This window comes from Hemitrygon akajei, chromosome 12 (assembly GCF_048418815.1).
Source record: "Hemitrygon akajei chromosome 12, sHemAka1.3, whole genome shotgun sequence".
NCBI lineage: Eukaryota > Metazoa > Chordata > Chondrichthyes > Myliobatiformes > Dasyatidae > Hemitrygon > Hemitrygon akajei.
The window spans coordinates 73,109,863-74,263,295 of NC_133135.1; the positions used below are offsets into that span (position 1 = coordinate 73,109,863).

At 40.7% G+C, this 1,153,433-nt stretch overlaps 1 protein-coding gene across 1 annotated transcript; it reads left to right on the plus strand.

Moving 5' to 3' along the window:
* The first annotated feature begins 17,799 nt into the window (after positions 1 to 17,799).
* LOC140737212 (potassium channel subfamily T member 2) lies at positions 17,800 to 897,379 on the plus strand. Its single transcript, XM_073063510.1, has 30 exons — positions 17,800 to 18,197; positions 289,258 to 289,337; positions 294,126 to 294,225; positions 296,992 to 297,036; positions 299,562 to 299,610; positions 317,891 to 317,950; positions 340,208 to 340,282; positions 345,290 to 345,373; positions 345,817 to 345,911; positions 387,839 to 388,019; positions 392,808 to 392,972; positions 394,359 to 394,495; positions 412,751 to 412,814; positions 419,954 to 420,062; positions 436,111 to 436,219; positions 442,686 to 442,742; positions 442,845 to 442,994; positions 447,010 to 447,239; positions 454,271 to 454,487; positions 464,653 to 464,758; positions 466,784 to 466,956; positions 515,480 to 515,551; positions 529,041 to 529,175; positions 549,075 to 549,186; positions 593,380 to 593,481; positions 597,211 to 597,294; positions 624,974 to 625,102; positions 760,656 to 760,962; positions 882,323 to 882,407; positions 893,872 to 897,379. The coding sequence occupies exons 1-30, from the start codon at positions 18,103 to 18,105 to the stop codon at positions 893,987 to 893,989; spliced, it is 3,525 nt and encodes a 1,174-aa protein (XP_072919611.1). The 5' UTR covers positions 17,800 to 18,102; the 3' UTR covers positions 893,990 to 897,379.
* The last annotated feature ends 256,054 nt before the right edge of the window (positions 897,380 to 1,153,433 follow it).

The following is a 1,153,433-nucleotide window of genomic DNA, read 5'->3' on the forward strand; positions in this document are numbered from 1 at the left end:
CTTGAATAATAGATACAGAAAGAAATGAAGTTTCTTTAAGTTATCAAGATGTCCCCGAAGGCAGTTAATATAATATATATTCATATTGAAACCACAGTTCTTTTCACTGAAGTAACAACTTACTGAAGCATACATACTTTTAAATACAAATCAATTTCCTATGATTCTTCACTTGGAAAAGCAAGACTAAGTTTTGTTATCATGTGAAATGGAATTGTAAAATTAGGGTAAGTGAATCAGGAATACAAATAAAAAGTTTAATCCCATAATAAATGAATTTATTTTTAATAGAAATTTATAATAGAAATCAAGATTAAGCACACGGTTTTAAAGGGAAATACAAAGTCTAAATCCATCCTTCCACCAACCTAGCTGCCAGATGTCTTCTATTGGCAAGAAACTGTAATTACACACACATATATATATTTATCCACACAATATAGTGTGTGTTTATGTATACAAGGAAAACAAGTATGCAAAAGTAGTTTTTAAGATGAACTGGAGTTAAGAAGTAAATGAAAATAAAAAAAATCAACTGCTAGGAATCTGAAATAAAAATACTGGAAACAGTTAGTAGACCAGGCAGCGTCTATAGAAAGAGAAACAAAAATAACATTTTAGACCTAACTTCAGGACAACTTCAGGCCTCAAAGTTAGTTTTCAGTTGCAAGAGCACAGTTTTCAGAGAAATATAGATTAAGGTATGGCGATGATATTCAGTCCAGATTTAAAGACTTATATTTGGTTTTAATTTTGTAATCCAGATTAAATTTATTGTGAGAACTATTGATGTAAATTTCCCACACTCCATCTCCAACTCCACAACACAAAGCAGAATCTTGACAAAAGCATCCATGGACATTTATAGAATTTTATGTTTTGGCAAAATATACAGCTTTACAGATACAAAATTATGATATGATCTATTTGTTTGATTAATAACCTACTAGAATATAGTATTAATAACCTGATAGATTAATACTAGAATATGGTATTAATGGTAAGACTCTTGGCAGTGTGGAAGATCAGAGGGATCTTGGGATCTGAGTCCATAGGACACTCAAAGTTGCTGCGCAGGTTGATTCCGTGATTAAGAAAGCATATGGTGCATTGGCCTTCATCAATTGTGGGATTGAGTTTAGGAGCTGAGAGGTAATGTTGCAGCTATATAGGACCCTGGTCAGACACTACTTGGAGTACTGTGCTCAGTTCTGGTCACCTCACTGTAGGAAGGATGTGGAAACCATAGAAAGGGTGCAGAGGAGATTTACAAGGATGTTGCCTGGATTGGGGAGCATGGCTTATGAGAATAGGTTGAGTGAACTCGGCCTTTTTTCCTTGGAGCGACAGAGGATGAGAGGTGACCTGACAGAGGTGTATAAGATGATGAGGGGCATGATTATGTGGATAGTCAGAGGCTTTTTCCCAGGGCTGAAATGGCTAGCATGAGAAGGCACAGTTTTAAGGTGCTTGGAAGTAGGTAAAGAGATGTCAAGGGTAAGTTTTTTTATGCAGAGAGTAATGAGTGTGTGGAATGGGCTGCCGGCGACGGTGGTGTAGATGGATAGGATAGGGTCTTTTAAGAAACTCCTGGACAGGTACATTGGAGCTCAGAAAAATAGAGGGCTATGGGTAACCCTAGGTAATTTCTAAGGTAAGGACATGTTCGGCACAGCTTTGTGGGCCAAAGGGCCTGTAATGTGTTGTAGGTTTTCTATGTTTCTATCTTACAAGTTGAATTTTCATTCAATTAAAATTTAAAAATGATCTCATTCAAGTTCTTTTAAGAGCAAATTCAGAGATAACTGAGAGAAATACTTTTCAAAATAATTTTTTATTCTTCTCTATATGTTACCTGCAAGATATAAAGGTTTTGTTCAATCTTCTAACTCTCTTGATCCTTTCTCACACAATCAATCCAAAGATTGCTGAGAATAGAATGAATATACCATTGAATGCAAGCTTAAGTCTTATTAAATGTGGTTAATTTTATAATTATTTCTAGCTGTGGCCACATATTTCTTGAAGGAAATGTTCAAAGAGATATCAAGGCAGAGCATACTGAAATAATTTCTATGTAGTAGATTAGTTTAAAAAAGCCATGAAATAGATAACTAAACATGGAGACATATTTCTGGAATAAATTAAAAATAAATAACATGAAACTTGTAATTCTGTAAACTGTAAGGAAATGGAGTATGATGGAAGGATGATTGGCTTTTTATCTTGAGTTACAAAAGTGCAGATCAACTATCATTACTCCAGCACTTTTACTGAAAAATTTCCAGTTATATCTACACTGAAGAGGATAGAAACAGACTTCAGAAAATATAGACAGGCTAGCAGGACAGCAAAAAGATGGCAGATGAAATTTAATGCTGACAATTGTGAGAGATTTGAGATTAGTTACGTTTTGGTAGGAAGAAAGTCAAGATGCAAAATAAATAAGAGAGCATGGTTCTGCATGAGGTATAAGAATAGATATTTGAGTAGATTTTTAGATTTTTTTAAGATTATGAGGACACTCAGTCCTCATTTATTGTCATTTAGAAATGCATGCATGCATTAAGAAATGATACAATGTTCCTCCGGAGTGATATCACAAAAAAAAGGGACAAACCAAGACTCACACTGACAAAACCACATAATTATAGCATATAGTTACAGCAGTGCAAAGCAATACCGTAATTCGATAAATGCAGACCTTAGACGCGGTTGAAAAGTCTCAAGACCCGATCGACTCCAATCGTCCCGATATCAGGCAGCAAACGAGAGAACTCTCCCTGCCATAAACTTCCAGGCACTGACAATGCCTCGGAAAAACCCGACGACAGCAGACTCTGAGTCAGTCTGAAAACTTCTAGCCTCCGACCAGCCCCTCCAATACAGCCTCCCGAGCGCCATCCTCTGCCGAGCGCCTTTGACCTCGTCCCGGCCGCAGAAACAAGCAAAGCCGAGGTCTCGGAGGCCTTCTCCTCCGGAGATTCCGGACCACACAGTAGCAGCAGCAGTGAAGCGGGCATTTCAGAAGTTTCTCCAGATGTTCCTCCACGCTCTCACGTCTGCCTCCATCAAATCAGGATTGTGCACGGATCCCTATTAACATGTAACGGATATCATTCTCCAGAGAGGCTGCGCGCGCTGCATTGCGTCGCCATCTTCTCCTACTTTCATAGATCAAAGTGGCAGAGCTAGTTGAGAAAGTGGTTATAAAATTTGGATGCCAGATAGTGTCATGGATTATAAGACCTGATTAAACTTTAGTAGTTTCATCAGCATTGGTTGGCCCCAAATTGATTGTTGTATCCCCTTCTGGGAAATGATTTGGGAAAGGTTTAAAGTCTTCAGCACTGATGAAGAAGAAACTGATTCCAGATTGAAAAATATTCTGTTATGTGGACAGTTTGGAGAAGCTTTGCCTCTCTGCAGAAAGAAATCTTGCATGGGCTCAAGCCAACACCTGCAACTGCTTCTCTGCTGCACTGGTGCAATGGGGCAATGGAAACTTTGTCAAGGTCCCCATGTTCTCCAGCTGTCATGTTACGAAGACTGCTCACTGAACATGTGCCTGCTGAAACCTGGAGAAAGAGAACTGCAGTTCTTACTCAAACAACTGGAGAAATCAGCTTTTGAGAAAAAGTATTTTTGTAACTATATACTTGTTTATTTTAATTGTTCTAAATTTATTGATGGTATCCAAATGCATCTTGATGTATTTGTTTTTTTTTAACAAGTTCTGTGAATATCAAAGGAAGAGACAAATATTTAATGCCCTTCATCATACTAAGCCTGGCATGGTCTCTTCAGATATAAAATTCATTATTTCAGTGCTGCTGGTTCTCTATTCTGAGGAAACCCCAGTACTGTATCGGTTTGCCGAAGAGCTGGGATCCCTAGAAGAATATTCTGGAGGCCATCCTGAAACATGGCCCGTTTAACTTTTCAAAAGTCTTCACTTATGACATGTTACCTAAAGATTCATTTTGTATTCATTAACTTCATCAAGATCTTTTTGGACATGCTTAATTCCTCTAAACCTCTGATATTAAGCACGTCTATTCCAAAGTCACTGAATATTGTTTCTGACAGTATCCCTATTCTTTAACTGAAAAAATTATTTCATTATAATACAGCTAAATAAATCATATTAAATCAATATGAGAACAAACGCTTGCCCTCCAGGAATTGACAAGTGAATCAATATGGGAGATTACTTGACACATAACTGAATCACTTTTTAAACTTGCTCCAATTGCAAGGTAATGTTTGTTAATTTATTGGCCCAGATTTTGCTGAGACTTGCTGGCAGTTCCACATAGAATTGCTAACATTTTCATTTTAAGTGCCAGCAAGTATTGGAACTCCTGTGTACTCCAGTGATGTGGGATGTCCCCATTGACATTTTACACTGGGAATACACACTCTTGTTCAGGTCTTGCACCAGATTACTGTTGCTGGAGGATCCAGAGCCCATTTAATTATACAAGGATTTTAAAGCTATACAAACATCAGGGAAATATAAATAAGTTACAAATATAAGTTATCCTTGTTTTGTTTATTTATTCAGAATTTTTTGTTTTACTTTTTGATATTATACTCATGATTTTCACATTTTAAAAATTAGTTACAATTTTGAAAAACATTGATAGCTTTGATAGCTGGCAAAGTTGAAACTGGGGCTTTGTTGTATATCAAATATTTTCAGAGAGTTTGTGAGCAGGTCTTGTGAAGGAAGTACATCCCCCTCATAAAAGTATGGGCATGAGATTAGTATAAAAATCAGGACTACAGTTCTAAAAAAATTATAGCTTATTGTTAAAGGATAATAGGACGTCTTACTTTTACAAATGATTTTTACAAAACATGCAGCTATAAAATGTAATTTAATCTTGGTGTTACTAAATATTACTAATAACTTGTAAATGGTTATGTAACTTCATCTTTGTATAAAGCATAATATTTTTATTTTTCTGAAAGTTACAAAATTGTCTTATTTTCACTTTTTTTAAGAGCATAAACAAGATTGGCTATTTTCATGATTAATATAAATACAATGAAATGTACATGAAAAGAACTCTAGGAATTGATTGAATTGTGATGTGTAAAGTAGTGAAACAGTCAATATGACTGGAATTGCTTTGTATTATGCACATGGTAAAGTCTGGAAAGTGTGACAGCATGTATGTTGGCAAAATCATAAGGAGAGAGAGCTGTTGTAAGGAAGCAGATAAAGGACTACATGAGATGCAGAATCAGGCACACACTCAGAAATGAGTAGAATATTATACGTAAAGAATCAAACATTCAACAATCTTAAGAACTCTCTGTATTTTTGTGTAAGTACTTCGTTCTTCATGAATAGTTATTACATCACAATCCTAGTCATTATACTATCTGTAATGCACAAGAGAAGCAAACATCAAACAGTACAGTGACTTATTAAGGCCATTTATAAAAACACATGTCCTACCTTGCATTATCATTTATATTATTGATAGCAAGGGCTTCGTGTGCAGGCAGGGTGTGAGATACAGTATATCAAGGCAGGGCTGTGGGTGACTAGTCTCTCATAGATCTTGGGCCTGCTGGTAAAATATCAGCAGCTTCAGAAGAGATTAAGACTTATTAATGTTTCATCATAGGTTATTGTTCAGGTCTAGACTAAAACAAAGGCTTTGTTGACTGTTCATTCCTTCCCGTTGATGCTGACTGACCTGCTGAGTTACTCATGAGAATAGATTTCACAGAAGTCAGAATGACCTTTCTCGAGAGCAAACTAATTCTCAAACAAATATACTTTATTCCCTTTGAAATACTGTCCATATATTTGTGATCCATTTTATATTAATCTCTCCACTTATCCAAGATCCATTCTCTTTACAAAATGAATTGTCTTCTGAAATGGAAAAAGAAATTACCACATTTTTCCCCATTCTACAATTAATTGGCCACTATTACCTCCTTTCCCTTAACATCAATTTTAATCACTTCCATCATCCAATTTTTCACATGCAGGACTGTGCTGCTCTGCAAGACATTTGCCTCATTTCTTGAGAGTGGCTACACACAAGATAATCATGCACTTAATATTCTGCCGGTATTCTCTTCTACATACCAGGACTCCTGAGATGAGTATCAATTTGCTCTGTAGCCAGAGGTTGACATGCCTTGCACTTCTGCACAATCAGAATAGCTTTCATTCTATGCCTACATCCAATGACTTCCTCATCTCACTATGTACTACTTATAATTTTCTGGGGTTGCTAGGAAATTGTGATAAATGGTAGAGTAGAAAATTAGTTGTCATCTCTGGTGAATGGAACCATCAGGTATTTCATTTCAACATCCTTCTCTTCTTTCTCATGACTGATTATTCAGAGCCATTGACAAAAAGTACTTTGGTCCTGAAGAAGGGCCTCAGCCTGAAATGTCGACTGTCTATTCATTTCCATGATGCTGTCTGACCTGCTGAGTTCCTTCAGTATTTTGTGTGTGTTGCTTTGATATGTATGTATATGCAGAATATTACAGACAGCTCAGCTCCTTTAAGAATATCTGGTGTCACATATCGAAGCTGGTAAAAAGTTTGGAAAACAAATATAAAAGTGATTAATGCATATTCTCACAAAGTTAAGGAAGCACATACTCCTGACTAATTGCCAAGCATTAGCCGATCACAAATTATTTCCACAATTTCTTTTTTATGACTGCTTAAATGCTTGATTTTGGAACACTAATTGTCCAGAGGCTTGATATTTGAAGTTATTGCTCCCAGCAATGGAAGTTAGAGTAATTGGACACTGGCCTCCAGATACTGTAATCAAGATCAATCAACATTTGTGGAATAGGTATTAGTAATAACAGCTAAATGGCTGGAAGGATCTGGGAATGGAGATTTTAATGTGCTAGAATACATTACATATTTGAGGTCATTTGACAAAGTACATGTGATTATGTTTCTTATATTACTTATTTAATGCCATGTAATAGCAAAGACATCACCCAGGCATGATGAATTAGTTTACCGTAGGAAAGTTCAGACAGACCCTATGCTTCAGAAATTGTTTACAGTATATTACCATTTGCTTATTTTCCATTTAAATCCATTTTGGTCTCTGAGTAAATAAGTTACTCAGCCTTTTCCCTGTTTTTAATCATACAACTTCTGTCCTTACTCAACCTTCTTCTAATATGTTCACATTCTACAAAGGAGTTTTGGGGATCTAACAGCAGGGTTCCCACTCTCAAATATTACCAGCTAACTATAAATTCTGATCTTCATCTTACTTACTTTATTAATGCAGTAAATCAAGGGTTTCCAGATTCTAGAGTGCTTCTTGTAGAGTGGCAACAGCAACAGAGATCCAAGAAGTTTCAAATTAGAGTATCGCATTAAAATTTAAGCAAAGATTACCTGAACAATTGTTAATTAAACATTCATTATTAACTTAATACAAATTAATTTCCATCAACCAAGTAGAACATATAAGTAGAAAATTTATTGTGCAGAACTACTAATTAAATATGATTCAATCGATTTCAAGTTTTAAAATTTTTAGTTAATTTTATAAACTTACTTTGAAAATGTCAAAATCTTTATCTAATTTAGGATTAACAAAACTAGTCATTTTGTTTTGAATAAGGATTTAAGATCATCTAAGATCATTTAATTCTTTTCATGAACATCCACCTCAGGCTATTAAATAGGTATTATTTAAATGGCTCCTTGGTGAATTGCTGGAATAGGGATGCTGGGAATCGATTGTAGTGGTGGTGGTGGGGGGAGGTGGAAACATTGCACATCTATGCAATAGTTGGAGTAAATTTGGTGCAGACAGCAGAATCTAGTTCTGTTGTTTATTTTTCTAAATGTTCTATAGATACCTTGCAAAGTGCTACTAAATGTTTAAGACTGACAATACTTCATAGCAAGCACAATCATTCAAGCATTTTCTCCCAAACTACATGTACAATGCACCCACCCTCAGGATCTGAACAATACACTCAAGCACATTCATAGTGATAAATGCAACAGAAGTTATCAGAAGCAGGACAATGCCAAATAACTTGTTATTCAGAGGTCAAGCTATAATCCTGTAATATTATTGGCCTTGGAAAAGCATTTGAACATTTGCTATTTTGTATTCTGGCCATGTCTTGGAGGATTGTAAAATGCTTGCTGAATATCCACCAAGCAATATCTGTTCCTTTGAAGTTTAGTTACGTCTAACTCCTTTATTTAAATTTGGAAGAATTGTTTTTGATCTCACTTTGATAGAGTATGTTTTGAAAATGGAGGAAAGTCATAGCTTTGGCCAGGAGCAAAATTCTTGAATGTGTTTCTGCTTTGCCTTGGCAGTTATAAATGGAATTATTAAAGGTGTCCTTAAGTATTTGGTCTCATGGGCAAATTGTAAAAGTAAATCCCTGGCAGCAACAACAACTCACATTTAGTTTATACCTTTAATATAGAAACTGATCCCATGGTGCTTTACTGAAACTAAGATATGTCTGTTCTAACCGGGTCTACTCCTTTAAGTTTTACAGTGATCAAATAGTGTAGTTATGTTAATAACACACACAAAATGCTGGAGGGTTCAGCAGGCTGAGCAGCATCTATGGAGAAGTGCCAACAGTTGACTTTTTGGGTTAAGACCCTTCATCAGAACTCATCCTCCAAGCAGGCTTCAATCGCACTGATGCCCAAGAGGAACTTGGTAACTTCAATGACTATCGACCAGTGGCACTTACATCCACAATGTTAAAGTGTTTTGAGAGGCTTGTGTGAAACATATCAGCTCCTTCTTAGTGGTGACTTGGATCTGCTCCAATTTACCTACCAAAGCAACGGGTGTTGCCATTTCATTGGCTCTTCACACAACCTGGATGCATACATTAGGATGCTCTATAATGATTACAGCCCAGAATTTAATACCATCATCCCCTCAAAATTAATCAGTAAACTCCAAGATGTGGGCCTCAATACCTCCTTGTGTAATTGGATCATGGATTTCCTCACTTGTAGATCCCAGTTAGTTTGGATTGGCAAAAACATCTCCTCCGCAATTTCATTCAGCACAGGTGCACCACAAGGATGTATGCTTAGTCCTCTGCTTTACTCGCTTTGCACCCATGACTGTATGGCTAAGCATAGCTCCAACACTGTTGCTATCTCAGGCGACCTTTACTGGAACCATCATATAAATATAATTGCAAAGAAAGCATGACAGCCCCTCTACTTCCTTAGGAATCTGTGGAGATTTGCCATATCAACAAAAACCTTGACAAACCTCCATAGATGTGTGATGGCAAGTGGATTGACTGCCAGCATTAACAGCCTGGCAAGCGAGCACCAATGCCTTTGAGCAGAAATTCATACAAGAGGTATGGAATTCGACCCAGCACATCACAGGTAAAGCTCTCCCAACCATTGAGTACATCTCCATAAAAGTGACAAGTAAGGTTTATTGTCATTAACTACATACAGTACATGTATATAACACATATAACGTATATAGAAACAAGACAATGTTTCCTTGAACTATAAAACACATAACACACAATAAATTATGAAGGTAAGGATAAAATCTACAGATGAATCACACATAAGTAACAAGTTAAAATGCATTAATATTAAATATTGTAAGGTACGATTAACCAGTGACACTTTGAGTACGATACAAGAGGAAGTTCAGAAGCCCAATGGCCTGGAGGAAAAAAGTGTTTCTCATAGAGACTGTTTTTGTTTTTATGCATCATAGTCTCCTGCCTGATTCTAGACAGTCAAAGAGGATGCTGGATGGATGGGTGGAATCCTTAATAATACTAAGGGCCCTGCGTATGCTGCACTCCTGATAAATGTCCCGGATGGATGGTAAGAAGACCCCAATGATCCTCTCAGCTGTTCTCACAGTCCTTTGTCTGGATTTCTGGTCTGATGTTTGACTGCTCCCATACCAGATGGAGATGCAACTTGTCAGGATGCTGTCAATGGCGCTCCTGTAAAATGCAGTTAAGATGGGGGGATGGGAGCCTTGCTTGCCTTAATTTTCTTAGGAAGTGGAGATGCTGCTGTGCCTTCTTGTTCAGGGAAATGATATTAAGGGACCAGGTGAGGTCACCCGTAATGTGAACTCCCAGGAACTTGGTGCACTAACTCTCTCTATGGAAGAACCATATATTCAAAGAGGGGGTGGCTCATCCACACATTCCTGAAGTCCACAATAATTTCCATTGTCTTCTACACACTCAGGCTTAGGTTGTTCTTCTCACACCAATCCACCACCTGCTCCACTTCCTCTCTATATTCCACCTTGTCATCATTCTTGATAAGACCAACCACTGTTGTGTCATCCACAAACTTGATAACATGGTTTGAGCTGGATCCTGTGATACAGTCACGTGCCAGCTGTGATAACAGCAACACATTGAGCACGCAGCATTAGGAAGTCCCAGTGTTCAACAGATTGACTGTGGCCTTACTGTTAAGAAGTCCAGCACCAGACTGCAGAGGGAGGTGTTGAGACCCGGTGAGGACAGCTTCTCCGCCAGTTTCTGGGGTATGATGGTGTTGAATTGCCGAACTGAAATCTAGAAGTAGCTGTCTGGAATATGACACCCCATTTTCCAGGTGGGACAGGACATAGTGAACACTGTTGTAGAAAAGCAGCATACAACATGGAAGATCCTCACCAGACAGGCCACGCTCTTTTCTTGCTGCCAGCATCAGGCCGAAGATACAAGTACCTCAGCACTCATACCACCAGGTTCAAGATCAGCTACTCCCCTCAACCATCAGGCTCTTGAACAAATGAAGAGACCTTTCACTCATTCTGTTTCTGGTGTTCCCACAATCTCACTTTAAGGACTCTTTATCATGCTTTTGTTATTTCTTGCTATTTATTTATACTTGCATTTGAACAGTTTGCTGTCTATTGATCCTGTTTACAGTTACTATCTATAGAAATGCTGAGTATGCCCACAGGAAAAACAATCTCAGGGTTGTATGTGATGACATGTGTGTACTCTGATAATAAATCTTACTTTGAACTTAATTCAAATATGTTCAGGTAATTATGCACATACGTAGCCTTAATCATTTTCTGTGTAAGTTAGCATATGTGAGGTAGTTTATGTAGAAAAAGCTAATCAAAATTCATACTTTTATCTGTGCAACTTTCTCATTTAAACAAACACAGCAGCATTATATAAGATAAAAAGAAGCAAACATAACATCAGATTTTTGAGAGTACAACTTTATATAATATCTTTTTTGGGAAAGGATTAAATGTTTTGCTTGCATTTTAATTGTTGCCAAGTAATGTGATGGCTGGACATAATTAACCTGAAGTTGATTTTGTGAAAGAAACCAATCATAATGCATGTGCAATAAAACTCCTTTCATGCTTTTTAATCAGCTAATTTACCACTCAGAGATATAAATAATGAAGGCTCTGTTCATCTGGCTGCCGAGTTTGCATAAACCTTATCATTACGGTTCAGCAACAAATTTGGAAGAAAAACACAAATCACTATGAAAGACATGGAGTTGCAACAGAGAGATTGAATTTTTTTTACTGGCTGTGGAACAAGCAATTACCTTACAAGGTAGACAAAAGAACTGAAATTTTCCTTCACACTTTGGAACCAGTAGGTGTAACAAGATTAATACTTTCCCAAGTTGGATTGCTGAATCCACTTAATATATTGTGGGCAAGCAGTAGGAACAACTTATTATTCTGATAGGCAACCAACTATTAACTTCTAGTAAAGATAATGGTGCCAAACTTTTAAGATTTGCTGCAGCCTCTTGAAAAATAAAGGGGCAAACAGGATTCCATTGTGCCCTTATATTTGTATGTTATATTGAACTGGGAGTTGCTCATTTTTAAATAGTCATTATGTAGTAGCATAATCAAATGAGAAAGCTTTTTATTTCTCATCCTGTAATTCAAGAGCATTCACCAGAACTAAAGTGATGAAGCCCTGACTCAGCTTCTGATACTTCCATTATACAAGTTGCCAAACTCATCCGAACAGTATCCTATCCCAGCTTTTCGCTCAAAGGATTTACAAGTATCTATTTGAAATTTTGCCATTTCATGGTAGCAGCAACAAATGGAGACATTCATTTGCAGCTAGGACTTTTGGAATATTATTGGCGCCATTGTGAGTGACAGATCCCCTTTCTGATCAACGGATATCATGTACAGAACAGAGTGGTTCGGGTTGCCTGGCAGGAGATAATGGTGTTCATTACAGCATATAACAATGATTCTTGGATTTGCCTACAACAATGGAAAGTATTAAAAGAATTGGTTGAATGGTCAAAGACAGAATACTTTATCAAAACCTCATTCTAATACAACTTACTGACTTAGATGCGAGGACCACTATTCTCACACTTATAAAATAGAATGTCATTTTGAAATGTACTCATTCTATGAGTACCTCATACCTTGTATGGTTATTTTGAGTACCGTGGGATGCCACAGTAGCATAGCGGTGAGTGCAATGCTATTACAGCTCGGGGCATCAGAGCTCAGAGTTAAATTGTGGTGATCTCTGTAAGAACATTTGTACATTCTTCCCATGAGTGCTTGGGATTCCTCCTTGGTGCTTCAGTTTCTTACCACCATCGAAGACTGTTGGAAGGTTATTGGTCATTGTAAATTGTCCTGTCATTGGGCTAAGGTTAAATAGGTGGGTTACTGGGTGTTGCAACTCACTGGGCCGGAAGACCCTGTTCTGCACTGTATCTCTAAATAAAACAAAACTAATTACACACGGACATAGCATCTGCAGATTTTCTCTTGTTTATATCGGACATACTTTGTTATTTCTTCTTATATAACCATATAACCATATAACAATCACAGCACGGAAACAGGCCATTCCGGCCCTCCTAGTCCGTGCCGAACTCTTAATCTCACCTAGTCCCACCTACCCGCACTCAGCCCATAACCCTCCACTCCTTTCCTATCCATATACCTATCCAATTTTACCTTAAATGACACAACTGATCTGGCCTCTACTACTTCTACAGGAAGCTCATTCCACACAGCTATCACTCTCTGAGTAAAGAAATACCCCCTCGTGTTTCCCTTAAACTTTTGCCCCCTAACTCTCAAATCATGTCCTCTCGTTTGAATCTCCCCTACTCTCAATGGAAACAGCCTATTCACGTCAACTCTATCTATCCCTCTCAACATTTTAAATACCTCGATCAAATCCCCCCTCAACCTTCTACGCTCCAATGAATAGAGACCTAACTTGTTCAACCTTTCTCTGTAACTTAAGTGCTGAAACCCTGGTAACATCCTAGTAAATCGTCTCTGCACTCTCTCTAATTTATTGATATCTTTCCTATAATTCGGTGACCAGAACTGTACACAATATTCCAAATTTGGCCTTACCAATGCCTTGTACAATTTTAACATTACATCCCAACTTCTGTACTCAATGCTCTGATTTATAAAGGCCAGCGTTCCAAAAGCCTTCTTCACCACCCTATCTACATGAGACTCCACCTTCAGGGAACTATGCACTGTTATTCCTAGATCTCTCTGTTCCACTGCATTCCTCAATGCCCTACCATTTACCCTGTATGTTCTATTTGGATTATTCCTGCCAAAATGTAGAACCTCACACTTCTCAGCATTAAACTCCATCTGCCAACGTTCAGCCCATTCTTCTAACCGGCATAAATCTCCCTGCAAGCTTTGAAAACCCACCTCATTATCCACAACACCTCCTACCTTAGTATCATCAGCATACTTACTAATCCAATTTACCACCCCATCATCCAGATCATTTATGTATATTACAAACAACATTGGGCCCAAAACAGATCCCTGAGGCACCCCGCTAGTCACCGGCCTCCATCCCGATAAACAATTATCCACCACTACTCTCTGGCATCTCCCATCTAGCCACTGTTGAATCCATTTTATTACTCCAGCACTAATACCTAACGACTGAACCTTCTTAACTAACCTTCCATGTGGAACTTTGTCAAAGGCCTTGCTGAAGTCCATATAGACTACATCCACTGCCTTACCCTCGTCAACATTCCTCGTAACTACTTCAAAAAATTCAATAAGGTTTGTCAAACATGACCTTCCACGCACAAATCCATGCTGGCTACTCCTAATCAGATCCTGTCTATCCAGATAATTATAAATACTATCTCTAAGAATACTTTCCATTAATTTACCCACCACTGATGTCAAACTGACAGGTCTATAATTGCCAGGCTTACTTCTAGAACCCTTTTTAAACAATGGAACCACATGAGCAATACGCCAATCCTCCGGCACAATCCCTGTTTCTAATGACATCTGAAAGATCTCCGTCAGAGCTCCTGCTATCTCTACACAAACTTCCCTCAAGGTCCTGGGGAATATCCGGTCAGGACCCGGAGATTTATCCACTTTTAAATTTCTTAAAAAATTTCTTGCCACATAACTTGGCCCAATGTCCCCCTGGCAAATATTTGATCTATTATTTAGGCTCCCGGTGATAATGCATGGTTCTTAGACAAGCACCATTTTATTCCCACCACTTGATGTTTGAAGGCAAAGTAGTATATATTACACAACATTTCACACAGTGAGGAGGTTAGACATGAAGTAACAGCCCCTTCCCCCATTACTCCACCAGCCTCCATTCTTTCACATAATTTTACAACATCATACAATAGAAATGGGGCAGAGACTATGAAGGAAATAGGAGATAGGGAACTAAAAGGCTGTACCAGATTGTAGTTTGTGTCTATATTTCTGCAGTATTTCTTTCTTACCCAGTTCATAAAGTTGTTCACTGGAACTAAAGTAGACAATGAAGGGCAATTCCTTGTCAATCATTGTGCATAAAGCAAAATGTCACTACGTTATCATCAAAGAACTACCATAACCTTTGCTCCCTTTTCATGTGCCAGTAAAAGAACATATTTTTGAAGAAGCAACATCACCTTCAAGAGATTAATGGAAATCTCTCCCCAAAAAACTGCTCGTCCACTGACATTTTCAAGTGTGGCAAGTAACATCTTCAAAATAAAATATCCATGCAAATTAAAAAAAAAGATCATTAATGTTCCAGGTATGCGACACAAGCTGGAATGTAAACAGCAGGTATTATCCACAGAAGGATGCAGTTGTCTTATATACATATTTAATTCAATTTGCAATCATGCGCTGAAAATGATTGCATCTTTAAGATTGTTTATAGGTTGCTGATAGTCAACAGTTGCACTGAGTGAGTTCTAACTCAGGGGTTCCCAACCTTTTTTATGCCACGGACCAGTACCATTAAGCAAGGTGTTCGTGGACATGAAATTGGAAACCTCTGCTCTATATCAATGCTCTGCACTTTTGCCTCATGCTAACCAACCTGCACTCTTGGAGATTGGAAACTGAATCCACATTTGTATTTTATGTTTCAATAACCACGGTTAAATTTTTGCAGCATGCAGGCAAGCAGTCTGTGTGGCCACAACACTACCTTATGAACACTCTGTTCCAGTCTCTAAGCTATATCTAACCCAAATGCATTTTTGTGCATTTTTAAATCTTGATTGATATCACGAAGGAAATTATGTTCACTGAATTGGCTGTCACTATTAACTTCTGAATCATATTGATGCCTGATTCCAAAGCTGTCCTTCTCAGTGACACAACTACTACATGTATAACAAATATTGGAAGGTCATTGCGTGACAGAAAGATACAGTATGGAAAGAATCCCTTCTGCCTACCAAGTCTATGCCAATCATTAATCACATATTTATACTAAACCCACTGTGTTTCCTTTTCTCAATATTTTAATAAATTCATTCTCCACCCCTTTTTTCTTCCAAAAAACATATTCCTTACAATTTCTGTTTATTTTGTATATAATACTTCTGCAAAGTCATATAATCCTGCAGCAAGAGTAAAGGCCCAATGACTCACTGAATCTGTAAAACACCATCAAGCATTCATTTACACCTCCAAGAAGACCACAACCTTGTTGTAGGGTTTAGATGCTTAAGTGTCTCAATGAGCCAGAGAGCTATGTAGGCTGCAGTCAGGGCCTTGTGCTTTGACATTTCGTATGGCCACCAATGCCAAACAGGTCAAAAAGTAGAGGTCAAACTAAGAATGGTCCACTGGTGCACCTGGTTCCAGGGTTCAGCTCAGGGCTAAAAACCCTAACTGGTCAAAAAAAATTGTTATGGAAACAGCAATGAAGAATCTATTTATACTACTCCAAAACAAATATTTTATTTACTTCACTCACAAAAACATTCACCCACACACCATGGACAACTTATAGTGGCTAAAAGTTTGCCTTTGTAACGTGAGAAGAAATTGAAGCACCTGGAAGAAACATGCAGTCACTATGGGAACATTCATGGTGACATACCAAATACCTTCAAAATCCTTTTGAAGTATAGCTTCTGATATGCCCTTTTCATGATTGAATCATTATAATGGTCCCGGGATAGATCCTCTGAGATGATGACACCTAGGAACTTGAAAATGGCTTCAGATAATATCTCTTCCCCATCAGAGTACCGTGATCTTTTACTCATTTGCTTCCATTTTAAATAAATAGTCCTAGTCAATCAATAACTGCTTTCTGTCCCTCAATGTTTACCTCATTCTACCACTTATAATCAACATAATCAAAATCTCTGCCATTGCATTTCACATCAGTTCTGCTTCATCTGCTTCCTGTGTGCTTGCTATCCTGCATGGATTCCTGGCTTGAAATTAACTCAATCTTAAACTTACTGCTCTTTCCATTTCCACCTTTCTTACCTCTGCAACTTTCTCCATTCCAACAATCCTTTGAGATCACTGCAGTCGTCCAATTCTTGCCTCTTGCATATCACAGCTGGTCAATATACATTCACCTGCCACAGAGCTAACCTTCGGACTTTCCCCATGAATCTGCCCATTTCCCCATTTCTTTATTTTAAGGTACTTTTCAAAGTGACTAAGATTTTTGATTTACTCCCCAAATTCTCCATAGGTGACTTAGGTCCAAATATTGTTTGCTGAACTACCAATGAAGCTAGTACAGTTATTGAAATATGTAATTACATAAATACCTTGTTGTTAAATATTCATCAGCAGCTTACCTTAACTAAGATACGCTTAACTACAAGATGAATGCTTCTGCAGCAACCCACCATCAGCGACGCTAACCAAACCCAAGGCTGCCACCGTCTAAAGTTGCAAGTATTTGTAAATACCTTCAATTTCTCCTGAGCACTTGGACTCATTTATCACAGGCAGCTTCATTGACGCTGCATCAACCCCCCCCCCACCCCACCCCACCTCCTCCTTAAGGGTAATAATGGATGGGCAACAAAATTGGGTTCCATATTCTAAGATTTGTTTTCAAAAATATGATTTTTACTGCTAAGCCTTCCGATTTTTAATGCATAAATGCTACTGAAACTTGCCATACTACAGCGTCGTCTTTAGGAAGGTATTTCCCACGCCAGACAGCGGAGAGGGAAACCCTCCTGTCGTGAGTGTGTGTGACAGAGAGACATTGCTTTCGTGCGCCCTGTTGGACGCTGGGTGGCTGCGAGGTGAAGAATAATAGATCACACGACTCCTTGTGAAAGGATGTTCCCTAGGCGATTTGTCTGGGAACGCGCGCGCACGAGGCCAATCAGTAAACAGCCCGAGGGAGGGATTTTCCTTCTCCAGGGAGACGAGCCCCGTGATTCCGGCAGCGGCGGGCGCGCGCGCGCGCGCGCGCTCTGGGCACAGGTGCGAGGTGGATCTTCAGCAGTTGGCGGCGGGCGGGTGCGCGCGCGCTCCGGGCAGCGTTCCATTCCTGGACCGCTCCGGGGTTGCTGGCGCGCGCGTTCGGCGCATCCCCATCAGCTTTGGAGGGCAGGAGAGAGTAGCAGCGCACCCCGTCTGCATGCGAGGCTTCCACCACCGAGCAGAACGAACCCTTTGCGTGGAGGGGCTGTATTTTTTTCTTGTGTGGTGATAGTCCCATCCTTTGACTTCATTGAGACTGCACACTGGAGGGAGGAAAAGTACATGCGTTTAAAATATATTCATCAAGCACAGGTATACCACACAGCTGGAAAGAATGGTGGACTTGGAAAATGAAGTGCCTCCTCTTCCTCCAAGGTACAGATTTCGCGACTTGCTCCTCGGAGATCAAGGTTGGCAGGCAGATGACAGGTAGGTTTAATTACCGATTTCCCTCTTAATAGGCGTTAAGCGCTGGCTGTCTTAGATGTTGGAGAAGATGTGCAATTTTAATAAAAATGCAACTTGTTACACGCATTGGAAAGTTTGCTCTTTTGCTTGGCTGAAATGCTGTTTTAAGACATCATGCATGTACAGTTCAGGATGTAAATATCAAGAGCATCGATGTACAAAAAAAGCGTTCATAGGCATATTATGGTTTGCCAATATAATTATTATCTGAGACGTTTAGAATGATCCCACCTTACCGCCTGTTTACTTGGTTAGTGGAAGGAGTTACTTGTGTATTAGAAGTGTTCTCTATTAAAGCAGTCGAATATTATGGGAACCATCAATACTAGTTCTGTGGTATAGTAACATTGGAAATTTTGCGTTCCGAAATTCACAACGCGGTAAATACGAGGATCTGATCCAAATAACACTTGTATCTGCATCAGCGTTTTAATTACAAATCCATCAAGCAGCACACAAGGTTTATTTGCTAATAAGGAAAATATTTAAATCCGTCAAGTTTTATTCGAAATTTAAACTGAAAACTGCTAGGATGTTGCATATGATCTAATTTTTTTTTTGCCTTATAGCTATGAAAACAAATTATTTGGAAACGTTTTTATAATTGCGTTGACGGTTTCTCTTGACTAGAAAATCTCTAACCATGCTTCTTCAGTTTCTTAATACTATGCACTAACTCTTTTTTAAACTAAACGTTTATTTATTGACATATAAAAGCCTGGTTATCAGTTGCAAAGTTAATGTTATTCTCCTTTGGAGAATTGTATTAACAGGAGGGGAGAAACCAAATGAAACTCTCGACGTAATCGGACTTGTTGAGAATTGACACACCTGATGGTTTGAATTATATCGACATGTAGTGATTTAAAGATCTATAAGAACGGGCAAGTCCAGTTAATAACCTGTTGATTTGAATGAAATAATTCGAGATCAAGCATATTTTTCTGGGTTGTGTTTTTGAAGATTGGGCACAACTGAGCTAGACCAGGCAACCAGAAGTCAGCCCCGACTTTTAACATCACATTAACAATTACAGTTTGTTTTGTTATGAAGTTTAATGCCTAGAAATTTATAACGGGACAAACGAAGATGCTGTGTTTAACTGCATCCTCCTGTCATCAGTGCTAATGCAAATCATCCATGTGGGAAAGTATCATTATCATATGATAAGTTAACAGATATGTTGACAGAGGAACAGATGGAAAATGTTGATGTTAAGTGTTTATTAATTGCTTGTAATAATATTAATGTTATAGGTTTTAAGGTCCTAAAATCTTTTGATTAGTGTTGAATCTGACTTTGAAACTACTTTTTTTTTGGATGAATGGTGTTTTTTTATATAAATAGTTGCTTTTTTCAAAAGATGTTTGTTAGCCGCAGAAGAATTTGCAAAACTAACTGTAACAGTTTAGGGATAGAACACCATTTTATACATAAAGAATGTTCGTGACATTTATATTCCTAAAGCTTCAATAATTTGTGAGCATAATAATATGGTGCTTACTTTTCAAAGTTAGTTGATTCTTCAAAATGTATGCACATTTGCAAGTTGAATACAGTTGTTCCATTAATACAATTAATAATATGTGATCTAGTAACACACAAGCTTCTTCCATTGCTGATAATGGAAATGACATAATTGTATGAAATAAAATGATTTTTTACAGCATATCATGCAGAATGCTATGATAGAGATTATCAAAGGGCATAATGATCCAAAATTCAGTAACTTAGTGCACTTGAGCTTTGCAGTAAATTTGCTGTTTTGATTTCTGATTATGACCTGTACTTTGAAGGATCTGATCAAGCTCTTTTGTGTACATTATGCATACACATCTGAAAGAGGCAGAGCACGTTGGAATGTTGACAACCATCATGGAAGAATGACATGACAGCTAATCTGGCAAATTATTTCACATGGTTGTGACATGCAGTATGGACCATTAACAATAGGAAGAAATTCTGCACTTGTGTAAAAGGATTGACAATAGTTTATTGGAAGCTCCTTACTAGAGGTGAGGTCAGTAGGATTTGGTACATAGCACTTTAGAGCTGCAACAAGTTTGTGGACTTTAGGTCATTATCGACTGCAGTCAGGACACTGGAGGACTTGCTGCAGAGCCAGAAACAAGAGAGAGCCAAAGTCAAGGCTAACTTCCCAGAGGTCACTAAAGTTGACAAAGAAAAAGGGATCCAGCAGAAGAACACACCATCCATATATGCTGCCTATAAAAAAGTATTCATTCCCCTTGGAAGTTTTCATATTTTATTGTTTCATAACATTGAATCACAGTGGATTTAATTTGACCTTTTTGAGACTGATCAACAGAAAAGCATCATTCGTGTCAAAGTGAAAACAAATCTCTACAAAGTGATCTAAACTAATTACAAATATGCAATCAATTATTTTGTGTTTTGTAAGTATTCACACCCTTTTAAGTCACAATTTAGTAGATGCACCTTTAGCAGCAATTACAATCTTGAGTTTGTGTGGATAGTTCTCTATGTCAGCTTTGCACATCTGGATAATGCAATTTTTCCCCATTCTTCTTTACAAAACTGCTCAAGCTCTATCAGATTGCATGGGGATCATGAGTGAACAGCCCTTTTCAAGTCCAGCCACAAATTCTCAATTCCACTGAGGTTGAACAAGTCTTCAGTGTCCTGCCTAAATGGCTACTGTCTCGTTGCACTCACATCCAACATCATGAAGTGTTTCGAGAGGCTCGTCATGAGGCATATCAAGACCCTGCTGCCCCCCTCACTGGACCCCCTGCAGTTTGCGCACCGTCCCAACCGCTCAACAGACGATATCATTGCCATCACCCTCCACCCTGCCCTAACCCACCTGGACAGAAAAAACACGTACGTTCGAATGCTGTTCATAGACTTCAGTTCAGCATTCAACACAATCATTCCTCAGAAACTGATTGGAAAGCTGAGCCAACTGGGCCTCAACACCTCCCTCTGCAACTGGATCCTAGACTTCCTGACTGGGTGACCTCAGTCAGTCCGGACCGGGAACAGCATCTCCAACGCTATCACACTGAGCACAGGGGCCCCCCAAGGCTGTGTGCTCAGTCCACTGCTGTTCACTCTGCTGACCCATGACTGTGCTGCAACACACAGCTCGAACCACATCATCAAGTTCGTCAATGACACGACCGTGGTGGGTCTCATCAGCAAGAACGACGAGTCAGCTTACAGAGAGGAGGTGCAGCGGCTAACGGACTGGTGCAGAGCCAACAACCTATCTCTGAATGTGAACAAAACAAAAGAGATAGTTGTTGACTTCAGGAGGGCACGGAGCGACCACTCCCCACTGAACATCGACGGCTCCTCAGTAGAGATCGTTAAGAGGACCAAATTTCTTGGTATTCACCTGGTGGAGAATCTCACCTGGTCCCTCAACACCAGCTCCATAGCAAAGAAAGCCCAGCAGTGTCTCTACTTTTTGCAAAGGCTGAGGAAAGTCCATCTCCCACCCCCCAATCCTCATCACATTCTACAGGGGTTGTATTGAGAGTACCGTATATTGAGCAGCTGCATCACTGCCTGGTTCGGAAATTGCACCATCTCGGATCGCAAGACCCTGCAGCGGATAGTGCGGTCAGCTGAGAAGATCATCGGGGTCTCTCTTCCTGCCATCACGGACATTTACACTACACGCTGCATCCGCAAAGGAAACAGCATTATGAAGGATCCCATGCACCCTTCATACAATCTCTTCTCCCTCCTGCCGTCTGGGAAAAGGCACCAGAGCATTCGGGCTCTCACGACCAGACTATGTAACAGTTTCTTCCCCCAAGCTATCAGACTCCTCAATACCCAGAACCTGAACTGACACCATACTGCCCTATTGTCCTGTTTATTATTTATTGTAATGCCTGCACTGTTTTGTGCACTTTATGCAGTCTTGGGTAGGTCTGTAGTCTAGTGTAGTTTTTTTTCCTGTGTTTTTTACGTAGTTCAGTCTAGTTTTTGTACTATGTCATGTAACACCATGGTTCTGAAAAAACGTCTCATTTTTACTATGTACTGTACCAGCAGTTATGGTCGAAATGACAATAAAAAGTGTCTTGACTTGACTTGACTTGTCTGGACTCTGACTTGGCCATTTCTGGACATTAACTTTGTTGTTTTTAAGCCACTTCTGTGTAGCTTTAGCTTTATGCTTGGGGTCATTGTCTTGTTGGAAAACAAGTCATCTCCAAAGTCACAGTTCTCTTGCAGGCTGCATCTGGTCATCCTCCAGGATTTCCCTGTATTTTGCTGCATTCATTTTACTCTCTACCTTCACAAGCCTTCCAGGGCCTGCTGCAGTGAAGCATTCCCACAATATGATGTGGCCCCACCATGCTTCATGGTACGGATGATGATGTTATATTTTTGATGATGTGTGCTGCTTGGTTTAGTCTGATGGCCAAAAAGCTCAATTTTGGTTTCATCAGATCATTGAACCTTTTTCCAGCTGACTTTGGAGTCTCCCACATGCATTCTGGCAAACTCTAGCCAAGATTTCATGTGAGCTTTTTTTTCCCAACAGTAGCTTTCTCCTTGCCATTCTCCCATAAAGCTGTGACTGGTGAAGCACCCATGCAACAGTTGTTGTAAGAGCAGTCTCTCCAATTTCAGCCACCGAAGCTTAAAAGATCTCTTGGTGGCCTCCCTCACTAGTCCCCTTCTTGCACAGTCACTCAGTTTTTGAGGACAGGCTGCTGTAGGCAGACTTACAGTTGTTCCATATTCTTTCCATTTCTTGATAATTGACTTACCTGTACATCAAGGTATATTCAGTGACTTGGAAATTTTCTTGTATCCATCTCCTGATGTGCTTGTTAAAAACCTTTTTGCAGAGTAGCATGGAGTGTTCTTTTGTCTTCATGGTGTAGTTTTTGCCAGGATACTGACTCACCAGCAGTTGGACCTTCCAGATACAGGTGTTTTTTTTACTACAGTCAGTTGAAACACCTTGACTGCACACAGGTCTCCCCAAAACAGATCTTCATTTAACTAATGATATGACTTCTGAAAACCAATTGGCTGCACCACTGATAATTTGGTGTGTCATATTAAAGGGGGTGAATACTTATGCAATCAATTATTTTGTGTTTTATATTTGTAATTAATTTAGAGATCTGTTTTCACGTTGACATAACAGAGTCTTTTTCTGTTATCTGTGTCAAAAAAGCCGAATTAAATCCACTGTGATTCAATGTTGTAAAACAATAAAACATGAAAACTTCTGGGGGGGGGGGGTGATTACTTTTTATGTGCACTGTATAACCACTATTTGCCCAAAAAGCAGTGAACAATATTCAAAGGCAGAAAATGTCTGGTACTTTCTGCAATTGGAAATTGCCATAAACTAACCCTAAGGCAATAAAATCCATTGCTTCAATCAATCTTGGCCTGCAGTACAGTTAAGGTGATAGCTGACATCCACTGCAGTGTTGTTTGCAGCATGCTGTTACATTCAAAGAAGTTCATCTCCTCCTTCGATACGGGGCATAGGACAGCACAAACACATCAATCTGTTGAATCAGAGGTTCACTCTGGGTTCTTGTATCCAAGCCGCCAATCCAATACCCTGAACATATTCTTTCCAAGTTTGCCCCACTCAGGCTTGCTCAGCATACTATAGTGAGGGTCTCTCATTTTATCTTCACTGTGATGTGCTATGCTGTACGACTGTAATGAAGGTATACTCCTTTCTCATTGTACATTAGCAGGATGATCTAGGATAAGGTGGTTCTCAGAATTAGGTTTATTATCTCTGGCAGGTGTCATGAAACTTGTTAACTTAGCAGCAACAGTTCAATGCAATGCATAATCTAGAAGAAGAAGAAAAGATAATAATTACATTATAAGTGTATTGAATCGATTAAAAATTGTGCAAAAACAAAAATAAAATATATTAAAAAAGTGAAGTAGTGTTCTCAGGTTGGATGTCCATTTAGGAATCGGATGGCAGAGGGGAAGAAGCTGTTCCTGAATCACTGAGTGTGTGCCTTCAGGCTTCTATACCTCCTACCTGATGGTAACAGTGAGATAAGGGCATGCCCTGGATACTGGAAGTCCTTAATAATGGACGCTACCTTTCTGAGACACTCCTCCTTGAAGATGTCCTGGGTACATTGTAGGCTAGTAACCAAGATCTAGCCAACTAAATTTACAACCCTCTGCAGCTTCTTTTGGTCCTGTGCGGTAGTCCCCTCATACCAGACAGTGATGCAGCCTGTCAGAATGCTCTCCATGGTACATCTATAGAAGTTTTTAAGTGTATTTGTTGTCATACCAAATCTTTTCAAACTCCTAATGAACTATAGATGCGGCCTTGCCTTCTTTATAACTGCATCAATATGTTGGGATCAGGTTAGGTCCTCAGAGATCTTGATACCCATGAACTTGAAACTGCTCACTCTCTCCACCAGATTCCTCTATGAGGATTGGTGTGAGTTCCTTCGTCTTGCCCTTTTGGAAGTCCACAATCAACTCTTTCATCTTTGATGTTGAGTGCAAGGTTGTTGCTGCGACACCTCTCCACTAGTTGGCATATCTAAAAAAGCAGTTAAACATGTTTAAAAGCAGTCAGTCAACTGATGTTCAGATGAAGACCCAGTTTCATTTAATGAAGGCTCTTTGGAGAGGATGGGTTCATGGCCAAAAGCAATAAATCTTTGCTATCATTCCAATGGAATGATAAATAGCAAATTAAAAGTTTACATATTGAAAATCTGCAATCTAAGTGCTGCAAGTGTTCAGCAGATCAATGTGTCTATGAAAGGAGAAAGAATTGATGTTGTGGGCTGAAGACCCTTCATCAGGACTGGAAAATTGAGAAAACAAGTTTTATTTTCTCAGAACAGCTGGGGGAAGAATGAATCAGATATTCGGATCTTATTTAACAAGGCCCAGGTTGCCTTGGTGATGTACTGTTTGTTGATTACTGACTGGTTGATAGATTAATTTGGTTCTCCTGTACCTAATAAAGTGGCTACTGGGTGTATTCTACAATTATTTGCCTAATCTACTCGAGTAACACCTTCCAAATCCAAATCCTCCTCCTGCATGGAGGACGACGATATAATGTATAGCAACTCCACCACCTGCATATTCCCTTCAAGTCAAAGACAATGGAAAAATATCTTCCTGATACTTCAGTGCAACCTGGACGTATATCCTAGGACTCTTTGTGCAACAGTGCCTTCACCAGGAAAACAGCTGTGACTTAAAAATATGACTCATGGCTATCTTTTAAGGGCAATTAAGGTGGGTAAGACATGCTGTCCTTACCAGGAACATGCATGTTGTAAAACATAGAATAAATATTAAGAAGAAAATAGCAATTGAGTTAGGTTCTGGACACAGCACTTGAAGAATTCTTACAGCAATGCTCCAAGATGTGAATTATTAACCTCCAGGGGACCGAACTGCCATTTCAAAAAAAAAATCTGCTATTCACTCCAGTTGGTGGAGAGTTTTCCTTTGATATTTCAGTTTCATAAAGGCTCCTTGACATCACACACTGTGAAAGGCTGCTGTGATGGTAGATGACATTCATTGTCACCTTACCTTTAGAATTCAACTTCTTGATCCAAGCATTGGCAAAAGCTGTAATGAGGTGTGAAGTTGAAGTTCTTTTTTTTTTGGCAGAAGTCAGAGTAAACCCAGTGAGTAAAAACTGTTTTGTGGTTTTGGCTACAACCTGATCAATGTTCCCTCTTTTACTTATATAAAAGAAAATTCCAGCTGTGCAGCAACAAAAGCTATGTGTGCGGCAGCATTTCAGTTGCCGTGCGGCTGCGCACCTGGGCATCTTGGAGGAAACCGTGAACCCAAACTATCATGGTTCAGGGCAGCCACAGGTGACAGTTGGCTTGACTGGGTTTATTCTGCTTTTTCCAAAAATTGGCCAACTTTCTGATTTCCTCAGTAGGTCATTTATAGCAGGTAGCTGTTCTTGAAAAGCTCGGCTAAAGGTGTTGCCAGATCCAGTAAGCACATTTTTAATCTTGATCTGGAATGATGTTGGAACTCACTGTCAATGCCGTGACTGGCTCAGGCAACTGCTCATTGAAAGTGTATCGAGTTAATCAAATTGAAGGCAGGAATCATTTCAAGGAGGGAGATGGAACCTGTTAAATCTTGGGGATGATTATTGGTTGGTTAATTCTCTGCCATCACTCATGAGCAGATGTGGCAGAAATAGAGAGTTCTGATCCAGCATTGATCTGTCTTTACAGTCGTGCTTCTGATACTTAAAATGCATGTAGTCATCTTTTACTGTTCTGTCTGGTTTGGTAGCTCGCATCTAAGTATGTCTGTCTTTGCTTCAGGCATGGATTTGACTAATGGGGTTGCTTCCCTTGCTTGATTGAAACCAAGTCTATTGACAGTGGGTTGGAGGATATGCTACACCATAAGTCTGCAAATTCTGTGAGAAGACAGTTTTTGCCACTGTTGCAGGCCTCAGCATATTAGCACAGTTGTAGAGCTGCCACATTGTAATACTTTCAAAATGTATATTGCATATATAATTATAAAAGGCATATTCCACTTGTACTTCCATCATCTGGTAAGATGGCAGTGCATTGGGGAGCAGTGGCCTCTCGGGGGCCAAACAAAGGAGCTTTTGTCCTTTTTATAATTGCAGGACAATGCTGGACATTAAGAAGTTTGGGTACTGCAGGTCCACCCCATCATGAGCTGCTTGTTGGCAGAATAACTAGAGTGGCTGTACTTGATGTGGACCGTATTACTGCCTGCTACAGGAAGGCGTCAGAGCGGGTGTGTGAAGGTGGTCTGCAGTCTAACAGTGAGTGATTGTCCTGGATATTTCTCTTACGATCACAAGAGCCTCTTGGATATTGATAATGTAAAATGCTGCAAGTCCCTTTCGCTCATTTATTGGCAAAACAGACGGCAGGGAGCTGCAAGTCCTCAGTTTTAGCGAGGACTAGGACTGTTGTAGCGGGCTTGCCTGGTGGTGTTCATTTGGCTGTATTCATGAGTATTTATGTATGGTTGAATGATAATTAAACTTTAACTTGAATTCTGGGCGCCACAGTTAAGTAGTGGTTAGCGCGACGCTATTACAGCTCGGGGTTTGGAGTTTAATCCCAGCGTCATCTGTAAGGGATCTGTATGTCCTCCCTGTGGAATATATGGGTTTTCTCTGGGTCCTCTCACAGTCCAAAGATGTACCAGGTGGGTTAATTGGTCATTGTAAATTATCCCACGATTAGATTGGGTGGTGTGGCTCGAAGTACCATTCCATGCTGTATCTCCAAATAAAAGTAAATAGGAGCCTTGTTGATTCATGCCAGTAATTTTGAACCACTGCAGTTGATAGACAGTATTTAAACTCTATCATTGATCATGTCTGGTGTTCATGAATTCTCTTAATTGTAGTCTGTAGTTTATAAGTTATAGGAAATGGACCATTGTCTGTAAATTATGGCATAGCTTGTAAGACAATGTAGTGGTTAGTGCGATGCTATTACAGCTCGGGGCTTTGGAGTTTAATCCCGGTGTCATCTGTAAGGGATCTGTATGTTCTCCCTGTGGAATGCGTGGGTTTTCTTTGGGTCCTCTCACAGTCCAAAGACGTATCAGTGGGTTAATTGGTCATTGTAAATTATCCCGTGATTAGATTGGGCTGTGCAGCCCATTCCATGCTGTACCTATAAATAAAAATAAATAGGAGCCTTGTTGATTCATGCCAGTAATTTTGAACCACTGCAGTTGATAGACAGTATTTAAACTCTATCATTGATCATGTCTGGTGTTCATAAATTCTCTTAATTGTAGTCTGTAGTTTATAAATTATAGGAAATGGTCCATTGTCTGTAAATTATGGCATCATTTGTAAGTAAGACAATGTAGAAGTCTTCATTCTGCTCTTGTCACTTTTTCTTAATGCTTTCCCATTTGAAATTTGTGTTCTCAGCTTTTCTGCCTGTGGATTCTCAAAAGCTGAAGGTGAATCAATGTTGCCAATTTTTTTTTAGACCTCTTACATAGCTTGTTATCTTTCAGCTGTACTAATCTGTATGCTTTCTTTTGCCACAGCATTCTCTTTTTCATTGCAGCCTCTTTTGAGTAACTTAATACACAGTGAGGAATTTCCAGTTTGCTCACCAGTGCGTTTGCAAAAAGAAGTAAACTTGGAATAGAATAATCGAAGGCAGAGGCACTTTATTTTAGACGATGGCATTGACTTTGATTTGATCCGGGAACTAAATTTCCAGTTTCTGAGAAGTTTACCTAATGAAGGCATAACTTGATTATCTCTCGTGGCTTGTAGAAACTACTATTATGTTGACTCAGGCCTAGGGGGCCGGCATCGGGAAATATAAATGCTCTGTTTCTACAAGCCTTGCAGAAAACAGAAAATTTATATTGTCAAAATTATGCAGACAGTCATGTGTGATCCTGCCTAATGGTGTGAATATTATTGCATCTTTTAAAATTAAATTGACCAGATGAAATAATATTGACCAAGAAATTTGTATCTCACACATAGTGAGCAATTACACTATACTTTTGCAAAGTGTAACAGTTTTCCAGAAGATACTCTACGGGTATCTTCTGATGTTTCTTATCAAAATCTGAGTAGAAGCTTTGTATCTATTGTTATGTAATAGCGTCAAAGGGTTAACCCAAGTACAAACGTCTGGATTGTTTGCAAGAAAAGAAGGACTTGATTATTATCTGCTGCATAATGGAGCCTTGGAGCATGGCTTGGAAGCTATCAGTGACAGAGGACCTAACCCAGCTGAAATTGAACTCTTGTGATTTTATTGAGATCCTGGCAGAACTTGTTGCAGTCTCGATGTGAATGCATCCAGATGTATTGGATGTATTCTTACATGTACAGTAGGTGCTATGCAACTATGAATTGTTGTCTGGAGCCACTGTAAAGTACTTGTTTCAGATGTTGGCCTTGGGTCTTAATAAAACTCTGCAGTTGATGAGCTCTGCACATGGTAACCACCATTGCAGAAGTGCTGTGCCTTGTATAGTTTCTAGTTTTCAGTCAGGTCCCAGGCTGTAATATTCTCCCACACAAGGTATAAGACATGCTGCATGGTTCAGGAGGAAGTGTCTTACCTTAAACCTATGGTTTTAGCTGCTTCATTGCTCAGTCTGGCTTCCAAATGAAGCAGCATTATATTCTTTGCTGTCAGTGGTTATTCCCAATGGTTTTGCAGAAGAATTTGGATCAAAAGTATGGAAATGCTTGCCAAGTGAAGATCAGGTTTTTGATATAATTCTTGTATGTTGCACACATAAAAATGGTTTTGCATCCTGTGATGTGGATAACTATGGTGGAAGAAGAAGATCAGATACATTTAAATCAGGACATAGGCATTACTATTATGGTTGTCAATTGTTTCTCATCTGTGATTGATCTGGTTTAAGATGGTACTGCTGAAGGTGAGTGACGACTACTGGCGGTTAACAAACAGGGAATACAACTGAATACTTCATTAATAACATTACTGTTTTAAAAAAAAGTAAACGATCACTGCAAACAATGAAGAGGCGAGCCAAGGCGAAGCTGAGTTGAGGCTTGAAGCATGCGAGGCATATTTGAGGTGAGGTTTATACATATTTCAGGCAAAGTTGAGGTAAGCGGAGCAAAGTCAGAGCAGAGGAGAAGCAGATTTGAGGCCCGTCCACCTGAACTGAGAGCGAGGTTTGATCGATTTAGGTGCTGGGTCGATTTGGAAAGGCTAGGATGTGGCAGCGGAGATCCAGGCTGAGAGTGCATTGATGCGACACAGCCTGCATCTTAGAGTGAGGAATGACCCAATGTTTGGATGATTTAAACACTAGACCAAATGGATTAAAAAGGAAGGGTGTCTGGATCTTAAGTGAGTGGCGGGACGGTTCTGCTTACTACTCTGCGACATTTACTCCATTTTGAAGCAGCGCTGAGGCTGTGGCCTGCTCCAGCTGTTCCGCACTTTGTATCTGAGGATTCACTTTTGTTCTAAATGCTGTTTGCTTACTTTTATTGTTTGCACAAATTGTTTTTCACTCTGCACTTTGGGCGTTTACTGTATACATACTTTGATAATAAATGTACTTTGAATGTTTGGTGCATTATTTCATAGGTGGATGAGAATTAACCACATCATTAGATTGGAGTCACTTATCGAATAGACCAAGTAAAAGCAAATATATTTTTCTCTGAATGATACATGTGAACCAGATTTATTTTAATGTCAGTCTAGTAGATCTATTTTTACCAATATTGACAGCAGATTTGCATCTCAGATTTATTTAATTAACTGAATGTAAATTCCATTAGTTCAGAGCTGAACAGTAGTCTCTGGATTATGAATCCAAACCTGGAATACTTGTCCAGTAATATAACATTTTTAAAATGTGATGGTAGTATTCTCTGCTGCTACAGAAGTAATTTTGAAGCAGCAAAGAAATGTTCAAGTCAACCAAACTGGTTTCTCTTTTCGTGCAGTGCTGCTTTTTTAAATAATATGAAATATGAAAATATCCCTGTCAATTCTTTCACCTGTATCTGGATTGCAAATTCAAATTGACAATTCAATATTTATTTAGATTTGTTCAAACTACAGTATATTACTGTTTAAGCTCATGTGATTTGGTTTTATCGACAAATGTCTCCCAGGAGGTTATAGTGTATTATTCACTTCATAATATTTCTTTCTGAATGCAGTAATAGGAATCTGGTGGAAAACACTTCGGCTTTCTCCATCTTTTGTTGAGGAAAATAATTGTTATGATTAATGCAAATTGGAGGCTGGGGTTAAAGATATGCAAGCCTCCTCACTCTCTCCTGATTTGATTGGGCTACTGGAAAAATACCAAAAGCCCGCAAATGCTTCTTTTTAAATCACCCTCAAGGACCTGTGAGTTGACTCCTCTCTCGCTCCCAATTTGATTGAGCTGCTGGAAAAACAAGAAGTTCTTTTTAGAGTAGCTTGTGGTTGAGACCACTGGGGGAATCAGCTAGTCTGGGTTGGGTGTTGTGTAAGGAACTGGATTTGATTAGGAAGCTTAAGGTAAAGGAACCCTTAGGAGTCAGTGATCATAATATGATAGGATTAACCTCGCTAATTAAGAGGGAGAAGCTAAAGTCAAATGTGTCAGTACTACAATGAAGAAAAGGGAATTACGGATGCATGAGAGAAAAGCTGGCCAAAGTTAATTCGAAGGGGGAATGAGCAGAGATAATGGCAGAGCAGCAATGGTTAGTTTCTGGAAGAAATTGGAAGGCACAGTATAGATACGCCCTAAAAAAGAATTATTCTAAAGGCAAGATGACACAATCCTGGCTGATCAGGGAAGTCAAAGCCAAAATAAAAGAGAGGACATATAATAGAGCAAAACATTAGTGAGAAGTGAAGACGATTGGGGAGCTTTTAAAAACCAATAAAAGACAATGAAAAGAGCCATAAGGAGGGAAAAGATGAAATCTGAAGCTAAGCAATCCAATACTATCAAAGAGGACACCAAAAGTTTTTTTTCAGATATGTAGAGTAACAGAGGCGGGAGTAGATATTGGACCATTTGAAAATCACACAGGTGAGGTAGTAATGGAGGAAAACAATGGCAGATGAACTGAATATGTGTTTTGTATTAGGCTTCACTGTGGAAGACACCAATGTATGCTGGAAGCTTGAGAGTGTCAGGGGGGCGGACGTGAGTGTAGTTGCTATTACTAGGGAGACGGTGTTTGGGAAGCTAAAAGGTCTGAAGGTCGATAAGTCACTTGGACCAGGTGGTCTACAGCACAGGGCTCAGAATGAAGTAGCTGAAGAGATTATGGAGATGGCAGTAATGATCTTTAAAGAATCACTAGATTCTGGCATGGTTCTGGAGGACTGGAAATGTCACTCCACTTTTTAAGAAGGGAGAGAGACAGAAGATAGGAAATTTTACGCTAGTTAGGATGCTAGTGGTTGGGAAGATGTTGGAATCAATTGTTAAAGATGAGGTTTTGAAATACTCAGAGGCACATAATAAAATTGGCCAAAGCCAGCATGGTTTCCTTAAGGGGAAAATCTTGTTTGACCAATCTGTTGGAATTATTTAATGATGTAACAAGCAGGTTAGATGAAGGAGAATCAGTGGATGATGTGTACTTGGATTTTCAGAAAGCCTTTGACAAGATGCCACACATGAGACTGCTTAATATGGTAAGAAACCATGGCATTACAGGAAAGATACTAGCATAGATAGAGGATTAGCTGATTGACAGGAGACAGAGTGGGAATAAAGGGAACCTTTTCTGATTGGCTGCTGATGACTAGTGATGTTCCACAGGGGTGTGTATTGGGACTGCTTTTTATGTTATATGTCAATGATTTGGATGATGAATTGGTGGCTTTGTGGCCATGTTTGTGGATAATACGAAGATGGGTGGAAGGACAGGTACTGATGAGAAAGCAGGGAGGCTGCAGAAGAACTTAGATTAAGAGAATGGGCAAAGGAGTGTCAATGGAACACAGTATTGGTAAGTTTATGGCCGTGCACTTTAGTCGAAGGAACAAAAGTATAGACTATTTTCAAATGGGTAGAAAATTCATAAATCTGAGGTGCAGAGACCTAGGAGTCTTTGTGTAGAATTCCCTAAAGGTTAACTTGCAAATTGAGGTGGTGGTGAGGAAGGATGTAGTATAGTGGTCAACTACTGCTTGTTGTTTCTTCCAGTCAATAAAAGCCGATATCTCGCCTTCACGTCTCAGAGAGAGTTATTGATGGTGCATCACTCTCCAGATTGAATATGTTGTTCCTTTAACCCAGGGCATCCCAACCTTTTTTTATGCCATGGACCAAGACCATTAAGCAAAGGATCTGTGGATCCCAGGTTGGGAACCATTGCTTTAACCTGACTGTGGCGTCATCACGACAATATAAGAGACCGCCCATCTTCCCTACTTTCTTCTTCTGGCTTCCGCACCTTCCTTTCTAGTCCTGATGAAGCGTCTTGGCCTGGAACATCAACTATTTATTCCTCTCCATAAATACCTGCCTGACTTGCCAGGTTCCTCTAGCATTCTGTATGTGTTACTAACCTCAAATACTACTTAGCAAACTGTTTTTCTAATTGGTAATAGTGGCTGGTCAGCTACCTGAAAACTCCAGTTACGAAGCGTGAGATTTTCAGATTATTTTGCAATAGGACCAATTGTAAATATCTTAACTCTTCATGCATTCAAGTATTTTTTTCCTCCTTTTGTTACATTTTGGTATGCAAACACTTAACCCAGTGGAAATGTGCTGAATTGCTGACTGCAACTCCAGAATTTTCATAGGAATTCAAGTGTGAAGAGCGGAAGTGTCAAGTTCATGCAGCAACAGTGAATGCCAATAATTTCACTATCATGATTGCAAATCAGCATGGCCTGAAGTCTGAGAGGTACACGCAGGCAGAAGTGCATACAGCCATCATGCTCCCATCTTTTAGTGAGCAATTGGCCAACTTGGGGTCTTGTGCTGACCAACTGGCTAGAAAATTTGTAGACATATCCTTACTCCAATCTAAGGTTTCCACATGTTCAGAGGACCACTGTCATCCCAGTACTTTTTGAAAAATAAAATAACATGTTGGTGGCTTTTACATTGATCATCATGGTGCTTCTAGAGGCTGGTTTATATCACCTATTGTCCAGCCTTCCAGGCAATCTTGACCCACTACAGTTCACCTACTGCCAAAGCAGGCCCACAGCAGATGGCATATCCCTGGTCCTACACTCATCTCTTGGAGATCAGGATTACAAAGATATCTAAGTCAGTTTCTTAATTATAGACAATACTCCTTTAACACCATAATTCTAAATTCCTAGACCTTTACCTTCTACCAACTAAATAATTCCACTAGCTTCTGCAACTAAATCCTTGACTTTCTGATTAACAGACTACAATCAATAAGGATAGGAGACAAAAGTCTTCTCCATGATTATCATCAACTCCTGTCCCCATAATACTGTGTTCATGGCCCCTTACTATCGTCCCTATATACCCATGATGCTGTGGCCAAATTTTGCTTTAAACCCATCTGCACATTTGCAGATAACTTAGTGCAGTGGGTCAGATTTCAAACAATGATTAGGCGGAGTACAGAACGAAGATCGAGCTTACTGGCATGGTGATATCATGGCAGATAACGTAGTGCTGTGGGCCAGATTTCAAACAATAATTAGGCAGAGTATAGGAAGAAAGAGAGTCTACTGGCATGGTGTCAACTCAGTCTTTCCCTCAAATGTCTAAAAAGGAAGGAGCTCATCATCGACTAATGGAAAACAGGGTGGAGAACATGCTTGTCTGTATCAAGAGTGCTGAGGTGCAGATGATTAAGAGCTTCAAGTTCTGAAGTGTATATGCCAGCAACAATTTGTCCTGGTTCACCACAGTAATGCTACAGCCAAGAAAAGTATATTCAGCAGGGAAAGGAAATTTGCCTTGTTCTCTATGACTGACCCTTGCCAGTTTTCATAGATGCACCATAGAAAGCATCCCCTCTAGGTGCATGACAGCTTGGTATGGCAACTGCTCTATCGAAGTCTGCAAGAAATCACAGAGTTGTGAACACAGCCTAGTCTATCAACCCTTCCCACTGTGGAAAGCAACCATTGTAATCAACAATCCGCCCCACCCTAGTCATTCTCTTCTTCCCTCGGCCGTCGGGCAAAAGAGATGAAAGCATGTCCCATCAGACCTGGACGGCTTCTATTCCACTGCTTTCAGACTCTTGAATGGACCTCTTGTGCACTAAAATTGAACTCTGCATCTGCCAGCCTATCTCTTTGCAGCCTTGCGTTTCTTTCCCTGTACAGGATGTCCTCTGTGGCTACAGCATTATAGACTGCAATTTGTTTTTTTATTAACACCTCAGTGTACATGTGTAGAGCAAAATCTGTCTGAGTGGCATGCAAAAAACTGTTGACTAGCTCAGTACTCATGACAGTGATAAACCACTCCCATTACCAACAATATTTACAGTGGAATCTCGGTGAAGTTAAAAGAAGTCAGAGTAAGACCAAATGGCCCCCCGATCCTGTTTCTCTCGTAGATCTTATGGTCTTATTAGTCAGGTGTCAAAAGTTGCAGGGAGAAGGCAGGAGATTAAGAGGGATAAGAAATCAGCCATGATGGAATAGCAGAGAAGCCTTGATGGGCCAAATGGCTTAATACTGCTCCAATGTCTTATGGTCACTAAGAAAGGTCAGAATTAATATCTGCTTTCAGTTCATTTGCCTGTCCATCCCCCATATTCTCAAGTTGTCTTATCAAACAATGTTTATTCAGGCCTTCTGGAATCTCTGTTGCTAGGTTGGTATTCCACAATTTAGGCTTGGCGACAATGAAGGGAAGAGATATTTCCAAGAAAGGGTGGAATGTGAGTTGATGAGGAAACTAGCTGATACTGTTCTTGGGTACCTGTCAGATCTGTTATCTTCGTGATAGACAACTAATTCACTCACCCCGGCTTTAAGTACAAGCATTGACATGAGTACCCATTGATACTGAAGGCAAGGAATTTTGAAGATTTACAACCCTTTGCAAGAAGATATTCTCTACTTGTTTTCTGTTATCTTGCCATTCTGCCTCTGAATTCTAGCTTCTGTAGCCAAAAGGAACTAATATTTGCCACCATCTCCAATAAAGCTCATCACAGAGTACTGTAACTCCTATCTCATATGTCATAATAAGATCATCTTGCATTCTTCTAAATTTCAGTGAATAGGGGACAGTCACATTCAATCTCTCACGACAAGAAAATTACATCATTCCAGAAATCAGTTTAGTGAATCAGCTAATTGCTAGCAAGATCACTTATACAGACCTGGTCAGGAAAAAACTTATTTTTATGACATATTTTTACAAACCAGTGTCTTGAAATTTTTTCTTGGTCATTTGTTTAAAATTCCCATTTAGCTGAATCAGTGCTTTTTATTTTGAATTCAGTGGACTGAATATCATAGCCAATGGACAAAATTTCAGTGGCAGAGTACAATGTGCTGACTTAACCATATAGGACACTTTTTTTTATTTTGAAGCTATCAAAAAAGAAACTTCGGCATCAACCCTCAATCAGCTACCAGGACTTTTGCAGTTTGGTGGAAAATAAACCATTTATGTGACATTACCCTATTTGCTACTATAATGGCAGCAAAGTACAAGTATTTCTATATTGCCATACAGCAACCAAAGTCACCCTTCAATAACCTTATTGAGTTTGTGAAGCTCAAAAGATGGTGTTTATGGTAAAACACAAGAAGCATTACTGAATGAAATTGATTTTGGTGGGAAGGAAGGATTTCATTAAATGCACAGGTTTAAATACTGTGCATAGTGCACGCTGTCCATAGATCTTCTCCTAAGACAATGATCAGTGTATGTTGCACGGATATGAAAGGAGAGATGGGAAATATGAGTTTTACTTCCTATTCTAAGAATTAGTGGTGGCATAATCTTATTTAACTGCATCACAATGCTACAATTGATGCCGGAAAAACACTTCCTATTTTCCTTTTGCACCTTCCCCTTTCAACTCCATTTATCCCATTCTTGATATCTTTAACGATGTCTGAAACACTTACAGTTTTATTTGGTCCGACAATGTTCACTGCTCTGCCTACATGTTTCTCTTGTTATCTGGTTGCTATCAACTCTATACTCTAAAGCAGGGATTCCCAACCTTGGGTCCACGGAACCCTCAGAAAGGGTCTATGGCATAAAAAAAGGTTGGAAACCCCTGCTTGACAGAGACCTCCTATGCAGTAGAAGGCAGTGATTCATGGAAGACATTTAACTCTCTTAAATGTACATTTTATCAACGAGAATCTATTTGTAATATTTTCTGATATTCTGTGTTAGGGGAACTTTCATTTACCCGAAAAAAAATTAAAATACAGTGCAATGTTGTCTTCAATTTATGAAAATTGTATTTTTAATGAAATGCAAATGTTTTGGAGTTCATTCATTTTTTTTACATATTCACTTTTCCACTGGCATCAGGAAAACTAACATGGAATTGCAATGTATGAAATTTTTTTCCATTAGACCATGTGCAACTTTGATATTTTATTTTTGTAAATTCTCTATATATTTACACTGCCCATATTCAGATTTGTAGGCTTAGATTTGGTTGACATAGTGAACATTCAATGGCAATATAAAAACCTGTTTTATTTATCTTTATCAGGAACAAAACAGAGAAATTCGGTAAATTTTGAATAGCTATTGGTCTTGGTTAGGGGAAAGATTAGTTATTTTATTAGTTTTGTTAGTTTTGCATGTTTGGGTTTAGCTTTGCCGACATAATATGTATAAGAAATGCAAAAGAACATGAGAAGCATCTCAAGAGTCTAAAAGAAGACATGTGGTTGTTCTAGTAGATAAGGTGAAGGAGAATTCTAAGGGCTTCTGCAGGTATATCAAGAAACAAAATTGTTCCTCTGCAAGATCAGAGTAGTAATCTGTAGGTGGAGTCAAAAGATATAGGGGATAGATTTTAAATGGATTTCTTTCATCTGTATTTGTTTGAGAGTTGGTCACAGAGTCTGTAGATTTGGGGAAACGCAGCAGTGAAGTCATGGACCCTATACAGATTACGGAGGAGGTGCTGTTTGCTGTCCTGAGGCAAATTAGGATGGATAAATCCCCAGGGCTGACAAGGTGTTCCTTTGGATCCTGTGGGAGGTTAGTGCAGAAATTGCAGGGACCCTAACAGAGATATTTAAAACATCCTTAGCCACAGGTGAAGTGCCAGAGGATGAGGGATAGCTAATGTTGTTCAGTTTTTTAAGAAAGGCTCTAAGAATAAGATGCGAAGGCCCGTTAGGCTTATCGATGCAATTATCGATGCAATGCTCCTCAGACAGGATGAAGAGGTCAATACTCCCCAATGCCATTAGGCTTTACAATTCTACCGCCAGGACTTAAGAACTTTTTAAAAGCTATTATTAATGCTTTTTGAGATAGTGATTTAGATGCATATCATATTTTTTACTGAGTTAAGTATTGTATGTAATTAGTTTTGCTACAACAAGTGTATGGGACATTGGAAAAAAAGTTGAATTTCCCCATGGGGATGAATAAAGTATCTATCTATCTATCTATCTATCTAGGCTGACGTGAGTAGTGAATATGTTATTGGAAGGTATTCTGAAGTCCAGATATGCAAGTATTTAGATAGACAGACTGATTAGGGATAGATAACGTGGCTTTGTGTGTGATAGGTCATGTCTAACCAACATTATAGAGTTTTTCAAGTCAAGTCAAGTCACTTTTTATTGTCATTTTGACCATAACTGCTGGTACAGTACATAGTGAAAATGAGACAACATTTTTTCGGGACCATGTTGCTACATGAACAATACAAAAACTACACTGAACTACATAAACCAACACAAAAACTACACTAGACTACAGACCCACCCAGGACTGCATAAAGTACACAGAACAGTGCAGGCATTACAGTAAATAATAAACAAGACAATAGGCACAGCAGAGGGCAGTAGGTTGGTAGTCCGATGGCTCGGGGGAAAATCTGTTACATAAATAAACAGCTGAATGGCGGCGTCTGGGATTCCGTCCGTTTCTGTACTCCCGCCGAGTATTTCATTGCCACAGATGTAGTCCAATTTAATGTCCATTGGAGAGCAGAATGGGCAGGACAGCTGGCCGGCTAGGGCTTGCTTTTCTCCTGGCACGGACTCCTGCCCGCTCACCTCGCTTCAGCTTCCTCGTGCACTGCTTACGATGTCCCCACCTCCGGCCACCAGCATCAGGCGACTCCGAGGACTGCAAGCCTGATTCGAGGAAGTTACCAGGAAAGACAATGAAGGCAAGGCAGCGGATGTTGTCTATATGGATTTTAGCAAGGCATTTGACAACGTCCCACATGGGAGGTTGGTCAAGAAGGTTCAGTCACTCAGCATTCAGGATGAGGTAGTAAATTGGATTAGACATTGATTTTGTGGGAGAAACCAGAGAGCAGTAGTATATGGTTGCCTTTCTGATACGAGGCCTGTGACCAGTCGAATGTTACAGGGATCAGTCCCTTATTGTTTGCCATCTGTATCAATAATCTGGATGATAATGTGGTAAATTGGATCAACAAGTTTGTGGATGACACCAAGATTAGGGGTGTAGTGGATTACGAGGAAGACTATCAAAGTTTGCAGTGGGATCTGGAAAAATGGGCTGAGAAATGGCAGATGGAGGTGCTACCATTTGAGAGGACCCACTAGGTCTTACATAGTGAGTGGTAAGGCACTGGGGAGTGCAGTAGCAGAGAGGGATCTGGGAATACAGATTCATAATTCCTTGAAAGTCGTGCCATGGGTAGACAGGATCATAAAGAAAGCCTTTGGCACATAAATCAGTGTATTGTGTACAGGAGTTGGGATGTTATGTTGAAATTGTATAAGATGTTGATGATGCCTAATTTGGAGAGTTGTGCACAGTTTAGTTCACTTACCTACAGGAAAGGTGTAAATAAGTTTAAAGTAGTGCAGAGAAAATTTACAAGGATATTGCCAGGATTTGAGGACCTGATGTATAGGGAAAACTGAGGGGAGATTTGATAGCGGTATGCAAAATTGAGGGGTATAGATAGGGTAAATAAGTGCAGGCTTCTCCCACTGAGACTGAGCAAGACAACAACTTGAGGTCATGGGCTAAGGGTTCAAGGTGAAATGTTTAAGGGGAATATGAGGGGAAGCTTCTTCACTCAGATGGTAATGAGAGCGTGGAATGAGCTGCCTGTGCAAGTGGTAGATGTGGAGTCAATTTCAAAATTTAAGAGAAATTTGATTCAGTACATGGATGAGAAAGGTATGGAAGGCTATGGTCCAAGTGCAAGTTGATAGGCTTGGCAGACGAAAGGTTCAGCACAGAATAGATGGGCCAAAAGACCTGTTTTTGTGATGTAGTGTACTGTGATTCTATGACTGTAACATGTGTTTGCTTGATAATTGACAACATTTTTCTATATGTATGTTACAGATCAAGTCACTAATTTCTCCAAATTTCATCCAGTTGGAGGAAGGCTGGTAGGCACTTTGATCTGTGGTATGCATTTTCCCACACACTTTGGTGCTGACATAGATTCCAAACTTTAATTAAATGAACTAATTTAAAAATACTGTATATTCCAGTGAAAGCGTGGGTTGATCAGTGACTGTGTGGTATCACATTAATAGAAGAATACTGTACGTGATCTGAAAATAAACAAAAAATGCTGCAAATGCTGGCAATCTGAAAAGAGAAAATGCTGGAAATACTCAGCAGGTCAGGCTGCATCTGTGTAGGAAGAGAGAGATGGCTAATATTTCAGGTCGAAGAGCCTGAATTATTATGCTGCATGCACTTCTGTGCATCAACTAATTTAGCCTGTAGACTACAATGAGGGAGGTAACAAATGCAGAGTTCAGACATGATTACTGGAAGAAAATGGATGGATGGTGTAAAAAAAATCAATAATAAGTGGAAGTGAAAAACAATGTAAATGACACAATCATAGTTAATTTCCTGTGTAATTCGTACTAATAGATTATGAAAACTAATGAAATCGATGCCCTTTATGCTGGGAGTCTGTTATGTTTGCTTGCCTATAGCTACCGATGAGACCCGAAGCCAGGAGATAGATCAAAGCCAAAACATAAAATATATCTTTATTTAGTATAACCCCACAACCACAAAAATCTCAGAACTCAACAGTACGTCCCAACGTGTGAGTAGTAAAATGGCTTGTGCAAGAATCTTCGAGATGTTGATAGGAACGATGACAAATCAGTGAAAGCTGGCCTGGGATTGGTTGTCAGCTGACCAATAAGTGTTGTCTGTTCTGGCTAACCAAAATGCCTCCCTCTTGAAGATGATTACCTGTAGGATTTGTGTTGATTTGGACTGGAACAACTGGCTTACGCTGGCAATCAGTCCTTAATGGTTGAGGGCTGACACATTCTTGTCACTCTGTTGCTTGTGGCTGTGCTGGCACTGATGGTTAGTTCGATTGGGGTAAATAGAACCCTTCCAGGATGAGATGAAGGTCTAACTCTTTTTGATGATGTGCCCAATGAACCTGGTGTGCCTTCAGCAGGAGCGTGTGGCCACAACTGGTTGATATGGCAATGCCAGCGATACTTGTCTTTTATAACTTAATAGAGCACTTATCCCATTCATTTGACAATCAATCTAACCTGATAACCAGGGGGTTCTTGAACATTCCGATACTGTCTGGCCCACAGTGCAGCTCTGGGCTTGAATGACTTCACCCATTTATCAAGCTCCGTGTGGGTGTCTTTGTGCACCTGACCATCTGCTGTCTCGGATGTTGGATGCTGTGGCAGCATTGCATTAAACACTGTGTGCAGTTTTCTTCCCAAAAGCACTTCATCGGGGGGCTTCCCCTGGAGGGCTGGATGTGGTTAATTTGATTTGTCAGTAGAAATGTGTTGAGAGCCTTTGCTGATGCTCCTTCCCCTCTTGATTTCAGAAGTGACCCTTTGAATGTATCCACAAAACTCTCTGCATAATTGTTGGACTGTGGATGATTCTGCTGATCTGGCAGAATGCAGCAAACCACTGTGAACTCTATTGACTGCCATTGTCAAAACCAAGTGTTGAATGGTAGCCTCTGTTGTTGATTACATAGATAATACCACTTGGAATAGGCATCAACCAGGACAAGGTAGGTACACCTTGATGGGCCAGCAAAGTCAATATATACCCGACTCCAAGCCTGGTAACCTGAGGCCATGATTGTGGATTGGCTTTACTTGAATTCTTTGCTGCCATAGAACACTGAGTACACTGCCTGCATACAGATATGATATCATCTTCTATGCCCAGCCAGTACACAAAGCTTTTTGCCAGGGCCTTCATTTGATGGATGTCCAGGTGACCACAGTGTAATTGTTTCTCCTGGTTCATCCACAGCTTTTGTTTTGGGTATGCCTGGTATGTTTTCGAAGGCACACACTCACTCTCACAGGTCTTGATGAAGTTGGTGACAACCATTCATGCTGACTTGAAGATGAATCGCTGAATCAAGTCCACTGACTCAAACAGCCCTGTAAGTGCTCCTCTGCCTCCCTTGTTCATACTTTCTTGGTCCTCACCACTGATACTGCGGTCTTTAGTCTCCGACTGTACACTGGGAGTAGAAGTACAGCCAGGTGATCGGGCTAGTTAAATTTAGGTTTGTTGTTCCAGTATAATCTTTTTTTAAAATTAAATATTGAAAATGAACATGGATGAAAGTCATGAACAGATATTGTTAAAGGAACTTGAATGAGAAATGGACAAAGAGAAAATGCAATAAACTAATAAATGGAAGCAGAACATGGAATAAATGAGATAAATGAAGGTTGCATGCAACAAACAAAAGAATCCCTGGAAGAGATTCTGAACTACTTTTCAGCTGGCAAGGAATTGGTTTATGGAACAGTCAGCAGTATGTGTAATTATTTTGCACTTATAATTACTTGCTCAGTTAATAAGATAAAATGTCAGAGATAGTCGAATGTTCAGCCATGATATTGGGCCTAAAACAATACTTGCTCCATTTTTGAATGTGACAAATGCATATATAACTTAATACTGATCACTCAATCCAGATGAAACCAAAATGGAATCATTGGTGATACAAGTTGCGCCAGACACCAACTTGTAGAGTAAATAACATATCCTCAGTTGATGCCTGTCAGAAGTATGCAACATAGTGAAATGTTATATAACCATATAACAATTATAGCACGGAAACAGGCCATCTCGGCCCTTCTAGTCCGTGCTGAACGCTTACTCTCACCTAGTCACACCTACCTGCACTCAGCCCATAACCCTTCATTCCTTTCCTGTGCATATACCTATCCAATTTTTTTTTGAATGACAATACCAAACCTGCCTCTACCACTTCTACTGGAAGCACGTTCACACAGACAATAGACAATAGACAGTAGGTGCAGGAGTAGGCCATTCGGCCCTTCTAGTCAGCACCGCCATTCACTGTGATCATGGCTGATCATACACAATCAGTACCCCGTTCCTGCCCTCTCCCTATATCCCTTGACCCCACTATCTATAAGAGCTCTATCTAACTCTCTCTTGAATGCATCCAGAGACTTGGCCTCCACTGCCTTCTGGGGCAGAGCATTCCACATATCCACCACTCTCTGGGTGAAAAAGTTTTTCCGCATCTCTGTTCTAAATGGCCTACCCCTTATTCTTAAACTGTGGCCTCTAGTTCTGGACTCACCCATCAGTGGGAACATGCTTCCTGCCTCCAGCATGTCCAATCCCTTAATAATCTTATATGTTTCAATCAGATCCCCTCTCATCCTTCTAAATTCCAGTGTATACAAGCCCAGTCACTCCAATCTTTCAACATATGGCAGTCCGGCCATTCCGGGAATTATCCTTGTGAACCTACGCTGCACCCCCTCAATAGCAAGAATGGCCTTCCTCAAATTTGGAGACCAAAACTGCACACAATACTCCAGGTGGGGTCTCACCAGGGCCCTGTACAGCTGCAGAAGGACCTCTTTACTCCTATACTCAATTCCTCTTGTTATAAAGGCCAGCATGCCATTAGCTTTCTTCACTGCCTGCTGTACCTGCATGCTTGCTTTCATTGACTGATGTACAAGAACACCTAGATCTTGTTGTACTTCCCCTTTTCCTAACTTGACTCCATTTAGATAGATAGATAGATAGATAGATAGATACTTTATTCATCCCCAAGGGGAAATTCAACATTTTTTCCAATGTCCCATACACTTATTGTAGCAAAACTAATTACATACAATACTTAACTCAGTATAAATATGATATGCATCTAAAATCACCCTCTCAAAAAGCATTAATAGCTTTTAAAAAGTTCTTAAATAGTAATCTGCCTTCCTGTTCTTGCCACCAAAGTGGATAACCTCATATTTATCCACATTAAACTGCATCTGCCATACATTTGCCAACTCACCCACCCTGTCTAAGTCATTCTGCATTCTCATAACATCCTCCTGACATTTCACACTGCCACCCAGCTTTGTGTCATCGGCAAATTTGCTAATGTTACTTTTAATCCCATCATCTAAATCATTAATGTGTATTGTAAACAGCTGCGGTCCCAGCACCGAACCTTGCGGTACCCCACTGGTCACAGCCTGCCATCCCGAAAGGGACCTGTTAATCACTACTCTTTGTTTCCTGTCAGCCAGCCAATTTTCAATCCATGTCAGTACTCTGCCCCCAATACCATGTGCCCTAATTTTGCCCACTAATCTCCTATGTGGGACTTTATCAAAAGCTTTCTGGAAGTCCAGGTACACTACATCCACTGGCTCACCCTTGTCCATTTTCATAGTTACATCCTCAAAAAACTCCAGAAGATTAGTCAAGCATGATTTTCCCTTCATAAATCCATGCTGACTTGGACTGATCCTTCTACTGCTATCCAAATGTGTCGTAATTTCCTCTTTTATAATTGACTCCAGCATCTTTCCCACCACTGACGTCAGGCTAACCGGTCTATAATACCCTGTTTTCTCTCTCCCTCCTTTCTTGAAAAGTGGGATAATATTAGCCACCCTCCAATCAGCAGGAACTGTTCCTGAATCTATAGAACATTGGAAAATGATTACCAATGCGTCCACGATTTCTAGAGCCAGCTACCACTACCACTCTACCACTCTTACACACAGCTACCACTCTCTGAGTAAAGAAGTTCCCCCTCATGTTACCCCTAAACTTTTGCCCCTTAACTCTTAACTCATGTCCTCTTGTTTGATTCTCCTCTACTCTCAATGGAAAAAGCCTATCTGCGTCAACTCTATCTATCCCCCTCATAATTTTAAGTTCCCCCTCAATCTTCTACGCTCCAAAGAATAAAGACCTAACTTGTTCAACCTTTCTCTGTAACTTAGGTGCTGAAACCCAGGTAACATTCTAGTAAATCTCCTCTTTATTTTGTTGACATCTTTCCTATAATGCGGTGACCAGAACTGTACACAATACTCCAAATTTGGCCTCACCAATGCCTTGTACAATTTTAACATTACATCCCAACTCCTATACTCAATGCTGTGATTTATCAAGGCCAGCATACCAAAAGCTTTCTTCACCACCCTATCCACATGAGATTCCACCTTCAGGGAACTGTGCACCATTATTCCTAGGTCACTCTGTTCTACTGCATTCCTCAATGACATACCATTTACCATGTATGTCCTATTTTGATTAGTCCTATCAAAATGTAGCACCTTACACTTAACAGCATTAAACTCCATCTGCCATCTTTCAGCCCACTCTTCTAACTGGCCTAAATCTCTCTGCAAGCTTTGAAAACCTATTTCATTATCCACAACGCCACCTATCTTAGTATCATCTACATACTTACTAATCCAATTTACCACCCTATCATCCAGATGATGTATGTAGTGTATATTTCACAGTGTTGTATATTTCTGACAGGTATGCAAGGTGAAGTTGCATCTGTGCTACCATTTTAGAGTCAAAAACCATTATATAATGCCCTCTTTTAATCTCCCATAGTAGTATACATCTTCAGCAGCAGGAAGGAGTGGCAGAGTTCCACTGCAGCTTGTAGAGCTGCTCGTGGGCTGCAGTGATCCTGTTTTGATTCTGACCTTTGTACCTGTGTCGAGTTTGCACATTGTCCTTGAGGCCATTTGAGTTTCCTCATGGTGCTCCAGTTTCTTCCAGCATCCCATAGACAAGCTGGTATAAAGATAGAGAAATGCAGGAAACGTTAAACTGGTTGGGCAGCATCTCTGGCAGGAGAGTCTAAGTCACCTTTTCAGGATAAAGGACTTTTTGGGAATTTTTAAAAAAATTCCTGGCAGGGTTAGGGTTTGATGGGTCAAAGAAAAGGGAATATGGTATTTTCTGACATGAGAAAAATTGCATTTGCTGGAAATCCAAAGCAACACGTACAAAATACCAGAGGAACTCTGGCCTAGCAGCATCAATGGAAAAGAGTAAACATTTAATGTTTTGTGAATCTTGGCCTGAAACATCAACTGTTTATTTTTTCCCATAGAATATCCTGGTCTATCCTGCCCTGCTGAGTTCCTCCAGCATTTTCTGTGTGTTCCATAGCACTTTCTGTGTGTTGCTCTGGATTTCTAGCATATACAAGATCTATTGTGTTTAGAATAGCGGGAAAGGCCAGAAATGCCGTGGGATATTGCAGAAATTATTATTCTTTTTGATTGCTTCATGGGAGAGAGAAAAGCTGCGCAAAACATTTTGAAATGTAGATAGTTGGAGAGTGTGAATACAAACAAAGGAATATAGTTTAAAAAGTCAAATAGTGGGCTATTGCACAGGTCCAGAAAGATGGCCTGAATGTGCTCTTTGGGAATGTGGGAATGTAAAGATCTCTCCTCTCTGAAGGGATCATCAGTCGCTGTCAGGTTAATTGCTTTTCATATCAGCTGCTGCTGTGATTCTATAGCAGTTTGATGGTTTCTAGAGTTGTTTTATATGTTGCTAATGTCTTCATACTGATGTGGGTGTTGCTGAATGGCTCTGTTCTAACTTCAAACCTATGCTGAAATCTGTTGCCTAGGATGAATTGAAAGGCATTCCCTCTGAGATAGCATGAGGGCAAGATTGGGTGAGGGACCACACAGAGCAGGACAAGTTGCTAGATAGTAAACTGGGTAGAGAAGCCAAGATCCAAGTGAGAGTCCACATGTGTTATAGAGCACTCTCTGACCTCAGTTTCATCAGAAACTCTGTGAGATGGGTATACTTCCTCAAGAAAGTTTTAACCTGAATTCTGCCTTTTTCTTCAATAAGAACTGCATTCCCAAGAATGTCAAAGTGATCCTGGCCAAGGATATTTCAGTTGTGACCTGCTTCTTGACTTTTAGGAGGAATTATTTACAGTACTTGCCTTCATTGCTATACAAGGAGCAAGTTCATTGCTATTTATTTTCTAGCAGAGATAAGCAATTGAAGCAAATTATGAGAAGTGCAGGTTTTCCTATGGTGCAAGGTGTCATTACTGCAGACAGGTTTGCTTCAGGCAACTTTCTTTGTGCTTCTACACGTCAGTTTCCAAATCAAAAACAAAGAAATCGCTGTCCAGTTGGTGTTTAAACATCTGTTTGGTACAATTTGTACCAAAAGATATGGGATTAATAAAATAAGCAAACAAGATATTTTAAAAGAGCAATTTGTATAAGAAATAGAAAGGAAAGGTGAATAATGAAAACAGCAAGTGAAAAGGCAAATGGAAAGAGTGAAAAACTTATTATATCGGTCAATGCCAGTCATTAATCCCATCTGTATTTGAACTACCGAGGTAAACTAAAAGGTGAAATTTCACAATAGGCTTGTATCTGTATGTATGTGTAATTCCTGGAGGCATGAAACAATAACTATGTTTGCAATGTACTACAGTAGACTATTAACATGCTGAAGCAACCCTCCAGTGTAGAGCTGAGAGGTGTTAATAGTATTTGTGATGATCAGTTGGTGCAACTTTCATGTGTGCTTACCTTAGCATCAGTTAGGCAGAAAATCTGAGGAGGTGACCTCTTTCTGGTCAGGTTGACTATGCCATCCCATATCCCTGTTCATCAGCAACCCCACATTCTGCTTCCCTTTGATGCTGGTCATCACCTTATTTGCTTTGACACTGTGCATCAATTGGAGTCATTACAAAATAAGTGTGGGGGGGGGGAATAGAACACGTCTTGCAGGAACAATGGCTAATGTTCCTTTTTGTGTTCTCTTGTGCCTTTACTTGTTCCTGAGGTTTTAGGCTGGAGGACATTTGCTGACTTTCAGTGGTGGGTTTTGCAAGTTGCTTTTGGCAGCTTGCAGATCTGTGGTGGCAATAGTTTATTGAATAACTGATGGGCAACCGTAAGGTGTTGGTAGAGTTGCAGTGATGTGAGGATGTATGCCAATATGGTGAAGTTGTGAATGACACCGTGGCCTCAATGTTGCTCCCTCACAGTTCCTGTTCAGTCCTGCCCTTTACTACTTCCTGTGTGAATGTCTCACGTTCTAACTCTGCCTGTGTGGGTTTTATCCAAATGTCCTGGTTTCCTTCCACATCCCAAAGACATGAGGGATAAATTACTCTCATTGCAGCATAAGTGGATGGTATGAGAATCGGGTGAGATTAATTTTCAGGGAAGTAAGTGGGGAATAGATTGATGCTGAAACTCAACAATATCTCAGCTGGCCAAATGGCTTCCTTCTGTCACGAAAAATTCTGAAACCTTCAAGAAATCTCCTGTTCCCTTGGGAATGTGCCTCAGTCCCATCAGTCTGGTTAGGACAGTTTGCCGGACTACTTTAAATCTTACAAGTACATGTACCTCTACGGTTATTATGGCAACAGTGTGAGTTTTCAGTTGACTGTGGCTTAGAAGAAGTAGTAGTTATTTAAGTGAAGAGGGCCAAAGCAGGTACTGTAAGTAATAGTGACCACCATCTTCAACTTTTTTGTGTGAAGAGATTGTGAGAAGTGGAGGTGAGGTGAGGAGGTTTTGGTATGCAGTTGCTGTCATCTCCTTTCATTTCAGTGCCATCCGTGGCACCAGTGTTTGTACACTGAGTATTCTCCCCTCCACAGGGTAATGTATTGCAGCCACACCCACCCTCTATTATTGCCTCCAGTTGTATTTGTCATGGTTATGTTCTTGGGAATATATGCAAAATGCAAGTTGTGGTTGTTAAGCAAATGTTCGTATGTGAGGTGTAGCATGTGATTGCTGTCCACAAATCCCGAAAAAGATGGCTTGTAGGTCACTGACAAAAATTGGCAAATACAGTAATCTTTGAGGCAGCTGATGATTTTGGTGCATTCACTGACTTTGACCATAAAATCTCGTGTGGCAGGATTCTTGAGACTAGATTAAGTGCATTAACTGAAGGATCAGTCCTTACTGGCTTCGTGACTAAAATGTTTCCTACCCTTGTGATAGATTTCTCACCTTCTCTGCTTTCTTTTACTGGATTATCTTGTGCCTTGGAGTCACTTTGTCCAGTCAGTACCATTCCTTATTAAGCTTCGTTTCATGATGCAGGCCAGAGTTGCTGCAGCTACCATGCATTTAATGTGCAGCTGAAACAAAACTCTGCTGCCTCAACAGGAAAAGCAGGGACTGATTCAAGATGCAATTCAATTATTGCACCCATATTGTGAAAATCTTTAGTACCTACACACAAAAACATTGATAGATACTGTGAAGATGGTGTACCCACAGACAGTGAACACATGGAGGAAAATTTTGACAGCAAATATTGAGTCTTCTATTTCTTTTATGTGAAATTGAACTTTTGAAGGAGCTGAACATCAGGGAACTATAATGAAACCACACCTTTAGTCTTTCTGTATTTTTTTTGGTGTGACTGACTGGTAGAGCATGCAACTGAACAGTCTTTAATGAAGGCAGTCATTCCAAGCTAATCAGTGATTTTTGTGAACAATGAATGTGGGCGAGTATTTGGTCCATAATGACAGACGTGGAAGCTCTTTACTTAACAACAGTTTTATTGTGATAGACACAAACAGACCAGGTACCGTGACCCGGAGAGTGAACCCAACCAGTCTCACACCGACGGGAAGGTGACCATCACACACCTTGGTTGCAGTTAGGGTGACTCACAAATACACAAGCAAATAACTATAACCCAAGCTAAAATGTAACAATAAACGAACTGGAACTTCCCACCATAATCCCATAAAAGCATTTTAACACAAGAACAATAAATAGTACTGGTCATTAGAAATGCAGGGGCGGGCTGTCGACCACGCCCCCACCCAGAACATCACAGCTTCAAGGTCATATGATACACTTGGCTTATGAAGATGCCCTCATGCGCACCATGACATTCTTTTCCTTTCCAAAATGTGTATCAAACCAATCTAAGCCTTTCACTATCTGCATAATATATTAAATTATGTTAACAGTTCATGATTTTGAATTGGATTTGAGGCATATGTAATATAGAAAGCAATATTTAAGTTTAATCAAACACAAATTAGCTTAGTTTCATATCTTGTCAGCCTGCAAAACACTACAAATATTCGCAAATCTACCGTATGTTGGGTTCCTGTACCTCAGCTCATTTGTATAGATTTCATTTTTACAGGATCTATCTATCACTGCAAGGCCAACAAAATTGTGTAATTCTAATTTACTTTGCGCTGGTCCCAGGTGGATGAGGATATGCCAAGGGACCTAGGAGATGCTTGTAGCCAGGTTGCCTTCAGAAAGAAGAGTTTCATTGTAGTTACTACAGAGAATTTCCCTTTCTTTCTACTACAGGAAAACTTTTCACAAGAGTCCTCCATGCTCACATCTTCCTAATAGCCAAAGAGCTACTCTGTGAATCGCAGTACAGGTGTCCCCCACTTTACGAATGTTCGCTTTGCGAATGTTGCTTTTACAAAAGACCTACATTTGTAACCTGTTTTTGCATTACAAAGAGGATTTTCGCTTTTACGAATATTTTCCCCATATAAATTAATAGTTCTTTGCTTTACGCCATTTCGGCTTAAGAAAAGTTTCATAGGAATGCTCTACCTTTGTAAAGGGGGGGGCACTAGTATAGATTTTGTCCATCTTATGTTCTCTGTGGCACAAACACTTACAGAGAAAAGCAGGGGCAGCATCTACCAGTGTACTTGGCTTTGTTTGACCTTATTAGAAAATCTTAAAGAATATCATCTGAGAGAGAATGTTTCTCGGGTTCCAGTGCCCTCAAAGATCTGTTTCTGCAGGATTCACAGATTTATCTCTAGTGAAGACTGAGGGTCCTACAAGTCTGTCTCTCTTTTCTCCATTTCTTTTCTTAAAATCTTTTTTTACTGCACAGTTCCGCCTTGCATAGAGCCATACTCTGAATGGAATTGATCTACAGGATAAATGGAGAGTTGTTCGGCCTCCATCACTTGTACATCAGTATTAAAGGGAAAAGTATAAGATTAGCTTTATCTGTCACATGTATATCAAATCATGCAGTGAAATATGTCATTTGCATTGAATAAAATCAGCAGAGATTTGTGATAGGGGCAGTCAACAAGTGTTGTCACACTTCTGCAACCAAATAGCATGTCCACAACTTTAACCCTTACCATATATCTTTTAGAATGTGGTAGGAAACTGGAGCACCTGGAGGAAATTGACGCGATCATAGGGAGAACGTACACACTCCTTGCAAATAGGCAGGAATCAAACCCCAATCAATGATTGCTGGTGCTGTAAAGTGTTTTTGCAGGCTGCTATGTTACCCTGCAGCCCACATTCTCATATGCTGTTTCCCTTTTGGTGCAATCCTCCATGCCCTTTCAGATAATGTGTTCAGTATGTTAACAATTCACTCAAATTCTTTCAACAATTTCTGACAACTTTGCACTGGAATGTCCCTTATAGACATTTACACTGTTCTTATTAGGGTTGTTGCCTGTATTTCATAAGGCCATTAGACATAGCGGAATTAGGCCATTTAGCCCACTGAGTCTGCTCTGCCGTTTCATCATGGCTGATCCAGGATCCCTCTCAACCCCATACATCTGCCTTCTTGCCAGATCCATTGATGCCCTGACTGATCAGGAAACTATCAACTTCTGACTTAAGTATACCCATGAACTTGACCTCCACTAAAGTCTGTGGTTGAGCTTTCCACATATTCACCACTCTCTAGCTAAAAGAAGTCCTTCTTGCCTCCATTCTAAAAGGTCACGCCTGAATTTTGAGGCTGTACCTTCTAGTTCTGGATACTCCCTTAATAGGAAGCATTCTCTCCATATCTAATCCTTACAACTTTTGGTAGGTTTCAATGAGATCCCCTCACACTCTTCGAAATTCCAGTGAACACAGGACCAAAGCTGCCAAAGATTCCTCATATTCGAACCCCTTCATTTCTGGAATCATCCTCGTGAACCTCCTCTGGACTGTCTCCAATGACAACTCATCCTTTCTGAGATATGGTTCCCAAAACTGTGACAAAAGTGCGGTCTGAATGCTGTCTTATAAAGGTTCAGCTTTATCTCCTTTTTATATTGTATTCCCCTTGAAATAAGTGCCAACGTTTTGTTTGCCTTCTTTAACAACCTGTAAATTAACCTTCTGGTAGTCTCGCATGAGAACTCCCAAGTCCCTTTTCACCTCTGAAGATTGAATTTTCTCCCTATTCTCCCCTTTTTGTTCCTTTTACTAAAATGCATTATCATACATTCCCCAACGCTCTATTCCATCTGCCACTTTTTTTCTCATTCTTCCAATTTGTATAAATTCTATTGCAATTGCATTACTTCCTCATCACTACCTACCCCTCCACCTATCTTCGTATCATTTGTAAACTTTCCCACAAAGTCATCAATTCCATTATCCAAATCAATGACAAACAATGTGAAAAGTAGTGGTCCGGGTACTGAACCCTGAGGAACACCACTAAGTCACTGGTAGCCAACCAGAAAAGGCCCCTTTTATTCCCACTCACTGCCTCCTGCCTGTCAGGCATTCCTCTATCCATGCCAGTATCTTTCCTGTAATGCCATGGGATTTTATCTTGCTAAGCAGCATATCAAATGCCTTCTGAAAATCCAAGTAAATGGCACCCACTGCTTCTCCTTTGTCCACCCTGCTTATTACTTCCTTGAAGAACAGATTTGTCAGGCAAGACTTGCATTTACAGAAACCATGTGGACTTTGACTTATTTTATCATTAGTCTTCAAGTACTCAAAAACCACTTCCTTAATAATGCATTTGACTTCTTTACCATAGACTCAACCTGTAAAATAACCTTCTGGGAGTCTTGCATGAGGACTCCTAAGTCCCTTTGCAAGACAATGTTTGAATTTTCTCCCCACTTAGTTAATAGTCTGCACTATTGTTCCTTTTACCAAACTGCATTATCATACATTTCCCAACACTGTACTCCATCTGCCACTTTTTTGCCCATCCATTCAAGTCCTGCTGCAATCTCATTGGTTCCTCAGTATTACCTACCCCTCCACCTATCTTTGCCACAAAGCCAGCAATTCCATTATCTAAATCATTGACAAACAATGTGAAAAGCAGTGGCCCCAATATTGACTCCTGAGGATCACCACTAGTCACCAGCAGTCACCCAGAAAAAGCTCCCTTTATTCCAACTCACTGCCTCCTGCCTGTCAGCCATTCCTCCATCCATGCAAGTATCTTTCCTGTAACACCATAGGATGTTACCTTTTTTAGCAGCCTCATGTTAGCACCTTATCAAATGCTTTCTGAAAATCCAAGTAAATGACATCCACTACCTCCTCTTTGTCCACCCTGCACGGTACTTTCTCGAGGAACTCTAACAGATTTGTTAAGCAAGATTTCCCTTCACAGAAACCATAATGACTATGACTTATTTTATCATAAGTCTCCAAGTACCCCGAAACCTCATCCTTAATAATAGACTCCAACACTTTCCCAACCACTGAGGTTAGGCTAACTGGCCTTTGATTTCCTTTCTTTTGCCTCCCTCCGTTAAAGGGTGGAGTGACATTTGCAATCTTCCAGTCCTCCAGAACCATGCCAGAATCAAGTGATTCTTGAAAGGTCATGACCAATGCATCCGTTATCTCTTCAGCAACCTCTCCCAGGACTCTGGGATGTAGTCCGTCTAGTCCAGGTGACTTATCCACCTTAAGACCTTTGAGTTTTCCAAGCACTTTCTCCTTTGTAATAGCAATGGCACTCATTCCTGCTCCCTGACACTCACAGACCTGTGGCACACTGCTTGTGTCTTCCACTGTGAAGAATGATGCAAAGTACCCATTAAGTTCACCTGCCATTTTTTTGTTCCCCATTACTATCTCACCAGCATCATTTTCCAGTGGTCCAAATCAACTCTCACCTCCCTTTTACTCTTTATATAACTGGGGAAAAACTTACAAACACAGAAAACCTACAGCACAATTCAGGCCCTTCAGTCCACAAAGCTGTGCTGAACATGTCCTTACCTGAGAAATTACTTAGGGTTACCCACAGCCCTCTATTTTTCTGAGCTCTGTATACTTGTCCAGGAGTCTTTTAAAAGACCCTATTGTATCCACCTCCACCACTGTCGCTGGCAGCCCATTCCACGCACTCACCACTCTCTGCATAAAAAAAAACTTACCCCTGACATCTCCTCTGTACCTACTTCCAAGCAACTTAAAACTGTGTCCTCTCGTGCTAGCCATTTCAGCCCTGGGACAAAAGCCTCTGACTATCCACTCAGTCAGTGCTTCTCAAAATCTTATACACCTCTAAACTTCTAGTATCCTGCTTTATATTATTGGCCAGTTTTCCCTCATATTTCATCTTTTCCCTTCTTATAGCTTTTTAGTTGCCTTTTGTTGGAGTTTAAAAGCTTCCCAATCATCCAACTTCCCTCTCACTTTTGTTACTTTATTTGCCCAATCCTTGGCTTTTATGCAGTCCTTAACTTTTCCTTGTCAGTCACTGTTGCCTACCCCTGACATTTGAGAAGTACTTCTTCTGTGGAACATACCTATCCTGAGCCCTGTGAACTATTCCCAGAAACTTCTGCCATCATCCCAGATGGTATCTCCTCCAATCCACCTGGGCAAGCTCTTCTCTCATGCCTCTGTAAATCCCTTCATTCCATTGTGATACTGATACATCTGACTTGTGCTTCTCCCTCTCAAATTGCAGTATGAATTCAATCATATTATGATCACTGTCTCCTAAAGGTTCCTTTATGTTCAGCTCCCTAATAAGATTTGGCTATTACAAAGTACCTAATCTAAGATGGCCTTTCCCTGAGTAGGCTCAAGCTGCTCTAAAAAACGATCTCGTAGATATTCATCAAATTCCCAATTCATGGATGTCTCATGTTCAATTCCACCATTGGCTGTTGTATCAGCTTTCTGGCATTGTGCATCTTTATACCATGTTGTTCTTCTGGACCTCACCAATGACATTTTTCAGAAAGGACATTACAACCAAGTCCATGTAAAGGAGAGTGTAGAGTCTGCTCATATTTTTCAAGTTACCTGATGTTATCACAAGATCATTTCCTAACATCCTCACCATATGTGTCTCTGCATAGAATACAGCTCCCCCGATCTTCGTCACCTATAAGATCTTACGTGCACCAACATCTCAAGCTCATTGCTGTTGTAGTGCCTGTGGGATGCTTTGATGCTTCTGAAAACATTGTCATTTCGACTTAAAAACAAACAAGAGAAAATCTGCAGATGCTGGAAATCCGAGCAACACACACACAATGCTGGAGGAACTCAGCAGGCCAGGCAACATCTATGGAAAAAAGTACAATCGATGCTTCAGGCTGAGGCCTGTCAAAGGGTCCTGCCGAAGCGTCTCTGCCCGAAGTGTTGACTGTACTTTTTTCCATGGATGCTGCCTGGTCTGCTGAGTTCCTCCAGCATTTTGTGTGTGTCACTTAGACTTAATGAAGCTAACAATAGAATGCCTTTTATGGAAGGTAGCTAACCTCACACTGAACAGAAATATCTTATCAAACAGTATTATACTATGACAATGCACCCAATTCCTAAGGGATATGACCACAGCAACTGATTGTGCTGAAGTCTCAATCCCACCCCACCTCCCCCCACCTCTTCCCCCACCACTCCATCAACCCCAGGAAATTCCACTATTTAATCTCTGAACTAGTCAGTTGATGAGTTGACTGGGTGTAGTTGGTGGAAAAATTGTCCAGGCCTGACTTAGTGCATGAATTGCCTGGACCTAGTTATATTACACCCAGGTATATTACCCATTCTATGTGTTTGGAGCAATTGTTCCAATTGGAGATACCCTGAATCTATTTCTAAATTGATTAAAATTAATTGTTCCATGTCTTGCATATATACCCTATGTTTTTGTCCATTTTTAACCAATCTTAATAATCGACTGAAATGTGATGACAGTATTTATGGTAGCATTGTTGCTAATTTATGATTTTTAAACTGCAACTTCCTCCTGCAGAGAATTGTTAGCTAAAGGGAATTCATTGATGCCACTGTTGAATCTGTAACTTTACACAGAAGACCAATGGAAAGTATGTCATGTGTGCTTAGTATCTCTTCTTTTGGCATGCACACATCTCAGCTGGAAGTCATGATATTTGGAGAGATTAACTTTAATTGTTGAGGTATGGTAAATCATAAGAAAATAACAAAATTTAATGGATAATTTTTACCCAGAAGAATAACTGATCAAGTAAGGCCAGAGGATGACAATTAATAAAAAATATTAACAGTGTCAATTTCTTGGATTTTGATTTAGGACTTGGGGGATTGGAGGAAGGGGAACAGGCCTATGTGGATTGTTCTTGAGAGTTAGCAGAGATTTAATACTTTTTCACATCTTGCTGTAAAGATACCTGTTCACCATTTTGAGCAGAAAGATAGCAGCAGACCTGGTACAGTGGAATCTGGCCGGGTAAGATATGAGGTTTGCTTATTAGGTTGGGTAATTCCCCCCATCCCAGGGGAATTTTTCCAGGAAGTCAAACTCCAGTCGAAGAGCAGCTATTGTTCTGTGCATGAATTAGTTGGAGTCTGTCAATGAACTGGAGTTTTTTACTGATTGTCATTGGAGCTCTTCAGTAAATTGGTAAACTTAATAAATTATCAAAGATCTCCCTTGGTCAAAGCAAGAGAATATTAATTTGGCCTAACAATAAATATTTTTTAAAAATGCAGATTGCTGATGTTTCTAAATTCCATCACAGTTCTAAAATTTAAATAGAAGCTCTAAATACAGTTTTCAATTTTCTTTGTTACACTTAACATAATGAATGTTTCTGATACTCACTGATGGTGTCAAATCCTCATGAACTGATACCAAATAGCCAAAAGCAGATGAAAGCTTGTTTTGTTTTGCCCAATGCTTATGACTCCATATTGCTAAGGCAACAGATGATTCAATACTCACTTTGTGGTAGGAATCTAGCTTGCCATTACCAGCCTGCCAACGCTTTTACTCTGTCAGTTAGTGTAATTTTGCAATTTAGCAGCACCAAAGGAAGCCTTTCACTGAAAGTAATGGCTTACAGGATAATCCTACTCCACTTAGCTCTGCTTGAACACGGTCTTCTAAATGAGTGGTTGCTCCCATCTCTTAGCAGGGAGTCAATGGGATATATTTTGCAGAATACACATGACTCTGACTGATGTTAATTGCAAATAATACATCTTCTGGTGAGGCTTTTTATTGGCTATCTCACTGTGGAATGTCAACCTGGTTGCCGAACACGGTAGTACTGAGGAAGTGCAAAACTGTTGAAGGATCTATCTTTTAAATAAAGTGTTTATACTCTTTCTGTTTCAATTAAAAGTTGCATTACTTGGAGGCACTGGGGAGGTTGTCAGGTCAACTTGTTAATAGTCATCTCTCAGCAAACATTACCAAGAGAGGTATATTATTACTGTCATAGGGATTAAGCTATGAACAACCTTCATGCCATGCTTCCAACTTTACAATAATAACTGCACCTTTAAGAATTAGTTCATTAGCTTCAAATTGCTCTGAGATATCTTTACATCGTGAAAGGTGCAATAGAAATGCATTCTTCATTTTTTCCTACTGTCCCTTGTAACAGCAAAATCATTGCTTCAGCCTGCTATGATATGCCCAATACTAATTTTGATCTTCTTGTATGCCTCATGATATCGACTCTCTTGTGATGAATGTGTTTTGCTGCCTACTTCAGGCTGCCAATGGTTATGATCCCTTGAAAAGTTTTTCGATCTGCAGGGCTGTGACACTGGCTGCTGCGGAATAAATGAGTCACGACTGCTCCCTAGGAAGCAAGCTTTTACATGCAGTATTTTCTTTAGTCAGCAGTCATCCAGTGATTTGTAGAAAGGAAAGCCTTTTTGATATAAAACCACTAAGAATTTTGTGAATGTAAGTACAGCTATGATGTTTGCAATTCTGCAACAATTAAAAACATTCTTACAACATTTTGTCTCTGGTGATCTTTGTATCTCACTGTCATCTCCCTGTCTTTGACCTCCAAGGCTTCACAGCATTTTCAGTTATATTGCTGGGAGGCATGGGATAGTAGGAATATATTTTGATGGTGCTATATAATCTTTTGCCTTTAATTTTAATTTAACAAGAACTTATGATAAATTATATATTTAGAAATGCAAGGTACAGTTTAGTTTCTGGTTAATAGCTCAATTCCAGTTCAGGTCTCTTCTCTTTGCTTCTTGATAATGCAATGGAGAGAGTAACTTAATTCTTGACCATGCAAGTAGAATGCATTTTTCCTGCCCGTTTAGTTGCAAAATTTATTAAGTGATCTGGAACATCTTGCGTGTCACTGCATGTAGTATTATTTTGCATAAGGTAGGGCATTGTGCCGCTTTTGCATTCAAGTAGATGCACTGTTCTCTTTGGAGTTGTGGCTGTTGTTATTTTTTTCATTGCCTCCAGCAAATCTGATGAATTGCATGATAGGGACTAAATAAAAGGAAAAAAAAAACAAACTGTTACTAGGTTCCTCAGAGCAAATTGCTGTAAGATCACCACTTCTGATGCAACTGCAATGCTCAGTTTCTACACCCTACAGCAGTTAGCAGTGTATTGATCTCTATGGACATAATCCATATATGAGATTTTTAATTGAAGAATAAGGCAGTAAGACTGATACCAAGGAGTTGAATTGCATAACAATTTTTTTCAGTGAAAGTGACTACATGTTTAGTTCTGAGTAAAATGCATTTTCTATGATTTCTGGATCTCATCATACGATTCGGGAAATCCAATCAGGTACTTCTGTTGTGAATTGTGCTTGGAAACCTGAGGCACTTTCTGAGTTGGAGATTTGTTTGATATCGTGAGTTTAGAAATATCGATTAGAATGGCACAGAAATGTGCCATTCAGCCCATCAGGTGTGGCAATCATTTCTGTCCAATCACTCTTCATTACAGCTTATTCTTTCTTAAACTTGCCTGCACTGAAGTTGGTTGTAGTGGCCAATTTAAAAAAAATGACATAGGAAAAATCTGGAGCACCTGGTAGTCCAGGTGATGCAGATGCAGTAATAAGGAGAGCGTACAGGCTGTGTGCATGCATACTCTGATGGCAGGATCAAACCTGAGGATGTAAACACACTAGTCTCAATTCCTAAAGGATATAAGTTTTTTTTTTGCTTGGGTCACAGGGATTGCTTGATTGAGCATATTCCAGGCATTTGCTAATTCACTACTTGAACGTCATTAGGGGCTAAGTGTGCCTTGTATGATGTGCATAATTTGAAATTAGGTGATCCCACCTCTTCAACTTTGTAATGTTCTCAAATCTCATTTCTTTTTACAGGAAATATATCAAATTACATAAGAAGATACTTTGTTCTTATAAAATGAACAGAAAAATGAATTTTAAATAAGTAAAATGACTAATTCAACCTTGCATCTGATGTTCCTTGTATATGGCACAAATGCCATTATTACCCTCTTACATTGAGGTATACCATTTTAAAAAATATAAATCATTCATCATGTTCAGACAAAATACAGGTTTCCCTCCGCAATTCAAAGGTAGAGCATTGCGATGAAACCGTTTGTAAACCGAAATGTCGTAAAGCGAAGAAGCAATTACCATTAATTTAAATGGGAAAATTTTTTGAGCGTTCCCAGACCCAAAAAATAACCTATCAAATTATACCAAATAACACACAAAACCTAAAATAACACTAACATATAGTAAAAGCAGGAATGATATGATAAATATACACCCTATATAATGTAGAAATATTGTATGTACGGTGTAGTTTCACTTATCAAAATCAGGAAGACAGCGAGCCAAAGTCGATTTGGAGAAAAAAAATTGGCATGTACACACATACGCATGTACACACATGCGCAAACAACTGCAGGCACAAGGTTTCACGGTCATTGTAGTCTTTCTCGGGGTAAACACATGTATAAAGCGGGCGTCTTTTTTCGTAAAAGCGAAAATCCTCTTTGGTTAGCGAAAACAGGTACTAATGTAGGTCTTTTGTAACAGCGAGTTGTTGTAAAGCGAACGTTTGAAAAATGGGGGACACCTGTATTCTATTTCCAGCAGTACTTTAGCATAGAAGGAGTGGTGGTTACAGATGTTGTTCACTACTAACATTGGTTTAAATTGTTATGTAGCTCAACTTCTGTTTCTACAACTTGAAAACAAGATTTTCCTCGACCAATTTCTGTTCTTGCTTTTTTTTCTTTGAGGGAGAATTCTTAATATTTAATTTTTATCACTTTGGTTTTGACCATCACTTGGTTCAAGCAAGTGATGTTATGAACAATTCCTATAATTAAATGATATTTAGGCATTACCTTGCAGTGCCTATGGTGCAAACCCTGCAATTGTGGGTTTTTTTAAATTAAGGAGGATGCTTTTAATTGGTAAAAATTAATGCTATTTCTTATATTTGTCACAAATAGCTTAAGATGCAGCCCAGATCCTTTGTTTCTGACTGCTTGAGAAATCAGTCTCTGCTCAGATTTTACTCTCAGCAGTGAATGGACAACACCAAAAATTTCACTTGCCTGTTGACTTTTGCATGCAAATTTCCTGTCTGTAAAATAACCAGATAAAAATTGCACTACCCTCTACACAGAAATTGGAGCTTGTGTGCAAGTATGATGAGCAGCAATCTGTTTCCTTAACCAATTAGATGAAAAGATTTTTAATGAGTCAGGCAGAGTCTGCACCATAAAATCTTCACCAGAATTGAATTCCATATTAAATTGGAGTACAAGGAAAATATTGTAAGAGAAAAACAATGCAAGTTGACAATTAATTGTATTCATCTTTTAAAGAGAAAATTATCTTAAACCAATTAAGAAACTGAAGTGAAGTGAAACTCTACATTAAAAATAATATTTTCAAAGTCAAAGGTTGTTTGGATTTTATTGTTAGGATCATTAAAGATTAGAATGGGTAAACATTGGTTTTTTATTATGTATTTTTGATATACTGTGGAATGGTCTAATCATGCAGGGATAATGATCCTTGGAGTGATCATACCATTTTTAAAAAGCTTTCGAAGGATTAAACAACCTATTCAGCAATTTCTAGATTTATTCATTTGCAGATTTGTACTTACACTCACTTTGTACTTATTACCGTGAGGCTAGGCACAACTCCAATGTTATATTTAAGCTTGCTGATAACATTATTGTCATTGGCTGAAACAAAGGTGGTGATGAATCAGCATATAGGAGGGGGGTTGAAAATCTAGCTGACTGGTACCTCAGCAACAACCTCTCACTCAACGTCAACAAGACCAAGGAACTGATTAATGACTTCAGAAAGAGAAAACCGAAGGTCCAAGAGCCAGTCCTCATCAGGAGATCAGAGGTGGAGAGGGTCAGTAACTTTAAATTCCTCAGTGCTACTATTTCAGAGGCTCTGTCCTGGGTCCAGCACTTAAGAGTCCTTACAAAGAAAGCATGTCTGCACCACTACTTCCTTAGAAATTTGCAAAGTTTTGGCATGACACCTAAAACTTTGATAAACTTCTATAGATATGTGATGGACGGTATATTGACTAGTTGCATCACAGCATGGTGTGGAAACACCAATGCCCTTAAATGGAAAATCCTACAAAAGGTATTGGATATGGCCCAGTCCATCACAAATAAAGTCCTGCTCAGCATTGAGCACATGTACACGGAGCACTGTTGCAGGAAAACAGCATCCATCATCAAGAACCCCCATCATTCAGCCATGCTCTCTTCTCACTGCTGCCATTAACAACAAAGTACAGGAGTCTCAGGACCCACACCACCAGGTTTGGGAACAGTTATCATCCCTCAACCATCAGGCTCTTGAACCAGAAGGGACAATTTCACTAAATTTCACTCACCCCATTACTGAACTGTTTCCAACTAGGACTCCCATCTGCTTCTATTGCCTGTCTTGTCTCTTTCATTCCATGAGAATCTCCTTAAAAAGGAAATATCCTTCGAGATGAGGTAAATCTTTCAGTTCATTTCAACTTGTATTACTAGTTGACTGATTGAATGCTGAGAAATAGTTATGCAGGAATTGTCATCAACCCTTAGGATTGCTACCAAGTTTGAGATCTTGTTGAATACTTATACAATAGAGGAGTAGCCAGTGTTGTGGTAAATACTGCAAATGCCAAAAAAAAGATGAACGAGTTAGATTTCAGAGCTGAACACGATAAGCGGCAAGAAGATTTTAATATTCTAGTGAATTGACAGATGGCAAATGAAATGTAAAGAAATGCAAAATGCTTCATGTGGTGACAAAGACAAAATGCAGAGAAAGACTTTACATAAAATACAATGAAGTTTACATGGAAGGTGAAGGAGATTTAGGTGCTCTGGTAGACAATAATTTGCAACAATTGTAAAGTTCCTAGGGAGCAAGTAATGCAAATCAAATGTTGTGATATATTAATAGGTCTATAATAAGCCAATACAATATTTTTAATATCCTTTTTACACTTTTGTTGTAAAATAACCATGCTAGGTGGAGTTCTGGGGACCAAAGTATAAAATTAATCTTGTAACTAATGAAGTATACAGGCAAGAGTCACCAGAATGTTTGAGGGTTTAGAGATATTGGATGATGTGGGACAATGATACAAAAAATGAACTCATTCCCATTAAAAATAAGAAGGTTGAGAAAGTGATTTTTAGGATTTCAAATTATTTTAATCTTCACAACAGAATTAGAGGACCTGGCCATTGCTTGTAGGAAGCAAAGTCACAATTGATCTACAATGTTATAGATGTTTGCACATTGGAAAAGCTTGTTAGAACATTTGGTAGTGCTTTGCTAAGTCATCCAATTCTGTGTATAGACTGTATTTGTTTTAAAACATAACACTGCAGATGCTGGAAAACTAACATAAAAACAGAAAATGCTTCAAAAACCAGCTAGCATCTGTGGACAGATACTTGAATTATTGTTTCAAATCAATGGCCTTTCTGCAGAACTTTCTGTAGTGGTTAGTTTTGTATATGCTTCCTTTAACAATATAAGGAGCAATACAGTTCTTAATGCAAATGTGCATCTGCACATTAGACACAATATTACATCAAAATCAATACAAATGAGTGTGCACAACAGTTTCTATTCAACCAGATTTTGAACCTTCATTGGCTTCTTGGTTAAATGTTCTTTTGGCTTTGCAGTGTTGTGCCCTGTATTTCATGTAAGCCGAATACAAATCACAGAACACTTGATGAGCTTGGATTCATGACATCAGAGAGGCTGGAAAACTTGCTCACTTGAGGATATCAGGAATTTGTGATAGAACATTGTTTGAGATCTTTTAGAGAAAGGGAATTGATTTTAAAATGGCTCTGAAGGGGTGGAATTTCATGAAGGGCTTCATGAAAATTCACCCAAATACTTTTAATAACACTTTTCTATATGGAAAATTGTGGTAGACATTCACCATAAAAATGAAGAGGTGAGCAAAGGTGAGGCTGATCTGAAGGTCGAGGCGTACAGGTGCAAGACAGAGACAGAGCTAGGTTAAGGCATGTTCCAGGAGAAGTTTGGAGAGAAGTGTAGAGATTGAAACTTCAGAGAAAACCTGGAGTGAGTGGAGTGGAGAAAAGTTGAAGCAGAGTTGTTTCAGAGCCTGTCTACCTGAATCGGGAGTGAGATTTGAGCCATCTAAGTACCGTGCCAATTTGCAAAGGTTGAATATGGGTTTCTTGCTTTGTGACTGCCTGTGAGCCAATGAATCTAAGGTTGCATAATTTACACACTTTGATAATAAATGTACTTTGAACTTTGATTTCTATGACAACTCTATTACCTGCTCAACCTTCCCCATGGTCCATGGATGAACCAGGAGGTCTAATCCTTACTGAAGTCCAGGATTATAGCATTCAAATTGGGTAACCTGGATCAATATAAGAAATCAAGATACAACCTCCACAAAGAATCAGGGATGTCAAGAGGCAGTACCTGTCTAAAACTAAATCCCTGACTCAGCCGTCAGTTGTAGCAGGGCTTGCATGTTAGAACAGGCCACAGAATGAAGTAAGGCAGCATGGACAACAGCACATCCCTTTCTGATGAACAAGATGTATTCAAAGCATTCTATACCTGTTCCGGTCCAATGATGCAGATGCTATGGCCAAGAAAACACATCAGTCCTATAAACATGGGAGGCTAAAGGAAATTGGCATTTTCACTTTGAGCCTCACCATTTTTTTATCAATGCATTGTAGGAAACATCCTATGCATATTCTTCATGACTTGGTATGGCAGCTGAATGCCCTAGACTGCGAGAAATTCTAGAGTCTTCTGGACAAAGTTTAGCATGTTAATCCCCCCTCCATGCCCTGTCTGCACCGCCTCTTTGCCATGGTAAATCTGCCAAAATAATCAAAGACCCCATCCATCCCAGGCATTCTGTCTCTACCACCAGACTCAAGGGCAGCTTCTATCACTTTTAAGACTATTGAACGGCCCTCAAGTATGAAGACACCTGATGTCACAATATGCTTCTTTATGTACTTACCTTGTTGTCTGGCTGCACTATGCTTTCTGTGTAATTGAAACACTTAATTCTGCATTCTATTTTTTCCCTTGCACTCAATGTACCGTTGTGATAAAATCACCTGTATGAATGGCATGCAAATCAGTGTTTTCACTATATTTCAATATATGTGACAATAATAAATCAATTTACCAGTTTAAATAAATCTGATTTCTCCAGGGCCTGAACATTTAATACCACTGGACAATTTCCATTCCTACAAATAGATCTTGATAAAGCCTCTTTATTTTTTTTTTGTTGCTGTCTGCAAATGCTAGTTTGATGGCTTAGAAATTCATTGGTGCCAGAAAGCCATGTTAATTGGTCACAGTGATATGGCAACAGGGCCCACCAATGGCAGCTATGAGAGCACCCAGTATCCCTATTGAGGTTAGAGGCTGGGGGCTGTGGAGGGAGAGAAGATCATGGATTGTAGTTGGAGGTCAGGATGAGGGTTGTATATCAATAACTGCTGGTAAGAAAAACAGACATCAGTTGGTTAAGTGTGAAGGTTGAGTTGGAGGTTAATCATTATCAGTTGGCTGGGATGAAGTACTTATAGTCAGGCGAGGTGGGAGAAGTCAATGAGAGGTGGGGATTTAGTTGGGATTTTGTTGTGGTCCAAAGTGCTTAAAGCAAAGGGGTATTAAGAGGTTAGCTGTGATTATTGAGGGACTGCTATAAGGTTGTGGTGGCTGCTGGTATTACATAGCACAGATAGTGCATGCATATCACCCAAAGGAAACCAAATAAGCAATTAAGCCCTATCTGAGTTAGCCTAACAGTGGAGGGTGTGCCCTGATCAGGAGGTAACGCTACAAACTGAACCACAAGATCAAGCAACGTTACTACAACCTGGTTGGGCTGAGCATCCATGGTAGTTGTGTTTTAGAATAATGTGAAGTAACTTTCTCCCATTTGTACGTGGAATGCCATCAGCATTGCAGGACAAATGCAGAAACTGGCAAATCTTCTCTGGAGCCATCTGTGACTGGGAGTGCCCAGATGTACTTTCTGGGTATGGCATAAACTGACCGAGAAAGCATCAGAGTCACATGCCAATGTGGGAAATGCTGACCTTCATTCACATCTAGAAGTTCCGAAGTGAAACTAGCAATACATGATCAAATTTGTTGACCAATTGGAATTTGAGGAATTTAATCAGGTTTAATTTCTGTTTCCTAGTTTTCATTTGGGTAAATATTGTGTAGAAAATCACATTTATTTTAATTTATTTTGTTACTTTAGGCAGGATTGTAGTGATGACTTTCAAGTTGCCATTATGCTTTCATAATGGTGATTCTTTAAAGTATGCACTAACTGTTGAGAGTGTGAGTTTCTGATTAGACAGTAATGGTTTGAAAACCGTATCCAGCTGTGGATCCTTGTAAGTTTGTTAATGTTCCCTAGTTTCTTTGGCTGTTTAATGAAAATGTTAACTTTTCACATTTCCATTGTTTTAGACCTTAACAAAAAGTAAACTAAAACCAAATTTCATTGCTTTTAGATTTGAATATTGGATATGCTTCCCATTAAATAAACTATTCTTCTAGGATTGAGGTGCAATTGTACTGTTTTGTAACAATTTCTTAACTTTCACAAAAGCAAAATTCTGCAGTTAGAAATCTGCATAAATGCAAGTACAGAACATGAGTAACTTGGCAAATTACTCAAGGGTGAGGAATTTCATTTGATGAACTTGCATATAGCTTTGTTTTTCCAATATTTCTATTTATTATTTTCCATTCATAGAATTCATGGGAATTAATGGGACAAATAATTTGTATTCAAATTAGGACATCAAAAATAGATGGATATTCACTGGTAAAAGAGTAGAAGCTCCCCACAGACACCTGCAATGTTATCTCTAATATATTTCCTCAGCCATATTAAGAATTTTGTTCTGATAGTGCACAGAAAAAATTATACAAAAGAATAATGCCAATACTGTGAAAGTAGTCTAGAACAAATAATCTCTATGGATTAAGTTATGACCAGTCACCCTGATCTTTCCAGCAATTTTTATACTGTTAAGATTTGCATCTATGGAATCACTTATTAGTGTAGCATTTATTTTTCAGCCAAAAATTATAGGGAAATATGGTTCTGAAATTCTGAAAAGCCTTTTTTTTTGGAACCTTTTGTCATAATGAGGTATCATCATTAACAAAGCTCATTTAGGGAAATTGTGCGCAATAAATTACTTGTCATCAACAAAGGTGTAATTTTACCTAAGGCTAATTTTTAAAAAATCTATACATTTTCATTTGCTTTTTAAATTGTACAGTCAATTCTGCCTGGAAAAGGAGAGGTTCGAAAGACTTGGCAACTCCTCCGCACATCAGTTGCACAGTGCCTCAGCACGCTGTCAGTGTCTTTCTGTGCAGCTCCATGGTGTATGTTCAAAAATTCACTTTAGCAGTCATTTGATCTGTTGCTGTATGAGATGGAGAAATAAGTTCATAATGGCAATTTCAAAAGGAATAAATCTTGTAAATATTTAACAAGAAGCCATTTTATGGACAGTTGGTGTGTACGTACAATTTTTTTAGAATATCTTTTAAAGTAATACCTAAGAAGTAAGGACTTTTCTTAACATTTTAGTCATACAAATCAAATTAAACTCATTCATAATGATTATTTAATGACCAAATATTAGTTGGATTGCTGCCTATCTGTAGCTGTGAAGACCTTGAAGTATTTTCTAATTTCAATTAATTGTTTATTGAAACATCCTTCCTCTCCATCTCCATTTTTATTGAAAGAACACTTGATAGAGTTGAAATTTGCATTTTGAATAACCCTTTGCAGTGAATTAATGTATCATTTCTCAATTGTCTCCTTCATGCATAAAGAAAGATTTATTGATTCTAGAGTTCCTAGTTGTATTTTTGCCATTTAAAAGAGGGGAATTGGTGCAGTTTTAACAGTTGTTTTGAACTCGGGTCAAGAAATTTAAGGTTCTGTTTTAAACATATCTCTATGCTTGAATGTCAATGATTTTTCTTAGTATTATAATTTGGTAGTGTCTCTTCTGTGCAGAGACTGTAACATTTATGTATCAAAATTCATCCATGATGTGCATTCAAAAATTTACTCCAGCAGTTATTTGATCAATTTCAAAAGAAATAAGTCATGTGAATATTTAACAAGAAGCCATTTTGTGGACAGTTGGTGTACAAATGAATGTATACAAACTTGAATGTATACATAGGGTAAACGCAAAAGGGTTTTTCCACTGAGGTTGGTGGGAAACTATAACTCAACAGATGACGCCATTGCCACCACCCTCCACCTGGCCCTAACCCACCTGGACAAAAAAGACACATACGTTCGGATGCTGTTGATAGACTTCAGTTCAGCATTCAACACAATCATCCCTCAGAAACTGATTGGAAAGCTGAACCTACTGGGCCTGAACACCTCGCTCTGCAACTGGATCCTAGACTTCCTGACTGGGAGACCTCAGTCAGTCTGGATCGGGAGCAGCATCTCCAACACCATCACACTGAGCACGGGGACTCCCCAGGGTTGTGTGCTCAGTCCACTGCTGTTCACTCTGCTGACGCACGACTGTGCTGCAACACACAGCTCGAACCATATCATCAAGTTCGCCGATGACACGACTGTGGTGGGTCTCATCAGCAAGAACGATGAGTCAGCTTACAGAGAGGAGGTGCAGCGGCTAACGGACTGGTGCAGAGCCAACAACCTATCTCTGAATGTGAACAAAACAAAAGAGATAGTTGTTGACTTCAGGAGGGCACGGAGCGACCACTCCCCACTGAACATCGATGGCTCATTGGTAGAGATCATAAACAGCACCAAATTTCTTGGTGTTCACCTGACGGAGAATCTCACCTGGTCCCTCAACACCAGCTCCATAGCAAAGAAAGCCCAGCAGCGTCTCTACTTTCTGCGAAGGCTGAGGGAAGTCCATCTCCCACCCCCCAATCCTCATCACATTCTACAGGGGTTGTATTGAGAGCATCCTGAGCAGCTGCATCACTGCCTGGTTCGGAAATTGCACCATCTCGGATCGCAAGACCCTGCAGCGGATAGTGCGGTCAGCTGAGAAGATCATCGGGGTCTCTCTTCCTGCCATCACGGACATTTACACTACACGCTGCATCCGCAAAGGAAACAGCATTATGAAGGATCCCATGCACCCTTCATACAATCTCTTCTCCCTCCTGCCATCTGGGAAAAGGCACCAAAGCATTCGGGCTCTCATGACCAGACTATGTAACAGTTTCTTCCCCCAAGCTATCAGACTCCTCAATACCCGAAGCCTGGACTGACACCTTGGCCTACTGTCCTGTTTATTATTTATTGTAATGCCTGCACTGTTTTTGTGCACTTTATGCATTCCAGTGTAGGTCTGTAGTCTAGTGTAGCTTTCTCTGTGTTTTTTTTTTATTACGTGGTTCAGTCTAATTTTTTGTACTGTGTCATGTAACACCATGGTCTTGAAAAACATTGTCTCATTTTTACTATGCACTGTACCAGCAGTTATAGTCGAAATGACAATAAAAGTTGATTTAACTTGACTTGACTTGATAACTAGAGATCATAGGTTAATGGTGAGAAGTGAAGTACTAAGAGGGAACCTGAGGGAGAACTTCACTCAGAGGGTGGTGTGAGTGTGGAACAAGCTGCCAGCGTAAGTGGTGGATGCAGGTTTGATTGCAACCATCAAGAGAAGTTTGGATTGGTACATGGATGGGAGGGGTATGGAAGGCTATGGTCCAAGTGTAGGTGAATGAAATTGGGTAGAATAACATTTCAGCATGTACTTGATGGGCCAAAAGTCCTTTTTCTGCACTGTAGTGCTCTGTGACTTTATCTCTCTATTCACACCACCTGAACGTTCAACTTGGCCCTAAAGTTTAGTAAATTTTAATTACGTACAATATATTATTACTAATTTAAGCTGAACTCCAAAGGATCACTAACACCCCAGGAAATAATCTTATTTCATTTGACTATCCATTTGCTTGCATGGTTGTCAACTTCTTAACTTTGGTTGCAAGAGGATTAGATTGTATAAGGGCCTGTTGAAACCACATATTATGCACAATCTTGGTCTTCTCAGTTAACAAAAGATGTGTGTCTGTCCTAAACACTGTCCAGGGCTCTTCCATTTACTGTGTAACTTTTGCCCTGCATTTTTCTGAATTGGACTGGCCCTGTTGATTAAGATCCCATTGTAATCTTGGAGAACTCTCGATGCTATCCACTGGAACATCAATTTTAGTGTCACCTGAAAGCTTGCCATACCACCTACTTTCTCATATGTGTAGAGATGAGTAAATTGAACCTGGTACAAGTTAAGACATGAGCAGCAAAATTAGTGATAAATTCATGTTTATGCCGGGTGAAAAATTGAATGATGGTCAGCTAAGACATGAAATGCAAGTACGTATGTAGGTATCTGAGCTGGATATCTTTAATGGCAAATGAACGGAGGCAGAAAATTAGGAAACAATGTTGTGAAGATAGGCAAAGTTACATGGGCTGACTCATTTTGGGGCCAAGTGCAATGTTGTCTGACTTGCCGAAGGGTTGCAGTACTGTGCCAAGATATTTGGCAAGGGGGTATGAGGTTTGAGGGAGGTGGTAATATGATAGAGTAGGATTAACTTAATACAGAAGCTGATGTTTTCAGGTTTGCACCAGTAGCAAGCAATAATCGGTGGAAGAATCAAGCCTTTGGGATTTTCCAAATTTGAAAATACAACGTTGCGGAGAAAATGGTGATGAGGCAGACTTTTACACCACAAACAGCAAGTTGTTTGCATTTGTTGGTCTCTCTCGTTGTGAAAGGAGGTCACACTATGGTATGCCACATTGTCGGGTGAGCAATTAGTTTTTATTGTACCGCTGATAATGGTCTTGGGTGCTTTGCTATTGCTTGTTTGTGTGTGGAAGGGGGTGTAGGATGGGGCTTTGGGGTGCTAATGCTTTTACTGTCGCTCATTCTTTGGGGCACTCTTCTGTTTTCATGGATGTCCTTGAAGAGCAAGAATTTCAGGTTGTATATTGCCAGCATTCTCTGATATTAAATGGAACTATTGAACTATTGAAAAGAGAAGCCTCTAACAAGTGATTCTTTATAGCATTAACAAGAGGTTCAAGGTATGATCTTTGAACTCTGTTTTACTTGACTGTGAAAGGGGCATTCAGTAATTGAAAATCAGAGGAAGAAATCCAGAAATCCATTCATCTCCGATAATTGCAAGCATTTGGTGAGTGGTCCACTGAGGCATCTTTAGTCGTTGCTCATAACAAGTACTGGTAACTTGTTTCTAATTTGCCAGGGACTAGTGAAAGCCAAATTATTTCTGTTCCTTGCATAATCCTTGAGCATTGTTTGGGTAACTGTGCAGTGTTTGCACATTATCAGTCAAATGGCATGTCAATTCTTGAAATGACAGAGAAATAAGGTTTCCTGTCTACTTTTGGTGCAAAATGAAGGATCTGCCCATTACTATGTAATAATATTAATGACATATTATGTAAGACATTGGATTCCAGTTAATTGTATCAGGATCAGTACATTTTTGGCCCAGTTAGGCACCTGCCCCAATTAGCTGAACTTTCAAGGAAATAGTTAAAAGGTGTATTAAAGCCTTTAATACAAGTTTAATTTCAAGTTTAACTGAGTAACAATTTATGTATTTAAACAAAGTACAGAACAAATTAGAACACTACCAATACCTCTAAGGAACTAGAAAACTGTATTAATCCCTATTAGATGAATTCTTCCATTGATAACTGTCATTTTTTGATTGATTTGACTGTAAATTAACAGAATTAGCGCAGACATCTAGTGTAGACAGTGAACTGCCTTCATATAACATTTCAGATGATTGCATACTCCAAATCTTACTTTTCATTTTAATTTTCAAGATGATTATTGATAACTTTGTAACTCCTAACTTATTGAAGCAGTGAAATTGTTTCACTTTCACACTGTTGATCATTACTGGTAGCTCCAAGCCTGATGCTTGAAACCACGGTGAACAAAACAGCTACAAATTATCTCACTGCTTATTTCTCACCAACTATCAATGACAAAAGTCTATTCTTTTTGGACACAAACATGCAGAACTGACACTAAAAACTGATTACTCTAAGTAGGCTGTAGTGTTTAATGGCCAGTGTACACAACCGGTACTATTTAGAAACTGATTGCTCTTGTTTAACAGCCACACATATGCACATGACTGATGCTAGTTAGAAACTAGTCCCAACTAAGTGACATAGTATCCCAAATTAAGAAGGAAAACCCTGGCTATTTTCTTGATTTAGTTTTTATTCTTTAAGAGTTGTCCCAAATAAATGGCTGCCCAAATTAACTGGAATCCACCGTACATAAATGTATAATATAATACATATTATGTAATAACAACCCTTTAGAGTTCAGAGCTTCAGTGTTCAGAGGTCACCTCTAGTGTTGGCTGTAAGGAATTTGTACATTCTCCCTGTGACTACATGGGTTTCCTCTGGGTGCTCCAGTTTCCTCCTATAGCCCAAAGACATACGAGGGGTGATTGATAAGTTTCTGGCCTAGGGTAGAAGGAGTCAATTTTAGAAAACTTCAAAACTTTCTGCATAGTCACTCAAAGAGTTGAATTGCATGTACATGTAACAAGAGCTGTATAACTCATCTCCTTCTACCTTTGGCCACAAACTTATCAATCATCCCTTGTACTGGTTAGTAGGTTGGTCACGGTAAATTGTACTGTGATGAGGCTAGAGTTAAATGGGTGTATTGCTGGATAATGCAGCTAGTTGGGCTGGAGGGTCTATTCTGTGCTGCAAATGCAATGTTAGTATTCATTTCAAGACGGCTAGAATATAAAAGTAAGGGTGTAATGTTGATACATTATGCAGTGTTGAAACTTTATAAAGAACTGGTGAGGCCTCACTTTGAATATTGTGAACAGTTTTGGACCCCTTTGAAAGGATGTGCTGAAATTGGAGAGCAATCAAAGGAAGCTCATAAAAATGATTTCAGAATTGAATAGCTTGTCATTTGAAGAGCATTTGATGACTCTGAGCCTGTATTCATTAGAATTCAGAAGACTTGAGGGAGTGACTTCATTAAAACCTACTGGATGGTGAAAGGCCTTGATAGAGAGTATGTGGAGAGGGTGTTTCCTATGATGGGTCAATCTAAGACCAGAGGACACAGCCTCAGAAAAGAGGAGGGTCCTTTTAGAATGGAGATGAGGAATAATTTCATTAGCCAGAGAGCAGTGAATCTGTGTAATTGATTGTCACATGTAACTGTGGAGGTCAAGTTTTTATGTATAGTTAAGGCAGAGGATGATAGATTATTGATTGACCAGGGCATGAAGGGATATGGGGAGAAGGCAGGAAATTGGAGCTAAGAGGAAAATTTGATCAGCTGTGATGAAATGCTGGATCAGATTCAATGGGCCAAATGGCCAAATTCGGCTCCTATATCTTATGGACTTATGTATTGCTAAACAAAATAAATAAAAACTATGATTCCCAAGTACTGCTAAGATATGCTGTTTGCTGTGATAGTGAAGCATCGATTTCATGATTCTTTTTTTTGCCTACTCTCAAAATACTTGCAGATATGAAAAGAAAGAAAAAAATCATAAATAAATAAGCAATAAATATCAAAAGCATGAGATGAAGAGTCCTTGAAAGTGAATCCATAAGTTCTGGGGACAGTTCAGTGATGGAACGAGGGAAGTCGAATGAAGCAAGGTTATTTGATTACAAATAATGAGCTTCGGCTCACACTTTTTAATAGTGAGTGGTAATTCAGTTGCTCCTCCTGTTTGGTACTCTGTAACAGATATCATCAGACATCATCAACTGAAATGTAGCTATGGAAAAATTATTTTCATCTGGCTGTTTCAAATTTAATAAGAATTGTCTTTCCTGCAGATGATCCTTTTAACAATGGTATTGTGAAGAAACATACTGATGTTTCTTTTTAGATGTTTCAGATATATATATATATATATATATATACAATTTTAATTATAATTAAACAATGCCAATGTTTTCCAACATTGGAATTGTTTTAAGAGATAGTAACACATGTATCGGATATAGGATTTTACGACTTAAGGAATTTCGGAATTTTTGAACTAGTGAGATAGTTGCTATGGACCTGCAAAATAAAAATGGTTTATAATCCATCTTTAATGAAACAGCATGTCTGTAGTTTTGATACTTTTTCATTATTTCACTTTTAATATTTATAAATTCTATGGATAAAGGCAGATGTGGTAAGGGAAGCCAATCACAGTTGCAGAGGTCTGCACCTTGGGCAGTTCATCTGCTTGTGAATTTTTCTCAATCCTAACATCAGAAATGGAAATGTTCAGTGGTTGCATTGTGTTCATTTTACTTACCAGTTCTTAGTGACAAAGGAGAAAAAAAAGAATGCCAAGCCACATGCTGAGACCAAAAGCTTTGCCAGATAGACAAATTTTAAGGGGCATCCTAAAGCATGGAAGAAATCAGAAAGATATGGGGAAGGTGGAAATTGGCAAAAGAATTGAAGATCATGGAGCCTAGAAAGTTGAGGCAAAAATATTCATAGTGAAGTCATTATTTTCTCAAACAGTAAGGCTGATCAGCAACTCCACCCACCAACCTAACCTTCTACATCTCCAACCACCACTACTTTCTTATTTCCTGTCAGTCACTTTATGTACAGACCCTCTTGTGCCTAGCATCACTTTATAGACATACAATCAATCTGTATATAAGCTGTCTAATGCATTAATATTTATTGTGTTCTTTATCAATTGTGGTTTTTTTTGTGCTGCATCAGATCCGGAGTAACAATTATTTAATTCTCCATTTCTCTAATGTACAGGAAATTACATAAATCAATCTTGATTTGATTTTGAAATTTAAATTTAGAGCTGATTAGAAAACCAAAGTTGGAAGACTACTGTTACTCTGAAGAGTTGTGTTCTTGAAGAAGATTTAGAAATATGATCATAGAAGAATTTGAAATCTTTATCTTGCTGCTGTTCCAGAAGTTCCATTTCCAGATATTTGTTCAAAAACAAAACAATGGCTATTTATATGCTTAGCAAAAAAGCAACCCAAGACTCAATTGATTTGTGGAGTACCAAAGGTAAAACTTAAGAATTTTGGAAAAAATATGTGCTAAAATTGGTTCAGGGCTGAAAATACTTTGATTAGTCACAACTTCAATATTAATAATAACACTCCTATTGGCATAACATATTTAATATGTATTCATTTTTGAATCAGTTCAAATTAATGAATTCTTCATAATTTTTTTTTTGATTGTCCACATTGAGTAATTCTATTTAAGTGCTAAAATGATGCCAGTTCGAGACTGAACTGACATGATTTGCTGGGATTTTCCAGCAATCTTGCTAAGATATACCTTCTGAGTTTAAGACTCCCACATGATTGTGGTAACCTGGGACTGCTATTTGAGCTCTGTCAAGGCTGTGCACCATCACTAGATTTTGCATCAATTTCAGCAGCAGAGCAAGAGTTTGATGAAATTTCCCCCTAATTTATTATCGGATCCCGCACCATTTATTTATTTATCTATTTATTTATTTATCCATCCATCCATCCATTCATCCATCCATCTATTTCACTTTTAGTATCTGTGAAAGCTCCGAATAAAGGCAGATGTAATATGGGAAACCAATTACAGTCCCAGTAGTCTCTGCAGAGCTCCTCAGCAATTTCATGGCTCCAATCATCTCTATCTGCTTATCAGTGAATTTTTCTCGGTCATAGCATCAGAAATGGAAACAATTGTGTTCACTTTACCTAATGATAATGAAGAAGAGCATGATCTAACAACATTAAGGCATTAGGTAATGAATGGGACACAACTCCCAGCCAATGTTAATCTCTAATAAGATGGATTTTAAAACAATTGTCAAACTGCTAGCAGTGATGTTTGTGTATGTGAAAAAATGCATAACCAGTTCATATCTCAAGGGGATAGATAATACTTTTGCACTAATATGTGCCCGTAGTTGATATGGAAGGGGTGAACTATGTGAGGCACCTCTAGGGCTAAACATATGAAATGTGCTAATGAGAATGGTAATGCCGTTGGACTTGAGAAGCATCAAGGGCTGACGCAGAAGCTCAAATGTATCTCCATTTTTTGCACTCCTCCTACACATGAGAAGCAGAAGACATGAGACGTGTCCTCTCCTGCCCACTTCTTTCTGCCTTCTACAGGAACTACTCCCTGGATGACTCCCTGCTCATCCCTCTCCACTAATGCTTTTCTGATCCCTGGTACATTCTCCTGCAACCACAGGAGATGCAACATCTCCTCCCTCATTAGGGACCTAAGCACCCTCCTGATGTTTCAACAATTCAATTGCACTTCCTTCAAATTTGCCTGCTGCATTTGGTGATCTGATGGGCCTCCTCTACATTGATGAGATTGAGTGCAGATAAGGAGACTGAATCACAGATGACCTGTGCTGTTCTCTAACCTTTCTGTCCACACCCTTCTCTTCCCGCACCCCTGTTCTCATTGCTTTATAGTTTTCCCTTTCTGCCTCACAAGAGAGTCAGTGGGTGAATAAGTGTGTAGGAATAGATGGAACTAACCCCACCCCCATCTCTTGTGCCTAGATTTTAAAACTCTCCCTTTGGCTTTCAATGGCATCGTGACTGTTGAAGTCACCACTATCAATATTTCTGAATAAATATTAAGCAGAATCTTAAGTATTCCAGCCACTAATCTTGTGGTTATTAAGCAGAACAAGACCTGAGTATTTTATGCAACACACACAAAATGCTAGAGGAACTCAGCAGGCCAGGCAGCATCCATGGAAAATGTACAGTCAACGTTTCGGGCCGAAACCCTTTGGCAGGATCTGAAACACCAACTGTACTTTTTTCCATAGATGCTGCCTGGCCTGCTGAGTTCCTTCAGCATTTTGTGTGTGTTGCTCCAATTTCCAGCACCTGCAGATTTTTTTCTTCTTTGTGAGCTATTTTGTGCAAACTTTCCGGCACTGATGCCTCAAAGTATTTTTTTCAGCATCTATGAGGCTCGGGTAAGGAAATTGATGGAATCTTTCCCACCTGCTGGAGAAGTGCTACCGTAGAAATCTTAATCCTATATTAATGGTATTGCATTTATGCTGATTGGTCCATCAACTACTCTGGTGTTCCATCTACAAAATGGACTACAGCAGTTTGCCAATTTTTTTTTTGAAAGTTGTACAGCATGCATTGGTTGGTACAATCTTATTCATGCAGTTTAAAAAAATTGATTCCGTTACATAGTACTTTAAACTATAACGGGCTACTTGAAGTCGTCTTATAAAAACTCAGTGTTGGATATCAGTGTATAAATGTTTGCTCAGTTGAATTTTCCTCACTCCACGTTTCAGTAAAAGAATTAGCCTTATCATGAAGAAAAAGATCAACAATGAATTCAGTGTTTGCAGTTTGATAATTTCCTAATTATCATATAATTTTTAGTTGTTAACATATTGTATGCCATTTCACAATTTGTGCTATAGTGTGTAATTCATAAATTTTATATACTGGAGAAACAAAGCCAAAATTCTTTGAGTTTTGACTTAACTACCGGGAGCAAAAGCAACTTTATAGATAGTCCATCTGGACACATTTTCACCTGTGTTTTTAAGATGTCAAAGCTATCTGACAAAAATAAAATACCTCAAGAAGGTTGCTGAACTGCAGAAGGGAACTATAAAATTGGTGAAGCGTAGCCTCTTCTAATCAGCATATAAATTTGCTTACTTCAAGGTAATCATTTTTATATCTGGATTTCATGTATAATGCAGAGCTAAGCTTCAGTCATTGTTATTGGAAGATGGTTCTTGATTGCAATCAAAATTATTTGGCATCATTCTGCATCAGTTATAATTAAGGAAAAAATAGACTATTTTATTGTCCTTTTTAAATTAAAATACTGTATATGAGTTTGTGCCGCTATTATAAACTTGAAGCAATCTTTTAAGAGGGTACCTTTCTTTTCTTGATCATCATTTTCAAAGCAACAATATCCTCTAATTTACCTTTGAATGTCTCCAAGTGGTTAACTAGCAAACTGAAAGGAATGCCTTTTTTTTTACTGTAATTAGACAATTAGATTTTGTGATCTGATTTCAGCATCATCCTTTTCCTATACTAAGTTATATTTGAGTACTGCATGCTAGTGTTTGAATGTAAATGAATAAGTATTAACATACTATCATGTACAGTAATAGTTTGAATTCATCAAATATAGGCTCAGTAGTCACTCTCATGCTCTGCATTCAAACAGCCAGCAGAATCAGAAAGTCTAAGCTTACTCTCCAGTGGAATACTGAGGATGAATTGCCCTGTCACCACTGCCTTCTTTCAGATAACACGGCCTTTCCAATTACTATGTGTGGTGAACTACATATACCTGTCTGGACACGCCCCCCATGCTGACTGCTCCTGTGGCTCCTCCCACTGACCGTGGCTCCTCCCACGGACCCTGGTATAAAGACAATTGGAGACACAACCCCCAGCCTCAGTCTCCAGGATGTAGTGTGGTGGTCAATTGCTGCTTGTTCTTTCTTCCAGCCAATAAAAACCTATATCTCGCCTCACGTCTCCGAGAGTTATTGATGGTGCATCACTATGATATTACTTTGAAGAATTTTTGGAAATCTCTGTAACCCCTGAGCTTCTTTGTGGACTGGGTATCACTTGGGGGGGGGAGGGGTGTGGAAATAGTCATCTTGGAACAATGTTTCTGGTGTTATTGAGATCCATCTGGGAAGCTGAGGAACAAATTCCCTTCTAAGACACAAAAGGATTGCAGCATTGCTCTGTGTTAAGCTGGTCTTCAACTGCACAACTTTTATTTTGAGCATTGTGGAAGGAATTTATAGGTCAGTGTAATTGCTTACCCTTAAACTGTTATAGCTCAAGTGTTCATGATAACTTGAATTCCCTCTGGTGCCCCTCTTTCTTCCCTTTCCCCCATGGTCTACTCTCCTCTCCTGTCAGATTCCTTCATCTCCAGCCCTTTACCTTTTCCATTTATCACCCACCAGCTTGTTACTTCAGCTCCCCACCTGGCATCATCTGTCACCCTTCTTGTTCTCTTTCCCCTTCCCCACCACCTTATTCTGGCTTCTTCCCCCTTCTTTCCAGTCCTGATGAAGGGTCTCAGCCTGAAATGTAAACTGTGTATTTATTTCCACAGATGCTGCCTTGCTTGCTGAGTTCCTCCAGCATTTTGAATTTAGAGCAGCCGTAGAATCCTTTGTGATTATATAAAATGCTTTCACAAAATGCTGGAGGAACTCGGCAGGCCGAGCAGCATCTAGGGAACATTTTGGGTTGAATCCCTTCAGTAAGACTGGAGGAAAAAAAACTGAGGAGTAGATTTAAAGGGTGGGGGCAGGGGAGAGAGAAATGCAGGGTGATAGATGAAATCTGAAGGGGGAGGGGATGAAGTAAAAGGCTGGGAAGTAAATTGGTAAAAGAAATAGAAGGCCATGGAAGAGAGAAAAGGGAGGAGGAGCATCAGAGGGAGGCGATGGGCAGGCAAGGAGATAAGGTGAGGGAGGGCAAAAGGGATGGGGAATGGTGGAGGATGGTTGGGGTATGGGGCATTACTGGAAGTTTGAGAAGTCAATGTTCATGCCTTTAGGTTGGAGGCTACCCACACGGGGAATATAAGGTGTTGTTCCTCCAGCCTAAGTGTGGCTCCATCATGACAGTGGAGGTGGCCATGGATGGACATATCGGATTGGGAATGGGAAGTGGAATTAAAATGAATGGCCACTGGGAGATCCTGCTTTTCAGGTGGATGGAACATAGATGCTCAGTGAAGCAGTCTCCCAATCTATGTTGGCCCTCACTGGTATACAGGAGGCCACACCTGGAGCACTGGACACAGTATATGACCCTAACAAACTCACAGGTGAAGACTTTGCTCGGATTTCTAGCATCAGCAGATTTTCTCTTGTATATAAAATGCTTTGCCTGTTTTTACCTACCACTTGAATTTTCTTGCTTTCAAAGTGGTGCTGAGGAAAATCAGTGAGTGAGAAGTTGTGGTCAATTAGTGCAGTGTATCATGAGTAATTTCCTCTTGTGAATAGATATAATATCCTCATGATACTTCACATTGCAGCCACTGTACACTGCTGTAACGTGAGTAGATGTTTCAGTTAGTGAGTGAAGTGCCATCAAGTTGCATTGTTTGGTTTGATTTGTGTAAGACTTTTTGAGTCTTATTAGCTCTGTTCCAGAGTAAGTGCAAAATATTCCATGTCACTTTTAATGCCCCTTGCAGAGAATGATGAAACTTTGAGCAGCAAAACTAAGTTATTTACAACCAGGCGCATGTCGTCAACCTTTCTTAGTAGTAACAGCCATTGTAATAAATGTTTCAATTGAATTGCTTTTCAACCATAACCTTCAAGATTTTAATGTTGAGTGACTTGGTGATGGTAATTTATTGAAAGTCAAGTTCATTGGCTTGCTCTTATAAGAAACCAGACATGTGTGTGGCGTACATGTTACTTGTGACTCAGCATGATATTATTTGTCTTCTGTTTCATTTTAAAATAACTTCCGACTTTAGTTCTGTTGATCCTCCAAGTACATATTCAGTTCTATCAGAGTCCCTAAAATAATATACTTTCTCAGCAATATTTTTCTGATTAAATCACTTGTTCATAATAACAGTGGACAACAAAGATTTTTCTTTCAGAATACTTTTGGGTGTATCTTATGGATTTTGGGCTGCTGATCATGAAAATCAGCATGACATTTTATTTCCCTATCATGCACCTTTTTTGTTAATCGCCTATATTTGTTATTTCAGTTCATAATTCAAGTCAATTAAAATGTTGCCCATAATGTAAGCTGGAAAGTTTTCAATCTTGTCCAGGCACGCCTGGGCAGATTTAGGCAAGGTGGAAAGCCTAAGAGCAATACTGGTTGTAAAGCCTGGGCTCCTCACATTTGATGCACAACATGCGCAGTTGATCTTAGAGATAGGCTGAAAGGTACTCGGAAGTCAATTCCATTCACTGTCTCAGTGATATAGTGAGAGCAGAAGGATCATGTGACAGACTGCTAATTCTGTCTGACCAGTGTGTCTGGTTCCTCTGCTAAAAACAAGAAATCCATTGAATACCCCAAGACTGCAAGGATGGAAACTGCTGTCACCAGGCACAAAAATTTCCATGAAGGATTTCAATATTTGAGACAGGTGTTTTCCAGGCTAACTGATGCCAAGATTAAGGAAAACATTTTTGTTGGTCCACAAATCTAATAGGTCATCAATGACAGGCAATTTCAAAGAACTTGTAGTGAGACTGGAGAAAATCGCATGGAAGGCAATCAAGGATGTTGTTGACAATTTTCTTGGCACTACAGAGCACCAATCTACGTGAAACTGGTTAAGAACATACTTCAAACATTCTAAACTGAATGCAACATGTCAATAAAGATACATTTTCCACATTCCTACTCAGACTTCTTCCCTGCAAATCTTGCTGGTGTCAGTGATGAGTATGGTGAAAGGATTCTTTCACCAGGACATTGTGGTCATGTAGAAACTTTATCAGGGCAACTGGAATCTATGAATGCTGGCTGATTATTGTTGGACACTTAACCAAGAAGCCTAAATATAAACAAAAATCATCAACAAAACATTTTCAGCTTTGTTGAGCTATTGCAAAGTGTCAACATTGTTATGCAATTAAATGTATTGTATTCAATAAAAATTAATTTCTCATTTCTCCAAATTTCTACATGATACAAGTGGTCTAAAATAATACTTATGTTCAGTTTCAAGCTGTCTATCATAACAAAAATTAATTTCTGTGGAAGTAACACTTCCGAAACAAAATGCAGTCCAATGTAATGACAACAAGATGAACATTGTATCAATAGCTAACAATAGTTGTGCATTAGCCAACAAGTTGCATGGATTAGTCGAGTAACCATTTGGCGTGGGTGGTTTGAACTCTGGGAACCGAACTACCTGCAAGTGACCTACAGGTAGACAGTAATGAAGAAGGATTTTGGCAAGCTGACTTTCATCGGTTAGAGTACTAAGCATAGATACTAGAATGTTCCGTTGGAGTTGTTTAACAGATCAGTTTAAGAGAGGTTGTTTAAGAGAGGTTGCACCTGGAGTGCAGCTTTGTGTTCAGCTTTGGCTATTTTGCTATAGGAAGGATACAGAGGAGATTGATGAAGGTGTTGCCAGGATTCAAGATACTGCGTTATAGAGACAGTTTGGGCAGGCTGTGACTTTATTCCTTGGAGGCCAAGGGGGATGATCTACAAACGTTTGTAGTTGAGGTATACAAAACCATGAGGGACATAAATAGCCTGAATGCACACAGCTTTTATCTCATGAATAGGGAATCATGAACCAGAGGGCATAGGTTTAAGATGAGAGGTGAAAGATTTAATAGGAATCTGAGGAGCAATTTTTCCCCAAAGAGGGTGGAACATATATAGAGCGAGTTGCCAGAGGAAGTAATTGAGGCCAGTACAATGGCAACATTTGGTAGACATTTGGACAGACACATGGATGAGGGAGATCAGTATTTTGGTTGAGATGCATAAGCTGGATGAAGGGCACACTTCCATGCTGTTTGACTTTATAACATAGTCCTTGGCAACACTTGGTGAGACATTTGCCAGGTCAATATCGCAGCAATAAACACAATAATGGAGCAAAAGTACATGGTTAAAAATTGTCTTCTATCCTTAATTGTGCAGTAGTTGGGTCCAATTTGCTAGCTAGGTCTTTACATGAAATGTACAGTTTTTGTTTGAGATCTTACATAAATCAGACAATGGAGCATATAGGCCTAGGCATATATGAGACCTAGGCCTCATATGGAGCCAGTGATCATTAATGGAGAATGTGTGGAGCAGGTTAAGACCTACAAGTATCTGGGAGTACAGTTAGACGAGAAGCTAGACTGGACTGCCAACACAGATGCCTTGTGCAGGAAGGCACAGAGTCGACTGTACTTCCTTAGAAGGTTGGCGTCATTCAATGTCTGTAGTGAGATGCTGAAGATGTTCTATAGGTCAGTTGTGGAGAGTGCCCTCTTCTTTGTGGTGGCGTGTTGGGGAGGCAGCATTAAGAAGAGGGACGCCTCACGTCTTAATAAGCTGGTAAGGAAGGCGGGTTCTGTCGTGGGCAAAGTACTGGAGAGTATAACATCGGTAGCTGAGCGAAGGGCACTGAGTAGGCTACGGTCAATTATGGAAAACCCTGAACATCCTCTACATAGCACCATCCAGAGACAGAGAAGCAGTTTCAGCGACAGGTTGCTATCGATGCATTGCTCCTCAGACAGGATGAAGAGGTCAATACTCCCCAATGCCATTAGGCTTTACAATTCAACCGCCAGGAGTAAGACATGTTAAAGTGCCGGGGTTGATTGTATTTAATGTATTTAAGTAAACTACTTAAGAACTTTTAAAAAAAGCTATTATTAATGCTTTTTGAGAGAGTGATTTAGATGCATATCATATTTTTACTGAGTTAAGTATTGTATGTAATTAGTTTTGCTACAACAAGTGTATGGGACATTGGAAAAAATGTTGAATTTCCCCATGGGGATGAATAAAGTATCTATCTAGAAAATGCTGAGTGTGGAGTGGTGTATAATGTTTCCCTAATTTGCAGTCATACTTCTGTGCCTTTGAAGGAAACTTGAAAGAACCCAGCTTGGGGCAATTGCACTTTATGGTAGGTAGTTACCCTTTGTTAAATTGACTCCTTTCCCTCTTTCTAACCACTTACCTGCTGATTCAGCCATTGTTCGTTAATCACAAGTTGAACCATTAACTTTAGTAGCACCCTGACCAACCCATGCTGCCGATGACGGATAGTAAACTCTACCAATTTCAGCTGTGTACCAATGATCAGCACTGACTAATCTGCCACTGACTTAATGCCTTCCCCACTCCTGTTGTAGGATATTGTTTCATTACATAACTTATCCTTGCAGTGCAATTATGTTTTTTAGATAGTGCCTTATGCAGAAATTTGTATGTGAACTATCTGATGAATAAACTAAGTCAAAGCTGTTGAGCTTGCAGAAGCTGATATTGGAACTTGCATGTGTCATTGTAAATGGCAGGGAATTAATATAGTGCCATACACAAAATAATGGAAGAATTCAGCATGTCAGGCAGCATCCATGGAAATGAACAAACAGTCGATGTTTCAGGCCAAGACTAGTCTTGAAGAAAAGTCTCAGTCTGAAATGTTGATTGTTCACTTCTATCGATGCTGCCTGACCTGCTGAACTCCTCCAGCATTCTATGTATGTTGCTTTGGATATCCACCATCTGCAGAATGTCTTATGTACAATGTCTTATGTGCAGAATGTCTTATGTATAATTAATCTAGTGTACCAGTCAAACCAGTTCAGTCCATTGCTATCATTACAATGGTGATCTCTTTTTCAGCTGAGGAAATCCATGTGTTTCTCTTTCCAAATATAATGTTGTATTGTGATGCCTTGCAGATCCAAGGCTAGGAGAAACAACAAAAGCAATTTCAACAGAGAGGTTTATAGTTTGGATAGTGAGGATTGGGTAAGTTTAGTAGCTATGCCATAGGCAGTAATGGCAGCAAAACAACTGGCATTCGTAGAATAATATGGCATGAAATGTATGTTGTTCAGGTCCTTTGGCCTACCCAGTCTGTGCTGCTCATCAAACATCCATTTACACATATCCAACACTAATCCCACTTTACTCTCCCCACCTTTCCCTAAATTCTCTCAAGATTCTACATTCAATTACTCAGATACACACTAGTGGCAATTTCCCCAATGCATTCCATCCCAGACACTGCAGCGACGTGGGAGAAAAGTGCAGCACTCAGAGGAAACCAGTGCAGTCACTGGAGAAGATGTGAACTCCACACTGACGGCATTGGAAATTAGGACTAGAACTGCAGCTGTGAGGCACCAGGTTTTGTATCTACACCACTGTACCATGAAGCTTCTTTCTTGGGTAAGTTCACTGTGTGGCCATTTCTGACCTCGGGATGTCTTTGGTATTAATTAAGAGAGTCTATGGATCATCTTTCTGAAACTTGACTATCAGCTAGTGATTGCCTGCAGATTTTGATCTAAGCCAATAAATTCACAAAGGAGTTGCTCCATGAACACCAGTACCATACAAAGCAGTATCCTTGACCCAAAGCTTTTCTCTAATTTTTTTGCCAAGGTGCTGCAACTAGTTTTAAATAAGTTTTTAGCTGGATGGGAATAATCTATAAGACAAATGAGAAACTTGTTGCCTTTGTATGTTGCCCCAGCACAGTACCCGAACTTCAGTCTTTGAGCTATGTCAGTGTTACAGAGACAAAGCTTGCATATGCACAAAGTACATTAGAAAATCGGCCTTGTCCTTAATGTCTGCAAAACTAAAGTTTTCTACCAGTCTCCCCCCACTACAATATCATTCTCCATGCATAAAGGACAGCAGTTAGAAATCCAGGACTTTATCCCATTTCTCAGTAGGCATTTCTTAATGAAGACAGTCAGCAGTGATGAAGTATGCTATTATTTCTGATGCACCAATGCAGTCTTTGGACATGTGAGGACAAGAATATCTGAAAGTTAAGGGAGCAAAACCTGACATAGAACACGGCCTACCAAGTAATAAAAATCCCTGTTGTCCTGAAGCAAAGACAGAGGTGAAGTTGAGGCCAGTATAGTTTAACCAGAGTCATATTGAATGTCAGGGAGGCTTGATGGGTTTGTTGACTTACTCCTGTTCCTAGTTTCTTATGGGTCTATGTGTCTCTGCAACTTGGACTACTTACAACAGGCACTACAAGGAAGCCACCTGCATTATTACTTGAAAATCCTTTAAATTCACTGGCAGGATACGTGCATCGACATCAGCATCCTCTCTGAGGCCAATGTCTTCAGCACTGTGACTTTAAATATACTGGATAACTCTGGTTAGGCCACACCTTTCATCTGGCTGACATGACACTCTCAAAAACAACCAAATGCTTTGAATGGTTGTTAAGGTAAAAGATTACAAGATGGGCAGAATACATAAGCTGAGGATGTTCTTTATGTTGGGATGGCGAACCATTCAATATTGAAATTGTGTTTGAATTGAATCTGGAACAGAAATCAGGAAGTGAGGTTCAAGCAAGTCTAACAGAGAAACAGAACAAAGCAAGTCTAACAGCAAAATCGAGGCTTCTTTGTGTTGAAATCCAGAACTGAATATTCCAAAAGCTGTCAGATCAGAAAGTCTCTGAAAACTCATTGCTAAACTACATTTATAATTACTATTTATTTGAAGGAGAAACCAATCATTAATATGTGTATACTGATGTTACTTGACTTTTCTCAATGTTAGATAGGTAAAATGTACAACAATATTCTTGGAGTAGTTTCAGAACATATTTTAATCCCGTTCAACAGGAGAGTCATGTAACATGTGGAGACTGTGAGTGAGGTCCTTAATGAGTATTTTACTTTAGTATTTACCAAGGAAAATGGCATAGAGGGCAAAGAGATTGGTGCTGAGTGCATAAATGCATTAGGGCGCTTAGAGGTACAGGAGGAGGAAGTGTTAGGTCCCCTGAGGAGTAATAAGTTGAATGTCCCTAGGGCCTGATGAGATTTACCCCAGGTTATAAGTGAGGTAAGAGATGAGATTGCTGGGGATTTGACTAAAATCTTCATGTCCTCTCTTGGCACAGGCAAGGTCTTGGAGGACAAGTGAGTGACTAATGTTGTACCCCTTTTAAGAAGGGAACAAGGGAAAATCCTGGAAACTATAGACGGGTGAGTCTTGCATCAGTTGCAGGGAAATTGCTGGAGAAAATTGTCAGGGATAGGATGCACGAGCATTTGGAAATCCATGGCCTAATTAGGAAGAGCCAGCATGACTTTGTGCGGGGCAAGTCGTGTCTTATCAAGTTGATTGAGTTATTTAACTAGGTGAAGAGAGAGACTGATGAAAGTAGAGCAGTGGATTATGCCTACGTGGATTATAGTAAGGCGTTTGACAAAGCCCCTCATGGGAGGCTAATCTAGAAGATTAAGATGTATGGGGTCTATGGTGAATAGGCAGTTTGGATTCAGAACTGGCTTTAGCATAGAAAACAGAGGGTAGTGGTTGAAGGGACTTATTCGAGCTGGAGGTCTGTAATTAGTGGTGTTCCACAGGGATCTGTGCTGGGACCTTTGCTGTTTGTGATACATGTAAGTGAACTGGATGAAAATGTAGATGAGTGGGTTAGTAAGTTTGCAGATGATACCAATATTGGTGAAGTTGTGGATAGTGTCAAAGACTGGCAAAGAATGCAGTGTGATATAGATTAGTTGCAGATATGGGCAGGGAAATGACAGATGGAGTTTAACCCAGATAAATATGAAGTGTTGCATATTTATCTGGTAAAAGTAGGTCAAATGCAAGGAGACAGTACACTGTTAAGGCATGAGAGAGTGTTGCTGAGCAGAGAGTTCTTGGGGTTGAAGTTTATAGCTCCTTGAAAGTGGCTAAGTAAGCCAATAGGGTTATTAAGAAGTCTTATGGAAAGCTTGTTTTTATTAGTCGAGGCATTGAGGTCATAAGTCAAGAGGTTATCTGCAACTTTATAGACCTCTGGTTAGGCCACAACTAGGGGTGTGTTGAATATAGTTCTGGTCACCCCACTATAGGAAGGATGTTCAAAGTAAAATTTATTATCAGAGTACATACATGACACCACATACGACCCTGAGATTCCTTTCTCTGCAGGTATACTCAGCAAATCTGTAGAATAGTAACTGTAAATGGGTCAATGAAAGAGCAAGAGTGAAGAAGACAAACTGTTGAAATGCAACTATAAATAAATACCAATAAATAATGCAAGCATGAAATAGCAAGATAAAGAGTCCTTAAAGTGAGGTCATGGGTTGTGAGAACATCTCAATAGAATAGTGTAGCTACCCTCTTTTGCTCAAGAGCCTGATGGGTGAGGGTTAGTAACTGTTCTTGAACTTGGTGGTCTGAGTCCTGAGGCACTTGTACCTTCTACCGGATGGCAGCAGCGAGAAAAGAGCAAGGCCTGGGTGGTGAGGATCTTTGATAGATGTTGCTTTCCTATGACAGCATTTCAAGTAGATGTGCTCAATGATTGGGAGGGCTTCACTCGTTAGGTACTGGCTGAATCCATTAACTTTTGAAGGATTTTTCATTCAAAGGCATTAGTATTCCCATACCAGGCTGTAATGCAGCATGTCAATACACTTTCCACTGCTATCTAGAGAAGTGTGTCAAAGTTATGCATGATATGCAAGATCTCCGTAGCTTTCCAAGGAAGCAGAGGTGCTGTTGTGCTTTCTTGGCAATTAAATTTATATGATGGGTTCAAGACAGGTCCTATGAGATATTGACACCCAGGAATTTAAATTTTATCTACCCTCTCCACCTCTGATCCTTTGAGTACTGGCTCATGATCCTCTGGTTTCCCTTTCCTGAAATCTGCAATTAGCTCCTTGGTCTTGCTGGCATTGAGTGAGAGGTTGTTATAATGACACCACTCAGGCAAAGTTTCAATCTCCCTCTTCTATATTGATTCATACCAACCTTTGATACAGTCCACATCAGTGGTCATCACTTGGCTAAATCACTTGGTGTCATCAGCAAACTTGAATACGGTGTTGGACCTGTACACTTGGCCATACAGTCATAGGTGTAAAGTGAGTAGAGCTGGGGGCTAAGCACACATACCTGTGGTGATGGAGATTGTGGAGGTGTTTCTGACTGGTGTCTGTAAGTGAGGAAATCTAGGATCCAATTGCACAAGGGGGTATTGAGGCCTTGTTAGTGATTAGTTTCGAGGGATGATGGTATTAAATGCTGAACTGTAGTCGATAAAGAGCATCCTGATGTATACATCTTTGTTGTCCAGATGTTCCATGATTGTGTGAAGAGCCAATGAGATGGTATCTACTATGCTCCTGATGCTATGTTAGACAAATAGGAGTGGATCCAAGTTACCACTGAGACAGGAGCTGGTATGCTTCAACACCAGCCTTTCAAAACACTTCATCACTGTGGATGCATTACTCTGTGCTGTACCTTTCTATGTTATATTTCTCTTTGGTAACTATTTAACAGTTGAAGTAATTCAAGCAGTCTTGGCAAGAACTTGCAGATTTGACATGTTTGTAGTTAGGTGTTCTGCATTGCACATGGTCCACTACCTTGCATGCATTAATGTATTAATAATGATAAACCTGCTAAATGATGTTCCCTTACCAGTGCTAGCCAATTTATAGGCAGTAGTATTTAATAGAGCATCTACCTTCAGCACTTCCTTTGGATTGGGTCTATATTAGTATCAGTATGCCAACACTTCAGCTTTGAAATTAGGATGTGGCATACATCCATGCACAGTGGTGTTTTAGAAATGTGTATCTAATGAAACCAAGCACCATGCCAGCAGGATAGCTCAGTCACTTGAAATTTTATGTATTAAGCTTCACCCGATAGCTGACCTAATAATAATAGTCCAAATCAGGCTCGGTATCTCAAATAGTAGATTAGTCCATCAGGATATATTCTGTCTGCACATTTCAGTGTACGATGTGTTAATATTTCAAGTTTAGTGTTTTAGTTTAGCCAAGTTTTGCAAGTTGTGTGTGACGGCCTGATGGTTTGGTGTTTTGATCTGGAGTCTCATCCTTTGACTTTGCAGCGTTGAAGTCAGTCAAATTGCAGTCTTACTGCTTTTGTGTATTGTTCTGGAATTCTCTTCTGACATACGTAGGAGTTCATTTTGACTTCCCCTTGTGCTAACTGGAGAGCAGATGGTATGCAGCAGCACTAAAACCAATCAGTTTCATGGATTTAATTTTAGTTTCTGCTTCCATTTTCTCTTGTTATTACCAATCCTCTTCACCGTTTGTCAATCAAGTCAAAGTGAACTCTTTAATCACAGAAATAGAGAGCGTTTTAAAAAAATTGGAGAAGTTATTTGTCTGCATTGCCTTCATTGAGTCGAGCCAACCAGAGTTAGTCTGTGTTTCATGTTCACATCCGTGATAAACCCAAGATACCCTGTGGAATGCATTGTATATGAACTCTGTACTTTCAACCTTCTGCAACTGGTGACTGTTTTGGATGGTAAAAAACACAGAAACATAAACATTAGAACAGCACAAGAATAGGCCCTTTGGCTGATCATGTCAATGCCAACCATAATGCCAAATTAAAGTAATCCCATCTATCTGCATGTGGTCAGTATCTGTCCATCCACTGCTTCTATCAGATGACACCCTTTCTGTTTCTGTAGCATTTGTCTTCTTTCTTCAGGCCAAGTTGCTAGCTTGATGCTCAACCTAGCACAGATAGAAAGCGGTCAAGGATCAGCTGGATTTGAACCTGGGATTACTCACAGTGAAGTCTGGTGCAGATATCACTACACCATTGGCTGGCAACTGCCTGTTCATATGCCAATCTAAATGTCTCTTAAATGTTGTTGTAAGGGTTTCTACCACTACCCCTGGCAGTACACTCGAAGCATGTGTTAAATAAAACTTGCCTCCTTTAATCTCCTTAAGACTCCACACTCCACTGACTTCACCGTAAAGCTATGCCCTCAAGTTTCTGTCATTTCTACCCTGTGAGGAAAGAATTCTCACCCTATTTATGTCCCTCATAATTTTATACTTCCTCTCCATGTCCAATGTACCAGAGAACGCAAACCAAGTTTGAACAACCACTCCTTTTAGCTAATACACTCCAATCCACGCAACATCCGGGTGAAGCAACACTTGGGGTCAGTGCTGAATTCAGCAGCGGAGAAGTTCAGTCTGTTGACATCAGTCCTTTGAATCATTTGTGACTTCTATACTGCAACTTGCCTGAATGAAAGCTGAAGGCGAACTGTACATCAGAGGATGGAGGTTGGGCAGTTCTCAATGGAACTGTGAGCCACATTGAAACTTAGTATAGCCCAATAGTTATAGACAGATTTTGATAAACACAGCAATTATTATTTACCTGGTACTGAGTCTTCAGCAGCCAATGATTATGAATTGTAATTGAATTGATAATGTTGTGCATTTAATATTTCAGTAATATTGTAAATATATTGTTTGGTTAAGCATACCTTGTTTACATAATGCATTGTGGGATAGATGGAAAAGTCCTTGAATGGCATACATCGTGATGGTACCACGTCATATAGTAAAAGGTAACAACGGAGAACACACATTTGTCCCGGTCTCCTTGAGTTTTTCTTTTGGTTGGTTTTATTTTTTGGAGTTACAAAACGTAAGTGGTGATAAGTAAGCTTTAAGCTGAACCCAACATGACTACGTACCTGTTGAAGTGCAGTGAGACGTTTGAGTTTTTTAAAAAAAAGCGATTATACAAGAGATAACTGGGCATTGTTTACTGAGTGAGCTGAGCTGTATTTTGAAGCAAATGAAGTAGCCAATGAACAGCTTGTGCTAGTTTTGCTGATTGCATTGAATTTAAAAGCAAACAGTTTTCTTAGAATTTTTACTGCTCCAACTAAACAGGACAAAACCATTGTTGTTTGCAAAATGCTTTAGGTTTCATAAGTGGAATCAAAAGGAGTATAAGGAATAAAGTAGATGAGCTTGAGGCTCAGTTGGAAATTGGCAAGTACGATGTTGTGGGAATAACAGAGACATGGCTTTAAGCGGACAGGGCCTGGGAAATGAATATTCAAGGATATACATCTTATCGAAAGGACAGACTGACTGGTAGAGGGGGTGGGGTGGCTCTGTTGGTGAGGAATGATATTCAGTCCCTTGCGAGGGGGGACATGGAACTAGGGGATATAGAGTCAGTATGGATAGAACTGAGAAATTCTAAGGGTAGAAAGACCCTAATGGGAGTTATCTACAGGCCCCCAAACAGCAGTCTGGATGTAGGGTGTAAGTTGAATGAAGAGTTAAAATTGGCATGTCACAAAGCTAATGATACTGTTGTCATGGGGGATTTCAACATGCAGGTAGACTGGGAGAATCAGAATGGTACTGGACCCCAAGAAAGGGAGTTTGTGGAGTGTCTCCGAGATGGATTCTTAGAACAGCTTGTACTGGAGCCTACCAGGGAGAAGGCAATTTCTAGATTTAGTGTTGTGCAATGAACCGGATTTGATCAGGGGCCTCGAGGTAAAGGAACTGTTAGGAGTTAGTGACCATAATATGATATGTTTTAACCTACAATTTGAGAAAGAGAAGGGAAAATCGGATGTGTCAGTATTACAGTTGAACAAAGGGAACTATGGAGCTATGAGGGAGGAGCTGGCCAAAGTTCAAAGGAACAATACCCTAGCAGGGAAGACAGTGGAAAAACAATGGCAGGTATTTCTGGGAATAATGCAGAAGGTGCAGGATCAGTTCATTCCAAGGAGGAAGAAAGATCCTAAGGGGAGTAAGGGGCGGCTGTGGCTGACGAGGGAAGTAAAGGGCAGTATAAAAATAAAAGAGAAGAAGTATAACATAGCAAAGATGAGTGGGAAACCGGAGAACTGGGAAGCTTTTAAAGAGCAACAGAAGATAACAAAAAAGGCAATATGCCAAGAAAAAATGAGGTACGAAGGTAAACTAGCCAAGAATATAAAGGATAGTAAAAGCTTCTTTAGGTATATGAATAGCAAAAAAATAGTTAAGACCAAAATTGGGCCATTGAAGACAGAAACGGGTGAATTTATTATGGGGAACAAGGAAATGGCAGTCGAGTTGAACAGGTACTTTGGATCTGTCTTCACTAGGGAAGACACAAACAATCTCCCAAATGTAATAGTGGCCAAAGGAACTAGGGTAAAGGATGAACTGATGGAAATTTATATTAGGCAAGAAACGGTGTTGGATAGACTGTTGAGTCTGAAGGCTGATAAGTCCCCGGGACCTGATGGTCTGCATCCCAGGGTACTTAAAGAGGTGGCTCTAGAAATTGTGGGCGCATTGGTAATCATTTTCCAATGTTCTATAGATTCAGGAATAGTTCCTGCTGATTGGAGGATGGCTAATGTTGTCCCACTTTTCAAGAAAGGAGAGAAAGAGAGAAAACAGGGAATTATAGACCGGTTAGCCTGACGTCAGTGGTGGGAAAGATGATGGGCAATTATAAAAGCGGAAATTACGACACATTTGGATAGCAGTAGAAGGATCAGTCTGAGTCAGCATGGTTTTATGAAAGGAAAATCATGCTTGACTAATCTTCTGGAGTTTTTTGAGGATGTAACTATGAAAATGGACAAGGGAGAGCACAATGAATGTAGTGTACCTGGACTTCCAGAAAGCTTTTGATAAAGTCCCACATAGGAAATTAGTGGGCAAAATTAGGGCACATGGTATTGGGGGCAGAGTACTGACATGGATTGAAAATTGGCTGGCTGACAGGAAACAGAGTAGTGATTAACAGGTCCCTTTCGGAATGGCAGGCTGTGACCAGTGGGGTACCGCAAGGTTCAGTGCTGGGACCGCAACTGTTTACAATATACATTATTGATTTAGATGAAGGGATTAAAAGTAACATTAGCAAACTTGCTGATGACACAAAGCTGGGTGGCAGTGTGAAATGTCAGGAGGATGTTATGAGAATGCAGGGTGACTTGGACAGGGTGGGTGAGTGGGCAAATGTATGGCAGATGTAGTTTAATGTGGATAAATGTGAGGTTATCCACTTTGGTGGCAAGAACAGGAAGGCAGATTACTATCTAAATGGAGTCAAGTTAGGAAAAGGGGAAGTACAACAAGATCTAGGTGTTCTTGTACATCAGTCAATGAAAGCAAGCATGCAGGTACAGCAGGCAGTGAAGAAAGCTAATGGCATGCTGGCCTTTATAACAAGAGGAATTGAGTATAGGAGTAAAGAGGTCCTTCTGCAGCTGTACAGGGTCCTGGTGAGACCCCACCTGGAGTATTGTGTGCAGTTTTGGTCTCCAAATTTGAGGAAGGACATTCTTGCTATTGAGGGAGTGCAGCGTAGGTTCACAAGGTTAATTCCCGGAATGACCAGACCGTCATATGTTGAAAGATTGGAGCGACTGGACTTGTATACACTGGAATTTAGAAGGATGAGAGGTGATCTGATTGAAACATATAAGATTATTAAGGGATTGGACACGCTGGAGGCAGGAAGCATGTTCCTGCTGATGGGTCAGTCCAGAACTAGAGGCCACAGTTTAAGAATAAGGGGTAGGCCATTTAGAACAGAGATGCAGAAAAACTTTTTCACCCAGAGAGTGGTGGATATGTGGAATGCTCTGCCCCAGAAGGCAATGGAGGCCAAGTCTCTGGATGCATTCAAGAAAGAGTTAGATAGAGCTCTTATAGATAGCGGGGTCAAGGGATATAGGGAGAGGGCAGGAACGAGGTACTGATTGTGTATGATCAGCCATGATCACAGTGAATGGTGGTGCTGGCTAGAAGGGCTGAATGGCCTACTCCTGCACTTACTGCCTACTGTCTATTGTCTATTGAGTTGTGACTGAATTGATGAGCTTGTCTGAGCATTGCCAGTTCGATGATGGGCTTAATGATGCACTGACAGATTGGTTAGTTTGTGAAATATTACAAGAAGGCATTCAAAATCGGCTCCTAATTGAAGCACGACTTGCATTGCAAACAGCAGTTGAAATTACTGTATCAATGGAAGCAACTGCCAGAGCTGCAAGTGAAATGCAGTCAGGAATAAAAGTGAGCGTGAACAAAATTTCAATGTCTAACTAGAAACTGGCTGGCCTAACAAATTGTTACTGTTGTGGCAGGGTCTCATGTGCACCACACCAATGCAGGTTTAAAGGTGAAACTTTCAGGAAGTGCAACAAAGTAGGACACATACAAAGAGCATGTTGAGCAGATAAAAAATAAATGGACTGCACTAGGAAGAGATAAAGATAAAAGATCAAGTTGCAGTTTCAAAAAGAACACTAATCTGCATGTTGTTATTGAAAAATCTGATAATGAGGTTTACAATGTGGAAAATAACAGGAGACAAACAATATAGCTTACATCAAAAGTGAACAGTAAATTAGTTGAGAAGGAATTTGACACTGGCTCGATTGTTTCAGTCATTCCATAAAATGAGTTTGAGTCACATTTCCATGGTACTAAACTGAAGGCATCAGATGTCCAACTAAGAATTTGCCCTGGAGAAAAGATAACTCCTGTGGTATTGACATTCATAACAGTGAAATACAGCAAACAACAAGCCACATTGGGTGTGTATGTGGTAAAAACCGGAGGAACTGTTTTGTGGGGTAATGAGTGCCTGAGACAGCTACAACTTAACTGGAGATCCATCCACCACATTCCTTGCAATAGAGTCAACTGAAAGCAAATTAAGAAAGGTGTTGGATGATGCCACAGCAGTATTCAAGGATGGCATTGGAAAACTCAAACGTATCAAGGGTAAAATAGTGTTGCATGACAATGCCACACCCAAGTTTTGCAAAGCCCATCTGGTTCATTATGTTATCCACGATAAGCCAGCCAGTGAGCTTGATCACATGGAGGCTGAAGGAATTCCTTTCAGACTTGAGTGGAGCCATAGGCAACACCAGTTGTCCCAGTTGCCAAGAAGAATGCTTCTGTCAGTACCTGCCGTCGTTTTAATGTCGCCATCAACCCAGTACGGAAAGTAGATCAATGCCCTCTGCCAAGGATAGAGGATATTCTTGCAGATTTTCTGGAGGAAAACACTTCTGCAAAGTGGTCTTAGTTGAGGCCTTAGTTAAGGTGGAGATGGAAGAAGATTCCAGTGTTTCTCATGAAGCCTCACACAAAGCTTTAGCATTATAATAGGCTTATTTTTGGAGTAGCAAATCTGGTGGAAAGCTATGGATTAGGTGCTGCAAGTCTGCCGAGAAACTCAGTGTTACCTGGATGACATTATTGTTACCGGTAAGGATGATGAGAAACATCATCAAACCCTCAAGACAGTGTTAAAAATAATAGAAGATTGTGGTCTTGGAGCATTATGCAGCAGGTGTGAATTCTTTAAGCCAAGCATTACATACTGTGGCTGTGCCACTGATGCACCAGCACTACACAAGTGTGCTTTGAAAATTCAAGCAGTGGTGGATACCCCAAGGTCAAAGGACATGGCAAAAGTTGCAGTCCTTTTTAGCATTTTTCATTTTCTATAATTGGTTCCTGCCAAACCTGGCTACTGTGCTCCACCCCTTGAACTTATGACTATGCATCGGGAAGAACAGAGTGTGAGGCGGCTTACAAAAAGGTAAAAGAAATGGTCATGTTGGTTATTGTACTCGCACATTATGATCCACATCGTCCAGTGAAGTTTACCTGTCGTCATCTCACTCATGGTATAGGTGCAGTCATGTTACATGTTATGAACAATGGAATTTACCACTCCGTAGTCTTTGTATCACGTTCCCTTACCAATGCAGAGAAAAATTATGCACAGACTGACAAAGAGGACGAGTCAGGTTTGAGATGTAAAACGTCTCAAATTGTAGTTTAGTCAATTTTGCAATCATTTTTTTTCTTTTTTCTGTTTTTTTATATCATATATTATGAAATACCTAGATTTACCTTGTTCATACATATACTGTATGGTCCATGTTTTGGGAAAACTCATTTATACTGTAATCATTGCTTATGTATTCTTTCATGTGTAATGGGAATTTGTATGTTTGTAATCCCTTTATTAATATATCAATTGTATTTTGTTCATAATATTATTATTAATAATAAAGAGATTGAAAAAGAAAGAGATGTAAAATGTTTCAACCAATACCTGTATGGGAGAGAGTTTACCCTCATTACTGATCATCGATGACTAATGCCCATTTTCAGTCCACTGAAGGTTGTTTCACTAAAAGCAGTGGTACGAATGCAGAGATGGGCTCTCTCTCTAGGAGGAAACAAGGTCGAATTCAAGAAGATGACTAGTCATGGAAATGCTAGTGGATTCTCCTGTTTACGCTTGGAAAAGGAAATACCTGAAAAACTTACAAAAAAGGACACTCCTCTTGACATATTCCCTCTAATGCAAATTGAAAGTCTTCCTTTTACAGTAGAGGTGATCCAAAGGGAAACTAGAAAAGACCAAAACACTGTCTCAGGTCTACATGGCCGTCCAAAATGGCTGGAATGTGCAGAAGAAACTTCAGTCCCCACAGTTTACCAATGCCTGGATGAACTTGCCCTTGACGGGATTTGTCTCATGTGGAGATTGAGAGTTGTTGTACCATCCAAGCTGAGAGCTAAAATGTCGGTGGAGCTATGTGCCAGTCATCTAGGCATGGTCAAAATGTAGCATGAAGCTCCGTAGCATGATGCTTGTTCCACTGTACTTTAAGTTTGGGATGGTGTTACTTGGCTGTATTAGATTTGTGCCACATGTACAGCTTTATATTTATAAAAAAAAGTATATCCTTGCTCATAAAGACTTTGCAAATCGTCACATAGAAGATGCTGTAAAGATATGGAAGGTGGTCCTGTGGTCAGATGAGGTTAAAACAGAAATTTTTGGCATTAACACTATATATTGTGCAAATCTAATAGAGACTTGTCCAAAAAGACTACTGGTTGTAATAGCTGTGAGAGGTAGTTCACAGCTAAGTACTGAGCAATGAGCGACGAATGCTTTCTGGCTGCTGACATTTCAGTTTTTGAATTTTTTATTTATCATGCTTTACAATTTTCCCTGTTTTTAGGCTCTACTGTGGAAAAAAAAGGAGCATGTGATTCACAAATAAAAAAAACATTTATGTGAACAAAAGTATGGGGGCTGAATACTTTTTCAAGGCATTGAATATTGTTGAGATGCATTCCACATTGAGTTGGAGTTTATAGCTAAGCAGAGAGAAGTCCTGTGTATTTAATATTCCAGTAATATTTGATAAATATTGTAAATGTTTTGTTTGATTAAACATTTTTCACATAATGCTTTTCAGTTTGTATGTAAAAAGCATGTGAATGACATGCATCATGGCACTACTACATCAAATTGTGTGTGCCTTGCTAAAGGTAAAAACGGCATGATAAAAAAGTACATGTTTATCCCATTTTCCTCGTGTTTTTCTTTAGATTAGTTTTGTGCTTTGAAGTTACAAAGCATAACAGTTTTGTATCTGTAAAGCAGAATTAGTTGTATGCTTGACATTGAATCATTTGTTAAGTTTTAATGTATTTTGGTTAAAAGAACAAGCATGCATCTTATCAAGAAAAGTGGCAGGGGAAAAAATTGTACATTCATGGAGACACTGAGAAAGAAAGATGCCATTTGGACATGCTCAAAACTTTTGCCTTGTGGCTAACTGTTGGAGAGTCCGTGGTTTGTGGAAAGTATAGGCTTAGGTGTCATATCGACTTCGTCAATAGAAATTGGCATGCCTAGATGCAGCCGGAGCTAATTGAGCAAAGTGAGCACTTGTAGATATAATATGCTGATGGAAACATGAGACTCATTAGGCATTAGTGAAGAGAGTTGAGTCCTCTTTTTAGCCCAATCTCTTTTGAGAGAAAAAACTTCCGCACTATTTGTTTTCTGTCGAAGGTTGCCATGTATTGAGATGACATTTAAGTAATCACTTAAGGATTTAGTAATGACCAGTGTATAATAAAGGCTGTATGTTATTTGAAGGAGGTTTCCTTATCTCATAACATGTGGATCTTGATTGCCCCTTTCAGTGAAATGGCAATTGCATAAATGATTACACTAGCAACAGGAGTCTGTTTGTATGAATAATACTCAAGACAAAAGCTGTAATTTCAGCTATGATGCTTCCTTCAGATGCTTTGTGTACTTCAAATTATATGAAACACGTACATTCTTTCTATTCCCATTTCATTTCCATCTTGCCAGCTTCTCTGTGTTGGTGACAAGGACTGGAATATGGACCAGAATGTCAGCATCACTCTTGGCATGAGAATTAAAATGTTAAAAAAAATTGTTCCTTAATGTGACAGATGTTAATGTTAATCCAGCAGCTGAGACTGGTTATCTTGAAGCAGGCAGAGAACTGTTTGCTGCAGTTAGAATTTGTCTTTCCCCTGTTGTAGAAGATTGTGATTGCTAAATCGCCTAAAGAAATTGTGCATTTATCCAAGGGTGATTTTTTTCAGTTAAGTAATTGCAAGTTGCTGCAGTTTTGGAAAGGGCTTTGATTGAAATGTTGAATGCAAGCCCCATTTAACTATTAATTATAAGGTCTTCCTTTCTGGGCGGTACTGCATAGTTTTATATCACATGAGTATTACTCATATATTGTTTAGCCACTAAACATGTTAATTATATTTAACATTGGTTTATTTTTAAATGTTTTCTTGGGTGAACAGATGCCTATCTGAATAGATTGCTAAATAACTTATTGAATTTGTACTGTATATCATGTTTAACAATTATATTTAATGATTTATTAATTTGGTTTGAGACCAGCATTACAAAAGTGATGGGACATAACATAGAAAACAAATGAAGTAGTCCTTGAGGATTATTACATATCCTATGCTGTATTCCATTCATGAAAGCTTTCCACTAAAGATCCTTATTCTCCGCAACACGTCCAAACAAGCTGGAGGAACTCAGCAGGTCGGGCAGCATCCTTTGAAACGAGTAGTCAACGTTTCGGGCCGAGACCCTTCATCAGGACTGAAGAAAGAGGGGACGGGGGCCCTATAAAGAAGGTGGGGGGAGGGGGGGAAGGTGAAAAATCAATCAGAGGAAAGATCAAGGGGTGGGGGAGGAGATAGGCCGGAGAGGTGAAGAAGGAATGTAAAGGGAAAGCACTATGGGTTGTAGAAGAAGGCAGAATCATGAGAGAGGTGATAGGCAGCTGGAAGAGGAGGCAGAGTGAAAGTGGGATGGGGAAGGGAGAGGGAGGGAATTACTGGAAGTTTGAGAATTCGATGTTCATACCAAGGGGTTGGAGGCTACCCAGATGGTATATGAGGTGTTGTTCCTGCAACCAGAGTTTGGCCTCATCATGGTAGTATAGGAGGCCATGTATGGACATATCCGAATGGGAATGTGAAACAGAGTTGAAGTGGGTGGCAATCGGGAGATCCTGTCTGTTGTGGCAGATGGAGTGGAGGTGCTTGAAAAAGCGGTCCCCCAATCTGCGTTGGGTCTCGCAGATGTAGAGGAGGCCGCATCGGGAGCACCGGATGCAATAGATGACCCCAACCGACTCACAAGTGAAATGTTGCCTCACCTATAACCATATAACCAAATAACGATTACAGCAGGGAAACAGGCCATCTCGGCCTTTCTAGTCCGTGCCGAATGCTTAATCTCATGTAGTCCCACCGAACGGCACTCAGCCCATAATCCTCCATTCCTTTCCTGTCCATATACCTATCCAATTTTACCTTAAATGACAATATTGAACCTGCCTGTACCACTGCTACTGGAAGCTCATTCCACAAAGCTACCACTCTCTGAGTAAAGAAATTCCCCCTCATGTTACTCCTAAACTTTTGCCTCCTAACTCTCAACTCATGTCCTCTTGTTTGAATCTCCCCTACTCTCAGTGGAAAAAGCCTATCCATGTCAACTCTATCTATCCCCCTCATAATTTTAAATACCTCTATCAAGTCCCCCCTCAACCTTCTACGCTCCAAAGAATAAAGACCTAACTTGTTCAACCTTTCTCTGTAACTTAGGTGCTGAAGCCCAGATAACATTCTAGTAAATCTTCTCTGTACTCTCTCTATTTTGTTGACATCTTCCCTATAATTTGGTGACCAGAATTGTACACAATACTCCAAATTTGGCCTCACCAATGCCTTGTACAATTTTAACATTACATCCCAACTCCTATACTCAATGCTCTGATTTATAAAGGTCAGCATACCAAAAGCTTTCTTCACCACCCTATCCACATGAGATTCCACCTTCAGGGAACTTTGCACCATTATTCCCAGATCACTCTGTTCTACTACATTCTTCAGTGCCCTACCATTTACCACGTATGTCCTATTTTGATTATTTCTACCAAAATGTAGCATCTCACACTTATCAACATTAAACTTCATCTGCCATATTTCAGCCCACTCTTCTAACTGGCCTAAATCTCTCTGCAAGCGTTGAAAACCTACTTCATTATCCACAACGTCACCTACCTTAGTATTATCGGCATACTTACTAATACAATTTAGCACCCCATCATCCAGATCATTAATGTATATGACAAACAACATTGGACCCAGTACAGATCCCTGAGGCACACCACTAGTCACCAGCCTCCAACCTGACAGTAATCCACCACTACTCTCTGGCATCTTCCATCCATTTTACTACTTCAGTATTAATACCTAATGATTTAACCTTCCATGTGGAACCTTGTCAAAGGCCTTACTGAAGTCCATACAGACAACATCCACTGCTTTACCTCGTCAACTTTCCTAGAAACCTCTTCAAAAAATTCAATAAGATTTGTCAAACATGACCTTCCACACACAAATCCATGTTGGCTGTTCCTAATTAGACCCTGTCTATCCAGATAATTATATATACCATCTCTAAGAATACTTTCCATTAATTTACCCACCACTGATGTCAAACTTACAGACCTATAATTGCTAGGTTTATTCTTAGAACCCTTTTTAAACAATGGAACAACATGAGCAATACGCCAATCCTCTGGCACCATCCCCATTTCTAATGACATTTGAAATATTTCTGTCAGAGCCCCTGCTATTTCTACACTAACCTCCCTCAAGGTCCTAGGGAATATCCTGTCATGACCCGGAGACTTATTCACTTTTATATTCCTTAAAAGTGCCAGTACTTCCTCCTCTTTAATCATCATAGTTTCCATAACTTCCCTACTTGTTTCCCTTACCTTACACAATTCAATATCCTTCTCCTTAGTGAATACTGAAGAAAAGAAATTGTTCAAAATCTCCCCCATCTCTTTTGGCTCAACACATAGCTGTCCACTCTGATTCTCTAATGGACCAATTTTATCCCTTGCTATCCTTCTGTTATTAATATAACTGTAGAAACCCTTTGGATTTATTTTCACCTTACTTGCCAAAGCAACCTTGTATTTTCTTTTAGCTTTTCTAATTTCTATCTTAAGATTCTTCTTACAATCTTTATATTCCTCAAGCATCTCATTTACTCCATACTGCCTATATTTATTGTAGATCTCTCTCTTTTTCTGAGCCAAGTTTCTAATATCCCTTGAAAACCATGGCTCTCTCATAATTTTAACCTTTCCTTTCAACCTAACAGGAGCATAAAGATTCTGTACCCTCAAAATTTCACCTTTAAATTTCCTCTATTTCTCTATTACATCCTTCCCATAAAACAAATTGTCCCAATCCAGTCCTTCTAAATCCTTTCGCTTCTCCTCAAAGTTAGCCTTTCTCCAATCAAAAATCTCAACCCTGGGTCTAGTCCTATCCTTCTCCATAATTATATTGAAACTAATGGTATTGTGATCACTGGACCCGAAGTGCTCCCCAACACATACCTCCGTCACCTGACCGATTTCATTCCCTAACAGAAGATCCAACACTGCCCCTTCTCTAGTTGGTACCTCTATGTATTGCTGCAAAAAACTATCCTGCACACATTTTGCAAACTCCAAACCATCCAGCCCTTTTACAGTATGGGCCTCCCAGTCTATGTATGGAAAATTAAAATCTCCCTCAATCACAACCCTGTGCTTACTGCAAATATCTGCTATCTCCTTACAAATTTGCTCCTCCAATTCTCGCTCCCCATTAGGTGGTCTGTAATACACCCCTATAAGTGTTACTACACCTTTCCCATTCCTCAATTCCACCCATATAGCCTCCCTAGATGAGCCCTCTAATCTATCCTGCCAGGGCACTGCTGTAATATTTTCTCTGACAAGCAATGCAACACCTTCCCCTTTTGTCCCTCTGATTCTATCACACCTGAAGCAATGAAATCCAGGAATGTTTAGTTCCAATCACACCCCTCCTGCAACCATATTTTCACTAATAGCTACGATATCATATTTCCAGGTATCAATCCATGCTCTAAGCTCATCCACCTTTCTTACAATGCTCCTAGCATTAAAATAAATGCATTTAAGAAATTCTCGAAATCTTCCTCTCTGTTTTCCTCTAACGGTGCAAACAACTTTACTATCTTCTTTTTCTTCCTTCTCCCATACATCTGTTCCTACACTCTGGTTCCCCTCCCTCCTTGTATCTAGTTTAAATCCACTGGAGCCTCTCTAGCAAACCTACCTGCAAGAATATTTGTCCCCCTCCAGTTCAGATATAAACCGTTTGACCGGAACAGGTCCCACCTTCCCTGGAAAACTGCCCAATTATCCATAAATCTGAAGCCCTCCCTCCTGCACCATGTCTTCAGCCATGTGTTGATCTGTGCTATCTTACTATTTCTAAACCCGTCTGCAAGTGGCACTGGTAGTAATCCTGAGATTGCTATCCTGGAGGTCCTGTCCTTTAACTTGGCGCCTGACTCCCTAAGCTCACCTTTCAGAACCTCCTCACTCTTCCTACCCACATCATTGGTCCTTACATGGACCACGACATCCGGCTGCTCACCCTCCCTCTTGAGAATACTGAGAACTCGATCCAAGATATCGCAGACCCTGGCACCAGGGAGGCAACAGACCATCCGGGATTCTCGATCTCTTCCACAGAACCTTCTATCTGTCCCCCTAACTATTGAATACCCTATCACTACTGCTCTCCTCTTTTCCCTCCTTCCCTTCTGAGCTGAGAACCCAGTCTTGGTGCCAGAGATGCAACCACTGCAACTCGTCCCTGGTAGGTTGTCCCCACCAACAGTATCCAAAACGGTATACTTATTATTGATGGGAACGGTCACAGGGGTGCTCTGCTCATTCTGTCTAATCCCTTTCCTTCTCCTGACAGTCACTCGGCTACCTATCTCCTGACTCTTAGGGGTGACTATCTCCCTGTAACTGCTGTCTATATCTGCCTCTCCCTCCCGAATGAGCCGAAGTTCATCCAGTTCCAGCTCCGGTTCCCTAACACGGTTTGTCAGGAACTGCAGCTGGATGCACCTTTTGCAGGTGTAGTCATCAGGTACAATTGTGTTCGCCCTGACTTCCCACATACTGCAAACGGAGCACTCGACTGCCTTAACTGCTATATCCATTACCTACACCTAAGCTAATTAAATTAATTAAAGGAGCTTACCTGGCCTTACCTCACTTGGAGTGAAGCTTGTCCTCAGCCTCTGCTCTCTTTTTAAATTCTCCCCCTGCCTCAAAGGCCGACTTTCACGTGCGTGCGCAGTCATGCCCAGTTCAAACCTTGCCTCTGCCTGTTCTTGCTGAAGCCTGATTGAGCCAAAGCCGTCCCACTCTGTCTCAGTCCACTCCAATGATGGCCGCTGTATATGGCGGTCTTTTTTTAAAACCTTTGGCGCGCTACGTCATGTGCCTGCGCAGTCCAGCTTCTTTTCTCCAATCAGTTAAAAAAAAACAGCTTCTCTCCGAGATGCCTTTACTTCTTCCCTCTCTGCCTCTTGCTTCGATTTAAGGAAGGACTGTTTGGGGCCCTGAATGGTGGTAAGAGAGGAGGTGTGGAGACAGGTGTAGCTCTTACGCTTGCAGGGATAAGTGCCAGCTGGGAGATCTGTGGGGAGGGACGTGTGGACCAAGAAGTCGCGGAGAGAACGATCCCTGTGAAAAGCGGAGAGGGGTAGAGAGGGAAAGATGTGCTTAGTGGTGGGGTCCTGTTGAAGGTGGCGGAAGTTGCGGAGGATAATATGCTGGATCCGGAGGCTGGTGGGGTGGTAGGTGAGGACAAGGGGAACACAGTCTCTGTTGTGGTAATGGGAGGATGGGGTGAGGGCCGAAGTGCGGGATGTGGAGGAGATGCGGGTGAGGGCATCTTTGATGACGGCGGAAGGGAAACCACGATTCTTAAAGAAAGAGGACATTTGAAATGTCCCGGAACGGAAAGCCTCATCCTGGGAGCAGATGCGGCGGAGTCGGAGGAACTGGGAATAGGGAATAGCATTTTTACATTTGGCAGGGTGGGAAGAGGTAGTTATGTAGTTACCACTTCTCTAACTTATTTTCTGCATTGTTCTTTGAATTAATAAATTAATATCATGTATTCACAAACTCAAATTACCAGATTTTTGGTGAGTTTTATGAATGTAGAATGTAACTAGAAAATGGTAACATTAATCTTCTTTGAGGATCAGTGGTAATTGTTACTGGTTTCAGGAAAAACTCAAGATCTTTAATGTCTTTTTTTTAATATCTGGTGCCTCTGAAAGGGGATCACTGCTGTCCAATGATGATGGTCTCTTCAAGTGGCGGAAATGTGATTCAGACTGAAAGATTCTAACTTAAGTAGATTATAATTCACCCCTTTATCATTTCAGGGTTAACCAAGGTTTCAGCATGTACACAGGATCAAGGTGAACGATAAAATTGCATGAATTACAATTAATTTTTTTAAAAATGATTGCAAATTAGAACTATATTACTCTGAGTAAAATGGTGAAGCTTTGGAAATTGGTTCCTCTGGCTCTGTGTTAGTAGTTTGTCAGAGCTAGCCTGGTTGATGCCCCCTACAATAATCGAGAAGCCATCAGGGTGAGCTGTCATGATGCTGATCACAGTGCACAGTGACCATCATCGCAGTGGCTGTTCTCTTGAGTGGTGATCTTGAGTCTTTAGCTCTTCAAGGCTTCAGCAAAGAGAGACATCATCCAAAGAAAGCAAAGAAAAACTCTAGGATATTTTCCCTACTGCCCCCCCTTCACTTCTTTATATCTACTCAGCTATGCCAGTCAAGTTAGTTGAATGCTCCTGTTGTGGAATGTTGGAAGGCAAGGGGACTTGCAGTGTCCCAGATGACTTCATCTGCAAGAAATGCATCCATCTGCAGCTTCTAACAATCTGTGTTAAGGAGTTGGAGCTGGAACTGGATTAACTCCGGATCATTCAGGTGGCTGAGGGGGTGATAGATAGGGCATATAGAAAAGTAGTTACACCCAGGACACAGGAAACTGGGTGACAGTCAGAAAGGGGAAGGGGGTTAAGGAGCTAGTGCAGAGTATCCCTGTGCACATCTCCCTCAACAACAAGTATATACTTTGGATACTGCTTTGGGGGGGGATGTCCTACCAGAGGAAAATCATAGTAGTTGGGTCTCTGGCCCTGAGCCTGCCTCTGTGACTCAGAAGGGAGAAGAGGCACACTATAGTGATAGAGGATTTGTTAGGGGAACAGACAGGAGGTTCTATGAGCAAGAACAAGACTCCCAAATGGCATGTTGCCTCCCTGGGTGCTAAGGTCTGGGTTATCTCTGATGCAGTCCTCAGCATTCTTAAGTTGGAGGGTGTACAACCAGAAGTTGTGGTCCAACTAGGTACCAGTGATGTGGGTAGGATGAGTGACAAGGTTCTGCACAGGGAGTTAGATGCCAAGTTAAAGGGCAGGACCTCCAGGGTTGTGATCTCACGATTGCTAGCCATGCCTTGTGCTAGGGAGGCCAGAACTAGGAAGATTATATAGTTTAATATGTGGCTAGGGAGTTCATGTAGGAAGGAATGCTTAAGATTTTTGGATCATTGGGCTCCCTTTCAGGGAAGGTGGGTACAGAAGGGACAATTTGCACCTGAACTGGAGGGGGACTAATATCGCAGCAAGGAGTAATGTTAATGTTGTACAGTAGGGTTTAATCTAGAGATGCAGAGGGATGGGAACCAGAGTGCCAGAACAGATAGTGAAAGAGTTGTGGAGGCAGATGTTGGTAAGACCTCAGACAAAGTTAGGAATCAAACAATTGAGCATGGTGTGACGAGTATTTTGGGGTGTGTGTACAGTCGGCCCTCTTTATCCATGAGGGATTGGTTCTGGGACCCCTCGCAGATACCAAAATTCACGGATGCTCAAGTCCCTTATTCAACATGTCTCAATGCGGTGGATCTTAGGACCCAGCGGAACCCCAGACCTTATTTAACTGATCTCAGTATGGGACATTAGGACCCAGCGGCAGAGATCTGAATCCGCAGAGTTTCTGTTCACGAAAATAAGCACGATTGAAAATAAAGTGGAAATAATAAAGCAATCGGAAAGAGGTGAAACACCATCGGTCATTGGAAAAGCGTTAGGCTACATCGGTCAACGATCAGAACAATTTTAAAGGATAAAGTGAGAAAGGCTGTGCCCCGATGAAAGCTACAATTATTACTAAGTAATGTAGTGGTTTAATTATTAAGGTTTGGGTGTTTGATCCTCCACACTAACCCGGCACGGTGCAGAGTGCACTTGAGAGCGGTCTGTCACTAGATCGAATTCAGGAACTTCTGTTCCAGAGCCCGGCGCTGAAACATATGTTCTGAAGTGTTTTATATGCATAGAAAGGTAAAATGTATACCCTATACGAAGACAACTGTTTGACTGATGCTAAATAATACCGGATGTACCTGTTCTGACTTACTTAGTAAGAACTTCCGATTTTTTTCGATCCCGATCCACGATAACCCACACACATCCTTCTGTATACTTTAAATCATCTCTAGATTACTTATAATACCTAACACAATGTAAATGCTATGTAAAATAGTTGTTATACTGCATTGGTTAAGGAATAATGACAAGAAGAAAAAAATTCTTTTCATGCTCGAACAAGTGCTGGAAGAGCACTTCCAGATTTTCGTGATTCGCGGTTGGTTGAATTCGCGCATGCGGAATTTGCGAATAAGGAGGGCCGACTACTTCAATGCAAGAAATGTCACAGGAAAGGCAGATGATAGTGCTGAAGATGAGGTAGCTGGTTTACAAGCAGAGGCAATGTGTCGTGAGGAGAGGCTTTTGATATGGTAAAATTGCAGTCAACAGGATGAGTTGCAACCTTAAAAGACAGACAAAATCAATAAGAGTGAATATATATATATATATATATGGGATACAGCAGATGAGGTTGTAGCACAGTTACAGATCAGCTTGTATGATGTTGTATGTATCACTGAATCATGTCCAAAAGTAGATTAATGCATTTTATCAAAAGGATAGGCAGGAAGGCAGAGGAGGCGGCATTGCTCTTTTGGTCAAAAATGAAATCAAATCATTGGAAAGATGTGACATAGGGTTGAAAAGTGTTGAATCATTGTGGATAGAGCTACAGAACTGCAAGGGTAAGAAGACCCTGATGGAAGTTGTATGCAGACCCCAAACAATAGTAACGATGTGGCCTACAAAGTACAATGGAAAATGCATGCAAAAGGTTACAATAGTTATGGGGGGCTTCAATTATACAGGTAGTTTGAGAAAATGAGGTTGTTGCTAGATTCTAGGAGGAGAAGGATCTAGAGTGCCTATGAGATAGCTTTTTAGAGCAACTGCTAGTTGAGCACACTAGGGGATCACCTATTCTGAACTGGGTGTTGTGCAATGGACTAGAATAGGTTGGAGAGCTTAAGGTAAACCATATATGTCAAACTCAAGACCCGCGGGCCAAATCCGGCCCGCGGTGGAATTATCTTTGGCCCGCGAGATAATATCTAATTACTATTAAAGCTGGCCCCAGTAATCGAAGCGCCTGTGGCGTATGATATGGCTAATGATGAGTTTATTCAGGTACCAGGTTTTCAGGGTTTTTAGTGTTTATTCGGCAGTCTTGCTCGGCAGTCTTCTTCATAAGAAACGGAATTTGTAAAGTGAAACACTTTGTAGTTATAGCAGAGACTGAGACACATGAGAGCAGGCTGAAAAAACGGAGGCAACGAAAGCTGCATTCGCACGCGTCCAACTGATCCAGCCCGCATGAAGCTGCATTTTGCTCAATCCGGCCCATGACCTAAAATGAGTTTGACACCCCTGAGGTAAACAAACCTTTAGGGAAAGTGATCATATGATTGAATTCACCCTGAAATTTGAGAAAGAGAAGCTAAAGTCAGATGTATCAGTATTACATTGGAATAAAAGGAATCACAGAGGCGTGAGAGAGGAGTTGGCCAGAATTGAGTGGAAAAGAACACTGGCAGGGATGACGGCAGAGCAGCAATGGTTGGAATTTCTGGAAGCAACTTGGAAGGCACAGGATATATACAACCCAAAGAGAAAGAAGTTTTATAAAGGCAAGATGACCAATCATGGCTAACAAGAAAGGTCAAAACCAACATAATAGTCAAAGAGATGGCGTATTAAAGAAGTAAAATGAGTGGGAATTTAGAGGATTGTAAAGCTTTTAAAAACCAACAGAAGGCAACGAAAAAGTCATTAAGAAGGTAATGATGGAATATGAAAGTAAGCTAGCCAATAACATTAAAAAGGATGCCAAAAGTTTCTTTAGATACATAATGTGTAAAAGAGATGCGAGAGTGGGTAATGGACTGCTGGAAAATGATGCTGGAGAGATAGTAATGGGGGAAAAAGAAATGACAGCAAATTGAATAAGTATTTTGCTTCAGTCTTCACTGTAGAAGACACTGGCAGAATGCTGGAAGTTCTATGTGTCAGGGGTTATGAAGTGACCATTACTAGAGAAGGTTCTTGTGAAACTGAAAGGTCTGAAGGTAGATAAGTCATTTGGACCAAATGATGTACATCCCAGGGTTCTGATAGTGGTGACTGAAAAGATCATAGGCACATTAGTAATGGTCTTTCAAGAATCATTTGATTCTGCAATGGTTCTGGAAAGCTGGAAAATTGAAAATATCACTCCACTCTTCAAGAAGGGAGAAAGGCAGAAGAAAGGAATCTATGGACCAGTTAGCCTGACCTCAATGTTTGGGAAGATATTGCAGTCTATTATTAAGGATGAGTCCCTGGGGTACTTGGAGGCACATGATAAAATTGGCTGTAGTCAGCATGGGCAAATCAATCCTTAAGGGAATATCTTGCCTGACAAATCTTTTGGAATCCTTTGAAGAAATAACAAGCAGAATAGACAAGTGAGAATTGATTGATGTTGTGTACTTGTATTTTCAGAAGGGCTTTGACAAAGTGCCACACATGAGGCTGCTTAACAAGATATGAGCCTGTGATATTACATCAAGGATTCTATCCTGGATAAAACAGTGGCTGATTGGCGGGAGGCAAAGAATGGGAATAAATGGAGCTTTTTCTGGTTGGTTGCCGGTGATTAGTGGTGATCCTCAGAGGAGTATGTTGGGATTCATTTTACATTATATGTCAATGATTTGGATGATGGAATTGATGGCTTTGTTGCAAAGTTTACAGGCAATATGAAGGTAGGTGGAGGTGGCAGGTAGTTTTCAGTAGGTAGAGAGGCTACAGAAGGACTTAGATTAGGAGGATGGGCAAAGAAACAGCAGATGGAATACAGTGTCAGGAAGTGTATGGTCATGTACTTTGGTAGAGGAAATGAAAGGGTTGACTATTTTCTTAATGGAGAGAAAATACAAAAAAAAACCTGAAGTGCAAAGGGATTATTCAGCACAGTTACACATATATATTTTTTGGAGCCGCTGGAGTTTTGGGTTGGGAATGTTAGAATTAGTCTTCAGCCTCCCTTGGCTGATTTCTCTCTTTGGGGGGATGGAGGGGGGAAATGGGTTCTTCCAGAAAGCTGATTGGAGGTTTTTACTGTTTTATTTATTCGTTATCTACATGTCTGTGATTACCTTTTATACATTACTAAAGGATACTTGATGGATTCTTTTATTAATATACTCAGCTTTAATGTGCAAGGTCTAAATAACCCTGTTAAAGGAAATAAGATTTTTTCTTATATCAGGAAACTTAAAACTCGTATAATCTTTCTCCAAGAAACCTATATTCGTAAAGGTGATATTTCACGCTTTTTCAAAAGATGGAAGGGTATACATTTTCACTCACCCTCTCAATCTAGATCGAGAGGTGTCTCTATCCTGTTTAATCAGAATGTATCCTTTATTCAACATAATGTAATTTCTGATACAAATGGGCGCTTTGTTATTGTTTCGGGTAGTCTTGAGAATAAACTAATTGTATTTGTGAATGTATGTGCTCCAAATACAGATGACTCCTTGTTCTTTGAACGTCTTTTTTCTTTTCTGCCTGATTTGAATCGGTATTCCTTAGTGATGGGTAGAGATTTTAATTTTTGGCTTGACCCTATATTAGATCACTCTTCAAGTAAAACCCCTGTCACTAATAAAGCAGTCCTACTTTTTAAATCTTTTCTATTTCAATGTGGTATTCTCGATGTGTGGCATTTTTTACACCCCCAAGAAAAGGAATATTCATATTTCTCTCAGGTTCATCATATGCACTCTCGGATTGACTACTTTTTTATAGATAGAAACTTGCTCCCACTGGTTCGATCCTGTGATTATAAGGAGATTGCTTTGTCTGATCATGCACCTGTGCTTCTGGCTTTAAGATTACCTGTTTACTCTGTACCAAATATTGACTAGAATTCAGAAAAATGAGGTGTGCCCTCATTGAAACCTATTAAATAGTGAAAGGCCTTGATAGATGACCAGAGGACACAGCCTCAGAACGGGGGTGAAGTTTAGAACGGAGATGAAGAGGTATTTCTTTAGCCAGAGAGTAGTGAAGCTGTGGAATTCTTTACCATGGGCAGCTGTAAGGCGGAGGTTCATAGATTCTTGATTATTCAGGGCATGAAGGGATTTCAGGCAGAGGGCAGGAAATTGGGGCTGGGAGGAAAATTGAATTAGCCACGATGAAATAGTGGAGCAGCCTTGATGGGCCAAATGGCCTAATTCTGCTCCTATATCTTGAAGTCTTATTGTCATCCAGTGCCAGCTTGATCCTTACAATGGGTAGAATGTACAGTACAACCACGACTGACAGCAGAGAGAATGGACGACACTTGACTGCCTGATGTTCCAAGTCAGGGGAGCAGGACTGAGACAAAATCGTTACATCTGGTCACCACGATGAGTTAGTCATGAAGCAAATGCCCCCACCTCTGCCTTTATCTGATGCCACCATCCATTTCAGGCAGTGTATGGTGAGGACCTCGGGCCAGAGCGCTGAGCTGCGCTACAGTATGTCTCTGGGAGGCAGAGTCCACAACACTACCTGCAGTCCTTCTGTACTCACAACAGAAAGCAGAATTTTTGAAGTGACTTGAAAATGATCATTGGCCTGTTGTTTCAGTGAAAATTAAAATAATAGCATAACACTGAAGCAAAAAACCATTTTGCAGTTGAATTTCTAGGCACACATTTTGTGTTGTGAAAATCTTAAATTGCAGATTTGGAAGTCTGAAATTAAAAAATGGCAAATGGCAAAAATAGGCATTAAGCAGCATTTGCAGAAAGATGAGTAAAATTAACATTTCAGTTTGAATTAACTGTAATTTGGAACCTGTTAGGGAACAGAATAGAACTGGCAAGAATTTATACAGATTGGATTGGTACTCTGGTAATTATGTGTTTGTGCCTGTTGTCACTCAATGTTTTTTGCTCATGTGAAAAGAAAATGGCAGAATGTAATTTCTGTTTTCATTTATGCTTCCAGATTCCTTGGAATATGTTGAGGGGTGGAGGGGGTGGAGGTGGTGGGGGTAAGTTTTCCACCACCGTAGTATTTTTCTTAATTGGGCATCACACTAAATCTTCCCAGAGCGTTGCATACAGGACTTGGGATGTTTTGTTGAAATTGCACGGGACATTGGTGATGCTGTGTGCATTTCTGGTCACCTACCTACAAGAAAGACATTAATAAGCTTGAAGGAATACAGAGAGAATTGACACAGATGTTGCTAGGACTTGAGGACCTGAATTATAGCGAAAAGTTGAATAGGCTAGAACTTTATTCCTTGCGGTGTAGGAGAATGAGTGGAGATTTTATAGAGGTATGTGGAATCATGAGCAGTATAGTTAGGGTGAATACAAACAGGCTTTTCCCCTCTGGTGGCGTGAGACTAGAACTAGAGGTCATGGGTTTCAGGTGAAGGGTGAAATATTCAAGGGGAATCTGAGGGGAAGCAGTATCACTCAGAGGACAATGTGACTATGGAAGGAACTGCCAACCGAAGTGATGAAAGAGGGTTCCGTTGTAACATTTAAAAGAAGTGTGGATAGGTACATGGATGAGAGGAGTTTGGAAGGATATGGTCTGGTTGCAGGTAGATGACAGTAGGCCGAATATCAGAGTGGAATGGATGACCTGGCCCAAGAGGCCTGTTTTTGTGCTGTAGACACTATGACTGTTGACACCAGTGCAGTACTAAAGATTTGGTGCATTCCTGGAAGAACTATCTTTCAGTTCAACCATTAAACCCAGGCTTCATCTGTTTTGCCAAATGGATGATAAAGATCCCATGGTACTATTTCACCAAGAGCATAGGGAATGTTGTCAGTTATGGGACTAATATCTATCCCTTACTTAAAATCATTAAAGTAGATTATCTGATTATTAATTTATCGCTGCTGTTAGTAGGAGTTTGCTGTTACTAGTTGGCCTCTGTGATTCTTACATTACAAATGTGATAAAGCATCTAAACCATTTATTTGGCCCTAATATTTTTGGGACACCCTAAGATCATGGTCTGTAACTTTTATATGGCAGCACACACAAAATGCTGGAGGAACTCGGCAGGCCAGGTGATGATTTTGGAATAAAAGCAGGATCATCCAGTAGCCACCCATTTTAATTCCACTTCACATTCCCATTCCGACATGTCTATCCATGGCCTCCTCTACTGTCGCAATGAGACCACACTCAGGTTGGAGGAGCAGCACCTTGTATTCTGTCTGGGTAGCCTCCAACCTGATGGCATGAACATCAATTTCTTGAACTTCAAGTAATGGCAACATTTGTACACATGAACAACTGCACATCTGTCATTGTTTTTATTCTTAGCATTTAATTAGAATGTCAAATAGGACCATTCAGCGATTACTTTGATTTAGGAGTTCATCAGTTCCAGATTACTAATCATTTGTATTGAATTTGTGAGTGTTAAATTTAACGTAGTGTCATTGCAGAATTCTGATTCAAATGTTGTATGCAGTAGTCAATATTATCTCTGGGGATTATTTATATGCATATTTATCCTTCTCTCCCCATTCCTGTTTCTTTTCTGAAAACAGGAAGACTGACAATGATATGATGCCTTCACCAATCTGTCTGTGTTTGCCTAAAAGCTTTTACTGAATCCCTTTCCTCGCACTGACCATTCCTTTTCTGCCATGTTTTTTCTTCCTGGGGAATATCAACATGTTTGAAAATTTTAGCCTATGCCTCAGAAATTAAAATAATTTATTTGAGATGAAAAGTCGAGCACAGTATTTTCTTGTAATAAACACCAAATTAGATGACTTGTCTCCAAACAAAGTTCTCTACTCTGTATGTTTAAAAGTATTTTTTATATGCTTGGGCTAACTCCAGCATTCCCAGGTGCATTATTAACACATTTCCTTGGCATTTCTAAGAAGCATTAAATCAAAATAGCAGTAGCTGTTATTTTATGATCTATTACTCTGCAGAGGCTAAAAATACGTACTAATCTTCATTCACACTCATTGTGTACACTAAGTTTTCCATTATCTGATTAGACTTTCAGAGAACTAACCCAGTGGGGTTTGTGTTATTTGCAGAGGAGATTATTAATCATTAGTCAGCTTTGATGCTCATTTTTGCTTCTTAGTAGTTGCAGATGTCATGAAGGGAAATTGGGAACAGTAAGCATCTCATCAATAGGGAATAATAATAGTTGCTTTTTGGAACCACTAAATACTAGCTGGGAATTTTATGGATGAGATAATATTAAGATAATTGTCCTGGTAATGTCACAATCTTTTGTCAGTGTCACATTGAAGTACAACTGGGGAGATTATCACATTTCCAGCATATGTCTACTAGTATTTGATATACAGTATTGGTAAAAATAAACATTTAGAAAAAATGATGATCTATAGGCAAAAATTGCACTATTTTTAATTGCATCAACTATGACATAGTGGATAACATTTCCACTTCTGAATTAAAAGATGTTCGCACTCCAGAAAAATCATCATGAAAACATGGTACAGAATGAATTGAGAGCTATATTGTGGAAGTGACAACATTCTTTTTTTCAATCTTTGAATCTTTGTATTGATTTTTTTAAAAAAGTGTGTATACAAACAGGAGAATATCTCTGGTATATATATGTTAATAGCAGTACATACAGAAGGTAAAATAAACAATATCAGAATCACACATACTGTTGATCTACGAAGTATAAATTTGATATAGAATGTATAATTCTCCTCTTATCAATTTATGAAGAAAGGAAGAAACATTCTGAAGAGAAGCCATGCCTACATCCCATCTTCCTTCTCTGTTGGATACATAAAATTTCAAGAGACTCCCAATTTTTCTCAATAGAGTTTTTATTTGTGCTTAATCCAATATTTATCCTTAAAACAACTTCACTGAAAGCAGACTAAAATCTTGGTTATGTTGTGATAGTTAGAGATCTTGCAGTGTGAAAGTTGGCTGCCTTGTCAGTTCCTATATAACAGTGACTACACTGTGAAAGTAGTATTTCCTTGCAAGGGCAACCTGGTGACAGATGAACCTTGGTGTAGGTGGAACTCCCAATAATCATCAAGCTGTGAAATTTGTAAGTTGTCTGCTCTCTGACAACTCGTACTACCAGAATGGTTTCAGTCTCCAGCTGCCGGCAGCACATCAGCTCTCAGTTGATCAATGAATCACTATGCCTTTTTGCTGGTAAATGACTGGCTCTGAATGACTTTGAAGGTTGTTCGGGTCCATCTCCCTAGCAAACCAGCTGATTTGTGTTGAGCTGCAAGTTCTAAGTCTACTGCTAAAATGAACTCAGAGGAACATTGTGTAAAAGGCTGAGAAATGCAGAAAATATAATTCACAGAATGGAGTGAAGGGGTTTGTTAATGTATTTTATTATCAATGGTCAATGTAAGTCAAGTCAAGTAATTTTTTATTGTCATTTCAACCATAACTGCTGGTACAGTACACAGTAAAAATGAGACAACATTTTTCATCACCATGGTGCTACATGAAACAATACAAAAACTACATGGAACTATGTAAAACAACACAAAAACTACATTAGACTACAGACCTACCCAGGACTGCATAATGTGCACAAAAGCAGTGCAGGCATTACAATAAATAATAAACAAGACAATAGGCACAGTAGAGGGCACTAAGTTGGTGTCAGTCCAGACTCTGGGTATTGAGGAGTCTGATCGCTTGGGGGAAGAAACTGTTACATAGTCTGGTCATGAGAGCCTGAATGCTTCGGTGCCTTTTTGCAGAATGCGGGAGGGAGAAGAGTTTGTATGAGGGTTGCATGGGGTCCTTCATAATGCTGTTTGCTTTGTGGCTGCAGTGTGAGGTGTAAATGTCTGTAATGGCGGGATGAGAGACCCCGATGATCATTTCAGTTGACCTCACTATCTGCTGCAGGGTCTTGCGATCTAAGACGGTGCATGGGAACAATTAATGTCAGGTATACTTCAGAGAAATCCCTTACATAAAAACATCTAATTTAATTCTATACTTTTACCCTTCTTATTTATCTTCAGCTCTCAGGATTGATGGATAAATCCTGAGCAAAGCATATAATTTAGCATTATGTTTAGTTGTATAGTAGTATCCTCTTTCAGAAATCGCCACATTCCTGAAGCTTATGTGATTATTGATTCATACTTGCAGAAGTTTGTAAAGGAGTCATGCAAAGCAGATAAGAATCTTGAAGAATAATTGTTGTGTTTGAATTGATAACTGAGAAGTTATGTATAAGCTTTGTGTTAGGATATTCTAGCAGCCAGACTTGTGATCTGTTGGGTCACAGTAAATAAGAGAAAAGTCATGGGCAAATTATTTTATTTGAGACCACTTTGATTTGATGAGCTCTGAGAACTATAACTTCATGCAGCATTAGAGAGAAGTAACTTTAGCCACAGACTGGGAGACATAAGAAATTGGAAAGTAGGATTAGATGAAGGCTAATTGGCTCTTCAAATATTCCTTATCATTCAGTGTACCCTTCCCTAAGCTTCATCTGCTTAGTCAGTTGTTCGATTTAAAAAAAAAATAAATTACTACTTTTTTTTAAAATACCTCCAAAAATTTAGCTTCCACCATCCTCTGGTTGGAGAATTTCAGATATTCACTGACCTTTATGTAAAGAGACTGCTTCTGCACATCAGTTTAAAATGACCACCCCCTTATCTTGAAAAAGTTCCCTTATTTAAGGCAGTTACTTGACTTCTCAGTCTCTGTTCTCTCCAGAAGCATAGATTCAGTCTGGCACAGCCATAAACCTTTTTTATATTCAGCCCCCTCCTTTACTCTTCTGTATACCTATGACTGTGTTGCCACCCACAGCTCCAATCTGCTAATTAAATTTGCTGACGAAACTACATTTATTGGCCTAATCTCAAATAATAATGAGACAGCCTATAGTGAAGAAGTCATCACCCTGACAAAACAACCTCTCCCTCAATGTCGCAAAAACAAAGGAGCTGGTTGTGGACTACAGGAGGAATGGAGACAGGCTAACTCCTATTGATATCAATGGATTTTGGGGTTGAGAGGATTTACAGCTTTAAGTTCCTTGGCATACACATCACTGAGGATCTCACATGGTCTGTACATACTGGCTGTGTGGTGAAAAAGCACAACAGTGGTTCTTTCACCTCAGATGGTTGAAGAAGTTTGGTATGGACCCCAAATCCTAAGAACTTAAAACAGGGGCACAATTGAAGCATCCTGACTGGCTGCATCACTGCCTGGTATAGGAACTGTACCTCCCTTAATTGCAGGATTCTGCAGAGAGTGGTGCGGACAGCCCAGCACATCTGTAGTTCTGAACTTCCCATGATTCAGGACACTTACAAAGACAGGTGTGAAAAAGGGCCCGAAGGATCACTGGGGCTCCATGTCACCCCAACCACAATCTATTTCAGTTGCTACCATCCAGAAAATGGTACCGCAGCATAAAAGCCAGGACTAACAGGCTCTGGGTCAACTTCTTCCACCAAGCCATCAGACTGATTAACTCACATTGATTTGAGTGTATTCCTATGTTACATTGACTGTTCTATTTATTATAAATTATCGTAAATGACTATGATTGCACATTTAGACGGAGACATAATGTAAATATTTTTACTTCTTGTCTATGTGAAGGATGTAAGAAATAAAGTCAATTCAAATTCAAACATTACTTCCCTCAGTCGCAGGACTCTGCAGAAAGTGGTGCAGAAGTTCATATCCCTAGATGTGAACTTCCCACTATTCAGGACATTTACAAAAACAGGTGTGTAAAAAGGGCCCAAAGGATCATTGGGGACCTGAGTCACACCAACCACAAACTGTTCCTGTTGCTACCATCCAGGAAACAGTACCGCAGCATAAAAGCCAGGACAAAATAGCTCCAGGACAGCTTCATCTACTAAGCCATCAGAATGATTAATTCACGCTGATACAAGTGTATTTTTAAGTTATATTAATGATATATTGAAATAGTGGAGGGCTATTTCAAGGGTGAAGAGACAATTTTGAATGAGGTTAGAGGAGATATTGGATGTACAACAACTCTGTCAGGGTTTGCAAGACATTACTTCCTATAAATCGAAATGCAATAGCATGAATGGCAGCGATGCTTCGCTACCAGATGAAGTCAATGCCTTCTATGCCCGCTTTGAAAGGGAGAATATAACTACAGCTGTGAAGTTCCCTGGTGATCCTGTGATCTATGTCTCAGAGGCAGATGTTAGGCTGTCTTTAAAGAGGGTGAACCCTCGCAAGGCGGAAGGTCCCGATGGAGTACCTGGTAAAGCTCTGAAAACTTGTGTCAACCAACTGGCAGGAGTTTGCAACCTCTCTTGGCTACGGGCGGAAGTTCCCACTTGCTTCAAAAAGGCAACAATTATACCAGTACCTAAGAAGAATAATGTGAGCTGTCTTAATGACTATCACCCAGTAGCACTCACATCTACAGTGATGAAATACTTTGAGGTTGGTTGTGACTAGACAGAACTCCTGCCTCAGTAAAGACCTGGACATATTGTAGTTTGCCTATCATCCCAATGGGTCAACAGCAGATGCAATTTCAATGGCACTTCACATGGCCTTAGACCACCTGGACAATGCAATCACCAAGTCAGGATGCTGTTCATCGACTTTAGCTCAGCATTTAACACTATCATTCCCACAATCCTGCTTGAGATGTTACAGAACCTGGACTTCTACCTCCCTCTGCAATTGGATCCTCTACTTCCTAACTGGAAGATCACAGTCTGTGCGGATTTGCGATAACATATCCTCCGTGCTGATGGTCAACAGCGTTGCACCTCGGGTGTGTGTTTAGCACACTGCTCTACTCTCTGTATACACATGACTGTGTGGCTAGGCATAGCTCAAATACCATCTATAAATTTGCTGATGATACAGCTATTGTTAGTAGAACCTCAGATGGTGACAGAGGGCGTACAGGAGTGAGATATGCCAACTAGTGCAGTGGTGCTGTAGCAACAACCTGGCACTCAACGTCAGTAAGACGAAAGAGCTGATTGTGGATTTCAGGAAGGGTAAGACGAAGGAACACATACTAATCCTCAAAGGGATCAGAAGTGGAGAGAGCGAGCAGTTTCAAGTTCTTGGGTGTCAAGATCTCTGAGGACCTAACCTGATCCCAATAAATGCAGTTATAAAGAAGGCAAGACAATGGCTATACTTCATTAGGAGTTTGAAGTAATTTGGTATGTCAACAAATACACTCAAAAACTTCTATTGATGTACAGTGGAGAGCATTCTGACAGGCTGCATCACTGTCTGGTGTGGAGGGGCTACTGCACAGGACCGAAAGAAGCTTCAGAGGGTTGTAAATTTAGTTTGCTCCATCTTGGGAACTAGCCTACAAAGTACCCAGGACATCTTCAAGGAGCGGTGTCTCAGAAAGGCAGCGTCCATTATTAAGGGCCTCTAGCACCCAGGGCATGTCCTTTTCTCACTGTTACCATCAGGTAGGAGGTACAGAAGCCTGAAGGCACACACTCAGTAATTCAGGAACAGCCTCTTCCCCTCTGCCATCTGATTCCTAAATGGACATTGAACCTGCAAACACCACCTCACTTTTTAAATATATATTCTGTTTTTTGCACAACTTTTAATCTATTCAATATATGTATACTGTAATTGATTACTTAGTCATTATAATTATTTTATTATTTTTTCTTCTATATTATGCATTGCATTGAACTGCTTCTGCTAGGTTAACAAATTTCATGAGGCATGCTGATGATGATTCTGATTCTGATGTACATAACTATTTATTACAACTTGCTGTAAATTGCACATTGCCCATTTAGATGGAGACGTAATGTAAATGTTTTTACTCATGTATGTGAAGGATGTAAGTAATAAAGTCAATTTAATTCAGTTTAATTCAGGGGATGTGGGCTTTGCAGATGGAGTTATCCTTGAGAAGGCAGTGGTGAGCTGTCATCTTGAACTGCTGAACTCCTTACAAGGTGTGTGTACAATGCTGTTTGGGGTGGGGCAGGTACGGTGAACTCACGTGATCTTGACTGAGCAGCATTGAATTAATGACTATGTATTCCCCAATCAGGATGGTGTGCTACTTGGAGGGTGACTTCCTGATGGTGGTATTCCCATGGCTTTGCTGCCCTTGCCCTTCGCAATCAGGGGCTCCCAAACTTTTTTATGCCATGGACCCCATGTTGGAGACCTCTGTTCTAGATGGTATAACCTGTGGGTTTTGAAGGTGTTGCTGAAGTAATCTTGGTGAGTTGGTATAGTGCATCCTGTAGGTAGTGCAAACTGCTTCTACTGTGTGTTGGTGATGTAGTGAGTGGATGGCATTGGTAGTGTTCTGACTGAGGGGGAAAGCAGGAAGAATGAACCACTGTGGTGAGATCTAAATGATTGTACCATAAAAAGGATTCACTGAAAATTTTGTGTGAACAACAATGAGCAAGAGTTTCAAATACATTTTTCCCTGAAAATTTTACTGAACATTTTAGTGCCATTTCTTTTTAAAAATAAGAAAAATGTTTGTATTGTTTTATAAAGGGAGATTCTTTCATAAGAGAGCTAAGATTCAGAGAAACTTCATTTGACCACTTTGATCACAATATGCTGTATTATATGGATGGTTGATGCAGGTATACTTGCATCTTTGAGGGAAAATTAAGCAAATATCAGAGGCAGTGAAAAATACTTGGATGAATTAGCATCCGGTGGCCAATGAATATTAAGGTTCAGTTAATTAGCTTGGAGGCTTAGTTAAAGATGCATATTAAAAATAAATTAGGCACTGATGTATACATTAGGAAAGTAATTGCAAGAATTTTACATAAGATGTTTAAATATTTTGCAACTGATGGTGAAATTAAAAGAGAGAAACATTGTGCTCATCAGAGGTGAAGAGAACATTTGCATTCTATCCGCATCACCTGTAGTAATAAAAGGAGTTGGTGCTGTGTAAATATTTTTCATTAGCTCGAATTAAATAGCTCAATTGAGATATAGTGTGAGTTTAATGGAAGGTATAAGCTGTTTAGAGGAAACGATAAGGTAAAATAAGGTCTGGGATACAAAATCTTATTCTAAATGGGAAATGCTTGAAGGCAGCGAAGAGGAAACATTGAAGGAGTCTGACCTAAAAGCATATATTTTTAACCTACACATTAAACTATATGAAAGTGATTCCGATATGTAACTTCTCTGCCTGATTCTCATAGTGACTCAATTGCCACCCCAATGGAGTCAGTGAAAACCAAAATGCAATGAACATATGAAATATATTGAAAGTATGCAGCAGCACGTATACTGTCTTACTCCGCAGATCGAGTAAGAGCTGCAGTATGTTTCATGTAGGGAAGCATTTTTATTAATTATTTATTTGGCATTGCTTTTGAAACTAATGGGCTGGCTGCTGGATCGGCTGCTCTGTGCCTGTCAATTCACTTTCATGTACTTTAGTTCAGAAGCTATTTGCTTACTTTTATTGCTTGCATGATTTACTTTATCTTTCTGTACATTGGATCTTTGATGGTCTTCTATTTTTTAATGGGTTCTAATTGGCTTCTTTGTTTTGTGGCTGCCTATAAGTAGTCAAATCTCAAGGTTATTGTATATAGTGTACACACTTTGATAATAGATGTACTATGAACATTGAACAGAATTTTAAAGAAGATATGCACTCAGTGGCCACATTTTTAGTTATGCCTGTACACCTGCTTATTAATAAAGAAAATGCTTATATCGTCATATTCTAGTACCAGCAGTCTGTTGTCTGCATGACTGGAACTATCCTCTTGGTTCCACTCTAGTCTGTCTCATCATTTTCAGAACATTTATATTTATGGATTTTGTAGTATATTTGAATATGCTGAATCCAATTAGATTCTGTGTGGCTAGGCAGAACTCAGACGCCATCTATGAATTTGCCGATGGCACAATTATTGTTGGCAAAATTTCAGATGGTTACGAGGAGGAGTACAGGAGTGAGATAGATTAAAAACAAGAGAAAATCTGCAGATGCTGGAAATCTGAGTAACACACACAAGATGCTGGAGGAACTCAGCAGGCCAGGCAGCGTCTATGGAAAAAAGTACAGTTGACATTTCGGGCCGAAACCTATCAGCAGTAGGTCAGCTGGTTGAGTGGTGTCGCAATAACAGCCTTGCACTCAACATCAGTAACACCAAGGAACTGGTTGTGAATTTCAAAAACAGGACATCGAGGAACACATACCAGTTCTCATCGAGGGATCAGCAGTGGAAAGGATGAGCAATTGCAAGTTCCAGGGTGTCCATAGGTGCATAACACATAGGAGCAGAATGAGGGCATTTGGCCCATCGAGTCTGCTCTACCATTTGATCATGACTGATCCATTTTTCCTCTTAACCCCATTCTCCTGCCTTCTTCCTGTAACCTATCATGCCCTGACTTATCAGAATCAAGAATCTATCAACCTCTGCCTTAAATATACCCAAAGATCTGGCATCCACAGTCACCCATGGCAAAAAATTCCACAGATTCATCGCCTGCTGGCTAAAGAAATTCCTTCTCATCTCCATTCTAATAGACGTCTCTCTATTCTGAGGATGTGCTCTCTGGTCCTAGATTCCTCCACCATAGGGAACATCCTTTCCATATTTGACTTTAAATTTTACTTCTCAAATTGCAGAGTGACTGCTAGCACATTATGAACATTATCTTCTAAGTCCCTTCCCAGCAGTTTTAACAAACCTGCCCACAAGTACATTGGTCCCCCTTGGGTTCAGGTGTAACCCGTCCCTTTTGTACAGGTCATAGCCTCTCCAGAAGCGATCCCAATCATCCAGAAATCTGAAACCCTGTCTCCTGCACCAGTTCCCCAGCCATGTATTCATCTACAAATCATCCTATTCTTACCCTTAGTGGCACAGGTTACTGTCCTGGAGATCCTGCTTTTAGTTTTCCACCTAGCTCCTTATATTCTCTCTTCAGAACCTACTCCCTTTTCATATGCCATTGGTACCAATATGTACCTAGATTACTCACAATTCATCATCACCCTTTAGAATGCTGTAAATCCGATCTGATCCATCCCTGATGTTGGCAACTGGAAGGCAACATACCATCTGGGTGTGTCTAATGCTTGCACAAAATCTCATGTCTACTCCTTTAACTATTAAATCTGCTATCCCTAATGCAGGCCTCTTTTTCCCCTTCCATTCTGAACTACAGTGTCTGACAGTGCCAGAGTCACTACTGCTTTCCTTAGTAGGACCCCCCCCCCCCCCACCAAACAGTATCCAAAAATGGTGTAGTTATTATTGTATTATTGATGGGAATGTCCACATGGTACTCTGTACTGGCTGGCTCTCCTGACAGTCACGTTGGTACCTTCCTGCTGCAACTTAGGGGTGACTACCTCCCTGTAGCTCCTATCTATCACCTCCTCATTCTCCCATTTGAGGCGAAGGTCATCGGGCTGCAGCTCCCTTTCCGAAACTCTTTCTCTGAGGTGTTGTAGCTTGGTGCACCTGCTGCAGATATGGTTATCCAGAGGGCTGGAGGCCTCTCAGCGTTCTCACATCTTACACAAAGATGACAACACAGCCCCTGGAACCATCCTCACTGTTCTAACTATGCAGTAACAGATGAAGAATGAAGAAGAAACTTGCCAGGTATGTATCTCACCCAAGCCTGTTGTCACTGAAGCCAATGAGCCAATGAGCCAAAGCCTCTCCACTCTAACACTAGAATTAAGATGTTGGGTCATCGGGAAGCCAAAAGCATGTGTCAATGTCTCTGAAGCTCTTCCCTGTGCCCAACATATTGTTGCAATTACAAAGAAGGCACCACAGACAGCGGCTATATTTCATTGAAGTTTGAGGAGACTTGTTATGTCACCAGTGATACTCAAAAATTTCTACAGATGTACCATAGAGGGCATTCTAACTGGCTGCATCACTGTTTGGTATGGAGGGGCCACTGCAGAAAGTTGGAAACTCATCCAGCTCCATCATGGCCTCCCCAGCATAGAGGACATCTTCAAAAAGGCAATGCCTCAAAAAGGTGGCACCCGTCCTTAAAGAACCCATCACCCAGGACATGCCCTCTTCTCATTGCTACCATCAAGGAGGATTTGCAGCAGGTTGAAGACACACACTGAACATTTCAGTAACAGCTTATTACCCTTCACCATCAGAGTTCTGAATGGACAGTGAACCTATGTACACACCCTCATTATTTTTTCCCTCTCTTTTTGCACTACATATTTAATTTATTTTGTCATATGCATTTATTATTTATAGATTCCTTTATTATTATGTATTGCAATGTACTGTTATTGCAAAACAAGTTTTATGAAATATGCCAGTGATATTAAACCTGATTCTGATTCCGATAACAACAAAAGACTGTAGTTTATTTTGTTATATGGATGTACTTTCTATTCTTGTAACTACACTGTACCTGAATGCAGAAGTTGGGAATAACTTCTGAAACTGCAGAACAAGCAAGAAAAGATCAGTTGTGTCTAGTACTCAGAATCCTACTTTCAGTGAAACATAAACTGAAAATGCTGGAAGAGTTCATTCTATTAAGTAGCATCAGTAGAAAGAGAATCCAGTTAACATTTCATATGAGGGACCACTAGTATAGATGAAATGCTAGGTTTCTTTTTTGCTTTCGATGAAATGAATTATTGTTGAATTACATTTTAAAAATAAGAAATTGTGTGGTAAATCCTGTAGTTCTATGTATACATATGTATTACATATGAACAGACATGGATGGTGGAAATGAAGGCATTTGCTCATAGTTTTACATATTGGCTTGGATCCTGATCAAGAGATGCTGATCAGTCAATGTTACACCTGCCTACAGAGCTGGTCAACACCTGTGGGAGAGAATTTTTTTTTCCAATTAGTCCAAGCAGATTTCTGTGAAGAGAGAATTGGCAAATTTTGCTGCTCATTGAAAGGCACTCTAACTGTAAGGAGCTTTTACTGTGAAATCTATATTAGACGAATCAAAAATCATTTTTGCACATTGTGGCATTCTAGAGGAAATGCTTTGTGACCAGAGGCTAGCTTTGCTCATGCCAATTTCAAGATTTTATCAAGGGAAAAATTGCTACCAAATACATAATGTTGCCCAAATCAAGCTGTTATGTCAAATAGTCAAAAGCCTCAAGGAAGTAATAGAAGTATTCTCATCTTCTAACATAGAGCATTGGCAAATTTTCCTGTTGAAATGTTGCTGTGATTCCTCTCCACGCCTCAGGCATCAACCTTGCTGTTTCTTTAGCATTTTGTCTTTTTTTTTTACGAAGCTGAGTTTCTAGCTTTGTGTTCAACCCAGTGCAGATGGAAAGTATGCAAGCTGAGACCACTCACCTTGAAGTCTGGTGTTGATGCCACTACACCACCAGCCAGCATATGTTGACATGCAGAACACCATTAATGCTAAAAAGTACAGAATGCCCAAGTTTCTTTTGAAAGGGGTCAGATGAGTCTGAGTCCTGTACAACTGTAATTAAATGATAGATAGATAGATAGATAGATAGATACTTTATTCATCCCCATGGGGAAATTCAACATTTTTTCCAATGTCCCATACACTTGTTGTAGCAAAAACTCATTACATACAATACTTAACTCAGTAATAATATGATATGCATCTAAATCACTAACTCAAAAAGCATTAATAATAGCTTTAAAAAAGTTCTTAAGTCCTGGCAGTTGAATTGTAAAGCCTAATGGCATTGGGGAGTATTGACCTCTTCATCCTGTCTGAGGAGCATTGCATCGACAGTAACCTGTCGCTGAAACTGCTTCTCTGTCTCTGGATGGTGCTATGTAGAGGATGTTCAGGGTTTTCCATAATTGACCGTAGCCTACTCAGCGCCCTTCGCTCAGCTACCGATGTTAAACTCTCCAGTACTTTGCCCACGACAGAGCCCGCCTTCCTTATCAGCTTATTAAGACGTGAGGCGTCCTTCTTCTTAATGCTTCCTCCCCAACATGCCACCACAAAGAAGAGGGCGCTCTCAACAACTGACCTATAGAACATCTTCAGCATCTCACTGCAGACATTGAATGACGCCAACCTTCTAAGGAAGTACAGTCGACTCTGTGCCTTCCTGCACAAGGCATCTGTGTTGGCAGTCCAGTCTAGCTTCTCGTCCAACTGTACTCCCAGATACTTGTAGGTCTTAACCTGCTCCACACATTCTCCATTAATGATCACTGGCTCCATATGAGGCCTAGATCTCCTAAAGTCCACCACCATCTCCTTGGTCTTGGTGACATTGAGACGCAGGTAGTTTGAGTTGCACCATATCACAAAGTCCTGTATCAGTTTCCTATACTCCTCCTCCTGTCCATTCCTGACACACCCCACTATGGCCGTGTCATCAGCGAACTTCTGCACATGGCAGGACTCCGAGTTATATTGGAAGTCAGATGTGTACAGGGTGAACAGGACCGGAGAGAGTACGGTTCCCTGTGGCGCTCCTGTGTTGCTGACCACTGTGTCAGACCTACAGTCTCCCAACCGCACATACTGAGGTCTATCTGTCAAGTAGTCCACTATCCAATCCACCATGTGAGAGTCTACTCCCATCTCCGTTAGTTTGTGCTTTAAGATCTTGGGCTGGATGGTGTTAAAGGCACTAGAGAAGTCAAGGAATGTAATCCTCACAGCACAACTGACCCCATCTAGGTGAGAGAGTGATTTGTGCAGCAAATACGTGATAGCATCCTCCACTCCCACCTTCTCCTTATACGCAAACTGAAGCGGATCCCGGGCGTGCCTGGTTTGTGGCCTCAGATTCTGTATTATCAGCCGCTCCATGGTCTTCATCACGTGCGACGTCAAGGCAACAGGTCTGAAGTCATTCAACTCCTTTGGTTGTGGTTTCTTCGGTACCGGGACAATACAAGATGTTTTCCACTGTCTGGGTACTCTTCTCTGATCTAGACTCATGTTGAAGATGCGCTGTAGTGGTTCTCCCAGTTCAGTCGCACAGGCCCTCAGTAATCGTGGGGAAACTCCATCCGGTCCAGCCGCCTTGCTGGTACAGATCTTCCTCAGTTGACCTTCCACCTGTGCAGCCGTAAACCTGGGCGTGGGCCAGGTCTCCTGTGAGTGGCTATTTTCCTGTGAGGGAAGTAAGCCTGGTGTGGAGTTCTGCAGTGAGGGTGAGATTGTGCTGTCGAACCTATTGAAGAAGTTGTTCAGCTGGTTCGCTTTCTCCACATCTCCACTTATGTTTGCCCTCCGCTTTGCACCACATCCGGTGATGATCTTCATCCCATCCCACACCTCCTTCATGCTTTTTTCCTGCAGCTTTTGTTCTAACTTTCTCCTATACTGCTCCTTTGCCCCCCTTATCTGTACTCTGAGTTCCTTCTGAATTCTTTTAAGCTCCAACCGATCACCATCTTTAAAGGCCCTCTTCTTCTGGTTTAGGAGGCCTTTGATGTGACTAGTGATCCAGGGCTTATTATTGGGATAGCAGCGAACAGTTCTAACAGGAACAACCGCATCCACACAAAAATTAATATAGTCCGTTGTGCATTCAGTGACCTCCTCAACGCCCCCACAGAGCCCCCCTTGCAGTACATCCCAGTTAGTAGTACCGAAGCAATCTCTCAGGGCCTGTTCAGCTTCAGGAGTCCACTTTCTAAAAGAGCGTGTGGTAGTGGGATGCCTCATCACAATTGATTTATATCTTGACTGTAACAAAACCAGGTTGTGATCAGCTTTCCCCAGTGCAGGCAGCGGGGATGCACTATATGCATCCTGTACGTTTGCATACAGCAGGTCAATAGTCCTGTTACCCCTGGTGTAACAATCCACGTACTGGGAGAAAGCAGGTAGTGTCTTGTCCAAAGTCACATGGTTGAAGTCCCCTGTAATTAACACCAGTGCCTCAGGGTGTTGTGTCTAAATGAAGATTTAGAACAGGATTAAGAGTTAAAAATGATTATAAATTGAATTTCATGGGGAGAGGGTTTCATGTCAACAATCATTTGGAGTTCTGATCACCAACAAGAGAAAATATGCAGATGCTGGAAATCCAAATAACACACACAAAATACTGGAGGAACTCAGCAAGCCAGGCAGAATCTATGGAAAAGAGTACAGTCGATGTTTCAGGCTGAAACACTTCAGCAGGACCTTTTTAGAGTTCTGAACTCACCATACCAAAATAAATGAAGGCCAATGGGAAATCAGGAGAGCTGTTGCTGTTTGTTGTTCCAATATTATCTCCAGATTACTGACAAAATCATGAGTGAATATGGAGATGTACACAATTAGGTTAAAGTGCAGTCAAATGATGCCCAAGATTGTTTTTGCACGTTGTCCAAAATAGATTCCGTGACCACACTCCCGTCACTAGAACTTTCAAAGATCAACATCAGCATACTACCTGCTCAACATACTGGAAAGAGAGACATTCCAGAGAATGAAAATATTGGATATAGTTGTTTAAATAGATTAGGTAAATGGACTTGGAATCTTGGGCCCTGGAATGGGATGTGGAGCTGTGTCACCCTTCTCTGAGATCAGGACTCACAAGCTTGTGATGACACTAAGGTGGAAATAGAAAGGAAGTAAGGAGTAATTTGTCAGTTACATTTTGATTCAATTAGTTTGTGGTGGTGCCGGATGAGCAATCACTTTAGTGTCATTCACTCTTTTATTTCCATGTGACCCATTTACTATCTTCCAAGCTTGGCCACTCTCCCACTTTGTGACTTACATTACAGGTAATTTATAGAACCCAAAGAACTTGCCAATGTACCTTTAAGGTGCAGGAGGAAACTTGAGGACAAAAAGGAATTTCACACAATTGCACAGAGAATGCGTGAAGCTTACGATGGCACGAAATTAAGGCTTCTGGTTAATTTGAGCACTATTCACTATGGGGGGGGGGGGAGAGAGAGATTAACATGCTTCTGTACTTGTACCGATGTTTTTATGACCCCAAAGTGTTCTACTGATATGAACATTGACTTCTCTAACTTCCGTTAATGCCCCTCCTCCCCTTCTTACCCCATCCCTGACATATTTAGTTGTTTGCCTGTTCTCCATCTCCCTCTGGTGCTCCCCCTCCCTTTTCTTTCTCCTGAGGCCTCCCATCCCATGATCCTTTCCCTTCTCCAGCTCTGTATCACTTTCGCCAATCACCTTTCCAGCTCTTAGCTTCATCCGACTCCCTCCGGTCTTCTCCTATCATTTCGCATTTCCCCCTCCCCTCACTACTTTCAAATCTCTTACTATCTTTCCTTTCGGTTAGTCCTGATGAAGGGTCTCGTCCTGAAACATCGACAGTGCTTCTCCCTATAGATGCTACCTGGCCTGCTGTGTTCTTCCACCATTTTGTGTGTGTTGTTGTTTGAATTTCCAGCATCTGCAGATTTCTTTGTGTCTACAGATAAAGAGTTACTTTCCAAGAATGGTTATGGTTGGCCAAATAGTTTACACAGCAGTGGACTTTTCAATGGATTTGCAGCTACAGAGAGATAACCACTATGTTTTAGATGATATTGATTGTGGCATAGATATCAGCCAAGATACAGGATATATTTCCGCTTGAAAATAGTATCATGGGCTTTCTTATTGATACATGAGTGAACATACAATGCCTTTGGTCACAATTTAAAAAGAGGGTATATCTGATAGTGTAGACCTCGGTTCTACCTAAGAGTTTTACTCAAGTTTTTTTTGTTCTTAAATCTAAAGAGAACACACACCTCCTAACATTGAGGCAAATCTGTTGTCAAAGAGCCACAACTAACAGAGCAATGATGATCGGACCTGTCTTGCTTATAGTTTTTTGTGCATTTGGACTCAGATGTGCTGTGTTCTAAGTAAGTAGAGGCAGTATTCAGGTTATGTAAGGATTCTGATCCTGTAAAATGTCTGTTAATCAATTTTTCTGTGCATCAGAATAATTTCAGTGACAGTTGATTAACATGAACATTTATTTCTTGCCTTCCCCATGTACTAGTAATGGGACAGAATATGAATTCAGTTACCTTAAAGTATCAATGGATGTAATACATTGATTAAGTACTTTATAAATATCAATGGAAAAGATTGCCTTGTCAATTTTTGAAACAAATTAATTTGAATGGCCTCCAGCTTTGAACTGGCAGTCTGCACTTTTCATGACATTAGTGTGTGTTTGATTTCAATGGGGAGGTTACATGTAAACAGATTTTTAAAATTTTTTTTGAAGACTGGTTGTCTTTTGAGCATATTAGTTCCTGAAGATGTTTGCATTTCTGTAATTAACTTTCCTACTTTGAAAAGTCTTTAAAAATTCATGTAAGTTTGCATAAAATTGGTTTTCAGATCATAACAAATCATTCTCTGGAACTTCCATTATCTCCAAAGGGATCCTACCACGAAACATATACCTTTCCCTTCTTCCCACCACTCCCCACCTCTCTGCTTTCCACAGGGATTTCTTCCTGTGTGATTCCCTTGTCTGTTCATCCCTCCCCTCTAATTTCCCTCCTGGCACTTGCCTAAGTGCTACAGGTGCCCATTCATTTCTTTCCTCGCATCCATTCAAGGCCCCAAACAGTTCTTCCTGGTGAGACAACACTTCACCTGTGAAGCTGCTGAAGCCGTTTATTGTGTTCGGTGCTTCCGATTGGTGAGATCCATTGTAAATTGGGGGACCATTTTGATGAGCACCTCCACTCCATTCACTAAAAGTGGAAATTCCTGGTGGCCAAGCATTTTAATTCTAATTCCCATTTCTGTTCTAATATGTTGGTTCATGGCTGCCTCTTGTGCCACAATGTGGCCACCCTCAGGAATGAGGAGCCACACTTTATATTCCATTTGGGTAGCCTCCAACCTGATGGCATGAATATTGATTTCTCCTTATGGTAAAAACATATTTTCTTCCCCCCCCCCCCCCCCCATTCTTCAATTTCCCATTCTGGCCTCTTGCCTTTTCTCACCTGCTTATTACATCCTCCTAGGTCCCCTCCTTCCCTTTCTCCTATGACCCACTTTCCTCTCCTGTCAGATTCCTTCCTCTCCAGTCCTTCACCTTTCCTACCAACCTGGCTTCACTTATCACCTTCTAGCTATCCGGCTTCCCTCCCCCGACCCACCTGTTTACTCTGACATCTTCTCCCTTCTTTTTCAGTCCTGAAGAAGGGTCTCAGCCTGAAACGTCGACTATTTATTCATTTTCATAGATGCTGCTTGATCTATTTTCACAGATAGTTCCTTCATCATTGTATGTCTGTTGTTTCAGATCTTCTTTAAACTTGAGGACCCCTTTATTGAGAAATGGATCATAACCAGAAAAGTGGATGCTATTGGGGTCGGCTTCATCCTCTTGCAGGGTCTCTGTCTCTGGTTAAATCATTGTGAATATCCATCCAAAGGCTGGGGTTTCAATCTTGTGGCAATGAGCATTTTGATTTTGTACCTGCGGCTACAAACATCAGTAATACTCAGGACCTAAAGATAGTTAAGCTATCTTTCCCATGGTAGCTCCTCGTTTCATCAGATCGTAACTCCTAGGACCTACAGATAATCATGCTGCCTTTCCTGTGGAAGCTTCATGTTCAGTCAGGTGGTTCAGAAATGAATAGTACTGCATGATCTAATTTCCAGACATATCAACTTCTGCTTTGTTATATCAACCACCTTTGCATCATAATAAGCCTTTGATAGTAAAATACCCATTAATCTGTCACTTTCAAGTCTGGTTATTCTACTGCTCTCTGCTCATCCAGAGCTATGCAGTTTGTTTTCTATCTTGCAACCCATTGTGCTAGCATAATGTCTTTGTCAGCATAGACCTAAATTGTCTCTTTATTCTGCAATTTAGTGAATGTATTTATTTTTATTATTTGAATCCACCCTGGCCTCCCTAGCTGTGTACCCCCCTCTATTGCTAAAATTACTGTCCTTCAGCATTTTGACTGTTTTTTGACTTATTCATTTCTCAAGATGTGGCTGACGTCCAGGATTTCTTGCCCATCCCCAGTATCTCTTGAGAGGGAGGTGGTGAGCTGATTTTGTTGACTTACCACTGTCCTCCATGCAAAGGAACTCCTATTTAGTTAGAGAGTTCTAAGATGTGGACGCAGGAGACAATGAAGGAACAGTGATGCTTCTTAAGTTGGGATGCTGTGCAGCTTTGAGCTGGTGGTGTGACTACACCTTGTCTTTGGTAGTAGAGATTGTGAGTTGGGTTGATGATGTCAAAGTGGCTTAGGTGAGTAACTGTAATGCATTATGTGGATAGAACATACTGCAGCCATGGTCTAGTGGTGCATGGAATGAATGCTTCTTGGGATACTAATCAATAAATTGTTTCATTCTGGACAGCATTGAGCTTGAAAATTATTGATTTTTCACTCCAATGAAGTGAACTGTATTCTTTGATGCTCTTGACTTGTGCCTTGTACTTGGTGAAAGGGCTGTCTGAATTTCTTTCAAGTATTGTAACTCTTTATAACCCAGTGACTGACCCATCAATTAACTTGCTTTGGTCCAAGTCACCTACCACCATCACCCCAAATTCTTTTGCCTCATTCTCTTTTTAGAAGTATCTCCAATGTTATTCATTTTGAATAATCTTTTTGCCACAGTTCTTCCTGCCCACTTCCCCCGGTCCTGATTCAACATTTCTTTTCTTTGCTTTTTGTGCAGTAATTCTATTTTTGTTAACAGGGCCATTTAAGACGTATCATGCTGTGTACAACAGCTAAAGATTGTTGGCTTGTTTTTAAATTTGAATTTGATTCATTGCATTATTCATACCATTTTACCATTGTTAACTTTTGAAAGTGGTTATTTGTTTCTAATCTAAAGATCTAGTTAACCTTTGCCGAACTCCCTCTAAAGCAAGTATATTGTTCCTCTAGGAAGGAGACTGCAACAGTAAATAATATTCTAGATGTAATCTCAACAAGGTTCTCGTTAATTGCTGTCCTCTAAGGCAACTGTTCTTGCACTTTGGTACTTTGATCTTTTTGGTCAATCCCTATGCATTGAGAATGATTTGCTTTTACTCTGCTTTTATTGGGTCTGAAATAATGATGAACTCAATGTGAGAAATCCAGATTCTTCCACAGATGAGGCAAGGAGTATCTGATGTTAGTTGCTGCACTCCTTTCACCTCTTATGCAGGACTTCTATGTGCTTCAGTTACCAGTGCTATCCTGGATACACCCACTCCCACTTTGGGGGGTGGTGGGCCATGGTTTCTGAGCAACCAATGGACAAGCAGTATCTTTCTTTCATCGAAGCTTGAATATTTTCCTGTCTCTATGGCAATCTTTTTCTGTGATTGTACTTGCTTAAAAGTATCTATCTTGGGGGTCTGAAGTTCGGCATGCAAAAACCAAGGGAGAGTCAACTAATTGTAAAAGATGTTGGCCCAAATAGGGACATTAACATTGGACTGCTCATCTTCAAAGATAGAATATTATTTATTTGTTATTTATTTTATTTATTTAGACATGCAGTATAGAACAGGCCCATCCTGCCCAATGAACCACACCAACCAGCAACTTACCTATTTAACCATAGTGTAATCACAGAACAATTTATAATGACCAACTGGTATCTCTTTGGACTGTAGGAGGAAACTGGAGCGCCCAGAGGAAACCCATACACTCAAAGGAGGAACGTACAGACTCCTTATAGACGGCACCAGATTTGAACTCTAAACTCCAGAACTGTAATAGCGTTGCTCTAACCGCTCCCCTACATGGTGCCTGAATATTGATGGTATCTTTGAGCGCCTTGTGTCTAGAGCTCAGGTGCATATGGGAGATAAAGAATCCATGTATATTGCAGTCACTGTTGGGATGGCAGAGATTGCTGTTTGGACTCCAGCTAGTCACAGTTTGTCTTCACCAGTGAGTGTGTCAGGATTATTCATTGTATCCTGCTCTCTCAATGCAGCCTCCTCTCCATTGGTGAGACCCAACACTGGCTGGGTGACTACATTGTTGAGCAGCTTTTCTATCACCACCACAAAAGGCAGTATCTTCAGGTGGCTACCAATTTCAATACAATTTCCCATTCCCTCACAGACATTTCTGACCACTCTTCTACTGCCACAGGGAGGCCAAGCACAGAGTGGGGGAAGTCTGGATTGTCTCCAACCTGAAAAATATTAATTTCTGCAACCTTTGGTAACCACAGCCTGCTTTTATCTCCCTCCCCACTCTTCTTTTTTTCTCCCTCATTTTGGTGGCCCTCTTTCTCCTTCTCTTCTCCCCACCACATCCTCATGACCCTCCATCATCTCTCTTCAGTTCACCACCTCCTTCCCTTTACTCCGCTGTCCTCTCCTATCAGATTCCTTCTTCACAGCCCTCTATTTCTTCCACCTATCACCTCCTGGCTTCTTGCGTTATCCCTCCCACCTTCCACCTCACCTAACACCTGCCGGCTTGTACTCCTTCCCCTCTCGCACCACCTTATTCTGGTTTCTGCCCTCTTCCTTTCCAGTCATGATGAATGGTCTTGATTTGAAATGTTGACTCTTAATTCCCTTGTAGATGCAGTCTGACTTGCTGAGTGCCTCCAACATGTACCAGATCTTAAAACTATATTACTTTATTGTTTATTGAGATTCTGTGTGGAATAGGCCCTTCTGGCCCTTCAGGCCATGTTGCCCAGCAACCTCCAATTTGATCCCAGCCAATGTGTTTGGCTCGGACTAGAAGGGCCGAGATGGCCTGTTTCCATGCTGTAATTGTTATATGGCTAATCACATGACAATTTACAATGACCAATTAAACTACCACCTGTATGTCCTTTGATTGTGGGAGGAAGCAGACCACCCAGAGGAAACACAGGCAGTCACGGGGAGAACGTATAAGCTCCTTACAGGTAGCGGCAGGAATTGAGCCTAGGTCTTTAATTGTTTTCTCTCAATCAATCAAAGGCTGAGAGGTCATACCTATGATGTGAGAAATGGCCCATGTTTTCAGAAGTCTCATCACCATACTTTATTACTCGAGGATAGTGTTGTCTAGCAGGGGCAGAATTGGAAGAGAACCTTTGCCTTGTGGACATTGAGTGTACAGTATGCTGCGACCTTTTGCAAGCTGCTTTGAAAAAGTGTACATTTGCTTGCAGTGTATGTAAATACAAACATTTTTGACATTCTGCTGATGGTCAACTACATTTGAGTTAATATTGTTTCTGGACTGAAGTTACCTGAGCTTTGGTTTTTGATAGCTTTGAAGTTTTGGTCCAAATGTTATGGAAAGTTTGTGATGTGTAATGAGAAAGGCTGAAAGTATCAGGCCAATGATGCAGCCTTGTTTGAAACTGCTTTAAACAGAGATTTGCTCTGAAATAGGATTATGTTTTATATATAATCACCAAGCAAGCATAAGATGGAGATGAATTTCACCATTGTAGCTGAATGCCTCTTGTCTGATGCAGTGAAGACTTCAGAATTAATAGAAGTGTTAATGTTGCTCACTTCATTTCTCTTGAAGATACTGCGAGTTAAAGTCATGTCTGTTCTGGCTCTCTGGTTGGAATTCACATTGTAATTTTGGGAACAGCTGTTTGGCCACTGAAAGGAAAAGTAACTAGGGGGATGCCTCCATAGTTACCATAGTTTATTTACCGTATACAAATTGTGAGTAAGGACACCAAGATTTCATAAAATTCCAACATTCCCCAGTTTTTCCCAATGACCAAGAATGTATAGAATATGCTTTTCTGTTTTTTTTTTCTACCAAGGTATACCTGTAGGCTTGGATCAGTAAATTTCTATTTTCAGACTTAACAATGTTCGTTACCATGTTTTTGTTGCATTGCTTGATTGTAAATGATGAAATTGCAATGCATTGTTTTGTTAAATGTGATTCAGTCACAGCGGGTAATATCTCAATGTTGACTATTCTGTGGGGGAGTATGGTGCTGTCTCCATTTCATATCATTGTCCATTCAAGTGTATTCTTTGAGAGCAAGTCATCCATTCTTGATTTGCCCTGGTTTTGTGAATATTCCCAGTCATTAGCCACTTGTCCATGCAAGTGTTGTTCAAATTTACTTAACTGAGATACAATTGAAATTTCTTAGAAAAATTCACTGTATTTATTGGCTGAAGAATCAGATACCTGTTTCTATCAGGTTCTGAATTCTTGTGTTTTTGACAATGAGTTATTCTTGCACATTTTTAGATTTCAAGAGGCATGCAAAAGAAGGATTTTTGTGTGAAACCAAGTAAGGTATTAATTGTGTTTACTTGTTTCTGTGTGGGGATGTGGGATCCACTATATCTTACTACGTGCTGCACTAAAAGCATATTAACAGCGTCATTATGATTCTCAGTAAAAGTTTATTTGCACTCACAGTATATTATTTGACACAACAAAATGAGTACAGTAGAATAAAAACAAGTCAATGATTCATTCCATCTCTTTAAGTGGCTCTTGAGATAACTTAGAATGCTAAAATTTATTGAACAGTGCAGATCATTTTGTTTTACTCTAACATCATACAAGAGCACCTATGAATAAAATAACCAATATACAGTTGTAGGTTGCCTGGAGATAATAAAATATTTCTGCAAAACATGCTATAAAACTATGACAACATTGTGGAATTGTTATTGTTTTCAATAATTAAAATAGCAACTATAAAGTCATTAGGGCAGACATTTTATTGCTATTTGTAAAAATAAATCATTTAACGTTTTCATATAAAAATGACCTTGTCAATGAGTTGGAAGTCAAAGTGTTGCAAAGTGAGGGGAATGTTGCCATAAATGGAAAGCATTACCAAGCACACTGGGGAAAACAAGTTTAAGAATGTGCTTGAAGCTTCCTTACAAAAAAAGTTCAACATTCCTGCTATTAGGAGTATTGGCCACTCAAATTTGAGAAAGAGCTTTTGGGATAATACTGAGAATACTGCAATACACAGAAGCTCAGTGTAAGCAAAAAAAGAATGCACTGTTTTTCAAACTAACCATTCACCTGTCTAGTAGAAGCCTTCTGTTTTCTCTGTGGCACAATCTACAGTCCCCACATTGGTCTCACCTGTCACTTCAGAACTTGTAGAAGCACAGTGAACAAGTTATCCTTGATCCTGAAGGATTGCTGAAGTGAATTGTAATTATCAGACATGGGGTCCCCGCTATTTTCTATTTTAATCTCTTTTTGTGAGGTTAGGGTGTAATATATCCAAATTTCTTTACAATACAGTTGAGGAAGGAGAGGTAGTGTGGCCGCAAAGATGTTCACAAATTTCATGACACATGCTGGTGATAATAAACCTGATTCTGATTCTTCTATGCAAAGATATGGTCAAGTAAATGTCAGAGTACTAAGAAAGTACGGATGGAAGAAACAATGGATGCATGCCAAGTTAACCAGAATGGCAGGGAAAATTATAAAAATACACACGATGAAGGGTATCAGCCCAAAACATCAACTGTTGACTCGTTTCCATCAATGCTGCCTGACCTGCTGATTTCCTCCAGTGTTTTGTGTGTATTATTTTGTTTCCCTGATCTGCAGATTTTCTCTTGTCTGTGGAAAAATACACATGAAATAGAAATCATGCTTAACAAGTATTGGTTAGGGTTAGTAAGTTGTGGGCATGCTATGTTGGCACTAGAAGAATGGTGACGTTTGTGGGAAGGCCCCAGCATATTCCAGGACTGTGTTGATCATCGATGCAAATGTTGCATTTCACTGTACTTTTTGATGTACAGTACATGTGACAAATAAAACTAATCTTTAATCTGTAAATCTTTAAGTGTTTTGTAGTTTTTGAGAATGTAGATGGTAGAATAGATGAAGGTAAACTGCTGCATGTGGACTTTCATAATACGGTAGATGTCCTATAGATGCTGCCTGGCCTGCTGCGTTCCACCAGCATTTTGTGTGTGTTGATAAGAGAAGTGTACTGGCATAGATTGGCATTGCAGATGCTACCAAGGTAGCTGGAAGATAGGTAGTGTCACAGTAGCCTGGAGCCTGCAGAAGGACTTGGACAGATTGGAAAAATGGAGAAATAAGTGGCAGATGGAACACAGCACAGGGGGAAGTGTTGTGTCATGCAAGTTGGTAGGAAGAATAAAGGTGTAGGCTATTTTCTAAATAGGCAGTAGATTCATAAATTAGAGGTGAAAAGGATCCTGGGAGGATACCCTCAGGTTAAGTTGCAAGTTGAGGCTGTAGCACTGTTCCCTCGAAGCTGTGTGGTGTGTGGCTGTACAGAAACTGAAATACTGCTTTGTTGCCATGCAGCCTGAGTTTTCTGTTGTGTACTGTTTTATTAAAGCGCTGTACAGTTTTCTGTTCAGAGCAATGGTAGGTTCACGCAGCTGAAAAAGAATTCGAGGGAACGTTGGTCAGTTGTAAAAGAAAACAAATGAAATAATAACACTGAATTTGAGAAATACTGATCAGGTTTTATAATGTATGAGCCATTCTGCAATTGGAATACAATGGATTCCAGTTAATTGGGCTATCATTTAATTGGGACAGCCACTTACTTGGGACAACACTTAAAGAACAAAAGCTAATTGAGGAAGCAGTTGGGATCCTTTGCTTTTCTTTGGCCACTGTACTGCTTAGTTGGGAAAGGTGACTGTTGTCAAATAGTTTCTAACTAGAATCAGACAGTTGCATGTGGTGTGGCTGTTAGACAATACATGTGTTTAGCAGCAGTTTTTAAATGGCGTCTGTTGCATGTACTTATATTCAAAAAGCAGTTTGCATCAAGCACCAGAGTGCTCTCTTTAGTTACCTGATGAGGTAACTGTAGTCTTTGACCAGGGGCAGATGTCATCAGGTGGTGCCGAACCTTCATAGAGTGTTTCAACTCTTAACCCCTGCGCTCTCCAGCTGGCGGGTCAGCAGTGGTGGCCAAATCACTGCCCATCTGCTCCTGACTTCCAGCTCAGTTCCTATCACCTGCTCTATTTCCAGCAAGAAGCTCTTTCTGCTTCCTCCCCCATCCTGAGGGCTGGTTCTTGCTCTTTTCATCAAGGCCCAGCACAGACAGCAACCTCCATGCTGACCTTGCTATGAACCCTCTATAGCCGATCTCCAGGGGAAATAGCCACATCTGCTGTCCTTTGTCTCTGCACTCCTGGACTTCAGGGCTTTCCTCTTGTGAGCCTCCTCACATCCTTCCTTCCATGGTACTGAGAGCTCCACCAGGATGATGTTCTTGTATTCAGGGGACCACCGTACAATGTCAGTTGAAGTGTGGTTTGCACCACCTCCGGGAACTGCAGCTTCCTCCCCACATCAACCTCATCCCTCATGAATTGGCAGTTTGCAGCAGATCGAGTTTAGGCTTCTTTGATATGACTGGCGTGGCCCTCTCTTTGATGAAAATGACTGCCCTGTTTATCTTCCTGCCAGCTGGTCTCTTTATACATCTCTCCCACTTCAGTGTGTCAGTAAGGGACAGCAGGATCTTGTCATTGCGCCTCCTATACTGTCCTTGTGTTAAAGCTGTTTTGCATCCTGACAGTGCATGTGCCAGTGAACCTTGCTGACCACAAAGCTTGCAGTTAGGGTCCTCTCTCAGCCCCCATGTGTGCTGCTGTGATGGTGTAGGAATAGTGTCATAATCTGATTAGGGATAGTCAGCATGGCTTTGTCAAGGGCAGGTCATGCCTCATGCCTAATTGAATTCTTTGAGGATGTAACCAAACACATTTATGAAGGTAGAGCAGTGGATGTAGTGTATATGGATTTCAGTAAGGCATTTGATAACGTTCCCCATGCAAGGCTCCTTCAGAAAGTAAGGAGGTGTGGGGTCCAAGGAGACCTTGCTTTGTGGATCCAGAATTGGCTTGCTCACAGAAGGCAAAAGGTGGTTGTAGATGGCTTGTATTCTGCATGGAGGTCCGTGACTAGTTGTGTTCTGCAGGGATCTGTTCTGCGACCCCTCCTCTTTGCGATTTTTATAAATGACCTGGATGAGGAAGTAGAAGGGTGGGTTAGTAAGTTTGCTGATGACACAAAGGTTGGGGGTGTTGAGAATAGTTTGGAGGGTTGTCAGAGATTACAGTGGGACATCAATCAGAAGCAGAACTGGGCTGAGAAGTGGCAGATGGACTTCATCCGAGATAAGTGTGAAGTGATTCATTTTGGTAGTTTAATTTGAAGACAGAATGGTAAGACTCTTGGCAATGTAGAGTTATCAACAAGATCTAGGGGTTTGTGTCCTTAGGGCACTCAAAACTGCTGCTCAGGTTGACAATTAAGAACTCATACAGTGCATTGGCCTTCATCAACCGTGGGATGGAGTTCAAGAGCTGTGAGGTAATGTTACAGCTAAATAAGACCTTGGTCAGACCCCACTTGGTGTACTGTGTTCAGTTCTGGTCACCTCACTACAGGAAGGATGTGGAAACTATAGAGAGAGTGCTGAGAAGACTTAACAAGGGTGTTGTTTGGATTGGAGGGCATGCCTATGATGAGAGGTGACCTGATGAATGTGTTTAAGATGCTGAGAGGCTTTGATCTTGTGGATTTTCAGAGGCTTTTTCCCAGGGCTGAAAGGGCTAACATGAGTGGGCATAGTTTTAAGGCGCTTGGAAATAGGTACCAAGGAGATGTCAGGGGTAAGTTTTCCACACAGGGATTGGAATGTGTGGAATGGGCTGCCAGCTGCAGTGGTGGAAGCAGATGCAATGGGGTTTTTTAAGAGCCTCTTAGGTAGGTACATGGAGCTTAGAAAAAACAGAGGGCTATGCACTAGGGAAATTCCAGGCAGTCTCTAGAGTAGATTACATGGTCAGCACAACATTGTGGGCTGAAGGGCCTGTAATATGCTATAAACTTTTATGTTCTAAATGTGTGTTGAATCTGTGAAATTCATTGCCGTAGAGGGCAGTGGAGACAAAGTAGTTGTGTGTATCTAAGGCTGAGATTGATAGATTGGTAGAGATTGAGATTGGTAAGGGGATCCAGGAAAAGCCTGGAGAGTGGTCTTGGGGAAAAAAACTCAGCCATAATTGAATGGTAGAGCAGACTCAACAGGGCTGAAAGGCCAAGTACTGAAAGAAACTCTTATCTTATGGATTGAAAGTTGATTGAAAAGAACAGTAAAAATAAACAGGCTCCTTTCCAAGTGTCTGGAGGTTACTGTTAGGATAATATAGGGATTGGTGTTTGGACTCCACCTGTTCACAGTTTGGCTGGAGGAGATGAACTGCTTTATATTCAAGTTTACAGATAACACAGAGGATGGGCATGGGAAAATTTGTGTGGAGTTTGCAAGGAGATTCCAATGTGAATCAAAGGATTCAGTTGATTTTCCTAGTTGTGGGCATTCCATTAGTGAACTCACTTTTATCGAGAAAGACCTATGTGTACTTTAACAGAAGAAAGGCAATGACATTGAGGCAGAATGATAGCTACAGAATCTAGCTTTCTGAACAGTCTTTAGGCCACAAGAAAAAGATGAACCTGGCCTTAGAGGCACAGTTCATTTTGTATGAACATCACTTCCTATACATAAGCTGTTTTATAGACCATTTCCTGTGGGGGTTAATTTTTATTTTGATTTGAAGCTCACAGTGGAAAGACATGCATCTCAATTCACTCTGTATTTGCCTTTGAAACAGCAATATCTCTGAGTCTCAAGTTTTTGGTAATATTGGTAAATATTTAGTAGACATACTTAGAAGAAAGTATAATGTTTATCTTTGTGCTGTGTGTTTATTCTTGTTTACACTGTATAGATATGGAGCGTTATGTATGTGTATTACCGTGTTTAACACCTATTGTGAGAATTATCAACAGTATTAGTATATTCAGGTGTGTGAATATTCTGTACAAAATTTATTAAGCACTTTATTTAACCCTCTACAGTTTCACAAGAAAGAAATCTCATTTAAAAACCCTGAAAGAGAGCTTCGGACTCTGGTGTTTTTCAAGAAGTTGTTCAGCTCACTGCTGAGCTGTGTTCACACACACAGTGAGTGTAGTGGAGTGAAAAGACAACTCATTTTCATAGCTATCATTCTGCCTCAGCGTCACGGCCTTTCTTCTGGACTGGTAGATCTTGATCACTGTAGACGATAATGTCAGCTTCTGACTTGAGCAATGTTGATCATCAAGACCTGGAGGCCAAATCAGAACGTTGCTCACCTACCACGTCTTCACAGAGCCATAACTAGCATAGTGGCAGCATGAGTTCACGCCAAAGCTGCAATTGCAAGACTGAGAACAGCTTATGCTAAGTGTGAAAATGTGATGCAAGTGGAGAAAGCAAGTATAGAATTGGAGAGGGCACACATAGAGGTTACTTTAAGTGTGCTCCAGGCGAGTGTGAAGCTGAGGCTGCCTCAGTAGAGGCAGATGTGCAAGAAGCACCAGCTGACTAAGACAGTTGCGAGTCTATAATCAGAACCAGTCATGACTTGCCATCACAACAGCTAATGTATCTTACTAGAGAATATGTCCAAAAGTATTTTGGCTATATAAAAAAAAAGACAGTGCTTCAGCTCTGCAAGGAGAAGTTGTCCATACCGCTCAGCCAACAGGTCTTTCACATAGTCCAGGTATTTAAAGTCAAAGTCCACAGCAGCAAATATCTACAACAGACTCTTCTGTAGTTCCATCAAAGCAAAGTCCTGAGTTAAGAGTTACTGCCGATGCCAATCCCACTTACACAGATATGGACGGAATGAACTTCATCCATCCCAGAACACACATTTGGCAAACCAGTCTCTACAACTCTCTTATTCAGAAGCTGCAGGTGCATTAGATTTGGTTTGGTATTTGGCTTAACAAGACCAAATCCAGTGGGAATAAAAATGTTCAAGAGCCTGTCATGGAGTCAAAGAGCACTACAGCACAGAAAAAAGGCCCTTTGGCTCATCTGGTCTGTACCAAACTATTAATCTACCTAGTCATATTGATCTGTATCCAGACCATAGCCCTTCATACTCCTGTCATCCATGTACCTAAATTTATCTTTGAATGTTGAAATTGAACCCACATGCACCACTTCTGCTAGTAGCTCATTCCACATTCTCACCACCCTCTGAGTGAAGAAGTTCCACCTCATCTTCCTCTTAGTCATTTCACCTTTCACCCTTAACCCAGGATCTCTAGTTCTAGTGAGTGGAAAATCCTGCTTGCATTTACCATATCTATACCTTCATAATTTTGTATACCTGTATTAAATCTCCTCTCATTCCTCTACACTCTAGGGAATAAAGTATGAACCTGTTCAGCCTTTTCCTTTAACTCAGGTGCTCAGGCTTAGGCAGCATCCACAATGCCTTATTGCTTACTGTAAGCCCTACCCCGGTTTGTTCTCCCAAAGTTCAACACCTCACACTTACCTGCATTAAATACATCAACCATTTTACAGTCCATTTTCCCAGCTGGTCCAGATCATGCTGCAAGCTTTGATAGTCTTCCTCACTGTCCACTACAGAACCTAATCTTGGTGTCATCCGCAGATTTGCTAATCCAGTTTATCGCATTATCATCCAGGTTGTTGATATACTTAACAAACTACAATAGATCCTGCACTGATCCCTGCAGTGCACCACCAGTCATGGACCTCCAGTCAAGGAAGAAATCATCTACTACCAGTCTCTAGCTTCTTCCATAAAACCAATGTCTAATTGAATTTACTATCTCATCTTGGATGCTAAGCAACTGAACCTTCTTGACCAACCTTCTATATGGGATGTTCAGAATCAGAATCGGGTTTATTATCACCGGCATGTGACGTGAAATTTGTTAACTTAGCAGCAGCAGTTCAATGCAATACATAATCTAGCAGAGAGAAAAAAAACTAATAAATAAAATAAAAATAATAATAATAAATAAACAAGTAATTCTATTACATATATTGAATTGATTTTAAAAAGTGCAAAAACAGAAATACTGTATATTTAAAAAAATGTGAGGTTGTAGCCAAAGATTCAATGTCCATTTAGGAATCAGATGGCAGAGGGGAAGAAGCTGTTCCTGAATCGCTGAGTGTGTGCTTTCAGGCTTCTGTACCTCCTACCTGATAGTAACAGTGAGAAGAGGGCATGCCCTGGGTGCTGGAGGTCCTTAATAACGGACGCTGATTTTCTGAGACACCACTCCCTAAAGATGTCCTGGATCTTGTCAAAGGCTTTGGCCATGCTGACACATCCACTGCATTGCTTTCAGCTAATTTCCTGGTAACATCCTTGAAAAACTCTTAAGATTATTTAGACATGATCTACCATGCACAAAGCTATGTTGACTATCCCTAATCAGCCCCTGTCTATCCAAATACTTGTACATCTGGTCCTTTAGAATGCCTTGCAATAGCTTACCCTCCTCAGCCTCACCGGCCTATAATTTCCCAGCTTATTCCTAGAACCTTTTTTAAACAACAGAGAAACATTAGGTATACTCCAATTCTCCAGCACCTCACCCGTGGCTAAGAATGTTTTAAACATCTTTGGTAGGGTCCATGCAACTTCTACCTCTCGCAGGGTCCGAGGGAACATGTTCTCAGGCCCTGTGGATTTATCCACCCTAATCTGCCTCAAGACAGCAAACACCTCCTCCTCTGTAATCTGTAAAGGATCTGTGACCTCACTGTTGCTTTCTCTTGCTTTGGTAGACTCTGTGATAGATGCAAAAAATCTATTTAAGATCTTACCCATCTCTTTCAGCTCCATGCATAGATGACTACTCTGATCTTTCAGAGTGCAATTTATTGTGAATAAAATGAAGTGAGGCGTTTAATGAAACCCGTAACACATTTTCAAAGTTCAAAGAGAAATTTATTGTCAGAGTACATATTACCACATGCAACCCTACGATTCTTCTTCAGTGGGCATACTTAGAGAATCTATAGAACAGTAAGTAAATAGAATGAGTGGACAACAAACTGTGCAAATGCAGATATAAATAAATAACAATAAATAATGAAAACATGAAATAACAAAATCGAGTTCTTAAATTGAGACCACTGGTTGTGGGAACACCAGAAATAGAATGAGTGTAGTTATCTCCTTTTGTTCAAGAGCCTGATGTTTGAGGGGTTGTAACTGTTCTTGAACCTGGTGATGCAAGAATTTTATTGAACTTCAAAACCCAAAAACAAAAGCCGCTAAAGTCTTTACATAATGACGTCATCACTTCAGACCAACAATTAAAGGGAAACCCCAGCTCAGTGTTGGTGGTTCTAAATTATGTAAGTTTCTTCCAATTATGTTACCCCAGATGTCACACAGGTCCTCCCAGAATTCACTAAAACTAGCATCATGAGCCTGTGTGGAGCAAGGATGAACCAACTGGCTCAGGTCCTGTGTTCCATGAGTAGAGGAACCACAGGTGCCTCTGGCTCATCCAGAGGTGCATTGACATGCTCATGATTATGTTGTGATGCCAGGGGCATGGTAGTGGAATCCTCCAAATCTTGTTGGGCTGGTTTAAGGCGTCCTACTGAAATACGTTCCAGCTTCCCCGAGCTTAATGTCAGCCAACTTACAGGCCCATCATTGCAGTTCAGTAAGCCTGGACCTCTGGGTCAGTAACTTGGTTGGCTGCCTTGCCAGCATAGTCAACCCCTATGTGTATGATCACAATAGCTGGTTGTGAGAGGCAATCGGTCACAACATTATCTTTCCTCTTGATATGTTCTATATCCGTTGTGAACACTGATATGCTGCCATGCAGACCAATGGTCTGATACTTTGGCCATCATGTGCATGAAGATTTAGTGGTCAATGAACACTGTGAAATGTCGATCCTCTAGAAGGAAGCAAAAATGGTGGACAGCCAGATATGGACTGAGAAGCTCATGGTCAAATGTGCTGTACTTCCTTTTGGGGGGGGGGGGAGTGGATAGAACTGCCAGCTGAAGAAGGTGAGTGACTGCCACACACCTCCGACCAAGCTGTTCATGCACAGAACCCACAGCATAGTCTGAGGCATCAGTAGCAATGGCTATGGGTATGTTGAGGAGTGGATGCACCATGAGGGTCATGTTGGAAAGAGCTCATTTGCAATCATAAAATGCCCTGATCATGTCTGCTGACTAGTCAAGCACTTGTTTAGGGATATTGCTTTTAAACACACTATACAGGGGGAGCATAAGTTCAGCAGCTTGCAGAATGAAGTGGTGATGCAAGTTTTTTTGTAGTGCATGGTGGTGATAATCTATAATAGTAGAACATTTTGATGGGAGGGGTTTTGCACCTTCCCCTGCATTTAGCAGGGTTAATAATCAACCCATGTTGGCTTAAATGCTCAAAGTGTGCAGAGATGAGATACGAGTTCTGCTTTGGATGCACTGTTGACAAGTATGTCATCCAGGGAAACGAGAAGAAAATCTATTTTAATAGAGTCCATTAGCTGTTGGAAAGTCTGTGCTGCATTTTTCAGCCCAAACGACATGAGCAGAAACTCTAAAAGATCAAAAAGGATTATCACACTTATTTTGGGAATGTCCTTCAAGTACACAGGCACCTGATGGTAGCCCCTAAATAAATTGACTTTGGAAAAAATTAACCTTCTGGCTAAATGTCCGAAAAGTCTTGTGTGTGTAATACTGGATAACGATTGAGGGTTGTGGCCTTGTTAAGGTGTTAGTAATCACCATATGGGCAGCAACCACCATCGGACTTGGGGACCATATGGCAAGACAGCGGCTATATTTTTTTAGGAGTTTGAAGAGATTTGGCATGTCAACAAATACACTCAAAAACTTCTATAGTTGTACCGTGGAGAGCATTCTGATAGGTTGCATCACTGTCTGGCATGGAGAGGCTACTGCCTCTCCATACCGTAAGAAGGTGCAGAAGATTGTAAATCTAGTCAGCTCCATCTTGGATACTAGCCTACAAAGTACCCAGGGCATCTTTAGGGAGTGGTGTCTCAGAATGGCAGCACCTATTATTAAGGACCTCCAGCACCCAGGGGTATCCCCTTTTCTCACTGTTACCATCAGGTAGAAGGTACAGAATCCTGAAGACAAGCACTCAGTGATTCAGGGACAGCTTCTTCCCCTCTGTTATTAGATTCCTAAATGGACATTGAATCTTTGGAGACTACCTCACTTTTTTTAAATTTACAGTACTTCTGTTATTGCACATTTAAAAAAATCTATTCAATGTATGTAATTGATTTACTTGTTTATTTATTATTATTTTTTTCTTATTATTAGTTTTTGTCTCTGCTGGATTATGTATTGCATTGAACTGCTGCTGCTAAGTTAACAAATTTCACATCATAATCAACCTGATTCTGATCCCTATGGAGGGGCGAACCCGGGGGCTATTCAATCGATGTACAATTCTGAGCCTTTCCAGGTTGGCAAACTCAGCCTCCGCGGTTTCCAGCTTTTCTGGGTCTAGTGAGCATGGACTGGTAGGCCAGTTGTGGGATTATGGTGCTCTAGCCTATGTTTGGTAACTGCAATTGAAAATGTGGGCTTGGTGAGGTTTACAAATTCATCCAGCAGTTGAGTAAATTTCATGCGGTGGTCCATGTGCTTGTGCTTGACAGAGTCATTGTGGGGAACTTGCTGGGGGAGCAGGTTAATGACCCAAAGTCTAACATCCGCAAGCTGGCATTTCTTGACACCGACCAACAGTCCTTGGGTACACAAGAAATCCACACTGAGCAAAGATCTAGCCAGTTTAGCTAGGATGAAGTCCCATGTGTAATGTCACCCATAAGTCTGGATCTTTCTGCCATTGGTGGCCTCCAGCGAGGGTTCGTCGGTCTTTGCCTTCTCGTCAATAGGCGATGCTGGCAGCATACTCACTTGAGCACTTGTGTCACACAGGAAGCATCGTCCTGAAAGGGTGTCTGTAATGAACAGTAGATTACCCTAGGAGCTGAACCCACGGTGTTCACAAGCCTTTGAAATCCCAGTGCACTGGAACTGTTGAAGCTGCAAGGTGCTGGGCACTTCCTAACGTTCGTACCAAAGCAAACATGGTAATAACACAGACCTGGCACTGTCTGCTTCACATGTTGGGGACCTTGCGGACCGGGCTTATTGAGGTAGAGAAAGGAGGAAGAATATTGCACCACTGCCCACCTGAGTGTAGACTACCAGCCATTATTAGATAGATAGATAGATAGATAGATACTTTATTCATCCCCATGGGGAAATTCAACATTTTTTCCAATGTCCCATACACTTGTTGTAGCAAAAACTCATTACATACAATACTTAACTCAGTAATAATATGATATGCATCTAAATCACTAACTCAAAAAGCATTAATAATAGCTTTAAAAAAAGTTCTTAAGTCCTGGCAGTTGAATTGTAAAGCCTAATGGCATTGGGGAGTATTGACCTCTTCATCCTGTCTGAGGAGCATTGCATCGACAGTAACCTGTCGCTGAAACTGCTTCTCTGTCTCTGGATGGTGCTATGTAGAGGATGTTCAGGGTTTTCCATAATTGACCGTAGCCTACTCAGCGCCCTTCGCTCAGCTACCGATGTTAAACTCTCCAGTACTTTGCCCACGACAGAGCCCGCCTTCCTTATCAGCTTATTAAGATGTGAGGCGTCCTTCTTCTTAATGCTTCCTCCCCAACACGCCACCACAAAGAAGAGGGCGCTCTCAACAACTGACCTATAGAACATCTTCAGCATCTCACTGCAGACATTGAATGACGCCAACCTTCTAAGGAAGTACAGTCGACTCTGTGCCTTCCTGCACAAGGCATCTGTGTTGGCAGTCCAGTCTAGCTTCTCGTCCAACTGTACTCCCAGATACTTGTAGGTCTTAACCTGCTCCACACATTCTCCATTAATGATCACTGGCTCCATATGAGGCCTAGATCTCCTAAAGTCCACCACCATCTCCTTGGTCTTGGTGACATTGAGACGCAGGTAGTTTGAGTTGCACCATATCACAAAGTCCTGTATCAGTTTCCTATACTCCTCCTCCTGTCCATTCCTGACACACCCCACTATGGCCGTGTCATCAGCGAACTTCTGCACATGGCAGGACTCCGAGTTATATTGGAAGTCAGATGTGTACAGGGTGAACAGGACCGGAGAGAGTACGGTTCCCTGTGGCGCTCCTGTGCTGCTGACCACTGTGTCAGACCTACAGTCTCCCAACCGCACATACTGAGGTCTATCTGTCAAGTAGTCCACTATCCAATCCACCATGTGAGAGTCTACTCCCATCTCCGTTAGTTTGTGCTTTAAGATCTTGGGCTGGATGGTGTTAAAGGCACTAGAGAAGTCAAGGAATGTAATCCTCACAGCACAACTGACCCCATCTAGGTGAGAGAGTGATTTGTGCAGCAAATACGTGATAGCATCCTCCACTCCCACCTTCTCCTTATACGCAAACTGAAGCGGATCCCGGGCGTGCCTGGTTTGTGGCCTCAGATTCTGTATTATCAGATTCTGTATTCCTCCCAACACGAGGAAATCTGTAGATGCTGGAAATTCAAACAACACACACAAACACTCGTCCTGACGAAGGGTCTCGGCCTGAAATGTCGACAGCGCTTCTCCCTATGTATGCTGCCTGGCCTGCTGTGTTCCACCAGCATTTTGTGTGTGTTGTTTGCAAACTCCCTATAGCTCATCATGGCCGTATTCGCTAGGGCTACACAAACTTGGTCAGGCATTTGCTGGTTTCCCAGGAAAGATATCATGTGGTCCATTAGCTCCGAAGGCCTAGCTTTGCTAAGACTGTGTTAGGAGAGTAACTGTTAGGCACACTTGGACTTCGATAGTCCTAAAGTCTGTAAAAGGTGAGTTTTCAGTGAATGGTATTTATCGTGTTCATGTGGGTGTTCAAGCAAACTCACCACCAAAGTTCCCTCTAAGGTGTGTGATTGTGTACATGCTCATATCTTTTGTTACTAGTGCACAAATTAATTTAAACTGCACACAAAAGCTTGTTACCCTCTACCTCGTTGGAATGTTAAGTATATTTCACAATTGTACATTTCCTTTTTCAATTTCTGATGCGGACGGTGTTGACAACACGGAGGCTGTCGTGATCTGTATGCAGATTTTAGAACTGGCTTATTTATACAGTTGTTATTGAAGAAATTATTGATTCACTATGTTGAACTCCAAAGAAGCAAAGGTCGTGAAGTGCAAAAGAACTGCTAGTTTATTTAAGGTGGAATGGCTTAATAAAACAGTAGAAACTGTTACATCAAAAGCTCACGGAGTCAGGAACATGCAGCTATGAGAAATAATTATGTACAATACAGAAACTGGTATTACCTGTGTATATTGTCGTGATGCAAAAGTTGCTGGAGGATTTGCAAGTGGGAAGAAGTGGAGTGGTATTTGGAAACATGACTTTTTAAAGCATCATTTAGCAAGCAAATCACATATGGATGGTGCGCAAAAGCTCCGGGAAAATCCTTCATTACCCACTATAGGCCTGCTATGTATGTGTTGTGAGAGTGCAGGTGAACGAGAATGAAAATGATCAAACATAGAGGAGAACAAAGTTCTTATTGACAGTGTTTTGCGAGGTATTAAAATGAATACTTCTACATATAAAGTTCAGGGTGCATATATTGTTGTTTCTGGACAAAAAAAAAAATTGCACAGCACAAGATTTTTGCGCACAGTGGCCATTACAAATGAGAGAGAATATTGCTGACCACTCTTGCAGCCATGGAATTACTGAGCACTGCTACCACATAGTAGAATTTGGTGTTGTTGGCAGAGGTTTCTTGCAGAGCGATCTGGGCCTCAGCTTGTAAAAACTAAGCAATGGCATTCTGCTCCCAACACTCCAGCAGTTTCAAAGCAACTGCATTGGCCGACGTGTTCAATAACTCTCGACTCATCCTAGAGCATCAGGGTCATCAATGTAGGTATTTGAAGGTAAAATGAAGTGAGGTATTTTATGTTTAATGAAACTCATAGCACATTTTATTGATATCCTGAACTTAAAAACAAAAGTGCACTAAAAATCTTTCTGCAACAATGTCATCACAATCAGACCGACCCCTTAAAGCAAAACCCCAACTCAATGTTGGTGGTTCAAAGGTTTCAAAGGTACATTTAATGTCAGAGAAATGCATACAACATACATCATGAAATGCTTTTTCTTCGCAACCATCCTCAAAAACAGAGGAGTGCGCCCAAAGAATGAACAACAGTTAAATGGTAGCACCCCACAGCACACCCCCAGCTCCCACCGCCACGTGTAAGCAGCAGCAGAGAAACAATCCCTCCTCCCCCAGCAGCAAAACAAAAGCATTGGCACACCCCACCGAGCACTCAAGCATACAGTAAAGACACAGACTTGCAGTACCCCTAAGACTACTTGTTTACCCGGTATTCAACACACCACGGTCTCTCTCTCTCCCTAATAAGGGAGAAAGGGATATCTCCATTTCACAGTGAGAGGGGAAACATAATAAATAACTAACTGGTTTACGATGTTAAAAGTTTGTTGTGTTGCTTTTTCCGAACTCCGTGCCCAAAGATCTCACGTCTTTGAGCACACAGCCAGGGATCTTCTGACTTCCATGACACACCGATCTCCTGTCGGGTCACCGACCTTTCATCTGCCCGTCACCAGAGCCACGGGATCTTGGACCTCCGAAAGCGAGCTGAGCTCTTAGGCTGCGTCCCTGGCATGTCGAATAACGGCCAGTCATGAAATTCCGAAAGCGGGTCCCATTCCTGCAAAGAACCAAAGTCAGCGTGTAACTCCCGGTTAGGGTCTTCAAAAGAACCCTGAAAGGGAAAAATAGAGATATTATAACTAAGCCATCATAACTAAGCTCCACCCTCTTCAATCCCTTTCAGGTGGTTGTGAATTATGTACATTTCTCCCAATTACCTTACCCTACAACAGAACCAATTTTGTCCCTTGCTGCCCTTTCATTCTTAATATAATTGTACAAGCCTTTGGGATTCACCTTCACCTTGTCTTCTATGACAGATTCATGCCTTCTCTTAGCCCTCCTGATTTTCCTATTAAATGTTCTCTTGCATTTCTAATACTCCTTAAGTACCTAATTTTCTCCTCACTGCCTGTATTTGCTGTGCACTTCCTTCTTTTCTCTTAACTAAGTCCTCACTATCTCTCAAAAACCAAGGTTCACTAAAACTGTTAACCGTGCCTTTTATTATGACATGAACATACAAACTCGGTATTCTCAAAATTTCACTTTTGAAAGCCTCCCAATTACCAAGTACACCTTTGCCAGAAAGCAACTTGTCCCAATCCACTTTTGCAAGAACTTTCCTGTTACTATCAAAATTGGCCTTTCTCCAATTTAGAATCTCAACCCAAAGACCAGACAGATCCTTCTGCATAAAGTACTTCAAAGCTAATGGCATTATGATCACTAGATGCAAAGTGTTCCCCTACACAGACTTCTCTCACCAATGGGAGATCTAGAATCTCAGTCTCTCTATTTGGGACTTCAGTGCACTGATTAAGGTAACTTTCCTGAATACATTTAACAAACTCTTTCTCATCTAGCCCTTTTACAGTATGGGAGTCCAAGTCAATATGTGGTAGGTTTACCTACTATCATAACCTTATGTTTCTTGCAACTGCATGTGATCTTGCTACAAATTTGCTCCCCTAAATCCTGTAGACTGTTGGGTGGTCTGTAATATAATCTAATTAATGTGGTAATCCCTTTCTTATCCTTCAGTTCCACCCACAAAGCCTCAGTAGACAAACTCTCCAGTCTGTCCTGTCTGAACATACTGGACAACAAAATTTTGCTTCCTGAATACCTTTAGGTGTATCTTATGAATTTTGGGCTACTGATCATGAAAATCACCATGAAATTTCCCTATCACGCACCATTTTTAATAAACATATTTATTATTTGAATTCATAATTCAAGTCAATTAAAATGTTGCCTACAGTGTAAGCTGGGAAGTTTCCTATCTAGACCGGGGATGCTTGAGCGTGCTTAGGTGGTGCGGCTGCTGCATGGCAGGACAGGTTTTAGTAATAATTATTGGGTTCAGGACTGTAAGGATGGAATTTGCTATCACCAGGCTCAAAAATTTCTATGAAGAGTTTTGATATTTGAGATAGATGCTTCCCAGAATAAGGAAAGCATTTTTGATGGTGCACAAATCAAACAGGTCAACAATGACAGGCAATTTGAAGAATTTCTAGTGGGACTGGAGAAAATCACATGGAAGGCATTCAAGGAAGTTGTTGAAAATTTTCTCGCCATCTACAGAACACCAAACTACTTGCAGCTGGTTGAAAGCATGCTTCAAGCATGTAAAACCATGAAATGCAACATGTCACTAAATATTCGTTTTCTGCATTCCCATTTAGATTTCTTCCCTGCAAATTTTGGTGTTATTAGTGATGAGTATGGTGAAAGGTTTCACCAGGACATTGTGGTCATGGAGAAAAGATACCAGGGCAATTGGAATCCATTAATGCTGGTGAATTATTGTTGGACACTTATGGACACTTGAGTGGCCTCAGACACTGAGAACAAATGAAAATCATTAACAAAATATTTTTAACTTAGTTGAACTATTGCAAAGCATCAGCACCATTATGCAATTAAACACATTATATTCAATAAAAGTTAATTTGTTTCTCTAAATTCCTACGTGATACAAGTTGTCTGAAATTATATTTATGTTCATCTTCAAGCAGCCTATCATAAACAAAAAAAATTCTGAGGAAGCAACACTTTTGAAAAAATTTGTTGTCCAGTGACACAGCTGTGACATTTGCCCTGACTAGTAATGCCACTCTTCCCCCTTTTAATCTCTCCTATTCTATTACGTCCAAGGCAACATTAATCTGGAACATTGAGATGCCAGCCCTGCCCCTCCTGCAATCAAGGTTTACTAATGGCTACAATGTCATAATTCCACATGCCCTAAGCTCATTAACCTATCCTCCAATAGTCCTTGTGTTAAACTGTATAATCTTCCTATTTCTGGCCTCACTAGCACATGACACAGGTAGCAATGCTGAAATGACAACTTAGAGCGACTGTCCTTTAACTTTGTACCTAACTCCCTGAACTCACTTTGCAGGACCTCGTCGCCCTCCTACCCATGTTATTGCTACTGACATGAATTACAACTTCTGGCTGCTCACCCTCCCACTTAAGAATGCTGTGGACTTGATATGAGATATTCCTGTCCCTGTAACCTGAGAGGCAACATATCCAGAAAACTTGTTCTTGTCTACCAAGTCTCCTGTCTATTCTTCCAAACAAAGAATTCACTATCAATGCAGCTCACCTCCTCTTCCCCACTTCCCTTCTGTACTAGACAGCCAGACACATTGTTAAGAGACCTAACCTCAGTGGGGTTTTTATCTGCTAGATGAACCCTCCCCCAACAGATTCCAAAGCAATATAACTCTTGTTCAGGAGTACTCTCCTTTTCCTCTTCTGACTGTCACACAGTTACCTGTATCCTGCCCCTTGGGTGTAACTATATCACTATATGCCTTGACAGTCAACCCCTTTGCTTCCCAAATGATCTGGAGTCCATCCGTTGTAGTTCCAGCTCCAATACCTTAACACAGTCTATAAGAAGCTGCAGCTAGATGTGCGTCTTGCAGGTGTAGACATCGAAGACACTGGAGGTCTCCTTGCCTTACCTCATCCCTCAAGAGGAGCAGTCCACAATCCTGCCTGGCAGCCCAGCTGCTCTAGCAGTTTGCCAGCTGCTGTGTTTGTCTTGGAAGTCGAGATTTTGCAAGGCAGAGGAAGGATTAAGTCTCAACAGCGGAAAGCCTGACCTTCTCTGTTAATGGATTGGTGAAGAGTTACTGCAACATACAAGAAGCAGTGCACATTAGTAATCCAGCTACAGGTTTACAAATACTGTGGCAGATGCTGGACAAGTGTGATGGCTCTCCAGAGACAATCAAAGAATTTATCTTCAGGAGGCTTGAAAAATTTCCAAAGCTCTCACACAAAGAACTGCAAAAATTACAGGATCTTGCTGATCTCCTGTTGGAACTGCATGCTGCTAAAAGTGAGGTTTGCCTACTTGGCTGAGTTTCTTGGACACAGCAAGAGGAATAAACCCTAGAGTGGAGGAACTACTGAACAAAATGCAAGACAGTGGATATCTGAACATTTCAGTTATAAAACAAAGCATCTTGCATCCTATCCACCTTTAACAATCTTTATGGATTTTATCTGCTACCATGCAGTAATATGAAATGATCCCAGTTTCATGCTCTTAAATTCCAGTAACACCTGAGTCAAGAGGAGGTCTCCAGCAAAAGCATGGAAAACCAAAATCTCATCCTTAAGAAAATGCAGAGGGTTCATAGAAAAACATCTTCCAGGCCAGAAATGCTTTTTAAAAAAAGTGCTCAATATGTTTCAAGTGTTGTACACAGCCATCAAACAAAAGGCTATGAAGCTATCATACACTGCACTGAGTGCACATATCAGCACTTGATTCAAGGTCAACACTTTAGGCTACTACAGTATCCAGGACACCGAGAGCACAACATGGCAGGGAGCCAGCTGAGCATCCATCAGAAGCAGCTACTTCCTCATGCACAGTGGTATGCAGGGAAGGCTTCCAGTGCAAATCCTGCTGTAAAATATATCTAGCCAACGTCTGCCCAAAGGAGCACCTCAACAAAAGGGATTAAGTCCCAACTCCTGAAGCTGCACGCAGTCATTCACATCTGAATGCCATTGTTGACAAGATCCTTTTGCTGACTCCTGTGCTGGTATTTCCTGTTGCTAGGCAGAGACACCCTCCATGCACATAAGGGATGTGAACAGTGCAATGCCCAAAGACTGGATCTGGATTGGGTCGTAGTGATTGAGGCCTGCCTCAGTGGTGCTCCTCAGCCTACTGTCAGCACATTTAAGATTTAAATCCCAATATCATCAAGAATGGGCACCCACCCTGTGAGAGTAGAATCTATGTGAAGGAGAACATTGTGGGTGAGCAAACCAAGCACCCTGAACTCTGCTCAACCAGATTTTGGCAAGCTAGTCTTCTGTCAATTGGAAAATGATTATAAGCTGGCACTTTCCATCAAAGGTGAGGCCTTTCGTGAACAAAGAGTTCAGCAAAGACATGCCACAGTTGAGTAGCTTCTCTATTTTTCTGCTTTCTTTGATATTTCTTATCAAACAACAGAAAGTAGGCCCCTAATCCCCCATGGGGATGAATAAAGTATCTATCTAATTGGCTTGTGTCCCTCAGTTGCACACTGAGAAGGAAACCAGATACGAAAGATCATTATGCAGAGTTTATGGAGAGACTCCTCAGGAGCAATTATGCTGAGTTGGCACCTCCACTAGATCCCAGCAAAGCAAATAGGAATTTTCTCATCTTCAGTGTTTATCATCCATAGAAACCTGCACAAATACAAACATCTTTGATTCAAGTTTGCAGTTCAAAGGTGTATCACTGAAAAATGAGCTCTTGCGGGGTCTAGACCTCAATAACAGTCTGCTTGGGGTCCTTGTGCACTTCAGAACTGAGTTTGTTGCAGTGATGGCAGACATTGAACAAGTGTTGCACAGCTTCCTAGCAGGAGAAGGTCATCAAGACTACCTCAGATTCCTGACCTACTTGAGATTCTGGAGTACCGCATGAAAGTTCATGAATTTGATAACTTTCCTTCGGTGGCTGTGGCACAATCTATGGCGTTTAGAGGACAGCTATTGAGGGAAAGAAGGAATTTAGGACTGAGGCACAAAAGTACATAGAAAAGCGTTTCCATGGTGATGATGGTCTTAAGTCATTTTCTAGTGAAGAAGAAGCAGTCAGTGTACTGAAAGCAGGGCAAGACATTTGGATACAGTCTAAACTCAGGTTGCATAATTTCACATACAACAGAGATGTGGTCATCCAATGTTTCCCATCTGAAGATTAGCCAAAGGTGTACAACAACTTGATCATTGATAGGACCTCCCTCTTGTGCAGCGCAGTCTCGGCCTTGGATGAAACCTTGTTCCTGACACCTTACTTTCTAGGTCACTGATACCAAAAGGCACTTTACGGGACTATTAACTGCTTATTTGACCTTCTTGAATTGTCAGTACCCAGGGAGGTTTTACCATAAGAGAGTTGACCTTGGACATTTATGGATGGAATGACTCCCTCCCAAATGAGCAGTGGCAGCAGTGAGGTTTTTCTCTTCACGATCTTAAAGGCTTGAAAATTTGAAGAACCTACATGATAATTCCACTATCAATAGTCCAAAAGGAAGAACTCTGCATCTTCAGGGATATATCAACTTATGCTGTTGCTGCTGTGGCATTTCTGAAGGTTACAAATGCTGCTGGATATAGTGAAGTTGAATTCATTCAGGGAAAGGCAAAACTTGCTCCAAACCTGGTCTCGTCCTACCAAGGCTTGTAATCGGTGCTGCTGTAGTAGCAATTGAGTCAGTAGAGATAATAACCGAAGAACTGGACACTGCAAGATATCAAGTTACAGTATTTACTAATAGTAAAACTGTACTCAGTTATGTATGTAATGAAACAAGGCAATTCTCTGTTTATGTACATAATAGAATCCAATGTATCAGGCAATCAACCCAAATTACAGGAGGTAGGGATTCAGGGTAAGGTGTGAGAATGGGTGCAGAAATAGCTCAAAAACAGAAAACGGGGTTATGGTGAGAAGATCATTTTCACACCTAGAGGATGTTAAAGTGGGTTCTACAGGGATTATTTTGGAGGCCTCTGCTGTTTCTAATTTAATGATTTGGATAAGCACATAACAAACAAACTAGTACATTTTGCCAATGACACAAAATTAGGGGTATGGGCTGAAAACATTCAGGCAGCAGAATCAGTACAGTTGGATCTAAACAAAATCCGGATGTGGGCAGATAAGTGACAGATGAAATTTAATGTAAGTAAATGTGTAGCAACTAGAAATATCAGATATAAATGAACAATGGGGGGGGGGGTCCTGAGTTAGGAAGTGCACTGTATGAGAAGGATTTTGGTGCCCTAGTAGACTCATCAGCATCTAGACAACGCACCAAAGCCTTTAGGAAGTCTAACAGAATTCTGGGCTACATAATGCACTCAGTGGCACTCATGTCAAGAGATGTTTCCTTAAGCTGTATATTGCGCTTGTGAGGCCACACCTTGAATACTGTGTACAATATTGGTCTTCATATTGTGTGAGGGATGAGAAGGCACTGGAGAGAGGCCAACTAGGCTCATTCCAGGTCTGCAGGGTATGAGCTATGAAGAAAGATTGAAAGAATTAAATCTTTCTAGCCTAAGTAGACATAGAATGAGAAGAGACATGGTAAAAATGTTCAAATCATTAAGAGATTAATGATGAACTGATGACAGCTGCCACTTCCAAATTAATCCATCACCAAAGACATGGGCGATAGGTGGAGATTGGTTAAGAGGAGAATTCAGACTAACATCTGGAGGCAGTTCTTTACACAGCAGGTTGTAGACACCTAGAACAAACTACCTAGTTGTGTAGTTGAGTGTAGTACCTTAGAGACTTTCAAATTCAAACTTGATAGCTATTTCAACACACTATGTAAATAGAAATTTGGCAAGTCTTTGCTTTTGTCAAAGACTTTCTAATGTAGGTATTAGCCTACAAAGTACCCAGGACATCTTCAGGGAGGGGTGTCTCAATAGACAATAGACAGTAGGTGCAGGAGTAGGCCATTCGGCCCTTCTAGCCAGCACCGCCATTCACTGTGATCATGGCTGATCATACACAATCAGTATCCCGTTCCTGCCCTCTCCCCATATCCCTTCACCCTGCTATCTATAAGAGCTCTATCTAACTCTCTCTTGAATGCATCCAGAGACTTGGCCTCCACTGCCTTCTGGGGCAGAGCATTCCACATATCCACCACTCTCTGGGTGAAAAAGTTTTTCCACATCTCTGTTCTAAATGGCTTACCCCTTATTCTTAAACTGTGGCCTCTAGTTCTGGACTCACCCATCAGCGGGAACATGCTTCCTGCCTCCAGCATGTCCAATCCCTTAATAATCTTATATGTTTCAATCAGATCCCTTCTCATCCTTCTAAATTCCAGTGTATACAAGCCCAGTTGCTCCAATCTTTCAACATATGACAGTCCGGCCATTCCGGGAATTAACCTTGTGAACCTACACTGCACTCCCTCAATAGCAAGAATGTCCTTCCTCAAATTTGGAGACCAAAACTGCACACAATACTCCAGGTGGGGTCTCACCAGGGCCCTGTACAGCTGCAGAAGGACCTCTTTACTCCTATACTCAATGCCTCTTGTTATAAAGGCCAGCATGCCATTAGCTTTCTTCATTGCCTGCTGTACCTGCATGCTTGCTTTCATTGACTGATGTACAAGAACACCTAGATCTCATTGTACTTTCCCTTTTCCTAACTTGACTCCATTTAGATAGTAATCTGCCTTCCTGTTCTTGCCACCAAAGTGGATAACCTCACATTTATCCACATTAAATTGCATCTGCCATACATTTGCCCACTCACCCACCCTGTCCAAGTCACCCTGCATTCTCATAACATCCTCCTGACATTTCACACTGCCACCCAGCTTTGTGTCATCAGCAAATTTGCTAATGTTACTTTTAATCCCTTCATCTAAATCATTAATGTATATTGTAAACAGCTGTGGTCCCAGCACCGAACCTTGCGGTACCCCACTGGTCACAGCCTGCCAATCCGAAAGGGACCTGTTAATCACTACTCTTTGTTTCCTGTCAGACAGCCAATTTTCAATCCATGTCAGTACTCTGCCCCCAATGCCATGTGCCCTAATTTTGCCTACTAATCTCCTACGTGGGACTTTATCAAAAACTTTCTGGAAGTCCAGGTACACTACATCCACTGGCTCTCCCTTGTCCATTTTCATAGTTACATCCTCAAAAAACTCCAGAAGATTAGTCAAGCATGATTTTCCCTTCATAAATCCATGCTGACTCGGATTGATCCTTCTACTGCTATCCAAATGTGTCATAATTTCCTCTTTTATAATTGACTCCAGCATCTTTCCCACCACTTACGTCAGGCTAACCGGTCTATAATTCCATGTTTTCTCTCTCCCTCCTTTCTTGAAAAGTGGGACAACATTAGCCACCCTCCAATCAGCAGGAACTGTTCCTGAATCTATAGAACATTGGAAAATGATTACCATTGCGCCCACAATTTCTAGAGCCACCTCTTTAAGTACCCTGGGATGCAGACCATCAGGTCCCGGTGACTTATCAGCCTTCAGACTCAACAGTCTATCCAACACCATTTCTTGCCTAATATAAATTTCCTTCAGTTCATCCTTTACCCTAGTTCCTTTGGCCACTATTACATCTGGGAGATTGTTTGTGTCTTCCCTAGTGAAGACAGATCCAAAGTACCTGTTCACCTCATCTGCCATTTCCTTGTTGTCCATAATAAATTCACCCGTTTCTGTCTTCAATGGCCCAATTTTGGTCTTAACTATTTTTTTGCTATTCACATACCTAAAGAAGCTTTTACTATCCTCCTTTATATTCTTGGCTAGTTTACCTTCGTACCTCATTTTTTCTTGGCGCATTGCCTTTTTTGATATCTTCTGTTGCTCTTTAAAAGCTTCCCAGTTCTCCGGTTTCCTGCTCATCTTTGTTATGTCATACTTCTTCTCTTTTATTTTTTATACTGCCCTTTACTTCCCTTGTCAGCCACGGCCGCCCCTTACTCCCCTTAAGATCTTTCTTCCTCTTTGGAATGAACCGATCCTGCACCTTCTGCATTGTTCCCAGAAATACCTGCCATTGTTGTTCCACTGTCTTCCCTGCTAGGGTATCATTCCATTGAACTTTGGCCAGCTCCTCCCTCATAGCTCCATAGTTCCCTTTGTTGAACTGTAATACTGACACATCTGATTTTCCCTTCTCGTTCTCAAATTGTAGGTTAAAACATATCATACTATGGTCACTACCTCCTAACGGTTCCTTTACCTCGAGGTCCCTGATCAAATCCGGTTCATTGCACAATACTAAATCTAGAATTGCATTCTCCCTGGTCGGCTCCAGTACAAGCTGTTCTAAGAATCCATCTCGGAGGCACTCCACAAACTCCCTTTCTTGGGGTCCAGTACCATTCTGATTCTCCCAGTCTACCTGAATGTTGAAATTCCCCATGACAACTGTACCATTACCTTTGCGACATGCCAATTTTAACTCTTTATTCAACTTACACCCTACATCCAGACTGCTGCTCAGAAAGACAGCGTCCATTATTAAGGACCTCCAGCACCCAGGGCATACCCTTTCCTCACTGTTACAATCAAGTAGGAGGTACAGAAGCCTGAAGACACACTCTCAGTGAATCAGGAATAGCTTCTGCTCCTCTGCCATCCGATTCCTGAATGGACATTGAACCCTTGGACGCTACCTCACTTATTTAATATACAGTATTTCTGTTTTTTGCATGATTTTTAATCTATTCAACATGTGTATACTGTAGTTGATTTAGAACATAGAACATAGAAAAGTACAGCACATTACAGGCCCTTCGGCCCACAATGTTGTGCCGACTCTCAAACCCTGCCTCCCATATAACCGCCACCTTAAATATACCTGTCTAGTAGTCTCTTAAACTTCATTAGTGTAAACTTTATCTATCTATCTATCTATTTATTATTTTTATTTTATTTATTTTTTTCTTTTATATTATGTATTGCATTGAACTGCCGGTCACATTGCATGCTGATGATAATAAACCTGATTCTGATAATACTTGGCAACTAAGGCTCTATTGTTTTTACTAACTTCAAAGTATCATCAGCTGTCTGCTTTAAGTTTCGATTGATTTTTAACACCTCTATTGTGAATGGTGATTGATATTGCACGTACAAAATTGAAACATATACAATTTACAGTGATCAATGTCCATAACTGATAAGCCAATTCTGTATAACAAACATAAGTTTTCTGTTCAAACTACAGTACAGTGTGGGTGACAGGAGCCCATGCTGTTCTTCTTGTGCACAAGTAAAATAAAAGGAATGTTTGAGTTGTAAGTGTGCGTGTGTTCTGGGCTCAGTTATTTTAGTTATTTTTGGTGACAATACCAGCAAGATTGGATTTCATTGATGGACCTCATGGCTTCAGTGGAATCCATTGACATCATCTGTGGTCATGCAAGACTCTTTGATACACATGCATTTATGCCAGAGAGAGTTTTGCTATTTCTTGTAAATTTCCATTAGTTTATAAGAATAATCTTGAAGTGGTAATGGAAAGAAAAATCCAAATATTAAATAGCTAAGATAATAGAGGTGCATGTAAGATGTACTTTTGTGATTAGGTGGGAAATGTACATGGTAGATTTAGCTAATTTCTTAATGGATAAATTTATAGAAGATCAATAAAGGTAAGCAAAAGAGAACTTATGATAGACAAATGTTTAATAATTTAATAGGTAAGAAATTTATCAAAATAAAATGGATGTGAATGATCAAGGGGCAATGTAAAGCTCAAAGTAAGAATACAAAATGTTTATGTGAAACATGTACAAGTTCTATTGGCGAGAAGAAAGAACAATATAAGACAAAAGGTGCAGGTATTGTAAAAGAATGTTAGAAAGGTTAACAAAATTAACTAGAAATCTGTATCTGGGTAATTTATTTAAGCATATATGAAGATATATTGCTTACCAGTGCAGAACATCATCACAATGATTACCAGGTAGAATTTTATTACTCTAGAAATCTGAGCAAATACATTTGGTGGTTAATCATACTTGCAACCAAGATAATGCATTATATTGGACTCTGATTGAAATGCTGTAATGCCCTGTGCAATGGTCCAATGGAACATCAGTTGGAATATTAATTAATGGATCAAAAGTACACTTGTTGAGCATCTTCAGAACAAATATGAAGTTGTTGTTTTGTTATTGTTACATGTACATAGACAGAGTGAAAAGTTTATCTTGCATACTGTTAATGCTGATCAAATCATTACACAGTGCATTGAGGTAGAACAAGGTAAAACAGTAACAATGAAGAATGAAATGTAAAAGCTGCAGAGAAAGTGCAGTGCATAAACAATAAAGTGCACGATGTATTGAACAGTTCAGCGACCACCTCTCTCATCTATTTCAGCAGTCATAAAACTTACTGAATTACTGAACTGCATTGGTGCTTTTTTACTGCATCTGTATGGAATTCATCAATTTTTATCAATTTCTTTACTGACTTCTATCCTGACCTCAAATTCACATTGGCCTATTTTGACATCTTTTTTGATTTCTCTTTCTCTCCCACTGACATTACTACAAACCCACTGACTTGCACACCTATTCAGGTACATCCTCTGTGTCTCCTCCACTTTATCTCTTGTAAGGATGCTTTCCTTTTCTCTGTTTTCCACTATATCTGAGACTTCCTTAATTTTCAGAAAACATAGCTTTATCTCCACAGTGGTTGATGGAGCTCTCACCTGTATCCTCTCCATATCCTGTACTTCTGCCTTCTTCCCCACATTCCACAACCCAGCGAGAACAGGGGCAGAATTCCCTAGCTATTTACTGTTAAACCCACAAGCCTCCATATCCAGCACATCATTCATTTAGCTACAACGTGATCCCACCACTGGCCAAATTTTCCCCTTTCTGTATTTTGTAGGAAAAAAATCTCGTCATGACTTCGTGGTTCACTCATTCCTCCCCACCCATCCCTTCCTCTTCCCAGGCACTTTCCCTTGAAACACTTGTTCCTTGCTCACCTCCGCTCGGTCCTAAAGAGTCCTTGAAGGTGAGGCGAATATTCATGTGCATCTCCTCCATACTCGGCCACAGCACTTGGTGCTCACAAGTTGGCCTCCACTTCATTAATGAGACTGGGTGCTTTCTAGCCTACTGCTCTGCCTCACATTTCTGCTCTGTCTGTAAGAGTTCCTGGAGCTCCTGCTTGCCAGCCATTTCAATTCCCCTTCCCATTTCCACACCAACTTGTCCACCCTCTGCTTTCTCTCCTGACAGTGTGAGTCCAGATGAAAACTAGAGGAACAGTACCTCATAGTCTTCAAACCAAAGGCATATGCTGCCCCTCTGTCCCTTTCTCTCTCATTTCGAACCACCCAGGTCCTCTTACCAGCCTCCTCCTTTTTTAAACTTCACCTACTCCACCTACCCACACACTCACACCTGTGGGCTCCCTATCTGCACCTCCCCCACTGTCCCAATTTGCCCATTATCTCTCCCTTGGCTCCATTCTTCAGATTCGTTTATCACGTTCCATCATTTGCAGCCTTTTGTCTCCACCACTCACCTCCCAAATTCTGTCAGTACCTCCGCTTTTCTCTTCCCCCTGCTGACTCCTATCGACACCTCCTCACCTGGATTCTTATTAGCTCTTGTCCTACTTCTCCCCTTGTTTTTGCTTACATTTTAATGATGAACAAATTGAATGAAGAGATTGAAAAACAGGAAGAAAAGTTTTCCATTTATAAGCAGGCAAAGTGCTGAAAGCAGTATGAATGGAAATATTAAATTACTGACTATTAATCAGATCTGTGATTGGGCAGAATGGTTTTCAACATAGGCAAATGGAATTATCCACTTTGGGCATTAAAAGCACAGCAGGGATTATTTTCTAAATAGCAAAGAACTCAAAGCATGGAAATCCAAAATGATTTGGGTACTTGTGTTTACAGATGATTAGTCTGTGATTAATGATTGTGGAAGGTAATAAAGCACTGAGATGCTGAGATTTCTGGTTACGCATCTGTAGCTGTGTGCCTAAATATATTTGGTATTTCAAAGTTACAGGGGAATATGAATGGAATTTTCAAAATATAATACCTGAAGACATAGGAGCAGAATTAGGTTATGTGACCTGTCGGGTCTGCTTGACCATTTCATCCTGGCCGATCCACTTTCCCTCTCAGCCCCATTCTCCAGCTTTCTCCTCATAACCTTTCACACCTTGACTAACCAAGAACCTATCAACCTCCGCCTTAATTATACCCAGTGACTTGGCCTCCACAACAGCCTGTGGCAATAAATTTAACACAGTCACCACCCTCTGGTTAATGAAATTCCTCATCATCTCCATTTTAAATGGTCAAACCTCTATTCTGAGGCTGTGATCCAGTTCTAGAATCCCCCACTATAGGATGCATCCTCTCTACATCTACTGTATCTGCGTCTTTCAACATTCGGTAAGTTTCAATGAGATCTCCCCTCATTCTTCTAAATTCCAGTGATACAGGCCATGAAATCCTCCTCATACAATAACCCTTTCATTCCCAGTTTCATTCTTGTGAACCTTCTCTGAAACCTCTCCAATGTCAGCATATCCTTTTCTAGATGAGGGCCCAACACTGCTAGTAATACTCCGTGGAGCTTCACCAGTGCCTTATAAAGCCTCAGCATCATATCCTTGCTTTTTTATTCTAGTCCTCTCAACATAAATGCCAACATTGCATTTGCCTTCCTCACTACTGACTCAACCTGCAAATTAAACTTTAGGGAATCCTGCACAAGAATTCCCAAGTCCCATTGCATCTTGTATTTTTGTATTTTCTCCCCTTTTAGAAAATAGCTATGCTTTTAGTCCTTCTACTAAAGTGCACATCCATACATTTCCCGACACTATTTCATCAGCCATTTCTTTGCCCATTCTCCTATTCTGTCTAAGTCCTTCTACAGCCTCCCTGCTTCCTCCACACTTCTTGCTCCCCCACGTGTCTTCATGTCATTCACAAACTTGGCTACAAAGTCATTAATTCTGTCATCCAAACCATTGACATATAACATGAAAAGGACCGGTCTCAACACCAATCCCCAAGAAACACCAATTGTCACTAGCAGTCACCCAGAAAAGGATCCTTTTATTTCCACTCTTCGGCTGATTTGCAGGAGGCAATGCTCTATCCATGTTAGTACCTTTCCTGTAATACGTGAGCAGCATTTTAAAAATAGCACTCACGCTTGGATCTGTTCAGGTCAACGGCCACAGGATCACAAATGATCAAAGAACACGGTGGAGAGCTGAACTGGTAAATATACAAGTTTGGTGTGTGTGCATGTTTGTTTGTGTAAGAAACCAGCTGTCAGATAGTCTTGGGTAGTTTCAGATAAGACCACCGGTTGTGAAAGCTTGTTATTGACAGTTCAGAATGCCAGAAGGTTGTGTGCATACTCATTCAGGAGACTGTCTTGCTGTATTTTTGTTTGTGAGTGGGTTTGGGTGTTTTAAGAGTAAGTTTGAAATTTTTACGGTAACATATTGTATATGGGAATGAATACAACTGGCATTATGAGTTCTAAAGCACAGAAGTGGAAGATTACAGAGTACATACTCTGGTTTAAGTATGTACTGTTTAATTCTTATCAATCCCTTATATTTTGCTTAATATGGGAATTAGTTTGTAAGTTTTTGAGGGAGAGATTATTCTCTGGTGTATTTATTGGGATACCACCTATTGAGGTCAGACAATGGCAAGTTGAGAATCCTGAGAACCTCAGCCAGCACTTCTTGATACTGAATACTACCATCCTAAGTCCTTCAGCTATAGGGAAAAGCAAAGCATTTTGAATGAGCTGCTCTCACTTAAAGTTGCTTGTACGAATTCAGAACTTTGGTGCAAGCTCAAAGAAATGATTGAAATTCACCAGCTGCACCTAAAGGATATACATATGTTAGTGAAAGCTAAATGCCCTGGGAGTGTGTGATGGTACATGGGCAACAATAGGAATGCCAGTAATGAGGAGAGATATCACTGCTTTAAGGTGGAAGTAAGGTAGTGACAGGGGGAGTTGAGACTAATTGCGAAATGATAATGTCAGTGGCTCAGAGAGTTGATGAGCCTGCCATAGATTATGCAGGACATAAATATCAAGCGCATTAGGAATACTCATCTCCCACCCCCCATCCTAATCACATTCTACAGGGGTTGTATTGAGAGCATCCTGAGCAGCTGCATCACTGCCTGTTCGGAAATTGCACCATCTCGGATCGCAAGACCCTGCAGTGGATAGTGAGGTCAGCTGAGAAGATCATCGGGGTCTCTCTTCCCGCCATCATGGACATTTACACCACACGCTGCATCTGCAAAGGAAACAGCATTATGAAGGATCCCATGCACCCCTCATACAATCTCTTCTCCCTCCTGCTGTCTGGGAAAAGGCTCAGAAGCATTCAGGCTCTCTCGACCAAACTATGCAACAGTTTCTTCCCCCAAGCTATCAGACTCCTCAATATCCGAAGCCTGGACTGACACCTTGCCCTATTTCCTGTTTATTATTTATTGTAATGTCTGCACTGTTTTTGTGCACTTTATGCAGTCCTGTGTAGGTCTGTAGTTTAATGTAGCTTTCTCTGTTTTTTTTATACGTAGTTCACTCTAGTTTTTGTATTGTCATGTAACACCATGGTCCTGAAAAATTTCTCATTTTTACTATATACTGTACCAGCAGTTATGGTCGAAATGACAATAAAAGTGACTTGACTTGACTTGACTCAGGGCTGGACAATTCAGGAAGGGTGATCCAGTCTTCCTGAAGACCTGAGCTCAGCTCACCAGGAAGTTTTAGACTAGAGGTGGCAATATAATTGACCTACCCTGCGATAGTATTATGGGCCAGGGATATAGACCAGAGGAGGGGGAAGAGAAGTCGTGAAGTGGTTGTAGTTAATGTAGCTGCTGTGAAGTTGCAGAGAACATGCTTTGTGTGCCAGCAACTAGGGCGGTTAGCAAGGATCTGCCAGAATAGACGTAGAAAGGAGATCGTATGTAGCGGTACATCTATGGTCTGTTGGGCCATCGTTGGAAGCAGAGACCTAAAATGGCAGGAAGGTTTGAGAGTCATGCAACAATCCAGATAGAAATGACAGCAGTGTCTTCTCTGTCCTCCCAGGTTATAGAACTGGTGTAGGCCAGAGATCAGCTACATTGCTACTGGTGCTCACCCAAGAATGTACACAACAGTTTTATTAGGGAGCCGGCAATGTGATATGTTAGTGGATACATGGTCATCAGTATCAATAACTGATCAATCCTTGCCCACAACTCGAGGGGTGATTTACATGGCCATGCAGGGGGTGAAACAATGAGGACAAGGAGAAGTGATCCTCATGTATTTGAGAAAGGAGGAGTGTAGCTGTCAGTGGATTCTTGTGTGTGATCATACAATGAGGGTACTGTCCTGCAGATGGTCACAATAAGTAAGGCAAGTGCTATCATAGACTCAGGGAAGAGAGAAATAGTATAGCGAAGGCAGGGTCAGCAAACATGTATGATTCCCAGAGCAGACAACATGGCTCACAATAGCAGCCCCAAACAGGGACACAAGATGGGACAATACGTGTGAGTTATGTCAAGAGATCCCAGATTTAGACACAGCAAAGTCTCAAAAGTAGTGTGGCTGCCTGCAGAGCTAGTAATAATTAAAGTGAAGATACAGCAGAAAGGGGAGATGAGCAGGAAGAGAATAAGTGGGCAAATCATGAGGCAAAGAGAGCAATAGAGCTTGTCTTTAGTTCTCAGTGTAAATTATGAATTGAAGTTGTAATTTATGAATTGTAAATTGAAGTTAAAAGCACACCTTTGCAAACAAACAATGCTGTTTGTGAAGTACAGGCTGGCCACTCGAGATGCAACATAAAACAATGGGGTTATGTTAATTAGGCCTGCATCAAACCAGACAACGTAGCTAAGTTATTTGCACCATTGTAAGCAAGATCAAGGAAACTTGCAGACCAGACTGATATTATCACTTACCACATCAAATAGCTGATCTACCTATAGTTGGGAGATTTGTGTAGTGAGAGTCGGTCCTAATAACATTAATTTGGATGTCCCTGGAAGCTTTTAGGTTATTTGTGTGAATTACTTTGTCATAGCAAAGGCGTCGGAACATTCAGAGGTGTCTCCCGCTATGGATATGCAATTCAAAATGAGGGTTGTCAGCTCAAAATATTGAAGTAAACAATGTCATTGTAACTATTGAAATTGTATTGAATCACCTGCTGTTACCTTGATCTAACGGTATAAAAATGTGATGTATCTGTGAACCACTGAGAGGATCTCTAAAAGAATATCAAGTTGTCATGATGGATAAAGATTTCTATATCACCAACTTCACTGTCTTGCTGGTGACTTCAATCACAGTTGCAACAATTACTCCTTTGCCTCTTGCTAATTTAAAACTAAGAAATGATTTCCTATTCCAAATGCAGGACACATTTTTGTAGCTTTTCCTCGCAGGAAGAAAATAGGATATTTTTTGCTCATTATCTCCTTGATTATTTTTATTAATTAGACAATAGTTAATTGGCAAGCAATTAAAGTTCCCCGACTTCATCGTATCATCATTCCTTGAGCCCTGACATGGTCATCCTGTAAAACGCTCGAAGCAGCTTCTCATGGTAGATCTGACTGTTCCTTGGGAAGGTGGGATTGTGTAAGTGTTTGAACATAAGAAAGCCAAATACCAGGAGCTTGTAGAGCAGTGCTAGAGATGGGTGGAGGGCATGATGTGAGGTGTAGAGGTTTTTGCAGAACCTAAGCCCTCCTTGGCATAGGCAGCAACGAAAAGAGCCATCAGGACCACCAAAGAGGCTGCAGAGTGAACCTTCAGATGGCCATGGAGCAAGAGGTGCGACCCGTGGACCAGTGCAGCTTGGATACAAACCAGGCTCTGATCAGCTCTGGCTGTGTTACCTGGGCAAGAGTGTCTGATATTAGATCCAAAACACACAATGACCCCAGGTTACATTACTGATGAAATGTCACAACATGTGTCTCAGTATCATTTAGTTTTTCTACTCCTGTCTATATTAAAGAGTCACAGAGAAGTACGGCGGAGAACAGGCAGACCCTTTGGCCCATCTAGTCTCTGCCACGACCATTTAAGCTGCCTATTCCCAATGACCTGAACCAGGACCAAAGCCCTCCATATCCCTACTATCCAGGTACCTGTCCAAACTTCTCTTAAGTGTTGAAACCAAATTCGCATGGACTACTTGTGCTGCCAGCTCATTCCATACTCTCATGACCCTCTGAGTGGAGAAGTTTCCCCTCGTGTTCCCCTTAAACTTCTCATCTTTCACCCTTAAGCCATGACCTTTGGTTGTAGTCCCACCCAACCTCAGTGGAAAAACCCTGCTTGCATTTACCCTTTCTATACCCCTCATTATTTTGTATACTTCTATCAAATCTCTCAATTTTCTACATTCTAAAGAATGTATCCTAACCTATTCAATCTTTGCTTGTAGCTCAGGTCTCCTCCTGACCTGAAAACATCCTTGCAAGTTTTCTCTGCACTCTTTCCAGATTGTTAACATCTTTCCTGTAGGTGGGTAACCAAAACTGCACACAATACTCCAAATTAGACCTCACCAATATCTTGCATAATATCAACATAACATCCCATCTTCTGTACTCAATACATTAATATATGAAGGCCAATGTGCCAAAAGCTTTCTTTATGACTCTAAGTGACACCACTTTAAGCAAATTATGTACCTGTATCCCGGATCCCTGTGTTCTACCACACTCCTTGGTGCTCTACCATTTACTGTGTAAGACCTACCCTGGTTGGTCCTACGAAGTGCAAAACAACCTTGCATTTAATGTCTGCATTAAATTCCATCTGCCATTTTTCAGCCCATTTTTCCAGCTGATGCAGATCCCTCTGCAAACCATGATAGCCTTCCTCACTGTCCACTGCACCCCCCAAACTTGGTGTCATCCATAAATTTGCTGATCCACATCATTGAAGATCATTGATTTAGATGCCAAACAACAAAGGACCCAGCACTGATCCCTGTTGCACACCACTAGTCACAGGCCTCCAGCCAGAGAGGCAACTCTCTACTACCACTCTCTGGCTTCTTCCACAAAGCCAATGTCTAATCCAGTTTACTACCTCATCCTGAATAGCGAATGACTGAACCTTCTTGACTAGCCTCCCATGAGGGATCTTGTCTAATGCCTTACTAAAGTCCATGTAGAGAACATCTACTGCCTTGTCTTCATCTACTTTCCTGATAACTACCTCGAAAATCTCTAAGATTGGTTAGACATGACCTACCACACATGAAGCCATGCTGATTATCCTTAATCTGTCCATGTCCTCTGGCCTCTTAGAATACCTTCCAATAACTTCCCCACAACTGATGTCAGATTACCAGCCAATAAATTCCCTGGTTTCTGTTTAGAGCCTCTTTTAAATAGTGGTACAACGTCGGCTATCCTCCAGTCCTCTGGTACCTCTCCTGCCACTAAAGATGCTTTAAGTATCTCTGCTAGGGTCTCAGCAATTTCTGCATTTTCCTCCCATAAAGTCTACCCTGATTTGCCTCAGGGTAGCAAACATCTCTGTAATCTGTACAGGGTCCATGCCATTTTGCCTCACTTCTAAAGACTCTGTGTCCATCTCCCAAGTAGATACAGATGCAAAGAATTCATTTAAGATTTCCCCCTTCTCTTTAGGCTCTACAAATGGATTACCATTCTGGTCTTTCAGAGGATCACCGTTGTCCCTTGCTATCCTTTGTTCTTAACATGCCTGTAGAATCCCATAGGATTCTCCTTCACCTTGTCTGCTAGATTCAAGTCTTCTTTTAGCCCTCCTGATTTCTTTCTTAGTGTTCTCTTACATTTCTTGTACTCCATAAGCACCTCATTTGTTTCTCCTTGCCTATACTTGCTATGTGTCTGCTTTTTTTCCCCTGTTGGCCAGAGCCTCAATCTCTCTTGAAAACCAAAGTTCGCTACATTGGTTATCTTTACCTTTTATTCCTACAGGCACGTACAAGCTTTGTACTTCCAAAATTTTATTTTTGCAGGCCTCCCACTTTCCAAGTAGACCTTTGCCAGAAAACAGCCTGTCCCAATCCATACCTGCCTGACCCTTTCTGATACCATTTTCCTGTATTATTTTATAAGTAAGTCTGCAAAATGATCACAAGAACTTCAGATAAGATAAAGGAATCTAACAGTAAATCACAGTTGCCTAAAGTAATTATTGTATTGAGCAATAATTAAGTTAGATCATCAGTTTTTGTGCTTTCAGCTAAAAAGGCCAGAGAAATACTGCAGCTGCAATTGTTGAAGCAGCCACGGAGGATCCAGCAAACAACCAAAATCTGTAATGAATTAGATCATGTTTGGAATGCACAGTTTTTGATTGTCAAAATAGATTAAATGATAAAAATGGCTGAACAAATGAGAATGTGCTTGTGTTGGGAAGATAAGTTATAAGCCACTAAATCTTTTTCACTTTGGCTCTACCTTTGTGCCGTTTCAAGGCCGTGATTTGATAGCATTTGGTGGAACACAAAGGTAAAGTACACAAACAGTATTGTGTACAAATGCATTTCAGACTGTAGCATCTAAGTCATCGTTTTTTTTCATCTGAAATTTGTGCATTACATTGTGTTGCTTAATGTTTCTCACAAAAGCAATTAAATATGTTTTGCATCTGAACAAATTAAAACTTGATTTTTGTCAATGTGTGGGTGGCACATGGTGTAATTTCTTTCTTTCTAATGTTTAAATACATTCTCTTTGCTCAGTGATGGCAAGAGTAAGGTTATTCTTTATTTCAAAATATTGTAATCAATTAAAATTCATCCACAAGTGCTTATAAATCCATGAGATTATTTATATGTACATATTTGACCAGATCTAATATATTGTGGTGAACATTTGGTCCTGGGTTACAGCAGAGAGAACCTTGTTTAGCTCGACTGCCAATCTTATTGTGGCAAGCACCGGGTGCTATGACCCGCGGAGAGAACCCACTCAGTCACATACAGATGGGGGAGGTGATTATTCCACACCCTGGTTACAGTCAGGGTGACCCACAAACACACAAATGAATAACTGTATAACCCAAGCTAAAATGTAACAATAAATGAACTGGAACATCCCACCATTATCCCACAAATGCGTTTTAACAAAAGTACAAAAAATTGAGCTGACTGTCGGGAATGCTGGTGTGAGCTGTCGATCACACTCCCACCCGGATCGTCACAATGTATTTATTCACTCAAAGTTATTTTTATTATACCATGTGATTAAAATTCTTGTCAATACTCAAGTTAGAATTTTACTTGAGAGAGTCAGACCCTAGCATTTTTTTTACTGATATTCTTTTCTGATTTTCTTTACTGCTCTTGAGTTCAAGAACCACAAGATAATGTTGCAGCTCTATAAAACTTGTTGGATCTCTTATGATACTTCTCCGGCAACAATGAATATAGAATTGAGACAGGTTTTTTATAAACAAATAAACATTTATTTAAATTCTGCTCAATAAAAATGAAAAGTAAACAAACAACTAATTTAACCGGAAGTTAACTGCTATACGGCAACTCGAACAGTGCTTAAAGTGATAAATGTGAACACAGTTCTTAAAGCGATAAATGCGAGTCCAAATGATTTATACAGTCAATTAGGAGAGACTTCGTAACGAATGCCTCGACGATGTGACGTTACTGCTGATCCCAGCCAAAATATGCCTTGCCCAAAAGACTTACGACGAAGGAAATAAAAACGGCTTGAAGGAACTGACCTTTTCCTTGACGAATAACGCTGCCCCAACCCTTTCTGCCCTTACAAGACAGGGGTTATCTCGGATGCAGGTTACTAATTCCGAAACCAAGATCCAATAAGGTCGATCCTGTTTTACCGCCAACAGCACCAACTTTACTCGATCCTTCGGGCTTCCGCACTTTGGTAAATCTTCACTCTCCAACTGAATTGCAAAGGTAGAAACCAAACCACAACTGGCAGTATTTGGTGAAACTATCGGCAATAACCTTTGAGACTTAAGGCAGAAAGTAAAATTCCACTTTAAAACAAAACTGTGTCATGAGATGAATACGCAGCATAACAGAGTAACTGACAGATTAAACAACTATCTAAACTGCGTCACAGCAAGGCTTTCCCGTTGTATACCTGTTGGAACAGGCCATCACATGACCTCCCACTGGCGGGAAAATTACATCATGTGACCTCACACTGGTGGGAAATTACATCACTCCACCATCACAAGACCATTACATCATGCTCATTAGATACTCAATTACATCATGGTCATAAAACAGTCACAAGATACCCACGGGGTATGTAGCAGATCACGCTTAGAGTTTCTGTTCATTTCTGGTTGCCTCATTTTAGGAAGTATGTGGAAGCTTTGGAGGGGGTGCTGGAGAGATTTATCAGCATGTTGCTCGGACTAAAGGGCATCTCCTAGGAAGATAGGTTGAGTGAGCTCGGGCTTTCTTCTGTGGAGTAGAGCAGCGTGAGAGGTGACTTGATAGAGAGGTTACAGTATGTTAGGAAACACAGATCAAGTAGATATCCAGAGACTTCTCCCATCCCCCCCCCCCCCCCCCCAGGGTGGAGATGGCTAATGCAAGGGGATGTAATTTTATGATGATTGGAGGAGAGGATAGGGGAGATGTTAGAGCTATGTTCTTTACATAGAGAATGGTGGATGCATGAATGCTCTGTCAGGGGTGGTGGTAGAGGCAGAAACATTAAGGGCATTTAAGAAGCTCTTAGATAGGCACATGGATGGTAGAAAAATGGTTAGATTGACCTTAGAATAGCTTAAACTGTTGGCAAACCATGGTAGGCCAAAAGGCCTATACTGCGATGTGATGTTCCATGAAAATGGAATTAAAAAAAATACTGCAATTTGAGAAAGTCTCTCTCCTTTTTTTGTTGATCAACTGACCATTGTTTCCAGGATTAGCAGTTATGATTAGACATATGTCTGTACTGCTTTTTAAAGGTGTATATAAAATCTACTGTGGCATGCATGTGACTGCAGACTTGACTCAATGTGGTTGTTGCTTAACTGCTTACTTATTTTAGGTCATTTTGGGGATGGGTAATAAATGGCAATATTGCAAATTCACGTCCTGTGAATGACCAAATAAAAGTCTATCTTGGTAGGTCATATTTCTAGTGAAGCATTCCATAGCTATTCAGCTAAGTATCAACCTTACGTATTGCAGATATTGCACATGAAAAAAAGATTTACTCTCTATTTCAGTGAATAAAATTCAAAGGTCAACATAAAATATTATCAAAGTACACATGTGTCACCATATACAACCCCGCGATTCATTTTCTCGTGGATATACTCAACAAATCTATAGAATAGTAACAATAACAGAATCAATGAAAGACCACCCAACTAGGGACATTCAACCAGAATGCAGAAGACAACAAACTGTGCAAATGCAAATATAAATAAATAGCAATAAATATCGAGAGTATGAAAGGAAGAGTCCTGGAAAGTGAGTCCATTGGTTGTGGGAGCATTTCAATGATGGGCAAGTGAAGTGGAGTGAAGTTATATCCTTTTGTTCAAGAGCCTGATGGTTGAGAGGTAGTAACTATTCCTGACCCCGGTGGAGTTAATCCTGAGGCTCTTGTACTTACTTCCTCATGACAGTAGCAAGAAGAGAATATGTCGTAGATGCTGGCGATGCCATAACTTCCTATGCATGAAAGCCTGCCACCAAATCACTAATCCCTCTTTAAACAGCCATTTGTCAGATAGTTCTTAGATGTTATACTATGCATTTACTTGACCTTATGTTACATTTTGTTTTGAAATTTCTTTCTTTCTACAATAAGGCTGAGTGCTTATAGTAAGTCAATATGCAAGGCACATTTTCTTCTTAAGGTATTGCCTAGATTTCCAGTTTTCTGCTGAAATCTTATGCTTGGCATCTGGATATCTATATGAGTTTATTGACACTGCACTGAATGAGTGTACACGTGAATGCTCATGGTAGACTGTTGTTTGCTATTGGCCATATTGTGGAGAAACTAAGGCTGTAGTTGAGCCCTTAAGATTTAAAAGGCCAGTTTGATGAAGGACATCACATCAGTAGTTCTTTTGTTTCTTGCTTTGTAAATTCCTTAGCCTGCATTCTGACTGATTCGATTTATTTAATTTTGTCTGTGGCTGCTTGTCAAGTTGTTGTGTCTTGGCTTCTCTTTCCATCTTCTTACTCCAACTGTAAAAGTGCTCATTTTGTGATGCCTTATGGTGCTTTATTTCAAATTTACTGATAAGTTGATGTTATCAGTAATAAGTGTTGCTGGAAGCCTTTATATGATTGTGTGCCATCTGTTATTAACTGGGTTTCTGTGTATATTATTATTTTAAATTTCAACTCTAAAATGAAGAAATCCTAGGGAGGAGGAACTGATTGGACAGGTGATCAAGAAATTGAGAAGAATGAACTAATGAATATTAGAGAATTACATAGAAATATTTGAGTAACTAATATCTGTAGGAGCAGTGCAAGTGCAAGTTTGACTCTTGGAAGAGTGCAAAATGATAGATGCTTTTTGATAGATTGTTTCTTTGACACATACATCCATGACATATCTGTCACCAAAGAAACAGAACCAATGGTGTGATTCTACATGCACATATATGCAAATTTTGAAATATAGGAACTATGTCAGGTAGATTAAAATTTATCAACCTTATGCTTTTTCAGTCTTTTACTGAAGTTGCATTAAAATAAGTTTTATCATTTTCCAAGTTCAAATATATGCCTTCTTCATGATGCAAGGAAACACTCATTATTTGACTTCTTGAATTGACTTTATTTCTTACAAACGTTTGTACTTTCTTTGCATACGTGAGAAGTAAAAATCTTTATATTACGTTTCCATTAGGATACATGATTACTTATTCGATTTGTCCAGTAAACTAAACAATGTGTTCGGCATGAACTTCAGGTTTACATTTTGTTCCTGCTCTAAATATTTGTTAAAATGTTACCTTTTTGAATTTCAAACTTTTAGCAGTACTCATAAACACTTATGAATGAACAACCATCTGAATATGTAACTTTCTATGTCCTAACTCTATCAGAGTTATTTTTTAAAAAATTTTTGTACTTCAACATTTCATAGGTTAATGCTATCTTAGTTCTTTTATTATTTATATCAATCTTTATTTTGCACTCTGTTTAAAAAAAAATCACAAAAACTGGAACTGTTTTCCAGTTTGGCATCTGTTAGAATACTCCAATGTGTAAGCCACTGTGATCTGATTTAGCTCCAATGGTTCCAAAGCTTCAAAGTGGCTGAAAATTGTCTAAAATAAAGTGTTGTGATCAAGACCATTCCAAAAGTATAACAATACTCAGCTCCAAGCATTTAAACTTCTCTGTATTTTGCTTAAGCATGTCAACTAAATAGCAGGAGATGAAGTTCACAGCAACATATGTTAGGCAGGATGTACTCAGGCCAGGCAGCATATGGGGAGAAAGAAATGGAATAAATGATTCAAATTGAAGCCGCTTTGTCAGAAATGGGGAAGAGACAAATATTAAGTTCATTTTAACTTGCAGAGTGTTGTTGAGGGGTTGAAAGGAAAAGGTTGGTGAACAGAGTGGCAGATTGTCCTATTACCTCATAACCCTAACAAGCCAGCTTCAATTCTGACCTCCAGTAACATCTGAGCAGATTTTGCTTGTTGTCCTTGTGATTACCTGAGTTTCCACTGGGAGCTACAGTTTCCTCAGTTGTAATTTCCTTTGTTATAACTTTATTTATTATTATTATTTATTTAATCCTTTTTGCTCCTTAACAAAAGTTCTCCACTTTCTGCGATCTCTAGCAGATGTTTTTCAGTCTCCCAAGTTTGGCCGGTGGCTTTCAGTTCATCCAAAAGCCTACGCCTCCAGGTTTGCTTTGGGCGACCTCTTCTTCTCTTCCCTTGTGGATTCCATTCGAGTGATTGTCGAGTGACATTCGACTGGCTCTTCCTCAAGGTGTGGCCGACCCATCTCCACTTCCTCCTCCTTATCTGGAATACAATGGGCTCTTGGTTTGCTCTCTTCCATAGGTCTAGGTTTGACACTCTGTCGTACCACTTGAGGCGGAGGATCTGCCGGAGGCATTTGTTGAGAAAGGTCTGGATCTTGTTGCAGCTGGTGTTAGTGATTCTCCATGTTTCGGATCAATATAGCAGGATGGCTTTCACATTGGAGCTGAATATATGGAGCTTAGTTTTGACAGAGATGGCCGTAGATCTCCAAACAGGTCGCAGGGTTGTGAAGGCATTTAGGCTTTTCCGATCCTTGCTCTGATGTCCTCATCTGTACCTCCTGATTTACTGATTTAGCTTCCGAGGTAGGTGAATTTGTCTACATCTTCAACTATTTGTCCTTCAATCCGTAATGGCTCCTCTTGTTTGTTATTAATGCGTAGAACTTTGGTCTTCTCCTGACTGATCTTAAGGCCTACTCGCTGTGAGGTCTCTCCCAAGGAATCTACTTTCTTCTGCATATCTTGAAGCCGGTGTGAGAGAAGAGCGAGATCATCTGCAAATGCCAGGTCCTCCGATTTCCCTGTTAACATCCACTGGATGCCTCTCTCTGAGCCAGCATAGGCTGTTCTTGTAGCCCAGTCGAGTACCACAAGACAAAGTAGAGGCGACAGCAGGCATCCCTGTCTGACTCCAGAAACTCTTCAGACAGTCTCCCATCGTGGATGACCCTGCATGAGAAGCCATCATAAAGCTGCTTGATGATATTCACCATCTCTTCTGGTACACCATAGTGTCGTAAGATGCTCCACATTGACATTCTGTCCAGGCTGTCAAATGCCTTCTCAAAATCAATAAAACACACATATAGTGGAGTTTGCCATTCTGTTGTCTGCTCCACAATGATTCTAAGTGTAGCTATCTGGTCAATGCATGATCTCTCTTTCCTGAACCCTGCCTGCTCATCTCTAAGTCTCTGGTCAATGGCGTCTTTCATCCGCTCCAAGATGACCCTGGTGAGAACTTTGCTAGGAATTGACAACAAGGTGATCCCCCTCCACTTGCCACATAGTGAAAGATCTCCAGATTTTGGCAGCTTCACAAGGAGGCCCTTCTTCCAATCTGATGGGATCTCTCCTGTTCTCCATATCAAATTCAGCAGTATATGCAAATGGTCCACCATAACCTCTCCACCCTCTTTCAATGCTTCTGCAGGAATGTTGTCTTCTCCAGCAGCCTTGCTGTTCTTCAGGCTTTTCAGGGCTTTTCGAATTTCTTGCTTGGTGATTTCACCTATATTGATGTTGAGTGGGTCTCCAGGCTCCAGGTCAGGTGGGTTCTGTGGTGGTGGTCTATTCAATACTTCCTGGAAGTGTTCCTTCCATCTCGCCAGCTGATCTTCAACCGAAGTGAGCAGATGGCCTGTCTTGTCTGTAACAGGTCTGTTGAAATTGCTTTTCTTCCCTCTCAAAAGTTTAGTTGTCGTGTAGAGTGCCTTGAGGTCCCCTTTACTGGCCGCTGTTTCTGCTTGCTGTGCTATTTCATTGAAGTATGACCTCTTGTCCTTTCTGAGTTGTTTCTTCACCTCCTTGGCCATCACGCTGTACCTGTTGGTGGCGATTTGTTTCTGTTGCCGGGTTCCGGCCTGATTCAACTCCTGTTTGAGCTTTTTCCTCTCCTCCACCTTCTGCCATGTCTCGTCCCTGATCCAAGGTTTACTGTTGACTGGTGGTCTTCCCAGTACTTCTTTGCAGGCTCCTATAGTGGCCTGCTTGAAGGTAATCCAGGCGTGTTCCGCTGTTCTCTCATCTTGTTCCTCTATTTGAAGAGCCCCAAAGTGGTTTTGCAAGGCGATGTGGAAATCTTTCTTGTTCTCTTCCGTTTGTAGTTTTCTAACATCAAACTTTATTCGCGTGTTCTGTTGCTTCTTCTTGGTTGACAGCTTCATCTTCAGCTTTGCAACAACCAAATGGTGGTCAGATCCAATATCTGCTCCTCTTTTGGCTCTCACATCTTGCAATGAACTCCTCCAGCGCTGGCAGACTATGACGTGATCAATCTGGTTCTCTGTTTGATGGTCAGGTGAGACCCAGGTTACCTTGTGGCAGCATCGGTGGGGAAAGAGGGTACCTCCAATGGTCAGTTTGTTGAAGGCACAGAAGTCGGTAAGGAGTTCTCCATTTTCATTCATATTCCCCAAACCATTCTGGCCCATCTCTCTCTCCCTGCCAGTGTTATTGCTGCTTACTTTGGCATTCAGATCTCCCATGACGATCAACATATCTTGCTTTGGTACCTTTCCAACTACTGCTTGAAGCTGGGTGTAGAAGAGATCTTTTTCTTCTTCCTCTGTGTTGTTAGTTGGGGCGTAGCACAGGATAATGGATACCTTCTGGAATCTGGACTCAAACCTGGCTGTGATGATATGGTCGGACACTGGTTCCCATTCTATCAAACTTCTGGCTGCTTCTTTGGACAACATCAGGGCCACACCAGCCTCATGCAGGTCTTCCTCTTTTTCTTTGCTGGAATAGAGCAGAGTTTCTCCCGTCTGCAGTTTGGTCTCACCAAAAGTATTCCACCTTGCTTCGCACATGCCCAGGAGTGTGAGGTGGTATCGGTTCATTTCCTTTGCTGCCTGTGCGCACCTACCTGTCTCCCAAAAGCGATCTCACATTCCATGTTCCGATTAGGATAGATTTCTTCTGTTATAACTTTAAAGGGAATCAATCAACCAAGCCTGGTTTCTAAATTACTTTCTTTCTCTTGTCCTTAGTAAAATTCCATTTCTTGTTCAGACCCATGGTGGTAGGCTGAGTGGTCCTTGATTCTCAGCATTTTATTTGTCTATTATGGCTTTATTGCCTTGTTACTTATAATGATTTGTACATCATTCTGAGTTGCTGGAACTCCACCTAGTTTACACTCTTAAATTCCAAGCAATATTTCTTTGTCTAGTTGCCAGATAAAGGCTTCATTTATCTATATTGAAGTTCATTCATCAATGCCTTTTCTGCAAATTCATTCAAATCACCTTGTGTTGAGTACCTGCATGCTCTGAACTTATTCATTAATCAATTATGTGGTATCAAATTAACATTTTGGAAATTGATTATATTACATGTACTACATTTCCCTTATTCATCATCTTCGTTGTTTCTTCAAAGAATTAATTGAAATTAGTCAAGCAAGACAATTCCTTTTGAAATCCACATTGACTATTCTGTACTACAAGTTAACTCTTTCGGATAGGGTTCCACTCCAGATAATATACCTATTGCGTCCAAAGCATTTTGTTTGAATTGAAAATATACTAATTACACATTTGGTTGCATAGTTGTTTGGTTGTTTATGTCAGTGATATTAAATCTAATTCTGATTCCGTAATATTTACTTAAAAACACTGAGTGAATGTAACTTTCCAAATAACTATAGAATTGTTATTGATAAAACAGGATGTCATTTAGCCTGTTGAGATTGTCCTAGAGCAATCATGTCAGTTCCCTGCTGTTTCTCTATAGTTCAGTAAATTACAAACGTTTGCAATTTGTTCTCAAGTGCATGTTATATTCCATTTGAAACTACTGAATGAATTAATAATTTCCAAATCATAGCGACTCTGTGTGGTTGTGGAGTAGGGGGCCAGGATGTTGTGGGACATTTTCCCTCGCACCCCATTTGCAGGTGTTTCAGGTTCTGTGTCACTGGGTTATTAGCTACGCTTTCAGGATTGCTAGTCCAATGATTGACTCACTATACAACAAAATAATTTTAATCAGTTGGAAACATGTACAGAGTTTGGAAAAATGGGTTCAGTAGAAACTTATGAGGGCAGCATATAAGATTGATAAGAACTTTTCTCTCTGGCAGGCAGGTCTAAACCAGTGGGTATGAATTAATGGTAAGGGACAGGAAGTTTTAAGGGAATCTGAGAAAGTACCTTTTGACTCACTTGTTGGAATCTGGAATGCACTATCTGAGGGGCTCACATATTTAAAAAGTATCTACACAAATGCTTGAACTGCCGAAAAAGCTGTTGAGAAAGAGCAGGTAATAGTTTTCGTAGAAATTATTACATGATGGTCAATATTGGCTCAATGGGGTGAAGGGCTGATTCTGAGATATACTTCTCTATGATTGTAAATACTGTCATTGGACATTGAAAAATACAACATCAAATGGATAGAGAAGTTATGGTACATTGCAACAAAGGAGACCACAGAAACTTAAATCTAACCACGTGGAAACTTATTTTGAAATCAGAAGGCTGCTTGAGTTGAGTTGAAAATTGAAGGAAATCAACCCACAAATAATGTTGAAACACCTTACCACTTTCCTCGAGCAGTTTCATTAAATCTGTAGTTTGTTGACATTGTTGTCGGTGCTGCCAAACGGATATCAGAAGATACTGAAGAATCCTTTGAAAGACTATTTAGCAATCCAGTTGTAATTGACACAAGACGCAATTGCAGAAATGTATTCCACAAAACATCCCATTAACATAAATTAATAAAGTGAGTGTTAGAGTATATTCCACAGTTCCAAATATGTTCTAAGGATATATGCATTTTCAAGTTTAATATTGTCTCATTTACTGCACTAAGAATCTTCATTACTGGAAATGTATAGCCAATCAGATTTCTTTTAGTTTTTTAAAAAATTCTCTGTGGTTCTTTAGGAAGTGCAACCTGTTTCACTTATTCTTCCATAGAATCTAAAAAAGTTGTATTGAAATGTTCATAGTTTGAGTAAATCATTTGAACACACGAATCAAGCATGACTGTTATTTTGCTAAGCTCAATTATGCATATAAAGCAAATATAAAGGGAGTATGATTGAATTATTAGTCAAAATGATTAGAAAAAAATCATACTGCATTAATATTTTATATTGTGGAGCTGACTCAACATTGTAGTGACAGCCCAAAATGGATGAAGCAAAACTTGTGTTTAAACTGAGTGGAATTTCAAGGTATATTCTTGAACTAATAAGTGGTTATATTTCTGTGTAATTGGAATCATAAATATTGGAAAGATCATTTCTGCATTGCAATCCAATTAACTGATTTCAGATAGGAACAATAACCAGCAATGTTTTTATAATGATCTTAGCTTAGAAAATTTACAGTCAGAACGAATAATTTCACTGTGACATAATACTTTTTCATGTATCTTTAGTTCCACTGAAGAACAAAATTGCAAACATATCTCTAAAACTCCATTTTCAATTTACAATGTTATCCATTATCAGGATGATCAACATTTAAAAATTAGGCAAATCAATTAAAAAGAAATCTGGGTGTTATCACCAGCATTGATTTGCAACATAAAACTGAAAAACAAAAATTGGAACGGGAAATAAAATTGTTTCTAAAAGATGCCAAGAAAATAGATCAGTTTGAAAATTAAAGAAAAGAAAAACTGCAGATGCTGGAAGTTTGAGATTGTAACCTAAAATGCTGGAAAATTCCAGCAGATTAGGCAGTATATGAGGAAAGAGAAGAAGTTAATGGTTCTAGGCTAGCATCATTCTTCAGAATTAATCAGAATTTTTCTGATGAACGGCCCAGATCTGATATGTTAGTTGTTCTTCTATTCACTGATAATGTCTGATCTACTAATCATTTTGTTTGCTTTTCCACAGAGCAGATTATTGAACAATGCAGATACAAGATTCATGGATAGAGCATGAATTATTAAACATTATTATCAAACTGTGACTTCTTGTCCATATTATTAAAAGAGAAATATAGGCAGAAGTAGGTTACTTGTACCAATAATCCTTACTCTGCTATTCAATAAAATCTTTTTAATTTATTGACATTTTCTTGCAGGAATCCCAATTTTCCTACTCGAATCTAAGAATACTTTTTGGAGTATATTTTGCTATTTGGTGGCCAGAAATAGAATTGAAAATAATGGGCACCTGGAAAAAGGAAGGAAAGTTGTCATTCAATGAGGAGCAAAATACAAAACTGCATAAATGGCCTGCATTGTCCAAGTGATCAAAAGAAACAGTGTCTGTAGGAGGGGGAGTAACTCTGGGTATGCAGGAATTGAATGGCAGGGGTTTAGATTATAATAGTCAAAAATGTAAAATAGATGCAAGGTTGATGAGCACAAATATGGTGTAGAATTTATATAATTGATTATTTATTTCACTAATTTGTGTTCTCCATTGTGTCATCCATGTATTCCATGAGTTATTACCCCTCAACCATCAGGCTCCTGAACCAGAGTGGATAACTTCACTCATCCCAACATTGAGCTGATGCCAATGGACTCACTTTCTAGGACTCTACAATTCATATTATTTATTTATTATTTTGTTTTTATTTTTGTGTTTGCACAATTTGTTGTCTTTGTTTGTAGTTTTTAATTGTTTCTATTGTGTTTATTTGTATCTACAGTGAATGCCCATCAAAGAATGAATCTCAGGGTAGTAGTATCATGACATATGTGTACTTTGATGATAAATTTACTTTGAACTTTGAAATCCTCTAGCTAGAAGATGTCTCAGAGTGTTGTACACTATATGTGACTTAATATGCTTCTGGAATGGCATATTTATTATGCAAGTAGTTATGAGGAAAATTTAAGGTGATTGTGAGTTGTTTTAAGAATGTTTTGCAATACAGTACTAGTTCAGGACCATGGACATTTCCAGTCTAATCAGTAAATGCTGGAGGGTTTGCTTGTATCTTCTTTACCAGGAGCCATTACATTAATAGTGAGTGATTAGTGAAAATAATCAGATCTTGCTACACTTAACCTAGTAACATGTCAAATTATTTCTAAAAGTCACATTGAGTTTCTGGTTAGATCTGAGGAACAAAAACACGACAGCAAAACAGGGATTAAACTGAAGAGCTCCCTGTATGCTGCAGTTAATTAGATTTCTGTCAATGTATCTGGTATTATACAATTTAAAGTAAAAAATTATTCTGAAATGCCATGTACAAATTGTTATTTATGACAGCTTCAAGCCTGATGATAAAATGTGACATTTTTAGGTCAATATATATTGTTTTGCAGTTAGAATTTTTACATTGGTATTGAATGTTTCTTATTAATGGTCAATTTAGTATTATTAGAATCATTTTTGTCTTTAAATTGTATAATACCAGAACCATTGATGGTTGTCATGGTTGTTTTCAGACCATGGAAGTGAAAGCTATGTTGAATCTGCCTAATCCAACTTCTGTGGTCTGAAAACAACCATGGGCTGGTAGGCTTTAAATTTTTATTGTTTTAACTAATTCTAACATCCAGGCAGTCCCCGGGTTACGAACGCGTGCCGTTCCTGAGTCCATCTTTAAGTCGGATTTGTACGTAAGTCGGAACAAGTATATCTGGTATTATTTAGCGTCAGTTAGTCAAACGTTTATCTTAGTATATAGTATATATTTTACCTTTCTATGCATATAAAACACTTAAGAAATGTATGTATTCTAATAATTAAACCACTGCATTGCTTAGTAATAATCGTAGCTTTCATCAGGGCAGGGCCTTTCACATGCTCCATTATTCTCACTTTATCCTTTAAAATTGTTCCGATCGTTGACCGACTATAGCCTAACGCTTTTCCAATGACCAATGGCGTTTCACCTCTTTCCAAATGCTTTATTATTTCCACTTTATTTTCAATCGCGATCGCTTCCCATCAATGCAACAGAAACACTATGGGTGGCTGGTCCTGACCTCTGCTGGGTCCTGAGGTCTGCTGGGTCCCAAGGGCCCCCGCATTGAATTCCCCAGGTCCTAAAGTCCACTGCACTGAGACAGGTTAAATGGGACAAGTGGGGGCTGTGCTGGGTTTGGGTATTTGATCCTCCACAGTATTCCGTGTGGGAATTTAAACTGGAGGTGGCAGTGTTTTTTTTTTACGAGGTCAAGTTGCGAACTCGACATCAACCCAGATGGATGGTACAGGAGTCACTGGATTGACATCAACCCAGCACGGGAGCGGTCTGTCACTGGATCGAACTCGGGAACCTCTGTTCTTGAGCCCGGCGCTGATCTCACTGCGCCACCAGCTGACTGGAATGGGGTGGGGGTGGGCGGGCGGGGTCTGGGTGAATCTTGCTAAGAAAAATTTAAACCAAATACAAAGTTACACACTCAACATGGTGTCAATGGCAATGACTTAAAATGCCAGCTGGTGTCGCGATCTGACTTAAAGTGGCGGACAGCATCGTGATCCGACTTAAAATGGCAGACGGCATTCTCCTTCCTCGGTTCGTAAGTATGAGTGGTCCGTATGTCGGACGTTCGTAACTTGGGGACTACCTGTATACTTTTTGAGGAGCTTAGCAGGAAAGTTAATGAAGGAAAGGTAGTGGATGGTGACTTTAGCAACCCCTTTGACGAAGTTCTGTATGGGAGGCCGGTCATGAAGATTCAGTTGATTGGCATTCAGGATAAGCTAGTAAACTGGATTCAACATAGGTTTCACGGGGGAAGCCATGAAGTCATAGTGCACTACGGCCCATATAACCTCTGGCAAACTATTATTCTGCTAGTCCTGTTGACCTGCAGCTGGACCATAGTCCTCCATACCCCTCCAACCCACATCCAGACATTCCCACTGTCAGTTCATTCCACAATCTCACCACTCTCTGAGTAAGGATTCCCCCTTATGTTCCCCTTAAACATTCCTCCTTTCACCCTTAACCTATGACCTGTAGTTCTGGTCTCAACCAACCTCAGTGGAATAGGCCTGCTTGCATTTACCCTATCAATTCCCCTCATAATACCCCTCATAAATCTCCCCTCATTCTTCTACACTCCAGGGAATGAAGTCCTGATCTATCCAAAGTTTTCCTATAATTCAGATCATTAGTCCTGGCAAAATCCTTGTAAATTTTCTCTGTAGTCTTTTAATGTTATTGATATGTTTCCTGTAGGTGGTGACCAGAACTGCACACAATGCTCCAAATTAGGCCTCAATAACATCTTATACAACTTCAACATTTTAGCAGGAATTAGAGCTGGAACTCTCATTGTTTATCCTTTTATACCTTGAGCATTGATCCTCAACTGGAATCAGGAGAAAATCATTTTTTTTAATAGGGGTTTTCCTAGAATTAGATCATATTACATGGCAGATAATGAAAATGAATTCATAGGAAGATCTTTAGACATGGATTTCAAAAGGTCATGTTGGCATGTTTATAAGGATCATGGTGGGTGATGATATAGGCTCTTCAATGAGCTGTTATGGGCTCGATGGACTGATTGGCCTCCTTTGTTCCTGTAAAAAGATTGAAAAGTTTAAAAAGAACAAAATGTTTTTTATATATGAAGAATACATTAGAACACATATCATTATTTATCAGTAGTTGAGAAAAGTTGGGAATAGATCTGGTGATGAAGTTTGTGGATTGAATGCTACAGTTATTGAAGAGATATAGGGGTTTCAATGTCAGATAAACTATTAGTTCAATATTTGCCAATATTAAGGAAAACAAATAAAATATCAGGATGCCAAATCAAAACCTGGACATTTAATGTGATGTTAATGTTGCCATTGGCCTTGGTGAATGTGGCCCTTCCTTATAATATTTCAGATTTCCTTAACAATATATTTCACAATCAAGGATTATTTTGAATATATTTGTTGTATTTTTAGTGCTTTTAATGTATTAAACTATCTAGGTATGTTTTCAAGAAATCTTAAGGCTTTTTTAAAAGCCATTTTCATGGTCTTAAGATTTCCTAATTGCTTTATTTATCTTTTTTTATTGATTTGAATGGCAGGGATATTCTGAAGCATTTAAAGTCTTTGTCAGATTTAACCATTATCAAGTTAGTTCTGCGCTGGCTTTTATGGGATTATAGTGAACTACATAGAGCCTGGCTATTTTCATGTTTCACAGAAGTAGATCATGGAAAGGTTAAATCCTTACTTGCGATGTACACTACTGCTAATCCAGTGCAGCCTGAAAGAGATCGCCTGATATAATGTTTGCTTATTCTGTCTCTTGCAAACCTGAGAAACAAAGATGTCACTAAGTAAATGCACTTGGGGACCAGAAACTGAGTGCTCCATTTTAACAGGATGAAAATGTTGAGTTGTGGAAAGCACTGCTTTCAGTTCATTTAAGTTACTCTGCATATTTGTATGCCATGAATATACCTTATAGAGTTTAATATAGCAAATGCATCTGTTCTTCTCACCTTGTAGTTTAACAACAGCCTTGATCACATAGAGTTTAATTAAAAAGAAAGACTTGCCCTTTGAGGGAAGAACGAGCAATTGCTAAGTTATTATCAAGACTTAGGTAGCATTGTTCTTTTTCTAAACCTCTCTGTGAACACGCATTAACAAGAACTACATGAGATAATATAAAACTCAATTGTATGCCTTACATTCTTTATACTGTATTTCATTAAATATGTTATTCTAACATTGAAATCTCACAGAAATAAATACGAATTTCCATATAATATATTGCACTTATATCTATAGGCTTGCAATGAAGCAGGTCTGAAAATGTACCATAACATAATATTTTGTTTTGGCAATGGGTCGTCTCTAAAGATAAAGAGGTGATGTGTAATTACACCAGATGAAGATCAGAATTTGCTGCAGTATCAATAGTTGGTAATTTTTAAGTAGGCAGCAGATGGTGTAGGGTCAAATGACAGACCCAAGCCTCCAACATTCTCATTCAATGAGTTAGGTCATATTGGTGATTTTCCACTGGTTCCAGCAGCTGTATATGTTTAGCTAGTCTCAGACACCCATGCTTGTGCATTATAACATAGAGGTCAGTGGTTCATTCTGACTCCCTGAATTCATTACCTAGTCTAGGAGCAGAATTCTGAATGCAGCATATTGAATTGAGGCACCAGGTGGGTTAGGGAGTGATACTGATTGGGAATGCAAGTTGTGTTCTTATCTATTTTTGTTCCTAAATTTAAGAAATTAAAAACTAAAATGTTTTCTACATCAATCCCCTGTCTTTTAAATTATTTTAATATTTTAATCCTTATTTCAACTATCGCTATGGAAAGGTCAGAGGATGTTCTGAGTAAAAGCTGAGTTATTCCCACTCTCATCCCTCCCTCCACTGCAGGCCATCACACCCTGGAGAGATTGTTGCAATGGGACTTTGAGATTACTGTGATTCCTAAAAGATGAGGTTTGGCCAAGACCAAATGTGATCTGGCCCAGTATTTCATTTTGTCATATATTCAGACCAGGAAGACAATTCAAAAGATTCAATGACCGATAACTAAACTCCTGTTTTTTGACTTTATTTTAAAAAACTGTAGATTACTGTTCTCTCTGCCATTTGTACTTTAAAAAAATGAATGGATTAAATGATGAAATATGTTTACATTTGGGCTAATGTTTACACACGTGGGGTAAGTACAGTTAGGGCTGGCTTACAGAATGTCAAATCAAAAAGGGATGACAATTTACATTTGCAAACAAGTCTCACTTTCTTTCAAGTAAGAGCTAATATTACTTAACATATACTTCTTAATAAAAATCATTGATACTTTTTTACTGGAGGACACTTCATTTAATTTTAAAAATATCTTCATAATATGAATGACAGTAGTTGGGGTTCATGTCCTTTGATAGAGACCTTTGTGCCTCAAAGCCTTTGCCAGAATTATTAGAAATTTCTTATGATGTTCACAGATACTTTCACTAATTTCCTGATGCTAGGTTTAGCTTCTGATGAATGGTCTGCTACAGCTTCATTAATTATATTGGGCTTAAATTCAGTTTTTATTAGAAGAAGGAATGAATTATCAAACTGCCTCCATCTGTCCATTATAAATGTGTCATTCAATAAAAGTGACATTATTGTGAGATGACCTTAACATACAATAATTGTGTAGAGCAAAATTTAATATTGTATTCATGAGTGGGATGACTGTTTTATGGTTGACTGCTTGAAGGAACAAAGTTGTATTTAAATAAATGACTGAAGGGTAATTTTTTTAAATAGCTGAGGGTGTTTCTGCATGAATCTGTTTATAATACATTCTAATAATCCTTTGAAAATAAATCTACAGTATAAGTAAATTAATATGCATCCCCCTGGAACCAGCTCAAGTTTTGTTCCCTGCATTTGAAGGACACTAGCAACAACCATAGGTGGCTGATACTTGTAACGTTTTCTGCTAGGGCCTGCCTTCAGCTTTGACTGAAGACCCATTGATGCCAGTAATTATATTTTACCATTGCTGTGGGCATGAGCACTGCCAAAGCTCAGTGTCCAGAAGCATGAAGTTAATTGTCTACAGTCAGGCAACGAATACAACTTGAGGACTGATAACATACAGTAAGTTTAAACCTTTAAAAATATAGAAATACAAGAGAAAAAGAATAGCTTTTCATTTTCTACTCATTGCAAATGAATGGCTGTCCTTGATGTACGTGGCATGTTCATTTCCCCCTCCATCACCTCTCCCACTTCCCACTCTCTCCTTCCTCCTCCTCTCTCCCTCCCCTCCCCTTCTCGCTCTCCTCCCCTCTTGCCCGCCACCCCCTGCCCCTCCCATTCACATTCGATTTCCTCTCTCCCCTCCCTTCTGCCCCCACTCTTAACCCTTTTCCTCCTCCCCTTCCCCTTCATCCTCTTACTTCCCCTCTTCCCCTTCTTCCCCACTTACCCCTCTCCCCCTCTGCCTCTCTCCCTGCTCTCCCCTCCCCCTCACACCCATCCCCTCCTGCTCTACCCGTCATCCCTCTCTATCCCTTCTCTCCCCTCTACCCCATCTCTACCCCCTTCTCCACCTCTCATCCACCCTTCACTTCTCCACTATTCCCTCTTCACCCTCTCCTGCCTCTACCACTTCTCACCACTCTCCCCATTTCCCTCTCCTCCCTCCCCCTTTCCCACTCTCCCCACTTTTCCCTCTCCTGCCTCTACCCACCTTTTTCCTCTGCCACCCCCTCTCCCACCCTTCACCCTTCTCCCCTTCTCCCCACCTCAAACTTTCTCCCCCTCTCCCCCTCCTCCCCACCCCCCTTTTCCCCATACCCCCTTCCCCCTCTTCCCAACCTCTTCACATTCACTCCCTTCCCTCCCCCTTCCCCCTCTTCCTTCTCCCTCCTCCTCTTTTCCCTCTTCCCTTCCCCCTTACCCCCTCTTCCTCCTCTGTTCTCCATTCCCCACACTCTCTCCCCACTCTCCCCTTTGACCCTCTACCGCCTCTACCTACTCCCCATTCTCCCCTCCACCCCCTCTCCCACCCTTCTCCCCCATTCTCCCCTTCCACTCTTCCCCCTTCCCATTCCAACTCCCCCTCTTCCCCTTCCCTTTCTTCCCCTCTTCACCATTCCCACCTCCCTTCCCCTCTCCCATTCCCACTCTCTCTCCTCCCCTCTCTCCCCTCCCCACTCTCTCTCCCCCTCTCCCCTTCCCACTGCCCTCATTTCCCTTCTCTCCCACCTCTCCCCTCTCTCCCCCTCCCTTCCCTCCTCCCTCTCCCCTTCCTTTTCCCCCTCTCTCCGCTTCTCTCTCCCCTCTCTCCACCCCTTTCTCTCCTCTCTCTCCCCTCACTCTCCCCATCTCTCCCCCTCCCCATCCCCGTACCCCCATTTCCCCATCTGCCCCCATCTTCCCATCTCTTTCTCCCTGTCTCCCCCTCTCCCCCTCTCTTCCCCGTCTCCTCTCTCCCACCCTCTCTCCCCCTCCCCGTCCCCTCCTCCCTCACGTCTCTCTCCCCCTCCCTTCCCTCCTCCCTCTCCCCTTCCTTTTCTCCCTCTCTCTCCCTCTCTGCTTCTCTCTACCCTCTCTCCACCCCTTTCTCTCCTCTCTCCCCTCACTCTCCCCATCTCTCCCCCTCCCCATCCCCGTACCCTCATTTCCCCATCTGCCCCATCTTCCCATCTCTTTCTCCCTGTCTCCCCCTCTCCCCCTCTCTTTCCCGTCTCCTCTCTCCCCCTCCCCGTCCCCTCCTCCCTCATCCCTCTCCCCCTCTCTCCCCATCTCTCCCCCTCCCCATCCCCGTACCCTCATTTCCCCATCTGCCCCATCTTCCCATCTCTTTCTCCCTGTCTCCCCCTCTCCCCCTCTCTTTCCCGTCTCCTCTCTCCCCCTCCCCGTCCCCTCCTCCCTCATCCCTCTCCCCCTCTCTCCCCATCTCCCCATACCCCTCCCCATCTTCCCCACTCTTCCCTACTCCCCGTCTTCCCCAATCCCCCATCCGCCCATCTCCCCCTCTCTCCCCTCTCTGCCCCTCTCCCTCACTCTCCCCCTTTCTCCTTCACTCCCCCTCTCTCCCCTTCCCCCTCCCTCCACACTGCCCCCTCCCTTCCCCGCCCTTTCCCCCATCTCCCTTTTGCCCCCCTTCCCCCTTCACTTCCCGCTCTTCCTGTAATGCCTGTTTACGGGCGTCTCTGGAGACGCGGCTCATTAACATCTCGCTAACAGCCATTGGCCTCAGTAGAGAGAAAATCACCTTTTTCAAATTCCGTACATCTGGAGTCAGTATGAATTGGGTCCCACCAAAACAGGAAAATTGGGATGTCTCACTCATCTGAACCCCAATCCCCCGAAGGGAGTTTCGGTTCTCCTCCTTGAAGCCATTCATCTGCACAAAGCACTTTGTGCAACAGGGTCGCCATCCTCAGCATCTTCCCTCCTGTCTTTGCCCCGCTCCCACCAAAAAGACCTTGACCTACACCAGTGTCCATCACATAAACCCTTTCTGCCCAGCGTTCTTCAGAACCGTCTCCCATTTCCACCATCCTGATTGACTGACACAACATTCTTAAATTGAACAGCATAGCCCCTAATCTTTAGCTCAAACCCGAAAATGCTATAAGCAGAACAGACTGCTCTTACAGAACTGCTAAAACAAAATACCTGCAGCGTAGCAGTAAGAATCTTAAACCATGTGTTACATCTGCAAGCAAATGAGTGTCAAGGTAGTTTATGGTAACTTTGATAATAACTTTAGTTAGATCCTCTGAGATGTTCAAAGATCAATCTTACATCCAGCACAGTGATACACACCAGTGCCGTTACCTTATTCATAGTTTGAGGATATTCAATAGTTACCGAAGACAGTTAATTTTTTTTGATATATGGTGCAGAACATTCTGACAGGTTACATCACAGCTCCAATGTATAACGTTATAAAAGGCTGAGAGGCTTGTAGATTCAGGCAGATTCAACATGGGCACAACCCTCAGTATCTTCGAGGACAGCTTCAAGAAGTGGTGCCTCAAGAAAGTGGCATCCATTACTGAGGACCATTGCCATTAGAAGCTTAACAGGGTAGATGTTGAAATTTTTTCACTAGTGGGAGAGGAATAAACTAATGGAAATAGCTACATAATGAGGCGTATTAAAAATGAAGTGTCTAGAAACCAGTCAAGATGGCACTGAGCTGAAGTCTCTGTCAAGGTCATGGCTCAGACATAGTTGTTTTATTGGTTTGTTGGGATGGTTATGGAGACAGAAGGTAGTTGGGACCAGGTTGGAGGTTAGGCACAGGGATGTAGAGCAGATAGAAGTCAGGTCAGGGTTTAGGGACCAGAATAAGGGGAAGTTAGAGGTCTCTGCACTCAGAGTCTAGTGATTTGGATGATTTCCAATCCTAAGATAAAAGTACATTTATTATCGAAGTTTGTATGCAGTATATAGCCTTGAGGTTCACCTTCCTGCAGACAGCCATGAAGCAAAGAAACACCATGGAATCCTTTCCCAGAAAACATCAAACACCTAACGTTGAAAAAAAGATCAAATCTTGCAAATGGCAAGAAACGAGTGAATAATAAACACTATATTAAACATCAAACCACAGAATCCTTGAAACAGTCTAGTAATGTTCAGTTCGGTCCAATTTAGGGTTGTGTCATTCATTGACTGCAGGATGCAGAACCAGTCTGCCCTAATCAAAGTTGCATAAAGTAGCAATAAAAAAAATGGAGTAATCAGGAACACATATAACATGAACTGCAGAGTCTTCTTTTTGAAAAAAGAGAGTCCAATCCACAAACTTTGCCCAAGACCCAAGATTCCTGCACCTTCCCCAGCAGCAGCAAGTGAGCGGCAGAGGGAGACCAGTTAAACACAAGCAGGCGGCGCTGAGCACCTGTTCACCTTCCGCTCTCATCCTCGTTGATTTCGATCTTGCTTGACGCTTTAACGGTGAGTTGGTTTAGAATTGGAACCAATTATGGGCTTGTATTCTGTCATTATGCTGCACACACCATTCTCAACTTTGCTCTCAACCATGCCAAGTTCCCTTAGAGACAGCAAAGGCACCAGATTGCTCAGTTGGCCCAAAAACACATTATCAAATTTTAATTACATGCTCCAGTTGCACACAGATTAGTAGTAGAAGTACAGTCGGCCCTCCTTATCCGCGAGGGATTGGTTCTGGGACCCCTCGCAGATAACAAAATTCATGGATGCTCAAGTCCCTTATTCAACCTGTCTCAATGCGGTGGACCTTGGGACCCAACGGAACCCAAGACCTTATTTAACCTGTCTCAATGCGGTGGACATTAGGACCCGGCGGCAGAGATCTGAATCCGCAGTATTTCTGTTCACGAAAATAATCACGATAACGATTGAAAATAAAGTGGAAATAATAAAGCGATCGGAAAGAGGTGAAACACCATCGGTCATTGTAAAACCGTTAGGCTTCGTCGGTCAATGATCAAAACAATTTTAAAGGATAAAGTGAGAAAGGCTGTGCCCTGATGAAAGCTACAATTATTACTAAGCAACGCAGTGGTTTAATTATTGGGTTTGGTGGGTTTGAGTTTTTGATCCTCCACATCAACCCGGCACGATGGAGAGCGCACTCGACAGTGGTCTGTCACTAGATCGAATTCGGGAACTTCCCGAGCCCATTGCTGAAACGTGTTCTTAAGTGTTTTATATGCATAGAAAGGTAAAATATAAACTATATACGAATGCAAACGTTTGACTAACTGACGCTTAATAATACCAGATGTATCTGTTCTGACTTACTTAGTAAGAGAACTTATGATTTTTTTTGATCCTGATCCACGATAACCCACGCACATCCTCCTGTATACTTTAAATCATCTCTAGATTACTTATAATATGTACCTAATACAATGTAAATGGTATGTAAAATAGTTACTATACTGCATTGTTTAGGGAATAATGACAAGAAAAAAAGTCTGTACATGCTCGAATAACAAGTGCTGGAAGAGCACTTCTGGGTTTCCGCGATTCGCAGTTGGTTGAATTCGCGGGTGCGGAATTTGTGGATAAGGAGGGCCGACCGTATACTTAAGAAGAGAAGTAGTTTTGTGAACTGTCTGCAGGACATCGCCGTTAGTTGTGTTGGTCACTGGTGCCATATCAAGGTCAGTGACATGGAAAGGGGACAAAGGACATCCATGAATTTTGAGTTATCCCATTTTGGTGGGTTCTGGGATCAGGTATCTATGCGAGAAGGAGGCACAAGGGGGCCAATGTGTTGGGGAGCCTAGTGTTCAGGATCTCATTATTGGCTAGCCCAGGGGTCAATACTGAAGATGAAAGTCCAAGGTTGATTGGAAGTCTGTTGGTCAAAGCCCAATGTCTAAAGCCTGGAGAATGGGGCCTGTCCTGTGGTTATGTGATGGTATTGGGTTTGTTGTACGCAAAGTTTCGGAACTCAAGTGAAAATCTTAAGAAATAGATAGCTACAGGTACCCTCACTAAAGGGAGGTTATACTGCAGCCACCTACTCTTCAAAGACTATATCACTACGCTGTTTATCCTCCACAGCAAGTTCAGCCCCTATTTCAGCAGTAGATCCCCTCTCCCTACCAATGAGAAGATACTTCCTGTGAACAAAGTAGTTTAAATACAGTTCATTTATGTTTAGTGCTGCATGTATAAGTTTAGGTAAAAATTCTTAAAAGACATTTAAAACTCACAGAAGATTTCTATCTTATTAAGCATTTCCAAATTACAATTGATTTCTAAAACACAAAGTATTTCCAAAATACAGGTAAAGTTCCTAAATTCAAAGGCATAGAAATGGGTTCTAGACACCATGTCTTTCTGATACTCTTCTTGTCATCCTTTGACCATTCCTAACAAACCTGATTGTTCTCTTACGTTTATACTGCTTGGTGACTTCAAATGCATGTGATATTTTTGGATACCTTTTCACAGAGATGTTCTTGCAGCTTCTGACGACAGAGATCTAAACACCCACAATTAATGACGTGAAGCCTGACCCTCTGAGTACACAAATCTCCTGACTATTGATAAGACCAGCTATTCGATGTGTTAATTGATAGTATCAGTCTGGTTCCTTGAACTAAATAACTTTGACAGTGTTGGGTGGTTTCATACAGGCCAGTGAACATAACCCCATTGTCTTACGCTGCATTATTTGAGCAGTCAATCCTGTGCTCTGGGCCAGCAGCCTGTGCTCTATGGACAGTACTACTAGTTTGCAAAGCTGTCCATTTAACTTCAGACTTGTTATTGCTTGCCATTTACATTAAGAACTGAAGACTGGCTCATCTTTATGACAAGAAATTGATTCAAGAGTATTGGTTGGGAGCTTAACTTACTCAAAAATAACCTTTTGATCTCTAGAAGTGTTAGCTGCTGTGTTAGAAAGCTGAGCTTGGCAAAAAGGCCTCCATGGTCCTGAGCAGTGAATAGCCATCACAGTTGGAGGACTGTCTCTGTGTGTGGGTGGGTGCATGGGAGGGAGGAAAGTGGATGTGTTTATCAAGGTGTTCTTTATTGACTACAGCTCAACATTCAATACAATCATCCCTTCCAAACTTATCAGTAAGTTTCAAGACCTTCAGACAGTTCAGATTGGCAGAAAGATCTCCTCCACAATGTTACCAGGTTTGGATATGGCCCAAGTGCGGAGTGAGAGACACCGAAACAGGTCGCTAGTTCATAGACTTTAATACAAACAGTGTTAAAGGGAAAATAGACAATAAATGTTAGGCCAAACAGGGCCTTTAACTAAAACTCTCAAAAGGGAAGCGAAGCCTATACTGCGGCTGAAAAGAACGTCTAAATATTAAACAAATACTGCCAGTCTTCATAGTCAGTTGACTTGAAAGTACAATATGTCAGGGAAGGCCAAATGCAAAACAGCAGCGAAGCATTGCTATACACTGTCCAAGTCTTGACAAGCACTACGACGACAAGTATGGAGTTAAATGCTATCACAATTAAATAATAATTAGCTGTCACATGCAAATCCACAAGTGCAATTGCTGTATCTGCTGCGCTGCTGAATCCGTGGTTGTGACACCCAATCTCCATCAGCACAGGTTCACCACAAGGCTGTGTGCTTTGCCCCCTGCTCTACTTGCTTTACATTTATGACTATGTGGCAAAGCATATCTCCAATGGCATATTCAAGTCTGCTGATGACATCACTATTGAAGGCCAAATCAAAGGTGGTGGCTAATCAGTATGTAGGTGAGAGATTGAAAATCTGGCTGAGTGGTGCTGCAACAACCATCTCTTACTCAATGTAGCAAGACCAAGGAGCTGATTATTGACTTCAGGAGGAGGAAACCAGAGATCCCTGAGCCAGTACTCATTGGAGGATCAGAGGTGGAGAGGGTCAACAACTTTAATTTCCTCGGTGCCTATCATTGCAGAGGACCTATCCTGGACCCAGCCCATAAGTGCAATTACGAAGAAAGCACCACAGAACTTCCTTCAGAATTTTCACAGACTCAGCATGATATTTGAAACCTTGACAAATTTCTATAGATACATGGTGGAGAGTGTCGCAGCCTGGAATGGAAACACCAATGCCCTTGAACTGAAATTTCTATAAAAAATAGTGTATATGGCCCAATCCATTATGGGTAAAGCCCTTCCTACCATTGAGCACATTTACATGAAGAGCTGTTGCAGGAAAACAACATCCATCATCAGGGACCCCCATCACCTAGGTTACACTCTTTTCTCATTGCTGCCATCAGGAAGAATGTACAGGAGCATAAAGTCACACAGGTTCATGAACAGTTATTATCCCTCAACCCAAAGCAGATAACTCAACTCAAACCAAAGCAGATAACTCAACTCAAATTCACTTGCCCCATCATTGAAATGTTTTCACAATCTATGGAATCACTTTTAAGGATTCCGAATCTCATGTTCTCGGTATTTATTGAGTATTATTATTTCTTTCTTTTTGTGTTTGCACAGTTTATTGTCTTTTGCACACTAGTTGAATGCCCAAGTTGGTGTGATTTCATTGATTCTGTTATGGTTATTCTGTTAGGGTTGTATATGGTGAATTATATATTAAATATTTGAAAGATCAGGGATCTGAGGGTTATGGGGAATGGACACGGAAGAAGAGTTGAGGCCAGCATTAATCAGCTATTATCATACTGCTTTGTAGTTCAGTCTTGAGGGATGTGGTAGCCTATTCCTGCTCTTATTTTCTTGTGTGACATAAATAATTTGAAAAGAAAAAAAGATATCTACAGTTTCTATTACAGCAATTATTCACTACTGTGACTCTGAATTGCTAGTTATGTTATGCTCAGTGACCATTTCTTGGCAAACTATAGGAACTCTAGCAAAGTCAGCTTGGTGGCATTGATAAAGAAGGAGTTTTAAATGTGACTCATATTGCAGCTGACCACCCCCATGAGACTGTAGAGGATCTTTAATAATTTCAGTTTTATGTGGCTGCTAATGTAATCAATAGACCACTAGGTCATTCAGTGCCTGTTTATAAATTATGGGAAATAGTTATATTAATGCCAGTAGTTGAACAGTAATAGCCTATCTTTAAATTCAGGCACTGAGTATTAAGATTCCAATTTTATTTCCAATTCCACTGTAAGCTTCAATTTTATGATATACATTATATTATACAAGTCTACAGTTGAAGGGTTTATTGATCCAAGACACCAATGAAAACCCAAGAGGCCTCCTTTAATGCTCTCTTTGACTAACCCTTTGTAAGCCTGCCCCCCCTACAGCCACATGATTTCAGATTCTGAGGTCGATGTCAATGCATCCTTTAGGAGGGCGAATACATGGAAAGCATCTAGCTCAGGTGATGTACCTGACTGAGTACTGAAGACCTGTGCTAATCGACTGGCTGGAAGGTTTACTAACATCGTCAACCTCTCACTTCAGCATTCTGATGTACCTACTCAAGCAGGCTTCAATGAACCCAATGCCAAAGAATAATCTGCTAACCCGCCTCAATAACTATCACCCTGTAGCACTCACATCCACTGTGATGAAGTGCTTTGGAAGGTTGGCTTTGAAGCATGTCAACTCCTGCCTAGGAATGACTTGGATTCACTCCAATTTGTCTACCATCTCAAAAAGTCAACAGTAGATGCTAGACAATGAAGATGCATACATCAGAGTGCTCATCATTGACTACAGCTCAGCATTGAACACTATCATCCCTTTAAAACTACTCAACAGGCCCCAAAACCAAAACCTCTATTTCCCTGTGCACCTGGATCCTCAATTTACTCACTTGCAAACCCTAGCAGCATCTCCTCCATTATCATCATCCACAACCACCACGTGCATCACAAGGCTGTGTGCTTACCTCTCTGCTCTACTTGCTTTATTCCTATGATTTTGTGGCTACAAACCACTCGAATTCCCTGTTTAAGTTTGCTGATGACACTAATTTTGTTGGTCAATTCGTACGTGCTGATGAATCAGCAGATAGGGGAGGATTGAAAATCTGGTTGAACAATGCCACAGCAACAACCTCTCACTCAACCTCAGAAAAACCAAAGAGCTGATTACAGGAAGATGAAACGAGAGGTCCATGAGCCAGTCCACATTAGGGGATCAGAGGTGGAGAGTCAGTAACTTTAAATTCCTTGATGTTACTGTATTAGGGGATCTGTCCTGAGATCAGAAGATAAGTGGCATCAAAAAGAGGGTGTGGCAGTGCCTCTATTTAGAAGTTTGCATAGATTTGGCACGTTATCTAAAACACTGATGGACTTATATAGATGCACAGTGGAGACTGGTTGCATCTTGGCCTGGTATGGAAATACCAATACCCGAGAGCAAGAAAGTCTGCAGAAAGTGGTAGTAACAACTCAGTGCATCATAGCCAATCATATCAGTGAGCATGTTTACAAGGAGTCTGCCACAAGAAATCATCATTCTTCCATAATCAAGGACCACCCCCCTCCCCATCTAAGCTGTGCTCTCTTCTCGCTGCTACCATCGGGAAGGAGGTACAGGAGCATCAAGATCCAGGCTACCAGGTTTATGAGCAGTAATTACCTATAGCCAAAAAGCTCTTGATCTAGCAGGAATAACTTCATCACCTCAACAGTGAACTGACTCCATAACAAAACAGACCCACTTTCAAAGGCGCTACAACTCATGTTCCCAGTATTATTTATTTACTTTTTTATTATTTGCATGATTTGTCATCTTTAGTCAGTCTTTGCTAATAAATAGTGTTCCATAAATTCTATTGTATTTCTATATTTTCCTGTAAATGCCTGCAAGAAAATAAATCTCAAGGAGCCGTATATGTATTTTGATAATAAATTTACGTTTGAGTTTGAAAGTACGCTGATTTTCAGAATCTCTGACAGAAGTAATGCCATTCCCTCAAGAACTCTCTGCTGTTCACAATCAGAATCAGATTTATTGTCACTGGATGAGATGACATGAAATTTGTTGTTCTGTGGTAGCAGTGCAGCAGAAATACAAAATTACAAAAATAAATAGTCAAATAAAAATAAATAACGAGGTAGTGTTTGTGAGATGTTCAGAAATCTGATGACAGGGGAAGAGCTGTTTCTGAATCATTGAGTACGGGTCTTCAGGCTCTTCATCACCCTGTGGATCTTGTATGTTTGAATAAATTTCCCCCCTTATTCTTCTAAACACCAAGAAATACAGACCTAAACTGTCCAGCCTCTTGTTCATCTATCACAAAATGACCTAGGTTAGGCAATTCATTAAACCACTCATAATTAAATCAAATCTTGCACTTTGTTGTCTCTACACAGATATCAATGTAAATTACATTGACCCTGGGCCAACAATTTAAAGCATGAATGTTTTTGTTCCTTTTGTACCACACTCACTCAGACCTCCTCTCCAATTTATAACACTGAAATAAGGGATCTACCATTGCTAAAACAATTGAGCCATTGACCCTTCTCTTTGCCCCTGGGTCTGAGTGAGTGAGAGAGAGAGAGTATTTGTGCACACCCATAGAGTCCTTATTATTATGTTTCCAAAGCTCCCTTATTCTTATTCTCTTTACTCATTAGTTCAAGCTGTGTTGTTTTTCGATCTTGTTAGCTCTGGCTTATCTGGCTATTGTGTGTCATCTTTTCATCGGCAGAAGTTAGTGTCATTTTATTGTCCTTCTCATGAGCATGAGCCTCCAGAGGAGAGGTTGACACACTGACACAGTGGTGCCAGGATAACAACCCCTCCCTCAATGTCCAAAAAACAAAAAGAGCTGATTGTAGATTACAGGAGGAATGGAGACAGGCTGCAGTTGAGAGGGTGAGTAGTTTCAAGTTCCTCGGTATACACATCATCGATGATCTCACCTGGACTGTACACACCGGCTCTGTGGCAAAAAAAAGTGTCTCTTCCACCTAAGGCGGCTGAAGAAATTCAGCACGGGTCCCCAAATCCTCAAGGCCTTCTACAGGGACACCATTGAGAGCATATTGATTGACTGTATCACTGCCTGGTACGGGAACTGCACCAATCTTGACCGCTGGGCACTACAGAGAGTGGTACGGACAGCCCATCGCATCTGAGGATGTGAACTTCCCTCCACTGAGGACACTTATAGCAACAGGTGCAGAAAGAAGGCCTGGAAGATCATCGGGGACACCCGTCACCCCAACCTTGAACTGTTTCAGCTGCTTCCGTCTGGCAAATGTTACGCAGCATTAAAGCCAGGACCAACAGGCTATGAGACAGATTCTTTCTACAAGCCATTGGACTTTTAAATTCACATTGCAATTACAATGGAGTCATAACACAAAGCTTTTTACTCCCTCACGTTGTGTGATGGATGTAAGATTTAAATAAATTCTAAATTCAATGACTTGTATTTAATGTCTCTTTCTTTGTTCTCTCTAAATCTGTGCCAGGCTCAGGCCACCTTCGGCCATAAACACATATTGCCCTTTTCTTAAACCTGCATCTTCTGTCTTACCATTGTCTATCTTACCAAGTAACATATTACAAACAACATCTTATTTGGAAATTATCTCTGTTTCAGGGGCCTCATTGTGTCTACTTTTTAAAAAAATTTTTTTATTAGTTTTTCAAAACATTTTACAAAATTAAAAACCCCAAATCCCAATGAGGAGCATTAATACAGTGCAAGATTAAGCATACAATAACAATATGCTACAAAGGAAGAGAATTTAACAAAAAAACACCTAAATTAAAGACAAGTGAGCTTAGTGTCCTCCCCAAGCCCCACACCACAAGAAAAAAACAACAACTCCAGACCAACCACCACACAGTATAAAGAGTATAAGTCCGGACAATCAAACTCCCAGACTGTGAATACACTTAGCAACAGAGGATAATAATGCCTACTACCAGGAAAAAAAAGGGAGCTGAAAGCAAGGGACCGAAAAGAAGAAAAAAAAAGAAAAAAAAACCCTAGTCAAGAGGAAGGTTATGAAAGTACTCGATAAAAGGTCCCCAGACTTTATGGAACTTTAGATCCGAATTAAGAACTGAATAATGAATTTTTTTGAGGTCCAAGCAGGCCATAATGTCGTTAAGCCATTGCGCATGAGTGGGCGGGGCAACATCTCTCCATCTAAGGAGGATCAAGCGTCTCGCCAGGAGAGAGGCAAAGGATAGTATTCGGCATTTGGTTGGACCCAGACATAAATCTGTCTCGCCCCAAAAACCGAACAGAGCAATTAAGGGTTCTAGGTGCTGATTCAGAATACCCGATAATGTAGTGAAGACATCTTTCCAGAATTTCTCCAAGCTAGGACAGAACCAGTACATATGGATGAGAGAGGCCACGCCCCTCTTGCATTTATCACAGAGCGGACTAATGCCAGGGTAGAATCGAGATAGTTTAGATTTAGACATATGGGCTCTATGAACAATCTTAAACTGTAAGAGGCAATGGCGAGCACAAAGGGAGGTTGAGTTAACCGATTTGAGAACTGAGTCCCAGCTCTCCTCGGATAAGGAGATATTTAAATCCTGCTCCCAGGCCATTTTAATTTTATCCACAGGGGCCCGTCGTAAGGCGGCTAGTTTATCTCGGATAATTGAAATTAAACCTTTACCTAGTGGATTAATGGAAAGAAATAGGTCCATAGCATTTTTCGCAGGCATTTCAGGAAAGTTAGGAATTAAAGGAGCAGTAAAGTGTCGGATTTGGAGATATCTGAAAAAGTGAGCGTTAGGCAGATTGAACTTAACAGAGAGCTGCTGAAAAGAAGCGAAGCGATTATCAATGAAGAGATCTTCAAAATGTCTAATGCCCTTCCTGTACCAAACATGGAATGCTGAATCGTACGTAGTAGGTAAAAAAAGGTGATTATGTGCGACAGGGCTAGAAATGGAAAACCCCTGGAAACCATAGCATTTCCTGAACTGAGCCCATATACGCAAAGTGTGTCTAACCAGAGGATTAGCTATTGATCTGGGCAGACTGCTAGGGAGTGCAGAGCCAAGAAGTGCAGATATAGATAATTCTTTAGTGGAGCTCAACTCCATTGCCACCCAGTTAGGGCTCTCGGGTTGACCGTGGAAGAAAGACCAGAAGGCAGCACAACGTATTTAAGCTGCCCAGTAATATAAGCGGAAGTTAGGTAAAGCCATACCACCCTCTTTTTTAGATTTTTGGAGGTGGATTTTATTAATTCTAGAGCGCTTATTCTGCCACAGATATGACAAAATAATAGAGTCTAAGGAATCAAAAAAAGATTTAGGAATAAAAATTGGGATAGATTGAAATAAGTATAAAAATTTGGGGAGAACATACATTTTAACAACATTAATACGACCTACCAAGGACATAGATAGAGGTGACCATTGTACCAGACTCTGTTTTATAGCATATGAAAGATTGACAAAGTTTTCACGAAAGAGATCTTTAAACTTCCTTGTGACTGTAATTCCAAGATAAGTAAATTGATTATGGACTACTTTAAAAGGGAGATCACGAAATATTAGTTCTTGTGCTTCTTTATTAATTGGGAAAAGTTCACTCTTATGTAAGTTCAGTTTATAGCCAGAGATCTGGCTAAACTGGTCAAGAAGTGAAAACATTAGAGGTAAGGATGTAGACGGATTTGAGAGAAAGAGTAATAAGTCATCAGCATAGAGAGAGACTTTATGCTCAACACCCCCTCTCCAAATCCCGGTCAATTCAGGACAATTTCGAAATGCTATCGCCAGAGGTTCTATAGCCAAATCAAAGAGAAAGGGACTTAAGGGGCATCTCTGACGGGTGCCACATTTGAGATTAAATACTTGGGATTTCTGAAAATTAGTTAAAACAGAAGCAGTAGGACACAGGTACAGCAATTGGATCCAAGAGATGAAACTTTGGCCGAGGTCAAATTTTTCTAAGACTGCAAAAAGGTAGTTCCACTCTATACGGTCAAATGCTTTCTCCACATCAAGGGAGATAACACATTCAGGAGTCCCAGTTGGGACTGAGTATAAAATATTAAATAGACGCCGAATGTTAAAAAAAGGGAGACGGTTTTTAATAAAGCCTGTTTGGTCATCAGAGATAATGGAGGGAATAACGGTTTCTAATCTATGAGCCAACACTTTAGCTAAGATCTTTACATCAACATTGAGCAGAGAGATCGGCCTGTACGAGGAACACTCTGTTGGGTCTTTGCCCTTTTTTAAAAGAAGAATAATAGATGCCTCATTGAAAGAGGGTGGCAATTTGCCGTAATTAAACGAGTCAGATAATACTGAAAGTAACTGAGGAGAAAGAAGTGAGGAGAATGATTTATAAAATTCCACAGGGAACCCATCAGGTCCAGGAGGTTTCCCTGAGGACAGTGCAGAAATTGCAAAAGATATTTCTTCTGGTGATATAGGTGCATTGAGTTTGGCTTTGAAATCAGATGAAAGTGAGGGGATATTCAGATTCTGTAAAAATTGATCCACAGAGATATTGTCATTCAGGGATTCAGAGGAATAAAGCCGAGAATAAAATTTTTTAAATGCGTCATTAATTTCTAAATGATCCGATGTAAAGTCTCCGTTCTCCATCCGGATCTTTGTAATATGTTGTTTGGCTTTGGAACGCCTCAGCTGATTGGCTAGGAATTTACCAGACATATCCCCATGAATGTAAAAGCGGCTCTTGCTTTCGAGAAGTTGGCGTTCGACAGGTTGAATGGACAGAAGGTTAAATTTAGTTCGGAGTTCAACGCGCTTCTTGTATAATTCAGGGTTCTTAGTTTGGGCATATATTTGATCCAAATCTTTAATCTGGTTAATGAGGTCTGCTCGATCTGCACGGGATCTTCTATTGAGATTTGCTGTGTAAGAGATTATTTGACCCCTCAGATATGCTTTCATGGCATCCCAGACAATCTGGGATGGCACTTCAGGTGATGTATTAGTGTTAAAATAAAAGGTTATCTGGTCCTTAATAAATTTTACGAAATCATCATCCGATAGTAAAGTTGAATCGAACCGCCAGTGTTTGTTCCTCTGAGGGAGACCAGGAAAGTTCAGAGAGAGGGGGTAATTGGGGCATGGTCAGAGATCAGTATACTCTGATAGTTACAAGAGTGGGCAAATGGGATAAGTTGGTTATCGAGTAAGAAATAGTCAATTCTAGTGAAGGTATGGTGAACATGTGAGAAAAAAGAATAATCTCTCTCCATAGGATGGAGGAAACGCCATATATCAGAGATACCAAAATTAGAGAGAAACGATTGAATAGCTAAGGCAGATTTAGTAGGTGATCTGGTAACAGAGGACGATCGGTCCAGTTTAGGATCCAACCAACAGTTGAAGTCACCACCCAATGTAAGAGAGTATGAGTTTAAGTCTGGTAGTGAGGAAAAAAACCGTTCAAAAAAGTTAACATCATCAAAGTTGGGGGCATACAGGTTTGCTAGTGCAACTTTAGTGTTATATAGTTTACCAGAAACAATAATAAAACGGCCATTTGTATCAGATATTTTATTATGGAGTTCAAAAGGAATATTTGAGTTAATAAGAATGGAAACTCCCCTAGCTTTAGCGGCAAAGGATGAATGAAAATGCTGACCCGCCCACTTTGACAGAAGCCGGGAGTTATCAAAACAACGAATATGAGTTTCTTGGAGGAAAGCAATGTCAGCTTTGAGTTGTTTAATGTGTGAGAATACCTTCCTCCTTTTAACAGGGTGGTTCAATCCCTTTACATTCCAGCTCACGAATTTAAGTGCACTAGCCATTATCAATTACTAATGCATAAAAGGCAGCAGGCATATAAAAATATAAAAAATCAAGCAGTACAATAGCAGTCTGGAAGCAGAGATGTAAACATAGATTCGTCAGGTCAAAATATAAACATGTCCTAAGCAATAAAGAGATGTTGGAACTGGAAAACCTACCCCACCCGCACAACCCAAAACTAGACGGCTACCAAAACAAGTAGCTAGCTCTACCAAAAAAATTAACCCAAATACAACTTCCAGATCTGTGTCATTAACAACAGTTCCGTATAAATACTATAGCAAATAATAACTAGTTTATGCACTAGAAAACATGACTACAGATTAGAACACCTTCTGCAGAAATATACAACTTAATACAGAGAAAATCGGAAGAAAACCAAATCTAACCTACCCGCGAAAAATTATAGAAGAATAAAGTAAGAGAAAGGGAAAAAAAAGGTAAGAAGGAAAAAGAAAAAAGAAGAGGAAGGGGAAAATTATACATTCAAGACGAGTATTTATCAACCATTTACAGAGAAGGGAGAAAAAAATTCAGAGATTAGAAAAAAGGGGTGAAGAAAAGTAAAAGATAAAATAAATAAATATTTAAAACAAAGGAAAAATAAATCAGCAGTTGAACTGTGAACCGACAAACAGGGAGGCCTTCACTAAAGACTTCAAACCTCCAAAACAAGTTAGAATTAGTTGTAGAACTCTGTAGGTAAAGTTATACAAGAATAAAAATAGGTTATATACACACCAAATCCCGGGAGAGATTGTCAACAGCCCTTAAAGTTTCAATGAATAATGTCTGAGTGATTAAAGTGAATTCCGAGTCCAGAGAAAGTAATTTTACTACGAGGAGTACTTATCCACCATTTTAGGAGGTCCGATCAGATTCCGAAGATGACTGGATAGCCGGAAGACTTGCCACAAACGCTTCAGCTTCCTTTGCTGATTTGAACCACTTGAATTTCCCGGTATTAAGCTTGATTCGTAGATCAGCAGGGTTACGAAGGGAAGGTTTGAAACCACGATCAAAAAGCACTTTCATTACGCCTTTAAACTCAGCACGCATCTTTAAGGTCTGGGGTGCAAAATCTTCCACAAAGCGAATGGTTGTATCCTGGAAAGAAAAAGAACCTCTGCGATGTGCCTCCACAATCAGACTGTGTTTTACCTGGTATTGATGGAAACACAAGATTACTGGTCGCGGGCGGGAGCCCAGAATTCCGCGGGGAACGTAAACTCTGTGTGCCTGTTCGAGCTCGGGTGGCTTCGGAAGCAAATCTTTCCCGAATAACTCACAGAGAAACTCGGCGATAAACTTCACGGTTGGTCCCTTTTCAGTCACCTCTGGTAATCCCAGAATTCTGATGTTACAGCGTCTGCTGCGATTTTCAAGATCCACCATTTTGGAAAGAAGTTTGTTAGATTTTTCCTCTAAGCTGGAACAGAGAGTCTCCAAATATCGAACACGACTTTCTAAATCTTCAGAAGTCGAACCGATGCGAGATAAGTGTTCAGCATGTTTGTCCACTTTATCGTTGATCCGATCCAGTTTGTCTTCTAACTGTTTGAAAGCGGTTTTAAATTCCTTTAAGATTTTGTCTCGGAGCTTTCCCAGCGCAACCAGAGTCTCGTCCGACGGGGTCATAGCTTCTTTTCTCCCGGATTTAGAACTCTTGCTAGACATTGTAAGTTAGATATATTCACAGGCAAGTAAGAAATAATTCCTAACTAAGGTTTAAAAAATGGAGACATTTAGTGCAAAGGTAGCGACAGTAACGGAACAAAAGTTCGGAGCAGCTAAACAATTGCCATCTTACCGGAAGTCCCGTGTCTACTTTTAACTGCTTTGATCCAGCTATACTTGAGTCAAACCAATTCACAAAATGGAAGTTGCAGAAGAGTCTCACAAAATGGCAACCTCCATTCCTTCTGAGAGCAAAGAAGTTTGGTCTGTCTACTTCCACTGTCTTTAACTCATTCCTGTTAGATGTTTTCTTTCATATTTTAATTCCTTCTTGACCAACACTCTCTTGAAAAGACAATCTTCCCATTGCTAGGAATTAGCCTGGTTAATCTCTGTGACTGCCTCCAATGCTGCTTTATACTTTTTGGTAAGGGGATTAAACTCCACAGTAAGGCTTCACCAACACCCTGTACAATTGTAAGAACACCTCCGTATTCTTAAAATTTAACCTCTTTGCGATAAAGGCCAACGTTCTGTTTACCCGTTCTCAACTATTTGTAGGATCTGCCTGCTAACTTTTTGGTGCTTTGTGCACCAAGTTACCTAAATCCCTCCCAAGCTCACTCATTTGAATCTCTCCCCTTTGACCTTACACTTTCCTGCATTAAATTCCATTTACCAGGTTTTCTCCTAATTATGCATCTATCTACATTCTGTTTCAGAATCACAGTGTTCTTGTTACAATTCACCTTTCCATTGATTTTTACATCATCAGCAAACTTGGAAACCATAAATTTTGTTCCATCACACAGAAATACAAAAGATTCTGCAGATGCTGGAAATCTTGAACAACATACACAAAATGCTGGAGGAACGCAGCAAGTCAGGCAGGGAAATGAACAGTCAACAGTTCAGGCTCCTCCAAGTCACTGATGTAAATAGTAAGTAATTGAAAGCCAAAAAACTAATCTCCTGTGTATTTCACTAGTTACCTCATTATAGTTATGTCATTGTAGTGTCCAACAGGAGAATTAGAATCTACTGTTATTTGGACTAATTATGTAACATCTGGTTGAATAATGCACTTTAGATTCACTGGCTTGTCAAACTATATAGAAATGGAGTCACATTATGGCAATGGAGGATAAAAAATCTGTTCGTGGACAGAGGTATAGGGTTTGGAGTCTCCAAGTAACCCGATTTTCAATGAAGAGAGACTTCCATTGAGAATGAAATCACTGGCATTAAATGGTTTTCTACATTCCCCTGTCTCTTAGCCAGGTTGTCAGTATTGCATGATTCCATTATCACTAAAATGACAAACCAAACATAAAAAATGAAAAAAATGAACTAAAAAAAGGATCTAGTGCTTTCTGGGTGTATATGATGCAAAAACTTCTCTTGGGCTTCCAGTAGGGAACAGATATTGATTATAACTGACATTTCAATGACAAGCAACACACACAAAATGCTGGTGGAACGCAGCAGGCCAGGCAGCATCTATAGGAAGAAGCACTGTCGACGTTTCGGGCCGAGACCCTTCGTCAGGACTAATTGAAAGAGAATATATTAAGAGATTTTAAAGTAGGAGGGGGAGGGGGAAATCCGAAATGATAGGAGAAGACAGGAGGGGGTGGGGTGAAGCTAAGAGCTGGAAAGGTACTCGTCAAAAGGGTTGCAGAGCTGGAGAAGGGAAAGGATCATGGGACGGGAGGCCTAGGGAGAAAGAAAGGGGGAGGGAAGTACTAGAGGGAGATGGAGAACAGGCAAAGAGTGATGGGCAGAGAGAGGAAAAAAAAGGGGAGGGAAAATAAATAAATCAGGGATGGGGTAAGAAGGGGAAGAGGGGCATTAACGGAAGTTAGAGAAATCAATGTTCTTGCCATCAGGTTGGAGGCTACCCAAACGGAATATAAGGTGTTGTTCCTCCAACTTGAATGTGGCTTCATCTTGACAGTAGAGGAGGCCATGGATAGACTTATCAGAATGGGAATGGGACGTGGAATTAAAATGTGTGGCCACTAAGAGATCCTGCTTTCTCTGGTGGATAGAGCGTAGGTGTTCAGCAAAACGGTCTCCCAGTCTGTGTCGGGTCTCACCAATATATAAAAGGCCACACCGGGAGCACCGGACGCAGTATACCACACCAGCTGACTCACTGGTGAAGAGTCACCTCACCTGGAAGGACTGTCTGGGGCCCTGAATGGTGGTGAGGGAGGATGTGTAAGGGCAGATGTAGCACTTGTTCTGCGTACAAGGATATGTGCCAAGAGGGCGATCAGTGGGAAGGATGGGGGGACAAATGGACAAGGGAGTCACGTAGGGAGCGATCCTTGCAGAAAGCAGAAAGTGGGGGGGAGGGGAAGATGTGCTTCGTAGTGGGATCCCATTGGAGGTGGCGGAAGTTACAGAGAATTATATGTTGGACCTGGAGTCTGGTGGGGTGATAGGTGAGGACAAGGGGAACCCTATCCCGAGTGGGGTGGCGGGAGATTGGTGTGAGAGCAAGTGTGCGTGAAATGGGAGAGATGTGTTTGAGAGCAGAGTTGATGGTGGAGGAAGGGAAGCCCCTTTGTTTAAAAAAGGAAGACATCTCCTTCATCCTGGAATGAAAAGCCTCATCCTGAGAGCAGATGCGGTGGAGACGGAGGAATCGCGAGAAGGAGATGGAATTTTTGCAAAAGACAGGGTAGGAAGAGGAATAGTCCAGGTAGCTGTGAGAGTCTGTAGGCTTATAGTAGATATCAGTAAATAAGCCATCTCCAGAGATGGAGATGGAAAGATCAAGAAAGGGGAGGGAGGTGTCAGAAATGGACCAGGTAAATTTGAGGGCAGGGTGAAAGTTGGAGGCAAAGTTAATGAAGTCAACGAGCTCAGCATGCGTGCAAGAGGTAGCACCAATGCAGTCGTCGATGTAGCGAAGGAAAAGAGGGGGACGGATACCCGTATAGGCTTGGAACATGGACTGTTCCACAAAGCCAACAAAAAGGCAGGCATAGCTGGGACTCATTTAGGTACCCATGGCTACATCTTTGGTTTGGAGGAAGTGGGAGGAGCCAAAGGAGAAATTATTGAGAGTAAGGACTAATTCCGCTAGATGGAGGAGAGTAGTAGTAGAGGGGAACTGGTTAGGTCTGGAATCCAAAAAGAAGCGGAGAGCTTTGAGACCTTCCTGGTGGGGGATGGAGGTATATAGGGACTGGACATTCATGGTGAAAATAAGGTGGTGGGGGCCAAGGAACTTAAAATCATTGAAAAAATTCAAAGCGTGAGAAGTGTCACGAAGGGAAGTGGGAAGGGATTGAACAAGGTGGGATAAAACAGTGTCAAGATATGCAGAAATGAGTTCGGTGGGGCAGGAGCAAGCTGAGACAATGGATCTACCTGAACAGGCAGGTTTGTGGATCTTGGGTAGGAGGTAGAAACGGGAAGTGCGGGGTGTGGGAACTATGAGGTTGGTGGCAGTGGATGGGAAATCCCCAGAGCTGATAAGGTTGGTGATGGTGTGGGAGACAGTGGCCTGGTGCTCCTTAGTGGGGTCATGATTGAGGGGTAAATAAGAGAAGGTATCAGAGAGTTGTCACTGTATTTTCCAGCATTTGCAGATTTCCTTGTGTTTTTGATGACAAATTCTGTTCCGCACCAATGGCTTTTGGGACCAGCTGGTAAAGGAAGGCACTGATATAACAATAGAGGAAAAGAATTTTAACAAAGATGAAGGTCTCGCTGTAAGTAAGATCTGGGATAAGATTGTAAGCAAGGTGGGAGAGTAGACATCTGTTTGGATGAGGACTAACCAATCAGGAGGGATGGACTACGGGGATATAAATACCACTGGGCTAGACATACCCAGGCATCATTCCTGATGAAAATGGCAGAGTTTGCCATTGAAATGTCAGTTAAAATCAATACCTGTACTCAGCTGGAAGCCAGGTAAGTTTATTCATCATAGGAAGCACATTATTTGTAAAAGAACTCAAGATAACAGTGTGATTTTATGTGTGTATGGCGGCAAGGAAATGTAAAGTATTGTCAGTGCAGCTCAGAACATCACAGGAACCAGCCTCCCCTCAGCAGACCCTGTGTATACTTCTCACTGTTTCAGCTATCATAATAAAAGGCACCACCTACCCCAACATTCTCTTTTCTCCCCTCTTCTATCAAGCAAAGCTGCTAAGCCAGAAAGCACATACTGACATGCTCAAGGGCAGCTTCTATTCTAACGTTATAAGACTATTGAATGTTCCCTGGTTTGATAAGTTGGAGTGTTGACCTTGCACTCTACCTCATGATCGTGCATTTTACTGTTTACCTGCACTGCACTTTCTCTGTAGCTGTTATGTTAATCTGCATTGTTATTGTTTTACATTATTGCTCTGTGTAATGATTTGATCTTTATGAACCGTATGCTTTTCGCTGTATCTCAGTATGGGACTGCAATAAAGCAGTTCCAGCTGCTTTGATATTGAATGCAAACCTTGAACTACAGAAAAAATTAATGAGCAACAACAGTTGTGAAGAGAAAGGTTGGCATTCTCCAACAAACAACACAGTCTGAGGATGTGCTGGAGGCATGCTTCCAATGCCAACCTAGTAAGTCCACAACTTACAAACTTTGACCTGTGTGTCTGTGCAATGTAGGAGGAAATTGGAGCACTTGTGGGAACACGGACAGTCATGGGGAGAATGTACAAATTCCTTACAGACAGCAGTGGAATTGAACCCAGGTTGCTGCCGCTGTAGAGTGTATGCTAACCACTACGCCACCATGCTGCCTCAGTCACTGCCATCAAATATCCTGTAGTCATTCAGGCTTGTGCAAACAACTCGAATCTGATATTGCAAGAAAGTGATACAAAAGCTTGTTTTACAGAGATGTTTAAAACCTCACCAAACAAAGGGTAAAAATTATCATAAAGGCTAAGAAAGCAAAATAGGACTTACTTTCTAATTGTACTGTTGAGGGTTGCTATTTTATGCTATTGCAACCATTTTATAACACTCTGTAGTTCCCTTTTAAGAATGTGCAGAAACTAGTCTAAAGCATGACAAAGGCAGTCCCCATTTCACTGAGTTCAAACGTTTTAATTACCAATATTGGAGCATTACTGTAGAGTGTTTATGGTTCCCGTCAGGATTGTCAGCTGTCAGTCTGTTGGATTCAGCTCAGAAGGTACCTTTTTGCTCATTGAGTTGAGAAATCTGCCAAAGAAATACCCTTGGGGAAAATATTTATTCAGTCTGGCAGAAAGCTTCTAACAAAACATCTTTAATTGATCCAAAACAGAATAAGGTAATGAGTGAACATTTTAATAATCCTACTTTATGCTGTTAAATAATGTAGATTTTATGACATTCTTGTAGAAATTGGCCTTGTAGCTAATACTTTATAAATCTAATTACTGTTGAAGTATATTCAGGACATCGTGTACTGGAGCAATAAAAGAATGCAGTCAGACTCACCATTCCTTATTGTGTAGCTGTATAAATTAATATTATGTTATAAGTCCTCCATAAAATGAACAATAAATTTCAAAGTAAAGTTTTCATAGACACTAATTATGTCTACAACAAATGCCTTTAACACCAACTTGACCAGGAAGTTTGACTGTATAGAGTCATACTTTTTACCAACCACGGGAGTTCTCTGGGGTCATTCTGCAGCGGTGCACATTCCACCTCAGGTCAATGTCAAGCAGGCTGTAGATGATCTGAGCAATGGGATCAACATGCACGAAACAGCACACCCTAACACCTTCACCATCGTTTGGGAGATTTTAACCAGGCCAGGTGAAAAACAACACACTCGACCATTGCTACACCACCATCAAGAATGCCTACCGTGCTATTCCATGCCCTCAGTACGGGAAGTCTGATCACCTAACTGTACTTCTACTCCGTGAGTATAGGCAGAGACTGAAGACTGCAGCACCAGCAATGAAGACCAAGAAAGCATGGACAAAGGAAGCACAGGAGCGCCTACAGGACTGCTTTGAATCGATGGACTGGACTGTATTCAGGGATTCATCTTGGAACCTGGATGAGTATGCTGCAGTTGTTACCGACTTCATTAAAACCTGTGTGGATAAGTGTCTGTCTACAAAGACTTATTGTACATTCCCAAACCAAAAACTGTGGATGAACCAGGATGTATGTCATCTGCTAAAGGCTAGATCTGTGGCATTCAAGTTTGGCAACCCAGTCCTGTACTAGAAAACCAGGTATGATTTACGGAGGGCTATTTCAAGGACAACCGGACGATTTTGAATGAGGTTAGAGGCGATATCAGATGCACCGCAACTCTGGCAGGGTCTGCAAGACATTACTTCTTACAAAGCAAAACCTAGTAGCATGAATGGCAGTGATGCTTCACTACCAGATGAACTCAACGCCTTCTATGCACACTTTGAAAGGGAGAACACAACTACAGCTGTGAAGATCCCTGCTGCACCTGATGACACTGTGATCTCCGTCTCAGAGGCCGAAGTTAGACTGTCTTTAAAGAGAGTGAACCCTCGCAAGGCAGAAGGTCCTGATGGAGTACCTGGTAAGGCTCTGAAAACCTGTGCCAACCAACTAGCGGGAGTATTCAAGGACATTTTCAACCTCTCACTGCTACGGGCAGAAGTTCCCACTTGTTTCAAAAAGGCAACAGTTATACCAGTGCCTAAGAAGAATAATGCAGGCTGCCTTAATGACTATCGCCCGGTAGCACTCATATCAACAGTGATGAAATGCTTTGAGAGGTTGGTTATAACTAGACTGAACTCCTTCCTACCTCAGCAAGGACCTGGACCCATTGCAATTTGCCTAATGCCACGATAGGTCAACAGCAGAAACGATCTCCACACAGCTTTAGACCACCTGGACAGCACAAACATCTACGTCAGGATGCTGTTCATCGATTATAACTCAGCTTTTAATACCATCATTCCCACAATCCTGATTGAGAAGTTGCAGAACCTGGGCCTCTGTACCTTCTTCCGTAATTGGATCCTTTACTTCCTAACCAGAAGACCACAATCTGTGCAGATTGGTGATAACATATCATCCTCGCTGACAATCAACACTGGCGCAGCTCAGGGGTGTGTGCTTAGCCCACTGCTCTACTCTCTATATACACATGACTGTGTGGCTAGGCATAGCTCAAATACCATCTATAAATTTGCTGACAATACAGTAATTGTCAATAGAATCTCAGGTGGTGACGAGAGGGGATACAGGTGTGAGATATGCCAACTAGTGGAGTGGTGCCGCAGCAACAACTTGGCAGTAAGATGAAAGAGCTGGTTGTGGACTTAAGGAAGGGTAAGATAAAGGAACACATACCAATCCTCTTTGAGAGATCAGAAGTGGAGAGAGTGAGTAGCTTCAAGTTCCTGGGTGTCAAGATCTCTGAGGATCTAACCTGGTCCCAACATATCACTGTAGTTATAAAGAAGGTAAGACAGTGGCTATACATTAGGAGTTTGAAGAGATTTGGCATGTCTAATATAAAAACTAATATAGATGTACTGTAGAGAGCATTCTGATAGGCTGCATCACTGCCTGGTATGGAGGGGCTACTGCACAGGACCGAAAGAAGCTGCAGAGTATTGTAAATCTAGTCAGTTCCATCTTGGGTAATAGCCTACAAAGTACCCAGGGCATCATTAGGGAGCGGTGTCTCAGAAAGGCAGCGTCCATTATTAAGGACCTCCAGCACCCAGGGCATGCCCTTTCTTCACTGTTACTATCAGGTAGTAGGTACAGAAGCCTGAAGGCACACACTCAGTGATTCAGGAACAGCTTCTTCCCCTCTGTCATCTGATTCCTAAATGGACATTGAAGCTTTGGACACTACCTCACTTTTTTTTAATATACAGAATTTCTATTTTTGCACATTTTTTAAATATATGTAATTGATTTACTTGTTTATTTATTATTGTTATGTTTTATTTATTATTTTTTCTCTCTGCTAGATTACGTATTCCATTGAACTGCTGCTGCTAAGTTACCAAATTTCACGTCACATGCCGGTGATAATAAACCTGATTCTGATATTTCATCTTTTTCCTTCTTATAGCTTTTTTAGTTGCCTTTTGTTCGATTTTAAAAGCTTTCTAAATGTTCAACTTCCCACTCACTTTTGCTACCGTATATGCTCTTTGCTCAGCTTTTATGAAGTCCTTAACTTCCCTTGTTAGCCACGGTTGCCATTTGAGAACAACTTTATCTGTGGGACACATCTATCCTGCGCCTTGTGAACTATTCCCAGAAACCTCAGCCATCTCTGCTCTGCTGTCATCCCCGCCGGTATCCTCCTCCAATCCACCTGAGCAAGCTCCCCTCTCATACCTCTGTAATTCCCTTTATTCCAGTACGATGCTGATACATGTGATTTGTGCTTCTTTTCAAATTGCAGTGTGAATTCAATTATATTATGATCACTGCCTCCTAAGGGTTCCTTTACTCTCACAACATTTAGAAAGTACGGTATCTGAATAAGCACTTCAATCACTAAATCATAGAAGGCTGCAGACCAGGTGCTGGGAAATGGGATTAGTAAGAATGAATATGTGATGGTCCTCATGGACATGGTGAGTCAAAGAACCTGCTTCTGCACTGTATGAATCAGAATCAGGTTTATTATCACCGGCATGTGACATGAAATTTGTTAACTCAGCAGCAGCATAATGTAGCAGAGAGAGAAAAATAATAATAAATAAAATAAAACATAATAATAATAAATACACAAGTAAATCAATTGCGCATATTGAATAGATTTTTAAAAAACATTCAAAAACAGTAATACTGTATATTAAAGAAAAAAGTTGATGTAGTGCCTTGGTCATGATCGTTCAAGAATCACTTGATTCTGGCACGGTCCTAGAGGACTGGAAGATTGCAGATGTCTCTCTACTTTTTAAGAAGGGAGGAAGGCAAAAGAAATGAAATTAGCCCATTTAGCATAACCTCAGTGGCTGGGAAAGTGTTGGAGTATATTATTAAGGGTGAGATTATCATTTATATTATATATTATTAAGGGTGAGGTTATCATTTATCACTAATGATAAAATAAGTCAAAGTCAGCATGGTTTCTGTAAAAGGACATCTTGCCTGATAGATCTGTTAGAGTTAGAACTATAGAACCATAGAACATTACAGCACAGAAACAGGGCTTTTGGCCCTTCTTGGCTGTGCTGAACCATTTTTCTGCCTAGTCCCACTGACCTGCACCTAGACCATATCCCTCCATACCTCTCTCATCCATGTGCCTGTCCAAGTTTTTCTTAAATGTTGAAAGTGAGCTTGCATTCACCACTTCAACTGGCAGCTCATTCCACACTCCCACTACTCTGTGTGAAGAAGCTCCCCCTAATGTTCCCTTTAAACTTTTCCCTTTTCACCCTTATCCCATGTCCTCTGGTTTTTTTCTCCCCTAGCCTCAGTGGAAAAAGCCTGCTTGCATTCACTCTATCTATACCCATCATAATTTTATACACCTCTATCAAATCTCCCCTCATTCTTCTACGCTCCAGGGAATAAAGTCCAAACCTATTCAACCTTTCTCGGTAACTCAGTTTCTCAAGTCCCAGCAACGTCCTTGTAAACCTTCTCTGCACTCTTTCAACCTTATTAATATCCTTCCTGTAATTTGGTGACCAAAACTGCACACAATACTACAAATTTGGCCTCACCAATGTCTTATACAACCTCACCATAACATTCCAACCCTTATACTCAGTACTTTAATTTATAAAGGCCAATATGCCAAAAGCTCTCTTTACAACCCTATCTACAAACATTTGTACAAATTTTTGTACCTGTGACGCCACTTTTAAGGAATTATGTATCTGTATTCCCAGATCCCTCTATTCTACTGCATTCCTCTACCATTTACCTTGTATGTTCTACCTTCGTTTGTCCTTCCAAAGTGCAGTACCTCACACTTGTCTGCATTAAACTCCATTTGCCAGCCCATTTTCTCCAGCTGGCAAATCCCTCTGCAAGCTTTGAAAACCTTCCCTACTGTCCACAACACCTCCAATCTTTGTATCATCAGCAAATTTGCTGATCCAATTTACCACATTATCATCCAGATCATTGATATAGATGACAAATAACAATGGACCCAGCACTGATCCCTGTGGCACACCACTAGTCACTACTTCTTCTTTGAAGAAATCACAAGCAGGGCAGACAAAGGAGAGGCAGTGGCTGTCATTTACTTAGAGTTTCAGGTGTGTGAAAAGGTGGCACACATGAGGCTGCTTAACAAGATAAATTCCTATGGCATTACAGGAAAGATACTGGCATGGATAGCAGAATGGCTGACAGGCAGGAGGCAGTGAGTGGAAATAAAGGGAGCCTTTTCTGGTTGGCTGTCAGTGACTAGCGATGTTCCTCAGGGGTCAGTATTAGGATCACTACTTTTCACATTGTCAGTGATTTGGATGATGGAATTGACAGCTTTGTGGCAATGTTTGTGGAAGAAATGAAGATAGGAGGAGGGGTAGGTAGTGCTGAGGAAGCAATGCGATTGCAGCAGGACAAATTAGAAGAATGGGCAAAAAAGTGGCAGATGGAATATAGTGTTGGGAAATGTATGTTAATGCATTGTGGTAAAATGAACAATAGTGCAGACTATTATATAAGTGGGGAGAAGATTCAAACGTCAGAGGTGCAGAGGGACTTTCGAGTCCTCGTACAAGACTCCCAGAAGGTTAATTTGCAGGTTGAGTCTGTGCTAAAGAAGGCAAATGAATTGTTGGCATTTATTTCAAGGGGAATAGAATATAAAAACAAGGAAAAAATGCTGAGCCTTTATGAGACACTAATCAGGCTGTACTTAGAGTATTATCAACATTTTTGGGCTCCATATCTCAGAAAGGATGTGTTGTCATTGGAGAGAGCCCAGAGGAGGTTCATGAGGATGATTCTGGGAATGAAGAGGTTAACATATGAGGAATTTTGAAGAATGCATGGAGCTCTCATTGAAACCTACCAACTGTTGAAAGGACTAGATAGGGTGGATGTGGAGAGGATGTTTCCAGAACTAGAGAGGACAGCCTCAAAATTGAGGGGTGACCTTTAAGGTTAGGAGGAAATTTTTTAGCCAGTGAGTGGAAAATCTGTGGAATGCTCTGCCACAGATTGTGGTGGAAGCCAAGTCTGTGCGTATATTTAAGGCGAAAGTTGGTCAGGACATCAAAGGATATGGCGAAAAGGTGTATAGGATTGATCTGGTATCATCTATGATGGATCCTCGGAGCAGACTTGATGGACTGAATGTCCTAATTTTTCTCCAATGTCTTATGATCTTACTGTCTATCTGTCACCTTTGTCAGGAAGGGTGTTCAGGATTCCAATAACAACATGGATGAAAACATATTTCCTCATCTCCCATCTAACACTCCTATTCCTCAATTTAAACTTAGGCTCCTTGGTTTTAGAACTCTTCTCACTACTTTACTTGCTCAATATACACTGCATTCATGGTGCTTATAACTTTGTATACCTTTATCACATCCCCTTTCAATCTCTGTCAGGGAAAACAAAGACAACCAAATGAGCCCACCATTGTGAGTAAAGGCACATTGGGGTAAAGGTCCTGTTCCTGTGTTGAATTGTTACATACCTTTTGTATTTCATATTTTTATAATGATGCCCCTGCTCTTATACTCTGTGTCCTGACAAAAAACAGAAACATCCAGCATGCCTTTTACCTTTTGTGGTCACCTTTAGAGATCCGTTGATGTACATATGAAGATCCCTCTGTTTCTTAATACTTTATCATTCATTGTGTGTTACATCTCCCAGGATGAATTACCTGACACATATCATCACTTTACAAAATCTATCAGCTGACCAATATCATTCTGTAACCTGATACTATCAGCAATACCAAAAGGGTATAATTGGAAATTGTTAAATTAAAATTCCGCTGAGGTAAAACCCGATCATTGGGGTTAGTGATTTTCGTTGGATTTTTGTGATCACAATTCTATCTCCATTACCATAGCATTGGAGAGGGATAGGAACAGACAAGTTAGGAAAGCATTTAATTGGAGTAAGGGAAATATGAGGCTATCAGGCTGGAACTTGGAAGCATAAATTGGAAACAGATATTCTCAGGGAAACGTATGGAAGAAATGTGGCAAATATTCAGGAAATATTTGTTTGGAGTTCTGCATAGATATGTTCTAATGAGACAGGGAAAGGATGGTAAGGTACAGGAACTGTGGCGTACAAAGACTGTTGTAAATCTAGTCAAGAAGAAAAGAAGAGCTTACAAAAGGTTCAAAACCTCAGGTAATGATAGAGATCTAGAAGATTATAAGGCTAGCAGGAAGGAGCTTAAGAATGAAATTAGGAGAGCCAGAAGGGGCCATGAGAGGCCTTGGCAGACAGGATTAAAGAAAACCCCAAGGCATTCTACATGTATGTAGAAGAGCAAGAGGGTAAGACATTACAGAATAGGACGAATAAGTGTGACAGTGGAAAAGTGTGTATGGAACCGGAGAAGATAGCAGAGGTACTTAATGAATACTTTGCTTCAGTATTTACTACGGAAAAGGATCTCAGCAATTGTAGGTATGACTTACAGCGGGCTGAAAAGCTTGAGCATGTAGATATTAAGGAAGAGGATGTGCTGGAGCTTTTGGAAAGCATCAACTTGGATAAGTCACCAGGACCAGACGAGATGTACCCCAGGCTACTGTGAGAGGCAAGGGAGGAGATTGCTGAGCCTCTGGCAATGCTCTTTGCATCATCAATGGGGACGAGAGAGGTTCCAGAGGAGTGGAGGGTTGTGGATATTATTCCCTTATTCAAGAAAGGGAGTAGAGATAGCCCAGGAAATTATAGATAAGTCAGTCTTACTTCAGTGGTTGGTAAGTTAATGGAGAAGATCCTGAGAGGCATGTTTTATGAACATTTGGAGAGGCAAAATAAGATTAGGAAAAGTCAGCATGGCTTTGTCAAAGGCAGGTTGTGCTTTATGAGCCTGACTGAATTTTTTGAGAATGTGACTAAACACATTGATGAAGGTAGAGCAGTAGATGTAGTGTATATGGATTTCAGCAAGGCATTCGATGAGGTACCCCATGCAAGACTTATTGAGAAAGTAAGGAGGCATGGGATCTAAATGGACATTGCTTTGTGGATCTAGAGCTGGCTTGCCCACAGAAGGCAAAGAGTGGTTGTAGACGGGTCATGTTCTGCATGGAGGTCGGTGACCAGTGGTGTGCCTCAGGGATCTGTTCTGATTTTTGCGATTTTTATATATGACCTGGATGAGGAAGTGGAAGGATAGGTTAGTAAATTTGCTGATGACACAAAGGTTGGGGGTGTTGTGGATAGTGTGGAGGGCTGTCAGTGGTTACAGTGAGACATTGATAGGATGCAAAACTGGGCTGAGAAGTGGCAGATGGAGTTCAACCCAGATAAGTGTGAGGTGATTCATTTTGGTAGGTCAATTATGATGGCAGAATATAGTATTAATGGTAAGACTCTTGGCAGTGTGGAAGATCAGAGGGATCTTGGAATCCGAGTCCATAGGACACCCAAAGCTGCTGCGCAGGTTGACTGTGTCGTTAAGAAGGTATACAGTGTATTTGCCTTCATCAACAGTGGGATTGAGTTCAAAGGGTAATGTTACAGCTATATTGGACCCTGGTCAGACCCCATTTAGAATACTGTTCTCAATTCTGGTCGCCTCGCTCCAGGAAGGACATGGAAACCATAGAAAGGGTGCTGAGGAGATTTACAAGGATGTTGCCTGGATTGGAGAGCATGCCTTATGAGCATAGTGAGTGAACTTGGCCATTTCTCCTTGGAGCGACGGAGGATGAGAGGTGACCTGATAGAGGTGTACAAGATGATGAGAGGCATTGATCATGTAGGTAGTCAGAGGCTTATTTCCCAGGACTGAAACGGCTAGCAAGAGAGGACACAGTTTTAAGGTGCTTGGAAGTAGGTACAGAGGAGATGTCAGGGGTAAGTTTTTTACGCAGAGAGTGGTGAGTGTGTGGAATGGGCTGCTGGCAATGGTGGTGGAGGCGGATACAATAGGGTCTTTTAAGAATCTCCTGAATAGGTACACGACACTCAGAAAAACAGTGGGCTATGGGTAACCTTAGGTAATCTCTAAGGTAGGGACATGTTCGGTACAGCTTTGTGGGCCGAAGGGCCTGTATTGTGCTGTAGGTTTTCTATGATTCTATGTTTTTATATTTCTATAGGCTTTTGGGAGGTAATACATTTCTAATAGCAGGGATGGCTTAAGAAATGTAGCGGGAAAAATTATGACCCTGCTTTTCTGCGAGGTGAGGATGCGCCACTATTAGCTAGTCTCCAGTCACCTGTAATGGTATTCTGTGGACAAGGTCTTCATGGTGTTCACCCTGAGACATATTTGCCTCAGAAGCCTGCTGTACCACCCAGCTCAACCCCTAGCAAGATTTAGCCCTTGCATTCACTCCAGGTAAGTGTATAATAAAACATGCCTCTTTTTATTGGTTTGTGTGAGCAATTAAAATATCATGAGTAACACTACTGATGAGTAATTGAAGTCACAATCAACTGTTCATTTGATTAAATGGGAACAAATCAAACAAAAATTACTAATAAAAATCTGTTCCAGGCTGTTGTGGTTAGATCTGTGTTGCAAGCTATGGTTTGTAGCTCGCTGCTGCATTATGACAATCTCTCAAACTCTTTGCAAAGGGGGAGATGATTTGGTTCACTTTTTTCTTCAGCACATAGCAAAAGGCAAAGTAGGCAACAGTTCTCATTTGCATTTCGAGTTGCTCTGTGACCCTTGCAAAGACAATCTGCAGCGAGCAACACCTGGATGTGGATCTTGTGTGTTTCTCTCAACCCTTCACACAGGAACATACTTTTTATAATCACTGTTGTTTGGAAGTTGATTTGTTTGTCATTTGCACAATTACACTTTTGTACAGGTGCGATTGAAAACTTATTTGCAGCAATACTGGCACAATGACATCAGATGTACAACATTCATAAGAAAAGTGTAAATTAACAATGCAACTTACAAGACCATAAGATATAGGAGCAGAATTATGCCACGGAATATCGAGTCTGCTCCAATCTTCTGCCTTCTCCCCGTATCTTTTCATGCCCAGACCAATCAAGAAATGATCAACCTCTGCATTAAATATACATAAGGACTTGGCCTACACAGCTGCCTGTGGCAAAGAATTACACAGATTCACCATTGTCTAGCTGAAGAAATTACTCCTCATCTCTGTTCTAAAAGAACACCTGTCTATTCTGAGGCTGAGTCCTCTGGTCTTAGACTTCCCCATCGTTGGAAACATACTCTTCACATCCACTCTATCAATGCCTTTCGCCGTTTGATAAGTTTCAATGAAGTCAGCCCTCATTCTTCTGAATTCCAGTGAATACAGGTCCAGAGCCATCAAACACTCTTCATTTGACAAGCCATTCAAACCTGGAATAATTTTCGTGAGTCTCCTTTGAACTGTCTCCAGTTTCAGCACAACCTTTCTAAGATAAGGGGCCCAAAACTGCACACAGTACTCCAAGTGAGGCTTCACCAGTGCTTTATAAAGTCTCAACATTACATTCTTGCTTTTATATTCTAGTCCTCTTGAAATGAATGCTAAAATTGCATTTGCCTTCTTCACCACAGATTCAACCTGGAAATTAATCTTTTAGGAATCCTGCACGAGGACTCCTAAGACCCTTTGCACTTCAGTTTTCTGTATTTTCTCTCTGTTTGGAAAATAGTTAACTCTTTCAGTTCCTCTACTAAAGTCCATGACCATACACTTCCTGGCACTGTATATCATCTGCCATTTCTTTGCCCATTCTCCTAATCTGTCTAAGTCCTTCTGTAGCCTCTCTACTTCCTCAAAACTACCTGCCCCTCCACCTAACTTCATATCATCTGTAAACTTTGCAACAAAGCCATCAATTCCATCATCCAAATGATTGACATATAATGTAAAAAGAATCGATGCCAGCACAGACCCCTGTGAAACACTGTTAGTCACTGGCAACCAACCAGAAAAGGCTCCCTGTATTCCCACTCTTTATCTCCTGCCAATTGGGCACTGCTTTATCCATGCTAGAATCTTCCCTGTAATACCATGGGTTTATTAAGCAGCCACAGGTGTGTCACCTTGTCAATGGCCTTCTGAAAAGCCAAGTATTTGCATCAACCATTTCTCCTTTGTCCATCCTGCTTGTTATTTCTTCAAAGGTTTCCAATACTGTAGATTTGTCAGGCAAGATTTTCCCTTGAGGAAACCATTCTGACTCAGCCTATTTTATCCTGTACCTCCAAGTACCTGAGACCTCATCCTTAATAATTGACTCTAATATCTTCCCACCCACTGATTCAAACTAAATGGTTTATAATTTCCTTTCTTCTGCCTCTCTCAATTGATTCTTGAAAGATCATCACTAATGCCTCCACAATCTCTCAGCCACCTCTTTCAGAACACTGCGGTATACATCGTTTGGTCCAGGTGACTTACTTACCTTTAGACCTTTTGGTTTGCCAAGAACCTTCTCTTTAGTAATGGTAGCTTCACACACTTCATGACCCCTGACACCTGTAACTTCCACACTACTGCTACTGTATTCCACAGCGAACACTGATGCAATATACTTAATCAGATTGTCTGCCATGTCCTTGTTCCCCATTATTGCCTCTCCAATATCATTTTCCAGTGGTCCAATATCCACTCTCACCTCTCTCTTACACTGTATTTATCCAAATAAACTTTTGGTATTCGCTTTCATATTGCTAGCCAGGTTACTTTTGTATTCCATCTTTACCTTCTTAATGACTTTTTTTAGTTACCTTCTGTTGGTTTTTAAAAGCTTCCCAATCCTCTAACCTTACTAATTTTTGCTCTGTTATATGCCCTCTGTTTGGCTTTTACTTCTCTTTTAAGCCATGGTTGTGTCATCTTGTTATTTTGAATATTTCTTCCTTTTTGGTATGTATACATCCTGTGCCTTCTGAATTGCTTCCAGAAATTCCAGCCATTGCTGCTCTGCCATTATCCCTGCCAGTGTTCTTTTCCAATCAATTCTGGCCAACTCCTCTCTCATGCCTCTGTAATTCCCTTTACTTCACTGTAATACTGATACATCTGACTTTAGCTTCTCTTTCTCCTTCTCAAATTTCAGGGTGCATTAGATCATATTATGATTCCTCTGAGGGCTGTCTGATTCATTGCACAACATCCAATCCAGAATAACTGTTCCATTAGTGCCTCAACTATGAACTGCTCTAAAAAGCCATCTCAGAGGCATTTTAGAAATTACCCCCTTGGAATCCAGCAGTAACCTGATTTTACCAATCTACCTACATATTGAAATAACCAATACTATTGTAACATTGCCCTTTTGGCATGTATTTTCTATCTTTTAATTTGTAGGCCACATCTTTACTACTGTTTGAGGTTCTGTATACAGCTCCCATCAGGATCTTTGCCATTCCTTAGTTCTATCGACAACGATTCAACACCTTCTGGCCCTATGCTACCTCTTCCAAATGATTTGATTTCATTTTTTACCAGCAAAGCAAGGCCACCCCCTTTGCCTTTCTGCCTGTCTTTTCAATAGAAAGTGTATCCTTGAACATTAATTTCCTAGCTCTGCTCTTTCAGCCATGATTCAGTGATGTCCACAACATCAAACCTGCCAACCTGCAAATGTGCTGCAAGTTCATCTACCTTATTTCATATACAGCACACATTCAAATATAACACCTTCAGTGCTGTATTCACCCTTTTCGATTTTATCCGCCTTTTACATTGCAACTCATCCTTTTGACTGCAATCATGCCTTATCAACAGCATCTCCTCACTGCACATTGGCTCTGTTTGTAATCCAGTAACCTCATTTTTCCTATGATTCCTCTTGCATTAAAATATATGCAGCTGAGGATGTTAGTTGTACTATGCTCTACTTTTTGATTCTTAACTTTTTCTGTGGTTTTACCAACAACTGCCTCCACAACCTCTCCATTAACTGTTCCAGCATTCTGTTTCCATTCCCCCTGCAACTCTAGTTCAAACCCCACTGTACAGTATCAACAAACCTTCCCTGTAGGGTATTAGTCTCCATCCTGTTCAGGTGCAAACTCTCCCTTCTCCACATGTCCCACCTTCCCTGGAAGAGAGCCCAATGATCCAAAAATCTTATGCCCTCCCTCCTACACCAGCTCCTTAGCCACATATTATATAATATAATCTTCCTAGTTCTGGCCTCACTAGCATGTGGCATGGGTAGCAATCCTGAGATCACAAACCTGGAGGCCCTGCTGTTTAACTTTGCACCAAATTCGCTATGCAGAACTTCGCCACTCAAACTACCCATGTCATTGGGACCTACATGGACCACGACCTCCGCCTGTTAACCCCCCACAAAACTGCATTTTTGTTCAAAAAATTATAGAAAATTATACAAGAAAAATCACAATTAGGGCAAAAAAAATCAAAGTCTATTGCTGGACTGAGGTTGTGAGTTGAGTTGTGCAGATAGATTCAAGAAGTAAAATGTTTGAGAGTAAGTAACTGTTTTTGAACCAATCTCTAGTGACTTCTGGCTTCTGTATCTCTTGCTTGATGCCAGCTGTGAGATCAACCTGTCTCTATCTCTGTAATCCTTGGGAGCATGCTTTCGATCCATCCTATCATTGAATCACCCATTTATTCAGCAATAATACTTGCCAATAGCTGGTAGAGTGTTGTTAGCTTTGTTATTATACGTCTCTTAGAGTGCTAGTTGTTGAGCTTGTTGCTAGGCTAAATGTCATAAAGTGTGAGAAGGTGTAATAGATCAAAAGAGAACATTGCACTAAAGTTGACATAGTGCAATTTTACACTGAGGAAGTCAATAATGCTGTACTCTGTACATTGAAACTGGATATCTTGATTTTTATGAACACAACATGTGTTATAGTGACCCAGAACATTTTTAATGCCATTAAAATGTAGCCAAGCAATTTCTAGGCCGTTATCTTTGGTCAGATTCCAATCATTGGCCTTAGAGTCTGTTGGAAACTGATATTTTTGAATTGAGTTTTTCAGAAGTCAAGAATGATGCATAAAACATGCTGCTTGTGATTATTTATTAAGTGCCACAAGAATAAACAGGACGAAGGCAGGAAGATGAAGCAAAGTGTGGTTAGAGAAAGTGAGAGGGACCCTAGTGGCAGGGGAAAGAACAAAGGGAGTAGAGAACAAACTAACCTGGTTTGCTCCTCTTACACCTGTTTGCTAATTCCATGGAATTTCAGTAGATAAGAGTTATCTATTCAATTTCTGTTGCTTGAATCAACCACTAACATAGGCCCTATTCAAGCAATGTGATACCCTACAACTGCAATCATGTTGTTAGAAAAACAACTGCAACCACTAGAAAACACACTGAACTATTACATCTATATGGGTAATTATATAAAAACACAAACAAGCATAAGGAATTTACTCTACAGAAAAATAACTACTATACAGTCTAATCAATAAGTCCAACCTTTTCTGAAAGCCCAGGATGAGGCTTACCCTTCCAGAACATTAGAGATGTCCTCCTCCTTCAAAGAAAGGGGTTTCCCTTCCTCCACCATTGATATTGCCCTCACCTGCATCTCCTTCGTCTCCTGGACATTTGCTGTCATCCCATCTTCCCAACGTCTTACATGAACAGAGTTCCTCTTGTCCTAACCTACCACCTCATTAGCGTCCACATCCAACACATTATTCTTCACAGCTTCTGCCATCTTCAATGGGATCCTACCACCAAACAGAGCTTTACCTCCCCATGCCCCACTTTACATTTTCCGCAAGGTTTGCTCCTTCTGTGTTTCCCTTGTGCATTCATCCCTGCTCACTAATACTTCTCCTGGTAAATATCCTGCAAGTGACATAGATGCTACACTTACTCATTTTCCTCTTCCCTTACCGCTATTCAAGGCCACAAACAGTCGTTCCAGATAAGGTGACACTGTTGGAGTCTTCTATTGTATCTGGTGCTCCTGGTGCAGCCTTCTCTACATTGGTGAGACCCAATGAAAAATTGGGGGACCACTTTGTTGATGGACCTCCAGTCCATTTGCCAAAAGCAGAATTTCCCAGTTGTTAACCATATTAATTTGTATTCTCATTCCCGTTCTGACATGTTGGTCCATGCCCTCCTCTTTGCCATAATGAAGTCACTTTCAGGATGGAGGATCAATACCTCATATTCCTTCTGGGTAGCCTTCAACCAGATGGCATGAATATCAATGTCTCATTCCAGAATTTTTTTTTCTCCCTCCCACTTCGCTCTTCTTTTATTCCCCATTTTGGCCTCTCACCTCTTCTCACCAGCCTATCACTTGCCCTGGGTCCCCATCTCCTTCTCTTTTTCCCATGGTCCATTCTTGTCTCCAACCCTTTATCCAGCTGCCTTCACCTATCACCTATCACCTTCTTTCCCTCTATCTTTTTATTCTTGTGCCTTCTGCCTTCCTTTACAGTCTGGAAGAAGTGTCTCAGCCTGAAACATCACTTGTTCATTCACTTCCATAGATGCTTTCTGACCTGCTGAGTTCATCCAGCATTTTGTGTGTGTTGCCTTGAATTAACTCTCCCTGGTTAACACAAGTTGCCAACAATTCCTTCACCTTTCTCTGTTCCTTCACTCAGTTCCAAATGTTGACACGTAGCTTTTAATCTGTAATGTTGACTACATTAAAGCTGTCCAAGTATATACTGTAATGAAAAATATGAATACTCTGCTACATGTTTCCTAATTTGATACAAGTTCTCTGTTTCATGACCTTCATTGGTTTCAGGATAAGCATTACCTCATTTTTAAACTTAACATCTTGTTTTCAAATTTCTCCATGGCGTCGATGCTGCTTATATATAATATTTCTGCAGAAATGTTGCAGATGCTTTATTATTACAAACGTTTTAGTATTGTTCTGTTTGGCCAGCAGTAAACAAACATAGAATATTGTGCCATGATTTTAGGAATTATTCAAAAGTGCTCTTTCAGAGTTGAAGAGGAATATTGATTTTCACCAAAAAGAAGCAATGTTAATTGAGTATGTTTAACTTAATTAAATTAGTATGTTTCAAAGAAGGTTTAAAATGTTGATGGGTAACCCAAAAGACAGATAGGTTCAGAGTGAAAATTCTTGAACCTGAGATATTGACATCTGGTGATGCAGTCATTAATGATGACATAAAGGCTGTCACATAGAAGTCCAGAATTGGAAGACTGTAGAATTGAAAGAGGTTTGAAATGGTGAGCAGCAAAGTCTGAAAGCAGCAGATGAATTCAAAGAATGGAACAAGAAATTGTAATTGAAGTGTCTGTGGACAAAGAACTGATGCCCATTGAGAACAGAGATGAAAGTGATATTTTAATTGCCAATACAAGAGCGCAGTTATGATGGGTGAACTAGTTAGAATTTAATCTAAAGTTCATGAAAGCTGGATTATGATGGAGTAGCCATTAGAGTCTGAAGTCATTAAGGCAGAAATGAGGGTTTCTGAGGTTGAATAAAAAAGGTGTTTTAGATTGACATAACAACATCGGAAGATGTATCTTTATGAGGCTGTATGGCCAGAAGCTCAGTTCAGTGAAATAGAATGCCGAGGTTGTAAATAATTTAGTTTAGTCTGACGAGTGTGTAAGGGAGTGGGGACCAACCAGTATGAGAGATGAGCGACTGTGATGCAACCTAGACATAATGGCTTCATTCCTCCTAATGTTTAATTGGAGAAATAATGTTTTACTGAGAATTGTAATGTGATGAGCACAATGAGTATGATAGAATGAGTAGGCCAAGTATCCCAACAAGTCTGCTTTATCATTAATGGAATCATACCAATTCTCTTTTCTGCCTCATCCCCATAATCTTTTATTCCCCTGTTGTTCCCAGATTCTATTTCAGCCTCAAATTATTTGGATGACTCAGCCTCCACAGCTTCCTGCTGGAGAAAATTTCGAAAATTTGTGACTCACTAAGTGAAGAACTTCCTCTATATTTAGAACTCAAACATCGAACTCTTGATTCTGAATGGATGCCCATGCTTACCCTGAAGAAGTTTAAATCTTCTCTTTGAAGGTTGTTCAGTGAGACTGTCTCTAACTTCTGTGATCTCTGTTGCCCTCCACCTCTTTGACCACGTACTCACTCAGACTCGCAAACAAAGCCCCCTGTCCCTCCTGGGAACTTGTCACCTTTCGGCTAGTCTTTCTAACTCCAACCCCACCTTTTTATTCTGGCATCTTCCCCCTTCCTTTCCAGTCCTGAAGAAGAGTCTCAGCTTGAAACGTTGACTATTTATTCATTTCCGTAGATGCTGCCTGACCTGCTGAAGTCTTCCAGCGTCTTGTTGTGTGTTGCCTGCTATTCTCTATTTACTGAAAAAGAAGAGTATCTTCACAACTCTTACTAGAGAAGCACTGCCATAAGTCTTAAATTCCAATAATATCACTTCCCATTCATCCAAATTAAGTCAGTGTAGGTACAATTGCTTAATTGACATAAGACAATCCCTTCATTCCAGAAATCAAACTAATGAACCTTGTCTGAACTGTGCCCAATGCAAGTATATTCTGCTTTAAACACGAAGAGATTTAGTAAGTTTGTGTGAAGCAGTTTGCACCTTTAATCTCCTGTGGAAGTGATTGTAGAAGATTATTTGGCTACAATTGGCTAGTTAAGAGAAAACCCTGAACAGATCAGCTCCTCACAAATGCATAAAGGGCATCTAAAAGATAAATGCTGGCAGTTATTTTTTCCCAGGGTGAGCAGGGAAATGCAAAACTAAAGGATATAGGTTTAAGTTCAGAGGGGAAGGATTTTCATACAGAGGGTGGTAGGTATATGGAATAAGAAGCCAGAGGAAGTAGTAGAGGTGAGTATTGTTACAATATTTAAAAGATATTTGTACAAGTACACGGATAGGAAAGGTTTGGAGGACAAATGGATGGGTTCAGATGGGTGAGTTGAGCCAAAGTGCTTTTTCAGTGCAGTATAATTCTGACTCTAACACAGGGAGGCACAGTTAAATAGGAATTGCATCTAGGGAATGGGATGTTGGTCTTGTGAATAAAATGCATTTGAAGAGTTCTTGCAGAGCCAAACTTGAGAAGGATGAAGGTTTAGATTCGGGTAAGAACCTTGTGGGGTATGAGGGTAGTGAAGATTTTAAACAGGCATGCAAGATGTGGACATTAGGAATGTTGTCACGTGGATAAATAAGCCTGTATGTTTCCTATCTATTCATCTACCTACCGAAGTACTTACATCTCCAGTGCTGTAAAAGTGTTATGCTAACTGCTACGCTACCATACTGCCTTTAAATTTGATTTCAGAGGTAAAGAGGAAAATGGATTTGAGAAGGTGATTGCAAAAGGAGAACAGAAGCCTTTGCAGCTCTGCTGGAGAAGTAATTGGAAATCCAGTCAGATCTGCTGATGACTTTCTGGTGTTTATAGAAAGACTGAGCTACATTTTTTGGGACTAATTACACTTTCATTGCCAAACAGCTGATGTAGCACACCATTCAAGAAAAAATAATGAAGTATAATATTTACAGAAATTATTTGCATTTTACAACTCAATTATCTGAAGATCTCCAATTCAGAGCAGTTTAAGTAATTTCTATTGTCCCTGCAAGCACAAGCAGAAATTGCTTGAATTTACAATTGTTATCATTTGGCAGCAGATGAATATTCAGTTGAAACTGTGCTGTAATTGATGATGATTTATGTTAACATCTGTTCAAAGAAGATAGAGAGTAGCTTAAAACTTAGCAGAATTTTGTTTAGAACATTACTTTCTAGTATTGACATATGGGGAATACATTTCAAGCTTCTCATACGTTAGAGTTTCCAAAGACCATTATTTTACTTCAAATAAATTTGGTTTTAAAAGATGATAAAGTAATGACAGTGGAGAATGTAAATGATGATTACAATTTCAATTATGGAAGTTCCCTGGATATTCTTACCTAATGTGTAGCCAAGTTAATTCTTTGCTTGACGTAATTCTCGGCTACATTTGGTCAATCCACATTTTGTATTCATTTTGCTAAAAGCCAAAAAGTATGCAAAGGTCAAACTTATAAATAAAATTAATCAACATTCCTGTAATTACTTGACTATAAATCCTATCACTTCAGTTTGTAAATTTATATCATTATCAAACAGCAAAGAGATCTCCTAAAATTTCTCTTTTTTAACTATTCACACATGTCAATCGATTGATTGACATACATTACATTAACTATGGTTTCAGCTGAAAATGTATGGATAAGGTGGATCTATGAAGAGTTGCAGATTGCTGTAGTGTAGGGGTCACAAACCTTTTTTGCACCATGGACCGGTTTAATATTGACAATATTCTTGCGGACCGGCCGGGGGTGGGGGGGGGGGGGGGGTTGGCGGTGTGGGTGTTAATATCGACCGAAATATAGGTGATAAGTCTATAAGTCACTTATAAATGGCTAGTACACTCAATTTTGTTTCTAAAAGGGTTTATCTAACAAATTTAATATTAAACACACAGCACATATTTTCCTTACATGAACATAGTGATAAGTCAATTATAACTCACTTATAAGTCAATAGCATCATAACATTTTAAATAACGTTTGGATATTAAACACACAGCACAAATTTTCCTTGTATGACCATATAAAGTCATTGCAACACACCAGTGAGAGGATAAGGTAAAGGCTGGAGGTCCCTGTACCGGGACTGCAGCGGTCGCAGTCCAGACAAAGCAACCGACCGAGCGAGGAGTGTGACGGTGCGTGCCCCCCCCCCCACCCCCATAGGTAGGTAGGATCTATCGGCTAACAAAAGTTTGGCTTGAGGGATGACTTTCAGTAGATCACAGCGAGGTAGCTGCTCTGCTACTTATGAAACCCTAAGCCCAAATTAGTTCGTCTGCAAATACTTTAGCACCGGGCTCCCCACGAACATTCAGTGTGCTGAACAGGTTCAGAGGTGGTGCCCATCTTCCGGCGCTCCAGGCTAGTAGCATCGGCACTTCTTGCTGGCTGCGTGAGGCAGCCGATTACCGGAGGCCAACCAGTGATCCCTGGTGCTAGGGTATCACTGCGTTTAGGTGACTGATGACCTTGTATGGGTAATGACTTTGCGTGTGTAACAACCACATGTGTGTTCAAGTTGAAAAGTGGGTGTGACAGGGAATGAGGAAAAGTGCAACTGACTCATATCGTTTCCTCATGGCCTGGTAGCACTTGTTTTGCGGCCCAGTGGTTGGGGACCACTGCTGCAGTGGTAACTGCAACCCAACACATCTATGTGGACCTTTTAGCCCGTCTACATTACAATTCCATTTTCCTATACTAGGTCCATAATCTTTAATGCCTTGCCTATCTAAATGCCTGTCTAAATGTCTCAATGTTGTAATAGTTTATGACTTCCCCGCCTCCCCCCACGTATCAACCACCCTGTGTGTAAAATACTTCACCTATAAACCCCCTTTAAATCACCCTCCTTTCACCTTAAACCTATGACCTCTTGAGTTTATTAAACCTACCATGGAAAACAATTCTGACTATGTGCCCAATCTGTGTCTCTTATTGTGCCTCCATTGCCTGAGGGAAAACAAACAGCGTATCCAATCTTTTCTCATGACTAAGATTCTCCAATCCTTTCAACATCCTAATGAATATCCTCTGTACTCTCTCCAGGTCAACCATATCTTTCTTATAATATGGTGATCAGAACTGTACATGATATTCCAAGTGTGGTCTAACCTGTGTTTTGTAAAGTTGCAAATATTAAACCAACTTTTATATTCTATACCACAGCCTACTAAGGCCACATACCTTCTTCATTACACTTTTTACATATGTTGCCACATTCAAAAATTTATGGACGTGAACTCCAAGGTATATCAACAATCCTTGGTAACCTACCATTTACTGTTGATCATGGTGCACAGTTCTGATATTGGCCGGAGGAGGAATGTACACAACATCAGAATATGCTGGTGAAACTGAGCAAGACAGTCAAAAAAGTTTGTCCTCTTTGTGCTGACAACTTTCTTAATTCCTGGAAATGCATTTCAAGTTGGTGTACCATTCCACTTGATTAAAACCTCAGTGTTCAAATATCATTCTGATAAGTTTACATTGCACATCCTTCAACAGCAATATTATTGTTTCTGTGTAATGGCCAGAATGGCTCACAATACTTCAATTGTGGTCTGATCAGAGCTATATACTGTATGTTTGTTTAAGAGCCTTTGTATGTTTGTAAGCCTCATTAACATTTGCTCCGCCATTTTGTGACTAGTCAATATTTAAGTAGTATATGTTAATGATGAAAAATCATAATAATGCCCACTTTCATTTTTTGAAGCTTTGTTGGGTTTGGTTGTGGGTTCAATTTTCTTTTTCGTTTTAAAGTCAAGCACATGGAATTTAACATAATTTATTGTCATGGATAGTTGATGGCAGGAGTTCAAATAAATTAGCTTTTTTTTTTCCAAGTGGCAGGCGCTAGCCAGCAGGATATAAAATGCATCATTGCTGAGATCACAGCTATTTGTAATATATATTTTAGATGTACATGCATAATTTAGATGAGGGAATTAAATTTAATATCACTACATTTGCTGATGGCATGTGCACTTTAAGAAGGATGCACAGAACACACAGGTGGAGGGAGTGGGCAAGTACATGGCAGATGTGCAATAAAATAGTTAAATATGAGATTATCTAATTTGGAGGCAAAACCGGGAAAGCACATCAAGTCAAATCACTTTTATTGTCATTTCGACCTTAACTGCTGGTGCAGTACATAGTAAAAATGAGACAACGTTTTTCAGGACCATGGTGTTACAAGACACAGTACAAAATCTAGACTGAACTACGTAAAAAAAAACACAGAGAAAGGTACACTAGACTACAGACCTACACAGGACTGCATAAAGTGCACAAAAACAGTGCAGGCATTACAATAAATAATAAACAGGACACTAGGGCAAGTTGTCAGTCCAGGCTTCGGGTATTGAGGAGTCTGATAGCTTGGGGGAAGAAACTGTTACATAATCTGGTTGTGAGAGCCCGAATGCTTCGGAGCCTTTTCCCAGAGGGCAGGAATTACCCGAACATTGATAGACTGGAAAATGGGCAGCTGTAATGAGCAAACATACAAATGCTGGAGGAACTCAGCAGGTCAGGCAGCTTCTATGGAAAATAAACAGTAGAAGTTTCAGGCTGAGACCTTTCATCAGGACTGGATAGGAAAGGGAACACAGCAGAGAAAAAAGTTGTGGGCCGGGAAAGGAGGACTAACTAGAAGGTGATAGGTGAAGCCAAGGGTTGGGAAAGGTAAAGGACTTGAGAAGAAGGAATCTGATAGGAGAGAAGAGTGGGCCATGTGAGAAAGGGAAGAAGGAGGGGCACTGGGGGAGGTGATAGGAGACGAGAAGAGGTAAGAGGCTAAATTGGGGAATAGAAAAAGAGAGAAGGGGGGAGGGAAAAATTACCAGAATGAGAAACTGATGTTCATACCATCGGGTTGGAAGCTACATATATGGAATGTGAGGTATTGCTCCTCCATCCTGAGAGTGGCCTCATTGTGGCAAAAGAGGTGGCAATGGACTGACGTGTCGGAATGGGAATGGGGATAGGAATTAAAATGGCTGTCCTTTGAGAAATTTCACTTTTGGTGGCTGGAGTGGAGGTGCTCAGCAAAGGGGTCATCTTATTTATGCCAGGTCTTACCAATGTAGTGTAGGCTGCACTGGGTGCACCAGACAAAATAGAAGACCCCAACAGATTCACAGTTAAAGTGTTGCTTCACATGGAAGGACTGTTTGGGTCCCTGAATGGAGCTAAAGGAGGAGGTTAATGGGAAAGTCTAACATTTCTGTCATTTGCAGGGATATGTACCAGGAGGGAGTTTCGTGGGAAGGGAAGAATGGACAAGGGAATCACGATGGGAGTGATTCCTACGGAGAGTGGTGGTGGGGTGGGGGGGGGGGGGTGTGGGTTAGTAAAGATACGTTTGGTGGTAGGATTCCATTGAAGATGACAGAGGTTGGGGAAAATGATGTGTTAGATGCGAAGGCCCAAGAGGTAGTAGGTTAGAACAAAAGGAACTCTATTCATGTTAAGGCAGTGGGAAGATAGAGTGAGCACAGATATCTGGGAAATAGAGGAGATATGAGTGAGGGCAGCATCAATGGTGGAGGAAGGGAAACACTGTTCTTTGAAGGAGGAGGACATCTCTGATATACTGGAAAGAAATGGCTCATCCTGGGAGCAGATGAGTTGGTGACAAAGGAACTGAGAAAAAGGAATGGCAATTTTACAGGAGACAGGCTGGGAAGAGGTACAGTCAATATAACTGTGGGAATTGGTTGAGTACTAAAATATGTTGGTAGACAGCTTGTCTCCAGAGATGGAGACAGAGAGACTGAGAAAGGGGAAGGAGGTGAGAAATGGACCAAGTGAATTTAGGGGCAGTGTGGAAGTTGGAGTCCAAGTTGATGAATTGCTGAGCTCAGCATGGGTGCATGAAGCAGCACCAATGCAGTCATCAATGTAGCACAGGAAGACTCGGGGAGCATTACCATGGGTGGTTTGGAACATGCACTGTTCTACATAGACCATGAAAAAGCAGGTGTACTTTACTCAACTACAACTGTAGCTGAGGTCCATGCAGGTGTAATGAGATCCAGATAGGTTTGCAAGTCACTTGCTGAAAATAGGCACAGGTTCAATTGCTGATAAAATAGCAAATGGTTCATTGGCTTCATTGTGAGAGGATTTACCTTCAGGAGTGGGGGATATGTTTCTGTAACTGTATAGGACTTTGTTGAGACAACACCTTAAGTGATGTGTTCAATTTTGGTGTCCTTATTTGAGGAAAGCTTTTCTTGCTAGGGAGGGTATGCGGTGAAGACTCTCCAGACCGATTCCTGGGAGGGCTGATAAGACTTGTATTTCACTAGAGTTGAAAAGAATGGAGATGATTTCAGAGAAGATTACAAAAGCTAGCAAGATTAGGTACACCAAACACAAAAAGATTGTGCGCAATGGCAGAGGGGTCCAGATCAGGTGTCCCAGTTTAAAGATAAGAGTGAGCCTGTGGCATTTTGATGAAGAGAAACATCTTTATGCAGGGAGGGGTAAACCTTCAGAGTTCTCTGGCACAGGAGGCACTACTACTACGTCAACTCAGGCCTGGGGGGGCCATCGTCGGGCAAACTGTGGTGAACTACATATACCTGTCTGGACACGCCCCTCTGCTGACTGCTCCTGTGGCTCCTCCCACAAACGCCTGGATAAAGGCGGTTGGAGGCACTGCTCCTCCCTCAGTCTCCAGGATGTTGTGTGGTGGTCTCTTGCTGCTAATCGTGGTCTCTTGCAGCTAATAAAAGCCTATCGTTCGCCTCCTGTCTCCGAGAGTTATTGATGGTGCATCACATACAGAAGGCAGTTGAAACCAAATCATTGAAAATATTCAAAGAGCTATATAATTCTTAGATCTAAGGAGAGCAAGTGAAATGAGGAGAAAGACCCTTAACCGTGTTGATGAGCAGAGGGAGCCTGGGATCCAAGATCACAGCTTCCTGAAAGTAGCTACACAGGTTGATAGGGTGATTAAGAAGACATATGGCATTCTTGCCTTTATTAGTTGAGTTCAGGAAGTTATGAGGCAGGTTTATAAAAAATAGGCCACATCTGGAGGTTTGCATGCAGTTCTGGTTGCCCATTATAGTAAGGACGTTGAGGGTTTAGAGAGGTTGCAGAAGAGGATGCTGCCTGGATTAGAGGGCATGTGCTATAACGGGAGTTAGGGCAAACTTCTCAAGCCGTAAAGACCGAGGAGAGATCTAATAGAGGTTTATAAGATTATAGACATAATATCTTTTTCCCAGTGTTGAAATGTCTAATTACAGAGTTCATAGTAAGAGGTGGTAATTTTAAAGGAGATGTTAGAGGGAAGTGTTTTTTATACACAAAGATTGATGGGTGCCTGGAATGTACTGCCTGGGGTGGTGGTAGAAGCAAATACATTACAGACTTTTAAGAGACATTTAAATGTCTCATGAAGAGACATGAATGTGAGGAAAACGGAGGGATGTGGTCAATGTGTAGACATAAGGGACTACTTTAATTGGCAATTTGATTACTGATTTATTTGGTTCAACTCAACATTGTGGGCTGAAGGACCTGTTCCTGTGCTGTACTGTTCTGTGTTACATATTGTAAAGCTGTGATGGAGTTGTAAATTTATATGATTAATTATGATCATGCTGATTTGAGGAGAAGTAGCCTACTCTTGTTCCTACTTTGATATTTCTATATCAAAAGTTTAATACTTTTAGATTTTCATTGTTTGAAGCCTCATTTCCTGATTGATGGGTCTCAGCACTTGTTGATAAGGTGATCATTGTGTGTACTTAAAGAACTTCAGTTCCCAGTGTGCAGTGTGTGCGGTTCACCCAGAACTAGAAGTGACATTGGGGAGCAGGTCGCATGCGCTTTGGTTGAGCTGAAGCCATGACTGTCAGGCTGAAATGATTACTGTAAATAATTATGCGTTAGTGTTGTTACCATGCTGTTTTTCTTTATTACCAAAGTTGTATTATATATGCATACTTTGACAATGAAATAAACCTATGAATCTATTAAGAACAAACAGAACAAGGTGTCAGAAATCAGTATGAGGAATAAACATGGAGGGTAAACGTACCGCGAATGATTAAGAAAGAGACACTAGGTCCCAATGGAGAGAAGCTGCTGGCTAGAGAGCACTTCGTATCCCAAAGCTGCCATTGTTCCCTGAATTCACCAAAAGAGCTTCAGGTGAGAGCCTGAAATGGATAACCTAAGACTTTCTGCTCATAAGCAGTTTACCAGCAATCTTACTGATAACTGGAAATGCTTCAAATAATGATTCAATATGTATGTAGTGGCCAGTAAAGTCAGAGGGATGGATGAAAAATTTAAAGTGTCTATCTTCGTGTATGTAATTGGTGAAGATGTTTTGGACATCTGCAATAGCTGTCAAATTGATGAGATATTGGACACTCCGATGATAAAGTTTGAGGAGCATTTTGTCCCAAGCAAAAACATCATGTTTGAAAGATATAAATTCTTTTCCTGTGACCAGAAAGAAGCTGTTAGCTTTGACCAATACTTAACTGAACTTCACACACTGAGTAAGTTCTGTGAGTTTGGAGATTTAAGACTCACTAGTTAGAGAGAAAGTAGTTTGTGGAATCCCAGATAATGGACTTAGAGAAAGCTTGCTCTGTGAAAAAGTTTTAATGCTGGAAAAGGCTGTGGATATGTGTAGGGCAGTGGAGACAACACAAGCACATGCCAAGGAGATGCACAGGGCAGAAGAAAACCGTGCATGCTGTGAAAACAGAGGGGCAGAGCACAAGGTGATTCCCAAAGCAGCAGCAAAGCAAAGAGGTAGGCTCAGACAGCAAATGCAGCAACTGTGGGGGTAGGCACATCCCTAAGACATGTCCTGCTTATGGAAAGCCCTGCAATAATTGTGGGGAGAAGAGTAATTTTGCAAAGTGCTGCAAAGCTGGGGCTACCAAGAGAAAGGTGCACACTGTTGCTGAGGAAATGGAGGAAGTCTTTGTAGATTCACTACAGTCTGCTAGTAGTGCTGGTAAAACAGAATGGATTGTTCCAGTGACCTTGAATGAGACAGTATTTCAATGCAAGCTTGACACTGGGGCCCAGGTGAATCTATTATCTATGGATAATTACAAGACTCTCAAATTAAAGACAAAGATTTAACCAGTTAAGTTAAAAGTGGCAGGCTATACTTGAGAGAATGTTCCAGTAAAGGGGGGGGGGGGGGGAGGAGGGAGGTTGTACAGTGACCTTAAAGCACAAAGGGCAACACCTAAAGGCAAGGCTACTGATTTTAGAAAAGAGAGTACAGCCAGTATTATATGAAAAGCTCAACCTAGTGAAAGGAGCTTTCATAATGGCTTCACAGACCAAAGATGACCACACAACACTAATGGAAGAGTATGCAGATGTATTTGAGAGGTTCCGATGTTTACCTGATGTAACTTGAGAAACTCATAACGGCATCCATGAGAGCACCAGAGAGGTTATGCAAGAGAAGCACAAGAACTACACTTTCCATAGATATCCATACCAGCTACACCAAAATGCCAGTGTTGAACAGAGTGATCACGATGAAGAAGTCACCAGTTTTGCCTCTACATTATTCAGTTTTGGTTCAGAATCTGTCTCTCATCGACTTCCAGTAAAAGACTGGCTATCAAAAATACCTCCATGATCGTCTCCAAGGTTGAAGAGGCAGAACAAAAAGGAAGATAGGGAGACCACGTAATCCCCAAGGTCAGAACAGCAACACCAGTTCCACCCAAACCAACAAGAGGAGTTACCACTGGTGATATGCAGCCAGCAGAAGGAGCTCTGTGAATTGAAACAGAATCAGTTGTAACTTGTGCAAAGACTCACTGTTCATGTGGATGTACTCTAGGGTTCCATAATGAGGCAAATGGAGCTAATCGTGGTTACATAGCAAGAACAAGAACAGAGGCGGACAGATGGGATCTTGGCAGAAGGATGTGAAAGAAAGGAATATGTTGATCAGAGTCCTCAAAAGACACTAATACTAATGCAGAAAATGAAAGCACGACATCTGTGGAAACAAACAGCAAACCAAAAGGGATCGTTAAAGCACCACAGAAACAGATTGAAAAGAGCTGAAGGAATATGGGACTATATTTGCTCATTACAATTGAAGTTAGTGTAAATACCTTTGTTGGAAAGCATTAATGTTTCTTGCAGACTTATGAGGACATACTAGTATGTTTTGGTTTCATTAAAGGGGGAAGATGTATTATTATGATTGTAGATAAAGATCTTCTGTTCCCAGTATGTAATATGGGCGCTCCACCCAGAACCGAAAGTGACATTGGGGAGCGGGTTGCATACGCTTGGGTTGAGCTGAAGTGAGTAAGTATGTATTTGTCTTTATTAAGGACAAACATAATACATTGTGTTTCTCTTTTTGGAAGAAGGTAATCAGGAATGATTTCTAGATCATCCTTCATAGAGATTTCTGTCAAGTGTGCTTAGTTATCAAGGTAGAAACATAGCTAAGGAAAATTCCTGCTCATTGCTTCAATATGATCATGACTGATCATGCATCCCCATTCCATTTTCTTTGACTATGACCATGCCCAATATCAGGGACATTCTTCCTGGATCAAGTGTGTACACTTGGTTGAGAATTTTGTAGATGTTTATGAAATCTCTCTCATTCTTCTAAACTCTAGTTAATATAAGTTTAGTAGCTGGACCTTCATGGTGAAGTCTCAGGAAAACTTGTGAGGTAACTCACCATTCAGCTTGTGCTGAGATCTCCTGTTGTTGTCTTTTGAAGTTGGAAGTTGAAAGGACACCCTTATGTTAATGTAACAAGGTATGACAAAGTTTCAAGATTCAAGATTATTTAATGTAATTTACATATGCCAGTGTAAAGGAGAACAAAATAAATATTACTCCACATCTGTTGTAACACAAAAAACAAGCTAAGATAAAGAACACAATCATAAAAAACACAATAAATATAAATACATAAATGGCTTATAAATATAGATGATTGTATGTACATAAAGTGATACTAGATACAGGAGTGTCTGATAAGGTGACTGACTGGAAATGCTAAAGTAGTGATGGGTGTTGGGGGTGTGCTGAGTGGGTTAGTGGGTGGCTGTGTTGATCAGTCTTATGGCTTGGGGAGATTTTGAGTTTGGTGGTTTTGGTGTGGATGCTACGTAGCCTCCTCCCTGATGGGAGTGGGACAAACAGTCCATGAGCAGGGGTAGGTGGGATCCTTCATGATATTGTTGCCCCTTTTCTGAACCTTTCTGTGTATATGTCGTTGATAGTGGGTGGACTGGTGCTGGTCATTTATTGGGCAATTTTGACTGCCCGTTTTAGAACCTTCCAATCCATCGCAGTGCAGTTTCTGTATCATTCTCCAGTGCAAGGTGTTAGGATTCTCTCTACTGTGTATCTGTAGAAGATTGTGGGTATTGACCTGTTTTATCCAGCTCTCTACATCCTCCTCAGAAAGTAGAAGTGGTGGTGAGCTTTCTTAATTGTGTTGGATGTGTTCTGGGACCATGAGAGGTTGTGCAAGGTGTGCACTCTCATGAATTTTATACTGCTTGCACTTTCCACTGCTGTGCTGCTGATGTAAAGGTGGGTGCGAGTTCTCATGAAGATGACAACCATCTCCTTTCTCTTGTTGGCATTGAGGAAAAGATTATCTGTGTGGCACCAGGCCTTAAGTCTTTCCACCTCTTTTCTATGGACTTTCTCATCATTTGCCCCTACACCTCCTCCTCCTAGCTTGGATTTCACTAATGTTTCTGCATTTTGCTCCTGGTTTCATCCAAAGTTACTATAGATAATCAGGAGCAGGAATCATCAGAATCTTAAATACAAGAAAGTCTGCAGATGCTGGAAATCTTGAGCAACACACATAACATGCTGGAGAAACTCAGCAAGCCAGGCAGAATCTACTGAGGGGAATGAATAGTTGATGTTTTAAGCCAAGACTCTTGAAGGGAAAAGTGGGTGGGTGGAGGAGGGGGAGGACTAAAAAGATGGGAGGTGATAATTGGAAGAAGTAAAGTACTGAAAAAGAAGGAATCTGATAGGAGAGGACAGCAAGTGACAGAAGAAAGGGAAGTAGGAGGGGAGCTACACAGATATGAATGACTGGTGAGGAGAAGAGAGGGGTGAGAGGATAAACAGAATGGAGAATGGAAAAAATAGAGAAGGGAAGGGTGGAGAAATCAGAGGAAGTTAGAGAAATTGAGGTTCATGCCATCAGGTTGGAGGCTACACAGATAGAATATGAAGTACTGCTCCTCCAATCTGTGTGTGTGGCCTCATCATTACAGTAAAGGAGACCATGGACCATTAGAATAGGAAAGTGAAGTCAATTTGACATGGACGGCCACTGGGAAATCTGCCTTTTTAAAAATTTATTCATTTATGGGATGTGGGCGTCGCCAGCTAAGCCAACATTTATTGCCCCTCCCTAGTTGCCCTTGAGAAGGTGGTGATGAACTGTCTTCCTGAACTACTGCAGTCCCTGAGGTGTGGGTACACCCACAATGTTGTTATGTAGGGAATTCCATTATTTTTATCCTGCAACAGTGAAGGAACAGTGATATGTTTCCAAGTCAGGGTGGTGAGTGATTTGGAGGGGGTTTTCCAAGTGGTGGTGTTCCCAGATATTGGCTGTTCTTGTCCTTCTAGATGGTAGTGGTCATGGGTCTGGAGGTGCTGCCTTAGGTGTGTTGTTGCAGTACATCTTGCAGGTAACTGCAGCAACTGTTTGTCAGCTGTGGAGGGATTGGGTGCTTGTGGAAGGGGTACCAATCAAGTTGGCTGCTTTGTACCTGATGATGTCAAGCTTCTTGAGTGTTGATGGAGCTACACTCATCCAGGCGAGTGGCGAGTACTTCATTACACTCTTGACCTGTTTGGTGGCAGAACGAGCAAAGGAGCTTGACAAAGTGGTCTCTCAATTTATGCTGAGCCTCACTGATGTAGAGGAGATTGCACTGGAAATACCACATACGGTAGATGACCCTGACAGACTCATTGGTAAAGTATCGCTTCACCTGAGTGTAGTACGCTTGGCCAGAAAGAACTGCAGTCTGCAGATTAGTGAATTTGGATGGCTTGGTGACAGTGAGGCAACCAGACCTGTTGTCTTCGTTCTTGCTGTGGGCTTGGGGATGGGGGCTGCTATTTTGTGGAGATGTTTTGTGGCCTCCATTTTGTGAGCTTGTTGCTTGGCTTGATCAGTGTTTTAGGGTAGACACAATAATGCCTCATTTTCAAATGGGAAATTGTTTGTGAGGTGTTCTTTGGTTGGGTGTAGCATTTGGGTTTCTGACAGATGGTGTCTGTGCCTGCCCTGGGTAATTCAGGCTGTTTGCTGGTTGAGAGCAAAGAGCCATGGATTGCTGATTGTCACTTGTTGGGAGGATGACAGTTGTTGGCCGCTGGCATGGAGCAGAGTCAATGAAAAGGTGTTAAGTGTCGGACATATGATCTATAGCCAATGACACTAGAATATAACTTTTCAACTGGTAAGGAATAGATATAAAAGCAGAGGTATTCAGATACAAGATAGCGATGACTCTGTAGGAGATTCTCTGTTGTGGATGTGAGGTGCCCTATGGACATAGAGAAACGGGACTACAAGGAACATGTGGCCAGCAGCAAAGACTCCTTTTTAGCTGGTATTGTCTTTTCTATTCTATGACTGGTCATGGAAAGTCCGGGAAAATCAGTAGGTGTGCACACAGGATGTGTAACTTCACCTGTTCTTCCAGTGAGACAATAATGGTACTTGCCAGTAATTCCAGATTCTCTCTATGCCACCCTGATCATTATTACAAGGGGTGATTCTTGTAACGGTATTGTCTGGGACCCTGAATGGTGGTGAGCAAACAGCTGTAGTGGCAAATGTAGCATTTGACCCACCTGCAGGTATAACCGCCAGGAGGGAGATCAGTGGGGAGCATTGAGTAGACAAGGGAATCACTTAAAGAGCAATCCCTACAGGAAGCAGAGAATGGGATGAAGAAGGGGAAGATATGCTTAGTGGTATGATCCCATTGTAGATGTTTTAACTTAGAGAGAATGACGTGCCAGATACTGAGGCTTGTGGAATGGTAGGTAAGGACAGGGGAAACTCTATCCCTATTATGACAGTGGGAGGATCTACTGAGGGCAGATCCATGTGAAATGGAGGAGATATGGGTGAGTGAAACATCAATGGTGATGAATGGAAAATCCCATTCTTTGGAAAAGGAGGACTTCTCTGATATTCTGGAATGTGAAGTCTCATCCTGAGAGCAGATGCAGCGGAGATGGAGGACCTGAGAGAAAGGAATTGCTTATTTACAAGTGAACAAGTGACAGAATAGGAAGAGGTATAGTCAAGATAGCTGTGAGAGTCAGTTGGGTTATAATATATGTTAGTAGATATTATGTCTCCAGAGATGGAGACAGTGAGATTGAGAATGGGGAGGAAGGTGTCAGAGATGGAGAATTTTCTTCATTAGTTTGATGCTATGGTATGATTGATAACTTGAAAGTATAATCTTTGATTATGTTCCTTGTGTTAAATATATGTTAGGATTTTTAAGTTGCAAGCCGTAAGGTTGCATTGAAGCTCAGTCTAGGTGAAGAGTAAATGTAAAACAGATGGTATTTTTTGTTCCTACCATATATGCTTTTTTTAAAGTATGGCTGAAGTAGTTGTACATCTTCCTTTGCCGTATGTTCTCAGGCCCCACAGAATGTGCACATGGTGTTCTCTGTCTGGGAAAATGTAGATCTTCCTGATGCTGGTGAAGTTCTGAAAGATCAAATTTGGGAATTTCATGCACCGGACTCATGTTGTAATAGGGGAGAAACGGTGGTAAAGGGGATTGCTCATTATTGCTGAGCATTAATGAGGATTGCTGTGCCTATGTTGTACTGCATGAAACAGTACTGAGGACCACTGTTTGTCAACTACTGGTATGTTAATGAAAAGTAAGAGGCATGATAATAAGTTTGCAAATGACATGAGCATTGGTGGAAATACTAAAGACAGGAGATACTGGAATCTGGGGGGGAAGAAGAATCTGCTGGAAGAATGTTGCAAGTCAGACAGCATCTTCAGGGTGAAATGAATTGTAGATGTTTAGGGAAACCTGCTGAGTAGCCCTGTTTTGCTCATATTATTTCAGGCCCTCTTAGCCTTTCCCAAAGCAAACAAATAGTTGCTGTGGCTTTTAATGATGGGCATAATTATTCACTACCATTGTACCATACATTCCTCTCCATTGCAAAGCTTTTCCACAGCTTTCAGGCACTTGAACATTCCTATGAAATGATGAAATTCCCAAATGCAGGGAGTTTTAAAGTATTCATATCCTAATAATCTGATATAAATTGCCAGACTTTACTGAAACTGTGCTAAAAGCTGCATTTTATTTTGCATAAGCTAAATAGAAGATGTAGGGCAGACTGCATACTATTTCAATAGACCAAATCAATACAAAATCTGTACGAGAAAATCTTTATTTAGTTATTTCAATGGATAAAATTATTTCTTGTTATTTTGTGAACGAAATTATTCTGAACAGTGTGGAAGCAGTATGCCTACTTAATGTTAGCGTTTCATTAAATAGTAACAAACTGACATTGTCCATTTTTTCCGCACTAGATTTACTGCTCATTGCTTTATCTGTGGGACAGTCATCTAATTCATTTCCCAGAATGTTTTGTCCATGTTATTTCAGGAATTCTTTATAAATATATTGATGCCATAAGTTAATGAATTACTATAATCGTGATTGAGATTGAACAGCAAATAGATAACATAACAGTTCACATTAATGATGTTTGCATTTATGTAGCACATTGTCATATATTAATCTCAAAGCATTACAATACAAACCTTAATGAAAATTGAGCCTCATCTTGTGTATATCTCAAACAAATATTGCACACTAGCCATTTCCCACAGGCTATAAAGAACAGAACAACCGGCTAATCTGCTAGTTGATTGAATTGTTTGTTTTTTGTCTTGAGTCCTGAATAAAATAAATTCCCCATTGAATCCTCACAGTTTTCTTTTGTTTGGCCTTCCAGAAACAGAAGCAAAATAAAGGTTATATTTATAAAGATCTTAAGTTTGTTTTTCAATGCATTCATTTCTTTCTTTGGCTCTTATCTGAATTTCTTTCTGTCTGTAATATCTAATTAATGAAGTTTTGCAAAACATGGTAAATTCAGACCTTTATGAATGATAAATGCAAAATATTAGTTTATGTAGTGCTTCTAATTATGCCCAATATATTCCTCATCTAATAGACACAAAACTTAAAATTGGTTATATTCCTCAGTGACTTTCTGGTTATGAATTTTGGAGAAATTTTACATAGTGATTTTATCATTCATTGAGTCATATAGAACTTTTTACCTATCGAAATACCTATGTAATGTCTTTCCTGGGTCATTAGTTCTTGATCAATCTACTGGAGGTCAGGCAGCATTGTTGGGGTGGAAGAAGTTGTCAAGGGCTCAGGAAACCTGCTGAGTTCTTCTCGCTTGGCTCTTTTTTGCTTCTTTTATCAGTCATAGCTTCTGTGGCAAACAATGACCCAAAATTAGCAAGAAATACCAAAAATGGAGATGTATTACTTTCAAAAAAGCTACATTCAATTTATTGTGGCTTTAAATAAATAAGTGCTTTGAAGTGGATGTAGTAGAAGATACAGATTGGAGCAGATTGGATGCCTAACAAAGATGATGATTGGATCATTTGTGACGTGGTGTCCTTGTATTTCCAATTATCCAGGGCTTCTGTGTGCTGGTGATGCATCGACTCAGGATTCCCAACAATTCCACAACAGTGGCTAGATGGGAGATGCCAGAGAGTAGTGGTGGATAATTGTTTATCGGGATGGAGGCCGGTGACTAGCGGGGTGCCTCAGGGATCTGTTTTGGGCCCAATGTTGTTTGTAATATACATAAATGATCTGGATGATGGGGTGGTAAATTGGATTAGTAAGTATGCTGATGATACTAAGGTAGGAGGTGTTGTGGATAATGAGGTGGGTTTTCAAAGCTTGCAGGGAGATTTATGCCGGTTAGAAGAATGGGCTGAACGTTGGCAGATGGAGTTTAATGCTGAGAAGTGTGAGGTTCTACATTTTGGCAGGAATAATCCAAATAGAACATACAGGGTAAATGGTAGGGCATTGAGGAATGCAGTGGAACAGAGAGATCTAGGAATAACAGTGCATAGTTCCCTGAAGGTGGAGTCTCATGTAGATAGGGTGGTGAAGAAGGCTTTTGGAACGCTGGCCTTTATAAATCAGAGCATTGAGTACAGAAGTTGGGATGTAATGTTAAAATTGTACAAGGCATTGGTAAGGCCAAATTTGGAATATTGTGTACAGTTCTGGTCACCGAATTATAGGAAAGATATCAATAAATTAGAGAGAGTGCAGAGACGATTTACTAGGATGTTACCTGGGTTTCAGCACTTAAGTTACAGAGAAAGGTTGAACAAGTTAGGTCTCTATTCATTGGAGCGTAGAAGGTTGAGGGGGGATTTGATCGAGGTATTTAAAATGTTGAGAGGGATAGATAGAGTTGACGTGAATAGGCTGTTTCCATTGAGAGTAGGGGAGATTCAAACGAGAGGACATGATTTGAGAGTTAGGGGGCAAAAGTTTAAGGGAAACACGAGGGGGTATTTCTTTACTCAGAGAGTGATAGCTGTGTGGAATGAGCTTCCTGTAGAAGTAGTAGAGGCCAGTTCAGTTGTGTCATTTAAGGTAAAATTGGATAGGTATATGGATAGGAAAGGAGTGGAGGGTTATGGGCTGAGTGCGGGTAGGTGGGACTAGGTGAGATTAAGAGTTTGGCACGGACTAGGAGGGCCGGAATGGCCTGTTTCCGTGCTGTGATTGTTATATGGTTATATATGGTTATATGGTTAATAATCTGAACTCTCCTGTGGGCAGTCATGGGCCAATTATTCCCACAATTTGATGAGAATGGTGTAATTATTCAGTGAAGCTTTAAACCACATCCTTCTAAAATTTTCTCTGTCTGTTTGTCCGGTAACCTCCTTGCACAACAGGGCTTGGGTTAGAATGTCTGTTTCAGGAATCCAGGGTCAGGTACACGATCAACATCAGTGTAGCTGAGTTGTGTGTAACTAGGGTATCAATGCTCAGACATTCTTGGGGAGGACATTGGCATTAGTTTGCTTATTCTTGAAATTTGGGAGAACTTTGTGGAGACAATATTAGTTATACTTTTACATTGGTTTGGGATCCTACTGTCAGTGGTCTAGGTCTCAGCAGCATTTCAAAGGACATTTATCTTTTCCAGCAGACATTTGTGTCAGATATGATAGCTAGTTCCTGAATTATTTAAAGGTTTTGCAGGCTCATCGAAGGTGGTGATGATAGAATGAAAAATTGAAAATGTTGTTGATATTTCACTGATAAGAAAATATTTTAACTGATTAAAAATGGCATAACTACTTACTGTAAAAAAAAATCAAGAACAAATCATGACCTCTTCAGGTAAATTAATACCCAATGAAGTAGATCAGTTTTACCTTTATCAGAAATTGCCAAGAAAAACAGTGACAACATCATGGACTACATCTTTTTAACGCGTATGTGTAAAAATACAATTTGTACCTACGTAGAGATACATAATTAGTAACCATTCACAACAGGTTGCTGAACGATTTGTGTTGCTCCCTGTTAGCCTCTTGGAAGCTGACAAAGAATCACCCATCTTCTCATTAACCTCTTCATTGTATGTCACGAAATTGCTATATTTGCACTATCCAAAAATTTCATGACATAACCTTGTGATGAACAGCTATGGCTAAAAATTGTCTTTGTAATGCCACTTTTAATGATGCAATTTATGGCATTGATAGGTCATTTAACCTTCATGGTGAAAAATGAAAGCAATGAAAATGCTCCATTCTTACAAGCAGTAAATTGTTTCTTGGGATCCCTTAAATATTATGTTTTTTCCTTTATTTTGCTATTTTTGAACCAATATTTTTTCTTCCATCTCTTTCTGTCTTTAATCTAATTTACATTCCATTTCATCGTTTACTTGCTTCAGTCTTTCTCTGAAGTTCCATTGGCTGCACATGTTTCAGCAATTTCTGGACTAATGAAATAAATTTACTGAAAAAAACTAAAAGAAAAAGGCATTTAAGGAAAAATATGTGTCAAAGATGCTATCAACATATTGAAGAAGTTAATGGAAATGTTCTAAGTACATTGGAAATAGATTAACACCGATTACATATTCAGAAAGATGCTTAGCCTCCCTTCAATTTTTGTAAGAGACTGCAATTCTAAGAACAGTTTGAGAATAATTTTGCAAAAAAAAAATCAAGCAGTTCATTATTTCAGAAGGGTTAAGGTCCTGCCTGACCGATCTTATTGCCATTTTTATGGAAGTTACAACTCAAGTACACTTGAAAGCCCCAAGTAATGGCTGGCCTTGAAATCCAAAAGGCTTTTGGAGCTGAAACACTATTACGATTTATGGTTAAATCCTGACATTACCACCTGCTTTAAGCAGATCATTATTATCCAGGTGCCAAAGTGAATTTAGGTAACACGTCTTTTAATCAGGGTGGCAATCAAGATGTTAGAGTTTCGTGGCAGTTTCTCTGAGTTGAGGAGTGGCCAATCAAAGGGATTCATTGGAAGTGGTTGATAAGAATAACTCAAGTGCAAGCACAACCACCATTCTTTTCAGAGTGCCAGGGTTTAGAGTGGCTTCAGCTCATCAGGCTTGGGTGAGGTAAAGTATCTTATAAGTTACTTTCACTCTGTTCTTATTTGTTCATTCTGCATCTGTTAGGCCATAGTAGTTTCAGGAGACTGTCTGCAGGGGAGTGTTTTGTACTGTGTGACGGATATGAGAAGTCTGGGAGATTTCCAGTCCCCCAGATAAACACATCTGCACCAGGTGCACTGAGTTGCAGCTCCTGAGAGAACATATTAAGGGACTGGAGCTACAGCTCAATGACCTTCAACTCATATGGGAGAATGAGAGGTGATAGACAGGAGCTACAGGGAGGTAGTCACCCCTAGATTGGAGGAGACAGGGTGACTGTCAGGAGAAGGAGAGGAAATTCACTGCCTGTGCAGAGTACGCCTGCTGCGGCCTTTCCCCTCACTAATTCTACAATTTTAGATACTATTGAGGGGGATGACCTACCAGTGGGGAATCACAGTGATTAGGTCTCTGGCACAGAGTCTGGTGTTGTGGCTCAGCAGAGCATAGTGGTGAAGAGGAGTGATAGGAAATTCCTTAGTCAGAGGTTCTGTGGGCGCGATAGAGAAATCCAGGTGGTATATTGCCTCCTTGGTGCCGGGATCAGGATACATGGCATTCTCAAAGGCAAGGGTGAGCAGCCAGAAGTTTTGGTACATATTGGCACCAATGAGATTGGTAGAAAAGGTGAGGAGGATCTGAAGAGAAATTTTAGGGAGTGAGGTAGAAAGTTGAGAAACAACACCTCAAGGATAGACAGATTGCTGCCTGTGCCACATGCCATTGAGGGCAAGAATAGGATAATTTGGCAGGTGAACGTGTGGCTGAGGAATTGGTGCAGGGGGTAGGTTTCAGATTTATGGATCATTGGGATTTCTTCTGGGGAAGGTACAACCTGTACAAAAGGGACAGGTTACATCTAAACCCAAGGTGGTCCAATATCCATGCAGGCAGGATGGCTAATGTTGTTTGCATTGGTTTAAACTAATTTGACAGGGGGAACCAGAGTGATAGTGTTGAAGATGAGGCAATTGGTTTACAAACAAAGGCAATGTGAAGTGAGACTCCTAGCAAGGAGAGGCTGATGAAAGGGCAAAATTGCAGTTAACAGGGTGAGTTGCCACGTAACAGGCAGAGAAAATCGAAGAGTGAATACAGGATTGAAGGTGTTATATTTGAATGCATGCAGTATACAGAATAAGGTAGATGTACTGAAGCACTGTTATAGATTGGCATGTATAATGTAGGTATCACTGAATCATGGCTGAAATTAGATTAAAGCTGGGAGCTGAATGTCCAAGGATACACATTGTATCAAAAGGACAGGCAGGAAGGCAGAGGAGGTGACGTTGCTCTGTTGGTAAAATGAAATCAAATCATTAGGAAGAAGTGACACAGGGTTGGAAGATGTTGAATCATAGTGGATAGAGCTAAGGAACAGCAAAGGTAAAAATACCCTGATGGGAGTTGTATACAGTGGTAAGGATGTGGTTTACAATTTACAATGGGTGATAGAAAATGCATGCCAAAAGGGCAATGTTACAATGGCCATGGAGGTAGATTGAAAAAAATCATGTTGGTGCTGGATTCCAAGAGGGGAAATTTCTAGAATGCCTCTGAGTTGGCTTCTTAGAGCAGCTTGCAGTTCAGCCCTTTAGAGGATTAGCTATTCTGGATTGGATGTTGTACAATGACCTTTATAAAAGAGAGACGAGAATGGTTAACACAGCTCTTGAAAATGATGTTGGAAAGGTAGTAATGGGGGACAAGGAAATGGTGAATGAACTAAATAAGTGTTTTGCATTAGTCTTCATTGTGAAAGACGCTAGCAGTATAGTGGGAGTTACAGGTATCAGGTGTCATGAAGTGTGTGAAATTACCATTACTAGGGAGAAGGTTCTTGGGAAACTGAAAGGTCTGAAGGTAGGTAAGTCACCTGGACCAGATAGGGTACACCTCAGGGTTCTGAAAGAGGTGGCTGAAGAGATTGTGGAGGCAATAGTAATGATCTTTCAACAATCACTAGATACTGGATAATTGAAAATGCCATTCCACTCTTCAAGAGAGAAGAGAGGCAGAAGAAAGAAAATTATAGGTCAGTTAGTCTATCCTCAGTGGTTGGAAGATGTTGGAGTTGATTTTGAAAGATGTGGTTTCAGGGTACTTGGAGGCACCTGATTAAATGGTTTCCTCATGGGAAATTCTTACCTGGCAAATCTGTTTGAATTCTTTGAAGAAATAAAAAGCAGGATAGACAAAGCAGAATTGGTTGATGTTGTGCACTTGGATTTTCAAAAAGGCCTTTGACAAGGTTCTACAATTGCAGCTGCTTAACAAGCTACAGACCCATGGTATTATAGGAAAGGTTCTAGCGTAGATAAAGCAGTGGCCAATTGGCAGGAGGCAAAGAGTGGGAATAAAGGAAGCCTTTTCTAGTTGGCTGCCAGTGACCGGTGGTATTGCACAAGCATCTGTGTTGGGACCTTTTCTTTTTATGTTATATGTCAATAACTTGGACGACAGAAGTGGTGCTTTGTTATCAAAGCTTGAAGACAGTATGAAGATAGGTGGAGGGGCAGGTAGTTTTGAAGGAGAGAGTGGCTACAGAAGAATTTGAACAGATAAGAAGTGGCAGATGGAATATAGTGTCAGGAAGTCTATGGTCATGCACTTTGGTAGAATAAATGAAAAGTTTAACTACTTTCTAAATGGAGAGAAAATACAAAAAATTGACATGCAAAGGGATTAAGAGTTTTTGTGCAGGATTCCCTCTGTTAATTTGCAGGTTGAGTCTGTGGTGAAGAAGGCAAGTGCAATGTTAGCATTCATTTCAAGAGGGCTAGATTATAATGGCAAGGATATAATGCTGAGACTTTATAAAGCACTGGTGAGGCCATATTGTGAGCAGTTGTTGGCTCCTCATCTTTGAAAGGATGTGCTGAAACTGAAGAGGGTTCAAAGGAGTTTTATGAAAATTATTGCAGGATTGAATGGCTTGTCATATGAAGTGCACTTGATGGCTGTGGCTCTCTATTCACTGGAATTCAGAAGAATGAGAGGTGACTTCATTGAAACCTATCTAATGGTTAAAGGCTTTGATAGGGTGGATCTGGAGAGGATGTTTCCTATGATGGAAGAGTCTTAGGCCCAGAGGACACAGCCTCAGAATGGAGGGGTATGCTGTTAGAACAGAAATGAGGAGGAATTTCTCTAGCCAGAGAGTTGTGTATCTGTGGAATTCTTTGTCACAGGCAGCTGAGGAGGCCAAGACTTTACGTATACTTCAAGCAGAGGTTGATAGATTCTTGATTGGTCAGGGCATGAAGGGATATGGGGAGAAAGCAGGGGATTGGGGCTGAGAGGAAAAGTGGATCAGCCATGATGAAATTATGGAGCAGACTCTATGGGCCAAATGGCTTAATTCTGCTCCTTTATCTTATGGTCTTAATGATTACCACAAAGTGACTCTGACTTCTGTCATTGTGAAATGCTTTGAGGTTCTGGTCATGGCACACATCAACTTCTGCATTCGGACAACCTTGGTCATTTGTAATTTGTTAACTGCCAAAACAGGTCCCAGTGGCTGCATCTCCCTGGCCCTACAATCATTTCTGGAACACCTTTATAACAAAGTTACCTACCTGAGACTTCAGTTTATTGAATATCTCTGACTTCAGTACCATAATTCTAAACAAACTCATTTTCAAGCTCCTAGTCTCAGATCCCTGCAGCCCTTCTAGCAAGTATGTCCTAGACTTCCTGACCAACACATCTTAATCAGGAAGGTTAGGCAATGAAACCTCTCCATGATTATCCTCAACAGATATGCTTCTCAAGACCATGTTCTCAGCACCACCTTACTATACTCCCTATACACTCATAACTGTGTGACATGTAAACAAAAGCTTTTTTACTATATGTTAGTATATGCAACAATACAAAACCTAAAGCAGAGTTTTTGCGCATTACTGAAGCAAACAATACAAAACCAAAAGCAAAGTTTTTACTCATTACTGAAGCAAACATATCCATGCTTTACAAGTGTTACCCATGTAATGACTGCAGATTTGATGATAATTGGTAGTTAAAACAAGCACCTGAGGAATTGATTTGTCTTGTTGCTGGGGCTTCAGCTCTTATGGGGCTCCATCTTGTTAAAGCATATTAGCATGCACAACTGTTCTAGTGTTCTGTGGTTGAATAGATTGGAAAGAGGTTCAGCTGGCCAGGTTCCGAGAATTATCAAACCAGCCTTAATAACTTGGTTGATGAGGCAGAGAGCTGCAAGGAAATAATTTGCACCAGGGATGCCAGGAAGACACATAAAGCAGAAATAAAATTGTCATTGTTTATGAGGGAGGAATGTGACAAGAGCAGTGGGATAGTGCTGAATGAAATCCTAAATGAAAGTTTGCATTGCTACCTCTGCTAGACTTGGAAAAGCCTATGGTATAGCTTACTTTGTATTCACTAAGAATTTTGGAAGTGAAAGCTATCAGTCGTTAAAATGAAATTCAGAAACCTGGAAGCAGTGTCAGTTGAAATTCCACAACTCTTATAGCATTACCACTGTCTTCCTGAGTCCAAGGGGGCAGCCTAAGATTGTTACTGGGAACTGGAAAATTTAAGTAAATGGAGTACAAATACAAAATTTGTAGCTATCAGCTGTGGATGATATTCCTACTCTAGTTAACTTTATTGGAGATGTATTTTATCACCTTATAGTCAGATCATATGTTTGACTATAATTAGCAAAGACAATAAGTTTTGCCTCCAAGCATCAACATTAAACATATCTACTTCATCTGTAGCTGGTCAATATATAAAAATTCTCCTTGATTTTTCCTGAAAAGAATTCAATTCTGGTTATAAAGAAGAGACCTACCACAGTAGCAACATGACATTTTGGTTTTCTCTTTAATGTTCACATATATAACCTTTCTGGACAACATTTCTAATTTTGTTTTGTGGATCTACAACTATTAAATTCATAATTTTTCATACCTCACAGTTAGCAAAAGACATACCTTGCAGCTTGCAAAATACATTTTCATCCCATCACCCTGAACTCAACCAGAATCTGGTAAAAGAACAATGTCCTAATCCAATCCATTGAGCTGCAGTGCCTTCAAGTTAATTGTTAAGTAGAGAGTAAATTTGTGCCACAAACCCAGTGAAGCTTTGCCTTGTAATAGAATACTATGAATTGCTTAGAAAGACAATCTCAGATTAAAAAGTGTATGAGAACTGTTCAGATGATTAAAGGCTCCTTCAGTCAAAATATAATCAATTGGATGGTTTTTATGTTTTAAAGCTTTGGTTTTCTTTATGAAATATTCACACATTTAGAGTCACATAGAGCTAGAACACAAACAGATAATTTGACTCATTTAGCTGAACTGATCTTGGGTGTAGTTCCATCCACCTACACTTGGACTATATCCTCCAAACCCATCCATTCATGTACCTATCCAACCTTCTTATAAATGTTATAATCGAACCCCTATCACTTACAATGGCTGTCCAAACCACACTGGCACCACCGTCTGAGTGAAGAAGTTTCCCTTGTATTCCCCTTAAATATTTCACTTTTCACCCCAAACCTATGACCTCTCATTCTAGTCTCAGCCACCTTAAGGGGAAAAGCCTACATGCATTCACCCTATCTTTCACCCTCATAATTTTGTATACCTCTACAAGATCTCCTGTCATACTCCCATGCTCTAGAGAACAAAGTTTTAACCTATTCCTTTAACTTAGGTCCTCAAGTCCTGGCAAAATCCATAGGAATTTTCTCTGCACTCTTTCAAACTTAGTGATAACTTTTCTGACCAGAACTGTACACAATACTCCAAATTTGATCTTACCAGTATCTTATACAAGTAAGCTAATGTTGAATCCAATTTGCTACTTAATGCTGAGTGCCAAGCAACTCAACATTCTGAACCAACGTCCCATGTAGGAATTTGTCAAGGGCCTTGATAAAGTCCCTATAGGCAATGTCCTATGCCTTTCCTTCATCACTCTTCTTGCTAACCTTCTCGTCAAAACAAATTTACAGAGGTTTTTTTATCACCTACCAAGCACAAACCTATGTTGACTATCCCTAATCAAGTACTTTATAACCAAATAATTATATATCCTGTCCCTTAGAATGCCTTCCAATAATTTACCCATGTCTGATGTCAGGCTAACTGACTTAATTTACTGGCTTACACTTAAAGCACTTCTTGAACAAAATAAATAAAATAAAATGAACAATAATTTAATTAATAGCATTGTTATTCAAGATATCTGTACTCTTTAAAACAATAGAGATCTAAAAGCTTGTAACAGAAACATCGTACAAAATAACAATTGTAGACTTCCATTTAGAGTTAAGATGCTTCACCTCAATTCCTGAGCTGTACTGTTTCATGGTAGAAGTTATTGAAGTAAATTGTAATGTTCAGCACTTCATTTGAAAGAATGATATGAGAATACATGACACTGTACTTCTCCATTAATTTGTGCATTAACCTTTGTCTTTTATTTTCTATTGTGTATTTAATCAAAATAAGATCAAACAGAAGAATGAAGAAAGTTAACGAGAAGTATGCTAATAGGGTTAGCTGGACAAATGCAGTCAGAGCTCATTAGAATATTTATTCCTACCACAGGCAACTTGGAACCTTTGGCCTAATTTTGTGCTGTAGATGTGGTATTACTCATTGGTGTTTGCAAAAAATGTACAGATTCCCTGGAAGATCCATAGTTTTGTAAAGTAATGATATTTTACTTGTTAAATGCAGTATTTTGGTTGGACTGTTAATTTATGGGAGGCTTCTAATGCTCTCAAACTTTCATTGTTGGTGCAAATACTGCAATATTTGAAGCTTTGTAATGTTGCAATGCTGTGCAATGGAGTATTTAATGAAGGAAACATTGGAGAAAAGATATTTTAGACTTTGCAGCACTATGTAACCCAGTAGCTGGGCCGAACAGAACTACAACAGAGGAGAGGAGCACTATGTTAATTTAAAAAGGAGGGGGGGGGGGGGTGGTGTCTGTGTGTGTGTGTGTGTGTGTTAGCATGGTGGAATAGATTGCTGGAGTCTGAGAGGTTATCTCTGATTTTGAAAATACTGGTAATATTGTGTTATCTGAAACCACTGGAAAGGTTTAATAGATGGGAGAGTCTTTAATACTGGTATTCTCGATTGTGCAGAGAAACAATGCTACCAGTCTAAAACAGCAAAAAAAATGTTTATGGAACATTAGAGTTGTATTCCAGGTCCTCTTGCTGAGTTAGTGAATGCACCAATACTCAGAAGAAAGGTTTGGCGGCAGTTATTTTTCTATATTTCAGTGTTTTTTTTTTAAAACTGAGGGGAGACTAGGTATGCAACCACAGAAAGTAATCACTAAGTTAATGGGAATGTAAGTGCAAATGTGTGCTAATATGTTTAGTGTGTCCTAGAAACAGGTTAAGTTTCTGAACATATTCTCATTGGAAGGAAAATACTTCTGAGGTTGGTGTCATTTATGGAGAAAATTTCACTTAGATCATCTGTGTTCTGTTTGTGGCAACTGACATTTTGAGATTGCAGCTTTTCATTTCTAGCAATTTCTGGCTTGAATTTCCTCAGTACTGAACCTTTGCAGCGATCTTGGGAAGAGAATTTAAAAGAACTGCTACCATTTAAGTGAAGAGATTTCTTCTCATCTCAGTTCTGAAAAGCTTATCTCTTTGTATTTGTGATCCTAATTCTAGGTAATGCAGCTTGAGGAAACCATCTTATACCCCTCATTCTTCTGCACTTGAGAGTATTGGTCCGGTCTGTTTAACCTCTCATGTGCCAAATTTACCATTCCTGCATTAAATCCAGTGGACTTCCATAAACTCCCACTTTCTTAACTGTATCTTTCACTTGGTAGAGAATGACAACAGCACATCCTTTAATTAAAATGTAACGTAAATGCACTCAAAGTACTCTTGCAATTAAGACCAGTATTTCGTAGCTTCCTCTTGCCTATTTAATTGCTATACATCTGGTGTAAAAATACTTGGATCCGTCTGAAATTCAACACCCTTCAATTTCTGTTGTCTGAAAAACAGTCATTTGAATTCGTTTCTACCTGAGTAGATGACCTCATGTTTTCCTGCATTATATTAAGTGTAATGGGCTGGGCTGTTCAGACCCAAAGAGACATTTCAAATGTCCAAGAGATGTGGTAATAAGTGCACAAGCATGACAAAGTAACTTAAGCCTAATTTATTATCATAAAATAGATAACATAAATTACCATATTTTGTGTGGTTTAGTAAGTAACAGAGGTGTGGGGGCTCACAACTCTCAGTCACAACTTGATTGTCAGTGTTGTTGGGGGACTTGATTTTTGCTGTTGTTGAGAACTTCAAATTCCCACTTGTGAAACCAGCCTGGGTCAGGATTGATTGCAATTCTGCAGTCTAAGTGAAACCCTAAGAACTGATGATAGGTCTCCACAATAAATAAGAGTTCCACATAGAGACAGACAAACTCTTTGATCTTTTGTTCTCATTCCACTTGCTCAGTATGATTTCTTTCATTCAAACAACTCATTTGTTACTGCAGACATCCTCAAGCCACTGGTGCCTGAGGCCAGGAAAGAATCCAGCTGCTATAATCAAACATTAGACATTTTAAAAACCTACAGTGTTTAACTTGTACAGACATCTTGACACCTTAAATGCTGCAAGCTTACAAAGAGATAAAGTGTTACTTGGAGCTGTTCAGAATTTCATCCAATATTTCACAACATTTAATACACCACAACACAGTGTAGTGTCTTTCCCATTCATTTGGCCATTCTGTGTCCTCCCTAAATCTTCAAAATCCTTTTCACAATCCATACTGCCACCCAACAAAATACCATCAGCAAATTTATATAAATTGCACCAGATCTCCTCATCTAAACTGGGATACCAGCACCCCGTGGAACCCAACAGCTAACCAAACCCAAAATAAAACTTGTTTATTCTTTTGCTCTCTTTCCAGTCTGTTCAACTATTCATCAGTGTAAACTAATGTATAATTCCCATCAATTATGCTGTAAATTTATTTAATCATGTCTTGTGTTTCACCTCAGTGAAGGCCTTCAGAACATCTGCTAGTTAAATTGAATATGTAGAACAAATTAATAAAATAAGTTAAAAATATTATTAATTATAGTAGAACTATTCTCCAGAAGGATTTAGCCAGAAGTAAGCAAAGAGGAAACATGGACTAGAATAAATACCCAAACAGCAAGTTTGGAATCTGAGGATTTCCCAGAGCCAGTAGGAGAAGTAGGGAATCATTTTAACAATAGTGATCAAACGGTAATACACATTAGGATAATAAATGTAAGTATGACAAAGACCTAGAAAAATAGATTACTACAGAATAATTTTTAAGATTAAAAATTGAACTTGAAAGTTAAAATCAGACAACAGGATTGGTAACAACAATGCAGAGAAGCAAATGGAAACACTTTAAATTGTACACAACAAATAGTTGTTTCACCAATCAGTATATATAATTCCTATTGTGAGACCATGAATTAACAAAATCATGAATGAAAAAGGAGGGTAAGAAAGGTAGCTTATCCTAACTACATAGGCTACAGTGGAGAGCATGGCAAATAAGAGAAGATGGAGGAACAATGGAAGTAAATCAAGAAACTTGCATGGCATGGATGTTCAAAGTAAATTTATTATCTAAGTATGTATATGTCACCATATTTCTCCTTGAGATTCATTTTCTTTCAGGCATTCATAGTAAAATAACAAAATACAATAGGATCAATGAACACTACACACAAAGACTGACAACTAGTGTGCCAAAGAAGGCAACTCTGCAAAATAAATAGATAAATAATGTTGAGAGCATGAGTTGTAGAGCCCTGGAAACTGAGTCCATAAATTATGGAATCAGTTCAGTGTTGAGGTAAGTGAAGTAGTCCAAGCTTTTTCAGGAGCCTGATGATTGAAGGGTAAAAACTATTCCTGAACCTGGTGGTATGAGACCAAAGGCTCCTGCACTACTTTCCTAATGGAAGCAGTGAGAAGAGAGAATGTCCTGGATGATGGCCTTCTTGATGGATGATGCTGTTTTTCGTGGCAGCACTCCTTGTAGATGTGCTCAATGGTGGGGAGGGCTTTTCCTGTGAAGGTCCGGGCTATATCACCACATTTTGTAAGTTTTTCTGTGTTTACCAGGTCAAAACCCCAAATTATCTTGCCATTTATGTAAGGCAATGCTGGTAGCTGTGTTTAGAACAGCTGGCATGTTCCTCTCAATTTGGCTCCATTTTCCAGATTACATGGTATTCAGGAGTGATCTGCCTTGAAGAAAGGGCATAATTAAACAGAGAATCAACTATGGTGTTAGAGAGGGATAATGTATCTGAAGCTTCAAAATGAAAATTGAAGAATAATTTCTTATGCACATGGGTAATTATAATGGTGACAAAAATGTAGAGGATAGAAGAAACAACCTGCGAATGACTCACAGAAAGATACAATAACTGTAGAGCTTTGGAAAAAAACTGGAACACTGATGGAAAGCTGAAAAAATGCTACAGCAAACTTCCCAATATTCCCAAAATCCAAATAGTCCCAATATCCAAGCACTGCTGGCTATACTTCCAGGTTTAAGGCACACTCTGCAAATGATATGGTAAGTAATTGATCACTTTTCCAGGAAATTAAGCTATTTCACAGTGCATACATATTAAAGTATTCTAGAGCAGTGATGGATCTCTTTATTGTTGGAGGAATAGAGTAAATTGAAGTTATGCTAAACATTTAATTAAACATTGGTTTAAACCTTAGCTACTGTACTCTCCCCCAAGTTTGGGAAACTTGGCACTTGCCACTTTTGGAAAGATGTCAAGATATTTTGATAGGAGATTTTAGTTCTAATGGTGTCGGGAATGAAGAGCTTGATTTATATAGAGAAACTGGAAAAGCTGAGATCATTCTTTTTGGATCAGTGGAGGTTAAGCGAGGATTTGATAAAGGGATTTAAAATAATAACAATTTTTGTTAGAGTATTGTTTCTAAGCTATCTAGAATGTATTGCTTCAAAGGATGGTGAAAATAGATCAAAAAGAAACATTCAGGAGAGATTGAGCTAAATCTGACCTTATAATCATCGCTGCAGCCCGGAGACAGTAAAAACACCTGTGTTAGCTATTGTTTATTGACTATAGCTCTGCCTTCAATACTATAACTCATGATTGTGTGTCTCAAATGCCATCTGTAAATTTGCCAATGACACAACTATTGTTGGTAGAATTTTAGATGGTGATGAGGAGGTGTACAGAAGTGAGATAGATCAGCTAGTTGATTGGAGTCACAGTAAAAACCTTCCAGTCAATATCCATAAAAACAAAGAATTGATTGTGGACCAGGCCAGGGAGTTCAAGGGAACACACACCAGTCCTCATCAAGAGATCAGAACTGGAAAAAGTGAGCAGTTTCAAGTTCCTGTGTATACACATTTGTTCCTACCACCAAAGTGCATGACTGTATTCACTACACTGTATTCCATCTGCCACTTCTATGACCATTCTCCCAAATTGTCCAAGCCCTTTTTGCAGATTCTGTGCTTCCTCAATGCTACCACCCCTCCACCCTATCTTTATAGCTTCAGCAAACTCTCCACAAAGCCATAAAATAAGTGGTACCAATACTGCCCCTATGGATGCCACTGGTCACTGGGAGACAACAAGAGTAGGCCTTCTTTATTCTGACACTTTGCCGCCTGTTAGTCAGCCAATCTCTTATCCATGCTGGTGTCTTTTCTATAATACCATGGGCTCTTATCTTGTTAAACACCCTCATGTGTGGCACTTTGTCAAAATCTAAGTCAACAAAATCCACTGACTCTCCTCTGCCTATTCTACCTGTTATTTCCTCAAAGGATTCCAACAGATTTTACAGGCAAGTTTTTCCCTTAAGGAAACCACACTGACTTTGGCCTGCTTTATCATGTACTTCCAAGTACTCAAAACTTCATCCTTTATAATGGACTCCAACGTGTTCCCAAACACTGAAGTCATGCTAAATAGCCTATAACATCATTTTTTCTGCTTCCCTCCCTTTACAAAGAATGGACTAACATTTGCAATTTTCCAGTCCTCCAGATCCATTCCAGAATCTAGTGATTCTTGAAAGATCATTATTAATGCCTTCTCAATTTCCTCTGCTTACTCTTTCAGAATCCTGAGGTGTAGTCCATCTGGTCCAGGTGACTTATCCATCTCTGAGTTTTCAGTTTCCCAAACACTTTCTCTTTAGGAATAGCAACTACACTCATTTCTTCCCCATGACACTCTCGAACTTCTGGGATACTACGTGAAGACTGATAAAAAATACTTATTAAGTTTGAATACCTTTTATTTGTCATCCATTACTATCTCTCCAGAATCATTTTCCAGCAGTCTGATATCCATTCTTGCCTCTCTTTTACTCTTTCTATATCTGAAAAAAACATTTTGTATCTCCTTTGATATTATTGGCTAGCTTACCTTCATATTCATCTTTTCCCTTATGGTTTTTTCAGTTACCTTCTGTTGGTCTTTAAAAGCTCCCCAATTTCATTGATTTTTGTTATATTATATGCCCTCTCTTTTGCTTTTATGCTGTCTCTGACTTTGCTTGTTAGCCACAGTTGCTTCATCCTCCCTTTTGAAAACTCTTTCATCTTTGAGAATCATGCATCTTCTGAATTACTCCCAGAAAGTCCAGCCATTGCTGTTCTGCCATCATCCCTGCTAGTGTCCCCTTCCAAGCTACTTTGGCCAGCATCTCTCTCATGTTTCTGTAATTCCTGTACTGTAATAACAATACACTTGATTTTAGCTTCTCCTTCTCTAACTGCAGGGTGAATTCCATGATAGGATGATTACTGCTTCTTAAGGGTTCCTTTGCCTTAAGCTCCGTAATCTGGTTCATTACACGATGTCTGATCTAGAATTGCCTTTCCCCTAATGGGCTCAACAACAAGCCATCTCATAGGCATTCTACAAATTCTCTCTGTTGGGATTCAGCTTCAACCAGATTTTCCTAATCTACCTGCATATTGAACTGCCCCATGACTATTGTGACATTGCCCTTATTACATGTCATTTATATTTCTCACTGAAATTTATATCTCACATTCTGCTGGCTGTTTGGAGGGCTGTATAACCCTTGCTATTTCCTAACTCTACCTTTCATGATTCTACGTCTTATGATCTTATGTCATCTCGTTTTAAGGATTTGATTTCATTTTTTATCAACAGAGCCACACCACCACTCTGCATACCTGCCTGTATGTTCAATAGAAGTATGTCCTTGGACGTTAAGCTAACCTTCATTAAGCTAATGTCCTTGGACATTAAGTATGATCTTCTTTCTGTCGCGACTCTGTGAATCTCACAGCATCACTCATGCAAACTCTAACGGTACTACAACATCATTTACCTTATTCCTTATACTGAATACATTCAAATATAAAATCTTCAATGCTGTATTCATAACCCTTTTTGATTTTCTCTGATGTTACACTTCAACTCAACCCACTGACTGCAATTGTGCTCTTTCTTTTACCTGTTTTTCCTCACAGTCTCACTACACATTGTATTGACTTGTATATCAACTGCCCCATCCTCAGCCCTGGCACTCCAGTCCCAATCCCCCTTCAAACATGGTTTGAATCCTCCCCAACAACTCTAGCAAAACCTGTAAGAATATCAATCCCCCTCAGGTTCAGGTGTAACCCATCCATTTTGTACAGGTCTTACCTTCCTTAGAGGAGATCCCAATGATCCAGAATTCTGAAACCTTACCCCCTGTACCAGTTCCTCAGGCACTCATTCACCTCTACCATCATTCTCTTCCTGCTCTTCAGCCTCTTTCCTAACTTTCTACACTCATTGCATAGAACTTCTTCCTCCTTTTTATCTATCTTCCCTCCTGAGAATCTTCTGCAATTGCTCTGAGGCATCCTGGACTCTAGCACTTGGGAGGCAATACACCCATCCTGTCTTCTCTTCTGCTGTACACAGATTTTGCTGTCCATCCCCCCTAACCTATCAAGTCTCCTGTTACTATCTGCCTAACTTTACCCTTCCCTGTTGAGCCTCAGAGCTGACCACAGTGCCACGAGTTGCACGGTGCTGTTGCTGTGCCCCGATAGGTCGACGCCCCCCACCCAGCACAATCCAAAGGGGTGTACTTGTTGCTGAGGGGAGAACCTTGCACTGACAGCTTACTCCCTGTACTTCTCCTTGCAGTCACCCATTTACTATCTGAAGCCTGCACTTTGGGTATGACCACCTCAGTAAAGTCTCAGCCATAAAGTTTTCAGCCATTCGGATTGTCCTGGGTGCATCTAGCTCCAGCTCCAGTTCCGTGTCTCAGTCAATATTATCACAACCAATCTTCCACTCGGCAGAATGTCCCAAAAGGCCTCACTTGCTTTTTAAAACTGGAGCATAAAGAACACAAGAAACTGTATCCAACACATTCATATCTCCAGGTCCACAGACACTGAGCAATCTAATATTGAAAACTTTGAAAGGAGCAACTGTTATTGGTCCTGTACTGATCCAGTTGCATAGATGCCATAGCCAAGAGAGCTTACAAATGCTTCTACAATACATAATCAGGAGGCTGAAGACAATTGGCATGTCCCAGTGGACCTTTACCATTTTTCACCAAGGCACTAGTTAAAGCAGCCTATCTGGAGGTATCATAGTTTGATATGGCAACTGCTCTACCTGTGACCACAAGATACTGTAGAGAGATGATAACACAGTTCAGCACATTGCAAAACCAGCCTTGTCTCCATGATCTATATTTTACGCTGCCGCAATTCAGCAGTAATCATAATGAAAGGCTCCACCAACCCCCAAATATTCTCTATTCTCCCCTCTCCCAATGGGCAGAAGATAGAAAAATCTGAAAGCACCTACCATCAGACATAAAGGTAGCTTCTACCCAATGCAATAAAACAGTTGAATAATTCCCTCGTACAATAAGATGGACTGTTGAGACCTCATAATATACCTCATTCTGGTTCTGCAGTTTATTGTTGCACTTTCTTTGTACCTGTTGCTCTTTATTCTGTATTATGTTATTGTTCAAAGATTCATTTGTAATCAAAATATTTACGTCATATGCAACTCCCTGAGATTCATCTTCTCCAGATAGCCATGAAACAGGAAAACCATGGAAGTTTGAAAAACTCATCAACCCCCTCCCCATAAAAAGCACTTAAAAATCACCCCAAATTACATTGCTCAACAGAGCGACAACCCTCCTTCCCACCTGCCCCACAGTAAAACAAATTGGGTGAACTGTGAGAACATTAAATCCCAATCCAAATCACACCAAATTTAAATTGCACAATGGCTGGAAGAGCAACAATCCCCCCCCCCCCCCCCCCCCCCCCCCAGGCCACCAAGAAAAACAACTTGGCGAACTACAAGAACATCAAACCAACCCCAACCCCCCCGCCACTCACACACACAAAATTTGTTTTACTTTATACTACCTCAATGCACTGATGTGATGAAATTATTTTTATGGATGGCATGTAAAAGTAGGTTTCTCACTGTACCTTGGTACATGTGACAATCATAGCCCAATTCCAACCCCAAAGACTTGTAACGAAAAATAATTATAAGTCTATTCATGAGATTAATTGGATAACACAACTGTAGGCCTTCTGTGCTATTTCTCTACAATTCTATGGTTCCATAATTTTGCAACCAGTATAAAATGTGGAAAATTGGAAAGTATAACTAATAATACTAGAAACAGCATTTCTACCAATTTCCGCCAACTCCATGGAGAGAGTACAGGAAGAATAATTAATCTTCCTCTGTCCTCTGAGTCCTCTGTCACGCAGCTGCTGGGGAGTTTTATTGTCATTAAAAAAAAATCATTAAACAAAATATACTTATTAAGAAATAAAATTATATACAATAACCATTCAATGACTTTTCATTCTTTACAGTTGTTTCCATTACTGTCTTTACATTTCCAAAATTCAAAATTTTTGCCACCCACGTGGCACTCTGTTCTTTCATATTTACATTCGGGGGTATAACCCCAACCCCACTACCCCTCAACTCCCGCGGGAGAAGAACCCTAGACTGTGGTCCTTCCACACCGGGCCCTTGCGGTGGCTGCACCGAATTTGAGTGCGTCCCTCAGCACGTACTCCTGCAGCCGAGAATGTGCCAATCGGCAGCATTCCCCCACAGACATCTCCGTGTGCTGGTAGACCATCAAGTTTTGGGCCGACCAAAGAGCGTCTTTGACCGAGTAGATGATCTTCCAGCAGCACCGGATGTTGGTCTCCATGTGTGTCCCTGGAACAGCCCGTAGATCAGAGAGTCCTCTGTTATGCAGCTGCTGGGGATGAACTTTGACACTGCCCCTTCCATCCTCCTCCAAACCTTCTCTGCGAACCCACAGTGTACAAAGAGATGGGTCACCGACACAAATGGACCAGTTACCATGACCTGGAGAGTGAACCCAACCAGTCTCATACAGACGGGGAGGTGACCATCATACACCCCCATTACAGTTAGTGTGACCCACAAATACACAAGCAAATAACTGTATAATCCAAGCTAAAATGTAACAATAAGTGAACTGGAATTTCCACCATAATCTTGCAAAAGCATTTTAACACAAGAACAGTAAACAGTGCTGGTCATTAGAAATGCAGGGGTGGGCTGTTGACCACGCCCCCACCCAGAATGTTACACTGCCCCCCACCCAAGGGGTTAGCCGTCCCCGGCAAACCCAGAGTCCATAGCAAGGTCCCAAAGTTCCAGTGGGTGTGGACACTGCCACCTGTTAGTGTGAGGGCAAGAGGCAGGGCACCCAGAGTGTCCTACAGCCTTGCTGGGTCAGTAGTGGCCAGGGGCTGACACAGTGCCAGCTAGTCCTGGTGCAGCACGAATGCTTTCCGCCGCTCCAGGAGGGGCAGTAGACACTTATTGGGGCCCCCATCATGTACTGCTGCATTGGCTCCCTAGACTGGCAGCCTAGTCCCTTCTGGGACTTGCAGGCATTGCAGCTGTGCACGAACACCTCCACATCCTGCGTTCATGCAGCCATCCCATGTCTTTGCCACTCGGAGATGGCCAGCCCCCACCAGCACGTGCACCGACCACAGAACCGTGGTGCGGAGCTCCTGGGAGACCACCAGCTGTAAGAGTCTGTCACCATCGGACAACTGCCACACCTGAACAGCAACCTGTCGCGCACCTTCAGTGTTCCCCACTGCGAGTATAGGGCCTTGGTCTCTGGGACCACTGCAGAGACCTCTGCCCACTCTGGCCTTCGTTCCACAGTCAGCCATTCCCTCACCCGGGCCAACACAGAATCGTTCAGCTGTTCACTGCATAGCTGCTGCTCCATGGTGGGAAGGTCGTCGTTGGCTGTCACACAAAGTGCCGTCACTGTCACTTGCCTGTGATTCAGCTGTATGGCTTTGGGCGGCTGCTGAGTGTGCTGCACCTCTGCGGGCCGCTGTGAAACCTTGCTGCTCCTGCTGGGGTCATTTCCTGGAGCTGCCCTGGCAGAGAGCCACGGCTTCAGCGCGAGGTAAAGTGTTGCCCCCGACACATCCACGCGGGAGCCCCAGTGGAACAGCAGGTCCAGGCCAAAGATGCAGGACTCCAGGATGTCCGCGAGCCACACCTCGTGCTCTGCTGCATTTCTCCCCACTGTGATGCTCAGCCAACTCTCCCCTCGCATCGCCGCACAGTCACAGGTGACCGTCGCCAGTTGGACTGCCGTTGTTGCCCACCCAGGTGGGGATGGCTGGTCTGTGTTGGGGAGAACACCGGGATGGATGATAGTGGTGGTTGACCCCATACCCACCACCATGCAGTCCATGTATAGCCTTTGCTCTTCCCCCAGACAGCCCACCCAGAGGGGCGACAACAGAGGGGTTCTGCTGGAGGATTCGGGCGGCGCTGCCCGTTTGGCATTTCCCAATGGCTGCAACTGAGCAGTGGTGTGGTGCCAGTGTGGGGCAGTCTGGGCCAAATGACCTGCCTCACCACACCGGTAGCAGAGATCGGTTCGGGGTCGGCGTGGCACTGGTCAGACCTGTCTCACGGGCTCCTCCTCATCAGTTTCCACCTCCACCTCAGTGACACAAGCCCAGGCTCGTTGCATGCTGGAACACTTTGGTGGTGGGGGGGGCGGGGCTAAGATCGCTTCTGCTCTCCCCGCCTCAGCACCTCATCCAGCGATGATGGCAACGTCAGGCGAACATGCTGCTGGAGGCACTCCCATGTTAGTGCCTTTACAAAGGCATGGAGGGCAAGCTGTTCCTGGGCCACAGGAGGGAACTCGAGGTAGCCACACAGAACACAGTAGCGGAGATCTGTTGCAAGCGCCCCCAAATTTTCTCCAATACAGGCCTGTCTGCGGCACAGTTCTCCCCTCATTGCTTCCGCCCACGGCCTCTGCTTGATACGCCGCTCGAGTGCCACTAGGAGCACCCTGTATTCACACTGCTCTGCCAGCGTTACATCGAAACCTGACGAAGGGTCATGGCCCGAAACGTCGACTGTACTTCTTCCTATAGATGCTGCCTGGCCTGCTGCGTTCCACCAGCATTTTGTGTGTGTTGAGTATATTTACAATATTACTTGAATATTACTGAAATATTAAAATCACAACAATGTGTGAACTAGGCATGCAGTTTTATTTAATTTTTATTTAAAGCTTGTGGATTAAATGGGAACTTGGAACGGATGAATGTTGTCTTTCACATAGAGCGAAATGTGCCAAAACCATTTCCTAGTTACTTAGCATTAAATTTCAATGCAAAATATTCACTGTGAAGATACAGACTGTTGTTATGGTTTGAATCTTTTTCTAAGTTAATTTTCTACTGGATCACCTTTCATCTATATTATAATGACATTTTGTTTCTTAGACTGTCTAATTTTTGTTAACTCAAGTGAGATTGGCAAGTTAGGGCCAATTGCTTTTGAATGGCTTTGCCTTTAAACTAAATCCACCAAAAAGTACTTAAAGGTAGCCGAAGATATTTTTAAAAGCCATCTGATCAGAAATTATTGGCTGAAATATTCCTGCACTGACGAAGGATCTTGAGGCAAAATGTTAACTCTTTACTTCCCTCCACAAATGATCTGTTGACTTCCTATAACGCCTCATGTGTGTGGCTGAAATATTTTTTCAATGAACTGAATCTCCACATCAGCATTAATTGGCCTGAAATCCTGACCCATTGCGACCTCTTTTATAGCTGCAGCAACTAACTAATAGTCTGTGGCTACAGGGAAATCAGCTTGCATCTAGCTGGTATTGATGTAGTGATACATTTATAAATGATTCTTGAGTGCACTTCTTTGGTGATACAGGCCAGGACAAGTGACTGATGGGTTGATCAATGAGAATTTTTAAGGAGGTAAAATTACAGGAGGAGGACAATGCAGGGAAGTGATCTTGATTTTGCACACAGCTTGGAGCCCTTTATTTCCAGCATGGTACTTGTATCAATTCAGTCTAGACATCTGTGTGAATGACTGGTCCAATGTCTCAAGTCTAAAGTTCTTCAGGGGAAATTCAGAATGACAGGAAAATGAATGACTTGTACAATATTTACATGCCTTCTCTTACAGTACTGTGGAAAAGTCTTAGGTGTGTACATACACACACACACACACACAGAGTTAGGGTGCCTAAGACCTTTGCACAGTACTGTAAATTCTATATATATATATATATATATATATATATATATATATATATAATAGTATTGAAGAACTATACAGTACTGTGCAAATGTCTTAGACATATGCCTAAGATATTTCCACAGTACTGTATATTTCTTCAATTTTTCTTCAATCAAATATCCTTGTTAGAGAGTATTCTGGAGTTATGTGAATATAGCAGATACTAATTTAAGCAACGGTGAGTCTACTTCCTATTGTAAATTCCAAGCAGTAAATTGAAGTTAAACTGGCCTACAGCTTAAGAGATGGCATATGCACTAATCAAAAGTTAAGACAATAGGTTGTATTAAATGTTCTGCATCAACTATGGGTTTCAGGAATTTGAACTGTTGTAAATGTAAATAGGTTTAGGGAAGTGTCCCAGTCAAGGTATCTGAACATTCAGAGGTGTCTCCAACTGTAGATATGTAATAGAAAAGAAACATTGTCAACCCTAAACATTGAAGTAAATGATGTTATTGTAACTATTGAAATTGTTTTGAATCATCTTCTGTTACCTTTGATCTTAAGGGTATAAAAATGAGATGTACTTTTGGATTTTTGAGACTACCGAGAGTGTCACCATGAGCACACATACTTATTGTGATGAATGAAGACTTGTACATCAGCAGCTTCAGTGCCTGTCTGGTGACTTTGATCACAGTCACAACATTACTAATGCATTTTATAGACAACTGAAGTTACTACTTTAACCTAGGAAAAGAGGCACACAATTTGTAACTAAGTACTCGCAAACATCTACAGTCACTCATGGCCATTTGCTGACTTCTAAGCTTGGGAGAGCAACTGTAGGAATTTGCAGAGAGTATGTCCTTAGTAAACAAACATTTCAACAAATTGGTCTTCACAGCAGTTTACTGGAGAGAATTGTCCCTCCCCATCATGTTGTATAGTGTTTTCAGCTGGGAGCACTTTACTCTCTGAATATTCTACCAGTCTCCTTGTGTTTGAATTGGATGGCTAAAGAATTCACTCATATCGGGAAGTAACTGGCATTGTTCAGTATGTCTTGGGCTCACCAACTATCTTTAAATGTATTTCTTTAAAATGTGCTGAGGACAGATTCTTCCTGTTGTATGAGCTGCCTAGGAGTGATGCAAATCAAATTTGAGTAATCATTGTTTATTGACAGTCACATCTATAAAAAAATTACTGAATGATACACTCTTGAGGGATACTGAAATAGTGTTACGCAGCTCAAGAACTGATCAGGCTTCTGACATGATGCCTCAAGTTGGCAATCAAGCCAAAAATCACTGTAGAGACCATTGGAGATTTTACTCAATATTTATATTATAAAGTGTGAATTTTGGGGGACAGTCAATTGATCACTATCACATTGTGTGCTGGCAGTGTCAGAACCCAAGTGCGGAGGAAAGACAGACACCGATGTAGAGATGGTGACCAAAGTTTATTAGTAAGAATTTCACAGAACATCAGTGGTTTGTTTGAACGACACTGCAATACATAATATTGTCACAACTATAACTCTGTGCTTAGCGCTAATCAGGTGTCTGCTTAAGTAATACAAATAACACAGAATCCTTGAGCCCATCCAAATAAACTTAAGAAGTTTAAATGGAAAGCACCAGGGTATAATGTTATAAGAGTGCAAGCCACTTGAGATAATCAAGAACTCTAAAATTAATGAACATAAATCAGGTAAAACAACAATTAACCAATTCAGATGTTCTATAAAACTCAGAGTCCCACCCTCACCAGTTCCCTGCACAAGCCCAAAGAGCTCAGTGCAGTACTCCCCTCCCTATGGCCAGAACCTGATGCCCTAGAGAGACCTGAAACCTGAAGGACCTCAAGAGAGGCTTGAGACAGTAAGAATACTGGGAAAAAAAATTGGAAACATTGAGTAAACCTTGGAAATGTTGAATAAACCTCGGAAACCTCGAATAGACCTCAAAACCTGGAGAACCATGGGAAACCTTGATGATTTGGAGAACCTTGATGGCCTGGAGAACTATGAGGACCTTGAGAATCTGGAACACTTGGACACAGAAAAAGCTCTGAGATACAGAAAAAGCCTTGAATGTAGACTAGAGAACATCAGAACATGAGACACTCAGAATGTAGACTAGAGTCACTCAGAATGTTAATTTACTAGCTGGGATTGAGAAATTTTTAAGTTAGTCTAGAAGCACTCAGAACGTAGACTTGGAACGTGGACTTGAGGAACTCAGAATGTAAACTTGAGAATAGATGACATTTTCACCTAAAGCCAACCGACGACAAAACTCCACTGTCCAACCTCCACTGGGTCCATTACTTGGCAAGGTTCTTCTATCATGTTGTGTACTGGCAATGTCAGAACCCAAGTGCGGAGGAAAGACAGACTTTGATGTAGAGACAGCGACCAAAGTTTATTCATAAGAAGGTCAATAGAACGTTGGTGGCCCAGCCAAGCAATACCATGAGACGTAACATTCTCACACCTATGACCCTACAATTAGTGCTAATTGGACATCTGCTTAAATAGTACAAGTAACATGGCATACCCGAGCCTATCAAAATAAACTTTAAACAGAAAGACAGGAGACCGCATTATAAAGAGCAAGTTGCTCAAGAAAAAAACATAAGGAACTCTGAACAATTAACATACAACTCCAATTAACCAATTCAGGTGCTCTAAAAACTTCAGAGCACCTCTCTCTCCCTCTCCCCACACAAGACCGAAGGGCTCGTTACAAATTGCATTGTAGGTTTTTCTTGTTTTTCTTGCTAAGAGTGCTTGTATATGATAGACAAAAATGATCACCATTGTCTAACCCAACTTAAATACAGTAATCATTTTCCATTTGTGACAGCTGAACGTTATAATCCTGTTACATGATACTAAGTCTGAGCAGTACTTAGACCATAAGATATAGGAGTAGAAGTAGGTCATTCAGCCCATCAAGTATACTCCACCATTCAATCATGGGCTGATCCAAATCTTCCAGTCATGCCCACTCCCTTGCCTTTTCCCCATTCTCTTTGATGCTCTGGTTATTCAAGGACTGATTTATCTCTCCCTTAAATACACCCAATGCCTTGTCCTCCATAGTCTTTCATGGCAAAAAATTCTACAGATTTACCACTCTCTGTCTAAAGTAATTCCTCCGCATCTCTGTTCTCAATGGTTGTCCTTCAGTCTTGAATTCATGCCCTCTTGCCCTAGACTTTCCTACCATGGGAAATAACATTGCCATATCTAATCTGTTCAGGCCTTTTAACATTCAGAATGTTTCAATGAGATCCCCCCTCATTCTCATGGATACAGCCCAAGAGCTGCCAGACTTTCCTCATATGGAAACCCTTTCATTCCTGCAATCATTCTTATAAATTTTCTCTGAACCCTTTCCAATGTCAGTATATCCGTTCCAAAATAAGGAGCCCAAAATTGCACACAATACTCCAAGTGTGGTCTCTGGAATGCCTTATAGAACCTCAACATTACATCCCTGCTCTTATATTCTATACCTCTAGAAATGAATGCCAACATTGCATTCGCCTTCTGTACCATTGACTCAACCTGGAGGTTAACCTTTAGGGTATTCTGCACAAGGACTCTTAAGTCACTTTGCATCTCTGCATTTTGAATTCTCTCCCCATCTAAATAATAGTCTACCTGCTTATTTCTTCCACCAACGTGCATGACCATACACTTTGCAACATAGTATTTCATTTGGCACTTCTTTGCCCATTCCCCTAAATTATCTCTCTGCAGGTTCTCTGTTTCCTCAACACTAACCGCTGCTGTACCTATCTTTGTATTGTCACCAAATTTAGCCACAAATCCATTAATACCGTAGTCCAAATCATTGACATCGTAAAAAGCAGCGGTCCCAACACCGACCACTATGGAACTCCACTGGCAAGCAGCAGCCAGCCAGAATAGGAAACCTTTATTCCCACCTCTGTTTGCTGCCGATCAGCCAATGCTCCACCCATGCTAGGAACTTCCCTGTAATTCCATGGGCTCTTGTCCTGCTAAGCAGCCTCAGTGTGTGGCATCTTGTCAAAGGCCTTCTGAAAATCCAAGTACACCACATCCACTGCATCTCCTTTGTCTACCCTGCTTGTAATTACCTCAAAAAATTGCAGTAGGTTTGTCAGGCAGGATTTTCCTTTCAGGAAACCATGCTGGCTTTGGCCTATCTTATCATGTGCCTCCAGGTACTCCATAATCTGGACCCTAAAAATCAATACCAACAACTTCCCAACCACTGATGTCAGGCTAACAGATCTGTAGTTTCCTTTATGATGCCTCACACCCATCTTAAATAGCAGAGTAACATTTGCAATTTTCCTGTCATCCGGTACAATGCCAGATTCTATTGATTCTTGAAAATCATTGTTAATGCCTCTGCAATCTCTCCAGCTACTTCCTTCAGAACCCCAGAGTGCATTCCATCAGGTCCAGGAGATTTATCCACCCTCAGACTATTAAGCTTCCTGAGCACCTTCTTTGTCGTAATTTTCACTGCACAAACTTCACTTCCCTGACACTCTTGACTGTCCGTTATACTGCAGATGTCTTCCACTGTGAAGACTGATGCAAAATATGCATTCAGTTCCTCTGCCAGCTCTGTGTCTCTCATTACAATATCTCCAGCGTCATTTTCTATTGGTCCTATATCTCTTTTACCCTTTATATACTTAAAAAAAGCTTTTAGTATCTTCTTTGATATTAGTCACCAGCTTCCTTTCATAATTCATCTTTTCCTTCCTAATGACCTTCTTGCTTTTCTTCTGCAGGTTTTTGAAAGCTTCCCAATCGTCTATCTTCCCACTAGCTTTGACTTTCTTGTATTCCCTCTCATTTGCTTTTACTTCAGCTCTGACTTCACTTGTCAGCCACAGTTATGTCCTTCTTTCATTCGAAAATTTCTTCTTATCTGGAATATATCTATCTTGCACTTTCCTCATTTTTCACAGAAACTCCAGCCATTGCTGCTCTGCTGTCCTTCCTGCTAGTGTCCCTTTCCAGTCAACTTTGGCCAGTTCCCCTCTCATGCCATTGTAATTTCCTTTATTTCACTGAAATACCGACACATTGGATTTTATTTTCTCCTTCTCGAATTTCAAAGTGAACTTGATCATATTATATCACTGTTCTAAAAAGCCATCCCTTAGACATTCAACAAATTCTCTATTCTGATGTCCAGTACTGCTCTGGTTTTCCCAGTCCACTTTCATGTTAAAATCCCCAATGACTATCATGACATTGCCCTTCTGAGACATCTCCTGCTGTTATTTGTAATCCATATCCTGGCTGCTGTTTGGAGGCCTGTATACAACTGCCATTAAGGTCCTTTTACCTTTGCCATTTCTTAACTTAACCCATAGAGACTCTATACATTCAGTTCCCATGTCATCCTTTTCTAATGATTTAATATTATTTGTTATACACAGGGCCACACCATGCCCTCTACCTACTAACCTATATTTTTGATACACAGTATATCCTTGGATGTTCAGCTTCCAATAGCGGCCATTCATTAGCCAAGTTTCAGAGATGGCCACAATGTCATACTTGCCAATCTGCAGCTGAATTTCAATATCATCCATTTTATTTCTTATGCTACATGCATTCAAATATAACAATTTTAGTCCAGTATCTGTTGCTTTCTGTTTTAACTGCACCACATCTCTGTTACCTGTTAACTCATCCCACTGGCTGTGATTATGCCTCATCTCCTGCCTGTCCTTTCTATCATCTCTGATGCACACTATCTTTGATTTATTTCTGTCTTCCCCTTCCTCAGCCCTATCACTTTGGTTCCCATCCACCTGCCAAATCAATTTTAACTTTCCCTAACAGCTTTATTAAATCTGCCTTCTAGGATATTGGAACCCTTTGGGCTCAGGTGTAACCCGTCCTTTTTGTACAGGTTGTACCTCCCCCAGAAGAGGCCTCGATGATCCAGGAATCTGAAGCCCTGCCCCCTACACCAGTCTCTCAGTCGTGCATTAATATGCCTGATCATCCTATATTTGAACTCATCTGCATGTGACACAGGCAGCAATCCTGAGATTACTACCCTGGAGGTCCTGCTTTTCAGCTTCCTACCAAACTCACTGAATTCTCTCTTCAGGACCTCCTCCCTTTTTATACCTTACTTTAACATTACATTATAATGTTAGAAGATTGTTTTATAATATTGATAGCACATCAGATGACAAATCTGATAAAATGTTGCATGAGTTTATGATTAATGGATTGTTTACCATGAAAAGTGACAGTAGTGGTAATAAGCAAACACGAGGAGATCTGCAGACGCTGGAAATTCAAGCAACACACACAAAATGCTGGTGGAACGCGGCAGGCCAGGCAGCATCCAGGCCAGCCAGGAAGCACTGTCAATGTTTTGGGCCGAGACCCTGATGAGTCCTGACGAAGGGTCTCGGCCCAAAACATCGACAGTGCTTCTTCCTATAGATGCTGCCTGGCCTGCTGCATTCCACCAGCATTTTGTGTGAGTAGTAATAATAGTTTTATTTCCTAATCTCTAACATGTTCAGTCCCTTTTCACCCCACCAGTAGAGATCATGTCTTTAACTATCTCCACAGTTTGCCCTAAAGCTCCTTGTATTCCTTTAGATTTCCATCTCTAGATTGCAGGTATGGATTTTTTTTCTTTAGCCTTAGTTTTGCTGGGTCTCCTTTGGGTTATTCTTGGTTGAGTGTTGCTATCTTGATGCAATTGAATATTTTCCATTGCTTCCCAAAATATCAGAAGTTGTAATTACATGGCTGTTTAAGGCAAAATATATACCTCTTAGAACTGGTGGCACAATATATGACATGAGTATGTGCTGATTTCATTATGTAAATTCCTCTCATCACTTCAAATGAGTCATATGTTTCTGCATGTAGTTGATATACTGTGAAATAGATGGTAAATGGACAGCCCCATCATTGCTCTACAAGAGTCATGCTATTTTCAAATTCCAGTGAATGTATACCAAATAAAGACTCTGGTGGAGCTCATGGGTTTGTGAGGTTTAGAAACTAACCATCTGAATTTAGTCTGACTTGGAGGCAGGGAAACAATGGGAATATTGTTGGCAAGGCCTTCAAATCTTAGATATGACCACTTGAGATTAGAACCAGAAAAATACTATCAATATTGTCACCCCAAATCCATTGGTAGAACAGATGAACCAATGACAGCATTCTCTCCCAGGCCAATATCCAAGCATTGAGGCCCTGACTTGCACTTACTGCTCTGTTGGACAGGGAATTTATTTTTGATGGCTGATACCAGGTTGCCAAAACAGACATTTTGTTATGAATTCTGTCATGGAAATAGTTGGAACAGATACAAAGGAAAAGAGTGAAGGATGTTCTCAAAGCCTATTGGAAGAATTGGAACATGTGCACTTTGAATGCCAGACCCATGGCCACTCAGTTAAAAAGGAAAAATTATTTTGCAACCAGAAACCTTAAGTCACATCATCAAGACCAACATAAATGATGGATGAAGTGGGCTACATCACAAACTCTGCATTCATTCCATTTGTGTTTGCAGTTTTGTCCTCCTTAGTGACCTCAGAAACCACCAAACTAGAGATAGATAGATAGATACTTTATTCATCCCCATGGGGAAATTCAACTTTTTTTCCAATGTCCCATACACTCGTTGTAGCAAAACTAATAACATACAATACTTAACTCAGTAAAAAATATGATATGCATCTAAATCACTATCTCGAAAAGCATTAATAATAGCTTTTAAAAAGTTCTTAAGTCCTGGCGGTAGAATTGTAAAGCCTAATGGCATTGGGGAGTATTGACCTCTTCCTCCTGTCTGAGGAGCATTGCATCGATAGTAACCTGTCGCTGAAACTGCTTCTCTGTCTCTGGATGGTGCTATGTAGAGGATGTTCAGAGTTTTCCATAATTGACCATAGCCTACTCAGCGCCCTTCGCTCAGCTACCGATGTTAAACTCTCCAGTACTTTGCCCACGACAGAGCCCGCCTTCCTTACCAGCTTATTAAGACGTGAGGCGTCCCTCTTCTTAATGCTTCCTCCCCAACACGCCACCACAAAGAAGAGGGCGCTCTCCACAACTGACCTATAGAACATCTTCAGCATCTCACTACAGACATTGAATGACGCCAACCTTCTAAGGAAGTACAGTCGACTCTGTGCCTTCCTGCACAAGGCATCTGTGTTGGCAGTCCAGTCTAGCTTCTCGTCTAACTGTACTCCCAGATACTTGTAGGTCTTAACCTGCTCCACACATTCTCCATTAATGATCACTGGCTCCATATGAGGCCTAGATCTCCTAAAGTCCACCACCATCTCCTTGGTCTTGGTGATATTGAGACGCAGGTAGTTTGAGTTGCACCATATCACAAAGTCCTGTATCAGTTTCCTATACTCCTCCTCCTGTCCATTCCTGACACACCCCACTAAGGCCGTGTCATCAGCGAACTTCTGCACATGGTTCACAGAGTGAATTTACTTTTGATCATGAAGGATTGCCAAAGAAGAATGAGGCAGTAGAAGATTATTGTTTAGATGAAAAATTGGTTTGGATCATTTTCTTGAGGAGTCTTCAGTGGTCCTATCAAAAACCATCCTGAAGGTCCCGAAAATTGACAGAAATAGGCAGTACATAGCTCTAATGGACTGAATTGATCAGACACAACAATCCGAGTGTCTAGGAGATGTGGTAATAAAGTGAGCATGCTCAACAAAGTAAGTTAAGCCTAGTTTATTTTCATTAAATAGAAATCACAAATAAACTACATCAAATATGATGTAGCAATTCACCAAATATAAGGACTTATAATTCTTAGTCACCACTTGATTGTTCTCACTGTCAGGGGAACTCCAAATTCTGACTCACTCTTGTAACAATCCAGGATCCTAGGCATTGATTGCAGTTTCCTGCCCCAGTTAAAATCCAGAGAATGAATGAAAAATGATATAGTTTATACAAGTTGTACAAGTGCTGGGCAACGACAAGCCAGACAAACCGCTTGATCTCACTCCAGTCTATTCAAAGCAAACAACACATTGTGTGTCTATTAACACAGCATTCATCATACCCTTATTAATCAGCTGGACACTTTAATGGTCACTCTTTCCAATCCTTGGGCTTTCAAAAGTACATTAAGGCTTACACATATAAATAATAAGCCAGAATCTGGGCAGACAAACCACTTGACAGATATTTTCAGTATTTTCTCACTAACAGACATTTGCATTTTAGTGGTTACTCGTTGTTGACTCTACAGACCCCACATGCCAAAAGTTCAGAAAGAGTTAAATTGTCATTTGACCTGATAGACATTCATTCATTTTTACGAAACCTAATATGGTTCAATGTCTGACAGAGTAGCTTCCAATTTACGGTTGGTTATTGATAATGAGAACCTATTTTGCAAATGGAAAGTGACCTCACTGTCCACGAGAGTCTCCTGCTAAGATTGCAACAGTTAGAGTAAAGTGGTAACAAGTGCTCTGCTGGTGTTTTCAAACTACATCTACCCATTTTATGTCACATGTTACAGATAAACCTGATCCCTTCATAGGCAATATCCTAGGGAATTGGGTTCTATCGGTAAATGCATTTGAGTATTGTGATTCATTAAGAATTAATACAATAATGCAAAGCAAACATTAGTATCATAATGGTGTCAGCTACTAGAAAGGCAAATCAAAATATAGGCCTTCAGTCTATTGAAATATATCAGTGATTGAAGTGCTTTTAAAGAGATATTGAAAAAAATTCATTTATAGAACCTAATTATCTCATGAGCATGTTTTACTGTAGTGCCCCTAAACAATGTGCCATTCTGCTATTCAGAGTTTATTATAAAACATAGAAATAAACCAAAGGCTGTTATTATTTAGCACTAGTCTATGTAGTTGAAATAATCAATGAAAGTGCAGTGGTTGAAAAGTAAAGATGATACTAAAGACTAGATTAAAAGTTAGCTTCATTTGTCACAAGTACATGGAGACATCAACACACTGAATACACATGTAGTGAAATGTGTCATTTCCATCAATGACCAACAGTCTGATGAAGAGCTTGGGGCAGACTGAAAATGCCGGCATGCTTCCACCACCAACGTTGCATGCCCACAACTTATTAACTCTAACTCATATGACTCTAGAATGCATGAGGAAACCATAGCACCTGAAGTTAACACAAGTGGTAATGGAGGGAATGTATAAGCTCCTTTCAAACAACACTGCAGCTTAGATCTAAGCAGCAGCTTAGATTTAAGTAATTTCTCTGTTTTAATGTATTTTGTTATAGATTTAGACTCTTCAACTCTTAGAATCTTTTGGGATATTCTTAGATGAAATTTACTTGTGAAAATCCATAATTATCACATATCATCTTCACAAAGAGTCAGCTCAGAGGGAGGTCATTCAGCCTTTACCAATGCCTAGCAGTACAGTCATGTAAGTTTTATATACCAGTCTTTTTCCATAGTCCAGGAGATTACTTTTTCCCCAAGCTTATCTAATTCCTTCTCAGAGGCTCTGATAGATTTTGTTTTCACCACCCTCACAAGCAGTTAGTTTCATTCAACAGTACATGATATAGCCAAACCAAACAATGGTCCTCTGGGGCCAAGGTGTAAGATATATTATCAGCAGCATATAGCACAGATAGCACATATGGCTACAATAGCAGAAAACACAGAAGCAGAAAGAACAAAAATAATAGAGGCCAAGTGGCTGAGTGGCATAGACCGCAGACTGAAGGTAAGTTGTCCTGGTCCAAACAAGTTCCTTTGTTATCTCCTCCCATGGGTGACTGCAAACAGGCAACCCGAAGGCATGAAGGCCTAGTTTGTGCAACAACCAAGGCAACTCGGCTCCCCTGCTGTCGGTGTTCTCAATGAACCAGTGAACTGGTCTTGCAGTACTCTACATCACCAATGCCCAACAAGGTCTTGTGATGACAATAAAAACATCCGACACAATCATTCACACAGTGTACTGCCTCAGCACGACAATGTGTACAGAGTCCAGCAAGAATGGCAACAAGTCCAGGCAACAACATGACAATGGTACACAATGAGACCAGCTCCGTTGTTATCGAACAACTCGCTGATGTGGTTCTCTTGCAGCACTTGATGTTCTTGGTATCCAGCAGTGTCTTGTAATTGTAAAGAAGATGCAAAGAACAAACAATTACGTGTTTTATTGGATCCAGAGTGACCACTGCGTCCTAGTGCACTGCCATCTTACCAGAAGCCTGTTGGTACTCTGATAGCTAGCTAATCTCTGCATAAAATGATATCCTTCACATTCCAATTTACTACTTGACTTAAATTTAAATTCTGCTCTCAATCATCTTTGTTCAATGGAGAACAACCTCAATGGAACCTGTCTTACATGTGTAAATAATGGAATCATCTTGACATGAATCTTGTAGAAGAATATTGAGCAGCCTAATAGCAACGCAGGCATGGAAGGTGATAAAACCAAGTAGCCGTGTGTGATAAAACATCATCTTAACTTCCACAGCAAAAGATTAGGATAAGTTTGGATTGGCACGCAACATTTCTCAATGTAAGGCATGGCTTGTGATGAACCTGTACTGCCTCCAAATCTTCAGTACATAAAATAATCATGCTTCAGTGGTATTGCAATATATACATTATTTGTGGTTTTGGAGTAATAGGATAGGCAAAGGAAAGCAGAAGTAAAGCATTTAGAGACTTCAGTTGAGAAAATAATACACTTTGATAGGAATTATGTTTTTGTTCTGTCTGCAAAAACGTGCTTGGTAGAAATTATTCTCTGCTGGTCATTCTTTTTCATAATGTCAATTCAGGTGCTGTGATGGTCAGTGAATGAAGAAAGGTAAGCTTTGGGACCGATGGTGTATGTAGAATTGGTTGTGGCTGCTGGTATTTTGATTAATTCTTCATAAATTTCTCCAAGCAGAAGGAGGTTAATTATGTTTCCTCCTCCTCCTGATAACCAACCAAAGACCAGCGGTCGACATCATTCCAATCATCAGTTGTTCTTACACAGTAGATCGCAGCAGCTTACAAAATTATCATGATGTGACACTGGAAGGTCTGGGCTAGATCAGAGTTTGATATCAAATCTGTATGCCATAGCCATATAAATAAAAAAAGATGAAGATCATGGTAGGAGAAATGGTAGTGGGTGGCACAATAGTGTTGTGGTTAACACAGGGCTTTACAGTACCAGTGACCTGGGTTCAATTCCCTCTGCTGCCTTTAAGGAGTTTATACATTCTCCCAGTGATTGGGTGGGTTTCCTCTTGGTGCTCCAGTTTCCTCCCATAGTCCAAAGATGTACCGCTTTGTAGGTTAATTGGTCATCGTAAATTGTCCCTTGATTAGGCCATGGTTATATCAGGGGTTGCTGGGCAACACAGCTCGAAGGGCTGGAAGGGTCTACTCTGCCTTTATCTCAGTAAGTAAATAAATGTAAACTTTAAATATACCTTGTGTTTAATTCTCAATTCTCCTATTACAAAATAAATACATTTTGCTCAGAAAACAAAAGATATTCTGTTTTGTTGATCTGGGGGATTGACAAATTGAATACATGATATAAATAAAGAATCTCAGGAAAGACAGGAAATCTTCTGAACTGTGTAATACACTGAATTCTGCATTGTATCACAATAAAGGTAGGTTTCAAGCTGTGAATTAATTATATGATGGCGGGATTTTGAATCCACTGGTGGAAGGAGGCCTGGAGACTGCCTGTCCTGGGATTAGAGGACTGTCTCCGTGTGTGCATGGGTGGGTGGGAGGAAGGTAAGGGGATTGTTTTGGTATTATTGTTGTTGCTTGTATGTTCTCTGAACATGGTAGGCATGCTACGGTGGCACTGCAATGTGGGTGGCACTTGCAGCCTGCCCCCAACACATCCTTAGGTTGTGTTGGCTGTTGGCGCAAATAACACATTTCACTGTATGTTCCGATGTACATGTGATAAGTGACTCTGAATCACAATTTGAATTAACTCAGCAGCGTATTAGAAATCAAAACAATATACTATAATTTGATTAAGTGATTGGGGAATTATTCTTGTTCTATTCTATGCTAGCCTGTGATTTTATCCGTAACCTTTTCTTCTTCATCTTACAACTGAAATACATTTGCTAACCCAGGTGTAAGTCAATAGTCTAGTGAAAGTTTGGCTTTTGTTTAGATATTCCATTGCCCCATGTTTGAAAAGAACAGTTGTGTGTGTTGGATTTAACACCAGTGTTACTGATTCCAAAGTACAGTGAGTGGAAGTATTATAAGCATTCCACAGAGTGCAGAGATCCTTCCTGATGGTGAATCATGCATCCAGTTTGTAGAATGCTGTATTTTACAAATCTCAGCACAGAAATGTGCCACTTCATCCATTGCTGTGGTTGAATGGACAAGATATTGTCCACCATTTATCCATCCTACATTATAGAATTTTATTGGAAAGTTGTTTTCTCTAAATAAGATATCATTCAGTGACTTGCTGTGTTTTTCCACAGATATTGGTAAATACCTTCCAGGTCTCACAGTTCGTATCTATGACACCCGTGACCACAAAACATAAACCTCTTCCCAGCCCACTCCCCATTCCAACCTCTGAAGCATGTTTGAACTTTGCAGAAGCAGGCTTTCAAAACTATAAGTTGACATGCATTTGCTTAGCCTGTGTGGTGAAACTTTTCCTGTGTCGAAGATTTTCTGGACCAATGCACTCTTTCTAAATGAAACATCTGGTCTAATCCTATGCTCCTCTCTCAACAAACCCATTAGTTTTCTAATGATTACACAACACAATTGTAGAATGATTAATGTAAAATAACCATATTAGATGATTGGAGATTTTACTTACGTATTTATAAGAGTATGAATTTGGTTTTGAAGAACTTTTCTTATTTACCCAATAACCTTCTTAGCTGCAGTTATCAGAGACTCTTCATAACTATAGTCACAGACCCTGTCAACATCCTAACACCCAATTCTCTTTTCGCCTCTTTAATGGAATGCCAAAAAATGAATATTAACAGCATTTTAAAGTGTATTCTGTTTTCATGTTTTTAAACAAATAATTGTCTGGCTTTCCATTGATATCAAAAGTAGTTTATAAAGCGATATAATGGATTTATGGAGGAATTGAGCAGAAAATGATTCATGGTTAGAGTCAATCATTCCCTGTCACTGTATTCCCTGTATGTAATACGGACCTAATTTGCATTGCAGATCAGCAACCATGAAAGAACAGGTACACATTAAAAAAATATATGCACTCAGTAACCATTTTTGAAAATACCTCCTGTATTTTCACTGGACGTATTTTCAAAAATAAAGTGGTCACTGAATGCATGGTTGTGATCTTCTACTGCTGTAGTCCATCTACTTCAAAGTTCAATGTGTTGTCCGTTCAGAGGTGCTCTTCCCTACGCGACTCCTTTAGTGGATGGATATTTGAGCTACTGTCACCTTCCTGTCAACTTGAACCAGTCTGGACATTTTCCTCTGAGCTCTCTCAATTACATGACTTTTTCCACTCACAGAACTGCCGCTCACTTGATACTTCTTTTGTCTTTCGCACAATTCACTATAAGCTATGAAGACTGTTGTGTGTGAAAATCCCAGGAGTTCATCAGTTTCTGAGATACTTAAACCACCAACAATAATTCCATGGTCAAAGTCACTTCAATCACATTTCTACTTCATTCTGATGTTTGATCTGGACAACAACTGAATCTCTTGACCACGTCTGCATGCTGTTATGCTCTGCATTGTGGCCACATGATTGACTGATTAGGTATTTGCATTAACGAGAAGGTGTACAGGTCTAATAAAACGGCCACTGAGTGTGCATTACAGTCTAACTAACTACTCTTTTACAGACATTTTTAATCTTTCCCTCTCCCAATGTAGAGTGACCTCCTGCTTCGAGTTATCCAACATTATCCCTGGACCAAAAAAGAACAAGGTAACATGCCTGAATGACTGGCGTCCTGTTGCACTCATGTCAATAATAAGCAAATACTTTGAGAGGCTGGTCAAGGACTACAGTTCGCCTACTGACACAACCGATTGACAGTCGATGCAATAGTCACTACTCTACATACCGTCCTTACACATCTGGAGAAGAAGGATGCTTATGTGAGAATGCTGCTCTTGGACTACAGTTCAGCGTTCAACACCATCATTCCACCTAGGCTCGACAGGAAGCTCAGAGACCTCGGTCTTGACCCTGCCTTGTGCAGCTGGATCCTGGACTTCCTGTCAGATTGCCAGCAGGTTGTAAGAGTGGGCTCCCTCACTTCCAACCCTCTGATTCTGAATACAGGAACCCCTCAGGGCTGTGTACGTCTCCTCCTTTACTTCCTGTATACCCATGAATGTATTGCTACCCACAGCTCCAGTCTGCTAATTAAATTTGCCGATGACACTACATTGATTGGCCTTTTCTCAAACAATAACAAGGAGGCATACAGGGAAGAAGTCATCTCTCTGACACAGTGGTGTCAAGAAAACAACCTCTCCCTCAATGTCGCAAAAACAAAGGGGCTGGTTGTGGATGATAGGAGGAATGGAGATGGGCTAACCTCTATTGACATCAATGGATCTGGCGTTGAGCAGGTAAACAGCTTTAAGTTCTTCTGCATCTGCATCACGTGGTCTGTACACATCAGCTGTGTGATGAAAAAGGCACAATAGCACCTCTTTCTCCTCAGACGCTTGAGGAAGTTTGGTATGGGCCCCCAAATCCTAAGAACTTTCTACAGGGGCACAATAGAGAGCATCCTGACTGGCTGCATCTCTGCCTGGTTATGGGAACTGTACCTCCCTTAATCGTAGGATTCTGCAGAGAGTGGTGCAGACAGCCCAGCACATCTGTAGTTGTGAATTTCCCATGATTAAGGACATTTACAAAAACAGGTGTGAAAAAAGGGCCCGAAAGATCATTGGGGGCCCGAGTCACCCCAACCACATGTATTCCAGCTGCTACCATCCAGGAAATGATACCGTAGCATAAAAGCCAGGAGCAACAGGATTCGGGACAGCTTCTTCTACCAGGCCATGAGGCTGATTAACTCACGCTGATTTGAGTGTATTCCTAAGCTACATTGACTGTTTTAGTTATTATAAATTGTTATGATTACACATTGCACATTTAGACAGAGACGTAACATAAAGAGTTTTACTCCTTATGTATGTGAAGGATGTAAGAAATAAAGATAATTCAATTCAATTCAAATTTTTGACAAAACATGAGAACAAAACAGTGAAATCATTAAGAACTCAATTTCGTTTCCATGCAGAAACACAAAATTGTTACAACCTGAAAAGATTCAGACTATTAAGTCCATACCAGCTTTTTCCCTTGTTCTAAGTTCTTTACTCTCGGACACTTATCTCAAGCACTTAGTCTGGTAAAATTTAATTTCTTCCCATTACATTGCATTCCAGACCCTTATCACTTGCTGTGTGAAAATAATTCCCTGAAACACTCTTGCAATTGCTTTCTTGCTGTGGTCCCCCGCTTCTTAACATATCTAGCATTAGGGAAAGTTTCTTCCCACCTACTCTGTCAATACCCTTCATGGTTTTAAATACCTCCATCATACCTCCTTACACCTGGCTCTGTGCCAAGGTGAATAACACTAAATTGGATTTGTACAGTACAAAAATAAATGACCATTCACATTTTTGCCCATCCACATTAATTCCATTTACCTCCATTAGGACTATATCCTTCTGTGCCTTACCTATTTAAGTGTCTTTACAGTATTCTAGTCTTTGATCTCTGGAATCATTCTGGCAAATCTTGCACTATCCTTAAATCTTACATAAGAACACAAGAAATAGGAGCAGGAGTAGGCCATGTGGCCCATCAAGCCTGCTCCACCATTCAATAAGATCATGGCTGATCCGGCCATGGACTCATCTCCACCTACCTGCCTTTTCCCCATAGTCCTTGATTCCCCTGCTATGCAAAAATCTATCCAATCTTGTCTGAAATATATTTAATAAGGTAGCTCCCATTGCTTGCCTCTTTCTTGCCTCTTACGCTTTCTTAAAAACTTTCACATTTTTCTAAAATTTTTAACCCAGAACTAGATGCAATACTTCATTTGCATCCAAACCAGCGTTAATAAACTCCATGTTTATTTTTGACAGCCTTTTCCAATGTTTTAAAATTATTTTGATGGAAGTTTAATTCTTAAGTTTTGCAATGACAGTTAAATGTAGAAAGGTGAGGTTATTTATTAATCATTTCAGAAGATCCTTCAAAAGAAAGAGCAACTGAAAACTGCAGCATTTCATTCTTACGGTACTGGAGCAGTGGTTTGGGAGAGCCTGCCTTTAGGTACCTTCTTCAGATCGTATCAAATGGAAGTGCAGCATTTAATCTTGGAAATACAGATTTTAAATGAAAAACACATTAGAGCAATAGTCCAGCTTCTGCAGGGCCTGACAAGGTAATTGATCAAGAATGGTGAAGATGGATAGAATCAGAATTTATGCCAGGGTTCCAAGATAATAGCTTCTGTTTTCACAGTGTTTAGTGAGGTGAGGTTGTGGTTCATCCAAGAATAGATAACTGATTAGTTTTTCCTGCTTTGTAGGTGACAAAAATAATTAAGTAAGAAAATCTAAGTTCAGCAAATGAAGTTTAGGAGTCACATATAATTGTACTGAATATGATATTCATAATTCAGTCAAACCCCCTGTATCATAAATGAAATAATATATAATTTGATAAGGCCTCGAGTTGTAGGTCAGCAACTTAATGGTTATCATACAGGCACAGAAGGACATGTTTTCAGACAAACTGCGGATTTTGTTTTCTTGCGCGTACTGGGAGAGAGGAGACAAAGCAAGTGCATGATCCTCAGTCTTGCCCTGAGCACGCTGTGAAAAAGATTGGTTTGTAGGATTGCAAATTAAATCTGCCATCTTGACTCAGAAATTTACTCTCTTGGTGGAGAAGCCATAGCAACTGCATTGCCTGTTCAGCAAAGCCTCCTGCAGGCACTCAGTAATAAAGCAATCTAGCATTTGAGATGTAACTGTCTGTAAAAGTTATTAGTGTCTGAGACACATTTAGTATATTGGGAGCTCAACTTTGAAGTGGCAGATAATCCAATTAATTTGTAATAAATAATATCCAAGGTAACTTGGGTCTCTATATTGATATTAATCTTTTATGATTCACGTATAAATTCAACACATTGCTGTAAAATAAAATAAACCAAATTCATTTCCAATGCTGATATAAAGAAAATCCATTATTATTCTTTAGAGTGATTTTTGTTATACCCTTTTTCACAAGTAAATGAGTTTCATTTGAATCTAATTTTGCTGCCTATCATGTCCACATACAGTATAAGTATTTGAAAAGTTAAGGAAAATGTGCAATAACGCACAATGTTAGAGAGAATATGATATTATCAAAATTGAATAAAATTGGAAAATCCTGGAAAAGCTCATCATGTGAGGCAGCATTTGTGGAGAATGAAAGAGACTTGCTGCCCGACCTGCTGAATATTCCCAGCTTTTTCTGTTTTTGCTAGGGTTCTAGAATCTGCAGATTTCCTTTGCTTGTCAGTTATCAAAACAGAGTTAAGATATAGATCTGATATGATCTAATTAAATGCCAGATCATGGTTGAATCATCGTCTTATGTGACATGATTACATTGTGCAACTTCTCAAGATACCACATGCATCTTTATCTTTGAAGCTGGTGCCAGGTTGAAATGTATTTCTATCACCAAGTGCTGCTGGAAGTTGAATCTGTGTTTTCTTTTTGTACTGTCTCTCAGGACTCATTTGTTGTTGACTCAGCAAAACAATCCTCTCTTGTCCAGTTTCTCAAAGTAGAAGGATTACAGTTGCTGATGATGTCCAAGTCTGATAAAGTTGCTGCACTGTACTAAAACAGAGAATGTTGATGACTAATTGTCCAGAATTTTTGCAACAAAATCTATGCATTAAGCTAAAGTGTAATCCTTTAATTATTTGCTCTACAGCAGACCCTATCATGTTTGAAACTGAGTAATAGTTTTACTGTCCTTTATTATGAAAGTCAATAGCTCTGAAAATAGGTTGCATATTCTTTTTCATTCACAGAGTACAAGTTGAATTCTATGTGAATGAAAACACTTTCAAAGAGCGCCTGAAACTGTTTTTCATCAAAAACCAAAGGTCAAGTAAGTATTTTGATAATATCCATTCTTAGAGCTATAAGTTTGTTAAAATTATCTGTAGAAATAGAATTTTGTATACAACAGAAGAAAAAAAACTTCTTAAGACATTGTTCATTTGTGAGAACTTGTTTAATTCTTTGCATTGCATCCCAGTTAATCTACCACTGGGGCAGCATGGTAGTATTGTGGTTAGCACTAAGCTTTACAGTACCAGCGACCTGGGTTCAATTCCTGCCTCTGCCTCCCCATGACCACGTAGGTTTTCTTTAGGTGCTCTGGTTTACCCCCAGAGTCCAAAGACGTACCAGTTGGTAGGTTAATTGGTCACTGTAAATGGTCTGGACATTAGGCTAGGATTATACCAGGGGTTTTCTGGATGGCATGGCTCAAGGGCTCATAAGGGCCTGTACCACGCTATATCTCAATAAATAAAATACCTACGGAACACTAAAACTCAATAGTATAAAATTTGTGGTCAGCAACAATCTATATACATATTTGTCAAAGAAAATTTAGACAATCCGATGTAGTTCCTCCAGCAAAGTGGCTCTTTCCCTCAATGCAAAGCCTTTGGAACACTAGGGTATTTCACAATGCAATGGTTAATGCAAGGAGCTGCAAAAAATTATATGTTCAATTGAGTGCTGAAAAAAATCTTTGACAACTAGCTAAGTCACACTGACAAAAAAATTCTGATATTCATTCAAATTCAACAACTATGCAGAGTTATTAAAAATCTAATCAATTTAAATTTTAAGCAATGAAACCTTAATCACAAACAGATAAAAAACATTTAATTTAAATAAAACCGTTTAACCAGTACGTTGTCCTTCACAGCTGTTTTATTGCGCTGATATCAATGAAGTAGCTGCTGATGATTTTGCTTCAAAAGCAGAGGGCAGAATGTCCCAGTTGATGTTCCCATGCAAAACTCAATGAGAAGTTGAGCTTTGGAATATAATTACAAAAAAAAGTGGCTAAAACTGAGAACAGTATCGTGGTTTTGAATAGAAATCCTTAAACTGCTGACAGTCACATGGAAAGAGCTTCTATTTCCTAGCAAATTCTGGGCCAATAACTGATTTACAAATTGTCTTGTCCACTTCGTCTAGATGCCCAGTATGTGATGTACTGCCTTTTTGTTTGTACTTAAAAGCTTACTGTGAATTGATGAAAGCTGGAATATTAATTTTTATTTTCATTCACTTTTTCTGTGTTTTACATTGTTTTTAATTTCAGATTTCCTGTATTTGCAGTTTTTTCTTTATTAACCTATTAAGACTTATTGAAATGTTCCATCATTCAGAAAATTGTCTTCTAGGTTAAATATAACTGACACTATTCTATAGGGTCCATTGTTAAGCCAAGAGCAATGCTATTAAGCGTGATTCAGTCTGCACTTCATTCTTCACCCGGAACTTTATTTGTAAAGACAAGGAGACCTGCACAATGGACTATTTACCAGCTGGGTGAAATTTCATGTTAGAGGTTCTCTAAAGGAAAATTCTCCTTTAAGTACAAATCAAACTTTAGGCCAAGAATGTACACCAGCATCTCCACTTCCTCAAGAGGCTAAAGAAACTTAGCACGTCCTTTGAACCTCACCAATTTTAATTGATGCACCATTTATCCAGACGCACAATGACTGTTGCTTTGTCTAAGGCAAGAAACTGCAGATCGTTAGGAACACAACTGAGCACATCATGAAAAACAGCCTCTTCTCCATGGACTCTTGTCCACGTTTGTCATTGCCCCAGTAAAGTCGCTAACATAATCAAAAACCCTACCTACCCTTATTGACGTTTATTTTTCTTTTCTAGATCACTCTATCTCCATCTCAGGAGAGAATTGCCACTGACATTTTTATGAACCCACTGACACAGCTACTTTGACTACACCTTCCCTATGTTGCCTCTTGAATGTATTCCATCAGAAATGGCTTGATTAGTCAAACCCAACATTTCGAGAGCCCAGATGATATGTTAATAAATGTACAATCACAACAAAGTAACTTGGGCTTAATTTGTTGTCATAAAGTACATAGCATAGATAATCCACACAAAAATACCATGTAACAAGTCACAAAAATTTCCAGCAACACACACAAAATGCTGGTGGAACGCAGCAGGCCAGGCAGCATCCATAGGGAGAAGCACTGTCGACATTTCAGGGCGAGACCCTTCGTCAGGACTAACTGAAAGGAAAGATAGTAAGAGATTTGAAAGTAGGAGGGGGAAGGGGAAATGCAAAATGATAGGGGAAGACTGGAGGGGGTGGGGTGAAGCTGAGAGCCGGAAAGGTGATTGGCAAAAGGGATACAGAGCTGGAGAAGGGAAAGGATCATGGGATGGGAGGTCTAGGGAGGAAAAAAAGGGGGAGGGGAGCACCTGAGGGAGATGGAGAACAGACAGAGTGATGGGCAGAGAGAGAGAAAAAAAGAGGAGGGGGGAAGAAAACTAAATATATCAGGGATGGGGTAAGAAGGGGAGGAGGGGCATTAATGGAAGCTAGAGAAGTCAATGTTCATGCCATCAGGTTGGAGGCTACCCAGCCGGTATATAAGGTGTTGTTCCTCAAACCTGAGTGTGGCTTCATCTTGACAGTAGAGGAGGCCATGGATAGACATATCAGAATGGGAATGGGACATGGGAATTTCCAAATAGATTTCAGGGCTCATGATTCTTAATCACCACTTGATTGTTGTTGCTGATGGAACACTGAATTCTGAATTGCTAGTGAAGCCATCCCTGGGCCCCAGGCACTGTTTGCAATCCCAGTCTGGGCAAAATCCAAAGAATGGGTGAAAAATTTCATTCATTTGTACAAGATCCACAACTTCAGAGGGACCCAGGAACAGACAAACTCTTTGATCTTTTACCTCAAAAGAACCTGTCTTTTTTCAGTCACAAACTCTGCCCCATATTCAGTAGTGTTGAGTTTACCCTTAAAACAATTAGATATTTTAATGGTCACTCCTCATCTATTAGTCTACCAGTGTTTTGAACACAATATTCCTTTGGACAAAGAGGAGCATTAACTTTTACTATAAAAAATATTCACCCTCCTCCCATAAGTTTTCATTTTTTATTGTTTTACAACGTTGAACCACAATAGATTTATTTTGGCTTTTTTGACACTGATCAACAGAAAAAGACTCCTTTATGTCAAAATGGAAACATAACTCTACGCATTGATCTGAATTGAAATTCAGCTCCCTTTAATATGACACTCCAAGGTCCAACTGCTGGTGAGACAGTATGCTTGCAAAAGCTATACCATGAAGACAAAAGAACACTTCAAACAATTCCATGACAAGGCTACTGAAAAGCACAAGTTAGGAGATGGATACAAGGAAATTTCCAAGTCACTAAATATCCCTTGGAGTATAATTAAGTAAATCATCAAGACATGGAAAGAATATGGCATAGCAGTAAATTTGCCTAGAGCAGGCCGTCCTCAAAAATTGAGTGACTGTGCAAGAAGGGAACAAGTTAGGGAGGCCACCAAGAGACCTATGAAAAACTTTGGAGGAATTACAAGCTTCAGTGGCTGAGATGGGAGAGACTATGCATACAACTGTTGCCCGGGTGCTTCATCAGTAATAGCTTTATGGGAGAGTGGCAAAGAGAAGGCCACTGTAAACATTATGTTAGGTGTGAGCCAAACACCGCACATCATCAAAAACACACCATTCCCACTGTGAAGCATGGTAGTGGCTGCATCATGCTCTGGGGATACTTCACTGCAGCAGGCCCTGGCAGGCTTGTGAATGTGGAGAGTAAAATGAATGCAACAAAATACAGGGAAATCATGGAGGAAAACTGGATGCAGTCTGCAAGAGAACTGCAACTTGGGAGAAGATTTGTTTTCCAGAAAGACAATAACCCCAAGCATAAAGAGAAATTTACTCAGGAATATTTTAAAACAACAAAGTTAATGCTCTGAAGTGGCCAAGTCAGAGTCCAGACCTCAATCCAATTGATAATTTGAGGCTGGACTTGAAAAGGGCTGTTCGCTCATGATCCCCATACAGTCTGACTGAGTATGAGCAGTTTGGTAAAGAAGAATGGGGAAAATTTGCAGTGTCCAGATGTGCAAAGATGATAGACACCTATCCACACAGACTCAAGGCTGTAATTGCTACCAAAGGTGCATCTACTAAATACTGACTTTAAGGGGGTGAGTAATTATGCAGTCAGTTTTGTGTTGAATAACTAATAAATTTAAACCAATTTGTGGAAATTTGTTTTCACTTTGACACAAAAGAGTCTTTTCTGTAGATCAGTGTCAAAAGAGCCACATTAAATCCATTGTGATTCAATGTTGTAAAACAATAAAACATGAAAACTTCTAAGGGGAGTGAATAGTTTTTATAGGCACTGTATGTGAGTGATAATATACCTGATTCTGCTGTGGGCTTCTTTTGTGGACGGAGAGTGGGAAGGAGTCTGGGAGAGGAAAATGATGGTTGGGAAAAGGGGGAGGCAGAGGGGAGAGAGCAGGAACCACCAGAGAGACATTATGTAATGATCAATAAATCAATTGTTCAGAATCAAAAGACCTTGTCTGGTTTCCCAGGTTTGGGTGTGTCTGCACCCACACCAATCCACACTGAAGATGAGTGCTACTGACCCTATCATTATCTTCAGCTGATATATTTATTACAAATGTTACTGTATAGTGACATGCATTTCTTTGTGTCTGCATTCTGCTATTTGGAACAATATAATACAACAGATATATACAAATATTCTGACTATCTAAATGAAACTTCAATTTGAATTATTTCAGGCCTGAGAATACGCCTGTTCTACTTTTCTCTAAAGCTGCTAAGCTGCTTTTTGTATATCGTTCGTGTGCTCCTCGATGATCCTAGAGAAAGAAATGGATGGTATGTACAAAGTCAAAGTTTTATTCTCTTACTGATATCTCATTACAGTACAGTTTAAAAAACTTATCAAAATAAAGCACCATAATTATAAAGCATTCCCTGAGAAAAGCAAAGTTCTTCTTTGTGTCCCTATTCATTTAATGCTGCTCCATCAAAATCATGTGACCACTAAATTTTTGAATTATTTGCTGAAACGTGTGAATTGCATACCAGGTTTTGGACAAATGAAGCCTAATTGTGCAATGTTCTCATGTGGAACCATGTGGGATGCTGATTATGTAAGTTGCACTACCTTTGGCCACTTCAGTTTTGTGTACCTTGAGGGAGCCTTTTAACATGTTACTCTAAAATGCTATCAGGGCTTCTGTGTGTCTCTGCTGATTTCTTTTAAAATATGTATTTCCCCTAAACATCCAAAATTTACATCCAAAATTCACTTTGTACATTGCACTAGAGGGCTTTAGATGGTGTTGGATAAATCTTTTGATAAAAAAGAAAATAATAATTAGGATCTTTTCATCACTATGTTATATTCAATATAATTTACAATAACAGTTAATATTATATGTTACAAAGTAAGGAATAATAGGCATAATTCTGCAATTTGAGAACATATTGTTCAATACTTCTTTCACTAGATCACCATAAATATCATGTATCTAGTTTTAATGATTTCAACCAAATGTCACGCAAATTAATCAAATTTATTACCTTAAATCTAATCACTTGGCTTTTCTCAAACTTGACAATAACTATTGATCAACCATAAAATTATGATTTAAAAATGACAGATGGAATTTCTTATGTTTTTTTATTGTTTTTAATTGTGATACCTAAAGTCATGGAGCCTTAGAAATGGACAGCACATAAGTTGGTCCTTCAGACCACCACATCTATACTGGCTATCTATACCAGGGGTCCATGGACCCCTCAGTTAATGGTCGGGGTACATGGCATAAAATAGGTCGGAAACCCCTGATCTATGCACATTCTGTGGCATTCAGTGCCTCAGTGATTCAGATGCTCATCCAGATATTTAAATGTTGTAAGAGTAGCTGTCTCCACCACTGTATAAGACAATGCAGTCCAGTTTGTAGCCACCCTCTGGATGAGAACTAATTTCCTCCAATTACCTCTAATCCTTTTATTCATCACTTAAAATTATGCTGTCTGGTTTAGACATCTAGAAATTAGAAAGATACATTACTATCCACCCTATCTATGACCTACATTATTTTGTTGGAACCCCCTCAGCTTCTTCCACTCCGTGGACCACAAAGTCAGTTTATCTAGTCACTCCTCTTTCCCTGAAACTGCCCATTCCAGGCAACATCTTATAAATCTCTCATGAACCTACCATGGTGCATCCATGTTCTTCCTGTAGTGCGGTGGCCATAAGTGCATACAAAATTCTAGCTGGCCTAACTAAGGTTTCATAAAGTTGTACTATGTCTTCCATGCTCTCATTTTATGTGCCGGGATCCTGCATGCTGTCTTCAAACTTGCCTGTTTAGGCATCCACCTACAAGTAAACCAGGGTCCGTTATGTAAATAGAACCATCAGCTCAACTTTTGTGCTCTGTGTTCCATCTAATATTAGGCATATGCAGTCCTTCTTACCGCCCTCCCTCACAGCTCTGTCCACTCTCACCCTTCCCTCCTCTCAATTGTCTTGGTTTTGTTTTCCTCCATCTATCACCACCAACACCACCCCCTCCCTCCACCTCTGTCTTTCAACTCCCTTACCTGGATCAATCTGCTTACCATCCCTCAGTCACTTCAGTCCATCTCATCACTCCCCCATCCTCTTTATACCAGCTATCTTTCTTCACCTCCCTTAGGGCTGATGCAGGGTTTTGACCCAAAATGTCAACAGTTCCTTACCCCCTCCAAAATAAAATGATACTGCTTGATCTGTTCAATTCCTCCAGCAGGTTGTTGCTTCCTATTCCTATTTTGTCGCATTTGCAGGATCTGAGTCCCCTTGAGTGTATGTTAAAGTATATTCTCAAATGAACTGATGATTGTGGAATGTGTTCGAATCATCCAGAATTAGGTTTTGAGATTGTACTGTAAGTCACGTCATTGGATGGAAAAGCAAAAACTATCACCATTCATCTTCCCTTTCTGTTGGCTGAGAAAGATGAAAGTTTTCCCCAGGCTTTACTATTAACATTTACGCAGGAGTGATACAAATGAAGGAATTAAAAATTATGTGATGGATGGTTGATCTAGCGGTCCTTATGGGTCTGGAAACTTGATAATATAAGGCAAGGGAGAGCTTTGTACTTAGGTTAAGAAACCATGAAAATATGCAGGCATTTCCTCGTCAGTAGCTATAGCTGGACTTGATGCCAGGAGAAGCAGCTGCAATAGAAAATTAGATGACACGCTTGGTTAGTAAAAGATCAGATATTGCATTCATAATTAGGAACATGCACAACCATTTCTCCTAAAAGGAGATCCCATCAACACTGGCTTTATATTGGAGCAATTGTAATCCCACTTTAGATGAAATCAATCTCAATGTACTGCTGATAAGGAATGTATATTTTGGACTACTTGAAAATTTTCAGGAGAATATATATTGTGATTTTTATCAGTTGGCCATGTGTACATTAATAAATGTTGCAATTTATAATTATAATTTATAATTAAAACTAAATGTGCAAAACATATTATTTAGTGTGTAATGGCGATATACAGACAAACATTAAATCCACCAGATTGATCTCAAGTGTTAACTTTGTGTTTTGTTTTATAAAGCTGGGGCTGCTCCAGTCAAAACCACTCTCTCAGCAAGACTGACCGGTAAGTTCTCAGTTGTTTTGTAAGTATTATTTACATTTTATATGCATCAATTAATATAAAATATGCTTAATAGAATAGGAGCAGGAATCAAAGTTTCCTCAGCAGAAATGTCACAGTTAAGGTGGTTGGCATGGAGTGAATAAGTACAGTAAGTTTGCAGACCTCTTATTAATTTAGAACAGGGGCTCCCAGCCTTTTAAATGCCATGAACCCCTACCATTATTGAAGGGATTTATGGACTCCAGGTTGGGAACCCCTTTTTTGGAATTTCTGAGGATTTCCCAAAAGGCTAAATCTTTGGAATTGAATTCTTGAAATTGTACATAATTACAGTCATAGATCAGCCACCTATGCCCATACACTTGGCCAAGCGCCCTCTGTGACTTGGTGTTTCATACGCTCATCTAGATAGTTCTTAAATGCAGCAAGAATGTCCACTTTCACCAGCCAGTTAGGTAGTGCAATGCCCTCTAGATGAATAATGTTCTTTGTCATAACCCCCTCAATGTCTTATCCCCTTATCTAAACCTAGTCTGTTTATTTTTTGACACCTCCATCTGGGGTTCTGTGTCCCTCATAATTTCATATATCTCTAACGGTCCTTCAGTTTTTTCTACTCCAAGGAAAGCAAGCCGTGTCTATCCCATCTCTCTTCATAAACGAGACACTTCATCCCAGGTAATATCCTAATGACTATGCTTTGCACACTCTCTAGTCCATCCATATATTCCTTACAGTATGGTGGCCAGAACCGCATATACCACTCCAACTGTGACCTAACTAATGTCTTATAACCTTGTTCCATAGTCTCTTTGCTCGTAAATCCTGTTTTCCAGCTAATGAAGAGTAACCTATATGGTTTCTTCACCATCTTAGCTATTTGCACTGTCATCTTCCCAAATCTTTGTTCATGTACGCTGAGGTTCCTCTGTTCTAGGACTTCACCAGTTATGGTATATGTTCTACTCATAGTAGTACTTCCAATGTGCATCATCTTGCACATTAAATTCTATCTGCATTGCTCCACCTGTTTTACCAACTAACTAGTATCACCCAATAGCTTAAGACTATCCTCCTCTCCATGAAATCTTAATGCAGGGGCTCTACCTGAAATGTTGACCATCACTCTGCCTCCATACATACAGAGAGCACCAGGCTCAAGGGCTGCTTTTATGACTATTGAACAGTCCCATAGTATGATAAAATAGATTCTTGACCTTGTAATCTGCTTCATCAGTTTTGGCATCCAATTTGGCAACTTGCCTTGGATCTAGTGGGCACATGATTGCATGTGTCCATTGAAGTACACGTTGACTGGTACTTTTGATGTCTATTTGTGGCTGCACTGCATACAAGATGAAGTGCTTTTTTTGCTGACAGCACTTATCAAACCTGTACCCTTGATACCCTGGGTTCAACTAAGTGCACGATTAGCCAGTTCTTTTCCAAGTGCCATCCCACATTGATCTGAGAAATGTATATCACCATTTCTTTACATTAATCAGTCAAAGTCAGAGCTAAAATACAATGCTCCACACCCAAGATGCTGCAATCTTGCAGTCAGTACTTCATCATGCTAACAGCCTTGGGAAATTAGTGCTGTAAGAAGTGATGCTGACGTTCTGGACAGATCATTAAGAGAGATAGAGAGATGTTTTTGCTTTGGTCACTTTAGAGTGGTCATTGATTTTTTTTTCTACCATCGTATTGTAAGCTTACATCACAAATGTCATTTTAAAGATGAGGTGGTGTGTGTGTGTGTGTGGGGGGGGGGGGATGAGGATGGATAGTGAGGATTACACCCCTCTATCTGGACTAGATCCTCCACAGCTTGGAAGTACTGATGCCCAAATTGAAGGTGTTGCAGACACTTCTCTCCTTATGGAGTGTCTTTCCATCTTGTATGTAGAATACACCATTCTGAGGTGCTGACTGACTTACCACCTGTATTAAATAAAATGCAGATGCTGAAAGAAATAAAAGCAGGAATGTATGAAACACTCGGCATGTTAGGAAGTATCTGGGGAAGGAGAAGCAGAGCAGTCCCCCACCTGAAACATTAACTCTGTTTCTTTTTCTTCAAGAACAGACTGACCTGATGAGTGTTTTCACTGTTTTCTGCTTTTATCATCAAATGCTTGAGTTCCAGGACTCAGTCCCTCTTTCGGTCACCTAAACAACTCTCACCCTTTCTCCCTTACCTGAACAAGGAACAGTCAGTGGTAACTCCAGACAAACACCTAAATCATTATAACATGAAATTTATGGACTTTAAACATAATATGGTAGGTTGAAATTCATAATGTTTATCAATTTGAAGTCAGGTCCATGAGTTTATTTTGACTAAGCGCATCGTTATACATTTATTTCTGAGATGACAATTTCAGTAATTTTACTGGTATATTGTACATCATTTTCCATAAGTACCTTGCATGTTATGAGCTGAAAGTAAGCAACTATGTGCATTGCCACAAACATACTTGAAAAACAAACTAACCAAAGTTACCAATTTGATTTACCATCAGGTCTCCTATAATCTGGGTAGAAAGAAGTCTTCCCTTATGGGGTTTACAGGTAAGAAATGACCATTGGTACAAATAGCTTCATAAGAAAACAATCAGCAGAAATCAAGCTAATTTTTTTCGGGGGTTCTGAGGCTAGACTTGGATTACAAAATTGAGCAACAGACAAAATAGCTTTTCTCTCATTAAACTTGTTGATAACCCTGCTTTGCTAGTAAAGAGACTATTAAAGACAATGAGATTTACAGGAATTCCTTGTTTCCTGCTTGACATTGCTGCCTGTTGCACCTCCAACAGTGGTCAGCTGCAGGGTCATGAGCCGGAGACCACCATTCATTGATGTTTCACTCCCTTAGCCCTGATACATCCCCTGGTGCTGGAGCAATAGCAGGGACATCACCCTGACACCCCCTGCAGCTTGCAGTTGGTTTAGTCGTCCCCTGATTTCTGTCCTTCCTCCTCAGACACTGCCAAAAACTGTCCTTTTCTACCTCTTCAGCTAGGATAGATGATGGTCCTCCAGCCAGCTTCCTAACACTCAGCTGCCAGGTCTGACTACTTCAGCCTCTTCCACTGCTTGGCAGCCTCCACACCTTCCTCCCATGGGATGGTTAACTCAATGAAGATGGCTGTCTTGGCAGCCGTGGGCCACAGTACTATGTCTGGGCAGAGAGAGTGGTGGTGATTTATGTGGGAACTGTAGCTGTCTGCTGAGATCTGTCCTCATGTTCCACTCCTTGCCTGTGGAGAGAAGTCCTGAAGGAGCTCTTGGGCAGATGCATTCAGAGCTCTTAACAACCTTAACAAATGGGGTGAGTTGTCATCCCATTAGGGAAATACTGCTTCTCACATCCCTCCTGCAGGTCTCTAGGAAAATTCCACCTGGCCGTGCCACTATCTTTAGTGTCCTTGGGACAGTGCAGTCTTGTGTTTTACCTGGATGTGTTGTATTGGCGTTGGTGGTATCACACAGAGGGCAGCCATCCTCACCGCCGAAACACCGGTGAAGATTTCGGGGACAGGGTAAGGTGTCATAGGTTGCCCTGATGAAGAAGCTAAGTCTGGCTTGTGGATATTTCACAGGTCAGACCAGCTGAATGACTTGTTGCTAGTGCCATCTCATGTTGACAACCTTTCCAGTCAGCCCTGTGCCACTGCCTTCATCCTGTAGCGCTCCTGTTCTGTCCTTATCACCTCCTTCACTTTCATGGCTTTCCTATCTTTCTTCAAGGCCTTTGACCAGAAATGTGCTACCTTCCCCCAGCCAAGACCTGCATATCCAGCCTAGACTCTGCTGACAAACTCTTGGTGTTGCGGCCTGCTGATGGCCTGGTCTACTTCAGCTTGGGCTCTCCATTTACTGCTAGTATGGATTGGGGCATTGAGACTCCTCACCAGAGGGTCAGTGGACTCCTTCAGCTCAATGACCAGTCGGGTTTTCTCCTGCTTGTACCCCTGGCGGATGGATCACAATGGCAGCTGCAACATGTTCTTCCCAAAGAGGGCAGTGTCCAAGAAACACTGTGACAGCCCCTGCCGTTTCTGGGCGTGAGTTGGCTATCCCATCCATCCTACTGGCGGTTGATGAGGGTAATTTTATACATTTTCGGAGGCTACATCACCCTCTGTGAGCTGTTTCTGTGCTACTTTTCCCATCTGCCTGTCAGAGAGCTCTGCAGTGTATTGCTTCCCAAGGCTTTGGATGGGGTGCCTGGCCAACCCCTACATCAAAGCTGATGTTGTTGCTTCTGACCCCTTTTCAGAGGGATAGGCTTTGTGACTTGGAGGGCTTGATCTTCATCTTTGCTCATGTCACTAGCTTGTCCAACCTCTTCTGCAGATGTCTAAGGGATGCCTGTGACATCATCCATGTAGCCTGTCAGTGGAGCGAGCCTCTGTCCTGACTGTAGCTTTATCACTCTAACCATCTGCCTTGCTCCAATAAGGATGATCTCAAAGACTTCCATAAACAGGATGGAAGAGATTAAACGAGATGCTGCCACCCCATTGTAAAGTCTCGGAAAGAGAAGCCCATCTGGAGGTCACTGAAGTAATCGGAAACCAGGCCTCTAATACAGTCGGGAGTATAAATGAACTCAATCGCAAGGTTGGTGAAGCACAGATCCACAGGCATTCGCAAGATCTAGCCACATGATGTGTAGGTCATCTTTCTCATGCTTGGCTCGTAGGAGCTGGCCCCATATCAATGATGCATGCTTCACACATCCTGGGACACCTGGAACTGCTGCCTTCTGACAGCTGGTGTCACTGTATCTATTGCCCATGAGGAAGCTGGCCATCTTCTTAGCCATGACAGAGAAGATAATTTTCCTGTCGACGTTCAGCAGTGACGCTCTTGAACCAGTTGATGGAACTGAAGTTCTGCTCTTTTGGGATGAACACTGCCACAGCTCTTTTACCACTCTGATGGGATGCACTGGTTTTTCCAGGCAACTTTTGTAGAGCTTGTAAGGAATTCAGTTCAGACCTGGTGCTGACACTGACCTTGCCTTTTTGATGACATCTCTGAACTCACTTAGCTTGGTGGGGGTTGGGGGGGGGGGGAAGAGGGGTCAAAGTGGACCATTGGAGAAGATACCCTGGTAATCCAAGGGAAGTTTTCCTTGCTGTATCACTGTACTGGCCCCTGAAGTACTACTCCAGCTCTTTTTTGGTGGCTTCCAGATTCCCGCTCTTTTTATCTTCCAACAGCTGTCAGGCATATAATAGGTTAATAATCATTAGAGTGTACGAATTATATACGAAGGATATCAACATATTTTGCCATTTCGAATAACTTATTAAACTGGTTGGCAATTTCGCTCTAATTTATTTTTACAGCTGTGAGGACCGACCATTGCTCTGAGCAGGAAATTTTTACATGGCCTGAAAACTGCACAGCACTTTAAATGTTTTGTTTGTAGTATGCATACTCTGAATATTTAGAAGGAAAGTTTTAAAATCACATATTTTAAATATATTAGTTGAAGGATATAATGAAATATAGTAGAAGAAAATCTTTCGCCTTTTGTAAACTTTTGCTCGTCTGTCTTTATTACAAATCTATTGTCTATAAAGAATTTCCAGATTAATTAAGCATCCAATGAAAGATATTTCTTAATCCTCATTAGATCATCTAAGTATTCCACTTCTGGTCTATTTCTTGATTTACATTTTCTTGAATTCATAAGACTGAATCCAGGTTTGCAGTCAGCACTAGAAGCTTGCAATGTTTCAACGATGTCAACAAGAATTGGCAGTCCTTCAAATTTTCATTTCAGCATGTAGTTTAATATATCAGTGAACATCTTAACTGAACCAGTCTTAAATTTCTCAGAAGCGATAAATTTGAAATCACAACGTTGCTGTGATATATTTGAGGGAAAGGTTTCATCATAGTTTGTAAAAGTAGCTGAGTATTTTTTGTCAGTCATACAACATTCTCTTTACCAAATTCAAAATTGGGTACATTTGCATTGGCAACCGTGTCAAAAGCTTGCCTTTCTCTTCGATGATTATCAGGAAATCTATTATACAAGTGATTGCACACACCTTGAATAAATCAAATAATAGGCACAGTATTGACATCAGAACTTATACATGCAAGCAGATCTTTCACCTTGTCACTCCAATAAATAGTATAACCAAGATAATGTGACCATAATTTGCTTTTAACAAATTCAAAAATTTATAATGTTAATAAAATAACCACAGTCATGCAAACAATTTTATAGAAACAAATTTTTACCTTGTTCTAACAAATTTTTATTTAAAAAATCTTTGTATATTATGATTGTTTTGAAAGATTATGACCAAAAAGTCAGAACTTAAAAGTTTTCACATCAAAGGAAGGCAAGCCACAATTTTGAACCCAAGTAAATGATGTCAAGCAGCCAAAACAGCTGACAGGCACAATGGTAAAAGTAAAATATTTTGATTAGATGGCATTGGCATTCAGTTGGCTGGCGGTTTATTAACAATGAACTACCGACTTCCACAGTATGATTACTTTTATAAGTTGTAACTTGAAACCTTGACTATGTAAACACATTGAAGCTCTAAAATATTTCAAAATAAACTTTGTGGTACATTTATTATTTAGAAAATATACGGATTATATTCATTATCATAATTAATTACAGGGTACTTCAGAATTATATTAACCTAGATTTCAAAAATATATTAACATTAAATAAAAGAAAGTTGCCCCTGCATGACAACAAAGACCATGTGCATTTCTGTTGCTGCATGGTCACACACCTGTGCAGCTTAGAAGGGACAGTGCTGATTGGAAACATAAGTTCTCACAGACTTTCTGTACAATTGGGCTGACATTCATACATGCAGCCAATTAGTTTCCATCCATTAGCTTGCTCATAGTTTTGATTACTTTTCAGATAAGGTCAGATTTCACCGATTTTTTGAAAGCTTACAGACAAATCTAATGTGGCTCTCTATTCTTTCTTTCTCTGGCTTGCATTTAACTACACAAGCTGATTAATACTGTCTGGAATTTGAAAATAATTTATGCTGTCTGCACAAAATAGTCAGGAAATGTTATTGTTTTTCAGTGAGCCATTTATTTTTGGCATAGGGTATTGACTGCTTTGACCCTTTCATGAGCCTTGGGAAGTCTTAAAAGGTTATCAGTCTATACGATATTCCTAGTACTACGAAATATACAAAACATAAGAAATATGCCATCATTGTTAGTGCTGGAGTTCCTACGAGACAAAAAGCAGATACCACACATCGGGAACAGACTGAACCACTAAGTACTGTATAGCAACAAAAAACAACTCAGTCTGAAGGGAACCACCCACTCTTTTTCTGCCTCAAGGATGAAAAATCTTAATAATATTTTAGCTCAAATTTTGTTTTTACAGTCTGATTTCATGGTGACATTAATAATTGCTACTGTGATGTGAGACTCATGTGTTTTGGTGCAACTTTAAAATGGCTAATGTTATTAGTCTAGCAGTTCAAAACAAAACAAATCATTTAATTTATACAGTGCCATTCATAATATATGCCTCGTGTGCTATATTTTTCTGTGTTTCCTTTACTGCTGTCACCTAATGGATTAAAAGAAACACAGAACAATATAGCACTATTTGGGGACAGAGGTTTCCACACAAAAGGGCGATGTGTGGGGGAAAAAGCAACTGTAAGCTCTGTTGTATCTGTATTGATGGTTGTACCTATGAACCACTTTCACAGGTTATAAAGTGATGCTGAATGGACATCTGGTAGTTGATGAAATTCTGAAATGTAGATGCCTTTCCTGATTTGGAATACCTGAAGTTGGGCTTAATCATTCCCATTTGAGATAATGAATTAAGTGATTCACTTGAAAGGACAAACATTGAAACAAGTAAAGTTGCCCACGATGCTGGATTTCCAGGGATGTAACTTATCTAAAAAATGGAGATGGTAATGGGAACTAGTCACACTGTATTTTGAGCTGGCTGTAGCAGACTGCTAGTAATAAAGATTTGATTGCAACTCATTAGTTAAATGGAAGACAGTTGTTATGTAATATAAAATTCGTAAGTGAGATAATGGAGCATGCTTGTAACCTGGTACCAAACAAAATCACAACTGTGGAAGGAATAGCCATTAGATATAGTTACACCAAAACTTCAGTGCAGGTGTAACCAGTACTACAGTATCTTAGCACGACTCTGGAACAATGCATAATGTCTTGCTGAAGCAAATTGTTGCTTTCGGGTGGATGCAATTAAAACCAGTAAGTCATATGCTGTTGAAGTACAGAAAGACTACACTGAAGGCAGCTGAGAGATTTTCTCTGAAGATGCTGAACTTTAAGAATCTTGAGAGTCATAGTCAAGCCTACATTTCAATAGTTTATGATAAGCAGCAGACAGCTGTAAGCAAGCACCTCCAAGAGTGTCTAGGAGCAACAGTATTGGAGAAAAATCAGCCACATGCAGAGTTCTGATGGTTATGGAGAGGAGTTATGCACTAAGAGGTAAGGAGCTACTTGCTGCGATCTTTGGATAGGAGAAATTTCACTGGTGCACAAATCAAAGAGCTACATATGTGCACAGTGATTGCAAAACACTTGAAGACATTGCTATTAAGAATTAGAGAGTTGTGGGAAAAGCCTGAGGCAAAGACGTGCTTAGCTGACATGTTGAACTGAATGGGTACTGAGAACATAAGAGAAGCTTTGGATTCAGAGCATGAATAAAATATGGTGAGATGCTCGAATCATTTCAGGACATCAAAGAGTCTATCAGACAAGCTGGCACAATGCATTGCCTGAAGCAAATGATTCAGTCAGGATAGAAAGCACCAAAAGGTATCTCTGCTCATGCCTCCACAGAAGTTAAGTGTTGGGTAACAATGCAAATAGATCTTCAAATGTAAATAGATAATTGTTATGAAGAAATGATGTTATTCAATTCATCCATCTCATATATTCATGAAGGAATAGATGCATATCTATAAGAAGAGAAAGGTTGTACTGACTTAGACCAAAAAGGAAGGTGAGAGACCGAGTGAAGTAGTTTGAGACCTACACATTTCAATTATTAGGTAGATCAAATGAAACACTTCTCCCGTACTGGTTTTCAGATAAAACCTGAGCAAAGATCACTTCTGTTCCACCTAGAGGGGAAGTTGTGTTGGTTACAGGTGACAATTCAAAAATTTCTGATGGAGTAGCTATCTATCAACAGTAATTTCCAAGCTTCAAATACAGTCTGCCAGCTACAACATCCTGAAGGTGCAGGTCACCTTTAGAGGCATCCTGTTCATTGCAGGTAACTTGGGGAGGTTCTTAAATGACTAGCTGTTTGATCACCAGATATTATCAGCTTGATTTCCACAGAGTAATGGAAAGGAATTCCTGTAGAAGGCTGCAATATCATCATCAGATCCTTGTTGAGTTTCTTGACTTTCTGCAATATTGTGCCCGAAGGATGATGATCGGCAAAGTGCAAAGACTTCCTTCCGACTGTGAACCAGAACTCTGCTCCTTAAACTGAGCTGTTGAAAATGGAGGACAACAGGGGATAGCCAGAGGAATACAAAGCTACCAGAAAGGAGATCTACAGATGCAGCAAGGATAAAACCTACAAAAGATTGTTGCCATACAGACTAAAAAGTACCCTATCCCAGATCATATGAATTCCTTGCAGAGGAAGACCTCCCACATCAATACAAGAACTGCCATATTAGCAAGGTGACTATAAAGGAAACTGATATGGGGATGCTTTACTACCTCTAGAGCAGGGGTTCCCAAATGTTTTAATGCCATGAACCGCAACCATTAACAGAGGGCTTCGTAGACCCTAGGTTGGGAGCCTCTGCTCTAGAGAGAAAACATTACAGATCAATAATAGGGATCTTGTGAACTACAACCAGTTTGGATTGGATTGGGAAGGATGGACCATTACCCCAAACATTGTTTGGACTGTATTCCCAAGTAAAGCACATAGATATGGAAAAGTGCATGATCTTTTTTTATTTCATCTTCTATTAAGTAGGGACACAATATGATTTTTTAATGTAATACTAGTCCATGAAAAATCTATGTTCCTACAATTACGTCATCCTTTTAGTGCTCATGCATCTAAATGCAGGCTTTTATTGGGACAGTGTTTGGGAACAAAAGGCTCTGTAGGAAAAGATTTGTTAGAGAGAAGGTAACTATAAGCATGTCACCTGTTTCTAAACCATTTCATGAATAAAGTATCTTTCATTGAATTACTACCTGCTGCTGGTATCACCCAGAGTTAATACAGTAAACACTGAGACATCTCTTACTTGCTGCCTTAACAGAGCCATGCAGCACAAAACAGACCATTTTGCCCAACTAGTCCATATTGACGAAAGTGCCCATTTAAACAAGTTTCACTGGCCTTTGCAATTGCTGTCATTACGTACACCATAAGACTATAAGATATAGAAGCAGAATTAGGCCATTTGGCCCATCAAGTCTGTCCATCATTTCATCATGGCTGATCCAAATTTCCTCTCAGCCCCAATCTCCTGCCTTTTCCCCGTATCTTCTGACTAATCAAGAATCTATCAACCTTGGCCTCCACAGCTGCCTGTGGCAAAGAATTCCACAAATTCACTACTCTCTGGCTAAAGAAATTACTCCTCATCTCAAGCCAAAAAGGACACCTCTCTATTCTGAGGCTGTGTCCTCTGGTCTTAGACTCTCCCATCATAGGAAACGTCCTCTCCCGATCCACTCTATTGAGGTCTTTCACCATTTCATAAGTTTCAGTGAGGTCTCCCCCCACAATTCTTCTGAATTCTAGTGAATACAGGCCCAGAGCCATCAAACGCTCTTCATGTGACAAACTGTCCAATCCAGAACTCTCCTTTGAACCCACTCCTTTTTCAGCACATCCTTTCTAAGGTAAAAGGCCCAAATTTGCTCACAATTCTCCAAGTGAACCTTTACTAGTGCTTTATAAATTCTGAAAATCCCATCCTTGCTTCTATATTCTAATCCTTTTGAAATGAATGCTAGCATTGTATTTGCCTTCGTCAGCACAGACTCAACCTGCAAATTAACCTATAGGGAATCCTGCACCATGACTTTCAAGTCCCTTTGCACCTCATCTTTTTGTATTTTCTCTTCATTTAGCTAATAAGCAACTCTTTCATTACTTCTACCAAAGTACATGACCATACACTTCCCGACACCGTATGCCATCTGCCACTTCTTTGCCCGTTCTCCTATTTTGTCTAAGTCCTGTAGTCTTTCAAGGTCCTTAAAACAACCTGCCCCTTCACCTATCATCATATCATCTGCATACTTTGCAACAAAGCCATCAATTCCATCATCCAAATCATTGATATATAACGTAAAAAACACAGACCCCTGTGGAGCACCACAGGCAGCCAACCAGGAGAAGACTCCCTGTATTCCCACTCTTTGCCTCCTGCTAATCAGCCTCTTCTTTATCCATTCTAGAACCTTTCCTGTAATCCCATGGACTCATAGCTTGTTAAGTAGCCTCATGTGTGGCACCTTATCAAAGGCCTTCTGAAAATCCAAATCAGAGGTATCAACCAATTGTCCTTTGTCTATCCTGTATGTTATTTCTTCATAGAATTCCAACCAACTTGATAGGCAAGATTTTCCCTTAAGGAAACCATGCTGACTATTGCCTATTTTATTGTGTGCCTCGAAGTACCCTGAGTCCACATCCTTAATAATCAACTCCACCATCTTCCGAACCACTGTGTTCAGAATAACTGGTCTATAGTTTCCTTTCTTCTGCCTCGATCCCTTTTTGAAGAGTGGAATGACATTTGCAATTTTCCAGTCTTCCAGAACCATCCTGAAATCTAGTGATCCTTGAAAGATCATTACTAATGTCTCCACAATCTCTTCAGCCACCTCTTTCAGAACCTTGGGGTGTACACCATCTGGTCCAGGCAACTTATCTACCTGCAGACCTTTCAGTTTCCCAAGAACCTTCTTTCTAGTGATGGTAGCTTCACACACTTCATGACTTCTAACACCTGGAACTTTCACTATACTACTAGTGTCTTCCACAGTGATGACTGATGCAAAATACTCATTCAGTTCATCCGCCATTTTCTTGTGCCCCATTACTACCTCTACAGCATTGATTTCCTGTGGTCTCATATGCACTCAAACCTCTCTTTTACACTTTATGTATCTGAAGAAACTTTTAGTATTCTCTTTAGTAATACTGGTTAGCTTACTTTCATTTTCCATCTTTACCTTCTTAATTACTTTTTTGTTGCCTCATATTGGTTTTTAAAAGCTTCCCAATCCTCTAACTTCCCACTAAATTTTGCTCTATTATATGCCCTCTCTTTGGCTTTTATGTTGGCTTTGACTTCTTTTGTTAGTCACGGTTGTGTCATCTTTCCTTTAGAATACTACTTCCACTTTTGGATGTATATATCCTGTACCTTCCAAATTGCTTCCAGAAAATCCAGTCATTGCTGATCTGCCATCATCCCTGCCAGTGTTCTTTTCCAATCAATTCTGGTCAACTCCTCTCTCATGCCTTTATAACTCCCTTTACTCCGCTGTAATACTGATACATCTGACTTAGCTTCTTCTTCTCAAATTTCAGGGTGAATTTGATCATATTATGAATACTTACCCCTAAGGGTTCTTTTACCTTAAACTCTCTAATCAATTTCAGTTCATTGCCAACACACAATCCAGTATATCTGGTCCACTAGTGGACTCAACTATGAGCTGCTCTAAAAAGCAATTTTGTTGGCACTTCAGAAGCACCCCCTCTTGGAATCTAGCACCAAACTGATTTTCTCAATCTACCTGCATATTGAAATCCCCCATGATCATTGTAACATTTTTTTTTTGGCATGCATTTTTTATCTCCCATTGTAATTTGTAGACCACATCCTTACTACTGTTTGGAGGTCTGCATACAACTCCCATCAGGGTCTTTTTACCCTTGCAGTTCCTTAGCCCTATCCACAATGATTTAATACCTTCTGACCCTGTCACCTCTTTCTAATGATTTGATTTCATTTTTTACCAACAGAGCTACGCCATCCCCTTTGCATTCCTGCCTGTCCTTTCTGTACAAGCTTTATCCTTTGACATTAAGCTCCCTGGTATAATCTTCTTTCAGTCATGATCTAGTGTTGCTTACAACATCATACCTGCCAATCTGCAACTGTGCTACATGTTCATGTACCTTATTCCTTAAACTGCACACAATCAAATATCACAGCTTTAGTCCTGTATTGACCCTTTTCAATTCTGTGTGCCTTTTATATTGCAAGTCATCCTGTTGACTGCAGTTTTGTCCTATCAACAGCCACTCCTCATGACACATTGTCCCCGTTCATATACCAGCTGTCTCATCTTCAGCACTATCATCTGCTTTTCCTATGATGCTTCTTGCATTGAAGTATTGAATTGAATTGACATTATTTCTTACATCCTTCACATGAGGAGTAAAAATCTTTGCGTTATGTCTCCATTTGCAATGTGTAATTTATGAGGGGTCATTGATAAGTTCGTGGCCTAAGGTAGAAGGAGTCAATTTTAGAAAACCTAGCACATTTATTTTTCAACATAGTCCCCTCCTACATTTACACACTTAGTCCAGCGGTCTTGGACATCCAGAAAGTGTCCACAGCAAGGGTGATTGATAAGTTCGTGGCCCAAGGTAGAAAGAGATGAGTAATACAGCTCATGTTACATGCACATGCAGTTCAACTCTTTGAGTGAATATGCAGAAAGTTTGAAGTTAATAACTCATCGGGGTGATTGATAAGTTTGTGGCCTAAGGTAGAAGGAGGTAAGTAAATAAACTTCACACTTTCTGCATAATCACTCAAAGAGTTCAACTGCATGTGCATGCAATGAGATCTGTATAACTCATCTTCTACCTTAGGCCACAGACTTATCAATCACTTATGCTGTGGACACTTTCTGGAGGTCCAAGATCTGTATGCTTCATGACCATTGGACTAAGTGTGTAAATGTAGGAGGGGACTATGTTGAATAATAAATGTGCTAGGTTTTCTAAAACAGACTCCTTCTACCTTAGGCCACAAACTTATCAATCACCCCTCATAGTAATTTATAATATATAGTATGTACTACAAGGCAGTCAATATAGCATAGAAATACAATTCTATCAGTGTGAATTAATCAGTCTGATGGCCTGGTGGAAGAAGTTGTCCTGGAGCCTGTTGGTCTTGGCCTTTATGCTGCAGTACCATTTCCTGGATGGTAACAGCTGGAACAGTTTGTGGTTGGGGTGACTCAGGTCCCCAATGATCCTTTGGGCCCTTTTTACCCACCTGTCTCTGTAAATGTCCTGAATAGTGAGAAGTTCACATCTATAGATGCGCTGGGCTGCCCGCACCACTCTCTGCAGAGTCCTGCAATTGAGGGAAGTACAGTCCCATACCAGGCAGTGATGCAGTCAGTCAAGATGTTATAAATTGTGCCCCTGTACAAAGTCTTTAGGATTTGGGGACTCTTGCCAAACTGCTTCAACCGTCTGAGGTGGAAGAGGTGCTCTTGTGCTTTTTTCACCGTATAGTCAGGATGTACAAACCACGTGAGATCCTCGGTGATGTGTATGCCGAGGAACTTAAAGCTGTTTGCCCTCTCAACCCCAGATCCATTGATGTCAGTAGGGGTTAGTTCATCACCATTCCTCCTGTAACCCACAACCAGTTCCTTTGTTTTTGCAACACTGAAGGAGAGGTTGTTTTCTCAGTCACCACTGTGTCAGTGTGATGACTTCTTCTCTGTAGGCTGTCTTGTTATTATTTGAGATAAGGCCAATCAATGTAGTATCATCAGCAAATTTAATTAGCAGATTGGAGCTGTGGGTGGGAACACAGTCATGGGTATAAAGAGAGTAAAGGAGGGGGCTTAGGACACAGGCCTGAGGAGCGCCTGGGTTGAGGGTCAGAGGGGCAGAGGTGAGGGAGTCCACTCTTACCACTTGCCAGTGATCTGACAGGAAGTTTAGGATGCAGTTGCACAAGGCAGGGTGAAGGCCGGGGTCTGGACCTCGTAGCTCTGGACGCTGGTCGCACCATGCTCAACCTTTTGTGTCCTAACTTTGTCTGAGATCTTACCAACATCTGCCTCCACAACCTCTCCACTAACTGTTCTGGCTCTCTGGTTTCCATCCCTCTGCATCTCTAGATTAAACCCCACTGTGCAGCATTAAGAAACCTTCCTGCTAGGGTGTTAGACCCGTCTAGTTCAGGTGCAAACTGTCTCATCTGTACTTCCAACTTCCCTGGAATAGAGCCCAATGATCCAAAAATGTTATGCCCTCCCTCCAACACCAACTCCTTAGCCACATTTTTACCTGTGTAATCCTCCTAGTTCTGGCCTTACTAGCACATGGGATGGGTAGCAATACAGAGATCACAACCCTTGAGGCCCTGCCCTTTAACTTAGCACTTAAATCCCAGAACTCTGTGTGTGGAATCTTGTCACTCGACCTACATGAACCACGAATTCTGGCTGTTCATCCTCTCACTTAAGAATGCTGAGGAGTTGATCCAAGATATCCCTGGCACCTGAGAGGCAATGTACTATCTGGGAACCTTGTTCTTGCCCACAGAACCTCCTGTATGTGCCCCTAACTAACGAATCCCATATGACCACAGTGTGCCTCTTCTCCCTCCTTCCCTTCTGAGTCACAAAGCCAGACTCAGTGCCAGAGACCCAACTACTGTGACTTTCCTCTGTTAGGTCAACCAAACCCTACTACCCCTAACCGGAGGTTTCCCTGCCTTCCCACATCCCGCAAGAGGAGCATTCCACTATCCTGCCTGACATCTCTATCCTAGCTGAGCAGATATAAAGGAGGGAAGGAAAATGAAACTTAACCTAGAGCCTTTCTTTTGCTTTCTGTGACTGAAGCCTTCCTTCGCTGAAGCCTTGAAGAGCCATAAGGTAGCGAAGGTTTGAGATGAGTGTTTTCTTCCTCCTGCCAAAGAAAACCCATCAGACTAATCTTGCTTTTCAATATCCGTTCCATAATTGTGCAGAATATGACATAACAATTGCTGATCTAAATGCATTGTCACCATCCTTCCAGACAGCATTTCCCCAACCTCATAGAAGATTTATAGGGTGAAGCAGCTTTTGTCCTTTCTCATCCTAGTTACTGCCCACCCTGTGAAGGGAAATAAAGTGTTGCACATTTACCCTATCCAAGCCTCTTTCAATTTTATACACCTCATTAAATCTCTAAGCCTCTAGTATTCTGAAGAAAATAGCCACAATTTAGCTAATTGTGGTAACTACCGAACTTCTGCAGCACTGGCAATATCCTTATAAGTCTCCTTTCCATCTTCCCTATTTACTGTGATGTGTTAATCAGTACTCTGCTCTCGAGTTTTATGTAATTTTAAAATGATGTACAGTACCTTGTCTTACATTCTGTGCTCTACACGGTGTAGGAAAACATCTTGGATGCTGCTTTAACCATCTTTCCTTACAGTCTTGTGTTTGTTTTTCATCTCTGTGTTCCTCTGTAGCTCTTCAGAATTCTGCGGCTTGTTGTGTATTCTCTTGCCTAGGTTGCCCTCCAGACAGTTCTGTAGATTGAGTTCCATTTTCCAATTTCATGGCCTCATTGCTAGTCCATTGAAATCTCTCTGTAGTCTATGACTTTCACTTGCACTGTCAATTTTTGCATCAGTGAACTTTATAACCCATCTCCTTATATTTACATAATCAAAGGAATCTGCTTTGACCGCCTGGAATTCTAATCTTTTGATCAATCTACAGTATGGGATCTTACAGTGACTGTCACTCAGATCAGGCTATGATTTGTGGTCAGAATACTAACTACACAATTGTGTATACCGAATCACTGCAGAAGCAGGAGGAAGCAGCATGCAAGGATGCAGAGAACTAGTTGCAAAAATGGATATGAAAATGCAGTAGAAACCATTTGTTTCCCCCACTTATTGCCACCAGTGCCATTATCTCTTAGCTTTAGCTGGTATGTATACGTTTTCTTGCACTTTAACTATCCAGTTTTCCTACTGTCACATGAGCAAAGCTCTTTGGCTGCTGGTGTTCATGCTTTATTGATTTCAGCTTGCTATTATTAATATACAAGTTTTGTCAGCAGGTGTTTGAAGGTTTTTAACTGTCTTCAGTCAGCATCTACAATTGTACGGTAGTTAGGTTTGCAGGATATATATCATGCTGTGTTCTGCTGTCAACACTAACAGATCAGCTAAACTGCGCTCCTTTGGGATTGAGCTGTAACCTTCCGGGTGATTATGTCATACCTACTGGGTAAATTTTTTGAGACGTGAAATTAGACAGGGAAAGTTCAGAGGTGGTAATCAATTATTATTGTGGAAGTATATGCGTTTTGGTGGCGGGGTCTCTACCAAAGGAGATGTGAGGTGCTCCTCCCCTTTTTTTTATGGGAGGGAGAAACCAATATTTATGCCATCAGGTTGGAGCCGACCCATTTGAAATACCTCTGCTCCATCTGCCAAAAGCAGAACTTTCCAGTGGTCAAATATTTTAATTCCCATTCACATTCTCGTTATGACATGTCAGTCCATGGCTTCCTATTGTAGGAAGATGAGGCCACCTTCAGTGTGGAGGAGCAACACCTTAAATTCCATCTGGGTAGCCTCCAGCCTAATGGTATGAATATTGATTTTCCTCTTGCTGTTAAAAAAATGTCCCCTCCCCTCTCCCCCCTCCTTCTTCTATTGCCCACACTGGCCTCTTACCTCTTCTCACCTGCCTATCACCTCCACTTTCCCTTTCTCCTATGGTCCACTCTCATCTCCTATCAGATTCCTTCCTCTCCAGCCCTTTATCTTTCCTACCCACCTGGCCTCATCTATCATCTTCTTGCTATCCTCCTTCCCCTCCCTCCACCTTTTTAGTCTGGTGTTGTCCAGAATAAAAATTATTGGGAGACCGCTTTGCTGAGCACCTCTGCATCATCTGCCACAGTGAGATTTCCTGTTAACTCCGATTCCTATTCCTATTTCAATGCGTCGGTTCTAGGCCTCCTCTTGTGCCAACATGAGGTCACCCTCAGGGTGGAGGAGTAACACGTTATATTCCGTCTGGAAAGCCTCCAACCAGATTTCATAAGTATTGATTTCTTCTTCCACTACCTTTCCAGTCCTAAAGAAGGGTCACGGCCCAAAACATCATCTGTTTATGCTGCCTGGCTGATGAGTTCCTCCAGTATTTTGTGTGTGTGTTGCTAGCTATATATATATATATATATATGTGCCTAAGACTTTTGCACAGTACTGTAAATACCACATATTTTTGTGAAAACCAGATACCATTAATACAATCTGACTCTGAAATTATACTTTGAAATTGTCTTGATAACATGTCACATCCCTTCCATGTCTTACCAACTTGACTGTATTATGTTCAGTCAATTTATGAGTTCCATCGGGACTAAAAGCACTTCATTACAGTGTGTGCAACTGAACTATCTGCAAAATGTCAACAACATTACAAGCCATAACCACATGACAGAGTCACTTAAGGTAGCAGTAACACACCTGCTTCAATTTATCAGGATACGGAGGCATACACAGTCTGATAAGTCAAAGCAGGCAAAATATATATGTTCGGAAATGTACTGTTGCCTGTTAAGCACAACAAATTCCCATCAATGAATGTATTACTGTTCTTATTTGCAAATGTTGTATACAAAGTTATCAAACATAAATGTTGTGGATTAACAATTTTGCACAAAACACACATCCACATGAAAAACACTTTCGAAGAAGCAAGTTCACCTGATATGCTGCTTGTACTTCCTTGCAGCTTGATTCTTCTTTGCAGACAGTCTTTATATTCCAAAGTTTGTGCAGCTCTCCACCATGCAGTGATGTGTTTGTTTCTTCAGACACCAGCTTCTCCTTTCTTCATCTTCCCTTTTTGGATTTTGGCTGCACATTCCTCCTTTTCTCAACTGCCTTTGACTGTGGCTTGATACTTCACAATTGTCTTCAAATTATTATTAATTTACTACAACTCCTCCAACCTTAACTGTGTTTAGTTCTCTCTATTTTAAGGGTTCCACAGGTCCCAACAGACTTATGGACAAAAGTCCGTTCCTTACAGTGTGAACATTGTACTATCAATCCTCTTCAGCCTATGGATTTTACCTGCTCCAGGTCTCTACAGTCACTTCCTTCCCACTGCAGACCAACAACCGTACCCTATTTGTTGCCTTGAGACAGGTCTTCAATTCTGAAGTAAACTGCTCGGTTTTAGTTTTACTTACCACTTCTGTTCACCAAGTTTTCTCATCCAGAGTTCCATGAAAAATCTTGATTATACCTTTATCCCCCATCTCCTCTAAAAAAAAATCTTGACCGTACCTCTTCCTACCCTATCTCCTGTTTCTTTGTCTCAGCTGTAACTGTTCCCAGTATGTGACACTCTGTTCCAGAACATCAGAGATGTCCTCTTTCTTTAAACAACAGGGTTTCCCTCCCTCTTATATTGATGCTGCCCTCACCTGCTTCTCCTCCATTTCGCGTGCATCTGTGCTCACACCATCTTCCACTGATGTAATAGTGATAGAGTCCCTCTTGTCCTCACCTATCATTCCATCAGTGCCTGCATCCTCCGCAACTTCATCTCCAAGGGGACCCTACCACTAAACATATATCTTTACTTCCCCCCACTCTCCACTTTCCGCAGGGATCGCTCCCTCCGCGATTCCCTTGTCCATCCGTTCCTCCCCACTAATCTCCCTCCAGGCACTTTTTCCTGCGAGCAGCCTAAGTGCTACACCTGCCCATTCACCATCTCCCCTACCTCCATTCAGAACCCCAAACAGTCCTTCCAGGTGAGGCAACACTTCACCTGCGAGTCTGCTGGGATCATCTATTGTGTCCGGTGCACTTAAAGCAGCCTCATCTACGCTGGTGTGACCCAGACTAATTAAATGAAACTTTTGATGGGCAGATTGTTATGTACACTGACAATAGGCGGAAACAGAGTTCACTATATCTATCCTTATTCATGTTTTGTGACAATTTCAGCATAGCATTTTTTCCTCATAAATAACATTTTGACAAAATTCAGAAAAATGCATGAATTCAGTCGGAATGTTGCAACAATCAAATTATTGGTATTTTATGACACTGTTATTTAGAACAAGGTTTTGTAATGCCCAACAATTTAGAAGGTAGTCTAAGTCACAAAAGGAGGCATTAACTGGCCACCCAGCTTACAACCAAATGTGCAAATACAGGTACAAAATCAAATGTGTTTTATAAATCAGTTCCGTGATAGGATGACAGAAATTAGCTGGAAACTGGAATATTAAAGCGAGGCAGAGTATGATTTAAAATTAAATGTGTATTTTACTGTAAAATTTTGAGTAAACTCATCATAGAATGTTGTGTTTATTAAACCATGGAGCTCATTGACTGTAACAGTTGTTACACTAACAGTTCTGCATAACTAAACACAAAAATGTGATTTAATGGATCTTAAATTAACAAAGAGCCATGCATGGGCTGCTAAAGAAATTATTAATAATCATTTTTCCTAGCTAAAAACAAAAAAAATTAAGTTTGTGGCTTTTGTAATAATCTTGTGCAATTTGGAAGTCAGCAATGTTAATATTGAATTTGTCCCAATTCAACATTTAAGAATGAATTGCTGGTATAGTCTGTAATATCTTTAAAAGATTATTTAAACCTTCTTAAGGTGTAGCTGTCTTCCATCAGGAATAATTAAAGCATTTAGGAAGGAATTAGTTAAAACATCAGAGGGTGAATTCTTCTGATAGCCCATTGTATTAATTTCTATTATTTCCTTTCAGGTTACCGTGGCCTTGATAAGTTTCTTTGAAACAATGCTGTTGGCTTATCTCAGCTATAAGGTAAGCTTTTTGATTTGAAATGGTTGCTTGGCAACCCCGTGCTTGCACAAACTCTCTGGATTCAAGGGATCTTTCAGATTGGCTTTAGTAGCTGGTCATGAAACAAAGGTCAGGAGAATTTACATTAAATAAAAGTACAAAAGGTAACAGCCTTTTCCAGGTCTACTGTTAAAAAGGTGGATAGTATTTCCATGCAGTACATGGATGGCCAAGAATTATGAGTAGCTAGTTAATTGTGTTAAAGAATACTTACCACACTTTGATGCAGAATTGATTTTAATTCCTTTGAATAATTCAGTCAGTTGATGAGCATTGAAAAGGTAAAAAGATTTTTTAGAAAATTTGCTTTATTTGTCACATTACAATCAAAACATCGAAACATTCAGTAAAATGAATTGCTTGTGTTGGGATCTGCTGGGGATAGCCAGCAAGTGTCAGCATGCTCCCACACCAACAGAGTAGGCCCACAATTTACTAACCCAAACCTAAATGTCTTTGGAATGTGAAGGGAATTGGGAGCAACTGAAGGAAACACATGCTGTCATGGGGAGAATGTACAAACTCCTTACAGACAGTGGCAGGAACTGAACCTCAGTCTTACAGAAGTCATTGTACTAGCCAGTACCTTACTGTGAAGTTTTATCTTTAAAAAACAGCTATGATTTCAGCTGGTGCAAATGTGGAAGTAAAACTGAATTGGGCTGCTCTCTTTTTGTTTGAAGCAAACATTAATTTGTAAACAAGGGTGTTAAGTCTTTGTTAATGAACCTTCTTAAGGTGCAGCTGTCTTCCATCAGGAATAATTAAAGCATTTAGGAAGGAATTAGTTTTCAGTTGCAAAGCTGGATCAATCATGCTTTTGGATCAAAGACCTGCTGGCAGTTTTTTTTTGTCTGCATTTGGTACCATTTCATGTTTTTTTTTTCTCTAGAATTATGGTAAAGAACCAAATGGGAAGATGGGCTTAAAGGAGAGACTGACAAGATGTATTAGAATAGTTCAAAGGATGAGCATTTGTGGTTAACAGAATAGATTTAAAGTTCAATGTATATATATAATTTTAATGAAAGGTTAGAAACTGGTGGACATGAAATTAAGGTGATTGGCAAAGTTGTAGGTGGTGTGAAGAAACTTCAGTGGTTAAGATTTGAATGAAAAGCATAAAATTAAATTATTTTCATAAGGGAGTTGGAAAAATAATTGAATCATAGAAATTTATGCATTGGAAGAAGTGATGCAATCCATTTGTATCTCCACTAGCCAAATATAGACACCATCAGTTAAGCCCATGTTCTTGAATTGTGGATCTTAGGCTACGTTCACACTAGACCGGATAAATCAGTAGCCAAAGCTTTTTCTCTTCGTTTTGACCCTCCATCCATACTGAAACAGCATTTTTCTCCCCCGAAAATGGAGATTTTCAGAAGTGCTCTCCAGAGTGAATAAATCTGAAAATTCCTAATATCCGGTTTAGTGTGTACGGGGTAACCGGCTATTTTTAAAATCGCTGTCATGATGTGCCAAAACAAATGGTGATGGCAGTGGGGCATTTCATTGTTTTCTTGAACTCAACCTCCAACACCACAACAATATCTGACAATATATGTGTAACAGCCTAATGTAACATTGAATGGAAATACAAGATAACACTGATGAAGACATGTTTTATACATTTAACAAGGTGCTTTATTAATGTATTGCTTGTGCAAACATTCAATAGATGCAATTGTCACTTTTGCCTAGTAACTCGTTTTATTGCACATGTTAAATACAGCAAAATAATACAAAAAGACATGACAAAAGTAAAGGCAAACAAATGAGGTAACAGCAAATTTCACCTTTACCCAGTAACAAGCCTTATTGCATTTAGTTGTAGCTGTCGTCCCTTTCATCGGTGAAGAGACTATGGCTGTAGGAAATGTTTCTGGACAAAGGCGCACCAAGTCTTTCGCTTGGCAATTCCTTTTTAAGTTTTTCTAGTCTGTAACTGGACAAACCCGCACGTTTCCTCTTCGCTTGTTTTCTGTGTCCTGCGCATGCCCAGTAGGAGGATATATCCAGTTTAATGTGGACAGAGGCATTTTTTAAAACGCCTAGTGTGGACACCTGTTGTTTTTACGCGAAACTGGCATTTTCAAAATTATCCAGTCTAGTGTGGAAGTAGCCTTAAATTGGTCATTCAAATACTTTGAACTTCAGCTTTTTGTTATTTGAGGGCAGGGAAATTCTCAAGGACATCAGCTAACTCAGCTGCTTTTTGAATGTGTTGATGTAGACTGAGTGGGTTGAATGGCTTCCTTTGTGTTGTATCGCTGAATACCTACCTCCCCAAGCAACCCTGTATAAGTGGAAACAGACAAACAATATAGTCAATTATATACAATCAGAGTCAGGTTTATTATCACTGTAATTTGTTTCTTTTCCAGCAGTGATTGCATAGACATAAAAATTGAAATTATTTACAGAATAAATATTGTAATGAAAGGAATAATGAAGTAGTGTTCATGGACCATTCAGAAATCTGATAGCAGAGGGAAAGAAGGTGTTTCTGAGTCATTGAATATTCATCTACAGGCTTTTGTATCTTATCCCTGATGATTCTCATAAGAAGAGTGCATGCTCCGGAAGGTAATTGTCCTTAGTGATGTAACTCTCGCTTCAGCTAGCGGCTTAATACAGAGGGTGATAGCCCCAGGCCCAGCGAAACTTAGGAAATCTCATTTGGGTGGATGCTTTGCGATGTGTCCCCTGTTACAAATCAGTCATCGTCGTCTGAACCCTTATTGCCTAGGTTATTTGTCAGGCAAATAACCCTTATTTGCCTGACAAATCAGTACCCCGAAATAACAAACAGTACACAATATGCGATTAAACGATTAAGCTTTATAATTCTTACTTAGACTATATGGTTAGTAAAGAAATGAAACAAAAGGTCAAAAGGGCCTAATCTTATTAAACAGTCTGTTGCGCAATGTTGGAGCTCACTGATAAGTCCGATCGTTGCTGACCTTCGGACCCTCGCTCCAAGTTCACCCCGTCTGGCTGTCTACCAACTCTCTCCATTTGTGTCTTCTCTGCTCATCTCTCCCCAGCAAAAGACTGCGAAAATCTCTCTTCCAGACTCACAAGAAAGAACAACAGCATTCCTAACCCTGTTATCTCTCGTCATAACCCAAACATTGCTGCTACAGAGAAACCATTACATTATCAGTGAAACCTTACAGCATGTTACACTCTCCCCCCACCAAATTTAGTCATGTCCTCATGATATTGAGATAATTTACCAACCCTTCCTGCAAAACACAAAGCCCAATCCAGGTGGAAAAGGCAGAGATATAGCTCCCCAACACAGTAGGGGTCACACTCTGTTCCCCTGGTGTTACGTAGGCCGGTCTATCCCGTGGTCTCCTAATTCTCTGAGACCTCCGCACCCCATCATCTAACTCTTCAGATTCTGACACTACTGGGGATACTTCCGATCTACCTGGCGAGGCCGCCCCCGATCTATCACTCGTGCCCACCTGCAACTCAGAACCTCTGTTCCATGATCAAACCCTGCTTCCTCCCCTGCAGAGTCCTGCTGCAACCCAGGCTGCCCACAGTTAGACCCCCCACCCCCTCTTCACCAGTCTCAATGGGAGAAGGGCCGGGAGCCTCTTCCTCAATCACTGGGGAGTTAGTGAAAGGCAGCATATACCACACATCCAGGTCCTCATCCTCTGAATCAGTATCCCCCTCAGGGGTGGGGGCCTGCCTACCCTCGCCTGTTGGGGGGCCGATAGTCCCCCCCCCACGTTTTCACAGAGTCCTCTTACTAGGTGTAGGCTCCAAGTCGGGCTCTGGGTCTACCTGCACCTCTTGACCCAGGGCAACAGGTGGTTCCCATGGAGAATCTTGACAGGCCCAATCCCATCCTCTGGTTTCATCTGGAAAACTGGTAGGTTTGGCATCTGACTCTCCACCACATAGGGCGTAGCTGCCCAGCAGTCAGCCAACTTATGGTTTCCAGGTAGCCCCAAGTTCCTTATGAGGACTCTGTCTCCTGGCAGGAGTTGGGAGAACCTCACCTTTTGATCATACCTCTGCTATTTCCTTGATTCTGCTGTGCAGCCGCAACTCCAGCTAATTCATAAGCCTTTTTCAGCTCTCTTCTCATGTCAGACACATACTTCAGATAAATCTTTGGTGGTAAGTCACCCTCGTCAGTCCCAGAGCAAAGGGCAAGGGGCAACCTTGCCTCACGCCCAAACTTAAGATAATATGGCGAGTACCCAGTAGCTTCATTTTGCATACAATTATAACTGTGAACCAGATGCTCAATATGTTGACTCCACCTGCTCTTCTTGCTGATCTCCAGGGTCCTAAGCATGTCTAGAAAGGCCTGATTAAGCCTCTCTGAGTTTCACCCTAACCCTTGACTTCTCGACTCCAAGCATGCCCAGTAACTCATGAATGAGTCTGCTCTCAAATGCTGTCCCTGATCACCATAAAGGCCATAGTAAATGAAATACTTCCCCATAACACCTTTGCCACCGTAGATGCCCTCTGGTCCTTGGTAGGAAAAGCCTGAGCATATCTGGTGTAGTGGTCCGTGATGACTAAGACATTCACTGTGTTGCTGGCATCAGGTTCTATTGACAGGAAATCCATACACACCAGGTCCAGGGGCTCCGCTCTCTGCAAGTGGGACAAGGGAGCTGCGTACGTAGGCAGTGTCTTTCGCCGTATGCATGGAATGCATGACTTGCAGTATTCTTCAACCTCCGACTTCATTCAGGGCCAGTAAAACCGGTCTCTGAGCAATCCATAGGTCTTTTCCACCCCAAAATGTCCAGAATCGGCATGAAGTGACTTCAACGCCATCCTCCGATACTTCTCGGACAGAACCAGCTGGCAACTCCGGGGTTGGTCTCGGGGTGATGTGACCGGGTATAAGATCTGGTTCTTCAACTCCAATCGAGGCCATTCTCGTAGTAATGGAGGCACTGACGTGTGTTTTGTCCTATCCGCCTGAGCCACGTCTCCCTTTTCGACTGCCGTCCAAATGGTACCAATGCCCAGATCATCTCGCTGAGCTGCAGCCACTTCCCCAGAACTCAATTCCAGCAGCTGATTTGTCTTCAGAGCAGTCAGGTAACAGTAAACTTGGGGGATGGCGTAATCCGAAGCCCACAATTGATCCATCGCTCGCTCCTGCCTGTCCTTTCCCACTGCCTTCACGCTGATGGCAAACTGACACATGGCCTTCACCCCCGGGGCAGGAATGTTTTCCTGCTCCTCGTCCCTGACCAGTCCCTCATGTGCCCATCGGGACAGAGCATCCGCATCAACGTTGCTGCTTCCCGGCTGGTACTTCAGGCTGAAATCATAGGCAGACAACACCGCCAACCACCGATGGCCTGTGACATCCAGTTTTGCTGAGGTCAAGATATAAGTTAGGGGATTGTTGTCTGTCCTCACCTCAAACTTGGCCACGTAGAGGTAGTCACTCAGCTTATCCACCACCGCCCATTTCAACGCCAAAAATTCCAACTTGTGCATGGGATAGTTTTTCTCAGAGGGCAACAGATTCTGGCTGACAAACGCAATGGGCCTCAACCCGGAGCCCTGATTCTGATACAGGACGCCCACTATACCCTCTCGGCTGACATCTGTGTGCAGTACATATGGCAATCGGGGACCCACAAAAGCCAGCACCGGCGCCTGAGACAGCAGCTCCTTCAGTGACTGAAAGGCCTCTTCACATTTTGCATCCCACCTCGGTCCAAAGAGCTCTGACGGTCTAAGATACTCTCCACCCTCCTGTCCTTTCCCCACCTCCCTTTCTTCCCCAAGGGAGGGTAACTGCACAGAAGCTGATTCAAAGGGTGACTCACTTTCGCGTAGCCTTTCACAAACCACAGAACCCAAGGAACGAGCATAGAGCACTCACAGTCTGGGGTCTTGGCCAAGTGGTGACCACCTCGATCTTAGCTGGGTCAGTAGCTGCCCCATCCCCTGAGACTATGCGCCCAACATAGCTAACAGACATTTGGCTGAACTGGCACTTGTCCAGGGAAAGTTTTAACTCTTCAGCTTTCAGGCGGCCCACCAGCTTCAGCAGTCTCGCTTCACATTCTTCCAAGGTGGATCCAAATACTATGAGGTCATCCAGATATACCAATACCTCAAGCAAGTTCATATCCCCCACCGTCTTCCCCATGAGCAGCTGGAAGGTTGCAGGAGCTCCCGAGATGCCCTGGGGCATCCTTTTGAACTGGAAAAGTCCCAGGGGACATATAATTGCCATCTTCTCTTTGTCGGCCTCACTCATGGGGATCTGGTAATATCCACTCCCCAAGTCCAGCACATTGAACCACTTCACACCACTCAGACAGGCCAGCACGTCTTCAATCCTCAGGACCGTATACTGATCGGTGATGGTGTGCCTGTTCAGAGTCCTATTGTCCACACACATCCATACCTTCCCATTCTTCTTCTGGGCCACTACTATGGAGACACATAGGGGCTTCGGGACTCGGAGATGATCCCAGCTTCCTTCAACTTACACAGATGCTGCCGAGCGCCCTCCACCTCTGCAGGGTCCAGTCGCTGCGACCTTTCTCTGAACGGGGTATCCTCAGTCACCCGGGTAGTGTGACGCGTCCTCTTGGAACAACCCACATCAAGCTCGTCAGTGGAAAAGACACCTTCCAGCTTCAAAATCTTATCTACCAAGCTCCTCTTCCAACCCACAGGAACCGGGAAGTCCCCAAAGTTGAATGACTCAGCGGTCAACTTTCCCCCCTTTTCCAATAGTTTCTCCCCGGCTTGTCTCACAGCGGTACTAGACATGACCGTCACCGGGATCAAATGCACCAGAAGGATTCCCCTGCTTGAAGGTGACCTCCCTCTTTGTAGTGTTCCTGACAATCACTGCCATCCTGCGTTCCTGTACAACTGAGGGCTTCTGCAATTCGGGCCTCACCAGTACCCCAGCAGGAAATCCTGACTCCCCTTCGTGGTCTTCCAGAGCATCCACTAAGAGGGCTTCACCCTCAGGCACTCCGGGAAATTTGGGGATCCCCATCACTCTCGCTAATTCCCTGGGCTATTCCACCATTGGCTTCGACTGGGTGAACCACACAGTCCATTGTCTAAATTTGTTATCTGGCCTGGTGCAGCCACGCACTTCCTCAAAAGTGGCTTGAAACCCCGGGTGCACAGACAGTGTCCCCAGAAAGCTCACAAGAGGGGCATTGGTCCCCCACCAGAATTGAAACGCCGCCCTTCTCACCATGGTCCGGACAAACCAGCAGTAATTTATCAAGGACCTCAGTCACTCCCACATCGGCCTCTGAGAACTCCAACTTCCCTGACAAATAACTGTCGTATGGATAATCACTAGCACTAAGCCCCCAGATCTCCAGTGCCCTGAATGGTGTCAATGGTAAATGCTTCAGATACCGGTTGTAATAAAATGAACAGTACAACAATGTGACCTGTGACCTGGTGTCAAGTATGGCTTTACCATAAATACCCTCTATTCATAGAGACACACTGGAGCATGGACTCACCAAGCCTTCAGGAATTAGGCCTTTCACTTTCGGGGGTTCCTTGGGTACATTGCTGGGAACGGGCTTCCTCAGAGACACCAGGCCGTTCCCTCACTGTGTCTCCTCTCGGTTTTCCCAATGACTCTCCCTGCTGAGGTACCGGGAGCTCACTATCCTTCTGGTGTGACACCTGCTGCCAGTAGCCCTCCGCATTGTTTGTCCCCTTGGGGAATCCACCCCCCACCCCCATCAGCTCCATCATATGGGGGTGGGGTCACACCCGCTGATAACAGCTGACATATCTCCGTTCTCAGCTCTGCCGCAATCTCCTCTACCGCTCCCCGGGGTCACCACCGCAGGGGACTACTACTGAGGACTGTACCCTGCTGACTGAGTCCTATGCCTCCGCCGCATTCTCCTCTTCCCGTACCTCTCTGATCAGCTCAACAAAAGATGGAGGGGGGTGCATCTTACGAGACTGTCAGAGACCCCAAGCAATTAGGTCATGGGACTGGATGCCCTGGCTATCTGGTCCATTCTTAACTGATCCACCTCAGCCGCCTGAATGACCCCTCTGTGCTGCAAGCAATTTAGCTGCCTCTCTAGCCGAAAAATAAAAGCAGAAAGCTTTTCCCCCTTCTCCTGATAAATTTCAATTATCGTTTTAAAATCGGGATGCTGATTCCGTGTCAGAAAACAAATAGATCTGGGTGGTGGAGTGGGGTTTGGATTTAATTGCCAAGTGGTTTTCACTGAGAATAAATAGCTTCTTTTAATCTCTTCTTCTGCATAATAGTATGGGATCAAGCCAATTTTACCTGCTTTGTTTCAGTAACAAGTTGCCAGCCTAATGTTTCTCTATAACAACATATGCTGACTTCTGAGTAAAGTTCTTGCTTAACAACTTTGAGGAGCTAGGTTTAGGAGGAAGCCTCCAGGTTGGACTGCAAAATATGGATGTTTAATTACATAATTGAAAAGAATGAACTACAGATGCAGGAATCCAAAATAAAATCGGAAAATGTTGAATACACTCAAAAGGGCAGAGAGAAAGACACACATTTAATATATTGAAGTTGATGACTTTCTTCAAAAGTAGGAAAAGTGAGAAACTGCATGTTTTTATTAAACCTGCTGACAAGGAAAATGCTGTTATTGTTGAAAAACATCCCAACCCCCTACCCTTGGAGTGGCTGAGCTTCATTGGATAATATTATGGTTACGGATCCTGTAACCCACCTGGGTTGTAGGGGTGGCATAGATGAGCACTGCACCAGTTGCTTTTGCCCCTTACGGTTGCGGGCAAGTATCTGGGTGGCAGCAAATATCTCTCTGGTCCATGCTGCAATGCTGTCTACCCATTTCTTCCTCTGTCTGCCCCTTTTTCTTTTACCCAACATGGTTCCCTGAAGGATGGTCTTTGAGAGTCCACTTTATCTTGTTAAGTGGCCATACCATTTCAGTTTCTTCTTCTTTACTGTGGACAGTAGATCTTCATAGTGTCTCATGTGCTGGGTGATGGCTCTTTGTACTTCATCATTTGAGACATAGTCTGTATAGGAGATGCTGAGAAGCCTTCTGAAGCATCTCATTTCTACTGCCTGGATCTTTTTTGCAGTTCTGTTGTCAAAGCCCATGATTCGCATGCATTCAAGAAGATGGAGAGCCCAGGTGTATGTAGGGATTTCAACTTGGATCTGAGAGCAATGTTATTGTCTCTCCAGATTGGTTTTTGTTTAGCCAGTAACTTCAGGTTGGTTTTCTCTGCACTGATCACCATGCCATATCTAGCATGTTGGCCAGACAGTTCACAAGGCAGGCCAATTCATTCTCGTTTCCTGCCAGCCCATCAATGTCATTGGTGAACCTGAGGATGGTTATGATCTGTCCTCCGATGCTGACTTTACCAACATGGTCTTCCATGTATCTGTCATTATTTGCTCCAGGAAAATATTGAATAGCGTGGGTGAAAGGAGGCAGCCTTGTCGGACTTCAACTGATGTGTGGAACAACTCTCCAACTGTGCCTTGAGCAAGTACTGCAATGCTAACTTTAGTGTAGAACTGCTTGATGGTTTGGATCAGCTTCTAGATCATGTTATATCTCTTCGTTGCGGCCAGAGTGCATCATACCACACCCTATCGAATGCCTTCTTGAAGTCTATGAACATGTGGAGGATGTCCTGTTGATGGTGGTTGTATTTCTCTCACAGTACTCAGAGGCTGAATATCTGTCCTGTTGTAATTCCTCTTCTGAATCCAGCCTGCTCTTTGGTGATTATTTCTTCTGCCTGTCATTGCGGTCTGTTCAAAATGACTTTTAACATCAATTTGCTTGCATAGCTGGTAAGACTTAATGGGTCTATAATTCTGGCAATGCTGTCAGTTGCCTTTCTTGGAGAGAGTGATGATGAGTGATTTTTGTCCAAGATGTTGGCCATTCCTTGGTCTGCCAGATTTTGTTGCAGATATTGGTGAGGATGTCTATCATTGTCTGTCCTCCATGTTTTATCAATATTAGTCTACTAGGTCATTCAAGCTTGTTCTGTCATTCAATAAAGTCATAGCTGATCTCAACTCCTCTGCTGGTTCCCTATATCCCTGCAATTCCTTAACCTTTAAATACTTTTTTTATCTCTGTCCAAGAACCATCTTCAGGGGAAGAGAATTCCAGAGATTCACTACTCACTGAGATGAGAAATTGCTATGAATTTTAGTTTTAAATGATCAGCTTCTTATTTTGTAGCTATATTCCCTTGCTTATGACTCTGTTATTAATAAGAAAAAGATTCAAGTCTAAAAGCATCTATGGAGGGAAATAAACAGTTATTGTTTTTCAAGGAATACAAACTAGAAGCATCTACCCTGGATCATGAGACCCTGCACTGAATACCAGTCAGTGACTGGCTTCAGACCCAGATTTTGTCACCCAACCGGAAGCCACTCTCAAGCTCTTCAAATCAGCTCGGTGCCCAGAGTGAACCAACCTTGCACCTAGGCCAGTTGTACGTGGATCATAATCGAATCTCCTCTGCCCGGGCCCCTTGTAGCACCCAGAGCGGTCCAACCTCGCTCCCAGGGAAGCTCTACGGGCATCGGAACTCCAACTGCATTGATTCATTCCCGAATTCACCTCGCATCGCTCACCATCGTTTGTGATGATAATTTAACATAACTTACCTCAGAAAAGGTATTTCTAGTGATGTTTTTAGTTGGATTTCTTAGCTTTTGAGAACTAGGAACCTGTTGCACACAATTGGTAGAACGGAAGGCACAGCATGATAAATAACAGTTCTTCAGCGATATTTTTACTAAAATATACAGTTAATGCTACATCTGCAAAATACAGAAATAATACCAATTACCCATTCATTCTGCACTCACAATATCTTGATTTTTCAAAAATGATGATTTACATTGACGTCTTGTTCATGATAATTGCAAAAACAAAAGAATTATTTCCAATTGAATGGAAAATTATCCATGCATGGTGATTTAATTCATGTAAATTGTATTTAAATAATGAGCTATGGCAAGATCGTTCCATCTATGTCTCAAATGTTATGGTTTTCTGAAAGCAGTTCATTTGCAGTTGTTTAAATTTGACATTTGAGATATTGTTATTTTTGAAGAATAACATTGCCCTGTTTACAAGTTGAGAGAATGGGTAACGAATTATTCTCAGGACTAAGCCAATAGACAAATAATTTTGTGTAATGCTTTCTTTCAGCAAATTAGAATTATATATGACAGTTAGAATACACATTATGTTCTGATGTATCTTCACATCAAGTAAAAATATGAGGCGTCACTTGTCATTGAAATCAGAATTGGATAAGCAGTGAGAAGACAGTGTGAAATCATATCAAGCTTCATCTTTGCATTGGTTACATCCAGAACGTAAAGCAATGTTTCATTATATCAACAGTAGCTCTGGAAGCCTTTTAACTTAATTTGCTCCATTTTTATTTTTAGTACAGCGATGCCTGTCTCAATTGAGGTGGTATTTAGGTACCAGTGAATGGAGAACTTAATTTTCCTTGGAGTGATGAGGTTGTGGTGCATGTTTGGACAGTTGCCAGACTTGTAACTGTTGTGCTTTTCTCTCTCAGCTGCAGCTTATGAAGGAGTTTCAGATCATTTTCTTTATTCTACCTTAATCATTATATAAGATGTCACATTGTTGTCTCAACTTTAATTTACATGCAGAATAAATTATACTCTGGTAATCTCATACAGTCAAGTGCTGGAAATTCTTCCCCAGTTAGCAATGTTAACATAACATTTAGTTATAGTTGGCATGTTTTACTGTAACTCTGAAATCCATTCCTTTGACTTTAATACAGTGTACAACGAATCTATGCTATGATAGAGTGTTACTGACGGAGAATTAAATTCTGAGGATGGATTTTGGGCAGCCTTGAGATTTAAACAATCCCTTGGGGCTGCAGAAATAATTTACGACCAGCAAAGTTCACAAGGTGCACTTCAGTGGGAAAGAGGAGGTTTAAAGGAGATCCGAGGGGTCAATTTTTCATAAAGTAGGTGGTATCTTTAATGAGCTGTCAGAGCTGGTAGAGGAGGCCCAAACAGTAACAGTATTCAAAAGGCATCAAGGCAAGTACTTGAATGAGCGCAGTGTTGTGGGATACGAAATTAATTCAGGGAAATGGAGGTGGGTATGCGTTTAGTACTGATGTGGTAGGTTGAAGGGTCTATGTCCGTGCTGTTCAACTCTGACTCTACAACTTGATTGATTCACAGTCTATTAGAAGCTACCTTTATCTTTATCTGAAAAGTGTGTTTTATAAATCTAGTAAATATATCTCTGCACCCCTTATTCTCAGTACCTGCAGTCCATACAAAGCAAACCATATCTTTTCATTGAATCACTACTGCCTGCTGTCCTACACTCATCTGTTTTGTAAGGCCATTTCATAGTGTGCTGAATATTTTAATAAATGGCAAAATAGGAATTTTACGGCAGGTAAAATCAGAGTGGCATTTAATTTAGTCACTTTGTCCAATAGTACTCACCAAAGTAGTGATTATAGAACTTTTTTACTTTCTGATAAAAGGAAGAATTTTCTTCTATACACAGATAGGAAGCATAGTTTAATAATGATTAGTCAGAAACACATCATCACTGAACCGTCTTTTTTAGAGGTCAACCCTCTGCAGAAATACTATATAAAGCCATAATGTAATTGAGCTGTAATGCATTTGTCAAATGCATTAATTTAGCGAGATTGCAATAATGCTTTATTTGAAAAGAAAGGAATCACACAGACATAATGGGAAATGATATGATGAAAAATTAAACCTAAATTCAATTCTGGCATGTCACACAATTATCTTACTCCTCTGTAAAGGAGCAAATCCAATAAATAGGGCCCTGCTCTGAATTTAGTTACTCAATTATACATCATTTGCAGACAGGAGTATCAAAGTAAAATTGTGCTTGGACATGATCAGTTTGACAATGAACAGCTGTTACTGATGGTTAAGTGTTGACAGATGGCATGATGCCTGTCCCAGGATTTACAATTGGTCCTTACCCCTTCAGCACCTCCCTTTTTTTTGGAGCATGGTGAAGTTGTCAAACTTTATTTCCTAAGTGTTTTCTCCCTACAATCAAAAGACTGTTGTTTTTGCTGACTGCCATGAGGTGATGAATTATTTTCCCCAGAGATAAGGAATTCCATTATCCATGCACTGAATGTAGGTGTTAGAGCCACAACTCTGTTCCATGCATCAAGTACGGTTAGGTATGCTCTGTACTGCCATGTACACAACAACAGGTCTTGTCTGATCATGCAAGATTAATAAACTAACACCATTTCAGTGTTCCTGCCGCATGGAGCATAACTTGTTAGGACTGGAGGAATTGTAGTACCTAGTGCTCCTAAGGTACACGTCATTATTTTTCGTCATTGCTGGCCCCAGCAGTTCACATAACTATGAGCATTACTAAGGTGGAGAGAGTAATGAGGCAGCCACAAGCTGTGCCTTAAGATTCAGAGCTTACAATGCTTGCTTACAAATGAACTTTGTAAGCACAACAAGAAGCTCTTTGATGTGGTGTCATCCAGAATCTAACACAATGGAGTATCCTAGGGCATGTGTGCAGTCTACACTGGCACAGTGCTGCTTTATTCTCTGCGTGAATCTGCAGTAGACCATGAAATGTGCCACATGTGCAGCTGAGGTTCCGAGATTATCTCAGAAGTGGATGGCCAGCTGCCATAACGGTTTGAGTTCAAGTCCAGAAAAAGGAGGCATGCCTTCTAAATTAATTTGACTTGGAATTACACTGATAATGTGTTAGTTTTAACTCCTTCATGTATGTACAGAGGTCTTTTGTCTACTGACTTCCAGCTCATTCTGACAGAATGCCCAGCAGCACATGAAAAGCAATAGCTAATTAACCGATATTGCAGGTTAATAACATATACATAACTCCCTGTTATCTTTTTTTCAAGCAGACATTTTGAAATAATTCTACTTCTTTACTCTCAGATCCAGCTTCTGATTGGGTAGGAAGAGTGGGTTGTACCTTCTGTCCTATATGGCAGCAGATAAAACCCTTAAGATAACCTCTTCAGTTTATCTGTTAGTTGTGGAGAGAGAACAATAGCAAAAATATATATTTTGTATGAATTAGTCAGTGGCCAACACAGAGGCAATAGTTCATAATGGTGTTACAGTGATTGTTACCAGACTAATAACCCAGATACATGGACTAACGTTCAGAGACCTGACCTTTCATCTGGACTGGAAAGGAAGAGGGGAGAGGCCAGAAAGGGGCTCTTTCTCCTCCCTCTTGAGTCCTGTCTCAACCTGAAATATCAACTATTTATTCCCCTTCATAGTTGCTGCCTGACTTGCTGTGTTCCTCCAGCATTTTGCATGATTCCTTAAGATTTCCAACATCTGCACAGTCTCTTGTGTTGAGAGATCTGACTTCATCTTCCACCATGGTAACCAAAGCATCAAAGGACACTTAATAATCAGGATTTAAAATAAAGCTATTATTATTAATGCCAACCACAAAACTACTAGATTGTTATAAACTACTAGATTGTTCACTAATTCCCCTGGGGGAGGAAGTACACCATCTCTGCCTTGTGTGGGCAATATGTACCCCGAAGCCCATGCATGACCTGGTAATTGGGCAATAAATGTTAGCCTTACCATTAATGCCACATGGTAAAAATGGGTAAGTTAAAAAAGACACATTGAATGGCATACATGCAGTTAATGTAAGTAATATTGACATATTTTGGAATGCATCCTGTACATAAATCTTGATGCATTGCTGGACTCTGTATTGGAAATATGTTGAAAAGCTTCTGATGAAATGTGTGCTGTTAGATTTGTTCCATTGACTTCAGGAGTATTGACAATCTTCCTCTTTAGTGCTTGTTGTCTTCAGATATTTTTCTCTGCATGGGTTAATGGGTTCAAGATGAAAGTGTGGAAGGCGTAGAGCCATTGGTGTTTTGGTCCTTTAGAGCACTACCAAAGCATTAGGATCTATGGTATTGAAATGCAAAATATGTGTTTCATCATGCCGCAGCTGGATGCTTGACCCATCCTGTAATCTTGGCTTTGAAGTGTTAGAACATGGCCCTAGAACAAGTATACCACTTTGGAAACTGTTAGGGAGGTGGGGAGTGGGATGGGGAAGCAATCTACCAGGGAAATCCACAACAAACAGACCTCTGACTTAGAGGCTTTGAAGGGATGAGGGGAGAAGAGGAGAATAGTAGTGAGAGGGGATTCAATAATTAGAGGAACAGACAAGAGATTCTGTAAATGTGAAACTGATTTGTGATGGCTATGTTTCCTCCCAGGAATGTATATTCCCTCTTTTGGGGAATGTATGACCTGTCCAAAAGGGATGGGTTACACCTGAATTTGAGGGGGTGGGCAATATCCTTGTGGACAGGTTTGCTAGAGCTCTTTGAGAGGGTTTAAATTGATCTAGGAAGTGGTTGGGAACCAGAATGATAGCTCAGAGACTAGGGAAGGTGATGTTGGTGTAAAGGTAGATGTAGTGTGTATAGAGATTGTGAGGAAGGATAGACAATAGAAAGGGCACAATTGCAGTCAGTTGGATGGATTGAAATGTGCCTTTTTAATGCTAGTGGTATCAGAAGCATGAACTTAGAGCTTGGCTTAGTATATGGAACTATGATGTTGCAACCATTACAGAGATATGGCTGTCAAAAAGGCAGGAAATGCTGCTGGAAGTTCTGGGGTTTAGATATTCAAAAGGGACAGGGAGGGAGGTAAAAGAGGTGTGAGAGTGGCATTGATGATCAGGGAGAGTTTTATAACTGCAGAAAGTGAGGATATTATGGATGGACAGTCTGCTAAGTCACTGTGGGTGGAAGTCAGAAATAAAGGAGAAATTACTCTCTTGTGAATATTTTATAGACTCCCCAATAGAAACAGAGACAAAGAAGTGCAGATCAAGAGGCAGATTTTGGAAAGGTGCAAAAAATAACGGGGTTGACATCAACTTCCCTAACATTGATTGGCACATCCTCAGTGCCAAACGTTTACATGAGGTAGAGTTTATTAGGTGTGACCAGGAAAAAATCCTGATGCAGTATGTAGACAGACTAACTGGAGGAGGTGCCAAACTGGATCTGGTACTAGACAATGAACCTGGTCAGATGTCAGATCTCTTGGTAGGTGAACATTTCCAAGACAATGACCACACTTCCCTAATCTTTACCTTGAAACGGTATAGGAGGAGATGGTATGGGAAAGTACTTAAGTGGGAGAAGGTGAATTATGATGCTGTTGGGCAGGAACTGGGGAGCATAAATTGGGAACAGATATACTTAGGGAAATGTACAACAGAAATGTGGATGATGTTTAGGGAATGTGCATGGTTTCCTGGATAGGATTGTCCCATTGAAGCAGGGGAAGGATGGTAGGGTGAAGGAACCATGGTTGACAAGAGATGGGGAACATCCAGTCAAGAACAAGAAAAAACCATGCAAAAGGTTTAGAAAGCAAGGATCACTCAGAGCTCTTGAGAGTTACAAAGTGGCAAGAAGGGGGCTTAAGAATGAACTTAGGAGAGCTAGAAGGGGACATGAACTAGAGAGCATGCCATGGGGATAGGGCCAGGATTAGACAGCATGTATTGTGGGAATATGTTGAGCAAGCTTTTCATTTTTGAGAGAAGGAGGATGAGAGGTGATTGATAGAAGCATACAAGATGATAAGAACCACTGATAGAGCAGACAGCTAGAGACTTCTTCCCAGGGCAAATATGGGTAATACAAGGAGGCATAATTTTAAGGTGTTGGAGGAAAGTTTGTGGGAATGTCAGCTGTTGGTTTTCTTACACATAGAGTGGCAAGTGCATGGAATGAACTCCGGGGTGATGGTAGTAGATTGTGATTTATTAGGAGTATTTAACCATCTTTTAAGCACATGGATGAAAGACAAATGGTGTGCTTTGTGGGAGGGTAGGGTTAGATTAAAGGGCTTGTACTGTGCTGTATTTTCTTGTTATGTTTTGTAACTTCAAAACATTAAATTAATTCAAAGAAAGACATAGGAGTGCGAAATGTGAGACTAACTTCATGTAGACTTTAAGCAAGGAGCGCACTTATCACGAGGTAGTGTGATAACATATGTAATTCACGTATTTATACATATAACTTGTAATGAATTATTTAAATGAATAAGAATGTTTAATCAATATATATCTATAGATACACACACACACACACACACACACACACACACACACACACACACACACACACACACACACACACACACACACACACACACACACACACACACACACACACACACACACACACCTACTCAAATATTAAATACACAATATCTGTGTGCTAATGAATCATGGTTATTCGCCAAGTAAGGCTGGTGTTACTTTGAATGCAACAGGATATAAAATGCAAGTCACCGAGGGAGTGCATGAATGATTTTTATGCTTGAAGTCCATTTGTAAGATTGACAGACAATATAGTTGATTACAATTATGGCCATATTCAATTTGAAGGACATTATGAGACTTTACTTAAATTAGTACATTGATTTATTATTGTGACACGCACCAAAGTACAGAGTTAAAACTTGGATTTGCATGCCATCTACATACAGTGGTGCTAGAAAGTTTGTGAACTCTGTAGAATTTTATTTGTTTCTGCATAAATGTGACCTAAAATGTGATCAGATCTTTACATAAGTCCTAAAACTAGATGAACAAAACCCACTTAAATAAATAACCCCAAAACCATTTTACTTGTTCATGTATTTATTAAGAAAAATGATACAATATTACATGTATTTGTTGGAAAAAGTATGTGAACCTTTGCTTTCAGTAACTGGTGTGACACCCTTGTACAGCAATAACTTCAACCAAACGTTTCTCATAACTGTTGATTAGTCCTGCGCATCAGCTTGGAGGAATTTAAGGCCATTCCTCCTTATGAAACTGCTTCAGCTCTGGGATGTTGGTGAGCTCCTTGCATGAACTGCTTGCTTCAAGTTCTTCCACAACATTTCTAAAGGATTAAGGTCAGGACTTTTGACTCAGCCATTCAAAAACACCAGTTTTCTTCTTTTTAAACCATTCTGTTGTTGATTTGTTCTTGTCCTTTTGATCATTGTCTTGTTGCATTATCCAACTTCTATTAAGCTTCAGGTGATGGACTACTATCCTAAAATTCTCCTGTAAAATGTCTTGATACAATTTTGAATTCATTGTTCCCACAAGCTGTCCAGGCCCTGAGGCAGCAAAGCAGCCCCAATGCTCCTTCCACCATTTATCACAGTTGGGATGAGGTTTTGGTGTTGGTGTGCAGTGCCCTTTTCCCTTCAAACTCAGCAGTGCGTATTTCTGCCAAAAAGTTCAACTTTAGCTCATCTGTCCATAGAACATTGTCCCAGAAGCATTGTAAAACATCCAGATTTTCTTTTACAAACTTGAGATGTACTCCAATTTTTTTTTTGGAGAGCAATGGTTTCGTCCGTGGTGTCCTTCCATGAACACCATACTTGTTCAGTGTTTTTCTCCTAGTGGACACATGAATAGAGACTTTAGCAAGTTCTGGAGATTTCTGCAGGGTCTTTGCAGGATGCCCACTCCTAGGGAGAGTAGCAGCAGTACTGAGTTTCCTCCATTTGTAGACAATTCCTTTTATTGTGGACTGATGAACACACAGATATTTACAAATGCTTCTGTAGCCTTTCCCAGTTTGATGCATCTCTACAATTCTTCTGCTAAGGTCCTCTGAAAGTGGTTTTTATTGAAGCATGGTGCACATAAACAGATCTTTCTTGAGAAGAGCAGGCTCTGTTAGTAACCAGACTTGATGGTGTCTCTTTTATAGGGCATGGCATCTCTACAAACCCACATCTTTAATCTCACCTCTTTGATTGGAATACCTGACTCCAAATAGCTTTTGTAGAAGGCATTACCCCCAATGTTCACATACGTTTTCCAACAAATACATATAATAATGGCTAGATTTTCTCAATAAATAAATGAACAACTATAATTTTTTTTGTGTTATTTGTTTAATTGGGTTTTCTTTATCTAGTTTTAGGACGTGTGGAGATCTGATCACATTTTAGGTCATATTTATGCAGAGATAAGAGAATATTCTACAGGTTTCACCAACTTTCTAGCACCACTGTAGATCAAATCATTGCTTCCATGTTTTGATATCGTACAAGGAAAAACAATAACAGAATGCAGATTAAAATGTTACAGTTACAGAGAGCGTGCAGATAGACAGTAAGGTGTAAGGTGATAACAAGGTAGATTGTGAGGTGAAGAGTGTTTTCTTATATGATCGTTAGATATCAGGCCAACATGCTGATTTATTATAGAAAATCTACAGCACAATACAGGCTGTTTGGCCCACAAAGTTGTGTCAAACATGTCCCTACCTCAGAAATTACTAGGTTTACCTATTGCCCTTTATTTTACTAAGCTCCATGTACCTATCTAAAAGCCTCTTAAAAGACCCTATCGTATCTGCCTCCACCAACATTGCCAGCAGCCCATTCCATGCACTCACCATTCTCTGAGTAAAAAACTTACCCCTGACATCTCCTCTGTACCTACTGCCAAGCACCTTAAACCTGTGTCCTCTTGCGGCAACTATTTCAGCCCTGGGAAAAAGCTTTTGTACTATCCACATGATCAATGCCTCTCATCATCTTGTACACCTCTATCAGGTCACCTCTCATCCCCCTTCACTCCAACGAGAAAAGACCGAGTTCACTTAACCTATTCTTATATGGCATGCTCCCCAATCCAGGCAACATCCTTGTAAATCTCCTCTGTACCCTTTCTATGGCTTCCACATCCGTCCTGTAGTGAGGTGACCAGAACTGAGCATGGTACTCCAAGTGGGGTCTGACCAGGGTCCTATATAGCTGCAACATTACCTCTTAGCTCCTAAATTCAATTCAACAATTGATGAAGGCCAACACACTATACGCCTTCTTAACCACAGAGTCTCTGATCAAATCTGTTTCATTACACAACAGCAGTTATCATCCCAAGCTGTTACACGTCTGGATGGAATAGTTTATTGTGCATCGATAAAGCCTGATTATGGCTGCTATCTAGGATATACTTGTGGGTTACAATGGTTGGTGTCAGAGTATGAACTGGGTTTTAATGTTGCATTCAGATATTGTTGCTCTGTACCTAATGCTGATGCTATAATTTAGCTTTTAGAAATGTTATAACATGAAGTTGTTTGTTATAATTGGCAAGATAATCAATTTCGATATATGCAATTGTTTTAATCTGGATTAGTGTTTCAAGATCATGCACAATGGCACATTGTCGATAACCCCAGTAATTTCTAGAATAATGACCTTACTGAATTAAACAGACTTTTCTTGAAGTACTTGACCTAACCAGCTGCTTAAGTCAAAGAACTGTGAAGCAATTCCCAATTCCATCATGGGAATTTCCTGTTATTAAGATGTAATAGATTGAATTTAATGGGTCTTGCTGGAAGTCTTGAACTGCTGGTATTTACCCTTGTAAGGGCTGGCAAGTTTGAGACTTGTTTGGGAATGTAGAAGCCTTGAACCTGCTGGTTGAGCTGCACCACTCTGAATTTCAAAGTCAAAGTCAAACACACATTTATTGTCCTATGCACAAGTACATGTAAGCACAGGTACAATGAAAAATTTACTCGTGGCAGCTTCATAGGCACATAGTATTATTTAAGCAGCATTCAGAAAGAAAACATTACATAAGCTGTATACAATTTTTATAATAATTATAATAATAGTAAGTACTTTATTGATCCTGAGTGGGGAAATTATTTTGTTACAGCAGCAACATTTAAAAACACACTTAGCAATAATAATAAATATAATAGTATTAACTAATAAAGTATAAGATAATAATGTACACAATAATAATTTACCAATGTGCAATCATGTGTAATGCTGTGCAATAATAATGCGTGAACTAGTAAAACAGAGACGAATGTGCCATGACGTGTGTTCTCCTGTTATACAAAGATGAACTGTTGTGCATGCTTACTGCATTTGGTCAGAAAGATTTTCTGTAATTATCCTTATGAGAGCAGAGCTGAATGAAGGACACAATTAGAACAAAAATAAAGTTAATTTTAGTGTAAACTGGTCATTGTGTTGCTAAACTGTAGTGTTATGGTATTGCCGGTTGGTTCAAGAGCCAAATGGTTGAAGAGAAGTAACTTGCCTTGAAACTGGTGCTATGGGTCTTCAGTCTTCTGTACCTCCTTCCCACAAATTGGTGAGTCTACTTTTTTAACTCTCCAATCCAGTGTCAGTTTGGATTTAATGGATGAAATGTGAGACCATTTCATCACTGTGAAGATTTCACAGCTGTGGAATAGATAAAAAGCCAAGATACATTTTCTGTTTCAAAATAAAAACGGATGGTGCTGGAAGAACTTGGTAGGTCAGGCAACCTTTGTGGAAAGAACAATGGTGAATTCTTCAAGTCAAAAACCTTTCATCAAACTTCTTCAAGTCTTTGACCTGGCATGACTAATAACTGTTAATGTTTGATTTGTAGTCTGGTGAATTCTGCTATGCCTCAGAGCTGGGCAATAGTTGTGGCCAGACATGAAGAGCAAATATTTAATTAATGTCACCTAAGAAAAGATACAGAAGAGATTTATAAAAATGGACCCGAAGAAGAATCACTCCCTTTTGAAATCTGAGATTTTATAAATGTGTGTGTCAATCGTGAATAGATGCAATGGAAATCTTTTTTACCAGTAGCGTTATGCTGGAGTTGCAGATTTGAGATAATCTGCAAAAAAATAAGACTTTTTATTACATACAAGTGATGAGTTGAAACACACTTCTTGCAATTCAGTTTGAAATGCAATTAGCTGATAAACACTTTAAAGAGAGCACCTTTATAAGCCAGAAAAAATGTGTTCTGAGACACATTATAACAAATGGGGTTCTTATATGCTGTATCATTCTAATGTGCTAAACACATCTGGAATGAAGGTAAACATGGGCTTCTGTCATCAACTTTGTAACATGTTTATAGACTTAAGCAGGTTAACTGCTATTTCATATTGTGCTGCTTTGGATATTAATGCATATTTATGTTTTGTAACTTTTTTGATTTTTGTACTGAAGATATTGAATTCACTGACCTTTGATCTGTGGTTGTTTTCTTCTGAAAGGGGAACATTTGGGAACAAATTCTACGAATACCCTTCATCCTGGAGATGATCAACACTGTGCCCTTTATCATCACAGTAAGTATATCTCTGACATCAAATATTAAGTTGGGCCTAGCTGGCAGGGATTATTAAAACAAAATCATTCAGGTGTAAGGAACGAATTCAACAGATTGCTTATGACTTTCAATGGGGCTGTTTTTCAACAATATGCTTTTTTGATAGTTTTATATAAAAGTTTTGCTGCTTATTACTGAAAATTGTATAAAGGTCATATTTGACTGCTCGAAGATGTACTTTATAGCATTTCACGGAGATTTAATTAAACATGCATTGCATGCCTTGTTGTGTTCTACCTCTAATTCAAGAATTAACCAAGTTAGTAATGGGTAGGCTTCAAGTATCCATCAAATTTGCACACAGTGATTATGAGTCACTGCAAAATAAGGTGACAAGTGTTCATTTTGTTTCCATTTGAAAAATATGTCCTCTGTTTGCTAAGCAGAATTTAGATTTATTTTCAGCTGCATAAAACTGTCAATAAATTTAATTAAAACATTGATATTATCAATGCACTTAAATATGACAACAAAATTATACTGCAGCTTTCTGTACCTTATTAAGCTCAGTTGGTATTTACACCATACTTTAAAGAGTCTCTTAAATATATCATAAACACAAGAGATTCTGCAGATGCAGGAAATCCAGAACAACACACAGAAAATGGTTGAAGAACTCAGCAGGTCAGGCAGCATCTATGGCAATGAATAAACAGTCAATGTTTTGAGCCCAGGGACTTCATCAGGACTGGAATGGGGAAGAAGCCAGAATAAGAAGGTGGGGGAAGGGCAAGGAATTCAAGCCAGAAGATGATAGATGAAAACAGGTGGGTAGGGAAGGGGGATGAAGTAAGAAGCTGAGAAGTGATGGGTAGAAATGTTAAAATGTTGGATAAGAAGGAAGCTGATAGAGGAGAGGCAAGCATGGAAGAAAGGGAAGGAGGTGGGGCATCAGGTGACAAGAAGAGATAAGTGGGGGCCAGAGTAGAGAATTCAAGAAGGAGAAAGGGGGGAGGAAAAGTCACCAAAAGTGAGAGAAATCGACATTCATGCCATAAGGTTGGAGGCTATTCAGATGGAGTGAGGTGTTGCTCCTCCTACCTGAGTGTAGCCTCATCATGCAGTAGAGGAGGCCATGGACTAACATGTCAAAATGGGAACGGGGTTTGGAATTGAAATGGTTGGTCACCAGGAAATCTTGTGAATGGACCATAGGTGCTCGACAAAGTGGTCCCCAATCTACGTTTGGTCTCACCAATGTAGAGGAGGCTGCATAGGGAACACCAGGTACAGTTATCAACCCCAACAGATTGTTTGGGGTTCTCCATTGAGGTGAGGAATGAAGCGAATCAGGAGATGTACCACTTCTTCCACTTGGAGGGATGTTCCAGGTGGGAGATTAGAGGAAAGGGGCGAATAGACAAGGGAATCACAGAGGGTGAGGTAAAGACGTATTTGGTGGTAGGATCCTGATGGTCGTAGGATCTTTAAATGCATTAGCCTAAACCACCATACCTGGCAGTGCATTCTAGGCATTTATCACTCTCCATTTAAAAAAAAATATCTCCCCTAAACTTTCTTCCACTCAATTAACCATTGCCCTTTGAAAGAAAAGATGCTGGCTGTCCATCTGTGCTCTTATCATCTTATGGTATACATCTCTATCAAGTTACCTCTCATCCTCCTTCACTCCAAGAAGCACCAGGTTTTGTAAAGAAGCCCCTCAATTATTGTAGTTGTGTATTGCATGAGTGGCAAGTATCCTATTGGCTTTAAAGAATATAATAGAGCACTATTTAATGCATTAACTATGATTGTAAGAATGAAAAGGTATTGCATGGTTTATTCTTGTAATTCTTTTAAATATTAGGAATCAAGTTAATTTTGATGTTTAAAAACATATCCTCCTTCACCTCAAGGAGAAAAACTCTAGCTTGCTCAATCTTTCCATATAAGACATTTTCTCTATTCTAGGTAGAATTCTGGTAATACTCCTATGTACCTTCTCTGAAGCTTCCAAATCCTTCATTTTAATGAGGTGATTAGAACTGAACACAATATTCCAAGTGTGGTCTAGGAAAAATATTATAGAGCTGTACATTATCTTGCAGCCCTTGAACTACCTTATGCCTTCTTAACCCTTTCTTAACCCAAAGTTGTGCAACAACTTTGAGGGATGACTGGACTTGGAACACACATTGTAAGAATCCTGTCATTAACCTTGTACTCGGCCTTCAAGCTCAACTTTCTGAAGTGTATCACTTCACACTATTCTATACACGCAAAACTGCCTGACTCTTTCCATCGCAGATCTTTCATCTAGGTTGTAAAGTACTGAATGGATGTCAATCTAATTTAGTTGCAAAGTGGTCGTGCGGTCACTCATAGTTTATTTTTCATAATAGATGTAGTCTTTAGAAACAGAATAATCTTTGTCATTTCTGTGGGCCTGACCATGTCATAGTCTAAATTCAGATCCACCAAGGCTGCACCAGTCATCTGCTAACGTAACGATGAGAAAGATGGAGGAGATTTCCCTATTAATAAAAACAGATAGTCATTTCAAAAATTATCTGGTAGTTTGAAAACCTAAACCGATATTGTCCTCAAATATAACACTCTTCAGATGAGGAGAAAAACATCTATTTTAATTAAAATTAAAGTCAAAAATATTTGTATCCTTTATTTTCAGCATTTATGTATCTGCTTCTCTGGAAATATGAAAATAAAAACAGACTTATTTGTCTGATCCTTGGAATGTTCAAATATATTTTACATTTGAGGCGACAAAGTACATTTGTTTACTTTTGTGACAATTTTTGTATAGCAATATCCCACAGTTACAACGTATTGAAATTACTTGTGTGTAAGTAATTACATTATCTATTCCACTTGCTTCAAACTCTTCCTATTTACATCCATGACATGTCATGTGCTCTCTATCTCTTCAACTATTTTCAGTTCACTGGTCCTGTTCACCTCATTTTCACTATTGATCTCCAGTCCCAAGACACTTCTATTCCTACATCAGGAAGGCCTTAAAGTTCTTTGCCTCTTTCTAGACAACAGACCTAACCAGTTCCTTTTTTCCAACACCACCTCCTCTGTCTGGCAGAACTGGTCCTCACTCTCAATAATTGCTCTTCTGTCTTCTCCCCTTTCTCCATACTTGAGGGATAGCCATAGGCCCCAGCTATCCCTGCCTTTCCGTTGGTTCTGTGGAACAGTCTATGTTCCAAATCTACTCTGATAATGCTTTCTGTGCTACATTGATGACTGACTGCATTGGTGCTGCTTCCTGAGCATTGGTGCTGCATTGTCCATTTCATCAGCTTTGTCACCAATTTCTACCCTGTTCTCAGGTTTACTCAGTCCATCTCTGACACCTCTCTCCTGTTTCTCGATCTCCTTCTGTCTCCTAATATCTTTCATATGCCTACTGACTCTCACAGCTATCTTGACTATACCTCTTCATACCCTGTCACTTGTAAAAATGCAATTCCCTTTTCTCAGTTCCCAGTCTCCAGCGTGTATGTTTTCAGCCTGAGACTTCTGTGCCCTCCTTCAAAGAATGGGGTTTCCTGCATATTCACCCTCACCTGATCTCCCCGCGGCCATGACAGGGATAGGGGTCCCCTTGTCCTTGCGTACCACTGCATGAGTCTCTGCATCTGGCACATCATTCTCCATAGTTAATGCCATCTTCAATGGATCCTACCACTAAACATATCTTTCCCTCCCCCACTCTCTGCCCATCCACTCCATAATGTACTGGTTAGGCACAGGTGTACGTTCAGCCTTAGACTCATTCCACCGAGATGCAACACTGAGCGTCATAGGAAGTCATTCCTGCCTGCGGCCAACAAACTTTACAACTCTTCCCTCGGGGTGTCAGACACCCTGAGCCAATAGGCTGGTCCTGGACTTATTTCCACTTGGCATAATTTACTTATTATTATTTAATTATTTATGGTTTTATATTGCTATATTTCTACACTATTCTTGGTTGGTGCGACTGTAACGAAACCCAATTTCCCTCGGGATCAATAAAGTAGGTCTGTCTGTCTGTTCACTCTACCCATTACTTCTTTGTCCATTCATCCCTCCCCACTGATCTTCTTCCTGGCATTTATCTCTTCACTTTGTCCATCACCATTATTCAGGGCCTCGAACAGTCTTCCCAGGTGAGGTAACAATTCACCAGCAAGTCTGTTGAGATCATCTACTATATCCACTGCTCCTAGTGTGGTCTCTATATCAGTGAAACATGATGTAGATTGGGTTGGGACCTCTTCATCAAGGACCTTCACTTTGTCCATAACTACCGGTGGGATTTCCCAATGGCCCCACATTTTAATTCTATTGCTCATTTCCGTTCCGATATTTCAGTCCATGGCTGCCTCTCTACTAAGATGAGGTCACTTTCAGGTTCAAGGAGCAACACCTCATACTCTGTCTCGGTATCCTTCAACCTGATGCCATGCACACCAATTTCTCTAACTTCTGGTAATTCCTCCCCCACCCCCTTTCTTGCTTTTTCCCTTCTCTATTCTAGCTTCTCTCTAACCCCTTCCCTTCACATTACCCGGCTATTACTCCCCTCAGGTTCTCTTCTTCCTTCCTTTTTTCCCACTGTCCACTCTCCTCCCCTACCAGATTCCTTTGTCAGCCCTTTACTTTTCCATCTATCACTTCCTAGCTTCTCACTTCATTCCCCTTCCCCCACCAATGCACTTACTTGGTTTCAACCTCACCTGTCAGCTTATACTCCTTACCATACCTCCATCTTCTTATTCTGGCTTCTTCCCCCTTCCTTTCCAGTCCTGATGCGAAGACTCAGATCTGAAACGTTGACTGTTTATTCCTCTTCATTGATGCTGATGGATCTACAGATTTCCAGCATTTTGTGTGTGTTGCTTTGGATTTCCACCATCTGCAGAATCTTTTGTGTCTATATTATGATATTTTAAAATATTTTATTTCATATTTCTCTGAAATTGCATTGAATTAAACGATTCCTTTTCAGATATTTTGGTCGCCTTTAAGAAATTTATTCATCCCAGTGTTTCTGAACTGCTGGTTAGCCAAGCATGCCCTGGAGAATATGATTGTGAGTATGAGAAATTTCAAGCTTTTAAATTCCTCAGTGAGTTTTGAAACACAAAAATTGCATGAAACACCTTAATTTAATCCAATCACAAAAATTCAGAAATCTGTAGGTTACTAACAATAAGTACCTCACAATTGTAGAATTTTCTAATTTAAGAAAACTTTGGCTACTTCAATAAGTAATTGTAAGTAACTCATAAAATCTGTTGATAAATACATCCATGTTGTTTGGACCTCATCTTGTTTTTTCTGGAAAGTTATTTCAAGTAGTATGCGTCAATATGCCATCAACACAGACAAGTTGTCCTTCAAAAATAAAAAGAATGAAACAAAGCATCCTTTTCATTTTTGAAAGATAAGTTGTGTGTGTTTTTTGCATATTCAGGTTAAAAATAGATTATTGGCTTTTATTTTGATTGTTCTTAAATGTTTGTATTTGTTTAGAATGATCTCCACAGAGCAATCCAACGAACCCAGTCAGCAATGTTCAACCAGGTTCTTATTCTTATATCAACTTTATTGTGCCTCATTTTTACTTGGTAAGCAATTCTGAATTGGTCCAGAAAGAGATTGTTATGTGATTTAAACATACTTTTCTACAATTAAAAAAAAAACGTAATTAAAGCCAAAATATTCAATTCACCTACTGGAACTTGATAAATAATTCTTTTTCAATAACATGTGTGGTACTATTTTTTCCTTAGTCTCTATTATGAATACTGCTTCTACTTCTGACTACACTTTCTGTAATTAATTGTCTTAACTATGGAGGAAGAATGCCATAGTTTATAGGAGTAGTGAAACTATTTTGCAATGCTGCTTTAGTAGCTTTGGATTTTATGAGCTCAGATTTTGAAAATGTAAAGCTTCAAGAATTAAGTATTAACCTGATGTGTGTTGCTTAGTCTCTACTTTCCTGAATCTTATCCATGTTTGAAACAATTTTTGTTCATTTTAGTAGAGACAGAAATACATCTTTGACTGTGTGCACCAATTGTGAATAAAAAGTCATGGTTGCACATTGTACCCTGATTAAAATAGAGCACATTTGCAATTGTTGTTGTATATTGCAGGCAAACAACAATTGAATTCCTACCTCTTAAACTTTTCATGTATGTAGATCAGGGCATTTAGTCAATACCTTGATTTGCTTTTCAACTGTAATAAATTGACATATTTACAAAATTAGATCAAAGATCACAAAAGACCAAATTAAATGTATATTAGTCAAAAATTTTCTGAAATCATTTACAAAGATACATTATAAAATCAATCAGGTGTGCCATTTGCTAATTATAAGTTTTTCTTTATTATGGAGGATGTTCAGAATTACTCCATGTACTGTAAAGATTGAATGTGTTCTGAATTGTGAACAGAGATTAATCCATTTCATATTAGTTTTGAAAATGCACAATGGGGGCCATAATGATTTAATACTTAACCAAGTCCAACTTATTAAATAGAACAGGAAGAGAAAATTTCAGTTCATGGTAATTTAATGTTAGAATTATGGAGATTGCAAACTTCATTATGTGGATTAAGTAATGAGCATATAAGACTCTTCTCAAAGAAAAAGGCAACATTTTCTCTTGGAATGGAGCAAGTGTTTAAATGAACTGCAAAAGTTTTTGGCAAAGTAGTTGAAGAGAATCCATGAATTCTATGGCCATTGATGCATAGAGAGCTTTTGATAAGGCTTCATGGAAGATTACTTTAAAATGTGGGGACTTGGTAAACAGACAAATTTTTGGCAAAAGTAGGAATTTAGTTGAAAATATGGAATAAAAATCTGGAATGAAGTAAATGATAAAATTTCACAGTCTAGCTGTATCTTAACCAACTTACCCCTTGGAATAGGATTAGTGGCTGCACTGTGCTGTTCACTTTAAGGGAGATTAGCCATGATTTCAGATGCATCTATTATATTAAACCTTAAAAAAACAGGGCAGGAAAATTGGAATGGAAAATATAACTAAGCAAAATAATGGTAGACCCATTTTCAAAGTATGAGAAAGCATAGATTGGATACGAGATTGACTGATGGAGACTAAATGGGAAGCATTTGTGAGAGGCAGATAAGTAAATGAATTTGGAGATTAAGACACAAAATTCATTTAGGTTGGGTTGAAAGGAGTAAAATGCATTGTCTGGTTTTCTATCAGAGACAAAAAATTTGAACGTGATATTTATTACTGCAAGCATATAGAATCCTAGTTAGACATTGTTTGATTTTATTTTTTCACAATATAATTTTTAATCCCATTATAGAAGGAAGTAATGGTCTTTGAGAAGGTTTAGTAATGAAATCCAGGATAGGATCTGGAACGAAGGGATTGGTTATCAGTGTTATTTTCTCGAAGCTGAATATGATCAGCATTAAACTGCAAGAGAGATTAAAATAGAGGAAACTGATTGATATAAACATTATTGATATAAACATCTGATGGAGGCCTAAAACTAATGAAAATTTTGATGAAATAGCTTGATAAAAATCTCAAAAGTAAAATACAGGATACGCTGTGCAGATCATAAGCGCAGTATTATATGTATATATTTAAGAGTGCTATGTACAGTGAGGTAATAAGAAAGATTAAGGATTGAGGATTAAATGGAGTTTTCAAAGTATAATGGCCTATTCCTGATCCTGCAGTCATGTAAGATAAACAAATGGGTGACTAAATGGAAAATAATTATTTGTAATTTACAGAAAATATTTAGAAACTTCTGCCAATTACAAATATTTAATGTCCTAGAAATGATGCTGGTAAGTTACAGGTTTCTGGTTATGTTATGAAAAGCTGTTTTTTTTTAAAAATCATTGCTCCCTTTGCTCACTCTAATAGCTTATACTTTAATGGCTTCTGCCTGAATAGAAAATATTTAGAACAGCATTTTTTTCTCTCTATGAGCATCCCAAACCTGAAAGTGAAAATGAAAAGAATAGCTATTTTTCTTTGTATCCACTTTTGAAAACTTCTCAAAACATATGAGTCTGAGATGAAACTCTAAAATTGATTTGTAGTCAAATGGAAGATGGTTGGAAAAACTTGAATCACAGAAGTTGTTGTGAATGTTGTGGCAAGAAAGGCCAAATACCTTAAATAAAGATCTAGGATAAATAGCTGATATACATATCTACAATCAAAGTTGGTCTTGGGTACAGAGAAGAAGAATATTTAATTAACAGAATGTGTGCCTCAACTTGCTAAGGAAGTTGTTCAAAAATTTGTTCTCAGTTCTTGTTCCCACACAACTGGTTATTCTTGTTCAGGTCATTAGATCTTATGATGGGAACTGGAAATCAACGTAGCAATGTGAACAGCAATAAAAAAAATCAACTGAGTCATCAATAGAATTGGGGAAAAATATACCATATAATTTTGGTCTAGAATATTTAAAAAAAAAAGATTTGGAGGCTTTTTATTAGGTAATTAAAATAGCTGCTCAATGATAAAAGACAGTAATATTCAAAGCATGACAAAGTTATTACAAGATACCTGCAGGATGATTGGGAAATTTTTTAAATGAACATATACATTTCTAACAAAGTAAGCTTGTTATGTGCATGATGAAATTTCTGGCTGAGCACAACTTAAATAAAATATTTGTTTTATTTGATGTGGCTTTCATGAGAAAAATCTAGTTGGGGTTTCATAGATATGGGGATTAAAACAAATTAATGTGCAATTATAATTAATGGTCTACAATAATTCATATGGAAAAAAATTGTACACAATAAAATGCAAACAAACAGATTTTGATGTTCTCCTTTTTAAAATCTTATGCAAGCTCAATGTACTGAATGTCTGTGCCCAGCTCAAGGTAGATCAGTAAAGTCAACATTATCTCAAAGTCAATGGGATCAAGGCATAATATGCATATCTGAAGTTGCTCTGAAGCATATAATTGACTTCAAGTATGCTCCAAGCTATTATGGGCCTGGTGTCTCAGGGCATCACATACCATCTTTGGAATCAGGATGACATTTTATTTGCTATACAAACTGAGGGCAGTGATGAAAACATTCTTGCAGAGACTCTTCAATCATAACGTTAAGCTGAAGCAAAGTAAGTATGATTTGCAGAAGGAAAGGCTACCTTGGCTTAAAGATGAATCAAAAAGCTCTACACCCAGTATTAAAGGCAATAGCATTCATGCTTACCAAAAATCGTTCCAGAGCTAAGATCGTTGCTGGGTGGGCTACAATAGTTTGCTGGGTTTTTACTGCAGTTGTTCACACTGCCAATACCTCACTTAAAGTTGCTAAGGAAGGGTGAATGCTAACACTGGTATGAGGATAAGGACACGACAAATTTAAACTGAGTGCCAGCAGTAATTCTAACTGTAGCATTGCATATGAAAGATGCAAGTCAGGAATGGGTGAATGTGAAATTTCTCATCCACTGACTACTTGTGAGTAGAATATTGTCCTGTTGAACAATCAGAAGCATTGGAATCATTGGAGTCTTGGTTCATATCTGACACCTCCCTCCCCTTTCTGAATCTCTCTGTCTCTGGAGACAAACTGCCAATTGACATCTTTAATGAACCTGCCAATTCCTACAGTTATCCTGACTTATCCCTCTTCCCACCTGTCTCCTGTAAAATTGCTATTCCTTTTTCTCAGTTCCTCCATTTCCACTGCATCTGCTCGCAGGATGGGGCTTTCCTTTCCAGGACATCAGAGATACCCTTCTTCTTCAAAGAAAGGGTTTCTCCACTATTGATGCTGCCCTCAACCCCATCTCCTCCAATTCCAGAACATCTGCACTCACCCCATCTTCCTGCTGCCTTATCAGTGATAGAGTCCCTCTTGTCTTTACCTGCCACCCCATGAACCTCCACATCCAAAACATCCTCTGCAACCTCCGCCATCTCCAAAGGGATCCTGTTACCAAACATATCTTTACCTCCCCCGTTTTCTGCAGGGATTGCCTCCTCCATGATTCCATTGCCCATTCATCCCTCCCCATTAATCTCCCTCCCAGCACTTCTCCCTGCAACTGAACCAAAGTGCTACACCTGCCCATTCACCACCTTCCTCAACTCCATTCAGGGCCCTAAATAGTCCTTCCAGGTAAGGCAACACTTCACCTGCAAATCTGCTGGGGTTGTCTATTGTGTCCTGTGTTCCTGATGTGGCCTTTTCTACATTGGTAAGACTCATTGTGATTTGATAGATCATTTCGTCGAGTACCTCTGCACCATCCACCAAAAGCAGAACTTCCCCGTGGCCAAACATCTTAATTCTGATTCCCATTCCCATCCCAACATGTCCATGGCCTCCTCTTGTGACATGATCAGGCCACCCTCAGGATGGGGGAGAAACACAGTACATTCTGTGTGGGTAGATGCCAACCTGACAGCATGAATATCGATTTGTCCTTTTGGTAAAAAAAAATCTCTCTCCTGTCCCTCTTCTGTTCCTCCTCTAGCCCACTTATTTCTTCTCACCTGCCTATCACATCCCCCTGGGTCCCTTTCTCTTATGGTCCACTCTCCTCTTCTATTCAGATTCCTTCCTCTCCAGTCCTTCACCTTTCCTACCTATCTGGCTTCACATGACCTTCTAGCCATCCTCCTCCTGCTCCCCCCCCCCACCTTTTTATTCTGGCATCTTCCTCCTCCTTTTCCTGTCCTGAAGAAGGATCTCAGCCCAAAACAGTAACTTTTTATACATCAACAGTGTTGCTCCCTGACCTGCTCAGTTCCTCCAGCATTTTGTGTCAGTTGTGTTGAAGTCATTGATCATCAACTTTGATGTGGCTCATTTTCACACAATTCCTCTCAGAGTCACCTTTATATTAATGATGGATCACAAGCTCTTGACCATTTTTAGATCAGCCAACCACTCCCACAATAATGTCATGGAACTAACATGAACAAAATGTGCTACCCATTCAATGTCATAACAGTAAAGATTATGGAACATAACCACTTGATGCTTGCATGATGAACAGGTCATGGTGATCTTGTATACAAGATGCTTAAGCTGCTAGCAATTACATATCGGTGGATGAAGAGACCACAAAGGACTTCCAAAGAATCTGGAATTCACTAGTAAATTTATGACTTGGGTAGACCAAACCTGACAGTGGAAACAGTCCACCTTTTCATTGGAGGAGTTATGAATTGTCCATAAATCAGGTCTGTATTAGGCAGGTTGCTTTTAAATCACTGGAGTCATCCACATTCCAGGCATGTACATCAGGTAGGCTAGGAGACTGCATTTCTAATCAGTTGCTTTGAACTTGGAGCTACACACTCCACTGACTCATGACCTTCAACAGCTTATTCCTTTTAAAAGTGAGAGTCATCAAGTTCAAATCAAACCACAACTGGACTGAATAGATATCAACTCTTCTAATAATATTTATAGATTCCAACTATAACTGCTGAGCACATAAAAGCTCTTCCACAACAAAAATCAACACTGAGCCTTAAGTTGTATTAGCATTAAAAGAGATGATATTGCATGTGGAATTTCTTCCATATTCCCCCATGTAGTTTCTGGATTCCCTCTGCCCATTGTGTCACCGTATTAATATTTTCTGTGGTCAGTCGTTCTTCCAATAGCTTCACAGGTGTATATTTTAATGCATAGGACTTGTGTATAGGTTGTTGGCTGTCATGATACCTAAATTACAGACCCAGTAGTAAGAATCTGGAAATACTTTATTGATATACATAAATATTTTGAATTTTGCAAGGATTGATAGTAAAATGTAATCTTGTCTTGGGGTTATTTTGATTACTCCTAAAACTGAACTTTTAAAAATAGATGTGATATTTTCAATTATTCAACTAATGCATAAAGAATATTGCTGTGATTATTTTGTGAACAAGATGGTAATAAATTAGAATAGGAATTTGTCAGATATTTATAGCTAATACTTAACCACAGATTATATATCAAAATTTAATTCTTTTTGAAATTTGATAAGTAGATTTAGATTATGCTTATGTTATAACTGCATTTTAGTTGTTCCAATCATTCCATGTAGTTGTCTTCCCTGTTTTTCCTTTTTTTCGTCTGTCCTTGATTCTCTTATTATTTTTTCCTTATTGCCTATCACCACCACTTCCTTTTATATTTCCTTATTCCCTGCTCCTGTTTGGTTATTCTAGGTATATTCTCTATTATATTACCTTATTTATTTTATTATACCTTATCCCCTGCCCATCTTTTAATTTTATTTCTTAACATTTTCCCATTCAAATATCAGCAGTAACTCTCCAGCAGTGAGTTAATTTTTCATGAACTTGAGTTGTTTTCACTGTAAATGATAACATCTGTTTTCTTTTATGCTTCAGAGACCAACTTTACTGAATACTTTGTATTTAATCCTTTGAGGCTCCTTCCCTTCTGTGCATGATTGCACATCTAGGCAACAGCTAGATAATAAATCAAAAATGAATCTACAATTATCAATATGCCATAAAAACGATTTATGTTCAGGTGTTTAAATTCATCCTTGTACATTGAATGATATAGGTTTAAGTATCAGTCATACCTCAAGAAGAACCATTTGAAACTTGAAAGCAGCATACAGATAAATGTTTATTTTTTATTGTGGAATAGTGAAGAAAACTTTTTTGATAAATATGGGAATATGGAATTACTACCCCCGGGAGTGGCTGAATGGCTGAAGTCAATAGTAAAGGTATATTTAAGGGAAACAGATGAGGGAGAAAAGGATAGTTTTAAATAAGAAAAGACTGGAGGAGGCTTGAGTAGAGTAGAAGTAGTTTTAGAGATTGGTTGAGTTTAATGCCATTCTTTTATGTACACATTCTGAGGATGAGTGTAACTAGTACTCATGTGTACACCCATTCTGGGCTTGCTGAAATGTCCATAAAGTGAACAACCCAATTATAGTTGAACCCAGGTTTTTGCCTTCTGTTCCAGCCCAGTCGGAACTTCAATCAACCTCCTTACCTGTGTACCCAACCCTCCTGCATGGCAGGTGATTTTTCTGAAAATTGAGGTAGCTGTCTCTCCTGTACTCATGCCATTATAAATATGGTATTGGCATCATTATCTATTATTTGGCATGGGAGTTTCAGCATTTCAAAGTGGATGTACAAATTTTACCACATCACACTATTGCTCAGGCAAAGGCTGTGATTGTTTCCTTTCGTGCATTTATGGAGATTGAAGTCATTACTATTCTGGTAAAAACAAGATCGACTTTGTTACTTAGAATAAAATTCATTTCCTTAAATTTTTTTTCTGCTGGCTACAGTTGGGTTGTTAAGCTAAGCCCATATGGGTCTGTATGTGGACATAATTGGAGGCTCTTAGCCACAGAGCTTTCCATCAGAGTCACTGACCTTCCCAGAGCCATGATGCATGCTTTCACCTCAGACATGAATTGCCATTTCAAACAGTCTCAGAATATCAATCACTAAGAGTGTTGGATATGGAAAGAGACACGTATTTTTGTTTAATATTTATAATATAAACAAGATCAATTCTAACTCTCATGCATTGATTTTCCTCAGCATGACAAATTTTGATTATAACTGTAATCAGAAAACTCTCAGGGGAGGCTTTTAAAACTGAAAATGTAACACAATCCTACATTTTTTTGATAAAATCCAGCAGAAAGCAAGTCTTTTAAAACCAGCAACAAGCAAACCAGTACATATTATTACTTATCTAATCATATAACCATATAACAATTACAGCATGGAAACAGGCCATCTCAGCCCTTCTAGTCCATGCCAAACGCTTACTCTCACCTAGTCCCACCGACCTGCACTCAGCCAATAACCCTCCATTCCTTTCCTGCCCATATACCTATCCAATTTTACTTTAAATATTCTTAATGAGGCCTTAATGTTCTTAGGCCTCCTTTTTAGAAGCTTTGTAATGATGAAAATGGTATCCTTGTGCAATCAATAAAAAGTAGTTAATGTATCACAACAGACTCTAAATATTTAGGGTAGTCAAGTCAGACTGAAGAATCGTCTTATTGGAGAGAGAAAAGAGTTTTGATCAGGTCAATGGCTGTCATCAGAACGAAGATATAAATGATATGAGTTGCAAATTGCAGAGAAAGGGAAGGGGTTGAAGTGTACAGAAAAGAAAATTTGTGGTTGAGTGCTGGGGAAAGAGACTAAGTGACTCAAACAGTGGTGGTAAACTGTACTCTCCATGCTCTCCTTGAACGCTAACTACAGCTGACTAAGCTGTACCTCTGTGTTCATGTCTGCAAGTTTTGTGCATTACTCCACTCTGAATTTAAAGGCGAGTAAATGGTTGCCTATTTTCTTAAAGAGGTGATCGAAGAAAATTAATTGAGTATTTCTCCAATTTAAGTTATGTTAGTCTTGTTGACTTTCAGAGTTGAATTTATCAATAGAAAATGCTATGCCTGGAAAACTTCAAAAAATAGATTTCAGTTGCCAATATAGGTTCCTGAATCCCTCTGTAAGTTTAGTCTTTTGTATTCCTTTATTCTCTTCCAGTCATCAACAGTGGAACCAGCAAAAATACTGATATGAGCATAATGAACATTACTGTGATAGGTTACAGGGGCTAATTGTACCAGACACTTGAGGGAATAAAAGTGAATAGCTGGAACTCTGGTCTGTCAACATTGGAGGAAAACTTTGAGTGATCTTTCCCCTCTTATTTTCTTCAACAGCTGTGTAGTTATGATTAGCAGAGAGACAAAAAGACCTTTTGGCGCTTGGCTATGGGCATTAGAATACTGAAATATACTGGCAATAGGAAGTCATGCAAAAATTTTCAATAATCAACTAGAGCTGGCAACCTAACTGACAGTTACCTTCAAATTGGTAACTTTCTATTGTGTTGCTTCTTGACAATTTTACTGGCAATGGACTGCCATGTACGTTTATGAGCCAGAGAGTGCACTTGGAAACTAATTTTGCAACTGTAACCAGTAGCTTGGTCAAACTGTGTTTTATGGATGACCTTAATGGAAAAGAGGGTAGGTGAAATGGTAAGAGTGGGTAGCATTGAGGCTATGGATGCTGTGGGAAACTGGACACTACCCCTGTCTCCCACCCCACTTGTTCCTCCCCATCGCATTCAACATGCCTTTAACTACAGTCCTCCTGCAGTTGCAGCACTACGGCTGTAACCTGAATCTAGGAAGCTGGATTAGAGTACCCATCACTCATCAAGTCAGGCAGGATCTATGGAAGTGAAGAAACAGTCAATGGTTCAGGCAGAAACTATTCATCACGGCTGGAAAGGAAGGAGACAGACACCAGAAAATGAAGCATTACACACACAAAGTGCTGAAGCATCTATGGAAAAGAGTAAACAGTCTTTTTACTCTTTGGGGCTGAGACGCTTCATCAGGTCTGGAAAGGAAGGGGAGAAGTCAGAGTAAGAAGGTGGGTGGAGGGGAGGGATATGAAGGTAGGCATAGGGGAATGAGTACGAATCGGCAGGTGTTTGGTGAGACCACATAAGGAGGAAGGTGGAATGGGGGGGGGGTGTGCAGTGGCTGTGTCTGGAAGTAACTAGCTGGGAGAGAATATGTGGAAGAGATAAAGAGCTGAAAAAGAAAGAATCTGATGAGAGATGACAACGGACCATGGAAGGAAGGGAGGGAGGAGAGGAACCAGAGGGAGGTGATGTGCAGGTGAGAAAAAGAGAAATGGTGAAAAGGTAACCAGAATGGGAAAAAGTAAAAAAGAGAAAGGGGGAGAGATCAATGGAAGTTGGAGAAATTAAAATTCATGTCACCAGGTTGGAGGTGACCCAGGTGGAATATGAAGCATTGTTCCTCCAAATTGAGTTTGGCCTCATCATGGCAGTATAGGAGGCCATGGATAGATGTGTCAGAATGGGAATGAATTTGAATTTACTTTATTTCTTACATCCTTCACATACATAAGGAGTAAACATCTTTGCTACATCAGAGCACCCCTGTGGCCGTTCCCATCAACAATAAGTATAGTGTTTTGGATACTGTTGGTGGGGATGACCTACCAGGAACAAGTTGCAGTGGTCCTGTCTCTGGCACTGAGGTTGGACCCTCGACTAGGAAGGGGAGGAGGGAAGAGAAGAGAGCGGTATTGATAGGGGATTCTATAGTCAGGGGGGCAGATAGGAGATTTTGTGGGGAAGATCGGGAGTCTCGGATGGTATGTTGTTTCCCTTGTGCCGGGGTCCGAGACATCTCAGATCGGGTGCAGGTTATTCTCGAGAGGGAGGGCAAGAATCCAGATGTTGTGGTCCATGTAGGGGCCAACGACGTGGGTAGGATGAGTGAGGGGGTCCTGCGTAGGGAGTTCAGGGAGTTAGGTGCGAAGCTGAAGAGCAGGACCTCCAGGGTAACAATCTCTAGATTGCTACCTGTGCCACGTGCGAGTGAGGCAAGGAACAGAAAGATTATACAGATTAATACGTGGCTGAGAGGATGGTGCAGGAGGGAGGGCTTCAGGTTTTTAGATAATTGGGCTTTGTTCCAGGGAAGGTGGGATCTGTTCCGAAGGGACGGTTTACACCTGAACTGGAGCGGTACTAACATTCTTGCAGGGAAGTTTGCTAGTGCTTCTTGGGGGGGTTTAAACTAAATTTGCAGGGGGCAGGGATCCAGAATGAGAGAAAGGATAGCGAGATGAAGAATAAAGGACAGGTGGGGACTACACGGTTCCGGAATATTAAGTGTGTAGTAGAGAAAGGAGAGGCGGTACAAGTGATAAGGAGGACACATGTACAGAGGGATGGTCTGACGGAACATGAAGTTAAATGTGCAGAAAGAATAGGTAAATTTAGGAAGGACAACAAAATTCTAGGGGCGTATAGCCCGATGGGAGTTCGGGGAGCTGGGTTAAGCACAATAGGCAGAGATTCAAACAGAGAGAGGAGAAATGGGCTAAAAATTCTATATCTGAATGCACGAAGTGTCAAAAAATAAGGCGGATGAGCTTGAAGCTCAGGTGCGAATGGGTAACTATGATGTTGTTGGGATAACGGAGACATGACTGCAGGGGTATCAGACCTGGGAAATGAATGTACAAGGGTATACGTGCTATCGTAGGGACAGAAATGTGGGCAGAAGGAGTGGGGTGGCCTTGTTGGTGAGGAATGAGATTCAGTCCTTTGCAAGGGTGGACATAGGATCAGGAGAAGTAGAGTCTGTGTGGATAGAACTGAGGAACAGTAAGGGCAAAAAGACCCTAATGGGTGTTGTCTACAGGCCACCAAACAGTAGCATGGATATTGGGTGCAAGTTGAATAGGGAGTTAACATTGGCATGTGGCAAAGGTAATGTCGCAGTAGTTATGGGGGATTTCAACATGCAGGTGAACTGGGAGAATCAGGTTGGTGCTGGACCCAAGGATAGGGAGTTTGTAGAGTGCCTACAAGATGCATTCTTGGAACAGCTTGTACGAGAGCCGACCAGGGACAAGGCTATTCTGGATTTAGTCTTGTGTAATGAACAAGATTTGATAAGCGATCTTGAAGTAAAGGAGCCATTAGGAGGTAGTGACCATAATATGATAAGTTTTTATCTGCAATTTGAGAAGGATAAGGGCAGGTCGGAGGTGTCAGTGTTGCAGTTGAACAAAGGAGACTATGGAGCCATGAGGGAGGAGCTGGCCAAAGTTATCTGGATGGATATCCTAGCAGAAAAGACAGTGGAACAGCAATGGCAGGAATTCTTGGGAATAATGCACAAGGTGCAAAATCAGTTCATCCCCCGGAGAAGGAAGGATTCAAAGGGGGGAAGGGGCCACAGTGGTTGACAAAGGAAGTCAGAGATTGCATAGCATTAAAAAAAAGGAAATATGACAGAGCTAAGGTGAGTGGGAGGACAGATGATTGGGAAATTTTTAAGGAACAACAGAACTTAACTAAAAAGGCAATACGGGGAGAAAAAAAGAGGTACGAACGTGAGCTAGCCAGGAATATAAAGGAGGATAGCAAAAGCTTTTTAGGTATGTGAAGAGAAAGAAGATAGTTAAAAACAATGTTGGGCCCTTGAAGAATGAATTGGGTGAAATTGTTATGGGAAACAGAGAAATGGCAGAAGAATTTAATAAGTACTTTAGATCTGTCTTCACTAGGGAAGACACAAGCAATCTCCCAGATGTATGGATGGGCCAAGGACATAGGGTAACAGAGGAAATGAAACAGATTGACATTAGGAAGGAAACGGTGATGAATAGACTGATGGGACTGAAGGCTGACAAATCCCCAGGTCCAGATAGTCTGTATCCTAGGGTACTAAAGGAGGTGGCCCTGGAAATTGCGGATGCATTGGTAATCATTTTCCAATGTTCCTTAGATTCAGGATCAGTTCCTGAGGATTGGAGAATGGCTAATGTTATCCCACTTTTTAAGAAAGGAGGGAGGGAGAAAACAGAGAACTATCGACCTGTCAGCCTAACATCAGTAGTGGGGAAGATGCTAGAGTCCATTATTAAAGATGAAATAGTGGCATATCTAGATAGCAGTGATAGGATTGGGCCGAGCCAGCATGGATTTACCAAGGGTAAATCATGCTTGACTAATCTATTGGAGTTTTTCGAGGATGTAACCAGGAGGTTAGACAAGGGAGATCCAGTGGATGTAGTGTACCTCGATTTTCAGAAGGCATTTGATAAGGTCCCACATAGGAGATTGGTGGGTAAAATCAAAGCTCATGGCATTGGGGGTAAGACATTGACATGGATAGAAAACTGGTTGGCAAATAGAAAGCAAAAGGTAGTGGTGAATGGGTATTTCTCGGAATGGCAGGTGGTGACTAGTGGGGTGCCACAGGGCTTGGTATTGGGACCACAGCTGTTTACGATTTACGTCAACGAGTTTGCTGATGATACTAAGCTGGGTGGCAGTGTGACGTGATGAGGATGTTAGGAGAATTCAGGGTGACTTGGATAGGCTGGGTGAGTGGGCAGATACTTGGCAGATGACGTTTAATGTGAATAAGTGTGAGGTTATCCACTTTGGGAGTAAGAACAGGAAGGCAGATTATTATCTGAATGGTGTAAAGTTAGGTAAGGGAGAAATACAAAGAGATCTAGCAGTCCTTGTTCATCAGTCACTGAAGGTGAATGAGCAAGTGCAGCAGGCAGTGAAGAAGGCTAATGGAATGTTGGCCTTTATTACAAAGGGAATTGAGTACAAGAGCAAGGAAATCCTCTTGCATTTGTACAGAGCCCTGGTGAGACCACACCTGGAGTATTGTGTACAGTTTTCATCTCCAAGCTTAAGGAAGGACATCCTGGCTGTAGAGGAAGTGCAGTGTAGATTCACAAGGTTAATTCCTGGGATGTCAGGACTGTCTTACGCAGAGAGGTTAGAGAGACTGGGCTTATACACGCTGGAATTAAGGAGATTGAGAGGGGATCTGATTGCAACATATAAGATTATTAAGGGTTTGGACAAGATAGAGGCAGGAAATATGTTCCAGATGCTGGGAGAGTCCAGTACCAGAGGGCATGGTTTGAGAATAAGGGGTAGGTCATTTTGGACAGAGTTAAGGAAAAACTTCTTCTCCCAGAGAGTTGTGGGGGTCTGGAATGCACTGCCTCGGAAGGCAGTGGAGGCCAATTCTCTGGATGCTTTCAAGAAGGAGCTAGATAGGTATCTTATGGATGGGGGAATCAAGGGATATGGGGACAAGGCAGGAACCGGGTATTGATAGTAGATGATCAGTCATGATCTCAAAATGGCGGTGCAGGCTCGAAGGGCCGAATGGTCTACTTCTGCACCTATTGTCTATTATCATTGTGTAAATGTGCAATTTATAGTAATTTGTAATAAATAGCATGTACAACAGGACATTCAATATCACGTAGAAATACAATTGTGTCAGCGTAAATTAATCAATCTCATGGCTTGGTGGAAGAAGCTGTCCCGGAGCCTGTTGGTCCTGGCTTTAATGCTGCACTACCGTTTCCCAGATAGTAGCAGCTGGAACAGTTTGTGGTTGGGGTGACTCGGGTCCCCAATGATCTTTTGTGACCTTTTTAGTTGAATTGAAATGTGTGGCCACCTGTGGATCCAAATACTTTCAATCTGGAGATCCTGCCTCTTATGCAGGACAGAGCGAAGGTATTTGGATCTCCCGCTTCAAGATTTTTAAGTACCTAATAATTATGTAGTTTTACAAGGGCTTCTTGGAGAATCAATTAGTCAAATGCCAAATTGATGCCAAAGTCACCATGGAGTTCATTCATTTTGCCCCTGTTTGCAGGGCTTCCCAACCTTTTTTTACATCATGCACCCTTACTATTAACTAAAGGGTCTGTGGACCCGAGGTTGGGAACCCTGGTTATTGACTGTGATCAGTTGGATCCTTGTTGCTTGGCCAAAATCAATCTCAGCTGCGGTGAGCAGGTTATTGGTAAACAGCAGGCTAGCAAATTTTAGAGGCTCAGCCTCTTCTTCTGGCAGTTTCCACTCCATCATATTATTCTTCCTTTCCATTTCTTCACTTGAGTTTAAAGCTAGCTTAAGTTAATTAATCTGCAATGAAATTACTTGCAATTCTATTTTCTGTCAATACAATTGGATATACACCTCCTGTACTCTCACTTTAAGAGGAATAAGGTGACCACTAAGTGTATGTTCATGGTCTTCTGCTGCTGTAACACATCAACTTCAAGGTGCAAAGTGTTGTGCATTCAATAGTCAGAATCAGAATCAGGTTTATTATCACCGGCATGTGATGTGAAATTTGTTAACTTAGCAGCAGCAGTTCAAGGCAATATATAATCTAGCAGAGAGAGAAAAAAAATAGTAATAATAAATAAAATAAAACATAAAAATAAGTAAACAACTAAATCAATTATGTATATCGAATAGATTATTTTTAAAATGTGCAAAAACAGAAATACTGTATATTAAAAAAGTGGATAGTGTCCAAAGCTTCAAAGTTCATTCAGGAATCGGATGGTAGAGGGGAAGAAGCTGTTCCTGAATCACTGAGTGTGTGCTTTCAGGCTTCTGTATCTCCTACTTGATGGTAACAGTGAGAAAAGAGCATGCCGTGGGTGCTGGAGGTCCTTAATGATGAACAGCTGCCTTTCTGAGACACCGCTCCCTAAAGATGTCCTGGGTACTTTGTAGGCTAGTACCCAACATGGAGCTGACTAGATTCACAACCTTCTGCAGCTTCTTTCGGTCCTCTGCAGTAGCCCCTCCATACCAGACAGTGATGGAGCCTGTCAGAATGCTCTCCACGGTATAACTATAGAAGTTTTTGAGTGTACTTATTGACATGCCAAATCTCTTCAAACTCCTAATGAAGTATAGCTGCTGTCTTGCCTTCTTTATAACTGTATCGATACGTTGGGACCAGGTTAGGTCCTCAGAGATCTTGACACCCAGGAACTTGAAACTGCTCACTCTCTCCACTTCTGATCCTTCTGTGAGGATTGCTGTATGTTCTTTCGTTTTACCCTTCCTGAAGTCCACAATCAGCTCTTTCATCTTTCTTTATCAATCTTTTTATTAGTTAAGTAAAAGAGTACATATATACATAAACAAGAGAATTATCTCAAATATCTGTATCAATAACAATTCATATAAAAGGTAATATAAACATTATCAAGATCGTACATGGTATTAATCTAATAGTATATAATAAAGAAAAAGATAATTGATTCTCCTCTTATCCATAAAAGGAAGAAAAAAGATAAAGAAGCTTTTATAATTAAAATGTACACAAAAAAAACCCAAAATAAAAAAAACAAAAAAAAAAAGAACTGGGCATCTCAAACTGAGAGTGAAAGCAAGAAAAAAGGAAAAACTTTCTGATCAAATCCAACACTTCGAGAAGGTAACTGGAAGGACCATATGTCAGAGCATATGAAAATATTGAATAAAAGGTCGCCAAGTTTCATCTTACTGACATTGAGTGCAAGGTTGTTGCTGCAATATCACTCGACTAGTTGGCATATCTCACTCATGTAAACCCTCTCATCACCACCTGAGATACTACCAACAATGGTTGTATCATCAGCAAACTTACAGATGGTATTTGAGCTCTGCCTAGCCGCACAGTCGTGGGTATAGGGAGAGTAGAGCAGTGAGCCAAGCACACACCCCTGAGGCGCGCCAGTGTTGATCATACTTGCATGATTTTATGCATTGAGTTGCTGCCATATGATTGGCCGATTAGTTATTTGCATTAACAAGCAGGTGTAAAGGTTTACCTAGTGAAGTGGCCATTGCATGTATTATAACATTGCATTTTCCAAATTAAATAGGCTTCAAATATCTTCAAAATGAAATCAGAGACAGACTTTTGTTCCTGTCTCCCACATATTTAGCACTTTGTCTCCACCTTATGGTTGTTTTCATTCACAGGAATACTATGGACATAGAAATGTGAAATTTAAAATAAATGCGATAAATACTCAGCATGTCAGCCATCATCTATAGAGGAAGAAGCTGAATTGACCTTTTCTGAAGATGTCACTTCAATGTCATCATTAATTCCACTACTTTCTTGACATGATGAAGTGTTTCCCTGAGCTCAGAAGACACCAATTTTTAGAATTTGCGAAGTAACTCAAAGCGCAACTCAAAGACCTTAGTGATTTTTGTTTTCCAAGTGACTGGGGCATAAACCTGGAAATACTCCAAAGGAAACATAAAATCTCTTTACATTGATCTAGCAGCACTGTGGGGAAGTTAGGCCTGAGAGAGAAAATGAATCTGACATGATGAAATGGTAGAGCAGACTCAATGGGCCAAATGGTCTAATTCTGCTCCTTTAGCTTATGATCTTATGGTCTTACTATTCACGATCTACAAAACCCATCAACATTTTCTTCTTCCTGCTGGATCTTCTTATAATATTCCTTGGAAAATATTTTGCTAATTAAAAGTCTGAAAACTGGTGGCATTTTTCACTGTGCATGGAAATACACGGACTATTTGATAATGTTAAAAACAATTTGTATCATTTAAAGTTAATGATTGTATACTGGGAACATGTAGACTGAATACTCAGGAGTCAAAGGATTACTGTTCCTGATTGTTGATCTTATAATCTCCAGGTGGCCCAGAGTTTGAGGTGCAGCTGAATTTCTGTTTTTATTAGGGATCTGGTCAGGTATTGTAGTGACCAATTGTGTGATTTAACTCCCATACAAATCTCCTAATTGCAAGATTCATTGCCTCAGTAGAATAGACATACAACCAGACAAGCTCTTGTGGGTGGGATAAAGTGAAGAAGTTTGATATGGGTGCATACTTCCTATTGTTTGCTCTTGGGGAATGTCATTTATTGGTGTTGTTGCTTCAACATCTTTTGCAGCACCTCCAACTTTTGACAGTGGCATCTTTTAGCACGAATTAGAATTGAGTGGCATTTCAGTTTGAGAAAAAGAGAAGCAGTTCTTCAAGATAGGTCAAAGTTGAGTTTATTGGCATGTGCACAAGTACCGTAGATTTTGCACTACAGAGCGCACCTGATTAAAAGCCGCTGGCTCTAATTTTAGAAAAAAAATCAATTTTGTACTTGTACAAGCCGCACCGGATTTTAGGCCGCACCGGATTTTCGGCCGCAGGTGTCCCACGTTGTAATATGAGATATTTACACAGAAAGATATTACACGTGAGGATTTTTTAACTTTTAATTAAATCCATATGGTAACATAAACAAATACATATTGCAAATGCTTTTTTTCGAACCATGCCTCTAACACGGCTACTTTTAAATATACATACGTATCGGTAACACACAAATTACGTTGCGTATACTTTTTTACTGAACAACATTCCAATATCTCCTAACGACTGGTAAAAATATATATATACTGCAGCCTACCAGGAAAAGTTATTGATCGCCTTTAACTTAAAAGCAGCGTTCGCTCAGATCTAATGCCGCTCGCCCCCACCTTCCCGTTTATCGCAAACCGGTATTTCCCACAAGACGCGGCGAAACCGGGTGTGACGTCATAGCATCCCGGGATGTAGTACAGAAAACAAATATAGTTAAAACACTTCTAACTTTAACAAGAAAATGAATTACTAAGTGAAAATATTATAAACTAAATAACTGCCATAAAGGCAGCACAATGCTTTTCTTCGAGTGTTTTCCATGTTGATGAGAGTGGGTACAAATGACTGATTTACAATAATTTAATTGTGAAAGTGCGCTTGATTTATCGTACAATTTCATTGGACCTCTGTGAACTAGTCATCAATTTTATTGGTCTACTGTTACGAGGCAAAATGTTTTTGGCGGCATGAAAAAAAATCATGCATTAGCCGCACCGTAGTAAAGGCCGCAGTGTTCAAAGCTGTTCAAAATGTGGGAAAAAAGTAGCGGCTTATAATCCGACATCTACGGTATGTGTATAAACAGGTGTAATGAGAATCTTGCAGCTGTATTACAATCACATATAAACAGCTTTCACATGAAAAGCATAAATTGTACACATAATCTACAAGAGAAAATACAATTGGAACAAAAAAATGTCAATCTTAGCTTATAGTGTTGCTAAACTGTAATGATTAGGGTTTTGCTTGTTGATTCAAGAATTGAACGGTTGATGAGAAGTAATTTCTTGAACCTGGTGGTGTGGTAATTCTGCTTTTCTACTTCCTGCTTCATGGTTTCTGTGAAAATGTGGAATGGCCTGGATGGTGGGGATCTTTGATGATGGATTATGCCTTCCTGAGGCAACACCTCCTGTAGATATTACCAGTGGTGGGTTGGGATATGCCTGTGATATATTGGGCAGAGTCCACTACGCTTTGCAACTCCTTTCTAAATAGGTAGTTACTTTAGAACTATAGTATATGTTATAAGGTAGAAATTGGTTTAAGAACAGCAAGCATTTACAGATTGTGTAACAGTCAAATAATCAGTTATTTAATGATGGAGTCATAATGTATTATAGCATGGAAGCAGGTCCTTTGGCCAATTTGGAACACAGTACCCTCTCTGCTAGTTCTAGATGCCTGGACCTGGCCCTTAACCCTCTAATGTGCCTATCCAAATGCAATTGTACCTACCTTGACCACTTACTCTGGCAGTTCACTCCATTAATCCGTGCTTGCTGTTTAAAGAAGTTTCCTGTCATGTCAATTTTAAATCTTTCACCTCTGATATCTGTGTCCTTTAGTTTCAAATTTACCATCCCTGGGGAGAAGCCCATGACTGTTCACCTTATCCATAATCCTCATGACGTTATGAATTTTTAGAGGCCACTCTTGCTTCTCCTGTCCTTCCAGATAATAAAGACTCATCATGACCAACCTCTCCTCACAACTCACGCAGCATTTTCATAAATCTCTTCTGTACCTTCTCCAGCTTGACAATGTATTTTTTATATGAAGGTCATGAATACTGTATAAAATACTCCAAGGGTATCCTCACTAATGACTTCTATCACTGAAACATAATGTCTCCACTCCTAAACCTGATACTATGACTGATGAAGGCCAGAATTGTAAATGTCTTCTTCCATCACTGTCTAGTTGCATGGCTGCTTTCACTGAACTATTCACCCTGTGTACTCCCTCTGTTCCACAAGGTCATGCCATTCACTGCATAAGTCCCACCCTGGTTCCATTGGGCAGAAGATACAAAAGCATGAAAGTACATGCCATCAGATGCAAGGACAAAAATGGTTCCCCGGTATGATAAATTAGGTTCTCGACATCAGTCTATTTTGTAGCTTATAGATTATTGTATCTGCATTGCATTTTCTCTGTACCCGATACACTTTTTTTGTTTTACCTTGTTCTACCGATTGCATTGTGTGATAATCTGATTTGTATGAACAATATGCAAGACAAGCTTTTCACTTTATCTTGGTAAATGTGACAACAATAAAGCAATACAATGGCATGGCCATCAACTAGGCTATTGCGTTGTTGGATGGGGTTTAGCACTGTGTCATGATCTGATCTGTATGAGCAGTATGCAAGGAAAGTTTTTCATTGTATCTCAGTTCATATCACAATAATAAGCAGTTCTAATTCCAGTTCCATTCACTGACCAAAATGCATTGTCTCACTTTTATCTAAGTTGAAATCCATTTGCCATTTCTCAGTTCATCTCTCTATCTGATCAAAATTTCCTTACACTGCATTGTAACATGCTTCATTATTAGTAAGACCCCCTAATTTGCTATCATCAGCAAACTTGATAATCATGTCATGTACGTTCACATCCAAATCATTTACGTAATGCTGACCCCGGGACACCCTCTAATCATGGGTCTCCAGTAGGAGAATTGACATTCAGCCACACCCTCTGCTTCCTTTCATCAAGCCAATTCTGAATCCACCTTCGTAGCTTCCACTGAATTCCATGTGACCCAACTTTCCAGATCAGCCTGCCATACAGAATTGTAGAAGACCTTATTAACATCCACTCAGATAATATCCACTGCCCTACGTCCTTCTATCCCTTTTGAAAAACTTTAAAAGATTCATCAGACATGACCATGCACGAAACAACGCTGGCTCTTCCTGATCAGCTTAAACTATCCAAATGCTTCTTCTTACTTTTAATGTTTGTATATAGTATCTGTGCACATGCAGTGCTACTGTAACAGTAATTTCCTTTAGGATCAATAAAGTATCTATCTACATATCTATCTAGTTAAATCAGAAAGTCCTCTAGTAACTTCACTACAATTGAAGTCAGACTCATCAGCCTGTAGTTCCCTGGCCAGTCCTTGCTATCCTTCTTGAATAATTGAACTTCTCCAGTGTGCAATGATGAAGCAAATATCTCTATAATCTCTGCAATTTCTTTCCTGACCTCTCATACGGTCTAGGAATGCACATGATCAAGCCCTAGGTTTTTCCACCCTAATGTGCTTCAAGGCTACAAGTACCTCCTTCCTCACAATATGACGTTGATTGAGGAAGAGAATTGGTTGGATGAAAATAAATTATCTCAACAGTCGGCACAGAAAGGTTGAAGTAATAATGCTTAGTGGCATAAAAAGGTAGAACTTATTATTTGACCAGTGGTACAGTTATAGGTAGGACATATAACATAACAGGTTTGTCTTTGCTTGTTACCTTCAACCTTCTGCATTAAATGGAACTGTTGCTATTCTGTTAATGCAAATGAAAGCAAACTGACTTTGGCAGTGAATGAAAGCTTTGCTTATTGCACTTCAATAACAGTAATGAATTCGGCTGCCTCTCTTTGTAGTGCAAGATAAAGGTAGTCCTCTTGTATGCTTTTTATATTAACTTGTCACTTGTGGTTTGTAGATGGTTTCATTATTTGTACTACATTTCTTTGGATTAACACTGCCACTGTCAAATCTAATTGTTTTCAAAGTTGGAGTATGATTTTTATTGTAAATCTGTTTAATCTGTCCTGAAGGTAATGGATGATTATAATAAAAAAGAAAAGAAACATTATTAATATACAGTACCTGGTCTCTTATGGTCTTACATGGCAGTATCTTGGCTTTCACTCTCACATTTTATGTTGGGTAAATCAAACAATACAAAGAGTCATTTAGAAAGTAAACTTGGCATCCTAAATGGCATTCTGACTATTAATTGAAAAGCAGTCAATGAAATACAGTAAAAAACTGCAAAAATTGTAATTGTAAAATCATTTTATATTCTTCTGGTGATAGTTTATTGAGTAAAGTATATATTAAGCTAAATAATTTTCAAGGCTATTGATTTGTTCTGAATTAGCTCCATATATTATTAAAGGAGTTGGCTTGTCTCTGGAGAATTGTTGGTGTCCAGTCTAAGGTTTTGTGTGCTAATTGATCATTACATAATTGAAATGTATGCAAGCACTGCAGACTGAGGAGTTGTCCTCAGTGATGTGGACTTTTATGATCACCAAAAGTTGGGAGCAAATAATTTACTAAACTGTTCTTAAAGCGGTGAAATGAATTATTGTTAAAGTTATCACAACTACAAGTAAGTATAAAAACTTATCGTGAATTAATAAAATAACAAGATTTGTTTCTGTACAGATGATAAGTTTGTTAATTGAAAGCATCTGGAGATATACATTTAGTAATCCTGATTATCCTTTATTTAATCTGAATGTTTGCCAGAAGAATTGTGCTATAGAATTTTCATTTATCAAGCAGAAATCTATTTATAGCCATTGACCATGAATGAGGGATATATTAAGGGAGATTGTTCATTTCTAAATTAATAATTTTCATTTTGTGCACGTCTAAAATAAATTAAGGCATCGTGACTGGCTGTTGAGTTCTTGATAAATGGTGGATCTATTTTCATTTAGCAGTATTTTCTGCATGGTTAGCTTTCAGAATGTGCTAAACTGCAGTGGAAGCATCAAGTCTAAGCCAATGTAACATAAAAACAGAAAATGCTGGAAACACTCAGCAGATTAGGCACTATATAAAGAATAACTGAGTTAGTGTTCCAGGATGATGATCCTTAGCCAGAACTAATTAGATTTTTACAGTATTATCATCTTTTTTATCTCCATGTTATTTACATTTTTTGACTGCAATACCATATAGTTCTGTTCCAAATCATGAAAAGTGAACAGGAAGTCCATGTATCTTTCATGTTAAGTACACTAATGACTGATATTCTGATGATTTTTAATGTAAAATAAACTTGTATAAAGATTTGAACTAATATTGCATTGAAAAATACTCCCCCTTCACCATTTCTCCATTCCCATGTTTCCCTATCGCCTTCTCTCCTTACCTGCCACCACCTCACTCTGGTGTTTCCCCTCCTTCCCTTTTTTCCATGGTCTTCTGTCCTGTCCTAACAGATTCCCCTTTCTCCAGCCTGTTATCACTTTCACCAATCAACTTCCCAGCTCTTTACTTCGCCCTCTACCCTCTTCTGATTTCACTTGTCACCAACTACCTTGTGCTCCTTCCTCCCCTCCCCCATCTTCTTACTCTGACTTCTCATCTTTTTTCCCCAATCCTGATGAAGGGTCTTGGCCCGAAATGTTGACTGTTTATTCATCTTCATAGATGCTGCCTGGCCTACTGAGTTTTTCCAGCAGTTTGTGTGCATATCTTTAGATATTTTGCCACTTTTTCTGTTAAAAGCTCTGGACCCCACTCATTCCAATATTCACCCTTACCTCTCCTGTGCCAGCCCTCAAAAATGGAAAAGTTTAGCTCAGATATGTTTCTAGTGTTAACATTGGGAAAGCTCTGAAATTGAATTATTTTGCATAAAGGACTACAGTGAAGCATTGCTCTGATTTCTTTGCAACTGAGAAATTTTGGTCTGTGATTTTTTTTCATGTAAGCAGTACAACCGCAGATTGTACTCAAGTAATGATCTCAAGGTAGCAATTAATTTGTTAGATTTAATCAATTAGGAACATAGAAAACCTACAGCACAATACAGGCCCTTCAGCCCAGAAAGCTGTGCTGAATATGTCCTTACCTTAGAAATTACCTAGGATTACACATAGCCCTTTATTTTTCTGAGCTCCATGTACCTCTCCAGGAGTCTCTTAAAAGACCCTATCGTATCCACCTCCACCACCATTGCCGGCAGCCCATTTGACACACTTGCCACTCTCAGCGTGAAAATCTTACCCCTGACATTTCCTCTGTCCTATGGCCTCTACCCCAAGATCCCTCTGATCCTCTACACTGCCAAGAGTCTTACCATTAATACTATATTCTGCCATCATATTTGACCTACCAAAATTAACCACCTCACGCTTATCTGGGTTGAACGCTATCTGCCACTTCTCAGCCCAGTTTTGCATCCTATCAATGTCCCGCTGTAACCTCTGATAGCCTTCCACACTATCCACAACACTCCAACCTTGGTGTCATCAGCAAATTTACTAACCCATCCCTCCACTTCTTCTTCCAGGTCACTTATGAAAATCACAAAGAGTAGGGGTTCCAGAACAGATCCCTGAGGCACACCACTTGTCACCGACCTCTATGCAGAATATGACCCGTCTACAACCACCCTTTGCCTTCTGTGGGCAAGCCAATTCTGGATCCACAAAACAATGTCCCCTTTGATCCCTTGCCACCTTACTTTCTCAATAAACTGTGCATGGGGTACCTTATCAAATGCCTTGCTGAATCCATATACACTACATCTACTGCTCTACCTTCAATAATGTGTTTAGTCATATTCTTAAAAGAATTTAATCAGGCTCATAAAGCATGACCTGCCTTTGACAAAACCTTGCTGACTATTCCTAATCACAGTATGCCTCTCCAAATGTTCAGAAATTCTGCCTTTCAGGATATTTTCCATCAAATTGCCAACACTGTCGTAAGACTCACTGGTCTATAATTTCCTGGGCTATCTCTACTCCCTTTCCTGAATAAGCAAACAACATCTGCAACCCTCAAATCCTCCGGAACCTCTCTCGTCCCCATTGATAATGCAAAGATCATTGTCAGAGGCTCAGTAATCTCCTCCCTCAACTCCCACAGTAGCCTGGGGTATATCTCATCCAGTCCTGGAGACTTATCCAACTTGATGCTTTCCAAAAGCACCAGCACATTCTCTTTCTTAATGTCTATATGCTCAAGCTTTTCAATCTGCTGTAAGTCATCCCTACAATCGCCAAGATCCTTTCTCGTAGTGAATACTGAAGCAAAGTATTCAGTAAGTATCTCAGCTGTCACCTCCGGTTCCATGCACAGTTTTCCACTGTCACACTTGTTTGGTCCTATTCTCTCACATCTTATCCTCTTGCTCTTCACATACTTGTAGAATGCCTTGGGGTTTTCCTTAATCCTGCTCACCAAGGCCTTCTCATGGCCCCTTCTGTCTCACCTAATTTTTTTCTTAAGCTTCTTCCTGCTAGCCTTATAATCTTCTAGATCTCTATCATTACCTAGTTTTTTGAACCTTTCTGAAGCTTTTCTTTTCTTCTTGACTAGATTTTCAACAGCCTTTTCAACACCAGGCTTCCTGTACCCTACCATCCTTTCCCTATCTCATTGGAATATATCTATGCAGAATGCCACGCAAATATCTCCTGAACATTTGCCACCTTTGACCCCTAACTATAGAGTCCCCTCTTACTGCTGCCTTCTTCCTTTCCCTACCCTTTTGAGCCACAGGGCCATACTCTGTGCCAGAGGCATGGCTGCTGTTGCTTCCCCCATTATGAGAATTATGAGAAAGGCAATGAGAAATCACTCCTATATTGCTTGTGCTAAACATGCATTCATAATTATGTATATGCTTTCCACACTAGATCTGAAATTGAAAACTGAGGAGGTCAATGGTTGAGTTACTTGTCACCCTATGATCTTCAGTGGAGATTGCCAAAGGTTTTAAGTAGATGTATTGTTGAGCCTGTCGGCATCACCCTTGTTGATGCCATTGCCTCAGCACACCACCGCATAGAAGGTTGTATTAGCGACAACAGACTGGTAGGACATGTGAAGAAGAGGCCTACATAGTCCAAAGGACCTCAGTATCCTCAGGAAGTAGAGGCAACTCTGGCCCTTCATGTACACAGCCTCTGTGTTGGTGCTCTATTCAAGTCTGTCATCCAGGTGCACCTCAAGTACTTGTAGGTCCTCACCACATTTACACATCAGGGAGCAGTGCAGGCTTGGTCTTTCTAAAGTCCATCACCATTTTTTACTGTTCGATTTTTCTGCACAGACTCTATTCTATTATCGTTTTAGTGTTTGATTATCTGTAGACCTCCCTTGAATGTAGTCAGTGACTGTATCTGTGGGCCTCTTGGTAGATAATTCCAAAGATGCACTGCACCAAGTTTAAAAAACAATACTTCTCATCATATCCTACCTTTAGAATTCCATGATTCTGCCTCATCTGTGATCGCTGGTTCTCAATCTCCCTGCCTTACTGCTAGTTAGGTTATAGTGTTAGACTGTTCATCCAGGCCATGCACAATGCTCCACTGGCTGAAGTGGAGGATGGCAGCTTACTTTTGTGTATTGATACACATTCAATGGAACTCTGGCTTTCTGATTGAGTTGGAATTATATTAAAAAATGGCTGAAGCTGGTCGATAAGTGAAAATGACTGAATCCGACGGAATTGATAATCAGAGAAAGGTTGGGTTTTTCCTGAATAAATGAATTTCACCCACTGCTGTATGTTTCAAAAGACTTAATGGTTGTTTGCAAGAGCATTAGTTTTTTCAAAGTAGCCTTTAAGTTTGTATTATGCAATATAAACATGGAGATTTTACTTCTTGAAATTCATTGCCATTTTGTTGGCCTGGTGGCTTGCTGGCGGTCAAAAATAGAAAATAATAATTACCTGCTGTAACATGGAAATTAAATGTATTTAAAGCTAACTGAATTGACCTGAAGAATGTAATTTACCTGAAACTTAGCAAGCTTCCTCCATTGAAGTTAATGGAATTATTGAAATTGTACCAAGCCTGACTTGGCACAGATTCAGTAAAAAAATATCCGTTTTTAATTGCAGAAAGCCAGTAATTTATCAGTAGAGTGTGTGAGTTCAGCTGTATTGACAGCAACATTAACCATTAACCACACATTAAGCTTGGAGTGATTTTGTGGAAATGGCTCTTTGGTGTGACTCATGTTGCTAGTCTGGCCCTCATCTAAAATCATCCAACCTTGGAGTACTATGGAACCTTTATTACTGATTGGAAGTATCAGTAACTCACTTCGAATTTCTGGTGATTTGCTTAAGAAAGATGGGCGAATTCTCTACAGTCATGATTCACTGTGTAACTGAGGCTCCATTCTGTGTGTTCCTACAGATAGGGGCAAAGCGGAACTGAAGGAAAATGTCAGGACCTCTAGCAGAAAATGGAACAGAAATGGAGCTGGTAGTGCATTAATCATCCAATATAAATAATCATGTTGGCAATGTAGGGTCATTTTATTTATTATTTCACCAGATGCCTACAGAATAACAGCCTATCTGCCATGCACACAGGCGCTGCTGGTGTCATTTTTTTATAAGGAATATCTGAAGGACAAAATATCTGGGTACATTGACCTGGATTCAGTACAAATGAACATTACAATTAAAGGAAACCAAATTCTTGGAATTTAGTGATGATCCTCCCCAGATCTCACACTTTTCTACACAGGTTATCTGCCAGCTAGTATTGTGTGCATGTCCTGAAGAATGTCTGTAGAGTTGACCGACATAAGTAACCATTTAACTATAGTCTTTCACTATGATAAAATGTACCTTTTGATCAAATTGGCTTGAGCACCATGGTTTTATGGTCACTATGATGCAATTTTATCAGTTACAATTTGTGTATAGCAAATTTTACTAATATTTTTGAAATTAATTCAACCATATAATTGACTGTGTTGAATTGCAATCCTTTCCTTTACAATGAAATATGGTAGTGTTTTCATCTATTCATCATTTAATAGTAGGTCTGATGTTAAGTATAAAAAAGGAAGTAATATCCTATACTAATGAAGTTATTCCAGTTGAGAAAAGTTAAGTGTTTGTTCAAACATTGTAAAAAATGTTGAATAGAATATCGCTCAGAATCATATTGAAACATTGGCAATCATTTGGTGATAACTTACAAAACCTAATCTGTTGCCATAGAGTAAGCATTGGAACTTGTAAATTAAGCTAAGATGTCTAAAGTTGAAAAAAATTCCTAATCAGATTATCAACTTGTAGGAGATATTAATTATGCAGCTTGATGAATACATTAATTACTTTTTGATGCAAAAGAACAATATTTCCTTTAAACCTTTTAAGACAAAAAAATGTAGCAATGGTGTTACAATGTTATTGTGGACATTGCATTGTTCTTTATCCCTAAAGCCATCCTGGCCCCACTTGTCCATCATTTCTAACTATTTAGTTTACAATTTTGGAAACCAAGTAATGTCTTTAAATTGCATATTTGATCATTATCTCAATTATTTCTATTACCTTCATTATCTCTAATAGTATAATGTGGTCCCAGTGGAAACTTCTTACATTGTAATATAAAAATTGAATCATTGAAAATGCTGGGGGATATTCAGCAGGCCAGATACCATTGATAGAAGGAGAAACATACTGTAGAGCATTCCCAGGTTACAGTAAGGTTCTGTTCCTGTGAACTGCTGGTAACCCAAATGGCCCACATGTTGGAAATATAAATGTGAACCAAGTTCCAACATGACAGAAGATACCTACAGATGCATGGCAGCCAGCAAATTCATCCCACTAGTCTCCCAGATCTTCATTTGTACGCTGCGAAGGACCTGGGAACTTCGCAGGTCAGTGATCTTTCATCTACCGAACATGCTAAAAATTTCTCTCTCCATAGATCCTAACAGCTCTGGATGAACCTTTCTAATATTTTAAGTTTTTGTTTTAGATTCTAGCAAATGCAGTTTTGGTTCTTGCTTTCCCACTTGTCACCATGTCTGCAATTGGAACATTATTTTAGACATTCGGATATTGTATCCTTTTAACTTTTACCATTTTTCTTGATTTGGCCATATTACGACCAATAAATTCTATCCCTTCCTGTTACATTTTGCTTTCCACTATCTGAACTGTTTTTTTGCTTTATGTTTTTCTCTTCAGATTTCCATATTTTCCCCTCATTTAACCCTGCTGATTTTGTTTGTTTAACATCTCAATTACAGCGCGAGAACATCATAAGTAAAACCTGCCCGGTTAAAAAGATTATTTCCCCTGATCTGGTGATCATACCCCATGAATCAAAATCCTTCCCCCACATCATTCTTTGAAATGAGCATTTAAATTTTGATTTGTTTAAACTACATGTACTGAGATAATCAGTACTGTTTTTGGCTCTAGCTTCTCAGCATCTCCTTGCAGATTTTTTTTCTATTTCTGTTAATGTTGTTGTTCGTATAGGCATGTGACAACCATATTTCCTCTCTCTGACTTCCTCTCTCACTTCAAAAAGAGGTCTGTGATTCTGGAAAAATCCAAAACACACTCTTTTGGATTTCTAAATGAGGTTCTATGAATAGTATTTATTCCTGTGACAGCACCATTCTTCTAGCGATATAAATTTCATGAGGATTTTGTCCACTTCTTGCCATGGCCGGATTGTTCACCCTTCAAATGCTCTACACTCTTGTTCAAACAGAAATTACATGGTTAAAAACTAAGCTTCTGTCATCATTACATTATGGAGCACTATGTAGACGTGATTTTTAATAACATCCTTCTGTCAATGATCAATGCCTGAATCAAGCTGATGTGATCGTCTCCTTGAGAAAGTAACTTTTTTTTACCTTCCCTGATGCCTTGTATCATCTGTACTTGGTCTATACCAGTACCAGTGAAACCTTTCTAAATATTATGTATCTACAAACAACAGTGTGAGATTTGTAATAAAATCAAAATTGTAGGTTCTACAGTCAAATAATTTGAAATAGTATTCTGAGATAACTCTTTGGAATCCCACTGATCTATCCAATAATAATGAAAGACACATTCACAGCAATGGTTCCTCTAATTTCTTTTACAGCTGCACGGACAAACCATTGCTTTGCCCAGGAAATTATTATGCAGCCTGAAACCTGTGTGGCACTTTAATAAAATATTTTATAAAAGGAAATTCCAGCTGCACAGCAACAAACGCAGTGTGCACGGGAGCATTTCAGTTGCTGCAAGGCTACGCACCTGTGCAGATTAGAGGGAACAGAAGTTCACAGTTCTGGTTCCCTCTGCCATTGAGGCTCCTGCTTATTTTGAGTTCCTGCAAGATAAGACCATAAGATATTGGGCAGGATGTTCTAATTCTGCTCCTTCGAGTCTACTCTGCCATTCAATTATGGCTGATTTATTTTCTCTCTCAACCCCATTCTCCTGCCTTCTCCCCATAACCTTTGACACACTTACTAATCAGAAACTTATCAATCTCTGCTTTAAGTATACCCAATGACTTAGTCTCCATGGCTGTCTGTCACAATGATAAGACCATAAGACATAGGAGCAGAATTGGGCTGCTTGACTCATTGAGTCTACTCTGCCATTCCGTCATGGTTGATTTATTATCCCTCTCCATCCCATTTTCCTGCCTTCTCCTTGTAACCTTTGATGCCCTGACTATCCTCTGCTTTAAATATACTCAATGACTTGTCCTCCACAACTGTCTGTGGCAATGAATTTCACAAATTCACCTCTCTATTTGCTTCTCATCTCTGTTCTAAATGGATGTCCCTCTATTCTGAAGCTGTTCCTTTGGTCTTCGACTCACCCACTATGGGAAACATTCTCTCCACATCCACTCTGTCTAAGCCTTTCAATATTCAAAAGGTTCCAATGAGATCCCCCTCATTCTTCTAAACTCCAGCAAGTACAGGCTCAGATCAAAAAACTCTCTTCATATGTTAACCCTTTCATTCCCAGAATAATTCTTGTGAACTTCGTCTAGACATTTTCTTAAATAAGGGGCCCAAAAACTGCTCACAATACTCCCAGTGCAGTCAGTATCACATCCTTGCTCTTATATTCCAGTCATTTTGAAATGAATGCCAACATTGCACTTGCCTTACTTACCACCGATTTAACCTTAGGGGAGCCTACACGAGGCTCCCAAGTCCCTTTGCATTTCTGATTTTTAAAATGTTCTCCCCATTTAGAAAAGAGTTTATGCTTTTATTCCCTCTACTAAAGTGCATGACCACACACTTCCCTACACTTCATTCCATGTCACTTCATTGCCCATTCTCCCAATCCAGGTCCTTTTCCCTGCTTCCTTAGCACTACCTGCCCCTCCACCTATCTTTGTATTGTCTGCAAACTTGGTCATAAAATCACCAATTCCATCATCCGTATTGTTGACATATAACATGAAAAGAAATGGCCCCAATACTGACCCTTGTGCAACCAGCAGCCAATCAGAAAAAAGCCCTCTTTATTTAATGCTTTGTCTCCTGCCAGTCAGCCGATCTTCTATCCATGCTAGTATTTTTTCTGCAATATCATGCGCTGTTATCTTGTTAAGCAGCCTTATGTGTGGTACCTTGTTAAATACCTTCTGAAAATCCAAATAAACAACATCCATTGACTCTCCTATGTCTATCCTGCCCGATATTTCCTCAGAGAATTCCAACAAGTTTGTCAGGCAAGATTTTCCCTTAAGGAAACCATGCTGGCCTTGGCCTACTTTATCATGTGCTTCCAAGTACCCCGAAACCTCATACTTAATAATGGACTCCAACATCTTCCCAACCACTGAGGTCAGGCTAACTGCTCTATAATTTCCTTTCTTCTGCCTCCATCCTTTCTTGGAGTAACATTTGCAATTTTCCAGTCCTCAGGAACCATTTCAGAATCTAGTGAGTTTTGAAAGATGAATACTAATGCCTCCCCGATCTCTTCAGAATCCTGGGGTGTAGTCCATCTGGTCCAGGTAACTTATCTACCTTCAGAACTTTCAGGTTCAGAAGCATGTTTCTCCTTAGTAAGAGCAACGACACTCACTCCTGCTCTCTGACACACTCGAATTTTTGGCATACTGTTAGTGTCTTCCACAATAAAGATGAACACAACATGCCTAATAAGCTTGGCTGCCATTTCTTTGTTCTCCATTGCTACCTCTCCTGTGTCTTTTCCCAGTGGTCCATTATCCACTCTTGCCTCTCTTTTACTTTTTACACTGTATCTCTAAGCATTCTCTTTGATATTTTTTGGTGAACTTACCTTTTATCTTTTCTCTCCTTATGGTTGTTTTAGTTGCCTTCTGTTGGCTTTTAAAGGGTTCCCAATCCTCTAACAACAAGGAGCAGGAAAAAAAAAGTTATCTCCAACAAAACTGGTATGACATAAAATATTGCTATGTAATTAAAAGTCATTATATTGACAGTATAATGACTTTCTAAATGAGTATTGTATATAGGCCTCAATTTCAGTAAGTTTGACACTGCATGTAGGACCAGCATATACTGTATATTTGTATAATAGATGTATAAAATTGCTGTTGTACAGAGCTGTATGGTGCTAGAGCTAGTGGAGCTGTTGCTGTACAGCTCCATCAACATAGGTTTGATCCAGACTTCTGGTTCGATCTGTGTGAAATGCTCATGTTTCCCCTATGTCTGTGTGAGTTTTCTCCAGGTGGTCTGGTTTCTTCAGTGTCCCAAAAAAGATGATAGTATGGTAGAATTTTGGGGAAGTTAATGAAAATACAGGCTGAATAACCTTGGAATTGATTTATTGTTGTCATATGTACCAAGGTACAGTGAAAATTCTGTCTTGCATACTGATCATACAGATCAAATCAATATACAGTGCATTGAAGTAATGGAAATAGTGTTGGATTGTGATTTGCCTACTGCTGAAATAGGTCCATGGTAGACACCATCTCACTAGCCTTTCGCTCATCTCTGGAAGATATGGAGAGTAAAGATGCCTAGTTTAGACTATTGTTTATTGACTGTGTATCTGCACTCAATGTTCTAATGCCAAGCACACTCATCACCAAACTTAGGATCTTGGGTGCCTTTGCCTCCTTGACTAGGAAATCCGCAGATGCTGGAAATCCAAGCGACACACACACAACCCTGCAGGAACTCAGCAGGTCAAGCAGTGTCTATGGAAAAGAGTAAACAGTTGATGTTTTGGGCCATCAACTGTTTACTCTTTTCCTTCTTTCTTTATCAATCTTCTTATTGATTTAAAAAAAAGCATATATACAAGCAAGAGGAGAATTATCACAAAAATATATATCAATAACAATACATACATACAGAAGGTGAAATAAACATGATCAAAATCATACATAGTATTAATCTGATACAGACTGTATAAGGAAAAAGATAATTACTTCTCCTCTTATCAATTCATAAAAAGAAAACAAGAGCAATAATAGGCCCTTTGGTCTCTCAATTTTTTATATGAAAAAAACCCCACTATTCTCTACAAACAAAAACAAAACGGGAAAAAAAAGGACTGGGCAGTTCATCCTGAGAGTAAAACCAAGAAAAGAAGACTTTCTGATCAAATCCAAAACTTCAAAAAAGTAAATGGTAGAGAGTCAGTACAAAAATCAATAAATCAAATCATATGAAAATATTGAATAAAAGGTCACCAGATTTCTTCAAATTTAAAGGATGTATCACATTTCTCTAAATTTAAACAGGACATGATGGAGGAAAGCCAATAAAAAACAGTAGGTGAATTAGGATCCTTCCATTTAAGTAAAATGGTTCTCCTAGCCAATAAAGTTGAAAAGGCTATTATCCGCTGAGCAGAAACAGGAATTTATCCTGCTTCCAATGGAATAATCCCAAAAATTGCTGTAAGTAAATTCGGTTGTAAGTCCAGCTCCAAGATTTTTGATAAAGTTTTAAAGACATTTTTCCAAAAATTGTCCACCTTTATGCAAGACCAAAACATGTGAGTTAAAGTGGCCACCTCAGTATTACATCTTATTAGTTCTTATATACATTTCAAGCTGTCCCTTCCTTTGTTCCTAAACTGTTTTTTGATAGAATAGACTCTAAAATTTCATCCTATATTTGGAATAACAAAAATCCTAGATTGAGTAAACCTTTATTGCAGAAATTAAGAAAATGACGGTGGTATGGCATTGCCAAATCTTAGATTGTACTTCAGGGCAATTAATATTCAATATATTAGCTTTTGGATTCATTATTCAGACATCCATGATTGTCCTTTATGGGTGGATTTGGAGAAAAACTCAGTGAAGGGGTATTCTTTGGCCTCTTTACTGGGAGCTCCTCTTTCTTTATTGCTTTCTAAGATTGGTAGACAAGACCTCAATCCCATTATTAAACATACATTAAGAATTTGGTTTCAGTTTTACAGATTTTTTGAGTTAAATGATTTTGTTCTTTCTAGAAAAATTCACCTTAACTATTTTTTAAACTAGTGTTCACCAACCTTTTTAAGCCCAAGATCCCCTACCTCGGCCTTGGTGAAAGGCAAGATCGACCTACTAAATCAATTAGTCACATACATGCCCACCGGGCAGAAAAGACCGGAAGTAAAACTCCACAACCCGGAAGTAGAAATAATGTATGTACACCAGGGTCACCACCCTTTTTTGCACTGCAGACCAGCTGACGGGTGGGGGGGGGGGGTGTTAAACACGACCAGAATACAGCGATACTCGAAGCAGGTTCTTTATGTCAAGTCTATTCAGCAATTTAGTTTATGTAGCTATCAGCACTTAGCTTCTGTCCTGCTTGCTCACATTTTTCTGCTGAAAAAACTCAGTGGGTTTGTCTTTAAGTGCTTGTGCTTGGACTGAAGGTACCGGAGCAGTCTTGAAGGCTTCATTACCTTATCAGACAGCCTCTGGGCCTGAACTCCAGCCTCCCGCCCACCAGACGCCTTTGCCAGATGCAGCTGGTCATGGGTGGTAAGGTAAGGGCCAGAGATCCCCGTGCCAGGGCCGCAGCGGTCGCAGTCCAGAGAGAGTGACCGACCGAGTGAGGAGTGTGACAGGACGCGTGCCTGTGCCCCTTGTAGGATATATCGGCTGACAAAAGTTTGGCTGGAGGGATGACTTTCAGCAGATCACAACGAGGTAGCTGCTCTGCTACTTACGAAACCCTGAGCCCGAATTAGGTCGTCCGTGAAGATTTTAGCACCGGGTTCCCCACGAACATTCGGTGTGGTGAACAGGTTTAGAGATGGCGCCCATCTGTCCGCTCTCCAGGCCAGTAGCAACGACACTTCCCACCGGCCAGTTACCTGACACCAACCAGTGATCCCTGGCACGAGGGTATCACTGCATTTAGATGACTGATGACCTCACGTGCATTCAACTTCAACAGTAAGCATGACAGGGAATGAGGAAAGGTGCAGCTGACTCATATCATTTCATATTGCCAAATCATATAATTTCCCCGCGGCCCGGTGGTTGGGGACCACTGAAGTACACTGTGTAGTGCGTGGTGGGCAGAAAGAACAGAACTAAAACCCCGCAACCCGGAAGCAATCTCTCAACAGTATTTGTGTATTTATTTTTCATTGTTTTTGGGATCTACTGGGAAAGTCTCAAAGATCGACCAGTCGATCGCGATCGACGGGTTGGCGACCACTATTTTAAATCATTGGTCTTAGATCAGGCCTTTTTTAATTTGGAAAACCAAAGGAATAATAACTTTTTTCAGATTTGTTTATAGGGGACTGTTTAATGTCTTTCACTCAGTTAGCGGATAAATATGATTTATTTAATACACACTTTTTTAGATATTTACAAATTAGGTTTTTTTTTACTTATTTTGCTCCCAAATTGCCCCTCTGCTTATCCACCTAATATAATAGATACCCTTTTTCAGGTTAAACCACTTCAAAGAGGACTGATAGCTACAATTTATGAATGGTTTTTGAATTTACGAATGATATCTAATGATAAAATTAAAGGTGCTTAGGAATTGGAATTTCAAGAGTCACTTTCAGATAATAAATGGAATAAAATTTTTCATTTGGTAAATACGTAATCTATTTGTGCCCGTCATTCCTTGATACAATTCAAGGTAGTGCATCAGGCACATATGTCAATTGATAAATTAGCCTGTATTTTTTCCCAATATCAATCCTATTTGCGATACATGTAATATTCATGAGGCCTCAATTTCATTAATTCCTAAAAAAGAAAAAAATTATCTGAATGCACCTCTTATAGACAAATCTCTTTACTAAATGTGGATTCTAAAATTCTTTCTAAGATCTCGGCTAATTGCCTTGAAAATATTTTTTTACCTAAAGTTATTTCTAATGATCAAACTGGATTTATTAAGAATAGATATTCACATTTTAATATTCAGAGATTATTGAACATTATTTACTCCTCTCCATCTAAAGAACCTGAATGTGTTGTTTCCCTTGAGGCAGAGAAAGCCTTTGATAGGGTAGTCTTATTTATTTGAGATTTTAGAAAGATTTAATTTTGCTCTGGGTTTCATTTCCTGGATCAAATTGATCTATCAAGCTCCTATGGCTGCGGTTATAACTAACAATCAAAAATCTCCTTATTTTAGACTATACAGAGGTACCCGACTGGGTTGTCCTCCCAGTCCTCTGTTATTTAACTTGGCTTTAGAACCTCTTGCTATTGCTCTTAAGGATTCCAATAATGTTCAGAGTTTTAAGAGGGGATAAAGTGCAGAAGGTTTCATTGTATGCAGACGACTTGTTAGTCTATATTTCAAATCCTAAGAAATCTATTCCTTCTATGTTATCTATATTTGCTGAATTCAGTAGTTTTTCTGGATACAAATTAAATTTACACAGAAGTGAGTTATTTCCTATTAATAATCACTTGGATCAATACAATTAAATAACTTTTGGTATTGCTAAAAATCACTTTACTTATCTTGGTACTAAAATTACTAAAAATTTTAAGGACCTGTATAAATATAATTTTCTCCCATTAATTGATTATACACAACAAATACTTTCTAAATGGTCTCCTATGATGGTATCATTAATTGGTCAAATTAATGCTATTAAAATGTTAGCTCTACTGATGTTTACTCTTTTCCATTGATGCTGCCTGACCTGCTAAGTTCCTCCTGCATTTTGTGGATCCTTGACTTCCTGACCAAGTCATCACAATCAGGAGGTATCAGCAGCAACAACTCTGTCATGCTTATTCTAAACACTGGTGCTCCACAAGGTTACATCCTCAGTCCCTGTCAGGACGCTGGAGCAGGGATCCAATCACAGACCCTGTACTGTGCACACAATGATATTAATTGAGTAACAAATCCCGAGGTGCAAAGTTGGTGTCAAAGTTCAGGCAGAGATCAAAACATCCAGAGAAATCCAAAAACCAGAATCAGGAAGCAGGCAGAGTCAATATACAGACAGACAGATACAAATGCTGGAAAGGCTCAGGAAAATTCACTGGCACCATCTGACAACAAACAGGTGAAAAGACAGGACTGAAATACACTGAGCAATAATCAGAGAGGCAGATGATAGGTGGAGTACAATGAGACACAGGTGGCAGCAATACAGGTAATAATGAGAAACAGATGAGAGATGGAGTACTCCGTAATACAGGGGCCGGAGTAGAACAAGAGTGGGGACAGGAGCACATGGCAATACAAAACTACAGGCTGGCAGCTAGGGGGAAACACACAAAAAGACAGAGTTCAACTGGAGGTACCCACAGTCCCCTACACTCCTTCCTGTACACTCATAACTGCATGGGTAGATTCTTCTCTAAATTCCTTCTACAAGTTTTCAGATGATACCACTGTACTAGGCAGTACCTCAAATAACAAAGAGTGAAAGTACAGGAAGGAGTTAGTGTGCTTTGTGGCAGATTGTCATGGCAACAACCCCTTCCTCAGTGTCAACAAAGCAAAAAAGCTGGTCATTGACTTTCGGTAATAGGGCATTGCACATGCTCCTATTTAAATCAATAGTGTTGATGTTGAGAGCTTCAAGTTCAAAGGTGTGAACTTGTCCTGGTGCAACCATTTTGATATCATGGCCAAGGAAGCTTACCAACGTCTTTACTTCCACAGGAGACTGAAGACATTTGGCATAATTTTCACATAATTTTGTAAACCTCTATCAAATCGCTCAGCCTTTGCTACTTCAGTTAAAACACCAGCTTGTTCAACCTCTCCTCATCACATATGCTGTCCAAGCCAGGCAGCATCCTGGCAAACTACCTCTGCATCCTCTTGAAAGTTTTGAAACAACTGTCCCACAAGTTCCATTAGATTTTAATAATAATAATAATAAATACCTTATTGATCCCGAGTGGGAAATTCTTTTGTTACAGCAGCAACATATAAAAATGCACTTAGCAGTGTGCAGACTTAACTAATAATAAAGTACATAATAATATGCACAATAATTTACCAATGTGCAGTAATTTGCAGCAATGTACAAAAATGTTGTACAAAATAATAAAACAGGTATTATTGTGAAAATAATAGATGAGAAGGTGCAATTTTAAAGTAAGTGTTCAGAGCAATGCTTTCTTTTTACACACTCAATTGGTAAGTGCTTGTAATATGTTGCCAGGGATGGTGATGATGAAGGCAGAAAAGATTATGTGTTTTAAAAGGTATTTACACAGATGGGAACATGAGGGAAATCGGGGTATTTGGATTATATGCAGGCAAATGTGATTAGTTTCATTTAGCATCATAGACAGCACAGATATGATGGGCCAAAGGGCTTGCTCCTGTGCTGTAGTTTTCTATATTCTATTCTGATATTGTTTGTATATTTGGGTACGTTTCCAGAAGTGGAAGAGCAAAGTAATAACTAAGCTGTGACCTTATCTCGATTCAGACAGTGCTGTTTTTGACCATGATAGAGTGACATCTAATGGGAATAATTACCACAGTATCTTGGCTACTCTCCTGAACTTTAATCTTTTCTAGGAAATAGGTCACATTAGGTTTTCAAGTTTGATTTGATCAAGAAGAACTATAAAGGTATAATGTTCACAGTCGTTAAGGAATGCAGGCTGCAGATGAAGAGAAATATGCACCTTTAAAAATTATTTAGCTTTAGTGTTGCTTATTTGTGCAGTTAAATAATCTTTTATTTATAAAGTAAAATATTGTATTTCTTTCAGATTCCATTCTAGATCATTGAGTATTTGTTCTGGTTAGAACATAAATGAAATCATAGCATTCTCACTAATATATTAAGTAATGTGAAATATGTTGAAACTGCTTAGTCAAGTGAAATGTTCAATGATTTGCACTACAGAAATTTGTGCCAAAGCTTTGGCAATCATTTGATCATGATTTACTGAAAATAATGTTACCGTAAACCAGGTGCTTAAGGTTGAAGGTTAAACCAATATTGTCTATCTTTTTTTACAATCCAGATTGAACTGTTTATATTAAGGCAATGTTAATATTATGCAACTGGGTAAGCAAATAATTATTTATTACTACCAAAGGATCACATACAATTTACTCTGATTTATGAAAATGTAAAGAGATGCAATGAGGGGAATGTTTCTAGTCCATCAGCTGAATACATGTCTGTGTACCTTTTATAATACTTCCAAGTTCAGCTTTACCAGATCAGGAAGGATAGATTACACTCTGCTTGTTTTGAAAGTTCACTTTAGATTATATAATTTGAGTTGAGTCTTTTTTGGAATGATTTAGTGATCAAAAATAAGGCATTCATGAAACCCAGTGAGCTTTCATTGTGTTTTACTTAACTTTGGAGAGGATTCTTAGAGACAGGATTTACAAGCATTTTGAGAAGCATAGTTTGATCTTGGATAGTCATCATAGCTTTTGGTGGGATGAATCGTGCTTCACCAGCCTTATTGAAATCTTCGAGGAAATGACAAAGCATATTGATGAAGGCAGAGCAGTGGATGTGGTAAATGTGGATTTTTGTAAGGCATTTCACAAAGTTCCCCATGGTAGGCTCATTCAGAACATCAGAAGGTATGAGTCCCAGGGAGTGTTGGCTGCGCGGATTCAGAATTGGCTTGCCTGTGCAAGGCAAAGGGAAGTAGTAGATGGAGTGTTTTCCACGTGCTGGTCCGTGAGCAGTGGTGTTCCACAGGGATCTGTTCTTGAACCTCTGCTCTTTGTGATTTTTATAAGTGACTCAGATGAAGAAGTGGAAAGGCTGGATAATAAGTTTACTGATGATAATGAAGATTGATGATGCTGTGAATAGTGTAGAATGTTGTCGTAGGTTACAATAGGACATTGATAGGATGCAGAGTTGAGCTAAATGGCAGATGGATTCCAATCTGGAAAACTGCAAAGTGCTATACATTGGAAGTTTGAACTTGAATTCAGAAATCAGGGATAATAGCAACGATAACAGAGGGATCTTGGGGTCCATGTCAGTAGATCCCTTAAAGTTGCATTGCAAGTTGATAGGGTGGTTAAGAAGGTATATGTTGTGTTGGCTTTCATTAGACAAGGGATTGAGTTCAAGTGCTGCGAGGTAACTCTGCTTAGACTAGAATTGTGTTCAGTTCTGGTCGCCACATTATAGGATGAATGTGGAATGCTTAGAGACGTTGCAGAGGAGATTTACCATGATGATCCCTGTATTAGAAAGAATGTCCTTTGAGGATAGGTTGAGCAAGCTAGGGCTTTTCTCTTTAGAGAGAAAGAGGATGAGAGGTGACTTGATAGAGGTGTACAAGATACGAAGCGGAATAGACAGAGTGAACAGCCAGAGACTTTTTTGGAAATAGCTAATACAAATGGGAATAATTTTAAGGTCTTTGAACAGGGATGGATGTTACAGGTAGGTTTTTTTTACACAGATGTGTGAAACACTCTGCCCGGGGTGGTGCAGAGACGGATACGTTAGGGACACTTCAGATAAGCGCATGGATAGTATAAAAAAATAGGGCTAAGTGGTTGGGAAGGGTTAGATTGTTCTTTGAATAGGTTAAAGGGTCAGCATGACGCCATGGACTGTACTGTACTGTAGTATTCTGTTCTATGTTCTTTCTGCTCTGTTTTCACAACTGTTGACTTCCTGAGAGTACTCATTTAGCAACCAATGTGAAATCCATATTAAGTCTTCTACTGAAGAAATGAACTTCTGTTGATAAATGCTTCAATAAATATGTCAAACTGTGCAAATACTATTGGATGATGCACAAGAAGAACAGGAAGTGGAGGAGCTCTCAGCAGAAACTGGCATCAGTTGCGGAGAAAATAGACTAAGGGTTACAAATAAAAATTCTTTCTCAATAAGTGGGGACAATGGGGGAAAAAATGTACCTGCACATGCAGGAACAAAATGATATTAGTATAATCCACAGTTTTTTGTGAAATTCAAAAAACTGCAGATGCTGAATATCTCAGGTAAAAACAGAGATTGCTTGAAACACTCAGCGGGCCAGTGTCTGTGTGTGTGTGAAAATATACAGAGTTAATATTTCACTCTGTTAACAGTGAAATGTTAACTCCATTTCACTTTCCATAGATATCGTCCTATCTGTTTTAAACTCCGATTTTCATCTTTGGCAAGTGAGCAGCTCTAGGGATATAGATTCACTGTATGCCTAATTTTCAATCAAGCCTTTTAGGATTCATTTGTATAATCCTCATTTGAATTAAAGTTGGTTTCCTTTTTAAATGGCAATTTAAGATTGAAAGTTGTTTCAGATTATAAAGTTAAACAATGTTATAATATGCAACACCATAATAGTCATTATTCCTCAAGGAATCCTTATTTTGGATTACTAAATCTTTCTTCCATAAGGCACGCACGAAACTTCAGAACAAAACTCTTTTGCTGGAATCTAGGTGCTGCCATGTTGCATTATATATTTGATTGTTGGGCAATATCCAAGAAAATTTTTGATGACTATCAACATGTGTTCAGCACAGAAACATGTTTTGCTAAGCTAAATTGTTACAGGGAATGTAATTGATTTTGTAATGGAAAATACATCACCTCGAAAAAAATAAACTTCAAAAAATTTATTGTGTAGTTCATGGGAAAATAACCATAAAGGTGTTTAAATGATTAAACAGGCTCAAGAATATTAGTGATTTTTAAACGATGTTAGTACTACAAAAAGAAAGGAAGATGTCCTCCTGTTCTTTTAACCTGTACAGTTTTGTAAGATTCTTTAATGTTTTTATTACCTTAACTTTTTTTTAGCATCTGTGGAATACAGCATTTGGAAAGAGCAGGGAATAACCTGACTCTCTTTGACTCCCTTTACTTCTGCATTGTCACTTTCTCGACTGTGGGGTTTGGCGATGTCACGCCCAAAGTATGGCCTTCCAAGTTGTTAGTAGTCATCATGATCTGCGTTGCACTTGTAGTGTTGCCAATACAGGTAAGCATCCCAGTGCATATAGTAGTTTCAGTGTTGTGCGTAATTTCTAAAATATTTGCAACATATTCTTTTTATCAACCACTGGTCAGATATTTTGGCTCTGAATTGGCCTACTTTTATATTTATTTTATTTATATCAAATAGCACAATTGCCGATAGCTTGTCAGTTGGTAGTTGCTCTATTCTGCTTTGATAGGTAAGTACTAATTTTGACAAATGAAGAACAAATCAAACCAGAAAACAGGAACTACTATTTATGTACCAATGAGGAAAAATAATTATGTACAACTTCAGTTAAACTTTATTTGGAGTTTGCTGAAAAGTTGTCTGAGTATTTACAATTAAACAGCTCAAATAAAGTACTGTAAGGTTACAATACTCCTTCACTGACACTCTTACCTCATCTAACGTATATCTAGCTTGAAGTTAATTATTGAGTTTACTGATTAGTAATGTCCTAATCTGACATGTGTAATTATTTGTTCTATACCAAATTTGAACAACTTCTTAAGTCTAACAGCCGAATATGCATTTCTGTAAGAGAAGCAAACACTTCCATTTTATGCACTTAAATGGATTTAGCCTGAAGCCTAAATGTACTGGAGCTGAAAGTTCTCAGTGTACTGTGTTAACTGGTGCAGTATAATGTGACTGAACTGCATAATTGATCATCTTTATACTCTTGCTACTCTGAATTGGCCAGTTTAGCTATACTTTTACAAACTGCTTATTCCTCTTGTCCAACAAGAAATTCAGTTTTCACTATGGCCCCGATATCCAGTACAAGGAAACGCCCATTATGTAAGTGTGTATGAGGTAACAAAGAATGCAAATTAAATAATCATGACATGACATTCTCTATCCCTTCAGAAGGGCAACTTTTTCTGCCATTGTTCGATACACTTCAGGCTGGTAGCATGTCACACTTCATGAAGAAAGTTTGCATCACCCTTATGAACTAGCAGAAGAGGGAGAGGAAGAACATCAGGAAATGGAAACCCATTTTAGTGTTGAGTGTGACTTACAAGATCCTATCCAAATCCATCACCCATGATATCCCAAAGATGCTGAGGATATGGTTTGGAGGGTCTGAAGTGTATAAGATCACAAGAGGCTGCAGAATGTTGTATACTCAGCCAGCCCTATCACTGGCCCAAAACTCCCAGCCATCTGAGGACATCTTAAAGAGGCAGTGCCAGAATCACTATGGTCTTTTACCATCTGGAGCATGTCCTCTTCTCATTATTGCCAGCAGAAAGGAGGTACAGGAGCCTATATCTCAGCCCTTTAGAAACAGCTTCTTTCCCTCCACTGTCAGAGTTCTGAATGGTCCACAAACTCATGAATGTGAGCTCCTTATTCCTTTTTTTATGCACTATTTATTTCTTTTGTAATTTAAAGTAATTTTATGTCTTGCACTGTACTGCTGCTACAAAACAAAAAAATTTCAAGTCATATAAGATTTCAAATCATATAAATCTGATTTTGATTCTATTGCAAACACAAGGAAATCTGCAGACGCTGGAAGTTCAAGCAACACACACAAAATGCTGGTAGAACGCAGCAGGCCAGGCAGCATCTATAGGGAGAAGCACTGTCGACATTTCGGGCCGAGACCCTTCATCAGGATGAAATGTCGACAGTGCTTCTCTCTATAGATGCTGCCTGGCCTGCTGTGTTCCACCACCATTTTGTGTGTGTTGCTTGATTCTATTGCAATTGCTTGCTGAAGTAGTTCAGTAACTGCATGACACAGATCACATTGGTTCAAGACATCGCTGCACACCTCCCATTTCAGGGTAAAAAGAGAATGGTAATAAGTACAGGTCACATCAGTGTCATCCACAACCTATAATTAATTATTTTAAACATGTTTTTAAATTGAGATTTGTTACGATATAAGAAGTAAAAGCTATTCAAAATTCCTCTGGCATCGATATGTCAAAATCAAATACATTAATTTATTTTGTCATTTGAAGTTGAAATTCTTTGACATCTGCTGTTACTTCCATTTAATAACTCATCAAGAAAAATGGGTATGTTCTTGTTGCTAACTATATTTTTGTATTTGTGTATGCTTTATGTTGATAGAAGAAAGCAAGCTTGATTGCCGCAGTATCCCATCTACTACTCAAAAGTAATTAATTGATCCCATTGCATCAGCTTGCTTTATGTTTTGAGTTCCTCTAAGTTGTTCTCCTGAATGGCAAAGTCTGGAAAATAATTGCTTTTGTCTCAGGTTCAGTAATTTTTTAGTTTCCAATCCACTATGTACACTGCACTGAGTTCCAGTCCCTGTTTCCTGTCAGTTCTGAACCCATCATTTCTAAACAAACTCCATCCATTTCAATAGAGTTCATATTTTTATTGGATTTTTTTTAGCTACCCACAGGAGATGTTCCATGTTTACTATTCAAAATGAACAGTGAAGGTTAGTATGTTCTTGCCAGTTGGGAGCTAATCTCTTGAAAGTACAGTGCTCATGATTGCCCTGCTCGTCTACTCCGAACCACCATCTGGCTCTTATGCCACCCCAGCAGACTATACTGAACAATAAGCAACTCACTGATGCAGTGGACCTACTGTACATGTACTTGTTGGAGTCATGAATAGTTTTACTACGTACTATCTACCTTCATGCCCAGCATAAAGGAGTTCAAATATTGTTTTGGGTTTTGTGGTAGCAACCAACAGTGAAACCGTTGCCATCTGCTGTCGTTATTTGGTACTCCTTGAGATTTCTTGCACCTTTTGCCACCAAAATCAAACGAAGTCTCTGGAGATGACAGAAAATTCATGAAGCCCTCTGTGAAGTAGCCTGAAAATATTATTTAATTTAGAGATTCAGCATGGTAACAGACCCTTCCAGCTCATTGAGCTTTTGTCACCTAATTACACCCATCTGACTGATTATGCTACAAACCCGCACATCTTTGGAACGTAAGAGGTAACCGGAGAACCCGGAGGAAACCCACACAGTCAGGGGGAGAATGTACAAACTCCTTACAGACAGTGGCAGAATTGAACCTATGCCATTGGCACTATAAAAGCATTACGCTAACCGCAACACTACCATACCGCCACAAATATGTAAGATGAAATCCCAGTTGATCACAGATGGTGGTGTTTTAGCAAGGGTGGTAGTTCATGACATAAAGCCATTAGATTTACAAATGAAAATACAGAACTGTTCTCCAAGAATGTTTTAAAATGTAGTGTGGATAAGGCCCAGCATGGTTGCACAATCAAATCAAGTTTAATTGCCATTCAAGCCATACAAGGATACAACCAAACAAGACAGTGTTCCTCTGGGCCAAGGTGCAAAAACATACATGCACAATCAATATAACGAGAAAGAGTGAAAAAGAAAATAATTACATTTTTTAGTCTAAGACCCTGGGCGACAAGCCCTGCAAATTCATTGTTCCAAGCAGTCCAGCCTGTAATCTCACCAATCCAACACTGGAGAGCAGCACTGATGGGAGAGGCTACCTTCTACCGAGCATGGATGCCATGCTACAATCAGGTCTTGTTCTCTCTAAAACCAAGGTGACACTGCTGCCTTGCTGCCCATCTCATCACTAAACAAGGGAAACAGGCCTGCGACAATCATTATCCAACAGGGTCTTGCGATCTCAGCAGAAACCTCCAAGACAGTCACTCACGTTTTCACAACGTGCCGCCTTCATACTAACTCCAGTGCCTCCAAGTAGCAGGCAGCAGCACGGTCTGCACCCAGGCCAGCACTTCCGAACCTAATCCAGCTTCTCCTGCGGTCCAACAGCCCAACCCGAATTCCCAGGCTCAAGGACCCGACTCAAATCCCTAACTTGATAGCCCAACTTGAATCCCTTCGTTGAACAGCCTAACTCGAATCCCCCAGCCTGACAGTCCAGCTGGCGCGCCTTGCCTCCCTTGGTCCGACAGCTTGACTTGAATCCCTCGGCCTGTTGGCCTGATCCGATTCTCTCAGCCCAACGGGCCAACTCGTCTACTCTGAACCACCATCTGGCTCTTATGCCACCCCAGCAGACTATACTGAACAATAAGCAGCTCACTGATGTGGTGGACGTACTGTACATGTACTTGTTGGAGTCATGAATAGTTTTACTACGTACAAAAACACACTGAACAAAAAAAAGTTTCTTTGTTTGGCCCCTGAGTGTTTAAACGCCATCATCTTACCGGAAGGAAAGAGAATTACTAATTACTAAGATTACTAAAAGGATTACAAATGGATTACTAATGGCTGTACTGGCATAAACACTGGATCATTAACTTGCTTTCTAACATTTCCTTCAGATGTTAATGTTATTAGAAGTTAACCCTTGATCTAGCTCTTTGTAAGTGAATTTTATAAGCATAGATCTAGGCACCATATGGATAATGATATAGTAAAATTTGTCCCATTTTTTACTTAAAAGGAAAAATTGTAAACCAACAAATTTGTTAAGACTGTTAGTGAAATTTAGCATAAATAATCAAATATCTACATTTTACATCACACCTGCCATATTCCCACATACAGGAAAAAGTTGATTTGAAAAACTATTTTTTGAATCTTCACACCAGTTGAAACTAATTCTTTTTAAGACAATCATATTTTACACAGTATGTACATAAATTGTAATTTTTTGATTTACAATGAACAAAAAAATGAATATATTATAATCTGGATTACGCAGGGAAATAAAAGATCATCTGGCCTCCTAGATTTTCTGTCATTGGTAATCATAGACAGTACCTTTTGGTTTGTTTGAAATGGTAAATCATATCCTGTCTTTTTAGTTTGAACAGCTGGCCTACCTGTGGATGGAGAGACAGAAATCAGGTGGAAACTATAGTCGCCATAGAGCACAGACAGAGAAACACGTCGTGCTGTGTGTCACTTCTTTGAAGATTGACCTGCTTATGGATTTTTTAAATGAATTCTATGCACATCCCCGTCTCCAGGTTATAAAGAATGTATAATTATTCACTTAGTTCTTTCCTTAACAAAGGATTTTAACATAGAAATAGTTGAATTTATGACTTTAGGGGGTGCCAATTGTCTTATGATATCTTTCAACTACATTTACCAGCAGTAATATTTACAAAATGTAATCCAATAATTCACAATGAAAGTGGTGAACCATCAAGAAAAGCATTTAAATTTATATTTTAGTTGAAGGAATGAATATGTTTTGGATTATGTGAAATTTAATTAAATTACATATACTTCTATTAGAACTATTGGCACAAAATCTAGTCATTCAAATGTTTGCATAATCAGTAAACTAGCAAATAAATATTAGAGAAGTACTCATTTGGAATTCAATCATACTTTCACACTGTATTGGGATTAATAAGTCATGTGAATGAATTCTTATTTAGTGGTGTAATTTATACTGAAGTGACTACCAAGCAGACAATAGTGATTTAAGAGAAAAATAATGTTATTTTTGCAGTGTTTACACAGTTGGAATTGATGAATGTTGATCTGTTGACAATATTTTTTACTTTGCCTACTCAGTGGTGAAGTGAATTCAATTAAATTTAACATGTTCTTCTCCAGATAGATTATCTGGATGAATCTAGGATTTATGTTATACGATAAATAGAAAATCTATTCACGAGCATTAAATTGGTCAATAAAATTCAGTTTTTATTATCAAAATACTGTATTTCGCTGAAGATAGTTTAGAAGCATCAGGAATCAATGCAGGTACCATGGTTATGAAGACACATTTATCTGCAATAAGTTGTTCAGATAATTTACAATGTTGTATAAAAGAAAATAAATAGCAGTAGCTAACACCTTTCCTTTGGAAATACAGTTCTCTTACACTGACTGTAATTAAATATCTGTGACTGCTTTAGTTTTATTCGTAAGATGCATCACTCTTCTGTGAACTCATATGGCAACTAAAGATTTTCAGAGATGTACTGACCAAGTTTATTTTCATTATTACTATTTTACTATTGTGGCCTACCTTTTGTAGTTTATTATTATGGAGTGTTCAGTATTCTCATATACAAGGCACATCTTATGTTAACTGTAAGTTACTTATACAGTTCAGAGTGAATTGCATTACACAACAGCATTACAGTCATTGTTTACTAATGACAATTAAGGCAATTTTAAAGTACAGGAAGTTTTAAGAGGCAGAATTGCTAATTAGCTGCATATTTGTAAGTGAATCGGGGGACTGAAGAAAGCAAGAAAACATATTTCTTTCATCTGATTGGTTAGTCAAACAAGTAGTGAAAAAGGTTACATTTCTGCTTTTGCTTTGAAGTGGAAGAAAGTACACCTTGTATCCTTCTAATAATATTTAGAATCTTACACTTTTCTTACAGGATTACTATGTTGTGATTCTTTGTCCTACTGAAATGGACATTCAGGTTCGAAGGGTATTGCAAATTCCAATGTGGGCACAAAGAGTAATCTATCTACAGGGATCCGCATTGAAAGATCAAGACCTCCTGAGAGCCAAGTAAGCATGTCAACCTCAGTCTAAATTTCTATTCATTATTTATATTGCTAATTTGCATTGATTTTATCTCAGTCTTTCCTAATTTTAAATAAATCTGGAATTACACAGAGATTGTGTAGGTTGTGAGCTTGTAGAATTTGCCACTATAGCGTTTTGAACAGCCATAAACATTCGGTTAACCACACCGAGTATCCTGTTTAGTTCTGGTCGCCTCATTATAGTGTAATCGGGTGACCATTGAATGCTATTCATTATCGTTAAAAAGTGTACTCAGACATTCATCCGGGTAATGCGAGAGTGGTTGTCTGTGCCCTTAAGTGGAGATGGTGACATCATTACACACGCCTGGGATAGCGGGAAGACCATTTTGCTTTCTGCTGCAGGAGCTGGTGGGGTTTTTGGATGTTGTTCCCCCAGAGGTGCAAGGCATGGTGAGGAAAGATTTTCACGAGTAAAGGTCTCGACCCTGGATAGCGTGGCTTGTGCAAAGTTCCTTACCAGCCAAGCAGAATTGCCACTACTGTATTTGTACCGTATTAGTTCTGTATTAGTACCGTGTTAGTTTTGTGCAATTTCCTTTGTATTTTTATACTGCATATGCAATCGGTGGACACACAACTGTGTGGATCAAATGTTAAACGGAGATTGTAACGGCGGGATCTGATTGTAAAGTCATTCGTTTTGTTTTAAGACCCTCTTCTGGCACTTAAACATCTAAAACAGATAAAGGAATTAAAACGCAAAAGAATAGTTGTTGTCCTGAGTGTGTACCTTTTCCCCGGGCTACAACAATAGTAAGGAGGTGGAAGCTTTAGAAAGGGTGCAGAGATTTACCAGGATTTAGAGAGCATGTCTTATGAGGAAAGGTAGAATGAGCCAGGGCTTTTGAAAAAAGAAGAAATGAAAATGAGAGGTGGGTAAGATGATAAGTGGCAATGATAGAGTGGATAGTCAACACCTGTTTTCCAGGTGGAAATGCTAATATGAGAGGGAAGAATTTAAAGGCGATTGCTTTTAAGTGATCTATGTTGCATAGATGTGTCTTTTGTAAAGCAGGCTGGGCTTCAAGTTTTCTATTATCACAGTGCCTGCTAGGAATGGCCCGTTTCATCCAGCAATTAATAGCTAATATGAGAGGACATAATTTTATAATCACAAACACGAGGAGATCTGCAGATGCTGGAAATTCAAGCAACACACACAAAATGCTGGTGGAATGCAGCAAGCCAGGCAGCATCTATAGGAAGAAGCACTGTCAATGTTTTGGGCCGAGACCCTTCGTCAGGACTAACCGAAAGAAAAGATAGTAAGAGATTTGAAAGTAGGAGGGGGAGGGGAAATCGGAAATGATAGGAGAAGACCAGGGCGGGGGGGGGGGGGTGGGTGGGGGGTTAAGCTAAGAGCTGGAAAGGTGATTGGCAAAAGGGATACAGAGCTGGGGAAGGGAGCACCAGAGGGAGATGGAGAACAGGCAAAGAGTGATGGGCAGAGAGAGAAAAAAAGGAGGGGGAAATAAATAAATCAGGGATGGGGAGAAAAGAGGAGGAGTGGCATTAACAGAAGTTAGAGAAATCAATGTTCATGCCATCAGGTTGGAGGCTATCCAGACGGAATATAAGGTGTTGTTCCTCCAACCTGAGAGTTAGATACATTAGGGGCATTAAAGAGACTCTTAGATAGGGCAATGCAGGAGGGAGGAGTTAGTTTGATTTTGGAGTAGTTTAAAAGATTGCCATAACATCATGGGCCAAGGGGCCTATACTGTGATGTACAGTTCTATGGATAGGAAGACCCAAAGCCAGGAAAGGATATGAGGAAAAATGTTGAGAGCTTTAGACAACCTGACTAGGGGCCAGGGTTGTTAGTGACAACAGAGGTGATGATTAAACTGAACTTGAGTTTGGGATTTGGAAATTGTGAACTGTGAGGCTGACTGGGGAGGAATAGAATATTTGAATCTGAGTATAGCAAAGATATGATTAAGAATTCCAGCAAAGCATGTGATCAGGTAGATTAGTTTATTATTGTTACATGCACTGAGGTAGAGTGAAAAACTTGCATTGCATACTACAGATCAATTAACTGCAACAGTGCTTTGAGGTAGTACAAGGTAAAACCATAACAGAATATAGAATAAAGTGTGCAATTACAGAGAAAGTGCAGTACAGGACATAATAAGCTGTAAGTTCATAAGGAGGTAGATTGTGAAGTCAAGAGTCCATTTTATTGTGCTAACCAATCATTCAATGGTCTTATAACAGAAAGAAAGCAGCTGTTTTTGAACCTGGCTTTTCAGGGTTTTGTATCTTCTGTGTGATGGGAGGGGAGAAGGACTGTCAGAGGTGGTTGGGTCTTTGGTTATGTAGACTGCTTTAGTGAGGCAGTGACGTGTACACAGAGTCTACAGAGGGAAGGCTAGTTTTCCTGCTGTGCTGAGCTGCATCCACAAACTCTTCAGACTTGGCATTTCCCATGCCAGACTGTGATGTATCAGGATAGGGTGCTTTCTACGGTAAACATCAGTAAACATTGGTGAAGGTCCAAGAGGACATTACAAATTTCTCTGGCTGGCTGAGGAAGTAAAGCTGCTCGTGAGTTTTCTTGGCCATGCTGTTAGTACGGTTGGACTAGGACAGTCTATTGGTGATGTTCACTTCCTGCATTGTGAAGCTCTCAACCATAGCACCATTGACGTAGACAGGAGCATTGCATTGCCCCCCCCCCCCTTTCTGAAGTCAATGACCAGCTCCTTTTTTTTAAATATCAGTGAGGGAAAGGTTGTTATCCTGACCTCTATCTCCCTCTGTCCTCCAACTCATCATTACTTGAGTCATACCTTGAGTCAAATCAGGTAGAAGCAGAGTTGGTGATGAGTCTGTAAATGAAGCTAATAAAAGGTCCAGAGGTTTAGTTGAGGTTGCAAAGAGTTTGAAATGTCATCAATATTGGCACATCAAGGATGGCTAGTGGTGTATAAAGCTACAGAACTGAGTTTATACTTGAACTAAAGTCAATGTCTTCGGTCTTCTTGTAGGAGCAAGCTGAAAGATCATACAGAGTTGGTGATTTATTAAAATCTGGAATGCACAAGGGAGACCAGCCAAAACTGATTTACCCAAATGTGAATTTTGGTTCAGCTTTAACATTCTCAATTGGCAAAATTGCCTGAAAAATTAAATTTTTTATAGCAGAATAGTGGCTCTACAAAGACTTTATTAAGTAGCAGACTAGATCGTGATTACAGAATAGTATGATTATCCACAGCTCTAACAGCAAATCCATTTTCTATTATAACAATGGTGCACTTTATAACACATTAGTGAAGTTTCTGAAACTCAGGTGTTGTCACTGCTGCATTCCATGTCTCTACTTTTGTTTGGGGTTCCCTGTTACCACATTAGCACATTCTATATCTCGATTTATTAATTATTAGCCTCTACAACAGTCCTCCCCTCTTGGCCCTTGGCCTAGAACAGCCAATAGGGCCTTAAGATTAGATCCCTAACAATACTCTTGTTTGGCCAACTAAATGACTATCCCCCTTGCACCTATGCTTTACCTGCACACTAAAATATTAAGAGTTATTAAAATAATCAACTGTACAACAACAGCGTAAGTCAAATGCAGGGATGGATTTCTAAATTCATATCCCATTTCCAAATACCGATCCAAAAGGAGGGGTTCTCTAGAGCCAATTTGGAAGTATTCTAAAGATCTGTTACTGGTTTCGATAGTGCATCCCATTTCATAGTGACTTCCTTATCCCCTCTCAGATGATCTTTTCCCAATCAGCAGTTAAGTGTGGAATGAGCAGTCATTCTGTGGCTACGTACTTGTGCAGTCTTTTGTCCGTGTCACTACCAGAAATGGCAAACTCCAGCTCGAGATCCAGCATCACTTCTCAGGCAAGCTGTGCTCTGCAATCATTAATTTGATTGAGATATCACTGTATGCCACATTATAGCCAGTCAGACTACATTATAACTACTCCTTGTAATATGCTCCTTCTGATGTTGCGATGTAGTAAACATTCAACAAAGTATTCTTCAGAAAGTATTCATTTTTCGGGGGGGCTATATGAACAGGGAATAGTTATCATGTAAGGCAAAAACACATTCAGTCAGGCTTCTTTATATAATCACCTCTGGACATGCCCGATGATGCTCCCTTTGTGTAATTCCATTGCACAGACTGGTGGGTTGCTTCAAGATATCTAAGTTCCCTCATGGTATTTTCTGACGTTATGCATTTTTGTAAGTGCATACTTCTGATTGTCACGGTGCTGAGGAATGTGGAGCACTGCTGCGGCATATAGTGGACTCCTCTCATTTTCACAGTCTCCTGGGGTATGGTTAGGCAGAATGAGATCTGAAATGAAGCACACAGGGGTCTTCACCCAGCCAGTCTTTCAGCTGCTTGCCTGCCCTGTGCGAGGCTCTGTGACCTACTAACTGTGCAATGCTTATCCCGACTACCGACAAGAGCCAGGTAGCATACATATTACAGGCTGCATTTTTACCACAGGATCAGGTGTTAATATTCACTCTATCAATAATCTCATTAGTTATATCCTTTAATGGCTGCAGTAACTGGATAGTTTCTAACTCCCCTTCTGCCCCTATTTTGCTAGCTTGTTCCAAATCATCATAATTTGGTCTTATGATCATCTTCAACCTCTGCTGAAGGTTGCATATCTATTTCTGCTGTATCTGAAGTAATGACTGTGGACACAACTGCTGAATATCTTGCTCCTAACAACTCTATCAAGCCCCTTTTTACTTCTCTGCTTTTCTGTCCTAAACTCAGTATGAGTAACTTGGCTACAGAGTAAATGTTGGAAGGGCAATTTGTATTGTCCCTGCAATAAGCAAGGGAGTTGTTAAACAGTCAGGTTAAAACTATCTGCAGTTGCCTGAAGCCTGGTTCTAAAGTAACCTATCTCTAAGCTTTAACCCTATCCTCCCAGTGTCCTTCTGGCCTTTGGTAAATGTGGTGCTCTTGTGGTAACATGTGATCCTGCAGAGATCAATTCCCAAACAGATCAGCCCTTGTCGCGTTACAGACTAAGTTTTATTGTTGCACTTAAGTGTGAATAGTTTGGTGGTCCCATATCTGAGCATGACAACTATTAACATGGAATTCCCCCTCTTGTGTATGCCTAATCCCCACTGGATGTTCCCTGAGGTTCGTGCATTTTTCAAAAGTCCATTTCAGAGCATTGCATGTTGTCAAATCCCTGATGTGAAACCACATAAAACTGGTGCAACCCACGGCTAGTTTTCTTTATTAGTCCCTCAATTTACAGTCTGCATTTTGTTTGCTATCAAGAGAGACCTCAAAGGAATGACACATCCAATTATATAGATTCTCCAGAGCATAGTTTGTTGGACTCCGTGTTTACTGTGGACATACTGTGTTCTGCAGGGTTAAATCATTGCTGCTGAAGCTGTCACTTCAGGTGAAATCAGTATTTCCACTCAGTCCTTTCCTTAGCTTCTTCTAGGGCGCAAATTCCCCGGGCAAGATGACCATAAATGGTCCCTTCCATCTGTGTTGTCATCCTAGTTTTGCCGGTACAGCCTTAATCGTGACCTTGCTTCCTGCTCTGGCAAGTTCCTCTTTACCTGGACATACTTGTGCTCCCAGTCTGCACTCTCTCATCAATGACTTCCCATTTTAGATCATACACGCACATGGCCTTCTCCTGTACAAACTGGATGATACACTCTTTACCACTGCAGCTCTTCGGTCCTCCATAATCAGATCCTGTGGTATTTGCTAAACCCATCCTATCATTAATATAAAAGTATTAAATCCTGTCCCACGAGCAGGGTTCACTCGTAGTTTCATCAGCCCTGCTGGTAAGATATTAAACCAGAGTCTCTCAACAGGGTTCCGCAAGAAATAATGATGTTTTTAAAAAATTGTCTTTTTGAACTCTGTGTGACACTTGATGCCAGTGCTTGTGGTGGGCAGTGACCGAGCAGCCCCGTTAGCTATCTCATTAGAGGTCTTTCATCCTAGTATTGTCATGGTTCCGGTTGGCCATTCCCCTTTAACACTTCTTTCTCCCTGATCATGCCCCAATTTCAGTCAATTGCTGCTAGTTTACCCAATAATCGTACACCTGGCTTTCATCAGAGACTGGGAAATAAATACGAGGATGACCCTATCACAGGTTGCCAGTTCGTTCCCTGTACCAATTAGAACTGTCAGTTCTAAGTTCCACTCTAGTTTCTAGAGAGTCCCTGTGAATCCTGTCTCCTTGTCAAGATCCCTCTGGTTTCCTGCTCTACGTTCAGGTCTACGCCAGCCTCCCCAACTGAGTCGACGTGCCAGTGTCCTGCACTTGGGTTCTGCTCTGTCGCCCCCGTGTAACAATTACGGCATTGCATAGTAGGAACGTGTTTACTTGGTTGAGTCGATTCTGAGTTTTTGATGTGAGAGAGAGGAAACCATTGATATTCCCTCCCAAATTACCTCTCTATACCTCCCCTTATGAAAATAGTAAGGCCAGATTTTACAGAATGCTTTGAAAATGAAGAATGGCTGCAGAAACTAGCCTAGTTAGTGTGGATTTTTCATTATATGATCCAGCTGAACAAGTCTCTGCAAGGCCCTAGAGAAAATGTTTTGACTTCAAATGACAAGATTCTTTGATTTGAAAGGAAACAATCTTTTGAAAAATCATGTTGCAAAAGGAAATCTTGAAATGTTTCCACTGCTGCTTGGGGTTGAGAGGAAGGATATCAGAAAGTCTCATTCAAAACTACTTGGAAGAACTTCAGAACAGTATTGAACCGTATGTTTCCTCCCTTTCAACTCAAGTATAATACTGAATGAGGGAGCCTTTCTCTGAATCTTCTGCTCAGCTTGAGAACTTGACTTTGAGGGAAGAGGAAGAACTTGGTGAGCTGCACTCTGATCATGCACTCAAGATGAGATTTCCCTTCCTGCTCCTGGACAAGTTCTGGATATCTGTGAAGGAAGAGTATCCTGCCATTCTTAGGAAAGAAATTGACATTTTGCTGCAGTTTTCAACTTACATACGTAAGCAAGCTTTTTCTTGCTTAACAAGCATCAAGAGCAAGGATAGAAATTGTCTTATTTCAGTTGAAGGTGAAATCTGTGTGCTAACTCAAATTTGACCCAGAATTGAGAGTTTTTGCAGCAAAAAGCAAGCATGGGTTTCATATGCTAGGCCTATATTTGAGCCTGATTATGTCACATAGTAAGAAAATGCTTTTTTGATGTCTTCTATAAAATTGTGTCTTAAGCTATATTTTTATTCATATTGCTTTTGCTTTTTAGTAACTTCACTTTTCAACAATGTCAATAATTTTTTGTAAATAGCATTAAACAAAATCAATTTACAACCTTTATTTAAATTAACTCTACCAAGCCTATGTTTAGAAAATTAAATACCATTTTAGCTTAAGCTAGTTATTTAACAGAAATTTGAGTTTTTAAAATTTATGAAAAGGGAAGAAAGAGACTAATTTCAAGGAAGGTAAGCTAAGGTTAACTACCTGTTTTTACCAAGAAAGGTTGGCTAAAAATTCAATCTCCACTCAAAAGAAGATTGATAGTTATTTTTGTGTTATTATATCTACAACTTACTGATCATGTCAATGTACTATGAGCTGTAGATATAATAATTTTTATACAAAGGTTCCCTGAGACCTGAAAATTATTTCAAGAGTTCCTTCAGGTCAAAAAATTTGGGAAAGGATGTGGCGGTGGAACGAACCCAAGTGCTGAAACGGGCGCAGAGGCCGAGTAGGGAGGCATTATGGTTGTAGCAAGTGTGGAATTGGTGCCAAGGGAGTCTTTACCCGGAGTCTTGGTTTTAGTAGAAAATTCAGGAATGATGCTAGACTAGAACTGATAGTTCCAAGAACCATGGAACGAGATTACTCGTACATGAGTCAATTAACAAACTGGCAGCTCCTAGTTGTGGTCACAGGAATTTTATACTGCATTTGCTGATGGAAAGTGGGTATTTGTAGTTAATGGAACCTGGGAATGATTGGGAACTAAATGAGGTGATTGAGGCCCAATTCCTGAGGAAAATAACCAGGTGGGTGATTGCCAGAAGGAATCGTGACCGGCTGTCCTAGATCAACTTCCCTGGCCTCCATTAGGGCATCCATTATGCACCTTTTTAGGATGCAGTTCCATCTCTCAACCATGCCAGAACTGAGTTCCATATGAAATGTAAAAATTCTTCTTGACCCCTAACAACATGCTAGCCCTCATCACCTTTTAAGTAAAGTGTATCCCTTGATCCAAATCAAGGATTCCCCACGTGGTTATTACCTCTTCAGCTAGCACATAGGCTACCATCTCAGCAAAGAACACTTTTCCCCCAACCTGGTGAAGCGAAAAATGAATCATGAAACAATACCATTTACCCATGGACTGGTGTAATGCTCCTGTGAGGTCAATCTGAAGTTGCTCCGTGGACCTCTAGGCTGTTGCTGACACCCTGGTTAGATTGTAACTTTTTTCTGGCTCACATGTTATGCATTATTGGCAGAATTTAGTAATATCTCACCACTTCCCTGGTCACCAACAGTATCTTTCTAGCTGGGTCCTAATCTTATCCCACCCTATATGAACTAAACCATGGTAGGTTTTTTTTACAATGTATATCTGATCCACTCTAGGCTACCAAATATTAATTTTCTTGCCACATTCCATCATCCTTTGCACCACTCCTACTTGTTCACAAATCCACTTTTCCTTTGATGACAAACCCTTTTGTTTTACCTTAAACCTTCTTCACCTCCCTAACCATCACTACCTCCTGATTCCTCCATAATTACTTGATCAGCAAATGTATTTTCCCTTCAGGGGTGTTTACCCTTCCACACACCATCTTTATGACTTCCGCTTCCCGGGTCAGCTTAGAATCAGGTTTATTATCATTGGCATGAGATGTGAAATTTGTTAACTAAGCAACTGCAGTTCAATGCAATACATAATCTAGCAGGGAGAGAAAAACTGATAATAAATAAAATATAATAATAAATAAGCAAATCAATTACACATATTGAATAATTTTTTTTAAATGTGCAAAAACAGAAATACTGTATATTAAAAAAAGTGAGGTAGTGTGGTAGAGGGGAAGAAGCTGTTCTTGAATTGCTGAGTGTGTGCCTTCAGGCTTCTGTATCTCCTACCTGATGGCAACCGTGAGAAAAGCAGCTTTGGCTAACTTTCTCCATTTCTTAATGTTGTATATGTCTTCCTGATGGGGGTTATATACACCTTCTTGCTCAAATTGCCTTGCAATCATGTACAACTCCAAAACTATGTACTGTCTATAAAGATATTCACCTATGTCCTTTACCTAATTTCAGGACCTCTGTTAGCATTTTAAGTTCTTCCACTTGTGTTGACCTGTAGGCTTGGATGTTTTCCTCCTGTCATTATGTTACCTCCTTTATCCACAACAGCCCATTGCATTCGTGGAGTACTGACAAGATACTTTCTGTATCTGTCCACTAACAAGGTCAACACACCAAAGTTCAAAGTAAATTTATTATCAAAGTCATATGTCACCATATACAACCTGAGATTCATTTTCTTGAGAGCATATTCAATAAATCCTTAATAGAATATTAACTATAACAGAATCAATGAAAAACTGTACCAACTTGGGCATTCAACCAGTGTGCAAAAGACATAAAACAGTGCAAAAACAAAAAAGAACTAATAGTAAATAAATGAGCAACAACTATCGAGAACATGTGGTGCAGAGTCCTTGGAAGTGAATTCAAAGGTTGTGGAAACATTCCAGTGATGGGGCGAATGAAGTTGCCCCCTTTTGTTACAAGAGCCTGATAGTTGAGAGATAGTAACTGTTACTGAACCTGGTAGTTTGAGTCCTGAGGCTCATGTATGTTCTTCCTGATGACAGCCAAGACAACAACCAAGCTTGTTTGGTGATCACTACCTTGTGGTGAGTGAACAATAATGTTGTTACTATTATTATAGCCTTTTCATATTTGCTCTTCTGTTGTTCCTTCCACCAAGTAACTTGCTCAGGAATTGTTCCATCCAGATTTGTTATCATTTGGTATCAACTCTGGGTCTGCAGGAGAGATGCCCACACTTCTTCTCCAGCTTCTTTGATTTCCCCCATGGCTATGCCTTACAGTGTCTGCATACCTTAGTGCCTGCGATTCTTGCTACCTGAAGCTGTTTATCAAATAAATTTGGCCAGTTAATTGATTCCTCAAATCAGCTGCAAACCGTAACCACTTGAATTCCAGCTGCCAGTTACTTAGTCATCCCAATCTCATGTTCCCCAACACCAAACTCCTCATGCTCCAAGATCTCTTTTTACCACAACTTACAGTCACTGTCAGCTATGGGGTTATCCCGTGACCTAACAGGATGGTATCTCAGTCATGCCTACCCACCCAAGAGCCTCATAGTCAGTTGCGACCCAGTGGAGTAATCTGCTGATTACGCAGATTGTAGGAGCAAACTGAAAGATCACACGGTTGTTGTTCAAATAACAGGCAATTTATTTAAAACTGGTGTGCACCAGGAGATCATCCAAAGCTGATATGCAGTACTTGAGCACGTGTTTGACATTAGCTTTACCTTCCCGGTTGACGAGCTTACCAGAAAACCTGCAGAGTGGTGGCTACAGAAAGAGTTCGTTGAGGAGCACACTGGATCGTAATTACAAAATAGAATGATTATTCACAGATGGAACAACAAACCCATTTTCTATTACAATAATGGGTGCACATTAGTGAAGTATCTGAAACCTGGTTGTTGTCACTGAATTCCATGTCTGGGGTTCCCTGTTACAACATTAGCACAATCTACATCACTATTTACTAATTATTAGCCCTCAAAAATTTTCCCCTATAATACTTAATATTTGAATGGAGTTATGTTACTCATCTAATTTTGGACCAACAAGATAGGAAATCAGACTGTGGTAATGGTGGTGTTAACAAGGGGTCTGGTATTGTCTGTCAAAACCTAAATTTGGACATGTTTTTGGTGGATGTGACAAAGATTTGGGACTCACTGTGTCTAGAAATCCATTGGGTAGAAAATCATCTTTGCACAAAACAAATGTTACTGGATCACCTGCTGTTTTATCAGTGATTGAACTGAAAACTCTTGTTCTGTGCCTTTGTTACCTACAGCTGAGCTGCAACAATTTCTGTCACCTGCCTTGAAAATCCAATACATTAGTCGAGCACAATCATCCCCATCCATTTGCTAAGCTATAGTGACTTGGTGGTCTTTGTTTTTGGCTTTGATCCTGATTCACAGTGCTACTTGGACTTGCCTTTGGATTTAGTATGTCTTATCTTTTTGAAGACTGCAGCTTAGGGAGGAGGGGGTATGTGAGGGCTACAGGATGGTGGAGTCGATATCCTTTTGTATCAGATTTTCATCTGACAGTGACTGCCTTGCCATATCTAAACAAGGATCTGAATCTTTCCCTTACACTGATGTTGCTTCAATGCATTTCCAAATAATGTCTGTGCAGAAGGTGAGCATGGCAATTTGGTAAATTAACAACATGCATTCTGAATCCACAGGGCATTACTGGAATAAAACAAATTGCTCTTCTGTGTTGCAGAAGGCAATCATGATTTTTTTATACTCGACGCCTGGAGAAGCTTCATAAAGCAATTACTTTACTGGGATGTGTTTTGTATTTTGTCTAGACAAACCTGCACTTACATGAAAACTTCAAGAACAGCACACAATTGTCTGCCAAGACGATTTTCCTGACCAAATAGAGGTTTGAAACTTTCCCATTCACTATGCAACTTCAAACACCAGCATATGTTTAAACAGCAATTGAAGACGAACAGATTCCAGGAAAGTTTTAGAGTTGCTATCGCTGAGAACATTATATTTTCACCAAATGAACTGATGGGGATTTGCAAAGTAATTTGCATCTCAAAATTAGAACCCAGAGCATCTTCCCAGAAAATGCATCCTCAAGTTCTGAAATTGACAACCACAAATGCTCATATGCAAGCCAATATCTTAACAGGTAGCCATGAGAGCTTGATTCTGGGAAATACTGATTACCTAATTCATAAGCATTTCTCTCATACAACTACATAATAGTTGTTGCTGGGCTAGAAAAGAATTCCAATAATTATGCATTGTCTTGGTATTGGATCAAATCATCCATTTCAATGACTGCTGTCAAGTCCAGGAACTTCAGATAGGCAGCATCCTACATCTTGAAAGAAGTATGTGAAATTCAAAATTATCCTGTTGCTATCTGTATATTAGATGATCTAATATTTAATAAACAAATTAGCAAGGTGTAGCTTATGATAAATTCTAGATTTATTGTGGATTCAGTACTCATAATGTATTCTAACACTTTACTCAATCAAGTTTCTGTTTGTTGATTCCACCAAAAGAAACATTCCTGATGCCCATTTTTCTTTCTTTTTGTATTGGTTATTTCCTGATTTCCTCTTCAATTTCTCTTTCTCAATACAAAAAAAATCCACCAAGTACACAAACAATTCTTGCAAATTAAAGCACTTACATTTACACCCCACTAACATTCTGAAAGAAAGTGTTATTGCTAAGGCATCAAGCTGACCATTGTGTCTAAATCCAGGTATGTAGTTAAAGCTTTGAAGACATTTATTAGAAAGTTTCTGTGGAGAATGGTTACATATGCATGAAAAGACTGTTGAAAATTGTGTCTCCTCTTACAACAGAGGCAATTGAGGATCAGAGGTGTTCATGGGAATGTTCACAATGTGTTTTCATAGAGTGAGTGGAAATAGTTTCCAATATCATAATCAAGTAGCATCAAGTAACCAAAAAGGCAAAAGAAACCAGAGAAAGCTTTTACTTTATGTGCAATACGTGGGAAGAATTTCAAAAGCTTCCTAACGAGAGGCAAATAGTCCAGATTTTCAAAGAAATGATGGGTGTTCTGTCCCAAAGAGCCAGCATTTCCAAGATTGCAGTAGAGGCAAGTGCTGAACTTACTGCTGACTGCTCATATGTTAGTCTGGTAGTGCAGCATGAAGTTGTGGCAGTTTTCCAGCACTTATGCTGGGGAATCCTATCAAACTTGGAGATGAACAGCTGTGTGGGGACTTAGATCTCTAACTATTTAATTTCATTTGAATGTTTCTGGTATTTTTGATATATTCTTTAAATTTTGAGATGATTCTTAAAGCATTTAATTTAATTATTTTGTTATTTTTAGAATGTTGTTGAATTTTTCCAAATGACAGAAATATTTGGTTTTCTTGAAGCTTTATTTGTGGCTGGCCATTAGTCTGTTCAACATCTAACCCAAGTCAACATAGAACATTGACCTCTACAGCACATTACAGGCCTTTCAGTCCACAATGTTTTGCCGACCATGTAACCTACTGTAGAAACTGCCTAGAATTTCTCTACCGCATAGCCCTCTATTTTCCTAAGCTCCATGTACCTATCTAAGAGTCGCTTAAAAGACTCTATTGTATCCACCTTTACCACCATCGCTGCCAGTGAATTCCACCCTCTGTGCTCTGTGTGAAAACTTGCCTCTGTCATCCCCCTTGTACCGACTTCCAAGCACCTTAAAACTATGCCCCCGGTGTTAGCCATTCTAGCCCTGAGAGATGCCTCTGGCTATCCACATGATCAATGCCCCTCATCATCTTATACACTTCTATCAGGTTACCCCTTATTCTCTGTCATTCCACAGGGAAAAGGCCAAGTTCATTCAACTTATTCTCATAAGGCATGCTCTCCAGTCCAGGCAGCATCCTCGTAAATCTCCTCTGCACTCTCTCTTATAGTATTCATATCCTTCCTGTAGTGAGGTGACCAGAACTGAACCAATGGGTCTAACTAAGGTCTTGTATAGCTTTAACATTGCTTCACGGCTCTTGAACTCAATCCCACGGATGATGAAGGCCAACACACCACACACCTTCTTAATAACACTATCAACCGGTGCAGCAGCTTTGAGTGTCCTAAGGACACGGACCTCAAGATCTCGCTGTTCCTCCACACTGCCAAGGTCTTAATTTAATATTATATTTTGTTTTCAAATTAGACCTACCAAAATGAACCACTTCCAACTTATCTGGGTTGAAGTCCATCTGCCACTTCTCAGCCCAGTTCTGAATCCTGTCAATGTCCCACTGTAACCTCTGACAACCCTGCACACTATCCACAACATGCCAACTTTTGTGCCATCAGCACACTTACTAACCCACACTTCTGCTTCCTCATCCAGATCATTTATAAAAATCACAAAGAAGAAGGGTCCCAGAACAGATCCCTGCAGAACACCATTGGTCATGGTCCTCCGCGCAGAATACCAGCCATCTACAACCACCCTTTACCTTCTATGGGCAAGCCAATTCTGGAACCACAAAGCAGGGTCTCATTAGATCCCATGCCTCCTTACTTTATGAAGGAGCCTTGCAAGGGGAACCTTATCAAATGCCTTACTAAAATCCATATGCACTACATCCACTGCTCTATCTTCATCAATATATTTTGTTGCATCCTCAAAGAGTTTAACCAGGCTCATAAGCCATGACCTGCCCTTGACAAAGCCATGCTGACTATACCTAATCTGATTATGGTTCTCCAAATGCTCATAAATCCTGTCTCTCAGGATTTTCTCCAACAAATTGCCTATCACCGAAGTAAGACTCAATGGTTTGTAATTTCCTAGGTTATCTCTACTCCCTTTCTTGAATAAGGTCGATTTCATTTCTTGCTTAATATTAGTAACTGTAGATACAACAAAAATGAACTCTGAAATTTTGTAATACCGTAGATTCTGTACTACAGAGCGCACCTGATTAAAAGCCGCAGGCTCTAATTTTAGAAAGAAAATCAATTTTGTACTTGTACAAGCCGCACCGGATTTTAAGCCGCAGGTGTCCCACGTTGTAATATGAGATATTTACACAGAAAGATATTACACGTGAGGATTTTTTAACTTTTAATTAAATCCGTATGGTAACATAAACAAATACATATTGCAAATGCTTTTTTTCGAACCGTGCCTGTAACACGGCTACTTTTAAATATACATACGTATCAGTAACACACAAATTACGTTGCGTATACTTTTTTACTGAACAGTGCACGAACAACATTCCAATATCTCCTAACGACTGGTAAAAAAATATATACTGCAGCCTACCAGGAAAAGTTATTGATCGCCTTTAACTTAAAAGCAGCGTTTTCACTCGGGTCTAATGCCGCTCGCCCCCACCTTCCCGTTTATCGCAAACCGGCATTTTCCCACAAGACGTGGCGAAACCGGATGTGACGTCATAGCATCCTGGGATGTAGTACAGAAAACAAATATACTTAAAACACTTCTAACTTTAACTAGAAAATACTAGAAAATGAATTACTAAGTGAAAATATTATAAACTAAATAACTGCCATAAAGGCAGCACAATGCTTTTCTTCGAGTGTTTTCCATGTTGATGAGGGTGAGTACAAATGACTGATTTACAATAATTTAATTGTGAAAGTGCGCTTGATTTATCGTACAATTTCATTGGACCTCTGTGAACTACTCATCAATTTTATTGGTCTACTGTTACGAGGCAAAATGTTTTTGGCGGCATGAAAAAAAACCATGCATTAGCCGCACCGTAGTAAAGGCCGCAGTGTTCAAAGCTGTTCAAAGCGTGGGAAAAAAGTAGCGGCTTATAATCCGGCATCTACGGTACTTTTGTCTTCCATGTCTACTTTTGGAACAATCTCCAAAACAGCTCAGCAGATATCCAGATCTTTAACTTATATTTGATGAAAGATAAATGAGAAAGATATCTCATTAGAAATGTTGAAGTTGAAATAATAAAGCATTCAGACATGGGGGAAGAGAAAATAGAGTGGAAATTTCCATTGTATAGACAAGGCAGAAGGGAAACTGTGTTAATGTGCAACTAAGTAATATTGCTACACTCTGTTGACCTGCAAACCACCAGTGGGGATCTATGAATGCTACATGGATATATCATTCATTGGTTAATTCTGGTAAGGTGGCAGCACACTCAACCGCAATGGCTTCTACGGGACCAACAAAAGGTGTTGTTATCTTTTTATGAAACCCCTTTTGACCGGGTATCTCTGGAAATGTGGCTCCTTAGCCCTTCACTGACAGCCACTGGATTCCACAATGAGAAACCCACCTTTCTCAGGCTCCTTACATCTAGTGTGTATTTGACTTTGGTCCTGCCAAACCCATCACCCACACAAACCCCGGCTTGTGTGAATGTTCTGTGATTTACTGCCCCCTGCAATTACCCATCGGCAAGAAATGACAGACCGTACACTGCATACGATTATAAAGAAAGTATATTTATGAACGTTAACCAAAGAATTAAAGAACAGAAAGAAAAAAACTAAACGGGCCCATTATAATTAAACAGTCAAATGTGCACATAAGTTGGAGCTCATCTTGGAGTTGTCTGTAACTCAAATGCTGGAGCGTTGGTCTGCATGAAAGCATGCACCATCTTCCAAATGTTGCACAAAATACATCTCGAACAAATAAGCTCTCCCATGGATTATTAGTCCTTCCTCCTAGAAGCCATTCATCTGCAGAAAGCACCTTCTGCAACAGGAATGGCATCTTAAGCCATCCTCCTTCCTGTCTTCACCCAGTTCCAGCCAAAAAAGACCTTGACCCACCACAGTGTCCCGCACAAAACCTCTCCACCCAATGTTCTCTAGAACTTTCTCCCAATTCCACCATCCTGATTGGCTGACAGCACCTTCCTAAGTTGAACAACAAAGCCCCTTAACTCAATTCAAACCAAAAGGGCTGAAAGCAGAACAGACTGGTCTTACACAACTGCTAAAATGAAATACCGCAGCATAGCAGTAAAATTCTTAATCAGGGTGTTAGGTTTAAGCATTTTTTTAAAATTGCAAGATCCTGCTGGACATTAAGAACTTAAAGTATTGCAAGTCTACCCCATCAGTGAGTTTCTCATTAGCAGAGAAACTGGAGGAGCTGAAGGTGTTGCCTTCATCAGAGAGGTGTTGGTGCGTAAAGGTAGCGTACAGTCGAAGTCGAACAGCTAGTGATCTTCTTAGTCGCATTTCTTGTAAGACCCTGTTGGACGTTGTTAATGTGGAATGCTGCAAGTCCAATTATATGCTTTATTAGTAGTTGACAGAGCAGCTGTGTGGCCTTGGTCATAGTAAAGACTAGGCCTCAAGCCACAGTGTCACCTGTTTACAGCTGCCCAAAAGAACCAGTGGTGTCAGTGGCATCCATGCTAGAGTTGGTGCTGGCCCCCTGTGTTCCCTTGGCAGAAGACAATACATATTGTGTTTGACTGCACACTCTGGCAACATTTGTGGACTCAGGGACTTGGGGCTATATTTTAATTGTGTTACCTTATCTTACTGCTATCTTATATATGCTATATGTACCTTGTGCTATGTGTGACTATTGGTACTGTGTTTTGCACCTTGGCCCTGGAGTAATGCTCTTTCATTTGTCTGTATTCATGGATATTCATGTATGGTTGAATGACAACTAAAATTGAACTTGATCTTGAATTATGTCCTTACCCCTTTTATTTCCTGAATGTAAGTACAGTATTAATGTTAGCAACTCATTTGCAATCAGTATCTCTTCATAAGTGGGAAATATGCTTTTTCTATACTAGAAGATAATCATGATTGACATTAATTGCTATATCATATATATAAGTTGAAAACAGAATGGGAACTTCCTTTTAACTAATAAGTTGAGTCATCCAGGAAATAATATAATGAAAGGAGTGATTTCCATGTTGAATTGAAAGCTGAAAGCCATATAAATTTTGCTGGCAAGCTTTATAACACTGACTGAAATCCCCTTATATATTATTGTATGTACGAATCACTTCAAAATTTGTTACTTTTTTATGTATACTGATTGAAGTTGAAATTGAAAATAGCATTGGACAGATAGATGATTTTTTCACTTGACATCCATGGGGTTTATTATCTCTGTACTGTTCAACGTTCAAAGTACATTTGTTATCGAAGTATATATTTGTCACTATATATAACTCTGGGATTCATTTTGTTGTGGATGTACTCGATAAATCCATAATACAATAATAACCATAATAGAATTAATGAAAGACCACACTACTTGGTGAATGTATTTGCAAATGTATCATGAATGTATTCATGTTTCTCAAATATTTGCCTTTCTTTTTCTCCATAAATCCTGCCTTCCTTTACAATGTGATTCAGAATGGATGATGCTGAAGCTTGCTTTATCCTTAGCAGTCGCTATGAAGTTGACAGGACAGCTGCTGTAAGTTGTGTTACTTTCAGAGAAATATCTACTACATAGTTTCCAAAAGGTAAAAAAGGTTATGTGTTAGAATGGTGTAAATTAACTGGAACATATAAATTTTCAGTTGGTGTAGACTTTCTCAGCCAAATGGCCTCATTACTGCCAGCCTCAGATAAATTCCCTACCTATTGTAATTCAGGATATAGTACAACAGAACCCAGACCAGGAAAAGTATTTATTTCCTGCAATATAATCTGATAACCGGGATACCTCCGTTTTCCTGTCAAATAAGAACTGAGTTATATATGAACATTTCAACAATTGTGATGGAAAGTCCAAATTAATTCCTAAATGATTTCTCAAAGTTCATATGTAAAGTCTGAGAACTGCTCTCTGACTTGTAACTGTTTATCAGCCTCTATCTTGCATCATTTATTGACAGAGAAAACAGATGGAAATGATGGAAGTAGTCACGATCAGCTTGTGAAAATTTAGGTTTTGATATTCTATGCCTCCCTTTCAGGGAAGCAAATCTTCTACATTTACCAGCTTTCAAAATAACCCAATATGATCTTGCCAATTGTGGAAATGAGGATAAAGTTAACTTCAGCCATTAGTTATATAACCATATAACAATTACAGTACAGAAACAGGCCATCTCGGCCCTTCTAGTCCATGCCGACGCTTACATTCACCTCGTCCCACTGACCCGCACTCAGCCCATAACCCTCCATTCCTTTCCTGTCCATATACCTACCCAATTTTGTTTGTACTTCAAATGACAATACCGAACCTGCCTCTACCATTTCTACTGGAAGCTCATTCCACGCAGCTACCACTCGCTGAGTAAAGAAATTCTCCCTCGTGTTATCCTTAAACTTTTGCTCCCTAACTCACAAATCATGTCCTCTTATTTGAATCTCCCCTACTCTCAATGGAAAAAGCCTATCAATGTCAACTTGATCTATCCCCCTCATTATTTTAAATACCTCTATCAAGTCCCCCCTCAACTTTCTACGCTCCAAAGAATAAAGACCTAACTTGTTCAACCTTTCCCTGTAACTTAGGTGCTGAAACCCAGGTAACATTCTAGTAAATCTCCACTGTACTCTCACTATTTTGTTGACATCTTTCCTATCATTCGGTGACCAGAACTGTACACAATACTCCAAATTCGGCCTTACCAATGCCTTGTACAATTTTAACATTACATCCCAACTCCTATACTCAATGCTCTGATTTATAAAGGCCAGCATACCAAAAACTTTCTTCACCACCCTATCCACATGAGATTCCACCTTCAGGGAATTATGCACCATTATTCCTAAATCACTCTGTTCCACTGCATTCTTCAATGCCCTACCATTTACGATGTATTTCCTATTTGGATTGTTCCTACCAAAATGTAGCACCTTACACTTATCAGCATTAAACTCCATCTGCCATCATTCAGCCCACTCTTCTAACTAGCCTAAATCTCTCTGCAAGCTTTGAAAACCTGCTTCATTATCCACAACACCACCTACCTTGGTATCATCTGCATACTTACTAATCTAATTTACCACCCCATCATCCAGATCATTAATGTATATAACAAATAACATTGGACCCAATACAGATCCCTGAGGCACACCACTAGTCACCGGCCTCCAACCTGACAAACAGTTATCCACCACTACTCTCTGGCATCTCCCATCTAGCCACTGTTGAATCTATTTTACTACTTCAATATTAATACCTAACGATCCTAACTAACCTACCATGTGGAACCTTGTCAAAGGCCTTACTGGAGTCCATATAGACAACATCCACTGCTTTACCCTCGACAACTTTCCTCATAACCTCTTCAAAAAATTCAATAAGATTTGTCAAACATGACCTTCCACGCACAAATCCATGCTGACTATTCCTAATCAGACCCTCTCGATCCAGATAATTATATATACCATCTCTAAGAATACTTTCCATAAATTTACCCACCACTGACGTCAAACTGACAGGCCTATAATTGCTAGGTTTACTCTTAGAACCCTTTTTGAACAATGGAACCACATGAGCAATACGCCAATCCTCTGGTACCATCCCCATTTCTAATGGCATTTGAAGTATTTCTGTCAGAGCCCCTGCTATTTCTACACCAACTTCCCTCAAGGTCCTAGGGAATATCCTGTCAGGACACGGAGATTTATCCACTTTGATATTCCTTAAAAGTGCCAGTACTTCCTCCTCTTTAATTGTCTTAGTTTCCATAACTTTCCTACTTGTTTCCCTTACCTTACACAATTCAATATCCTTCTCTTTAGTGAATACCGAAGAAAAGAAATTGTTCAAAATCTCCCCCATCTCTTTCGGCTCCACACATAGCTGTCCATTCTGATTCTCTAAGCGATCAATTTTATCCCTCACTATCCTTTTGCTGTTAATATAACTGTAGAAACCCTTCGGATTTATTTTCACCTTATTTGCCAAAGCAACCTCGTATCTTCTTTTAGCTTTTCTAATTTCTTTCTTAAGATTCTTTTTACATTCTTTATATTCCTCAAGCACCTCATTCACTCCATGCTGCCTATATTTATTATAGATCTCCCTCTTTTTCCGAACCAAGTTTCCAATATCCCTTGAAAGCCATGGCGCTCTCAAACTTTTAACCTTTTCTCTCAACCTAACAGGAACATAAAGATTCTGTACCCTCAGAATTTCACCTTTAAATGACCTCCATTTCTCTATTACATCCTTCCCATAAAACAAGTTGTCCCAATCCACTCCTTCTAAGTCCTTTTGCATCTCCTCAAAGTTAGCCTTTCTTCAATCAAGAATCTCAACCCTGGGTCCAGTCCTATCCTCCATAATTATATTGAAACAAATGGTATTGTGATCACTGGACCCAAAGTGCTCCCCAACACATACCTCCATCACCTGACCTATCTCATTCCTTAAAAGGAGATCCAACACTGCCTCTTCTCTAGTCGGTAACTCTATGTATTGCTGCAAAAAACTATCCTGCACACATTTTACAAACTCCAAAACATCCTGCCCTTTTACAGAATGGGCTTCCCAGTCTATGTGTGGAAAATTAAAATCTCCCACAATCACAACCTTGTGCTTACTACAAATATCTGCTATCTCCTTACAAATTTGCTCTTCCGATTCCCGCTCCCCATTAGGTGTTCTATAATACACCCCTATAAGTGTTACTACACCTTTCCCATTCCTCAATTCCACCCAAATAGTCCCCCTAGATGAGCCCTCTAATCTATCCTGCCAAAGCACCGCTGTAATATTTTCTTGGACAAGCAATGCAACACCTCCTCCTCTTGCCCCTCTGATTCTATCACACCTGAAGCAATGAAATCCAGGAATATTTAGTTGCCAATCACACCCCTCCTGCAACCATTTTTCACTAATAGCTACAACATTATTTTTCCATGTATCAATCCATGCTGTAAGCTCATTCACCTTTCTTACAATGCTCCTAGCATTAAAATAGATGCATTTAAGAAACTTTCCACCTCTTCCTCTCTGTTAATCCCTAACGATGCAATCAACTTTATTAACTTTTTCTTCCTTCTCCCCTACATCTTCGGTCTGAGCGCTCCCCTTCTCTATCACCTGCCTATCCTCTCTCACACACTGCCTACTAGCTTTCTGTATTTGTGAACTAACCTCCTTTCCCCTAGTCTCTTCAAATTGATTCCCAACCCCCAACCATTCTAGTTTAAAGTCTCCCCAGTAGCCTTAACAAATCTCCCTGCCAGGATATTGGTACCCCTAGGATTCAAGTGTAACCTGTCCTTTTTGTACAGGTCACACCTGTCCCAAAAGAGGTCCTAATGATCCAGAAACCTGAATCCCTGCCCCCTGCTCTAATCCCTCAACCACACATTTATCCTCCACCTAATTCCATTCCTACTTTCACTGTCACGTGGCACAGGCAGTAATCCTGAGATTACTACCTTTGTGGTCCTTCTTAACTGCCTTCCTAACACCCTATATTCTCCTTTCAGGACCTCTTCCCTTTTCCTACCTATGTTGATACAAATTAGACCAATATCAATATCCAGTATTATTTTCATGGCAGTTCTACCCAAACATAGTTGAGAAATTTGGGTTTTACTTTTTTTTTCTCTTGTTATTTCAATAATTTCAGTTAATAGGCAAAAGAATGTTCTTCTGCTGAGAAATGGAGATGAGAGATAAAGAGAGTTAAAAAAAAGGAAAGAGTAAAAACAGGCCAATAAGGATGAATTCAGGGGTAGTGTTGCATGTTTTACCTGAGGTGGGTGATGGGGTTACATCCATACAGATGAAAATGGCATCCAGTTTATCCATGGCCCCTATCTGAAGAAGGTGGTAACCTGCTCAGCATTCTGAATGTTGTGTGTGAGATAAACACTTGGTGTATTTCAGTAATTATAAGATAAATCTTGGTAAGAAAAATTACATAACAAAAAAATTTATGAAATTTTACCAGCCTTTTAAGATAACCTCTAGTAATTCTGTGTGTACATACAGTGGTGCTAGGAGGTTTGTGAACCCTGTAGAATTTTCTCTATTTCTGCATAAATATGACCTAAAATATGATCAGATCTTCACCTAAGTCCTAAAACTAGTAAACAAATCCCAATTAAATAAATAACACAAAAATATACTTGTCCATTTATTTGTCAGGAAAAATGATCCAATATCACATGTATTTGTTGGATAAAGTTTAGTAACTAGTGTGACCCCTTGTACAGAGATAACTTCAACTAAACCTTTCTCATAACTGTTGGTCAGTCCTGCACATCAGCTTGGAGGAATTTTTGGCCATTCCTCATTACAAAACTCCTTTACTCTGGGAAGTTCGGGGGGAGGGGGGTGGGTGCTTCCTTGCATGAACTGCTTTCTTCAGATCCTTCCGCCACATTTCTATATGATTAAGGTCAGGATTTTTGATTCAGCCATTCCAAAACACCAATTTTCTTCTTGTTAAACTAGTCTCTTGTTAATTCACTCTTGTTTTTGGGATCATTGTCTTGTTGTATTATCCAGCTTCTATTAAGCTTCAGATGACAGACTGCTACCCTGACAATCTCCTGAAAAATGTCTTGATACAATTTTGAATTCATTGTTCCCTCAAGGATTGCAAGCTGTCCAGGCCCTGAGGCAGCAATGCAGCTCAAACTCTGCTTAACAGTTGGGACGTAGTTTTGGTGTTGGAGTGCAGTTTCTTTTTTTTCCTACAAACATAGCAATGTGCATTTCTGCCAAAATGTTCAACTTTTGGCTCATCTGTCCACAAAACATTTTGTCTCAGAGTTCTGTAGAACATCTAGGTTGTCTTTTGCAAACTTAAGATGTGCAGCAATATTTTCAGAGAGCAGTGGTTTGCTCTGTGATGTCCTTCCATGAACACCTTTCTTGTTCAGTGTTTTTCTTATAGTGGACACATGAACAGAGACATTAGCAAATTCTAGAGATTGCTGTAGGTCTTTTGCTGTTCCCCTTGTGTTCTTTTTCACCTCCTTCAGCACTGCACATTGTGCTCTTGGTGTGATCTTTGCAGGATGCCCACTCCTCAAAATTTGAGAGTGCCTATATTTAAAAACCTTGTTCATATTTAATACATGTTTCTAATTTATGTATGCATGCTGTGTAATATTTTTGCAATTTTTATGTTCCACGATTACACCCAATTGATTTTACAATAGTCTCTCCCTACCCATCCGTATCTCTCTCTTCAGTTTATTCTCTATCATCCTCTTGCTCCCTCTCTCACAACATGCACATGCATACACCTTGTTGTAGGGGTCTTGTTGGATATCTGCCAGATGGTAATGACACCTTCCTTCTCATTTTTGTAACTTTGACTATTTAATTTATCACCACCCCCACTCTATTGAGTTTATTGGCTTCATTATCCACCTCATAACACACATAATGAAGTGGAAGCAAGACATCCTCCATCCAAAGAGATTGTCAAAGAAAAAGATGACTAATCCTGATGATAGCCTTTCTAAGTAAATCAAATAGAATTTTATGAAAGATTTCTATTTGAGACATACATTTCTTCCTTTCACTAATTATTTCCCATTTGTGAATGAACATCTCAGATAAAATTTTGTTCTAAATTATCCAATAATGAATAATAGTCCAAACAAATGATATTAATATTAGAGAATACGTACACGATGCTGGAAGAACTCAACAGGTCAGGCAGCATCCGTGAGAAAAGAGTAGCCAACGTTTCGGGCCGAGACCCTTCATCAGGAATGGGGGGGGAAGAGAGGGCCGAAGCCCAGTAATAGAGAATAGGGGAGGGGGAAGGGCTAGAGGCGCCAGGTGGAGAACCAATCAGAGGAAGGATAAAGGGGGAGGGGATAAGCATGAAAGAACTGTAGAGGGAAAGGAGCAGAAAGTTGAAAGGGGAGAGAGGCAGAGAGGGACTTAGGATAGGGGAAGGGGAAGGGGGAGGGGGGGGAATGACCGGAAATTGGAGAATTCAATGTTCATACCACCAGGCTGGAGGCTGCCCAGATGGTAGATGAGGTGTTGCTCCTCCAACCTGAGTTTGGCCTCATCATGGCAGTAGAGGAGGCCATGTATGGACATATCTAGATGGGAATGAGAGGCAGAGTTGAAGTGGGTGGCAACCGGGAGGTCCTGTCTATTGTGACGGACGGAGCGGAGGTGCTCGATGAAGCGGTCCCCCAATCTGCGTCTGGTCTCGCCGATGTAGAGGAGGCCGCACCGAGAGTGCCTCTAGCCCTTCCCCCTCCCCTATTGTCTATTACTGGGCTTCGGCCCTCTCTTCCCCCCCCATTCCTGATGAAGGGTCTCGGCCCGAAACGTTGGCTACTCTTTTCTCACGGATGCTGCCTGACCTGCTGAGTTCTTCCAGCGTTGTGTACGTATTCTTTGATCCACAGCATCTGCAGTTGTATTTTTGTGTTGTGATATTAATATTAAACTTATCAACCTCTTTGGGAATGATATGGATATTAGGTTAATAATTGAACGTATCTAAGGCATACATGTAGACATAACTCATTTGTACAATGAATTAGAGTTTTATGTGAGCTCTCTACTGTTACCACACTCAATAATTGTCTTTATTATTATCTGTCTTCTTCACAAAACTGAATAAGATTTGTTCTTCTTTATATTATTTTAACCAGGATCACCAAACCATTCTGAGGGCATGGGCTGTCAAAGACTTTGCACCAAAGTGCCCCCTCTACGTTCAGATATTGAAACCCGAGAATAAATTTCATGTCAAGTTTGCAGGTAATAAACTTGGAGAGATGAGCAAAATTTTGTAAAGTTTCAACAATAAATAATTACAATATGATATATATATATATATATACTGATTGATTGAGATACAGTGTGGAATAGGCCCCTTCTCACCCTTTAAACCACACCGCCCAGAAATCTGATAGTAAAAGGGAAATTTCTAAAACATTGAAGGTGTGCCTTCAGGCTTCTGTGCCTCCTCCCTGATGGAAGCAGGGAGGAGAGGGCAGGTCCTGAGTGAATATATCAAAGAGCTCTGCATCATTGTGTTTTTATTGACATCACATGCAAATAATAGAGTTGCTCAGACATTGTTTGGGGCATTGAAATAATTGCATTGATTTAGATGTGACCATGTTTTAAACAGGTGAATCGGGAGAGATTTTCAATCTCCCAGTGTCTGCTAAACTTCAGGGTCTTTCATGTTGGAGTTTGGGTGATGTGGGGTGGAGGAGTGGTTGGTGAGAAAGAAAACAACTTCTCACACTGATTGATCGTCATATAGTTGCTAAAATATAAATTGCATTTCAGTTATCGTAAAGCAAAATGGAAATTGGAACTTGCATATTAAGTATTAGAGGAGTTTAAAGAGATTGTGGCAGCATTAGCAGTGCTCATTCAAGAGTCAGAGAGCATCCAAGATGACAAGAAAATCATTCACATAGCACCCCTGTTTAAGAAGGGAGGGAGACAAAAGAAAGGAAATTGTAAGTCAGTTAGCCTATTTTCAGTGGTTGGTAAGATGTTAGAGTCCATTATTAAGGATGAAATCCCAAACTACTTGGAAGTACATGATTAAATACAATGAAGTCAGTATCTTGCTTGACAAAACTGTTAGAATTCTTTGAGGAGATTTGACAAAAGAGAATAAGTGGATGCTATTTACATTGATTTTCGGGAGGCGTTTGACAAGGAGCTGCATATGAGGCTTCCAAACAGTGTTACAGACAAGGTACTAGTATGGATAGAAAATTAGTTGCTTGGCAGAAGGCAGAGAGTAGGTTTAAAGGGGTCCTTTTCGAGAATGCTGCCAGAGTCAAGTGGCTCAAGGCTCCATGTCAGATCGACAATTTTTCACTATACGCATTAATGATCTGAAAAGGAATCAGGTTTAATATCACTGATATATGTCATGAAATGTGTTAACTTAGCAGCAACAGTAGAATGCAATACATGATAGATATGGAAAAAATAAATAAATTACAGTGAGTATATATGTATATAGAATAGTTAAATTTAAAAATATTAGTAAAAAAAAGAAATAATAAAAAAGTGAGGTAGCATTCATGGGTTCAATGCCTATTTAGGAATCAGATGGTAGAGGAGAAGAAGCTGTTCCTGAATCACTGAGTGGCTGACTTCAAGCTTCTGTACCTCCTTCCCGAGGGTAACAATGTTCCTGGGTGATGGGGGTCCTTAATAATGGATGCTGGTCCTTGAAGATGTCTTGGGTACTACGGAGGCTACTAACCCAGGATGGAGCTGATTAATCTTGTAACTTTCTGTAGCTTCTTTCGATCCTGTGTATTAGCCCCCACCCCATACCAGATTGTGGTTTAGCATATCAGAATGCTCTCCACAGTGCATCTGTAGAGGTTTTTAAGTGCTTTAGGTGACAAACCCAATCTCCTCAAACTCCTAATGAAATATAGCTGCTGTCTTGCCTTTTTATAGCTGCATCAATATGCTGGGACCAGGTTAGATCCTCAGAGATGTTGACACCCAGGAACTTGAAATTGCTCACTCTCTCCAATGCTGACCCCTCAATGAGGATGGGTGTGTGTTCTCTTGTCTCATCCTTCCTGAAGTCTACAATCAGTTTTTTGGCCTTACTGCCGTTGAATGTAAGGTTGTTACTGTGACACCACTCAACTAGCTGGTATATCTTACTCCTGTACGCCCTCTCATCTCCACCTGAGAATCAGCCAAAAGTGGTTATACCATCAGCAAATTTATGGATGCCATTTAAGCTATGCCTACCCACCCAGTCATGGAATGTAGAGACAGGATGAAGGAACTGATGTCATTGCAGTCAAATTTGCAGATGTTGAGAAAGATGGTCTTGAGGAGGTAGTCTGCAGGGAGACTTGGAAAGGATAGGTGAGTGGACAAAAAAGTGGCAGGTCGAATACAGCATAGAGAAGTATGAGGTTATGTACTTCAGTAGCAAGAATAATGACACACAATTTTCTAAGTGGGGAGATAATTCAAAAATCAAAGGTGCAAGGAGGCTTGGGGGTTCTACTTCAGGATTAAACATGGGTGTCACGGTAACGTAGTGGTTAGAGCGTGCTGTTACAGCTTGGGCCATGCCAGAGTTCGGAATTCAATTCCAGCGCCATTTTGTCAGGAATGTCCTCCCTATGGAATGCATGGGTTTTCCCTGGCTGCTCCAGTTTCTTTCCACAGTTGAAAGACATACTGGCAGTTAATAGGTCATTGTTCATTGTCCCGTGATTAGGTTTGGGTTAATTGGGTTTGTCAGAGGTCGCTGGGGCAACTTGGCTCGAAGGATTGGAAAGGCCTAATCTGTGCTGCTTTACTAAATAAATAAACAAACAAACAAATTAAGGCTAATTTGCAGGATGGGCTTATAAAACGAAAGGCAAGTATACCGTTACATTCATTTTGAGAGGACTGGATTATAAAAACAAGAATGTACTGCAGAGGCTTTATAAAGTGTTAGTCAGATTGTTCACAATATTCTGTGTTTGGGGTACTGTAAGCAACTGCGTGTCATATATAAGGAAAGATGTATTGTTCCTGGAGAGGCTCCAGAGGAAGTTCACAAGAATGATACCAGGAATGAAAATGTTTAATGTCTGAGGAGGACATGATGTCCTTGGGCCTGTACTGGATGGACTTTAGAAGAATAGCATGGGGATCTCATTGAATACTAAAAGGCCTACATACAGTGCACATGGAAATAATGTTTCCATTAGGAGAAATAGGATCTGCGGGAACAGCTTCAGTATAGGCATGCCCCTTTATAACGCAGATGAGGTGGAATTACTTTGGCCAGATGGTGGTGAATCTGTGGAATTTGTTAATGTAGAGGGCTTTGGAGGCCAAGTCATTCAGTAGATTTAAGGAAGACATTAATGGGTTCTTGATTAGTAAAGGGATTAAGGGTCACGAAGAGAAAGCAAGAGAATGGGATTGAGAAAAAAAAATGGCCAAGATTGACTAATGGCAGATTGGACATGACAGGCTGAACGGCCTAATTCTACTCACTTATCTTGTGCTCTTATAAAATAAACAAGGACTTTAATTTCTTTGTAAAGAAATGAGACTCCACATTTTGTAAAATTATTATTTTTAAGGCAAATGCAATTACTCTGTAATAATTATCACTGGAGAATATAGGGCAATAAACCAACTACTGGAGGAACTCAGGCAATCTCAGTGTCTTGAGCTACGAACCTGCATCAGGGCTGTTATCAATTATTGAGCCTGTGAAGCTTGCTCTTCCCTGGCTGGACAGCTGGACATCACCTGGCTTTTAAGTTTCTGACAAAGTATCTCCAACCTGAATGTTAGGCCTGTTTCATCTTCCTACAGATGCTGTTGGAACTACTGAGCCTTTTCAACATTTTGTGTTTTAATTCCTAATATTTAAGATTGTTTACATTACATAAAAGTAGCAAATAATTGAAGTTAAGATCTGGCATTGTTATCCATTGATAACACAAGTGCTTACAGCTTCATTGTCAATAGTTCAGCAAAATCTTAGACTTATGTCACTGCCTCATCATTTTAGAAATGGACTTGCAAATACTCTATTGGAGATAAATGTTGTTAAACTAGGGAAATATGAATCTCCTGTTTCTTGATATCTGTTCCACTTATGTAAGCTGCTTGTTGAATGGAGAAGCTATGTAATTATTAGTTCATAATATAATTAGTGATTACTAATTGGGTAACAGTGTACAACTTAACAGCCGACAAATTAAGAAGATATATAATGAATTTGGAGTAACAAAATTCCCACAGAGAGCTACTGATCATCATTGTTTAATTTATATTATGAGTAAACATTTGAGTGAGAAATTTAACGCAGTCATAATCAGGAGTGGATGATCACATCAAAAAGTATTAGAACAGGCACTGTTACAGCCAGGTAAAGAAGGTTCCATCAAGCAGCTGTTGTCTAGTAACAGTGTAATATCAAAACAATAGCTCTTGCAAAGCATAGACTTATAATTGCCTTTCCTATTATTTCTTGTTTAGAGGCCACTGGAAAGTTTAGGATAATATTACACTTCTGCATGTAAATATACAAAGTTCATGTACAACAGTGATAATCCAATTAGAAATGCTTATTGCAGTATAGTTGACATTTGTATTTTGTAATATTATTTAAAAAAAAGAACCTCTCATCAATTGTGTTGAAACCTTTTGCCATGTTTATTTGTTGATGTACAACATTGGTTAGACTGATTTCATAAGATCAGAATTAGGCCATTTGGTTCATTGAGTTTGCTCTGCCATTTCATCTTGGCTGATCCATTTTACCTCTCACCCCAATCTCTTGCCTTCTGCCTGTATCCCTCCATGCCAGGACCAATCAAGAATCTATCAAACTCTACCTTAAATATATGTAAAGACTTTGAATTTTCTCTCCATTAGAAAATAGACTACCCATTTAATCCTTCTACAAAAGCGCATGACTATACACTGCCTGAGTGTTCCAGCTGCCACTACTTTGCCCATTCTCCTAATATGTCTAAGTCCTTCTGTACCTCTCTACTTCCTCAAAACTACTTGCCTCTCCATCTACTTTCATATCATCTGCAAACTTTGCATAAAGCCATCAATTCTATCATCCAAATCATTGACATATAATGTAACAAGAAGTGGTCCCAACAGAGGCCCCTGTGGAACATAACTAGTCAGCGGTAGCCAACCAGTAAAAGTTCCCTTTATTCCCGCCAATCACCCACTGCTTTATCCATGCTAGTATCCTTCCATTAATACCATGGGCTATTAACTTGTTAATCAGCTTCATATAGAACTTTGTCAAATGCCTCCAGACAATCCAAGAACACATCATCACCCTATTACCCCTTTGTCTCTCCTGCTTGCTATTTCTTCAAATAATTCCAAGAGATTTGTCAGGCAAGATTTTCCTTTGAAGAAACCATGCTAACTACAACCCATTTATTCATGTGCCTCCAAGTACCCCAAAACCACATCCTCGACAATTGACTCCAATGTTTTCCCAACCGCTGAGTTCAGTTTAACTGGCTTATAATATCCTATCTTCTGCCTTCTTGTCTCCATTTTTGAAGAGTGGAATGACATTTGCAATTTTCCCATCTTCCTGACCATTTCAAGATCTAGCGATTCTTGAAAGATCATTACTAATGTCTCCACAATCTGTTCAGCCATCTCTTTTAGAACACTGGGGTGTACACCATCTGGTCCAGCTAACTTATCCACTTTCAGACCTTTCAGTTTCCCAAGAACCTTCTCTTGATTTATGGTAACTTCACACACTTCATGCACCCTGACAGCTGGAACTTCCACCATACTACTAGTGCCTTCAGTAGTGAAGACTAATGCAAAATACTTATTCAGTTTGTCAGTTTCCTTGTCCCCCATTACTACCTCTTCAATATCATTTTGAAGTGGTCTGATATTCACTCTCGTCTCTTTTATACTTGTATTTGACAAAACTTTTGGTATCCTCTTTAATATTATTGGCTAGCTTACTTTTGCATTCCATCTAACTTGCATTCCTCCAACTTACCACTAATGTTTGATCTATTATGTGCCCACTCTTTGGCCTTTATATTGGCTTTGACTTCCTTGTTAGCCACGGTTGTGTCATCTTCTCTTCAGAATACTTATTCCTCTGTGGGATGTATATCCTGTACCTTCCAAATAGCTTCCAGAAATTCCAGGCATTGCTGCTCTGCTGTCAACCCTGCCTGTGTCCTTTTCCCAATCAATTTTAGCCAGCTCCTTGCATACGACTCTGTAATTACCTTTACTCCACTGTAATACTGATACATCTGACTTTAGTTCCTCCTCCTCAAATATTAGAGTGGATTCGATCATATTATGATCAGTTGCCCCCAGGGTTTTTTTTTACGCTAAGCTCTCTAATCAATTCTGTTTCATTACACAACACCCAATCCAGAATAGCTGATACTCCAGTGGTCTCTACCATGAGATGCTCTAAAAACTCATCTTGTAAGCACTCTAGAAATTCCCCCTATTGATATCCAGCACTGACCTGATTTTTCCAATAGGAAAATCATTCATGACCATGGTAACAATGCCCGTTAGACACACCTTTTCTATCTCTCATTGTGTTTTGTAGACCACATCCTTACACTGTTTGGGGGGGGGGGGAGGGTCTGTATATAACTCACATTTTACCCGTGCAGTTCTTTAGATGTACCCACAATGACTCAGCACCTTCTGACCTATGTCACCTCTTTCAGAATCAGAATTATTACCACCGGCATGTCATGTGAAATTTGATAACTTAGCAGCAGCAGTTCAATGCAATACATAATATACAAGAAAACAAAATATAATAATAAATAAATAGATAGATAAATACATAAATCGATTACAGTATACATATATTGAATGGATTAAAAATTGCACAAAAGCCAGAAATGATATATTAAATACTGAGGTAATGTCTAAGGTTTAATGACCACTTAGGAATCAGATGGCAGATGGGAAGAAGCTGTTCCTGAATTGCTGAGTGTGTGCCTTAATGCTTCTGTACCTCCTACTTGCTAACAGTGAGAAAAGGGCATGTCATAAGTTAGGTGTTGAATTAGGACCCAACTGCAGGACACAGACATTGGAGTCCCGGAAACAGGACTAGACAAAACCCAAGGACAGGACGGGATGCAGTCTAGGCAAGGGAAGCAGGACCAGGACGAGGGACTGGGAACAAGGAGCCTGGGGTGGACTCCGAGCCCGAGACTGGACAAGGACCCAGAACCTGGGTCTTGCCTCGGGCTCAGACCCCCAAACCCAGGCGAGGACGTGTCGAGACTTGGCTAAGGACTTGAGGCTGGGGTTGAGGCTGCAGGGTACAGTCCTGGAGCTTGGGGAATTCGGAGGCTGGAGCTCAGGGAAGACCAGGAACTGTACATCAACATGGAGCTAGGACTTATCCTCCAACAAGCCAGGACTCATCTTTGACAGTACACAGACATAGAGCCAGGACATGTCCTCTGACAAGCTGGGACTCAACTTTAACTCCACACCAAGGTGGGGCAGGACCATCCGTCAGGTAACAGCCAAACAGCCTGACTTACCTGACAGAGGCAAAGACAAGACAGATTTCCCCCCCCCCCCCGCAGGGCAACAGCAGAACAGCCTGACTTACCCCACAGAGGCAAGGACAGAAAGAGACAAACACCAAAGTGCAACAGACAGTTCCACCTCTGCATCAGGGTTGCTCCAAGTAGCCATTACAGCCAGCAGCCTTGTCTGGCTACAGAAGCAACCAGATCCCCACCTAGCTCAGAGTGGCTGACAGCCAGCCAGCTGGCCCAGGAAACAGCTGAATCCATACCGCAATGACCATTCTGACTACTACCAGCAAGGCTCCCAGAAGCCATGGTTCTCCAACGCAGCCCCAAGGATGGCAAGAGTCCATCCTAGACTTCCATCAGCCAGCTGTGCCATGGGTATCTTGACAAGACAGCCCCTAACCACACTCAATACCAGAGCCACTTATATTCCCAGTTCCAATATGAGCCTCAGGTGTTTCTGGTTAAGTCCAACCACAGCAAGGGACCACCGGAAAACCCAGAGTCCGTGGACTTCAGACTGAACCACCACAGGGCATGCCCTGAGTGCTGGAGGTCTTTAATTATGAATACTGCCTTTCTGAGACACCACTCCTTGAAAATGTCCTGGGTAATTTGTAGTCTAGTACCCAAGATGGAGACAACTAAATTTACAACTCTCTGCAGCTTCTTTCTGTCCTGTGCAGTACCCCCCCCCCCCCCCATATCAGACAGAATGCTGACAGAGCCTGTCAGAATGCTCTCCATGATACACCTATAGAAGTTTTTGAGTTATTTTGTTGACATACCAAATCTCTTCAAGCTCTTAACGAAGTATAGCTGCTGTTTTGCCTACTTTATAACTGCATTGATAGGTTGGGACCAGGTTAGATCCTCAGAGATCTTGACACTCAGGACTTGAAACTGCTCACTCTCTCCACTTCTCATCCCTCTGAGGATTGGTATGTGTTCCTTCGTCTCATCCTTCAGAAAGTCCACAATCAGCTCTTTCATCTTACTGACATTGAGTGCCAGGTTGTTGCTGTGGCACCACTCCACTAGTTGGCACATCTCACTCCTGTACGCCCTCTGTCACCATCTGAGGTTCTACTAACAATGGCTGTATCATCAGCAAATTTATAGATGGTATTTGAGCTATGCCTAGCCACATAGTTATGACTATATAGAGAGCAGAGCAGTGGGCTAAGCACACACTCCTGGGGTGCACCATGGCTGATCATCAGCGAGGAGGATATGTTATCAACAATCCGTACAGATTGTGGTCTTCCAGTTAGGAAATCGAGGATCCAATTGCAGAGGGAGGTACAGAGGCCCAGGTTCTGCATCTTCTCAATCATTGTGGGAATGATGGATTTAAATGCTGAGGTGTAGTCCATGAACAGCATCCTGACATAGGTGTGTTTGTGTTGTTCAGGTGGTCTAAAGCCATGTGAAGAACAATTGCGATTGCATCTGCGGTTGACTTATTGTGACAATAGGCAAATTGCAATGGATCCAGTTGCTTGCTGAGGCAGGAGTTCAGTCTAGTCATAACCAACCACTCAAAGCATTTCATCACTGTCGGTGTGAGTGCTACAGGGTGATAGTTGTTATGACAGCCCACATTATTCTTCTTTAGCACTGGTACAATTGTTGCCTTTTTGAAGCAAGTGGGAACTTCCACCCTTAGCAGTGAGAGATTTAAAATGTCCTTGAATACTCCTGCCAGTTGGTTGGAACAGGTTTTCAGAGCCTTACCAGGTACTGCATCAGGACATTCTGCCTTTCAAGGGTTCACTCTCTTTAAAGGCAGCCTAACATTGGCCTCTGAGACTGAGATCATAGGGTTTTCAGGTGCAGCAGGGATCTTTGTGGGCACACACTCATCCACACAGGTTTTAATGAAGTCTGTAACAACTGCAGCATACTCATCCTGGTTTGAAGATGGATCCCTGAATATAGTCCAGTCCACCAATTCAAAGCAGTCCTGTAGGCGCTTCAGTGCTTTCCTTCTCCATACTGTCTTGGCCCTCACTACTGGTGCTGCGGTCTTCAGACTCTGCTTATACTCAGGGAGTAGAAGAACAACCAGGTGATCAGACTTCCAGATGTGTGGGCATGGAATAGCACGGTAGGCATTCTCGATGGTGGTGTAGCAGTGTGTTGTTTGCTCGAGTATTGCATGTGATCTGTTGATGGTAATTGCTTAGTGAATTTTTCAGACTGGCCTGGTTAAAATCTCCAAAACCGATGGTGAAGGCGTTAGGGTGTGCTTTGTCGTGCATGTTGATCCCATTGCTCAGATCATCTAAAGCCTGATTGACATTGGACTGAGGTAGAATGTATACTGCTACCAAAATGACTCCGGAAAACTCCTGCGGTAGGTAAAAAGTATGACACTTTACTGCTAGATATTCCAGGTCTGGTGAGCAGAATTGGGACAGCACTGATATATTTGTGCAGCATGACAAGTCGATTATGATGCATACTTCTCCACCTCTGCTTTTGAGAGACTCTATAGATCTATCCTGACGGTGTATACTAAACCCGTCGATCTGAATCGCTGTATCCAGTACGGAAGGGGTTAACCAGGATTCCATGAAATGAAGGACACATGCAGTTCTAATGTCCCTCTGATTCAGCACCCTAGCTCTGAGATCATCGATTTTATTCACCAGAGACTGCATGTTTCTCGGCAAGATAGTTGGTGTTGGAGTTTAAAACCCTGTTTCCTTAAACTCACTTGTATCCCTGATCCACGCTTCCTCCTTGGAATCCTACGTGGACGCTTCTGTCCACAATCAGTGTTGTTTCTGTCAATTTCAAGCAGCAATAGTTCATTTAAATGCATTAAGGCATCTTTGTTGACTCTACTGATCCTGGAAGCTGTTGTGCTTTTTAGCTGTAACAGGCTGAAATGGGAATATTTAATTGTATCCATTGAGAGTACTGCTTCTACTCGAGTCGCACAAAGTTCTAATGTTCTGATTTCATCTTTTCCAACAGAGCCATGCCACCCACTCTGCCTACCTGCCTGTCCTTTAAATATCATGTGTCTCCTTGGATGTTACACTCCCAGCTATAATCTACTTCAAAATCAGAATCAGATTTATTATCACCGGCGTTCGTCATGGAATTTGTTAACTTAGCAGCAGCAGTTCAATGCAGTACATAATCTAGCAGGGAGAAAAATAATAATAAATAAAATAAAAATAACAATAATAAATAAACAAGTAAATCAATTACATATACTGAATAGATTAAAAAAGCATGCAAAAACAGAGCTCAGAAAAATAGAGGGCTATGGGTAACCCTAGGTAATTTCTAAGGTAAGGACATGTTCAGCACAGCTTTGTGGGCTGAAGGGCCTGTATTGTGCTGTAGGTTTTCTATGTTTCTAAAAAGAAGAAATACTGTATTTTTTTTTTAAATGTGAGGTACTGTCCAAAGATTCATTGTCCATTTAAAAATCGAATGGCAGAGGGGAAGAAGCTGTTCCTGAATCACTGAGTGTGTGCCTTCAGACTTTTGTACCTCCTACCTGATGGTAACAGTGAGAAAAGGGCTTACCCTGGGTGCTAGAGGCCCTTAATAATGGCTGCTGCCTTTCTGAGACACTGCTCCCCAAAGATGTCCTGGGTACTTTATAGGCTTGTATCAAGATGGAGCTGACTAGAATTACAACCTTCTGCAGCTTCTTTCTGAAGCCTCTCTATACCAGACAGTGATGCAGCCTGTCAGAATGCTCTGCACGGTACAACTGTAGAAGTTTTTGAGTATATTTGTTGACATGCCAAATCTCTTCAAACTCCTAATAAAGTATAGCCACTGTCTTGCTTTCTTTATAACTGCATCGATATGTTGTGATCAGGTTAGATCCTTAGAGATCTTGACACCCAGTAACTTGAAGCTGCTCACTCTGTCCACTTCTGATCCCTCTATGAGGATTGGTATGTGTTCCTTTCAGCCATGATTCAATGATGTCTACAACATCATACATGCCAATCTGTAACTGTTCATTGACCTTATTCCTTATACTCAAATATAACACTTTTTGATTTTGTCCACATTTTACATTGCAACTCATCCTGCTGACTGCAATTTTACCTTATCATCAGCCTCTCTTTGCTAAGAGTCTCACTACACATTGCCTCTGTTTGGAAACCAACTACCTCACCTCAGCACTATCACCCCAGTTCCTATCCCGCTGCCAAATTAGTTTAAACCCTCCTGAAGAACTCTAGCAAACCTGCCTGCAAGAATATTGGTCCCCCTCAGGTTAAGGTGTAACCCATCCCTTTTATACAGGTCATACTTACCCCAGAATAGATCCCAAGTATGTATCCATAAAGCTGAGCCTCGTCCTTCTGCCCCAGTTTCTCAGCCATGCATTCACATGCTATATCATCCTATTCTTATCTTTACTGGTGTTTTGCACAGGCAGCAGTCCACAGATAACTGCTCCAGAGGTCCAATTCTTCAGCTTTTCTTCCTAGCTCCCTAAAGTCTCTCTTCAGGACCTTCTCACCTTGTCTACCAATTTCAATGGTGCCAATATGTACCAAGACTTCTGTCTGCTCACCCTTGCCCTTGAGAATGCCATGGACCCAATCAGAGATGTCCCTGACCCTGGTACCAGGGAGGCAACTTACCGTCTGCATGTCTCTATTGCACTCACCGAATCTCATCTTTGTTAGGCTGACTATGGAATATTCTATCATCACTGCAGCCCTCTTCACCTCTCTTCGCTTCTATGTCACAGCACCAGACTCTGTGCCAGAGACCCAGTCACTGTGGCTCCCTTCTTGTAGGTTGTTTCCTTCAACAGTATCTAAAGTTGTATATTTATTACTGAGGGGAATGGCCACAGGTGTCTTCTGCACTGGCTATGCATTTCCCATCCTTCTCCTGACAGTCACGTGTTTCCTGCATTCTAGGGGTGACTATCTCCCTGTAGCTCCTATCTATTAACTCCTCATTCTCCTGTATAGTCAAACATCATCACGCTGCAGCTCCAGTTCCAGAATACCTTCTCTCAGGAACTGCAGCTCCATGTACCAGGTGCAGATGTGTTTATCCAGGAGACTGGAGGTCTCCCAGACTTCCCATATCCCACACAGAGTACAAAACACTGTCCCTGGAGCCATTCTTACTAACCTATTCTACTCTAAGAGATGACGAATAAACAAATATGAGCCGAAACCTGATCTCGCCTAAGCCTGACAAGCCCAAGCCACTCTAAACACTGGCACACTGAAAAGAATAGCCACTCCGCTTGCACTTGTGTTATTTTTATTCACCCATTCGAATGAATCCCTCTCAGTGATTGGTCGCACTCATCTCCAAGGAACTGCCGTGAAGCTCTGCCTTTTAAATCGTGATTGCGGATCTGATTGAAAAGGGTGCTCTATTTACGCATACTCTCTCAGTGATTGGTTGCAGCCCAAGTCCATTCAACTATCAGGCATCAGAAAATATTAGATTTTAATACTGTGCACATGCATGTAGTGATTTTCCTCACAACATTATTTCTTCTCATTATATCTGAATCTTTGTTAGAGGCTAACAATAAAGAGTGGAATATCTGAAACTTACTTTCATTGTTGGCTTGATAGTCTGAATTTGAACAGATTGAAGATTCTGTGCTGCTTATGCACTTGAACATTCTCTGCATTCTCCACTTAGTGTCTTGCCACCTTAGGAACGTGATCAATAATATTCTTCCCTAGCATATCCGTGTCTCTTGCTTTATGCAAAAACAATCCAACGTCTAAGATTTCTGATTGTTATACTCTGCAGTGGACTTGAATTCTGTTGTCGCAATCTTAGTGTCGATATTGATTGAAGGTCACAGTCCTTAAGGTTATTTATAAGTAGCAATGGATAGCATATGATCATCGTGTGTTTGCTGACTGAAATCCCAACTGTTGGGTTTAGATTAAAAAAACTCCCAAGAACTGTCACTAAGTTTCTAGTTTACCTTGTTAATTCAGCCTTTTAATCATCTGTTTAACCGACTTGCTAGTAGAGAAGCCAGAGGGTGGTAGTACATAGTTGCCACTCTGACTGGAGGCCTGTGACTAGTGGAGTGCCGCAGAGATCAGTGCAGGGTGCATTACTGTTTGCCATCCATATCAATCATCTGGATGATAATGTCGTTAACTAGATCAGCAAATTTGTGGATACCAAGTTTGGTGGTGTTGGGATCAGTGAGGAAGACTATCAGAGCTTGCAACGGGACCTTGATCAGCTGGAAAATGGTCTGAATAATGGTAGATGGAATTTAATGTAGACAGGTGCGAGGTGTTAGATGTTGGCAAGACCAGCCAGGGTGGGCCTTACACAGTGAATGGTAAGACACCAGGGAGTGCTGTAGAACAAAGGGATCTGGGAATACAGATCCATAATTCCTTGAAAGTGGCATCACAGGTAGATAGGGTGTATAGAAAGTTTTTGGCATAGTGGCCTTCATAAATCAAAGTGTTGAGTACAGGAGATGGGTTGTTATGTTGAAGTTGTATAAGACGTTAGTGAGGTCTAGTTTGGAATATTGTGTGCAGTTTTGGTTGCATACCTAGAGGAAAAATGTAAAATAAGGTTGAAAGAGTGCAGAAAAAAAATTACAAGTACATTGTCAGGACTAGAGGACCTGAGTTATAAGGAACGATTGAATAAGTTAGGACTTTATTCCTTGGAACATAGTTGATTGATGGGAGATTTGATAGAGGTATAAAAAAATTAAGAGGGGTATAGTTTGCGAAAATGCAAACAGGCATTTTCCACTGAGGTTGGCCGGAGCTATAACTGGAGGTCATGGGTTAAGATTGAAAGGTGAGGTTTAAGGGGAACGTGAGGGGAAACTTCTTCATTCAGAGGGTCATGAGAGTGTGATATGAGCTGCCAGTGCAAGTGGTGCTAGTAAGTCTGATTTCAATGTTAAAGAGAAATTTGGATAAGTAGATGAATGGTAGCGGTATGGAGGTCGATGGGAGTAGACAGTTTAGATGGTTTGGCACGCACTAGATGGGTCAAAGGGCCTGTTTCTGTGATGCAGTTTTCTATGATTCTATGACCAAGACTACTGTGGGTGCTTACATGGTTGGAGTAAACATGTCCACCTCTTGGAGGAAGCAAGAGCAGCTTGAAAAATTAAGTCGACAGTGAAGGAATGATAATTGTGGTTCAGAGTTGATCCAAAAGCAAAGAATTCTCTCAATCACCAGAAGCATGCACAGCCTCTTACAATTTTTCAACGTGATTGAGTGAGCATATCATCACATGTTCGCAAAGTTCAAGTCAACAGCAAGTTTCAGGTGTGGCTCGAAGGCAACATACTCCTCACTGCTACCTTGTTGGAGTTGAAAATTTTCTCGTGAAATATTGAACCAAGGTCCCATCTGCTCCCTCAGGTAATAAAGGAAAATTATTTCAAAGAAGAGCATGGAAAATTTCCTCACTTCCCAGCCAATATTTTGCTTTTGACCAGCCATTAAAAAAATCTGTTGTGAGTTCAGTGTTTCATTGTCGTTTGTGGGAGCTAACTGTTGCACTTCCAATGATGATTGGAATTGCAATTGGATTCCACCTCTACAGCACACTCTTTCCTGATAAGTGCTGGAACATCCTAACATTCATAAAAATGTGAGTGCTGATGACAGTTCTTTGACCTAAATTATTAACACTCTTTTTTCTCTTTTCACAAATGGTGTCTGCCCTGCTGAGTATTTCCAGCGTTTTCTATTTGTATTGAAATGTAAATTCTCTTTTGCATTGAAAAGGGGAACCTCCTTCTCAGTAGGTCATCGGTAAAGCAAATTGAGAGACTGTCATCATTCCAATTAGACTCCAGTAATTTAATACAGTACACATGGCAACAGCAGAAGGAACAGAACGACAAGGGTCAATACCTCTCTCTGGGTCATCTGAGAGTTTTTGCTAATGAGATGTCATCTAGTACAAATGTATGAATTATTGTTTTGGCAATACTAAGGAGTCAATGGATACATTTTAAACTATATTTAGCTCATTCAGTCTGACACTTCCTGGCACCTTATTCTTAAAGTAATTTACTGTCATAACTTTCATTATTGAAGTGATAATCTATCATGAATTTAAATATATGAAGTTCATAAACTAAAGTTTTCTTTCCATGCTAAATAGTGGCTGACCATGGCTTAGTCTATGGATCAGGTTTACTAAGCATGAACATATTTTGTGAGGCTTTTAAATTGCCATCACTCCAAAGAGGTTATACAATAGATTTAAGCAAGGATCTGGACCCTCTGAAATTTGCCTATCTCCACAATAGGCCTACAATGGATTCAATCTTGCTGGCTTTTCACCTGGAGAATAGCAATACCCTCATCAGGCTGCTGTTTATTGATTATAACTCAGTATTCAACACTATCATACCCTCAGTACTGATCAACAAGTTCTGAAACCTGGACCTCCGTACCTCCCTCTTTGACTTCCTCATCAGGGGACCACAGTCAGTGTTATTTATGCTATAGCCTGAGTTTCATAGCTGCATGTAAAACATTAGCTAATAGATATTCTGAATTTCCAGCTTCAGAGCAATTAATAATAATTGGTTAAATCCTTGCTTATGCCTCATTCAGCAGTACAGTGTCACTGAAAGTGCTTAGCAGAGGCAGGAAAGTTGAAGTTTATATGCATGATTAACCAAGTACAAAATCTTTTGACTAATGTATTAATAGACAAATCTATGCAATTCTAGTTGCACCACTTTATATTTTTCATATGATTCTATTTAGATCATGTTGTATGTGAAGAAGAGTTCAAATATGCCATGCTCGCTCTAAATTGCATCTGTCCAGCCACATCAACATTGATAACTCTACTTGTTCACACTTCCAGGGGCCAGTAAGTGCTTTTTTATATATAAAATATTAGCTTCATTTTTCTAAAATTATAGGCAATTCTATCATGCCTCTAAGTATATTGTATTAGTTAATCTAAACCCTATATATCAGGTCAAAATTTAGGCTGACACTGTTGTGAGGTGCTGAGGATACGTTGAGCTAATTATGTCAACTTTTAATTAGACATGAAAATTAGGTCACATTTGCATATTCAGGTGGATGTTTGAATCCCTGGTGTTCTTATTAATTTTCCTTCTTTAACCAGTAGGACTGAAAATGGACATTCTGTCTAATTGGAACTTGTTGGCGCAGTATGTTTTATAGTTGTATTCAAGCCAGAAGACTCGGTATTACAAATAAACTTCATACTGTGGCATGCATTAATAAGCTACAGTGTGATAATAATTGTTACGTATTCAGGATAGTAAATATCAGGAAATACCTTTCGTCTTTAAATTTTTATGGCTTTTTACATTTTGGGGATGCTGCACCATTGCAGAAGCTCTAAGAATAAGCCAGGAAATTATAGGCCAGTGAGCCTGAAGTCAGTAGTTGGAAAGTTATTGGAAGGCATTCTAAGGGAACAGATATATAAGATAGACAGGGGCTATTTAGGGATGGTCATCTTGACTTTGTGTAAGTCGCATCTAACTCTATCTTATAGAGTTTTTCGAGGAAGTTTCCAGGTAAGTTGATGAAGGCAAGGCAGTGGATGTTCAGTCCTGCCGAAGGGTTTTGGCCTGAAACATTGACTGTGCTTTTTTCCATAGATGCTGCCTGGCCTGCTGAGTTCCTCCAGCATTTTGTGTGTCGCAGTGGATGTTCTCTACATTGCCTTTAGCAAGGCCTTTGACAAGGTTCCATACGGGTGGTTGCTCAAGGAGGTTCAGTCACTTGGCATTCAAGATGACATTAGATTAGACATTGATTTTGCAGAAGATACCAGAGAGTGGTTGTAGATGGTTGCCACTCTGACTGGAGGCCTGTGACTAGTTGTGTGCAACCGGGATCAGTGCTGGGTCCACTGTTGTTTGTTATCTGTATCAAGAGATGAGAATGTGCCTAACTGGATCAGTAAATTTGCAGTTGACACCAACTTCGGGGGAGTAGTGGACGGCGAGGAAGACTATCAAAGATTGCAGTGGGATCTGGACCAGTTGGTGAAATGGGCTGAAAAATGGCAGATGGAATTTAATGCAGATGTGTGTGAGGTGTTACACTTTGGAAGGACCGAATACAATCGGTCTTACATGGTGATTGGTGGTGCACTGAGGAGTAGGGTAGAATAGAGGGATCTGGGAAATCATAATTCCTTGTAAGTGGTGCCATGTGTAGATAGGGTTGTAAAGAAATCTTTGGGCACATTGGCCTTCATAAATCATTGTATTGAATACAGGAGTTGGGACGTTTTGTTAAAACTGTATAAGACACTGATGACGCTTAATTTAGAGTATTGTGTGCAGTTTTGGTCACTTACCTATAGGAAAGATGAAAATAATACTGAAAGAGTATAGAGAAAAATTATAAGGATATTGCTGGGATTTGAGGACCTGAGTTATAGGGAAAATTTTAATAGATTCTATTCTGTAGAACATCGAAGATTGAGGGGAGATCGGATAGAAGTGTACAAAATTATGAGAGGTATAGATAGGGTAAATGCAAGCAGGTTTTTTCCACTGAGATAGGGTGAGGCTAGAAATAGAAGTCATAGGTGAAGGGTGAAAGGTAAAATGTTTAAGGGGAATATGAGGGCTGGTGAGAGTGTGGAACCAGCTGTCAGCACAAACGTTGAATGCAGTGTTGATTTCAACATTTAAGAGAAGTTTGGATAGGTACATGGAAGGGAGGGATATAGAGGGGTATGGTTCAGGTGCAGGTCGATGGGACTAGGTACCTTAATGGTTCGGCAGGAATCAGATGAGCCAAAGGACCTGTTTCAGCACTGTAGTGTTCTATGACTCGAAAGATTCACCAAAGAAAATCATTGAGGGAAAAATCAGGCTTATCCCTCAATTAAAACCAAAAATAAAGCATCTGTTTCTTGTTTTATTGATTTTTATGGGAGCTTGCTGTGCACATGTAGGATGAGACATTTCTTGAGGTGGTGAAGGCACTATAAACAGTACTTAATAGGCGTTTTAGGGCGGGTTAAACTCATCAAAGTTACAATCAAAAGGATACATTCTCATCTTCCAGTGGATCTAGTGTCTTTCCAACAAACTGAAGTAACAGAAGAGAAGCAGAATCATTGAATCATACGGCAGAGAAGCGGGTCTTTTGCCCACCATATCCATAATGATCCTTTTTTAATTCTATACTAATTCCACTTGCCAGCATTAGGTCCATATCCTCACATGCCATGCCAATGATTTTACTACCACTGACATAAGACTAAGTAGCCTGGAGTTATCTGACTATATCTCTGCCATCCTTAAATAAAGGAAAACATGACTTATCCTCCAGTCTTTTGGCTCCTTATCTATAGTTAATGAAAATGCAAAACTGATTAAAAGGGCCCCCAATATCTGTTCTCTTGTTTCCCATAGTGACCTGGGACAGAAGATAACCCTAAGTTTTAACAATCTTTATGTGTCCTTTGAAATCAAATATTTCCTCCACCAAAATACTGACCTGAATCAGATTTTTCCACATACCCTCCCTGAACTGACAGTCTTCCATGATTTCTCCTTGATGAATACAGATAGATAATCATTTCGAAACTTGCCCACTTCACCTGTCTCCACAGGGAAACCATCTCTTGTTTCCCCTAAGGCAAGGTTTCTAACTTGGGATCCACAAACCCCTTGTTTAATGGTATTGGTCCAAAGCATAAAAAAGGTTGGGAAACCCTGCCCTAAGGGTACGCTCTCTTTCCATGCCTACACTCTTATTACTGATATTTAATGTCTTGGAATTTTCCTTCATTTTACTTGCCAAGGAAATTTCATGACCCCCTTTTGAATTCCTAATTTCTTGCAGGTAATAGTCAAATTTTAAAGAAATGATAACAAAAATCCACATAAACCCATAGATCATGGATTCCCAAACTTTTTTTTTAATACCATGGACCAATACCATTAAGCACGTGGTCCATGGACCCCCAGGTTGGGAAGACCTAATATAGATAATTCTTGATGATATTAAACTTTTATCTGCATTTACGAATGGCAAAATGAATTAAGTGAAAAATAAGTTAACAATTTGAATTATAAATTTGAATCTGGAGCTGGAGATGTTCTTGTTGGGTAAGGTTGTAGCAGCAATATCTCCTAAACTAAAAGATAGTTCTTGTGTGATTGAAAATTGAAAATGGGCTAAGTGGAAGGTTCAAACTAAGACGCATCAGACGATAAGAATTTGTTATATTTAATTAAGTGTGACAAAGCTATTAATAGCGTGTTCATGATAAAATCAATATCTAAGCATCTGGTGTATGCATAATATATCAGATATTCTGCCATTGTAAATTTTTCGGAAGTAGTTCATATACTTGAAGTTTTGGACACTGGTGTTGTTCAAGCTTTGGTATACCAAGGCTGAGGGACAAAAGGCTGCAGTCACTGCCAATGTCATAGACATGTCAGCCTGTGCTTACAAATGCTGAGGCAGCGGGAAGGAAAACGGTCACTGACTTAAAGGATAAGGCAACAGGGCAAGCCTGTCCTAGTTTGTTACATGGAACTTGTATGAGTAGGTATTGTGGAATTGTGTATAACGTGAGATGCTGGACAGTTGTGATTATAACATGGTTATGGTGATAAAGAGCTGAATTTAGCATTAATTGTTAATGCTGAACCTGCATATGAAGCAGCAGTGGAACCTCATTGACTTCAGTAGGAACGATATTTTGAAGTGGAATACAATATGAAATCACTACTTCGTATGTGCATTTAGTTAAAGCAAACAAGGAAAAATTGAATTTCTACGTTTTGAAAAAAATCTTCATTTGAAAAATCAACATTGAATACCATTAGTATAGTGCCAAGGAATGCTGCAGAGTACAGGCCTTTGGATTGATCCACATTTGTCTAGTCAACTGGACATAAAAAATGCCACTGCTCAAAGAGCAGCATTAGATTCTACTTATTTCCTGGCCAATATTCATCCCTTGAGCAGCATCATTAATATTAAATGATTAGTATTTAACACTATTATTCATCCAGTTTCCCAAGGAGATTGCATGAAATAAGGGAAGAATTTCTTTGTGGGTCAGTGTTGAGTTTGGTCAGCTTGTTGCTTTTCAGCAATGTATAACCAACTGCAGAACATTACATCTAATTCCTATCATTCCACTATATATAAGCAACTAAGTGAAGGGAAATGCAGATTGATACTCTCTTACTGAAGCTAATATATGTGAGGTGAAGGTGTACTTGGTCATGTTGAAGAACTTGGAATCATTTACTCTGCAGGTTAGAAGGTTCAGAAAAGATAGTATTTAAGATACTTCATGGAAGAGGTATTTTGAACATAATTGTATGTTTAATATTTACCCTCTTGAGAGAGCTCAATTATTAAAAGAAGAATGTGCTCAGCTGGGTTCAGGTTTGATTACTTCATGCAAGTAGCTTTGAATATTTACAAATAATTCTACTGTCCATCTCCTAACTTACACCAAGTCCCATTAACCTTTTCACTTTCTGGTGTACACTAAGTTCCTGTTAAGCAACAACTTGTAGTTTAAGTTTTTATGCAAGCTTCATTACTCTCCTTAGTTTCATCTCTCACCATCTCAATAGCCTCATCTCATTCCCACATTAATTTCTTGACTATAGGCAGCCTTGCCTTCTGAAGCCAAGACAGGAAACACTTGGATTCCCCTCTTCTGTATCCCATTGCCATTTCCTTCGCTGTTTGCCTCTTGATTGCACAGGCTCTGACCTCAGTCATGAGTATATATCAATATTTTTTGGTATCAAAAGCTTTTTGCAAGTCCATGTACAGAATATTGCAAACACTGAGTTGGATAAAATGGATGAAGGCAAAATTGAGAGATTGTATTAATTAGGAAAGGCTGAAAGAGTTGTTTCTTTCTTTAAAAAATGTGACAATATATACAAAAATGTGAAAGAATTTGATAGAAACAAAAGAAAGTACATTCACTTTTGGTGATTTTATAAATTTGGTTGCTATAATATAAATACTCATCAATAAATCCTATAAAAAATGCAGATGCTGGAGAGTTGAAATAAACAACAGAGAATGTTTGGAACACCAGCACATCAGGTAAATTAGTGAAAGAGGAAACTTAATGTTTCAGGTGTTGTACATGATCAGCACAACATTGTGGGCTGAAGAGCCTGTAATGTGCTGTAGATTTCTATGTTCTATGTTCTTGTTGGAACTGGGAAAAAGATTCTGTCTCAGGATCATTAACCTGAAAAGCTAAATTTCCCTTTCCACAGAAGCTGCTTGCCACGTTCTGTGATTCCAGCATTTTCTACTTGTAAAGCAAGAGAACTTTATTTATTTGTAGAGTGATTATAAAATATTAAGGGGTGATTAAACAAATAATGGGCTGCACTTAAGGAAAGCTGAATGATGTATGAAGGTGGAAAAACAGAAACAGTTTGTGATACAGTATGATAAAGAAGGGTGGCAAGAAGCTTGAATGCTTCTGTCCTGTAAATACTGAATAATTGTGTTAATTACTTTACTGTTAAATCATTTTGGATTGCAGCGCAATAATTTGTTTGTTTATTCAGGGTATTACTAGCAAGTTATTGCAAAAAGTGAAGGCGTGGGCATCATAGCTAAAACAAAATCTTGTTGCCCTTGACCATTTTGCAACAGGTCTGTTATTTTGGATTGAAAGTAGGTATCCACTGTTTGGGTAATGCAAAATTATAAATCAGTAATTTCCACTGATTATGTAAAAACAGAATATTATAATGAAAACACTTGTGAAAATAAATAATGTCTTTTATTATAACATAGAAGAAGACTATTTGGCCCTTCAAGTTTATTCTGGCTCTTGGAGCAATACTTTTACTCCTATTTCCCAATTATTTTTCCTGCAACTTACTCTCTCTTACATTTCCATAAACTGCATTATAATTCTCCTTCCAGCCTCCCTGTACCAGAAGCAATTTACAGTAACTCATCAACCTGCCAACTAACACATATTTGCCATGTAGAGGGGAAACTGGAGTGCCTTGGGAAATCCGTACATTCAGAGGGAGAACCCACAAACACCTCTCAGCATTGGAGGTCAGACTGTATGCAGGTCGCTGGAATTCTGAGGCAGCATCGTTATCTGTTGCATTAACTGAATGTGGTTTCTGGTGGATAGTTGTGTGCAAATCATATGTTGATTATTGAATTATAATTAGAAGTGTTAACATATCGTTTAAAGTGTGGTTGATAATCTGAATTCTTCTTCTTTAGATAATTAATATGTAGTTCCATTCAATTTAGATGAACAAACATCAGAAGTAGACTTATAGACCTTATTTCATTATTTCCAGATCAGCACCATGGGAGGCATTTAGACAACTAACTGGAACAAAACAGACCATAAACAGGTGAAATATATGTTCCTAATGTATCAATAAGCTGCAATTGACATTTTATTGATTAAAATGACTACATCCAATCACTTTTGATGTTGCTTTATTTATTCCCAGAGATGGCCACCAAACACATGAGCAGTGGCAAAAGATGTATGGCAAATGCTCAGCCAATGAAGTCTATCACATTAAAATGGAAGACAGCACATTTTTTGCTGAATATGAGGGCAAGAGTTTTACCTATACTTCCTTTCATGCACATAAAAAGTAAGATTTTTTTTATCCTAATTTTTAAATCATCTCGGATTATTAGCTTAGCAGTTCTACTGACTCACATTTTAAAAAAATTTTTCCTGCTGGTGGTACTTAAAGTGTTGAATTGTATATGCACTTGAGTAAAATAATGCTGTTTTATCTTTAAATTTTAGAAGTCTGAGTTAACCAGATTTAACAGCAATTAGTTCTTATTCATTTAAATGTGTATTTTTGAATAATACAAATAAAAAAGGAAGTGTTGCATAAAGCCAAAATAAGAAGAGAGTTGATATCATCAATCAGGAAACAGCAATTGGAATTTCTGGGACATGTACTGAGGAAAGAGAAGCTCAAACACCTTGCAGCAACAGGAAAGATTGATGGAAGAAAATATTGTGGTCAACAGGGCATGACATTCATGAGTTACATCAAGGGATGGACAAGCAAAAGTTTTGAAGAGCTTATTAGAACATCTCAGATTTAAGACAAATGAAACACCAAGATTGCCCTCATCATATGACATGGCTCACAATGATGACGATGACTCTTTGTCCAATTACTTTTATGGATTTCTAAAGCGCTGAGGAATTTGCATTAGCTAACTTCTGGCTGGCAAAATTGCAACTTACGTGTGTATATACATATATATGGTATATGTAGTGGCGAGCATTTGGTCCATAATGACAGACGAGGAAGCTCGTTGAACTCAACAACATATTGTGTAAAGTTACAATTACGATTGCAAAGCCCTGCCATTGCAGCCAGCCAAGATGTAGTCCATCTTGAAAGGTGGCCTCTACCCTGATGCAGGAATACTTCTAGATCATTAATACACACCATCTCAAAACTACATTCCCTCTGGATAATAAACACTAAGCACACTCCTAAAATAACCATCTGTGGTGAGGTGAACCCAATCTGACCTTTCTCAAAGTGAAGCTAGACCATGTATTAACCTTATGAAAGAAACCATGTTAAAAAAAACCCTGCCAAGGTGATGACCAGATCTAATCTGGTCTGGGAATGGACAGAATCACTGGTAGTATTTTTGACAATAATTTTGTCCATTGACAGACACTATTTATTTATTTATTGATTTATTTAAATTTTACACAACATGAGGGAGTAAAAATATTTGTGCTATGACTCTGTTGCAGTATACAGACATGTTTTTTAATTGTTTGCTATAGGTTTGGAAGGATGGATTTGGGTACGGAGAGGGGAGTTAGGAGTCAGAATTAGAATTAGACTTTATTTAAATCTTACATCCATCCCACAGTGTAAGGGAGTAAAAATATTTGCGTTATGACTCTGTTGCAATGCACAGACATGTGAATTTAGAAGTCTAATGGCTTGTAGAAATAAGCTGTCCTTTAGCCTATTGGTCCTGGTTTTAATGCTGTGGTAGCATTTGCCAGGCGGAACCAGCTGAAACAGTTTATGGTCGGGGTGACTGGTGTCCCCGATGATCTTCCAAGCCTTCTTTCTGCACCTGCTGCTATAACTGTCCTCAATGGAGGGAGGTTCATGTCCACAGATGTGCTGGGCTGTCTGTTCCATTGTATGTAGGGCCCAGCGATCAAAGATGGCACAGTTCCCATACCAGGCGCTGGTACAGCCAGTCAGTATGCTCTCAATGGTGCCCCAGTAGAAGGTCTGAAGGATTTGGGGACCCATGCTGAATTTCTTCAGTCACCTGAGGTAGAAGAGACGCTATTGTGCTTTTTTTGCCACAAAGTTGGTGTGTACAGTCCAGGTGAGATCATCGGTGATGTGTATACCGAGGAACTTGAAACTACTCACCCTCTCAACTGCATTGACATTGATTGGGGAGAACCTGTCTTCATTCCTCCTGTACTCCATGATCAGCCGTTTTGTTGTTTGGACATCGAGGGAGAGCAGAGATCCAGTAGGAAGGCAGGGTGCAGGCTGAGTTCTCTGAGCTTCCTGTCAAATCTGGAGGGAATTATGATGCTGAATGCTGAACTGTAGTCCAGAAACAGCATTCTAATGTATGCATCCTATGGCCACTATGGTCTGTACAATTCTTTGCTATTGATCCAGTGTAGACACATTTGCATTATTATGGTATATCTTTAGAGTCACATGTCAAACTCAGCACCTTGTACGTAGTGGGTGTTCCTTTATCTGTTTACTGTGATGCTATGACTTCGAAGGAAATCAGTTTCTCGTCCACTGGGACTGGAGCACCTGAAGCTGAGCAAGACCCTTTGGCCCTGCACTTAACTGTACTGTTTCAAAAGCCAAATGGATCTCACAAGATGTCACTAACAGACACATGATCAAAGGCGTGTTGCACGAGATGACTGACTTCAGTCTGCACCAAAACTTCATTATAAGTTGCATGAAAAGAGAATCAAAAGATATGGGTGGCACAGTTGCACAGCTCATAGAATGTGTTTGTTTCCACAGGGAGGCAGAATTTAAAAGTGCTTTTGCTTCTCAGTTCCAACAAACCAGGTTTCTCCAGTATTGTGGGGATTATGTGGGTTAGTAGGTTAATTGGCTATAGGTATATACATTTTTTCTATGCTTTAATTTATCCTCAAAATTGATGGTCAGTGCAAAAATGAATCTACCCATGGAAAGTCTTCCTTATGTAACTGTGATCAGCCAAAATTGTCCAAGGAAATATTTAAATCACTGTAATTCTCACTACTCCCAATAAAATTATCTGCTTATATTTGCTCAAAAATTCAAATACAATATAGATAGATAGATAGATAGATACTTTATTCATCCCCATGGGGAAATTCAACTTTTTTTCCAATGTCCCATACACTTGTTGTAGCAAAACTAATTACATACAATACTTAACTCAGTAAAAAATATGATATGCATCTAAATCACTATCTCAAAAAGCATTAATAATAGCTTTTAAAAAGTTCTTAAGTCCTGGCGGTAGAATTGTAAAGCCTAATGGCATTGGGGAGTATTGACCTCTTCATCCTGTCTGAGGAGCATTGCATCGATAGTAACCTGTCGCTGAAACTGCTTCTCTGTCTCTGGATGGTCACTTTTTTACTACTTGGGGATCTAAAATTGATAGAATATGGAGAAAATTGCATTTGCAGCCATTTCCTGTCAAGCCACATTAATTATAGAATTCATATGGGCACTTCCACCCATGATTCCGTGCAATTTCCCTCTCAGATCTGCACAGAGCAACATCATTCCCTGTACAGTGATCTCCTTGAAGCATTGAGGAAAACTTAAACTGCATTTTCCTTGGGCTACCCTACATTCTTTGGCTATTTTCACCCCTGCACTTCAGCACTGATTTTCCATTGATCTCTGCCTCCTCTGACACCCCCACACCTGCCTTTGTTTCTGATCCTTCTTCTCCTGCAATTTCATGCTGACCTCCCTGGTTTCCCCTTGTACCTCTTACCTCAATTGCTCCTGCTCACCCAGTCCTTTTTGCTGGCCTGCACAGTCAATTCCAGTCTACCTGTCCACTCATTCATTCACCACTCCTCTAGAAACCAGCTCCAGAAAGTATATACTTTAACCACAAAAACCTGCAGTATCTGACAACTTGTGACTGAGGCCTTTGGTTTTGGTTGCAATTTGTTTAGACAGGTGGATCCAAGGCCTTTTAGGCTGCGCTTAAATTTCTCTTCTTGACTTCACATGAGTTTTCAGCCTTTTATATTTGATGTATTTGCATTCAGGTTTTGTTTGTGTGTAAAGTTAATATTGGGGCTGTTTCAGTAATTTCAGAGAAAACAGAAAAAGTAACCAGGTGAAGAAACAAAGTCAAATCGAAAGAAACCTCAGATGCTGGAAATCAGAAACAAAAACAAGGAATACCGGAAAACTCAGACAGCATCTATAAAGAGATAATCGAGGTCATATTTTAGGCCAAAGACTCTGACTGACTGTGGCACTTCCAGTATTTTCTGCTTTTATTTAAACTTCACACTTCATTATAAGTAAAGCATTGTGTCCATGAATCCCATAAAGAATTCAACCTCTTCAACCTCCTTTCTCTGGTCAATTTCAGGTACGGAGCTTGTCTAATTGCTGTAAAAAGAGAAGAAAACAAAAATATTTTACTTAATCCCGGTCCTCAATATATCATGAGTCCTACAGATATCTGTTTTTATATTAACATTACCAAGGAAGAAAACTCAGCATTTATTAAGCAAAATGAACAATGCATAAATAGTATATCAAATACTATGTATCATGGAGCTTCCAGATTACCTGTTCACAGCATCATTGCTAGTATGGGTAAGCATAACAATCACATCGATTCTCTGCTGATTTATTATTATGTGCAAGTTCTAAACTCCTGTGGGGCATGGCTGGTTGTGAAGCAAACAGATCAGAAAAGTTTGATCCACATTCTATGCCAGAGAACTGATTTCTGCAATGGTAGCAATTGGGCAATTAGAGAATATTTTTGCTTGCTATTTGCTGGATGCTGCGGTGTGAGTCAGTTTACAATCATGAACATGCTCAATGGCCATCTTATTAGGTACACCAGTACACCTGATCGTTAATGCAAATATCTAATTACCCAATCATGTGGCAGCAACTCAATGCATAAAAGCATGCAGACATGGTCAAGAAGTTCAGCTGTTGTTCAGACCAAACATCAGAATGGGTAAGGAATACGATCTAAGTGACTTTGATTGTGGAATGATTTTTGGTGCCAGATGGGGTGGTTTGAGTATCTCAGAAACTGCTAATCTCCCGGGATTTTGTTGTATAATGGTCTCTAGCATTTACAGAGAATGGTGCAAAAGAAATCAGAAAAAAAAATTCAATGAGCAGCAGTTCTGTGGGGGAGAAAATGCCTTGTCAGTGACAGAAGTCCGAGGAGAATGGCCAGACAAGTTCAAACTGACAGGAAGTTGACAGTGACTCAAATAACCACATGTTACAACAGTGATGTGAAGAAGAATATTCCTGAACGTACACCATGTCAGACCTTGATGTGGATGGACTACAGTAGCAGTAGATCATGAACATACACTCAGTGGCCACTTTATCAGGTGTAGGAGCTACTGTTTAACCTCTTAGTTCATTATAGTATGCAATTTAAAGTAAGGTTCAACTTCCTGACATCATATTATGTAGCAAAATCCTTTCACATCAAACATATACTAGTGACTAACCCATCCCATTCCTGATCAGGGTTCAATACCTGCTGCTCTCTGTAAGGAGCTTGTATGTCCTTCACATGAACACATGGGTTTCCACTAGGTGCCCTGGTTTTCTCCAACATCCCAAAGATGTATGGTTAGGGTTAGTAAGTTATGGGCATGCTATGTTGGCATCAGAAACATGGTGACACTTGCAGGTTGTCCTCAGCACAATCCTTGCACTGTGTTGGCCTTTGATGCAAAATGACATATTTCATTCTATGTCTTGATGTTCATGTAACAAATAAAGCTAAAGCTAATCTTTAATCTGCAGGTATTTTTCTGTAGTAGTCCCCAGAATGTTTATTCCAGAAATGTACTTGCTGTCACTTGAAATTCCAAAGCTTAACAATTGTACTTTATATGCATTTAACAGGAGAATTTTGGTTGCAATTCCAACATGATTTTTAATGCTTCTTCTACCATCTTTAATCTACGTTACTGCCTTTACTAGGAAGTGACTGTAGAGACTAGCCTGATTTGCCAGCCATGGACTTTGAATCTACTTTGGCAAAATGACTGAGTGTATTTTAAATTACTATGCACCAATAACAGTTCAAAATTAGAGAGAGAGCGAGACAGAGAACGAATAAATAAAGTTGTGAGCGTAATTGACCTGTTTAATAGTTTGACCTATCTAACTCAGACAATTACAATCTTCAATATATGTAAACATTGCACTGCTACTTTGGTTAGCTTCAATAGAAGCCTAGTGTGCTATTAAGACTTGAAGTGTGGCATTATTCAGGGTGTTTTCCAATAAAAAATGGAAATTCAGTTGATTTTCTTTGATTCCCGTGGAGAAGGAAAACACTAACGATAGGGCTCAAGTGAAATCATCGTTATGATTTTGGCATTAAATTGCACTTGCCTAGAATCCTCATAAGCTTCATGATATAACAAAAGTAAATACAACTATTTTTACAATCATTGTAATTGCAAAAACTATGGCAATTGTTTTCAAATAACTTGGGTTTGAGAAATATGAAAATGAATTATACAAATGTACTAACAGTTCTATGAAAATGTAGAAACATAACGACCACAATGGATCATAGAAAGATTAATTGGGCTGCTATTTGTAGTTATGAAACTTTTATTGTTTACCTTGAGTATCTGTGAAATTGACTTGAAAAATTTCCTGCAATTGCTGTTTATCATAGAAATATCTGGACAAACTATCAATGATTTCAGCTATTGGTCATTGACTGTGGGGAATAGTTGAGGAATAGTCCAGATAAATCTGTAGTATAATCAAGGAAAAGCATGAATTGATGAGTTCAAGTATCATACAAACTGGTGTCAATTCAAAATATCCTGACATTAGGTTTATTGCCTGAGTATCTTAAATGGGTATCTAAAATACAAACTTTGCATATATGGACTATAATTTCTTCATATAAATCATTTAAGTTATAGTTGATTTTAAATGCCAACATTGGAAACATAGAAACATAGAAAATCTACAGCACAATACAGGCTCTTCGGCCCACAAAGTTGTTCCAAACATGTCCCTACCTTAGAAATTATTAGGGTTACCCATAGCCTTCTATTTTTCTAAACTCCATGTACCTATCCAAAAGTCTCTTAAAAGACCCTATCGTATCCACCTCCACCACCATTGCTGGCAGCACATTCCACACACTTACCACTCTCTGCATAAAAAACTTACCCCTGACATCTCCTCTGTATCTACTCCCCAGCACCTTAAACCTGTGTCTTCTTGTGGTAGCCATTTCAGCCCTGGAAAAAAGCCTCTGACTATCCACATGATCAATGCTTCTCATCATCTTATACATCTCTATCAGGTCACCTCTCATCCTCCTTTGCTCCAGGGAGAAAAGGCCAAATTCACTCAACCTGTCTTCATAAGGCGTGCCGCCCAATCCAGGCAACATCCTTGTAAATCTCCTCTGCACCCTTTCTATGGCTTCCACATCCCTCCTGTAGTGAGGTGACCAGAACTGAGCACAGTACTCCAAGTGGGGTCTGACCAGGGTCCTATATAGCTACAACATTACCTCTTGGCTCCTAAATTCAATTCCACGATTGATGAAGGCCAATACACTGTATGCCTTCTTAACCACAGAGTCAACCTGCGCAGCTGTTTTGAGTGTCCTATGGACTCGGACCCCAAGATCCCTCTGATCTTCCAAACTGCCACAAGTCTTACCATTAATACTATATTCTGCCATCATATTTGACCTTCCAAAATGAACCACTTCACACTTATCTGGGTTGAACTCCATCTGCAGCTTCTCAGCCCAGTTTTACATACTACAAATGTCCCACTGTAACCTCTGACGGCCCTCCACACTATCCACAACACCCCCAACCTTTGTGTCATCAGCAAATTTACTAACCCATCCCTTCACTTCCTCATCCAGGTCATTTATAAAAATCATGAAGAGTAAGGGTCCCAGAACAGATCCCTGAGGCACAGCACTGGTCACCGACCTTCATGCAGAATATGACCTGTCTACAACCACTCTTTGCCTTCTGTGAGCAAGCCAGTTCTGGATCCACAAAGCAATATCCCCTTGGATCCCATGCCTCCTTACTTTGTCAATAAGCCTTGCATGGGTACCTTATCAAATGCCTTGCTGAAATCCAGATACACTACATCTACTACCTTTCCTTCATCAATGTGTTTAGTCACATCCTCAGAAAATTCAATCAGGCTCATAAGGCATGACCTGCCCTTAACAAAGCCATGCTGACTATTCCTAATCATATTATGCCTCTCCAGATGTTCATAAATCCTGTCTCTCAGGATCTGCTCCATCAACTTACCAACCACTGAAGTAAGACTCACTGGTCTGTAATTTCCTGGGCTATCTCTACTCCCTTTCTTGAATACGGTAACAACATCTGCAACCCTCCAATCCTCCGGACCCTCTCCCGTCCCCATTGATAATGCAAAGATCATCTCCAGAGGCTCAGCAATTTCTTCTCTCGCCTCCCACAGTAGTCTGGGGTGCATTTCATCCGGTCCTGGTGACTTAATAATTTTGCATTGTTCCATATTTTAAGAAGTTAAGAAAGGATTTATGAAACAGGACTGTGAAGGCCACGTGCTATTTTGTGGAACGATGGAGGGCTGTGCAGATGAATGTATTGATGAAGGAATGCTACTGCAGGGAGACTTCAGATTTAAGGACCATTGGAACCATTTTATGGGGAAGTGGTGTCTATACAAGCACAATGAATTGAACCTCTGAACAGCACTCTTCCTTGTTGAAAGGTTTATTAGCAGTTTTTGGACAAACGCATGGAATAGATATCAGAAAGTAGTGTAGAAAATAAGTAAAAAAGGTGCTCAAAGGATTGAGAGAGAGCAATAACTTCAGAGCAAGAAGAGTTAATTTTTTTAGATAGGATTAGACCAAGAAAGAGTACTTGAAAGAATATGATAGGTGTACAGCACATGAAGGAAACATTCTAAACCAGATTAAGACTTTCAGGATACAGTTAGCCATATGGAATGAAACTGATGGAATAGTGTTCAGGAAAGATAGTTTGGCAGGAAAGGGAGTGCCGGCATCCTATGGCAGATGTATTGGGAGGTGGTGGGCTTTAATTTTTGACAAAGTTATTACTGTTGTGGAGACAATTATCTGGAATGATCCAGGATTTTCATTTAGAATTGAGAATTGACAGAAATGAAATAGTGAACAGTTGAAGCAGCTGCTATGGAGAGAGAAGCAAAGTTCATGTTTCAGATCAATGACTCTTCATTGGAACTGACTAAGTGAGAGACCATGCTTGTTTTAAGTTCCAGAGAAAGGGAGGAGTGGAGAGAACAAAGGAACTACCTACAGATTGTGGAAACTAGAGATAGGTGTGCTTTTGATGCTATTGATGAAAGGATGTTGAATGGTTATTAATCACAGTTGATCTGTCTAGAAGAGTGTGAATAGAGGGAAATGAATAAGGGCATTAGGCAAAAACAGACCAATTCTAGAGCAGGGAGATGGAATTTAGTGGTTGCTGGAAACGCTAAATACAAGAGAATTTTGGAAATAATCATGCAATCAGGTAGCAAAAACAGAGACTGAGTTTTATATTTACAGTGATGTTCCCAGGAAATACAAATATTACAACTTGTTCAAAAATTGGGTAAGTATAAATTCAGCATTTTGCAGGTAATTTGGTTTAATCTCAAAGGTGGGAAACTGTAAAAATGATAACTTGGCAGAGAAAAAGCAGTCACATCAAAATGTTTGAACTGATGAATTTGTTAGAGGTAAATCTCTCTGTCTCCATCTTAGGAGATAGGCCAACAGCTACTATCCATTATAAGCCTACTGACTCCATCATCTATCTCAAATAATCTTCATCCCACCTTGCTTCCTATCAGGACTCTGAAATTCTCCAACTTCGTTTGTCTTTGTTGTATTTGTTCTGATAATGAGTCTTCTTGCACAGGTGCCACTGCAACGTCTACCTTTTACTATTGTCAACAAAGCTCGACCACATTTCACCAATTTCCCATATACCTGCTCCCACCCCCTTTCCTCTGGGTGGATAAAAGAATAACTTTTCCTGGTCCTTACCTTCCTCACCCACCAGCTTCTCTTTTTAACAGATCATTCTCCACATTTTTAGCCACCTTCAAAGAAATCCCATGACCAAATGTATTTTCCCCTCTTCACCCACTTTCAGCATTTCACGAAGATGATTACTTTGGCAATTTTTGTTATCCACCCATACTCACTAACCACTCCCTTCTTGCAGCATTTTCCTTGAAACTGTAGGTGTTGTAATACTTCTCCTTTCACATATCCACTCCCCACTATCCAGAAACCAATCGGACTTTCCAGTTGAAGCAATGATTCACTGGCTGTTCTTTCAATCTAGTGTACTGCATTCTGCATTCTCCACTATAAATCCTCATCTCAGTCGCACTCTGACATATCTATTGATTCTGTCCTTCTATACTGTCACAGTAAGGCTCAATGCAAGCCTGAGGGACTGCAACTCATTTTTTGCCTGGGCACATTGCAACAGCCTTCTACACTCAATGTTCAATTATACAGCTTCAGATAACTTAATGTTTCAGTCAGTGCTACTTATCCCTCCATAAAGTTAACTCTGCTTGTTTTTTCCCCCTCTTTTTGTCCTCTTGAGAACCTGGCCTGATGTGCTTGTCCTCCTGCTGTGCATTTCACAGCTCCCACATTGTTTTGTCTAGATATGCTCTCGCCCTCTAACAGTTCACATTCATTCATTGATCAAATGACCTTATTTACAGCTTGGTCTAACTAGTAGAAAGGGTTGAGGAGAGCAATGAGTGGAGCAAACGAAATGTGTGTAAAGAACAGACATCACTTATTGTTAATAGCCACTCATGAACCAATAAATAATTAAAATGTGTAGTCTCATCCCTTCAAGCTGCAAATTAATTTTAGAGAACTTTTAAAAACTTCAGATTTAAATTTATGCTTTTTTTCATTTTTCTTTGTCATGTTTACCTCATATTCCATTCTTTCCTCTCCACCTCTGTTTTGACTTGACACCCAAATTACCCAATGCTATTTCATCTACATAGCTAGCCGGTGGTGTAGTGATATCTGCACTGGACTTCGAGGTGAATAGTCTCAGGTTTGAATCCGGTGGCTACTTGTTCTCTTTCCATCCATGCTGGGTTGAGTGTCGAGCTAGTAACTCGGCCTCATTTTTAAAAAAAAGTCAAACAAAATACTTAAGAAACTGCAAGTTTGCCACCCATGGTGCAACAAGGTGTGGAAAAGAACATGAACAATTTCATCTACAGCCTTTCCTCTTTGTAGCAGAGAATACTTTTTATCTTAGTCCATTGATTGCTGAGTTTCCAGATGCCTTGTTGCATTTGCTGTTTATTTCCTTAAATCACTCAGCCCTACATCCAGCAAATATTTCACAATAATGCAGCATGTCTTGAGATGTCCTGTTCTAGTAAAATGTGCCCCAGTTTCAATAGTGTGTAATGTAGGAATCAGGAGGGATTGCCATATTGTGATGATACATTTTTAATGTTGTTAACAAATCTTTGAATGTCACATTGTGCATATTATTAACAAATATTTATTAATTTGCAGTTGTTTTAATAAATTTCATAACTTTTACTTTTAGGCACAGTAGCCATAGACCTCCAAGATACAAGGTGTCGACCTCCAACAGGTCCAACTTTGACCCTTCCTTCAGGTGCCGATAAAGAATGTAGGAGGTCTAGTATTGCACCAGTTTTAGAAGTAGGAGATGTTTCATCTATTCAAGCCTGTGAGCTTCTAAGTGACCACTCGGAGGATGAAGCAAATCCTTCTGATGAGCAAGCATCCTCAACAATTGAGTAAGGTTTTATTGAGTTTTGCAATATGTAGGGAAGATATTATTTTAGACTTATGACTGTTAACTCTGTGATTAAATATGTATTTATAAGAAATGTAAACAAATTATGTGAGCTTTTGTTTACTATTTTGAAGAGGATAACATATTAATATCAGATACAATCCTATTATTTTTATCATCTTTGAGTACCGTTGTTCCCTAAAGATACCAGCATTAATTTCTCCCTCTTATTTATAACTGGCTAATCAGTTCTTTCATTTGAACCTACATAGAAAGTGCTTTATAATATGCAAAATTTGAATACATTAACTATTTCAAAATATCAAATATGTTTTAAATAATTTGGAGTTCATGTAAATAGGACTGTGCATAATATTTTGCACACTGTCTTTTATAAGGTACAACTTAATGATAAACACATCCATAATTCATGAGTAAAGAAAGTAATTTTGATTCTAATTAACAATGTCCTCTGTTTTGTGTCAATTCAGTTTGATAATTTTAATCTCAAGCACAGATTCTATTTAATAGAGTCAATTTGCTTGTAGACTCATGTCCATGTAATCCTCTCAGCCAGAAGGATTAAACAGTTCAAGGCTTTTAACTTTATCATAAATGGATCAAAATTACTGTAGTTAAATTGCAAGGCATGCTGGTGACCTTTGGTAAGAAAAGCTTCTTCTCTCAGGGAGCTTTCATTCTGTACCAGTGACTTGATACTGTCTTCAGGGGCCTAGTGAGCCAATCCCCTTTGATGCAGAAGCAAAGGAAACAACAGTATGCACACATGTGCCAATAGAGCAAAATGATTTTAATTAGCGTTAGTGTGATTAGCAATTTATTCTGTGGAGCCAACTAATCTCCTGGCACTTACTTATACAGGAATCAGTTGTCCTCTGCTTCACTTTACAGCAAATACCTCCAAACTTTTAACTTTGTTTCCATCTGGGCAAATAATATGAAAAGTAAAAGTATACTTTAGTTAACATATAAATCAACCAGATGCTTATAGTATATGAGATGTCTTTTTTAAATTATGAATTTCCAAATGTGGTGGATATGCATCCTTCTACTTTTTAACCTTATGAAAAGGGCTGTTTCACTAAAATGCCTTGTGTGTTTCAATATTGCACTTTACAGTATCTCCAATGCTATTAATCCTTTTCCACCTTAGATACTTAAAATTAGTCTTATTATTCTTTTCTTATACTTACGGTATCTTTTCCACTTTTTTAACTCATTCCTTCTTTCCTCTTTTTATTTTCCTTTTTGTATCTTATTTGCTTTATTTTGATTGCCCCCATTCTGGCTTTTTATTTTCCAATTGCTGTATCTCATTGATTCTAGAGGTTGTTCACTACAGGCTCAGTATTGCCTTGCCTTGGTGATGTTATCTGTTAAGATTTACAGCTATCAGTCAACATTCCTTAAGCTGAAGAGTTGGAGAAGGAGTCTGCTTTACCAAAACACCTAGATATCAGTTAATATAATTAAATGGGCAATCACAGGCCTGTATTCAACATTCCCTCTAGTGTTTTTTTAAGCTGCATGAACCAACAATTGCTCGGAGCAGGAAATATTTACAAGGCCTAAAAACTGTGCAGCTCTTCATTTGTTTTAATTTTGTAATATGTATACCATGAATATTTAGAATGAAAACTGAAAAATCACATACTTAGGATATTATTTATTAATTGAAGGGTATGATGAAATACAGGACATGAAAGGAAGTCTCACATTTTCTAAACTTTTTCTTGCTGGTCTTTATACAAATTCATTGACTGTAAACATTGTCCAGATTAGTTTTGCATCCAGATGAAAGACACATCTTAATGCTTATTAAGCAAACACAAGGAAATCTGCAGATGCTGGAAATTCAAGCAACACAGACAAAATGCTGGTGGAATGCAGCAGGCCAGGCAACATCTATAGGGAGAAGCACTGTCGACGTTTCGGGCCGAGACCCTTTGTCAGGACCTGACGAAGGGTCTCGGCCCGAAACGTCGACAGTGCTTCTCCCTATAGATGCTGCCTGTTAATGCTAATTAAATCATTCAAAAGTTCCACTTCTAGTCTGTTTCTGGATTTACATTTAGTTGAATTCATAAGACTGAATCCAGTTTCACAGACATCACTAGAAGCTTAAAATGTTCCAACAATGTCAACGAGAATTGACAGTTTCTCAAATTCTTTGTTTCAATCACATAGTTCAGCATATCAGTGAACATCTTAATTGAACCTGTCTAAACTTTCGCAGAAATTACTTTAGTCAGAGGGTGGTAAATCTGTGGAGGCCAAGTCATTGGATGTACTTAAGGCAGAGATAGATAGGTTCCTGATTATCCCCTGAAAATGCTATCCCCTTCTCACAATTCCTCCATCTCCACCGCATCTGCTCTTAGAATGAGGCTTTTCATTCCAGGACGAAGGAGATGTCTTCCTTTTTTAAACAAAGGGGCTTCCCTTCTTCCACCATCAACTCTGTTCTCAAATGCATCTCTCCCATTTCCCACACATCTGCCCTCACCCCATCCGCCCACCACCCCACTCGGGATAGGGTTCCCCTTGTCCTCACCTACCACCCCACCAGCCTCCGGATCCAACATATAATTCTCCGTAACTTCTGCCACCTCCAACAGGATCCCACTACCAAGCACATCTTTCCCTCCCCCCTTCTTTCTGCTTTCTGCAGGGATCGCTCCCTAAGCGACTCCCTTGTCCATTCATCCCCCCCATTCCTTCCCACCAATCTCCCTCCTGGCACTTATCCTTGCAAGCGGAACAAGTGCTACACCTGCCCTTACACTTCCTCCCTCACCACCATTCAGAGCCCCAGAGAGTCCTTCCAGGTGAGACGACACTTCACCTGTGAGTCGGCTGGTGTGGTATACTGCGTCTGGTGCTCCCGGTGTGGCCTTTTTTATATTGGTGAGACCCGACACAGACTGGAAGACCGTTTCGCTGAACACCTACGCTCTGTCCGCCAGAGAAAGCAGGATCTCCCAATGGCCACACATTTTAATTCCACATCCCATTCCTATTCTGACATGTCTATCCACGGCGTCCTCTACTGTCAAGATGAAGCCACACTCAGGTTGGAGGAACAACACCTTATATACCGACTGGGTAGCCTCCAACCTGATGGTATGAACATTGACTTCTCTAACTTTCGTTAATGCCCCTCCCCTTCTTAACCCATCCCTGATATATTTAGTTTTTTTTCTCTCTGCCCATCACTCTACCTGTTCTCCATCTCCCTCTGGTGCTCCCCCCCTCTTTCTTTCTGCCTAGGCCTTCCATCCCATGATCCTTTCCCTTCTCTAGCTCTGTATTCCTTTTGCCAATCACCTGTCTGGCTCTCAGCTTCACCCCACCCCCTCTGGTCTTCTCCTATCATTTTGCATTTTCCCCACCCCCTCCTACTTTCAAATCTCTTACTATCTTTCCTTTCAGTTAGTCCTGACAAAGGGTCTCGGCCCGAAACATCGACAGCGCTTCTCCCTATAGATGCTGCCTGGCCTGCTGCGTTCCACCAGCATTTTGTGTGTGTTGCTTGAATTTCCAGCATCTGCAGATTTCCTCGTGTTAGGTTCTTGATTAGCCAGGGCATCAAAGGGTATGGGGTGCATCAGGGGAGTGGGGATGACTGTAATAATTGAATCAGCCCATGATTGAATGGCAAAGCAGACTCAATGGGCCAACTGGCCTACTTCTGCTCCTATACCTTATGGTCTTATAGTCTTATGGTTTTAAATGAAAAATCTGAAATCAAAACATTGCTGGAATATTTCTAAGGCAGTTCTTTCATTAGTGTTTGTAATAGTAGCTGAGTATTCTTTTTGTCAGTGGTAGGACATTTTCATTTCCAAATTCAGAATTGGTTGAATTTGTAATAGCAACAAGGTCAGAAGCCTGCAATTCTCTTAAATCATCATCGGGAAATCTATTATCCAGGTGATCACACACAAGTTGATTGAATCGAACAATAGGTGCTATATCAATGTCAGAACGTATAGATGCAAGAAGATCTTTCACTTTGTCACTCCAACAAGCTGTATCACCAAGATGCTGTGACTGAAACTTATTTATTTTTGCTTTTACGTACTGCAGTGTAGTGCTTCAATTCTATTCGAACAGCTTTTCTGAAGGAACTTACAAAGTGATGCCAGATCTTCTAAAACATCACTAAGGATAGTCAATGCTAATTGACATTGTGGATTGGTCAAAATCTTGAAGCAATAGTTGCTGATTGGATCATTCCATTCATTAACTTACTCTTTGCAATACTGGATCAAAACTTCATAATTCCTCACTAAAGCAGTAAAGGCTAAATGTCTTGATAGCCACCTTATAAAGGAATTAAAATGTGTGGCCACAGGGAAATCCCACTTCTTTTGGTGGATGGACCGTAGGCTCTCAGCGAAGCAGTCTTTTAATCTACATTGAGTCTCACCGATATACGGAGGCCACACCGGGAGCACAGGGCACAATATATGACTCCAACAGACTTACGGGTGAAGTGTCAGTAGAGAAGGGAAGAATGTGCTTGGTGATGGGATCCTGTTGATGATGGCGGAGAATTATGTGCTGGTGTGGAGGCTGGTGGGGTATTAGGTGAGGACAAGAGAAACCTTATCCTTGAGAGAGTGGCAGGAGGTTGGGGTGAGGGCAGATGTGCGTGAAACAGAAGAGGTGTGGTTGAGAGCAACGTTGATGATGGGGGAAAGAAAGCCCCCTTCTTTGAAGAAGGAGGCCATCTCCTTTGTTCTCAAATGAAAAGCCTCATCCTGAGAGCAGATGCGGTGGAGACAGAAATTGAGAGAAGGGCATGGCGTTTTTATAAGTAACAGGGTGGGAAGTGGTATAGTCCAAGTATCTGTGCAAGATGTCCATCCATATGTCTATCGAATGTGTCTGCCCACGGCCCCTTCAACTGTCGCCATGAGGCCCTACTCAGGTTGGAGGAACAACACCTTATATTCTGTCTGGTTAGCCTCCAAACTGATGGCATGAACATTTATTTTTTGAACTTCCAGTAATTCCTCTCCCCCTTCACCATTTCCATATGTCTACTGTATGTAGTACTGTAAAGTGTTGTGCTAACCACTAGGCTACCGTGCCACCCCGTGTGCATGAATTTCTTGCAAGGAATGCATAGAAGCATTAGTTTTAATTGCTAGGATAATCTTGTCAGTTACCACTTTGACCATATCAGAGTTAGACTTCTTTTGAGCATCTTGTTTCACGCTCTTTGGAGTTTCAGTTAATGTGCAAAATTCCACATTTCTTCTGATTGCATAATTTGTTAACTGCATCGTTATGAATTTCCTGGTTAAGATGTCATTTTAAATTATCTAACTTAAATTCTTCACATTTTTTTCTACTACTGAACTTGCCCCCAACTTTTGCTTCTGCACAAGTGGTGCATAACACAGCCATTATCTTGACATGTAAAAATATTGTGAAATTTCATTTTTTTGTTTTTTGATATGTATACAGTAGTTCAACTTCTATAAATTGTAAAATCCTTTCTACCTTAAATTCTGTACAAGATTTGTTCTTCAAAGTATTTAACTCTTCTTATGCCTTTTTGACATCATTAGGATACTAAATAATAATCATTATTATTTGAGAATACTAAAAATAATTATTATTTGAAGAAATTAACAAGATAAGTTGAAAATTTAATTAAATTAATAAAATAAGCAATCATATATACAATTTTATAGAAAGGAATTTTTACCTTGCAATTTTAATATAAAATTTCTTCTCACATTATTAATTTTTTGAAAGATTACTTCCAAAAAAGCCAGAATATGGTATTTTCACATCAAGCAAACACAGGCCACAACTTGCAACACAAGTTAAATGATGATAGGCAGTCAAAATAACTGACAGGCACAATGGAAAAAGTAAAATGTTTTGACTAGATGACATTCACATTTAGCAGGCTAACAATTTATTAACAATAAGCTACTGACTTCCATTCTGTGTTTATTGTTACAATTTGTAGCAGTGTTGTAACTTGAAACGTTGACAATGTAAATATGTTAAGGCTCTAAAATGTTTCAAACTAAAGGTTGTAGTTCTTCTATTGCTTAAGAGATTTATGGATTACATTCATAAACAATTAGTTACAGGGTATTTCCTGATTATGTTAACAAAGATTTCATAGTTATATTAGCATAATTTCAAAATTATATTACCATTTTTAAAAGATATTTCCAGCTGTGTGGCATCAAATGCTATGTTCACGGGAGTGTTTTAGTTGCTGTGTGGTTGTGCATCAATATAGCTTAAAGGGAACAGTTCCTGTATGGATGCCATGCTACTTCCTACTGCAAGAACTATAAAGGAAAATAACTCTTCAAAAAATGAAAATGCTCTAATTTATTTGCCAGATTGTTATTCAGATATAACAGTTTCTTCTCCCATCCCAAGTATATGCCGGTTAGTCAGTTAATTGGTCACCATAACCTATGGAGGTAGAAGAAACAGGAGAAATTGCTGGCACCTGAGAGAGATTAAGTAACAGAAAATTAATTGGAATAATCGGATTGATGGGATTATTGTAGGGGCTCGGTGTAGTGAACGGCCTCCTATGTCAATCTAATAACCTTATGGGTGCTTAATAAGATAAAATCCTATGGTGTTACAGGGATGATACTTGTATGGATAGAGGAATAGCAGACTGGCAGGAGGCAGCTAGGGTGAATAAAAGGGGCCTTTACTGTTTGTCTGCCAGTGGCTAGTGATGTTCCTCAGGGGTCAGTATCGGGACCGCTACTTTTCACATTGTTTGTCTATGATTTGAATAATGGAATTGATGGCCTTTTGGCAAAGTTTGCAGATGATATAAAGATAAGTGGAGAGATAGGTGGTGCTGAGGAAGCAATGCGATTGCAGCAGGACTTAGGCAAATTGGAAGAATGGGCAAAAAAAAATACATTGTTGGGAAATGTATGATAATGCATTTGGGTTAAAGGAACAATAGTGCAGGCTATTATCTAAATATGGAGAAGGTACAAACACTAGAAGTGCAGAAAGGGACTTGGGAGTCCTCTTGTTCATTTACAGGTTGAGACTGTCATAAAGAAAACAAATGCAATGTTGGCATTATCTCCTTACTTTCAACACAAAAGTAATAATGCTGAGCCTTTATAAGACACTAGTCAGTTCGCACTTAGAGTATTGTCAACAGTTTTGGGTCCCATATCGCAGAAAGGATGAATTGTTATTGGAGTCAGTCCAGAGGAGGTTCATGAAGATGATTCCAAAAATGAAGGGGTTACATATGAGGAGTGTTTGGCAGCTTTGAGCCTGTACTCGCTGGAAATTAGAAGAATGTGTGGGGATCTCATTGAAAACTACCGAATGTTGAAAGGACTAGATAGGGTGGATGTGGAGAAGATGTTTCCTATGGTGGGGATATCCAGAACCGGAGGGCATAGCCTCAAAATTGAGGGGTAATCTTTTAGAACAGAGGTAAGGAGTAATTTTTTTTAGCCAGAGAGTAGTGAATCTGTGGAATGCTCTGCCACAGACTGCAGTGGAGGCCGTGTCTGTGGGTATATTTAAGGCAGAATTTGATTGTTTCCTGATCGGTCAGGGCATCAAAGGATATGGTGAGAAGGCACGCATATGGGGTTGAGCAGGATCCAGGGTCAGCCATGATGAACTGGTGGAGCAGACTTGATGGGTTGAATGGCCTAATTCTGCTCCTACATCCTATGGTTCATTGATATCTTCACAATCTCTCACAGCAATGTTTCAATCCATAACACTAAAAACAACTTCAAAAATTCTAATATAATTAACTTCTTTGAAGCCTCTTCAAAGCACTTTTTGAGGTCTTTCAGCATTAGCACTTTACAACTCATTAGATGTCATGCTGAGGAATTAAATGGGTGCGACGTGCACCTCCCCCTGTTTGTAGCCTGTGCTAGCCCACCTGCTGCAGTAAGGAGCAGTGGCCATGAGCAGCGACTAGAACACAGTGGCCAGACTGAGGCTTTAACTGCAGATCATACTTGGAAACTGCTGGACAAGGGTAAATAAAATTAATAATAAAACAGATCTGCTTAAAACACACATGTAACTGCTATTAAAACATAAATATACAATTATTTTTTAAACCTTAAAAATACTAGCTTTTTAATTCAAATAAATAAATAAATGAGTGGGAACATGTTAGATGCACCAGCTATGGCACCTTCAAGAGCAGGATACAAAGTGTGCCCGGACTTTCTGTTCAGCATCTGCACACAATGACTAGTGCAGAAGAAATCTTCTGACTTCAAGCTCATTCCTGATTTCTGCACTGCATCACTCACAGCTGAGGTGCAGGACACTCTTTTGCCTCTGTTCGGACCTGCATGCTCTCCATTAGCATATTCCATCTATTTACCTCATAAATAGCTCCTTATTTTTATTTGTTTCCCTGGATCTTAAACTTCCAGTAGGTCGCTAATTTGGTTGCTGGTGGAATTGTTAAGTATTTTTTCTTCAGTGCTTTTGAAATATTTTATGGCAGGATAAAGAATTGTGACATTACCTTTCTTGGAACGTAAGAGTCAGTAGTAGATTTTTATCAAAGCCTAAAGCTTTTGACTCTATTCTAAAATGCAGACTTGGCAAATCCATTTTCCACTATTCCTTAAAATTCCATCTTAATACTCATATCAATAGAGAAGGGGAATAGAGAAGATTTGTTGGCAATGAGCAACTTTTTCTTTACACAGAGAGTGGTATGTTTATGGAATAAGCTGCCGGAGGAAATAGTTGATTCAGGTACAGGAATAACTTCTAAAAGACAGTTGGGCATGATTATGAATAGGAATGATTTAAAAGGATATGGGTCAAGCATGGGCAAATGGTACTAGCTTAAATAGGCATTATAGTTGACATGGCCCAACTGCACCAAAGAACCTCTTTCTGTGCTGTTATGACTCTATCTGCTATAGATTTATATACTTCCAATAATTACGACTGATTCCATGTTTTAGGCATTAATTTCCCAAGTAAAACATTGCCATCTGTCATCTTTGAACCATTCCATTACAGCACAACCATAGGTATTATATAGTTACAGGAACCTCAAATTAATCCTTGGTTGTCAAGGCATTATACCTAATACTCTAGTATCAGCAAAACAACTCAAAAAGTTATTTTTTTTTAGAAAACTCATACCTTAAGATGTATGAGCAAAGGACATTGCAAAAGACTTGATTGCCAGTGACTTCTTTTCAATATTAATGATAATATAATGAATAAGTTGACATTTAACTATTTCCCTTACAATGGTACATCTTGTCTCACATCCATAATCTGGATCAAAATCAGGCCTTTCACTCTAGAATTGTGAAACTCAAAATATGGCCACTCAACTCATCATGCTAGAACAGACACAGTAGTTGCCAATATCTGATCAAGATGCTGCTTCCAACAAATGAAACACATAGGTCTCCATACCTGAGAAATGTGATCCTCACCTCTTGTCACAACCTCGTCCTGATTCTGTACAGGTGAAAATGGCTTAGGGAGGAATTCTTTAATAGTTTATCCTTATTCCTGAAATGCTGTCTTATAGCATCTGAACCCCTTTTCTAAAAATGCAGAACACAATTGACTTTTTTCCCTTTCTGTCAAAAGATGGCTGCACCTGTCCAGCTTTTGCCCTGTTACAAAGGAGATAATATACAATCTGGACATCTGCAATATCTCTACCTTTCCCCAGTTCATTTACATATAATAGCTGTAGTGCCACACATCCTTGCAGCTAGGTCTTTCATTGTATGTGGTTTAGTATTTGTGCAAATATACCCCACCACATCCTGATGTGTGATTGTTCTTTGCGGTTTCCACTTTGAATTATGAAAATAATGCCAATTTTCTTTCACAGAATCTACTCACTGTCTCAACTCTGCTCTATAACCATTGTTTGGGCATACACTCTGAAGTAGACCATAATCAGATCATTTTCAAAATGTATTTAATGTACAAGACTATGCTGCACATACAGTTTTATCTGTTGGATATGACTGTATTTTACTAGACAAAATTATTAATGTTTTTCATCTGTCAAATGTATTTCCAGTAAATAGTTATGATCTTAGAGATATTTTAAGATGTCCAATTAACATGACTGATTTTTTTTTTTGTTTTAGGTATGTTAAAGGATACCCTCCAAACTCACCCTATATTGGAAGTTCTCCAACCTTGTGCCATCTCCTGCGGGAAAAAGTTACATTCTGCTGTCTTAGGTTAGATAAGGTATGAGTTCAGTTATTAGAGTCAGTTTACATGTACTGAGGTACATTGCCAAGCTTGTCTTGCATACTGTTCGTACAGATCAAATCATTACACAGTTCATTGAGGTCACGCAAGATAAAGCAATAACAAAATGCAGAATAAAGTGCAAGAGAAACAGTAAGAGTACAGTAGAGGGAGACAATAAAGTGGAAGATCATAATGTCAAGAGTTCATTTTATTGTACTTGGAAGCCATTCAATAGTTACCTAAAAGCAGGGTAGAAGTTGCCCTTGAGCCTGGTGGAACATGCTTTCTGGCTTTTGGATCGTCTGCTTGAATGGTGAGGGGAGAAAAGAGGGTTCTTTGATTATGCTGCCTACTTTACTGAGGCAACAGGAAACATAGACAGAGCCTGTGGGGGGGGGGGGGGGGGAGGTTGGTTTCCATGATGTCCTGAACTATGTCCACAACTGTCTGCTCTTTCTTGCGGTCACAAGCAGAGTAGTTGCCATACCAAGCCATGATCCATCTAGACACAATGTTCGCCATGGTGCATTGATAAAACTTGCTAAGAGTTGATGGGGACATGCCAAATATCTTTTGCTTCCTCAGGAAGTAGAGCATTGGTAGATTTCTTGGTAGTCGGATCAGTACAGACATATTGGCAATATTCATTCCAAAGAGCTTGAATCTCCAAACCTCTTAACCTCAGCACCATTAATAAAGGTAGAAGAATGTGCATAGTGTTACCCCCACTGTCCTTTATAAAGTCAATGTCCAGCTCTTTTGTTTTGCTGACGTTGAAGGAAAGGTTTTTGTCATACCATGTTACCAAGCTTTCTATATTCGTCGTGTACTCCGATTCATTATTTGAGATATGGTCCATTGCATTTTCAGCTGCAAACCTGTATATGGAATTAGAGCAGACTTTGGTTGTATGGTCATTAATTTATAGGGAGTAGAGTAGGACACTAGTGATGCAGCCTCATCGGGTACCAGTTTTGAGAATAATCGTGGTGAAGGTGTTGCTACCTGGCATTTCAGATTACAGTCTGTTAGCCAGGAAGTCAAGGATCCTGCTGTAAAGGGAGGTGTTGATGCCCATGTCCGGGAGTTTGGTGAGGAGATAGTGCTTATCAATTTCCATTGCTACAATATAATGGGGCATCAAGAATGTTCTATGTTAAAAGTTTTCTATGTTGACATTAGCAAAGTGGCAGAAATCTGCTTTTATAAAATTGGGGTATAAAAGAATCATAATTCTAATTCTCTCCCATAACCGTCTTTGTTAATAATTCAGGAGAAAATTGAAGCAATCCTTTGTTTCACAGTTCTTCAGGCACTTTAAAACCTTTGTATTTTTATATGCCTATTTGCCCTGAAGTTATGTCTAGGAGTTTTACTTACATAAACATATTGCACCCTTTTATTGGTTTGGTAATGCTTTATTTCATCTGATATTCCTACACAGAAGTGAACATGTAAAACATAAATTCATTTATATCACATACACTATTGCAATGTTCTCAGAAGTGGCATTGGAAAGCATCAAAAGTCCTGCAGATACTGATGCAATTTAACCTAGTTTTATACAAACTCCTCCATATATATTAACATGTATTCAGAATTTGTTAGGCACTTGAAGATTGTAAATGTGTTATTGCGTGAGGAGGCACAGGCAAAGACTTTTAAAAAAAAATTTCCCCAGAATGGATGCAGTATACACTTTTCAGAGTGCCAAATAAACAATATGTAGCCATTTCTTAATCCTGATATGATGTCAGTTCCCTGGATTTTTTGATATATATATATATACATTTTGGTCTGAATCAAAATTCCCTACAAGCAAACAACGGTAACAGTTCCCCTTCTTTTTCTTTCGTCTTTCTACTTTATGTGTAAGTTTTCAAAGAAGGAAGAGATCTTCTTTTGGAAAAGAATGAAGGTTTTTTTTTTATCATTGAAGGCAAACTAATTGAGGGAAACTGAAGTATGTTCTTATTTAAGTAAATAAATAATTGCATTTCATTTTTTTGCTCCTTCCAGGGGTGCCACCATAATTACTATGAAGATGCAAAAGCATATGGATTCAGGAACAAACTTATCATTGTTTCTGCAGAAACTGCAGGAAATGGATTGTATAACTTCATTGTTCCTCTTAGAGCTTACTACAGACCAAAGAAAGAGTTAAATCCTATAATACTCCTTCTGGATAACCCGTAAGTGTTTTTTCTTGTCTTATTGCTGTTTAATTGATTGACAAATTTCTGTAATAATGAACTCCTTCAGATTAATCACCTGAGAACATAAGAAATGAGAGATTCCTCAGCAAGATCGTGGCTGTCATTCAGCTCCATTAACTTTCCTGTGTGTGCCTCATTACATGATACCTTTTGACTCAGGAAGTTGACCGTCTGATCAAATTGTTGAATGCAAAGCAACCAGGGTCTTCTCGACAATCTAAAAAGAAACACCGCTCATAATAAAAAATTACTTTCTCTGTCCTAAGTGGCTGACTCTTCATTCTAAGTCTTTATCCTTTGGATATCGACTCTCCAACCAGATGAACCTGGGGAATCTATATCTGGGAGATGGCACGATAGTGTTGTGGTTAACACAACACTTTACAATGCAGATAATCCGGTTTCAATTCCCATTGCTGCCTGTAAAGAGTCTGTACGATCTGCCCGTGATTGTGTGGGTTTCCTCTGAGTACTCTAGTTTCCTCCCACAGTCCAAAGCAGTACCAATTAGTAGGTTAATTAGTCATTGTAAATTATCCCATGATTAAGCTTGGATTGCTGGTTTGTGTCACTCGAAGGGCCTATTCCACACTGTATCTCAATAAAAAAGAAAATAAAAATGAAGCAACCTTTCAGCAATTATGCAGGTTGCAATGATATTACCCAACTTCTAATGAGTGTAGAGTCTACTTAAATAAGCTTGGGATGGAATTTGCAAGCACTTCTCAATTACATTGCTTTCATTGTTTTAACCAACTTTCTACAAGTATCGGTAGCACTTAATGAACTCTCAAATGTTATGAAAGAAAGTAGTATGCAGTACATATAGGCCATTCACTGTTTCTTTTACTTGTTTCCCTTCTATATGATCACTAGAGAACTTAAACAGACGTGAAAACAATCATAAATAGATTTGGAAACATAATATGGCTTAGGCAGTTGGTAATGTAGGCCTGAAAGGACAGGAATTTTGTGTAAGTTAGGTACCTTCTGTCATAGTTCTGAGCTCCTAGCTTTCTCACCTCTCTCCTTTAAGCTATCATATTATTGATCCAAAGCAACGCAAAACACTGAAGGAACTCAGCAGGTCAGGCAGCATCTATGGAAATCCAGCATCTGCAGACTTGCTTGTGTTTATATCACTGATCCAGTTTATTCTCCATTCGCAACCCCTTTCATTCTAGTCCTGTTAGCTATATTTCTCTCCCCTTGAGCATTGTTTTCTTCTTCAAATCTACCATCATTGTTGCTCGACTAAACTAACTGCTTTTAGTTGCTCAGTCATTGTAAACTCCCATTCCATTGTAAATTTCTTAACTGCTCTGTTACTGGGATTGACTTTTTTCATGAGCATGATAGTCCCAGATTCCATCCTCCTTTAACTGATACACTAGCTCACATCAATATCCTAATTACATGTGAACTTGATTCCTCTACATTCCTGGATACCCCGTCCAATGCATTCTCTGGAAGCCTGAAGTCATAAGGATATGTATTTTCCATGTTCTAACGTAACTAGGCCAATTCACCAATTACTCCCAAGCTTACTGAGCTGCATCAGATCTTGGTTAAGTGATAGCTAAAATTGTGATGTTTGTTTATTTCTTTGAATTTTCCCACAGCATCAGTCATCCCAACCTGTTGAGGCTGATTGTCCAGAGGTTCAGTGCTTCATCACTGACAATATGTATTCAGACAGCAAGCTACCTTCTTCAGAATTCTTTCCAAGACCTCTGCTCACCCTCCTCCTTTAAGATAGCTTTAAACCACATCTCTTCATATGACATAGAGCAAAATTTTGTTTGATGGTATTTCTATGAGTATGTTAGGACTTGTTGCAACTTTAACAATGTACTAAATAAATAGTCATCAGCATAATAGCACAAAAGTAGTCCCTTTGGCCCAAACAGTCCGTGCTAAAATATTATTTTGCCTAGTCCCATAAACCTGAACCTGGACCATAACTCTTCATGTGCCTCCCATCCCTGTACTTATCCGAACATTTCTTAAATGGTGCTATCGAACCTGCATCCACCACTTCTGCTAACTGCTTGATTCCTCTCACACCGCCTTCTGAGTGAAGAAGTTCTCCCTCAGGTTTCCCGTAAAACTTTCACCCTTAACTTGTGACCTCCATTTCTAGTCTTACACAACCTCAGTGGAAAAAGGCTGCTTGCATTTACCCTTCCTACAGTCCTCATAATTTTGCATACCTCCATCAAACCTCCTCTCATTCTCCTACACCACTAACTTACTCAATCTTTTCCTGTAATGCAGGTCCTCAGGTCACAGCAATAACTTTGTAAATTTTCTCTGTACTCTTTCAGTCTTATTGATAACTTTCCTATAGGTATATAAGTAGGTGACCAGAAACGCACACAATTCTCCAAATTGAGTCTCACAATGTCTTACACAACTTCGACATAACATCCCATCTCCTGTACTCAATACAGTTGGCCCTCCTTATCCGCGAGGTTTATAGGTTGAATAGTCCCTTATTTAACCTATCTGAATGCGGTGGGCCTTAGGACCCAGCGGAACCCCAGGCCTTATTTAACCTGTCTCAATGCGGTGGACATTAGTACCCGGCGGCAGAGATCTGAATCTGCAATGTTTCTGTTCACGAAAATAATCACGATCACGATTGAAAATAAAGTGGAAATAATAAAGCGATCAGAAAGAGGTGAAACGCCATCGGTTATTGGAAAAGCGTTAGGCTACGTCGGTCAACGATCGGAACAATTTTAAAGGATAAAGTGAGAAAGGCTCTGCCCCGATGAAAGCTATAATTATTACTAAGCAACGCAGTGGTTTAATTATTGGCTTTGGGGGTTTGGGGTTTTTGATCCTCCTCATCAACCCAGCACGGTGGAGAGTGCACTTGATAGCGATCTGTCACTAGATTGAACTCGAGAACTTCCGTTCCCAAGCCCAGCGCTGAAGCATACGTTCTTAAGTGTTTTATATGCATAGAAAGGTAAAATATATACTATATACTAAGACAAACATCTGACTAACTGACACTAAATAATACCAGATGTACCTGTTCCGACTTACTTAGTAAGAGAACTTCCGATTTTTTTCGATCCCAATCCACGATAACCCACACACATCCTCCTGTATACTTTAAATCATCTCTAGATTACTTATAACACCTAATACAACGTAAATGCTATGTAAAATAGTTGTTATACTGCATTGTTTAGGGAATAATGACAAGAAAAAAAAGTCTGCACATGCTCAAACAACAAGTGCTGAAGAGCACTTCCAGGTTTTTGCGATTCGCGGTTGGTTGAATTCACGCATGCGGAATTCGTGGATAAGGAGGGCTGATTATACATTGTTTTATGAAGGAGAATGTGCCAAAAACACTCTTTATGACATAATCTACATGTGTATTAAAGAATTATAGAATCATAGACATCTACCGCACATTACGGGCTCTTCAGCCCACAATGTTGTGCTCCCATTTAACCTACTCTCGTAACCACCTACAATTATCCTACCACATAGCCCTCAATTTTTCTAAGGTCCATGTACCTATCTAAGAGTCTCTTAGAAGACCCTATTGTATCCAACTCTACAACTGTTGCTGGCGGTGCATTCCATAGACCCACCACTCCCTGTGTCAAAAACTTACTTCTGACATCACCCTTGTATCAACTTCCAAGCACCTTAAAACAATGCCTCCTTATTTCTTGGTTTATTCTTAGAGCTTTTCTTGAATAATCAGAATCAGAGTTAGGTTTATTATCACCAGCATGGGTCGTGAAATTTGTTATCTTAGCATCAGCAGTTCAATGCAATATATAATATAGAAGGAAAAAAAACAAAATACAGGCAGTCCCCGGGTTACGTACGATTTCTGTTCTGGAGTCCGTCTTTAAGTCAGATTTGTACGTAAGTCGGAACAAGTACATCCGGTATTATTTAGCGTCAGTTAGTCAAACGTTTGTCTTAGTATATAGTATATATTTTACCTTTCTATGCATACAAAACACTTAAGAAACGTATGTATTCCAATAATTAAACCACTACGTTGCTTAGTAATAATTGTAGCTTTCATCGGGGCAGGGCCTTTCACATGCTCCATTATTCTCACTTTATCCTTTATCCTTTAAAATTGTTCTGACAGTTAACTGACTGTAGCTTAACGCTTTTTCAGTGACCGATGGTGTTTCACCTCTTTCCAAATGCTTTATTATTTCCACTTCATTTTCAATTGCGATCACTTCCCATCAATGGAACAGAAACACTGCGTGTGGTGATTCCCGACCTCTGCCGGCTCCCGAGGTCCACTGGGTACTAAGGACCACCGCATTGAGACAGGCTAAATGGGCCAAGTAGGGGCTGTGCTGGGTTTGGGTATTTGATCCTCCACAATATTCCACATGGGAATTTAAACTGGAGGTGGCAGTGTTTTTTTTACGAGGTCGAGTCGCGAGCTCGACATCAACCCGACACGGATGGTATGGGAGTCACTGGATCGACATCAACCCAGTACAGGAGTGGTCTGTCACTAAATCGAAGTCGGAAACCTCCATTCTCCAGCCCGGCGCTGATTTCACTGTGCCACCAGCTGACCATAGCGGTGGGGGGGGGGGGGGGGGGAGTGCGGGCGTGGTCAGGGTGAATCTTGCTAAGAAAAACTTAAGCCAAATACAAAGTTAAACACTCAATACAGTGTCAACGGCAACAACTTAAAATGGCGGATGGCATCATGACCCAACTTAAAATGGCGGACGGCATTCTCCTTCCTCGGTTCGCAAGTACGAGTTGTCTATAAGTCGGACGTTCATAATTCGGCGACTACCTGTAAAACAATAATAAATGAATAAGTAAATCAATTACAGTACAGTGGGCCTTCCTTATCTACAAGTTCCACATCCATGAATTCAACCAACCGCAAATCGAGAAAACCTGGAAGTGCTCTTCCAAAACTTGTTGTTTGAGCATGTACAGACTTTTTTTTCTTGTTATTATTCCCTAAACAATGCAGTATAACAAATATTTTACATAGCATTTACATTGTATTAGGTGTTATAAGTAATCTAGAGATGATTTAAAGTATACGGGAGGATGTGCGTGGGTTATTGTGGATCGGGATCAAAAAAAAATTGGAAATTCTCTTACTAAGTAAGTCGGAACAGGTACATCTGGTATTATTTAGCGTCAGTCAGTCAAATGTTTGTCTTAGTATATAGTATATATTTTACTTTCTATGCATATAAAACACTTAAGTACGTATGTTTCAGTGCTGGGCTTGGGAATGGAAGTTCTCAAGTTCGATCGAGTGACAGACCGCTCCCGAGTGCACTCTCCACCGTGCCCGGTTGATGTGGAGGATCAAAAACCCAAAACCCCAAAACCCAATAATTAAACCACTGTGTTGCTTAGTAATAATTGTAGCTTTCATCGGGACAGAGCCTTTCTCACTTTAACCTTTAAAATTGTTCTGATCGTTGACCGACGTAGCCTAACGCTTTTCCAATAACCGATGGTGTTTCACCTCTTTCCGATCACTTTAATATTTCCACTTTATTTTCAGTCGTGATCGTGATTATTTTCGTGAACAGAAACACTGCAGATTCAGATCTCTGCCGCCAGGTCTTAATGTCCACCACACTGAGACAGGTTAAATAAGGTCTGCGGTTCCGCTGGGTCCTAAGGTCCACCGCATTGAGACAGGTTGAATAAGGGACTTGAACATCTGCGTTTTTTGGTATCCGCGAGGGGTCCCAGACCCAATCCCTTGCGGATAAGGAGGGCCGACTGTATATGTATCTTGAATAGATTAAAAATTGAGCAAAAAACAGAAATAATATACATTAAATAGTGAGGTAGTGTTCATGGGTTCCATGTCCATTAAGATTCAGATGCCAGAGGGGCAGAAGCTGTTTCTGAATCGCTGAGTGTGTGCCTTCAGGCTTCTGTATCTCCTACCTGATGATAACAGTGAGAAAAGGGCATGTCCTGGGTACTGGAGGTCCTTAATAATGGACACAGCCTTTCTGAGACACCGCTCCTTGAAGATGTCCTGGGTACTTTGTAGGCTGGTACCCAAGATGGAGCTGACTAAATTTACAACCCTCTGCAGCTTCTTCTGGTCCTGTGCAGTAGCCCTCCCCTCCCTCCCCAATACCAGACAGTGATGCAGCCTGTCAGAATGCTCTCCACGGTACATCTATAGAAGTTTTTGAGTGTTTTTGTTATACCAAATCTCTTCCGACTAATAATGATGTATAGTCACTGTCTTGCCTTCTTTATAGCTACATCAATATGTTGGGACCAGGTTAGGTCCTCAGAGATCTTGACACCCAGGAACTTGAAATTGCTCACTCTCTTCATTTCTGATCCCTCTATGAGGTTTGGTACGTGTTCCTTCATCTTGCCCTTTCTGAAGTCCACAATCAGCTCTTTCATCTTGCTGATGTTGAGTGCATGGTTGTCGCTGCAACACCATTCCACTAGTTGGTATAGCTCGTTTCTGTATGCCCTCTTGTCTCCATCTTAGCTTCTATCAACAATGATTGTATCTGTACGCCCTCTTGTCTCCATCTGAGCTTCTACCAACAATGGTTGTATCATCAGCAAATTTATAGATGGTATTTGAGCTATGCCTACCACACAGTCATGGGTATAGAGAGAGTAGAGCAGTGGGCTAAGCACACACCCCAGAGGTGCAGCAGTGTTGATCGTCAGTGAGGAGGAGATATTATTACCAATCTGCACAGATTGCTATCGGAATGAAACCAGATTAGCTTTCCTACAGTCCTTTAGCAACTCACAATGGTAAAGGACATTTAAAATACCTCTACCAGAGCCCCTGTAATTTCTACACTAGCCTCCCATGAGGTACGACAGGGCACCTTGTCATGCCCTGGGACTTACTGACTCCAATGTGCCTTAGGACAGTAAACATCTCCTCTTCTGTAATCCAAATACAGTCCATGGCCTCACTACTGTTTTTCCTCAATTCTATAAACTCTGACAATATCCCAAGTAAATGCAGATGCAAAGAAATCCATTTAAGATCTTCCTCATCTTTTTTGTTATGTATGGTGTTTTTGATACCAAACTAAATTTAATGCTGAGCCACATAAAATATCAGTCCGTGTGATAAAAAGGATATGATTTAAAGATTATCTTTATTTGTAATATGTATAGCGAAACATTGAAACATGCAATGAAATGCATCATTTTGTCAATCAAATTAATGAGGATTGTGCTGGGGCAGACCACGATTTTCCGCTGCCAACATAGCATGCCCACAACTTAATAACCTTCACCTTAATTGTACATCTTTGGAATGTGGGAGGAAACTGGAGCACCCAGAGGAAATCTGCATGGCCATAGGAGAACATATAACTCATTACAGTGATGTGGATCGAACCCTGATCGATGGTCGCAAGCAGCGTAATACTGTGCTGCTCATTAAGAACATGTTGTTTAATATTTAAGAAACATGTTAAAAAAGGGGTTGGGGTGGGAATGTGAAGTGGCAGAAACACTTCGACCTTGAAAGTTGACTGGATATAAATTTGGCTTCAGTGTTAGGGTGATACAACATTGGGAATCTGTAAGAGGCCAGAAGTGGAGGAACATGGATGCTTCCATATTTGCAGGTGGAGATTACATGAGTAGAGTTGAAATAAGATGATCTGAAAATAAGGATAAAGATTAAAAATTGCAAGTGTTAGTGTAGGTTTAAATTATTTTATAGGGCCAGGGGAGCATGCTTGCTTACATACCAGTTAAAAAAATAACATGTATTTTTAAATGAACCACTATTGCCAGACCATTGTTCTATCTCAAAACTGAAGTGAGGGTCCTGTGAGCGCTAATGGAATTTTAATTTGATCAGCTTCACATCTGATTGAGGTGCATTTTATAGCCACCTTAAGCCTTTACGAAGGCACTGGTGGTGTTGATAGCAATGGGCATCATTAGAGCAAGATTAGAGATTGCCCCTTCCCACTCTATGTGTAGAAAAAAAAGAAGCAAATATTTAAACAAAGTGCAGAAAAGAATGTATCATCCTCTGCAAATCCACTTAGTGATTGTACATACTCAAATTTGATTGTTGTAACTCTGTTGTCTGTCAGTACAGATGTACAGTTTTTATCAAATCACTGTTTGTACAGTCACTGACTTTAAATCCAATGTAAATATTCTTGCAATGTACACATGTTGAATTCCTATTGATGTTGACAACCACATTGTATCCATGAGCTCTTTTTGGTATTTTGAATACTGATAAGCTTGCCCTTGAATAGTAATGAAAATTATTTTCATGTAAGAAGTGGAGCTTTATATCATTTTTATAAAGAGGGTATTATTTTACAGATTGCCTTTTTGTCTCCTCCTGAAGCTCGCCCTGTTAATTTCTCGCCTTGTTTAAGAAAGCCTATAGATAATCTTTTATTATTAGTGGTTTCAAGGCACCAGGGAAGGGCCAATTTTTTTTTCTCTCTAAAGGGAAACATCATTTGCTTTTGGGAATATGTGAAACAAAAAATGCAGACTCAGTGATTATGGTTTCAAATCTATGTTTGTGGATTGCTTAAGAATGCAAAAGCCTTGAAAGGTAAAAGATGTCTTTGAATACTTGAGAGCATAAGAAGCAAGATCAAGATTGGCCATTTGGACCATTGAGCCTGCTCCATAATTCCGTCATGGCTGCTTTATCATCCCTCTCCATAAGACATAGGAGCAGAATTAGGCCATTCAGCCCACTGAGTCCTCTCTGCCATTCTATCATGACTGATTCAACCTCATTTATCTAGCTTTCCCCCTTAAGTTTTGATGATCTAAGAAGAACCCATTAAATGTACCTAATGACTGGAATTCCACAGCTGTCTGTGGTGGCATTATGGTAACATTACTGAATTAATAATGCAATATTTTGTATTAATGACTCAGAAGTGAAAATTCAGAGAGAGAGGGGGGTGTGTGTGTGTGTTTGTGTGTGCGTGCGTGTATCAATCACACAAAGTTAGTAGACTTGTGCAGTGAGTAGTTAGGGAAATTGCATATAAATGTTTATTACAAAGAGTTTGGAGTATAAAATGCACTTTTTCTCACCTGATTTGTGAAAGGATGTAATAGAATTTAAGATAGTCCAAAGGATGTTCACTAGTCTAATTACTGGGGAGAGAATATTGTCCTAGCAAGAGAGGCCAAACAAGTTGAGTACACATTCTTTGACATTGTAGAAAAATGGCAAGTGATCTTTTTGAAAAGATCATAAGGGATCATGACAGATTAGATGTTGAAGCATTTTCACGACAGGGAGAGCCTTAACTGAAGGGATGTAATTTCAAGATACAGGCCATAATTTAAAATAGAAGATTCTGAATTTTCCTACCCACAGAGTTGTAGAAGCTAGTTTATTAGAAGTATTTAGATATAGATAGAAATTTTTTTTGAAAGATGTGGGGATCTGCATAGAGGAGGCCGGGGATAGGTCAGGCATGATCAAGTTGAATGGTGGAATAGTCTTTGAAGACTAGATAGCCTACTTCGTTCCTTTTTTTGTGTGTTCAATTCAAAACTGCTGCTGCGGAATTTAATTCAATTCACTTAAATCTGGAATTAAAAATCAAAACTAATATCAATAATTATTAATCAGTAATTAACAAATAAGACAATTTATTATTATATATGTGTGTGTGTGTGTGTGTGTGTGTGAGAGAGAGAGTGAGTGAGACCATATATAAACCTGACATTCATTTTCTTGCAGTCAATCACAGTAAGTACAAAAAACACAAAAGAATAAATTAGACCACACACAATAGGGTGGAAAACAAGCAATGTGCAAAAAAAGCAACAAATTATGCAAATAGAAAAAGAAAGAAAATAGAATAAATAATAATAATAATAATAATAAATAAGCAATAAATGTTGAGAACATGAGATGAAGTGTCGTTGAAAGTGAGTCCAGTTCAGTGGGAAAAGTTCAGTGACGGGGTGAGTGAAATTATCCCCTCTGTTTCAAGAGCCTGATGGTTTGAGGGGTAATAACTGTTACCTCACACTGCTGAAATGAGAATTTCCCAATATCAGTGAATGACGTGGGTTCACCTCCTGAAGGATGCTGTCATGTTGACCTCAGAGACTGAAATCACAATGATTTCAAGGACTGTGGAGGTTTGTGAAGGTGTCTCTAAACTTTGATGGTCAAAGTGAACATAAAAGGCTTTTATCTCATCCAGGAGCGAAGTCTTGCTGTCATCTATGTCACTTAGTTTCACTTTGGCGGTGGTGATAGCATTCAAGCCCTGCCCCAGCTATCGAGCATCCATCAGAGATTCAGGTTAGGTCTGTAACTGCCACTTCACATGTGAGATGGCTTTCTAGAGATTGTACCTGGGCTTTTTGTGTTTAACTTGGTCACCTGATCTGGCCCTCAGCAGAATGCAGATATCATGGTTCACCCAGGGCTTCTGGTTAGGATTTTGTGGGAGCACAGTCATCTATGATTATTTTTATAAAATCCATGACAACTGAAGTGTATTTATTCAGATCCTCTGATGAGTCCTTGAACACGGCCCAGTATAGCAACTCGACGCAATCCCGTAGCCTTACCCCAGCCTCCTGCGGCTGCCTCCTTGTTGTCCATATCTCAACAGCCATGCTGTTCAGCCTCTGCAGGTAGAAAGAGGACATCCAAGTGATCAGATTTCCCAGAAAGTGTTCTAATCGTAGTGTAACAGTGGTCTAGTGTGTTGACACCCCAGGTGCTGATGATAATTAGGTAGAGTTTCCTGTAAAGAAGCCTGACTGAAGTCCTTGATATCAGGGTGGGCTCTTTCTTGTTTGCTAATCATGGCATTCAATACATCGAGAGCTTTTTTAATGTCTGTGTTTGGCAGTATGTAAACTGCAGTCAGAGTCACTGAGGAGTACTCTCTTGTGAAGTAGAACGGTTGACACTCAATCATCAGATGTTCCAGGTCAGGTAAACAACAGGCCACTGCCTCCGAGCACCACAAAGAGTTTATCATGAACTCTTAGGGTGCTCTGCTCATTCTGTCTAATCCCCTTCCTTCTCCTGACAGTCACCCAGCTACCTGTCTCCTGACTCTTAGGGGTGACTATCTCCCTGTAACTCCTGTTTATTTCTGCCTGTCTCCCGAATGATCTGAAGTTCATCCAGCTCCAGCTCCAGTTCCCTAACATGGTTTGTCAGGAACTGCAGCTGGATGCATCTTTTACAGGTGTGGTCATCAGGGACAATTGTGCTCGCCCTGACTTCCCACATACTGCAAACGGAGCACTCAACTGCCCTAACTGCTGCCTCCATTAACTACTCCTAAGGTAATTAAATTAATTAAAGGAACTTACTCGGCCTTACCTCACTTGGAGTGAAGCTCGTCCTCAGCCTCTGCTTGCTTTTTAAATTCTCCCTCTGCCTCATGGGCTGACTTTCACGTGCTTGCGCAGTCATGCCCCGTTCAAACCTCGCCTCTGCCTGTTCTCGCCGAAGTCTGTTAAGCCAAAGCCGTCCCATTCTGCCTCAGTCCACACCAACGATGGCCACTGTATATGGTGGTCTTTTTTTTTAAACCTTTGGCGCGCTACGTCACGTGCCTGCGCAGTCTAGCCTCTTTTCCCCGATCAGTTTAAAAAACAGCTTCTCTCCGAGATGCCTTTACTTCTTCTCTCCCCGCCTCTTACTTTGATTTAAAAGACCGTTGAAAAATTCTTCTCCTTTTTAAACCTTTGGCACGGCTAGGTCACGCGTTTGTGCAGTCTAGCCTCTTTTCCCCGATCAGTTAAAAAAACGGCTTCTCTCTGAGATGCCTTTACTTCTTCACTCTCCGCCTCTTGCTTCGATTTAAGAAATATCACACACTCTGGCTATTTTTCCATAACTTGTTAAAATATAACATACATAATTACTAAAAGTTCAAGAGTTCAAAGTAAGTTTATTATTAAAGTACTTATATATCCCTATATACAATCCTGAGATTCATTTTCTTGCAGTCATACTCAATAAATCCCATAACCATAATAGAATCAATGAAAATCTTCACCAACAGAGCGGGCAACCAGTGTGTAAAATTTTAGACAACAAAATGTGCAATTACAAAAACAAAGAAAGAAAAAGTAATAATAATAAAAAAGCAACAAATATTGAGAACATGAGATAAAGAGTCCTTGACAGGGAGTCCAGTTCAGTGATGGGGCAAGTGAAGTTGGGTGAAATTATCCCTCTGGTTCAGGACCTTGATGATCGAGGGGGGTGATAACTGTTCCTGAACCTTGTGGTGTGGGTCTTGAGGCTCCTGTACCTTCTTCCTGATAGCGGCAGCAAGAAAAGAGAATGAGCTGGGTGGTGGGGGTTCCTGATAATTGATGCTGCTTTCCTGCAACAATGCTTCACATAGATGTGCTCACTGGTGGGGTGGGCTTTACCCATGATGAACTTCTTTTTATTTGCTACTTTAAAAAATCAGTTGATTTCACGAAAGCTGCTGTGTACATTAAATGCTTTTCAGCTTGCAATGATTAGTATTCAGCTAGTTTTGTGGAAGCTGGGTGCCCAAGTGTCAATTTTATGTTGAGTGAGTTTGGTAAAATAGTAGTTGCTCATGGATATGTTTTCTGCCAAATTGCCTTTTATGTGGTTGATTGTGAAAATATAAATGTAGAGCTGGTAAACTGTACTATTGTTGGCCAGATATGAGAACACTACCTACACTTTCTATTCTACATTCAGTTTTATTGGTCACAGAGAAGTATTTGCTCCAGATTCAATAGAGCATGAAAGTTAGGAAGATTGTACTCACAGATCTGGCTTTATTTTCCCTGATCTGTTGTTCCATTTACTCACTCACTGTAGATACTTAACAAACACTTAGCAAATCAGGCAACAACATCCCATACATTAATTAGAGGAACTTAAACTATCCTGAATTATAATTATTGTTTAAAACGTTAAATGTTATGTGTTCCTTTCATTTCATCTGTTATTGGAAAGTGCTCCAGACATTTTCAGATCAACAAGTATGTTATCAGAAGAATCTCTTAAGAGTTAGGCGAGGGTGTGGATGCCATACAATTCTTCAGCACCACATCTTTGGCATTACAACCATCCTGTATGCCCCTTAAATGTTCCAAGTTAGTGGTAGCGAGCTGTTCCACTTCCAGATCCCCATGATGGTCAAGAACCATACGGGGCAGTTAAAGCAAATAAAGGAAGCATATGACAGACAGCAAGAACCCAATGCAGCAAAAACACCCAGAAATGAATAAAAGGGCAAGGGTAAAATTAAAAGGGGTAAATTGGGAAGGTGAAGAAAGTGCATCAAAAGTTACTGCTGGTGATAGCAAGGCGACTTCTGAATGTGCTATAAATATATGAAGGAACAGGTGATGAGAAAGGACAGCATGGGTCCCAATGGAGAACAAAATGGCAAGATGAAAATGGACAGAAAAGGCACTTAGAAAATTCAATATTAATATATCACCTCTTTCTGTGTAAAAAGATAGAATGATGTAGGATGGAAGAAATAGCAGTGTTAGAAAGGATTGACCTGAAGGAACAGGACTTGTTAAAGGGTTAAGCATCTTAAGAAATGCAAGGAAGGAGATAAAAAAAAACACTCTAATTAGAATTTTCCAGGGTTCTTGCACTGCAGACATGACTCCATAGGACCCATAAATTGCAGATAAGGTACCATTGTCTAAAAAGGGAAAGGCAGATCATCTGGGTAATTGTGAACCAGTTGTCTGAGATTGGAAGTGAAATTGTTGAAAGATGTTCTGAGGGGTGATGTAAATCAACATTTAGAGAGATGCATGCTAATTAAGCAGATTAAGTGTTTATTCGTTAAGGTAAGGTCATGAATTGATTAGCTTACTTGATTTTTTTTGAGTGAGTAACAGGAGGGTTGATGAAAGTGGAGCATTTTATTAGATGGATTTTAACAAGCTATTTGATGAGGTCGTATCTGGCACAGTGATCCAAAATATAAAAATACATTGAATCCAATGGAAAGTGGTCATTTGATTGAAGATTAAAGCCCCATAGCAGTAAGGGAAAAGGTTGATGGGAATGACTGGAGGCCTGTGTGCAATAAACTCAGCACATCCTTACATTGTAGATATTAACGATTTAACTTGAGGACCCATGTTTTAAGTGTTTATTGATGATGGATTGCAGAAGGAAGTTCTAGGATACAGAAAGTTCCCATTGGACCTGTGAAGAGACCTGTGCAAAAAGCACTTGGAGACTAAATATATGGCAAGGGAAAACACAGTGTATTGTAGAATGAAAGGGAAACACGGCATATTGTAGAACAAAAGGGAAACACGGCGTATTGTAGAATGAAAGAGAAAACACAGCATATTGTAGAATGAAAGAGAAAACACAGCATATTGTAGAATGAAAGAGAAAACACAGCGTATTGTAGAACGAAAGGGAAACACGGCATATTGTAGAACAAAAGGGAAACACGGCGTATTGTAGAATGAAAGGGAAACACGGCGTATTGTAGAATGAAAGAGAAAACACGGCGTATTGTAGAATGAAAGGGAAACACGGCGTATTGTAGAATGAAAGGGAAACACGGCGTATTGTAGAATGAAAGGGAAAACACAGTGTATTGTAGAACGAAAGAGAAAACAGTGTATTGTAGAACGAAAGGGAAACACGGCGTATTGTAGAATGAAAGGGAAACACGGCGTATTGTAGAATGAAAGGGAAACACGGCGTATTGTAGAATGAAAGAGAAAACACGGCGTATTGTAGAATGAAAGGGAAACACGGCATATTGTAGAATGAAAGGGAAACACAGCGTATTGTAGAATGAAAGAGAAAACACGGCGTATTGTAGAATGAAAGGGAAACACGGCATATTGTAGAACGAAAGAGAAAACAGTGTATTGTAGAACGAAAGGGAAACACGGCGTATTGTAGAATGAAAGGGAAACACGGCGTATTGCAGAATGAAAGGGAAACACGGCGTATTGTAGAATGAAAGAGAAAACACGGCGTATTGTAGAATGAAAGGGAAACACGGCATATTGTAGAATGAAAGGGAAACACAGCGTATTGTAGAATGAAAGAGAAAACACGGCGTATTGTAGAATGAAAGGGAAACACGGCGTATTGTAGAACGAAAGGGAAACGTGGCGTATTGTAGAACGAAAGGGAAACACGGCGTATTGTAGAACGAAAGGGAAACACGGCGTATTGTAGAACGAAAGGGAAACGTGGCGTATTGTAGAACGAAAGGGAAACGTGGCGTATTGTAGAACGAAAGGGAAACACGGCGTATTGTAGAATGAAAGGGAAAACACGGTGTATTGTAGAACGAAAGGGAAACACGGCGTATTGTAGAATGAAAGGGAAACACGGCGTATTGTAGAATGAAAGGGAAAACACGGCGATTTGTAGAATAAAAGGGAAACACGGCGTATTGTAGAATGAAAGGAAAAACAGTGTATTGTAGAATGAAAGGGAAACACAGCATATTGCAGAATGAAAGGGAAACACCTATTGTGTATTGTAGAATACTTAATAAAAGTAGAGGAACAGGACCTTGAAGTGAATCAGAATCATTTATTGTCACTTACAATTTGCAGAAGTACAGTGTAATACATAAATACTTGCGCATATTCACAAGTCCCTGAAGGGATTAGGATAAGCAGTTAAGACATGGCCTTTTTCAGTTGAATGGTCAAATACATGAGCAGGAAGGTCATCCTGACCTGTATGAATCATTGTCTAGGCCGCAGTGCCTGTACAGTGTATATTTCTGCCATCACACTACAGGAAAGATGTGATTGCCCCAGAGGGTACAAAGGAGATTGTTGTGATTGTTTGTGGGGCTAGGAAATAAAAAGATAAGGAATGAGTGCCAAGGCTGGGGCAATGTCCATTGGAATGAAGGTGACTGAGGGGAGACTTAATTGTTCTTCATTAAATTATGAGGGGTCTGGGAAAGGTAAAGACCTATTTCTGTTAGCTAAACCAGCAGAGTTAATGGCCAGAAATTTAATTTAATTAATAGAAAGGTTAGAGGACAATTGAGGGCAAGAAAAATCGATACTCGATAAGTGGTTACGTCTGGAACTCAGTGCCTGAACAGGTGGTGGAGACAGAAGCTTTCATCACATTTAAGTGTATAGTTGGAAAGCTATGAGCTGCAGAACTATAGACCAGGAAATGGGAAGTGAGATTAACCTGAAAACTGTTTTTTGTTAGCATGACTGCAGTTGACTGAATGGCCTCTTTCTGAGCTTTAAATTCTTATTATTTCTAAATCTTTCTGAATTATCATCAACAGAAATGAAATTAATATTTTATTGCAATATTGCAAAATGTCCAAGTTTATAGATACATAAGGTCTGTTGATGGACCCTACAATCTATGAGAAAATGATTTCTGAACAATGATCTTTGGAATTACTGTTTATTAAGGAAAACAACTCCTCTTTTGCAAACCTTTTGCTTTCTCTGTAGCCAAGCAGCAGCTGCCATCTACTGATAAAAGGTTGTATTGCAGTGCAATCTTCTCACCGGCACATGTATCAGACCTCGTGGAGATTTTTACTTACACTGTTAGCTAAACAATTCAAGCTTCTTTTTTTAACTAGCTGTTCAATCTGCTATTAGATATCCTTTCAACTTTGGAATATTCTAGCAAAGTGTCTGGGGAAAGAGGAAGGAAAATCTCATTGTCTTCATAAAACAGAAAATATCAGTCTACACTTTGGGGTAGGAAATGTGTGAATCAGCTCATTCCCTCAGCAAGGACTAAGCTATACACCTTCCAATTGTCCAGTGGCCAAAGAATCTAGCCCCTTATCATACCACTGGAAACCAAATCTCCAGGATCTGGCATCAGCAAATGGTCTCCTATTTTACCAATGCAGGCTCCACTGAAACTTTTCAGTAATTCAAACAAATGTTAAGTTAATAAACATCCTAACCCAGTGGTGAGTCAGGGCAGGCATATAAAATTGCATCTTATGGTCAGAGTCAGAAAGCACATCAGTTGTGGTGACAACTGGAGAGGGTCATTGGAAACATATCTCTCAGATACAGTAGGTAATTACTGGGTTATGGAATTCTCCAAGTTCCTGACTAGTTCCTTACACAATCAAGATGGGCATTGAAATCATACTCTCATCCATATGAGGCAAGGGAGGTGGTTGGGCACAAAGCTCCTGTTTCTATCAGTATTGCTCTTGTGGTCTGCTGACAGAACACAGTTTAGCATGACTCTCAGGATTTCAGTATCACCCACAGTAAACAGATGAGAAAGCCAGTAACACAGGAGACACCCAGATGCTGCCTGGGCTTACTGGAGTTGAGAGGGTAAATGTGGTTATGGTGGAACCCAAGAGAAGGGGTAAGTGAGAGTATGAAATTAATTCAGTCAAGGAAGTAGACAGGTACAAAGGAGTTTCAGTGAAAGACTTAAATGGAAAAATTAATAAACCAGTTGAGGATGGAAATTGTATCATGGAGAAGCTTCTGTTGAGGTGATAAATGGAGGTATGGAGGAGGCAAATAATTCAGAGAAAACTCTGCAGTCACCAGTCTTTGGATCTGGAAAATGCAGCATTAACAAAACAGATTGTCTTTAAGAAGTTCATAACAAAGGTGGTCGGAAGGTGTTGAATCACTGTGGATAGAGCTAAGGAACTGCAAGGGTAAAAAGCCTCTGATGGGACTTGTATTCAGATCCCCAAACAGTAGTAAAGATGTGGCCTACAAATTACAACAGGAGATAGAAAATGCATGCCAAAAGGGCAATGTTGCAATAGTCATGGGGACTTCAATATGCAGGTAGATTAGGAAAATTAGGTTGATACTGGATTACAGGAGAGAGGATTTCTAGAGTGCCTACGAGATGGCTTTTTAGAGCAGCTCATGGTTGAGCCAACTAGAGGATTGGCTATTGTGGATTGGGTGTTGTGCAATGGGACAGCATTGATAAGAGAGTTTAAGGTAAAATAACCTTTCAGGGTAAGTACTCATAATATGATCAAATTCATCCTGAAAATTGAGAAGGAGAAGCTAAAGTCAGTATTACAGTGGAGTAAAGGGTATTACAGAGCCATGAGAGAGGAGTTGGCTAGAATTGATTGGAAAAGAACACTGGCAGTGATGATTGCAGATTGGCTGGAATATCTGGAAGCAATTTGGAAGGCACAAAATATATACATCCCAAAGAGGAAGAAGTATTCTAAAAAGTAAAATGACCGTAGCTAACAAGAGAAGTCAAAATCAACAAAAAAAGCCAAAGAGAAGCCATATAGACCATAAGACATAGGAGCAGAATTAGGCCATTTAGCCCACTGAGTCTGCTCTGCCATTCGATCATGGCTGATCACTTTTCCCCTCCTCAGCCCCACTCCCCAGCCTTCTCCTCATAACCTTTGATGCCGTGTCCAATCAAAAACCTATCAATCTCTGCTTTAAATATGCCCAATGACCTGGGCTCCACAGCTGCCTATGGTAATAAATTCCAAAAATACACCATCCTTTGGCTAAAGAAATTTCTCTGCATCTCTGCTTTAAATGGATGCCCCTCTATCCTAAGTCTGGGAAACATCTTTTCCTCATCTGCTGTGTCTAGGCCTTTCAACATTTCAATGAGATTCCCCCCCCCCCCCCCCATTCTTCTAAATTCCAGCAAATACCAACCCAGAGATTTCAAACGTTCCGCATATGATAACCTTTCATTCCTGGAATCATCCTTGTGAACCTCCTCTGAATCCGCTCCAATGCCAGCACATCTTTTTCTTAGATAGCTAGACCAAAACTGTTCACAATACTCAAGGTGAGGCCTCACCTGTGCCTTAAAAAGCCTCAGCGTCACATCCCTGCTCTTGTATTCTTGACCTCTTGAAATTAATACTAACATTGCATTTGCCTTCCTCACCACCAACTCCACCTACAGATTGACATTTAGGGTGTTCTGCACAAGGACTCCCAAGTACCTTTGCATCTCAGATTATTGGATTTTCTCTCCATATAGAAAATAGTATGCACATTTACTTCTACTATCAAAGTGCATGATGAGGCATTTTCCAACATATTTCATTTGCCACTCTCTTGCCCACTCCCTAATTTATCTAAGTCGTTCTGTAGCCTACCTGTTTCTTCAACACTACCTGTCCTTCCACCAATCTTTGTGTCATCTGCAAACTTGGTAATAAAGCCATCTATTCCATCATCTAAATTATTGATATGCAGTATAAAAAGAATCGATCCAAACACTGATCCCTGTGGAGCACCAGTAGTCATTGGCAGCCAACCAGACAAGGACCCTTTTATTCTCACTTACTGCCTCCTACCAATCAGCCAATGCTCTAACCATGTTAGTAACTTTCCTGTAATACCATGGGCACTTAGCTTGGTAAGCAGCCTCATGTGTGGCACTTTGTCAAACACCTTCTGAAAGTCCAAATATACAACATCCACTACATCCATCTTGTAGGCATTCAAAAAACTCACACTCCATTACCAGCCTGATCTTCCCAATTGACCTACCTGTTGAAACCTTCCATGACCATCATAATATTCCCTTTTGACTTGCCTTTTCTATTTCCTTTGTAATCAGTGGTCCGCATCCCAGCGACTGTTGGGAGGCCTGAATATATCTGCCATCAGGATCCATTTACCTTTGCAGTTTCTTACCGCAACCCACCAGGATCCTGTGTCACATCTTTTTACTGATTTGATGCTATTCTTTACCAGCAGAGCCATGCCAGCCCCTCTGCTGACCTTCCGATCCCTCCAATACAACATGCAACCTTGGACATTCAACTCCCAACTACAATTCAGTGATGGCCACAACATTATACCTGACAATCTGTAATAGTGTAACAAGATAATCGATTTTATTTCTTATACTCCATGCATTGAGATGTAACACTTTGAGTACTGCACTTGCTACCCTTTTTAATTCTGCATCCCTAATGCACTGATACTCACTCTGCTGGCTGCAATTATGTCTTATCATCTGCCTGCCCTTCCTGACAGTCTGACTGCATGCTCTCTTTGCTTTTTTCCCTATCCTGAGTCCCTTCATTCCAGTTTGCACCTCCTTGCCAAATTATTTTAAACCCTCCCCAACAGATCTATCAAACCTGCCTGCGAGAATATTGGCCCCCCTCGGGTTCAGGTGCAGCCTGTCACTTTTGATCAAGTCATACCTCCCCCAGAAGAGATCCCAGTGATCCAAGAACCTACAGCCCTGCCCCCTGCACCAACTTCTCAGCCATGCATCAGTCTGCCAAATCATCCTGTTTCTACCCTCACTGGCATATGGCACAGGCAGCAATCCAGAAATTACTACGTAGGAGGTCCTGCTTCTCAGCTTTTTGTGTAGCTTTCTAAATTCTTTCTTCAGAATCTCCTTGCTTTTCCTGCCTTTGTCATCAGTACCAGTATGTACCAAGACATCTGTCTGCTCTCCCTGCTTCTCCAAAACATTATGGAAATGACCCAAGACGTCTCTGACCCTGACACCTGGGAGGCAACGTACCATTTGGGTGACCTGGTCATGTCCACAGAACCCCCTGTCTGTTCCCTTGACTATTGAGTCCACTATCACGACTGCTCCCCTCTTCTCCCTCTTTCCATTCGGCACCACTGACCATGCTTAGTGCCAGTAACAACACACACTAAATGCTGGTGGAACACAGCAGGCCAGGCAGCATCTATAAGGAGAAGCACTGTCGACGTTTCAGGCCGAGACCCTTCGTCAGGACTAACTGAAAGAAAAGATACTAAGGGATTTGAAAGTAGTGGGGGGAGGGGGAAATGCAAACTGATAAGAGAAGACCGGAAGGGGTGGGATGAAGCTAAGAGCTGGAAAGGACCTTTCCAGGGGTTGCCCTGCGCTGACTGCCTACTCACATTTCCATTTCTCCTGTCAGTCAGCCAGCTACTTGCCTCCTGCAACTTTGGGGTGACTACTTCCCTGTAACTCTGATCGATTATCTCTTCACTCTCCTGTACAAGACAAAGGTCATTCAGCTGCTGCTCCAGATCCCTAACATGGTCTTCAAGGAGCTGTAGCCATATGCACTTCAGGCGGATTTAGTTCCCTGGGAGACTCTGGGTTTACTATATTTACTATTTACTATATTATATACTATATACTATAACAGCCATTTACTATACTAGATACAATAAGAGGGAAATAAAAGAAACTTTAACAGAAACTTACTCTGAGCCAATGCCCCTTTCAAGCCGAAACCTCCTTTGAACTAAATACAGACACTCCTACTCTCACCACTGGCCCACCCCAATAATGGCTGCCCCGCTTGTCTCTTCTGTACTTTTAAAAAAGCGGCGCCAACCTGCGAGAAACCTCAGCGCTGTGGCTTGTTCCTGCCACTGATCGGGCTGCCAGAATAAGCCTGAACACCTGCAAAGCTCTCCTTTTAAACGAGTGTTGCTGACCTGTGAGAAAACTCCTTGCTGTGGCCTGCTCCTGTGCTGATTGGGCCACTGGAGCAATATAATAGAGCAAAAATTACTGGGAAGTTCAAGGATTAGGAAGCATTTAAAAACCAGCAAAAGGCAACTGAAAAAGTCATTAAGAAGGTAAAGATGGAATACAAAAGTAAGCTAACCAATAATATTAAAAAGAATACCAAAAGTTTCTTCAGATACATAACGTCTAAAAGAGAGGCAAGAGTGGATATTGAACCTTTAGAAAACGATGCTGGAGAAGTAGTAATGGAGGACAATGAAATAGCGGATGAACTGAATAAGTATATTGCTTCAGTCTTAACTGTGAAGACACTAGCGGAATGGTGGAAGTTCCAGGTGTAAGGGGTCATGATGTGTTTGGAGTTACTATAACTAGAGTGAAATTTCCTAGGAAACTGAAAGTTCTGAAGGTAGATAAGTCACCTGGACCAGATGGGTTACACCCTAGAGTTGTGAAGGAGGTGGCTGAAGAGATAGTGGAGGCATTAGCAATGATCTTTCAAGAATCGCTAGATTGGGAATGGTTCTGGAAGACTGGAAAATTGCAATTGTCACTCCTAGAAAGAAGTTAGGCAAAAGAAAGGAAACTATAGGCCAGTTTGTCTGAACTTAGTGTTGGTAAGATGTTGAATTTGATTGTTATGGATGAGGTCCCAGGATACTTGGAGGCACATGATAAAATAAATCATAGTCAGCATGGTTTCCTCAAGGGGAAATCTTGTCTGGCAAATCTGTTGGAATTCTTTGAAGAAGTAACAAGCAGGATAGACAAAGGAGAATCAATTGATGTTGTGTGCTTGGATTTTCAGAAGGCCTTTGGCAAGGTGCCACAGATGAGGGTGCTTAACAAGCAATGAGCTCATGGTATTACAGGAAAGATTCTAGCATGGTTAAAGCAATGGCTGATTGGCAGGAGGCAAATGTGGGATTAAAGGGAGCCGTTCTGGACTGGCTGCTGGTAGCTAGTGGTGGTCCCCAGGCGTCTGTGTTGGGACCGATTCCTTTTATGTTATACGTCAATGATTTCGATGATGGAACTGATGTCTTTGTTGCAAAGTTTGCAGGCGATATGAAGATAGGTGGAGGGGCAGTTAGTTTTGAGGAAGTAGAGAGGCCATAGAAGAACTTAGACAGATTAGGAGAATGGGCAAAGAAATGGCAGATGGAATATAGTGTTGAGAAGTGTATGGTCATGCACTTTGGTCAAAGAAATGAAAGGTTGACTATTTTCTAAATGGAGAGAAAATACAAAAAGCTGAGGCACAAAGGAACTTGGGAATCCTTGTGCATGATTCCCTAAAGGTTCATTTGCAGGTTGAGTCTGTGGTGAGGAAGGCAAATGCAATGCTAGTATTAATTTCAAGAGGACTATAATATAGAAGCAAGGATGCAATGTTGAAACTTTATAAGGCACTGATGAGGCCTCACTTAGAGGATTGAGAGCAGGTTTGGGCCCCTTACCTTAGAAAGGAAGTGCTGAAACTGGGGAGCATTCATAGGAGATTCAGGATTGAATGGCTTGTCATATGAAGAACTTCTGTTGGCTCTGGGCCTGTATTCACTAGAATTCAGAAGAATGAGTGGTGACCTCATTGAACCCTATCGAATGGTGAAAGGCTGATAGAGATTCTGTGGGTATTTTGGAGAAATTGCTAGAACTAAATCCTTTTCAGAAAGGTATAATATCAAATGTTTACAATATAATTATGAAAATACGTTCAGAGGCTTTTTATAAGATTAAGAATGATTTAGAAAGGGAACTTAACTTTACTATTCCTATTGAGAATTGGGATAAAATTCTTCAACTAGTTAATTCATCCTCTATATGTGCTAAACATTCGTTGATACAGTTTAAAGTTGTGCACAGGGCTCATATGTCCAAGGATAAATTAGCTTCTTTTTATTCCCACATAAATCCTATATGTGACAGATGTCATTCTGAGACAGCCTCTCTAACTCATATGTTTTGGTCATGTCCATCTTTGAAAAAATATTGGAAAGACATTTTTGATATTATTTCCACGGTATTGAGTATTGATTTACAACCTCATCCTATCACTGCAATTTTTTGGTTTACCAATGATGGAATCAATTAATTTATCTCCTTCTGCCTGTCAGATGATTGCATTTCTTACATTAATGGCTAAAAGATCTGTTTTGTTGAATTGGAAAGAGATTAATCCCCCTACCACATTTCATTGGTTTTCTCAAACTATGTTATGTTTAAATTTGGAAAAAATTAGAAGTGTCATATATGATCCTCCTATTAAATTTGAAAAGACTTGGAGGCCATTTATTCAATATTTTCACATGATGTAATTTGACCCTGTTCCAATCCTATTTTTTTCTGGTTCTGATTGTATATGTAGAGAGGATTGGATTTGATGACACTGATGACTCTTTGTCTTTTCTTAGATACTATAAACAGCCCATGGTGTTTGTTTTTTTTTTCCATTTCTTTTTTTTTAGTTAGTGGTCAGTTTGTTAGATTAGTTCGTTTTCTGGGGTAATTTTTTTTTGTTTTTCTTTTTCTGTTTTTTTTATATTGATATACTTAGTTTGTTCTTTTCTGTCTTGTTTATATTATACTCGTATCATGAATGACTTGGGAAGAGACTTAACTATATTGTACTTATTGTTTATGTATCCTTTTATGCTCATTTTAATTTTGTAATTTTGTAATCCCAATAATTATATATCAATCTCACTATGTTGATATTAATAAAAAGATTGAAAAGGAATAGAGTGGATATGGAGAGGATGTTTCCTGTGGTGGGAGAGTCTAAGACCAGAGGACACAGCCGCAGAAAAAAGGAGTGCCCTTTTAGACCGGAGATTTTTTAGCCAATGAGTGGTGAATCAGTGGAATTCTGGGCAGCTGTGAAGGCCCATTCTTTAAATATACTTAAAGCAGAGGTTGATAGATTCTTGATCAGCGCATGAAGGGATATGGGAAGAAGGCAGGAAATTGGAGCTGAGAGGAAAATTGGATCAGCCATGATGAAATGGCGGAGCAGATTCGATGGGCCAAATAGCCTAATTCTGCTCCTATATCTTAAAGGCATTATGATCTTAGGATTTGGATTTGGAGGCCTTTGCCTCACAACCGATATTTCCTGTCAGTCATGTGGTGATTTTGCCCTGGAATCTGCCACTGAGTCAACCTGTCAAACTTGGTGAGGAGCTCAGCAGACAGGTGAGCAGACTGTTACAGCCACAGCTGCTTAGTGAATGGTGTACAGACGTTAGATATGACCATCTGACAGAAACAAGAAAAGACTTAATCTTTTTGTGACCTTAGACATAAACTAGTACACCTATCTATCCATATCTATCAGTTGGGTTATTACAATAGCTATCAAGTTCAGATATCAATTATTAATTGTCCTATCAGTTGTTGTATCTTTCCACTACCCCTTAATTTCACTCCAAAAGGCCTGCTGGAAAGCTTTACTCTGCGGCTCCTTGTCCTGTGTTTCTTTGACCAACAAAACAGTTTCCTTCTCCAACTGTTATATTCACATCTTGAAGACTTTAATGATTCAGCTTTTAATCATAAAATATAGAGAGCACACTCCACTTTGTGTAATCTCATAAACTAACCCTTTATAGAAAATATGCTTTCATGTATTTATGTGCTTACTTTCTGGAAAATATGCACTTCATGCCATAAGGCATAGGTGCTCAGAACTTCATTTGAAGCCTAACCAAGCCTAACCTTTGAATAGATGCATCACAACTGCTGTCAACTAATCACCTAATAACATGAAAGTGAAATAAATATGGAGCCGTGATTCTATCATTGACAATCTCAAACATCTTCTCCACCAATCCAGTTATCTTTTGTTAATATATCTGGGCCACACATGGCTATTTGTAACTGTTGGTGTCAGTTACTTCCTGAAGTAGTTTTGACATCTTACTTCTATTGTGGTTGTCTTGCATTCCTGTACAGTTACTGACAGGAAAAATATTACTCTGATCATAACAATAGCTTTCTCCTGCAAGTGGAATTGGGCTGCATGTATTTGCCTTCAACACAGCCACTTCAACTTCTAAAGATTTATTGTGTTAAAAGGAAATAAATCAAAGCTTTGCAGATTGTAAACTGGTTTATTCTACAACGACTTGAAGATACTGAAGTACAGTTAGTTTGAAAAGTCTTTATTATGATTGATGTAAATTGTATTCAGATTATACAAATTAAATTTACTCTTCCACAGACTTTTGTTATACTTAAACAAGATCTCCTTTAGTTGAAGCCTGAAGAACACTTAAGAAAATGAGTACTTGATACCTTACCACAGATTATACTGTAATGTTAGATGTTTAGGAGCCCCACTCCATTCCTGCAAGAAGATTTTCAGTTCTGGGGTCTTCTGACAATCTTGCACAATTTCTAGCTATTTTGTTTCCTTGCCTTTTCAAAGGCTTTGATAGCTATCACTTAATGCAAAGAATTGACTGCCCTTGCAGCCAACCTCTTCCAAGGTCCAGGGGAGGTGGAACAGATGGTTTCACAACACAGTGGGTGGAAGTGCTTAGAAATGGTAATGATTGATATGATTTAATCACCATGCAAAACAGCTTTGAAACAGCACTGTCACCTTGATACTGTTTTTAAACTGAAAATGTGTATGTTGCTTTAACAATTCTGGTATTAATAGTGATTTTCCATCTCTATGGAAGGTCAAACTTGTAGCTTCTGCCTGCATCATGTATCAAAAAACTAAAGAGAAGAAAGGATTTGCATTCATAAGGAACATTATATGACTTCATAACAACCAACATGTGTAAGAATAGGGGTAGGCCATTCATAAGCTCAAGGCTGTGAGACCCCTGGTTGATTGATGCCGTAAGTCCATATTCTACCTTTGCTCTATCCACTACCTTTAATGGATTTTTGCAAACCAATTCCAGATTTAAAATTAAGAACTGATTTGGCATTGAATGTTGTTTTGCAGAGGTAATTTTCAGACTTCTGCTATTCAATGCATACAGATGAATTTCCAAAGTTAAATCATGTAAGGTAAAGATCTAGTCTTTATTATGTTTGCAACTCCCTAGTACATTAAAATAGATTCTATCTACTCTATTGCTTCCCCTAATTATCAATACAATTTCTCTTCCAACTTCTAAGTTCCATGGAATACAAGATAAATTGGTAGGATTTCTCCTTATAACTTCATCCTGGTCATCTATTTAATGTATTGACTCCATGTATTGTTCCTCGTCTGTAGTACAAAGCATTCCAGAAGTTGTCAAACCCACGTTTTATATTGCTGTAATTGGCATCTCCTATGCTGCAATGCTGAATAGCAATTTGCATGTTTCTTCATTTATTTTGTTCTTTTCAATAATAATTTAGTCTCAGGTGAACCTTTATGCCTCTTTGGATTGTACAGTTTCTGGCTTCTCACTTTTAAGATCCAAATAGAAAGCCATTTCCCACAGCTTTGGCATTTGCTTAACCTTTATAATGCATCTATCTACATTGCTTACAATGATGCAAATCATGGATTAATTAGAAAACCCTTGTAGATGGCTTTCTGTCATATGATTTATGTTGCTTAATTATTTAGCAAATAGTTACATCCCACCATATCCAATACTTTGCAGAATTGCGCAAACAAACTTCTGCATATTTGCACAGCAGTCCATTATCCCTAAACTTTGATCCTTCCTGCTCAGCTACTTTACTAACCAGGTCAATAATTCCCCTGCAGTTCAATGAAATTTAATTCACTGTGAGTGACTTAATCAAGCCCCCTCCAGAAGGCCATATAAACAAATGTAGTGTATGTTGCATTCGCTAGTTTAATCAACACTTTAAAAATTTAATGCATTTCAGTAGGGATGACCTACCTCTTAAACGTCTTTGTTGGTTCTCTTTGATAAAGGACTGCAGACACACTATGTTTAATTATGAGCTCCAGTAATATTGTGATAACACCTATTAAACTAACTGCTTTGAAATGGCCAAGTTACCCCTTTATATCTTAAACAGCAGACTAATATCCAATGTAAAAATAAGGGAATAATCCCAAAACATCAAAACTTTGTAAGATTAAAATTCTAATAAGTAAAGTGCGCCACTCTATTTCCTTCAAACCCTGTTATGGAAAATAAGTATTTTTTTAGAGATATCGCTTGTTCATCCCATTATTATTTTGCTATTGCATTTATTTTGCTATGGTGTATGGGCTATATCACTGCTGGTGATTCTATTGCTAGGAGCTACATTAAGAGGGGGAGAATATTCCATGAGCATGTGTCTCCTAGAAAGGGGATGCAGCAGAGTCATTAAACATCCCCTTCACCATTGGACTCTGAATGGAGTCCCGCAATGGTTCCTAACTGTACCAAACAGAGTGGCTGTATACACTTTGTGTATGACACCTATCTAACATCTGTTCATTTGAACATGGTAACTGGCCTTTATTAAAATAGTAAGTGAAACAAAGTGGTTTATTTTGCTTTCCATTTTAGTTGATATTGATGTTTCAACCATCGTCAGAAAAAGCATCGATGCTAATATTTTGTAATAATAATTAACTTTCTTTTAAAGTTTAAAGACTGGGAAGCCCATACTGTAAGGTAAGGGAAACAAGTAGGGAAGTTATGGAAACTATGGCGATTAAAGAGGAGGAAGCACTGGCGCTTCTAAGGAGTATAAAAGAGGATAAATCTCTGGTTCCTGACAGGATATCCCCTAGGACCTTGAGGGAGGTTAGTGTAGAAATAGCAGGGGCTCTGACAGAAATATTTCAAATGCCATTAGAAACGGGGATGGTGCCGGAGGATTGGTGTATTGCTCATGTGGTTCCATTGTTTAAAAAGGGTTCTAAGAGTAAACCTAGCAATTATAGGCCTGTCAGTTTGACGTCAGTGGTGAGCAAATTAATGGAAAATATTCTTAGAGATGGTATATATAATTATCTGGATAGACAGGGTCTGATTAGGAACAGTCAACATGGATTTGTGTGTGGAAGATCATGTTTGACAAATCTTATTAGATTTTTTGAAGAGGTTACGAGGAAAGTTGACAAGGGTAAAGCAGTGGATGTTGTCTATATGGACTTCAGTAAGGCCTTTGACAAGGTTCCACACAGAAGGTTAGTTAGGAAGGTTCAATCTTTAGGTATTAATATTGAAGTAGTAAAATGGATTCAACAGTGGCTGGATGGGAGATGCCAGAGAGTAGTGGTGGATAACTGTTTGTCAGGTTGGAGGCCAGTGACTAGTGGTGTGCCTCAGGGATCTGTACTGGGTCCAATGTTGTTTGTCATATACATTAATGATCTGGATGATGGGGTGGTAAATTGGATTAGTAAGTATGCAGTTGATACTAAGGCAGGTGGCGTTGTGGATAATGAAGCAGGTTTTCAAAGCTTGCAGAGAGATTCAGGCCAGTTAGAAGAGTGGGCTGAACGATGGCAGATGGAGTTTAATGCTGATAAGTGTGAGGTGCTACATTTTGGTAGGAATAATCCAAATAGGACATACATGGTAAATAGGTAGGGCATTGAAGAATTCAGTAGAACAGAGTGATCTAGGAATAATGGTGCATAGTTCCCTGGTGGAATCTCATGTGGATAGGGTGGGGAAGAAAGCTTTTGGTATGTTTGTCTTTATAAATCAGAGCATTGAGTATAGGAGTTGGGATGTAATGTTAAAGTTGTACAAGGCATTGGTAAGGCCGAATTTGGAGTGTTGTGTGCAGTTCTGGTCACCGAATTATAGGAATGATGTCAACAAAATCGAGAGAGTACAGAGAAGATTTACTAGAATGTTACCTGGGTTTCAGCACCTAAGTTACAGGGCAAGGTTGAACAAGTTAGGTCTTTATTCTTTACAGCGTAAAAGGTTAAGGGGGGACTTGATAGAGGTATTTAAAATTTTAAGGGGGATAGATAGAGTTGACGTGGATAGGCTTTTTCCATTGAGAGTAGAAGAGATTCAAAAAAGAGGACATGAGTTGAGAGTTAGGGGGCAAAAGTTTAAGGGTAACACGAGGGGGAATTTCTTTACTCAGAGAGTGGTAGCTATGTGGAACGAGCTTCCAGTAGAAGTGATAGGGGCAGGTTCGGTATTGTCATTTAAAGTAAAATTGGATAGGTATATGGACAGGAATGGAATGAAGGGTTATGGGCTGAGTGCGGGTCAGTGGGACTAGATGAGAGTAAGTGTTCGGCATGGACTAGAAGGGCCGAGATGGCCAGTTTCTGTGCTGTAATTGTTATATGGTTATATGATTTATAATTCTATTTCCAGTAGAGTTCTTCTGATTGTGACAGTCAGTTATAATCAGTGGAAAAGATTATCTGACAGAGTGAATTGCCAAGAAGCTAACAGGGTGGTCTGTGGCCATGGCCTTGGGACTTAAAGATTGAGGTCTACTCTGCCGCTCGCTTTCCATTCTGCTTTGTGGAATGGTTGAGGCAGTGTCGTTGCATGAGAGGATTCTCAGTGAGTGAAGTGTCAAGTGTTGGCTGTATCTGGCACAGTTTAGATCAATGTTGTGGTGCCTTCTTCCGTTCTTGAAATTCATTTTCAGAATCTGGGCATTGCTCGCATTGATTGCCCATCTCTCATTGCTCATTTTGTGGTCTTTCTGGTAAAAGTGCTCCCAGACTGCTGTGTGAGAGGGAATTCCAGGAGTTAGACTCAACAATGGCTAAACATCACTCATGTATTTCCAGTTCAGAATGTGTATGTCTTGGTGCAAACCTGCAGGTGGTGGTGTTCTCGTGTGTCTGCAATCCTTGTCTTTCTTGCCGGCAAATGATGTGGGTTTGGGAGTGTTCTCCAGCTCATTTTGCAGTTGTAATAATTTGTTGTCATTGTGCCCAATAGTGGAAGTAATGAAAATTTAGCATTGTTGATGAAAAAGTGAGAAATTGGCCTGCTGGGAGTCAAGCTTTTTGAGAGTTGTTGGCACCTTATTCATCCAGTCAAGCAGAGTGTCTGACAAGAGATCCTGATTTGGGCCTTGTGGATGGTGAAAAATCCTTGGGGTGGAAGGAAGAGAGTCACATGCTGCAGAATACACAGCTCTGATGCACACTTGCAGCTAACGGTATTTATTTTGTTGATCCAGTTGAGTTAATGATAAAGACTAACCTCCCCCACCTCAAGGTTTTGATAATGAGTGATATAGTGGTAGTAATCCCAGTGAATGTCAGGTGTAAGTGGTTAGACTTTTCCAATTTGGAAACAGTCATTGCCATGTATCAGCCCAGACCCAAATGTTGTTCATCTCCTGCTGCATGCAGGTATGTACTTCATTTACTGAGGAGCTGTGAATGGAATTTGAATATTGTAAATGTTTCCACTTCTGACTTCACGATGGGTGAAGGAGCCATTGATGAAACAATTGAAGATGGCTGAGGCTAGGACCCAGGCACCTTGATGCCACACCGTGCCAAAAGCACCTTGAAAACAAGGGAAGACATCCACCTCTAGAATTCAGCTATCTGCTCTATGATTAATAGCACAAGCAATTACTTTGCTGAAGGTTAATAATATCCTGATTAAGCAAGGTCTTTGCTAGAGTGCATTTATGCTGCTTTTCGTGAACCAGATATACCTTAAAGTTGATTCCACATTGTTGGGTTGATGCCAGTGTTGTAACTGAACAATGGTAACTTGGCTAGGAGGACACAGGTGTTGGCAGGTCATCAATACTTTAGGCTGGAAGTTACGTGGTTCCATAGACATTACTGTATCCTGTGCTCTCAGGTGTTTCTCAATGTCAAGTGAAGTGAATGGAATCGGATTCTATGATGGCAGGAATCTCAGGAGGACACCAGAATGGATCTTACATCAGCATTTCTAGTTGAATGTGGCTGCAGATGTTTCAGTCTTTTCCTTAGCAGTAACATGCTGCCCCAGAATAATTGAGGATAGGATGTTCTTGGAGCCATCAGCTCTCATTAAATATTTTCCATTGCAGTTTCTTCAGGATGTCTAGGATACTGTTCTCCTCTTCCACCACAAATAGTATATCAAAGTTACTGTTTGAAATGTAGCAGTACACTTAAGCACAGCAGATTCAAGAGCAACAACATGATGTTGACTATTTCAATTGTGAAACAAGTTTTAAAATTATTTAAAAATAATACAATTAATACTTTCATTTACTATGCAATTAATTGACTCAAATTAAGTATTATTACTACTATTTAATATAAACATTTTTTTTTAAAAAAGCAAACCATTATATTTTTTTAAATAAAATGTCAACAACTTGCTTGCTGTACTGGACATCAAGAAAGACTATCAGAGTTTGCAGTGGGATCTGGACCAGCTGAAAAAATGGGTTGAAAAATGGCAGATGGAATTTAATGCAGACAAGTAAAAGGTGTTGCACTTCAGTAGGACCAACTAGGGTACCTCTTACACAGTGAACAGTGGGGCACTGAGAAGTGCGATAGGACAAAGGGATCTGGAAATACAGGTTCATAATTCAATGACGGTAGCATCACATGTAGATAAAGTCATAAAGAAAGCTTTTGGCACATTGGCCTTCACAAATCAAAGTATTGTGTGCAGGAGATGGGATGTTGTGTTGAAGTTGTATAAGATGTTGGTGAGGCCTAATTTGGAGTATTGTGTACAGTTTTGGTCACCTACCTACAGGAAAGTTTAAGGGGAACATGAGGGGAAACTTCATTACTCAGAGGATCACAAGAGTATGGAACAAGCTGCCAGAACAAGTGGTGCGTGTGAGCTCAATTTCATCATTTAAGAGAGATTTGGATAGGTACATGGATGGTAGGCATGTAGAGAGCTATTGTCATGATGCAGGTTGATGAGAGCAGGCAGTTTAAATAGTTTGACATAGACTAGATGGGCTGAAGGGTCTGTTTCTGTTCTGTACTTTTCTATAACTTTTGCTTCATTTCAGTACAGGTTGTACTAGATGTTCTGAGTAGCCTGACACAAAGTGTATTCAGTTTCATAGCCCCCTAGGTTAACAAATCTTATACTTATCTTTAGATTGGCTTGAACAGGACAGCACAAGTCCGACCTCCTTTAAAATTTTATTAAGGCTAAAAGCTAAGCAATTTCTGCCTAACGAAGCACTCCAAGGTAACATACAATTTTAAAAGATGACAAAATTCAATGCACTCATTTTATCTTGCTGCTTGAATGACCTCGCACAGTTTTAAATCATAAATCTAAATTCAACTTGCATGCAAATGCAGTTTTCTCTAATTGTGAATGCAATTCACTCCAGTAATCACTTGAAAGAACTCATTTCTGTCTGTACAGCCTATCACCCTAAGTTATTCCTGCAATCCTCCCTCTAATATTCTGTCTTTAATTTTAAAAGCATGATTTTACCATAACTCATCCTGAAAATCACTCAAGTAGGTGTCTCCCCACATGGTCAGGTGAACAGTTCTATTCACAACATCCTTGCAAGGTGCTGAAGTTTGTCCTGATCCATCCTTTATCTAATAATTGTCATATACATGACAATTTCATTTGAGGGATAGAACTGCCCCCCCCCCCCCACCGCCATCTTCCACCTTCCACACATTTTGTTTACCCATCTTTACTGAAATTCTAACTTCACCAACAAACCCACAGACAAGGCAGGTGCTGTAGTATTCTAGTCAGGCATACTGACCTCCACCTTGCCAAGGCACAGCGCCAAATCTCAGACACCTCCTCTTACTTACCCCCTGAACAGGACCTCACTAAGGAACACCAGGCTATTGTCTCCCACACTATCACCAACCTTATTGATTATGGGGATCTCCCATCCACTGCTACCAACCTCATAGTTCCTGCACCCCGCACCTGTTTCTACCTCCTACCCAAGGTCCACAAACCCACTTGTCCAAGTTTCAGCTTGTTCCTGCCCCACTGAACTCATTTCAGCATACCTCGACTCTGTTTTCCCCCCCTAGCTCAGTCCCTTCCTATCTACATCCATGACGCCTCACACGCTTTTGATCTTTTTAAGGATTTCAAGTTCTCTGGCCCCCATCATCTCATTCCCCTCTGCCTAGTGGAACTTGTCCTTACTCTAAATAATTTCTCCTTTGGCTTCTCCCACTTCCATCAAACAAAAGGGGTAGCCATGGGCACTTGCATGGGTCCTAGCTATGCCTGCCTGTTTGTCGGCTACATGAAACGATCTATTTTGCAAGCTTACACTGGTGATCGTCCGGTATTTTTCCTATGCTACATTGATGACTGTATTGGAGGTTCTTCCTGCACTCGTGCTGAACTCATTGACTTCATCCACTTTGCCTCCAACTTCCACTCTGCCCCCAAATTCACCTGTTCCATTTCCGACACCTCCCTTTCCTTTCTCAATCTCACTGTATCTATCTCTGGAGACAGTTTATCGACTGATATCTATTACAAACCCATGGACTCTCACAACTATCTAGACTACACCTCATCCCATCCTGCTACTTGTAAAAGTGCCATCCCCTTTTCTCAGTTCCTCCGCCTACAACGCATCTGCTCTCAGGATGAGGCTTTTCAAGTCAAGTCAAGTCACTTTTTATTGTCATTTTGACCATAACTACTGGTACAGTACATAGTGAAAACAAGACAATGTTTTTCAGGACCATGGTGTTACATGACACATTACAAAAACTAGACTGAACTGCGTAAAAAAAACCCAGAATAAAACTACACTAGACTATAGACCTACACAGAACTACATAAAGTGCACAAAACAGTGCAGGCATTACAATAAATAATTAACAAGACAATAGGGCAGTAAGGTGTCAGCCCAGGCTCTGTGTATTGAGGAGTCTGATAGCTTGGGGGAAGAAACTGTTACATAGTCTGGTCATGAGAGCCTGAATGCTTCGGTGCCTTTTCCCAGACAGCAGGAGGGAGAAGAGTTTTTATGAGGGGTGCGTGGGGTCCTTCATAATGCTGTTTGCTTTGCGGATGCAGCATGTAGTGTAAGTGTCCGTAATGGTGGGAGGAGAGACCCCGATGATCTTCTCAGCTGACCTCACTATCCGCTGCAAGGTCTTGCAATCTGAGATGGTGCAATTTCCGAACCAGGCAGTGATTCAGCTGCTCAGGATGCTCTCAATACAACCCCTGTAGAATGTGATGAGGATGGGGGTGGCAGATGGACTTTCCTCAGCCTTTGCAGAAAGTAGAGACACTACTGGGCTTTCTTTACTATGGAGCTGGTGTTGAAGGACCAGGTGAAATTCTCTGCCAGGTGAACACCAAGAAATTTGGTGCTCTTAACGATCTCTACCGAGGAGCTGTCGATGTTCAGCGGGGAGTGGTCGCTCCGTGCCCTCCTGAAGACAACAACTACCTCTTTTGTTTTGTTCACATTCAGAGACAGGGTGTTGGTTCTGCACCAGTCTGTTAGCCGCTGCACCTCCTCTCTGTAAGCTGACTCGTTGTTCTTGCTGATGAGACCCACCACGGTCGTGTCATTGGCGAACTTGATGATGTGGTTTAAGGTGTGTGTTGCAGCACCGTCATGGGTCAGCAGAGTGAACAGCAGTGGACTGAGCACGCAACCCTGGGGAGCCCCCGTGCTCAGTGTGATGGTGTTGGAGATGTTGCTGCCGATCCGGACTGACTGAGGTCTCCCAGTCAGGAAATCTAGGATCCAGTTGCAGAGGGAGGTGTTCAGGCCCAGTAGGCTCAGCTTTCCAATCAGTTTCTGAGGGATGATTGTGTTGAATGCTGAACTGAAGTCTATGAACAGCATTCGGACATACGTGTCATTTTTGTCCGGTTGGGTTAGGGCCAGGTGGAGGGTGATGGCAATGGTGTTGTCTGTTGAGTAATTGGGACGGTACGCAATCTGCAGGAGGTCCAGTGAGAGGGGCAGCAGGGTCTGATGTGCCTCATGACGAGCCTCTCGAAACATTTCATGATGATGGATGTGAGTGCAACAGGACAGTAGTCACTTAGGCAGGACACTGAAGACTTCTTCAACACGGGGACGATGGTGGCGGCCTTGAAACACGTTGAAACTGTGGCACTGCTCAGGGAGATGTTGAAGATGTCAGTGAGAACATCTGCTAGCTGGTCTGCACATCCTCTGAGCCCTCTACCAGGAATGTTGTCTGGTCTAGCATCCTTCCGTGGGTTGACCCTGCACAGGGTTCTTCTCACATCAGCCACAGTGAGACACAACACCCGGTCATTTGTAGGAGGAGTGGACTTCCTCGCCGCCATGTCATTTTCCGCCTCAAAACAGGCGTAGAAGTTATTCAGTGCATCTGGAAGGGAGGCATCACCCGCACAGTTAGGTGAAGTTGTCCTGTAATTGGTGATGTCCTGGATGCCCTTCCACATGCGCCGTGTGTTGCTGCTGTCCTGGAAGTGGCTGTGGATTCTCTGGGCGTGTGCACGCTTTGCTCCTCTGGTGGCTCGGGACAGTTTGGCCCTTGCTGTTGCCTTGTTGCCTTTGTTCATTCTAGAACAAAGGAGATGTCCTCCTTTTTCAAAGAAAGGGGCTTCCCTTCCTCCACCATCAACTCTGTCTTCAACTGCATCTCTTCCATTTTATGCACTTCTGTTCTTACCCCCTCCCCCTCCCACACTAACAGGGATGTTGTTCCTCTTGTCCTCACCTACCACCCCACCAGCCTCCGCATCCAGCACATAATTTTCTGAAACTTCCATCACCTCTAATGTGATCCCACCACTAAGCACATCTTTCCCTCCCCCCAACTTTCTGCTTTCTGCAGGGATTGCTTCATATGCAACTCCCTTGTCCATTCGTCCCTCCCCACAGATCTCCCTCCTGGCACTTATCCCTGCAAGCGAAACAGATACTACACCTGTCCCTACTCCTCTTCCCTCACTACTATCCAGAGCCCTAAAGCTGTGAGTCTGTTGGGGTCATTTACTGTGTTTGGTGCTCCCGGTGTGGCCTCCTGTATATCGGTTAGAGCCAACGTAGATTGGGAGACCGCTCACCAAGCACCTACGCTCTCTCCACCAGAACAAGCAGGATCTCCCCGTGGCCACCCATTTTAATTCCACTTTCCATTCCCATTCTGATATGTCCATCCATGGCCTCCAACACTGTCATGTTGAGGCCACACTTAGGTTGGAGGAACAACACCTTAACTTCAGTTTGGGTAGCCTCCAACTTGATGGCATGAACATCGATTTCTCAACCTTGCAGTACTACCCCCGACCACACCCCTTTCACCATTTCCCATCCCCTTTTCCCTCTCTTAGCTCATCTCCTTGCTCACCTATTGCTTCCCTCTGGCACTCCTCGCCCCTTTTTCTTTCTTCCTTGGCCTTCTGACTCTTTCATCCATCAACTTCCCAGCTCTTTACTTCATCCCTCCTCCTCCAGGTTTCACCTATCACCTGGTGTTTCCATCTCCCCTTCCCCCACTTTTTAAACCTACTCCTGAGCTTTTTTTCTCCATTCCTGACGAAGGGTTTTGGTCCGAAATGTGAACTGTACTTTCCCATATATGCTGCCTGGCCTACTGAATTCCTCCAGCATTTTGCGTGTTTTACTGAAATTTTGTCTGTTTGCTGTTTGTCTCTAAAAACATTTAATTTATTTCTGTTCCTTCCAAGAAAAGGCCATCCTGTTTGATATTTTGAGAATTGCCTTACAAGGTGGTTTGATGGAAAAACTTCTGGGTTACTCTGCTGATGAATGGACTTTACCCCATCAGCAGTTTCAACATTAGCATTTCCAAAGGATTTGGAAATGAATTCAAGGCTGCTCCTTCTCCATGAATACTAGATCAAATGGATTCAGAGAATATATCAGACAGTTAATTTTCTTCAGCTTACAACCTGTTTTAAAAGTTCATTTAAAAACTCCTGTTTCTCATGCCCAGATTTGAATGTTAGTCAGCCCCAGTTGTTAACTGGGATCTTGCAGCATGTTTGGCCTCACTTCCCCTTAGTTCTGAAGCCCTGACAATTTATTTCCATCATATTGTGCACTATAGCTATTGATTTTACTTGAATTACTAGTTTGCTTCAGCATGAGTAAGATCAGTATTTATCCCATGAGCAATTTGTTCCCTCGCAAGTGATTTCATCTCTGATCTTGGTTGATCATTTACCCTGCGTTTGTCTACACATGGGCTCCACCTTCTGTTCAACTCAGAGCTGTGCTAAAAGTAATGCATTTCATCTTGTCCTTACCATATCTGACCTGATGTTGTCATCATCATTATCGGTCCCCATTTCTACCTCATTCCTGCCACTACCACTGAAAACTTCAACTCAAATTTAATACTATTTAATGTGTGTAGGGTTCTCCTTACATCATTGTCATTTTACCAACTTGCTGATGAGTTACATACTGTTAAACTACCTCTTAAATGTGCCATTATTATATCAGAGATGGAATAAGTTCCACTAGTATTTATCACATATGTAATGTTTACTTCTGAGCAACTCTACCAGTAATAAAAAGTTGCTTAGAAATGCAGCATGAGCAATTGTGCCATTATCTGTTCATTTTGTGTCATATTTCTTCAGTCAATAGCTCTTTAGGACCCTAGGTATGGTTACTTATTTCTTGTGTTTTTTTAAGTTTGGAGCCACACACTTTCTTAACTGTGCTTGAAGTTTTAGGAAAATTCCAAACAGATGGTATTAAGTTAAAGTACAATCAAGATGATAAAATACATCTCAAAATGGTACCTGAGCATATCAAATGATTCTTCCCTATATCCACATGCTTAGAAATTGGATTCCATTGTGAAAAATAGTTCAAAATTTGCTTTTACTTGGTATGGATCATACAAGTAAATATTTTCAAAAAAGTTGCACTGGTCATGAAAATGGTCAGAGCACTTAAATGCATAATCCAGTTTAGCCATTTTCCTGGGCTAAGGCACACAACTCACGGTCAATGTTTGGATAATACCACTTCCTCTATAGCCACATAAATAGGAGCAGGCCAGTTACACTGTCATCATGGAATAGTCATTGTAAAAGCAGCAGCAAACTCCTTTGGTTTCCTGTTGTTCTCATTTTTTAGAGCAACCATTCTCAACCTTTTTGCCCTGGAGGAACCCTTGAAATAATTTTCAGGTCTCAGGGAACCCCTGCATAAAAAGTATTATATTTACAGCTCACTGTATGTTAGCTTGATCAGTAAGTTGCAGATATAATAATCCAAAAATAATTGTCAATGCTCTTTTCAGTAGGGAGTGATTTTTTAGACACCTCTCTTACGAAAAACAGGTAGTTAAGCTTAGTTTACCTTTCTCAAAGACATAATTTTATACAAGACTTTGAAAAATCATTGTCTAAGGAAGTGACACAATCATTGTAGTTAAGTGTTTTTTTTGCTCTGCTGGAGTCATTCCTGCATTTGTAAGCTGTTTGCCACAGACTAGGCACAGTGGAATCGGACAACTCAGATCACCAATCCATGTAAAGCCCGTTGATAAGTAACTTCCATTGTAAAGGCGGACGTTTTTGTGTCTGTTGTTGCGGTAGTGCAGTGAAATGACTCAGAAGATTGTAATTCTTCATCATTAACCTTATCAAAATTGTCTGTAGGCCTAGGCCCAGAATCATCTTCCATCTCACTCCTTCTCTTCAAACCTCCCCACATTGAACCATGAGACATGTCTATAAAACATGGCTTAATAAAATACCCCTGTGTATTTCACCTGTGTATTGAATAGTCCTGCCCAAATTGGGCAGGTCTAATCAATGCTTGGAAAATGCACTTCATGCTCTTCATCAGCCTACTGTCCTCCCTTCAGTACAATGCAGTGCTCACCATCAGCCTACTGTCCTCCCTTCAGTACAATATAGCCCTAACCAATTATCAACAGCCTCCCCTATCTCGCGTCAAAAACTGAGAATGGACTCCACCAAATAACCATGGTCCTAATGCGCACTGCCATACTGGGCAGAGAGACCTCTAACAAATTTGCTAATGGGTCGGCTCGGTCACTGCCCACTGCTAGCATCACATGTTGTGGCAAGTTCAAATGAAGGTGTTTATTTTTTAAAATCACAAACTCCCGCAGAACCCCTAGCCACCTCTCAGAGAACCCCGCTTGAGAAACCCTGATTTAAAGTGCCACAACTGTTCATGTTCATAGACCAAACTGGGGAGCTACACAGCTCTCAATATAGGCTGTGCAAACACCTACTGAAATCTGTTGTGTCCTTAAACAAATGCTCAATATTTTCTCTGATTTTTAGTGACCAAGTTGCTAATTCCATGGACGGAATAATATTTGTACTGAGGGGTTGCTATGTCCATGCTGGTAACTTAGTGAAGTGAGGAGTTTGAGGTGGAAGGGCCTTGACACCATCTCGCAGAGTCGATTCCCACACAGTTTCAGGAAAACCATTTCACACCTCACCACTAATGAATAATGCATTCATAGGTTCTGGGATTCCAAATAGGTTGTCACAAAGGAGTAAGATATTTGGCTTGCTCTCATGCCTGGACTGCTCTCTCTGCAGACTGTACTATTTTTCCTATTACAAGATCATGCCAAGTAGCTGACATATATCCCTGCATTGATCATCTGGTCACTTCATTGGTGACTAAATGATTTTCAATGGAAACAGGCTGTATCTTAGGAACTGGGACTTTCCAGTATTGCTGGGTTTTCATGAGTGGAGTCTGCAACTACACTCATGTTCTTCTGAAGAATCCGCACCATTTATTGTGTGGAAAACATTCCACCCCAATGCGTAATATATTACAGATCATGAAAGCAATGATTTTATGTTCCCAGGAAGCAGGCTTCACTCCTACATCAAAGGACTCCTCAATGCCAGCATTTTGAGCAGTCAGCACTTGTTTGAAGAAATGAATCCCTCTGCTCCTTAGGGTTCTTACAGCCTGTGTGCACAAAACCACACAAAAAATTTCAGTAGGAAAAATGCCTTTGATGATATTTCATGCCTTGACTGCTTGTCAAGCAAATGCGAAGTGTTCATTGTCTTGAACTGCATACTGCACAACCTCTGTCAGAGGGCAGCAACAAAGACATCAGGACCGTAAGGTTGTGTCTGAAGGGCTGTGGGATCAATATGTAGGTGCTGCCTTTAGTTGTATTTCATTCAGCTTGTGTTTGGCAATTATCCTAATTGAGAGAGGCGGTTGCTTTTGAGGAGAATAGCAGAAGATTTTGTGAAAATGGTGCAACATTTGAATTAACTAAACAAAAAGAGTGGGGTCAAAAAGGGAAGCTGGTTGATTAGCAGTTTAAAAGAAATAGAATCAAAGGAAGCAGAAATGTGGGGAGACCAGAAACTACAGATAACAAAAGATGCAAACTACTGCAAGAATTCGTTGTGCCAAGAAAAATCTGTTACGGCAAGGAGAAGTGCTTCATGGAAAGAATAAAATAGCATCAGTTCATTCTCAAATCTCATTGAATTTTCCAGTCTTATCTTTAATATTTGCATTTTCATTGAAGTGATTTCCATTGATTCTCCAAAAGTTGTGTAGTAAATCTAATAATATGTCTGCTAACATCCACTTTGTTCCATTGTTCAATCATTACAAAAACACTTTTCCTATCTTATTTCTGCAATCCATTTAATTTCACTTTTTTTCTGTACTATTGTTGCTGATACATATTTAAGGCTAATCATTCAAACTTCAGTGAAAGAAATTCTGGAGAGGAATAGCAGACAAACCAAATACTTTAGTTTTGCAAAGCAGACTGGACAAGGTTGTTTCTTTTTGAGGAGGGTAGTGATAATGAGAGATCTAACATTCAGAGGTAACATCACAAGAGGCATTTTACAAAACAAGAGAAGGAAAAACATCTATCCTACCAAGTATCACATTTAGAATATCTCTAGAATTCTTAACCATTTAGACAAATTTCCCACTATTCATTTTCCTCAGATTTATGTAGGGATGGGGGGAAACATGTGAATGAGAAACCAAATGTTTTTGCACTTTTCAATTATGTACTAACGTTAGTTAGAATTTCTCAATACTTTAAAAAATGGGGTGTGCATAAAGATGGGATGGAGAAGCAGGGCCATTCTCATTCCCCTACAGTAATCAATTCAAAGAAGAAGGGGTTACACACACACACACACACACACACACACACACACACACACACACACACACACACACACACACACACACACACACACACACACACACACACACACACACACACACACACACACACACACACACACACACACACACACACACACACACACACACACACACCATATGCCCCTCAAAAATATAGGCAGCTTTGAGTTCTTGTACACAGTTTTGTGTTTGTTTAACATTAATAGGGGGTTTTGAGATTGAATTACTATGCTTTCATTTCAATAGCTCACTGGATTACATGCCTGCCTCTGAATCAGAACATATAGACATCACGTCACATTCCAGAGACTGGCATATAAAATTCTAGGCAGGCAAATGTTAGACAGAGAGTACCACATGGTCAAATGTGAGGTCTTTCAGAATCAGAATCAGATTTATTATCACCGGCATGTGACGTGAAATTTGTTAACTTAGCAGCAGCAGTTCAATGCAATACCTAATCTGGCAAAGAGAGAGAAAAGAATAAATAAAGTAAAATATAATAATAAATAAACAAGTAAATCAATTATGTATATTGAATAGATTATTAAAAAACAGAAATACTGTATATTTAAAAAGCGAGGTAGTGTCCAAACCTTCAAAGTTCATTCAGGAATCGGATGGCAGAGTTCCGGAATCACTGAGTGTGTGCCTTCAGGCTTCTGTACCTCCTACCTAATGATAACAGTGAGAAAAGAGCATGCCCTGGGTGCTGGAGGTCTCTAATAATGGACGCTGCCTTTCTGAGACACTGCTCCATAAAGATGTCCTGGGTACTTCATAGGCTAGTGCCCAAGATGGAGCTGACTAGATTTACAACCCTCTGCAGCTTCTTTCGGTCCTGTGCAGTAGCCCCTCCATACCAGACAATGATGCATCCTGTCAGAATGCTCTCCACGGTACAATTATAGAGGTTTTTGAGTGTATTTGTTGACATGCCAAATCACTTTAAACTCCTAAAGTGTTGCCGCTGTGTTGCCTTCATAATGACTACATCAATGTGTTGGGACCAGGTTAGATCCTCAGAGATCTTGACACCCAGGAACTTGAAGCTGCTCACTCTCTCCACTTCTGACCCCTCTGAGGTTTGGTATGTGTTCCTTTGTCTTACCCTTCCTGAAATCCACAATCAGCTCTTTCATCTTACTGACGTTGAGTGCCAGGTTGTTGCTGCGGCACTATTCCACTAGTTGGCATATCTCTCTCCTGTACACCCTCTCATCACCACCTGAGATTCTACCAACAATAGTTGTATCGTCAGAAAATTTGTAGATGGTATTTGAGCTATGCCTAGCCATACAGTCATGTGTATACAGAGAGTAGAGCAGTGGGCTAAGCACATACTCCTGAGGTGCACCAGTGTTGATCATCTGTGAGGTGGATATGTTGTCAACAATACGTACAGACTGTGGCCTTCCAGTTTGGAAGTCAAAGATCCAATTACAGAGGGAGGTACAGAGGCCCAATTTCTGCAACTTCTCAATCAGGATTGTGGGAATAATGGTATTAAATGCTAAGCTATAGTCGATGAACAGCATCCTGGCGTAGGTGTTTGAATTGTCTAGGTGGTCTAAAGCTGTGTGAAGAGCCATGAAGATTGCATCTGCCATTGACCTATTGTGACGATAGGCAAATTGCAATGGGTCCAGGTCCTTGTTGAGGCAGGAGTTCAGTCTAGTCATAACCAACCTCTCAAGGCATTTCATCACTGTTGGTGTGAGTGCTACAGGGTGATAGTCGTTAAGACAGCCCACATTAGTCTTCTTTGGCACTTGTCTAACTGTTGCCTTTTTGAAGCAGGTGGAAACTTCTGCCCATAGCAGTGAGAGGTTGAAAATGTCCTTGAATACTCCCGCTGTTTGGTTAGGTACAGGTTTTCAGAGCCTTACCAGGTACTCCATCAGGACCTTCTGCCTTGCAAGGTTTCACTCTTAAAAAAGACAGTCTAACATTGGCCTCTGAGACAGAGATCACAGGGTTATCAGGTGCAGCAAGGATCTTCACAGCTGTAGTTGTGTTCTCCCTTTCAAAGCATGTATAGAAGTTGTTGAGTTCATCTGGTAGTGAAGCATCGCTGCCATTCATACTATTGGGTTTTGCTTTGTAGGAAGCAAAGCTTTGTCTTGCAGTCCCTGCCAGAGTTGCTGTGCATCTGATATCACCTCCAACCTCGTTCAAAATTGTCCATTCGCCCTTGAAATAGCCCTCCGCAATTCAAACCTAGTTTTCTGGTACAGGCCTGGTTTGCTAGACTTGAATGCCACAGATGTAGCCTCCTGGTTCATCCACCGCTTTTGGTTTGGGAATGTACAGTAAGTCTTTGCAGGCACACACTCATCCACGCAGATTTTAATGAAGTCAGTAACAACTGCAGCATACTCCTTCAGATTCGAAGATGAGTCCCTGATACAACTGAGATTTTAAGCCAAGGTCATGTCTGTTCTTTCAATAAGTGGTTTCCTGGGATATTATTCCAAGGAAGAGCAGTGGAGTTCTCCCAGGTGTCCTGGCCAACATATATCTTTTAACCAACATCATTAAAACTGATAATGTCCTCCATTGTATTGTTGTTTGTTTTTTTTTACCATATAAATTGTCTGTGCTGCTTTATACATTATAAATTGTTATAATACATTATAAGAATGCATTAAAGGATGTGGGGATATTTTGAAGTTGTGAATGTCTTTAAAGGAATGCAAGGGTTTTTTTTTTACACCCAATTGACAACTATAAGCTGCTCTAGAATTCTGACATTTCATTTTCTGAAGTCTGGAATTATAAAGCTTTTCTTTAAACATCAGTTTTGCTTTTAAGGCATCACAGTTCTATGAATGTCTTTGCTATAACAGGCTGAAAGCATATGCCTAATTAATCCTTCACAATAATTAAGTTAGTTCCAGAGAAGAAAGCCTATTCTCTGGTTAATATCTTATTTTAAGTAGGAAGCCAAGCAAGTTTGAATATACTTGATGTGGCAATGTAGTGGACTATCTATCACTGGTGATTCAATTGCACTCTGTGGTGTGAGCTTGTTGTGCCACTACCTTTTGAGAAAAACAACATTGGTATAAAATAGAATGGGCTGTCAAAGCAAGATGAAAAGGAACAAAATTTAAAGCTTGGAAAAAATGTCCAAGGCTCTTTTATTAGAAACCACATAAGGAGTTTCCTATCGCCTTGTCCTGTGATTAAAAAGGAATAAAAACTGCATTTTATATGCCAAAGAGAAACCTATGATCTGATATAGTGATATTCCTTTGACACTCTAATGTTATTAATTAATTTACATATAAGAATACAGAGTACAGGGAAAAAAATATACACGCTATCCTCATTATATGCGGGGGATATGTTCCTTGCAGTCGACGCATAATGTGAAAGCACATAATGTGAAAGCTCATAATGTGAATATTATTTAAATGGAGAAAATAGGGATGCGTTCCAGAGGGCTTCCTAAGTACCGGTATGTTTTATCTGTAATTTATTCACATTTTCATACCAATACAACATAAAAGCAGTACCACAAGGCAACATTTGTATCATATTTTATCAATTTAAGGTCATATTCAGTGTAAGTTGAAAGTTAACATACTAGGGTGTACAGTACTCACCAACAGTGACAGGTGTGTTCACTCTGGGAGATGAGTGGTTGTTCTGGTGTCGGGGTCATATCAAGCACAGCAAGGAGTGAAGGAAGACTCACAGAACTCTTAGAACTGCTAGAAGCAGGAGATGACACCAGTTTGAAGAAAGTGGTGAGGGTTGTTTGCTTGACAGCATTTTGATTTTCAGCATAAATTTGCTTGTAGGAAGAAGGGTTGACAGCAGAGAACGATGGAAATGCCGACTCCATTCTAAACTTGGGTCCATGTCCATCACCATTTGTGGCAAGTGTTCCGAATTCCACCATTCCCTCACCATTAATTTTCAAACTCCCGGGATTTTCAAAATCCTCTGTTGCTTGAAGCATCTGAGAGATAGTTCACCGTAAAAAAAAAACGCATTGAATGTGGATCACACCTTGGTCGAGTGGCTGAATCAGCGATGTTGTGTTAGGCAGCAGGAAACGCATTGTTATGTTAGGATAAATGCTGTCCAAATGTTTAAGATGGGCTGGTGCATTGTCAAGCAACAAAAGAACTTTAAAGGCAAGATTCTGTTCCCGGTGGTAGTGTCCCAGAGCTGTGTTACCTTCAGCTGATGCCGCGCTGTTTATAATTTCCAACTTTTTTTCAAGTGTTACAGCGGTTCTCTGCCGCTCGGCTGATGGCCCAGGACATGATATTGGACGCTTAGGATGCATAGTTAAATATTTCAAGCACAAAATCACTGCACCATAGGTAAAACCAAAAAAAGTTTTAGAACGTAAGATTACACATCCACACCTTGCCAAATGCAATGCGAGACTGGCGGAAGTGAGATTGTGAGGTGTGCGCACCTGACTTGTATTGGCGGGAAAGCGGTGCTTCTTGTCCCAACAGTGAGACTGTGAGGCGTGCGCACGTGACTTGTATTGGTGGGAAAGCAGTGTTCCTCACATAATAGTGAGTTTTGGACGCACATAAGGAGACAATAGTAGAAATAGGCTCCTCGCATAACTGTGAATCCGCATAGTATGAAAGCGCATATAATGAGGATATGGTGTATATCAATACATTATACTAACACATATAAAGACTCCTTACCCTATATTCATACAGGTTAATTAATTTGTAACATTGAAATATAGTAATTTTATTATATTGAAAAAATCTAACCTACTACCAAGACCGAAGCTGATTAGTAAAGACAAAAAGGAAAAAAAAGTATTAGTCATCATCTGTGCGTTAACAGCAAATCAAAGGTTTTGAAAATAATTCAGTAAAGGCCCCACAATGTTTGAAAGTCTTGACTAGATTCAGAGATTGAACATCGACTCTTCTCCAAATTTAAGCATGACATCACATCACGTAACCATTGGGTGTGGATAGGAGGGGCCATATCTTTCCATTTAAGCAAGTGTGTTCTTCTGACCATAAGAGAAATAAAAGTCAAAATGTGCAAGTCAGATGACTCCAAAATAATATCCTTTCCTCCAACAATACCAAACAAAGTGGTCAAAGGATTAGGCTTAAATTTTACTTTAAGGAAGTTTAAAATACTTCTTTCCAATATTTTCCCAGACTCAGGCATGTCCAAAACATATGAATGAGTGAAGCTTCTCCATTATTACATTTATCACAATACGGAGATATATCTAAATAAAAATGAGACAATTTACCCTTGGTCATATGGGCCTTATGGACCACGTTAAATTGTAGGAGAGAGTGGCGGGCACATAATGATGAAATGTTAACCAATTTAAAAAATTTATTCCAAGTTTCCTCAGAAACTGAAGTCTGTAAATCTTGTTCCCAAAGATTTTTAATTTTATCTAAAGGAATACTTCTCATTCCCAGCAGCATATTATAAATATTAGATACAGATCCATTATAAAAAGGTTTCAAATTAAAAATTACATCTAGTAGATTCTTATCAGGACTTTTAGCATTTATTTGAGACTGTAAAAAATCTCTTATTTGTAGGTATCGAGAAAAATGAGCTTTGGGTGAACTATATTTAGTTGACAGTTGTTCAAACGAAAAGAAACTTCCCTCGACAAATGGGTCCTGAAAGCATTTAATACCTAATCTGTCCCATTCTTTGAAAACCACCTCAATCATAGAGGGTTTAAAAAAAAATTAGAAAAAATGGGACTTGAAAGAGATAATCTCAATAAGCCAAAGTATTTTCGAAATTATATCCAAATTCTCATAGTGTGTTTAACTACCAGATTATCGGCTAACTTACTCAAAGACAAAGGGAGTGAGGATCCAAGAAGAGAAATAATAGAAAATTTATTAACAGAATTGGCTTCTAAAAATACCCACATTGGGCAATCCTCACTATTTATGTAAAATAACCAGAATGTAAGATTTCTTATATTAACTGCCCAATAATAAAATCTAAAGTTTGGTAAGACTAATCATCCATTCTTTTTATCTTTCTGAAGAGACACTCTAATGTTAGACTTAACAATATTTGAGATAGTAGTAAAATCCTCTGAACCTGTGAATCTTGCTCCATTAATGCTAGTGTGGCTGAAAACACCACAGCATACTGTATATAAGAGTTGGGAATAAATAAGCAGAGTTTGTTTGTAATTATCAATTATCCCCACCTGCTTATTCTTTCTGAATATGTCAGGCAGAAGAGCATCAATCAAGAAAAATAGAAACTCTGACCCAACAGCACTTTGGGTTCAGTAAGATAATCACATCAAGCTCCATAAATCTTAATCTTAGTGACAATGGATAATTCTGGGCCATGAAGTATGTAAATTGCAGGACATGAAAATACAGTGGCATTTTAGTCAAAATGTTGACTGATGGATTGCATTGTAATTAATTAGCATGCATGGAACAAGGAGAGTTTCAGCTATCATATCTAGGGTAACGCTGTAACTAGTCATGCATGTTTCAGTGTAAAGCTGACAAAAGTCATTTGCACGTAAAGATCTATCAGAGTGGCACAATTCTGTTCATACTAAATAGGTGGAAGTAAAAGTTTTGACGATATTCCTGTCAGAGGTGATCTTTCTATTGGATACCAAAAATGTATTCATCATTTTTGCATTGTGTCCATTTGTCACATTGTACTGACTCCGTCATTCTCTTTGCGGTCATCATGCTGTGTGCTTTGTGGTAGCCTTGTGTATGAGGAGCTCGATAAAACATTGGGACAAGAAGAATCCAAGATTCTTAATATTTCTTCCTGAAAATATTTCCTCAGAATACTTGAAAATTAAGTCCTACAGTGTTTTCATGGTAAATATTTCTTCAAGTATCAGGCAGCCGTGTGTATTGGAACTTCTCTGTGTATAGTTAATATTTAGTTGCAGAATTGCTTGTTTCATAGATAAAATGTATGTAAAGCACATTCTCTAAATTATGGCTTTCCCTCCAGGCCAGATGTACATTTTCTGGAAGCAATCTGCTGGTTTCCAATGGTTTACTTCATGGTTGGCTCTATTGACAAGTATGTAAGATTATGAGGCATGGCTGGCAAATAATGAAAGCTTTGTGTGATCTGTGAACTCAGTAGCTTTTTTGGCATGAGTATTGTTCCTTTTTTTTTTCCCCAAGAGTCCTGTTTGGGTAAAATAAAAATGTAATTGCATTGTGGCATGCATTGCATGTGGAATCGTTGTGTTTCTGTTATGTGTTTGTGGATTGTCACTTGCATATTTTTCTTGTCTACTGTACTAAAAACTTGGGTGGTCCAAAGTTGGACCACCTGATGTACTGAGGTTAATGTTAACTCACTACCTCTCATGTATGGCAAGCACTGAACAGTGGGGACTTCAGTGAAGAGATCCAGACTAAGTATGTGTTTCCTAACTAGGTGAACCTCTTGACTATTTCACCACTTAATTCTGAACCTTAAAAATGCAGTATAGAACAAAAGGTGGAATTCCCTTTATTTGAATTACAAGTGCTACATTAGGTGAGCATCATAATTGACAAAAATAATCGACAAAGATTCTCCATGAATGAGCAATTTGAAACATTTTATTGGACCTTCTTCTGGGGAATCAGTAGGGCAAGTAGCAGAAGTGAGCACTTTTGAGTCCAATGACCATAATTCTATTAGTTTTAAAATAGAGCTGGGAGAATGATACAGCTGGGTCCCAGCTTAAGATATTGAACTGGAGCAGAGCAAATTTTGAAGCCGTTAGCCCCGATCATACAGTGTTTGATTGGGCAAGATTATATGCAGGGAAAGGAGCATCTGCTAAGTGGGAGGCCATTAACAGTAAGATATCAAGAGTTCTGGCCCTTCATGTTTCTGGTAAAGAAAACAGCAAGCCATATACGGTACATAAGCATTTGGGAACTGGTGAATCTCTTGATGGCTACAAGAAATGTAGAAGTAGAATTAAAAGTGATTAGGAGGGTAAAAAGAGCAAGCAACACTTGCTTCACCTAGTAGCTTGAACTCGGGGGCGATGACACCCCGGCCCAGCCAAACTTAAGAAATCTCATCTGGGTGGATGCTGTGCGATGTGTCTCCTGTTACAAATCGGTACCCTGAAATAACAGGCAGTACACAATATGCGATTAAATGATTAAGCTTTATAACTCTTACTTTGACTATGTGGTTAGTAGAGAAACAAAATATAAAAGAAGAAGGGCACCAATCTGTGCACAATCGTTGGAGCTCACTCAGTAGTCTGTCTTCCACCACGCGATCTCGTCCAAGCGTCGTCGACCTTCGGACCCCCGCTCGGGATCCACTCTGTCTGGCAGCCTACCGAATCCCTCCATACGCGTCTTCTCTCTTCATCCCCCTCTCTCCCTCTGGCAAAACCAACGGCTTCCAGAATCACCAGACAGGGCAACAGAATCCTGACTGGCTAACATGCATAATTTATCTCCAGCCATAGCCCGAACATTTCTGCTACAGAGAAACCATTACCTCCGCAGTTAACATTACAGAGAAGCCATTACAAGCATATGAAAGGAATATGACGGGCAAGGTTAAGCAAAATGCTGAGAGCCTATACAGGTGTATTAAGAGTACAAGATGACTAGCAAGAAAATAGGCTCCCTTGGAGATCAGCATGGCTGTTCGTGTGTGGAGCCAAATGAAACGGGTGAGCTTTTTAATGAATATTTCCCTTCAGTTTTTGCTATAGAAAAAATAATGGAAGGTAAGGGAATGAGAGAAATGAGTAATGGTGTCTTGGATCACCATTAGAAGGGAGGAGCAATTGGGGGCCTTAAAGAGCATTAAGATGTATGAATCTCCAGGGTCTAACCTGGTGAATCCTTGATCTCAGTGAGAAGCGAGAGAAGATATTGTGGAAACCATTGCAGAGTTTAATTTCTGGCCACAGCTAAGGTTCTGGAGGATTTGAGAGTGGCCAATGTGCAGCCACTGTTTAAAAAGGATAGCAAAAGCAAGACAGGAATTTACAAGGCAGTGAGTGTGACATTGGTGGTGGGTAAATTGCTGGAGGGGATTCTGATGGACTGGAACTACCAACAATTAGAGAGAAAGGATCTGATTTGGGACTGTCAATACAACTTTGTGTGTGGAAGTCTTATCTGACAAATCTCTCAGAGTTCTTCGAGTGGGTAATCAAAAGGATTGATGATGTTAAGGTTGTGGATGATGACTATATGGACTTTAGCAAAATCTTTGACAAGGTCCCTCGTGGCAGGCTAATCTGGAAGTTTAGATTGCATGGGCTCCAGGGGAAAAAATAGCACATTGGATTCATAATTAGCTCAGTGATGGGAAGCAGAGAGTGAAGATCGAGGGTTGTTTCTCAGATTGGAATCCTGTGTCCAGTGGTATGCCATAGGGTTTAGTGCTGGAATATTTGTTGTTTATAATCTATATAAACAATTTGGAGGTGAATGTACAGGGCATGGTTAGCCAGTTTGCAGATGATTCTAAAATAGGTTCTGTTGTAGATTGTATAGAAGGTTATGACAAATTACAGGGAGACCTTGATCAGCTCGATACATGTGCTGAATATCAGCAAACGTCTTTCAATACAAATAAATGTGAGGTAGCCTGGATCAAAACAAGATAAGAGTTGCATGTGAATGATAGGGCTCTGGGGAGTGTAATGGAACACACTGACCTAGGACAGGAAGCCATTAGTTCACTGGAAGTGACATCACGTGTAGCTAAGATAGTAAAAAAGGCATTTGGTACAGTAGCCTTCATCACTCAGGGCAGTGAGTATAGGAAATGGGAGGATATAATGCAGTTAGAGTAGGAGATGTTTCTAACACCATACTTGGATATCGTGTTCAGGTTTGGTCATCCTGTGATAGGAAAGATGTTATTAAACTAGAAAGGTGCAGAAAATATTTACTAGGATGTCGCCTGGAATTGGCAGCCTGAGTTATAAGGAGAGGTTAATAAACTACAAATTTATTCCCTGCCTCGGAATGAAGGAGATTGAGAGGAGAGTTGATAAAGGCATATAACACCATGAGACACACAAACAAGGTGAAAGCACAAAGTCTTTTTCCTGGGTGGGGAGGGCAGCTGAATACTAAAAACTAGAGGGCATGGGTTCAGAACAGAGGGGAAAGATTTTTTTGAAAAAAGGACATTAGGGACAACATTTTCCAGCAAAGAGTGGTGCATATTTGGAATAAGCTGCTAGAAATAGTGGCTGAGGTGAGTACATTTTCCGCATTTAAAAACAATCCAGATAAGTACATGGATAGGAGGGGTTTAAGGGTAATGGGCTAAATGTAGGACTAACTTGCTGGGCAACACAGTTGGCATGAACAAATTGGGCCAAAGGACTCGTTTGCATACTGTTTGGCTCTATAACGGTATGTTACACATAATCACTGCAGTAGATAAAGAAAACATTTAAATTAGGAAATCTGGTCATTCAAGACTGTAAGTTGTGAAGAAACCTCAACTCTTGGCTTAGCTCATGCTGTGCCTGACTATTATTATTCCTGACGCAAGGTGGGACAAATGTTCATAGCATCCACATCATGTGAGTATTAGAAAAAATCACCAGAACTACAAAATGTTAAGGCATCCTTTATTTTCAGGTATTTAGTTGAAGCTCAGACTTGATATGATTTCACACAAGTGAGTGTATTCACCCTAGTCCTGACAAAGGGTCTCGGCCCAAAACGTCGACAGCGCTTCTCCCTATAGATGCTGCCTAGCCTGCTGTGTTCTACCAGCATTTTGTGTGAGTTGTTGTTTGAATTTCCAGCATCTGCAGATTTCCTCGTGTTTGAGTGTATTCATGTTGTGCAGTTGCAATTTCCATGTGGGAAGCCAAAAAGGGGAAAAATTCAAGGATGACTTTCTACCTCCCATGGCAGCTAATTTATATTAATATATTTGTATAAATGGTACACTGTTTTTGAGTGACAAACATGCAGTATATGTGCCATTGGAAGGAATATTAATTACCTTTATCTACATTAGAGATGGTTCAGGGCAAAAGTTGGTGCACTGTACGAAAGTCACTAAAAATAATTGATCAGACACTTTTAAGTTATATAAAAGCAACAAATATGATTGTTCAATTAATCAAAATACCAATTTAATTTTGAAAAGTACTTTCATTTCCACTGAACCTCTTTCTCAATGCTGTACATGCGAACAAGCCACACCTAGCATTTTCAACGTGATATAAATTGGCTGCAATGTGCAATTTGTGATTATTCTTTTGCAATAGGCTTATTCAATCCAGGAAGCTAACTTTCTTTTTTATTCAGTTTGTCAGATATTCATAGACCTTGTGATTTTTTTAAACCCTACCCAGAATCCAATCCATACAAACTCGTATACTTTTCAGTAATACTAAACCATTTTTAATTGATTTTTTTGTTTACTTTTAGCTTTTAGTGTTCAATAACTGCAGTATTCATCTTGCATTTTATTAACAATCACCTGAGCTAAGGTTTTTGATTCTGATCCCCACTCTGCCTCAGATTATTTATTTGATTTGTGATGTTGGATATGACCATTTTACTGCACCTGCCCATACCTGCCTCTAGCATCCAGCAAAGCTCAAAATATTATTGAACGGCTTATGAAATTCTCCCCCAGACATCTACTACACTGAAAAAATATGCCTTACAAAATAGCATTATTTGATATTTGTAGATTTCCTTTACCTTCTGTCAAAGCAGATCACTGTTCCTGCAGTACAAGTGTCTGATCCCTGTGCATTGGGAAGTGAGCAGGTACAAATACCTAAGATATGAATGGTGGGCAAGGATTAGGAGAGCATCTTCATGTGTAAAGTCCACTTCCACAATGATGCTTTATCCACTGACTTAAGCTTTACTGCAAATTTCCACAAATTTAAACATCAAATCTAGAGTCATAGAACACTACAACAGAGAACCAGGCCCTTCAGCCTATCTAGTCTATGTCAAACTATTAGTCTGTTTGGTCCCATCGACCTGCACCTGGACCATAGCCCTCCATACCCCTTCCTTCCCTGTATCAACCCAAATTTCTCTTAAATGTTGAAATTGAACCTGCATCCACCACTTCCAGTGGCAGCTCATTCCACACTCTCAACATCCTCTGAGTGAAGAGGTTCCCTCTTATGTTCCCCTTAAACATTTCACTTTTCACCATTAACCCATGATCTTTAGTCCTCGTCTCACCCTAGGTCAGTGGAAAAAGCCTGCTTGCATTTACCCTATCTGTACGCCTCATAATTTTGTATATCTCTATCAAATCTCCTCTCAGTCTTTTACAATGTAGGGAATAGAAGTCCTAATCTGTCCAACCTTTTCCTATAACTCAGGCCCTCGAGTAATGTCAACATCTTTGTAATTTTTTCTGCACTCTTTCAATCTTATTGACATCTTTCCTGTAGGTAGGTGACCAAAACTTCACACAATGCTCCAGATTAGGTCTTACCAATGTCTTATACAATTTCAACATAACATCCCAAGTCCTGTACGCAATACTTTGACGTATGAAGACCAATGTGCCAGAAGTTTTCTTTATGACCTTATCTCCTTGTAATGCCACTTTCAGGAAGTTATAGACTTATATTCCTAGATTCCTCTGTTCTAGCACAGTCCTCAGTGCCCTACCATTCATGGTGTAAGTCCTACTTGGTTTATCCTCTCAAGGTGTAACACCTGACACTTGTCTACATTAAATTCCATCTGTCACTTTTCAGGCCAGTTCTCCAGCTGGCCCAGTTCCCACTGCAAGCTTGGGTAGTTTTCCTCACTGTCCACTAGACGCCCAATTTTGATGTCATCCACAAATTTGCCGATTCAGTTTATTACGTTATCACCGAGATGGTTGATATAGATGACAAACAACAATGGTTCCAGCACCAATCCCTGCAGCACACCACTAGTCACAGGCCTTCAGTCAGGGAAGCAACCATCTGCTGCCACTCTCTGGCGTCTCCCGTGAAGCCAATGTCTTATCCAATTTACTACCTTATCATAGAATCATAGAAATCTACAGCCCACAATGTTGTGCCAACCAACTTTAGAAACTGACTAGAATTACCCTACAGCTCAGCCTTCTATTTTTCTATGCCCCGTGTACCTATCTAAGAGATTCTTAATAGATCCTGTTGTACCTGCCTCTACCACCATCGCAAGCAGTGCATTCCATGCACCCACCACTCTGTGTGAAAAACTTACCTCTGACATCCCCTCTGTACCTACTTCCAAGCACCTTAAAACTATGCCCCCTCATGCTAGCCATTTCAGCCCTGGAAAAAAAAACCTCTGACTATCTACATGATCAATGCCTCTCATCATCTTATACACCTTTATTAGGTCACCTATCATCTTCCGTCGCTCCAAGGAGAAAGGGCCAAATTCACTCAACCATATTCTCATAAGGCATGCTCTCCAATCCAGGCAACATCTTTGTAAATCTCCTCTGCATTCTTTCTATAGTATACACTATAGTAATGTTGAGGGACCCTGACTGTTCTTGCTCTGAGGGTGTAGTTCCGTCCGGCAAGCGATTTTACCTTCTTGACCAACCTCCCATGTGAGAGAACTTGTCAACTTCCTTACTAAAGTCCATGTAGACAACATCTGTTGCCTTGCCTTCATTAATTTTCCTTGTAACTTCCTCAGAAAAACAGATATAACATTGGTGAGACACAACCTATCATGCACAAAGCTGTGTTGACTATCCATAATCAGTCACTGTCTATCCAAATATTTATGTGTGTGGTCCCTTTGACTAACTTCAAATAACTTACCCACTACTGGTATCAGACACATTGGCCTATAATTTTCCAGCTTATTCTTAGAGCTTTTCTTAAACAATGGAACAACATTAGTTATCTTCCTATGCTCTGGCATCTTACCCAGGGTAAGGGTGTTTTTTATGTATCTCTTCTAGGTTCCCTGCAATTTCTATACTCACCTCCCACATGTTCCAAGGGAACACCTTGTCATGCCCTGGGTGTTTATCCAGTCTAATATACCTCATGGCAGCAAACACCTCCTTGTCTGTAATCTCTATGTAGTCCATGACATTACAGCTGCTTTACCTCACTTCTTAGACTCAGGTCCGTTTCGCAAGTAAGTGCAGATGCAAAAAATCCATTTAAGATCTTCACCATCTCCTTCGGCTCCATGCGTAGATGACCACCCTGAACTTCAAGAGGAGCAATTTTGTCTTTTCTATCCTTTTGCTCTTAATATATCTGTAAAAGCCCTTGACATACTTCTTTACCTTGTCTCATGCCTTCTTTAGCCCTCCTGATTTCTCTATTTAAGTGTTATCTTGCTTTTCTTATACTCCTCAACTACCTCATTTGATTCTTCCTGCCTATACCTGCTTTGCAAGTCCTTCTTCTTCTTAACCAGGACCTCAATATCTCTCAAAAACCAAGGTTCCATAAGCTTGTTATCCTTGCCTTTTATTTAAAGTATATTCAAAGTTCAAATTACATTTTTTTATCAAAGTATGTACACAGTATACAACCTTGAGATTTGTTTCCTTACAGGCAGCCACAAAAGAAATAAACCGAGTGGAGTTCATTACAAAAAAGACTGGTAAATACCCAATGTGCAGAGAAAATGACAATTTGTGCAAACAAAAAAAGCAATCAAACAACTGAAGTTCTCCTACACAAATGATGTCACCTGGCCTGTCTCATTTCCTAATAGGAGATCTAGTATCTCACATTCATTCACTTGTTGGGACTTCTATATATTAATTTAGGAATCTTTCCTGAACACATTTAACCAACTCTATCCCATTCATCCTTTTTATTGTATGGGAATCCCAGTCAATATGAAAGATAAAAATCACTTACTATCACAACCTTATGTTTTTTGCAGCAATCTGCAATCTCGGTCTAAATTTGCTCCTCTAAATCCCGCTGACCATTGGGTGATGAGTAATGTCATTAACATGGTCATCTCTTTCTTATTCCTCAGTTCCACTGATATAGCCTCAGTAGACAAACACTGAGCATTGCTGTGACATTTTCCCTGAGCTTTTCCCTAATGCCCTGAGCTCATCGGCCTTTCCTACAATACTCTTTGCATTGAAATATGCACAACTCAGAACATTCATCCCACCATGCTCAGCCTTTCTATTTCTGACTTTGTATGTCAGCCTAACAACAACTTTCCACAGAACTATTCCACTATCTGCTCTGGCGCTTCCTTCCCTCTGAAGCTGTAGTTTAAACCCAACCTCCCACTCCTTGTAGCACTATCAAATCTTCCCACAAGGATATTGATCCTCCTCCAGTTCAGGTACACACTGTCCTGTCTGTCCCACGTTTGCTGGAAGAGATCGAAGAGAGCCTAATGATATAAAAATCTGAAGCCCTCCCTCCTGCACCTTCTCCTTAGCCACGTGTTAAAAAAGTATGATCTTCCTATTTCTGTCCTCACTATCACGTAGCACGGGTAGCAATCCTGAAATTACAACCCTAGAGCTCCTATCCTTTAACTTAGCACGTAACTCCCTGAACTCACTTTTCAGGACTTTATCACCACTCCTAGCCATGTCATTGGTACTGACATGGATTGCAACTTCTGGCTGCTCATAGTCCCACTTAAGAATGCTGTGGATTTAATGTGGGATGTCACTGACCCTGGTATCTACAAGGCAATGTATTATCTGGGTATCTCATCCTCATCCACAGAACCTCCTAACTGTTCCCCTAACTAAAAAGCCCCTATCACACAGCTCACCTCTTCTCTCCCCTTCCCTTTTGAGCCACAGAGCCAGACTCAGTGCCAGAGACATGAATGCTGTAGCTTTCCTCTGCCAGGTCATTCTCCCCAACATTATCCAAAGTGGGCTACCAGTTATTGAGGGAAACAACCACAGTAGTACTCTGCACTTGCTGTCTATCCTCTTTCCTCCTCCTACCTCTCTGTATCGCCTATCCATCAATCCCTCGGCCTCCTGAACGATCTGGATTCCATCCAACTCCAGCTGCAATTCCTTCAAAGATCTGAAAAAAGGTGCTGCAGGAAGCACTTCCTGCAGGTGTAGTCATCAAAGACACTGGAAGTCTCCACGCCATCCTACAACCCACCACTCTACTTTCTGGCATTCCTACTATTCTAACTGCGCAATAAGAAAGAATGAGAATTAAATGGCAAAATATCTTCCTACAGCCTCTGCCTCTTCTCACCGAAGCCTCTATGAGCCAAAGCCTCAACTCACACTCTAACACTGGCACACCCACACAATAGCCACAATGTTTAAACCTAATGTCTTTTTATTGGCCCCTGCCAAATGCTTTATTACACACAATCCAACATCTATCTCCATGGGATCTGTGGTGCACAGAATGTCTTGACTGACCCGCTTGCTTCTTTTGAAATCTTTCTCCTGTTACTCACATTTCAATGTCTCCAAGGGAACTCTGGTGCACAGAACCTACTTTTCTTTTTGTTAATCTCATGGTTTGCCTTCTATTCTAGAGGCTGGCAGCAAACAGCATTAAAAAAAATTGTTGAAATCTAGGCCACAGGCTGTTATTCCAGGCAACAGAAGATTCAGCTTTCTGAAGTGATTTTGTGTCAATTTCTTTTGCATAAACTGTTCAGTCACACACACAACCCCATTCTATCCAGATAAATAAATTTGTGCTTGGCACATCAAATGTAAATTAACAAATGTTATGTACTGCTCTCAATTCCTGAGAAGTGAAGTGACAGCAACTCTAAAGGTTTTACCCTCAACCCCACCCCCACCACATACTATCTGTGTTCTGAATTTTATTTTTCTAATTTTAAATGGAACATTAAAGGAAGTCACGCAGTATTACTGAACAATCTTCAAAAAGATAAATCTCTTAGTTTTTGATTTTGCAAGAAGATTTTGATTATTGACTATTTCCATTAATAATATTCCCTTGGTTTTACACAATTGAGTATTTATTTTCTGTTATTATTTAGGATATGCAGCTTTAAAGGACACATATATCCTTTGTATCACCTACTAAAATAAGCAGAAAATTGCTATTTTTTCAGATTTCCTTCTAGCTTTAATAATATCTGCAGAAAACAAAATCCAAAGGTAGCACAATCTATCTAATGTTAAAGCTAACTAGGGGGGCAGATTCCAGTGGCTTCACTGAATACAAATGAATTATTGATGTGAGGGAAGCAATACTATGCCTTTGGTGATGACCTTTGCATCCACATTGGCCACAGGAGTAGTACTAGAAGATTGGAAGATGGTAATGTTATTCCTTTGTTCAAGAAATGTAATAGGGATAACCATGGGAATTATACAGCAAGGAGCCTTATGTCAGTGATGGGCAAACTATTGTTGAGGACTCTGAGAGGCGGGATTTATTAGCATTTGGAAACACACTCTGATTAGGGATAGTCAGAATGGCTGTGTGAGGGGCAGGTTGTGCCTCATGAGCCTGACTGATTTCTTTGAGAATGTAACAAAGCAAACTGATGAAAGCAAAGCAATGGACGTGATGTATATGGAATTTACTAAGACATTTGACAAAAGATCTCCATGGTCGGCTCATTCAGAAAGTCAGGAAGCATGGGTTCCAGGGTAACTTGGCTGCATGGATTCAGAATTGGTTTGCCCACAAAAGGTGGAAAGTGGTCATAGATGGAGCATGTTGTGCTTCAGTGTCGATGACCAATGGTTCCCCACAGGGATTGTTCTGGTACCCCCCTGCCCTTTGTGATTTTTATAAATGTGACTTGGAAGAGGAAGTGGAAGGGTGGGTCAGTAAGTTTGCAAATGGAATTGTGGATAGTGTAGAAGGTTGTTATAGGTTGCACCAGGATATTGATGGGATGCAGAGCTGGGCTAAGAAGTAGCAGATGGAGTTCAACTCAGAGAAGTGTGAAATGATTCACTTCAGTTTCTCAAACTTGAAGTCAGAATGCGGGTTAATGGTAGAATTCTTAACAGCGTTTAGGAGCAGTGGGATCTTGGGGTACACATCCAGAGCTCCCTCAAAGTTGCAGTGTAACTAGATAGAGTGGTTAAGAAGGCACATGGTGTGTTGGCCTTTATTAGTCAGGGAATCAAGTTCAAGATGGTGAAGTGATGTTGCAGCTCTATAAACCTCTAGCTAGACTATACTTGAAGTATTATGTTCAGTTCTGATTACCTCATTATAGGAAGGATGTAGCAACTTTAAAGAGAGTGCAGAGGACATTTACCAGAATTCTGCCTGGATTAGAGAGCATGTTTTATCAGGATAGGTTGAGTGAGCTAGGGCTTTTCTCCCTGGAGCAAAGGAGAGTGAGAAGTGACTTGACAGAGGTGTACATAATAATAAGAGGCATAAATAGACTCAGCAGCCAGAGACTTCTTCCCAAGGCAGTTATAACTAATACAAGGGGTCATATCTTAAAGCTATTTGGAGAGAAGTGTGGGGGGAGATGGCAGTTTAGATATTTTACACGGAGAGTGGTAGGTGCAAGGAATGCACTAACAGGGTGGTGGTACATGCAGATACATTATGGACATTTAATAGACTCTTAGATAGCCCTTCATTGTTCTTTCATTCTTGTGCCTAAGTGGGAATGAAGCATTAAATTTCTGTTAAAGTAGGTTAAACAGTTGTCACAGCATCATGGGCCAAAAGGCCTATACTATGCTGCACCATTCTATGTTCTATGTTCTTTAATGGCCTGAGATGTGGGTAATGGCACAAAGGAAAGTTCCTTCACCTAACATGACAGATCCAGTTCACATACTTCAAGTGGTAAATTCTTCCAAAGTGTATGTTAGGGTCACAAGATGTGTCATGGAAGCCAATTATCAGTTAAGCTGATGCCTGATCAAAGAGGGTGTGCACTCTTCTTAGGAATGTTATCCAATAGAGTCATAGAATTATATAGAGTAACACACATGGAAATAGCCCTTCAGCCCTTCACCCATCTATACTCACCCATCGTATCCACCAAGCTAGTGCCATTTGGCCCATATACCTCTTAAACAGGGGTTCCCAACCAGGACCCCTCGGTTAATGGTAGGAGTTGATGGCATAAAAAAGGTGGGGAGCCCCTGTTCTAACACATTCCTACACATGAACGTATTTGAATATCCTTTAAATGTTGTTTATGTACCAGCCTCAACCACTTTTTATGGTGGATCATTCCATATATGCACCACTCACTGAGTGAAGATGTTGTCCCTCAGTCTATTCGAAATATTTTAGCTTTCAAATGAAACCTACGCCTTCTAGTTTATAGTCCCCCTTCTCTGGGGAAAAATGACCATGTGCATTCACCATTTCCATACCCTTTACGATTTTATATATCTCTAGAAGGTCACCTCTCAACTTATGTTCCAAGGAAGGAAGTCCTAGAAAGTCCTTAATGTCTCACTGTAACTCAGGACCTGCTGTCCTGGCAGTATCCTCATAAATCTCTGCACTTTTTCCATTTTAATGATGTATCAAAATTGAAAGCCTTTTGCCAATCCTTAGCCCAATTACCAAGCTGATGACTGTCTACAATATGACCTATTGTAGTATCATCCACAAATGACAATGGAGAAGTTCAAAAATTGATTTTGCAAGCTCTGGAAATTTTCTCTGGAGTGAGTGTTGGATTAAGATTGCTGCTGTTTGCCCTGGGTTTTGCTGAGGATAGCTCTACTGGCCCCCCAAACTGCATGATACTTTGTGGCCTGGATAGAACTACTTAACTTCCAGCTGTAGTCAACTTATGGCACACAAAGTCCAACACTTACAGTGATTCACCCATAGCTGTTCTTATAGTTTACACAACACTAACTTCATCAATTCTTAAACACGAGGAAATCTGCAGATGCTGGAAATTCAAGCAACACACACAAAATGCTGGTGGAACACAGCAGGCCAGGCAGTATCTGTAGGAAGAAGTACAGTCGATGTTTCGTGCCGAGACCCTTTGTCAGGATTGGACTCGGCCTGAAACGTCGACTGTACTTCTTTCTATAGATGCTGCCTGACCTGCTGCGTTCCACCAGCATTTTGTTTGTGTCAATTCTTTCCTCTTTAGGAACAATATCAAAACCAAAAATTAAAAGTAAACACATTTCAATTCTCTTGAATCTTTACCAGCTCTGTCTCAAATTTCCTTGAGATTCCCTAGCCTACAGCGCTATGCTATTTATAGCCGCTGACAGATGCGCTGAGACTTGTAAGCATTTTGAAGATTGCTAATTAGCCGACTGTTGAATAATGCGAATGTGAAAAATGTCAGCAATTCTGAACATCACTCCCGTTATATTCCTAAAGAAAGAAATAAATTTGCAAAATAGAGTTCTTGCCTGACATTTTTTGTGAGGAGAATAATGGGAAAAAAATACCGATTGTTCATAATTAGGGAAATTAGCATCATAATTATTATGATGTCCCATCATGTCATTGCTTAATGAGTATTGTTCAAAAACTATGTCAATAATTTTACAACAGTCTTAACATAGCAATGATTTACATAATTCTAGTCGTCTCTGATGCAGATTGATTTATGAGATATCCGGAGAATGTTAACTTTTGCATTTTACTGTCCTAAAGCCTAGACGATCTGCTGAGGTGTGGAGTGACATTTGCTGCCAATATGGTTGTAGTAGACAAAGAGAGCACAATGAGTGCTGAGGAAGATTACATGGCAGATGCCAAAACTATAGTAAATGTGCAAACACTCTTTAGGTAAGTGATTCATTGTCATTTAATGAAGTAAACCTAAAAGTTTGATTTGATGAAGTGCATGCAGTTATAACCAATAGTGTCATATACATATTCTCAGTTGGGCACTGAAGGTTGTTTTTGTTAGTTAATTAATTGTTGTAAATAATGGTGAAAAGACACATAATGAAAAATAGGAACAGAAATACCCTGAAAATGAAGAGAATTTATACTTTCGATCTGGAAAATATGTAATTTAGTGGTCTAGATTTTGTTAAGAAAATATTGACATTTCCCTGCATAGCTATTATAAGTTTGAGATTCATGAGTGAATGCAGATATGGAATTGTAGCCATCTGTTTGCTGGTGATGGATCTCTTTCCAATGCTGGACTCCTTATGGAGACCTATGTGGGAATACCAACTTGGCCATTTTGCTCGAGACTCCTGCAGCAAACTTGCCAAATGTGTACCAAGTCTCATGATTTCCATGGGTGAAACAGCTGTGAACAAAGTTGTAAAGTGTTATTTAATACAGTTTAATTGATTAAGTTTATTTAAATATTAATTGAGTCATATTAATTATATTTGACTTATTTTTTTGAAAATATATTTTTGTGGTTTCAAGTTTTCAGTGTCTGAATGTTTCTCAATGCCAGAGGCATTTAAGACTTTTTATAAGTTTTTAACATTGGCCAAGTAGTCAAGCTTTTTACAGCTTTTTATAAGCATCGTTTATTACTGATAATTTTAATCCACATTATCATTGTTTGTCTATTCCGACATGTGCTTCAAAATTTGACTGAACAGAAGCAAACTTTGGGTGGGATAAAAATAATTATATTGGGACCAATAGAAGTTGAGCTTACATTCTTACATTAAAGCTTTCAGAAAATACCTTCATTCCTGTACAACCCAAAACCATTCTGCTGAAAATCTGCTTGAGAATGATCAATAGACTTTCTGAATTCAAGATTATTTTGGAAACTTCAGTGTCTTGCAGAATTATTCAGCAGCATTAAATGAAGAATGTTTAAATATGATGACAACAAGAATATATCAAAAACATAACCTCTCCCAAGATGTATCGCAGATGAATGAGATAGTAGTGTAGTGTAGTCTCTCTGTTTCCTTGAGTTCAAAATCTCAGAGGGTTTCTGTTCATTTTAGGACTGCCTGCAAAACATCAGCAGCTCATGGCAATCAAATTTTTCTTAGTTGATCAGAAATCTAAGCAAAGCAGCCAACATGCAGCAAATGCCCAGAAGGATTGCCTGGAAAGGTCAACATCAACCAAATCCCAAAGGATTTGGAAAACAATCTTAGAGAAACTAAAATACACTCAATCAATGTCTTTAGTGATTTGAGGATTGGTGAGATCCATTCTACTGCTGCCCACCAATAACCAGAATTGGTTGGTGTGTATTTAGCAGAATGTGCTTTCCCCTGGCAGGAAGGCACAAGGCAGTCCGGCAGCTCCCAGCAGATATCTTAATTTTTGCATCTGGATAACAAGGCACTTTTGACAGACAATCAACCTGATACAAACTTATCTATTCATTATGTACACCTTTGATTTTGAGTCATCTCAGAAAAAATGACAGAGGCAGCAGTCGGTTATCCAGCACTTTACATTCACCTTAATCTGTTGTTTTTTGTGAAGTTTTCTTGCACTAATTCCATATTTCTGGATTCATTAAGGCCTAAAAGTCTATTGATCTCTGATTTGAATATGTTCAGCTAATGTGCTCCCACAATTGTCTTAGGTAAAGGATTCCAGAGAAATAAAGAATATGTTAGTGGCCAACACGTTATTTGACATTATGACTCCAGTTCTAGACATTAATAGATTTACAGTACAAGCAAACATCAACTTGGCAACTCCCTGTTGAACATTGTTTTTGAATTTTAGTGATATCTCTGCTCTCCCTTTTGTATAGGCCAAATCTGTTTAATATCTGCTCAGGCAACAAGTTCCCATCACAGGAATAAATAGTGCACCCTTAATGTACTTCCTATATCCAAAATATATTCTTCGTTAGCCAGGGAGAGCATATTTGCACACATTATAGCAGATATGGTCTTATTAGGGCTCCATATCATTGAAACAAAACATTTTCAGTGCTGGTCTTCTCTTGAACTTCACTTTGCTGAAGAAATTCCAGCAGATTTGGCTAACATAAATCCATATTGTCTCTGTCCAACTGGTTTCCCAGTGTCCTATTACTACTTACAAAATGATAGAATCCAGTGTATTTCCCATTTCTGATGCTAGGCTAACTAGTCTGAGTTCCTTAATTTCTCTCTCCTTTGTTTCTGAAATATTAAGGTACATTTGCGTTATTCCAGAAAGATTTTTGTGCCTTTTACAATGTTTATTTAATTTTGCTGTAATTTCCTTATTCAAAATATAAGTACTCCTACACTAAATAACAAATCTTTTTCTTTTAAATGTTCTTTCCATTTTCTCCTAAGCCCACTTTTGTATTCTATTGCTCCTCTACTTATCAATACCTTGGTCTTCTGCTGAGTTATGAGGTTTTTCCATGGCTCATTGTATTTTTTCAGCAACGTTATTGCCTTTTCAATTGATCAAATGCTTTATTTAACTTCTCTTGACCTTTCTGGTTTTTTTAGAGAGGATATTGAGCATTGTTTATTGTTATTACTTTTAATGTAGTTTTCCTCTCTATGACAGCTATCTTGTGCATCATGTCTTCATTGGTTGCTTCAGATTTAAGTTACTAGTTTCAGGTCAAATTAAATATCTTTCAATCTTTATATAAAATTCTACTGTGTTCTGAATGTAATTTTCTGAATGCCACGTAGCATGCTTTAAACTGATTTCATTACACAATATGAGACATAAAAAAACATGTTCCCTTGTGGTTACTTCAAGGTTGTTGTAGGTTACAACAGATCACTGAAAGGATGCAGAACTGAGCTGAGAAGTGACAGATGGAGTTCAACATGGAGAAGTGTAAAATGATTCATTTAGGAAGGTTGAATTTGAAGGCAGAATACAGGGTTTATGGCAGGATTCTTAGCAGTGTGGAAGAACAGAGGAATCTTGGGGTGCATGTTAAATAGATCCCTCAAAGATGCCGTGCAAATTAATACAGTTGTTAAAAAGACCTGGTGCTTGGCCTTCAGTAGTCGGGGGATTGAATTCAAGGACTGCAAGATAATATTGCAGCTCTATAAAACTCTGGTTAGATCACATGTGGGATATTCTGATCTCCTCATTATAGCAAGGATGCAGAAGCTTTAATGAGGGTGCAGAGAAAATGTATCAGGTAGCTGCCTAAATTAGAGAGTATGCTTTATGAAGACAAGTTGAACAAGTTATGGTTTTTCTCTTTGTAGCAAAGGAGGATAAGAGATAATTTGATAGAGTTGTACAAAATGATCAGGCATAGGCTCAATAGAAGGCCAGAGACTATTTTCCAGGATGAAAATTGCCAATACAGGGGGGGCATAATTTTAAGGAGATTGGAGGAAAATGTAGGGGGATGTCAGAGATAAATTTTTACACTGAGAGTTGTGAACTTCCTGGCAAGTGTGGTGGTAGAGGCAAATACATTAGGGGCATTTAAAAAACTCATAGACAGGCACATGGATGATAGAAAAATGGTGGGCTATGTACGATGGAAGTGTTAGATTGTGCTGTATTGTTATACGTTCCAGGAGGAAAGAGCTAACCAGTCATGAAGTAAATGGTACCGTCTGATTTAAAAAGGTGAGGAAAGAGAGATGTGCCTGGAAGTGTAATTTCATGGAAAGTGATTAATATTGTGATGTCATTCTATTTGGATTGCCAAAGTAATCCTCCCAACAATCATTTGAGTAAAATGGTTAATTAGAACTAGTATTGATTCCACCAGCTAGAGATTGCCACAGACTCAATAACCTCTTTAATATTTGCTCATTCAATTTAATAAATAGAAAATAAATTTCCTGTGTCACAAAGCCACTTGAGTGCAAATGTGTAAACATATTATTTTTATGTATGTACTATTTAATTTCAGCATTTTTAAAGCTTTTGCGTAACTTGTTTTCTAATTTATGGTCTAACGAAAGATTTAGAACAAATGAAGTTTAGAATAGGAGGCATTTTATCTGCTCAGATAATATATTGAAGGCTTTTGTGTAGTTTACTGGCTTTTCATCTCTAGCACTCTGTATGATAGATTTTGAACTCTCGGTTGGTTAGAAGAGTTGTTTATGGCCTTTCTTGTCTGATGTCAATCCAGTTTCTAGTGGATCTGAACTGATACATAAAACTACCTTTAATTGGATACCATCTTTTAGAGGAGCTGCAATGTGAGGGGTGTAATCATATTCCTTTCCCAAGGTTGGCCTGAATTATAGTACTGGGACAGAGTGAATGAAACATTATACTGCATTAGTAACCTTACACTTGCCCTTGGCACAAACAGTTTGGCTTGTTATAAAATCAATAATTTCTCCTTTTCCTGAATAACAGAAAAATCACATTTTTGAATATTTCTGTCAAATTTCTCTTTAACCTCTTAAGCTTTAAGGTGAATGTCACAATTTCTCTCTCCACATGACAGAATTTATCCTAATTAATCCCCTCTGACACCTCTATAAGGACCCCCCCCCCCCCATGGCCACAGGGCATCACATAGGGCCTAAGCAATGTTGTGTCAGTGTTTACCATTAGTGGTTGCTCTTTTAGTCAGTGCTTATTTTTATTAAGACAGGAATTCCAAATGCCTTTTTTAAAAGTCTTCTTGATTGTCCTGCTACCTTCAAAGAGGCCCACAGGGGTCTCTGTTCCTGCAGCTAATATAGTACCATTTACATCATATTATCTCATCTCATTTTCTTGCCAAAGTGAATCACTTAACAACTTCTTGTTTGTTCTTCACCTTAATGAACACCTTTTATTGCAAAAAAAAGCTTCCAAATAATTATTTTATCATAGTTTTATTTGAGTCTTTCAGCATTTTAGCAACTAGTTTTACTGATTCTGTTATTAAACAAAACCACAAATCTTTTCATTTAATCAGCGTTTTAAACTAGAGAAAGATCCCAAAGGTGTTCATAGTAGGTTCAGAAGACAGTAATTGATGCCAAACCATGTCAGGAGATGTTGGGTTGAATGTCTAAAACTTGTGAGAAGTTGACATTAAAGAATATTTTCAAGGCAGAAGGAAGGATTGTGATGTTTCAGTTTGTGATAGGTTATTAGGGTATGGGATACCAATGGTAAAATATCTATTGTATTTAGTGTAGTTGTAATTCAAAAATGGACTATTTGTAATTCTTTGGATATCACTGTGAAGGTACTGGCATTGTCACATACACGTTCATGTCCACTTTATCCGCACAATGTGATTCAGGTCAACACCTAACCATCCACCTCTAGAAGTAGTTTGTTAGTTACCCACCCTGAGCCGCAGCATCAGAGATTGGAGAGTCATTCAGTCTCTGTTGGGAACACCTCTGTCCTATCTCTGTTCCTGATGCAATGTACATTGGCTGCTGATGTTCACTTTTGGTGCACAGGCCCACATCTTTCCTATTAGCCCTATGAACATGTGAATATCTGTATTAGTAGATGAAACTCATCAGTTATCACTGTAGTCCCGCTGCATGTCCAATAGCATTGCTGGAGGATTTGTTAGGAATTGAGGACTAAAATGAAAATTTTTAAGTTCTTACAGTTTTTGTTTTGTTTTCACTCACTGCTAATGCCTTATCAGAAGAGTATTATATCCACAATATCCTATTGAAATAGAATTCTGTCACCAGGTGATTGTGAGTACTTATCTTTCCATCTCCGGTGCCTATTCATTCTAATATCCCTGTTGACTCAATCGAGTTAGTTGGCTGATGGCAGAGAAATATTTCCCATTTTTGGCTTCGTCTCTTGTCTCTGCACAAAGAGAAAGAGACCAATGAGTCAGGGTAAAACAATGAGGATATGTGGATTGATGGAATTGGAGCTTTGTGAGAAAATGCATTTGGATCCAAATGAGACTAAATGTCAGTGGTGGCTGTAGAAATGGGAACATTAGAAAGTGCAGCTGACAAAGTGCTTTGGTGTAAGAGTTGCAAATTAAAATGAAGGGGTCAAATTGTGGCATTTGGAACACTGCACATGTTGTGATGTATGCCTGCCTTTCTTGACACACACAGCCTTCCTCATTGAATCCACAAACAGTAGAAGTACTTTCTTGATGCAGCCTTTTGCAGTCATTTAATTTTATTCCATCATAATTCAATTACCAACTTTCCTCTCCCACATTAGTAAGCTTGCTGATGACAGAAATTAGTGAAATCATAGACAGCAAGGAAAGTTGCTTAAAGGGCATGGATCAACTGAAAAAATGAGTCAATCAGTGGCAGATTGAACTTAATGCAGACAAGTATGAGATAATGCATTCTGGGATGCCAAATACAGGCAGGACAAATACAGTAAATGGCAAGGACCCTAGGAATATTGACGTACAGAAAAACGGGTTGCAAGTTCCTGGTTCCTGAAGAGGATGGTGTATATAAATAGGGAAATTGGGAAGGCATCTGAAATGGTTGCTTTCATAGATGAAGGTTTGAGTACACAGTTTGGGACATCATGTTGGACTGTATAAAATGTTGGTTAGACTGCACTGGGAGTATTGTGTACACTTCCAGTCACCATACCTCAAGATGGGTGCGGTAACTTAGAAAGAATGCAGAAGAGATTCATCAGGATATTATCTAGAGTGGAGAGCTTTGATTACATGAAGAGATTGGATAGACTGGGTTTATTTTCTCTGGAGTGTAGGTAGGCTGAGAGTGACCTTATAGGGATAACAGTATTTCAGGGTTACAAACATCATAGTCTTTTACCTTGGGGTAGAAAATTTAAAAATTCAAGGGCATACTGTAGGTTTAAAATGGGAGAATTTTAAAGAAGATCGAAGGAGCGTGTTTTCCCACGTGGAAGGTGATGGATTTTGGAAATGCCGGAGGAGGAAGTCAAGGCAAAAACAACTTAAACATTTAAAAGGCACTTAGGCAGGTATTTGGATTGGAGAGTCATCCAGGAATATGGCATAATGTAGGGAAGTGGGATAAGTGTAGATAGCCATCACTGTAACCAAGAATGTGTTGGGCCAAAGGGACAGTTTTTGTGTTATACAGGCCCATGATTCTATGACTATGATGAGGATTTTCCACCCTCAGCTTGACATTGATTCACATTATACTGCGAACTTTACTGTTTAAATAGACTGAACCTGCTCCAGACCCATTGCAATTTGCCTAGTGCCGCAATAGGTCAATGGCAGATGCAATCTCAATGGCTCTCCACACGGCTTCAGACCACCTAGATAACACAAAGACCTACGTCAGGATGCTGTTCATCGACTATAGCTCAGCATTTAATACCATCATTCCCACAATTCTGATTGAGAAACTGCAGAACCTGGGCCTCTGTACCTCCCTCTTCAATTGGATCCTTGACTTCCTAACTGGAAGACCACAGTCTGTGCAGATTGGTGATAACATATCCTCCTCGCTGACAATCAACACTGGTGCACCTCAGGAGTGTGTGCTTAGCCCACTGCTCTACTGTCTGTATACAAATGACTGTGTGGCTAGGCACAGCTCAAATACCATCTACAAATTTGCTGATAATACAACCATTGTTGGTAGAATCTCAGGTGATGACGAGAGGGCGTACAGGAGTGAGATATGCCAATTAGTGGAATGATGCTGCAGCAACAACCTGGCACTCAACGACAGTAAGACGAAAGAGCTGATTGTGGACTTCAGGAAGGGTAAGACAAAGGAGCACATACTAATCCTAATAGAGGGATCAGAAGTGGAGAGAGTGAGCAGCTTCAGGTTCCTGGGTGTCAAGATCTCTGAGGATCTAACCTGGTCCAAACACATTGATATAGTCATAAAGAAGGCAAGACATCAGCTATACTTTATTAGGAGTTTGAAGTGATTTGGCAATTCGACAAATACACTCAAAAACTTCTATAGTTGTACCGTGGAGAGCATTCTGACAGGCTGCATCACTGTCTGGTATGGAGGGGCTACTGCACAGGATCGAAAGAAACTGCAAAAGGTTGTAAATCTAGTCAGCTCCATCTTTGGTACTAGCCTACAAGGTACCCAGGACGTCCTTAGGGAGCAGTGGTGTCTCAGAAAGGCAGCGTCCATTATTAAGGACCTCCAGCACCCAAGGCATGCCCTTTTCTCACTATTACCATCAGGTAGGAGGTACAGAAGTCTGAAGGCACACACTCAGTGATTCAAGAACAGCTTCTTCCCCTCTGCCATCCGATTCCTAGATGGACATTGAATCTTTGAACAATACCTCACTTTTTTAAAAAATATACAGTATTTCTGTTTTTTCACATTTTAAAAAAATCTATTCAATATGCGTAATTGATTTACTTGTTTATTTTTTATTATTATTTCTTTTATTTTTTTTCCTATCTGCTAGATTATGTATTGCCTTGAACTGCTGCTGCTAATTTAACAATTTTCACGTTAAATGCCGGTGATAATAAATCTGATTCTGATTACCTGCTAGGAAAGTCTCTGCCTTTTTGATGTTAAGGTTTGTTGCGAAGTATTTACGCTTAATTTCGATCAACTTCACAAATGTCCTTTTTTACATGGTCTATTTGTGTTCTCCCCATTTCCTTCTTGGAGTTAAATGTAAGTAGTATTTGAAATATTTTGTAACAGAAAACTTTGCTCAATTATATTAATATTTGAATTTTCATGAAAATTCTGATTGGTGTGCAACTGATATGTAATCACAATTTAATTCCTCTAAGGGTACATTCATTAAAATTTGAATATTGTGAAATTTTGAAAAGATATATTATTATTTGAAATTGAACATTATACATCTTGGGTTAATATTTTTCCTTCCATTTGTACTTAATGGAAAAATGGGGGGGAAATGACTAATTTTACTGGATGAATAATTCATTCAATTGCTAATCAAAGTGTACTTTATAATTTTTCCTTTTGTTTATCAATATTCTACTAAAGGTCACACAGATTACATGATTCTTTACTTAGTCCTAACAATAGTTCAACCAGAGATAGAGAGAAGCTCTCATATTGCACTAAATGCAGATTTTATATTTCCCAAAAGCCCTATTTTTACAATGTGTGAGAAACAATTGGCAATTACTGTGGGGTTTGCCAGATTTTATACAGAGCTTTAAAATGAATCATTGCGTCATATGTGATCAAACTCATTTTACTCATGGTCCTTAAGAGACCGTAGAATTTCAGGCCATCTGTCCGGATCATATGAAAATTGATCATTAAGATTCTGCTTGCAGAAACTGCTCACTTAAAAGCAGAAATTAGAAGTATAAATCCCTGAGACCAAGTGCCTAGGAATTTTTCATCAATTTAAAAATAATCCCAAACCTACTTTCATCATTGACTTCCCCTTAAATGCTATCTACTTTCATGCAGGACTGCTTCTAATGTCCGCAAAGGCAATCAGTTAAATAAATATTTCATTTACATTTTATAAATTGATGCCATAAATCTCTCTAAAGCTTATGAAGGAGGCAGCAGTTTCATGGAAATCCGATTAACATGCCATGATAAGATGCGTCCTCTGATCATGAGGGCAGCCAACCTGTTCTGGCCAAACAGTCCCTATGGTTCAATTTTAACTCTGCTGCTGCAGGAGATTTCACTCAGGTGTTTTGTGATTTCTCTATAATCCACTGAGTTACACTGTCTTCCTCTTCATAATTAATGATATTGTTCAGCCTGCTCTGTTCCAGTTTTGAAGTATACATTTTCAGTCCCTGTGAATTTAAGATAGTATGAAAAGTACACCTTTTCGTAAATTAATAATGGAAGTGGCAAACTTTAATTTGGTTATGATTATTTCTTCCTATCTTAATTTTTCTGGTGGCCTTAATTATGATCAGAGCATAAATGTGTACAGCAACACACACAAAATGCTGGTGGAACACAGCAGGCCAGGCAGCATCTATAGGGAGAAGTACAGTCGATGCTTCAGGCCAAGACCCTTCGTCAGGACTAACTGAAAAAAAGAGATAGTAAGAGATTTGAAAGTGGGAAGTGGAGGGGGAGATCGGAAATGACAGGAGAAGACAAGAGGGGGAGGGATGAAGCTAACAGCTGGAAAGTTGATTGGCAAAAGGGATACACAGCTGGAGAAGGGAGAGGATCATGGGGTGGGAGGCCTAGGGAGAAAGAAAGGGTGAGGGGAGCACCAGAGGGAGATGGAGAACAGGCAAAGAGTGATAGACCTTACACCTTATATTCAAGATGAAGCCACACTCAGGTTGGAGCAACAATACCTTATATTCTGTCTGGGTAGCCTCCAACCTGATGGCATGAACATTGATTTCTTTAACTTCCATTAATGACCCCCTCCCCTTCTTACCCCATCCCTTATTTATTTATTTCTCTCTCTCTCTCTCTCTCTCTCTCTCCCCCCCCCCCACCTTTTTATTTTCTCTCTCTCTCTGCCCCTCTTACAATCACACTTTGCCTGCTCTCCATCTCCCTCTGGTGCTCCCCTCCCCCTTTTTCTCCCTAGGCCTTCTGTCCCATGATCCTTTCCCTTCTCCAGCTGTGTATCCCTTTTGCCAATCAACTTTCCAGCTCTTAGCTTCACCCCTCCCCCTCCTGTCTTCCCCTATCATTTTGGATTTCCCCCTCCCCCTCCCATTTTCAAATCTCCTAACATCTCTTCTTTCAGTTAGTCCTGACGAAGGATCTCAGCCCGAATCATCAACAGTGCTTCTCCCTATAGATGCTGCCTGGCCTGCTGCATTCCGCCAGCATTTTGTGTGTGTTGCTTGAATTTCCAGCATCTGCAGATTTCCTCATGTATACGTTTATAATTATGTACTGTATGCTTTGGTAAATTTCTAATTTTTACTTTACTGTTAGTTACATTTAGTTTGGTTAGAAGAAGTGAACTGCTAGAGCAAATTTTGCAGCTCAGGCAGCATCTGTGGAGGAAAATAGACAGCTGACCTTTTGGGTTTAGACTCTTCACCTAGTCTAAAAGATAGAGCCAGTAGAATGTTATGAGCAATGGCTGGCAAGCGATACGTACATTCAGGTGAGGAAGGATGATGAGCATATGGAGAAGAGAAGAGTAGAAATGGTGACAGAGGTCAGCAAGTGCAGGTAATACAGCTGCAAATGATGAAATCTGTTAGGAAAGGCTGGTGGAGCATGGACACAAATAAGAGTGCTGTTGGGGGCCGGTGTAAACAGTAAGGGGAGGGTATCTAGTGGGAGGAGAGTGTGGGTGATGGGTCGAGGAAGAAAAGAAGGGGAAAGAAAATAGAGTGACGGGGCTAAGGTGGATTTGGAGGAACTGTGTAGATCAGCAAGACGAAGGAATGGGTGAGTATGATTCTGGTATTTACACTATAGGTATGAAGTAATTTAACATGGCATTTCAGCATTTAGATGTTCCATTAGAGTTTGTTTTATTTTTTAAAAATGAGCAGAAGTTCACCACTTGAATTTCTGTCTGCAACCTACCTGTTTGAAGTTTTACAATCTCTCTGCTAGATTATGTATTGCATTGAACTACTGCTGCTAAGTTAACAAATTTCACGTCATATGCTGGTGATAATAATTCTGATTCTGATTCTAAACATGAGGTAGAGAGCTAGTGAGATAGTGGGGGCTTATAGCCTCGGGAGTTGAAGTTAAGTTCATGATGAATTCCTAGAACTAGGGATGATAAAGAGGCCAAAACTAAAGGTGATTGTAGAGACAGGGGTGATGAAGGCTATGGTGGTATGGACAGTAATTAGGAGATGGACAGTAGGGATAGGAAAAAAATCAAAAAACACAGGATAAGGTGTTAATATTCCGCATGCAAATGGGTTGTGAGAACTTGCTTGAGACTGCGTTGATGTAGGGAGTGGCACAGGGTTGACACACAGGGGTTTTCTAGTGGGCACCCTCCTTCCTCAATGTTTCATCAATTCATTGAAGGGGTACATTTTCTTACTTACACAGGAGTTACCATGGAAAATGCATGGATGTTTATGATGGTTGACAAGTTAAACAAGGGAACCATTTGGTACTTCTCCATTAAGATATTTGGAAAGCCAAATGGGAAAATGTATGTTGAAAATTCAAAGGTTTCAAAGGTACATTTAATGTCAGAGAAATGTATACAATATACAAACCCCATTTCCAGAAAAGTTGGGATATTTTCCAAAATGCAATAAAAACAAAAATCTGTGATATGTTAATTCACGTGAACCTTTATTTAACTGACAAAAGTACAAAGAAAAGATTTTCATTAGTTTTACTGACCAACTTAATTGTATTTTGTAAATATACACAAATTTAGAATTTGATGGCTGCAACACACTCAACAAAAGTTGGGACAGAGGCATGTTTACCATTGTGTTACATCACCTTTCCTTTTAATAACACTTTTTAATCGTTTTGGAACTGAGGATACTAATTGTAGTAGATTTGCAATTGGAAATTTTGTCCATTCTTGCTTGATATAAGACTTCAGCTGCTCAACAGTCCGTGGTCTCCGTTGTCTGATTCTCCTCTTCATGATGCGCCATACATTTTCAATAGGAGATAGATCTGGACTGGCAGCAGGCCAGTCAAGCACACGCACTCTGTGTCTACAAAGCCACGCTGTTGTCACCCATGCAGAATATGGTCTGGCATTGTCTTGCTGAAATAAGCATGGACGTCCCGGGAAGAGACATCGCCTTGATGGCAACATATGTCTCTCTAAAATCCTAATATACTTCTCAGAGTCAATGGTACCTTGATATACATGCAACTCACCCATGCCGTGGGCACTGATGCACCCCCATACCATCACAGATGCTGGCTTTTGCACCTTTCGCTGATAACAATCAGGATGGTCGTTTTCATTTTTGGCACAGAAAACTCAACGCCCGTTTCTTCCGAAAACTAGCTGAAATGTGGACTCATCTGACCACAGCACACGGCTCCACAGTCTTTCGGTCCATCTGAGATGAGCTCGGGCCCAGAGAACTCGCCGGCGTTTCTGCATAGAGTTGATATATGGCTTCCTCCTTGTGTAATACAGTTTCAAATTGCATTTCTGGATGCAGCGACGGACTGTGTTAAGTGACAATGGTTTTCCGAAGTACTCCTGAGCCCAGGTGGCTATAATTGTCACAGTAGCACGCCAGTTTCTTGGGCAGTGCCGCCTGAGGGCTCGAAGATCACGCGCATTCAACAGTGGTTTCCGACCTTGCCCTTTACGCACTGAGATGTCTCTGAATTCTCTGAATCTTTTCACAATATTATGTACTGTAGATGTTGAAAGACCTAAATTCTCTGCAATCTTGCATTGAGAAATGTTCCTTTTGAACTGACTAACAATTCTCTCACGAATTTTGGCACAAAGGGGTGAGCCACAACCCATCCTTGCTTGCAAAGACTGAGCCTTCGATGGACGCTACTTTTATACCCAGTCATGATATCTCACCTGCTGCCAATTAGTCTGCTTAATGTGGAGTCTTCAAAACCGGTGTTACTTGAGTATTCTGTGCACTTTTCAATCATATTTTAACTCTGTCCTGACTTTTGTTGAGTGTGTTGCAGCATTAAAATTCTAAATTTGTGTATATTTACAAAATACAATTAAATTGGTCAGTAAAACTATTGAAAATCTTTTCTTTGTACTTTTGTCAGTTAAATAAAGGTTCACGTGAATTAACATTTCACAGATTTTTGTTTTTATTGCATTTTGGAAAATATCCCAACTTTTCTGGAAATGGGGTTTGTACATCCTGAAATGCTTTTTCTTCACAAGCATCCACGAAAACAGAGGAGTGAGCCGAAGAATGAACGACAGTTAAATGTTAGAACCCCAAAGCCTCCCCCAGCTCCCCTCCCTCCTGCGTGTAGGCGGCAGCAAGCACAATTCCCCCCCCCCCACCAGCAAAACAAAAGTATCAGCACCTATCACCGAGCACTCGAGTGTGCAGCAAAAGGAACGGTAATGACACACACTTCCAGTACTGCAAAGACTACATTGGTCACCTGGCATTCAATGTACCACAGGCTCTCAAATTGCATCTGAACGCAGATTTGCAGCATTGTTATAGTGTTTTTAATGTTCAGAATTTTACCATGCATAACGTGCAGCATCAATTTAAAGTTGTTGTGTTTGATAAAGGGAGATAATTATATTCATTTCTGATCAGTACTATTATTATACATTTAGAAATATACTATATAGAGAGAATTTAAAAATCCTTGTAGTTCTATGAAAGGGCAATTAAGGGGGCCTTTTCAGGTTGGTTGACAGTGACTAATGGGTATCTGAAGGGGTTAGTGATAGGACCACATTAATCTTTCAGTCAATGATTTGGATGATGGAATTGATGACTTTCTGGCCAGATTTGCAGATGATATAAAGATAGGTGGAGGGGCAGGTAGTGTTGAGGGAGTAGACAGTCTGCAGAAGGAGTTAGTTAGATTAGGAGAATGGGCAAAGTGGCAGATGGAATATAATATAGGGAAGTAACGGTCATGTACTTTGCTAGAAGGAATACAGTTGTAGACTATTTTCTAAATGGGGAGAAAATTCAGAAATCAGAAGTGCAAAGGGAGTTGGACATCTTTGTGCAGGATTCCCTAAAGTTTAACTTGTAGGTTGAGTCGGTGTTAAAGGAGGCAAATGCACTGTTAGCATTCATTTGAAGAGAACGATAATATAAAAGCAAGGATGTAACCCTGAGGCTTTATAAGGCATTGATCAGACAGCACTTGAAGTTCTGTGAGCAGTTTTAGTCTCCTTGTCTAAGGGGGGATGTGCTGGTATTGGAGAGGGTCCAAAGGAAGTTCACAACAATGATCCCAGAAATGAAATGCTTAATGTATGAGGAACATTTGAAAGCCTTGGGCCTGTATTTGCTGGAGTTTAGAAGAATGAAGGGGGATCTCATTGAAACCTGATGAATACTGAAAGGTCTAGATAGAGTGGATGTGAAGAGGATGGTACCTATAATGGGGGAGTTTAGAACCTGAGGGACTTCCCTTTAGTATAGAGATGAGGATGAATTTCTCTTACAGAGGTTGGGTGAATCTCTGGAATTCATTACCACAGATAACCATGGAGGCCAAGTCATTGGGCATATTTAAAGCAGCAGTTGATAGGTTCTTGATTAGTAAGGGTGTTAAAGGTTACAGGGAGAAGATGGGATAATGAGGTTGAGAGGGATAATACAACAGACATGTTGGAATGGCAGAGCAGACTTAATGGTCTGAATAACCTAATTCTGCTCCTATGCCCTATGGCTTTGTGGTTGATGGAAAGTTGCTATATCTTCTCGTATATACTGTGTTCGGAGAATAGTGTCGAAAAACTTCACAACAGCAATTGTTCATTTACTTTTAACTGTTTCTCCCATGGAGACCTTGCATGTTGGCTTTCTGTCCAGACTGTCAGAAATCAGTTCTTTCCCCATGGTATAAATGATAACAATTCTGACTTTAAATGGAGATTTAATGTGTTGATCTCTGTGGGAAGGGAATGATTCACTGAACAGAAAATCCTTTTTATGTCAACTTCAATTTTGCTAGTGTTTTTTTAAAGAAATCAAGGCAATTTGAAGGTGCTGTTCTCTGAAAGTATTCCCTGAGTGCTTCATTCTCTTTTTTTTTAATTGCAAACTATTCTGATGGAAGAATTAAAGATACTTAACTACTTTGGGCTGGTAGACAGATTATGGCTCTTTGAATGCATCACATTACGTCCATTACCTTCAATTTCTGGTACAAAGAGATTCAAGATATTTACAGGATACTAGTAAAAGTTGGCCAAATGCATGAAGAAATTTATTGAACTTGAAGCTGTCGTAGCCTTTAAAACCTGTCAGGTCAAACGCCCTTGATAAATGTTTATGCTAAACTAATTAAAGAAGATTGATGACAACCCTGTTCAGTATGCAATGAAGGATAATTTAATCAAATTGTGCAATAATCTTGGAGAGTAAATCACAAAATGTGATTTGATAATGTGTGAAGTGTTCAGCCTAAGGTTGACTGCTTTTCAAAAATGGAAAGGTAAACATAACAGTATTATTTTGCTGCCCATTTTCCCAGCAAAGCTGGAAAGAAGCAAAAATTTCTCATTGTTTATCTGATTTGAAATTGGATTCATCTACTTTAATTTAAACTTCCCTTCCACCTTTGTTTTAAGGTTTTATCTATCGTTCACTCTAATTTGTTAAGGCCCTGCATATTTGTTTCCTCATTCAGGCAGTTTGATGTTTTTTACCCCTAGGGTTCATATTTTCTGTGGACTGTCACTTTAAAATGCCAGGACAATGAGTGTGACTTTTGGACACTGTTTGAGGGGGGAGGGAGAGAGAGATTTGATGGTCAATCGAATGTTATGGTTTCTCTGCAGCTTGTTTACTTTTTACAAGGACAGTCACAGATACACAGACACACACAGGTCAGAGTCAAGATGTACTTGGTCAATGAAAGACACCAGTGAGTCGGTCGCTGGTTTAAACTTTCAGTAGCCCAAAAGGGATGAGTTGAGGTCGATCCAGAGTATTGATAAATGACTCTCACAAGTTTGCTGCAACTAGAAGAAGTTTGCAGAGAAGAGAAGAGGGGAGAGGAAGTTTTGAAACAGAAGAAACCTAGTGACAAAGAGATCACTGTTTGGACTCTTCTCTCTAAGTGGTCTGTGAGGATGAGTTTGTTTCCATTCGGCTATGAAAGTGTGATTGTCACTTAGTTAATCCACAGGAGTGGGTTCTCTGGTGAGGGGAAAACCTTTGTGAATACCACATGTGTGTTTACCCTTTTGTCTGTGTATGGTAGTTCACTGAAGAAAGGCACCCCTGTGGAAAATCACTGTTAGAGTTATTTCGTATGTCGTGGAACTGGATAAGTAGCAATCACGTTGTGTGTGATTGGGGTAACCTTGTGGAATCTACCGGTGTGTTGACCCTTGCCTGGGTGGTGGTTCCCTTGAAGATGGTCTCCTTTGTGATAAGCTACTATTGATAGATAGATAGATAGATAGATACTTTATTCATCCCCATGGGGAAATTCAGCTTTTTTTCCAATGTCCCATACACTTGTTGTAGCAAAACTAATTACATACAATACTTAACTCAGTAAAAAAAATATGATATGCATCTAAATCCATACATGGATTCTGTTTGAGCATCCTGTGGCCACCACTTTGCAATGTCCCATAGCTGAATTCGGGTATGGTACCACTTGTGTTGAAAGGATTTTCATTGAAGATCACTGTCGGTGACACTTTGTGTGTGGAATGGAACAACTTCGGAGATAAAACCTACTGCTATTGTTATTTTTGTATTGCTGTCATGGAATCTGTGTAATATCGACGTAATTGCCTTCTCACAACACTCACCTTTGAATTACAAACATCTCACATCAATTAACCTGTGCATCTGAACTGAATTTTCTTACATACCATCGTAAGACTGTATCACCACCTAAGCTTGAAGAAGTTTTAGGGATTTATATATTTACACCTATATATGCATAACACCGTTAACTCTTGATTTACCTGGTTTAAGTTACTATATGAAATAATTACTATTAAGGTAGTGTTCTGTTAACAGCAAAACCAGACTCCAGGCATGTTCTATTGTTGCTGATACGGTCGTGTGTATGTGATATAGAGACAGTAATTGAATGTGAATAAACCAGATTAAACAAACTAGGCAGCATTTGCTTCCCATTACAGCAGATTATGCCTCAATATAATTTTTAAAACTTCAGAATTTGATTAAGATTGGTTATTGTTTCAAAATATTAAAAATCAGAAACCTCTGAGAGCAAGTAGCATTGGCCTTGCATTTTAAAACATAGAAACATAGAAAATAGGTACAGGAGTAGGCCATTCAGCCCTTCGAGCCTGTACTGCCATTCAGTATGATCATGGCTGATCATCCAACTCAGAACCCTGTGGCTGCTTTCTCTCCATACCCCTTTTGTGGAAGGGGTGGAAAATCCCTGTGGATTATGATGTCAAAACCTTCTCACTGGCCTCAAATACATCTAGAATCTTTATTGCTACTACACAAAGTGCTCATTTTGTGCTACTTCATTCTTCCTCCTTTTGGAAAGGTAACACTGAAAGAAAGGACAGGATATTTTTGAACACAAAAGATTCTGTATATACTGGAAATCCAAAGAAACACACATAAATTGCTGAATGAACTCAGCAGGTCAGGCAGCATCTATGAAAATGAATAAATAGTTGACTTTTTAGGCCAAGACCCTGGAGTGGAAAGGAAGGGAGAAAAACTCCAGAATAAAATGGTGGGGGTAGGGAAGGAAGGACAAGCTAGAAAGTGATAGGTAAAACCAGGTGGGTGGGAAAGGTAAAGGGCTGGAGAAGAAGGAATCTGATAGAGGAAGAGGATGGACCGTGGGAGAAAGGGAGAAAGAAGGGGATGAATAAATACTCATTTGTTTTTATAGCAGATTAAACCAAAGTACAATACCTGCTTAAGCTACTTTATATTTATTACATCCTTGTGCAAATTGTAATTTGATATGGTAATAGTCTAGAGTTGGACCATCCAATGATTTTATCATTCAAGCCTACTCCATCCCTCCATTCCTGTACCACTACCTCTCCGTGCCCCAGATGATTGATTTTAAGATTCTCATGAACAACTCATTTATAGTTACATCCTTGTCTGTTGGCTAGGTTGCTTACTTCAAGGAAGATCTCAGACCAGATTGATATTATCATTTGGTATATCAATAGCTGATCTATTAACAAGTTGGACGATTAGTGAGTCAGCTTCACAGAATTAATTGTGGGTACCTGGGAACTCTGTCTCCAGAAGCTTTTAGACTGCTTGCATTAAAAGGCATCTGAAAACGATCGTTTGTGTGAAGTTATTGAAGTGGGAGAGCAACAGTATAAATAGAGGGAGTAGTTTCAGCTTTTTAGGAATAGTCCAAGAACACCAAGAAAATGACAGAACATGAGTTGATTTAGAATCCATTCTTCTGCCTTTGATTTCTGCGGTGAATGACTGGTTCATCTGCAGTATGTGGGTATGACTTTTTAGCTTACAGGAATGGTACCTGTGTTTTGCAAATCCTTGGTGTTTTAGAAATGGTTTGTAATTTGGAAGATTTTATAAGATAGAAATCCTCTTTTAAATATGTTTGAAAAATTTTGTTTGAATTTAAATGTGTATCACTTGAAAATAAATGAACAGTGTTTGCTAGCTGTAAGTATTTCCTGGTGGTGGGGGGGGGGGGGACCCATCACTCAAGTAGTGAATATTAGCAGCTAAATCTACAGTGGAGAATGAACTGGGAAGTGAACCAGTCTTTGAAATTTTGGTAATGACAGAATTACCTCCCTTGATTAAGTGTACCCCTAGCTATCTATAACAGATAACACTTAAGGCCTTTGAGCTTAGAACTTGATGGTCAGCAAACCTAATACCATCACATCACTCATACCCCTGTTTTCCACTTAGGACACTGTTTGATGCTGACTTTCTATTACCTTGTTTGTTCCTCTAGTCGTGACAATTGTGATTTGTGCCTCAAAGTTTATTTTGTTGTTTCCTTCCATTAGTTATGATTTGTTTTTTTGTAAACAGAACTGAAACATTATTCTGAACATAAAAATTGCAGGAATTTTCAAGTTATTAAAGATTACATATTTTCCATCACTTCAGTGAATATAAGGGGTATATTTTGATGCTATCAGTTACTGATCAACAACATATATTGCTGGGGTACTGTAGTGATGGACTTTTATGTAACTTGGGAATAAAAATTGTATTAATTTTTTAAATTACTTTCTGTAATGTTAGGTTGCTTGATGAAAATGAAACCCAAAATTGGAAATTATAATATTTACTCTTTTCCCTTTATGTAGGTTATTCTCCAGTCTCAGTATTATCACAGAATTGACACATCCAGCCAATATGAGATTCATGCAGTTCAGGGCCAAGGATTGCTATTCACTAGCTTTGTCTAAACTTGAGAAGGTAAGGATATTTTCCATATCCTCATTTGTTTTGTGAATCAAATAATTGAAATGAATGTAGTTTGAAATGCTCATAGTTTCTGATATTTTAATATTTTTGACAGCATTATTATACCTTCACATTTCCAAATCAAATGACAATGCATATATCAACAATTTAAGAAGAATAAAATATTTGCTGCAGATACCAGGGACCACATAGCAGGAGGGAGAACATTGCAAGGTTTTGCAATTACCTCTTCCTTCAAATGTCTTTGAAGGAACCAAACATTCGCTGTTATAGTTACATTGAAAACCATGGCATTATTGTCTTTGTTTTGTACTGAAGTTGCAGTTGTCTGTGGAAGGCAGCAGATTTCAGTGTGAATGTCCTGAGTAAAGTGCACAATGGATATGACACAAACTTCTCCATGCTGAGGTTCAGGTGAAAGAAATTGTCTTGAATAAATAAGGCTCATGTGTGATTCACTCATTCCTCCCAAACCAATGCCGCCCCCCCCCCCCCCCCAAATCCCCTGCCATACTGCACAAGTCATCCAGCAAATTGTACTGCCCTGTGTTTCCACTTGACCTCATATCATCTGGAACAAATACTGTGTGAAGAAGCCTTAAAAATATTATTTGGAGAATCTGCCACACTTTTGCAATTGAAAGAAGTTCAGTTATAGGAAAAGCCAGAGAACATCCCTCAGAAACCCATGTAAAAGAAGGCAAAGGTATTAGATTATGGGTATGCATTTGCAGATGATCCAAGAGAGAAGGTCTTTCTTGCAGCCAATAATGTCTGGTAATGTAAAAATATGGAAGGCTATTAGATCAAACACAAGGAGATCTGCAGATGCTGGAAATTCAAACAACAACACACACAAGATGCTGGTAGAACACAGCAGGCCAGGCAGCATCTATAAGGAGAAGCACTGTCGACGTTCCGGGCCGAGACCCTTCGTCAGGACTTTAGATCTGACGGAGGATGAAATAACGGACAGGTCCATTGCAAACTGAGAAAAAGGTGTCCCGGAGGCGTGGAAGGGATTGTGAAAGGGATGCCAGGTACCTTCTCATGGCGGAGAGTGTCACCCTCAGAGCTCGACGGGAGAAACAACGGGAGGCAGAGTCAATTAAATGTGAGTACCTGGGATCCTCAGAAGGTCCAAATTGAGAAGCTCGAAAACGGATCCTGAAGCCAACTGGAGTCAGTTGGCAGTGGAGACATGTTCCAAGGAAGAATACATGGCTGTAATAGCGGGTCTGGGTCAAAATATGATCGAAAAGTTGAAAGGCCGAAGGAATTATAGATGGGGAGCAGCGAGAGAGGGTTTCACTGAACTCCCGTCGAAGAGAAGATTTAAACTTCTTCAGTGTAGGCATCACTGGCAGAGGCTTTGCAGTAGTGAATTTAAAGAGCAAACACGAGGAAATCTGCAGATGCTGGAAATTCAAACAACAACACACACAAAATGCTGGTGGAACACAGCAGGCCAGGCAGCATCTATAGGGAGAAGCACTGTCGACGTTTCGGGCCGAGACCCTTGCCTGGCCTGCTGTGTTCTACCAGCATTTTGTGAAGGCTATTAGATGATGCTTTATACTTAAAGTGATGTCAAATCATAGATGACATTTGAAACTCTTAGTGCATTTGGAATGCCCATAAATGAATTCAGCAGAATTTCATTTTGGCACCATCCCTGACCTAAACCAAGTAGTCTGGCTCTTAGAAACAGTAGCTTATACAAACAGGCACCTGATAATTATGAAGCAGGGGCAATTCTAGGTTGTGAGACAAAATATAGAGATTTTAGTTGGTCTATACAAGTCAAGCAAACTGGCTCACTGCTGTTGGATAGCAAAGCCTATTTATTTTACCATTATGTGGTGATATGTTGCATTGATTGAACCAAGTGAATCCAATCATTACTTCTCTGTACATTCACCTTACATTCGGCTTAGCAATTCAAACACGCCTTGCCTCAGCTTGTATTAATTAGATCTACCTGTGGAGAGATTAAAGAAATACATGTACAGAAGACTTGGATAGCTGTTCATGTCACAATTGAGTGTCATTATTACAGCCCTGGGTCTTATTATCTCACAAGTAGACTCACAACAGTGGGAATTGATTCCCAGGCAAGTAAGATGTTCAGACCACCTGCTAGCAATATTGTCACCAGTAAAGTGAAAGGGTAACTAATGAAGAAGGGAATTTGGAACAGAATGGCTCCTCGGGATCAGAGTAAAATATCCGCTGTTGTATACCTATTAATATTCATTATGTTCTAATTACTTTATGAGAGATTTTCAAATAGAAAAAAAAATGTGCCTAAAAATTCTAAGAACGTCCCAAAGTACTACAGCTACTTGAAGTACATTGAATACTAGTCACTGTTGTAATATAAGGAAAAAGTGTTTAGGTCAGTGCATAAATTGAATTCTCAAACCATTTTCTTCTTCAGTGCCTATGCATAAGTACTTGATAGATCAGGAGCATTTAGCACAATTTTCCATCCAATCTCTTACACCAACAATGAAGTGGAAAATCCAATTTCTTCTGACCTAGCTGGTAATAGTCTAAAGAGTCTTATGGTAAACAAAACCGTTCTATGCTTAGCAGCAAAAGTCATCGAATTTATTGTCAAGTGAACATGTACAGTAGGTTACATTACTATGAAAATCTTGCATGCAGCAATATTACATGCAGATAGGTACAGACAACACAGAATATAAAACAAATAGAGCACACCATTGGTGGAAAAAAAGACTGCAAAAGGAAAACTTTAGTGCAAAAGAAGTCAAAGGCACAATCAGAGGTAAGTCCAAGGTAGTGTAAGAGATGGTCCATAGTGTTCCATTGCTGCAATAGATTTAGTGCTTTTGGGTAGGGTTCAAAATCTGATGGTTGAGGACAGTAGTTATTCCTGAACCTGGTGGTATGGGACTTCAGGTTTCTGCAGTGAGAAGAGGGTGTGACCCAGATGGCGGGGATCTGTGATGATCAATGCTGCATTCTGGAGGCATCACATCCTATAGATGCTGTCATTGGTGGGAAGGGCTAGACCTGTGATGGATCCGCCTGTGTCCACATCACTCTCAGCCTCTTGCATTCCCTTGCATTGGAATTACCTTACCAGTCCATGATGCAACCAGTCAGTTTACTTTCAACGTTGCATCTGTAGAAGTTAGAATGTTTAGTGACTTGCCAAATCCCTTTAAGCTTCTCAGTAAGTAAAGGACTTATGATTGCATTTAATATGCAGGATGCAGGACAGGCCATCCAGATGTTAGTGCCCAGGAATATGTAACTATTTACTCTTTGCTCTACTAATCCACCAATGAGAACAGTTATGTGTTCTCCCAACTTAACTTTTCTAAATTCCGCTTTTAAAAGCTGATAAAGTGATCATTGCTTTTAGAGATGCCAAACATGGAAGCCATCTTGATTACAATACTCCTGAAAATGTCTATCATTACAAACGTTACTGAAGTATATTCAGAATACATTGTTAATGAGGAATTGGCAATGGTTGATCTGAATTCTTTCCGTCCTTAGCCTTCAACTGTCTTTAAACTGTACCGTATTCTAAATAATAGTAATAGCTGTAATACTGTCTTCTACAGAATTTGCAGGGAAATCTTTCCACATGACCCTACAAAGGGTCGCAAGAGGTGCTGAGAGGATCATTTTGGTCTCTCTTCCATCCATGTGAGATATTTATCAGGAGTGCTATGTACGCAGAGCCCCCTAGCATTCTCAGTGATTCCCCCTGGCCCCCATCTGTGCTACAGCCTCTTTCACTCCCTACCATCAGGTATGATCCACTGGAGCATCAGGACAAGGACTGTAAGAATGAAAAACAGCTTCTTCACCCAGGCCGTGAGACTACTGAGCTCCCTGCCACCTCTCAAACCTAATCATTGATGAATTGATGAAGTGCCAACAGCATTGTACAACTTTTTAACTTGTGTAGTAAATAAACCACATGATAAATGGAAATCTTCTGGATTAAGTTCTATTATTTAATGATTTATTTATCATAATGTTATTTTACGTGTTGTGCGCCTCGGTTGAGAGGAATGTTGTTTCGTTTGGTGTTATACATGTATGCAGTTGAATCACAATAAACTTGAAGTGGAAATTGATAATCCATTGAGGTTTGATACTCAGTTTATAGTAAAACTATTTAACGACAATTAGAAAACAGTTTGGTTAAAGTGGAGCAGCAATTATGTAAATTATATTTTGCAATATGAATGCCCTGATTGTAATGGACTACTGTACTGTACTAGAACAAGATTAAAATTAACGCTTATCAACCTAAAAACAGACAGGCAAATAAACATTTTGTCCATGACATTTTTAAGGTTTGCATGAATTTTCTGCTCCTCCAATTCTTTCACCAATAACTACAATGCTGAAAAAAGTCAGATATAGATGCCTCTTCCACTTTATAGATTAGGGGCTGAGGTTTTGTGTGAATTCTGGTTTGTATGGAAATCTGGATTGATTGTAAAGCTGTAATTCTATACTAAGCAGCTGTGCATAACATAGATAAGGAGATATTTGTAACTTATCACCAGTCAATAAAACACTGATTTGCACAAAATATGAAAACAAGTACAATTTTAGATTTATTTATGATATTTTAGACTGCATATTACAGTTTTAGAGTATTATGTTCTTTTATATTAATTTTATAACTAGCTAGTACTCAAAATGATTCCTGAATAATTGAATCAAACAATTTCATATAAGTTCAGGATATCTAATGTCTACATTTAATCATAGAAACATAGAAAGAAAGAAAACCTATATTACAATACAGGCCCTTCAGCCCACAATGCTGCGCTGAACATGTACTTACTTTAGGAATTACCTAGTGTTACCCATAGCCCTCTATTTTTCTAAGCTTCATGTACCTGCCCATCTTAAAAGATGCTATTGTTTCTGCCTGCACCACTGTTGCTGGCAGCCCATTTCACGCACTCACCACTCTCTGCGTAAAAAAACTTACCCCTGAAATCCCCTCTGTACCTACTTTCAAGCACCTTAAAACTGTGCCCTCTCGTGTTAGCCATTTCAGCCTTGGGAAAAAGCCTCTGACTATCCACACGATCAATGCCTCTAATCGTCTTATACACCTCTATCAGGTCACCTCTCAATCTCCGATGGTCCAAGGAGATAGGGACAAGTTCACTCAACCTATTGTCATAAGGCATGCTCCCCAATCCAGGCAATATCCTTGTAAATCCACTCTGTACCTTTTCTATGGTTTCCACATCCTTCCTGTAGTGAGGTGACCAGAACTGAGCACAGTACTCCAAATGGGGTGTGACCAGGGTCCTGTATAGCTGTAACTTTATCTCTCGGCTCTTGAACTCAATCCCACAGTTGATAAACGTCAATGCTCCATATGCCTTCTCCGTATGCCTTCAGTTTGAACCACAGAGTCAAACTGTGCAGCCACTTTGAGTGTCCTATGGACTCAGAACCCAAAATCCCTCTGATCCTCCAAACTGCCACGAGTCTTACCATTAATATTATATTCTACCATTATATGTGAAGTGATTGATAAGTTCGTGGCCAAAGGTAGAAGGAGCCAATTTTAGGAACCCAGCACATTTATTTTTCAACAGAGTCCCCACCTACAAGTACACACTTAGTCCAGCGGTCGTGGAGCATACGGATCCTTCTTTGTAGAAGTGGTCCACAGCAGGGATGATTGATAAGTTTGTGGCCTAAGGTAGAAGGAGATGAGTTATTAACTTCAAACTTTATGCATTATCACTCAATGAGTTGAACTGCACGTGCATGTAATGAGAGCATCTTGGACCTCCAGGTGGTCCATGGCAGGGGTGATTGATAAGTTTGTGGCCGAAGGTAGAAGGAGATGAGTTATACAGCTCTTGTTACATGCATGTGCAATTTGACTCTGAGTGATTATGCAGAAAGTTTGAAGTTAATAACTCATCTCCTTCTACCTTAGGCCACAAACCTATCAATCACCCCTGCTGTGGACCACTTCTGGAGGTCCAAGACGCCGACTTCTACGAAGAAGGGATCCGTATGCTCCACGACCACTGGACTGTGTAAATGTAGGCAAAATAAAAGTGCTAGGTTTTCTAAAATTGACTCCTATCTTAGGCCACGAACTTATCAATTACCCCTCGTACTTGACCTACCAAAATGAGCAACCTCACACTATATGGGTTGAACTCCATCTGCCACTTCTCAGCCCAGTTTTTCATCCTATCGATAGCCTGCTGTAACCTCTGACAGCCCTCCACATTATCCACAACACCCCCAACCTTGGTGTCATCAGCAAATTTTGCTAATCCATCCCTCCACTTCCTCATGCAGGTCATTTATAAAAATCACGAAGAGAAGAGGTCCCAGAACAGATCCTGGAGGACACCACTGGTCACCGACCTCCATGCAGAATATGACCCATCTACAACCACTCTTTGTCATCTGTGAGCAAGCCAATTCTTGATCCATAATGCAAGGTCCCCTTGTATCCCATGCATCCATACTTTCTCAATTAGCCTTATCAAATGCCTTGCTGAAATCAATATACACTACATCTACTGCTCTACTTTCATCAATGTGTTTCGTCACATCCTGAATAAATTCAAACAAGCTCGTAAGGCATGACCTGCCTTTGACAAAGCCAAGCTGACTATTTCTAATCATATTATGCCTCTCCAAGTGTTCATAAATCCTGCCCTTCAGGATCTTTTCCATCAACTTACCAACCACTGAAGTAAGACTCACTCTCTATAATTTACTGGGCTATCTCTACTCCCTTTCTTGAATAAGTGAACAACATCTGCAACCCTCCAATCCTCCAGAATCTCTCCCATCCCCATTAATGAAGCAAAGATAATCGCCAGAGGCTCAGCAATCTCCTCCCTCACATCCAACAGTAGCCTGAGTACATCTCATCCAGTCGTGGAGGCTTATTCAATTTGATGCTTTCCAAAAGTTCTAGCACATCCTCTTTCTTAATGTCTATATGGTCAAGCTTTTCAATCCGCTGTAAGTCATCCCTACAATAGCCAAGATCCTTTTCCATAGTGAATACTGAAGTAAAGAATTCATTAAGTATCTCTGCTATCTCCTCTGGTTCCAATCCTGCTTGCCAAGGCCTTTTCATGGCCCCTTCTGGCTCTCCTAATTTCATTCTTAAACTACTTCCTGCTAGCCTTATAATCTTCTAGATCTCTATCATTACCTAGTTTTTTGAACCTTTTCTTCTTGACTAGATTTTCAACAGCCTTTGTACCCCATGGTTCCTGTACCCTACCATTCTTTCCTGGTCTCATTGGAACATACCTGTGCAGAATCCCACACAAATATCTCCTGAACATTTGCCACATTTCTGCCGTACATTTCCCTGGGAACATCTGTTTGCAACTTATACTTCCAAGTTCTTGCCCGATAGCTTCATATTTCCCCATACTCCAATTAAATGCTTTCCTAACTTGTCTGTTCCTATCCCTCTCCAATGCTATGGTAAAGGAGATAGAATTGTGATCACTGTCTCCAAAATGCTCTCCCACTGAAAATCCTGACACCTGACCAGGTTCATTTCCCGATACCAGATCAAGTACTGCCTCTCCTCTTGTAGGCTTATCTATATATTGCATCAGGAAACCTTCCTGAACACACCTAACAAACTCCAGCCCATCTAAATCCCTTGCTCTAGGGAGATGTCAGTCAATATTTGGGAAATTACCATCTCCACCACAACAACTCTGTTATTATTACACCTTTCCAGAATCTGTCTCCCCATCTGTTCCTCGATGTCCCTGTTACTATTGGTTGGTCTATTAAAAATGCCCAGTAGAATTATTGACCCCTTCCTGTTTCTAACCTCCACCCACAGAGACTCTGTAGACAATCCCTCCATGACTTCCTCCTTTTCTGCAGCTGTGACACTGTCTCTGATCAGCAGTGCCACGTCCCCACCTCTTTTGCCTCCCTCCCTTTCCTTTCTGAAACATCTAAAGCCTGGTACTCTAAGTAACCATTTATACCTCTGAGCCATCTGTTACATACCCTGTGGGTATCTTGTGACTGTCTTATGACCATGATGTAATTGACTGTCTTGTGAGCATGATGTAATGGTCTTGTGATGGTGGGTGATGTAATTTTCCCGGCAGTGTGAGGTCACGTGATGACATGTTCTCAACAGGGAAACCCCTGTTGTTAAGCAGTTGATTCGTTGTTTAGTTCGTCAGTTACTCCGTTATGCTGCGTGTTTGTCTGATGATGCAGTTTTGTTTTAAAGTGGAGTTTTACTTTCTACTGTAAGGTACAGAATCGTTGTGCCGGCAGTTTCGCCAATCATTGCCAGTTTTGTTTGGTGCATCTTTGATTTAATTTTAAAGTCTAAGTATTGGAGAGTGAAGACCTTACTAAGATAGGGGAACCCGAAGGATCGAGTAAAGTTGGTGTCGTTCGGCGGTTTAATACAGGATAGAAGTTATTGAATCTTGGTTCAGAAATAGTGATCTGCATCTGAGATAACCCCTGCCTGTAAGAGCAAGAAGGTTTGTGCAGTGTTCATCCGCCAAGATAAAGGTCAGTTTCTTTAAGCCATTTTTATTTCCTTCATCATGAATCCTTTGGACAAGACATCTCTTGACTGTGATCAGCAGATTCGTCATTTTCTTCGGAGAAATTGTTGCAGTAAAGTCTCTCCTTACTGACTGTATAAATCACTTGGACTTTCGAACTTACCACTTTAAGATTGTGTTCGAATTTACCACTTTAAGAACTATTTCAGAGTTTGGCTGTTTTCTAAGTTGCCGTATAACAGTTAACTTCTGGTTAAGTTAGTCATTTGTTTACTTTTCGTTTTTGTTGAGCAGAATTTAATAAATGTTTATGTTTGTTTATAAAACCTGACTCAATTCTATATTCGTTGTTGCTGGACACGTAACACCATCCAAGCTTCTGTAATGGCCACAACATCATAGCTCCAAGTACTGATCCACACTCTAAGCTCATCTGCTTTGTTCATGATGCTTCCTGTATTAAAATAGACACATCTCAAACCATTGGTCTTAGCACATCCCTTCTCTATCACCTGCCTATCCTCCCTCTCACACTGTCTCCAAGCTTTCTTTATTTGTTAGCCAACAGCCCCTTCCTCCATCTTTTCAGTTTGGTTTCCACCCCCCAGGAATTATAGTTTAAACTCTCCCCAATAGCCTCAGCAAACCTCCCTGCCAGGATATTGGTCCCCCTCAGATTCAAGTGCAATCTGTCCTTTTTGCACTGGTCACGCCTGCCCCAAAATGGTCCCAGTGACCCAGAAACCTGAATCCCTGCCCCCTGCTCCAATCCCTCAGCCATGCATTTATCCTCCACTTCACTCTATTCCTATACTCACTGTCGCGTGGCACAGGCAATCATCCCGAGATTACTACTTTTGAGGTCCTGCTTCTCAGTTTCCTTCCTAACTCCCTATAGTCTGTTTTCAGGACCTCTTCTCTTTTCCTACTTACGTTGTTGGTACCAATATGTACCATGACCTCTGGCTGTTCACTTTCGTACTTCAGGATATCCGGGACCCTGGCACCTGGGAGGCCAACAACCATCCAACCGTCCACAGATTTGCCTGTCTGACCCTCTAACTATAGAGTACCCAATTACTGCTGCCTTCTTCCTTTCCCTACCCTTCTGAGCCCACAGGGTCAGACTCTGTGCAAGAAACATGGCAGCTTTTGCTTCCCCCAGGCAGGCTGTCCCTCCAAAAAATTACCCAAACAGGAGTATTTATTGTTAGGGGACAGCCACAGGGGTACTGTCTAGTATCTGACTCTTGCCCTTCCCTCTCCTGACTGTTACCCTTAACTGTCTCTCAAGGCCACGGTGCGACTACTTGCCTATAGCTCCTCTCTATCATCTCCTCACTTTCCCTTACCAGACAAAGGTCATCGAGCTGCATCTCCAGTTCCCTAACGTGGTCCCTAAGGAGCTGCAGCTTGACACACCTGGCGCAGATGTGGCCTTCCAGGAGGCTGGGAGTCTCCCAGACTTACCTGACACCCAGCACAGAACATCGGCCTCAGAGACATATTTCCTGTTTCTGTTCTAAACAGGCAATCTACTTCGCCTTGATCTGTTATCGCCAAAGCCCTCCTACTCTGTCTACCGTTATTCTGTCACCTGCTCCTCTGGTACCCGCACTATAAAGCTGTCTTCTTTTAAACTCTTCGCGCTGATCTAACTCGCTAACGTCCATGCGCTTGTGCAGTCGTTCTTCCATCAAACCTCCAAAAAAAAATGATTGCCTTCTATCCTCTTCCCACCAGTCTAACTCACTGACATCCACGCGCCTGTGCAGTCATTCCTCGATCAAACAGGCAGAGAATACATTGATAAAAGATTTTAATTTTATTTGCTATTTTTAAAATCACATAGATAATGTGTTAAAGATTACACTTATCGATTTTGTGAGTGGAAGTAGACAATGTCGTCATGGAGACTGCCTGTATTTTTATACATCTACAGGCCTTGCCTATTGTATATTGAGCTGACAGACCATCATTTAATTTTATCATATTTGATTATTTTTTTGTGTTATTTATGACATTTTGCTTGGGCATATGTTCCATATGAATTGAAATATTTTTATTCATTTTCTTCTTTGAGCATAACTAGATGTCACTTTCTATTAGTCCTTTAGAATTACATTATGCTGAGTTGAGTATGTTATTTTATATTAAGTAGGTTAACTATTCATGTATACTTAGAGAAAAATATACCAAAGCAACAATATGTACTTATTTACTTTCCCCTCTTTTCCTTCGCTACATCGACGACTGCATTGGCGCTGCCTCCTGCACGCATGCTGAGCTCGTTGACTTCATTAACTTTGCCTCCAACTTTCACCCTGCCCTCAAGTTTACTTGGTCCATTTCCGACACCTCCCTCCCCTTTCTTGATCTTTCTGTCTCCATCTACTGATATCTACTATAAGCCTACAGACTCTCACAGCTACCTGGACTATTCCTCTTCCCACCCTGTCTCTTGCAAAAAGGCTATCCCCTTCTCACAATTCCTCCATCTCTGCCGCATCTGCTCTCAGGATGAGGCTTTTCATTCCAGGATGAAGGAGATGTCTTCCTTTTTTAAACAAAGGGGCTTCCCTTCGTCCACCATCAACTCTGCTCTCAAACGCATCTCTCCCATTTCCCGCACGTCTGCCCTCACCCCATCCACCAGCCACCCCACTCGGGATAGGGTTCCCCTTGTCCTTACCTACCACCCCACCAGCCTCCAGGTCCAACGTATAATTCTCTGTAACTTACGCCACCTCCAACGGGATCCCACTACCAGACACATTTTTCCCTCCCCCCCCCTTCTGCTTTTCGCAGGGATCGCTCCCTACACGACTCCCTTGTCCACTCGTCCCCCCCATCCCTTCCCACCGATCTCCCTCCTGGTACTTATCCTTGTAAACGGACCAAGTGCTACACCTGCCCTTACACTTCCTCCCTCACCACCATTCAGGGCCCCAGACTGTCCTTCCAGGTGAGGCGAGACTTCACCTGTGAGTCGGCTGATGTGGTAGACTGCGTCCGGTGCTCCTGGTGTGGCCTTTTATATATTGGTGAGACCCAACGCAGACTGGGAGACCGTTTCGCTGAACACCTACGCTCGGTCCGCCAGAAAAAGCAGGATCTCCCAGTGGCCACACATTTTAATTCCACGTCCCATTCCCATTCTGATATGTCTATCCATGACCTCCTCTATTGTCAAAATGAATCCAAACTCAGGTTGGAGGAACAACACCTTATATACCGGCTGGGTAGCCTCCAACCTGATGGCATGAACATTGACTTCTCTAACTTCCGTTAATGCCCCTCCTCCCCTTCTTACTCCATCCCTGACATATTTAGTTGTTTGCCTGTTCTCCATCTCCCTCTGGTGCTCCCCCGCCCTTTCTTTCTCCTGAGGCCTCCCGTCCCATGATCCTTTCCCTTCTCCAGCTCTGTATCACTTTCACCAATCACCTTTCCAGCTCTTATCTTCATCCCACCCCCTCCGGTCTTCTCCTATCATTTCGCATTTCCCCTCCCCCCACTATTTTCAAATCTCTTACTGTCTTTCCTTTCGGTTAGTCCTGACGAAGGGTCTCGGCACGAAACGTCGACAGCGCTTCTCCCTATAGATGCTGCCTGGCCTGCTGTGTTCCACCAGCATTTTGTGTGTGTTAATATTTACTTATGCCTTTTTATATATTAATGTCATATATGGATGTCAATAGTGAAATAGTCCGTATGAGGCCAGAGTTGGAGGGTCAAGGAGTTTTACTGGAGTGGAGTGGATGGGGATATTAGTGGCAGTCAATGATAGAGTGATTGTAGAGCTTTAATGAAGACTAGCTTTATCCTATTTCTTAAATAAAATGAGAGGATATTTTGAGCTCCAGTCCTGGGGATTTCCCACAGAAATTCCAAGCATTTGGTTAAAAAATTATGAAAAATGGTTTGCCTTCTAGTTGCACTGAGTATGCGCGTTGATTTTTTTTTCATATAATTAACAAGAAGAGAATTAAGGCTCACGCCACCTCCAATCACCATATCTTTGTCATTTGACTCAATTTTTTTTCACGGCAATCCCACTCAAGCATAAAGATTCAATGGTGTGGCAAACTGAAATGAAGAATTAATTGCTGGGTAAAAGCAGCCATTCCTAGCATGCACAATGATAGTGGGAGATTTGATTGTCGCCCTGATGTATATGGGACACCTGCAGGCCACTTCAGGCAATAGTGTGGTCAATTGGCAAAACATGATTGAATAGATACAGCAATGGAATTTGCACATGTATCTGCAGAATAGTGTAGCTTTTGACCTGGAGAAAGGTGGAAGGAAAGCCTGCTCAAATACACCTTCGAGGCACAAACATTTCCTGGCAAGTCAGCTGTAGAAGACATCAGTGGATGCTTTCGAAAGCATCAATGGATCAGAAGTATGTTCATTTGGAGGTCAGGCCTTCTGCTTTCTATGGGAGAGAGTGGAGAGAAGCAGAGCAAGAGGATTCATTTGCTTTCATCCTTGCCCCATACATCCTTCTGCCACCACATTGTCCATTGGAACTTCAGTGAAGTGAGGTGCTTGCCTCCCATGTCTTTGTGGTCATTGCTGCAGTTAGATGAGCTGAGGTCTTCACACCACTTATAGCAAAAGCTTTCCTTTAGAAAGTTTCTGATATCCTACAATACTAATCATCACACGGTTAGATCTGTGCTTCTCCCGGAACTATCCACAGTTATAGTGCATACAGGCACGGAGTTGAGCTACCTATACTCTTTGAACATAATGGGCACAGAAAAATCACTCCACCCATCAGCCTGGAAGAAACTGGTGCACAGCAACTAGCAAAATTAAGATACCATCATATCTAAGTATCCAAAAGCCATTTAAAATCTAGGGTGGAATGGAGTAAGTTATCCTAAAAGACTATTGAGTGGATTGTTCAGAATGACTGAACTTTTAAAAGAGAAAGAGCAAAAATGTTTTGGAACACCATCTCTTATGGCACTCCTTAGCACTAATTTCTAGAGGACTAGAATATAAAACCAATAATGGAATGCTAAGGCTTTATGAGGCATTAGTTTGACCACAAAGAGGATTGAGAGTAGTTTTGGGCCTCTTATCTAAGAAGAGATGCACTGGTATTGGAGAGGGTCCTGAGGAGGTTCACAAAAATGATCCCAGGCACAAAAGGATTAATGTATGAGGAGCATTTGGTAGTTCTGGGATGTACTCACTGGAGTTTAGAAGAAGGTGGAGTGATCTCATTGAAAACTATTAAATATTGAAAAGCCTTAATAGAGTGGATGTGGAGAGGATGTTACCTACAGTGGAGGAGTCTAGGACCAGAAGGCACAGCCTCAGAATGGAAGGACATTTCTTTAGCTAAAGGGTGGTGAAACTATGGAATTCATTGCCACATACAGCTGTAAAGGTTAAGGCACTGGGTATATCTCAAGTGGAGTCTGATAGGTTCTTGATTAGTGAAGATGACAAAGATTATGGGGAGAAGGCAGGAGAATAGGGTTGAAAGAAGCAATAAATCAGTTATGGTGGAATGGCGGAGCAGACTCAATGGACTTAATGGCCTGATTCTACTCCTATGTCCTATGGTGTTATGGCCTTTTCTCCTTTATCCAGTTCTGGATCCTTACTGCTTTTATATCTTTAGTTCCAGGGAATTTAATTTTGCTATATAGTATCTTGTTGAAGGCTACATGTACAACCTCATATGAGTTTCAGCATTACTTCCGTGTGATCAGATTAATCAAATCCAATTTACAATTTGCATTTTAAAATGTCCATACCAATGCTCAATAAATGTTTCATTTTCTATTGCTTCATTCTTTTCCAAAACTGGTCTCTAAATTTATTAGGAAGTGCTCTTTGGATGTGTCACATTCCTACCTGCTGAAGCACTGTCCTTCATATTATCAATCCCTTAAGGGAATGTGTTTCTTCTAAAGATAGATTGCAAATATTGTGCAGATTTATGCAGCTCCATTATAAATGACAATTGCCTTGGCTGAGTTGGGAGACAAGAGGAAGTAGTCTGGGTAAAAATGAAATGTAATGAGATGCAAAGTAGAAAGACATATGGAGTTACAACAGAAGTGGCAGATATAAATGTACCAGCTCTTCCATGGCTGATAAAAAGGGAGTATGTTGCATGACATGGATAAAAGGTTGGGTACTCTATTTGCCCCACTTCTGCTTACCATTCATGTCTCTGCCAGCGGAGTGTTGTTATTCAGGCTCTATCATTTATAAAATACATTAATATTGTTATTTTGCCTTTTGTCTCTGTGAACCTCTTCACCTGTGAGGTGTACTGCAGCCCATTAATTGCTGCTTCCTTCATGCAACGAGAATATGATCAATGTAAACAAGTGATTCATCTATGAAGCAGTGACTGCTGACGTAGAACTTCTCAAAAGTGGCGCCTTGGAAGGATCCATTGATATAAAATCTTCCTACATAGTCACCCAGTGTTTGGAAAGCAACCACATGACAGTAAGCAGATCCCATTCTTTGAATTCTGGAAAAAAATTAGCTACTTGCCAGACTGCTGGGTCCTTGCCTGTGGCTAGAGAGGACATAATGTTACTGGTCAAGGCCCCTGCAATCTCTTCAATAACCTGGGGTATCAGACTCTGGGGACCTAGCTACATCTATGCTCTTTAAGAGGCTCAATGCTCCCTCCTCCATTACATCGAAAAGCCCTAGCATAATTAATACATTGATCTCCCTATCCTCCATAGCCTCATCATTGGTAAATTTTGATGTAAAGTTATCATTAAGGACCTCACCCACATCCTCAGCATCCAAGCAAATGTTTCCCCCTTTATCCTTGAGCGGTTCCACCCTCTCTCTTGTTATCCTCTCACTGCTGATGTATGTATAGAACACATGAGATTCTAATTCCACTTCCCAAGGACCTTTTTTGTCCCTCCAGGCTTTCCTAATTCCCTTCTTGAGTTCTTTACTGGCATCTTTATAATCCTCAAGGGCTGTTTGATTCCTGCTTCCTAAGCTTTACATATGTCTCCTTTTCCTTCTTGACTAAATTCAATACCTGCCTCAAAATCTAAGGTTCTCTTACCTTGCCATCCTTGTCCTGGCTTCTGACTGGAACATACCTGCCCTGTACTCTTTGCAGTCATTCTTTAAACACCCTTCACGTGTTGGAAAAACAGCTTTTCCCAATTAACTTCCCCTGGTTCCTGCCTAATGTTCTTGTAGTTTGTCCTGCTCCAATTCAAAACCCTCCCGCAAGGTCCATACTTATCCTTATCTATTGCTATCTTAAAACTTAGAGTTATGGGACAGCTCACCCACTGAAAGTTCAGTCACCTAGCCAGACTCATTATTCAGCACCAGATCCATTCTAGCCCTTCCTTTTGTTGGACTATGTACAGATTGGCGCTTCTGAATATGCATGTGTCAGCTAATTATTATTTCATTGTGATGGTTTTTAACTCCATTCTTTTTGTTGCAGCGCTTGTTAAGACTTGAGTAGAGCTCAGCAATATTTTGCTGCCTGCTTGTCTTCAGCCTTGCATGAGAAATTGGATGATTGAGTCAACTGACTCTGAAGGCTAGCGGTATTTGTTTTATATTTGGTTATTCCTTTCAGCTGCAGTATTGGCTTTGTTTTCCATATGAGAGTTTTAGTTAACGGCCCTGTTTGGCCTAGCGTTAATTGTTTTCTTTTCCCTCTAACTCTGTTTGCATTAAAATCTGTGAACTACCAACCACTTCAGTGTCTCTTACTCCGCACTTAGGCCATATCCAAATGTAGGTGACAACTATGCTACCGTGCTGTCCCTTTCAAAACATAGAAACATAGAAAACCTATAGCAAAGTACAAGCCCTTTGGCCCACAACGCTGTGCCGAACATGTACTTACTTTAGAAATTACCGAGGGTTACGCATGGCCCTCTATTTTTCTAAGCTCCATGTACCTATCCAGGAGTCTCTCAAAAGACCCTATTGTATCCACCTCCACCACTATCACTGATAGCCTATTCCATATACTCACCACTCTCTGCATGAAAAACTTACCCCTGACATCTCCTCTGTACCTACTTCCAGACACCTTAAAAATGTGCCCTCTCATGTTAGTCATTTCAGCCCTGGGAAAAAGCCTCTGACTATCTGCACGATCAATGCTTCTCTTGATCTTGTACACCTCTAGCAGGTCACCTCTCATCCTCTGCTGCTCCAAGGAGAAAAGGCAGAGTTCACTCAACCTATTCTCATAAGGCATGCTTCCCAATCCAGGCAGCATGCTTGTAAATCTCCTCTGCACACTTTCTATGGTTTCCACGTCCTTCCTGTAGTGAGGTGACCAGAATTGAACACAGTACTCCAAGTAGGGTCTGACCAAGGTCCTAAATAGTTGTAACATTACCTCTTGGCTCTTGAACTCAATCCCACGATTGATGAAGGCCAATGCACCTTATGCCTTCTTAACCAAAAAGTCAACCTGCGTAGCAGCTTTGAGCATCCTAAGGACACGGACCCCAAGATCTCTCTGATCCTCCACACTGCCAAGAATCTTACCATTAATGCTATATTCTGCCATCATATTTGACCTATGAAAGTGAACCACCTCACACTTATCTTTAGTGGCAGATTAGGGCAGAGAAATACCAGATGGAGTTTAACCCAGCCAAATGTAAAGTGTTGCACTTTGGTAGGTCAAATGTACTGAGACAGTACTGTTATGTGCAAGACCCTTAACAGTCTTGATGAACAGATTTATCTCTGGGTCCAAATTCATGGCTCTCTGATATGGTGGTTAAGAAGGCATATGGCATGTTTGCCTGTATTAGTTGAGGCATTGAGTTCAGAAGTCAGGAGCTTATGTTGCAGCTGTATAAAACTCTAGTTAGGCCGCATCTGGAATATTGCATGTACTGTAATTGCCCCATTATAGGAAGGATGCCGAGGCTTTGCAGAGGGTGCATAAGAGGTTTAGATAGCCAATCAATGTACAGATAATGAAAGTATACAGACATTGTGTAGGCATTAGGATTAGTTGAGTTGACCATTTGATTACTAATTTATTTGGTTCGGCATAATATCGTGGGCCAAATGGCCTGCTTTTGTGCTGTACTGTTCTGTTCTATATTCAAAACAGGATTCCCACCGGTCCATCCTTTGCCAAGGCAGAAAAGGCAGTGTAGCTCACTCAGTTGCAGAAACACTTTGAACCCCTAACCTGTGTTCTTTATTGCCTCCATACGGCAGTGCTACAAACTGCAGAAGTAAGTCAAAAATGACTGAGTTGTCTTTTAAATACCACCGTTTGAGGAAATTGAGCACTGGGAAAATAATTGAACTAAAAGTACAATGTGTTACTATCTACAACACTGGATCTTTATATCAATTCAAAACACATTAAATAATTTCCAAATGAAGCTTCACTGGGATCTTACCTGAAGAATAAGAGGGTAGTGTAATCCTGTTAAATTTATCTTTTTTAGAGGATGGATGCAGAGAAATGCTGACATGATTGCACTTATAGCAGTGAACGTACAAATTGCTTATTGCAAGCCTGGGAGAAATGTGAGGAAAAAACTGTATGAATAACTAATTGTACACACTCCTATGTATATTTCAGTTTACTCAAAACAACTTGTTTCCTTTAAAAATTTTAATGACTAAACAAGCTTCTGTATAACACACTAGATTCCCATTGAAAAATCATAGTTTCTGTGGTAACTGCACAGTCTCTGCTTAGTAACTCTCCAAAATGTTTTATGCAATTAAAGGGATAATTTTTCTAATTGCTTTATTCCACTGGGAATTGTATGCTCAAGAAACACAGGGAAAAGAGCCTTTATAGTACTCCTGTAATTCTGAACTATGGCTCGTTCAGTTGTAGCATCCTGCTGGAAATGAGGCCTTACAGCATTGGCTGTTTTTATACTGTTGTAAATAACAATGAGAACATTTATGATTCTGATTTGTATAATTATGCCAGTGATCTGTCCTCTCTTACTCTCAGAAAGATATAAATGTAATTTTTCAAAGGCAACACGAGTGAATCTGCAGATGCTGGAAATAAATAAAAACACAAAATGCTGGCAGAACTCAGCAGGCCAGACAGCATCTATGGGAGGAGGTAGTGACCCAGTTTCAGCCCGAAATGTCGTCACTACCTCCTCCCATAGATGCTGTCTGGCCTGCTGAGTTCTGCCAGCATTTTGTGTTTTTAATGTAATTTTTCAGTCTATCACAGTAGTAATTGTCGAGAAGCATTATTTAGACTTTGATTGCACCTTATGGGAGTGCAGTCTTTTGCTGCTCATTTCACTTTATTGTTTTCTGGTGGCATAGCTCAATGGGGGTTTAGCACAAAGAATTCATTGGTGCTTTACACAATTGGGGATTGGGAAGACAAATCACACAAGAAGCAAAGTCAGGCCTGCAAAGATTTTTGTGGGGCTGAAATGAGTGCTCACAATCCTCCTCACTCCATTAAAACTGTCATTGAAAGACTTGCTTTTCTGTAGATTTGTCTCTAAAGGACACTTTGATGACAAACAGATTGCAATTTCAATCCATGTACAGCTAGAACTAATCTCTCTGACACACATTTTGATCATTTGTATGCTTGTATTGCAATTGGAGTCTTCCGGATGATGTTGAAGCAGAATCTGTATATGGCCTTTAAGCACCTTTTTGACCATGTCATCTTAGTGACCCTTTTCTCCCCCATAAAACTGTTGTTTCTTTTAAAGCAGCACCAGCTTCAATTTATTATACTCTTAAAAGTTTTACAACTAAAGCTTCAAATTTCTCTTTTCACCTGCTCCATCTTAAAATTAATAATTTTATACAGACAGACAGACATACTTTATTGATCCTGAGGGAAATTGGGTTTCATTATAGACATTTAATATTCTTAAACAAATTATTAAATGTATTGTTTTCTGTCTGTGCAAATGTGTGCCATATTGGTAAATCATAAATATACTGCAGTTACACACCACACATAATAAATTATTTACTATGCTACTTATCACTATGTCTTTGTGGTGTTCCGGATTTAACAACACCTTCCAGATTTTCCCATGGGAAAGTTGTCATTGTTATGTATTGTGCTTTGGGTTATTACCATCTTGTGGAATTGACTCTCTGATTCCCAGGAGTCCACCATTTAGTGGATGTGTGCACATCGATTGTATGTTAATTCAGAAATTGTAGGAATTCCAGCCTATCATTTTATTTATTCCTCCTGCTGTATATAGAGTCACGAGTCCTTATTCGCAACTGCCAAACAAATAGTATCAGTCAGTTATACAATGAGCTTGGAGCTATTTTTAAAAAATCTTTTTGAATATACTTCATCTGTTGGGTACAACAGTTAAATTCACTCTTGCATATGGCTTGTAATAATTATTTAGGTAATCTTGTTCTTTCCAAATGCGCTTTTACTTTCCTAACTGCTCACTTGTATTTCTGTGCATCTGGGTAGCTTTTCTTGATCTTCTAATTTGCAACCATCTTTCTTTCACGCACATACATATTTGATCAAATTTATTGCCTCCAACCTTTGAATGCTTGAAAAAAATATGCAGGCCCTTCAGTCCTCAAAAGCAGCAATATTTTTGTAGTGGTAGTTATCACCTGTACTACATCTGGCATCTGGATGCCCCTGCCAATAATTAGCTCCCACATTTCTTGTTCATCATTACCTTCAGATTTATGTAGCAAAGTCAGCATTTATCAACTGGGTTCTTAAAACTTCCAGTAAATTTATAGAGATCGTCTAGAAGATTATCTTCACTGAAGCATCATCGTAGATGAGTATTGATTCACTTCTGTCTTGGATTCCTTTCCACAGAAGGCACATTTTTGGAGAATGTTAAACATCCTTCTTATCCTGAGAATGCTTCTTTAAAAAATAGTTATCAGGTATACTGATCTCATGCTGATTTTTCAAACAGATGAATATCAGTTCATTAGCTAAGTTAGTTGTATAGGAAATAGGAATAAAAAAAGGCTATTCAGCCCTATAATCCTCTGTACCATTTAATTAGTTCATGGCAGATCGAAACTCCAATTCCATCCACCTACCTTCAAACTGTATCCCTTGATACTCCTATCTAATTAAAGTCTATCGATCTTTGCCTTAACAATTCAATTGCTACTCCAAGCACAGACTTCTTTTGGGGAACTGAGATCGTGATTTCAGTAACCTTAATATGAAAGTACGTTTTTAACTTTGTTCCAAAATATTACAGCACAGATTTTAAGATTATTCCCTCCCACTTTAGATTCTGCCGCCAGATTATTTAGGTTTTCTCCATCTGTTCTATCAAATCTCTTAATATTGATGATTTCAATTAGTACCTCTCATCACTTCATGAATGAAATACAGACCAAATCCATAAAACTATCCCTCGGAATTCAACCCACTGAGCTATTGTATAATTCTGGTGGATCTGTACTGTACCCTTTCAAGAGCTAGTTATCTTTCTTGAAGTTTAGAAAAATTAAACAAGTACTCAATAGCTGACACTTCACTTCCCCATGTTTAAATTCTAGTCCCCTTGAAATTAAAGGCTCATTACCTTTTATGATTGTGTGAAGCACTTGAACATAATAGTATAGAGCACCAATAAATTAAGAACTTCTTAATTGAATGGAAGTCTACAAAGGAAAAATATCCATCGTATCCTTCATTTTTTCAATAATTAATAGAAGTGATGCATGTTCTTGAAACAAATTTATTATTTCTGTTGCTACATACTTAGTGATATTTTCTCCTCCTGTTAGTTCTTGATAATTAGCTAATTACTTCCCGATTGTCATCAAGTAATGGCATTGTGCATAATTTTCATTGACACTGAAATGGCCAACCTTTTATGTTATTTACAAGAAATGCAGTTAATCACTCAATGTTAGCACTTGTGCACATTAATAATATGCAAAGAAGGCTGCTGCTTTTTCCATGTGAAATTACTTCTAAATAAAATATAAAGTACTCAAAGAGCTCCACAGGTTAAGCAGCAGGTTGTGCCAAGAGAACATAGAGTTAAAATTCCAGGTGCATGATGTCTCATCAGAATTTGATAATCAGTAGAAAAAAATTGGAATTGTGGATATACAAGGAGTGTCTGTTTATCTGAAATTGTTGAATGCAACATTAAATTTGGAAGGCTATAAGGTGCCTGGAGGGAATTTGATATGCTCTGTATGAGAGATTATTGGGGAAATGAATGAGGCTAAAAACAGGAGTCAAATTGGGAGAGAGCGGAGAAATAAAGTGGCTGAAGATTGCTAACAGGTTTGTGCTTACAAACTAACTGGAGATTTTTGCAAAGTAGTTATTTAATCTACCTTTGGTTTCTCTAATGTAGAGGAAACTGACTGTATTATACCAAATTGAATGAAATGCATGTTAATTGCTATTCCATTTGTAAGGACCCTGGATAATGAAAAACCATTAAAGGGCAGGTGCAGCATTTCCTATAATTGCATGAGAAGGTGCTGTTAGTAGGGAAGTAAATATCAGTAAAAATGAACCCAGAGCATCCTGGAAGGAATAGTTCCTTTTAATGCAAGGTCATCACCACCCTCCACTCCCTTTCAGCTTTAAATGTGTCAGAAACTATAGTGGGTAATGCATTGAATGTGGAGGCTGGTGGGACCAAAGGAAAGAAGAAAGGGAATCCTATCTGTTACAAGGACATGGCAGTGGAACAAACCCAAGTGCTGAACACAGGCGCGGAGGCCAAGTTGGGAGGCATTACGGTCACAGCAAGCACAGAGTTGGTACCAAGGAAGTCTTTACCCGGAGTCTTAGTTTTCATAGAGAATACAGGAACAATGCTAGACTTAGAACTGATAGTCCTAAGAACCATGGAACGAGGTTACTCATACGAGTCGACCAACAAACTGACACCTCCTTGTTGCGGTCACAGGATTTTTATAAATTGCTGATGGAAAGCAGGTGTTTGTAGTTAGTGGAACCTGGGAATGATTAGGAACTAAACAAGGTGATTGAGGCCCAATTCCTGAGGATGATAGCCAAGTGCCAGAAGAGACCATTACACTATCGTTGTATCATTATCATCCTGTCACTCCACTCTCAAAAGAAATGAAATCTTAGGCCAGTTAGCCTAACCTCAGTGGTTGGGAAAGTGTTGAAGTATATTATTAAGGATGAGGTTTTGAGGTACTTGGAGACTAAAGATAAAATGAGTCAAAGTCAGCTTAGTTTCTGTAAAGGGAAATCTTGCCTGACTAATCTGTTAGAGTTCTTTGAAGAAGTAACAAGCTGGGCAGAGAAAGGAGAGGCAGTGGCTGTAATTTACTTAGAGTTTCAGATGTTTGAAAAAGTGGTACACATGAGGCTGCTTAACAAGATAAAATCCCATGGTGTTACAGGAAAGATACTGGCATGGATAGCAGAATGGCTGACAGGCAGGAGGCAGCGAGTGGAAATAAAAGGGACCCTTTCTGGTTGGCTGCCAGTGACTAGCGATGTTCCTCAGGGGTCAGTATTGGGACTACTACTCATCATATTTTTTGTCAATGATTTAGATAATGGAATTGACAACTTTGTGGCAATGTTTGTGGAGGATATGAAGATAGGAGGAGGGGTAGGTAGTGCCGAGGAGTCAATGTGATTGCAGCAGGACTTAGACAAATTGTAAGAATGGGCAAAAAAGTGACAGATGGAATAGAGTGTTGGGAATTGTATGATAATGCATTTTGATAGAAGGAACAATAGTGCAGACTATTATGTAAATGGGGAGAGGGTTCAAATATCAGAGGGGCAAGACTCCCAGAAGGTTATTTATAGGTTGAGTCTTTGTTAAAGGAGACAAATGCAATGTTGGCATTTATTGCAAGGGAAATAGAATATAAAAGCAAGGAGATAATGCTGAGCCTATATAAGACACTAGTCAGGACACACTTGGAGTATTGTCAACATCTTTGGGCCTCATATCTCAGAAAGGATGTGGTGTCATTGGAGAGAGTCCAGACAAGGTTCATGAGGATGATTCTGCGAATGAAGGCTTCAGCATATGAGGAGCATTTAGCATCTTTGGGCTGCCATAATTTAGAAGAAAGTGTGGTGATCTCATTGAAACCTACCAAATGTTGAAAGGAGTAGATAGGATGGATACAGAGAGGATGTTTACTATGGTGGGGGTATCTAGAACCAGAGGGCACATCCCAAACTTGAGGGGCAACCTTTAGAACAGAAGTAAGGAGGAATTTTTTTCGCCAGAGAGTAGTAAATCTGTGGAATGCTCTGCCACTCTCTGTGGTGGAGGCCAACTCCATGCATATATTTAAGACAGAAGTTGATCATTTCTTGATTGGTCAGGGTAATCAAAGGAAATGACAAGAAGGCAGGTGTATGGGGTTGAGCGGGATCCCGGATCAGCCATGACGGAATGATGGAGCAGACCCGATGGGCTGAGTGGCTTAATTTGGCTTCAATGTCTTATGGTCTTACAGTCTTCTGGGAAGGAGGGGGGTGAAAGCAGAAGTGCAAGAAATGGAGCAGATATATTTGAGAGTCATGCAGGGTATGGTGGAAGGGAACTTGCAGCTGAGAAATTTTTTAAAAAGACATATTGGAAAACTGGTATGAAAGGAGGCATTATCCAAATAGAAATAATATTGTAGATAGATACAGACTGAAAATTAAAACAAAGTGGAAGAGGTTTGGTTAGCACAGCTTGTGGGTGTTTGAGGGCTTGTATTTGCTCACCCATCCCATGAAATGGAAATAGAGAAGTCAAAGAAGGGGTGAAAAGGGACAGGGACTGACCGTGTGAAGGTGTATATTGGCCACGAAGAAAAATCTAAATTAGCATGAGAGTGACAAGTGGCACTGAGACAATTATTATAGATAGAAATCTTATTTTTGGAAAATAAATGGAGTTTTAAAAAAATGTTGTTCAATGTAAGAATTATTTCAACCAGGAGCACAGTAGCTGAGGGGTCTCTGTTCTAGAAAGAAGCAGAAGCTGTACTAGTACAGGGCTGATAACAGAAGGATAGGATATTAAGATGAAAATCAGCAAATGGGTCTAGGGAATGAATTATGTTCAAATGGCAAAGGACACCACAAATGTTATGAATGTAGTGGGACATGTTTGGACAAGGAGAGATGGACTAGAGTTAAAATAGGACATAGAACATTCATGTTTCAAATGGAATGCAGGAAGATGGGATTAGCTTGGATTCACATTATAGTCAGCATAACTACTGCGGGTGGAAGGGCATGTTTCTTCATGTATTCTTGTATGTTTTATTGTGTCATGTCTGCATGAAGAGGTATTCGAGAGCTGGTCTTTAAGGAGAATAAGTAGAGAGCATGAAGTGGTATTGTTAGAGCTGGTATTCAGTATTAGGGTGGTGTAAGGCACTCCCCAAAAATATCAACAGTGCCAATTGTGACAGCAGATTTTACTAATAATATTGTTAGTCCTTTGAGACAAGATCTCATTACAACCCACTAAATTCAGTCTGGTGAGTTGTGAACATCAGTATAGGTAAAGAGTGGGAAGAGGTCTTGCACAGTGAGTATAGGGAATTAGGAAAGAGGCTGAAAAGTATAACCTCAAGAGTAGTAGATTTTGGATTACTCTCAGTTCTATGTGCTAGTCAGGGAAAGATATAAAGATAGCACAGATGAATACAGTACTGTGCAGAAATCTTAGGCACATATATATAGCTAATCTTGCATAGCACTGTATTTGTCAATGTGGAGTGGTGAGTGAGTTTGTAAATCTGGTGGGGAGCAAAAGATGTTGGGAGTGACTGTGTGGGATGGGTGGTAGAGAAGGAGTGCCGGGGCAGGGAGTGGTGCAAGTGCAGACACACCCAGCCTTAAGACACCAGGCAAGGTCACTTGATTACAAACAATTGATCATTACAGGATATCTCTCTCGTGCTTCCTGCTCCTTCCCTCTCCCTTACACATTTCCCAACCATGATTTTCCTTTTCCTGCCCTGTTTGCACACTCATTCCACAAAAGAGACCCATATCACAATCAGGTTTATCAGCCCTCACATATGTCATGAAATTTATCTTTATTTTACGGCAGCAGTAGAATGCAATGCATAAAATTACCACATACTGTGCAAAAGTCCGAGGTATCCTAGATATATATATATAGACTTTTGTATTGTACTGTACGTGGCTGGGGATCTGGTATCTGGTGCAGGTGGCAGGGTTTCAGGTTCAGGGGTCAGGTTCTTGGATTATTGGAACGTCTTCTGGGGCAGGGATGACCAAGAGGGACAGATTATACCAGAAATGGAGGGAAACTAACATCCTGGCCAGGAAATTCACTAGTGCTACTTGGGAGGATTTAAACTAGTTTGGCAGGAGGTTAGGAATGAGAGCACTAGGTCAAAAAGTGAAGGAATTGAGAAGACAGATGTCATGACAAGTAAGAACAGGCAGGAGCAAGGTAATAGACACAATGGGACAAAGTATGTGTATTGTAATACTAGGAGTATTATGGGCAATTGATGATGAACTTATAGCATGGATCAGTACGTGGAATTATAGGGTTCAAAGCTTCATTTTATTGTCAAAGTATGCATGTACAATACAATTCTGATATTCGCCTTCTCCAGATGGCCATGAAATACAGAGAAGCCATGGGTGTTGTTAAACGAGAAGACATCAACCCCCACCCCATATGAAAATGAAGAAGAAACAAAACTTGCAAATCCTAAACCCCTTCCCCTTCCCTCGCACATAAAACTAATAGATCACCCACATGTAAAAGAGCAGCTAGAACCTCAAACCGCAAATCCCCCAACCCCTCCCTCACAAAAAATCTAACAGATCACTGACACAGAAAACTGAATTAAGGACAATATTACAAATGCACTCAGAAGGGACATGATGAAGGCTCATCTCTTGAGATGTATACTACATCCCTGATGCACCATCAATAACTCTCTGAGACGTGAGGCGAGATATCAGCTTTTATTGACTGGAAGAAGGAACAAGCAGTAGCTGACCACCATACTACATCCTGGAGACTGAGGGCAGGGCTCAGGGCTCAGGCCTCAATTGCCTTTATACTGGGGTCTGTGGGAGGAGCCATGGTCAGTGGGAGGGGCCACATGAGCAGTCAGCGGGGGGGGGGGCGTGTCCAGACAGGTATATGTAGTTCACCACAACCCCCCCTCCAGTAGTCACTTGGACGTTGAGGAACAGATATGCAAGCAGATTAGGGAAAGGTGTAAAAACAGGGCCGATGTAGTAAGTGACTTCCACTTATTTAGTTTAATTCCTCAGTGCAAGAAGTTTAAATGGGACAGAATTTGTTAGGTACATCCAGGAAGGTTTCTAAATCGATATGGAGATATCAGTATAACAAGAGAGGGAGCCATACTGACCTGGTGTTGGATAATGAGGTGGCATAGTGACTGACGTTTCAGTGGAGTAACAGTTAACAAACAGTGATCACAACTCCTTAAAATTTAAGGTAGCAAAATACAAGGATAAGTATTGATTTTATGAGAGTGTTTCATTGGAAAAGGAAAATTACAAACATATTTGACAGGAACTAGAGTTAATTACTAACAGTTGTTATTTGGTGTTAACAATTGAGCAAGCTCACATCCAACATTTGGAGGATGTTTAAAGATCAATTGCTCAGTACAGGACAGGTTTATTCCAGTAAGATTATAAAGAAACCAGAATAGAACTTGAGAAGGGAATTGGGAAAGCCAAGTGTGGCCATGAAAAGTCCTTAACAAGTAGGATTAAAAAGAATTCCAAGGCATTCTATACATATATTAGGAGCAAGAGGATAACTAGGCAGTGGATAGGACCACTCAGGGATAAAGGACAGAGTATGTGTTAGGAGGCAAAGGATGTGGATAATATCCCTAATGAGTATTTTGCATCATTATTCGCCAATGAGAAGGATAGGGAGATCTGTGTGGAGCATGCAAATATGCTAGGACACTGTGAGACAAAGCAAAGGAGGTAGTGTTGGATCTCTTAGAAACATTAAGTAAATAAGTCCTCAGGGCCTGATGGGTATTCCCCAGGTTATTAAGAAAGCAAGGGGTGTTATTGCTGGGGCTTTGACCAATATCTTCACATCCTCTCTAGCCACAGGACAGGTTGCAGAGAACTGGTGAGTAGCTAATGCTGTTTCCTTATCCTGAAATCTATAGACCAAAGAGTCTCATGTAAGTGGTAGAAAACCTATTGGAGAGGATTATTGGACAGAGGATTTATAAACACTTGGAAAAAAAAGCATAGCCTATTTAGTCTGCATGGCTTGGTGCAGGGCAGTTCATGACCTACTAATGTGATTTCAGTTTTCGGAGGAGATAATGATGGTGATTGATGAAGATGGATGTGGTCTACATGCATTTTAGTAAGGAGATTGACAATGTTCCTCATGGAAAGCCCATCTAGAAGGGTGGACAAATTTGGGCTATTTTCCCTAGAGCAGCTGAGGCTGAAACAAGATCGATAGAAGTTTACGACAGGCATAGATAGAGCATCCAGAATCTTTTTTCCCAGTGCTGAGATGTTTTATACCAGAGGGCATGCATTTAAGTTGAAAGAGGATAAGTTCAAAGGAGAGGTTTAGGCCAAACTTTTTCCACACACAGTGTGCTGGGTGCCTGGAGTGAACAGCCAGGGGTGCTGCTGGAGACAAGTACAACAGAGGTACTCAAGACACTCACAGATAGGCACAAGAATGTGCAAGAAAAGGAAGGACATGGACATTGTGTAGCCAGAAGGAATTACTTTAATTGAGCATTTTCTTACCAATCTAGTTAGTTTGGCATAACATTATGGAGTGAAGATTCTGCTACTATGCTGTACTGTTCTGTGCTGTATTCCTTTTAAGGACTGCTGATAAGGCTGCATGTAAACCTACAACAATTAGTATAAACTTCTATTTGGGTCAGAGCCTAGAGCGGGTGTTAGGAATTCCATTAGTGTATGACTAATGGGGCTTATCTACTGCATCTATACTAAGGTGGCATTAGGCATGTTTTCAACACGGTTGGGAAGGATGAGATTGCTTCCAGCCATCTACTCTGATATCTTGTTTTTTATTCTAGTGATAGTTTCCACATTGACTGTTGGTAACATAGCCATAAAAAATAATGACCCAATTATTCTAAGGTACCAAAGTGAGTTAGGTATTGCAGTGGTGCAGAAGCCTAGTCTGTTGAAGGCCTTGTGCACAAATAATTTGGGAGTGTGTATTTTTGTGAGGCAATCTGTAGTCACAGCTGAAGCCAGGTTTAAGGAGTCAGTAGGGAGGAATAGCTAACAATAACCAAAAAGGTCTGAAGCCGTGGTTCAAGTCTTGGTAGGAGTGGTTTTCAGCTATTGGGGCCTGTGGTGTGGATTGAGAGATCTAGACCTCCTCTGTGATCTTCAGCATTGCTGAGCTGTGAAGTCAGAAGAATTGTGAACCAAGGTGTTTCAGCCTAGATTTTAATATTGGTGGACAGTGAATGAGATTAATACAGAGTGAGAGGGTGCAGAATGATGGAAGCTAGTTAAGGATTTAGTTGCTGGACCACTCATGGGTTATATTGGGAAAATCAACAATGGTGATTCTCGGGACAGAAGGTCAAGGTGTCGAGGCCCGAAGTGAGGGGTGGATCAGTTCAGAATGCTGTTTGAAGTGGCAGAACCCGATGTTCGGATGGAGAGTTAAATGCAGGACCGGATTAAAAAGGTCAGGGTGTCAGGGCCCAACGTGGTGTACGGGCCAGTTCAGATCACTGCTTCATTACCTTTACTCGCTCTACGTTGAACTATGCAGACCTCAGTTCAGAAATACTATTTGCTTGCAGTTACTACTATTTTGTATTTCATTACCTATTGGGTGTTATTTTATTCTTTTATTTTTAATGAATTCTTTTTTATGGGCATGATGTAGTTTTAATTCTCTGCACATTGGGTGTTGGAGAGTCCTCTTTTATATTTGGGTTTCTTTGGGTGTCTTTGTTCTATGGCTGCCTGTTAGGAGATGAATCTCAAGATTTTATAATGTGTACATACTTTGATAATAAATGTACTTTGAACTTTGAATGCATGAGAAAAGATGTGATCCCCTGTGCACCCAATATGAAAATCACAACACAGCAGAAGAAAGTGCTCGATCAAATTTCCGGAGTGTTACAAACAGATGTGGAAGTGCTTGTACCACATTTCATTTCCGCAAAAAATGCTCTTCCATTTGGAAAAACCTGCAAGAATTCTAGTCATGCAATTGTATTTTTCAAACCCATGTAAGCAGTCAAATTTCTTCATTAATTTTGTCTTGAGCCCTGTAAGGAAAAATGTTTCTGTGGTGTGTTTCATCTTATTCAGTTCTAGCAGCAGTGCTGTTTCAATTATTTATCTTTTAGTTATTCATAATGAATAGGTACTCATTTAGGATGATCTGAACATTTCTAATAAATTACCATCTCCGTTCTAACATATATTTTGTGAATATTATTAACATACAGTTAGCTGGAAAATGGGTATGTTTCAAAGTATATGAGTAGTTAATTTGGATCTATTGCTGTTTATTTTAAGTATTTTTATTCATCCTAGTTTTCATAGAGCATTTATTCTCCTTGTCTTGGACATTGTAATCTTGTGTCAGACTTGTTTTCACATTATTGGGAAGATGCTCTTATCTCTTTGTGCCTGATTGTCCTTTCAGACCGGCTGACTTGTTCATGGTTATTTAGCCTTCAGCACTTATCTTGCTGTATCTATTTTCGCTTTCTAACTATCCATCTGGCGAAGTGTGAACAGTTTTGTTAAAACAATTCATAGTTATTTCACCTACCTTCTCTTTTTTCTTATTCTTGTATTAGGCAATCTTCTTGCTACCAAGAAAGATTAAAAGTGAGTAAAACTTGGAGAAAGACAAGGCTATAAATCAAACTGTCCTGAAAGAGTTTTTTATGCAGTCCTTAGTACAGTTAATCTGAGAAAATACCCCTTTTAGGTCAAAGTTGATTACAGATGAACTGCGAGTGTGACATTGAATGAAATCCAATCTTTGAGGCCTAATATCCACAATGAAATAGTGTCACAACAGTGTAGGATTGTTATCTAATACCCCAGTACTGCTTGATCTTCACAATTTCCTTTGGAACAGTCTGAAGAGTCTGATACAAAGGTTCAGAGTATTAATTTGTACTTTCCGGGAAAGATTTTTGTATGCTGCTTGCTGTAGCCTGTTACGAAGGTACCTAGCATAATGAGGGTGTAGTGAAAGATTAATGTATAAGCCAGTCTGACAGATTCTGACAGCCCTAATAGGACTTGTATATATTAATTAGATCTAATAGCAACAATGGTGTGATAGAGATATCACATACATTTTTTTTTCCCCTTCCAGCCATTCATGGCTCTGTGCTCCATCCAATTATTGTTTTGGTGCCTCGCGAATAATAAAAAAAAACCTAGTCAGTACCATTGGCAGCTTTAGTGGATAAATGCTTATTTGCCTAAATGATGTTTTCTTGGCCACTGTTTTGACAGAGTCAACTCATTTCAAATAAATAAGCACATGAATGCATTAAAATAACAAAGAAAGGAGTGTCGTAGAAAGACATTCATTTTCCTCAGTCATTGCATCTCATTCACCTTATAGACTGTCTTAGTCCAGTGGCATGGAGCTCTAGGATAACTGGAGATTGGCTGCAAACTCTTAATATACTTTTAGACCATTAAACATATTTGGCCGTCGAGTCTGCTCCACCATTCAATCATGGCTGATACTTTTTTTTTTCTCCTCCTCAATCCCAGTTCCCAGCCTTCTTCCCCATCATCTTTCATGCAATGTCCAGTCAAGAACCTATCAATCTCTCCCTTAAGTACACCTAGCAGCCTGGCCTCCATGGCTGCCTGTGGTAATAAATTCCACAAATTCACCACTCTCAGCAGAAATTTCTCCGCATCTCTGTTTTAAATGGATGCCCCTCTATCCTAAGGCTCTGCCCTCTTGTCCAAGACTCCCCCACCATGGGAAACATCCTTTCCACATCTACACTGTCCAGTCCTTTCAACGTTCAGAAGGAACGTCCTTTTCTATTTTCTGTTGTAATCTGTGGTCCACATCCCAGCTACTGTTGGGAGGCCTGTATACATCTGCCATCAGGGTCCATTTACCTTTGCAGTTTCTTAACTCAACTCACAAGGGTTCAACATCTTCTGATCCTTTGTCACATCTTTTTACTGATTTGACGCCATTCTTGAATTATCCTTGTGAACCTCCCCTGAACCCTCTCCAATGCTACTAGCAGAGCCACACCACCCCCTCTGCCTACCGTCCTATTCCTCCGATACAACGTGTAATCTTGGACATTCATCATCCTTCAGCCATGATTCAGTGACGTCCACAACATCACACCTGACAATCTGTAATATTGCAACAAGATCATCCACCTTATTTCGTAAACTTCATGCATTGAGATATAACACTTTGAGCACTGTATTTGCTACCATTATTGATTCTGCATCCCTAATGCATTGGTACTTGCCCTGCTGGCTGCAATTTTGTCCTATCATCTGCCTGCCCTTCCCGGCAGTCTGACTGCACACTATCTAGCCTTTTTTACCATTCATCCTATCCTGTCCCTTGACTCTGTTTCCCACCCCACTGCCAAATTAATTCAACCCCTGCCCAACAGTTCTAATGAACCTGCCGGTGAGAATATTGTTCCCCGTCACTTTTGGACAGGTCATACCTCCCCCCAAAGAAACCCCAATGATCCAAGAACCTACAGCCCTCACTGGCATATGAATCTAGCAATCCAGAAATTGCTACCCGGGAGGTCCTGCTTCTCAGCTTTCTCAGCTCTCTCTAGTTCTCTAATTTCTCAGTTCCGGATGTCTTTGCTTTTCCTTCCTATGTACCAAGACATCTGGCTGCTCTCCCTCCCTCTCCAAAATGTTGTGGACATGATCCAAGGTGTCCCTGACCCTGGCACCTGGGTGCCCCGTTCACATCTGCCGAATCTCCTGTCTGTTTCCCTGACTATTGAGTCCCTATCACTACTGCTCCCCTCTTCTCCCTCTTTCCCTCCAGCACCTTTTATCGGCTCTCCTTTGCGCTGAAACCTCCTTTGAACCAAAGCCTGACTCTCCTACTCTCACCATATCCTACTCCCAACAATGTCCACCCTGCTTGTCCTGTCTGTATGCTTAAACAAGTGTTGTCAACCTGAGAGAACCCTTGTTACTGTGGCCTGCTCCTATCGCTAATTGGGCCAATGGAATAGTTGCTCAGATGACACTGTCACCACATATGGGTACACTGTATATTTGCGTACACAGAAACAAACATGAATTATTTTCCCAAAACATCTTCCACAGCCCTCCTCTCAACCCTTCCACAAATCTCTTTACATTCTTCCCTCCCAGGACCAATCATCCACCTTTAGACAGGGAGGAGTGGTGTATTAGGAAGGTTAAAAATGGCCATTCATAGGTCAGCTTTATCTAAATTCCCTCATAATGCATGTGGTTCAGGTCTGACATTATCTGTGCCGCTGCCCACAACATACAGTGGCTTTGTGAGGAAGAGCCGAGGTAGGGGGAGGTGAGCAGGCCCAGAGTATAATATAAACTGCAGCAGAGAACTGCTGGTGCAAAGAAACTCTCTAATTCCCTGCTGCCACTACAGCAGATCATGAGAAACCTCATGGGCATCCTACTGATTATCTCCTGACTATAGAACAATCTACCAATTGTCATTTACATATCACATCTGTGTTTGTTGATGTAAATTAGCACCTAGTTTAGCAGCAACTTTAGCAACAAAATTTTATACCCTTCTATCTTCTTATTCTTTTCAATTGGTGACAAATGTATGATTTCATTCGTCACTCTTTTACAGACAATGGGCATCATTAACTATTTATTTTCTGGTTACATAATTGTCACAGTGTACTTGTGCACAATTAATCAGTTCAATTCAAGCTTAATTGTAATTTAGCCATACACAAATACCCATGAATATACCCAAATGATACAGCGTTACTCCGGGACCAAGATGTAAAACACAGTACCAATAGTAACACACATAACACATACAAGATAACAAGCACATGTAGGATATCAGTAAAGTATTGCCACGCAAAACAAAAATGGTCCAGACTCTGTGTCCATGGATGCTGTAGAAATCTGCAAACAGTGACAATACATCTTGTCTTCTGCCAGGCGAATACTGGGGGGCAGTGTTGGGCAGCACCGATTCCAGCCTGGACACCGTGCCACTCTGCTCCCAGTGGAGCACACCGCCTTTGACGCTTCTCTTTTGGTGGCTGTATACAGGCGACACCATGGCTTGAGGCCTAGTCTTTGTTATTACTGAGCCCATACAGCTGCCCCGCTGTCCACCCATAAATCAGTGAATCAGACCTGCAGCATTCCATATTAACAATTATCTCTATTTCTGAAGTACTTACATTGATCGTATATGTTTTTTTTAACTGTTTTCTTTATGTGCCACCTTCTGTGGTTGCTTCCTGGGCATGTGCACAATGCAGAGACCAGTAGTCAACTTTATGACTAGATGAGTAGAAAATACTCCAATTGTTTCAGCTATATTAATTACTGGTACAAGTAATAATTCTTGGTGAAAATCACTAAGAAATGATTTTAACTTTGTGGGCTCTGTATCTCTTTATGTTATTGAAACTGCACCCAAGTGAAAGAATTTCCATGACACTTTTACCATCGATAGGGGAAGATCCGTGGGAAGTGAGAAGTTGAAACACACTGTACAATGTAGTTTTGTACCTGTTTTTGTTCTTTTTCTAGCCAGTGGTTAACAAACCCTCTCCCACCAAAGTAATAATGATGTAAGACTTTGAAATGGTTGTGCCATTGATAGTCAAGATAACTGTTTGGACTCAATCTTCTTGGATATGGTCATTACTGTGGTAAATCATGTATATCTGTCTGGACACGCCCCTCTTCTAACTGCTCCTGTGGCTTCTCCCACAGACCCCTGGATAAAGGTGATTGTGTCTCTGCCCCTCCCACAGTCATCCAGCATGGACGTGCTCCGTTTTACTGCTAATAAAAGCCTTTCAGTATTTACTCTACTTCCAGTCTTTCGGAGTTATTGATAGCGCATCAATTACCTAGCATGTGACAAGAATACTGCCTGCTATTTATCATGACTGAATGATGGTTAGACCTTGGTGTGTGCAGGCATAAACTTCTTTGTCTTAAGAATGGCTGATAGAATTGTGTGATCATCTGTAATTATCCCCAATTCTGACTCTTTGATCTTAATGTTTCTTCTCTAACACAACTGTAACATCTTTTGATTCCTTCTGGGGCAAAACAAATGCAAGCCATCAATTAGAAGAACTGAAAAAAAGAAAGTAAATGAATATTTAAAGCGATGCCTCTTTCATTTAAAAACCTAGACAACAATTTTTAAAATTCCATACCCTGTGAAGTGTCATACATTTCTTTTAAGAAGAAAATGTAATCTTAAAAAATATACCTGTGGTATAAAATAGCAATGGCATTGAATATCATCAATATGATCCAAACAGAATGATATAGCAAACATTCTTTGAATATTTATAAAATTAATTACAAAGATGTTTTGTTTTGCATGCATTTGTATTTGATCAATGACTCTATTTTAAACTGTTCAGTACTTTTCTCACAATTTACTCATACCAGTTTCGTGGAGTGAGCTATTTGATTGTGTGGGATCAATATCTCAGAATATGATCCTTCCCTTTGTCAACATTCACACATTTATGCTTTTCAATCAGTGTCAGCAAACAGGAACTGAGTAATAGAAAGTCATCTTCTCTTAGGTACGCTAAATACAGGATGTGGTAGTGCATACACGTTAAACTCTGCTTCTGAAATTTACTTCCTATTGCTTCAAGGTGGTTCATTGCCACAGTACACCAGCATTTATTTGATGATCTGCGTCAGCAGCTATTAATTATTTTTAATTCTGTCAGTTTGCATTATGTATGCAAACTGCATATAGAAAAATTTGTTAGACCCTCCAGTGTTCCTCCAAACAAAATGTACTTAATGTTAGATCTCATTTAGGAAGAAGGGAAATGAGAATTTATAATAGTACCGTAGATGCATGCATGTATAGTCCAAGTAATAATTAATCTGGAAGCAAAGAATTAAATCTTTGCATGATTGACAAGGCATTGGATGTTAATTTGTCTTTCATGCTACTCCACGTAATTCGAACTAGCAGCGGAGCACCAGTGGGATTGGTCAAGAAAGAAATTAGTATATTCCAGACAACAATTTTGTGAATTCTTTTTGATTTTAGTAATTGTATATTTGATTGCATGTGTCATGCTGTTGCATTTAAAGAAATAAAATATAGGTTGAACAGCAGATTTAATAGAATTGTTATACCAGGTATAAAGGTCACCAAGGAATAATGAGTTTCCGGATTTATAATAAAGAATTCACAGGTTGGCTACTGAGGAATTTGATTGACATGGAACAAGGTATTTCACTCTGTATAAAAATGTAAAAGACCAGGACAGAGGCTGCTGAGGTTATGCTGAAAGCACCAAAGGGCTGTAGTTCAATTCTCTGTTTTGCTTTTGGCTGACTTGCTTCAATCCTATAAGATTTTACTCTGCTTTTATTTTACTCATTTATGATTATCTGTCAATCAAATTCCTCTGTTTCCATTTCCTGCAGTGAATTCTTGATTTTTTGCTGAATCTTAAAAAACATGTTCCTTCACTTCTGAGGTTGTGTATCTTTCATTGTGTAAGCAGTGTAGAAGAAATCCAATGGGTACTTCTCAATTTCTGGCTGCTCTGTAATTTCTGATATAGATCTTAGAATGTATCAGATCACACCAATGATATGAAAACAGAAAAATGCAACTATGGACTCTTGAATCTCCAGTATGCAACTTACTTGGAATAGCTGTGTTATACCATTAAAGGACAAATGTAGAGTATTTCATACATCCAGATATAATGATAAATAATTTTGGGAGAGAAGATTTAAACTGTAAATCAAGTATGGGAAAGGTAGACTTTCACTCTTCCGGTTCATGAAGGTTTTCATGCCAAAAGTAACAGATGCAATAAAATTTACTATTCATTTTTTTAAAATTTATTGGTGCCAGTGTGTGTTTGTAGCTGTGTTGATAAGCAGCTTGACTGTTCACTTTGGTAAATTCATCTATGTCTTTTGATGCTCTAAATCAGAGTGGTAGCAATGATACAAAAAGAATACATTGCAAGAAACTAAGTCATTTAAATTATTTTGTCCAAGATACAAGTTACATCTTCAAGAAGTAAAATATCCTGGGTATCTGGTTTCAATCCTCCCATCACTCCACGAGTAGGGTATCCTAGATGACTCCCCTTCAGTAAAATATGTCTTAAATCATAATTATATTTCCATCCTAATCCCGTTTTCCTTTTTTTCTTAATTGTTATATTTCAGTGATAACTGTATTTTGACCATAGCTTCTGCAGTTAGATTTTCACTTACAGTTAAAAGATTATATAAATTAGCTTTTCATTGTAGAACTTTAAAATTTTCAATTTTTGCTATCATTACTTTGTGCTTTCAGATTTTGGACTGGTTCCCTTTTCCTATTCATTCTTTGCTAGCTCTTAAATGGAGAAATAAAATCCTAGTTAATAAATTTCATGACAGATGCCAGTGATATTAAAGCTGATTCTGATTCTTGTTGATCAAGTGTTCGACACGGTCATTGAATTTCACTGTAGCAGCTGGAGAATTTAATTCAAGTATTTAAATGCATCTGGATTTTTTAGTTAGTACAATGAGAAGAAAACTACTGGATGTTCATTGACTAATCATTTAGGTTGCTTCATGAAAGAAAGTCTGCCTTAATGGAACTCCAGACTCAATTTGAGGAGAGTTACCAGTGTACAATAGGTGTCAGTATTGCCAGCAATGTCAGCAGCCTGCAAAGGAATAAATAAAATGTGCATTTGGTAACCCCAGTACTTTCAAGACAGGCAGGTGAGGCCCCAGCCAATTTTGTATGGGTCACAAAATAATCAAGGAATCAGTTTACAACTTCATCCAACAAGAAAGATACTGAAGTCCTCTCTATGTAAAATCCATTGCTTCTAAAATGATTTTTAGATTGCTTTTTCCACTAACCTAACTGGAGTTTATTCTCCATGTTTGTGTGTCTATGTGAAGAATAATTTTCTGATATGATTCTTAGATTTGTCTGTCGTTGGTTTGAATTTGATGCTAATTTCACAATTCATCATAATTGTCTGCATCTAGATTTCTAAAAAATTACCTATAGTATTTACTTATTTGGTTACCTCCCAGTATTCTTCTATTCAGTGCCAAAGGAAGAACTGGTGCTTTTAATTCCCAGTGAAAGAATTTACAGCTATTCATCTGTTGTGTATGTGTACTAACATGCTTTAATTCCTCTCCCCTTTTTCTATTCCAACTTCTACAACTTGCTCTTTGCCTAAACTACACTTCGTCTTGTCATTATTTGGATAAAAATGGTTGAAAGAAATGACAAAGTAGAACTAGGATTCTTTTTATCTTAAGTGTTTTACATATATTCTTCTTTTAATGGGATGAGTTAAAACTCCACCTTCCTGCCACCTTCTTCCATAAGAACACAGACCTTTGTCCTTAATGGCCTATTTTATGGCTCTGCCCAAGGTGTAAAGATGTAGGTGTGGTGTAATAGGTAGTGATGCTGCCTCATAGTAACCTAGGTTTAAACCTGACCTACAACGCTGTGTTTGTGGAATTTGTATTGTCTGTCTGCAACTATGTATGTTTCTGATAGATGCTCTGACTTCCATTAATTTCCCAAAGGCGGGTTAAAAGCAATAAACAGGATGCTGAACCAGATGAAGGGTTTTGACTTGCTGTCAACTGTCGATTTTCCTCCTCAGATACTACCTGACCTGCTGAATTCCTGAAGTTTCTTATTTGTTGATCCAGACTCCAGCATCTGCAGTCTTTAATATCTCTCTGTCCGTAGTGGTCCACGTGGGGACCAATGACATAGATAGGAGTAGGGATGAGGTCCTGAAGAAGGAATATAGGGAATTAGGAAAGAAGTTAAAAAGCAGGACTTCAAGGGTGGTAATATCGGGATTGCTGCCTGTGCCACAAGACAGAGAGGATAAGAACAGGAAGTTTTGGCAGATGAATGCGTGGCTGAAGAGTTGGTGCAAGGGGCAGGGGTTCAGATTTCTGGATCATTGGGATCTCCTCTGGGGAAGGTCTAACCTGTACAAAAAGGATGGGCTGCACCTGAACTGGAAAGGGATCAATATCTTGGTGGGCAGGTTTGCCAGAGCTGTTGAGGAGGGTTTAAACTAGTTTGGCAGGGGGGTGGGAATCAGAATGTGAGTGCAGAGATTAGGGTAGAAGGACAATGGCTTATGAGACAAGGTTAGTAGAACTGGGACTTTTCTCTTTGGAGCATAGAAGGATGAGAGGGGACTTGATAGAGGTCTACAAGATTATCAGAGGTATAGATAGGGTGTATAGTCAGTACCTGTTTCCCAGGGCATGAATAGCAAACACCAGAGTGCATATATACAAAGCTTATGTCATTTAGGGAAGTTTAGGGGAGACATCAGGGGTAAGTGTTTTTACACAGAGGGTTGTGGGTGCCTGGAATGACTTGCCAGGGATCGTGGTGGAGGCTAAAACATTAGGGGTATTTAAGACCTTCTTGGACAGGCACATTTATGAAAGAAAAATAGAGGGTTACCAGGTAGTGTGGGTATAGTACTCTTTTAAGGAATATATGGGTCAGCACAACATCGAGGGCTGAAGGGCCTGTACTGTGCTGTAGTATTCTAGTGTCTAGTAGATTAATTGGCTTGCTGTATATTATCCCTTAGTATGGGTTAATGGGAAAAAAAATCACAGAGGAGCTTATGTCATTCAACATGGAAACATGTTCCTTGGCCCAACTTGTCCAATCTGAATGTTTCACCCATCAATCTAGGCCCATATGCCCATGTTTGGCCCATAGCCCTGTAAGCCTCTCCTATCCTATGGATTGCTCGTCCTTGCCTTGCCCACTATTTCTAGCAGTTCTTTCCAAATAAACACCACCCTTTGCATGAAGAAACTGCCCTTGATGTCTCTTCTAAGCCTTTCATTTCTAATCTTAAACCCATACTCTCTTGTTTTACCATCTCCTCCCTGGTGAAAAAGACTGTACTTACATCTCTCACGTGGTGTATGTCCCTCATGATATATACCTCAAGTAGTTGACTCCTCCATCTCCTCCATTCCAGGGAACAAAGTCCTAGTTGACACAACCTCTCCTTATACCTTAGGCTCCCTAGCCCAGACAACATCCTGGTAATTCTTTTCTGTGCTTGTTCTTGTTTAATAACATCTTTCTTATAGCAGGGTGTCCATTATTATACACAATATTCAAAGTATGGCCTCACCAATGTCTCATGTAGCTGTAACACAATTTCCTCACTCCTGTACTCAATGCTCTGACTGTAGAAAGCCAGGTTGTCAAACATCACCTTCACAACCCTATCCTGTGACGTGACATAGCAAACTATGCATTTGCTCTCCTAAGTCCTTCTGTCCTTCTGTTCCATAACACCCCCCTCCCAGGCCTTACCATTCATATACAAGTCTGACCTTAGTTTGGTCTCCCAAATACAATACCTCATATTAATCTGGATTGAAGGTCAATCCTTAATCCCAATACCTAGTTGATCAAAATTACCCTATAATTTTTCATAACCTTCCTGACTATCTACCTATTTTAATATTATCTGCAAACTTGCTAACCCTGCCTTGTACAATCACATACAAATCACATAGAGAAATTACAAATAACAAAGGTCTAAGCACTGACCCCTGTGGCACACCAACAGGCACAGGTCTCCAGTCTGAGAAGTAACCTGTGACTATTACACTTTGCTTTCTATGATTGAGACAATTATGAGTCCAGTCTGTTATTTCCCATAGGAGCTCATACAATCTAACTTTTCAGATTAGCCTTCTATGAGGGACCTTGTCAAAGGCCTTACAAAAGTCCATATACACAACATCCGCTACTCTAACCTCATCTATACTTTTGCTTGCATCCTTCAAGAACTCCAAGAATTTGTCAGGCATAACTTCACATGCACAAAGCCATTCTGGATGTGCTGAATCAGCCCCTGTCTCTCCATGTGTTGGTAGATTCTGTTCCTCAGAATCGCCTCCAGCAATTCACCAATCACTGATGACAGACTCACTGGCCTGTATTTTCCCAGTTTATGTTTGTTAAACAACAACACACTCAAAATGCTGGTGGAACGCAGCAGGCCAGGCAGCATCTATAGGGAGAAGCGCTGTCGACGTTTTGGGCCGAGACCCTTCGTCAGGATGAAGGATGAAGTGTCCCGATGAAGGGTTTCATCCCGAAACGTCGACAGTGCTTCTCCCTATAGATGCTGCCTGGCCTGCTGTGTTCCACCAGCATTTTGTGTGTGTTGTTGTTTGAATTTCCAGCATCTACAGATTTCCTCGTGTTTGCTCTTTATGTTTGTTAACCTTTTTTTAAAAAAAGTGGCATCACATTGAGTCATTCTCCAGTCTTCCAGAACCCCTATGGCAAGAGGTGAATCAAAAATCTTTTCAAAGGCCTCTTCAATTTCTTCTCTAGCTTCCTACATGGTCAGGTCTTGGAAATGTATCCACTTTAATGTACTTTTACAAATAACACAGAACATAACAACACGTGCAGGTCATTAAGCCCACAATGATGTGTTCATCTTTTAACCCACTCTAACATCAATCCATCCCTTCCCTCCTCCTATGTAGCCCTCCATTTTCTTTCATCCATACGCCCATCTAAGAGTCTCTTTAAGTGTCCCTTTTGTATCAGCCTCTACCACCACCCCAAGCAGTGTGTTCCAGGTAGTTACCACTCTCTGACATCTCCCCTAAGCTTTCCTCTGCTCACCTTAACATTATGTCCTCAGGTATTATCCATTGCTGCTCCGGGGCAAATAGGCACTGGCTGTCCATTCTAAAGTATCCATGCCTCTTATCATCTCATACACCTCTGTCAAGTTGGAACACTTTCAACACCTCCTCCCTGTCATGTTAGTGATAGAATAAGCTGCAAGTAGTAGAGGGAATGCCTCCAAGAGGATTACAACCTTGCCATAGGGTTTGAATGGTAGCATGCCTCAATGACCCAGAGAGCTATGTTGGCTAGAGTCAGGGCCTTGGTCGGGTCACCCATGCTGAACAGGTCAAAGGGTAGATGCCAGACTGAGTGGTCCCCCAGTCCTCCAGGCTTGGGTGCTCAGCTCAGGGCTAACAACCCTGCCTATTTAAACACAATGTTATGAAAACAGAAATGAATAGTCCTTCTATATCTGTGTGTGACGGTATGGACAGACAGAGAGGAGGGCCTTCATTGTTACCCTAAATGCCAGCGGCGTAACAGGCAGTAAAAAAATAGCAGAGGGACCTAAGAAGGCAAATGGGATTAATGAACATGGAAGATTGAATGGCCTCCTGCATTAGGAAGCAAACAAAATAGACAAAACAAAGCTAGAGCACACAAAGTGGCAATTACAATTAGAGGACTGGGGAATTTGACAGGAACCAATCACTAAAGGTTAAAAAGATTTGTCTTTTTAATCTTTAGGAGGGAGAAAATCAATTGAAAGAAAACTGACTCACAAATCAAAACAAACAACAATGGCTTCCATGCTTATATATAGAAAATAAAAACACAGCTAGAGTAAATGTGGGACCCCTAAAGGGCAAGTTGAGGATCCCATAACAGGAAAAATAGAAATGGCATACAAGTTTAAAATAACACTTTGGATCAGTCTTTGGAGTGGAAGACATGGTAAATGTCCTAAAGATTTCTTAGGGCACGTTCCAAATAGCATGGAACAGCTTAAATCCCTCATGATAGGGATTGTTACAAAGTTTTGAAAAAACTTATCGGATTCAAGCAACCTCACTGTGACCACATGGCTCACACCTGACAGTTTTGAAGGGAATGGCTGCAGAAATAGCAGAGCCTTCAGTTGAATTGTTTTAACATTCAATGAGTTCTGGAAGGATGCCAGTGAATAAGAAAATAGCAAATTGAAGAAGAGACAAAGGCATTAAAAAGGGGTAACTATAGGCCTGTTAGCTCCAGTACCCCTCTATCCACTGTGCTTAATGAACTGCAGTAAATTTGTCAAACAAGACCTGCTCTTTATAAATCCATGCTGCATATGCTTGATAGAACCAGTTATAACCAGTTGTGTCAACACTTCTTTCTTCATTTTCCTTACTGCAGACGTTAAGCTAACTGACCTATGGTTAAATGCATTTTGCCTACATACTTTTTTAAATAGTGGTATGACATGTGTTGTCTTTTAATTGGCCAGGACATGCCCATAATCCAGAGAGCTTTGGTAAATGGAAGTGCTACAACTTCTGCCATTTCTTTAGTACCCTAAGATGCATCTCATCAGGACCGGGGGCTTGTCTGCCTTTTCAGCTCACTAGTTTGCTCATCACTACCTCTTCGGTGACAGTGATTGTATTGAGGTCCTCCCCTTCCATCACATCAGTAACATCACTCTTTTTCATGTTAGATATATCCTCCACCATGACGAGTGCCACAAAGTAGCCATTTAAGGCCTCAGTCTTTTCCACATTACTCAATGTTTTCATCTTTCAAAGGACTGATGCTCACTGTAGCCTCAATATTCTGCTTTATATAATTATTATAAACTTTTACTATCTGTTTTTATATTTTGTGCTGGTTAACTTTCATAATCTATCTTCCCTTTCCTTATTTCTTGTTTAGTGGATTTTTCTGGATTTTAAAGTTTTCCCCATCTTCAAGTTTTCCCACTACTCTTGGTGATGTTGTATGCATGAGCTTTTAGTTTGATGCATTTTCCTTTGTAGGCTCACAAACATGATATTCCAAAAAGCTATCACAGATGCATTTCCAGCATTTGCAATATTATAATTATGTTGAATGTTCTAGTTGGAACTGTGCTGGTTACTTTTTAATGGTACAGGTAATGGAATGGAAATGCTCAACAGAATTGTAATGTGAGTGCACTGGTCTCTGCGATATTAAATTATGTAAATGTTGCAAAGTAGATGGTGATCTTTTCTGTGCTGATTATTCAAAGCATGCTTAACAATATTTCCCATCAAATGAAATAATGGAACAAAAGTCACAGTTGTAAAGCTCCTTCAACTGCATTGGGACACCAATCTGCAGACTTGTAGCAAAAGAACTGTTCAATGTGACAATGACATAATAAATAGCATGACGAAATGAAGGTATCCTGGGAAAACAATTCATCCCTTAATATCTCAGCCTGGCTTAGCAATCAGTACCTTTGACTCAAACATTGAACTGTTTTTATAGATTTCTGTACTTTCAAATAACTTTAAAATGATGTTCATCAAAATTCGATAAAACAGTAAGCATTCATTTTCTTTGAAGTCCTATCAACTGTCATATAATTCTTGCAATTTCTAAGCAAAGTTTAACTGTATTTATGCTGTGGTCTGCTTCAGTATTTCCTGCATTAGCCAGTCAGAGGCAGTATTGCTCTGCTGAAAACAAAAATTAAAGACAACCTTTCTCTCCGACAGAAGGAACGTGAGAAAGGTTCCAATCTGGCATTCATGTTTCGTCAACCATTTGCTGCTGGACGTGTCTTCAGCATCAGCATGTTGGATACACTTCTGTACCAGGTAGAACTTCTCTTGTTTTTTACTCATTTGAAACAAATCTGCAACCACAGTAGATTGCCATTAAATCTAAATCTAATGTGTAAAACGATAGTGCTTTGATTATTATAATCAAGACAACCACATAAGGCCTTAAGATCTTTTAATTCCGTCAAAATGCCAAATAGCCAGCTGACAAGTCTTGATATGATATAAATTTCTGTCAGCTTCCACATATATATTATGTTAGCTTCTGTTTGCAATAGCTGTAGGCTCTGTCTTCCTGCTTGTATGAGCATATGATAAACCTAGAACTAACAGCAGAAAATCCTTCATTGAAAGCAAGAACTATCACTGAAACAGTGTGTTAGGTACAAAAGTGCACCATGGTCACAAAACGTGATGCCCTCAGCTCTTAACGGCACCTTTACACTTGCATACTTCATCCTTTACAAAGTAAACCTGTGAAAACTATCAATTATTTGCATATAGACACTTTAAAAAGTATTTATCAATGCATGCACTATTATCGATGCAACCATTCATAAATGTTGCTCGTCTCTCAGCTCTGAGATCTCATTAAGTGCAAAAGTGCACTTGTCATGCCTGTAGTGTCCACTCTAGGATTCCTCAGTTCTGGAAAGACCTCAGTAGAGCAGGCATGGAGAGGATGTTTCCTGTGGTGAGGGAGACGAGGGCCAGAGGGCACAGCCTCAGAATAGAAGGACATCCCTTTAGAACAGAGATGAGGAATATCTATAGTCAAAGGAGTTAATTGCCTCAGAGAGCTATAGAGGCTAAGTCACTGAGAGGTTGAAAGGCTCTTGATAGAGTGTCAAGTGTTACGGAGAGAAGGCAGTAGAATTGGGTGGAGAGGGATAAATCAGCCATGCTGGAATGGTGGAGCAGGTTTTGGCCCAATTGGTCTAAATATGCTGTTATGTCTCATTGTGGATCGCTTTCTCCTTCTGTCGGTAGAGTGCCATCCACTTTATTTGTGCAAGGTGCAAAGCAACTTAAATTGCTTACAGTTAAATTATAGCCCATGTGTACTGATTGCATCTGCCACTTTCTCACTGTTACACCATACCAACTTATACCAACAGCATCTCTTAAAACTACCACTATGAAGAACAGGAGTAATGATACATGAAAATGCCTCTGTTCACATGTCTTCCATCCCAGAAGTAATATCATCCTGCCTTAGAAACATACATTCAGTGGTCCATCATCATTATAGGCTCAATCTTGAAACTCCCTATGCAGCCACACTGTGGGTTTACCTTCAAAAGGACTGCAGCAGTTCAGGAAAGCAACTCAGCACCATCTTATCAAGGACAATTTGTTTGCTCATTATGTGCTGTGTCATATGACATAAGCAATCATGCTCTTTCCATGACCATGATTGTTCTTGGCAATTTTTCTCCAGAAGTGGTTTGCCATTGTCTTCTTCTGGGCAGTGACTTTCAAGACAAGTGACCTGAGCCATTATTAATACTCTTCAGAGATCGTCTGCCTGGCGTTTGTGGTCACATAACTAGGACGTGATATGCACCAACTGTTCATCTGACCATCCACCACCGGCTCCCATGGCTTCACATGACCCTGATCAGGGTCTAAACAGGTGCTATACTTTGCCCAAGGGGAGGGAAGGAATACCATACACCTCCTTTGGTAGAGATATATTTCCATTTTGCCACCCACAAGGACAATTAGAGATAGACAATAATTGCTGGTCCTGTAGTGGTTCCCTGTGTCCAAAAATGAATTAAATTAAATCACCTCTGGTTTACGGCTCCTGTGTCCTGATCTATGCCCTGCCCAGCAAGGACCTCAGGTCCACCTTCATCCTGTGCTTCATTAATTATCATCTTACATGACTTTCACGTGCCAATTGATCAATATGAACATTTTGACTTCTGTCTGGTCATCTTCACCATGCAACTCCTGACTCTCAGTCCTCCCATTAATCCCCATTAATCTCCAACTCAAATTATCCTGGTGATCAAAACGTAAGACCATAGTATATAGGTGCAGAATTAGGCCTTTTGCCCAATCGATTCTGCTCAACCATTCAGAAATGGTTGATTTTTTTTCTCTCTTCTCAACCCTATTCACTCGGTAACACTTACACCCATTACTGATCAAGAACCTAGTAATCTCTGCCTTAAATGTACCTAATGACTTGGCATCCACAGGCTTCTGGGGCAACATATTCCACAGATTCACTACCTTCTGGTTGAAGAAGTTCCTCCTCATCACAGTTTTAAAAGGATGTCCATTTATTTTTGAGGCTGTATCTTCAGATCCTAGACTCCCTTACTAATGGAAACATATCAACTCATGGCCTTTCAGTATTCATAAGGATTCAGTGGAATTCCCCCCATTCTTCTGAATTTCATTGAGTACAGACTAAGCGTATCAACCTCTCCTTATATGTTAAGACTTTCATTCCTGGGATCAGTCCTATGAACCTCTAATGGACCCTTCCAGGGTCAGCACATTTTTCCTTAAATTTCTCACAACATTCCAAATGTGGTCTGACTGACACCTCATAAAGCTTCAGCAGTACACAGTCAACATGCCATTCAGCACACAATGATTGTACTGACTGTGACGCAAAATGAAATTCCCATCTGCCTGCACATGATCTGTATATCCTCCATTCCTTTCATGTCCATATGCCAGTGTGTCTATTTAAATGCCACTATCTTATCTGCTTTCACCACCCTGACCCTGTTAGCCCCAGCAGTGTGATTCAGACATGTAACACTCTCTGTGTAAAGCAAACACTTTACATCTCCCTTAATTTTTTTTCTCTCACATTAAAGTTACGACTTCTAATACCTGACATATCAAGCCAAGGAAAAAGACCGCAATTATGTACTCTATCTTTGCTTCTCATAATTTTAGGAACTTCCTTCGGTTCTTCCTTCAGACTGAAATGCTCCAGAGAAAACAATCCATGTCTGTGCACCCTCTCCCAGTAGCTAATACCTTCTAATCCTGGGAGCATCCCAATGAAACTCCTGTGCACCTTCTCCAAAGCTTCATTTCCTGTAATGAAGCACTCAGAACGACACACAATGCTCCAAATGTGGCCTAACCAAAGTTTGATAGAGCTGCAATGTGACTTCTTGACTCATACTCTGGGAAATCATGATGAACCTTTATAAAACCCTGTTTTGGCCACAAATGGATTATTGTGCCAGGTTCTAGCGCCATACTTAAGGACTGATGTCAATGTTTAGGATTTACTACCATTGTTCCCAGAATGAAATACTTCAGTTATGTGGACAGGCTGGAGAAGCTAGACTGTTCTTTCACTCGTGAAGGTTAAAAAGAATCTAATAAAGAGATTTAAAATAATTAACAAATACAGATGCAATAGTTACAGAGACAAAAAGTGCAGAAGGAAATACTTCTTAATCAATGATTCTGACAATCTGGAATAGTTTCTTAGCAACAGTTCAGGTTTTAATTGCAGCTTTCTGAAAGAAGCTATTAAATATTCAAAAGGGGGAAAGTATTGCAGGGCCAATGGGAGATGTTGTTAGAATGCAGTTCTTTCTAACATAGAGTTAGAATCACTTCCATGGGCTGAAAGGCTACCTCTTGTGCTTTAACTGTTCTCTATTTGAGAGCTGTTTTAAATGTTTTTGTCTTCAGAAAAAATCTTTTACTGTGGTAAATGTTGCATTATATATTTAATTTTAATTGTTTTATTTTTGGCCATTTTTATTTTCATTGCAGTCATTTGTGAAGGACTACATGATTTCTATCACAAGGTTGCTTCTAGGACTGGATACCACACCAGGTTCTGGGTTTCTCTGTGCTGTAAGTTCTGTTACAAATTACAAAGCATGAATTGTTAAACAGAATAACAGTGCATGTCTTATTTGTAATTTATCTCTGCTTAGAATTTCTCTAAGCCAAGATTTTCCTTTGTTTAGTGCCAGTTTCTATATACAGATACTATTAATCTGGATCTCAATTTCAAGCAGAAGCAGTATTTCCAGATACCTGCAAATGATTTCAACTTCATCAACAATATTGAGCGAGAAATGGGAGCTTGTTTGAAGGGTGGTAAATAGATCAGTTAAAAAGTTGGGTTTTGAGCAGGGCTTCTGAGTTAGAAAGGGAATTCCAGAGAAGTGAGTGAAGTTTGGATTCTCTAAGTTTTGCAGATAATGTTGACTGAATAAAAATGGGTGGAGTATATATGAGACCCAAGTCAGAAGAAGCATTGAATGTGCAAAGGCTAGAGGATATACAGAAAACAATGAAAGTGAGATTACCTGAATGGAAGTTATAAAGTGAGGGCAAAATTGTGAACTTATTCAAGTGAACTGCCCGGCATAGTTCAGCAAAAACAAAGATGATGAATATTTGGTTTTACTATTGAAGAAAATGCCTGGTAGTGTTTAAGGAATGCAAAATATCAAATAGCAAAGAGAGCACTGGAGTGTTCAAACACTGAAGATGTTACAAAAGTGTGTCTAATTATTTCTGCAGCAGAGAAGCATGATACTGGATGTCTTGATGTTGGCAGGCTGATGGGAACAATATAGCCTTTACCTTTGAACAAGTCTTCACCTAAGTACAAGTCTTCACCTACATTCAATCTTAGTCTCAGCATCCTTTATCATTTCAAATGAACCTCTCACATGTCTTTTACTCCTAAAGCTTGTCCTTTAAAGCAGTTTTCACTTTTATTCTGGGTTTACTTCTCCCCTAAATCTTCCAGATCTCCAGTTTATCAAAAATGTGTCAACAATTTTCATCTGGAAATGTTTTAGACTTTTGTAGAAAATAGAGCATGGTTGCTATCCTCTCAATACAATATTTTTGTATCTCAATTTGATCAGTCCTGATTGATGAGTCTCAAAAATGTCTTTCCCTTTCATCTATATAGTGTTGCAATCAAGACACACTTCAAAATCCTAATCAATGACATTTGTTATAGAATAGCAAAGCTGTAGAAAGCTCTTTATTAAGTCTCTCCTTCTTCTGGGCCTATGCATGGATTGAAGAATGGATATCCTCCTATGTTATGAATGGAACATTAGAGGCTGTCATTATTTTCCAAAATAAAATTGGAACCTATAATACATGAAACAAAAATCTCCACTTAAAATTATAAAATTGTTGGTCTGATCTAATCAACTCTTCATAGTTTATCTGACCTTCCCTGCTACTTTTTTAAATCCTTAAAGATTTTAGTAGAAACCATTGTCTTGCTCACTCATCTTGTTCTTTAAGTTAATAAACCTATAAGCAAATCTTGTTCCTTTTATTAAATGTTTTACATTAATGTCTGGGCAGTTATAAAACATAACTTTTTGCAGGTCTAATTTTGTAAGAGAGTGTTCAAAAGCAATTGGTGGTAAGCTCTATTGGTAACTAAGCAACAATATGTCCTAGTAGACATCTTCACTGTTGCTAAGTGAATTTTGAATGAGCTAATAGCTAATTTTACATTGCTTAGCATTTGCCTGCTGATTGTGTTTGTCAACATGTCCAATGCACTATTGCAATATCTGAGCATTTTTCTGAAATTATCCATTGTTCTGAAAAATCAGATTCATGCTTGATTGTGTTATCTTATAAATTTATATTCCCACTGATTAAATATTATCACCTAACTTTCCCTGAGATTCTATTATAAATCCAAGATATCTCATTGGAATTGCATTACCTGGTTGGCCTCTTCAGTTTGGACATTCATTGATGTAGAAATGATAACTGGTAGTGGATTTTATGTTTGGAGATTACAGGACCACTTCAAATATTCCCATAATTCAGCCCAGGTCAGGGATCCAATCAGAAGAATCTTCTTGACTTCCAGGAGGAGGGCACTTTAATCAGAGGAACAGACTTGACTTTGTAAAACCATAGAATTAATATTTTATTTGTTCGTTCACACAACATGAATGCCATAATTTATTAGACATTCCTTATTGTCCTTGAGTTGAATGAGGAGAGGTTTCAGTCATACTTGGGTAAGGTAAGGATGGTGTATTTCATCCCCTGGAGGATGATAGTGATCCAGCTGCTTTTTTCAGTAATTCAGCAGTTTTTGGTTAACGAGACTGAAACTACCTGTAATTACATAGTGACAGGTTTATTCAATTGATTTCAAATTTCCAGTCTGTCATTATTCACAGTTTTGTCTCTGGATTAGTAGTCCAAACTTTACTCCAATAGTCTGACCATTTGGCCAGCACTCAACACAAATGGAAATCACATAACTCAATATGCATTTGCTAGCTGTCTGAGAGAGAGCTACCTGTTCAGTGCCCACAAATATTATCCCAATAAAGTGAAATGATTATGTAATGTATGAGCCTGTTTATGTGAAAAGCCAGCTGGAAGAGAGGGTTAACCTATTCCATTTGGGGCAGAATGTTACCATGCATCCACTCATGTCCCACTCATGTCCCTGTTTCAATTCCTACTATTTACCTTCCTGCCAAACCCAGAAAAATCAATTGGAGCTAATACTGTAGAATGCTAGAAGACATAATTTTGCCCTAACCATTTTGTTAAATATGCAGAGGTGGATTTTCACCCTGAATCTTTGAAAGTATTGGCCGAGGTTTATATTTGCAAATGCTAAAGATAAGTCCTGTTTCGCTAACCTTTTATAAAAGCACTAAAATAAGCTTCTTCATTCAAAGACTTATGTTCAAAGAATATTTATTATCAAACTACATATATATCACCATATACTTCCTTGAGGTTCATTTTCTTGTGGGCATTCATATTAAATATAACAGAACACAATACGTCAATGAAAAACCACACATGACAGAGATGGACAAATAACCAATGTGCAAAAGACAACGAACTGTGTAAATACAAAAAGAAGCAGAGTTATAAATAAATATTAAGAATAAATAAATATTAAGGGTCCTTAAAAGTGAGTCGATGGATTGTAGAATCATTTCAGTGTTGGGGTGAATGAAGTTATCTATCCCCTCTGGTTCAAGAGCATGATGGTTGAAGGAGAATAACTGTTCTTGAACCTGGTGGTGTGTGACTTGAAGCTCCTGTACATCCTTCTTGATGGCAGCATCAAGAAGACAGCATGGTCTGAATGGAGGATTCCTTGATGATAGATGCAGCTTTCCTGCAACAGCTCTCCTTGTCGGTGCTCAGTGGCAGGGAGGGACTTTCCTCCCATGCCAGGCCGTGATACAACCAGTCAGTATATTTGCCACTACACACCTATGGAAGTTTGTCAAGGTTCTGGACAACACACTGAATCTGCACAAACTTCTAAGAAAGTAGAAGTGCTGCCGTTCCTTCTTTGTTATGGCAGTCACATGCTTGAACCAGGACAGGACATCTGAAGTGATAATGTCATGAAATTTAAAGTTGCTGACTTTCTCCACCTCTGATCCCTTACTGAGGATGGGCTCATAGACCTCTGGTTTCCTCCTCCTGTAGTCAATAGTCAGTTCTTTGATTTTGCCAGTATTGAGTGAGAGATTGTTGTTGTGACACTATTGAGCCAAATTCTTAATTTCCCAGCTAAATGCTGATTCTTCACAACCTTAGATTCGGTCAACAACGGTGTTCGGTTAAACTTGAAATTTAATCAAAGAATAGAATTGGGAATTACTTCTTAGGTGTAAGTAAGCACCTCATCTTTTAAATAAAGAAAGCTACAAATAAACAAGGAATTATATCCACTGGGAAATGTCAAAGTTAAGTTTGCTCTTACCTTCTCACCAAAGCTGAAACCTAATGTGCTACAGGTCCTTGGAATTTGTGTTGCAAAACATGTACTTAAAATTATTTGTATACAATATTTGATGATGAATGTACTACTGGAATTTAATGTAAGAATTCAGTTACTAAGGTTTTAAAATGCACCATTCTGCAGTAACTCTTTACCAACATTATACTGCTAGAACTTGTAGTCAATCAAATTTTACTTCAGTGCTAAAAAGATGGGAAGGAAGATATGTCAATCAATTATATTTTGTATTCTGGTATATTTTACTAATATAATTTTAAATGATATTGAAATTTTTAATGCAATATATTGCAACAATTACTTTCAGTACTGTGGCAGGATTTTATCTGTTGTTTGCAGCATTAATAAAACTAAGTGAAGTCCATGACAGCTTAGTATAAAATTTAATTTCATTCAACAGCATGAAGCAGAGGTTAGTGCCTCTAGATTTATGTGCAGCATTTAATTTAAATGTATTTCTTCCCTGTTTTTATGTCCCAATACATCTTCTCTAAAGGTTTAGGGAGGATAGTTTTAAGTAACACTGGCATCTCACAACCCATCTTCAGGACCCTCACCATCCTCAACTTAATCCAAAGTGTGAAAAACTATTAAAGATTATACAAGTCTGACCAAAGCCCACAAAAATATTGCCCAGACAAATGCATAGTATCTTATAACATAATTGACATTTTCTAATTAGTTAAGGCACCATTACAGACATCTTCAGTGTTCATACTATAAGAAATAGAAACAGGAGTATGCATTACAGATCAATGAATCTGCTCTACCACCATTCACTTAGATGTTAGATGATCTCTTTTCCAGCTTAATTCCCATTTCCCCAAACCATTTATATTTAATAAGTTCTAACATAGACAATTCAAAATGATTGCAACCATCTTCTTAAATACATTTCAGTTCTTCTCAATCCTAAATGGCTAACCCTTTATCTAGAGAAAAGGTCCTCAAATGTAAGGCTCTTTGGCCAGAAGAAAGACTTTTGGCATTAAACCTTTAAGTTGCTCTCAGAATCTTGCATGTCAAAATTAGGTTACTTGTTAGTCTTTTAAACAGTGAATACAGGCCAAGTGTTCTTGATAGGACATCTTGTGGAATCTATCTTGTCAGATTATTTTGGAGTGACTCCAAAGCTGCTATATCCTATCCAAGTATAGAAGTCAAAGCTACATGCAATAGTCAAATGTGTCCTTACTGATCCCTTTACAATTTCAATAAGATTCACTTAACTCTTTTAATCCATTCTCTTTGCACTATAGACCAGGATAATATTTGCCTTGCTTGGCTCATTTTACCTTTGCTTTCTGCTGCATGTTGCAAACCAGGGCAGTAAACCCTCTGTATGCAAACAATTGCTGGTTTCTCAACTTATGGGGAATGAAAAATCTCCATTTTATTCTTACTATCAAAGTCTACAGACTCTCAATGAGCTCCATTTGCAACTTCCTGCCTACTCACAACCAGTCTAGGTTCTTTGGCAAGATCTTTGCTCTCTCCTCACAGTTCATTTTCCTCTTAGTCTCATATCATCAACGAGATGATGTGAGACTGCACCTAGAATATCATGTACTGTTCTGGTTTCCATATTTGGGAAAGAAGTGATGAAGTTAGAGTAGGTGCAAAAAAGATGTTGCGGGGACTGAAGGAGAGATTTTATTGTTTGGGATAGGAGTGAAGGCGGCTGAAGGGTGACCTTAGAGATTTATAAAATTATGAAGGCAATAAGTATAATAGATTATCAGAGTCTTGTTTATCCATGGTCATGAAGTTTAAAACTAAAGGTAAGAGTTTTAAGATGAGAAGGGAAGGATTTAAAGGGGACCTGAGAGACAAGGTTTTTTTTTCTCCCCCACACAGATAGTGGTGTGTATATGGAATGAGAATTCCAAAGGAAATAGTAGTGGCTGGTACAGCTTCCAGCATTTGGATAGGTTGCAATTGGGTTATTATTATTGTCCCAGACACTAAGGTACAATGAAAAATTTATCTCGTATAGATGAATTTCATATAGATCATTTCATTACAACAGAAAGTGCTGTCCAGGTAGACAATAAGGCTCAAGGTCATAATGGGGTGTATGGTGAGCTCAAAACATTTTGAAAGTTATGGGCTAAATGAAAGCAAATCGGACCAGTGCAAGAAGACAGCTTGGTTGGCATGGGAAGTTGGGCCAAAGGGCTTTCTTACATCCTGTCTAACTCTGACACTAAAATAGATTTGATACATCCTATCTTTTCACTGGTGTGATGTTTGTCCTTTGTGAATAGTCAAAAAGGCTCAACACGGACCATCATCTGGCCACCTCCTACATTTTCTAGTTGCATTTAGCCAGATGAAAAAGACCTATTAATGTCTTTTTTGTTTCTTTTTTATCCTGAAAAATAAATCTTACTCTCAAAAATATTTGCAAATGCAACAAAACAAACTTTCTTTGCATTAATAATGCCATCAAGTCTATACATTTTATAATGTTGTCAAGTCAGCACACATAGTCTTCCATCATAAAACATTACAGCACAGAACTGGTCCCTCAGTCACCAACCTCTATGTAGAATTCACTCACTACCTTCTATGGACAAGCAGAATCTGTATCCACACAGCCAAGTATCCTTGGATCCCACACCTCCTGACTTTCTGCTTGAGACTACTATGGGACCCTCAACAAAACACCTTACTAAAACCCATATATTCCACATCCTCAGCTCTACCTTCATCAATTGTACTTTGTCACATTTTCAAAGAATTCTGTCAGGCTCATGAAGCATGACGTTCCCTCGCAAAGCCATACTGACTCTTCCTAACGAGTTGATGCCTCTTCAACTGTTCGTAAAACCTATCACACTGGTGTGTGGCACAGACAGCAATCCAGAAATTACTACTCTTGAGGTCCTGCCTTTCAACTTCCTACCTAGCTGCCTATATTCTCTTTTCAGGATCTCATCCCTTTCCCTACCTATGTCATTGGCACCAATATGTACCATGACTTCTGGCTGTTCACCTTCCCACTTTAGTATGCTGTGGATCTGATTCGAGATGACCCTTAACCTGGCAAATAGGAAGCAACATACTATCCAGGTATCTCATTCACATCTACCAATCTTCTGCCTGCTCCTCTAACTATGGACTCTCCTGTCACCACTGCACTCCTTTCTACTTTCCTTCTGAGTCACACAGTCAGACTCAGTACCAGAGACCTGGTCACTGCAGCTTTCAGCCGGTAAGTCATTCGCTCCCCCATTCAAGCAGTATCCAAATCAGTATACTTGTTACTGAGGGAAACAACCGTGTGTGTATGTGTGGGGGGTTTACTGTCCACTGTCTGCATTCACCCAGCCACCTGCCTCCTGCAACTTAAGGGTGACTAATGCTCTGCCTATCTTATCTATCACCTTCTCATATGAACTGTAGTTCATATAGCTGCAGCTCCAGTTTCTTAACATAATCTGCGAGGAGTTGCAGCTGGATGCAGTTCATGCGGATGTAGTTACTGGGGAGACTGGAGGTCTCCGAGAATTCCTACATCTGACATGAAGAACACAACACTGACTCCAGACACATTCTCAGTACACTAGTTAGGCACTAAAAGACAAAGAACAAAATAAACTTAGCAGAAACCTGTTAGCCTTCACTCTCATTTGGAGTCTCTGACTCAAAGACTTTATTCTAAAGTGGGTACATCCACAATGGCTGCTCTTCCTTTTATTGGTGCTTGCAAAATGCCTAATTACCTCACAATCTCAGGTGCGCAGAATGTTCCAATTTGGCCCCTTTCACTTTTTCCAAAACTTGCTCCCACAATGTGCTTGTCAGTAGTTAATATATTTTGACATATGCATAATGACAAGTGTGGCCTCTTTGAACAATGCACCCTTAAATCTGTAAGGCTGTTGAACTGGCCCAGACCCTCAGTATGGACTGGCAGCAGGATCTTATCACAGACTTTTGTTTGCAGCCTGGAGTTTGCCAGTTGGCAACATTACTTTAGGACTTATTGCAAGACTAATGAGTTTGGGCAGACCAAAGTGTATCTTTCATCGAGCTAATGATCTTCCAGCAGTGTTTGATGTTTGTCTTAGTATGCATTCCTGGAAAGAGCTCATCGATCAGAGTCACCTGCTATGCAGCAGCTTGGGACACACCTTCACAAGGACTCTTGCATCCTTTCGCAGCATTCCTTCATTAATATGCAGTCTACAAAGAAGTGAATGATTTTCTCATCCTCTTCTCAGTCATCCTGAGGGTAGCATGGCTCTACCATGCTGGAAAGATCTTAGGTGGACTGCCCCTCAAGTATGTGTTCGTGCTTGTAGATGACTTCTGGTGATGGGGCATTCTGCCAAAATGTTTTGACCATCTGCTTAGAAAAACAAACCATGGAATCCATTATGTCCTTTTGCAAGACCCCCAAAATGTTCTATGCTGATGGACTTGTTTTTATGAGGAAAGGTGTTTTCATGAAGGAACATTTCAGCAAAAGGTAGGTAGTGTGGCAAAATCCAACTCAATGGAACACTGTACAGCAGTGAGGCCAGGCCTGTCTTTGCAACACTAGGAATAAGTACGGCCTCAGCAAGCAGTGACTGTTTGTGATTGCATAATTTCAATTCTACACACAGTTTTTTCAAAGCTGCACACAACGTGGCCATTAGGGCAATATGACTGCGTTTTTCCTGGAAACATGCGAATTAAAGCCCATCATAAAACTTGGACCACTGAAAGAAGCTAAAGATGCTGTTGGTGATTGTCATGATGCAGGAGCGAGGTATGGGCAACATCTCTGTTACATACTGTACAATAAAACCAAAAGCACCTTGCACTTGATGATTAGGTTCTTGGTAGGCATTAAGAAGGAGCACCAATTTTTGTTGGATCTAGCTCCAGCCAACTTTGCAGCATGTAAATCAATATATAGAGGTACCAACTGCAGAGGATGCAATATTAGATCTCCTATTAGGAAATGAGTTACGACAAGTAGTGGAAGTGTGTGTAGGGGAACACTTTGGGTCTAGTGATCATAACGCCATTAGTTTCAACTCGGTCATGGATAAAGATGGATCTGGTCCTCGGGTTGAGGTACTAAACTGCAAAAAGGCCAAATTTGAAGAAATGAGAAAGGATCTAAAAAGCGTGGATTGGGACAGGTTGTTCTCTGGTAAGGATGTGGTTGGTAAGTGGGAGGCCATCAAAGGAGAAATTTTGAGAGTGCAGAGTTTGTATGTTCCTGTCAGAATTAAAGACAAAGTGAATAAGAATAAGGAACCATGGTTTTTGGGGGATATTGGAAATCTGATGAAGAAGAAGAGAGAGATGTATGACAGGTATAGACAACAAAGAGCAAATAAGGTGCTTGAGGAGTATAAATAAGTGCAAGAAAGTACTTAAGAAAGAAATCAGGAGGGCTAAAAGAAGACATGAGGTTGCTTTGGCACTCAAGGTGAAGGATAATCCTAAGAGTTTCTACAGGTATATTAAGAGCAAAAGGATAGTAAGGGATAAAATTGTTCCTCTTGAAGATCAGAGTGGTCGGCTATGTACAGAACCAAAAGAAATGAGGGAGATCTTAAATGGGTTTTTTGCATCTGTATTTACTAAGGAAACTGGCAAGGAGTCTATGGAAATAAAGAAAACAAGTAGTGAGGTCATGGAACCTATACAGATTAAAGAGGAGGAGGTGCTTGCTGTCTTGAGGCAAATCAGAGTAGATAAATCCCCAGGACCTGACAGAGTATTCCCTTGGACCTTGAAGGAGAATAGTGCTGAAATTGCAGGGGTCCTGGCAGATATATTTAAAATGTCAGTATCCACGGGTAAGGTGCCGGAGGATTGGAGGATAGCTCATGTTGTTCTGTTGTTTAAAAAAGGCTCTAAAAGTAATCCGGGAAATTATAGACCAGTAAGTTTGACATTGGTAGTAGGTAAATTATTGGAAGGAGTACTAAGAGATAGGATCTACAAGTATTTGGATAGACAGGGACTTATTAGGGAGAGTCAACATGGCATTGTGTGTGGTAGGTCATGTTTAACCAATCTATTAGAGTTTCTCGAGGAGGTTACCGGGAAAGTGGATGAAGGGAAGGCAGTGGATATTGTCTACATGGACTTCAGTAAGGCCTTTGACAAGGTACTGCATGGGAGGATAGTTAGGAAGATTCAGTCGCTAGATATACATGGTGAGGTAGTAAATTGGATTAGACATTGGCTCAATGGGAGAAGCCAGAGAGTGGTAGTGGAGGATTGCTTCTCTGAGTGGAGGCCTGTGACTAGTGGTGTGCCACAGGGATCAGTGCTGGGTCCATTGTTATTTGTCATCTATATCAATGATCTGGATGATAATGTGGTAAATTGGATCAGCAAATTTGCTGATGGTACAAAGATTGGAGGTGTAGTGGACAGTGAGGAAGGTTTTTAAAGCTTGCAGAGGGATTTGAACCAGCTGGAAAAATGGCAGATGGAGTTTAATGCGGACAAGTGTGAGGCATTGCACTTTGGAAGGACAAATGAAGGTAGAACATACAAGGTAAATGGTTGGACACTGAAGAGTGCAGTAGAACAGAGGGATCTGGGAATACAGATACATAATTCCCTAAAAGTGGCATCACAGGCAGGTAGGGTTGTAAAGAGAGCTTTTGGCACATTGGCCTTTATAAATCAAAGTATTGAGTATAAGAGTTGGAATGTTATGGTGAGGTTATATAAGACATTGGTGAGGCTGAATTTGGAGTATTGTGTGCAGTTTTGGTCACCTAATTACAGGAAGGTTATTAATAAGGTTGAAAAAGTGCAGAGAAGGTTTACAAGGATATTGCTGGAACTTGAGAAACTGAGTTACAGAGAAAGGTTGAATAGGTTAAGACTTTATTCCCTAGAGTGTAGAAGAATGAGGGGAGATTTGATAGAGATGTATAAAATTATGATGGGTATAGACAGAGTGAACGCAAGCAGGCTTTTTCCATTGAGGCTAGGAGAGAAAAAAACCAGAGGACATGGGTTAAGGGTGAAAAGGGAGAAGTTTAAAGGGAACATTAGAGATAGCTTCTTCACACAGAGACTAGTGGGAGTGTGGAATGAGCTGCCAGTTGAAGTGGTGAATGCAGGCTCACTTTTAACATTTAAGAAAAACTTGGACAGGTACATGGATGAGAGGGGTTTGGCGGGACATGGTCTAGGTGCAGGTCAGTGGGACTAGGCAGAAAAATGGTTCGGCACAGCCAAGAAGGGCCAAAAGGCCTGTTTCTGTGCTATAATGTTCTATGTACTGTTTCTCTGAATGGAAGTCTTACACTTTTAGGTAGCTAGACTTCAGGCAATAAAGGGTCAATAGCGCCAGTTGTCAAAGACCACGGCCTCATGTTTCTTATTTTTGGTTTTGGTCCCAAGATCATATAACATGGTTGTAGACCATGTACAGGGGTATATGCTTTTATTGTTGCTTTTATATAATAACCTTTAATCAGTTATTCTTCTACACTTTGGTCAAAATCTTAATGTAACACCTGTGTAGCACCAGTCTTATTGTGTGTGACGAGTCGTCGCACTCTTTAGAGAAAATCAAATTACACTAGGTGCTAATAGGCCAACAGAAGAATCCAGGTATCTGAAGGAGGAAGTGAATAGAAACTTCACACTTCTGGAAATAAGGTTTTGTTTATAAGAAAAAAAAACAATATCTACAAAATATTTACATGAGCAAGAACAATTCAAAATTCAAACATTCTGTTTAGGTTTCAAATCTTAGTTATCAACAAAAGCAGAATTCCTGTTTAGTTATAGTCAGTAATATTCATTAGAATAACCTTTGTTACTCTAGTTAGATCTTATGATATTCCTTATTTAAAAGTTCACAACTAAACTTTCCTTGTTATTTATCCCTAGTTAGTTAGAAAATCATATATAATTCCTATTCTCAACTATTAGAGTTAACTTCAGTTTCAGTTCCAGGCAGTATATCTACAAACGTTTGTACAAGTTTAAATTCAAATTCAAAAATTATATATACTGAGTTGAATTCCTTTTACGACAATTCTCCAACATCACAACTCCTAAACAAAGTAAATCTCAATCAGTAACTTATCAAAGTCTTTGCAAAAGTAATCAATTCTCGCAGAAAATCAAATTTGGATTCTTTGAATGAAAATAAACATTTATCCAACCGTATTTATCCAAACCCTCTACGTCATTACACATATTGTTCCTGCGCTGGTTCTTCATCTGGGTGACTCGCCATATTGGTTTGTTGGATCCTCCACAGCAAGTCAGTTCACACACTTGTACAAAACTTGACCAAATGCCTTGGTATGATTTTACAGAATTAATCTCAACTACACAGTAGGGATTTTGGACACTCGTCTTTGCCAATATTGTCCTGTTATAGCTGCTGCATGTTATAGTCATAGCTTCAATAAATCTTTTATCGCTATTGTCTCTCCTCCAGGGGTTTCACCCTGAGGGTTTCATGTTAATAGGGTAAAGATACTCACTACTAATTCCACTCTTAACAGTTTATGTCTTCAGCTTCTAATCGATGCTGCATTTCTCTCCTTGTCCCTCCTGTGTCCAGCCCGCACCTCCCTTGCATAGCGTTTTTTTCGAATTATTTTTAAATCGGTAAACCTCATTTTTATCCATCCGCAGATAAAACTTTCTAACATTACAATTTTGGGTTTAATTAACCTGGGTTACATTAACAAGAAGGAAAACCTCATCCTTCGTCAGTTAACTAAAATCTTCATTACTCTTATTCTGGTAAATATCCTTGGTCAAACTGAGATCTATCCTATGTATTATAAAACCAGCAATAAATGCACTGTTTTTGGTCTCCATTTATAAACTCAATTTTTGTGGTATTGTATATTTAAATGTCTCATTCTACAATCTTCAATCGCTTAGCAAAACCCTAAGTTTCAGCTCATCAACCCCCATAAAAGATACTAACAGCTATAGACATTTCTCCAATCTTATAAACAAATCTTTCAGCCTAGTTATTGCTTTTTGCCTTTTCATTTGCACACTGCTACAGCCTTGTTTAATCCTTGCATTAGATTTTGCTAACAAGTTTATCATGCAGCACATGCATATCAATAACCTCATCAATCCTTTCTGCTAGTCCTTTAAAAAATTTTGACTTTATGTGTTGAGTATAATCTGTTGTCAGTAATCTGTAGGTGACATTAATTCATTCAGCAAATTTAAATCAGGTGATTATCTTGAATTAAAGACCTGGGAAGTTTCCACATTGAGTCTCAAATTTAAGGGGTAGTGTGGAAAAGAGGGGAACAAAATCAGGAAATATAGTGAAAAATGATTAATTTGGGGCTTTTTACTGTAAGATTTAACTGCTGCCATGTAGTTTTTTAGTCATAGTTATGACTAAAATTCAATAGTGACATTGGGTGACGGCTACTATTATTGCAGTAATGACTAATTTTGACAATATTCTCTTCCAGTATTCTTGTTCAAGACATCTATTGTCTACTATGATTGAACATTAAATTGTCTCATAATATTTCATTTGTTCCAAGTTATTTTAGCTAGTACAATGTGCCCTGGACATCACATGGCCTGGTCTGATTGTTTATTAAAAAAAAAGACAATTGAGAAATAGAACATTGTGTTTTCTAACTACAAATCAGTGTGGAAAACATTTTTAAACACAGTTCGGTATTGAGGTAACTTGATTACACACGAGAACAAAAGGAAGCCTGATTCTATGCTATATGTTTAAAGTGACTCAGAAGCCAAATTTGCATAGAGGTTAGGACATTGTGTATTACAGAGCTAAAGAAATTCTGATTTTTATTTGTAGATCAGACCAAGCTTTATTGAACTTGGAAATCAAGGAGCTCTGAATAATGGGAAGACTTATAATAGAGAACATACACTGAAAATTATTATATTTAACTTGGTTCTTAGTTTTTAATGGCTGTTGTACAGACTGCGCAAAAGTCTTAGGCAGATGTAAAAAATTCTGTAAAGCAAAGATGCTTTGAAAAATAAGGAAATTAAAGTTTCTAAATATCATAAAATTACTATCAAGAGCAGAAAACAGTAAAAAAAAAGCTAAATCGAATCAATATTTGGTGTAACCACCCTTTGCCTTTAAAACAGCATCAATTTTCTTTGGTACACCAATGTTCATTTTTATAAGAAAATCAGCAATAGGTTGTTCCAAGTATCTTGAAGAACTTGCTACAGCTCTTCAGACTTTGGCTGTCTCGCTTGCTTTGTCTCTCCAGGTAAACCCAGACAGCCTCAATGATGTTGAGATTAGGGCTCTGTGGAGGGCACACTATTTGAAACCGTATAAAAAATCTCAGGTGCCTAAGACACAGTACTGTATGTTAGTTAGTGGAAACAATTTGAAAACTTCAGCAAGATTCTCATTTTGACAGTCCTTGCTTGTTATCTTTATGCTCCATCCAAAGCAGAGTAGGCTCTTTCAGTTCCTGGTGTATTGCAGGTCTATCAAAGAAAATGTTCTGTTGCTGGTAATGGATGTTTCTGGTTCTGGCACTCACCCCCAGCCCCCACCTCATCATTGTTTCAGAGCCACTGCTTTAATCACAAACCAAATGATCATAACTAATACTTCCATCACTTCCCAACAGCTACATAAGGGAGCCCTATGCATTTACTGCATAGATGCTCAGGTCTCTTTTCATGTATATCCACTGGCATTATCATATCAAATGGAAACCATAGCATTTTTTCTCTGACACACACCATGTACCAATGAGTCTTCTGTATACCAGCATACTACAATAAGATAAAGGGCAGAATAATTTGTCTTTAATTTGTACCGTTCTGTCAGTATTGTTTAGTCTTAGACCTCTGAGCTTACTTCTGAAATAGTCTTTCATGATATGCTTAATAAAAAAGAACATTGTTGTTAATAGTTTCTGCTTACAGTTTGTAGTGAAATGGATAGCTTTTTTAACTATTCTTGTTGTAACTTTGTTACAAATATAAAAACCAGAAAAATATCTCTCTAGATTTTGAATCACGTGAAATATTTTTTAAAAATACTTTCTTGGCTTGTTTTTAAAAAGTTACAGTAATACCTTTTGTTGTAATGGAAATGAATAATCATGTAACAGTGTGCTGGATAGTGGATTTAATGACGATATGCTGCATCATAATACAGAGGTAGAAATAGCTCTCTTTGCTGTTGCTGTCTGAAGAAAAATATAGCATTTTCTAGCTGCGGTATGTCCTGAAAAAGTCAGTAATTGTGAAGTATTTGGATGCATCGCAAAGTTCAAAGGCATACATGGTATCTGATGTTGTTATGGAGTACATTGAAAGAGCTCTAACAATACAGAATGAATGGTATTCACATATACTCCAATGTGGTGTAGGTTGAGATACCTCCTTATACAAAGTATAATTTCTTGGCCAGTATTACTTTTGCTGATTTCACTCTATGTGGCGGGGGATTGTTGGGTACTATTATGGGCCCTATCATATTAAAACAATTGGAAATTAGACACCACAGTAAACTGGTAAAAACACAATCCCGTTTGATTTTAATAACGACGTGTTCATCTCAAGACATATTTTCATAGATTTATACAGAATGGAAACAAGCTGTTTGGCCCAATTTGTCCATGCCAAACGAGTTATCTATCTGAGCTTGCATATGACCCATGTCTCTCCAAACCTTATCCATTCATATACCTCTCTTAAGGTCTTCTAAATGTTGGAATTGTATCCACTTATTTGGTTTCCTCTGGCAGCTCCACCCCATACCAACAAAACAGTGTAAAAAGGTTGCCTCTCAGATCCTTTAAAATATTACACCTCTCAGATGAAACCTATACTTTCTAGCTTTAAACTCCTCTAATCTAGTTTAATTGTCATTCAACCGTACATGAATACCCATGAATACAGCTAAACAAAACAGCGTTACTCCAGGGTCAAGGTGCAAAACGCAGTACCAACAGTTACACACAGCACAAAGCACATATAGCACACATAAGATAGCAAGTACATATAAAATATCAGTAAAATACAGTAACACAAAAAAATATAGTCCAAGACCCTGAGTCCATGAATGTGTGCAGAAATCTGCACTCCACCATAACACAGCTTGTCTTCTGCTGAGTGAACACCGGGGACGCCACACCACAACACCTCTGGTGGAGCACACTAACTCTGACGCCTCTCTCCTGGGTGGCTGTAAACAGGCTATATATATTGTAGCTTGAGGCCCAGTACTCGCTATTACCGCCATCAGTGAATTGACCTGAAGCATTCCGCATTAACAATGTCCACCAGGGCCTGTGATCACAAGACAGGTGACTGATACGATTACTCGTTGTTAGACTGTACACCTGCTTCGTGCACTGACACCTCTCTGACACAGGTAGCAGCATAATCTGCACCAAGTCCAGTGCTTTCAGTTTCTCTGTCAATGAGAAACTTGCTGACTGCTGTACTTCAATTGCTTAATGTCCAGCAGGGTGTTGCAATTGTTAAAGATATGTTAAAAACCAACAATAATATCTTTGGTTGACCCCGTAGAAGATGCTGCGACCAAATGCGCTGCCATCTTACCGAAAATCTATACTCTGGCAAAAAGACTGACCGATCACCATACCAATGTCCTTAATGATTTCATACACCTCTATGTTACCCCTCTGCCTCCTATGGGGAAGAAAAGCGCTAGTCTCTCCAGCCTCCCTTTATAACTAAACCCTTCCAATCAATGTAATATCCTTCTGAAATCTCTGTGCACCATTTCAATCTTGATGACATTCTTCCTCCAGCTGGGAGACCAGATCTGCATCAAACTGGAAAATTATTCAGTGCAGGTGGGCAATCCACTTGTTTTCAGAATTATTTTAAAATAATTCTGCTTCTTTTTCCAAATACGGGTGATGGTTAATAGCTTCTTTTAGTTACTTCCTTATGCTTACTTCTCTTGATGAGATGTACAGTGAAGTGCACTGCACAAGTAGCAATGGTTCATCTTCTTTTGACTGCAAATCCTTCTGTATAGTACTTATCTGTCTGTGCCTCAGTGTTGATTAAGATATAGATTAAAGGATTTATTTGTTATTAATCAGATATATTGACAGTATAGTGACTATTCATGCTGAGGATTTTATCTCCATTTCAGTGTTCTATTAGCAAATAACCCATTTTTTAAAAATTCCTTTAAAAATCTTACAATCATAATGAAATAACAAAAATCAAATGTAACAGACCACTTGTTGCTCATGAGCTATGAGGGAGACTGGAGCAGCAATGCTACAAATCAATACTCAATGCTTGTGATGTGTCCCTCAATGGACTGCTGACTTACAATTGCCTCTTCGAGTTTATTGGAGAGGAATTTGCAGTGAGAAATATTTGCAAAGTCAGTGTTTATCATTATATTGGAGGAAATCTGATTTTATCTTCTGGAATACATAACTGTGTAAATAAATATAGTATGTCTGTTCCACAGGGAGTAGACAAACCCTTTCTAAGACGTCTTCATGACTGGGAAAATATAGGGAAATAGGAACATTTTGTTGTCATTTTAAGTTTTGCTTATGACATTTAAACACCTACCTTAACCTCAAGTACATGTTCCAATATTTATTTTGTGTTCTATATGTTACGTACCCCATAACTGGGTCACTTACCAGCAAAGATAGAGAGGTCCGTTGAAGTCTGATGGTACTTTTTTTTTAAAGTATTTATTGATAAAGGGGCACAAAAATAAGATTAATGCAAACATACAGATAATATACGTCATCAATACTAAATCTAAAAGCGCGGGTATAATAATAATCAATAAGAAATAGCTCGATCGTTGTCTAGGGGATAATGTATTGTCCGATGGAAATATAACAGTCACTGTTAGTTCGTTCAAGTTGCAGCGTTTTGGGTTTAAGAGAGAGACGGTTTTAAACTTGCCCAGGTCTTTTATGATGCCAATCCATTGAGTTGGGGGAGTTGGTTTCCCCGTTGTTAGCTAAAAGCCGTTTTCCGTGGTACCAGCCACCAGTCCCAGGCAACGGAACTGAACGCACGTGGCCTCCTTCAAATGGATTCCCGCTATTACGGGATCGCTAGCGTTTCTTCTGGTGCGTCTGAGGGACTGTTCCTACAGACCCTCTTTTATCCTGACTCGCAGGGTTGTAGATGTCAATCAGGTTGGGGGTGTGCACTCTCTCCCTCGACCAGCCCACTTTGCCTGAGGGCGTTCACGTAGTATAGTAGCTCAATCCACAAATTGGTCTCCCAGAGACAATGGCCAGGTCCCGTAGCTTTACATCGCCGGGGAAACGAGGCATTTTGCACGTCTCTCTCTCACTTCCTGGGCCCCTTGACCCAACCCAACAGTGATCTTGCGATTCTCACAAAGGAGGGGGCTACGGACGTAACACCCCCTTTCTTCAGCGCGTTTTTTTCCATCGGAAAAAAGCGAAATAATACAGAGTCTTACAGGGTGTTAGAATCTAACACAACACCAAAGTTTTTTTTCTACAGAGTAATACAGTGATACATTCAATTCAGCATCTAGATAAACAATCCGCGAGCACATTATCACTTCCTTTAATATGCTGTATCTTAATATCGAACTCTTGCAGCATCAGACTCCAACTCAATAACCTCCTGTTTTTATTTTTCATATTGGCCAGGGATACCAACGGGTTGTGATCGGTATAGACAACTACGGGTTTTTGCGCTTGACAAATGTACACTTCAAAATGTTCTATCGCCAAAACAAGTGCCAACAATTCTTTTTCCATGGTAGAGTAATTCCTCTGGTGTACATTGAACTTCCGAGAGAAATATGCTTCCGGGTGCTGCACTCCATCCCCTGCTTGCTGTAAGAGGACTGCTCCTGCAGCCTCATCACTCGCGTCCGTCGCCAAGGAGAAGGGTGCTAACAAATCGGGTGCTTTTAACACAGGGTGATGGCACAATATGGCTTTTAACTTTTCAAAAGCATTCTGACAAGAATGGCCCCACTCAAATTTTTCCTCCTTCCGTAGGAGTTTTGTAAGTGGGAGAGCAATATCCATGAAATTTTTACAGAATTTCCGATAGTATCCCACCATGCCCAAAAACCTCCTCAGGGCCCTTTTATTAGAGGGTACAGGGACCTCAGAAATAGCCTGTACCTTCGACTGCACAGGAGCCAACTGCCCCTCTCCCACCACATACTCCAAGTATGTGATCGTGGCATGACCAAATTCACTCTTTGCGAGGTTTACTGTAAGTTGGGCTGCCGACATTCTTTTAAACAGATTTTCTACAGCCTCCAGGTGCTCCCCCCAGGTGTCACTCCAAACTACCACATCGTCAAGATAAGCCTTGGTGTGGGTTAACCCCTTTATCACAGTGTCTATCATCCGCTGAAATGTCCCTGGTGCATTTTTCATCCCAAACGGCATAACGTTGCACTCTTACAACCCGGATGGGGTGACAAAGGCTGAAATCTCTCGAGCCCTGTCCGTTAAAGGAACGCACCAGTACCCCTTTAACAAGTCAATTTTAGTGATGTACCTTGCCTTCCCCACTTTTATCAATGCAATCATCCACCCTGGGGATAGGGTAAGCGTCTGTCTGGGTGACAGCGTTTACCTTTCTGTAATTGGTACAGAATCTTATGGTACCATCCGGTTTTGGGACAACCTCGCGAGGAGAAGCCCACGCAGAAGAGGATTCACGGATTATCCCAGCAGCTAGCATATGTTCAATCTCCTTTCCTACTAGCTGGCTCTTTTCGGAATTCATCCGATAAGGGGCCTGTTTTATAGGCGGTGTCGAGGTAACCATCACATCATGTTTCGTCCCACTACACCTTCTTGGGACATCTGGACATAAGTCTGTATGCCGGTTAATGAGCTGTGTTACCTGCTCCCGCTGTTCAGGCTTTAAGTGACTAACTTTATCCGCAAGGCTTGCTAATATAACAGAGTTCTCCAATCCGGTGGGTACTATACCTATCTTTTCAAACCGCTCTGGTTCCTCCTTACCACCCCCCTCTACCTCATCGGTTTTCATGGTCGCATCGACCACTGTGGGGGTGGTTTCATGGTACCCTTTCATCATGTTCATGTGAACTAACTGGGTCGGCTTTCACTGATCGGGGGTTTCAATCACGTAATTCAGCGAGTCTATTTTCATACACACTGTATATGGTCCTTGAAACCTCGCCTGAAGGGGGTGGGTAACTACCGGAAATAGGACCAAAACCTTGTCGCCTACGTGAAACTCTTGCTCTCTCGTTCCTTGGTTATACCACTTTCTCATTTTTTCCTGGGAGTCTTTAAGGTTTTCTTTTGCCAAGGCGCATACTTTATGCAGCCTTTCCTGGAATTTCAGAACATAGTCAATCACACTGACTTGAACGGTCGGGCTAGACCACTTTTCTTTCAGTAGGGTTAGAGGCCCCCTGGACCTGTGACCGAAAACGAGCTCAAACGGACTGAACCCCAGTGAGCACTGGACTGTATCCCTTACGGCAAATAACAGAAGGGGTAAAGCCTTATCCCAGTCTCGAATGTTTTCCTGACAATAAGTTTTAATCATGGTCTTTAGTGTAGCGTGGAATCTTTCCAACGCTCCTTGGGATTCCGGATGGAATGCAGAGGCTAAAATTTGTTTGAACCCCAGCTGGGTCATCATCTGCCCAAATGCTCTGGATGTGAATGTACTCCCCTGATCCGACTGTATCTCCTTAGGCAGCCCCACGGTGGTAAAGAATTTAATAAGGGCCTTCACCACCGCAGAGGTCCTAATACTACCCAGAGGCACGGCCTCGGGAAATCGTGTAGCGGCACACATCAGGGTCATGATATACTGCCGCCCACTTGCAGTTTTAGGTAAAGGACCCACAAAATCCACAATGATTCGGGAGAAAGGCTCCTCACATGCGGGGATGGGTCGGAGGGGTGCCTTAGGGATAACTTGTTTCGGCTTACCCACCACCTGACATGTATGACACCTTTTACAATACTCAGTAATATCTTTTCTCAGGTTTGGCCAACAGAACTCTCTCTGAACCCGATCCACTATCTTCTTTATTCCCAAATGCCCACCCAAGGGTCCCTTATGAGCTAAGTTCAAAATTTCGTCCCGATACACTTTCGGAACTACTATCTGATGTACCACCCCCCAGTCCTCATTGACCGGCACCGCGGGGGACCTCCATTTTCTCATCAACACACCCTCTTTCAGGTAGTAACCCTCGGGCTCTGTCTCAATCTCCGTCTCAGAAAGAACCGACTCTCTCAAGGCTACCAGCTCCTCGTCACCTTCCTGTTCCCGTACAAACTCTCTTCTTGCTAAGGGCAGGTCAACCTCCCCCCATTTACTCTCTCTTCCCTCCCTACTCTCCGGTTTACCTTCCTCTGACCGTCGTTGGTACAGAGTCGGCAAAAACATCTCGGCCAAATCGATACTGGCCGGATTTAAGCTGCTCTCTGTCTCGGCTGCCTTTTTCAACATGCTGCGAGTGACCGCGCATGCGGGATAGATCTTGGAATCTGGGGGCGGGGCCTCAACCCTCACAGGCTTGGTTGTCAGCTTCACGGCTGCACCCATCTTTCCACCCGCTAAGCCATTACCCAGAAGGACATCCACGCCTTCCCCCAGCAACTCCGGCAGTACCCCCAATTCCACTGGTCCAGACACCAGCTCACAATTCAGAATGACCCTATGCAAGGGCACCACTTTGGTCCATTTTCCTATGCCTCTCAGGGCTACCTCTCCCGTCTGAGGACCAAAATCTAGCAACTTACTGCTAATCAATGACAGCTCAGCCCCCGTGTCTCTCCAGATCCTTACTGGAACTGGTGGGCCTCCCTCTTTCACAGACACGGTTCCTTCTGAACTAAACATCACACGCCCCTCCTGTACTCCATCTACCGGGGGTCCTCTCGTCGATTTTCTGATCGACGCAATACAGCCTATAAGTATAGCTGCTTTCCCTTTTCCTGGCTCCTTCCTCGGAGCGGGGCATTTAGATGCAATATGACCCACCTTTCCACAACTAAAACAGGTCAAGCCAGGAAATCTCCTGGCTTCTGGCCTCTCCTCCTCATTTTTACCGCTAGCTCCCGGCTGAGTTTCTCCCTTAGCCGGCGGGATTTCCCTACTGTTCCCACGGTCTCTCAGGTAACTTTTAGTCGAGGAAAACTTTGTCTTGTGGGTTAGGGCATATTCATCTGCGAACCTAGCAAATTCTGAGATGGACTTATTCGGCTTCTCATTCAAATACATCCGGATATCCTCCGAAACACAACCTTTAAATTCCTCAATCAAAATTAACTCCCTAAGACACCAATAATCCTCGTCCACTATTTCTGCGGTGCACCAACGGTCCAAGAGCACACCTTTCTCATAGGCAAACTCGGTATACGTCTGATTCCACCCTTTCTTTAAATTTCTGAACTTTTGTCTATACGCTTCAGGTACTAGCTCATAACTCCAGAGAATGGCCGCCTTTACTTTGTCATAACTCTCCTCCTCTTCCTCCTCCATGGACAATGCCGTATATGCCCACTGTGCCTTCCCTTTTAACACACTTTGTAACAACGCCACCCACTGTTTCCTGGGCCACTTCTGATTCACGGCCACCTTTTCAAAAAGCAAGAAATAACTATCAACATCCGTCTCCTTGAACGGAGGTACTAACCTCAACTCCCGACTAACATTAAACCGCTCCTCTCAGTCTGACCCCTGAACTCGTTGCTCTTGCCTTAACTTCTCCCTCCAAGTCATGTTTCCTCTGTTTCTCTGCCTCCCTCTCCTTCTCAGCCCTTTCCTTCTCCTTCTCGGCTGCTTCCAGCTGTTTTAACTGAAGTTCATGCTCTCTTTGCTTCTCAGCTCTGTCCTGCTCTCGTTTCACCTCTAACCCCTTTAGCTGGAGCTCATGCTCCCTTTGTTTGTCGGCTCTTTCATTCTCCTTCTCAGCTGCTTCCAGCTGCTTTACCCTAATTGCATGTTCCAACCTTAATTTCTCCAACTCTAACTGAACCGTCCCACTAGCTGGTACCCTTTCAGGGATATTTTCCAATACCTCAGCTGCAAACACATTCTTCCCAATATAATACTGAGTTATTGCCCTTCGCACCTCCCGCTTTTTCATTGACAACCTCACCTCTGCGAGGTTTAACCCCTTCGCCAAATTTATCAAGTCTGATTTGGTGGCCGCCTCCAGCGCCTCCAGAGTCGGGTTTTCTATAAATTTCCCCACGTCCATCTTTGCTAGTTTCCCGTCTGGCTACCCGCGTAACCAGATCCAAGTTTGGACTTACAAGCCCGATTCACTGGCCCTCCAATTTGGTATCAAATCCCGGATAAGCCCCCAATTGTTACGTACCCCGTAACTGGGTCACTTACCAGCAAGGATAGAGAGGTCCGTTGAAGTCTGATGGTACTATTTTTAAAAGTATTTATTGATAAAGGGGCACAAAAATAAGATTAATGCAAACATACAGATAATATACGTCGTCAATACTAAATCTAAAAGCACGGGTATAATAATAATCAATAAGAAATAGCTCTATCATTGTCTAGGGGATAATGTATTGTCCGATGGAAATATAACAGTCACTGTTAGTTCGTTCAAGCTGCAGCGTTTTGGGTTTAAGAGAGACGGTTTTAAACTTGCCCAGGTCTTTTATGATGCCAATCCGTTGAGTCGAGGGAGTTGGTTTCCCCGTTGTTAGCTAAAAGCCATTTTCCATGGTACCAGCCACCAGTCCCAGGCAACGGAACTGAATGCACGTGGCCTCCTTCAAATGGCTTCCCGCTATTACAGGATCACTAGCATTTCTTCTGGTGCGTCTGAGGGACTGTTCCTACAGACCCTCTTTTATCCTGACTCGCAGGGTCGTAGATGTCAATCAGGCTGGGGGTGTGCACTCTCTCCCTAGACCAGCCCACTTTGCCTGAGGGCATTCACGTAGTATAGTAGCTCAATCCACAAATTGGTCTCCCAGAGACAATGGCCAGGTCCCGTAGCTTTACATCGCCGGGGAAACGAGGCATTTTGCACGTCTCTCTCTCATCTCCTGGGCCCCTTGACCCAACCCAACAGTGATCTTGCAATTCTCACAAAGGAGGGGGCTACGGACGTAACATTTCAAATAGATAAAAATTGTTGATAAAAACCTTGTAGTTTGCTGTCAGTGAAATTCTTTGATGTGATCAACTTTGCAGCTTACCAGATGAAATCACTGATGTTGGATGCTAGAGACCCCTGTGAGGTCGTGCCTGGTTGCAACCAAGAAGGAGGTAGAGAAATTGTGCAGCAGAAATCACTGAGTCTTTGTTTCTTCCCTACTGACCCCCAGGTTCAGAGCATTCTTTTAAACGTCACAAACACTGCCATAAGCTAAAACAACCTCTGAGCTTCTTCCCAATCATGCAGAGCATATCACCTCTGCTTACTCTTCAGAGAATAATACAGAATTTATTGTTACATAGAGGAAGAAAACATTTCTGACCATGCTTCTCTCTAATCAGCATTCTGGAGAGAACTGCAGGCAAGCAGCATCGACTCAGTCAATGTGTTGCCTACTTCCAAGCTTGTGCATTGCAGTGTGGAAGTCCAGAATACACTGGAGATTCAGTCATCAGCACATCTGATCAACAACTCAGCTAAGTCTTCTGATAAAGGAAGTAAGTTTGGCTGGAACTTGAAATAACAACATGCACTTCTCTTTGCAAAACGTAGGTGATGTTTGTTTATGGTAAAGGACGAGCTATTAGAGAAATAAAGTAAAATGAAAAAAAAAATGAAGAAGCATTTTATCACTGCTCAACATAAAAAACACACCTCCTTGGAATGGGTACTGTCTACAGGGTGATTTACTGGAGTGTTGCCAGAATATAATCTTAGACTTCAGTATGTCACAGAAGAAAGAATACTTACGGTAACCTAAGGTAAATCAATCTATTTTCAATGGGGAACATCTGGCGATTCATCAAGAGGAAGAAGGAAACACACTGAAGGTTTCAGAAGCAAAAATCAGACAGGGCTTTTGAATGTTATAAGGTAAGAAGGAAGCATCTTAAGTAGCAACTTGGGACAACTAGAAGGGTATGTGAGAAGACCTTGGCAAGTAGGATGCCGGAAAACTCCAAGATGTTTGACAAGGTTCCCCATGGTAGACTCATTCAAGAAGTCATGAGGCCATGAGGTCCGTGGAAATGTGGCTGTATGGATTTGGCATTTGCTCGCCCATAGAAGGCAAAGGGTGGTGATAGATGGAGGATACTCTGCCTGCAGGGCCATGACCAATGATGTGCAGTGATCTGTTCTGGGAACCCTGCTCTTTGCAAGTTTTATAACTGACATGGATGAGGAAGTAGAAAAGTAGATTAATCAGTTTGCAAATAACACAAAATTGGTGGAGTTGTGGATAATGTGGTAGGCTATAACAGTATATAGACAGGATGTAGAGTTGGCAAAAAAGTGGCAGGTGAAGGCATATGATGTGTTAGCCTTTATTAGTTGGGGGATTGAATTCAAGATTCACAAGATAACATTGCAGTTCTATAAAACTCTGGATTGACCACACTTAGTGTTCAGTTCTGCTCACCTAATTATCAGAAGGATTGGGAGTTTTAGGGAAAGTGCAGCGGAGATTTGCTAGGATACTGCCTGGTTTAGAAAATATATCTTTTGAGGAGAAGTTGACCGAGCTAAGGCTTTTCTCTTAGAAGTGAAGGAGGATGAAAGGCAAATTGATAGAAGGGTGTAAGATTATAAGAGGCATAGCTGGAGTGGATACTCAGTGCCTTTTCCCCAGAGTGGTAACAGCTAATACTAGAAGACATCCTTTAAGGTGAATGGAGGAAAGTTTAGGGAGATGTCTGAGCCATGATTTTTTACAGAGTGGTAAGTGCCTGGAATGCAGTGCTGCAGGTGGTGGTAGAGGCTGACGCGAAGGGAACATTTAAGAGTCTTAAACTTTTAAGGAACATTTAAGACAGGCACATGGATAAAAATAGAAGGTTATGGACTAAAGACAGAAGGATTAAATTGATTGTGGAGTAGGTTAAGAGGCTGTTACATGCCATGCTGTTATGTTCTATTACAGACTGAAGTTTCAGGAGATGCACATTTTATCAGCCATATTCCCTATTAACGCGGTTGCTTTGTGGAATCACACTAATTCTTCGGTACGCCATGTGCAACTGACAGGGTTTATCATTGATTCTAACAGGAATCACTTGTTTGTGCATTTGAGCACCTCTAATTTGTGGTTGGAAAAGATGTCTCCTGGCTCCCTGGAACTGAACAGTTAAGTTCCCACTTAGACGACAACAACAATTTATTCACTGGAACCCCATTGAACCATCTTACTGTATTACAGTACAAATGTAAAAAGCTGAAACAAATTCATTAAAAGAACATCTAGCATCAGAGGAAAATCTTAATATGCATAGGTGAGCAGCTTTAATAGTCAAATCATTGTAGCTAAACTAATGTGCTCATGCACTCTAGCTGCTGACAGAGATGACATGAGATATCTGTTCTCTTTTCAGTTAATAGCTGCACTGCCATAGTTAGTTGGTTGTTGATCTGTCAGTCTGTCTGTTAATCATCTTTTTTCTGGGACATATGAATTGTAGTAAATGACACATTTGCCTATCTCTACTTTTGAACTGCAAAATTTTGACTTCCTAGAAACAAGGAGAGAAACTCAGGCCTAAAGTTGTATCACTGTGATGAAACAATACTAAAGCTTCTATGTGATTGCACTGCATTATAGTCTAAAGTTCAATCGGAGAGAACAATAGAGTTGAAATTGTATTGTGCATCCTCACATTGTGTGTTTTTCATTTATACATCCAAGTAATGCCACTAATCCCAAGTTGCATTAAAATAGTCGAATTCACCAGTAGTGTTGAGAATACATTAAAATATGTATATATCAATACTGAGGTTAAGGGACTGGTAAGACCTCACATGGAATACTGTGTGCAGTTTTGGGCTCCTTATTTAAGAAAGTATGTGCTGACATTGGAGAGGGTTCAGAGAGGATTCACTAGAATGATTCTGGGAATGAGAGGGTTAACGTATGAGGAATGTCTGACCACTCTTGGACTGTACTCCTTGGAGTTTAGAAGAATAAGGGGGGACCTCATAGAAACATTTTGAATATTGAAAGGCATGGACTGAGTGGATGTGCCAAAGTTGTTTCCATTGGGGGAGTCTAGTACGAGAGAACATGACTTAAAGATTGCAGGGCGCCAATTCAGAACAGAGATGCGAAAAAAATTTTTTAGCCGGAGGGTGGTGAATCTATGGAATTTGTTGCCACGGGCAGCAGTGGAGGCCAAGTCATTGGGTGTATTTAAGGCAGAGATTGATAGGTATCTGAGTAGCCAGGGCATCAAAGGTTATGGAGAGAAGGCGGGGGAGTGGGACTAAATGGAAGAATGGATCAGCTCATGATGAAATGGCGGAGCAGACTCGATGGGCCGATTGGCCGACTTCTGCCCGTTTGTCTTATGGTCTTATGAAAGGATGTCTGGGATGTAATTTTTATTTTTCATTGTATTCACCAAAGATGATGCATAAGTAAAGGACATCATGAAATCAAAGTTCCAAGCAATTAAAGAGCTTTGTGATCATTAATTATTAATCTACCTTTACCCTTGCTTTGATTCTACTCAAGCCATTGTTGTGCCCAAATAGACTCAGGAAAGCAGTGCATTTGGACATGTGCATAGAAGTTTGCAGGCAAATGACAAAATCATGATTTCTGAGCAGTCTCGTCTCTTTGCACATAGATGAAAATCACAGAAGATGATCTGTGGATCAGGACTTATGGCCGGCTTTATCAGAAGCTTTGCTCCTCGTCAGGAGACATTCCCATTGGTATTTATCGAACAGAATCACAAAAGCTCACAACATCAGAGGTATGGGCATTTGCTAATTAATGTGGTTTGTTGTTAATTGAAATTATCTGTTGACTCAAGTTGAAAATGTGCTAGAATATGCTGGTTTATATATGCAAAACACTGCATTTTATTTCCAGTAATATTTACAATTTGAATCTATTTTTGTCTGAAGCAGGAGCACTTCCTTTGATCTGTATTTGATAGGTGAATCATTCCAACAATTTTGTTTATCACTGAAATTAGATATTAGAAACATTCAGGCAGAAATTGCAAAGAAAATATATCATCAGTTCTGCTTAAATGTTACTCCAAACCTATGTATGTATAACAATTTATTATTTTTATAGCCATTTTGGCAGCAGAAAAGGGATTAGCTAACTGGCATTAACCTGACATTAAGCAAGGCTTGAGAATTTTTAGTCAGAAAAACGAGATGATGGTTAGGAATATAAAGCTAAAAGTGGAGAGTAGGTGTTGTAGTTGCTCACAGCTGTCTGCCCTCAGTGTCTCTAGATTTCTCCAATTATTTAGGGAGGGTTTACTTCTGTAGGAAGGCAAGGACCCGAGCAGCACCTCACAAAATGAAGCGCCTGATTGTTGGCCATGATAGCCTATAATAACCAAAGTGACTTTTCAGAAAAGCCATTGACTTTCCAGTATGGTGTGGCTTATTCCATGATACACAGGTGGTATCAGTCATGTAAATCAGTTATCTACTCTGCTTATACTAAGCAAGGCACAGAAATACATTGTGTCAGGGTCAATGGTAGTAGTCAACAGGAAAGGTCTGTCAGAGTTGCTGCAATATTTCGGTTCCCACTAGTGCAAGTTTCTCATTGATGGTATGTATTGTAACCAAGAGTTCACCTCCTAATTAGCCATCAGCCTGGAATAATATAAGCACAGAAAGTTCAGAAAATATTGTGTTTTTTATTTAAGTGGATTGCCTGCAGGTCTGATTCAAACTTGGATCCATATCAAGTAAATAGTCTTTGCATTTCCATTTTATCTTTTTCTGCCTAGGTATAATATGAAAAAACGGTGCAAGTCTATGTTGGTTTATTGCCATCTCTTAGCTGTGTTATGTACACACAATTCAGAAAGTGTACCCAGTTAAACACATGGACAGCTTTCAGATTTAGCTGCTGATTTTATTTGTGCACGATTTTTTAGAACTGGCTTTTTTCCCTTTATTTGTGTCCTGGCTGCCAATCTGAGTTTGAGGTTATTTAAGTTGACAACATAAAATCATAAACTGCAAATTACAGAACTTGTTCATATTAATGAAGAGCAGTAAAGGTAACAATTCAATCAGCATAAAATTGATTTGATGCACATTTATCAAGCATGCTGGTTCCAAGATTTGAAATTTGTGTTTGTTTGTACAGTAAAGGCTGATCATTCAATATTTATAACCTAGCTTAATGTACTATGTAGGCTGGATGGACCATTGAAGTAAAATAATCAATATCCTTGTTATTATTAAATAAAACAATGCACTTTGCAACTATATTTCTAGCATTGTCAGTCATATGTGCCATCACAACATAGTTAACAAAAACATTTTGGAAGAGGATGGACTTAAATCACCAAGGCAGTGTGAGAGTGAGAGATTTCATAAACAGCAGTAGCTGTTCCCTTTCCCAATTTCCTCTTCAGTTCTTTACTCTGCCTCCCTTCTTAGACCATAAGACTATAAAACATAGGAGCAGAATTAGGCCATTTGACCCATCGAGTCTGCTCTGCCATTCAATCATGGCTGATCCTATTTTTTCCCTCCTCAGCCCCACTCCCTGGCCTTCTCCCCTTCACCTTTGATGTAGTGGCCAATCAAGAACCTATCAATCTCTGCCTTAAATACACCCAACAACCTGGCCTCCACAGCTGCCTGTGGTAACAAATTTCATAAATTCACCACCATATGGCTAAAGAAATTTCTCTGCAACCCTGTTTTCAATGGACTCCACTATATCCTGAGGTTGTGCCCTCTTGTCCTAGATTCCCCCACCATGGGAAACATCCTTTCCACATCTACTCTGTCTAGGCCTTTCAAAAGGTTTCAAGGAGATCCCCCCTCATTCTTCTAAATTCCAGCGAGTAAAGGCCCAGAGCCATCAAATGTACCTTATATGATAACCCTTTCATATCCCAGAATCATCTTTGTGAACCTTCTCTGGACACCCTCCAAACCCACTCCAATGTCAGCACATCTTTTCTTAGATAAGGAGTCCAAAACTGTTCACAATACTCAAGGTGAGGGCTAATGAGTGCCTTATAAAGCCTCAGCGTCACATCACTACTGTTATATCCTAGATCTTTTGAAATGAATGCTAAAATTGCATTTGCTTTCCTCACCACTGGCTCAACCTGCAAGTTAACCATTAGGGTGTTCTGGACAAATACTCCCAAGTCCCTTTGCATCTCAGATTTTTGGATTTTTTTCCCCTATTTAGTAAACAGTCTGCACATTTATTTCTTCTGCCAAAGTGCATTACCATGCATTTTCCAATGTTCTATTTCATTTGCCACTTCCTTGCCCATTCTCTTAATCTGTTTAAGTTCTTTTGCAATCTTCCTGTTTCCTCAGAACTACATGCCCCTCCACCAATCTTTGTATCAGCTGCAAACTTGGCAACAAAGCTATCTATTCCATCATCTAAACCATTGATATACAGCATAAAAAGAAGCAATTCCAACACCGACCCCTGTGGAACACCACTAGTCACTGGCAGCCAACCAGAAAAGGATCCTTTTATTCCCACTGGCTGCCTTCTACCAATCAGCCAATGCTCCAACCATTTCAGTAACTTTCCTGTAATAGCATGGGCTCTTAACTTGGTAAGCAGCCTCATGTATGGCAACTTCTCAAGGGCCTTCTGGAATTCCAAGTATACAATATCCACTACATCCCCTTTATCTATCCTACTTGTAATCTCCTCAAAGACTTCTAACAATTCATCTGCCATCTTTTTGTCTATCATTATTATTTCTCTGGCCTAATTTTCTACTCGTCCGATATCCACTTTCATCTGTCTTTTATTTTTTTATATAAGTGAAAAAGCTTTTTCTATCCACCTTGATAATGTTTGCTAGCTTGCTTTCATATTTCATCTTTTCCCTCCTAATGATCCTATTATTTGCTGAATGTAGTTTTTAAAGGCTTCCCAATTCTCTATCTGCCCACTAAGTTTTGCTTTGTCATAAGCCCTCTCTTTTGCTTTTACGTTAGCTTTGACTTAACTTGTCAGCCACATTTGTACTATTTTGCCATTTGAGTATTTCTTCATTTTTAGAATACATCTATCCTGCACCTTCCTCATTTTTTTGTCCAGAAACTCATGCCATTGCTGCTCTGCTGTCATCCCTACTTGCATCTCCTTCCAATTTACTTTGGCTAACTCCTCTCTCATGCCACTGTAATTTCCTTTACTCCACTGAAGTACTGATATGTCAGACTTTACTTTCTCCCTATCAAATTTCAAGCTGAACTTAATGATATTGTTTTCATTGCCTCCTACGGGTTCATTTACCTTAAGCTCCCTAATTGCCTCCAGTTCATTACATAACGCCCAGTCCAGTATAGCTGATCCCCTAGTAGGCTCAATGACAAACTGCTGTAAAAAGCCATCTTGTAGTCACTCAACAAACTCACTATCTTGAGATCCATTACCAACCTGATTTTCCCAATCTGCCTGTATGTTAAAATCTCCCATGACTATCATATCATTGCCCTTTTGACACATCTGTTCTGTTTCCATTTTAATCTGTAATCCACATTCCAGCTACTGTTGGGAGGTCTGTATACAACTGCCATCAGGGTCCTTTTAACCCTTGCATTTTCTTAACTCAAACCACAAGGACTCAACATCTTCCGATCCTATAAAACATCTTATTAATAATTTGATGCCATTCTTTACCAGCAGAGCCATACCACTGCCTCTGCCTACCTTTCTATCCCTCCGATACAACGTGTATCCGTGGACATTCAGCTCCCAACTACAACCATCCTTCAGTGATGGCCACAACATCATACCCAACAACCTGGAAAAGTGCAACAAGATCATTCACCTTATTTCTTATAGTCCATGCATTGAGATATAACGATTTGAGTACTGTATTTCTGCATCCCTAATGCACTGATATTCACACTGCTGGTGGCAATTATGTCCTGTTATCTACCTACCCTTCCTGACAGTCTGATTGTACGCTTTCTTTGTATTTTTATCATCGATCCTATCCCAAGTACCTTCACTCCAGCTTACATCCACCTGCTAAATTAGTTTAAACCCTCCCCAACAGCTCTACAAACCTGTCTGTTAGAATATTGGTTCCCCTCCAGTTCAGGTTGAACAGGTCTCTTTTGTACAGGTCATACCTCCCCCAGAAGAAATCCCAGTGATCCAAGAACCTGAAGCCCTGTCCCCTGTACCAGCTTTTCAACCATGCATTTATCTGCCAAATCATCCTATTCCTATCCTCACTGGCACGTAGCACAGGTAGCATTCCAGAAATTACTACCCTGGTGATCTTGCATCTCAGCTTTCTACCAAGCTCTCTGTATTCTCTCTCAGGGCCTCAATGCTTCTACTTCCTATGTCATTGGTACTAATATGTACCAAGACATCAGCCTGCTCTCCCTCCCTTTCCAAAATGCTTATCCCTTATGTTCTCTTCACCTGCCTAGCACCTCCCCTGTGCCTCTCCTCCTCCTTCCCTTTCTCTCATGGTTGACTCTCCTTTCCTATCAGATTCCTTCATCAGCGCTTTACCTTTTCTAGATATCACCTCCCAGCTTCTAATTTCATCCCATTCACCTACCCATCTGGCTTCACCTATCACCTTCTAGCTTATTCTGCATCCCCTCCCCCACTTTTTATTGGGGCTTCTTTCCTTCCTCCTTCCCAGTCCTGATGAAGGGTGTTGGCCCAAAACATCAACCGTGTATTTATCTCCATTGACGCTGAGTTCCTCCAATATTTTGTGTGTGTTGCTCTGGATTTCTAGAATCAACCTGGTCTGCTCATTTCCTCAAGAATTTTGTGTGTGTATTCCTCAAGAAGAAAAAAAATTACTTCCGGATCTCATTTGGTCAAGTAGCATCTATGGAGGAATTGTTGATGTTTCAGCTCAAGAACCTGCATCAGGACTAGCTGAATGCTGCATCCAGTTTAATGTTAAACTCTGTGCAATGTGTGATGGATAGTCATTGTCTGGAGCTGGGGGTGGCACCTTTTTTGCTAAGTTCAGCTTTCTAACACAGCAGTTGACACTTCCAGGGATCAAAGAGTTGTTTTTGAGTAAGTTAAACTTCCAACCAATGTTCTTTGTTCAGTGTCTTGTTGTAAATGGGAGCCAGTCTTTAATATTTAATGTAAATTACAAGCAATAAGCAATCTGAAGTTTAAAAAAAAACAGCTTTGCAACAAGCTGCACTGTCTATAGAGCACAAGCTGTTTGTCCACTGCACAGGGCTGGCTGCTCGAGAGATGAAACTTAAGACTGTGGGGCTATATTAATTTGCCTGCATCAAACCAGCCAACTTTGGCTAACCTATGTAGTTTGAGGAAGCTTGCAGTCCAAATTGATACTATCACATATCAATAGCTGATCTATCAATAGTTGGGAGATTTGTGTACTCAGTGAGTCAGCTTTCACAGCATTAATTATGGGTGTCTGGCATCTCTGTCCCTAGAAGCTTATATTGACCATTTGTGTGAAATCACCAAATAGTGAAAAAAAAGAGAATAAATGTTAGGGAGCAACCAGGTTTGTTAGGAATGGTGATGGAATGACAAGAAGAATGACAGAAAGATAGGGTGATTAGAATCCATTCCTCTGCTTTCAATTTCTCTGACAGATGGCTTGTTTATCTGCAACTTGTTGATATGTATTTTTAGCTTATAGGAACTGTAAGTATGTTTTAGAAATCCTTTGTGTTTTAGAAATTGTTGGTAATATGGAAATCTTTTATAAGATAGAAATTCTCTGTGAGTTTTAAATGTGTTTTAAGAATTTTATCTAAATATAAACATATATCTCAAAAAAATAAATGAAATTAATTTAAACTACTTCATTAGCTGGAGGTAGCTCAGTAGATAGGGCCACCCTCGCACCTCCCCCACTCAAATAGCGGATGTTGGGAGCTATAATCTTGCTGTAGAAGGTAAACAAGGAAGTGGTCTAGTCTTTGAATAGATAATAGCTGCTGTATAACCTTTCTTTCATGATGGCACTCATATCTATTTATATTGGATAGGGCTTAAGAACTTTGAGTTCTGAAATTCATGGACATCATATCAAATAACATCACAAGTGATAAAGTGCATCTTTTGCAATTGAAAACATCAGTGGTTCTGTTGGGTAACTGCAACAATACTCTTGCTGGCAATTGTCTAATTCATCCAAAATTGGCTTTACAGTAATTTAGCCTTCTTTTATATACATAGGGTCAAATATTTGCTTTCCTTGCATGGAAGCAAAACATGCACAGATTGGTTAAAAAATACAGATGTATTAAGTTACAAAATATTAGTCTAATGATATCATAATATAAATGTCATCCAATTATAAATATCTTATAATTATCAGTAGGTATTAATGTGTTATGAAGGTTTTGGCAACAGAGAGATAACACCTTTTTGGAAATGCCAGCAAATTGTTATTTTTCATGAATGCTTTACTGAGTCCAATTGAATGTATCAGACTGCATTAAAATCATAACAATCCAAAGAGATAAATTTTTAAGGAAATGTTGATATTATCCAACATAGTCGTCCACAAGCAATTGTTCTATTATTCGCTCAGGAAAGAAAAAGTGTACTTGTTTTTTCTTATTGTTCTCAAGTGAAGTGATTTCTTAATTTCAAGAAAGGAAGTAAAATTCATTTACAAAATGAGAACATAATCATGGATTATCCAGGATTTTAAAAAATTTAAAAAGTGCAATTTTTGGATCATTTTTGGTAACAGAAGATTTCAATTTTTTAAAATTCTTCAGACAAGATGTTTTCAAAATTCAAATTAATTTCTTCCTGCTGAATTGTAAATTAGAAATCTGCTAGCCTCTCTAGAACTTACTTCAAAATCTCTGATACCTTTTTGGTTTTGGAATTAAAATGATATAAAATAAAATCTGGAAAAATTGTTACTTTTGAAACAGTGAGGGCAGGGAAACTTGACTTAGTAAAAATGAATCATTATAAAGTGGTTTAAAATGCTATCAGTGAGGAGCAACCATTTATGGTTGGAGACCATGCATGATGTTTTCCTAGAATCAGTTGCACTGAAAGTGACCTCACTATTTGCATGAAGTCCACTTCTACCTGTACCGTCATGAATTTCAGGTTCAACTTCTTCCACAGAATGTCACATTTTTTTCTGTAATAACAGGAAAATTATGCATGTGAATACAGCATTCATCAGGGAGGTCTAGGTAAGATGTGTTGCCTATATAGTTGAGCAGTCTCACTTGATTGCAAAATCTTTCCTTGCAAAGTCCTTTGTTTTTGTGGTATTTAAAGTGTCACTCTGCCAGCATCAGGGGGACCTGACTTAAATACCTTCAGAACTGACTGCAGATCACATAAATATTTTTTAAAAATCCACAGAGGGTGCTTAAACTAACAGTGTACATGTCCTTCAGCATTCAGCTGCTGTCACCAAAGAAAACACTTCATTAGGTATTGTTTTGGGTATGGTAGATGACTCAAATTGATTGGAGACTTCGGTGCAGGAAACAAATAAAATACCCATTAGTGAAGAGTCTTCTTCCACAGAGCTTTCAAAGACTTCACACTTTACCTTGATTTCCCTATTGAATGAAATTCTGAATGCATGAATGAATGAGTGACTTGATACTTGAGTTTTCCAAGGCTGTAATCACTGAGAAATGTGACATTCTGTGGAAAGAACTTTAGTCTTGTTCTCATGACTGCATAGCTCTCTCCCAGGAGAGCACAGTCACATTGTAATTTTTATTTTTAATTTATTACTTATTAATTAAAATGTGTTGGTCCTTAATAGTTGCTCGGACTGGTTGAGCCAAAGGGCCTTTTTCCATGCTGCATCTCTTCATGACTCCCTGATATTAAACTTGCTCACTGTATGGTCTTCCCCATCAACCACAGCAAGTCTCTCCCATGTCTCCCTATTTTGGCTCACCATTGTATCCGCCAAGTCCCCCCAGACACAAAGAAATATGTGACTTCAATGGCATCTCAAGAACAGGGATTTGCCAGCTTTGTCATTTTCCAGTGAGTTCAGTCAACCATTGGCATGCCCTCGAGGGTTCTTAATAACATGCCCATGCTAAGAAGGTTTTCTTTCCCTCAGTGATTCTGGATCACAGGAAGCAGGACGGCACAGTAATGCTGCATTTTATGTTGCTCTCACATATCTCCAGCAATCCCGGTTCATTCCTGACCTCAAATGTTGTCTGAGTGGAGTAGGCACATACTCAGTTTGACTGTATTGGTTACTTCTGTGTGCTCTGCTTTCTTCTCACATCCCAAAGACACTCTGATTACTAGCTTAATTCGCAACTATAAATTGTCCCTGGTGTGTGACAGAGTGGTAAATCTGGTGGGAGTGAATGGGAATATAAAGATAATGGGTTATAGAGAAAATTAGTGGGGGAATGTAAATGATGATCATGCTCTATTAGCTGCCATAAACTCGATGGGCTGGATGGCTGCTTCCAACCTTGCTTGTAAAGATAAGAATATACAATAATTTCCTGCTGATGAATGCTATGTTCTCTGAAACTATAGCAAATTCATCTTGAGGGTCTTGGGAGTTGGCACTGAGCCTCAGGTTGGATCTTGAGGGAGAAGAGGTAACCTCTATATCCACAGTATGTAGATCAATGCATTCCTTGACTATAACATTTGACACCAGATATAAGAGCCTCCAAAGGACAAGGAACCTAGTAGAAGATGTGGTTCCTTTTATGATGGGATTTTGTTGCTGTATTGCTGGATGGAGACTTTGCACAACACACCAAGCAGATATGAAAGCATAAGAGACTGCAGATGCTGTAAATCTGGAACAACGCTCAAAGGAGCTAGAGGAACTCCACAGGTCAAGCAGCACCTATGGAAGAAAATGAGTAGTTGACATTTTGGATTGAACTCTTCGTTGGTCTCGATGAAGAGTCTCAACCCAAAATATCAACTGTTCCTTGCCCTCCACAGGTTCTGCCTTATGTACTGTGTTCCTCCAGCTCCTGTGTGTTGAAGCAGGAATGAAGACTTCATTACCTCCACATCTGCTTAGCAATGAGGAAGATGAGCATAGAGCTCTAGAGTCTGAGATCCATAAGTGTTGAGGCTGGAGAAAAGCAGGAGGAAGAAACTGGCTGCCAGCAAATGTCCTTGTTTAGATTTGCCACCCGCCTGAGTAGATTAGTTTGCATTGACTGCGTAGGGTATGATGAAGTCATGGCCTGAGACACATTTTTCACAAAGAGCCAAAATCATGGCTACAGTGTAAACTAGGTGACTTTCTCCACACTTGTCAAAACAGTAGTGCAGTTAATAGCTTGGAGAACCAGATGATACATCATTTCCTCTCTCATCTGTTGTACAGGGTCATCTGTGATGAAAATAGCACTTCAATGAATGATTTTCTGATCCTATAACTTGAAATGCCTAATAGAAACCTGATTTCCTTAAGAAACTGTGACCTTTGTCAGGTACCGTTGCTCGAATTTGCTCCATTCTGCAGATCCAAATATTTGATTGTAATCTTGAACCTTTGCAATGCTGTACAGTCAATGACGTCAAGTCAGCATGGTAGCCATAGCCACTGAGAATTAAGCACATAATGATGTGTCGGTCAGATTAGCATGTGGTAAGCAAGGAAATTATTAACAAAGTAACATTTCTAGCCTATATACAGTAAGTCCACAATTATTCCACACTGAAAAATCCCTCATCATACTCCAGGTGATTTTCATTTTAAACCTCTGTACCATTTCGAGATACACATCAGAGCACAATTGATATCATTGCTTGAAGCCTGAAATTCCACTCATCTTGTAACAGTCCAGTTTAATCAACAAGCAATCTATCTATTTCTCTGCCTTTCTTTGGTGGCTATGACAACATTAGGGGATAAGAATGATGACATGGTCTCAACTTCTCAGTGGAGTTCATTCCAATCATTGCAAAAATAGCATGGCAATCATCTAATTATTGCGCCTCGCAGAAAAGCTTTTGCTTTTAAGGGTCTGGATTCATAGGCTATTTCGGCACCATCAAAATTTTGCTGGAGCACAATCCCATAGCATGTATAATAGAAAATGTTCTAATTGAAGCTAATTCTAGTTGTTCTAATTAATTCTAATTTATTCCAGTAGCTGCCACATGAGTGTTTTTTGTATATAATGAAGCATATTATTTTCCTGAAATGGGAAGGAATTTGAGTGGCATCAATTCCTTTGTAATAAAAACAAAATAACATCAAGTTATTTATTAAAGAAGAATTATAGTACAGGCAGTCCCCGGGTTATGTATGAGTTCCGTTCCTGAGTCTGTCTTTAAATTGGATTTGTACAGAAATTGGAACAAGTACATCCGGTATTATTTGGTGTCAGTTAGTCAAACGTTTGTCTTAGTATATAGTATATATTTTACCTTTCTATGCATATAAAACACTTAAGAAACGTATGTATTTCAATAATTAAACCACTGCATTGCTTAGTAATAATTGTAGCTTTCATCGAGGCAGTGCCTTTCACATGCTCCATTATTCTCACTTTATCTGTTATCCTTTAAAATTGTTCTGATCGTTGACCAACTGTAGCCTAATGCTTTTCCAATGACCAATGGCGTTTCACCTCTTTCCAAAGGCTTTATTATTTCCACTTTATTTTCAATCGTGAACGGTTCCCGTCAATGGAACAGAAACACTGCGGGCGGCAGCTCCCAAGCTTTGCCGACTCCTGAGGTCTGCTGGGTCCTAAGGACCACCGCATTGAGACAGGCTAAATAGGACAAGTGGGGGCTGTGCTGGGTTCGGGTATCTGATCCTCCACAATATTCCGCGTGGGAATTTAAACTGGAGGTGGCAGTGTTCTTTTTATGAGGTCAAGTTGCGAGCTCGACATCAACCCAGCATGGATGGTACGGAGTCACTGGATCGATATCAGCCCGGCACGGGAACGGTCTATCATTGGATCGAACTTGGGAAACTCCGTTCTCCAGCCCGGCGCTGATCTCACTGCGCCACCAGCTGACCGGAACGGGGGGGGGTGGGGCGGGCGGGGTCAGAGTGAATCTTACTAAGAAAATTTTAAGCCAAATACAAAGTTAAACACTCAACACAGTGCCAACGGCAACGACTTAAAATGGCAGACGGTGTTCTCCTTCCTCGGTTCGTAAGTACGAGTTGTCCGTAAGTCGGACATTCGTAACTCGGGGACTACCTGTACTTGTCTGTAATGTTAGACAGCCCAGTTCCTTCCCAGTTTGACCAAACATTTATGTGAGCTTTAGTGCCCTAGCACCACATTACAAAGTCCCCTTCCTTTACCGCACAGCCCATGAACCACAAAAGGTTCTTGTCCTACATGCTGCAGACTGCCACCACCACAAATTGAAGAAGCTTTTTGGGACAGCTGTCTGTGGAGCTTGCATGAATGTGCCTAAGTAAGATGTTGCGATGGGAAATGAGCTGGTATCATCATTGTGTAGGGGCATTCAACAAGTGTCCTGGGTAAGCAACACAGAAGTGATCTACCTCCGGTCAGACTGCTCCATGATTGCATCAACCTCTACAACCAAAGAAGAACTAGCTGACAAATCCTAGATTACAGTTGAATAGTCCCAGCTACTTTGGTTCTTCATGGAGTTAGTTGACTACAATCTAAGCCAAGGTGTGTGAGTTGGAGGATGCCACATATCTGCACCTGTAGAAGAGAGATAAGTTCTCACCTGCCATAACTCTTTTGCTGTTGGGGAGTGGTCCTCTCAGGTGCAACATCATTTTGTTCCTGCAGCATCCCTTTGCTCTTGTAAAAACAATGCTGCACCTGTGTGCCCACTAAGACCAGTGGTCTGCTGACAAATGGTGTCGCACTGCTGACTGAGTGCTCTTCCTAGGGGTAGTGCCTCTCTGTCCTGGGCCCAACATATTGAAGCAGTCACAAAGAAGCCTCTGCAGAGTCTATACCTGAGAAGTTTGAGGAGACTTTGTATGGCACCAAATCTTGCAGATTCCAATGAAGAGCACTCTGAATGGTTGCATCACTGCCTGGTAGGGAGGTTCCAATGCACAGCACCACAAGAAGCCGCACACTCAGCCAGCTCCTCCACAGATATAAATGTCCCTACCACTGAGAACAGTTTTCAAGAGGCAGCACCTCATGAACGTGGCAAACAACATTAAGCACCCTCAACATTCAGGAATTGTTCTCTTCTCATTTCTGCCATCAGGAAGGAGGCACAGAAGCTTTAGTGCCCCAAAACAACAAATTTCGGGTCACCTGATAATAAAACCTGTTTCTAATCTGAACCATCATTACTGTGATTCAACGGCAGGATGGAAGTGAAGATGTCTGCTATTGTTCAAATCAAATTGTTCATGTGTGGCAGATTCTGTGCTCCCTCTTCTTGAGAAATGGTTTGTAGCTATGAGATACTTTTGCCAACAAGGTGGATGGTGATGTCCTCAAGTCTGAAAAAGGTTTGCACACATGCTGGTACTATTATGCAGGTGAGTTCTTCCTACTGGTTTGGCATAAATGAAGAAAAAAAAATCAGCAGGCTTTTGATTGTTTTAGCTATCTCTAGAGACTCGATTTCTGCGTGGTGGATGGGAATGAAATTGAATTTCATTATATACCGGTCTGGTGGCTGATATCTCACTACTGAATGAACGTTCATCCCAGGAGTGGCATTGTGCTGCTTAGTGAGGGCAACAAGTTGCTTCCTGCTGATCTGCCATATTCCTCCAGAGGTTCAAGCACTTCACTCTCAAAAACATCAAGTATCCAGCTGGATCAGGGAAGACTGTAGTGAAGAGGAATCCCTTGGATGAATGGGGATTCAATGGTTCTATGGTTCCATTTAATATCAGAGAATGTATACAATATACAACCTGAAATTCTTACTCTCCGCAGACATCCTCAAAACAGAAGGAAACCCCAAAGAAGGAAAGACAGAAAAAAACAGAGTCCCAAAGCTCCTTGCCCCCTCCACCCACAAGTAGTAGTAAGCAGCATCAACCCTCCCCCCCGCATTGTAGCAAAAAGCATCAACATTCTTACCACCCACCGTACAAAGCAACAGCAAAGTCTCAAAGAGAGGCCATGGTCTACAGTCTATCAGAAATTACTGTTCATCTCAACAGTTCAACATCCTTCAGGCTCTCCCTCTCTCATGAACAAGGGAGAGAGATATCACTCTTTCCACAATGAGAGGGGAGACAAAAAGTCACTATTGCAATGTTACCATCTGTAGCACTGCCTTTATTTTGAGTTTCCCCTGACTCAAGAATTGGCGGCAAGCTCTCACTCATTGAAGAATTTTGTAAACATATTGATATGCTTTACATTTTGAGCTAGTAAGTACGGCTGGATAAGTGTCACAGTGTAAGAGACCAGTCTTTGTGCTTGTCCACAGCTTACTTTGTCATGTCTTAAAAGAAGATAAAACTTGTTCTGACATTGCCCCATTGAATGGGAATAATTACAGACCAAAACAATCTGCTAGGGGAACTCAGCAGGCCAAGCAACACCTCTGGGAGAAAAGGGATTTTCAACAGTTAAGGTCAAAACCTTGCCATCTGCAGGTCCTTGTGTCTCTTCCTTACCACTTTCAGTCTCTTCCATTGATAGCTCTGCCATGTCTGCTGGGCCTACTGGCACTAAGGGTGTCTCTCCTTTCTTTGTATACTGGGGCCCTTAGCTCCCAGTAGAGCATAGGCCAGTGACGATCTCCAGTCTCTATCGTCCTCTGTTCTGTGCCAGTTTCTCGGGGGAAGGACCAGGAGTGTCTCCATCGTTTAATTTCTGCCTCAATGTTTCTCTTTCATGTGTTCTTTGGACTTCCTCTTTCCTTGGGGATTCCATTTTAACCTGCTTGGTGATGTTGTAGTTGGCTTTCTCAAGGTGTGACCAGTCCACCTCCATTTCCAAGAAACAGACACAAGATGCTGGAGGAACTCAGCAGGATAGTCAGCATCTATGGAAAAGAGTGGAAAGATGTCTTCATAACGTTATTGTATATTCTGAATCACCACCTAGAACCTAACCCTTTAATTGCTTTGTTCGGTTTCTGGGGTGAGACAGATTTACGTCTGAGTTCGACTAAGTGTCGAATATTATCTTTTGCCTCTCTCCTGGCTAGATGTTTAATCCTCCTTAGATGGAGAGATGATGCCCCGCCCACGCATGCTCAATGGCTTAACGATATTATGGCCTGCTTTTACCTTGAAAAAATTCATTATTCAGTTCTTAATTCGGATTTAAAGTTCCATAAGGTCTGGGGACCTTTTATTGAGTACTTTCATAACCTTCCTCTTAACTAAGGTTTTTTTTCAGTCCCTTGCTTTCAGCTCCTTTTTTTGGGTAGTAGGCATTAATATCTTCTGTTGCTAAGTGTATTTACAGTTTTGGGGATTTGATTGTCCTGATTTATATTCTCTATATTGTGTTGTGGTTGGTCTGGAGTTTTTTTTTTGTTGCGGGGCTTGGGGAGGATACTAATTTTACGTCTTCAATTTGGGTGCTTTCTCAATTATCTTTCTTTGTATCATATTATTATTGTATGTTTATTTTTGCACTGTATCAATGTTCTTCATTTTGATCTGGGGGTTTTTATCTGTAGCTATGTAGAAAATGTATAAAAAAACTAATAAAAAAAAAAGGAGTGAACAGTCGACATTTTAATTCCACATCCCATTCCCATTCTGATATGTCTATCCATGGCCTCCTCTACTGTCAAGATGAAGCCACACTCAGGTTGGAGGAACAACACCTTATATACCGGCTGGGTAGCCTCCAGCCTGATGGCATGAACATTGTCTTCTCTAACTTCTGTTAATGGCCCTCCTCCCCTTCTTACCCCATCCCTGACATATTTAGTTTTGTTTTTGTTTTTTTTAACCCCTCCCTTTTTTTTACTTTCTCTCTCTGCCCATCACTCTGCCTGTTCTCCATCTCCCTCTGGTGTTCCCCTCCCCCTTTCTTTCTAGGCCTCCCATCCCATGATCCTTTCCCTTCTCTTGCTCTGTATCCCTTTTGCCAATCACCTTTCTGGCTCTTAGCTTCACCCCACCCCCTCGGGTCTTCTCCTATCATTTCGCATTTTCCCCTCCTCCTCCTACTTTCAGATCTCTTACTATCTTTCCTTTCAGTTAGTCCTGACGAAGGGTCTCAGCCCGACACGTCAACAGCGCTTCTCCTTTTAGATGCTGCCTGGCCTGCTGCGTTCCACCAGCATTTTGTGTGTGTTGCTTGAATTTACAGCATCTGCAGATTTCCTTGTGTTTGCCTTCTGTGTGTGTTGCTTGGATTTCCAGCATCTGAGGATTTTCTCTAGCTTGTCATTGGACTATCTCCATTTCCGTTTGCGTATTGGTATTTCTATGGGTTCTTGGTTGGTGTTTTCCCACAGTGTCTGGTTGGCTATTTTGTCAGTCCATCTGATGCTTAGGATCCCTCTCAGGCTGGTTAATGAAAGCCGGCAGTTTTTGTCATGTCTTCTCTGTTGTCTCGCAGGTTTCAGAGCCACACAGTGCACTGTTTTAACATTTGAGATTCTGATTTTTGTTTTCCTTGATATGACTTTGGTTGTCCACACTTTTTTCAAAATGTTGAAGACTACTGTGCTTTTTGATCCTGGTTTTGACAGCTTCATCCATTCCAACATATATACTCACAATGCATCCAAGGCAGACAAATCACAATGGGTCTATTGCTGCTGCAGTTTATCTTCATTTCTTTAGTTTCATCTACATTTGGTCTTGACCCAGCATGGTGGAGTTAGCAGTCAAGAGTGTAGATTCCTCTTGCATCTGTTGGTTAGAGCTAGACAGTTGGGTGATGTCATCTGCAAACTCTGTGTCATCAAGTTATGGCCACATAGTCCATTGGATTCCATTTCATTTTTACTTGTTGTCCATTGCCATCTGGAACATGAAAGGAACCATCAAATATCCCTGCTTCACCTTAGCTTTGACGTTGAAGCTTTCTGACAGCTGTCCCGCATGCATGTCTTCGCATGACAGGTTGTTATTTAAGTTCCTGATGATATTGATGTATTTCTGTGGTACTCCATAATGTTTTATGTTTCCATAGGGTGTTCTTGCTTAAGCTATTGATGGCTTTCTCGTAGTCAATGAAGTTGGATGACAGAATTGTGGCAAAGTTTGTGGACAATATGAAGATAGGTGGAAGGGCAGGTAATTTTGAAGAAGTAGAGAGTCTACAAGAGGACAAACAGATTAGGAAAGTGGGCAAAGAAGTAGCAAATGGAATAGAGTCTTGGGAATGCATGGTCATGCACTTTGGTAGAAGAAATAAAAGGGTAGACTATTTTCTAAATGGAGAGAAATTTAAAAATTTGAAGTGTAAGCCGACTTGTGAGTCTTTGAGCAGGATTCCCTGATGGTTAATTTGCAGTTTGAGTCGGAGCTGAGGAAGGCAAATGCGATGTTAGCATTCATTACAAGAGGACTAGAATATAAATGCAAGGATGTAATGTCAAGGCTTTATTAAGCACTGGTGGGGGCTCACTTTCAGTACAGTGAGCAGTTTTGGGCCCCTTTTCTAAGAAAGGATGTGCTAACATTGGAGAGGATTCAAAGAAGGTTCATGAGAATGCTTCTGGGATTTAAAGGCTTGTCTAAGAGAGTATTTGATGGCTCTGGACCTGTACTCAAGTCAAGTCAAGTCACTTTTTATTGTCATTTCGAACATAACTGCTGGTACAGTACACAGTTTAAAACGAGAAAACATTTTTCATCACCATGGTGCTACATGAAACAATACAAAAACTACACTGAACTATGTAAAACAACACAAAAAAAAAGCTACACTAGACTACAGACCTACCCAGGACTGCATAAAGTGCACAGAACAGTGCAGGCATTACAATAAATAATAAACAAGACAATAAGCACAGTAGAGGGAAGTAAATTGGTGTCAGTCCAGACTCTGGGTATTGAGGAGTCTGATGGCTTGGGGGAAGAAACTGTTACATAGTCTGGTCGTGAGAGCCCAAATGCTTCGGTGCCTTTTCCCAGACGGCAGGAGGGAGAAGAGTTTGTATGAGGGGTGCGTGGGGTCCTTCATAATGCTGTTTGCTTTGCGGATGCAGCATGTGATGTAAATGTCTGTAATGGCGGGAAGAGAGACCCCGATGATCTTCTCAGCTGACCTCACTATCCGCTGCAGGGTCTTGCGATCCAAGATGGTGCAATTTCCGAACCAGGCAGTGATGCAGCTGCTCAGGATGCTCTGAATACAACCTCTGTAGAATGTGATGAGGATGGGGGGTGGGAGATGGACCTTCCTCAGCCTTCGCAGAAAGTAGATACACTTCTGGGCTTTCTTTGCTATGGAGCTGGTGTTGAGGGACCAGGTGAGGTTCTCCGCCAGGTGAACACTAAGAAAATTGGTGCTCTTAAAGATCTCTACAGAGGAGCCGTCGATGTTCAGTGGAGAGTGGTTGCTCCATGCCCTTCAGAAGTCAATAACTATCTCTTTTGTTTTGTTCACATTCAGAGACAGGTTGTTGGCACTCACTGGAATTCAGAAGAATGAGAGTTGACCTCAATTAAACCTCATTGAAACCTATCAAATGTTGAAAGGCCTCGACAGAGTAGATGTGGAGAAAATGTTTCCTGTGGTGGGGAGGGAGTCTAAGACCAGAGGACACTGTGGTGAACTAGATATACCTGTCTGACTGCTCCTGTGGCTCCTCCCAAGACCCTGCTGACTACCCCTGTGGCTCCTCCCACAGACCCCTGTATAAAGGCGACTGTGGCCTGCTGCTCTCCCTCATTTTCCCCAGGATGTAGTGTTGTCCTTCAGTCAATAAAAGCCGATAATCTCACTTCCTAAGTCTCGGCGTGAGTTATTGATGGTGCATCAATTTTATTGACTGAAAGTTACAACATGGAAACCGCTTTACGCCCAGAACGCCTAGACTTGGACCCCCGAGACCCGGGAGCAGCTCTTGCCTTTGAACACTGGCTGGTGTGCTTCCAATCGTACTTAGAGGAGGTTCGTGCCACCGATTCGGCTGTTCGGCACAAACTTCTCTTCTCGAGGGTCGCCCCAAAAGTTTATTCGTTCATCAGGGACATATCCACCTACGAGGAGGCGCTTGCCGCCCTCCAAAGACAGTACCTGCGGCCAGTAAATCCAGTTTATGCACGGCACCGCTTGGCCACGCGAAAACAGCGGCCTACGGAGTCGACTGCTGAATTCCTCAGCGAACTACAGATACTCGCGCGAGACTGTGGCTGCAAAGCGCTCTCAGCGGAACAGCATAAGGAACTCTTGGTCCGAGACGCTTTTGTGACTGGGGTTCGGTCAGTGTGTATCCGCCAGCGGCTGCTGGAAAAAGCTGATCTTACCTTACGCTCTGCGATAGAGACGGCCAGTTCGATAGAGGCTGCGCAACTGTACGCCGAAGAAGTCCAACCGAGCCATTCCCCGGTTCCGAGCGAATTCGCCAACGCCGCAGCCAGTCGCGGTATCTCAAACCCCACGAATTCGCCAGGTATGAGACTCTGTTACTTTTGTGGGCTTCGGAAACATGCACGAGAACTCTGTCCGGCGCGCGAAGCGACTTGTTCTCGCTGTGGGAAGAAGGGCCATTTCGCCAAGGTCTGTAAATCTAAACCGCGCCCGGGGTCTAGCAGCGCCGCGTCTGAGACCTGGGGGCCGCCATTTTGCATGACCGGATGTGGACAACCATCTTTGCCGGCGTCACCTGGCCCCGCCCCTACCTACCCGTGTGCGACCTGGGAGCCGCCCTCTTGCATGCCCGGATGTGAGCGGCCATCTTTGCCGGCGTCACCAGGCCCCGCCCCCGCCTCGCCATCTTGCATGCCCGGATGTGAGCGGCCATCTTTGACGGCGTCACCAGGCCCCGCCCCCGACTCGCCCCGTTCAACGCTGGCTTCCGTGACCCTCGACCAAAGCGCCCCACACCAGCTCGCAAGGTCGATGATGGACATCCTGGTGGAGGGGCACAGGACTCGCTGCCTGTTTGACACGGGCAGCACTGAGAGTTTTATTGACCCGGCCACAGTGAAACGCTGCGGACTCGTGACACGGCCGGTCCGTCAGAAGATCACCTTGGCTTCAGGGTCGCATTCCACAGACATCCGGGTGGGTTGTGTAGCGACATTGGTGGTGCAGGGCACAGAATATCGGAACTTTGCGTTCCTGGTCATGCCTCGACTGTGCGCACCTGTGCTATTGGGGCTGGACTTCCAGAGCCATCTCAAAAGTGTGACTATGGCATATGACGGGCCCCACCCACCACTCACTGTCAGGAATCCTCAGTTTGGTGGGACTTCGCCATATACTCCGTTACCACACGCACATACACCCCGAACCCCACATCCCGCCCAGCACCATGCTGCTGACACTATTTGCAACCTCTCCACCCTCAAGATCCCTCCCCCATCGCTGTTCACCAACCTGACCCCCGACTGTAAACCTGTGGCAACTAAAAGTAGGAGGTACAGTGCGGGAGACAGGGCCTTTATTCATTCAGAGGTGCAGCGGCTGCTCAGGGAGGGGATCATTGAGCCAAGCACAAGCCCATGGCGGTCCCAGGTGGTCGTTGTTCGGACTGGGCAGAAAAATAGGATGGTTGTGGACTACAGCCAGACCATCAATAGATTCACGCAGCTTGACGCGTACCCCCTACCCCGCATCGCGGATATGGTCAACCAGATAGCTCAGTACAAGGTGTACTCGACAATTGATCTGAAATCCGCTTATCACCAGCTCCCCATCCGCCCAGAGGACCGCCCCTACACCGCCTTCGAGGCGGGTGGCAGGCTCTATCACTTTCTGCGCGTCCCATTTGGTGTCACAAATGGGGTCTCAGTCTTCCAGAGGGAGATGGACCGGATGGTGGACCAGTACAAACTGACGGCCACATTTCCCTATCTAGATAACATCACCATCTGTGGTCGCGACTGGTCGGACCATGACGCCAACCTCCAGCGTTTTTTCCAGGTGGCCGATGCTTTGAACCTCACTTATAACAAGGACAAGTGTGTGTTCAGAACCACACGGCTCGCTATCCTTGGGTATGTCGTGGAGAACGGGGTCATTGGCCCTGACCCCGACCGTATGCGCCCCCTGTTAGAACTCCCTCTTCCCACTACTCTCAAGGCCCTCCGGCGGTGCCTGGGTTTTTTTTCCTATTACGCCCAATGGGTTCCCCATTACGCAGACAAGGCCCGCCCCCTGGTCAAGTCTACCACCTTTCCCCTCTCTGCCGAGGCCCGAGCGGCCTTCAGCTGCATTAAAGGGGACATTGCCAAAGCAACGATGCATGCGGTAGACGAGACCATTCCCTTCCAAGTAGAGAGTGACGCCTCTGACGTCGCGCTGGCTGCTACCCTCAATCAAGAAGGCAGGCCAGTGGCGTTTTTTTCTCGTACCCTTCAAGGCTCTGAACTTCGGCACTCCACGGTGGAGAAAGAAGCCCAAGCCATAGTGGAAGCTATTCGGCACTGGAGGCACTATCTCGCCGGCAGAAGGTTCACCTTGCTGACCGACCAGCGCTCGGTTGCGTTCATGTTCAGCAGCCAACAGCGGGGCAAAATCAAAAATGATAAAATTTTGCGATGGAGAATAGAACTCTCCACCTATACTTACGATATCCTGTACCGGCCTGGCAGGCTCAATGAACCGTCTGATGCCCTATCCCGGGGACCGTGTGCTAGTGCCCAGCTCGACCAGCTGTATGCCCTTCATGCCCAACTTTGCCACCCGGGGGTCACCCGGTTTTATCACTTCATTAAAGCCCGGAACCTGCCGTACTCCCTGGAGGACATCAGGACGATGACCAGGGACTGCCAGATCTGCGCTGAGTGCAAACCGCACTTCTACCGTCCTGACACTGCGCAGCTTGTCAAGGCCACCCGCCCTTTTGAGCGACTGAGTATTGACTTTAAGGGCCCCCTTCCCTCCACCGACCGCAATGTCTACTTTCTCAGTATTATTGACGAGTACTCGCGATTCCCCTTTGCCGTTCCCTGCCCCGACACTACTACCACGTCGGTCATCAAAGTCCTGCGCCAGCTCTTCACACTGTTCGGATATCCCTGCTATGTCCACAGTGATAGAGGGTCCTCCTTTATGAGTGACGAGTTGCGCCGGTTCCTGCTTGCTAGGGGCATAGCTACTAGTCGCACCACGAGTTATAATCCCCGGGGGAATGGCCAGGTGGAGAGGGAGAATGCCACAGTGTGGAAGGCCATACTTTTAGCCCTTAAGTCACAAGGGTTGCCGGTCTCCCGATGGCAGGAGGTCCTCCCTGAGGCACTCCACTCTATCCGCTCCCTGTTGTGTACGTCCACTAATGCCACCCCTCACGAACGCTTATTCTCTTTTCCCAGGAAGTCTGTCACTGGGACCACCCTGCCAGTTTGGCTGACGTCCCCGGGGCCAGTGCTGCTGCGTAAACATGCGAGGAGTAATAAGTACTCACCACTGGTCGAGAAGGTTCACCTCCTGCATGCTAATCCCCAGTATGCCTACGTGGTCTTGCCTGATGGGCGGGAGGACACGGTCTCTGTCCGCGACCTGGCGCCCGCCGGAGCAGCAGACCACTACCCCCGAGCACTCCACGGTAACTATGCACCCTGTACCCGAGGTGACTCCGCACGCCCCGTGCCCCACACAGACTCCGTATGCGTCTGTTCCAGGGCCCTCGCTCACACGCGAGGGGTCCCTGACACCTCCTGTTGGGACAGAATTAACCCACTCTCCGCCTTCGGAGCACACACCACCTCCGGCACCTGTGCCGTCATCACCTCCGGCTCCTGTGCAATTGCAGCCGGAGCTACGTAGATCGCAGCGAACGATTCGACCACCTGATCGACTTAACCTGTAAATATGCTTGGGAATTTTTTTAAACAAAGGGGGGGTGAATGTGGTGAACTAGATATACCTGTCTGACTGCTCCTGTGGCTCCTCCCAAGACCCTGCTGACTACCCCTGTGGCTCCTCCCACAGACCCCTGTATAAAGGCGACTGTGGCCTGCTGCTCTCCCTCATTTTCCCCAGGATGTAGTGTTGTCCTTCAGTCAATAAAAGCCGATAATCTCACTTCCTAAGTCTCGGCGTGAGTTATTGATGGTGCATCAGACACAGCTTTAGAATAGTGGGGCATCCTTTCAGAATGGAGATCAGAAGGGATTTCTTTAGCCAGAGAGTGTAGGATCTGTGGAATTCTTTGCCACATGTGGATGTGGAGGCCAAATGATTGGGTATATTTAAAGCTGAGGTTGTTTGGTCAGGGCATGAATGGATATGGGGAGAATGCAAAAGATTGGGGCTGAAAGGGGAAATGATGAAATGGCAGAGCAGACCAGATGGGCCAAATGGCCTAATTCTGCTCCTATATCTTATGGTCTAATGAAATTAACATAGAGAGAAGTATTCTGTTTGATTGACTGTTCTATAATTATTATTATTATAATTATAATTATTAAGATAGCTATCTGGTCTGTGCAGGTGGGATCTTTCCTAAAGCCTGCTTGCTGGTTCCTTAATGTTGTGTCAAAAGCTTTTTGAAGGCGTTGTAGAATAATTCTATCGATCATCTTTCTTTGGAAGCTTGATTATGTGACTTCCCTTACACACTTGTAGCATCTCTTCTTTGTTCTAGATGTTGCAGAACAAAGTGTATAGGATATTTGCCAAAGTTTAGAGTCTGCCTTCAATGCCTGTGTGGTACACAGTCCGTGCCAGCTGCTTTTCCTGACTTTTGCCTTTTAGTTGCCTCTATGATATCCTTCTTTGATGGCTTGGGATAGTTGACACCCAAGTCTGATGATGCTTCTGGAATTAAAGGAGATTCCACAGTAGGTGGTCTGTTCAGAAGTTCATTGAAATACTGTGTCCAACATTGTAGCTGTTCGCTTATTTAGTTATATCATTTCCAACTTTACACTTCACTTGCTTTATTCCTGCTTGAGGTCTCCTGCTTGTCAGCTATTCCTCTATCCATGCCAGTATCTTCCCTGTAACACCATAGGATTTCATCTTGTTAAGCAACCTCATGTGAGGCACCTTATCAAATGCCTTCCGAAAATCTAAGTAAATGACATCCACTGCCTCTCCTTTGTCCACTTTGCTTGTTACTTCCTTAAAGAATTCTAACAGATTTCCCTTTACAGAAATCATTAGTCTCCAAGTATCCTGAAACCTCATCCTTAATGATGGACTCCAACACTTTCCCAAACACTGAGGTCAGGCTAACTGGCCTATAATTTCCTTTCTTTTGCCTTCCTCCCTTCTTAAAGAGTGGAGTGACATTTGCAATATTCCAGTCCTCCAGGACCATGCCAGGATCAAGTGATTCTTCTTGATGTTTCTCCTTATTTCCATGTGCACTCTGTCAAATTCCTCTCGTGCCTCTGCTTTCTCGTTCCTAGTGCTGCTTCTATTGCATGTTTCTTTGAATTCTCCTCTTGTTGATTGTTTCCATCAATCCTGTTGTAATCCACTCCTTATTTTCTCCTTTCATATTTCTCATAAAATGGTTCTTCTAAAACCTTTTTGGAAGAAGCAAATTAACTGATTTTGACTATAAATTCCACTGTTTTGCAGTGTCTTGAAAGTAACATGCAAAGGACTCTTGTGAATAAACGGACTATGAATTGTGCAAAGTTCAAAGTAATAAACTTTAGAAAAGTAAAGAAAACTAAGTCACTAGTGCTAAAGATATTTATTTGGTATTGGTATTGGTTTATTATTGTCACGTGTACCAAGATATAGTAAAAAGCTTGTTCAAACAGATCAATCCATTCAATAATGCATTGAGGTAGAACAAGGTAAAATGAGAACAATACAGAATAAAGTGTAAAAGCTACAGAGAAAATGCTTCAGGCAAACAATAAAGTGCAAGATCATAATGAATTGAATTGACTTTATTTCATACATCCTTCACATACGTGAGGAGTAAAAATCTTTACATTACGTCTCTGTCTGAATGTGCAATGTGTAACTTATAGTAATTTGTAATGCATAGTATGTACAGTAATAAATACAACAGGAGAGTCAGTATAGCATAGAAATACAATTGCATCAGCTTGAATTAAGCAGTCTGATGGCCTGATGGAAGAAGCTATCCCACAGCCTGCTGGTCCTGTCTTTTATGCTGTGGTACCATTTTCTGGATGCTAGCAGCTGGAACAGTATGTGATTGGGGTGACTCAGGTCCCCAATGACCTTTGGGGCTCTTTTTACACACCTGTCACTATAAATGCCCCGAATGATGGGAAATTCATATCCACAGATGCGCTAAACTGTCTGCAGCACTCTCTGCAGAGTCCTGCAATGGTGGGAAGTACAGTTCCTGTCCCAAGCAGTGATCCAGCCAGTCAGGATGCTCTCAATTGTGCCCCTGTAGAAAGCCCTCAGGATTTGGGGACTCATGCCAAACTTCTTCAACTGTCTGAGGTGAAAGATGTGCTGTTGTGCTTTTTTCACCACACAGCCGGTATATACAGACCAAGTGAGGTAGATTTTGAGGTCAAGAATTCTTCGTATCATACTAGAAAACCATTAATAGTCTTATTATTTGGGGGTAGAACCTATACTTGATTCTGATGGTATATGCTTTCAGGTTTTTGTATCTTCTGCTGATGGAAGAAGGGAGTAGAGCAACTGTCCTGGGTGGGTGGGGCCTTTCATTATGCTGGCTACTTTACTGAGGCAGCAAGAAGAATTGACAAAGTCCATGGAGGGGACACTTGCTTCTGTGATGTGCTAAGCTGTGTCTACAACTCACTGTTGTTCCTTCTGGTCACATATAGATCCGTTGATATACCAAGCCATTATGCATACAGAAAGGATGCTTTCTATGGTGCACCAATAAAAATTGTTAAGGGTTGACAGGACCTTGACAAATTTCTTTAGCCTCCTGAGGAAGTAGAGTTATTGGTGAGTTTCTTGGCCATGACATCAACTTGGTTGGACAACAGTAAGCTATAGGTAATGTTCACTCCTAGAAACTTGAGGCTCTCAACGCTGTTGAAGACAGGAGCATGTACACCACCTATTTTCCTAAAGTCTATGACCCGCTCTTTAGTTTTGTTGGCTTTGAGGGAATGGTAATGGTCACCTCAATGTCAGTTCTCAAAAACTATATTGCCATGCATTAGAACTGTAAGGATAAAACTATTTTACTACTCTTGTCTATAATGATCTGAGCAAGGTCACCATTTCTGGTGTGAAGACTGCTACTAATTTTAGTATTTGGGAATTTGGGAATTTTCTTTGTTGGGTGCAGGTTTTATCAGAAGTCTGATGGTCTTTCAATTGAGAATGTTAGCTATTCTCTCACAAATTCTAATATTAGCCAGCAAATCCTTCCAAACAACTGCTGATTTGGAATCATCCCTAATAGATGCTTCAAGATTTCTACAGTCATCAATAACAATTAATTTTTTTGTTTCTTGGTTTGATTTGGCAGAGTTCTGTCAGTAAGTGTTAAGGAATTTTGATGCCTGACTTGTTTTTTTGGCAATATGGGCACTTCAGAACAGTGAACATCTGCAAGGAAGTATGCTGAGCAGGCAAATCATTAAGCTTGATTTGATGCCAGTGATGCCACTTTGGAGCTCTATGCTCTACTTAATACACTTGCTTAACCTTGCATAGCTGAATATGCATTCAACATCGGAAAGGAGCTACTGCCAAAACAATTTTACACAATTATCCACTATTACATGTTGGTTGCTTGCTGCTGGCTGTGGTAAGGTTCTACATCTGGTGTTCCCTGCAGCTCATTTAGGTTATGACATACCACAGAGAATTATTCTAAAGATCTTGTTGACTGAGGCTTTGCTAAAGTCAATTCTTCCATGACATGGGTTCATTATACCTGGAGTCGAGTGCAACTGGGGAATAAATAAGTAGGGGGCTTGCAGAACCTAAGTAGCTAGTGGGAAATGGAGGAGGGTGGGGAGAATGGTGCTCTTAGTATCAGACCATGTCTTCACTGGATGTTGACAAAGCAGTTCACATATCTGCAACACAGTAAGAAACAATGCTGCAACATCTTCTCTCCAATAAAATATTGTCACTCAAATCTACTGCACATTGTAGCTAGACTGCCTAGAGATGTGTGTTACCAGTAGCTGTGAAAGTGACTACATAAATCAGGCGTTCCCAACCTTTTTTATGCTGTAAAGCAAGGGGTTAGAGGACCCCAGATTGAGCACCCATGACATAAATTAACTTCAATTTTCGTGCCCATTTCCAGTTTTCTGTTAACTGCCTTACAAGAAAGATCACAGAAGTTCTCTATTAAGAGTGAACAGTGTTATAGCTCAATAGGTAAAGAGAGAATGTTGCTCTAATTGCAACCTTCCTTCTAGTGCATTGTGTTAGTGAATGCATAGATGTTGCTTTAAAAGTGCTGCAAGTCACCTGGGCCCTGTATCAGAGTGCAAATAGATTCTATTCCCCTCAACACCCCACAGTGGTGTCACCATAGGCAGCAAGTCACACAGATTAGCATCTGCTATGGAACACTTCCTCCATTACAACAGCTGCATTTCGGCCACCACAGCCAGCAGAAAGATGGCCACTGATTGACAATGTAGCCAGTCTCTCAAATGTGCCGCCTCCATCTGTGTGAGCATTCAAGCTATGACCAGAGAACTGACATCAACAAATCAAGCAGGCTATCAAATATTGAAAGGTATTTCTGTTGCTTTAGAGGAATTCTTGCCAAGAATGCAGAGTTGCACTGTTGGGAAGACGGTATAATTTTGTCATAAACATGTGGCAAACATCTGAAGAGGAGCAATAATGAGAATAGGAAAGAAAGAAAGAAAATATACTTACACCATACCCCTCTGCCTAAGCTGTCAGCAAAGATCTCATCCTAGCTCAGTAACTGTGATACCGTGCCAAATGCATTCCTTCCCTATATGTGAATTATCCACTTCAGCGCTCATCTTCTGAGTGCCTTTATCTGCCCTAATGCTCGAAGACAGTTCTACACCGGTGGTTTTATCACAAGTACTGCATATCCTGATACCCTGGTGTCCACATAACCTCCTGAACTTGCTGAATTTAGCTACTTTTGCCTAACCAACTTGATTTTCAGATGCTTCACTTTCAAATATTCCATGTTCTCACATCTTGTGACAAATCAGCGTGTAGGAAGGAGATGGAGTGGTGCCACATCAACAATCTTTCACTCAACTTCAGCAAAACCAAAGAGTTAATTATTGACTACTGGAGAAGGGTGGAAACCAGTCCTCATCAGGGGATCAGACGTGGAGAAGGTCAGTAGTTTTAAATTCCTTGCTGTTATCATTTCAGAACTCTGCAGACAGTGGTGCAGACAGCCCAGTGCATCTGTAGATGTGAACTTGCTACTATTCAGGACATTTACAAAGATGGGTGTGTAAAAAGGGCCCAAAGGTTCATTGGGGACCTGAGTCAACCCAACTACAAACTGCTCCAGTTGCTACCATCCAGGAAACGGTACCATAGCATAAAAGCCAGGCCATCAGACTGGTTAATTCACACAGATAGAATTGTATTTCTATGCTATATTGATTGTCCTGTGGTACATACTATTTATTACAAATGACTATAAATTGCACATTGCACATTTAGACAGGGACATAATGCAATATTTTTACTCCTCCTGTATGTGAAGGATGTAAGAAATAATGTGAATTCAATTCAAAACCTTGACAGAGTTCTGCAGAAGCACAGTGGAGAGTATCTTGACTGGTGTATGATGGCCTGGTATGGAAACACCAATGCCCAAGAATGGGAAAACCTACAAAAAGTACTGGATACTGCCCAGTTCATCACAGAGAAATCTCTCTCCACCACTAAGCACATCACTGTCCTTGATATCAAACTGAATCCACATCTAATGGATTCACTTTCAAGGACTCTACAGCTCATGTTCTTGGTGCTATTTATTTACTATTATTATTATTTGTTTTTATTTTTTGAATGTACACAATTTGTCCTCTGCACATTGTCAGTCTTTGTTTGCGTATAGTTTTTAATTGATTCCATTTTATTTCTTTGTTCTACTGTGAATGACTAAGAAAATGAATCTCAGGGTAGTACATAGTGATATATATGTACTTTGATAATAAATTTACTTTGAACTTTGAACTCTGCAAACTCTTCTAGTCCCTCTACATTCACAAAGCATTATTCATGTCCATAGATGCTGGCTGACTTGCTAAGTTCTTCCAGCATTTTGTGTTTGTTGCTCAGGATTTCCAGCTTCAGCAGAACCTCTTGTGTAAATGGTTCCCTGCCTCTTCTGGTGTTCTACTGGCAGCTGTTCTTTCTGTCAAGAATCCTCACCTTTAACCTTTTGCTATTCACTCACTACATTTCTGTTAAAGTTGTGATTTTTTTTAAGGCTGCCTCCACTATATCCTTCCATTGTTCCCATCTGTTCTCTATTGCTCTCCTTGTAAATTGCTTTGAGCTGTATTTTTGTTCAAGAACAATGCTGTAGAAATGCATATGTTGGATTTAGTATCTCAATAACTACACTTCATAAGGAAAAGCATGTGTGATGTTTTAGTGCATTTGGCATCATTATCTACAAATCTAAACTTACCAATACTACTTTTGTAAATTTTTGGCTGCAATGCTTGAACTTAACTGTTTTCAAGCTCCTTTTATTAGTAAATGGATTTTTTTTAAAACCATTATGGGGAATTTTGTTTTCTAAGTTAATAAGCATTTTCAAAGAGTTTGTCATGGATATCTGGCTTCAAACCCTTAGGTATTACTGGCCTTAATTTCATGGCCAATGTCCATTTGACCATATCCATTAATCTTGCTTGAAATAATCTTGATTAATGTCATATTGGCAAAAGAATGAATTAAGAAAACAAATCTATCTGGAAAGTCTGTAAATTGCACACTGAATATTTATGAATTATTTGTAGACATATGGGACAACAGAACACTAGTGATCCAGTAGAAATACTTATTTTAATTGTAACACACACAAAATGCAGGAGGAACTCAGCAGGCCAGGCAGCACCTATGGAAAAGAGCAAACCATCAATGTTTCAAGCCAAGACCCTTCATCCAAGCTGGAGAAAAAAAGATGAGGAGTCAGAGTAAGAAGGTGGAGGGAAGGGTGGAAGAAATGCACAGCAGTAGGTGATAGTTGAAACCGGGATGGGGGTGGGGTGAAAGAGTTAAAGGGCTGGAGAAGCGGGAATCTGATAGGAGAGGACAGAAGGCCGAGCAAGAAAGGGAAGTGGGAGGAGCACCAGAGGGAGGTGATGGGAAGGTAAGGAGGTAAAGTGAGAGAGGGAACTGGGAATGAGATTAGATGAGGAAGAGGAGGGCCTTTTCCAGAGGCTTAAGAAATCGATGTTCATGCTATCAGATTGGATGCTACCCAGACAGAATATAAAGTTTTGCTCCTCCAACCTGAGTGTGGCTTCGTTACGACAGTAGAGGAGGCCAAGGGCTGACAAATGGGAATGAGAAGTGGAATTGAAATGTGTAGTGTCTAGGGCATCCCACTTTCTCTAATGGAAAAAGCGTAGGTGCTCGGTGAAGCAGTCCCCCAATTTATTTTGGGTCTCACTGATATACAGGAGGCCACACCAAGAGCACCAGATACAGTAGATGACCCCAACAGACTCACAGACCAACAGACTCGCATCAGCTGGAAGGACTGTTTGGTGTCCTGAATGGTAGTGGGGGGGGAGGAGGTATCAGGGCAGGTGTAGCATTTGTTCTGCTTGAATAGGTAAGTGCCAGGAGTGAGATGAGTGGGGAGGGATGAATAGACAAGAGCAATCCCTAAGGAAAGCAGAAAGTGGTCGGGGGGGGGGGGGGGCGGGGAGGGAAGGATGTGCTTGGTGGTGGGATCTCATTGAAGATTGTCGAAGTTACGAAGAATTATGTGCTGGACATGAAGGCTGGTGGGGTAGTAGGTGAGGATAAGAGGAACCCTATCCCTGGTAGGGTGGCGGGAGTATGGGGTGAGGGCAGACATGCCTGAAATGGGAGAGATGCGCTTGAGGGCAGTGCTGATGGTGGAGGAAGGGAAGCCCCTTTCTTTGAAGAAGGCTATCTAAGTTCTGGAATGAAAAGCCTCATCCTGAAAGCGGATGTGGTGGAGATGGAGGAAGTGAGAGAAGGTGATGACATTTTTACAAGTAACAGGGTGGGAAGAGGTATAGTCCAGGCAGCTGTGAAAGTCAGTGGGTTTATAAAAGACGTCAGTAAAAATGCTGTCTCCAGAGATTGAGACCGAAAGATCAAGAAAGGGGAGGGAGGTGTGGGAAATGGACAAGGTAAATTTGATGGCAGGCTGGAAGTTAGAGGCAAAGTTTATGAAGTCAACGAGCTTGGCATGGGTGCAAGAAGCAGCAACAATGCAGTCATTGATGTAGCATAGGAAAAGTTGGAGTGTGCTACCAGTGTAGACTTGCAACACAAACTGTTCCACGTAGCCGACAAAAGGGCAGGCATAGCTGAGACCCATGTGAGTGCCCATGGCTACACCTTTTGTTTGAAGGAAGTGGGAGGAGCTAAAGAAGAAATTATTGGGTGTGAAGACCAGTTCCATCAGTTGGTATGTAAGCCTCTGTTAGTCTCGATAGACCATGGATTTGCGCCTTGGGAAGTTTCCAGGGCACAAGCCTGGGCAAGGTTTTTTTTTTATAATGGAAGACTGGCAGTTGCCCAGGCTGTAAGTCTCCCCTCTCCATGCCACCGATGTTGTCCAAGGGAAGGGCATTAGGACCCATACAGCTTGGCATTGGTGTTGTCGCAAAGCAATGTGTGGTTAAGTGCCTTGCTCAAGGACACACACGCAGCCTCAGTCAAGGCTCGAACTAATGAGATCACTAGACGAACGCCTTAACCAATTGGCCACGCGCCATCAGATGGCAGAGAGTGGTGGTGGAGTGGAGATGCTTGGGTCTGGTGTCCAGAAAGAAATGGAGAGCTTTGAGGTCTTCTTGATGGGGCGGGGGGAGCGGTGGATGTGGATAGTGAATGGACATCCCTAGTGAAAATAAGGTGATAAGGGCCAGGGAACTTGAAATCATTGAAAATATCAAGAGTGTGTGAAGTGTCATGGAAGGGACTGAGTCAGTGGGGGTAAAACTGAACTGAGGTATGCAGGTCTAATTTCGATGAGGCAGGAACAAGCAGAAACAATGGGCCTACCTGGACAGGCAGGTTTGTGGATCTTGGGTAGGAAGTAGAAATGGGTGATGCAGGGTGAGAGAACTGTGAGGTTGGTGGCAGTGGATGGGACATCCCAGAGTTAATAAGGTCAGTGATGGTGTGGGAGACAATGGCCTGGTGTTCCTTAGCGGGCCTTCGTTGAGGGGTAGGTAAGAGGAGGTGGCCGACAGTTGTCGCCTGGCCTCAGCAAAGTAGAAGTCTGTCCACCAGACTACTGTAGCACTCCCCTTATCTGCGGGTTTGATGGTGAGGTTAGACTTTGTGCGGGGAGAGTGGAGAGCAGAGTGTTCAGAAAGAGTGAGGTTGGAATTGGAGAGGAAGTGGTGAAGTGGAGACAGCTGATGTCTTATTGGCAGTTAGCAATGAGGAGGTAGAAGACAGAGCAGGGGCTTCTCTCCTTCCATTATCAATGCTTCTCTCAACTGCATCTCTTCCATTCCACACGTGCCTGCCCTCATCCCATCCTTCTACCACCCCACCAGCCTTCGTGTCCAGCACATAATTCTCCTCATCTTCCACCAACTCCAATGGGATCCCACACCAAGTGCATCTTGCCCTCCCGTACCATTTTCTGTTTTCCTCAGGGATTGCTTCCTACGTGGTTCCCTTGTCTTTTTGTCCCTCCCCACTGATCTCTCTCCTGGCACGTGTCCTTGCAAGTGGAACAAGTGCTACACCTGCCCTGACACCTTCTCCTTCACTACCATTCAGGGCCCAAATAGTCCTTCCAGCTGAGGCAACACTTCACTTGTGAGTCTGCTGGAGTCATCTACTGTATCTGGTGCTCCCGGTGTGGCCTCCTGTTTATCGGTGAGACCCGACATAAACTGGGAGACCGCTTCGCCAAGCACCTACACTCTGCCATCAGAAAAAGTGGGATCTCCCAGAGGCAGTGCATTTTAATTACACTTCCCATTCCCATTCCTACATGTCAGTCAATGGCTTCCTCTACTGTTGTGATGAGGCCACACTCAGTCTAGAGGAGTAACACCTTATATTCCATCTGGGTAAATGCCGACTGATGGCATGAACATCGGTTTTTCAAACTTGCGGTAATGCCCCCCCCCCCCCCACCATTCTCCATTCCCATTTCCCTCTCTCACCTTATCTCTTTACCTGCCCGTCATTTCCCTCTGGTGCTCCATTCCTTTCCCCTTCTTCCATGGCCTTTTGTCCTCTCCTATCAGTTTCCCCCTTCTCCAGCCCTTTATCTCTTGCATCAATTGACTTCCCAGCTCTTTACTTCACCCTTGCCCCCTCCTGGTTTCATCTATCACCTACTACCTTGAATTCCTTCCCACCTCTCTGCTCATCTTTTTTCTCCAGTTCGGATGAAGGGTCTCAGCCCGAAAAGTTGATTGTTGGCTCTTTTCCATTGATGCTGCCAGATCAGCTGCGTGTCGCCAGCATTCTGTGCATGTTGCTTGGAGTTCAAGCATTTGAAAATTCTGTCTTTTTTTCTTTTACTTGTGTCTTTTTTTAAAACTAGGATAAATTACATCAACAGTTTTAATGGAGAATAATCATGAATATAGAAAACAAATATCAACGGCAAACCCTGGTTCTGATCAAAAGGTATAAATGGTGTACTAAGTTGATATTCTTCAGTATGTTCAAATTGGCATCAGAAAAATAGTTAAGCTACTCTAAAAAAAAATCAAATGTAAATAAATCCAAAAACAACGATCATTGGCTGTTCAAAGTGGATGTACTTCTCGGATGTAGTTATTTTTCAGACTGTTCCCTTACAGAGTTACACTATACTCTTAGATAGTTAGTCCCAGTGGATTTCACTTGCAGCAAAGCTACATAGTGAATGTGATTTTGACCTTTATCTGACATGCACTTAAGCAACCCTCCAAAACTTAATTCTTGGGAAATGTTATTTTTTTTCTTCAAGATGCACACATTGACACACTGAATTGCATCATTAGCACCTCCATTTCTGTGAGATACTTTTGCAGAGTTAATTGATGATACTCATGCCCTCAACGGTTCAGCTTTTCACCCGAGTCTTTAATTAGGTCTGTTCATCTAAAGTTGAGAACTGAAAAGCTGAATGTAAATTTCCAGCAAATACATATTTTATATTTTTACATAAAGGAAGATTTGCATTTATATAGTTCCTTTTGTGGCATTCAGTTGTTTCAAGGCACCTTCAGCCAATTGGAGACTTCCTTGTCATGCAAGACATGTCGTGGCTACTGTTGACCTGGGAAGCACCTTTAAGCAGAAATATAACAGTGACAGGATATTCAGATTATTGTAATGTTGATTGGAGCTCAAACATTAAAAAGGACATTTGGAAATAACATTACATTCTTTTTAATTTATTGATTGATATACAGTGCATAACAGGCCCTTCCGACATTTGTGCCACGTCATCCAGCAATCCTTTATCCTCCAAATAAACTGCAGAATCATATCTGTTAATAATGTGTAAATAATGTTATAGAATAATATTATTCATATTTAGTATTGTCTATTACCACAGTCTTCTCTCAAATAAATGTACTGAATTATCAGTCCTGACGAAGGGTCTCGGCCCAAAATGTCGACTGTACTTCTTCCTATAGATGCTGCCTGGCCTGCTGCGTTCCACCAGCGTTTTGTGTGTGTTGCACTGAATTATAGGTAGTTTTGTGTATTTGTGTTGAACAGAGCCAGGTTGGGACTGCTCACATTTCATTCCTATCATGTACAGCCATAAGGGCTCTGGAAGCTTTGCTCAGTGTCAGGACAGAATTCCAGATTTAAAAACTAAATGTAGTCAATGGCTGTATTGTTATCTGAAAAGCAGGACTAATGCCTTTTAGATCTAGTTTGATGACTGACAATCAAAATGGCAGAACAATTAGAATTCTGTGTGATTTTGTGAAACCCTTTCATTGTGAATGAACAGGGAAGGGCTCTCCACCAATAGTAGAATAACTGCTATAGCTATATGATAGTGCAGTGCAGCTAGAAAGAATCAACTATTTGTGAGTAGTTGAGGAACACAAATGGATAAAATATCATAATGCTGACCTCAAGTGAAATGGGATTCAAGTGCCAAAAAGGTTATTCTCCTTCAGACAACAAGGTGCATCATACCTACTTGTTATTTTCATGCAGTGATGACCACTCCATTCTTTCTGCAGTAAATGCCTGTTTTATTTAGTATTTTTGCAGTAGTACCAAGTGATCCTATATTAAGAGAAGGCTTTTTCAATGGTGCTGGCATAAACCTCTGGTATGTTTGCACTTCTGTGCTAGAAACCTTGACCAAAATGTGCTTTCTTTCAACAGAACTCCAATTTCTATGTTACAGTTTTCTTTGTCTACCTTTGCAGCATCTTTCTAGGAAGTCCTATTCACAGATGTGCAGGGCTCTGTGTGTTTGTGTGTGTGTTTGTCTATACATACAAATGCACACTGCATTAAGTAAATCAAATAACTGCATATAAGATCAAACATACTTTTGACAACGTGAGCAGACTTTCAGCTCTTTGAATTACTTCCCACTAATCCAATCACATGAAAATCTTGATTCAAGGGGAGAATTTCAATTAAAAAATACTGAATCAAATATAAAGCTTTCTAGTTATCTAGCTTGTGGTGTATAGCATATTAAATGAAGTCAGCCCACTGCTAATTTCATGTAGAAATAATGACATAATGTTAAAAACTGATCCCTTAATGCAGAATAAGTGCTGAGTTTTGTGGCTTTTATCCAAACTGAATTGTTAAGTGAATAAAAAACTAAGATTTGGCATATGGATGAGCAAATTATAATTTTTAATTGAAAATATGTTGTTAGTGTAAAGATAATAATATTTTAGAGAGTTTCACAATTTAACAAGAGGAGTACATTTACATGTTATTCCTATACCAAACATAAAATTCTGAACTTGGTGTCAGGGAAAACCGTACTGTTCAACATATGAATCACACCATTTCACTGCAAAATTCAACCCACCATTCTCACTGAAACTGTATTAGTGGAACACATGAGATGTAATATAATGCTAGTGTTGTGTTGTGTGTTCTTTTGGAAATTGTGGGAGAAGCTGGTGTGTTAAACACATTGAATCTGGCTTTCGGGTGGGGTGCAGTTCCCCTCTTAATTTTGGCTGCAAACTGAATAGCACATGAAAAAAACCTCACTTTATCGCAGTGGTGAGTTGCTCAAATGTCAGTTTGTTCAGACCCTGTTACAGTGTATACTGGGGAGCGCTTCAAGTGGAAGCTCAAAGATACTCCATTGAGCCAAAAAAAACTTCCAGCGATTTAGAGTAGTTGTGTTCCAATAGTTAACTGTGTATTTCATTAGTAACTCATTTTTCTTTGTTGCATATGATATTTCTTGTATCTCTGCTGGGGTTGCCTTTATCTGCCTGAGAGATGGGATTTTGCCTTCCTTTGGCAGATTGCCTTTTCCCTCACTTTCCCTGAAACTGAGTGCTCTAATGTATGGTAATATCCATCTATCTTGACTTCACTTATCTCATGAGTAACTGTCCTGATCATAGCTTACAGTCCAACCTCCTTTTGTTTATCTCTGCTCCAGCTATCCATAACCTGTAATTTAAGTATTTCCCAGATGTAATAATTTTGGTTTCTACTAATGTGACATTTAACTCACTTCCACTATGGACCTATTTTACCATCACCCAATTTTAATATAATACTTACTTCAAATGTTCCCAACTTTTTTATAATTCCTGGAGATTCCAGGAATTATAAAAAGAGTAATGAATTCTCGGATGGCAGAGTATCTGGGAGTACAAGGCTCTGCCGCATTCTGTACCCTCATTCTAAAAGAGTATATTGATGTAAAAAACTTTTACAAACAGAGGTTACAACGTGGTATGACCTTCATACATTGTTGTGCTCACTTTAGGTGGTAATCTTGCCTTCAATAAATGATGTACCATTTGATATCTTTGCTTCTGTTATTTATGTTTGCAAATAGCCATACAAAAGAGACTACAGATACTAAGTGGTGATGAGGATGGGATGCCACTGTGCTAGAGAATAGTAGGGAAATACTCTAGTCCAAAGAAAACAGAGAACAGGAATATATGGTTGAAGCAATGATGATGATAAACCGTTGATTTATTAGATCTATCAGCAAACTGGTGATAAAGGACTGGACTCACCCATTTGTTTCCTGTATGAAATAAATGGAAATATTCACAAGGTCAAATGGTATTCTTGAGGTCCTGGATGAACACACAGTACAACAAAATGGTGTACTGTGGTGGGTGCCTTAGCCCAAAATGTTGACTGTTTCTTCCTTAGGTACTGTCTGACCTGTTGACTTCCTCAATACTTCATTTATGTTACTCCAGATCGCCACCATCTGCACTCTCACTTGTGTATCTGTGATACTTATGGGGTAGTAGTGCCTGAGAACTATGAGACCTCAGAGGGTCTACTAGCACTTATGATATAGGTGAAGTTTCATGCAGCCACCTAATTAGATTCTTGAAAGGGTTATTCAAGAATTAAGAATGTAAAGCAAGTTTGCTTGTGATGTAGTTCTGGAGTTAGAGTACCAGGCAAGCAAACAGAATGACAATGGCAGCATACTCTTGCGGATACTATAGAGAGAGTGCAGAGGAGATTTACAAGGATGTTGCCTTAATTGGATGGCGTACCTTATGAGAAAAGATTAAGTGTACTTGGCTTTTTCTCTTTGGAGCAAAGGAAGATGAGTGGTGACCTGATAGAGGTGTATAAAGTGATGAGGGTATAGCCAGAGGCTTTTTCCCAGGACTGAAATGGCTAACACAAGGGGTCATATTTTTAAGGTGCTTGTAAATAGGTGCCAAGGAGATGTCAGGGGTAAGTTTTCACACAAAATGTGGCAGGTATGTGGAATGCACTGCCGGCAGCAGTGGCGGAGGCGGATACAATATGTTCTTTTAAAAGCCTCTTAGATAGGTACATGGAGCTCAGAAAAATAGAAGGCTATGCGCTAGGGAAATTCTAGGCAGTCTCTAGAGTAGGTTACATGGTCGGCACAACATTGTGGGCCGAAGGGCCTGTAATGTGCTGTAGATCTCTATGTTCCATGTTCTTTGGCCACAGAATTGGGTAGCCTGGGAGGAAATTAATTAGTCATGAGAGCTTTAAATTAGGAACAGCCCAAGTGAAAATCAACCATTAAGAGACACTGAAGCAATTAGAGTCCTGCCTCCATAATTAAAGGATATATCCACCGCCATAAGTACATACAGGACAAATGCTGTAAACCTACATTTATCACAGGGGATATGATTCATATGACCATATGATGAGTGTGGCTCCATTGGTACACTGCAGGAGATTGGTGCTGCAGATTCTTGGGAAAAAGCTATGCATATTGTGGTACATGGATCTCATCTGGTGATCAGTACTGGTGGAAAAGGTTAGTTACAAATACTGTATTTTTACTGGACAACAATCAGTAGTTTTAGCTTCATACTTGTGCACTTTTGTCACAGTACAATTATCTCCTTGCTAACTTCTATAGTGGAATTATCAACATTCACATGCTTCCTAGAGCCAGACTTATTCATTAATGGCCAATATTGGTTCCATATGTCATAGTTGAAATCAAGTTTACTGTCTTATGCACAAGTGCATGAATGCACAGGTGCAATAAAAACTTACTTGCAGCGGTATTACAAGAACGTAGCATCATATAGCAGTATTCACAAGGAAATATATTAAACCTACTTATAAACAATTTTCACAAGAAAGAACACAATTAGAATGAAAAATAAGTTCATTTTGGCACAAAGTGGTTTTAGTGTTGCTAAACTGTAATGATTAGGGTTTTATGGTTGATTCAAGAACCAAATAGTTAAAGGGAAGTTGCTGTCTTGAACCTGGTGAGACTTCAGGTTTCTATATCTCCTGCCTAACTGGTGCAAAAAGATGGCATGGCCTAGGTGGTGGGGACCATTGATGATAGACATTTGCCATCTTAAGGCAGTGCCTCCTGCAGATAAAACCAGTGGTGGAAATGCTGAGCCCATAATGTATTTGGCAGAGTCGACTGCTCTTTGCAGCTTTGGATTACTGTACCAGACTAGACAGGATACTTTTACAGTACATCTATAGAAGTTTCTAGAGTGGTGACAAGTCAAAGCTCGTTAACATCCTAAGAAAGTAATGATGCTGGAACACTTGCCTTATGAATGCATGTGTTGACTTGTGACATGTTATCCAATTTGCTAACACCCAAGCAGTTAAAGCTGCTGACTTTCCACTGCCAATACCCCATGGAAATCGGTACATATTCACCCTCTTTCCTCTTCCTAAAGTCAACAATAACCTCTTTAATTCTGCTGACATGAAGTGTGAGGTTGTTGCTATGGCACCACACAATCATGAATCCTACCTCAATCCTACATGTTAAACTCTTCACCACTTGTGATTCATCTAGCATTGGCAAATTTTCAGATGGCATTTGAGCTGTGCTTATCCACACGATGATGTCTATAGAGAGAAGAACAAGGGGGCAAGCACACATCCGTAAGGTGCACTTAAGGATGTTGTTACCGATCCTTAATGACTGAGGTCCACAGAGGCCTAGGTCTTAAAGATTGATGATGAGTTAGAATTATGATGACATTGATGATGATGTTTGTGTTAAATGCTGAGCGGTAGTCAATGGACAGCAGCCTGATATATGAGTTCCTGTTGTCCAGATGGCCCAGAGCAGAGTGAAGAGGCAAGGAAATCACATATGCTGTTGACCTGTTGTGGCAGTAGACAAACTGGAGCAGGTCCAAGTTATCTCTGAGCTATAATCAGTTTCTGAAAGGACTTCACTATGGTTGTGTAATTGAGGCATGTCTCAATTATCTTCTTGAGCACCAGTACAATAGATGCCTTTTTGAAGTAGGTGGGAACTTCAGACCACAGAAGCCATAGGTTGAATATATCCATAAATACACCATCCTGTTAGTCCACACAGATCTCTAGTACTCAATCAGGGATGCCGTCTGTACGAGACACCTTTAATATAGTCACCCTCTTGAAGTATGCTCAGATATTAACCTCAGTGACTAAAATGACATCCAGATACAGTGCCTATAAAATGTATTCACCCCCCGCCTGAAAGTTTTCATGTTTTATTGTTTTACAACATTGAATCACAGTGGATTTAATTTGATTTTTGACACTGATCAATAGAAAAATACTCTTTTGTGTCAAAGTGAAAACAGATCACTACAAAGTGATCTAAATTAGTTACAAATATAAAATGGAAAATAATTGATTCCATAACAATTCACCCCCTTTAATATGACACACCAAATCCAGTGGTGCAGCTAATTGGTTTTAGAAGTCGCATCGTTAGCTAAACGGAGATCACCTTGAACAGTCAAGGTGTTTCCGTTGATTGTAGTAAAAATACACCTGTATCTGGAAGGTCCAACTGCTGATGAGTCAGTATCCTGGCAAAAACTACACCATGAAGACAAAAGAACACTCCATGCCGCTCTGCTAAAATGTTTTTGAAAAGCAAAAGTCAGGAGATAGATACAAGGAATTTCCATGTCACTGTATATCCCTTAGAGTACAGTTAAGTCATTCACCAAGAAATGGAAAGAATATGGCACAGCTGTAAATTTGCCTAGAGTAGGCCATCCTCAAAAACTGAGTAACTGCAAGAAAGGAATGAGTGAGAGAGGCCACCTAGAGATCGATGACAACGCTGGAGGACTGATAAGCTTCAATGGCTGAGATGGGGGTGACTGCGCATACAACTGTTGCATGGGTGCCTCACCAGTCACTGCTTTATGGGAGAGTGGCAAAGAGAAAGCCACTGTTGAAAAAAAACTCACATGAAATCTTGGCTAGAGTTTGCCAGAAGGCACGTGGGAGACCCTGACATCAGTTGGATGAAGGTTCTATGGTGTCATGAAACCAAAATTGAGCTTTCTGGCCATCAGACTAAACGTTATGTTTGGTGTAAACCAAACACCACACATTATCATCCCTACTGTGAAGCATGGCGGTGTCTGCATCATGCTGTCAGGATGTTTCACTGCAGCAGGCCCTGGAGGGCAAAATAAATGCAACAAAATACAGGGAGATCCTGGAGGAAAGCCTGATGTAGACTGCAAGAGAACTGCAACTTGAGAGAAGATTTGTTTTCCAACAAGACAATGACCCAAAACATAAAGCCAGAGCTACACAGGAATGGCTTAAAAACAACAAAGTTAATGTCCTGGAGTGGCCAAGTCAGAGTCCAGATCTTAATCCAACTGAGAATTTGTGGCTGGACTTGAAAAAGGCTGTATACTCACGATCCCCATGCAATCTAATAGCGTTTGACCAGTTTTGGAAAGAAGAATGGGGAAAAATTGAATGGGGTTGTGCAAAGCTGATAGAGACCCAAGGCTGCAATTGCTGCCAAAAGTGCATCGACTAAATACTGACTTGAGAGGGGTGGGAATACTAATGCAATCAGTCATTTTGTGTTTTATATTTGTAATTAATACAGATCACTTCATAGAGATCTATTTTTACTTTGACACTAAAGAAACTTTTTCTGTTGATCAGTGTCAATAAAGCCAAATTAAATCCATTGTGATTCAATGTGGTAAAACAATAGAACATGAAAACTTCCAAAGGGGTGAATACTTTTTACTGTATGTGGGAGCTTGTGTGTGTGTGTTCTGCTATCAAAGCATTCATAAAAGGCATTGATGGGTCTCTGCCACTTATTCATTTATGGAGGAAGAGCTGTGGGCATTAGCACAGAATAGAATATCTATGAAGACTGAACACATTTAAAGGGGAGCTTCATTGACGGTGGCCCCCACTTCTGACAAAATCATTGTGTATCATGGAGACTGCAAAGTTAAGTTGAACAGATTTGCGTAACCAACAGACTTTTGATGCTTTAATATGCTGGACCTGCTGTCTTTGAGGAGATGAACAAGGACTCAGGAAATTAGAGTTACTTGGCAATAGATGTGCATATGCATAAGCTACCACATGTGAAATGATAGCTTTGAAAATCCTGCAGTGCGTGATGGATTTGAGATATCAGAATATTCAGGATGATATCCTCATGGACCTAGAAACTGTTCATGAACAGTTGAAGGTGCTAGGGGAGGAGCCATTTGTGTCCAGAAACACACTATATAGCTGAATTTGGATGTGTGCATTTATGCAGCTTCAAGTTATTTCAGGAATTCAAAATTGATAAGAAGAGGTAAAGTGTGATGGTGATAGTGTTAGATGAAAGAAAGCTGACTCATTTTACTATTCCTCATTCTTTCTTCAGATCATTTCATTATCAAAGTTCCTTATAGCATGGCCACCATGTTACTGAAAATCACATACAAACACATGATTATACAAACAACACACAAAAAATGCTCGAGGGACTCAGCAGGTCACATAGCATCAATGGAGAGAAATAAACAGTTGACTTTTCAGACTGGAGACTGTTCTTCTCCTTAGATGCTGCCTAACCTGCTGAGTTCTTCTAGCATTTTGTGTGCGTTGCTGTGGATTTCCAGCATCTGCAGATTCTCTTAGTTTATAATTACACAAACATATAAACAAGCATAAAGAAAGTTAAACTATAGGAAAATAACAATTTAGATCCTAATCTATCTGTGACTGTCCAAAGAAAGAGATGAAGTACTGTATGCTACTCTTCATGGAGTTCAGACAACTGGAAGGGGATCTCATTGAAATATATCAAATTCTTCATAGCTTAACAGGGTAAACATGGAAATGTTATTTTCTCTCTCTCTCTCTCTCTCTCTCCGGAGATGTAAAGCCCAAGGTCACCAACACCAAATGAAGGTCATCAATTCTGTACAAAATGAGAAGAAATTTTGTCCCGCAGAGGATAGTGAATCCTTGGAAATCTCTATCCAGGATGGTTGATGAGGCTCAGCCACTGACTTTATTTTAGATGTAGATCAATAGGATTTTGAATATCAAATGAACCAATAGATATACAGTTAATTCAAGAAAGTGGTGCTGATGCATGTATCAGCCAAGATATTAATGGAAAGGAAAGGAGAGAGATAATAGCAACAGAATGATCACTCATACTTCTGTTTTATTATGTTGTTTCTATATATTGCCACAGACAAGGCTCTGATATGACTGCTTTCTGAAATAGTGTGACTAATTTTGAAAGGGACATCTTCACACCATTGAAAATTGTCACTGATGATTTTCGATGACATTCAAATAGCTTGCCCGTGCCAATCATTGCAGATGTTTCTGTGAGGCAAGTGTGTGAATATAGCTTGTCAGGAATGAATGAACTTGAGGATGGGATTGAGTAATTAGATCAAATTGAATGAAAAAGGCTGTATAAGCTATCAATTTGTCAAGAGTGCCTGAACTAAAAGCACAGAATAGTGATTGCAAACTAGTATGTGCAGATACTAAAGGATGTCCTTAATCAGTATGAGGGAATCATTGACATGAAGGTGTGGCCAGAGGGTCGTTGCACTGATCTCAGTCCTGTTCGAAGTGTTGGTGTTGCAGACTTTAGATGCCCACCGCTTCATGCAGATCCTTTCTGGAATAGTTCAGAGAAAATTTACAGGCTAACATCTGAATGGATAAGTCTTGCAGGAAAAACTTAGATGGAGTTGAACCTGCTAGAATGAGAGATGACTTGTCTGAAATGTTTAAAAACCTGATGTCTCGACATAGTGGATGTGCAGAGGATGTTTTATTTTGTAGGAGAATTTAAACATTTAAATTATTCAAAATGAAAGGGTACTTAATTAGGACAGATGAGGTAATTTGAATTTAGTGATGGAGTCACACAGTCAAACAGCACAGAAACAGACTCTTCAGACTACCTGGTCCATCAAGTACCTGTATATAGTATATATTCCCATGTACCAACAGTAGCCTAGTTTGCTTTGAAGAATCAAATGTTCACCCTGATGCTTCTCAAAGTGAGAATACTGCCTCCACCACCATTGCAAGAAGGGTATTCCAGATTTCAACCACCCTCTAGGTCAGTGGTTCCCAAAGTGGGTGATATAACCCCCCCCCCCCCCCCCCGGGAGCAGTGGGAGTTTCTAAAGGGGTGATAAAGGGGACAATCAAGACACTCGGGACACTTGATAACTCGATAGCAAGGGGGGGGGAATCTAAGGGATTATAGGCTTAATTTAAGAAATGAATTACTTTTTATAAGCATTAGATCCTCAGTGCTTCAGTTGATTACAGTGATCACATAATTACGTCATCTCCTACTGACCCGCTGTTCTTAGACTTTGCTGGAAGCACATTATAGTTGCTGAAAAGCAATGCGACTTCTATATTTGACATTTCATCAGAAATCTGTACTGGCCAAACCCATGCATTATTGCCCTTCACTACCATAGTGCAAGTGTTAGCTAGTCCATTTCCTATACTCTAATGACACAGTGATGCAGTTCTTGTGAATTAGGGTAAGGTGTTTAACAGGATAAAGTTCAGAATCTGTGCTTTCAAATGGTCTTGTCTGCATTTCTCTAACCCATAGCCCAACTGAGATATTGCTGCCCCACTTTATGTACATTCAGGCAGAGACAGGTTTTTCCTGAGCTGTGATGACATTATAACTTTCCCCTTTATTGATGGCAGTGCTTGAGGTTAGACTTAAACAGCAGATGATTGACCATGGTCATTAATCAGAAGCTGACCAAATGAAAATGAAGTATAGACAGTATAGTGTGGAGTACCTGAAATGTGGATTTATACCAGCATCAGCTAATTTATCTGTTGTGTAAAAATGTATTTTTCAAATGAGGCAGTGAAGTTGTCCAGGCTCCTCAAGCATTTGAAGAGAATACATTCTGATAAAACAAACAAGAATTTGGCTTATTTTCAGTCACTTCGTGAAAACTTTCAGAAACAGAAAACACTCCAAAACATGTTTGCCAACATTCCAAAATAGTGATGGTTTGCATGCTTCATACAACATTTCATTGCTCTTTGCTAAATCTAGAAAGCCCCATAAAATTAGAGAAGTACTGATTCTGCCAGCAGTAAGGGGGGGGGGGGGGGCGGGGTTCTGAGTACTGTTTTACATAACTTGCCAAAACAAATAATTAAAGTGATTCTGCACAGTGACAACTCTGTTCAAAGATGAATAGATGAAATGTCTGAGAATGTGGAACATACATTGTGCAGCAAACTTTGGAGTAGCTCTGCACTTGGATGAGTCAACTTTGCCAGCAGTGAATTTTGGCTTCTTGGTTATTGTCGCGTCATAAAAGATAAAAGCATGGTTCAAGAGTTGTCATTTGCATTGCGACTAGAAACATATGAAAGAGGTGTCAATATTTCAGATTGTTGAGCAACTTTTCAAGCAGTAGGACCTTTCACTCACCAACATTCTTACTCGTGCAACAGACAGGGCACCATCAATGCAAGATGCCACTGTGGGGTTATTACTTCCTTGAAAAAAACCGCACCTAACATACTTAACATTTACTGTGTTATTCACAGACAGCATCTTGTTGCAAGAAACCTAAGTGATTGGCTCTACAAATCATTAAATACTATTATCCCAGAGGTAAATAAAATCAAGTCCCATGCTCTCAGTTCTCAGCTATTTCAAGAGCTTTGTATTGAAAATAATGAACAGTTTGAACTCTTGCTGCTGCACACAGAAGTCAGATAGATCTCAGAGGAGATTTCCTGAGATGTTTTTATATGCTTTTTGAAACTGTGATAAAATTTGTTGAAGACCTGAATGCTTCATTCAGTAATCAACTTAAGAAAATTAGTCATGACATTTCATATTTGTCAGAGTTATTCACAAAGTTTAATGAAATCAATCTTCAATTGTGAGAAAATAATTAGACTCTTATCAAAGTCAGATCAGTCATCTCCAAATTTCTGTCCAAGTTAACCCTCTTCAAGTACAGGATTCCTATTGCAATCTTTTCCAGTTTCTGAGTTTCTCTGAGGTAGATGAGAGAGAAAGAATACCAGATGATAATCTTCAAGTATACTGTACCCACCTGGTTAAGCTACATACAGACATGTCAGAGAGATTTCAGGATCTTCTCGCAATCCAAATTCCAGATTGAGTAATCAATCCATTCCTGAACACTTGGAATGAGGAATTAACAGGAAGAATGGAGGAAGAACTGATCTCACTACAAGATGACTGAGCTGAAACTGGGGTTCAAAAATATATCAAGACTTTTGGTTGAAGTAAGAAAACTCTGAACACTGATCATCTGCACTGTGAGAAAAGGTCAAGATGTTCTTTATTGCCTTTCCAACATCATATTTACTGGAGCACAGTTTCAGTGCAGTCGCCCAACTCCGTTCAAAGCAATCAAACAGACTGCAAATTACTGAACATGGGGATCATATGGTAGCATTTGGCCTCCCTGAGTTACTGGTTTCCAAGTCTAGTTCACAGTTCAGATTAGCTCTTGATACAGATGGATGCAGCAATCTCTGGATCGGAAGGCACAGGAACCCCAGACTGAGTGACTGATAGACAGTGGGGGTGACTCACCAGAAATAGAGTCACCTAGAGAGGTCACTTCAGGGATTACAAAGGAACCTCTGCATGAGAGTAGGTCTTGGAGATTAAGAATAATAATAAATTAATTGAATTTATAACTAGTTGTGATGATAGCATTGCATATTTAGGTAAATACAGGAATTATTCTAACATGGTTTCATGTACATAGTTATTGTTTTGCATGCATGTGTTTATTTTTAAAAGAAAAGTAGTGTTATGTGTATAAATGTAAAATTATCTTTAACAACTAAGTGTGTTGCTTGATAGGATATTAGTGTATAGTTGCTGTCAAGTTGTCAATTCATGCCTTCAATAAAGAAAGTTCCATTAATAGTCTTACTTGTGTTCTTTTTGTTCATGCCAGCAGCAAAACAGTAGTATCTTTGATAATACACCCTTCTCTGTACTAGCAAATATCTGCTGCAACAGTAAAAGCAAATATGATTCAGTAAATAATCGGCACCATTATGAAGACTCTGAAGATGACAGTTTACTTAGGGAGTTGAAAGACAACACGAAGGTAACAATATTCCCAGAAAAATTTGATCTCACAAATTATTCATTTAAGAAGTCCGAGCATATCTCCTTCCACATTCATTTTTACATGGTGAAACATATTCTTCAGCACACAATTTGTGCTAGGTCACTTGTGTAAAGTGCTCTGTGCCTATTTACTGAAGTTGATTATGCATTGAATTATGCATGACTGCAAAATCAAATTCGACACACAACATTTGTTAGGTAATAGAGCTAAATGTAAATTACATAATAAATAATGTGCTTTGAGTTTGAAAGCTGGCTTGGACGATCTGTTTTAAGTTCCAAAGTGAGCAGAATTACTTACTGCATCAGAAGTTAGTACAATTCTCTGTACTTTTATTGAACACATTAGAATGGATACTTTTAAATGATACAGTACTCAAAACAACTTGTTTTTATGTTGACCATTTAGGAAAATTTCAATCACAGAAATGTTAACAGAGTTTGGCAGTGATCTACATAAGTACCTTCAAAGACAGGTTACTGTCGATGCAATGCTCCTCAGACAGGATGAAGAGGTCAATACTCCCCAATGCCATTAGGCTTTACAGTTCAACTGCCAGGACTTAAGAACTTTTTTAAAGCTATTATTAATGCTTTTTGAGTTAGTGATTTAGATGCATATCATATTATTACTGAGTTAAGTATTGTATGTAATGAGTTTTTGCTACAACAAGTGTATGGGACATTGGAAAAAAATGTTGAATTTCCCCATGGGGATGAATAAAGTATCTATCTATCTATCTATCTATCTATCAAAGTGATAACCAAAAACTTGGTCAAAAAGATAGATTATAAGCAGCTTAGCAAATGAGATAGGAGATAGAGAGTAGTGTAGAAATGCAAGGACAGAATTCCAGTGTTATATATAATCAGAAACAGAATCATAATCAGGTTTATTATCACCAACATGTTTTGTGAAAATTGTTAACTTAGCAGCAGCAGTTCAATGCAATACATAATAAAGAAGAAGAAAATAAATAAATAAACAAACAAACACACAAACAAATAAGTTAAACAATTACAGGACCGTCGATGATGGAAGTTTGTGAAAGATTAAGAAGCCAAAATTGGGAATATCATGCGTATTTCTGGATGTTATAGAAGTTGAAGGGTTTAGAGAATGGTGAAGTGGTGGCCGTGGGTGGACCTGAAAACATAAGTGTGAATTTTAAAGTTGGTGTCACGAATCATGCTAGGCAGAGAAGTATAGCAATAATAGGAATTGGCATTTGTTCCAAGTTAGGACACTAAAAGATGAAGATTTACTGAGGTGGGCCAGGCAAAAGTAAATTGAAGACTCAGAAGACTGTAAATGCTGGAATCTGAGCAAAGGAACAACCAGAGGTACTCACTGTGTTAGGCAGCATCTATAGAGAGAAATAGATAGTTGGCATTATGTGTTAAGACCTGATATTTGGAGTGAAGGGGACTTAAGCATCAAGGGTGAATTGGAATAGTTAATTCTAGTAATAACAAAAACAAAGTATATGATTAAATCAGAGAATTGTCACAACCTAGGAGGCTACTCAGCCCATCAGGGCTATGCTGGTTTCAAGTACAACAAATCTGGGAAACCTTGTCCCTTATACTGCAAATTATTTACTCTCAAGTAAATATCCAGTTCATTTTTGAAATAATAATTAATTTTCCTTCACCTCCAGAGGTAGTGATTTTATGATCATGTCCACTCCCTTAGTTTTTTTAAAAAAAATCTTCTCTCATAATCCTTCACACACTTGAACTAATAAGAACAGCTAACAGGAACAACTTCTCCATATCCAAGTAACTTTAGTCATCTCTATCAGATCTCCTTTCAATGTCTTTTAGTCCATGGAGAATGACCCAGTTTTTTAACCCTATCCTGAGATCCCACATTCTTGGAGTGATTCCAGCAAATATTTTCTGCACCTCTATTAAGACGGAGGAAGTAAAATTGTCAATGAGAACTCATGGAGACTGTTCTAAGATTTGAAGTTCCTTGTCAATATCTAAACAAAGTGGTGAGAAGAAGCAAATACAAAGATAAGACAGACTCCAGTTGAACTGCTGCTGAAAGCTCAGTACTGGGCAGATGCTGTTAAGTCTTGCATGATAAATAGATACTAGATGCTTCTGCTTATTATAGTTCTAACACTGACAATTTGCATTGATATCTTGAATACTGGTAATAAGAAAGTTCTCAACATTGGTCTGATATATTACTGTGCCTTGATATATCATAGTTGCAAAATGAGTTCTAAACTCTCAAAAAGTTTATGGCATTATTAAACTTGGATCCAATATTTTACTCAAGTGATAGAGTCACAAGAGCATAGAAGGAACCCACTTAGTATGCCAAGTTCAACACAGATCAATGAAGAATCCAGTCAGTGCCTTCCTCTGCCTTATCCATGGATAATGTGTGCTGGACAAGTACTGACCTGAGAAATGTACAGAAGTGCAGAGTTTGCATTAACTAGTGTAGCTAAGCTTTAGATTCCAAATAAGCTTCACACTTTGATCCTACTGACGCAAACAGGCTGAACACAAAACTTGAAAAGTCAAATGTCATTCAGACTGTTTCTGATCATCTTGGCTTTGGTTCTCCTCAAGGAATTTGGCTTTCACCCTAACATCTGGCTAGAAAATGAGCAAATCTCACCCATTGTAGCTATTCCCTTTTGTTTGAAATTGATGAGTACGAATTCTTCAGCTTTTCAGTACTGCCGAGATAGTGAGGCAGATCATTGCTATTTGCAATGCATTAAGGGCTGTCTTCACACCTTCCCTACATCTATTGTCCAGCACTTTAAATCCATGTTCCTCAATATTTATACCATCAACTAATAGGAGCAACTTTTCTTCACAAAATGATGGAAAAATTACATGAAATCAGTTCATACAGAAAATCATGCCCTTTATTCCTCTAAGCTTTATTTCTTGTCAGAGGATTTTGTTCTTAGTTCCATTCTAGGGCGAGGCATGAAAGAGATGAATGAAAAGAGTAACCAAACACACTTCAATTTGTAGAAATCTCTGTTCCACTAGCTTTGTTTGCCAGAAAAGCAATCTGACAATTTGACTGGGGAGTCAAAAGAGGTGACACTGCATGAAAGCAATAGAAGGTATATTTCATGGTAAACCAAGCTCTGAAAGAGCATAAGGTTAAAGAGGAGACCAACAAGAGACAGATGTAAGTTCCATGTGGTAGAGGATCTGTAATGGTCGTGGTGGAGAGGATGGCATGATAAAACCTTAGAGGTTTGACCTAGTGACCCAGGAAACTGAGAAGTTACAAAAGCAGTGATTTATAATTGAAGGATTCTATAAACAGCTTGCATTTGTTGGAGGTAACAATGGAGGAGACAAGAGTTTGAGTTCTCAAGTTGCAGTTTATCTTTGCTAGCCGACATGATTTGATGAAAATGATTATGAAAATATTAATCGACTGTAAATTGTCCATGTTACTGAAAGGCATGAGATTGCTTCTTAGCAACCTGCATGTCAGGGTGAAGGCCAGTTTCCTTGAGGAGTGCCAAAGCCAACTTGGTCAGAAATTGTTTCTCTACTTTGAATGTCATTTGATTTCCTAAATTTTGTTTGACTACTTGAATCCTTTGCTAACAGTTGAAAATTTGCTGTTTAATAAATTATTGCAGTTTGGTGTGGCCTCCGTTGGTCGTGGTCAACAATGGGTACTGCTTCTCTGGTAGTCACTGGGAGTGGCTTCTCCAGGGTGCAAGCCAGGTCAAAGTTGAGATAGAGATCCATGCAGTGGGACCCCCCCTCTCCATACTGATGACAGATCCAAAGGAACGATGAAAGTCGATACAGTTTGGTGCCAGCAGCATCGCAGGAGTTGCCATGCCAGTGCTGGGTACAGGAGTCAGCCACCTTTGGGACTCCGACTCCGGATTTTTCCTCAGGGTTTATTCCCAAAGCCTTTCCTGTGAGTGGGTATAGCTGCAAGGCAGCGGAGGTTTGAAATCAGAGTTTTCCTTCTCCTAGATGAGCTACTATCTCTGGTTAACAAGCCCCATCTGCCCAGAGCAACTGGTTTTAAGGTGCCAGTGGTCCGCCTTTGCCCCTTCTCCTGTAAGTGAGAACAGCTCCGCCGGGTGTAAGATCTATGCCACACGTGAAGGCCAGGAGTTGGACTTGGTTGTCAGAGGCTGTTTGAGACGCACGCCATGAAGAGCATTTGTTTAGCAGTGGGAGCTCGTCCCCACTACCACCCTTCGGCTATGACTACCTAACAATTTGCTCTGTTAATTATATGACAGTTCTGTCATAAACCAACACTTAATCAATGTGCTGTACAATCAAAAGTAAAACTAGAAAATTGGGAGAAAACTGCCTTGAGTTTGTTGTGTCTCATAGTGTACACAGCTTCAGAGCTATGTGTCAGACATTGCTCTCAGGAGCACTGGGGTCACACAGTATTGGCTCCCTTCCTGTTTTACCCTGTGTACCTCAGCCTTTAGATACAACACTGAGTCATGTCATCTGAATAAATTTTCTGATGTCTCAGCAATACCTGGGTGTATAAAGGGAGGATGAGAAGAAGAATACAAGCCCTGGTGGAGGACTTTGTCAAATGGTGCAAGCTGAATCACCTGCAGCTCAGTAAATCAAAGGAGATGGTGACGGTGATACTATTGATGGTGAGGACCTACGAGTACCTGAGGTGCCTGAGTGGAACACCAACACAGAGGGCCAGAGTCTCCTCTACTTCCTGAAGAGAGTGAGGTCCATTAGAGTATGAAGGCCTCTCCTACACATGTTCTACCAGTCTGTTGTCACCAGTACAGTCTTCTATACTCGGGCAATGGCATCAACACAGGTGATGCCAATAGGCTCAATAAACTGATTAAAAAGAATGGCTCTGCGATAGGAGTCAAACTGGATACACAGGAGGCTGCGGAAGAACAAAAGACTCTACGGAAAATCGGAAAATCCTGGCAGTTCTGGACACTGTTTCTCACTCTGTGCATGCCACCTCGGCTGAACAGAGGTGCACTTTTAGTAATAGACTAGGACAACTGCACTGCTCCAAAGGGTGCTATATAAGGTCGTTCTTACCCTTGGCTATTAGGCTCTATAATAAGTCAACTTATAGCTGGGGAGATGGTGATCTCCTACTGTTAGCCTGTTTAAGCAACTTACTTTCTTATATTTCTTACTTCTCTTCTAATATTTGTATATCTGTGCACTTTTAATGCTACTGTAACAGTGTAATTTCCTTTGCGATTAATAAAGTATTTATCTATCCATTTATCTGTCTACGTAATTACCTGTAAAAGCTGTGGAAACAGCTCAAAAGGGTAGCCTAAACTTGGGTATGTTGAAATGAATCTCAGGGTAGTATGTGGTAAAATACTCTACACTTTGATAATAAATGTACTTTGAACTTTGCAATAGTAAAATGCTGCATAAAATTCTTTTATTAAGTTTTTAAATGAATGGATTTTTTGAAATTAATATCTTACAGTATGGTTGTGTGTCATTGAGCTTTGGGTTCCTAAAAACATTGTTGTATTTCCACATATCGAACATTTAGAACTTCAATTTGTGATGTAGTTTTAATTGACTCTGTACACTAAAATCAAATGTAGCTTCTTGATAGAAATATGTTTTTTATGATTAATTTAAATATCTGAATGAAGAGACCCCAAGGTCATTAGAATCCAAGATGACTGGCGGTATGATATGTAGAAATAGTTTTACTTTTCAGAACCAGTATTTTCTTTGGAGCAATTCCCTTTGGAGTTGTGCTTAGGATTTCCCTTCAGAAGGATTTGAAAAGTACTGAAACCACAGAGCACAAATAGAACTCTACGAAAGCAATTTGTAGTGGCATTTTGATGGATACTTAAAAAGCTCAGAGCCTAAAGTGTGGAATAAGAAAAATCCATTTGCCTCAGTGAGCTAACTCTTGCCAGCGAAGCATATACAATTTTAACTGCTGTTCACTCTTAAAAATTGACTCAATTTCCCAGGGGAAGTAAACAATAACTCATAAAACATATAAGAAGACAACCGGGTGAAATCTGTGGCTCATTCCAATTATATTTCTGTAAACTTCTTTGGTAACAATCTTATTTAATGAAACAAAAGGAAGTTTGCAGTTTGAATTATCTTATTGCCATGACAAAATCACTCATAATTAAAAATAATTAATCTAGCTACCTGTAACTAGAAATCCATCTGTTCTGTTCTTTGTTGCAAGCCCTCTGCAAGCCATCTGTCCGATAACTGATATCTTCCATTCCTCCTTCATTCTATTGTTTAATGTTCCCATTATTTTAACTGACTCCATCCAGTTAAAGAAAAGTTTATAGAAGTTTCCTTTATTTCTGTAGCATTGTAATTTAGATAAGTATCTTGCTACAAATTATCTGTACTGTTGCATTTGTGAAATAGCTTTTAGATGAACCTGTCACGTGTCCCTGGAATTACATCTAACAATCTGCTGGAGGAACTCAGCAGGTCAGGCAGCATCTGTCGGAGGAAAGGAATTTTGATGCTTTGAAACCCGAAATCAGAAACCCAAGCCCTTGTGCAAGGTTCCGACCCAAAATGTCAACAATAATTCCTTCGGTCCACAGGTGCTGATTGACCGTCTGAGTTACTGCAACACATTATTGGATGCTTCAAGTTGCAGCGTTTGCAGTCTCTGTTACTCCTAGAATTCCCTTGGTGCCTCAGATCTGTGCTAATAGATTGCTGTATAATGTTGTGATCCTACCACAGAACTGAACACCATTCAGGCACTTCTCAAACCTACACCATTAAAGGTTGATGGGTACAGATGATATATGATTAGTTCAGGGCTGAATTCTGATCACACCAAACCCCATTGCCAGTAGGATGGCAATAGATTGGAACTGGAGCATTCACGGTAATCAACAGACAGTGATTCATAGAACTGGGGTCTGCAAACACCAGTTAGTGATATGGAGTGGGGGTAAGTCAGAGAGCTGTGAAAACAGTCAGGATGTACTGGTGAATAAATGAGTTGAGGGAAGGAATGCATGTTTAACGATTGGTAGATGGTGGTGTTAACCTGAAACTGGATAGGGTCATGGAAGGGTTATAAATGTTGTAATCATGATGGATAAGGACCTGAAGGGAAAAAGTAAGCAGAAGACCAACCGTTCTGTGTTGGGATTGGATATATTCAGGAAGGGACCTTTAAAACAAGCAGATACAGGGCAACCCTGGTTGGATTGCATATTTCCAACCCCAGAAGTCTTTTGGATCAATGTGACCTCATTTCTCCTGACAAAACTCTTAATGACGTTTCACTGGGAATGATGATATTAAGTGTGTGTTTGGCATTGAAACAGACATCATGGTGGAAGTGCAAATCACAGTTGGAATTGCCAGCTGATTTATCAAAATGATGCAACCTAGAAAACTACATGATTGTGTTATATATAGGCATCCGTTAGTCTCAAGAGACCATGAGTTTGTACCTTGGAAAGTTTCCAGGGCGTAGGCCTGGGCAGGGTTGTACAGGAGACTGGCAGTTGCCCATGCTGCAAGTCTCCCCTCTGCACGCCACCGATGTTGTCCGGGGAAGGGCAAGGGCCGATACAGCTTGGCACCGGTGTCGTCGCAGAGTAATGTATGGTTAAGTGCCTTGCTCAAGGACACAACATGCTGCTTTAGTTGAAGCTCGAACTAGAGACCTTCAGATCACTAGACCAATGTCTTAACCACTTGGCCACGCGCCAACACTGATTATGTTATACTCTGGAAAATACAAACTAATTATAGCATGTAATCCTCAAAAAATAGTACTATCTAATCTACAAATGTTGCATATTCCGAGCAACGGAGCACAACTTGAGAGCTGTGTTAAACTTCAAGCATCTTAAGTTCTGGTGGTGTGAATTAATTTCCAAAAGTTCTCTGAATTTTGTAAAATATATCGTAAAGAAACTAATATTCCTTAGTTGAGCTTCTAAGTGCAACCAGAAAGATTGGTACAGTGCAGTAAGTATAGTCTGCTACAAGTTATAATTGTGCTCTTAAAGAGCACTACACTCATATTTCCTCTGTTGTAGTTTTTGATGCCTATAGCTAATCCTACGATAAAAAAATACATTGTCCAATTGCTCTTTTCTTACTCGAAAACATAAACCACTACTGACTCGACCACTCCAAGCATGTATCTGCCTCCGTAGGCAAATTGTTCTCACAGCAGATTACACAACAGGCTCCAAGCTTCACAAGTGCTGTTGAAGCATCCCAAACATAATTCAGATGCTTGACAGTTTCATCCCTACATTGCACAAATAACAGCATCAGTCATTTTTTAAACATCTATTTAGTGTCCATCAGATATCAATCCATCACGGATAACTCGAGATGTATAAAGGTATGATTTTTCATTATTATTTTACAATTTAAAATAGATGACAAATGCAAAAACTGCCCTAGATCTTGCTCATATTGTACTTGATGTTGATAACCAATGTGAGATAGCCACCAGTTAAAATTAGTATATTGTAGTGCTCATTTATCATGTATTATACATAATGAATGGGCTCAGTGATTATTTTTTACTTTGAGAACTAATGTGCACTGTGCTGTTTCCACACTAATTGACTTGGGAGGCAAGGAAATTAATAGTCAAGAGTTCCCCCTTTTCTGCAACAGAGTGCTAGTTCAATGCTGCCAATAACTTTCTGGACTTTGAGCCCTGGGATACAAAAGGTAATTGCAACCATCGCTCATTCTGCTGCAGTACTCTAGGAAGAAATGATGAAGCTGTTTGCTCCAATATACAGTACATCAATAATCAACTTGATGGATATGTGTATTACAATTGACTGTTGTCACCAGTGTCCATTGCTGGTCTAGAATTTACAACCAGAAACAGGCTAACCATCATATGTGTGCGAACAATTGCTCACTTCCTTCTTTAACATGGTCGAGACCACCCCAAACCCTAGAAATGATGGGCCAGAAATTCTGCCACAAAGAACAGTGTTTCATACCTTCACACAATAGCTTTCTGCAATTGGGACAGAGTCATTTAAATGACCTTAGCCACAGTTAGGTGCCAGAAAGAAAGCCTCTAATAATAAGTCTGAAAATTATCGGCAGATGAGCCTGATGCAGTCATGGGTATATTCTTAGGGGTAAGATATATGTATTTGAAAAGCTAGGGCCTGTTTAGTGACATGGCTTTCTGCATGGTATATCATGTCTAACCAATCGTTTAGAGTTTATTGAGTTGATTTCCAAGAAGGTTGAAGAAGGAAAGGCGGTGGATATTGTCTGCATGGACTTTAGCAAGGCCTTTGATAATGTCCTGCATGGGAAAGTTAGTCCAGAAGGTTAAGTTGCTTGGCATTCAGGATAAAGTAGCCATTGGATCCAACTTTGGCTGAGCACATCTACACAGAGCATTGTCACAAGAAAGCAGCATCCATTATCAGGGACCGCCACCACCCAGGCCATGCTCTCTTCTCACTGCTGCCATCAGGAAGACGGTTCAGGAGCCATAGGACTCACACCACCAGGTTCAGGAACAGTTATTACCCCTCAACCATAAGTCTCTTTAATCAAAAGGGATAACTTCACTCAACTTCATTTGCCCCATCACTGAAATGTTCCCACATCCTATGGACTGACTTTCAAGGACTCTTCATCTCATTATCACAATTCTATCTATCTATCTATCTATCTATCTATTTGTTTGGTTGTTTGTTTATTAATTAATTAATTGTCAAGTCAACTCAAGTCACTTATTATTGTCATCTTGACCATAACTGCTGGTACAGTACATAGTAAAATGAGAAAACATTTTTCAGGATCATGGTCTTTCTTTTTATATTTGCACAGTTTGTTACGTTTTGCACACCGGTTGAACATCCTAAATTGGTGCCACCTTTCATTGATTCTATTATGCTAATTATTCGATTATGGATTTATTGAGTATGGCCACATGAAAATGAATTTCAGGGTTGTATATGGTGACATAAATGTGCTTTGAGGGTAAGTTTGAACTTTGACGTAGATAAGTTCATAAAGAGATTTTAGCACATTGCCTTCATAAATCAGGGCATTAAGTACAAGACATGGAATGTTATGTTGAAATTGCACAAGACATTGATGAGGCTGAATTTGGAGAACTGTGTGCAGTTTTTGTCATCTAATTACAGGAAAAATATCAATAAGCTTAAAAGAGTGCAGAGAAAATTTACAAGGATGTTGGTGCGACTTGAGGACTTGAGTTATAGGTAATGATTAAGTTAGGACTTTATACCCTTTAGTGCAGGAGAATAAAGGGAGATCATACAAAGGTATACAGATGACAAGGGTATAGATAGTGTGAATGCGTATAGTCATTTTCCTCTCAGGTTGGGTGAAAGTTGAGCCAGATGTCACAGTTAAAAGTGAAATACTTCAGGAGAATTTGAGGAAAAAATTCCTCACAGAGGGTGGTGTGACTGTGGAAAGAAATGACAGTGGAAGTGGGTTCAATTGTAACAATTAAGAGATGCTTGGATAGGCATGTGGATGGAAGGGGTTTAAGGGAAACATAAAGCTGAAGGTGCTGTGGATGCTGAAGGTGCAACATCAGAGGGACGTAGGAGTCCTTGTGCAAGACTCTCCCAGCAGCTTAATTTGCAAGTTCAATCTGTGGTAAAGATCTGTGGCAATGTAGGCATTTATTTCAAGGAGAATAGACCATGAAAGCAAGGAGATAATGCTGAGCCTTTATAAGATATTAGTTAGGTTGCTGTTGGAGTATTGTCAACAGTTTTGGGCCCCATATCTCAGAAAGGATGTGTTACCATTGGATAGAGTCCAGAGGAGGTTTACAAGGATGACTCCATGAGTGAAGGGGTTAACATATGAGGAGCGTTTGGCAGCAAAGGGCCTGTTCTCACTGAAAGTTAGAATAATGCATGGGGATCTCATTGAAACCTACCGAATGTAGAAAGGGCTAGATTGGATGGATGTGGAAAGCATGTTTCCTATAGTGGGGGTATCCAGAACTAGAGGGCATAGCCTAAAATTTGGGAGATGACATTTTACAACAGATTTGAGGAGGATTTTTTTTAGCCAGGGAGTACTGAATCTGTGGAGTGCTCTGCTACAAACTGTGGTCCGTTGGATATATTTAATGTGGAAGTTGATTGCTTCCTGATCAGTCAGGGTATCAAAGGATATGGCAAAAAGGTAGGTATATGGGGTTGGGTGGGATCTGGGATCTGCCACAATGGGCTGAATGGCCTAATTCTGCATTATGTCTTATGGTCTTATGGGACTAGGCAGAAGATCAGGCCAGCATGAACTAGATTGGCTGAAATTTCTGTTTCTGGGCTGTGGTGCTTTAGGACTGTATCTGAAAACCAATCTGTAAATGTGATCTCTAACTCTGGACTCTGCTGAGCTGCTGCACCTCTCCATGTATATGATATGGTGATGCACGAAGGTAGCTGAGAGCACAGCAGTGGTGCCACTGACATGCAATTCATCATTCCAATTGCTCTTGTGATATTATGATATGAATAAGTACTTCTCAAATGGTGTGGACATCAAGCAAAGGAAGAGACCTTCACTAAAGTGTAAAGACCTGTTGCAAGATTAGTTCAGTGCTGGAATCTATCTGAGCTGCTGTAACTAATGAAGTGGATTCTTCAAAGACAGTCTGGAATGATTCTTCTCCCAAGAAGCTGTTGTATTTTGTGTTAGGCCCCAAGGCAATGCTTCTTGGCTCTGATCTACTATTAATGGCACAGTGTATGATGGATGTGCACAATTCCTACTGAACCCTGCCATGTAAGAGCTTCTGCCATGACAGCTATAAAATACAAGTCAAGCCTTGTAATATGTATTTTGTCAAGTTGCCTTTTCCTGTCATTCCTTCACATATGGTTCACTGTGCAAAAGATAATGTAGAAGGGAGGAGGATGCTGCATGGAATGGCAGGTGCATAGAGCGTGGGGAGACTAGTTACACAGGGGCACTGGCCCTTGTGAAACCTGTGGGATCTGTGAGTACACCAGACTCTTAACTCAAACATTTCTTTCAAAAAAACTCTTCATGGTCACTTGCTTGGCCACATCCATATGTGGAAATACTGAGCTGATAGGGCCCAATTCTTACCACCGCAGGGCATCAGAAATTATTTGCTTCCAATAGAGCAACTGACTGCACCTCACACTTGAAGAGATTAACTCATGATCTCCTGATCTATCTCATTGTGTTCCTTACATTTTATATTGTTTTCTTGTTATTGCACTTTCTCTGTAGTTGCAAAATATTTTCTGCATTTTGTTTTCTTTTTACTACCTTGATGTACTTACATTTGGCTTGATCAGGTTGGATGGCATGTAAACAAAAGCTTTTCACTGTCTGTTGATGCATATGACAATAGCAAACCGATACCAATACCAAATGCCCCTATGCGACATTGTGTCAGACATCTTTCTGACTTAATTGTCTGGTTAATCCTTTGAAATTAGCTCCAACTAATTGCATCTGATTTCCTGGAAAATGTATGTGTGGTTCAAATATTCTTCCCATGAATAGAGGCAGCTCTGTGTTGTCTACATCTGGAGTGCAAATAAACTTTCCATGTAATCCCAATATTCATCCTCCTCCAAACACCACTGAAAGAGGAGATTATCCATTGGAGATCATATTTCCAAAAAAACTGTTAGGCTGAAGTCTGAAAGACTGAGCCCTCACAAGTCAGAATTTAAATTCCACTTTCATTTATGCACGAAGTAAATTTTGCAGCTGGTCCCCCTGATAATGCAGCAGAAGAGAAAATGCTTGAACCTGATTTATCACAATCACAGATTGAAATGGGAATGAAACATGCTCATTTTATTACCATGTATTAACATTTTAAAATCATGTTCCTACATTTTTAATGCAAGTGCATTTTAAAATAGCTTGAAAGCCCAGTGGTATGATTGTATACAGCCAATGTTGAAATAGGCTCAGTTAAAGCAGATCCTGCCTAATTCCAGATTTCTGGTGCAGTTCCACTGGCTACACTAAACTTTGCTGATATTCCAATCCCCTCACTTCCCTGTCTCCTCTTCTAAGCATATTTTCCTGATAACACAGACACCGCATTTACAGAACTGGTTCACAAGGAGGTTGGTAAGAATTATTTAATTATTGTTACTCTTCTTTCCTTTTGCCCTGTACACATTTTCTTAATAAGTATATATTCAGTTCCAGGGTTTCGCCTATCATCTTCCATATTTATCAGATTTAAAGTCTCTTGTGTCTCAACTAATCACATTCCAAACTTTGTCTCCATGCTCCCCCTCTCCTTCACCCATCTGGCTCCACCTGCCTCTTATTCTCTCACTCCTTATCTGCCTTTAACTATCACCCCCAACTTTTGTCTTTAAACTCCATCCCTCCTCCTCATCTGTCTCCATCTGCCTATCATTCCCCCTACCCACCTAGTACCACCAACTGCCATCCCTTGCCTCACCCTCTCTCTCATCTCTTTATACTGATTACCTCCCCTCTACATTTAGTCTTGATGCAAGGATTTGACCTGAAATGTAGACTGTCCCTTTGCTGCCGCTGATGCTGCTTGACCAGTAGAGTTCTTCCAGCACTTTGTTTCTGGTTTTACCTTATGATTTTCAGGTGAGCGATGTTTAATCAAGTACCATCTGTTCATTGTTTGTAAATATTCTTGCATGTTGAGTACCTCAACACCTGAACCTTAAGATGACCATGTCATAATACAATAGAACTTTTTAAGTTGAAGTACTGTCTACAGTTCTGGACATTGCACTTTAGGAAGGGCAGCAGAATATGTGCAAGGTGAGAGGAAAGAAAGGTCCTCTCAATAGTCATATATAAATATGAAATTATGTTGTAGTCACAAATAGCGCTACATAACATTAACATAATACATAGGTGTTACCCAAAATGCAAATTTAAATTTGTGCTGCAAGGACATGAAGACTTTGTTACTAGGATGACCTAGAGTTAAGAAACTGGAGTTTTTATAGTTATCAGAGGAAAAGCTGGATTGCTCTGTTTTGAGTATGGAAGACCAAGAAATGATTTAATAAATCCATTCAAAGACCAAAAAGGACATAGAGTAACTAAAGTTAAGATGTTTTGGAATGCCTAAAGAATAGTGGAGGGCAAAAAATGCAAAAAGATGCATGAGGGAAAACCATGTAACAGAAAGTAATTCATATTTAAAATGCTTTCTCGGATAGGCTGGTAAATTCAGTTTCAAATGCTCCAAATTCATCAGATATTTGGAAGGGGAAAACATCAGAGAGATGAGAAAAGATCAAGGATATTGGCCCAACTGGAATATTTCTTAGTAGAGTTAAGGCTCTTCATTTGATTGCTCAAATGATTTGATTCTGTGTTGTACTATTCTAACATTTGGTAGATAATCAGGGAGGAATGCTTTTGACTCATAATATGGAAGTAATCATTGTTTGTGTCACAATCTAACCAACTAAGACAAAAATCTATGGAAAAGTATCCACAGGCATTGAATTTATTACTTACATCCTTCATACACATGAAGGAGTAAAAATCTTTACCTTACGTCTCCGTCTAAATGTGCAATTTATAGTACTTTATAATAAATAGTATGTACAACAGGATAGTCAATATAACATAGAAGTACAGTTGTGCCAGCATAAATTAAGCAGTCTGATGGCCCGGTGGAAGAAAATGTCATAGAGCCTGTTGGTCCTGGCTTTTATGCTGCAGTACCATTTCCTGGATGGTAGCAGCTGGAACAGTTTATGGTTGGGGTGACTCAGGTCCCCAGTGATCCTTTGGGCCCTTTTTACACATCTGTGTTTGTAAATGTTCTGAATAGTGGGAAATTCACATCTACTGATGTGCTGGGCTGTCCACACTACTCTGTACAGAGTCCTGTGAATGAGGGAAGTACAGTTCCCGTACCAGGCAGTGATGCAGCCAGTCAGGATGCTCTCAGTTGTGCCCCTGTAGAAAGTTCTTAGGATTTGTGGCCCTTACTAAACTTCTTCAACCATCCGAGGTGAAAGAGGCACTGTTTTGCCTTTTTCACCATACAGCCAGTATGTACAGACTATATGAGGTCCTCGGTGATGTGAATGCTGAGGAACTTCAAGCTGTTCACCCTCTCAACCCCAGATCCATTGTTGTCAATAGGAGTCAGCCTGTCTCCATTCCTCCTGTAGTCCACAACCAGCTCCTTTGTTTTTGCAACATTGAGGGAGAGGTTGTTTTCTTGACACCACTGTGTCAGGGTGGTCACTTCTTCTCTGTGGGCTGCCTCATTATTTTTTGAGATTAGGCCAATCAGTGTAGTGTTGTCAGCAAATTTAATTAGCAGATTGCAGCTGTGGGTTGTGGCACAGTCATGGGTATACAGAGAGTAAAGGAGGGTGCTTAGTACGCAGCCCTGAGGGACACCTGTGTTGAGGGTCAGAGGAGAGGGAGCTGACTCTTACCACCTGCCAGCAATCTGACTGGAAGTCCAGGATCAAGTTACACAAGGCAGGGTGAAAGCCGAGGTCTCTGAGTTTATTATCGAGCCTGGGGGGAATTATGACATTGAATGCTGAACTGTAGTCCAAGAACAGCATTCTTACATAAGCACCCCCTTCTCCGGATGTGTAAGGACGGTGTGTAGAGCTGTGGCTGTTGCGTCATCTCTCGATCAGTTGTGTATTAGTGAAAATTAGAAAGCGATACTTCGTTGCAAATGGATGATTATCAGTGATAACAGTTTCTCTATACTGTATGTAAAACTCTGAGAGAAGGGATTATTTTTGTAAAGTTAATTCAGACAGGGTCAGCGAATTAATCTATCTCAGCTCAATGAGAGGAGTCGTAGAATTATAAAACTCTCTCCAATCAGGAAAATTCCATAGAGACATCTGTTGTTTCTCTCAGAACTAATTTCTCTTCATGTTTAGTGATCAGAACAAAAAAGCACAGATTATTAAATGGAAATTGAAAATAAACAGTAAATTGGAAGCAAAAATAGAAAATGCTGGAAACATTTGGCATCACTGTAGAAAGAGACACAGTTAATATTTCAGTTCTGAAGCTTTTGATCAGTGTCCTGGGATAAAACCAGCTCTCAGGTGCCAGATAGCTTAACCAATTGAGAGCTCTGTATGATTGGCGCTTGAACCAGTTTCAAGGTGATATGTTAGAATAATAATAATATTGCTTAACTATCACAAGCATGCACACGGCAGAAGCTGGGATTCTTAATCGTGCCCAGAATTCACTTGTGCTAGAAGTCATCAGTAATTTATTTATTTATCGAGATACAATGCAGAATAGGCCCTTCTGGCCTTTTGAGCTGCATTGCGTAGCAACCCCTGATTTAACCCTAGCCTCACCACAGGACAATTTACAATAACTAATTAACCTACTAACTGGTATGTCTTTGGACTGTGAGAGGAAAACAGATCAGCCGGAGGAAATCCATGCATTCACGAGGAGAACATACAAACTCTTTAAGAGCAGCAGTACCAGGTCACTGGTACTGTAAAGGGTTGTGCTAACCACTACGCTACCCTGCTGCCCTAATGCAACGGGTGAGCAAGAGTAAACAAGAGATTAGTCTACTAATCTGAGAGACTGCAGGAGAATTTAGGAGAGTGAGCAATCATGTTCCTGGATAAAGTGTTCCCTTGCCTTCAGAAGGGTGATCAGCCAACACAGATGCCTTGTGCAGGAAGGCACAGAGTCGACTGTACTTCCTAAGAAGGTTGGCGTCATTCAATGTCTGTAGTGAGATGCTGAAGATGTTCTATAGGTCAGTTGTGGAGAGCGCCCTCTTCTTTGTGGTGGCGTGTTGGGGAGGAAGCATTAAGAAGAGGGACGCCTCACGTCTTAATAAGCTGGTAAGGAAGGCGGGCTCTGTCGTGGGCAAAGTACTGGAGAGTTTAACATCGGTAGCTGAGCGAAGGGCGCTGAGTAGGCTACGGTCAATTATGGATAACTCTGAACATCCTCTACATAGCACCATCCAGAGACAGAGAAGCAGTTTCAGCGACAGGTTACTATCGATACAATGCTCCTCAGACAGGATGAAGAGGTCAATACTCCCAATGCCATTAGGCTTTACAATTCTACCGCCAGGACTTAAGAACTTTTTAAAAGCTATTATTAATGCTTTTTGAGATAGTGATTTAGATGCATATCATATTTTTTTACTGAGTTAAGTATTGTATGTAATTAGTTTTGCTACAACAAGTGTATGGGACATTGGAAAAAAAGTTGAATTTCCCCATGGGGATGAATAAAGTATCTATCTATCTATCTATCTATCTATCTATCTATCTATCTATCTAAAGCAGTCCTAACTGCTGCAGATGTGTGGTTGCAGTTTCCAGTCACTGCTTTTTGATGTTTGCTTCCTTTGTCTTGAAATGTTTTCTCGTGCACCACTGTTGTGCAGGAAATCCTTAGAGGCTGCCCACAAGCAGTTGCAGAAGATAAAGACATGACTCCTAATTGCCACAAACATTGGACAAATTGTTTCTTGGAATCAGCACAGAATGATCAATAAGACATTTTTAGATATAAATGGGAATTCTGAGGCACTGGCCTACACAGATATATGTACAGTCACATTTCAAGATATCCACATGCTCAGCAACTTGTCCACAAAGCATGTGCACACAAATTCAAATTCAATTCAAATTCAAGTTTAATTATCATTCAACTATACATGAGTACAGCCAAATGAAACAGTGTTCCTCTGGGCCAAGGTGCAAAACATACACAGCACAACATAGCAAAGGGCACACTGCACATTCAAGATAGTGAGCAAAATACAGTCACATTAAAAAAATATATAGAGCCCAACTCCCTGAGTGACATGTCCTGTAAATTGATGGTGCAGTTCCCAGCAGTCTACCGACAAACTCACGCACGTGATCCAGCTCTTCATTGCACTGATGAAACACTGGAGGGCAGCACTGACAGGAGAGGCCCGCCCCCAACTGAGCAAAGATGGTGTGCTACACTGGCCTCCAGCGTCTCCTCTCCTTGACTGCAGCAGACAAGCCAGTGGCCAGAGCCCTAGTCCTCGCTACAACCAAGGCCACGCAGCTCCCTTGCTGTCTGTCACCCCACCACACAAGGGAAACAGGCCTGCGGCATCTTACGCTATCAGTGTCCAACAGGGTCTTGCAATCACAAGTGAAACATCCAAGGCAATCACCCATTGTTACACTGCACACTGCCTCCGTGCACCAACTCTGATGACTTCTTGTAGCAGGCAGCAACGTGGTCTACAGCAAGTGCAACTCCTCTGCCAATGAGCAGCTCACTGATGGGGGAGTCCTGAAGCACCCAAAGTTCTTGGAGACCAGTGTTGTCTTGGAATTGTAAAAAAGACATTAAAAAAAACATTTGGTTGGACCCTCAGAGACTGCTGTGTCTGAGCGCACCACCATCTTACCGGAAGTAAGACCTGAACCACACACTCTGAGGTTACTATAATACATGCAGGGGAACAAGGGCAGATCCAATAACTCAGAGAACAGGTTCTACCATTTCACAATGTAATAGCTGATGCATGACCTAATTCCATGTGCATTAATTACTTTAGGTCTCAGAATTTGTCAATCCAGGGTAGCACAATTATTCTACACCTGTGTGGCACACAGACAGCAAGTACATCTCTGAGATGTGATTAGTGATTTAGAGAATGAGGTATCTAGCTCACTGATGTGATTCATGAGCCACCTCACAATACCATCACTCCTGAATACTGCTGGTGTAAACTAAGTTATAGGAACGTCTGGGTAATAGATAAGCATCCCATCAAACCTACATCTGAAGTTGCTCAGCTATGCAATTTAAGCTCCTGCCACACGTGCACACTTCCCAGTAAGATGGCGATGCCGTCAGATGTAGTGGCTTCTACAGGGCCAACCAAAGGTCATTTTTAAATACATTTTGCTGGACATTAAGATCTTAAAGTACTATAGGTCTATCCCATCAGCGAGTTCGCCATTGGAGGAGAAACTGAAGGAGCTGGATTTGGTGTGGACTGTATTACAGGAGAAGAAATGAGTTGGTGCGTGAAGGTGGTGTGCAGTCTAATAGTGAGTGATTATTACCTGGTTTACTGGAGAATGGTGAGTGTGGATAGAGGAGGGCCTCAGTCAGAGTGAGAACAGCTGCAAGCCACAGTGTCACCTGTTTCCGGGCACCCAGTAGGGGGTGCCTGAGTCAGAGCTGCACTCAGTGTTCTCTCAGCATACATGTTGTGATCGGCTGGTGACTGCTGTGGCATTCAGGGGCTTGGACTGCTTTCTTTTTTGTGTGACTGTTTTACTGCTGTCTTGTATGTGCTGTGCATGCCTTGTGCTGTATGGATGGTGGGGGGAGCCTTGGCCATAGTAAGGACTAGGCATCGGGCTGCACTAATGCCTGTTTGAGGCATCCTGCAGAGAGGCATTGGAGTCGGTGCTGCCCTCCAGTGTTCGCTCAGCTTAAGACAAGCTGCATTGTGTTTAACTGCAGACTGCTGCACCAGTCATGGACTCAGGAACTTGGACAATTCCTTTTCAGTGTGATTGAATTTTACTACTATGTCATAGGTACTACATGTGCCTTGTGCTGTGTATGACTGTTGGTACTATGTTTTGTACCTTGGCCACCAAGTAACGCTGTTTTGTTTTGTTGTATTCATTGGTATTCATGTATAGCTGAATGACAACTAATCATAAAATTGAACAGAATACCTGCAGACACCATAGTCACCTGCTTTCATAACTTTCATCCTCTGTGCATCTCTGTTTATGCTTTGCTTTAATGTCTTAGTTATAGCAGTGGCAATGCTGGGTTCCTGAAGTCAAGTTGTTGGTAAACAGCAGTGTTGGTAAAAATTATATACCAACATATTAGCGATAGTGCTGCAGCTAAGTTGGGACCAGTGTTTCTATTAGAGAATGCAGCACTTTAATGAGTCATAAACACCAATATTCTAATAATACTGAGCAAGCCAATTGTTCTGACAGCCAGAGCTTCTTCTGTTGAAACATATCAAGGTTATTCATAGACTAAGCCTTCTGATTATAATTGGTAATTGGTTTATTTTTGTCACATGTACCAAGGTAAAGTGAAGAACTTTGTTTTACATGCCATGCACAACATCAGTACATTGAGGTAGTTCAAGGGAAAAACAATAATACAAGGCAAAATAAAGTGTTACAGTTAAATAGAAAGTGCCTTACAGGATGACACTGTTGTTGGTGGAATTTCAAACGGTATCAAGGAGATGTACAGGAGTAAGATAGATCTGCTGGTTGACTGGTATTGCAACAACAACCTTACACTTAACACCAGTAAGACCAAGGAACTGATGGTGCATTTCAGTAAAGGGAAGTCCAAGTACCCACACCAGTCCAGAGGGGCTAGCAGTGGAAAGGGTAAGCAGCTTCAAGTGATTGAATGTGAATATCTGTAAATATTTAATCCTGGGCCCAACATATTGATGCAATTACAGAGAAGGCGCACCAGCCACTATGTACATTTCATTAGGAGTTTGAGGAGATTTGGTATGCCACCAAAGACTCCAGCAAATTTTTCCAGATGTATCATTGAGTACATTCTGACTGGATGCATCATCACCTGGTATGGAGAAACCAATACAAAGAATCGGGATAAAGCTACAGAAGCCTCCCCACCCTCAACAACATTTTCAATCGGCAATGCCTCAAGAAGGCAGCATCCATAATTAAGGACCATCACCATTCAGGGCATTCCTTCTTCTTCCTGCTATCAGGGACAAGATACAGGAGCATGAAGACACATACTCAACATTTTTGGAACAGCTTCTTCCCCTCAACTATCAGATTTCTGAATGGATCATGAAGTCATGAACACTACCTCACATCTTCCTCTCATTTTGCACTACTTTTTTTTCCATATTTCCTATTGTAAATTGTAGTAATTTATTGTTCTAATTCTGATTCTGAGGTAAGCAATACCTCAGATTCTGAGGTAAGATGCAAGATCCATGACAAGGTAGATTGTGAGGTCACGTATCCATCTAATTCTACAAGAACATGATACGTGTGTACTTTCTGAGGCAGAATAGCATTCTTAGAAACATTAACTTTTATACAAAAGAGCAATACAGTAGCTTTTATAGCTTGAGCTAACAAACAACTTGATGTACCATCTGCTTTATTTCATGTCAGTGTTTTTTTTTGCAAATATATTTCCACACAATACTAAACATAGCAAGTACTAAAATGAGGAAATTGGGCATTACATCCATTGATGAATATCAGAATACATTAAAGAAAGAGCCTGCAGTTAGTGTCTGCTGGCTTATTGAACCACAATATATTTAAAGCTCATCACCATTTCAAAGAACAGACTAGCTGCAGCAAATCATGGAAGATTGAACGAAAAGATAATGACCCAGATCTATGGTAAACCGTGGGAGCATAAATTATTGTGAAATATCTGACAGAAAACATATAGTTTATTGTTCTCTCAGCATCTTGTTCTACATAGAAACAAACTTGATGAGAGGCAAATAAATCAAATAAATTGCTGTTTTGTATTTAACAGCAAAATCTGAGCTTAGTTAAAGTCATTGTCATACAAAATGTCATATCTATGGATATCTACATTCTCAGGTTGTTATTTCCCAGTTACAATAATGACAAAGAAACCTCGACATTTTCCAATATGTTTGGCTGTGTGAAAGAGAGTTTATGATATTGCAGTTAGTTTGTAGATCAGCAAGCTATATGAGATAGCTGAATAAGATAAATATTCCAAACAATTCAATATGAATTTCAACTATCCAGTACATTTTACCTCCTTTATTCCTAGTTAGTTATAAGTTGGTAGAATTATAACAAGTTCAAAGTAAATTTACTATCAAACTTACAGTATATGCACCATTACTAGATACTATATGAACCTGTTTCAATTCCAGTCTTGACTTTAATATTTTTCATTTGTTGGCATACATTTAGATTTGACCCATCTTCTCTTCTGAAATCTATGTGCATTTATTAACAGGGTTTTTTTTGGTTAAATCTCAATTTAAATAGCAATACAAAATCATTGTGCTGTAATTGTCGTTCAGATGGTCTGCTTTTTTGTCCTGCTTAGCAGAGATACAGAACTCAGGCCCAGTCAATCTGGAATGAATGAGGAAAAGTAGAAATGATAGAACTAACTTTCCTTAGGAAGAGTCTAGTTTGACAGAACAACAGACCATTAACAAGAAAATTGAAGGAAAGCAAAAATTAACCCAGGTTCTTCTCATTAGTGACTCAACTATAATAAAGTGATCTGTACCACATTTACTTCCATTCATTTGTTTTAAATGTCCAGAGATAGTAAAAGATGAATACAATATTGAAACGATCTTCAAATCATGTTGTAGACAATTACCACTGGCATATCTCATTAGTGCCAGTTTTCTGGTTTGCACGTAGTTCCATTGTCTACAGATTTGACTGTATCACAGCGTGAGAATATTATCATCTCAGGTATGGAAAACCTAAGTATCATTTTATTACAAATGTCTCTGAGGAGCCAAAGTTGTATTGCACTGTCCTAAAATTGCATGTCCCTGGCACAGTGCAGAACTGAACGAATTGTTACAATGTACAGGTTTATTTTCTCTCACTGATAGAATATGACTTTTCTCTGCCACTATGTATGGTAATATTAATGAACTGGTAAAAAAATGTTCTGTCAATGTTTGAGGAATTTACTGTAAACTCAAAAATTGTGTTGTCCCAGCATAATTAAAAATTGTTCAGGTGGGGCTATCTCATTTTCACAATCTGACCTTAATAACCTTAAGGACATAAATCTGTTTCTTTACCTGGTCTGGTGTATAGGTGACTCTAGACCAGGAGTTCCCACCCGTGGTCCACAGACCCCTTGCGTAACGGTATTGGTTCATGGCTAAAAAAGGTTGTAAAGCCCAACTCTAGGCTGACATACTTCTTCTGTACTGAAACCACTCATCCTGTGCACTAGTATTTTGTGAGGCACCTTAACAGGTGCATTCTAGGAATCTAAACATACAATGTCTACAGGTTCCTTTCTAAGTACTTAGCTTGTTGCAATCTTGTCTCATATGTTTTCTCTTTCATGAAACCATGTTGGTTTGGTTTAAATTCATTAAGCTTTTCTAAATAGCTAGCTGCGTTTTCCTGTATTATAGATTCTACATCTTCCCTGGAACAGATGTTAAGCTAATGGCTTATGATTTCCTGTTATTATTTTTTTCCACTCTCTCTCACACATACACACACCCCTCACATTCTCAATTCTCACTAAAGCCTTTACAACTGTAATAACACTTTCCTACTATTATACCTGATTCAACTAATGTATCAGCCTCAACTAATGGCTCTGCTCTGCAGCCAAATCAATAAAAACCCTTAAAACTGTTAATTCTGTTTTAAGTTTTCCAAAACTTTGACCCTCCCCAAACCCCTCATGGGGATAATTGCATGTTCTTCCCTCATGTTTAAAACAAGTCCATCTGTTTTCTTTGACACATTTGCAGTGTTCTCCACAATGAATACTGATGCAAAGTATTGGTTCAAATGACCTGCTATTTCATGGTTTCCTATTACTATTTTCCATTCTAAGTATCCACAGATCCCACGAATACATTTGCTACCCTGTTCCTTTCCATATTCAACCTCTTGCTATTATTTTGATATAATTTATCAATTTACTCTCACTACCAGTTATTAGTCCTCTGCTGCTAGTCCTGGAAAAAAATTCCAGACTTTTGCCACTAGTATACTCTTCAATTTTTGATTTAATGTTTCCCCGAACCTCCTTTGTTAAGCATAGATAGCCCATCTTTCCTGTGGAAACCTTCTTTTTAACTGACGTAACAGAGGCATAGAGAGATACAGTATGGAAGTAAGTCCTTCAGCTCATCGAGTGTGTCAACCACCCTTCTTTAATCTATTTCTGCCCGAACCCATTTTGTTCTCCCACGTTCCCATCAATCACCTTACAATTCACCCAGCTACAAGAAGGGAATTTCACCAACCATAATGTAGATCATTTTGGGGATGCAGAAGGAGACAAAACACCTAGAAGAAATCCATATAGTCATAGGGAAAACGCACAAACTGCATGCAGCAGCACATTGAACATGAGTTGCTGAAACTCTGAGGTCTCCACTCTACCATCTATACCATCATGACGCAACTATGCATATTGAAATAGCCGGCTAAATATCCATTAGTCAACACTCAGTATATTGATCTTCCTTTTAGCCTCCTAATTAAATGTACTCTAGACAACTCCTCCTTCCTACATTATAATTGCTCTTATTTAAATTGGTTTTGTATCGGAGGTGCTCACTCTCAAATTGTCTCAGAAATTTTACCATGTGATCACTATTCCAAAGAGAATCAAGATTTCTTATAAATCATACATCATTACACATGATCAGGTTCATAGTAACCCATTTCTGGATTGATTCATTATTGCATTGTTCTATGAAACATCCCTGATACACTCCACAAATTCCAGTTTTAACATGCCTTTGCCAAATGATTTCTCCAATCAACATACAGCTTAAAAACACCCATGAAACCTACAACTACCCTCTCACATATCTCAATATCTTTGTTTTACCATGCAAGACTACTGCAGCCCTATTGACCACTCCCATGTATGTCTAATTGCCCCTTGTATTCCTTATTTCCATCCAAACCAACTCCATGTCGAGATCTACTGTGTCTCTATCACTGCTCACCAATACATTACAGAACCTATATTACAAGAAAATGTAGCTAGCTATTTAGAAAAGCTTAATGAATATAAACCAAACCAAAATTGTTTCATGAAAGAGAAAGCATATAAGCTCTGACTTTTTATAATTGTCACTTTCTTCAGTTCTAATATCTGCTGCAAACTTTTACATATATTTTCTACCTTTTCTTGTCATATTTTGATTTTCACCCTTTCCCTAACTAACTTGTGCCACGACTTCCTCATTTTTGGCATATTAAACTTTGAGTCATTTGAATCCTCCTCCTCACCAGTTTAAGGCCTTTTCCATAATTCTGGAGATGTGATCTGCCAGGACTCTTGTTTTGACATCAAACAAAGCAGTTCCTCATGGAACAACTTTCTTTTCCCTCAAGAATCATGCCTGTGCCCTCTTAATTCAAACCCATATCTCCCACACCCATATTCTGAGAGTCACATTTTTATTAATCTTACTTACTCTGTCAATTTGTACAGACAATAATCAGGAGAATATAATCTTTGTGGATCTGCTTTTCAATTTTGTTCTATGCTGCTGTTATTCCTTCAGCAAAACCTACTTCCATGTCATGAATACCCTTGTGTACCAACTCCATGGACTGTTTCCTAACTTTTCACTCACATGTTTCTGTTTGTTTAGAAAGTGGAGCTCTTATCCCTGAGGGGCATTGACTGATCCTGCATTTCATTAAATTAATTTTGATCATTCCCACTCATGTTTCATCAATTTACACATTAAAAAGTGTGTACAGTTCAACATAGACAGTTTTTGTCTCATTGACGTCAGACTTGCGTCAATCTAGAGGCTCACTCTTCTTTGCATCTCTGCCTTTGAAACACCACATTGAACTCAATCACAACATAATCACTGCTAGATAAATCTTTTCTCAGTTTTAGCCATTTAACTATATCCAGATTATTGCCAATTTTAATGGCCAAATCAGTGGAATCAGTACAATTCAAAATAAAATATTGCAGAGAGAGAATAAATCTGAAGGCAGGGTCAAGAAATTAAATATTGGACCAGATATATAAAAGCTTCTTAAAGCCAACAGATCAGCTTGGATCCAATTGACTGCCAGCCTGGGGATAAAGCACTTTGCTGATAAACTCCTCATGAAATTCAGTGGGAGAACACAGACTTCTTCAGATTTCTCAGATTTTAAACTACGTAATAAATCTGCTCACTTAAAATATGCCAAGCAAAATCTGGTGAAACCTGATGAAGGGTCTCAGCCTGAAATGCCGGCTGTACTCTTCTCTACAGATGTTGCCTGGCCTGCTGAGTTCCTCCAGCATTTTGTGTGTGTTGCTTGGATTTCCAGCATCTGCAGATTTTCTCTTGTTTAAGATCTGGTGAAATACTGCAGCCCAATTAGAATAGCTGAAATGGCTGAAAGAAGGGTAAATGGGACATTTTAAAATTTCATTTTATTCTGTAAATTTGTGATGATATTCGGTTTGTTGACTGTGAAGTTGTAATTCAGACGAAGAACTTAAGTTCTATTGGATATAAATAGCCATGAGTACTCTGCCAATCTTCAAAACTAGTTTGCTTCCCTGTTTATGCTCCACAGAGAATTTAGCTGCCAATATCAACTACTCAAGTATTGGGTCCCTTCTCCCTACCAAAGAGAAGATCATTCTAGCTGACAAACTAGTTTAAAACACAGTTCATTTATTCTTAGTAATAGATGTTTAAATCCAAATTATATTTTTAAAACACATATATAACTCAGAGGAGTTCTAATCCATACATGTAAATTAAAAATTACCTATGTTAGAAAGTAAATATGTAATGTCCAAATAGATAAAAGAAAAATAATGTTGGTTGACACATCACAACATCCCTCAAGATGACGTAAGAAACATACATACCTGTATGCAACATTAGTGATCAGGGGTAGGAAAAGAAGAGGAGCTAGGATAACATTTTTAGGGCAGTCACTGTTATTCACTCTTCCAAGGTTGAGATAAAGAGGTGACTACGAGGCAAGGGATAGCAAAATAGTCATACTTAGAAGAGAGATAACCTATAGTAGTGCAGGTCAGGTATTGGAGTTAATGAAGCTTTAGGAGCGGTGTGGTTATACAAAAAACAGAAGTCACCAAACCTCTATCCTTGCAGACGTCAACATTTCAACAAAAAGAGCATTGCAAAAACAGTAATTCTAATTGTCCATTGGAAAACTGCAAAAATAATCTGTAATCTAATTTAAAGTAGTACCATTCCACCCAGAAAATGTGTCCACTGCTGCAGAATGTTTCACCCACTGTTTTTGGACTTGTCCCAAACTTCAGGCATACTGGAGTGATACTTCAGGTGAAATGGAAAAGATTCTGAAGATGCAGCTTGAACTGGACCCAGTGTCTTTTTTCTTAGTCTTACCCAGCAGTTGTATTATTAATGCACATCAGAAAAAAAAAATTTGTGCGAGGAAGAACATTTTACTTTGTTGCATATCCAATAAGGCCCCTGGACTTTTTGGTTGGCATAAATTAATCATGTAATACATTCCTTTGGACTTTTTGACATGTATGGTACACTCAAAAACAAATAGTTTTCATAATATATGGCAATGTTGTCTGCAGTATATAGATGTACACCTGTCTGCTATACTAATAAGGGCTTTTGTATAGGATGTTGTGGTGATGTCTATATTTTGATGGAAGTGTTCTGATAACTGATATCTGTGAGGGAAAGACATATAAATGTATCTGGAAATTGAAAGTTTTGTTTTGCTGAGCAAAAAAAAAAATCTAGTGCTTTCCTGGCATATAGAATGAATAAACCCTTCTTGGGCTTCAAGCCAGGTACAGGCATCAATTATAGGTGACGTTTCAATGACCATCTCTGTCATCTTCTTCAGGGATATGTCTACTAGATAATACCCACTATTTTATGAGACAAATAGTGGGTACTTGTTGGCCATTAAAGGAAAGTGCAATAAGATATTTGTCTAAAATGGTGGTCGCCAACCGATCAATCGCGATCGACTGGTTGATCTTTGAGACTTTCCCAGTAGATCCTGAAAAAAAAAGAAAAATAAATACACAAATACTGTTGAGAGATTGTTTCTGGGTTGCGGGGTTTTAGTTCCGTTCTTTCTGCCCAGTGCGCATGCGTGTAGCTCCCCCGCACTACACAGTGTACTTCAATGGTCCCCAACCACCGGGCCTCAAGGAAACGATATGAGTCAGCTGCACCTTTCCTCAGTCCCTGTCATGCCGACCATTGAATTTGAATGCATGCGAGGTCATTACCCACGCGGGGTCATCAGTCGCCTAAACTCAGTGACACCCTCGCGCCGAGGATCACTGGTTGGCCTCGCGCAGCTGGTGAGAAGTGCCGTTGCTACTGGCTGGAGCATGGACAGATGGGCGTCACCTCTAAACCTGTTTAGCACACCGAATGTTCATGGGGAACCCAGTGCTAAAATATTTGCAGACGTCCTAATTCGGGCTCAGGGTTTCTAAGTAGCAGAGCAGCAACCTCGCTGCGATTTAATTAAAGTCATCCCTCGAGCCAAACTTTTGTCAGCCAATAGATCCTACAAGGGTGGGGCAGGCGGGTGCCCTGTCGCACTCCTCACTCGGTCGGTTGCTCTCTCCGAACTGCGACTGCCGTGGCCCCGGCATGGGAACAGCCGCACCTGACCAAGGCGTCTGGCGGCGGGCAAGCAGGAAGCTGGAGTTCGGGCCCAGCTGTCTAATGAGGAGCCCAGCTGTGGAGGCTGTCTAATGAGGCAATGAAGCCCTCAAAACTGCTTCGGTACCCTGAGTCCAAATACCCCGCACTGAAAGACAAACCCGTTGAGATTTTTCAGCAGAAAAAACATGAGCAAGCAGGACAGAAGCTAAGTGCCGAGAGCTGCGAAAACTAAATTGCAGAATAAACTGGACATAAGGAACCTGCTTCGAGTATCGCTGTATTCCGGTCGTCTTTAACACCACCGCCCCCCCCCCCCCACCCCTGTCGGCCGATCTGCAAGAGTATTGTCAATATTAAAGCGGTCCGTGGTGCAAAAAAATGGTTAGTGATCCCTGATGTTCATACATTATTTCTACTTCTGGGTTGCAGGGTTTTACTTCTGGTCTGTTCTGCCCCAGTGCACATGCACGTATCTAATTGATTTGGAGTCGATCTTGCCTTTTACTAAGGCCGAGGTAGGGGATCTTGGGCTTCAAAAGGTTGGTGACCACTAGTCTAAAGAAAAGGTCTTTATTTAAAAAATAGGGTTTTCACAATGTTCTAGTCTAACAATCCTAATGTTCTGTCCCCGTAAGTTGGGACCATTCAATAACATAACAGTGTCTACACTTTTCTTCAAGTACAGAGGGATCCATGTGCTTGAAGACCATAAGACCATGAGACAAAGGAGCAGAATTAAGCATTTGGCCCATCGAGTCTAATCCGCCATTCAGTCTGGCTGATCTTTATTTTTCCCCTCCTCAGCCCCATTCCCCAGCCTTCTCCCCATGACCTTTGATACAATGGCCAGTCAAGAACCTATCAATTGCCACCTTAAATTCACCCAATGATCTGACCTCCACAGCACAGCTGCCTGTGGTAACATGTTTACCACCCTATGGATAAAGAAATTTCTCTGCATCTCTGTTATACATTGACACTCCTCTATGCTGAGGCTGTTCCCTCTCATCCTAGACTACCATGGGAAACATCCTTTCCACATCTACTCTCTCTAGGCCTTTCAACGATCGAAAGGCTTCAATGAGATCCCCTCTCATCCTTCTAAATTCTGGTTAATACAAGCCCAGAGCCATCAAACGTTGCTCATATGATAACCCTTTCATTCCTGGAATTATCCTTGTGAACCTCCTCTCCAATGCCAGCCCATTTTTTCTCAGATAAGGAGGCTAAAACTGTTCATATTACTCAAGGTGAGGCCTCGCTAGTGCCTTATAAAGCTTCAGCATCACATCTCTGTACTTATATTCTAGACATCTTGAAATTAATGATAACTTGCCTTTCTCTGCACTGACACTCCCTGCAAGTTAACCTCTAGGGTGTTCTGCACATGGCCTCCCAAGTCCCTTTGCATCTCAGATTTTTGTATTTTCTCCCTATTTAGAAAAGAGTCCGTACATTTACTTCTTCTACCTAATTACATGACCATGCATTTTCCAACATTGTATTTCATTTACTGCTTTCTTGTCCATTCTCCTAATCTGTATGTTGTTCAGCAGCCTTCCCATTTCCTCAAAACTACCTTTCTACAGCCTCATATTCTAGCGATCCTATATCCACTCTCATCCCTTTTATTTTTTATATACTTCAAATAGCTTTTCCAATCCATGATATTGTTTGTTAGCTTGCTTTCATATTTCATCTTTTCCCTCCTCATGATTCTTTTAATTGCTTTCTGTAGGTTTTTAAAAGCTTCCCAATCCTCAATCTTCCCGTTTTGTTGTATGCCTTCTCGTTTGCTTTTACATTCACTTTGACTTCCCTCGTCAGGCACCGTTGTACTATATTGCCTTTTGAGTATTTCTTTATTTTTGAAATGCATCTATCCAGCATCTTCCTCATTTTCCCCAGAAACTCACACCATTGCTGTTCTGCTGTCATACCTGCCAGTATCTCCTTCCAATCTACTCTCATACCACTGTAATTTCCTTTATCCCTCTGAAATACTGCTATGTCAGATTTTGTTTCCTCCCTATCAAATTTCAAGTTGAACTCGATCATATTGTGATCACTAGCTCCTAAGGGTTCCTTTACCTTAAGCTCCCTAATTGCCTCTGTTTCATTACATAACACCCAATCTAGTATAACTGATCAGTATAGCTATACTGGGTCAGAGCTGGAATCTCAGGACCAGAATTTGTGTGCTGGAATCTTTCAGTTTTGTTAGGACGTTATTAATCATTTCCATAAGTGATTCTTTGCCTTCCCATGCATCTATGTTCCTTTCTCTGTAATGCAGTCAGAGCGAATGAAGTGGACAGGAACAAACACTTTGCCAGAGGCAAGGACTAAGGGTTCCAGAATATTACTTTATCAATGACCAAGAGATTAGGGCCATTTAGTTATATTTAAATTATAATCATCATGCTCACAGATCCCCTGAACTTAATAATTTCTGAGTCACTAAGTTTTTGGGGTATCTATGTCAGATGAGACAATTTCCATAGTAAATGTGACTTTGAGTAAAAGCAAATGGTAAGTAAGTCAGCACTAAACAACATAATTATAAGAAAAAATATTGATAGTAAAAGCAACATTACTTCCTGGAGGTTGAGTCTGTTTTGCTCTGAAAACTGCCCACTCTGAATGTATTATCAATGGGCAATGTATGTATGAGTTCTCCTTCAAGTGAACAGGAATTCTTTCAATGCTTTTTCAGATTTAAATGTATGTTTTATCATTTTAATACATCTCACCCCACCCTCTTTCCATTGAGATGTAAGTGTTCTGTGGTGAACCCAAAATCCTGCTGGGGCAGGTTTGATGTTATCTTTGAATATAGTTTTGCATGATCTTGTTTCTTCTCCTGGTCTCAATTACCACAGTACTATCATTGATAACAAGGATAATGAGGCTTCCATCTGGGATGGAAATTCCTTGAGGAGAATTATATTGGATGTAGGCGATGGTTGGCCTGAGTTAGCGATCAGGGCTAGATTTAGGTGAACGTTATATATTTAGAAATATTCCAGGTTTTTTTGCAATTGGCATTTTGTTTACTGACAGTTTATGCTTCAGGGATAAATTTGCTTCTAGAGTAGAACAGTTTTGTCGGGCCTTATATAATCTCTCGACTCCTTTGCCCCATCATGCTACTTGATTGCAATTGGAGTGTTGTACTCTACTCGTATGCCTTTTCATTTTACACATGGCTTGAATGCCTTTCCCACTGAAGAAAGAGCCCCGGTCAGCATGTATACAGACAGGGGTGCAAGCGTGTGGGAATATGGAGTTTTGAAGTGTTGTGACAGTTGTGATCTCGCTACAAGAAATCATGGAGATTAACTACTTATATCCCGTATAAAGACCAATTATCACAAGAATATACCTATTATTTTTCCAATGGCAAGTTGACTTGGGATGCCAGAAATTGCCCAAAATAATCAATTTGCCTCATGTACTTGGTGCTATTGAAATAAGGTAGATGATATTGTAGTGCAATTAGAAATTGCCAGGTATGATGTCGTGGTTGAAAGAAGATTGTAGTTGGGAGCTTAACAGCAATGGAGACGCATTGTATTTAAAGGTCAGGCAGCATGGCAGAGCATGTGGGGTAGCTCTATTGGTAGAACTGAAATCAAATCCCTAGAGGTGACATAGGATCAGAAGATGGAGAATCCTTGTGGGTAGCTGGCTGACAAGGGATGTCAAAGACAGCATAAAAAGGAAGAAGGAGAATAAGATATAGCAAATATTAGTGCAAAGGTTGAGGATTGGGAAACTTTGAAAAAACCAACTGAGGCAACTAAAAAAAACCATAAAGAGAGAAAAGATGAAATACGAAGGTAAATTCATAATTCATCTAAAAGAAGATACAAGAAGATTTTTCAGAGATATAAGGAGTAAAAGAGATGAGAGTGGATATTGGACTGCTGGAAAATGTCATGGGAGAGGTAGTAATGGAGGGCAATGAAATGACCAAGGAACTTAATAAATGTTTTGTGTCAGTCTTCACTGTGGACACTAGCAGAGTGTCAGAAATGTGGAATTGCCAAGGCAAAAGTGCATGGAGCTGCTATTACTAAGGAAAATGTGCTTGGGAAGCTGAAAAGTCTGAAGGTACTGGAGATAAGTCAATAAGTCACCGGGACCAGATGAACTACAGCCCACAGTTTTGAAAGAGGTGGCTGAAGAGATGGTGAAGATATTAGTAATGATCGTTCAAGAATCTGAAGCCTGGAAAATTGCAAATGTTACTCTATTTTTAAGAAGGGAGGGAGACCAAAGGAAGGAAATTGCAGGCCAGTTAGTCTGACTTCAGTGGTTGGAAAGATGTTAGAGTCTATTACCAAGGATAAGATTTCAAGGTACTTGGAGGCATGTGATAAAATAGGTCAAAGTCAGCATGGTTTTCTAAAGGGGAAATCTTGTCCGACAAATCTGTTGGAATTCCTTGAGGAAATAACAGGCAGGATAGGCAATGGAGAGTCAGTGGAGGTTGTTTATTTGGATTCTCAGAAGGCCTTTGATAAGGTGCCACAGATCAGAATCAGGTTTATTATCATCCGCATGTGACATGAACTTTGTTAACTTAGCAGCAGCAGTTCAATGCAATACATAATATAGCAGAGAGAGAAAAAAATTAATAATAATAAATAAAATAAAACATAATAATAAACAAGTAAATCAATTACATATATTGAATAGCTTATTAAAAAATGTGCAAAACAGAAATACAGTATTTTAAAAATTAAGTGAGGTAGTGTCCAAAGCTTCAAAGTCCATTTAGGAATCGGATGGCAGAGGGGAAGGAGCTGTTCCTGAGTCACAGAGTGGTGCCTTCAGGCTTCTGTATCTCTCCTACCTAATGGTAACAGTGGGAAAAGGGCATGCCCTGGGGTGCTGGAGGTCTTTAATAATGGATGTTGCCCTCCTGAGACACCTTTCCCTAAAGATGTCCTCGTAGGCTAGTGCCCAAGATGGAGCTGACTAGATTTACAATCTTCTGCAGCTTCTTTTGGTCCTGTGCAGTAGCCCCTCCATACCAGACAGTGATGCAGCCTGTCAGAATGCTCTCCACAGTACAACTATAGAAGTTTTTGAGTGTATTTGTTGACTTGCCAAATCGCTTCAAACTCCTAATAAAGTATAGCCGCTGTCTTGCCTTTTTTATGACTACATCAATGTGTTTAGACCAGGTTAGTTCCTCAGATCTTGACACCCAGGAACTTGAAGCTGCTCACTCTCTCCACTTCTGATCCCTCTAAGAGGATCGGAATGTGTTCCTTCATCTTACCCTTTCTGAAGTCCACAATCAGCTCTTTTGTCTTACTGACATTGAGTGCCAGGTTGTTGCTGCAGCACCATACTACTAGTTGGCATATCTCACTCCTGTACACCCTCTCATCACCACCTGAGATTCTACCAACAATGGTTGTATCGTCAGTAAATTTGTAGATGGTATTCTACAAATGATATTAAAAGCAAGAGGATAGTGAGGGATAAAATTGGTCCCTTAGAGAATCAGGGTGGTCAGCTATGTGTGGAGCCGAGGGAGATGGGAGAGATTTTGAACGATTTCTTCTCTTCAGTATTCACTAAGGAGAAGGATATTGAATTGTGTAAGGTGTGGGAAACAAGTAAGGAAGTTATGGAACCTATGACAATTAAAGAGGTGGAAGTACTGGCGCTTTTAAGAAATTTAAAAGTGGATAAATCTCCGGGTCCTGACAGGATATTCCCCAGGACCTTGAGGGAAGTTTGTGTAGAGATAGCAGGAGCTCTGACGGAGATCTTTCAGATGTCATTAGAAACGGAGATTGTGCCAGAGGATTGGCGTATTGCTCATGTGGTTCCATTGTTTAAAAAGGGTTCTAGAAGTAAGCCTAGCAATTATAGACCTGTCAGTTTGACATCAGTGGTGGGTAAATTAATGGAAAGTATTCTTAGAGATAGTATTTATAATTATCTGGATAGACAGGATCTGATTAGGAGTAGCCAGCATGGATTTGTGTGTGGAAGGTCATGTTTGACAAACCTTATTGAATTTTTTGAAGAAGTTATGAGGAATGTTGACGAGGGTAAGGCAGTGGATGTAGTCTATATGGACTTCAGCAAGGCCTTTGACAAAGTTCCACATGGAAGGTTAGTTAAGAAGGCTTCAGTCGTTAGGTATTAATGCTGGAGTAATAAAATGGATTCAGCAGTGGCTAGATGGGAGATGCCAGAGAGTAGTGGTGGATAATTGTTTATTGGGATGGAGGCCGGTGACTAGCGGGGTGCCTCAGGGATCTGTTTTGGGCCCAATGTTGTTTGTAATATACATAAATGATCTGGATGATGGGGTGGTAAATTGGATTAGTAAGTATGCCAATGATACTAAGGTAGGAGGTGTTGTGGATAATGAGGTGGGTTTTCAAGGCTTGCAGGGAGATTTATGCTGGTTAGAAGAATGGGCTGAACGTTGGCAGATGGAGTTTAATGCTGAGAAGTGTGAGGTTCTACATTTTGGCAGGAATAATCCAAATAGAACATACAGGGTAAATGGTAGGGCATTGAGGAATGCAGTGGAACAGAGAGATCTAGGAATAACAGTGCATAGTTCCCTGAAGGTGGAGTCTCATGTAGATAGGGTGGTGAAGAAGGCTTTTGGAATGCTGGCCTTTATAAATCAGAGCATTGAGTACAGAAGTTGGGATGTAATGTTAAAATTGTACAAGGCATTGGTAAGGCCAAATTTGGAATATTGTGTACAGTTCTGGTCACCGAATCATAGGAAAGATATCAATAAATTAGAGAGAGTGCAGAGGCGATTTACTAGGATGTTACCTGGGTTTCAGCACTTAAGTTACAGAGAAAGGTTGAACAAGTTAGGTCTCTATTCATTGGAGCGTAGAAGGTTGAGGGGGGATTTGATCGAGGTATTTAAAATGTTGAGAGGGATAGATAGAGTTGACGTGAATAGGCTGTTTCCATTGAGAGTAGGGGAGATTCAAACGAGAGGACATGATTTGAGAGTTAGGGGGCAAAAGTTTAAGGGAAACACGAGGAGGTATTTCTTTACTCAGAGAGTGATAGCTGTGTGGAATGAGCTTCCTGTAGAAGTAGTAGAAGCCAGTTCAGTTGTGTCATTTAAGGTAAAATTGGATAGGTATATGAACAGAAAAGGAGTGGAGGGTTATGGGCTGAGTGCGGGTAGGTGGGACTAGGTGAGATTAAGAGTTCGGCACGGACTAGGAGGGCTGAGTTGGCCTGTTTCCGTGCTGTGATTGTTATATGATTATATGATTATTCGAGCTATGTCTAGCCACACAGTCATGTAGAGCAGTGGGCAAAGCACATACCCCTGAGGTGCGCCAGATGAGACTGCTTAACAAAATAAGAGCCTGTGGTATTTTGGGAAAGGTACTAAAATGGATTGAAGATTGGCTGATTGGCAGGAGGCAAAGAGTGGGAATAAATGAGCCCGTTATGTCTTATCTGATGTGTTTTTTTATATCTCTAATTACTACATCTTCACTGCTGCTGATGATTACTTATTATTGCATTGTTAAGCATTTAGCTTTCATCATCAGGGTGGCCATTTTATATCATACGTACATTTCATTTAGTAGTTAGAAGCACGCTAGAAGTCAAAGGAATTTCAATTAATATTTGAATCTGCCTTTCATTAGAGCACTGAGAAATATTTTCTTTTTACAACAGCTCCTTGTGTACTGTAATGCGCTGGTGAATAATAAAACCACCTTCAACAGTGCTGGAGTTATCAATCTGTCTAGCTTAAGAAAACAGGAAAATTCTTGAGCTTGGGAAAAATATTCTGGGTGGCTGCCGGTAACTAGTTGTGTGCCACAGGGGTTGGTGTTGGGATTGCTTCTTTTCGTGTTTTATGCCAGTGATTTGGATGAATACATTGTTGACTTTATGGCCAGGTTTGTGGATGATACAAAGATAGGTGGAAAGTCATGAAGTGTTGAGGAAGCAGGCTGCCTGCAGAAGGACTTAAGACATTGTATGGTCAAGCACTTTGGTGGAATGAATAAAGGCACAATTTTCTAAACAGAGGGAAAATTCAAAATAGAGAGGAAAAAAGGAACTTGTGAGTCCTCATGCAGGATTTCCTAAAGGTTAACTTGCAGGTTGCATTCGTGGTAAAGAAGGCAAATGCAATGTTAGCATTCATTTTGAGAAAACACAAATACAGAAGCAAGGATGTGATGCTGAGGCTTTGTAAGGCATTGGTCAGTCCACACTTGGGAGTATTGTGAGCTGTTCTAGGCCCCTTATTTAAGAAAGAATGTGCTGGCATCGGAGAGAGTCCAGAGGAGGTTCACGAGAATTATCCCAGGAATGAAAGGGTTAACTTTTGGAGACAATTTGGCTCTGGGTCTGTACTCTCTAGAGTTTAGAAGAATGAGGGGGGATCTCATTGAAACCTATCAAATATTGAAAGGAGTGGATAGAGTGGGTGTGGGGAGGATGTTTCCTACAGCGGGGGTGTTAAAGACGAGAGGGAATAGACTCAGAATTGAGGGTTATTTATGTAGAACAGAGATGAGGAGAAGAGTCTTTAGCCAGAAGGTGGTGAATCTGTGGAATTTTTTGTCACAATTGGCAGTACTGGCCAAGTCATCAGGTATATTTAAGCTGGAGATTGATAGGTTCTTGATTAATCAGGGCATCAAAGGTTGTGTGGAGGATGCAGGAGAATGGGGTTGGGATGAATTAAATCAGCCAATAGTAGCCATCTTGGTTGTGGGTGAATATCTCTTCCTAAGGCAGGCATTCTTCAGTGAACTTTTTTGGTTTGTTGATTAAGTCTTTCCTGCTAAGGGGCTGGTGTAGGAGAATGTTGTGAATGTGATCGACCCAAGGAACAAGGTTGGTTTGAGAATTTGTTTACTGACACTTTAAAGCAGGGGTTCCAAACTTGGGGTTCAGGGACCCCCTTGGTTAATGATAGGGGTCCATGGCATAAAAAAAGGATGGAACCTCTTCTTTAAAGGGAAAAGGGGAGAACTCCATGTTTGCATCTTGTTGCCCTTGTGTGGGAATGAGCTGTAAACCTGCTCCCACCATGCAGGTGTGCAGGATCTCTTTGAAAACCTGTAATTGGTTATGTATAGGGTGTTGATTGAGGGCTATTCCCCACATGTGGAGGGTATCACTAGGATAAAGGGGTAACACTATAGAATGAACTAGGTCACAGTCTGCCCCAGCCATTTTTCTCCCATCCTGTAAGATGTTATTAAGCCCTGGCTTTTGAGTCTCTACTCAACACAGTTCTAAGTACTCTGTGTACATCCCCACCATTTCATTGTTCATAAATCCATGTCTATATCTGGCATGGATTTCCACATTCATGTGGAGGTGGGTACCAGGGCTATGGAAAATAACATTAATAAGAATTGCTGAGTATGTTGGGGAGTATGACTGGACTAGAAGGCCTGTCCCAGCATTCTGATGTAGCCTCTTCAGAATTCCTTCTGCATCACCTGGAAGTGTAGTGCATACTGCCTGCAAACTCTGAATAGTCAAAGTTCCAAAACCTGGATGGGAAATTTGTCCTAGGGAAACTGCAGTGGCTCCCTGTACAGGAACCTGTCCCCATATTCTTCATTTGCTGGCTATAGTCAATCTTTAATTCTAGTGCATGTTCCCAAGCATCTGTTCTGTAGCTTCATTAGTACCTCTAGGGTTTAATGATGTGGGCACTATCTCATGTGTGCCTGGAAGGAATACATGATATCCCTATGCATCATGATTAAGATATTGGTCACCAGCTTCTTATCACACAAGCATATGGTCTCCAAGCAGGTGCTTGGTTTCTTTCTAAAAAGGGCCAATTTGTTGTCTCCAGGCATAAATTATTTTGACATTGTTTGAAACTGGTACAATTTCTGATGATCTGAGTCCAGAAAGTCATATGGTGGGTTTTGGTTTGTCTAATCCAAATCCTACTCTATGTTTTATCCCTTTATCATTCCAATCTCTGACTTGAAGTAAAAAAATATTCATCACATTCAATTTGAGAGCTGGGTATTATACCATATTTCTGCTTTATCATTAACACTTCTATAATATTGACCAATATTTGCCTGTGCAACTGCTGGAAACCAGGATGTTGACCATTTTATAGTACTAGGTGGGGTGCATAGCACTTGTTGAGAGCTCTCCAAATTGGACAACTGACAAATAATAATCATTTCTAAAATAATACTTCTGGTATAACCTAACCAACAAGTGCTAACTGTGATGGCATTGATTTTGCAGATCACAAAGTTCTAAACTCAAACTGAGACCTTAAGCTTATTGGATCTAAATACACACAACTGTTCTAACTAAAGGGAGATTATACTGTAACTACCTAATCTTCAAAGACTAGTTCACTTCTCTGGTTTTTCTCCATGGTGAGTTTAGCTGACAATACCCACTATTTGAGCTGCTAGTCCCCTTTCCCTAGCAAGAGGAAGATTCTTCCAGCCAACAAAGTAGCTTAACAACAGTTTGTTTATTTTGAGTGACATACCTTTAAATCCACACAACATTCTTAAAACACATTTAAAACTGAGGATTTCTATCTTAAACATTTCCAAATTACAAATTATTTCTAAAACACAAACCATTTCACAAGCACAAGGGATAAAAGATTGCCTAAACACAGGTACAATTACTATAAGCTAAAAAGGCATACCCACAAGTTGAAGACAAACAAATCCTCCATTGCAGAAAGCAAAACCGGAGGAATGGATTCCAGTTCACCTCATGTTTCTAGATGTTCCAAATACGCCTGGACTTCTCTCTGTTAGGAAACGTAGAGGATGTTTGACCGAAACACGGAGCAGTAGAGATAATTAGCAATGAGCAATCACTTTAATAATAAAATAACTAACCACAGGGAACCACAAAACAAAAGAGAACAGATACTTAACACTACAAGGTAACTGAAGGCTAGGAACAATAAGTTGAGGCTGACTGGCTGACATGAGTGAACAAGGATTATGAATGAAAGTGGGATTTAAATGTGCTGCAGGTGATGAGTTGGGAACGAGTGGCAGATGAGTCTTGTTAGCTAGGTAGTGACTCCGAGGCACCTTCCTGTGTAGGCCTGACCCTCTCTAAAATTTTACACCCTTTCTTCCATTTGGATGACTTCACATATTTATGATATTTCCTCCAATATGTATTTTTACACAAATAGTCTAAAAGTATCTTGGATACATACAATAGATCAGCTACTACTGTAAAGCTAACTTCTCCGAGTACATAAAACTCCCAGCATTAATAGATCAATTATTTGATATGCCAAGTATTTGGTTCCATCTGGTCTGCAAAGTCCATTGAACTGAACAACGTATAGTCCACTTGTCCATTTGAAACAAGCCAAATTAAACAGCCCATTGTCTTATACTGTATCCTTGAGCAGCAGTAAACCAGCTGTTAGGAACTGCATCTTACTTCTCACAGAAAAGCAGAGCATCTGTGCTATAAACAGAGCTTGTTTTTAAATCTGTGTTTTAACTTGAAGCTGATTACTGTTTCCATTTACATTTTATGAACTGAAGACTAACTCCCATTTTATAATCATAAACTAAACAAATCAGTAATAGTTGGCGGTTTACTTATATCTGTTTGTAATCTTACAAGTGGTAGCTGTTGTGTTTAGAAAGTGAGATCAGCAAACAATTAAGAAGTGAATATCCATCACAAATTTAATTAGTTTTTTGCTTTAAATTAGTGTTTTTAGTTCCTTCAATTTTTCAACAATTAATCATTTTTTGATAATTGTATTTTTAATAGTTTCATTTTATTGGTTTTGAGTGTGAGTGTCTAAGGGAGTCACAGACCATCAACCCCACTGATGGCCTTAACAGGCCACCATCCCAGACAGGCCACATCACTTGTCAAAGGTATTCTGTAAGCACTGGGTATTGCCTCTTAATTCGTTTCATCATATTTTGTTTTTACTTTGAAAGAAGATCCAGACAGCTCAGTGCTAAGCAGGAGATCCAGTCTATTAGCTCTATCAAATTTCCTTGCCTCCAGGACGACAGTTCCAATATGCACAGTTTATTGGGCTGATGTGTAAAATATCTAATCCAGCGAGATAAAAACGAACACCTATTATTATAGCTCTGAACTCTTAGTTTTGAAAAGGACTAAACAAGCCCTTAGCACCCAATACTTTAAGAGAAAGTTCTAAATATCTAAAGTGTAAATGAGTGGAGTGTGTTTACTCAAAGTAAAGCCAGCTAGCTTTGGTATCTATTCTGGCACATTATACAACAACCTGCATCTATATAGCTTTTAAATGTTAATTATCTTCCAGACACTTTTTACAAGTTTCATTAAGCACAATTTAACATGAATCCACTTAAGAAAATATGTGGCCAGTTGTTAATCAGAGAGGTGGGTTTTAAGAAGCAGCTCAAAGCTGAAAAGAGAGATTTTGGACAGGAATTCCAAAACTCATTACCTGAATCTTCAATGTGGGTACAATTATAATTAGTGAACAATGAGAAATGATGGAAAACAGTATATTAAATAGTTGATGTTTGGAAAAGGCTTTCAGCTATGAAGGGATTAAATCAGCAGAGTTGAACAGTATTATGATAATATGCTCTGAAAATGTGATATAGAGTCAAAATCAGATTTAATATCACAAACAAGAGAAAATCCGCTGATGTTGGAAATCTGAGTAATACACATTGAATTGAATTGAATTGAATGATCTTTATTGTCATTATACATAGGTACAATGAAACTCTGTTTGGCTTCCTCTCAGGCAATCAAACAAAGTGGTAGATAAAAACAAGACAGTAATAGAAAAACAGTATTAAATAGATAAGTAGCAGAAAATAAGTTGCAGCAACACCAGAATATCACAGTAATGCACAAAGTGCCATTAGTGCAGGTATTTGAGTCCTTCTATGTGCATGTGTGCGCTCACAGTTTCAGCCATTGTTTTGTGGAAGTGGTGTGATGGAGGCCACAGCTCTGGGGTAGAAGCTGTTCCTCAGTCTACTTGTTCTGGCTTTTTAGTGTCCTGAACCTTATGCTGGATGGCAGCGGGTTAAACTGGGAGTGGCTGGGGTGTGTGGTGTCTCTGGTTATGCTGATTGCTTTCCTCCTGAGTCTGCTGGAATAGATGGTGTCCAGTCCTGGGAGCTCCATCCTGACAATTCGCTGGGCCGCTTTCACCACGCGATACAGGTCTTGTCGCTCAGCGGCTGTGCAGCTGGCATACCACACTGAGGCACTGTTGGTCAGGATGGTTTCAATTGTGCTTCTGTAAAAGTTAAGCAACAGCTTTTGTGGGAGTTTGACCTGTTTCAGCTTTCTGAGGCAGAAGAGTCTTTGTTGTGCCTTTTTGACAAGCAGCGAGGTGTTGGTGGTCCATGTCAGCTGTTTTGACAACATAACTCCAAGGAACTTTAGGTTTTCCACACTTTCCACCACCTCTCCATGTATATGGAAGGGGGTGTATACTCTGCCCTTTTATCTCCTGAAGTCAATGATCATTTCTTTTGCTTTAGAAGTGTTAAGGACCAGGTCGTTGTCCTTACACCACTCCATCAGATGATCCACCTCGCGCCTGTAGGCAGTTTCATCCTCGTCCAATCACTGTGGTATTGTCCGCAAATTTAATTATGGAGTTGGGGGTGCAGTCATGTGTGAAGAGTGTGTAGAGCATAGGGCTCAGCACACAGCCCTGTGTGTTGCCTATTTTTAAAATGAGGGTGGTGGAGGTGTGCTTACCAACTCTGACTTCCTGTGGTCGGTCTGTGAGAAAGTCCACAGGGTGGAACCAGGGCCAAGAGTGTTCAGTTTGCTGACCAGTTTATGGGGGATGACTGTGTTAAATGCAGAACTGAAGTCCACAAATAACATCCTCATAAGTGTTCGGTTCCTCTAAGTGAGTCAGAGCAATATGGAGGGCTGTTGTGATTGCATCCTCTGTGGAGCAGTTTGCCCAGTAGGCAAGTTGGTGTTTGTCCAGATCAGGTGGGACACTCCGTCTGGGCCAGCTGCCTTACTCGCATTCACTTTCCTCAGGGTGGATCTCACCTGATGTTGCTTGAGGACCAGTGTGGACTCATCGTCAGGTGGGTTGATGAGTGGAGCAGCCTCCTCCCTCTGAGTATCAAAGCGGGCAAAGAACTGGTTTAGGACATCAGGCAGTGCGGCGTCATCATCTGGCAGCAGATTATTGGTTTTGTAGTCTGTCAGCACCTTGATACCTTTCTACATGCTGCGGGGGTTATTGTTATCAAACTGATCTCCAGTGCGCAATTTGTATTTGCGCTTTGCATCTCTGATGCTCCTGCGGAGACTCCCCCATGCTTCACTGTAGGCTTGTTTGTCTCCTGACCTGAAGGCTGCATCGCGCTCCCTGAGTAGTGCCCTCACATTGCTGTTAATCCGTGGCTTTTGATTGGGAAACACCTTAATTAACACATGAAATGCAGGAGGAACTCAGCAGGCCAGGCAGCATCTATAGAAAAGAGTAAACAGTCAACGTTTCAGGCCGAGACCTGGGGAAAAGTTTTTCTAAATTGTTGAATGTGGGTCTTCAGGTCCCTGTACCTCTTCCCTGGTGATAGTAATGAGGACAGGGCATATCCTAGATGGGGAGAGTTCTTGCTGGTGGATGCAGTCTTCTTGAAGCACTGCCTCTTGAAAATGTCCTTGATGGTGGGAATGATGTTTCCTAATGCAGCTGGCTGCGTATACAGCCGTCTGCAGCCTCTTCAATCCCCATACCAGGTTGTGGTGGAACCAGTCAGCATGCTCTCCATCAGACATCTATAGAAATTTGTAAGAGGAACATGGGCACATTGAAAACATTTGCTAAAATTCAATTCTACTGGTTGCATATTTCAGAAGTAAAGACTGTTATGTGTATCTTTCTACCCCTCACATTTAGTAAATATGATCAAAAGCCAGTATTATCCAAATACCTTCTGTGTTTGTTCCAGAGAATATATTTATAATAAGGTAATGATTAGCTATGCTATGGCTCACATAATCTGAAACTAATGTATTCTAGCTCTATTTCTATTTTAGAATGTAGATAATTGGACAATCCACTTGTCAATCATGTTTGGTGACTGTGCCATTGCAAGTTATTAAGATTGACGTTTAGTCTGCATTTAGTTACAGTACTGCTCCCAGCCGGAGTGGAACCCTGTCATAAATTCTGCCTTATCTTCAAATCATTGGGTGTCAGTGTTGTCAATACACACTGAAATATCACTGTATAGATAGTGCTCACGGTACTCTTCTTTCAGTCATCAATACCGACAAGATCAATCTTAATAGCATTTTTTAAACTAACCTTAAATTGCACTAAGTATTTCAATATATGGATTTTTTAAAATTCTGAATCCGTTTCTTTTCATTTATTTGATTTGATGTCGGCATTATTGTGTAGAGATTGTCATTTATTCTCTGTTCCCATTTGCCCTGAATAATGGTTCTGGACCATTGCTTCACTTGCTGGACCCAGTGTTGTGAAGAAGCTAACAGTATATTATTTCAAATACTACTACATACATAGTATCTAGATACATCATATTTTTGTATAGTCACTGCTCTGCCTGTGACTGCAAGAAATTGCAGAGAGTTATGGACACAGCTCAGCACATCACAGAAACCATCCTATTCTCCATAAAATGTGTCTGTATGCTGCCCGAGTAAAGCAGCAACATAATCGAAAACCTCACCCACCCTGAATATTCCCTCTTCTCCCCTTCCCATCTGTCAGAAGATACAAAAGTCTTGAAAGAACATACCGTCAGACTCAAGGACGGACCTCAAAGTTCAATTTGTTATGCTCTTGCTGCTTATTGCACTGCACCTTCTTTGTAGCTGTTGCACTTTATTTTGTATTCTTTCATTGTTTTGCCTTCTGCTACCTGATGCACAGATTTGTCCTGTATGAATAGAATGCCTGACATGCTTTTCACTGTACCTCAGTTCACGTGACAATAATAAACCTATTCCGAGTCCAAATGAAGTCGTAACATTTTAATCCTGGAACAAGAAGGGTTAGTAATGAAAATAGTTTAACTTTTGGAAAATATACTTGAAAGGGATGCTTTCTCCATGTACTTCATGCATTTACTGTGCCGGTAGTTCAGTTCATTGGAAATCGCTACTGCAGATTTTTAGTGAGTTACAATGGCACATACTGCAGCTGTGGCATCCTGTAAATGGAATAAATGAATGTCTAAGCTGCTGGAGCTGTCAAAATTCAAGACAGCTTTTTGCCTGGAGCAATGTCCACAGATAGAAATAATTGGCCAAGCACCATCCTGCACCCTCCTCTCTCCCAATATCTCCTGTGTAACTATCAACTCTCGTTCACCTAAGGCTTGGTGTTGCATTCAGCTGAATGCTGTTGTGATGCCAATGATGATCACAATGGTCTTGGTGTAACAGAGTAAGAAGTTTACCATAATTGTGCAGAAATTTGAAACGCGAGTGGAATGTCATGGAGCATAGCTTTTATTTCCATAGCTGTAGAAACATTTATTTGCCTTGAAGATGTGCAGTATGGATTCACAAGTTACTTACTGGGTTAGAGATATTGGTTATACTGATTCCAAGCCAAATATATCTTTCCTTAGATACACAGATACATAATAGTAGACTCCAAATGGTTTAACAGGTTAGATGCTGACAGGAGCCGTTTGTTTCCTCTACCTGGAATGTTCAAAATTATGGTTTCCTGTTCATTATAAGTGTTGACTTGATGGAATGAATTGTGGACACATTTTCCACTCAGGGCATTGAGAATCATCTGTTCTTGTAGCTCCCTACCTGCTGGATCCACAGTTATGCAGTATGGGTCCAAAACATCTCTTCTTCAAGTGATGCAATCTGTGGTGCATAAGCCTAGCCGCAGAAATAATTAGACAGACAACACATGCGTCTGGATGAATGAGACATCAAAGAGTTTGAAGTTTTGAGCATGTGTGTGGCATTCAAGAACACTTAGCAAGTATTATAAACTAATAATACTATCAAAAAAAGGAAAAAATAAAACATTCAAAATTTTAATAGCACTAGAAGCACTGAAATACATTATTTTTTTAAAAAAATCATAAATGTGTTGTCTTTTGAAATAAACAGAATCACTGATCTGGCAGAGATTTGAAGTTCAATGTTCAATATAAATTAATTGTCAAACTACATGTATGTCACCACATACAACCCTGAGATCAATTTTCTTGTGGCCATTCACAGTGAATGCAAGAAACAGAATAGAATCACTGTAAAGATTGCCCAAAACAGGAGGGACAAACAACAACCTGTGCAAGTACAAAAAAAAACAATAATAATAGTAAGTATATAAGCAATAAATATTGATAACAAGGTGAGAAGTCCTGGAAAGTAAGCCCATAGGTTGTGGGAATGGTTCAGTGATGAGGCGAGTGAAGTTAACTGAAATTATCCCCTTTGGTTCAATAGAATGATGGTTGAAGGGTAATAACTGTTCCTGAACCTGGTGGCAGGGGTCCTGAAGTTCCTGTACCTTCTTCCTGAAGGCAGCAGCAAGAAGAGAGCATGGCCTGGATGGTGGGAGCCCTTTCTGATAGATGCCACTTTCTTGCAGCAGCAATTTGTGTAGATGTGCTCAATGCTAGGGAGAGCTTTACCTTTGATGTGCTGGGTCATATCCACCACCTTTTCACAAATGAGAAAATCTGCAGATGCTGGAAATCAGAGCAACACACACAAAATGCTGGAGGAACTCAGCAGGCCAGGCAGCATCTATGGAAAAGAGTACTGTACAGTTCTCATTTCAAGCCGAAACCCTTTAGCAGGACCAGAGATAAAAAAGCTGAGGAGTAGATTTAAAAGGTGGGGAAAGGGGAGAGGGTGCTTGGTGAAACCTCGTTGGGGAGGGATGAAGTAAAGAGCTGGGAAATTGATTGGTAAAAAAGACAGAAGGCCATGGAAGAAGGAAAAACGGGGGGCGGGGAGGGGGGGTGGGAGCACCAGAGAGCGGTGATGAGCAGGCAAGAAGCCCTGCTGAAGGGTTTCGGTTGAAATGTCGGCTGTACTTTTTTCCATAGATGCTGCCTGGCCTGCTGAGTTCTTCCAGCATTTTGTGTGTGTTCCAATAACTTTTGTTGACTTTCCATTCATGGGCATTGGTATTTCCATACTAGGCCATGATACAACCAGTCAATATATGCTCTACCTCACATCTATAGAAGTTTGTCAAAGAGGTCATGCTGAATCTTTGCAAACTTCTAATAAAGTTTGGACAGATCCTCTGAAATGATAAAAAAAAGGGAAATTTAAAGCTGCTGGCTCTCTCCACCTCTGATCCTCCTATCATAACTGGAGCATGGACTTCTGGTTTCCTCCTTCTGAAGTCAATAATCAGCTCCTTAGTCTTGCTGACATTGAGTAAGATGTTGTCATTGTGACACCACTTGACCAGATTATCAACCTTCCTCCTATATGCTGATTTGTCACCACCTTTGATTCGGCAAATGACAGTGATGTCATCAGCAAATTTAAATATGGCATTGGAGCTGTGCTTAGCCTCACAGCCTTAAGATTAAAGTCAGTAGAGCAGCGAACTAAACAAGCAGCCTTGTGATGCAACTGTGCTGATGGAGGTTCTGGAGGAGATGTTTTTGCCAATCCAAGTGACTGGGGTCTGCAAGTGAGGAAACCAAGGGTCCAATTGCAAAAGGGGTCATTGAGACCAGGGTGTTGAATCTTATTGATTAGTTTCAAGGGAATGATAGTATTAACTGCTGTAGTCAATGAAGAACATTCTGGTATGGACCTTCACTGTCTAGATGTTCCAGGCTTGAGTGAAGAGCCAATGAAATGGTACCTGCTGTTGACCTGTTGTGACGGTAGGGAAATTGGAGTGGATTCAAGTTGCTTTTCAGGCAGAAGTTGTAATGCTTCTTTTACCAACCTCTGAAAGCACTTCATCACAGTGGATGTAAGTGCTACTGGACAATAGTCATTTGAGGCAGGTTACCATGTTCTTCTAAGCACTGGTATAATTGAAGCCTACTTCAAGCAGGTAGGTACCTTAGACTGCTGAAGTGTGAGGTTAAAGCTATCAGTAAACACTGCAGCCAGTTGATCAGCATAGGTCTTTAACACTCAGCTGGTACCTCATCAGAGCCAGTAGCTTTCCATGGGCTCACACCCATCAGGAGCTGTGGGATTTCATGAAGGTGCTTCCATGTTTTGATGGTCAAAGAGAGCATAAACGAGCATAAGAGCATAAAGCTCATCTGGGATCGAAGCCTTGTTGTCACCTTGTTGTCCCTTTGTAGTAGGCGATAGTATTCAAGACCAGCCAGGGCTGTGGAGCATCCTTCTGTGATTCAAGTTTGGTCCGGAATTGCCACTTCACTCATGAGATGGCTTTCTGGAGAATGTACCTGAACCTCTTGTATTTTAGTTGGTCACCAGACCTGAATGCTGCTGATCTGGCCCTCAGCAGATTGTGAATCTTATGGTTCATCCAGTGCTTCTGGTTGGGGAAGACTTTGAATGATATTGCAGGGCCACCCTCGGCTATGACTGCTTTTATATAGGCCGGGAAAACTGTAGTGTATTGGTTTAGATCCTTTGAGACCTTGAACACAGCCCAATTCACTCAATTCAATCCCATAGTTTTGCCTCAGCCTTCCATAAGCACCTCTTTGTTGGGCTTATCACTGGAGCCTTGCTAAATTAGTCTCTGCCAGAATGCAGGTAGGAGGAGGACAGTCAAGCGATCAAATTACCTGAAATGTGGTCTAGGCATGGAACATCAGGCATTTCTAATTGTAATATAGCAGTGGTCAAGTGTAGAGGCCCCTGGTGCTGCAGGTGATATGCTGATGATAAAGGGACAGAAATTTCTCCAATCAAGCAAACAAGTTTGATTGAAGTCCCTGACAATGATTTGAAAGGCATCGGGGTAGGCAGTTTCTTGTTTGTCAGTGACAGCACTCAATACATCAAGTGCCTGTTTAACATTGGCCTTTTGTGGTATGTAAACTACAGTCAGGATCATGGAAGAGAACTCTCTTGGTAAGTAGAATGGTTAGTAGTTATTCATTTGGTCTTCCCGGTGGGGTGAACAGGAGTGTGACAAAGCCACTGCAACCTGAACACCACGAAGAGTTTATCATGATACACAGACCCCAACTTTTGGTCCAAACCTGTGTATCGAGAAGACATCAGGTCTTACAAGTGTATCCAGTCTATCCAGAATAAGCCATGTCTCCCTGAAGCAGAGAATGCAGCAATTCTTCATTTCCCTCCAAAATAGCAATTGTGCCCTTAGCTACTTGTTCTCCAGTGATTGTACATTTGCTAACAAGATGCTTGGTAGAGGAAGTTTCATGCCCCTTTGCTTTAGCCTGGCTTAGAGTACTCCCCTCCTCCCTCTCTTATGGTTCAGTATCAAGACTCTCAGCATAACTGCTGGGTACCTGTTGGAAATGTTTGACATTGGACTGCAGTGAGAAATCAGCATTAGCAGTGAGGGAGTTCAGGACTTTTATTCTCATCAAATGTTTAAAGGTACGAGTGTTCATTTTATTATCAAAGTGTGAATGCAGAATACAACTCAGAAACGTGTCTTCTCCAGATAGCCGTAAAGTACAGAAAACCATATAAGTAGTTGAAAGAAAGACATCAATACCCCTCTGCATGAAAAGAAAAAGGAACAAAAACTTGCAAATCCCAAACACCCCCATCCTCCCTCACACAAAAACTATTAGATCATCCACAACAAGAAAGAATGGAAAACATGTTTTTCCACAACATGGAAAAAAAACATAAAACTGGAAGAGGCCAATATGACCTACTTCTATAGTTAGTTTGAACTACAGTCCAATCCACACACCTCAGAATTTCGATAACACCTCCGAGAGCATTGGGATCCAATGGTTCCTCTGACGGGAGAGACTCAAACTAACAACCTGTCCGAGGAAAGCAACATAAACCAGTGGACTGTCCAAGAACCACTCACTTTCTACCGCATTTGTCTTGACGTTTCAATCTACTTTGACGCCTTAATTGGCAAGAAATGTAGTTGATAATGGTCCCTCATCTTGCCCCTGAGCTTCTCCTCATAGTAGCTTGTGTTCGCATTTCTCTCCTGGAGTTTTTTTGGGGACAGCAGATCGCTAGTTCACTCAGTTGAACTACAGACTAAGTCACAGACCCAACAGTTTCAAAAACAAAATTAAGGTAAAAAGAATAAGTAGGATATGTAGAAAAGCTAAAACGATTGACTATCTGGAAGAATTTGCCCTGGGAATTGTTGTTCGCTGGTGCCATCTTGTTCATGTGTATTTGAACAGGATCCCCAAGTGCCACAGAAAATTCAGGCCAATATCATCGGGTTGACAAAACTCACAGGGAATCTCTAAAAGCCAGAAGGAAAACCAATCCAAAACATAAAATCAAGGCAGAAAGAAATGGGAGAAGGACAAGGTAAAACATCAGCCAAAATCTAGTGAAAGACTGAGCAGTGTTCACGTTGATCCTGACATGCATCTGTTAAACGTTTATTCTTAGATTCCAGTAGTTTTGAAGCTTCATCCTGATGTCTGAACCTATCTTCCCTAAAGCTAGGGTTTAATTTTCCCAAGTTTATTTTGAAGAGTCAAAAATAAATCCATTGTATTAGGTTGACTTTCCTTTCATTGTAACGTTATTTGGAAGAATTATGTGTAAAATTTTAAACATTACACAAACCAACGGTAAATGATAGGATTTTATTAGGTGTTTTATTCTTCCAGCCAATGGTGCAGAAACATCACAGAAGATTTTTATTATTACTATCATATTATTTTAAGTTTTTATCTGTGATTTATAAATTGTTAGTAATCTCACTAAAAATCAGTCAGGTGCTTTATATCAGACCTAATACATGAAAACCCATGCAACTGAATGCCATCTAATCATAAATTGGATTTTCAAATCTCCAAGAATATGTCAAGCAAGGATTGGTAACATAGGCTACACAGTTGACCTCTGCCGTTATGTCTGGTCTTCAAAGTGAAACAATCAAAGTGCTTCAGTGCAGACCTGATCATACAGAGTAACTGGTAAAGAATGTTGATTCACTTGTCTTATTCTGTTTGCTGTATTTCCTAGGATGTTAGTCTATTTATATTAAGTGATTATTACATCGACTAAAATAGGCAAGAGAAATTTCATGTTCCTAGTCTTCAAGTATTCTGCCAGTATTCTGATTTGTCACATCAATTTAGAAGAATGCATTTTTTTAGAAAGCAAGTAAATTCTGACCTAGCCTTTAAAGTGCTTTGTAGCTCAGTTGTGAAACACTATTTACAAGGAATGCATTTATGGGCTGTTGTAAATTGTGAGCTGGAAATCTCTTAGTACTCGCTTATTATTTCACTTGTGTCACAGACAAAAGCTATATTGTGCCTGTAGCCATAAAGGGGTTTACGTTCTTTAAAATCTTTCATAGGTTTTGGATTTTTGAGAATAGATTTTCTAATGTAATTTGTAGATATAAATTTGATTGCCTCAGCATAGATAATTACAACATTATTATTAGCCTCTGGATGGGAACACATTTTACATAGTTTGTATTGTCAACTCTGTTCCATTAGCAACCAACTGATCAAACCCTATTTTCTGCTCTGCTGGGTTTCATCACAATGTTAGTGTAAATTTAAGCCATCCAATCACATGCAAATAAGGACTATGCAAATCAAACACTCTTACCATACAAATGATTTTTTTGACCTACAAAAGCCACATCACTTGTCACATTGGTGGCAATTAATACAGAATAACATTGGCAAGAAGCACCATGCAATGTTTATGTATTTGCTATAAAATGCATAAAAGACAAATAACCTCTACCAGTCACCAAACCTTATTATAATGCAAAGGCATGGCCCAGAATCATCAGAAGAATGAAATGTCACTGTAACAAATACGAAAAAATGCTGATGGCTATTGAAGAATAATCTTAAAGTTTTGTAAAATTGTAATTGGTAATCCAGCAGCAGAGGGATCAAAGCTGCAGCAATTGGACATAAAAATGTATCAAGAAATTGCTGGTTCTTTTGAAGATATTCCAAATGTACTGTGACAGAGAAAGCTGCAGAATTTGATATATCTCAGGTTGTTTTTCAGAGTCTGTACCCATTAAAATTTTGGACCCATAGATTGCAGGTTATATTTCAACATGCATGTTATTGAGGTAATTGGCTATCACCAGGTGTGGTTTGAGCTTGGCTCCATTTGGGCCTATCCTTCTTTCCATTTGCAGCTACAGTTTCGACAAGGTGGAGTGGGCACTTGCCAAATCCATTTTTTCCAACAAGTATTGGTGAATGGCTTCAATTGTAATTCATTATTTCTGTTCCGCATAAACAGAGAGCAAAGCACCCTTGCTGTGACTAAGTAAATTTCACAAGCTTCTTCCTGACCAAAAATTTTCTTAGAATTTCCTTTAATATGAAAATTAAAAAGACATTGTTTATTGTCATTCAACTATAAACATGTATACAGCTAAATGAACAAGGTGGAAAACACAGTACATATATCACATGCAGCACATATAATAGTATTAACACAATAATTTTAACAGATTAAAAGTATTATGTAGATGTATAAGTTGACATAAATTGCATATTCTGCATACAGTATAGATAAATACACAACAGTATTACTACTACTGGTGCTGTCATAAATAATGTGTACAGAGTAGCACTGTACTTAGAAGTCTCATAGCCTTGGTACCTTGTGCCTGATGGTAGGAGGGTAAAGAGATTGTGGGACAGATGCAAGAGGTCCTTGATAATGCTGAGGACTCAGCGAACACACTGCTTCTGGTGTACAATATGTCCTGGATGGGCAGGTTGGGGAGAGAGACCTTGATGATTCTCTCAGCAGTCCTCACAATCCATTGCATGGTCTTGTGGTCAGATGCCTTTTAATTCCCAATGCAGGTGGTGATACAGCTGGGCAAAGCTGTTGATGGTGGAGTAGATTGTCCTCAGAATGGGTGAGGTGCCTGAGCAAGGCAATGGAATAACTTAGAATGTCACAAAGAGATGAGCCTATACAATTCACATTTCCACCAACTCCAATACACACCTGGAATGCTGTATGAGAGTTTGTTCTTCAGTAAGAAAGTCCTGCTTGTCTGCTACCAACTTGTGTCAGACTGCTAGTTAACACTAGGTGCACACATTATTCTGCCAAAACCCATTAAAACTTCAACAGCCAGGATTGGGGACAGTGGTTGCCCTGCAGCCATTGGACTCCTGGACCGGCTTCACTTATCTCAAAACTGAACTGACTCTGCAGCTTGTGGACTCACTTTCAGAGAATATGCAGCCTGTGAACTCACTTTCGGAGAATATGCAGCCTGTGAACTCACTTTTGGGGTCTTTGTGGCTAATGTATTTCAGTAATATTTGTTTACTATTTTTATTATTTGTGCGGTTTGTCCTCTTTTGCACATTGGATACTAGTTGGTCTTCGTAATGTGTGGCTTTTCTGTGGATTTCATGGATTCTTTTGTATCCTGTGTGTGCCTGGAAGAAAATGAATCTGAAGCTTGTATATGGTACACTGTAGAGATCTATAGAGTCTCTCAAAAGCAGAGGTGGTGGAGTAGGCCTCATGATCAACTCTTCTTGGTGCACAAATAGATCAGTGCTGTCCCAATTCTGTTCACCAGACCTGGAATATCTAGCAGTAAGGTGCCATACGTTTTACTTACATGAGTTCTCTGGGGTCATTTTGGTAGCGGTATACATTCCATCTCAGGCCAATGTCAGTCAGGCTTGAGATGATCTGAGCAATGGGATCATCATGCACGAAACCGCACATCCTAACTCCTTCACCATTGTTTTGGGAGATTTTAACCAGGCCAGTTTGAAAAAAATCACTAAACAATTACCATTAACAGACCACTTATAATACTAGAGGAAAAAACATACTGCACCACTGTTACACCACCATCAAGAATGCCTACCATGCTATTCCACGCCCTCACTTCAGGAAGTCTGATCACCTGGCTATACTTCTATTCCCTGAGTATAGGCAGAGACTGAAGACTGCAGCACCAGCAATGAGGACCAAGAAGGTATGGACAAGGGAAGACCAAGAGTGCCTACAGGACTGCTTTGAACTGGTAGACTGGACTGTATTCAGGGATTCATCTTTGAAACTGGATGAGTATGCTGCAGTTGTTACCGACTTCATTAAAACCTGTGTGGATGAGTGTGTGCCTATAAAGACTTTCTGTACATTCCCAAACCAAAAGCCATGAATGAATCAGGAGGTATGTTGTCTGCTGAAGGCTAGATCTGTGGCATTCAAGTCTGGCAACCCAGGCCTGTACCAAAAAACCAGGCATGACTTGTGGAGGGCTATTTCAAGGGCGAAGCGACAATTTCAAATGAGGTTGGAGGCAGCATCAGATGCACGGCAACTCTGGCAGGGTCTGCAAGACATTACTTCTGACAAAGCAAAACCCAATAGCATGAATGGCAGTGATGTTTCACTACCAGATGAATTCAATGCCTTCTATCACCACTTTGAAAGAAAGAATACAACTACAGCTGTGAAGATCCCTGCTGCACCTGACCCTGTGATCTCTGTCTCAGAGGCTGATGTTAGGCTGTGTTTAAAGAGAGTGAATCTTTGCAAGGCAGAAGGTCCTGAGGGAGTACCTGATAAGGCTCTGAAAACCTGTGCCAACCAACTGGCAGGAGTATTCAAGGACATATTCAACCTTTCACTGCTACAGGCAGAAGTTCCCACTCGCTTCAAAAAGTCAACAATTATACCAGTGCCTAAGAATAATGGGCTGCCTTAACGACTATCGCCCGGTAGCACTCACATCGACAGTGATGAAATGCTTTGAGAAGTTGGTCATGACTAGACTGAATTCCTGCCTCAACAAGGACTTGGTCCCATTGCAATTTGCCTATCGCCACTATAGGTCAAAGGCAGACGCAATCTCAATGACTCTGCACACGGCTTTAGACCACTGTTCATCGATTATAGTTCACCATTTAATGCCATCATTCCCACAATCCTGATTGAGAAGTTGCAGAACCTGGGCTTCTGTACCTCCCCCTGCAATTGGATCCTCGACTTCCTAACCAGAAGACCACAATCTGTGTGGAGTGGTGATAACTTCTCCTCAATCAAGACTGGTGCACCTCAGGGGTGTGTGTTTATCCCATTGCTCTATTCTCTATATACACATGACTGTGTGGCTAAGCATAGCTCAAATACCATCTATAAATTTGCTGACAATGCAACCATTGTTGGTAGAATCTCAGGTGGTGACGAGAGGGTGTACAGGAGTGAGATATGCCAACTAGTGGAGTGGTGCCACAGCAACAACCTGGCACTCAACGTCAGTAAGATGAAAGAGCTGATTGGTGGACTTCAGGTAGGGTAAGATGAAGGAACACATTCCGATCCTTTTAGAGGGATCAGAAGTGGAGAGAGTGAGCAGTTTCAAGTTCCTGGGTGTCAAGATCTCTGAGGATCTAACATGGTCCCATCACATCGATGCAGTTATAAAAAAGGCAAGACAGCGGCTATACTTCATTAGGAGCTTGAAGAGATTTGGGATGTCAACAAATACACTCAGAAACTTTGATAGATGTACTGTGAAGAGCATTCTGACAGGCTACATCACAGTCTGGTATGGGGGGGTGGGGGGGGGGGGCTACTGCACAGGACCAAAGGAATCTGCAGAGGGTTGTAAATCTAATCAGTTCCATCTTGGGTACTAGCCTACAAAATACCCAGGACATCTTCAGGGAGCAATGTCTCAGAAAGGCAGCATCTATTATTAAGGACCTCCAGCATGCAGGGCATGTCCTTTTCTCATTGTAACCATCAGGTAGGAGGTACAGAAGCCTGAAGGCACACACTCAGCAATTCAGGAACAGCTTCTTCCCCTCTGCCATCTGATTCCTAATTGGACATTGAACCCTTGGACACTACCTCACTTTTTTTAATATACAGTATTTCTCACAGTCCAAAGATGTACTGGTTAGTGGGTTAATTGGTCATTGTATATTGTCCTGTGATGTGGCTGCTGTTAAATCGGTGGGTTGCTGGGTGGTGTGACTTGTTGGGCAGAAAGAGGTTGCTTTGCTCTGTATCCCTAAATAAATACAAATAAAGTAAATAAAGTTACTTTGAACTTTAAACTGAATTTTCAGGATTTGGGCTCATTCCAGACTATATAACAAGGAACTTGAACACTGTCAACAACGATGCTGTTGATGTCAGTGTCCCCCATTCATAACAATTTCCCTATTTTCCATATGGTTTTACTTGTTTTGCAGAAATTGAGTAAAATTATTCAAAGTCATGAATTGTATTGCCTCTCAGGGAATGTGCTACAGTTTTCTACTTCCTCGTTTATGACAGCATCAATTACATTGGTCTCCTCTAAAGCCTCTTTTTTATTGTGTTTTGTAATTCTCTTGATTGAATCCGCTCTATTTCACCATGGAATTTATATACAACTACAAGAGTTGGCACATCGTCCACCTTCAACCCTGGGTGTCCACCTTCACCTTCAATCCTTGTACACATGATGCTTTGATTTAAGTTTGCTGATGACACCACTGTTGTTGGCAGTGTCAAAGGTGGTGGGATCAGTATAAAGGAGGGAGATTGAAAGTCTGATTGAGTGGCACCACAACAACAACCTCTCACTGAACGTCAGCAAAAGCAAAGAGCTAATTATTGACTACAGGAGGAAGAAATCGGGGATCCATGAGCCAATCACAAACAAAAGAAAATTTGCAGATGCTGGAAATCCAGCTCTATATATATATATATATATATATATATATATATATATATATATATATATATATATAGATACACACACACACACACACACACACACACACACACACACACACACACACACACACACACACACACACAGAGTGCTGGAGGAACTCAGCAGGTTAGGCAGCATCTATGGAAGAGTAAAGTCGATATTTCTGGTCCAGACATTTCATCAGGACTGATAAAGGGTCTCGTCCCAAAACATCGACTGTACTATTTTCCATAGATGCTGCCTGGAGTGGTGAGTTCCTCCAGCTTTGTCGGTTGATCCATGAGTCAGTGCTCATTAGGGGATCAGAGGTGGAAAGGGTCAGTAACTTTAAATTCCTGAGCATTATTATATCAGAGGATCTGTCCAAAGGAGGCACAGCAGCACTTCTACTCTCTTAGAAGTTTGCACAGATTGGGAATGTCATTGAAAACTTTGACAAATTTCTATAGAAGCACAGTAGAGACTATCGTAAGTAGTTGCATCATGACCCAGTATAGATACACCAATGCCCAAATATGGAAAAGCCTACGAAAAGTGGTGGGTACAGCCTAGTTCATCACAGGAAAAGTCCTTGCCACCATTGAGCGCATCTACAAGGAGCACTGCTACATGAAAGAGACATCCATCTTCAAGGACCCCCCACCATCCAGGTCATGCTCTCTTCTCGCTGCTGGTTTTGGGAAGAAGTTGCATGAGCCTTAGGTCCTATATCACCAGGTTCAGGAACAGTTATTATCCTTCAATTGTCAGGCTCCTGAACCAGTGTGGTTAACTTCACTCACCACGATGCTAAACTGATCACTGAAGAAAACCTATGAACTCACTTCCAAGGATTCATGCTCTCAGAATCATTAATTAATTTATTTATTTACTTCTATTTGTACAATTTCTGCCTTTTGCACATTGGTGCACTTTCAGTCTTCGTGTGTATCTTTTTTTAAGGATGAATACCATTGTTTATTTTGTTAGCTTTCTTTGTAAAATTATGCTTCTGTCTATACCACCTTGTGCCATCAGCCATATGCTACCTTATATACCATAATCCTGACTGTTAAAGCAGTGAATATTTGACATCCTATCATGGAATCTTGTGCTAGTTATATTCCATCAGTTACATAAGTTAGCCATTATCCTTGCACAAGTTAGCCAATATCCTTGCACAGTGTCACCTGCTGTTCAGCCAGTTTTCTAGCCAACCCAATAGTTTGCTTTTCAGTTCCATTTATTTTGATTATGCCTCTGTGGAGCAAGCTGGATTGTTTTTCTATATCAACAGAGCTATATCAATTCATGATATTATTATGGTTTAACACCTCAGTTAATAGAAGCAACAGAATGTCAAACACATAAAGCCTTTACAGATTAATATGGCACAGGAGAATGTAAAAATACCCAGCTTCAGTACCAATCCTGTGTGATTGTTTATGTTAATGGCATAGCTTGTGGAGAGTGTTCATTTCTGTACTAGCAGCAGTCTTAGCTATCTTGACTGGTTGAAAGCAAAAGTGCAAACTATCTTAAAATCCAAACATGAAGCGATCATATGAAAGAGAAAAGAAAACTTAGTATTTCAATTCTGCATGCAGCCAATCACAAAACTTGGATGTGTGAATACATGAATATGTAATTGTTGAAATATTTATTTTCATGAGAATATACTAAGGTTCACTTCATGTGCATATCTCCTATTTCTATTCACAACTTATTTTAAGATATTATCTATTGAAGAAATTCATGCAAAGAATGCATCTACAGGATTACATGCTTTCATTATCTTCCACCCTCAGTATTATCAGTTGTTATAGTAAGAGTTTGCTTGGAGAAATTACAAATTGATATACACTCAGCGGCCACGCTATTAGGTACACCTGCTCGTTAGTGCAAGTATCTAATCCAGGGGTGGCCAACCTTTTACATTGCATGCATCAATTTTATCACGCACAAGAGATGTGCCATACAATTCTTATACCCCCATTCAATTCTTCTAAAAATATGTTAATATAGACATATTCAGCATTTTCACATGATATATTGATTTAATATAAAAACAAGATAAACATTATTTACCTTAATGAGACTTTTAACAAATATATTTTGTCTTCTTTTGATTTCTTCCTTTTTCTTAATCACATATTCTTTCCGTAACTCAGACCCAAGCACTAGGTTCAGTGTTCCTTCTATTTCAGTCTGATGTTGTGTTTTATATTGTCTATTAAGATCATGTCTTCTATTATGTGAGAAAGTGTTTTCACAAACAATGCACAACAGTTTTCCTGACAGACCCGCTATAAGTAAGAACTCATTTTCCCACTGTTCATTGAATTCACGCTTGCTATCACTTTCTGCTTTTCTTTTGCTCATTTTCTTTTGCACTGTGATGGGTAACTGAATGTAAAAACAAGGCTTAAGTTTTCAAAAAGTACAAAACTGCAAATGTTCACAAAGGGTGAACAAAGCACACCTACTTCCTTAAGAGTCTGTGGAGATTTGGGATGTCTTTAGAAAACTTGGCAAACTTCTCTAGGTGTGAGGTGGAAAGTGTGCTGATGGGCTGCATTATGGCCTGGTATGGAAACACTGATGCCTTTGAGCAGAAAATCTTTAAAAAGTTAGTGGGTTTGGCCCAGTGCATCACAGGTAAAACACTCCCAACCATTGAGCACATCTACATGAAATGTTGCCGCAGAAAAGCAGCATCCATTATCAAAGATCCTCACCACCCAGGCCTTGCTCTTTTCTCACTGCTGCTATCGGGTAGAAGGTACAAGTACCTCTGGACTCACACAACCAGGTTCAAGTACAGTTACTGCCCCTCAACCATCAGGCTCTTGAACAAAAGGGGATAATTACACATTCTATTTAACAACTCTTTATCTTGTTGTTTCATACTCATTTTTATTGCTGTATATTTACATTTCCACAGTTTGTTGTTCTCTGATTCTGTTCACAGTTACTGTTCTATAGATTTGCTAAGTATGCCCGCAGGAAAAAAGAATCTCAGGGTTGTATCTGTACACACACAAAAAAAGAAACAAAACTCGCAGACCCCAGAATCCCCCGCCCCTGCCTGCAGAGAAGAAACAGTGTCAATACAACCCAGACTCCTCACTTGCAGAAAAAAAGATAGTAACAATAGCAACACATACCCAACTCCTGCCCCACAGAAAAAAACAGTGACAATTACAATCCCGATCCCCTTTGCAAACAAAAAAGCGACTATAGCTTAAAAAAAACCTTACCCCACTCACACACAAAGAACCAGCAGATTAACCACACGCTAATCGGCCACAGGAAAGAAAATGCTGAAAAACTGAAAGAGGCCAATAGAAATACAGTGTAATCGCATAAATCTCAGAACATCCAGCAGTCTTTCTGTGACTCAGAACTCTCGCCTGGTCCAAACAATGGCCTCCATTGGGAGTGATCGCCAACCCTATCCGCATTCCCCTTGATGCTTCGGTCTTCCTTGATCCTTGGCTGAATCAAGATCCAGTCATTCATGACCCCACGTCCCACCACTGGTCTTTTCCACAAGACAGCTTGTGCTCTCGGCCCTTTTTGGCCCCCCTGCCTTTGATCTCCACAAGGCAGCTCTCCGGGCACTGCAGAGCAAGCTGACAGGAATCAACAGTAACTCAAATAACCATGCATTACAACAGTGGTGTGCAGAAGAATATCTCTGAATACACATCATGTCAAACCTTGAACTGGATAGGCTACAACAAACATACACTCAGTGGCCACTTTATGAGGTACAGGCATCACCTAACAAAATGGCAACTGAATATATATTTAATTTAAAGTTGAATTGAGAATTATTTTTGGATCACTCAGAGAATTCACTAAACTCAGAAGTGATGTCAGACTTGTATAAATGGTGTACACTATTCTTTCTACTTTCTTGCAATAGCTAAATTTAAAGAGATAGTGGCTTAGAAATTGGACTCATTAAGTGCATTAGCTTTTAGGACCCATGCTGGAGTGGACAATGCTGATTAAGCTGTGGTAGGTTCAACAACTTTCTTTCTTTTATGGATCACACTGCTAGGTTCTGTGATTGATACTAGCACGCCTGTGGTCAAATCATTGCATAGGCATCACTGGCCTGTCCATAAGAAGGGAGGCTCAACAGAGTCTAGTTTTATCTATAAAATAACCATCCTTATATCCATTTCCCCTCCTTTTTCCTCATCACCATGGTAACTCCGTACTAATGAAAGGGCAGCTGCGAGTTCTGTTAGCAGCTGCTGCTCTCTTTGAGTGCCACACTTGCATTCTATTCCTTCAAAATGGAAGAAAACTAAAGCAGTGATTTTTTTTAAAAGCCAGGATGTTTGGGTTTTTGTAATCTTTTAATGACTGCAGATTTGGCATTCACAGAAATTACGATGCACATTTAACACAATTTTCAGGCAGCTGAATTTAAATACTTAGATTTATCATTTTTTAAAAGCTGTTTTTGTAAGGTTCATCTGTTATTTGACAGCAGCTTGAAGATCTTTACATTGTTAATATATAGGGCTTATACAGTGAAATTAAGAAACAAGCAAATTTTGAATGCAGCCTAGAAGGATTCCAGTATTAATTAAAGAAGCAGACTGAATGGCAGTTTACCCATGAAAGCAGGCACATCATTGTGTCAGATAGCTGAGTAATTCTTTTAAGTTGACGACTTTCTACACTGCAGACTGTCAGCAACTGCATGGTGCTGATCAAATGAATGCTTCCTGAAGCTGAACCTGAGCTGATATTTGTCAGCAGACAAAGTTCACTGCTCTCATTTTAAGTAGTGAATCTATTGATTTTGCTGTAGTTGGCTGCCCAGATCTGTGTTGTTATAATGTCAGTCTTTTCTCAGATATCCACTGAGTAAAGAAATGTCAACTATTGTCCAATTAGTTTCAGGATGGGTGATAGATATTGCTCTCAGTTTTCTCACATGGATTACATGGATATGGTAAACACCTTAATATACAGATTAAAGTCATTTTTTGGTGAATCCAGGTATCAACACTTGGACCTTAATTTAAAGCTGCTTTGTGTGCAGTTACTGGTTGCTCGTTCTGCTCCACAGTCTTCATGAACACAAGTCACTTCTAATCCATTCTATCTGTCAACAGTTGTCTATCAGTTATTTACCTTCAAGAGTCAACTTTATTTTCTTGCTCATTTTTCCTCTTTCTCTTGTGATTCCTAATTATAGGCTTTCTGGATTTGCTAAATGTGGAAAGCTGTCAGATTTGATTCATTCAACATATTTAATTTTAATCCTCATATAATGAGGACCATGATCAATGACAACAGCTTTTCGTTACCAATCATTTGTAATAACCATGGCAGTAACAGTTTTGAATGGATCCGATTGTTCCTCTGATGCACCATCAATAACTCACTCTAAGATGTAAGAAGCGAGATATCGGCTTTTATTGACTGGAAGAATGAACAACACTACATCCTGGAGAATGAGGCCGGGCTCAGGCCTCAATCGCCTTTATACAGGGGTCTGTGGGAGGAGCCACAGGAGCAGTCCAGACAGGTATATGTAGTTCACCACATCCTCCATGATCACAGATGAGTTTTTTGTATGTCGTTATTATCGGATAAAGTTTTTGCGTGTCAGAAGGTAATGCAACCCAGGTAATGCATTTGACAGTGTAGTTATTTAGACTTCACTTTTGACACTGATTGCACTACCTCAAACTGGTGGTAAGTGCCTTTTTTTATAGAAGGTCTTTGCATTGTCCTTCTTTGATATAGGAAACTCCAGCACAAAGATGTCTTTGAGATTTATATCTGAAGTACTCAGGGAAACAAGCATGAACAAATCTGTTTCAATTCAGATTGTTATAGAGTTAAAAATAGAACTGACCTGTGCTTGCTGAATTCAAAGGTGAATAAGGAACATAGTTTCTGAGAGTGGTTGGAAAAGGTTTCAAAATCACAGTTCTGGATAGAAACAGATTTGCAGTTTGTTTTTCCTTTGTTTGATCATCTATCATCTTTAAGGGGCAATCCATGTGGTGTTTTTCATCTTGCATTAGCTAAGACCACCCTTGAAGAAGTACAATTGCTGTATTGAAAGGTTTTTTTTCTAAAATTATTGCTTTCTTCAGTCTTTTCATTTTAACAGATTTTCTTTTATAAATTCCTTGTTGAAAGTAAAATGTTCTATTTGTGCCTAGTCTGAAGTGTTCATTGATTGTTGAAAACCCTTCCCTACAACCATTAACTGTAAGAAAGGAGAACAGTGCAAGATTTGACAAGCAGTTGAAAAGAACACTGTGACAGTTACCTTTTATTATGGAGGTGATTCTTGAAAATAATTGGCTTAAAATATCAATTCAGTCAAACTACATCTTCCCCTCTCAAAATGAAGGCAAAGATATATTCTTCAGTAAACAGTCGGAATTGCCTTGGCAATGGCACTTTGATTCTTAGTTAAAAGGCTGAGTTTTAAGTCCACTTCCCAAGGATAGAAAAATCTCACCTAGATCAGCTCAAAAGAAAGTACTACATTGTAGATGTTGTTATTCCACAAAATCACTTGCATGTGTGTGATGCATTCTGGGAAAGAGAATGTCACTATCCGTCCTTCTCTGCCAATGTTTTATCTTATCTAAGGTAAAGCTACTTATTTCTTTCATCACTATTTGTCAGAGCTTACTGTTCAGAAACTTATCACCACATTTTCTGTATTATAGTATTTGGAATACTTCATTGACTGTATTACAATAGTGACTACATTGGAAAGTACTTGTACAAACAAGCTGGATGAACTCAGCAGGTCGGGCAGCATCCGTGGAAACGAGCAGTCCATGTTTCGGGCCGAGACCCTTCATCAGGACAGACGGCCCAAAACGTTGACTGCTCTTTTCCACGGATGCTGCCCGACCTGATGAGTTCCTCCAGCTTGTTTGTACGTGTTGATTTGACCACTGCATCTGCAGTGTACTTTGTGTTTGGAAAATACTTGGGTTGCCTGTAAATACAAGTTGCATATAAATGCAGCTCCTTTCTATCTTGTGCTCTATGCCTGGAAGAATGCAGCTGCAACAACACTCATGAAGCTGTTTTTTTATAGATGGTGAGTGGGACAAACAAATATGCTGTCGTGGCATATTATGCATCACCTTAAACTTCTCTTTTCCTGACAGCAGTACAAAATAAACTGCAACAACTTCAGCAGCACCTACAAAAATTGTGTCATCTCCTACCTAGGATAAGAGCAGAGGTCTCAAAGGGATACACAATTTGCAAATTCATTCCTTATCCTAACTTGGAAATACCTCATTGTTTCCTCAATATTTCATTGTCATCTAATAGCACACCGGATACATTTTAGAAAGTGCATTGCTAATTTTGCAAGAGCAGTAAAGGGATGAGCAATATATTCTCATCTTATATGTTTTGTCCATTATAGGGGTTCAAAGTTCAAAGTACATTTTTTATCTAAGTATGTATGCTAAATGCAACTTTGAGATTCATCCCTGCAGACAGCCACAAAACAAAGCATCCCCATAGAACCCATTAAAAAGAAGGCCAGCAAACACCCAATTTGCAAAAAAAAAAGAACAAATCGTGCAAAGCAACAAAAGGTAAGCAAATAACATTCAGATCTAAAGTTCACAAGTGTGAATTACAGCCATGAAGCCAGGCACCACTGCAGCTGGACCAGGAGCTTGTTAGCTACAGGCCACAGGATCAATTCAGTGCAGAGATGAGTAAATCTCACTGGGCAGTGAGCAAAACAACAGCCCATGCCTCGCCTCCAGCCCCAACACATTGAATTTTTCAATCTGGCTTAGTGCTTAAATTGGCCAAACCTTGGCACGTTCCTTGCTATTGAACCCGGGCCTCACCGCCTGAATTTGGCCTGTACCTGACCTTTCCAATCTGACCCAGCACTTAAATCAATCAAACATCAGCTCATTCCTTGTTCTCAGACCCAGGCCCCACTGCCTTGACTCTGCCTCGTTTCGGATCCGCCACTTTGAATCAGCTCCAAGTCTGCTTCAGCAATGGCCATACACAGGCTCATTCCTTGCTTTCAGGTCGGGCCCCGGCACCTCAATTTGATCTGTACACGCCATGCCGCAACCATCCTGTACCTTCGAGATTTCAGTTTACACTGCAAAAATGCTGGGTTGTACAGGCAGTTCAAAAGCTCATCTCCAAAAGGAAAATTACAAGCAGTGATAATTTTTTTAGCAAAGTTAGTAGTTTTGTTAGCTGCCAGTAAGTCGTCACTGTGTTTCACCAGTGCTATCTTAAACCAGAAACTGGAGTGAATATCAAAACAGTATCTCAGTACCTCTTACTTGCGTATTGCAACAGAAACTCGTACAACACACTGTTGGAAATATTGAAACAAATAGAACCAGATTGTGATATTGCTGGAATTGTCCCTGAAATGAGAACTACTTGTACTGTGGCCAAGCTGTGATTGGAGCGTGAGAAGATGTAGTTCATTCTGGTTTGCTGATTTGAGTCCAGAACCAATGATTCATGGCAGTTTGGTGTTTTGAGCAGCAGCCAATCAGCGTTTGGCATTGATTGGCATGAACAAATGAAAATAAGGCAGGGTCAAGTGGAGCCGCCATTGTTGGAGTGGTTATTTGAGGCTTTTGCTCTTTGAGGCTTCAGAGTGGCAAGGCTTGTGTGAGAGAAGGCAAAAAAGCTGGAAATAGATTTTTTTTCTTCAGTTTATTTATTTTTTTCCTTCTTTATATTTGCACAGTTAAAACAGTAGGGATGCCATGCAGGAATGTTAAATGTTCCTCTTGCAGAATATTCCAGTGTCCCTAATGACTGCACCTGCAAGAACAGCTTCTAGTGCTCTTCGTTAAGGAGTTAGAGTTGGAACCGAATGAACTCCAGATCATGCAGGAGGCTGAGGAGGTGATAGATTGGATGTTTAGAGAATTAGTTACACCCAAGGAGCAGGACACAGCAAACTAGGTGAAAAGGATTAAACAGCTAGAGCAGAGTACCCCTTTGACCACTCCTCCTCAACCACTAGTATACCACTTTGGATTCTGTTGGTGGAGCTGAGCTAGCAGAGAAATATCATAGTGGTTAGTTCTCTGGCACTGAGTCTGACTCTGTGACTCAGAAGTGAAGTGGAGAGATGTGCGCGTTCATGACAGGGGTTCATTAGGGGAACAGAAAGGAAGTTCCATGGATGAGAATTAAATTTCTGGATCGTATGTTGCCTTCCAGGCACCTGGGTCCTGGACTTATCAGATCAAGTCCTCAGCATTCTTAAATGGGAGGGTGATCAGCCAGAGATCATGGTCCATGTAGGTACCAATGACATAGGAAGGAGAAGTGATGAGGTTCTACAAAGTTAGTTCAGGTTAAAGGACAGGGCATCCAGCATTGTGATCTCATGATTGCTATCTGTGCCATGTATTAGTGAGGCCATAAATAGGAAGATCATACAGTTGAACACATGGCAAAGGAGTGGTGCAGGAGGGAGGGCATAAGATTTTTGGATCATTGGGCTCTCTTCCAGAGGAAGTGTGACCTGTATAGAAGAGATGGTTTGCTGCTGAACTGGAAGAGGACTAATATCCTAGCAGGAAGATCCTAGCAGTGCTGCACAAGGGTGTGGTGGGAGGAGGTTAGAATAAAGTTGCAGGGAGATGGGAATCAGAGTGCCAGACTGGAGACAGATGTTGTTAACACCTCAGACAAAGTCAGAAATCAAAAGGTTGAGTAGGGAGCGACTAATGTTCTGAGCTGCAAATATTTCAATGCAAGAAGTGTTCTAGGAAAGATAGATGTGGTCAGAGCATGGATAAACACATGAAATTATGATATTGTCGTCATTGGTGTGACTTGATTATAGGAGAGGCAGGACTAGCAGCTCAATATTCTGGGCTTCTGATGTTTCAGGCGCAACAGAGTGGGAGAAATTAAAGGGGGAGAAATGATCATACTAGTCACGGAAAATATCATGGCATTGCTCAGACAGTTCAAACTCGTCTAGTGAGGCTTTATGGGTGGAACTGAGGAATAAGAAAACTATGACCACGTTAATGGACTCGTATTATAGACCACCCAATGATCCATGGGATGTAGAGGAACAAATTTGTAGATCGTTTGCAGACTTTTGCAAGAAATATAAGTTTGTAATAGTAGGTGATTTTAACTTTCCACATATTGACTGGGACTCTTATACCATAAGAAGGCTAGATAGTTCAGTAGGCCAATAGGTCTATTTGATATCAGAGAGTGTTTCAAAGGTTTCACAGGTACATTTAATATCAGAGAAATGTATACAATATACATCCTGAAATGCTTTTTTCTTCGCAACCATCCACGAAAACTGAGGAGTGCCCCAAAGAATGAATGACAGTTAAATGTCAGAACCCCACAGTCCCCCCTCCCATCTCCCCTCCCTCCTGCAATAACCAACAGAAAGCAACAATACCACTGGCATAAAAAAACATCTGCCACCAAGCACTTAAGTGTGAGCAAAGCAACAGCAAAGACACAGACTTGCAGTTCCCCCAAGACTTTGTGTTTCACCCAGTATTCAACATACCACTGCCTCTCTGTCTCCCTAATAAGGGAGAAAGAGATGACTCCATATTCACAGCGAGCGGAGAGACATGACAAACAACTTACTGGTTTGCAATGTTAAAATCCATTGCATCACGCTTTTTATTCCGAGCTGTGCCCAAAGATCTGGCCACACAGCCATAGATATTCCACCTCCCCTGACGATACACGGGTCTCCTGCCATGACACTGAACTTCAATCTGCCTGTCTCCAGAGCCCTGAGATCCTAGGCCTTCAAAGTTGAGCCACACTCTTAGGCTGAGCCCTTGGCGTGCCGAACAACAACGGCCGGTTATGAAACGTGAGAGCGGGTCCCATTCCTGCAAAGAACTGTAGTCAGCATGTAACTCCAGGCCAGGTTCTTCAAAAGTACGCTGAAAGGGGAAAATAAAGATATTAAAGATGGAAGTAGATCTGTTTCTGAAGATGCAAGGAAAGGAGTTGCCGTTTAGCGCCATCATCACTCTGCTCAGCCTCCAAGTGTATACAATATACAATCTGAAACTCTTATTCTTTGCAGTCATCCATGAAAACAGAAGAGAGCCCCACAGAATGAGTGACAGTAAAAACATTAGAACACTAAAGCCGCCCATTCCCCCCACTTGCACAAGCAGCAGAAAAGCATCGAATCTTCCCCTTCCCCACTCACTTCAACAAAAATAGCATCAGCAGCTTCCACCCATCAAGCAAGCAATAGCAAAGCCTCCAAGAAAGACCACGATCTGCAGTACAACAAAAACTAATTGTTCACTTGATAATTTGACATACCACAGGCTCTCTCTCCCCCTAATAAAGAGACAGAGAGGTGTCACTCAGCAAGAGGGGAGACATAACCAAAACAACTCGCTGATTTACAGTGTTAAAGTCTGCCGCATCACTTTTTTCCAAGTTCTCCGATGCAAAAATCAGCAACAAACTTTCCTGCACCAATGAGAGATAGAAAGTGTGCGATTCGCTGAGCGCAGAGACCCCTACAGCTGATTCATTGTTTCTGTAATTCCAGTTTCTCCCAGGACACTTCAGGTAAGATAGACTTTGTTCAGGAAAGTTTTCATGATCAGTACATTGAAGTCCCAATGAGACAGTGTGCAATACTTGATCTGCTATTAGGGAAAGAGTCAGGGCAGGTGACTGAAGTTTGCGTAGGGGAACACATTGCATCTAGTGGTCATAATGCCATTAGTTTCAAAGTAAATGTGGAAAAACATGGGGTGGATCCATAGGTTGAGATTCTAAGTGGAGAAAAGGGCTGAATTTGATGTTATCAGAAAGAATCTAGCAAGTGTGGATTAGGATAGGCTGTTTTCTGGTAATGGTGTAGTTGGTCAGTGGGACGCCTTCAAAAGTGAAATTTTGAGAGCCGAAAACTTGTATGTGCCTGTCAGAATAAAGGGTAAAGTTAACAGTTTTATGGATTCATGGATTTCAAATATATTGAGGCCCTGGTTAGGAAAAAAATGAAGGCATAGCAGGTATAGGCAGGTAGGAACAAATGAGGTACTTACAGAATATAAGAAATACAAGCAAACTCTTAAGAAAAAAATCAGGAGGGCTAAAAGGAGGCATGAAGTTGCCCAGGCAGACAAGGTGAAAGAGAATCCTAAGGAATTCTACAGATATATATAGAGCAAAATGATTTCAAGTTACAAAATTGGTCCTCTGGAAGATCAGAATGTTAACATTTTAGATGGGCCAAAGGGTCTATTTCTCTGTTGTACTTTTCTATGACACTACCTCTCAGAGTTCTTGAGATGAGAAAACCAATGTAGAGGATGTAATTTAGATGGGTAAAATATCTTTACACACTGTAATTTGTCCTGTCTCTACGTTGTTACAACTGGCTGTTTATGACTGCAAGCATCTGGTTTGACCAACTGCATCCGCATAGCAGACAGTGTGCCAGAAGTGTAATTAACTTTAACAGAAGCAGACAAGCCATGAAGGCTAGGTCAAGCTAGCAAAGGAATAGCAATTTTTGCATCTGTATTTACCCAGGAGATCGACACAGAGTCTATATAAGTGAGACAAAGCTACAATAAGGTGACAGATTACAGAGGTGGAGGTTTTTGCTGTCTTGAGGCAAATTAAGGTGGATAATTCTCCAGCATGTTCCCTCACACCCTGTGGGTCATAAGTGCAGAATTTGTAGGGGCCCTGGCAGAGATATTTAAATCATCCTTAGTGTCAGGTGAGGTACCGAAGGATTGGTGTGTAGCTGATGTTCCGCTGTTTAAGAAAGGCTCTAAAGTAAACCAGGAATTACAGGGTGGTGAGCCTGACATCAGCAGTGGGAAAGCTGTTGGAAAGTCTTCTAAGAGACTGAATATATGAGAATTTGAGATAGTCAACATGGCGTTGTGCATGGTAGGTCATGTCTAACTACCGGGTAATCTTATACATTTCTTCAAGGAAGTTACCAGGAATGTTGATAAAGGCAAGGCAAAGGATGTTGTCTACATAGACTTTAGTAAGGTATTTGACAAGGTCCCACATGGGAGGTTGATCAGGAGGTTCTGTCACTTGACATTCAAGATGAGGTAATAAATTAAATTAGACAATGGCTTTGTGGGAGAAGCCAGAGAGTGGTAGTAGATGGTTGACTCTCTGACTAGATGCCTGTGACAAGTGGAGTGCCGCAGGGATCGGTGCTGGGTTCTTTGTTGTTTTTCATCAATATCAATGATCTGGATGATAATGTGGTTAACTAGATCAGCAAATTTGTGGAGGACACCAAAATTGGGGGTGTAATGGATATTGAGGAAGACCATCAGAAATTGTAGCAGGATCTGGGCCAACTGGAAAAATGGACTGAAAAATGATGGAATTTAATGCAGACAAGTGTGAGGTGTTGCACTTCGGTAGGACCAACCTGGGAAGGTCTTATGTAGTGAATGGTAGAGCACTGAGGATTGCTGCAGAACAAAGGGATCTGAAAATACAGGTACTTATTGGTACATATTCATTGAGAGCGGTATCATAGGTAGCAAGGATCGGAAAGAAAGTTTCTGGCACATTGGCCTTCAGAAATCAAAGTATTGAGTACAGGAGATGGGATGTTATGTTGAAGTTGTATAAGATGTTGGTGAGTACTAATTTGGAGTACTGTCTGCATTTTTGGTCAGCTGCCTCCAAGAAAGATGTAAATATGGTTAAAAGAGTACAGAGAAAAGTTACAGGGATGTTGCCGGGTCTGGAGGACCTGAGTTACAAGGAAAGATTGAATAGGTTATGATTTGTACCTTGGAACATAGAAGACTAAGTGGAGCTTTGATAGAGGTGTACAAAATTATGAGGGCTATAGATAGGGTAAATGCATGGAGGTTTTTTTCCACTGAGGTTTCGTAGGACTACAACTAAGGGTCATGGGTTAAGGGTGAAAGGAGAAAACTTTAAGGGGTACATGAGGGAAACTTCTTCGCCAGAGTGTTGTGAGAGTGTGTAATGAGCTGCCAGTGCAACTGGTGCATTCGAGCTCAATTTCAACATTTAAGAGAAGCTTGGATATGTACATGGATGGCAAGGGCAGGGAAGGTTAAGTTCCAGGAGTAGGCAGCTTAATTGGTTTGGCATGGACTAGATGGGCCAAAGGTCCTGTTTTTATGACTCTACTTCTCACATTTCCTGGGATGAGAATACCAATGTAGAGCAAATCATTCAGATGGGTAAAATATCTATTCACACAGTGATTTGTCCTATCTCTATGTTGTTACACCTGGCTGCATATGACTGCAAGCATCTGGTTTGACCAACAGCATCCACATATTGGACAGTGTGCCAGAAGGGTAATTAACTTTAACAGAAGCAGACAAGCCATGAAGGTTAGTTCAAGCTAGCGAAAGAAGATTAAGTCGTGGAAAGACCAATGCATTTGCAAAAACAAAATGTTTATTCAGTACGGAGAGCACTCAGTGATCAGCTTATACAGTATATTTTCTCTTTAGCTTAAAAAGGATTCAGTAATTTTCAACTCCTGCTGGGACTGTATACAAGGCTGATGTAAATCAGAAGAACAAATTGCTGAAATATTTTTGTTACTAAGATCAAATAACACTCGTGTTTATGCCAAGAGTATTGGATGTATTAACAAATAAGTCAAGATGATAACTAATTCTTACTGTCTAACAATACTGTTAACAAGAGTAATTGGGCTAGAAATTCTAATAGGCATGGAAATACATAGTGAAATTGTGCTTTGTTACATTAGATTTTAAAATGAATTACCTGCAAACATCTGTAGATGAAAATTGGCTACAACTTTATTGAGCAGACAGACAATCTATTATAGTTAATTATATAATAACAGATAGCAGGGCAACAAATTATTGGATGAGACAAGCAGTAAAAATGGTAAGTATTTTCAGATTGTCATCTCTTCTGACTGAGATTTGCCAACTTCACCCATTTTAGACCACAGAAGCCTTTATTTTATGTATTAGTTCATCTAACGATGCCTAAGGCAGGCTGATTTTGACTTCCACACTGACTGGCAACTCCTACAATGCCACTGATTCTATACTATATCAGTCTCTGCTATTCCTTTTGGATTCATCAGCTCATGGAAAGTGAGAGCCTGCTGCGTGGACAACAGCTTGCTCTCCACATCATGCTGTCCTGGCGTAAGTATCACATAGACAGCTGGGACGCAACAACTGTGGTTGACCTTGACCCATGGTGAGCCTCAATCTAGTTATGGCCAGTCTAGGGTCTGGATAGACCCAGAACAAAGATAGTTTTACCATTACAGCATAATATTTCTATATAATTTATTGGTTCCAAACAGATCATTTCGCTTAACTGGCTCTGGTTAGCTATGACTTGCTTTACCCACCTTCCTTAATACAAGGAAGAATCCTCTCTAAATGCATGATTTTCGTTATACTCCAAGTAAAATTTCAGTCTCAAAAATAGCATGCTTCAATAAAAAAAAATTCAATTAGCAATGCCAGCTGGTTATTATGCATAACAGATTTCATGATGTACAATAAATCACTGAACAAAATTATTCTGAAACAACATTAGTGCCCAGCTGAAGATGTTTTGCTGGGAACCACATTGCAGTCTGGAAGTCTAGATTCATTATTTTCCTCGTTGCTAGTCTCAGCGATTAAGCTACTGTGCATGTGTGGATATATTCTGATTAAGGCTTTTTGTTTATCACCTAAATACAAGGGAGGTAAAACTGTGGCCCAGAACCTAACATGATAGGTTGCCTGGTGATCATTTTAGCAACATTAAATGGCAGTCCTTTTCTAATAAAAACAGGTTAAATGCTGCCCTCTTCTTAGACCATGAGTGAGTGTATTTTATCATCTGATATGTGAAGAGTATGGTGTATCTAATATTTCAGTATTATTGTAAATATATTGTTTGATTAAGCATTTTTTGTTTAAATAATTAATTACGGGGTTATATGTAAAAGTATGTGAATGTCATACTTCATTATGCCACCACATCATTAGCAAGCGCCTCACTAAAGAATTGGAAAGTACGGAATCTTACAAGAAAACATTCAAAAGCAGCTCCTAACCGAAACACAACTCACACTTAAAAGTGCAATTGAAATCACTGTGTGGATGGAAACAGGAGCCAGAGATACAATTGAGTTGTAGTTTCTGGAGTTACAAAACATAACAAAGAGCCATGGGTGGAGGTGGTGTGAATTCAGAGCCCATGTTACATTCATACTTAATTACTGAGCCCATTTTCTGGGGGCACACAATATGCACCAACATGTTCTGCAAGATGGCAGCTGTTAAGACTTTTTCCTCGAGTGGAGGGATGGACTCAGAGACAGGCTGTGTGGTGGATGTTTAAACAGTATAGGAGAAGAGAGTATCAGTCAGGCACTACACTGAACAGTTCTTCCCAACCCTGATAGAAATCAAAAGGTTTTTCTTGGAATGCTAGTGGTACGTTATTCATTAGAAAAGGTTCCACAATCTTTAATGATAAAATTTCTCAAGAAAAATCAAGTAAATATTACCATTTTTCCAGGTGGTTAGCCAAGCCTTTGCCCTCTTATGCAGGCCTGGTTTTCTATTTAAGTTTGTACTGTTACTTTATCACATATCTGCATTCTATTATGGAACACTGATGACACTAAATGTGCATTACATGCAAATTAATAGCAGTGCTTTGACCCTAATGGTTTCTGTGCACAGATGTGTTTGTGCACAGACCCAATGATTAAATTTCACATCATGTACTTTGCTTATGGAAATGATGATCCTACTTGGTGATCAATTTTGCTCTTTCAGAATTGCAAAGTGCATATAAAAGTTGTACTACGTGACTAAATTTTTGGGCCATTAAGCTCTCGCATGAATAATAAGTTAACCGGTCTACCTTAATATCTACTAAGATTAGGATTATTGATTTATGTAGAGAGTATATAATTAATAAATTAAGACTGACCTTAAAATAATGGTAATTTTAGACAATAAGCCTAATTAAAAGCATAAAGCATTAATTACATTTGTGTTCTGTAGAAGGAATGCATATGAGCAGGTAGTTTAATTTGTGCATTTAAAAGAGGATTTTTGAGATTTTGAAGATAAAAAAACAGTTGTGGACACACCAATTTATCTTAAAAAATCTTCTTAAAACTACCATTGTTGATCAGGTGAATCTATTCTGAATTAATTTCTTTTCGGAATTATATAATATTATGGAGAACTTTGATGTTTGCCACGTAAAAGGGACATACATTTGCAGACCTGAAAATTTGAGTTGGGTCAGATCTGCCTGAACAGCAGGCCTAGGAATGCAACATGTTTAAACTTTCTGATCATTAGCACAAGATTTGATTATAAATCCATGCTTAAATGATTTATTATTCATAAATACGTGACTATCAGACAATTGATGTCATGAACCCTATTAATTTTCAGGAATAAGTAAGATCATCCATCCTGTGACACAGATGGATATTGAAAACTTCATCATCAGTTGAAATTAATTATCCTAACCTTGTAGGAATTTTCAAGGCTACATTTAGAAAGCAATATGGTGCTCTGAGGTCCTTAGCATGGACTACTCTACTTCTGCTTTAATGATAGCAGCATGTTTTCTTGAAGTCAGATGACTCTGTGATAGTTGCCAATCTGCTGTGCAGTCACACTTTAAAATGAAATCAGTAGATTGGTTTGAGACATCTGAGAATATTTTCCAGGATTTACATTATTATGGCTACAAGCTTCATCATGTTGGTACCTTCTGCAAAATGGTAGACAGATCAGGATTGGAGGCCTCTTTGAATATAAAGGGGCCTGAATTTATCAAGGCCTGAAAACCCTTGGAGTCATTCAGTCCTTCAGCTGGGGGCACTTATAGGGCATCCTGATGTTTTTTTTTTGTCTGTCTAGACCTCTAAGGTTTCAGAATAGTCCTCTGATCAGATAGAATCAGAAGAGCGCAAGCAGATTCAGGAGGGAGGATACTAGTGCCTCCATTTTTTATTGAGAAGATTCTGCAAACTCCTTCATCCAATAACAGATGCTGTTATTGACATTGCTCTTATGCGGTTCTAACTTATCATGACTGCTCACCAGGGATCAGTTTATGCTTTTCCTGAACCACTTTGTTCCTGGTCTCATTGTTGGCCAAAGAGCTGAGTTCCAGGAGTAACCTTCAGTGACATCCAAGAATCATTTGACTGAGTGTAGTATCCATGAGCTGTGATAACACTGAAGTTAGTGGGCATCAAGTTGAAAATACTTCAGTACTTTAAGTTATTCTCCACACAAGGGAATTGGAAGTCAATCATCCCAAGTCCTTATAATCATTGCAGTATATCCCCAGGACAATCGCCCAGGTCAAGCAAGCTTCAGCAACTTCTTCATTAAAATTTTTTCAGCCATCAAGTTATAAGTAGCAATGTTTGATTTTAAATTCAGTCACAATTCCTCATCAACTCATGTAGTTCATGTATGCATACAGCAATACTTGATAAAAGTCAAGTATGGCTGATAAAGAACAAGTAGCAAAGCTGCCACAGATGTACCAGAGAACGATCATCTCCAGCAGCAAAAAAAAACCTGTCTATCCATTTCATGACATTCAATGGCATTGCCATCTCTGAGACCAATATCTTGGAGGTCACCATTTACCAGGGACTCAACTGGATCAACCAAACCTATGCCAAGGTTACAAGAGCAGGTCAGAAACTGGGTACCCTGTGGAACTCACTTCATCACACCTTGAAGCCTTTCCAATATCTGCCAGGTACAAATTGGGAAGCAATACTCTCTACCTGCTTGGATGTGTGTTGCTACAGCATGGTTGACACCTTACAGGATAAAACAACTCATTAGATTTGTATTACTTTAACCTTACTGAAAATTCACTCCTTGCACTATCACTGCACAGCATATACCATCTTCACAATGCAACAAAATGGCACGTATAGACTACTTTGACTGTACCTTCCAACCCTGTGATCTCTACCAAAAAAGCAGATAAAGGCAGAAGAGGCATGGGGGTACCACCGCCGGGTTGCAACAGCAACTTCTATTTCACTGTTATAAGACTCTTGAGTGGGCCTCTTGTATGTTAAGATGAACTCTTGACCTCACAGTCTACTTCATCATCATCCTTGTATTTTATTGTCCACCTGCAGTGCACTTTATAACTGTAACATGATATTCTGCATTAGGTTATTGTCCTTCCCTTGTACTATCTCAATATATTGATATTTTGAAATTATCTGTACAGATGGCATGCAAAACTAAATGTTTCATGTATTTTGGTACATGCAACAATAATAAACCAATTCCAATTCCTTTTAAAATTATCCATGCTCCTCCTCGGCCATTGGGTCTAAATCCTGGAAGTCCTTCTCCTACAGGTGACAGAACCTCCACCAGAAGCAAATTAGTAACTTCAGAAGCTTTTGGAACTACAATAGATGTAGAAACTTTATTTTAAAATTGAAGTGCAACCTGTGACCACTAAAACAAAAGGTTTTGAATAATTTATCAGTGTGACAAATCTCTTGGGTTCCTGTGCTCATACTACAGCCATTTCTTCATCCTACATATCAGCTGATTACACTAATTGAAAATCCTTAATTAAAAAACACACACACATGCCAGTGTCAGGTGTGTTGCAGATTCTTGCTGTTTCTTCAGCCTAATTAAACACAGTACTTGATCAGTGAAGCTCTTTATCATGTGAAACAGAATCCACGAAGTAGTATTCAAGATATTTTCAAGGAGCAGTCCCTCAGAAAGGTGGCGTCCATTATTAAGGACCCCAACCCCAGGACATGCCTTCTTCCATTGTTACCATCAGGAGGGAGGTACAGGAACAGTTCCTTTCCCTCTGCCATCCGATTTCTAAATGAACACTGAACCAATGAGCACTACCTCACTGCTTTTTTAAAATCTCTGTTTTTGCACTACTTATTTAAATTTATTTAATATACATATATACATACTTACTGTAATTCAGTTTTCTTTCAATATTTATCTTGTATTGCATTTACTGCAGCCACAAAGCTAACAAATTTCATGACATATGCTAGTGATATTAAACCTGCTTCTGATTCTGAATTAATATTTTGCATTCTAAGACCTCCCACTTGGACCATTGAGCGACAGGAGCTCAATGTACATTTCGAAGTAGGTCTTTCTTGGCCATAGCTGCACCTTCAGGAGAAAAATCCAGTGGTCACCTTATAGACAACTAAATTGGAAGCTAACAGAATGTACATGCAGAAAGAAATGGGTGCACCAAAGCTAGGAACAGCCTATCTTATGTACATATTCCTTTGTGATTAGACAGCTAAGCCAGTGGATATAATTTAATGATTAACATGATGACACCCTACCCTCATAACTAAGAATATGGCAGTTTAGAAGGAAGGTGTACGAGACTGAACCTGGAAGAGGGAGAGGAAGGAATGGTCACAGACTGAACTAGATGTTGAAAGGATCCAAATTACTTAATTATTGCTGAGCATTCATTCCAGTGTTGGGATGCTATTATGTATACAGCCTGCTGTATAAAATGCATTTGAAGTGCTTGATAATGCAATTTAACAACAAAATTATAGTCTTGCTTTTGATTCAGTAAAATTCACTATGAAGGAATGTGTTGCCAGTCAAATGCTAAAAGTTATTCTTACAACAAAGCCTGTGGTGTAAAATAAAACAAGCATTTTCACATTGTTAGATCTATCATTAGGCTGGAACATGCTCAGCCTGTCTTCATATTAAGTTTTCCGCCCACGCTTATTTCATGAGCATTTTGACCTGATCTGGTCCCAATGGTTCAAACAAAATCAAGGCCACTCCCACAGTGGTCCCATAATGCAGGAGAATCCATGGGGAGCAAATTAGCCTCTGACAATAGACCACAAGATTCTGCCAAAACCTTGCATGCAGATTAGCGATCTTTAAAAAGCATTCATTTTGGTTTAAATAATTAGAATTAAACATTATTGAAGAAACAAATAATTAAAAATTTACATCAGCTAAAAGCCAAACAAAGACATTTATTAAAATAGGGGAGGAAAGTGTAAACCACTTGCATTTTCCATCTAGTCATCTGAGTCCAATGAACAGGCTGAGCAGATTAAAGCTACACTCGCTCAGGATGGTCACTGAACTCAGTGCTAAATTCATGGAGGAAGGGAGAGAGAGAGAGAGAGAGAGAGAGAGGGGTCAGATTTCACAGAGTTAAACAGCAGAGAAACAGTCACATTGGTTCACAGCATCTATGCTGACTGGCTTGCCTATCTGTACTAATCCTACTTGTCTCCATTAATTTAATTTCTTCTTCATGTCCTATTCATGCAAGTATCTTCTAGATGTCATCTCATTCCATATAACCAATTACAGCACGGCAACAGGCCATCTCGGCCCTTCTAATCCATGCCGAAGGTTTACTCTCACCTAGTTCCACCTACCTGCACTCAGCCCATAACCCTCCATTCCTTTCCTGTCCATATACCTATCCAATTTTTTTTTAAATTACAAAATTGAACCTGCCTCTACCACTTCTGCTGGAAGCTCGTTCCACACAGCTACCATTCTCTGAGTAAAGAAGTCCCCCCTCGTGTTACCCCTAAACTTTTACCCCTTAACTCTCAACTCATGTCCTCTTGTTTGAATCTCCCCTACTCTCAATGGAAAAAGCCTATCCATGTCAACTCTATCTATCCCCCTCATAATTTTAAATACCTCTATCAATTTCCCCCCTCAACCTTCTATGCTCCAAAGAATAAAGACCTAACTTTTTCAACCTTTCTCTGTAACTTAGGTGCTGAAACCCAGGTAACATTCTAGTAAATCTTCTCTGTACTCTCTCTATTTTGTTGACATATTTCCTATAATTTGGTGACCAGAACTGTACATAATACTCCAAATTTGGCCTCACCAACACCTTGTACAATTTTAACATTACATCCCAACTTCTATACTCAATGCTCTGATTTATAAAGGCCAGCATACCAAAAGCTTTCTTTACCACCCTATCCACATGAGATTCCGCCTTCAGGGAACTATGCACCATTATTCCTAGATCACTCTGTTCTACTGCATTCCTCAATGCCCTACCATTTACCATGTATGATTATTTTGATTAGTCCTACCAAAATGTAGCACCTCACATGTATCAGCATTAAACTCCATCTGCCTTCTTTCAGCCCACTCTTCTAACTGGCCTAAATCTCTCTGCAAGCTTTGAAAACCTACTTCATTATCCACAACTCCACCTATCTTAGTATCATCTGCATACTTACTAATACAATTTACCACCCCATCATCCAGATCATTAATGTATATGACAAACAACATTGGACCCAGTACAGATCCCTGAGGCACACCACTAGTCTCCGGCCTCCAACCTGACAAACAGTTATCCACCACTACTCTCTGGCATCTCCTAGCCAGCCACTGTTGAATCCATTTTACTACCTCAATATTGATACCTAACGATTGAACCTTCCTAACTAACCTTCCGTGTGGAACCTTGTCAAAGGCCTTACTGAAGTCCATATAGACAACATCCACTGCTTTACCCTCGTCAAATTTCCTCGTAACCTCTTCAAAAAATTCAATAAGGTTTGTCAAACGTGACTTTCCACGCACAAATCCATGTTGACTGTTCCTAATCAGACCCTGTCTATCCAGATAATTATATATACCATCTCTAAGAATACTTTCCATTAATTTACCCACCACTGACATCAAACTTACAGGCCGATAATTGCTAGGTTTACTCTTAGAACCCATTTAAACAATGGAACCACATGAGCAATACGCCAATCCTCTGGCACCATCCCTGTTTCTAATGACATTTGAAATATTTCTGTCAGAGCCCCTGCTGTTTCTACACTAACTTCCCTCAAGGTCCTAGGAAATATCCTGTTAGTACCCAGAGACTTATCCACTTTTATATTCTTTAAAAGCGCCAGTACTTCCTCTTCTTTAATCATCATAGTTTCCATAACTTTCCTACTTGTTTGCCTTACCTTACACAATTCAATATCCTTCTCAATTACTCCATGCTGCCTATATTTCTTGTAGATCTCTCTCTTTTTCCGAACCAAGTTTCCAATATCCCTCGATAAACATGGCTCTCTCAAACTTTTAACCTTTCCTTTCAACCTAACAGGAACATAAGGATTCTGTACCCTCAAAATTTCACCTTTAAATGACCTCCATTTCTCTATTACATCCTTCCCATAAAACAAATTGTTCCAATCCACTCCTTCTAAACCCTTTTACATCTCCTCAAAGTTAGCCTTTCTCCAATCAAAAATCTCAACCCTGGGTCCAGACCTGTCCTTCTTCATAATTATATTGAAACTAATGGCATTGTGGTCACTGGACCTGAAGTGCTCCCCAACACATACCTCCGTCACCTGACCTATCTCTTTCCCTAACAGGAGATCCAACACTGCCCCTTCTCTAGCTGGTACCTTTATGTATTGCTGCAAAAAACTATCCTGTACATATTTTACAAAGTCCAAACCATCCAGCCCTTTTTACAGAATGGGCTTCCCAGTCTACGTGTGGAAAATTAAAATCTCCCACAATCACAACCCTGTGCTTACTACAAATTTCTGCTATCTCCTTACAAATTTGCTCCTCCAATTCTCGCTCCCCATTAGGTGGTCTATAATACACCCCTATAAGTGTTACTACACCTTTCCCATTCCTCAATAACAGAAATAGCCTCCCTAGATGAGCCCTCTAATCTATCCTGCCAAAGCACCGCAGTAATATTTTCTCTGACAAGCAATGCAACACCTCCCCCTCTTGCCCCTCAGATTCTGTCACACCTGAAGCAACGAAATCTAGGAATATTTAGTTTCCAATCACATCCCTCCTGCAACCATGTTTCACTAATAGCTACAACATTATTTTTCCAGGTATCAATCCATACTCTAAGCTCATCCACCTTTCTTACAATGCTCCTAGGATTAAAAGAGATACATTTAAGAAACTGTCCCCCTCTTACTCTCCGTTTGTCCCTAATGGTGCATACAACTTTATTATCTTTTTCTTCCTTCTCCCCTACATCTTCAGTCTGAGCACTCCCCTTCTCTGTCACCTGCCTATCCTCCCTCACACACTGTCTACTAGCTTTCTTTATTTGTGAACTAACCTCCTTTCTCCTAGACTCTTCAATTTGATTCCCACCCCCCCCCCAAGCATTCTAGTTTAAAGTCTCCCCAGTAGCCTTCACAAATCTCCCCACCAGAATATTGGTTCCTTTAGGATTCAACTGCAACCTGTCCTTTTTGTACAGGTCACACCTGCCCCAAAAGAGGTCCCAATGATCCAGAAACTTGAATCCCTGCCTCTTGCTCCAAGCCCTCAGCCACACATTTATCCTCCACCTCATTCCATTCCTACTCTCACTGTTGCGTGGCACAGGCAGTAATCCTGAGATTACTACCTTTGTGGTCCTTCTTCTCAACTCTCTTCCTAACTCCCTATGCTCTCCTTTCAGGACCTCTTCCTTTTTCCTACCTATGTCATTGGTACCTATATGTACCATAACCTCTGGCTCCTCACCCTCCCACTTCAGGATATCTTGGATGCGATCAGAAACATCTGGACCCTGGCACCAGGGAGGCAAACTACCATCCGGATTCCAGATGCTAATTGATCTGTGTGGAAAAATTCACCATCAAATCTTCAATCTGTCCAGATAGCTCAAGCCTTCCAATCCAAGCTTTGTCTTTGTGATGCTTCTCTCTACATACTACAGTTTAATCATGTCCTTCCTTAGCAATGGAGGACAGATTTGAAAGCAATATTCCAAAGTGGGCCTAAGCAACATTTTATACAACTGTAACACAATGTCCCAATTCAGTTCTTTGACTGATAGAGGGAACCATGCCAAGTGTTCTCTTCACTACCTATGTCTGCCTCTGCTCACATCTTCTGAAAACAATATACCATTTGGTCCCTCTGTTCAACAACACACCCCACTTGTTTGAGTTAAATTCCCTTTGCCAATCCCTTGTCAAATTTACTGTTGATCTATATCCTGCTGTAATCTTAGACAATCTTCTTTATGGTCCACCTAACTGTTCGGACTTCTGGCAAGATGGTGCCAGTGACCAACGGTGACATCTTGCAGACAGCTTAGAAGACTACTGCATATTCTCCTTCTTCTAGATATACCCCTTCTTCTGAACTGCAATCGATTGCAACCTGTAATTTCCCTTTCAAGAATGAATCTTCTGGCCAACTAAATGATCTGGCACTTCAGCATCAGGTTTAATATCACCAGCATATGTCGTGAAACATTAGATTTGCAGCATCAGTACAATGTGATGCATGATAAATATAGAAAAAAACAACTGAATTACAGTAAGTATATATGTGTGTATTCAGTAGTTAATTTAAAATATGTGGAATCCCTCTGCTGCTGCAGTTTCCTGGGGGTTCTTTGTGCTCTTCACTCTCTCCATGGCAGTTATTGATATGTAGAGAGTGGTCGACCTGTGCCTTCCTGAAGTCCACATTGAGGCTCAGGTGGTTGTTCTTCGATCATCTGAGAAGCTTCTATATCTCCTCATTGTATGCCAACGCATCATTGTTAAGCATGCAAAGAGGAGGTTCAGAGGCTTTGCTAATGATAAGACCAACTACAGAGCAAACCTGATGATCCAGTTTGAGCTGGATGTGGCAGTGCAGTGTAAACAGAAGTGGGCTGAGCACACAACCCTGGGGTGCACCAGTGGTCAGTGCGATCGAGCTTGAGATGTTGCTGACAATTCAGACTGAATGGGGGTCTTACTGTCAAGAAGTCCAAAATCCAGTTACAGAAAGAGGTGTTGAGTCCCAGTGATTACAGGTTATCCACCTACCCCTGAGGAGTGATTGTGTTAAAATATGAGTGAAATTGTTGACAACATCCTGGCATATAAGACATTGTTTTCTAGGAGGGACAGGTCAAAGTGGAGGGCTGAGGATATGATATGATCAGTGGACTGGTTTGAGTGGTAGGCAAACTGGAAAGGGTCCAATGCAGCTGGAAGGGGGGATTTTATATAATCCATTACAAGCTGCTCAAAGCACCCGATGATTGTTGAAGTCAGTGCCACTGGGCAGTAATCCTTTAGCCCTGTTACTTTTGCTTTCTTGGACATTGGAATGATGATGGCTGCCTTTGAAGCCTGCAGGGACAGTGAATTGTTTCAAAGAAAAGTTAAAGAAGTCCATTAAGACCTCTATTAGCTGGGCTGCACAGTCCCACAACGCCTGACCAGGTATTTCTGTCTGAAATCCTTCAAGGGATTCTTTCATAAAAATAACCATGTTTTTTTCTCAGTTTCTTGTTTCCTTTAACCAAGAGATGTTATCTGAAGTTAAGTCTGCTGGATTTCAGGACATGAGTTAGATGTATACTGGTGTTACAAAAGAATGTTTAATTACATGTTTGCTACGGCTGTTTATTTTTAATACGGAGCTTATAAATAGATAATATTTATTTACTTGGAGAACAACTGATACTGATGGTGATGATGACGAGTTGATGATTTGGAGGATAAATGTACCGTGCATGATTTGAATCTTATAAACCAGAGTTGCAGTATGCTGTCTATAATAGATTACCTGAAGACCAAAGGTGAAGAATAATTATCTTCTGCTTCCTGTGCACTAAGGAAAAATACAGAAGAAATCTGTTGTTAAGTGCTTTTAGTAGCTTGCATGGAAATGCGATGGGAGCAGTATCAGGCATGGTCTCGACTATATTTTGACATGAAAAATGGTCACTTGAGGATGGTACTGGAAGATTGCACTGTAGAGAAAGCTCATCAAACATAAGAGATCTAAGCAATAAACTATGACAAAGGAAACAGAGAGAAGCCTTGCATTTACGCTGCACATCTCACAACCGTGTGTGCCTCAGAATCATTGAATTACTTTCAAGTGTGGCAGTTGAAATAAATGATCATGTTGCAGTGTTTTTGTTCTACACTATGACAGGCCTTGAAATAAATTGTCTGCTTTGAGACTCCGATGTTGGACATGTAAACAACGTAGCTGACTGTGTATAACAAATGCTTCACTACTAGAGATGGTGGCCTAGGAGAGAATGCAAATATTGGTTTGGAGGAAATTTGGAGAATTTTGTAGATAATATATTGTCCTATTTTTCAAGTGGCCTGTCCTATGATCTAGGTCTCAGATGCATGCAGGTTCTGATTTCTTGAGCTCCAAATATCCTTTTCCTCAAAGTCTATCCTGGTGTATTGAAGGTAGAGGTGATTTTTGTTATTTAAGTCAACCTTTGCCAAAAGGACATGCCTGAGGTGTGGAACTGGTTCCCAATTTTCAGGATCTTGCCATGGTCCTTTCCATCAGAGGGTATTGTGCACAACGGAGGCAGTTTGATTAACAACTATATCCTTCATGGAAAAGTCAATTAAGTGTTTCATTTTAAAAAATTACAAAATAATTTGAACATAGAAAATAGAGCGGTATTGCATAGTGCAGTTTCTTTGGCCCATGATGTTGTGCCAACCTTTTAAACTACAGAAAGATCAATCTACAGTAAAATTTCTCTCCCACATAACTCTCCAATTTTCTTTCATCCATGTGCCTATCTAAAAGTCTCTTTTGTTATGCCGTCGGCCCCCTCCTTTGTGAGAATCTCAAGAACCCTAGTCAAGGGGGGGTCAGCTGACCCAAAAGAGGAAGAGACGTGCTGAATAGACACAGGGAAATGGGAGAGAGAGAGAGAGACCACGTTCTCCCAAGAAGCAGAATAAAGGTGACATTGACTATTGTCTCATGGAGACCACGTGAAAAGCCCTCTGGCAAAGTGGGCTGGTTGAGAGAGAGATCGCATTACCTGCAACTTGATTGACACCTGCGATCCCGTGAAGAAGTATAAAGGAGGGTCTAAGGGGGGGGGAACCCTCAGACGCACCCAGGAGACACCAAGGAAGCACGATACCGATTCCTGTGGGAGCGGGAAGCCATTCTGAAGGAAGCCACGTGCATTAGATTCCGAATTTCGAATCTGTGGCTAGAACCAACGAAAGACTGCTTTTAACTAACAACAGGGAAGTCTGCTCCCCTGATTCCAAGGATTTGCTCTGCCAAGACGACGGGCAAGTGTTTTATCTTTTCTAAATCATCTCTCTCTCTCTCTACAACGTGAAAACCCCAGTGGTTCCCAAAAGGGAAAAGCCTGCAAACTTCTGAGTGACTCTTTATATTTCAATTGGACTCAGTATTACCCCTAGACAACTGTAGAGCTTATTTCTGATTGATTATGGTTACACCGGTGTTTTAGATTGAGTTTTGACGATGTATATGATCTGAATGTTTTGTATTAACCATACGTTTGTGCCCTTTTTGAATAAAACGTTTGAAAATAGTAGCATCCGACTCAGCTGATCCATCTATCTTTGCTGGTAAGTTACCTGGTTACGGGGTTACGTAACACTTTAATGTCCCTTTTGTATCAGCCTCTAGCACCACCCCTGGCAGTGTTTTTCAGACCCTGTGTGTTTATATTAAAAAAAACTATCTCTGAATCTCCCCTATCCTTTCCTCATATCATCTTAAAATTATGTCATTGCCACCCTGGGAAAAAGACATAGGTTCTCCTCTCTATCTATGCCTCTCATCATTTGATTAATAAGAACAAAATATTTGATTTATAAATGGTGCTGCAGATTGATTTGATTGGCCATTAATTTCTGAAAAAGTAATCAGTTGCATTCAAAAAATGAACCCAACATAACATTTGTTGAAAAGATGATAGGAATAAGTATATTTGGAACATTTGTAAAACTGATGTAATGCAGGGCATATATTTAACCAGATTTTGACACTAACAGAATTGATTTTATTGGTTTTAGTACATTTATGTTTAATTGAAAATATGGAAAATCGTATGTCAGTATGTTCTTAGTTTTACATGAATGAATGAAATTCACAGAGAATTCCTATAAAATGTAACATGCTGTTAAGTGAGTAGAACTATGAAAGATATTAGGTCTATTCAGTTAACAAAGATATTTTTGTGAAAATAAAATTGTCCAAATATGATAAGAAGTGGAAGATAAATATGATATGAGCCTCTATTTACTATATTCTGTTATTACTTTTCAAAGTTGCCATATAATGCGTCAGAAGTGACATGTATAATAAATAGCTTGACTGACTAATGAATAATAAAGTACAAAGTGTTGAATAGACATTTATTGTAAAACATATTTGAAACAGTAAGTTTATTTTTGTCTATGTCTAAATTAAGATCTAATGTCACAAGTTGTCACTGATTTCTAAAGGCATGTCACATCAAAAATAATGATTAGAGTTTGGACTTTAACTTACAATATCCATAAGTGGTTCCATTACATTAAACATTAGTGATTTGATTTTGAACCAGTTCAGCATGAATTCCAACAATTGCTGGTATCAATCTGCTATATCAAGCAGTTAAATTACTGTAAAAATAATCATTATAGGAAAGTTCAGGAAATGGAAATACATCATTTCTGGAGTTAGGGTACAATTTTCTCTTTGGTAAACATATCACAGTTATTTTCTAATGCACACTCGAATATATTTTGATGGAGGAGCTTACAACCTTTCTCATCAAAAAATGGTGAATAGGATAAATATCATTTTGGTTACATTACACCTGATAAATTTTATTTAATTCTGCAAAATATCTTTGTATCTTACAATACTACTTGGTTACCTTTCTACATCCCAGAGATATTTTAGACTAGAGGTTATAATTGTTGCATAAACATTCCCAGGGTCAGGTGAACCTAAGTGAAGTCCACATCCAGTAAAGCTGGAGTCTGAGTCTGTAGATGCAAGCCAGATTTAGGGAGTATACGTGTACAGCCAAGCTTAAATGCATATATGTGGTGTAACGGCAACAACCTTGCAGTCAATATCAGTAAGACCAAGGAGCTGATTGTGGACTTTAGAAAGGGTAGGACAAGGGAACACAAATCAATCCTCATAGAAGGATCAGAAGTGGAGAGCGTGAGCAAGTTCCTGGATGATCAAGATCTCTGAGGATCTAACCTGGTCCCAACTTATCCGACGTGACCTACTACCAAATGTTGAAAGGACTAGATAGGGTAGATATGGAGAAGATGTTTCCTAGGGTGTGAGTATCCAGAACTAGAGGGCACAGCCTTAAAATTGAGGGACAATCCTTTAGAACAGAGGTAAGGAGGAATTTTTTTTAGCCAGAAAGTATTAAATCGGTGGAATGCACTGCAACAGACTATGGTGGAGGCCACGTCCGTGCATATATTTGAGGCAGAAGTTGATTGTTTCCTGATTGGTCAGGGTATCAAAGGGTATGGTGAGAGGCAGGAGTATGGAGGTTGAGTGGGATCTGGATCAGCCTTGATGGAATGTCAGAGCAGACTCAATGGGCTAAATGGTCTAATTCTGCTCCTATATCTTATGATCTTACATCGATGCAGCCATAAAAGAGGTAAGATGGTGCATATATTTCATTAGGAGTTTGAGGAGATCTTGTTTGTCATCTAAATCACTCAAAAACTTCTACAGATATATTCTGTGAAGAGCATTCTAACAGGCTGCATCACCGTCTGGTATGGGGGGTGGGGGCAGCAGAGAAACTACTACACAAGATCAAAAGAAGCTACAGAAAGTTGTAAAATTAGTGAGCTTCATCTTGGGTACTGGCCCCCAGAGTATCCAAGACATCCTTAAGAAGTGGTTAGAAATGCGGTGTCCATCAATGAGGACCCCATCACACAGGACATGCCCTTTTCTCATTGTTACCATCAGGAAGGAGGGACAGAAGCCTGAAGGCACACACTCAGTGATTCAGGAACACCTTCTTCCCCTCTGCCATCCGATTCCTAAATTGAACCCATGAATACTATCTCACTTTTATTACATCTGTTTTTGCACTACTTTCAATGTAACTATTTAATATGCAATCAGTGCCTATAAAAAGTATTTACCCCCTTGGAATTTTTCATGTTTTAATGTTTTACAACATTGAATCACAATGGATTCAATTTGGCTTTTTTGACACTGATCAACAGAAAAATATCACTCCTTTGTGTCAAAGTGAAAACAGATCTCTACAAAATTATCTAAATTATTACCCGTATAAAACACAAAATAATTGATTGTATAAGTATTCACCCCCTTCAACTCAGTATTTAATAAATGCACCTTGGGCAGCGATTACAGCCTTGAGTCTGCGTGGACAGGTCTTCATCAGCTTCCAATTGGACACTGCAATTTATCCCCATTCTTCTTTACAAAACTGCTCAAGCTCTGTTAGATTGCATAGGGATTGTCAGAGCACAGCCCTTTTCAAGTCCAGCCACAAATTCTCAATTGGATTGAGGTCTGGACTCTGAGTTGGCCACTCCTGGACGCAGTTCTCTTGCAGAGTTCATCAGGTTTTCCTCCAGGATTTCCCTGTGTTTTGCTGCATTCATTTTACCCTGTACCTTCACAAGCCTTCCAGGGCCTGCTGCAGTGAAGTATCCTCACAGCATGATGCAGCCATTGCAACATTCACAGTAGGGATGGTGTGTTTTTGATGATCTGTGGTGTTTGGCTTAGGCTAAACATAGCATTTAGTCTGATGACCAAAAAGCTTAATTTTGGTTTCATCAGACCATAGAACCTTCTTCCAACTGACTTCAGAATTTCCCACATGCCTTCTGGCAAACACTAGTTAAGATTTCATGTGAGTTTTTTTTGAACAGCGGCTTTCTCTTTGCCACCTTCCCATAAAGCTGCGACTGGTGAAGCACCCAGGCAAGAGTTTTTGTATGCACAGTCTCTCTCATCTCAAACACTGAAGCTTGTAACTCCTCCAGAGTTGTCATAGGTCTCTTGGTGGCTTCCCTCATGAGTCCCCTTCTCACACAGTCACTCAGTTTTTGAGAATGGCCTGCTCTAGGCAGATTTACAGCTGTGCCTTATTTTTTCCATTTCTTGATGACTGACTAAACTGTAGTCCAAGGAATATTCATTGACTTGGAAATTTTCTTGTATCCATCTCCTGACTCGTGTTTTCAATAACCTTTTCACAGAGTTGCTTGGAGTGTTCTTTTGTCTTCATGGTGTAGTTTTTGCCAGGATACTGACTCACCAGCAGTTGGACCTTCCAGGTACAGGTGAATTTTTAGTACAATCAATTGAAACACAGGTCTCCAAAAACAGATCTTCCTTTAACTAATTATGTGATATCTAAAACCAACTGGCTGCACCACTGATGATTGTAGAGATCTGTTTTCAGTTTGACATGAAAGTGTCTTTTTCTGTTGATCAGTGAGAAAGAGCCAAATTAAATCCACTGTGATTTAATATCGTAAATCAATAAAACTCGAAAACTTCCAAGGAGGGATGAATACTTTTTGTAGGCACTGTATATATACTTACTGTAATTGATTTACTTGTTTTTTCCTATATCATGTGTTACATTGTACTGCTACCACTATGTTAACAAATTTTACGACATATGCCTGTAATATTAAACCTAGTTCTGATATATGCAATCTTAAGTTTAGATGCATACATTCATAATAGTGCTAGGATGTACTGTATAAATGAGATTAGATGTACAGGTTCAAATTTAGTTGAATACTTGTAGGCCCTGCTTAACTATGTAATCATAAGCCACGTATTTGTGTGTGGCTTTTTAGGCTGCAGTTTGTGTGTCCAAATGTGCTAATTAATGTACGTATATTAAAATTTCAGAGCAGAGTGATGTATGTTTTACTTAATATTTTTTCTTAAAATATTGATTTTCTTTCAGTCGCAAGTATCCATTAGCATCGAGGACTGGGAAGATACAAAAGATACCAAAGAGCACATGGGTTATCGCACTAACCACTATCACCGGAACTCCACGTCCAGTGACCAATCAGATCATCCTTTACTAAGGCGTAAAAGCATGCAGTGGGCAAGGCGTCTGAGTAGGAAAGCACCAAAACACTCCAACAAAATAACGGACAGGATTAATCGTCAGCGTATGACATTATGCAAAAGGTCAGAGAGACAAGAGCTGGCTGAACTAGTAAAGACTCGAATGAAGCATCTAGGCCTTTCAATGACAGATTATGGTAAGGCCTTTTGGCTAACTACTGAATTATTTTACATAGATCAAGATCAAATTTGTTTTACAATTCATCGTGTGGGCCCTTTCATTATTGTTCATCCTCTGCTTTCTGATTTTTTTTTATTCATATCTAAGCTTCTCTTTAATCACATCTTCATTCTTTTCTACAACTACTTCAAGTGGTGTCAAGTTTCACATATTTATTACTCTCTGGATATAAATGTATCTCCTGAATTCCTTGCTGGATTTATTTTGGGTTTTTTAAATATATATTAGTAGCTTGTAAAACCATAAAACATAGCGTAGAATTAGGACACTTGGCCCATCGAGTCTGCTTCACCATTCCATCATTGCAGATTTATTATCTCTCTAAACCCATTCTCCTGCATTCTCACTGCAACCATTTATGCCGTGACTAACCAAGACTCTGTCAACCTCCATTTTAAATATACTCAATGACTTGGCCTCCACTGCTGTCCATGGCAATGAATTTCAGTTTCACTATCCTCTGGCTAAAGAAATTCCTTCTCAACTTTGTTCTGAATGGCACCCCTCTATTCTGAGGTTATGCCCTCTGGTCCTAGACTCACCCACTATAGGAAATATCCTCTCCACATCCACTTTGTCTAGCTCTTTCAATATTCAATATGTTTTGATGAGATCCACTCTTATTCTTCTAAACTCTAGTAAATACAGGCCAAAAGCCAACAAATGCTCATCATACAATAATCCTTTCATACTTAAAGTCATTCTCGTGAACCTCTTCTGGACCTTCTCCAATGCCAGTGCATTTTTTCTTAAATAAGGGGTACAAAACTGCTCACAATACTCCAACTGAGGTCTGACCAATGCCTTATGAAGCCCCAGCATCACATTCTTGCTCTTGTATTCCAGTTCACTTAAAATGAATACTAACATTGCATTTGCCTTCCTTAACACCTTTTTAATCTGCAAGTTAATCTGCAGGGAATCTTGCACAAGGACTACTAAACCCCTTTGCGCATCTGATTTTTGAGCTTACTCCACATTTAGAGATTAGTTTGCACCTTCATTTCTTCAATGGAAGTGCATGACCATACAATCCCTTACAATATATTCCATCTGCCACTTCATTGCCCATCATCTGAAAACTTTTCTGCAAAGCCATCAATTCTGTCATCCAAATTATTAACATATAACGTGAAAAGAAGGGAACTCAATACCAACCACCGAAGAACAACAGTAGTCACAGAGAGCCAACCAGAAAAGACCCCCTCCGTGTCATTTTCCAACAGTTCAATATCCATTGTCATTTTGCTTTTACTCTTTAAATATCTGAACAAACTTTTTGAAATCCTCTTTGATAATGTTGGCTAGCTTACCTTCATATTTCATCTGTTCCTCCTTATGCTTTTTAATTGTCTTCTGTTGGCTTTTAAAAGCTTTCCAATCTGCTAGCTTACCACTAAATTTTGCTATATTATATGCCCTCTTTTTTGCTTTTATGCGGTCTTTGACTTCCCTTGTTAGTTTTGGTTGCCTCATCCTCCCTTTAGAATATGTCTTCATCTTTGAGATGTATCTATTCTGTGCCTTCCGAATTGCCTGCAGAAATGCCAGCCATTGCTGTTCTTCCATCAGCCCTGTTAGTTTTCCCTTCCAATCAACTTTGGCCAACTCTTCTCTCATGCCTCTAGTTCCCTTTACTCTGCTGTAACACTGATACATCTGACTTTATCTTCTCCATATCAAACAGCAGAGTGTATTCTATCATGTTAAGATCTTCCAAGGATTTGTTTACCTTAAGCTCCCTAATCAAATCTGGTTTGTTATACCATACCCAATCCAGGATTGCCTTTCTGCTAGTGGGCTCAACCAGAAGCTGCTCTAAAAAAAACCATCTCGAAGGCATTCTACAAATTCTGCCTCTTAGGATCAAACCCCACCTGATTTTCCCAATCTACATGCATATTGATATCCCCCATCACTATCATGCCATTACCCTCATTACATGCCTTTTATACTTCCAGTTTTAATTTGTATCCCATGTCCTGACTACTGTTCAAAGATCTATATGTAACTCCCATCAGGGTCTTTGTAGCTAGTATTTTGCATCCCTCATGTAGAAACATTTTGTATAATCTACCACAACAGAACCTATCTGATCTTAACAACCCCTATGGCTAGCCCTTTGGCTTCCTCTGCCTGGAGAATCAATCCTCAGCATGTCCAACAATCGCTGGTAGTTATAATCACAGCTCCTCTTTTAGTCCTATCTCCTTCCTTTATTGCAACAGGGAGACCCAAACTAAATGGAGTTCTTTTAAATTCGACGACTGCATTGATGCTGCTTCCTGCTCCCTTGCAGAGTTCGTCGATTTTATCAGCTTTGCATCCAATTTCCACCCTGCCCCCAAATTTACCTGCTCCATTTCTGACAACTCCTTCCCCTTTTTCGATCACTGTCTCTATCTATTGATAACTTTTATAGACCCATTGATTCTACATCTCTTCCCATTCTGTTATTTGTAAATATGCTATCTCCTCTCAACTCTTCCGTCTCCTCTGCATCTATTCTCAGGATGAGGCTTTTTATTCCAGAACTAAGGAGATGACCTCCTTCTTCAAAGAAAGGGGCTTCTCTTCCTCCACCGTACTAGGCTGCACTCAAGCACATCTCTTCCATTTCATGCACATCTGCCTTCACCACATCCTCCCTGCCACCCCACCAGAGATAGGATTCCTCTTGTCCTCACCAACCACCTCACCAGCCTTCCATGTCCAGCACATAATTCTCTGTAACTTCTGCCATCTCCAGCAGGATCCCAACACCAAGCACATTTTTCCTTCATCACCCCCTCCCTGCTTTCTGCAGGCATCGCTTCCTACATAACTCCCTTGTCCATTCGAACCTCCCCACTGATCTCCCTCCTGGCACTTAACCTTACAAGCAGAACAAGTGCTACAGCTGCCCCTACACCTTTTCCCTCACTACCATTTAGCGCCACAAAGAGTCTCTCCAGCTGCAGCAACACTTCAACTGTGAGTCTTTTGGGATCATCTACTGTATGCAGTACTCCCAGTGTGGCTTCCTCTATATCAGTGGGACCCGATGTAGATTGGGTGTCAACTATGCCAAGCATCTATGCCCCAATCACCAGAAAAAGTGGGATCTCTCAGTGTCCACCCATTTTAATTCTACTTCCAATTCCCTTTCCACCATGTCAGTCCATGGCCTCCTCTACTGCTGCAAATAGGCCACACTCAAGTTGGAGGAGCGACACCTTATTTGTGTCTGGGTAGCCTCCAACCTGATGGCATCAAACATCAATTTCCCAAACTTCCAGTAATTGCCCCCCTCCACTCCTTCACCATTCTCCATTCCCATTTCCTTCTTTCACCTTATCTCTTACCTGCCCATCACCTCCCTCCAGTGCTCCTTCCCCTTCCCTTTATTCCATGGCCTTTTCTATCAGATTCTATCGGATAGCCTTTATCCCTTTCACCAATCGACTTCCCAGCTCTTTACTTCACCCCTCCCCTTCTGCTGGTTTCCCCTATTGCTTACTACCTTGTATTTCCTCCTCGCCTCTCCCCTCCTTCTTACTCTGACTTCTCATCTTGTTTTCTCCAGTCCTGATGAAGGGTCTTGGCCTGAAATGTTGATTGTTTACTCTTTTCCATAGATGCTGCCTGGCCTATAATTTCTTCCAGCATTTTGTGTGTGTTGCTTGGATTTCCATCAACTGCATCCTTTTTTTGTATTTTAAATTGTGTTTAACGTAAGCCTTAATTGAATATCTTTGCTTTTCCTCTAGAACTGAGCCACAATGCTCTGTTTTCATGTTTGAGTAATCATTGACTTGTCTAGGTTTATAAATGTATTTCCTGGTCATTTTGTTCCTCTGCTTATTTGTGATGCACTCTCTATACATGAGAACCTGCTAATTCACCACAGGCCTAAATATTTTTTTACTTTTGTTGTACTTACATTGCAAAGGATTATAATATCGTTCTATGTATAACATTCAATGTAGTATGCACATCAAGGAATGTTGAAGTCATAATTAAGAATAATATTTCAATCCACAGCTGAAGGTTGAGGAATATGAACTCTATAACATTGAAGGGATTGATATAACCTAGGTATCAAGTGGTGCATGCAAGGAAATTTGAAGATGAAGTGCTTTTCTTCCACCCTTCAAATCACTAGCTGCTTTTGCAAGGTTACGTTACGGCATTTGAAATTGTCAATTTGATGAGATTTGATCCCAATACAAACTCACCTTTGATTCTGTTCTCCTGTTCTGAAGGCAGCTTTTCGTGGCCAGTGGCCAAGTGGTTGTTTTTCATAAAGAATCTTGGATAGTGAATCAACGTTGCTTAACTATGGGAACTGTTAAAGCCATAAGGAAATGTATTTCCCAATGTCTAAACGCATACTTTCTGTAAGGCCCTATGGAACATATCAAACCTGCTCCTAATTTTTCTCTTATAATGTGGAAATTCTAATCTATTTTATATTGATCAATTATTTTCAAAAGCAAGGAATCCCAAAAAATCAAAGATTCTGGAAGAGCTGGGATCACATTTTCCTATTTATGTACACTTTAATATCGCTCATGGAAAATATTAGCGATAAATTATTCCTGTCAAGAATATATATGGGATCTGGATGTTGTGTAGGCAGAAGGGGTTGGTTTAGTTACATGTTTAATTACGAGTTTAATTAGTTTGACACTACATTGTGAGTTGGAATCCTGTACTGTATTGTTTTATGTTCTATTTATGAAAATATTAATGGAAAATTATATTTCCAATGGATGAAAAATTGAGCAGGGTACTTAACTAGTGGCCGATCTAAAAACAAATTCCTTTTACTCTGTGATATAACACAACAGATTGGACTTAACAGCCTGTGAAGGCATTTATTCCCTATTTACCCCAAGCAAGGTTGCCTACAGAGTACAGATAAAGGGTCTCCACCCAAAATGTTGACTGTCCATTTTCTTCAAGAGATGATTTTTGAACCACTGAGTCCTTTCGGCAGTTTGGTTTTGGCTAGGGATTGCAACATCTGCAGTTTATGTCCTTGAAATCATTTTGCTGCCAGTTTGTCTCCTTCCAGTGTTAAAATAATTATGGTGTTAGATTCTAAAGAAGATCTCCAGGATCCTGCCATAGTGATGCAATCAAGTTGGCTGAGCAATGAATCATATTGAAGAATTTTCACAGCAGCAAACTAGAAAGTACAAAGCACTAATTTATAACTACATTTTTATAAAATATCTTGCAGAATGCAAAAAGATTAGGAGCTTGCATATGAGATTCAGGTATAAAAGCATAAGAGAAAATGGGATTATTACAGATAGATGCTGTTCCTTTTTGTGTCTTGTGACGCATCGGGTGGCATTTTTGCCATTTCTGTGGCATTTGACTGTTTTTTCACGAGGCTGAGTCGCTAGCTCGACACTCAACCCAGCACAAATGGAAAGCCTGAAAGGAGCCGTCGGAATTCAGACCCGGGGCTATTGGTCTTGAAGTCCGATGCTGACGCCACTACACCACCAGCCGGCTAATGCTTGATAGATGTGAGACCATAACTGGTCAAAGGTTCTGCATTCATGCTCTTTTGAATCAAGTATAAATTTAGATAAAAAGCATTTTAAACATTCAAAGCTTTATATAATTCTCAAATAATTACAGTACTGTGTATAAGTCGTAGGCACATATATAGCTAGGGTACCTAAGACTTTTGCACGGTACTGTATTGGTCAACGTGGAGCTGAGAGCAACTCTGTAAATCTGGCAGGAGCAAAGGATGTTGGGAATGGCAAGGGTGGAGCACCTTGGGAGGGGTGTGGGATAGCTGGCAGAGAAGGAGAGCCAGAGGTGGCACTGTGGTACAGGTGCTGCAGACACACCTAGCCCTAAGACACCAGGCAAGGTCATTTGATTCCAAACGATTAGTTCATAGATTACAGAATGTCTCTCTGGTGCTTCCCTCTCCCTTCACCTTTTCCCAACCATGATTCCCCTCTCGCAGCCCCCTACCACTCTCAGTCCAAAATAGAGACCCATATCAAAATCAGATTTATCATCACACACAGATGTCAATTTGTTTGTTTTTGCAGCAGCAGTACAAAGCGATACATTAAAATTACTACAATACTGTGCAAAAGTCTTAGGCACCCTAGCTATACATATATTTGCCTAAGACTTTTGCACAGTGCTGTATGTATGAGGGTGCCAAACTACACACTTGAAATTAAGTTCTGAACATAAACGTAAGCAACTAACACAGAGTTGCACCTCATACAGCAAGTGGATCATTGTGTGCTGTTCTGGTCACCAAACTTTAGAAAGGATGTGATTGTACTGGAGAGGGTGCAAAAGAGATTCACCAGGATGTTGCCTGGGATGGAGCAGTTTCATTATAGAGAGAGACTGGATATGTTGGGTTTATTTTCCTTGAAGCAATGGAGTCAGGATAAAAACCTGTCAGGACAGAGGTTTTCAAGATGAGAGAGCACATGGTGAGGAGTAGGTTTAGAGGGGATGTGAGGAAGAGCTTTTTCCGTTCAGAGGTTATTTGCAATTTGGAAGTCATGTTTGAGAAAGTATTGAAAGCAGAGATTCTAGCAACATTTAAGTAATATCTAAATGAGCATTTGAATCCTTGAGATATATTAGGCTATGGACTAAGACCTGGTAAAAGGGAATGGTCCTTGGTGGTCAGCATAGACAAATTGGGCGGAAGGGCCTTTTTCTGTGCTCTGTGACTTTACAAATTTATATATACGGTATATAAAACTTTGTTCAGCATTTTATTTTATTTCACTCAATTTTTTTTACTCTATTTTAATTGGATGCAACATATTTCCCTGATGTAAAATCAAGTGACCTCTTTACAAGACAAAGATGGAACATATATACTCTTTTTTAGAAAAAGTTGTTGTTTCTGCATTTAATAAGTATTACAAACTGACCATGTCTAGTTGCTGTCAGGTCAGCAGCAAGAGCGTGGGGGTTGTGGGGAATAATCTGCAGGGCACAGCAGCAGCAGCCAGGTTATTGGCATTGTGGAAGCTGAGAATCGGCAGGGAAGCAGTGGCGACAGGAGACTCAATATTTAGGGAGATGGAGAGGAGATTCTCAGGCTGTAAATGGTGTGTTGCCTCCCAGGTGCCAGGATCAATGATGCCATTGATTGGATGTAGACTATCCTCAAGGGGGAGGGTGTGCAGCCAAAAGCCATTGTGCATTTATTAGCTCTAATGACATATACCTCTTTATTTGGTATACCACTTGGCCACTGAGTGTATGTAGAAAGGGGGTGGGATGGGGTAAGAGGTCCTGAACAGTGAGTATAGGGAGTTGGGAAAAAAACTGAAAAGAAAGATCTCCAAGAATTTAATTTCTGAATTGCTTTCAGTGCTGCATGCTTATCGGGCAGGTAGCGAAGAACAGAGTAGGTGAATAAGTGGCTGAGGAACTGATGCAGGCATCGGGGTTTCAGGTTCTTGGATTACTGGAAGTTTTTCTTGCAGGGGAGACACATAGAAGAGGGATAAGTTGCACCTTAACTGGAGGAGAACCAGTATCCTGGATGAGAGTTCGCCAATGCTAATTGGGAAAGTTTAATCTAGTTTCACAGGGAGGTAGGAACTAGAACTACAGGTCTGAAAATGAAGAGATTGAGAGGATGGTAGCTGTCATGACCAACTAGTCTTCAAGAAAGAACAGGTAACTGGTAATAGAAGAGGAATGAGGAAATAGACATGAAGGGAAGGACAGATTAATGTATGTTTATTTTCATGCTAGATGTATTGGAGTGGTGAATTTACAGCATGGATTCATACATAGAGTTATGATGTTACATGGAACATAGAGCAATACAGCACAGGCCCTTTGGCCCAGGTTGCTGTACCAACACTTCAACCTACTCTAAGATCAATCTCATGCTTCCATCCCGCATGATTTATATTTATCCTTCATCCATGTGCCTATCTAAGAATCTCTTAAATATCCCTAATGTATCTGCCTCCACCACCACCCCTGTCAGCACATTCGATTCATCTATCACTCTCTGTGTGGGGGAAAAATACTATTTCTGACATCTCCCCCGTACTTCCATCTAAACACCTTAAAATTATGCCCCCTTGTATGAGACATTTCTGCCCAAGAAGAAATGATCTCCAGCTACCCACTCTATCTATGCCTCTTATCTTGTACACCTCTGTCAAGTCAATGAAGAGCATCCTGATGTATGCATCCAAAATATTGCCTGGCAAGTATGGCCTTCCTTTCATCAACCATATGTTGTGGCTATAACTGAAAATTTGTTAAGGAAGTTACAGGACTGGACACTTAATGTTCTAGGGTTTTAATGTTTTAGAAAATATAGAGGAGGAGGTAAAGAAGTGTTGCACTATTAATCTGCACTCAGAAGAGAAATATTGCAGGGCTCATCCACTAGGTCTATATAAGGATATCTCAAGAGTAAAATAGGACTATATTGCCTTTACAGCCACTGAGAATTGAGGAGCAGGTATGCACTCAGATTAGGGAAAGGTGTGAGAACAAGGCCATTGTTATAGGTGACTTCAAATTCCTTAACATAGACTGTGTACCCCTTTGTCAAAAGATTTAAATGGGAAAGAATTTAATAGATGCACTTAGGAAGGTTTCTTAATTAAATATATAGACAGTCCAAAGTGTGGATGGTTCATATTAGATCTGGTGTTAGGTAATAAGCTTAGCCATGAGATTCACCTTCCAATGAGAGTACAGTTAGAGAACAGTGATCACAGCTCCTAAAGTTTTTAGATATAGTAGTTACAGATAAGGATAAATGCAGGAGAGTATTAAATTCCAGCAGAGCAAATAATGAGATTGTTAGGCAAGAAATTGGGAAAGTTAATTGGGTGCAACTCTCCACATCTGTTTAAAGGCCAACTACCCAGAGTATATGACAGATATGTTCTAGTGAGAGGAAAGGACAAGGCTGCCATGGGAAAAGTACTTTGAAGGTCAAGAGAGGTAGTGAATTAGTCAAGAAATAAAAGGAAATGTGTGGAAGGTTTAGGAAACTGAAGTCAAACAATGCTCTTGTAGACTTTAAAGAAGTTAGAAAAGAACTCACAAAGGGAATTAGGAGGGCCAAGAGGATCCATGAAAAGTTCTAAGAAAGTATGATTGAAGAGAATCCTAAGGCATTCAATGCAAACATCAAGAGCAAGACGGTAACTGGGGACAGGACCGGACCTCTCAACAATAAAGGAGGGAGCATGTGCTTGGAAGCAGGGAATATGGGATGTCCTAAATGCATACTTTGCATCAATATTTACCATGAAAAAGGATGTGGAGGATAGGGAAGTCATTGTGGAGCATGCTAATATGCTAGGACATTCTGAGATAAAGAAGGAAATATTGTTGGATCTCTTAAATAATATTAAGGTGATTAAGTCCCCAGCGCCAGATAGAATATACCTCAGGTGTTTGTCAGAGCAAGAGATGAGATTGAATAAGATCTTCATGTCCTCTCCAGCCATGGGTGAGGTTCAGGAGAGTTGACAAATATGCAATATTGTTCTATTATTCAAGAAGGAAAGTAGAGGTAATCCTCAAAAGAAAGACAAGTGACTCTTGTGTCTATAAGACCATAAGACTTAGAGCAGAATTAGGCCATTTGGCACATCGAGTCTGCTCCACCATTCAATCATGGCTGATCTATTTTTCCCCTCCCAGCCCCAGACCCCCGTAACCTTTGTCGTATCCAATCAAGAACTATCAATCTCTGCCTTAAGTACACCCAACTGCCTGTAGTAATAAATCCTACCAATTCACCACCCTCTGGCTAAAGAAATTTCTCTGCATCTGTTTTAAATGGACATCCCTCCATCCTGGGGATGTGCCCACATATCCTACACTGTCCTACCATTGAAAAGAACCTACTCTGTCTAGGCCTTTCAACATTCAAAAGGGTTCAATGAGATTTCCCACGCCCCCCCCCCCCCACCATCTGTCTGAATTCTAGTGAGTACAGACCCAGAGCCATCAAATGTTCCTTGTATGATAACTCTTTCATTCCCAGGATTACCCTTGTGAACCCCTTCTGAACCCTCTCCAATGCCAACACATCTTTTCTTAGATGAAGAACCCAAACCCGTTAAAAATACGCAAGGTGAAGCCTCACCTGTGCATAAGCCTCAGCATCACATCCTTGCTCTTGTATTCTAGACCTCCTGAAATGAATGCTAACATGGCATTTGCCTTCCTCACCACTAACTCAACCTGCAAGTTAACCTTCAGGGTGTCCTACACAGGAACTCCCAAGTCCCTTTGCATCTCAGATTTTTGGATTTACTCTCCATTTAGAAAATAGTCCACACATTTATTACTGCTACCAAAGTGCATGACCATGCATTTTCCAACATTGTATTTTATTTGCCACTTTCTTGCCCATTCTCCTAATCTGTCTAAGTCCTTCTGCATCCTACCTGTTTCCTGTTTCCTCATCACTACCTGCCTCTCCATCAATCTTTGTATCATCTGCAAACTTGGCAACAAAGTCACCTATCTATCATCTAAATCATTGCTATACAGCATAAAAAGACACGGTGCCAACTGCAGAACACCACTAATCACTGGCAGTCAAGCAGAAAAGGATCGGTTTATTCCCACTCACTGCCTCCTACCAATTAGCCAATGATCTAACCATACCAGTAACTTTCCTGTAATTCCATGGGCTCTTAACTTGGTAAGCAGCCTCATGTGTGACACCTTGTCAAAGGCCTTCTGAAAGTCTAAATACACATCATCCACTGTATCCCCTTTATCTATCCTACTTGTAATCTCCTCAAAGAATTCCAACAGATTCATCAGGCAGGATTTTCCCTTGAGGAAACCATGCTGACTCTTCCTATCTTGTCCTGTATCACCAAGTTCCCCATAACCTCATCCTTAAAAATTGACTCCAACATCTTCACAACCACTGAGATTAGCTCTCTTTCAATATTTTTATTAGTTTCTGCATAAGGGAATACAGAGTACAAGAAGATATATATTATAAGTCAAAAAAGTACCAAATACATTGTATTAAAATTACAGTTACAATCACAAAACACTGTATTCATAAAATTAAATTACATCATAATATTGAAATATAATAATTCTGTTATACAGAAAAAAAAAATCTAAACCCACTACCAAAGCCAGAGCTGTTAGGAAAAGCAAGAAAAAAAGGGTAAAAAGCCCTTATTATATAATAAAATATATTATTAGCCACCATCTGTACTTTTACAACAAATCAAAGGTTTTGAAAATAACTCAGATATGGTCCCCACAATGTAAAAAAGTCTGAGATCAGGCTAACTGGTCTGTAATTTCTTTTCTGCTGCCTTTCTTCTCTCTTAAAGTGTGGAGTAACATTTGCAATTTTCCAGTCCTCTAGCACCATGCCAGAGTCCAACCATTTTTGAAATATCATTACTAATTCCTCCACAATCTCTACCGCTACCTCTTGCAGAACCCCGTACGCTTAGATCTTTCAACTTTTTGAGCACCTTCTCCCTTGTAATAGTAATGCATTCTCTTCTCTTCCCTCAGACTCTTCCACATCTAGCACACTGCTAGTGTCTTCCACAGTGAAGACTGATGCAAAATACTCATTTAGTTCATCTGCCATCTCCTTCTCCCCCGTTATTATTTCTCCAGCTTCATTTCCTAACAGTCCTATATCCACTCTCATCTCTTTTTTTTAACATACTTGTAAAAGGTTTTACTAACCACTTTGATATTGTTTGCTAGCTTGCTTTCAAACTTACTTTTTTCCCTCCTAATGATTCCTTTATTTGCTCTCTATAGGTTTTTAAAAGCTTCCCAATCCTCTATCTTCCTGCTAATTTTTGCTTTGTTGTATGCCCTCTCTTTTGCTTTTACATTAGCTTTGACTTTCCTTATCAGCCACAGTTGTACTATTTTGCCATCTGAATATTTCTTAATTAATAGAATACAACTATCCTGCACTTTCCTCAATTTTCCCCGAAACTCATAGCACTGTAATTTCCTTTACTCCACTGAAACACTGCTATGTCTGGCTTTACTTTCTCCCCGTCAAGTTTAAAGCTGAACTCAATCATATTGTGATCACTGCATCCTAAGGTTATTTTACCTTCAGCTTCCGAACCACTTCCGGTCCATTACTTAACACCCTCAATCCAGTACAGCTGATCCCCTAGTACACTCAATGACAAACTGCTCGAAAAAGCCATCTCATAGACATTCAACGAACTCACGCTTGAGATCAGTTTCCAGCCTGATTTTTCCCAATTGACCTGCATGTTAAAATCTCCCATGACCACCTTAACGTTGCCCTTTTTACTCACCTTTTCTATTTCCTGCTGTTATCTGTGGTCCATTTCCCAGCCACTGGCTATATAACTGCCATCAGCATTCTTTTATCCTTGCAGTTTCTTAACTCAATCCACAAGGATTCAACATCTTCTGATCCTATGTCACATCTTTCTACTGATTTGATGCCATTCTTTACCAGTAGATCCACACCACCCCCTCTGCCTTCCTTCCTATCCCTCTGATATAACGTGTAACCTTAGACATTCAGCTCCCAACTACAACCATCCTTCAGCCACAATTCAGTGATGACCACAACATGATACCTGACAATCTGTAATAGTGCAACAAGATCATTCATCTTATTTCTTATACTCAGTGCATTGATATAAAACATTTTGAGCACGGTATTTGCTACCCTTTTGATTCTGCATTCCTAAGGCACTGATACTCACTTTGCTGGCTGCAATTTTGTCCGATCATTTGCCTATCCCTTCTGACAGTCTGACTGCATATCATCTTTGCTTTTTTACCATTTATCCTATCCTGAGTCCCTCCACTCGGATTCCCACCCCCATGCCAAATTAGTTTAAACTCTCCTCAACAGCTCTAAAAAACCTGCCCACAAGAATATTGGTCCCCCTCAGATTCAGATGCAACCCATCACTTTTGTACAGGTCATACCTTCCCCCAGAAGAGATCCCAATGATTTAAGAATCTGAAGCCCTACGCCGTGCACCAGCTTCTCAGTCATGCATTAATCTGCCAAATCATCTTGTTTCTATTCTCACTGGTGTGTGGCACAGAGAGCAATCCAGAAATTACTATCCTGGAGGTCCTGCTTTGCAGCTTTCTGACTAGATCTCTAAATTCTCTGTTCAGGACCTCTTTCCTTTTTCTTCCTATTTCGTTGGTAGGAAAACTACTGGAGAGAATTCATAGGAATTAGACTTAAGAGCATTTGAAAAACCATGCTTGATTAGGGTAATCAGCATGTCTTTGTGCAGGGTTCGAAAGTTGCAAGTATATTTATTATCCACGTATGTATACTATATATAGCCTTGAGATTCATCTCCTTACAAGCAGCCACAAAACGAAGAAAACAACCCCTATAAAACCAATTTACAGAAAAATATCGTCAAACACCCAAAGTGCAGAAGAAGAAAGAAACAAATCGTGCAAAACAATAAGAGTTGGGAAATAACATTCAGAACTGACGTTCACGGAAGTGAATCCAGGAACTCAGTCATCACTGCAACTCATTTAGGTTACCATTTGGTTGCAGGCTACAGCCTCAGTTCAGCAGAAACAGTAAACTTCATGGGCAGTGAGCTGAACACCAGCCCATCCTCTTCTCCAGCATTGACACCCTGACTTTTTCAATCGGGCCCGGCACTTAAATCAGCCGAACAGCAGGTCATTCCTTTTTCTGGGACACAGGCTTTGCTGCTTTGAAACGCACTCAGGCCCGGGTCCCAGTGCCTCAACTCTGCCTTGCCTCAGCTAACCTAGCCTCGGTTCTCTCGTTCAAATTGCCTCCAGTTCTGCTTCAGAAATGACCAAACATTGGCTAGCCTCCCACTCTCAGACCCAAGTTCTGCTGCCTTGATAGTACATCAGAACCATCCTACATATTTGAGATTTCAGTTCACACCCCAAAAGTGCCAGAAGGTATAGATGATTCAAAAGTTCAACTCAGGAAAAGCCTTTGATTACGGTGATTGTTTCCGAGGAAAAAGTGTGATTAATAAAGTAGATAGTAGTTTTGTTTGCTGCCAACAAGTCATCGCTATGCTTCACCAGTATCACCTTAAACTGGAACATTATCTTAATAATTTAGTTGTGGTTTAAGGGAAGGTGACAACATTAATTGATGGATGTAGAGCTGTAGTTGCCGTCTACCTGGATTTTAATAAGGCATTTGACAATGTCCTTCATGGGAGGCTCATCCAGAAGACTAAGATGCATGGGATCCATGATAAATTAGCTACTTGGATTCAGAACTGGCTTGCCCATGGAGACATTGGGTAGTGATTATTGGGACTTCTTCTGACTGAAGGTGTATGATTAATGGTGTTCTGCAGGGATCATTCTGAAACCTCTCCTATGTGTGATGTATATCAATGAGCTGGATGAAAGTGTAGATGGGTGGATTAGTAAATTCACAGATGACACGAAGATAAGTGTGTTGTGGATAGTGTAGAACATTGCCAAAGGATGGTGGCTGTCCATTGTGTCCTGTGACAGGAAACCTGTGTGGGAGAGTTTTTTAAATGTAAAAAAGTCTTTGCACTGGGGTAGTTCCACTCTCTTAACCTCAAGTCCAGGTCCAGTGGTATGATCAAGGTTCGCAAACCGGAGTCTTCCTTGTTTGCAGTGGATGACCATGACATCTTCTGTGCCTTACCATGCCCTTAACTCTGCACGAAGCATTGCAGCACCATCTTTCTGGCTATTGAATCTCATTGTAGATCTCGTCCACCTGGTCCACTGGAGCTGGTTTTACATGCTGGAAGAGGTATGTCCCTATCTCACTGAGGTACGAGGCTGCCAGCCACCCTCAAATAGTTTAGCACATGCGTGTGGAAGTGGTGTATAGGGGTGGGGCTGCAGTCGCATACAAGTGGCTACATGGAGCTACAGCTGACAGCTGAGTGTTCGGTGGGGACCAAAGGTGAGTGAGCTGACCTAGAATGGGCACAACAAGCCCATTCACCAGAGGTGCTATCTGTTCCTGGAGACCCCAAGGGATACAGTGGCAGATGTGGGCAGGAAAATGACAGACAAAGTTTAATCTGGCTGAATAGGAGGTGCTGCATCTTAGGAGATCTTGGAGTCCAAGTCCACAGCTCACTGAATGAAGCCTCACATGTTGATAGGTTGGTAAAGAAGGAAAATAACATGCTTGCCTTTATCAGTGGAGGGATTGTGTTCAACAGTCAGGAAGTTATGTTGCAGTTTTATAAAAGTCGAGTTATGATGCATCTGGAATATTGCATTCAGTTCTGGTTGCCCTATTACAGGAAGGCTATGGAGGCTTTGGAGAGGGTGCAGCAGAGGTTTACCACAATGCTTCTTGGATTAGCAAGTGTGTAGGAGAGTTTAGACAAACTTGGTTGTGTTTTTTTTCTGGATTGGCAAAGGCTGAGGGGAGATGTCATAGAGGTTCGTAAGGTTTGAGAGACATGGTTAAAGTAAACAGCCGGTTATCTTTTTAACGGGGTCGAAGTATCAAATACAAGAAGGCATATGCTTGGTGGGGATAAGTTCAAAGGGGATGTGCAGGTCAGCTCTTTATGCAGAATGTGATGGCGCCTGGAATGTGCTGCTGGGGCGGTGGTATGCCATTCATTTTCTGTGGGCCACAGTTTGCCTTGAACAAAATCGCACAAAGTAGCAAAAAAAAGGAGCGACCAGGAACACACCATAACATGAACTGCAGAGTCAAATACACAAACTGTGTCGATTAAACTTTATCTAAGATCAAAGACTCTGGCACCATGCTCTGACAGCATAAAACAGAGGGAGGGAGAGAGGGGGAAAGAGAGACAAAAAGAGAGGGGGGGAGAAAGAAGGGGAGAGAGAGAGGGGGAGAGAGGGGGGCAGGGGGGAGAGATGGGGAGAGAGAGAGGGGGGGATAGAAAGAGAGAGCAAGAGAGAGGGGGAGAGAGAGAGAGAGTAGAGAGAGAGAGCGAGAGTGAGTGCATTTGTATATAGGCTCCTTCCTCCGGGAGCAGTGAGCGAGAGAGAGAGAGAGACTGGTCACTCATAGGTAGGCAGCGCTGAACACCTGTCTGCCTTTATTCTCATCATCGTTGATTTCAATCTTTCTCAACATTTTAATTAGTGAGAAATGGGCTTGATCATGGCTCATGCTCCCTCTCCAGGCTTCTTGGCCTTTAGACCTCACACTTCGCTCAAAACTTCATCAAGTCTCCTCAGTGATAGCAAAATGCCGGATTGCTCAATCGGCCCGAAAACACGCCAACAAAATGTAGATCACAGGCTCCAACAGTAGTAGAACCACATTTGAAAGAAAGAGAAGACGTGGAAGAAGTAGTTTCATGAATCGTCTGAAGGATGTCGCCTTAGTTGTGTTGTTCACTGGCAAATACACATATTGCAAATATTTTTGCTTCGGTATTCACCAGTGAAAAAGACCTTGGCAATTGTGGGAATGACCTTGCAGCAGACTGAAATGCTTGAGTGTATGAATTTTAAGAAAGAGGATGTGCTGGAGTTTTTGAAAGGGATTAAGTTAGATAAGTCACCTGGACTGTACGAGATATACCACAGGCTACTGAGAGAAGCGAGGGAGGAGATTGCTGATCCTCTGGCAATGATCTTTGCGTCATCAATAGGGACAGGAGAAGTACCAGAGGATTGGAAGGTTGCAAACGATAACCCAGGGAATTATAGACCAGTGGGTCTTACTTCAGTGGTGGGCAAGTTCTTGGAGAGGATCTTGAGAGGCAGAATTTATGAGCACTTGGAGAAACGTAACCTGATTAGGGATAGTCAACATGGCTTTGTCAAAGGCAGGTCATGCCTTATGAACCAGATTGAATTCTTTGAGGATGAAATAAAACACATTGATGAAGGTAGAGCAGTGAATGTAGTGTATATGGATTTCAGTAAGGCACTTGATAAGGTTCCACATGCAAGGGCCATTCATAAAGTAATGAGGCATGGGATCCAAGGAGACCTTGCGTTGGGGATCCAGAACTGGCTTGTTCACATAACGCAAAGGGTGGTTGTGGATGGTTCTTATTCTGCATAGAGGACGGTGTCCAGTGGTGTTCCACAGGGATCTGTTCTGGGATCCCTCCTCTTTCTGATTTTTATAAATGACCTGGATAAGGAAGTAGAAAGCTGGGTTAGTAAGATTGCTGATGACACAAAAGTTGGGGGTGTTGTGGATAGTCTGGAGGATTGTCAGAGGTTACAGTGAGATAGCGAAAGCATGCAGCACTGGGGTGAGAAGTTATAGATAGATTTTAACCCAGAGGATGAGACGTGACCTGGTAGAGGTGTATAAGATGATGAGAGGCATTGATGGTGTGGATAGTCAGAGGCTTTTTCCTAGGGCTGAAATGGTTGCCACAAGAGGACACCGGTTTAAGGTGCTGGGGGAGTAAGTACACAGGAGATGTCAGGGTTAAGTTTTTTACTCAGAGAGTGGTGAATGCATGGAATGGGCTGCTGGCAACGGTGATGGAGGTGGATACAATTGGGTCTTTTAAGAGACTTTTGGGTAAGTACATGGAGGTTAGAAAAATAGAGGGCTATGGGTAAGCCTAGTAATTTCTAAGGTAGGGACATGTTCGGCACAACTTTGTGGGGTGAAGGGCCTGTATTGTGCTGTAGGTTTTCTATGTTTAAGTGGAAGTGGTCCATTTTGGTAGGTCAAATTTGAAGACAATATGATATTAATGTTAAGACTCTTGGCAGCATGGAGGATCAGTGAGATCTTGGGGTCCATGTCCATAGGAAACTCAAAGCTGCTGCACGGGTTGACAATGTTGTTAAGAAAATGTATGTGTTGGCCTTCATCAACCATGGGATTGAGTTCAAGAGCTGTTAGGTAATGTTACAGTTATATAAGACTTTGGTTAGACCCCACTTGGAAGTACTGTGTTCATTTCTAGTCACTTCATTACAGGAAGGATGTGGATACCATAGAGAGGAAATTTACAAGGATGTTGCCTGGATTGGAGAGCATGCCTTATGAAAATCGGTTGAATGAACTTGGCCTTTTCTCCTTGGAATGACGGAGGATGAGAGGTGATCTGATAGAGGTGTATAATATGATGAGAAGCATTCATCATGTGGATAGCCAGAGGCTTTTTCCCAGGGCTGAAATGGCTAATATGAGGAGTCATAGTTTTAAGGTGCTTGGAAGTAGCTACAAGGGAATGTCAGAGGTAAGTTTTTCACAGAGAGTGGTGGGTACGTGGAATGCACTGTCAGCGAAAGTAGTAGAGGCAAAAATTACAGGGTCTTTTAAAAGACTCTTAGAAAGGTACATGGGGCTTAGAAAAATCAAGGTAGGGAAATTCTAGGCAGTTTCTCGAGTGGGTTACATGGTCAACACAATATTGTGGGCCAAAGGGCCTGTAATACGCTGTAGATTTCTATGATATGTTTCTATGTTTATGGCAAATATGACAAAAAGTGCAGTTCCAAACCTCATAGGACAGCACCTTATAACAGGAAATGGACGTGGTGTATACACTTCAAAAGGTGCAAACTGCTATACTGCATGTAAAATTGGCATTAAAGAAGTGCTGTGAATTGTATATTTCCTGTGCTTAGTTTTTCAGAGTGCTTATTAGTTCACTGGAGAAGACTGCAAAATGTCACTCCTGTTGGAACTGATAAGCACTGAGAGTACTGCATTTCCCTGTTTAACTCTGCATGTGCATTTTCCAGGAGTTGTGTTGCTGTCAGATTTCTTCCCATTATCATGTTGAGTGCCGATAGCTTAACCATAATGTTAGAACTGACCAGCTCTGACCCACATGGAAGCTGTAAATGGGAAACATAAAATTCTACATTGACACAGCAAACCTTCAGGAAAGATAGTCCAAGAGTAGGTCTCCCTTCTGATAGAACGTTTTCAATTTTGTTTTTGAAAATAAATGATTAACTGCAGCTTCAATTGCTGTGATCTCCTTCTTAGCCTTATTATTTGGAACCTAGTCAGGTAAATTTCAAGAATTACATATTTAGAATGGCAGCACATTCCAACAAGCAGAATCACTTTGAATATTCAATACTGGTGTCCCAAAACCTCTGAGGCTATGTCCACACTACACCGGATAAATCCGTAACCAAAGCTTTTTCTCTTCGTTCTTAACCTCCGTCCACACTAAAACAATGTTTTTGTCCCCTAAAACCAGAGCTTTTCAGAAACACTCTCCAGGGTGTGTAATTTTGAAAATGCTGCTTGGGCAGAACAGTGTGGACGGGGTAACTGGAGAAATCTGAAAATGCTGTCATGACAGATGGTGACAGCAGCACACCATTTCATTGTTTTCTTGAATGCAATGTAACAATTTCAGAACAGACGGCAATGAGACTGAAGCCAGAACAGTTAGAAATGTACTCACCAAATAATTTGACCCATAACTTACTAAATAAATAAGTATACTCACTTTGCCCTGTTTTCTGTCCTTGCTTGTATGAAGGTGGTTTACCTATTTATGCAAGTACTTCTCTGACAATAGATGTGTAACAGCCTAATGTAACATTGTATGGAAATACAAGATAATACTGATGCAGACATGCTTTATACATTTAACAAGGGGCTTTATTAATGCAACAGAATTAGTCAGGTTTTCAATGTTTGTCATCAGCTGGGTCATACTGTCCGTGAACTCCCTGTCGGTTTCTCCATATGCTCCAGTATTTGGATTTTTTTAAGTTTTAAGTCCTCCTGCGCGAGAGCCAACAGCTGCCCGCTGTTTAAGTTTTTCTAGTCTGTAACTGAACAAACACGCACCATCTTTCACAGCGAGATTCGACACCAAACATGTTACTTGATTTTGGTAGATGTGTCCTGCGCATGCTCAGTACAAGGAGATTCGCCTAAATCTCCATTTCAATGTGGACAGAGATATTTTTTTAAATGCATAATGTGGACGTCTATCGTTTTTACGCAAAACTGGCGTTTTCAAAATTATCCGGTCTAGTGTGAACATAGCTTGAGTTCAAAATCCAGACACCCATAATATTCCCTTTTTGTTACAGTGCTGAAAGATGGCTCCATGAATATACAACTAACCAGAAGGTTAAGTGACAATACAAACTTGTCCAGAACTGTGCATTAAGAGGCAGAGATAAACGTTCAACAATGTGCTAATAGAGGAACATTCATCTTTTGTCTTCCCAATGTAGCTTCAATGGGACAGAATCAGAATGGTTCAATCACAAACAACGATAAATCTGCAGATGCTGGAAATCCAAGCAACACACACAAAGTGCTGGAAGAACTCAGCAGGCCAGGCAGCATCTATGGAAAAGTGTAAACAGTGAAGTTTTGGGCTGAGATCCTTCATCAGGACTGGAGAGAAAAAAATGAGGAGTCAGATTTAGAACGTGGGGGAGGGGAGGGAGAAACACAAGGTGATAAGTGGAACTGGGAGGAGGGGTGAAGTAAAGAGCTGGAAAGTTGATTGGTGAAAGAGAAAGAGGGCTGGAGATGGGTGAGTCTGATAGGAGAGGACAGAAGGCCATGGAAGAAAAAAGATGGGGAGGAGCACCAGAGGGAGGTGATGGGCAGGTAAGGAGATAAGGTGAGAGAAGGAAATAGGAATGGGGAATGGTGAAGGGGGGACATTACCGGAAGTTTGCGAAATTTATGTTCATGCCATCAGTTTGGAGGCTACCCAGATAAAATATAAGGTGCTGCTCTCATCACGACAGTAGAGGAGGCCATAGACTGACATGTTGGAATGGAAATGGGTGGCCACTGGGTGATCCTGCTTTTTCTGGTGGGCAGAGCATAGGTGCTTGGTGAAGCGGTCTCCCACTCTACGGTGGGTCTCGCCGACATACAGGAAGCCACACTGGGAGTACCGGATACACTAGATGACCCCAAAAGTGTTGCCTCACCTGGAAGGATTGTATGGGGCCCTGAAAGTAGTGAGGAAGGAGGTTTAGGGGCAGTTGTAGCACTTGTTCTGCTTGCAAGGATAAGTGCCAGGAGGGAGATGAGTGGGGAGGGACAAATGGATCACTGGCCTCAAAGTATCATCTGGAAGTTAAATTGTATAGAGGTTTTATTTCCTGAAGACTGGTTCTCATTTTAGTTAATCCATAATTATGCTTCCATAATTTCATAACCTCAAAATGATCCCTAACATTATTTCTCTCTACAAGTTCCAGGCCAAGTCTACCATGGTATCTTGGATTATGTCACCATGGGGACTCATTAATGTAATAAATTAAAACTTCCATGCTAAGTACAGCTTGGTTCTTAATAAATTAAAATGGCAGGGCAGCAAGCCTGAAGAATGAAGTACATTAAGGTTAAATTGGGTGTGTAAAATTCTTTACGCCATAAGGAATGTTAGTTAGGATGTTTCAGTGATCATCCATATCCACTGAGGCTTTGATAATTTGATTTATTTACTGTCAGTAAGGGTAAGTAGTCATGCTGATACTATATATTCAGGGATCAACAAGGGAAAGAATAGCATCAGCATCAATCCTTCCAATAATGAGTTGCACATTTTAGCCTCAATTGGGCATTAAGATAAAACAATTTAGTTTTCTGAGCCAGGAGGTTGCTTGAAACAAAATGCAAATATTAGTGAATATTCTTCCAACATTTAATACAGCTTAGAATGTTATTTCCATGGGAAGGACACATTGAATAAAATGCTGCTTTATGCACCCTTTAACTTAATCAACTTGCAAGAGTTAGTTTATTCTAAGACATAAATATTCTTTCAAAGGCACAGATAATGCGTGAAAGTAAATTAGAAAATAGGAGCAGAAATAGGCGATGTAGATTTCATATATGCTATGCAGTTTAACAAGAACATGGCCAAACTTCCACTCAAATTCATCTTTTTGCATTATCCTTGAGAAACCACTTTTTACCGGGCCTCTCTGGAGATGAGGCTCGTTAGTCCCTCACTAACAGCCACTGGACTCAGTGGTAAGAAAACCACCTTTCTCAAACTCCCTACGTCAAGTGTCAGCAAGACTTGGGTCCCACTAGAATCAAGAAGTTGGGATATCTCAACCAACCGAAACCCGGATCTATGCAGTTATTGTGTAAATACTGCCCCAATGCAATTAGCTGCTGGCAAGAAGTATCAGGTCATACACTGAAGACAATTATAAAGGAAGTATATTTACAAATGTCAGCTTTATTGAACAGTTAGTAAGAATAAGAAAAAAAAGGTTCCATTACAGTTAACCTAGTCTAAAAGTGCAGGTAAGATGAAGCTCATCTTGAAGTTGTCTTTAACTCATGCGCTGGACCCACAGTCTGCGTGAATGTACAAAACATTTCTTGAATGTCGCTCGAAACCCACCTCAAACAAACAGGTTCCCCACTGCAGTACTGGTCTTCCCTCCTTGAAGCCATTCATCTGCACAAAGCACCTTGTGCAACAGGGACCACATTCTTAGCCATCTTCCCTCCAGTCTTCTCCCAGCTCCTGCCAAAAGACATCAACCCACACCAGCGTCCATTACAAAAACCTCTCCACCCAGCATTCTGTAGAATCGTCTCCCAATTCCACCATCCTGATAGGCTGATACAACATTCCTAAGTTGAACAACATAGCTCCTTATCTTTAGCTCAAACCCAAACATGCTAAATGTAGAACAGATTGCTCTTGCAGAACTGCTAAAATGAAATACTTACAACACAGCAGTAAAAATCTTAACCAGGATTCTCTTAACAAAGATATATTGATCTAAGTCTTGAGTATGCAGGGCCTTCATCATCCTTGAATATAGACTGAAACTCCCCAACCTGCCAATTCCCTGCCTCATTTCTTGCAACATCAGCAGCAGTACTTAGGAAGCATAGTTGCTAAATACAGAAACAGTTTCTAAATACTTGCCAAAGTTTACACAAGACCAGCATATATTCCAAGCCTTCCAAACAAAAAGTTTACATCATTTTATGCACAGTTACCTTAATCATGCTGAAGGAAAAGATGGACTGTGAGATTGATTTTATTTGCCTTTTTCAGTTTTCTTACAACAGAGAATGAGCCCATTTGGTCCTTGAGTCATTCAATCAATCCCATTTCCTAATTACTTTCCTGTGACCTACTCTCTCTCTCTCTCGTGCCAATTACCCCGATTCTTCTACCAAGCACTTGTTCTCAGGATCTTTGGGATGTGGAAGAAAACATTTACAATGGCAGCACATCCTAACTAGCAGAATCCCCTTGACTATTCAATACCGTCATCTGTTCCAAAACCTCTGAGTATAAACTTCAGGCACCCAAAATATACCCCTTTTGTTACAATGTTGAAGGAGGGCTCCATGAATGTACAACTAAGACCTGTTGTTAGATTGATAGGTGTTTGATTAGAGTTACTCAGAACAGAAATAGACCTTTTAGCCCATCTGGTATGTGCCAAACCATAAATCTGTCTAGTCCCACTGACCTGCAACTGTACTCCTCCATTTCCCTCCCATGCATGTGCCTATCAAAATTTCTCTTAAGTGTTGAAATCAACCCTGTATTCACCACTTGCACTGGCAGCTCAATCCACCCTCACCGTCTTGTGAGTGAAGAAGATTCCCCACCTCACTCCCATGTTACGCTTAAACATTTCAACTTTCACCATTAACTCATGACCTTTAGTTGTAATATCACCCAGTCTCAGCAGAAAAACCCTGCTTGCATTTACCCTATTTATACCTCTTGTAATTGTTTTACCTCTATCAAATCTCCGCTTAATATTCTGCATTCTAGGGAATGAATTTGTAACGTATTCAACTTTTCCCTATAACACAGGTCCTTTCTTGTTGAGGATTGTTGAGCTGGGTTTGGGTGATCTATTAGTTTTTTTGTGAGAAAGGGTTTGGTGGGGTTTGGGGTTTGCGAGTTTTTGTTTCTTATTCTTTTCATTCAGGGGGATTGATGGCTTTCTTTCAACTACTTAAATGGTTTTCTGTATTCTATGGCTATCTGGTGAAGACAAATTTCAGAGTTGTATTCTGCGTACATACTTTGATAAAAAAAATGAACATTTGAACCTCAGATCCTGGCAATATCCTTGTAAATTTTCTGCGTACTTTTCCAATTTTAGTTACATCTTTCCTGTAGGTAGGTGACCAAAACTACATGCAATACTCCAGCGAAGGCCTCATGAAAATCTTGTACAATTTCAACATAGCATTCCAACTCCTATACTCAAAAGATTTATCTATGAGGTCAATGTGCCAAAATCTTTCTTTATGAACTTATCTATCTGTGACGCATCTTTCAAGGAATTGTGGATCTGTATTCCAAGATCTCTTTATTCTACCACACTCCTCAGTGTCCTTCCTCTCACCATGTAAAAGCTACTCTGGTTGGTTCTCCCAAGGGGCAAAACCTCACGTTTGTCTGCATTAAGTTCCATCTGCCATTCTTTAGCCCATTTCACCAGGTGGTCCAGATTCCACTACAAGCTTTGCTAGACTTTCTCATAGACCACTACACACCCTAATTTGGTGTCATCTGAAAATGTGCTGATCCGGCTAGATGAAAAGCAACAATGAACCCAGCACTGATCTCTGCAACATTCCACTAGATACGGGCCTCCAGTCAGAGATGCAGCCATTTCCTTCCACTCTCTGACTTCTCCCATGAAACCAATGTCTAATCCAATTTACTACCTCATCTTGAATGCCAAGCGACTGAACCTTCTTGACCAACCTTCCATATTGACCTTGTCAAATGCTTTGATAAAGCCCATATAGACAACATCCACAGCCTTGTCTTCATAAACGTTTCTGGTCAATTCCTGGAAAAATTCTCTAAGATTGGTTAGACATGACTTACCATGCACAAAGACATGTTGACTATCTTAATCAGTCCCTATTTATCCAAATAATTATATGTCTAGTCCCTTAGAATACCTTCCATTAACTTTCCCACTACTGATGTCAGGCTCATTGGCCTATAATTTCCTGGTTTATTCTTAGAGCTTTCCTTAAACAACTGAACAACATCAGATATTATTTCCACCACGTCTTATTTTCACCATGGATGTCCAGTCCCTATATACCTCCATCCCCCACCAGGAAGGTCTCAAAGCTCTCCATTTCTTTTTGGATTCCAGACCCAACCAGTTCCCCTCTACTACCACTCTCCTTCGTCTACCAGAATTGGTCCTTACTCTTAATAATTTCTCCTTTGGCACCTCCCACTTCCATCAAACTGAAGGTGTAGCCATTGGCACCCGTATGGGTCTCAGCTATGCCTGCCTTTTGGTTGGCTTTGTGGAACAGTCCATGTTCCAGGTCTATACTGGTATCCGTCCCCCAATTTTCCTTCGCTACATCAATGACTGCATTGGCGCTGCCTCCTGTGTGCATGCTGAGCTCGTTAACTTCATCAACTTTGCCTCCAACTTCCACCCTGTCCTCTAATTTACCTGGTCCATTTCCAACACCTCCCTCCCCTTCCTTGATCTTTCTGTCTCCATCTCTGGTATTACGTACCCCGTAACTGGGTCACTTACCAGCAAAGATAGAGAGGTCCATTGAAGTCTGATGGTACTATTTTTAACAGTATTTATTGATAAAAATACACAAAAATAATATCAATGCAAATACACAGATAATATACGTCGTCAATACTAAATCTAAAAGCGCGGGTATAATAATAATCAATAAGAAATAGCTCTATCGTTGTCTAGGGGATAATGTATTGTCCGATGGAAATATAAAAGTCACTTTAGTTCAGTCAAGCTGTAGGCTGCAGCCTTTTTGGTTGGAGAGAAAGACGGAGGTTTAACTTGCCCATTCCTTTTATGATGTCAATCCTTCAAGAGACGTTGGGGGACTGATTTCCCCTTCGAGGTTAGCTAAAGCCGTGCTTCTGTGGCAAGACCCACCAATTCCGAGGCAAATGGAAAAGGACGCACGTGGGCTGGTTCCACTGGCTTTCGCTGTTATGCTGTTACGGGAGTTCTAACATTTCTTCTGGTGCGTCTGAAGGGGCTGTTCCTCAGACCCTCTTTTATCCTGACTCACAGGGTCTCAGATGTCAATCAGGGTGGGATGGTGCAATCCCTCCACCAACCCCCCCCCCCCTCCCCCTCGCCCGGTTCATTGCCTGGGGGCTTTGATGCATCGTATAGGATTCAGTACACAAGTCCGTCTCCAAGAGACAATAACCGTAATCAATGGTTCCACCTTTCGGAGGCCAGGACACATTCCAAACTCTTTGTGGATTCTGCATGTCTTTATCTCATTTCCTGGGTCTCCTGACTCGAATCAATAGTGATCCTGCCATTCTCAAAAAGGAGGGGGCCATGGGCGTAACACTGGAGACAGCTTATCTACTGATGTTTACTATAAGCCCACAGACTCTCACAGCTACCTGGACTTCTCCTCTTCCCACCCTGTTACTTGTAAAAATGCCATCCCTTTCTCTCAATTCCTCCGTCTCTGCCACATCTGCTCTCCATTCCAGAATGAGGCTTTCCTTTCCAGGATGAAGGAGATGTCTTCCTTTTTTAAACAAAGGGGCTTCCCTTCCTTCACCATCAACTCTACCCTCAAACGCATCTCTCCCATATCACGCACACTTGCTCTCACCCCATCCTCCCACCACCCCACTAGGGATAGGGTTCCTCCTGTCCTCACCTACCACCCCACCAGCCTCCGTGTCCAACATATAATTCTCCATAACTTCCGCCATCTCCAACAAGATCCCACCACCAAGCAAATCTTGCCCTCCCCCCCACTTTCTGCTTTCCGCAAGGATCACTCACTACACGACTCCCTTGTCGGTTCATCTTCCCCATCCCTTCCCACCGATCTCCCTCCTGGCACTTATCCTTGTAAGTTGAACAAGTGCTACACCTACCCTTACACTTCCTCCCTCACCACCATTCAGGGCCCCAGACAGTCCTTCCAGGTGAGGCGACACTTTACCTGTGAGTCTGCTGGTGTGATATATTGTGTTTGGTGCTCCCGGCATGGTCTTCTATATGTTGGTGAACACCTATGCTCTGTCCACCAGAGAAAGCAGGTTCTCCCAGTAGCCACACATTTTAATTCCATGTTCCATTCCCATTCAAGTCAACTCAAGTCAAGTCACTTTTTATTGTCATTTTGACTGTAACAGCTGGTACAGTACACTGTAAAAACGAGACAACATTTTTCAGGACCATGGTGCTACATGAAACACTACAAAAACTACACTGAACTATGCAAAACAACACAAAAAAACTACACTAGACTACAGACCTACCCAGGACTGCATAAACTGCACAAAACAGTGCAGGCATTACAATAAATAATAAACAAGACAATAGGCACAGTAGAGGGCAGTAAGTTGGTGTCAGTCCAGACTCTAGGTATTGAGGAGTCTGATCGCTTGGGGGAAGAAACTGTTACATAGTCTGGTCGTGAGAGCCCAAATGCTTCAGTGCCTTTTCCCAGATGGCAGGAGGGAGAAGAGTTTGAATGAGGGGTGCATGGGGTCCTTCATAATGCTGTTTGCTTTGCCGATGTAGCATGTAGTGTAAATGTCCGTAATGGCGGGAAGAGAGACCCCGATAGTCTTCTCAGCTGACCTCACTATCTGCTGCAGGGTCTTGCAATCCAAGATGGTGCAATTTCCGAACCAGGCAGTGATGCAGCTGCTCAATATACTCTCAATACAACCCCTGTAGAATGTGATGAGGATTGGGGGGTGGGAGATGGACTTTCCTCAGCCTTCGCAAAAAGTAGAGACGCTGCTGGGCTTTCTTTGCTATGGAGCTGGTGTTGAGGGACCAGGTGAGATTCTCCGCCAGGTGAACATCAAGAAATTTGGTGCTCTTAACGACCTCTACCGAGGAGCCGTCGATGTTCAGCAGAGAGTGCCCTCCTGAAGACAACAACCATCTCTTTTGTTTTGTTCAAACTCAGAGACAGGTTGTTGGCTCTGCCCCAGTCCGTTAACCACTGCACTTCCTCTCTGTAAGCTGACTCATCTTTCTTGCTGATGAGACCCATCAGGGTCGTGTCATCGGTGAACTTGATGATGTGGTTCGAACTGTGTGTTGCAGCACAGTCGTGGGTCAGCAGAGTGAACAGCAGTGGACTGAGCACACAGCCCTGGGGAGCCCCCGTGCTCAGTGTGATTGTGTTAGAGATGCTGCTTCCGATCCAGACTGACTGAGGTCTCCCAGTCAGGAAATCTAGGATCCAGTTGCAGAGGGAGGTGTTCAGTCCCAGTAGGCTCAGCTTTCCAATCAGTTTCTGAGGAACGATTGTGTTCAATGCTAAACTGAAGTCTATGAACAGCATTCGAACGTACGTGTCTTTTTTTGTCCAGGTATGTTAGGGCCAGGTGGAGGGTGTTGTCAATGGCGTCATCTGTTGATTAGTTGGGACATCAACCATGGCCTCCTCTACTGTCGAGATGAATATATTCCATCTGGGTAGCCTCCAACCTGATGGCATGAACATTGATTTCTCTAACTTCTGTTAATGCCCCTCCTCCCCTTCTTATCCCATCCCTATTTTTTTCTCTCTCTCTTTCCCTCTCACAATGACTCCTTGCCTGTTCTCCATCTTCCTCTGGTGCTCCCCTCCCCCCTTCTTTCTTCTAAGGCCTTCCATCCTATGATACTCCCCCTTCTCCAGCCTTGTATCCCTTTTGACAATCAACTTCCCAGCTCTTAGCTTCATCCCTCCCCCTCCTGTCTTCTCCTATTATTTTGGGTCCCCCCCCCCCACTTTCAAATCTCTAACTATCTCTTTTTTTCTGTTAGTCCTGATGAAGGGACTCGGCCCGAAATGTCGACTGTACTTCTTCCTATAGATGCTGCCTGACCTGCTACGTTCCACCAGCATTTTGTGTGTGTTGATCAGATATCCTCCAATCCTCCAGCACCTCACCCATGACTAAGGATGTTTTAAATATTTCTGGTAGCGTCCCTGCAATTTCTGCATTCTCTTCCCACAGGGTCCAAAGGAACATATTGTCAGACTCTGGGAATTTATCCATCTTATTTGACTCAACAGTAAACACCACCTCCTCTGTAACCTGCACTGGGACCATGCCACATGGCTTCACATGGACTCTGTGACCATCTCCCGAATAAATATAGATGCAAAAAATCCATTTAAGGTCTCCCCCACCTCTTTTGACTTCATGCATAGACTACGAACCTGATGTTCCAGAGGACCAACTTTGTCTCTTGCTGTCCTTTTGCTCTTAATATATCTGTAGAAGTCCTGAGGATTCTCTTTCACTTGGTCTGTAACAGAAACCTCATGTCTACTTTTAGCCTTCCTGATCTTCTTCTTAAGTGGTCTCTTGCATTTTTGGGACAAAAGTACCTCATTTGTCCCTGCCTACCTTTTCCTGCAATGTACCTCCTGCTCTTTCTTAACCAGGGCTTTAATATCTCACAAAAACCAAGGTTCCCTAAACCTGTTATCCTTGCCTTTTATTCTGAGAGGAACATACAAGCTCTGTGCTCTCAAAATTTCACATTGGAAGGCCTCACACTTAATAAGTATACCTTTGAGAGAAAACAACCTGCCCAAAACCACCTACCAGATCTTTTCTTATACCATCAAAATTGGCCTTTCTCTAATTTAAAATCTCAACCCAAGGTTCAGACCTATACTTTTCCATAGTTATCTTGAATTTAATGGCATTATGATCACTAGATGCAAAGTGTTCCCCTACACAAACTTCTGCCACCTGCCCTGTCTTATTCCCTAAAAGGAGATCTAGTATTGTACTCTCTCTAGTTGGAACATCTGGGTACTTATTAAGGAAATATTACTGAACACATTTGACAAACTTTTTCCCATCCAGTTCTTTTGCAGTATGGGAGTCCCTGTCAATAAGTTAAAATCACCTACTATCATAACCTTAGATTTCTTGCACCAGTCTGCAATCTCTCTAGAAATTTGTTTCTCTAAATCCTGTGGATTGTTGGGTTGTCTATAATTCCATTAACATAGCCATACCTTTCTTATTCCTCAGTTCTACCCATAAAGCCTCTCTAGATGAAGTTTCTTTGACATTTTCTCTGACTAGTAATACCAGCCCTCCCACTTTAATCCCTCCCACTCTACCATGTCTAAAATACTGGAACCCGAAAACCTTAAGCTGCCAGTCCCACCCCTCCTGCAGCCAAGTCTCACTAATGGCTCCAATGTCATAATCCTATGTGCTGTTTCATGCCCTCGGCTCATCTGAATTTCCTACAATACTTCTTCGATTGAAGTATATGTAGCTTAGAACATTAGTCTCACCATGTTCAACCTTTTATTTCCTGACCTTGTATGTAGGTTTAACAACACTTTTCTACATAACCACTACACTATTTGTTCTGGCGCTTCAGTTCCCAACCCCCACGACCCTCAGCCTCATCATTGATCTGGAGTTCATCCAGTTCCAGCTCTAATTCCTTAACATTGTCTGTTAGAAGCTGCAGCTGGAGACACTTCTTGCAGGTGTGGTCATTAGGGACACTCTAGGTCCCCTTACCTTCATACATCCCACAAGAGGCGCCTTCCTGTATCCTGTCTGGCATCCCAGCTGCTCTGAATGTGCAATAAGAAAAAGGAAAGAATAAGTAATGAAAACAAAGCTACTGTACATTTCCTCGCCAAAGCCTCGATGAACCAAAGCCTTAAAACCCCACTCCATCACTGGGCCTTTTCACATAATGGCCGATTTACTTAAATCTAGCTTTTCTTTTTGATTGCTCTTTGTCAAGTGCTTAATTATGAACAATCCAATGACTCCTCAGGACTGTAGCATGCAAATCTGCCAACTGACCCACTTCTTTTAAGCTCTTTCCCTAATTCCCAAGCAATTAGTCAGGGTGTCAAAGGTTACTGTGGAAGACATTAGCAATGTGCCAAATATTTTAGTCTGTGAAGGAAGAGAAGTGATTACAGAAACTATTACAAGGGAGAAAGTGCTCAAAAAGTGCATGGCGCCAGAGAACTGGAAAACTGCAAATGCTACTCCACTCTTTAAGGAAGGGTAAAGGCAGCAGAAAGAAAATTATAGCCTGACTTCAGTGATTGGGAAGATATTGGAGTCAATTGTTAAGGATAGGTCACGGAGTATTTGGTGACACGGGATAAAATAGGACAAAATCAGCATAGTTTCCTGAAGGGCAACTCTTACTTGACAAACCTGTTGGAATTCTTTGAGTAAATTACAAGTAGGATGGATAAAGGGGATGCAGATTTTGTATATTTGGACTTTCAGAACACCTTTGACAAGGTGCCACATATGAAGTTGCTTACCCATGGCATTACAGGAAAGTTGCTAACATGGTTAGAGCATTGGCTTATGGGTAGGTGGCAGTGAGTGGCAATAAAAGAATCCTTGTCTGGTTGGCTACCAGTGACTAGTGGTGTTCTGCAGGACTCGGTGTTGGGACTGCTTATTCAAATATTGCATATCAATGATTTAGATTTGGAATAAATGGCTTTGTTGCCAAGTCAGCAGATGATATGAAGATTGGCGGAGGAGCAGGTAGTGCTAGGGAAACAGACAGGCTACAGAAAGACTTAGACAGATTAGGAGACTGGGCAAGAAAGTGGCAAATGAAATATAATGTTGGAAAATGCATGGTCATGCACATTGGTAGCAGAAATAAATGTGCAGAATATTTTCTAAACGGGGAGAAAATCCAGAAGTCTGAGATGCAAAGGGACTTGTGCAGAGCGCCCTAAAGATTAACTTGCAGGTTGAGCCAGTGATAAGGAAGACAATTCATTTCATTTCAACAGGCCTTGAATATAAGAGCAAGGATGTGATGCTGAGGGTTGATAAGGAACAATTTTGGGCTCCTTATCTAAGAAAAGATGTACTGGCATTGCAGAATGTCCAGAGGGGGTTCACAAGGATGATTCCGGAAATGAAAGGGCTATCATATGAGGAATGTTTGATAGCTGTGGGTCTGCACTCGCTGGAATTTAGAAGGATGAAGGAGAATCTCATTGAAACCTTTTAAATGTTGAAAGGCCTAGATACCGTAGATTTGTAAGGGACATTTTCCATGGTAGGAATTATAGATTCGTTAGCCTGACAAGGGGGCACAGCCTCAAGATAGTGGGGCGTCCATTTAAAACAGAGATGCAGAGAAATTTCTTTAGCCAAAGGACTGTGAATTTGTGGAATTTGTTACCACGGGCAGCAGTGGAGGTCAGGTCATTAGGTGTATTCAAGTCAGAGATTGATAGGCTCTTGATTGGACACAGCATCAAAGATTGCAGGGAGGAGACTGGGGAATGGGGTTGAGCCGGGTAAAAAAGGATCAGCCATGACCGAATGGCAGAGCAGACTCAAAGGGCCTAATTCTGATCCTATGCCTTATGGTCTATGGTCTATGCTCCTACAGGGAGAGGGTAGGAGAAATAGGGTTCAGAGGGATAATAAATCAGCCATGATAAATTGGCAGAGCAGACTGGAATGGCTGAATGGCCTAATTCTATTCCCATGTCTTACGAAAACCAGAGAAGTCACCAAGCTTTGACAAAATATGTTAAAAGAATTAATGGAGGAAGTTGCCATGACTCTCTGAGTACAATTTATCAGAGGTTTTAATGACTGATAAATAATACTGGTGTTTAAAAGAGAAAGCAGGGATAACCAAGAAACTAGAGGTTTGTTAGTTTACATTTTGTGATGAACATCCATTCAATATAGGAATCTATCCAAAATCTACATAGTTACAAGGAGAACATCCTTGATATATATAAATGACCTGGATAAAAATGTAGATGGGTGGGTTAGTAAGTTTGCAGTTGCCATTAAGTTTGGTAGCGTTGTGGATAGTGTTTAAGACTGGCAAAGAGTACAGCGTGATATAGGTCAAATGTTGGTATGGGCAGAGAAATGGCAGATGGAGTTTAACCTAGATAAACATGAGGTGTTGCCCCTCGATACAACAACAGCCAAGGAGACAGTACACTGTTAAGGGCAAGATCCTTAACAGTGTTGCTGAGCAGAGAGATCTTAGGATCCAAGTTTACCACCCCTTAAAAGCGGCTGCACAGGTTAATAAGGTGGTTAAGAAGGCTTAAGGGATGCTTGCTTCTATTGGTTGAGGCATTGAGTTCAAAAGTCAATGCCTCATGTTAAGTTGCAGCTTTATAAAATTCTGGTTAGGAGGAAACTCTGGATGCTCTACATCTGGATTATTGCATACAGTTCTGGTCTTCCCACTATAGAGAGACTGTTGAGGCTTTAGAGAGGCTACAGAGGGCATGTGCTATCATGAGAGACTGTATAAATTTGTGTTATTTTCTCTGGAGCACCAGAAGCTGAGGGGAGATCTGATAGAGGTTTATAAGATTATGAGAGGTATAGAGAGAGTAGAGAGAGTGTATCTGTTTTCCTGGGTTGAAATATTTAATGCCAAAGAAGGTGAAAGGAGGTAGGTTCAAGGGGGATGGGAGGTAAGTTTTTTTACACAGAGCATTGTGGATGCCCGCACTGTGCTGCCTGTATGGTGGTAGAGGCAAATACATTAGAGGCTTCTAAAAGACGTTTGGATATGCATATGGATGTAAGGAAGATGGAAGAATATGGACATTGTGCAGGTAGGAGGGATTAGGGTTTGGATGTTTTTATTTTCCTTTATATATTGTGTGCCAGATGGCCTGTTCCTATGTTCTATCTACAAAGACTGCATGGCAAGTATGGATTAATCCCAGCTTGTAGGAACTGGGAGGGGGCAGCATAAATATTGTGCCACAATGTTAACCATTTATCTCAAAAATGTTTAATCCAAAGATCTCAGATATTCTGAGCTAATGGATGTACTTGGTTGGAGAGGAATTGGCCCTCTGCTGAAAATTTCAGCTGCATCACTAATATTTTTGGAAGTTGATTCTAAATGGCCAGCAATCACAGGTCTTTTTGGGTCAATGTTGCAGCAGCGGGAGGAAGGTAGGTAGAGGGACTAGCAGTGTTTGAAAGGCAAGGGAAAGGGGGAGTCTAATAGGTGGCAGTGTCAGGAATTGGAACTAACCTATGGCGAGGAAGATTCAAGTGGAAATATATCCCCACAAAATAAGAGCAGCACTATTTAAACCACTGCTATGTGAAAGACAAGGTGCAGAACAAGTCAGATAAAGTAAAAATGACCATTTATGACAGCCCATAGTGTTTAACACTATGGAAAGTTTCAGGTGAACTTGTACAAAATGTTAGGGGTATGAAGAGAAGGTATGGAAAAATAATGGCAAGTAAATGCTTTATATGAAATGCAAGAACATAACCAAGCAAAGAGCAGACTTAATAAAAAAAAACAAAATTTGTTTTGGGGGCAAGAGAATCCTTAATGAATCTTTTTATAACTGCCTTCATAAAAGTGGTGGATAATGTTGAGGTTGTAGACAAGGCAAACAAATGTGGAATGTAAGGTGGGATAAACTTAGTCAAATTATTAAGGGCATCCCAGTTAAAGTGATAGAAGGGTTGGTTTAATCATCATGCCAGTATGAAATACTCTGTCCTAGACTGATAAAAGAAGTTGTGGAGGCTTTCATTACAATTTTTCAATCCTCTCTGTTGACAGGAGTATTGGAAGTGATTTGGAGTTTTAGTAATTCTGTACAGCAAGTTATCAGAACATTTCAGTCTGCTTCCAGAGATGAGAAAATTATTCTCCCCTATTCTAATCAGGTGAATAGTGCTTATAAAAAATATTCATGCCCTTGGAAGTTTTCATGTTTTATTGTTTTACAACATTGAGTCACAGTGGACTTAATTTGGCTTTTTTGACACTGATCAACAGAAAAGACTCTTCTGTCAACATGAAAGCAAATTTCTACAAATTGGTCTAAATTTATTACAGTTTCTAAAGACAAAATAATTGATTACATAATTACTCACCCCCTCCAAGTCAGTATTTAGTAGATGCACCTTTGGCAGCAATTATAGCCTTGAATCTGTGTGGATAGATCTCTATCAGCTTTGCACATCTGGACACCACAACTTTTCACTATTCTTCTTTACAAAACTGTTCAAGCTCTGTCAGATTGCATGGGGATCATGAGAGAACAGGCCTTTTCAAGTCCAGCCACAAATTCTCAATTGGATTGAGCTCTGGATTCTGATTTGGCCACTCCAGGATATTAACTTTGTTGTTTATAAGCTATTCCTGTGTAGGTTTGGCTTTATGCTTGGGGGTCATTGGCTTGCTGTAAAACAAATTTCCCAAGTCACAGTTCTCTTGCAGGCTGCATCAGGTTTTCCTTCATGAATTTCCTGTATTTTGCTGCGTTCATTTTACCCTCTACCTTCACAAGCCTTCCAGGACCTGCTGCAGTGAAGCATCCCCACAACAAACATAGCGTTTAGTCTGATGTCCAAAAAGCTCATAGAACCTTCTTCCAGCTGACTTCAGAGTCTCCCACATGCGTTCTGGCAAACTCTAGCCAAGATTTCATGTGAGTTTTTTTCAACAGTGGCTTCCTCTTTGCCATTCTCCCATAAAGCTGCAACTGGTGAAGCACCCAAGCCAAAAGTTTTTGTATGTGCAGTCTCTCCCATCTCAGCCACTGAAGCTTGTAACCCCTAGAGTTGTCATAGATCTCTTGGTGGCCTCCCTCACTAGTCCCCCTTGTGTAAGGGCATTCAGTGTTTGAGGATGGCCTACTCTAGGCAGATTTACAGCTGTGCCGTATTCATTCCATTTTTTGATGATTGACTTAACTGTACTCCAAAGGATATTCAGTGACTTGGTAATTTTCTTCTCTCCATCTCCTGACTTGTGCTTTTCAATAACCTTTTTGCAGAGTTGCTTGGAGTGTTCTTTTGTTTTAATGGTGTCGTTTTTGCCAGGATACTGACTCACCAGCAGTTGGTCAACCTTCTTTTTTCTTCTTCTGACTCTTAAGAACTTTTTTTTTAAAGCTATTATTAATGCTTTTTGAGTTAGTGATTTAGATGCATATCATATTTTTACTGAGTTAAGTATTGTATGTAATTAGTTTTTGCTACAACAAGTGTATGGGACATTGGAAAAAAAAGGTTGAATTTCCCCATGGGGATGAATAAAGTATCTATCTATCTATCATCTATCTATCTAATGGTGGTTGCCAGTCCAACTTAAAGGTGCAATACCCAACTGGACTGGAGTGTGGTGTAGAGAGCTGGGAAACAAAACCCTTACTAGTTCTTTATCAAATCTAAACTAAATTACCCCAAAAAGTCCTATAAATTTTAAATTATGAAAATCAGTATTGTAAATTAAATTAAAGTCTCTTCCATAACTTAGTAAAGTTTTCAAATGAAAACTATGAACCCTAAAAGCTAGTAGTGCAACCTACATTTGCTTTCTTTCAACCTTACATTGCAAACAAATATGTGAACTGTTTCATAATGATGAGAAAACCGACACAACCCAGAGTGATGTTTTTCAACAAGATATAAGGAATATTAAACATGTATGCTCATATCTAAGTGAATATAATTCCTTCCCTTCTTGTTTTCTCCCCTTTTACCATCAATCCAACAGTTTTATGTATTCTCTAAAGGTGTTTTCCCTTATGCCCATTATCCCACGTCTTGCCATAACCCCCAATTCTTTGCACCACCAACCCCTTAGCTTCTGATTTGCTAAATAGAAGGTCTGTATCCACAGTTGAACTTTTAACAGTTATTTTCGCCAAACAATCAACCCGCTCATTCCCCAATACCTCTATGTGCAGGGGCCCATTAGGAGAGGGCATGTAAACCAATACTTTGAATATGAAATAAAGCTTGAAGAGCTTCCAGCAATAAATCTGAACTTCTGCAAGTATGACTAGTTTCAACATTAGTCAATGCCAAAATAGAATCTGAACAAATTACAACTTGTATGCAACAAATTTCCTCTTACTAATGTAAGCCCAAAATTATGGCAACCAATTCTGCAATATATACTGATCATTCAGGCACAAAACCAGATGTATTGATGAACCAACATACTGTCAAGCATGTGAGGATCCTTGGATTCATTAAATGATGCAAATTAAAATCAACTAAAGTCATTGGAAAAATACAAGGTGGGGTTATCCAAAAAGCTACAGTGGGGCATATTGCATAATCCAGCAAACCCATATTCCTACCATTATAAGAACCCAGCCACCCAATACCAAAAACACTTTTATTGTGATGTTCAGCAGGTGGACCTTCCAGATACAGGTGTATTTTTACTACAGTCAATTGAAACACCTTCACTGCACACAGGTCTCCAAAAGAAATCTCCTTTTAACTAATTATGTGACTTCCAAAAACCAATTGGTTGCACCAATGATGATTTGATGTGTCAAATCAAAGAGGTGTCAAAGGGGGTGAATACTTATGCAAACTTGTGTTTTATATTTGTAATTAATATATAGATCTGTTTTCACTTTGACACGAAAGAGTCTTTTTCTGCTGATCAGTATCAAAAAGAAAGCCAAGTTAAATCCACTGTGATGGAAAATAATAAAGCATGAAAACTTCCAAGGGGTGTGAATACTTTTTATTGGCACTGTACGTATTCATTTAGAAAGGCACAGATTAATCAGCTTGGGTGTATGTTGAGGGAAAGTCATGTGTGACCATCTTGACTTTCTTATTTGAGGAAACGGGGATGAGGGCAGTGTAACTGATGAAGTCTTTGTGGATTTTAGTAAGACTTTAAACAAGTTCTCACATGGCAGATTGTTCAAATAAAGTAAAATCCCCTGAGATCCAAGGCTAATAGCAAACTGGATCCAAGGTCGTCTCAATAGCAGGAAACAAAAAGTAATGGTGATGGGTGTTTTTCCTGACTGGAGTACTGCGGCCTATAGAGTTCCACAGGGCTCAGTTCATGGTTTGTTTGTTTTAATATCAGTAGAGATTCAGACCTAAATGTAGAGGAAATAATAAAGATGTGATGGTGAGGATGAAGCCAAACTGCAGGAAGATTCAGGGACAGCAGGAGAAAGAGATGATAGCTCCAGGTGGATAGGAACACAGGGGGTGATTCTGAAAAATGACATCTGTGTTTGTGTGCAAACCCGGCGAAGCAGCCAGTAGAAACACTGGACTGAGGTGAAATATTACGACTTCTCTTCTTGTGGTCCTCACGGACAGAACGAGGGATCAAGTCCACCCATGAACAGTGTCATCACAGAGAAGCTAGCTGATGAGCACCAGCCTGGTACTTATATGTGACCATTCCTGATGGAAACAGACCTGCAGTTGGAATGAATGGGAATATGAATGCAGAAGACACAGAGAGTGTCAGCAAACCATGAACAACATGTTAATGTGTAACAGTAACTATACTTAGCTTGTGCAGCTATAGGTTCTGGGAGGTAGATGAGTAGTTGTATAGATCAGATTAGAAAAGCATTGGTGAAAATAGATAGGAAATTTATGGCAAGGATATCGAGCTCAACAACTTCAATGGCAAGGCAGAATGAGAAAGCGAAGAGGTGGTAAGTGTCAGGAGGGAAAACGGAGGGAAGGAATGAATGGACAAGAGAGTCACGGAGAGAGAGATCCCCGTGCCAAACAGAGAATGGGGGGATGGAAAAGTGTGTTGACTGGTAGGATCCCATTGAAGATGGCAGAAGTTATCTTCAACAGACAAATCACTCTCCCTCACTTAACTTCACCTATCACCTGCACAATACACCAAATGCTGGAGGAACTCAGCAGGTCAGGTAGCATCTATGGAAATGAAATTGCATTTGATGGTTTTGGGCCAAGACCCTTCATCAGGACTGTTCATTCACTTCCATAAATGCTGCCAGGCCTGCTGAATTCCTTCAGTATGCTGTGTGTGTTATTCTGGATTTCCAGCATCTGCAGAATATCACCTGCTGGCTTGTATTCCTCCCTCTCCCACCACCATCATATTCTGGCCTCTTCTCCCTTCCTTTCTAGTCCTAATGAAGGGTCTCAGCCCAAACCATCGAATGTTTACTCTCCTTCATAGATGCTGGCTGGCCTGCTGAGTTGCTCCAGGAATTTGTGTATGTTTCTCTGGATTTCCATCATCTGCAGAATCTATTGTGTTTAGAGATCCTCATGCCAGACTTTTCTTATGGCATTTCCAGGTAGCACAGTAACATTCTCCTGCTATCTCTCTAATGATGTCCACAACTTTCTAACTGAACTGGGGCCTCTTCCCCTCATTTGTGAGGTATTTCTTGCTTTCATAGCAGATAGAATGTTAGTGCTACTGTTTGCCTCTGTGTCATATCTGCATTTGTTGATGTACTTATCACACTGGAGCACAGTTGAATTCTGGAAGCTACATATAATTGTCCCTTGGAACAATAGCCAGGAACAGAGCTATTCCCATTGTGGAGCATGTTTCCCAGTGAAACCATTGTTTCACTGTATTATTATGCAATGTTATGCAATGGAATAAGATTGGGAATTAGCACAATGTGCAAGATGCATAGAATACTGTATGTCTACCAAAAACAGGCGAAACGATTTTCCAGGCACCAATAGACCAGTTGGAATATATCTTGAGGTTACGTGTATCTGCAACTGTGCAAAATTACAGGTATATAAGTATTTAAATATGGTCAAAATGTCTCAAGCCTTTCATAAATTAATTACTTTTCCACATCTATCAAAATATTTTAACAGCTTGGAACAATTAAATTGTGTTCATACTCTCATCTGAAACATTTTCATAATTATTTCTTCCCACTTTGTTCCACTTGATGGCTTTTTATACTCAGTAATTGCTTTTGTTTATGTGTGTTTGTTTTCTTTAGTTTACTTTTATTAGTATTATAGCAATATTTTAATTGTTCTTGTTTATTACATAAATTTGGCTTTCTTTAATTCTCATTGTTTATTCCATCAAACAAACTCCTCCTATTTTCTACAATGCATTGGTCTAGAGGTATCTGCTGAGGCAGAGGAGAATGCAACACCAGGTGTTAGGTTATGTTCCGCAGAGGCCCAGCCCCAGAATACCCAACAACCATTGACAAGAAGTAATGTGAAATGCTGTGGGAAGTCCTTTGTTCACATTTTTTGTGCCAATACTGCTCACCTCATGGAAGAAGAACTTCATCTCCTGCACAGGCCATGTCTCTAATATTCAGATACAAAACTGTCATGATTGTCTTAAACAATTAAAAAAATCATAATAAAATATTTCCCAGTCAGAAAGTCTTAGATTTACAACACATTAATACTTGTCCAGCACTTGTTTGTTGTGGAGCTACAAAATGCTCTCAGTTGCCTTCAGGACTGCTTTCTTTGGTCTGTACAATTTGACCCCTTTCCTTTCAGTCAGTTCACAGCTGTAAAGATCTTCTCTATACAGTATCTACCCTGTTAAAAATTTTAAGAATTTTAGAGGAAATTGTAAGATATTATCCATAACTACTCTGTTAAATCTCTTAATAATGTAAGGTCATCTCTCAGTTCTTATTCAGTGTGGTATCATATGATGCACTTTTTAGCAACCTTTCCATTCTGTGCATATCCTCTTTATAATCAGATCTCTGCCACTCTGTCAAGTGAAAGTTTTGTGAACACCTCTGGCAGGTGATTTGTTTGTGTAAAAGATAGTTATTTTCTGTGTTGAGTGAGATAATATTGAGGGATGTAAAACATAAGCTCAGCTATATAAGCCATAGACTGAGAGACACAAAGAATGAGAAAACAAATGACTTGCGCAGCTATACATTTAATAACAGACAAGAATTACTTCAGCTCCTTGTAATAATTACATTTATTATTATTAATCCTGGGTCATGGTTTAATTAACAGGTTAACCCTATTTCATTGAGCATTTATTATATATAATATGAATGTCCTTAACATTCATAATATATATATTATAATAACATATGAAGGGTACAATCAAAATTTCTGTTCAGAAAGAGACCTTGTTATCATCATGAAGCATTCCTGGACATTTTTTAAACTTATGTTAACTTCTGGAGTTATAGTAAATATAAAGATGTTAAAAGTGATAATAGCATTACACCTGCTGAATCAAACTGGCAGTGACTTTGCAAATGCTTCATTAAGCAGCAGTGCATTTAGTATGTGGCTTTTAATGCTGTCAGCTCTTTACCGTACAACATCTTGTTGGCTCTTCATTGATTTTGACAATGATGATAGTGTTTGTGTAGCTCATCTGATCTATGCTTGGATGTGACTAGGGCCCAATTCTTGAATAGCATAAGACATCTGTAGTGGGAATAAGGGAGTTGCTTTCCTTTTCTTCTGGACAGTCTCCAGATCCACATGATGCCTACCTTCTAAGTTGCTGTGACCAAGTTTAACCAAGGCGTGCCAACCAGTTCAGTTTCATGCCCTATGTTCCAGATGCTGAGGAGCAAGCCCACAGAATTTAAAAGACAATGATGTTCAACAAATGTCAGCAGCACTAAATAAATAGATCTTGCTTTTATTAGCATTCACATTTTATTCCATTTCTTATTTAACCAATGTAATTGCTGATCATACTATCTAAACTTAATGGTTATTGTGAAATAAAATCAAAAATAATAACATCAACCCTGTAAGAATTATCCCTCCACTAGTATCCTCTTCCATCGGATAGAAACCCCTCAACTACCATCCTCCACCTGGTGGAACTGGTTCTTATCCTCAGCAATTTCTCATCCGGCTCCTTCCATTTTCTCTAAACCAAAACTACAGCCAATTGCAATGCATGAGCCCCAGCTGTGTCTGCCTTTTTGTTGGCTATGTGTTCATGTTCCAAGCCTACACTGGTAATACTGCCTAACTCTTGCTCTGCTACACTGGTGACTGCATTGGTGCTGCTTCCTGCACCCTTGTTAAGCTCAGTAACTTCATCAACTTTGCCCCCAACATGCATCCTGCACTCAAATTTACTTGATCCATCTTTGGCATTCTTCTCCCCTTTCTCAATTTCTGGAGACAGACTATCCACTGACATCTTTTAAAAACCTACTGAGTCTCTCAGTTATCTTGACTGTAACTCTTCCCACCCTGTTACTTGTAAAAATGCTATTCCTTTCACTCTGTTCCTCCTTCACCACCACATTTGTTCTCGGGATGATGCTTTCCATTTTAGTACATTTGAGATGTCCTCTTTTTTTTCAAAGGATGAGGTTTCCCTTACATCGTAAGACCATAAGACGTAGGAGCAGAATTTGGCCACTCAGCCAATCGAATCTGCTCCGCCATTCCATTATGGCTGATCCCGGATCCTACTCAACTCTGTGCTCCTGCCCTCTTGCCATATCCTTTGATGTCCTGACTGATCAGGAAACGATCAATTTCTACCTTAAGTATATGCACGGACGTGGCCTCCACCACAGTGTGTGGCAGAGCATTCTACAGATTTGCTACTCTCTGTCTAAAAAAAATCCTCCTTACTTCTGTTCTGAAGAGTCGCCATTCAATTTTGAGGCTGTGCCTGCTAGTTCTGGATAGCCTCACCATAGGGAACATCCTCTCCACATCCATCCTATCTAATCTTTTCAACATTCAATAGGTTTCAATGAGATGCCCCTGCATTCTTCTATATTCCAGTGAGTACAGGCCCAAAGCTGTCAAATTCTCCTCATATGTTAACCCCTTCAATCCAGGAATCATCCTCCTGAACCTCCCTTCTACCATCGACCTTTCTGATCTCCCTCTTTGCTTTCTGTAGGGATTACTCTCTAGGTAACACTCTTGTCCATTTGTCCCTCCTCACTTATCTACCACACCTACTTTTCTTCCATTTCCCACACATTTGCATTCACCCCATCTTCCTGCCATTATAACAGGGATAAGTTTCCCTTGTCTATACATACCACCCTACGAACCTCTGTATCCAGCACGAAATTTTCTATAACTCCTGTCACATTCAAAGGGATCTTAACACGAAGCACACCTTTCCCATCCCCCTCTCTGCTTTCTGTAGGGATTACTCTCCAGGTAACACTCTTGTCCATTTGTCCCTCCCCATTTATCTTCCTCTAGACATTTACCCCTGCAAGCATGATAAGTGCTACACCAGCCCCCACATTTCCTCCCTCACCAACATTCCAAGCTCCAAAGTCCTTCCTGATGAGGCAGCACTTCACCTGCAAGACTGAAAAGGTCAGTTATTCTATCTGATTGACCTCTATATCGGTAAGACCCTATACAGATTGTGGGACTGCTTTGTCAAGCAGCCGGTGGCTACCCATTCCAATTTGCCTTTCCGTTCTCATTCTGACATGTCTATCCATGGTCTCTTCTACTGCCATGATGTGGCCAAACTCAGAATGGAGTAAAAATACCTCCTATTTCATCTGATCAGCCTCTAATCTGATGACATGAACAGTGATTTCTTTAACTTACAGAAGCTTCTTCCATCACCCTCCTCTCTTTCCATCCCTCATTCTCTTCTCATTTACCCATTCGTTCCCTCTGGTGTCCCTCATCTTCCTGTTTCTTTCATCGTCCACTGTCGTTTCCTATTGGATTCCTTCTTCTTCAGCCCTTTACCTCTTCCACCTATCTCCTCCCAGATTCTTACTTCATCCCTCCTCCTCACCTACCCACCTTCATCCTTATCTTATCTTAATTATCACCTATCAACACCTCACCCTACGTTCTTTTTTGGGTTTCTGTCCCCTTCCTTGAAGTCCTGATGAAGGGCTTCAACCCGAAACGTCCACTATTTATTCCTTTCAATACATGCTGCCTGACTTGCTGAGTTCCTCCAGCATTTTGTGTTGTTGTTCAAGATTTCCAGTATCTGTAGAATCTTTCTAAGGCATAGTGTTAATCAAATAAGTGAAGCTAAACTCAGAAAAATTAAGATGTTGATGTAGCGGGTGTATTATTCAGCACAATTCCAGCCGCTCCCATAATGTTATTTTCTTCTTTGTTTGCAATTTCATTCATCAGCAAGGTATGGAGGCAAAGCCATAATTTATTTCAATTTCATGGGGGAGAAAATTATGATAGTAAAGTTTAATCATATTAAACTTACTATTAATGACCATTGGCTTACAATGTTCTTTATTATTTGCTATCTATTATTTTTTATTCCAAAATGTAATTTCAGCATCAAGTGTATTTATTTATTGATTTATTTGCCTTTGACTTGGATAAGAAATGGTGGAAGTTGCATAGCAACAGCTTTAAACCACAGATTTGTCTTTTATATCAAGAGAATGCAAAACGTAGACAGCAAGTACGAGCAAAATGACAGGAAATCAGTGGCTCGAAAGAGCAATTCACGACCAAAACATCTAGCAACACAGAAAGTCAAAAGTTTATTGCATTATTTTTTTGTTAAGGCAATGCCAGAAGGAGGGTAATGATTCATTTTGATGTGATTTGTATAAATGCTTTCTGTCAGGAAACAAACTATCCGTTTAAAGGATGGAAACTGCGGCAGTATTACTGCTTCTAGAAGAAATGTCTTGTGTAAACCCCATTTAAAAAAGATAACCACTGTAAGAAAGCTGGTGAAAATGTTTTATGTATGATTTAATCTAAAGCAAAACCTGCTCAAAGGAACATGGGAAAAGACTAAAGTTGTTAGCTTTGTGGAATCATGCACAAGGATGGGATATGAGGGACAAGGCTGTAGACTAGGGGAACATCATAGTAATTAATGAGGAAAGGATGGCACAGTGCCAAGGAGAAAATTAATTGTGAGGAACCTGATTGAAGTAAATGTGAAGGATGCAGTCACTCAAGGTCAAATTAGCACACAAGATAGTGAATAGGCTCAGCAAACGTCTTGAAGATGGCAAGAAAGCTGGTTAAAAAATAAAATACAAATTATGCCATCATTCATATGTTAATTATTTGCTACAGATTGCATGCCCTTCTTTGTTTTCATAATTTGGGGGCAATGTACAAAATAATATAACAGTAAAATTATTGATCAACTCATTCTTTGTCCCATCCCTGTTCTCTAATTCCAGTTAATTACTTGGAGCAATGTTTAGTGCCCATTACAGCCTTGTTAAGCCATAACAGCCATTGATATGAATGTGTATAGTAACTTGAGCATTATATTTACACATCAAACTAATACACATTCATTCAAACGTCATGCATGTCTGCTTCAATAATTCCTCTCTCCTTCTCCCCTACCAACACTTCTGTAATTGTTTGTCTCTTATAGTTTAGTATTGGCCTTCATTTTCCCCCATCTTAACTACCGCATCTTGCTCCTGGTCCTCCTGCCAAATGTATTTGAACTCTCCTCCAGAGCACACATTAATTGCAATCTCTAAGAAAATAAAAAAAATCTGAAAATATGCTGCATATTTCCAGATCATTTTTTAGTACATAAAGCAGATTTTAAAGTTGGATTGAGTCTGGAGGAAAAAGTGGGAGTGAAGGGCCAGGCAGATGTTCCACTGAACAAATATATGATTCATAGTCATTATTACACCAGCTTGCAAGGATTAGTTAAATACATTTGCCTAGAAACATATCCCTGGTGAGTGGCTCCTAGTTCTGTTCACCTGTCTCATTTTCATAATTTGGGAGCCTATATTAAATTATCAGTAGCTTCTTTATCATTCCATAAAGAGAAGCAAATACTCAGAAGTAAGCAGTCAGTGGAATGAATTTCAGAGATATTGGCTTAATTATCTAGCACGTTTAGCAAGAATGACCAGGCTGAATTCCTAACCAATTAATTGTGTACTAAATCTATAACTAGTATATCATTGTAAGATACTATTCTTGTTCAATGCTTCATTTTCACCATTTTTAATAAGGTATTAAGAGGTATTTGATACCTTTTAAAAACTGGAAGTAGACTCTTAGATATGAAATAATCCTGTATCTAAAATAAATTACATGGAGGGCCTATTCAGATCCAAACCTTTTTCATAATGGCTGTCTTCTCCAAGGGAAGCTGCAATGCCACCATTTTAAAACAATGTTACTGACATTGGGCAAACCATCCAGAAGTATGATTAAAATGGGAAAAATCACTATCTTGACTATAACTGACCATCCACTTGGCTTGCATAAGGCAGGTAGGGTTAAAATCATTACAAATTCACAGACATGTAATAGAGTAGTGATCTGTACTGTATCAACTGTAATAATTTACATATTTTCCTGGTTATATACATTTAACTGTGAAGCCATGAGCTCACTCACTTTTTCCCTGTTTGTTTATTTTTTACAATATAGAAATTCATATTTCTGTATTTGAGCATTTTGCAAGAATGCTGAATGTTGTGGTGTGTCACTCTCACTTTGGCTAGCGGCCTAGTCTAGGGGGTGATAGACTCCGGCCCAGCCAAACTTAAGAAATCTCGTTTGGGTGGATGCTGCACAATGTGTTCCCTGTTACAAATCAGTACCCCGAAATAACAAACAGTACACCATCAACCTCCTCCAATTGTCGCTGCCCTTTGGACCCTCACTCCAAGTCCACCTCATCCGACAGTCCGTAAAATCTCTCTTCCGGAATCACAAGAAAGAACAACAGCATTCCAAACCCCGTTATCTCTAGTCATAACCCAAACATTGCTGCTACAGAGAAACCATTACATTATCAGTGAAACCTTATAGCATGTTACACAGCAGTGAAACCATACAGCATGTTACAAGTGAATGGGTTGATGGGTGAAAGCAAGTGCCCGATCAATAAATGATAACAGAAAACACTGGAATTTGTCAACTAGTCAGGCAGCATCTCCAAAGAAGGGAATTGTATTATATTATCTTTCATCAGACCTGAACTTAAGCAGTAACTGTTTTTCTCTCTCCAGAGATGCTGCATGACTTGTTCGGTATCTCTAGTATAGTTTTACTCATTTCAGATTTCTAGCATCTGCATTTGTTTTTTTTCTTCTTGAACAAATTAATGAAGCCTGGCCATTAAAAATGCAAGACCTATATCATTCCAAGGGTGAGCAAGGGAACCATGAAGCTCCTAAACAAATTAGAATCTGCTCTGTGTTCACATAGGGGAGCACAGAAAGCATCCTATATGGAGACATAAGGCTGAAATGATAATTGTTCTGCACGTGACTGCAAGAAAGTGCCACAAGCTGTGGACATACGAGGGGTGATTGATAAGTTTGTGGCCTAAGGTAGAAGGAGTCAGTTTTAGAAAACCTAGCACATTTATTTTTCAACATAGTCCCCTCCTACATTTACAAACTTAGTCCAGCGGTCATGGAGCATATGGATCTTGGACCTCCAGAAAGTATCCACAGCAGGGGTGATTGATAAGTTTGTGGCCTAAGATAGAAGGAGATGAGGTATACAGCTCTCTTTACATGCACAAGCAGTTCATCTCTTTGAGTGATTATGCAGAAAGTTTGAAGTTAATAACATAATTTAATAATCCATAAGGGGTGATTGATAAGTTTGTGGCCTAAAGTAGAAGGAAACTTTCTACATAATCGCTCAAAGAGTTGACCTGCATGTACATGTAACAAGAGCTCTATAACTCATCTCCTTCTGCCTTAGGCCATGAACTTCTCATCGTCGTGGCTATCCCTTGAGGTCAAGGATGATGGTCTTCATTCTGTTGATCTGTTTATGGGCTCTCAAGTGGCTTATGAGTCCAATCTTGGCTTTGAAAGTTCTTCCGCATTCAGGACAGGTAGTTCCAGATGGCAGATTGAGCTTTGGTTGTTGCTGCCTCTCTTTCCATTTTCTTCTGTTTTCTTCTAATTCTGCACATCTGTTGGCTTCGAAAGTTGCTGATTCTTCTTAGAAGATGGCTTGCCAGAGTTTCCTGTCCTTGGCATTGGTTTCCCAATTGTTGATGTCAACATTACATGTCTTCATGTTGGCTTTTGAGACGTCTTTGAATCTCTTCTGTTGTCCGCCTCTATTACGCTTGCCTTCTTTAAGCTAGGAGTAGAAGATTTGTTTCGGCAGACGTTCATCTTTCATCGGAACAACATGACCACTCCATCTTAGTTGGTTCTTGATGACGTAGACTTCAATGCTCATTGTTTTTGCTTCATTTGGCACGCTGACGTTGGTTCTACTATCTGCCCAGCTGATTTTTAAGATGTTTCGAAGACAGCGTTGATGGAACTTTTCAAGTGCCTTCAGATGTCGTCGGTATGTTGTCCACGTTTCTGATGCATACAGGAGCGTTGGGATTACCACTGCTTTGTACACTAACATTTTGGTGTCTGTTCAGATGTCACGATCATGAAAGACTCTTGTTCAGAGACGTCCAAAAGCTGTTCGAGCACATTTAAGACGATGTTGGATCTCGTCATTAAGGTCGACATTGGAGGAGATGTGACTTCCAAGATATGGAAAGTGGTCTACATTTTCCAGGGTCATTTCGCCAAGTTGAATTGATGGTTTTAGCCAATTTGTCTCAGTTGGTGACAGTTGGTAGATGATCTGAGTCTTCTTGGAATTGATGGTAAGTCCAAGTTCCGTGTATGCACGGTTGAAGGCAGTCAGAATCTGTTGTAGGTGGTTTTCTGGGAGAGCTGCAACACTGTTGTCATCTGCGTATTGGAACTCGATGAGGGAGCTCGTGGATTTCTTGTTTTTGGACTTGAGACGGGCAAGATTGAAAGGTCTGCCATCTGTTCTGTAGACAATTTTGATTCCTGGGGTAGGTTGTCCTTGATAATGTGGATGATTGTCACAATGAATCACACATGCTGTGGACACTTTCTGGAGGTCCAAGATCCGTATGCTCCACGACCGCTGGACTAAGTGTGTAAATGTAGGAGGGGACTATGTTGAAAAATAATTGTGCTAGGCTTTCTAAAATTGACTCCTTCTACCTTAGGCCACAAACTTATCAATCACCCCTCGTAGCTCAACATATCCTAAAAATCAACCTTCCCTCTGGATTCTGTCTATATCTGTTGCCTCAGTAAAGCAGGAGCATATAATCAAAAAATCCACCCACCCTGGACATTCTCTTTTCTCCTCTCTTCTCTCAGGCAAAAGATAAAGCACTAACCACCATACTCAAGCACAGCTTCTATCGTGTTCATACAAGATGAATAAATGCTTTCCTACTACAATAAAATAATCTCTTAACCTCACAATCTTCTATTATGATCTTGCAGCTTATTGTTTACTTGAACTGCCCTATCTCTGCAGCTACATATTTTGCTCTGCACTCTGTTATTGTTTTACCTTGTTCTACCTGAATGTACTGTGTAGTGATTTAATCTGTATGAACAGTAAGCCAAACAAGATTTTCATTACATCTCGATACATGTGACAATAATAATCCAATTCTAATTTCAATTTCAGTTCATTTCTCAGGATCTATAGCATTAATTGATTCCCTCCTGAACTCCATACTCATCTTATTCAGTTGTACAAAAGTATAACTTGAGATATAAGTACTGCCTGTTGCCTGGACCAGATCCCCATTCCTTTTGCACATAGATTTCCTCAATGCCTTTAATGGTAGATTTACCAAACACTTGATGGGAAACTTAATATGGATATTTAGGCTGCTTCATAGCCCATCTCAAACGATATAGGATAACAATAATGTTTGCATTTAGTTACTTTCATCAGTACAACATGACTTTATGTAATAGTGTAAAAAAATGCTTGAACGGTTTGTCTTACTTGACTTAAAGCTAATTTTCCAACTGCTTGCTTCTTTATTCCATTTATCTCTCAGCCGTTTGCTGCCTGACTAACTCTGGCTTTCATACCTCATGTTTTTAAAATGCCTGAGTCCAACATCAGTTATGGTGAAACTACCTCCCTAACCCCCTCACGCTTCCACTTCAAAAGTGGAATCCATCAGCAAACTTTAACATTAATTTGTGAATCTTGGTCTAGGGTAAATAGCAAGATGGGTGAATAAATAGCAGTGTGACAGGGATATATGGAGGAAATGGTTTTCCTTTGTGTATTTCAGATTTATTCTACATATTGACTGCCAGGTTAATTAGACACTATAACTTTCCCTCAGGCATATAGGAGAATTATAGAATCTGGAAACAGTAGATAAGGATATGGGGAGAATAAAATAGGGTTAGTGGAGGATTAGTGAATGGGAATTGACTTGGTGGACCAAAAGTTCTGAATGACTCCAGGACTGGTACAATTCAGAGCTATGAATAACAAAATGCATACATATAGGGAATTTGACAAAATTCCATGTTGTTATGTTTCCTTTTTGTTTTATAATGCCATGCAAGATCATCTGTTTTGTTCTACTTCCATACCTCTTTCATGATTGTGACCTGCGGCCAGCTCTTATTTCATGATGATATCAAACCATGTCAGGACCCACAGGACAAATATGTCATGGTCAGAAGTGCTTAGTGCTGGTAATGGGATAAGGTGGAGGAGTTGGTTTTTCTATTTCATATTATGTGAATTTTAGCAACATCATAGTTTTTCTGGCATCTTAGTAAGTATCAATAACACTGGAGGCCAGTATTTGCAGTAGGTGCTTGCTCTACATCCCTGCTCCCATGCACTTTCGTCAGAGCATCAGCCTCAAGAAATGACTGCTTCCCCCTCTACCTATACCATCCGATATGTTAGTTATTGCTGGTATTTTCAATTTTTATTTCAGATTTCAAGCTCTTGTTGTGTTTTGGGTTTGTGCAGACTTTTCTCTGTGAAAGAGAATAAAGGTGAATTACCTGGTAGCTGAGGTCCATGATTATAAATAGGTTTGATAGGTTAGATGTGGAAAAGAAGTCACCAGGTATGGTAGTTGCTGTTGTGCCTTCATTGTAATTCACAGTTCAAAGTTCAAGGAAAATTTATTGTCAAAGTACATTTATGTTCAAAGTATGCATGTACAACACAACACTGATATTTGGCTTCTCCAGATAGCCATGGAATACAGAAAATCCAGGAAAGCTGTTGAAAGAAAAAACATCAACTCTCCCCACCCCCAGCATGAAAAAGAAAAGAAACAAAACACACACCCCAAAATTCCCAACCCCCTCCACTGAAGAAAAATACAGTGCCAGTAGCAATCCTGACCCCTCCTGCTCACAGCAAAAAAGCTGCAACAGTAGCAATCCCTGACCCCCTTACCTGCAGAAAAAAAGTGATATTACTGTGAGATTCGTTTTCTTGCAGACAAACTCAGTAATTTCAATACCATAACATAATCAATGAAAGACCAAACCCAACAGTGCAGACAGCTAGTGTGCAAAAGACTAAAAAGTGTGCAGATTCAAAAAAAAATTATAATAAATAAATAAGCAATAAGTATCAAGCACATGAGATGAAAAGTCCTTGAAAATGAGTCCATATATTGTGAGAACAGTTCAGTGATGGGGCAACTGAAGTTGAGTGAAGTTATCCCCTCTGGTTCACAAGCCTGAAGGTTGAGTTATAACTGTTCCTGAAGCTGGTGGTGTGAGTCCTGAAGTTCCTGTACTTTCTTCCTAATGTTAGCAGTGAGAAAAGAGTATGACCTGGGTGGTTGTGGTCCCTGATGATGAATGTGCTTTCCTGCAACAATGTTCAAGGAGGATGTGCTCAGTGCTGGGGTTTCCTTTAACCATGATGGATTGGACCATATCCATTACTTTTTGTAGGATTTTTCATTCGGGGCATTGGTATTTCCACATCAGGTTGTGCTGCAGTCAATCAATATACTCTCCAACACACATCTATAGGGATGTGTCAACGTTTTAGATGTCATGCCAAATCTTTACAAACTTCTAAGGAAGTAGAGCTGCTGCCCTGCTTTCTTCATAATTGCACTTAGGGGCTGGACCTGAGTCAGGTCCTCTGAAATGAAAACACTGAGGAATTTGAAGTTGCTGACCCCCTCTGTCTCTGATCCCCCAATGAGGACTGCCTCATGGTTTCCTCCTCCTGAAGTCAACAATCAGCTGCTTGATCTTGCTGGCATTGAGTGAAAAGCTGTTGTTGTGGGAGCATTCAGCCAGATTTTCAATCTCCCTCCCATATGCTCATTCATCACCACCTTTGATTTGGCCAAACAACAGTGGTGTCATCAGCAAACATAGATATGGCATTTGAGCTGTGTTTTACCTTTTGTACTTAATAAAGTGGCCACTGAGTGTACGTTCATGGCCTTTTGCTGCTGTAGCCCATCCACTTGAAGATTTGACATGTTGTGCATTCAGAGATGCTCTTCTGCATACCACTGTTGTAATGTGTGGTTATTTGGGTTACTGTCACCTTTGTGTCAGCTTGAATCAGTCTGGCCATTCCCCTCTGACCTCTCATATTAACAAAATGTTTTCACCCATAGAACTGCTACTCATGATTTTATTTTGGTTTTTTTTTGCACCATTCTCTGTAATCTGTAGAGACTGTTGTGTATGAAAATCCCAGGAAATCAGTCAGTTCTGAGATACTCAAACCATCCCGTCTGGCACCATCAATCATTCCATGGTCAAAGTCACTTAGATCACATTCTTGCCCATTCTAATGCTTGGTATGAACAACAACTGAACTTCTTGACCATGTTGGCTTGCCTTTATGCATTGAGTTGCTGCTGACTGATTAGATATTTGTATTAACGAGCAGTTGTACAGGTGCACTGAATAAAGTGGCCACTGAGTGGAGAATAGATTAAAGCTGCTATTTTCTACAATCCTCATATGTGAAGCAACTTGCTTAAGGTATCATAAATCTGGGTAATATTTGACAGTTGCAATGTTCATGCAAACCTATCTTTCTAAAATTCTAATATTTGCTTACAGTGTATAAAAACAATGGATTAACTGACAGATTAGCTAACAGCAAGTGATTGTTATAGTCGCTTTCTTAGGATCGTAATACCCTGTAAGACATTGGTAATGTGGGATGCTGTGAGTTGGATTCACTGCTTCATTGGCAACCGGCCGGGGCGTTGTGTGGCTTAGGTCTTAACGAGGACTCACCCTCAAACCGCAGTGTCACTTATTTGCATCCACCCAGAAGAGAGGCATTCGAGTCAGTGTGCTCCATCTGTGTGCCAGAGGTAGTGTGGCGTAGCATTAATGCTGGAGTTGGTGGTGCCCGCTAGTGTTTGCTAGGCAGAAGACAAGATGTATTGTTTTCAACTGCAGACTGCTGCAACACGCATGGACTCAGAGACTCATTTTCTTGTGTCTGACTGTATTTTACAGCTATCATATATGTGCAATGTGTGCCTCATACAGTGAATGACTGTTGGTACTGTGTTTTGCACTTTGATCCCAGAATAATGCTGTTTTATTTGGCTGTATTTATGGGTGTTCATGTATGGTCGAGTGACAATTGAATTTGAGGTTCCACAAAAAACTTACACTAAGATAAGTTCCAAACTCTTTAGCTTATTACTAAGATAACAAAATGTACTGACCTTTCTGGAATCTGGATATGAAAATCAACAAGGTTTCCCCAACATAATTGCAATTAACCCCACCTGTTCCAAAGTTTGTGTTTGGATGTCAGCGTATTAACACAAATTAATGTTTACCTTTTATTCTAAGTATTGAATCGGTGGATAATTCCCGTGGGATGACATCTTAATTTAAGATTGAGTCTAATAATCTGAGCAATAAACTGTAAGTATTTAATAATGCATAATACCTTGATGATCTGCAGTCCTAATCAAACCTCAACTTTTGCTGTAGTTTAAAGAAAGTCAAGATTAGTTTATTTTATTCTTTTGTAATCCATAAAGATAGATAAGAAATGATTAATTTATTTCTTGATTTTTATGAATTAATTATTCAGTGATTTGGAACAGCCTGTACCCATGGTTCAGTAATTTTATTTGTTTGCAGAATGTGGATAACACTTTATTGTCATCCCTATTCTTGGTGCACTTGAACTGCTGAAGTCTATCTGGTGATGGTAAATTGAAAAGTAATGCAATGGAGATTGCACTTGTATAATAATCTACTGCATCAAAACCCAAAGGTATAAATCATTGTTTATTGCTTGTTTTATAGCTGTTATACAGGGAGAGTTGGCAAGCACTATGATGGAGGAATTTGTGTATTGGCAGAAGCGAGAAAGCAACGAGTGATGTGCTAACAAAGATGTATATCCAGTGTTCACTGAAAATTTGGCCTCACTTTATCCATAAACCCTGAGCTGTGAACAAATACATTCTGATGCATCTCACCAGTCAGGGTTTTGGGAAATTCATTCAACTTCAATGAAGTGAGAGAAGGAAGAGTGAAAGACAGAGTGCAAGTTCAAAATATCAGCACCTCCAGTACCACTTGTGAAACCATCTGTACTTGTAATGATTTGTAAGTGAGTTTTCCTATAGGTTGGCAGTACACATAGAAACATAGAAAACATCCAGCACAATACAGGCCCTTCAGCCCACAAAGTTGTGCCAAACATTTTCCTACCTTAGAAATTACTAGGCTTACCTATAGCCCTCTATTTTTCTAAGCTCCATGTACCTATCCAAAAGTTTCTTAAAAGACCCTATCATACCCGCCTCCACCACCAAGAGGAAGACTATCCTGGCTTGCAGAGGAATCTGGACCAGCTGGAAAAATGGTAGATGGAATTTAATACAGATACGTATAAGGTTTTACACTTCGATAGAATCAACCAGAGTAGGTCTTACGCTGTGAATGGTAGGGCACTGAATAGTGCTGTAAAACAGGCATCTGGGAATACAGGTCCATAATTCACTGAAAGTCGCATTACAGGTAGGTAGGGTGCTTTTGGCACTTTAGACTTCATAAATCAAGGTAATGTGTACAGGAGATGTGATGTTACGTTGAAGTTGTATAAGATGTTGGTGAAGCCTAATTTGGAGTATTGTGTGTAATTCTGGTCACCTACCTACAGGAAAGATATAAAAATGGTTGAAAGAGTACAGAGAAAATTTACAAAGGTGTTGTCAGGGCTGGAGGACCTGAGTTATGTGGAGAGATTGAATACGTAATGACTTTATTCCTTGGAACATAAAAGATAGCTGGGAGCTTTGATAGTGGTATACTAAATTTTGAGGAATACAGATAGGGTAAATGCAAGCTGGCTTTTTCTACTGATTTTGAGTGGGACTACAATTAGATTCATCGGTTAAGTGTGAAAGGAGAAAGGTTTAAGGGGAACATGAGGGAAATGTCTTCATGTAGAGGGTTGTGAGAGTGTGGAACGAGCTGCCAGTGCAAGTGGTGCATACGAGCATAATTTCATTGCTTAAGAGAAGATTGGATAGGTAGGTGGATGGTAAGGGAATGGAGGGTCCTGGTGTAGGTCAGTCTGGTCCAGCATGGACTAGATGGGCCGAAGACCTCTTTCTGTGCTGTATTTTTCTATAACTTTATAAAACTAACTTTTAAAAGTACAATTGGGACTATTTTTTCTTCCATTGTAGCAGAGGTACGATGGGAGCAAAAAGCACATAATAGTATTCTTGTTTATCATAGTTTTAGTTGAGGTAGAATCTTGGCCAAGGCAGCATGGAATTCTTTGCTCTCTTTTGAATAACATATAGAAATGTATTATCCTTCTGACTTGTGCCCTGAGCAGAATATCATCAGGTTATTCATCTTTGCACTGATCTTTATAGACATACAATATTGCAATGTCAGCCTTTTGCACTCTGTTTCTCTCCAAACTGTAGTTCCAATGAAATCAATGGATGAAATGTGCACCAATAACTACATCTGTGTATTTAGTTCAAACAATAAGTATTTATTATCTCTTCTGAAAGATTTTAGTGCTGGCTAATGCAGTCAGTGTATACAGAGCATATTTATCTCCTTTCTTGAACTTAAAAGAAGCGCATGATAACATTGCTGAAGTGATACATTCCAAACACATTAATCTGATATCCCAATAATTATTTTCATCTGAGTAAATATAAGTGTTTTATCCTAGACTAGTATAGACAATTGTGATATTTAACTGTGTTTGGAACTTTAATTTTAATTCAAGGTGGTGAAGATAAACCTATTCGACAGAATAATTGAAGCCATCCTGGCATGCACTTTCATTAAGATGGCAGGGTCAGATAATGTACACCAGATGTGGATTTAGTGGCACTAATTTAATTCATATTAAGTGGTAGGTCAGTAACTCAGCTCTGTATGGTATACATTCTACTTTACAGTTGGCAATTCAAGCTGATAATTTCTTTCAGCAATCCTGCAGGAAAGTGTTGATATGCTCCAATGAACTTTATTATACCCATATAAATTTCCTCTGTTCTAATAGCACATACTTAATCAAAACCATACTTGTATCAAAATGATTATAGGAAACCAGGTATTGTATTAAGTTTAGAGGAGGTGTGGTCAGTTCTGCATGCTAATTTCTTCACTCCCATCTGTCATCTGGCCTTTTGTTAATTAAGTCCTCGTTATCCAGACAAAGGGATAAAGGTATGTTATGGGACGAAGAACAAATTACTTGTGGTCACTCCTTTCCTCTGACCTCTGCACATGGGTCACATATATAGGTACTTCCATGGAACAAGACTTGAACCTAACTATTCTAGTTCAGAGTTGAGATTCTGCTAACCAACCAAAAGGAAAGTGTTTTCATTTTGGTGTTATTCCTTGCTTTGTGTGTTTAATAAAAAAAACTGGAAAATAGGTTTCAGTGCAGCATGACTTTTATAATATTAGAACCTCACAAAATGTAATTGTGATGTTCTGAATTTGAAATCTGTCACTGTATTATTGGCAGTGATTTATAATGGTACTAACAATACACAGCTACACAATGTTTATACTGAGGGAGCATTTAGGAGATGATGAAAAGTAAGTAGATTTGGCTGAATCTCATTTCCTAGATCCAGCTGAGTGACAAGTGGAAAATAAATAAGAATTAATTCTGGCAGAGTGGCCAACTTCCCAAGCCCATTTCTCTGTTTCTGACCCATCATCTGTGAAAGCCTACAGGACATTCATCTCACTAAAAGTGCAAGTTATTGTTGTCAGCACTCATTTTCTGATTTAGTTTTAGGTCTTAGTTACAAGAATTGGAAGCAGGAAGTACTTCTTACCTCGGAGGACTATGCAGGAGTGAAGCATTAGATTGATCATGGAATAGGTTAAAAGGTTGACACAACATGATGGGTCGAATGGCCTGGCTGTGCTATACTGCTCTGTGTTCTAAATGACCGCCACCATTCTCTCTGGGTTTTTGTAAATATGAACATGACATGAGAAAAAGAGAGTGCCATAGCTAATCCTAGAGAGTATTTTTAAAAAGTTGATCCTATGTGACACATACCGAAAGTAGGGATCTATTTCCACAAAGCTGGCAAATATTACAACTCTTACAACTCAAATGTAGGAAAAATTGCATAGGATATTGCTCAGAAGTAGACATGTTCTAGGGTAGTAAAACTGCTGAAAACAACTGCAAACACATTTATTCTCATCAATGTTTTAGCAAGAGTTTTATTCAGCCTGTTATTGATGCTGAAAGAGGTTTTCTAAGGCCATTAGTGCAACTGATGTTCAAAATTCTCTTCACAACCTAAATACGTAGTGGTTTGAGATTAGATCATACAATGGGCAATTTTCTTTTCATCACTAAAGTATTAGTCATCCAGTATCATCTTACTCAGTGTCTTCCCTGGACTCTTACACCTGATTGGTTTAATTACTCAGATCTCAATCTTCAGGGACAGTGATCAATTGTCACATTTGCATTGTGATAGCTTGGAAATGATTAACATGGAGAAACTTTACTATCCACTGGGTATGGTTATATTGCATTTGATTCACACCATTGTTGCAGATACAGTGTCAATGCAATCAGTGCCAAAATCTGAACTGATAATGAAGTAGAGAGGAAAAAGAGCCTATTGAACATAAAGCCTCATTTTGCTTTATTCAACAATATAATTTACACATTCCTGCAATGCTGAAATTGTGTTGTCCTGAACATTATTTTAAATGCAAGCTAAGACTTTTCATGAGATACAGGCTTTATTGGATAGCCCAAGGTCAGAATCAACTAATTTGACTCCTCCCTTGTGGGATATTAAAAATCAAGGTGAAATTTTTGACAGTTTCACAGTTTATTGTTCACCGTTCTTGACACCAGTGCTCTTTAATTCTAGATTAATTTAATTAAATACATTTAATGTATCCAGTTAATATTAATAGACTTTGAACTAATGTTTCTGAATTGTCAAGTAAATTGTCTGCTCTGCTGTTGTAAATTAAAGACTGTTCTTGAACAGCGGAATGGTGTTGGTGCTGTTTCTGAGCATAAAACAGCCAAATAATCCTAAACGTTCCAAGTACCATACAATGCTTGTGTACTGCTATGCCATGAGGTAATCCACTTTAGTAGTTTTCTGTAGAAGCAGTCTGCCCTACTGGTAGAATGCTTTGGTTTTGGCTAAAGACGAGGAGCCATGTTGTTTAATTAGAAATGTTGTGCCAGCTAAACAGGATGGTGGGATTGGGAAAATAATCTAGAGAGAGTTGGGCAGAGAGAGATTTGTGACAGACAGTAGAGGGCTTCGTGGTCTTCTGGCAGGAGATGCAGAGAAGAGAAGATCGGGAAGACATTACTGCAAGGAGTGCTTCACTAGACAAAGGAGCCCTAGTTGGGGAGTTCTCCTGGTGATTGGTGATGAGAATTCAGCACTGTGAGAAATGGTTATACCCAGATTTTGGAAGAGACGAGCTCCAACAGTCATATGCACAGTTAGACTGGTCGAACTGTAATGGGCCCTGATAAACTGTTAATTAGAGTGCGAAATTCTGTAAAAGTATTGGGAAAAGTTATGCTGGTTGAATGGTGGTTTGATCAATTGGCTGGAAAAGATGTTGTGTTAGTCCAGACTAGCAGTGATGAAATTGAAGTTGTGCTGCCTGATAAGATAGGGGCAGTTGGTGAGGTGGTGCCTTGGGCATCCCATACTTTTAGGGAAGGGAGGCATGCAGCTTGAGGGTGAAGGTGTTAAAGATGAATTGTATGTAGCTGAGGGTGAAGACTTTAAAGTTGTTCTCATTTCTGCAAAATGGGGGGAAGGAGTTGTCCGATGTGAAAGGTCTGTTAGGTCCTTCAGCGGTTGATGGAAACTCTGAGCTCGCATCGGCAATAACATCAGCGATTGATAAATCCCGAAGTGTATCTGCGGAGAACTAAAGTTCTCGTAGGTTGAGAATGTTCTCTGGGCTCAAGCCCACCCCCGATGGGGTGGATGAACATGGAACATAGAATAGTACAGCACATTACAGGCCCTTCAGCCCACAATGTTGTGCTGACCCTCAAACCCTGCCTCCCATATAACCCCCCCCCCCACCTTAAATTCCTCCATATTCCTGTCTAGTAGTCTCTTAAACTTCACTAGTGTATCTGCCTCCACCACTGACTCAGGCAGTGCATTCCATGCACCAGCCATTCTCTGAGTGAAAAACCTTCCTCTAATATCCCCACCTTACCTTAAAGCCATGTCCTCTTGTTACTGAGCAGTGGTGCTGTGGGGAAGAGGCGCTGGATGTCCACTCTGTCTATTCCTCTTAATATCTTGTACACCTCTATCATGTCTCCTCTCATCCTCCTTCTCTCCAAAGAGTAAAGCCCTAGCTCCCTTAATCTCTGATCATAATCCATACTCTCTAAACCAGGCAGCATCCTGGTAAATCTCCTCTGTACCCTTTACAATGCTTCCACATCCTTCCTATAGTGAGGCGACCAGAACTGGACACAGTACTCCAAGTGTGACCTAACTAGAGTTTTATAAAGCTGCATCATTACATCACATCTCTTAAACTCTATCCCTCGTCTTATGAAAGCTAACACCCCATAAGCTTTCTTAACTACCCTATCTACCTGTGAGGCAACTTTCAGGGATCTGTGGACATGTACCCCCAGATTCCTCTGCTCCTCCACACTTCCAAGTATCCTGCCATTTACTTTGTACTCTGCCTTGGAGTTTGTCCTTCCAAAGTGTACCACCTCACACTTCTCTGGGTTGAACTCCATCTGCCACTTCTTAGCCCACTTCTGCATCCTATCAATGTCTCTCTGCAATCTTCGACAATCCTCTACACTATATACAACACCACCAACCTTTGTATTGTCTGCAAACTTGCCAACCCACCATCTACCCCCACATCCAGGTTGTTAATAAAAATCACGAAAAGTAGAGGTCCCAGAATAGACCCTTGTGGGACACCACTAGTCACAACCCTCCAATCTGAATGTACTACCTCCACCACGACCCTCTGCCTTCTGCAGGCAAGCCAATTCTGAATCCACCTGGCCAAACTTCCCTGGATCCCATGCCTTCTGACTTTCTGAATAAGCCTACTGTGTGGAACCTTGTCAAATGCCTTACTAAAATCCATGTAGATCACATCCACTGCACTACCCTCATCTATATGCCTGGTCACCTCCTCAAAGAACTCTATCAGGCTTGTTAGACACGATCTGCCCTTCACAAACCCATGCTGACTGTCTCTGATCAGACCATGATTCTCTAAATGCCCATAGATCCTATCTCTAGGAATCTTTTCCAACAGCTTTCCCACCACAGACATAAAACTCACTGGTCTATAATTACCTGGACTATCCCTACTACCTTTTTTGAACAAGGGGACAACATTCACCTCCCTCCAATCCTCCAGTACCATTCCCATGGACAACGAGGACATAAAGATCCTAGCCAGAGGCTCAGCAATTTCTTCCCTTGCCTTGTGGAGCAGCCTGGGGAATATTCCGTCAGGCCCCGGGGACTTATCCATCCTAATGTATTTTAACAACTCCAACACCTCCTCTCCCTTAATATCAACATGCTCCAGAACATCAACCTCACTCATATTGTCCTCACTGTCATCAAGTTCCCTCTCATTGGTGAATACTGAAGAGAAGTATTCATTGAGGACCTTGCTCACTTCCACAGCCTCCAGGCATATCTTCCCACTTTTATCTCTAATCAGTCCTACCTTCACTCCTGTCATCCTTTTGTTCTTCACATAATTGAAGAATGCCTTGGGGTTTTCCTTTACCGTACTCGCCAAGGCCTTCTCATGCCCTTTTCTTGCTCTTCTCAGCCCCTTCTTAAGCTTCTTTCTTGCTACCCTATATTCCTCAATAGACCCATCTGATCCTTGCTTCCTAAACCTCATGTATGCTGCCTTCTTCCACCTGACTAGATTTTCCACCTCACTTGTCATCCATGGTTCCTTCACCCTACCATTCTTTATCTTCCTCACTGGGACAAATTTATCCCTAACATCTTGCAAGAGATCGTTAAACATCGTCCATAGTACATTTCCCTGCAAAAACATTATCCCAATTTACACCCGCAAGTTCTAGCCTTAGAGCCTCATAATTTGCTCTTACCCAATTAAAAATTTTCTTGTCCTCTCTGATTCTATCCTTTTCCATGATAATGCTAAAGGCCAGGGAGCAGTGATCACTGTCCCCCAGATGCTCACCCACTGATAGATCTGTGACCTGACCCAGTATGTTACCTAATACTAGATCTAGTACGGCATTCCCCCTAGTCGGCCTGTCAACATACTGTGACAGGAATCCATCCTGGACACATTTAACAAACTCTGCCCCATCTAAACCCTTGGAACTAATCAAGTGCCAATCAATATTAGGGAAGTTAAAGTCACCCATGATGACAACCCTGTTATTTTTGCATCTTTCCAAAATCTGCCTCCCAATCTGCTCCTGGGTATCTCTGCTGCTACCAGGGGGCCTATAGAATACCCCAGTAGAGTAACTGCTCCCTTCCTGTTCCTGACTTCCACCCATACTGTCTCAAAAGAGGATCCTGCTACATTACCCACCCTTTCTGTAGCTGTAATAGTATCCCTGACCAGTAATGCCACCCCTCCTCCCCTTTTTCACCCCTCTCTATCCCTTTTAAAGCACTGAAATCCAGGAATATTGAGAATCCAGTCCTGCCCTGGTGCCAGCCAAGTCTCCGTAATGGCCACTGCATCATAATTCCATGTATGTATCCAAGCACTCAGTTCATCATCTTTGTTCCTGATGCTTCTTGCATTGAAGTACACACACTTTAGCCCTTCTACCTTACTACCTTTACACCCTTTATTCTGCTTCTCTTTCCTCAAAGCCTCTCTATATGTTAGATCTGGCTTTACTCCATGCACTTCTTTCACTGCTTTATCGCTCCGGGTCCCATCCCCCTTGCAAATGAAGATGAAGATGAGACCGGTGGAGCAGATATCTCAGTTATTGAATGATTGCAGTGCTCAGATAATATGAAAAGACAGAGACTGGTATAGAATCTAAGAGGTTTGGCTGCTGAGGGGGTGAGGTCTGTAAAGGCAGAGAACATATTGGTCATGTCTGTGGTCTACATGCAAGCATTAGAAAATATTTTGGCATGATAGACAGCCCAGAGGAGCTTATCATGAGGTTGAGGTACAGATTCCAAGGGAAAGGTGGAGAAGATTTTTGCCTACATTTTCAGGCTAGAGTGGTAGCTGCATTGCTTGTGCTGTAAAGAGGCCATTCAACTGGCTGAGATAAATCGATTAAAGATGGAGCAAGTTGTGAAGGGTGAACTGTCACATGACGTAATTGCTTTAAGTATTTGAATGACTCTGAAGATGCATCCCCCTCCCTCGTTTGTTGAGCTGATCAGAGAAGTACGAGAGGAGGAAAATACGATGGAGGAGCGGGAGGCCTCCATCAGCAGGGCAAAGTCCTCAGTAGCAGCCTCTGTTGCTGAAGTGACCCCAGATGCCACACAAGTGGGGATTTTGCAGGATGCAGTGAAAAACCTGCATGCCAAAGTATCTCAGTCGATGTCAGCTCGTGCTGTCACCAAGCATGACAAGTCCGATATGAAATCAGACCCACCAGCAGGATGTACTGGCAGAGGGCTGCTGCTGACAGGAGTCTCTTGATGAGGGAAGTGACCAGTATTTTGTTACAACTGTGGTGAGGATGGACAATTCAAGTGGGAGTGTGAAGGACAGGACAACCTTTGGAAAGTAACCCAATGGTTGCATAAGCAAAGAAGGAACTCAGGAAACTTTGGAGAGACCCAGTAAGCTAATGGCCTGGTGCCTCAGAGAGAACACATTCCAATCAATATATCAAGGGAAACACTAAAGTGCAAGATGTGATTCTTGAAGGCTCCGGTGTATCCATACGGATTGAGGGTAATTATCTAGAGCCGTACTTGACACAGGTTCTCAGGTTACTCTACTCTGCAGATCCTTTTACAACTGGTAAAAGGATTGACATATTTACCATCGACGCAACTCAGTGGCCTAGAAATTTGGGGCCTTAGTACTGATAACTACCCATATGATAGTTTCTTGTCGTTGAAGCTGGAGTTTTCAGAAGCAGATGTTCGAGTAGCTGAGATCCTTGATACATCACTGTTGGTCTGTCTGGATCTGGTTGAGAAAGGTGACATTTCCATTATTGTGGGAACAAATATTCCCATTGTGAGAAGGGGCTCATGGGAGCATGCAAGAAGAGAAATGGGAATTTTTTGAAAACCTTGTCCATTCACTTGGTATTCAGAGCTATTTTTGAGAAGATGCAAGTTCCTCCTAAGCAAGACTTCGAGCATAAATGAGGAACTATGTGATACAGTCAGTCCAAACCCATCGTGCTACTTCTTGGGGAAGAAGCTAGAGTGAAGGGAAACCCAAATTTCCCCAGAATGCCTGATGCCGAGGTCCTGCTGGTGCATGCTCTGAAGGATCATGAAAAAGAGTCACATTTACCTGCTGAACTGTAGAAACCTTTGGCAGTACATACAAACAGGATGGCAGTGATTGTCAGGAACACCTTGGGGAGAGAGAGGTCATCTTCACACATGGGATGCTGATGGCACATCTTTTCCCAGTGACCGTAATGTCTAGTTTTATGTGAGAAAACCAGGAGAGAGACAATCTCTTGGATCGCAAAATTTAACAGCAAAGTCATTCAACTTTGGTGACACCCTGGTACCCGAGGAATGGAAAAGGAGATTAATGGAGAAGCTGTTGAATTTTGAAGATGCCTTTTCTACAGATGAGTTTGATGTGGGTTGCTTCAAGAGTACTCACCAGACTATCCATGTGACAGAGGACACCCCTTTCAGAGAAAGGTCTTGATGGTTAGCACCAGTAGAGGTGGAAGATGTTGGGCAGCATCTGCTGAAACTGAAGGAAGCTGGAAGTATCACTGAGTCAAGGAGTCATTGGGCAGATGTCACCCATAGTGGTGGTGAGAAAGAAGAATGGGAAGGTATGAATGTGTGTTGACTATTGCACACTGGACCGACATACAGTCCCTGATCAGTATACGGTTCCAGTGATCGAGGATGCTCTGGCCTGCTTGACTGGAGCAAAATGGTTCAGTGTGTTGGACCTAAGGAGTGGATATTATCAGATACGCATGAGTGAAGCTGATAAAAAGAAGATGGCATTTATAGTTTGGTCTTTCAGCTACAGTTCTTTCAGTTTGGGAAAATGTCCCAGGGCATATCAAGAGCACCAGCTACTTTCCAATGTGTCATGGAGAAGACTGTTGGGGACATGAACTGTCTTGAGGTACTGGTGTATTTGGATGATTTCAAGCTGTTCGGGTCGACACTGGAGTAGCATGAGACGTACTGAAGGTGCTAGACCACCTGAAAGCTGAAGGGTTAAAGCTGTCAATGGACAAATGCCGGTTTTGTAAGACTACATTGGGCATGTAGTCTCGGCTACAGATCTTTGTAAGATAGAGGTGGTGACCACATGGCCAAGACACAAGAATGTGAGTGCCCTACACACATTCCTTGGATTCTGTGGGCACTAACAGATATTTGCGAAGGACTACTCTAGAGTAAGTCACCCTTTGAATCAATGTATGTGTGGTTATCCTCCCTTGGGCAAGAAAGGGAGGGGAGCGAAAGGAGAAGAAGGCAAGGTTTAGCTTAGCCCTTCGGAGCTTTTCAGGAAAGATGGGATGCAAAATGTGAAGAGGCCTTTCAACTGCTAAAAGAGTTACTTACTAAAGTACCTGTGACGGCCTTTGCATGCCCCAGTTGCAGTATGTATTTCATACTGACACCAGCTGTGAAGGTTTAGGCAGTGTTCTATATCAAGGCCAGGGAAAAGGGATTAAGACCTGTTGTTTTCATCAGCATGAGTCTGTCACTCTCTGAATGAAAGTACCCTATGTGCAAAATTGGAGTTTTGGCACTGAAGTGGGCTGTGGGGGTAAGTTGAGTGACTATTTATATGGTGTCAAGTTTGAGGTGAGGACTGACAAAAATCCACTGACTAATATCCTAACCTCGGCGAAATTGGATGCCACAGGTCATCACTGGTTGGCAGCACTGTCTGCTTATGATTTTAGCTTGAAATATTGGCCAAGGAGCCGGAACATTGATGACAGATGCGTTGCCCCAAAATTCGCATGAGGTGCTGGAAATGGATGGAGAATGGAGGACATTCTTGCCTCTGGTGTTGAAGCAATGTGCCAGTTTTCTACAGTGGGGAAATCAGAGGCAAGGCTATGGCATGTTGGAGCTGTGGATCATTTGGGAGCTTTTGGTTGCATCATTCCACAGGTTTATTGCACTTTAACTGTTCTGGATACAAAGAAGTTGCCCGGCTTGAGTCCTTCAGAATTGGCAGCAGCCCAGCAAAACCACCCTTGTATAAGTGCCATTTGATCATCTGATGCCGAAGGAGATCTGGCCCTAGTGGAGAAGATGAAACAGCCTTCTGTACCCCTATTGATAAGGGAATGGGACAAACTGGAGTTGACGGACCATGTCTTATACAGGGTCAAATCTTCTCCGGATAAGCCATGGTTTTCCCAGTTGGTTTTGCTTGAGAAGCATCGGAGGATTGTGTTAAAGTCTCTTCATGATGATTCAGACCACTTGGGTTTGATGACCAATGGATTGGTCTGAGATCGATTCTACTGGCCCCGAATGAAGCCTAAAGTCAAAGAGTACTGTAAGTCATGCATCCAATGTATTCAAAGGAGGACACTGCCTATGAAAGTTGCTCCATTATCTCATTTACAGAGTGCAGGATAACTTGATTTAGTGTGTATCAATTTCATCTCCATAGAGCCTGATTCCAGCAATGCTGCAAATGTCTTGGTCATCACTGATCACTATTCTCAATATGCTCAAGCCTTCCCCACAAATGACCAGAGAGAATCGACAATTGGCAAAGTATTGTAGGAGAAGTATTTTGTTCATTGTGGCCTCTCAATAAGAATACATAGTGATCAGGGAAGGGATTTTGAGAGTCAGCTCATACATAAGTTACTGAGCATGCTTGGAGTCACGGAGATGAGGACCACGCCATATCATGCTCAGGGTGATCCACAGCATGTAAGGTTCAACGGGACATGATGGAATGTTGGATGTCAGCAAAATGAATGAAAAGTGTCAGCATTTTGAGCATTTGGTACACTGCTACAACTGTACAAGGAATGAAGCTACCTGACACTCACCATAATATTTGATGTTCGGGTGCGAAACAAGATTGCCTGTAGATCTCTGTTTTGGGGATGGTGGTGAAGACTTGCCACAGAAAACGTATACTTGCCTCAAGTATATGCTTGTCATGAGGAAAGAACTGCAAAAGGCTTATGAGCTAGTAGCAGTTTCTGCTACCAAGCAAAATCAAGGAAACAAGAGGGGATATGATCAAAAGATTAGGTTCTCTCAACTGATGCCTGGAGACAGAGCTTTACTAAGAAATTTGGGGCTATCAGGGAAGCACAAGTTGGCTCATCGCTGGATGTCTATGCCTTGCATAGTGGAGAGCCAGATGCCTAATGTGCTAGTTTTCCAGGTGAAGCCAGAGGATGGGAATGGCCCTGTCAAAATTCTCCATTGAAATCACCTTTTTCCCCTAGGGCAGGAGGTACGTGTTGGCCCAGAGTCTGACATGGAACCTACACCTAAATAGGAGAACGCTGTGCAGAAGGAGGAAAACATTAAGGCAATCAACAGAAAGACCTGAAAATAGCCCAAACTTTGAATATTGGACAGACTCAGAGGGTGTGGAAATGGGGGTGTGGTTTGAGGGAGAATGTTAATGCATTTGAAACAGTTCAATAAAAGGTTTAGGAGATTGAGAATGGACAGATTGTCTACTGATGGAAGGTTGGGTAGATTCGGTTTGTATCAGAGTTTAGAAAAGTGAAATTTACTTGATTGAAACTGAAGATCCTGACGATGGGTATGACGAGGATGATCCCTCTTATATGAGAAAATGTTTCATAGAAGTTTCTAAATTGTTATACTAGATTTGATTAAAAGCACTGAGAAATGAAATTCCTCTTATAATCATTTGTATAGATGAATGAGAGAGTCTTATGATCAAATTATATACAGCTGTTTCAGGAAAATGTCTAGGAAAAGCATTAGGTCTGTCATCGTGCGTCTTACATCTTTTGTCTGTGGAAAATCTCAATGTAAAAAAAATCCAGTTACTGTCAAAATTATGTTATTTATGTGCTGTTTTCACTTCTGACTAATGTGCGTAATTTTACAACTTTTAAATAATACACGGAATACCAGTAAGAGTATTGCCTTACTACAATACCCTTGTAGGAGCTCTTTTTACAAGGATAGAGATATCAAATACCAGAGGATGTAATTTAAGGTGAGATGAGGAAAATTTAAAGGAGATGAGAGGGGTAAGTTTTTTTCTGACACAGAAAGTTGCAGATGTTTGGGATGGGTTACTAGGGGCAGTGGTGAAAGCTGTTATGAGAGTGTTTTAGGTAGGCACATGAATATGCAGGGAATAGAGTGATATAGATTAGGGGTAGGCAGACAGAAAAGATTTATTTAATTTGTCATTGTTTGGCGCAGACATTGTGGGTCAGGGAGCCTGTTCCCATGCCGAACTAATCTACAGATTCCAAAGAAAGGTCATGAAACATCCATGAGTTCTTGCAACTTCTCTCCTCAAGGATAGAGGAAATGGTTTTAGAATATTTTTAAAGTACTGGTTGTTAGAATTTGATAAGCAAAGGGGTGAAAGGTTTGCAGGACTAAATGGGAATGTAGATTTGATTATAATGAGATCAGCCATGACCCTCAGGAGTCTGGAGACAAAGTGCACTGCAGTTTACTGTGACCATGATCATTCCAGTTAATTCTTATTTGGCTATGCATGCATTTGTGCCATTTCAACAGGTGATTTCAATTGCTTGACACATCTGTTTAAAATGATTAACACCTGAATTGGTGAACTACATGCGTCACTTGGAATGGTTAATAATAAAAAAAACTCTTATTTGACATTCAAGGGAATGAACAACTGCCAAGGAGAAGTTTATCTTTGGTTGATAATGCCAAGCAATGTGAGAGTAATGACTGAGTCGTGATTATGTCATTCTAATGACCTAGCATAATATAGGAAGAAGAGTAAATCAACTCTGAGGAATCATTACTAAGAATTAATAAAGGCACAAGCATGCTAAACTAATTAAACTACTTATGCATCCTAAGGTTTGCTACCATTGTCTTAATGCCAACTCCACAAGAAGTCTGAACTTCATCCAATATTTCCCAATCTAATCAAATTTTTAGAAATATATCATAGTTATAATTTAAGAACTTTTGCAAGAATAAAAGTTTAGATTGGCAACAGCTTCAGTTTTTCTATTATCTATTGGAACAGTCCACCTCTGTGTTCAAGTGCTTCATTACCCAGGAAATTATGCCCCTCTCTCTCTCCCTTTTTCTTGATGCTGCTGGAGTCCTGTGTCTTGGGTAAATTTCAATTGATGTAGCTTGTGGATTGGGCCCTATAGCTCACTTTAAGATGTGTTTCTGGTTTCTGATCGCTCCTTTTTTTGTTGCTATTTTTGTGTGATATTTAATCGGGGTGGACTGGCTCTGCAGCCTGAAGTTAATGAATGACACAACACCATATTAAACTGAACTGAGCTGAAATGAATATGCCTGGACTCTTTTGGTGATCTGAAGTTTGGTATTTTATGTTCTGTATTTTTTGTTGTTGTTTGTGCGATTTTTTGCACTTTGGGGGTTTGATGTTTTTCTTTGAACGGGTTCGATGGTTTTCTTTCTTTGTTTCATGGCAGTCTGCTGGAAGATGAACCTCAGGGTTGTATACGGCATACATACTTTGATGATAACTGTACTTTGTATCTATGAAATGCATCAGATGTGCTGATGCCAAGGATTGCTTTACTTGACTTGTATTCTAAGAATGTGATCCCTTAAGCCAGTGACCAGCAGATAGATGAATATTGTGTGACTTGTTTCTGACTTGATAATTTTGTTTGTAATCTATTGACCTTTTAGTAAATGGTGTCTGGATTGTAGTGAGTAATTTCCATTGATTAAACAAAATTACAATAATTGTATTTGAACACCAAATACAGTTTCCCTTTTCCGTTTCAGTATTCTGAAGGAGCTATTCTCTCTGAGTCTGTTGCTCACTCTTCCACCTCCACCAATCACATCCCATCTTACAGAGTTTTGCCACGCAAACATGAGATGTGACAACTGCCCTTTTAACACTTCCTTTCCCACTAACCGGTGTCAAAAACAATCCTCTAAGGTAATGGGTAATTCTCACACCCCTTCCAATTTAATGGACTGCGTTTGGTGCTCAGAATGTGTTTCTCCAGTTCTCCTCTAAGCTGGAGAAAACCAACACAGATTCATTGACAATCTGCTTAGAGCACTTCCATTCAATCTCCACAGTTTGATTTTGTCACTTTAGTTCTTCACCCACTTTAGTTGTGGCCTTTATCTTGAGCCTTTTACATACCTTGATAAATTTGAGGATCCACACCTTGTCTTACATTTGGGTGCATTGAAAACTTACATACTTAAAACTGAATTTAACAATTTCAGGTATTAATTTTGTTTTATTTTTCATTTTCTCTCTCTCCATATATCTGGTTCTAGCTCTTTGCTTCAATGTGTTTATTTTTTAATTTGCTTTTTCCAAGGACTAGTTTTTAAAGTAATTGTTGCCTTGATAACTTTAATTGGCACCCTATGACAGACATTCCCTCACTGAAGACCAAACCCATTAAACTCATTGGTCTTCTTACTTTTCCAGTTATAATCAAGAGTTCTGGACATGAAATGTCAATGACTGTTTTCCTCCTTTCAGCTGCCTGACCTGAGAGTCTTTCAAGTATTTTCTGTTTGGAGTTCTCACAGCTAGAGCCATAGAGCACTACAGCACAGAAACGTCCCTTTGTCCCATCTTGCTACCGAAAAACCATTATTCTGCCTAGTCCCATGGACCTGCATCTGCATTGTAGATCTCCATACCCCTCCCATCCATGTACTTATCCAAACTTCTTATACATGTTGAAGTGGAACCCTTGTCCATTACTTCCACTGGCAGTTCATTCCACTCTTGCACGACTTGTATACTCAGGATACCCTTAAATATTTCATGTTTCACCCTAAACCTATGACCTCTAGTCTTCATCTCACCCAGTCCCATGCTTGTATTTAGCCTACCTATATTTTTTTGTACGCCTCTATCAAATTCCCCTTTATTCTTTTCCATTCCAAGAAATAATGTCCCAGCCTATTCAACCTTTCCCTATAAGTCAGATCCTCAAGTCCCAGTAAAAGCCTTGTAAATTTTCTGTTATTGATAACTTTCTTGTAAGTGGAGCACTACAGAATTGCTCACAGTACTCCAAATTTGGCCTCACCAATGTCTTATACATGACATCCCAACTGCTTTACTTAGTACTTTGGCCTTCATAAATCAGTATGCCAAAAGCTCTCTTCATGACCCTATCCAGAATCCTGTGAATCAACTTCCAAGGAATTATGTATCAGTATTCCCAAATTCATCAGTGTGCAAATTTATAATGAGGCTTTATTTTTAACACATGATCCCTCTTTTCTTTTTCACTTTTCCATCCTTAATTGACAGTGTGCACATCACTAACTGTGGCGTGTTCAGTGAGCGTTTTACTCGGGAGATTTAGTGTGATTGATGTTGTGCACAAATGTATCCTGTCTAATTGCTGAACCTCCTTTTTATATGCGATTATTAAGCTATTGAAACTAATTAGAACTATGAGCTTCTATACAAACTGAACTGAGAATTAATTTTGCTTTCTAATAAATGTATATGGTAATTGAACTGAAAAGGCTAACCAGATATAACTTTTATTCTGTTTTAATAATTTGGTGATCCACAGAGGTTGAATTGTAATTGTAATCTAAACTTCCACTTTAAAAGTATGAATGCCTTCTGACTAATTGGATTTATTAGTGCAGATAAATTATTCCAATCTATCACAATATTAAGGAAAATGTAAACTATACAGGAAGCATAAGAAACTATTGAAATCTTCTCTTCAATTATAACATACTTTCCCAAATATGAGTTTGGGAATAATTATAGTGTTGTGAATTTATCATTACAACCTATAAAAATTATTTCAGGATATTTGTTTGCTAGGAATGCTTTAACTTACTCATTTGTGTTTAGAACATAGAGGATACATTCATAATTTGCTGAGATCTTAATGTGTCATTTGTTATTGTGAAATGGTATAAGTTAGTTATTTCAATTATATCCATGCCACTAATCAGCCCCACAGTATGAGTGAGTACGTCATACTGATGAAGTATGGGTGAGAGTATGGGAACATTAACTGTAGATAGGAAATATATTCTTGGATTCTCTATCTTTAAACTTTGTTATGAGTACAGTAGCAAACATTTCATTGGGAGGGTTTCATAAACAAAAAGCAATATATGACTCTCTTTAAATTCTTTTATAACCAGTCACCAATAAGGTACTTCTATTTAAGTGAACTGTTATGGGATTTTGCTCAGGCATATGTAATAACAAGGCACTGTGATTCCAGCTCTGCCTACATATCTATCATTACTATTGCAATCAGTTAATTGGATCCCATTTACTGTCATTTTCAATTTCCCAGCCCAAGAAACATGTTGACAGATTCAATTCAACATAATTAGGCATATAGAAACATTTAGGGTAAGTAGTTAGGCTTAAAGAAAACTAGTCACTACAGCAATTTTAATTATAATGAAAAAATCTAAAAACAGATTCATGTTCAAAGATGCTCATTAAATATTCAAAGGGTTGAACATTGTTTTGATCGATAATGGATTTATATAGATTTAAAAAACAATTTCTGATGACAAGTACACAGAAAATGCTGGAGGAACTCAACAAGTCAGGCAGCATCTATGGAAGGGAATAAATAGTCAGCATTTCGGGCCAAAGCCCTCACTAGCCTCAGACCCTTTGCACTTATCCTTGTCCAATTCTTTAACCTATTTATTACTTTACCGCATAGGTGAATTTCTCAGAAGGTGCTTCTATAATGAGTTGACATAGTATCTTGCTGCCAACGAGGCAATACCTGTTTCACACTGACCAACGCCAAGTTTATGCACACCAACGTTTAGTATCTGTGATCTGTATAGCTGGCCCCACAAATTAATTCCAAACAATGCCTTCTGCCTGCATTTTGACTCTGAACAGAATAATTGTGGGTTTTGTTCTGTTACTACTTACATAAGGTAATAGACAGAGATAGAGGGATGAGCAAATACTTATTTAAGTGTTTTTCACCAGATCCAGTTTCACTTCATTGAGCAGAGTTGGGCTGTGGCCTTTCCAGCCTGAAGAATATTCTATTTTTCATCCTCAAGATGTGAGTGTTGTTAGTATTAATGAGAATATAGAAAGCAATAGGATGTTTACAGAAGGAACTATTTTCAATTGCAATTTTCAGAGGTATTGATTTCATCCAATGGTTCATAAGTTTTAATTTACCTCATTCTACTCATGTGACTGATAGTCATTGCTGTTCCATGGTTAGCCGTTGAGACGTGATGGTTAGGAATCTGGAGCAAAGCACCAACTCCTGGTAAAACTCAGCCGGTCAAGCAGTATCAGTGGAAGCAAGGAAATGAGTGATATTTTATGTCAAGATACTAAGTTAGGGCTGAGGATGTAGAGAGAAGATAGTCAGTATGTAGAAGTGAGAAGAAAGACAAACACAGCCTGATAAGTAGAAGCAGATAAAGGAAAAATATAGACAAATGAAACCAGGTAGGGAGCATTTGGGGATAGAGTTTGGTAAATGACAGGTGGAACCAGATGGGGCAGGTGAAAAGAAAGGTGAGCCAAAAGATTCTTCTTGAACAATGGTGAAGATATTGCAGAGAAATTTTTCCAGGAATTTTATCAAGCAAAGATGAGGGTGTAGTTCTACATTTGGATTAATGTATAGCTCAAAGGTGCAGGTACCCCACTATGCCTGCTGTGACTCGTCATCCAAATGGTGGAAGTTGTATAGGATGCAAAATGAGGCCATTTGGCCCATTGAGTTCGCTCCACCATTTCATCATGACTGATCAATTTTTCCTCTCAGCCCTAGTCTCCTGCCTTCTCCCTGTATCCCTTCATGCCTTCACCAATCAAGAATCTATCAACTTCGGCCTTAAACATTCATAAAGGCGGCCCCCCACAGCTGCGTAAGACAATGAATTCCACAGATTCACCACTCTCTGGCTAAAGAAATTCCTCCTCATCTCTGTGCTGAAGCTGCGTCCTCTCGTCCTAAATTCTCCCTCCGTATGAAATTTCTTCTCCACATCCACTCTATCAAGACCTTTCAACATTTGATAGGTTTCAATGACGTCACCCCTCATTGTTCTGAAATCTAATGAATTCAGGCCCAGAACCATCAAACATGCTTCATATGACAAACTGGTCATTCCTGGAATCACTTCTGTGAACTCCCTTTGAACCCTCTCCGGTTTCAGCACACCCTTCCTAAGATAAGGGGCCAAAACTGCTTATGCTGCAAGCAAGGCCTCACCAGTGTATGTCCAAGACTTCTGGCTGCTCACCCTCACCCTTGAGAATGCCATGGACCCAATCTGAGACATTCCTGACCTTGGCACCAGGAAGGCAACATACCATCCAGGTGTCCCGATCATGCCCACAGAATCTCGTCTCTGTTTTCCTGACTATGGAATCTTCTATTAACACTGCAGTTCTCTTCACCTCTTTGCTCTTCTAAGATACAGCACCAGACTCGGTGTCAGAGACCCAGTCACTGTGGCTTCCCGCAGTCAGTTTTCCCCCTCAATGGTATCTAAAATTGTATATTTATTGCTGAGGGGAATGGCCTCAAATGTACTCTGCACTGACTGTGCATTTCCCTTCCTTCTCCTGACCCAGTTACCTGTCTCCTGTAACTTCGAGCTGACTGCCCCTCTATAGCTCCTACCTAGCACCTCCTCATTCTCCTGTAAGAGTCAAAGTTCATCGAGCTGCAGCTCGTTCCTTAATATTTTTTCTCAGAAGCTGCACACGGTGCACCTGTGATGTGTTTACCCGAGAGACTGGAGGTCTCCCAGACTTCCCACATACCACACCCCACACTCAGTACAAAACACTGCCCCTAGAACCATTCTCAGTATACTACTATGCCCTAACAGGCGTTTGAGAGAGATTGGTAAAGCATGATTTGTTGCACTGACCAGCTTCGTATTTAAAAACATTTCAGATCCAACCTTCAATTTCTTCCATGATTGCATGCACTAATTACAAAGAACTCATGATACTGAGATGGAAGCTATCTGCTGAGCTTTATCTCTCCTTTGCTTTGCCCACAGAAGCAATTTTCCTCAAACATCCCACCATTGCTAACACAAAATCAAAATATTTCTCTGCCATCAATTTGCCTTCTCTAATTTCTGCCACAAAATCTGTTCCCTTAAAATGAATGTTTTCCTTCCTCTGGCACTTCTCAACTCTTTAGATGTATGGGACCATTCAAAATTGCTAGATCCTCCTTGAATTATCCACCTCCCTACCCGCTTACTTTTGCTTAATATCAAGTGCTGTATGTTTGACAATTCAAGGCTGAAAATTTGGAATTATTTTAAATAATTTTCCACTTTTGGATCTACTAGAACTAAGCCTTGACCAGAAATGTTCATTTGTTTAGCTCAGTTTTAATTTTTATCTTCTACTTTAGTTGAGAACTTAAAAATATTTCATAAGGATACTAAATAGAAACTTAAGTGAGTCTTAATGAAGGGTCTCAGCCTGAAACGTTGACTCTTTATTCATTTTCACAGATGTTGCCAACAATGCTGAGTTTCTGCAGCATTTTGGGTGCGTTGCTTTGGATTCCACCATCTGAGGATCTCTTGTTTCTAAGTAGAAGCTATTGTTTTGGAAGTTCAATGAAACAAACATGTAAAGGATAGAGAGAATATCTGGTTAAATAATTATTTATGGCTTATTGCTGTTTTGCAGTTAACAACTGGTGGGCTGGTGGCTCAGTGTGATCAGCGCCGGGCTCGAGAACGGAGGTTCCCGAGTTCGATCCAGTGACAGACTGCTCCCGAGCGAGCTCCCCATCCGTGCCAGATTGATGTCAAGCTCGCAACTCAACCTCGTAAAAAAAACACTGTCACTTCCAGTTTAAATTCCCACGTGGAATATTGTGGAGGATCAAATACCCAAACCCAAACCCCAAACTGCATGAGACATATCGATAATTTCACTCCAGATCCTTCAAGTGAAGAATTAATAAATTCAATATTCAAACAATTGGCCCAAAATAGGATAGAGTGAGAAATCTGGCTTTGATTTGTATCAATGTCAAATTTCAATAGATTTATTGATTACCGTAGGGGAAGAATTTCAACCCCAACCCTATTTGCTGTTGCTCTTCACTGTCAACTACCAATCAATTGAAGGTAGAAATGTGAGATAGTCAATTACGAAATGTAAGTAGATTGACAGAACATGTAATAATATTTTCAATGGATAAGTATTTAAAGTTGAAGAACACATTAAACAGTGCAGAGAATTTTAATCCTTCCTGGAATTTTGTGTTGAAAATGCAACAATTTTGCTGCAAGCTGAATATTTATTGTAACAGAACTTTTTTTTTTCGGTTTCTGATTTCATCAAACTGTCAGCAATGATCAGTCATCCAGTTTCTGATGTAGTGACATTCTGCTGCAGTAGATGAGCTTTACGATAAAAGTCTTGGCTACATCCCAACTTTAGGTTTTTCCACTACCAGATAGCAACATGTCTATGAACATGTTTTTTTTCAGTTCATTTTAATACCTTATACCTTTATTTATTTCGATATGGTACAGCAAAAGAGATCTGATCTGGCAAAATCTAATGAAAACATGGGAGAGATAAACTGTGGATGCTGAGGCTTTAGCTTATGTCTGATATGGACAGATTATTATACCTGCTATTCCACTTTTCTGATTCATTTGGCTTGTCTTCTCCTCTGTTGCATGCAGTGCCTGGCTGGGATGCCAGATGGCTTCTAGATGGTGTTGGAGAATTTCCAACATCACTAAACACAAGGCAGCCACTCTCCTTCAGATCTCCATAGTTCATAGCTGATTAGTTGATTTTAGATTCAAGTTCAAATTCAGTTTATTCTCATTCTTATTGTTTCATTTGGCATGTACACCATCAAATGACACAACGTTCCACCAGACCAAGGTACCCAACACAGTACATATAACTCACATACATAACACATAAGGTAATATTATCACAAGTAAATTAACAAATATAAGGTGCATTTACAATACAAGTTTAAAAAGTACATAGCATAGTGCTACTGGCGCTTCATGAGTGATGAGACCTGGGAGGTGGCAGGGAGTTCAGTAGTCTTACAACCTAGAGGAAGAAGCTGTTTCCCATCTTAACAATTCTTGACCGAATGCTACAGTACCTCCTGCCTGATGGTAGGGGTCAAAGAGATTGTTGGACGGATGGCAGGGATCATTGACAATGCTAAAGACCCTGTGTACACAGTGCACTTGACAAATATCTGATAGGTAGAAGTTAGACCCCAATGATCCTCTCAGCAGTCCTCATAATCCTTTGTTAGGACTTGAGGTTAGATGCCTTGTAATTCCCATACCAGACAGTGATACTGCTGGTCAAGACGCTCCCGATGGTGCTCCTGTAAAAATAGGTTAAAATTAGGGGGCGGGGAGGGGGGATGGTGGGAGCCTCACTCACTTCAATCTCCTCAAGAAGTGGAAATGCTGCTGTGCTTTCTTGATCAAAGAGATGGTTTTGAGGGACCAGGTGAGATTGTCCATTATATGCACTCCCAGAAACTTGGTGCTCCTAACTCTTCACACAGAAACTGTGCGTGTGCAGTGAGGAATGGTCAGCCTGCACCTCCCTAAAGTCCACAATCATCTCTTTGGCCTAGTTGACATTGAGACTCAAGTCGTTGTGCTCGTACTATTCTACCAGCCACTCTACCTCCTCTCTGTATGCCGTCTCGTCGCTGTTGTTGATGAGTCCAGCCTGTAGCCCCGGGAAGTGCCGGTGCTCAGTGTGATGGAGCTAGAGACATATCTGCAAACACAGACTGACTGTGGCCTTTCTGTCAAGAAGTCTATGATAAATGTTAAAGAGAGAGATGTTGAGATTTAACAAGGACAGTTTACCTACCAGCTTCTGATGGATGATCGTATTGAGCACTGAGTTGAAGTCACTAAACAGCATCTTGGTTTACGAGGCTCCATTTTCCAGTTGGGACAGGACAGAGTGGAGTGCAGAGCCTGTGGCATCATGAATTAACCAATTTGAGCAATAAGCGAAATGAAAATGGTCCAATGTAGCAGAAAGATAGGAATTAATGCATTCAATAACCAGCACCTCAAAGCACCTAATCATTGTTGTCGAGGTCAGTGCCACTGGATGGTAGTCACTGAGGCAAGCTACTGTTGTCCTGTGGGGAACCAGGGTGCTGGTGGCCACTTTGAAGCCAGAGTGGAGAGTGAACTGCTCTACAGAGATGTTGAAAATATCTGTTGGAACCTGTGTTAACTGAGCTGCCCATTCCCTCAGAACGTGATATAAAGCTGTGGGGCATCTGATCGGGCCCCACTACTTTATGTGGGTTGACCCTGACTAGGGTTTTCCTCACATCAGCTGTGGCCAGAGTTCATGCTCCTTGGGGGAAAGGGGAGCCCCTCCTTGCCAGCACATTGTTCCATGCATTAAATCATGAGTAAAAGACATTCAGGAAGAGAAATGTCACTGTTGTTGCACAAGGTAAACTTTACTTTTATTGTCACCAAACAATTGATACTAGAGCATACAATCATCACAGCGATATTTGATTCTGCTCTTCGCGCTCCCTGAAGTACAAGTTGAAGTAAATATAATAAAAATTTAAATTATAAATCATAATTAGAAAATAGAAAAGGGGAAGTAAGGTAGTGCAAGTCAGGTCTGGATATTTGGAAGGTACGACCCAGATCCGGGTCAGGATCCGTTCAGCAGTCTTATCAGAGTTGGAAAGAAGCTGTTCCCAAACCTGGCCGTACGAATCTTCAAGCTCCTGAACCTTCTCCCGGAGGGAAGAAGGACAAAAAGTGTGTTGGCTGGGTGGGTCATGTCCTTGATTATCCTGGCAGCACTGCTCCGACAGTGTGCGGTGTAAAGTGAGTCCAAGGATGGAAGATTGGTTTGTGTGATGTGCTGGGCTATGTTCATGATCTTCTGCAGCTTTTTCCGGTCCTGGACAGGACAACTTCCATAACAGGTTGTGGTACACCCTAGAAGAATGCTTTCTACAGTGCACTTATAAAAATTAGTGAGGGTTTTAGGGGACAGGCCAAATTTCTTCAGCTTTCTCAGGAAGTAAAGGCGCTAGTGGGCCTTCTTGGCAGTGGACCCTGCTTGGTTAGACCAAGTCAGGTCACTTGTGATATTCACCCCAAGGAACTTAAAGCTTTTGACCTGTTCCACCTGCACACCACCGATGTAGATGGGGTCGTGTGGTCCGCTACTCCTTCTGAAGTCAACGACCAATTCCTTCGTCTTGCTGACGTTGAGGGATAGGTTATTGTCTTCGCACCATGCCACCAGGTTCTTAATTTCCTCTCCGTACTCAGACTCATCATTACCCAAGATACGGCCTACAGTTGTGGGGTCATCAGCAAACTTACATATTGAGTTCGATGGAAACTTGGCTACACAATTATTGTTGTACAGTGAGTACAGCAGGGGGCTGAGTACACAGCCTTGTGGGGCACTGGTGCTCAGAGTGATTGTAGAGGAGAGCTTGTCCCCTATTTTTACAGCCTGGGTCCTGTCTATGAGGAAGTTGAAGATCCAGCTGCAGATCTGAGTGCTAAGACCCAGGTTCCAGAGCTTAGGAATCAGTTTATTTGGAATGACGGTATTAAAGACAAAGCTATAGTCAATGAAAAGGAGCCTTACATATACAGACAGACAGACATACTTTACTGATCCTGAGGGAAATTGGGTTTTGTTACAGTCGCACCAACCAAGAATAGTGTAGAAATATAGCAATATAAAACCATAAATAATTAAATAATGATAAGTAAATAATGCCAAGTGGAAATAAGTCCAGGACCAGCCTATTGTCTCAGGGTGTCCGACACTCCGAGGGAGGAGTTGTAAGGTGTTATGCATCTTTATTCTCCAGGTGTTCTAAGGAGGAATGTAGTGCCAGAGAGATGGCATCTGCTATTGACCTGTTGCTCTGTTAGGCGAATTGCAAAGTGTCGAGGTTGACCGGTAGGTTATGGTTGATGTGTGTCATAACCAATCTCTCGAAGCACTTCATAGCAATGGATGTCAGAGCCACAGGTTGGTAGTCATTCAGGCATGCCACCTTGCTTTTCTTCGGCACCGGGATTATCTTAATTATCTTATATTAGCTTGTAGTTTGTTATGATCTAAGTGCACTCCCATTTGTCTCTGGTGTCGCAGCAATGGCTGTACGTTCTCTGTGAATAATCCCATTTTGCCTTCCTGATGCTGTGGGAAAGTGCAGCTCTTGCTGACCGGAGGGTTGCCTTAACCCTGATTCGAAGGCAGCATCCTAATCTGCCAACCATGCCCTGGCCTCCGCTGTCAGCCATGGCTTCTGGTTTACTCTTACATTGATGACAACCTCAATGCACTTCTCTGTGCATGGAATTCGCATAGGAGTAAGTGGTCAGAGAGTCCAAGGTGATGACTGGGAGCAGCTTTGTATACACCATGGATATTGTTCTAAACAAGATCTAATGTGTTCTCACCTTTGGTAGCAAAGTCAACATGCTGATAGAATTTAGGCAGGACTGTTTTTAAATTATCATGTTTAAAGTAGCACTTATAAAGGAACTACCGGGGTGTGTGTTTTGTAAGCCATGGAGCTCATGTAGCATTTCCCCAGCATTAGCAGAAAGGTGGGGAGGGGAGGATGGGTGGGTGTGATGGGATGTACACAGCTAGAATCACAATACCACTGAATTACCTTAGAAGGGTCAGCACTTCACCATTAAGAACTCTACTATAGGCGAACAGTGAGTCATCATGACCCACTCACCAGTTCTTATTAATGTATATTCATACACCCCAGCTGTGGGCCTTGCCAGAGATCACGGGAATTCTGTCAGTCCTGAAAGAGATGAAACCTGCTAGCAGCTGGTTGACCACTTCAGGGTTGATACCCTAGAGCCACATTTCCCTCAGAATGAGCACGCCGCGATCCTTCATCTCACGCTTAGTCAGTCTCTGACACAGGTAATCTAATTTATTTTCTGATGACCAAATGTTTGAAAGCAAAAACAATGGGAGAGATGGCCTGCGGGGTTCTGCTTTTAGTCCCACACGGATGCCAGCACACTTCTCACTTCTGTTTCCTTGCGCACTACTTCCGACGGTGTCTCCTCTGGGTGGCTGTAGCAGGCGATAACATGGAATGCAGAGCTCATCTGCTATCCAACAACTCGCTGGTGAGGGAGTCCTGCAGTGCTGGGTGTTCTTAATATCCAGCAATGTCTTGCAATCATAAGAAAGATGTAAAAGGTGAACAATTACACCATTAGTTGGAGCCAGAGTGACCGCTGTGATTGGATGTGCCACCATCTTGAACAATACAAGTGTCATAAAGATGTACAGCATAGAAAAATGCCCTTCAGCCCAACTCGTAAATTTGATGTGGTCCCATTTGACTCATATCCCTCTAAACCTTTCCTATCCATGTACCTGTCCAAAGGTATTTTAAACATTGAAATTGTAACTGCCTCTATAACTTCCTCTCACAGCTTGTTACATATACCCACCCCATCTATGAAAAACTGATTCCTCTGGTCCCCTGAAAATCTTTCCCCTTTCCCATTAAACATATATCCTCTGGTTTCGCTGGGACAAAGACTGTAACCATCACCCTTCACAGGGCCCTCACCATTTTATATACCTCTATCCCCCAGGCTCCAATCCATACTTACTGCCTGTTATGCCTGTTGGCATTTAGGGCAGTGATGAAGATCCATCTCTGTCTGTCCACCAATTCTGGTCTTCGGTGTCGAGGGCTTACTTCATCGTGCTAGTAGCTTCCTCTTGGTTTTCACTATTGTCAATCATGCAGATCTTGGGTGGAGGCTCAGGAATACCATAGCACACAGATGTAGAAGGATTCTTCATTGCTGTTTCTGTAATAGTTTAGTTTGATCAGTCAGGGTTGTTAGCCCTGAGCTGAACCCACGAACCTGGAGGACTGGTAGACCACTCTTAATCAGGCCTCAGCTCTTTGATCTGTTTGGCATGGGTGACCCTACCAAGAATGAAAGCATAAGATCCTGACTCCAGCCAACATAGCTCTCTGTGTCATTGGGGCATGCAAGCCTCCAAACTACGACTCTGCTGTCTTGAAGGCCAGCCTCCTATGGTCCAGCAAAAAAAGTTGAAACCTATCCAGCGGCTCTTCCTAACTCAAGCTATCTGGCCATGCTAACATCCTCATGAATTCAGCTTAATGATCTCTTTCCTATGAATGGGAAACCAGAAAGGCACACAGTGCTCCAAATGTATTGTCAAATTCAGTTCTAAAATGATATCTAATTCCAGTACTCAATGTCTTGACCAATGAAGGCAAGCATGCCTTATCCTGCTTTCTCCACCCTGTCTACCTGTGTCTCGACTTTGAGGAAACTACTCTCTCCACCTGCACTCGTAAGCCACGCTGTTCTACAATACTTCCCAGAGCCTTACCAGTTACAGTGCAAATACTGCTCTAGCTTAAATTACCAAATACCAAGAGACTGAAGGGTGATAAATGCTGACCTTTATTTGAAAAAGGCTGCAAGGTTAGTCCAGTGAGTCTAACATCAACGGTAGGAACATTACTGGAGAGGATTCTGAGGGACGGCATCTGTTAGCATTTGGAAAAGCACAGACTGATAAAGTATAGCATTGTGAGTGGGAAATCGAGTTTTTTGAAGATGTGACAGAGAATTGATGAAGGCCGCATGGTAGACATTATCTACGTGGGCTTTGACAAGGTCCCTTATTGTAGGTTAGTTTGGAAGTTTAGATCACATAGGATTCAGAATGAGCTAGCCAACTGAATACAAAATTGTCTTGATGGTCAGAATCAGAGAATGGTGGTGGAAGAATGCTTTTCAGATTTTCTTTTGTAAGCAGCAAAGGGATTAGTGCTGGGTCCACTATTCTTTGTCATATATAAAAATTATATAACAGTGTACATGGGATGTTGTTAGCATAGCTAGTAAGACTGCAGATGATAGCAACATTAGTGGTATGATGAAGAGTGAAAAATGTTAACTTAGATTACAACAGGATCTGTTTTAACTTGGAATGCAAGCCAAAGAAGGTTAAATTGAATTAATTCAGAAAGTGTGAAGTGTTGCATTTTCATAAGTTAAACCAGGACAGGACTTGCACAGTAAATAGAGGGCAATGGAGATTATTGTGGAACAGAGAGACCTGGGCTACAAGTATAGTTTTTGAAAGTGGTTTCCCTGGTGTATAGGAAGGTGAGGGAAAGCTTTATAGAGGTAAATAAGACAATAAAGGCATAGATCAGGTGAGTGATGATAGTTTCTTTCTGCAGGGTAGGGAGTCGAAAATTAAAGAACATAGATTTAAGTTGAGAGGGAAAGAAATAAAGGACATCCAAGAACAAAAGATTTTCTCAGAGAGGGTGGTGGGGTTGCCAGAGTAAGACAGATACATGGATGGAAAAAGTTTAGAAGGATGTGGGCCAAACACAGGGAAATGGGTAAAGCTCAGGTTGGCACCATTGTTGGCATGGACGAGTTCAGCCAAAGAACCTGTTTCTATGGTGTATAATTCTTTAGCACATTTCATGTACCTGTCAATGAGATAGAGACAGTGATCTTTTATGTAACTAAACATGGGAAGGGAGACCACTGGTAGACAGATGCAGTGGATCGGCAGCCTGTCCTGACACAGTGCCCATACCTGGAATTGCCAACCATGTTCTTATACCTACCCCTCCACAGCAAGCTGTCATTGTTCAGTTCAGTTGATCCCCACGAGCTTGGAGTTATATGAAAGTCATCAGAATGTATCAGCATTCCACCCCGACTAAACTTTTTCCTGTATGGATTGTTGTGGCTGTTGAGCAGATATCAGATTCATTGTCTTCATGAAGGGCCTTGGCCCGCAATATAGACTGTTTATTCCTCTCCATAGATGTTGCCTGACCTGCTGAGTTACTCCAGAATTTTATGTATGTTGCTCAAGATTTGCAGCATCTGCAGAATCTCTTGTGTTTGAAATTCATTGTGGTTTGGTGAATGCTATATAGTGCATATGAATTCAAATGAGTTTTTAAAATATATACTGTAGTTTCCACAGACAATTCTTTTGACATGCACTTTGTAGGTTATTAAGCTCCTCGTCATAATCAAGTAATCCAAATGAAACAATGCTCTCTCTAGCCAAATAAAGAGCAGCAGTAAAACCTAATCCTCCACGTACCACAATGCGAACAGTTTCTTTGAATAGGTTCAGTTGAACCTCAACTCCAGTCTCTGAAGTGTCAAGCTGCCTGATCCTCCTCAGGAAAGAGATACTTCTGCAGGAGGGACGTCTTGAAGCTGCTTAACTGCAGCAAATACAGTGCCTTTAAAAAGCATTCACCCCGCCTTGGAAGTTTTCATGTTTTATTGTTTTACAACATTAAATCACAGTGGATATAATTTGTGATGATGATCATTAGGTTTGAGTTCTGATTATTAGACCTTAGTAGGTGGGTGATGGAGCATGAAGATTTGAGCCCTACATGAATTTTATGATGAAGCTGGCTGGATAAGCTTTAGAAGTTACAGACATTACCTGTTTCTGAATCCTGACTCAGTATAATTTTAAAAGGGATCGGTCCTTAGTTGGAGAGGAAATTACAGCAATCAATATATTTCTGGAATATCTAATGATATAATTCCTGATTAATATTATCTCTTAGGTACATTTGATTGCCTACGCAATTTTGTTCATATTGGAACTTTCTTTTTCAATCTTTCACCTCTCCCAGGAGGTTGTAAGATTATGGATGGTCAGGGTGCTGTGGATAATAATTAAAACAGCACGGCTGTGCAGGCTAGCTAAATGATGTGTATATTATTAACATCTGTGCTAAAGACTACCATGCATGCTACATAGAAAAAAACTGAGGCCTTTGTGTATCATCTTTCAATCTCAATGTATCCCAAACTCAAGTAATTTCAAAATCTTAGTCACTTGCAATTTATGTCCTAATGTATCAGTAATCAGATTATTTATTCTTACTGAGCTCCTCTGATGGAAAACAGTTGCCAGGATCCTGTGAAGTATGCTTCTGTTTTCTTTGTGCAGCATTGTGGGATTAATTAAATCAGAGGCTGAAAATTTACTACATCAGCTTAATGTTTAGTCCAAAAGACAGTACTCCTTCAATGCTCTACTGTAACCACAGCCCAAATTTTCCATGAGGTGCAAATTAATCCAAAACCTACTAAATCAGAGGTAAGGGAATTCTACCAACAGTATATGAAAAGACAAACAGAGTTGATGACTTCTGAAATATACAATCACCTTCTGGCCTTGAATCTAATTACTGAAAAAAAGGTCACTTGCTCAATTTTCCCCACTATGGCAAAAGATGAGCAGTAATTTGAAATATTAGCAAGCAAGCAAGGGTAATATCTGTGAATTAGTGCTGTTGTAAAAACATATAATTCTGGTCATACACAGCATTCAATTAGAATGTCTAAGGAGCAAATAAAATGTTCATCAAAATTGCTGAAGTAATTTTTAGAGCAAGTAACAGTGCTCAGTAGTAAAGTGATGATTTTGAAGCCAAGAAATAGACTTGGATTTGTACAGTGCTTTCATAATTTTGCAGTGGTCACTTAAAACTACAGAGGTTCATAAACTTGCTTTCAATGTGCAGTCACTGTTGATTGAAGGCAAAGAAGTGTCAGCTATACATTCCAAGACCCCATAATCAGTACTGAGATGCATCAACGATCAATTTATTTGAGATTTTTTTTCAACTGTACCCTCAAAAGTTCTATGGTATAACCACTATGTACATGTGATATGTGTTACAGCCAGCTGAGAAATGGAAATTTGGTTTTACAGCATTCACAAATACATTTGCTGTCATGGAACTTGTGGGGGTAAGATGGAAATAATAATTTTTCTTAACTCTGTTGACTTTTTGAGCCATGACAATTGTTCAGCCCAAAACGTCGACTGTACGCTTTTCCATAGATGCTGCCTGGCCAGCTGAATTTCTCCAGCATTTTGGATGTGTTGCTGGATTTCCAGCATCTGTAGATCAAAAGTTCAAAGGTCCAATTTAATGTTAGAGAAATGTATACAATATACATTCTGAAATGCTTTTTTCGCAAAACATCCACGCAAATAGAGAAGTGCCCCAAAGAATGAACGACAGTTAAACATGAGAACCCCAAAGTCCCCCCCCAACTCCCCACTTCTGCACATATGCGGCAGCAAGGCAACGATACCCCGCTCCCTCCCCGGCAAAAAAAGCACACCCGCTACCCAGCACAAGCATGAGCTAGGCGATAGCAAAGACACAGACCTTGCAGTTACCCCAAAGACTATCGCATTTCATCTGGCATTCAACAAACCAGAGGTTCTCTCCATCCCTAATAAGGGAGAGGGAGGTGTCCCCCATTTTCACAGCAAGATTTCCTCTTGTTTGTGATTTTTCTTAACTCACTTTTTTATGGGAATGCCGATACTTTTAATGGTAACCTTCAGTCCCTTTGCAATATTAGATTTGTATCTTCTCTGTCAAATATGTTCTGAGCTGATATCTTGGAGGGGTTCGGTGCTGGTGGATTGCACCTGGGAGTCAGACAGATTTTTGGGATAAAGACAAGTGGCATTGATTTGTTTTCCTCTGTTCTTGAGAATTCGTAGTTCTATTTTGGTTAATTTACTTTATCTGCATGGAAGAATTCTCTAGTTTGGTTCACGTCCCTATTCCTTCCCCCCCACCCCCCAACTTTTAACCACATTCCAAACAATTTTGAACACCCCTATTAAATCTGTCCTTGACATTCTCTACTCTTGAAAAATCTTGAAGACATATTTTCCCTTAGGCAGCAGTGTTTTGATGAGGGCAGAGTGGTGAATTTAGTTCACATGAACTTTTGACAAAGGCCCTCATAGGAGACTGGTCCAAGCAGCTATGGTCCTGGAATGTGAGGCAAATTGGTAAACTGGATCAGCAATAGGAGTGATGGAAGAGAGTTACTTTATGACTGGATGTCTGATTAGTGGTGTTTTACAATAATCATTGCTTTGACCCTTGCTGTTATACGTGAATGAATTAGGATGTAGATGTAGGGGGCATGCACAGTAAGCTTGTAGATTCAATGAATGTTAGTGGAGTTCTAGATACTATGGACAGTAAACTTGGGCCACAAGGTTATACTGACACATTGGTGAAATGAGCTGAGAAATGGCTGATGGAAAACTAATATGGCATTTTGGGAGTACAAGTCAGGTTAGTACATAGACCTTGATGATAGGGGCCTGGGTATATTGAGGAAAAAGGGGACTTCGATGTATAAATTCAAAGATCCTTGAAGATGGCATTGTAGGTAGATACCATTGTTAAGAAGGCACTTGAGATACTGATCATCATTTGCCAGGGTACCTGAGTACAAGGCGAGGAAGATTATGATTCAATTTGATAAAACCTTGGTCCTCACCATCAACATCATGACCAATTTTCCTCAGTACTTACCTGAAAACTTACTAATCATCTACATTCATATCCAAAGCATTACTATAATTATGTGATTTATCACTGTAGTCCTTTTAGTTACCTGGCAGTTCACCTATGATCATCAAAGATTTTTATAATCTCTTTTGGGACTCTCGTAATCTTGCTTGTCTGTCATAGCACCCTGGGCCACATTTCATCAGGCACTCGAGATTTACCCATCTTTATGCTCTCCAAGATATTTGATACATCTTCCTCATTAATGATATGTTCTAGCATTTCACCATCCCTCATCCTGAGCTTTCTTACAATGGTGTCCTTCTTCTAAGTGAATAAAGATGAGAAGAATTCTTTAAACACCTCACATAAGTCCTCCTGCTTTTTGTGCATTTTGCCTTTTTGGTCATTAATGGACCCTATTCTTTACCTCATTGCTCTCTTGTTATACTTATAAAATGCTCTGGGAATTTCTTTACTTTTGTCTGCCAGTGTCTGCAGTTCCCCTCTTAGTTCCTTTTATTAAGTGGTCACTTATTCCTCTCCTACCTAGTTCTTTTTTTCAGTTCTCTGTACCTACCTAGTTCCCTTCTCAATTCTCTATGCCTACCCAGTTTCCCTTTTCAGTTCTCTATACCTACCTAATTCCCTTCTCAATTCTCTATACCTAGCCAGTTCTTTTTTCAGTTCTCTGTACCTACTTAGTTCCCTTTTCAGTGCTCTATACCTACCCAGTCCCCTTTTCGGTGCTCTATACCTACCCAGTTTCCCTTTTCAGTGCTCTATACCTACCCAGTCCCCTTTTCAGTGCTCTATACCTACCCAGTCCCCTTTTCGGTGTTCTATACCTACCCAGTTTCCCTTTTCAGTGCTCTATACCTACCCAGTCCCCTTTTCAGTGCTCTATACCTACCCAGTCCCCTTTTCAGTGCTCTATACCTACCCAGTCCCCTTTTCAGTTCTCTATACCTACCCAGTCCCCTTTTCAGTGCTCTATACCTACCCAGTTTCCCTTTTCAGTGCTCTATACCTACCCAGTCCCCTTTTCAGTGCTCTATACCTACCCAGTCCCCTTTTCAGTGCTCTATACCTACCCAGTTTCCCTTTTCAGTGCTCTATACCTACCCAGTCCCCTTTTCAGTGCTGTATAACTACCCAGTTTCCCTTTTCAGTGCTCTATACCTACCCAGTTTCCCTTTTCAGTGCTCTATACTTACCCAGTTTCCCTTTTCAGTGCTCTATACTTACCCAGTTTCCCTTTTCAGTTCTCTATACCTACCCAGTTTCCCTTTTCAGTGCTCTATACTTACCCAGTCCCCTTTTCAGTTCTCTATACCTACCCAGTTTCCCTTTTCAGTGCTCTATAACTACCCAGTTCCCTTTTCAGTTCTCTATACCTACCCAGTTTCCCTTTTCAGTGCTCTATACCTACCCAGTCCCCTTTTCAGTGCTCTATACCTACCCAGTCCCCTTTTCAGTGCTCTATACCTACCCAGTCCCCTTTTCAGTGCTCTATAACTACCCAGTTTCCCTTTTCAGTGCTCTATACCTACCCAGTTTCCCTTTTCAGTGCTCTATAACTACCCAGTCCCCTTTTCAGTGCTCTATACCTACCCAGTTTCCCTTTTCAGTGCTCTATAACTACCCAGTTTCCCTTTTCAGTGCTCTATACCTACCCAGTCCCCTTTTCAGTGCTCTATACCTACCCAGTTTCCCTTTTCAGTGCTCTATACCTACCCAGTCCCCTTTTCAGTTCTCTATACCTACCCAGTTTCCCTTTTCAGTGCTCTATACCTACCCAGTTTCCCTTTTCAGTGCTCTATACCTACCCAGTTTCCCTTTTCAGTGCTCTATAACTACCCAGTCCCCTTTTCAGTTCTCTATACCTACCCAGTTTCCCTTTTCAGTGCTCTATACCTACCCAGTTTCCCTTTTCAGTGCTCTATAACTACCCAGTCCCCTTTTCAGTGCTCTATACCTACCCAGTTTCCCTTTTCAGTGCTCTATACCTACCCAGTTTCCCTTTTCAGTGCTCTATACCTACCCAGTCCCCTTTTCAGTACTCTATACCTACCCAGTCCCCTTTTCAGTGCTCTATACCTACCCAGTTTCCCTTTTCGGTGCTCTATACCTACCCAGTCCCCTTTTCAGTGCTCTATACCTAACATAGGCTACTGTGTATAATTTTGTACAGCCCTCCAAATCCCTTGACAGCCAGGATTCCTTGTACATGATGAACTTACCTGCCTCAGCAAAGATCTGGACCCACTGCAATTTGCCTATTGCCACAATAGGTCAATGGCAGACACAGTCTCAATGCGTCTCCACACAGCTTTAGACCACCTGGACAACACAAACACCTATGGCAGGATGCTGTTCATCATCGACTGTAACTCAGCCTTTAATACCATCATTCCCACAATCTTGATTGAGAAGTTGCAGAACCTGGGCCTCTGCACCTCCCTCTGCATTTGGATCCTCCCTAACCAGAAGACCACAATCTGTGCGGATTTGTGATAACATATCCTCCTCGCTGACTATCAACACTGGCACACCTCAGGAGTGTGTGCTTAGCCCTCTGCTCTAGTTTCTATATACACATGACTGTGTGGCTAGGCATAGCTCAAATACTATCTATATATTTGCTGATGATACAGTCATTGTTGGTCGGATCTCAGGTGGTGACGAGAGGGCAAACAGGAGTGAGATATGCCAACTAGTGGAGTGGTGTCACAGCACCAGCCTGGCGCTCAACGTCAGTAAGACGAAAGAGCTGGTTGTGGACTTCAAGAAGTTAGACGAAGGAACACATACCAATCCTCATTAAGGGATCAGAAGTGGAGAGAGTGAGCAGTTTCAAGTTCCTGGGTGTCAAGATCTCTGAGGATCTAACCTGGTCCCAACATATTGATGTAGTTATAAAGAAGGCAAGACAGCATCTGTACTTCATTAGGAGTTTGAAACAGATTTGGTATATCAACAAATACACACAAAAACTTCTGTAGATTCTGTAGATGTACCGTGGAGAGCATTCCGACAGGCTGCATCACTGTCTGGTATGGGGCGGGGGGCTGGGGGGGCTACTGCACAGGACCAAAAGAAGCTGCAGAGGGTTGTACATCTAGTCAGCTCCATCTTGGGTACTAGCCTACAAAGTACCCAGGACATCTTTAGGGAGTGGTGTCTCAGAAAGGCAGCGTCCATTATTAAGGACCTCCAGCACCCAAGCCATGCCCTTTTCTCACTGTTACCATCAGGTAGGAGGTACAGAAGCCTGAAGGCACACACTCAGTGATTCAGGAACAGCTTCTTCCCCTCTGCCATCTGATTTCTAAATAGACATTGAACCCTTGGACACCACCTCACTTTTTGTAATATACAGTATTTCTGTTATTTTGCATGTTTTTAAAAAAATCTATTCAATATACATTTACTGTAATTGATTTACTTATTATTATTTTTTTAATTTTTTAATTTTGTTCTCTTCTATATTATGTATTGCATTGAACTGCTGCTGCTAAGTTATCAAGTTTCACATCACATGCCAGTAATAATAAACCTGATTCTGATTCTGATTCATCCTACTGGAACACATTAGCACTGAATTTCCACTTTTTCATCTTTGGTTGAATCACACTTGTTAGATGTTGTCAAGCCTGCCAGTAGTCAGTTTTATGATATTGAAATCAGCCTTCCCCCCAATTCAGTTCATTCATTGCCACATTATTTTCATAATTGTCTTGAAATTAACAGAATGCAAGAGATTCTGTAGGTGCCAGAAATCCAGAGCAACACACTCAAAATGCTGGAGGAACTCAGCAAGTCAAGTAGCATCTGTGGATCTTTAGGAGGCCTGTAGTGTACCTCCAGCAAATTAATAATCTTGTCTTTGTTCCTGAGCTCCATTCATGTAGCACTTGTCCTCACATACTATGTCCCTATGTCCTTCAAATCTGCCATCACCATTTCTCTCCTAAAAACCATGGACGCCCATGTCTTGCTCATCACAATTTCTCTTTACACTAGTCCTTATGTGTCAAATGCTCCCAAAATTGTGCCAACATTTACCCAACAATCATTATTTAAACAATACCTCATTTGAATCATCTAATCAAACTTTCACCTTTGTCACAGTCTGAAATAGCAAATGACAATGTAATTGTGATCCAAGTAATCTTACCCATATTGACAATACAATTGACCATGTTGACATTCTTGACCATGTTGACATTCTTGACCAGTTGGAGTTTTGTACGAGTATATGGTAGCTTTGTTTCATTCTTATCTCTAGTCATAGATATGGAATCACAATTTACAGCTTTACATCCCATACGTACAACAGGTATACCCCTATTGATTATCTACCATGTGCTAACCCTCAGGAATGTCAAGCAAACATGGTGTAATTTTCCAGAAATACTCCAGTGACACCAGCTTTGCCTCAACCTCACCTTCTTTTACACCTCTGCTATCTTGGCCACAGTCTAAAATAGTGTGGTTTAGTGAGCTGAAATCATACAGTGCCTTAGATGAATAAAAAAGGAAGCAGGAGTGAACTTAAACATGGAATCAGGAGGGTAAAAATGGCCAAGAAATATCCTTGGCAAATTGGATTAAAGAGGATACAAAGCATTTTAACCATTTATTAAATCCAAGAGAGTATCTGGGAAGGGGAAGGACTTCACAAGGATATGTGAAGGAAATGCATGAGATATGCGAAGGAAATGCATGAGATATTAAGCAAGTACCTTGCATCAATATTCACCAAGAAGGATATCGAAGATGGTGAGATCAGGGAGGGGTATACTGCTATTCTAGGACATATTGATAAGGAGGATGTAGCATTGAGTCCTTTACAGACTGTTAAGAAAGATGAGTCACCAGACCTTGATGGATTCTGTTCCTGGTTATTGAGAGAGGCATGAGAGGAAATTGCTGGAGCCTTGAGCAGGATCTTTGTCTTCTTTAGTCACAAGCAATGTCACAGAGGACTGAAGAACATTGTTCCTCTGCTTAAGAAGGGCAGTAGAGACAAACTATATACCAGTGATCCTTAGTAGGGTCTCCCTATCTCTAGTAGGGAAAAGATTCTTAGGGATAGGATCTAGTCACATCTGGAAAAACATAGATGTAATAGGAACAGTCATCTTGGCTATGCAGTGGAGGTCATGTCTTACAAATTTGATTGAGTTATTTGAGTAGGAGTTGAGGATAGAGCCGTATATGAACTGGAATAAAGTTTTTGAAAAGGTCCTTCATGTTAGGCTGAACCAGAAGATTAAGCACGTGGGATCCATGGAAAATTGGTAGACTGGATACAAAATTGGCTTGGTCATAGAAAACGGAAGGTAGTGGTGGATAGTGTTTTCTGACTGGAGCTTTGTGATCAATGACAGAAAATATAGGAGAGCTAATTAGTAATTTGGAGATAATACAAAAAATGGTGCACTTATGATAGTTATGAATGTTATTAAGGGGTTCAACAGGGTATATAGATCAACTAGAATTGTGGACAGAGAAAATAGAGGTGGATTTTAATGCTCACAAGCGTAAGGTATTTCAGTCTGGGAGTTCAAATGCATGAGGAAAATATATGGTAAAGGATAGGAGCCTGAGGAGTATTTCTTTAAAGAAGGATCCTTCCAGAAGGTGATAACGCAAGTAGACAGGGTGGTAAAGAAAGCATACGATATGCTCACTTTCATCAGTCAGACATTGAACATAAAAATTGAGAAATCGCTTTGTAGCTATGTAAAATATTTGTCAGGCCACATATGGAGTATTGTGTGCAATTCTAATTGCCACATTAGTGGAAGGGTATAGAGTCCTTAGTGATTACAGAAGAGGTTCACCAAGATGTTGCCTGGATTAGAGAGTATCTGTTCTATGGAGATGTTGGACAAACTTGATTGTTTTCTCTAGAGCAATGGAGCCTGACAGGCATCCTGATAGAAGCGTGTAAGATTATGAAAGCTACAGGCAGGTCAGACTGTCAGAGTCTCTTTCCCATGGTGTGATGTCAAATTCTAGAGGCCATAGTTTCAAGTTGAAAGGGGCAAAGTTCAAAGAAGATTTACATCGCAAGGATTTTTTTTCCATATGTAGTGTTCTAGGTACTTGGACTGTGCAGCCAGGGGAAATGGTGGATATGATAACATTTAATCAGCATTTAAACAAAGCCATGAACAAGCAGGGAATCGAGGGATATAGACCGCATGCAGCAGATGTTCATTTTGAATTGGCGTCAAGGTGCCTGTTCCTGGTCTGTTCTGGACTATCAGTAAGATAAGCAATTGCACCTTTACTATGATCATTCTAAACACCGGTGCTCCACAATATTGCATCCTCAGCCCCTTCTCTATTCCCTACACACTCAAGACAACAAGTACAGATTCTGCTCTAATTCCATCAATAAATTTGCATTTGATACTGCTGTGTGGGCTGCATCTCAAATAATATATATAAATAAATTAAGTAGTGAAAAAAAAGAGCAAAATATAGTGAGATAGTGTTCATGCATTGATTGTCTATTCAAAAATGATGGCAGAGGGGAAGAAGCTGTTCCTGAAGCATTGACTGTGTACCTTCTGGCTCCTGCACCTCCTCCTTGATGGTAGCAATGGGAGGAGGACATGTCCTGTGTGATGGAGACCCTAATGATGAATGCTGCCTTTTTGCGGCATCTCCTTTTGAAGGTGTCCTTGATGCTGGGGTGGCTAGTGCCCAGGATGGAACTTCATGGAGTTTACAGCTTTCTGTAGCATTTTCCAATCCTGTGAGATGGCCCCTCCATACCAGACAGCTTTGTAACCGGTCAGAATGTTTTCCATGGTTCAGCAGTAGAAACTTGCTAGAATACTTGGTAATGTATTAGGTCCTATTGATAGCAGCTATTATGCCTTCATTTTAATTCAGAGTTCTAAGTTCAAAGTAAATTTATTATCAAAGTTCATATATGTTACCATGTATAACCCTGAGATTTGTTTTCTTGTGGACATCCTCAATAAATCCAATAACCATAGTAGAATCAATGAAAGAGCACACGCAACAGTGCAGTCAACAAAAGTGGAACAGACAACAAACTGTGCAAATCCAAAAGCATTAAATATTGAGAACATGAGATGAAGAGGTTGATGGAACAGTTCAGTGATGGGCAAGTGAAATTGAATGAAATTATCTTCTCTGGTTCAAGCGCCAGTTGGCTGAGGGGTAATAACTGTTCCTGAACCTGGTGGTGTGAATCCTGAGGGTTCCATACCTTCTTCCTGATGGCAGTAGTGATGGCGTGCATGACCTGAGTGTTAGTGGTCCCTGATGATGGATGCTGCTTTCCTATGACAATGTTCTGTGTAAGTTTGCTCAGTGGTGGGGAGGGCTCTACCTGTGATGGACTGGGCCGTATCCACCACTCTTTGTAGGATTTTCCATTCAAGAGCATTGGTATTTCCATACCAGGCTGTGATTTAGCCAGTCAGTACACTCTCCACCACACAACTATACAAGTTTGTCAAAATTTTAATTGCCTTGCCAAATCTTCGCAAACTACTAAGGAGGTAGAAGTGCTGCTGTACTTTCTTCATAGTTGCACATGTGCTGGGCCCAGGACAGGCCCTTTGAAATGATAACACCAAGGAATTTATTTATATATTTATTTAGTGATGCACACATAGGCCTTTCTATCCTGTCCCAGCAACCCCCGACAAACCTGATTAACCCTAACCTAATCACAGGACAATTTTACAAAGATTAACCTACCCAGTGTGACTTCAAACTGTGGGAAGAAACCAGAGGACTTAGAGAAAACCCGCACATTCCACAGGAAGGACGTCTAGAGACTCCTTACAGACCAGCAGCAGAATTGAACTGTGAATGCTGGAATGGGCCAAGCTGTAATAGCAGTGCAATAACCCTTATGATACTGAAGCAAAGTTGCTAACCCTCTCCACCTCTGATCCTCTGATAAGGACTGGCTCATGGACCTATAGTTCCCTCTTCTGGAAGTCAATAATCAGCTCCTTGGTCTTGCTGATATTGAGTAAAAGGTTGCTGTTGAGGCAAAACTCAGCCAGATTTTCAGTCTCACTCCTATATGCTGATTTGTCACCACCACCTTTGATTCAGATGACAACAGTGTTGTTGTCAGCAAACTTAAATATCACATTGGAATTGTACTTAGTCACATAGTCATAAGTGTGAAGAAAGTAGAGCAGGAGGGGTAAGCACACAGACTTAACTCCCAGCATCAGTATGTTGGATCCAACATAGTTCTTAGAGTTGTTGACACCCAGGAACTTGAAACTTCTCAGCCTTTTCACTGCTGATCCCTCTTTGAGGACTGGCGTGTATTCAACAAATTTGTAGGTGGTGTTTGAGCTGTGCCTAGCCACGCATTCGGAGGTGTAGAGCGAGTAGAGCAGTTGGTTAAGCACACATTCTTGAGGTGCACCAGTGTTGATTATCAGCAAGGAGGAGATGTTATTTCCAATCTGAAATGACTGTGGTCTCCTGGTGAGGAAGTCTAGGATCCAGTTGCAGAGGGAGGTACGGAGGCCCAGGTTTTGGAGTTATTGATTAGAAAGGAAGGTACATTTGTGTTGAATGTTGAGCTGAAATCAATAAACAGTAGTCTGATGTAGGTACTGCTATTGTCCAGGTTATCCAAGATCAAAAATACAGTGAAATGTGTCTTTTGGGTCAACAGTCAACACAGTTCTAGGATGTGCTAGGTGCTGACCACAGTGCTGCTCTACTTCCAGTGCCACCACAACTTCTTAACTCCAACACTGACTCATACGTTTTTGGAACGTGGGTGGAAACTAGAGCACACTGAGAAAACCCACATTGACATGGTGAGGATGTATAAATGTTATTGCTGATAGCTATGGGAATTGAACCTCAAATGGTGATCAATGGCACTGTAAAGTATTGTACTAACTACTACTTCATTAGAGAGGTGCAGATGCTCCTGTCTATGTGATCAGCTTTGAGGTTAAGAGGCCTGAGAACTTCAAGCACCTAGATGTGAACATCACTAATAGCATGTTCTATTCCAAACACATTGATGTCACAGCCAAGGAAGCTCACCAATACCTTTACTTCCTCAGGAAGCTAAAGAAATTCAGCATGCTGTCATCAACACTTATGAATTTTCATCAATAGAAAGCATTCTGTCTGGATTCCCTACTGCTTGGTATGGCACAAACCAGGAAAATCTGTAGATGCTAGAAATCCAAAGCTATACACACAAAATTCTGGCCAGGCAGCATCAGTGGAAAAGAGTAAACCATCAACGTTTCAGGCCGAGACCCTTTATCGGACTGGGAAAGAAGGGGGACTAAAAAGTCAGAATAAGAAATGGGTGGCGCGGAGGAAGAAGTACAAGGTGATAGTTGAAACCGGGAGAGGGGGAAGGAGTGAAGCAAGGAGCTGAGAAGTTGATTGATGAAATAGATAAAGGACTGGATAAGGTGGGATCTAACAGGAGAAGACTGAAGGCCATGGGAAAAAGGGAAGGGGGAAGAGCACCAGAGGGAGTTGATGGGCAGGAAAGAAGAGAAGGCATCGGGGGGAAATGAGAATGGGGAAGTAGAGGTCGGTAGTTACCGGAAGCTTGAGAAATTGATGTTCTAGCCATCAGGTTGGAGGCTACGAAGAACGAATATATAGTGTTGCTACTCCAACTGAGTGTGGTCTCATCCAGGCAGTAGAGGAGGCCATGGACTGACATGTCAGAATGGGAAGTAAAATTGAAATATGTGGCCACTGAAATATAAGACCATAAGACATGGGAGCAGAATTAGGCCAGTCGGCCCATCGAGTCTGCTCCACCATTCAATCACGGCTGATCCTTTTTTCCTCAACCCCATTTCCCGGCCTTCTCCCCATAACCTTTGATGCCATGTTCAATCAAGAACCCATCAATCTCTGCCTTAAATACACCCAACAACCTGGCCTCCAGAGCTGCACATGGCAACAAATTCCACAAATTAACCACCATCTGGCTAAAGAAATATCTCCGCATCTCTGTTTTGAAAGGGCACCCCTCTATCCTGAGGCTGAGCCCTCTCGTCCAAGACTCAAACACCATGGGAAACATCCTTTCCACATCTACTTTGTTTAGGTCTTACAACATTCGAGAGGTTTCAATGAGATCCCCCCCCCCCCCATCATGTGAAGGATGTCAGAAATAAAGTCAAATCCATTCAAGTCAATTCAATAAAATCCTTAAATTCCAGTGAGTCCAGACCCAGAGCCATCAAATGTTCCTTGTATGATAACCCTTTCATTCCTAGAATCATCCTTGTGAGCCTCCTCTGGACCCTCTCCAATACCATAGGGAGGAAGTCATCACCCTGACACAGTGGAGTCACAAAAACAAAGGAGCTGGTTGTGGATTACAGGAGAAATGGAGATGGGCTGACCCCCTATTAGCATCAATGGAGCTGGGGTTGAGAGGACAAACAGCTTTAAGTTCCTCGGCATTCACATCACCAAGGATCTCATGTGGTCTGTACACACCAGCTGTGTTGTGAAAAAGGCACAACAGCACCTCTTTCACCTCAGAAAGTTGAGGAAGTTTGTTTTGGGCCCCCAAATCCTAAGAACTTTCTACAGGGACACATTTGAGAGCATCCTGACTGGCTGCATCACTGCCTGCTTTGGGAACTGTATCTCTCTTGATTGCAGGATTCTGCAGAGAGTAGTATGGACAGTCCAGCACATCTGTAGTTGTAAACTTACCAAGATTCAGGACATTTACAAAGACAGGTGTGCAAAAAGGATCCAAAGGATCATTGGGGACCCGAGTCACCCCAACTACAATCCATTCCAGCTGCTGCCATCCGGGAAATGGTACCACAGCATAACAGCCAGGACCAACAGGCTCCAAGACAGCTTCTTCCACCAGGCCATCAGACTGATTACCTCATGCTGGTTTGAGTGTATTTCTATTTTACATTGACTGTTCTATTTATTATAAATTACTATGATTGTACATTGCACATTTAGATAGAGATGTAATGTAAAAATTTTTACTCATCCGCTATGTGAAGAATGTAAGAACTAAAGTCAATTCAATTCAAGTCACTTCAATTCAATCCTTCTAAATTCCAGCGAGTACATACCCAGAGCCATCAAATATTCCTTGTGTGATAACCCTTTCATTTCTGGAATCATCCTTGTGAACTTCCATTCGACCCTCTCCAATACCAGCACATCTTTTTTAAGATGAAGAGACCAAAACTGTTCACAATACTCAAGGTGAGGCCTCACCAGTGCCTTATAAACCCTTGGCATCACATCCCTGCTCTTGTATTCAAGACCCCTTGAAATAAATGCTAACATTGCATTTGCCTTCCTCACCACCCACTCAACCTGCAAGTTAACCATTAGGGTGTCCTGCACAAGGACTCCCAAGTCCCTTTGCATCTCAGATTTTTGGATATTTTCTCCGTTTAGGAAATAGTCCGCACATTTATTTCTACTACCAAAGTGCATGACCGTACATTTTCCAACATTATATTTCACTTGCCACATTCTTGCCCATTCTGCTAATCTTAGTCCTTCTGCATTCTACCTGTTTCCTCAACACTACCTGCCCCTCTAGCAGTCTTCATATCATCTGCAAACGTGGCAACAAAGCCATCTATTCCATTATCTAAATCATTGATATACAGCATAAAAAGAAATGGTCCTAACACTGACCCCTGCAGAACACCATTAGTCACTGGCAGCCAAACAGACAAGGATCCTTTTAATTGAATTGAATGATCTTTATTGCCAATATGCATAGGTACAATGAAACTCTGTTTGGCTTCCTCTCAGGCAATCAAACAAAGTGGTAGATAAAAACAAGACAGTAATAGAAAAACAGTATTAAATAGTTAATTAGCAGAAAATGAGTTGCAGCAGCACCAGAATATCACAGTAATGCATGAAGTGCCATTAGTGCAGGTATTTGAGTCCTTGTGTGTGCATGTGTGTGCTCACAGTTTCAGTCATTGTTCTGTGGGAGTGGTGTGATGGAGGCCACAGCTTTGGGGTAGAAGCTGTTCCTCAGTCTATTTGTTCTGGCTTTTAGTGTCCTAAACCATTTTGCTGGACAGCAGCGGGTCAAACAGGGAGTGGTTTGCACACTGGGATGATGGTGAAGGTTTTAAGGCATGTTGGAACAGCAGCGTGTTGCAGTGAGAGGTTAAATATACTTGTGAACACCTCAGCAAGCTGGTCGGCACATGCCTTCAGTACCCGGCCGGATACTCCGTCTGGGCCAGCTGCCTTACTCACATTCACTTTCCTCAGGGTGGATCTCACCTGATGTTGCTTAAGGACCAGTGTGGACTCATCGTCAGGTGGGTTGATGAGTGGAGCAGCCTCCTCCCTCTGAGTATCAAAGCGGGCAAAGAACTGGTTTAGGACACCAGGCAGTGTGGCGTCATCATCTGGCAGCAGATTATTGGTTTTGTAGTCTGTCAGAGCCTTGATGCCTTTCCACATACTGCGGGGGTTATTGTTATCAAACTGATCTCCAATGCGCAATTTGTATTTGCGCTTTGCATCTCTGATGCTCCTGCGGAGACTCCCCCATGCTTCACTGTAGGCTTGTTTGTCTCCTGACCTGAAGGCTGCATCGTGCTCCCTGAGTAGTGCCCTCACGTTGCTGTTAATCCGTGGCTTTTGATTGGGAAACACCATAATTGTCTTTTGTGTTATTACATTTTCTGTGCGAAATTTAATATATCCTAGGGCTGAACCAGCATATTCCTCCAGGTCTGCTTCCTTTGCAAACAAGTCCCAATCTGTGTTGTCAGAACAGTCCTGTAGCATTGGGGTGGCTTCCTCAGACCACACATGTACTGTCTTGATGATTGGCTTTACTGTGCAGATCTGTGGTCTGTAAGCTGGGGTCAGTGTGAGGGAGATATGGTCTGATTGTCCTAGGTGTGCAGATGGGGTCACTTTGAATGCTGCTGGAATATTTGTGTAGACTAGGTCTAGTATGTGATTTTCTCGCATTGGGAAATTCACATTTTTGTAAAATTTGGGCATGACCAGTTTAAGATCTGTGTGATTGAAGTCCCCTGCTACAATGATCACTCCGTCCTGGTGAGCCATGACCTGTTTGTTGGCGCTATCATGTAGCTTTTCCAATGCTAACTTAGCTTTAACCTGCGGGGGAACGTATATAGCCATAATTATTATCGTCATGAATTCCCTCGGGAGAAAGAACGGTTTACACCTTACCGCGAGGAGCTCCAAGTCCGTGCAGCAGTGTTTATCCACAATGTTCACGGCTGTGCACCAATTATTGTTTACATAGACACACAGTCCTCCTCCCCTGATCGTCCCGGAGTCCTTCGTGTGGTCGGCCCTGTAAACAGAGCAGCTGGCCAGCTGGATAACAGCATCAGGTACGTTTGGGTTCAGCCAGGTCTCCATGATGAAGTCGCACAGTGAGGAATGGTTCTCACTCTAATCTCATCCATCTTGTTGGTGAGGGATCTGGCTCACTCACTGCCTCCATCCAATCAGGCAATGCTGTAACCATGTTAGTAACTTTCCTGTTGTACCATAGGCTCTTATCTTGGTAAGCAACCTCATGTGATACCTTGTAAAAGGTTTTCTGAAAATCCAAAAATACAACATCCACTGAATCCCCTTTATCTATCCTACTTGTAATTTCCTCAAAGAATTTCAACAGGTTTGTCAGGCAGGATTTTCCCTTAAGGAAACCATGCTGACTTTGTCCTATTTTTGTCCTGTGTCACCAAGTACTCTATCGCCTTGTCCTTAACAATTGACTCTGACATCTTCCCAATCACTGAGGTCAGGCTAACTGGTCTATAATTTCTTTTCTGCTGCCTTTCTCCTTTCTTAAAGAGTGGAGTGACTTTTGCAATTTTCCAGTCCTCTGGCACCATGCCAGAGTCCAACGATTTTTGAAAGATAATTTCCAATGCTACCACAATCTCTACAGCTATCTCTTTCAGAACCCTAGGGTGCAGTTCATCTGGTCTAGGTGACTACAGTCGGCCCTCCTTATCCGCAGATTCCGCATGCACGGATTCAACCAACCACGGGTCAAGAGAACCCGGAAGTTCTCTCTCCAGCACTTGTTGTTTGAGCATGTACAGACTATTTTTTTGTCATTATTCCCTAAACAATAAAGTATAACAACTATTTACATACCACTTACATTGTATTAGGTATTAGAAGTAATCTAGAAGTGACTTAAAAGTGCAGGCAGTCCCCGGGTTATGAATGAGTTCCATTCCTGAGTCCGTCTTTAAGTCAGATGTGAAGTTGGAACAGGTACATCTGGTATTATTTAACGTCTGTTAGTCAAACGTTTTTCTTTGTATATAGTACATATTTTACCTTTCTATGCATATAAAACATTTAAGAAACATACGTATTTCAATAATTAAACCACTGCGTTACTTAGTAATAATTGTAGCTTTCATCGGGGCAGGGCCTTTCACATGCTCCATTAAAATTGTTCCGATCATTGATAGACTGTAGCCTAACGCTTTTCCAATAACCGATGGTGTTACACCTCTTTCCGACCACTTTATTACTTCCACCTTATTTTCAATTGTGATTATTTTCATGAACAGAAACACCACGGATTCAGAGCTGCGCCGCCGGGTCATAATGTCCATCGCACTGAGACATGTTAAATAAAGTCCGGGGTTCCGCTGGGTCCTAAAGACCACCACACTGAGCCAGGTTAAATAAGGGACTTGAGCATCCGCGTTTTTTGGTATCCGCGAGGGTCTCGGAACCAATCCACCGCAGATAAGGAGAACCGACTGTATATATTCTTAGGTCTTTCAGCTTTTTCAGTACCTTCTCTCTTGTAATATTAACTGCACCCACTTCTCTTCCTTCACATACTACAACATCTGGCACACTGCTAGTGTCTTCCACAGTGAAGACTGATGCAAAATACTCATTTAATTAATCTGCCATCTCCTTGTCCCCCATTGTTATTTCTCCGGCCTCATTTTCTAGCGGTCCTATATCCACTCTCATCTCTCTTTTATTTTTTACATACTTGAAAAAGTTTTTACTATCCACTTTGATATTATTTGCTAGCTTGCTTTCATATTTCATTTTTTCCCCTTCTAATGATTCTTCTAGTTGCTCTCTGTAGGTTTTTTAAAACTTCCCAATCCTCTATTTTCTCACTAATTTTTGCTTTGTTGTATGCCCTTTCTTTTGTTTTTACCTTAGCTTTGACTTTCCTTGTCAGCCATGGTTGTACTATTTCACTATTTTGAGTATTTCTTCATTTTTGGAATACTTATGTCCTGCATCTTCCTCATTTTTCCCAGAAATGCATGCCATTGCTGCTTTGCTGACATCACTGTCAGTAGCTCCTTCCAATTTACTTTGGCCAACTCCTCTCTCATACCATTGTAATTTCCCTTACTCCACTGAAATACTGCTACATCAGACTTTACTGTCTCCCTATCAGATTTCAAGTTGAACTCTTATCATATTGTGATTACTGGTTCCTAGGAGTTCTCTTACCTTAAGCTCGCTAATTGCTTCTGATTCATTACATAACACCCAATCCAGTATAGCTGATCCCCTAGAAGGCTCAATGACAAACTGCTCTAAAAAAGCCAGCTCTTAGGCGTATCCCGCTTTTTGTGGCAGACAGAGCAAAGATGTTCAGCCAAACAGTGTCTTAATCTACATTGGGTATCACCAATATACCGAAGGCCATACTGGGAGCACCAGATACAGTACATGACCCCAACAGATTTGCAGGTTCACTCACCTGAAAGTATTGTCTGGAGCCCTGAATGGTAGTGAGGGAGGAGGTGTAGGGGCAGGTGTAGCACTTGTTCCGCTTGCAAGGGTAAGTGCCAGGAGGGTGATCAATGGACAGGGGAGTCGAATAGGGAACGATTCTTGTGAAAAGTGGGGGGAGGGAGGGAAAGATGTGCTTGGAGATGGGATCCCGTTGCTGATGGTGGACGCTATTGAGAATTATGTGCTGGATGCAGATGCTCACGTAGTGGTATTGTAAGGGCAAGAGGAACCATATCCCTGGTGTGGCAGCGGGACGATGGAGTAAGGGCAAACATGCGTAAAATGGAAGAGATATGGGCAAGGGCAGGATTGATGGTGGGGGAAGGGTAGCCCCTTTCTCTGAAGAAGAAGAAGAGCATCTCAGTTGTTCTGGAATGGAAAGCCTCATTCTGAGAGCAGATATGGCAGAGACAGAGGAACTGAGAAAAGGGATTTTCGCACTTTTACAATTGATAATGTGGGAAGAGGTATAATAAGTCCAGATAGCGAGGAGAATCAATGGGTTTATAAAAAGTATCAGTAGATAAGCTGTCTCCAGAAATGCAGACAGAAGGATTAAGATAGGCGAGAGAGCTGTCAGAAATGGACCAAGTAAATCTGAGGGCAGGATGGAAGTTGGAGGCAAAGTTATGTTAGAACAATTTTTGTGTTTAGCACATTGACATTTAGCAAATGGCTCTGGCTACCAGTCTTCACATCTGAATATGTATTGTGGAATAACTTTGGAGTGCAGCTCTGAACAATGAGTTCCTAATCAGAACAGACAATGCTGATTCAAATTCATTTGGATGTCTGTGGTGTGCATGCGAATATGGATGTGTGAAATTTGTGTGTAGTTTCAAAGAAAACATTCTCCATACTTTGTAAATATACATTTGTCCTTTGAAGTTTAGCACATAAAAAACTGAGCCCCACATTGAGCCAGCAAGACCTTTTGACCAACAGCATCTCTGCATGATGCCTGCTTTACCTTGTTTGTTGAATAAAGAAGCTGTTTTGTATCTACCCGTACTTTTCTCCGTTGGCTTCATTCACGCAGTGGATGAAATTGGGAAGATCAGCCCTGGTGCAGGAAGCGGCACCAATACAGTTGTCAATGTAGCATAGGGAGAGTTGTGGAGCGATGCTGGTGTAAGCTGTTCGACATAGCTGACCAAAAGGCAGGCATAGCTGGGACCAATGCAAGTGCCCATGACTAAACCTTGGGTTTGGAGGAAGTAGGAGGAGCTGAAGGGGAAATTGTTTTGGGTGAAGACCAGTTCTGTCAGTTGGAGGAGAATGATGGTGGAGGGGAACTGGTTGGGTCTGTTGTCTAGAAAGCAGCAGAGCTTTAAGGCCCTCCAGATGAGGAATAGAAGTACAATATATAGAGATTGGACATCCATAATGAAAATCAGGGCCATGGAACCTAAAGTCATTGTGTGAAGTGTTACAGGTGTAGGTAGGAAGGGACTGAACCAAGGGGGTTAAAACAGAGTTGATTAATGTGGACACGAGTTCAGTGGGACAGGAGCAGGCAGAAACAATGGGTCTGCCTGGACAGTTGGGAACCCCTGAATGAAATGGACTCCTGGGGTCACGGTTTCCCTCATTGTGACCTCGTGCCTGCGCTGCACTTTTTTTGGTGGCCTTTACACTTATTCTGTATAGTTATGGTTTTATCTTTTTCTATCTCAATGTCCCATGTAAAGACGACCTGTATGAACAGTATGCAAGAAAAGCTTTTCACTGTATCTTGGTACATGTGACAATAATAAATCAATACTGTTCTATTTTCTATAATTGCCTTCTGAAAAATTTTTGCAATCCGGTCAGTTCTATCAATCTGCTGCATCTAATCATAATAAGAATAAAATACAAAATTCCAAACACAAGATTCACTCATCACAAAAACATTTTGTCACGATCCTGACTGTTAATTCTGCTTATTATCCTAATTCCCTTTTCCCTGTGTTCTCCTGGGCTTCTTGATTGCGGAACCTGATTCTCTTCTAAACCTGCTGCATAAAAACCCCAGCTTTGCATCCACTCGTTGCCAGACCGTTAATCCAGCCAGTGCGGTAATTCACATTCCCAGCCGCTTAGAATGGTGTGTTCTAAGTTTTACTTCAGTACCGAGGTTAACCTGTGAAACACTGTCTCTCCATGTCAAAATACGGATTCCAAGTTTACTCCAGTACCGAGGTTTACCTGTGAAATTCTGTCTCTCCATGTCAAGATATGGATTCTAAGTTTTACTTCAGTACTGAGATTTACCAGTGTTACTCCATCACTCCGTGTTAAGAAAAGTATTGTCTGCCATTTGCCTTTCTACGCTCAGTGTCAAGATAAGTCTTGCCTGCCGCCTTTCTCCTGTTTGCCGTTCAGCTCCCACAATGCCCTGTTTCAAGAAAAGGACTGCCTGCCATTTGTCTTTCCTTTTAATGCTCCGTGTCAAGATAAGTGTTGCTTACCATCTGTTCGCCATTTGCCTTTCAGCTCCAGTAACACCCTTTGTCAAGAGAAGTTTTGTCTGTCTCCTGCTCTTCCGTTCAACCATGCTGTTTGCCTGAGTTAACTCTGTCTCTCAACTGCTTAGAATTGTGTATTCTAAATTCTGTTCCTGTGCTGTTTGCTGGTGTAAACCCTGTCTCTTGACCGCTAAGAATTGTGTAGTTCTGTTGTTCTGTTTCTGCGCTGCTTGCCTGTGTTAACTCTGTCTCTCGGTTGCTTAGAAGGGTGTATCCTAGGTTTTGGTTCGTGCTGTTGGTTCCTTGTGTTAACTCTGTCAGTCCGTGTTAACAGGAGCGTGGCATCCCTCCCGCAGTTCTCCTCAAGCCACGCTCGCACCCTGGTCTGCATCCCCACTCTGCCTCGTTCCACCGCCCGCCTACACTGTCCTTTGGCTCGGTGGTTAAACGCCGCATTCAAGCCCCAGTCAAGCCTTCCTCGCTCCTCGGCTTTCCTCTGCCTAATCCTCACTCCCCGACCTTCCCTATAACCGTTATTAAACATTTTTAGATTATTCTACCTCCGTGTCTGTGTCCTGCGTTTGGGTTCACCCCATTTCATTGCAACACATTTACAGCCTTGAAAAGTCTTCCTCATGATCCTATGAGATATCTCTTTCCTAAAGAACCTAATGTATTCAAATTCACTAAATAATTCATTCCATTCCTTGTTTCAGTCTCTCCCATAACAACTCTTGGGTTCATCTGTCTCACCAGCAGAATATCATAATCTTCCATTTTTGATACTGGTGAGGGTGATGGCTCCTCAGGAGAGTGCATTCTAATACTTACAGTGCAATATGGTGTTGGTACAGAAGTGAAGCAGTAAAGTGTGTGGCTGGAGGAGGGAATGCTTTGAATTCCTGAAGGGTTCAGACCGTTTTTTTGGAGAGATGGTTTAGGTCCTCCAAAGACAGGTTGCAACTCATCGTGAACAAGATCAGTATCATTATGTCAGAAGAGAGGCAGTGGTCTGTTTGACTGGTAGTAAGAACTTGAAGGAAGATTCTGCAGAGAGAAAAGATAATGAGTCAAGAGTGTAGGGCAATGATAGGATGCACTAATAAACAGAGACAGAACGTAATTGTGAACCTATATATTTATAAAGACCTAAATGCAAAAGAAAATGAGGAAGAGAATTTTTACACCAGAATAGGTCACTGTAAGGATTTTATGGAGATCAGTAAAAATGGAAGCATAATAACTAAATTTGTTTTACTATGCAAATATGTGAATGTGAGTGAATTTGGTGAACTACAGGTACAGAGAGACAGGTGAGAATTTGAAGTGGATCAATAACAGAAACCTAGCTCGGAAAAGGGTTGTATTGTGAGCCATATGTCAACTGTGGTGAAACTCCTTCCCCATTCTTTCTTTCAGAATTTTTCAGAAGGCAATTATAGAAAATAGAACAGTATTGATTTATTATTGTCACATGTACCAAGATACAGTGAAAAGCTTTTCTTGCATTCTGTTCATACAGATCAAGTCATTACATGGTACATTGCGATAGAAAAAGGTAAAACCATAACAATACAGAATAAGTGTAAAAGCCACCAAAAAAAGTGCAGCACAGGTGCGAGGTCTGTCTCCTGCTCTTCCGTTCATCCACGCTGTTTGCCTGAGTTAATCCTGTCTCTCAACTGCTTAGAACTGTGTCTCTTAATTAGAATTTTATTGAGACTGACTAAACAAATTCATCTCATGTCTCTTACTATTAGGAGTTCGTTAACTTTTGTATCTAGGTAGCATTTTCTGTATTTGACTTCATTTCTTGTACCTTATTAACTCCTCTTGGATTTGGTTTCTCTTAAATTAATTATACTTTCTCTCTATCATGCATTTCAATTACTTTTAGCCAGGTGAAAGAACCTTTGATCTTGTTAATAGCATCTCTCTCACACTAAGGTCTCTTTCTAAAGATCTCTGATCTTGTTAATGGCTTCAAAGTCTAAAACATTATATGTCTGTACTAAAAGCAAATGTGAACTATGTTTGCCCATCCTTTCTCTGCCTTCCAACTGACCATGTTTTGTGATGTAAATTAATATTTCTGTAGGTAAATATTCATTTTATTGAACACTTTCAAAGCAATGTATTGAAAGTTTTACATTTTCAATCATTATACTATTCTGGATGCAGAGATATTGGTCTGAGTTGCCCCAACTTAAAATTAATCTTAATTACCAGAACACAATACAATATCTAATACCCTAAATGAGCCAAATAACTTAAAAGGATATTTAAAATAAATATAACCGCTGAAAAATGGAATAATGGGAAGTAGACCCCATTCTATCACAATAAGCGTTGAAGACATGCCCCAGGTGAAGCAATGCCTCTCACCAAGCTGTGGCAGTACACCTACACTGGTACATAAATATAAGACTATAAGACCATTAGATATAGGAACAGTTATGCCATTTTGACCATTGAGTCTCCTCTGCCATTTCATCATGGCTGATCCTTTTTCCCTCTCAGCCCAAATCTCCTACCTTCTCCACTTATCCCTTCACGCCGTGACCAATCAAGAATCTATCAACCTCTAACTTAAATATCCATAAAGACTCGGCCTCCACAGCTGTCAGTGGCAATGAATTCCACAGATTCACCACACTCTGGCTAAAGAAATTCCTTCTCATCTCCATTCAAAAATGACGTCCCTCTAATCTGACGCTGTGTCATCTGGTCCTAGACCTTTCCACCATAGGAAACATCCTTTTTGGAAATCACATTTGGAAAGAGGTGAAATCATCGGACAAAGTCAGCATGGATTTGTGAAAGAAAAATCATGTCTGACGAATCTTATAGAATTTTTTGAAGATGTAACTGGTAGAGTGGATAGGGGAGAGCCAGTGGATGTGGTGTATTTAGATTTTCAAAAGGCTTTTGACAAGGTCCCACACAGGTGATTAGTGTGCAAACTTAAGGCACACGGTATTGGGGGTATGGTATTGATGTGGATAGAGAATTGGTTGGCAGACAGGAAGCAAAGAGTGGGAGTAAACGGGACCTTTTCAGAATGGCAGGCAGTGACTAGTGGGGTACCACAAGGCTCAGTGCTGGGACCCCAGTTGTTTACAATATATATTAATGATTTAGATGAGGGAATTAAATGCAGCATCTCCAAGTTTGCGGATGACACAAAGCTGGGCGGCGGTGTTAGCTGTGAGGAGGATGCTAAGAGGATCAAGGGTGACTTGGATAGGTTAGGTGAGTGGGCGAATTCATGGCAGATGCAATTTAATGTAGATAAATGTGAGGTTATCAACTTTGGTTGCAAGAACAGGAAAACATTATTATCTGAATGGTGGCTGATTAGGAAAAGGGGAGGTGCAACGAGACCTGGGTGTCATTGTACACCAGTCATTGAAGGTAGGCATGCAGGTACAGCAGGCGGTGAAAAAGGCAAATGGTATGTTGGCATTCATAGCAAAAGGATTTGAGTACAGGAGCAGGGAGGTTCTACTGCAGTTGTACAAGGCCTTAGTGAGACCGTACCTAGAGTATTGTGTGCAGTTTTGGTCCCCTAATCTGAGGAAAGACATTCTTGCCATAGAGGGAGTACAAAGAAGGTTCACCAGATTGATTACTGGGATGGCAGGACTTTCATATGAAGAAACACTGGATTGACTAGACTTATACTCACTGGAATTTAGAAGATTGAGGGGGGATCTTATTGAAACGTATAAAATTCTAAAGGGATTGGACAGGCTAGATGCAGGAAGATTGTTTCTGATGTTGGGGAAGTCCAGAACGAGGAGTCACAGTTTAAGGATAAAGGGGAAGCCTTTTAGGACCGAGATGAGGAAAAACTTCTTCACACAGAGAGTGGTGAATCTGTGGAATTCTCTGCCACAGGAAACAGTTGAGGCCGGTTCATTGGCTATGTTTAAGAGGAAGTTAGTGATGGCCCTTGTGGCTAAAGGGATCGGGGGTATGGAGAGAAAGCAGGTACAGGGTTCTGAGTTGGATGATCAGCCATGATCATGCTGAATGGTGGTGCAGGCTCGAAGGGCCGAATGGCCTACTCCTGCACCTATTTTCTATGTTTCCACAACTGCTGTATTGAGGCCTTTCAACATGAAATAGGTTTCAATTAGGTCAATCCTCATTCTTCTGAATTCCAGTGAATACAGGCCCAGAGCCATCAAAAGTTCTTCATGTGACAAACCGATCAATCCTAGAGTAATTTTCCTGAGCCTCCTTTGAACCGTCTCCAATGTCACCACATCTTTTATTAGATAAGGGCTCACAATGCTTTTATATTCTTGTCCTCTTGAAATTAATGCTAATATTGTATTTGTCTTCCTCACCACCAGCTCAATCTGCAAATTAACTTTTCGGTAATACTGTACAAGGGCTCCCAAGTCCCTTTGCATCTCAGATTTTTGAATTTTCTCTCCATTGAGAAAATAGTTCACCCTTTTATTCCTTCTATCGATGTGCATGACCATACAGTTCCTGATTCTGTAACCCGTCTGCTACTTCTTTGTCCATTCTCCTAATCTGTCTAAGAACTTCGGTAGCCTCTCTACTTCCTCAAGCCTACCTACCCTTCTACTTAGCTTTGTATCAACCATAAACTTTGCAACAAAACCATCAAATCCATCATTCAAGTCATTGACATAAAAATTCGCAGGCCCAATACAGACCCCTGTGAAATACTACTAGTTACCAGCAGCCAACCAGAAAAGGCTCCCACTCTTAGCCTTGTGCCAATCCAAAATAATGTATTAAGAAGCACCAAATCATCAATAACATGCTAACTTTGGGTTACACTGGGAAAACGTGGCTCCAGTTCACTTCATAATCTTAGAGTAGACCAAGGAGTTAAGTTCTAGAGGTGAATTGAGAGTGATCACATTGACATTGCTCAAAGAATAATGCAATATGGAACCTGGCCCGTCAACCCAATTTATCAAGCACCAATTTACTCTAATCTCATTCTTCTCAATATTCCTATCGAATTCAAACACCCACCACCCCCCCCCCCCCCCCACCACCTCTCGGATTCTACCAGGTCAGCTACGCACCAAGGCAATCTGCAGCAGCCAGTTAACCTACGAACCCACACGGAATGCAAGACCCAGGGAAATCTACACCATTACAAGTAGAATTTACAAAACTCTACACTGACAGCACAGGGGGTCAGGAATGAAACTGTGAAACACAGGGTCGTTGAGGCTGTGAGACAGTAGCCCTACTAACTGCATCACGTTAACATTTGATCGCATGGCATGAAAGAGCCCTGGTAAGTATTAATGTCAGTGAAAATCATGGAAAGATCTGCACTGGATGAAATAATAATAACATAAAGGAAGATGGTTGAAAATCATGCCCTAGGGTGTTCATAAGGTAATATCTTGTAACAGTGCCCTAGGCTTATACATCCATATATATAACCCATGAAATTTGACATTCAACATTGATATCCTGGCACTTACCATCTACTGAACTATTAAGAGCCACAGAGATGCTTTGGCTGCAAGAGCAGGTTGTAGGGTTTGTGTCCTGCAGTGATTGATTCATTTCCTGATTCCCAAAGAGCCAGCTGCCATCCCCGTATACAATGCATGCGAATTTAAATATCATCCAAGGTAGAGCACCCTGCTTGATTAGTACTGCACACTTCATTCACTCGAGACATTGATGCTGTGTATCACCAGTTGACCATACATGCAAGTGGGTTGCATACCATCAGCAACCCATTATTCATTCTTCAACAGCATCTCACAGACCCAAACTTTCTACTATCAGGAATGACAACAGAAGGCATGGGAACATTCCTGACTACCATTTCCTGTCAAAGTCAGACATATTTCTGACTTGGAAATAGATTGTGACTGCAAAGGTGAAGGACTCTCACCTCTCACCTCTCACAGACAGACTAAAGAAACTTGGAAATAAGACATTTGGTTCCCTCAGACAAGTTGCTAAGTTGAAGCCAGAGCATTAAACACTATTCACCACCACTTTTTTCCTTAAAAAAATAAAAAGTGGGGATGGAGTATCTGACCTTTTGAGTCTGCCCCACCATTATTCAGTTGATCTACCTCTAAGTTATTTCCTGCACTATCCCCATATTCCTTGATTCCTTTAATATCCAGATACCTATCGATCTTCATTTTGAATGAATTCTATGACTGAGCCTCCAAAGCCCTCTAATGTAGAGAATTCCAATGATTATCACCACTTAATTTCTCTTACCTCAGTAATAAATATCTTGCCTTTATCCTCTGTATCCTCCTTAGTTCCAGAGTATTCTGCCGGAGGAAACATATTTCTTGCATTTTGCTTGTGAAGCTCAATGGAATGCACTCTTCATCAAATCAGCACAGGATAAACTTGCACGTCTGGAAACAATATAATGAACCTTTACTGTTATCTCTCTAATGTAGGGGTTCCCAACCTTATTTATGCCATTTACCTCTACGATTAACCAAGGGGTCCATGGACCCCACGTTAGAAAACTCTGTTCTAGTGCCAAGGACGTATTTTCTAAGGCAAGCAGACAGAAGTCCAGTCTGTTCACCCAAGGCACAGTGTGCCTGCAGCAAGATTTCTTTACTCTATTTCAAACTCCCTTGTAATAAATATTCATAAACTATCTGGTCATGTCTTACACGAGAAAATCTGCAGATGTTGAACATCCTGGAAATCGTGCACCCTCTACAATTTCACCAACTTTGTTTCTAACTTCCACCCTGTCCTCAAATTTACTTGGTCTATTTCCTGACACCCCTCTCCCCTTTCACAATCTCTTTGTCTCCATCTCAGGAGACAGTCTATCTACTGATATCTTCTATAAACCCACGGACTCTCACAGCTACCTAGACCATTCCTCTGCCCACCCTGTCACTTGTAAAAGTGCCACCCGTTCGCTCAGGTCTGCTCTCAGGATGAGGCTTTTCATTCTAGAGCAACTGAAATGTCCTCCATCTTCAAAGAGAGGGGCTTCCCTTCCTCCACCATCAATGCCGCCCTCACTCGCATCTCTTCCATTTCTCACACATCCTCCCACTGCCACCTCAAAGATAGATTTCTCTTGTCTTCTCCTACCACCCCACCATCGTCCGCATCCAGCACATAATTCCCTGTAACTTCCACCATCTCCAACAAGATCCTTCCACTAAGAACAACTTTTCCTCCACCCAACTTCCCAGTTTCCACAGGGGTCACTCCCTACACAACTTCCTTGTCCATTCATCTGTCCCCACTGATCTCCCTCCTGGCATTTACCCTTGCAAGCAGAACAAGTGCTACATCTGCCCGTACAGTTCCTCTCTCACTACCATTCAGGACCCCAAACAATCCTTCCAAGTGAGGCAACACTTCACTTGAGAGTCTTTTGGGGTCATCTACTGTATCCGGTGCTCCCAGTGTGGCCTTCTGTATATCAGGGAGAATCAACATAGATTGTGAGACCTCTTCGCCGAGCACCTTTGCTCCATCAGCCGCAAAAGGCAGGATCTCCCAATGGCCACCAATTTCAATTCTACTTTCCATTCCCATTCCTAACCTGATGGCATGAACATCGATTTCTCAGAATTCCAGTTATGACCCTCACCTTCCCCCCTCCCCATTCTTGTTTCCCTCTTTCACCTTAACTTCTTACCTGCCAATCACCTCCCTCTGGTGCTCCTCCACCCTCCCTTTCTTCTGTCCTTTTCTTTCAGATTCCCTCTTTTCCAGCCCTTTATCTCTTTCACCTGTTACGTACCCCGTAACTGGGTCACTTACCAGCAAAGATAGAGAGGTCCGTTGAAGTCTGATGGTACTATTTTTAACAGGATTTATTGATAGAAATACACAAAAATAATATCAATGCAAACACACAGATAAGATACGTCGTCAATACTAAATCTAAAAGCGCGGGTATAATAATAATCGATAAGAAATAGCTCTATCGTTGCCTAGGGGATAATGTATTGTCCGATGGAAATATAAAAGTCATTTTAGTTCATTCCAGCTGCACCCGTTGGGGACCGCTGTGTGGCAATTGTTGGAGAGAGAGAGATTTAGAGAAAAACTTGCTGATTCCTTTTATGATGTCAATCCTTCGAGAGTCGTTGGGAGTTGAGTTCCCCGTTGTTAGCTAAAAACCGTTTTTCCGTGGCAAAGGCCACCGATCTCGGACAAATGGAAGCGGATGCACGTGGCCTTCCACCGGCTTTCGCTATTACGGGATCGCTAGCGTTTCTTCTGGTGCGTCTGAGGGTCCCCCAGACCCTCTTTTTATCCTGACTCACAGGGTCACAGATGTCGATCAGGTTGGGATGATGCAATCCCTCCACCAATCTCCCCCTCAGTTCATTGCCTGGGGAGGCTTCGATGCATCGTGCAGGATGCAATACACAAGTCCGTCTCCAAGAGACAATAGCCGGTATCAATGGGTCCGCCTTTCGGAGGCCAAGACACATTCCAACCCTTTTGTGGATTCTGCATGTCTTTCTCTCATTTCCTGTGTCCCCTGAACTGACTTAATAGTGATCTTGCGATTCTCTCAAAGGAGGGGGCTACCCCGCACCCTTCGGCCCCTCAGAGCTGTGGCACATTCGTAACACACCAAACAACTTCCCAACTCTACTTCACCCCATTCCCCTCTCCTGGCTTCACCTATCACATCACCTTGTGCTTCTTTCCCCCACCCCTCCTTCCACCACTTTATTCTGACATCTTGCCTTCCTTTCCAGTCCCGAAGAAGAGTCTTGGCCGAAAATGTCAACTGCTTACTCTTTTCCTTAGATGCTATCTAACCTCACAAACAAAATGCTGGAGGAACTCAGCAGGCCAGGCTGCATCTATGGAAAAGAGTTTGGTCGACATTTCAGGCCAAGACCCTTCATCAGGAACCAGAGTAAGAAGATGGGCAGAGAGGAGGAAGAACCACAAGGTGATGGGTGAAACCGGAGAGGGAGGGTGAGGTAAAGAGCTGGGAAGTTAATTAGTGAAAGAGATGAAGGGCTGGAGAAGGGGAAATCTGACAGGGGGACAGAAGACCATGGAAGAAAGGGCAGGGAGAGGAGCACCAGAGGGAGGGGATGGGCAGGTTAGGAGAAATGGGGAATGGTGAAGTTGGGAAGGGGCATTACCAAAAGTTTGAGAAATCAATGTTCATGCCATCAGGTTGGCGGCTACCCAGATGGAATATAAGACATTGCTCCTCCAACCTGAGTGTGGCCTCATCATGACAGTAGAAGAGGCCACGGACTTGCATGTCAAAATGGGAATGAGAAGTGGAAGTAAAATGGGTGGCCACTGGGGGGGTCCTGCTTTTTCTGGCGGACGGAGTGTAGGTGCTTGGTGAAGCAATCTACCAATCTACATCGAGTCTCACCGATATACAGGAGGCCACACCAGGAGCACCGGACAGCAGATGGATATCTGGCCTGCTGAGTTCGCCCAGTATTTTGTGTGTGTGTTGCTCATGACGTATTGTGCTTGCAATTTGGCTTTGATTAACTTGTGTACAGATTTTGCACACTGGCACCTTTGAACTTAAACATTACCAAGCCAGAGTATTGTAAACTGCCATGCCTCACCTACATACCACAATCTGACACACCGGAGGGAAAAGGAAAACAAATCTTTTTTGTAAATGCTTATTATTTTCCTTTTGTTTATTAACCCATTGTCAACATGTGAGAGTATGTAGTGCTATCTTTAATTAATTTATCTCACTTTGCTGACCCACCTTCCATGGGACCATAGGGAACCCTACAAAATATTTCCAATAACATCCTCAAAAATTAATCTTTTCAATGTGTCTACTATTACATCCTCTATTTGGATTCCAGATTAATGACTTTAGGCTAGCAGATTGATACTTCCCCATTTCCTCACTCTTAAACAGTGGGGCAACATTTGCTACCCTCCAATCCACAGGCATTATTTCCAAGGGCAGTACGAACTGAGACACAAATGCTGGCATTGACTGCAATATTGATTGTCCTTAAATTAATTAATTAAATGTAAGTTCATTTTTGAGCTCTAGACAGTTTTATTAATTACATCCAAGGATGTATTTGTTTTATTAAGTAAGCTGTCATTTCTTTGTTTCCAGTTTCCATCGCTGAAAGCATTTTAGAATGCTTGCCAGCAGATTTCGGTAATCCTTGACCTGCAGCTAAAGAAACATGCAGTTTATGAGAAGTCAATGCTGATGGCTTAAATTGAAAGAATTAGGTGTGTTTCTTTTCCTGTACTCCATTTTAAAGAAATATTACAAGACTAGTGCCTTGAACCACAGACTTGAAAGCTAATGCCATATCCTCTTGCTGCATAGGCCTCTCTGAGGCCTAACCTGATGAGTATTTCCAGCATATTTCTCCTTTGCACTCCAGATAAGGGAATGATCTCCATATCACATCAATATGTGCTTCATCATATTGTTGATGCCAGTTGAATAAGATATAAACTAATACTATAGGACAAATACTTATTTCTATATTTTACACTGAATTTCACTAACATTTCACTTGTGCTAAGTTCAAATAACAATTTTAGGACCTAAGTTGCATTGCAACCTTGACGCAATAACCTGGATCTATATAAAACTGTATAAGTTTTATAATGAATAAAAATGAAAAAGGAGACTAGTCATAATTACGTTATTGAATTTTTTTCCTTAGCAGTGTTACTTTCTAAAGACTCTACTGCCAACTAATCAATAGAGAAATAGTGTGAACAAGGTCGCACTTTCATTAATTACATAGGTGACTGGTACCTTTTAAATGTGTTAGGAATCTGAATTCAAGTAAAAGATGAAAAGCTTTAATACATTCAATGTTGCTCTGCTAAAGGATATCTGAATCTTTTTTTTTTAATTTTCTGTTATAAAACAAGAACAAATGGGCAGTAAAAATGTTCTTTTATCTGGTTATCCTAAAATGAAAGTTCCATGCAGTGCGGGTGAACACTATGGAAACAGACAAACATCAGAAGGAATACTGAAGAGATATTGTATTTTTCTTTTGTGATATTGTCTAAAATTCAACCAACTGAATCATTTAAGCCATACAATCTGCTCACAGTACTGTCATGTCATCTTCAGTACGATACATTTTGGATCATTTAACACTGGAGGTGAAACTGTTTTGTTCAATTAAGGACTTCAGCTGCAAACGTCATTTACGGCATTGATCGCTTTTATGAATAATACCTTTTATACTTACTGTTTGGAGAGCATAGAAAAAAATTGCACCATAGCGATATACATCAGGACAATAATTGATTGTAAAGCAATTTAAAGTGATTTTCCCTTAAGATTGTAAGAGTCTTCTCATTCACCATCATTCTAAACAGATTTTTTTTTTGGTAAAGATTTGGTACAATAAGTTAGTTGGGCTACCTTCCTTACAAACTGATAAGAGTTCTGAAATTCTTGGAATATTTCTTGTTCTATAATTCACACAATTTATCTTTTGGAATTATTAGAACTTCAATTTTATTTAAAAAAAACTCCTCCTGTTTCAAAGGCAATATACAGAATTCAAATGCTCTTCAAAAAGCCAATCTTTAGGATCTTTTTGTATTGTCTGTTAGAATATTATGCAGAAACCCACTTTTCTCATGCATATCTTTCAATGCACAGAGGAACCAATTGTTCCTTCTCAAGCCATACATTGCTTCCTTTATCAACAATGTGTGGTTTATAAGAATGCTATCTCATTTCCCAGATAGATTTGATTTAAATATGTAAAAAAATACATTTTTAATAGAAGCAGTAATCTAATCCTGCCTGAAAAGGTCACATTTTTTATCTGATATGTGGGATAGGTTTCCGTTCTTAGAATATAAAATATTGGCATAAGTAAATAGAGGAAGTATTATTATGGTCAGTATTTCTAGTGCGGTAATAGTATCATTTCAAAAGTAGCATGTTTAGAATTACAGTAAAAATGACTTAATTTATTCATGATTTCATTACACATTGTAAGAAAAAAAGTCATTCCCATTGAATAAACTAAATAATCCAAGAAAAGGAAAGGAGGCAAGGTTGTGTGTGGAATCTTAAATATTAACTGAAGAAAGTTGAAATTAAACATTATGCAATAACTGAATAGGTTGTTCATTATTCACCACAGTGTAAAGAAATCAATAGACTATGAAAGAGCTTAACCTAGCCAGAGAGAGAAGGGTGCTTGGATGTAGAATAGGCAAATGTGCCGTTGAACTGATCTTATTTCCTTGCCAGTGCTCACTTAAGGTAGATGCCATTGATGAATTTGAAATTACAAGAAAACAATCATTAAAACAAATCAGTTCTTTTGGAATTAGTTATGGAAACTATGTCACAATCAAGCAAGACAACAAAAAATATCAATTAGACTAAATAGGATATTAGGTGATAAATCTGTCCAATAGAAACTATAGCTTGCCTTGAGTAGAGTTTATTAAAATTAAGATCAGTGCAAGTTGCATTCAAGTATAAGACACTGTATTGTTTAATCTAAAAATATTCATTGCCTGTGTTGTTTCCTATATGCTAACTTTCTTTAAAGATGGTTAGTAGCTGTTATAAAGCTGCAAAATTTGCTATTAAAGTAACAGTGTGTCTAGATGTTGACCATTATTTATACTGTATATTTATGATAGAGCAGAAAAATGCAGAGACGGGGATGTTGCAAGTGGAAATGCACCATTCTGTCTTTAGCTTTGAGAAGCCAATATTTTGCACTCTTTCTTCAATTTGAATTTTTTTTTTCAGGATGAGCTTCTGTATTTCTGTGTTAAATATAAAATAAGCTTTCCATACAAAGTTAAATGAAGTAATTTCATATCTACATGCATTTTGGCAATATGATATATCTTAATTACTGCCCGTCAACCTCTCTTGCACTGAAAATTAGATAATACAAGCCCGCTACATCATTCCTTCAGTCTTCCAGTATGATGGGGTTTTTTTTTACAAACTCCTTTTTCATAAATGTTCATGTTTCTCTGCTTTCAGTAATTCATTTGGCATTGAATTTTCCACACAGTTCTCTGACAAACAATATATTGCCATTTCATGGTCCCACTGGCTCATTGGTCAAGAGATTGTACAGATACTCTGTAGCATCAGTTGTGTTCTTTCTATCAGCAACTTACCATGTAGAATATCATGTTGATTACATGGCAAGAACAGACTATCCACTGACAGACACTGTGGTCAATCAGAGGCAGGGACGTTAGGATGTTATGAACAGTATAGCTTGATTTGTGAGACAGCTACATGATTTTAAACAGCACCAGGGAAGCAAGTGCAGGGAAACCCCAAAACTGATGAATTTCAGCCTTCAATGAACTGAGGTTGAACAACATTCAGAGAATTAATAAGGAAATTTGAAATGAAAAAAAATTGTTAAATTGCACTTCTAGATTTAATTTTTTTATCCTCTAAATCTGTTTTCTGAATTTTATTGAAATGCTCTTTTTCAACAGTAACCTTGTCTATCTTGAATTAATCAAAATTCTTACCTAACCTTAATCTAGACAGAATGATCTTAAGGGAGCCTTATAGCCTTCACCTGTTTTGCCGCTCAAGTATAGCAATGTAGGCTCACATTACAAATTTATTTATAAACATAATTATGTGAATTTTCAAGGTTGATCAGCAGATGAAAAATAGTTTACTGTTTCTCTTCAAGATTATCCCCAAAGGACGGTGTGATGACATTGATTGCAATAACCTCATTATCCCCGCTTGTCTAAACTGCATAACAAATGATAATTGCCATTGAAGAATATTTGAATAAAATTCAGACAACAAATTTGCAGGAGGCAAATACTGAATCCAGAATTGGAAGTTAACAATTTTAATGAGGCTAGTGTATGAGTATAGAGGAGCCTCTAATATATTGTCATAAATAGATATTAGATGTTCATAACTGAATTTGTGCCACCCAAAAGATATCCCAAAGTTTCACCAAAACAGACAGCATCTGTGGAAAAAGAAACAGACTTAATGTTTCATCTTAAAGACCTCTCAATAGACATAGAGTTGAAAAACAAGTCAGTTTTTCTTTCCAGAGATACTGCTTGACAAGCTGAGAGTATCCAGCATGATTTTCACAAGTTCCCTTTACCCAGTTCCCTTTACCCACCCTATGTCTGTCAACTCTAAATTCCCTTTCATATTCTTGAATGTCTATAGAACTAGGAGCTCAGAGTATTGGAATAAAGGGTTGTTCATTTAAGATGGAGACAAGAAGGATTTATTTTTCTCCTACAGTGTTGTACCTCTATGAAATTTTATACTCTGAGGAATTATAGAGGCAAGGTTGAAAGACGCTTGAAAAAGAAATCATGGGATATGTTATAAGGCCAAGTGTGGATTATCTACAATCTTACTGATTGATTGAGCAGGGCAGAGGGGAAAATTGGTCCATACATTGCAGTGTTTTAAAATGTATTGTGGTGCATTCTTGTAATTTAAAACATGTTTACAATATGTATACTAGACTTCTGGATAGAATTAAATCCTGAGATTGCTGGATAATCTCATTTCTATTTGGCTGCATTGCTCTGACAACAGCAGTCTATGCTACCAACTTTAAACTGAATGCCAAAGGTAATTCTTCCCAAGGGATGTTCAAGTCTTACTGGAGCAACAGAGCTTCTAGTGACACATAGCAGATGCTGCTTGCATGACTGGCTCAGTTAGACAGCTCACATATATTAACTGCCAGACAGCTACAGCATGGTGGCTTTGATTCGGCAGCAGCTTCGCACAGCTCCAGGTGGTCGCTTGAGCTTTGCTGCAGAGGGTGTTAGGGATGTATTAAGTAGGATTTGAGTACTCTCTTTTCAGTGGTGTCAGAAAGCAGGAAAAACCTATGGAAAGGTTGTGACAATCTTGTTGTTGACAGGTTTGGAATACCACAGTCTTCTTTTGTGTGTGGCATATACTGTGGTAGTTGTGGCAACTTACAGTATTACATTTTACTTAGCTCTTTAATCTGTCCTCTATATAAACCTTCAATTCCAACCTTCTTTATAAAAGTTGGGTTACTGTGGGGAAATAACTGTCCAGACCTACAACACAGAATTCACTTTTCTCCAGATACAGCTTTGATATTAAAGGATTGCACACAAGACTACAGAAAATGTTTAAAAAATAAACATTTAATGTGAATACAACCGCTGACAGACTCCATGAAAGACTGGGAATAAAGAGCTGTATTTCTACTGTATAATTAGCTGAGTACTTAGTTTAGTTAATTAACCTATGGTTCCTGGATCCATGAAATGATTGTACTTGTCCTGACTGGAGCACAAGAGCTGAGAATGGAAAATGTCTGATAATTAGTATGTGCTAATCAGCAGCGTAAGGAGGAAGCATTCCATGATACGTCACTCATTGGTAAATAGGTGACTGTGCCAGGAACACACCTACGCTCACTCTTTGCATATCCCTGGAAGGTGCAAACGTGCATGGTACTATGGAGATAAAATAATTAATTCAGTAGTCTGAGGTCTTATGAAAATACATGTCAAGATTTCTATGAAAAATGTCTGTTGACTGGTTCTGTAAAAGACTACGGATGGGGAATGAGCACCTTTTTAACTATTTCCATGAAACTTTGACTTCCACTAAATTCTTTGATACAGAACATTAGAAGTAATATGCCTTTCTTGTAAAAAGAATGTCTTTAGTGTAATACTTTGCCCAAAATTAATTCATATTTCTTCCATTGCACAATTACATGAACTTTTTTTCAGCATTTCCAGTACTCAAATTGAAAAGCTAAAAATTGAATATTGTGAAATTTGAAAATAAAATGAAAATCGCAATAAGGCTGCATATGTGGACAGAGCATCAGCGTTAACTCTTGAAACAATGACTCTATTTCCATCTCCAAAGATGGTCCTGATCTTTACAATACTCTCCAAGCTACTCCTAAACTCTGGTAACATTGTTTATTTTAGTACAATATGGGAAATGTTGGCAAATTTTGTAAACGTTAACATATCATTTGAATTTTGATTTTCACAATGATATTGTGAAATCCTTTTATACTGAGGATTGATATGTATGCTTCAGATCTAGAAGAGAATGTGGAAATGAAGCAGTTGACACCATGTTATCCTGAGGGATAGCAGTCACTACTTAGTGGGGTTGCAATGTTTGTTTCCGTAAGCTTGCAGCTTGTACAACTGAAAATTTCCTCACATTCTTCTTTAGATGAAATGAATGATCACCAGAACACTCTGTCATATATTCTCATCAATCCCTCACCGGATACAAGACTGGAACTAAATGATGTAGTGTAAGTATATCACTGATTTCATTTACCTTTTTTGAATGTGGATAACAAATAACTTCTCATCAATCAATTCGTACTTGATGGACAACGTTAGAGTTAGGTTCCGGGTGCCAACCATTTTAATTCCGCTTCCGACCTATTGGTCCATGGACTCCTCTTTGGCCATGATGAGACAACTCTCAATGTGGAGGAGCAACACTTTGTGACCACCAACCTGATGGCATGAATATCAATTTCACCTTCCAGTAATTTTTTTTTTCTTTTTCTTTTCCCCTCCCCCTTCCCTTTTCTTCCATTCCCCACTCTGGCCTCTTACCTCTTCTCCTCAACTGCCTCTCACCTTTCCCTTGTGCCCCTCTTTCTTCCCTTTCTTCATGGTCCCACTTTCCTCTCCTATCAGATTCCTTCTTCTCCAGCCATTTACCTTTCCCACCCACTTGGCTTCAACTATTACCTTCCAGCTTGTCTTCCTTTCCCTCCTCCCACCTTTTTATTCTGGCATTTTCCCCCTTCCTTTCCAGTCCTGATGAAGTGTCTTGACCCAAAACGGTGATTGTTTATTCATTTTCATAGATGCTGCCTGACCTGCTGAGCTTCTCCAGCATTTTGTGTGTGTTGCTTTAGATTTCCAGCATTTGCAGGACATCTTGTGTTTAAGGTTAGAGATCTTTTTTTCTAGGGGCATTATAACCCTGCCAGTTCCAGTTAACACTTCAAATAGTCACTGACCACAGACCAACAACAAAATCTAAATTGGCCTAGTGTCCACAAGGGATCTGTGGAATGTGTGAGCCTATCAAGCAGCATGCACTAACATTTAACCACTTAGGTTAAATGACCTTCACTAAGACATGTGGTCTAAATCAAAGTCTAATTCATTGTATAGAGAACAAAAGAAACAGAAGAAAAATGGCATTGTGTGATTAAAAATGACAGGAAAGAAAAATGAAAAAAGCAAATCATTCGAATTCTTCCTGAACTCCCATAACTGGAAATTTGAATTTTCAGCACAAGTGATCCTTCAATAGTATTTTTCACTTTTAACATCATTAGAGTTTACTTATTTTCCACTTATTTATGAACCTGCAGTCTTTCATTTTTCTAGAATTTTACTGATAACTAGTGGGAAAGTGCAGAGGCATCATTGCCTTACATGGGCTTTAATGTCAGGTTTATAGCTGAGGGATGTGAGCTTGTATAGATGCAAGCCATATCAGGATCTTCTCAGCTTCTGCACTCAATTGTGCACAATGAGCTTCATGAAGTTGCTATTTGAAATGTTCAATGATAAAGGTGAGGTTTGATGGTTATTCAAAATCACAGCCATCAGCTACATTTCTAAGAAAAAGCTCATTGCAGAATGTGCTGCATTTCGCTTGTCAGTTGGCCACTCGAGATAGCTCTGTAATTGAGACCTTATTGCTACTTTCAAGCACAGCAACTAATGGGCTGATTTTTATTGACAGGTCCATTACAAAGGTTAGGAACAGAGATGGACTATCCCATAGAACTTTCGTGGTATTCTAATTAAGTCATGACTACTCTGGACTTTAAATCCATTAAGCTACCTTTGTTTAATATCCCTGGGTATTGCCCAACAAAACCCTTATCAAATTAAATCTTCATATTTTCATTGTTATGTCATTCTTTGCCTTCAGTAGAAGAGCTTCCTAGATTTCTACATGCAATTGTGTTGAAGAACTGCCTCCTAATTTTGTTCTTTATCTTTTGAGCTCTAATTTTAGCTTGCCAAAAACTTTTATGCCATTTTCTATACCTTAGTTAAATCAAGTTTCAATCTTCCATGCACAGCTGTGGCAAAATATGGATAGGAACTTTGGAAATGAAATGGGCAATGCTTTTTAGACAACAAAGGCTGCAACCCATCCCCACATATAATATAGTGAATGACTACATCAACCTTCTATAGTAACTGGCAGTGCAGTCCCAGTTATGCCTGCAAACCACTTAATGTTAACAAATTCACCTTGAAATATTCATGACTTGATGGTAATATAGCACAAAATATATAGAGAAATCATTGAGAATGTTTTTTTGTTTAGAGTCCAAATCACAACTACAACTAGCAGTAGCTTCTCAATTTCCTGGAATCCAATAAGAAACTCAAAAAAATATTGGCAAAGTCTTCACTGGAGCTGTGTTCACAATTTTATATCAAACTTTACTGACTTTCTCTTCAGGGACCTAGGCTTAGCTGAAAATATGGTTTTCATTTCTTTATGCAAATAGATTGGATGCCTGCTGTGGTCCCATCTGCTCCTTCAGTCCATTACCTTTTCTTCCTGCAAATTAAGACTATGCACTGAAGAGGATGCTAATGTTTATTGAAAAAAAATTGGTATACCTAGCCATCAACTTCCTTTTTGCTTCTGCCACTGTCCATCATACTTATAAAGTGGTGGCTCAGCTTCTTATTTGGGACAACTCTAAAAAAACAAAAAACAAAGCAAGAAATTAGCCGGGATTTCCTTCATTTATTTTGGAGACTATGCTACTTATTTGGGACAAGAGCCTGTTGCCGAACAGTTTCTATCTTGTGTCAGTCACATGCCTGCCATGTGGCCTTTACACACTACACCATGCTTAGAAACATAGAAATATAGAACTAGAAAACCTACAGCACAATACAAGGCCTTTGACCCACAATGCTGTGCCAAACATATACTTGCTTTAGAAATTACCTAGAATTACCCATAACCCTCTATTTTTCTAAGCTCCATTTACCTATCCAGGAGTCTCTGAAAAGACCCTATTGTATCCGCCTCCGCCACAGTCACCGGCAGCCCATTCCACACACTCACCACTATCTGTGTAAAAAAAAAACTTACTCCTGACATCTCTTCAGTACCTTTTTCCAAGCACCTTAAAACTGTGCCCTCTCGTGTTAGCCATTTCAGCACTGGGGAAAAAACCTCTGACTATCCACACGATCAATGCCTCTCATCATCTTATACACCTCTATCAGGTCACCTCTCATCCTCTGATGCTCAAAGGAGAAAAGGCCAAGTTCACTCAACCTATTCTCATAAGGCATGCTCCCCAATACAGGCAACATCCTTGTAGATCTCCACTGCACCCCTTCTATAGTTTTCACATCTTCCTGTAGTGAGGTGACCAGAACTGAACACAGTACTCCAAGTGGGGTCTGACCAGGGTCCTAAAAAGCTGTAACATTACCTCTCGGCTCTTGAACTCAATCCTACAGTGAATGAAGGCCAATACACCATATGCCTTCTTAACCACAGAGTCAACCTGCACAGCAGCTTTGAGTGTCCTATGGACTCGGACCCCAAGATCCCTCTGATCCTCCACACTGCCAAGAGTCTTACCATTGATACTATATTCTGCCATCATATTTGATCTACCAAATTGAACCACTTCACACTTATCTGGGTTGAACTCCATCTGCCACTTCTCAGCCCAGTTTTGCATCCTATCAATGTCACGCTGTAACCTCTGACACACTGCACACTGTCCACAACACCCCAACCTTTGTGTCATCAGCAAACTTACTAACCCATCCCTCCACTTCCTCATCCAGGTCATTTATAACAATCATGAAAAGAAGAGGTTCCAGAACAGATTCCTGAGGCACCCCACTGGTCACCGACCTCCATGCAGAATATGACCCATCTACAACCACTCTTTGCCTTCTGTGGTCAAGCCAATTCTGGATCCACAAAGCAATGTTCCCTTGGATCCCATGCCTCCTTACTTTCTCAGTAAGTCTTGCATGGGGTACCTTAACAAATGTCTTGCTGAAATCCATATACATTACATCTACTGCTCTACCTTCATCAATATGTTTAGTCACATCCTCAAAAAATCCAATCAGGCTCGTAAGGCATGACCTGCCTTTGATAAAGCCATGCTGACTATTCCTAATCATATTATGCCTCTCCAAATGTTCATAAATCCTGCCTCTCAGGATCTTCTCCATCAACCTACCAACCACTGAAGTAAGATTCACTGGTCTAAAATTTCCTGGGCTATCTCTACTCCCCTTCTTTCAGAAGGGAATAACATCTACAACCTTCCAATCATCTGGATCCTCTCCCATCTCCATTGATGATACAAAGGTCATTAGCAGTGACTCAGCAATCTCCTCACTTGCCTCGCATAGTAGCCTGGGTTATATCTCATCCAGTCCTGGTGACTTATTCAACTTGAAGGTTTCCAAGTGCTCCTCCACATCCTCTTTCTTAATGTCTATATGCTCAAGCTTTTCAGTCCACTGTAAGTCATCCTTACAATCGCCAAGGTCCTTTTCCATAGTGAATACTGAAGCAAATTACTCATTAAGTACCTCCTCCATTTCCATACACACTTTTCGACTGTCACACTTGATTGGTCCTATTCTCTCACATCTTATCCTCTTGCTCTTCAAATACTTGTAGAATTCCTCAGGGTTTTCCTTAATCCTGCTCACCAAGGCCTTCTCATGGCCCCTGCTGTCTCTCCTAATTTCATTCTTAAGCTCTTTCCTGCTAGCCTTATAATTTTCTAGATCTCTATCATTACCTAGTTTTCCCAAACCTTTTGTAAGCTTTTCTTCTTGACTAGATTTTCAACAGCCTTTGTGCACCATGGTTCCTGTAATCTACCATCCTTTCCCTGTCTCATTAGAACGTACCTATGCAGAACACCACACAAATATCCCCGGAATATTTGCCACATTTCTGCCATGCATTTCTCTGAGAACATCTGTTCCCAATTTATGCTTTCAAGTTCCTGCCTAATAGCTTCATATTTCCCCTTACTCCAATTAAATGTTTTCCTGACTTGACTGCTCCTATCCCTCTCCAGTACTATGGTAAAGGAGATAGAATTGTGATCACTATCTCCAAAGTGCTCTCCCACTGAGAGACCTGACACCTGACCAGGTTCATTTCCCAACACCAGATCAAGTACAGCCTCTCCTCTTGTAGGCTTATCTAAATATTGTGCCAGAAAACCTTCCTGAACACACCTAACAAGCTCCACCCCATCTAAACCCCTTGCTCTAGGGAGATGCCAATCAATATTAAGAGACTTTTAAGAGACTCCTGGACAGGTACATGGAACTCAGTAAATATTGGGCTATGGGTTACCCTAGGAAATTTCCAAGGTATGGACATGTTCGGCACAGCTTTTTGGGCTGAAGGGCCTGTATTGTGATGTAAGTTTTTTTATGTATCTCTAATATTGCGGAAATTGAAATCTCCCATCATGACAACCCTGTTATTATTGCACCATTCCATAATCTGTCTCCCTATCTGCTCCTCAATGTCCCTGTTACTATTGGGTGGTCCATAAAGACACCCAGTAGAGTTATTGACCGCTTCCTGTTTCTAACTTCCACCCACAGAGACTCAATGTGAACAGATTTCAAATAGTGTCACTTGTGTGCATTTGTGTTTATAAGAAAAAAAGCATTGATTTTTGTCACTTATAACTGGGAAGAAATAAGCAGTAAGACAATTCCGAACTGTTTTGCTCATTGTGGTTTCAAGCACTCAAGCTTGGAGATGCCAGAAACAGCTGAGAGTGAAACTGAAATGATTTCACAACTTCAGCACGTTAGAAACCATGACGAATTTGAAGGTATCATCTTGAATGTTACAATGAAAATAAAGATATAGAGAAAACAATCATCGAAAGCATCATTTGAAGGCCATCCATTAGCTGCACTAGGTGTCTGCACTACTTTTGTTCATTCACAGTCAATCAAAAGAACATGGCAGTAAGCATTGGATTCATTCCTCCTTTGATAACTCTTAGGAACTAAGACACACTTTTAGAGTACTGTAGTAGTTTTGGTAGTGTTCTAATTGTTTTGTTTTTCATTTATCTACATTATTTGGTACTCAGGTAAATAGTAGTTTGACTTTTTTAGCCGTTTTTAACAATTGCCATGCAAATGGACTAATTGGGCCAGCCATTTAATTGGATCAAAATGTAGTGGTCCCAACATGTCCCAATTAACTGGAATCCACTGTATTGGATTACTGGGCACATACAGTTGCTGGATCGTGGTTCGAAGTGGCTTGTGGCAACGTTTCCACAAATTAGCAGTCAGCATGAGGTTGGTAAGCTGCTTGCATCGGAAACTGCCTGTATTTGTTAGTAGCGTAATGCAGCCTGTCCACGTTTAACTCCTCTCACAATTTAATCATTCCCCCTCGCCCCCACCCCCCCCCCCCCCCCGCAACCCTTAGGAAATTTCCTGCTGTCCTGCTGGCCACGGTTTAGGGACTCTTCTATTCTTCAGAGCCGGAATAATGCAAAAGACCAGTAGAATTTTTTTGTTGGGAAAGGGACTCAACTTGGAATGAGAATGGGGTGTCACAGTAGTGTCACAGGTAGCAAAGTGCTATTACAACACCAGCAACCTGGCTTCAAATTTGCTGCTGCCTTAAGGGTTTTACAGTTCTTTCCACGACAACATGGGTTTCCTCTGAGTACTCCAGCTTCCTCTGACATTCCAAAGAAGTATGGGTTATGTTGAGTAAGTTGTGGGCATGCTACGTTGGTGCTGGAAGCATGGAGACACTTCACTCTTCATTCTTTATCTGTTAATGCATAGATAGAGCAGTGCGGTGGCTCCACGGGCCACGTTGTGTTCTTTGTTTGGAGGTGTGGGAATTCTAGGAGCCCCCCAGCTTTCTGGATAATCATATCTGTACCTGCTGCACCAAGCTTCAGCTCCTTAGAAAATGTGTCAAGAAACTGGAGGTGCAGATCAATGATCTTTGGCTCATCAAGGGAAGTGAGGAGATGATAGATAGGAGCTATAGTCATCTTAGGAAACATGGGTAATTGGGTGGAGGGGAAGGAGAAATGGCAGCCAGTGCAGAATACTCCTGTGGCTGTCCCCCTCAATAATAAGTAAACCATTTTGGATACTGTTGAGGAGAACAACTTACCTGGGGGAGCCACAGCGACAAGGTCTCTGGCTCTGTGGATCAGAAGAGGACTGCAGTAGTGATAAGGGATTCCTTAGTTAGAGGAGTAGACATGTGATTGTATGGATGTGATAGAGATAGCCGGATGGTATATTGTCTTATAGGTGCCAGGGTCAGGGAATGTCTCAGATTGATTCCACAACATTCTAAAGGGAGAGGGTGAGCAACCAGATGTCTTGGTAGGTACCGACACCAATGAAATAGATAGGAAAAGCAATGAGGTTCTGAAGGGAGAACTTAGAGAGTTATGTAGAAAGCTGAAAAGCGGCACGTGAAAAGGGTAGCAGTCTCTGGATTGCTGCCTGTGACACACGCCAGTGTAATTAAGAATAAGATGATTTCACAGGTGAATGCATCACTGAGGAACTGGTGCAGGGGGCATGGGTTCAGATTTCTGGATCATTGGGATCTCTTTTGGGGAAGGTATGACCTGTTCAAAAGGGACGGGTTACAAATGAACCCAAGTGGGATCTCTGTCCTTGCAGGCAGGTGTGCTAGACCTATTGGGGAATGTTTAAACTAATCTGGCAGGGGGGTGGGAAATGGAGTAATTGGGCTGTTGGTTTACAAACAGAGGCAGTGTGTAGAGTCAGGAAGGACAATCAAATGATAGGGAAAAATTGCAGCCAGTTGGTTGAGTTGCAGTGTAAAAGGTGGACAAAATTGAAAATGTTGTTGGATATAGGAATGAAGGTATTATATTTGAATCCACAGAGTATACAATAGGGTAGATGATTTTGTAACTCAGTTAGAGATTGGCAGGTATGACATTTTGGGGATCACTGACTTGAAATGAAAGAAGATTATAGTTGGGAGCTTAACATCCAGGGATACACATTGTATTGAAAGAGCAGACACGTAGTCAGAGGGGGTGGCATGGCTCAATTGGTAAAAAATGAAATCAAGTATTTAGAAAGAGGTGACTAGGATTGAAAGATGTAGAATCTTTTATGGTAGAGATAAGAAATTGCAACAATTTCAAAGACCCTGATAGGAATAATATACAAGCCTCTGAACAGTAGCCAGGATGTGGGCTACAAATTACAACAGAAGATAGAAAAGTCATCTCACCCTAACTATGAACTTTTTACTTTCCTTCCATCTGGTAAGTGCTACAGGAGCCTCCGCTCCCGCAACAGCAGGCACAGGAAGAGCTTCTTCCCTGAAACCGTAACCTTGCTGAACCTCACATCACAGCGCTAAGCAATATTGCACCCATATTGTACTGTCTCAGTACTTTTATATTTGTGTGCTGTAGCACTTACTTTTTAATCGCAGTTATTTTGTAAATAACACTATTCTTTGCATTTCTGGTTAGATGCTAATTGCATTTAATTTGGCTTTGTATCTGTACTCAGCACAATGACAATAAAGTTGAATCTAATCTAATCTAATCAAAAAGGCAATGTTACAATAGTCATGGGGGATTTTAATATGCATGTAGATTGGGGAAGTCAGGTTAGTGCTGGATCCCAAGAGAGTGAATTTTAGAATGTCTACAAGATAGCTTGTGGTAGAGCACACTAGGAGATCAGGTACTTTCGATTGGGTGTTGTGTAAAGGACAGGATTTGTATAAGGACCTTAAGTTAAAGGAACCGTTAGGAGTCAGTGATCGTATTATGACAGAATTCACCCTGCAATTTGAGAGAGAGATGCTAAAGCCAGATATATCAGCATTACAGTGGAGTAAATGGAAATACAGAGGTGTGAGAGAGTTGCTGGCCAAAATCAATTGGAAGCAGATACTAGCAGAGATGATAGAACAGCAGCAATGGCTTCAGTTTCTGGGAGGAATTTCGAAGGCAAAGGATAGATATGTCCCAAAGAAGAAGTATTCTAAAGGTAGGATGACACAACTGTAGTGGACAAGGGAAGTCAAAGCCAACATAAAAGCAAAAAAGATAGCATATAAAAGAGCAAAATTTAAATGGAAGTTAGAAGATTGTGAACATTTTAAAACAAATACAAGGCAACTGAAGAAAACCATTAGAGGGGGAAACGATGAAATATGATGGTAAGCTAGCCAATAATATCAAAGAGGATACCAAAAAGTTTTTCATAGTTATAAAGAGTAAAAGAGAAGTAAGAGTAGATATTGGACCACTGGAAAATGATGCTGGGGAGGTTGTAATGCGGACAAGGAAATGACATATGAACTGAATAAGTATTTTGCATCAGTCTTCATTGTAGAAGATGCTAACAGTATCCTGGAAGGTCAAGAGTATCAGGGGACAGAAATGACTGCAGTTGCTATTACTAGGGAGATGATGCTTTGGAATCTGAAAGGTCTGCAGGTAGATAAATCACCTGGACCTAATAGATTACACCCCAGGGTTCTGAAAGAGATTGTGGAGCTATTAATAATGATCTTTCAAGAACCGCTAGATTCTGGAATGGTTCCAGAGGACTGGAAAATTACAAAAGTCACTCCAATCTTCAAGAAGGGATGGAGATAGAAGAAAGGAGATTAGAGGCCAGTTAGCCTGACCTCAGTGGTTAGGAAGATGTTGGAGTCAACTGTCAAGGATGTGGTTTTGGGGTACAAGGAGGCACACGATAAAATAGGGCAAAGTCAGCATGGTTTCTTTAAGGGAAAATCTTGCCTGACAAATATGTTGGAATTCTTTGAGGAAGTAACAAGAAGGATAGACAAAGGAGAATCAGTGGATTTTGTGCACATGGATTTTCAGGCCCCTGACGGAGTGCTACACATGAGGGCGCTTAACAAAATAAGAGCCCATGGTATTACAGGAACAAATCTAGCATGGGTAGAGCATTAGATGATGAAACTGATGGCTTTGTGGCTAAGTTTGCAGATGATTATGAAGATAGGTGGAGAAGCAGGTAGTATTGAGGAAGTAGGGGGGGCTGCAGAAGGACTTGGACAGATTACGAGAATAGGCAAAATGATAACAAATGGAATGTTGTCAGGAAGTATATGGTCTTGCAATTTGGTAGAAAGAATAAAAGCATAGACTATTTTCCAACTGGGGAGACAATTCAAGAATCTGAGGTGCAAAGGTGCAAAAGTGAGTCTTCGTTCAGGATTTCCTAAAAGTTAATTTGTAGTTTGAGTTAATGGTGAGGAAGGTAAATGCAATGTTGACATTCATTTTGAGAGGACTAGAATATACCGTAAAAGTAAGAATGTAATCCTGTGGCTTTGTAAGACACTGGTGAGTCCTCACTAGGAGTATCGTGAACAGTTTTGGGTCCATTATTTAAGAAAAGGTGCTAATGTTGGAGGGGGTTCAGAGGAGGTTCATAAGAATGATTCTGGGAATGAAAGGCTTGTAATTTGAGGGGCAATTGATGGCTCTGGGCTTTTATGCGTTGGAATTTAGAAGAATAAGGAGCGATCTCACTGAAACCTATTGAATGTTGAAAGACCTTGATAGAATGGATGTGGAGAGGGATGTTTCCAACGGTGGGGGAGTCTAGGACTAGATTGCACAGACTCAGAATAGAAGGATGTCCATTAGAACAGAGATGAGGAGAAATTTTGTTAGCCAGACAGCGGTGAGTCTTTGGAATTTGTTGCCTATGGCAACTGTGGAGGCCAGCTCATTAGATGTATTACTGGCAGAGGTAGATAGGTTCTTGATTTAGTTAGGACACAAAAGTTTGAGAGGGAAATGGGTCAGCCATGAAAAATGGTGGAGCAGACTTGATGAGCTGAATGATCTAATTTTGCTCCTATATCATGAGGACATTTGGGCTGCCTCCAGGACATACTCAGTCTGTGTTGGTCATTGACACAGAAGATGCTTCTCAGTGTATGTTTAAATGTGCATGTGTCGTACAAAGTTAATCTATCAGTAACTATGGATCTTGATCTTTAACAGAGTCATTTTGACAATCTGTATTAATGTGAAGAACTAGTAGAATAGTCAAATAAATGCAGTTCCTCTTGCATTAATAGAATCTGAATATGGTTTAAATAGTGATAGAAAACTGTTTTCTTTCAATAAAGTCAATGAAAATCCAAATATCTTGGAAGTAGCCTTTTGAAATGATAATATTACCGAATTGAATTATTAGAACTGTGAGAACTGATCACAAAATGATTTAAGCAAATTTATTAATGTTTCTGAGTATTTTCAGAATTGAATGATGAGCTTATCTTGAGTTAAATATGTTGGACCTTCACTAAGTTAATACTTTTATTACAAAAAAAATTGAATGTCATCCATGTCCTCTTTTTACCATACATTACTGTTTCATAAAACCTTAAACCTTTACATTTTGATGGATTTCCAGTGCAGAGCAAATAAAGATTTCAATTATATTGTTTAATATAATTAAGTGCTTGGAATAAGAAGATGTGCATTCTAATTTCAGCATTTATTAATAATGCACATGAATAGTAAATGCCAAAGAAATTTCTACAGGATGTAAAGCATTGGCACTTTGAATTTCTCAGCTTTCTTCCTGTTTAAATTATTTTCTCTTTTATATCATTTGTTCAATTAAATTTCTAATTCTTCTTGTGTCTAACAGCTACCTGATCCGGCCTGATCCTTTGGCTTATGTCCCAAACAGTAAACCCAATCTCAAGATCAGCACTTGTGAAAATAACGAAGGTGGACGGGATACAAAGGAAAACACCCAGCTTTAGTTAACTGGTCAGCATTGTAAAAAATACCACAACAAACTTCGATGAGAATTTTTAGGGTTTTCAACATTACAGTGGCTAGATAAGAAACACATTTCAGTTAGTGACTTGTTGGAAGCACTATAAACTGGGACAGAATCAATTAAACTAATGTATGGCCAATCATCTAATTCACAAAGTCTGAGTGATTCAAGTAAGTTTAAACCTTTTCATCAGAACCTAGCCATATGCTCTCACTGTGGCCCTGTTTCTTAAAATATTATAACTAAGAAACACATAATGCAAGAAATGTGGTGAAATTAATTCCATTTCTAGCAATCTGTTGCAGAGTGTTGAAATCTGACAGTAAATGAGTCCTCTATATGAACAAGCAATGTATCTATTAATGGAAAAAATGGCAGGTTTACTGGAAAGCAACTAGGAATTAACATATAATGGTATTGAAGTATTATATTGCAAGTAATTTCATATATATAATTCATTGAAAGGTGCACTTCTCTATATTTTGGTCTCTCAATATAAAATAATTTCATAAACCTTAAACCAAATCATATCTTGTCTCAAAAGAACAATGGAGAATGTACGTTAGCAGGAATTCTCCTACTCAATCTCACTGACCACTCCCTCCCCACTTTGCTTGTCCCACACTTATTTCCCAAGGGCAAGTATTTAATGTAACATAGCTGGGAAAACTGCATCAAGAAGTCATGAAATATCACCATGGAGTTATGTTACAATGCAGTACTTCACTGAGAATAGAGTAGTTTCTGAGACTCCCATGAAATTGAATACCAGCATCCAATACACACCCAATCAATGCTTAATGACCAATATTTAATTGTCTAAATTCTGTCCTCCTTTCAACCAATAACTTTTCTGGTACACAGACATCACATAAGGATTTATTTCAGGATGCTGATCTTCCAGGTTTCCAATGTAACCTGGTCCTATTGTATTTCATGTCATTGATCATCCAAATGGTGTCAACTGCTCTGGGTACAATTAAAGGAAATTTTACAACTATTTCCTTGATGGATAATTGTAGAATTTAGCTAAGTTGTAGAATTTTTTAAGAAGAGTGGACCCTCCGAGGACAGTAACTACAGTTAACAACAACTATGATGTGTATTGAACAACACAGACCACATCTCTATAAACCTAAAGTGTAAACAAGGAAGACTAATAAAATATTGGATGTGGTCCTTTTGAATATTTGTGAAGAAATTATTCAAATGTTTTCTATTAAATATTATACAAAATGTATTATATGTAATTTGCCAAAAAGAGTAACATAATATAATCTAAATTAATATATATATGTTAAGTACTTTTTGTTTACTTCACTTTTGACTGAGTGAACAAAGACATAATTGTGTGGTCTTGAATCTTGAATAGAATATAACAGGTTACCTCACTGACAGGTAAATTGACAACTCTACAGGATAACTGTTGTGCTAAAGTACTGAACCTATATCTGATCTGTTATTTGGACAGAAAAATTGGTCTGAATTTAGACGGGGACAAATCAGGCAGCCGAGATCCTGCCTCAAATTTATTATCCTGGAATGTACATGACTGCCAGGAGGCAACATCATCAAACTTGGAAGCAGTGCTTTCCACAATTGAGCGATGTTTTGAATAAGAAACACCAGACTCACCACCATTAACTCTGAAACCTGACCTATATTTAAAACTGAATGCTTTGACTTTGAAACAAAGCTCATACCATTTCTAAATTGGAACTGGGAAGTATAGTTTCAGAAATAGTGCTTTATTTTGTTGGTCTTCAATATTAACATTTTCAGGTTTCAATCTTCATTGCTGATTTTAAGAATACTCATTTTCTCTACAGTTTTTATCAAAGTCATAATAACATGGATTGTCCGTGTTACAACTTCTGGGAGAACTGGAGCTGGAGACAGAGAGGAAGGGTAGTAGTGTGGAAGCAAATCTTGATTTTCGACTTAGTAAGCACACAATCAGATGACAAGAATCAAATTATAAATTCACATTTGTAAGACACTTTCTCACCAGGGTGTTACTTATTTGAATTTACAATGTGCTCTGAACAGGCTGGCTCATCGTTGGTTTAAATTTGGCCCATGGTTTCCAGTCAGTGAGCAATAAAGGGTGACTAATGGTATGCCTTAAGGAACATCGTGAAACACAAGCCAAAAAAAAAAACTGGAGGGATTCAGAAGATTTGTGTTTATCTTGTATCAAGTTGTGGTGGAAAGTTTAAGTGAAATGGGAAGTATGAAATATTTGCAAGTTATTTTTAATCCCAATGTATTTGAACTTGCAAATGGTGAAAACAGAATGGATAGTGACCTAAACATGTCATGTTGATCAACTTTTAGTTGCAAAAGGAATGAACTGGCAGAAACTTTTGAAATAGCCAGTCATTTTGTAATATTACTAAGCAGCAATGAAACTTAATTCTGATAATGCATTTTGGGACCAGTTGAAGATTTTTCAATCTGTTTTGCTGAACTGAGTATAAAAAAAAGACAATAAACTTTGAACAAGAAACAAACTGCATACAAAACATGAGAGTGCATTTAAAATAATCACATTTCAGGGGAATTAAGTTAACAGAGCTATGAGACTAGATGGTTTGTGGCTGATTTGTCACTAACCCACCTTATATTAGCTCTCATGAAAAAAATATAAACTGCAAATACGTTTATCTCTCCCACAAGTAACCGTAGGAGACTGTAACCAGAAAGTTTGCACATTCAACTTGCTGCATGCAGGAGCGCAGTGCAGTTAGCAGATGATAAACAGAATCCAGTGGCCTATTGGATCAATTGTCTTCTGACTTGTTGTTCCAATATAAAATATATCTGCTTTGATTTGGCAGATCAGTATTAATTTTGGACCCTAAAGCCATTACTGTAGCTTTTTGATTCATTTCAAAGCACCAAGTCCTATACTACTTCATACACTGCTTCTCTATTGTTGTTAATAATGTACTCAAATATATCTGACAATACTGTCCATGCATAAAACTGTTTAAACAATATCAGATTTTGTGAAACATCAGTAGCCGAAGGATCAATAGTTTAAGTTGTTGTCTGGAATGCTCTTTTATAATTTAATGAAAGAATCGAAAAGATAATGCAACTTTAGTGTCTAAAAGATTGTACTCTCTCATACTATTTTGATTCACGTGTTTGTAATTTATATTTCCTTCCTGGTCTTTTTAATTGCATAACATAATTTGTTCAGAAGCTATTCAAATTGCCAAATGTTGAATTATTAAATTTTGGTTTTGCAACTAAATGATTTTTTTAATTGCACGTGTGTCTTGCATATTGCATCGTCTACAATATTTGGATTATTGTACTGGTATATCAGTTTTTTGCTATTAAAAGCTAAAAGATAATTAAATTTATGATAAGCTCAACAATTATTTCATACTAATACTTTAAAATGTGTCCGAGTGCATAACCCTAAGTGAACACAGGTTACTGTAGGCAGTAGACCTGTATAGTACAAGAAAAAGGTCAGGGGCTCATATCCAAGGTTACAACAGAAAATCAACTGGGAAGGTAAGCGAAGAATGTAACTCAGATAAGTGTGCAGTGATGTATTTTGGGAAGGTAAACCAGAACAGGGCATATATTGTAAATGGCAGGGCTACAGGGTGTTGTTGAACAGGGAGATTGGGATAGTTCCCTGAAAGAGGCAACATAGACAAGATTTTTTAGAACATATATGGTGTGCTTGCCTTCATCAGGTGGGCTACTGAGTGCAATAGTTGGGATGTAATGTTACAGCAGTACAGGACATTAACAAAACTGTATCTGTAATATGTGCATTTCTGATCTCAATACTTTAGGAAGGATGTGATTAAGCTAGATAGGATGCAGGAAAGTTTCAAGGGGGATGTTACTGGGACTAGAATTATAAGGAGAGATAGGCTGGGACAATTTTATTTGGAGCTGAGAAGACTAACAGGTGATCTTATGGAGGTTCATTAAATCATGAGGGGCATTTATAAAGTGGATTGTCACAGTCTTCTTCTTAGAGCAGGTAAGTCTAAAACTAGTTTAAGGTGAGAGGGAAAAGATCATAAAGCAAAGTTTTCCATAGAGATATGTGCAATGAGCTGCAGGGGAATGTGGGTAAAATGGGACTGTCTGAGGTGGACACCTTGGCCAGCATGGATCAGCTATGATTCCGCTGCTTGTGCATCTTACCACAAAACCTCTGCACAACATCAAATTTATATCACTATCACTGTTCAGTGCTCTTGTGCCAAGATGAGGCTACCCTCAAGGTGGAGGAACAGCACCTTATATTCCATCTGGGTTCCCTCCAATCTGATGGTATGAATATCAATTTCACCTTCCGATGAACAAAATTCCCCCATCCCCACTTCCTCTATTCCCCATTCTGACCTTTTACTTCTTTTCATCTGTATTATATCCACACCCAGGTCTCCACCTCCTTCCCTTTCTCCCATGGTCCACTCTCTCCACCTATCAGATTCCTTCTTCTCCAGCCCTTGACCTTCCCCACCCACCTGGCTTAATCTATCACCTTCCAGCTAGCCTCTTTCCCCCCCCCCCCCACCTTTTAATTCAGGAATCTCCCCCTTTCCCTCTCAGTCCTGCAGAAGGGTCTCAGCCCAAAAGTTCGACTGTTTACTCTTTTCCATAGATGCTGCCTGACCTGCTGAGTTCCTTCAGCATGTTGTGTGTATGTTGTTTCAGATCTCCAGCATCTGCAGATTTGCTCGTGTTTGTGATCAACTTACTATATCTCTTATTCTCCCCTATCAAATAAAAGTTGTACCATCTTGATTTATTAGTATGTTTCCCCAATCAAATACTTATCACTTTGAGTGCAGATGTGTATAATGCCAGATTCCAAGCCTGAATTTCAGGTGGTGTTTGGTAGCATTCACACACATGCAAGGTAAAGATAGTACTCAAAATATAACACTGTCAGAAACCTTGTCAAAACTTTTATGAGCAATATATAATATAGAAGAAGAAAAAATAATAATAATAATAATAAATAAGTAAATCAATTACAGTATACATATGTTGAATAGATTACAAATCAGTCAAAAAACAGAAATAAATGTATATTAATAAAGTGAGGTAGTTTTCACAGGTTCAATGTCTATTTCAGAATCAGATGGCAGAGGGGAAGAAGCTGTTCCTGAATCACTGAGTGTGTGCCTTCAGGCTTCTGTATCTCCTGCCTGATGGTAACAGTGAGAAAAGGGCATGCCCTGGGTGCTGGAGGTCCTTAATAATGGATGCTGTCTTTCTGAGACACCGCTCCTTGAAGACGTCCTGGGTAGTTTGAAGGCTTGTACTCAAGATGGAGCTGCAGATCCTTTCGATCCTGTACAGTAGCCCCCCCCCCCCACCCCACCATACCAGACAGTGATGCAGCCTGTCAGAATGCTCTCCACAGTACATCTAAAGAAGTTTTTGAGACTATTTGTTGACATACCAAATCTCTTCAAACTCCTAACGTAGTATAGCCGCTGTCTTGTCTTCTTTATAACTGCTTCGATATATTGGGAACAGGTTAGGTCCTCAGAGATCTTGACACCCAGGAACTTGAAACTGCTCACTCTCTCCACTTCTGATCCCTCTATGAGGATTGGTATGTGTCCCTTCATCTTACCCTTCCTGAAGTCCACAATCAGCTCTTTCGTCTTACTGATGTTGAATGCCAGGTTGTTGCTGTGACACAACTCCACTAGTTGGCATATCTCTCTCCTGTATACCCTCTCATCTCCATCTGAGATTCTATCAAAAATGATTGTATCATCAGCATATATATAGATGGTATTTGAGCTATGCCTAGCCACAGATTCATGGGTATAGAGACAGTAGAGCAGTGGGCTAAGCACACACCACTGAGGTGCACCAGTGTTGATCATCAGCGAGGAGGAAATATTATCACCAATCCGCACAGATTGTGGTCTTCCGGTTAGAAAGTCAAGGATCCAATTGCAGAAGGAGGTACAGAGGCCCAGGTTCTGCAACTTCTCAATCAGGATTGTGGGAATGATGGTATTAAATGCTGAGCTATAGTCGATGAACAGCATCCTGACATAGGTGTTTGTGCTGTCCAGGTGGTCTAAGGCCATGTGAAGACCCATTGAGATTGCATCTGCCATTGACCTATTGTGGTGATAGGCAAATTGCAATGGGTCTAGGTCCTTAATGAGGCAAGAGTTCAGTCTAGACATGACCAACCTTTCAAAGCATTTCATCACTATAGATGTGAGTGCTTCCAGGTGATCGTCATTAAGGCAGCCCACATTATTCTTCTTAGGCACTGGTATAATTGTTGCCTTTTTGAAGCAAATGGGAACTTTCTTTTAAGGATTTAATACACAGTAGTTACTAATTTTAATTTAAAATTGGTGTTTATATTTTTATTACACCCTAGTAGGAAATGGAGATTAGGTGAATGCACAGAATAGGCCAAGGTCAGTTGTGATAAAAGATCTTCAACCTGCAATATAACTCCATTTGCACAGATGACAGGTTGAGTGTTTCCACCATGTTAGTTCTCTTACAGAGATTAGACACGTGCAATTTTAGTAGCAAATTTTGACTTACACATTTACACAATTGACCAACTCACATCAGAAAGGGAGTAAAGTTTTTGAATGTGGGGCAGTTTTCTGCAGCAATATGTCAAAGAGAGCTTCCATAGTAAACCTGTCAATAGTAGGGAGAAGGCAGGAAAATGGGGTTGAGAGGGAAAATAAATCAGCCATGATCAAATGGTGGAGCAAATTCAATGAGTTAAATGGACTAATATGCTCCTATGTCTTATGGTATACAATAAAAATAAAAACAATGGAAGGATAGAGCCAAAGTGATGGAAACAGAGGGACAAGCACCTACATCTACTACAGACAAAGTCTGGCAGACTTCTGATTTAGGAATCATTAAAATTGGATGCATACTCTAAGTCATCTACTTGAGGAAGGCAGGATACTCAGTTTATCAATTAGCCTAATATCTTTATTGTGAACTTACAGAATGGTTGTAGTGAAGATGACCACCATTTCATCATTGTATTTGCATCAGCTCTCCACCAGAGCCACTCACTTGTTCCAATGAGAGCTTTTCCTCTGCAGTCTTACAAAGGTTTTCCCCAGCACACATTTATCCAATTGCCTTTTTAAGGATCACAATGGAACTAGTGTACACCAAAAGTACAGCTAGCATATTGTGTAAAAAAGTTACTCCTTATGTCACTCATAATCCTTTCGCTGTTTTTGTCTACTGTGACTTGTTGTCTTCAATCACTCCATAAATGGGAACAGTCACCTGCTATCCACTCTGTCCATCAGTTTATAGATTTCAGATCTCTCTTCAGCTGCCATCTCTAAAGAAAAATGTTCGAGTCTCTCCAATCCCTCATTCTGGAAACTATTCTCAAAAATCTTCTCTGGACCTTCTCATGTACCTCCACATTCTACTTATGAAAACATAGAACTTAGAAGATAGAACAATACCGCACAGGAACAGGCCCATCGGCGCATAATGTTGTGCATAACCAGCTAAAAAGCAAATCAAAAACACCTGAACACTCTTCACTGCTACTTACACGATGTCCATATCCCTCCATTGTCCTCACATCCATGTGCCTATTCAAGTGTCTCTTAAAGGCATCCATATCAAGCAGGTCATTCCAGGCATCCACCATGTCTGAGTAAAACATTACTCCTTGTTGTGTCTGTACAACTACATATCAATGAAATAAAGGCACACATGTGGAGGTGGCTTTAACTGGTATATTCACATTGCAGAGTGGGAGAGAACGGATCAATGCGCATGCTTAGTTATTAGCCAAAAATCTGTGCTGAGGAGTCATTGCACTAAGAGAATTAGATCCATACATTACACTTCCACCCCCTTTAGATTAATGTGACATAAAACTGTATATGTAACAGAACATTCAATTTCTCTTTATTCAAATAAACCCGTGAAACACTCTGGTTCCCTCAGCTGCATAAGTCTAGGGAAGACAATCTCCAGCCCCACCAAACGTGGGAGATTGAAGTGCAAGCCCCTCAAAACCCCCCGTTTGCATGCTGCGTGATTTATTACCCTGTTATAAATAAGGACTGTAAAATAACCAACAGTACACCACATACAATTAAATGAATTAGCTTTGTAATTCTTCATTTGACTAAAGGGTTAGTAAAGAAAAAGCAAAAAAAAAGAAAAGGACCGATTTTAATGAAACAGTCTAACGTGCACAAGTTGGAGTTCATGGTTTCCCCTTTGCCAATCCTCCTTCGATCTACCGAGCTTCATCGAATCATGGCCCTGCTCCGGGTCGAGTCCTACGACCTCTTTTCTCTGGCATCTTCTCCCTTCATCCCACATCAAACAAAAGACACAGCTCACACCGGTGTCAGGCACAAAACACAAAAAACACACTCCCTTCATTGGACGACTCACAGTCTAAAGCACCCATTATCTCTAACCATAACCCAAACACTGCTTCTATAGAAAGGCCATTGTGTTAGTGTTGAAACCTTTCCCAGGGTGTTACACTTTTCCCCCCACAAATATAGTCACGTCCTCATGACACTGAGATAATCTGCCACCCCATCATACAAAGCACAAAGTCCAACCCAGGTGTAAATGGCAGTGACAGCTCACCAAGGCAATAGGTGCCACATTCTGTTCCCCCAGTGCTACATAGATAGATAGATAGATAGATACTTTATTCATCACCATGGGGAAATACAACTTTTTTCCAATGTCCCATACACTTGCTGTAGCAAAACTAATTACATACAATACTTAACTCAGTAAAAAAATATGATATGCATCTAAATCACCGTCTCAAAAAGCATTAATAGCTTTTAAAAAGTTCTTAAGTCCTGGAGGTAGAATTGTAAAGCCTAATGGCATTGGGGAGTATTGACCTCTTCATCCTGTCTGAGGAGCATTGCATTGATAGTAACCTGTCACTGAAACTGCTTCTCTGTCTCTGGATGGTGCTATGTAGAGGATGTTCAGAGTTATCCATAATAGACCAGCCTATCTGGGGTCTCCTGATTCTTTGAGACCTCTTTACACCGTCGTCTACTTCTTCAGGTTCAGATACTCCTTGGGATACTCTGGTCAACGTGGCAAGTCCTTCCCCACTCTATCACTCATGCCCTCCAGCAACTTGGACTCCTCTGTCCTGTGTCTGAGCCCCACTTCATCTCCTTCATGGTCCTGCTGAAACCTAAACGGCCCACAGATAGTTCCCCCCAATTTCACCTGACTCAGCGTGAGAAGGGTTGGGAATCTCTTCCTCAATCAGTGGAGAGTTAGCAAAAGACAGCATATACCACACCCCCATTTCCTCATCCTCTGAGTCCCGATCCCATTCAGGGCAGGGGCTGGTCTAATCTCTCCTGCTGTTGGTCTTCCAGTCGTTCCGCGTCGCCGCAGAGTTATCTTATTAGGTGTAGGCTCCAGGTTGGGCTCTGGGACAACCTGCAGCTCTTGTTCCAGAGGCAGAAGGTGGTTCCGATGGAGAATCTTGGCAGACCCATTCCCATACTTTGGTTTCACCTGGAAAACTGGAATGTTTGGCATCTGACTCTCCACTATATAGGGCGTAGCCACCCAGCGGTCAGCCATCTTATGGGGATCTGGTAATATCCACTCCTCAAGTCCAGCACACTGAACCACTTCACACCACTTAGACAGGGCAGCACATTTTCGATCCTCAGGACCATATACTAGTCAGGGATGGTACGCGTGTTCAGAGTCTGATAGTCCACACACATCTGTATCTTCCCATTCTTCTTCCTGGCCACTACTATTGGGGACGCATAGGGGCTTCTGGACTCAGTGATGATCCCAGCTTCCTTCAACTTACACAAATGCTACCAAATGTCTTCCACCTCTGCAGGGCCCAGTCACCTCAACCTTTCTCTGAACGGGGTGTCCTCGGTCACCCAGTTAGTGTGAAGAGTGTTCTTGGAACAACCCACATCAAACTCGACAGTAGAAAAGACACCTTCCGGTTTCAACATCTCCTCTATCAACCTCTTCTTCCAACCCACAGGTACTGGGAAATCCCCAAAGTTGAATGACTCAGTGGTCAACTTTCCTCCTGTCGCAGATGGTTTCTCCCCGGCTTGTCTCACAGGGACACTAGGCATTACCGACACCAGGAAGAGATGCGCCAGTGGTATCCTCTGCTTGAAGATGATGTCCCTCTTCATAGTGTTCTAGAGAATCACTGCCATCCTGTTCGTCTATACAACCGAGGGCTTCTGCAGTCCGGGCCTCACCAGTACCCCAGCAGGCACTCCTGTCTCCTCTTCGTGGTCTTCCAGAGCATCCACCAAGAGGGCCTCGGCCTCAGGCATTCCGGGAAGCTTGGGGTTTCTCATCACTCTTTCTACTTCCCCAAGCCATAACCCAATTGGCTTTGACTAGTTGAACCACACAGTCCCTTGTCTAAGCTCATTATCTGGCCCAATGTGGCCATGTACTTCCTTGAAAGCGGCTCAAAACACCGGATGAACAGGCAATGTCTTAAGATAGCTCTCTACAGCTCTTTCCTGGCAATCTCTCATTAGCCTCCTCACAATAGGAGTATTTGTCCTCACAAGAATTGAAACTCCGCCCTTCTCAATGGGGTCAGGACAAACCAGCACTAATGTATCAAGGACCTCAGTCACTCCCACATCAGCCTCCGAAAACTCCAGCTTCACTGACAAATAACCATCATATGGATAATCACTCAAGTAAGGCCCCAGATCTCTAGTGCACTGAGTGGTGTCAATGGTAAATGCATCAAATAATGGTTATAAAACAAACAGTACAGCAAAGTGACCTGTGACCCTTTTCGCGGGATTCCAGCTGCTGACAGCCCTCTGAGTAGTCTGTCCCTTTAGAGGGTCCGCTTCCCTATCAGCTCCATCGTACGGAGTGGGGGGGCCACACCCATAGATAAGAACTGGGTCATCTCAGTTCTCATCTTTCCCATGATCTCCTTTACCACTCCCCGGGATGGGCTATCGGTGGTCACTACAACACAGGGGGCTACAGCCGAGAACTGTACCCCGCTGACAGAGCCCCCACCCGTGCCTCCGATGTGTGCTCCTCCTCCCGTACCTCTCTGATCAGCTCAGCAAATGAGGGAGGGGAGCGTGTCTTACGAGACAGTCAGAGACCCCAAGTGATCAGGTCCTGGGACTGGGTGCCTTTCACTATTTGGTCCATTCTTAACTGATCTACCTCAGCCGTCTGAAAGGCCCCTCTACGCCACACGCAATTTAGCTGCCTCTCCAGCGGAAAAATGTAGGCAGAAAGCTTCTCCCCATCCGCCTGACACATGTTCTGAAACCCCATCATGAGCTCCATTGGGCTTCCCGTCATGAGCTCCACCTTTTCTGGCGTTTGCATGTAGGCCACAGAAGTGGAAAAGGGTTTCTGTGCCCTTACGGCTCTCACTACGTCAGCAGCCCGGCCTCTCAAACTCTCAACCAATCTCCGTCGCTTTACGTCATCAGAGCACTGCCACTCACCTAACAACTGAGAGGTCTGCTCTGCCCAAGTCTCATACTCCTCTTCCCCTTTAGGAGTGGGCTTCATTCCTGAGAACAGGCGGAGCCTACAATAGTTGGGACTTTGAACCTGGGTATTTTGCCATTTATTTGCAAGGGTGGTAAGGGACACTACCAACTCAGAATGCTCAGCCCTCACTGGAGAACTAATTAGAGCTTCTATATCGGACCACTCCTTCCCCTTGCTTCGCAGAAATGGAGCGCCGTGTCTTTGAAGTCTCCACCCCCAGCTACAGGAGACTCGGCTTGCAATTTGGTCCACTCCCCTATACACTGCCCCTCCCGGAAAGTGTGGACAGCCCATGGCCCCCCCTCTCCTGGGGCCCCAGTAGTACCAGGCAGTTCCACTGCCATTACGTCAGCACTAGCCTGAACTATAACAAAATCTTTGCCCGCCATTTTACCAAACCTTCGCCCCACATTCACAACTTTTCCTACAGCTTTAACAGTACTTAAAATTCAAATTAACAATTCATCAGGGATACAAATGTCCACCCCATTCAATATGCATGCATTCGTTACCAGTAACCCCATGGATTCACACCACTGCTGAACCCTGCAGCTTCCATAACCATGTATCGTAATCACTTTACTGGACAATAGTTTAGCACACCCCACTGTATCAATGCTCAGAGCAATCACACAGCATCCAATGAAATTGATCCTGGACGAGCCCCCACAATAGAAACACTCTGGCCCCGCCGAATGCGTAAGTGTAGGGAAGACAACCTGCGGCCCTGCCAAACGTGGGAAACTGAAGCGTAAGCCTCCCAAACCCCCTGTTTGTGTGGATGCTGTGTGATTCGTTACTTTGTTACAAATAAGGACTGTGAAATAACAGACTGTACATCACCTACAATTAAACAATTCAGCTTTATAATTCTTAATTTGACTAAAGGGTTAGTAAAGAAAAAGAAAATAAAGAAAAGGGCCCATTTTAATGAAACAGTCTAATGTATACAAGTTGACGCTCTAGGTCGAGTCCTACTGGAGTCTTCTCCCTTCATCCCATGTCAAAAAAAGACACAGCTCACTCCAGTATCAGGAACACAACGTGAAAAACACACTCCCTTCATTGGACGGCTCACATTCCAAAGCTTCCATTGTCTCTAACCATAACAAAAAACACTACTTCTACAGAAAGACCATTACATTAGCAGTGAAATCTTCCCCAGGGTGTTACACCCATGTTCAAATAAACACACTTTCACAATAACAGTCCATAACTAACTTCACTATACTAAAGATTCAGTCTTTTGGGTGGCACTCTGTTTCTTTCAGGATGGTGCATCTGGACCTGTGGCAGGTGTCTTGGTAAAGACAGCTTCCTCTGTCACAGATGTCACATTGCTGTTGATGACATGATCATCACTGAGAGGCAAGTCCAATGGCTGTAATGTGTCTGTCTTGTTGGATGCAGTCGACTCAGGTGTGAGCATCCACATGATGTTTCCATGTCTGATCTCCAGCATCCGCTGTCTACATCAGTGGTCAAGCTCTTATAGCTATCCAACCAAGTGTCCACTTATCTTCTTGGTAATCATGTCTAACCGCAAGGTTCCTTGCTGATTTTCTTGGCAACTGACTGAACTGTGTACTCTACATTTCCCACCAGAGATCTGGTTTCAGGAGGTTTTTGCAAGATCTCAGATTCCTGCTCGTGAACAGCATCGCAAGTGTTTGATTTGTCATTTAATGAACAGAATTCCGATACACAAAAAGGAAGTTGTTCTAGATAGATAGATAGATAGATAGATAGATAGATACTTTATTCATCCCCATGGGGAAATTCAACTTTTTTCCAATGTCCCATACACTTGTTGTAGCAAAACTAATTACATACAATACTTAACTTAGTAAAAAAATATGATATGCATCTAAATCACTATCTCAAAAAGCATTAATAATAGCTTTTAAAAAGTTCTTAAGTCCTGGCGGTAGAATTGTAAAGCCTAATGGCATTGGGGAGTATTGACCTCTTCATCCTGTCTGAGGAGCATTGCATCGATAGTAACCTGTCGCTGAAACTGCTTCTCTGTCTCTGGATGGTGCTATGTAGAGGATGTTCAGAGTTATCCATAATTGACCGTAGCCTACTCAGCGCCCTTCGCTCAGCTACCGATGTTAAACCCTCCAGTACTTTGCCCACGACAGAGCCCGCCTTCCTTACCAGCTTATTAAGACGTGAGGCGTCCCTCTTCTTAATGCTTCCTCCCCAACACGCCACCACAAAGAAGAGGGCGCTCTCCACAACTGACCTTAAGAACATCTTCAGCATCTCACTAAAGACATTGAATGACGCCAACCTTCTTAGGAAGTACAGTCGACTCTGTGCCTTCCTGCACAAGGCATCTGTGTTGGCAGTCCAGTCTAGCTTCTCGTCTAACTGTACTCCCAGATACTTGTAGGTCTTAACCTGCTCCACACATTCTCCATTAATGATCACTGGCTCCATATGAAGCCTAGATCTCCTAAAGTCCACCACCATCTCCTTGGTCTTGGTGATATTGAGACGCAGGTAGTTTGAGTTGCACCATATCACAAAGTCCTGTATCAGTTTCCTACATTCCTCCTCCTGTCCATTCCTGACACACCCCACTATGGCCGTGTCATCAGCGAACTTCTGCACATGGCAGGACTCTCTTCGTGCTGTTGAGAAATGACCTCCTTACCAGAGCTTTAATGGACTTCTTGAAGGTTTGGATAAACCTTTCAGCTAACACATTCATTGCTGGGTGGTGAGGAGCTGACTTGAAATGCTTGATGCCATTTTTCTTCATGAATAGTCTGAACTCTTCTGATGTGTATTGTGGTCCGTTCTCACTCGCAGTTTGTTCCTGTAAGCCATTTCTGGAGAAGGTAGTCCTCAGAGCGGAAACAATCTTTTTTGATGTGGTTGACTTCATTAGTATAACCTCAGGCCACTCAATGAGTATCCACAACAATCAGAACTATGGAGTCCATGAGTAGCCCAGCAGAGTCAATATGTACCCTTTGCCATGGTGATGACAGCCACTCCCATGGGTGTAACGGTACCTGTGGGGGTGCATTTTGAACTTTTTTGCACCCCTAACAGTTCTTGGTCAAATCTTTAATCTGCTTATCTATTCCCGGCCACCACACATAGATCCAGGTGAGACTCTTCACCTCGACTGTACCCAGGTGTCCTTCATACAAACTTCCTAACCCTCTGGTGCGCAGTTCAGAGGGAACCACAACACGTGATCCACACTTCAGGGTTCTTTGACATACAGACAGTTGGTCTCATCTCGCTGAGAACTCTGGAAACGTAGGATTACCATGAGCTGTCCATCCTTGCATGTTGATTTCGTAGACTTGTGACAATGTCAGGTCATTCCTTGTTCCTCTTTACATTTCAGAAATTGTTACCAGCAACTGGTCCACCAATGCAGTATGGAACACTTCTGCTGGGTCATGGAATGAAGACTCTGCTTCTTCAGTTGCCAACAGTGGAAGAAGTGACAAGCCGTCTGTGTTGTTGATACCCTTGAACTCTATGTCATAAGAGTGGGCTCCTAGAAAAAGTGCCCAATGCTGTAACTGGGTAGCAGTCATCACTGGGATTTCCTTCCTAGGATTGAAAATGGACAGAAGTGGCTGGTGGTCTGTCACTAGAGTAAACTTTTATCCATAGGGGTAGTGGCGAAACTTCCTTACTCCTCGTATTAGACTAAGGGCCTCTCGGCTGATCTGTGCACAGTTGTGTTCTGTGCTCATCAGTTGAATTAGTCAGTCAAATGCAATTGGACGTTCAGATTCATCTTTCATAGTGTTTGACAAAACGGCACCAATGCCATAAGGGGACACATCGCGCACAAGTCTGATGGGCAGAGAGGGTTCATGATGGGTGATAGCAGTCCATTTGATGTTATTATTCTCTTCGTTTTCTTGAATGCTCTTTCACATCTTTCTGATCATTCCCAAAAGGGTGTTCAATGGGTGGAGCACTGTAGCAATGTTTGGGAGAAGCCAGTGATAGTAGTTTACAGGGCTCAAGAATGACCTGAGCTGTGACACAGTTTCTGGTTTGGGTGCCTGCAGTGCCACTTCAATCTTCTTTTGTGACTTACGTAAACATGCTTGTCAATGACATGTCCACAGTATGAGACTTCATTCTTGAAAAACTCACATTACTCTTCCTTGCACTCAGACAGGTAAACACTTTACAAAGGCTCTGCAGGTACTCTTCACCATTCATACCAGTGACAATAATGATATCAAGGTAGTATTGTGTTCCTGGGATATCTTGGAGCACTTGGTTGATTGATCTTTGACAAATTGCTGGAGCTGATGTGATGCCAACGATGAGATGATTATACTGGAACAGCCCCTTGCGAGTGTTGATTGTGAGGAACTTCCTGCTTGACTCCTCAATCTCCATTTGCAGATAGGCTTGTGACAAGTCAATCTTTGAAAACCTCTCCCCACCCGCCAAAGTTGCAAAAGTATCTTCAATTCATGACAGGGGATACTGCACAGTATGCAGCACCGGGCTGATGCTCACATTGAAATCCCTATATATGCAAACAGTCCTGGCCTTCCCTTTCTTGATCACTGGGACAATGGGTGTGGCCCAATTACTCCATTCAACCTTGGAGAGAATGCTCGATGCCTCAAAGCTCTGAAGTTCGGCATCCACTTTAGGATATACTGTGCAAGGCACAGAACATACTTTATGGAATCTTGGTGATGCTGCTTCATCCAGTTTAATTCTGACCTTCATTTGAGTTTACCAATACCTGTCTCATACACCTTCTCATTAGCATTAAGCAGGGTGACAGTCTCTGGTTAGTGCTACCGTTTGGGCCACGGTTGCCTGTTGATGGCACATTGAGAGCTTTGATTATGTGCCAGTCTGATTGGATTTTTCTCAACCATTCATGTCCAAAAAGTGCTGGCCCTCCACTTCTCAACACATAAAGCTCTAACTGCTGTGCTTTGCCTCAGAACATCACATTTACTTACAGTTTGCCTTCAGGACAGACCTTTTTGCCTGTGTAGGTCTTCGGCATCACTGAGGTATTTTTCTAAAGGTAGCTTAGAAAACAGTCTGTTGTAGTCAGTCTTGGGAATTATGGACAAAGCTGACCTTGCATCCATTTTCAGTTTTACACCAGACACATCTGTTGTGATCCATATGATTTCACGATCTGCTTCAGTAATGCTATGCAGTTCCAGGCATGACAGCTCACATTTGTCAGACTGTGTTGTCTGATTCCATTTCTCATCAGTCACTTTAAGCATTTGTTTAGGTTTGTGTTTGAAACCATTCACTCTGTGTGGTTTTTCTCTATGGTTGTGTTTTTTGTCTGACTTACACAGTCTTTCCATGTGACCTTGTCTGTGACACTTCCTACAAACTTTTTCTTTGCACTAACCGTCATTTGCATCATGGCAGGATTTGCCACATTGAAAACACTTTTTGTTTTTTGCTCCATTCAGGGACATTTTGTACATTTCACTTTCTAAACTTTTTTTTTGAATTTCTGCTGCATCCTTTGCAGCAATCTCTAATGATATTGTAATGGTCAGTGCCTATTCTAAGGTTAGGTCTCTTTCTGACAGTAGCTTCTTTTGAGTGCTTTGACTATGTATGCCACATACAACCTGTCCCTTAGTGCTTCAGAAAGTCCATCTCTAAAGTCACAGTACTGGGAAAGTTTGCGTAGTTCTGCAGTGTATTCAGAAATACTTTCAACCTTTGGCTGGTTCCTTTTGTGAAATCTAAATCTCTCAGCTATTACTTGTGGTTTAGGGCTCAAATGACTTTCTAAAATTGCAACAACTTCACCAAACGTCTTGCTTGCTGAACTTTTTAGCACCCGTTAAGCTAAGAAGCATGGTGGCATTCTTTTCCTCATCCACATTATTGGCACTACAATATAGTTCAACTCTCTCGATATATAATTTCCAGCCCTCATTAGCACTCTCAAGTTTGTCAGTTTTTCTGACTAAGGCCATGGTCATGTTATTTTCAGTTTAACATTGTTAGTTGGGCATCTTTCACTGTGTACTATGCAGTTACTCACATGTCTGTGACAGGTCCATACTGATTCACTCTTCTGTATCGTTGTCACTGTCCTTTCCTCCGAATTCAGTAGACTCATAACTGTTGGTGCAGTGCTGATATTTACTGATATTCAGGTTCATATTCATTATCAATTTGTTGTGTCTACGCAACTAATATCATTTAAATAGAAGCATGTGCACAAAGGTGACTTTAACTGGTATATTCATATTGCAAAGAGAGTGAACAGATCAATGTACATACGTAGACATCAGATCAATGCACATGCATAGTTATCAGTCAATATTCAGTCATTGCACTAAGAAAAATAGATCCATACATTACACCCCTCACATCCCCTTTGAATGTACCCCATCTCACCTTTCACGCACGTGCTCTGGGATTAGACATTTCAACACTGGCAAACAGGTACATCCTGTCTACTCTATCTATGCCTCTCATAATCTTATAACATTCTATCAGATCTCCCTTCAACCTCTGCCACTCCAGAGAAAACAACCCAACCTCTCATGACAGCTCATGCTCTCTAAGCCAGGCAACATTCTGGTGAACCTCTTCTGCACCCTCTCCAAAGTCACAACATCCTCTCTATGGTGGGGTGACCAGAACTGTATGCAATACTCCAGATATGGCCTAACTAGAGTTTTATAAAGTTGCAATGTAACCTCTTGGCTTTTGAACACAATGCCTTGACTAATAAAAGCAAGCATTCTATAAGCCTTCTTAACCACCTTATCGACCTGTATAGCCGCTTCCAAGGAGCTATAAACTTGGATCCCAAGATTTCTCTGCTCAGCAACACTATTCAGGATCTTACCCTTAACAGCATACTGTCACCTTGCATTTGCATTATCAAGGTTCAACACTTCACATTTATTGGAGTTAAACTCCGTCTGCCATTTCTCTGTCTATATCTGTAACTGGTCTATATGTTGCTGTATTCTTTGCAAGAATTCTACACTATCCACAACTCTACCAATCTTGGTATCATCAGCAAATTTAATAGCCCACTCATCTACATTTTCAACCAGGTCATTTATATACTTTACAAATAGCAGAGATCCCAGAGGAACTTCACTAATTATAGACTTACAGCTCAAATAAGTCCCTTCATCCACTACCCTTTGTCGTCTATGTGCAGTCCAATTCTGAACCCAAACAGCCAATTTGCCGTAGACCCTATGCATCTGGATTAGCCTCCCATGAGGGACTTTGTCAAATGCCTCACTAAAATTGATGTAGACGTCATCCATTGCCCTATCCTCATCGACCTCTCTTGTCACGTTGTCAAAAAACTCAATCAAGTTGGTAGGGTTTGACTTGCCGAGCACAAAGCCATGCTGGCTTTCCTAAATTAGGCCATGGGTTTCCAATTGCTCGTATATCCTAACAATTTTCTTCAGCAATTTCCCTACAACTGACATAAGACTCACCAGTCTATAGTTCCCAAGGTTTTCCCTTGTTCCCTTCTTAAATAGAGATACAACATTAGCAATTCACCAGCCCTCCAAGACCTCCTGTGCTTAGAGAGGACACATAGCTTGAAATGAACAGGATACTCCAGTGACGTGCATCCATACCCACCGGTCCCCTGTTTCTACTATCCTTCAGAAATATGCATTTATTAATGGCAATATTTATTTACTATATACTGTTATGTAATGTATAATAAATATGCATTATTACCTAATCCAGCCTCAGCATCCATTTTCAAGCTCCCATTTCTGTCAATATTACTGAGAAGCTCCACTCTTTTATTTATTATTTCCTGCTTACATATAAACAGGAAATAGTACACAAATGTTTAGCTTGCCAGTTATGCTGGTAGCTAATCCTATCTTACTCACTCCCTTTGCAAACATCCTTCTTTTTATGCTTAGCCCATCACTCCTACTGGGGCAGAGGCTTCTAACAACAGCTCATCAGAATCCTCTATCCGGAGCCAGGTTTCAAATTGTCCCCAGGTATAGTCCATCTTCAAAGATCCTTCTTCTCCCAGGAAGAACTCTAAAGAAGAACTCTAAAGAAGGAAGAAGATCTTTAGAGCTTCTGCTGGCATTTCTGAGCACTGGGTTTTTATGTGATGGAGTTGATAGTCCCATGTCTCACCCTCCTTCTTTCGCAGCTGGGCTTGTGACTGTCCCAGACAAAGTTTTGCACAGTCTCTTATTTTAAGTTTAATTTTAACTGTCCTCCTGATTGTGATCGGACTGATTTTCACTTGTAGTCATACATGTAGTCACTTGTAGTCATACACAAACACTTCCGATACACATAAGAGATTTTGCACATGCTGAAAATCCAAGGCAACACATACGAAAATGCTGGAGAAACTCAGTAGGGCAGGCAGCACCTTCGGAGAAACAGTTAATGTTTCAGGCCAAGATCATTTATCAAGACTGCTTTTTTAATAATTGATCTTCTGTAAATATTTCATTATGCTGGGATTGTAGGATTTATTATTCTTCCTTTGATTTGCATATGAATGTGCCTCATCCACAGCTGAGTTCCGTCTTCCACAGATACAACTCATTGCTCTGTTAGGTTTCTACTATCAACAATTATTTCAAGTCTATATGGATCAGATCCGTTGTTATTCTCATTCCACTCGAATTATTTTTTATTTCTCCTTTTCCATAGCTACCCTAAGTCTTATGACATTATGTTCATCTACTAAATGTTCTCAGAACCAGAAATATCAATGTTGCCTGTTGGAAAGGCAACCTTCTGCTGTACAAAATTATCCTTTGCACCTTTTAGTATTCCCCCAACCTTTATGTTATCAGCACAAGACCCATTTTCATTACTCTCTCATATTCATAAACCACCTCTGAACCCTCTGCATCCTTTCTTAAAAAAGGGGCCCAAAACTGCTCACAATGTTCTAAGTGAGGCCTCACCAGTGTCTTATAAAGGTAGAAGGTTGAGGGGGGACTTGATAGAGGTATTTAAAATTATGAGGGGGATAGACAGAGTTGATGTGGATAGGCTTTTTCCATTGAGAGTAGGGGAGATTCAAACAAAAGGACATGAGTTGAGAGTTAAGGGGCAAAAGTTTAGGGGTAACACAAGGGGGAACTTCTTTACTCAGAGAGTGGTAGCTGTACGGAACGAGCTTCCAGTAGAAGTGGTAGAGGCAGCTTCGATATTGTCATTTAAAAAAAATTGGATAGGTATATGGACAGAAAAGGAATGGAGGGTTATGGGCTGAGTTCAGGTTGATGGGACTAGGTGAGAGTAAGCGTTCGGAAAGGACTAGAAGGGCCGAGATGGCCTGTTTCTGTGCTGTAATTGTTATATGGTTATAAAGTCTCAGCACTAATCGTTGTTTTTATATTCTAGTCCTCTTGAAATAATTGTTAAGATTGCATTTGGCTTCTTCGCAGTTATGTCTTGTAACTTTAAAGCAGTAAACTAATTTAGAGGACCAGGCAGGGAATTTGAAACAACAACACTCACAAAATGCTGGTGGAACACAGCAGGCCAGGCAGCATCTATAGGGAGAAGTGCTGTCGACGTTTCAAGCCGAGACCCTTCGTCAGGACATTTTCAATTTCAGGGAATTTGAAATACGTGTGTAGTTTGAGTTTACTTTAAGTGAGGCATGTATGTATCACGTTGCATATCATATCATGGTGTGATGATGTGTACAATAAACATATTTCTACATATAACCCATAATTAATTATTTATGTGAACAAGAATGCTTAACTGACCAATATACAGTATATATATAAAACATTACTCAAATATTATTGAAATATTAAATTCACAACACTCCTCCTCCCTGATTAGCTATAAACTCCAACTCAAAATAGAATGCATCTCAACTATATAGTATACTATATAATACAACTGCTATATCCACAGCATAGTAAATTTTAAATTGTCCCATTCAGGTGTAAAGGTTTCATCACTGTGGAGAATTTCTTACTCTTGTGGGATACATCTTTCCTGACAAGGGGGATCAGTCTGCTGGGTTAGTGAATTTGTTGCTGTGAAAACAATCTCAGGTTTTGGCCCTCCTCCATGGTGATTATAGGAGTTGACGCTGAGACTGCAGGGAATGATTCTGATAGTTCTGGACACCTTTCTTCTCTTTTTTCTCATGGATCTACTTCAGTCCCTTTTTCTTTCACACATTCATCTTCTATTTCACATTATTGTCTATCATTCACATTCTTTCTCTCCTTCACTTTACTCCATTTTCTTCTAATTTGTGCATCTTGATCTTGGGAAGATCTATTTAGTTCACTGGACTATTCTCGGTTGCTCCCTTTACAATCTGATCTTGGTTTCCACATCCACAAAATCATCTGACAAATCCTCTGCTTTCTTACCTCCATTGACTCCTTTCTTTTTAACCTTCCATTCATCTGGCTGGGCTTTGGTCTTTTTATCTTCTTTTAAAAGCAGCTTTTTGTCTCCCACTTGAAGTTCATGCAATAACCTTAATGCATGCAGAGTAGATTCCTGATCTTTATGTTCATCAAAGTGAAATGCTTACAACTTGCCTGAAGATCTTTAAACTCTCTTCCAGCTTAAAACCAAGCCACATTTCACAAGTAACTGCCTGATTAACATATCAGAAGTTTTCTCAGATATGTTGCCTACAAAAACTGTTGTAGTTGACTCACTGCTTTCATCACTGACACAATCCCTCTGAGCAGCATGGTCCTTCCTTGGTCCAATATGTTTTCCTACCAGGGGCACAGAAGTTGGCACCAACACCTGTTAGTCCTCTGTTGGGCAATGATTCCCAACTCTGTTGGGATATGGCATGCAAATTATGAATAGATCTCCAAGCAAGTTGTAGTTGTCTCAGCCAATCCCGTCACCACAGTGCTTATTCTCTTGTTTTTACCACATACAAGCTCAATGTGGCTTGTTGGTTGTTGTATTTCACCCTCATGAATGTAATTCCCACAGGAGTTATCTCTTCTCCAGTATAAGTTCTCAGTTGGATATCTGCAGGCTTCAGTTTAGAATCTTTGAAATGCCTTTCAAACTCATATTGTGGAATGACTGAAACAGCTAAATCAATGTCTAATTCCATTTTAATTAATTTGCCATTCACTTCTGGAGAAAGCCATATTGCTTGTCTATTGTTAATTTTCGCACTGTAAATCATAAGGCTGCTCTATTCTGTACTACTCTCAACATTTTCAGATTTTTCAACAGCAGCATGCAGATTAGTTCTTTTTGAAACTGCAACTTGCCTTTTTAGCATTTTCTTTTCCCTAAGCAGTCCATTTATTTTTTGTCTGCCCACCATACTCTTTGTACATGTCTTACTTTGTTGCATTTTCTGCAATTTTTGTACTTAAACCTACATTGGTCTGGTACGTGTGAGCCCTTTCTATAATAGTAATATAATTTGTTCAGCCAGGCCATTTTCTGTTTAGGTGATGCAATTTGGTTCATGCTTACATTCATTCTTGACTGTAACTGAATTGTCTCTCTTTCTCTGGTTTCCATTGAAACAGTGATTTCCATTGGTTGTTTGAATGTAAGCTGTGCTTCAATTAAGAGCCATTTTTGAATGTTTTCTTTTAATATTCCACAAACTACATTATCTCTTAGTGTATCATTAAGCCCATTACCAAATTGACAGTGCTCAGACGATCTCTGCAATTCAGTCGTGTATGTTGAAATAGACTCCCTTCTTTTTGATTCCACGTGAAACCTAAAGCATTCTGCAATCAACAATGGTTTCAGTTCTAAATGTACTTAAATTACTTTTACAGTAGCATGGAAGCTTATTTCTGGTGGTTTGGTTAGGGCAGTCAAACTTCGAAGCAAACTGTATGCTTCGATCCCTAATGGACTTGGCAAAATTGGCACTTGCTTCTCATTGGTTATTTCATTTGCTTCAAAATATTGTTCCAATAGTTCAGTATATATGAGACAATTGCCCAGTGTATAATCAAACTCAACAATCTTTCTGACGTAACCAGCCATTTCTGATTTTTTTAATGATTAGTATCATCTGTACTCACAGTATATTAACCCTCAATTCTTCTGTTTCCTGCACCAGGACTTCCAAATCCCTATACACCTTGGATTTTTGAATTTTCTCCCATTTAGAAAATGGTCTATGCTTTTATTCCTTCTACCAAAGTGCATGACCATACACTTCCCAACATTATGTTCCACCTGCCACTTCACTGTCCATTTTCCTAATCTGTCTAAGTTCCTCAGTAAACTCTCTACTTTCTCAACATTACCTGTCCCTTCACCTATCTTTGTATTTTCTGCAAACTTGGTTACAAAGCCACAAATTCTGTCATCTAGGCTGACGGCTAATATCCCGGATGTAAACGTAGAATTACCTGGTTTTACTACGGTAAGATTTGACAGAGATGCCAAAAAGTGTGGGAAGAAGAAAGGAGGGGGACTCGCTCTCTACATTAACGTAAGATGGTGTAACCCCGGGCATGTGAGTACAAAGATCTCCGTTTGTGGAAAGGATATTGAGCTGATCGCTGTGAGTATGAGGCCATATTACCTGCCTCGAGAATTCGCCAGCGTCATTGCGGTGATTGTGTATGTCCCGCCGCGTGCCGACGCAACGGTAGCGTGTGACGTCATCAGCTCCGCCGTTGCTAAGCTTCAGACACAGCACCCTGAGGCACTGGTGTTAATTACAGGGGACTTCAACCATGTGACTTTGGACAAGACACTACCTGCTTTCTCCCAGTACGTGGATTGTTACACCAGGGGTAACAGGACTATTGACCTGCTGTATGCAAACGTACAGGATGCATATAGTGCATCCCCGCTGCCTGCACTGGGGAAAGCTGATCACAACCTGGTTTTGTTACAGTCAAGATATAAATCAATTGTGATGAGGCATCCCACTACCACACGCTCTTTTAGAAAGTGGACTCCTGAAGCTGAACAGGCCCTGAGAGATTGCTTCGGTACTACTAACTGGGATGTACTGCAAGGGGGGCTCTGTGGGGGCGTTGAGGAGGTCACTGAATGCACAACGGACTATATTAATTTTTGTGTGGATGCGGTTGTTCCTGTTAGAACTGTTCGCTGCTATCCCAATAATAAGCCCTGGATCACTAGTCACATCAAAGGCCTCCTAAACCAGAAGAAGAGGGCCTTTAAAGATGGTGATCGGTTGGAGCTTAAAAGAGTTCAGAAGGAACTCAGAGTACAGATAAGGGGGGCAAAGGAGCAGTATAGGAGGAAGTTAGAACAAAAGCTGCAGGAAAAAAGCATGAAGGAGGTGTGGGATGGGATGAAGATCATCACCGGATGTGGTGCAAAGCGGGGGGCAAACATAAGTGGAGATGTGGAGAAAGCGAACCAGCTGAACAACTTCTTCAATAGGTTCGACAGCACAATCTCACCCTCACTGCAGAACTCCACACCAGGCTTACTTCCCTCACAGGAAAATATCCACTCACAGGAGACCTGGCCCACGCCCAGGTTTACGGCTGCACAGGTGGAAGGTCAACTGAGGAAGATCTGTACCAGCAAGGCGGCTGGACCGGATGGAGTTTCCCCACGATTACTGAGGGCCTGTGCAACTGAACTGGGAGAACCACTACAGCGCATCTTCAACATGAGTCTAGATCAGAGAAGAGTACCCAGACAGTGGAAAACATCTTGTATTGTCCCGGTACCGAAGAAACCACAACCAAAGGAGTTGAATGACTTCAGACCTGTTGCCTTGACGTCGCACGTGATGAAGACCATGGAGCGGCTGATAATACAGAATCTGAGGCCACAAACCAGGCACGCCCGGGATCCGCTTCAGTTTGCGTATAAGGAGAAGGTGGGAGTGGAGGATGCTATCACGTATTTGCTGCACAAATCACTCTCTCACCTAGATGGGGTCAGTTGTGCTGTGAGGATTACATTCCTTGACTTCTCTAGTGCCTTTAACACCATCCAGCCCAAGATCTTAAAGCACAAACTAACGGAGATGGGAGTAGACTCTCACATGGTGGATTGGATAGTGGACTACTTGACAGATAGACCTCAGTATGTGCGGTTGGGAGACTGTAGGTCTGACACAGTGGTCAGCAGCACAGGAGCGCCACAGGGAACCGTACTCTCTCCGGTCCTGTTCACCCTGTACACATCTGACTTCCAATATAACTCGGAGTCCTGCCATGTGCAGAAGTTCGCTGATGACACGGCCATAGTGGGGTGTGTCAGGAATGGACAGGAGGAGGAGTATAGGAAACTGATACAGGACTTTGTGATATGGTGCAACTCAAACTACCTGCGTCTCAATGTCACCAAGACCAAGGAGATGGTGGTGGACTTTAGGAGATCTAGGCCTCATATGGAGCCAGTGATCATTAATGGAGAATGTGTGGAGCAGGTTAAGACCTACAAGTATCTGGGAGTACAGTTGGACGAGAAGCTAGACTGGACTGCCAACACAGATGCCTTGTGCAGGAAGGCACAGAGTCGACTGTACTTCCTTAGAAGGTTGGCGTCATTCAATGTCTGCAGTGAGATGCTGATGATGTTCTATAGGTCAGTTGTTGAGAGCGCCCTCTTCTTTGTGGTGGCGTGTTGGGGAGGAAGCATTAAGAAGAAGGACGCCTCACGTCTTAATAAGCTGATAAGGAAGGCGGGCTCTGTCGTGGGCAAAGTACTGGAGAGTTTAACATCGGTAGCTGAGCGAAGGGCGCTGAGTAGGCTACGGTCAATTATGGAAAACCCTGAACATCCTCTACATAGCACCATCCAGAGACAGAGAAGCAGTTTCAGCGACAGGTTACTGTCGATGCAATGCTCCTCAGACAGGATGAAGAGGTCAATACTCCCCAATGCCATTAGGCTTTACAATTCAACTGCCAGGACTTAAGAACTTTTTTTTAAAGCTATTATTAATGCTTTTTGAATTAGTGATTTAGATGCATATCATATTATTACTGAGTTAAGTATTGTATGTAATGAGTTTTTGCTACAACAAGTGTATGGGACATTGGAAAAAATGTTGAATTTCCCCATGGGGATGAATAAAGTATCTATCTATCTATCTATCTATCTATCTATCTGGATCATTGACATATTACGTGAAAAGAAGCAGTCCAACACCAAACCCTGCGGAACACAACTAGTCGACGGCAGACAACTAGAGAAGGTTTCCTGTATTCTCACACTTTGCCTCCTGCCAGTCAGCCAATCTTCTATCCATGTTGATATACTTTCAGTAATACAATGGGCTCTTGTCTTGTTGAGCAGCCTTTTGCATGAAATGTTGCTCTGCCTTCGAGTTCAACCTACCAAAGTCTATCACTTCACACTTTTCTGAACTGAACTCCATCTGCCACTTCTCAACCCAGCTCTGTATCCTGTCAATGTCCAATGGTAACCAATGAAAACCTTCTCTACTATCCATAATACCACCAATCTTTTGTGTCATCTGCAAAATTAATAACCCATCCTTTCACTTTCTCAGCCAAGTCATTTATAAAAATCAGGAAGAGCAGGCATCTCTATCTGAATGTAATGTCCTGGTTAAGGTTTCTACTGCTATGCTGTGAGGTATTTTTATTTTAACAGCCTTATGCAAAAGCAGTGTGTCCTGCTAATTAGAGTGTTTTGGTTTTGGCTAAAGATAAGGAGCTATGTTGTCCAACTTAGGAAAGCTGTGTCAGTCAATCCAGATTGTCTTGGTACGTGTTGTAACTTTCTGCTCAGTGTGATTATTTTAGAACATTCCAGGGGGCTGGACGGGATCAAATTTCTGAAGGACAGTTGTCTGGTTTGGGGTCTTTTTGTTGGAGCAGTGGAGCAGGGCAAAAGGGAAGATGCAGAATGCTGCTTGAAGGAAAGACCCCGTTGTAAGAAGTGCTTTGTGCAGATGAATGGTTTAATGGAGGAAGTGCCAATACTCCTGAGTTAGCCAGTTCATTCCAGATGGTCTTCATGGGAAGTTTGAACTGTGACTGGTGTCCTTCACATAGAACTGCGTGAGTAAAGCGATACACCTGACTATTTCAGCAATGAGCTCAATGTTTATGAGCACATTGGACTGGTTAACTGCAATGGGTCCTTTTACTATTTTTGTTAATTGTTTGATATTGTTGAAAATTAGTAAATATACTCTTTTATAATTTTATGCTGGTGTACGATCTGTTATTTCTTGGTGACTGATAACTGTGTATGGGACAATATTTTCACAGCATTTCCTACAATCAATGTTCCTTAAACAGAACACCCTAGCTTTCCTGTTTGGTTTAACCTCAAATCATACCAACCCTAGATGTATATTGCTTATAAAAGGTGGCCTTCTCGCCACTGAGTTATTTGGCTGCTAGCAAAGATAGCTAACAAGCCAAGTTTGCATTTGAACCTGGTGAGAGAGTTGCATTCCTAGTTCTGATGAGCTATCAGTTTTAATGTATCCAAGAGAGAAAATCTGTTAGGTAGTAAGTTTGATTCAGAAGTCTTAAACCTTAGCTGCCTCATCCTCCCAGTCTGTCACCTAGGTGCTCCAACTCCACATCTCCCTCAACGTGCTGTATACAAAATCCTCAGCCTCATGGATAGCCTACAGTTGCTATCCCAGCTCAGAAAGATGGGCCTTCAGCCAAAGTTTTCTCTTGGAGCAGATAGTCTCCAGGGGAATGCAACCTTCAGCGTGATGCATTCTACTCACCCAAAATGCCCTACCAAGCCTCACTCTCACTAGTAACTTTTAAACCATGGTAGTTACAGATATGACTAATCTGCCCAATACCTGATGCACACAAATGGGATTCTCCTGCAGAACTAACTCATTAAAACTCCCTTACCTCCCAAAGGCTGTTCCACTTTGAGGAGTGTGTGTACCAACCACGCTGTGTTTTCTGGGTCCCTCTTTTCAACCTTCCAAGCTGCATTAGTTGATTCAACTGACCACCTCTTCTCACTTTAGACACATAGTTTTCAAACTAAAGATAAAGTGACTAAAACACATTAAGTCAAATCATGCTTGATCCAAACCTTCACCCTTAACTCACTACCTTAACTCCAAGCACCCCTACACCTATCCCAAAAGCACCATTCTGCTGCTGTGCAGCTCCCAACAACATCGAGGTGAGGCCTAATTCTGCAGTTATGTGTGGAGGGGCCTCTCAATAATTCATCTGGAGCCCTGGACCCACACCACCCGGTTGACCCTGATGAAGCCCTATTTTCTATTTTTAAGTTATCTCTGTTAATCAATGCTGCATTAATCAAGTCCTGAGTAGAGCTAGAGGTCAGATGCACTCACTAGTCTTCATCATGACTGGATCATCACAATTTTTTCGCTGAGCAGATACAGCCAATATGGATTTGTAATGGCTAGTTCTTCTAGCCTATCACAACAGCTTTTTATCTTGATGAGCCGTTTCATGAAGTTTATCTGAAGTGATGATCTGCTGAATGAGTTTAATAGCATTTTTTGACAGAAGTGTAGTAATGACTTAAAACACACTAGGGGGTAGACAATGAGATTTTGTTCTTTATTTGGAACTTATTTGCAGAGCACAACAAATTGTTTAATAACTTGCCACTTTTTGCAATATAGGGCAGCTTACGTATTTTGCATTGACACCAACATTCAATAAATACTTCAATTTTTCCCTCAAAATACTGCAAGAATGATGCTGCTATCTGTTCCTCCATAAGATCTTGTCATTTTAGTGAAATGCTGCTGATTCCAGTCTGCGTAATACCTTAAGTTATGCTAACAACAAGAGCATATTTTACTAAGAAAGGACATCCTAGCCAAAATTATTACAGCTGTCAAATGTTATCTCTGTGTGAAGGATGGAAAAAGAATCCCCAAAGCTAAAAGTTGAACGTACATGCTCTGTTTTCAAAGATATGCATACAAAATGATCCTACTTTAATATGCATGATCCCCTTAATGCTGAACTAAAGTAACAGCATTGACGTGTCAGCTGGATCTGTGTCTTAAATTTTCTGAGGCAAAAATGAAACCATCAACATAAATTGTGCCAACTGAGCCTCCTGACAAGGGAGATAAATATATGAAAATGCAGAAAAAGCAGAAAGAGAAGGCAGCCTGCAATTAATTTCTCTCTTGGGATCTTGTGGCAAACGTAATGTCGACTATTCATTTCCCTAAAAGTCTTAATGAATGCAAAGGGAAGTACTAGACTCATCAAACACTTGCCACAATTCATTGACATTGGCATAATGGAGTAGATTTTTATAAATTAGTAACATTGTTACAGAGACTTAAACAATGGATGACTGTGTCACGAATAGAGGCCGAGGGGTTAACCTTCAAATTGATATTCTTCAACACTTATCCCATTATGAATCATTGTAAAAACATTTGAAGGTGCTTGAAATCTTAAACAGAAACAGAGAATGCAGGAGATACCTAGCAAGTGAGAACCATCTCTGGAGAGAGAAGGAGAATGAATGATTCAGGACCACAGACTGCTGTGGAGTCCAATTCATGGGGTATATTTAAAGCGCAGGCGGACAGGTTTTTGATTAGGAGGGTTGTCAAAGGCTACAGGGAGAAGGCAGGAGAATGGTGTTGATAGGGTTAATAAATCAGCCATGATAGAATGTGGCGCAGGCTTGAAGGGCCAAGTGGCCTAATTCTGCTCCCATCAGAAGGGTCATCAATTTGAAAATGTTTTTCTTTCTCCATTGACACTGCCTGGGTATTTTCATTAAGTATTATGCCTGTTCTTTCCAACATAATCAAAAAAAATCTCACTAGGGTCCTCTCATGTGTTTTACAACAAATATAGTTTTGTAAGTGTAGTTGTCATTGTAATTTGTCAAAGTCTAAGTCAAGTTTATTATCCCATGCACAAGTACAGGTGCAATAAAAAACTTACTTGTAGCAGCATCACAGGCACAAAGCAGTGTACAAGCAGCATTCACAAGAGAGCAAATTGATCATGAATTATACAAGAAATTTATACAAGAAAGCACAACAGAAGCATAAAAATACGAAGTCTATTTTAGTGCAAGGAGGTCAAGGTAGTCATGGTGTTGATAACTTGTGGTGATTAGGGCTGTATCAGCTGGTTCAAGAACTGGATGGTTGAAGCGAAGTAGCTGTCCGTGAACCTGGTGGGGTGGAAATTCAGGCTTCTGTACATCCTGATGGATGGTAGCTGCGTAAAAGTGGCTTGTTCAGATGGTGGGGATCTTTGATGATGGACGTTGCCTTCCTGAGGTACCAGTGGTAGAGAGGGATGTGCCCTTGATGAATTGGGTAAGGTCAATAAGTACTTGCCAATAAGCTTCTTACACTCAGAATCAGAATCAGAATCAGGCTTAATGTCACCGGCATATGTCATGAAAATTGTTAACTTTGAGGCGGCAGCACAATGCAGTACATAGTAATAGAGAAAAAAACTGAGAATTACAGTAAAAATATAATTGAACTTAAATAAACAATGCAAATATAAAGAAACAAAAAGGGAGTGAAGTGGTGTGCATGGGTTCAATGTCCTTTCAGAAATTGGATGTAAGAGGGGTAAAACCAGTCCTGAATCACGGACTGTGTGCTTTCAGGCTTCTGTACCTCCTTCCTGATGGTAGCAATGAGAAGAGGCCATGTCCAGGGTAATGTAGGTTCTTAATGATGGACTCCACCTTTTTGAAGCATCATCAGCAGTGCAATACAATACATGATAATATAGAAAAAACCTGTGAATTACAATAAATATACATATAAAATAGTTACACAAATTAAATAAGCAGTGCAAAAACAGAAATCAAAACGTAGTGAGGTGGTGTTCACGGGTTCAATGTCCTTTCAGAATCAGATGGCAAAGGGGAAGAAGCTGTTCCTGAATCACTCGCTGAGTGTGTGCCTTCAGGCTTCCGTACCTCCTTTCTGACAGTAACAATGAAAAGAAGGGCACGTCCAGGGTGATGTGGGTCCTTAATGATGGATGCCGCTTTTCTGAGGCACCACGCCATGAAGATGTCTAGGATACTATAGGATACTATGTCTAGGAGCACATGATGGAGCTGACTAAGTTTACCACCCTCTGTAGCTTATTTTGTTCCTATGCAGTAACCCCCCCCCCCCACCCTTACCAGATGGTGATGCAGCCAGTTAGAACACTTTCTGTAGTAATCTGTAGAAATTTAAGTGTTTTTGGTGATGTACTAAATCACCTTAAACTCCTAATGAAATATTGCTGCTGTTGTGCCTTTTTTTATTGTAGCTGCATTGATATGTTCAGTCCAGGTTCAATCCTCAGAGATATTGATGCCCAGGAACTTGAAATTGCTCAATCTTTCTACTTCTGATCCCTCTATGAAGATTGGTATGCGTTATCTCGTCTTACCTTTCTTGAAGTCCACAATCAGTTTTTTGATCTTACTGCTGTTGAGTGCAAGGTTTTTGCTGTGACACCACTCATCTAGCTGGTATATCTTGCTCTTGTGTGCCCTCTTATCACTGAGAGAAGCCCAGGTTCTGTAGCTTTTCAGTCAGAACTTTAGGAAAGATGGTGTTAAACACTGAACTGTAGTGAGTAAACAGCATTCTGACATAAGGTTTTGTATTATCCAGGTGATAAAAGGCCGCATGAAACATAGAAACATAGAAAACCTACAGCACAATACAGGCTCTTCAGCCCACAAGGTTGTGCTGAACATGTCCCTACCATAGAAATTACTAGGGTTACCTGTAGCCCTCTATGGGTAAATATAACTTGGAAAATATAAGGTTGTTTCTTTCCTTCACATATTTTCTCTGAACATGTGGATGATGGGGAGTTCTGTTTCCATGTGATATTGGCAGGCTGCTTCAATCACAGAGGAATAGGACAGAAATTCCATTTGGTATCTGAATACCACAAGATTACTTTCAAGCAGTGTGCACTAGATGGTTAGCAATGATGCAAAATTTGTCAAATCCTTCTACCCTCCACATAATTAGCTTAAAACAATCATGGCCTGCACTTTAAAAGTGATTCAAGTAATTTCTACTCATGCATTAATGAGGCTACTAAATTGTGACATTTCAGTTGGACTAGAAAGTTTGTGGAACATGTAGAATTTTCTTACTATTTCTGTGAAGTATGACCTAAAATGTGATCAGATCCCCACGCAATCCCCAAAACCAGACCAAGAGAACCCAACTAAACAAATAACACAAGGAACATTACACTTGTTCCTTTCCTTATTGAGGAAAATGATCACATCTGTCATGGACCTATTGTGGCGATAGACAAATTGCAGTGGGTCCAGGTCCTTGTTGAGACAGAAGTTGATTCTAGCCATAACCAACCTTCCAATGCACTTCATCGCTGTAGATGTGAGTTCTTCTGGGTGATAGTTGTTAAGGCAGCTTACCCTGCTCCTCTTGGGCACTGCTGTAGTCGTTGCCCTTTGAAGCAGTTGGGAACTTACGACTGTAACAATGAAAGATTGAAAATGTCTTTGAACTCTCACGCCAGTTGGGTGGCACGGGTTTTCAGAGTCTTACCAGGTGCTCCATCAGAGCCTGTCACCCTGTGAGGGTTCACCCTGTTGAAAGACAGCCTGATGTCGGCCTCTAAGACAGAGATCACTGGGTCACCGGGTGCTGCCGGGATCCTCATAGCTGTAGTTTTATCCCTTTCAAAGTGAGGATAAAAGCATTTCTGCACAATCAAGTTGCCGTACTAGGCCATGATGCAACCAGTCAGGATACTTTCAACAGCAAATCTGTCGAAGCTTGTTACAGTGTTCAATGACAAGCTGAACCTCTTTAACCTTCTACGGAAGTAAGGACAATGGTGCACATTCTTTGTGATTGTACCTATGTACTGGGACATTCAATGTGTTGAAGGCCAGGAATTTAAAGCTGCTGATTCCTCCAATGTAGGCTGACACATGTTTGCCCTCCTTCTCCTTTCTGAAATCTACAATCATATCCTGATCAACTATAGTCACCACGAAGAAGAAAGCACCCCAACACCATTACTTCCTTGGGAGACTCTAGAAATTTGGTATGTTCCTTTTGACCCGCACTAATTTTTCTTATTGATGCACTCTAGAAAGCATCCTACCTAGATGGATCACAGCTTGGTATGGCAAATACCCTGCCCGAGTCTGAGGGAAACTATAGATAGCCATGGATATAGCTCAGGACATCACAGAAACTAGCGCCTAGCCCGTAGATTCTGTCTACATTTCTTGCTGCCTCATTAAAACAGCCAATGTAATCAAATCAACATGCGCAAAATGCTGGCAAACTCAGCAGGTCAGGCAGCATCTATGAAAATGAACGGATAGTTAACGTTTTGGGCTGAAACATTGGCTATCTGTTCACTTCCACAGATGCTGCCTGACCTGCTGAATTCCTCCAGCGTTTTGTGTGTGTTGCTTCGGATTTCCAGCATCATCAGACTTTCTCGAGTTCACGACAAATTCAAAGAGTCACCCACCCTAGATATTCTCCTTTGTCTACCCTCCTGTCAGGCAGAAGATGCAAAAACCTGGATCACTACTATGTGGTTCAACAAAAGCTCCTATCTTACTACTTAAGACTATTGAACATTTCTCTAGTATGACAAGACATACTCTTGACCTCATAATGACCCTGCAGCTGATTGTCTGCTTGCATGGCACTTTCTCTGTTACTCTAATACATTATTCTGCATTTTGATATTGTTTACCCTTGTAGTACCTGAATGCACTGATGTGATGAAATGATTTAAACGGATGTCACCGCATTTTTGTACTATGACAATAATAAGTGCCAACCAAGGTCAATATTGTTACAGGTGCAAAGGAATACTGCCATTTGCACTCACTCCATTCATTTGATTCTTCTGATTAATGAACCATTTACACATATGAAGTTGGTGCTAGTGACAAAAAGGTGCTTTTTTCACCCTCTATATTTTGATTTCTTAATAGATAAAATAAGAGAGGGCAGAGCTAGGATTGATGGTTTCCAATGGTTCCTTACCTTAATATAATTTTATTGACGTTAACCACTATGTTAAAAATGTTTCTAGTTACCAGTGATTCAGTCTGATATCAGCTGTTTCCTACTTGGTGACAAATTATGTCACAGATTTTAAAGAAAATGAAAAGATCAAACTAGTAGAATATTTGGTCCATTGGTTAATCGGGGTAGTAGCAATTTTGGGACAACTCTTAAAGAAGCAAGAAACAAATTGAGATAATAGCTGAATTCCCTTTGTTTATTTGAGACACTATGCCACTAATTGGGACAGGAAACTATAGCTGAACAGTTTCAGACTAGCTTCAGTTGCATGAACTTACGTGGCCATTAGATGCTACACTAAGCTTAGAGCAAATAGTTTTTAAATAATGCCACTTGTGTGTGTTTGTATTCAGAAACCAGTGATTCTTGTCACTAATAGTTGATGAGAAATAAGCAGTAAGACAATTTAGAATAATTTTGCTCACAGCAGTTTCAAGCATTCAGGCTTGGATTCGTCAGAAACAGCTGGGAGTGAAAATGAAACAATTTCACTACTCAACAAATTAGGAACTGCAAAGAATTTGAAGGTATCAACAATAATCTTGAATGTTACAATGAAAATGAAGATTTTGGGGATGTATTCATGAAAAGCATTGTATGAGGGCTATCTACCATCTGCACTAGGTGTCTGTGACAATTTTGTTCATTTACAGTCAATCAAAAGAACATGGCAGCATGTTGGTTATCTGGCAATGTGAAGGAAACCTGTGAGGGAGAGTTTTCAAAGTGGAAGAGCCATGTACTGGGTCAGCTCCACTCTCCTAACCTCAGAAGTCCGGGTGCAGTGCTACAAGTAGTCGTCACTAACTGGGGTCTTCCTTGGTTGCAGTGAATAACAATGCCTTCTTCTGCACCCTAACATGCTCTTTATTCTTAACAAAGTGTTGCAGAACCACTTTCTTAACCGTTGGATTTCACTGTTGATCATATTCACCCAGTCCATCAGAGCTGACTTCACATGCTAGGACAGGCATGTCTCTATCTCACCAGGGTATGAGGCCCACTGGCTACCCTCAGTTGGTTTCCTCAGCCTGTTAAAGCGGTTCACCAGCGTGTGACCACTGTTACATGCTAACAGCTACTTGGAGCCACAAGAGAGAGCTGAGTGTCCGGCGGGGACCAAACATGAGTGAGCTGCCCCAGAATGGATACAACAAGACCATACATCAGAGGTGCTGTTCCTCCCTAGACACCCCATATATGGCAGTACACACCAGATGAATTCCTGCTTCGATAAAAATTTTGAACTAATACATATTTTTATAGGTCTGTGGTAGCATTGGTACTGAGCTAATTTGTTCTGTATTTCATTTAAATACATAATGTGTTGCTCAATTAAATAGTAGTTTGTCTTTTTATACCTTTTTAACTATTGCTATGAAACTTCAGCTAATTGGGACAGCCCGTACTGATCCCGACGTGTCCCAGTTGACTGGAACCCACTGTATCTGGAAGCAGACATTTCAGGAGCTGGATCATTTGTGTTTGCACAGGAACACAATAGATATAAGTAACAATATTGTCTGTAACCTGATTAGTCATCCTGTTGTTTAAAGCTGTGCAAGCCAACTAGAGATATTAAACTGAATTTTTAAGTTATCTTTTTAAACTGTCCTGTACATATTTCAGTAATATTTGTACTGTAGAATTACAATTACTTAGTCAATACCCGAATCAGAATCAGTTTGACTTTATTGACAGTATGTGAAACATACCAGAATTAATTGTGGTTCAGTATGAAGCATAACACACAGGACAATACCGTAACAGACCACACAATAACAACCAACAATTTACAAGACAATAGTGCAAACAGCCATGAACAGTCAACCATTAGCAGAACAGTCACATGTGCAAACATCATTGATCAAATTTAAATAAATGTGGACATACGGATAGACTCAATAATTATCAACAGAACAAGGAGAGCAGGAAAGACCATTTAGGGATGTTGTGCAGGGACAGTCAGGGTATCACACATGAGTGACTTTTGTTGAGAAACTGGACAGCTACAGGAAAGAGGCTTCGGGGATGATGTGTTGTCCTGGTGGTGATGGACTTTTAGCACCTCCCATGGCAATTTGGTGAATACAATAAGTGACTGCTAGGGTAGGTGGAGTCAGCAGTAGTTTTTCCAGCTCTTCTTCACTGTGGAGATGAATAGGTCTTTCACTGTCGGTAGCGACAGCCAATGATCTTCTCTGCTGAGTTGACCACTCACTGCAGCATGGACTTGGAGAGGAAGGAGGAGCAGGACACCAAGCAGTGATAGAGGTGATCACAGCTCTCTCGATAATGCTGAGTTAAAATTCATTAGGATATGCCCCAAGATGTTCAGTTTCCTAAGCTGGTGGAAGGAGAACAATCTCTGCTGGGCTTTCCTAGTGATGAATGTAATGTGCTTGTCCCAATTCAATGTATTGGTAAAGGTAGACCCCAAGAATTCAACTGACTCGACCAGAGACACAACCTGACCATTAATTTCCAAGGAGGTGGGGAGAAGGTAAGGGGTTGTTGGCAGAAGTCAACCTTCATTTCCTCTGTGTGAATAGCATTAACAGACAGACAGACATACTTTATTGATCCCGAGAGAAATTGGGTTTTGTTACAGCCACACCAACCAAGAATAGTGAAGAAATATAGCAATATAAAACCATAAATAATTAAATAATAATAAGTTAATCATGCAAGTGGAAATAAGTCCAGGACCAGCCTATTGGCTCAGGGTGTCTGACACTCTGAGGGAGGAGTTGTAAAGTTTGACGGCCACAGGTAGGAATGACTTCCTATGACGCTCAGTGTTAAATCTCGGTGGAATGAGTCTCTGGCTGAATGTACTCCTGTGCCTAACCAGTACATTATGGAGTGGATGGGAGTCATTGTCCAAGATGGCATGCAATTTGGACAGCATCCTCTTTTCAGACACCACTGTCAGAGAGTCCAGTTCCAGCCCCACAACATACCTGGCCTTACGAATGAGTTTGTTGATTCTGTTGGTGTCTGCTACCCTCAGCCTGCTGCCCCAGCACACAACAGCAAACATGATAGCACTGGCCACCACAGACTCGTAGAACATCCTCAGCATCGTCCAGCAAATGTTAAAGGACCTCAGTCTTCTCAGGAAATAGAGACAGCTCTGACCCTTCTTGTAGACAGCCTCAGTGTTCTTTGACCAGTCCAGTTTATTGTCCATTCGTATCCCCAGGTATTTGTAATCCTCCACCATGTCCACACTGACCCCTTGGATGGAAACAAGGGTCACCGGTGCCTTAGGCCTCCTCAGGTCCACCACCAGCTCCTTAGTCTTTTTCACATTAAGCTGCAGATGATTCTGCTCACACCATGTGACAAAGTTTCCCACCGTAGCCCTGTACTCAGCCTCATCTCCCTTGCTGATGCATCCAACTATGGCAGAGTCATCAGAAAACTTCTGAAGATGGCAAGACTCTGTGTTGTAGTTGAAGTCCGAGGTGTAGACGGTGAAGAGAAAGGGAAACAGGACAGTCCCCTGTGGAGTCCCAGTGCTGCTGACCACTCTGTCTGACATACAGTGTTGCAAGCGCATGAACTGTGGTCTGCCAGTCAGGTAATCAATAATCCATGACACCAGGGAAGTATCCACCTGCATCACTGTCAGCTTCTCACCCAGCAGAGCAGGGTGGATGGTATTGAATGTACTGCAGAAGTCAAAAAACATGACCCTCACAGTGCTCGCCGGCTTGTCCAGGTGGGCGTAGACACGGTTCAGCAGGTAGATGATGGCATCCTTAAAGCTTGTATGAGCACACAATGCTGCAAGACAATTTACCTCTCTTTGATAGCAGGTCACATCATTATGATGGAGAGGTTACTCATAATTACCGTAAACAAGAGAAAATCTGCAGATACAGGAAATCCAAGCAACACACACAAAATACTGGAGGAACTCAGCTGGCCAGGCAGCCTCGATGGAAAAGAGTGCAGTTGATGTTTCGGGCTGAGACCCTTTAGCAACTCCCATTCAGATAAGCTGCCATTAACTCCTATCCTTTTCAAATGCTCATTTGGCAATTGATAATGCATCTGCTATGATTTGAGATGGCACAGTGACATGGCAGATTGAGTTGCCGCCTCTGGTCTAGGTTCCTGGGTTTAATCCTGACGTCTGGTGCAGCTTGTGTGAAGTTTACCTGTTCTGTAACCACATGGGTTTCCCTCAGGTGTTCCAGTTTCCTCCCGTGTCTGAAAACAGAAGGTTGACAAGTTAATAAAATTGACCATGGTGAATAGGTGAGTGACTATATCTTGGAAACGTTGATGGGAATGTGGGGAGAGTAAAAATGTAATTAGTGTAAAATTAGTGTGCGATGTCTACACTGAGGGGCTATTTCTAAACTGTGTAAAGCTATAACTTACTGAGTAGGTGCTTGTTTGAATAAGAACAATTCAAACACAGAACAGTACAGCACAGAAACAGGTTGTTTGGTCCACAATGTTGTACTGAACCAGCTAAAAAGCAAATCAAAAACAGGCAAAAAATTAATTCCTCCAACCTACACCATGTTGATACCCCTCCATCTCCCTTACATCCATGCACCTCTCCAAATGTCTCTTCAAAGCCTCAAATGTACTTGTTTCTATCACCAGACCAGGCAGCACATTCCAGGCATCTACCACTCTCTGAGTAAAAAACTTAATCCCCACATACCCCTTGAAACTAGCCCCACTCACCTTCAATGCATGCCCTCTGGTACGAGAAGCTTCAACTCTGGAAACCAGAAACTCTCTGTTCATTCTATCTATGCCTCTCATAACCTTCATCAGATGTCCTCTCAGCCTCCGATACTCCAGAGAAAACAACCCAAGTTTATCTAGCCCCTCAAGGTATCACATGCCATCTAAACCAGGCAGAATCCTGGTAGACCTCTTCTACACTCTTTCCAAAGCCTCAACATCTTTCCTATAGTGGAGTGACCAGAACTGGATACAATACTCCAGATGTGGCCAAACCAGAGCTTTATAAATTTGCAACATAACCTCCTGACTTTTGAACTCAATGCTTCGACTAATAAAAACAAGCATTCCATATGCCTTCTTATCCATCTTATTGACCTGTGTAGCCACATTCAAGGACCTATAAACTTGGATCCCAAGATCATTCTGCTCAGCACCACTGTTAAGGATCTTGCCCTTAACAATGTAATGTCTCCTTGCATTTGCCCCACTGAGGTACAACTCCTCACATTTATCTGAGTTAAATTCGATCTGCCATTTCTCTGCCCATACCTGCATTTGATCTATATCATGCCGTATTCTTTGCTAGTCTTCTACACTATCCACAACTCCAGCAATCTTGACATCTTTTGCAAATTTACTAACACACTATTCTACGTTTTCATTCAGGTTATTTATATATTGTCACTGCGTTTTCAGGAAGATAGTCCACCTTCTCCAGTACTAGTAAAGAGCTTCAACATGTTCAGCAGCTGAACAGTGGGAGAGTGTTAAGAAATAGATGCTAACATGAACAAAGAAGAGGGAGATGAACAAATGTGTTTTGTCTCCTTTGAAGTGTTGTATCAGTGCAATTCTTTCTTTCACTCAGGATTCTGATATCTTTTCAAGATTTTTTTTCAAGTTCACAATGAGGCCGGTAAGTAAGGGAAGAATAGATACAAAGGAAAAAAGATAAGGAGAACACAGAATAAATCTTAAACATACCAGAATCCTGAGTGAAAGAAGGAGCTGCATTGATATAATACTTACAACAGCCTCAACACAGCTCAAGGCTTCCACAGACAATGAAGCCCTTTCAAAGTAAATGTATTATCAATGTACAATGTTTGTCACTATATACAACTCTGAGATTCACTTTCTCGTTGTCATACTCAATAAATTGATAGAATATAGCCATAACTGAATCAATGAAAGACCGCACCAACTAGAGTGTTCAACCAGTTGCAAAAGGCAATAAACTGAACAAATATACGGTTTTGTATAAATGTGCTCAGTGGTGGGGAAGGCTCTACCCATGATGGAGTGAGCCATATCCACTACTTTTAGAAGGGCAACCAGTTGTCATCAACTAACCATAAGGTCAATTTTTGCACATGAAGTTCCAAAAAAAGGTAATGTCACCATGACAGCTTGAATTTTGTGTTGATTTCTCCTGACTGCAACTTGAACTCTTGACTTTCGGACTCATAGATCAGAGTGCTACCTGAACTATACTTTTCACAGTTTTATGCATTTTATTGGTTGCTTCCATTATGTGTGCTCAATCAACTAAAAAGCACATTAAAAAAGCTTTAACAATGTGTGAGGATGAAATACATAGTTATAGACTTTTCCACTGTGCAATATAAATAAATGTGTCATTTTGTTTTAACCATAAATACTCAAGGGAATATTGCTGGATGGCTGTATGCCTCAGACATGAGGTTTAGGATATTTTATTCAATTAAGTTTAACAATTTCTAAAGATAAAAATGTGAAGTTATTCTGGATTGTGCTTTAAAGTAAGGAACAAATTTATAATTCTTCTCCCAGGACAATCAGTTGTGGGGAACTTACTCACCCAAAGTATAAATCTGCCCACTGCACACTGAGATTCTGGTATTTTCTACCATGACCAGCATAACTTTACAAGGTCAAAGTATAATCTTGAACTATGCTTCAATAAAGGCCGCAGCCTTAAAATAATGTAAGAACAGGCACCATTGAGCACATTTGCATGGAGTGCTGTCACAGGAAATCAGTATCCATCATCAAGAACCCACACCATTCAGGCCATGCTCTCTTCACACTGCTGCCATCTGAAAGTAGGTACAGGAACTTCAGTACTTACAGCACCAGGTTCAGAAACAGTTATTACCCCTCAACCATCAGACTCTTGAACCAGAGGGTATAACTTCACTCAAATTCACTTACCATATCACTGAATGTTCCCCACAACCTATGAACTTATTTCTTTTATTTTTTTCTTTCCTTTTGTTGACTTTTGCACATTGGTTGGATGCAATATTCCATTGATTCTTTTGTGTTTCTTGTATTTACTGTGATGCCCACAAGAAAATTAATCTCAGGGTTGTATATGGTGAAATATATGTACTTCGATAATAAATTTACTTTGAATTTTTAACCTTTGAGAATTCGATAGTAATATAGTCAGAACAGTAATATGTAAATGTGTTTATTTAATTTAATATTCTACTATCACAAAGGAGGGGTGCAATAGGCATACATAGACACTGCCATCTGTTGGTTCTCCTCTGTCTGAATTGTTAATATAGCATTATTGCTGGGTCTAAGTCCTTCACATTAATTCCAATGCTGTTTCAAAGACCTTTTAAACTACTTTTGAAAATTTTTTGCTATGGAAGAAAGTTGTTGCCAACACAACAAAGTTAGGTGCATTCTAATTTCTGGGCAAGAGGATGGTCAATATCAAAGACCATTTTCTAGAAACATGGTTGAATGACTGCAAGGACAAATGCTTTATGAAGTCATCTAATAAAGCACATAAAAGTGTGTTGAAAGCATATGCATTTAGGCCACAAAAGTGTCAAAATAGAAGCAAAGGGAAGATTTTAGATAGATGGTCATAAAAGATTTGATGATCTGGGAATGACTCTCAAGTCCCAGGAGAGATCTTAATTTGCCTTGAAGTCACTGGCTTCCTGCTCCAGGTCACATATGGCCCTTGATGAAGGCTTCCACTTAGACTCCCAGTGCATCAACATGGTTCAATGCAGAAAACGGTAAGCCACTGTTCTTACTGAGCACCTTTGTTAGCTGGTGAGACTCTACCCTGATTCTGTCAAAGCTCTCTGCTTGACTGTGGCCATGGAAGTTGGCAAATGCCCTTGATGGTCACAAACATTTACTGACATCTAGGACAGGTACACAAACATAATAATATTAAACACAAAGAGATTCTGCAGATGCTGGAAATCTTGAGCAATTATTACAAAATTTGTACAATTCGTACAAAACTAACTAAAATACTTGTTAAAATCAAAGCCACTTATCATTCTTCCAGCACCCCCAACTCTCATATATTTGAATTGGAATTGCTGTACCTTTGTACCCAACATTAGCTCCTGGGGAGATCTCTCAGATCAGGAGCTGGGAAGTCTGCAGAAGACAATACTGCCCATTGGACTCAATGAAAGCACCTTCAGGGTAGCACAGGGGTAATGGGAAGCACAAATATTAAGGCAGAAGGTGCCTTTGCTAATAATTCATAGAGTCTCAACCTTCATTCTGAGCAGAGACCACACATCAGAGTGCTTAGCAAAAGTCGACACAACTGACATGAGGACCCCCTCTGATAGATTATACTTCTCTCTGTACATCCTTCGTTTCTTCCAATTAGAACAGCTTAAATATTAGCTAATCAACACTCAGCAAGATTGGTCAAGTGAGGGGAGGGGGAACAGCTAACAGGAGGTCACCTGAAAAGGAATTTACTTCTATGGGGCTTTGCCTGCCAGACGCCTGTGAGTAATGGGGACCTGTTGTGGATTGACAATCATTATAGAAGCCTGTCACAAAATGGACTGACACCCTTTCCCATTTTCTGTGAAATATACCAGTGAAGCTTCTATTTGCTTTGCCCCACATCTGCTTCACATATGAAGGGTATGCAGTAAGCAGAAGAAAAACATAGAACTGCCCCTGTTTTGTATCCCTCACATTCTTCAGTGACCTCAAAGTGCAACACATCCAGCAAAACACCTCCCTTTTGAAATGCCTTCAATGTTGTAAGAGACACAGCAGCAGATTAATAGACAGTAAGTTAATTTTCCATAGACAGTAACTTGATAATGACTAGATACCTGTTTCAATGATGTTGACTGAGATACTATTGCTGACCAGGTTACCAAGCAGGAAGTCATGGTTCTTCTTCACCATTATGTATTGATCTTGGGAATAGGTGAGAAGAGCTCAAAGGTAGATTTGCGCCTCCATGCCTTTAAAGCTCTACAATCTCATAGTAGAATTGTGAATGTTGTCTAAAGGGCAAACTGCCTCATTTCTGCTTTATTGTGCATCTAATCGAATGAACATGGTAATAGTGACAACCAAAAAGTTTTGAGGCCTAAGGCAGTTCCTAAATCAGTAGAAATATTAATGCCAACTACACTCTTTCAGTGATGATTCATAACATTTTCTCCCAAGGTGGATAGTCCAAATAATGTTAAACTAGATCCAAAGCAATGCAAAAAATTCTGCTCTTAAATATATCTTCCACTTTGAAGCATAGATTTATACACATCCTAATACAAAATCAACTATAGATCTGATAGACACACATGTATATGTTATCAGAAGGTTTTGAATTGCTTGTTTTATTATTCAGTATAGACCACTTTGGAATATAGGATAAAAGTAGGTCCTTATAGGACCAATATAGGATATGGCTTTGCAAGATGTGCTTCATACACAGATGGCAGTTTCAATTTGTGATTACATTATCCTTACTAACAATAGAGCAGGAGGTTTTATCTCATCCTTCTGTAATCAGCTAGTGCATTTCAATAGTAGAAATACCCTTTTTATTAAAAGTACTTGCATTGAATGTCACCCAGATTTTCTTTCTTTATGTTTGTTTTTGCCTTTACAGTACAGACTGTCATCAGTCAAGGATTTATTAAATTTTAGACCCAGATCAGTTCTTCAAAAGCATTTAGAAAGATCAAATGTAAGTGATCTGTTTGACCCTCACAGTGTCACATGCCTCCCAACTGTAATCCAACATGACTCCCAGACTGACAGAACCTCTTGACCAATTACCACATGCTTCTTTTTATTTGTAACATAACGTTAAGTCTTTGGAACTCTTTCCCTTTCATAGCAGGAGACCCATGTTGTTTGTACTTGGGATCCAATCTTACCAAACTGTGCCTTCCAATGGAGTTGCCAAGGTGCCGATCTTGGATGCTTCCTGAGACCCTTTTTGGTGAAGGCAATGACCTGCATGTGGTTATGCTATCGTGATTGTATTGAGTTTGCTGATCGCGAAGTTCTAAACTCAAACGAAGACCTTAAGCTCTGTTGAATACAAAAAGCCACGTGTACTCTCACTAAAGGAGGTTATGCTGTAACTACTCAATCTACAAGGATTAATTTGCTTCCCTGTTTGTTCTCCACAGTGAGTTTAGGTGCCAATACCCTCTATTCAAGTGGTGGGTTCCCTCTCCTTATCAAGGAAAAAGTACTTCCAGCTAACAAAGTAGTTTAAAAAAAACTGTTCATCTATTTTCAGTGATACATGTTTAATTTAAAACACCATTTTTAAAACACACTTTAAAGTCACACAGGATTTTTATCTTAAATATTTCCAAATTACAATCTATTTGTAAAACACACAGCATTTATAAAACACAAAGCTAATTTACAGAAGGAAACTAAGAAAGTCATTAGGAAAGAAAAAGATAAATTATGAAAGGAAATTGGCAAGTGACATAAAAGAGGACACTAAGAATTTTTTTAAATACTTGAAGTGTGAAAGAGTGATATGGGTAGATATAAGACCTATTGAAAAGGATGCTGGAGAAATTATAATGGGTAATAAAGAGATGGCTGAGGAACTAAATGAGTATTTTGCATCAGTCTTCACAGTGGAAGACATTAGCAACATACCTGATAGCCAGAGGTCTCAGGGAATAGAATTAGGTACAGTCAAGATTACTAGAGAGAAAGTGCTTGAGAAGCTAAATGGACTAAGGATAGATAAGTCTCCCAGACCGGATGAAGTGCATCCATGGGTTCTTAAGGAGGTGGCTTTGGAGATTGTGGAAGCATTGGAAATAATATTCCAGGAATCAGTAGACTCTGCCACGGTTCCGGAGGACTGGAAGGTCGCAAATGTAGTTCTGTTGTTTAAGAAAGGGGGAAGGCAGCAAAAAGAAAAATTACAGACCTATTAATCTGACATCGGTAGTTGGAAAGTTATTGGAGTCGATCGTCAAGGATGAGATTATAAATTACCTTGAGGTGCATGACAAAATAGGCCAAAGCCAACATGGTTTCATGAAGGGAAGATCCTGCCTCACCAATCTATTGGAATTTTTTGAGGTAATCTCAAATAAGATTGACAAGGGAGAGGCTGTGAATGTTGTGTATTTGGATTTCCAAAAGGCCTTTGATAAGGTGCCGCATAAGAGGCTGCTTAATAAGATGAGGGCCCATGGAATTGCAGGAAGGATATTGGAATGGGTAGAGCATTGGCTGATAGGCAGAAAGCAAAGAGTGGGAATACAGGGATCCTATTCTGGTTGGTTGCCGGTTACTAGTGATGTTCTACAGGGGTCGGTGTTGGGGCTTTTTCTTTCTACATTGTATATCGATGATTTAGATAATGGATTAAATGGTTTTGTGGCTAAGTTTGTGAATGACACCAAGATAAGTGGAGGAGCGGGAAGTGTTGAGGAAACGGAAAGGTTGCAGAGAGACTTGGTCAGTTTACGAGAATGGGCAAAGAAATGGCAGATGAGATACAATGTTGAGAAATGTATGGTTGTACAGTTTGGAAGAAGAAACAATTGGGCAGTTTATCATTTAGATGGGGAGAAAATTCAAAAATCAGAAGTGCAAAGGGACTTTGGGGTCCTAGTGCAGGATACCCTAAAGGTTAACCACCAGGTTGGATCGGCAGTAAGGAAAGCGAATACTACGTTGGCATTTATTTCAAGAGGAATAGTGTATAAGAGTAAGGAGGTGTTAATGAAGCTCTATTGGGCACTGGTGAGATCCCATTTGGAATACTGTGTGCAGTTTTGGGCCCCCTATCTTAGAAAGGATGTGCTGATGTTGGAGAGAGTTCAGAGAATATTCACTAGGATGATTCCTGGAATGCAGGGACTAACATATGAGAAGCGTTTGTCGGCTCTTGGACTGTATTCATTAGAGTATAGAAGAATGAGAGGGGATCCCATAGAAACATTTTGAATGTTGAAAGGGTTGGACAGAGTAGATGTGGAAAGGCTGTTTCCCTTGGTGGGTGAGTCCAGGACAAGAGGTCACAGCCTTAGAATTAAAGGGTACCCATTTAAAACAGAGATGAGGAGAATTTTTTTTAGCCAGAGGGTCGTGGATTTATGGAATTCGTTGCCACATATAGCTGTGTTGCCCAATCATTGAGGGTGTTTAAGGAGGAGATTGATAGGTATCTAATTTGTCAGGGTATCAAGGGATATGGGGAAAAAGCCGGAAATTGGAACTAGATGGGAGAATAGTTTAGCTCATGGTGGAGTGGCGGAGCAGACTTGATGGGCTGAATGGCCTATTTCTGCTCCTTTGTCTTGTGATCTTGTGATCTTGTACAATTCCCATAAACTAAAATAAATCTTCCGGTAAGATGGCAGTGCGTGCAAATGCAGCAGCCTCTCGAGGGCCAACCAAAGGTGTGTGTTTCATTGTAAAATTTGTTTTTTATGATCCAAAGGTAATTCTACTCCAGGAACATTGTGTACTGCAGGGCTACTCCATCAGTGAGCTGCATGTTGATCGGATTAGCTGGACTGGTGCTGGCGGCGAAGCTGCCGAGCTATCGAACAGGTCGGCCGGGATGTTGAAGAAGGAGCCAGCTGGGATATTGGGAAAGGAGACAGTTAGGATATCGGAGGCACCTGCCAGGATGTCAGAGGAGCTGACTGGGCTGCAGACCCGTGTTGCTGTCTGCTACTCAGAAACATTGAAGTTGGTGCAGTATAATTGTGGCAGATTGTCTCAGACATTTCACTTGCGATTGCAAGATTCTGTCGGACTGTGATAATATAAGATGCTGCAGGCCTATTACCCTTGTCTGGTGGGGGCAGATGACATGAGAGCTGTGTAGTGTCAGTTGTAGCAAGAACTAGGCCTCAAGCCTTAGGCTTGCCTGCAGCTACAGACCAGGTGAGAAGACGCAGAAGCATTACAGCGTGGTGTCCACGCCCAGCTGGGGCCTTGCCCCTCTTGTCACTGCAGCCCTCCCATGTTCAAGTGGTGGAATGACACACTGGATTGCATGTGTTTGAATGTTGCCAGGAGACCGTATCACCGATTGTCAGACATTGTGGCTCAGGGGCATGGACTATACATTTTTCTTTGAGTAAATATGCTTCTTTGCTCACTGTTTTGATTCATGTTACTCACTATTTTGAATGTTTTGCACACTGACCTGCAGGAACGCTGTCTCATTTAGCCATATCTATGTATGGTTTGAATGATAATTATACTTGATTTGATTTTTTGATTTTTCTTTAATTTTGAAAACATGCCAATAATGCGGATGAACAAATTGTCTGTCATAAAAATCGAAATCAGAGGAAAAGCATCTAGTTCATCCCAACACATTAACACATTCACACAGCCACTTAAACCTTCACTCACACACACATACTCATGCACACACACACACTCACATTCACACACACACACACTCACACACACACACTCACATTCACACACACACACATTCACACACACTCACACACACACACATTCACACACACTCAGACACACACACTCACTCACTCACTCACACTCACACACACACTCACACACACACTCACATACACACATTCACACACACTCTCACACACATTCACACACACTGAGACACACACACACACTCACTCACTCACACTCACACACACACTCAGACACACACACACTCACTCACTCACACTCACACACACTCACACTCACACACACACTCACTCACTCACACTCACACACTCACTCACACACACATTCACACACACACACTCATACACACACACACTCACACACACACTCACACACACACATTCACACACACACGCTCACACACACACACACACACTCACACACACTCACACACACACACACACTCACACACTCACTCACACACACATTCACACACACACACACACTCACACACATACTCACTCACTCACACTCACACACACACATTCACAAACACACACTCACACACACACATACTCACACACACACACATTCACACACACACTCACACACACACTCACACACACACACACACACACACACACACTCATACACACACACATTCACACACTCACACACACACTCACACACACACTCACACACACACACACACACACAAACTGACATGTGGCCACACTTCTCCCGCACTCAGATCATTCACACTATTTATAGGGGACAGGGATGCAATGACATCCTCCGTACGGGGGTGAGGCACAAAGGTGCTAAAAACCCCTGAAAGCCTGCTCTGCTGCCGCTGAAGGTCCATCAGTGTCTTTTACCGAGCCTCAGCAAGCGATATAGAGATGGCTGAAGGGAATGCGAGGAATCCAGTACAGGACACACGAGCTCTTATTGGGAGAGCACAAGGTTAGAGGGATTTGGGCCAAAAAGGCAAGTGGGCACCATGGTCAGCATGGGTGTGGTCAGGGGAAGGGCCCATTCGAATCATGTTTAATTCTGTGACTCTGAAACCCTTTCACCACAAACTTGACACAATAGGAATATCGTGATGTTTTATTAAAAGAAACCTCGATTTGAGCAAATGCTGTGTAAGGACAGCCCATATACAGTTATTGCTCAGCAAGAAATAACAGATTGTACACTGTATAAAATTATAAAAAGTATATTTTCCAATTTCAGCTTTATCAAACAGTTAATAGGAAAAAAGTAAAAAAAAGAAACCATTACAGTTAAACCAGTCCAATGAACACATTAACAGTTGGAGCTCGTCTCTTCCAAAGCTGGTTATTCAGGGGTGTATCTCTTACTCATGCACTGGACCCATGATCTGCATGAAAACACCCGCCACATTTTCAAACTCTCCTCAAAGATCATCTTCAACAATCTTCCTCTCCCTCCCTCTCCCCCCTCTCTCCCCTCCCCTCCCCCTCTCCCCCTCCCTCTCTCTCTCTCCCCTCCCTCCTTCTCTCTCTCTCCCTCTCTCTCTCTCTCCCCTCCCTCTCTCTCTCTCTCGTTCACTCTCTCTCTTCTCTCTCTCTCCCCCTCGCTCTCTCTCTCTCTCTCCCTCTCTCTCTCTCTCTCTCCCCCCCCCTCTCTCTCTCTCTCGCTCTCTCTCGCTCTCTCCCCCCCCTCCCTCTCTCTCTCTCTCTCGCTCCTGTCAGCAGGACACACTGATTTTGCAGAAAACTGCTAAAATTAAATACCTACAGCATAGCAGTGGAAATCTTAACCAGAGCATTACAAATCTATGAGTAATTTTTTCCCTTAGGAATCAATAAAGGAATCAGATTCACACAAAGCTCTTTTGAGATGACCACAAAGGAAAATGGGGAAAAGAGAGAAGGAATGTGATGAAGTCTATTAACTCTAGCTCATCCACAAATGGACAGATATGCCTCACTTCTACTGTATCAGTTGTATTTTCCAACTATGGCTGCACAAAATCAATGATTCCAGCTTTGGTGCTATGGTAGCCAATGTAAATAGCAGAATCAGCTTTATGGACTAGCTCCATATCTCTCCTAGCATTTACCACTAGTCAAACCAACCATTCCTAGATATGCCTTCCTAATCTTCATAAGCATCTCATATGGTTCAATCAGGTCAATTCTAAACTCATTTGAGAAAAGACCCATATTGTTTAATTTTTTCCCCCTCAAAGGACAATTACCCACTCCTTCTGCCAAGCTCAGGAATTCCTCTCTCTGAAATTTACCACACTAAAGCAGAGTGCAGGACATGCAATCCTTAAGCTTTCAGGCACCTACTGTGCATTTTGACCATGTGAATTCAAATCCATTCTGACCATGTCCGCATTTTCTTACCCAACTGAGCATAGGCATCGTACAACAATCTAGATGCCCATTACAAAGATATTTTTAATCTATTCAGAAATTATTTTTATTTCTTTTTTATTTTAATCCAGGTCCACAGCTGACTAGGTTGTTTATTTGGCCTTCTTTAAAATCTTACTAAATAAGTACTGTAATTTTCATTCAAACAAAAATATAAGATAAAATAGCTTATCAAATTTTCTGGCGTTCACACTATGAAATATGTTTTTAATATCATGATGTTTCAGCTAGTTGTCAAACCAGCTACACAAGTAATTTTTGCACTTGACTGGAGCAAGTATTTGTACTTTCAAATCTCCACATTATCACTGACCTTTCACCTTCAGCTAGTTACACTGGAATGATCAAAATGTAATCATGCAGCATAAATGCATTTCTTCCTTTACTTGGCCTTTAGCCTGCTTCACAAGCTTCTTGATTAGTTTTATTTATTCCTCCTTTGTGTCTTTGACATTGATGCGAAATTCATTATAAATTCTAACAGAGTTCACTCTCGTCAAGGAAACTGATTCTTGAACTTCCAACATCAATGCCAACAGAAGGCATGATGAGTTTTCACCTTGCCGTAACTGCTGTGAATCCTTAGCCATCAAAGGAAACAGAATCTATAGGAATAATTGCTCTTCCCACCAGATTTACAGTGTTGGTAATCTCACATCCTACAAATGTAGTTACTTAAAGAAACAATTTTATTCTTCTGAAAAATCTAGGTTTATAGTCCAACGCAGTACTGTGGGAGTGCTGCAGACCAAGGTCCTTCAGATAAGATGCTAAATTGTGACTGCATCTACACCCTCTAACTCAACAACAATTATTTCCAGCATTTTCTTCCAATACCAATTCCTCACGCAACATTTTCAAAACAGTTCAAAACTGATTTTAAATTAGGCCTAATAAACATTTAACTATCAAGTCAACTGCAGCCCTGAATTAAAATGAAAAAGAAAACACATCATTTTTGAATCAGATAAATCAAAAGGCCTTTGTAATAGCCATGTAGACTGTTGCATGATACTTGTGCTCATCTGGGCAAGGAAGAGCGGAAGTGGACAGGATTTGAATTCACAATTTCTCCCTTGTAAATATGGTGCCTTTATTGTTGGCGTGTGGCCTAGTGGAGAAGGCATCGGTCTAGTGATCTGAATGTCACTGGTTCGAGCCTCAGCTGAGGCAACGTGTTGTGTCCTCGAGCAAGACACTTAACAACACATTGCTCTGCGACGACACCGGTGCCAAGCTGCTTGGGTACGAGGGCCCTTCCCTTGGACAACATCGGTGGCGTGGAGAGGGGAGGGCTTGCAGCTTGGGCAACTGCCGGTCTCCCATACAACCCTGCCCAAGCCTGCGCCCTGGAAACCTTCCAAGGCGCAAATCCATGGTCTCACGAGACTAACGGATGCCTATATCTATACATATCTATATAATTGAGGAAGGGCAGCAGGGATAAGCAAAGTGTTTCCAGGCCAGTGAATCTAACGTCAGTAACAGAGAAATGATTGGAAAAAGATCAGAGGGAGATAACCAGTCTGCATTTGAGAAGACAAAGGTTAATCAGGGATAATCAGCCTGCCTTTTATCCGAAATATCTGTTTCAATTTTGAAAACGTCGAAATATCCTTTTCAATGTGAACAAAGATATTTTTTAAAACGCATAGTGTGGACGCCTATTGTTTTTATGCGAAAGCGGCATTTTCAAAATTATCTGGTCTGGTGTGGATGTAGCCTCAGGCTCCTGAACCTACATGGACAAGTTCACTCACCACAAAACTGAACTAATCAAGGGATGAAGCTAAGAGCTGGATACAAGGCTGGAGAAGGGGGACTATCATAGGACGGAAGGCCTTGGAAGAGAGAAAGGGGGAGGGGAGCACCCGAGGAAGATGGAGAACAGGCAAGAGTCATTGTGAGAGGGAAAGAGAGAGAGAAAAAAATTAAAAATTAGGGAGAGGGTAAGAAGGGGAAGAGGGGCATTAATGGAAGTTAGAAAAATCAATGTTCATGCCATCAGGTTGGAGACTACCCAGCCGGTATATAAGGTGTTGTTCCTCCAACCTGAGTGTGGCTTCATCTTGACAGTAGAGGAGGCCATGGATAGACATATCAGAATGGGAATGAGACGTGGAATTAAAATGCGTGGCCACTGGGAGATCCTGCTTCCTCTGGCAGACAGAGCGTAGGTGTTCAGCGAAACGGTCTCCCAGTCTGCGTCAGGTCTCACCAATATATAAAAGGCCACACTGGGAGCACTAGACACAGTATATCACACCAGCCGACTCATGGGTGTAGAGTCACCTCACCTGGAAGGACTGTCTGGGGCCCTGAATGGTGGTGAGGGAGGAAGTGTAAGGGCAGGTGTAGCACTTGTTCCGTTTACAAGGATAAGTGTCAGGAGGGAGATCGGTGAGAAGGATGGAGGGATGAATGGACAAAGGAGTCACATAGTGAGCGATCCCTGCGGAAAGCAGAAAGTGAGGGGGAGGGAAAGATGTGCTTGGTGGTGGGATCCCGTTGGAAATGGCAGAAGTTAAAGAGAATTATATGTTGGACACAGAGGCTGGTGTGGGGGTAGGTGAGGACAAGAGGAACCCTATCCCTAGTGGGGTGGCGGGAGGATGGGGTGAGAGCAGATGTGTGTGAAATGGGAGGGAAGCATTTGAGGACAGAGTTGATGGTGGAGGAAGGGAAGCCCCTTTCTTTTAAAAAGGAAGACATCTCCTTTGTTTGGAATGAAAAGCCTCATCCTGAGAGCAGATGCGGTGGAGATGGAGGAATTGAGAGAAGAGAATGGCATTTTTGCAAGTAACAGGGTGGGAAGAGGAATACTCCAGGTAGCTGTGAGAGTCTGTGGGCTTATAGTAGATATCAGTAGATAAGCTGTCTCCAGAGATGGAGACAGACAGATCAAGAAAGGGGAGGGAGGTGTCGGAAATGGACCAGGTAAATTAGAGGGCAGGGTGGAAGTTTGAGGCAAAGTTGATGAAGTCAATGAGCTCAGCATGCATGCAGGAGGCAGCGCCAATGCAGACGTCGATGTAGCGAAGGAAAAGTGGGGGACGGATACCAGTATAGGCTTGGAACGTGGACTGTTCCACAAAGCCAACAGAAAGGCAGGCATAGCTGGGACCCATACTGGTTGGGTCTGGAATTACTTTTACAAGTAACAGGGTGGGAAGAGGAATAGTCCAGGAAGCTGTGAGAGTCCATGGGCTTATGATGGGCTCAAAGCTCTCCGTTTCTTTTTGATTCCAGACCCAACCAGTTCCCCTCTACCACCATTCTCCTCCATCTAGCGGAATTGGTGCTTACTCTTAATAATTTCTCCTTTGACTCCTCCCATTTCCTTCAAACTAAAGGTGTAGCCATGGGCACCCGTATGGGTCCCTGTTATGCCTGCCTTTTTGTTGGCTATGTGGAACAGTCCATGTTCCAAGCCTATACTGGTATCCGTCCCCCTATTTTCCTTCGCTACATAGACGACTGCATTGGTGCTGCCTCCTGCACGCATGCTGAGCTCGTCGACTTCATTAACTTTGCCTCCAACTTCCACCCTGCCCTCAAATTTACCTGGTCCATTTCCGACTCCTCCCTGCCATTCCTTGATCTCTCTGGAGACAGCTTATCTACTGATGTCTACTATAAGCCCACAGACTCTCACAGCTACCTGGACTTCTCCTCTTCCCACCCTGTTACTTGTAAAAATGCCATCCCTTTCTCTCAATTCCTCCGTCTCAGCTGCATCTGCTCTCAGGATGAAGCTTTTCATTCCAAACGAAGGAAATCTCTTCCTTTTTTTAAAGAAAGGGGCTTCCCTTCCTCCACCATCAATTCTGCCCTCAATTCTGTCCATTTCACGCACATCTGCTCTCACCCCATCCTCCCACCACCCCACTAGGGATAGGGTTCCTCTTGTCCTCACCTACCCTCCCCCCACCAGCCTCCGTGTCCAACATATAATTCACCGTAACTTCCACCATCTCCAGTGGGATCCCACCACCAAGCACATCTTTCCCTTCCCCTCACTTTCTGCTTTCTGCAGGGATCGCTCCCTACACAACTTCCTTGTCCATTTGTCCCCCCCATCTCTTCCCACCGATCTCCCTCCTGGTACTTATCCTTGTAAGTGGAACAAGTGCTACACCTGCCATAGCACCATAAAATGCTACAGCACAGTACAGGCCTTTCAGCCCTCCATGTTGTGCCGACCAATATAATCCTTAAAAAAAGTACTAAACCCACACTACCCCATAACCCTCCATTTTTCTTTCATCCATGTGCCTGTCCAAGAGGTTCTTAAATACCCCTAATGTGTAATGCCCTTACACTTCCTCACTCACCACCATTCAGGGCCCCAGACAGTACTTCCAGGTGAGGCGACACTTCACCTGTGAGTCGGCTGGTGTGGTATACTGCATCCGGTGCTCCCGGTGTGGCTTTTTATATATTGGTGAGACCCGACCCAGACTGGGAGACCGTTTCGCTGAACACCTACACTCTGTCCGCCAGAGGTAGCAGGATCCCCAGTGGCCACACATTTTAATTTCATGTCCCATTCCCATTTCGATATGTCAATCCATGGCCTCCTCGACCGTTGAGGTGAAGTCACAGTCAGGTTGGAGGAACAACACCTTATATACCGTCCGGGTAGCCTCCAACCTGATGGTATGAACATTGATTTCTCTAACTTCCATTAATGCCCCTTCTCCCCTTCTTACCCCACCCCTTATTTTTAATTATTTTTCTCTCTTTCCCTCTCATAATAACTCCTTGCCTGTTCTCCATCTTCCTCTGGTGCTCCCCTCCCCCTTTCTTTCAAGGCCTTCCATCCTTTGATACTCCCCATTGTCCAGCCTTGTACCCCTTTTGCCAATCAACTTCCCAGCTCTTAGCTTCATTCCTCCCCCTCCTGTCTTCTCCTATCATTTCGGGTCTCCCCCTCTCCCTCCCACTTTCAAATCTCTTACTATCTCTTTTTTCCGTTAGTCCTGATGAAGGGTCTCGACCCAAAACGTCAACTGGATTTCTTCCTATAGATGCTGCCTGGCCTGCTGCGTTCCAACAGCATTCTGTATGTGTTGTTTGAATTTCCAGCATCTGCAGGTTTCCTCATGTTCGCCTGATCATTGAAAACAACATTTGGGCTCACTTTCAAGGAGACTACAACTCACGTTCTCAGTCTTATTCAATTAATTTATGATTTGTTTCTTTTTGTATTCACATGTTTTAGTCTCGGTGTTTTTGATTGCTTTTCATTGATTCTATTGTACTTCTTCATTCTCCTGTGAATGACAACAAGAATATGGATCAGGGCTGCATTTGGTGACATGTTCATATGTTGATAATGAATGAACTTTGAACTAAAGGGTGGTTCTGTCTGTCTAATTGAAGTAGCCAGTTGTGTCCATAAGAGTAGTGCCACAGATGGCAATGCATTGAAGTCCACTGGCCATGCACTGGGAAATGGTAGGAGTATAGACAGATACTTGATAGCTGGCATGGGCACAATGGGTCAAAGGACTGATTTCCATCACAAGTAACACTTCTGTTACACAGATCTTTGTGGGAGCTTAGATTAAGCATAATAGTCATTGTACTTTTCTTCTATTTCTGTTTCTTAAGCATCTCTCATGATTGAGGATGACTTGCTTCCAACTCCTGGTTTGTGGGCTCTGAGTGGACTCATGGCTAATATGGGATATGAAGACTCTTTCACAGAAAGTACAGGCGGTGCCAAGTAGGCAGATAGATGGAGACATGTGCACTTGTTCTGCTATTCAGTTCTCAGTACTACCCAATATTAATGCAATACCACTCATTGAAAAGATCTAATTAGCTGTAGAAATGAGCTGAAATCTCATTCCATCTCTCCTTATTTTCCTGTACCCCTACAACTTTCCCTTCTCATACAGTATCTGTTTATCCATTCACCTTTGATTCTTTTGTTATTTCCCTACGAAAGTTTCAATCTACAATAGCCAATTAACTTAACAGCAATTCCTTGGGATGTGGAAGTGAACTGGTGATTCAGGAGGAAATCCACATGGTGATGAAGATAGAAATTCCAAATAGACAGCAACTGAGATCAGTATGTTGTACTTCTTAATTTTCAATACCAATATATAACCTGATCCTTTGCCTCTCTTGGGAGTCTGTTTTCTTTTGGATACAGTAGCTATCCTGCTAAATGCAGTGTTTGCCTTTCTCATCAGTGGTCTCCATCTGTCACTTGAAAGCATTTTTTCCCATCACAGGTTTTGAGTGTAAAGATGCTTTCACCTTTTATAATAATTGAAAAGCAAATAACAGACAAAAATCAAAAGAATGTGAAAGAATTATTCATTAATTCAGCAGTTACAGTGCAAGTAGAAGTTAACAGTAAACTTATTAGTAGAGTGCCAGGATTAATAAAACTCATGGAGCATATTAAAATCCAAAAATAACAATTGTTTCAGAATAGTATTATTCAGAATCCAGAATAAAAATCTAGTTACCACCCAATAAAAATTGCTGGTATTTCAAATCCAAGCTCAAGCAAAGGTGTCACAATAGTGCATATTGGTACCAATGACATAGGAAGGAAAAGAAATGAGGTCCTGAAGAGAGAATTTGGAGAGCTTGTGGGCTGAGTTAAGGAGCTGCAAGGGTAAAAGAACCCTGATAGCAGTTACATACAGCCCTCCCAACAGTAGCTGGGATGTGGACCCCAGATTACAACAGGAAATAGAAAAGACGTGTCAAAAGGACAATGTTATGATAGTCATGGGAGATGTTAACCATTGGGAAAATCAGTTTGGAAATGGCTCTCGAGAAAGTGAGTTTGTTGAATGCCTATGATGGCCTTTTAGAGCAGTTTGTCGTTGAGCCTATTTGGGGATCAGCTATACTGGACAAGGTGATATGTAGTGAACATGTCATATGGGTGATAAGTAGTGATCAGGGAGCTTAAGATAAAAGAACCATTAGGAGGCAGTGATCACCATATGATTGAGTTCAACTTGAAATTTAATAGGGAGAAAGTAAAGTCTGATGTAGCAATATTTCAGTGGAGTAAAGAAAATTACAGTGGTATGAGAAGAGGTGTTGGCTAAAGTAAACTGGAAGGAGATGCTGGCCGGGATGACAGCAGAGCAGAAATGGTGTGAGTTTCTGGGGAAAATGAGGAAGTGCAGGATAGATGTATTCCAAAAATGAAGAAATACACAAATGGCAAAATATTATAACTGTGGCTGATAAGGGAAGACAAACCTAATGTAACAGCAAAAGAGAGGGCATACAACAAAGCAAAAATTACTGGGAAGATAGAGGATTGTGAAGCTTTTAAAAACCACAGAGAGTAATTAAAAGAACCATTAGAAGGGAAAGGATGAAATATGAAAGTGAGCAAGCAAGCAATATCAAAGTGGATAGTAAAAGCTTTTTCAAGTATGTAAAAAATGAAAGAGAGATGAGAGTGGATATAGGACCGCTGGAAAATGAGGCTGAAGAAATAATAACAGGGGCAAGGAGATGGCAGATGAACTAAATGAGTATTTTGCATCAGTCTTCAGTGTGGAAGACACTAGCAGTGTGCCAGATGTTGTAGTGTGTGAAGGAAGAGAAGTGAGTGCAAGGGAGAAGGTGTTCAAAAAGCTGATAGACCTAAAGGTACATAAGTCACCCAGACCAGAGGAACTGCGCCCTAGGGTTCCGAAAGAGGTAGCAGTAGAGATTGTGGAGGCATTAGTAATGATCTTTCAAAAATCATTGGACTCTGACATGATGCCAGTGGACTGGAAAAATGCAAATGTCATTCCACTCTTTAAGACAGGAGGAAGGCAGCAGAAAGGAAATTATAGACAAGTTGGCCTGACCTCAGTGGTTGGGATGATGTAGGAGTCAATTGCTAAGGATGAAGTTATAGAGTACTTGGTGACACAGGACAAGATAGGACAAAGTCAGCATGGTTTCCTTATGCAAAACTCTTGCCTGATGAACCTGATGGAATTCTTGGAGGAGATTACAAGTAGGATAGATAAAGAGGATGCAATAGGTGTTGTATATTTGTACTTTCAGAAGGCCTTTGACAAGGTGTCACACGTGAAGCTGCTAACTAAGTTAAGTAGGTATTACAGGAAAGTTACTAACATGGTTAGAGCATTGGCTGATTGGTAGGAGGCAGCGAGTGGGAATAAAAGGATCCTTTCCTGGTTGACTGCCAGTGACTGGCGGTGTCCTGCAGGGGCGATGTTGGGACCATTTCTTTTATGCTGTGTATCAATAATTTAGATGATGGAATCGATGGCTTTGTTGCCAAGTTTGCAGATGATATGAAGATTGGTGGAGGGGCAGGTAGTGTTGAGGAAACAAGTAGGCTGCAGAAGGACTTAGACAGATTAGGGGGATAAGAATGAAATACAATGTTGGAAAATGCATGGTCATGTACTTAGGTAGCAAAAATAATTGTACAGATGTTTTCTAAACAGGGAGGAAAATCCAAAAATCTGAGATGCAAAGAGACTTGGGAGTCCTTGTGCAGAAGACCCTAAAGGTTAACTTGCAGGATGAGTCAGTGGTGAGGAAGGCAAATGCAATGTTAGCATTCATTTCAAGAGGTCTTGAATACAAGAGCAGGGATGTGATACTGAGGCTTTATAAGGCACTGGTGAGGCCTCACCTTGACTACTGTGAACAGTTTTGGGCGCCTCATCTGAGAAAAGATGTGCTGGCATTGGAGAGGGTTCAGAGGAGGTTCATGAAGATGATTCCAGGAATGAAAGGGTTATCATATGAGGAACGTTTGATATCTCTGGGTCTGTACTTGTTGGAATTCAGAAGGATGAGTGAGATTTCATTGAAACCTTTCTAATATTGAAAGGTCTAGACAGAGTAGATGTGGTAAGGATGTTTCCATGGTGGAGGAGTCTCAGACAAGAGGGCACAGCCTCAGGATAGGTGGTGTCCATTTAAAACAGAGGTGCGGAGAAATTTCTTTAGCCAGAGAGTGGTGAACTTCTGCAAATTGTTACCGCATGCAGCTGTGGAGGCCAGGTTGTTGAGTGTATTTAAGACAGAGATTAATAGGTTCTTCATTGGACATGGCATCAAAGGTTATGGGGACAGAAAGCATCAGCTATGATTGACTGGTGGAGCAGATGCATTGGGCCAAATGGCCTAATCTGCTCCTATATCTTATGGTCTTCTGATCGAATAGTATAGTGGTAAGCCAAGGTTTTACATTACCAGCAATCTGCTGCTGTCTGTGAGGCGTTTGGATCTCGCCCCATGACTACGTGGGTTTCCGCTAGGTGCTCTGGATTCCTCTCACAGTTCAAAGAGATACCAGTTGGTAGGTTAATTGGTTATTGTAAATTGTCCCCTGATTAGACTAGCATTAAATTGTGGGATTTGCTGGGTGGCACAGCTCAAAGGCCTATTCTGTGCTGTATCTCAATAAATAAATAAACTTCATACCAAATGTTCTGACAGACTTTTCATTTGATGTGATTCTTTAGTTAATGCACATTTCATAAACTTAATTTAGTAACTGCTGGAGGTCTGTAGCTAATACTGAGTCTTCATGCTCAGTGTGTTAGAAAGCCTCCACTTTAGTTTTAACTATACAGATCTGAACAAATCACAGCCAAACAGATGGTATCCCAGCAAATGAATGGCAAATCTCACACAAAGGGATGCAGTAGGTGTTCCATTTAAATACATTTCCAGTTCTGTGCTGACGTGAATTATTTATTTTATTGTAAGCTCCAAGAAAATTAAGGTCACATTACTAAAGAGTCCTCAAAAATCAAGAAAATCATGCTCAATGCTAAAATCATCAGTACAAATGGAAATTAAAGAACTATGCAAACTGAAGCCCGGGAAAAATTCAGAGTACTTGTCATTACCTTGCCATATTTGTCTACACTATGTCAATAATAGTGTGTGTAAATAAAATAGAGCATCTTTAACATGGTAATAATATCCATGTTACTTCATAAATACAATTTATCAATGAGCTTTGTGAAAAAAGGTTCAAATAAAACTGAGTCAGTGGTAGGTTTTACAAAGTGACTTGAGAAATGGGCTGGATTCCAGAGTTCATACCCCTGAGGGATGAAAGCATGGTACTAACACTGGAACCATGGAAACAAGATTTACTAAAGTTCTGAATTGCAGGGAAACAGATTTTCAAATGGCTAGAAGATGCATGGAAAGGGGAGAGGGGAGGACAGAGAAAAGTTTGTAAACAAGGGTGAGGATTTTAAAAATCAAGCGATGCTGCACTGGAAGTCAGTGCATATTGCAGGTATGGAGATATTGGCTAAATATGCCATGTGAGGCAGAGTACCAATAGGAGATCTTTTTGGAGAGGCTGTTTTATACTACAGATGCATTAGCTGGTAGCTCAGGTGGGATTAGACTAAGCCTTGAGCTAGTCTTTGATGACTGCGACAGGGGCAATAATATTTATGCTAACTTGCTCTTTGGTAGCTCTGAAACCAAGGCTCAGGTGATTTCTGCTAGATTCATACCCATTCGGTTGACGTTTAATGTCAGAAAAAAAAAACACTTATTTGTTACCTAACTATTTTTGACAAACTTAAAGCTGACGGATTATTCAGTTATTCCCTCTCAGACTATACAAATATAAAAAATGTTGATGGCATAAAATAAATGACCATTTTAAATACTGCATCTTATTCTATCACCAAATTGCATGCGTCAGTCATCTTCCTCTGATGTTTGCATAAGTGTTTAAGATAATCCTTATAATTCTGTTCTAATTCTAAAACAGCTCCGTGAGTTTTAACACAACCTTTGAAGGTGATGATGGCATATTTTACACTCCTAAATTAGACAGATTTTACAACATGCCAAAGAGAAGTCTGGCTAGAGAGATGAAAGAAAAGGTGAAAAAGAAAATGGAAGGGAGAAAGCGATCACAAGACAGGGAAAGAACAATTAAGGAATCATATAGAACCTGCCACATTCGCATCTGCAAGATATCCAAAAGCTGTGACAAGCTCCTTTGCTTTCACTGCCCTGCAGCTGTCTAACATCTCCGAACTTCTTCCCTGGAAGGAAACATGTTCCTTGTTTAAATATAAGGTTTTATCCACTTTGCTTTAGGTTGCCTTTGTAGGACAGAAGTACTTCAAGATACAAAACCGTTCCTCGAGTCTTCTCTGTCATGAGATTCTTTCATCATTTATTGGCCCTGAAAAACATATCCAGACAACATGAGAATGCATTGAAACCAATCTGTATAAGTGCTGGTCCCTAGAGTCACAGAGCAATACATCACAGATACTGACACTTGGGCCCAACAAGACCATCCTAACCATATTGCCCACCTACCTAGTCCCAATTTCCTGAGTCTGGCCCATATCCCTCCAGGCTCCAAATGCAATGATATAATTTATTGCTACTGCACCTGCCTCAACCAGTTCCTCAGGCAGTTCATTCCATATGCCCCTCAGTTTCAGACACTCCTATTCTTGGTGCAAAGTCCTTTACCATCCCCATTATCTATGCCCCTCACAATTTAAACAATTCTACAAGGTCATCCCTGCTGCTAGCAAGGCAGGCCATCAAAAATTAGAATCTGTTTTTGAGCTCAGATGAGGTCCAACTTGCATCCTCTTTGTATCCTTTACTTTGCTCATAATGTGTGCGAGGCCCTTAAACTCTAATCTAGAAACTAGCCCAACTAATCTCAATTCATTCAACAATCCCTGAGTCACCTCAGGACTCAGTCAAGTTAATTTCTCTTGTTTGCAACTGCTGTATATCCTCCCTAAGGCAGGGAAACTACTATAATAATAGTCTCACTAAAGACACTGTTACTGCAACAAAGCCATCCTTATTCCTGTACTCAAACTTCTTGCTATGAAGATCAGTCTACTTGCTACAAATCCACGTTTGTTTTCAGTGACTGGTATCCAAGTACACTCACAATCCCCACTATTTTGTTGTTGTTAGCAAATGTTCTTTGAACTGCTGCATTGCGTTCCAACATCCAAATCATCATATTCTTGTATATGTTACTGTATATAGTACTCATCCCTGCAGTACCCCATGCATCAAGCTGAAAACTTGTGCTCCACATGTGACCACCAGAAACTGTGGAGAAATGGTGACGTGCTCAACACATTATGGGAACCAGTCGCCCCTCCATTGACTCTGACTATACCTTTTGCTGCTTCATTAAGGCAACTAGCATAATCAAAGATCCCACCCACCCCAGACATTCTCTCTTCTCCCCTTTACCATCTTGCAGAAAATGTAAAAGCCTACTACCAGGCTATTGGCTTCACAATCTACCTTGTTATGATCTTACATTCCATTGTTTACCGGCACTGCACTTTCTCTGAAGCTGTTGCACTTTATTTTGCATTGTTAATGTTTACCTTGTTCCACCTCATCCATTGCGTCATGATCTGATTTGTATGAATAGTGTGCAAGACCAGATTTTCACTGTATCTTGGTAAAAGTGACAATAATAGAGCAATACCAATACCCATTTATTCCTATTCGGCTTCTCACGTTGGGTGTAACTGGCTAACTTTCTGCAGTTCATAAAAAGGGAGATTTTTGAAAATTCACATCTGAAGATAAGCTGAGAAGCATCCTGCTTACTTGAAGTGACAAGAAAAGTTGCCATATCCTGCTTTATATTGATTTTTCCAGTGCAGTGGAAATTTTAGCAATTGAGTTCTGTTTCTGCATCAAAGCATCATTTGCCATTGGAGTGATCAAGGAACAAAGGAAAAGATTAAGAATCTGGTAGCTTTGATTTCAGTTGCATGTTACAATAATGGGACTAGCTAGGTGGGCAATAATTATTGATCATACTAATCAATCTGCATTCTTCATAAAAGAGGATTAGACCACATGATGAATGTTTAGACATGTGAATGCTCTCACCTCTTTCTGACAGCACCTAAAAGCCTTTTGGATATAAGAGTCAATAACATTAATTCTAAATCAAGCATGGACTCGGAAGCATGGTAAAATGAACTTAAAAGAATAGAGTTTGTATTCTGGGTGACATCCATGATCCAGATGCACATAATCCATCCTTACAATAACTTACTTTTAAACATGCTTTTGCTAAGATTTATCTGATATCAAAGAAGGCAAAATCTTACAAAAACCAGAAAACAACAGAGCCTTTGGATTTCTCTCAGATAGAGAAATCTAAAGATTTACTATTCTCAGAGTAAAAAATATCTCTCGTCTGTCCTATATTTTGAGAATGTGGTCCCTAGTTCTAGTCACCCCAACTCTAAGCTGTTGCACCTCATAAGTATTATATAGTTATATCTATCCCAGTAAGATCACCTGTCAGCCTTCTAAACTAAAGTGTACAACTCAACAGAGACATTCTCAATCTTTCCTTATTTAACAAATCCATCATCTCAGGAATCAAGCTGGTGAACCTTCCGGACACAGTTGAAAGAATATCCTACCATAGGAAGGGAGGCTACAAAGTATTTCAGCTGTTTTTTTAATAAGACCCTGTACAATCAGACCAAGAAATCTCTGCACTTTTAAATTAACCCTCTTGCAATGAAGACAAACTTGCACCTATCTTCTTAAAGGCTTGCTCTCCCTCTGTATAATCTTTCAATGATTTATACTCAAGGACATTAGATTACTCTGAACATTTACATGCTTTGAAGTCTCACATGAATAGTACCTTGCTACTCAGATGCTTTTCTAACAAATTAGATGACATCAAACTTTCTACATTATATTTTATCTGGTTTTCCTTGTCCACTTCTGCATCCTTCTCACATCAAATTTGTATATATTACACTTGATCCTTTATACAACTCAATGATATAGATCATCAACAGCTCACATATTGTGAACTACTGGGGTTTTGGCACCTATCCCTGTTGCATCCCAATAATCACAACCTCCCAAACCGAAAACATTCTGTGCATTCTTATTATATTTTCTGCTCATAAATCAATTTTTATATTCATGTCAGTATATGATCTCCAATTTCATTAGCTTTAACTTCGTTAAATAAATAATCATGGAGTACCCTATCAAAAGCCTCTGAAAATGTAACTGCAGCAGATCAACTGGTTTGCTCTTATCAATTCTCTCAAAAAAAACTCAAAACAAATCTGTAAAACATAATTTCTCTTTTATACTGACTTTGTCTAAATCAATTACTATTTGCCTAACTGCACTGTTACCAATTCCTTCACAACATTTTTCTCTCGGCATTTTCCTTCTGCTGTTATAAGTCTAACAGGTATATTGTTCCCTATTATCTCTCCTGTTTTTAAAAACTGGTGGGGTTATATTTGCAGCCTTCTAATCTGCAAACTGCTCTTAGATGTCTAGAATTGTGGAAGATGACAACAAATGCATCCATCATCTCCATCTCTTTGAAAACCTCGGAGAGAGGCTGGGGATTTATTGCCTTCTAATCCTATTAATTTCTCTAACATTTTCTTTCATTAATCTTGTTTTTTTTTTGTTCTCTGAGCCTATAGTTCAGTATTTCTGGGAGGTTTTTCATTTATTTTACTGTGAACACAAGATGTTTAATTTCTCTGCCACGTTATAATTTCTATTCCACATTAGGATTTCTCATATCTCACTCTGAAATTTTAGCATATTTTTCTTTTTACATACAGTATGTATCTATAAAATCTCTTACAATCTCTTTTTATATTTTTCTCTGTTCCCTTTCTGTATCATGTCTTAATCCTCATCTGCTGAGTTCTAAAATGATCCCAATCCTCAGGCAACATTGCACACCTTTACCGATCTAATACAATCTTTAGCTTTTTTTATATAACCATGGCTGGATTATTTTTCTTACTTTCACTGTAAGGAGGAAACATTGCAAACTAAATATTAAGTCTTTAAATTTTAGCCATAAGACCATAAGACATATGGACAGATTCAGGCCATTCAGACCATTGAGTCTGCTCAACCAGTCGATCGTGTCTGATTTATTTTCCCTCTCAACCCCATTCTCCTGTCTTCTCTTTGTAACCTTTGACATTTTTACTAATTAAGTATCGTGTAAAAATATACCCAATGACTTTGCCTATGCAGCTGTGGCAATGAATTCCACAGATTTGCCACCTTCTTCCTCTCTATTCTAAAGGAGCATCTATTCTGAGGCTGTACCCTTTGGCCCTAGACATTTCCACAAGCCATTGCTTGCTTTTGGCCATACCCTTAAATTTAGCTTTCCAATCATACCTCATGTCTTCTTAGTTTGTTTTATTCAGATTAAAGGGTGAACACCCAGGTTAAATTACCCTATTTCATACTTTGACTATTATTCACAAAAGGGCCTTTAATTACCAGATTATTAATTAAACCTTTTTCATACACAATATCTCTTAAGCATATCCTGGGTCTCATCCTCTGTATTCAGGTTTCAAAATTAAAATCCCACACCTTTCTCTTGTTGTATGAGCCTTTAACTTCATAAACAATATGATGCCCTACATTACTGCTATGGAATAAAGTCCATTTGCAACTCCCATTCATGTTGTCTACCCGTTTCTTAGCTTCACTTTACTTCTTGATTTGCATTAAGGTCCTTTTTCCCCTACTCATTTTAACCCATTCTTTAATACTAAGGTGACTCCAGCTCCTTTTTGGTTTCAGTTCTTTCTTCTAAAAGAATCAAAGAAGATTTTTAAAGGGTTTTGCCTTGTACAATCTGGAAATTGCAGCTCATTATATATTGATTCCTATTTTGTTTTAACTTGTTTTTAATACAAGTTAACTTAATTCATTCTAGTTTTATTAAAAGTTCTCCCTAGTCCCCAAATATACAGTATTTCAAAATATCCTCCTATTATCTTCTTTGCCTCTATCTGCTCTCTGAACTGCACCCCCCCCCGTAAACTATTTAATCTCTCTGACTTTTAAAACCTCCTCAAAACCCAATTCATTGAGCAAGCTTCCATCAAATTTCATAATCCCTTCTTAGCTTGGCAACCATGTCTTTTAGGCTAAAATCAGCTGGCAATGTGTTTTTTAAAACACTATGCTCATTAAATAAATGGTAGTACTTCTTGTTGTGCAGATTGCATTTTGTCCTGTCATTTCAGGGTGTTCAGTATTCTTGGTAGAGTTCAAAATTGTAATCATTCCCACTTTGTTGTTTCACAGCATGTGGTGGAAAACAAAATTTTTTTATCAATGGTATTCACTCTCCACTCACGTACACTGGGACTTAATCCTGATCAGGAGCAGCTGTGCTATCCCTGCTGGTTGTTAAATAAAAAAGAAAGAGGAAATATATTGCAGAAAACGTACACACAGATCAAATATGAAATGGGTAGAGGGCTGTGTGTCCTAATCCTGGAAATAAGAAGCTACAATAACTATAAATAATTCAGCTGCTGTAACCACCAATCTTCTCCACATTTCCATGTACTGAACATAAGCACATGATTTGAATTGGGTCACAGAGCTTGAGCTCCTGGAAGAGGCAGGAGCTGACATAGTGGATAAACAGTGGCAGTCTCTATGAATAATTTATGTAGATTAATTGCCTTACGAATAGCCCTTTGTGACCACAGATATCAGATAGGATGGGATTTGTAGTTCTTCCGGATTTAAGCCATGATAAACATTTTGTGGGAATATGGAGAATTTGGGAAGGTGTCTTCCATTCTACTGGAGTGTGACTGTAATGAGCAAAGCTTAGCCAAAGTAATGGTGTAATTATAGAAGATCACAAATGCCACGAGTCATGTTTTAAACTGGATGTCTGAGGATTATATACTGCTGTTCATCAATGGTAAAGAACCTCCAAAGACTGCATTTGTTTAATAAAGAGTTCTTTTCTTTGTAGAAGATATAAAGGGATTTCTGGCTTCACACTTCTGTGCAACTCTCAGATGCATAGAGTTTAAGATATTCAGTTAGTAAAATATCCTTGCAGCATTTGGAAGATTGACTCCATTTCCTTTGATGTGTTGCATCTATCAAAAGTTTGTTAAATTCACTTTATGCATTAAACAGAAGGGATACATGAAAACCCAGAGGCTGTGAAATGCAAAATGTAGTTCAGTAGCTGTGAGGTTACGTAGAGGAGATGGATTAAAGAGAAAGGAATTAGGGTAGGAGTACACCATCAAAGGGCTGGGTGGAGTCAGGAGCTGTAATGAGAAGGCTTATTCAAGGGATAACTTCACAGAGTTGACAAGGGAAGAAAGAAAGAGGTTTATTCCCAAAGAAGTACCGGTACATGGAAGCTAAGTGCAGGATAGTGCAAGTAAAGAATGCAGGGAAAGCTGCATCTAGGGAGTGGTACATGGACCACACATGTGTAGCTTCTAAGTAAGCAGAAGATACAGAAGATGATGACATTATTGTGTGTGTGTAAAGAGTGCAAGCAAAACTTTGTTCAATGTCATTTCCAAAATACAGTAGAGTGGTGTTGTAGAGGCATGGTATGCTGTGGAAGAATGTGCAAAGAGAGAGGTGAGAAAAGAGAACATTTTTGAGGAAGGCAGATGCAAAGGAAAGGACGTTTGAAAGCAGGGCATGCAAGAGAGGGATATATAAAGGAAATGATTGTTGAAATTGTGGTCAATTTATTCAACATCATATCCACCACCTGAAGATTCATTCTTTCAATTGCTGGTACACCATGACTATAGTCCCTACATTCACAATATTACTCTGTTTACTCAGCAAAACTTTGCCAATGGCATCTCCCAAAACTTCCACTCCAAGCCACAGGTTGATCCAAATACTTCAACTTCATCAGGTCCATTATTCCTGGAATTTCCCATCCAGCAGCATGTGGGAGGACTTAATCAGACACACAGCAGTAAATTAAAGATGGTTAATAAGTGCTGGAGTTAGCTTTATGGATAGTGAGGGGATTAAGGGATTTTAGGTTTGGTGAGGGAGATAATCAGCCATGATCTTACAAAATAGTTAAAGAGGCCCAAATCACCAGTTACTATTGATTGCTTCTGATCGCTAATAGGACACAAACCATTGTTACTTTGTTACTGTAGATATCTCAACCTCAGACTGGCAGGAGCCATTAATGCAAACATCACTGGTTCTAACTCAGATTGAAACTACGTTGACATTCCACCATTAGGAAGTACCAATCAGAAGCTAGTTTGATACAGAAATTGTAGCTACCATATGTACCAGAGCTTAGTAAACTACCATGGTGGGGTAGCGAAAACAGCTCACCCATTCTTCCTTGCTGAAAATGTAGCTGCTAAGTGTTCATTGAAAATCTCTTGTAGACCACACTCCACTTTGGCATGCACCAGGTCACTCGTCTTCAATGGTGCTTTACCAGATTCCAGGAGATACTTCAACCGTGACTGTATTAAAGTAGACAAACACACTTTCACATGGAAATGAAAGTTACTACAAAATGCAGAAAATAAAAAAATATTCAGAGGAAGGCTTAGAATTCAATCAGGAACCTAAAGAGGCAACCAAAAATTAACCTCTAGCATAGAATAAGCAATTCACATTGTGCTTAATATTGTCCTTGCTGGAAGTTAGCGCCACTTGGACAATTTTTCATGTGAGAAACTGAGTAGGCCAGTCTCAAAGAGGGTTGTACAACATGTATTGGGCTTATTTGTAAATATTACCACTTTGCTGAATTGTTCCATGTGTCTAGTCTGTCAGCAAGCTGCGTGGTTCGATGCAGTGACTATCACAATTCCAGGACAAAACAAACTAGTGAGCATACAGTGCTTATTACGTACATTAGATACTTAAGCATTTTTGGTTGCTTTAATAAACAGTAAAACAATCAAATTTTTAAGCCCATGTTCAAAATAAAATGAGGAATTTACATTGTGAAAATGCACTGGAAACATCAAAGTTCAGATAGATGATTTTTTTTCCACTCTGTGACTAATGATGGTTTTGTATTGGAAACTAAATGAGGCACAACAAGTAATTTGGTGAAAGGACTAGGAGATGAGAAGAAGAAAATAAAGGCATCAACAGGAACTCATACCTCACAATTACACAGTCAAGCACCCTGCAGTAACAATCACAGATCAACAAAGGAACTTAATATGTTATCAATCTTACTATATTTGATCCGGATAAATTCTGAGGTAATTCTTGCTGCGTTGATCGTGTTTCATTACCAGGCCGAAAGTACACGCAAGGGCCTACCATTATGCCAATGCTATTTTCCCCCCAACATTACCTATATCAGAAGCCGAAATCTGAAAATGTAAGTAAGCAAGCAAGGTACAAGAAACAGGTCAACTCAGTTTAACAAGACCTTGAAAAAAATTTCTAGTATGGATTAAATCTAATTTATTCAACAACATGACAAAATGATTTCCTGAATTCCTCTTGTAAAATTTCCCAGTGCATTTTAGCAATTACATAACCTTTATATTGAAATCTTGAAAGCATGCAAGGTCCTGTCACTTGCTGAAAATTACGATCAATTCTAAGCTGTGCGCAGTTTCTGATTGGGATCATTTTAATCTATTTCACCTATTGGGATCAGTATATACCACTGTTCTGCATTGAATGTTTGCATCCCATACCTGCATTTATTGCTCATAGCTCAGCAGTCTGGGTCTAGGGTCGTTTCTACACACACTGTCATTCACAGTAAATGGTTGGACCCTGGAGAGTGTTGTAGAACAGAGTTCAGTACATGGTTCCCTGAAGGTGGAGGCACAGATTGTTGCAAAGAACAGGCCAACCCAAACACAGGACACTGGCACGGAGATAGAGTTAGAATGCAGACGAGGGCGTGAGCGTGGCTGGAGCTGAACGGCAAACAGGAGAGTGAGCGGAAAAGCAGAAGGCAGGCAAAACTTAACTTGACACAGGGCATTGCTGGAGCTGAATGGCAAACAGGAGACAGGAGGCAGGCAATACTCATCTTGACACAGGGCGTTGCTGAACTGAACAGTAAATGGAATGGCAAGCAGCAGGCAATACTTATCTTGATATGGAGAGACCTCGGTACTGAAGTAGAACTTAGAATACACAATCCTAAGCGGCCGGGAACGTGAATTACCACACTGGCTAAAACAATGATCTGGCAGCGAGTGGATGCAAAGCCGGGATAGTTATGCTGCAGGTTTCGATGAGAATCAGGTGTGCCGCAATCAATATGAATTAGGAGAATATGGGGAATTAACAGTCGGGACCGTGACACAGATAGGCAGGGTGGTGAAAAAGGCTTTAGGTATGAATCGAGGCATTGATTATAGAAGTTGTGAGATTATGTAGCAGTTGTACAAGACACCAGTGAGCCCGCACTTGGAGTATTGTGTTCTAGTTTGGTTCAATGTTATAGGAAAGATATTACTGAACTGGAAAGAGTCCAGAAAATATTTGCAGTAATGTTGCCAGGACTTGGCACGGGTAGCATATCAGTTAGTGCAACATTTTACAATAGACGACTGCAAGATCAGGGTTTGATTCTTGCCACTCTGTAAAGAGTTTGTGAGCTGCCCAGCACAGTCCATGCTGATTTTATGCAAGTGACACATTTCACTATATGTTTTGTTGTACCTGTGGCAAATAAAACTTGCAAAGGACTGAGATAGGGAAAAGATGGACCGACCAGGATTTGGAACTTAGGAGACTGAGAGATGATTTGATAGAGGTATATAAGATCATGAGGGTTATGGGCAGGGTGAATGCACTTACTCTTTTTCCCATTGTTGGAGAATCAATAACTAGAGGGAATAGATTTACGATGAGAGGAGAACATTTTAAGTAGAACTTGAGGGACAATTTTTTTTTTATACTGTTACGTAACCCCGTAACCAGGTAACTTACCATCAAAGATAGATGGATCAGCTGAGTCGGATGCTACTATTTTCAAACGTTTTATTCGAAAAGGGCACAAACGTATGGTTAATACAAAACATTCAGATCATATACATCGTCAAACTCAATCTAAAACACCGGTGTAACCATAATCAATCAGAAATAAGCTCTATAGTTGTCTAGGGGTAAGACTGAGTCCAATTGAAATATAAAGAGTCACTCAGAAGTTTGCAGGCTTTTCCCTTTTGGGAACCGCTGGGGTTTTCACGTTGTAGAGAGAAAGAGATGATTTGGAAAAGATAAACACTTGCCCGTCGTCTTGGCAGAGCAAATCCTTGGAATCAGGGGAGCAGACTTCCCCGTTGTTAGCTAAAAGCAGTCTTTCGTTGGTTCTAGCCACAGATTCAAAAGTTGGAATCTAACGCACGTGGCTTCCTTCAGAATGGCTTCCCGCTCCCACGGGAATCGATATCGTGCTTCCTTCGTCTCCTGGGTGCGTCTGAGGGTTCCCCCCCTCAGACCCTCCTTTATACTTCTTCACGGGATCGCAGGTGTCAATCAGGTTGCAGGTGATGCGATCTCTCTCTCAACCAGCCCACTTTGCCCGAGGGCTTTTCACGTGGTCTCCATGAGACAATAGTCAAGGTCACCTTTATTCTGCTTCTTGGGAGAACGTGGTCTCTCTCTCTCTCTCCCATTTCCCTGGGTCTATTCAGCATGTCCCTTCCTCTTTTGGGTCAGCTGACCCCCCTCTTGACTCGGGTTCTTGAGATTCTCACAAAGGAGGGGGCCGATGGCATAACAATACACACAGTGTGTGGCATGTATATGGAATAATCTGCCAGAGTAAGTGGTTGAGGCAGGTACAATAACAACATTTAAAAAACTGTTGGACAGGTGCGAGGATAGGAAGGACTTTGAAAGTATGGGCCAAATATGGACAATTAGCCTGGATGGACATCTTGGTTGTTGTGGACTAGTTAGACCAAGGGGCCTATCTGAGCTGTATGATTCTCTGAACAACACACACAAAATGCTGGTGGAACGCAGCAGGCCAGGCAGCATCTATAAGGAGAAGCACTGTCGACATTTCAGGCCGAGACCCTTCATCAGGACTCATGATTCTCTGAACCTGTTATGTAATGCCCAGTGTCTCACTAGTTTGCCCTGCAACAGGACTGACCCTGTTTCAAATACAAACTGAGTTCTGGGACTTGGTATTTAGTTACTGGTCTACAAGTTTAATTTTACAAGGACAAACATAATTGGATAACTTAATCATGCACAGTTTTAGAAACTAACAGTCATATATTGCAAAAACATACTTTTTGGACCACATGCCCACACCAGCCTAAGTACTAATATATGTTAATCCCATCTGCTATCCCTTTTTCCCCAGCCTTCTATGCCTTGACAATTTAGTGCTTGACTGCACAGTTAATGAATATTGTGAATTGCTTCCACCACCCATTCAGACAGTGTACTTCAGATACCAACCACACTTTGGGTGGAAAAAATTCTTCCTCAGATCCATTCTACCAAATCTCCCACCTCTTACCTTAAACCTCTATGGTTTCAGGCATATTTGCTGTGGGAAAAAGTTTAAACTATCCATCCTTTTGGTGCCCCTCTTGACATTGTAAACCCTGATAAGATCCCTTGTCAGCTTCTCCTGCTCAAAGGAAAGCAACTCAAGCCTCTATGGTCCCATGTTATACCGATAACCTCCAGCATCCTGCTGAGTCTCCTTTTCTCTCTCAAGTGCAATTACTTTCTTCTCATTGCATAGTGAGCAGAACTGTCCCATTCTGACTGCCATTCAGACCTCAGACCATTACTCCCAGCCTTAAAGAAAGCAATTTGTTCATCTCTGTCAATCAAACTTGTTTCAAGTTTGTTGTTATCAATTTGCTAGACTCCCTGTATCTAATAGTCTTCCCATCCAGAAAAGCAGACCTCATGAACATGGACGGAGATGAAATTAACTCCAGTGGATTGTTACCTCGAATGGCTGGACTTGACATCAGGGCAGGAGATGCAGGGGACCAAATATATACAGCACTCTGACCAAGTCCTGTCCTGCTCCTATTCTAATAGGGAGCCCCAGGTGTTATAAAGCTTACATATTATTTGCTGCTTGATTCAGTCTGTACTCCTTCCACTATGCTGGATCATTCATCTATTATTTAATGACCTGGACACCCGCCAACTTGTGAACTTGCTTCGGACCCTGATTATTCTAACCATATGAAGGTGGTCAGTGGTTGATAGAAGAGACAGATTTATGAATATTATGGAGTAGCTCTGGAGTTGGCTTCCACCAGTCCACTTATTTTCCCCTCAGTGATATTGTTCTAGATGTTCTCTTGTTGGCATAGCATAAATTATTTCAGCCAGAACTTAAACAGAATCATTGAGTCTTTTCTTTTTTCAAATCCAAAATGGCGGCACGACGCAACTTGCAGCAGCCACTCCGGAGCTGATTATCTGTTATTTGTGAAGCAGGGTGCCGTGCGCAATCATAATCAGATGAAAAACGGACGTGGGAGCATGGAGAACATCTGGAAATCTCCCAGAAGACCTTCTTCGTTGCTGTTGCTGCTGTGAGGTCTGGGTCTCTGCTGGGAAGTACAGGCCCCCAGTCCTTGGGTTCGTGTTGCCAATGGCTGTTGGCGGGGGCCTGTACTTAATGTGCTCGGCAGAGGATGGTGCTTGGAGAAGCTGTGCTGGAGGGGATGGTCGGAGGCTTGGAGGTTTGACAGACTCTGAGTCCGCTGCGGTCAGAGCGCTTTCACTGTGTGCTGTGTCTGTGAGGCTGGGTTCGATGGAGCTGCGTCTGAGAGGCTGAGTCAGGCGGCAACGTGGAAGTCCATAGCGGGGGTATTCCCTTCTGCTGCTGGCTTGGGATGATGAGTCTGTCGGGACCCTGAGGACTTGTGGAAACTGTGTGGTGGTTTCTTTTGAACTTATAGTCTTTTAACATCTTTGGACTATTTTTACTGTGCCCATGGTCTTTTTTTTTAATCAGTTATGCTATTGTTTGCACTGTTGTAACTATATGGTTTTGTACAGGTCTTGTAGCTTTAGTTTTTGGTCTTGTTTTGTCTTGGGGATTTGGAGCTCCTTTCTGGGAATGCACTAAGATGGTAGCGCAATATTAATACGCAGCAAACTCTCCGGACTCTGGATTGGGGATAGCCAAACGTTATGTGGATTTTCTGGTGTAGTCTGTTTTGTCATGTGCTTTTGTGATATCATTCTGGGGGAACGTTGTCTCATTTTTTAACTGCATTGCATTTGTGGTTTCTAAATGATAATAAACTGAATCTGAATCTGAATCTGAAGTACAGTATGTAGCATAGAAATGAGCCTTTCAGCCCACCTCATTCATGTTGACCATGATGCCAATCTATGCTAATCCCATTTACCTGCAGTAGGCCCATATCCCCCATTATTGTCCTATTCAAGTATCTGCCTTTAAAACTTTGTAATGGTGTCTGCCTCCAAACCACCCTCTGGCAGTTCATTCCAGATATTCAGCTCTCTGTGTGAAAGTAATCTACCCCTTAGATCTCCTGCAAGTTTTTCAGTTTTACCATAAACCTGTTCCCTCTGGTTCTAGATTCCGCTGCTCTACGAAAACATTTCTGATTACCTACCGCCTCAAAATTTTGTAGACCTCTTTTAGGTCACCACTAAGCCCCTTACATCCTAGTGAAAATAAACCACACCTATCTAACCTCTCCAATAATTGCATTCCTCCATTCCAGGTGGCATCCTGTTTATCTCTTCTGCACTCTCTCTATTGCTACCCTATCCTTCCTGCATTCTAACCAATGTTTTGTACAAATGCAACATTGCTCAACTCGTATAATCAATGCCTCAACCAATGAAGAAAAACAGCAAATGCCTTCTTCTTTACCCTATCCACTTATGTTAACACTTTCAGTGACCTTTGAACTTGCACCCGAAGGACTCTCTGTACAATTAACGCTCCTAAGATCATTTCCATATCTTCTGTGTTTCCTACAAAAATTTGTCATTCCAAAGTGTTTTGCCTTACAAATGTGGATCAAATTTGATCTGCCACCACTCCACCCATCTCTCCAGTAGATCTATGTCCCATTTTATCTTAAATCAACTATTTTTGTTCTCCATAACTACCTCCTCATCTCATCATTTATATACATTATAAACTGCACCTGCCCCAGCATCAATTCCTGCAGTGCTCAGCTGGTTCGACACTTACAGTCCGAAAAATACCCCTTGGCCATTATCCTGTTCCTTCTATCATCAATCCAATTTTGAATCCGATTTGCCAACATACCTCAGATCCCTTCTGAGCTAGCCTACCATGTGGAACTTATCAATATCCTTACTGAAGTCTATATAGACAACATTTATTTCTGTACTCTATTTTCATCAATCTCTTTGGTTTGCTTTTCAAAATAATTTGATTTGTAAGACACGCGCTCGCTGTACAAAATCATGCTGACTCCTCCTGTTCAGTCTGTTTTTCGAATGGATCCTCTCCATCAGCATCTTTTCCAATAACTTCGCTGCCAATGATTTCCAGACTTATCCCCACTACCCCTTTAGAACAAAGGACAACATTAACTATCTTTCTGATGAAGGGTCTTGGCCCGAAACGTTGGCTACTCTTTTCTCACGGATGCTGCCTGACCTGCTGAGTTCTTCCAGCGTCATGTACGTATTCATTAACTATCTTTCAGTCTTCTGGTACCTCACCGATGGTTAACAAAGATACAAGCCCTAATTGCCTCCATAAGCAAATTGACATCTATCCCTGGAGAATTTCCTACCATAATGTGTTCCAATATTTCTAGTATCACTCTGAGTTATTTGCTCAGCTTTTCATCAGATGAAGTAGCCAAGGTAAAAAAGCGGCATTATCTTTTTAATTTTAAATTCTAACTAAATATTCAGTAATTTCCTACAAGAACCAAATCAAACCTTATCCTGATCAATCACTATTGCTGCAGCAAAGGTTCAGCAGAATCCTGTAAGTGGAACATCCAAATTTTCCTTCTGAATGTAAAGCTGGGGAATTCTGGTTCACCCTTTACTTCACTTGGTGACTATCCTGGGTCATGGTTTGGACAAACCTTAATCTGGATAAAGTTTGATCTTGTCTCTCTCAGGCACTTAATGAGTACTTAGTTGGAATTGGATATCAAAGACAATAAATTCATACTTGGATTTGGATTTCTCCATGGCCTTGCCCCGACTGTTCCTCTTGTATCGTCCTCCAGTCCTGCAATCTTCCAAAATCTCTGCATGGGCCTAATTCTCGATCACTACATGTCGTCCCCATCCAAAGATGTTCCTTAAAACCTGTCATATTGACCATGTGTTTGCTCATTTGTCCAAATATTTTCCAACTTCACATGTCTGATGATAATCAGTCCGAAAAAGAATGCTCGGCATTTTACTGCAAAAATAATATAAATGAAGATTGTTATTTTCCGTGAGTTATGCATAAGGAAGATCAGGACTAAACAGTCTGACCTGGAATTCATTTTCCAAGGTAGCAATGACATAGTCAGTGGCTGTCAGACTGAAGGTGCCTTGAATATGATGGAAAAGCAGGTGATACAGCTTCCAGACTGTAATTAATCAGCACAGATTTTAAACCAAATGATTAGTTTACTCCGATGAGGAGCTTAGGAACATAACACACTGAAACAGACCTATGACTGCATACATTGCCTAGCTCTGGTTTATATATTTTAATATTAAAAGCTAGTATACATCTGGCCACATCAGATTTAAAATTATTGGTTGAATGAGAAGCTAGTGGTTAATGAGCAAGAATTTAAAGTCTGCTACACTTCGTTAGAAAGTCTGATTCTTAACTTACTTTCTGAAACTCCAGGTGGAATTTCAAAATTATATCCCCTTAGACTATATTTCGATGACTCGAAAAATATTCCCTCCTAACCATTCAATCATATCTACCTATTAATTCCTTTTGAGGCCCTAAAAATGTCAATCAATTACCCCACAATGCCCCGTATTTAGGGAATTCAAAACTACTTTAGAAATTTTGTCCCAATTTTAATTCAAAACCTTGATGATCCTCTATGACTCGTTATTGCCCTAAGTTGCAGTGCCGGAGCTGGACTCATCCTTTAATCATATTGCAACAGGACAGGATACTACATTCAGAATACGAGTTCCTAATCCCACTATTAATCTCTGCAGGATCATTCATTTCATTACATTTAGCTGCTTTATAGAAAAATAGAGTCATGCACTTCAATGCTTCCTGTGTTCATTTTGCAGCAAGATTATTTCAAGGCCAGGAAGCCCAGTTAACATAACTGTGGAACTGGAGTAACAAGGCATGCAATTTCTACTTCCTGTTAAGTCCACCCAGCATCCCATGCACACCATAACTATGCAGTCACCTAGCGAAACACGGTATCCTAGTTATGCTCCCTTACATACTTGAGTAGTCCTGCTTGAATAGTGTTGAGTGGAGGTGCCCTCAATGACACAAATAAACTCTTCCAAATTGGACATCCATGAAATCTGATTTTCCTTGAGACAACCTTTATTAATCTTGTCAGGATATAACTATTACAGCAGTAATATTTGCAAATTTGAGGAGGTCTTTATAGAAAGAGACAAAGGTGCGCTTAGAATTTCTCTGCATCTGATTACTTTTGACACCTGCCATCAATTTAATGCAGTTGCCTGCTGGATTCATGACATCACTGATTGGAAGTCCCTACTGCTTATGTGCTGGCGCCAACAACCAGCCAGCATTTCTCAGCAGCTGACAGCTTCCAACCTTTTCCTGGGATAGTTAAGAAAAAGCGCACATCCAAGACAAGAGTGAAGTCAAACACTCCACAACTGGTTTACAGCCATTTCAATCCTAATTGGCAATTCTATGCTTTCTGTTAATGCTCCACATTGTGTCTGGCTGGAACATGCAGCTGGCGAACACTGAGCATCGATGAGACATAGAGCTCAAAAGTACTGCAACAATTCTTGTGTTTTTTCTGCCTTAGACAAGATCAAAATTCCAATCAATTCACATTGGAAGAAAATTCCATCAGTGTTAAAAGAAAAACAATTCCTCAGGTCAGTAGGTTAAAATGGATTTGCAATGATGACAGATTCCTTTTAGGTGGTACTAATCTCCAAGAACAATCAGAGAGCTGCAAGCAGCCAAGACATGAGACTGTCCAGGGGTTTGCCTTCGGAAGCTATGCAATTTTATTGCCAGAAGAAGTTTTGTTTCATTCTTTCTTTCACTGAAGAATTTTCCAGATATTTTCACCTTTTGCATGTTTCCTTTGTTACATACCTCGTAACTGGGTCACTTACCAGCAAAGATAGAGAGGTCCGTTGAAGTCTGATGGTACTATTTTTAAAAGTCTTTATTTATAAAGGGGCACAAAAATAAGGTTAATACAAACATTCAGATTATATACGTCGTCAATACTCAATCTAAAAGCGCGGGTATAGTAATAATCATCAATAAGAAATAGCTCTATCGTTTGTCTAGGGGATAATATGTTGTCCGATTGAAATATAAAAGTCACTCAGTTCCTGCAGGCTTCAGCCTTTGGGGACCGCTGGGTTTTCACTTGTTGGAGAGAGAGAGATTTGTGAGAAAAGAAACTTGCCCGGGTCTTTTGATGAGGCCAATCCGTTGAGTCGGGGGAGTTGGTTCCCCGTTGTTAGTTCAAGAAAATCGTTTCTGTGGTACCCGCCACCGGCTCCCAGGCAAGGGAACCGAACGCATGTGGCTTCCTTCAAATAGCTGCCCGCTATTACGGGATTGCTAGCGTGTCTTCTGGTGCGTCTGAGGGGCCGTCTCTACAGCCCCTCTTTTATCTTGACTTGCAGGGTAGTAGATGTCAATCAGGTTGGGGGTGATGCAATCTCTCTCTCAACCAGCCCACTTTGCCCGAGGGCTTGCATGTAGCCCAGTCCCCAATCCACAAATGTGTCTCCAAGAGACAATGGCCAATGTCGCGTTATTTTGCATCGCCGGGGAACGAGGCATCCGGCACGTCTCTCTCCCATTTTCTGGGTCCACTGACCCACCCCCCCTCCCCCAGTGCTCTTGCGATTCTCACAAAGGAGGGGGCTGCGGGCATAACACCTTCAAGATTTGTAAAACAGAGTTTGTGATTCATTAGGACAGTGCTGAAATGTAACATTACACAGAGCTACTGTAAAACTTCACTGCTGTTAAACTGACCCTGAATAATAAGTTTGTCTCTTGATGGTACAAAATTCAGTATGCTAGCAAAAACCAAAAGTAATTTGCAGAAGTAAAACTGTGTGAAGTTCCTTTATATTTGAAGGTTTTAATACTTAGCTCACAGTAAAGCTAGATATCTTTAGGGAAATGCAGTTCAGATCAGGGTTTGATCTCCAGCTGTTGTTAGGTTAGCTATAGCCAGTCGCTGGCGTAAGTTCCAATGGGTGAGAGTGTGTAGAAGCTTGCTCAGCTGTCTTTTTGCCACGGTTATCTTTAAGGATAACTACCAGCTGAGAAGTGGATTGGGATCCAGTGCAGACTAAAGTTTAATTTGGGTAATTACGGGAACCAGCCCACCCAAAATCACAAAATGCTGCTGGAACGCAGCAGGCCAGGCAGCATCTATAGCATCTGCCTGGCCTGCTGCGTCCCACAAGCACTTTGTGTGTGTTGCTTGAATTTCCAGCATCTGCAGATTTCCTCATGTTACCCAAAATCAAGTATGTATAATCAGAAAGGTGCCAGAGAAAGGATCCGACCCACCATTCTCACAAAGGCTTTGTAGCATCCACACCAGAACCACTAGACTCAAAAATAGTTACTTTCCCCAAGCAGTAAGACTGATCAACACCTCCATCCACTAGCTGCATGACTATTTTATCTATTTTATTATTACCTGTCAGTCACATTATGTGCAGACACTCCTGTACCTAGCATCACTTTATACACATACAATCCATCTTGGCATATATGTTATCTTATACATGCATATTGATTGTGTATTTTTTATTATTTTGTTCATTATTGTATTAAGTTTCTTTTTTGTGCAGCATCAGTTCCAGAGTCACAATTGTTTTGTTCTGCTTTACACTTGTGTACTGAAAATGACTTTAAAAGATCTTGAATGATGCAAAGGTGCAACAACTACAGGAATGGAAGAAAATCATGGACCTTTAATATTTGGAAAACGTATTCTGTATTGCTTTCTGAATGTTGCTTTCCATTCCACTAATCACTTTTCTCAGATCCGTTGCAACCTTTGTTGATAATTTTAATAAAAACAAACACGCCTGTGTTGCAAACTGACCAAACCAAAGTTCCACACCCTCTTAAGAATCTGCAGGACTAAGTATTGGAGTTGTACATCATTTCACTTATATCAACAATAAGTCTCCCTGTCTGAGTGCTCCAATTTCAAATGATCTGGAGTCCTCCTTCATCAGGTTCTGGAGTCTGGAGTCAATCTGGTGCTTGGGATTCTGATTCCATTCTACAATAATCTGAAATTTCTGCTAAAGTGGAGGACTGAGGTTTAAGAACTGACTATTATCATTAAAAAGCTGAGGTGGGATGTTGATTACATTTAAAAGAAAAGCCTGGAAACTTTATTTGTAAAGATTTATATTCAGGAAGAAATGCCCCATAATCAGTCACAAAGGCATCATTAAAAAAGGAAGTGTTTACTTCATGGCTTATTACACCACAAAGTAGGAACCGTTCAAAAGCTTCAGCTACCTGCGTCCATGTCCAAGCACCAGTATGTACTGTGATTACTGAAGAAACATTGAGGTCACATGATATTGGAAACTTCCATTGCACACTATTTCCTCTTCTATAAATTTCTTAAGGACTCACCTGTATTCAGACCCCGAGATTCACAGATACGGAGGCATCACATCACGTTCAGTGTTGTGGTTGAATATCAAGGCTTCAATCCTTACACAAAGCTCATGATCATGATGTCAGCAGTGACCTCTGCCCTCCTCTCTCCTTCTGAGACATAAACTACTTGCAGAGGCATTTCAAAGTACTGGACAGGCACCACTAATGGTGTGTCCACAAAATCCTCCAAATCCATTGGCAGAATAGGTGAACCAAGGTCAGCATCTACTCCCAGGCCAACATCTCTGTCATTGAGGCTCCAATTATATTCAGCGGCTTCAATGATGACCAAATCATCTATTTGCTTGATACCAGTCTTTCAAGACTCACCTGGTTGCAAGGTAGAGATGACTGGGAATTAAATATCTAAGGGTATCAGGTAATACAGGAAGATAGGCAGGAAGGCAGAGGAGGTGGGGTGACACTCTTGATTAGGGATGAGATCAGGACGATTGTGAGAGACAATAAGATCTACATAGCAGAATGTTGAGTCCATCTGGGTAGAGATTAAGAATAGTAAAGGGAAAAAAATCACTGGTGGGAGTTGTCTATAGGCCATCTAATAAAAATATTGCAGTGGCAGAGGCAATAAACCAAGAAATAACTGAGGCTTGTAAGAATAGAATGGCAATTGTCATGGGGGATTTTAACTTCCACGTAGATTGGGTGAATCAGGTTGGTCAAGGAAGTCTTGAGGAGGACTTCATAGAATGCATCCGTGATGGCTTTCTTGAGCAGCATGGTAGTGAACCTAAAAGGGAAAATACTATCAACACACACAAAATGCTGGTGGAACACAGCAGGCCAGGCAACATCTATAGGGAGAAGCACTGTCGACGTTTCGGGATGAGACCCTTCGTCAGGACATTTCGTCCTTCGTCCTGATGAAGGGTCTCGTCCCGAAACGCCTGCTGCGTTCCACCAGCATTTTGTGTGCGTTTCTTGAATTTCCAGCATCTGCAGATTTCCTCATGTTTGCAAGGGAAAATATTATCTTAGATCTAGTCCTGTGCAATGAGACAGGTAAGATTAAAGACCTTGTAGTCAGGGTTCCTCTTGGAAAGAGTGATCATAGTATGATTGAATTTCGCATACAGCTGGAGGATGAAAAAGTTAGATCTAAAACTAGTGTATTATACTTGAACAAGGGCGATTACAACAGGATGAGGGAGGAGTTGGCTAATGTGGATTGGGAGCACAGGCTATTTAGTGGGACAGTTGAGGAACAGTGGAATATTTTCAAATAGATTTTTCACAGTGCTCAACAAAAATATATTCCAGTCGAAAGTAAGGACAGTGAGTGTGGGGAGACCCAGCTTTGGATAACTAAGGAAATAAAAGATAGTATCAAATTAAAAGCTCATGTGTACAAAGTTGCAAAGAGTAGTGGGAGAACTTTAAAAAGCAACAAACAACTGAACAAGAAATAAGGAAAGGGAAGATAGAGTATGAAAGTAAAATAGCACAAAATATAAAAACAGATAGCAGAAGTTTTTATAAATATATAAAGCGGAAGAGGGTGGCTAAAGTCAATGTGGGTCCCTTGGCAGACAAGAACGGGAAATTGATATTGGGTGATAAGAAAATGGCTGAGGCATTGAATGACAAGTTTGTATCAGTCTTCACGGTGGAAGACAAGTCTAATATGCCAAAGAAGGATGCTATGGACAAAATTGGAGGTGAGGACCTCAATAAAATCACTGTCACTAAAGAGATAGTGATGAGCAAACTAGAGGGCCTGAAGGTTGATAAGTCCCCAGTCCTGATGGGATGCATCCCAGGGTGCTGAGGGAATTGGCAGAGGTTATAGTAGACACGTTGGTAATAATTTATCAAAACTCTCTAGACTCTGGGTAGGTCTTAGTGGATTGGAAGACAGTAAATGTCACACAACTTTTTAAAAAAGGATGTAGGCAAAAGACGGGCAACTATAGGCCAGTTAGCTTAACATCTATAGTTGGGAAAATGTTTGAAGCTGTCACAAAGAAAGAAATAGCAAAACATTTAGAAAGGAGTGGTTCCATTAGACAGACATGGCATGGATTCAGAGAGGGCAGGTCCTGTTTGACAAACTTACTGGAGTTCTTTGAGGACATAATGAGTGCAGTGGATAGAGGGGAACAGGTGGATGTCGTATACTTGGATTTCCTGAAGGTGTTCGATAAGGTGCCGCACAAGAGACTTATAAATAAGATACGGATGCATGGAGTCGGAGGAAGTGTATTGGCATGGATAGTGGATTGGTTAATCAATAGAAGGCAGAGAGCTGGTATAAATGGGTGTTTCTCCGGTTGGCAGTCAGTGGTGAGTGGGATGCCACAGGGGTCAGTGCTGGGCCTGCAGCTGTTTAACATTTACATTGATGATTTGGAAGAGGGGACTGAGTGTAGTGTAGCAAAATTTGCTGATGACACTAAACTGAGTGGAAAAGCAAATTGTACAGAGGATGTGGAGAGTCTGCAGAGGGATATAAAGATGTTAAATGAGTGGGCCAAGGTCTGGCAGTTGGAATACAACATTGGTAAATGCGAGATCATCCACTTTGGAAGGAATAATAAAAGAGCAGATTATTATTTAAATGGTGAAAGATTGCAGCATGCTGTTTTGTAGAGGGACTTGGGAGTGCTTGTTCATGAATTGCGAAAAGTTGGCTTGCAGGTACAACAGGTTATTAGGAAGGCAAATGGAATGTTGGCCTTCATTGCTAGAGGGATTGAATTCAAGAGCAGGGAGGTTATGCTGCAACTATACAGGGTACTGGTGAGATCACACCTAGAGTACTGTGTGCAGTTCTGGTCTCCATACTTGAGGAAGGATATACTGGCTTTGGAGGCAGTGCAGTGGAGGTTCACCAGATTGATTCCAGGGTTGAAGGGGTTAACCTATGGGGAGAGTTTGAGTCGCCTGGGACTATACTCTCTGGAATTCAGAAGAATGAGAGAGGATCTTATAGAAACATACAAAATTTTGAAAGGGGTAGATAAGCTAGAAGTAGGAAAGTTGTTTCCATTGGTAGGTGGGACTAGAACTAGGGGACATTGCCTCAAGATTCGGGGAGAAGATTTAGTATGGAGATGAGGAGAAACTGAGAGTGGTGAATCCGTGGAATTCTCTGCCCAGAGAAGCAGTTGAGACTCCTTCACTAATTATATTTAAGATACAGTTAGATAGGTTTTTATAGTAGGGGAATTAAGGGTTATGGGGAAAAGGCAGGATGGAGCTGAGTTTACGGGCAGATCAGCTATGATCTTATTGAATGGCTCCTATTTCTTATGTTCTTATGTTATGTTCACTCTTGCTCCACGTTCTAACATGGCAACAGGATACAAAGATACAAAGATGCTCTTGCAGCACCCTTAAAGCGAAGTAGCCTCCCCTGGTCCACGACTGCTCAAAGAGAAGGAGCATCCAAGATGGAACTGAGACAAGTTTCAGAGCCAAGGAGCACATGGATGTCTAGCAAAACTGAAGTGAGGAGCACCGTATCACCAGATCAGCCACCCACCTATTCCTCCTGGTCCATCTGCAGTAGAGTGACCTCAACTGGAGAAGGAACAAGTCATCTGAGGGATTGCCCAAGGGAAAATAAATCACCAGATCACACACTCAAGTCCAAGAAATTGCAAAAGATGACTGCAACAAGGAATACAGTTACAAAAAAAATACAACATTTATTTTTATGCTAGAGGCATTGCTGAACAGGACAGCAATGGTTCTCATTACTGGGGCAACCTGGTGCTTTCCTCTTACATGAAGGACAAATGTGAGTGCATGGAATACTATCTGTAGAAATACACAAGCCTTTCGACAAAACTGAGAAATGTTTTCTGACTACTATTTTCAAAACTCTGATTGACTTCCACCACACACTGTAAGCATTGCAAAGGGGCTGGGAAATGGAGAAAGTTATTTTTTTCTCTGCTTGATTACTGCTAAATAGCCAGCTGTGTACTCCAACAGAAACTTAAAGATTTCAGTACAGCACAGTTAATTTCCATATCAGCAGAATCATACTTGTTTCCTTCCTAATACACACGATTTCCCTAAACAGTATTCACCTTGTGGTGAATACTCCCCACCTGCTAGTGCCTTCACATCTAACAAATCTCCGTTTCAATATTTACTTATACTGCCACACATCACAGTGTCCGCTGGAAAAGTTCTCTGTGACAGGGAAGAGAAAAATTGTTCAATCAGGGTAGATGAGCTGACTACATTATTTTTAGTGGATAGGAATTATTCAGCAGAAATTAATTGCTAATGTTTCACTCACTGATAGAATTAAGTCTGCTAAAGGTTGCGGTGACATTTGCTCTGAAAATGTACATTCACCTCATGGGAGGAATAACCTTAAACCCTACTAACTACAATTTTTTTTCTCCTCATACTCAACCCATTTGGACTCCTGAAGAAGAGATTAATTAACATAGAATCTTAAAGGAGGTCAATTATTATGACTTCAGAACAGTCAATGAGGGAAAATAATGGCATTGACTTAGAGGTGGCAACGTGTGTGTTCAGATGTTGGGTTAGTTAAGGTGGCACACACTATCCCAGTTGTGTCCACAGCAAAATTCAGTTACAACTCAACTCCAGGGCTACTGCAAAACATAGAGGTCACATGATTGAGCACCTTGTGAATAAATAAGTACTCAACATGGTTGTTGCTCCATTAATAAAGTTGCCATTGAGACAACATAAGGTGTGGATACCATTAATTTTACTATTTCACATAACAGAGTGTCATCTTTCCACTTGGGGTGTCAAAAACGACAAATTATTTCTGCAAGTGGAGGCTGTGACTCAGTTCACCATGTCAACACTTTGCTTCAACATCAAATATCAATGTCACCTTTTAAGGAGAATAAAGTACAACTCCATCCTGTCTAGTGAGACGAATCATAATCAGGTTTATTGTCACTGACATATGCAATGTGGTTTGTTGTTTTGCAGCAGCTGTACAGCGCAGGACAAAACTTACGACAACTTACAAAAAGAGAAACTTACAAAATACTGCAAAAGAGAAATATCAATGTCCAAGGTAAAGTTAGTTCAATATCAAAGAACATGTAGATCACTAAAGTACTATATATAGCCCTGATTTTCATTTTCTTGCAGGTATTCACAGCAAATAAAAAGAAACAAAAACAACAAAATAATAACAATAATAATAATAATAAGTAAGCAATAAATTTCAAGAATAGGAGACGAAAGTCAGTACATAGATTGTGGGAACACTTCAATGTTGCGGTGGGAGAAGTCATCCCCGTTAGTTCAAGAGACTGATGGCTGAAGGGTAATAACTGTTTCTGAACCTGGTAGTGTGAGTCCTGATGCTCCTATACCTCTTTTTCCTGATGACAGCAGTGAGAAGAGAGCATGACCTGGCTGGTGGGGGTCGCAGATGATGGATGCAGTTTCCCTGCGACAAAGCTCAGTGTAGACGTGCTCGGTGGTGGGGAGGGGCTAACATGTGATGGACTGTGCCATATCCACTGCTTTTTGTAGGATTTTCTGTTCAAGGGTATTGCTGTTTCCACACCAAGCTGTGATGTAACTAATCAATATACCCTCCATCACATCTCAAAGTTAGTCAAAGTTATAGATGTCGTGCTGACCCTTCATAAACTCTTAAGGAATTAGAGGAGCTCCTGTGCTTTCTTCATAACTGTGCATATGTACTGGGCCGAGGACAGGTCCTCTTAAGTTAAAACATTTAAAGGAATTTAGAGTTGCTGACCCTCTCCGCCTCTGATCCTCCAATGAGGACTGGCTCACGAACCCCTGGTTTCCTTTTCTTGTCGTCAAGGCTGCTTGGTCCTGGTGACACTGAGTAAGAGACTGTTGTGGCACCACTCAGCCAGATTTCCAATCTTCCTCCTAGATGTTGATTTATCACCACCTTGGATTCAACTTTCAACAGTGATGTCATCAGCAGACTTGACTGTGCCACTGGACTTCGCCACACAGTCATAAGTGTAAAGCGAGTAGAGCAGGGGGCTAAGCGCACAGCCCTGTGGTGCACCTGTGCTGATGGAGATATTGTTACCAATCTGAACTGTCTGGGTCTACAAATGAGAATATCGAGGATCAAATTTCAGGAGGTATTGAGGCCAAGGGCTTGAAGCTCATTTTATTGATTATATTTGAGGGGATGATACTATTGAATGCCAACCTGTAGGCGATAAAGAGCTTCCTGATGTATGCACCTTTACTGTCCAGGTGATCCAGGGTTGAGTGAAGGGCCAATGAAAGAGAACCTGCTGAAGACCTGTTGTGCTGGCAGGCAAATTGGAGTGGATCCAAGTCACTTTTCAGGCAGAGAAGTTTGAACACTAACCTCTGAAAACACTTCATCACTGTGGATCTAAGTGCTACTGGACGATAATCATTGCACAGGTTACCATACTCTTCCCAGGCACTGGTAAAATTGAAGCCTGCTTAATGCAGATGGCTACCTCAGGCTGCCAAAGCGAGAGGTTAAAGATCTTAGGGAACACTCTAGCCAGACGATCAGCACAGATCTTTAGTGCTCGGCCAGATACTCCAACTGGGGCCGGATGTTTTCTGTGAGTTTACCCTCCTGAAGGATGCTCTCACATCAGTCTCAGAGGCTGAAATCACAGGATCAATGGGGGGTGTGGGAGTCTGTGATGATTCCTCCATGATTTGATGATCAAAGTGAGCAGAGAAGGCATTGAGCTCATCTGGAAGCGAACCCCTGTGGTCATCACTGTCTCTTGATTTCACTTTGTAAGAGGCAACAGCGTTCAAGCCTTGCTGCAGCTGTTGAGCATCCTTCGTTGATTCAAGTTTAGTTCAGAATTACCACTTTGCCCATGAGATGGCTTTCCGGAGATCATACCTGGATTAGACTTCCATGGTCACCAGAATTGACTGCCTCTGATCTGGCCCTCAGCAGATTGTGAATCTCATGGTTCATCTAGGGCTTCTGGTTGGGGAAGACTCTGAATGATTTTGTGGAGATACTCATTTTAATAAAGTCCATGACAACTGTGGTGTATTCATTCAGATCCACAGATGACTGCTTGAACACAGCCCATCCATCAACTCAAAGCAATCCTATAGCTACTCTTCTACCTCCAACGATCACCTTTTTATTGTCATTATCTCTGGAGCTTTGCTCTTTAGCCTCTGCCTGTATGCAGGAAAAAGGACAGCCAAGTGATCAGATTTCCCAAACTGTGGTCTGGGCATGGAACAGTAGGCATTCCTTATCTTATTATAGCAGTGATCTAGTATGTTGGGAGCTGTCATGCTACAGGTTATACACTGATGGTAACTGGGCAGAGATTTCTTCAAACCAGCCTGAATGAATCCCCAACTATGATTTGAAATGCATCAAGGTGGATATTGTTTGGTGATGGCATCATGTAGTATCTCAAGCGTTTGATTATAGTCGGCTGCTGGTGGTATATATATAAATTGTGGCCAGAATCGTGGAGGAGAATGGATGACATTTGATTATTAGGTGTTCAAGGCTGGGGGAACAAGAGTACGACAAAACTGCCACATCAAAGCACCAGAGAGTTTATCATGAAACACACACATCTACTGTTTCCCTTTTCTAAATCAGTAGTTCAGTCCATCCCGCGTATCAAGAAGCCTTCGGGTCTAATTGCTGTATCTGGAGTACGCTGATTAAGTCACGTCTCAAGAAAACATAGAACACAAAGAATTTCTCATTTCCCTTCGATACAGCATTCTTGTCCTCTGATCCTTAATTTTGTTACTCATTGACTTCACATTTGCTAACAAGATACTGAATAGAGGGGGAGGGCTTTATCCCACTGTGTTTCAGCCTGGCTTGGAGTCTCACCACCCCCCCACCCCCGTCTCACTTCTGGCCATGGTGATAAACCTTCGTCTGCTTAAAAGTGATGTACCTGCATGCTTGAGAATTAAGTGCACCAAATCCTTCAGAAGTTCTGCAGTTGATTAAATCAATTTAAAAGTATGTTTGCTTAAAGGGAAAATTTCATGCTGCAGGTTGCAGTGAGTGTAATTCAACAGAGCTAGACACAGAACCGGGCATAGTACTGGTCCTCTGAAATGATAACACTGGGGAATCTAAAGTTGCTGACCCTCTCCACCACATATCCTCTGATGAGTATTGGTTCATGGACCTCCATTTTCTCTTCCTATAGTCAATAATCAGCTCCTTGGTCTTGCTGACATTGAGTAAGAGATTGATGTGTCACCTTTCAAACAGATTTTCAACCTTTGTCTTACATACTGACTCATCACCACTCTTGAATTGGCCAACACCAGCAGTGTCATCAACAAACTTAAATATGGCCTCACAGTCATAAGTATAAATATTTAGGTACTATTCACAGACCATTCAGAAATCTGATGGTGGAGGGGGAAGAATTTGAGTTTAGGTCTTCAGGCTCCTGCACCTCCTCTCTTATGGTCTCATGGTCTAACTCTGGATGGTGAAGGTCCTTAATGATTAATGCCATCTTCTTGAAGCATCTTCTTTTGAAGACATCTTTGTTGATGTGGAGCATTATGCCTGTGAATGAGCCTCCGTACCAGGCAGAGCCAACCAGTTGGAATGCTCTGCACTGTATATCTGTAAAAATTTGCTCAAATCTTTGGTGATATACCAAATCTCCTCAAACTCTTAATGAAGTAGAGCCAGAAGTGTGCCTTCTTTGTGGTTGCATTTCATTGGGCCTACGTTAGATCTTCTGAGATGTTGATGCTCAAGAACTTGAAGCTGCTCATGCTTTCCACCATGGGGGCTTGTGTGTGCTCCTCAGACTTCCCTTCCTGAAGTCCACAATCAGTTCCTTGCTAATCCTATGCTGAGTATGAGTTTGGTGTTGCAATAGCACGCAACCAGCCGATCTACTGTATCTCATTTCTGTATGTGTACTTGTCACTTTCTGAGAATCTGACCACAACAGTGTTATCCCCAGAAAATTTATTGATGGCATTTGAGCTGTGCCTAGCCATGTAGTCATGGGTATCAAAAATAGAACGGGGTTAAATATGCATCCTTAAGCTGGCCTGTGTTGATTGACAGTGAGATGCGATTACCTAACGGCATTGTCTACGGTCTCCCAATATGAAAGTCAAGCATCCAGTTGCAGATGGAGGTACAGAGGCCCTGGGGCCCAGGTTGTGAAGCTTGCTGATTAGTACTGAGGAGACCATGCAAGGCTGGTCTCACACAATCACAAAGTTATTCACCACGCACATATTTAGAACAACCTCTGATTAATCTCGGCAGTGTTAGCTTTGCTTGAGCACACTAAGTGTCTGCTTGATGAGCTTTTGCTTTGTAGCATTACACAGATCCCTGACAGGAGTCTTCAGCCTGGTTTGAAGCAAAACAGTCTTGTCATCCAGAAGTAAGTCTAGGATCTGATGGGAATGAAGGCAGCATAAAGACAGACACAAGATAAATAGATCATGACTACTGCTAGGTTGCAAAATGAGTGCTCTGACACCACAATGCATCCACAAGTGCTATGTTTTTATTTGTAAAGATTAATGATAACATTTCTATCAATTGCAAATTAAAACCTTGTTTCGGAGATTAAAGTGATCCTGTTGTGCTCTTCTTTGGTATCAAGAATACATGGACTAAGTTAAAACAAATTCAGGGTTTGAGGCTTTTTAAACTCTCTTGCAAGTCAGTTGTTGCAAGTCAAAGTTGGAGAATGATTTTTGCCTTTAATCGAAATTGAGAGATTATAAAACAAGGCTGATGACTAGAATCTGATTTTTTAAAAAACTGCCTGAAATACAAATTTTATTTTTCTGTCCACAGGCGCTATCTTGCTTGCTGAGTGTGTTTTGTGACTGGAATTTTAAATCGCTTCTTGGGAAAACTTACCAATATTCAGGAACCACTGCACCTCACCTTGATGCAGTAACTTCTAATTTACTATTAGTACTAATAAATTGGGCTAAGGAAATTCCTAATAATAGAGATCACCATCATGGATACATCCATCTTTTATTCAACAATCCAATGAATATATTATCAAAGTACATATACGTCACCACATACTGCCCTGAGATTCATTTTCCTGAGGGCATTCACAGTAAATACAAAGAAACAACAGAACGTCAACTCTGGCAGGGATTACAAGACATTACTTCCTCCAAAGTGAAACCCAATAGTATGAACGGCAGCGATGCTTCACTGCCAGATGAACTCATTGCCTTCCATGCAAGCTTTAAAAGGGAGAACACAACTACAGCTGTGAAGATCCTTGCTGCACCTGATGACCCTGTGATTTCTGTCTCAGAGGCCAATGGTAGACTGTCTTTAAAGAGAGTGAACCCCTGCAAGGCAGAAGGTCCCGATGGAGTACCTGGTAAGGCTCTGAAAAACTAGCAGGAGTATTCAAGGACATTTTCAACTTCTCTCTGCTACAGGCAGAAGTTCCCACGCTTCGAAAAGGCAACAATTATACCAGTGCCTAAGAAGAATAATGGGTTGTCTTAATGACTATCGGCCGGTTGCACTCACAGCTACCGTGATGAAATGATTTGAGAGGTTGGTTATGACCAGACTGAACTCCTGCCTCAGCAAGGACCTGGACCCATTGCAATTTGTCTATCGTCTCAATAGATCAACGACAGACGCAATCTCAATGGCTCTCCACACGACTTTAGACCACCTAGACAACACAAGCACCTACGTCAGGATGCTGTTCATCGACTATAGCGCAGCACTTATACCATCATTCCCACAATCCTGATTGAGAAGTTGCAGAACCTGGGTCTTTCTACCTCCCTCTGTAATCGGATCCTTGACTTCCTAACTGGAAGACCACAGTCTGTGAAGATTGGTGGTAACATCTCCTCGCTGACAATCAACACTGGCACACCTCAGTGGTGTGTGCTTTGCCCACTGCTCTACTCTCTGTATACACATGACTGTGTGGCTAGGCATAGCTCAAATACCATCTATAAATTTGCTGATGATACAACCATTGTTGGTAGAATCTCAGGTGGTGACGAGAGGGCGTACAGGAGTGAGATATGCCAACTAGTGGAATGGTGCTGTAGCAACAATCTGGCACTCAACATCAGTAAGATGAAAGAGCTGATTGTGGAGTTCAGGAAGGGTAAGACGAAGGAATACATACTAATCCTCAGAGGGATCAGAAGTGGAGAGAGTGAGCAGATTCAAGTTCCTATCTGACAAGATCTCTGAGGATCTAACCTGGTCCCAGCTTACTGACATAGTCACATAGAAGGCAAGACAGTGGCTATACTTTATTAGCAGTTTGAAGCGATTTAACTTATCAGCAAATACACTCAAAAACTTCTATAGTTGTACCATGGAGAGCATTCTGACAGGCTGCATCACTGTCTGGTATGGAGGGGTTACTGCACAGGACCAAAGAAGCTGTAGAAGGTTATAAATCTAGTCAACTCCATCTTGAGCACTAGCCTACAAAGTATCCAGGACATCTTTAGGGAGTGGTGTCTCAGAAAGGCAGTGTCCATTATTAAAGACCTCCAGCGCCCAGGGCATGCCCTTTTCTCACTGTTATCATCTGGTAGGAGATACAGAAGCCTGAAGGCGCACACTCAGTGATTCAGGAACAGCTTTTTTCCCTCTGCTATCTGATTCCTAAATGGACTTTGAAGCTTTGGACACTATCTCACTTTTTTAATATACAGTATTTCTGTTTTTCCACATTTTTAATAATCTATTCAATATACACAATTGATTTACTTGTTTATTCATTATTATATTTTATTTTTTTCTCTCTGCTAGATTGTGTATTGCATTGAAATGCTGCTACTAAGTTAACAAATTTCACATCACATGCCAGTGATAATAAAACTGATTCTGATTCATGGGAAGACACACAAGACAGAGACAGGCAAATAACCAATGTGCAAAAGACAACAAATGGTACAAACACAAAGAAGAAAGAAAATAATAATAAATAAGCAACAAACATCAAGAACATGAGTTGTAAAGTCCTTCAAAATCACTCCATAGATTGTGGAATTAATTCAGTGTTGGAGTGAGTGATGAACAGTTAATATGCCTCTGGGTCAAGAGCCTGATGGTTGAGGGATTGTAACTGCTTCTGTAACTGGGGGTGTTGCACATGAGGTTCCTTTACTCTTTCCTGATGTCAGCAGCTAAAAGAGAGCATGGCCTGAATGGTGGGGGCCCTTGATGATGGATGCTGCTTGTAGATGTGCTCAGTGGTGTGGAGGGCTCTACCCGTGATGCACTGGGTGGTATCCACTACTTTTTGTAGGATTTTCCATTCAAGGCCATTGGTTTTTCTATAAACAGCCCATGATGCAACCAGTCTGTACACTCTCCACCACGCATCTATGGAGGTTTGTCAAAATTTTAGATGACATGCTGAAATTGCACAAACTGTTAAGAAAGTAGTGGCACTTTTGTACTTCTTTGTAATGGCACTTAGTTGCTGGGGCCAGGACACATTCTCTGAAATGATAACACTGAGGAATTTAAAGTTGATGACACCCTCTGCCTTTGATCACCTGATGAGGACCTCCAGTTTATAGACCTCCAGTTACCTCCTCCTGTAGTCAATAATCAGCTCTTTGGTTATGCTGTCATTGAGCGAGAGGTTGTTGTGGCTCCATTCAGCCAGATTTTCAACTCCTCTCCCATATGCTGATTCATCGCAAACTTTGATTCGACCCACAACAATTGTGTCAACAGCAAACTTAAAAATGGCATTTGATTGTACTTATGACTGCAAGAGTAAGTGCAAAGTGAGTACAGCAGGGTGCTAAGGAGACAGCCTTGTGGTGCACCTGTGCTGAAGGTGATTGTGGAGGAGATGTTGTTGCCAATCTGAACTGAGTGAAAATCCTCAGCCAACACCAGGTCTTAGGTTATTCAAAACTAGCCCTTAGGTCAGAGTTAAGGTAAGAGCCATGAAATATCATTTGTTTCATTATACCCATTCCTATGTTACTGACTTCAATATGGTGTGTTTACATATTACCATCACCTCCTCCACATTATTCCATAGCTTTTACAATCAATGGACCCTATATGTGATTACAAAAATGTAATAATTCAAACAGTCAACTTATGCTCAGTCCAAATACTGTCTTAAACCTCTATAAATGTTCAACACAAATACAGTGTCTTGCTCAAATTTATCAAATTGAATACTTGAAACTCTTATACTCAATTTCTGTGAGTTTAGCTTGGCAGTTGTTTACAATTAATCTGACAAGATGTAAACATATCCACAACCATTCACAGATATCAATAGCTTTTTTATTATTAGTCACGGCTGGGATGACTGCAACACTGGTGAAGGACAAGATTTAACATTCATTCTCCCAGTAACATAATAGCTTGTGATGTTTTCAAACATGAGGTGGAAAGAAGCTTAAAAACACCGTTAAGCAAAGTACACAGCAATTCTCAACAATCCCTTTATTTCCTTGCCTGAATGTACCCCCATCTTCGTTGGGTCAGAGTCGTGATTTCACAAATACATCACAAAGATTATCCCTCAATGAATTGAAGCTGTTCTCATTCCTACCAATAAATCTTCTTGTGCATCCTTCTATGGACCTAGGGATAAAGCAAAATCAGAAGCAGAATCTGTCAATCTGTCCATTTGTTTGCTGTATATTACATTGCAGGCCAAGCTTGCACCAATGAAATTAGCAGCACAGCCTTTTATTTAAATTGCATTTTTTACCAGAGGAAATTTCTAATACAGAAAGGAAGTGTGATAGAGGTTTCAGGAATATCCATCGGCAAGGATCAATACTAGAGGAAGCATAAGGTTAGAAGGGAATAATGTTAGGAAAATGAATATCATATAAGGAAATTTTGGAGAGGGTCTTCCTGAAATAATGGTTCCTGCTTGCTGATACTTTTGTAACTCAGGTAGTACTGGGGAATGAAGACTCTACACAGCTTTACTCAAAAAAGGATGTAGCTTATAGTGGTCACAGAACTGAGGAAACACAACAATTTGATATCACCAAGAATAAAGGGTCTGTGGTGTTCTGGTCTTGAATTACTACTCTCCATATCATTGGCTGAAGAAATTTATCTCTCTTTGTACTTTATTTCTATTATGTTCTGTGTTTTGAAAGAAAGGTCCTTGAGTAATGTCAAGGATTTCAGGTTTGCAAAATGGAATATAGGCATTTTGCTTCTGTGCTACTTAAGCAGTGTTTAATACAAGATTCAAAGCTTGTTCGGAATTTAAAATCATACCACAGTACATCTAACTTACAATGACTCTAGAGCTATTGGACATGCAAACTGAAAAAAAAAAAGTGCTTCATTTTGATCATCAGCCTTATAGGCATAAATTATACTAAAGATTAAGGTAGACCAGCTTGAAAATTCGAGGTGTACTGGCGACGTTAACTTTTAGACTCTGTCACACAAGTAATTTTCAATGGTAACTGTGTAGTGTCGTTAATAATTATATATCACTGGTAGTCAAAGCACTAATTTGAATTATGTAAATTAACTCTGAGAATTACTGCCTTTCATCTTTTTTAACAAGTTGAAGTAAAAAGAAATAAACTTTATTCTACTCAAGTATGATGTATCAGCTCAAAGTGACCAAGTATCCTGCCCATAATTGTGCCCATATCACTGTGCGCACTGGCAAATGACTTAACCCAGGCGTGAAGGAATGGCAGACTCCCATGCAGAGATAGAAACAAGAGTTTACACTTCTGAATTCCAACAGAAGATCGGTGGTTCCAACAAGCGACACCGCAAGATGAATTATTCTCAACACAAGGACCCCTAATTGCTAATTGGGAGTTTGCATTAATTAATCACAGTACGCAGAAAACCTGCGCCAGTCAAAATAAACTTTACAAGATTAAACAGAAAGCGCAAGGGCTTAACAACTCGAGTTGAGACAACAATTAACAAATACAGGCACTCTAGAAAGCTGGACCCAACCCTCACCAGCTGGCCGCACAGGCCCAAAGTGCTCATGACAGGACACCACACAGTGACCTTCTGTCCTCCTATAAGGGTCCAACATTGTTATCTGGGTAGTTCCTAAGCCAAGAACAGTGTTTAGAACAAGCCAAGCACCAACACTCCCCTTGTCAGCTAATGATCTCCATCTGTCTGGATGGGGCAAGTTTGTTGCCCGTGAAATTTATCATCGGTCATTAGCTTTTTTTTCCCCTCTCAATCAGAAAGATTTAAAACTTTTCGTACATAAGTCAATGATGAAAAATGGAAGTACAGTGGATTTCTGGTTAATTGGGACACATTGGGACCAGTACATTTTGGCCCAAATAAGCAGCTGTCCCATTTAGCTGAAGTTTCATGGAAATAGTTAAAAAGATATAAAAAAGATGAACTGCCTTTTAACTGAGTAGCAAATTATGTATTTCATTGACTACAGAACAAATCTGAGCACTAGCAATAGTACTACAGTACTATAAAACTGTATTAGTTCCTAGTAGTTATCGACAGAGGAATTCATCCTGTGTTTTGTTCTTTTGATTGACAGTAAATGAATAAAAGCAGTGGAGACACCTCGTGCAGATAATGGACTACATTTGTACAAAGGATTCAATGATTGTATCCTCTAGCAATCTTCATTTGCATTGGAACATTAAAGAAGATCATCAATACCTTCAAATTCTTTGTAGTTCCTAACTTGTTGAAGTGATGAAATTGTTTCCTTTTAACTCCCAGCCGTTTCGGGCATCTCCAAGCCAGAATGCTTGGAACTGCCATGAGCAAAACAGTTCCAAATTGTCTTACTGCTTATTTCTCACCAAATAGCAGTGACAAGAATTATTGCTTTTTGAACACAAACAGACGCAATTGAAGCTATGTAAAAACTGCTTGCTCTCAGCATGATGTATTATCTAATGCCACACAAATGCATCTGACTGACACTATTTGGAACCTATCCCAACTAAATGGCATTATCTCCCAAATAAAGTGAAGGGAATCCCCGCTATTTTCTTAATTAATTCTTGATCTTTAATAACTGTCCCAAATAAGCGGCTGCCCCAATTAACTAGAATCTACAGTATTTTATTTCTTTTAGGTTCTGTACTTCTGAAAGAAAGGCTTTCTGAAAGCACACATGGAGTATTAAACTAAAGCAAAGTCTTCTAATGAATTGTGTTCCCTTTTGCCTCAAATCTTTGCCCTGCAATTCCTCACGGATTCAAATGTGACTTTCGATCCTTCACCAGGTTTGAAATGAGAGGTGATTTCCCAGCTGCAAAGTGGTGGTTGAGAGATTTGCATGCTTTGAATCCACTCAGAAATCCCAGTCTTCTGCTTTCCAGAGTGTCTGCACAGAAATTTTGGGCATGCTTCAGTTGCTATAGCTGAATGCAAATGTTGCTGATTATTGCCATTGGCAAAAGTCAGCACATTGGGGGTTAAAGTGAGGAGGTGAAATGTGATTACACTGTATCTGATGTCACTACATTACATGTTATGATTTTTTTTCTCAAATCTCTTTTGATAGATTTTGTGCAGATATACAGTGAAATAAAGTGATATGTTTTTTTCTCACTTCCAAGTGCAACAACTCTTTCAAATTGAACAGTGAGTTTGCAACACGATTTCAACCTGTAAGCACTTGACTTCTGGTGAAGAACTCAACTAAATCCTGCTTTTGACAAGGTTGTATGTATTAAAGCGCTATGAATAAAGTTTGTAGTCACTTGACAAAGCAAAAGCAGACTTTGTTGTCTAGCTTATTTTTTGTATCAAACATTTCCTATTTATATTGCTTTATGTATTTTTTCACCAGCTACACACTTGTTTGAACTACAAAGTCTGGTTTGCTGAGCAGATTTGAACCTATCTCTTCTGTGCTTTAAAGACATGGAGAATCTAAAATAAGCACTTCAAAGTACTGGGAGTTAGCCCAAACTATTTCTCCATACAATTCATTGACAGTAACAGACAAAGCAACATCACCATCCTTCCTCAAGCCATTATACCCTGTACCAAAGCTTCAGTCAACCTCAAGCTGCATTGGTTGGCAACGTCATCCTCATTCCAGGCAGTAGACTGCCAAAGCAGACACTTCAAACTCCATCACAGCAAAAGATCTCCAGGGGAAACCATTTCATGGGGTTCTCAAGTTTTCTTACATAAAAAAATGTAAATTCTCACTGACTTATAACTGCTCACAGTAGAGGAGCATCAGTGAAGGCTCTAAAAACCTCATGTATATGACCAAAGGACTTCGAAGCTGAAAGAAAATAGCAGGTTTGAAGAACATCTAAAATTACCAACCCATAGAAGCAAAAAAAAAACAACCGGGTTCAGAAAATGTATACACTAAGCCTCTCCTGTCAGCGCCCCCCCCCCAACTCCATCAATGTCAGAGCCTAAGAATCCCACACAGAATTCATTAATGAGAACAGACCTTCCATTAGAGTGGTAGCAATCCTTCCTGAACCTCAAGGAATTGCCCAAAATGGAGACATTAACCTCATGACTGAAAGAACAACTGATTTCTGTTCACTGGTTTAATGTTGTGACTGATTGTATATTGTCATTTCTATTGTGAAAGTAACCTTCATTCCTTGCACTTGACTTAGTAATGTTTTCTGTTCCTAAGGGCATCTTCATCAATCTCCTCTGTCCTTGTTTTATCAGGGCTCATTGCTTGCATAAAATCAGGTTCTCTGATTCCTCATAAGTATAGAGGCTCCAAGGTCTTGAGTTGACAATTTATTTCTTAAATGAGGAAACCTAATCTCATATTATGTTAACACATGCTAAAGAAAAAGAGGATAGTGCTCAGATGTGATGCAGGGCTGGCAAAAAAAAAAGTTTCTCTTCAAAGTAATTCATAACACAAGCTGCATACTTCTGTACAAGAAAAAATCAAGATAACCAGAGGAAGCAATTGGTAGAATTTAATTGAGTTTAATTATTGATTGTTGAAATTATTTTTTTTGCACAGGATAATGGAATCGAAAATCTACAGAAAATTTAAGTTCAATATGTTTATGAACCTATTAAGAACAGAATTTCCATGCAGATAGTTTAATAGAAACCCACAAGACTGGACAGACAATTATGCCTCACTGAGATATAATTTAGAGGTTTATTGTAAAGCACATAACTATTATGTTCAGGATGCTTTAACATCCCAAATACAATTATTGTAATAATTGTTAGGTTAGAATAGAAATGAAGGGCAAGTCAACTGAAATGTTTAACAATGGGATCCGCTATTACACGAGTCTGTAGCAGCATCCATAGCTTGGCTGATTTTCTTCTGAGCATTTTTTTTCCTCTTCATTTCTTTCCTAGTCTTCATAAGCTATTGAAATACATCCCTTTGGGGCTGCCCATTGCCCAAGTGTCAGCTTTTCAAATGAGTCAATAGTTCTCTGAAAAAAAATTGCATGGTGCCTTGTATATGTAAAGTATAAATGCCCTAATTTAAGTTTTTACTTCCAGATTCACACAACCCCCACACACCAACATTGTTGATTTCTCAACCAGTATAATTCTGTATTGTTTAATCTTGTGTCTGAAAGCTATCATTTCCTCACAACTTTCAAAGGCTACACATTTGAAGTTATTGCCTCTTGGTCATGAAATGTCATAGGCATCAATGATCTGATGGTAGGAAAATCCATAAATATTGTAAGCCTGGTGGTACAAAAAGCTGCACTTTTCTCATTGGCACCAATTAAAAGTTTTTTTCTTATAATACAGGAACAGTCCTAAACCATACAAAAATCTCATATCAGTCCTCATATCTGCAGCTAAGAGTAACAGTTTAGAACATAGAACATTATAGCACACTTCAGGCCCTTTGGACTTTAATGGACCTTTTAAGCTACACAAAAAATACTCTAACCCTTCTCTTCTAAATCATCCTCCATTTTTCTATCATTTATGTGATCATCTAAGAGTTTCTTAAAGTCCCTAACGTATCTGTCCCTACCGTCACACCTGGTAGTATGTTCAATGTACCCACCACTCAGTTAAAAAAAAATTCACCTCTGACATCCCCCCATGCTACCCTCTACTCACCTTAAAATTATGCCCCCTTGTATTAGACTTCTGCTGTTGGAAAAACTCTCTGGCTCATCACTATATGCCTCTTATCTTGTACGTCTCTCACCCTCCTTCTCTACAAAAGAGAAAAGCCCAGCCTTGCTCAGTCTATTCTCTAAGCCATGCTCTCCAATTCAGGGAGCATTCTGGTAAATTTCATCTGCACCCCTTCTAAAGTTTCCACATCCTTCCTATAATAAGATAACCAGAACTGAACACAACATTCCAAGTGTGGTCCAATCAGGGTTTTACAAAACTGCAACATTGCCTCACAACTCAAACTCAAAAACTATGACTATTGAAGGCTAATACACCATATGCCTTCTTAACAACCCTATCGACTTGTGCGGCAACTTCGAAAGGTCTACGAACATGAACTCCAGGTCTCTATGTTCATCCACACTACTAAGAATCCTGCCATTAACCCTATATTCTTCTTTCAAATTTGATCTTCCAAAGTGAATTACTTCACACTTTTCTGTGTTGAACTCCACTTGCCACTTCTCAGCCTAGCTCTGCATCCTATCAATATCCCATCACAATTCTCAACAACCACCCACAAAAAATTTCACATCATCTGCAAACTTAATAATCCAACCTCTCATTTCCCCTTCTGAGTCATTTACTGTACCATGCAAACGTCTTTGGCACATATATATAGCTAAGATGCCTAAGGCACAATTACATATTTGTCAACCTGAAGTGAAGAGTGTGTTTGTAAATCCACCAGAGCAAAAGATGCTGGGAAGGGCAAGAGCGGAGCACCATGGGAGGGGTGTTCGACAGGTGGCAGCGAAGGAGTGCCATTGGCAGGGGTGACATAGGTGCATACACCCCTAGCCCTGAGACACCAGGTAAGGTCATTTGATTCCAAACAATTGGTTTATTGATTATTCCAAAATGTCTCTCTAGTGCTGCCCACTCCCTCCCCTCTTCCTTCCTCTTTTCCCAACCATGATTCCCTTCTCACTGCCCCCTTCCCACTCTCTGTCCACAATAGAGACCCATATCAGAATCAAGTTTTTCCATCACGCATATATCATGAAATTTGTTTTTATTGTGGTAGAAGTACAATGTAATACATAAAATTACTACAGCTCTTTGCAAAGTCTTAGGCACCCTAGCTATATATAGTTGCTTAAGAATTTTACACAGTACTGCACAAAAATCATGAAGATGTAATGTTAAAATTGTATAAGGCATTGGTAAGGCCAAATTTGGAATATTGTGTACAGTTCTGGTCACCGAATTATAGGAAAGATATCAATAAATTAGAGAGAGTGCAGAGACGATTTACTAGGATGTTACCTGGGTTTCAGCACTTAAGTTACAGAGAAAGGTTGAACAAGTTAGGTCTCTATTCATTGGAGCGCAGAAGGTTGAGGGGGGATTTGATCGAGGTATTTAAAATATTGAGAGGGATAGATAGAGTTGACGTGAATAGGCTGTTTCCATTGAGAGTAGGGGAGATTCAAACGAGAGGACATGATTTGAGAGTTAGGGGGCAAAAGTTTAAGGGAAACACGAGGGGGTATTTCTTTACTCAGAGAGTGATAGCTGTGTGGAATGAGCTTCCTGCAGAAGTAGTAGAGGCCAGTTCAGTTGTGTCATTTAAGGTAAAATTGGATAGGTATATGGACAGGAAAGGAGTGGAGGGTTATGGGCTGAGTGCAGGTAGGTGGGACTAGGTGAGATTAAGAGTTCGGCATGGACTAGGAGGGCCGGAATGGCCTGTTTCCGTGCTGTGATTGTTATATGGTTATATGGTTAACAGCAGGGCTCCCAGAACAGATCACTGTTTACAAATATTCAGATATAACACAGACTATCTATAACTACCTTTTGCCTTCTATGGATAAGCCAATTCTGAATCCACACAGCCAAGTTCCCCTAGATCCCATACCTCTTGACTTTCTGTTTGAGTCTAGCAATGGGAAATTTATCAATCACCTTTCTAAAATCTATATACACCACATCTACTGCTCTACCTTCATCAATTTCTTCTGTCACTTCCTCAAAGAATTCAATCAGCCTTGAAAAGCATGCCTTGCTTTTTACAAAGCCATGCTGACTGTCCCTAACCAAACTATGCTTCTTCAGATGTTCGTAAATTCTGTCTCTAAGAATCTTCTTTAATAACTTGCCCTCTACTGAAGTAATACTCGTTGGTCTATAATTCCCAGAGTTTTACCTACTCCCTTTCTTAAACAAAGGAATAACATTTACCACCCGACAATCATCAGGTACAACTCCTGTGGCCAGTGAAGATACAAAGATCATTGCCTAAGGTACGGCAATCTCTTCCCTCACTCATGCTTCCTTCTAGTTCATTCTCCAGTTCCTTCCTAGCTACCTTATAACTCTCTAGAGCCCTGTCTGATCCTTGCTTCCTAAGGCTTAAGCAAGCTTTTATCTTCTTCTTGACTTCTTCTTCCACATCTAGTGTCAACCATGCCATTACCACGCTTCCACTGTGTCAATGTGATAAACCTATCCAGAACCCAATGCAAGTACTCCCAAAACAATCTGCACATTTCCACTCTACATTTCACTGAGGACATCTGTATCAATATATACTCCCAAATTCCTACCCAAGACCATAATTCTCCTCACCCAATTAAATATTTTCCCATGCCATCTGCTCCAATCCCTTTGCCAGGCTATGGTAAAGATCAGGGAGCTGTGGTCATTGGCTCCAAAATAATATCTAGCAAAAGATCTGACATCTAATCTGGTACATTGCCAAGTACCATATCCAGCATGACCTCTCTTCTAGTTAGCCTGTTCACATATTGTGTCAGGGTTCCTTCTGGAATTGCACAACAAATTCCACCTCATCTAACCTTTGTGCACTAAGAAGGTGCCGATCAGTATTAGGGAAGTAGAAGTTACCCATGTCTACATGTTATTTTTTGCCTTCTCAAAATCTGCCCATCATCTCCCAGAGAGTTGTGGGGGTGTGGAATGCACTGCCTCGGAAGGCAGTGGAGGCCAATTCTCTGGATGCTTTCAAGAAGGAGCTAGATAGGTATCTTATGGATAGGGGAATCAAGGGATATGGGGACAAGGCAGGAACCGGGTATTGATAGTAGATGATCAGCCATGATCTCAGAATGGTAGTGCAGGCTCGAAGGGCTGAATGGTCTACTTCTGCACCTATTGTCTATTGTCTATTGTCTATTAACTGTTCCTCTGTACCAATCTCCCAATCTCTGTTGCTATTGGGGGGTCTATAGAATACTCCCAATAGAGCAATTGCTCCTCTCCTGTTTCTGACTTCCACCTATACTGACTCAGTAGACAATCCTTCCCCAACATCCTCCCTTTCTGATGCTATCCCTGACTAGGAATGCTATTCCCCCACCTCTTTTATCTCCCTCCATCTTTTTGAAACATCTAAATCTCAAAACATCCAGCAACCACTCCTGCCCTCTGGAGGTTCAGGTCCTTGTAATGGCTACGACATCAGAATTCCATGTACTGACCCAAGTTCTAACTTCATCATCATTGTTCCCGATACTACCTGTATTAAACACATACATCAACCCATCCAACTGACTGCAATTTTTCCCTATCAAATACTCATTCTTCCTCACAGCTTTTTGTTTACAAAACTAACATATCTGGATGATGGGATGGTAAATTGGATTAGTAAGTATGCCGATGATACTAAAATAGGTGGCGTTGTGGATAATGAAGTAGGTTTTCAAAGCTTGCAGAGAGATTTAGACCAGTTAGATGAGTGGGCTGAAAGATGGCAGATGGAGTTTAATGCTGATAAGTGTGAGGTGCTACATTTTGGTAGGACTAATCAAAATAGGACATACATGGTAAATGGTAAGGCATTGAGGAATGCAGTAGAACAGAGTGATCTAGGAATAATGGTGCATAGTTCCCTGAAGGTGGAATCTCATGGGGATAAGGTGGTGAAGAAAGCTTTTGGTATGCTGGCCTTTATAAATCAGAGCATTGAGTATAGGAGTTGGGATGTAATGTTTAAATTGTACAAGGCATTGATGAGGCCAAATTTGGAGTATTGTGTACAGTTCTGATCACCGAATTATAGGAAAGATGTCAACAAAATAGAGAGAGTACAGAGGAGATTTACTAGAATGTTACCTGGGTTTCAGCACCTAAGTTACAGGGAAAGGTTGAACAAGTTAGGTCTTTATTCTTTGGAGCGTAGAAGGTTGAGGGGGGACTTGATAGAGGTATTTAAAATTATGAGGGGGATAGATAGAGTTGACAAGGATAGACTTTTTCCATTGAGAGTAGGGGAGATTCAAACAAGAGGACATGAGTTGAGAGTTAGGGGGCAAAAGTTTAGGGGTAACACGAGGGGGAACTTCTTTACTCAGAGAGTGGTAGCTGTGTGGAACGAGCTTCCAGTAAAAGTGGTAGAGGCTGGTTCGATTTTGTCATTTTTTTAAAAATTGGATAGGTATATGGACAGGAAAGGAATGGAGGGCTATGGGCTGAGTGCAGGTCGGTGGGACTAGGTGAGAGTAAGCGTTCGGCACAGACTAGAAGGGCCAAGATGGCCTGTTTCCGTGCTGTAGTTGTTATATGGTTATATGGTTACATTGTTCAAGAAATCAGATGCTTGATTCTCACTCTGTTTATGCCCACTAATCCCAAACAAGCAATATGGAAGCTTAAGAACAACACTTTATTTTTTCTTGGCAATGTTGCTGCTCCCAGAATTCAATAACAATTTCACACAACTCACCTTTTACTAGCTGTATCAGAGTGATTAATTCTACTTTATTATCACTCAACATTTCCCTCTCCACAGACACTGTCTAACCTGTTGGAGTTTTCTTGGTTTCAACAAAAGCTGTGAAACACATTGTACAGCTTTAGTATTCCAATTTCTTTGCTCCCAACACCCTTTTGCTTCTCTATTTAATCCATTAATTAGATGATTCCTTAAAATTGGGCTCACCTGCGCAATGCTAGTCCCACCTTATCAGAGATCTTCTATTTTTGTTCTCCCCACCCCCCCATCACTCTCACTGCAACTCAAAACTAACTTTTTTCTCACTTCCCCAGACATGATAAAATATCTTCAATCTGAAATGTTAACTCTTTTTCTCTCTATATAGATGCTACCTGTCTTGTTAAGCGCTTCTTGTATTTTCTGTTTTTTAATTTTTTAAATCATATGCTTGCATATTAATAAAAGAAAGGAACATCTGCTAAAATCAAGTATATCAATCCGGTTGTCACAATCCCGAGCATTGTTGCATCTTTTTTTTCTCAACCTGCATTCAGCATGCCTTGATCCTCCCCCATCTCCCCAGCAGGTTCACGTCCATGGCCCACACTTGGACAGTTCCATCTGTCACAACGCAGCTTATGTATCTCCAGGAATAGCTATTTGTCCCACTTCTGCATGATCATAGCCGAAATTCCCTAAGGATCCGTTGTTAAGAATATAAGAAGTAGGACTGGATCATATATCCACTTCCTCTCATGAAAGATCCAACCTGTTCTAATATTCAGTAAAAGTATTCCAGGTCCCTTTACTTCAAATTCAATTTCTCAATAAATTATTTTAACCAGCGATTCTCTTAAAGTCCAGAAATTTTTCTATCTCAGTCATGTGTCTGCAAAAGGATCTGAGAATTCACTGTCTTTTGAGATGTAAGATCCTTCCCTGTTTGTCATCTCTTCTTCCTCAATCACCTGCTGCAGAAATGGGGTCAGCTTCTGCATGTAAACTGAAAATACTCAACTCTCTCCATCCATCATTGTTGCAGAAGATGACAGCTCCTTGCTGGCATGCTGCCTGTTTGATATTTGGTCTTGATTGAGCTTGAATTTGCTTCCACTGAACAGCAGGGAGATTAAAACAGTTGCATTTGGACCCTGACAAAAACTCAGCACACTAATCTGTAACTTCCTGACACCTCTACAAGGTTGAAGCAGGCTGCAGACAAGCTGTCTGATCTGTAGCTGTACTTTAAACACACCATCCTCTCCATCACCAAGACCATTAAAAGACTACCCACTTCTACCCTCACATTTACTTAACCAACTTTTATGTCACTTCAAGATTTCATGGCCAAGGCTTTCCAATTTCATTCCAGTCAATCCACTATTTCTTAAGAGGCTGGTGCTATAGATGAATAGGTAACAAGCAAATAAGAGAAACAATGCCTTTATAAAGATTCAGACTGCCACAGGGCTCCAAAGGAGGCCAGGGATGGTACTAAAATTTATGGCAAAGTGGGCAGTGAAGATGATTTGCTAAAATTACAGTATGATCCTGATCAACTGGGCCAGTGGACTGAGGAATGGCAGATGGAGATTAATTAATATGATGTGTTGCACCTGGGTAAGAAAAACCAGAGCAGTAGTTACACAGTAAATAGTAGGGCTCAGGGAAGTGTTAAAGAACAGAGAGTCTTGGGGCTGTGCGTAGGAAGTACCATGAAAGTATAACACAATACTGTAAAGAATTCTGGTCACTCTGAAATAGGAAGAATGCTATGATACTGGAGATGGCGCATATTTACAAGGATGTCACTGGGACTGCAGGTCTTAGTAATAAGGAGAGACTAGATAGGCTGCGAGTTTTGTCCCTTGAATATATTTGGCTGAAGGATGACCGTATAGAGGTTTATAAAATCATTAGCCTTTAAAATCACAATGACAGGCATCAGGAAGGTGAATTTCCAAGGTCATTTCTCCAGGTTGGGAGAATCAAAACTAGGGGGCATTGGTTTAAAGAGGGGAAAGATTTAGAGGGGACCTTAAGGGCAATGTTTTCCACACAGAAGGCAGTGACTATATTGACTGAGCTGCCAAAGGAAATGGTAAAGGTGGATACAATTACAATATTTTAAAGGCATATGGACAGTTAGATGTGTAGGAAAGGTTTAAAGGTCTATGAGCCAAATGGGATTAGCTCAGTTAAGGCAGCTTGGTTGTTATGGATAAGTTGGGCCATAGGGTATGCTTCTGCTCCATAAAGCTCTAAGACTCTGTGAGTCCATGAATCTAACTCCAACTTGTAAGTGAGTCCAGAAGTGGAGTACAGACCAAAAGTGGAAAGCCTAAATTAGTTTATCCCTTCTTGCAAAACTTCTAACCTTAACATAAAATTTATGTAATCAGCCATGACTATGGCCCACTCTGTGAGACCCTTGTCATTGGATCTGCTCAGACCATTGAGATCGGGAAGTCCAACAGATAGTCAAGACCAGTGGTGAGTGAATGTTGTACTTCCAGTAAAAGGAGATCAATCAATTTCTAAAAAGTAATAGTTATCATCAATCATGCTTTATGAAATGGAGAAGTGTAGTGAATATGGACAGGTATGTGGTGTCCCTGTTGTTCTTCTGTTGGTAAAGTAACACATTGCCCACTGCCAATAACACTCTACTGCCAGTGTTGAAGGAGAAAGCAAAAATTCTCGTATGGTTCCAATGTGACCCAAAGATAATAAGAACAGTTGTTTAAGCAGCAATTGTCAAGAACACCACGGATGTTCCAATAACATCTGTTTTTCCTCGCTAGTGTCTCATTATGCATTATTTTTGTAATGAAGTATGTACTTGCTGTAAATCTAATCAAAACAATCCTTTTATCATTCACTTTACCTCTGTGGGCACAATGGAATCAAATAATTTCTTAATTAATACCTCTCAACTTCCTTAACTCCGTTGGAAAATGACATCAGATGGAATTTGCCTTTTCATTCCCTCTTCCGATAAAATCTTCTGGGTAGTTAATTTAAATTACTCAGAGGCTTGTTAGGTAGTAACATTTTAAAAAGAAGAAATTACTGGAAATGCTTAGCAGATGAAGGAGTACCAGGGAAAGGATAACTGGGTTAATATTTCAGGTATGGAAAAAGTTGGAGATGAAGGGCTGGATCATCCATATCATTGACTGGTTGATATGGATGGAGCCACTGTTCAACTCCAGACAGAAGATGGCTGGATCAGTGAAGTAGTTTGTAGGTCCCTGAGCCAACTGCCTGATGACCACCTACTTGACATCAAGGCCAGTCCCTAACAGCTGGGATTGGAAACTTCTGGCCTTTGTGATACAGATCCATTGAAATTGTTCAGTGCAACTGGACTGGTTGGATGGTGAAAAGACTTTGTCTAAGTGGGACCTTAGCCATTCCTAGGGTATTTGGCTTGGTCCGTGAATCATGGTGGGTAAGGGATGTGAGGAAGTGAATTTGGTGATCTTTGGGCACATGATGTTTGCCCAAAATACTTGTTAAAATGGCAGATGTCTTTCAGGCAAACAATTCAATGAAGATAGAATTTATACCTAACATTTTACAAAATATTTTTTATTTCTAATTCCTCCCAGATGAAAAATATGGAACTCAGGTGTCATGTCTCAGAAGCATTGCCTTTTGAAGATGTCCTCAATGCTAGGAAGGCTAGTGCCCTTGATTGAGCAGGCTGAGTTTTCAGACCATACTAGACAGTGATGAAACCAGACAGAATGTTTTCCATAGCACAGCTGTAGACATTTGCTGGAGTCTGTGGTGACGTACAAAGTCTCCCCAAACTCCTAATGAAACATAACTGCTGTCATACTTTATTTGTAATTGCATCAGTATGTTGGACCCTGGATAGATCTTCAGAGATGTTAACACCTGGGAGCTTGAAGTGCTCACCCTTCCCACTGCCGGTCACTCAGTGAGGCCTGGCTCCTTCAACTGCTCCTTCCTGAAGTCCACAGTGAATTAATTGGTCTTACTGATGTTGAATGCAAGGTTGTTGTTGTGACACCACTCAACCAGCCGATCTATCTCACTCTTGTATGCTTCCTCATCACCATCTGAAATTCTGCTAACAATAGTTGTGTTATTGGCAGATTTATAGATGGTGTTTCAGCTGTGCCTAGGCACACATTCACAGGTGTAGAGAGTAGAGCAGTGGGCTAAGTATGCATCCTTGAGTTGAGCCAGTGTTGATTGTCAGCGAGGAAGAGATGTTATTTCCACACTGACTGTGCTAACTATTTGATTAAATATCATACAAACCTTTTAAGGTGTCTATTGTAAACAAAGCATACTTAATAATAAGCTTTGAGGGAAAGCAGTGCTATCATAGAGTTCCGTAGCTTAGAAACATACCTTCAGCCCACTGAGTCTGTGGCAAACATCTCATTATACCAATAATTCTTCTCGCATTTCCAATACCTCAATCACCCCCAGGCCCAAAGTTTTGTATTTATTTATACACAAGGGGTAATTTAGTGACTAATTAACCAACTATTCCTGCTCCCCTCCACCAACATCATTGGGATGTGGCAGCAAATTGAAGCAGCTGGGAAAACTAACACAGTCACAAGGAAGATATGCAAATGCTAAACTGACAACACTGGAGGTCAATATTGAATCTAGATCACAGGAGTGAAGGCAGCACCTCTACTACTGCACCATTTTGCTATGTACAGCAATTGCATTGAGTATTAACTTCAACACTTTGGCAGGGATTCTATGGCTAAAATAGTTTCAGGCTGAAAATGAGCTGAAATCATGAATTAGCATTCCAACTATATCACTTGGATAAAGAACTCTGTGCAATATTGTATGAGGTTTTTTTTCATGACCAGCTGGTTAAAATCCTAATCTTCAGTTCACCCCACGGCTATTAATTTAAGTTTATCTCAGCATTTTTAAGGGCTTGCCAGAACACCATGATGAACTTACCCAGGCAAGAAGAGATCAGGGGCCTGTTGGATGGAAGTTGAGGAATATCTGCACCAATTCCCATTTATGCAGGTAACACAAAAATCTGTCCGATGATCAAGGCCTGGTTGTGTGCAACAGAACTACAGAATATCCCATTAATTCAATTCTGTGACAAAAATAGGCAGATTATCTCAACTCAATCTTCATATGGAAGTACAGTGCACATTGTTTTTTTTGTTCTTAATTTTGCTCTTTCCCCATCACTTCCTATAGCTCAGACAATTCTAATGCTACGAGGCAGCTAAAAATACGAGGTATGTGACTACTGAATGACAAAAGAGACAGGAGTACTTGATCTACTGTGATGGAACACTGCAGCCTTGTAAAGTAAAGCATCTTTCCTCTGGCAGCTTGTCTGAATACTGACCAAATTTATTCTACATCTAGCAGCGAAATTTGAGTGTCAGTCAATTGTGGATCACAAATCCATAAGGGCAGTATCTCAGGCTGTGTTACATCATATTTCATCCGTGGAGGCATATATAGCTGGCACAAATAGAAGCAACTTCTTTCTGTAGCGAGTTTGTGGTAACAATTGCAGGAGCTTGACTTTTAAGCAAGCATGTTTGACAATCCAGAAAGAATACCGACCCAGTAAGCTCACAATATGATTGCAAAAGGACAAAGTTAACGTCCTTTCAATAAACTGATGCCAGTGCATTTTATATCACAAAGCTTTAATACTATTGTCTCTAGGATAAACCATGGAAATGCAGAAGTCACCTTATCTCGGACATGTAATGAAACCTCTTTCTTCCTGTACAGTATCAGGATGAGGATAATAAAATACCTGAGGTGGCTCTTGAATGAGTGTATTATCACAGAAACATGTTTACTTCTCTGATGGATCATTTGTTAATAGGCTTCAACTTTATCCCACCACATTGCAGATGTAAGTGAGACATAACAAGCTGGAGAGAACAATAATTTTGCTTTCTTACCTGTCTACTCCTTTCTTCATCCTTTATAAGCCGTCAATGTAGGCACATAAATACATTCTCTCAAAATAGGATGCAGATTTCAAAATAGATCAAGGTTGGTTTCTGATTTATAATGGAGTCAAATAAAGCCCCTTGGCATTTCTAGTCTTTTGAAAATCCATCACTAGATATGACATACAACCTACCTGCTACATTAATTTGATTTATCATTGTTCCTTGTAGCGCACATATAATTTTGACCATATCATGTACTTCATAATTCAAATAAATGTTCAATGTGAAATTGTAATATTTATACCTAAGAAAACAATTTACCAGCACAACTGTCAACAAACTAACCACTCCCTTAAACAGTCTGAACATCCACAGAAGAGGCATATTAAATGATGCCTTTCTTTATTATGGCCATTTATTTTTTTATGTAGTTAGTGATAATGAGAAGCTATAGTAACGGGATTGGTAATAAACCTGATTTATTTCAACATTATCACTCCATCCAACTGTATGATCCATCAATATTGGCATAAGATTATTTTCATTCACCAAACCTTTCCTTGCTGTGCAATGAACTCCAAATGTAGGAGAGACCAATAAATTGCGCTCATTCTCCGGAAAAATAAATAACAATAACCAACTGAAAGAAAGCAAATAATGTTTCTTAAAATAATTAATTCAAAACCTTATGTGGATGTAGTTAAGCATACACAAACTCTTCCATAAAGAACATAGTTTGTTAAACATGGTCAATTTTGCCCATGTTAAATGCACAACTACAAATGAAAAAGAGTAATGGCAGAAATTTTGATGAGTGGTGTGTTCTGCATCAGTTCATTATCAACTGCAAGTTGTGTTATGATGATGTTGCAGGCATTGTTGCTTCCAGGTGGCTGTATCTAGCAAGGTCATTTCTAATGCTTGGAGCTTTTTGGAAAGCATTGAGGGAAGTGAATGGACATCATTAGTTTCAACCAAATACTTAATGGCATAACATTTGTTATTAGTACACTTTCTACAGTACAGTCTCAATTGTCTTATGCATGCTGGGAAAAATAATGGTTAAAAAAGCCCTAATTATTTTGGATGCATAATAAAGCACAAAATGACAATACTAAAATGCTTCACCTGATATATGTAGTACACTTAATATTTCAGTAATATTTGAGTAATATTTTAAATATATTGTTTGATTAAGCATTCTTTGCATAATTCATTATGGATCATATGTAAGAATATATGAATGGCACATATTACTAGGCCCCCATTTCATATATGAGCACTTCCTTTAAAAAAGGGGGAAAAAACCTAAGTAGGCAAGAATCCCAGCTCCTGTGCTTTCCTTTCAATTAGGATCTGGAGTTAAAAAAACATAACAGAGGTTACGAGAACATTTTAAAACACACCCTAGATGACTACCTACCTGTTGAAGTGCAGCACTAAAGGGGATCAAAACATTTGAGTTTTTTTTTAAAGGCTGAAAACAGACAAAAGTAACAAGCATTGAGTATGGTCATGGGGTCATAATTAGTGCGTGGGTGATAATAATAATAAACATTAAAAAGCAGAAGTGGCTGACTACATCAAAAAGACAGACACGTTCTACTGCATAGGAGATAACTGGATAGTGTATATCGAACAAGTTGAGCAGTATTTTGAAGCAATGAAAGAGCTGATGAAAAACGACTGCCAGTGTTGCTGAGTGCAATGGGTGGAAAAGCACACATTTTGCTTAGAAGTTTAACTGCTCTAATCAAAATAGTGGAAATGAGCTTTGTTGATTTCATGAACATAATGCAGAAATATTCAGAAACAAAACTATTGCAGAACACTTTAAGTTTCATAAGTGGAGTCAAAAGGAAGGGGAGTCCATTTCAGTATATGTGGCTGAATTGAAGAAATTGTCTGAGCATTGTCAGTTGAGGGAAAAGCTTACTGAGATTGTTTAGTTTGTGGAATCTTAAAAGGAAGCATTCAAAATTGACTCATAACTGAACCATAGCTCACATTTTTAAAAAGAGTTGAATTAGTTGTATCAATGGAAACTGCAGTCAGAGATGCAATTTTGTTGCAGTCAGGAATGAATGTGTGCGTGAACAAAATTGCGATGTCTAAACAGAAACCTGCCTGGCCAAACAAATTGTGTTACCCTGGTGGCAGGGGTTTACATACACGAGATCAATGCAGGTTTAAAGATGAAACTTGCAGAAAGTACAACAAAGTAGGACACATACAAAGTGCATGTTGGGCAGTCAAAAATAAATGGACTGTGCAGGGAAGATAAAAGATAAAAAGTCAAGCTGTAGTTTCAAAAAGAGCACTAATCTGCATGCTGTTGATGAAAAATCTGATAATGATGAGAGTGACATAGGACTGAATAACCTTGAGATAGTAATATGGAAACTAACTGAAGTCAGCAAAATTGCTTACACCAGAAATGTGCAGCAAATTAATTAAAATGGAATTGGACACTGTCTTGGTTGTTTCAATCATAACACAAAAGAAGTTTGAACAACAATTCAAAGACATCAAACTGAAGCCTGCAGATATCCAACTAAGAACTTATACTGGAGAAAAGATAACTCCTGCAGGTGTGACATTATTAACAGAGAAATACAACTAACTACTACCTTGGACTTGTTTGTGCTAAAAACAGGAGGGCCAGCATTGTGAGGTTGAGACTGGCTGAGACAACTGCATCTTGATTGGAGTTCAAACCTCCATTTTCATGCCACATCCTCTGCAATAGAATCAGCTACTGGAAAACTCAAACATGTTGAGGGTATAATAGTATTAAGTGAAATTCCCACATCCAAGTTCCTTATACCATCTGTGATAGCGTAGCTAGTGAGCTAAGTCGCATGGAGGCTGAAGGAATTCTTTCCATGTTTGGGTGGAACCCATGGACAACACCAATAGTCCCAGTAGCCAAGAAGGATGGGTCTTTCAAGATCTGTGGTGATTTTAAAGTTACCATATTGAAACCCAGTATTGAAAGTTGATCAATATCCTCGGCCCAGGATGGAGGATATCTTTGCAAACACTTCAAAGGAGGAAATGGAGGAAAACACTTCAGCAAAGTGGACTTAGCTGAGGCCTACCTAAAGATGGAGACAGAAGAAGAGCCCAAAGTGTTTCTTTCCTAATATAAACACTCACTATATTAGGCTTATTTTGGAGTACCATCTGTGTTCTCACTGTGGCAGAAAGCTATGGATCAGGTGCTGCAAAGACACCCAGACACTCAAAGCTATCTTGATGACATCATTACTAGAAGTAAGGATGACAAGGAACATCTCCACAATCTCAAGACAATGTTATAAAGATTAGAGGTTTATGGGTTCAGAGCACGATGTGTCAAGCGTGAATACTTTAAGCCAAGCATCATTTACTGTGGTCACATCATTAACACACAAGGATTAGACAAGTGTGCTGAGAAAATTCAAGAGCGGTGGATGCTCCAAGCCAAAGGATGTGTCACACTATGGTCCATTGAAAGGAGTTGTCAATTACTATAACAGGTTTCTGCCAAACCAGGCTACTGTGCTCCACTTCATAAACTCATTTCGGTTAAGTTGGTGCCTGCATACAATGCTCCTTCAGTAGACATCATCTGGATAGATCATGAAACCATATACTTTACTTCTTTTATGTCTTTTATGTTAGTTTTCCATCTTGAATTTGGTTTTGGAATGGTTGGAGCCTGTGATTTGCAGTTTAGAGATCGCTGGGGTGTTTCAGGGCTCAAAAGGGTTCCAGGAGGCAGAGGCAGTGAGCAGGAACCTCATGGTGATCAGGCTGCTGAGCAGGACACAAGCTGAAGATCGACTCCGTCACTGATTAAAGTGAAATTGAAAGATTGACTGAGAGATTGGAACATCAGTGTGAATGCGGAAGGTGAGCACCGGCTACCTGCCTTTTGATCACTGGGGGATCACTCTGCTATGGAGAGGGGAGACTGCCTTTTGATCACTGGTGGGATCGCTCTGCTATGGAGAGGGGAGACTGCCTTTTGATCACTGGTGGGATCGCTCTGCTACGGATAGGGGAGACTGCCTTTTGATCACTGGTGGGATCGCTCTGCTACGGAGGGGGGAGACTGCCTTTTGATCACTGGGGGATCACTCTGCTATGGAGAGGGGAGACTGCCTTTTGATCACTGGGGGATCACTCTGCTGTTAGAGAGAGGAGAGGCTGCCTCTGTGCCTGGAGAATGTTACATAGCTTTTCTGCACTTTGGGTGTGGGTTGGACTACAGACTTTCTCTCAGTCTAATAATTGTTTTATATTCTGTATTTTTAGCCCAATCTTTCTCATGTTTTATGTGCAGGAGAGGAGGATTTGGGAGTTGACGTGCCTGTTCCATTTTTGTTCTTTTGAGAGAGAAGGAGGGATTGGAGGTATTGATAATTGTGACGTTCTTTTCTTTCTTGGATCTGTGGCTATCTGGAGAAGAAGAATTTCAGAGTTGTACACCTTTGAACCTTGTGATCGTTACTACAGATCGGGAAGAAATGGCAATGGACAAAGCAGTGTGAGCCGACTTTCCAAACGACAAAGGAAATGGTGACGTCAGTCAACTACATTGTGAACCATATTGTCTAGCAAAGCTTGCTTGTGGTACCTCACCTTATAATATAGATGCAGTCATGTCACGTGCTACGAATGATTGAAGTGAATGTCCCATAGACTTGGCATCATGCTCCCTTACCACTGTGGAGAAAAATTACGTATAGATTAACAAAGAAGCCTTGAGTCTGGTTTGGGGTGTAAAACATTTCAACCAGTACCCGTAAGGGAGAGTTCACACTCATTACTGATCGTTAACCACTGATATGGCAGAAATGAAACCAGAAAAGACCCCACACTGTCTCAGATCTACATGGCCACCCAAAATGGATGGAATGTGCAGCAAAGTTTCTAGTTCCCCCATTTTTGCCACTGCCGAGACGAACTTGCCCTTGATGGGGGTTGCCTTGTGTGGGGATTGAAAGCAGTTATACCATCCAAGTTGAGAGTTAAAGTGATGGAAGAGCTACATGGCGATCATCTAGATGTATTCAAAATGATAGGGTTGGCTTCAAGCTTTGCCTGGTGGTCTGGGATAGGTCAGCAGATTGAACAGCTTACCGTGCACTGTTTGTGATGCCAACATGTCCAGAAGATGGCAAGAATAGTATCACTCCATCCCTATGAATGGTCTGCATTTCCCTGGCAAAGGATTCATGTGGATTTTTCCAGACCATTCATGAGCACAATTTGTTTTGGTAGTAGTGGATGCAAATACATAGTGGCCATAAGTGTCTCCATTACTGTTGAACTGTTGAGAAGCCTGTTCTCAAGAACTGGTGTCCCAGAACACCTAGTCGTTAGGTTTTGTAACTCCAAAACATAAAACTAATCAAATGAAAAAGACGGAGCCTGGAATTAGCATGCCTGCTTCATTCTTTACTTTTAGTGAGGTGCATACATATGATATTGTGGCATGATGATGTATGCCATTCATTTAGTCTTGCATACAACCCGTAATGAGTTATGTAAATAAAGAACACTTAATCAAACAATACTTACAATATTACTGAAATATTAAATACACAACACTCCTCCCTGCTTAGCTATAAACTCTAACTCAAATTAGGAGGCATCTCAATTTATATATAATATATATACAGTATACTCTAAAATAAAATTACTATCTAGACATCCACAGCATAGTAAATTTTAAATTGTCCCATTCAGGCCTGAAGATTTAATTACTGTGGATGATTTTGTGCTCTTGTGGGATAATGTCTCTCCAGACAGCTGTGGGGGAGGAGGGGTGGTGACACTCTACTGGCAGGAAATACTTGTGGCTGCTAAACAGCCTCAGGTCCTGGGGCCCCCTCCGTGGTGATTGTAGGAGTTACCTCTGGGACTACAGGAAGTGCTTCTGATAGCTCTGGACATCAGTCTGCTCTAAAAATTGACTCTGTTATCCTCAACTAATTGATGTGTCATCTCCAGGTCTTTAGTGGTTTCCCCTTGGATCAGCTCTGCCATAATACGGAGACTTTCAATTTGCATTAGGGAGAATATGTCAAGAAATGTGTCCTCTTTTGCAACTTCGTCCAGTATTTCCTTCATCAAGAGTAAATGGGACAACCCATCAGCATTTCCCTTGACAAATATTGCAATATATCCCTACACTGTGTGATGAATTCCCCTGCTCTGTATTGCAATAATTCACAGAATCCTTACTGCCGCATTTCCCTGAACCTTAGTAAGCACCGTCTTTAATCCAATTTACACACAGATACGGGTTAAGAACGATCAGTTTACATGTACATGTGAAGAAGATCTCATAATATTTTTAAATTCAAAACTCTAAACATTTTCTCAGAACAGCAGAATTAGTTTTCTCTCTTTCTATTTTTAGGAATTGATGTTTCTATCTATCTTATGTGCTTTTGATGCCATTCATTATAGTACTGTGGAGGAATGGTACCACACTGAGTGATTTCTGTGTATTTTCTAAATTGAATTATGGCTATTTGAAAAAACTGAACTATTTATAACATTGAACATAGAACAGTACAGCACAATACAAGCCCTTCAGCCCCCAATGTTTGATTAATCTAACCCTTCCCTCTTACCTCCATTTTTCTATTATCCCTGATGTAAGAGTTTCTTATATTCGCCTTAATGTATCTGCTTCTATCACCACAGATTGCAGGGTGTTCCATGCACCCACCACACTATGTGTAAAAATCCTACCACAAATATCCCCGTACATTCCTCGCTTTACCTTAAAATGATGCCCTATCTTTTTACCTATTTCTGCCCTGAGAAAAAGTCTCTGACTGTCCACTTGATCTATACCTATTATCTTGTATACCTCTATCAAGTCATCTCTCGTCCTCCTTCAGTCCAAAGAGATAAGCCCTAGCTCACTCTACCTATCCTCATAAGATGCACTCTCCAATCCAGGCAGCATGCCGGTAAATCCGGAGACCAGAACTGAACACAATATTCCAAGTGTTGTCTAGCTAGGGTTTTACAGAGCTATATCATTACATTGCAGCTATTGAACTCAATCTCCTGACTAAAGCAGGCAACATACCTTACACCTTCTTAACAACTCTATCAAATTGCATGTGAACTTTGAGGGATTTATGGAAGTGGACCCTCATATCCCTCTGCTCCCCCATATTGCTAAGAATTGTACCCTTACCCTGTATTCTGTCTTCAAATTTGACTTTCTGAAGTGAATCACTTCACCCTTTTCCAGGCTGGACTTCATCTGCCACTTCTCAGCCCAGATATGCATTCCGTAAATGTCCCATTGCAACCTATGACAAAATTCTACACATGCAATAACTCCATACACCTTCATGTCATCTGCAAATTTACTAACCCACCCTTACACTTCCTCATCCAAGTCATTTATAAAAATCACAAAAGGAGCGGTCCCAGAACAGATCCCTGAAGAACACCACTAGTCACCGGCCTTCAAGCAGAACATTTTCCATCTACAACTACACTCTGCCTTCTATGGGCAAGCCACTTCTATATCCACACAGCCAAGTCTACCTGGAACCCATCTCTCCTGAATGGGACACCTGATCAAATGCCTTACTAAAGTCCATATACACCATGTTCACTGCTGTACCTTCATCAATGTGCTTTGTCACATCCTCAGAGAATTCAGTCAGGCTTGTGAAGCATGACCTGTTCTACACAAAGTCATGTTGACAGTCCCTAATCAAACTATACTTCTCTAAGTGTTCATAAATGCTGTCTCTAAGAATCTTCTCCAAAAACGTGCCCACCACTGAAGTAAGGCTCACTGCTCTATAACTCCCAGAGTTATCCCTACCCCCTTTCTTGAAAAAAGGATTAACGTTTGCCTCCCTTCAATCACCTGGTATCACTCTTGTAGCCAGTGAGGATGCAAAGACCATCACCAAAGGCGCAGCAATCTCTTCTCTTACTTCCCATAGTAACCTGGAGTATATCCCATCCTGCTCCAGGGTTGGATATATGGATATCCTAATGCTTTTCAAAAGCTCCCCCCCCCCCCCTTCATTTGTTAGCTTTAAGAGAAACACACATGTATCCAAGACTTTTGTACAGGAAAGTCAGATGGTGTGCCTGTTTTTTTTAAACAATGACCATGAGATGTGCTAGCTAGAGAAGATGCTTGATCATGCAGCATGCATCTAAGTGCTTTGTCTTGCAAATAAATCAATGTTTTATTGACGTAAATATATTGTGTTTTAAAGTATTCGTGAAGATATTCTACAACACTTCATTACTCTTTATTGTAACATTTGCTGGATTGTACGCTACTATTTCCATTCATCTGTATTGCAGAAATGTCCTGGATCCATATATTTTTATTAATAGGTTTTTCAGCAATTCCCATCATCACTGTGTACTGATGGTATTTCCATATTATATGCAATGGCTTTTTGTCTTGTTGGCAGTCTACAAATCAGTGAATTGGGATGAACAAATGAATCAAGGGCAGTGGAAGTAGGCAAATTAACTGCCTTTGGTCTTGTCATGTGCTTGAAGGAAATGGGGGCGGCCATTTTGTGAGACTGGCCTTGCAGCAACCACCCCCCCCCCCCCCGCCCCTCACTTTGGGAATTCTGAACTGATTTTTGCTCTGGGATACTCTAATCAGCACAATTGAATGTGGACTCAAGAAGTTTCAGCTAATGACCTGCTAAACCTAAGACCATTCTCAGACAAGTAGCTATTTATTATGTAAAGTATTGTTGTTGAGTGGCTCGCTGAGCTGGTGTGTTAGCTTGCAGATGTTTCATTACCCAGCGAGGCACCATCATCAGTGCAACTTCGAATGAAATGTTGGTGATCTACATTGTTTGCCTTTTGTGTGTGTGTGTGTGTATGTGTGTGTGTGTGCGTGTGTGTGCGTGTGTGCGTGTGTGTGTGTGTGTGTGTGTGTGTGTGTGTGTGTGCGCGCACACGCGCGCGCCATTTCTATTGGTTACCGAATATGTAATCTGCGATTGGTTCATTAAAATCCAATTAGGTGTATAATAGTTGTCCAGGCTGTGTTAGTCTTGTGCTATATAAAGTAAAAGGCTTGCCTGAGAAGCAATCTGTAATCTTGTTAGACTCTGTGTCTGAGTTTAACAGGTTTGAACCAGTCAGAGTTGAAAAGAACAAAGACATGAAGTTGGGGGTGGGCGGGCATAAACCATAGAACCATACTGATTATAGCCCTGGACCAGATCCAGTAAGAAGGTGACCCAGGTAGGTCAAGTGACCTTGAGCCAATGGGATGGAGATGCAACAGTTGAACTAATGAGGAACACTATATGAATCAGGAGCTTCAAACACGAGGCAGCAATAATTCTCCAGCAACATCGCGAATGAGGAGGACCCCGTGGACACATGGCGATCGGCATCCCAAGGAATGCCCGGCCAGTGAGGCCCCATCTCCCGGGTAATACCTTTTCTCTTCATTGACTGTTCCTGGAGGGTCAAGGAAACAGCTAGTTAGTTTGTGAACCCACGTGTTTTTAGTTGAGACAATAAAGATTACTTGTCAGTAAATATCGATTCTCTCTGTGCCTCTCTGATCATTATTACTAAGGGATAGATCCTTATAACAACCTGTTCAGATGGTTGGCATTGGTAAAAATCAGGGAGGTTGACACCATCTAACAAAACTCTGCTCTCTATACTGTTTCTACTGGAAGCCCTCCCAAGCTCCTGCATGCTTTCCCCCGCCCCGTGCTACAGCAATTCCCCGGATCTTTACAGCAGAATGTTCCCCCAAATGCTCTACCATTTTCCCATCTTGTTGCAACGTTTCCCTTGATCAGTAATACAGCATTTTCATTAACCTGCATTGAACATTTCAGTCTTCATTACATCATTTCATTGGTCTGATTTGCAGCAGTCTCAATGTGCTTCAGAGACTTTTCCAGATAGGTGTTGTATATTTCACTAATCTGCATGCAGCTTTTCACAAACTGTATTGCCACGTTTCCAGCCTGCTTTGAAACATTTCCCATCATCATTACTGCAATTCGTTTGAACAGTATTGCAATTAAAACCCTCTCACCATGGGCTCATAATGAGTTAGCTATTGCTGTGAGTTCAACCCAACAGCAACATAATGCGACAATGCATGGGAACAACAATGAAAAAGGTCAATTCCTTTAAATAAACATATAATTCAGGTATACACAACCATAAAAGTTTGAATGTTCCCTTTGAAGGAAAATGAAGGCAATTACTATAGGAAAACTGACACACCCATGCAAATGTACCATTCACTAGGAAACTATCATTTAACTCATACCAGTATAAAATTTGCTTCACTTTGTTTATTCACAATACTGAAAGTTTGCACTAAAGAACCTGCCCCAGGAAACAAAAATTCACACAATACCCAAGAAAAATAAATGTCAAACTTTCTTCAAAATTGTGCTAATTAAGTAAGAGTTATCTGCACATTCTCTGTGAGATCATTGTCTGCATGAGGATTCTCCCACAGTGGTGACTGTCCTTCCAAATGGGTTCTGTGAGCATGTAAGCATGTTCCTCTGCTATGTTCATTGTCCATTTCCATCTTCCTTTCTCATTCCTTGATCCCACACTCCCTCTCAAAAAATGGACCTGTTCTCTTTTTCCCAAGACAACTCCTACTGGCTAATTCAACAAGCCTAACAGATTAATCAATTGAATTTTTATTTTAAACAGCAAAAATGAAATACTTGATTGTATAATGTAATTAAAGGAACAATTATTATATTTTGAGAAAATCTACAGAAAATAAAATACCCAACAGCAGAACTGTATTAATAAAACATTGTCTTAAACCAGAGCACACAATATTTCATAAACATATATAATACGTTTCCCTTGATTTGTATTGTAGCACTTCTTGCTCTATAATACAGCTTTTTCTGTATTGCTGCAGTCCTGTGATTTATTTTGCATTTTCCATTGATCAGCTTGATGACATTTCTCTGGATCTGCTGTAAAGCAACATTACCTTGACCTGTATAACTGGTTCTTCCATTAGTTGCATCCCAAGGTCACAATGAGGGATGTTCACAATGTTTAATTCCTTAGCAATCCATCCTTGCATACAGCAAAACCCAAATTATGCTTATATCTGCTAAATGGCAAATAACATTTGATTTATAAAAATGCCAGACGATGATCATTTCCAAAAGAGGAGGACTCACTACTTATCCCTGTTATTAAATGGCATCATCAAGTCCCCAACATCTGACATCCAATCAGAAACTCAACTGGACGTGACACACAAGTACTAGAGTCTCAAGAGTGCCTGTATACCGTGTGACAACTGGTCCATGACCATACACCTCCTTTATCCTAAATATTTTATAAGACACTTCGAGAGTAAGATGGACTATTCTGTTCTTGCCTGGATGAGTAAAACCCAACAACACTCAAAAAGCTTAACACTGAGTTGCCGATTTGATTAGCAGGCCATCAACTGCTTTAGACATCCATGTGTTCCTCTACTGGCACATAGTAGCTTCAAGAGTGTACCATCTATAAAATGAATTAGTATTTCCCAAACCTGTAGACTCTGCCACCAAGAGGTACAACGGCTACTAGCATATGGGAACAGACTTTATTCTAGTACCAGAGGAAGCAACACATTGGACCATTGTTAAACAACCATCAAGAGTGTTTACCATGCTATCCCATGCCCACCTCTGCAAATGGAACCTCATCTTCCAATCTTGGGAAGACCCCAATCTGTGTGGATCGGAAATAACATCTCCACCTCGCTGACAATCTACACTGATGCAGCTCAGAGGTGTGTGTTTAGCCCACTGCTCTACTCTCTCTACACCCATAACTGTGCAGCTAGTCAGAGTATCAAAATAAGCTCCAGAGAGTTGTAAAATTAATCAGCTCCAACATAGGCACTAGCCTTTGTAGTATCGAGGGCATCTTCGAGCAGTGACACTTCAGAAAAGTGGCATCTATCATCAAAGACCCCCATCACCCAGGTCATGCCTTATTCTCATTACTACCACACTCAATGATTCAGGAACAGCTTCTTCCGCTCTGCTATCTGTTTTCTGAAAGAACATTGAACATATGACTACTACCTCACTACTCTTTTATTACTCTTTTTGCAATGTTTATTTAGCTATTTAATATATATATATTCCTAGTGTAATTTACAATTTTTTTCATTATTATGTACTGCTTTGTACTGCTGCCACTAAGTCAACAAATTTCACGACATATGCTGATGATATTAAACCTGATTCTGATTCTGAACAACACACTAACCCAATTTGGAAATATATCGCCAGTCCTTCATTATCACAGAAGATTTATCCTAGGAGTCTCTGGTGGATAACATGAGAACTAGAATGCTTGAAAAATGTCTCAACGCTACCTTCTCAAAGGCAATTAGTGATGGACTATAAATGCTAACCTGGCTGGCAATGTCCAGATCACCCCCTCCTCCAAAAAACAGTGACTGAATTTCCTTTTGTGACTATTGCAGCATTCCCTTAATCCTGAATGTAGCATCTCCCTTCCTCAACATTGTTATATTTCATTGATCCATGAGCTGCATTGCAGTATTTCTCTTGTTCTGTATTGTGGCATTTTTCTTTGCTCAGTATTACAATGCTTCCCTTGGTCTGCATGGCTAAGTATACCAGCATTTTCCATGATCTGCACTGCAATATTTCCCTTCTTCTGTATTGTGGCATTTCACTGAATTCATTGCATTTCCCTTGGCCAGTTTGCCACAATTCATTCATCTGTAGTATGGCATTTCACTGACTTACAGTATTTCTATTACTGCATTTCACTAACTACAGTGACATTTCTTTGACTGCATTGACACATCACTGACAGCATTACTGCATTTCACTTACTGTGTATCAGCATTTCCCTTGTTCTGAAATGCAAGACTTCATTGACTGCATTACAGATTTCTGTTCTGCATTGCAACACTTCCCTGATCAATACTGCAGCATTTTCCTCGCTCTGCAATGCAGCGTTTCCCTTGTTTGGTTTCAAAGGATTTTGCTGATCTGTGCCATGCCATTTCTCCAATCTGACTTGCTGCATAGCACAGATCTATGTTGCAGAGTCTGCAGATCTATATTATGTCAGTTCTCTGATCTGTATGGCTGACTTCACCATCATATTTATTATTTGTAATTTTTATTTAGAGACGCAGCCTGGTAACAGGACCTTCTGGCTGAACAAGCCTACACTTACACTCATGTAACCAATTTACTTTTATATTTAGAGATACATTGGGGAACGGGCTCCTGTGGTCCAGCAAGCTGTGCTGCCCAGAAACCCACCTATTTAACCTTAGCCTAATCACTGACCAATTTACAATGATTACTTAACCTACTAACCGGTACGCCTTTGGACTGTGGATGGGAACTCGAACACCCGAAGGAAACCTACGCTGTCATGTTGAAAATGTAGAAGCTCCTTACAGATGGAGGTGGAATTGATACTAGGTTGCTGACGCTGTAACAGTGTTGTGATATCTGCGACATTACTACACCTTTCCCACTCCCCTTCTCTGTATTATAGAATTTTACTGATCTCTATTTTTCCATTTCCCTGATCTCTGTGATGGCGCTTTTACTGATATCTGAACTTCTCACTGATTGTATTGAGCCACTTGACTCATCCCAATTGCCGTGTTTATCCTGATATGCTTTATATTGCTTTCCTGATCTATATTTCCACATTTCATTGGCTCTGTTCTGTAGCAATTCCACCTTTGGGCTGTATCTTTTCCCAGATCTGCGCTTTAGCACAGAGCAGCTGGAGCCACATTTATAACAGGGTGCTGAATGCCATCAAATAAAACTCTAAAGCATGCACTATTTATAAGGGATGCTGTGTATTCCCACCAGACCCATTGTTCTTGCTCCTTTGCTCTAATCATTTGTTCGGATCTTCTATCATTTCACCTGCTCTGCTCTGTATAACAGATTTCTTTTCCTTGATCATTTATCATTCTATTCATTGCAACATTTCTATAAATCTAAATATTGGAAAAATCATTTGCGGATGCTGAAATAATTTTTCTTTTGATTTCTTGGCATTAAACTTGTTTGTCGAATTGATTATTCGATGATGGCATTGATGCATGGCGAAGGGAAATGCTGGTAACTGGGGACATCTTGTTGTCTTTCCTTTTTGATTTTAACTTTTTAGGACTATGCTGTAGCTGGGGAGTAGAATGGAACTATGATTTTGTCAGCAGTTTCTGGCTGCTGCAAAAAGGGATTCTTTGAATTTTTGACTGTGGAATGTAAATGTTGAATGTGGTTTGAACATCTTATTACCTCGAGCTTTTCGCCTACTGCATTTTTTAAAATTATAAAGCATATCTTTAATCATCTTGAATGATGTGTGTGCGTCTGCATTGCTTAGATGTCTCAAGCTTTGCTCAGCTGAATTGTTTCCTGCATTGTATTGTACACAGCCACAGCAAGTTAATTACATTTGTTATCTGGGGATTATAGATCCTTCACTGAATAATAGGTTGCTTTGTCCTCATTACTGACTACACAAGGAAAAACAGCGTCGACTGTACCAGTGACGCCTCCCTTCTTGATGCTCTATACAACTTTTATCATGCTTCGAGGCACGCAACGCAACGTCGGCCATGACAGTTACCCCACTTCCAGGTGAACAGCCAGAACAGCAGCAGATGTGAGAGCGATTCAACCCCGTAAGGCATCTGGGCGAAACAACATCCCAGGCTGTGTACTCAGGGAGTGTGCACATCAGCATACTGACGTCTTCATGGACACCTGCAAAACTTCACTGATCCAGAATGCTGTCCCCACATGCTTCAAATCAGCCACCGTCAGCCCTGTACCATAGAATTCTACACCTTCTGAACTAAATGACTACCACTTGGTACCAATCATCATGAAGTGCTTTGAATGGCTTACAATGGTACATAACGAAAACTCCTTTCCTGCCACGTTAGACACTCACCAAAATGCTTACTGATAGAACTTCTCTATGGCAAATGCCATAGCATCTATCATGAACCTGGCCCTGTCACACCTAGAAAATAAGGACACTTATGTCAGAAAGCTGTTTCTGGATTTCAGTTCAGCATTCAACACTATTGTCCCACAGATCTTGGTGAATAAACTCCTACTCTTCATTCTAAATACACTACTGTACCACTGGGCATTGGACTTCCAAATAAACAGAACTCTGATAGACAAGATACACAATTGCCCCTCCCTCCCCATCATCATTAGCACAGGTGCCTCCAAGGCTGTGTGCTGTGCCCATTGCTGTACACTCTGCTAACACATAACTGCACTGCAAACGCCGGAGCAATCACATTGGCACGTTCACTGTTGATATGGCAACGGTGGTGCTCATCACCAACAATAATGAGACAGCCTAGAGAGAGGAGGTGGTAGAGCTCGAGACCTGGCACCAGGCAAATATCCTCTTCCTTAATGTCAACAAGACAAAGGAGATGGTTATTGACTTCAGATCTCACACCCACTCACCCCCTTTACGCTGGCAGCACTGCAGTGGGAACTCAAAGCAGTTTCAAACCCCTGGGAGTGCACATCTCGTACAACCTCTCATTGTCCCAGAAGCTCATGGATTGTTTCTCCCACTTCCATCAGGGAGGAGGCTACACAGCTTCCACAGCAGGACAACCAGACTCAAAAGCAGTTACTTTCCCCAGGCAGTGAGGATGATCAACACCTCACCCACTAACTCCACCAGTCACCTTATGTGCAGCCTAGCATCGATTTATGGGCATACAAACAAAAATCTAACTTATGTATTTACATTTATTGTGTGTGTTTTTATATTACTATTATTGTGATTTTTATCTTTTTTGGTCTTTTTTTCTCTTGCATTGCCTCAGATCTGTAGGAACAATTATTTTGTTCTTTTTACACTTGTGTACAGGAATTAAACAATCTTGAACCTTGAATTAACTTCTTGTTTCTTTTTTCACTTGATACTCGGGATCCTTTAAAGAAAAGGAAGCCAAGACAGGTTTGTATTCTGTCTGTTCCTTATAAAGCTTGTACTGATGTGGTTCTCTAATGTCAGTGCTATCAGACCAAGTGTAAAAGTTGGGTGTGTTGTGCATGATCTTGGACACTGTATCTGGAGCTTTGTCTAGTGTACCAGTGGAAGGACATTACTGAGCTTGGATATGATGCCAGTCAGAGTGACTCACAGATTAGATGCCTTTTCTGCCATTTTTGAGCTCTTTACTCTAGCTGACTCTTCCCTTCAATGTACATTATGTAATAAATCCACTGAACAGAGGTTCAGTAGTAGGAAGGAACCCATCTGCCAGTAGAACCACAGAATCATAAACTATTTTTAGATTGGGAAGGGATTGATTTTGTCAAACTGTTGATGGACTATAGCAGTGTTTGGCCCTTTCTTTATTTCTTTAAGGCTGCTTATGTTCATGGAGAATGGTTGGTTGTATTTGGTTGAACTAAGGCCAGTTCCCTCCAACAGGGGTCTTGTAGTCATTTGTTTTTGAATACAGCAAGACTGGGAGAATCATCAGAGGGCACACAGAGCCTGGAAAAAGGACAGAAAGATGGGAAGAAGGCTGTCTGCAGGGGATTGTATCCATCCAGAGAGAGGTTAGCCGACCTGGAATCCTGCGCAACATTGTATGGGTGTGGTGAACTACATATACCTGTCTGGACACGCCCCCCCGCTGACTGCTCCTGTGGCTCCTCCCACAGACCCCGGTATAAAGGTGATGGAGGTCTGAGCCCGGCCTCTCAGTCTCCAGGATGTAGTATGGTGGTCAACCACTGCTTGTTCCTTCTTCCAGTCAATAAAAGCCGATATCTCGCCTTTACGTCTCAGAGAGAGTTATTGATGGTGCATCAATGGGACATCTGTGTCCTCAGTGAAATCTTCCACCTGAGGAAATCTAGCACCTGTAACCCCAGTACTAGGCAAAGGCTACAATGATAATGCCTGAATCTCTCCAGGTTAGAACTGGGGATATTTATAGCATCTACTTGGATACCTGTCTACCTGCATACCAGACAGCCACTGGATTCCTTCATGTACCTTGCCACTGCAGGCCTTCCAATGCTCTATTGTATATCCATCCGTGCCTAAGAAGAATAATGTGAGCTGTATTGATGACAATCGCCCAGTAGCACTCACATCGACAGTGATGAAATGCTTTGAGAGGTTTGTCATGACCAGACTGAACTCCTGCCTCAGCAAGGACCTGGACCCATTGCAATTTGTCTATCACCACAATAGATCAATGGCAGATGCAATCTCAATGGGTCTTCACATGGCCTTAGACCACCTGGAAAATACGAACACCTATGTCAGGATGCTGTTCACAGACTATAGCTCAGCATTTAATATCATCATTCCCATAATCCTGATTGAGAAGTTACAGAACCTGGACCCCTGTACCTTCTTCTGCAATTGGATTCTTGACTTCTTAACTGGAAGACCACAATCTGTGCTGATTGGTGATAATATTTTGTCCTCGCTGATAATCAATACTTGTGCACCACAGGGGTGTGGGCTTAGCTCACTGCCCTACTCTCTCTAAGCCTACGATTGTGTGGCTAGGTATAGCTCAAATATCATCAATAATTTGCTGATGATACAACCATTGTTGGTAGAATCTCAGATGGTGACGAGAGGGTGTACAGGAGCGAGATATGCCAAGTAGTGGAATTGCATCGCAGCAACAACCTTGCACTTATTGTCAGTAAGATGAAAGAGCTGATTGTGGACTTCAGGAAGGGTAAGACAAAAGTACACATACCAATCCTCACAGAGGGATCAGAAGTGGAGAGAGTGAGCAGTTTCAAGTTCCTGGTTGTCAAGATCCCTGAGGACCTAATCTGGCCCCAACATATCAACGCAGTTATAAAGAAGGCAAGACAGTGGCTATCTATACTTCACTGGGAGTTTGAAGAAATTTGGTTAGTCAACAAATAGACTCAAAAACTTCTACAGATGCACCATGGAGAACATTCTGACAGGCTGCATCACTGTCCGGTCTGGGGGGGGTGTGGGGGGGGAGGGGCGGGTGGTACTGCACAGGACTGAAAGAAGCTGCAGAGGGTTGTAAATTTAGTCAGCTCCATCTTGGGTACCAGCCTACAAAGTACCCAGGACATCTTCAAGGAGTGGTGTCTCAGAAAGGTAGCCTACATTATTAAGGACCTCCAGCACCCAGGGCATGCCCTTTTCTCACTGTTACCATCAGGTAGGAGGTACAAAAGCCTGAAGGCACACACTCAGTGATTCAGAAAAAGCTTCTTTCCCTCTGCCATCCAATTCCTAATTAGCCATTGAACCCATGAACACTACCTCACTTTTTTGAAATACAATTATTTGTTTTTTTTGCAAAATTTTAATCTATTCAATATACATCTACTGTAAATTGATTTACTTATTTATTATTATTATTTCATTTTTCTTTTTCTTCTTCTATTTTACAAAGGTTTGTACGTACTGTATTGTATTGAACTGTTGATGCTAAATTAACAAATTTCACAACACATGCTGGTGATAATTAACCTGCTTCTGATTCTGATTCTTCAGCAGTAGTAATATGAGACTCCTGGTATGGAGCTCATAATTGACTTCAACTGGTAGGAGAAGGGCATAACCTTTTCTGTCCAGAATCAATACGTGCAGACCCTTGATTCACTTTATGTACAGGTTCAAAGTCTGAGCTGGTAGCTGGGAGTGAGAACTTAAGTGACAATGATTTTTCGTCATCCCTGTTAATTCAGTCTTCCAGCACTGGGTTGTAATTATTGGATATTTGACAGGAAAAGGGTACCAGTATAAGACTGAGTTGGGGGGTGGGGGGTAGATGCTGTAGGAGTAGGATGGACTGTGTTTACTTCACTATTGGATGGCCTGTTTACATAATTCAACCTAAGGTGTACATGCATAGAAGAGATTGTGCAGATGTTGTAGATCCTGAGCTGCACATGTAAAATGCTGGAGGAACTCAGTAGGTCAGGCCACATTGAGGGAGGGGAATAAACAGTCAACGTTTTTTGGCCAAGACCCTTCATCAGGACATTAGTGAGGTGAACATGCAACTTGCTTAGGAATGCACTCAATTAAATATACACAGTTATCCATACTCATATGGATGCAGGGAATTTCATACTTTCCAATATACAGTACAGTGCACAATCACTATACATACACTAACGTACTTCCAGCCAAGTAAATTATTAGGTGATGTAGCCCAAACTCTGCCTTAAGACAAACTAGAAATAAGTAGAGACAGTTGATTCTGCAGATGCTGGAAATCTTGAGTAATGATGAAGTGTCTCAGCCTGAAATGTCGACTCTTTATTCTTTTCTATAGATGCTGCCTGACCTGCTGAGCTCCTCCAGCATCATAGGAGTGTGCCACTGTGGACTGTGTTTACACTATCTTTTAGGAGGCACTGTTACTCAAGGGTTCCCTGCTAGATTAAGCAACCAATCAACACTCTTGACGACGTGCCATCATGTTAGTCAGCTGGGAACATGAAACTGCTTTATAATCAACAGGTACATGTTAATCATGCAAAGCCATTCTCATATTCATGCCTAGGGATTGTCAAATCTCTCCCCCAAAACATTCTGGCATAGAGAATCACAGAAATCCTGCAGCACAGAGGAAAGCCAGCCAAAAGAGAGCTTTTGATCCTGATCCCACCTTACGGAATTTAATGTGCAACCAGGCATGAATGCTAAATAAAGGCCTTGCTATTGACATGGTTTAGAATTCAGCGGCTGGTACAAACACAAAGCAGCTTGGAGGACACAGAAAGAAGACACACTATATACATAGTATCCCACACGGACAGGCCTTGTGACATTGTCACTCACTATTGACAATTTTACATCTGTTCCTTACTTATTCAAGCAGAGGCATACAGGAACGTGCTTACCATAAGCACCAAAATAGTTCCAATAGCCTTGTTAAGGAGTAATGAAATTACAAACTGCTTTTTTGTCTAAATAGAGCTTCCATAGGTGGAGCTTAGGAGGACGATGGCACCTAACGGTGACTCCGTTGCTTGTATCTTTGGAAACAACTCTATTTCTATCTTTGATATCTTTATTTTTCCCTTTTGGGGTTCTTTTGAAGAGCTTGACCTTGAGTTACACTCTGACTTTGGTTCTTTCTGGGAATGGGACCTGCTCTTGGGGCCTCACAACTGGCCGGTATTTGATATACCAAGGACATAGCCTAAAAGTCTAGCACACCTTCAGGTTTCCGGGATCTCGTGGCTCTGGAGGCGGGCAGACTCGAGGTCAGTGCCCCCGCAGGAAATCAGTGTGTCGTGGGAGATGGATGATCATACATTGTAAGCTGGCTGCTGGTTGTGTGCCCAGAGACCTGAGTTCTTTGGGCACAGAACTCAGAAAAAGCGACGCAACAGACATTTAACATTGTAAATCAGTGAGATGTTGGTTATGTCTCCCCTCTCGCCGTGAAACTGGGACACCCCTTTTTTCCTTATTTGGGAGAGAGAGAGCCTGTGATATATTGAACTACTGGGTGAACGAGTAGTCTTTGGGGTATCTGCAAGTCTGTGTCTTTATTGATGCTTTGCTGCACGCTTGAGTGCTCGGTGAGGGGCGCTGATGCTTTTTTGCAGGTGGGGGAGGGGGATCGTTCCTTTGCTGCTACATATGCGTGGGTGTGGGGAACTGGGGGGCCTTGGGGTTCTAACATTTAACTGTCAGTCATTCTTTGGGCCACTCCTCTGTTTTCGTGGATGGTTGCAAAGAAAAAAGAATTTCAGGATGTGTATTGTATACATTTCTCTGACATTAAATGTACCTTTGAAACCACAGTAATTTGAGATGTTAATTCAACAGTCTGCTAAATGCGTGCATGGTGGCTCCAACTCCAAACAACCTACTCTTCTACAAAAGGAACCCACACATTCTGCATTACGATTGCTGCTGTTGTTGTGTGAATGAAATCACTAGAGAGAGAGTTACTGGTAGATACAAAGCAGCTTCTTTATTCGACAAAACAATATGCAGCAGGCATCATATCATACCGAATTGCTTTCAGTGGAAAGGTCTGCTGCCCAACGTGGGGCTCGATATTTATTTGCTACACACACAAAGGACAATTCCATATTTACAAAGTATAGACAATGCTTTCTTTTGAAGCTACATACAAACTTCACACCTCCTGATTACATCCATCCCACCAGAGCCAGCAGCATCTGGACTGGTATTCAGGAACCCATTGCTCCAAACTGAATCCACAATACATTTTTTTGGTATTTTATGCACTTAACATGAAGGACAATCCATATTTACAAAGTATAGATAATGCTGTCTTTGAAACTACATGCAAACCTCACACCTTCTGGTCTACATCCATCCGACAGGCACCAGCAGCGTCTGGACCAGCATTCCGGTATTCACAGCTCTTAGGAAATGCATTGTTACAGACTAAAAATTGTCAAGGAACAGAAGACTGGTGGCCAAAGCCATTTGCTAAGTGTGAATGACCTAAACCCGAAAATTCACTCTAACAACCGCAACAACACAATAAGGTAAAATGAGCCTGTCCTTGGTAAAGGTGGCAATTTCCATTACTGTCGAATAAGAATTAGCAATGTTATAAATAAAGTGAGACAATCTGAATTATTCTGGAGGTGATCAATCACATCTGCATGTGTGACCGGGTGCCCTAACACCACTGTTCACTAGCTGGCATCATCAAACTATTTTTATCAACAACAGGTACATGTTAATCATTCTCATATTCAAGACTATCAAATCAAAATCTGAATCAAATGTATTTTCACTGTGTTTTATGACATGATTTTTTTTGTTTTGTGGCAGAAGTACAGTGCAAAGACATGAAGTAACAATAAATTACAGAAATATATAAATAGAACAAAAGAAAGGAGACATGAGATAGTGTTGGTGGATTCATGGACCATTCAGAAATCTGATGGCTGAGGGAAAGGAGCTATTTCTGATTTGTTGAATGTGAGTCTTGATGCTCCTGTACCTCCTTCCTGATGGTAGTAACAAGAAGAGGCATATCCCAGATGGCAAGATCCTTAGTGGTAGTTGTCACCTTTTTAAGGCGCTGCTGTTGAAGATGTCCTCAATGGTGGGAAATATTGTGCTTGCAACAGGACTGACTGAGTCTACAACCCTTGGCAGCCTCTTGTGACCTTGTGCAGTAGAACCTCCATACCAGGCTGTGATGCAACTAGTCAGAATGCACTCCACTGTAAATCTGTAGATATTTATCTCCCTGAATGGTCTGGCATACATAATTGTGACAGGGAGCACTTGGTAAACACACTCTGTGTACATGTGCATTTATATACACACACACAACAAGTATTGCATTATCATTCTGCTGTGGTTGCACTGAGTGTGCACACTTCATTGTCTTCCCCAGCATATATGAATAATGGGTTCTAAAGGGTTTGGCTTTATCACGCCTGTGGTGAACTACATATACCTGTCTGGACACCCCACCCCACCCCCCCCGCTGACTGCTCCTGTGGCTCCTCCCACTGACCCCTGTATAAAGGCGATTGGAGGCACTGCTCCTCCCTCAGTCTCCAGGATGTTGTGTGATGGTCTCTTGCTGCTGACAGTGCTTTCTTCCAGCTAATAAAAGCCTATCTCGACTCACGTCTCCGAGAGTTATTGATGGTGCATCAATGCCTTCCCCACCATATACATCAAAATCTTCCATTGCTTTAGTAATGGGGATGTGTATATGTTGTTTGTATACTGCATTTAAGGTAAATTTTTCTGTTTATTTTGTAATATGATTTAACTACATTGTAGGGTGCATCATATTCTAATTCACATGTAGTCTTATATTAACTTTATGGGTAATTTAAAATGATATGTTCTGGTGCCTAAAAATAAAGAGGTGGTTCACTTTCGGTAAAGGGTAGAGAGAGAGAGAGAGAGAGAGAGAGAGAGAGAGAGAGAGAGAGAGAGAGAGAGAGAGAGAGAGAGAGATGCCATTCTAAGAGTCTTTTAAAAGACCCTATTGCATCCTCCTTTACCACCATTGCCAGTACATTCCATGCACGCATCACTATCTATGTGAAAAACTTAACTCTGACATCCCCCCCACCCCATACCTGCTTCCAAGCACCATAAAACAATGCCCCCTCGTGTTAATCATTTCATCTCTGGGTAAAAAAGCCTCTGACTATCCACACAATCGATGCTTCTCATCATCTTATGCACCTCTGTCAGGTTACCTCTCATCCTCCGTCGCTCCAAGGAGAAAAGGCCAAGTTCACTCAACCAGACAGAGTGCTAGGTGCTCACACTGAACAAAGAATGAAGCTGTTATTGTGTTATGGTAGATACTTTTTATAAATATTGGCAATTTTCAATAACTTTTGTAAGCTGGATCTTTAACACATTGATTAACACCCTTACACAAAGGTGCTAAGCAACTCCAGCCATCTAGTCTTCGGTCATAACCCATCAAAAATAACCATCAAAATTCTGCCTGATAGTAAGAGGCCATTCGACTCGCTAGCCTTCTCAAAACAGACAAGCCTAAATTCCTGCATAGGATTGCAAAGTGAATTTGTGAAGATTGATATGGTAGAACTCGTTCTTCTGGTAGGCAGGTGCACAAAAAAAAAATTCTAAGATTTGAGCTAGACCACTCAAAGAAATAAAGAAGTAATTTTTTCCTCATGAAAGTCAGTAAAAAATTGGAATTCTTTACTTTGGCAACTACTTACATAGGGTGCACTTAGCATGGTAAAATACTCTTTAATAGGAAAATAGAATATTAAAAAATGCACATTCACATTGCCCAGAATCAAAGCTAATGAGATGTGTTTACAGAACATTTCAAAGGAGGAATAACATAATAGTTTATGGAAGGAACTGGTACTTTATAATATGAATGCACTGCACTGGAGATTTACACAGAATGAAGATGAACAAAGTTATAAATTTCCCAATTATTTTTAGGCATTTTAAGTGCTCATGCCCATATAGGTGAATGAATGTGTACCACATCCTTTCAAATCTGGACAGCTTTAAGGTCTTGCATGGGATCTTAAACTGGATAGTGATGTGACAGGAAGCCTGGGGTTCTGCCAAAATGTGAATGTTTCCATTCATGCCTTGCATGGCTAGATACAAACAAATTGGCTTATTGAAACTGCCCATGAAGTATGGTTATAGGCTGGCTGAACTACTGAAGCAATTCAGGCGGCCTTCTGTAAATCATCGCCAGTCCTTTGCTAAAGGAATCAGAGCCTGCAACATAATTGATGTTCGAACTACTGGGATATTAATCCATGTATATTAAGTTTTGATGGAGAGAAACCTTGGGAGAAACCAATCAATCTGACATGCCAGTTTTTATGTCAGTGTGGTACCACTGCGTGTTAGTAAGGTCTGAGCCTCTCCAGGTATCGTTATCCAATGTGCCATCAAGCGCATTTGAGGATAAATGGTCTTGCACTGCCATGTTGGGGCCTTAATATTCTGACTATCAGCTTCATCTTGCAATTCTTCTGCTCTCCAGAAACTACTGCAGAAACCTCTTCACAATATAAATAGGACAGGTCCAGTAAATAGATTTATGCGGGACTTCATCCATTCAAATTCAGTGCCATGGGAAATTATGGTGATCCTGCTTTTCAGCCTCTTCCAGCACTTCTTTAAGCACATATGAATTTATGTGCTGCAGAGAGGGTTCTTATTTCCCAAGTGCCCTCTCAAATGTTTTCCTTTCCCTAGCAGAATTTGCTTTGCATGGCTTTCTCTTCTCAACTCCGAGCAGCACATCAGTTTCTTCCAAGAATATTGTATTATTTCTTGTCCATGAGATTATCAGCTAATCAGCACCATACTCATAGGCTAATTGTGGTGGAAGGGGAAAGTGCATGTGAAGTGGTTCTCTTTTCTGACCTTTAGTAGATTTACCATGAACGCACTGGGCTTCAACACATAATGTCAATAATTTTTTACAAATCGATAACAGAGTTCTAAGTAAAACTCTTCCACAAACTGTTGGATGGAGCTGAGTCTGTGGATCTCCGTGATTCTGCTGGGGAGATCGAGACTCGAAGTTTGCAAACCCAGGTTCATGCCAACTGGAGATCGAAGAAAACGGCCTTGCCTTGTGGTTAGAGAACTGATTATGTGCATGGTTGGAAGGAACACAACTTGTTTGCTGTTGTTTTGTTGCTTGCTGTGTTGTTCTGCCAAGTATTGTGGGCATGCTGTTTTAGCGCCGGAATATGTAGTCAGTCTTGCAGACTGCCCCCAGCATACCCTCAGGTGAGTTGGTTGTTAATGCAAACAATTCACTTCACTGTATGTTTTAATGTGCTCATGATAAATAAACTTAAATCTTGAAGCCTGAAACCACACTTCAAAATCAACACAGTGCTCTTCCAGATCTTTTAACAAACAACAATTTCATCATGCTTTCTGAAATTCCTTTTAAGTTTTAATTCAGTTGGCAAACTTTACTATAGCAAACACTTATGACACACAGGTTAATGGGGTCCCAAAGCGCCATTTGCATTGAATTTGAGCCATGATATAGCAAACAATTGCAGCTTTAATTGCTTTGATGCTCATTGGTAGTGTTTGGAACCAGCATTTCACATAAGGAAAAGAAAACCCAGAAGACCAAATTAAAAAGCCCAGAATCAAGCATCAAAAATAATAATGAAGAGCAGCTCAGATCTCAATAAGCTAGTCGTTCTTTTCTTTCAAGAAAACAAGGCACCCTTGGCAATTCTTTGTCGGTTAACATGGAATGGATGTAGCTTTGATCAAATGAGTTGTGTGACAACTCAGTACTCCTTCTGTAACCTTTGTCGTGGGCTGAGGCATTATGATTCTCTCCCCATTGCAATGCAATAGAAGATGCGGTTGCCCCAGATGGATGTAGAATTATAAATACTCTTTTCACAATAATTGTAATTTGTCTTTCCTAATTGATTCGTGTAATTAAGTCCCAGTGCCCTCCAACAATAATATTTAAGTGTTTCTTTTGCTTTTCTTTCCCTCAAGTGAAGCTTCTCCAGTAGAAATTAATGTTCATTATTTTGTGGTCATTCGGAAGAGCTAATGCCTACTCCATCCACCATAAAGTCCAAGGTTAAAGTATGTTCATTGTCCAGCAAGTTTCACAATGACAGCAGCAGGATAGTAATGGAAATACCTGTCAATGCACAGCTATCACAGGAGAAACAACAAAATTACAAACTGAAGTTTGCTTGAGAATATTTTTGTTCTACATTAGGAAGGTGCATAGAGATGGAGATGTATAGATCAGCCTAGTGGTGGCAAAGCAGTAGGAAATATCAGTCATTTTCCCTTTGTGTGAATTGCCAAAGTGCAGGAGTGGTACGAGCCAGCCATTAAATCTTCGAGAATTCTATTCAATATTTATGCAAATATCATACTTGAAACCCTCAGGGAAGTCAGGGAATAGGACAACAGTGATGTAGACATGCTGTCTAGTGCATCCAGTTCTTGCCCCATCATCGTAGATCCAGTTCTGGTGCTTTACCTGCTCCCAGGTGAGCAGTAATACAATTACATTCAGCTAGCAAGAAGGAGCTGGCACTTTAGGGTCATTCACACTGGGTGTAACCTCCAAACTCCCAAGAGTGTGTGTGTGTGTGTGTGTGTGTGTGTGTGTGTGTGTGTGTGTGTGTGTGTGTGTGTGTGTGTGTGTGTGTGTGTGTGTGTGTGAGTGTGTGTGTGTGTGTGTGTGTGTGTGTGTGTGTGTGTGTATATATATATATATATATATCTATATGTTCAGTAATGCAAACATTTATTCAGCAAACCGTGAGGGCAGCAGCTCAAGCCTTCAAATCAGTTGTCATTCAGACCAAACATCAGAATAAGGAAGAATGTGATCTAAGTGACTTTGATTGTGGAATGATTGTTGGTGACAGACAGGGTGGTTTGAGTATCTGAGAAACTGCTGATCATCTAGAATTTTCGTGCGCAACAACCTCTTGAGTTTAGGGAGAATGGTGTGAGAAACAAGAGCATCCAGTGAGCAGCAGTTCTATGTGAAAAATTGCCTTGCTAATGGGAGAGATCAGAGGAGAATGACCAGACTGGTTAAAGCTAAAATGAACATGGAACATAGAACAGTACAGTGCAGGAACAGAGCCTCTTGACTTTTGAGCTCAATGCCTCAACTAATAAAAGCAAACATTCCAGAAGCTTTCTTAACCAGCGTATACTCTGTGTGTAGGGTGGTTAACCACCCAGTATAGCCACTTTCAAGGAGCTCTGAACTTGCTCTGATCTCTCTGCTCAGCAACGCTATTAAGGATCTTGCCATTAACAGTGTACTGTCTCCTTGTATTTACCTTGCCAAGGTTCAACATCACATTTTTTTTGGCTTAAACTCCATCTGCCATTTCTCTGCCTATATCTGCAACTGACTGTATTCTTTGCCAGTCTTCAAGACTGTCCACAACTCCACCAATTTTGGTACCATCTGCAAACGTACTAACTCACCCATCTACATTGTCATCCAGATCGTTTATATACATCACAAACAGCTAATGTTCCCGCACAGATCCCTGTGGAACACTCCTGATTACAGACCTCCAGCTCGAATAAGTACATTTGACCACTACCCTCTGTTTTCTGTGCGCAAGGCAGTTCTGAATCCAAACAGACAGTTTGCTGTTGACCCCATACATCTTCTGGATTAGCCTCCCATGAGGAAGTTCATCAAAAGCCTTACTGAAATCCATGTAGGCAACATCCACTGCCCTACCTTCATCAATCTCACACGTCACCTTGTCAAAATACTCAGTCAAGTTGGTAAGACATGAACTCCCTGCACAAAGCTATGCTGGCTCTCCGGAATAAGGCTATGGGTTTCAAAATGTTCATATATCCTATCCCTAAGAATGTTTTCCAGCAATTTCTCTACAACTGATGTGAGGCTCATCAGTCTTTAATTCCCAGGATTTTCTGTTGTTTTCTTCTTAAATAGAGGTACAACATTATCCCCTTGCCAGTTCTCTAGGATCTCACTGTGCCTAGAGAGGACAGAAAGATACTGGTCAAGGCCCCAGAAATTTCGACTTTTGCCACCTTCAATAACCTGGGGACATCCACTTTAATTCTCATTATGAGACCCAACACTTCCTCCTCCTTGACCTCTAAATGCCCTAGCATATTTATACACGCAGCACTGATCTCCTGGTCCTCCATGTCATTTTTCTTGGTAAATACTGAAGCAAAGAATTCATTAAGTACCTCACTCACAATCTCTGCATCCAAGCAAATGTTCCCCTCTTTTATCTTTGAGTGGTCCTACCCTCTCCCTAGTTATCCTCTTACTCTTGATGTATGTATAGAATGCCTTGGGATTCACCTTAATCCGACCTGCCAAGCACTTTTCGTGACCCCTTCTGACTTTCCTAATTCCCTTCTTTAGTTATTTTCTGGTTTCTTTAGACTCCTCATGTGCTCTGTTTGATCCTAACTTCTGTAGCTTTAAGTACTTCTCCTTTCTCTTCTTGACTAAATTCATTACCTCTCTGGGCATCCAAGGTTCTCTTATCTTTCCATCTCTGCGTGCACAACATGTCTAACCTTGAAGTGGATCGGCTACAGCAGAAGACCATGGACACAAACTCAGCAGCTACTTTATCAGGTACAGGAGGTCCCTAATAAAGTGGCCACTGAGTGTAATAATCAATACATCAGCACAGCCTTAGGTCAATTAAAGAAAACAATACAGACTTTAGATCTGGCACTAATCACGTGGCTACTGGGCAGCAGTACTTTATTTGTTTCTTGTACATGGTCATTTTGATCTCTCTGAAAACCAGGATTCACTTGCCTCACAAAATATTCTGCTTTCCATTCTATTTGCTTTATTTGTGGTTGCATTATTAGCCTTACTGGTAGAAAATTCAAAATTATACTTCCAACCTTTGAAAGCCAAGCATAGAGTATTTCATTTGTATTCTTTCTGTTGCCTTAGATTAAACTGGAACAATGTAATTTCCTTGAAATATTCCACAACACATGTGCAATGCATGAAATTAGCAAATAGTATACAGACTGATTTTCTCATTTGAATGTGATGTGATCAAATGCTGAACATCTTTAACAGTGCTTTTGGTATATCAGGTAATGACTCAACAATAGGTTCCAGCAGCTAGGGGAATAAATTCCACAGACTATCAGGTTTTAGTAACAGACAAAAAGAAAATGTGACTGCTTACTGTATTTTAGAATTACTAATAGTTTTGCCATTTGCTTCAGTCCCTCTCATATTTTGTAATACGTACACGATGCTGGAAGAACTCAGCAGGTCAGGCAGCATCTATGAGAAAAGAGTAGCCAACGTTTCGGGCCGAGACCCTTCATCAGGAATGGGGGGGGGGGTGTGGAAGAGAGGGCCGAAGTCCAGTAATAGAGATAGGGGAGGGGGAAGGGCTAGAGGCGCCAGGTGGAAAACCAATCAGAGGAAGGATTAAGGGGGGAGGGGATAAGCATGAAAGAACTGTAGAGGTAAAGGAGCAGAAAGTTGAGAGGGGAGAGAGGCAGAGAGGGACCTAGGATAGGGGGAGGGGGAGGGAACTACTGGAAATTGGAGAATTCAATGTTCATACCACCAGGCTGGAGGCTACCCAGACGGTAGATGAGGTGTTGCTCCTCCAACCTGAGTTTGGCCTCATCATGGCAGTAGAGGAGGCCATGTATGGACATATCTAGATGGGAATGAGAGGCAGAGTTTTTTTTAAAAACTTTTTTTATTGTTTTCAAATAGTTACAGAATAAATGTGCATGAAAAAAAAGTGTTACCCAGCCCCCCTCCCCTTAACCCCTCCCCCCTAACATCCCTATTAAAAAAATAAGGAAGAAAAAAAAAGGGAATGCCTGGATGTTGGAAGATCCCCACATGCTCCACGGAGTTCTCATTTTTTTTAATATATGTTAAAATTCTTTTTCTTTTTACTGGCCCATTAAGCCCATTAACATTAAAACTTAAAAAATTTAGTAGATTAGTCATTATTTTTTTTATTATATTACTCCAATCTATAATAATACCTAATCTTTCCACTTTCGTGGTATCCTGGGAAATCTTTATAAAAATCTCCATGTTGCTATGTGTGTCCCCACCAATAATCCAGGCAAAAAGATAGAAAAAAATTAAAATATAAAGGAAAAAAAAATACCCCCCTACTAATGTGGAAAAAAGACACAACATTACCCCCCTCTGCTGTACGGGTCATGGCAACCGCCATGATTACACACGTGAATCCCGCAGTAACCGATCCACAGCCTCCCAGCCCCCCCGCAACATTAAAAAGTATATGTATAAGAAGAGAAAAAAAATACTATTCTCATTTAGTATTTCTAAAATTTTGCTTTTCTCTTCTATAATATCCATAAATGTCCATCACTTCTGTTCCTTGGGTCTATCTTCATCTTTAATCCATTACGTTTGGAAGCCTCTATGTGTAATTAGCGAATAGATGGAAGTTCTTGTACAAACTCCTCCGCTTTTCGATAATCGGAAAAAAAAATTTTTCCCTCCTCCAAAAAAATTATCAGTGTTGCTGGATGACGCATTGTAAATTTATAACCCTTTTCCCATAAGGCTTTTTTCACTGGGTTAAATTCCTTCTTTCTCTTCAACAGGTTGTAACTTATATCAGGATAAAAAAGAATTGGTTTCCCTGCTATCATCAGTGGCCCGTTTCTATTTTTGGCACTTTGGGCAGCGGCCTTCAGGATCTTTTCTTTGTCTTGGTATCGTAAGCATTTTATCAAAATTGATCGTGGGTTTTGATCAGCTCGAGGTCTTGACCTTAAAGATCTATGCACCCTTTCAATCTCAATTGGAGTTTCTCTTTCCATTTCCAATTTTTCAGGAATCCATTTTTGAAAAAAATTTATTGGATCTTCTCCTTCTATATCTTCTTTAAGTCCAACAATTTTAATATTATTTCATCTACTGAGATTTTCAAGCTTATCAATTTTTTCCATAAATTGTTTTCTTTCTGATGTCCAAGCAGTATTTTCCTTTTCCATTTTGTCCATTCTTTCAACCATGTCTTCCATTGTAGTTTCCAAGTCCGTAATTCTTTTTTCCATTTTTTCCTGTCTCTTTGTCATTTTATCAAGCATAATCTCCATATTGGTCTTTTTTTTTTCGAGTATTTTTTGATTATTTTTAATTACTTTTAATGTGTCTAATTTACGCATTATTTGCCTCAAAGTCTTTTCTATATTTCTAGAAGGACTTTTACCTCTTTCTTCATCTGATCCTTCCGAGAGATTTGACTCTCCCTCCGATTCGCAATCACTTTCAGTTGCAGTGGTAGCTGGGCTTTGTAGTTCTTGTTGCTCCCGTTTGCGCATGCTCCATCCTTCGCGTTTGTGCAGTTCACGATGGTTTTTTCCTTTGGAAGTGGCGAGTGTTGCCACAGTCTCCTGTTCCGTATCGCCGGTGGTATAATGTACCTGAGACGGCGGTTCCTCGGTAGACGTGGGCCTTGTTCTTGTTCCAACTTGCGTAGTCTTCCCGGTATTAGTTTTCTTCATCTTCCTTCCTTGAGGCATAGCTTGACACAGTCCGGAGTCGTTTATAAGTAACTTTTAGAAAGTATTGACTAACTTTTCTTCATTTAAACATTAATTTATTAACTTTTTACGGGAGAGCTGGGTCCCTGCGTCTCGATCCTACGTCATCACGTGATGTCCCCCCGAGAAGCAGAGTTGAAGTGGGTGGCAACCAGGAGGTCCTGTCTATTGTGATGGACGGAGCAGAAGTGCTCGACGAAGCAATCCCCTAATCTGCGTCGGGTTTCGCCGATGTAGAGGAGGCCGCACCGGATGCAATAGACAACTCCCCTCACCTGGAAGGACTGTCTGGGGCCCAGAATGGTGGTAAGGGGGGAGGTGTGGGGACAGGTGTAGCATTTGCGCTTACAGGGTTAAGTACCGGGTGGGAGTTCTGTGGGGAGGGACATGTGGAGCAGGTAGTCGCAGAGGGAACGATCCCTGCGAAAAGCTGAGAGGGGTAGGGAGGGAAAGATGTGCTTGGTGGTGGGGTCCTGTTGAAGGTGGCGGAAGTTGCGGAGGATAATGTGTTGGATCCGGCGGCTGGTGGGGTGGTAGGTGAGGACAAGGGGAACCCTGTCCCTGTTGTGGTGACGGGAGGATGGGTTAAGGGCTGAAGTGTGGGAGGTGGAGGAGATGCGGGTGAGGGCATCTTTGATGATGTCAGAAGGGGAACCACGATCCTGAAAGAAAGAGGACATTTGAGAAGTCCTGGAACGGAAAGCTTCATCCTGGGAGCAGATGCGGCAGAGACAGAGGAACTGGGAATAGGGAATGGCATTTTTGCATTGGGCAGGGTGGGAAGAGGTATAGTCAAGATAGTTATGGGAGTCAGTGGGTTTGTAGAAGCTGTCAGTGGATAGTCTGTCTCCGGAGATGGAGACCGAGAGATCAAGAAAGGGGAGAGAAGTGTCCGAGATGGATCAAGTGAATTTAAAGGCTGGGTGAAAGTTAGAAGCAAAGTTGATGAAATTGACGAGCTCAGCATGGGTGCAGGAAGCAGCACCAATGTAGTCGTCGATGTAGCGAAGGAAAAGTTGGGGAGTGGTTCCAGTATAGATTTAGAGCATAGACTGTTCCACATAACCCACAAAGAGGCAGGCATAGCTGGGGCCCATGCCAGTGCCCATGGCTACACCCTTGATCTGGAGAAAGTGGGAAGAACCAAAGGAGAAGTTACTGAGAGTTAGAACAAGCTCTGCCAACTGGAGAAGTGTGGTGGTGCTGGGGAACTGGTGGAGTCTGTTATCCAAAAAGTAGTGGAGGGCTTTGAGGCCTTCTTGATGTGGGATGGAGGTGTATAAGGATACATATTCTCATATTTTATATTTTACACTGGAAGGAAATGGCTTGGCCTGTGCAACTCCACCTTGCCCTATGAAAACCGAACCCGGTAGCAGATTCAAAAGTTCAGTTCTGATTGTTTAAACTTCTGGAACATAAAACATAGAACAGTAAGCATAGTACAGGTCCTTTGGCACATGATGATGTGCTAACCTTTTAACCTACTCCAGGACTAATCTAATGTTTCCCTTCTACATAACCTACCATTTTTCTTTCATCCAAGTATCTATCTAAAATTCTCTTAAAGCTCCCTAATGTATTTGCCTCTGCCACTGCCTGGGACTGCATTCCATGTGTCTGTCAACACTCAAACTATGATCTAACCAGATCTGTAGAGCTGCAACATTACTTTGTGGCTCTTGAACTCAGTCCCCCGAATAATAAAAACCAATACACCCTATGCCTTCTTAACCTCTCTATCACCTTCACAGCAACATTGAGGGATCCATTGGTGTTGGCCCTGAGATCCCTCTGTTACTCTGAACTGCTAAGGATCCTGCCATTAACCCTGTGCTTTGCCTTCAAGTTCAACCTTCCAAATTGAATCACTTCACACTTCTTAGATTGAACTCCATCTGCCACTTAGTCCAGTTCTGGATCCTATCAATATTCCAATGTAACCTTTGACAACGTCCTACACCATCCACAGTGCCACCAACCTTTGTATCATCTGCAAACCTACTAAACCACCCTTCCACTTCTTCATCTCAGTCCTTTAATGAAAGTCACAAAGAGCAGGGGTCCTAGAACCGATCCCTGCAAAACACCAATGGTCACCGAACTCCAGGTAGAACATGTTCCACAAACTGCCCTGCTCCTCTACACCAATTGTTCAGCCAGATATTATCTAGATTTTGTTTGCAGATTATTGTTTTGAAGTTTTTATAGGATAATTGGATGTTCAAACTAAGAACAATTCATTTGATGACAGGTAACTTGGAGACTGGGTGTAATTTTTTGAGAAGCATTTTCACAGAGTGGAACTTCCTGAATAAAAAAAGTAATGAACATACTGCATGGCACAAAATACACTAAAGATTAAGACATATATGTTACATAAGAAACAAGTGAAACATTTGTGTTTAGGTAGTCATTGTATGGAAGCAGGTTATTCTAAGCGATGAATGACAGGGCAGGTTCAAAGGACAGGATGATCAACTCCTGCTCCTATTCCTTGGGATGGGGGTGAATATTGGTAGCTCAGGTTGAGCCATTGATGTTGTAGCGTTCGCTGAGCTTGGCAATAGCTTCCAGGTGTTTCATCATTACCAGCTGAGTGACAGCCTCAGTCCTTTGTTTATGGAGTTATCAGAAGAGAACCATGCTTCTAAGAATCCTTGTACCTACCTGATGTTCACCTGTGCCAGAACCTCTGCAGTGACCCATTTTAAATGGTGTCCTTTTTGGTCTTCATGCACTGAGATCAACAACAATGGATCATGCCTCCATACTGCCAGTTTGTGTTCCTGTAGACGAGTTGAGAGTTTACGTCCTGCCTGGCCTATGTAGTTCATGTTGTAGTCTCTACAGGTGATCCATATACCACATTGTTTTATTTTGGTTGACACCACTTTAAGCGGGATACACGGATGTTCTGATGCAGGCAAACACAAGGCAGGCACGGGAATTCCTAGAAGCATGGTCCTCTTCTGATGACTCCGTAAACAAATATATGGAAATAGACATCATCTACGAACCCTAGGTGCCATAAAACACAAGCCAATAGAATTCAAAGGTCAACAGAAGGGGTAGCCAATCATGATGAAGGCAAGAAAACGGGGTTGGGGAGATGCGCTATATAAATGTAAGCACTGCCACAGAGAAACACCAACAACTGTGCACTGAGGATGTCACCTCGACTGGTGATAAAACATCAGTAAGCTAATTGCCAAACTCAGTGAACACCACACCATCAAACCTCAACACACACAAAATGTTTTGTGTGTGTTGTTGTTTGAATTTCCAGCATCTGCAGCTTTCCTCGTGTTTGACCATCAAACCTATTCCTTTTGGTCAATGTTCATGACAGTCAATGACTGTACTGTTGTGAGTATAAAATGAGATGGGAATGAAAATTTTGGTAATACGCATATGCTTAAAGAATTTGAAAAGACATTCCTGGATTTCTGTTCAGAGAGATTGACTTGATATTTTATAATTGGGTTCTAGGAATACTAATTATCTTAACCACCTTAACTTGGTAAATATATTTAATATAAATAGTAATTGGATTAAAATCTCTATGTAAACAAAACCAAATCACTATCAAAATGTCAACTCCATTTGCCTGCTTTGTTTTTCTGAAAGAACGGAATTTTCCTGCAAAGTTAAATTTCCAAAATTCCCTCTCCAGCTATTTTTCTTAATTTTGAAAAAAAAACTTGGTAAATACTCCGTAATGTAAATAGAACTCTGAAGCAGCACTGCATGGATAACCTTTTTGCAATTTTCTGTCAGCCTCTGGGGTACTTAATGCACCTTATCCAATGAAATAATTTCTGCAGAATTACGCATAGAAACTCGTAGCTGTGATGCTATGTGAAAGATCTAAATGTTAAAGCCTAATCTCAAACCATGGTGGAAATTTTAAAAGCTACTTTAAATAATAAAGGTGCTGTGGGTAAGGCTTGACTTTGAATAGTGTGTAGTAATGGGAGTAGGCACTACACATTTCCAGTGGCTGATGGGACTTTGGGTGTTGGAGTCATGCCTACAGGGCAACTATCACTGATAGAGAATATCCTAAGAAGTAGGGCTTCATTTCAAGGTAGTGAACAGCAAAAACATCCTTCTAGATTCAAGTCATTTGGAAGATCTTTCTACAACAGTGGTGTGGTGAACTACATATACCTGTCTGGACTGCTCCTGTGGCTCCTCCCACAGACCCCTGCTGACTGCTTCTGTGGCTCCTCCCACAGACCCCTGTATAAAGGCGATTGAGGCCTGATGCCCGGCCTCATTCTCCAGGATGTAGTGTTGTTCATTCCTCCAGTCAATAAAAGCCGATACCTCGCTTCTTACGTCTCAGAGTGAGTTATTGATGGTGCATCAATTTTATTGACTGGAAGTTAAAACATGGAAACAGTTTTACGTCCGGAACGATTGGATTTGGACCCCCAAGACCCTGAAGCAGCTCTTGCCTTTGAACTCTGGCTTGCATGCTTCCAATCATACTTGGAGGAGGTTCGTGCAACTGACCCCGCTGTTAGGCACAGAATTCTCCTCTCGAGAGTCGCCCCAAAAGTTTATTCATTCATCAGGGACCTCTCGACCTACGAAGGGGCACTTGACGCCCTCAAAAGACAGTACCTGCGGCCGGTGAACGCCGTCTACGCCAGACATCGCTTGGCCACGCGCAGACAACGCCCTGCGGAGTCAACCGCCGAATTTCTCCGAGCTCTACAGGCACTCGTGCGGACTTGTGACTGCAAAACGCTCACGGCGGAACAGCATGCGGAACTCTTGGTACGAGACGCCTTTGTTACAGGAATCAGGTCAGTGTATGTGCGCCAGCGGTTGCTGGAACAGGCTGATCTGACCTTACGCTTAGCGATCGAGACGGCTGATATGCTGGAGGCTGCTCTGCACAACGCTGACGCTGTCCAGCCGCGCAATTCCCCGCTGGGTCCGTGGACGCCTCCGACCCCGCCACCACCGGTTCCCGCGAGCGAATTCGCCAATGCCGCTGCCAGTCGCGGTTCCACGAACTCCCCGAACTCGTCAAACCGAAAACTGTGTTATTTTTGTGGGCTTCAGAAACATTCTCGAAACCGTTGCCCAGCTCGAGAAGCAACCTGCTCCAGCTGCGGAAAACTGGGCCATTTTGTCAGAGCCTGTAAGTCTAAACCACGCGCGGGGTCGAGCAGCGCTGCGTTTGAGATGTGGGGGCCGCCATCTTGCATGCCCAGATGTGAGCGGCCATCTTTGCCGGCGTCACCATGCCCCGCCCCTACCTACCCGTGTGAGACGTGGGGGCCGCCATCTTGCATGCCCGCCCCCGACTCGCCGGAGTTTACCGGGCACCAAGATGGCATTTCAACTCTGGCCACCGTAACCCTCGACCAAAGCGCTCTGCACCAGCTTGCAAGGTCAATGATGGACATCCTGGTGGAGGGACACAGGACTAGCTGCCTGTTTGACACAGGCAGCACTGAGAGTTTTATTGACCCGGACACAGTGCAAAGCTGTGGACTCGTGACACGGCCGGTAAGCCAGAGGGTCACCTTGGCTTCTGGGTCGTATTCCACAGACATCCGGGTGGGTTGTGTAGCGACATTGGTGGTGCAGGGCACAGAATATCGGAACTTTGCGCTCCTGGTCATGCCTCAACTGTGCGCGCCTGTGCTATTGGGGCTGGACTTCCAGAGCCATCTCGAAAGTGTGACTATGGCATATGACGGGCCCCTCCCACCACTCACTGTCAGGAATCCTCAGTTTGGTGGGACTTCGCCATATACTCCGTTACCACACGCACATACACACCGAACCACACATCCCGCCCAGCACCATGCCGATAGCTGTGCTACTGACACTACTTGCAGCCCCTCCACCCTCAAGATCCCTCCCCCATCGCTGTTCACCAACCTGACCCCTGACTGTAAACCTGTAGCAACTAAAAGCAGGAGGTACAGTGCGGGGGACAGGGCCTTTATTCATTCAGAGGTGCAGCGGCTGCTCGGGGAGGGGATCATTGAGCCGAGCACAAGCCCATGGCGGTCCCAGGTGGTTGTTGTTCGGACTGGGCAGAAAAATAGGATGGTTGTGGACTATAGTCAGACCATCAATAGGTTCACGCAGCTTGACACGTACCCCCTACCCCACATCGCGGATGTGGTCAACGCTCAGTACAAGGTGTACTCGACGATAGATCTGAAATCCGCTTATCGCCAGCTCCCCATCCGCCCAGAGGACCGCCCCTACACTGCTTTCGAGGCGGGCGGCAGGCTCTATCACTTCCTGCGCATCCCATTTGGTGTCACCAATGGTGTCTCAGTCTTCCAGAGGGAAATGGACCGGATGGTGGACCAGTACAACCTGAAGGCCACATTTCCCTATCTAGATAACATCACCATCTGTGGTTGCGACTGGTCGGATCACGACGCCAACCTCCAATAATTTTTCCAAGTGGCCGAAGCTTTGAACCTTACTTATAACAGAGACAAGTGTGTGTTCAGAACCACCCGACTCGCTATCCTTGGGTATCTCGTGGAAAATGGGGTCATTGGCCCTGACCCCGACCTTATGCGCCCCCTGTTAGAACTCCCTCTTCCCACCACTCTCAAAGCCCTCCGGCGGTGCCTGGGTTTTTTTTCCTATTACGCCCAATGGGTCCCCCATTACGCAGACAAGGCCCGCCTCCTGGTCAAGTCTACCACTTTTCCCCTCTCTGCTGAGGCCTGCGCGGCCTTCAGCTGCATTAAAGGGGACATTGCCAAAGCATCGATGCATGCGGTGGACAAGACCATTCCCTTCCAAGTAGAGAGTGACGCCTCCGATTTCGCGCTTGCCGCTACCCTCAATCAGGCAGGCAGACCAGTGGCATTCTTTTCTCGTACCCTTCAAGGCTCTGAACTTCGGCACTCCACGGTGGAGAAAGAAGCCCAGGCCATAGTGGAAGCTATTAGGCATTGGAGGCACTATCTCGCCGGCAAAAGGTTCACCTTGCTGACCGACCAGCGCTCGGTTGCGTTCATGTTCAGCAACCAACAGCGGGGCAAAATCAAAAATGATAAAATTTTGCGGTGGAGAATAGAACTCTCCACCTACAATTATGATATCCTGTACCGGCCTGGCAGACTCAATGAGCCCTCTGATGCCCTATCCCGGGGAACGTGTGCTAGCGCACAGCTCGACCAGCTGTATGCCCTTCATGCACATCTTTGCCATCCGGGGATCACCCGATTTTACCATTTCGTTAAAGCCCGGAACCTGCCGTACTCCCTGGAGGACATCAGGACGATGACCAGGGACTGCCAAATCTGCGCTGAGTGCAAACCGCACTTCTACCGTCCTGACACTGCGCAGCTTGTCAAGGCCACCTGCCCTTTTGAGCGACTGAGTGTTGACTTTAAGGGCCCCCTTCCCTCCACCGACCGCAATGTCTATTTTCTCAGTATTATTGACGAGTACTCGCGATTCCCCTTTGCCATTCCCTGCCCCGACACCACTACCACGTCCGTCATAAAAGCCCTGCGCCAGCTCTTCACTCTGTTTGGATATCCCTGCTATATCCACAGTGATAGAGGGTCCTCCTTTATGAGTGACGAGTTGCGCCGGTTCCTGCTAGCTAGGGGCATTGCTACTAGTCGAACCACGAGTTATAATCCCCGGGGGAATGGACAGGTGGAGAGGGAGAATGCCACAGTGTGGAAGGCCACACTTTTAGCCCTTAAGTCAAAAGGGTTGCCGGTCTCTCGATGGCAGGAAGTCCTCCCTGAGGCACTCCACTCTATCCGCTCCCTGTTATGTACGTCCACCAATGCCACCCCTCACGAACGCCTATTCTCTTTTCCCAGGAAGTCTGTCACTGGGACCACCCTACCAGTTTGGCTGACGTCCCCGGGGCCAGTGCTGCTACAAAAACATGTGAGGAGCAATAAATACTCCCCGCTGGTCGAGAGGGTTCACCTTTTGCATGCTAACCCCCAGTATGTCTACGTGGTCTTGCCTAATGGGCGGGAGGACACGGTCTCTGTCCGCGACCTGGCGCCCGCTGGAGCAGCAGACCACTACCCCGTACACTCCACAGTAACTATGAACCCTGTACCCGAGGTGACACCGCGCCAACCGTGCCCCACACTGACTCCTCACGACGCTCATGTACCAGGCATCTCGTACGCGTCTATTCCGGGCGCCTCGCTCACACATAAGGGATCCCTGACACCTCCAGTTAGGCCAGAACCAGCACAACCTCTGTCTCCGGTGCAATCACCACCTCCGGCACCTGTGCAATTGCAGCCGGAGCTACGTAGATCGCAGCGAAAGATTCGACCACCTGATAGACTTAACCTGTAAATATACTTGTAAGAAACTTCGCCACCTGGGGACTCTTTTTAAAACAAAGTGGGGGTGAATGTGGTGAACTACATATACCTGTCTGGACTGCTCCTGTGGCTCCTCCCACAGACCCTTGCTGACTGCTTCTGTGGCTCCTCCCACAGACCCCTGTATAAAGGCGATTGAGGCCTGAGCCCGGCCTCATTCTCTAGGATGTAGTGTTGTTCATTCTTCCAGTCAATAAAAGCTGATATCTCGCTTCTTACGTCTCAGAGTGAGTTATTGATGGTGCATCAAGTGGCTCAGGCAGGAATAGTCTCTTGCAGTGAAGCAGGTCATCTCTCTCCAATTAAGGTCTATTCCTGGTTTCAAGTGCCATGTTATTACCTGCATGGATTTTTGTGACAGAATGCTAGAACAGCAACTTTAATCCTGTTAAGAACATCCATCAGTTGATGCTACTGCTGTGCTGCAAGATGCTGTCTAACAACATCAAAAAAAAACAAAATCTCAGAATCGGAATCAGGTTCAATATCATTAGCTTGTGTCATTAAAATTTGTTGCTTTATGGCAGCAGTACAGAGCAATACATTATAATAAAAACTAAAAATTACAATAAGAGATGTTTATCAATAACTTAAATAGCTGTAGAAAAAGACAGCAAAAAAGCATGAGATAGTGTACTTGGGTTCATTGATCATTCAGAAATCTGATGGCAGAGGGGAAGAAGCTGTTCTGAAACATTGAGTGTGTGTCTTCGGGCTTCTCTACAGGTTTCCCCCGCCATCCGAAGGTAGAGCGTTCCTATGAAATGGTTCATAAGCCGGAATGTCATAAAGTGAAGAAGCAATTACTATTTATTTATATGGGGAAAATTTCCCAAAAAATAACCTACCAAATCATGCCAAATAACACATAAAACCTAAAATAACAGTAACATATAGTAAAAGCAGGGATGATGTGATAAATACACAGCCTATATAAAGTAGAAATACTTCTCTGCAATCATTGCAGCACTGTCCACTGTAGCGAAAATCTCACACAAGCGCTCTCGGCAGAAACATTCTCTCCAGTAACCTTTAAGTTATGAATCTGCCAAATCATACCAAATAACACATAAAAATACACAGCCTATATAAAGCAGAGATAATGTACGCCCAGTGTAGTATCACTTACCGGAATCGGGAAGACAACAAGCACACTGATGATGGTGTTAGGCTGAGTCATCGGAAGTTGGGGTGGTGGGAGGTAGAGGAGACTGGGGTATCACCTCATCGTCGTCTGTTTCCATCAGAGCAAACAGGTCATCTTCTTCTGTGTCTGCCTGCCTCGATGTCGAAGGTTGAGGTTCGTCATCTGCTGTGGCTGATGTGGAAGGCTTGAAAAACGACTACGTTTGACTGCTCAGCCTCGCGCATTTTTCTATCACAGTTCTTTGTAAGCACTCAAACCATCCTGCAAATATGCCTTAAACCTTCATACCATTTCAAAATTAAAGTCGTACTTTTCTGCAATCATTGTAGCATTGTCAATTGCAGTGAAAATCTCACGCAATTGCTTTACGTTCAGTTCCTGGACAACTTCACTTTCGGGCCGTTCGCTACTGCGTTTGGTTTCGATTGTTATCCTTTCCTCTTTCATATGCATCAGCTCTTCATCTATCAGTTCTTGGTCATGGGATGCCAAAACCTCTTCAACATCATCTTCGTCAGCTTCTACAAGCCAAACTCACTTTGTCATTACTTCGTTCACCACCATCAAAGTGCTTAATTAAGTCTAGTTTTACGCTAAGTGTAACACCCATACGAGCTCTTTTAGGCTTTTCCGATACCTTAGAACTCATCTTGCCAACGGATGCACAAAATAAATCGAGATAAAGCACAGATGCTCACAGGCATGTGTTTAAGCAGTGGCAGCTAGAATGCAGTTCTGGGGGAGGAGCTTGGCTGCTCGGGGCGCGTGCTGCCTTTTTCGTGTGCTGCCTTTTCTCGTAACGGCGAAAATACCTTCTGTTAGTGAAAATAGGTAACTAATGTAGGTCTTTCGTAACAACGAGGTGTCGTAAAGTGAACGTTCGAAAAACGGGGGCACCTGCACCTCCTCCCTGGTGGTAGCAATGACAAGAGGACATGTCCTGTGTGATAGGTGTCCTTAGTGATAGAAGTCACCTTCTTGAGGCATTATCTTTTGAAGGTGTTCTCGATGCTGGAGTATTTAGTGCCCATGATAGAGCTGGCTGAGTTTACAACTTCCTGCAGCTTCTTCTAATCCTGTGCAGAGGCCCCTTCATATCAGAGAGTGATGCGACCTGTGAGAATGCTCTCCATCAAATATCTGTAGAAATTTGAGAGTCTTTGACTTGAGCCTCCTGAAACTCTTATATATGATCATTGCCATGCCTTCTTTATAACTACATCAAGATGTTGCTCCCAGGATGTTAGATCTTCAATGATGTTGACAACCAAGAACTTGAAACTGCTCACCCATTCATCTACTGACCTTGTCGATGAAGATTGGTGTGTATTTCCTTGACTTCTAGTTCCTGAAGTCCACAATCAATTCCTTGGTCTTACTGCTGAGTGCAAGATTGTTGTTGTGACACCACTCATCCAGCTGATCTCCCTCACTTCTGTATGCTTCTTTCTCACCATCTGACAGTCTCCCAACAATAGTGTGTCATAGGCAAATTCATGGATGGTGATTGAGCTCTGCCTAGCCGGACAGTTGTGGATGTAGAGAGTGGAGCAGTAAGTTAAGCACACATCCTTGAGGTGCACTAGTGTAGATTGTCAGCAAGGAGATTTTATTTCTGATCAATACTGGACTGACTGTGGTCTCCAGGTCAGGAAATCACGGATTCAGTTGAAGAGGGAGGTACAGATGCCCAGGCTTTGGACTTGTTGATTAGAACAGGGTGTAATTGGGTTGAACACTGAGCAGTAGTCAATAAATAGCAGCCTGATGTAAGTACTACTATTGTCCAAGTGACCCACGGCTGAGTGGAGAGCCATTGAGATTGCATCCATTGTTGACCTATTGCAATGATGAAACTGCAGCACTTTGCCCAAGTACCAGGAAATCTGCAGATGCTGGAAATTCAAACAACACACACAAAATGCTGGTGGAACACAGCAGGCCAGGCAGCATCTATAAGGAGAAGCACTGTTGATGTTTTGGGCCAAGACCCTTCGTCAGGACACAAGGACTTCGTCCTGACGAAGGGTCTCGGCCCGAAACGTCGACAGACTTTGCCCAAGTGTTTGCTTAGGCAGGAATTGATTCTGGCCGTGCCCAATCTCTCAAAGTACTTCATTACAGTAGTTGAGTGCAACTGGGGACAGTCATTGAGGCAGCTCACCCTGCTCTTCTTGGGCACTGATATAATTGTTGCCCTTTTGAAGCAGGTGGGAACTTCCAACTGCAACAACGTGAGATTGAAGGTGTCCTTGAACACTCCCACCATTCAGTTGGCACAAGTATTCAGTGCCTTACTAGATACCCCATTGGGTTGCAGAACATTCTGATGCTCTACCTTTAATGATTGATTTTAGGATGGAAAGTTGTAGTGTAAAGCAGTGTACAACCTGATGAAATTTCTTGTCCTTGAACATACCATAAATGATAATGAATCTAGTCACCTTGTAGGTTTTTTCAAATGAAATAAAGTGAGGCGCTTTATGTTTATTGAAACCTGCAACACATTTTATTGAACTCCTAAACATAAACACGTGCTAAAATTCTTTATGTAACAATTTTATCATGTCAGACCAGCTTCTTAGTGAAACTCCAACTCAATGTCAGTGGTTATGAATTGTGTACATTTTTCCCAATAATGTTAGCACACACAGCAAACCTGCCCGCACCCCCCACCCCAGAATCTACTAAAACTGGGATTGTGAGCCTGCCTGGGGCTCAGACAAGTCACCCGGCTTGGGTCTTGTTTTCCATGGGTGGAGGATCTACAGGTGCCTCTGGCTCATCCAGAGATGCATTGACATGCTCATGGTCACGTTGTGATGCCAGGAGCATGGCAGTGGGATGCAGTACACCAAATCTTGGTGGTCCATTTAAGGAGATCTATTGAAATATAGATTCAGGTTTGGCCTCTTATCTATGATAAAAGTCTTTTCTCCCTGTTCAAAACCATTGAATGGACCATTGTTTGGGATGTTGTGCATCATGGCGGACGTAAACAAACCAGGTGAATGTAGGTCAGCAGAAACCCAAGAGTGCTGTATTCCATGATGGAAGATATGAATAGGTGGAAAGGAATTGAATTTACCGAGGCAGCTGGAATGCCACTGAGAGGCAGGTGGTTGTGTTTTCCGGAATGAAATCACCCGGCAGTTGTACTAGCTGCTGGTATGCAAACTCTGCCAAAGACAACTGAAGTTTTTTTTAAAATCTTTTTTAAAGTTCTCAGTCCTAGCAGGACCTGTGGGAGTTGATCATGCCACCACTTATTGGTCAGTGAAGCCCTCAGAGAAAGCAATCACTTAGGCCATTGGACTGTGGGTGATATGCCATGGTGTAATAGAGCCTAACACCAAGGTTCTGGGCCATCATAGCCCAGAGGTCTGAAATGAATTGGTGACCATGGTCTGAGGAAAAATCAGATGGAGTGCCAAACTGAGCAACACAAGTGCTGATGTACAATCAAGCCACATCTGCGGCTGTGGTACGGTACACCATGGTTAGAAGGTGCATGAAACTGCGGAAGAGAGGAAGAGGGCAAACAAGATGCATATTAACATGGTCAAACTGTCACTCAGGGACCTCAAAGGGTATCAATGGCGCCTGAAAATGACGGTTGATTTTTGCCCACTGGTACTCCTCACAGGCTGCAATCCTTTATGAGACTGAGTCAAACAAACTTTAGTGCAACCAGTTTCTGTGAGGCCTTCCAGCTCAGAGGCAAGAGGCTATGTGTGGAGTCAAAAACAGTCTGTCTCCAGTTTGTGGACACGATAGGACGAGCTCGACTGGTTGAGACATCACACAGCAGAGTAACTCCAGCTTCCCAAACATAATGTCAGCCAACTGCAGGCTCATGATGCTGTTCAGTAAGCCTGGACCTCTGGGTCAGTAACTTGGCTGGCTGCCATGTAGGCACAGTCAATCCCTATTTGTACAGCTTCAACAGCTGGCTGTGAGAGGCAATCAGCCATGGCAATACTTCTCCTCTTGATATGGTTAAATGAGTTATGAACTTGGATATATTGGCCAGGTAGTGTTGCTGCTGTGCAAACCAAGGTACTGATATTTTGGCTATTGCATGCACGGAGGGTTTGTGGTCAACAAACACTGTGAAATGGCAACCCCTGTAGAAGAAAATGAACATGCAGACGGCCAGACTGAGACCGAGAGGCTTACAGTCAAACGTGTTCTATTTCCTTTCAGAGGGACAGAGCTACCAGTTGAAGAAGCCAAGTGTCTGCCACACGCTTCTGACCAACTGCTCGTAAAGAGCACCCACAGCTTAGTCTGAGGTGTCAATGGTACTGGCTAAAGGTGCGTTGGGGATCCAGCGTGCCAGTGGGGCTGCGTTAAAAAGAGCTCATTTGGTATTATCAAATGCCCTGGTTATGTCCGTTGACCACTCAAGCACTTGATTAGGGGTTTTGCCTTTAAGCACACTATACAGAGAGAGCACAAGTTCAGCAGCTTGCAGAATGAAGTGGTGATAGAAATTGACAATGCCTAAAAACTCCTGCAGTTCTTTAGTGGTGCAGGGCAGTGGGAAATCCATAATAGCGGCTACTTTTGATGGGAAGGGTTTTGCATCTGCTGTGGAGATGTGATGGCCGAAGTCAATGTCGACATCTCAAAATGGCATTTAGCAGGGTTAGTAATCATCCCATGTTGGCTTAAGCCCTCAAAATGTGTGGAGGTGAGATTGTTGACCAAAGAAACTGCAGTCTGATCAAGGACAGGGGAAGCAGACAAGCCAGTTGTCTTTGTTTCCCCCATTTTGTGGACTCTCAACAGTTTCTTGCTCTTGGATAATCTAATCAGAGCAACTGAATGTGGACACAGGAAGCTTCAGGTAATGATCTGCTAAACCTGAGACCATTCTCAAATAAATAGCCATTTGTTATGTAAAGGGCGTGGACTCTGAACTGATCCTTGCTCTGGGACAATCTAATCAGAGTAATATACCTGAGACCATTCTCAGAGGAGTAGCTAGTCGTTATGTAAAATGCCAGACCTGCAATCAGTAATCTCGTTAGACTCTGTCTGGGTTGCCTCATTTAATTGGTTTGGACCAGTCAGAGTGTAAAGACACAAATACACAAGGCTGGGGTGGGCAGAGCCATGAAGCAATGTTGGCTGTATCCCTGTACAATGACCGATAAGAAGGTGACCCAAGTAGGTCAGGTGACCTTCAGCCAATGGGATGGAGATCCAATGGTTCAATTGATGAAGAACAGTATAAGAATCAGGAGCTCCAAATATGCAGGGGTGATAACTCTCCAGCAGCCAGAGACCAACCATTGCGGTTAAGGAGGACCCCTTAATGGACACATGGAGATCGGGACCACGAGGAATGCCTGGCCATCGTAGACTCCTTTCCCGGATAATATCCTTTTCTCTTCATTGACTGTTCATGGACTGTCAGGGAATTCTAGTAGGGTGCACACAGAGACAGTTTGTGAACCCATGTGCTTTTAGTTGAAACAATAAAGGTTATTTCTCGGTAACTACAGATTCCCTGTGCCTCACTGATCATTATTACAAGGGGTGATTCTTGTAACAAGATGCACTGGCAACAAATATGTCATCCAAGTGAACAAAAAGAAAATCTGTCTTTTAATACAGAATCCATCAGCCATTGGAAAGTCTGTGCTGCATTTTTCAGTCCAAATGGCATGCACAGAAATTCAAAGGCCAAACGTGGTTATCACAGCTATTATGGGAATGTACTCCAAGCCAACAGGCACCTGATGGTAGCCCTTAACTAGACCAAGTTTGGAAAATAAATTAACTTTCCAGCTAAATGTGTCAAAAAGTCTTGGACATCTGGGCTGGATAACGTTCAGGATGGTGGCAATGTATGTTGGAAAACTCACCCTTCACGGTTGCCAGCTTTTCTGAGTCCAGTCTATGCACATAGCGCTAAAAAACTGTTACGTAATAACATCGTCACATCAGACCAACCTCTTAAAGTGAAACCTCATCTCAATGTCGGAGGGTGTGAAATACTGTATGTACCTGTCTCTGAATTACATTACCCTACAACCTACCTACAGGAAAAATATCAATACAATTGAAAGAAAACAAGGAAAATTTATAAAGATGTTGCTGGGATTTGAGGACCTGAGTTGTAGGGAAATGTTGAATAGGTTAGGATTTTATTTCCTTAAGCATTGGATAATAAGGGGAAATTTGATGGATGTATACAAAATTGAGGGACATAGATAGGGTAAATACCAGTAGGCTCTTCCTACTTGGGTTGGATGAGACTCAAACTAGAGCTCATTGGTTAAAGGAAAAAGGTGAAATATTTAGGGGGAGTATGAGGAGGACCTCATATCAGAGGGTGGTGAGAGTGTGGAACAAGCTACCAGTGTAAGTGGTGGATGTGGGTTCAATTTCAACATTTAACATCAGTTTGAATAAGTACATGGATAGGAGGGGTAGGGCGGATAATGGTCTGGATGCAGGTCAGTGGGAGTAGGTAGATTAATAGTTAATCATGGACTATGTGGGCTAAGTGGTTTGTTTCTGTGTTGTCATGCTCTATGACGCTATGAATAAAGATAACCTGCTTTCTGTTATTTGCTGTTTCATTCTACACTACTTGCTATATAGAATTTGGGCAACTTCAAGGATGAGTAAGAATGACAAAGGAATATCTATGGGGAAGTTATCAAATCAACACCAAGCTTTTTAGAAACTAAGACATCTTGATAAAGAATGTCAGACACAAAGGATAATTGTTCCAGCTTTATTTTAAATTGTATTTCAAAACTTTTGTTTTGGTCCTGAACATACAGTCTACAGCCATTATAGGTTCCCTGGGATGAACAGTTAAGGGAGAAAGTGTTTGACTCTTTCACATCACACCAATATAATTCTATTGTTTGACTATTGATATTTCTATTGTGCTTGCACAGATTAATGCCCATTCACACCCCTCATTGTACCTAAAATAGCACGATGTCATCCAAAGAGAAGTTGGAGACTGATAATAGGAACAAACCTCAAGCCCCCTTGAAAGAGGTTGAAGATGACAGGCACGTGGCTTTTGGGTGAAGGTCCAACCAAATCTGATGTTGAAGTATCTACGGTCCCTTCAAAGGCGATGTCATTAGTCCCCAGGACTACCAAGTTTTCAAAGTCTACGAAGATCACCCATAGAGTAAAGATCCACTGATCCTGTGTGCCTTTTTTTATTCTTTACCCCACACTGGGCACCAACAAACTCTATATCCAAGGAAAGCAACTGACTCAGTTTTTGCTGGATTATGGTGGCTCTAATTCATTGACATACTGTAAGTCACAGCTTCTCATCATAGTGCAACCAATGAAACCCCTTTCAATCTACATATGATCAAAAACTTGCAAATAGCTTTCACTTTAATCCCGTGTCATGCCCAATTTTACAATGTCCTCATTACTCCAATAAAACTAATCCAGTCTAGGCAAATCACATCTTTCATGATTTGGTTTCTGAATTTAACAATTTCAGTTGATCAGAATTCCAAAAAATCTTTTTCCCAGATTTCGAAGTCCAAAGTTCACATTCAAAGGAATTTTTTTTCCCGAAGTTCCATATGTTACCATTAATACCTTGAGATTCATTTTCTTCTAGGCAATTACATGAAAAATAAAGAAATACAATAGAATCTATGAAAAAAGCATACATAAATGAAGACAGAAGAACAACCAATGTGCAAAAGAAGAAATAAAATAGAGCCCTGGGCAGCTCCTGTGTTGGGGGGCAGAGGTGAGGGTGCCCATCCTTACCACCTACCAGTGATCCAACAGGAAGTCCAGGATCCAGCTGCACAGGGTGGGGAGCAGGCCAAGGTCTCTGAGCTTCTTTTCAATCTTGGGAGGCAGTGGGAGGTGGTGGGGGGGAAATTATGGTGTCGAACGCTGTCCAAGAACAGCATTCTAACATAAGCATCCCTTTTCTCCAAGTGAGTGAGAACAGTGCATAGTGCTGTGGCTATGACATTGTCTGTTGATCGATTGTGTCAGTAGGTGAATTATAGGGGGTCCGGTGTGGGTGGTAGCATACTGCAGATGTAGTCCTTGACCAGCCTCTCAAAGCATTTGCTTATGATTGAGGTGAGTATGACAGGACGCCAGTCGTTCTGACATGCTACCTTGGAGTGAGATCTAAGGCTTCTGTACCTCCTGCCTGATGGTATTAGTGCATGCCCTGGATGGTGGAGATCTTCATGATACTGTTTCCTCGTGGCAGCCCTTAACATGTAAATGTGCTCAATGGTGGGGAGAATTTTGACTGTAATGGACTCCATTGTACCCACAACTTTATGTGGTCTTTTCGTTCCTGGGCACAGGTGTTTCCATACCAGTCTGTGATGCAACCAGTTAGGATATTTTCCAATGCATCTACTGATTTCCAGCATTTCCTCCAAACTTTACATTGCCATTCTGCATTTTCTACCCATATGGAGATTTTTTTTCTATGCACTATCAACCCATTTGCCATATAATCTTTCTGCCTTCCAATGATCACAGACCTTCTCTTTGGTTCTCTCTCATCTTCCTCTCTTAGCAGAATTATATTGCCTTTCACTAACTAATTCCACTTACATTGAAAGATCATTGCATCATGCCTGCACAGGCAGGCACCTCCTAGTCTCCACCCAGCTAACAGGAATCACCTGCCACTCACTTCTAACTCATCACCTGCAGCCTATTTAAACCCAGTTTTCATCCACAGTCTTGTTCACCCATCGAACCAGCCAGCCTCAACCCGTTGCTTCTAGTCTTCAGTTACCTTGTTGCCTGTGGTCTGTAGTATCTGTTCTCTCTCATTTTGTGGCTTGTTATCTTTGCAGTCTATTATTAAATTTGTCATTCATCCTGAATCATCTCTATTGGCTCTGCTTTTGAGTCAAACCTCTTTTACATTGCCTGACAGGATGGGTGTAACAGCGATTGACCCAGCATAGTTTGCTCGGCTAAAGAAAGTCATCTGCTGACACAAGGACATGATCCAGAAGCAGCAGCAAACTATTGACCAACTGCTTGCCACTTACAACTAACTCTTTCTCATTACAGTAACACCCCATCAGTCAACCTTCTCCCTGAGAAACCCTGATTCCAGAGCCCAAACATTTTGATAAATCCCAACCCAATGCTGCAAATTTCTGTCCCAGTGCATCATGTACTTTGAACTCCAGCCATTTATGTATTCTACAGACCAAGTCAAAACCACCTTCAGCCTCTCTTTTTTGCTGGGTGATCTCTGATCTGGGCTACCACTGAGACATTAAGATCACTACTTGCAATAAATATGAAGAATTCACTGCTGAGATGTGCCAGGTTTTCAACCATGCAGGAAGTGGAAGAGAGGCTGCAGATCGGATACTACACTTGCATCAAGGGCCACATTCAGTGCTGGATTACACCATAGAATTTTGGTCCCATGGTGCAGCAGGAATCTGGGAGCACTGCTAGCTCATTACCATCACAGCATCTGAGAGCACTTGAAAGATGACCTATCTACCTGGGAGATGCCCACTGAACCCAAAAGCCTCATCGCTCTGGCCTTTCGTCTTGACAAGCGTCTGTAAAGGGTTTCTTATGTTACTGCGTATGTTAATCAAAATGGCTTCTTTGTTAAGTAAAAGTAGGGATGCTTCTCTGATATGGTAACTGGTGAGAGAGTGCTTTCTCTCGCAGCTTGTTTGGGTTATGATTACTGATAATGAGAATTGTATTCATTTGTTAACAAATTGGGATAGATGTTATTCTTTCTTGTGAGTCTGTGAGCTGTGGTTTTGCGAGCTTTTGGGGAGTTGGAGAGGAGATCTCGAGGAAGGTGGACAGTGCTGGAGGTGCTCTGGTCAAACACCGAGGGTGGTCCCAGGCACACGGGTGGTGGAAGTCGGAGAAGATCGAGTAGTGGACCGAAGACTTCGATGGTTGAGCTCCAACGATTGTGCACTAATTGGCTGAACCCTGATAAGTCCTGGCGCCTTATTCTTTCCTTTCTTTTCTTTCATATATATATATATATATATTGTATCGCTATTAATCACTTAGTTCTAGTACAAACGTTTGTAAGATTTATAAAGTCTATTCTGTAAACGTACATGGTGTGCGGTTTGATATTGTGTATGCCAGTTTGTACAAGTGTGCATTTCACAGCATCCACATATACGGGAGGCGCGGTTTGGCAGGTGGACGAATTTTCCTCTAGACATACACCAGCCGATTGTGTGAGCGTTACACATCTAATGGAATGATTATACAGAACCAGAGCTCCAATCCCAGAATCATTTCAGGCTGCAGGATCCTCATCAGCAGTGCCTCCAAACCCATGCGGTTAAAAATACTTCCCACCAGCCCCCCACCTCAGCCCCAGAGTCCCGGTGTGTGAGCGTCAGGGAAGAAAGTACTTGTGCATTTACTGTGGAGCAGTGAGTCTCCATGCATCAAATGCCCACTACATCCAGGAAACAGCACCACCGGGTAGAGACCAGTGGTCTTCTATCTAATAGGATCGCCCTAGCCCCTCATTCCAGCACCATAGCCCAACTCACTCTCTCTGGCCTCATTAACACCCCGACGGTTCTACACACAGGGGAGGTTCTAGTGGATTCCAGTGCAGGAGGCATCTTTCTGGACTGGACTCCTTGTGTGCTTGGACTCCCTACCAACTCTAATTTTCAGCCCTTCTGCATTACGGCCATTGACAGACATCCTTTGGGATTTGGATTGGTCAGAATGTGCGCATAGCCTGTGCACACAAGCGTTGGAGAGCACCGCGAGTCCATTCAATTCCTCTTTGACTGACCCAACACCTCTCTCATCTTGGGTTACCACCGGCTCTCCACTCATGACCCTCACTTCACCTGGTCATCCAGATCACTGCTGAGTTAGGGACCCACCTGCCTACAACATCAATTAACTTCATTCTGTAAGTCTATGGAGATGGAGGAAACACTCAACCTCACCAAACTCACTCAGAAATAACGTAGAGTAACTTGGTCATTTCCTTCAGTAAAAGGGAAACTCACTCCCTGCCATCTCACAGGCTACACAACTGCTTGATTGACCTACTACTGGACACCATGCCTCGCAAAATCGTCTGCTCTCCTCTCCCCTCCTGAAGCCACAAATCAAGCCACAAACGATTACATCACAAAAGTTCTACAGCGCAGCTTCATTTGATTATCTCATGCCCAGCTGGTGCAAGATATTTATTTTCCAAAAAGAAAAATTGTGGTGGGGGGAGGGGGTCTCCATCCAAGCATGGACTACTGTAGGCTCAATAAATTCACTATTAAAAACCACTACCCTCTCCCCTTGATGGAACGTGCATTCAAAACGTCCCACAAGACCCAGATGTTCACACAACCCGATCCGCATTCGTCAGGGGATGATTGGAAGATGGCATTCATAACACACGTTGGTTGCTATGAATACTTGGTGATGCCTTTTGGACTTTCCAACAGTCCAGCCATTTTTCAAGCCACCTTAATGAGATCCTCCAAGACATGCTACACAGGTATGTGTTCATCTACTTTGAAGACCTCCTCATCTTCTCCAAGAACCCCAAGATCACGCCTGTCACTTCCGTTCAGTTGTTCATCGTCTCCTCGAAAACCAAATATACTGCAAGTTAGAGAAACGTCAGTTCCACATCCCAGTCATTTCCTTTCAGGGTTATATCCTTTCACCCCAAGGCATTACCATGGACCCAGAGAAAGTGTGCAGCATCATTGTATGACCCCAACCGCGCTCCCTCAAACGGCTACAGAGCAACTTAGGGTTCTCCAACTTCTGCCACCATTTCATCAGGAACTATAACCAAATCACTGCTCCTCACCTCCTGCACCAAATCACCTACCTCACAAGTAATCTAGTCTATTGGAACATGCTTTCAAGGAGCTCAAGCGACCCTTCACCTCTGGTCCCATTCGCCACCATTTGAAATCCTTTACCTTTTGTGGTAGAGGTGGATGCATTTGAGGTGGGCAGCAGAGCCATCTTCTCCCAGTGAGAACCAAATGGAAAGACATGCCCTTGTGCCTTCTTCTCTTGCAAGTTCAACTCTACATAGTGCTGTTATGAAGTAGAAGACAGTGAGGCACTGACCATTAAATGGTCTTTTGGATGAATGGAGTCATTGGCTGATGGGAAACACTAAGCCCTTCCTAATCTGGATTGACCACCATATCCACAGAACAGACCCACCAAATCAGAATCAGAATCAGGTTTATTATCACCGGCATGTGACATGAAATTTGTTAACTTAGCAGCAGCAGTTCCATGCAATACATAATCTAGCAGAGAGAAAAAAAAAATAGAACATAATAAAGAAACAAGTAAATCAATTATGTATATTGGAAAGATTAATAAAATTGTGCAAAAACAGAAATACTGTATATTAAAAAAAGTGAGGTAGTGTCCAAAGCTTCAAAGTCCATTCAGGAATCGGATGGCAGAGGGGAAGAAGCTGTTCCTGAATCGCTGAGTGTGTGCCTTCAGGCTTCTGTATCTCCTGCCTGATGGTAACAGTGAGAAAAGGGCATGCCCTGGGTGCTGGTGGACTTTAATAATGGACACTGCCTTTCTGAGACACCGCTCCCTGAAGATGTCCTGGGTACTTTGTAGACTAGTGTCCAAGATGGAGCTGACTAGATTTACAACCTTCTGCAGCTTCTTTCGGTCCTGTGCAGTAGCCCCTCCATACCAGACAGTGATGCAACCTGTCAGAATGCTCTGCATGGTACAACTATAGAAGTTTTTGAGTGTATTTGTTGACATACCAAATCACTTCAAACTCCTAATAAAGTATCGCCACAGTCTTGCCTTCCTTATGACTACATCAATGTGTTGGGACCAGGTTAGGTCCTCAGAGATCTTGACATACAGGAACTTGAAGCTGCTCACTCTCTCCACTTCTGATCTGTCTATGAGGATTGGAATGTGTTCCTTCGTTTTACCCTTCCTGAAGTCCACAATCAGCTCTTTCGTCTTACTGACTGAACTCACATCAGGCTGGCTGGACCCTCTTCTTCAAGCAGTTCAATTTCACCATATCCTACCAACTTAGCTCCAAGCACACTAAGGTGAATGCCCGGTCACAACTGTTCGAGCCTCAGCCCATCATTCCATCCTCACAGATTCTCAGCCAATCATCTGGGTTCTTGAGAACAAGATCTGCCAGGCCCTACGTTACATGTTTGCACTTGCCAACACCTGACAACAGCATCTACATCTCAGTAGCCTTCTGTTCTACTGTCCTTGCTGGTCCCCCAACAACCATTGTCCCACATTGTATGGATTTCATCACGGGTTTGCTACCTTGTGATGGGGCCACTGACCATGACAGTGGTGGACCGGTTCTCCAAAGCAGTCCACCTCTTTACGCTCTTCAAACATGCATCAGCTTCTGAGACAGCAGACCTGGTGGTCCAACATTTAGCTTGCCTCCACGGTTTCCCTCAAGATATTATTTTGGACTGGAGTCTGCGATTCTTCTCTTGCTTCTGGCAAGCCTTCTGTTCTGTCCTCCGTACCTCAGTGAGTTTGTTCTCTGGCTATTATTCGTAGACCAGCCTTCAGTCAGAAGGTATCAATAGGCAAGCAGAAAAGTGCTTTACTGCTTCTAACCCTTCCTCATGGAAGAAGTATCTTGTCTTGACCAAACTGTCCCACAGTCTGCACACCTTATTTGCTATGGGTATGTCATCCCTAAAAGTGCCTTATGGCTACCAATCCCATTGACCCTCGTGGAGGAGCGAACCGTGAAGGTCCCGTCCACCACTTGTCATCACGGGAATGCCTGGAAGCGGGCACAGAAGGCACCCTAGCTGACAACCATGCTTGCTCCTGCCAAGCCAACCACTGGTGGTGCACATCCAGACTTCTCTGGCCTGGGACCATGTTTGGCTATCCACCCGAGATTTTCCCCTGTGCACTGACTCCCACATGCTCTTGCCCTGGTGCCCTGGTCCCTTATAAACTACCCATCACATCAATCCAGTCACTTACCATCTCCAGCTGTCACCGACTCATGGGATCACATCTACCTTCCATGTGTCTTACTTCAAGCCAGTTGTCCTTGAACCACTCAACTCACCCTAGCCTACAGCTCCGGAACCAAGAGTTCCACCAGACCTGGCCTGATTCTCCTGGGCTATTCCCAACTAACAAGAATCCCAACTTGTTCCCAACTCATCACCTGCAGCCCTTTTAAACCCAGCTCTCAGCCACACTCCTTGTTCACCCATTGAACCAGCCAGCCTCAACCAGTTGCTCCCTGCCTTCCGTTACTTTGTTCCCTGTGGTGTTTAATATCTGTTTTCTCGTGTTTTGTAGCTGCACATAGCTTTTAGGTTTTGCAATCTATTATTAAAGTTGTAATTCATTGCTGAAACGTTTCTGCTGCTCTGCTTTTGGATCAAGCCCCCTCTACATTTCCTGACACATTCTGCGTTTGCCAAAATATTAATTCTGCTTCTCGCTATAAATGCTGAGTGTTAACAATGTATTTCTTATTTTGCCCTGGTGCACTGAGTTGGATATGAGTTGGATCTCTCATATCACTCCCCTCTTCTGTACGCCAACATTTATCAACTTCCTTCACAAAGGTCCAAACGAGGTAGGCAGTTATGGAGAGAGTGTTGGTCAGCACATATCCCTTCCTTCAAAACTCTTTAAACCTAACAGCAGTGGGTGTACCTGCACCTCAGGTTCAAGAAGGCAGCTCATCACCTCCTTCTCAAGGTACCAGCTAAGGATGGGCAATAAATGCTGGCTTGCTGGTGATGACTACATCCATAAATGAATGGGAAAAAAAAGAATTTATTTGGCTGACAACAGTGACAAAGTGCTGAACAACTCATACAAAATGCTGGAGGAACTCAGCAGGTCAAGCAACAGCTATGGAGGGAAATAAACAGTCAATATTTTCAGCCAAGACCCTTCATCAGGACTGGAAAAGAAGGGGGCAGAAGTCAGAATATGATGGGGGAGGGGGAAGAGTACAAGCCAACAGGTAATGGGTGAAACTATGTGAGGGGAGAAGTGGGTGGATGGGCGAGAGGTGGGGGGGGGGGGGGGTAATGGATGAAAGGAGTAAAGAGCTGAAGAAGGAATCTGATAAGAGTGCACAGTGGATCATGGAATAAGGAGAAGGAGGAGGGTAAACAGTGAGATGATGAGTAGGTGAAGAGACAAGAAGGGATAAGAGGCTAACCAGAATGGTGAATGAAAGAAAAAGAGGAAGAGGGAGAAATTAGCAGAAGTTGGAGAAATCAATGCACATACCATCAGGTTTGAGGCTACACAGACAAAATATGAGGTTTTCCTCCTCCATTCTGAACTTTGCCTCATTGTGGCAGTAGAGGAGGCCATGATCAGACATTGGAAATGGGACATCTAACTGAAATGAGTAGCCACCGAGAGATCTCTGCTGCCACCTTGCACCACATAGATATCCACCTCTGTTTTCAGCACTCCTAGTTTGGGCCCAGCGAGGATCCCAGATCAAAGGTAGGATCACTCACCTATTTCTTTCATCTATCTCATCTTACTTCATCCCCTCTTCCACATATCTACCTTCCCCCTCAACTGGCTTCACCTATCGCCTGCCAGTTTGTATTCCTTCCCTCTCCTCACCTTCTTATTTGGCTTCTGCTTCCTTCCTTTCCAAGTCCTGATGAAGGATCTCAGCCTAAAACATCATCTATTTATTCCCTCCATAAATATTACCTGATCTGCTGAGTTCTTCCAGCATTTTGTGTGTTGTTGTTGTTGTTCCTTTCTGTGCCTTTAGCACATCAACCAGCAATCTTGCCCTTTCTTTAGCATTTTTCTGTTTTTATGAGGCCGAGTTGCTAGCCCAAAGCTCAAACCAGCAAGAATGAAAAGCATGCAAGAAAGCCAGCCAGATTCGAACCTGGGGCCACTCACCACTACACCACCGGCTGGCATTTTGTGCATGTTGCTGAAGATTTCCAGCATCTTTACAAACACAAGAGATTCTAATGTGATCAACTGCCCTTTTCTGGCATCGTCATACACTTGACCATGCACTTTTTTAAAAAAAGGATATTATTCAATTCCACTCTCTTTCTCTTAATTGCAGTCATTCATCCCTTATTGTCTTTTATCCTACATTTACCATTTTCTTCCAGATTGGCTGTGAAGACTTGTCAATGAGGTCAGAGCAAATTGCAGAAAATATATCATTGAAGTACTAAAAATTCATTGAAAATGACACAGAAATCCACCCCCATTATGCTGCTAGACACTGCAACAAAGAACTTTAATACATAAATAAAAGAAATGAAATTAAGAGAATGTTATTTTGTCCATTAAATCAGATCTGTCCATGTGAACTGATCTTCTCTATTTTCTCTCAAATACTTTTCCTCATTTGATTCCCTTTGTATCCAAAAATCTGTTGATTTTATCCTCATCAAGTGAGCATCCATACCTTTCTGTTGCAGAAATTTCCAACAGTGTGCAACAACCAAGTGCCTCTACATCTTAGTACTAAATGACCAGATCTGTTCTCAAAGCCATAACCTTTGACCTTCAACATGTCAACCTGAGGAATTAATTTTTTCAGCATCTTCTCTGTCAAACCTTCCGAGAATTTTTGAAGATATTCTGCCTTTTAACCAATGGAGAATACATTTCTACTCCACACTATCTTTCTTGAGGTAGTTTCCCTGTCTCAAGTATGGTTCGAGTAAAACTTTGTTGGCTTTATCTCTAAGACAAGAAAGCCTCTCTTTTCTTAGATGAGAAGAAGAAAACCATTCATTATGTTCTAAGTCTGATCTCACCAATGTCCAATATTATAGCAATAAGAATAATTTGCTCTATTATTTCAGATTCCCTGAAATAAACTCTCATGTACAGTTTGCCTTTAGCTATTTTAAATATAAGTAGTGGAAAAAGTATTTCCAGTGTCTGGTGCCCAGAGAGCAAGTAGAATCATGGAATTACCCTGTACAGATAAAAGCCTATCTGACTACCATATCCGTGCTGACCTTCAAGTAACCAGCTGCGCTAATCCCACTTACCACTTACAAACACTAGGTTAATAGCCTTCTATGCCTTGGTGACTCAGAGTTTGCCTAGATACTTAAATGTTGTGAGAGTATCTGTTTGCATGACTAACTCAGAGAGCAGTCAAAAAAGGTAGCTGAATTGAGCCAATAAAAAAACACCAGTAGGTCAGGTTTTAGATCTTATCCAGGTATTTCCTGATACTTTCGTGTATTTCTATTAGGAATTGGCACTTTAGGCTGGCTAATGACTTTGGCAGATGATGCAGACTGATTATGACATTCTGAAAATGTTTCCAATCTACATTTTGCCTCAGACTGAACTTTCACATGTCCAAAATCATTTGGCAAAGGTATACTTCCAAACTCTGGACACCAACAAATGGGAAGACTTCTCTGGTTGTATTTGTCCCTACATCAGATCAAACAAAATCATTTTCCTCCATTTAAGCAGGAAGATCATCTTACAACCCAATGATTCATTAGCCTCCTCGACAGTAGGGTTGCAGCTCTCTTATTTCTGCATCTCAATATTAATTTTGGAATCAGATGGCAAGTAACATTACTGTCCAATGATGCTAAACTTTAACCTAGAGAAACTGCCGGGATTTTGGTTGCTTATATCTCCCTCACAGTTTACATTCCTTCTTTTTGCTGGCGATTTACTCCTCTCTTGGTGGTGATCCTCCTTCCCAGCTACTTTTAATTTCCCACATCCTGCACATTCAACTAATTCTGCAGAGTGTAAGTGCACATCAAATAATTGGGTGAACTATATGGTATGACTTTTCATTCATGGTTGTTGCAGACAATGCCACGGAACTCACAGAAATTTGCTAATTTTACCATTGTTTGATTTACTGAAATTACATTGTATGGTGTATTACAAATGTTTAGGCAGCAGTGTTTTGAGGTCCAATAGATAGTCAGACAGATCTTGCAAAATCACTGCCTGCAAGGTGCCATAACACAGGCAAACATTCAAAGGATCTATCTGATGCTACGACCTTTGCATATTCTGCCTGGGCACATTCTAGCTCCAATATTGCTTCTAAAGTGTAGAGCTTGCAAATGTTAGGTGGCTGTAGATTTTACTAGCAACTCACATGTTCTTTTGGGTCCATTTTTGTAGCTGTACTATCTTTAATAAGTCACCTTTATGCCAATCTCAATGTGTGCAAGTTTTTCTAGCTGCATCCCCAACTAACCTTCTGTGTGCTGAATACGACTGTGGACATAGCTATTGTTTTGCTGTTTAATGAAAATATACATGTTCCATGTTCAAGGAAGAATGCATTGACTAGAAAAAGTAAGACATTGCCTGTTCTGACAGAAATCTGTTATACAAACCTTGTGAGAAAATTAATGTTGTTAAAAAAATAATTTAAAACACTTGGGATGTCCAGTGTTCATGAAGGATGCCATATAAGGGCAAATTAATCATTTTGCATATTTGCTTAGAATCATGGAGTTCATTATTATTAGAATTTATGGTCATTTGGAACAGCATGAAGATTGCACCAAACTCACTTGACTTACACCCGGTGGAACGTAGCTGTTCATTCTCATCAGTTCCAATGGTAAAACTGGTGTTGGGCTTCACCACATCAGACTCTCCCCATCTACTTCTTTCCTATGTCTTTAACTACATTTTGTATTTAACTGCATTTGTAGATAACTATGCCACGAATGAAATCCTTTGAGGGTAAAATATTCTTTGTGGTAGTTTGCAGTAATGTGCTAGAATATAACAGGGAAAATCTTGAAGGTTGTTGAAAAGAAAATAGTATATATTGTTTCAAGTAATAAAGATGATTTCAACATCAAAACAACCTTCAGATATACTTGCACACCATGACTTTTATACGTTTCCCTGCCTTATAATAATATACAAGGAACACTAAACTTTCAAAGCTCTTTCTAGAATTTAGTTTGAAGCTTGAGCTATTTTAGTGGCAAGAGCAGTTTTGCAGAAAGACATAAATTTTAAAGATGTTTTGTCAGCTTGGCCAATTTTTTAAAAAACTGGAAATGTTCCAGACAAGAAAATTCCCAAAGACTGATAGGAGGGGCATTGCTTGGCGTATATAAGAGGATGCTTAAAAGTTCATCTGTGCACAGTTTTAGATATAAATTACCGTAGATGTCGGATTATAAGCCGCTACTTTTTTCCCACATTTTGAACAGCTTTGAACACTGCGGCCTTTAATACGGTGCGGCTAATGCATGATTTTTTTCATGCCGCCAAAAACATTTTGCCTCGTAACAGTAGACCAATAAAAGTGATGAGTGGTTCACAGAGGTCCAATGAAATTGTACGATAAATCAAGCGCACTTTCACAATTAAATTATTGTAAATCAGTCATTTGTACTCACCCTCATCAACATGGAAAACACTCGAAGAAAAGCATTGTGCTGCCTTTATGGCAGTTATTTAGTTTATAATATTTTCGCTTAGTAATTCATTTTCTAGTTAAAGTTAGAAGTGTTTTAACTATATTTGTTTTCTGTACTACATCGCGGGATGCTATGACGTCACACCCGGTTTCGCCGCGTCTTGTGGGAAAAATGCCTGTTTGCGATAAACGGGAAGGTGGGGGCGAGCGGCATTAGATCTGAGCGAACGCTGCTTTTAAGTTAAAGGTGATCAATAACTTTTCCTGGTAGGCTGCAGTATATATATTTTTTACCAGTCGTTAGGAGATATTGGAATGTTGTTCAGTAAAAAAGTATACGCAACGTATATTTAAAAGTAGCCGCGTTACAGGCACGGTTCGAAAAAAAGCATTTGCAATATGTATTTGTTTATGTTACCATATGGATTTAATTAAAAGTTAAAAAATCCTCACGTGTAATATCTTTCTGTGTAAATATCTCATATTACAACGTGGGACACCTGCAGCCTAAAATCCGGTGCGGCCTGTACAAGTACAAAATTGATTTTCTTTCTAAAATTAGAGCCAGCGGCTTTTAATCAGGTGCGCTCTGTAGTCCGGAATCTACGGTAATTGTTGCAAGGTCAAATGTGACAGTTGAATAGTCATTCCACACCAGAATTGATTGAGGCTTCTTTGTAAACATTTGCATGTTGCTCTAGAAGAATGGCAAGGTTTATCAGTCTTGAAGGGCATGGATCAAACCCGATGTAGGTGATCAGACACTGTAACGAATAATCGATGAATCCTCTGCTTCTGAATTCAGTAATCTGAGCCAAGTCATGAACCACATCATCATGAAATCCTGGTCTACGTACAAACTTCATAGAGCTATCTTTAACTTGCCCTCTGGAAATACAACTCTGTGGTTTATAAACAACGAACTTGATTTATGAATGTTGCTGCAGCCATCCTGAAGAAGATCAAAATAAATGAAAAGAAAATTATAACCAATATCCCTATGTTTGACAAAAGTTTCTGTGAATTTGTTCTACTTCAGAATTTAACTTGCTATGTGCTAACCTCACTTGTAATTTAGTTCTAACAGGTAGCAAAGAACCTGCAAAAGTGTTAGCCAAATGGTTTTTCTGCATTCTAAAGACTGTTGCTCAATTATCCTTTTAATGCTTAACTTTTCTGTCTCTTGCATTGACTAATACTTAACCCTCATTCAATATATTTTGGTCATGATCACTTTGCAACTTACGACCACAGATTTTCCCACGTTTCAATCATGCCTATTTCAAAATGACCTCATTGTGTTGCTATTCCATGCCAGAACATGAAATAGATGAAAAGTTCATTATGTAAACGCACTCCTTTTTTTTTTGCTTAATTTCTGCTTTTAACCGTCAGATTCCAAAAACTGAAAATGGATTCTTGATAATGCTGGGCAATTCCGTTACAATCATGAGTGGATAGGCAGCTCTGCAACTTGAGAGGGTGCAGACAAGAAGAGAGAAAAAGAAAATAAGGGTCGGTTATTTATAGTTAGATTTTTAGGAGAGCTCCTCATCTTTAATAAGTTTCATCAAGAGGCAATCTGCGAGGTATTTTCACATTGTCAAGTAAATTCTGAACAATGGTTTAGCTACTGCAATGACTAATCCTGGAAATTTAATCCATTTATGTCTAGTGTACCAACCAGCTCACTTACAGATGCCTGCATTTAGGAAGTTTTAATGTGAAAGCAACCATATCTCGTGGAAGACCTGCCCCTTGGGGAAAAGTTTGAATGCTGTTCAAATCTGTATGCCTTACTTTTTCATTGTGTCAATAATACACTTGATGACATCATCATCACCATTTTACTGAGGGAAACTGAAGAACACAGTGCAACCAACAATTTTTGTTTTTTTCCCTCCCAGTAAAGCAAGTAGCAAGCCTCACATCTAGGAGATGTCCACTAAAGGGTCCTGAATGAGGCATCGCTGTGATTTTATCTGCTTTTGTCAAGCTGGGTTTTCAATGCAGAGTACATAGTTGCATTGGTGCTGGGTTTCACAGTGCTCACAGCAGACTTTCAAAATCACACACTGCCAAGTTTGTCTGAATAATAAACCTATAGTGCTAATAGCAGGACGGAATTCTGTCTGTGATGTCAACTTGGTTTATATGCCCCTCTTGGAAGAAAGTATATCCACTGTCTTGATTGATCTAATTGGCCATCGCTTACTTTGAATGTCCCATGAGCACATGGTAGCTCACCTCCCAAACAAACCCTCCTTGGAGTATACAGTAGCTAATCTTCAGAAACTAACAAGAAACTGTTTAATCGACAGTGCCCACACACTGAACTGAGGTCAGCTGAATTTAGTAATTGAGTTGTAGCATGTAGATGATGCTTGTACTTGTGCATGCGCAGAGGCCGATCTCCAAGACATTTTTTTACTCACTCACCAAAGCATATGATGAAATGGGTCGTACAGCCACAAGATCAATGGAGACACAAAAGACTGCAGTTGCTAGAATGTGGAGCAGCAAACAATATGAGCAGAGCAGGCAGCGAGCCAAGAAACAGAGATAACCTTTTATAAGAGCAGAGAAAAGTTAACATGCTTAATGTTCAGATAAAGGATGGAGTAGGAAAAAATGAAAAGGACAGTCTGTGACAGGATGAAACACAGGAAAGATTAATTGATTATGGGGCAGCTAGATGGTGAAGGAAGGTCATGAAAGAGAAAAGAAGCAAAAAGGTTGTTCTGGGGAGGTGTCATTTCAGAAGCACTTTAAGCTTGCAGTTCAATGGCATCTAATAAAATCAACACTGAAAATATACAGCGTACCACAACTAATGTTCTAGTTATGGCCCTTCACCTCTCAATGTGATCAGGTGGCAGAGGACTGGAGGATAGCTAATATTGTTCTGCTTTTTCAGAATAAACCAGGAAATTATAGGCTGGTGAGCCTGACATCAGTCATGGGTAAATAATTGGGAGGTATTCTAAGGTATAGTATTTGGATAGGCAGGGCCTGATTAGAAATAGTCAAAATGGCTTTGTGAGGGGCAGCTCATGTCTCACAGCACTTTTCAAGGTGGCTACAAGAAGGTTGGTGAACGGAAGTTGTTACATGGACTGGAACAAGGCCTATGATAAGGTCCCACATGGGAGGCTGGCTCTGAAGTCACTTAGCATTCAGGATGAAATAGTCAATTAGATTCAACATTGGCTTGGTGGGAGAAATCAGAGAGTGGTGGTAGATGGTCTTCTCTCTGACTGGAGGCCTGTGATTACCAATGTGCAGCCAGGATCAGTACTGGGTCTATTGTTGTTATATAAATTTAATGCAGATAATTGTGAGGTGTTGCACTTTGGGAGGGTAAGACCTCAAACGAGGGTAAGGCTTACACAGTGAATGATAAGGCACTGAGGTGTGTGGTAGAACAAACGGACCTGGGAATACAGATCTATATAATTCCTTGAAAGTGGCAACACAGACTGTTAGGGTCAAAAGGAGGGTTTTTGACACATTGGCCTTCATAAATCAAGGCTAATATCAGTTGGAATGTTATGCTGGATTTGTATCAGACCTCAGTGAGACTGAATTTGGAGTATTGTGTGCAATGCTGGTTACCTACTGCACCTACAGGTAAGAAAGATATCAATAAACTTAAAAGAATGCAGGGAAAATTTACAAGGATGTTGCCAGGACTTGAAGACCATGAATTAGAGGGAATGACTGAACAGATGCCCTCATCACTAATCAATGAGCTTTAGAACCTAGGTCTCTGTACCTCTCTGTCCAAGTGGATTATCGAGAGACCACAATCAATGCAGATCAGAAATAACATCTCCTCCTCTCTGACAATCAGCACTGGCATGCATCAAGGATGCGTGCTTAGCCTACCGATCTGCTCTCTCTACACCCGTGACTATATGCCTAGTCACAGCTCAAATGCCATCTATACATTGGGTGATGACACAACTGTTGTTTGCAGAATTTCAGATGGTGAAAAGGAGGCATACAGGAGCGAGGTAGATCAACTGGGTGAATGGTGTTCCAACAACAGTCTTGCACTCAATGTCAGGAGACCAAAGAGTCGATCATGGACTTCAGGAAGGGGAAATTGTGGGAACGCACACCAGTCCTCTGCAGTGGAGAGGGTGGGCGGTGTCAAGTATCTTGCTGAAGATCTACCCTGGGCCCAACATATTGAAGCAATTACAAAGAAGGCATGATAGCAGCTATATTTCATTAGGTCTTTGAGGAGATGTGGTGTGTTACTAAAGAGTCTAGCAAGTTTCTACAGATGCAGTGGGGAGCATTCTATCTGGTTGCATCACTGACTGTATGGGAGGGGCCACTGCACAGGATTGGAAAAAGCCATAGAAAGTTGTACGGTCAGCTCCATCACGGGCACTAACCTTTCCAGAATCAAGGATGTTGTCAAAGGACAATGTCTCAAAAAGGCAGCCTCCATCATTAAGGATGCCCATTACCCTGAAAGTGCCCTCTTATCATCAAGGAGGAGATACAGGAGTGAAAAGACACAGTGTTTAAGGAAACGCTTCTTCCCTTCTGCCGTCAGAGTACAAATCAGGGGTTCCCAACCTGGGGTGCCCGCACCTCCAGGGGGTGCGAGATGGAATTTCAGGGGGTGCGACAAAGAGTGGCTTGTATGCTTGAGTGACAAGTCACGAGTCATCACTCAGCCAGCTGTCAGTGTGCCTTGAGAAGTGGTTGTAACGTTTGTCCCAAACACACTCCAGTCTCCCGCTGCCCAAGTCAGCATTGAGGATTTTCATCACTGTTACCTTGGAAGTTACACCTCAGAGTTGAGGAGTCTCATCAATTTACTGCTTACAATTTTTTCTGAATAAATTAGAATCTAATTGCTCGATTTATATTTGCATTTTATGCACTGAGTTAAAAGCTTATTTTCTTAAGTTCAATTTGTTCACCCGCAGTATTGCATGTGGTTCAATTTGTGGTTCAAAAATTAGAAATTAGACTTCTTCATCTTCAAATGTGATATTACTTTTGTAGGGGGTGCGAACATTAATCAAACATTTCCTAGGGGTGTGGGGCATAGAAAAGGTTGGGAACCACCGTTCTAAATGGACAACGAACCCATGGATATTACCTCTCTAATTTTTCCCTCTCTTTTTGAGATTCAAGATTCAAGATTCAAAAACTTTATTGTCATTCTAACCGTAATCAGCTCTGCAGGACAGAATGAGACAGCATTTCCCAGGAGCAGTGCAATCATAACATAACAAACACAACATTATATAATAAACATAACAATAAATAGTAAAACACAACAGCCACATGTCAGTTAAAAACAAGTTAAAAGTGTCCAAAGCAGAGTCAGGTAGAGCAGCTATTTAGTAGTCTGACTGCCTGTGGGAGGAAGCTGTTTAGTAGCCTTGTGGTTTTAGTTTTGATGCTCCTGTAATGTTTACCTGATGGCAGAAGAACAAACAGTTCATGGAGAGGGGGCGAGGGGTCTTTAATGATGTACCATGTCTTCTGGAGGCATCGACTCTGAAAGAGGTCTTGGACAGAAGGTAAGGAGACCCCAATAACCATCTCTGCTCCCCTAACCACCCTCTGCAAGGCTTTTTTGTCGGCAGCACTGCAGCTGGAGTACCAGGTTGCGATGCAAAAGGTCAGCACTCTCTCAACCACTCCTCTGTAGAATGTAATTAAGATGTTAGTGAGGAGCTTGGTTGTTTGTTTAAGCTTCCTCAAAAAGTGAAATCTCTGCTGGGCTCGTTTCACAATCCCAGTGGTGTTCCTGGACCAGGTGAGATTGTCCGAGATCTGCACCCCAAGGAACTTGATGTTTTCCACTCTCTCCACTGTGGAGCCGCTGATGCTGAGGGGTGTGTGCTCAGGCTGAGACCGTCTGAAATCGACGATCATCTCCTTGGTTTTGGTGACATTAAGCATCAAGTTGTTGTCACTGGACCAGCTCTCAACCTCCTCCCTGTATATTGTTTCATCATTTTTTTGCTGATGAGCCCCACCACTGTGGTATCATCAGCAAATTTAATGATCAGGTTCTCCTTGAATCTGGCTGCACAGTCATGTGTTAGCAGTGTAAACAGCAATGGGCTAAGCACACAGCCTTGTGGGGATCCAGTGCTCAGTGTGATGGAGTCAGAGATGTTCCTGCCAACACGGACTGATTGTGGTCTCTCTGTCAAGAAATCCAGAATCCAGCAACACATGTAGAGCGATTTGGATGATAAGCAAACTGTAGAGGATCCAGCGATGAGGGGAGGCTGGCTGTGATATGAGGCTTGACAAGCCGTTCAAAACATTTCATCACTATGGGGGTCAGGGCAACCGGACGGTAATCATTCAGACAGGCTACAACTGATTTCTTTGCTACAGGGATGATTGTGGAGGTTTTGAAGCATCTGGGGACAATGGCTTGACTAAGGGAGATGTTGAAAATGTCTGTCAGGACATCTGCTAATACATCAGCACATTCCTTGAGCACACATCCAGTGATGTTGTTGGGACCTCCTGCTTTTCGTGGGTTAACCCTGGCAAGGGTCCTCCGTGTTTGCTCTGAATCAATGATTGGAGCCGGCTGGTCAGATGGTAAGGAGGGACTGGCTCTCCCCCTTGCTGTAGTGTTTGATGCTTTGAAGCGTGCAAAGAAATTGTTGAGCCTGTCTGGAAGAGAGACGTCGCTGTCATCACTTTTCTGCCTGATCTTGTAGTCTGTCAGAACTTTAATTCCCTGCCACATCCATCTGGTGTCACCTGTGTCACAGAAGTGTCCATGTATTTTGCCCCCGTAGGCCCTTTTCACTTTCCTGATCCCTAGTGAAAGGTCAGTTCTGGCTGAGCGAAGCGCACTCCTGTCCCCCGATCTATAGGCTGTGTCACGGGCCTTCAGTAGTGAACGCACCTCTGTTGTCATCCATGGCTTTTTATAACCACGTGCGGTGAAGGTATTCATCACAGTGACATCCTCCGTGCATTTGGCTATGTAACTGATTACTGACTCTGCATACTCCTCAATGTCTGTATGGTCATCATAGGAGGCTGCTGTCTTGAATATGTCCCAGTCAGTGTGCAAAAAACAGTCTTGTAGTGCTGAGGCTGCTCCTTTTGGCCAGACCCTTATCTGTCTTTTCTCTGCTCTCATACGTTTAAGCAGTGGTTTATATGCTGGTGTTAACATGACAGATATGTGGTCAGAGTGGCCAAGATGGGGGTGGGGGCTGCTTTGTACGCCTGTGGGGTGTTGGTATAAACCAAGTCCAGTGTGTTGTCTCCGCTGGTTTTGAAATCCACATATTGCAGGAATTTGGGGAACACACTCTTTGCATGACTTATTTAATGGTCTTAATGTAGCTTGTAGTGTTTTCGTATTTTGTCAAAACTGTCTTGAACATATTTGGTGATACTAAATCTGATTTTGTGATGAGGACTTTATTCATTGGAACACAGGAGAATAAGGGAAAACATAAGGTATACACAATTATGAGGGGTATAGATAGAGTGAATGATTGCAGGCCTTTTCCCATCAGTTTGTGTGAGACTAAAACTTGAAGAAAATAGGTAAGGGTGAATGCAGAAATACTTAAGGGGAACCTGAGGAAAAGCTTCTTCACTCAGAGGGTGGTACAAGTGTGGAGCAAGCTGCCAGTGGAGGTGATAGTTGTGAATTCAATTATAAAACTTAGGAGAAGTTTCGATAGATACATGAATGAGAGAGAAATGGAGGCATGGTGCAGGTAGATGGGACTATGTGGAATACCAGGCTGGTAGATCTATAGGACTATGCAGAAGACCTAGCTGGTGCTACATGGTGGGGGGGGGAGGTGAGGGTTTAAACTGGAGTTGCAGGCAGATGAGAACCAGAGTACCAGAATTGATAGTGGAGAGGTTGTGGACCTCAGACAAAGTCAGGAATCAGAAGGTTGAGCACGGTGCAACTAGTATCCTGAGCTGCATATATATCAAATGCAAGAAGCATCGTAGGAAAGGGAATGAGGCAGGGAAGGAGACAAAAGTTTGTGTGGGGGATCACAATACCATTAGTTTCAAAGTAAATGTGTAAAGCCATAGATCAGGTCCACAGGTTGAGATTCTAAATTGGAGAAAGACCAGTTTTGATTGTATCAGAAAGGATCTGGCAATGTGGATAAGGACAGGTTGTTTTCTGGCAAAGGTGTATTTGGAAAGTGAGAGGCCTTTAAAAGTGAAATGTTGAGATATCAAAACTAGTATGTGCCTGTCAGAATAAAAGGTAAAGATAACAGGTGTAGGGAACCTTGGTTTTCAAGAGATATTGAGAAACTGGCTAATTAAAAAAGGAGGTGCATAGCAGGTATGGACAGGTAGGAACAAATGAGGTGCTGATGGAGTATAAGAAGTGTAAGAGAACACTTAAGAAAGAATTCAGGAGGGTTAGAAGAAGGCACAAGGTTGACCTAGCAGACAAGCTCTGTAGAATCCCTTGGGATTCTCCTTCACATGTTAAGAGCAAAAGGATTGCAATGGGCAAAATTGGTCCTCTGGGAGATCAGAATGGTAATCAATGCATTGAGCCAAAAGAGATGGGAAGATTTTAAATGATATTATTGCATCAGTATTTACTCAGGAGATATATACAGAGTCTATAGAAGTGAGGTGAAGTGGCATCAACTTCATGGACTGTATACGGAGGAGGAGGTTTCTGCTGTCCTGAGGCAAATTAAGGTGGATAAATTCCCAGGCCTTGACAAGGTATTCCCTTGGACCCTGCAGGAAGTGTATAGAAATTGCTGAGCCTGAGCAGAGGTATTTACATCATCCTTACCGACAGCTGAGGTACCAGCTAATTGGAGTATAGCCAGTGTTGTTCCACTGCTTAAGAAAGGCTCTAAAGATAAATCAGAAAATTATAGGCCTGTGAGCCTGACATTAGTAGTAGGAAAGTTATTGGAAGGTATTCTAATGGACCAGATACTGTATATGAGTACTTGGATAGACATGTTTGATTAAGGATAGTCAGCATGGTTCCATGAGTGATAGGTCATGTCTAATCAAACATACAGAATTTTTCGAGGAACTTACCAGGAAGGTGGATGAAAGTAATGCAGTGGATAATGGTAAAGTAGTGGATGTTTTCTACGTGGACCTTAGCAAGGCGTTTGATGAGGTCACGCATGGAAAGTTGGTCAAGAAGGTTCAGTCACTTAACAGTCAAGATAAAGTAATAAATTGGATTAGACATTGGTTTTGTGGGAGAAACCAGAGAGTGGTAGTAGAGGGTTGCCTCGCTGAATGGAGGCCTGTGATCTGGGATCCTCAGGGATCTGTGCTGGGTCTGTTGTTTGTCAACAATATCAATGATCTGGATGATAACGTGGTTAACTGGATCAGCAAATTTGCGGACAACATTAAGATTGGCAGTGCAGTAGACAGCGAGGAAGGCTATCATGGCTTGTAGCGGGATCTGAACCAGTTGGAAAAATAGACTGAAAGTTGGCAGATAGAATTTTATGTGTTCAAGTGGAAGCTATTGCATTTCGGTAGGACCAAGCAGGGTAGGGCAGAGTGAACAGTAGAGCACTGCGGAGTGTGGTACAACAAAGGGATCTGCAATACAGCTCCACAATTCATAAGACAGGTAGGTAGGGTCATAAAGAAAGCTTTTGCCACATTGGCCTTCATAAATAAAAGTACTCAGCACAGAAGATGGGATGTTGTGTTAAAGTTATATAAGACATTGGTGAAGCCTAATTTGGAGTACTGTGTGCAGCTTTGGTCACCTACCTACAGGAAAGATGTAAATAAGTTTGAAAGAGTACATAGAAAATTTACAAGAATGTTGCCAGAAATGGAGGACTTGAGTTATACGAAAAGAATGAATAAGTTAGGACTCTAACAGGTGGGCTGAAATGTCTGTTCTATGCTGTGTGCTCTATGACTTTATGATTCTATGTCCTTATAACTGTATTAGGTTTTCTTGTACTCTACTATGGAAGTTTTAAAAATTCACATAAACTAGAGCTCTCAGCTAAACAGCTGTGAACAATGCAATATTGGAAGTAGCAACCCCACCAATCTAGAAGTAACAGCCAATAAACACGAGCATCAAACCAAAATACATATACTCACTAATACTGAAATTCTTCAGCTGTTGGACAAGTGTAAGCATTCATCCTTCATTTCAGTCAGATGCCTCAAAAGATTAATTATATCTAACCAATAAGCACAGGAGGTTATGCAGAAACTAGAAATCCTGAGCAACACAGACAAAATGCTGGAGGAGCACAGCAGGTCAGGCAGCATCTATGAAGGGGAATAAGCAGTTACATTTCAGGCCGAGACCCTTTATGAGGACTGGGAAGAAAGGGGTGCAGAAGCCTGAATAAGAAGGTGAGGGAGGTGGGGCAGGTAAAACCAGGTGAGGTGGAAGTTACATGGGAGAGGGGAATGAAGTGAGATGGTGGGAAGTGATAGGTAAAGGATTGAGAAAGAAGGGATCTGAAAGGGGAGGAGAGTAGAGCATGGGAGAAAGAGAAGGAGGAGAGGCTCCAGAGCGAGGTGGTGGGCAGGTGAGAAGAGAAGGGGTAAGAGGGGTGCCAGAATGGGGAATGTAAAAAAGAGAGAAAGAAAAGGAGGAAGAAGTTATTAGAAGTTAACGAAAATGATGTTCTTTCCTAACTTAATGTAGTCACTTGCATTTACACTGTCATTTACTTAGTTCAGTCTTCTGGCCATTCGCTTTCTGAACTTTGGTGGAAGCTTACATCCTAAACTAATGACCAATAAGCAGAGGCTTTGAAATAATATTGTATAAACCTTACAAATCAGCATTGGGCATGATCTGCCAAAAGTCACAGCACAAAAGACCTTTTTATTCTATTATTTTAATGAAGTTGTTAATTTGTTTAAATTGAATTAATTAACCCTTCTGCTAAAGTAGCAGAGAATAATCCCAACTGTGCATACAAAGAAATCATACACTAGGATTCTATAAAGTAATTTCAAATCATGCCTGTGGAAGTAATGCTAATTTTCTCAAATGACAGGACAGATGCACATTAGGTTGTTGAAATGAGCAATTGTCCACTGCTGAGGCAATATTTCATCGTCACCCAATATTCAACCATTTATTAGAAGTAATGGCCTAGAAATTCAATCAAATAGGAGCATGATTTTTAATTGCTACATAATTGTTTCATAGAGTAAAATCAATCATAAGACATGATCGTAACCTAAGAGATTGCATAACACAAAGTGACTTTCAATTCTGGGCTTCCTTGTGAGAGATATACCAATGAATAAAGCTTGTGAAGTGTGCCTCGATAGTATCAATCTTCAATAGACTAATGGAACTTGTGAAATTAAATTGCTGATATATATTTGACACCTTGCACTGTTTAAAACAATGCCAATAACTTGCAGTTTTGTTGGGAAGTCATTTGAAGCTCAGTTTACTCAGTGTTTCTATGATGTTTTCCATCCTTTGCAGGGTAGTTCTGATTCCGTTGAGCATTCAGGAACAGGAAAAGTGTAGCCAAGGTGGAAATGGAGCAAGGAAGTTAAAGATGTTCTGGTTAAATTTGTCTATCTTCCCTATAATGAAGACCGCCTGCTAGAAGAACTCAGCAGGTCAGGCAGCATCTGTGGAGACAAAGGGACAGTCAACATTTCAGGTCATGACTATCGTCCCTCCACACATTCAGCCCTAAAGCTGGGTCACCATCTGAGGCAACAGCTATCTCTTTGAGTTCCTCCAGCAGTTCGCTTCTTGATCCAGATTCCATCATTCAGTATGTAGTCTCTTGTGTCTCCTCCTACAGTGCATTAAGAGGTAGTCTGTGAACAAGTCTAATAGAGCTGATAATTACAACATATAATTATCTCCAGGAGAAATCAAGAGCTTCAGAACATTCAGAACTTCATTGCAGACAAACAGTAACCTGTCCATGTGCTTACTTTACATATACCTTGCAATGAATGTGATGAATAAATATTTTTATTAATCTAATGAAATTTAAAACCATATAACCACCAACTAAACACTTCTGTGCAAATGCTTTCTGCCTGCTCTATTACATCTGGTCAATATTTTCCCTGGAGCAAAAGTGAAATTGGAAATGGTCATTGTCCAGCAGAGGAAGAAGCAGCAGCTTGGCTGTGAAAAGTGATTGATAACGCCACTGGGATCAAATGACCTGGTGTAAGACTGCAGTATCTCATGCTGAGAGGCAACATCATGGGTGTGCTACCTGACTGGAAACTGCAAGGACACAGTCAAAGTGGCAATGGTGCGAGCACAGGTAGTGTCACCCTGAGAGAGAGAGGGAGAGAGAGGACAGCCACTGCGGCCATCAGGTATGAACATTGACTTCTCTAACTTCCGTTAATGCCCCTCCTCCCCTTCTTACCCCATCCCTGATATATTTAGCTTTTTTCCCCCCTTCTCCTTTTTTATTTCTCTCTTTCTGCCCATCACTCTGCCTGTTCTCCATCTCCCTCTGGTGCTTCCCTCCCCCTTTCTTTCTCCCTAGGCCTCCCGTCCCATGATCCTTTCCTTTCTCTAGCTCTGTATCCCTTTTGCCAATCACCTTTCCGGCTCTCAGTTTCACCCCACCCCCTCCGGTCTTCTCCTATCATTTCGCATTTTCCCCTCCCCCTCCTACTTTCAAATCTCTTACTATTTTTCCTTACAGTTAGTCCTGACGAAGGGTCTCGGCCCGAAACGTCGACAGCACTTCTCCCTATAGATGCTACCTGACCTGCTGTGTTCCACCAGCATTTTGTGTGTGTTGCTTGAATTTCCAGCATCTGCAGATTTCCTCGTGTTTGCCTTTTAAGGTTGTTCTCATGAGTGATTTCGGGTTCCCTAATATTGATTGGCATCTCCTCAGCACAAAATGTTTAGATGTGGTGGAATTTGTTACGCGTGCCCAGGAAGGATTCCTAGCACAGTATGTAGACAGGCTGACGAGAGGAGAGGCCATAATGGACCTGGTCAGGTTACTGATCTCTCGACGGGTGAGCATTTTGGAGACAGTGTCCACAACCCCCAGCTTTTAACATAGCCTTTGACAGGGATAGGAGAAGACAGCACGGGAAAGTACTTAATTTAGGGAGGATGAAATATGATGCTGTTAAGCAGGAACATGGGAGCAGATATGCTCCAGAAATGCACAATGGAAATATGGAGGTTGTTTAAGGAGCATTTGCACAGGACTCTGGGTAGGTTGGTCCCACTGAGGCAGGGAAAGGATGATATGGTTGACTAGAGATGTGGAATATCTAGTCAAGAGGAAGAGAAAATCATTCTTGAGGTTTAGGAAGCAAGAGTCAGACAAGATTCTAGAGAGTTACAAGGTAGCCAGGAAGGAGTTTAAGATTGCAATTAGCAGAGATAGAAGGGGGCAGGGGGATGAGAAGCCCTTGTGTAGGATTAAGGAAACACCCAAATTTTTCTAAATGTATGTGAAGAACAGGAAGATAGAATGATCAGGGATAAAAGAGGAAATATGCCTGGAGTCAGAGGAAGTGGTGGTGGGGGTGGGGGGTCCTTAATGAATAATTTGCTTCAGTATTTGCCGGTGAGAGGGTCAGCACAGAGCAGGCTGATAAGCTGGAACATGTCAATGTTAAGAAAGTGAATGTGCTAGAACATTTGAAAAACATTATGATGTGCCCCAGGTTACTATTATTCCTTTGCTCAAGAATTTAAGAGGGATATCCCTGGGAATTACAGACCATTGAGGAAGCAATAAAACAAATTGATGAAGGCAGAGCAGTGAATGTGGTGCGTATACATTTTAGGAAGATGTTTGATAAGATTTCTTATGGTAAACTGATTCACAAAGTCAGGAGGCATGGGATCCAGGGAAAATTAGCTGCATAGATTCAGAATTGGCCGGCCTGCAAAAGGCAGCGAGTGATAGAAGATGACAGAGCATATTCTTTTTGGAGGTTGGTCACCAGTAGTGTTCCACAGGGATCTGTTCTGAGATCCTTGCTCTCTGTGGTTTTTATAAATGACCTACTTGAGGAAGTGGAAGGATGGATTAGTATATTTGCAGATGACATGAAGGTTGGTGGTGCTCTGGATAGTGTAGAAGGTTGTCAGAGGTTACAATGAAACTTGAAAGCAGAATACAGGGTTAATCACAGGATTCTAACTGTGGAGGAACAGAGGTATCTTGGGGCTCACATCGATAGATTCTTCAAAGTTGCCACACAGTTTATAGGGTGATTAAGGTGGTGTATCGTGTATTGGCTTACATAAGTGGGGGATTAAGTTCCAGAGCCTTGTGGTAATGGGGCTGCTTTATTAAACTCAAAAGGTTCAAAGGTTCATTTATTATCAAAGTATGTATGCACTGAGATTCCTCTCCAGATAGGCACAAAACCAAGAAAAACCATGGAAGTCAGTTCAGAGAGAAACAGCAGCTCCATCACTCCACACAAAAAAAGAACAGCAACACAGTCCTCAACCTCCAAACCCCACTGCCCCTGCACAAAGAGCAGGAACATCGGACCCCAAACTCCCCCCCCCCTTCTGTTCTCACAAAAATTAACAAAGAACGCAACAAGAACATTGACTCACAAATCCCTCTACCCCCCAAACAAGAAAACAATGAGAAAGAATGGGCCAAAACACAGAATATAAAAACCATAAGACTGAAAAAGTCCATACACCATAGTCCAAATCTGTAAACTCAGAACATCGGTAACATCCTCCAACATCATCGAAGGAGAGAGACATGCAGAGGCCTATCCTCCGGGCTCAGTGATAGACTACACAGACTCCTTGTCCAACAGCAGAGTCGTTGTAGGCCACACTGGCTTCTTCTCCTTCGCTTTCTCTAGATCAGCAAACAGAAGGCAGGTAGTCGTTACTCACCTTCTGCATACACCTCGACGTTTCAATCTTTCTTGTCACAAATCAGGAAATAATGGAAGCTTTAATTAGCAAAATTGGGTCAAACGTAAGCTCGCACCCCATCTTATAATTACTTCACCTCGAGGCTTGTGTTCGCTGCTTCTTCTTGGAGACAGCAAAGTGCTGGATCTCTCAATCGATCTCCAAGCTGTAGGCCACAGGCTCTAACAGTTCCACAAACACACTTAAGATGAAGAACAGACATACAGGAAGTGAAATAAATAGTTTCATGTTCTATAGAGAAGATATTAACCGAGGAAGCACTGTACACAGGTGGCATCTTGACCGGAAGGTCTAATTAGACTGAAAGAGGCCTCTGTCGGATGTTGTATCCTAGTTGTCTAGGTATGCAAGCCTGAGCGGTATAATATGGAAAGCAAGCTGTTACCCATGTAACAAGCTCCCCTTCTCCATGCAGCTGAAGGAATGACTTTTACACCAGCAGCATTGCAGGAGTTGCCAGTCAGCATTGAACTGCTTTAGAGATTCCAGTCCCTGACCTTTTCTTGGGATTTACTCCCAAAGGTTTCCACATGAGTGGGTATAACTGCAAGGTAGTGCAGGTTTCAGATCAGATTTTGCTTTATTTATTTACTTATTGGGATACAGCACTGAATGGGCCCTTCCGTCCCTTCAAGCCGTGCTACCCAGCAGCCCCCGATTTAGTCCTGGCCTAATCACCGGACAATTTACAATGACCAACTAACCTACAAAGCAGTATGTCTTTGGACTGTGGGAGAAAACCAGAGCACCTGGAGGAAGCCCATGCAGTCACAGAGAGAACATACAAACTCCTTACAGGCAGCGGTGGTAAGGAGTTTGTACTCCTAGATGAACTGCCACCACAGCTGACGAGCCCCATGGGCCCAAAGTGATTGGTTTTAATGCTGTTGTCCCTCTCCCGTCAGTGGAAATGATTCCGCCAGGCTTACTAGCTAAGCCACGTGTGAAGGCCAGGAGCTGGACTTGGTTGTCGGAGGTTATTTGAGGTGCATGTCAATGGGAGCATTGAATTGTTAGTAGGAGCTTATCCTCATTACAACCCTTGGTTATAGTAACCTTAAGGAACTCTAGTGAGACTACACTTGAAATATAGTGTTCAGCTCTGATCACTTCATTATAGGAAGATTGTGGAAGCTTCAGAGAGGGTGCAGAGGGGATTTCCCAGAATGCTGCTTTGATTAGAGAGCATGCCTTATGAGAATAGGTTGATCAAACCTGGGCATTTCTGTTTGGAGAGAAGAAGGATGAAAGTTGACTTGATAGAGTTGTACAAGATAATGAGAGTCATAGACAGAGTGGAGAGCTATTGTCTATTTCTCAGGTTGAAATGGCTAATACAACTTTAATGTGTCTGGAGGAAAGCATAAGGGTTTGTTAGAGGTTTTTTATACAGAGTGGTAGATACAAGGAATGTGCTGCCAAGGGATCGTGCTAGAGGCAGGTACATTAGGGCTATCCAAGACAGTCTTAGATAAGCATATGGATAAGATAAAACATTTGGGAGGGAAGTGTTAGATTGACTTTGGCACAACATTGTGGGCTGAAGTTCCTGTATTGTGCTTACTGTTCTTTGTTCTACATTAGGAGGAGGCTGACCATCATTTTATTGATGTCAGAGGTGGGATCTGAGCTCAAAGAAAAGTTTGAACTTAAGTTCTTCCATGCATTTAGACATTTCACAGAGGCTATTGGGAAAGTCACACAATGCTCTAAAAATCTTGCACACTTTCCGTCTGATAGCTACATTACTGATCCATATCTGACTCTTTTGGGGCAGTACTTAAATTGCTAAGGCATAAAAGGCTATAGACCAAGTATTGGCAAATCCCAAGATCTGACTTGAAGCACGAGACTGACAACTGTACTAACATTATTCTTCCTCCACAGAAAGTAACAATTCTACCATCAAGGCCAAACCAACTGATAAACCTTGATTGAAGGCTGCGAGAAAGGCAGAAGGAATGTTCATGCCGAGGAGAGTGCATGTGAGTGTCCCACAACAGGCGTTTCAGCTATTGTGGGCCTGACATAGAAATAATAAAAGGCATCATTGAAGCTACAAATTGTTGCAAGTGAGATTTGCTTCAATTTCAGCAGAGAATAGGGAAATGGCTCTATAATGCTACAGTAGAGGACGGGGGATGGTCTTGTAGCAGAGAGATAAAGGGGAGAGCTGTAGGACTGGTACCAGACTGGGGTAGCTTGAACCAGTTTAAGCTGACCCAAACTACAGGTTAAAGGCTGAAGTGAACTATTGTAAATGTGAGCCTTCTTCGATAATAAACTTACCTTGAACTTTGAAATTTTTGCACCTTGAGATAGAAAATCACTCAGCTTGTGTAGCAGATGAGACACTGAAGCCTGGCAGTGTAAATTGCTTACTTCACTCTGTGTATATACACAGTGTATGTGGGGTAGTGATAAGGGTGGCAAAATAGATTAGAAATAGTATGAGAATAATGGAAAATTTGGATCGTGGAGCATTCATTCCAGGATGAGTGCATCTGCTGTTGATGGCAGCTTGCAAAGAAGAATATTTATTCTGAAGGTAAACCTCAGTCTCCTTGTGAATTCTTTTCATCTACAATCACAAAGCATTGAAAACAGAACAATAATATGTAATCACTTTTATAAGAACCTGATATTAACCACCTGCTAGGAGATGGTCTTTGATTGCTACATGTTCTCTGGTGTTTTACATCAGGAAATCAAATTCATGTTAATTATGCCAAGTCAAGTTATTCATTGGTGGGTTCCAAATCCCGTCCAAAAGTTTGATTACGGTGACATCAGCAACATCAATTGCAGGATATAAAATTTAACAACAAAAAGGCATGGAACTCAGGGCTTTCAACTTAAGATGATCTTGGTTGGAAATTGATTTTGACTGCAAATGATGTTTTCTTCCTCTTCACAATGTGTCACTGAAGCCTGGTTTCTGACCATAAATATGTTTTTCTCACATTTTTCATTTCTCTTCCACCTTCCTGTTCCAGAAAGCACAATTTTGCTTACTTTTTCCCAAGGAATCCTTCTGGTTTCTAATGAATATGCCCATACCATGGCAATCTCTCCCAATTTCTTCAATGCTTTTTTTAAAGATGTTTAAAACAAAAAGAAAAACAGAATGCCATCAAATAATAGAGGATTTATTCTTAAGGATTCACCTTATTTCACAAGTTGAAGCAAACTTCATTTAGCATGTTTTCTTTCAGTCTGACATCTGATCTTTGCTGTTTATATCATCTTTATTGAATGCAACATAAACAGATGGGCTTCATAAGTCAATGAATTATTTCTTCTCTTCTTCTTGCCTCATAACCTCTGGGGACAAAATAAGCCAACTAGATGTTCATCTCATAGCTGTTTGTTGAGCTTTGACATGTAAAAACTGGTCTTTGCAATTTTCCCTCAAATTGGTCACTGTGCTTGATTATTGAGCCATGAGCTACAGAGCAGGAGACACTGAAAGAATTTGTAGAACATCAGGCTCATTCTTGATTCCTTTCTATATTCAAAGTCAACAGCTGGTGGATATTGTAAATTCAGATAAATAAATCTGTATTTTATTTTAAAGCCAATAACTATAATGGTAGCGATGAAACTGCTGGGTTGTTGATAAAGCCCATCTGGTTCACTAATGTCCTTCTAGGGAGGAAATCAGCCATCCATCTTAAGTCCAGCCTGCATTTAATTTCAGACCTTCAATGATGCAGTCAGTTCTTAGTGTCCCTCTGCGAGCCACATAGTACAAGGGCAATTAAGAATTAACAATGATTCCCAGCCCTGACAGCGTCATGAATGAATAACAAAAAAAAAATTCTCAAATATTTGAAGAGGACTGAGAGTTTTGAAACAAAACAAGTAATATGATACACAGACATCAAATGGAGAGGATTTGAGATCCAAACAGTGGGCAAGAAAAGCTGAGATAATTAAAATACGATATGAAGTGTAACACACAGTTGTACAGAAAGGATATTGAGACTCTTTTAAGATAGGTTTTGTCAACTATTACGTTGTTCAGGAAGCTTTTGAAATATAGGAACAGTTAAATGTCATGTAGAAGAGCAAGATTACCGGAGGTATCAAAGAGCAAGGCCTTTTATATACCATCGTTAACATTTTTGTCAGGACATCTCTAACACTTTTTACCTATAATGAGGCTTAATCACTTTTGTGGGAAATAAAGCAGCCAATTTATCCACTGCAATCAAAACAAGATAATCTGTCTTTCTGTAGAGTTGATTAAGGAATAAGTATTGACCAGGAGATCAGAGATAATATTCCTGCTCCTCTTTAGTCACATCCTACTTATGACAAATCCCTCAACATTCATTCCATAAATGCAAAACTACTGAGGAATACCAATTAAGATATTGTTCCTTAAGATGCTGTCATGTTATCTATTTCAGTCACCAGACCAACACATGGGATTTGATGTCTCAGAACCGTATATCACATTTGTTTACAGATGAGAGATCTCTGTTGAAGGCATAGTTCATAATTCCAAATCCAGGGAGATATTTGCAGATAAAGGCAGAAAGCAGTAAAGAGATCAAATGGATGACAGAAAATTTAATAGATCAGATTACATTTTGCAGATGAGCATTAAAGCCCAAATTATCACAACGGTCACTTTTCTGCAACATGTCATCACAGAGAAAGGATTGGCAGTAAAAGGGTATTATTAATGGCTATGTTGATGAAGTGGGGCAAGCTCCTTGAACCTCTCCTCAAGATGCTGGTGTACTGGGTGGAAATGAAGTCAAGTAAAAGAATCATGAAATTGCTAACATGTGAAGAATGTTATATATAATTAAATGGTTAAACAAATAGAAGTATCAAAGCCATATATAAAACCGAGTGGATGTTTTCCAATGACTCAGAAAATGTGGCTTCAGGGCAGGATTTCAAGTAAGGTTGGATGGGTTGCACCTGAACTCGAGGGGGAGCAATATCCTTGCAGGTAGGTTTGCTAGCATGGTTCGGGAGGGTTTAAACTAATTTGCAAGGGGATGGGACCCGGAGCGATAGAGCAGTGAAAGAAGTGCATGGAGTAAAGCCAGATGTAACATATAGAGAGGTTTTGATGAAAGAGAAGCAGAATAAAGGGTGTAAAGGTAATAAGGTAGAAGGGCTAAAGTGTGTGTACTTCAATGCAAGAAGCATCAGGAACAAAGGTAATGAACTGAGAGCTTGGATACATACATGGAATTATGATGTAGTGGCCATTACGGAGACTTGGCTGGCACCAGGGCAGGAATGGATTCTCAATATTCCTGGATTTCAGTACTTTAAAAGGGATAGAGAGGGGGGGAAAGGGGAGGAGGGGTGGCATTACTAGTCAGGGATACTATTACAGCTGCAGAAAGGGTGGGTAATGTAGCAGGATCCTCTTTTGAGTCAGTATGGGTGGAAGTCAGGAACAGGAAAGGAGCAGTTACTCTACTGGGGGTATTCTATAGGCCCCCTGGTAGCAGCAGAGATACCAAGGAGCAGATTGGGAAGCAGATTTTGGAAATGTGCAAAAATAACAGGGTTGTTATCATGGGTGACTTTAACTTCCCTAATATTGATTGGCACTTGATTAGTTCCAAGGGTTTAGATAGGGCAGAGTTTGTTAAATGTGTCCAGGATGGATTCCTGTCACAGTATGTTGACAGGCCGACTAGCGCGAATGCCATACTAGATCTAGTATTAGGTAACATACTGGGTCAGGTCACAGATCTGTCAGTGGGTGAGCATCTGGGGGACAGTTATCACCGCTCCCTGACCTTTAGGATTATCACGGAAAAGGATAGAATCAGAGAGGACAGGAAAATTTTTAATTGGGGAAGGGCAAATTATGAGGCTATAAGGCTAGAACTTGCGGGTGTGAATTGGGATGATGTTTTTGCAGGGAAATGTACTATAGACATGTGGTCGATGTTTAAGGATCTTTTGCAGGATGTTAGGGATAAATTTGTCCCGGTGAGGAAGATAAAGAATGGTAGGGTGAAGGAACCATGGGTGACAAGTGAAGTGGAAAATCTAGTCAGGTGGAAGAAGGCAGCATACATGAGGTTTAGGAAGCAAGGATCAGATGGGTCTTTTGAGGAATATAGGGTAGCAAGAAAGGAGCTTAAGAAGGGGCCGAGAAGAGCAAGAAAGGGACACGAGAAGGCCTTGGCGAGTAGGGTAAAGGAAAACCCCAAGCCATTCTTCAATTATGTGAAGAACAAAAGGATGACAGGAGTGAAGGTAGGACCGATTAGAGATAAAAATGGGAAGATGTGCCTGGAGATTGTGGAAGTGAGCGAGGTCCTCAGTGAATACTTCTCTTCAGTATTCATCAATGAGAGGGAACTTGATGACGGTGAGGACAATATGAGTGAGGTTGATGTTCTGGAGCATGTTGATATTAAGGGAGAGGAGGTGTTGGAGTTGTTAAAATACATTAGGATGGATAAGTCCCCGGGGCCAGACGGAATATTCCCCAGGCTGCTCCACAAGGCGAGGGAAGAGATTGCTGAGCCTCTGGCTAAGATCTTTATGTCCTCGTTGTCCACAGGAATGGTACCAGAGGATTGGAGGGAGGCGAATATTGTCCCCTTGTTCAAAAAAGGTAGTAGGGATAGTCCAGGTAATTATAGACCAGTGAGCCTTACGTCTGTGGTGGGAAAGCTGTTGGAAAAGATTCTTAGAGATAGGGTCTATGGGCATTTAGAGAATCATGGTCTGATCAGGGACAGTCAGCATGGCTTTGTGAAGGGCAGATCATGCCTAACAAGCCTGATAGAGTTCTTTGAGGAAGTGATCAGGCATATAGATGAGGGTAGTGCAGTGGATGTGATCTACATGGATTTTAGTAAGGCATTTGACAAGGTTCCACAGAAAGTCAGAAGGCATGGGATCCAGGGATGTTTGGCCAGGTGGATTCAGAATTGGCTTGCCTGCAGGAGGCAGAGGGTTGTGGTGGAGGAAGTACATTCAGATTGGAGGGTTGTGACTAGTGGTGTCCCACAAGGGTCTGTTCTGGGACCTCTACTTTTCGTGATTTTTATTAACGACCTGGATGCGGTGGTAGAAGGATGGGTTGGCAAATTTGCAGACGACACAAAGGTTGGTGGTGTTGTAGATAGTGTAGAGGATTGTCGAAGATTGCAGAGAGACATTGATAGGATGCAAGAAGTGGGCTGAGAAGTGGCAGATGGAGTTGAACCCGGAGAAGTGTGAGGTGGTACACTTTGGAAGGACAAACTCCAAGGCAGAGTACAAAGTAAATGGCAGGATACTTGGTAGTGTGGAGGAGCAGAGTGATCTGGGGGTACATGTCCACAGATCCCTGAAAGTTGCCTCACAGGTAGATAGGGTAGTTAAGAGAGCTTATGGGGTGTTAGCTTTCATAAGTCGAGGGACAGAGTTTAAGAGACGCAATGTAATGATGCAGCTCTATAAAACTCTAGTTAGGCCACACTTGGAGTACTGTGTACAGTTCTGGTCGCCTCACTATAGGAAGGATGTGGAAGCATTGTGAAGGGTACAGAGGAGATTTACCAGGATGCTGCCTGGTTTAGAGAGTATGGATTATGATCAGAGGTTAAAGGAGCTAGGACTTTACTCTTTGGAGAGAAGGAGGATGAGAGGAGACATGATAGAGGTGTACAAGATATTAAGAGGAATAGACAGAGTGGACAGCCAGCGCCTCTTCCCCAGGGCACCACTGCTCAGTATAAGAGGACATGGCTTTAAGGTAAGGGGAGGAAAGTTCAAGGGGGATATTAGAGGAAGGTTTTTCACTCAGAGAGTGGTTGGTGCATGGAATGCACTGACTGAGTCTGTGGTGGAGGCAGACACACTAGTGAAATTTAAGAGACTACTAGACAGGTATATGGAGGAATTTAAGGTGGGGGGTTATATGTGAGGCAGGGTTTGAGGGTCAGCACAACGCTGTGGGCTGACGGGCCTGTAGCGTGCTGTACTATTCTATGTTCTAAGACTGAAGCGTAGGATCCTAAGGTCCCTCTTCCCCCAACTCCCTTGCATCCTCCTGGCGAATGTACTAGCAAACAAGATTGAGGACCGCTGAGCAAAATTGCCTTATCAGATGGACATGAGGGACAGTTGTTTCACAGAGTCATGGCTCATTTCCAATTTTCCTGACACAGCATTCCAACTTGATGATTTTACGATCCATTGCAGGGACCCGACAGCAGTGATGGGTAAGGGAGAGGGTGGTATCTGCTTTGTGATACACCCATTGTGGCACCTGGATGTGGTGGGCTTTCCCAGTTCCTGCTCCCCTGACCTCAAACATCTGGCAGTGAAGTGGTAGAACCATAGAACATTACAGCACAAAACCAGGCCTTTTGGCCCTTCTTGGCTGTGCCGAACCATTTTTCTGCCTAGCCCCACTGACCTGCACCTGGCCCATATCCCTCCATACACCTCTCATCCATGTACCTGTCCAAGTTTCTCTTAAATGTTAAAAGTGAGCCCACATTTACCACTTCATCTGGCAGCTCATTCCACATTCCCACCACTCTCTGTGTGAAGAAGCCCCCCCCCCCCAATGTTCCCTTTAAACTTTTCCCCCTTCACTCTTAACCCATGTCCTCTGGTTATTTTCTCCCCTAGCCTCATGGTAATCAGTAATCTTCCATGAGAGTTCTCCACCAGTATCTTGACCACAGTTTACACCTCGCCTGAGGCAGACATCAACTTTGCGCTTCAGGAACTTATTGCTGTGATCAACAAGAATGAAGCAGCATACCCAAATACTTCCACATTGTGGTGGGAGACTTTAATCTGGCTAGTCTGAAGAAGTCTCTGCTTAACCACTATCAGTACATCACCTGCAATACTAGAGGACTCAGCCTACTCTCTCACTGCTGTGCCACCATCAAGAACACCTACTGTTCCATCCCTCACCCGCTCTTTGGTAAATCTGAGCATCCGGCTGTGCTTCTTCTGCATGTTTGCAGACAGAGATTGAAGACCACAGCACAGGAGAAGAGGACCATGAACAGCCGGACAGCAAAAGCATAGGAGCAATCTTGGAATTACTTTGAGTCAGGCTGGAATATGTGCAGGGATTCATAAGTAGACCCAGATGAATATGTAACAGTCGTCACTAACTGCATAAGGACACATGTGGATGAGTGTATCCCACAAATACATTCTGAAACTTCCCCGACTAGAAGCCCTGGATGAACCAGGAGATTCATTATCTGGTGAGAGGTAGAACAGTAGCCTTCGGGGCTGGTGACCTAAAGTTATATAAGAAATGCAAGTATGATCTCCAGAAAGCCATATTCAGCACAAGGAGCCAATTTCAGACCGAACTGAAAATACGGATGTTGTCATGAACCTGCGGACCTGTGCACATGTACTTATTAATTGTCTTATCTATAGTCGTTAAGCCTTTGAGCTTAATTGTCGTTTATTTTGACTGGCATGGGTTTTCCATGTTCTGTGATTATTTAAAGGAGACTCCCAATTAGCACCTATTGCGGGGTCCTTGTATTTCAAGAATGACTCATCTCGCAGTGTCACCATGTGAGCCATCGATGTTCTATTGGAATTCCAATGAATAAACTCTTGTTTCTGTATCTACATGTTGTTCCTCCACACCTGGGTTGAGTCATTTGTCAGCAAACACCATGACAGTAGGACCCAGCCATAAATGGACCCAGCGGGGCTTCAACAGTGGCTTGTACATCGGTCGACTGGAGGCAAGGGTGCCTTCTATTCTTAGTGCTTGTCCTAAGGTTAAGTTCCAAGTTTCCCAAAGCGACTTTCTGAATTTCTCAGTCCCATCTTCTGAGCTTCTCTAGTCTACATTCAAGTTCAGGACCTTCCTATAAATGGACTCAGCAGAGTTTCAACAGCAACTTGTACATCGATCAGCTGGAGGCGAGGGGCCTTGTATTCTCAGTGCATGTTCTGAGGCTAAGTTCCAAGTTTCTGGTGTCCACATTCTGAGCTACGTTCAATGTCGTCAAGGCTTCCTGCATCTCCCATGAGCCTCTAGGTTTCTAGAAACTATTCCAAGTTTCCGAGGACTATTCTATGTCTCTGGGTTTGATTCTATGTTCCTGAGTTGTATAAATGTTTCTGAGTTATATATACAATGTTCCCAAGATTACAAGCCCTGTCTTGAGAGCAGCAGGACTGTCTTGAGCTCCCCAGGGCTCCCTGGGTCATAAAGCGCCAGCCTTGGGGAAGAAGGTACTATCTGGAGCTCTGCAGGCCTGTTCACTTGCATTTGTTAATTGTCATCTTATCTAGATTCATTAAGCCCTTGTGTATCCTGCTTAATCTTCCATGTTTATTTTGACTGGCATGGGTTTGTTGCATTCTGTGATAATTTTAAGGGGTCTCCTGATTACCACTTATTGAGGGGTCCTTGTGTTTTGAGAATGATTCACCTCATGGTGTTGCTCAGACGAACCACTGAAGTTCTGTTGAAATTCCTATGAATAAACTCTTGTTTCTATCTCGACATGGGAGTCTGTCGTTCCTCCACATCTGAGTTCAGCCATTAGTCAGTGCATACCGTGACAGATGGATGCTCGACAGGTGTGGCAAAGCTTGCTCAATATACCTTCCTGCAAAGCGAGATCATGTGGCATGAATTGGCAATGATCTACCATTTCTGAATGAGTTCAATGACTTTTATGTATGTATTGACAAGAAGAACTATCTCACACCCACACGATTCTCCACAACTCCAGTCAACCCTGCAATTTCAGTTTCTGAGGCTGGCATCCAGACATCCTTCAAAAGAATGACTCCTTGAAAGGTGACTGGTCCAGACGGCATATTTGGCTGACCACTAAATATCTGTGTGGTCCAAATAGTTGGAGTATTTCTTAGACAGAGTTAACCTCTCACTTCAGCAGTCTGAGGTTCCCAACTCTTTCAAAAGTGCATCTATTGTATCAATGCTGAAGAGGAGTGTGGTGACCTGCCTCAAAGATCACCATCCAGTGGCAATAACATCGACAGTAATGAGACCTTTGAGAGGTTGTTTATGGCACGAATCAATTCCTGCCTCAGAGATAACCTGGATTTTCTCCACGTTGCCTACCACCATAATAGGTCAACAGCAGGTGTAATTCCTCTGTGTCTTCACTCTGCTCTGGACCATCTGAACAACAGAAACTCACACGTCAGATAGCTGTCTGTTACCTGCAGCTTGGCATTCAACACAATTATCCCACCCAAACTCGACATCAAGCATCAGGACGTTGGCCTCTGCAATTGGATACTCAACTTCCACATCAGCAGACCTCAGTCAGTGAGGATCGGTAAAAACATGGGTGGCAACGGTAGCATAGCGGTTAATGTAACTCCTTACAGCACCAATTCAATTCCTACCGCTGTCTGTAAGGAGCTTGTCTGCTCTCTATGTGACTGCTTGATTTTCATTTGAGTGCACCAATTTCCTGCCACATTTCAAAGCTATATGGGTTAATAAGGGTTAGTAAGTGAAGGGCAAGCTCTATTGACTCTGGTAGCATCGTGACACTTGCAGGCTAAATCCAACACATCCTCGGACTGTATTGGTTGTAGTTGTACAACAACACATTTCATTGTGTATTCTGATGTTCCTATGTACTTGTGGCAAACAAAGATAATCTTTCTCTAATCTATTAACATCTCTTTCTGGCTGGCCATTAACACAGGGGCACCTCAAGCCTGCATGCTTAGCCCCCTGCTCTTCTCTCTATATTCACATGGCTCTGGCTCAACACAGCTCCAGGGCCATCTTCAAATTTGCCGATGACACAACTGTTAATGGGCAAATCATAGGTGGTGATGGCTCAGCTTACTGAAACAGGATAGGTCACCTGGTTGAGTGGTGCCATGACATTAACATCTTGCTCATTGACAGTAAAACTAGAGATTATCGATGTCTTTAGGAAAGGAAAGGAGGACAAACATGTGCCAGTCTACATTGGGAGATCAACAGTGGAGAGAGTCAGCAGCTTTAAATTCCTGGGTATTAACAAATCCAATGACCAGTCGTGAACATAGCACACAGACACAGTCATAAGGAAAACACACCCACATCTTTATTTTTCTTAGGAAGCTCAGCATATCATCAAACACTCTAACAATCTTCTACAAATCTACTGTTCAAACCATCCTGACTGATTGCTTCGTAATCTGGTATGGCAATTTGAATGAGCAGGATGATGCAGGAAGCTGGAGAGAGTGGTGACTCAGCCTGGTGCATTGTGGACAGATTCCTCCCCACCATTGGTAGGATCTACAAGAGGTGCTGCTGCAAGACAGAAACATCTATCATCAAAGATTCCACCATCTGGGCCATACCACCTTTCTGCAGCTACCATTGGGCAGCAGGTACAGAAGTATGAAGTCCTACATTATCAAGTTCAAAAACAGCTACTTCAACCATTTGGTTCTTGAACCAATTCACACAACCCTAATCATTACAGTTTAGCAACACCCTGACCAATTTTCACTGAAATGAACTTCCTTGTTTTTTTTTCTTGTGAAAATCATGTGTAATTTTTGTTTAATTTATATTTTCTTGTTAATACTCCTTGCATGATGCTATGTGTCTGTGATGATGTTGCAAGTAAGTGTTTCATTGCACCCACTGTATGCAGACACGTACTTTTGCATATAACAATAAACTTGACTTTGACTTCCATATGTGTGGTAAATGCATCTGATTCACCATGTGCAGAGGCAATGGCTTGCAGGAAGATTCTTCTGCCTAGGACAACAGAAAGATCAGCAAATAACATAGAGTAGGATAGATTTTCAACTCTGAGCAAGTCCTGATAGTTAAAAGCCCAGAGAAGGGGCTGAAGTGTCAACAGGTGAGCTGGCTCAAATTGCCTACAATTGCCCATTCATGTTTGACTTGGGACTTATAGAAATCACATCATGACATTCAACAGAAGGAAGACACTAAGATTTTTAGATTCAAAGAAGTCTGGTCTAAAATTAATGTAGAAAATTACAGAACTGCGTAGGACTTAAGCACCTTTGACATGTTGTGAAACGGAATTCATTTAAACATAACTGTGTTATGGCAAGAGTCTGATCTATTTTAATGTGCATTAAAGCAATCCAGGAGACCTATTCATTATGCTATTGTGAATAACATTACCATCACTAGGCTTTTCACTGATATTAAGGGGAAGAGAAACTCCAAGGAACTTAGTGAGTTAATAGTTTATGACATCTTCAATACGTGAACTGTGGTAGAATGAACTGACCGTTTATTGATAGATTGGTAAATTTTGTACCGCAGGAGGCATCTGTCAGGCAAAAACATACAATTCCTACTTATACAATATTAAATGAATAGCTAGCGGATGAAACTCAATGAAAAGCCAAGAACGTCAGGGAGCAAATGCAGAGTTTAAAAACACAGTGAAGCGAATGCACAGAATAAACATAGAAACTGAGGGATATTTTGAAGTGTGAAAAGCTGCATTTTGCAAACTTGGTAATTGGAGGTTGGATTGGAGAAAGAAGAACAGAGACTGCAGCCACAGACAGAAATACATTATATTTTATTATTTTGACAAATATATTCACCCCACTTGTTCAAGATTGGTTCAGATTGCAAGGTATTATTTACATTTTCAGGCAAAGAACTTGCATATTCTGCTGCTAGTGTTATAGTCACAGCTGGAAACTGCAAAACAGTTGCATTTTGTTTTTTTATTTAAAAATCAGCCACAATTTCCAAAGTACTGCTGACATATTAAATATGTCTCACACCTCTTGGTAACTATCTGACACAATTTGTAATTTTGGGTGGGAATTGCAATAATTTGAATGAACTAATGCATTTACAATCATATTATTTCCTTCTGATTCAAATGGGTTTCTATTGGTTACCTGAGGGCAATAACAAAGCAATTATTTGCATTATTTTCAATGTCAAATAAACTAAATGATATTGCATTGAAAAGTGCCTTCATGTGGATAATGTACAATGTTCCAAATAGGAGAGCAGATGAAAGAAAATTCAGCTGAGAAGACAACGGTGTTTGGAGGTTACTGTACATCCAAACTGACACCTGAATAATGTGAGGTGTTAACTGTGGTGGATGATGTGCTCACACAGGGAATGTTGTACCCCAGCTTACCCAGACAGGGCCGACACTTACCCCTCCCCACATGCATCAGATCAGCCACCATCATCCCTGTATGAAAGAGCTCTTCGTCTTCAGAACTAAAACAACATCCACCTGGCAGCTCTGACACCAATCATCATGAAGTGCTTTGGACAGCTGATAATGGAACATATCAACAACTCCATTCCTGCCACTGTGGACATTCACCAATATGCTTACTGATGAAACCACTCTTCGACAGATGCCATAGCATCTGTCTTCCACCTGGCCCTGACACACCAAGAAAACAAGGACACTTATGTCAGAGTCATCACCAACAGTGATGAAATGGCCTAAGAGAGGAAATGGAAAAGCTCAAGGCCAGGTGCCAGGCAAGTTGGCTCTTCCTTAATGTCAACAATATAAAGAAGATGGTTATCAACCAGGAGAACTCATACCATTAACACCCTGCGCTACATTGACCTCTAGAGAACTCGCACCACGTTCATCCTGCTTTACGTTGGTGGCACAGCAGTTCCAAACTCTTGGAAGTTCACATCTCACACAGCCTCTCATGGTCCAAGAACACATCATACAAAATCAAGAAAGCTGATCAATCTTCTTCAATCTTCTTCTTCGGTGGGCTTCACAGCTGAACAGGTGAGAAGACAGCTGAAACGTCTCCATCCAAGCAAGGCTGCAGGCCCGGATGGTGTCAGCCCCAGGGTGCTCAAAGCCTGTGCCCCCCAGCTATGTGGAGTACTTCACCATGTCTTCAACCTGAGCCTGAGTCTCCAGAGGGTTCCTGTGATGTGGAAGACATCCTGCCTCGTTCCTGTACCGAAGATGCCGCGCCCCAGTGGCTCCAATGACTACAGACCAGTGGCATTGACCTCCCACATCATGAAGACCCTGGAGAGACTTGTTCTAGAGCAGTTCCGGCCTATGGTTAGGCCACACTTAGACCCCCTCCAGTTCGCCTATCAGCCCCGACTAGGAGTTGAAGATACCGTCATCTACCTGCTGAACTATGTCTACGTCCACCTGGACAAGCTGGTGAGCACTGTGAGGGTCATGTTTTTTGACTTCTCCAGTGCGTTCAACACCATCCACCCTGCTCTGCTGAGTGAGAAGCTGACAGTGATGCAGGTGGATGATTCCCTGGTGTCATGGATTATTGATTACCTGACTGGCAGACCACAGTTCATGCGCTTGCAACACTGTGTGTCAGACAGAGTGGTCAGCAGCACTGGGGCTCCACAGGGGACTGTCCTGTCTCCCTTTCTCTTCACCATCTACACTTCGGACTTCAGGTACTGCACAGAGTCTTGCCATCTTCAGAAGTTTTCTGATGACTCTGCCATAGTTGGATACATCAGCAAGGGAGATGAGGTGGAGTACAGGGCTACGGTGGGAAACTTTGTCACATGGTGCGAGCAGAATCATCTGCAGCTTAACGTGAAAAAGACTAAGGAGCTGGTGGTGGACCTGAGGAGGGCTAAAGCACCAGTGACCCCTGTTTCCATCCAAGGGGTCAATGTGGACGTGCTGGAGGATTACAAATACCTGGGATATGAATTGAGAATAAACTGGACTGGTCAAAGAACACTGAGGCTGTCTACAAGAAGGGTCAGAGCCATCTCTACTTCCTGAGGAGACTGAGGTCCTTTAACATCTGCCGGATGATGCTGAGGATGTTCTACGAGTCTGTGGTGGCCAGTGCTATCATATTTGCTGTTGTGTGCTGGGGCAGCAGGCTGAGGGTAGCAGACACCAACAGAATCAACAAACTCATTCATAAGGCCAGTGATGCTGTGGGGGTGGAACTAGGCTCTCTGACGGTGGTGTCTGAAAAGAGGATGCTGTCCAAGTTGCAGGCCATCTTGGACAATGTCTCCCATCCACTCCATAATGTACTGGTTAGGCACAGGAGTACATTCAGCCAGAGACTCATTCCACCGAGATGCAACACTGAGCGTCATAGGAAGTCATTCCTGCCTGTGGCCATCAAACTTTACAACTCCTCCCTCAGAGTGTCAGACACCCTGAGCCAATAGGCTGGTCCTGGACTTATTTCCACTTGGCATAATTTACCTATAATGATTTAATTATTTATGGTTTTATATTGCCATATTTCTACACTATTCTTGGTTGGTGCGACTGTAACGAAACCCAATTTCCCTCGGGATCAATAAAGTATGTCTGTCTGTGTGTTTGTGAGGAGGCTGAAAGGAGCTGGATTATGCACGTCCATACCATTGTTGGTCTTTAGATGCGCAGCAGGATGCATCCAAATGAGCTGCAGCACTGCATGATGCAGAAACTGCACTGCACGGACAGGAAGGCTCTACAACACATAGTCAGAGTGCCCAATGCATCACTGGCACTAGCCTGCATCAAAGACATGCAGTATATACAGAAAGGTGCCAGGAAAGGGCCAGTAACAACATGAAGGAACCCACCTGCCCTGCTCAGGGACTGCTTGTCCCACTCCCATCAGGGAGAAGGCTACCTAGTGTCCATGCCACGGCCACAAGTCTCAATAATAGATACTTACCCCAAAACAGTAAGGCTGATCAGCACCTCCACCCACTAACTCCACCACTACTTTGTGGTTACCTGTCATTCAGCTTATGTACAGCCTAGTGTCACTTCATGGACATACAATCAATGTATATAAGCTATTTTACATATTTATATTTATTATTAGTCTTAGTATTGTGTTCTTTATCTTTTGAGGTTTTTTTATTTTGTGCTGCATCAGATCTGGCGTAACACTTATTTTGTTCTCCTTTACACTTGCATACAGGAAATGACATTAAACACTCTTGAATAATGTATAGACTGTTGCATTTAACATGCACATATCAGATCTCTGATAGAATCATGTAGTGTGATGTATCAATAAGTGCACAATGTTGATTGGATGCCTGAGCTGACACTTCGGAATTAAATGCTCCAGGTATGCCCTCCTGTAACCATGTAGAGAGACTGTGAGGAACGGCAGGCAGTTGATGAGGCAAAATTGCAGTCAGTTCGATGGGTTGAAGTGTGTTTATTTTAAAGCAAGAAGTATCAGGAAGTGTGATGAACATAGAGCACGAGTTAGTACATGGAACTACGAGGTTGTGTCCATTACAAAGAATTGGCTATTACAAGGGCGGGAAGGGCTGATGGATGTTCTGGGGCTTAGGATGTTCAAAAATGGCAGGAGGGGAGGTAAAAGAGGTAGGGGAGTGGCATTGATTATCAGGGATAGTATCACAGCCTCAAAAATAGAGAATGCCTTGAATGGATAATCTTTTGAGTCAGTGTGGATGGAAGCGAGAAACAGGAAGGGAGCAATCACTCTATTCCTTAGACAACAGAGACCCTGAGGAGCAGATTGAGAGGCAGATTTTAGAAAGATGCAAAAGTAACAGGGCTGTTATCATGAGTGGCTTCAACTTCCCTAATATTGATTGGCACCTCCTTAGTCCAAAATGTTTAGATGAGATGGAATTTTTTAGGTGTGTCCTGGAAGAATTCCTAACACAATATGTAGACTGGCTGTCTAGAGGAGAGGCCCTACAGGATATGGAAACTAGGGAACGAAGCTGGTCAGGTGTCAGATCTCTTAGTCGGTGAATGTTGTGGAGACAGTGACCACAACTCCATGACCTCCTTGTGGGACAGGAGCAGACAATATGGGAAAACACTTAATTGAGGGAGGGGGAATTATGATGCAATTAGGCAGGAACTTGGGAGTGTAATTTACATACCACATGTATGTGAGGAACAGGATGATGACTAGAGTGAGAGTAGGACCAATCAAGGATAGAAAGAGGAAACATGTGCCTGGAGTTTGTGGAGACAGAAGATGTCCTTAATGAATACTTTACCTCAGTATTCACCAGAGAGAGGGACTTGATGTTTGTGAGGGTAGCAGAAAACAGGCTGATGTGCTGAAACATACTATCATCAAAAGAGAGAATGTGCTGGAACTTTAGAAAAACATTAGGATACGTAAGTTCCTGGCATCTTTGGTGATGAGCTTTGCTGATGATCTTTGCATTCACAATGGCCAGTGGAGTATAACCAGAGGATTGGATGGTTACAAATATTATTCCTTTGTTCAAAAAAGCTAAAAGGGATAACCCTGGATAATGTAGAACAGTGACTCTTACTTCAGTGGTGAGCAAATTATTAGAGAGAATTCTTAGAGACAGGGCTTATGAGCATCAACTAGGGACTGTCAGCATGGCTTTGTGGGTATATCATGCCTCTTGACCCCAATTGAATTCTCTGAGGATGTGACAATGCACATTGATGAAGGTAGAACAGTAAATGTGGATTGTAGTAAGGTGTTTGATAAAATTCCGCATGGTGAGCTCAGAAAGTCGGGAGGCATGGGATCCAGGGAAACTTGGCTGTGTAGATTCAGAATTGGCTTGCCTGTAAAAGGCAGAGTGTGGTTGTAGATGGAGCATGCCCTACCTGGAGATCAGTGACCAGTGGTGTTCCAGGAACTCTGCTCTTTGTGATTTTTATAAGTAACTTGAATGAGGAAGGGGGAGGCTGGCTTAGTAAGTTTGCAGATGTCATGAAGGTTAGTGGTACTATGGATAGTGTAGATTTTTTTTGTAGGCTACAATGGGACTGTATTAGAATACAGAGCAGGGCTGAGAACTAGCAGATAGAGTTGAATGCAGAAAAGTGTGAGGGTCTTTGTAAAGTCGAATTTGAAGGCAGAATTCAGGGTTAAAGGCAAAATTCTTAACATTGTGAAGGAACAGAGTGATCTTGGGATCCATCTCCAAAGTTGCAGTGCAAGTGGATAGGGTTGTTAAGAAGGGATTGGTCTTCACTCTGAGTGAAGTTTGAGTTTGAGTTCAAGAGCCATGAGCAATGTTGCAGAACTATGAACTATAAACCCTGGTTAGACCACGCTATAAAAATTCTGATCATTTCATTATAGGAATGTTGTGGAAACTTTGAAGAGGGTGCAGGATGCTGCCTAGATTAGGGAGAATGTCTTGAGAGGACAGATTGATCGAACTAGTGTATTCTCTTTGGAGCAAAGGAGTAGCAAAGGACAGGTGGCTTGATAAAGAAAAGACGTACAAGCATAAATTGTGGACAGCCAAAAACTTTTTCCCAGAGTGGAAGTGGCTAATATAAGGGTGCTGTTTCGAGTCGCAGCCAACCGTACCAGCTTCAGGGGTTTAGACGCTCTAACTCTCCAGAATATGGCCAGCTGTTGTGTGATTTGCCTTCTGTTTCAACTAAAATCTCTAATGAACCCTTGCAGAAGACTCTGGGGTCTGCCAAATCACCCTTGCTACCTAAGGAGCCTCAGGAGTTGTCCTTAGAGGAAGGTTTTGGGGTAATTGCAGTTCCCAAGCCTGTAGAAATACCTTCCATCTACAAGGATTTGGAAGAGGTCTTCAACAAGAGAAAGGGCTGGACTCTTCCACCACACTGACCCTACGACTGTGCAATGGATCTACCACCTGGTACTTGTCCTCTGTGAGGTCGCATACACATTGCTCTCAGGTCCAGAGAGAAGGACTATGGAGGAGGATATAAAGGAGGCTCTTGCCCTGGGATTCATTCGGCTCACCACCTCTCAAGCTGCTGCTGGTTTCTTCTTCATACAGAAAAAAGATGGGATCTTGTGCCCGTTGATTATAGAGAGTTGAATTGCATAACGGTCAAGAATCACTCCACTCAAGAACACTTCCTTCGAGATTCCCCAAAGGGCAAGAGTATTCTCAAAGCTAGAGTTGCAGAGTGCGCACAGTCTGGTTCACATTAAAGAGAGTGACGAGTGGGAAACAGTTTTCAACATACTGACAGGGCACTATGAATACCTGGTCATGCCCTTTGGCCTTGTGAACACGGCAGCAGTTTTCCAGGCCTTTATAAATGACATGCTCTCCATAAATAAGCCTGCGTCTACTTGGATGACTGTAATTTTCTCAAAGCCCATGGAGGAGAACGTCACTCACATCAGAGATACTCTAGAAAGGCTTTTTGTCCATGGACTTTATGTCAAGCTGGAGAAGTCTGAATTTGACATAACCGCCATTTCATTTTTGGCTTTCATCATCTCTAATGGCAATCTCAAGATGGACCCTAGTAAGACTCCAGTAGTCAGAGATTGGGCATAACCAACCAGTGTGAAACAAGTCCGACGATTCCTCCAGTTTGCCAACTTTTATTGAAAGTTCATCAAAAACTTCATCTCAGTGGCAGCTCTGCTGACAGCACTAAGCAAGAGACCCATGGGCCGTTTTGTTTGGACTACCAAAGCGGAGGCTGCTTTCACAGAGCTTTAACAGCAGTTCACAACAGCTCCCATTTTGGTTGCTCCTAATTTGGGCCTTCCCTTCATTGTGGAGGTCGATACCTCCGATGCCAGAGTGGTGCAGTGTTGTATCTAATGACACCTCAGACAATAAACAGCACCTGTGTGCATTCTTTTCCAGGCAGCAATCCCCAGCAGAGGTGATCCACGACATTGGAAATAGAGAGCTGCTCGCGGTCGATTTGGGTCTGGAGGAATGCCATCACTGGCTTGAGGGGGTCATCGTATGGACAGACCACAAGAACCTGGCTTATATTTAGGAGAACAAGAGACTGAATTCCAGGCAGGCCAGGCTGTATCTTTCTTTAGCTGTCTTAATTTTGTCCTGACCTATCGACCAGGATCTAAGAACCAGAAACAAGATGCCTTGTCCCATCAGTTAGATGAATCCGAATGTGAGAAGCAGCTTATTAACATTTTTCCCCATCCCAAGGTGATAGCACCAGTTTGCTGGAGAATTGACAGACGTGTTTATGAGGCCCAGGCACAAAGGGAGATTCCTCAGAATGGCCCTCTGGGTCAGCTGTCCGTTCCTTGTCCTGTCCAGGCTTAGATTCTTCATTGGGGACATGCATTGAGAATGACAGCTCACCCAGAGATTGCCAAGACCCTTGAGTTCATTAAGAGAAGATATTGGTGGCCTGGAATGGCGAGGGAGGTCCATCAATATGTGCAGGCATGTAAGGTGTGCACCTGAAACAAGGAGCCTGCACCCAACCTCAAGAATTCCTTCACCCTCTGCCTTTTCCAGACAGACCATGGGCTCACATCTCCATAGACTTTGTCACAGGTCTTCCTCCTTCCAAGGGGAAGCCATTACCATGGTAATGGTGTTTTTTTTTAAAGGCCTGTAAATTCACTGCCTTGGACAGATTACCATCCTACACCAGGTCTTCAGGATCCATGGTTTTCCAGTGGACATTACGTGAGATCCGCAATTCACATCGTGTTTTTGGTGGACATTCTGTAATCTGACTGTGGCAACACTGAGTCTTTCCTCTGGGTTTCACCCACAGTCTAACGCCCAGATGTAGCAGCAGAACCAAGATTTGGAATGAACCCTAAGATGCCTGGCCTCTGAAGGACTGAGCAAGTGGTGCAACCATTTTATGTGGGCAGAGGTCGTCCACAACACTTTACAGCATTCGGCGCGTGGGATTACCCTTTCAAATGCCAATTTGGGTATACTCCACCCCTTTTCTCTGATCAAGAGGCCGAGGTTGGGGTCCCTGCAGATGAAGATCCAGTTTAACACTGTAAGGAGAAATGGACTAGAGTGAGGGAGATTTTGTTAGCTTCAACCCAGAAAGCTGAATTAAAGCCTAACTGCAAAAGAAGACAGGGACCAGTTTTGCAGCCTGGGTAACAGGCCTGGCTATTGACTCAGGATTTGCTTCTCCAAGTGGAGTCAGGAAATTGGTGCCCAAGTTCATTGGATTCTTCAAGATCTCCAGGAAATTAAACCCGATGGCTTACACCTTGCAGCTCTCCAAGACCTTCAAGACCAATCCCATTTTCCACATTACCAATTTAAAACCTGTCTGCATCAGCCCCTTAGCCCCACCACCACCCAGGTTTACCGATAGGGAACAGGTCTTCACTGTGAGAAGTATTTTGGATTCACGAACTGATTGAGGTGTTTGGCAGTTCCTCGTTGACTGGACAGGATTTGGACCCGAGGAATGGTGCTGAGTTTCTGAAAGGAACATCTTGGATCCGGCTCTCTTTCATGACTACAATCATCATCTCTCCGAGTAGCCAGGGCCGTCAGGAGTCAGCTATAGGGGAAGGGGTCCTATACCAACACGCACCTAACTACACCGGCTTCTGGGGTTTAGATGCTCTAACTCTCCAGAGTATGTGTTCCGGCCTGAAACATCGATTGTACTTTCTTCCATAGATGCTGCCTGGCCTGCTGAGTTCCTCCAGCATTTTGTGAGTGTGTGTGTGTGTGTGTGTTGCTAAGATACTCCAGCATTTGGGTCCAAACCATTTTCGTCAATGACTCCCGGCGCAGGTGCATAATTTTAAAATGATAGGAGGAAAGTATAGAGGGGATGTCAGCAGTAAGTTTTTTACGCATAAAGTGGTGGGTTCATGGAACATGCTGCCAGGGGTGGTAATAGAGGGAGAAACTTTTAAATAGACACATGGATGATAGAAAAGTGGAAGGCTATGTGGGAAGAAGGGTTAAATTTATCTTGAGTAGGCCCCTTTGGCAGTTTGATGCTGTGTACAACTTTACTCTAGCAGTCTCTGTGATTATACTGCGCTTGTCCTTGTCCTTGTCCTTGGACTACATCAGTGACGTGGAGAGGGGGAATCTGCTGCTTGGGCAACAGCCGGTTCTTCAAATCCTCCCGCCCAGGCTTGTGCCCTGGAGAGGACACAGTCCCTGGGATCAACGGGTGCCTACTATGAGAGTAGGTTAAACATCGCATAACAGAACGGGCTGAAGGACGTATGTGTTTTAATGTTCAAAGGGATGAATTCCAACAGGGAGAGATATGGAAAATAAGAAAGAGATTAATAAGCAGGAACTCAAAGGTAGCAGTCTCCAGGTTACTACCAGTGTCTTGTGTTAGTGAGTACAGAAATAGGATTCTAAAGAAGATGAGTGTGTGGCTGGAGAGTGTGTAGAACAGAAGGCATTAGATTCCAGAGGAACTAGAATCAACTCTTGGGCAACAAAAGAATATAAGAAATAGGAGCAGGAGTAGGCCACTTGGCCTGTCAAACCTGCTCCACCATTCAATAAGATCATGGCTGATCTGACCATGGACTCACTCTTCTTCACCTACTTCCCTTTTCCCCATAACCCTAAATTCCACTACTATGCAAAAATCTATCCAACCTTGTCTTATATATATTAAATGAGATAGCCTCCACTGCTTCATTGGGCAGAGAATTCCACAGATTCACTACTCCTTGAGAAAAGCAGTTCTTCCTCATCTCCATCCTAAATTTACTCCCCCAAATCTTGAGGCTGTGTCCCTTAGTTCTAGTCTCATCTACCAGTGTAAACAACTTTCCTGCCTCTACCTTATCTATCCCTTTCATAATTTTATACGTTTCTATAAGATCTCCTCTCATCCTTCTGAATTACAGTAAGCACAGTCCCAGGTGACTCAATCTCTCCTCAAAGTCTAACCCCCTCATCTCTGGAATCAACCTGGTGAACATCCTCTGCACTGCCTCCAAAGCCAGTATATCCTTCCTCAAGGCAGGAGACCAGAACTGCAAGCAATCCTCCAGATGTGGCCTCACCAGTACCCTGTGCAGTTACAGATTCACCTTCCTGCCTCTTAAACTCAATCTCTATAGCAACGGAGGCTGTTGTAATTCAGGTGGTTGTATCACAATGGGAATAGGACAAATATGGTCTGAGGGAGTTTTGATAGTGTTGTTAGGTAGGATTTCTGGGTCAGCAAGGGGCTGGAAAACTAATTGGAATGGGAATCTAAGACTGAAATCAGAAAGGAGAAAGACTATGATGCAGATAGAATAAAGGGGCTCAGGTGAAGAGATGTTCTGCAAGAGTATCAGAAAGCAAAAATGCAGAGGGCAACAACTAGGGAAACAATAATCAGTGAAGAAAAGTGTAGAGGTATGAGACTTCACCAGCAAATAGAGTGAGATAAATGAAAAATGATGAGACAATATTCTTTATCTGACTGCACACATATTGTATAACAAAATAGCTGAGTTAACAACACAAATGAATATAAATGGGTATGATCTTATAAACACTACAGAGGTATGATTGCAAGGTGACCATGGCTGGGAACTGAATACAGAATGTTAAAGCACTAAGGGATCAGGGATTCTCATACATGAAATACAGAGTCAGCATGCGATGACAGCAAATAATTAGGAAAACAAATAGGATGTTGGGATCTTGATTGCAAAGAATATAGAATAGGGAAGATTTGAAGCTACATTACAGGATGCTGCTGTTTTATTGTCCACATTTTGGAAGCAATGAAAAGATAGTTCACTCGAACTATATCCTGGACTAAAGAGACATAGAGTTGATTAGGATATATATTCTTTAGAGTTCAGAAAGGTGAGAGATGAGATGATCTTACTGAAACATGAGACTGGTTAACAGAAAGGATACTCAGGGACTATGCAGAATTAAGTGGTATTGTTTCCACTGGTATGGTTGACCAGAACCAGAGGTCAGAGGTTCACAAAAAGGGATGGTCTATTTAAAGGTGAGAGGAGGAAGATTTCTCCTTTTTGGAATTTTCTACCCTACAGACCGGTGGAGGGAAGTATAATCACTGATTTATATTCATGGTGGAGACTGATGAACACTTGAACAGCAAGAGGCTCAAGCATTATGGGGAGAGGGTGGGAAATCTGTTGCTGAGTCCAAGATTAGATGAACTGCAATCTTATTGCTTGGTGGAACACAGCTGAGCAGTTGAGTGGACAATTTCTTCTCCTGTTTCTTAAATTCTTATTTTAATCAGGAATTGCAATCAAGTACCTGTTTCCAGAAACTATCAAATTTTGCCTCCATGGTACTCATGCAAATTTAACAATAAAAGGCTAAAAGATTCTAATAGTTCCCAATAGAAAGGTTACTGTTTCATTTTATTCTATATCTTTCAAATATATGCAGAACTCCAACACTGACTTTGTGACAGAGAAAATTAAATTCTGCAATTATATTGGTTAAGGAACTCTTAAACTGGTATTTTGGCATGTAATCCCAAGTGGAACACAACCTGACTCCCTTCAGCATCCTACCCCCAGTCCAACAGAGACTGGTGACAAATAAAATCTCTCTGACACAATGGCTTTTTCAACCTGTTTGGAATAGGCAGTAAGTTAATAAAAATGCTGCTCAGTAGCAACAGAGAGTTGAGCTTAGAAAAGCTGTAAGATCAAACTCTAACCTTATGCACCGTTCCGCCTCATTTCTCCTCATTAGGCAGATTTCTGGATCTTAAGATCAGGCTTGTAGGCGCAGCTCTGCATGGTAATAGACCAGTTCACTTCGGAACAGCCACAGCTGCCAAAGCCATTGGCGACCTGCACAAATGCACTTACTGTCAAACAGTCAAATTACAGCTTTGATGTGATTCACGTCCACACAGCCAAGAAAATTTCCTTCATGTTGCCTTAACGAGGAACTGCGGTAATAATGACAGGCAGGAGGGAGAAAATAATTGACTTGTTTACAGAAGAATGCCTTTAGCTGCAATAAAGAGGGAATAGAGATTTCCAAGCAAGTTGCTCAGGAGGAATATTTCCCTGGAATCATGCAGCAGGGAGTAAAGAGTGGATGGAGAACAAATCTGGAAAGTTTAACCTAAAGTGAAGATATTGGCAACAAGCTCTTTACTGTTACTAAGAAAATGATGCAGAAAATCAATGTGGTGTGCAAGAGCAAAGAAGATTAGACTTTTTTCTCTATAGGCAGATTCGAACCCCTCACCCCAGAAAATAGCTCTAACAGTGCATGGATTTAAAATATTTTAGTTTCTTATCTTAGTATTATTCAGTTAAGGTGTCAAACTAATATGAAGGTTTGATTGTGAATATGTGCTCCGGTGAAAACATATTTCATTATCCTGGGAGTAGGATCGCTATGTGATCACTAAAAAAAAAGTGCTACCCTGTCAAAGAAATAATACTAAATACACCTACACTTCTAAGTGCTATGCTTTGTAGTGTTAATATAACTAAAATTACTAATATTGTTAAAAGATTATTGTTTTATAAATGGCTTCTAGACAGCTGGTACACTTGCATAATCATTACTTAGATTCCTATTTTTCTGGCCATATGGTTGGTAAATTATTCAACTGGCCAGACACAAAAAAAAGACAATTTATGCCCAACATTTAAATGAATGTTTTTGGTGAATGTCCTAGAGGAACTCGCTCTGAATTTCTATTGCATAATTAAAACCAGTGAAGCTTGTATATCTGATATCTGGCAGAAACATGAGAATTATTGTATAATTCAGTCCATATTAAGATTAAGTGTTTCAAAGAGATATGTTCACACAGTTCTGTAAATACAGATAAAACTGAAGAAAAAATATGCCACGACATCTAATTAATGATGCAGTATCTTGAAAGTGAATTGTATCTGCTTAGGCATGGTTCAAAAGTCAGTTCAGGCACACCAGAAAATATTTTGTTCATGGATGGGTTGGTGGGAAATGAAGCAGCATGGTCTGCCATTGTGGATCAAAGAAAGGAATCTGATGGATTTAAGTTGGAGGGAGAGTAGGGGATGGCCAAACGCAGCAAATGTCCAGACTATGGCATTAGGATAATGGAGCGTAAGGTAAATTAGGTCAATTGGGTGGATGGACCGATCAGTGAGACAGTAGGAAAGGGGAAACTGGTTGCTGCTGGGGCTTGGATTGGTATTGAAAGGGTTGGTCTCAATAGTGATGATGGGGTCCTTGGAATTTGGAAGATCAGTAGCTTGTGGTATGTTAGGGTGATCTAAGGGAATAGTCATTAGATAACTAAGAAGGGGAGGGAAACTTGATGAGAAGGATATAGTTTACCAATAGATGGAGTTGAGACTTGAAAGAGAGCCAAACAAGGCATCTAGGAGTGTATTCATCAGAACTAAATCTTGTTTTAAAAGGAGTAAACTGTTAAATCAGGGTGCAGCAATATGGCAAACAAATGTCTTGGTTGAGAATATTAGGGGATAGATAATCAAAGTTCCTACATGATAAAGGAACTTCATGGTAGAAATAAAGAGCAACTGTTTCCTGTAGAATAGGAAGCAAGTACAGTAACACAATGGCCGTATAAACTATTTCAGGCACCTTATATTGTCACTGAGAATGTAACTTAGAGAATTTACACCACACTTTTAAGTCAGTCTCCAGAGGAGTTCCACTTTCTACCATTACAAACTAGAAGCACATAGTAACTATTACATCTGTTCTAAATTAAGGACATTATTGTATATTTTATAAGATATTCGTTTCCATATTTGTTATAGTGGTTTGTAAGTGTACTGGGACCAATTGTTTTGCCTTCCTCCATACAGATGTGGACAGAAATTATCCCAAGGCAATACTGCTATATTGATTTAAGCTGCTGGAAAGTGTGGGTGACTTGCCCTTGCTCCAGGCTAGCTTATGTTCAGGGTTTGAACTTAAAACCCAGGACAGAACCTGAGTTATTCCAGTTGGTCTGAGTGAGCTGTAGCAACAGAAACTGTGGTTGGTCTCAGTTCTTTCTGGCTGCTGTCCAAAAACAATATCCGGAAAGCCTTCAGATGTGAAAGCCCAAGGAGAGACAGCAAAAAGTGTTTCACTGTCTTTATCTTTCATCTCCTTCCTTGGTAATTATCTCTCTCAAATCTTCTATGGTGATAAAATCTGCCTTAAGATCACTATTCATTCATTTTGATTGGAAAATAAGACAGAAGGGCAAAGAATATCTTCTGCTCTCTCTTGTCTGTGGTTGCTCCCTCCTTCTTGGGTCTACAGAGATCCCAGGTTAGAATAAAGAGGACAAAAGCCTTCTGTTTCTCTGGAAAGAAATATCAGCCAGAATTTTTTTATTACAATAAGGATTTTCACTACAATCTGATTCAAGTGTTCCTGATAGGTCCATTTCATTAACAGATAGGGAGGTAATTTCATCCTTCACCCACTAGATGTGCACACAACGTCACACTGATGATAAGAACCCTGTAGGTTTTAATTTGTTAGTCAGCTTATCAAAGACATTCGCTTTGTGAACTGAGCTATTGCTCAGACATATCAGCTTGAAGTATGGCGGTGGGCTGACAATTCAGTCTATATACCAGTACCACATTACTTGCTAGCCAAAGAAAACAGAACTCCATTTGTGGGAACTGAGTTGTTCAATGAGTAACATGGAAAGCTTTCATTATTCCAAATACTGATCTCCTGCAGTTGACAGAAAGATACACTTTGCATCTGAACATAGTCTCAAACTGCTCCTCAAAGTTCAATCTGAGCAAATTCAAACTCAACATCTAGCAGACATCTTTTGTCAGCACACTCCATCATCATAATATGTGCAAGAAAACTGATTAACATACAATTTAATATTCCAGTGGGTGATGTTGACAAGTCTATGGCTCATTTTAGCATCTGTCCTGAGTTAAATTTTGGCCAGTACAGTAACTGTATTTCCAGAAGTGAAGTTAATAGGAAATTCTCAGCTACTGTTTGAGCACTGAGAAAAGAACAGGGATGTGAATCCAATTTAGCACATGTGTAAGTGGAAATGGATGGTGGAGACCCCAACATTATAAACTATTTTCTTTGACGTAGAAATCTTGAGAGAGATTGCAGATTAAGTCTAAAAAAAGGGGGAAGTCGAAGCTAACGTAAAAGCGTAAGACAGGGCATACAACAAAACAACAATCAGTGGGAAAACAGAGGAATGGAAAGCTTTTAAACCCCTTCAGAGAGCAACTAAAAGAATCATTAGGAGGGAAAAGATGATATATGAAAGCAAGCTAGCAAACAATATCAAAGTGGATAGTAAAAGCATTTTCAAGTATGTAAAATATAAAAGGGAGATGAGAGTGGATATAGGACCGCTAGAAAAGGAGGCAGGAAAAATAATAACAGGGGCTAAGGAGATGGCAGATGAACTAAATGAGTATTTTGCATCAGTCTTCATTGTGGAAGACACTAGCAGTGTGCCAGATGTTGGAGGGTGCGAGGGAAGAGAAGTGAGTGAAGATACTATTACAAGGGAGAAGGTGCTCAAAAAACTGAAAGACCTAGCGGTACATAAGTCACCCAGACCAGATGAACTGCACCCTAGGGTTCTGAAAGAGGTAGCAGTAGAGATTGTGGAGGTATTACTAATGATCTATCAAAAATCATTGGACTCTGGCATGGTTCCAGAGGACTGGAAAATTGCAAATGTTATTCCACTCTTTAAGAAAGGAGGAAGGCAGCAGAAAGGAAATTATAGACCAGTTATCCTGATCTCAGTGATTGGGAAGATGATGGAGTCAACTGTGAAGGGTGAGGTTATGGAGTACTTGGTGACACAGGACAACACAGGACAAAATTAGCATGGTTTCCTTATAGGAAAATATTGCTACATGAACCTGTTGGAGTTCTTTGAGGAGATTATACATAGGATAGATGAAGGGATGCCATGGATGTTGTATATTTGGACGTTCAGAAGGCCTTTGACAAGGTGTGGCACATGAGGCTGCTTACTAAGTTAAGAACCCATGCAGTTACAGGAAAGATACTGAATGGTTAAAGGCTGATTGGTAGGAGGCAGCGAGTGGGAATAAAAGGATCCTTTTCTGGTTGGCTGTCAGTAACTAGTGGTGTTCCGCATGGGTTGGTGTTGGGACTGCTTCTTTGTATGCTGTACGTCAATAATTTGGATGATGAAACAGATAGCTTTGTTGCCGAGTTTGCAGATGATACAAAGATTGATGGAGGGCAGGTAGTGTTGAGGAAACAGGTTGGCTGCAGAAGGACTTAGATTAGGAGAATGGATAAGAGAGTAGCAAATGAAATACAATGGTCATGTACTTTGGTAGTAAAATTAAATGTGCAGACTATTTTCTGGGGAGAAAATACAAAAATCTAAGATGCAAATGGACTTGGGAGTCCTTGTGCAAAAGACCCTAAAGGTTAACTCGCTAGTTGAGTCAGTGGTGAGGAAGCAAATGCAATGTTAGCATTAATTTCAAGAGGTCCAGAATACAAGAGCAGAGATGTGATGCTGAGGCTTTATAAGGCACTGGTGAGGCCTCACCTTGAGTATTGTGAACAGTTTTGGGTTCCTCATCTAAGAAAGGATGTGCTGGCATTTGAGAGGGTTCAGAGGAGGTTCACAAGGATGATTCCAGGAATGAAAGGGTTATCATACAAGGAATGTTTGATGGCTCTGGGCCTGTACTCACTGGAATTTAGAAGGATAAGGGGAGATCTCACTGAAAACTTTCGAATGTTGAAAGGCCTAGACAGAGTAGATGTGGAAAGGATGTTTCCCATGTTGGAGGAGTCTAGGACAAGAAGGCATAGCCTCAGGTGGTGAATTTGTTGAACTTATAACCACAGGCAGCTGTGGAGGCCTGGTCCCTGGGTTTATTTAAGGCAGAACTTGATTGGTTCTTGATTGGACACAGCATCAAAGATTATGGGGAGAAGCCTGGGGAGTGAGGTCTAAGTGGGGGAGGGGGGAATGGATCAGCCATGATTGGATGGTGGACCAGACTTGATGGGTGAAATGGCCTAATTCTGCTCCTATGTCTTCTGGTCTTATGGTCTTAAATTCTAGATATCCATTTACTGACAAGGTAATGTTATTCACTGCTGAATTCCCACTCCATTAGACAGTCTGTCTATTTTATTTAGATCTGCGCCATTCATATCTAATGCAAACTTCCAATCTTATCCTTAACCATTAAATTATTTCCAGTTGGTTTTTTTGGAGTTCAAAAGTGTCTCAAATGCCATTTGGGGATGTGCCTATGTGTCTGCAGATAATGCTCTACAAACTAGCAGGAAAAAAAATACACTAATGTCAGAAGTGCTTCAAAGCCCTCGAGGTACAAGCTTGCTTTACTACTCCTTTGAAAAATGGAAAGGCATCTGGTGATATAAAAACAATCCTTAAATTACCAGGGCTGGAACAGCTTAAAACATCTGTCTTAATCTAACAACTGACTTCATATACAAGAAAAAGCCGAGTAATTGGTTTGTCAGGAAGGAATCATTTTAAAATGTAAAATGCACTTACACTATACTGTAAAAAAGGAGATGGCTCTGAAAGTTTTGGTTTCCTCAAACCTTTGTTTGCTCTGATTATAGAACATTGAAAATAGAACAATACAGCACATGAACAGGACTTCCAACTCACAATGTTGTGCCAAACCAGCTAAAAAGTAAACTTTAAAAATCCAAAAACTAATCACTCCTCCTTACACAATGTCTTTTTCCCTCCATTTTCCTATCCCTCATGTCCCCTTGGAATCCAACCCCTCTCACCTTCAAGGTATGCCTTCTAGTACTGGACATTTCTACTCTGGGGATGAAGATACCCCCTGCCTACTCTATCTATGCCTCCCATAGTCTACCGGATCTCCCTTTAGCCTTCACCACTCCAGAGAAAACAACTCAAGTTTGGCCGACCTTTCATTATAGTACATACCCTCTGTCTTGGTAAACCTTGTCTGCGGCCTCTCCAAATCCTGACCATCATTACTATAGTGGGGCGACCAGAACTATGCAATAGTCTAGTTGTGGCCTAACCAGAGTTCTATAAAGTTGCAACATAACATCCTAACTTTTGTACTCAATGCCTCGACTAATGAAAGCAAGCATTCTATAAGCTTTCATAACCACCCTATACCTATACCCTGTGTAGCCACTTTCAAGGAGCTATGAACTTGGACTCCAAGATGTCTCTGCTTAGCAACACTTTTAAAGATTTTGCCCTTAACAGTGTACTGTCAGAATCAGAATCAGAATCAGGTTTATTATCACCGGCATGTGACGTGAAATTTGTTAACTTAGCAGCAGCAGTTCAATGCAATACATAAACTAGCAGAGAGAGAAAAAAAAATAAAACATAATAATAAATAAACAAGTAAATCAATTACATATATTTTTAGATTTTTTAAAATGCAAAAACAGAAATACTGTATACTAAAAAAAAAGTGAGGTAGTGCATTTATCCTTGCATTTGCCCTGCCAAGGTGCAACACCTCACATTAATTTAGGCTGAACTCCATCAGACATTTCTCTGCCCATATCTGCAACTGATCTATATGGTGCTGTATTCTTTGCCAGTCTTTTACACTATCCACAAATTTAATGATCTTGGTATCATCTGCAAACTCACTAACCCACACAACTACATTTTCATCCAGGTCATTTATATACATCACAAACAGCAGAGGTCCCAGCACAGATCCCTGCAGAACTCCACTAATTACAGACCTCCAGCTCAAATAAGTTCCTTTAACGATTACCCTCTGTCTTCTATGTGCAAGCCAGTTCTGAATCCAAAAGCCAATTTGCCCATGGAATCCTAATCTTCTGGATTAGCCTTCCATAAGGGACTTCATCATTGTTAAATGAAGCAAAGCAGGGTATAGAATTAAATTAAGTTTCAATAAAATAAAATGTTTCCACATTAGTGGAAATAGAGGTTTAACCGAATTTTGTACACCTAAACTGTGTTGAAAATTCCATCTGCATGTTTACTCAAATGGAAAAACATGACCTTTTTAGAGGGATGAGAAAAGTAGCGTGTTTAATACAGTTCTTAGAAGAATAGCATGGGCAAACTGGTCTGCTCTCAGAAAACATCAATGCGGGCTGAATGGCCTGGATCTTTGCTGCAAAAATTCTTGGAAGCTCTTGATAAAAGAATCAGGACTCTCATTTGTTCTCACTGGTCACCAGTAACACAGCTAGATGCTGAGAACTTTAATCAAACCCAGGGTCAGTTAATGCTCAGTTTTAATGTACAAATCATGCAACAATCTATTCATTCAATTCATAGAACAGTCAAACAATATTTGTGGGTCAAAGTAATTCTTGGGAAATTGTGCTAGGCTCTTCGGTGCACAATTCATGTTGATGCATCCAAAGTTTTTCCGGAGTCCAAGCCATTGCTTTAAAATTCTCTGCAGGCTGTTCAGTTGCCTTCAGTGTACTCAATGCCTCAACTAATGAGTCTACAGTATACTAAAGCTTATTTGCTGATATACATATCCAATGAGTGACTTCACTAACAGTCCTCCAAAGGCAATATTTCTGAGTGAGGCATGATCTACTACAATGCAAGCAGCTGCTGCACCAGGGTAACTTATACTCACAGAATAAAGGACATGATTTGCCTCAAACAAGGATATTTTTGAACAATACTAATGCCTTCCAAATCTTTCATAACAGCCAATAAAAAGAAGTAATGAAAAAAAGAATCAAAAATGGTTGGGCCTGAACTCTCATACCCCAGTGTCCTTCCTCTTTCTCAGCATTACACGTGGGTCTAGATACTTGAGTAATATAACCTTGCATCACTTCAGTTTTGCCTCCATAAGCTGCTCTTTTCCCTATGAGTTTCCACAGGTGTCCTTGATGATCTACAAAAAAAATTGCCTTGGATGGGTTGGTGTCAGACTGGTTCCCATGGCCCAATTAAGGAGTGCTCTGGGATGACGATCTGTGGGGTGCAGTGTGAATGCACCACCTGCTAGGTCATAGTGGGAAGAGACCTCTGCATTTATAATGGGTGACTAGGATATCACCAACATCCTGAACGTGCACACAAGGCAGCATTTCAGGGTAGAAAATGGTGCCAAATTTTGTTGGTAGTCACATTGCTCTACCATTGGTTCAACATTCAAACTTAGAGCAGACCTGACTAATAAATTGCCTGCAATGTTTCCTGTGGTCTTCATACTTCTCATCTGAGTCATCTCCCTGTGCTCTCTGAGCAGACTCTCTCATGATGTGTGTGAGTTCCAGTGGCAGTGGGAACCTCTGCTCCTGTGATTGGGAATGACTTCCCAAGTTACACAATGCAGCATGACAGCGTAGTGGTTAGCACAACACTTTACAGTACCAGCCACCTGCTGATGCCTGTAAAGAGTTTGTATATTCTCCCCGTGAGTTTCCTCCAGGTGCTCTGGTTTCCTCCCACAATCCAAAGATGTACTGGTTGGTAGGTTAGTCAGCCACAGTAAATGGTCCTGTGATTGTTGTGAGGTGCAGCTCAAAGGGTCTTTTCCACACTGCGTAGCAATAAATAAATAAATAAATAGATAGATAAATACCCTGCACATACATGGCATCTCACAGCTCATAAAGGGGAGCTTTCTGCTGATATCCTTCACCCTTCTGGCTGTGGAAGACAACTAATTCCTCACACCCTACGTGCATTTTGGGCCACCCCTGGGTAGCAGCCCTATTTCCATTGGGAGTAGGAATCTGCTCATGTAAAACATCTTTCTACTCACTGAGGACATCTGACTGATCACTGGTGACATCTTACTGTTCCTTCAGATTTTGAAGCTGGCCCCACATGGTGGAGGGCAAACATTAATCTGGATCAGGGGAAACTGTGAGGGTGCTGAAAGACTTCATGCAACCTCAACCTGTGCCTCCATTGCAGCTGTCCCCTAAAGCAGTAGGCCGCTCTCCAGCACAGGTCATTCATTGCCTGCGGACTCTGCACCACCTCCAGTGAGAGCATGAAGATAGACTCCTCCAGATTCCTTGTCCTCTTCTGCATTTGGCAAAGCACTCACCACATCACCCGGCATTCTTGTAAGAATTCTCATGACAGAATCCAAATTTGAGCTTTCTAGCGAATCCAAATGGGTGGACTTAAGACTGGATCCTGGAACTTTGTGTGTGCTTAAGAATATGTGTATGTCAGTGTGACCATCAATATGAGAGCAGTAATCACATTGGTATCGAGTTTATATCCAGTCAGGTTCTGAAACTTCGAGCAGCAAAGAGGAATAACTTCACCACCTTCTGCTAGACCTGACAGTGATCTCACCTGCCTCACCTTAATGCACAAGAGGTTCCTCCAGGTATGAATCCCACTGACTAACTCTTCTATGGGCTTCCTCCCCACCTCTCACTCCACACATCCTCCACCTGACTTCCCTCAGTCCTCTCCCATTGGCTACCTTTGGGATTGTGTCTTTAAGGGTTGACATTCTGCGAGTGGTGCACAGTAACTGCATTGAAAGTAGTGTGCTCCACATCCCTGTCAACAAAGCTTTACTTCATGAGACTGGGTGATAAAACAGTTTCAGCTTCAAACGGAAATAAAATAATTAATGTCTTAAATTCATCCTTTGCGACACTGAAGAAATACTAATTATCTTCACTTCCCACAACAGCTGAACTTGCACTTTTCAGAACATGTACGTTCAGAGAACCGAAGCATGGCAAAGAAATTAAAGATGAAGTATAAAGCAAATATATAATGCAGTCAAATCACATAATGAAAACGATGCAGAAAATAGTATAATGAGCCCCAAGAAAATTAATCATATATTGGGTCATCATTTTGCAAGATTCTAATATGTCAGGAGTGAGAAAATCTACAACAAAGTATATTGTTCATCTGATGAAAGTCACTTAAACTTCTGTCACCAAGCATAGCTATGTCAGGCAATCCAGTTCGAACTGAGCATGTGATGATGAACAATCTCAAATCTTGTAACAAGAAAATAAACCTTCTTTGAAGTGATTAATAGCAGCAATGTTATTTGCTAACTGCAAACTTTACTGAGTTTTGAATTGCTCTAATTAAATAAAGAAGTGGAACTGAGAAGAGTAGTTCCTGAATTAAAAATAAACTTTAAAAAAGTACACAAAAAGGTGAAAATTACTACTTTGTAACAATAAAAGCTGGACAAAGTTGACTAAAATATTCAACCAAACTGATTATTTTTGTCAAAATGGTGCTTATTTTTCTCCTTGTTTTGCATTAACTATCTTATAATTCCTTCTGAAATTAGAAGAAAAGATTTAATTTTTATTGAAGTTCATCAAACAAGCATTTCCATAAGATGTATTTCAGACATTGTACATATATATCATATAATCATATATATCACAAAATCTCCACAAAGTATTTATCTGGGGTATACACTTATAGAAAAGAGTGGAAAGAAAAAACAAGCAAAAGGAAAGAACTATGTACAAGTAGGGAGTGATCTTTTTTTTACAACAGATTCATTGATTTGTGAGAATAAAATCAGGCCTATGAGGCATTATGTAGTTAAACCATTTTTCCCAGTATGAATCAAATTGTTCCAGCTTATGATTAACAGATGCTGTTATCTTCTCCATTTTGTAAATGGCCATTGTAATTTCCATCCATGTATTAAAAGTTGGGTTCTCCTGTGATAACCATTCCCTAGTAAGAGTCTTTTTACCAGCCACCAACAGTATATTCATTAAATATTTATCTCTTTTCAACCATTCTTGAGGTATATATCCAAAATATATGGTCTTACTCTCCAAGGGTATTTCACATTTAAAGATGTCTTGTAGGGCATTGTGTATCCCCCTCCAATAGTTTTTGATAACAGGGCAGTCACAAAAAATATGATAATGATTTGCATTTTGATTTCCACAATTTCTCCAGCAAACAGGGAGGTTACTATCATAATGGGATTTCTGAGAGGGTGTAATAAAATATCTTATCAAGTTTTTCCATCCAAACTGTGGTGAACTACATATACCTGTCTGGACACGCCTCCCCCTGCTGACTGCTCCTGCGGCTCCTCCCACAGACCCCTGTGTAAAGGCGATTGGGGCATTGCTCCTCCCTCAGTCTCCAGGATGTTGTGTGATGGTCTCTTGCTGCTGACTGCTCTCTTCCAGCTAATAAAAGTCTATCTCGCCTCACGTCTCCGAGAGTTATTGATGGTGCATCACAAACTCCCTCCATTTCTGTGAACTGGTAGACTTCCATTGCTATCTCCATATTACGAAAATAAAGAAGAAAAGATTTACAGACAGAGGGGATTATGAATAAACTCTTCTCAGGCTTCCAGCTATTGATTATAACCAATATTTCGATCACAAACTCTGCCTCCTTCTTCAGGAATGATGCCTGGGTATGTCTAGCCCAATGGTAATTATATCCCCGTAGTTCATCCCTCCTGATTGGTTAGTCATCATCCAAACAGGTTTCTGCTCTCCCACCTTGTTTACAATCTAATTCAATTCTTAGTTAGAGTGAGACCTTCATCTATGTTAAAATTCTTTTCCTCTAGTTTTATTTCAATGCTTTCTTTACTAGGCAGTCCCAAAAGCCACTGGCATGGCACAGTAGATTTGTGCTGTCAAAGTCAATCCTATGGCCATTACGAATGCAGTGTTCTGCTATTGCTGATTTCTCTGGGTAACCCAAAAGGACACACTTCCTTTGCTCCTTGTAATGTGTCTCCACTCTGTGTCCTGTCTGGCCGATACACGCTGTCCACATTAACAGGGAATCCCGTAAATGCCAGTCGACCCAAGGCCCAGATCATCTTTGACCTGCATATCCTGTGATTTGAGCTTCCTTACAGGTTTGTGGATGGTATTAATCCGGCTTTTCTTCAGGATCCTGGTGATCTTTCCAGGAACCATGGAAATATAGGGAAGACAGGTGGTAGCAATGGGTTCCTCCTTGTTCTTTGGTTTGCTGGTTTTTCTGTCAGACCTTTTAATGGCCCAATTGATTTCCTTCACCTTGTAGTCATCCTGTAGGAATGTTATGCGTAATTATCTTATTTCCCTGGGGAGACTCTCCAGATCTGAAATAGTATTTGCACGGTTAATCAAAGTAGAAAGAATCGCTCCAAGTTGGGAGGCGTCATGATGGGTGTTATTGTTGAGGTATAAGTCCATGTGTGGGTTTCCGATAGACGCCAAGTCCGAGGCTAGCACCTGGTTTGCTAAAGATTAGAATGACCAGGAATGGGAGGTAAGCATTCTTCTTCATCTGAATCATAAATTGAATGTTTGGATGTATACTGTTCAGGTGGTCATGGAACTGGAGTCCCTGGAGTCCATGAGGCCACACTACGAAGGTGTCGTCGATGAATCTGAAGAAGCATTTGGTGTGTAAGGACAATGAAGTCATAGCCCTCTCCTCAAAGTCCTCCATGTAGAAATTAGCAGTAGCCAATGACAAGGGCACTCCCATGGCTGTGCCCTCCAATTGTTCATAGAAGTTCCCCTTATAAAGGAAATACATTGAAGTAAAGATGTGTTCAAAAAGGTCAATGGTATCCCTTATCAAACTTTGATCGCAGGACGACCAAGCTTTCCTTAATGGGAACTCTAGTAAACATGGACACCACGTCAAAACTGTCATTATGTCGTCCAGGCTCAGCTGGATGTTAGCTATCATTTTAACAAAGTCTGTCGAATTTATGATGTGTTGCTCACAACCCCCAACAAAGGGAGATAGTAGGGTTATTAAATGCTTTGCGAGGCTGTAAACCAGAGAATCTATCCCATTACGAGAGCAGACATCCCACCTCTCCTGGAAGTTCTGGGAGTCTCCTGCAAATTGATAGCGGCTCCCTGACACCCGCAAATTATATACAATATCCCTGAAATCGATTCTTTTGAGAGTGAGCAAGAGAGAGAGAGAGAGCAAGAGAGAGAGAGAGAGCGAGAGTGAGAGCAAGAGAGAGAGAGCAAGAGAGAGAGTGAGAGAGAGCAAGAGAGAGAGCGAGAGTGAGCGAGAGAGAGAGCGAGAGTGAGAGCGAGAGAGAGAGCAAGAGAGAGCGAGAGAGAGAGCAAGAGAGAGAGAGCGAGAGAGAGAGAGCAAGAGAGAGAGAGAGAGAGAGAGAGAGAGCAAGAGAGAGAGAGAGCGAGAGAGAGAGAGAGAGCGAGAGAGAGAGAGAGAGAATGCACCATGGCAGAGTGTTCCAAAAAAAGAAAATATAAAATGTATTTCACTCCAGACTACACTGAAGTGTACTCCTGCCTAATAGGGGTCAAAAATAATGACAATGTTGCTCGCTGCACTGTTTGCAACAGTGACTTTTCTATTGCCCATGGTGGGTTAAAATGTAAAAGACATGTTGAGATGAGTTTAACAGGTGTCATTCGTTCATTAGCTTAGCTAACATTATTTAACCTAGTTGGCTAGCTGCTAAGGAGCTACTCTATTGCAGACATCCCACCTCTCCCAGGAGTTCCGGGAGTCTCCCGCAAACTGATGGTGCTGCCTCCCTGAAATGAGTTTTTGCAGGGTGAGATGTCTGCGAGAGGTGTCGGAGAGAACCCTCCTTGTGTATCTTTATCTTATGGAGCCCATAAAGTCCTGGTGGTACCAGCAGCTGAGGCAGAAGTGTCTTGCAAATGTCTGCTGGCAGTCCAGATTACTTGTAAAGTGGGATCCAGCTGTAGAACTCTAGGCAGGATCTTCCAGAATCTGTTGGACTTACCTGTGATATTCCTCAGAGGGCATCAGGACCAGTGCAACTCCTTTGTCTGCTGGTAAAATCATGTTGGCCAGGTTTTGCCATTGTGCCTGGTGGCCCAGATGCTCTTCTTTTGTAATGTTTGGTTTTGGCAAAATGGCTCTTTTTCAGGCTATGTAGACCTCTATGCTTACCCCCTCCACAGTATCTGGTGGGAGTTTACCAACTGCCCGCTCTACTCCGCCAATGTAGTCCCGATAAGGTACAGCCCTGGGAACCAGAGTGAGGAAGGGATTACATTTAATTTGGGGTCGTGCTGTCTACTTCCATCGCCTGGATGTGAACAACAACATGTTCTTGGAGCCTTTGTAGATTCTGGCGAAAGAAGGCAATTTCACGGACCTCGGGTTAGCAAGAGATCTCCGAGTTCCCCTCGTCCACCTCAAGCAACCGTTATGGCCACAGCTCTGGACAGACGATCTCTGGGCCATGGGAGGTTCTGCTACCTCACTGCTCCCATTTGTCTACATATAGAATCAGAATCAGGTTCATTATCACTGGCATGTGACGTGAAATTTGTTGACTTAGCAGCAGCAGTTCAATGCAATACGTAATCTAGCAGAGAGAGAAAATAACAATAATAATTAAAATAAAACATAATAAATAAACAAGTAAATCAATTACGTATATTGAATAGATTTTTTTTTAATGTGCAAAAACAGAAATATTGTATATTAGTAAGAAGTGAGGTAGTGTCCAAAGATTCAATGTCCATTTAGGAATCGAATGTCAGAGGGGAAGAAGCTGTTCCTGAATCGCTGAGTGTGTGCCTTCAGGCTTCTGTATCTCCTACCTGATGGTAACAGTGAGAAAAGGGCATGGCTTGGGTGCTGGAGGTCCTTAATAATGGACGCTGTCTTTCTGAGACACCGCTCCCTAAAGATGTCCTGAATAGTTTGTAGGTTACTGCCCAAGATGGAGCTGACTACATTTACAACCTCCTGCAGCTTCTTTCGGTCCTGTGCAGTAGCCCCTCCATACCAGACAGTGATGAAGCCTACTGAACAGCTTACTGAGACTATCCACTTTCACCTTATTCATTCTCTTGAGCTCCCGTTGATCTTAGGACACTCCTGGTTAGCCCTCTCCAACCCACAAAGTGTCTGGTCCACCAGTGCACTCCACAGATGGACTTCTTGCTTCCAGGTTGCCTGCCTACCCATCTCTCCTGAGCTGTCCAGAGTTCACCCTGAGTATGCAGATCTGCTAGAGGTTTTTAGTAAGAAAAGGGTCACAACACTCACACAGGCAGGTGAAAGCTGTCTGATGGGTCCTTCAGTGCTTACTCCGGAACCAACTATTCATCAAACTGGAGAACAGTGAGTTCACATATCTACAGTCTTCTTCATCATGTTTACTGTCGCTGAAGGGAATCTGCAGATGGACCCTACCAAGACTAGGCCATCAGGGATTGGCCACAACCCACCACAACAAGCATCTTCAGTGGTTTCTGGAGTTCGCTAATTTTTACTAGAGGTTCATCCTCAACTTTAGCTTCTTTGCAGCACCCTCTACTGCTCTGACTAGGGGAACCTCTGTCCCATTTCACCAGACCACAAGATAGATTTCCAGGAATTGATGTCACTTTACAACAGCACTCGTCTCCTGTCCTTGTTTATTCCTGACTCAGAGCTGGCGGTCGTCTTTGAAGAAGATGCCTCAGACATCTCCAGTTGCCACATACCATGTGTATCAGTCCTACCTTCCATCTTTCCCATCTAAAACCCCTTCCGTGCAGTGCTGGCTTCAGTCCCGAGACAGCCTCCAGCTCCTTGCATCATTAACAGTCAGCTGGCACTCACCTTTCGTCAGCTTCTGGACTCCTGTCCAGTCTGTTGCCACTCCAGTACTTGGTGGATTGGGAGGGTAATGGTCCAGAGGAAAGGTCGTAGGTTCCATCCAATGACATCTTTAACCTGGACCTGATCCAAGACTTCCACTATCACCACCTAGATCACCCTGGATCGTCAGATGCTGGCTGAGGAAGGGGTTGGGGGTTCTTAAGTCTGATTGCCAGGAGGAGCCAGATTCCTCCAGGTCCCAACACTCCTCCTGCCCTGAGTATTATTTTGACTATCAGTGCACTTATGCCTTGTTTTGTTTCTGTATTATTTGGAGGGGTAGAGCTTAGAATGATGGCGCCTAACGGCGACTCCCTTGCTTGCATCTTCTGAAACAGCTCTATTTCTATCTTTGATGTCTCTTTTTTTCTTCTTTTGAGGTTCTTTTGAAGACTCTGTCCTGGTGTTACACTCTGACTTTGGTCCTCTGTGGAAATTGGACCCACTCTCAGGGCTTCACGACCGGCCGCTTTTCGATATGCCCAGGACGTGGCCTGGGAGACTAGCACGCCTTCAGGGTGCCAGATTTTCCTGGCTCTGGAGATGGGCTGATTTGAGGCCGGTGCCACCGTCTGATGCATCGTGGGAGTACCTGGAAGATCGGAAGCAGGGAGCTAGCTGCTAGCTATGTGCCCGGAGACCCGAGTTCTTTGGGCACAGAGCTCAGAAAAAGTGATGCAATGGACTTTTAACACCATAAACCAGCGAGTTGTATGTTATGTCTCCCCTCTTGTTGTGAAATGGGGACACCCCTTTTTCCCTTATTAGGGAGAGAGAGAGAGAGAGCCTGTGGTATGATGAATTACTGAGTGAATGAGTAGTCTTTGGAGTACTGCAAGTCTATCTTTTTTTGATGTTTTGCTGCATGCTTGAGTGCTCGATGGGGTGTGCCGGTGTTTTTTTGCTGGTGACAGAGGGGGGAGCTGTTGCTTTACTGCTGCTTACATGTGGGAGGGGGGAGCTGAGGGGGGGCTTTAGGGTTCTAACATTTAGCTGTCATTCATTCCTTGGGGCACTCCTCTGTTTTTCGTGGATGGTTGCGAAGAAAAAGAATTTCAGGATGTATATTGTATACAGTTCCCTGATATTAAATGTGCCTATTGAACCCTATTGATATTTATGTTCCTGCCATTTTGTTTGTCTTTGCTTGTTCTTGAATTCACCTACTCTGTGTGTGGTAATTCTTGCGTCCTAGCCTATGCTCTCTACAAACCAAACCTCAGGTAAAAATTCTTTTTTCATCTCCATGCTCGTCTCTGGTCTCCTCTGCACTTAGGTCCATTTGGTCTACATCTCTCCTTGTAACACAGGTTGAAGATACAGAACTTTACCACACAAACCCAGTTCAACCCAGCCTAGCAAACACCTTCATTCCACCATTGTGGGACTGCACTGCTATAGAATCCAATAGGTGATTCCCCAGCAAAGCTATTCAGTTATAACTGAATTTCCTTTATGCTTGGATTTCTGCTTTGGATAATACTTGTGTGGAAGGCTTGGACTTGCTTCCATTTAAGCAAGCAATTACCAACAAGATCTGGGTGCAAAAAAAATAATGATTAAGATCTTTCTAAGTTTGGCATATTTCAGGCAGTTGCAATCTCTCATCAAGAAAAATGGAATCTAATTTGGTGTGACAAGAACAAGCTTAAAGAATCAGATTTTTGTGTAGTGTTGTAATGGGGCTCAGGACTGCAGAGCTTTGAAATCAGATACAAGGATAAAAAAAAAATTTGATCAAGATAATGATTTGAAGTGGCTTGGAAAATATTAGCTCAGGTCGAAGCTAGCCCTGGATAAAGAAAACTCAGATCTGGATCACATGAAGGTGAGTGGAAATTGGAAGTACACAATATGAGTGAACATAAGTAGCAGCGTACGCAAAGAGATCAGTACAGCAGAATCAATTAGTTCCAACTGCCAGTCACCTCTCCCCTATTGGTTTCCATTCGCACTTCCTTTACTTATCTGATCCCAGCACTGGTCTCCTTTAGTGTTTCTGTTTGTCTCTCTCCGGCATTCACTCTCCTCTCCTCTCTCCCCATTTGCTTCTCATATTCTTACATTTTTTTTCTCCATTTCCTTTCTTCATCTTGTCTATCTTCATCATTGTTGGCAGAATCTCGAAGATGAGGGGGCATATAGGAGTGAAATATACCAACTAGTTGAGTGGTTTTGTAGCAACAACCTTGCACTCGACATTAACAGGGACCAAAGAGCTGATTGTGGACCTCAGAAAGGATTAGACAAGGGAAAACAAACCAATCCTCATAGAGGGATTAGAAGTAGAGAAAATGAGCACTTTCACGTCCCTGGGAGTCAATATCTCTCTAAGGACCTAACCTGGTCACAACGTATTGATGCAGCTATAAAGTCGCTATATTCCATGAGGAGTTTGAGGAGATTTGGTTTGTCACCTAAAACACTCAAAAACTACAGATATACCATGGAGAGCATTCTGACTGGCTACATCACCATCTGGTGTGGGGGTGGGGGCAACTGCATGAGATTAAAATAAGTTGTAGAAAGCAGTAAAATTAGACAGCTCCATCAAGTGTACTAGTGCCCATAGTATCCAAGACATCTTCAAGGAGTGGCGCCTCAGAAAGGTGGCAGCCTTCATTAAGCACCCCCACCACCCAGGACATGCCCTCTTCACATCATTACCATCAGGAAGGAGGTACAGAAGGCTGAAGACACACTCAGCAATTCAGGAACATCTTCCTCTCTGTCGTCAGAGTTTTAAATGGACATTGAACCTACGAACATTACCTCACTACTTTCTAATTCTGTTTTTTGCACCACTTTCTTAATTTAAGCATTTAATATACACATACATACTTACTGTTATTCAGTTTTTTCCCATATTTATCACGTATTGTATTGTACTGCTGCCACAAAGTTAACAAAGTTCACAACGTATGCCAGTGATAGTAAACCTGATTCTGATCTATCATCCACCTGCCACTGACTCCCAACTCCATCCACTTTACCCTCCCTTGCCTGGTGCAACCTACCTGTGAACTCTCACCCCTCCTCTGCTCCTCTTTATACTGCTCTTTCCCCTTTCCATTCCCAGCGCAGCATTTTAACCTGAAATATTGACAATTCCCTTTCCCCCACAGATGCTGATCAATTTGCAGAGTTCCTCCAGCAGATTGCTTGCTGCTCCAGATTCCAACATCTGCAATCCCTTGTGTCTCTTGTAGAAAGAATAAAGAAACAGAGAATGAATCTGCTATATTCAGATAATGGTCTAGAGGAGAGAAGCTTGCTACTTCACAACTGGTGTTTGGCTTCAACCAGGTGGAGATTATTTAACCAAATATAATGTTCCTATAGTGATTAATGTAGTGATGATAGGAACATCAATTTACAAAATAAAATGATTGTAGGAAGAATATAAAGAGGACGGGAAACACTTGGCGATAAAACAGGGCTAAATGCAACAGCAGTCTCTCCTTGAATATATCATCGCACACAAGCCTAACAAACATTATTATGTACTGTTCAACATTTTCCGGATCATTTAAAAACATGCCAGCACTTATGGCTGATTTCCAATGAGATACAGACAAGGTGTTTAGTATGTCAGCTGGTTCAACTTTAGCATTCCTTACTCCTTAAGTTTTACCCCCCCTAATGTACTACCCTCTACTTGCTCAGCACCGATAGCAACCTTATAATCAAACCCATAAACAAAGGGGGAGCTGTTGTAGTGTAGCAAACTGACCTCTACCTTGCTGAAGGCAGGTACCAATGCTCAGACACCTCCTTTTACTTACCCGTTGAAGAGGGCCCTACTCAAGGCCATCAGAATATTGTCTCCAACACCATCACTGACCTCATCAACCCTGGATAACTCCCATCCACTAACACCAACCTCACAGTACTTAACCTGCATTGTAGTTTGTACTCTGCCCTTCCACCCCCTACCCAAGATCCACAAACCTGACTGTCCAGGTAGTCCTGTCCAGACGTCTCTGCCTACTCCTGCCCCACTGAAAAAGATTCTAAGGTTCATTTTATTGTCGAAGTATGCATGTACAACACAACTCTGATACTTGTCTTCTCCAGATAGCCGAGAAATACAGAGAAACCATGGGATTGTTAAAAAACATCAACCCCCTCCCCGCACAAAAGCAAAAAACAAAACTCACCAACCCCAACCCCCACCCTCACCCTTGCTCAAAAAACTAACAGATCACTCACGCGAGAAATGGCAGCTAGAACATCAAACCCCAAACCTCCCAACTCTTCCCTTACACAGAAACTTAACAGATCACTCACGCGAGAAATGGCAGCTATAACATCAAACCCCAAACCCCCAACAACCTCCCTCACAAATAAGACATCGCCAATAGCATCAATCCCCCAACCCCCTCTCTCACACACAAAAACTAACAGGCCACCCACACAGAAAAATCAATAAGAACATCAGACCCCAAATCCTCAACCCCTCCCTCACACGAACTAATATATCACTCACCTGTAACTTCAACGCACCAGTTGGCAGCAAGAAGGAAAGCACAGGAAATGGAAGGAGAGCATTATAAACTGCAGTCAAATAATTACATCAGTCTCAGAATTTTGAAACATCCTCCCATCAGACTCAAGGAGAGCGTCCACTTGATCACAGTCCTCCCGTGAAGAGCAACCGCTGAGCTGCCAATCTGTGGCTTTCCAACTGATGCTGATTCGGCTGCCGACTGCCATCGACTGTGGGCTCCATGGAGAGCTACCTCCTCCACATTCACATCAATGTTTCAATCTTCCTCAACACTTCGAAATGGAGTCGATCATGGCCCTGTCTCTGGCCCTCTGCATGAGGCAGCCCGTGCTCACAATTCTCTTCAGGGACAGCAGAGCACTAGATCATTCGATCGAGTTCCAGATTGCATATCACAGGCTCCAACAGTTTCTGAAACACAATCAAGACAAAAAGATCAATGAGAAGATAAAACATGGGTCCTTATACCTCTACTCCATTCTAACTCCTTTAGTTCAGTTCCTTCCCACCTCCATCCACGACACTTCATGTGTTCTCAATCTCCCCAACAACTTTCAATTCCCTGGCCCTGACTGCATCAATTTCACTTTAAATGTCCAGTCCCTATACATCTCTATCCCCCATCAAGAAGGCTTTAAAACCCTCAGCTTCTTTCTTGACAAAAGAACCAACCAGTTCCTCTCCACCAACATCCTCCTCCACCTGGCAGAACTAGTGCTCACCTTCAAAAATTTCTCCTTTGGCTTCTCCCACTTTCTTCAGACTCAAGGGGTAGCCATGGGCACCTGCATGGGCCCCAGGTATGGCTGTCTTTTCATTGGCTGCATAAATGAGTCTATGTTCCAAGCCTTCACTGGAAATGCTCCCCAAATCTTCCTCCGATACTTTGATGACTGCATTGGTGCTGCTTCATGCACCCATGTAGAGTTCATCAATTTCATCAACTCCAATTTCCACCCTGCCTTTAAATTCACTTGATCCATTTCTGACACCTTCTTCCTCTTTTTTGAACTTTCTGCAGACAAACAGATGAGCAACATCTTATTATAAACCTACCAATTTCCACAGCTATATTGACTATACCACTTCCCACAATGTCTCCTGTAAAATAAAAATGCTATTTTCTTTTCTCAGTTCCCTCATCTCCATTGCATCTGTTCCCAGGATGAGGCTTTCAATTCCAGGATATCAGAGATATCCTTCTTCAAAGATCCTTTCCTTTCCTCCACCATTGATGCTGCACTCGCCTGCATCACCTCCATTTCCCAGACATCCATGCTCACTCAACTTTCGCCATCTTAACAGAGATAGAGTTCATTCTGATTAAACCTACCACCCCATGAGCCTCTGCATTGAATATATCATTCTCTGCAACTTCCACCATTTCCAGATGGATCCTACCACCAAACACATCTTTACCACACATCTCGGGATTTCTACCTGTGCCACACGACTGTGAGTATAGGAATCGAGTGAGATGGAGGATAAATGTGTGGCTGAAGGATTGGAGCAAGGGGCAGCGATTCAGATTTCTGGATCATTGTGACCTCTTTTGGGGCAGGTGGTGACCCGTACAAAACTGAGGGGTTGCACTTGAATCCAAGGGGAACCAATATCCTGGCAGGGAGGTTTGCTGAGGCTATTGGGGAAAGTTTAAACTAGCATTGCTGGGGAATGGGAACCAAACTGAAGAGATGAAGAAAGGGGTGGTTGGCTCACAAATGGAGAAAGCTTGTAGACTATGTGAGAGGGAGGATAAGCAAATGATAGAGAAGGGATATGCTCAGACCGATGGTTTGAGATGTGTCTATTTTAATGCAAGGAGTATCATGAACAAAGTGGATGAGCTTAGAGCGTGGATCAGTACTTGGAGATATGATGCTGTGGCCATTACAGAGACTTGGATGGCTCAGGAGCAGGAATGGCTAGTTAGAGTGCAGGCTTTAGATGTTTCAGAAAGGACAGGGAGGGAGGCAAAAGAGGTGGGGGCATGGCACTGCTGATTAGAGATAGTGTCGCAGCTGCAGAAAAAGAGAAGGTCATGTGGAGGGATTGTCTACTGAGTCTCTGTCGGTGGAAGTTTGGAACAGGAAGGGGTCAATAGCTCTACTGGGTATTTTTTATAGACCACCAAATAGTAACAGGGACATCAAGGAGCAGATAGGGAGACAGATTCTGGAAAGATGCAATAATAACAGGTTGTCATGGTGGGAGATTTTGATTACCCCAATATTGATTGGCATCTCCCTAGAGTGAGGGGTTTAGATGGGCTGGAATTTGTTATGTTCAGGAAAGTTTCTTGACACAATATGTAGATAACCCTACAAGAGGAGAGGCTGTCCTTGATCTGGAATTAGGAAATGAACCTGGTCAGGTGTCAGATCTCTCAGAGATCTCTTTGGAGATAGTGAACACAATTCTATCTCCTTTACCTTAGCATTGGAGAGGGATAGGAACAATCAAGTAAGGGAAGTGTTTAATTGGAGTAAGAGGAAGTATGATGCCTTCAGGCAGGAACTTGGAAGCATAAATTGGGAACAGATGATCTCAGGGAAATGTACAGCAGAAATGTAGCAAATGTTCAGGGGATATTAGTGTGGAGTTCTGCAAAGGTACGTCTCAATAAGACAGGGAAAGAATGGTAGAGTATAGGAACCATGGTGTACAAAGGTTGTTGAAAATCTATTCAAGAAGAAAAGGGAAGCCTATGAAAGGTTATGAAAAACAGTTAATGATAGAGATTTAGAAGATTATAAGGCTAGCAGGAAGGAGCTTAAGAATGAAATTAGGAGAGCCACAAGGGGCCATGAGAAGGCCTTGGTGAGCAGGATTAAGGAAACCCCAAAGGCATACTGCAAGTATGTGAAGAGCAAGAGGATAAGATGTGAGAGAATAGGACCAATCAAGTGTGACAGTGGAAAAGTGTATATGGAAGCAGAGGGGATAGCTGAGGTACTTAATGAATACTTTGCTTCAATATTCACTACAGCAAAGCACCTTGGTGATTGTAGGGATGACTTACAGCAGACTGAAAAGTTTGAGCATATAGACATCAAGAAAGAGGATATGCTAGAACTTTTGGAAAGCATCAAGTTGGATCAGACACTGGGACCAAATGAGATATACTCCAGGCTACTGTGGGAGGTGAGGGAGGAGTTTGCTGAGCCTCTGGCAATGATCTTTGCATCATCAATGGGGACAGGAGAGGTTCCGGAGGACTGGAGGGTTATAGATGTTGTTCCCTTATTCAAGAAAGAGAGATAACCCAGGAAATTATAGACCAGTGAGTCTTACTTCAGTGAATTAATTGAGAAGATCCTGAGAGGCAGGATTTATGAACATTTGGAGAGGTATAATCAAGGTTCAAAGGTTCAATTAGAAAAATGTGTATAATATACATCTTGAAATGCTTTTTCTTTGCAAAACATATAAATAGGAATAGTCAGCATGGCTTTGTCAAAGGCAGGTTGTGCCTTACGAGTCTGATTGAATTTTTTGAGGATGTGACTAAACACATTGATAAAGGTAGAGCAGTAGATTTAGTGTATATGGATTTCAGCAAGGCATTTGATAAGGTACCCATGCAAGGCTTATTGAGAAAGTAAGGAGGCATGGGATCCAAGGGGACATTGTTTTGTAGATCCAGAACTGGCTTGCCCACAGAAGGCAAAGAGTGGTTGTAGACAGGTCATATTCTGCATGGAGGTTGGTGACAATGGTGTGTATCAGGGATCTGTTCTGGGACCCTTTCTCTTTGTGATTTTTATAAATTACCTAGATGAGGAAGTGAAGGGATGGGTTAGTAAATTTGCTGATGACACAAAGGTTGGGGGTGTAGTAGCTAGTGTGGAGGGCTGTCAGAGGTTACAGCAGGACTTTTGTAGTATGTAAAACTGGGCTGAGAAGTGGCAGATGGAGTTCAAACCAGATAAGTGTGAAGTGGTTTGTTTTGGTAGGTCAAATATGATGGCAGAATATAGAATTAATGGTAAGACTCTTGGTGGTGTGTTGGATCAGAGGGATCTTGGGGTCCAAGTCCATGGGACACTCAAAGCTGCTGTGCAAGTTGACTGTGGCTAAGAAAGCATATGGTGCATTGGCTTTCATCAACCCTGGGATTCAGTTTAAGAGTCAAGAGGTAGTGTTACAGCTATATAGGACCCTGCTCAGGCCCCACTTGGAGTATTGTGCTCAGTTCTGGTCACCTCACTACATGAAGGATGTGGAAACTATAGAAAAGGTGCAGAGGAGATTTACAAGGATGTTGCCTGGATTGGGTGGCATGCCTTATGAGAATAGGTTGAGTGAACTCGGCTTTTCTCCTTGGAACGGAAAAGGATAAGAGGTGACCTGATAGAGCTGTATAAGATGATAAGGGGAATTGATTGTGTGGATAGTCAGAGGCTTTTTCCCAGGGCTGAAATCGCTAACATGAGAGGGCACAATTATAAGGTGCTTGGAAGTAGGTACAGAGGAGATGTCAGGGGTAAGTTTTTTTACACAGAGAGTGGTGAGTGCATGGAATGGGCTGCTGGCGACGGTGGTGGAGGCGGATACGATAGGGTCTTTTAAGAGGTTCCTGGATAAGTACAAGGAGCTTAGAAAAATAGAGGGTTATGGGTAACCCTAGGTCATTTCTAAACTAAATACATGTTTGACACAGCATTGTGGGCCAAAGGGCCTGAATTGTTCTGTAGGTTTTCTATGTTTCTATGTTCTACCTCACCCCCCTCCAGCTCTGTGCTTTCCGCACGGATCGCTCCCTCCGTGACTCCCTTGTCCATTTATCCCTGCCTGTTGGCACTTACCCCTGCAATTGTCTAAAGTGTGACACCATTCACTTCCTCTTTCACTTCCATTCATGTCTTTCTGGCTGAGGTCACACTTCACCTGTGAATCTATTGGGGTAGTCTGTTGTATCCAGTTCTCCCGAAGCAGCTTCGTTAGAGTGACACGTCGTAAATTGGGGTTTGCTTCGTCTAGCAGCTCCACTCCATCTGCCAAAAGTGGAATTTCTGGTAGCCAATCTTTTCAATTCCTATTCCCATTCCTATGTTGGATCTCTGGCCTCCTCCTGTGCCAAGATGAAACCACACTCCAGGTTCAAGAGCAAAACCTTATATTCTGGCTGGTAGCCCCAACCTGATGGCATGAAGATTTTTTTCTCCTTCTAAAAAAACCTTCCTGCCCATCCCCTTCCCACTTCTTCTGTTCCCCACTTGGTCCTCTTACCTCTACTTGCCTGTCTTCTGCCCACTCCAGTGGCCCCACCTTCCCTTTCTCCCATGGTGCAATCCCCTCTTCAATCAAATTCCTTCCTCTCCAATCCTTTACCTTTCCTAATCACGCATCGGCCTCTAGCTATCCACCTTCCTCTCGCCACCCCCAATATTTTTCTTCTGGCATCTTCTCACCTTCCTTCCCAGTCACGAGGAAGCTACTCAGCCTGAAACATCAACAGTTCACTTATTTCCATAGATGCCACCTGACCTGTGTGGTTCCTCCAGCATTTTATTTGTGTTCTTCCCTGTATTGTCATTTTGTAAAAACACGAATTTGTACAAAGGATAGCGGAGAGAGAATCTATCAAATATCAGAGTTTTTATGGACATTTAAAACATCCCACTTTTGATTTTACTGCTTGAGTGTTTTGGAGTTGACACAAGCCAGCATTTAACATATCTATGCAATGCTCATTGTACATTTTGCCGTGTTCAACGCAACTTGGTAGGATTTTGGTATTTGAGATATACTGAATGCACAATTTAGCAAGTATGACGAGATACTGTACAGTTCAGTATCTCTAATCTTAGGTAATATAAATACCTCCTTTCATTGCAACCATCTGATCAAAAACATTTAAAGAAATTCTTTCTGACCATTGTTAATTATAACTGAAGTATTTTCAATATAATTTACTTAAATCACATTCTCTAGAAAACAAGTTGGAGGACCAGCCTTATTTCCCTAAAATTTGATGGTATTATAATTTAGTTATGTTACACAGCAACAGATACATTAAACAAATATTTTATTTGCAATTGTTGCTTACAAAAACCAAAGAACTCCTTGGTGCCTTCATGAAAGACAGCATTGGTAACTATCTGTCAAAAACAAAGTTTACAGTGGGGATATTAGTCTGTTGCTAACTGTAAAATGCATATACACAGCAGTAAAAGCAAATGGAGAAAATTACTGAAATATATATTTGTCTGGCCGAGTTACAGCTGCCAGCCACAGTTCTCTGCCAGGAGTGTGATTTTTATGAACACAAATAATTGGTAAAATGAGCTTGTGACCATTAAGTGGCAGTAAATATTGAACAAACAGTGCAGGGAAACAAGAGCAGGGACAAGGAGAGAGTATAATTGGAGAAGGCATTTTATGGCTCAAACATTTGCTTTAGGATTTTAATTGCCTCCCTTTTTTGATTAATTAACCCCAATCCAGGTAATTCAATGAGTTTACAGCTGATCTTGCAATAATAGTTTCATCAAAATAATGACTTTTTTTCCAGAAAAAATAATACATACTTATATAAGACCATAAGACATTGGAGCAGAAATAGGCCATTCATCCGACCTAATCTGCTCTGCCATTCCATCATTGCTGATGTTTTAATTTCTCTGAATCCCTTTTTCCTGCCTTCTGTCTGTAACCATTGACACCCTTACTAATCAAGAATCTGTCAACCTCCACTTTAAATGCACCCAGTGACTTGGTCTCCACAGCCATCTGTGGCAATGTATTCCACAGATTCACAACCCCCTGGCTTAAGAAATTCCACCTCATCTCTTTCTAAGGGAATGCCCCTCTATTCTGAGTCAGGGGCCTTTGGTCTGAAATTCCCCCACATTAGGAAACATTCTCTCCACATCCACTCTATCGAGGCTTTTCAATATTCTATAGGTTTCAATGCGATCCTCCACCAATTCTTCTAAACTGCAGTGAGTATAGGCCTGGAGCCATCAAACAGTCTTCAGACATTAACCCTTTCATTCCCAAAATCATTGTTATGAAATTCCTCTGGACCTTTTCCAATGCCAGCACATCTTTTCTATGATTAGGAGCCCAAAACTGTCCATAATACTCCAAGTGTGGTCTGACAAATGCCTTATAAAGCCTCAGCATTACATCCTTGCTTTTAAATTCTAGACCTCTTAAAATGAACACTAACGTTTCACTTGCCTTCCTTACCGACCTGCAAGTTAATTTTCAGAGGATTCTGTACACCAAAGGACTCCCAAGTCCCTTTGAACCTCTGATTTTTGAATTTTCTCCCCATTTACTGTAGAAAACTGTCTGCGACTTTATTCCTTCTACAAAATTGCATGACCATACACTTCCCTACACTATATTCCATCTGCCACTACTTTGACCACTCACCAAGCTAAGTTCTTCTGCAGACTCCCTGCTTCCTCAACAGTAACCTGCCTCTCCACCTATCTTTGTATCATCCGCAGACATGGCCACAAAGCCATCAATTCCATGATCAAGTCGTTGCCATACAGCATAACATGAAAACAGTGGGCCCTGCAGAACACTGCTAGTCACTGGCAGCTGACCTGAAAAGGCCCCCTTTAATCCCACTCTTTGCCTCCTGCTAGTCAGCCAACCTTCTACCCATGCAGGTATCTTTCCTGTAAAACCATGTGCTCTTATTGTTCAGCAGCCTCGTGTGCAGCTCCTTGTCAAAGTCCTCCTGAAAATCCAAGTAAGTAACATCTGCTGACTCCCTTTTGACTATTCTGCCTGTTATTTCTGCAAAGGATTCCAACAGATTTATCAGGCAAGATTTCCTCTTGAGGTAATTATGCAGACTATGGCCTCATTTGATTATATCCCTCCAAGTAACCTGAAAGTTCATTCCTAATAATGGACTCCATACTTCCCAACCACTGACGTCAGGCTAACTGGCCTATAGTTTCCTTCCTTTTGCCTCCTTCCCTTCTTAAAGAATGGAGTGACATTTGCTATTTTCCAGTTCTTCAGAACCATTCCAGAAGCTAGTGATACTTAAGCTATCTGTACTAATGTCTCCACAATCTCTTCAGCCACCTCTTTCAGAATCCTGGGGTATAGTCCATCTGGTCCAGGTGACTTATTTACCTTCAGACCTTTCAGCTTCCCAAGCATCTTCTCCTTAGTAGTAGCAACTACACTCACTTCTGCCCTCTGAGACTCCTGAATTTCTAGCATACTGCTGGTGTCTTCCACAGTAAAGACCAATGCAAAATACTTCTTACATTTATTTGTCATTTCTTGATCCCCCCCCCATTACTTCCTCTCCAGAGTCATTTTCCACTGGTCCAATATCCACTCTCGCCTCTCTTCTATTCTTTATATATCTGAAAAAGTACTTTCGGTATCCTTGTTTATATACATTCGATAGCTTACCTTTATATTTCTTCTTTTCTATCCTATTGCTTTTTAATTGCCTTCTATTGGTTTTTAAAAGCTTCCCAATCCTCTTGCTTCCCACAATTTTTTTGCTATAATATGTCTTCTAATTTGCTTTTATGCTGGCATTGATTGCCCTTGTCTGCTACAGTTGCCTTATCCTTTCATTAAAATGCTTTTTCATCTTTGGAATGTAACTATATTTTGCCTTCTGAATTGCTCCCAGAAACTCCAGCCATTGCTGTTCTGCCATCATCCCTGCTGGTGTCCCCTTCCAATTAACTTTGGCCAGTTCCTCTCTCTGCTGGGTTGGATGCTGTCCCCTCCATTATTTGGTGGTACAACAAGCTGGCCAATAACACATCCCATGCACCATCAAATTACAGCCCAATTCATTCAGGGTCTTAAGTTATATCATGTTTTTGTGACTACATGTGTTCTGCTATCAGAACCATATGTACTATGCACTCTGTGTTACTGGTAATATGCTTTACACCTGGGTCTCAGAGGAATGCTGTTTTGAATGGTTGCATGATAATTAAACTTGAACTTAATTCCCTTTACTCCACTGTAATAGTGATACATATGATTTTTTTGCTTCTCCCTTTTAAATAGCAGGATGAATTCTATCAGATTGTGTTCACTGTCACCTAAGGGTTCCTTTACCTTAAGCTGCAAATTCCCTTTATTGAGATCCAGCACCAATTTTCCCAATCTACATGCATATTGAAGTTCTCCATGACCATCGTAACACTGCACTTTTTACATGACTTTTCTATCTCCATTGTAACTGTACCCCACATCCCGGCTATTGTTGGATGCCTGTATATAACTCCCATCAGGGAATTTTTACTCTTGCAGATTCTTAACTCTACCCACAAGGATCTACATCTTCAGCTCTTTTTAAGGATTTGGTTTCATTATTTAACCAACAGAGCCACCCGACTCCCTCTGCCTACCTACCTGTCCTTTTGAAACAATGTGTATCCATGGACATCAATCTCCTAACTATATCTTTATTTCACCCATGACCCAGATATGTCCATAACATCATAGCTGCCAATCTGTAACTACATACCAGGATCATTGACATGATCTGTATTCCGTAAATTCCCTCATCAAATCTGGTTCATCACACAACACTCAATCTAGAATTGCCTTTTCCCCATCGGGCTGAACCACAAGCTACTCGCAAAAGTCATATTATAGGCATTCTACAAATATAATACCTTCAGTCCTGTATTGAATTGAATTTAATTGAATTTATTACGTTGCATTTCCAACTAAATGTGCAATGTGCAATTTATAGTAATTTATAATGAATTGCATGTACACCAGGACTGTCAATATAACAGGAATACAGTTGTGCCAGCATGACTTAATCAGTCTGATGGCCTGGTGGAAGAAGTTACTCTGGAGTCTGTTGGTCCTGGCTTTTATGCTGTGGTCCCGTTTCCTAGATGGCAGCAGCTACAACAGTTTGTGGTTGGGGTGACTCTGATCCCCAATGATCCTTTGGGCCCTTTTTTACACATCTGTCTTTGTAAATGTCCTGAATAGCATAAAGTTCACATCTACAGATGCGCTGGGCTGCCCACAACACTCTCTGCAGAGTCCTGTGATTGAGGGAATTACAGTCCCCATACCAGGCAGTGATGCAGCCAGTCAGGATACTCTCAATTGTACCCCTTCATCACCCTTTTTTGATTTTGCCCCCATGTTACACTTAATCTCATCCCACTGACTGCAATTTTGTCCTATCATCTGCCTACCCTCCTTCACAGTCTCACTGCATCTACATTACATAGAGCTAAGCAGCCCGACTCTTAGCTTTATCATTCTGGTTCCCATTCCCCAGCTAGATTAGCTTAAACCCTTTCCAGCTCTAGCAAACCTACCTGAAAGTATATTTGTCCTGCTCAAATTCAGGTGTAACACATCCTTTTTATATAAGCCATGCCTTCTGCAGAAGACATCCCAATGATCCAGAAATCAGAAACACTGCCTCCTGCAGCAATTCTTCAACCATGCACTCACTGCCAAATCATCCTATTCTTACCCTCACTGGCACAGGGCACAGGTTGCAACCCTGGAGGTCCTGCTTTTCAGCTTCCTACCTGACTCCTTATATTCTCTCTTCAGGACCCCTCCCTTTTCCTACCTATGTCGTTGGTACCAATATGTGCCACGGATTCTGCCTGTTCACCATCCCCCTTTAGAATGCTGTGGACCCGATCCATGGTATCCTTGACCTTGGCACCTGGGAGACAACATACTTTCTTGGTGTCTCCTTCGCATCCACAGAACCTCCTGTCTGCTCCTCTAACTATGGAATCCCCTATAACTACTGCACTCCTCTTCCTCCCCCTTCCCTTCTAAGCCACAGAGCCAGACTTAGTGCCAGAGACACAGTCACTGAGGCCCTACACCAGCTGCCTATTCCCTTTCCTTCTCCTGACAGTTATCTGAGCAACGTGCCTCCTGCAACTTAGGGTGACTATCTCCACGTAGCTCCTATTTATCACCTCCTTAGTCTCCCATATGTACTGAAGGTCATCGAGCTGCAACTTGTGCAGGCTTAGATATGGTGAGACCTGAGGTCATCTGGAGTTCCCACATCTCACATACAGAACACACCACTACTGCTGGCTGCATCTTCACCACACTATCTATTAACTAGTAGACAAAGCAAGGAAAATAAACTTACTGGAAAGTTATTTAGAGCATTTGCCTCTTCCCACCCATGCCTTTTGTAGCAAAGCCTGACCACTCTAACACTGGCCCACTCACACTGTGGCTGCTCTCACAAAGGCCACTCTGCTGACACCTCACTCTTCTTTATTGCCTTTGCCAAGTGCCTAATAGATCATGATGATTGAAGCCCGCCAAAAAGTCCTGGAAGGCCTCAGCTCTTTTTTAAACCTTGCACCACCTCTCCAACAAGCTAGTGCTTGCGATGATTGAAGCCTGAGAATATATAATGTTAGAAATTAAAACTACATATTTTATAAATTTACTGCAGCTAAAGGTTGGTAATGAATTGCATTAATATAGTGAAATGAGAAAGCCAAGGAAAACAATTCTTAATATTCACAGTGATAATTCTTTATTTTCACGTATCAATTCAGCCAAATGTTTGTAGACATTTTCCTGACTTTTTATGCAGATAAGCACAGTATGTAGTTTATTTCAGTTTGGTTTAATTTTACCTTTTGTCCCTTCATTCAAGGAATAAAATATCTGTAAAGTTGTACGTTCTCACATTCAAGATACATTAAAAATTCATTAAAATTATAAAAGTACTTACCTGCAAAGAACAAATTGAAAATGATGCGAAGTTACATTATGGTAAAAATTAGACCTCAACACAGCATGAAGTTGCACTGCCTTGAGATAAAATAAAAACATTGGAAATTTTGTTCAAATCAAGAGTTCAAATCAAACTGAAAGTATCTACACATCATTAATATTCTGTTCATGTTAGCCGACAAGTAGGTTCAGCTTTTATGATCGTTCAAGATGTAATAAGAATTCATCTCTTTTGTTAATTTTGCCTTTGTTTCAATGTAGCATGTTAACAATTGTAGCTCATAATACAATCAAGCCTATAAGAAGCTTCCAAATGCTACCCAATTCTCTACTCACTCACTAATGCATACGACTGAGTATGGAACACGCACATACACAAAAAAAAATTCAATTCCAAAAATGGCACATTTAACTAACTCGAGAATTACCAATCTCACAAATTGTGATCTGACAAGAAAAAAAATTAATTAAAAAATGACAATTGGATTAACACTATTCAGTAACCTAATCAGGGGAGTGTGATGGGATGGTAATTATTTGGATTGGGTTGGTTTCCTGAAATACTTTCCATAGTTATGTAAATGCCAACATTGCAGTTGTAATGGGAAAGCTCGGCTGACAGTGCAGCTAAATTTTCAGCACTGCAGCCAGCATGTTGACTGGGTATCAAACATTTTGGTATAGCAGTGCTCTCAGACATTCATTGATATCATGTGGAAAGAACAAAAGTCTTTATGCTGTCTTCTGTTATGTTTTGTAACTCAAAATACTAATCGAAAGAAAAACATCCGAGCTGGGGATATAGGATTACATGCTTTTCTTTTAGTGAAGCACTCATATATGATGTGGTGGCATAATGACATATGCCATTTACATACTTCTTACATATAACCCATAATGAATTATGTAAACAAACAAACAATGCTTAATCAAACAACACATTTACAATATTACTCAAATATTACTGGAATCTTCAATGCACTACAAGTAATATTGTGCCCTCAAGAAGGGCAACATGAACCATACTCTCAGCTCCACTAGATGAAGATGGCTGCGAGTGCTCAGCTTTGCTGAGCTCTGCTGTTGGTTCATTGGGTATCGGACTGCTCAGTTTTGTTACACTATGCTTTTACCGTTTAACACAAAAGCAGTACCGTGTTGTAATACCACCAGATTGGCATTTTGGTTTTAGCACTGCCTAGTGCTTCACTGAGATGTAGCAGATTGCAGATGCTGGAATCTGATCCCACACACTACCTGCTGGAGGAAATCGGTGAGTTGTGCAGCAACTATGAGGGGAAGGAATCCCTGTGCTTCAGGTTGTGACCTGAATCCTGAACAATTCCTCCTTCCTCATAGATATGCCTTGATCTGCTGTTTCTCCAGCAGACATGTATGTTTGGTACTTTTATGATGTCTGGGTGTTCTGCATAGATCTGCCACATACCAAGCAAATACCAAGATTTATCTATACTTACTGAAGCTTAGAAGCAAAAGATGTAATCTCACTGAGGAAAGTAAGATTCAGGGAGGATTGACCAGGCAGTGGTTGAGAGATTTATTTTCTCTCAGATAAAGGTAACTTCACTTTAGCTACTATATCCTTGCCAAAGTTTAATGTCCAAAGTAAATTAGCCAAAATTGACACAGCTGAAATGTCATCCTTGTGGCTCAGTCTACCAGCTCCAAAATTGCATCCCAATTGTTTGATAAGCTGTCAGTCAACAGAACAAAGCAGTGGAAACATTTCTTTATTTGGCAGCTATTAATCTTTGGAATTTTCCTTCCTAAAAAGTGGTAGATGCTTTGTCACTAAATAGATTCAACACTGTCCAAAAGAGATTTTTGGAAACAATGGGAGGCAAAAGATGTGAGGTACTAAATCAGAAAGTCGAGAAAACCTGCAGATGCTGAAAATCCAAAGCAACACGTACAAAACGCTGGAGGAACTCAGCAGGCTAGGGAGCATCTATGGAAAAGAACTTCTCATTGAGATACAGAAGCCTGAGGACACACACTCAGCGATTCAGGAACAGCTTCTTCCCTCCTGTCACCTGATTACTAAATGGACATTGAACTCTTGAACACTACCTCATTCCTTTTTTTAAAATTTCTGTTTTTTCTCTACTTATTTTGATTTAATTATTTAATATACTTATGTATACTTACTGTAATTCAGTTTTTATATATTTATCGTGTATTGCATTGTACTGCTGTCACAAAGTGAACAAATTATACGACATTTGCCAGTGATATCAAACCTGATTCTGAAAAGAGAAAATAGTTGACATTTCAGGCTGAGACCCTTCATCAGGACTGGAAAGGGAGGAGAAAAGTCAGAATGAGAAGGTGTGGGGAGGGGAGGAAGAAGTACAAGCAATAGGTGAAACCAGGAGGGAGGGTGAAGAGAAGAGCTGGGAAGTCGATTGGTAAAAAGATACAGTGCTGGAAAAGGGGGAACCTGATAGGAGAAGACAGAAGACCACGGAAGAAAGAGAAGGGTGAAAGAGCATCAGAGGGAGGTGATGGGCAGGTAAGAAGGGAAGGTGTGACTTGGAAAACAAGAATGGAGACTGGTGAAGGTGGGGGCAATTACTGGAAATTTGAAAAATCAGCGTTCATGCCATCAGGTTGGAGGCTATGCAGATGGATCATATCATGTTGCTCCTCCAACCTGAGTGTGGCCTCATCCTGGCAGTACTCGAGGCCATTGACTGATATGTCGGAATGAGAATGGGAGGTAGAATTGAAGTGGGTGGCCACTGGGAAATCATGTGGGAAGTGGGCATAAGTGGTGCTATGGTCCATCCCATCATGGCCTTACTGAATAGTGGACCAGGATTGAGGATTGAGGAGCTGTACGGCTGATGCCTGCTTCAATTTTATTTGTTCTTAAACCAAATCCCTAATTCCCTTTGAATATAAAAATATACCAATCCCTGTTTTGACAATACTCGACGAGAGATCCTTCACAGCCCTCTTAAGAGGAGAATTCCAAAGACTCGCGACTGTTGGGTGTTGCTCAAATGTAGCAGCGAATGAATGTGTGTGAAAACTATGTTTATAGAGCACAATAATCAGCTTGCAGTATCCAAGTAATACTGTGGATGGCTTATATAGCTCTCAATGGGCTTGGTTGCAAATATGCTTGGGGAGAAAAAAGGGGTGTCTGCACTTTCTTTTTCTGAAATAGCCTGTTCAAGTTTTGAAATGACCCAGGAGGTATACTCTTGTCAAACCCGTGCAATGAGGGATATATTTGAAGACCATGGCATTGAATCCAGCATCATATCTGTACTGTTACTGCCAAATGTCTGAATTGTTATGGTGCAGAAACAACTCTGCAGTGACAAGTCATGCTACTGCAGCATGATTACACATTAAAGAAGCATTATTGTTCTAGCAGTTCCATAGCACTTTTTTTTCCTAAAGATGCATGACTGTACCGATGTTAGACTATTTGAACAACATAAAACTGGGGATATTTAATTAATAGCACTGGTTACTCATTCATTAAGTAATATTCACTGGATTGAAGGCCCATTGCTAGAGTGGGCAGAGATGTGCAAGTCTGACAAACGTTTTTTTCTCCCATGCAAAATATAGTTCACTTCCGTCCAGCCCACCAGCTCTCAAGCAAACTAACACATACTCGATGATAGTTTGTCTGAGAGCTGTCAGTCTCTCTCTTTTCTTCTCCCCATCAGTTCTCTAAAGAGATCGAGAAAAAATTCTGTGTAGAGAGATTCCCTTTTGATGGTCATTGGATCAAAGACTAGATCATGTGTCAACTAGGAGGCAGCAGAAGCGTCATTAATTAGCAGCTCACAGCAGTGGTTTGGAGAAAGTGTAATTTTTCCTCATACAGTGCAAAGTTACTGCTGTGATTGAATTGCTGTTTGGAGTTTTATTAGAATAAGAAGCTTCATTTCATTCATATACTCTATACAAGAGCATAAGTATTTAAATTTTGCCCAGAGGTTACAATAATCAGTGAAATATAACTATATTTAATATGTACTTTAGCTTGTTATGGTTTCAATGTCATCAAGAAAATTACTAACACAATAAACCTATCTGGAGCGAACTGCTGAAATCGAGCTAGTTATGGGATTGACGAAACATTTTAGAAAAATGGAAAGGAAAAGTTTGACAAAGACATAAAATGTCAATATGACAGCGACTACCAAAGAAATTGCAAGACTATTTCAATGTTTTTCATCCATGGAGAGAGATTCATATAACCAATTGTCCAAATCCAATTTAATAGAGCCTAGTGTTTAATATAATTCACCCCGGAGAGAAGGGAAATGCTCTAATATAAAACATCTGGGCAGATAAATCAATTTCAAGGCCGTAAAAAAGAAATAGAAAAGATAAACAAAGATATTGCAAATATCATGAGTGGAATAATAAAATAACACCACATATGGACGAAATCAGCAGAACATTCATTGACGGAGGTATTTTCCACCAATTACCTTAGCAATGATGAAAAGATTCTGAAGATATTCTAATGGTTTTAGAAGCTAACATGCAATGTGTCCATGAATGAAAGTAAAACATGGGATACCCACCTCTTTGACATTGTTTTAAGACAAATAGCTAAAATAGTCCAATGAGATCTTCAAAACCGAGATAGCTTTTGTTTCTCTTGTGTAACAGGGTAGATTTCATTTAAACAAAAATAATTCAAATTCAAGTCATCAATCAGGCAAAGGCGGGAGTATTAGTTTTAACCTTTACCAAGACTCTTCAGAATTAAGGACTTTGTATGTATCTTGGACTTTAGTTTAGATAGATAGATAGATAGATACTTTATTCATCCCCATGGGGAAATTCAACTTTTTTCCAATGTCCCATACACTTGTTGTAGCAAAACTAATTACATACAATACTTAACTCAGTAAAGAATATGATATGCATCTAAATCACTATCTCAAAAAGCATTAATAATAGCTTTTAAAAAGTTCTTAAGTCCTGGCAGTAGAATTGTAAAGCCTAATGGCATTGGGGAGTATTGACCTCTTCATCCTGTCTGAGGAGCATTGCATCGATAGTAACCTATCGCTGAAACTGCTTCTCTGTCTCTGGATGGTGCTATGTAGAGGATGTTCAGAGTTATCCATAATTGACCGTAGCCTACTCAGCGCCCTTCGCTCAGCTACCGATGTTAAACTCTCCAGTACTTTGCCCACGACAGAGCCCGCCTTCCTTACCAGCTTATTAAGACGTGAGGCGTCCCTCTTCTTAATGCTTCCTCCCCAACACGCCACCACAAAGAAGAGGGCGCTCTCCACAACTGACCTATAGAACATCTTCAGCATCTCACTACAGACATTGAATGTCACCAACCTTCTTAGGAAGTACAGTCGACTCTGTGCCTTCCTGCACAAGGCATCTGTGTTGGCAGTCCAGTCTAGCTTCTCGTCTAACTGTACTCCCAGATACTTGTAGGTCTTAACCTGCTCCACACATTCTCCATTAATGATCACTGGCTCCATATGAGGCCTAGATCTCCTAAAGTCCACCACCATCTCCTTGGTCTTGGTTTATGATGGTATAAACCTTTTATAGATTTTCTGAAGCTTTTCATTGGTCAAAATTATAAATCTACTTGTTGGGACTTGTAACATTAATGGTAATATCAGAATCAGGTTTATTATTAATGATGTATGTTGCAAAACTTGTTGTTTTCCTGCAGCAGCACAGTGTAAGACATAAACATTACTATGAACTATAAAATAAGTAAATAGGTTACAAGATATATAACGAGATAGTGCTCATGGACCTTTCAGCTCTAGTCCTGTTAGGATGCTGCTGAGTTGTGATCTCCATTGAGGTTGTGGTTCAGACTTAGTTGTGTTTTGAGAATCAATGGGATGGTTTTGGAGACAGAGAGAGGATTAGGGGTCAGATTAGGTTGTGGGGACAGGGACAGGTTCTCTGAAATAATAACACTGAGGAATTTAAAGTTGCCGACCTTCTTCACCTCTGATCCTCCATTGAGGACTGGCTCATTGACCTCTGGTTTCCTTCTCCTAAAGTCAATAATCAGCTCCTTGTTCTTGATGACATTAAGTAAGAGGTTGTTGTTATGGCACCTCTCAGCCAGATTTTTAATCACCCTACTACGTGCTGATTCATCAACACCTTTGATTCAGTGTAGGGCATTGGTGTGGTCAGCAAACTTGAATGTGGCTCTGGAGCTGTGCTTAGCCACACAGACATAAGTGCAAAGTGAGTAGAGCAGGGCGCTTAGCACACAGCCTTGTGGTGCACCTGTACTGATGGAGATTGTGGAGGAAATATTGCCAATCCGAACTGACTGAGGTCCACAAGTGAGGAAATCAAGCATCCAATTGCACAAGGAAGTATTGAGGCCAAGGTCTTGAAGCTTATTGATTAGTTTTGAGTCCGTAGGGCATCCCAGATTTTTGTTGCATCAGAGCAAAAGGCTGCATCACCACTAGAGGCAGCATTATTGATGACCAAAAGGACACCAAACTCAAAGTGCCTGTCAATATGTATTGACACAGTTGTAACATGGGCAATATTTGCTAATGCTGCCGGAACCAGACAGCCCATGGCTAAAGTAGCGTAGCAGTTAGCACAATGCTACTATAGCTCACGGTGTTTTGGAGTTCATTTCCAGTGCCATTCTGTAAGGAGCCTCTGTGCGTTCTCCCCGTGGAATGCGTGGGTTTTCCCTGGCTGCTCCAGGTTCTTCCCACAGTCCAAATACGTACCAGATAGGTCAATTCGTCATTGTAAATTATCCCATAATTAGGTAAAGTTTAATCACGGTCGTAGGGGTGCTGAGGCAGTGTAATTCGAAGGCCCTACTCCATGCTGTAAAACTGAACCACAAAACAAAAGACACCATTCTTAAACAACATTCATATGTAACAGGAGGCAATCTCCATTAGTGCTCAGTATCAGAATCAGAAACAGGTTTATTATCACCGGCATGTGACGTGAAATTTGTTAACTTAGCAGCAGCAGTTCAATGCAATACATGAGGTAGTGTCCAAAGCTTTAATGTCCATTTAGGAATCGGATGGCAGAGGGGAAGAAGCTGTTCCTGAATTGCTGAGTGTGTGTCTTCAGGCTTCTGTACCTCCTACCTAATGGTAACAGTGAGAAAAGGGCATGCCCTGGGTGCTGGAGGTCTTTAATAATGGACACTGCTGTTCTGAGACACCGCTCCCTGAAGATGTCCTGGGTACTTTATAGGCTAGTGCCCAAGATGGAGCTGACTAGATTTACAACCTTCTGCAGCTTCTTTCGGTCCTGTGTAGTAGCCCCTCCATACCAGACAGTAATAAAGCAAGTTGCATTTAAAATTACAATTTCCTTTTAGCTGGATAATTCCATGTTAAAGCATCTTACTCCTTGATTCTCAAGAAAGTGTTCTGAATTAGCCAGAAAAAAAGCTTTTGCTTTTCTTAATTAGACAGGAAACCAAGAGCTTAAACACTGATGGTCTTCCCTGTCTCATTGGCCCTACCAATAGATAACCAATTAAATTATCTTTTGAGTACAAGTCACCTGGAAACTATCATCTGATGTGCTTAAATGAATAGGACTATTAAAAGAATAGTTCATTAGACTTCTGATTCACCACACAGTGCTGCTTTACTTCAAAAACATTTCAATATGTTCCAGTCAGGTGTTGAAGGTTGCAGTGTATTTGCATACTCAAATTATCTCATTATATTTACAGATAAGCAGGAATGAATGGATAACTGTGATAAGTCTTTTAAGTATGTGTTCTGTAATTAAAGTTAATTCACCATTATATAAATCTTATACATGAATACCTCTCCATGCTGAGAAAACATGCAGAAGGCTAAAAAAAGAAAAGAAAATAGGAATGAAACTTGGGTAAATCGAGTTGCAATAATTCGGAACTGTGAAGCTTGAATTTCAAAGTTGTGGTTTTCAGAGAAGATTCACAGGGAAAGCACTTTATGACCCTACAGATAACGTATTAGATCATTGGTTCCCAAACATTTGATGAAGGCCTGCATAGTCACACTTGGTAAAATCACACCCAATCCTCATTGATATCTGATAATATCACAAACTGCTCCTTTTCAGGGGTGTAAACAGAGTGGAGATTCCAGAGGTCTTTTGGGAGCCTTGGAGCTTGTGCAACTACAGTGCCCTGCTCTTCTCACTCTACACTCATGACTGTGTGGCTAAGCACAGCTCCAATGCCATATTCAAATTTGCTGACCTGTTGTGACAGAATCGAAGGTGGTGGTTGTGGTGAACTACATATACCTGTCTGGACACGTCCCCCCCAACCCTGCTGACTGCTCCTGTGGCTCCTCCCACAGACCCCTGTATAAAGGCGATTGGAGGCACTGCTCCTCCCTCAGTCTCCAGGATGTTGTATGATGGTCTCTTGCTGCTGATAGTGCTTTCTCTTCCAGCTAATAAAAGCCTATCTCTCGCCTCACGTCTCTGAGAGTTATTGATGGTGCATCAGTGGTGAATCAACATATAGGAGGTAAATTGAAAATCTGGTTGTGTGGTACCATAACAACAACTCAATATCTGAAAGATCAAGGAACTGACTATAGACTTCTGGTGAAGGAAACCAGAGGGCCATGAGCCAGTCCTAATCGGAGATGGAGAGGATTAGCAACTTTAAATTCTTCAGTGTTATCTTTTCAGAGAATCTATCCTGGGCCCAGCACATAAGTGCAATTACAAAGAGCACCTCTAATACTTCAGGAGGTTGCAGCGATTTGGCATGGCAATTAAAACTTTCACAAACTTCAATAGCTGTGTAGTGGAGAATATATTGATTGGCTGTGTCACAGCATAGCACGGAAACACCAATGCCCTTGACAGAAAATCCTAGAAAAAGTAGTGTTAATGGCCCAGTCCATCATGGGTAAAGTGCTTCCTACCATTGAGTGCATCTACAAAGATCATTGTCACAGGAAAGCACCATCTATCATGAGGGACCCTCATGATCCAGGACATCCTCTCTTCTTACTGCTGCCTTCAGGAAGAAACATAGAAAACCTACAGCACAATACAGGCCCTTTGGCCCATAAAGTTGTGCCAAACATGTCCTTACCTTAGAAATTATTAGGCTTACACATATCGCTCTATTTTACTAAGCTCCATGTACTTATCTAAAAGTCTCTTAAAAGACACAATCATATCCGCCTCTAATGCCATTCCTGGCAGCCCATTCCACGCACTCACCACTCTCTGAGTAAAAAACTTACCCCTGACATCTCCTCTGTACCTACTCCCCAGCAACTTAATCCTGTGTCCTCTTGTGGCAACAATTTCAGCCCTGGGAAAAAGCCTCTGACTATCCACACGATCAATGCCTCTCATCATCTTATACACCTCTATCAGGTCACCTCTCATCCTTCGTCACTCCAAGGAGAAAAGGCTGAGTTCACTCAACCTATTCTCATTAGGCATGCTTCCCATTCCAGGCAACATCCTTGTAAATCTCCACTGCACCCTTTCTATGGCTTCCACATCCTTCCTGTAGTGAGGCGACCAGAACTGAGCACAGTACTCCAAGTGGGGTCTGACCATGGTCCTATATAGCTGCAACATTACCTCTCGGCTCCTAAATTCAATTCCACGATTCATGAAGGCCAATACACCGTTTGCCTTCTTAACCACAGAGTCAACCTGCGCAGCTGCTTTGAGTGTCCTATGGACTCGGACCCCAAGATCCCTCTGATCCTCCACACTGCCAAGAATCTTATCATTAATACTATATTATGCCATCATATTTGACCTACCAGGTGCAGGGGCCTCAGGACTCACACCACAGGTTCAGGAACAGTTATTACCCTCAACCATCAGGCCCTTGAACCAGAGGGGATAACTTCACTCAACTTCACTTGATTCATTATTGAAGTGTCACCACAACCTATGGACTCACTTTCAAAGACTCTTCATCTAACGTTCTTGATATGTATTGCTTATTTATTTATTATTGTCATTTCTTCTTTTGTATTTGCACAGTTCATTACTTTCTGCACTCTGTTGAATGCCCTAGTTGGACAGTCTTTCATTGATTCTATTCTGATTATTATTCTATAGATTTATTGAGTCTGCCCACCCACAACAAAATCAATCTTTGGGTTGTATATGGTGACATGTATGTAGTTTGACAATAAATTTACTTTGAACTGTGAACCTTGAATAGGAATTTAACACAAGTGCATTAATTAGTATGCTAAAAATGTCAACCATTCAAACTTCCAGGTGAGCTAATAATCCTCCAGATATTGTAATAAAATGGAAATTGAATGGAAAATCCTCTGAATCATGATGTATTAAAGTTGCATTGAAGTTTATCAATTTGGTACACTGTCAAAGAATTTGTCCCTTTTCCCTACCTTCAAAATAGCTGAAAGGTCCACAATTAACAATGTGCTCACTCATTAAAAGTTGTTCAATGAGTAATTGAAGACTTTTCTCTAAATAGAATTTAAAATTAATGGAAAAAACATATGCTCAGACTGTGCTTTGGAAAATTGGAAGGAACAGGTAATCCAAGATGACAGCGTGACGCAGCTTGCAGCGGCCACTCCGGAGCTGATTATCTGTTATTTGTGAAGCGGGGTGCCTTGCGCAATCATAATCGGTTGAAAACGGACATAGGAGCACGGAAGAACATCTGGAAATCTCCAGGAAGACCTTCTTCATTGCTGCTGCTGCTGTGAGTCCACGTCTCTGCTGGGAAGAACAGGCCCCCAGTACTCGGGTTCACATTGCCGATGGCCGTTGGCGGGGCCGTCTTAATATGCTCGGCAGAGGATGGTGCTCAGAGAAGCTGTGCCGGAGGGGATGGTGGTCAGCTTGGAGGTTCGACGGACTCGGAGTCCGCTGCGGTCAGGCCGCTTTCAGTGTGTGCTGCGTCTGTGAGGCTGAGTCGGGCGGCGCCGTGGAAGTCCATAGCGGGGGTATTCCATTCTGTCGCCGGCGTGGGATGGCAAGTCTGTCAGGACCCTGGGGACTTGTGGAACTGTGTGGTGATTTCTTTTGAACTTATAGTCCTTTAACATCTTTGGACTATTTTTACTGTGCCCATGGTCTGTTTTTTTAATCAATTATGCTATTGGTTGCACTGTTGTAATTATGTGGTTTTGTGCAGGTCTTGTAGCTTTAGTTTTTGGTCTTGTTTGTCTGGTGGGATTGGAGCTCCTTTCCTGGGAATGTGCTAAGACGGTAGCGTGATATTAATACGCAGCAGCCTCTCCGGACTCTGGATTGGGGATTGCCAAACGTTATGTGGATTTTCTAGTGTAGTCTGTTTTGTCATATGCTTTTGTGATATTATTCTGGAGGAACATTGTCTCATTTTTTAACTGCATTGCATTTGTGGTTTCTAACTGACAATAAACTGAATCTGAATCTGAAGTGAAATATTGGATAAAGCCAGTATTCAGAAAAGTAGGGAGCTAAAATAAATGCATAAACTCATGCAGCAAATGAAGTGAAATGACCAGATGGTCTGATGGAGGTAAGTTAAATACTTTTGAAATGCTTTCATGGTAGTAATATACAAATGTGAGAAGCCTAGGAGAAAAAGAAAAAGACGTAGAAACGCATTAGCCAATTTTCACACAACGAGACCCCACCTACAGACCAGAGAAGGCAGGGGTAAACAGAAGGTTGCATCATTCTGAGACATTCTTATTTTGTATTATTGTGGGTGAAGTTAAGGCTGTTTTTGATAGTATATTGGAAACCTATGTTTGCTGACATTCAGCATGCCTTTAGCACCACACAAATACATTTTATAAATAGCATTGCATTTCAGATGTTTGCCTTAGTCATAATATTTCTTCTTCACTCCTAGTGAACTGCTCAGGTTGATATACACGTGTTGCTGTAAGTACAGAATTACGGTTAGCTGGTCATGTTTGTAGCCAAAAGCCACTAAATAACTGCACAAACTATATTGGAATGTAAGCATTTTACTTTTTTGGCAAACTCTTTCAAAATTAACGCCCTGCTCCTGTAATCAATGTGCATATACTTCACAAGTGATGTCCAGCTGCCTAAAAGGGATAACAGGGAGTCTTAATTGTTCTAACATAGGCTGAAACATGTTAACACAGTGCTTTGCAGAACATTTAATTATACTGGGGAGGGGTGTGTGGGGGGGTAGGGGAGGCGAGGGTTGGAAGGAAGGTGTTGGAATAGCAGGCTGTTCCAACTTTTCCAGATGGTTATTTACTCGTGGTGAAGTTGGTAGAGCTGGTGTCTTATAGCTCCAGTGACCTACATTCAATCCTGACCACAGAGTGGATTTTCCATGTTTACAGCTGTGACCATGTGGGTTTCCTCCAGGTGCTCCAGTTTCCTCTTGCATCCTACAAATGTGCAGGTTTATAAGTTAATTTACCATTGTAAATAGCCCTGTTCCCCCAGTGTGTAAGTGAATAGCAGAAAATAGGGGGACATTGATGATAGTGGGGAAAATTAAATAGAATTCATTTAGGTTTAGTACAGATAGGAAGTTAATATTGGGCACAGACTCAAGCTGTGCATCTCCGTTGCTCTAAATAATTCAGCATATTTTTGTGTGGTACATTAATTGGCTCTTCAGTTAGGCATTAACTGTTATTCAATGCATCACCACCAATGAATAGAATAAAGTGCAACTTTCAGCAAGCGGATTACTTTGTGGCTAACCTACCCATTTTTCCTTAGCAAACCACACTCACCTTTTAATTTATCTCAGATAATAAGCCATGGGCAAGTCCACAGGTGCGTAGATAGGAACTTTCTAATTTAGTAAATCCATCAAAATTGTTGGATTATATTTGAAATAAAGCATCTTGATGCACATAAATTAAAGCAAATCCATATTTTTTGCAAGATGGAAAAACACAAGGAGATCATGAAAAGATAATAAGCTTAATAAGCAATGTCATACTGAAGGTTAATTTTATACAGATCAAAATTATGTAAATAAGTTTCTGTATAAATATTATGTGATGCTTTCATTTCACAGTGTCCTCAAGACTGGTCTTAATTGTGCTGTAAGGAATAGGATTATGTTTCTAACTGAGCCAAACAGAAGAGCTTAGGAAGAAGAATAACCCTGAAGGAAATGTTATTAGTTATTGAATAAACTATTTACTATTTATGAAAAACATTTCCTCATCGGTGATTAGTATTATTTCTTCTTGGCTTACCTCAAGCACATCTTGAAAGGCATCTCCATAGCAGTAATATTACAATTCAGAGTCTAGTTAATAAACCTTAGGAGGTTCACGTGGTGACACCAACATCTGCAGTTGTCTGTATAACCCTCAGGTTCAGCCAGCATGCATTTGTCTAGGAGAAGATGTGGATGCTGCGTAATGTGTCGCCCAGTTACAAATCTGTGTCACAAAATATCAGACAGTACACCATATGCAATTAAGTGATTGAGCTTTATAATTCTTAATTTAACTATAGGGTTAGTAAAGAAAACATAAAGGAAAAGGGTCTATTTAAATGAAACAGTGTAATGTGCATGTTGGAACTGCGGTCTACCACCTCTCTCCACTCACGTCGACAAAAGACTGCAAAATTCCTTCCCTTGGGCACATAAGAAAGAAAAACACCTCCCGTCATTGGCCAGCACACATTCCACAGTCCCCATAATCTCTAGTCATAACCCAAACACTGCAGCAACGGAGAAACCATTACATTATTAGTGAACCCTTTCCCAGGGTGTTACATCTGTATAAGGAGCTTTTGTCATTACTAACAAATGTTTTTTTTAAAAAGAACATTTTAAAAAATGCCCTATTTTTTTAAAAAAGAAAAGTTGCAATTACTTTGCATCTTTTTGCAGTATTATTTCAAAGTAAAATCAACATTAAATCTGTCCTTTCATTCTAGGACAAAGGAGATGTCTTCCTTTTTTAAAGAAAGGGGCTTCCCTTCGTTCACTATCAACTCTGCCCTCTATCGCATCTCCCGTATTTCACGCACCTCTGCCCTCACCCCATCCCCCCGCCAGCCCACCAGGGATAGAGTCCCCCTGGTCCTCACCTATCACCCTACCATCCTACAGATCCAACGTATCATCCTCCGTAACTTCCGCCACCTCCTACGGGATCCCACCACCAGACACATCTTCCCCTCCCCCCCACTCTCGGCTTTTCGCAGGGATTGCTCCCTACACGACTCCCTTGTCCATTCATCCCCATCATCCCTCCCCACCGACCTCCCTCCAGGCACTTATCCCGGCAAACGGAAGAAGTGCTACACCTGCCCCCCTCACTTCTTCCCTCACCACCATCCTAGGCCCCTGACAGTCCTTTCAGGTGAGGCACCACTTCACCTGCGAGTTAGCTGGGGTGATATACTGTATCCAATGCTCCCGATGTGGCCATTTATACATTGGGGAGACCTGCCGCAGACTGGGAGACCGTTTCGCCGAACACCGGCGCTCAGTCCTCCAGCAGTGGCGGGATCTCCCTGTGGCCACACACTTCAATTCCACAGGCCACCCCCACTCCGATATGTCTGTCCATGGCCTCCTCTACCGTCAAGATGAGGCCACACGCAGGTTGATGGAGCAACACTTTATCTCCCGCCTAGGTAGCCTCCTACCTGCCGGTATGAACATTCAACTCACAGACCTCCGTTGATACCCCTGCCCCCCCCCCTTACCCCCATCCCTATCTATAATTTTAGTCTGGTTCTCTTTCTCTCTCTTTTTCCCCCCTCACTATAATCTCCCCCCAGCCCTACCTTTCTTTCTCTTTTATTTCCCATAATTCTCCACCTTCCCCCTAGCCCATTTCCCTTCAGTCTATCACTTCCCAGCTCCCTACTTCATCTCTCCCTCCACTTCTTATCCCCCCTCGACCATCCCATGTTACTTCACTTCTGATGAAGGGTTTCGGCCCGAAACGTCGTCACTACCTCCTCCCATAGATGCTGTCTGGCCTGCTGAGTTCTGCCAGCATTTTGTGTTTTTATTCAACATTAATTTATATGGCTTCATGATATCCATTATATCATTTTATTGTTAATTAAGTCTTGTGAGATTGTAGTCACTGTTATATTAATGGAAATACATCAGCTAATCTGCCCACAGCAGGTTCCCACAAACACAATGTAATAATGGAGTCATAGACTCAGAAGGTCCAGTGTTAGTTGAGGTAAATAAAACAGAAAAGGAAATACTCATGGGGTTTGGCAGATCTGTGGAGAGCAAAACTGAGTTAAAGTTTTAGATCTATGATTTTTCATCAGAATTAGAAATATGAAAAAGCAGTGTATTTTAAGTTGTAGAGGGGTGGGTGGAGTAGAACAACCAAAGGGCATGTCTTTGGTAGGGTGCAGATCAGCGAAAACTAATTTTGATGATCATTATCATCATTACGTGCCATGTCATATGACGTGGCAGTCATGACCATGATTGTTCTTGGCAAATTTTTCCCAAGAATTGGTTTGCAATTGCCTTCTTCTGGGTGATGTCTTTAAAAGATGAGGGACCCCAGACATTGTCAGTACTTTTCTGGGATTAGTGCTCACATAACCAGGACTTGTGATATGTACCAGCTGTCACATGACCATCCACAACCTGCTCCCATGGCTTCACATGCCATGATCAGGGGACTAAAATAAGTGCTACAGCTTTCCCAAGCATGACCTGCAGGCTAGCGGAGGG

Bases quoted from the DNA above. Each gene is read 5' to 3' on its own strand.
- LOC140737212 (XM_073063510.1), top strand. From the start codon at position 18,103: ATGGTGGACTTGGAAAATGAAGTGCCTCCTCTTCCTCCAAGGTACAGA. The intron at 412,815-419,953 runs GTAAGTTGTGTT...TATTTTAACCAG, and splicing joins AAGTTGACAGGACAGCTGCT to GATCACCAAACCATTCTGAG. The intron at 529,176-549,074 runs GTAAGTGATTCA...CCCTTTATGTAG, and splicing joins AATGTGCAAACACTCTTTAG to GTTATTCTCCAGTCTCAGTA.